Source organism: Lineus longissimus, chromosome 5 (assembly GCF_910592395.1).
Source record: "Lineus longissimus chromosome 5, tnLinLong1.2, whole genome shotgun sequence".
NCBI classification, from domain to species: Eukaryota; Metazoa; Nemertea; class Pilidiophora; order Heteronemertea; family Lineidae; genus Lineus; species Lineus longissimus.
Genome location: NC_088312.1, coordinates 4,129,093 through 5,258,444, shown reverse-complemented (window position 1 = coordinate 5,258,444; position 1,129,352 = coordinate 4,129,093). Strand labels below are relative to the sequence as shown.

Genomic DNA, 1,129,352 nt, shown 5'->3' with positions numbered 1-1,129,352 from the left:
TGCCGCTGATTCCAGGATGAGTAATCGAGTAATCGACGTCCAATGCAAACTGAAAGGAACAAGATAATGCACCAGGTAGCCAACATTGTATGATAAACTATATCAGGAATTGTCTGTTCCAATGTACTGTCGAGAAGAGATTTGGTTCCTAACTTCACCAGATTTGGTGGTCTAAAATTGAGAACATGATACCGGTGTGACAGTAAATTTTAGTCTCCCCTGGAAGATTCGTCTCGCACTATTGTTTAATGATCGTTAGATGTATAGCTATTGAGACTATGCCTTTAGATTACATATGTTGACCTGGACAACTGTATGCAGTCATGTGAATAAAATAAGTTAATAGAATGAATTTGATATCATTTTATGGCGTTTTAATTCAAGTAACTCTGGTTGCACCTTAATTGGGTTGCACCTTAGAGTAAACAGAGGCTTTCCATAATTCATTGAAAGACTCTGGAGTAACCAAATTGCACGTTTTACTGCTGGGTTGCACAGAAAGAATTCCATGCGTTTAATTGTAATTTCCATTTGTCCCAAATTGGTCTTTTGAGGACAGAAAATAGCCACCAGAATGCATGAAGGAATACGTTTGCTTCTAAAGCATGGCCGCGCCTTATGTAGGTGAAGACCGAGTTGTTGTGCATTCTGAACATACAGCTGTGCATGTGTGCATCTCTGGCAATTCTATATTATCAGCAGATGTTGATGGAGTGTGTTTCCCGGCACTAATCAATGAGAAGCCAACTCTGAAATCCGTAGTAATCATGCTGCCATGGTAACGATTCGATCGATATGCTAATGAAATCCATGCAGACTCCGACATAATGCTATCATCAATAGTTGATTATTTATTCAGTGGATGACGTCAGAGACAACGCCTTGGAAAAGAAAACCAGATGTTAAAAATGTCCGGGTGAGCTCGCTAATTTCCGGGCAAACCTCTGACCGAACGACTCTGATGCGAGCTTATCGCCATCTTCCGTGACTGAAGTCAACATCAACTCAGGGTTTGTTCCAGCACGGACCTTTATTTTACTATAATAGCTACAGTATATATCTCGGGCCGCGGCATCAAATAGGAATTTGCGGGCGATGTCAACCCCAAGAATCATGTCGTGGACCCAGCACGGACCTTTATTTTACTATAATAGCTACAGTATATCTCGGCGGCGGCATCAAATCGGAATTTGTGGGCCATGTCAACCCCAAGAATCATGTCATGGACCCAGCACGGACCTTTATTTTACTATAATAGCTACAGTATATCTCGGGCGGCGGCATCAAATCGGAATTTGTGGGCGATGTCAACCCCAAGAATCCTGTCATGGACCCAGCACGGACCTTTATTTTACTATAATAGCTACAGTATATCTCGGGCCGCGGCATCAAATCGGAATTTGTGGGCGATGTCAACCCCAAGAATCATGTCATGGACCCAGCACGGACCTTTATTTTACTATAATAGCTACAGTATATCTCGGGCCGCGGTATCAAATCGGAATTTGTGGGCCATGTCAACCCCAAGAATCATGTCATGGCTATTTCGTTCAACATCTGGACACAATCTGAATGCGACCAGCCTGAAGTTCCGAGTTTCGCCGTAAGGTACCAGTGGTGTCGTCGTTAGCTATTTGGGAATGCGCGGGAATTTACGAAACTGAGCTACCTGGCACCGGGACCGAGCACTGGGATGCGAATTCACAATTAAAAAACTACTCATTCTTTATAATACAAAAATGTCAACTATCGGTGATAATAGAATCGTAAATATGACAGAAATGCCCTGATATCTGGAACGAAAGTCACTCTGTGTCTTTGTAGTTCAGGTTTGTATGTCCTAAGCCTAAAAGGTTAGGTAAAGTTGTGCTATGAATGGCATCTTCTGCAACTCAGTGATAACTTCTTCACTATAATTAGGTAGTATTCCTCGCCCAGTTAATAGAGGAAGTAAAAAGTGCGTAACATAGATATCGTCCATACGCGTCAGTCTCTCAACTGGAACGCGCAGTGGAACAGTGCTCACCAAACAGCAGGTTTATTATTATAACTCATAGGCCCTAACGGTGAACTTGAACTGTATGGTAAATGAATGTTTATGTAACGGAGAGTATCGTATGATGAGATACAGAATAAACAAAACAATCGACAACATAAAGTACAAAAAGTACTCATGATATCAGGCGGCCTACTCATAATCACTGTCCGAACATTTCCGAGCACTTCCGAACGTATCACAATCCGATGTCACTGTCTGCACCACCTGCCTGAAAATAGCTTACCAAACGTCACAAAGAGGTTTCATGGAGGATTTCTAGGTGTTACATTTTCAGACGGATCAACACATCATTCTTTGGAGAGGAACTCACAGGACATTTTATTACATTTCATGTGATACATATCATTGAAAGAGGTAAGTGGAATTATTTTTCGTTTTTCGTTTTTTGATATTTTGGGAAGTTCTCAACACAAAGCCCACACATTCTTCCCCCTGATATGTTCTGATTAGCAGTTCTGCCTGAGATATATATAGCAAGGTAGAGCTTCCTGATAGAACGCCAAAATTTACTAATTTCATTCTTTCACAACTCTTCAAAATGTGACGACGTGGTTTCAAGTAATAAAAGGAAACTAATCAATTTGTTGATATCTGGATAGAGACGTTAGTTGGTGTAATGGATCTAGATTTTGTGTTTTTGATATTCTATTATTACCTCAAAAGCATTCGCATAATTTATGCAAAAATGCACCAACGAGTTTAGACGCATTTCACCCGTTTTTAAAGTGCGTGTGATATCCTGAGATATACAAAATATTCACATCTTAGAAGTGGGGGAAATGAAGCTTAATTGGGTTTTGTGTAATTAAATACAGTCTTGATATTTAGGACAATCTGTAGCAGTAATTGGGGTCGTGTTTAAGTGTCGGATGATTATGATTAGCCATAGTGTTGGCTTGACCGGGAAGAAACTCTTGGACATTCTTGGAGGACAAATATCTAAATAAGTAAAGGCCAGTCATGATATAAAGATCCGCACTTATTAAAAATCTCGTTAACAACTGTTTAGTGCATGATACTTCAAGCTAGTTAAAACTTGTCAGCAGACAAAAAGACATAAAGTCGGTCCGCCATGATGGAATTTACATGTATATTACACTTTCATGTATACATTTAACCCTTTGAATATACTGTTATCGCAATATTCTTTAAAACGGTTCATATTGCACAAACAACAGCAGTAAAATTAAAAAGAAATCAAGAGAATAAGCCCGTAAAATACAAATGTTATTATTATAATCCTGGATTTAGTTGTAAAGTTTTGCTTTATCCGTCACAAAAGGTGATTATCCTAAGCCATATGGCAGTATGGGGCAAAGCCAGGTTTGGAAATGACATTCCAGTAGCCGCCATTTTGAATTTGAAAGGCCTATGGAGTGATGATATCTCATGTCATGTAAAACATATTCCGATATTAGCCCTGCCAACAGATGTAGGCGCAAAGACTGATAAAATATAAAGCTACTCTTAGCACACGGTCAGAGAAATCAGCCTGGTTAGGTGAACTTAATACAGGTACACACGTGACAGCTATTTATTGAACTGTTAAAACCTGTTTAAACAAAAACTCTCTGCAATCCGGCACAGTCCAAATAGATTCATAGCGTATATTTATTAATGATTCAACTATTTAGATGCAGACATCAAATGGTAAATTATTGGTTTCTCGAGGGAAAGGAAGCGTTGAAATAAACATAAGTGACTGATAAAGGCAATCGGGAAAATACTTATGAGAGCATGATATGTGGGGAAGGTGGGAGCGCTGGAACGTCATATCAGACCGCCTTTTGGTGATAAACAGTTGTACCACGATGAATTTGGGTGTGAAAATGTATAAAAAGTGTCAAATAAATTGCAAAATATTTAGCATTTCCGCTCATTTGATATCCCCTCGTATTATTTTTTATCAAAAAGAACAGTATATAGGAAAATAGCTGTAACACATCCGGTTGTTGTTGATGAAATGTTGGTTCTTTGGATAGGCTATCACAATTCTGGTGTTGCATTTTTGCACGAATGTCTGCTAGCTTTCTTGAAGATTGGGCGAGCAGGTCGTATCCTTGTCAATGTTTCTCACAAATGTCATTTTTGCTCTACCTTCCTTTAACAAGAGTAGCCAACAAGACCATTCCAACAATGTCTACCGATTGCGATTGTGGATTATGTCACAAAAACAATGAGACATAGATAACAACAGAGACTTTACTCGACCTGGTCAGACGAGTGAAGCGGGTCGTTCAATGAGCATATGATCAAGCTGTCAGGTTCCATAAACACTTTTGATGTAACAACTGACCAATTGTTTTACCTAACACTGCTTATCAGCAATGTTCTATGCACACTTCAGTCTACTGACCATCAGCAATACTGACATCATATTGCAAAAAGAGAAAATCTGGTGTTCAAACGGTAGCTTTTTTATTGGAAGATGAACAACAACCCCGGACTCCACTCGATAACGTCAATATTGAGAGTTGGTAGCAGCTTTGTTTTTCAATCGGCTAAGAAAAATCAGCTGGTCAGTACTGGAAGACAATACATGGGCTGAAGTGCCCTTTTGACGGATATAGCCACATGCCTGACTTCCTGACGCCCAATTGCTTTGTTACCTCATTGCTAAGACCAGATGATATTTTTCTCAGTCTTGCTCACTGGCCTTTTTGTGCATCAGAGTTCCAGATGGCAATGGGGCATTTGTGAAGTCAAAACATTGCACAAAGACGGTGGTTGAGTAACCTCTCTCAGATCCAACAGGTGTGACAGTAAGATTATTAAGTGATAATTTAAAACAATTTTAACGGTAACCTTGGCATTGTACCTGGTACCTGGTATCCGGTAGGCTATCTGGTATGCCAGTGATATTAGTACTATGTACCTCCTTTCCTTTTCATCAGCTGGTCAGAACGGTAGAGGAATGGTCACACAAAGTTACTGTAAAAGACTTGTGAATAAGTTGAGTTCTAATTTTGACAGGCAGCTACACTAGCCGTGGTGGGATCCATTTGAACACTTACCCAAGTGATTCGAGCACATTCATTTAAATATTTTATTGAGTTACGATCGGTATGTAATGACTTTAGGAGAAGCTCACCATCTGGTGAAGGAGTCAAGTTTGTAATGCGCGTGGGTATCAGTTACATTGACATTGACTGACAGTGTACATGTACGTGATCTTGACACCATATGAAAAGCTGTACATGTGTATGTACCATGATGAGAAAACCATCCATCCTTTTCATCAAATATCTCATCATCAGAGATGCTAGATTTGAAGATTACTCAATCGTTGACTAATTGCCGACAAAAGCAAATAATTACCAGTCCTGGTAGTCAAATAAAATTATATATATTGTTGATCATCATCCTGTCTGATCAGCATTGTGCCTTCAATAGTATAAGAATCTCCATCTGTTATCCATACCCAGAAGTATTAAGGTAGCAGGAAGGGTTGGGCGTTTGTGGTTTCTGAGTCTGAGGGGGTTGGTGTCTGTTGACTGTGCTTTAAGAGAGACTAGGCATGGCGCCAGTCTCTCTTAAAGCACAGTCAACAGGCATTTGGTCTCAGTATTTGGGTTTTGACTGCCATGACTGTACCCCTGTAAAAGTCAGAGGAGGAGAAGTTTGGAATGATGAAAGCATTGAAGAAGAAGAAATGTTATTATTGAGGAAAGCAAAATTTATTATGAGACTAGAAGGCAGTGTCCCGACTTGATTATTTTGAAAATGGCGGTCTGAACACATTAAAAGGTGGAACATGGCATTTTATCGACTTTGAAGTGCTCCGCAGTTAAAGGGAGACTATAGGCAGCAGCTAGGTAGGCAAGATAAAGTCATACAAATTTGCCAATAGGGGTCAGTCATATCTCTAGGCATGGCGCCAGTCTCTCTTAAAGCACAGTCAACAGGCATTTGGTCTTAGTATTTGGGTAAGTACAGAATCAAGGCAGCACAGAGAGCAATGATTGAACGATGCTGTGGACAAGTCCAAGGATACTGCATCAGTCACGACCAACTTCTCATCAGAAAGCGTCACCACCAGCATATTCAATGTTCAGTTCCAACCTGTACCAGTCCAATGCACGCCTGTCATGGTCAGCAGTGGTCAGCTTAGCGCGATATGGAACATTCTTCCGAAACTCAAGCGAGGGAAGTCTGCTCATTTGCCTATCTCGCACACTGCTCCTTCTTGTCAAACATCGTAGTGAAATCGTGGTACAGTGGGGCGTCCTCGAGGATTGCAGCTGGTCGGACAGACGTGAGGTGGAATGTGGGCGGCTGCACTTCTTCGTTGATGTGCGATGGCAGATAGCACAGTTGTTGCGTTGCATGACAGCTGAAAGTGAATGTGATATCATAGAACTGAGGCGTTTGCAATGAGACTATAGGTGATGTAGAAGCAAGGAATGAAATGGGCCATCTTCCAGTGACTAATATACAGAGTAAGGGCCCTGGGTGTTGTTAGATTCAGCATTGAATGTATTCCTCGTACAAGCGTGAATAGTGTGGACATACAGTGAGAGGTGAGAGACCCCTATTGACTACTTCTTGTAACTTTATCTTGGATATTATATTAGTATTGAACTTCTAGCCATGGAATATGAAGAAATTGAAGTTGTAGGCATGGAATATGAAAAATTATTCAACGGTGAAAGACATTATTCCATGAGGCTTTGCCGTGATCGCAAAGGACGCGACGTGATTGGTTCACATGCTAATGAGGTATGATAATGATAATTACCTCTATAATGCTACTTGGATAGCGACTGTGTCGTTGACTGCAACAGTGGTCTATGTCAATGTGTACCTGTAATGTCAATGAAGTATGATGAGGTGATGACGATAGTGCAATTATTAAATATTGGCAAGAGATCATACTGCAACATAGGTCTTGTTTTTGACAGATGACTGTGCGACATTCCCATTGGGTCTTGTTAGAGTCAGCGCTCCATGTATTCCTTGTACAAGCTTGAATAGTTGTGACGGACTTTGAGGGGTGAGAGACCCCTATCGGCTACTTCGTCTAACTTTATCTTGCCTACCTAGCTGCTAGCAATAGTGCCCCTTTATCAAGACTGAAACCCACTGTGTGGGGCTAAGAAATTACCTTTATAATCCTAGTTGGATAACCACTGTGTAGATGATTTGAAGAGTGCTCTGTGGATGTGTGCCTGTAATGTCAATGAAAGTATGATGAGGTGATGACGATAGTGGAATGACGAAATATTGGAAAGAGATCTATTCCTAGAAGTCCATATATTATCATTATCATACCTCATTAGCATGTGTTTTGACTAGGTGGCGCATTTTAGAATCAGCAGTGAGCACTGTGTGTAACATGGTGGAGGCAGCGGAGATAATAACTGTGTCGAAAGTATTGTTATAGGGCCTTCCCTAGGCCCATGGGGTTAAATTTACAATCCACGATTGAAAAGACGTAGTTTGATCGCATTCAACTATAAATCCATTGAACAGTTGTGTTCCTTTAGTCAACCGATGACCTTTTGTTGGGCCATGATCGGGGATTGTAAACTGTAAATGTATTATGGACCGGGAGACGGGGGAAACACAAGTGAAATAGACCAAAACAAGTGATTTTGGGGCTTTGGTTTAGATGCATGCCCCACATGCGCCATGCGGGATTATACGGTTCATGTGAACTTGTTGACATGTACATGATCTAGTGCTGTTATTGGTCATGGTACATGGTAGGCCTAATCATCATGGCTATATGTTTCAGGAAAAGCTCGAAGTAAAATGAACTGCCGATGAATAATGATGTTGTTCATGTTTACCATGTTTACTAGTACATAGCCATAGGGTATGCACTGGCCAGTGCACTTTCTGCACGTCGTCATGGTCATGTACGTGATACCGTAACCTTGCATATTTTGTTTTTTGAATGCGCATGCTTTTTGGGCAAAATCACTTGTACCAACACTAATGAATAATGTCTTCTTATCCCTATGACTCCATACACAGTGAGGGCATTGTCCCATTCCCATCAAATGGTAACTTATTGTACCGTATTAGGGTGGAAGTTGGGGAGCAGATACCTACCGTTGCACGCCTGTCATAATCAGTAGTGATGAGCTTAGCGCGATATGGAACATTCTTCAGAAACTCAAGCGAGGGAAGTCTGCTCATTAGCATATCTCGCGCACTGCTCCTTCTTGTCAAACATCGTAGTGAAATCGTAATGGAAAACGTCTGGCTTTGCGCCAGACGTTGAGACTAATAAGTGAAGAACTAATAGGTAAAGAACTTCTACTTGCGCGAGACTGCTCTGATAAAATTATCATTGCAGAGACTACGGTGACGTACACATATATTTTTTACAATCAAAAATGCCCTCAAAAGACGACATGGAATGATTATTTTATTGATATTTCCTACTATATACCTTCCAATTATCACTTTATACAAATAGATCGGCGTTAGGTCGCATGCTTTTCTTTCCTGGTGACACTATAAAGCAAAATAGTTGCAACCCCGTAAATGCGCTATAAGTCCAATAATAAGTGACGGTGACCCGTTATAAATGTTTCGCCAGCTTCGCTTTTTTGCCGCTACGCGGCGCGTTGGGCCCTTGCGTCTAGGATTAACTACATGTATGGATGTAATATGCAACTCTTGGAGTCCATGATTTCGTCTTTTGCAAAGTCTAATACAGCAGTTTGATGTGCTATATTTGAAGGTTACTCAATTATTGGCGTTGCTGACAAAAGCAATGATACATGAAACACTGAGTAATGATCAGCGTCCTCGGAGTCCAATATAAAAGCCCTGGGCAAATAGAGGCCTTGCGGGAACTGGATCTGGTTGGGAGTTGCGGGTTGGCTCTCATTACAATGGTGTTCTGCAGCTGGGTAATCCGTCAGGGGCTCGATTAACGATACCATGCCAAACTAAAGCATGCTACGATTGGCGATTTATGCAAATGTATTGTTAATCAGAGAAGCTACTTGATCGAAGGTTACCCCGACATTGCTTCGCAGACAAAGCAATGACTAACTATCCACATGGTCCAATAAAATTATATTGGTCAGCCCGAGTCTCGTCTATACCATTTCTTCTAAGGTCTTGGTTTTGTTGATTGGCGTTGCGTGTTGGCTCCTTCCAAAAACAACGGTTACCGCAGCTACTGATATCAAGGGAACAATTAACAATATCTCGCGAACTGTGCAGCCCTGAAGAAAGTTACTTGCAGATCCGTACAATCGAAGATCATCATACTGATGTTTGTGCGAGGTTCCTTTACGAGAGCCTAGAAGAGCGATCACTGAAATAGTTCTTAAATAGAGCGAAATCCCTTTTCCTAGATCGTACACTGCATGCCTCCGTCATATTGTAGGTATGTACGATACCATTATGGAATGTTTCACATACCTTTTCTTATGCCTGGCTGTAACATAGATACCATCATAGCCTACATACCTAGCCATTGTTTACAATGTCTAACACTGAGGTATTTATTTCTTGTGAACACCCGATGGTATCTCTCTTCCCACGTCTATTGTGTATTCAAAACATCATGGTAATAAGCATTCACGTATGTATGAAATTGTTCGTGGTACCAAACCCTTGTACAGAAAGCCTATTCAAACTGATCTTAACCCATATTAAAAGACCACCTTCACACGCATGTACGTTATCATCTGAACGAGAAGTTCTCCTTTAATAAGTTTCACCCACTCTCACCAAATGAATAAGACTCGACGATACTTGTCCACAGAGAGGTTACGATGCCACGTTCTTGTACATCAACGTATTCAAATGAGTTTGTCTCTAGCTAGCACACTGTACCACATTTCTACAAGTGAAATTGTGAAGAGTGTTTAATGTTCGAACTCCTGACGTGGACCCACGTCTCTGCAGGCACGTGGCCAAGCGTTGGTCACTAAGTCGCATGCGCATTTCCCCGCTTCATCTGGGCAGAATATCAGCCGTTCCCAAGGGAACCACTGATGATGGCATTAAAGATGTAACAACGCTTCGAAGTGTCATTGTTATGGCCAATATGAAACAATCACTCTCTGTGATCAGCAAACGCGAGGAATTAATCACGAAAACGCTTCTCAGCAACACGACCCTTTGTTCCGAGGTCGAGTTGTACGGTGTCGATCATCAGTAGAATAGGCAGGTTTAGAAAGTTTCGGGTTACGATTAGTCCGAATACGTATCTGACCTCAAGGCCACAACTCCTCACCAGGGCAACTTGTTTGAGTGCTGCATTAACAGTCTCATTGATACTCTATGTATATACTAATTGTAAGCGGCAACGAAGTTAGCAGACAAGACCAATTCCTGGCTTTAGCACCTAACTTCGTCAGCCAGAGAGTAACTTGGTCTTATAGTTCAAACAGATCGTTGCTAGTAAACTTCAACTTTCCGTCATTTCAAACATCATCTTATTTGTATTTTCCAGGGAGAGAAGCTTCACCGTCAGTATGCCGAACGACAAAAAAGACCTCATCAATCTGGACGACATCGTCGAAGAATGGGCCCTGGACAGATTCAGGAAGTTCGCGACCAAGAAGCAGGCGAAGATTCCAAAAGAAGCCCTCCATATGGAAATCAACTGGAAGCTGGTAAATTTTACTCATTCGGAGCCGGACTATAAGGATGCGCAAAAGGTGGCGAAACCCATGAGCAAGGTGCTTTTCAAAACACATTTCACGAATGACACGGACAATGAGCAGAATTACTCTTTCAAAATGGAACGAACGACTCGTTCCACATGTCACGTGGAGTTCGAAGAGGGTTACACTGTTGGGCATGAGGTAAGCATCAGTTTGAAGCTGCCGCAAGAGGTTGTGACGGCAAATGCTGGTTTCCATGAGGAGTTAGAGATCACGAAGGCAGGCGGAGAGACCAAGGAAGAGGAGATGACGTGGGCTGTGGACAGTCCCATCCAGGTGAGCCCGAACAAACTCGTCATCGCGGAACACGTCATCAGCGAAGAACAGTTCAATGCCCAGTTCGTCATCAACACGACAATTAAAGGGAGGGTGCAAGTGATCTTCACAAACCTGAATGACAATAACTCGTTTGTGACATCAATCTACGGAAAGATTGCCGACATTTGTAAGAAGCATAAAAACGTCTTCACTGCAAAGGATGAAGGTTCTGTGACGACTCAATTCAAGGGGCAGTGCAAGTTTCGTTACGCTATTGAACAACATATCAAACTTACTCAGTCAGACTTGAATGACAAAAAGTGATAGTTAAACTCTAGAATGACTCGTAACTGTATGGAGAAGCAAAAGCAATTGCGTGGGAAAGTAAAACACTTTGTTGAAGTTGCGTTAAGGAACCAAATACATGTGTGACCATTAAGCAAGATTTGAAAAATTAGGAACCAGCCGCCGAAGTGTTTTGCTTTCTCCCCATTTGTTTCGATGAAATTACCCTTTCCACGGCGACGGGGGGGGGGGGGGAGAACCGAGCCTTTAGAGATTTGCATATCGCTGGGCAGGGCCGCCGAGGGGGTTACTGATGTTAGATTTGCAAACTAGTGGAAAGAACATAGCAAACCAGAGGCAAACAACTGAACTCGTAAAACGTCCATAAAAGTGGCCACAGCGATGTGTTCAGTGCTGCTATCTACACATAACATGGTTACTAAACGTCTCTAGTTTGTTCTTACTTCGTCCCGATGATATGGGATGAAATGAACACTGTAATATTTCTCCACCTGTAAACTGTGATGTCATTATGAGGATGATTTTGTGAGTTTCATCGGTCCTTTATTGAAGAGAGGGACAACATATTTAGTTTCTTTCTAGCTTTTTCACAATAAAAGGGACTCCAACCAGTAAGCATCCAATACCCAATCAACTTTTTAACGCTCGAAGTTTATTTCAACATCATTGCACATTATATAATAGTTTTGTAAGAAAGTTATCTGGAAAAAAATCCTTTTCGGGTCACTGTCCTTTTAATTTTGGCTGCAGTTTATCCACAGAAGGTCTAAAACTAATGATGCAAAGAACATTTGATTGATATATCTATACTACATGCAGCAGAATAAATAAGACTAGTGTATTATTGACACTGGGAGTCTCTCAATGGCAGATTTGTGGCAAGAATGGTGCCAAAATCAGCTGTGATATGGTGAATTAACAATATCCCATACTCCCACCAAACCCTTCCAGGATTATCATTATTGATAGAGTAATTCAGTGGATGCATGTTCAAATTTTAGCAATAAAAAGGACAGTGACTTTACAGTAAATGTAAAAATATCAGTTATAGATTCCTCTAACAAAACCCACATACCAGATCAGTAGAACCTCTCTATTAAGGACACACCCAGGACAGACCAATGCTGTCCTGATAACATAGGTCAAATTGGCTGGAAATAACTAATTTTGGACCAGATTCACTATCCTTAGTACAGAGGATGTTCTGGTAACAGAGGAGTCCACTGTATGGGAGCAGTTCGGCACACCCAATCCCCTACCAGGTACCTTGGTCTCTGTTCAGGTGGCAGCACTGGTCCTGTAACGGCCTCATCTGCTGGTCTCACAATTGTGCCATGATCCACATAATCTGGTACACATACCATTTCCACTAACTGCCGATTAATGCACTAAATGTTGAATTCTGAAGAAGGACTATGATAAACGATTAGTGGTACATGTAACAAATCGTGTAAAAATAGATATACAGAGGTATTGTTACTTGTCAAAAGATCTTCAGCAATAAAGACACGAGACTGTTTCATTGCATGTGCAATGATAATAGACCCAATAACATTTATAAAAATGAGATGAAAGCCCACAACATAGGATGTCTACTTCCACATATATCTTCACCATGCAGATCTATCGAAGACAGTGTATTTGCATACTAGGAGTAGTAGTTAACAGCATTGTTGGTTCAAGGCACACAAGTTCACAATCTCAGCTCGGGATATCCGTCTCAAGACCGTGCTCTGACATCATGTACTCAGTCCAAGAGATATCGTCCTTCTTCTTTAACAAGATGATTATTCTTCCATCCTCCAACTGAAAGCAGCAAATGTGATGGTTTCAGTAACAATGACTTCGTAATAGTCTTCAACTGAGTTATAATATTCAGCTGACTACTTCTACCGATTTCGACTCTAGAGGGGTAAAAGCACTGCTCTGCACTAAAGAAGAGACAAAGAAAGATTTTCACTCGGAGAAAATTTCAGGCATTTGGTTAGCAAGCAGTTTTATGCAGGGAACACAACGTGTCTTTTCCTCGTATTACAAAAGGTTTTTGTTACTACATGTATACAAACACCATTATTCATGAGATTCTAACTTTCTTTTTATTCAAGAAAAAGAAAGTAAGAATTCTATCTTTTATAGACATATTGAGGTCATTTAGACCAGGTAACGGTAGTTTATACCTTATGTTTCGATTTGGATTTATCCACAGGGTGTGGCAGAACTCTATACTCAAGTTTATGCGTCACTAGAATTCCTTTCTTCTTATCTTTGACAGTTGCTTCAAGCAGCATTGACCTGGAATTGGAGTCATAGATGTTCACGTCAAAATGGAGAATCACAAACAGTCATTTGATGTAGAGGCAGCATGATCGTGCTTTGATGACATAAGAGCACTGGTGTCCTTGAACTGGGCATTCCATGGTTGACAAGTTTTACACATGTTTCACTCACCTTTCTTCAATCTGCACAACAACCTTCGAGCCCCTGGCAGCCTCACTTTTCCCCATGAACTTCTTGGTGATCTTAAAGTCAGGAATCAGCACCACAACTCGCACAAATCCAACTGGGTCTTCTTCTGATAATCCAACTGAAATGATAAAATAGTAAGTAAAGGAAACTCATTAAAAAATGTCAAAAAGAGAAGTTTCACGGATATTTGTCTTAAAAGGCACCTTTCCTGAAATCCTTATATATACAGAGGGAATACAAACACCAACTGTTACAGAGACCTGACCTGAGAAGATTGAAGAAGATGCATCTTCTTGGCTGTAAATGAACCCTCTAGCTCTGGCTCTGCACATCAATTATCATCCGACGATTAAGAACCAGATATGCCAGACTGCCGAGTCCATGAGTGCTGTAGTAGTGCCATATTCCGGTACATTGTTGGTGTGTACAGATCATATAATAACAGGAACAATTAGCATTACTCGCATGCACATAGAGAGGAAACGATTAAACAATACAAACAAGGGTGTGCTCCAACAAGCGCAGATCTCGATGTACATGTATGTGCAGTACAATAGTGTAGAAATCAGAGGGATTCCCCAGAGGCGTTGAGAAAGAAATGCATCAAAAACGGGATTTTAGTTGAATTTCACCAAATTCCTTCTTGACTTGATATCTATGCTATAGCAGAAGTCATGCTACATCAACAAATGCGTACTTACTGTCATCAATATTACGAAATTCAACCTTATCGCCGCCTCCACTTGCCATTATGGAGATACATTTGTAGCTAACTGGGTCATTGTTCCCCATCGCGTCACAATCTAATTATAGAATGCGGTCGGAATTCCCTTTTTGCGGCGCGGAAAGCAGTGAGCGGGAAATATTAAATCCCCATTTCGTCTCGCATGTCTGACAGTGAGTGCAAGCTGAGAGGCAACAGGCGAACGAGGTTGACAGAGATAATCAACACTAGGTACCTTGTCTCCAGGTACTTTATAGCCAGAGTTCACACTGGATGACCTACCTGTGCGGTTCTTTTGTTTTAGCGCGCAATTTTTAATTGACTCAGCAGTTTGTCAGTTTCTTGTTTTTAGCCACAGGAAGTAAATTTCCGAAAATAAACATGAGGTTGCAAAATTTCGAGACGAAACACTACCCCCAAATGGCACTTTATCGAGCCGCCTTATAGTATTATGATATACATGTAGATTATAATGAAAACATAACAAATAGATGATAGAGAATCTATAAGATGGTTTGGCACAAAGAAATAAAGAAATACTGAGGATTGCATTATGGACGTTTTAGCATCTAATAGATATGCTTGCATCAGGACTTGAATATAAAAGAATTATATGAAAATATAACAAATGGATGATAGAGTATCTATTAGATGGTTTAATTGGTCACAAACTCGCCCCAGTGCCAAAATTAACAAATTTCAGACACTGGAGTTGATCAATTGCCTCAATCTTATTGCTGTGAGGCTCAAAGATCAAAAGCGCAAATTAGAAATATGAGGACATTCAAAACTGTTACACTGGCATTTGGTTGCGACACGGATCTAATATCCGTTGCTGTGAATAATGCGGGTGCACGGACGACACTTCCTTGGCCAGCCGCACACAGACATCCGTCACTCGCACTATTACATAGGCCGCTGCCGCCAATCACCACAAGAAAAGAACAAGACGAATTGTGAAAAATCTTTAACGCTTCCTCGGTTCCAAAGATGGTAACTGTAGTTATTTTACTCTATACGTGTATAGGCTCTTGGGAACACAGACGGGTTATTTGCCACTAACCATCAACCATCACCATCGTCTTTTCCTATACGCTGTGTATATTTTTTAATTCCTCTTGAAAGACGAGCGAAAAACACTTCTTGTGCCTGATAGTCTTAGTTTAACCAAGTCATTCAAACTTGCCGCGAACGCCCTATGCTATGTTCCACGGGTCCCCCACGTCACAACAGGCTCATCACTTGTCCTAGGCCTATTACAAGCGATCGCGTCAACGGGACGACAAGACCTATTCAATACCCGAGAAGGATTTATCGGATAACAGAACAAACAGGACCAGGTCTTATCAGCGTTATCTACCAGAATCAGGTTAGTTACATATCATCATTTCTGATATTTGATATTAATTTCAAGTCTCATCTCCTGCAGGGGTAAGATCATTGTTGGTGAAATGCTGTCCTCGTCCAAAACATTTTCGTATCAACAACCTTTGACATTGAACAGTGTCCTTTCACAAGATTAATGTTCAATCTTTAGCAAACATATTCATTTAAAACTATTAAACAATGTTATAGAAACATTTTCACATTTCTTAATCTAACATTTGGTACCTATGCTAGCAAGACAGAACAGAAAACGCCCTAATCAAACTCCAACCTTTTTGTTGACATTTTGAGGACATTCCGCAGAGGCCATTATCCGCCATCTTAGATATCTGCACTATGAAACTTATGAAAATCTTACTTTTGGGACAAAACTTCGAAGAAAACATCCATCTTTTAAAAATATTCTTTATTTCGTCATGATATCAATGTGTTTTGCGGCCGAATTATGCGCAATGATGGCAGAAATGTGGTCCGAGTCAGCGGTTTGACTTGGACTCTAGACAGAAATACGCCCTGCTGGGGTAAACAATTGGGCCCAACAATGTTGTTTCCATTTTGTTATTTGAATATCAATCTTAAATTGACCTAGATTTGAGAAAAATATGTATTTGACTGAATTAAATGTCATGGCATTCTGGAGCGAAAATAGAAGACGGCGCACCTCGTCCTAAAGTGAAACAGTTTTAGGTTGTGACTTGATGTAAAATCACTTGCGTTGACTGTCTTCGCTTGGGGAAGCCAACATGCATGGACTTGAGTGAGATATTTCAATGGGTACATCTCCAATGTTTTTATGAGAATATACACCATGAATACCGGGGGTTTCGAAGCGCGCTCGTCCGAGAAAATACGGACGAGGATTTTGGCGCTCGTCTTTCGGAAGTAAATTGGTCAAAATATATGTCTCGTTCAATCGCGTTCGTCCTGTAATCGTCCCGTAATTACATACGACGCTTTATGGCTAATCGTTAATTGTCGTTAATGGCCTGTGGCTTGCATCAAAAGGGTCCCAGCAGGTCCAGGCTGGTCCTTTCTTTTCTTGATATGAAACTCGAGGTCAAATAAATGTTATTTTAGATACAAGGGGATTTTTGCGGGACTGCCCAGGAATTAGTCGGATTAATGTCAGTCGAGAATAACGTACAGTAAGCTCTGGCGTGTGTCTTAATCGTAAGCTGAAATAAAAGTTGATACCTCCTGGGGTAAAGAATGCTCACAGCAAAAATCATAGCAGCTTGGACCCCTCTTGGTGCGATATTCAAGGAAAGGGGTCCCGTGCTGGAACATGCTATGATATTCAATCAGTTTATATGAAATACAGAAATGATATCACTTATCAGTCAGGTCACGTTTGGGATATATCTTGTCTTCTCTTGGTTATGTAAGGTATACCGTGCGTTGACATGCGTTTTCCTGGGTCAATGTCAAATCTCGATACGTCACATGTGACGGCAGGCACACACCTTACCGAAAGAATATCAGTGATTTTCGGTGTTACTTCTGAACTGACGGAATCAGTCAGACTACCACAGTTACGTGGTCAGATTGTCGAGAATGCACTGAATCGATCCGGACACTGATGCCGTAGTACAATGCAACCAAATATTTCCCCACTTAAATGCACATGCCAGCAATAGAATCCTGATCGAGGGTCACATACCGCACAAACCTCAGTCCTGATGTAATAAAACGTCAACGATTGATTGATATCTTAATCAATTACAGACCACTCCAAATTCCACAAACTACAGTTTCTAATAGGTTATAGTTTCTATGTACATTTCCTACAAAGTCTATAACTTTATTTAACTTGTAAACTGGTCGAATGAGTTTTGAGATTGTGCGATCGTTTTATCACCACGCGCCTTAGGATGATGTGTTCGGTACTGCAGTCGAAGTATTGGTGGCGCTGAAATACAAAACTCAAGATCTCATCAGATGGTGGCAATAATCGACCAACTTGGTGGTGGACTATGATAGCAATTGCGACGGGCTAGCACAACCAACCATGATTCGGAAATGATGAACCCCAGCAAAAGAAATTTTCTTTCACATGTCCTCAGGCTTCTCGCTCGGGGCGAACAGATCTTGATGTCCGATAAGTTTTTAGTACAGTAGTTCGAACTGCGAAATTTACCACGTAAATCGTGTACTGAGACAACTACTAACTATAGTACGCCAGAACTTTCTACTTTGGGCAGTAACTGTCGAGGAGGTACATTATTAAAGAGGTAGACCTGAATTGCCCATCGGCAAATCCGTCCCATCAGCCACGACCTTGACAGTGAACAAAACGCTCCCTATTTCAGTCGATTAAATTTAACCAACTCGCACAACGTCAAGATAGCAAATTCAGTTCTATTTGCCCTGTTACAGGTGGAAACAGGCATCACGCCGGTATCGGGGGATGAGTAAAAGGTCCTTAATTCACGGACAATAGAAATATCAAGGTGCTATGGAAACTCGACGACATAGCCGGTGGCCCTTTGAGGCGAGATCGTCGAGACGTCTCGCAATTCGGCGAGCCGCGGACTGACCCGCCCAGTACTGGTGATGACAAGTATCGAATGGCTCATCAGGTGCTATGGTGATTTTCGCCCTTTCAATTTTGAATGCAAATTGGATATCTGGGTTGCATCCTCTCTATGCACCGTGTTTTCGGCGACATAAAACTTCTTCATCAAGTCAGGCAGCTCCGACGCTCGAACTTGAGCGTTCAGTATACGTATAAGAATCAATATATACTCCAAGAGCAAGAATATCACAGCCTTGAAGCGTCTTTATTTGGATTTGTTCCAAAACGTGTCAGATTAAGACCACTCGCTATTCAGGCTTTCCTCCCCAACATGTTCCATATCCCCACGGGAACAAATTTCAAAACAAACACGTCTATTTTCACACTGGTTACGACGACGGCGATAATCTGTGATTGTTGAAGTTAGATGCATAAAGAAATTAAGAAATCATTTCCATGGACAATATGAGTTATGCCGGTTATTCCATCAAAACAATCAGGCCTATATTATTGATATAAAAATTGTTCTGTTGAAACAAGCAGGTGACAACGGCATATCAAAGAGGATTGATGTTTCTGTGTGCTTAGCGGTTATGGTCTTCACACCTGAGACGAACTTGTCTTGACCAGACTTGAACATTGCTTGTGATTTTCGTTGTCATAGCTTTATCAAAACAAATGTTTTATTTTGGTGATTTTGGTCAGCAGAAAATGGTTTAAAGAAAGTAAGTTTTTCCGATTTGGTTAGTGACGGGTGTAACGTTTTTGAGTATTTCCTAAAACTGTCATTCGACATCAACCATCCTTGGGAATCCTTCACTTTCTCGTCAGTGCAAAACAAGCTTCGATCTTCCAATGGTAGGCCTACACTCCGTAAATGCCTTTATTTTGATGATTCCAACAGAATTACACTGTAGTTTTTTATGTACCCAATGTCCGTAGAAGGGGCCTATGAAGCAGAAAATTGCTACTAATAATCGTTAATTGACGCAATTGGCACATTGTAAAGCACTCATCACTAAGGTTCGATATACCCATGCAGTGTGTCAACTCAGTCGCTCCACAATCTGTGTCATCGGTCTGTTAAATAGATTTTCCTTTGGTAAAAGATGAAGATCCGTACAAGAAAGGCTGAAAGTGAATCTGTTTAGAGCAATAGATGAAAAAAGCACCCGGCAAATCATTCATGGAGAGTCATATTCGTACCTACACTATTGCAAAAAGGTCAAAACCAAGTTAGCATGCTATGATAAACCCAGCTATCTCGGGTATCTGAAAATGCCTTACCCCTGCAGTCTGCTAGCATTTGTACATGTATTTATCATGAGTGACTTCACATCCCATGAAACATATGATACAATGGTATGCAAATCAAATGGCAAAAACTGTCCTGGAATATTTGATCATTTCTGTCTTGACCCGTCCAGACCGCCCTAGGTGGTGTTGCCACCCATGATCATGACGTCATTGAACGTATTCGCCTGCTCCGTCTTAATTTGGTCGCTGTTAACTTCGGCGGGTCGTTGTGACTTCAGATGAGTTGGAAGTTCTCTCGACTTGTTTGAATCAGGGATTGTGGAAACATTTTTTTCGAATCAGGGAGATTCTATAGGTCTACGGTGGAGAGTTACACCCAGTTTCACGATCTGTCTTAGCCTACTAGCAGCTCGATCCCCTCGGTGGAGGATTTCTCTTGACTTAAAAGGTATTGTAAAGCACATTGTACTACCCATTTTAAGGGTTCAATTAAATTTCAAAATGTGGTTGACGGACGATCTTGCATATTGTAGCGCCAGCAGGCAGCATCCTGGGGATATGTATGATTTGGCATGACTATTATTTCAATGTCTCATCTCAGTCTCAGACCATCCGTCAGCCGGCCTGTCATTGTCGAGTTCTCATCATTATGATTTTCGCCTTTTCGATTGAAATTACAAAAATGACAAAAGGTGCGCTGATCTTCTCATTTCATTGTCTTTCTTTTGGGGCTAATTCAAGCCATCTTCTTTAATCAAGTGGTCGGTATACATTGTAGTGGCTGCTAGATGAAAATAAATGAAAATTTTCCAGAACTAAGATGGCGCGAACACCTTGTAATTTATGTAGGAAGATGCATAATGACCCCGCAGGCTTTGGACGATTTTCGATTTTAAGAAAAACATCAAACCAAACAACATCGATAAAAAACACCAACTTGTTAGGGAAGAAGACAAGTGAATCCTCTAACAATGCGGGCGTCGAACCTTCAAAATACAACCACCTCTCGAGTGTAATGGCCAGTAGGCTGCAGAATGTTCGGACAAAGACTATACATATATCACTGCTCATACTCTGCCATTTTTTGTTGATCAATCTAATCATTTATCCAACATGCCACGTATCACGAAACTTGATCATGATGATGAGTACAAGGTTTCTCGGGTCGAATGGTTCTTTTTTTAATATTTTGATATTCTGCAGTCCGCGATATTGTTATCAATGAACATCACTTCATACATGCCATTAAACATAAACCCAAATCAACCGTAAGGCCCTTATACACAGAAACAGCCAGCATATATCATTCCGTTGCAAATATTAATTTTGATACAGAATACAATGTAGGTCTGTAGTATTAAATTATTGATGAATGGGGAATGTAACATATATAATTAGTTAACTACCACATAAACGACCGCCATTTTTGTTTGTCCCGGATTGTGCATGGGGGTAAATGATTGCCAGTGATACTGTGGTGGTTGTGTGATCTTGTCCCTGAGAATTCTCCGCTAAATCTGGTGGCGTGGAGAAACCATGCAGGGAGAGAAAGATTACATTATAGCTCTTTTTGATTAGATTATTTCTCTTGCATCCATTAGCATTTAGCTTATGTTAGGTGCATCTGGATGTGGTGGATGTTTAAACGTTCTCTTCATATTTAAGCATAAGCATCTCTAGCTTATAAACAAGCAAATTGATCAGATATCAAAAGCCGCTGTGTAGTAGGGAATAATGGTCATGAATGTATTCCTGATAGGTTAGTGTCAAATTCGTACCATTTCCACTGACTTAAAATTCATAAAAACAATGTCATCAACCATTATCATCATACAGTGTCGTAATTGGGACATTTCATTACTAAGGCTTTCAAAATTAGAAACACTTTGAATATAACATTCCTAAATACAATGTATTTCTAGCTATGAGCTATGGTCTTTGCAGAGTTAATTCTATCGGACCATCTGCTAACTTCGCCACGGGCTCGCTCGCACTTCGCCGATAGCGCTGCACTTTTCTGATGAAGTTATCAAAACTTTGATAAGTAGCACCTGAAAGTCTACCTTGTTTCCCTAACCATGACAAGCACGTCTTTGTGTTATCCTTCCAATTCTACACAAACATTTGCAAGTTTTATCAAGTGTCGGATGTTCCTTGGTGTTAAACTAGAAACTGATCAATGTTGGTGAATGTGTTTAGGTATCTCAGTAAGCGTTTTGGCTTGCAGTCATGTCTGTTTTTCAAATACATGTACATATATTGGACCAATAGTTCATTCTTTGTTCTTATTAAGCCAATTGCCAATCATCTCCTCTATCACATTCTCTCCAATTCAGATCAGACAAAAACCTCTAAATATGATAATCCGATAAACTCATATAGACTGTCAATTATTGCTAATTTGTGATATTGCCATTATTAGACTTCAGTTGCTGATAGCTATATGAAGAAGTGGTTAAATAATTGGGTTATATCAAAATCTCCTCTTCAAATAATGATGTTACTACAATTAAGTCTGGAATAGGCCTGACATGCATTTGAAATAATGGTTGTAATTCCAATACATATACATGTAGGCCCCTACAATAGAATACATCCCAGCACATTCGCTGTGCCATGGGATCATTCGTGCAAGCGAACCAGCTCAGTTATGAGTTCATCACGACCAGGACCAAAGAGGCCCATCTTCTCACGAGCTCTTGAATATGATGATGATGATGATGATGATGAGGTTGATACAGTGACATCTCAAACAGTGAGGTAGGGTTCAACTCGAGATAATATTTGCATGGTCGGAACGAAATCCGGTATCAGGTTTGGCCGCACATTTTGGCAGTTAAGGGACTACGATCTTCGTCCCTCGACGTGTCCTCTATGCAGCAAGTCTTCTTTAACGTGACAACATTATCGCAACCACGCTAACTGTGACTCCCAAACTAATCTTCTTTTACTCTCAAGTTTTGGACTCTACAAGGGCAGGCTATGGATGGATCTCTGTTTCTAGTTCAGAATGGTATCTACAAACCCAGCTCATGTATCCGTTTTCCTTACTTCGCATCATAGTGCATCCAGCAAATCACAACATGTAATTTCTCGTTTGCAACTCATTGATTAATTGGCAAGGATGCACCCTATAGCAGGCTAATGTATCATACTGCATCTTGACACATCGAACAGATAGGCAATTAACCTCTCTAGGAGACAGGCCGACACGATGAGAGCCTTATTATGAAAGAGATGAGTAACACTTTTAATCCCCACCTCGATCGGCTATCACTTTCATCAAGAGTGGGACGTGAATCACAACACGACAATATTGCTTTGGGTGAGGTTTGTCTCCGAGCTGGTGTAACGTTTTGAGTATAGCGTATTTCCGTTTCTGTGTGTTTTCCCGCATTGCCTTGGAAACGCTGAAAGACAGGTTGATCATAACGCAACGGCCACATGCAGTCTATGGTTATTTTGGTGGACCCAACCTCTGACAGTTTACTTCGGGTTTCATTTCAATCCTCTGCAGAAGACCCATGACATGTTGGAGTGCTGCAACACTGATGAACTAAAGAGCTTTTAACCGTTCAAGGCATAGTCTTCCACTGTTGTAGTACAACTGTGCTTTCAAAACCATTATTAAGTCAGTATGCTACATATAAATGAAAAAAAATGATTCTGTACAGAGTTGTTGATTGCCACCGGGGGTTGATTGTGACAACGCCCAATCTAAGTTCATCAGCGTTCGAATAGGAACAATACCTTGAGGCGATCACTCTCTCACTCGCTATGGTAATCAGTTTCGATTAGTTAAGAATTTATATACATGCATATTATTTAGACTTGCAGTGTATTTCAGACCATCGGCGGGACCTTGGGGACGGGACGACACGTAGCCGACTTTGTAGTTAAAGCAAAGCCGAGAATGTGCCGCTCTCCAACCAACGCACCTCGAATCATCCGGCCCTGCAACCTGATGAAATATACGTGTATGGGCTTGCCCAGGATCGATTGGGAATGAAGAATTAGGCAGATCTGCATATTTGAAGGAATTCGGATGCACTTCGCTAGAATAAACCTACGCGCGAGCCTGCTGTACCTGAAGAGATGCATAAACTAATCACTTTGACATAAATTTATATATATAGCTAGACGTCATCTCAATCAGAAATAATCAGCCAGATATGAGAGTAAGCGATTATTGGTATACCTGCAGAAAAGATGTGCGTTAACCCTTACATCCCCGTAGCAACAGAATGATGAAATAGTAATATCACACGGAGTTCATTAATAGGCTCCTAAGACAGTTAATTCATCTTACATTTCCGCTGTTATATAATTCATTAACCGATGGTATGAGGATGTGTGCGTGTGTGTGTGTGAGAGAGGGGGTGGTTAAAATGTATGAACTAATTGTGAAATAGATATCGTTTCCTCATGTACGCCATCTGTCTATTCCGCGTGACGAACAAAACGAATTGTCCTGTTTTCTGCTGGTTGTGACCTACCATTTCCCGAAATCGTCCTTGGAGCTGCAGCAGCAGATTGCCATTCAAGAATCAATTTTATTTCAGAACCCAATACAAGAAATCAAATAGTTAACGTCAATGACCAGACGTATACTCTCGAGTGGTGTACCATAGACCCCTCCGATCGGCCTTATTCTTAACATTATCACTTTGTGTCGTTCCAGATTTCCAAGAACCACAATGCCTGCTGCAAAACAAGAGCTGGTTAGTCTGGATGATATCATCGAGGAGTGGGCCATGGACATGTTTAAGAGGACGGCCAACAAAAAACAGCAAAAGATCCCTAAAGATTGCCTGATGAAGACCATCAGTTACAAGCGTGTGAAGTTCGACCACGTCGAGCCGAAATACGAAGACGAAAGGAGGGTCGCCAAGCCGATGAGCCAAGTGCTATTCAAGTCTCATTTCACAAACAACACGGAACAGGACCAGGAATATTCGTTCAAGACGGAGCGGACAACCAGATCGACCTGCGAGGTTGAGTACGAGGAGGGTTACACTGTCGGGCAAGAAGTCAGTGTCACACTGAAGACACCTGGCGAGGTGTTTGAAGCGAATGCTGGGTTTCATCGCGAGCTGTCTCTGATGAAGACCGAGGGTGAGACGAAGGAGGAGGAACTCAACTGGGCCGTGGACAGCCAGATTCGCGTCCCACCCAAACACGAAACGGTGGCCGAATTGGTGATTAGTGAGGAACAGTACGCAGCCCAGTTCACTATTGAAACAACCATCAGGGGGACTGTACATGTTGTCTTCACCAATCTTAGTGACAACAACTCTTTTGTGAAGTCGGTTGATTCCAACATTGTCGACATCTTCAGAAAAAAAATCAGCGAGGGACGTCTGAAATCATTCAATATTGATGGAAATTGTATTCGGAGTCAATTCAAGGGGTTGTGCAAGTTTCGGTATGGTATTGAACAGCATGTGAAGCTGTCGGAGGCGGCACTGAACAATCGCCATTAACTCTCTTAGTAGGGTTTTTCATGTCTGCCTGTGATATGGGACCACCTTAGAGACAGTTTATATAGATACTATCCCTGTATCATCTTTAGGATATCATGACTGTAAGTTTGGCAGTGCGTTTTAAAAAGCCTGGAGCCATCACATCCAGGAAGGATTACAGGAACTGGACTTCCACTTTTCATAGAGGGTAACAACCTGTTGTCAAGGGAGTGCTCCGTCCACCTTTACCACATCTAGAGGTACAATGTAAATTATGAGCAAGGTTGTCCCCAGTTTAACAACAACCTGTTGTTCCTGAGGACTACATTGTATCACACCCATAGTGAGGGGGGGAAGTCTTTCAGAGTTCATAACAGCCACCTTTTAGTCAGCTGTTTCTTAGATTCCAGAACAACCAACACCAGTGAAGGGTACTCATGAGTTTAGTTTAGAAAACCTAATAGTGAAGAGTTCACAGCATACTGCTGTATATAGCTACATGACATTGCCTTGCTACATCATGTTAAACGCATGTAGAATAAAGCCGGTGTTGACGACTAAGTCACAACACAGTGTTATGCTTGCCACTCGGAGTGAAGAAAAGAGTACGATTGTTTTTGTACATGTGAAGTTTATTATATCATGTATATATGCATATTTGATCATTTTACAATTATTTTCAAAGCAATGTTTAATACAGGATGTAAGAATTAAAAACAGTATGTCAGATGATCATTATTTAGCTGCAGACCTACAAGGACAGCTAAGAACCTTGAGTATCTTTAGAATTACATGTATATATGTGTAACAGCAAATCACAAATGAACCCATTCAGCCCTAATACTGTAAACCCAGTTGGGAGACGTCAAGACCTTCAGACAGCAGCGCCTCTCAAATAGTCTCATGAATTGAAAAGTATTCGTACAGAAATGGTGCTTTCACCTTTTTGCTGTTACAGATACTGACTCATATTACACAGTATTGCATCAGCAAATCAATGAAATTCATTGTCACCACATCATTATCAAAGAATTGTCTTTATGACTTTTGGACAGCTGGCACCACTAAACGAACATGCTTTTTATGGAGAGTTTAAAAAGTTTAAATTTCTCATTTAATAACAAATGTAGTGCTACAAACATTACTCTCGAGGTTCACAGATATGAGCAAAACTGGTATGGCATTAACCAATAAAAGTTGAAATAACACCACGAAATGATCAGTAGTTAAAAGGTTGTTAAACCATTTTAGAGAAAAAAACAAATAAATTAAAAGTATTAACCAGCGTTGATGATACACACAATGTATAGCGAGACAAGGTACAATATCTAAATGCGAGTATACAATAAGCTACCAGCAAAACTACGGATGCCGCTGCATGACACTGACTGTCACCAGGGAACATATGTATTGCATTGTTGACTTCTGACAAAATTCATATTCTGATGATTTGGACAAGTCTTGTCGCTACACATTTCCTATGTTGTTGGAAATGGAGAAAACACTATTTTCCTTTAAAAACAAAAACTACCATAGTCTCCCTACTTAATAATCTAGTGACCTAGAATCATGAAATGGCAAATTTTCAGCATTACATTAGTCTTGCCATTAAAATACCCAATGGCCTTACAAAAAATTCAATATTTCGTAGTGCTTACTGATCCAATACAAGTGCATAGGTCAGCACAACACAGTGAACATCTCCAAATTGTGTCCAGCCAAATGGTATTGTTGTTTTCTCTTAAAATACCAATACACCTCCAAACAGAATCCTGTCAGCCGTCGAAAAATAGTCTTGTTTGAATATCAGTACTTGGTTACTTTAGCCCTTTGCTCTTCTGAGAGCATAGCCTGCCAACAGCTTTCCCCCATGAATATGTGTTTACTGTACGGTAAACTTTGCTCTTCTGAGAGCATAGCCTGCCGACAGCTTTCCCCCATGAATATGTGTTTACTGTACGGTAAACTTTGCTCTTCTGAGAGCATAGCCTGCCGACAGCTTTCCCCCATGAATATGTGTTTACTATATGGTAAACTTTGCTCTTCTGAGAGCATAGCCTGCCAACAGCTTTCCCCCATGAATATGTGTTTACTGTACGGTAAACTTTGCTCTTCTGAGAGCATAGCCTGCCAACAGCTTTCCCCCATGAATATGTGTTTACTGTACGGTAAACTTTGCTCTTCTGAGAGCATAGCCTGCCAACAGCTTTCCCCCATGAATATGTGTTTACTGTACGGTAAACTTTGCTCTTCTGAGAGCATTGCCTGCCGACAGCTTTCCCCCATGAATATGTGTTTACTGTACGGTAAATAGAACCTGGATAAACTTCAGCAAATGTAAAGTTAAACTAGAAAATTTCAATTTTACATTTGCCACTGCTTTTAGAATGAAACTTCATAATGTCATGATGAGAAAGTGTTTCCCGCAAACTTCCATTTTGGCCCACACCAGACGGCTGTACCCCGATGCCCTAACCATCCAAGCCATGTTACTCAAGTGGATCTGTTTCCAAGCCAGTATCAGATAGGTCACGCACCCACGAGCGATTGTCCTCCTTCTTCAAGTACATAATGACTTGTTCTTTCTTGTACTGAAACAAAAGAAGTTGTAGCTTCACATAGAATTTAAAGCACGAGATTGAGATACAAGTTTAGTCTCAATGAGTCAGCTGTACACCATGGATGTGAACTGATTTAGAACGTTTGAGCCAACCAAATTTGAGGCTAACATAAATTGCTCCAAGTTATCTTATAAGTTTTGTGCTAAACTATCAAATCTTTCTGATGTGTATTCCAATAACCTCAGAGTAATACTGACAGAGCACCACGGTATAATCTAAAATATATAAAATATATTCACCACAGTATAACAATCATAAGGCACAATTCTATCAGGGAGTTTCCGGACCTTGAAGCGATATTTGATCACCTTCTTCTTCTTCTTGTCTTTGACTGATGCATTCATCAACAACGACCTGCAAACAAATGGATAGCTCACTATAGATCCATGCACTTGATTGGGAACAACGTACATGTACTTACATGACGTAGTGTTGGCCGTCGTCACGTCACCATGCATTTTACATTACTGTAACGTGACGTGACGCGACGTTTTCGTAAACGTTGGTCCCAATCAAGTGCATGGATCTATAGTGCATCGAATTGGAGTAAGGGTTCGGAGGAGAAAGTATCAATCCTTGACTGAAGTCAGGCATCATCATTATATCAGAGAAGTGTCCAGTCCTACTACAAACAATTCTGTTCAGGGAGTTCTACGGTACTCGCAGTTCTCGGACTTACTGATCTTTGTACTCCACATCTACCACTGACCCATTCCCTGGCACAGCCTTCATTCCTTTGAGAGTCATCTTTTTGGTGACATCGAAGTCTGGTAAGACAGCTGTAACCTTGACGAAGCCATCCGGATCATCATCATCATTGGTCACTACACGGAGGAGGCAAGAACAATGAATAAGTAAGGTTAGAATTCATAAACAGAAACGGAGAGTAAACAAGTAGCCCTAGGCCCTACGGCTAGGCCTAGGCTACACATGGGATTCTTGTACACTACATGTGTAGGCCTAGTGGTTGTACACTTTTCCCCAACACATATATTGTGCAAGGGAAAAAAATTTTCTGGGCCACGCAGGCCTGAAGAGGGATATAACCTCCTTCAATTAATCAATAAAATGTATACTTTGAAGTTGGGATTGATTGAAAATAACGACCTCCCAAAGGCCCACGAACTTCCCCATCATCTACACCAGCCATTTTTTCCCGGCGGCGCCATCTACTGGACCGCGGATACACTATTGACCAACAAACCACACCTGATAACAACTGATATTCTGTTTCATTTATTTGTTTGTAAACTAAACTTTAGATAACTAGAACTAACTAATTCTATAAGAATTATTATGATAAATCAAAAGATGTGTAGATATTATTGATATGGTTCTTTTTATTTTATGTACAGATTTCTAAACACAATACTGATCTGCATAGTTCAGAAATGATACCAAACATGACGATTAAGTGTGGTATTGTATATATCCAGATATCCATTTCTTTCGGGATGCAAGGCTAAAGTGTTTTAACTGTAAAGTCTTTCAGGAGCCATCTGGGCTTTCAAGATATACGCTCGGCCACATGGTTACGTGACAGATGAAATCCAGCTAAGGTTACAGCATTTGATCAAGGCTTAAATCATGAAACTGATGAAAGAAAGGGCAGTCCTGTTTTTTGTTTATGCATAAGCTAGTTTCATGTCTTTATGATAGATCATCAGGGGCTTTCACAAAGGGCTGACAGCACTAGCCCGATTCCACCACATGGACCAGTCTGGTCTGCTTCTACCTCTGGGTGGTCCAAGCTTTCTGAGTGCACCGAGCTTTAAGAACATGACAAAACATCTTGTAATATTTCTTGTATTTATTGATCTGCCAAAGGCAGCCATCTTATCAAAAAAATTTACAATAAATATCTGAAATCAAATGATATCAGACATCTCTGGAACTATCTTGCAGGTGACTGCATCAGATCAGCTATGGTCAAGTCTCCGACACAGAGTTATTTGTTGGGACTAAGAAGACCAAATTCCACAATCTATACAATGTAACATAGTACAAGTACTGAAGATTTAGAAATGGGCTATAAAATATTCTTGGAATCAACTGCAAGACAGGCCCAAGGGTCTTGTGGAAGTACATGATTTTCTTCACTTGAAGCTGGTCTGGAGACCTGATGAAAAATGCCATATATATACAAGCAAGAGAAGATCTAGAGTTGCTTTATGCTTTGTGAGAAAACTGGTTCAACCTGACTCAACTGCTGTACATGTACTTTTCGAGATATCTGCACCAAATCACCAAGCCCAGTTGTGATACATGTACATATTCGTGGGAATAGCATCCAAATGTATCACAATAAAGACAGGTTGTCAAGTATCCCTTTCAGTCAGCCAAACACGAACCATCTTTCTCAATCCAAGATTCAGCCAAGTTAAACAAAATAAAAATTGTAAAATTAATCAACATCCGACACGCTCCCTTCGCCATCATCTTGGCCTTGAGATACATGTACTGCTACCGATGTGGCACTTTCACTACTAGTTGCTGCTGAAGAGGAACTCTCACTATCAGTCGCTACAGAAGTGCCACCATCACTTATAGGCACCACTGGAGTGCCACTATCATTACTAGTGTCGCCCTTATCGGCAGTGGTACTATCACTACTCGCGGCATCCTTATCTTCAGAAGATTCAGATGCATTAGTCACAGAAATGCTAGCACTATTGGAACCATTGCCATTTTTGTTTTCTTCTGCAACCACAGTATCACAAGATCCTTTCATCTCGTTTGACACTTCAGCAGTCGAAGACGACACCTCTGGATCAGATCCTGATTTATCAGTCTTTGTATCATTTTGTTCCGTTATGGTTTGTTCGGCAGTGCATTCGTTACTTTCACATGGAACAGAGTCCTCAGGTTTTGTATCTGTACCATTTCCAGTTCCTCCACAAGTTTCCTCCAGTGCTGGACTTGCATCTTTCGTTGAATCACACGGACTGGCACCTCGGGATGAGCTTCCTGTGGCAAAGAGAGAAAATGAGATTATAGGAGATCATCTTCATTGGCAATGGCAGCAATGTGTTGTCTTCAGCTATTTCATCTTGACCACGCAGCATTTATGCGGTTTTTCATAAAATAACAGTATATTGGAAAAAGATCAGCAAAAAGGAAACATTTTCGAAAGGCCTTGGACTTCTGGTGCATTTTCAGGGCTACTGACGTCATAATATGCAACCCAAACGAAGGAATTTCTCAATCTGGAGCCCTTACAGCTGAACAAACCCCAGAATCCAAGATAGGGCAGAGAGACGCCCGAACAAAGTTGAAAAATGTTACGCACCCGATTTCAGCGTGTTCCTCTCCACCTGTAACGCGCGGCACAACTTCTCCAACTTCTGATTCTTCGACTGTAACTGAACCATCTCCTGGTCTCGCCGCTGCTTCTCCTCAGCCATCTCTAGACACACCTTATTACTATTCTCACACCGTGTTTTCCACACCATCGTCTCTTTCTCCAACTTCTTGATTTTCTTTGACATCTGCATTGAAATATAATGCAAATGAAGTACCTCACACAGTGGTAGTTTAGCAAAGAAATTAGTGTGCCTTACTTTGGACAGAGAGGGAGGAGGTCCTATCAAGATGGCTGAACCAAACCTTACATCTGTTACATGTAGTGTACCCACCAAGAGAAGAAACCTTGTCACTATGTACATCAAATTACAGAGCAAGAGACACCCATAATGTCTTCCTCAAATTAAAAGGTACAGTACTCTAATTACCTTTTCCATTTCTCCTTTGAAAGTGTTAAAAACGTCATTACTTTTCTGAAGCGTTGATTGGAAATCTTCGTACTTGTCTGTATAAAGCGCTAGCTGCGTTCTCAGCTGCTGTTCAGTCATCTCCAACAACTCTACCTTCTTTTGCGATTGTTCGAGTTCTAAAAATAGCTGAAAAGATATCGGAATATATAAGAAGATGCTTGGAGCTTCATATAAATGTGTTGCGAAATGTAATTCATAATATTTACAAAGGGAACTCAATGGTCAAATCTTAGTTACTTACCAGTTGTTTTTCTTTACAATCTTTCTCCTTTTCTTGCGCCAGTGTTAAATTTTGGTTAAAAACTTTCTCCACTTGCTGAAAATAGGATTTAAGAAATAGCAGTATCGCTAGAGTATATCAAAAGCCTCCCTGCCTCAGCATATTGGTCCTTTTTCTTTTCCACATTAACAATAATGTGAATAACTTCAGTCTCCATTTGGTGCCTAAGACTGCCATGGCTCCACTTCTGTAGTTTCCTAGAGTTTAAGTCTACAACAGACTGCAAATCATCATCTTTGTTAACAGGGCTAGAAATTCACTTAGGGGACCGAGGCAATTGCCTTGGCACCCTTTTGTGACTGAACTATGCCTTATTTGGGGGAACACTATTAAACTACACTTACAGTTTGAGCTTTTTCATAATTGCCAACCAGATCTTTGAGTCTTGTTGCTAGTTCTATATTCTCCTCCCTCAGCTTGGTGTTCTTGGAATAATTATCCTGCATCTGAGACTGGATATCGGTGATCGTCGTCTGAAAAAACAACAAAATATCTATAAATATACTGTGTTTACTGTGGCCTATTCTTTTCGCAACTCAGCTAAACTACATGTATTTCAAATTGAAATGATATTGTATAGTTGTGAAATTAGTCAGGAATCACCATATATCAGCTATTTTTTCTGAATACAGAATGGGCTGTGATTATGTGAGCAATTATTTTCTTACCTGAAAGCGATTTGCCACCTCCCTCCTCTTTTCTTCCTCATCTTTCACTCGAGCTAAACTTTCCTCCTGAAAGAACAATATTTCAACCTGCAATCACTTTTTCATTGATATTTTGGGGGTAATACTTGAACTCTTTCTTTGTAATTAGTTACTTTTGGATGGTTTGTTGAGTAGGGAAGGGGGTTAGCCACCAGACCCTGTAATGAGCACACCTTGCTGTCGAATAGAAAAGTTATGGTCCTGTTAGCAAAGACTATAGACTGAGACAGTTCTATTTTGACCGGGAGTTATAAATTACCTTGATGAGTTTATTGTGCTTTTGTAACTCGCGGCAGAGATTCTCCATTTTGCTCTTGGCCAGCAACGCCTTGCTGTGATCGAACTGAAGTTGTTCCTTCTCGCGCATCATCTGCACAAATAAAGAGGACAATCTATCATTGAAGGACACAACAGGATACAGAGTATTTTTTGTACCTAAACATCTTAGTTTTGATCTCTTTACAACAGTTGGGAACCACAATATCTTCAAAGAAATTATTTCTCTTGGCCGTACCTGAGTGACCTGCTTCTGTGACTGTTTATGCCCAGCTTGTACCGTTTTGTGTTCTTCAAGTAGCTCAGTATACTTCTTGCAAAGGGCAGCCAATTTCTCTTCAGGTGAAGTCAAGCTACTCAAAGCCTTTAACACGTGTTCTGAAAATATGAGAACTCAATACTTGTAATTCTGATCACACATCATGACTGTTTATAAAACACTTCAAAACACTTACACAGCAGGTCAGCTGAGCTTAGAGTAACAGCAGACAGTTTTTGGGCAAGGAAGAGGTGCGGTACAGTATATGTAATGTCGACAGCAGGTTTTGACTCCAGAATTTCTCCATTCAACAACAAAACCATGGATTGGTTTTCATTTTCAATGATGTCAGAAAATTTGTAACTCAAGTTGGAGTCCATGCAATGCCTGATGCTGTCAGAGGAGAAAAACTATCCATTTTATATTTCATCTTGACCCAAAGGAGCTAGTATATGATACTGGTACTTCGCTAGTATTTCAGGAACTACATGAGTGAACGTACCAATACTCTTGTCCTCCTTTTTCTTGTCTTTAGATTTACCAGAGTCACGAGACTTTGCTTTAGACTTTGATTCCTTCTTATACGGTTTCTTCTGTTCCTTCACCTTTGAAGCTGATGTATCAATGACAGGGATAGGCTCTGGCTCCTGAAAGATGCCAAAGAAAGATTAGAAATGAACAAAAATAGTTGTTCAGCTACAACCCAGGTAAGACTCCGAGGCTAAAGTGATTTTTTCTCTGAAAATTGACTGGACATGTCATTGCTTCGGAAGTTTCCAATTTCATGATTCTCTCACCTTCTGGACTGGTTGAACTTTGACCACATCATCTTCGACGCTATCTTCCTCCTCCTCTGCTGAGCCTTCCTGTGGAGGAGACCCATTCACTTCTACTATATCATTTGACACCAGCTCAGATGCAGCACATTCTAGGAAAAAAACGAAAAGAGCAATGAAGAAATGAAAAGGAAAAGACATAAAAAAATACACATACAGTCGTGAGAAGAGAAATTTCATTAGAGGAAAGTTCACATCTTTTGGGAAGTCTAAGAAATTGACATAATACTGCAGAAGAATGCTTCTTTTTCTTGTTGCTTGATCTGTACGCTTGATAAATTTAGCTAGCCCGAATACCAGTTTACCAGCACACGTTCTCCACAGCTTAGCCTGGTCTTCTAGATCCTCTACCAACCAAGTTTGACTAATTGTAAGTTGTAATAACTAACCTTCTTCTTCTTGTGACTTATTCTCCTCAATATCCTCAGCACCTTCACTCACAGAAGTCTCAACTTTTTCACCCTCCTCCTGCTGTTCGTTTTCAGGCTTCAATTGCTGTTCCGGTGCCTCATTCACAGCAGGCTCGGTAGCTACACTTTCACTTGGCACAGATGGCTCGCATGGCTCGTTTGTTTCTTGTTGATCCATTGTAGGAGTCGTGGTTATTTTCTCTGACTATAAATACAAAGAGGAGAGCCAGGAATGAATACCAGTCCAGACTAATGTAACATTTGGGGTGGGCCCTGTTGGAGTGTGGCATCCAATCCTCCCAATATTGTACTCCTCGAGGAACAGTTGGCGGTCAATGCTCTTTTCTAAGAAGAAGAGTTTCAGTTTCATTTTCAGTGTACACAGTGAAACACTTGAATGAGCTCTGAATCTGGTAGCCCACTGATTCAGCAGAAAAGGAGGAATATCGAGGTCTTACAGAAAATCGGAACTTTTTGAGTCACCCTCAAATTGAGTTACTCACAGGAGGAATTTTAGTTGTTTTAGATCAGAAGAAGGCGCACTGCATAAGCCCATTGACCTCTTTTCGTCTAGACTACTGTCGTGAGTATTAAAAGTAGTGCTAAGCAGTACAATTTTTTATAGTACAATAGCCATTCTCCAAATTTGTCTGACCTCAATACATGTCTTTCTTATCTATTAAAAAGTTTTAATTTCTAGGCCACCCATTTATATCCTGGAAATTATTCATATTTTTGTACCTTGTGAGAAGTAGAACACGGGTAAACACACCAATGCTGTGTGGGACAGGTATAAGGTAGTGAGCAAATTTCACCCTTGACCAAATACGCCGGTCACTTTTACAGTTCTGCTGCCCTGACTGCAGCTGTGGGGATACGAACCCAGTCTTTCTCCAATCATATGCAGTACATGTACATACATGTCCATGTACAGTTCGTGTGCAAAGAAGTTGGGCATACATTTAATATTCAATACAACCTTGTTAGCTACACTGGACATGTACAGGTGTGAACTTAGGCTGGCCATTGCAGCACCTGCATGAAGCCTCCATGCACAGGTACTTGTATGTGCACATCAGTTACACTATAAACCTGAATTCTTAGCAGCTGACTCAGATGATTGCTACAACAAATGTACATACAGTTTGCACATTATACTAAAGTAGAGAAAAAGATTGATCTTGGATGAATCCACACAGCATAACACAAATAGGCCTACACAGTAATAAATAATGAAAGCAGCCCTACATACTTGTTGTCCCCATAAAGCAGTTTGGATTGCAGACCACAAGGAGGCAATAAGCTGCCTAGAAGCGCCACACGGATTTTCAACCATTAGAACTACTGGTGAATACCAAAGGTGCTCTCTCACCAGCCTCCGCAGAGTCTGTGATTACTGATATACATGTACCTGAGCAAATGTTAAAAATACACTACATACAACGGTAGTCACTCAGGACGTAGCACAAGCAGCAAGCGCACAGGTATCAATGAGAACGATAAGTAACCGCCCCCGCTAAAAAAAGTAGCTCAGCTCTGGTTAAAATAAGTGTTACTTTGAAGTCGTATAGAGCCTTTACATATCAGCATTTCAACTGACCTCGGCGAAAAAAATGTGCTCAAGCCAAACAAATCGAATGCGTACACTAAGAACACATCAGTAGGTCTAAGCTTCGGATACATCATGGCATGCGACACCGGTTGTTGCCTAGGCTACTGTTCGCTTAGTTTAAGCCTTTTTGGTTGGGCAAGTATCATTATTCACATCATTGACATTGTCTCACATCTGTGGAATTTTCGGCTTGATGCGGACACAGTACAGTAGTAAACTAACTCAACTGCTCTCATTGACATTGTACCCGACTCTCTTGACGTCTTGTCTTGATTTCTCAAGAATAGAAGTTGCAATACGACAATTAAGAAGTTGGCCCGAAAGTGGCGACGGTACGTTTAATTTGGGAGAATGGGAGACAGCAAAAATGTGGAAATGGGAATAATTGCATCCTCGCTTTACCACTTTGCAGATTCCACATTTCGGCAGTCTCCCATCGTCGACTAAAACGTACCGTCGCCACTTCCGCGGGCCAACTTCTAAGTGTTGTCACTGCCATTTCCTCCCTCGGCTGTGATGAATATGATGGTATCCAGTCTCTGGTGATGATGGACTATACACTACACTCACGACACGCGAAAGTGTACAGTGCTAACATCACACCATCCACACTTCATGACATGCTGCATGCAGGCTTGTGCATGCATGCACATGTCCTGAACAGGGTGAAAATCACCAAACAGAAACACCCAGCCCATGCCCCTAACACCGACAAATAAAAGTAAAATTTTATATACAACTGGCAACCAAGTGGTAAAGAATGTTTCTGACACATTATTAAGGTTGATTGAGTGGTAAACACTTACTGTTGGGAGCTTTTTCGCGAATATAAATTTTCGAAATTTTTGATCATGGAGGCAGCCATGTAAGTGACGTCACAACGGGTCGTTCTAATTTGCTGATTTTACTGTCCGCAAACTACTACGACTTGAAAGTTTCAATGTTTGGAAGTCAATGCCAGCTTTGTTACCAGCTATTTTGAAACAAAATGCTCCAAACTTGCTCAGAAGAATATGACCATTATTGAGATTTAAAATTAGTGAAGAATTTGATTTGGCTCTATATTCATTTTTGCCATGCATTATTTTGCTGATTTTTTCAGAACAAGCAGATGTTTGTTAATGAAGTTTAGGGAGCGGGATATTTGAAATTGCATCCAAAGTGGTTGTGATCTTGGCTTCAACTGGGCAACCCTTAACCTCATATCCCAGTTTAATTGTGCTAAGGGACCATACCCCATCATCATTATGGTAAGGGCCCAATAATGGACAATGTCACACCCACCTCTAACGTACACGTCAGTGGAATCCAGTCAGAGGCATATGTCCAATATAAATGCCACAATAAGCAGCAGACAAGGAACTAATAATCAGACTTTTCGAAGAATAGTCACAGTACAACACAACCATTGACACCCTACTCGGCTTCTGACACCTACCAAGCATGGAGATAGTCTCTGAGTCACCAAACCGGAATGCCACGTTGCAAGATCAACTGGCATTTTATGAACTGCTACTCCTTTCAGCAGATAGCTGATGAAGGACAGATTGCAACAAAAAAACATTTTCATATTTCAATGTTTATTCTATAAAACTTCTCTCATTAAAAATACAAGTAACATTAATGGTGTATTATGAACATATTTGCAACAGTTTAGTATGGCTTTTGGCTTAACAAATAAAAAAACAAAATGAAATGACATGGCATGTTTTAACAGAAAGCATAGGTAACGATTCTAAAATTTAGCCACAGCATATAATAGCAGGGGAAATGTAAATACCGGCATTTATTGAGCAATAACATTTTTCTATAGAACAAAATGCGTGGCTGATAAGAATAAAGTCCATAACATCAAGAGGAACTTGCCGGGGGGGGGGGGGGTCAAAACAAGGAGGCTGGAATATTGTACAATTTTGCTAAAATAGTCGTCATTGTAATTGCGAACTAAATGTGCCATGTCCCCAGTATTGTGCACTAACCTTACTAAAAAGATCCATGGTTAAATTTGAATTCACCATGGTGTAAATTAAAGACAAGAATCCTTTAAAAGAGTTCTGTCTGGACTAATCATATCCACAGAGTACTGGCGGAACCCCAAACTTTCTCAACTCAATGTCATTTCTCTCCATAAAATAGGTATCAATGGTCCTCACTAAATACAACTGAACTCACATTCTGCAAGAGTCTTGGTCTTGAAAGGGTCTTAAATGCACACGCATGTAGTAGCAACTTAATGAGTAACCCCTAACCGAACAGCATCAATCAAACCGTCAATTGCAAAAGAGGGCTTTGTCTGAGCTAGAGGATTAATTCCTCTATCAATCACAGGGAATTACATTCCATTACATCCTAAATGGCTGATCGATGCCTGCTGCTATGAATCTGTACTAGTGACGTCCCACAAGATCTCGTCAGTCCTCTCCACCTCGGCTGCAATCTCCTCCCAATGCCTCAGGTTAGACCTGGAAAAGAAAAACAAAAGTTTAAGAATCAACAGGGAAACACTACAAAAAATCGTTACCACGGTCATCTTATTAATTTCTTTCGTACATACCTGAAGCTACTTGACTGAGGGATCCTCAGAGTCCTCAGAGTTTTAATTGATGTGTTGAAACAAAAATGTCAGAGTCCAACCTAAGTCATAGTATATACTCACTCGCAGTTGCTGAGCAGTATTGATACACCCTCATTCTGTAAGATGTCTTTTAAGTTCCTGAAGCCAGGCATACAAACAAATTTGATGAACCCACACTGAAAAAGGATCAAACAATTTATTAACAGTGAATAAGCAAAGAGGGCTGCATGACGAAGATAAGAGACTTTCAACACTGGTATTTATCTGCCGACAGACATTTGAACAGCCTCCGACATCTGAGGCTTCTGTGTCAAGGTAGAAATTGAATGTCCTTCATTGTTCTTGTTCTCTTTCTCCAGTAAGTCAAAGTCACAGACGTTGTCACATACAACAGATGGACAATCGTCCTGGATAGGTTCCTTTACGTCCTAAAATTGTCATCAAATTTTACCTGATCTTTTGGCACGTTTTTCTTTTGGTTTCGATCCATCAGAGGCAGTGGTTTCATTCCCATCATTTTTTCTTTGTCTCCCTGTCATTGGAAATGTTATGTTACTGTGCATTCGTTAGTTTCTATCAAATTGCTCTAATTGAATGAAAGATTTTTAAGTAAGCTGGCTGAGTGAATCCCATTATGCATCTGGGAAGATCACGACCAGAACATTGTGATGAAGATGCATGTTGCATCAGGGGGACTTTGGCACTTAGCAATTCCAGTCTCTGGGAAATGTGAAGTAATTGTTCCTCAATGCAGATTCTTTAAAACGTACCTCATGATTGGTTTGACAAGACTTTTCCCATCACCCTCCCCCAATATTATGCTAACCTGATCATAGAATTCCGCATAAATGAGTCTAACTATTGCTTGTTGAACTGGCCATGGCTTGCTGACTGCACACAGGTCACACCCCGTCATCATGATGGCTTTCAGCAGATTCCTGAAACAGCAAATATTAGGAGTTGACCATTTGACTACAAGGATGAGAAATTTGGCAACATCATTCGCCTCAGGCTACCATGTCATTTCCGGCAATGACATAACACCCTGCTTCTTGCACCATAGTATATTTCGTCATGACAACATTAGATCGAAATTTCCGTCTGCCCACTCAGCTTACCTATGTTCATTGACTTCGACATCAAATTCTTTGTTCGAAATGAGTTTTTCGATTTTCTTCTGGTTGCCAAAGTACAATGCCAGGTCTGTGGCGATGATTGCAGTCCGGATATTGTCCAGCATGTCCTTGTACTGGGCCTGGGATAGATGGCTAAAGATATCATGGTCCTCTTGCTGCAAGGACAAAAGGTGTGAAATGAGATCGAAGGACATTGTCCTTACATCTGTCATACGACCCCAAATCTTTTGCTGTCTTTGACCTTCCATCACAGGGCATCCCCACTGCAGTGATTGATTTACACACACAATAGACGACTTCATCCAGATTGCACAACATAATATACAAGTATATGTTTTAACATGATACCAACCTGTAATATTGTAACAGTCATGTTGAAGTGATGCTGCTCCATGACTGAAGTTGAGTAGAGACTCGCCAATGGTTGTTCCAGCTTCTGCATAAAGGCATTGTTGTAACCTCGATGATCCAGATCATGACAAATACAGGAAACAAGCAGAGCCAACTCCTGCAACAAAAGGCAAAAAAGATGGGTCACAGATTATGCAGGGACAACAAACAAATAACTATAACTGAAAATAATGAACATTACATCAGTTTGATAGCACTGCATTCTGGAGACATAATACAAACTCAAAACTAATGAGCATAACATTTACGTCCACACAGACAACGAAGCCTATTTCCACCATTTTTAACACTCAAATTTACAAATTAATTGAAATCAAAGCAAGACCAACAGCTTTTTTCCTTACCTCTTCTTCTCTGAACACTCCTGGTATCTGCAGAAGGACGAAGTACATACAGTGACACACAGTGAAAGCATGGCGCCAGTTGTGATATGAGATAGGTCGGTAGTTCTTCCGCACAGTTGTGACAAAATGACAAAGTTTGATGAGATCGACCCTGAAATTTGAATTATACATTTCAGAGCATTGTTGATGTCACATATATGCTGGAAACTATACAGAATATGCACATCACTCAGACTTTCAATCCCCTCGTAATTGGCCTTTGGTATTTTAGAACCTCTGTCTCTACCTACTTGACTGATTTTGCAAATGTCTGGACGATGTAGTTGAACAGCTGTGGAAGTTCCGACTCGTATTCTTTACAGTAGAAATCAAGGGTGTTGAACGATTCCGGGATACGGTCTGGTAGAGGGCTGGCAAGCAGCATTTGGCAGGCATCTTCTGAGCGAATGTGATAACTGAGCTGTTCTAGGGCTACACGGTTCATACTCTGTTGGTGTTTCAGACTTGAGTACATCTGGCAAAAATAATACAAAATTAAATGAAAAAGACCATAACCCTGTTACCTGACTATTCAAAGAAACAAAGCAACACGAATTACCCGTTCTACCCGCTGGTTGACTTTAGGATGTAGTCTATTTGAACTCCGAGTCTGCATTTGGAAATGATTCCAAATTACGACTTGTCAAGAACTAAAATGATGGTATATATTACTGAGGACTCAAAATAACAAAAGAGCAACAATAAAGGCTCAAATTAGCCACTCACTTTTTTGCTGCCCGAAATAATGGCAATGGTAAGTGAAGAGAGACAGTCGCCAGGCAACAGAAATTCAGTATTATTGAGGGGATATTAAACCCAAGCTGCATTACCATTGGAAGAATTGAGCAAATAGTAGAAACATGTGCCATATTGTTAAAGTCCTTTTTTTCATTGAGGATTGATGGATTAAAACAGGATAAAGAACAAGTGCATTTACCTTAGAATAGTGAAGAGCAAGAGCACAATAGACAGCAAATGTCTTGAAGGCAGCTTCATCTGAAAATAAAAAAAGTGAATCATGAGAAGGATTGGACCAGCCAACAAACTTTTTCGAATGTTATTGTTTTTCTATGATATTTTGCAAACAGGATCAGAGAGATAACCCTACAAAACGCACCAGTGGCCGTAAAGCAGGTCCCCGACAATTTGTTGATCATCTGCACCACACCGATCACAACGCCTTTACTGATGATAGGCATACATAGGATGTTCTGGGTCGTGAAACCAGTTCTTATGTCTATGTCCCTGAAACGATAAGCAGATCCTGATCAAACTCTTGAAAAGTAAAATTATGCAGGTGATGAAATTCTGTAAAATCTAACTGTTCAATGCGTTTTTAACTTTTATCATCATTTTCTCTGCAGCTAGTTATGTCTAATCAATGTCTCAGGTCTTTTCGGTGGCCAATATCATATCATCACTGTCGTTAGATTTCTTAATTTATGACGTTTTAAACTTTTTTCAAGAAACTTGTCTTCTTGAGCATGGAGATACCTCAAGGGTATCACAGTCTAATACCTGTTAAATCTTGGATCTTCATAGGCGTTCTTGATATTGACTATCTCTCCCGTCTTGGCCACGTGTCCAGCAATGCCCTTGTCAATGGAAAACCTGATGGGTTGTTTCTTTAGGATTGATTGCGATGCGTCGTCCTCTACCCCTTCATCAAACAGATCTGCGTAAAGTTCATTCCTTTCGAGATCGACTAAGAAAAACGAGCACCGACTAGCTGCCACTAGATTTTTGGCAAACATCTGAAGTAAAACAATTAACATTGAAATGAACCTCCAGCTTTTAATCATACTCACAGAAACAAAACATGACCATCGGTGAAGAGGTAGTCAGCAAGACAAACAAATTAGCTTGGCTCTGCTTGAGGGCCTTGACTCTCTCGACATATTGACATAGTGTAGTGGTGGCATCATTCCTACTAGCCCAGGCTAGAGGGAAATTCCCTTTAGCTCAGTCGGTAGAGTGATGGCCTAATAAGCGAGAGGTCCCGGGTATAATCCCCGGTTGGACCTTGATGTTTTTAGCTGCATCCTAATTTTAGCACAGCTAATCGTACCCTAAGAAAAGAGTGGTAATCCTAATGTGACAGAACTGACTCCAACTCAGTTTCTCCCTCCCATCACGTTCCTGCAGTGTGGAATACTGGAATTAGCTGGAGGCTAGAACAGCAGCACAAAAAAGAGTTTCAACGTCCATGACCTGCTATGTTCAATTCATCTTGCAAAATCTCGGGTGGCTCTGACAGCATCTGCTTATTGGGATTTCGACCATCATTTTAATTTCCTCAGCATCAATGTCCGTTGCCATGGTAACACAAAAACTTCAGCAGTTGAAAATAAAGGCAAACCCTTGGTAGTGGTGGGTGACCTTTTAACATCTGTGGTTTGAATAAACCATTCAGATTAAATCCATTTTATGTTGTTACAATTTATTGCAAACATGTTTATGATGGACGTGCCTTCCCAAAGTTTAACAATATTTCCATTACATTGACAAGCAATACCACAATCCTGCAACACCACAAAATCTGCAATTCGAAATCTATAACTCCTTTTTAATAAAATCTAACAAGTTTTAAAATGCAAGGAAATTAGAAAAATAAAATCTGAGATAGTCCATGATTTCTACATATTTCCATTCCAGATATGTTTATCAGACCTTCATTTTGTGAGTGACCCTAACACCGAGGTAAAAATGGAAGCTAATACACGCAGGTGCAGCCATCGGCTAAAATGTCCTCCAATCACCACAAACCTGGCTTGTCATTAGAGCAAATCTAGTGACTTATTATTGGCAAATCTTGCCGTAATCAATGTCGAATTGGTAACAAATGAATGTAGCGTCAGAACGTTGCAGACAGCGTAGTTCTCACAATCTGAGGCCAAGCAGATAGATTTTTAGTTGTTTGTCCTGTTTCCGATGAAAATATCATAAACTGCCCAACCTCTATCTATCAAATTCAGATCCCTACATGCGTGATGAATTAGGAAGGATAAAAACTAACTTTTCTCTATCATCAGTTTTTAGGCTTCAACATCTATACAGGTTGCTAGCTATAGTGATGCTGCAAGAGGTCTGCAAATCAACAAACTCAACACACCAGTGATATGCACGGCTGTGAAAAGTATGAACCAGACTTCACCAAGTACCAACAGAGTTGGAACAGAAACTTAAGTGTTTTGCTTGTCCTTATCATGGTCCATTAGGAGCCTGAATGATGCTGTCACTCCTGGACCATTTGTCTCCTGATTTTATAATGGAGTGAGATCAGGTGGGAAAGGTTTACCACATAATGGATTCTTGGCATGACCAGTCTATATTGTGCATCACCCGGGTAGAATACAAAACAGATATTTTGTCCAGTCTGCATAGAAGTTTCAGGATCAACTTTTTGATAATATGCCACAAATGAGATTCTAGTTCCTCAGGTGTTTTAAAATCAATCTTTAATATTCTAACTTTTCAACTTACCATTATGCGACTAACTAATTTGTCTGACGTTATGATGTCATCAAATATAACCCTGAAAAGAAAGTAGAATTTAAACGAAGGTAATTATTGCCGTATCCTATTAAAAGTGATCATAATTTGTCAAATATCAGGAAATTACAGTGTTGATTAAAAGTGACACATATTTCTCAGATGGGGTCTTCTGTTCCACTTACCGTGAAACCTCCAAGAGAAAGTCGTTTAGCTCCCTCTGCTTTACTGCGACACCATTGACTTCGCACTCCAACAGAAAGCCTGCTGCCCATGTCACCATCGCCGTGACTATCTGAAGAAGCATACAACTTGACAGATTATGTTTTATTTTGACGACAATCAACCATTTCTACACTGAGAGTTTATGGATTTAAATAATGAAACCCAGTAAGCATCTTCCTGAAAAAACATTGTCAACAAGGCTGGGAATCAGATGCAACGCGATTTATATTAAATGACAATGGCAATATCTGCATGTGAGGTTCTTATTTTACCTGTTGGTCATCTTTACTAAATGGCTTGGAATCAAATCGTTTGCTAAACTCTATCACACCTGAAATCAAAATATGATTCATTTTAGACCTGGAACTGAAATTCTTCATCTAGACCTTATTTGATAAATGAACTACAATACTACAGATCAGTAATAGCAGGGATTTTTGTAGCCATAAGATTTTTTGATCTACTCTCTGACTCTGAGGACAGCATGGTGGGGTTTACTTGGGAGGAGGCAGCCAAGGCTGCAAAATACGAAGGAAGAATGAAGAGCCATAACGAAGATGATATTTCATTAGATTTTGATTGACAGCTGGGTCTGGAGCTACATCGCTAGATCATGCAGATGGTGCTATTGTACATTTGTTACATCAGAGTAGCTCACACATGGATGGGGAGTGTATGAAATGAACAAAATAGAATCCTTTCACTCAGCAGTGTTTAGAAGCTTACTGAATGATATTGACCGGATTATCAGCAGCAGCTGTTCCAATTGCATCAGATTGGTATTAGGGATTGACCAATTGTCAATTGTGGTTGATTTATAACAAATCAAATAACCTTCAAAGCTCTCAAAAGTACATTTATTCCTTAACGAACAGTTCGGAAAACCAATCAGAATTGAATCAGGGCAATCAAAATGGGCTGCATAGGTCGTCATGCAGGGTATATTCAGTATCAAAAGTGATGACGAGTACTGTAACTGGTGAAATTACAAGCAATCAAAGCAAAAGTGATGCCTGAAAGATGTCAACTCTAATCTATTAACTTCAGAACCTCCCAAAACATTTATGGAACCGATAAAATGGACTTTTTAGTGCACCACTCCACTCAAACAACAGTAAAGCTGTCTTTATATGCCATGTTACTCTGTTACTAAGTTTACGAGACACTGAAATAAGCCATAGTTGGGCTTTCTTACCTGACTTTAAAAAATGCTTTTCTGCGACACTTGACTTACCTATGAGATCAATACCCAGCAGCAGTGGTATACACAGAACTGATGATGTCTGGTCACAGCCAGTACCTAGAGGAAATCGCTCGTCCTGAAAATGACATTTCTTTTGGTCAACAATCTTACAAATGTTTTCACAAAATAGTAGGCCTTCACTACAGTTAGGGCCCCACCACAAATGGAAAAACCTATCTTTGCCTTTGCAAACTGCCACTTTGATAAGATCTGAGCTCTTGGAGGGGTTAATGTGAACACAAAGAACTTAAAGGTGTGAAAATATCAATCAAGGCTTTCCATATCGTTAAAGAAATTTATTGGAAAAGTCAGCAAATTTCCCACAAAAGTGTTAATGAATACAGTTATCTGCAGTAAGAGATCAATATGAGTCCTTTTGATTGACTCCGCCGCAGGTTGCAGCTCTGAAGAATAGGGTGGCATATCAATGTATGTCACTGCTGTAGTCGGTCCCAGGCGATGTGCCATATCTTGTGTTAGTAAATATGAATGCTGATTAACAGAACAAGATATCAAGTCTATAATGTGTAGTTTATAAAGTTTATGTAGGCAACAGAAGGCAGAAGTCCATTCAAGTTCATTACTTTTATTTTAATCTGCAGTAAAATGTTGAACTCTGTGGGGGTTCAAACATTGGTAATTTTGTTGATTACAATTTTGATGATATTTACCAAACAATAGAGGACTGAAGAATAGTGGCATCCATCCAATACATGAATTGAAATATAAGCCAAGAGTAACTTTTAGGCAGCCTTTAAATCTGACAGTATAGCAAGCACTCTACTCAGCAATATATTCATTTTAAAATCAATATCCAGACTGATTACATCACGATTCATTGATAACTATATACTATATAGCAAGACAGAAAGCTCTTTCATGTCTTGACAGTCAGCGCATAAAATCTCATCAAACCTCTCACAACAAAGACGAGAATCTTGTTGTCATCTTATTCCTGACTGCCACAAATAATGTTCTGTGACACTGCCATGGTAACAGCTCTTACTCACACAGCTGATGGTTACTCCAGCATCACTGCAGTCAAGAAATGGAGTGTTTATTTGTGGTTGCATGCAGTTGAAAAAAAGGAGACTCAGGTTACAGGCCAGCAGCTTGGTGATAATGCCCACAGTTATCCTTTTAGTCCTTTAACCTCTAACTCATTTAATTACAACAAGGTGGAAAAGCCCACCTAACAGTGTGTGACAAGACTGCATGAACCATCAGTAAACACAACAGCCTGACCAGCATCTCTATCTAACATGAGCGGATACCACTTAGCTTGATATGATCAGTCATAACAATAGAGCAGGGGCAAGGTGCACTTCCCTGATCATACACGACATGCGATGACTTGACAGGCAAGTGTTAACTGCGCTACAGAGATCGGAGAGGCTCAAGAGGCCACATCTCAAACCAAGGCTGCGGTGAAAGTGCTCTACCAAGTTATAGAGTAAAGCATAGGTTTCCATGGCAACTCAGCAAGCTATCGTTTAGGGACCAAAAGTATAAAGTCTGTGCCAATCTTGCCACAGGGTGAGAAAGCAACTCAACAGAGAGATGGTGTCAACAGAAAACTGGGGACAGATATCAATACTAAACAGAGATGGAATTCAAATATATGCAATGAATGCTGATGATGAAGCAAAAAAGACTTTTGATTGTGAATCTACAAGATCTGCAATATAAAGGATATTGAGGCCTTACAGTACAACAAGGTCTTGGCTATTGCTGCTGAGAGGGATGTATAAAGTAAAGCCAAAAGAGAGGCTCCTTTCTTTTTCTATTTCTTTCATGAGGCCGTTTCTCCCAAAATCACTCAGTAGCAAATGTTGACATTTGGTAAGCTATGAAAAACCGCCCTTCATGATATGCAGTGATAAAGAGTAGATCCCAACACAGAAATAACCAATGCTTTGTGGGCAAATCATCGCAAAGAGATTGATGCAATGGTTAGGCAATCGCAGGCAATCTCAGCAAAATAAACCTATTACGGAAGTTCTGTTGAGTTCACGTCAATGACGATTATAATGACTTTGCCATCAGCAACGTTATGATAATATGAAGATTCAATTGGTGGCAAATCTTTTGAACGCCTAGTGCCGTCAATGGTTTGACGTAAATCTTGTCACAAACAACTGCGTCAATGAAATTGACAAATATAGCCTGCGGTGACAAAGAAATCAACACGAACAGCATGTTTACTCTATCTTAGTAATAGTAAATAGAATAGAGATATTGATGAGAAGGAAAATTATCTCAGAAAATTTTCATTAAAAAAGCTGCGTACCTCCTTGGATGAGAGAACTAAGAGTATACAGTGTTCTCAAAGGGGTTTTCTAGAGAAGGGGTAGAAAAAGCTGATTTATCATTTTAAAATAAGTCTGTTCATCACTTCAGCGATATTTATCTCTTTTCATCACTAACTATTACCGGGTACAGAATTTCTAACCTGAATTTCTTTCATAACCAGCTTTAGCCAGACACTTACCCTTCTTTACATGACAATACAAGAAAATAAATTGGTACTTACCCCGTGAATATCCCTGAGTAATACTGTCTTTTTATGTTCTGCTACGTAAGCAGCCACTGTGCTCCCTTCTGTGATTGGCTGATGAGTCCTACAAGTAACACAAGAATTCTTTGTGAGTTGGTGCTTGAAATTGAAAATTTTAAACAAAATGTCCTAGAGGAAAATGAAACAAGATAAAGATAAGTTAATAGTTGGTGGTGCAGAGTTATCACATCCCATGTATGAACAGACAATGTCAATGGACAATGACATTGGTTGCTCTATGACAGCTATACCTATAGCTCACCAGGTGAGCCAAGTTTAGACCCAATACCTTCTTTTGCAAGGGATATAATTTGACTAATTTCACTCCTAGACAGGGTTACCAGATGAATCCCCGAAATAGGGGACCGGTATACTGACCCATGTGGCGCTGTATGTTGATTGTCTTTTGGTAATGTCTGTATTAATTCCTGAAAAACATAATGGAACTGATTGTAATTCAAAATAGAATGTTTGAAGAAAATGGCAAGTTAAGTTAGAAATTTTCAAATTGAGTTCAATTTTCAAGTTTTTGCAGAGACAAACCTACCTTCCCCGCACTGCACACTAGGTAAACTGCATAGGAATCTGCCCTAGTCGCTGGAAAACAAGGTTAATTGAATGTAAACCAAACTGCCAAATCGTTGCACCATTTTTAGTCTTACAAATTGCCAAAATTTCAACAAGATCAGGTTTGAAAATTTTCCAATTTTTTTCCAATTCTTGAGTCCTTGTTCCTGTCTGACCTCAGTCATTTTCCATGTTACGACTACAAACAACAATGACATCGGCATCCCTGACAGTTTTACGCCACCTTAAACAGTAGAAGGTACTTTCAAACTTGACAAGTTGATTTAAAAATCCTTTTTAGGATCAAAGGGCAGAGTTCGAATTCTTAGAGATCTTGATTGTAAACTTTTGTGACTATAGTATATCGCTGCAAAGGACTACATTTTATCAGCATGCAGAATCTTACCTGCACCCGCAATGACTCCAATTTCATGAAGAAAGTAACTTTTTTCATCAACAGGGCTCAAGCGTATTTCTTGTGTCAGAACAGAGAGGACGTTTTCAACGTCACAACTTTTGTACTAAAAGGAGAGAGAGAATCGTCTACATACATGCATAGACATTTCAAAGAGAAACGCCATCTCAAATTCCAAGGCTGTCAAAAACTTTCTTTATCCTAGCTATCTGCCCATCCTATTTTAACTCTTTCTTCCAAGTTCATCTAAACCATAATGATTTCAGATGGGAGAGTCCCCTATCAGCACTTCATATAACTTATTCTGACCTGCCTAGCTCCAGCCGCGCCCCCATATAGACTGTCTTTAACTGCTTGTCATCAACAGGAAGAAATAAGAAATGAGCTTATATGCATAATTATTGATAGTGCTCGCCACACAATAGTTCATCAATTTAGCAGCCTATTCTTTTCCCAGTAAAAAACAGGCTGGCTCTGTTCCAGATACCGGAAATTTAAGAAATAATAGCGTGATACTAATGATGGAATACAGGGTTACAATACAACATGCACAAGGGGTACTACTTGCAAAAAGGTTTCAAGGTACATTGTTCAACCATTGGTTTTCATAGTGACTTAACAATCATCGCCCCACTGTAGTGGATATCAAACTGCCAAATTCGCATGCCTCTATTTTTGTGATTTGCGAAAAAAAAAATTTTAAATTCACCATCTTAAAAAAATTCACCATTTTTATTTGAATCTCTAACCTTAAAAACGGTTTTTCCAATTGACCAATCTTAATTTTTTTCTTCCAATTTTTCAATTTTCATTTTGTATTTTGTCTGTTTACACTACATCATCTATTCATAGAGTGTCCTATTCAAACCTACAACCCAAAACCAACATAAGCTACTGCTCTCGATCCTTCGCTTGTGGCACATGAATTTTCCATTAATTACTGCACTGATGAGGGATCGAATTAAGGTTGTCTGATGTCCACTTCACAGAAATTTTCTTTCTGTGTTACCATGGCAACTTGTCTTCCGTCATTGATAGGAGATTTTATTAGAAGAAGCAACTATCCCTTCTTTTGGTGAAAATAAGAAAAGTTGACAGAAGTAATACAACAAGTATTGCTCAAACTTACCCGGGTGTGTAATTCTGAATCTGATGATGAGCACATCTTTACATAAGAAGCTGTAAAGTGATGAATAGAAAAGAAGGTTAGAAAGAGTCGACAAGGACTGAACAAAAATCTCAAGGACGAGTGATATTTCATTTGTTTTAAATGCTCGATTACCAACAACGAGTAAATGGCATACACGGAATCACAGGGAAATGTCTATTTTAATTTACTTTATAAATGCAACATAAAAACCACACCTTCACATGGTGGTGGACTTGCAGAGATGGATCCAATATCATGCAACTTGAACCCGGTGTGGTCATGGTCTTCTGAGTGAGGAAGGCTCGCAGCACTTCGTCCATCTTCCTGTTCGTAGTTATTATTTTTCTTTTTATACAACCATGTAGCAATCCTCTCCTCTTCAACATGTTCCAGCACAAAGTCATCTAGTAGATTTGGATGTTTTTTCAGATATCGCTTTATGAAATCTGGATTCATTACTGAAAAGAGAAAAGTTCAATAAAATTGCTGAAGTCATCAAATCTACTACAACACTACAGGTGGCCAATGAAGGAAAGCGGAAATGAGTGCATTCTTTTATTGAATCAAACCTTGGACTAGGCCTATTTATAATTATTTCATCCAGATGTTCATTCACACCAAGCAGTCAGAGTGATGGTCAGTCAGCCACATGCATGATGATACTTTAGTTTAAGTGGCTTGCTGAAGTGAAGTTTAGGTCGATAGGCCTCATAGTCATAATCAATAATCATAATCAATAATCACTGATTTAAGGTACAACTCACTAACAAGAAGAATGGAGACCTACCGGTCACGGGATGTTATTTTTAACGGGGGAGGGGGGAGGGCTCTCTTATCTTTTATCTGTGACAAGTGTGAGGGCAGAAAACCCTTGCTAGCGCTAAATACATGTGCGGCCGCCCCGACATCATCATCGATCATCATCATCATCATCAATGTAGAATGCTCATCATCATCAATCATCCTGCTCATGTCATAGGCCTAGACTAATTGTGTTGAATTGAATTGAAGAGAGTCGAGATCCCAGCCCCATCACATCCTAACACCAAAGCTGCAAGCTGGGTGAATCTTCATGATAACACCTCTGACATTGTCGGACAGCATTATCTTTCTATAATGCCTAGCTAGACCTACATACAAAAATCACACTTCAAGTGCAAAGACAGTCAATTCCATGCATCATGCCATGGCATGGATGTAGTTGTGTACATTTAATATAGCGCACTCACCATGCTCACCTCCATCTGAATTTTCGAGATCACCCAAGGAATATCCCTTGCCGATGAGAGTCTGAATATTTGAGCACCCAGGAAGGGGTGGTAAGCGCCTCCCTGATAACTGTTTATTTGCATTTGACACAGGTGTACTCAAAGTTGGCCCTTGATTCTGCATGTTTGGTCTACGAAAAACGTCGACATTTTCAAGTGCTGCAGCAGGCCTTACTCCGCCATGATTGATTGGTCTGCGACCCAAAGCACGCACCTGCGTTGCTAGGCGCGCACCGGGTTCTTGGTGTCTTGGCAACGAATTTCGAGCGTGGAACTGTGATGGTTGCCACATATTCACCACAGAAACACATCCTACCACCACCAAAGAAATCTACCCACTTGACACGAGTACATCCTTAGAAAGCACAATCCGATGTGGTTACATCCGCCGCGAAGATGCGTGTTTGCCATGCCGTCGAAGCGTAGTCAATCGTTTCCAGATCGAGCCACGTAATGATGTTTCGTTCCCGCTACTAATAGATGACAGCTCCGTCCAGCCAAAGCCGGGTAACCAGCTGCTAGCAGAGGTACTATGGAGGTTCTTCACGTGGCGTCACGACTTGACGTTTCGAGGGCCACCTGCCAATGCATTTCCTTACGTCGTGACCACGTGTGACGGCCAATATGGCAGTGCAAAACAATTGTAGGCCTACTCAGTGAAGAACCTCTATTGTACACCGGTGTTCGGGTTCTCTCACTGTATAGACCAATAAAATTACGTCCCTAGCAAAAGGTAGAGCGTAGCATATCTAACCCATTTTGATAGGGTAGCTGTAAGATAGACTCCCGGGGCAGTCCATTGCGGCATCCTAAACCTGCGACAAATTCGGCGAAAGAGAGGCCAAACGGCAACAATGGACGAGGTATTGTCAGGATTTAAAACAAAATTGCCAACATGGCTGCCCGAAATCCCGGCTGCGAATTCGGTAAATGTTTCATCAATTTACTCACATTTGTATTATTGTAGACTTTGATTGACAGTGCTCACCTGTAGCATTATAAACATCCATTGTAACGGAATAGTTTCAGTACTTTGCAGTTTCTGTCATATCTAATATCATGATGTTTATTGAATGTCTTCTTGAAATTTCGTTTCTCGGATGCAGAACAAGTGTCTTTATTTCGGACACGTCACATGGCCATTTTTTCGGGGGGGGGGGGTCATAGTTTCCAACCGAACATGCCAAAGCCGTCCTTTCCCGACATTTGCACATTCGACTATTCTGTTTGGTGGCGGGCAAAAACAATGTGAGAGAGAGAAATTATTGTCACTGGCAGAAAGTGATCATATCATGGACATGAACATGATACATATTTTTCAGACCCAAGTTGGTTTGAAACCATTCAAATCAATTTGCCGGCTGTGAGGAAGCGTGCTGCAGAGCTTGGTACTAGAAGGACGGTCAAGAAACAGTGGCAAGTGAGTACAAAGGCTTCAGGCTGATAAAATTAGATTTCATGGTTCTGAATCTCATTGGATCAGCCCTTTATAGTAGAGGGTTTTCCTTTACCACCAATAAATGCTGTACTCAGCAGTCCTTTTGAAAAAAATGCTGTGGATATGTACTGGTATGTGAAACCATGTTGAATTTCAAGATTGTAATTACTTACTTTAGTCATTTGTCCTCCTAACCTCCACCAATATTGCTCCACCATCTTCAGTTTTTGCAATGAATAACCATTTACATTTGGTCTCTCTCTCTTAAATAAGCCATCATTCTCATGTTGTACTTGCAGGCTGCCTGGTTGCTGCGGGCTGTGACATGTATTGACCTGACCACACTCTCTGGTGATGATACTGCGGCTAATGTCCAAAGGTTGTGCTACAAAGCAAAGCGACCAGTCCGAGATGACCTACTTGAGTCTTGTGGAATGCCTGGTGAGATCATTTTGCAAGTGACTCACTTAGAAGTGGGTTGACTACTTGGCCATCTGCTATAAATTGTAATGTCAGTTTGCATATTTCAGACCGTTTGTCCTTTTCAGATATAACTGTTGGTGCAATTTGTGTCTACCCAAGCCGCGTTGCTGATGCTGTACAATTCCTCAAAGATGCAGGTGTCCCTCATATCCCAGTGGCTTCTGTTGCCACTGGCTTCCCAAGTGGCCAGTATCCCTTGAAGGGTCGTCTTGAGGAGATCAGACAGGCTGTAGCAAGTGGAGCTGCAGAAATCGACATCGTCATAAATCGAGACTATGCATTAAATGGAAACTGGAAGGGTATGTTTGATTGTGAGGTCCATTTTAACAAATTAGGCTTTGGGGAATTATATTATGCAATTCAACTAATTCCTCTAGGGACATATAAGGGTCAATGAACAGAGAGATAGTATCAGTAAAATCCTTGATCCAATAATGCAATATTCATCTCCTGAAATACTGCTTTTCTTTGCCTCAGTCATACATGCACGGTATATAAAGAAGCCTTTTAAAATCACTTGTCAGTTTGTCTAGAAATTAGAATCATGAATTGTAAAATTGTAAAATGGTTGGCGACTTTAAAATTTGTGATATTTGCAATAACACCTTCTTTATTAAAGGGGTTTATGACGAGGTGAAACTGATGCGTGAAGCTTGTGGTGAAGCTCACCTGAAAACTATCCTGGCTACGGGAGAACTTGGCTCAATGACCAACGTCTACAAGGCTAGCATGGTCTGTATGATGGCTGGTAAGTAAGGGTGCAACAGCTGCTAGAAGGCTCTGTGGTGTTTTCGTCTCCAGCTTGGCTGTTGCCTCACCAGTCCTCTTCGTTGTGTGCATTGGCTCCTTTCGCATCAAATGCTATCATTGCAGTTTCTGGCAGGACACATGCTAGGTCCAGTTGCGCAGAATTTGGCTAAAAGTCTCTGGTGAAATAGTATAAATTATGTTGAACCTCCCCATCAAGTACAACCCTGGGACTGACAAAATCCTGTCCTCAGACAGGTATTCTGGTAACAAGGATAAACGTTATGGAAATGTCCATTCATTGGCTGATGCTGTAAGTAGATTATCTTCATATTCCGTGGTATCTGGTCATACTCTGTATCTTCCTTTCACAGGTGCTGATTTTATCAAAACATCCACGGGTAAAGAAGGGGTTAACGCTATCCTTCCAGTGGGCCTAGTCATGGTTAGGGCAATCCGAGAGTATTATCAAAGAACTGGCCACAAGGTGAGAGCTGGTCAACTTTTTTTTCTCTGACTCTTAAGATTCAATACAGCAGCATATAACAACAATTATGACTTATCTTCATTTGTCTCATATTGTGTTCCAGATCGGTTTCAAGCCAGCTGGCGGCATCAGGACAGCTAAAGACTCGTGTACATGGTTGGCACTAATGAAGGAGGAACTCGGGGATGAGTGGATGAAGAATGACTTATTCAGAATTGGTGCTAGCTCCTTGTTGGGCGATATAGAAAGACAAATATTCCATTACGTGACTGGGAGATATGCATGTGCTGATGAGTTGGCTATGGCATAAACTTGTTACTTGTTTTAGAATAAAAATACCTATTTTTGTCTCTGGTCCTTTTCTAGCCATCAGAATAGCCAAGCTTGAAGTTTAGTTTTTCCTCCAGTGGTTAGGGACAGCATTGTCTCGCAAAGGCATGTGGCTTGGTCAAATGAATGGTATTTTGAAGTTGATTGTGCACGGTTGTGCTAATGGATATGGCTGTAAACTGTCATTACAGAGGCTGTTTACCTTGGAAAGCAGAAACTGTAATCACTTAATTGTACATAATAAATTTTACCATTATTATATTAAATGGCAGCTAAATTCCTTTCAACCTCATTAAGAATTCAAGTCTGATGCAGTGTCCGTCTTCATCCGAAAGGTTGGGTTGCAATAAATGGTTGTCCGGTTAAGTTGTAGATGTTAAATTCAAAATCATACCGAACAAGGGAAAGAGATACATGTATATGCTTCCAGGTAGAGAGAGGGTGATCAAAAACTAATTATTTAAGTTTCCACTTGATTTGTTGACACTCTGAGGTGATCTGGAACAACCTATTAAAATGTGTAGTTTGTTCAACTGTTGACCTTCTTGTATAAACAACCAAAGTTTTGTAAAAGTATCATGTATAGTAATCATCATTGTGTGAAATGAAACAAATTATCTGGAATTTCGTAGTTGGACTCAAATTTTGTGTTGAATGGTGGTCCCGGTGGTGTTTGTCAAAGACGACTTTCTGCTGTTAGACTATTGTCACAGCCAGCAAGTGCTCGTGGCTGTGTCACTGTCAAAGGCGTTGTCCACCCATATCCTGGACTATTGAGTTAGGGACAGACAACAGAGACTTGACTCCTGTCACAGTCAAAAAGTGTTCTTCAATGATTCATCTGCAAAGACATTGTGCACCCATGTCCTGGACTATTGAGTCGAAGGAGAGACGGAGACAACCCAGTCAGAAAGTGGTCTTGGTTGTGTCATCTGTAAAGACATTGTGCACCCATGTCCTGGACTATTGAGTCGAAGACAGACGGAGACAACACAGTCAGCAAGTGGTCTTGGCTGTGTCATCTGCAAAGACATTGTGCACCCATGTCCTGGACTATTGAGTCGAAGGAGAGACGGAGACAACACAGTCAGCAAGTGGTCTTGGCTGTGTCATCTGCAAAGACATTGTGCACCCATGTCCTGAACTATTGAGTCGAAGGACAGACGGAGACAACACAGTCAGCAAGTGGTGTCGTGGCTGTGTCATCTGTAAAGACATTGTGAACCCATGTCCTGAACCATTGAGTTGTGGACCGACGGAGACAACACAGCCAGAAAGTGGTCTTGGCTGTGTCCTTGGCAAAGACGTTGTGCACCATGTCCGGAACTATTGAGTCTGGAACAAACAGAGACAAGGCTTGACTTGACTTGATTTAGTCGCATTCACCAAATAGTACTGACTAAGGTATTTGTGAAGATGTTGTTCATACGTTTTGCATCCTTGGTTTAACGGACGAAGATGGTTAACTCTCACATTGGCGAAGTGTCACTCTCTGCCTCAGCCAAGTTCAGGTGATCCTTGCCATGAATGGAAAGCGTGTCTTCATGTCGCTTCATGTTGAATGACCCTTGGGTGGGTAGAAATCCCGCATCAAAGTATGTCCGAATGATGCACGAGGACAGAGCCCGGCCCCCGTGTAGTGGCTGGTGAATAATTACAGTAAGGAACAACCGGCCTGTACAATAAAAACAGCTTTATTGATCATTCGTTCAGCAGTTATTTAGAGAATCACAGTTAGTTTGTACAGTATTTATGATATTGCATAATAATGTATCCAAAAGCACGTCGAAGGCATCTTGTCCCGCATCTTGTAAGGGCTTTGCAAACCATCAGATTTGGAATTTATTCAGATGCCTTGATACCGCCGAGCCATCTCGGGTCCTGTTTATTACCTTACACTCTTGTTCGAGACCAACCTTCCAGTTTTCATGACAAGACTTACAATGAGTCTTTTTGTGGCTCGAGTCTTTATAAAAGCCGAACATTTTCTGTCGATGAACAACTACGTGTTACGTATCACATCCAATTCATCCGTCCTTGAGGTGCGGCACCTCCAACTCCTCCGCTTCGGTCGAGACAAGGATCTCAGGAGTGGGACGGCGAGAAAGCGGATGGGAAGAAAGTCGTGGTGACTGTTCACCAAACACACTATCTTCTTCAGGGTTAAAGTCAACACTGTCCGATTTCGATGGTGGACGTTCGAGAGGGTCACACTGTGACCCAGGAGGTTCTAGAAAGCTGCTGGTACGCCGTCGAGGAGTCTGATGTCCGCCCGCGCTTTGATCCCTGGCTGAAGGAGAAACCGTCTCCTTGATATCCATAGCGTCTAGTTCTGTCGATGGCGGTCTTTCGCCCGGATCGATCGGCGACTGCGGCAGCTCCAGGAAGCTGCTTGTGCGTCTTCTTGGACCACTTGGCCTGACATCATCTTCGTGCCCCGAATACCGACTGTGCGCTGAGAGGCTCTCATGGTGCGACAAGTGCGGGTGGTTGTCTGAATTTAAACTCTGAACCGAGTCGCCCCCACCCACATTTACGGTCAAACCAGTCCCAAGAACTGCACTATTCTCTTGATCATTGTCTCCATCATTCGGACTCATTCTTGGTAGTATTCGCGACCCACTGATGGCAATCTCAACTCTGGCAACTGGCTCCGCATTAGGTTTAATAGAGGGAGCAACTGATTCTGGTAAGGACACACTGTCTCCTTCTACGGTTGACTCCATCTTATGAAACGTGCCTTCATCCGTGAGCGCTACCGTCGCAGCGGACGGAGGCGGCACCGAGGTAACAGGCGGCGTAGAGGTGGCCAATGATTTTGTCGCTTGGCTCAAACCGGTGACCCGAGGTGACAGATCTATCTGTCCGTTTACTGATTTCGCCTGATGGCTTCGTGATTGTGCAATTGTCTTCACAACCTCTAAATGTTTTTCAAAAACGCCAGGCAAGTTAAGATAATCATCGCTGCTTCGTCTCGGCAAGTTATTTCTTTGCATCTCGTCAGCGTTCACATATTCCTTATTTGGCACAACGATCTTGATATTTTCTTTTGTTCTTTCCGTGTTGCTGTTGGCTCGAATATCCGTGTGAGCTTTTGGAATTGGTGCCAAAAACATGGTCGCGTTCTGGCGATTTTGTTGCTGTAGAGGAATATTAGTGTTTGGTTTATGCGAATGCATTGGGCTACGCTGTTGTCTCTCCCACCAGTTCTGCCTCTGTTTCTCCTTTCTGTCCTCGTTTGAGTCATACATTGGGTACATTGAGCGAATTTCTTTCTTATTTTTGGTGTCAGGGTTAGGCTCGGGGATGTCAACACCAATTGTGACCTGTCTCAGAATGGGAGGCGAAAAAACAGTAGTAGGTGTCGGCGTCACAATCTCTTTCGAATTTTCTACTGGAGCAGGCGCCGATTGTGTATTGTCGTCTTCTTCAGATTTGTTGTTTGAATCAGGTTTATCAGGTGGTTTCTGATCTTGTCCAATCGATATCAAGCTCACATTGATAGAACTCGTTTCCGTTCGATGGTTCTCATGTGACGCGTCGTCTCCATTCATTACTGTCTCTGGCGCATCCGCTCCCGGTTTAGTCGCTTTCTCTTCCTGATCATGTGCAGGAGTCATTTCCGTTTCATATGTCCCATTTACTTCCAATTCCACGGGCACAAGCGGTTTCATCTTCTTTCTGTCCACACCGTATGAAAGTTTCGGTAAAATCATTGTATTATTCCGCGTATACTTCGGCCACATGAGCCCATCGTCCTGACAACGTCTCTCTTTCCTCGGACGGTCCTTTTTCACATCAACCCAAACCTCGTCCTTATTTTTAGCACGCGTATAAGTCAAATTATCTGGTACGTTCGACAGATTAAATCCTTTAGTTTCAATTTTGAATGAATTGTCCTCGACTTTGCTATCGGCGCTCAACCCCACCGTAAAGATTCCCCGTTTCTTCATTTTCTGGTAGAGCTTGACAGTGTCTGGAACGGCCTTGAGCGCTGGCTTAGCGCGGACTCTGGCCTCCGTCTTATGAGTCATCTCCTCCGCGACAGACCGCGCAATGGGCGGCAGGTGACTATTCCTGGTGGTCGCCTCGAACTTGAGCATGTTCACCACCAGGCTCTTGTCCATCTTGGTGTTCGCAGGGCTTCTTGCTGACGTCATGGCTGTGTCATCGTCTGTTCCATACGCAACACCTACAAAGACAAGAGCAAAACGAATCAATGTTGATCCTCGTCAAGAAGTGAAGGTCTATCTCCTAGAAAAGATAGCACATTTCTGTTGCTCTCATGAAATCGTGCAATCCCCAACCGATATTGTAGCCGGAGCGAGTATACATCGATTTTTTTATCATAGACTTATGAAGGAAGACTATGCTTTTTTAAAACCCGACAGTCTCAAATCAGACAGCATTCATGCTTTGAACTTCCACTTCTGAATATGTGTACAGTTTGAAGAACTACCATACTAATTAGGACTTGCCAGCTCCTGTTTTATGAATGAATATTCTCCTTGCAATGAATTATAGAGCACAGTAGTGATTATGCGTGTAGATGGACGTGACGGAGTTACGTTGCCATGGACAGAGCCATAAAAGCCACCAAAGAAAGAGTATAGCCATCTAGGTCTTGTCATGGCAATTAGTTGGCCTGATGAAATATTCTTGTTATTGGTAAAATTGCCTCTCTCATGAAATTGCCAAGAGGAAATGCTTATCGCAAGTTACAATGTACTTGTAGTTGTAATGAGCTTGTTCAATAATGTTATAATGTTTGTATGGATTTCTTGATGTCGAGCCATGCTTTTAGTTTTGACGTCTATTTAGACTCCATTCTGACCAAAATGCGTATCGTGCAACAGGACATGCTGGCATAACTGAAGCAAGATCGACAGGAAGCAGTGATCATGAGGACGGTTTTGGTTTAAAAAAATCGAGATGTCTAACTATGCTTTTGGAACCAGTTCGATTCATGAGCATTTCGAGGCCCATCAATATCAAAGACTGTGTCGTCTCAGCTGAGATATTTCGTGATCGTCATCATGTCATACTTCTATGGCCTCCAATTTTTATTTGATCATGTTGAGCCATATAGGGAGGTATTTTGGGATATCTATCTTTCATCCGGATATGGTTGCGTAGAGTTCTTTCATGTAATAAATAGGTTAGTGAGCACATCGTTCCGATTGAGTTGTAGACAAGAAAAGAGCGAATTGTTGAAGAGGTAATTTGTTCGTGTCGACATGTGTGATTTATTGGATATGGTAAATGATATCAAACCTCCAATCGCAGAGTTAAGTTTTACCACTTTCCTGAACTGGTTACATTCTGAAAATGGTGTGTTGGTCTTGAAACCTTCGTATTCGGGGTGTGTATGCTTCCTGGGGTGATGCCATGACTGCGGCCATGCCAACGTCAATGCCTAATACTGCGAAGGTTGCTTTCAGTCTACCCTTATACGCCAATAAAGATGTTGCCAGTTTTTTTTGCAAGAAGAAGAAGAAGATGAAGAAGATGATGATGATGATGAAGAAGAAGAAGAAGTAGGAGAAAACAGGAGCAAATTAACCAAAAGTTCAATGTTCTATGAACTCACAAACAAAATGTCATGAAATTTTGGCACTTCTTCAACGAATTCATCGCACCAATGTAATGTTACATTTTGTTTGCCCGTCATGATTTCAAAACCGTCACAAAACAGGTTGTTTCTCTCACATACATGTATTGTGGACGCATAATTTTTTAAGCTGACGGACCATAGGCTTCCTTTTTGCCATTGGCGTTAGCCAAAACTGAAACTTTTTTGCAGCGAATTATTAACAGTATTAGAAGTATTAATTCCACCTAAGAAGCTTAGGATTTATGATTAAATGTTCATGGGAGTAATAAACAGAGGAAATAGGCTCACAGTGGTTAACCCCGTTATTTTATTATACATACACTGATTATTACAGAGTATTTTGCGAATAGGCCTGTATAACTCTTTGGTTATATGGATCATGAAAGGGCCGGTAAAATAAGTGAGTCAACTAACCTTCTAGGGAATGCCAAGACCCCCTTGCTGGACATGAACATATTGCTAATTTGTCTAATCATTCGATAAATCACTAGATAAAGACGGCCCAATAGTCTCCATTACAGAGAGTGCTACACATTCAAACATGTCAAAGACGACCCGATATCCTCCATTGGAGACCCATGCCGATATTCCTTGTATTATGCTTTATACCAGTTTACGTGCGTGTTAGTGTACTTGAGTGACTTGATTAAGTTTTTATAACGGATGATTCTCAAAGCAAACACTTGTCATATTCACTTCAAATACACTGACAGATTAGTGTCATATTGTCAATCAGTCTACTGATGTGGCAGTCGATTTATTGGCCTTATTTGACATTTGGAAGTATTTTCTATGTATAATACCGATACATAACTGAGGTTTTGCTTGATTTTCGGTAATGACGCTTTCATCATGTTCATCGAAATGCAGCCAATTTCAAATCTTGCTGTGTTCTTGCTCTAACGTTCATAGCGATATCGTTCAATAAACATATTTGTTGTGCCAAGCGGTCTTCCCAAAAGAAAATGTCATTCTAAAGAAACTACACTAGGTTATTCGTTCTACTGATACCAAAGCAGAATCTTTCAAGTGTCCTTTCTCATTTCCAAAGGTAATCTCGTGAGACAACATCAAAGGAGCACTCACCTTGTAAAATATTCCTTCCGTTGCCGTATATCCTCCGCCGAAAGACTTCTTCGTCATGTCATGCTGTTGTCATTCATGGTTGATCACGTCTGCTCTACCGTCGCGCCGAGGTGACTGCGCATGTCTCTCGAAATCACGATCAAAAATGAGGACATCAATACATGTAGCAAAGTAACGTCATTCTCTATGCTTTCATCGGCCTGTGCTTTTCTAAAGCTTATAAATTGATCTAATTTCGAACCTAACGGTCTACTCAACAGGAATTTTCACCGTCCAGGTGGTTTTATGACTTGGCACAATATTCACTCTGTATGCATATTTCTTGACCATAAAGACATTGTGCACTAATGTTTTCACATAGATCTCGCACTTAAATATTTGGTTACTCGAAGAGTAACAATGCGGTGCTCTACTGCTTGACAGGGGCGCCTGCTCCTTTAAAGGTAGAATTTGACTAAGGTTAATGTTGAAGGCTTGATTCTATAAGTTCGGTCCAGAAATTAAAGAATTGCATGTAATTGTCCACGCCCTTTAAGGCCGCAGTGCGAAACCTTCTTCTTTTATTTGCTATATCTCGAAATTTCGAAATTGTGTTGGGTCCTAAAAAATACGATTGGCCCCATCAGCTACAGTGTATATGATTCTTTGGTAATATAAAGGAAAATAGGCTTGTGCACTGAGCGTCTTTTGATGATTCTTCCGCTGGAAAAAAAAGTTACCAAATAACCGAGTTATCAAGTTACCGGTGTTCTCAATTAATAACAACAACTGTCCCTATCTAGTAGATACCCATCAAGAAATTAGGTTAGCACTAAGAAAATCATCAATGATGCTTTAAAACCGGCCCGAAAGCTCTATTTTGTATATTGTACAAGCTCCAAACAGACAGGCTGATGAAACTTGAAAACCTTTGGGCCTGAAAACCTTGTGAACAAGGTATCTAGATCAGTATATAACACATTAACTGATGATTGCACCATCCAAGATGTCCGGAATTGAAGTATTAAATACGCCGACAAATGTATCGCTGATAGTGATGTTGGTGATGCTGAGGATGATGTTGGTGACAACGACGATGGCGATGACGATAAAGGATACTGTTTGATATGGTTCTCAAATAGAAACATTTGCTCATTTCTCCAGAGTTCCATCTGGCGGCTTGTCTGAGAAGCATACTACAAAGGAAACGTTTGCCTTATTTATGCTGATTACCGTATTAAAATAGCACCTATAGCGCGACGTAACATAATGCATGTAAACAATGTTAGTTCTTGGCTGGTAGGCAAGGTGTACACATGTCTTGTGTAGTCGCTCCCGTGTATGCCCACAGTTTACCTCCGGGCTCATGACTGTATGGATTCGTAAATTTCTGAATTTCTCTTGTGCAAGTATGAATCTTGGTGGTATGCTGGACGTTGTCTTCGAAAATCTTAGTGATATATTGAACATGTTGGTTTGGTCTTTGGTAGATATGGTTTATAACATGTTATGATAAAGAACATCATAATCGTCATCATCATCAAGTACAAAGGCTTCGTGTTGCCCAGACCTGGGCCTGTGCCATGCCCGGGTGCCATGTAGGTTTGTATGGCAAACAGCAAATGTGACAGTGCTTCGAGATTGAAGTTTGTTATGAGGTGATCGTGCGCCAATCCAGGGAAATCTGCTGGCTGTATACATTTTGGTAGTTGCATGGTCGAAGTACAAATGTGCTGGTGCTTCATAGCACTTTTTGGGTATCTCGTCTGAAGTTTGATGCAACCATGCAGCTTCATTGTGCAACATACATGTACGTACATGTAATCTATCGATGATCATGGCCGAGCAACACAAAGCGTGCGCTGGCTTTAGTTGCAGTAAGTGTTTAAGAAATAGTACGACCACTTTGATAATTTCATTCTAAGATTTTATTTCAAAAGAAATTCTATATATACAAATTCACAATGTTTACAAGAATTGAGTTGTGGATCAATGCAAGATTTAATGTTAGTTGTACACTTACACAAATATAAATAAAACTACTTATCTCTTGAGTGGCTACATGTAAAGGTAATAAAAATGATATCACAGTTACTTAAAATGCTTGGACGGAAATATGATACAGCTTCAGTCGATCACAACACCGATGGCGAACGCGTACAGGTAAAGCTGAGAGCACACAATGGAAGTGTCCGCAAGATCATGTCACAGAGGTCTTTATGATTATATTCTCTTGCACTGGCTCGTCCAAGTCGCAAAAGACACAACATCATTAACGCCGAAAAAGCCAAACGTTCGTTTTTCTTTTTAAAATAAGACCTCTGTAACATTATCTCGCTGACGATTTCCCTGTTTGCTCTTGGATTTAGTATACAATGTAGAGAAACAGGAAGAATTCATCAACAATAGTTTTCAATAAGCAATTCCACACCGAACTGACGGCCTTCCGCGATACGCTGTCACAGAAAGTTCCATTTCATCGGGATGATTTGAAATCAAGCATCACAAGCGGTTAAAAAAGAAATGCCAAAGACCATGTCATCGAAATCATCGCAAGACACGATTTGCTGTGTGTGTGGGAGCCTTCCATTGCAAAGATTGAATCGGATGGACCCCACTTTAATTCATCGTATAACATTAGCTTGGTTAAGTTAGCTCAAATACTTTTCAGCTTCCATTAGTCACTAACTTCAACAATGAGCGGTGTAAGGTACTGTGAGTGTCGAATACCCATGGTAAACTTAGGATTATGAGGTTTGTTTATATTCACGTTCTCAGGATTATAAGCTCCTGGACCGGGGACATTCGTCTTGTCTTGCAAAGGCTTGGTTCGCCCCTGCATCGAATATTCACTAGGTTTTGATTTGTTAGTGGTCGGATCGACTGCCATGTAAGCTGCTGGACCAGGTGTCTTTGCCAAGTCCGTTGTAGAGCTGTAATGGTCTAACCGCTTTCCCATAGAGAAGGCAGGCCCTCCTCGCCTGGTGGGAATGACCGGCCCCACCATGGAGGGGATATTGTAAGAATTTGGAGCTGGGATCTTGTCTGCTCGACGTAAGTTAGTCCTATGGCTCAGACTGTATTTTGGAGCAAGACTTCCCTTATCGATGATGACGTGCTCCGGGTTATAGGCCCCTGGAGCCGGAGTATTGTACGCTTCTGAAAAAGGAAGAAAGAAATTAATGATGCTTCTTACAGACAGAATTTATTAGGCCAAAGCTGAGTTTAGATAGGATCACAGATATATTTAGTATATAGATCTGTGTCAGTGTATAGTGAACGACGGCGACAGATAATGCTCACTAGCCAAAGATTTCCCTAAACTTCCACCGAATTTTGAAGCTTGCCATTTAGAGGCATTACTTACTTGTGAGAGCATGTCTTCCCAGCATTGAGTAACGGAACGTTCCATCTCTCCCAAATCTCGTGAGGGCTGAATCGATTGAATAACTTGGGCCAGGTGTCCTCTCAGAATATGCTGCAAAACGAAAAGAGCCATTCTGAATGTTCCCCCTCATTAAACTTACGAACGCCGAACGAGACATTGAGACATTTACTCTCATCGTGGTCACCATGTCAAGCCTGTCCAATGGGCAAGTTATCTAAAGGTGTTTGCTACATTTTTTCCAATTGTTGCTGTAGCTATCGATCTACACGATTGGCATTCATGTGAGGAAATTTTGCACAAATTGATAACCGTATATGTTATTCTTTTCTCGGGGTCTTATGCTAACGATATACTAAATCGATTGTTAGCAGCAGGTTTCCAAGCCAAGATATATTGCTCCTCATTATGCAAGATGGACCTGGACTAACAAATTCACTTGAAATATTGATGTAAGAGTAAAGACCAGCGTGATTTCTGTCAACAAATGCATTATTGACCAAGCATTATGTTTGCCTGCCAACATTTCATCTTCTTCTATCAAGCCAATTCATGATTGCACTTACGACTTGTTTTGATTCCAAAAGAGTAAGCTGGAGCCCTGTTCCTACGGGTGTCGTGTTCTAAGTGACCAAGTTGAGGTGGGAGGCGGTATCTCCCCGGGCCTGGACCTGGAATAGAAAACCAAATACATGCAGCAGCTATCAAGAAGGAGACAGGGGGAAATCATTTTGATTTAGAGGTGGGAATCAAAAAAAGAAAAAAAAAAAAAAATGTAAAATTAGTATAGTGAACGCAAACGATCATAAAGTTGCAAAGAAACATGGTCTCAGTCAATTGTCGTGTCTGTTTTCAGCTCCACTTAAGTATACAAAAACCATTGGTCATTGTCGTGTCTTTTTTCAGCTCAACTCTAGTATACCAAAACCATTGGTCATTGTCGTGCCTGTTTTCAGCTCAACTCTTGTATGCAAAAACCATTGGTCATTGTCGTGTCTGTTTTCAGCTTTACTCCAGTATACAAAAACCATTGGTCATTGTTACATTACTTATGTACTTAATATAAGTGGGCTTTCTTGAATAGAACAGCAACATTTTCAAAATAAATAAAGATAATCGTCAGAGCACGGGTCTCAACATTTCAGTCCGCTACATTCGCCACTTTTACTTATACAGTATTAAAATACGCATAACTTCATTCCCAATAAATGAGGAATTGTTGATATTTAATCATGGGACCATGTAAAGTTTGTCGAAATATTGTTTCATATTTTCCAAGCCCCCGGGGTCTACAATAAGTGGTTTACCGTATTTACTCAGTTATTTACTGAAATTAGTGCATTAGTCAAGTTGGTGAGAAAGTTTTATTTGTGAGAGAGAAAGTTGGTGATATTTTAAACATCACAATTCTTTGTTATACAAACTCATAGGCCTGTCGTTATGTCACTTAGCAGCAATGATGTGTTTGTACAGCAGTGGCTTTTTCGCGACGGCTTTCTGAAGTATTTCCTCGGCCTTGGCTCTGCTTCTGCCATATGTCAGTGCCATTGAAAGACCAAATTCCCGCTGATAGCATAATCAGTTGCACTGTGTTGATGACACTTCACATTGGGGGAGCGTCATATGTGCTCTGCCTAGCTCTTTGTCATCAATGATTATAAATTTTAGGTCTAAACGTGTATATAGCTAAACGCTTGGTGTCCAATATAATAGTTATGTAAGATGTATGACACATTTTGAACTCGAGCATATCAATATTATACTACACATGTGGTGACCTTCTCAAATTATTTATCCTGACATGTCCTGACATACTGATTTGATGAAAATACTCTTCAATTCCTTTCAAGAATTTAGACAATTGGAAATCCCCTCTGTTAAGTCAGTTAAGCTAAGATAAATGCACTGATGGCACAAACATAGTAGGCAGTAACTGATATTATTATTGGTAACTCAATGTTTCATATTACATTACATTACATTATAAAATTTGTGTGGGGCGCCTTTCCACCGAACAAATCGTGCTCAAGGCGCTGCCCCCTCAAAGTGCCTCACGTACAGCCAGGTCTTTAACTGACATTTGAATTTAAGGACTTCTGAAGCATCCTGAATATGAGATGGGATATGACTAAATGTATATAGATATGTTATGTTTGATCATTATTCATGCTGAGAATTACAAGTCAAGCTTATACATGTGTACTATATTAGTACCATTTATTTTCATATAGCAGTAGACCAGCAAGTACTATGTCGATAATCCAGCCTCCTCCTCCTCGTGTATAACACATACATGAATTTCCATTTCATATGGTTAGTCAGCTACTGAAACTGCATGTATCAACATGGCAATGTGATATGATGGTGAGGTGGTTTTAAAGTTGATTGATCCCATTTAAAACACATTTTAGTGATAACTTCAGATCTATAGATAACAGATACGATTTGTAAAACAATAACCTTCATGCTGCCAAGCACTAACAATATGTTGGCATATCAAATGAGTTATAAGTAGATGCTGATCATGAGACAGTTTCACCTCACGCACTTTAAGTTTTTGATAAAATAAATTGACATTACCAATTTTGAAGATACCAGCGATTATCAAACTAAACATGTACGGTATACGCGTTAAACTACAGCCGATTCCATTATTGATTGATTTTCAGCCACAAATTTCAGGATACGTTGCACTTTCCTAAATTTTAATAAGCAAGTTGTATCTGCGATTACCAGTTTGTCTCAAGTTTAAAGTAAGATGTTCAATGTGAAATTATTTCAGCTTACCCCGTTCCATAGCTTCGATCTTTGGATACTCCTCCTTCGGTACATCTTCCTTCGCGGCCGGCATGATGACAAGGCAAGTAGGCCCGACAACCTCTCAGAGTCCTCTTCAGCGACTGTCTTAATCCGAACCACGCGAGCTTGTGACCAGCAAAGTCAATCTCAACCAATAATCTCTTAATCCAATCTAAAAACTTCCTAAAAGCTTTTAACTCAAAATGGTTCCAGTCTTTCCCCCGTTAGGTTAAGTTGTGATGTTTTCTTAGGCGATCGCGAGTTGGTCATGAGGTTTTTAAGTTAAGGCCCTCTTCGTTACTAGGCAATGGTCACCGGCATTGTGTTTTCCTAACATCGTAACATACATCACCGTTGTCAGGATATTAACATGTCATGAATAAAGAATAGGCAGTTAGGGCGTCCGATTGTTGTTATCACTTTTCATTTTGTACCACAGAATGTTTATGACGCTTTTCATGTCGCAGCGCGATGTTTTGCGATGGGTGTGTGATCGATATAATCTACAACTTGAATTGTTTTACGTGCAGAAAGGACGATTTGGTTGAATTGGACAGAGTGGGAGTCCAACTATTACTGAAAGCTACTCTGAACCAACGGTGGCTGAATAAGTGGGATGAGCTACACAAATATTGGCTCTATGACTAATAATATTAGCTAAGCTACACATGTATGAAAGGTAAATTGCTTCCCTAAAACATGTAAACTATAAAATGATAAGAACAGGCTTAACTACAACACATGATAGCTACATATATGTACAACACATTGCTGCCAGCGAGACACTTGTGACAGTTACATGGATGGAAAAGGAGGGGAAAACGCCAATGCAAAAATTCTTCAGAAAAGGTGAACAGAGTACTCATCACTATTTTACCTGAAGTTATAGATTTATGATATTATTACAATCAAGTATAGATTTAATCCATACTTGTTATAGGCCTAATAGGAAAATTCGATGAACCTGTGTGACTACATCCGTGTAGGCTGGAAAACTGCTAATAGTAAGGGGCTGGGATATAACGCAATCACCACACATGCAGTCGGTTATGAAAATGGCCTGCCGGCTAGATGAACAAATCCGGAATATAATACGGAAAATAAACGTAGCCTAAGCCAAGCCACCGTGGCCAAGCCTATCTGCCAATATGATAGACCTTTCTTTTCAATAATCGAAATCTTAAAAGATGACCGAATTTTAGATCTTGTATTTTTAGCTGGTGAAGGCTATACATTCTACAGTTATCCAGTGGTACATGTAGTACATGTGGTACATTCCTAATTTCTGCTATTTTCTGATTGAAGTTCTGATGAACTATACAGAAAGCACAAACCTGTTACGTTTTTGCCTTGGGTTATGTTAGCATGTGTCGATACCATTGGTGAAGACGCTGAACGGTTCGTTGGGAGCGGGTTTGGTTGGACAAGTTGTTGCACGTTTTGCAACAAGCCTTGAAGAGGATTCCCTGTCGACGAATGGTTCCGTTGATTATGATTATGATTGTGATGTTGTGGTGTCGGTCGATGGTTCCAAATGTGTGAATGGTTGCGTCGATTCTGAATTTGTTGTTTAGATTTCGGTCCTCCTGTCTGGTGACCAATTTGGTTGTATGTGTTCCTCGTTACTTGCTGCTTGGGGTAAGGGCGGGGTCGTGTCAAGGGGGTTGTCATTAACAATGTAGGTGCCGTAACATCCGATTTAGTAGTTCGTTTAGCCCCGAACTCAGTAGACGATAGGCCATCATCAGACGTAGTAGCATCGTTTGGTGAAGCAGTAGGGTACGATACATTCCCACTATACGATGGAGTAGTCAAGGGCCCAATAGAGACGTTTGCCGATGTTCCACTTGTCACCACTGGTTGGAATTTAGTTGCAGCGGCACTAGTCCTCTTAATACCAGTTGCAGCAAGTTGGCTGAAATGTATCCGGAGAACCAGTACCATCAAAACCCACCGCTTGTCCTGCATTGCCATGCTTTGATAGTCTACTGGAAAGCTTGTATTTTGATGACATGTACCGTTCGACTACCAAAATGGTTCTCACGCATAGGTAATTTTGTTAAGCCAGTATTAGATACCTTAGGATATATTCGTCAGACGTTTCTAATGATGGTGTCATCAATGAAGTATTTTGGTTATGTTCATCATTAGCATATTTCCTGCGGTTTTTAGTGGAAATTGAATATGCGATGAAAGACGGTAATATCCTAAAGCACCGGTCCTATACATGTACCTTATTCATATTCCCGTCTTTTAATTGGAAGATAACGATTACCTTGGGGTAAAATAACAATGGCAATATCACTTTATGGATAGAGCTGGTGGCATCATTTTTCATCATGCAAATGAAGGCATTGATTATCATCTGGCGACGCTTTTCTCACAAGAACGTCAGTGTCTGGAGTCCGGTTGCGTTAATTGTTTACAGTTTAGCCATGTCTATCGTATTCGAGCCCCGTTTAGCGCAGGGACATAGCAAACCACGGCAATGTGTTATTTGGGCCTTCGCCAAAGAGGTTGAAATCCCTCTGTATAGCGGAGAAAGTACACGCGCATGTACAATCATGTTCAAAAGTTTATGGACACCAGTTTTTGCACATTTTCTCAAAAACGGCTAATCCTATTGAACCCAAATTTTCACCAATGGTGGAGAATCTTCTTGGCTATCGAATGACGTGATAGTTGATATCAGGACCAATTGCATAACAAAGTTATTACATAATTTTGAGAGGGATCTTTTTTTTACTTTTTTGTTAATCAATTTTTCAAAACCAAATTAACCTACAGTATATATTGCACATAGCTAAGACTTTCTGTGAAAAAAATTTGGATAAATCTCATTTCGGTTTTGAGATATATCGAAATATCAAAATTTTGATATTTTGATAATTTGATATTTTTGGGTTTTTTGCAACTGTATCATTGAGAAGTCATACCCAAATAATGATTGGCACCAATTTAGCACAGCTAGCAACTAATATTGCTGAGAAAAGGTGGATACTTGGTAGTATGAAAATTTTCATATTATAATTTCAAGATGTTCCTTTAGTTGAAAATCAGAAAAAAATCACCATTCATTCAGGGGACATGGGTACTACTAGGATATATCGAAAAATCAGAAAAATCTCAAAATTTTCAGAATCTCAAAATTTTGATATTTTGATATATCATGAAAAGTAAATGATATTTTCAAATACTTTCTTCACAGAAAGTCTTAGCATTGTTATCTGTATGGTGCAAGATTTATACTTCGATTTAAAAAAAATCAACCAAAAAGTGAAAAATAGATGCCTCTCAAAATTATGTAATAACTTTGTTATGCAATTGGTCCTGATATCAACTATCACGTCATTCGATAGCCAGGAAGATTCTCCACCATTGGTGAATATTTGGGTTCAATAGGATTAGCCGTTTTTGAGAAAATGTGCAAAAACTGGTGTCCATAAACTTTCCGACAAGGGTGTACATTGTACACCACTGCGCATCGTTTAAATATAGCGCGATTAATGTACAGTGTGTAGTTTATCGCGTTCAGTGTTTATGGAAAGGACAAATTGCGACTGTCAACTGAAACACCGGAGGCTGAAAGTCAAAATTATTTCCAAAAAGCGACTCCGCATACATTATGTATATTATTCTAACATTTTATTCTTCAAATTCAATTTTATGTGCAATCGATGCATGCAGTTCAACATGATTCAATACGCTTTCATGCAGAGTTGGACCTTCCACAGTTTAGTAAGTATTCAGGTGGTCGATCGCTCCGTTCACACGTGTGTGACATTCATACTGACAATTACCCTTATTTTTGTTAAAAAAGATTTCGACATCACAGCTGTTGTTCCATTACTTCATTAAACATACTACATGTAAACATATGGCCAATATGGTCACATACTTAGGTCACATACTTCTTATTTTACAAAATATACAATCATATATAACCTACTATATAAAATGTAGATGTACTTCACGTTGCGTTACAGATCATACTTTTCAACCAACACTATTTCGTTTGTAGAACTCCACATCATCATAACCAAATATATTGACATCCCTATCAAAAAGTTTAGATATATTCTTCAACAGCCCGCTGCTAATGTTTCTATACCCTTCATGCAGTATATCAGCCGTGGGCTTGTTTTTGTAATGATCGCTTCGTTTCGGCCATGTTAGATCCGTCGGCGGATCAAATGATGAAATCACGTGCGTCATATCCGTCTCGACCGTCTCGTACTTTCCTATGATGTCATAGTCCACGTGACATGGATGGCATAGATCATAAACTTCTGCCCAGTGCTCATCCGACTTATTCCATCTCCCATGCGCATTCGTAAAATCTTGAGGATTCAGTCTGAACGTAAGGAACTCATCAAACCTTACCCCACGTCCCCTCCTGTATTCATTTGTCTTAAGGCCAGGGCGATATTTTTTTAATATCTGAGAACCATAGATCTGTAGAAACTGTACAGTTCCAACGACCAACTTGTGCTGGTAAGCAGAGTACAATCGCTCATAAGGATCGCGAACCAATAAAAACTTCGTGTAGTTCGCATTGGTCAATCTCTCCCAAATCTTTTCCTTTCTGTAGTATTGTAGGCGCATTTTATTCAAGTAAACATCATACTTTTGGTAGAGGAAAATGTCAGAACTGCTGATATTATAAGGGTTTTCGACTCCATTTAAACCAAGCATAAGCCTTATGATGTTAGTGCATGCCACCTTTGGAATCTGACAATAGATGAACTTGCGTTTTTCGTCGACCAAAAAGTGGTTGACGTCACGTTTTGTAAGTGACGTCACATTCACTCCGCCCGGAAACAGCTTCTTGCAGACATCCCGAGCTTTCTGCCTCCTTTGTTCGTAGATAGTTAATACTCTTGCAGTTGCCTGCCGAAATAGAAATGGTACACAATTAGTTTACTTCAGTGTAAGAATAACTACAAACAGTTACAAGAACATATCGTTTCTTTGAAAGAATGTAGATATTGTCATGAGATTTTGTGATCTGCCAATGAATGACAGTGCCTTCAACAACAAGCCACCTGTGCAAAAGAAGTAGCCTTAAAGAAATATATTTTCATGGACCCCAATTTACATGAGTATCAGTTCTCGACAAAGAATCATGCCCACCTACGATGGTCACGGATACCTCGTAATTTGTCTGACAACTTTTAGAAATATGCACTGTGCATGGGTCTGTTCGAGATAGCAAGGTCAACTTACCGTTGTTCTTGTTGCTGGGTTTCTCGTCATGTTCACAATTCCCCTCGGTAATCGCATTACTGGAAAACAATCCATGCGAGTTATTTGTAGTATGTAGTTACACGAAAGCACTACTTATATCGATTTCAGTTGTCATGTCATGTCATCAAGATCGATGTTGATATTGGAACTTGGTAGAAGAAGAAGAAGAAGAAGAAGAAGGCGAGGAAAAGGGCGAAGAATACAAAGAAAGATCAATTATAATAGGACCAAAACGATTTCAGCTTCACTTGGATCCAGGTCTACGTGTACGCCGTTCGTGTACATTGTTTTGACTGTAAATAGATAAAAACATTACCTGAAGACAGGTTGGGAAATGAGAAGGTTGAGAAATCTTGTTGGTGTCCTATGCTCGGCTTGGAATAACAGGGTTTAAGTCAAATAAGTAAGGGTCTAAAGCTACAGATATAATTTGGTCAATGCAGAAGCTTATCATAATATCAGAGGAGTAGACATGAAGGATAGTCAGATTCTAAGAAAACGCATTAACAAGACTTACCAAAGCTTTCCATCTTCACCGCCTCTCGTCCATGAAGGTTCGTTTTAGCGAGATAAGTCAATATGATGGCAAAGTTTACCAATAATAAGATGGATATGAGTCGCTTTCTAAACTGCATAGTAGAAGGTTCCGTCTGAATGAAACCTAAACACGTATTCAGACACCCAGGTATCGAGTTATCCCTGTTTTGAGAATCCCATTCAAGAGACTATCTGGTTGTATTGTCAAAAGTTGTGTCATGGCGTTCGGGCATGGCGTTTTGGGCTTGTGGAATGAAGTCAGACCCGCTGGTGCGGCTTACCTAATTAAATGCATTCCTTCCCCTGTTGTCTAGTTGTGAAGGGCTACCAGCTGACAGATGTGACCAAACGCATTCGTATCAATACCTAAATTTGACGTAACTAATGCAACCAAATTAAACCGGATAAACTATTCTATCTGTCGTGTCTTTCGGCAGCCATGTATGTGTATACCCACCTCTATAAAAGGCTAAGGCTACATGAAGGGACCAGGGACCTGCTTCTGAAGATTGGTTCTTCCAATCAAATCATTTAAACAAGTCAGTCAACAGTATTTCACCAGTTTTTTTATATGACATGGCCATTCGGTTAAAAAGAGTAGTCATACACGTGCTTATCTTTTGTATTTCCGTCCATGGGCACATATTCAACCAACGCCACAACGCCGCAGGTAGTTCAACAGGCCAAGTTTGTTTTCTGGAACGATAGCATCTATCGTTACAGAAACACCCTAGCACATGGAAACCTATGCTTTTAACTGCCGTCCGATGTCTTGCACTGGCGATATATGTTGACTTTGTGAATGCTATGTAGGCCTTCACTTCTCGAACTTGTCTCATACTGGATAAGGTATCCATACCTACTTATAAGAAAATTTGGGTTCCCTGTAAAACTGACAACATGCCAATCCTTAACGAAGGTGTTGCCTTTCTTCAAACCCGATACATCCAAAATAGCGTGACTCGAAAGCACTAAAAATATTTTACCAAGCATTTCGTCAAATAGTAAGTTAAGGATAGTTTCATCACTACAGTCACAATACAGATAAGGCATTCTCTCAAATTCATGCATTATTCTTTGACGCCTTTGTAAAATCTTAGGGTAGGCAAACATCTCAAGCCTGTGGGACCAAGCCTTGTGACTGTTGTCTGAGATGAGTCCTTTTCTGGTACGAATTCGTTGTAGAAATAATTTAGTCCGTACACGTGTCTTGACTATCGGGGTAGTTACACGAAAAAACATAGCAATATCTTGGTATCGTTGATAACAGTGAATGACAGCTTCGACCCCGTCACGGAACGTGTACATTATAATCCTTGGATGTGTTGAAATGTTCGTTCTACAACGCGAAACGTCCCCTTGTGTTTCGCTATCAAGTTCTAAATCAACACGTTTTTTACCATAAATATCAATATAATGAAACTGCACCGGCAGCCTCCGCGATAACATAACGAGATAGTCTCGACATTCTCCCCAGATGACGACTTGGTAATCTTTTCTAAAGCTACCAACTTGGTGAATATAACTCTTAGAGGAGGAGGGAAATGCAAATGTTTTCACAACTGATTTTCCCTGCTTGGTCAATTCTATCGCTACAAGGAGATCATTTTGAAAGTGGTAATACAAGGTGCTGTACTCAATTGGAGGCTGTACACCCAACACATGGGAAGGAGTGTACGCAAGTGGCTGTCGTCTACTAAGTCTCCTGCCCTGAAAATAAGAGTCTTTATGTTCCACTCCTGGTGATAGTAATGGGATATCATTTTCCCTTCGGAGGAAATCCTGTTATGAGGTTTGGATCCCTCGTTCTTTCTTAGGAATGAGTCAAGACAAAGGTAATCTACTATATGAAACATAGTAACTGCGCATTCTATTTTATCGAATTTGATGGTATAAACGGAGAGCGCAGGATTAAAAACGACCTGGACCTCATATTAGGATGAATCTCCTCACACATGCCAGGCACACTTACCCATCTCCAGCATCTCGTATACAGACGACTGCCATTCCATATTAACACATCAAGATTCAACAGTTCTCCCACTTCGCTCCCAAGCTGACAACGCTCGGTCATCGGAACGTAATTCATCGCCGTACACCCGACGGTCTCAAGACACATTACCGTACCCTCTAAACGGGATGCAACGTGGAATTCTCCAAGATTTGGGGGAGCAATTGAAACACCCTCTACCCGTATCTTGAAAATAAACACTCTTGCTTGTTCTTTTGTTGTTGCCAAACATCCTGACCAATAACACGCCAAGAATAACGTAACACGAAGGAAGTCGACGCATTCGGTCGATATCTTCATCGTTAGATTATTGACAAGGACTGAGGCTAGTGTCATTTGTCTTACGTGGCAAAAGCTGCACTGACTATGAGTATAGCAAGTAAGTGGCATTTACCTAGGAGATGAGAGCCAGTAAGTAGCAGAGTTGTTATTCTCATTTTTACATGTCGGACATCCATATTATTTGAAAAAGAGAGACTTCCGATTGTTTTGTTATAGAAAACGTACCATGAGTACGAAATTCGAAAGTTCCCCAGTAAACTCATCTGAAAACTCAGTCCTCTTCTTCTGCAGAACCTCAACCGTACGTACACCCGCATTGGAATTCTCCTGTAACACACTGTACGCTCACAATTCCAAACCGTTCAGTGTGTTGCCGGAGAAGAAAGTGGGAAACTTTGTGAGAAAAGTGTCAGCGACTTCAAAAGAATTCTTTGAACGTAACGCCAAAACCAAGCTCTAATATTAAAATGACGACCGTATTTCTCCACATGCCTATTACCATCACCAAAAGAGAGACCAGCATATTGGGTAGGCCTCAAAAATCGATTTTTGTCGCCAATGTTTTATAGCAGCGAACTCAGTTCGATATTATTGATCTGCATTGAAAATATACAAAAATTAAAATGGGATCGTTCGATATCCGGTCGGCCAATTTTTATTGGTTATACTCTCAATACATGAGGGAAAGTTATCAGTGACGAATAACATAAAGGTACACCAGTCGGAATAAAATCTCACGCTCAACTTCTGAGTTTCTAAGAGAGCGTTCTACAAAGAGATATGTCCACTTTTCTTTCGCTGTCACGTTTTATCTCACCTTGCATATCCCCATAAATACATGTAACAACAGAATAAACATGCACGGGCCAACTCCGCGATAACGTATTGAGATAGTCTCTGCATTCTCCCAAATGATTACTTGGTTATCACTTGTAAAACTAACATCTTCTGACAAGGAGATCAATTCGAAGTGGCAAACATACTGTACGTAACTGGAGGTTGTACATACATCGAACGAGAGTGTGCGCTAGCGGCCGTTTGAACACTATGATGCAACCGACTCAGTCCTAGTCGCCTCAGAGTTAACATCCGAATGCATCTGTGATTGTCTTGTTGCGGTCCGCTTCAGATCATCCTTCCCTCCACATCCAATAGAAGCCTTAAAACCACGACGGAATGACCTGGAAGAATGAGACATCATATAATGAAGACTTATTGTTTGACCAAATCATCTTGAAGCTGAAAAAACGACCACCGTTCGTCTTTTATTACCCTTCGATATTGCAATTACTAACATTTCCACGTCAGCTGAGATGCCCTCTACTCTTAGTGTACATGTAGATGTTATTTTGATTGCAAGTGCGAGCCTGTTATTTAGGACTTGAAATATACTTAAAGCATGATCCTTACTTCCATTTCGGTGTAAGAAGTGTCGTGCAACAACAATACAGGCACTGTTTCTGCTGTCTTACCTTGACATAACCAGGTAAATGAACGGATTGACACAGCTGTTTCCCATGGCCAGCGCCCATGCAGAATTTCGCAGTATCCAGGTCTCGCGAGCGCTGCTGAGACTGAACTCCATATAAAGTGGGTCTGCTGTGACTTGTAAGACGAGAATAAGGATAATTGGGCCCCAGCAGGCTACAAAGAAGATGACCACCACAATCAGCATTTTCACGATCTGAAAGAGACATCAGATTTAGTCACGATTGGAGAAAGTATGTCGGACCCTCAGACAAAAAACGAAACAGAAAATACAGCTTTTTTGCACCGACCAGACAATGACGGGCACTGGACTATACTACCACACATCTTCGAAGTGCGTTTAAAAGTACAGATACTATAACTTAGCATTGGTTTACATATGTTCAAACTAATGAAAAAATAATCCTACCCTCATTCTACTTTGCGCGTCGTGGTCTTCAACCTTCTTTGCGCCAAGCGGGAGTCTGAAAATTCACCGATGAAAAAATCATTTCCATTCCCGAGTATACCTTTTTTTCGGTGCGAAGCAGATGGTTGATGGGTCAAACATTATCATTAGAAATCTGCTATGTACGTAGTACATACTTTTGTTATTTGGCAAAAGCATTCATATTGTCACCAATGAGTTTGTAAAGTTTTCTTCAAGATAATAATGATAATGATAATGATATTAATTATAAATATAATGATAATAAAAATAATCATCGTGTTGTACTTCTATCTCTGCCTTGACGAGTTTGTATCTTTGAACGAAATGGTATAAGACCTACTGTTTTTTCCCCGCCTTCATGGCTTCTGCTTCTTTGATGCTCTTAAAAAGTGTGTTCGCAACCATGCCGTAACAGATAAGCAGGAGGAGAATGGCTCCAAAATAGACCACACTTTCGACCACCATGTATGGGTAAACTTTCAACTGCTGCATCAGATCACTGTCTGCGATATTGAAGTTGAAGTCGACACATTCAGCTTCCTGCGGGCAGTGGGGTTTATCTTGATTAGAAAGGTATCGCTCGCCCTAAAATTCAACAAAGTGCATTTTAGAAGAGAGCCCGTGTAATGCAATTACTGCATCAAACGTGCATGTAAACAGGAGCACTTTAGATCGCTGATTCGACCTTCGATTATAATATTGACGTTGTTAAGATGTAGATGCTATTCAGTAAACCATCAAATTCTTGCAGAAATTTTATATAAATGTTGGCGAGTCGCAATGATAAAGAGGCGACCGATGGTACTCACATAAGTCAGGAAAGTCGGCGCGGACACTATAAATGAGAGAACGTAAGACACGAGGATGGCCTTCTTGATGTTTTTTGGAGTTGAGATAAGTTTGGATTTCAAGGGATGGCATATAGTTAAGTATCTGGAAAATTACATGTAAATTGCAAGATTGAATTGTGAGTACTTTATTAATATACCAATTTCTTTAAGATGCCAAAATTGATAACTGACACATACGTGTACATCGATACAAGGCCCATATAGGCCATAGTTTGTTTGTACAATGAACCCTCCCTAAGCATCATCATTGTTAAACTATCTTATCCATTAGCTGCATCATTAAATGAAGCTCTGCATTGAACTACATGTATCTACTTTGTGAGGGGAACTGTGAGGAGTATGTTTAGCTGTTTACCTTTCCACAGCCATTGTCGCGAGCAGTAGTATAGAGGCATGGAAAAATACGTGCTGGATGTACGCGATTGCTGAACACCCCAAACCGATCACCAGGTAATTAGGTTTAATCTTGGTAAACGTCTGAAAGTAACGAAGAAAGACAGTTAAGATCCATGGTGTCCTATATTTTTCCAATTTTACAAGAATTTCGCATTCAAGCGTATACAGTATATCTCATGTACGAGACAGTGCACTTTTTCATTCTGCACAATGAAACCAAATAATGAGCGGAGCTGGCCTTTAAGGTTAATGTTACCTACCTTAAGAGGGACGCATATCAAAAGAGTCAAAAAGTCAGTCAGCGCCAAAGAGCACAGAAGAATGTTGGTGGCCGACTTGTTCTTCAGGTAGATAATCACTGTGTACAATACCATGTAGTTTCCTAGAAATTAACAGCAAATATTTTACATTGTGATTAAAGTTCCTTCTCAAACTAATTATGTTCCGAATATCAAAATGAGAGCAGATCAATGTATTAGTATTTGGTATTAATTAGCTTGTACTGAATTTGGAAGTCAGCAGGCATTTAGGTCATACTAGTATGTTCCCAGACCGTAATTCTTCTAATATTGGTACAAAGAGTAGAAGGGAAAAGAAAATGTACTCACCGACAATTCCAAGGACGAATGGTACCCACAAAGCTATAACGAATTCCATGGCTTGTTTCAGTTTCTCCAGGACTGGATAATCGTACAACCAATGTTGGCCCAAAAGGTCTTGAAATTTTTTAAGTTGCTTGCTATCGTAAATGGCCACCGCCCTTCCATATTTGAGCGTGAGGAAAGGTGCCCTTTTTTCGATGATTCCTATTCTCGCTCTATAGTAATCTTCTCTTTCATTGAAGGGGAGGATGGCGATTTTGCCGTTTCCAGAGAATTGACAGCTCTCTGGTGGCTGAGCACGCGTTGGTTTCGGTGTCGAGGTTTCGACGGGGCCAGCGACTGTGGTCGATGCTTTGAGTTCGCCATTTATAGTTTTCGAAATATCATTGGGAGTTGGAGTAAGCCCGTTGTCCGTGATGGTGTATGGATCAGATGTGTGTCCGCCATCTAAAGCTGAAAAAATTGTGTCTTCTAGCATAAATACACATCTTTGATTTTTCATCTTTTCCATGCAAAGATTAATTTCATTGACATATTTATTACGTCCACCCATATAAACTATCTTATCCTCCATCCAGGTTTCTTGTGGTTTGTAACACTTTCATCAAATCTGTAGCAATTTAGACTAAAGATGCAACACAAGATCTACCTACCAGTAGGGTCAACGTAAATAGTCTCGCCGGAAGCTAGCAACGCACAGGTTAAACTTGTCAACCTCAGTAAAAGTCTCAAGATACGAAGGGTGCCAGAGTTGGGACGGTAAAGGTGACTCCTGAAATACAGCATGTACAAGTGTCGTATATGATGACAGGGCTGCCATATGGTGAGATGCCTTTGGGAATACGTGTGACTTTTATTCATTTCCCTGATTGCAAATCAGGACTCCTGCCGTTTTCGTCATAGAAGGTGTTCAAAGAATTCCCGTCTAAAATGGCTCGAACACAATATGCGTTCGGGTGCGATTTTTGCCTGCGCACTACAGTAAATAAAAACGCAAGAATAGCGTTCGTTCCTGGAGTCTCGATCAGTGTGCACTAGTACCTTAACCAGAACGCCATTTCCACAGGAACCGCAGGAAAACTCCAAAGTAATTGACACCAAATGGGTAAGATATGAAATTTGAAAACTGAAGAATGGCACCTTACCTTTGTCGAGTCATAGTTGCGGTTTCACCTGCTGTGTCAGAAGCAATGTCCATCGAAAAGATCTTCGAACTTTTCTTGAAATGTCATAAGACAAAATCCTTTGTCCCCAAGCGATGTTATTTTCCAGTAACTGAAATACGCACGCAAGCACACGAGGGACGGCAGAAGTAAGAATAAGAAGTAAGAAGAAGAATCAATAGGCATATATTGCTTCCAAAGGAGCACGGTCTCATCACAACTGTCACACGAGAAAACCTGCGTAAATCATTGGACAAGACAATTACCGCTCGGCCTCAGCGGTAATTTGGTAAACAAACATTTAGACCTATTGGAGTGGTCGGGGTCTTTTGATGGAGCATGGATACATCCGATTCAAACCAACGACCACGATAGCAAGTAACTCGTGAATTTACCAAATACGGGACGGGACCGTTGGAGTGGAGATGGACACTCTGACTCGTAGCTGAGTGTTTTCAGGTATGTTTTGCAACCCACGAAAGTCTATAGTGTCACTAAGTCATGCACGAATTCGCTTTTCGTGACGCACCTTGCTTTTCACACTCAGTAGCCGAGAAATCGGTGAAATCTTTAAAAAATCGTCATCGATCAGTAAAATACATTTACATGCTTCGTCGTTCGTATAGCTCTTCGAAAGGGTGAAAACTGCTGTCTGTTAAGCCTTTTTGATTTAATCTTGCTGCCTCACTCATTGTTTACACAACCCATACCAAAACCGCGTTCTGTCGAAAGCTCTTTATTTATCCTTTGGCGTCCCTGCTGCAAAACATCGATGTCTCCGTCATGATCTTTTGTGCAGTCGACAGTCCTTGCAATCTTTGTATGAACTTGTGATATCGTCATGTCGGAACTAAGACTTTATGTGACAGGATTCACGCATCACTTCCCAGCATCTTTATGAAATAATTAACCCCATAATAAGATTGCAATGATGCGGAATCACACCGAAGCCATCCAATAAAGATTGCCGGTTTACACTTTCTGCTAGATTGCCTTTTTCTCTTTCAGCTGAATTTTCGTTTAGGCCATTGGCGACATTTCATAACGTCCATTGTCAGAAAGAATATATTTGTGGTCGGTTATTGAATAATGGGTGGTAACATATCATGCGAAAGCAACAAGGAGAAGCCTGTCCAAATCTGTTATTTGATAAACCAATTGCTTTTGCGAGAAATAACAGTAAGTTATTCAATTAATTCGAATTGCCTCAGTGGTCAGTATCACGCCCAACGTAATGTTGTATGGCTGCACTTTCCACCTTCCGATCTTGGTCTGGTTGTTCAAAATCCTGGCGTAAACCCTTAACTCAGGGAGCACGTATCAATAGTGACTTACATGTAGCTAGATTTTGAACAACCCAGGAAAGGATAGGTACATAGTATAAAAAGTGAAATCATGAAAACCGAAAGGGAAATCGCTGAGTTGGATCTTAATCAACAGAGGAAAAACACTAGCGGCGGAATATATAATCCAATAGATTTGTTGTTCCTTCTGGAGTGTGTTTTTATACGAAATGCACTGCACGAATGAAAGAGTAGGGCCTACATCTCTTTTGCTCGAGAGGGATACTAGTACTACGTCGTCAGCAGCCCCACCCTTGTTAAGAATTGGTCCTTTGTTTGTCCACACTCAAAGCAACTATCAGCAAGGGCAGAACGACCAGATAAGAGCTGTCTGCAGTTGCATCGAATGCGGATGTTAATAGCTTTTTGTTGTTGCCGAGCATATATATGATGGAATGCATAGGATGGCTTTACGTGCTTGCATTGGAACGTCCTCAAGATTTCGCAAGGCACTCCTGGAGTTGTTGTCTAACTGAATTGCCCCGGTGATCGATACATACTGAGTCAATTGGCACCAAACGACCCTGTTACAGAACCAATGAAAAAACCCGAACCTGGCATGACGGTAATGAAGCGTTGATGCAGCTAATCACGCGAGATGATGTGAGAGAGTTGTTTACCAAGCGCTAACAGTACTGATAATCAATGAAAGGTATAGTCGCTTAGGAAAAAAGTACATTCACGAAACTCGAAAAAGGACATCTATCCTAAACTATGAATTCTCTTATTCTACTCATCGATGATATCAGGATGCGTTATGGTACACACCCATATAATATTTGGGTGCATATCCTCCTGTAAAACAGTTTCTCGTGATATCCAGCTATAGACTATCGATACTGACTGGAAGACGACAGAGGTTCGATCACATAAACCCAGGTGGAAGCAATGCTTTCTCTTAATATGCTGGTCGCAGAACTTGCGGTCTTGGGTGAGGTGGAGTTGCGCGATTTAAATGTCCTTGTCAAATCAGCATTTGAGGTAACATCTGAGAGGAGACCGAATACTCATTTATTGATTATTCACGAAGATGCTAATGACCTCTCTTTTCAGATTATGTGATACTTTTACACCGACACTGGCCGGAAACCTCAGAGGTGACTGGCGCTGTCATTTCCCACTGCGAAGCTCTTAGTACAAAAAGATGTACGTACCGTACATCAATCGTGCATTACTACTACAAAGCATCAATTGTGATTAAATACTGATAAAGGCCTTCCTTTTTCATCCGTACACGCCTTGTCCATCGAGAGCCTGTATACCGTACATCAGTATTGCATTACTGAAGAGGAAGACCTTCATAAGTTATAAAAATATCAGCCATCAGATTGGCAGTAACCGTACATGTAATGTACATCTTTTATGACCTATTCAAACAAATGACCGATCACCCAATGGCACGTTGCAGTCCTTAAAGTATATGTACCTATGAAATTGCACTATTCAAACCGACAGCCGTTGTTTAAATATGTCGCTGTTCACTCCCATGTACAGTTAGCTGTTCACGAAGACAGCCTATACCTCAGGCATTATCCATTAATGAAGTGGAATTAGAATGACATGCCCAGAATATTTCTTTTGTGTGTCTCCTCTCCTCATATTAGGTTACACAAATATCGTGTTAGGAGAGCGAGATATTATCCAAGAAAAATTAACAGAGGATAGTCACGAAAGAGATATACAGCCTATATGACGGATGTTACGCTCATAAAGCTTTGTAGGCTATGTTAAGATGATTCATTACATTATGTATAAAATGGTGTTCTTTTGCGTCATTTAGGCTTGTACATGTAGTTCTGCATCTGAAGTTCAAATTGTAGAATAATTCGAGTGGGCAAACGATCGGGTGGGAAAAGTATGACAGCTACATTGTTGGAACTACATACATTACCAGATGCCTAACAGGACACAAAATTTAAGTTAGGAAGTGTATGAGAAATGATAGCTTCCGCTGTCAGAGCGCATTTGCGAGAACGAACACGTCATGGCTTATGTTATTGTTTTCATCAAAATCGCATTTTGTGGAAACTTACCCCTGTTGTTGATACTCCAAGGGATTTTTGATCGCACATACAGCTTGTCTTCGATTTTTGACAAAAATATATACGGACCTCTGACTGCCCGCCTTAGAAAACTGGGTTTGATGTAATCAAAATCCATATCTTATTGTCCATTCCATCAGTTATTGCTTTGTTTTTGATGATATTTTACAATCCATCACGCCTATCTAATTGTCTCATTCATGGGTTTGTCAAACAATTTCTCAAAATAAACGCGCGCCCCAAAACATTTTATCGGGAAGGCCATACTGCGGGAGGCTATGCGACTCCTTCTAACTCACCATTTGGCATTGAACAGCTTCCCGCTGTGACCACAAGCAGTCGAAAATCGTGTTGTCTCTTTTCTATCTTTCTTTACTTTCTTTCTTTCTCCTCACCATAGATCTAGTCACGCTACTATTGACGACTAACTACTGACGTGCGCGTTGCCTGGCAACAAAGCGGATATAGCTTAAATTAAAGCGATTTACGTGGTTTAATAAATCGGGCATGAAACGCTATATAGAGACGGCACGGCCCGTGATAATAATTTTCATGTAGGTTTAGACTAGGCCTATAAGATCTCATAAGGCATGTTTATTTTCATCACCAAAGTAATCTAAGTGTCATTTATCGAACTGTTAATGTCGTCGTGATTGACGCGCAGATCGCTCTGTGGCAAATTGCTATGGTTACTGACATTGTATGGTGACTGGGGTTGCTCCAATCTGAACATTTTTTGACATAGTGTTCGATTATGCTGTTCGTAGCTAGAAAGATTTGTACTTTACAAAGGTCAGACGGTTGCTTATTGCGAATCCTCGGCTTTTTATTTCAGGTGTGGACTCTAGGAAAATGTGCGGACATAAGCGAAACATCTCTGATACTCTGGCCATGGGTATCGCACCTTCGATCCCCTGGGTATCGCATCCTGGTACCCTCTCCGGGTATCGCAACATTGATACGCTCTCTGGGTATCGCATCTTTGATACCCTGGTATCGCACTTTGCTACCGTTGGTATCGCATCACTAACTTTGCCGGATATCGCGTCTTCGATACCCACGGCTCGCATTATTTCGCGTTTGAAGGAGGAAGACCAGCCTTCAACGTATTAGTTATTAGTTTTCTACCGCTGCATGACATTGTACCATAACCTTGTTACCGAGCTCCTTTCTGTTCTATCTGTCGTAGCAGTACAATACGACTTCAGCAACCACTGTAGAGATAAACAAGTCTAATCAATGGAACTCCTTCAAGCAATAAACCCAGTAAGACATCCGATATCAGGCTGGCATAGCACCGTTACTATCTATATCGGCCTAGCAATATAAACATCAAGTAAACGGTAGTGATTGCTGAGAGAGTGAGATCCACATATATCTTTATGATAAATTCCAGGGATTTGTAAAGAAGCTGTATGGGAATAATGGTTTTGTCATACGGTGTTTAAGCCCCACATACTTTTCCCGGGTTTTTCGGTGCTATGCTATACGCCTTGACTTGATAATCTGATTTATAATGCCGTTATGCATTTTACACTATCGGACTATTAATCAACATCATGTACATGTATTCAACAGTCCAGCATTCGAGTCTTTCCATTCGTGAGCTGATCAGATTCTCATTTGAATGATCTGCGTATTAAATTCTATAGCTCAGTAATACTCTTTGATTAACCATTACCAGTAAAGGCCCTTATACTGATTCCGTAACACATACATGCAGTGAAATACTTTAATGCATGTGCGTACATGTAATAGATTAAGTCATGAGCATTTCGTGAATGGGTCAGCCTCGATTTGATTGACCAATCGAAGGATCAATTCCAATACGTGAATATTCGGTCACCTCTTAAATATATCGTCAAATATGGGGCTGTATACATGCTTCCCGAAATTGGTGGCTTGCATTGCAACTAACTTTTTCCCCCTTGTCCGTCATTAAAGGCATTCAAGTGTGTTGGTCAACCATGACTATCTCCTTTGTCCCTCCACCATAAGGCCTAGTTATACACTTTTCCAGAAATGGGGCACTGAGTGTCCGAAACAGTGATGTTATAAGGGGAAACTAGGCCTTATGGTGGAGGGTCAAAGGAGATAGTCATGGTTGACCAACACACTTGAATGCCTTTAATGACGGACAAGGGGGAAAAGTTAGTTGCAATGCAAGCCACCAATTTCGGGAAGCATGTATAACGTATATGTCAACCGTATAATGCTTCGCGCAGCCTCACCACAACCCGGCGTGCTCGAAGAGCGATTCGGGGTTCCGTTCCATCTACCCATTTCCCCCAGCGCCGTGCCATAACCAAGCCTGGCGTATTATCGTAACCGGTCTAAAGGAAATGCAATATCCGCTGGCAATTGGAGAAAGGTCATGTCAGCTACTTGGATGAAAATTTAATGACACTGGGGATAAAGGATGAAACTCTAGTTGTAATTGAATTGTATTGCCGATATGCTGTATTGCTAAAAGAAATGAATAGGACTAGAAAGTGAACCTTGATAACATTTTATAACTCCGTACTGAGAAAATGAGGTTGTCAGGTATGAAATTGAAGAAGAGTCAATGGGTTACTAATTATAATTATTATCGCTCAACAGAACTGTTAAAACATTGCCATTACTTTAATGGATGTCCTGTCATTTTTGCCGTCAGTCTGCCTTCATCGATGCAGTCCAACGAATTGAACCAATCACCGACTCCTGGTCAGCTGTTCTTGAGAAAAGTGAATTATCACTGTACGGCTAATGAATTGTTGGCGTTGGGTGAACACCCAAACTGAAATTTCGTGATCTCACAATCATGAGAAAAGGACTACAAAGGGCTACATAATAACTGGGTATGCTATTTAGCTCTAGACGCTCCGAAACATTGCTTCTTTACCGAGCCATCTTGTATCGATTGGGAGACATAAGAAAGACGCTTTTCATGGAAGCTTAGAAAAAAGGTAAGAAATAACGACCGTGTTCACGGCAATTTAGGCAGAACGGCAGCAGATAGTATTGATAGCTCAAGCCGTGCTTTTATCTCCTATGAATACGTACTTTGGGTATGTAAAAAGAACGGTGAGCGTATACGTGTCAGGCATTGGTATAGCCAACGTATTTGTATCGAACTTTCAGTTCGAGGTACGGGTTGGTACAGTAACAATGTAATAGCAAGCAGTGTACGTGATGGATTTAAAGAATAAAGAATGAGGCACGTTCTCAAACAATATTGTTCTGCTTTTAAATTATTGCATTTATTCTATGTTATAACAATATCAACCACAGCCTATGAATATCATGGATAAAAGAACAGCTGTCAGAGAGTTCATCTCACTTTGCAACATGATCAGATATAAAGATGCAGTTGCATGCCATTTATCATAACACATCTGCCTGTCTGACTGATCTCACAGAAGAATATAATCATGACGCGGGGAAAGGCAGATGTACGGAATACACAAATCTATCTGTAATCTTTTGGGTCATGATATGATAATCGAAGGCACCGCCAATAATGACCACTTGGGCAGTTCGATAAGAAGGGAGAATATGTACATAGATAGAACCCCATAATGTGAGAAAAGAGTGAGATACGGCTTATCATTTTGATTTTTGTAAAATATTTTGATTACGGCTGGTTAAAGTAATGTCCTCTCTCCGCATCATATTGTGAGTCCATATTCAGTAGATGTTCTTATATTTTCTTAGATACACCAGTATTTTTATACTTGGCGGCTAATTCTTTGCCATGGAAACGAGAGATTAGCACGTCACTGCGCGATGATATCACATCTTGATTAGTGATAAAAATATATCGGCATCAGTGGATAAGAAACCGAGTGTCATAATATTATTGGCCTCATGACCTCGGAATACATTGTTGGTGATACTATGGGAGGAAAAGCAGCTGCAAATTCGACCTCGTTCGTATTTTTTCTTATCAGTTTGGTCAGATCTGCCGTCGCCCCTGGCATAACGTATTCTGATTAGCAATTTTTTTCTCATTTACATAAAGGCGTCAATCTGTTAAGGTTTTAAAAATGCCTTCTATAGATTTCATATAGATGGTGACAGTGGCTTTTCCATTCAAAGTGTCCCCTTATTTTGCAGACCAGTAATTCTTGCGTTATTTCAGCTCAGTTGAATGAGCAGTGAAGACAGTCGAAAGCGATCACTAGATACGAAAGGAAATTGTCAAATGAACCCTCGCGCATTCTCTTCCCTTCAATCAATGGTTATCTCTTGCCCGCTATTAAGCTGCAGGCACACAGCGGAAAATGTCCGCGAGATCATATCGGAGAGGACTTTATCAATAGACTTTAACCTACATCAATAGAAAACCAAACATTTTGTTTTGTTGTCGACAGTGTAGTATCGTGTCGTGTATGTTTCAGACGACAGAAAACCATAAAACAAAACGTTCAGTTTTATAAACCTCAGTGGAATGATCTCGCAGCCGTTAACCTCCGCCCGTGTGCTCCTACTTTACGCACAGCATCGCAGACGAAAACATGTAACCTACCAACACGTAGTCGTTATACATGTAATGCAACGTTCGTGAATACTTCAGAATATCCCATCAAACGCATCGACGAACTTGCGATGATTTTGTTTTGAAAGATTAATGGACGAATTTGATTTCTATGATCAATAATTGACGGAATCGACGCAGAGTAGGAGGTTAGGTAGACATGACTGAAACACTGGGCTGAAATATCAAACAGAACTGATGATGAAACACAAAGATTAGCTTGCTTTGAGGGAGAGCGGAGAACAGTCAGATAATAAACGTGACACGATCTCAGGTGACTTGGCTTGATATCATACTGAGACTGTCTACGTTAGCCGTGTAATTTGATGAAATGGGTCCAAATGACATATCGTTTTGGCATTGTTGCCTATATGTATATGATACGAGTGGCGAACGCCTGAAGCTAAGCAATGTTATATCTAAGAAAGAAAACATTCGTGACATAATCAAAATCAACCTTTCTCAATTCAAATTGTCGTTCAAAAAGCGCACGAATCGCCCCACGCCGGTGACATAATCCTTTTTGGACAGTTGCATAGCACTGAAACGACATGTATTGTTTTCTCGAAGTATAAGCTTCAACTACCAACTAACGCCATTTTCTCAAGTCACTTAATACAAGCCATCGTTGTCCAAACGAATTCTGTCCAAATTCAAACGGTAATTCGTCCTTTTATCTTATTTATATTCCAGCAAATACGCACTGTTCTCAAGTGTTATTGCTTTCAGTAACTGATAAGTTGCCATGGAAATAGTATATTTAAGTGGTAACATTGTTGAGTTGTTGAATCTTAATTGTCAAGAGCTGGATTTAAGCTATTATTTATTGCGTTACGAAATTGTGTATAGAGTTGTATGAAACAAACATTTGATAATGATCGGTCTCCATGACAACGTTCATTTCACTTGATAAAGAAGCAATCGCTACTTTTTTTTCTAAGATGGAATTTTTTCTATCTTTTCAAAACTTTTCTACCGGGATTGTTGAGCACAATCTTAGATTTGACAGTTTTCATGCCTGCAAACAATCATGGAAAATTTCCTTTCGTTTTTGCTTATCAACCAATTCCTTTGACCACTGACATCGTTCCCACAATTGCATCTGCCCACCTCGCTGAATGAGAATAGCCCCGCCGTTTGCAGTTGCCTGCCAATCTCTACCCAACCCATCTCTTGTTCATTTAGAGGAAAGAAGGACCTACCCAAAAATGCGATTCAGACGTAACGAATTCCCCGTTTCGTACAGTGCAAAAGCATAAACAACATGCGTAGCTTTTCAATTGTGTCAGCTTTGCTCTTTTTGACTGTAGCAGAATTGTACCGTTTTCAAATACGTGCCAAAGTTTGCTTAGGTTGACATCCTGGGATGACATTCACCGATTCAAGTTATTTTTATCTTCTTGTTACATGAATAATATAATTGGTTTTCAGAAATATACATAGGCATTCATAAATATTTCGCTTTGTTAATGACTTTGATCATGTACATGTACACAATAATGGTTCCGATGGAGGAACGAAGTTTAGCAACCTGAATGTGGCTCTCCATCCAATTTGATGCATCGTTAAATCCAATAATAAAAGAGGCTTATTGTTTGTAGAATTAATAGAGTCGTTATCTTAAGAGTTGATCGATATTCAATTAAATTGACAACCAGTTATGCACGTCATCAAGGAGTTTCTGAATGTATTTGGGAATCTGTGCAGTGACGTTTGAAATTCCAAATTGGACCTTAAAGATTTTGTCAAATTATTAATCATCGAACTGGACTGAGATTACTGTAATTCTGAGCTGTTGAAGTTGGACTAGGAGTCGGTAGTTACCTTCGTCTCCATGTACAATTTTGTACTTTGCCACTTTCTACGCCTGTACACTGACGAAGCTGCTTTGATATTCTTTGGGGTCTAAAACCAAAAACTTTTAGAATAGACACAGAATGTAACATTTGCCAATTGTTAAATCGACCGTAAAATGTAAATGGTATTAGTCAATCCAAAACAGCCATATCAACTCGATGAATTATGAAATCGTTATTTCCAATAACCCAGCATCGTTAATGTCAGACTCTGTTGAAACGTAAATTATCTGCTGTATCCATTCTAGAATATCAAATGTTCTTAGATTATTTATAAGTTGGATTAGCCTGTGCACGCGGGACTGGTGCAGCTTTTGTTTCAGTGCAGTAGAAAAGTACATTTTATTCATGGCCGGGTCTATTTGGCAAGCCGCTCGCCGAACAGGCATCTTTTTTTGTCCAGTTTGGAGAGCCGCTTGCCAAACAGCACTAAAAAGCCACCCTGTTCGGCAAGCCGGGCTTGCCAAACAGGTAAAAAATCTACCCTGTTTGGCGAGCTCTTCGAAAACTACAAATATTAATGAGTTCGGCTCTCCATTCAGGACAAGAAAAAGTCGCTGTTTAGTAAGCCGGGCTTGCCAAATAGTCACTTCCTTTATTGATAGAAGCAAAAGTCACCTTGTCCGTGGAGCATTTACGACTGATCTCCTTTGTAGGGTAGACCTATTTTGAGTTGTGTTTCAAAAGTTCATAAATCACGATTACAGCTCTCGGATGAAGAGAAGCAAGCAGAATGGTAATCAGCAGTTTGCCGTCTCATCCATTCATTCATTTGACTCCGGTACAACGTGGAGATGATAGTGACAGTCATAAGCTGACCCATCTCATCAGACCAGCGTGCGAAAACCAGATAAAGAAACAAATGTTTTGAAAACAGCGACAATTTTTATTGCTTCTCTTCACATGAGACCCGCAAATGTACCTTTATTACAGTCGCGGTGACATTATGGTCCAGAGGTGCCACGGGTCTCGCGCTGTAATAGATCGTCTGTTTGAGTTACTGACATATCTCCGGTTATGAGCTACTGGCACGATTCAGCCTAAATCATGAATCAGGGTACACATCATTAACATCACCTCATTCATGAGATGTGGTGAAACTCCGGGGTGAAACGGATATGATCTATCCTAGAAAGTACAGGACTGTGTATACATAACGTATGCATTGAGTCCCTCCTTAAGGACACATGCGTTAAACGATGTTTGCTATGCAGTTCTCTTTTTGGTATAATTCATGAGGTTGGCCAACCTCAGTAAATTTAGAAGTGGGAAAATTGAATCTACTTCATGTCGTGTAATAAATTGTAAAATGTTGCATGAAAGATGTTGTTGTCGGGGGGTATACGCAACAAATGTTAACGCGTATGGCAACAGACTGGAAAAGGAAAAGAAAAAAAGGAAAAGTGACTACAACGACGCTATCTTTATCCAAAATGAAATAGACGGTATGACATTTTGCTGCCCAATATTCATGATTAGAAAAGGAAAAAAGAAGCGTGTGTCTATATTCTTTGACACCGGGAATGAAATATCGTTCTTTTTTCATCATGAATCAAATATTCAAGACTTATCTACAATATGATATTACACTGTATACAAACGCTAGTTCTATTAATAAACCATATACAATTTGATATGACTCTGCACCATACACCGCTATCGATTTTTAAACGTTTCTTCTAGTCTAAACATACGCCAAACAAAAACCTAATCGACTTGGTTCGTCGTTCACTTTCATTCCGAGTCGTTTTTCTCATTTCCTTCGTTTAGATCGGCAATTTCAACAATACCTGTTGGTGATAGTATAAGGCGGAAATTGAATTTTCTTTATAGGACATTCGCAATAATCGAAACCAGTCCACATTAGAGCAAGTTGATATTTAATTTGAGAATGAGTGTGGTACTTACTGTATTCACTTATAGCTGAGCTAAATTTATAGAAAATATCATGGGCGACGATTGGGCGGAATCGCTTCCGGCATGTCCGCCGTTTGACGTTTTGACCCGGAGTGGTTCAGGGGCTTGATGGAGCTTATGTTTGTGTACGTTCTTCTAAAGGTTTTTGGACACTTTCGGGTGAAAACCTTTCGTGCTATCTACATGTACGATGGCACTAAATATACATGTATGTTTATTTATTAGTCGGGTCGGTGTAGACTTTTTTTCGTGCTTCCTTTTCTGATATTGACATGTTTTCCACTGTGTTTCCCCCTACTGAAAGGTCTTGGTCTTTCTAGCTGTCTATTGAATGCATAGATACACTGAAAGATAAGAAAACAACAAAAAACCTACGCCGGCACAGCGCTATCTCTCTTTACACTTCAGTCTCCTTTACAGATTTAACGTATTGACCCCACATCGTATGTGTTATGTAAAGTAATGTATGTACAACATTGACCTGAATTTGTTTACGTCGAGTTGTTGAGTTATGCCATTTTGTGATATCAAAAGGAAATTACGCCGGAATCATACTTTGGAAAGCTGTATAACATGCCTCGGCTATAACCGGAACCATTATAATCGACGTACATGTAACTATCAAACAGGACCAGGGGCATTAAAAGCTGACTAATCAAACTGGTATAATTCTGCGAACATCTCACAACTGAGTGCGCTGAGGTTAACAAGTGCCAATGCTGATAAAGTACTCTGAACAACACTGTGTACATCTCCATGGTTTACTCTTCGCGTTCACTCGTGAAATGAGCTGTCAGTTATTTCCTACCCAATATCTTAGAGTACAGGTTGCTTTCTCTAATAATAAAATCAGCGTCATTTTTTAATTCTTAAATGATGGACTTATTATTAATGTTTATCAAGAATTGATAAAGCTGTGAATAAGGAAGAAATACTGCATCACCTTACATGTAAATAACGATCTAATGGATTATATTACAAAGTAATTATACATTTTTGTCTTGTCCGAATTGAGGTAAATACCAACAGATTACACCCAGCACGAGCCTAACCATACATGCCATAGCGTACTGGTACACCAGTCTATCGCCATTATTCCTAAAGTTACGGCATTTTATTGACATTCCTCCAGCACTTAACCAATTCACAGAAATTGAATTGTGTCATAAACCTGATACTAAACCTTCTAAACGAGTGGGACAACGATCGTCTCTTGGCATAGACGATTCCCAGTTCATATCGTCCTCACACGCTCATGTTAGGCTGTACAGGGTTTACTAACGTTGTATATGTGACCCTTTTTTAGGCCCGATTCCACGACAGAAGTATGCCTAGACCCCATGGGTACTTCCGCAGTTGGTGTGAAGTATAAGCTATAAAGCATGGGCCGGCCTCACTCAATGTCAGCAGTAGCGTTAGCGTTATATGAAGGAGAAAGTTAACGCCAGCATTTGTCTCTAACGCTGATTGAGTAACCGGGCCAGGTCTTTATTGATGAAGTTCGTTGTACATATTGATACGAAGTGAATGTACACGAATCCCATCTATAAAATAGCTCTTCCAATTATTCGTGTATTCACTAGGCAAAGCAAACGACTGTTAATTGATTGTCTGTTTGAGCTGACGAAATTCTATTGATGTACAAGACTGATGACGCCTGCCAGGAAATAGTGGCTTTGATAAGAAAAGCTTTGTAATCGACTCCCTGGCTGATCGAGGCTGATGGCTGTTGCAGAATATATGGTGTAATTGGTAACCGGGGTGTGACGTTGACAACGTACAAGATAAAAGAAGAGGAGGTGAAAATATATAGGTGAAGTATTTTGTGAAAATCAGTGCACCGCCTTTGAAATAGAGGACAATTGGAAAACATAAGCTGAACGTTCTCTAGCACTTTGATGAAAAATAATCATAAATGTTGATCTTTGGAATTACCCATCATTAAAATCTCGTTCCATGCAGCTGGCAAACATTCGTCCAACTTAAAGCTTCCGTAATCATGTTCGCCAACTTAGTACTCGTAGATCTATTGTTGAACTAGGAACCTTTTCCTTGAATATCGAGTCACATATAAAGGAAATAAATCATTTTGGCTATTCATTGTCTTGAAATAAAATGCCAAAGCGGAAAATAATCAATTTAAACCAGTTGTTTGAAACGCGCCTGTTTCTGAGAATCTCCTGTCTACACTTGTGATATGGCAAATGGTGAAATCAGATGCGATAGTCTAACTGTGCCTTTTTAGAGAATGCTGTGTGAGAGAAGCCGACTGGTTTCCTCAGGCGGGCTCTCAATGACTGTTCAGAAGTATGGCACGACCGGAGACATGACACTGAATACAGCCAATGGTATGAAGTGTTTTGCCGATGAGTATAACAACAAGAGTAGTTCAGCAGCGAGGGGTCTAGTTCTAAAAAAGCAATAAAAAAGATTAGCATACATAGTCGCCTAGACAAGTCTTGAAAATAAGAGTCACAAAAGCGGGCCAGTATACAAATGGTGACTGAAATCAATGTGGATGAAAGTTGTATGATTTGAATATTGTGAATAAAATGAAAGATAAGCGTAAATGCGAAGAAACGAAATGTTTGCTTGAAAAGATTTGTTAGTTACTGCTGATTTGTTGATATCCCTCTTGTGCAGATTACAAATGGTTACTAACATGCTTCTGTGCCAAAAACATGTACTTGACTGTGCTCTTGCTCTCGCCAGCACATTTTAGAAGCTGCTTTCTGCCGTCTGAAAACATCATCATTTACATTGACAAATCTCCAACCAACTAATTCATTAAGAACATAAAAATATGGTGCTAACGCTAATTTGCGGTGGAGGCAGCGAATCAGTTGGTAACATTCCTAGCTGAATCCTAACACGAAAATAGAATCAATTATTGAAGAACAGTTATCACCCTAGCAACAGCGACTAATATAAGGTCAATACTTTCGTTTCCTTGTTAGAACGGACGATGGAACGACGATAGATTAATCTTGGTATAATATATTAAAGCATGATAAGAATGACAAAGACCTATGGTTCAGGTCTTGCGTGGTGGGTGGTCTCCATAGAAAGCATTCCAGATGTGGCACACACTCTTAGAAATAAAGGTTTGTGTTTTTCTGATCGTAGACATGGTCGAACTTTATCGGTAAACTGTAAATCTTCTAATGGTTTTGAGATTCTGAAAAACCTCGTCTAAGCAGTTTTCATTTCGGATTGCAGAACTCTCGGCATGTCTTGGCAGTGTGAAAAGGTCAAGATGCTTTCAATTGTTATTGATCAGTATGTTGACTATGTTCTAACAGCTGCCAGAGATGACAATTGACCAGCCGTGTGAATTCTCATGGGAAATATATTTAGCACGACAATACCTGCAACTCCTGCACACAGTTTGCGCGTGACGTGTGAACGCGACTACATGTATCTGGTCTTTTCGTTGCCTGTATACATGTATGTAATCGGATTTGACGCCGCGAAGATCTGTCGATTTTGAAATTGACTTTCTAGTCGTTCTAAAGGGTTGCGAAAACTGCCAACTGGTGATACAACTCGTAGTAGTCGTTTGTCGTTTCCCTTTAAAATAGTATTGTGAAAATGCCTTGTCAATGAATTGACCCAAACAAAAACGATAATTGACATACATGTATACTGCAAGGTACGTATCAAAGAGGCCGTTACATATCAGTCCTCTAATTAGTCATCGCGTCCGTCGTAACAAAGAACTGATTTTATAACAAAGTACAACTTTAAGAAGCAGTCAATTGATAAAACAGAGACTTAAAATCAGAAACATGATACATAATAGCTTCAGCCAGCACGACACATCGATCAGGTCAAGTTCGATAGTTATGTGATTGTATGCTGGTAGTGTTCGACACTGTGGGTACAATGATACACATCGATGATGAAAAGAAGCCGTAGGGGAATCAGCTTTGATTGATAATTAGACAAAGCCTTAGGGGCATCAACCTTGAGCGTCAATTAGCTATTTTCCTCGGTTACCAGCAGCTTCATGGTCTACCTTCTACAACATAAATTGGCTGCTGATACCACTCGGCAACCCAATGCATCAATACTGATGGCGCGTATTATTCAATGCCGATTGTGCAGCTGAAAAATCGGCCCGGGGGTCGGTATGGCTATGCTCATGTCCATGGTATTGATATAAGGGTACGTTACACACACTACCAGAAGGTTCTTTGTAGTGCACATGGATCAAATGCCTCAATGCTCGAAAATATCTCTGCGCATCGTATGGTTGATACGGCTCTTTGACAAATCTTTGACACCAACATTGTATATTAAGTTAGTAATACAAGAATATAGGCAATACATGAATGAATGTAGTCAGATCAATATAACGAATGTTCACATAAAAACACTATCAAATGCTTGTGCCAAACGATGCCAATGCATATTTTACGGTATTACATGACATAGGATTTGGCTTACACCCTTTTATTCTGCTGACATTCTCACCGAAACGTTCTTTCTGTAGAGCAGGAGAATATGAAAATGGTCTCTAACTCGACTAAACTAAACAGAAGCGCACATGATATAATGCAGCGTATTATTATGCAGGAAAGAAACGTTTTCGCACATAAAAAAAATTAATGTCAGATGCAATCAGGCAGCATGAGAAAGGCATGCAAATTCAATATTAGCCGAACGACGCATGAGAGAGACGAAAATATTTATGAAAAAAAGGAACGTACGCTTCCGCTGCTTAGATGTACATGATAACAACTTTGATTACAGTCGTGGCATAGATACTGTTTTTTCTGCTTCGGCCAATGTAGGCTACGTTACTACTACATTTTTGTTTGGTTAAAGCGATACATCTGTTGGTGTGATTAGTGCACGCATCCCATTTGCCTAAAGCTAGTATTTGCGATGAAATATGCACTGAATACTATCATACAGCACATTTAATGGTATTTGCTCCACTTCAAATTATCAATAATTCTTTCCCTTCTAATTGCCATTCGTCGACAATAAAAACAATAGAAACATGCGAGTTGGCTGTACAGTATTAAAATTTCATTCGCTGTCGTCTGTTATTTGAAAACGATTTCGAAGCATACATATTCTACGGTGTGTTCCTAAGCTTTTTTGCGATATCAAATTATCTTTTGGGTGGTTGGCGCAAGTAACAGTCGGCAGTTTGTCATAACCTATTATGAGAGACTTTTTTCTTCATGCTTGGATGTTCGTTTATACGACGTTGGTTCATCTTTTGTGATATGTTCTCAGGTGATTAGTCCCAGATTTCGCTTGAATCGCAGACAAAGCAGCAGTTAATAAAGCTCCTAATCGGCCAACTAATAGATATTGAACCATCCCTCCTTTGTCTGCTAAGATCCGTATGGCATTTAGTGACCTTTCTCTGCCGTTTCTCCTATCACCAGAATCAATTAATGCAGGAATGATTATCGTTCTATCCATGGATACCTTCTCGAAAGGGCAAACTAGAGAACTTTGGGTCTGCCTGTAAGCTTATCTATTTTTGCTTACATGACAAATTCGGTAAATGAAATAAGTTTTCAAACATTAGAGTACTGCAACGGCTATGATTAATATCAAACAGTTTCCTCTCAGCGATAAACAAATGATATATGTATCGGTAGGCTCTGCATATTGGATGACAAGGATTGCTTCATTAAAGGGGCTGGGTCATATTTCCTCTAAACATGTAAAAGGAAGGCACGAGGTAGGAACCCATCCTCTTGCAAACAAGGCCTACAGCACGAATTCTCCTTACGCATAGTAATAGTATGTATCGAGTGAAATGGTCTGATATTGTCAGGATGGTAGGTACCAGATGTCTCTTAAACAGTGCATCGTCACTGTTCACGCTTATGCAGGAATATTTTTATCATTTAGTTAAATGGGACACGCCCGAAAATTATCATGAAAAAGCGTTAAATCTTCTTTAATTCATGTAAATATTTCACTTATGATACGTATTAAGTCAGTATTCTGTGTCGGTACTTCCATCCAGTGCGTTGACATTCTCGCTGGATTGAAAATATATACTTGCCCATAACTATATGTTTATATCGATACGCAGTGCATGTCAATGTCAGTATGCACTGTAGCATGGTATTTATATTTGGTGCTATGAATCTTTGAGTCACACAGGAAATCAGGGGTTATTATCCCGATTGCCGTAATACTCATCGGGTCCTTGGAGGTTTATGCAATTTCGTAATGTGTAGGCTGCACTATATCATTTATATAGATTGTGCATTTTTTAACCCTTAAGTATCAAGAGCTGGAAAAGCAGAGGAACTCAATTTTGTTAATCACGCAGTAATTAGGCGGAAGTGCTATATTGCCGTTATCTCCTGAAATGAGATTAGGTCGCTAGCGCAAATCGACAAAATTGTTTTTTTTTACATTTTAACATCGGCCGGGTCTTTATAGTTTTTCATCGATATTGTAGTTAGGCATTCTATATGTCTACTTGAGCACCTAGTTGGTAGGATGATGCAGAAAGACGCCATACAAATAAAAAAAGACCCTTGGCCGGGCTACAAACACACGATGCAGGCAAAATATCTTGCAATGCGCACATTCCGCCCAGCTGTTTTACTGTATAATTGATTGCAAATACTTTGATCATTCAATTTCATCTTGAAATAATTTAGAACACGAACATCTGTAATAAAAACACTTACTTTACAAAACAGCCGTTATTTCGGTCATTCTCTATTTCACGCAATATGTGGTTACTCCATTTGTGATCAATATATTGGTATCACCTTGGAGTAACCAGACTAAGGTATCACAAACGCTACACAACATTCGTGATATAGAATATATGGTTTAACTAATGCTTTTCGTGCAACACTGAGCAAATAATTAGCTTTGCTGTAGGCCGCAAAGCAGTGTTCTATTTTAGACAAATATTTGATATTGAACACACCTGCCTATGCGTTGTCGATATGCTCTGGATTTGTAGGCCAAAGCTTTTGGCTCACAGCAATGGAGGCTTATCTAAACTAAGGCAAAAACATAATCGAACTGTAAGGTGTAATCATGTTTAGGTAGTTTAGATAGTTTAGGTAAAAATATATCTACACGAGGTTTTCTTTTTCCTGGTATACCTCATTTGTGACGCTACATTAGATAGATGAAAATGGTAGACTATAATCTTGCAATATGAGAAACAGATAACCTCTCTTGTCAGTGCTGTCATATACAATGTTGAGCAGGCAGTGAAGTCTCGAGTTTTTTTTAAGTTGATGAGCGGTAAACATAGCTTTCTTTGTGTCGAAATTCGATGATGAAATGCTAGCAGCAATCGCCAGTAAACGCACGTAGGCAGGTTTTAATAGGTATACTAGACGAAGGGCTGCGAATGACGAAATTCTAAGATGATGGGTGTCGCGTAAATGGCACAGGACTTGGTTACACGACAGACCTTCGTCCGTAGTTCGCACTTCGCTGTCAGTAGGAGTTGTCTCCCTCTTTGCTTGATCTACGAGTCAACCTCTGTATTGCGGCCTAATTAACCGTACGAGTATTAAAATAAGTCGTTTTCTGGAAGTCTGGTTTGAAATCCAGTCATATCACGAACGTCACTTTAGCGCAACTTGAATATTAAGTTTGCTGCTTACATATGCTAAAGGGAAGGTACATGTACATTTTTATACATATACTTGATATGCCATTGGAATCCTAAAGCATTTACAAGGTACTCTTCAGCTACACTTCAAATTATCTTTGGAGAACCAGCTCTTCGTTGGCAATGCCTCGAAGCAGTCTCTGTCGCATCTTCTTTGAACTGTTAATGAATACCACTTTGGGTAACCCAATAGGTCTGCGGTCTACAAACATCTAACAGAATAACGCTCGGGTTAATAGTTGGTTTCGAAAACAGAATCTCCACAAATTGCTAGCGCTAACGAATATGGAATAAAATCATTGCTCGTCATGGTCATGCCCGTTGCGTTGCAAACGTGTGTGGTATGGCCCCAGAAAAAAGTGATAGGCTGACAGAATCAGATTAAATATTTTTATGTTTTCGAGTTCTGTCGGCTAATGTATTGATTTGGCAATCTATTCATAATAGCAAGCTATTAGTTTAGTTGTAGCAATTCACAACTGGCTCTTCAATGACGGGAAATGACAAACGCCCAATTAGTGGCAGTTGTACGAAACGGGCTGCCTCATTCCCAGCTGAAACTGGTCCATATCTGCAGAGAAATGCATCAAGTGCACAGAAACTGTCGGAAAAGAAACTCATGTTTGCTTCCATGACGGTTGACTGGAAAATCCACTAATCTAAATTTCTTTAGTAAGGCATCTCCGAAATATGGTAGTACTCTGTAAATATCAAAACGAGCCAAATGAAACAAGGCAATGAGTGGAGAATTGGAAACCGCACCACTGACTGAACGAAACAAGAGCTTGTGAAAAAGCCATCTAGGAAATTAATTTCTCACAATTTTGTTTGTGATGACATTATCATTTGACTTGATGTCAGGATATCAGCGCGATGTAAACGAGAAATCCGGCGTGATTTGTCCGGTTGAAAAAAGGGAATGGACTGTCATGAGAGAAATCAGTGAATATGCGACGACCTGATCTCTTTGATTGTAGGACACAAGGGGCAAACGCCATCCTTCTTGATCCTCGTAGGTAATGGCTGTTGCTTTATTTCAAAGACTCTGCGGTCAAGAAGAAGATATAGTATTGGAAAGCCTGGGAGGAACTAACAACATTTTCTTATAACATGGCAGTTTAAGATTGGGAAGTTTTTATGATCACTTCTGCTACATCCTTATTTAAAATCTACAGAGCCTTCCCAAACATATGACTTTAGTACACTTTACGCTGCATACGAGAAAGACTTCTACATGTGATATGTAATCTATTGTCAACAATCTCATTAACCAGTATTTGCCACGTTACATTTTATGACAGAGTATGTTTATCGGCACCCACAGCTGTCGGTCTGACAACTGTCTCTGACATTTTGCATGTTTTATCGGCAAATAATAAAATAATCTCGACTTGGCCCACGCAATTACTGTATATGCCTTATGCATTGTGTACAGACTGCCAGTTGAATCATTACTATTTTCTTCCTTATCATCATCAGATTATGGACGGGATTTACGAATGGTGCTTACCAAATTGTACCTCCTGTACCATCTGACTGCGGACTTCATCCCGGCGGCCTGATATCTTTTCCCACGAATAGTTTGCTTTTTCCCTCGAGCATAATTCTCTTAGAAAAATGGGCTACTACTATCAACTTTAGGGTAATGTTAACGATGGAGTAATGTTAATGTTAGGGTAAGGGAAGAGTTAATGATCAGGTAAAAGCAACAACAGAGTAGAGTAGAGTAGGTCAGCATTTTGCATTGAGCTCATAAAGTGGGATCAACGGTGATACACTGTAACATTCATTGTCTCTATCGACTTAAGGCGTTAATGGGTCTTCGGGGCCCCCTTAACTTTGTGTTACCGGTCGATTAGAATTTTCCCTTCACCGGGCTGTCAAGTAAGACAATGTACTTTTCGTAACAGCTTTCATTAGCAAGACTGAACGAAACAAGAAGACTTTGTTTGACGTTCTGTTATCGATTTCCTTGACTAACGTAACATGTACACGCATTTCCCCTTGCTGTGAATAATGAGGATTAGCATTAAGGCTTTTAGCCTAGTCAGTGGCTAAGGCAATAAAGTATGGAGAAATTACCATGCGTAGATGGAGTTAAGCTGTAGTTACATAGCGCCATATGGTATTGTCCTGTCAGTTTAACGATGTAACTAAATCTGAACAACGGTGATTTGATATGTTCTGGTGTGCCGGCGAAGAGAGAACGGACTATGATTGCTTTAATCGTTGAAGCAGTCATGACACAAAACCAAGAAATGAACGCAGTTCTTTTATGTACAGCTTATCAAAAGTGTGAATGATAACTATATTCAGTGGCGATTCAGTTTATATAACTGAGCTATACAACTGAGTATTTTTGATGGTAGGGCTTAGCTGATCGTTCCCATACACCTAAAAACTATTTCAATTGTAAGCCACTTTCTTCAGGTATTGTCTGTCCCGTTTGAAATATAATCTGCAATAGATATCTAAAATAGCGTATTTGGAATCATTATACATCAGGTAACACGTCAGGACGACCTTTCAATATCACAGATAGAGAAATTGATAATCTTGGCTTTTGCTTTTACAGTTGTCAGTAAATTAATATCCTCACTTTTACCGATGGCACGCTATATTAACACCAAACACTTCTTTGGCGCCCGGTTCACTTGAACCACGTCTACGGCAATATATCACACGAATATATACCTCTGGCTATAAGTATCCGCCTAATTTAGAGCATGTCGACCACAGGATGACAAATATAATCATCTCGTAACTTGGCCGCCTTAGGGAGCTAGACTCAGATGTTGAGCGCCTGCTATGGTGTGTTAGAAGTAGACGATCGATCGAGGCTTTTCGTATCATTGATAAGATAGGTCACAGTATCGTGATGAATTAAGCTTTCCGTCTAAATCATGTCACATGAGGCGCTAGAGTTTCAGCAGTTGCTAGGTTTCATTGCTAATCGAGATGACTGTTTTTCTGAAAAAAAATTACATATTATAGTGTAATGTTTGGTGTTTGTACGAGCAGTGACTCTACTGATCATGGACAAGAAATCATCTTTCGGTCAGCAGACAGGCTCGATGAAGTCAACCTCGATGAAGACACCTGCAACCACAATCTTGCCTGCTGCCGGCAAAAAGCCCGAAAATGATGTGTGTCTTTCTTTCTGTAAAGCATTGCCACCGGGATGTTTGGTATAGCAACTGTGTAACGCCGGGCTCATTTATGGAGATGGTGAATGCTTTGACTCCTCTCCTCTCGCCACAAATAAAAAAATATACCATAATGAATCCGATGAGAGATTTGTGTGACAGGTCTCAGATTGTGTTGCCAATCGTGGGTCTTAACACTTTCGTAAATAAAGCGCTGCAACATTTTTGATTACTGTTATCTTATACACGTATTCTTACGATAACATATGGTAATACATCGAATTGTCAACTAACAGTAGGGTCACACACATAACGGGTGAGTCCCACAATAAAACACGATGCAAAGCGTTGGGCAACTGCTTCATTTTCAGTCAAATAATTCTACAGCATATGGAAATAACTTGTTCTGAACATGGAATTGGTTGCGCTGATAAAATAAGCACAACACCTATAAAATTATTCATCACGATTGCCCTCGAGGTTCTCATTACACTGTACTGATCAAAGGCTGCACTGTGTAGAAAAACAATATCAGCTGCAGTTGAAAATAGGTACGAATCAATACAATTGTATTATGCACTTGGGTTAGATTGTGTAATTGCTTTTTTTATTTGACATATGCCGGTGAAGAAGTTTAAAATGTCCTAGGTTAAAATGTCCGGGAACAAAGGATTCTATTATGCGCTTCAATCTCTGAGCTATTGACGGTCAGGGTCTCTATAGAACCATATTGCAGAATACAATAGGGCCGGACACTTTTTCCAGGGGGACACTTTTTACTTTTACACCGGGATCGTTTTAAAAAGGTTGGGCTCTCTCTATCAGCTGGTATGAAATAAATGATGTTGTAATTCTTGATGTCCACGTATTTCATGAGCCAGCTGTTCTCAAAGAGCATAACTCGCATGCTTAAGCAAATACTAAGAGCAATTCAATCGTGTCACGCAGCCATTATGACTTTAAAAAAAATCATTTTGCCATGTTGTGACCTCTTTCTCAACCGACCTTTGAAATTCGAACTTTTGATTTCAAATTAAGAATCTTATATTCATTCATACATCTTGAACAAGACACACCAGTACAACAAACTGATTACAAAAGGCGTCAAGGAAAAGTTCAATCTGTTCATGTTGCATCTTGTAACATGTTTTTAGAAAATATTAGTATTATAGCCTTAATATTTTAGCGAATTTACGTGTATCTGTAATTGAAAAATGAACAACAGCCATTCGAAGAACGTTTTCTTTGTATTGCTTTATGTAACGCTTTACACAACAAATTACTCATTAGTCTAAAAATACAGAAAATAATGTTCATCGACTTGGTAAACATACATATCATTGTGATTTGACCGGGGTAAGTAATCAGTGCCATTATCGCGTATACGTAATACATGTACACTGGTTGTATACCTGAACACGATTGGTGTAAAAAAACCTTCAAATGAAACATTGGAAAAAAAATTCTGTCTGCTACATGTAGGTTTATAGGTGCAATTACCATTAGATGGTTTAGTGCTGTTGTCGGCGTGTGCAGGGAGAATAATGCATTATCATATAGATTACCGTACGACGGCGAATTACTGTATATTAAACTGCATTTCTTGAGTGACTGAATGATATTTCGTGTGCAGGGAGAATAATGCATTATCATATAGATTACCGTACGACGGCGAATTACTGTATATTAAACTGCATTTCTTGAGTGACTGAATGATATTTCGTGTGCAGGGAGAATAATGCATTATCATATAGATAACCGTACGACGGCAAATTACTGTATGTTAAACTGCATTTCTTGAGTGACTGAATGATATTTCCAATGCCGTTCGTGCAGTGAGCCCAATAGAAAAGTTTGAACTACTTAATTATATCTGGACGAAGGCTTTTGCACTGCTGACCTGGCAGACGTTCAGAGTTCAAGATCCAATATTGAGAAACCTTTCAATTAATGGTGATATGAAAAAGCCAGATAGAGTAGCCATGCACTGCTTGACGTGGAGTTGACAATGTACTAGTGCACCAGCAGTACATATACACTGGCCGGGCCCGCCCATACGCATTGTATGCTTCTCCGCTCTCCGTATCAGCACCTCAACATTTTTTTCGGACATCCGGCCGGCTCTTAGATCGCAATGCTCGGCGGCCTTGATGTACTAGGTATAAGATGGAAACATTGACTTGCAGGAAGCTCACAAGGTGAAGGTGAAGTATCGGTATATAGAAGGGGTTTTGATAAGCGTTGGTTCATTAACGGTTATTTTCCTTAAAAAATAAGGGAACGTCTGGTCTAGTTCATGTGCATATATAGCTCAATTGATAGAATAGTCACGCATTCCAAGTCAAAGCATGTTTTCTGTACTTCGTGTAGTCAAATACAGAGGCTGAACATATTCATATGTCCCTCGTCACGCACTTCAAATTTGAGAGTGAATTACAGTCGTCCAAAGACATTTCGATTCAACTGAACTGACGAATGTTTCACATCGATGGACTATGTGTAGCGGAAATAAAGAAGTATACTCCAAGTCGTGGTGAAGGCCTCCGACTTGGTTAACGCTATATCCGTCTTACATGTATGCACAGGTCTATTTTAGAACTTAAAAATACTATTGTAAAGATGCAGGTGGAATATGAAAACATTCGTCAATTAAATCAAATCGAATACTAGCTTATACGGTACCGGTATATAACTGAAATTCAACTCGGAGATAGAGACGGAGTGAGAGCCGGAAGATGCACGACCTCTCTGTAAACAATCCCTGACGCGGGCGTTCTCGCAATCACCCTGACAGTGGTAACCAACTCGACCCCGCTATTATTCCGTTGGCTAGCATCCCCGGCTTCCTCTAGAAGACAATGAGGTGAACAGCAGGTAGAATAATGCATCTGTAGTTGTTGATTAATCATTTGAGTGCGTCGTCTTAATTTCGGATTCTCCACCGGATAAACTAGCTTAGATTTGACAGCGGGTGTTAGTTCTCTCAGAGGATATAATCCCTGCGTTGACATCATTGTCATCATTCACACAGACACTGTACAATGTATATTACTGATTGTACACTAAGATTGAGTTCGTCGATCTTTCTTACATTTGTAACTCTCCAGTTACCTTTAGACGTGATTCAGAGCAAGGCTAGTTTAGCTGGTTACCAGAGCATTATTATGGCATTTTATCACCAGTCAGCCCGATTTACCATCATGAGGAGGTCGGTTAGCTTAAAGGTCAATGGTTTCTCATTTTTGAACTAAGTATGGCTGTGAGCTGATTGCATGGTGAATGTACAGAGCCGACAGTTTAACATATCATATCAAGGACGCCAACACTCACGTTAACGACTGGAATTTTGAACTAATCGAAGAGCTGTTGCGTAAAACAGGATATATACATGTACACGTACTATTTTTAAAGAAGAAATACCATGCGTGTTGTAGGAAATCAACCAGGTGCAAATTATGGCCTAGAATCGGGAGAATTATGCAAGAAAATACTTCTTCCAACAATCCTGACCGACAGCTATCTGTTCATCTAGTAATTGTCGGTTTTAATTTGGAGAGTAATGTACGTGCTGATTCGATTTGGGTTGAGACACGGCTACTCAACCTTACGTGCCATCATTACAGAGTAAAAATCGGATGAACGCCGTCTTTTTATTTTAAAAAGCCACAGCTGTCGTTATACTCAGGGACAGCTTCATTCACATATTGCCCTTTAGTAGTTATGCTCAGCAGTAACCCACTCCACCTGCTCTTTCTGCCGACAAAAGCCTATAACTCATTCAAGGTATTAGAAGTGTGGACACTGGCTAACGTAGCTACTTTATGTCGTGAATACGCTTTAAATCATACAACCAATTTTCAAACTATAGGGACAAGCAGAGTAGTCTACCTTACCATCCATATTTATGTGATAATGCCCTCAAATGTTGACTCCAGCCCATCTCCCACGCTGTTTTGACCGATTTCAATAAATCAACAGCTCCTGATGTATTTGCCATGCACCGGAATGCATGACATAAAATGAAACTCATAACAATTACTATATACTTGTTTATTACAGTTATATTCGTTTCTGTCATGAATACAACGAAATGTTTCAGTGATGCTGATTATGATTAGTATAACTCTGCGATGGATCACTCAATACAGGGATATGAATAATATAGCGACCAAAGTTTGATATGATAAGCCAAGTGACAGAGTTGATTCCTTAGATTTAAGTAAAGAAGCTCAAATTTCGAAATGGAAGGTACCAAGGCTAAGATCTGGAATGAAAACTAGTACCTCGTACGTTCAGTTATAACTTACAGCATATTCCGGGAAGATATACGGCGCATTGGGTTTTTTACCATTCGTCAGATCAGAAACTTCACCAACTGGCTATTACAAATATTTCCGACCACCCTGAGGCGAAATTAGTACCAATTTCCTAGCATATACCGTATTCGGTAGTCATGAAAAAGATTTCAATAAACAGATTCGAGAATTACAGAAAACAAATCATATGTTGTGTGTAGTCTAAGCATTGAGAGTTAACCAAAAACAAACAAAGACAGAAACAAATCAACGTACGGCCAATTTAGTTCAGAGGTAATTTGAATGGAGGTAGGGACTAAATGAACAAGGAATCGAAACCTGGGCAGATATCCACATCGATTTCGTGCAGTTTAACATACAGTTACACAGATTTGGTTCAGACTCCCACACGAATATTCATCTTCTCTAACAAAACGACAGCTAACTAAAACGCGAAAAACTAACAACAACTATGTAATGTAGAGAATGCGCGGATTTGAAAATTGAAACAGGCGTGTACATCCGTTTACACAATGTCATTATGAGACACGCCTGGCTCCATCACTTGGATAAGCAGAGTCTGTAACCCCATCATGATCTGAAATGTGTATCATATAGCACGCTGGAAGAAAAATACAACATAAATGAGGTATCTATGTACATAGGACTAAACATTGAATACTGACACTATGTTTGCATGATTGATATACAAATTACATTTTGTATTATAGACGGCTTGTGTATGGATAGTCATCTTGCTTTGCCTGGCTATGCACCTTTCCCGATTTTGATGCCATAGGTAAACGGCAGTTAGAAGCATACACGCATTGTCTTCTACAGGCGGAATGGTTAGGATAGTGATCTGGCATGATAATTCCTTCTTTTGTTGGTTGGAAGCTACAACCACGACACGAAAAGGACTAAAGAGAAAAACTGCCAGCGACAAGATCCCGAAGATTTTCTTGTCTGCCTTTTAAAACCATTGCGGTATTTGAAAAAGTATGGATAATGTCGTAATCAAGTCAAATGGCAAATCGGAACTGGCCAACATGTCAGATATCATTAAATCAGAATAAAGTACTCGTGATGGCACATATCCGGTTAAAGCAAGATTGCTAGGGAGTTGCATGGATTGTGTATTATTGGAAGATATAGTTCGGAGAATACGGGTCCTCTCATCATGAAACCAAAGAAACATTTGCAGGGTAACAATATCCCATCAGTCCGACGGAAACATTACGACATGCATTGATGCTTGATAATGCTGTATACGAACTCAAGTCGCCTATAAAAGGAGGTCAACTGGCAGTTCCCACCCCAACCGTCAGACAGACTCCTAGGATGTAGAGTGCATTTCCCTTTCTTCTAAATACACTATATTGAATTATGGTGTAACTCTAAGCGATCAGCGAAGGCACCTCGTTTCAGTCTTCTCTTACGAGCCCGTGCATTGAGGGGGTCATATATGATTACTCTACAATAGCCTCCCATGCTATCATAACGTCTACAACATCTCATCTAAATTGTATTAAACATTCCACACCCTGATTAGCTTTTCGGAGAGGAAAACTGCAAATGCTTCTTTGGTCCCAAAAACTAGCACATCTAGTATGTACAGTTGTTGTATCAAAAAGTGGAATGTTGATGTAACCGGAGCTGCCAGACCGAACGTCCTCGGTTTGGCCTAACTCGGGTTTGAGAAGCGATGCTGATTGGCTAGTATCTCTTAGCTATAACATTTCTGTATAAAAATATGAAATGGTTTGACGATCACATGGTATGATTGGTAAATAGTTGTATGTTGCCTATTGCTTACAAAATAATACATGGGCGATCGGCACAAATAACCTTCTGCATATTACTTTTGTCTACACTTTCAGGATGAAATATAAACATATCGACTAAGGATGGTCATAGCCATAGATATCAAAATGATTGTCCTAGTTTTCTTCTATCTTTTTTATTATCTTACATTTCATCCTTACAGAGCAGATGATCAAACATTCTATCCGTCACACATTGACCTTTGTCTCTTCAAACCAATCGTATTTACACGACAGTACTTTACATGGCCCTATACTTAACACATTTTTTGGATCCGAACTCCACTCGCTGGTGCCGTTCTGATAATATAATACCAATAAATGCTATCTCTGTTTGATGGCTAATAAAACATACAAGTATCTAGGGAATGTCCTTAATAAGTATACATATACGGGTTTGACAACGCTTGCCCTAAATCACCCTTTTCTACGTAGTGTTAACCTATGTATCTTCTAATGACTGATCACTTCTCTGTGAACGTATAATAGCGGCAGTGCAATTCTGTGGCAGATTATAATTCACATTCTAACGCTCCTGCAAGATGTCTTTTTCCCTTTTAAACTTAAATCGCCAATCAAAAATCCAATAATTATTGAAATAACAGAACAGAATAACGCGAAACAATAGAAACACAATTTCGACTTTAAATAAATCTTGTAAGATATCAATTTACCTCATTTGTCGTCAAAGCTTTCGACAGACTGCCAAAATGAACGGGCTGATAGGCTAAAGGTACGTCTGCATAACATTTACACTAAAAATGCATTATTTTTCTGTTTGACACAAGAAATCACATTATTCCGACTGAGCACCACTCTCTAGCATCTTCCATTGAATCTCAGCCACTGCAGCCTGCTGTAACTTCAATCTCTCCTTTAACGCAGTAACCCGTTCCTCCCGTTCACTTGGAGGGGCAGCCGAACCATTTTTATACAAATCAACGACAATTTTTACCTGATTTTTCAACTGTTTTGGTTTCTGCTTTTTTGATTTGATTTCAGTGAGGTCATCAGTAGACCTTGACCTTTGCGACATTCCCCGCCTTGCCTGGCCGCTTATCTCACGTAGTAAAGTAGCTTTGAATCGGTCAACCAAGGATGGTTTTTTCTCCACTTCTAATTCACATTTAGCGCACTCAGAATCATCAGGCTTAGGGCAACTTTCAAACACGTCATCGTCATCGTTTTCAACATTTTGCGATTCTTCAGACTCCACTAGGAATTCACTAGAATCACCATCTTGTGATGATGATGGTGTACACACAATGGAGTTTACTACGTTATCTATGGTGTCACACGAAATCTCATTTGGTCCCAATTTTTCAGACTCCTCTCTCAAAGCATCTGAATACTTGACAAAGTATCCATTCTTTAATGGATCTCTCCTTAAGACTAACCTGTTCCCAGCTAAGTTCTGCTTCGTCGTCCAAGGCTTACTCCGCTTTGCAACCTGGGGCCGACTGAACACCCTGACTGGAGACTCACACCTACTGCCAGCACCACTTGACCCTTCTTCCTTATTCTCCTTCTCAGACTCCGTACGTTCTGAGAACGGCGATTCCCTGACATTCATATTTTTCTCCTCGGTCAAATAGGATGACACGTCTTTGAGGAGCACGGAACATTCCTTTGTTTGTCTCAGCGTACTCAGGGCAACATTTTCTAACAAATCAGATGACGCCAAATCCGCATTTACTGTCACAGTCTCTGAAATGTTCGATTCCTTTATGTCAGGTGCGGTTGTAAGTTGGCCTTCGCATTGCTTCGGTGCCGAGTCATCCTTGACAATTTTCTTCTTCAACTTTTTCTCACTTTTCGGAAGTTTAATCCTCAGTGCGCTAATCAGTAAAGTGTCATTATAATTACAACCATAAAACAGAGGAGATCGCTTCTTCCTCTGTGGCTGTTCCACACCAAGATTAGAATCTGCCACTGTCACATTCCCGGCCGTGTTGACACTTTTAGACAATGCTGCGGCCTTCTTTTGATCACCCTTCACCTTAGAAGGTCGACCAGGCTTCCGCCTCTTCTCACCAAAACTGAACCCACTTGACCTATTTTTCGGTGGTCTGCCCCGTCCCCGATGGTGAACTGAGCCATTGGCTGGCATATTTGCTTTGTTTTTGTCGGTAAATAATCCAGTAAATGCCAAATCCTTCGGTAGATTAACATTGGATATATCTGTGCACGCCATCACTGACATATCCGGATCTCCTGGAGGCTGCAGTTGTTTGCTCATGGTGTTCTTTTGTGACAAGGATTTTAGTTTCTTTCGACGTTTCTTTAGTTTCCTGTTGTACTTCTTAACTGATTTTGCACTGAACCGTCCAATCGAAGTGAACGCTTGACCACTCTTTAAGGGCTCTGACTGCATACTTGCCTCACTTGGCACATCTACGTCAACTTTGGTTTTCTCTGCTGGAGTGCTACTCGGTATCGATGTAAGATTGGCCAAACAGTCCAAAGCTTTCACAGCTTCCAGGGCAAATTCTGCTGACACAGTATTGGCATCATCGTCACAGCGGTGCTTCTTACTTTTCATTGAAGTGTCGGAGTCAGAAAATGAAAGACACGGTTTGGGAGATAAACACAGCAAAGTATGGTCCTTTTCTGCCTCACTTGACGACCCATTGAGACTTTCAGGAGAGCTAAGTGTGTCGGTTATGGGCCCGACTTCGCTTGACTTGAAATCTGTAGCGAACAACGCCGGTGCCGTTTTCACCTGTTCCACAGCTGGCGTTTCGGGAACTTCGTTGCAAACACTTGGAATTGACTTACCCAAATCACCCATGATATCCAAAATACTGAAAGGGCTATCAGTTTTCCTTTTGATATCCTTCTTTACGACGTTGCTTCTGCTACTGCCAGGTATTCCAGTGTTGGTGACCTTCACAGTCGTGTCAGTGAGAATCGGCGGTGGACTTCGTGATTCTGGTTTGAAAACTGTACTTCCAGATCTGTCAGGGTCAACAGTAAGCAGGGATTGACAATGCGGTGATGGGGTGCGGCTTTTCTTGGGAATCGGACTACCTTTTTTGGGGGATACACTCAATTTACCAGGCCGATACACTTCACCCGGTTCTAGGTCAAGTTGTTCTTGAAATCTCTCCTTGTCTGCCTTCGTTACAACGTCCAAAGACCCAACGGCACTTTCGGATATGTCCTTAAAGTTCTTAGCAACAGAGGAAGCCTGATAATAATCGTTAGCCAAGCTCTGACGCCAATGCTGCAGAACCATCTCTTCCAATGTTGCCTGGGCAGTTGTCTCAAGACTCGGAGCAAGCTGGTGCTTCCACGAATCGACTATAGACAAGCCTGGCTGTAGTTTTAGGTCCTGCACAGGCATGTCTGGCAGTAGAGTTGGAATGGGAGACACGTCGCGTTTGCGCTTTGACCTTGACTTGATATAGCTCAGAATCTTGTCACGGACTGTGTTATCCTTTGCTGGCGGGGACAAGTCCGTCCTCTCCGACCCAACATCCGAACTATCAACCTTGAGGTCCTGTAAACTAGAATGTTGAGGAGGCCTAACAAGCGGGGATTCAACACGTGGTCGCTTCGCTGGTGGTCCCGTCGCTGGAAATATCGACTCTTTGAAAAGATCAGGTGATGATTTTGATTTACGTTCCTGATCCATACGCTCGAACTTAACTTTTGGACTTATCTCCCCCGGTTCGTCCTGCAGGTCACCTGTAGAATCTGGTTCCACTTGCTCAACGTAGGTATAGCTATCGGACTTGTAGAAGGAATTCATGCGAAGGCGCTGGGCATTGTATCGTGCTAGTCGGACCTGATGGGCTTCGCCTCTCAAGACATCGGAATCTTCAAAGTCTCTCTCAGAGGACAGAGTCAGATTATCCCCAAAATGTTTTGGGATTTCTCCTGGATACAACCCCATGTCTCGGCTAAGCTTCTTTGTAAGATTTGCGCTTTTATAACGGTCAGTTTTATGGAATGTGTCCCTTGGGTCTAGTGTTTGTTTTCCTCTGTGTTCACCATGATACCAATTCTTACGCTCGTCACCCCTAAACGTTGTATCAGGGGAGAAGTTATAACGCTCCGATCCTGCGCTGAAAGTCGACGCCTTGATATTTTCCTCTAACTCCTTTTCAAGATTCAATTTCAAGTTTGACAATGTTGGCTTCTTTGGCCCAAAGTCAATCAACGCTTCTATTTTCAGCTTTGCAGTGTTTGTTTTATCTTTTTCTTTCACCTGTTTATGGTGAAGAGAAGTCTTTTGCAGAAGATGGAGATATTCTTCATGTTTCGGTCTCTCCTTCGGCTTCCTCGGTGGCTCACGTACCTGGCTAGCCCTGGGCTTAGTGGTAAAGTCCAACGGGGCATCGTGGGATTTCGGAATTTTGTATTTCTCCTTATCCCGCCTTTTGTCCTTCTCTGTCTCCCGGAAACCCTCCATTATAGCCGACTGAACAATGTCCGAGAACTTTTTGCCATCAGCAGCAGTTGTGGGAAGGGGTGAATGTCTTGCTCTTACGTCAGGCCCTCGCTCAAAGGAAGAACTTTGTTTATTCGTTGTATTCTTAGCAGGGCCGGGGGAACCTTTCCCACCATGTGCCTTTTTAGAGTTATTGGAAAGTTCCTTTAGCAAAGCTGTGCCCGATTTTGCGTCCGAGTTCTTAGGAGTTACCATACCCGGGTATGGGAAGAGGTTATACGGCATAAATGGGCTAGCACCCATGGGTAGCATGAGCGGCATTTGCATCGGTGACATTCCCGCTGTGTAGGGGAACATACCATAAGGATATGGCGACATACCCGGCATGGAGTACCCGGGTAAGGTGACAGGCTCAAGACCTTTCGATTTGTCTTTGTCCTTGTCTTTGTCTGACGTTTTTGCCGCGCTGCTGACTGCCGTCGCTGCGCTGGTTGTCGAAGGTATTAGGATGGGCATCTGCATGGGCATCATCATTGGGTTGTCCATCTGTCCAAAGAGGAGTCGCATTTGGTGCTGAGCGTCCATATTTCCTGGCTGCATGGTTAGGCCGTAGCCGTACTCAGCGGTCTTTCCTGCAACGAGAAATAAAGGACAATGATGAATGAAGAGTTCAATGTCAGTTGTAGTGAGGATATCAATTTGAAACTGAAATACTTTACTTTACACTGAAGGTGAAATGAAATGCATTACAGTACAAGATTTATACCTATAATGATTGCTTCAAAACTGTTCCATTTGCGGAGTGATAAATGGAATGCATTTATGCAAACATGTCCACCGATAATTTAATTAATTAACTGAATTTAGACAACCTGCTTCTGAATTTCAATGCAGGAGTAACTAATTTACGTTAATGCAACGTGACAATCGTGTGATGGCAAAAGTTCAACAGCTCAACTTAGGCCATTGGAGAATGGATTAAGTGTGTATATCGTGTTCTGGTTAGGAATTGCAGGGACGTTGCTCCGGCACTAACAATATATAGCATTGGGGCGTGTATTCCTGATATTGGCTGAAAAAAGAGTAACAATCAGCACATATGATTTTACTTTCGGGTGACAGAATATCAATAAACTCTGCGCGTAAGAAAAAATTAGTTTTTTTTCAATAAAGACAGTGTCAAGAATATTCTTGGTCACTTAGCGGTTAACCAAGAGCTGTGTACTGAATGCTGTGTATCCAGGCGTATAACATGCAAGTAAAAATGGGGCATCCAACAAATATCATATCGACTGGGTATTACGCAGTACATAACCAAGTGGAATGTCCATTATATACTGGCAATTAATGTCACTGGTAGTCGTATCCATTAGATAACGTCGTTAACTGTAAGTGTGCTCGCGTTACGAGCTAATTGGTGATAGCTAGCTAGACTAGAAATGTAATTATCGAAGTGAATCGAATGAAGCAGTCTTAGAATATGTTCAATTCTACTTGAGAGGTCGTCCATACTTAAGCTTAGGTATCGAATACCAAAAGAGAGGAAACTGAGATGTGTCGGCTGTGAACTGGACAGTACACCAAGTTAAGCCATATTTGATTTTTGAAAAAACTTCACTCGTGAATTCTTTTGAATGGACGATGAGTCACTGTCGATACAGGTTTGAATATGAGTATGTTTATATTGGTCATCGCCACGGACTTCAATACAAGTGTATGGAATTCTGTGAAATCACGCAGTAGCAAGTCCTACACTTTGACCAGCTGTTTCGTAGGAAAGAAAGCCCCCGTGTAATAAAAATGAAAAAAATTCATCTAATTAGTTTTTGGAAACACACGCACCTTTCTTAAAGTAAAACGTTATTGGACAATGCTGGAATGAAATTTAATTCTTAACACGATATAAAGCAAATTATTCAATTTATCTCATGTAAGCTCACATGTAGTTAAAATAATCTCTTCTCGTCGTAAGGCCCGCAAAAGCCCATTTGCATACCAAAACAGTGTTTACACTGTTTAATTCAAATAGTGGCTGATCCACTCGTTATTTGCATGTCTGTCAAAAAATCCAATTGGACTTGTTAGAAAAACGACAGCTGTTTCAAGTTCATACTGGTATCTTTATCTTATTATCTAGCGATTCCGTACGCTTGTGACGTCATGAACAAGGCGCCCGCGGGATCCTGCAACAAGAACATATACAACAAAGGAATGATAATTCTGTGAGGCGTTTAATCTATTAAATGGGTTTAGTGCTTCATAAAGGTCACGTACATTATTGGTGTATACAACGTGCATACATGATCCAAGGCAAGCTATAAAAGCACGCGGTATTAACCTCTTTTTACATGTAACGGCACGGACATTGCATGAAGATTAGATATCGACCGAAGTGAAGTGGGATTTCTTTGTATGGGCAGTGCTTTCATTATTGAAAAAAGCTCTGATGGAAGTTCTGGAAATAAAAAACACGACTTTTTCCTAAATATAATGTTTGCAAGCAAATGTCGGCGCAAGTGTGCTATTAAATGCATAATACAAGTATTATATTTAGAAAAGGAGTTCTTTGTAATAACATGATTTTTTTGTCTACAAAACAATTCTGTTATTATACACCTCCTTCCTGAATGATACGGTACTATTATTATTCACCTTAGGTTCAACAACAGAATAGCATGCATGGAATCAAGCAGTAGTCTAATAGGGTACCAGTAAAACCGCCGCTACGTTGCTCTGACTATCACTAGGGTATTGCATTGTTGTGACAGAAACGTGACGTCAATTTTGTCTGAATTGTGACCGAAACTGAGACGCATACCCTGAAAATGAGCCATGTTCCAGATTCGAACACTGCTCAATTCTAAATATCATTTCCTTGCGCAAATATCGACATGCTGAATATTTGACTAAACTCCAAGAAAAACAAGTTGGCGATCAATGTTCACCTACTTTAAATAGACAGGTCATGACAAGAGACAGGTTAATTGTCATGGAGCACTAAATATTGTTGACGCGAAATTGCAAAACATGCTGGTGAATATAGAATCAATATTCTCTGTCACACACCTTGTAAATGTCCGCAGTTGCCAACTGCGATTCATTGTAAAGAGCGTGATAAACAATTTCCGAAAGAATTTAAGGAACAGTTAATTGGAGTACTGCATCACACTGTTTATAATATAACGACGAGGCAGATCCCAGGTAGATCCCATTTACAGTGTACAGCCACGGCCAAGTACTGTGGGGTGCCCCTGTGGTACACCAGATGACAATAACATAGTATGTCGGAGACGGGTCTGCTCCTGTGGTAGACCAGCCTGTATGTCTCCCTGCCGTACTCCAGTTCGTAACATCATAGCTTGTCAGCCTCGACTGAGCTGGGAGTGTTTACAGTGGTCAGTAACACCAGATATATGTTATAGCTGGGGTGTGCCCCTGTGGTACACCGGTTGTATCATTAAGTATACGGCATAGCCGCGGTGTGTCCCGGTGGTTGGTAGTATCACATTAGTGCGGTCGCGGTACGTATAGTTGACTTCAATGCTTCTAGCGAACGACCAGAAGTCAACCACTGATAAAGCAGGGAGTACATATCATGAGAATAATGTTGTTTGACAAATTTTACAACTTGAAGATGACTGACTGAATCAAAATATTAAGCCGCCATTTCAAATCCTAACAACGTGGAACTAATGAGAGAGGACTTGTATCACATGACAGTGATTCGCATGTCCACGAAAACAACAAAGAAAATCTCACCTTAATAAATCAGCAAACCCACTCCAGGAACTCACGTCGTTTAATGATACAAAGATCAAGACAAAGAAAATACGAAAAGCATTGCGCGGCGCCGAGATAAAACGCAAATAAAAACACGCATACGTCTCGCAAGGCACACTGGTATACAAGCAATTAATATTCCCATTACCTCTCGGCGAATAGACATTTACACTCAGAGTGAACCTTAATCATCCTTTGATAAACATGGCGGACACGATTGCTGCAAATGTATACAAAATGTACACGGAACGATCCAATTTAAGTAAAGCTCGAGCGAAGATTTCATCGATCCGAACGATTCGCCAGTCGCGATCAATGAAATGCCTACTCCATTGCCATCACAGTCTGGCCCTTACCTAAGCGTATCCACGGGGTACGTTTATTTCCGAATTTGTACGTGAAATGTCATATCACAGAAGGTCACAGAAAGCTCCGCGGTCGATTGTCTCGTTCACCGTTGTACCTCGCGTCTCGCCGAGATGAGATTAGTGTCCTTCCTCGCATGCATCTGGTTCACTCGTGCTTATTGAAGTACTTTATACATCCTGCTTCGCACCATTATGCGCGCGGTAACAGTGCTGATATTAATTGGTAGGACTGAATACGATAGGTAGCGCGGTACGCGAAAGACGAGCGCATTGTTATGAAAAAGTATTTCGTGATTTCGTTATCAAATGGCAATAGCGCTTTGTATGAAATGATATTGTATCACGATATCCCAGAAAATTTGCCCCTTCGAATGTTATATTCTTATATTGATCGCTTTGCTAAGTAAAAAATCCAAAGTTGCGAGGAAATGGGTTTATACGTATTAAGGTCCTGAGTACGATGCAAGAGACTTGATGGGAAACTCTAGTCGGCAGAATACAAACAGAAAAAGGAACGTGAAATTCAAACGAAAATCAATGTAAAATTATGAGTTATAACAAACTTAAGGCATTCTGATCCGAAAACGACATGTTCCGCGAAGATGTTTACCAAGGCGAAGTCTCCGCCAGTTCGACGTCACACGGTTATCATAAAGACATGAATCACCCCGACCAGTGTTATCTCATTGTGTTCAATGAAAGCATTAGCGGCAAATGATTGCGAAATGAACGCAAAGTGGACTTTGATCTTTATTTAGTTTGGAATCGCGCGTGATGTGTCATGGGCATGACGAAATATTTCGTGACTGACTAGCAACTCGTTAATCATGTTCTGGATCCGTTTTTGGAGACTATACATGTACATTTATATTCAAGCATTTTTTTTTTCAATCAGCTATTAACAAAAATTTTTTTTTAAAGTTTGTACATGTATGAATACCTGTAATTAATACATTTTATGAAAAAGTGTCAGCACTTTACGTATACTTAATTTGTATTACTGCATATTTACTGAAATTGCACGGCTTTTTCTCTTTTATCGGCAAGAAGAACCTGTATCGGCGTTGCTATGCAATATTAAACACACAAATATTGTTAATTTTTACTGAGTATTTTCTTCCGTTGTCCTTCACCCGTTATCTTTTTTCCTAGATTCGGCCATGCAATTAAATCGGTTCAATTGACGTTATGGCTACATGTACATTGTATCATGAAATTGTGGACAACGGCGTTTTTTTTCGCTTTTCAATTTATTTGCAAATGACCAGATAATTGGGATACACACAATTTGTATAGATAAAATGAAGACAAATATTGTACATGTACGATTGGGCGATCCAATCCGCTGACTTCCACAAAGTCACTATACGAACTGAGCGAAAAAATACAATTAATATGTTCATATCACGTTACATGTAGGTAAATGTATCGGCTACCTATGCAAGGAAAAAATAGATGCGAGTCCCTCCTATCATAGTGTTGGGGAGCGTTGGAGGGGTACGGAATAAAAATAGGAAATGCGGGCTTCACGACGTCGTATGTTTTCAGGTGAAGGCCGATACCTTTACACACCGTGTTTATTGATAGAATAAATCGTTCCATTGCCTCTCCTCTCACTTCGTTATTACCAAATACGGTGATAATGCAGGTGAAATGCTTGGTCGCGTTTCCCATTCCTCCATTCGTTAATTGAATCGTGCTCAAATACTGGACTACGTGATCACTGTCGAAGCGCCCAAAGCACTGCGTGATACTCTCATCATTCAAGATTTAAAGGAACGTAAAGATGTTTGCACATTCAAATGACCCTTCAAATACACGACATGTACAACACTCGGATCTTTATGGATTGAATAAAGCTGTTTTCGATGCGGCCATTTTACATGAATCGATTGATATCTCGAGTCATATGCATGTCATCCAATTGATGACCGGTGTAGAAGTTTAAAATGTCCTAGGATAAAATATCCGGGAACAAAGGATTCTATTATGCGCTGAGCTATTGACGGTCATTGCCTCTATAGAACCACATGCCATAATCTGTCAGAATACAATAGGCCCGGACACTTTTTCTAGGGGGGACACTTTTTACTTTTACACCGGTACCAAGCATACCAACTTACAATTTGTTAAAAATTACCTAAATTCTCAAAAGATCTCCTGACTTCTTTTCAAAACTAGATGGGGTCCGTACACAGCAAAACGGTCTTTACAAATTTGCCTCACGATAATAGTCCTTCGCATTGCCCAAGCCCCGCCAGACTAACGACCCAACATCCGATACATGGCCCATTACCTTAGCTGGACCACAGATTAGACCTGCAGTGAAAAACCTCATCACGAAGGATGATACAGTCACGTACAAATGACTTTTAGTCTTCATTGCTTTTTCATAGGCCTAGGTGGTGATGGCTTTGGGGGGGGGGGGGGGGGGGGGGGGAACGATCCTTCTCTTTCGGGTGACTTCGTCGATTTTCGATCAGCAAACTGGCCTGTGGCTGTCTCTGTTGGTACTCTAGCAAGAGATATGCATTTAACTACCGCCACATTCTTTCTAGTTAAACTGTCAATACAATCTCAATTTACGCCGAAATGCTACACTCTCAGATACTCCGAAGCCTCAGTGTATTTGAAAATCTTTGAACCAGAGCCTCAGAGTGATGCAGGCGCCAGCTGCTTTGCAGAAAGCAATCAAGCTTTTTTACGATCGAAATGACATTTGCTCTCCGCGGCAATGTGTTCGTAGGTAAATAGAACTGATAGGACTAGGCTATGAAAGAACATTGGTGGATGGTATACTAAACGCCGTGGTGAAAATATACAATGGCATCCAACTGGAGAGCCGCTGGGCTTGGCGAGCTCCGATGTTCAACATCCACTACACGAATCAAATACCATGATCAATCAAAGCGTTTGAAAAAATGTTATATGCTGATGCTGTGTGTGACGTACGAAATAAGTGCATCCGCTGCAATTTGTCATTTTGATATTTCATACGTAATCTACATGTACAATGTACATCTCAACTACAATCATTATTGGGAAGATGCGTCTGACATCGTGACAAAAGAGATACTAGTATCTTTTTTTAATACATGTATGTTGTGTCAACACAGTGGTGGTGGACAATGGTGCTCATTACAACGCATTTACGGCAGCAATTGGCCTAGAATATTATGGATTGCCTCTCTTCATTGAAACACAAAAATTAAAGTTAACCATCTGCCCTTGACAGCCAAGGTTCATGATATCGCAATCCTTAACCGGCCATACACTGCCATAACATTCTAACTCTAAAAATTGGTCATGAAAATGTTGAACTATCTTGTTTTGATAGGAGGACTGTTTCTTGATGGATTGCATTGTGGCTAAACACATTACGGAGGAAATAATAGACAGGGAGAGGAGAAAAGAGTAGCGGACAATCACTGCTAAAGTAATCAGTGGTAACCATGTGCCGCTTTAAAGGTCAAGAAAACGCAGCAAATCACGTAGTGATGTTGTAAATGTCCATGTCTTCCTGGTCCAGATCAACCAATTAGCAATGAACGAGAAATGCCAGTACGACCTGCTCAACTAATTGAATCAATTACAATATGTAGTTTCAATCTCGACTATCTTTTTTTCGCAATCGTCAATGCCTATTACTGCATTCGAGAGTACATCGGTTTGCTCCTGGCAATCTCCATTTCCATGTGCGCTCTCGATCACGTTGGAAAGTCGTAGCCTAATGGCTGAGCCTGGGGTGCGTAACTACGTTTATTTTTCACGGTACCACGGTATATCACGATCGCATCGCAACACGGCCCACACAACACTGTAGGACCACAGTTTATGATAACTCTAAACAAAAGCATGCAAGGACCACAGAACACAAAGCAAAGGAACGAGACCAGATGCTTCTCCCACGACTAATTGTTATACACCCTGCAGACTACAACAGCTGTTTCGAATACAAGTGTCTTTTTACATGCACCAGTGTTTAATTGAATATATGTGCACATATGGAAACCTATTAGTTCATGTATTGTTAGTGATGAATTCTAAGTAGATTAGGTATTGACACATGTGCAGATGCTTTTCAGACCTGTTTTTTCTGCAGCTGACAATATAACTCCGTGTAGCAGTCGAAAATCCCCCCCCCCCCCTGGAAAAGTGAGCGCCCCTAAATGAATCACATCACCAAATTCTAATGAATTTAAGCTGGTCATTGCTTTTCTTCTCAAAATGTTTAGCTAAAGATGTATGAGACATCAGGAGCGTTTTGTCATGAGCTCTTTAAATGATGGTGATGCTGACAAAGCGTCGATTGGTCTCTCCGGGTTAATCACAGCGCTCGGATACGATCTTCATCTACCACAAAAAATGGTCATGCTGGGTGTTCGAAAGCCATTCTGCAGGCCCTACAAGCTATCCAAACTACTCAGCGGAATTCTCACTATCATGTACAGTTGATGGCCCCAGACCACGGTGAGCTACTTCAATGCACCAGCGCAACTTTCCAAACCATCTAACACTCGATAATTGCTATAATGGGGTCTGATTACGTCTGTTTACAAATCGGATATTTACGGCGTAGAATATTTAATGGCATTTTAACCCTCTCAATCACAAAGTTCACAAGTTAAGCCGTTTCTTAAGAGGAGGGAAGTAAGAGAAGATTTCTAAGAAATGGACCTATTCGTTCTGAGGACTGGGCTTCGGGGATGAAAACTGTCAGTGTTTTGCTTAAACAAAGGTAACAATCAAATGCACTATGTACATGATCTGCGCAGGATGGAGTAAAATATCGTCTGTCAAACTATGGATATGACCATGACATAATTATAGGCATGACGTAATAGATTATTTGATACCATGTTAAGCAGAATACTCTTGTGTACATGTATGTACGCATATGTCGCGGAATTAGACATTTTCCTGTTCGTCTCAGACTTCGTGGAAACTGTGACATTCAATGACCCGGTTCTGAAACTTCCTTGACGTATTGATCTTTTGGGGACATTCTATTCTTAACGGTTAATACTTTTAAGCTAGCCTAATAATGACACATAATTTTAACAATCATTACTGCAGAAAAAAGCAAATGCAGTGAAATAGAGCTTCCATACCCAGTATTTTTCTTGCAAGTTTTATAACATGCCATCCATGGCCAGTGCACGTTGACATGACTCTGATATCCTATATCATGTCGGGACATCAATATCAAATAACACAATAACTGTTATCCTGCAACAACTGATATAATACTGTGCAAAGTTAATAATTTGAAAGAAGCGTGTGTTTGTGTGGTTTTGAAGATTTCTCATCATTTTCGGAAGCCCTGGTTCATGACGTAAAAAAGAATGGAAATGGCAAATGGTGAAGTGGCATGATCGTCTTATTTCTTTATCTCAAATTCGTAATTAAAGATATCAAAAATAAGGTCGATGGCGTACATTTACGCGTAAGTCTGTGAACAAGACCAGCATACACAACGTGACCCTGTGCACTTTATATCATGTGTGGACTACACAAAATCAACCATGGAAAAAAATCCATATACAATGAAAAGCCCCTCAAATACAAGTTTCAAAACGTAATCCGATACAGTAATATTATACGGCCTATTCTGTACTTCACCTTTTCCCTTCCTGGTCGCAACTTAACAATTGGTGAATTATTGATCAGAGTGCAATGTGCGTGTTTGCCGTATTCAGTTACTCACGTTACAGAGATATTCAAATGTAAACTTTCCTATCGGGGATTTTCGTAATTGGATTAAAGATATAGTGTTTATAAATATATAGTGGGGATGCTACGCATACTAATCTACATGTAAGACCTTGGTCTCTATAGCAATATATCCGTATGCGATAATCGAACATTAGGGTAGGAGATTAATTTTCCGTTCACATATCTATGTGGAAGAAAAGCATTGCAATATTCCAACGAATAAGATTTATTTCCGTGTTTCGTTCTCGACATCAATAAACAATGCAACCGCTATCTGTACGAGATGGTAACCTGCCGTGAAATAGTTTAAAAAAATATCCGCTTCTGAGTTAAGACAAGACAGACACATTTTCGTATATACAGCACTGCTACCATGCGTGATGAAGGTAATACGTAATCTTATATAAATAATTGGAGCCGTAGGAAAAATAAGAACTCTCTACGAAGATAAACGAAAGTAATAAAATGGTATTGATTTATTTGTGTCGTGATATTTAGAAAGGTTAATGCGTTAGTTCTTATCTTTAAGCTTCTTTCACTAGTTAAGTATTGCTTGGTTTAGGTCAACATTACATTTACACGTATAAGCATGTTGACCAGTGTTGGCTCTAATTGTTCACTTCCACGGATACAAGGAGAGATCGTGGTCGACAACCGCGTGAGGGTCGAGATTCCAAGATGCGATCTTCTGAAAAGGTCGTGTTTAATGGCAAGTCAATCTTGTACTGTTGAAATTAAAAAGGTTATGCGTGGCATAATCGTTTTTACGTCATTGGTCTTGAAAGGAATTTCGTTTTTACTGCAAAATTATGCCAATGATGATGCTATATTAACAAACTGTTCTAATAAACCACTTAACACCGACACAACGCTCTTCATTCAACGCCGAACAGTATACATACTTATCGATCATATCCTACAGAATCTTGCGGAGCTTGAGGCAATGGCTGTTTACAATACTAACCTACTGACATGTCTATAGCAATAACTAAAAGCGAAAAAAGCACCTCGCTGCGTGACGGTGCATGGCTGGTTTAGATTATGTTGATGTAACACGCCATGTCAAAAGCTGGGGTTGTATTACTCGATCGCGTAAAGGTCTACGTTCTTTTTTCCATCTTGCCTTACCGAGTTTATCTTAGTAAAAATGATTTAACCTACTCTTGGCCAAGTATTCTGGATGGAGGCATAGAGACAATGCATTGACAGTAACTGATGATGAAATATCTCGCCGGGGTCTCTCAGGGATGGGGACGTGACCAGGCTCCTACCTTGCCTGATATCGCAGCACCAATTAGTCAAACTATCATGTCAGAGGTAAAAAAAAATCGCCATTGGCATGATAGCAGCTGCGTTATGGAGCGATACGGAGAGATTACAATACTTAGCAAGAAGATGCCGCCAACATACGTACATATCTATCAAAAAGTATCCGATAAATCCCAGTTGTGCCTTCAGTCCCTGCGCTCGGTGATGGCATGGTGGTGTCTGATCATGGTCGAGCTACTTGGTTGACCAGAGATGAGAAAAAGCTTTTAACTGAAGACACGACTAACGCAAGTCCGATTGCCAAAAAGGGACAGTTCCCCTATCAGCTCTGCGGGCTATATCATTGTCGATATGTATGCGTTAACTCGGATGTGCTGCCGGGGAAACGTGATGAATCGTACTTCGGACTGATTATTTCGTTTCAGCGGCCATTTCTTAGAGTGGCTGAGCCACTGATGTTCATCTCGAATTAAGGATAGATTACCGTTGACCTTTCGCTGTCCTATAATCGCAAATCACGACGACCGTGATTCCGACTGCCTCATTAGACAGCTGTAAGGAGAAAGATGTCAATTGGAAAGTAAGCACCTGGTATCTCTTACCAATCAGTAAGTGTACATGTCTGCTGCTCATATTAGACATTATACGGCAGTACAGCATGGAATCGATGTATATCAAAGACTGCCCATTAAAGTATCATTGACTGTGATGAAACTACAGGAGACACTGGGTCGCATCTAGCAGTGTGGGTAGATTTTCTAATTATTAGTACGTGTATATTGAGATTTGTAACGACATTGAAAAATATCTGCTGGAAAGGAACGTCGTACCCTTCGTACAGTGTACGGCAAATTTTGAAACACCACCGTGATAAAGCCTGATACAGCCTACGTTATTGAGCACACAGTGTTACTGTGTACGAGAGAATGATGTACCGTATAAAATCATCTATTGACGACCATAACGCTTTGGTCTCATTTAACCAGCTGCAACTTATGTATGTTGCTCTGTAATGTACATACATTGTACGTTTACCAGATCGATCAGATTTCTTGATAGTTCTTTGCCTGCAGAATAGCGCGGCCATTAGAAGCCAATCTTCCATACCGCTATATCGTATATAGAGCTTCTAACACTGTGGATAAACAGAGACCACACGTAATCTGACTACCAAGCAAAGGCCAGCCATATTTATTAACCGTATTCAAATTGCATTGATTTAACGCTTGTTGTTGGATCAGCTTTTGAAGGCATTCATAAAGCGGATATGGCAGAGATAATTAAAGGGTGTAGAGTGGATTTGCCAGCAGCTCAATGCGAAACTAATTAAATGATATAAACCAACAACAAGTAAGACAGACTAAAAGATCAAAGGTAACCTTATTATCTGAACATTTGAAATGTCAGATAGAAAAAAAAATTGCTTTGAGGATCATTTTATTGGCCAGGTATTTTGTATGTCGATTTACATTAAAAAGCACCATCAACTAAATGTAGCGTCGAATGGATTGAAAAACATGACGATATTCGTCAATATGTAGGCTTACAATGATCAAATAATGACGATGATTTTTTTCTATTTTGTCAGGTTTCGACGTTTGGCAGAGCAGAGGGAATTCACTGCTTTACATGCTGGATTTTAAAGAAGGATGAATGGAGCGTGCCAATGCTGATGACGACATGGCACTCTCGCTTAATGTGCTTTAACGCTTCTTAAAAGAATGTGGTAATTGCTTTTTAGAATAATACATGTATGCGCGTATTGCCTGACCTGCAGCCAAATTTGGTATGCTATATCAATTCAGTAAATGTCTAAGCGAGGTTTCGTTTTTCGTGCGATAAACGTCGATAAATTGCCGCGTATAGCAGTTACTTATCCTCGAGAAACGTAAAACTACATTTGTCAACCTGGCAGTGATGTAAAGCTGAGCTAGAGTTTCGTAGATCGTATGCTTGAATATTAAGTTTCGAGAGATTTCGTCTTTGACTGTATGTCACGGTCCAACATATTCGAGAGATGCTTTACGCAACAGCAATCTTGCTCCGTCAACTTTGTCGTCTGACACAGAAGAGAAAACCTTTGGAAGTAAGGTGAGCGTCTTTTCAAGAGATAATTCGTGAACGACTCAACAAAACATTCACGACGGCATTACATCGGCCGTTTAACATCAAAAAGCTTCCCAAGGTGACAGGCGCCTACACCAACCCCATATGCATTCAATATTGAGATATGCGTTTCATTAAGAGAGAATGTGGGGAGATTAATAGACATATCGGCAACAAAACAATATGGTGGCTGCCTCATCGTCAGATGTGTGAAAAGGGTGCGTCTATCCCCATGATCTTAGGAATGCTTTATTTATCACAGTGATAAACAATCGTACGTGATATCTTGAAGGTTCATGACAAAAGAGTCCCGTCGTTAAATAGCCTTATACAAATTGGATATCGTGATACGAATATGTTTTTGCCGGATCTTAATGACCTTGTACTATTACAAGACTTGACTTTTAAAATATGTTTGAACAATATTTAGACATGCGTGGCAATTCGTTCTGAAGAGTAAAGGTTCAACATAGATGCAAACTCAAAACTTGAAAGGGCTCCCCTGAGTGAACGACCTAAAATATCACACACTTGTGCGTATAGCTGAATATCTGCTCCTTTATTACATGTACGTGTACCTTCAACTCATTTTAAGTCAGGCAATTTAATTACAGCCATGTACAAAATTCTATAATCATTGAAAGTAATTAACATGTGGGGAAGCTATTCGATATATAGCTGCATGATGATAAAGCGAGGCGAGATTCTTGTCGCAATGCATCATACAGTTATGAAAATGGAAGATGTGAACAGCTCCCAGTCCTGATTGAAATGGAACTGCAACCAATCGACCGACATACCCCTGGGACATATACTGAGTAACCGTGGACATTCGTATTTTAAAGTTCGAGGATTATCGTAAATCAATATGGCTTACCCAGGAACCTTGAAGAAAATCCATCGATAAAAATTAAGATACTGTGCGTGTATTTTCCCCAAAAGTACACCCATCCAAGATGCTGACACTTGCTTTTCGAACATGCTCGATTTAATTTTTTTTAACACCGATTCCTTTTATGGGGTCTCCTATATCGTGGATCGAGCAATAATCATCGATTGATTAGGGCACCTACTAATGGTACATTACTGCAAATCGATTACATAGCAGTTTAAGAGAATCTTTACACAGCCGACATCTTGAATTACTTGATCACGATTCATCTATGTCTTGTTACGATAGACACGGTCGATGCAAGTGGTCTAAATCGTTCCATACACATGACCACCATGCATTCAGGTGGTTTTGACAGGAGGAGCCTCGCATATGAACCTAATATTCAACCATGGGCAAGTCCGATAACTAGAACATGATCAATAGGAAGATTTTTGGAAATATCAATATTACATTGATCCTATAGACATGTGTAACATTACGATCCAATGGTCAGAGTAATTTTGATAATGACGATTGAAGAAGGGGATAATTTGTTTCTGGTCAGAAAGCCATGATAATGTCATCGCTTGAAATTGCCAACTAAACGTAATAAAAATAATTTATAGTGTAGATATGAACAGGCGATACCCATTATTAAAATAACTACCTCTCCATGTTCCCTAGTGTTCTGTCCTCCGCATAGTTGATAAGTAATTCAACTCTACCGATCAGCACTTTATCAACAGCAAGACCCGCAAGAAGTGTAATTTGATTAGGAGTACCATTTGTAGCTAAAGGTTAGGGGTCATTATGTTCCAGTCTCGTATTACATGTACGCCTACAGACAGTTTTCATCTAAGTACTAAATATGCTCAATAATATATCTGTCGGCTTATGAAATATTGGCGACGTGTAAAATATGCCTGATAGGATTTTAAATGGCCCTACCATAGCGTAACATTCTGTAACGGCAAAATAACGTTATGCTGACTGAGGTATATATAGTTTCCAACGTAGATATCGCTGCCAGCTTATGAAATATTGGAAACGATAAGAAATACAATAAAATTTAAAAAAGAAACTAACACGTTAAACTTGCCATGGGGAAAAAGGGCGTTTTGTTGAGAAGAAGGCAGCCAAAGCTGTTGTCACCGTGTCTTTCTGAGTTCATCAATACAAAGGTTTCATGGCCTGTAACTAAAAACTTGATAAGAAATTAATGACGCGTGGCCCCATTTTCTTCCTTATTTCTCGTCATCTGTGATAAAAAGCAGACTCATCATGACCTTTCGTCGCCCATTCGAATCGATGAAGACCGGCCTACTTCCCATTACTGCATTACTGCATTAATACATCATTACATAGCTTCTCTATGTTCTATCATATAACGATGATATAATTACTAAAGTACACTCTGATGAATTCTTGATATGACTGATATAACGCTAAGTGCACGGCGGGTCGTACAAACACTCCACGTCATGATGTAGTTTCACCGATCAAAGACCAGTTCTGAATATTTCAATTCAAGCCTGATATAAAGTATGTGCACATGGTCGTTTGATGCCATTTATATAGGCAATGGGTTAGCAACATCCAATAATAAGATGGACGTAATTTCAGGTTCCGTTATGACCTTTAAGTCGAATCTGTTGTCCTTGATCCACCAGTCTTACATAGGTGAAACCAGAGCATACCGCCTGGCGATATCATACTTAAAAAACAATCTACCGTTTTGTAGACTGATATTATGCCGCGTATTTTTTTTAGTCTTTCGGGAAAATGATAATGAAAGTGAATGGTTTTTCAACATATATCTTAATAGCAAACAACATGAGAGAAGCATACTAGCGACCACACAAACAAGTAGCCAGGATGTCGTTTTATTCAAAAGATGGTCGTCTTTAAAAATAAAAGCTTCTAGCAGTCACCAAAAACATGACAGTGTCTTTCAGCCTGGTGATTTTTACGGTCGGATTCAAATATTTTTCCCGTTCGCATCCCCTACTAACCCTACATCTTGGAAGTTTGTCAAAATGTAGTGTGCTTTGTGAATGTTATACATTGTAAAACGGTATTTCTAAATTTTTTTTGCTTTGAATCCAGTCAAATACAAAATCGAAGTCTCTCTTCTTTACCTACACAAATGGAAAATGTAAATGCAAAATCTGTTGTAAAAATAATTTTTTCACTGGATCTTTAGCCGAGTTCCAGAAATCCTGACTGACGATCTGGCAATTTTCTCATCACTCCCCTCTATAATTGGATGTTCGATTGAATTACAGTGTAATCTTGATAATCATGGCGTGATTTGAATATTGGGGCTAATCAGCAGCTCGTGTTAAAATTACATGAATACACGAAAATGTGGTGTTTGCCCAGGATATGAAGTTCCAATAGGTGAAACTGTTTTGACGTCAGCGTACAAGAAGATGGATGATTTTCCAATATTGATAAAATGTCAAATCTGCTTGTCTTTTAACATGAATGATGAACATACAGTGGAGGGAATATTGAAGGATTTTCATTAAATTTAACTTACATGTAAGTTGAAATACTTACTCATTCGTCAGATAATAATAGACATGCCAAATTCAGCTCGTGTACTTATACGGTAGTAAAAATTACAATGTTGAAGTACGTTGTTAAAGTACGTGGCTGGAAATTAAAATTAGTCATGATATATTTAAGTTGAAAATAAGATACTCACAGTCGCGACAAGAGTAGCTTTGCAAATCAACAAGCTTCAAACAATTTCTCGAGTTTTATTTCGAGAGATACTAGCCAGTTTTGTTTGCCCGGAGGCAGAATTCGTATCGATAAGAGAGGATTTAATTCTCTAACGCTCTATTCGCTGTTACTATATGAGAAATTCAAGGCGTTTATGGCCGAATCCTAGTTCAATCGAGTCGATGGCAGCCGTCGAAACCATATTTCACCGTTAGGGATCGAAACTACGTGATGGACAACATACGTCAACTGGGACGATGGCTGGTGGCAGTTCCTCTGAAAACGATGATAGGCCGACGAAAAAATCCAAAGTCAATTGATCGACGGAATAAATTTGTTTACATAACGGGTCAAGATGACTTGACAGTTTGACAAATACTCAAATGGGACTCAGTATGGTATGATTGGTGCAATATTGCCGCCTTCAAAGCAATGTGCAATTCGACTAAGAAGAAATTGATCCCATCGTTTCCGTACTTCGATCATCGGTTGAACAGAATATGTCAATGTCAACCACCATTGATAATGCTATTAACTTATGATAAAGATAATAAATTGCAGTTGTTCTTCGAAAACTTGGTGACGGTTCTCGAAAAAGGAACAATGTAGTCACGCCATGTCTGTAACGGTGAGTAACATTAGATACGTAAGAGGGAGTGATCCCCTGTTGGATACTTTGAAAACCATCTTCAACTTCTACATTCCCTGCCTAGTGATATCGTTGGGCTTCGTCGGCAACACGTTAACTTTTATCACAATGACCAAGAGCATCAAGCAGCGAAAAAATGTTGTGATGTCTTACCATTTTCGGGCATTGGCTCTAGGTGACAACGCAATGCTGCTGTTTGTTATGTACCAAAGGATCATCTTGACCCGCTTTCCAACTGCTTTTGAATTGTTTGGAAATATTCTGTGCAAGGAGTTTTTTTACGTTCTTTTCGTATGTTTCGGTGTGTCAGTTTGGAATGTTGTTATCATATCAATCGACCGTTTTGTGGCAGTGTGTTTTCCCTTGAGGGCAGCGTCATGGTGTACGGTCAGTAAAGCACGGGCATGCTACATCAGTAATTTGGGTTTTCATTTATTGTTTAATTTGATAAAATTATGGAAGGAGTATCGGACTGATGAGACCAACGTACACACTGCAACTTGCGTAAATCCTCAAAATTTCCCATCATGGTTCGAAAAATTCATTCTAATGCTTTACGAAGCTGTTGTCAATTATTTATCACCTCTTACAGTACTTGTTCTTAACATTTTCATTCTTGTAAAATTCAGACAGCGGGGTAAGGAACTGAATGCATTGAAAGAAATCAAAAACACTAAAAACCACGAACATCAGGAACGGAGCTTAACCGTCATGATGATGGTCGTAGCTTTCACCTTTATATTTCTAATGGCTTATTTCCCACTCGAGGCAATTGTGTGGAATTTTCTCATTCCAGACTTAGGAAGAAAATACCCGAGTGCCCGGGAGCTTAGCTTTTATCTAGCCTTTTATTTCACCGGGTTGAATCAGTGTCTGAATTTCTACATCTATTTGTTGATAAATTCCTCCTTTAGGGCTGATGTAGGGCGCTTGTTACACTTGTAATGGCGATAACAGAAGTGAACAAAAATAAGGAAAGCACCACCGATCATTACCACCTTCAGTTGTCATACTCGGGTACACCGCATGTACTTTACCATTACACCGGATATCCCAAACGCGCTATGGGCCATCTAGGCAACTACACCAGTAATCCAAGAGATCAATAGACCCTTAAAAACCATACTTTGAACAATCGCACATTTTATGTACCATACTACATATGCACAAGTTGCCTACACACACACGAAAAATATCCCGACATGTAATGTGTACACCAAGCCAACAACCACGATCACCTCAGAATATTCAATCCTTGATATCAATGCCCAATACATACATGTATATCACTATATGCACCAGGTTATGTTCAATATATCACTAAGATCTACGAGGGCAACAATACAAGAAAATCTGACCAATGTCACACAAAATTCGGGAATCCATGTATGCATGCCTGTAAACTGTACATAGGACCGACCGCACTAACCAAGCGTTCGTTTTGCCCTTCAGACAGGAACTGGTGAATAGGGCACTGAGTGGGTGGAACAGACATACAATACAGGGACAACGAATGACAAATGGGCGGTCAATTAGAACGATTTGCATGGCTGGCACGCTTTGGTTGGCAGAGGCATTGTGCGTGCACTGGCTTGAGGTGATGTAATAATAGTGCAGACAAGTTTTATGTAGTTCTCTATTGTGTGAAGAGACAATAGGCTCACTGGTTAATACTGGAAATGATTATTTTGTCTCCGATTTCCCCCCAGTCTTAATCAGTACCCAGACAGTAAAACCAAACACGCCTGCGCTCCCAAACGTGAACATAGTTCTAGTATCGACTGTAAGCTAGAACTATAACACGTATTACTCTACACATTGATGTTCTCATCATATTTAATGAAATAGAAACTGTCGGTAAAACCTTTCAGCACGAACACTTTCATATTACAGAACATGCTGTTAAAACTACAGGCTCGCCTGCCAACGTGCCTCGCCGCGAAATCCTCACACAAACCAACCCATTAATCATCAAAGTCAGATATTTTCGTATACACTCTAATATGTATATCAAAGATCAATCCTTGATGACGTCAGGCAAGACTTTCCTTTAGGTATATCTTTTGATCTCCTCATTAGTAATAAAATTTCTTATATCGAAAAAAACCTCCTCAGGACGTTTTATATCCCAATATAGCTGGCATTATTTCTTGTATTTTTCTCTGATGAAAGTAATGTACATGAAATAGATACTAGCCTTTTTGCCAACCTTACAGAGTTCATCTGATTTGATCATAGTCGTAGTAAAATTAGTAACCCGATATTTCGTTGGCAGCCAAATATCTAAAAAACGATTTTGTCGAATAATATCGATTCATTTCTTATCGTTACAAGGATGCACGCTATCAGAAATAAAGATTTTTGAGTTTTTGAAAAATCATGAAAGGTTTGTAGAATGTTTTAGATAATTGATAAACCTCTAACGGTTTTCGAGAAACTTCAATGTTTTTTAAAAAGCAAAAATGTTTTCTTCTCTAAGGGTGTTGCTGATGACTTCTGACCCTAAGTGGTGAGCTTTGGAAGCAAAATCCGAAACGTAAAATTGACTGAACAGAAACCAATTCCTTGTTGTACTGCACCATATGGCTAACCTCATCAGCGCCGCCGTCACGTAGCAAGAACACACGCAACGGAGCTGATAAGATACCGAAGAAAGAACATCATTTGCTCAAATGTAAGTGGATGTTTCCCCAAAGATCGATAGCAAAGAACCGGAAAATACCATTGGTGATGTGGACATGGTGCGTCTGTTCTATTCTTAATACTTTACTTTAAATTGTAACTTCAATTGCACAACTGCGAAAAGAATGGATAATCAAACAGATCAACAGGTTGCCTCGAGTCAAATGCACTTTAGCTTAGTGTAAAGCTAATATCATCATTGCCATCATGTACCAGATTAAGAAACACTTTCAACTTAAGACAAGTGATAAGACATCCCAGGAAAGAACATTATGCTCGACTGCTGATAATATAGAATGATTTCCCCGGGTCGATAGAGAACACCCATGGTGATACATTGTACACCCATGGTTATACATGGTACAGTGTATAATGAGACGATGGCATCATTGCCACCACGTCGCAAGAACACTTTAAGGACATGGTCAAATATTTTAGACAGCAGTTTTTTTCTGGCTGGAAGTTAGAACCAATCCACGGTGACATTGTGCACCCTTTCAACCTTTTGTATTAGTAAAACGAAAACAATCTGCTACTGAGCAATATACGTTAACTAACTGTAGCCAGCGAACCTTTCAAACTATATCAGATGGAGAGATAATGTCAACAGTAGATTTTGTTATTCCCAAGCAACACCATTTCTACCAACACATGCTGTCAACGAAATGATGAATGATAATTTTTTTATACATGAATAGCAAGGGATATGATTGACTTTGCCGTATTGAAGTTCGATCAATCATATCTTATTACAATGATTAATTTGTCAATTTCAAATTTAAGTATATAAGAAGATTGGAAATTGCTATTGCTGAGAGATTATTCAATATTCGGCTCTTATACTAAAATGATCGTCGATCTGGTTTCGTCAAAACGGAATCATGGTAAGTTTGCTACAGATGGATGATGATGGATTCCGATGATTGTCATCAACATCTGGGCACGAAGTAAAGAAAACTAAGCAATGGCGGACCATTTGGCCTTGATTGCCAATTACACCTGACTGACGTCAACCATGGTTTGTGCAACCTCTTGGCAACGTCATATAATGGTGATCTGATTACTAACCATGAAGCTAAAGGTATGGGCAAGAAGCTAAGTGGTTTATTAGGTAGGCCTAACGATTCCGCTTTTATTTAAATTTAAGTTGAGGTTGCTTATTTGAACGCATATAACATATGTCCACAATAACTTCTCAAGCCGGCCTCCCCACCCTCGAAAAAAACTGTAGTTACAGATACACCTGTTATCGTCCCAGATGGGCAGATGTACTAGTTGATGCCTCTGATACGAGGCTTAAACCTTAAAACCACTAATCAGCGATAAATACACATCCTCTAACCAGAATAGTCCACGGACTAAAATCATCAACGTCTACATGACGTACTGAATATCAGTGGTGCCTGTTGTGAAGAAAGCTGGCGATATATTTATGCATGGCTTGAAACGCACTTACGCGATACATCATAATATAAACAGCCACCTGTGGTTGGTGGTTATATGAAATGTTAACCCTTTTCACCAGACGATAGACTTGTATATGTCCGTAAAAGAGTCCATAAAGTTGGACGCAGGAAGGATTAGGAGTATAACATTGTTCAAACTTACTAACCTTTACGTCGAGGCATTTCTCCTCTTTGCGGCAAAGTATCGAGGATTAAAGATCCTGAAATGAAAGGAAAAAGGAAGCTCTACAACACTGCTATTAATTTCACTTGGGGATATTTGAACAAACCTGATGAGGCGACTTGACCACTAGTAACTCCTTTTTCAATGTATGGAGACACGCATACTGACTGAATATTATGCGTGCACGATGCACGATCGCTGAAGGATGAGAGAGGGCTAAACTGAAAGAACGCTTCTGTAGATTCGATCCAGGTAGGAAGACGCCGAGTCACATGTACGTTTTTTTCCTCTTATTTAAGCGCCTTGGTATAAAATCATGTAGAAATATAATTTTTATATGAGTTCCGTTGGACTTACAGAAGGAAAATATATTGTATAGGACAAATCGAGTACTAACGGTAGCTACACTAAATCTGATCTATTGATGGCGTCGCTTACTTTTCACCCAAGCAATGGTTCACAATCAGTATCATCATTGATCAGTCTATTTCGATTTGCACAATCAAGCCGGTTGTCACCAGAGGGGAAACCCGAGAATGTTATGTTATAAGCAGGAAGGAATCCCTATATCGCATGACCGGAACGTGAACTATCAGAATAATGGAATACACATTTCAAGAGAATCTGGATGAACCTGCAATATATCGCTATAAATATTCTATTACACGAACAGCCTGAATTGAGCGATAGTAACATGGTTAGAAATAGTGTTTATGCTGGACTCGGGAAGAACTACATATTGTAACACTTTCTTCTCTACTACATTCAGTTATCAGGTCAAAATGATACCCGGCCTATCGCAGAAATAACAGGGGTTGTGATCTGCAATATCTAAACATGATACCATTGAACAGAGTAAAACTGCATGCAGTCTTTTCATTTTTCTACAGAATAATACATCGTCTGTAGGATGAGCTCTGGAAAGATAGGAAACTTAAGAGGCGTTTATCTCAGTTTTACCCATTTATATTTCCTGCAGTCTTAAGGCTGCAGTGCACTATAAGAAATGGAAGAAGCGGTTAAAGCGAGATCATGGAGACAATAATATGTACATCCGTCCAATTTCAAATCTTTGAAAGAAAGACTGTTGTATGCCAATTACCAACCATTCCACTGACTTCACTGGCAAAGCGATTCGTTTCGCGAAAATCGCAGAACTTAACACAACCATTCCTAACGTATTATTTTCAACGGTATCAGCGCAATTTATTGGTGTGTCGAGATCAGCAAAAGTACGCTTAGTGGTTAGCATGGCTAACGAAGGTAGCCTGTAGGGCACTGGCTCCGCTGAGCCTCCAATGAGCGGCAATCGTGTACCATTACAGCTTGTTTGCGTTATTCTTGTCTACGATGGATGAGGATAAACACTTTCTTGGAAGGACTGAACAAATAAAGGCCGTCAACCCGGAACTTCCCGTTCAGGCGGGTGTTGATATGATAACTCACGGGAGGAAAATCTTGCGTTGTTCTCACTAACAAAGTCAGTTATGATTGATGTCTGATGTCTGGTCGATCGATTTCCGTGCAGCATGATACATTGTTTTTGTGTCTCCCCAAACGTATTCAAGAGGGGCTCTTGTATTTCTGAACTTCCCACTCAATCTAGTCAACAACACCTGTGACCAATAACTATTTATTTGATGGGCGTTATGTGTGGTTACAGAATGAATAAAAGAAGAATGGTGTACATGTATATACATTGTATAACATGACACAGTCAGTTTGTCCAAAATATGCAGTGCATTGCATTACAGTGTATATATATTTTGTAATATTATGAAATAAATATGGCTGCTGTGGCGACCATCTTGGACAAGTGGCATTGGTTGCGGACTGTCGCCTGCCTCGATCATCCTGAACCGAACGCACGCTATTCCATGCTTTAGTCATGTCAATCCGTAAGCTGGTTCAACGTGATTCTCCTAAATCAAAATATATGAGACGTTTCTAAGCTGTAATTACCTATACAGAGTAATGTTACTGACATATCGACTTTTATAGCTTTTTGAAGCTGTACTGAGAACTTGGGCAATTTGATGTGACTGTTTTGCAGTTTGATATGTACATGTGCATGTGATGTACTGGGTACGGACATGGTCGTCTGGGGAACTATACTGAAAAGATTCCATTGTGGTTGATAGTCAAAACGTCAGGGTATAACAATATGGAAGAAGTATTGTTATTCCCCCCCCCCCCCCCACCATAAACACGATTTTCACCTTGAAAAAAAATCAGGTGATGTCCTTTCCCAGCCACCGTAGGTAGATATGAGACAATCAACAGGGTGATTGAGAATTCTTCTCAGAGTAACCAAAGAATCTTTCTGCGCTGCAGCGTGGTGTATCGTGTATTTCAATCAAAACACGTGTTATGTGCTTGCCCATGCCTATTTTGGAAGAAGCAGCAAGTACTGCACAGTCCACAAAAATGTCTCGTGACCGCGAAGACTTTGTTGGGTAGGATCACTTTGAGTGAAACCTTGAATAATAAAGGTACTAGATACATTGTAGGACGACTGTAAATAAAAGATGATCGCCTACAATCAGACAGATATCTTCTATACAGCCCTGCACTTTATCATTCATCACACAATGATTATGTAACTAGTTCTCCAGGGGACTAAATTTACTGTCCCATCAGAATTGAGACGTTTCCACTGCCGCGCCATCTAGCATTTGCATCTATCTAAACTGATTATCATTTGATGGACTGATGCTAATTGATCGATAAACGCATCCGAAGTATTTATATAATCCGGTCGTGAACTTTGCGGAAAGGCAAAACTACTTTCCGATTGATCACAAAATGTAATATGACCGTTATATTGCCTATGGTTACAGTATGGGTCACTCCAGGTTCAAAAGAGATTTTCTATTATCTGCACGAAATAGTTTTAGAAATACGCCATTGTACGCCATTTTATTGAACAATGATGTTTCGGGATAGTGGACTCATTTTCTTTCGAACTAGGTTTAGCTTCAGTTTACACAGTGTTAGGTGAACAGGGTAATTGAGAAAATAATACGACTCGCCGAAATAATATGTTACTGACGTTACGTATTATTTCATTCAATATCAATTTCAATATCAAAAATCCTCTTTTCTTAAATTTGCTTTTTTTCTTTTGTCAACATCGTTTACAACAGCATTGCATTCTTCATTGTGATGCGAGACCCACCAGATAACAGATTCAAACAGCTTCATGTAGCGTACAATTATTACCAAATAACAAGTAATGCCATTCCCTTTTAAAAGAAATCCGAGGCAGCAAATGAAAGATTTTACTTACAGTTAAAAATTTATGTCAATCGTCTGCCCATGGTATACTTTCTTAAATTGCCATGGCAACCGGAGCTGCCTGTTTTCAAATTAGATTTCACCAAATAACGCATATCATGCTATTCATTTAAGTAAATAAAGACCAACACTATAGACAGCGGAAAACAAATCATGTCGTGTTTGAAAGCGTACATGTAACAAAAATAATAATATTTGTTTCGTGCTACATGTAAGTGATTCTACGAAACGATATAGTTGTTTGATCTCGATGCAGTTCCTTCTCTGCAATCGTTGAAATACAGCTTGAGGTTCTGTCGTCTTTATTTGTTTTTGTCGAATAAACTTCGGCGATGATTTATTTTATTTTGTGTATATTACTGTAATTTGTATTTTGGTAGTAAAATATCGATCACATGATCACATTGATTCCACGACATGAGGACTTATCGCCAGTGCTTCCGCTATCTATCACGATCGTGCTGAATGACGCTACATCAGACACTACTGGCCAATCTGATAAGTCACGCCTACTGACGTACATGTACATACGTCCAGACACTTTCCTATGAGGCATCAATATCGGTCTTCTTTGACCGAGATGATCACATAGACGACAAGAAGCCGTGTTATGTCGCCATACCACAAGAATTGATCATGATCGCAAAGATATGCTTTGCGGTCAACAATCCACCGATACTCTTCGGGATATGTCGTGTCCGAAGACAAACTAGTTCTTAAGGTTAATACTGTTCATGAATATTATAAACGCAGCTTGATATGATGAATTACCTTGTAGTTTTCTTTGATTAAAGGTCCAGGGCCGTCCTGTCAACATAACTAAACCAATTCAATTTCACTCGATGGCACCCATGCAGCTTCAGCCGACAGCAACTTTAAATTTTCTCCTTCTAACCCATAGCTTGGCAGCGACGGCATGTCAATGATACCAGCACGGTCAAACTGATCGGCAATCGAGAAAGAGGTAGCGGTCAGAAGCTCGGGGATTTGTAATGGATCGCCTAATGCTCTTTGATGGCGACGGAACAGCTAAATAATGAGTGAGAATGAGCACGGTATCTGGTGGGATGGCTGGTAGTTACGTTGCATTGATCTCGATATTTTGATGTCAGTGTTAAATGTGCCATGCCAAACTACAGATAATTCGTACACTGATGTTGGTTTCCACATTACAGGTAGTTCGTACACTGATGTTGGTTTCCACATTGACAGATAGTTCGAACACTGATGTTAGTTTCCACATCGACAGATAGTTCGCTTACTGATGTTGATTTCTTCACGACTGGAAGCAGCTGATTTTCCCTTGAATATTTCGGATTTCACTCAATTTCGGCCACGACCCACCTTGGTACCACCGCACTTGTTCCAACACCCTACCTTTATAAACCATTCAGAAAAAAAACCCGTGGCGACGTCGCTATCAGCACGAATATAATGGGCACTAAATATAGGACCTTGTAATTTTGATCTCTGAAATAAATCAGGGCTCGTTCAGCAAAAACACTAATTAAATATATCGATTCCAACCTCACCAACGTTAGGCCAATGAACACAGATTGCTAGTTTCTTACCGGCATCCCGCATCATTATTTTGACTAAAATGTGATTTTCGCAAATATGAATTTCTCAATCTTAGTCATAAATGCAGATTAAACTCTGGGAATGGATACGCTAACTGAACAAAGGAAATCGACTGTGATATTAGTAACCAAAGATAGATTCACAATTCCTGTGTTAGAGAAGTTGACAAATTCGCCCATAAGTCCCCAACTCAATAAAACAGGCTTGCCCATCAGATTAAAACGTTTAAGACATGTTAGATAACTAGAAATATAAAATCACGTCTCATTGGCCTTATTTTGACGTCGCCCTGAACAGGATTTGACTAATTACTAGCCTCCGAGCAAATGATGAAAATTGATACTAAACGCCATTGTGTTACGCCTGTTTCGTGTTGTCCAGGTCGAGCCGATCGATACTCGTGTGATGGTGGTAAATCTTTTAGGGTTATAATTTTCCTTGCACAGTCACCACTTTGTCATGTTTTGTTAAGGTTTGCGATCGTGGTTCTTTTTCGCAGTATCAAATTTGGTTGGTAGGATACAAGTATGCTGGTGATTTTAAGAGGTACATTATATGCTGATCTTATAAATTTTAAGACTCTACAGACCTTAAACAAGAGTTAAAGAGAGCAGGTCAATGTTACATCACGGCGTCTATGGTTAGCAATACGACACCGTCTTAAAAAGAAGGCACTCAAACTAGAACATGTCCTCAGGCTGACACTCAAATCCTTGTTTGATTAAATGGCTTTAAGTCGCTAGACCTGGGACAAAAACAAAGCACGTGGACCTTGTGCACTGATCGGCTAATCCTTAAAGGTAGCAGCTGTGTATTATCAAATAGATTCCAGCTTCATCTCAACTCATGAAGCTGTACTCAACTCTGGCAAATATCAGACATCGATAGGAATCACTTCGAAAACGAAATGTCACCAGATCATGGAAGCAAATATGTTCGTCTTTGAATTGTTCTAATCTTGCCAATAGTTTCTCCATGCACGTAATGTACACGCGCGAAGCCTGCGTATTCAGCCTTCTTATACCGATCTCAGAATACAATGACACCACATTATATCTCGTGTCTTATCTTTTCTATGATCAAAAGCCAACTTCATTAGCCTCAGCATCACTTTCATCTGGTTAGCAAACCATTGTCATTTTTCGTACTCAAACAACGGAGTTGATGCGATCTCAAAGCTATTGTCTAGTTCCAAGTCTGTATTGCATTTCTCAAAGTCAATAAAAAAGTAAGCTATTTCTAAAACTGTATGTTTGATAGCGCTTACGTGAGGTACAATACCACACACGTATCAGTATTGACAGTAAGAAGAATTAACTACAAATGTAACATTTTCTTTATTATGTTCGTGGTGAAGAGAAAGAATAAGTCAAAAAGTCATGTTCGTGTGATAGAACATGATTATTTTGTGCAACAATCGAAGCTATCATAATGCACTCCCATTTATTGTCAAACGGACTGATCGTACATAGTTGATTATATCATTACATGTATCGATGATAGTCAATCTATTTGGATCGAGTTTAGACTGGGTCCGGCAGTGGAGTTATTGATCAAAATCGAGCACAAATTGAAATCGATAATCGGTTTGAAAACTTCAAGGCCTATCGATATTCTTTTCATTATATTCATCATGACTTGATTATTCATCGAAAGTCGTCGAAATAAAATCAATAAAAACGCTCGAATTTGCCTCACCTTACATTGTACCCACAGACGGGCCGAGTTTGAATGATTATGCTTTGAATTGACTCGACGGCACATGCATGGTTATAGGGCTACATAATTGCTGGTGCACCTACATGTACTAGACGTTCTAAGATATTTGATCTGCACTTACATACACGTAATATACAACGTTGTCGATAGAAAATAACATGGCGCACAAGGTAATTTTCAGTATAAAGTTCTACTCTCCTTCAAATAGCACATGCTGGTCTGGTCACGTTGAGATATACAATAACGATGGATGCATATGATCGAGAAGGCTGTAGCCGTACTTCAAGTTTTGATCGATCGTGGTACAAAACATCCTAATCTTTCACCTCGCGTAGTCTATAGCATTGTGCGACCTGTCCTCTTCTGAAAAACAAACTTAAGTCCTTTGATGCGAATTCAACGTGAACCATAGGTGACCTTGAATCTTGCTAGCGGCAATGAAAACTTATACGTCAAGGCTTCATGGTGCGCTACTGTCGCGTGAAGCAGAATTAGTCCAGGATGATGGTGCTGACAATAATAATCTCCATCATAGGAAACTGAGCTCTGACTCGTTGATAGATGGCAGTACGGGTCAATCTTAACGTGATGGCAGCAAGGCCAATTGGTTTCAATTGCGGTGATGACATATAAATATCTCTGATCCGCCATCGATGCCAGTGAAAGCGCAATCAGTGTCCCTTGGGAAGGTAGGTGTCTAGAGATCATGAGCAAGCTCAATTGGTTAGGGCGACATGCACCCTAGATTCTACGCTACCGCAAAATACCCTCTTCACAACATGATCTACAAGAATCATCTATTTGGCAGAACTGCTGTCCATGCTCGGAAAACGCATTTCATGGGGGTCGGACAGCCTCAAAGACCCGTGTGCATTGAGTGAAAAGGGTACACCTGCTGCGATGCCTCTACATGGTGAAGCTGACACCCGCATACGCTAACGGCTATTAAAAACACGCTGTAACAGAATACTCGTTAATCACCTACGCCAAAAATACACCATAACCGATATGAAGAAATCGGGATGCGAAAAAATGTCGGCGAGAAATTGCATTACCTCAGATATCGTGTCCAGTGGTGATGTCAGTCATATGTGGATACGTCAATTGTAAGTTCGGTGCTTGAGATGTTTATGCCAAACTCACATTCACAGAATTCTCGTGGCTCTTTGTCCAGCACGCATGTGTCTTTGTTCACCTTGCTCGTGCATGTGGATTCGTGATAAACTCCGATGCGTATAATAATTAAATGCTAGGTCAATTACTAGTAGACACAGGGATGAGAGCACGGGCACACATTGATATGACGAGCGGGCATCGAGTGTTATTGTCACAGTAGAAAAAAATACTGAACGGCGCTTCCGGGCAGATTTAAACTTCAATGCGCGTGGTGTTATATATTGGGGCATATACAGGTAGATGTCACAGACAGTTTGTTTTGCGTTTTCCATATGTGTGGGTGGTTTTGCGATCTTTAAAAAATGATTCTCAACAATTTTTCAGCACTAATGGGGTTGACTATTGCCAACCTCCATTTAAGATATACGCTACTAGTAGCCAAATTAACTTAAACGTGCTCTAACCAATATTGAAGATGCGAACTCCTTATATTTCATGATAATTTTCTGACACGCCTGTGTCTTACCTGTTCAATACTTCGGTGAGGTGGCTTCGCTAGTTGAACGTCACAGCGGCGGGCGAATAGAGCGTCCTCTCTACTCTGGTGATGTCGATAAAGGCGTGGGAGATCAATAGAATTGCATCAAAGACGACCACGTGTCACCCCTCACAGCTGGTGAGGCCCATTCACTAATATGCTAAGGGTCAATTGACAAACGATTCTAGGGTCCTGCACGCGTTGCCATGTGGAGAAGAATGGCGGAGAGGCTGGACTAAACAATTTGTGTTCATGTGGTTAAAAAAATTGACTTTCAGGTGTTACTTGGTTACTTGAGTGATAAAATATCCGTCTCACCCGGTAATGACTCTATATAAATTGCATTAAATTATGTAAACTTGGTCTAGGACCAAGCTACCTTGTCTTGTTTGCGAGTCTGAACAAAGCAGACGTGCAGCTACGAATAAACGTTAACATAACCTACAAAATGAAAATCGTCTTTATCTTCTTTTCCATTCAGCTGTAAGCTTTCACATCGTTTGTTCTTAGAAAGGCGGTAGCGAGGCAAATCCCTGCAGAAGCGGCATGCAGGAGCAATAACGATATGGGCGTGTACTGTATTTCTCATCAAAATTCCTGATCTGTTCCATAATCTTTACGGTCAATTTAAAAGATTTTTCACGGAATAGGGGTGCGTTCGTCTGGTGCAGTGCGCCCCTTGGATCTGCGCCTGCTCGATCATCGTGTATGCCTCCATATTTTGCCAGAACATTTAAACATAATCGACAGTGTATTGACGAACATCTTAACCGTGCTGAAACCTGCTAAAGATCAACCCCAATGGGCTTGTACGTGATATTCGCAATTCCTGGAAATTTTAATTCACGTTATGGTGCATGAATAGATCATCTCGGTTTATGCATGACTGCTGAATGGGATATATTTTAGTTTTAAGATCTGCTCATAACCGGCGATTAGAAAGTTAGGACACGAAAACTTCACATTGAGGGATGACATATCCTGGCCGATTGGAGTGGACTATCCTAAATGACAAAGAAGATGGTCAGAGGCTTCTATTTTCCTTTAATATAACAAGTACTCCATCGGCTACAGTAATTTGTGTGTATTCTGTGAGCTTGGCCAAAAAGCTGTGAAAGCGCGCAGAATCTCTCACCGGGACATGGACCCGCGAATAATTTCTTTCGATAGACGTCAATGAGAAAGGACACGTCAGCCTTACAAATGTATGCTGTATTATGATTCTACGCAGTAGAAATTGCGAAATACATGTTCATTTATCAACAGCCTTTGTTATTTTTCTACATATCATATGTTGTATGATTTATACCTAATGCCGATTGTCATATTTGTTGTTATCTTGAAGCACCACCGCGTCCTACATTGAATGCACACTATGGTGCATGAATAGAGCGTCTCGGTTTATGCATGACTACTGAATGGGATATATTTCAGTTTTAAGATCAGCTCATAGCCGGCGATTAGAAAATTAGGACACGAAAACTTCACTTTATGTGTCTTGCAGTATTCATAAAAAGAATCAATAATAGAAACGTCCTGTAAATCGTCTTCATACTGACGTGTCAAAGCACACAAACTACGGCCTTTTCTGATTGCAATGTATGTAGGGTCAGTGTGTTATTATGATAAGAACATCTAACACGCCCTTCATAGTTTCATATTGCGACGTAATATTCGAGACAATCGTGCTTCATGTGCGGCATATGCGCAACAGGAAGTTTTGTCCACGATTTTCCTGACTGAGCAGGCCAGTTGCATTCAAATATAGTGATCACGATTCCGTAGATTTGATATCAGTCAACATCGTAAGTAGCCTTCTTCATTCCTAAGGCGGAACGGTCAAGGCAAGCTTTACAGGGCATCTTGTCCTTTGTCGCATATATCGTAACACATCACTTCAGAACACGAAGGCATGTACGTCTGTAATCTTAATAGATAAGGTTCAGTTCTGCTGAGGCCAGTGTTTCTGGATGCTACCCGTGTCAATAGAGACGAATCATAGAACTGATACATGCACGGTTTTAGTAGAACACAAAAACACGCCTTCGTGTTCTGAAGTAGGATGTTATACAGTAACACAAGTGTACGCCTTTGTGTTCTTAAGTAGGACATTTTTATATACAGTGTGTATGGCACTCGTCGGTCTTCTTCTTCCATGTGGCGCCATAGCATCGCGATTGGCGAGCTAATTTGCCATGCTCTTTATCTGTCAAGATGTTGGATAAAGGTATGGATCTACCTCTAAAAATACGCGCTCGTCTTTGAGAGGAAAATACGACGTAATAGGCTAATTCGTTAGGACACCTTTCTTATCATTATAGCATTACAACCCTTAAACACTAGAATATAAGGGCCTCGTTTCCATTGTCAGAGTGTGGTAAAGGTAAACCGATTCCTTTTTCAAACGTGAGGTCAGAACGTGACAGGGTGGGGTATCCAATACAAAAGGGGATTCTTCGCCACTTAAGTCCCTCTCACATTCAAGCATGTCTCTATTTTTTTTAAATCGCATCAGTGGTCAAATATGTCAAACCTATACAATATTCGCCAACCATATCATTCCTTGTAAGCTAGAACAAGACAAACTGCTCTATCAAGGCATGGTTTGTGCCAAAAGTTGCCTCTTTTACTGGCCGACATGCGCGGGCCCGTTGTGCTTAGAAGCGATGACCCCATTGTCGCTGCGCTCTGTACTGTATATCTGGTTTTATTATCTATTTGCTATATGTCTCATCAAAGGCATTCATGGCTGTCTGCCTAGGCCAGTTTAAAGACGTTCCACAAATGTTGTCAACAGGTTTAGGTTTTCAATAGCGTTGAAAACGCTACTTTAAAGTACAATGTGGTGAGATATACCTCAATGATCACTATAACTACGGTGTACACATTAGGTCAGCTATTGGCTAGTTGCTATAAGTGAAGTGTGATAGTGGCCCATCAGTGGTACCACCCGCGGATAATTTACGTTAATCGACTTTTGACTTACGGTGAGTGAATCGGGTTTAGATTATACACGGTATCTCCATTTTTTTCAATTCTACATGATTGTATGCAGTAGTTAATAAATCATCAGTAAAATGGTTTCAAGACTCGATAACGCATATTTTCAACATCTAAAATGTACCTTAATCATTACCCTTCTCATGACACAGACTATTATGTTCAGTATGTGAACGCAATTCCGTTTACGACTGGGTTCGCACCCACTAAGTCATTGACATCATCAACAACTTCCCATCAACAACAAGACACCTCGCTTTGGTTGTTGTTCTTTGTTGAATGGATGTAAGTGTGGTACAATACTCATATCGAGAAGTATGGGGTGGGAGCGCTGACTTTTGATTACTTTTCGTTCATTCGATAGAGATGAAAGTAAACAAGGCCTATGTCTGCGATTTCGTCATACCGTCTTCTATGATCTCAAAAATTTAATCGCATTTGCAGTTTTTTACTGAATCGATTTTTCTATCAACACGTCGACGCTCAGTGAACGTTATTGCATGTCTACTGGCTATTACAAACCTTAAAACGGACGAACCCCATACGTCGATGAAGCGAGTGACATCGCCTGTCACAGCATCCCATTATCAACGCTTTAGTTACCATGGGCAACCTCGTTTTTGTTTGCGTAATTTCAGAGTCATGGCTCAAACAACAATGAATTGATACAATCTTTTCATTAAATGCACATTGACTGATCGGAAGGCAAGATTATAACCATAAGGCCAGAGGATGATTGGCGAAAATATTGATTTGAGAGAAAAGCGTCAACTTGGACATTATGGAGTTCTATAAACACTATTGCGTAATTAATCTAGGAGAAAACCTTGCTGCCCACTGTCAAAGTCGCCATTCTTACATGTGGAAACGGTTTGGCCCGGAAGCAATGCCAGCCCGAGATAGTGGGAATCGCGGAGTATTTCGAAGACGTATCTCCTCGGCCACGACTCCACCACTTCTGACTGCAACAGCCCAGTCGGCCCATTTCCGAACACATAATTGACCGGACGGTTTGCACTGCCATAGGGTTTATAAGACAATCGATAGAACCTGATATCCAGCATTACATCATCAAATGTGTCGTCATGTCTTTGCAAAAAAATTCAAAAACGCGACTTCTGATTTTTCGACAGTATTGATCGAGTCGACTTTCACGTAACCGGTATCATTTTGATTTCTTCAGATTATTTTTCGTCTTTAATATCATCGTTACGTTTATATATAGGAAGACTTGAATCAGACATTTTGCTGTGTTTTTATTTTGTCAGCTGAAATCCAATTAAAGTTTTCAATATGCCTTCTGGCTGTTACAGTGCTGTTACAGTACATATGATCAAATCATATGTACAAAATTCCCGGCGAATTACATTAAAAAACGATTGGGATATCACTCGAAAACCTTGCATAACAATGTCGCGATCGTTGTTAATTTTTTAAAGTGCAGAATGATTTATCTTGTTAAGGCAGTGACCCGTCAAATAAAGTCAGCATGCGACCAATTCAACTGCTATATTACTGTTTTTAGAATCAACTACAATGGTTATCAATTTATTACCATCGTGGTCAGAGCTCTTATATGCTGTGCATTCATTTGCAATGCATTTAATAGTGGTACATGATATATGCAGTTTGAAATATTGGCACTTCCAACATAAGAGGAAGACAGCCCTTATACAATTCTATTGCTTTTGAATCGGCAACCCTTTGCAAAAACAGCTTTTGTCCATGCACAAGAATGTCAGCGGTTACAACTCAGTGGTTTTGACAGGGAAGTATCGCGAGAATTCAATATGAATATAGCCAAAAGGCGCTTTTGAAAATATCATTGGCCGGACTTGTTTAAACATACATGTATCAGAACAGCGTACTTCTTTTTAGCATGGGACTTAATAGGCTGCATGATCGACGCCTTAATCGTCTTTTTCCGCTGTCGTATGACACGAACTTCCTGGTTGCTTGATTTATTCTGCATGAGTTGGGTGGACAGACTGTGATTTGGAGGAATTCATGAAGAACGGTAGGCAACCTTATTTGAATATGTGATAGTTTTCCAAATCATTAATTCCTCACCAATTGTCCATGAAAGCGTCGACAGTGCCGCATAAATCAACTTCAGTTCCATAAGTATTGATATGAATAACTGGCGAGTGTGCATTAGTCATTGCTGTTGGCATGGTACCAACCGATGCCACGGGACGTGTGTGATAGACTTTGCTCTTGGTTCATTTTCTATGGGATGTCCGTCCCAAGTGAGAGCCGTCCATGTGTGGCTAATGGTACGATTGCCAATGGGTTAGCCTTGCGGAGTACTTATATTCGCGTAAGTCTTGCCGTTATTACATCGATACTATTTTCTACATTCCATAACCGCTATTTTTCCCGCTCTTTGTTGATGAGGAGTGATACCTTTGCCCTGCATGGCCTTTCTCAAAGCGTCAGAAGTGTAGGATCATTACTCCCCTAAATGTCCAAAAAGCCGTTCGCAAGGGGTGACTGAGAGGTTATTCGGCCCCTTTGTGGTATATTATCGCTGGAGGCGACGAATGGTACGAGGTCGTCGAATTCCTCTTTGTTGCGATACGGTTCTTGCTTCGATATCGTCAGCAGTCTTTGTGTACAGTATATCTAGTTTACTCAGATCTTTAAAGTCTGTTATGGAATTCCACTCTGGTGCGCATTGTGACAGATATGAACAGTAATCTTCAGTGTCAGTCAAGTCTTCAGCTTGCGATGGAACTGTTGGCTAAGCCCTACAGACGCATGTTTCTCTTCTGTAGTCATACTTTTGCCCGAAGAATCTATGCCAGTCTCCCTGGATTAGCTTTTCACTGTCATACGGCAATTGGCTGTCGGCCAATTCTGGAATAATATAATCAGGATGTACATTATCCAGGTCTTCGCCAATTTATGCTAATTGCCATTGTGCATTGTTCAATAAACGTTGAAATGGAATTCGACCTGCGATCGTCATATCAGTTTTTTTTGGTACGGGTGACAGGGGTTTTGTTACGCAATGGAGGAATTCACAGTGACTTCTCCTCTCAAAGTCGGCCTGCATGAATGGTATCTCACCCCGGGGTGGAGCGTCCGTGGTGTACGAAACGTATTGCTTGCTAAAGCAGTATGTTTGCCATTCCTACTCATCGAAATAGGGCGGTAGAGAACTAGGCTGCGAGAACAGAGTATCAGGTCACCACATCGTGATCATAAAATACAACAAACAGTTAAATTTTATCGAAGTGCATGCGGTTATTCTCTCTCGCATGGTCCTCTGTCCGCGTAATATTGCTTGGTCAACAGAGTTATCCCACTGTTATTGGTTTCCGATTCATGATGTTTGATCGCGGGAACATTTTCAATGCTTGCATAAGGTTGTTTGTTTTTATTTAACGTAAAGTCCCGTCAATGGAACCATGGACGCGTGACCCATTGGACCAGAATAGAAAGTAGCGCGAACTCGCCGCAGCATAAAATCATCGATAATCTAAAATTCATCTATCGTCAAAATTGAGTCTGACTTGACCATGCTGACATTCTGCACCTAGTCTTGATCACGGTAGTATACGAGTTTTGGTACAACTGGTTCAGCCCCGTTTGACATCAATGGCAAATACTATATATAATATAATAAGCACAAATTGAAATCTCTACATCAGCATCTGTGCAAATTCTAATACACTGCAAACATTAGATTTATAGTGAAAGCTATTATACGCACTAAAATGAGTATCCAGCTTTAGCGTTAACTCCATAACGAAATTTTCATCCCACGATCTTTGCCACAGTGTTATGCCAAGCTGCCACACCAGCCGTCGCACTCTGAATGTACAGCTTTAAAGACATCAATACATGTATGTACATGTATTTCAAGAACAATACTGAACTGCAGGCCAACTTCCATCCAAACACAAATCCAAATACACAATCGCCCGACAAAGACTTTTAAAATAGGCGTTGAAACTATTCAAAAGAGTATTCTGTGATATTTCAGGACATTTCTTAATATGTTTGCAACTGCGTTTCGAATCACGAAGGTTTCTATAACCACGGACCAATATACAGAAGTCCGTGCTGAAACCATTATGTAACAGTGCCAATTTTCTCATTCTCAAATTTAAGTATTTCGCGGTTGCTCTTCAACTGTTTATGTTTTGATTCCATCCTAAAATCACTAACGTATAAGAATAACTAGTTCTTATTATTGACCATGATATGCTTAATTTGCATTCCAGATCTGCACCAATTTTGTAAGTTAACGATCCAGGAAGCCATTTCCAAGGAGATCCGTATAACTGACAGGGAAGGCAAATGTGCATGAAGTCTTTCTATGGGCGTATAACGTACATGTAGTTAAAGGTGTATTACTCGCATTTGATCTTAGTAAGAGATTGTCAAGTATATAGGCTCTTACCATACTAGACCATTTGTGAGGAACCAAAACAAAACAAAGTGTCCAAAAAATGTAATATCTCCTATTTCAAACGAGGAACGTGACATCCTACTTGCATTCTACTTCCATAAAATTACTCCAGAGAGTTTCAAAACGTAGATAATTAATTGTAAGGGACGATGGCCTTCTGAAGCAGAAAATTCGAGATGAAGCGTGCTACGAGACTTTCTCAAAAAGGCGACAGCACTCTCTGTACGTCACACAACGCCATGATTTCGAAGCAAGAAGTACTTCACATATTATGATTCATTGTGTTTTGACGCTGATTAGATAGCTTTCCATTTGAGAATGGCATATTCGATACATTTGTAAATTTGAAAGTCCAGGGTTTTACCAAGCGTTAAACATCCTGATTTATGGACAGTTTGTACGAAATACGCTAAGCTTGTAAGCTAGATATGATGGGTACTCTCCAAAATTACATAACTTATTCAAAGCGTGAATTTGAAATTGGCTCTTTAGTCACATCAACAGAACACATGATTGAGTCGAGTGTCCTCGTCTCCGTTCATGTACCAATGGTGTGGCTCCACGGTTACCATTTAAATCCCGAGCTAATGGATCTCGGCTAGTGCATTCGAAGCTTTATTGATAAACGATGAAACAACGCGGGTAAACTATTAGTTGATAAAAAATGTATTGGGCTAACGAGAATTCGATAGCGCGCCGTGATGTAGGGCGTCCTCCGTCAACACTTCCGACATTATGGGCAGGGCTGATCGTTCCGAGTGCAAAAGTACATCATGTACCCCATTATCACTTCCCAATGTTTTCGGCTTGGACCAGTTACTGGAGGCAGGGATCACATTGCTGAATACAATGATCTGCTTTCCCATTAGATTACTGGAATAAAAACGATTTTCGACCTATTATTGGCAACGGGGAGTGCTAATTTGCAGCGGATGTCGCACATGTATTGTTTTGTGATGTCATGACCTTCGCTTTCAATGTTTTCAGAAGATTCTCGTGACGACAAAAGCATAATATTATTAATTTGTGTGTGTGTTTGGGGGGTGGGGGTGGGGTGGGGGTGAGGGGGAGTTGTGGATAACGTGCATATACATGTATGCAAGGAAGAACGTAACCTTCTCACAGCCATGGCAACAATTAACAAGAATAAAGATATCGAGTTAACAATGTTCTGGTATATCTGCCCATAGCTGCATTTTTTATGGGGTGTGCAGAATAACAGATGACCCATAAACCAATGCAATGTATGAATTTCACGGATCCATCCATTACAATAATTCCACATTGCCACACGCACAGGAAATCGACTTCGTGTGCAGGAAGTAGACTTCATGTTCTAATTCTCAATAGCAAGAGCACTCTGTTATTGGTCAGTCTCCGTTGTTGGTAACTGGTCCAAAATTGATAACTTGAAAATCGCCTAGGGAGAAGGACTTCCTTCCTGGTGGAGGTTAGCGTGACACAGGTTATCAGCAGTATCCGTATGCCCTAATTTTCAAGATTCGAATCGTTTAAACAATCTAGTCAAGCGTTAAAGCTGAACATACAAATGTATGACATGATGTCAGAACAAGTAGTGGCCAACAGAACATCCGTTCCGCTGGTTTTATCGACTGCGTGTTTCATTTGCGTAGTACGTTGACATTATGCATAAGGCTTCTTTCGCAACCGTTGCGAAGACCTACGAAACACGAAGTTCGAAGTACATTGTATAACTGAAAGCATTTTATCGAAGATGATTTTTCTCGATACCTCGTGCTACTAAGAATGAAAGCCGATTTACGAGTGAAGCGTTGATGCTTTCGCGCAGGACTTGATGACATTAAAGACCTTCATACTTCGTACTTCATCGATCGTAAGGTTTGCAAAACCTGCCTTTAAATCTCACGAATAGGTAAAACTTAAGATAGGCAATAACTTCCTGACAGAAACCCGCATCATAAACAGATGATTTATCATTCTTTTATCTATGATTTCATGATTATTTTTTTAATGATTTTACAACATGATTATGATATGGTACTACTCCTACAAAGAGAAAACTGTTTCAGTATCTAGTTACTTAATGTGTTAATTATAGAGTAAATGTATATCGTTCTGCTCGATCACGTGCATTGGCAGTTTCTGCAGTTTTCAGTTTGATGCATAGCCTTATCTCTGCCACCAATTGGCTGATTTGATTGCTCCGTCCCTCCTATGGGAGGACAGATTTACTCTTCTCTCTGCCATCACCTTTTATGTCCTGTCCCAACAGTGGTGCTCATTTTAATTTGCGAATTCTTAACATTCTTTTGGTTAATGCATGCAAATCGATGTACATGAATACTGTATCTGAATCTGAGAATTTCTTATAACACACGTGTATAAGCCAATAATATGTATTTGCCATTCTATAATTTCAGGGGTGAATATATTCTCTTGAAACGATTATCAATCACCCGGCGAAGAACAGTGAGCAAACTAGAGAAGGCTTTAGAAATTAATGATGAAATAGCACGTGGCATCGCTGTTACCAGTAGGTATATATGTTCATTACCAGTTTTACATACCAAGAGAAAACAAGCTTGTTTTACGAATCTACCTTAGCTTGATTGGCTAAGTAACGTCGACCATAGTTTTGAAGATCTTTAGGTTCAGTTCACCTTAAGTTCACTGGATATTGAACGTCAATGTTAACCTAACAACAAAATATAAAAATTATGACATTTTGATATTTCAGAGTCACGTTATAGATAATACGACAGTTTATTTCCGGCTACGAAGGTCACGGTGCGAGCGTAAGAAAGTTATAAGTAACTGCAAAGTGTAAGTTTTCAGTTTCATGGATATAAGTCGGGACCGTACCCCATGGGGATTCAGTTATTGTAAACCCTGGTTGGCAATATGATAGATTCCGTCCCCGCCCAAGATACACCCGAGTCTTCATAACGCTGTTGCCTACCATGCTGCCGCGATCGAGAAGCATTAGGATTTACCAGCTGGTCCAACCTGTTGAAGTAGAGACCAAATAACCCAGAATAAAATCTTCAATATTTCTAGGACAGACGTAAATCGAGGTTGGTGGCGCTTTTGATAATCTACCTCCACGAAAGTTCCCGGATGACCGCGACTGGCGACAACAGTTTATTATTTGTAAGTTGATATGTTCATAGGGACGTCGCTGGTTACCATGACGACTGTAACCACAAGGGATTCTTAATTGGAATTCGTAGTTATAATACAATATCTCGTGATGGAAGACCAACGGGACAAAATAAAAAATCTGTCACGTAAAATGCGGCGAGAGAATGAATTGCAAGAAAAATATTTGATCAATTGCGATAATAACCATGGTAATGATTATATATAAAGATAATCACATCTTGGTAAGTGATCGAAACCAAATAACCGAATGACTATCCAGACAGAATGGCTCCAATTCCACGGACATTAATTGGAGAAAGAAATTCCTGCATTAATTAGATACGATTCTCATTGTAAATATGATCTAATCGTACAAAATGTACGACAAGTGCACACACGTCTGACCTAGTAAAACAGAATAAATAGAATAACTCGAAAGATGATTTATACATGTAACCATGAATACACAGGGCGTTTAAAAAATATTTTCCTGACATGATGGTCAGTTATTATTACATGTAACACCAAAGAACAATTATTCTTAAGTTTTACAAAGTGTGTAACATGAGCACATAGTCATGACCCAGTTATAAAGAGATTCAGAACAAATGTTGGTACTCGAACACAAAAGAAAATTTATAACAATGAGTAAAATCAAAAATGCAAAAGAGACAACCGTAAAATAGCAACAGCTTATCAGTTACTTGTGTCACAACTTCCTATACCTAAGTGATATAGACTGACAAAACTACAGAATCTTCTCGCTGATATCATCTTACCAGCAACGATTAACCGCTCCAAACTACAAAGGTGTTAGCCATGGCAATCACGACTCCCATGCAACGCTATACAATCATTATCATTCCATGATCCTCGCGGCTAATGACCAAAAAACTTCGAGCATCGGTCGAGTAGAGGAACAATAGCACTGAAACAATATTCTCTAGTCATTAACATAATATTGATAATTAGATAATGATTCTCAATCATGTCGACCCAGAACCAGGAAGCATTGTGTCCCATGCTTTGTTCGTCGGTCACGAGTGCTGCCCTAGATTAAACGATAATGACACGACTCATGATAAAACTATTAGGATATCCGTCTGTTCTTTGCGTCAAATGGTACTCCAATCGAGTTTTCTGTGAAGTGGATGGACTAATGTTCAGGCAATTCCTTGTGAGAAGTCTTACAAAAATCTCCAAATTACTCCATCAAAAGTATTTTATGTTTGCCGCGTTTAGGACCTTTCTTAAACATGAAATATCGTAAGTCTCTTCTTCATACCGTTTTTATCATCCACAAATAGCATGCCGTCGTAGTTCGAGTATTGGTCCTGGCTCCATCCTATTAACAGACCACACAATACATGAACAGCAGTTTGCACTCTAGTCGTGCACATCAAATATATCTTGAAATAACTGAAAAGACCGTTTCAAAGTACATCTCATCGATAACAGTTTTTAAGTTTTAAATAAGGGACTTTACTTTCAAGATGGTCGGGTGGTTTTTTTTTATTTGATCATCTTATAATACTATACGTGTACAAGTAGTCCATTATATATATCAGACGCTGTCCATGCTCTTTATAACATTGAACACTTTGATTTAACATTTATTAATTGTGAGATGACGTGTAGAATTGATTACAATATTTTTGTCACCTGTTATATCAAAACGCCTAACCCCATGATTTAAATTACACCCTATAAAGTCTAATTACATGATGTAACAGGTGCTGGTATCCGACCCAAACTGTCCGTTTTATTATCAAAATCTACTGCATGAGCTGTGGAAGGACCAAGTTCCTTGGGATTCACATTGGGTTCAAGATGTCTGAACAGTTTATTATCATTTCAGGGAAAACGTCTATTAGTCGATGTCACTCCAAGACAGTATGCTGAGATGCCCTGAGCATAATACGATCCGCTATGCCGACAGGTCAGTTGGGGCCACAGGACACATTGAGCAGAATGGGTCAGAAATTCACCAAGGGTACTTCCATTCAACAGTCACACCGAATGCAACAACGAATGAAGAGACGACGAAGGAAGGTGGACTTATTGCAGTGTCGAAGGGGATTTCGTTTGAGAAAACGACGGGAACTGATATTCGCAGACCTCAGATGCGAGGGGAGAGAGACGGCCAGTCTACTGACAGTGGCATATCAGATTTATCCGACAAGGAAGATGATAATGTAAGACACTTATCACCAAACGTGACAAACGGTTACATGGTGGTTACGACAGGCAATAGGCTGCCTAAAGCTATTGTTCTGCCGAATGGTGATGTAGACCAACGAGGAAGTCATACTGATGTCCATGGGGTAGAAACGAACACTTATGTATCCATATCGTCGGGTATGCATGTATCTGACCGTGAGCCTGTTCGAAATATTTCAGGCAATGCCAGTCATCGTGATCGAGCTACTGGACACGCGACAAAGACCATACTCAACCCACCCGCTGGTATGCACGGACCTGGCAGATTTCGAGACGATCCAAGAATTGACTCAAAATACGTTGGCATGGACAATGCGGCAGCTGTAGCCTTAGATCTCTCCGCTAAACGCTCATCGAAAACAAGCTCAAAGACCGTTTATTCCATCCCGCCCTCAGCGCACCAACATCCTTCGCTGTCAACACGCTTGAATCAGCCTGAACAAGCAATCAGGCCACCTATTGGTCGCTTTTGTGCTGCATTTCAGGAGAACATTAGTAAAAGGTATAATCCGGAGCCGGTCATTATGTCGTCACCCAAGTCGCAAAATCGCTCAAACAGTATTGCTCCACCAATTAAAACTCAACAAATGTCGTCATCCACGCCACCAAATCGCTCGAACAGTTTTGCTCCACCAATTAAAACTCAACAAATGTCGTCATCCACGCCACCAAATCGCTCGAACAGTTTTGCTCCACCAATTAAAACTCAACAAATGTCGTCATCCACGCCACCAAATCGCTCGAACAGTTTTGCTCCACCAATTAAAACACAACAACCGTTTCATCCAATATTACACCCACAGCAACCACCATGCGAAATGTACGACCGGTCAAAGTTTGATCGTGGTTTGACACAAGTAACGTCTCCTTCGCAACCTTTGATACCGAGCCATACTAGTAATGGTGGTACAGGTATTCAAGCAGGGTTCCAAGACCCCGTGGCTAGAGAATTGTCTAACACAAACGAGTCGAGACCACTTTCTGACACAGTCATGGAAAGACCATGCTCGAGTGGGCGAACCACTAAAACTAAGAGAGAAGGGACTAGACCTAATTTAAACACGGGAGTTCCATCGCCAGTGGGTAGACCACTCTCCAGCAATGCACCATTGCCACCATCGGCAATGTCACTCTCCTATACGGGAGTCCCAATACAACCCGCCAGCAACGGAGTCCCGCAGCCAGTTTATTATGGACCACGCTTCAATATGTCAGCGCCTCAGCCGGTGTTAAGACCACTCTCGAAAAGTGGAATAACAGAGCCTGCTGTTAAACCCATTTACACTTCTCAATTGATCAACTCCGCCGTCCAGCAAAATCAACTATGCTCGATTCGAAAAACTGTCAGTAGTCACTCCACTGGGCATAACGTACCGAATTGTCCAGGTTCAGAACAAAATGGACTGATTAAGTTTCCAAACCAACAACACCCTTCAATGGCAAACACCTTCGATCGAAATCGCCCGCATATGATTCCTTACTATGGTCCACGATTCCAACAGGGACCACCTCTACCTTGTCCTAACAACTTCCAACACCAAGCAGTCCGTACCCGTGGACCAGATTGTGCTAACTTTTACCCAAACCAATTCCCAACGCCAAGTGTGAACCAATTCCAAATGTACCAAATGAGACCGCAGATGATGCCATTTGAGAATCAACAACAATCTGTGCCGAGGAATTTCGTCCCTTATTTGAAACCGAGGAAACGGAGATGTACTCGTGGGAAAGATAACGCTGCTACTCCAGACAATTCGAATGAAAATACTGTAAATGAAATCATAGATACTATTTTGAAACAATGTCAAAATGAACTACCACCTGTCCAAGGAGATAGGCCTGATTCAGGTTCAGACAGAATGGATGCTCACCGGGAGATACCTATAGTAACGGCGAACATACTGGACCAAGCCATGAACGCCAATCCATTGTCATCATTGACGCCTGAGACTTCGACCGCGAGGTCAGGTGGCAAGGTTCATACACGCTCAGAAGTCAATGATAATGGTGGCATTAAGAACTCTACTGCTCCTAGCAACATACCTGGTCCAATATTGGGGCGTTCACCAGGGCCTGTAACAAAGATACAAACCAGCTACAACCCGGCTCCTCGATCTCCTGGCCAAGCTGTGGTCAATGGTACAGTTACCACCGCATCTTCTTCGTGCAGCTCAGTTAGACCTTCCTATAAATCGCCCGAAACAACAAGGATATCTAATTCAGGGACAGACACTGCTAATAACAATAACACTGCTGAGAACGGTGATATGTCCTACGAAGGATTAGGTAGGAGACTTGAAAATCAGAAGTCCTTAGGTGTTACGAATATAACCGAAAAAGTAGACAGTTGCGAAACAGACAGCAGCAGAAATCTTCCTCCGAATCCAGCAGCAGCCGCACGCCGAAACCTCTTTGAAGAAATGTATGCAAGTCCGAGGGAAAGTTCTCCTTCGTCACTTTCCGAGCAGGCTCCATTTAAACGTCCCGTACCTTCGTCAGAATCTAATATTCAGAATCAGCTGCTTACTTCCTTAGATGTTGATAGAAAGACCGCATCGCCAAATGATCAAAGTTCCTACCACAGAAGTTTACCGAAGAAGAGGCATCTATTCGAAAAGCATCTCAGTGACTCCTGTATTTCTTCGCACACTTACTTGCATGTGCATGAAGGAACATTGCCAGTTAAAATGGCAGTGGGTGGAGCAACTGCACTGCAGGTAAAAGATCCAGGCATTAGTTTCACAGCACCAAAAAGTTCCGAAGAACAACACAAACGTGATATCGTGTCACAGTCCGAGAATGGTTCTGATGCATCGAAGTCAACCAGAATGGGTCCCCCAAACCCATTCAAAAACGAACAGATACCGACTTTGTCGCAGAAACAACCTCAAAACTCAATCCAGCAGGAACAGTGGGATATCAATTTAAGTGATCCACAACTGCAAGATAGTAGCCAACATCCTAAGCCAGCGGCTCAATTTCCATGTCTCTTTAACTATAGATTCCGTTCGCCAACTGATGCCGCACCTCAGAAGGCATCACCAATGTTCCATGGTGATCAGAGGCAACCGATGGTACCACCCTGGCCACCCGTGATGCCCTATCACCAAGGCCAAAGGCAGATACCCCCGTATAGACCCCCAGGAACTCACCCAAGCTCGATCCCCAATACTCAGACTCGGATGACCGCGCCAAGTTATCAACCTCAAAGATTTGACATTAAAGATGAACTTGCCACGTTTATGAAAGAAAAGCACTATCGAAAAAATAGCACTAAGATCTCAAGCAAGCCAGTGAAGGAGGACCCGCGTTATATCCCACTGCAGAAGCTACCAGCGCCATATCAGAATCGCCCGTTAGTTTTTGTGGACCAGAATGGAGTGGAATGGAGGCCGGTTGATCCAAATTGTTCACCTCCAGTTCGGCCTTCAAATGATATGCATTTGGTGACCACTAATTTAGCACTGGGTATGAACGTCTCAGACAGAGCTATGAAACAAGCCGTCCCACTAAAAGTTGGTCGTAATAGGTGTAATCTCCAAAACAAGTTACTGCCTCATACAAACAACTCACAAAACGATCAACTACAACGAGAAGTCGACTTTGTGAAAGCAGGGCAATGTGAAAGATTGCCTTTAAACGTGAAACAAACTGATGTGAACGTTGACACTATTGTAATGAATGCGTCTAGATGGACCGGAGTCGACGGGATTGTTCTCAATGTAGACGAACAGACTCTCGGGGATGCGCGAAGTCGAAGGAAGCGAGGGCACAAGCGCAAAGCTCGGGAGGCAGCACTTGTTCCGGAAAATGTCTTTGTTAGGGCAAAGGAAAGACGAAAACGTCACAAGTTGTTGCCGACTCCAGAAGCACTTGCGCTTGGTGAAACAAACACAGAAGACAACGAACCTCGTTCCTTATGGAGTCTTGCAGCAAGCGCCTTCTCTAAACTGCAGTCAAATAAAAATATTCTGAAACCCGCGAACACATCGCATCAGGCAACAACAGGACATACCCCTTCTGAGCCGGTTGCCACTGGATCAAGATTGAAAGCAAAACAACTTGAGATATTGGCGGAAAATATGATTGCCTCTATGGTGAGCGACGCGTGTGCCGTTAGGGAACACAGGAAAACAGGATTACCAGGATATCGGGGAGGAACGAATGAACAAAACTGGTCTCATGAACTGGACAAACATGCAAATACACTCAATCAGAATATCAACCCAGCGGCTGTAGCATTGCAACAATCGCAAATTAGCATTCCTAATATGTGTATCCCAAGAACTGGGGACAAAATTCGACCATCTTCAGAGCAGGCCATGTGGATATATGCTCCCCCGAAGGAACAGACCGACGTTAGAAAGGCAACTGACGTAAAGAAGCAAAAGGTCAACGGTATGGACACAGGAGTTACTGGTAACAAAACAAATATTGACGTCAGACATTACAGGCCTAAAGGTATGAAGAAACCTAAAGCGCGCATTGAAGATATTACAGAAACTATAAAGGAGGTTGTCAGAGATTCTGTTTCAGGACAATTTAGTACTGACGAGGACATTGTTGGGGATGCGGATATAGAAGTTTCCTCGATGGGAACGATTGAAGTTCACACTGAACCATTTGAGGAAACTTTCACTGAAAAGGAGAAGATCACATCTTTGGTTGACTACGAGACCCAGTTACGTAAGATACTCCGCCCAAAGGCTCCTGCAGTTGTCGCCGAAATCTTGGAAGATATGCAGTTGGAGATGAGGGAGTGTTTGCCAGAGGTTGTGAGAGCAGATGATTCAGATTCTGAGGATTCCTCCGAGGAATCTTCGGATTCAGATTCCGATGATGAGGTACACCTGGGAACGGTCATGCTTGACGGGAAGAAATATAAGATGCGTGTCGTTGTTGAGGAGGATGCAAATCGTGACCGTGACGGATCTGAAAGTGATTCGGATAGCAACGATGAATCAAACTCTGAGAATAGGACATCATCTCCGGCAAGCCCTGACACAGCATTTGAAGACTCGTGTGCTGACGAGGGAGTGGACACTTTTCAAGATGTTGAAATGTTAGATGAGGACGACGATGTCTTCGCTAATACTGAGGATAACGTTGATTGGAATCCTAGAAGAGGCATAGTTTCAGTTAATAAAGCGGAACCTGATAGTGATGATGGTGAATGGGACATTTTTAATAAACGTACGCATTCAGAGACCTCATATTCATCTACTGATAATGCGTTTGGTAGGGATGACAGCGTAGAGGGGGATCACAGATTGAGTACCGAGGAAGGCGCTATGGACGAAATAGTTTCACAGCAGCCAGAGTTCACTTACGAAAAGTCCCATACGGAACCACCTTTCGCCTTCGAGGACGTCAGCAAAAGCACGAATGGCAGAGGTGCAGCCGAGACAGAAAACGATCAATTCACAAACACAAAATCAGATGAAGTGTACGTCATCGAAGACTTCAACTACGTAGATGATAATGGGGATCGTCATGACAGTATTGATGAGGAAAAAGTTACTGACGCCATAGACATAGATGAATCAGTCACACATCAGGTAGATATAGAGTTTGTCAAAGTTCGGCCCCTGATCCTTTCGCTTCCCAAAACACTGTTTGAACGGTTTGGTGTGAATGAACACATGTCAAGTCACAAGTCGAGTGATGATGAAGAGGATTGCCACATGTATGCTACAGAAACTGACGTTGCAGTCTCAGTTGAGACAGCTGGAGAGCAAACTAAGCTGGACTGTCCTACACTCAGTCCCCGGGCTCTACGAGAACCCGTCTCTCCTGGACCCAGCCCCCGCTTCATCCGAGAAGACAACTGTCCCGCGCTGAGCCCTCTGCCACTTTTGGACACACCAACAGAAAGTGATTCAATGCCAGTGCTGTTCCCGTGTTGTGTGGAGCAAGAGCCAACCTTGGTGAGCCCGTGTGAGGAACCGCCAATACTGAAGTATCTTGGCAAACCCAAGTACTCGCCGCGTTCGGATCGTAATGAGACGAACTCAACTCCATACTCGACAACTAGAAAACTCTGCGAAAGACATATTAACTTTTCGGGGCGCTCTCGAAAGCCACACAAGAAAAAGCCAAAAATGATATCGGTGTTGCCGCAAAACGACGGATTACGTCATGAAAATGAAAAGGAAAACAATGATCGTGATACCAGCGTGTGTATTTCAAATGCGTATATTGCGAAACCTGAGTGCAGACCATCTCTCCGACCCAGTAGTCCAAGAGTTTCAAAAGGACGTCATTCAGATTTCGACTGGGGAGTAGGCGACTATGAAAAACCATCTGCAGGTAGGAATAACTGTGAGCTGCGCAGCTTAGAGGCATCGTCGGTCATTGAAGCAAAATCTCGTCCATTTAGCCCAGTGAACTATTCTTACCCGTGCCGAAATCCTTCAGACAGGATATTGTTGGACTACTGCTGTCAGTGTAGGAAAAATGGTAAACTCCGGTCGCCAAATAGGTTGCATTCGCTTGATGAAATATGTCCATATTCTAGATATACAAAGATTATCGATGTCCGACAATATAACTATTCTAGTAGCGATGAACTGGCCGATTCAGGAGGGACACGGAAAGAACGGCTTCAAAGTTCAGGAAATAATGGCTTCAAAGTGGATATAACAAATGAATCAAAAGTTCAACAGAACAATGAGTCTGAATTTGCATCCTATGGCAGCTCAAAAGTTAACCCTGCGGGAACTTCTCCCTCCGATATGCATGATATCATTTTCAATCGGTGCAGCGATTTGATAACAGAGAACGCGGCCGAAGATAACGACAAAATAGTGTCCAGTATCCAGGAAATGGCAGTAGAAACTGACGACCGATCACAGTTTGACGGCAGTTCAATTTCTATGTCCGATTGCGACACGGACGCACTTTTGAACCAGCTCGAACTATCCAGCGACGGCACTGACTCCTCTCTCTACCGTGACGACAACGGGTGCGACGATTTCTTGTACTCCTCCTACGAGAGTCCGCCAAGGTTGTCAGACAGCTGGAACTCGTTAAAGATACAAAATGAAATAGACACAGATTCAGATGCTTCACAACCGCAATCGGAATTCGGCCATTATGAGCCCAATTCCGACTTGCGTGCTGAACCAGTGTCGGAACTTTTAAACGATCTTAAGAAATGCTGGGTTGACCTGTGCGACATCGGAAACTTGATGCAAGGGAAATCGCGGGTAAAGATCTCTGATTTTGTCCTGTACCACGAAAGCATATGCAAACCATCACCTGGTTCAGTGTTCGAGATAGGGAGAGACCGACATACTGAGCGATTAGATCACGAGCAACGAATTCACCAGCTTAAGAACAAACTCAAAGAGGTGCAACGACAGATGAACTTATACCTGAAATAAAATGCACGTTTTCTGTTAATGGTTATAATGTGCTGAGCAGAATTTTAGTCCCAAAACTAAAACATTACATAAAATGGGACAGTACTAATGGGGTTTCGATTTTTATCCAAGATCGAGAACTGGGTGACATTTTGACGCCGGATAGCGCCTAGACTGTTGTCAGGAATGTATTGAAATGAAAACAGACTTCTTACCTTCCCAATTATGAGAAACCGCAAGAAAGTATACTTGTCAGTGCCTAAGAGGGTCTTAAGAAGGGCAGGATGAAAATATAGAGAAAAATCTCAGCCCCAAAGGCACATGAGAAAGAGAGGATTTTTCAATCTATGATTTGTCAAAATTATTTTCTTTTCGTTATGAAATATCTTCCACGAATTTCACCGAGTATCTACCCCTTCCACTCGACGTTCTTTTTAAATATATATTGCTTGCTTCAAAATATGGTGCTAAATTAACACTAAGCTTGTACTACACTAGACGTTAACGATTTTGTATACATGTACTTGTAGTATATTGATTTTGTACATAAAAACTGATAACTGGACTGTAGCATTTAGGAAAGAATGTAGATATCTTTTTGAGACCTAAACATCTCCCAACTTTAAGATGAATTGAAGTATTTTGGTTTTAGTGTTGTTATTATTTTTAGAGACGTTTCTAGCGGTTTAGCCATGACTTGATGAGGCAGAATGAATCAAGTCTTGCTTCCAATGATGAAGGCCGGTGATAGAGTTCCGAGGATAAAGGATTCTATTTTAATCTATACTTTGCTTTTAATCGCGGAGTTTTTGAGAGCCTGCGTCTCTCGAAACATAGGCCGACCTTAAATTGTCGTTATACAAAGGACATAGTGTGGTACGTGCATAGTTTTCTGTTTGTCGAGAACTGGACTGGTCCTGATGACGATGACTGTGCAGGATTTCCGTTCAGTCCTGCAAGGAGATGTGTCTCATGCAATACTTTATATCACGTTCAAAGAAAACAAGAAAAGTCTGAGTTTTACAAATTATCAACTTTAATTTGAGCAGTACTGTAGGTGGTCAATTCAATATGAAATACCTGTAAAAAATGACTGTGTGATGTATTTCTAACTTCTACGTTCATCTATGAAATTTCATTTGCCGATGAACTAAACATTGTAGGCTACACTGTGCAAGGCATGTTACAGTTCTTTAACCTCCAGCAATCCCTGGTCGTATTATCCTGATATTCACAAGCCAGGATTACCGTGTCTTCCTGTCAGTATGGCCACTAGCTGCTTGTCCACAATGAAGATGTCATAGCCTTGGTCGGCAATTGACTGGCAATGTTCAGCTTGTTATTATCAAAAGCATCAGAAAAACAATGAAGCGCAACATAACTTTCCGTGATAGACTCAAAATTGCGTTTTAATGTGTAACCACACTGTACCCAATCTGCCAAAACATTAACTGACCTCTTTGGTACCGTAAAACCCAAGCAGTGCTACACCTTGTAGAAAAATATATCTCAATAAATGTATATACATATACATGTGCAACATGGTAGATAACGATATCCTGCTAATCAACGCTGAAAGTGACGACACCACGCGCAGAATCACCCCGGAGAAAGGCGAGATCACGTAGCCGAGGAAATCTTGCCGGCAAGTGGGTTATACCAGAAAACAGTCATTTCATGAATTTACATATAGTTGAAATAAAAGTAGATCCTTCTGGTAACACGGACCCTACTATTCTATTGTCAGGGACCGCAGAAAACAAGGCAATGCGTGGTCCTCGATGAGAAGTTGGAGTGTCAATTGTGTGTCCGTTTCGACTGCATGTACGTGACATCACTTAGATATTTGGCAAACCCTTGGTAACATCTGCCAGTGTCACCATGCTTTCCTTTGAGACTCTTCATTCAGTAAGTACGAATTAAAATTTCGCCGCAATATATACTGATAATATTCTTTTTTTCATACATCATCAATTCCGCCCGTCCAAAATGACGCTAACATTTTCAAATGGCCTCCTCCGTTTTTTGCAGGCACTGAATGAACGGTCAGTTCTATTGAAGGGAAACACAGATAAACAAAACACTTGCATATGCTACGCCGGTATCACTACCCACCATGTACAACAATCAAATGAACAAGAGGTCACAAAAGGGACATATCAGCAAATACAACCACTTGATTACAGCTACCAATACACATCTTCAGGATGACAACAGCTTTGCTTTCTTAGTCATTCAACGTCCAAGGGCAGACCCTTCATAAAGTTGACGGTCTGATTCCCGCGAATTTTTCTCGCATTGATCTTGGTAACACGAAAGGCTCCAGAAAAAGAAAAGAGGACGGGTAGATTTTTTTTTTCAAAATTATCCACTTTCTTTTTTTACTCAGGGACTACTCAATTGATACATGTATTATCAAAAATATATACATGTAAGGCGAGCTCACTGTCTAATACAATATGTTTTATGAATGAACTGGGCTCATTGACAACTAATATCCAGCTTTGGGACAAAATAAACAACAATACAACGAGTTTGATCGAAACTGCCCGTTTCGATTTCGGATACTTCTAAAATAAAAGCACACTTGATAAGATACAACCTATCATCGACATAAAAATAATGCGAATTACAAAATGCAAGGGCCTATCCGTGTATAAAACAACATCTTTCATACCATACCCATCGCCATCATGGGTTACTACAGTTACGAGTACAGAGTAAAAGCTTCGATTCAGACATGGAATTTTACATATTGGTCAAATGGGATGACTTTGAACGATGGGGAACTATCAGGCGGTGACCGTCGGTTTCGTCAAGTTACGTCACTCCGTCATGGCCACAGCATTCCTCAGTCTGAACATTTTTGCATCTAGACTATCTTTTTCGGTGGATTTAACGCTTTTTTCTGCACACCTGAATCAACATTTCTTCCAGGTCTTCAGGGAACAAATCACTCCAAAGCGAGAGAAAATACAATGAACAGGTTTGTTGCAACTTCTGAATAAATCTGTTACACTAAAAGTACCCGTATACGAATATAACTGCGACATGTACGTACACAAAATTACAAGTAATATCTAAAAGTAATGACAAAAATGGTTTTCACCAACTAAAATTTCACTTAATGCCGGACCGACACAATGAAGTTTACAGCGTTTCTGTGTGTATTCTTGTTCTGGGAGGACGAATGTCCAGATACAGTCTACGAACTTATCGAATGAATCTGCACCGCCCCAAAACAGAGAAACTCTATTACCATCGTCAGTGTCAGCCTGGCTCGGTCTCCATTACACTCCTACGTTTAAACGATACAATGCAAAACTGAAAAACAACCTCGAACTACAACAAAAGCAAACTAGTACATGTACAGTATCATAATGAATGTAATGTAATGTAATCAGGCCATAATTATAGTTGTCACTTGTCGAATTATCTCGGACATTATTATCAAGTCCAAAAATCAAACCACTGTATCTCCGAATCAATACATAAGGTGAGACACCAACTCTACTGTGCATATACAACTGCCATTACATTATGTATTAACGAGTTCTCAAAACTATATTTCAAGTTGTGCCGCTATTCAGTGCAAGTGGTTACGCTAGGAACACATTATGACATGATTACCCTCCCAAGTGAACTCGCTCATGATATGCACCCATGCTGCTTATCGTTGACTCACATTTCATATGAAAACAAACCGGAGCAATGTACATCAACGGCCGTTAATATTTTAGCACACACTTTTTTAAACCGCAGCTTGTATTTTTCGAAATCATGACTGGAGGCATACGGTAATCACTACCTCATGCATGCCAGAATATTAGTTTTATTATTTAAGGGACAGATTCGTTCAAAATTTTAAATTTTTAGTAAAAAAATATTAGTAGTGTTAATACATGTACGCAATGGATATAATAATGTCGACAGTACTATTGTGTACACCGAGACGAAATTATAATATTAATTTTGTACATACTATTTTCAAAGCATTTGTGTGTCTTTAGTCACTGCCATCGGTCATGTCCATCCTAATAAGCAGCGGGCCACACGTAATCAATGTACATACAACTCAGTCACCCTATCGGGTTATCAAAAAAGGATACATGTGAGCCTATTTCTGCTGAGCGCGTAGCTTGTCCAGTTCTTCATTTTGCGATTTCAACTTGTCCATTAGCACTTTCAACTTGTAGGCATGGTCTTCCGGAGTAAGCACTGGAGGGGCTGGAACATGTACAGGTACTTCGGAAACTGCAGTTTCCTTCTCGGAGTTGTTGCTAGCTTTACCTTTCGTGCAGGGATTCGGTTGGACAGGAGCCGGTGTGCGTTTCTGTACCGGAGACATCGGGGGACTTGTCACACTCATGGAAAGGTAGAAATCATCCGATTCGTTCATAGACATCTCATAGCTTTGGACAGGCTCTTCTTCAAAGGACGCGTCGACTGTCAAATCCTCCTTTCCCCAGAGATGATTTTCATCAACGGCGTCGACCTGCTGTTTAGCTTCATCGACTTGAGTCAGCTGCGCAGATACATCCGTAATGTCAGGGCTGTTAGATGCTTCGATCTTCTCACACTTTTTAAATCTCCCAAAAGGTCGACCACGTTTTCGTTTTTCAGCCATCGGTTGGGTCTTTTGAGGACACATCGGCGATATAACGGCACTGTCCATGAGTATTTTGGGGTAAACCGCTCCTGAATTACCAGAAAGCGATACCTCGTCATCAGCATCCGGCACAACCCTAACGGAGTCCTTACTGTTGGTTTCTTTGGCTGATAAAGAGTTCTGTTTCCAAGAATTCTGACCCGTTATGCTTTTCGATTGATCCTTTAGTACCGTGATAGTGACAGGTTCATTCATCGTACTGCTAACGCGAGAAGACGCTAAAGGCACACCATCCAGTGAATTTTTTCTCGGTCGGCCCCTACCACGCTTGACTTGAACTTTTTGTGCTGGTTGAGAAATATTCATGCTTTTGCTAGTGTCCTCAGTATTACTAACGATATTTGAATTCATATCGAATGGGGCGGGTTCTGACTTATTGAGATACTTCTTTTTGCCTTTTGCAGCAATATCAGTGTTCGGAATTGGGCTTAGTTCTACGTGATACTCAAATGCATTAGCAATTGTGCAACCTTGTGTGTGTTTAGTAGGACCTGGTGAACTAAGTTCAGTGTCTTTTATTTTTGATTTTGTTAGACTCTCAGGGGGAATAGGCACACTCATTGCACTTGCAGGGGACACCATTAGAGAATTAACATCAGAATGACCCAGCAACTCATTCCTGCGTTTCCCAATCACATTCGTCAAGTCAGATTGAGTACCCTTATCCTTGTCCACATCAAGAACCTTCGGCAAACTGTTCTGTAGAGACATGGTGGCGTTCTCAAAAGATGGTGAGAGAGTACAGTCCATTGAATCCTTCCTAGGACGACCTCTACCGCGCTTGATCTGATCCCGTTTGATGGCCAGGACTCTAGGTTCCGAACTAGGACACTCGGAGCATTCGCCTGCAGAAGCAACCCAATCGTCCTTTGAACTGTTCATGACCTTTAATCGATTCCTCACCTCTCTCGAGTACTTCGCTTTCTTGTTAAGTATCGCAATGCGAGAATTCGTTCCCTTCTTCTTTCTTGTCTGGGTGGACGATTCTGTCGTCACCGTATGCACGAAGTTCGTTGAGAAAGCATCAGTGGACTCGCCTTCGACAGAGCTATCGGACTTAAAACTGAACACATCACCCTGGGTTGGCCCATCAGTGACTTCTGACGTGTGTTTTAAAATGCGACTTTGATTGTTTTTCTCTGTATCCCCTGCACCACAGCTAAACGTTGTTCGATTTCTAACACCAACTTGTCCCTTTTGATTTAATTTCCAGTCTTCTCTTTCCAGACTCTTCTTCTTGCCTTTCGTCTTCGACGGTCTTCCTCGTTTTCTTTTAGGTTCTTCAGCAATAGTTGTGTCTGAAGCAGACCTAGCATGTTCCCCATTAACAATGCAAGGAAAATCAGCCTTAATTTCGAACTCTGTTACTGCATCACTGGACTTGCAAACCTCCTCTGCTTTAAACCTAACGACGCCTTCAATCGTTTTCTCGAGAGTGGACCCTCCCACAGTACATTCAAGGGGAACTTCCTCCCCCGAAATGAGCTTTCTTCTCTTATTAGGACTTTGGATACTCGGGTCGGCTTTCCCTTGCATCAACAACAATTTTCGTTTCTTCCTCCACTCCTTGGCCCTAAATGCGTTCCTCAGCCTCTTTTCTTCATCTGACAACTTATGACCTTTCGTAACTTCGTAACGCGCCTTTTTCTGACTTGGTTCTTTCAGTTTTTGGTGATCAACATCACCCTTGAACTCGATGTCATTCACGGTCTGTTTCACTTTGCTCCGGACTACAAGTTCTTGAGAAAGAACATTGCCCTTGAGCTTCTTCAACTTCTGTTTTTGACGGTATTCTCTCATTCTCATGATGTGCTTTATTCTTCTTTCTTCCTTGGCAAGATTCAAACCTTTTTTCTTTTTACCACTGCCTGAAGCCCGATTATTGTTTGAATGTGATACAGTTTTTAACAAATTCTCAGCACCCCTTGACACACATCTCTTCTTTACTAAAGTCAATTTGGAACGGTCTGAAAATGTTTTTCTTGCACTCTGCTTCACAAAGGAATGACCATCGTTCTTGTTGGCGACAAGATCAATCTCAGGTGGAGTCTCACTGATACCTTTAAAGAATGGAGTCGGATCACTGTCCATGGTGGCTGGCTCAATTTCAAGTTCCGGTGGCAGAGGTGAGCTGGATGTAGATTCAAATTCATCAGGTTTGTCGGCGGCTTTTGTTGTCTCAATCCATTCCCTGATATCTTGTTTTCGTCTGGCGTTGTCTGCAAGGTTGCGCTCTGGATTTTCATTGCTCAATTTCAAGCCATCGAGAGTGCTGGGACGTCTGAATCGTAGATTCACATCTAAGGGCAAATCGCCAATGTTGATAACTTTGGCACCATGAAGGGCTACACCGATGTCATCTAGGGCAACATAGCTCGAAAACGCATGTTGAAGAATTCGAAAATCCTCTGGGGCAATGGAACTATCAGATGAGTCCTTACTCCAATCTAATTCCTCTGTGGTAGCATCATAGAGTTCAGACATATTTTCTGGCGGATACATTTTTCCTTCTTCTAATTGTGCTGGTTCTTCCTCAGCTGGCAGCCTGTCATGTTCTACAACCGGCAAAGGAATACGTTTTAAGTTCTTTGTGAGGTCCGCAATACCAGAACGACTAGGTTCACATGTATCCTCAGTCCCGGAATTGACGTCAGCAAGTTCATGATCACCTGGATCGGACAATGCTTCGTATGCTGATAGTTTCGTTGGGCTATCAAAGTCACCCAGATCAAAACATGTATCGGCACTCAAAACAGCATCAAATACCTCGTTTATGCCGTCATTGACATTTTTTTGAGGTGTCAGTTTCAAATCCGTTTTATCATGCAGGTCTATCTCTACACCAGGAGCCAGTCCTTTTTTGTCAGACTCGGTCAATATACTGTCCATTTTCTTATCAACCTGCTCAGTTGGTTCAGCTGGAGCTAGTGTTTTGATTGGCTTATGTACGGTAACAATGTCAGGCTTAGTCAGCAAACTGTCAACTGCCGGAATTACCGGCGATTGTCTATCAAATTCAGGCGATAGATCGCACACTGCCCCGCCATTAAAATCATGACCGAACTCGATGTCCGATTGTTTCTCTCCATTCACTTCTCTAATACCAGTACGATTACTATCACTGAACGACGTACCACCACTTAAAGATTGAACTACATCAGCCAAGGATCTCCCCTTGACCTTCTTGCTTTTCAAAGCCATTTCCTCCACCTCACTTTTCAAAACAGACGGAGTAGGAACAATTTCCGGTTTGGTCTTATCAGGAGATGGACAGTTTTCTTCAGGCACTTGTTGAATAGACTCTAACGATACACCCCTTAGGATGTTTTTCAGTCCGGCTGCACAAGCAATGATGTCTGGATTTACATTCTTAAGGTTGGCAGGAAGCTCAGTGACACTTTTGTCAATTTCCGGTTTCTCCAGGTTCGAATCAGAAGGCGGGTTTTCACATTTTGCTACGGATTTCAAGACAGCACCAGTGGCGCATACATCCTGCTGTTCATTGGCAATAGCAATGTCATGTTTGTTCATTGTCAGCTTGGCTGTAACACTACAGTCACCATTAGAGCCTTTGCCCGGCCGATCTGAATCCCCCACGTGCGAACACCCACTAACCTCACTCTTGCTATTCAAAGTTATTGTTTCAGTTTTAGAACAGTCCGCACTATTGATAGAGAAATCATCTCCAAGATGCGAGGAATCATTGGTATCCAACTCTGTTAGATCGGAAAGCGCAGAAAAGAGAGATCGAGACTTCTTCTCCTTTGGAATGTCTGATTCGGACAGAGGATTATGACCGCTTTGATTGGTAGTTATATTTCCGTTTACTTTTTCGGTAGCGCAAGACAGAGTTTCATTTTTTTGGTCACATTCTGACACCTCGTTTAACTTTTCGTTTGGAATCTTTGCATCATCATTAAAATCACAAGCATTAGGTCCTGTACTAAGACTATAGACGGAATGAATTTTTAGGAAGGGCTCCTCCTGGTCAAGAGGTTTGCTCGTAACACTATCAACAGTCTTAAGATTTTCATTCGAGCTTGAATCCATTACATTGACAAAACCAAAAGGTACTGCCCCGTTTGTAACCTTATCAGCTTGCTTCGAGCTTAGACCAGTCTGCTGTAATGGTGAAGAATTCTTGAAGCCAGTACCTCCGTTCAATCCAATCGTTCCAATATTTGAATCGTCGGAATTTATATCAGACTTTGGCTTGAGGACACGGCAACGACGTTTTTCGTTCATTAGCTTGTATTTTTTAACTGGAGAAAAGCTCTTTTTTGGACGCCCTCGTTTTGACTTAAGAGGTTGAAGGATACGATAACCATCAGTTTCCCCATGACACAAACTGTGGTTGGGCAGCAAGGGTCTTGGAGAAACAGAGCCTTTTGTCGACAGTGAATGTTCCTTAGAATCAACTGTGTTAGTGTTTACTTCTGATTTGAGCAAAGTATTTTCAGTGTCAGGCTCGACCACGACAGGTATAACAGGCTCTGGGTTCGGCATTTTTGCCGCTCCCTGGGCTGTCTGCAAGGCCTTCGGTGGAGTCAAGGGCACGGTTCGGCTCATGGTTGGCTGGGGTAGGCCTACAGATTGGCTCACCACTGACATGGGCATAAGGAATGTCTGCTGTCGGCCATCTAGTTTAAGTTCCACTTTCTGGTACAAAGTTTGGGCATCAGGTCGAGACGATATGTCTAAAACGATAGAAAATAAAGAATATTTTATACTCGATACCCATTGAAACAAAAGTCAGTTTCCAAAATACATGTACCTGAAATGGGGTCAAAACAGCTCATGACGTCCATAGTGTAAGTAATTTGATGCTGAAAATTGCAAACAAGAATAAAGTCAAATATTCACAATCAGGAACCATACACTAGAAACACCTGATATGGGCAAGACCAAGATAAATCAAACCAGACATTTCCAATTAAAGCAAGCCCGCAACAGCAGTGACAGCGGCCATATCAACCTTTATTATATCAGCAAACTGAAAAGTACTAGTATGTGGAGTGTCTTCGTTGTGACAAAGATAAATCAGGTTGAAGAAAAAATCCCGCTCCCAAAAAAAATAATTGACAACTTACTGTCCGGACCACATTTGTCGGACTGGACCAACACATATTGGTCTAAGATCCCCGATGCACCGGAACAAAGCTGCCCTCATTAGAAACAGCATCAGGCGCCGCTCACAATCAGCTCTTTATTATGTCGTACAGTAATTTGCAAAGCAAAGTTATCACACATGCAGTTCGTCAAGTTACAACCGATTTTCAATAAAGTGATACATTATTATTATACAATGTCATGCTACATGCAGGCTACCACAATAATATGATATCCGAAACACTCTCTTACCTTTCACGCTTGCCTCTGACGAGATTTGACTTGTCTTGGCAAACTGAACGGGTAGATCACCGCTCTCTTTCGCCAGTTTTGTATCTAAACTAATACGCAGTGGTTCGTGTGGTAGACACACTACATTGTTGTCCTGCATAGCTCGAGGCTGAAAACGAATAGCGTAATTTTTCAGAACAATGGGATTCAATGGACTCGGGTGCATTGTTGATTGGTGCACACATGACACGTGCTTTCATCACTTAATATAGACAGAGCACGATGAGGAGAATCAGATTATCCCCACGTCATGCTGCAGAGGGACTACAAATTACAATTTACGCGCATATTTATAGCTTAACCCCACGCAAATAAGCTCATGGAGGTTTGATTTTCATTACCGCAACATGTTCTCAAAGTATACTCTAAGCTCATATCTGAATGTGCCAATTAGTTTTCGTCTGCATTCATTCTCGTTTCTATGAGGCCCTGTATCTATGCTGCCATTTTTTTGCAGCTCTGTAGGTCTATACATGTATGCAAGCCTAAATAAAATATGACTTTTTAGGAGTACTGCATTCATAATCTTCTTCATTTTTCGTCATGGTACACAACCATGTGGTTGAGATGTGCAGATAACTTAGTTACAGCATTAGGCCTACACATGTATAAGCTGGATTCCAGGTCACATTCCATTTGCAGTTGAGACTGGAGATAAACATTTAGGAAAAGACGACCTATAACGTACCTTTAGTGGCCATTTGCCGCCTTTACGTTTCAATTAGTGCTGCCAACGATTGATTTGATTGTATCTATAAAGAGAATAACTCATTCAGAAAGTGAGAACCTTTAATCATACACAGAACAAGTATTTATATTTCCTTCTTGGGACTGTAAACAAATTATAGTGGGCTGTTATTTGCGAAATTGTGAATTTTAGCAAAAGATGTCCATTTTTCCCGATAAAGTCAAAATGATTGGACGTCAAATGCATGATATGCTCAGGACGATATTAGGAAGTATAGATACATTAACAAAATTAAAACTACGTTTATGCCAGTGCTAAAGTTATGCCCACATCACAACATGTGAACAGCGCGTTACAAATCGGACATTCCAGAATATTCGTGCCTTTTATCACGTATGACCACACCACATAGCTTACCAACAACAGAAATCAGTGACCCTTCAGTGCACGAGTGACAATCACAGAGACCAATAAAATCAATGGGAATCAATTGCATTATTATTTGCATGAAGGCCTATAATCCTACAAACGTATGGAAATTTCAACACCGAGACCCATATACACAAGGCCTATTCAACACTATTCGGAGCAACCAAATAATTTTCATAGGTTTGTCACAGCCTGTTAAAGAGACTTTACATAGACGTCACGTTACATGTATGTCGTACATGTCACCTGTCACGCGTAAAATGAAGAACGAACAGATTATTTCCAAGGCTTCAGCAGGCTACAAAGGCGTCGAAATGCTGATTCATGGAAATAATGTCGTGTGATACCTCAATACATAAGGAATTTGCGTACAGCACCGAAATCTCCGTACTGCACCACAATTCAACTTCAAGCCATTCAAATGCTCGTCGGAGATTACTGACTTGGTGAAAACACTTCCTTTTCCATACAAGTAGGTGGAGAAGAGAATGTATGTTCTATTTGTCAGTTAAAACCGATTACTGACTTGGTGAAAACACTTCCTTTTCCATACAAGTAGGTGGAGAAGAGAATGTATGTTCTATTTGTCAGTTAAAACCGATTACTGACTTGGTGAAAACACTTCCTTTTCCATACAAGTAGGTGGAGAAGAGAATGTATGTTCTATTTGTCAGTTAAAACCGAATTTGCATCTACTACTTGAATATGAGAAGGGCTGACAACCCTATTCATTTGACCTTTCAATGCTTGTAAACCGCCTTATTTTCGCGGATGATGATTCGCCAAATAAAAATCGCAAAATTCAAATAAAATGTAAACGAAGAAATTTCGTGATCCGACAAAACCAAATAAAAAAACACTTTCTGACAGATTTAAGACAGCATACATGTAGAGCATGTTTATATAAAGCAAGCGACGGCGCTATGTTATGAATTATCAGCGCATGCTGCACCGGCTTCTACACTCACTATAATGCATTCATCAACTGAATGCAGTACTTTATCTAGGTAACATGTTTAAATCAAAGGTACCTTATTCATGCTCATGTCTGAGGTGGTTTGTGGTTTATTCCCTTCCATGTTTAATATCAGCAAAATATTTTCTCAATATGCTCATGCGTGGAGCAGAATGGATATGCACGGCAAACAGTAAAGAACAAGGAAGTTTTCTATATATCGTATATACTTCTTAGCAAATATGACTTAATCTAATCTATACTTGTTATCTGCACATGCATGTACTTCTCAGTGCAATAAGACATTGAGCCTACCAAACTGTCGAACAACTGTCCACCACCTTCGCTCGGGAAGACGTCAGGAAGTTACATGTAGGTCTAATAAAGCTTAGAGTAAAGAAATCACTTTGTTAACGATGTGAACGATGACCAATCACGGTAAAAACATACATTTTGCGGGTTTGGTAAAGAAAAAAAGTTTTTGTGTAGAATACTAGTATGTCTCGAAAAGAACGAGATTTGGCTATAAATTAAATTGCAAGCTAATTTAAGACACAAACCCATATTTAAAAGCAATTGCTATGTGACTGTATGTGATTGTGCATTTTGGCATGGGGAAAGCCCTCGGTGAAAAACCACAATGAAGGGAATGCAGTGTGAATGTTTGCAATTACACGCGTATGCACTGCCGTATAAATAGCTGAATATACTAGTATACGTTTTGGGAATACATCGAGGTATTTCAATATAACTGCTGGTGCAGAAGCAATTCACTTTTCAGGTACCTTGTTCAGACGGAGTCCTAACCGGTTACATATACCCATGATAATGCAAGTTGATTATCATTTCGCAGAATGCACATATACCAGTGTAGAACAAAATGGAGTTTCCCACCATACCGCTTATCATCTGCACTTTAGTTCTATATCCACGAATAAATAGTATCGGACATATTACAAAAATGAAGTCCCCTGCTTACTCATCTGATACTGGGGTATATACAAAGTAAAAATTACGCCAAACAAAGTTCCCTGATGATGCGTTTATTACACTCGTCGGATTTAGCACAAGACAAAATACGCCTTACTGTTTTGGATAGAGACGTCAAGACACATTACAAGAGGCAAAATACTTAATATTCGAAATTTAATCTTACAAGCTGATTAAAATACTACAGAAATTCAGCGATATAAGTAAATAAAAAGTCAAAAACATTTCCAAGCTCAATATAACGTCAGTATCATAATGGCAAGAAACAAACTGGAAAGGAAATGATATCACACATATGCATTCATAAACACCATTCGCAGTGTAATCATTTACAAACTAAATCGTATAACAAGATAGTTATAAACTGCAGAGAAATTGCACTCGCAAATGTAGGCCCGTGTCAATCTCGGGGTGCCAAGTACCGATGACCTCAATTCGGATGTGCAGACGACAGCAGGCAACTATAACATAAGCCATACCAGGTATTCTTAGTACAGTACAGAGTATTTACACAGGAAACCCAAAGCACAGCCAGCATGTTGGTCGCGAATACTACATGTAGTATAGAAAAACAGCGTACATAATCGAATAGGTTACCTACCGGTACATGTCTACGCAAAAGATCGCATAACGTCCTTCGATAAGCACCGTGTACACAGTTCAGTACATGAAGCCTAGCTGGTGAATTTCTCGTGATAGGGAGCACGTTTCCTATTGGTCGATAGGGCGTCACGCTTTATTTTACAACCAATGGCAACTTCGGTAGCGTGATAAATAGCTTAGTTTTTCATTTGGTTTTGTTGGAAGCGAACGAGTCCGGTAATACGGATATCGTGGTTCTAGAATGCCGTGGTAAGCATCGTTCTTCTGGGGAGAGGTTTGATAATATATAATTCATACAGCATATCTCTGTACACAGAAGTCCGTTCTAAAGGAAATCATTTTAGGAACAATTAAAACTTCATCGACCCGATCATAGTCCTTAGATAAACCATAGCAGTCCAAAGAGCACCACCGATATTTTATTGTCCCCTGGCACCAGGGGTAACATTACACATCATTTCGGGCGGAAATCAACGAATGGCATATGAGGTAATCTTCAAACAAAATTTTATTTGCTGCTATCATCTAGTCCGAAATGTGCAGTCTGTACAAATTATTAAGTGACACAGCCCCCGCGACGAAAATGAACGCTCTTCGCAGTGTCTCTAACATCTGCGAATAATCTCGTCCTTTTCAATCGGAGTATCGGGTTACATAGTGATAAAACCACATTGCTGAGCATAGGAGCCGCAGCCGGATTATGGAAGAATTTTTGGATTGGCTCGTAAATATGCGTGTCTGTCGCAGATTGCATGTAGAATGTACTAGAACCACCTGGTTTACATGTAGCTATATAAAAGCTCACAAGTCGTCAACGCACAAGGTGTTACGAACAGGAATGTGTTCCATTGGAATGTTAGAGAAAAAAATTTGAAAAAAATTAAGCCTTGAAGTTCAATCTTTCTTACGAAATATTTTTTAAAAGATGATACCGAATGTGCTATTGAATATATGTTCTCCGACGTGCGAATGCAATCGTTTTTAAAGGAGCCAGTGGACAGCAACTGGAGGACAAAACTGAAGGTCTTCAAGTAACCAATACGTCGTTTAGAGAATTTGGTCTGGTTTGAGCTGGAAACTCAACGTGCAAGGGCGAATAGTGGCGAGTGTCAGTGTGTGAGGCAGGAAAGGCACCTGGTTCTTGTCTATAGTTCTCGTAAACAATTCCTTAAAAAAGATGGAGTCAACGTTTTACAAAACAATAAACGACACAACCTGCTTAGCCTTTGTCAGAGGTGAACTTTTGAATGTAAAAAAAGTATAAGCTCACATGGCAATTGTAAAACCTTAATGTAACCAGCCTAGGTAAAACGCATCAACTGGTCCATACACCATTGCCACACAATATACCTTACAACTTTTTATGTTCAATAGTCAACGGTCAATGCTTAACATACAGCATATTATCTGCTTTGTATACAACGAGGTCATTACTAATGAGAATTTATCCGACAAATCCGCGCTTTTACTCTATATGTATACATGTATGGATGGCAACGGTCGTAGCTTCATGGCCAACCTCCTAGATCAAGTGCTGAACTATTTTGTGTGTTGCGAAAAAGCTGGTGTGAAAGCAAAAGACCGTAGCAGTAGTGTTCCCACAATTAATATTTATAAAAGGTCACAGATATAACGATGAGATATTTTGTTATTCCTGTCAGTCGTTGAGAAAAACGATCATGTTGTTGACAAAAGAAAGCACACCTTATGGATATCTTCCGAAGCAATAAAAACAAGGCAATTAAAACATGATCTCATTAAAATAACGCGATAACTTTATTTAAAATCACGTACATGTATGTTGGTATATACAGTTAGTTAAGCTCATAATTATAATTGCATTAAGGCCCGACTGCTTTAACCCAACTTGAACATAACCCATAGTGCATTATTGCATTATTGACTTGATTACCTAAATTTAATGTACACCTGAATCCGCCACTATAGTCGCCCGTGCAAGTTTGTGTGAGCTCGTGATGTTTATTCAGTCACCAAGTAAGACACGTAAGATAAACCCGGTCACGGTGTCCGATCAAAAACAAGATTATTCGTACGCGATATCGCTCATGCACAACTGATTTTGGTTGTCGTATTCGCAGTTAATCTGACAAATGGAGTGACGGGTGATAAAATAATACTAGTACACTGTTACCCCTACTGCCTGGAGGAAAAACTGCAAAAGCAATCACTACGATTAGTTATGCATGAGCGAAATCGCGAATAAAATAATTTTGTCTTTTATTGGAGTCCGTGATAAACACGGTTTTAAAAAGACGTCATTACCTTCTACATAAACCTTTGGAATCTCAACACGCACGAAATAAAGTCAAGAGCACAAATACGATAACGTAATTCTATTCAACAGATAACAGCATTACTCTTATACGTTTGATGTCCGCGGGTTACGATCAGAAGAACAGCGAGACCTACACTTAACAACAAATGGAGTACTCCATAAATTCGCCTCCTCAGAATTACAACGTTCATCAAAAAATTCAGGTGATTTTGAGAGAGTCACATTTGAATTACGCCATTATGTTTATTGCAACATCGAGCGGCAATAATGCAATTCCCGCTTCAGCCTGCAGTCATTCCAGATATTTAAGAAGCGTTTGTAAGTCATCAGAAAGAACACCACTATATATATGCTAATCACAAATCTAGCTTGACCTAATTTGAACCAAAGTATCAGTTAGAAGGTGGTGAATGGAAGAAATGTGCTTTTTCTTACGAAATAAAATGAGCTGGTTTCTATTTTCAATAACCGTTACAGAACAGACTTACTATTTTTTTCTTACCTGAATAGTAGGCCTATAACCATATTTTTTTAAATATTGTCGTCAAGAAAAAGTGTAACCCTGCTGTATACCCGGATCAGCATTTATCTTCTTTACCAATACCATGTCTGTGTTCTGTTGGAAACCATTTCACACTCAGTACACCAATACGGCCTGAATTCAAATATTAGGAAATCCGGAGAAGCATTATGGAGAATACGAAAAAGTACGCCGCCCAACAGCGATATGACAGCAGATATAATAAGATCTTGGATTTACCCTTAAAGTAACCAACCTAAATGTTGGTTTCTCTAACATTTACTGCAACACCTACTGGAAATAAATTATCATGTCGCCTGAACTGCATTGTGTAACCGTCATAACTGTTGGGAGCTCACGCTCATGTCGGTATATAAATATAAGTACCACCATCAGACTGTAGGCCGGCCAGAACATACGAAACCTTAAGAGTACTGAATCGTGCCTGCAAATGGGGAGCATGGTGATAGGCCGCACTGCTTCCCATGTGTTACAAGAAATACGTACCTTGACACACCACCAATTAACTTACCACATTAAAAGTTCTTTAGTCGTGTCGTGCTAAAAAAATACGGATATAACTTCATGCTAGAATGTTTCGACAGTACATCGTATACTAAATCGTTCTTTACTTACGATGTTTTGCTGTAAAAACTCTGTACACGTTGCTAAAATTACACTCGATTTGTAACGATCTAAACGCCCGACCATTGCTCGACTCCTAGACAAAGGGGATTTCAGCGAACCAGCATGTCTGTGCACATACATGCATGCTCTGCGCTATACAATAGTATGACCTAAATAGAACCATGCACTGGGCATGGATAGTTGAAAATCAGCCAATCGGTACACACCGTCCTGGAGGCTACTCCTTATCCAGTGTTGTTGTAGCTCTATGGAGTAAAGAGATGTGTGGGCAACGCTTTCATAATGGCTGAAAGACTTAATAGTGATAAGGTTCTACAGTTTGTTTTAGTCTATGTGCTGTGTAGACAAACAAGGTGTGTGTGTACATGTATATACATGCCAGAGAAATTATCTTGTGGCTGTAAAAATACGTGTCACGATTTCCTTGGCGAAGTTATAGTGTGATATAAGGATTAAAACCACTAAAAAAGACACTGTAGGCTAAAAATGCTCGCTGTGTACAACTTCGACGGGATTTGAAACCGACCAGTTTACCAGTAGGCCTATACTTCACAGCAATAATGCGTATACTTTACTCATCCGCGACCTAATCCGGTTGGCGAACAATAAAACGCCTGGATTAGACCCTGTACAAACGACCATGATTAATATAGACAATGGGTACACCTATTATATGGCATTAAAAAGTCCATATTCTTTGTTATTCAGGGTGGTCAATTTCACTCGGCCAGGAAAACGGTAACCCTAAGGAAAACTAGCAGGTTACACGTGCTCTTGCTTTTTCCTACATAACAAATAAAATGGTAAATGGACTCCTCGTTCCTGTAACACTACACAGCAATAGAGTACCATTTGCCGAAGTGATTGCAATGTTGTATATGATATATCTTATTCCCGCCACTAATCGACATTGCGGTGTCACGATGACGACAATATATATAGTGTAGCCTGAGATTCGCTATTTTTTAGAAATTATTTTTTTAAATTTTATAATCCGTCAAAATAAAAATCAGGAAATTTTTTGTTCACCTTTACCTGTCTTCGCGAATCGTAACAAAAGTGGCACGAATATTTGGCGGTTTTCAGTACCCATTCGGCTGTAGCATAACGTACATTCCTGAGGATACGATGTTTTTCATGGAATTTATATGAAATTAAATTTTCTCCAAGAACCTTTTTTTCTCTTTAAAGCAGAGCTTCAATAAGGTCATTTTGAGGCTGTTCTATCATTGCGTTTATATTTCAGGTCAATGTATACGTACTTGAAGGAAGTGTGGTTAATTCAGTATATAGGCCTACAATGTTCATCATGATGTCCTAAGTGATATATAAAAATTTTAATCTAGGTTACATGTAGATATCGATAAGCACTTGCCAACTGGAATACATTATTGCGCACCGGAGAAATGTGTACGGTCATTGTTTTTACTGGTCACGGCATCAGTCCCGCTGTGGTATACGATAGCCCAGTGTGCTCAACGCTGCACGCTAATCACCGAGCGAGCCATTAGTTTCCGTGCCGTAACATCCAAAATATCTTGCACCGACAATAACGATCTCTGTAATAATCGTTTGCCTTTAACATAGGCAGAAAATGTAGAGGGATTTTTCAACAGCGAAGGTTTATCTATACTTGTCCGCTCCAATAAAGGGGTGAGAAAAATGTATTCTTTTGTGGTAATGTGAATTCACTATGTATTCTGTACAATTATTTCTCTTGCCGGGAGACTCATTTATGCAATGAAATGACGCTACACTGTGTTCCATTTTTTTAAGCAAAGAACGCACAATGAAAGGAGTTACAGATGGGGGCAAGAAAAAATCATATCAAAGTTGAGTTGACTGACAGCTTTTTTATGGCTTGGGAATGGGTTTTTGCGGTAGGTGGAGTCCGTGGCGGTTTGGGGGTAGTATCTTCATTTTCATGTTTTAAATGGTCAGTCAAAAAAATATTCAGTATAACGTAATATTTATATGCAATATAACAAATATAGTTTGCAAATATATTCAGTGTACATTGTACTTGTAGAATCATTTGTATTTTTTTGGCCAATATGTTTTTAATATTAGTCCGTGTATCTTTCAAGTAGTAATCTGAACGAATCCGTACGACATAGTTATTACTAATACCACGTGATTATTTTAGAACTCTTACGTGTACCCCACAGCATTACACACATCCAGGGAATGCAAATTCCAAGTCAAATTATTTATTTTTCAAACATTTTTATTCATAATTATTACTAAGATGGCAATGTGGCTAAGTTGTTCGTCGAATTTTTTGGGCACGACCGTGTTCATGTAAACCAATTGATTTTTGCGCCCCTTATTTTGCGTTTCCCGAGAATTTTTAAAGTGAATATAACTTTAACAATCTTGATATTGGCCGATTACGATTTTTTCGGTTTTCCACTGAAAAAAGGTGGGGAGGGGTTATTTTGTTTTCGCGAATCGAGGTTATTCGCGAAAATTAAAACTAGTGGTTAGCGAATATCAATTTGTTCCGAACAAAATATATACCCACGGTTTCCGATCAAAGAAAACATTATTTCATTCATACTCAGTATCACTGATGCATAACTAATTTTGGTTGTCGTATTCGCAGATAATCTAGCAAATGGAAGGGGTGATGGGTGAGTAAATAATACGCCGTTACCCCTGCTGCCTGCGTGAACAACTGTAAAAGTAATCAGTACGATCAGTTATGCATGAGCGAAATCGCGTCCGAATAAAATATTTTTGTCTTTGATTGCAGACCGTAATACCATGCCAAACAAACAATGGGTCACTGTATTGAAAAAAATAAATGCTGACAATTTACTGCGAATCTATTAACATATTTCATGCCCGTTCTGATTTCGATAATCATGTACATGTATTACTAGATTCAGGAACAACGTCCTAAAATTCCTATACGTTAATGTACATGATAAATAGATGTACATGTATACTAGTATACAAAGGTACATATACTATATATGCGTAGTTCATTTTCAAACTCACCATTCAAAAAAATAAAAATTGAGTTGAGAACTGCATGTAATTGTTAAATTCGACAATGCATTACTGTAACAGTATATTGGCCAATAAAAGAGTATTTCACACCGCATAACAAGTGCACATTCGATTTGTATACGCTGTAGAGGATTTGTAATGTAGGCCTAAAATGTGCGAGAAATCGAACGGAACCCACGATCTCCGATGTGAAGTGATAAGTTGATCGCATTCACAGCGTCCATGTCAGTGACATTTGTCTTATTTTTTTCTCTGCTATTTTGTTCCTAAAGCAGCTGTTATGGTTATGAGTCAAAATCCGAAATATAAGCTGTCGAGGCATTGCGTAGTAGACGTAATAATTCAGCTCTTCATCATAATATCATCATCATCATTTTGGCTTCGTAGTCCAGAATTGGACCTTTGCCATTAAAAAAAATTAAATTCCGGTCACTCTACCAGTAAAACATTTTATGCTGTTACCCTGTCAGTGAAATATCTTTCTAAATTTGTTCGTGCGTTTGCATTGATAACAGTGTTACACGTTAACTTTAATATTTTCGGTGGTTTGTAAAACTTCAATTCGACAGGTTTTGGTGAACCTAAAAACGCTGAAAGCTGTCATACATTGCACATGGTACATGTAACACACTGAACAATGTAAAAATACCACACACTGTGCATGGTTAACTCGCACTAATTGTAAAGTGCAGTATTTCATTTATGAATCAACGTGTTGATCAAAACTTATCATAGAAAATGTAACACAGGTGTTACTTGAATAAACGTTGAAGAATAGTTTTTAAATGTTATGCCTGTGTGTAACACAGATTCTGTATATCTAGACTGGATGCATCCATATATTATTTCAATTGCATGCAAATCATAGGCCGGCTCTTAAAAAGGATTTTAAAGTACAATGTACATCGATGTAAATGTATTCGCGAATGTATTCGCATATCAAGATATTTTACAGTGGCGTTCTCTCTATCAAATAATTTTTTTAAACACCTGCCACTTATCTTTGAGAAACATGCACGAATTCACATGCATGCGGATCTGCGCATGAACTTTCTCTGTAATCTAATCCTAAGTGATGTTGCCAAGACTGGTGACCCAGTTTATAAACACGTTATAAATCACCTTGTGACATGCATGCAGCCAGTGAAGGGTGGTGACCAAGCCGTAGTGGTAGGTAATGCGTCATTGTAAAGCTTCACAGGGGTAGCAGGTAATGCATGATCATAAAATTTTACAGCCAGGCATACACCAAAATATATTTCACTTTTGCTCATTTATTTTTGCAGAAAACTATCTTTGTTCAAACCAATTGATACCCTCCTCAATATACCGGGAATGGGTATTTAACTGGTTCTACGATTGCACGACGGCTCCCACGCCCAACAAAAGAGGTCTCAATTTACCCATCCAGTGAATAGACTGAGGTTTTCGAAAAACATATTACGTGTACGTAGAACGGGTTCGCAGCAGTCGCTGACTGGTGATGTTATACACGAGGCAGCTCAGTCCTCGTTGCTCTAGAAAAACCTCTTATTTATTTGGACGATCTATCAATCGTTAAACACTCCCAGTAACACGTGATGTATTTTTGATTCCATCCGCCACTCGTTATCTCTTGTTATTATCAAAGATTGTAACGGTATTATTTAGTGCTAGCGATTCTTGCGGAATATTGAAGTGTAAATGTCAATAGAACAAAAACCAGTCTAAGGATGATGGTGTTTACATGTAATATTTCGAAGAAGCTTGAAAAGGTGACCTCGATAAAAACGGGACGTACGACAGAAAAATATTAGACTCCATGGTAACGCGTCAGGCGATCTTTTGATTTGCGACCGCCATCTCATGATAGACCAGTTAACTAACATGTGACGGTACTACACATTGTTACTGGTTAAAATTAATACCCACCATCGGCATTGAAAACCGGGCACAAAGCGTTTTGAGCAAATGAAGTTTTACACAGCAGGCGCCAAATCTTAAGTAGAACGACTCAAGGTCGATTTAATACGGAGACAATGGTCTCCGGATCTTACGGCACACGCGCAACCAGCCCCGGGCTTCGTGAGGAAATGGAGATAGCGGTCCTTTAATTATTAGTGGATGTAGGCCTACAGGTGGAGCAAAGTGTATCCGAGGTACCAAGTGGCGATGTATATGAAGCACCTGCCGGAGAAATTGCAACGCCAGCATATTTTTCATGATCAACTTGAAGTATTAAACCGAAGAAATTATTAGTTGGCGTTGATTACGCGCGAGGATAACTGCTCCTTACGGCTTTCTACGTCAGGACTAGACAACCGCAATTCATGGCATTATACGCGAGAATAACCGAAAGTCTTGGCGTTAATTGTCTATGGTGAGATGAACCGGAACTAATATTTCCTGTTATCTGATATTTTCCTAGCCAATGTACATATCGATATCAGTTTTTTTGTCGTAGTGACAAATGTAACATTAGTATTTACCATTCATTACGGAGAATGAGCTGCATTGAAACCTAATCGGAACTTGCCTACCGCAAAACCGCCGAAGGCACATTCAAAAACTTGACGAAGGGTTTTGAGTACTGGTTCCCATAGTTACCACTTTGTGTCAGTGTGTTTCAGCTATAACCAATGGGAACTGATCAAACGATATCTAAATCAACACTAATGCTTTTTGATGTGTTGTTTTCAGCATGTATTGCGTGAATGTTCGTTCGCACATCGCCCCTCGTTCTGTCCTGGTGAACCTTCCTTTAGTTCTTTTCGTATTTAACTAATTAAGTGATATCCGTTTCGTCCGTGTTATGAAAAACCTACAGTAAAAAGACGAAACACGTTCACGTATATGACGCTGACGGAAAATCAGCATCAAGTATGTAAATACATGTAGTCCCTTTTTGTACATTATATGTTGGTAAAAGCTTTATGTACACAAACAACATTGTTTCGTTTTTGTAAAGATGTTGCAACTGATAAGGTGATCATAGAGCGGTAAAACTATGATATCATATGTTTTGAAACATAGGTGTGCAAGCTTTTTCTGTTTTGTCTTTGTTTCGATAAAAACTGGTCAAACTGATGTCACACCAATGAAGATACTAGTATAGCCTACTGTCATTTCCCCCATTTTATCTTTTTGCATAAATCTGATGACGTGGGCGAGAAATAAGTATTTTCCGACAGACTTTATAAAAGTGCGAAGACCGTATATTATGTGTACATAAAGCAAATTAGGAATTCGTCCTTTGTGAATTAGTTGACGTCCGTGATGCGCACATTGTTCGTTGTGCATGCCATCTTTATCAGCACCGCTGAACGGTATCAAAAAATAAGTATTGCCGGCGATAGCGATCTAAATCGCTCCTTTGCAGAGTGAAGCACCGGGAAATCGGCATGTAATAATGCGGAGAGGGGTATAAAAGTCTATAGTCCATTGTAATGTCGCATCGTTTGGGACTCCGGAGGGCGAACTACTGGTTCCTTTGAAGTTGTTTTTTTATTGATCATTGCCTCAAAACCAAACAGGATTTTAGGGGTTCAGCAGTCTTAAGGCAGAAATTCAAAAAATTCTTCAGCGAAGTCCAATGGTCATTTGGAGGGTCCCCTGGAAAGGCCATATTTTGTTTCTGGATATTTCTTATTCAATCGTGGCACATGATTAGATGGACACGAAAAAATTATAACGTGAACATTTCATCCAGATTGTAAAAATTATAACCTGAACATTTCATCCAGATTGTCGAGAAATAAACCGTACAGAGCGGAAAATGTCCGAATTCAATGCACTACGTCAATGTACACAAATGCATACAAATAAATTATGTCCATACCACGGTTACTGAAATGAAAAGAACATGGTTGGTTTTGAGACAAGGTCGAAAACGTTCTAACATTGAGAACAGCTTTTAGATTTAAAGCCCGCCTTAAGAGTCTCTCCTTGCCTGTTTCTCATCAGGCCCGAAAACCAACATGGCGTGAAGTTCGTATTTGTGAGCGATAAACTGTGTTATTATTTTAACGAATATGATTTTAGGCGAAGCCTGGTCTTTCATGCACGTGCCACTGACAGAAGAACAACTTACATGGAGCCATATTATGAATCAGAGGAATGAAGATACATGTAACACTGTTGAACACTGGGGGTCTGTCATGTATGTGGTCATTCTCTTCGACCGAACTTAGCTCAGCACTTACTTGTAATAGACTTTAAATCCATCGACAAGTTCGGAATTGCCTTTTGGATTCTTACTTTACACCGATGGTATCATACATGCAGCAGTACATATATGTATAAACCGCTTGAATATACACAAGGCGCCAATGGTATTCCAGTGAAGTGTATATATTGATAGTTCAGAGCCAGGACCACCTGTCGTTTGTGGAGTATATGGAGATATATGTTGAATATTTCAATAGATTTACAGTATGCACCGGGAGAATGCATAACGTTTTTCTAAATCAGCATGATTCGCATGAGAAAAAAAGCTGTCTCTTCTTTTTTTTCAATTATACATGCACATTTGATTAAAATCTAAAGCCTGTTATCCGAATAACCACCTTGAAATATATATTAGACAATGGTCTGAAGTTATTAAACAGGAGGAGTCCACCTTAGTGTGATGCTTCTTAATGTTCCTCAGATTTCAGTGTTTCCATAGGGGAACATAGAGGCTCGTGTCACTTTTCCTCTCTTGTAGTCCCTTAACATTTAGAGGAAACAGTCAGAAACGGAAATACGAAAAAAATTGAAAATGATTTTATAGTCTTATAGTCATTCGTGAAATCCAGAAAAACTAGCGCTTTACTCTACAAGTGCCGGCCCGGTGGAACTTTTCTGAGTGTTTCCCTCTGTGTTCGGGAACGCCAAATAGGACTCCACGGCACATGTTTATTGTACATCAATAATAACGATGACAAACAGACGCCCTGGTTGTCACTTTGCCAGGCCAGAATATCAAGTTGAGATAAGTGGAGAGTCGAGGGCTCGCTATCAATGGTCAACGCGCAATTCGCATCTGGATGAGATGATCACATACTACAAGCCTCAGACAACAAGATAATAATGATAATGATTTTAATAATAATAACAATAATAATAATCCACCAGATCGAAAGTCCAGCATTCTAACCGTTGAACCACCAAGGCGGAGATTTTCGACGCGTCTCGTAGACCGATCATAGCTTCTCATAGACCGATCTAAACTAATCCTGGTTAGTCGTTTGGTCCCGAGTAAACGGCCCTTGTGAAACCCTCGTGACAACTCTTTTAGTAATGGCTGTGTCGTGTCTTTTCAGAATGATGTTCCAGCTCCTCCCATCCGACTGTGGTAAACCAGTCTTCGCGGACATGGATGCGAAACCATTGGTCATGCAGTCCTGGTGATGATTACATTTGAACTTCAACAAGACTGGGACGGTACGCGAGAAGTAGAAACTATACATAGAGCTCAAGAACGAAAGCCAGAAACATGAGTCAAGCATTATCACTCAGGGTGACAATTCCCCCCGATTCGGCAGGATTGAAGGAACTGGGCGCTGATCGAAACAAGCAATTGGAAGGAACTATTCGCAAACACAAATATAAAAGTGTTATATCATCTTTAATTCATTGGAGAAAGAGCCGTAAAGCCAACCGGAGGTTTCGTCTTACCAATGCACGAGTCCCCTGTGTATTTAAACGGATGGCTCCTCCTATTGTGCCACGTGGCAGAAAACTCTCACTGAAGCAACCAATACATGTACCTGCGGACAGATTCTCAGAGCCTTGTTCAGAGGGAACCATTCGACAGGAGACACAAGTGCCGGGCGTGGAAAGCTATAGTGCACCGGGCCCGGTCGATGAAACACTTCAATTTATTGACGTACGAACAGAAGTACAATCTCCACGATCACAGAAGGATAGTAAATGCAGTGCTGGAACTCGGGTTAATTGTTCGACCAAGCTGACAACAGGTGTGACTAAACCGATAGTCATTATAGGTAACAAGATGGGGAATGAAGGCAGTAAACGAGAGATGCTGCTGGGAAATGAAGGCCCGCCGTTGAAGATTGAGTCTGTCTACAGCTTAGCCGGCCAAAAGAATGATTTCTGCGCGAACAGTGACTACCATATGGTATCAACTCTACAGAACGATGATTCGCAGCCACTGGACTTTACAAAATCGTCAAAGCTTTTGCGGGAGGCCGACCGAAAGTTTAGATATGGTAAGCAATCTACTGCGTCTGATTCGGGTTTAACAGCTCTGTTTACAACTGAGAATATTCTCCCTGGTGGCGAATGCGATATTAAGACTGTATTATCGCAGTGGTCTGATGAGGAAGTGTTTGAACCTTTAGATTTCTCAAAAAACGGTTTCTTTGATGCACTGAACAAACATCAAGAACAAAAATCTGGCAATCGGCCTTTGACTTTGAATAAAAATGTTTCGAGAAAGACAACTCCTAAAACGGATACAATCGCGAAAGCTAATGCAGACACGTGGCAGCTATGCCAGCCTGCATCGATACGCCCCGGGAGTTTAAAAGTTGTATTAAGAAGGTCTTCGAATCCTGGCGAGAAACCTGTTTTTCCAACCCCTTCTATTCAAACCGTCGGTAATACTAAAGAAATAACCAGCGACAAAAATCCGATCTCGCATTCGAAATACTCCATACCAGTACATGCACATAAGAAAGTGGGGGAAGGTACATCCAAGCCAACCTCGCTTACTGGGTGTTCCCTAACTAACACTGCATCTCTTACAGAAACGAGCGATGAAGATACGACGGCTGCCAATCAAAATGCGTTGGCAGCCATTAGGGTTGAATTTGGCAGCTCAAACGATGAAAAACAAGCGACGACCACGCAACTTTTTACGAGTCCCAGACACCTACATCAGGCACCAGCCGCAAAAACATGGACCGGCATAACAGAAGATGCAACGTCGCGTCCGAAAAGTGAACCTGTGGTACCAACCGATAAACAGGTAGATCGTGACTTCGGTGGTCATCAAGCCTCTAACGTTGTCTCTCCGTGTCATGAAGTTTCTGATAACCGGCCGTCCGACAGCGGGACTGGGCTTCTTTACGTGAGTAAGATATGCCGTCCATGGGTCGACGAATGTGACGAAGACGAGGTCTCACCGAACACTTTTTCAATCATCTGCGGCGATTTCAACGATTCTGATGACGAGGAGGCCAGGGTGTTGACTCCTCTTGTTAAACCAAGACGAGAGACGGCGTGTAATATGAATCGGAGGTCAGATGAACAACAACAATTCAGACTACCAAGCGTCAGTGAGATGGCCGGACCCGACTTTGCGTCTACACAATCAAATGGCAAGAAGGGACACGATTTGCCCTCAATGGGCAGTGGTGATGAGGCAAAGGAAAAGGTCAAGAAGCAGCTGGCCAAAATTCTTTCAGGGCACCGCGTGGCCTTTCCTATGAGAAAAACATCGACTGGGTCGGAAGACAGTGGGGTAGACATGGAAGGCGCGAAAGGTGATGATCATGAAAAATATGGCGAACCTGAGGACAACCTTGTCATTGATTTTCCAAACGGCGAATACTTAAAGCCGGGAAAATATGCTGAAATATTTCCTACGCACACTAACATTGACACAAACAGTTCGGTTAAAGAGATGCCAACCAACCAACTTTACGGGCTTGGAACAAACAATGACAAAGATCTTAACCGAGGCTTTGCGAACTCAGATACTCTCGAACGAACTCAGAATTCAAGCTTAAAAAACCATATGTTAAGTCACCCGCACCATCTCGGAAATTCTGAAATTGAAAAATCATCGAAATGTGAGCAAAATAGTTGTGGAAATGTTTTCAAATCAGGAGAATGCACCACTCCAAAAACTGAAAATCGCACTACTGTAGACATTGATAAGGAAAGTGGCCGATTGGCTGTTGAACAGCAGCTGGTTAAGAGTACTCATGCCTTCAAAGTTGACATACAGGGCAAATACTCGCGTCAATCAGTGCCTCGTAGGCCTATGTCGCCGTTGAAGCGTCGTTGGATCCGTCAACATATGGCACAAAACAAACGCAACAGTTTTGAATCCAATCGAAGGAGAGGATCTGCTGATGGCAACAGATCGAGAGATGGCGCTAGGAGTCCATATCGGGCTTATTATTCGGAACGCGAACGTGGTCAAAGAAGTTTGGGAAACAGCGTAGGGGAAACGCGAATTGGTATTATATCGGCTTTAAATGAACTGTATCAAACTGGAACTGAGAAGGAATGGGACAGCAAGTCACAAATAGATGAGAAACCAAGCAGGGATCAAGAATTTGTCTATTCAGGCGTGTCTAGCGACGGTTCGGGCCATTATACAATGTGCAACGAGATGCAACCTACCATGGAAACAATACCATTAACAGCCAACACGCAGCAAATCCACCAATACCCGATAAATGAAGACAACAGTTCAGCTCCAAAGCGTTTTAATTTTGATTGCCCTCTGCCAGGTAACGAAAGTAATGTGAGGAAAATCAACAGTGGAAAATATCGTGACGGTAAACATATCAATATACGTGGTTATTATAGATCTCTTCCTAACTCTATGCCGATGAAATGTCCAGCTGTGTGCCCGCATAACCAATGTAGTCATAGCGACAGTACTGAATTACTACAGCACTCCGTCAGCTGTGCCTCCACACACAGGAAAAATAATCGATTCAGAGTATGTGCGCGTGGTATGGCCGATAGGCAAGCCACGTCAATAGGCAAGAGACCGCGAAAAACCAGGAAGCTCGCAGAACTGTGTTGGGGCACGAAGCTCACAATAATGCCCAGGCGATCAACTCGACTGGACAACGACCCGTATGTACACTATCTCAATCGATTGGACAAGGAACGCGTCTCTGATAAGAGTGGGACATTAACATATGCTAAGCAGAATATCGTTGGCAAGAGTTCGGTTGGCGCTGAACAGTTCGTTGGAAATACCATGGAGGAGTGTGTCGCCACTGTCGGCTGCAGCGGAATCGAATCTTTTGCAAATGGAGGCCATCTTACCGCCAAGGAACCACCAAAAAGCTTTAACGACGAACCCAGCGTGGATGAAATTCAGAGTGATTGTGCTGTAAACAGTGTTCCCGGCTCGGAGGCTATAGAATTACTCAAAGGATTGATCGGAACTGAACCGAGAACGGTTGGTCCTGTTCCTGCGTGTACACGTCCAGAAGGTAAGCCCGTGCATAGTGGTGAATGTACGACTGTAGATATAGCAAATCAAAACGTTTTACCGTGTACTGATAGCATAGGCGAGCTACTAAGAAATACTGTGAATGGTGTTGTTGGCGCAGAGGAGAACTGTTCCACAGTAACACTGGAGAATAGCATACCGGCTGTGCTGAGCGATAGCAACGAACATGTGCAGTCCGCTGTGCCAATAGGTGCTGTTACTGAAACTGCTAATACTGTTTTAGTGACCGCTGACATTAATGACAAGGACAGTGATCATATAACTGTCCAAACATTTACTGAATTAGATCTCGTTGCCGACTGCGGTGCTTTCGAAACCGTGGAGGAAGACAGTGCAGCCGTCCCTATTTCTGAGCCTAGTTTTAAAGAAGAGGACCAACCAGAGGGCGCATCGAACGGTCCGTTAGAGCAAACAATAGAACAGGAGAACTCTGTTGATACTGACATTTGTGTGCCGCAAATTTGTAACTTAGAAAACGACTATGTCGCCCTTGACATAGAGATCCCACACAGCCCCGCAGCTGAGGTTGTGTGTGAAACTACTGCTGCAGACGACACTAAATCTGAAAGTGACTCTGATAAGGCTGAAGAGTCAAGGTCACCCGAGTTGGTTGGTGAATGTGACGGACTAAAAGCGGGCGCCTGTAACAATGAAAACAATGAAATTCGTGAAGTAAATGATGTTAACGAGGTTGTGGAGGAAAACGAAAGTGCAGGACAAGAGGTTGTTGATAGTGAAAGGGGAAGTGGAATTCAAGAGGGGAACGACATCGACATTTCAAGTGAAGAGGCGGAAGATATAGGCCAGTGTGCATTGGAAAACGAAAACGTAAGTGCGGATGTGGTGCAGATTGGTTCGAGCGAATGTCATCAGTTGGAGACCGAGGTAAGAGAAAGTCAAAAGGAAACCGACGCTTCAGCCGTGGATACGAGGGATGATACCGAATGTCTGGAGGAAGCTCTTATTGAAACTGCACTCAGACATGCTGTAGAAATTGTGGGAGAGACTTCTGTCACTGAGTGTGAGACTCTTGTCACTGAATGTATTGATGAAGTTCGTAAGGAAACTGCAACAATCGAGATAGTTACTGAGGGTGACGAACCTATCAAGGACAGCGATATTGACTTTTATAAAGACATCATTGAGAGTACAAACAACGAGTTGTATTACACAAGTGACCAAGGCATTCAGGAGTTCGATGAGGATCGAATATCCTGTTCAGATAGTGAGAGGGAAGGCACTAAGTGTTTCAATGACAGCTGCAGTGCGGGGTCAGAAATAAACTTGGCTTCATTTGGGGTGAAAGACAGCTCTGTTAATTTAAGGGACGTCAGTGGTTATCTTAAGGGTAGGGCTAGTGTAAATATCCGTCGCAAACCGTGGAGAAATATGGGGAAATCTAAGCTTGGTATGATTATCACGGATCCGGATTCATCGGACTCCGAAGATGGTAGTCCGGGGCCCTCAAAGGAGGCTGCCCTTGATGAAAAAGGCAGACCGGTAAGAATGCGTAAGAAATCTAAGGGCTGTGGACACCATGCCTGTCAAACCTGTGAATCGTACGACGAATCCAGAGTCCGGGCTCTTATCAATGCTATCAAACGATTCGAACAGGCGTTCTTTGGTGAAAAACCTGCCGAGGAAAATGTGGAACTTTCTAAAGACATTTTGGACAGTTTGCTGATTTCTGGCAAAGATAGCAGTAAGCGCAGCAGGAAGGATACCACTGGTTGCTCTTCTGTAGAATCCTTTCATGTTGGAGATAAGATAAAGAGTAAGAAAGGCAAGAAGCGGAAACGATCTGGCTCCAGGGGGAGTTCACTGAAAAGGTCGAACAGTGGTACCCAGGGCTCTGACAAAGCGATTGACTTTGAACATAAGTCGAGAGCATTGGAATTGGGACACAAAGTCAGGAAAACGGTCCACGATAGGAAGTACGATCACCGTCAGAAATCAGACAAAGCGAATCTTGAAAATAAATCGCGAATGGCGGACCCGGATTACAAACCGCCAAAAACCGATTTAGAAGAAAAATCGCGAAAAGTAGACTTTGACGTTAAATCGCGAAAAAAAGATTCTGCTCATAAATCGCGAAAGCCTTATTCAGACCATAAATCGCAAAGAAGGGAAAGGGAACATAAGTCAAAAAAGAAACATAAGCGTGACAAGGAGTATAAGAAAACTAACATTAAGGAGGGGCGGGTCGGCAAGAAAAGACCACCTAAGCTTTATTCTCGGGTGCCTGATATGTATGACTTTAAGTCCGAGTCAGGGGGTGATTCCACTCCTAGTTCGGAGAGGAACATCTTCGAAAGTTTACAGTTCATAAAATCTCATTCATCGTCGTCTAGTCACGTTGTTGATTCGGGGAAGCAGCGGCCTGGTGAAAAAGAGACCCAGCAGTCTGGTAGGAAGGAGAAGACACAGTCTGGTAGTAAAGACAGAACACACGCTGCTGGTAAGGGCAAGACGCAGTCGAATGACAAAGACAAGACACGGTATATTGGTAAGGACAAGACGCGGTATATCGGTAGGGACAACACACAGTCTAGTGCTAAGGACAAAACGCAGTCTAGTGGTAAGGACAAGACGCCGAAACGCGAAGATAGACAGGCAAAGGAGTCTAGTAGAATTCAAAGTCCACAGGAGGAACGCGTCTACAAGCTGAAGGAGCTCTTGAGAGCGCAGCAAAAAGCTTTGGAGGACATACGACTCAAATCAAACCACCCACTCCCAGTATAGCTACACCATCATGTTTGACATGCCAAATATGAGATGATTGTTGCATACTCTAATTGGTTCAATGTTTTCGAAATACGCTATGGCAAGTACAGCCATTAAAATGGAAATTTGATGCAATGCACGTCTTTCATAAATGCCTAAACATTTGCCCAGGGCCTTTCTTGCAGGATTGGCTTTGCTCTGAAAAACGAGAACTCAGTATCTTGAAAATGTTGAACAGTCGGCCGCAAGTGTAAATTATCTTATGTAGGTTTTAAGTGGCTGAAATGAACTACGTGTATTACTAAGTCGGTCATATTGTCGTGCAGTAAATGTTTTATGTCCAACATACAATATGCTTGTCTCTGAGAGAACGTCCTAAACTCCGGCTGGTTGATTGCATGTACGTTTGAAGTTGAATTGTCTCCTGTGTGTTTCGAAATATATTTGACTGTAAAGATTTCGAGCTACATGTAAATGTACCGGTAAGCTTAATTAGCATTTGCAAATAACATTTTGAACACGAAATACAATTTTGTTGATATCATATATGTGGTCCAGTGAGTCAGAGCATTCTTTGTATCCTGTCACGAACGAATACAGCCATGCAATATGGAGCGTATATCTCTCGCCCTTATTATTATTTAATTTGAAGTAATGAGTGTATAATTTGGCTAATATAAACCTCATACATTTGAGGTGCTGGTTTGAAGGGATTTTTATTCCGTGTTGATTGATCTAGTTACTTCCTCTCTGTGGATACGGAAAATGTATAATAATTCGTAATAATACCACTTTATTTGTCAGCGCCAGGGGTCCAAGTGTTTGTTCATCTAGTACATTTAATAAGTCTCTTCCACATTGGTCCTGTGGAGAGAGTTCGTTCGTTTTTATTTTTCAAAATTTATTTATTTATTCATTTATTTATCTACCAACCAGATTTTTCCTTGTGCTGTACGTGATTGTGTTCAACTGTAAAGTACATGTATGCATTTCGAGACATTAATTTTTGGTGCAAGATGAGAAGAAAGATTCAAAACTTTACACATTTGGGAGAGGCATTCAGCGATGCGCATTTTGTTACATTTTCCTGAAGTCAATTGCTTGATTTAGTAATTACTGTATCTGTGTTTAACTGAATAGCCGAACCCGTGCCACTAGTGGGCCTCTGGCGAAATAAAAATGCATGCATTACAGTAATTAGGTCTGTCTAAGCATTGTAACATATCGAGATTATTTCACCGTCACTAACTTTGGTGCCCACTGATAATTGAGATCACTGTGTTATTGACTCGTTGTGATGATGGATACCTTAAGCATGTAAATACTGCGGTGGTCAGCACGCAGATTTGTCCACTAGTTGTTTTTTATGCATGTTCAACTTGCAACGGGGAAGTTGGTGCGATGCTAGGGCATATTTAGTGTATGAGATAATTACGTTGCAATCTTGGAATCATTTTATATTCAAATCATAACCTGAAATTATTTCATCAAAATAAAAACCTAAATATCAGATACTTGCAAGTATTTCAGGATGTTTTGGTTAGTCACGATGTCAATTTGGGTTTAAAATTGACGTATTTGAAACATGATCACAAACCATATTCTTATATTAGAATTTTATCTAAATTCCAGTTGCAATGTGCGTGATCCACTTGTTGTTGCGAAATGTGTTGTTCCAATGTGTGAGTCTCGTTTTAGCTCGTATATGGTTGTAGCTGTTTTGTAGTTTGTAATTATGCATGGAGTCGATAAGTTGAGACACCGCCGATTTTTCAGATGACTTCCTTAAAAGGCGTGGTCCGTTCGTTTGTACATCGATTTTTTTAATGTCCTGCAGGTAAATAAAAATTGACATCGTTTTGAGATGATTTCAGTCCTATCGTCATCGTGACTCGCTTATAATGATGTGGAAAGGGCCCCAGATTTCTTAATAAACCCAGTACAGTTTGATGGCAGGTAGGACCGCGGCAAGCAGGCTCAGCGAAGCAACAGCGTTTAATGTAACACGAACAGCCAGCGTTTACTACATTTTAGTATCCCCAGGAATTAATATCATTCACTACGATGTATACTATAGCATGATTTGTATGTCAAACTGTCGATGCATATATATAAGTACCAAATGTAAATGTGGGCTAACATAATGATAATTGAACTCGAATCTGCCAAACTATATTTGTACTACATGTATTGCCATCATTATTGGCGCGTTGTTTATACACCGCGTTTCCGTCCGGAACTTCCCAAGCTGCGTAATTAGTGTCCTGCATACATTGTTGTACGCTATGTAATTGATGTAACATTTTGTATTTGGTCTGTCGTCTTTTGTTGAAAGTTTAGCGATAAGTGCGGCTGTTGTCGAAATTCTCTCACATTTTACAAGCTTTCGTATTATCAGTGTTAGCATCTGCTGCATTGGAACAACCTCATTCTACTTGGGAAGTGGTGAATAACAATCTGCATTGGTCACCCCATCTTTCACATGCCAAGTTTTGTCCAACTGATTATACATGTACATTGGAAATTTCTTACCGTAGGGATGACAACTTGAGTTAAACTGAAATATGTTGCCACGAGATTCCCCAAAACAAATTATCAGTGTTTGCCCTTGGTACAACTATGCATCAGGTTGACATCCACCCCTTTCAGCTCATCTAATGTGTACTGCTAGCTGTTTTCCACACTGAAGGGTGCCATAATTGTATCACTGACTTTACCTTACATCATATGAATGGTGTGTCTTGATTATTGGTTGGTTATCAAGGAAATGCATCAACATGACTATAAAACCAGACCAATCAAAAATATTTTTCTCCGATTGATTTTTTTAAACGGCCGTTTAGATTGTAGATTTAATTTTCCCATTTAAAACTATGTATGTATTATTTTTGTGACACGTTTGGAATAAATAAAATGGAATATTGTAAGTTACTCTTCATTCAACATTATTGTTTTTTTTCCCATTTGATGAGGTTACGCAAACACTAGTCCAGTACGAGACTTGTTGGTTTCTTGAGTATGGCTTCAGTGTGCACAATCACATATTTCAAAATATGATAGGAGGCTGCACTCCTAACGAACTACGAACGGTTCATTAATGACATATGTCATTTCTTTGACTCGAAATTCAAAATTCGCATTTTGTACTCTTTCATGTTGACATGCGGATGAATGTTGCGAAATCTTACCAAAAGTGTACGTACATCGGAAGTTCATTTAAAACTGATATCTGCTATCTGACATGAGCATCCTTGATGAGAGGCACTCCAGATCATTTCCAACTGTCACTTAATCCCGATTCACGCAGGCCTATATAAAGAAAAGCAATGGAAAATATATCCGCGGCCCAGATGAATACTTCAGAACTCTCGGAAGGCAACGATCAATATGGTAATGTACGGAGTTTCCTATTGTTTCGCATATGTGTATGCGAATTCCGACGCATTCAACAGTACAATACCATGTATATACCAAAGTTTCACTGATCCGTTCGATTTACCACGAAATCGAAACGAAAGGCAAGCTGAAACAGATGATGTTTTGTCCATCACTTAACATTGAATGTAAATTAATCGAACGATCGTGCGCCTTTTTGTCACCTGGCTTGAGTATTAAATGTATGCCTGTTTCGCCTAATCCTGTTTCTCCTATTCCTGTTTGGCCTATTTCCTGTTTCGCCTACTTCCTGTTTCGCCTACTTTCTAGTACCCCTACAATAAATCGACTCTCCCACGGGGAACCTTAGGGATGCATGTCCATTTTATGGGGAAAATGTGAGGGGACAATTGGATGATGTTGACAATTTGACTAATCAAATGCCATCAACTTTGTTAACAAACCATGCCATGACCGTTTTGAAAGAGTCACCTTGAAAGCGGGGACAGTCCGGGACTTATTTGACCATAGGACCATACTGACACACAGTAAAAACTAATACGGATTAAATAGAGTAAAGCAGTCGTTTATTTTATAAAAACAGGAATTCATGAGTTTTTGATAAAAATACATAATACTGTAGATTCTCATAATTATTTGATCAAAATCAGCTGTAAAACCCATGTCATAATAAAGAACAATGTAGCTATAGGTATTCTTTAAAAAAAGAAGCCAGTTACTGACTAAGACAAAAGAAAGAGGATCCACAATATACATGTACATGTAAAATGCAGGCCTAAGAAACATTTCTCAAATCTAATGAAAGGGTAAAACTTTCTTACTTTTTTATTTCTTGCCTTTTAAAATAAGCTAAAACATAAGCCTATGTAAGCTATGTGTAATTTTCCAAAGTTATTCCGAATAATACTGAAATAATTGACATGTCGCTAAATCCATTATTTCAGACTTTATTCTTAATGATAGTAAATATAAAGGACGGTTCATATTCCTACGTCTGTGGGGAGGTTAGCAATACATTTGAATAGGCGAAAAGGGAATAGGCGTAACAGGAATTAGGCGAAACAGGAATAGGCGAAGCAGGAATTAGGCGAATCAGGAATAGGCGAATAAGGAATTAGGCGAAACAGGAATACACCGAATATTCACAAGACTGTCTGAGAGCTGTGAAATTAGAGTTATTGAACACACTATGATACATTTGAGCATCAACAAAGCCCGGGCGGTCACTATAAATTGTTCGCAATAATTCTACTATCGATGTAGAGAAATAATCCGTACTTTTGTATATCAATATTTGCCCTATCCCGATAGGAAACATACACTGAATGTCTGTGTCATAAATATATATCGGCTATCGTTGTTAACTATTGTCTGCGGCCAGCGACACATGGGGAGCATACCTATGTTCCCCGGTACCTATGTTCCCCGAAGAGGTACCTATGTTCCCCGATGAGGTATACCTATGTTCCCCGGTACCTATGTTTCCCAGGTACCAATGTCCGCAAAGAAAAGTGTGTTTTTTGTGATACGGTTTGTTTCCACAAATTCCTGGAAAGACCTCACAGAATGAAGTCACTGAATTCCAGGAAATTGCGATTCCCAGAAATCCCCCAAAAAGCAGGGTTTCTGTATTTTTTGTTTGTATTAAAAGACATTTTTACTCAGCATAGATTCATTGTTTCGTGACTTAAAGGCCAAGGTGCACGCGCCTTTGCTTTAAATTGGTACACACACTGTATCATAAAAACTATATGGGGGAACATAGGTACCGGGGAACATAGGTACCTCTTGGGGGAACATAGGTACCGGGGGATATAGGTACCGGGGAACATAGGGATGACCCCGACACATGTAGGCATATGCCAATAATTCAGGCTTTTCGGACTTGGCATTTACATGTACATTGTCGAGCAAAAACAAAACAAATGCATTTTTGACGAATATAGTATTGGCGGAGGTGAGATTGTCTAGGGAAGACGGAATAATCTCGATTCTACAGCGTCGTTCGCCCTATACTCCAACGTCACTGCAACGGCTTCGCACAACATAATTAACAGTATATAGGCCTACAGCTTTCCTGTATATACATAGCATTAGGCCTACGTTTTAAACTTTATCTTATAACTCTGAATCTCATTCCAAATCCGCAAAAACCAACATTGGGGCCAACTTCTACTACACATGTACATAACGGGCGACAGGGAAGTCCAGGGTTATCAATAACGAGGTCGCGAGACTTGTTCTCCTCAATTTAGGTCAACTATATTTATTTAGAATTATTCTCGTAGTGATCGCCGAAACATGCATACATTTAGTGTACAAAATAATATTTTGGTTTTTTTTAATACCGTGAAATCCTTTCTGAGAAGACAATTATCCACTGGAAATTGCATGTAAACCATGGTCTAATCACCTGATAAAGTACACTGTCTGGATTATTAGGCCCAACTGAAAACACGAATCGGGATTCTTCGTGAAATTTGCGAACCAACATGTATGTTTAATGACGCAAATTTAGGGATCAATGGCCATCGATTCGTAGTCTCTTCTCGTTTCTATTATGTCGAAATATGAACTGGCGGAGGGCTAACCGGAGGCCACACGTGCTGCAGGTTCGATGTCACCATGTGACACCAGCAGCAGGCGACTCACAAAAGAAAAAAATCAATAGACGCTGTTTGAACAAATGCATGTACTCGGCACGACAACTGAACGATAACAAATGTTATCATTTCCAGGTATATCATATTGTTTATTGTAAGACAACGAAAACTATCGCATTTGCATGATATTTAACAGGCATTAAGAGATGATATTTCAGCTACATAACATGATAATTGTCCGAGTTCAGTGCTGGTGACGTTTTATTTGGGGAACACACTCAGAAACGGAAACACTCAAAAACGTTTCACCGGGCGTACATCACGTCGACTGTATACAGTATATACATATAAATGACATGACACCTTTTTTCTGGATGGCATTTTCTACTTCTCCACCGGCTATATTGAAATTGATCAAGGCGCCAGCTTTGAAGCGTTGCTGGTACCGTACTGACTTTAATGAACTGCGAACGATCAACAGACTAGGCGCTGCAATCGCTTATTGGCGACTTTTAGCTGCAATTACTTATCATATCATAGGCATTCCCCTGAATAAATTTCATGACTGCGTCTCTTGATGAAACAAAAGGGTTTTAATCCATCGGGAAAGAAATTCTGTCATGTCTGTGTATATATGTCTACATGCCTATTGTATGTAAACCTACAGAGGAATTTTGCGGCCGCGACTTCATAATTTCTAACAGTGTTGGTTAGGAGGAATCAAATTCCACAGAAACGTGTTCTCGCGGAAAACTTACCTTGAGACTGTTTAACCTGTCTTCTCTTCACCAATCTTCATCTAAACCTGAAATGTGCATTTTATTGTGATCGATGAGACATCAGGGGCCGGTTGTTAGAAAGCATGATCGCTAGTAGTAATAAGGGGCTGTAGCAAAATTAAAGTGAAGCCAATAGAAACGAAAAAAATTCGTTTGGAGGGGAGGGGGTCAGGGGATCAAAGAGATATGCCTCTGCGTCATCTTTGCTTTATGCTGCCGGTGACTTCCTTAAAAAGCACCAATTATATAGGAAAGGCGCACTTGCATTGTTGATCATCATCGAGAGCCGGTCTCGTCAAATTGATCCCTCATGTTAAGCAGCTTCACCATGGTAACCGGGTTTTGACGCAGCACGAGCGGCATTCTCGATAATGCATTTTGCATTGTTGCATGATCATGACAGCGTTGCGTCATGAATGGTGAACACTGCACCCGAAACAAACCCGCGGGCGAGGTCGTCAGTAACCATCGTTCTGCTCGGGTCTCAAAGAAATACCCAACAAACGAAGTTCGAACGGATTGGTAAGTAATTGATCCTGTCCCGCAGCAGCAGCAGAAAGCTACCGAAAAAGTCCCGTATGAGTGGGCGTGACAGTGACACGCGTGCATGCAATGCATATCACAAAAACACATGCATCCCGTCATTCGGACAATGATCGGCCTCTGCCTGGCCGCTGGCGCCGATAGACCCGGCCATAGAGTCATTCGTATCGACGATGTTGACCTCTAGGTATCCTACGTCAATCCTGGAGTGATTACATATACCAAATAAGCCGTGTTACCTTCCGAATTCAGTTGGAATATCGATGATCGGCTTTTCCCTCGCCGAGTCGTTATGCAGAATCCTGCGAGATGGCAGCACCGGCGCCCGGGTTGCGCGAAATAGCATTCCGCGATAATGAGGTCACTGCAGCTGCTGCCCTCTATTTCCCCATCGCTGAATTACAGGCAATGTTGGACAAATATGCGGTTTCGTAATGGATTCAGGCTTTCTAACTAGGGCAGTTAGATTCAATCTGGCACATGTCCGAGTGTTGGAAATACAATATAATTGTTCTGAATATTTCTCTCTCTGACTCTATGGTATCATTCATGCTAAAAACAATGCAGAGTCAAAGATAATTGACTTTGAAATAAGCTCAAATGCGTAGAAATAAGTGTCGATGTCCGACTGTCACGTGACTAAAACGTCATCAATATCTTATTCAAATGACCTTGTGAGCTATAAATAGTAACGTCGCGGAATGCTATTGTTGATTTGCTGAATTTTCTCGATGTCACTTCAAATTCAAATTCGCTTTTTCATTTTCTATGCGTTTCATAAGAAAGTTTCACTCTATGATACCTACGATGTGACCACTGTAATAGTGCTATTGTAAGGTTCACTCTATGTTACCTACGATGTGACCACTGTAATAGTGCTATTGTAAGGTTCACTCTATGTTACCTACGATGTGACCACTGTAATAGTGCTATTGTAAGGTTCACTCTATGATACCTACGATGTGACCACTGTAATAGTGCTATTGTAAGGTTCACTCTATGTTACCTACGATGTGACCACTGTAATAGTGCTTTTGTAAGGTTCATTAATATCGTATTATTTCTTGAATAAATTTGATAGTTTGAGAATTTCCCCATTATTGTTTTGAATGATACTTCCCCGTGTCAGTTTTTGTGGCTCGCTTCCATTCGCACATCCAGACCTAAACCAGGGCCAAGTTCAGAGTGGGGCTGAAGTGACCACCAAGCATGCCAGCAGGAGTTGCGAAAGTCTACAGTGCACAGACGACAGAGAAAGTGCACTGAGCACCAGCAGATTTGATCGAACGAGAGACAAAGTCACAACTACGACATTCGACCAAAGCAGGGACAGCGTGACAGACAGGGGTTGTAGTCAGCCAAGACATTACTTTCAGGCCGGTAGCCAAAACAGTATAATTGAACCGGAGACAATGTCACAACTGGGAGATCTGGCCAAAACAGAGACAGTGTCATTGGAAGGGGTTGTACCGCCAAGGCATCAGTATCAGTACACTATCAGTACGTTTTGATCAAACCAGAGATAATGTCACAAGGAGATGTGATCAAACAGTGTGATTGCCAGGGGTTGTACGACGACAACATTACTCTCAAATACCGTTGTTTTAGCTTAGACAGGTCACTTCTAGGGGTTTTGTTCGAACCAGAGACATTTAGATAATTTGACCCTCATGGGTTGACCCAAGAGATCATAACCAATACTGGGATATTTTGCTAGTCTGTAGCTGTAGACCAAGGCTATCCATGCGACGTCTCCGCCGGTAGTTTTGTATTACCTCTCCTGTCCATCGTTTTCAGTGAGGTTCGAATTCCTCTAATCCAAAGATGCCCCTGACAACTCTTGTCAGCAGTAGAGATGGTGAAAAACTCCCAGTCTTGGCTGTACGCCCAATTAAAACAGAAGCAGCAAGAGCAGACATTCAACCAATTGGGCTCTGTTACCCACAAGCACCAATTGACAACTATACCACCGTATCAAACCCAATGGCGTAAGTCTACATATAGCGCAATATCCAATATCCCCAGCCCCTTTGAATATCACTTATACCGTTCTGTGCCTTCAACATTAAATAGGCCCAGGAGAGTCTAGCAAGTCAAAGCAGTCAGTCTCAAGAATCCCCGGAATTCATGCACCTTTTTGGTTCTTTTGGTTGCTTTTCCGACTCATCACAGAACTGCCCCTATACAGGGATGTTGCATTGTAGCACTATCACAACACTACCATCGTGATTTCTTTGATATTGTCCTGTTTAAGCTTAAAAAAAACCACCAGATATCCGTCTAAATAATTGTCTGAGACTGAAAGACTCCCGATACGACAGTTGCTCGATCATTGCGAAACCACAGCGTCATCTTCTGTCGTTGTGTCTGACGTCGACTATTATTACGTCTTATCCTATTCCACTCCATCTAGCATCACAGCCGAAGACATTATTCATCTGCATGTGAGAAAATCTAAAAAATATTGGTAGATAATAATCGTAGATATCTTATTTTATCATCCTGTTTCAGAATGAATGAGAAGATACGGTCAGCCAATGGGGATACAGAACAAGTCCGGTACTACCAACATGTTGAGATGTTTGATGGCGGCCAGGTGCAATCCTATGTCCTCCCAGAAATAATGGAAACTGGTCGAGAAACCCAGCAGTGTGCGTCAGGCGAGCCTGATCGCAGTTGGCAGACGGTGCCGCAAGCGTACGTCGGTTATTCCGAGCATCCACGCGGACAACAGACGACGGCTGTAATATATTCATCTGAACCTCGAAATGAAAATGTCTCCATGGAATATTACTCCGGACCTGGGCCTCAACATGTCCAGGGCAACCCGATAGTTGAATTTCCGCATAGGCGGTCGAAAGGCGAGTCGGGCTATTACACTGGTGCACATCGTTACAATTATAACCAGGAAATGCAAGACTTTGCTCAGTTCCAATTGGGCAATCCATCCCATCACAACAAATCTTCAAACTTTGGTCTTGTGATTCCACTAGATAATACCCACTCCTCATGTGATTCCCAACCAGGACTTCCGTACGCAAATCCACGTTACGAACGATTTGAGACTTACGGAGAACGAAGCTGCAACTCGACCACCTTTGGACAACAATCCAAGGAGATATTCAAAGGCTTCTCAGCAAATGACAGTGAAGTGCAGTTGGCCAGTTGTCCTCGTCCTAGTGTGCCGTTTGGTGGACATCTAGTTGCAAAACGAACCCTATTCGGACTTGAGAATGATTCTGACGCAGGGATTCCTGAGTCATTTGTGTTTTGTGGGCCTGTGACCCCCGAAAAAGTCGACAGCTTTCATAAATCTACCATCAAATCAGCGTGTAATTTAGCTAATCTCAAATCATCTAAACAATACGTACCGATAGATTCTCCGGATAATGTTTTTGACGTTTGTGAGCATGTTTATGGGGAGGGTTTGTGTCGTAGTCCGGGTAGGCCTATCGCTACGAAAACAAGGCTTGTTCCGTCCAAACTCAAACAAATTGCGGTGAAGGGGAGAAAGTCGGCCACCATAAAATGTAACATTAATGCAAAGAGAAGTGGAGTCAGGAAAGTAGATGACGATGATGTCACACAGAGATTTGAGAAAAAGGAATCTACTCGGCTACAAACAAGAGCAGACTCGAAGGACTCCAGCGCAATAGGAAAATCAGTCGAGTTTGCTGCACAGCACAGTCTGAAAACAAACTACAAATCTACCATACCTGAAACTTGTAAGACCTCCGCCATCCAGGACTTCAATCAAGTCACTCCAAATTCCAGTTTCATCGTCACAGCCAAGAAGAAAGATGAATTGAAACGCAGGCTAATCAAAGCTGTTGCCCAGAGCAGTGTCAAGCAAGACCAAATAACCGGAGCTTCCGGTACCAAGTCTAAAACTCCGACTACTGCCAGCCATACGAGTAGGCGTTCACAATTGCTTTGGAAGAAATGTTCAAATTCTAGTTTCCCAATCACAGAGAAGAACACAGAAGATGCATGTCGCAAATTAATCGAGAATGTAGTTCACAGTAATTCGCAACAGAATCAAACCTCAGTCAGCAATGAGTGCACACAGGTGGTTCGAAAGGAAACTCCGAAATACAAGTTCACAGAAACAAAAAACACAGCTAATTTGAAATGCAAAGTGCTCAGCAATCTCAAACAAAATCTTGAGGTGTTCAAAGCTGACAAGTCTAAAACACAGACCTGTTCTAGAAAGTTGACTCAAAGACTAACCGCCAAGAGCACAGGTGAATTAAGACGCAAATTAATCAAGTATGTTGCCAGCCACAATTCGATGAACCAGGCATGCACAGTAACAACTTCCAGAGCGACGAAGCCAGAAACACAGACTTCTGCCAGCCATGAGTGCACACATGCTCTTCAGAAAAGTTTCACCGAAACAGAAAACACAGATGAATTGAAACGCACCGCGTTCAACAACCTGAAACACAACCAAGCCCATAAAGCTGCAAAGCCTGAAACGCAGACTTCTGCCATCCATTCCAATTTGATACATACAGCTATAAAGACACGAAAATTAAAACACAGACTGATCGAGTATGATGCGCGCAGCAACTTAAAACCAGATCAAGAATCAAAAGTTACTCAGCCTGATAGACCAGCCTCTGCGTGCCTTGAATCCCGTCATGGGCACACGCAAGTAATTCGACAAGAAGAAGCGAGAGGACCGAACACAATAATATTCTTCAGTGGAAGTAACAAAGCGACTCTAATAAAGAGGACATCGTTGGACAACCTGAATGCAGTGCACCAAGAATCAGACAGGCCTGAATCCCAAAGCAGCAACGCCACATATCCCCGTCCAAACGTACAGGAGTACCTGACGTCGTATCCTGGCACACATGCCAAAACACTTCGAGGCGAGCAACAGGAAGAGAAATCAGGCTTCACGGAGTCTGAGGTGATAGTAACTGGTGACACGGGCCTTCTCACAATGGAACAAGCTCACGAAGACCCAATACCAAATCACATAAAACACAGGATGAAATGTTGCGGAAAACTGGAGCAGGTCGTCAGTAGATTGAAGGCTGTGGGACAAGGAAGCTCTGAAGCAAATGTTATAGATCTCACAACGGAATGCAGCGAAACCGACGCCAGTTTCTCATGGTCAAACAATGAAGCCAATGGCAAAGACTCAGGAATGCTTGAAAATGAAAACAAAGCTTTGCCGAACTATCAAGACACACCAAGTAGTCCTTGTGGCCAGGACGAGCAAGTAGCACTTCAAGATTTCTCATCAGCCCTTACGGTACTGGCTCCGAAGGATTCCAACAAAGACCCAATAAAGCGCTCTCACTTGGACGCATTTGGAAGGATCCAGTCAAATGCAAACGGGAAAGTGTTGACTGACTTCATTTTGAAACAGACGAATTGTCCAAAGCAGGGAAGGGGAATGAAGCAGGCACCCACTGATCGTAGTGGTGTGGAGTTTGGTTCTGTTCTGTTCTGTTATAATGAGAACGTTGTTCGGTCTATGCCACAGTCTGATCAGCAATCTAAGGGACGGAAGTTAGAAGACGTTAGGGTGATTGAGGATACCCCAGGCGTCAACTTCATTATTCATGGAGGAAGAGTTACCAGAGTCGGTAATACCAAACCTAAAAGTACTGCCATGGGAGTTGGAAATAAGAAGCTGCGTCTAAGTGACAGAGAAGAATCTAAAGGTTCCTGGAAGGGAAGTTGGAACACATCCGTTCCAAACAAGAACGTAGACATGAACTCGGCTGGCGAGTTCTCAGTTAATAACCAGCGCGTGGAGAATATAACGCCACAGTTAGATCCCGAAGGGCAGTCCGACTACCTTATGCTTCGGTCAAGTGACCAGATGTACTTCTTCTCAACCATCGATGATAAGGCGTACGTTCTGCCTTTACCAGAAGAGAACAAGAACTCGGCTGCTCTAGCATGTCTAGCGAAGATTCCGGACACTCACAAGACCCAAGTCAGGTATCCGCCCATCTCTTCAGCAGTTGAATACGGTGAAGAGACATTAGCCATTAAAAACGCACAAGTTCTTGCCAAGTGCAAATTAGCGAATGAAGGAGTTCCTATTATCAGCACAACAACTGTCATGACTGTAGATGAAAAGGAGAATATTACAGCAAAGAGCGTTCAGAATGCGTCAATCTTGTCAAACGAGAAATACTCTTCTTTACCCGAAACAGTTGCTCGTGAGCGTAATACTTCAAAATCTCATCAAGGAAAGTCAAGTGATGCAGATGATTGCAATGTCGCTGTCAGCACCATGATGTGTTCTCCGATTCGAATGGGTAAAGCCAAAGAATTCGATGAGCGATACCACATACCTATTCGTATTTGTCCAAGGACAGCAACAAATGATGACTGTTGTTCTAAGCCGTCGGTAGCAGCACTCAGTTGCACGTGGAGTGAATCTGCGTGTAGGCAAGATCCTGGGGATAGCGATGCAAAATCGAAATCATCGGATTGCCAGCCGAAGATTGACATTGTTCCAACTGGATTCAGAATCAGAACCAACCCAGATTGTGACACTTGCAAGAAATTTCTTCTGAAAATCGAAGAAGCCCATATTGGAAAACAGAGACTCACACTTATGCAGGACCATGCAACCACGGTTGCAGAAAACCTGTTACCGATCGAAAGAAATTCAGTTCTGAAGCAAGAGGCGTCAGAAACCGTCGAAAATGGTGGGGAAAAAGCTTTATCACAGGAACAGGCAAGTGGTAAATTTGTGATGAAACCCGAACCAGCGACCGATGACGCCCCTGATAACACAGGGGACCAAGGTGTAAACAATACTTACAGTCATTCGACATCATATCCTTCCGCAGGGGAGAACCGCCCAATGACTGTCAAGGAGGAAATCACCATTGACATTAGAGAGAATACTATCAAAAATGAAACACCGAAAACCCAAGAAAGTGCGGGTCAATTAGCAGATGGGCTCTACGAACATTGGGGAACCATTGCTCGAGGAGATTCCGATGTTCTGTGTACGGCATATCATATGCCTACTTCTGCAGGGAAACATGGTCGGAGGTCTTCTGAATTCGACGCCAATATCACTGATGAAGGGAGCAGCAAAGACGATGGTATGGAAATCCCCGTCGATATCAATGAGAATCTTACAAAAGTTGATCATGCAACAATGGAAGCCTGTCCTACCACCACTCACGAGATCCGCTTCCCTACAAATACCGTTGAAGACCGAGAACAAAAGATACGACGCCTGAGAGAACTCCTGAGATGCACAGAGGAAAAGATACTTATGTCGCGCCAAATCGACCCAATGGCCACGGTACGACTCATGGAAGATTTCGATGATCTTTGAAATTGGTACATGTTGGCCCGTAATTAGATCGAGCAAGCTGTAGCCTTATTCCACATAGCCTACAGTTGGGGACTCGGAAGCTAAGTAGGGTAAAGGGGTCACTTTATTGATGGCCAGTGATTGATGATTCAATTCACTCTTGTATTAACATCCTTCGCGCTTTTCACGTAAAAGCCTCGCAGGGTCTATTTTTGGGCTAGTTTCAGGACAAGAAATTCTGCACGTCACAAAGGTTCGGTGCCGTTATGCCCGCATATAGAGCCTGTACTGATATATGTTCATTCTACGTTACTCTATCCGTTCCTGTTTATACTTGTTCTTTGCATGCTGCCAGAACATTTATTAAGCTTGCATGCTGATCTGTTTATACTTTTCTGAATTGTTGGTTGAAATTATGGAATTAGTAATAAAATCTGTTCTTCATGTTGAAACTTACTGTTCTTGCTGAATTTTTGACACATATTTGCGGTATAACTCGGGAACAGTAGTGAAAAAAAATCAGGAGTGTAAGTAAGGGCTACATCAATTACCCACTAGGGTGGCGATTCCATTAAGCCTTCACGAGTACATGTAGGTCAGTAGCTAATTGCTCGGTCCAACCAGTCGCAATCACTGACCACAATTTCCAAGCCTCGCCATTGGTAACGGTTGCTTAGTAACAGATGAGCACCGTTTACTGCCCTACGGAGCAAATATGTCAGGAAGAGCCAGTATCATATGGGCCGTGAAAACCGCAAAAAAGCGGTCGTGCCTCAAATAGACGTCTTCACATGTTTTTGTGAAAGAGGACGTCGGAGAACGCAGTCGTATAAAAAAACAGACGGGTGGCGCTCGCGCAAACTTCCCTCACATGTTTTTGTAAAAAACAGACGTTGGGTGGCGCTCGAGACGGGTCATCCTATTTAGCGTCCAGTGGCGACCAGTGGCGTCCAACGCGAAATGATAGGGTGTATATGGTTAAAAATGTTTTCAAGCTCCTAAAACACTTTCAATAAACAAGATTTAGAAATTTGGTGGAGTTTGCAAACCTAGTTTTTGAATAATTATCACCAGAAAACGATGCGTCCAGCAAAAGTACTGGACGCCATGTTTGTTTTAGCTGCCGTTCCTTGGGTTTATAGAAAAAGCGGAATCGGGATCTGGCATCAGGTTGGCATACTAAGATCGTTTTCTGGTGATGATTATTCAAAAACTAGGTTTGCAAACTCCACCAAACTTCTAAATCTTGTTTATTGAAAGTGTTTCAGGAGCTTGAAAACATTTTTAACCATACACACCCTATTATTTCGCGTTGGACGCCACTGGTCGCCACTGGACGCTAAATGGGATGACCCGTCTCGAGTGCCACCAAACGTCTGTTTTTTTATACGACCGCGTTCTTCGACGTCCACTTTCACAAAAACATGTGAGGGAAGTTTGCGCGAGCGCCACCCAACGTCACATCGTTTTCTGGTGATGATTATTCAAAAACTAGGTTTGCAAAGTCCACCAAACTTCTAAATCTTGTTTATTGAAAGTGTTTTAGGAGCTTGAAAACATTTTTAACCATACACACCCTATTATTTCGCGTTGGACGCCACTGGTCGCCACTGGACGCTAAATAGGATGACCCGTCTTGAGCGCCACCAAACGTCTGTTTTTTTATACGACCGCGTTCTTCGACGTCCACTTTCACAAAAACATGTGAGGGAAGTTTGCGCGAGCGCCACCCAACGTCTGTTTTTTATACGACCGCGTTTTCCGACGTCCTCTTTCACAAAAACATGTGAACGTCTATCTGAGGCACGACCGCTTTTTTGCGGTTTTCACGGCCCATAGTATCAGTGACCGGGGACGAGCTGAAAAGATTATTATGAAATTTCCCATTATATACTGACATCACAGTCATCACAACTCCCTGCATGCTAGAAAATACCAAAATCAACCAATCAATCAGCCCCCCCCCCCCCCCCCCCACCACAGAGAAAACACGGAATGGAAGAGTGATGTGTTCATTCGCTGACACTGATCTGGCGAGCTGACGCTTCCCGTATTTTCACACGCCTGTGGTTATAGGCTAGCCTACTCCAAAATTCGTCAGTAATGGCGTACACACAGGTACAACGAAACAACTGCATAGGCTATCTGTGGCAAATACCGGTGTTGCACTATTAAATTAAAAGAAGACTCGTCGACAAAGTAGAATAATACTCAAAAGCGAATGGTCACTTTTACCGACCAATCTGATGCACGCCTCAACAATATACGGGACCTGCACAAATCTGCCGACCTACTTGACATGCGCAGTGAATAAAACCCAGACGGCCATTTTAGGGCATTGTGCTCAAATGAATTGACCACTTTTATCTATAGCAAACACGTTAAAGCTTTATCTGCGCAATCTGTGTGCATTCTAAGCACCTAGCATGATCGTTAGTACAAAGGTAGGACACATTGAGCTCGTACGTCTGGTCAGATTTGGCTGGAAAATAATTGTTGAGCGGCCAAGCCGCCATTTGCAAATCTGCTGCCTCGATGTGACGTCGGCCGGACAGAGTAAAATCTTTCGTCAGCGTGACTGAATGTAGCCGCTTCCGTGCTGTATTTCATTGACCTACATTTTCGATAAAGATTGTACGTTTTATTGTTGTGGTCGATGCATGCTGAACGAACTTCGTTAAGAGTGTTTTCACCTAGTTATTGAGAATAATGCACATTAATGGTAGCCATTTTGTTTGGAATTTTAGTGTTAGCATTGGTACACAGATGGCACCATCGATAATAATGGCGGGCAAAGGTTCTGGAATACTTGGTATATGTGTACAGTAAAACCTCTCTATTAAGGACACCTTGGGATTGACAAGTGCTGTCTTTAATAGAGAAGTGTCCTGATTAGAGTGGTCAAAGTGAATGGGAACAACCAATTTGGGACCAAAACTAGTGTCCTTAATAGAGAGGTTATCCTTTAAGAGAGGTGTCCGCTAAGGGGGGGGGTTCCACTGTACTAGTATTTTGCGCGTGTATTGATGATGTAAGCCTAATAATAACGTATTTCTAAGAGGCGTTGATGGTTATACATACACTACAGTACTGTATATAGCTTTTGCAACCACCCCTATAATAAAATCATTCACGAGGTTCCCATTAACCCTTTTCCTTCTAAACTTCTCATTATCCAAATCTTGTGATCTAAGTCATGCCTTTTTCCGAGATTAGATGCGTCCCAGTTCCCAAAGTAGGCCTCTACCCCAGATAAGAGAAAGACAACCAAATACGGTGTAATTGTATACACATTCATGTGCAGTTGGAAACTAAAAATGAGTTCAACATCATCGGAAATCATGATTTCAGAAGGAAAATGATTAATTGGTATCGGTACATCGTCACTTGGGGTGACTTGAACAATGGGGTACTAAAGTTCGGCTATTGACTACATGTATATCTTTATCAATTTTCATTCATACCGGTGATCCCGATGGTAAAAGTGTCTGGTCCTATTTTAGGCTTGCGGATTATGGTAAACTATATATATATACATGTATACGTATACGGTTATATAGAATCCATGACCGTCAATAGCTTAGACATGTAAGCACAATCCTTTGTTCCACGGACATTCTATCTTGGACAATTCAAACTTCTATACCGGCACGATTTTCAGTTCTTTTCAGAAAGCTGTCCCGTGGTCAGAACCTCAGAGTCGTAGTCAGAGGCAAAATTCTTATTTTCTTTTATTCGTTTCAGGGTTCAGATGCCCGACCACTAAATACTACTGGTACGCAGGATAAGGCATCTCGTCCAGTCGTGATGGTCCAACCAACACTCAATACGTTTGCCCCTACTACTGAGAATTTAAAGTCGATGCAGCTCATCACCAAGTGTGGGGAAGATCTTTACAAGGATTCACAGCCATCAGCGTAAGTTTTGTACCACAAGCACTCATCGTATGGCACGCCCTTCGAGTACATGTTTGTATAGATATCTTCACCCCATCATAGGTCAAATTCCTTTCGCGGGTCAAGGTTTCTTTGATAAATATTGTGCTCTATGTGGGGCTCTTGGAACTAATATCATGTGGGCTTGCATCCAGGTAGGATCACATCGCATTTCCCGTCAGTGGGCGTATAAACGAGTCCAATTAACTGATGATAGTTACTACGATGAGCTTATGCATAGGCTACTAAGGAGTTGGTACGGTACTCATGACTCATGTACGGTCTTACTTCGTTTTCAGGGCTGAAAGAAAAACGCCAATTACAACACCTCAAGGCACAAGCATGTTGTCAGACAGTAGTTATCAACATTTGAAACTAAATATCAATGGAAAAGTGAAGAATTACCTGGTGGCGTTGAAGAAGCCTTCATCAGATGAGTCAGGGCCGGTGATAGCATATGGACCGTTTGACTTCCTTGAAGGAAAAATGACATCAACTGCAGTAAACATTAGCCAAACTGGCAGTACAGCTACGTCAGTGAAATACTCTGATAGTCAGCCTGCTTCTACCAACAAACCATTATTTTTGCCATACAGAGCAAGCCCGACTTGTCCAGTGAAGCTTTCTCTGGCTAAACCGGTACTTACCCAGAACACCACTGCCAGTCAATTGTCCTATAAACCTGCTATACTCGCAAATAAACCTGCAGTGGTGACTTCTAAACATTCAGTGGAGATATCAGCTTCTGCTGCTCTTGCGAAGTTGGTTTCTATTGCTCCGATTACAAGCAACGGTACAAGAAGTGCACCAAGCCAACTACCAGCCGCTAGCAAGATTCTTGCTGCATATTCACAGAACTCATCGTTGCGCTCGTCAGATAAGCTTGCTTCTTCTCTTCGAACACTTCATTCTTCTACTGCTAGTCTCGTGTCTCGCCCGGCTTATACTTTAGTTCCGAATCCATGCAATCTGGAAGCAGCAACATCAGGAAGTTCCAGTGTCTTAAATGCACCAATAAAAGCCACTGTTAACCGCCAAACCTCGGGCTTAGAAATGGGTGGGACTTCCGTAAAAGGACAGAGTTCATTCACTTTCATCATGAAGAATCCTACTTCTAGCATGGCCAAAGCCAACGGTTGCACTAGCACTCGTACCACTTGTTCAAACGCCCAAAATACATTTGTTGTCGTGAAAGAGGATGCTGGAAAAATAATAGCTTTACAAAATGGAGAAAAAGTTAAACACACGGCTGTAGGTGTTCCATCACAAGGAGCTGGTGCTGTGGCCGCTAACTCTTCAGCAGTGCGACCCTTTCCATGTTTACCAACTGTTGTCAGTTCATATTCGTCAACCATACCGAAAATAACAACAGTAAACATGGTAAATGTTCCGTTTCAACAGAAGCTGAGTGAGGTCTCGAACTCGGAGCACTCTTTGAAAATTGACTCTGTTTACAGTTTAGCAAATCCAACCCCTGCAACGGTGGAATGTGTCAAGACAAGTGGGTCGGCCGGCACCAAAACTCCTGGTCCTTCTCTGTCTGAGTGTGCTGACTACACAGCAGAGTCCTCAATCTTGCCACCCGAACAACCCACATTCTTGGAAGTAATTGACGTGGTTCCGTGCAAAGTTGTCTTGCGCAAAATATCACAACATTTCCCAAGGAATATTACCAAGAAAACCGTGAACCAACTCTGTACTTATAATATCCGTAAACGGCCTTGGTCGAAATTAGTTCGTGAGCACCTTTCAAGTTACTATAGGGGGGAGAAGTTTGCTAAAATTGATTTGAATCCCGAAAATGTATACAAGATATTGCAGGAGTCTCCCCTCACTGTTGTTGCCATGCCAAGGAAAGCAGTTCAGACCGACAAGATAGATGATGACACGGTGGAGGTGTATCAGAAACCGCAGACTGCAAGAAAGAGAGGCTATATGAAGATAAACCGTAGTGACGAAATCATAGACAACGTCCTGAAGAAAAGGCCTAGAAAGTCATCTGAGAACAATGAAGACCTTGTTCCTTTATCCAGGCCAAGGCCACTGCTTATGTCTGCTCTCCTGTCGTCCTCGTCACTGCCTGTGAGTTCAGTCACAAACTCGACCGCACCTCATGAAACGCCAATGTGTTCAGTCGCAAAGTCAACTGTAATTGCTCAAACACCTCAGTGTTTGCTCGCGAAGTCAACCGCAACTCCCCAAACGCCTGTGCTTTCAGTCGCACAGTCAACTGCGACACCTGAAATGCCAATGTGTTCAGTCGTCATATCGACTGCTATTTCGTCTCCACCGAAGTACAAGTCTATAATCGATCCTGCTGTCGTATCACCAAAGAAGGGAATCGTCTACCCCACCATCATGTCACCAAATAAGGGTATCGCCAATCCCTCTATCAATGCTCAAGATGAGTGTGTCGATTCTTTGAATGCTCTAAAACCAGTGCTGCATCAGAATCCAGCGGAAGTTCTTCAGAAAGATAAAGAACGTCTAAGCGTGGTCAACTCAATTCCTGGTTTGACTGAAATGTCGTGTGGTGAGACTAAGAAGGTTTCATTCCCGTTGGGTCCGTGTGTTACTGCAGGTCTTACTGGAAAAGCAGTTCTCCCTGGGAAAGAGGGCAGCGAGCCAGAGAACTATTTAATATTGAGGACAAGCCAGAGCTGCTACTTTGTCCCTGTTGGGAAGAATGCGTATGTGGTTCCCATATCCAAGGCAACGGAGGTGGTTCAGTCGTGTAAGAAGCCAGTCCCGAGTAACGCTTGCTTCGGGGACGTGACGTCTGTGTCCGAAAGGAGAGCTATTAAAGTGGCCAGTCAGGTAACGACGATGCCGGTGTTGACAGCCGAAGCCGGTGCGTCAAATATGTCTATGAAAACGACTCCTCATCAAGACATTAGCAAGACAGTGTCAGGGCAGACTGACAATACACAGTTGAAAACATCTTTCCAAGGCGGTGATATTTCAAGTAAGAGTGAAACTAACAATGTCTTCTCAGGTGTCAGGATTAAATCGGAACCCGTTACTACCGGTTACCCGGGTGACCCAGATAACGAAGATTCTAAATTGTCTCCTGTACCTTCTCCTATTCCGGGTGTTCTGATAAAAACTGAAAATGACTCTGAAACTGATGACGCGTGGAGTGGTACCGAAATGCCGGATGATGAGGCACCAGCGGAGGAAGAGGCCCCATTTGTCCCTTTCAAGAGTGTGGCAGACCTCTATCGTTCTCGGCAGGGCCAGTATCATCACACTGTCAATAACCAGGCGACCGAGGAAGACGAAGAGGCGGCAGGGAGAGCGGAGCGTATCAGGAAGCTACGTGAACTAATGAAATCGAAGGAGAAGAGGTGCGATAAGGCTCGCCAAAGTTTGTCAGGGGATCAGACAGAGAAGCTCATCAAAGAATTTGACGACATATGAAGAAGTCTTCAGTGCGTTGATGGAACTTTTATAACGTAGTGGCTTTTAAACAGAATTATTTGTACATATACACATACAATTATTGTTACTACTACCTCAATATCAGTATCGTTATAAATTTCGTTGAAATCATGCTTGCAGTTAGTCCGGTGCGTGATCGGTAGCTCCGCATTATTGTATTGGTAAACATAGTTGCGTTGTTAAATTTGAATACCATATGCATGTATACCGTGTACATATAGACTGATGTTTTGTTCAAAAATGTTGCATTTTCATTTAGTACGTACGCAATAAGGGAGGGGTGGGCATGCGTACACGTACTAAATGAACGGTCCCTTACCATACAATGCCATAATATGGCATTGTATGGTAAGGGACCGTTGAATTACACATATTATGTGTAATTCAAATTTCTATTCTGGTAGTATGCTATATCATCGCGAGATATATGTTCGGTACCATTACTGTAACGGCAGTTGTACATGTATGGGGCGAGATTGTATGTGTTGACTTAACTCTTTCTGGTTATTAACGGGTGATTACATTATGCTCGGTTGTCAACCCGGCCCTGAAGAGTGTCGTCCTGACCAACTGCAAAAGTAATCAACACGAGGTATATAAGCGAAATCGCGTACCAGTAAATTTGTCTTCGATTGGAGACCGCGAATTGTAGTTATGTAGCATGATACTGATTTCCTGTCTTAATCATTAGACTTTTTTAATCGACAATTTTACTGTATGAACATTAACTATACCAATTGTGTACCCGTTTTTGTTGGCTGCTGTAAAATAAGTCGGGAGCCGTTACGGTTTTTCCAGCTGACACTATTCGGCACCTCTTGTGTATGGTACTGATCCATAATTTCATGCTGGTGTCGCCTCGTAACGGTTCCATCTGTAACCTCTCTTCGTCTTTGTCGACGGAGTGGATCAAGATGGTTAACGAAAAATTATGTATATTTTTTCAAAAGATTAAAGGAATTTGCATCTATTTTTTACATTGTGTAGTTACATTGTTTTCTGTGTTTACTATCATCGGTCTCCCCGGCAAAAAAAAGCCTGGGGAAAGCATATGGATTGAACCATTACCTTACGTTAGTTTGGTTGCGAATGGTTGCGACATGTACGGTAGAACCGAACATGTTTGGTCCTCTGTGCAAATCATAGTGCCGAGTGAAATGTGTATGATTACCTGCAGTGTCAGCGGGCGACCGCATGGTAGCGTTCGCTTCCACTCCGAAATTGACGAGAGGATCTTTCTTTCGTTGCCACAACATTAATAGCCTGGTGAGCGGTAATTTTCTGCTCCCGGAGACGCTAGCTTGTCACATCTCAGCACATCTCCGACGCAGGACAAGAGTCGACCTCCAGATTTATGCCGGACATCATCTTGTCGAACGTTCTTGACATCATCGTCCCTTTTGCAACGTCCATTTATAGCAGCTGCATGTGCATCATATCACAGTGTCCTAATGGGTCGAATGCGGCCCGGGCCGAGATAGATTAAGAATCTAAAATCTGCCCGTGTCCGGTTTTCAGCTTGATCACAACCTGCTTGGTTATCGTCGGGATGTCGTAGAGGCCGTCTCTTCTTTCGTGTACATCCTTGCAACGTAGGTATTTGGCGCCATTACGGAGTTTTGTCACAACCAGCACAACTACCCCCGGGCATATAAACATCCCACCACGCCAGTACTTGTGGGCCTACCAAGGTGTTGGTGTCCGCGGTGTTGTCACAACCAAGGACGACAGCCACGTCCGGGCAACCAGGAGGGGCGCGGCAGCGAGACCACCCACGACAGAAGTTGTCACGGTGTATATTGGGATTATACAAATCAAGAAGCTTAACTATTAAACTTCCTTGTATATAGTCAAATAGGCAGCGAAATGATTTGATTGGTAGGCCTATCGGTGTAGAAATGTTTAATTGAAAGTGTCCCTCGACAGAATGGGGAACAACGGATTCTAATGCGCTTTAATATCCGAGCTATAGACAACTATGCCCTCTAAAAACGGCATAATCTATCAGAATGCAATTGGACCGGACTTTTTTCCCTGGTGACATTTCTACCTCTACACCGGCTCACCTTTCACAGTTTCCCGCCAAAGCACGAACGCCGTTTCTTGGCAACTGTGGGAATTCCCGAATGACGAGTAATTTCCGGGTTTCCCCATTCCGTACATGTGCGCCACCTTGTAAATACTATGCGGATAACTTGGCGCTGAATCCAAAGAAAACAAATGCTAAAACACACAATTTCCCTAGATTTTTATTGAAATAATTACATTTGCAGGTAAAGGATGTATATGAGGTTTGCACCATGTAGTTGTCCTCTGTCTTGTTGCTTGTACTTCGCTGTAAAACTGGTTTTAAGATGCCGCTTGACTTAATGCTATGCTTCCTCCTGTACAAATGTACAGTGAGTACAGGCGAAGGAGTTTGTCGTTAGTTGATACTTTGTTTGTAGACTAGACCTTTTCTCGTTTGCATAGAATTCTTGTCGTGATCTGCACAGTGCATGCTATATATGATATATCTACAGGCCCTATACTTATTTTTGCATGTAGTCCACCACAGATTTGTACGGACGATGGTATGTCATTCCATTGCCGTCACGGTTGATAGTAAAAATACAGGACATCAGCATTCATCAAATAATCCGAACTTGCAAGTCAAACGCCGATGTCAAAATTAAAACTTCGAAAAGCTCTTGACAATCGCTAGATTTGTGTATGCAAGTTTGTTGATGATGGGGACATATGCATAATCGGCATTAATAAAGTATCATCATGGTCACTTGAAAATGATGTTCCAAATTGTTCCAAGTGAAGTGTATTGATCTACATGTATAGTACCTCGGTAGAATTGATGCAAAATTAACCTAGCCTATAGATCTGTATCACACTTGATTGGGAACATCGTTTTGAGAAGTGACCATGCTACGTTCGAGGCCACTTTCTTGTGAAATGACGAGAGTGGCCCATCCCCTGCAACTGGTCTGTTTTTGTGGAAAATTCTAAAGGGTTAACTTTCATTGTTGCCAATTGAATATAATGTATCCAGAGGATCTCTATAACAGTCTGATCCTTTTGATGAAAACGTCCTTTATTATTTAGACCACATGTCGATGTGCCTGCTGGTCTTAGTTAAAGGCCTACTATTAGTGTAAAATTATAGTACACGTATGCGCATGTCACACATTTTGTGTAGGGATGGATGAAACTGGTCAAATTCCCTTCCAGGCCAACATTAGGAGACAACACAAAACAATAATGGGCGATCATCATTTATTACTGAAAATATCGGCTCGTGCCACATCCTCAATTGGCATGATTGGCGATTAACCTGAAATCAAAATGATAGTTATATTTCAGCGCAATTTGGCGATGAGCCAGGCCTAGACAACAAAACATGGCCGGTTCAATCGAGGATGTCAATGAAACATTATCCACGGTGCAATTTGAGTCTGAGCTGGACCCTTCGGATTATCCTGATCGGGAGGTGAAAGAATACGACGATGACCAGATATTTACGACCGTAGAAAGTGGTAAGCTCTCAACTTTAAAGCTTCTTTTGCATGAGAAGTACTCAAATTTTTTTCAATCACTACATGTAGTACATAATTAGGGATAAACCCAACCATATGCTTGGCAATTTGAATTGGGGACCAGTCCATTTCAAAACCATGCTATGTGCATAATACCAATCAAATGAATTTGCTTTAAACTTGCTTGAGATATTCTGTAGGTTTAGTTGCTCTCCTTTGCTGGAGTGGAGCCTAACAGATTCGAACAGCTTTTACGAGGAGGCTATTCTGTAATTGTAAGCAGATGAGCACACTATCACCACCTGAATCCTCCTACTTTCCAACAACCCTGATTTGCTATTTAAAAAGTCAAAGAGACAGTATTGTGATAACTTGAATCATCTTTTCAATTCTAACAAATACATGAGACAGCTGTGGGTGACATCTGTATGTCTCGCTATCTTGTCTCCAATACATCCATCAGTATTTTGTCAATAACTTATCACACTCGGGCAATAATTTGCTGAGGTAATGACTAATGTATCATCGAGAACATAGAAGAGATGAGATTTGGATGTATTCCGTACATGTGATGGAGATTGCTTATTTTTGTTGGCCTAGCGATTCAGACATGCAAGACGTAGATGAAAACCGAAGGATCTACTGTAAGTTTTGGTGACTTGCTCCTTATTTGGTTGGGGAATGCACTGTCATGACTGTCAATCATAAATGTCATGGATTCTAAATTGTTGCTCAGACAGTGTATAAAAGAGTGCACAAGCCTTTCTTTGCCTGTTTTACGGATTGATTCCACTGGCACTGTAGCAGGCAACCACAGCTCTTCTTGGAATATCTTATCTTCAAGTTAAACTAGGGATGTAGTTCAGGGATTCAAGGCTTTTACTGAAGTTTGCAGGAACCTGAGGAGCATCGCCAAGGCAATGCCAAACCGAACATATGCTCCGAGATTATTTTATCTTCTCCTTCAGGGTGCACCAGTTAAATCTTATCTGATGCTCAACATTTGTAATCTACCCTTAGTTCCTGATGATTTTTTAAGACTCTCAGCTTTACACGAGAAGATAAGCGTAGGTTGGTGTACTGAAAGTCATGTGATATCCTCAGTCTTCTCATATAAACAGAAAGCGATATTGCCAGCAAGGCGGTATTTTTGTATCGTGTATCGGCTTTATTTCATCATGCACTTGAGTGCATTCATAGTTTGTGTTAAACATGTTAAAGGAAGTGGCATATTAGGTGCATTCTGTCGCATTTCTGACAGACTCATGTTCGAGGAAAAACATCAAAAATAGATTTTGCATTCGGAAGGATAGAAAATATTCCATTTCCTACTTCCTTAATGATTATGACAATTGAGATGACTTCCTGGCTTTGATAGTTACAATACAATTATCACAATATTCATTGACATTGAGTCATCTTGAAACTTTTAGTTTCCAACTCATTACAATTGTATTTCCTGTAGTTAAACTGTTCATCGTTTGCTGCCTAAGGTGGAGTATCAGAAGGCAGGAGCCAGGTTGGCCTGATAAAGTAATACAAAGTCGTCGAGAGATGTCCTTACTATTTCCCAGTGTATTGTTTAAAATATTCATGCTAAAAAAGTAAAGTCAAACAGTTCAACTCCAGACGGTGCATGTTAGTGTCACCCGGAGAGACAACCAATACAACCTCCTCTAGCTCCTGCCCCATAGCCCCCTTTATACATTTTTTAAAATTATGGGGTTGCTAGATCAGGATTGTCATCATGCTCATGTGTATATAGTATCAAAACCCATTCAATTCATTCAGTATTTCAAACCTACACTTTACTAATTTTGCTGCTTTTTTGCGGTTAGATTCCTTTAGTATAATCACATAGTATTTGACAGTGCTTTTTTAATTCCTTATTGACTGCCATCTTAACATATTTTTCATCAGCCAACCGTCCATTGCTTACGCCAGACTCAGATGATGAGTTCTTCAACAAGACGAGCTTCACGAGATTCTGTATGTGTAATATCATCATCATCACCATCATCAACTCATAACACAATCACCCCCCTTGTTGGTTCTTCTGTATTCCTCTGTCTCTGAACATGATTCCTGTGCTCATGAGCCAAGAATGGAGATCACCTCACCGTTTTCTTTTAGCAGTTTTACACTTGCATACATTATGTAGATTTTATAACAATTTCTTTTACTTCTCACATCTCAAGCATTGATCTATGTTAGTTTGTTATGCTTTCACAAATAATTTCTTGATCGAAACCATTATAGTCTTACAATACTTTCTCACTCTGTCTTGTTTGTCGTTATCATCTCTAGCTAATCTCACTGCCTCAAAGCACCCTGCAAACAAGAACTTGTTATCGCTTAGACATGTGACAATAATTGCAGCAATGAGTAAAAAAAGATCGCTCTGTCTTCAGGTAAAACTGTCTTGTGTGATAATTATTGCATCTCTCTGCGACAGAATTGAATAGATCTCTATAACACATGCTTCAGTTTCGCCAGTGAACAAGGGATTTGAATTTTGGTATGTTACGGTACTCTAACACATGAATGAAGGGTGAATGTTTGGTTCGACTTTTGCAGGTTGAGATACATAACAGCTGCTTGTTGATTATAGTACTTCATATTCCTTGCCTCTTAAATGCCTTCTGTTTTCGTAAGTTCTGTGTATGCTTTACTCGTAGTGACCCACATGTGTAGAAATTCACATGTCCGTTGTGCATTGCAGAGCATATTAGTGGCACTAAATTTTATCTGGCCATAATCCCTAATGTAGTCATCAGGCTGTAATTGTCATTTCATTCATTTACTCAGTCCTAGAGATGTTGTTGGCTCATTTCATTCTGAGCCCAAGCAATCTGAGTCTTTGTCATCTGATTTCACTGACAGAATATTGTTGATCTAGGCTACATCAGTACTTCTGCCCACTTACAATTACATCTCAAATATATGTATTCCTGATAAATTTGTCCCATTGGTGTCAGTGATGGGTAATTATGATATACTTTTAATTATCAATCACCAGAATTGATCTAATTATCATCTTAACGATGAACTAATTAGTCCTTGTCATAATTGCCTTGGGGTCAAAGTCACTGTAGTTTTTACTGAGTGATAAACATATTGTTTTTTCCTTGCTTATCATATAGATATTTGGCGAAAACAGACTGATTGCACCAGGGAGCTCCAGAAAACTACCATTACGCTGCAAAGATTTTGCCGAGGTTGTGTTAGCTTTCATTCAACATTGATCAGTCTTTGAGCAAAAATCTATGTTCACTATTTCAAACATCTTCTCAGATTTTTTGATTTTCTACAGTTAGCATTCTGTTGAAATCCACTTTCAACCTGAGAAGCACAATATGCCGTTTGGGAAACATCACCAAAAGATTTATCAAATCTAACACCAGCAGTTTCAAGGATGAAATGGTTAAGTAGTACCATAGCAACGTTTGGTGATTCTAATATGCATGCCCATGCACGCATGGAAATGAATTGATCTTCTGAGGCAGATTAATAAAATCTTTTCAAATGCCACAACATCCATTATACGCTATCTTGTGGCTTTGGATGAATATCTTTTTTTCTCCCAGTCTTAATTATAGAAGAAGCACTCCCTATAAGAAGGTACATGTACTAAAGAACCACAGAATAATAACACATTGCTCTATTCATTGACCAAGGCCTCGAAAAAAGGAAAGCTGCTTCTCTACCCATGATGTGAAATACTTATCACTTTAAATACAAGCTTTATGAATATTCCGATTACAAGCATAGAAACCAGAGAAATTGGCAAGCTGTTATTAGAGATGAAGCTTATCAAAATGATCATCGCATACAAGATCAGCTCTAAGGCAACCGATATGTGTCTTGATTGTTACATCGCTTAGATCTTGCCTGATTGTAGATAAAAATGCATGTGCCGTTGCGTTGGAAGAAACATGATAAAAGCTATAAATGTAGTGTCTGGCTTTAGCACAAATTGATTCTGAGAAAATGATGCATTCTCTGTATTGTAACAGAGATGACTATAACAAAGCTCTTGCCGACATGACATTTTGTGTTGAGACCAAGCTGCGCCTCAGGCATGGATCAAAATGACCCATTCACCATTTCCTTTCTTGCTGATAGCGTTCTGGGTGGCTCTCATAAGGTAGGAGTCATCTTATTGGGAAATTGGGGTGTCATGTCAGAGTTGATGTAGTGTATAGAGGATTCAATTTACATCTGTCTTTCCTCTACTATGTGTTGGTCATCATTTGAGCATGGTGGCTAAATCATCACAGACCCCTGGTCAAAAGAGCTATCGTCAGTGTAACATTCCCAATATCAAATTCCTGAAAACTCCAAAATGGTTCTGTGCATTGCCTTTATGAATAGCAGGTAGCTACATGTAAATATCTGAGAGGCTGCCCTGGATCATGGTCTAGGTCAAAAGCAGATAATGACTTAGTCCTGTTTAATGTTCTTTGCGTCAGCTTTAGTATTGGTCATGGTGATGAATTTCTGACTCAATCTCTGTGTAATCCACCTCTATCATGCAAAGCTATATTGTTGTATAGCTTCTCTTCTTACACCACTCTCAATCACGCTCACTGACCAATCTTCACTTCATGCTTATTAGCTTGATTCATGTGCAATTGCAATAATGTTCCGTTTATCCATCATAATAAGAGGCTAAAATATGATTTATTGATCCGGTGTGGTGAGTTGCTGCAAACATTGACTTGTTGTCTTAACCCTTGGTGAACTTCTCACCTGCTCTCATTGACCATCCCTTGCAAAAATAATAAGATATCTGTACGATAATTGAGTGGAACCTCTCTATATAGGAGATTCTCTCTTAACTGGTTTTGGTCTTAGACCGGTCATTTCCATTCAAATTGATCTCCTCTTTATTAAGGACAGCATTGGTCAGTTCTAAAGCTTAATACATTACCAGCTATTGCGGGCCTAGCCAATTAAGCCAATTAGTGCACCTGCTTAATTGGTCCTGGCAAGCCTAATGGAAAATGCATAGGAAATATCAATAAAGTTGGCTTTTTGGGCGGGGTGTTAAAATAATCCCAACTCCCGACTTCTGACACAATTCTATATATGTCTAGGTATTTACTGGCAAAATTTGGAGTGATTTGGATGGAAATTCGATGTGTCCATCTATAGGTTGAAAACTTTGGTAAATCTGTAATGCTTCACTCGTAGCCCGTAGTGTAAATTCATGAGAAAGTGGGTTTTGGGGGCTTTTCTAGCTGCGCTAGCTCCGAAACTATACATTTGATACAAACTCCCGACTTCAGACGTGGTTGATATAACTCTTAGGATTATATTCCCAAGATTTCAGCTTTATTGGAGAAAAATTCATAGTGTCCATAGGGGGGTTGAAAATTGGAGGATTTTCAATTTTTTTCCCAACAAATATGCGAAAAATATTACTTTCCACCTAGAATTAATCAAAATTTCGCAAACTATCATAAAGTACTTCCTTGCAACAATCATTTGTGAAGCTTTCAAAACTTTTGGCTGATTTATTTGACCCTAAATCAGCAAAAACCAAACATTTTAGTGTTTGTATGCACCAATGCACAGGAGGCTAATTGCCAGATTAATTCACACCTTTCCAATCTCAAACAATAGGAATGATGGAGCCTCCCTCTATTCAAAACAGAGTGTGCTAGGCCCGCAATAGCTGGTAATGAGAGAGGTTCTAATGAACATCAGCGCATAAATTGCGGATGTAATGAGCTATGTAAACAGGACACTTCTCCATTAAGGACCGCATTGATCAGTTCTTAAGCTGTCTTTGATAAAGAGGCTCTACTATACAACAATACCTCAATTGCAGATGTTGTGAACTACGAAGTTGTCAACATCGCCTTGTTTGGCATGGTTCATGTGTGTCGACTGGCAATGCCTGATTCTCTGCAAGCTGGATAATTGATTCCCTAGATTGCGTCCTGCCCCTCTTGGTAAAGAAAATTAGAAGAACAAATGTGTTACTTATGTCAACCTAAAATATCATCTCTCTTGTCTAGGTGTTGACCAGCCTGTCATCCCCTATCTTGACATCTACAAGCCACCACAGGGATTCAAGTCTCATAAACGTCGCTGTATTCTTCCCAATGTGCCAATCAGAGTGAAGATCTTTGAATATGTGCGTGATACTTCGAGGAATCACCTTCTCAACCCAAATCTGTGAGTTGAAAAGCAGAGACAATCAAGTTTAACCCTCATAGTGTTTGGTGATACAGCCATTACGTCCAGTTTGTTATCAATTACTTAAACAATTTTGAAAAGATTGAAATTTGTGGAGGATAAGTGTAAGTCATGCTGCGAAATGCTACTGATTATTGTACCAAGGATTTTTCTACTATAATAGTTTTCATTGTATCCTTCAGCTACACGATACGCGTCACTCATGGTGATCAGACGTGGAAGATTCATCGGCGCTACAAGCATTTCCTGCATCTTCAGGAGCATCTGCTCATCTTCCAGACTGCGATACGTGTCCCCATACCATCCAGGGAGCACAAGCTGCGACGGCGGAGCATGCACCAACACAAGGATTACCTACCATGGTTCCCTAAGAAACCGGATGCGGTAGTTCGGCCTGAAGATATGGATAACCGGATGGTAATTATCTCTTAGGGCTTATAGTTACATTCTGTTGGCAATTTCGGGGCAAAATTTAAATATAATGAGAATTGTCAAACCTTTTGACAGTATCCTTGGAAAACTCTCGAAGAGTACTTTTTAGAGGGGTACTGAGAAATAAAGTTGGATTAATTCTTTTATAGAGAAGATATTAAGAACTTTCCTCATACACAAATTTCTCTTCTCTAATAAATATTTCATCTGTTTTTCAGCGTAACCTGGAAACGTACCTGGACAAGACACTCAGGAGTGCACTATACAGGAGTCACCCAGATATGGTAGGATAAATATTGTGTTGATCTTCTTTTATTCTCACTGGGTACCTCAAGGGTTTCATCAAAACTTTTGATTTGGTCCCTCAGATTTCTTTATCCTACTTTTGTTGCATTAAAGATCCAGTTAAGATGTGTGTTAAAATTGTGATTCCTACTCCGATTTCAGCTGCGTTTTCTTGAGATCAGTCCTTATTCCTTTGTCCATGAGCTGGGCGACAAAGGAAAAGAAGGGGTAGTCAAGAAGCGATCAGGAGGCCGACGGATCAGTCTGAGGGGTTGCTGTGGATGTTTCGGAAAGATTACTACTGCTGGAAAATGGGACAAAAGGTGAGGTGTCGGGGGGGGGGGGAGGTCAATCCCAAGGATGGGATATGAACACTATGCCAGAAGGCCTACAATCAGGGTATTTGATTACCGACCCATTTACAGGAATGCTATGGTATTGGATTAACACATATCCGGTACAAGAATTGCATTGTATTGTCAGTGCAGTAATCAATTCTGAAGACCTTGTTATCAAGAGCTAACCATTCTCTCACCTTTGAAGAATGCAAGTCTTTGAGGTATTTCTCTCTCATGGCAGCTGAAAGCTCTCTGTGATCTTTTATTATGAATTGATTAACGTCTATTCCTCTCCAGGTGGTTAGTTGTCAAGGATACCTGTGTGTTCTATCTGCGCATGAATGATGGTAGGATAGGGGATGTGATGTTGATGGACCGTGACTTCAATGTCATGTGTGGTGACAAAGAGACAGGTGAAAAGAATGGACTGCTGATAACAAATCTAAGCAGGTATGATGACTGATTGTGAAAGATTAAAGAGCAGAGACCTCTGTAATGATAGGGCATACTTTCCGAGAAATCAAAAACTTCAATGCAGAGTTTACTGGGGTGTTTCCACAAATGGCAGAACTCTACCAAGAATAGGCAAAAGATGCGGTCAAATAAAAAAATCGCAAAAAAATACTTTTTTTTAGGAAAAAAACAAAAGGAGTTTGCACTCAGTATATTTTTGATGGCTTAGATTGTTATGGCTTAGATTGTTCACACTTTTGTTGCTTAGATTGTCTGTTTATTGTTTTACTCAAATTATTTTCAGGCATCTGCTTGTCAAGTGTTGGACCAAGAGGAAGGCGCGGGAATGGGCAGAGCATATAACAGAAAAGATGCTGTCCACTGGGCGCGACTTCACCTTAACAAATCGTTTCAATTCCTATGCACCGCGCAGACCGGACACACATGCACAATGGTGAGATATATTGAAAATGGAGTGACTTTATAATAGATTCTTAGATTATCATTATGTTGTAACCATCTGGTTGTACACTTGGTCTTAAGTTTCTCACTTTATCAATCTGTCCTACCAGGTTTATAGATGGTGCTTCGTACTTCAATGCTGTCTCCTCAGCCTTGGAACATGCCAAGGAGGAGATTTTCATCACTGACTGGTGGCTGAGTCCTGAGATCTACATGAAAAGACCAGTCACAGAAGGCGATAATTGGAGGCTCGATTGCATCCTCAAGAGAAAAGCGGTGAGTTACGACGTAGTGGTAACACATGATATCATTGGGAACATTGGCATGTAATATCTTACTTTTTCTGCCCTTTACTTTGAAAATGACTTTGAGAGGGGATTAGAACTCCTGCTGACTGAAGTAGTATGCAGATGTACAATTGAATGTTTGATTGAATGGAAGTCGTATATCTGTACTGTACTGGTCTATGTATCTTCACTTTCAGGAACAAGGTGTTAGGATTTTCGTACTGCTGTGGAAGGAACTTGAGATTGCCGTTGGAATCAACAGCTTCTACAGCAAGCAAGCACTTATTCACAAACATAAAAATATAAAGGCAAGAATTTCTCTTGATTATGAAAGTTGGAATTTAATCGTTGCCTTTGTTGTTTTTACTGTTCTGATACCATTAATCACCTTCATCCTCGTACAATTTGTTGGTCCTCTGTATAAGTGTTTGAGATTTTTTTCCCTGGTTTAGCTTTCTGCTAAGTTATGGTAGGGCCATTGAAGAGAAGGAAACTTTTCACATGGTGTAAACAACAAGGTGTAAAATGTTTTTATTACTATTCATCATCAACAACATGTAAAAATTCTCGGCATCAGTATTTGTTGGTTGAGCTAGAATCTGCAGCCTCAGCCTGTGCACTTTACCCTCAAGGGGAGAGGAACATCCATCAGTGATTGAAAGACACAACACAAAAAAATGCAAAAAAACAAAGATGCTGCTGTCAACAAAGAGTCAAGTTATCTTACAAATTTCAGGTGTTACGCCATCCAGACCACGTGAGCCTCTGGGCCCACCATGAGAAAATGGTTGTCATTGATCAGAAAGTGGCGTTCGTTGGAGGCCTTGATCTTTGCTTTGGCCGCTGGGATGATTCTGGACACAGGTGAGCATTTGTAACTATCTGCTTAGAATCTGGCATGAAATTTGACCAGTTGAGCAGGTTTGCTAGGGTAATAGCCTAGCAGGTCCTCATTATTATTTCGGGAGAAATTTCAGCAAGATACTTTGGAAATTTCTCAGCTGGTAATGAGTCTGGTATGTTAAAAGTATAGAATGTGTATCAAATTTTTAGTTTCAGATATATCTGAAACTAAAGCAACACAGTTTGAAATATATACCGGTTGTGTGTCTATAAACTCATCTAGATCCTTCTGTTGAAATGTTGATATGTGTGTGTGTAATCTCCCAGATCAGGGACACCCCTCTCCACCCCCTGATCATACAACTCATAGAAACGGCTCCCGTTCTCAGCTTGCCGTTCAGTGGCATCTCCCCTTGGACTTGAATCAACTTTCACTGGTATTGTATTCTGTTTCAGTATGGATGGGTGTCGCTCAGGTTGATGTATATTTTTCAACACCTTGTTTGTTTCAACATTGCTCGGTATTCTATGACCTGGCATCCTTTTTGAATCATAAGGCTTAAATTCTGTCTGTTTTCCATCACTTTTCCCAAAAGTCTTCAAGCACTTTTTCTCTTTGACATACTTCCCTGAATGTCCTTTAGTGTCACTATTCAAATTATATACATCTTTTTGTACGTCAGGAGTGGTGATTTTAAGAGTCTGATAATTTGTCACAGACAAATTTCTCGGGTCAAGAGGTTCATATTGGTTTCGTGTTATTTGGACACTCCCTTTTGAATCTTTGTGCTGTAGTTCAGGCCGCTCGTTGTTGAGAACTTGTACAGAGCCATGGGGACCTTTACCAAACTTGCTGTGGGCATCTCTTCCTCCAGCTACCTGATTTGTGCCACCATCCCGATGGAGATCTACCCCATTCTCAACACCTTGCCTCAAACAGTTCCCATTGGTATAGGAATACTGGGCATCAACCTTTACTCCTTCAGCTGGAAGTGTCAAATAATCGGGCTTATCCTGATATCCTTTATCTACCTGATCTTTACCCTCTTCGTTTGTCCTCCCGCCCTTTGCATGAATCTCCCCGTTTTCCTCATCCACTGACCCATTCTCGCCAACATTACTCAAAGCAGTCTTCCGAATACGTTTCTTGGATCCTTTGCGTTTCGTGTGCGTCTTCCTTGTCTTTGGCTCAATATAATAAATCCCCATCCTGTCATTTTTAGCGCTCCCACTTTTCATGCTCTCAACGTCCAAATAATCACTTCCGTTTTCATTAAACTCCACTTCCTCATATATAAAGTGAATCGGCCTATTCACATTTTCTGATAGATATTTCTTCTTCATTTGGCCACATTTTGTGCACTTTTTATGGAGTGGTGGTAAGGCGTCAAGTTCAAAATAGATATCAGGATCATCAAAAGGTAGATGCATACATGTGCTTTCCGTGTGTTGTGAGGAACTTGAACTTGAGCTCTCCAGGCTTCGATGGGTCAGTGGCGGTGTTCCTGATTCGCCCGTGCCCTCCATCGATGGATTGTAGTACGCACCACTGCGACCAGGAAGGAAGGATAAAGGTCTAGCGTATTCATACACGCTCCCGTGAGCAGACTCACTGAAATGTTCGCAGTCAGAATCTCGATAAGGCTCATCGCTACGTATAATGTCATATTCGTTTCCTGGGAGCCAGCTTTCCCTTGCATAGATACCTGGATCTAAGCCCCGCTCCTCACTTAGGTCGCTTGTTTGAGTGCCGAGTGGCACCCTCGACAATTTTCTGGTTTTGTCCCTTCGTTCTTTTTTTCGTCTTAAAAGAAGAAAGAAAAAAGAAATTGTAGGGAGTAAAAGCTGAGTTCAGTAAGATCTAGTGTTGCTCGCTTTGCAAGTTTCCTTCTACTAGTAGTGAAAGAAATTTAGATTCTGTGAGTAAGAATTTGTACCAGAAAATCCTCAGAAACAGCTTTATTTCAGTGAAGTTTTGTGAGTTCAAGCAATATGTTTAGGATGAATGATTTGACATTTACATGTACCTGTTCAGTAGGCACCATGTCATAATTGCTGCTCCGATGAAGATAATGGGGAGAACCACTCCAAGCACTGTCACCAAAACGAGATCTGTAATACAAAGAAAAGCATGTAGTTCTTACGTACATGTATGTACATTGAGAATTGAATGAGGTCAATATTTGAGGCATGTAAAGAGACACTTAGTATACCTCATATTGTATTGGTGTTGAGTGATACTTCTGTGGGCTGAATTGGCCTTCGAATATGTCTGTTGTTGGTGCTGTCCAAAAAACCTTTAGAAATAACACCGCCACACATGAAATTCTATGTACACTGTGAAGCTGAGTTCACACAGAAAATCACTCTACCTATCATAAGACCAATGACCAAGCAAAACATGCATGATGACAAGTGTAAAGATATTTTGTATCTAAGCTTGGACTACAGACCCCTCCAGCTGCCCATGGAGGGAGACTTAGCACTAAGTACTTGCCATTTCCTGCAGTAGCTGCTGGCACAAATGTGCTGGTTGACTCTGTCTGTTGAGTTAGTTTCGTGTCCCTCGGCTTGGAGGGTTGAATTTCCCATCCAGTCTTTGACTCTGTTGTTTCGTCATAGTGACTTGCGTTTTCTGGAGGTGATGTTGAGGATGCCATCTTATTCTGTATTACTGGGACTAGGGACACTTGTATTGTTGTTGCCTTGGGTTTTGGTGTTGTTGTTGTGATGGTTGTAGATGTTGTGGATGTTGTTGTGGTCCTTTTTGTGGTGGTAGGTTTTTTCGTTGTGGTGGTTAGTCTTGTAGTTGCGACACTAGTAGTAGTGGTAGTGGTGGTTGTCGTCGTTGGTATCTTTACTCTTTCGCAGGTAACGTTCAGAGATGCTCCTGATTTTCCTAAAATTGACAATTGATACTTGTACCTTTGGAATTCGTAAGAGGACAGATGTTCGTCAAGAAAGGCGAACGCCACACCAAATTTGGATGTGTTATCACCCATTTGATCCAACTCTCTTGCTTAATATTGAGTCACAAGCATACCCATCTGTCATCATTATTGAGAGAATTTGCCACACTGTGCATTGCTCTTGTTCACACTGAATTGTCCCTACCTGAAAATTCTTTCCAAGTCTTCCCCTTCCCATCGGCCTGCTTCAGCAGCATGACTACCTCAACGTGTAGCGCCCCCCACACATCATCAATGGCACTATCACACATCATTGTAGTCGTGCTATTTGTATCTGTCTTGGTCTTGTATTTATTACAAAGGAAGTTTTCTCCTGGGAGGCTCCCTTCAAGTTGTTTGATACTGATATCCTTGTTTGAGGCGAGCTTGCAGCGACATTCCAGGAGCTCAGTGTTGCCATGGACAACACTCGGGTAACCAGGGGTGATGATGTAACCAGATGCTGCTGCTGGCTTCGTAATGTCAGTGCAGAGATCAAAAACAGGTAGTTCTGAAAAGCGAAGGAAATTGTTTTTAACTTCTTTTTTCAAATCTTTTGTCTGCAATGTTTGGTTGACAAACCAATATTCCCCCGCGCTCGACTGTTGAGGATGCCATGTGTTGTTGTGACTGCTTCATGATTGTTCAAGACAAGACTGGTGCACTCTAGTGAGTCATCTTGGGAACCAATCTACGCATAACCCATCTCAACCAGTCTACGAGTAATACTTATTTTAACCAGTCTACCTATTCTACTTTATCCGAAGAGGAAACTCCACATCACACTTCTTATAGAACAATCATTGTTACTAATAATTTTGCACATCTCAAACTAACTTACTTGGTATACACTCGTACTCAATCTCCATGTAGTTCTGTCCCTGCCACACTCCAACCAGCCACATTGGCACCAAAATCGCACAGCTGGGCTTGCTGTTGCATTGTGGGACAGCGTCATCTAGCGCTGTTAACGCAGCGTAGTAGGCTGACTGACGACATTTCCAACTTGGTTTGGCCTTCTTCTGGTAATAGTTGGCAGTAATTATCCGAACAATTTGGTCATTGTTGCAGCTTACAATAATGGTTTGCCCTGAACAACCTACATCCCTGAGTATCTCAGCTCCTGAAATTCAAAAAGCACTTTTATTTTTGTCAAAACACCACATTTTTCCTTAGTCAGGCACAAACTGTTCTAAAATGCATTAGATTGATTTGTATTAGCAAGAATTAATGACTACCTACATGTAAGTAAACAACACTTCAGTCTTGCAACTAAAAAAAAGGCCAAGCACTCCAGGTAAATTCAACAGAACAAGAATGATAGATATATGTTTGATAGTAAATGAGATATTGATAAAGATTCCTACCTGTTAAGTCCAGAAAAAGGAGTATAGTCAAGAAGAGTAGTTCCATATTTCCTGACTCAAGTAATAAGGTATCCACATCCCAAATCGGGTGCTTGTTGCCGTTATTGTATCGATGTAGTTCACGCCACTTATTTTCACCACAGGGTATGATCCATTATAACGCATTGATTGATTCAGATATAATAGGCTAGGCTGCAGTGTGTGATAAACTTATATTTCTGACACAAATCAGTGACAATTTAAAGACCAGTTCAATAAAAGTTCTGAACAGAAATAATCCTGGAGAAAAAACTGCCCAAAGTTGGTTTTCCAAAGTTTTCAACTCTCGCACTTGCAAGTATCCTCTTATTTCGACATTACGATCGTTGATCTCTCTGAAGAATTTGACTCAATACACATCCATAATATTATGTTTTGATAATATACACCAAGTAATTGATCTGTCAGTGTTCCATCTGTAAAGCTGTGGTGAAGTAAGCCCTATTCCTCAAGAGCACTAGTTCAAAATACTAAGAAATTCAACGTTAACTGAAACTGAAAATACCGATCAGCTCCTGTGGAGCTTTTGCAGCCATAATGTACTACCCACTAATTTGCCCCGTGTTGAGTTGCAAAAAGAATGTGATTTCAAGTACCGTATTGACCAAAATATATGAGTTATATGTGAATTGTTCAGCTGTGATACATAGACTTGAGTAGGTGTCCCCTGTGAATATTTGAAGTGGCCAGCATACTTTGACCTAAAATTGAAAGTTCAAGCATCATTTGGAACATGTTGAAACTCTTGAACACAATTTGGTACATCTTGGAACGACAACACAATATCTGATTACCCGGTACAAAATCTGCTGCATGAACTCAGAGCCTTCCCTATGCAGGTTTTGATCGTGAGTTTCAAGTGGAAGTTGAGAGCATTGAGAAAATGGCAACCTCCACTTGATTCCAGACATGTTCATTGTTGTCAGTGACGGTGATTCACTTCGATAGCTGGCTTCTCCAGGACAAAAACTATTTACAGAGTTACATAATAATCAAAAATATCCTAGCAATACTATCGAAAGCAGAAGCTGAATGTAAATGTACTATGTAAATACGATTGTTAGGACACAACTGATATCATGAGCATTGCCCAGCTCTAATAGCACCACCTGTCTTGCTGGTTCCAAATTGTTTTAATCATTAAGTGGGCTGTAGATGTTCTATTGAGGCTCTTTTTCAGGTGAGACATCAATTTTGTCCTTTGACTTGGGATCACTGTGCTCATTGCCATTCACATTTTCCACGAGATTCTCCTTTCCAGGATCATTTGCCAAAGAGTATAAAGTGTCATCTTCAGGTCCTTTATTTTCAGTCTCGGAATCCTGTCCATAAACGCTAATATCACTGGCACTTATGCCAGCATCCTTTCCCAGGTCCATGTGAATGGTTTTCTCACTACTGTCAGGGTGAAGGCTTTCGTAAGTCCCTTTATTTGTTTCACTGCTTAGCCTCACATTGTTCATTTCATCATCCTCATCTCCAGCAAAAGCAGGGTTAATATTCCTGTTCGTTTCGGAAGAGATGCCTTCTAAGCATGGTTGATTGTCCCCTGGTACAAAATATTCTTCATTTTCATGGGAATTTGCCACGTTATCTTCTGGAACATCAGCTTGGGTTATTGCAGTTCTTTCCTCTGGGAGACCAGAACTAATCATTTCAAGGTCACCAGGGCCAACATAGGCATAGTCCTCAATCTGAGTCGTCTTACCCATGGCCAGATTGTCATTCTTGGAACTACTTTTCAGATAAGTTCGATCAATACATGTGTCTTCTTCTTGCACTACCTGTTCGCTATTTGTGGAACGCCCTTGTGCTAGTGCCAGGTTTAGCATCGGATCTTGATACACACTAGCATCAACCTCACCAAACTCTACTGCTTCATTAGAGGCAGAATAGTATGCCTCAATGGTTTTCAGTTTCGGTTTCTCAACTTCTATTGTTTCAAGTGTTATGCTCTCTATTACTCGTGTATGCGGATGGGCGAATGCTGGCTGCCGATAGAGGGAGTGAAGGGAAGCGTTGTTTTCAACACCCTGCATAGCTCTCTTTAGATGCCTCTTAGTAGGCCGTCCATATCTGTAAGTGTAAGAGACACAAAGTGCTTTGATAAAAGACTGAGAGAACATCCTTAAGCAAAAGCCTGTGGCAAGTCAAACATTGTATCAACAGCAATGCTTAGTGAACAAAGAGGCTTGACCCCAAATATTGTTCAGTAAACAGATTCACCTCCCATTACCCCACTTCAGATTCCATCACAAAAAGATTCCGAGTCACTTTTGACTTCCAAGTCACTAAATTGTGGCTAATGGAATTCACAAGTCTTCTGATTTCACTTCATTTAATGCTTACCTTCTCACCAGTAGGACAATGGCTACAATAATGAGGGCAAGGAAGACCAAACCTCCAATAGTCGAACCAATGATGACACCTGAAAATAGGGGGAGTAATGTATGATTATACATGTAGTAACCATGTTATCTCAAAGTTCATAACATTGATGATATTCAGGAATTCTGTTCCATTATATTGCATTTGGTGGTGAATTGTTTGGCTTGCTGGAAGACACTGTGGTAACTTTGTAAGGCAGAGAAAACGATAACATTTAGGTTTTTTTTTCTTATCAGAGAAAACAAGACTGTCTCCGTACCTTTGTTGTCCGTCTCTCTGGCAGGCCCCTCTCTGGTGATATTACCTTCTGTACCGCCTGCAAATGTTCCCCCTGGTTCAGCCATTTGTAAAAATGAAAGTCAACTTCCTTAATCCACCACCATTTATCCAGTCAAGATGTTGTGGTTCAAAATATGAAGGTTTTTCCAGCAATGGTGGCATGTATTTGGTATACCTGACTAAAATCTCATGATTCAAAAGAGATATATCATGTATTACTGTGTACTTTTCTTTCTGCAGACCTTCATAATGGTTTGTATAGCATTCAAAATGCCTATCATTTGGCCTACCTTCTTATCAATTGATTGAACAGAGGTGAATTTTGTGACCGACTCAATAGTTTCTTCCTGCTTGCTTTAAGAAAACATTGATTACGGGTCACTGCCAATCTTCTATCAAAGATTTCCAGCTTAGTTTTGTCATACGATTTCTCATCGCATGTGGGCCAAGCTGTGAAAGAGAAGACATTCCATTAAGTTACGTTTTGGAGCATTTTCAAATTGCCAGGGCAAACATTGCTTCATCAAAAAGAGCTCTCCTTCTTACTGTTCAACAACAGGATGAGATGTTTGTTGTGTATGACTGTAGCTCTCAGGTCAGCATCTGTCCCTTACAGTTCGGTCTTGGAGTCATGATCCTCTTTCCAGGTCATTCTCAACTTAACTTTGAACAGAGCTCAGTCTTTGAGAATTTGGTCAGCAGTATTTTCTTCTTGTCCAAATTGGCAACATGGTCATGGTCATAAGGACTGCAGGCCTCGGAGTGAAACAACACATCTCTGCATCAACTCCGGTGGTTTATCTCCATATCCCAGGGTTGTTGGCACTGGGGCATGAAAGCTCTATAGTCTTAACCAATGGGGCTAACCGTCTAAAAAATCTCTTTGCCTCACGAGAATTTGGTTAGCAACAACATCAGCTGTAATGTGGCTAGATATTCAGCCACATTTTGCCACAGGTAGGCTCAATCAAAATGTACCAAGGTCTCAGGACTGATGGTTGTGACATGATTCATGTCATTACTGATCCTGGACTGAAGGAAGTGATTGGCTGATGGCTATGTATTACATGTATTACACGTACTTGACATGCATCAGTGACTATACAACTATTACTAAGAAGAGTGTGAGTATGTAATTTCTCCATCTTCTTGTTTCTCCGGCCTGGTAAGTTTCTTTGCATTTTCACACTAACATTGTTCACTAACTTGAAAATTTCTTTTCTGGTTTAGATTCTTGTTATATACAAATGGTTTTGTTCTGTTGTGTACAATACTTTTACTGCCCAGGTTGATAAACCTTTGATAGGTTGCTGTTCGCGCCACGGTTGTAAGTCTGTGTGTTCTAACAGTGGGTCCACAGTGAAAGGTACACCTTAACTCGTAACTCATAAGGACCGAAACTGACATTTTCTCCTCTTTACGTGTCAACTGCAAATCGAGTTGTCTGCTGATGGCTTGCTGCCACCTGACAAGTTAATACTAAATCAGTAATGAATTACACCAAAGAGTAAGGATAATGGTCGGAGTGGAAAAAATGTCAGTCCCTGGGTACAATGAAATAAAATACTGTTTTCAAATGCTTTTTGACAAGGTTATTTCCAAGCAAGCCAACCCATCATACCAAGAACATTTTGGTAATAAAGGCTTCTCCTCTTCATTGGCTCTGCCATCAGAGTGGAATTGCCTTCACATGCAGGTGAAACCAAGAATTCTGAGATGTCTACCTCGCTACCTACAGCCGCTTTTCCTGCTTGTATCGTCATAATACATTGAGTAACATTCGACTGAGAGAGAAGTGACATCACAATCACAGGATCGAATTATACAGCGACTACCGCACGGACACACCATGACGATATCCAAATATGGCGACGGTTACTGCTGCCTCTGTCGCAGAAAGAATCCTGGGATTACTCTTGTTGTGGAGCGAGGCATCTCTCACTACGTGGAGAATTGTGGCATTGCTATTGTTTCTCATCAGATGTTAAAACCGAGAGAATATTGTCATATATATACATATTATATTTCGTGAATATGGTCAGAGATAAAAATTCATCATATTCTGTAGTATTGTGGGGAAAAAATATCGGTTTTCCCGATATTGTTGCATAACAGTGTCAACACCAATGACGTCTGCCTGCTGTGGTCATTAATGGGCAAAATTTCTGATAATATATTGTCAAACAGCAAACTAAAAACATATAATCTTGATGAGGAGACTATTTTTAGACTAGAGTAATTATCCAACGTACTTTAGAGCTACCTGATGGGGTAATTAATATGGCAATGTTCATGCCCTCTATAATGTGATAATCACAACAAACACACTATTTAGGTTAACATTTGTTTATTTGTGTTTCATTTACAAGACATAAGTTACATTTTCCAGAACGCAATAAGAGGCCAATGGCTATGACCGGTCCATGAATATCTAAACACAACTGCCTAAAATTTACAAAAAATGCTGCACCTTTGCACATGTTGCACCACAACATGGCAGTGCTACAATGCACCATTTCCAAGGAGTACAATTGAGCACATTTGCAGCTGCCTGGACATCTTCTCCTGTCAGCAAAAGCTGATGTCTCAGCTTAGCACCAGGCCCTTGGGCCTCTAGTTCATATTCTCTACCATATTACGCAGACTAGATGAATACAAAAAGGTACAATCATGTAATCCAGATAGATTATTCAGACTTGTATAAATCTCGAATAAATACCAAAATATATTTGTTTTCCATACACTATAAAATATCATGACATAAAATATCTACATTGTCCGAATGAAAGTTCGGAATGCCTAATTGGGCCAATTTTGCACTTGTCGAATGTTAGGCATGTGGGAGTTGGTTCTATTGTTTGAGTGGCATAGTCCAAAATGTTGCTGTTTGTAATAAAACATTCACAGCACATTTAGTTGCTCACTGGATGAAAGCTTCCCGAGGGCGGGGGAGATACCTGTTTCCGTTATTTAGGGTAATTCTGCCCCCCCTCCTCCCCATTAAAGTTTCCAGATCTAATCATCAACAGAGGCATACATATCTTCCTCCTGTTGTGCTTGTGGTACACAATCATCGTATACATTCTCCTCCTCAATTCCGTCAGGCGGCGCCCTTTCATACTTAGCATATGAATGTCCACTTGTATTACTTTTACCCGACGCTTTACTCGAAACACCTTTCTTTTTCGGTTCATCAAAACCTTCGTAGATATTTGAATCTTGGCGCTCAATGTATTTTGGGTTTAGAGCTTCGTAGCTACCACGAACACAGTCCATCCTACTAATTTCATCATTAACATAAATGCTCTCCTCGACTACGCCATTGGCCAAATCTGGTGTCGAATAAAACTCAACATTGTCCCGATCAAGGTCAGATTCGTCGATATAATTGTATCCTGACACTGCTTGTGCTTCTAAATTGTTCTGGTTACCTATCGTATCATTTCTAATTGCGGCATTATAGGATGGATTTGCTATTTGCCCTTCGCTTGTTTGCCCTCCAATTGGAGGTTTTTGGAAACCTTTTTTTGTTCGTCGTTTTCTGAAAGAAAATATAACGAATAATGAGTTGGTGTAGAAGGGAAATTTATGAATCTGTTCTCAAATAGATTAGTTACGTTCGATTTAATTCTACAGCAAAAATATGTCCTTTGGTCAATGCTTCAGCTCTCTGTTAAACCTTTTTGAAATCAGACCAACCAGGAGCAGTTTTGGGGACAAGATCATTACCTCGCCTGACAATTCGCCTGTCTTTTTGCTCCGATTATGCAAACTCACATCGCTCTATATAGAAATTGTGTAACTTTATGTCTGCGACTGGCTGTCATGCTACATGTGATCCTTACCTTAACTTAAAGAGTAAGTAGAAAGCATTTAAAATTGTTCGAAGTACAGTTTGCCCGTGAGACATTAACTCGATATATCACAAGTGACAAAATGTCGCCACCTGGCTACTTACCCTCTAATGATGAAAATAACTAGGATGACAATGATTATAATGAGGAGACCCCCTCCCACTGCTGCACCAATGATAACACCTGAAAATAGTCGAACGAACAGGATAATGCAAGCAGAAAAGAAGTGCACATGGTGGGGGTGTCGGAAGGTTCACCCAATGTGTACTTGAATAATTTCTCTACTGTCTGTAAGTCCGAGCAGCTATTACAATGAACAGGATCAGGAGCTTTATGATAACTTTAAAGGGAGCAGCACTTCTGTGTTTTGTAGGGCAGAGAGAGTGGCGGAAGACCGATGATGGAATTTAAATAGTATAATACATCAGCACCTGTCACCTCCAATGTCTTCAGTTTGACCCCGGTCAGGGCACGACTTTGTGACAGAGAAGGTCACTCTCTCTCTGCCAGCGTAGTTTCCGGGTTTTCCTGTATCCTCCTACATCAAGAAGTTGCCCAATATTGTTTAAAGGGCTTAAAATGTTATCACTGACACTTACTTGATCAGCTCTCAATTCATTTTACCTTCCTGTTTTGAAATACAAATAGATGTAAAATATACAATGATTATCTATTTTGTGATCAAGTTTGGGATTCTGGGACCAAAGACATACCTTGATTTATCTGTCCTGGAGGTGATGGCGGTACTGCAACCAGTGTGGTTAAAGCAGTGGATGGCGGTAAAGTTTGAGAATTAATAATAGGTGGTGCAACATCCCATGTACGTTCACAGACAAGCTTAAAGTCGCTTCCTTCTGAAAAGACACAAAAGATGTAGTCATCAGTTGACAGAGTTGTATATATGTTTTCTTGGGATATTTAGCAATGCACTACTGCAACCTTCTTGTTCATTTGGTTGAGAAAGTGCTATTTTCCTGCTTTTTCATTGCCTTATCAAGGATACCACACATGTGTAAAAAGTCTTGTTTCATTCAATTTTTGGGTTCGTTGAGCTGCCATCTGTAATGCACATTAATGGAAATGGAAAAAGCTGTCTGTTGGAAATAGCTCGACACTACATCAAGTGGTCGGGTCATATTGGCTTGGTCACAACCAAGCTGATAAAAAATGGTCGTCAGAAAAGAGGAAAAATGATGGGTTAAATCATGTTTAGTTCATATGACAGCATGACGTGATGTTGGTGATTCAGGCAACTAAAATAATGACAATTTAGGGTAATTAGTTGATGATTATAGTGACATCATGCAGATCTGATTTAATGAACTCATTATCCTGTCACTTCCGCATTGACCCACATGGGGCCCACATTCTTGGGTTGTAGCTCTTGTTTGAGTAGGCCTATTCATCAATTACACCGTTGACCTGCATTAGACAGTGCTTTAATATCTGATAGATAAATAATTGATATATTTCTTGGTATGTGTATATCAGCCTTTCATTGAATTACATGGAAAAATGTTCATCCAAAAGCCAGAAACCTATGTTTTAATAGTGTACTGATTGGTTAATAGGTCCCTGGGGGTTTGAACATGGAGATGTCATAGTATTTTGGTAATGATACTTACTGACTAATTTACTGTCATATTTCATGAGAAATCTTCCTCCACTGATATCCTCTGGTTCGTAATCTCCGTAATCGCCGCCAGTGTCATCATAGTTTTCCGGACGATTCCAAAACAAAAGCGATGTCCAATCACTGACAGTTGTGAAAATTGTCCTTTCCTCATACCCATTATCAGCGCAAGAAAGAGTATTTGAATTCAGAGGGGTATTTTCAGATGGCCCCATAATGCCAAGATTTTGTTGACACTCCTTTATGTTAACATTTCGATGGAGTTTAATATCTTGTATCAAAAATGTCAATTTTCCCGATGATTTTATTGTGCAGTTACACTGCATTATGTTCAGTATGTTCGGCATAGGGTTGGGGTACTTTGGTCCGGTGAGGTAGCCCTCGGGGGCAGTCAGTTCTGTTTTGGTCGCTGGACAGATGTCAAAGACAGGAATATCTGAAAAGTAAACAATACAGAGTATGAAGTTTGATGAAACTGCATGTATAGAAGAGGTTTTAATGTGGTTGTACATGTATGTTTCAGATTTGATGGTTGAACTCTATAGTGATCAGTACCTCTGCCCCTTGTTTTATGTGCACCAGCCAAATAGAGAGCATAGAAAATGAATTTCAAGCCAGAGAGAGACTTTGATATCTTCACCTCAGAAGTATTTGTTCAATCAAACTAGAGGTGGAAGACATTTTTGCCTGGGTGACTAGTAAGACATAGTGTTAAAGACAAATGAAATGGTGATCAATAAGACCCCTCCGAAATGTTTTACCTACCAACTATACATCTGTATCTAATGGAAGCGCATGTACACAAATTGTTGACATCTGTGTCCTGGAGGCGCAGATTTGCCAGCGACACCTTGCAGTGTTGTTTCAAGCTGCACTGTCCAGCAACGGCAGGAAAGTGATCGGTGATATTGGAAATTTCACCACGGCAAGTTTGCGTCATGTATCTTTTGACTTCTAGTATCAGAAGGAGACTGTTGTTTTTTCTACACTTTAAGGTTGTGTCTCGGTCTGTGTCACAGATTTCAGTTGACATTTCTGGTGACTCTCCTGAAACATTAGATATAGAAATCAGAAGGAGTGAAGACAATTTGAAACCAGTAGAAAAAGTTGAATTTTGTGTCTGTTGTAGCATTTGAGGTAACAGTATTATCAAGTATTGACATTTGATTTACACTACATGTACATTATATGCCAAGGAAATGCTTTACTTGCGTTCATGTCAGAACACACGTTCACATGGTATCATTTGTTGCAGCAAGTTTAGGGTATCAAATACAAAACCATGCATTTACCTTTGGGTGAATAACAAAATGCGTCATGGGCAGCATTTGAATTTCCAAAAATGGCAGCCACAGCTCCAGCAGCCTGGTTGCAGACTTCTATTTTCCGTTTATTTCCGCATCCCGCTCTTGGATACTGGATAGGTTTGAGAGCGATCTTTTTTCGTATCCAACCACACCGGCAGACGTCCAGGCCTTCTTGAAATGCGGTCTGAAGCTGACTCCGCGATGCCAAATTCATGCCACGTTTTTGGCATTCTGCATTTGCTTCGGCCCATGTAAAACTCTGTGAACCCTTTGCGGAACGAACGTGAAGCACTGAAAACAAGGTGGAGTCACTGGATTAAGTTGTGTGGACCACTTCAGATGACCTGATTGGGATACCCTACGTGAAGTATTTTGGAAATCTGTCAATATCGGTTGATTTCCAATTAATTTGACCCCAGTACACCTTATTTGTGAACACCAGTACACCTTATTTGACCCCAGTACACCTTATTTGTGTACACCAGTACACCTTATTTGACCCCAGTACACCTTATTTGTGGACCCCACTAAACCTTATTTATGCACCTTATTTCTCTCTTATTCTGTACTTAACAAAATAAATCAATTAAGGCCTGATAAACCTATTTTGTACATATGAATACCTGAGCTGATGAACAAGAACCCTGTATCTACCTACATATTATGGTTTATTCCCTTCCTCTACCTACCTTGGTAAGCCTGTGCGGCCGTAATGAACATAAATCCAATCCACAACAACATTGTATTAACTTCTGTGCTCTTTTCCTCTCCAAGTCACAATCAAACTCTCTCCAGAAACTTTCTCCATTAATACACGTATCTTGATCGACGCATCACAACAAACGTCATTGATTTGGGAAAACCTGATTTGAAGGCAACTTCCATTGGCCCGCTCGCTCCGTGGACTGTTTGCAGTATGACTTGCCTGTTTACGAACATATAGGCTTCCAGGAACCCCACCTCCATTGCTATTATTATCCATTCTAAATGGGGTGACATAATTTCCTACATTGTTGTGTAGTGGGCATTTAAATGTGTTGGATTGTTAAAGGGGCCTTATGTCTGGTGATAAGATTATTAGCAGAACCGCTGTGGAAAGCGTGTCACAAAAGAATACCTTTAACTATACAGACTGGAAAGACAGCCCACCGTTAAATCCTTTAATTGTTATTTAGGTTGAACAAGTGCACATTTAATGCCGCCAATGTACATCTGATACAAAAAAAAGACCGTGGTATCAAAATACCTGGAATAAGAATTTCGTGGATTGCCAAAAACATGGTTAAAGATTTTATCTTTAACCCATTAGGCGCCAGACGTCTAAAATTAAATGCAGCTTTTCTCTCAGAGGTTTTTACAGTTTTTCACATTTTCGACCATGCTTTGGTTTTTGCACAAATGAGATAGAACAAGTTGGAGATGATGTATTACAAGATATATTTATTTTGATCCTTAGAACATGATGGACATGTTACAACATATTTTTCTTCAAAAATGTAAAAAATAGTGAAAATTAACCCCCCCTGACCCGGACCATGATCAAAAATCAATGAAATTTAATTTTGGTGCCCATATTGCCTGTATAGGCATGAATTGTTGGGTACATGTCAGCAACATTAGTTACAGCTTACAGATTACCCCAACTCCACCTCACCTCATCATCATTACAGTGAATAAAACCAAAACAATGCACCTGCAACACCTTTAGCTATCTTGGGGGCGTGGCAGGGCACCCACCCCCCCACCCCCAACCACACCCTCAATCACTACACAACGATAAAATCAACCCGAACACAGATCGTCTGCTTTAGTTTGAAATTGGCGCCAAATGGCAAGAAAGCATGCACGAAAACTTGTGCAAAACTTACTTCTTCAATTTCGTCATAACCCCCTTCGACATCCATATCTGACCCCCCCCCCCCTGGACCCCCCAGTGGTCCTCCTCATCATCCCCACTCTCATTGGCATCATAATCACTCTCGTCAAGGTTCGCCAACACATCTTGAACGGACAATAGATGATTCGCCATTGTACATGTTGTACACAAAGTACGCTTACAATAGAATTTCTGTGTCGCAGTAAGCTAGGTCAAACCTCGGGCACCCGAACTTCAACTTCAAAATACACTCAATCGTTCCACACGACCATATGAAAAAAATGCATGAATTATGATGATTAGGATGCCAGCCACCTGGAATCGATGTTGGTGTTTGGTTGTTGTCGCCACAAGTATTCCATAACGGCCTCTAAACTTCAGGGCGGCTTAGGGCGATACGGCACAAAATGAACAGGGCGGCAGAGGGCGATATGGCGCCTAATGGGTTAATTTAGACAAGATTTATACATGGCTCGATCGGGCTGTACACACACCGAGAATCATCCAAGCCCTGATAAAATTTTTGTGGTCAGTGGGCAATTTGCCCTGAAGAACTGAATCTAGGTGAATTCGGTATCATTATACTGAATAATATCTAAGAACCCCGTGATTACTTTATTAAGGTCACATTGATTGACACTTACAGATATGAGACCAAAATCATTTTCCTCAGTAGAGAGGGTGTCATACTGTAAAACAAAGCTGCCGAGCGATTTATTCAACTTTTCGACTTTCACCGCCCGAGAAAGTCAAACTTCCAACTTCCTATTGGAGTTCAGATTTGTAGCTCTGCCCCCAGTGCCCGAGCATGCGCTATTCAATTTGTTATTCTTGAGCATCATGTGAGAATCACGTGAGTCATGCGATCTTTCATTCATGAGTTTTCGTAGTAAATTCCATAGTAGTGACGTCACTCAATGATTGACAGCTAGGCGCCATGTTTCATTCATGCCTCGTTCTGATCACCCGATACGCAGGAAATGAAACGAGGTCATACGAACTGGCTGGGCGGTTTCAGTTCCCTTTAAGAGAGATTCCGCTTCAAGCAGTTAATTACTTAAGTTGTTCTCTTGCCCACCAGAAGTCAGCACATACTGGTCCTGGCTGGCATATGTTTAATCGTACTCCACACTGCTGTGGTCGTCCTCTTTGTTCTGGCTTGACACCATCGGCTTGAGGTAACCGTCATCTATCTGTTCAGCATAAGATCAAGATAAATATTTGGATTATTATCGTCTGTTATCAGTTTTCCGTCTCCATGTCTTTCATTGCTGTCGTGATCCCCAGAAACCAATTCTAACTATTTCTCTCCCTGTCCAGATTTTCCGGAATTTGGCAATTCTCAACATCCTGAACGTAATCGTAACTATCCTGACTTATGTTGTCCTTTCGTACTTGATCGTCTGCGACCAGTTCTAAATAGACGTCACCATTTCTAAATGACGGAAATCTGATTGACCTTTTTTTGCCTCAATGCCAAAAACGTAATCATAACTAATTGGGAAACTATCACAGCTGTCTGCTCCTGTGTCATCAACAGATATTTTCGGCAGTGGCCGACGATTACTATGTGCCTCATTTGCACCTTGTTCATTGCTTTCAAGAGCGTACTCTAGGTTTGGTGTGCCATCCACAATCCTGACTTCAGGTTTGGTGTCATTAGCAATGTTCTCTAATTCGTATTCCAATTCTTTTGAAAGCGTTGGGAATACGTGCTCGCCAGTGTTATCCGGATCAAGGGATTGATAAATAGGTGTCTGTGTCTCCGAGCCAGTCGGTCGCAGCGACGAGTAAATTTCATCTTCTGCAGCACCGTTATCAAGTCTGTTAGAGAGTTCTGATTCTAATTCGAAGTATACAGGACTGTGTGGTCCATCCAGCTCTAGGACAAGATACACCGGAGTCTGTTCACCAGATGATGCGGATCGGTTATCCGGGGTGGGTAGCTGGAGGGAAGGGATGTTCTTCACACCACCTCTCCTGGCACCTATCTCTGTATACTCGCCCTCATTGATTATATTGAAAGCCGCATTGTCATTACACCAAGGGGGTCCCTGGTTTGGTGGCCGTAGTCCTCCATTGGGTCTCAATCTGATGTCATCATAGAGGTTACCTGGTCTCAATCTGGTGTCATCATAGAGGTTACCTGGTCTCAATCTGGTGTCATCATAGAGGTTACCTGGTCTCAATCTGGTGTCATCATAGAGGTCACCTGTGCCACTGGCACTCGATAAGTTCTCTGATTTTGTGGCCTTTGAATTTGCCCTCCTGAAAAGGAAGGATTTTGAAGTCAAATTCCCGTAAAAGTTATTTTTCAAATGCACTGGGGTGGCCGCACCGCCTGTGTGTTGGCATGTATTTAAAGATACATTCGGCATTGGTACTAAAAACTGCTAACTAATTATTTGTAATTGATACCATATGTAAAAATGTCTTCAAATCCAATCTGATTTTATTCAATCAATCAAAATTGAGTAGAACTTACCATCTTCTTATCCGTCCCCATATAATTGCCATGGCAACATTCAACACAACAAAGAGCAGGATGCCTGCTATGATGCCCCCCATCAATGCACCTGCCATGAGAAATAGCATGGAATGGTCATCTATTGATGGTTAATACTAAAAACCTGTGGATGGTGGTGCAACTGTTTAAGCGTTATAAGTTGCATATTGATCACCTGGTCTCTGGGTGATAACCCGGTCTCCGGATGATATGCAATTTGAAAAGACGATTTTGCACCCCATCACTGGGTTGATACATAGGTAATTAAAGGGTTCTAAAATCATGCGCTGTCTATATATATATGTACATGGTATAGTTATTTACCTGAAACCCCATCTTCGACATCGAGAATTCCAGTCGCAGCATTGTTGGTGGTGACATATAGTGCTGCAGTTGAACTTTGAACGGAGTCGGTGGTCTTCAATGATGATGTGGCTGTTCCATCTAACTTGTCTAATGGGCTTCCTGGAGTTGTGACTTCATGCCTGGGATCTTCAGACATTGTCAAGCTTCCAATATCAACTTTTGTTGTCATGGGATCTTTAAACGATGTCAGACTTGTAGTTTCCATCTCAGTTATTGTTGGTCTTAGTGGTGGCTGTGCTGTTGTTGCAGATCTGTTTTCGTTACCGGACCATTCCAAGGCAGTGGGACCTGGAGTAGGAGCACATTGAAGGTAGAATGGACAAGGAAGTATTTAATGGACCAATACTCTTTCTTATAGGTTGCCATTGTGAGGATTTCTATCATATTACTGAATAATCAAGGATGTGTGCTCACCACAATTGTCAGTTGTTTAGTTTTAAATATTGTATTTGTGCCAAAGAATTTCATTTGTGATGCGATAAAAGTGATTTGTTTATATTGCATAGCCAGCATTTGCAGACGGGTGGGTCAATTGATCCTGGCGTGCCAAAAATAATGTTGTGGCGCTTACGAAGGCAAGCCCTGTTTTTGTAATTGAAAGCGCAATAACCTACATGTACAGTGGAACCCCGGTAAAATGACCACTCATGGGACCGAGGTTGAATGGTCACGTTACCGGGTTGGTCACGTTAGTGAAGTTGAAAATCCGGGGACAAAATGCATGATTAGGTTTTCCCGCCAAAATTGTTGAACTTATTCATTTTTTCATCCTTCAGAGTTGAATTTTTTCATGAGTTCAAAATTCTGAAAAATTTTCAAAGCCAGAACAAAATTTTTAAAGTGAAAAGAATATTTGGATATTCATCCTTCAGAGTTGAACTATTCGTACCGGCGATTCTTGGTCATCATAGCGAGGTAGTTGCATTACCGGGTTGGTCGCCGACCGGGGTTCCACTGTATCAGTGACACACTATATATTGTCCATGTTGCCGGATCATCATTTGCTCCCAGCTAATAATATTGAAAATCACTAGGTGACCTACTTTGTGACCTCAAGCAGCCATATCGAGTTGTGCTGAAAATAATGTGAAACTGACCTACCTTTGTAGGTCACATATTCAAACCTTAACTCACCCAAGATCTGTATCACAAATCGCGCAGTGTCAGCTTTTACTGGGCCATTTTTCGTGGATGATGATTTACCTACCTGCAGTGTTGGAGCGTTCTGTCTGCTTCGATAGGTATATTGGAGTTGGTATTTTAAAGTGTTTTGATGATCTAGCTTGTGTCACATTTGCGTAAAATTGAAGTGCGTCTCCTGAAATTTGCCTTGTTTTATAACAAAATGTTGATACTGGATTACTTCCTTCTGGTTCTGATCAACTTGTGGTTGATACAGGTTTTCAATTAGGGACAAGTATCAACTTGTATAGGTTAATATCAAGTCCTGGTATTGATAGGATGTTCCAATCAAGGAACAGGTCAAGATAAAATCAATTTCTCCTTTTTGTCATGCTGAGACGGGTTTTTCTGGTTAGTCTGAACATTAAGTGTGGGTTTAAATAAACAAATGCAACGACTCCAGTCTGACTCTAGTCTTAACATTAAGAGCACATCCACCCAATGAGACAAGTGGTGGAAGTTCTACATGCCTGATTGGCCACCACTTGAGTATAGCTATCTTTTCGGGTCGAAGTTTGATTCTATCTGGGGCAGCCCCAGATCCAATTTCTTGAGAACCGGTGTGGCCTTCTTGGTAAAATCATGCAATTGTTTTGAATTTCTATAGAGGACTGTCACAGCTTGTGTAAAGTTCACACTCATGTTTTTGTCCATCATCTCTCTCCTCTGGTGTCATCTCTGTCCCTTTGATAGACTCCAGTCTATTGATATGCATGAAAATATCACCGTTCATGCTTGACATCATATCGTTCATGTACTTACACTAACCTGTTGTCTGTCTGACAATCGTGTGGTTCCATCATCATTTTTGGATGGATACCCATCTTGCCCTCAGCCATTGTCAGTAGGCAGTACGTACATTGTTTTAGTTCAAGTTGAATCTGCTTACAGTACACAGATGGAGTGATCCTTCCAAGTTGTTTTAGGAATGACTGGCATCCATTTCCAAACTCATTGGCAGACTTAAGATAAGCAAGATTTGTTGCTGATGATGATTTTATTCAGAAAACTATATAGATTTGAAGAGAACTTGCTACAGGTATATTTTCAACACAAATGATGTCGTGCATTTCACCCAAACTTCTGTCTGGGCATGTCCAAAACTGATATTGCAATGAACTGCAGCATTATTACTGTGCTGCTAGTCCATTTCAAAATCCCTAGAACAAGTTGATCCTATATATCAAGTGGGATATCTTGTTATGACCTTTCCTACACCGATGCCCCTCAGAAATGCTTGACTAACACAAATATCCTCTCTTAATTTCAAAGCTGTCCTATTTACAACTTGTCCATAAGGTCATGTGGAGATTTTTATCAAGTATCAGAGAGATATGTTAAAATTTCAAGCAAGTACATCACATTCTGTTAATAATTTGATATGATGATACACGTACAGGTATACAACAATAATATTTACTGATAACAAATGACTATAACTGAGCATGTTACCTATTTAACTCAGTTTACTGTAACATGAGTAATGCGCTTCTTCCTTGGAGCGTATATCTTACTGCCATCAGTTTAGGCAGATTTATTAGTGTCACCATATGAGGCAAAAGTGCCTCATCGTGATCCTACTCCTAGTACAAGTTAGGCTCATGATATATGTCATCCTCTTGTTCCGCTGCACCCCTGGTGCCCTCTCTAGGGATGTAGTGGTACTCATCGCCATCTGGACTTTGACCATCATGTTCATCATACAGGAAGTATGTTGGATCAGAACCAGAAGGATGACCTTGACCTTGACATAATGATCCACCATTTCCCCCAGCCTCACCCCCATCAGCATAAGAACCCTTTACAGATGCGTAACTGACTCCGGCATTATACAAAGCGTACTCCGGTTCAGTTCCAGTTTGTCTTCCAGGTGGTGACGAGCTACCATGGGAGACGATAGCTGGACCAGAAGCGACAGGCCTATTGGTTGCACCACCACTTTGGGCCATGGTTTTAGGGAAATGTGAATATGCATACGCATATTCCTCTCCCGTTTCATCTGCTATACCGCAATCCACGTTTGTGTTCTGGGATATGGCAGGTTGTCGACCCTTTGGTCCCAAGTTAACATTGAATTGTTCAACATTGGAAGGTCCCACGGGATTCCTAGAAGCTACACCCTTTTGACCATTCCCATGTTTCTGTGGAGTGGCTCCCCCTGCATGACCCCTAGTTCCTTGACTCTGGACGTCAACCGGATCAGGCAGGATATCCAAGTACTCGTTAGTATCTTGTCGACTTGGTTCTTCCAAAGCATACTCTGATGGCACACCCTCTTCTAATGTTGCCATATCTGGTACCTCTTCATCAACCATGTGATACACACCTTCTGCTACTGGCTCAGTCACCTTAATAACTGAGAAACCAGGATTAACAAAACCCTGATCTGAAATACTCATGTTCCCAATCATTGGGTTCTCAAATGAGTAGCCACCGCCCTCACCATCTTCCCCCCTAACCTCTCCTTTTCCCCAATTGACCCGGCTCTCTAAATTTGAAACATTTTTCTTGCCCTTGTTGACCTGGGTATACAAGGGAACATCTTGTGTCTTGTTCTTATGAACGACAGCATATACTGGAATATCTGTGCTACATGTCCCAGAATTCGTCTCTGTCCCAATACTACCTGCAGATTGTTTGATGCAAAAGCTACCATCAGATTCCTTGATGCGAATATGTCTATTCTCAATGACAGAGTAGTCATCCCCAGAATCAACGTTCAGGCCATACAGGGGGTTGACACTACTGTAATTACTGGCTTCAGAGTCAGTGTGGCACTTTGCCCCTGGTACGGGAGAAACATCACTGTAGTCATTCTCGACTGAGTTTGTGTTGTCGAACCTTGTCTGGAGCGTGGCTGCAGGATTGCAGTAGACATCGCTGGGAGGCTCAGTCTCCACCAGGTCTACTTCCGACGTCTTCCTTTCCATCTTTGATGCTTTGCTCCTTCTGAAAAAAAACAGGCATATGTTAAGTTGGTTCAAATATATTTTTGTAAGTTTTACCATTACAGTTTTGTTTTGAATAAAAACCAGTTCATAACATAGGTGTCAAAAAACTGATACAACACCAAACCTTCAGCCAAAGTGCTTTATGATTGCGCCTACATTTTAGCTCCACCCTCCTCATCTTGATTGAAGTACAGAGATCCAATACCAACAGTGCTGTGTTAAGTGGGAGTAGTTCTCATTGTTGTTGTAATGTAAGCAAGACATCTTATTGCAGCTCCAATCTGTCAAGGGTCTACATGGTTGGCTTTGTTCTTTTAAAATGATCATAAGACTGACCCAGTGGTATGATTTGAATGGAGAAATATTGATGACACTAAGTATAGATAAAGCTACCATGGGCTACCTGACAGTAACACCTTCTGAGTTTACACAAGCAAAATTTTATCAAAGCTTTACCTACCTTCTCACGCAGATGAAGAGAATGATAGCTACTACAGCAAGGACCACTACCGCTGAGACCACACCTATAATCATGCCTGCAGAGGAAAAATAGACCTTGCCCATCAGATTCCAGCTTGAGTTGGCTGATCTTTGTGGTCATCATTGTCATCATCTCAGTATTACACCGACATTGACTCCCAAGGCCTTTGTTCTTATTCCACAAGGCCTATTAATGAAAATAGCTTTGGGTGTCAATCACTTATGTTTAGATCAGGGTTCATTACAAAGTAGCTGCTCGCTACTCACCGAGATTTGTGTCCTCAGACTGAGCTTTTGAATTGAGGATGTCAGTGGGTTCTGTGCTTGTGGCATCTTTGTCATCAAAGGGTGAGGCTGGCTGCTGGCTTGCTGTTGCAGATGGTTTAGGTTCTGGACTTTCTCGCGTTGTTAGAGTGGTTTTCTGCTGTGTTGTTTTTGGTATCAGTTGCCTGGTAGTTGAGGAGTTTGGTCTGATAGTCGTAGCTTTAGTTGTTGTTGTTTGGAGTGAAGTTCTCGCTGCCAATGTTGTAGTAGTGGTTGTGCTTGTTGTGGTAGTAGTTGCAGGAGTGGTAGCAGTTGCAGGAGTGGTAGTAGTTGCAGGAGTGGTGGTAGTGGTGGTAGTGGTGGTAGTGGTAGTGGTGGTAGTTGGTGACATGGTAGTGGTAGTGGTAGCTTGAGTAGTTGTAGTGGTTGTTGTTGGTATAGTTGGTGGCATGACTCGCTCTGGATTGCAAGTTAACCTAAATGATCCTGAAAAGCGAACAATGATTATGTTGTCTTATTATGCCACCTCATCTTTTGATTAATTACTTTGTGACTGACACATTGGTGGTATCATACCTATATGTTGGTTTTAATTTGATATCACATGAACGCCTGTGGGGTCCACTCTAGAGTATTGTTCCATTCCACTTACGGTACTGCAATGCTCCTTCCTAAAGATGGAGCAACCTTTTCCTTTATATCAGAGACTTATCTGTCTTCATCCCAGAAGATGCAAAGTCAGAAGCTCTTACCAGAATCATGTTTATACTCTAATATGAAACGTCCACCAGCTTTTTTCAGCTCATTCTCAAAGAGTATCTCTGCAATGTCTTTTCCTCCTTTTGGGTTGATAGTTTCAAAAACCCTGCCTGCGTTTTGGTTAGCACAGGTAAATGTCTTTGAACGGCCTTTGCTTGATATCTCAAGTGTTTGGGCAAAGTCACAGTCACGTTGATCAAGATTGCTGCTCCGGAGATCACCATCTAAAAGTCTGTAGCCAAACAGGGTCTTCTTTTTCAGTTTGCCCGAACATTCACAGTCTGTCGTGATGTCATTGATGAAGGGCATGTTGGGATACCCGTAGCTGATGAGGTATGCGGTCTTTTCTTGAGTTGTCATCGGCGCACACATGTCGTAAACTGGCTTTCCTGAAATAAAAGAGCAATGCACTAAAGGGTTAAGACACTGTATAAATATTCCAATAGAATCTTTTAGAAACTGAAGCAGTTTTAGTCCAGGATATATCTGTGGTTAGTTCTTCAAGTAAGCCAATATCTGGAAAGCACATCTGAGAAACAGTGAACTTGTTTGCCTGTAGATGGAAATACCTACTTTGCTTTTGATAGTTGAAACATATTGGGTATTTGGATCTCGGTAAAAGTCAACTCGGTGAGAGACTATCCATAAACATCAGGTGGATCACAATTTGAGAAGTGTTCAGGTGTGACCAAGGGGGTAGATACCCTGTTCGGTGACTCTGTTACAATTGATGTTTGGAAATATCGATAGGAGGGAGGGAGTGGTCAAAGTTGTCCTTTCTCATTGTTCAGAAGCTTTGATCATATTGGATGGTCTTCAGACTCAAAATGAGAAATCTACGTACTGTCAATACAAAAGTATTTGATCTCCACATACTCCATGTCAGCAGACTGCGGCAGCAAGTTGAGTATTCTGTCCGCTAGAATATCACAGCTTCCTTTCAAGTTGCAGTCTCTCAGAATCCAATCTGGGATGTCAAAGTCAGATGTTGCATCACCATCTTTGAAACCACAGCCACCAGTGTTGGCTCCCTGACCTTTTCCGGCTAAACCGCTACCGCTGCTGGCATCTAGGAGGATGACGCGTCCAGAACAATCTGGGTGCAGGATCTGGCCCTTGCAACCAGAGTTTGCTTGGATAGCTGGAAGAAAGCTTTGTAAACTCAGAAGGCACGAAAGATGCAATCTCAGAAACTGGATGGCCCTCCCCCAACAAAACATTGGAATATTAAGTACCAAATATGTGACCCGTCACAGCAAAACCAGGCGCATGTCGCACAGAAGACAATAGAGAATTGAACAAACAGTCCGTCTCAACCTGCCAAGCTGAGAGCGACATGCACCTGGTTTTGCTATGACGGGGTCACATATATGTTTTCTGTGCGTCTATGGGCTAAAGTTAGAGGTGGTTATTCGCTTCTTGTGGAAAGCCCCTGGAAAATAGTTTGCTCTACAACAAAAATGAGGCCACAAGCCTCATGCATCCCCTCCCCTCACCAAATCCGCCACAGTACTTACTGAGTTGATTTTCATTGGCGAACGTATTCTTGTTTGGTTTTGGTTTTTGCCCTCCAGCAAGCCATGGCAACATCAACACAAGGAATAGCATGTACTTCAAAAACATGTTGATTCAGCACTTTTTCTGTTTTGGCAGTTTTGGTTTTGTTGTCTCAGATAATAGTAATACCCTGCGCACTACTGCTTGATAATGTATGGATAACATCGCTGTCACCTGAGAAGTGGATCAGAATATATGCCATATTACTTTGAGTATTGTTAAAGGAGGAGGTGCTCAAAATAGAGCTGTGGCCTGGCACTTATGATAGTTGCTGTTCCTGCTGTATGAAGAGAGGATGATTGAGAAAATGATTGTGAACGTGTTTACAAATTGTCTGTGCACATTTTAGATGTATATCTTTTCACCCTCTACAAACCCAGGATGTCTGTGAATACTGGGTATCAGAAGTAGTGGTCCCCCAGGATTATCAAAAGCGAAAAAGCCCAACCAAGTGAGAAACATGTGTAGGTTGCGATGAACTCTGCCACTGGCTAAAGACAGAGGCCCTTGGCCGATAAACCGAATTAGTGCCTCACCGTAGTGGTACATAAAACCGCTCATCCCACCTTGGAGGAGCAATACTTCCTTGAGAATGACATGTCCAGGTGCAGAGGAAATGCTGAAGAAGAGGACACACAAAGCACAAAGCTTCAAGATTGCAATGTCCCATCTACGATGTCAACACTGACTTTTGGGCCAGATGCAGTAATGGATATCTTACATTGTTGCATGCTCTGAATGCTTGACTGAGCCTGTACATATTGATCTACAGGAATGGCTTCACATCGAGAGGGAGATGAAATAATCTTACTTGTCTTGTGCAGCTACTTGCTGTACATCTAGTTGTCCCCAGGCCATCGTCCTGCTTCCTGGTTGAGAACTTCCTCCGAAAATGGAGAAGTGATGCACAGCTTAGGCCTGTGCCAATTTCACAATGCACTAATGATGGTACATTATTTTAGGTCAATTGATTAAGTTAAAACAGGCCAATAGACCAACAAGGTAAAGGCCTCTTTTTGTAATGTCACTGAGACAACATCAGGAATTTCAAAGGACTATCTCCTCGTAATACAGCTTTGCACTTATAAATCAGGATTACTCGGGGAAATAATTGTCTTCTGTCCTTGACCCAATGCCCCCCTCCTTCTCGTGACTGTATGATTGGGACCGTTGCCATCAAACAATCAAATTTGCATGTTTGAACACTGAAACATTCCCATCCTTTTTTTAGTGGCCTTTAACAAGTTTTATGATATCACTCTGATGTAGCCCAACAGCCTTCATTTATTCATAATGTTGAGATTTGGCCTCAGAATGTCACTTTTCAGATAGGCTACGACATCTCACATTGAAACAGCAGTCGTGTGTGCAGTGGTGGTTGGAAGGGAGACAAAAGTGGCCGATCACAAACACCAGGTATTCGGTATGCTGAATTACACCAGACCACAAAACTTCTCACATGACAAAATATAATTTTCTCCCTTGTTGACGGAATCCACTAAAACATCATCAAATTCATTCATCATATTAATCTATTTGGTAATTCTTGTATATTTTTACTTTCCCCTTTGTAGTTTATCATTTTAACTATTGATTTCAATGTACATCGTTCGTGGTACAGTTTGTCAACATGTAATGTAACCACAACAATCCGCCCAAACATTGAGTGCTTCTCATCTATAATGGAGTATGCAGGTACTCTGACCCAAGCTCCGTGGAAAATACCAATATCAAATGCATCCCAGAGCAATAAACAGTAGATAATTTTGTCTCTTTTTCTGGGATGAACAAATGTTGGCTCAATAATCTGAGATGAATCACCGTAGAATCACCAATGTAGCCCCAGGAGCAACACTATTCAATTCGCAAAAAAGGATATCACCTGATACACTTCACTTTACTGATGTTTCATCAGAGATGCCATTCCTCCCTAAAACAACTGGGAACCTCCTTATTTTGCTGCCGATCATCTTATTTCTTGCACAGTGCATTTGATGCATTGTCATGTGTCCTTCCTGGTTGTCTTTAAGTGCCTTCCTGGTTTTTCAAATGGAATTTACAATGGTTTCATCACAACTCAATGTTTTATTTGTTCTCTTTAGAAATAACAATGTGAAAATACATAATATTTGTGATTATATATACCTTTAAAAGCAATTATGAGACATCTTTGTGCATCCCTGGTCCTTATAATTATTATGCCCTGATATTTTGACTGAAAGAATCGGCATAGATCGCGTCTACAATTGTTCCAAATGCAGGTCGTGCTGGGGGACATGATGAGATTTCATCACATGCTATTTCATAACGAAAGTCAGTATTCAGCTCACATTTTCAATAATTTCTCTGTTGTCTCGAAGCACTTCTTCGTTTGGCAATGTTGAGATTTATCAACTTAAAATGGAAAAATCAAACCAGTGCTGTATTTACAAGTTGCAGTGGTATAATGGCATCCCTCGTAAGAGTGAAACCCTCAATCTATGAAAGCAACAATTGGTCCATTGCTGTTGTGATACTATCGCATGTTTTACAAGTATCAATGCTTACATGTACAGCAAATAATATTGACATTGTGCAAATTGGCCCATCCTGTTCAATCATAGTCCCAAACATTTCAATAACTTATTCAGTAACAACATAAAGCTTCAAGGTACCACCTTAGGGGGTGGGTACAGCCTGTAAATTTAGAAAAAATTTACTTTTTGTGTATTTTGTTCAAATGCTGCTCCGTGGTATGAACAGAATAACCGTTATTCTCACTGAAACGTCTTAAAAGTAGAAAACTTTGAAAATGAAACACTTTTTGTGTTATTATTCTCCGTAGAATCAGGGTGCTTTCCCTTTATGTTCCCCTTTAAAACAGTTGTGTAAAGTATTGGCGAGTCGGTCTCTTTGCTGCTCTCATCCGCCACAAGCCTCGGAAGAATGGAATCCAATTTGACTTCATAATCCGGTACTGGGTTCCCTCCTGTGTTATCATTGTCCGCTGGGTTGTAATACCCATAGTCTGTTGTCGTTGTCTCCTCTGGCCTCTTATAGACTGAACCGTTAGAAAGTTCTGAACTGTCTGTGGCACTTGCCTTGAAAGTTGACGTTTTTAGAATGCCATTGCTTTGTGGCCATTCGTATTGACCGTCACTGTTGCTGAGCTCATCTTGCAGTTCCATGCTTGGACTCCCGTATGAGAAGTTACGATGACCATTCGGATAGGTTCCAATGTCGTCAATTGGAAACTCTGCCTTTTTTCTCCAACGCCATCTGCACCTGTCGTGGGAAAATGTAGGCCTGATTAGTGTTCGAGTAAAAGAATGATCGAAATCTGCCGGGTATTTTCTTTCATTGCAGCAACCTACAATACTTATTGCTGCAATGAGCAATAAGAGAAATGTTTGTCTCCAGGTAAAACTAGTCATCACCATGTTTGATACTTATTGCAAAACATCTATCATTGTTGAAATAAAAGAGAATAAAAGCATTGCGAGGACAGTTATCATTACTTACAAGTAATAGTACCAATCCCTCATACAATCCCTGGCGCAGCAAAGAAGACAAATCATTCAAATAGTTATGCATGATTCACAAGGGTATATGTTATCAAGGTGCCTGGTGTATACACCCCCTTTTTTACCCTCAGAACTTGGTCTAAGCAAGATCTTATGCCAGGAAGATTTTGTTTAGAAGTTTCCTGATGAAATAGTCAGCCCACATTCCATTTATGTCTACTGTCCATCAAAACCCAGTAGTTGGAGAAATCTTGCATAAAAAAGTCCAATGGATAACTCAGTTTTGGGAAGGGTGGGGTGGTGGAAATAGAGTACACTGCACATTCGATTTTAACCTCGGTTTGGAAATTCTTAGCAGGACCAAACTTACCTTCGGCAACTCAGACATGCTATGACGAGGAAGATTGCAATCAGAAGTATTCCAAGCGTCGCCCCGAGAGCTGCAGCTACAATCACCTCTGAAACCAAAGAAGATGTGACAAGTCAGATACGTGCCTTATTGCTAAGATCCTAAGGTATCTCAGGGCTTCTGTCAACAGAATATTTGTTGGCTACATTATCTAAGGAGCTTCCTTGCTGGACGATTTGCTGCCATTAAAGGTCTCAACTAAATCTTTTGTGCGTGACTTAGGCCATCATTGATGCTTGTGCTGTTTACAGCTGAACCAAAGGATCTTATTCTTACTTGATAGCATCCACCTCCAGTTACTTTTGTCAATGCTAACTTGACATTGGGACCATGCCAATGTTGAATTAAGGTGTTTGTGTGATGTTTATGTGGGTTAGTCTACATGTAAGTGTGGGTATAAGCGTAGGATATGAACTCGAGGAGAAAAGATGAGGAATAGCAATGGAACTAGATGTTGGTGCTTCCTTCGTTCACCTAGTGTGCACAGTTTGAGGGTTACAGGCATCTCATTATCACTAAAGTGACTATTCCTACTACCTTTTCCACCTTGCGATAAGTATGATACCTACATGGTCATAATTTGAAGATAATGCATTTTATTGAAGCCCAGTGATACCAAAGGATAGGCAAAATGTATCTTTGTTATCTAAGGGTTATAGGGTGGGCATGGAAGCCATTCACAAACATCTTCTGCATACCCATCACAAATTAGGACATTGCCCCACAAACTTTGATGGCATACCATGCATTCAAAGTTTACAACTGCTTTCCCATGTGCCCCTTTCACACCACAGAAAACGAGAATGATAATTAGACAAGTACCCTTGAGCTGCCATTTTTTATGTCTGTGAAATACTTCCTTGGCATGCAGGTTTAGAGAAAGGGAAAAAATTAGGTGCATCATTCAAAAAATAAAACCTTTTTGTGCTGTGTCTTCCACAACCGGTGCCGCAGATGGCTTCTTTGTCCAAGCAAAACCTGATGAAGTTTTGCTAATAGGAGTTGTGGTTGTAGGGGAACCTGCAATGGTCGTATTGTTCGTTATAGCGCTTGTTTGCACATTCAATGTTCTTGATGAGATTGTAGTTAAGGGACTCTGAGATTGAGTGGAGGAACTCGGAACTTGATTTTGGGCTGTCGAACTCGAAGAACCCTTAGTATTTGCTGTACTCTGAGAAGTTGAAGATTCTGTTGTTGACATACTTCTATCTGTTGAAGATGAACTTGCAGTCTTTGGAATGAGTCCTGTTGTCATTTTTGCTGGTGTGGTCGTCGGTTCAGCAGTCCTTGTTGCTAAATTTGTCGTTGTTAATTTGGCTGTTTTGAGAGTTGTTGATGGTGTACCTGTTGTTGACTTGGCTACTGTCGTTATTTCTTTGGTCGTTGGAATTTCTGTTGATGTACTTTCTGTTGTTGTTCTAGCTAATGTTGTTGGACTAACTACAGTTGTTTTGAGTATTGTTGTTGGTGTACCTGAAGTTGAACTAGTTTTCACAACTATGGGAGTTGTCGTTTGTGGTGTTGTCACTTTTGTGGTTGTTGTTGGCCCCGGCGTCGTTGTACAGTTGGATTTTGAAGGAGGAGCCGCCGTTGGCACGGTAATGAATTTTACATCCCAATTTGAACCAGGATTCCAACCCTTGTTGCCACAGCTTTGAATAGAAAACGAGTCACCAGCTGAAAGTAGAAGGTTTGAGAAGTCAATGTACATGTGATAAGACATCTAAACGTTCAAAGAATATTTTTCTCTTTTCTCATTATAGGTAAGCATAATGTTTGTCCTTCGCTACTGGGTAGGTCTAATATATATGTTCAGCTTTCTTTGTCTCACAGGTATGACCTTCCTTGAGGATGTAATGCTCAAAATATATCAAGATTATGTATCATACTACCATGACTCTACAAGGAACCAAACTGGTTAGGGATAAAGAGATTGAGATTGTTTTCAGTTAGCAGACTTTTTGGCAGTTTGTAACATGTGCCAGGTCAATTCTGTTAGAGTTGGCCATCAGAACTCTCCTTTGACTACAAGACACCAATTCCTCACATAAAATATTGAGATGCTAATACTTACCAGTAACCTTTATTGCATATTCCAAATCCCCCAGATCCATTTTCTGGAACTTCAACTTCTCCACATAGTAAAGTAACATTAGCTGCATGCTCCTCGTATATGTAGACCCATCGCATATATAACTTGTCTTCATTGCGTCCATGGTCACCTCGACTTGTCTGTCACACGTATTTGTAACGGGAATTTTATATTCGAATATTATCTGCATAATGTACATTTTGACGGGTTGAACTGTCTCAATTTTTATTCGACAACGGCATAGTTTGCTATCGCCAGTTGGCGTTGTTCGTTTGGCACTGTAACATGTTGTAGCAGTGGCTGGTAAATCTGAAACAGGTAAGTTATATTCCAGATGATTATTGAAAGGAAATGTCCAGGGCTGTTTTGAGAATCTTCATTAACGCCATCTATGATACACGTATATCCATATAGAGAATGGTGTTATTGAAATTATATTCAGTACATTTCAATACCCAATTGGAAGGTCCAGCAATCTTCCAGAATTTTGTGTCTATCTGTAATGGCCTACTACATACTTTAGATACTTACCACAGTGAGGAATATTGCAAAATGTCCAATCATTGCCGCCATTTGGCTGCTTGAAGTAACACGCTGGACGGATCTGGTTAGGATACTTTGCGAGATTCATGATGTCGTACGGGTTTCGACAATAATTACTGGCGTCATTGACGGTACAGTCGGGGAATAGGCGATCCTGGCCGGTGTACAATGGGATTTGGTTCCATGGTATACAGGGTGTCCCGCTTGGTGTCTCATTCACTAAACCAAGATATTCTTTGCCTGAGACACTTGTTGTGCATTTCGTCAAATCAGCTGAAAGAATATTAAAGCGTGTGAAGATAAACAAATGATAAGAAATGTTTTTGAGTTTCTTGCTTAAGGATTCAAAGACAAAACATCAATGATCCTTTCGAGGGTGAAACCCACAAACTTTTGATCATGAGCATGCTGCTCTAACCAGTTTGCTACTGGCTTTCCTATTGATATGTGGCATAAATTCTCGACCTCAGTTTGACAACATCAGATTATATTCAGATTCAGATTAAATTTAGTTGATATCTAGGAACATATTTTGTCCATTTATATCGAAATGTTTATGAAAGCATTTCCAATAAATTTGCCTGTGGAAATCAAAATACTGTCAAAGTGCGTGGACTAGTTAGGCGGCCATTATGTTTGAGGTTGCCTTGGCGACGAAGTGAGTGTTTTGGGAAGTGCCAACCAGTGCATAAGTAAAATGTGATATCAGAGGAGGTTGTTTGGAAGATAAATAATGTCATTTCAGTGACAAAGGAATTTGCTGTCACTTCTATATACATTTTAACACTCCAATAACCAGTTATCTACAGTGGAATCCCTGTAAGACGACCACTCATGGTACCCAGGTTGAATGGTCGCGTTGGTGGAGTTGAAAATCCGGGGACAAAATGCATGATTAGGTTTTCCCGCCAAAATTGTTGAACTTATTCATAAGTTCAAAAAAACAGGTTTCTTCATTTTGTGCCGAAAAAAAATTATTTGGTCTTGAAAAATTTAAGTTATTCAAATGCGGTCCCGGTCCAACTCAACCCATACCACAATGCGAATGAGTTACCTTTTTGGTAGCTATGGTGACTAGTAATTAAAGTGGCCGCTCCTTGAGAAGTATTTTCTCTCCACATGAAGTCAGTAAAGTTTAATCAATATAGAATGTATTAATTTGAGCTTACAGAATTGAGAAAGCCAGGTACGATTGCTTGTCCATGCTACCAAATTTCAGTGATTTACCATCATGAGTCATACGTGTCAAAACAGGTAGCGTGCGCTCGAGTCCATTGACAGTCTGAAGCCTGACATTATGACCATTTGGGAAAGTCTTGATTGTTAAAATGTCAAAAGAATTGAAGCAGCATGAATTATGCAATGTCCATATGTCACCCATCCTGTTTGTCAGAACGCTATGATACTCGAAGCCTTGCCCAGTTCCATGTACCTCATGCTAGCTAGTAGTTAAATTTTTAAGGGCTAATGATTATCATCGCTAGTGTGTACATGTATTTGAATGCAAATGCAAAATTTGCCAATTCTTAACTAGCAACCGCATGCGTGATTTAGAACACTCTGAATTTCGAATAGCAGCATGGTACCTTATAAATGGATAATTCAAGAGGCAAAACTGACATGTACATGTTTATCGAATAGGTTTTAGGTGGGGAAACAATGAAAAAACAATGACTCATTGTTGCCCAACTTTCCTTAGGTGTCTGCACCTGAAGTGGGAATGAGAAAAGTGGTTGCTCAATTCATTTTGTTAGATGCTAAAGTTATTGTCTAAGTCAGAACTTTGAAAATATATTTTCAAGACATATTAAAGGTGATCTGTATTGTAGGAGGTTACCAGCTCATTTGAAGAAGAATATGCAGTCTAGGTATTAGTATTTCTGATTAAGCTTTGTGATAGAAAAATATATAACATATCCAGGGTCAAATGCTGTCCAGCACCCAATCACTATTTTTAAGTGTTTTTCTTTTTATACTATCTAAAAGGTTAGATTTATATCTGACAGTTCCCACGTGTGAAAAAAATAATTTTTGAAGACATATTCAAATCAAGCAGCATGAAGTTTCCACAACACCTTGCATACAATCACAAAATACCTTAGCTTTCAGAGTAATAATGGTGATAATTTGACTTCCTTCAATGAGGGTTGTGCCCTGACCTACATAAAAGTACAGACTGTATATCTTTGATTGATGAGTTATGTACATATATTTCTGTATTTACTCTGTGAAATAGAAAAGCAATTTAGTGTGATAAAAAAAGGAAGATGTCTATTAGGTATTCCGAAGTCATAAATTGAAATGTCAGCCAATTTTCATGAAAACATGTTAATCCATGCTCTTGTTATTGTTACCAAATGTATGAAAGAAAATGGTCCACAGATGTTTGATTTTAAACCTTCCATTGAGTGTTATATTTCTCAATTTGATGTTTCAAATGGCTGTTTTTAATATCTGAGAGGCTGATTTTAACTTGCAGAGGGCAACAAAAAGTGCTAAAAAAACATAATAACTCACCTGCTTTCGTTATACTCAACAAACTCAAAAAAATTCCGACGAGGAAATATCCTTTCTCGTGATCCATCCCAACTGCTGAATAAATTGTCATAACTTTCCGAATAAGGAATCCAAAATCATAATCCACGTATCTTACAATACGCTTCCAATCCTCAAATTATGAACGCCAAATATCTTTCATAATGTCCCATATTGTTGTCCTCTTATTACCTATTCCGCTATGTACTTATTGATGCCTTTCAAGCGCCGAATGAACTGAGCGTGTCATCTGCAGCGCATTTGCTGAGAGCGCTAGGAGTCCCAACAATAGAGCTTTCATTCGATAATGTTGACATGCTATGCTAATCTACCCATATGGATATGGGACATGGTTTGAGCATATTGGTGTCAGAAATGAGAATTGATTTTGAAAGGAGAGGCATTGGGCTCAGGTATATCTTTTGTGAGCAATTGTCAAATTAAGTTTTATAATATGCTTGGTTTCATATCCTGTTATTTTATTGATTAAGATTCTCCAATGACATACGAATGAATCTCTTTACATTTTATGTTCAGATTTCGTTACCCCATATTTCAAGAATGCTCGAACAGAGTTCACATACTTCCTTTATAGCCTGTGGCAGTTTTATGTTTGATATTGGAGTTACACAGGATTTCCATTTTGATGACAGTGGACAATAGCATAATTTGTCCGGGCAGTTCTCATATTGAGATCAGCGATTTGATGTATGCGAGATCAAAACTTCTTATTAAAGGTATTCTGGACTGAATTGGAGGAGAATGGTTTCTTGTCTCAAAAACAGTACTCTTAGATCAGTGTAACTTGAGTACATGTGTGTGTGTTTCTGATTATAATGACCTATCTATCAGCTGAGTCTATCATATTCTCTTTTGAACAAAGGCAAACAAAGAAGATTGGTACACTAGTCATCAGTGCTGCCATCTCTTGAAAGATTTATAAACTTATGATCGAGTCAATATGGTTGGCATCAGGCATTCTGACTTTTCCTCGATACCTGATTTTTTTAAAACAATGAAAGATAGATTGCACTGATCATACAGTCAGGTTGAAGCCATGATACAACTCCAACCAATCCTACCCATCCATAAGGAAAAAATGAAAATAATGTCTTTGTACATTTCCCTAATAATTTATTATCAATATCCTACAAAGTAAGCTGTACAATTTGAAATATGCTGAAAACTATATCACAAACTCGATTTAGCACATTCTCTAGGTAGGCTAAGGAATCCCCCCAAATAGCATGCCAAAAAGAAGATGAGTTTCAAAAGTTGTCAAATATATGTCGGACCTTTGCCCAAACTTCCATTTGATCATGGAACGGTGCCACAATATCAGAATATACTTTGTCTCATTTTACTCCACTTTACCCCAAAAAGGTTTTCTTTCAGAATAATCCATTAAAGTGCTTTTCTGTTTGGCCTCAAGCTGTGGTTGTGGACATCATGCAATTTTTGTGTGTGTCACGAGAGCCAAACTTTAAAGAACAACACCCAAAATCTAAGTACTTCGTCTTGCCTGAGGACTGGTATTGATATGCGAGGTCATGTCTGGGCTCAGTGGCAAATCAGGGATGCATATTGGCTATATCATAAGCTCTTCGGCAAATCATATTTACATGTATATATGAATTTTACTGATGGGTGTTGATCATGACCGAATATAATACACTATCAACATAGTTATATATTTCTTTGAGGGAGAAATGCACTTCATTGTCTCGGACACTGATCCATTCTTTCAAACCAAGATATTCTAAACCCTTCTACAAAAGATATGTAGGTTCATTACTTTTTTGTCGTCTAGTCAGAGAGTCAGATGTATATCCTGATGAAGAATCGCTTGATACACTTCCATATTGTGGTACATTATTAACACTGTCATCCAATTTTGCTGCATCATCACTGCCAATATAGTGGCCCTGATTCTGTCGCTGAAACTTGTAGCTTGAACTTACACCTAAAAGTTCTGCTGCAGTTCCAAATTGCTTCCGTTTGAAATTCTTAGACCTGAATAAATCACTGGAAACTACTACACTATCATCTGAATTTCCACTCTCATTAGAACTGCTATCACTTTCATCCTGGTTACGCCAGTCTCTCAGATTTTCTCGATGATGTTCTGACAAATGTAACGCAGAGTCACTGTGCCAACGATGCTTGTATGATAATCCTTTAGAAGTCATCGGAGTGAAGATATCGTCTGCAGAATCGCCTTGCTGTGACAGAAACATACTATCCATTGGCAGAGCATATCGAAATGTTGGCCTTGTGCCCTTCTCGTTTGAAGGAGAAGGCCTATTGCCAGTATTTTGACCTGAAGGCCCTGGCCTGTCAAGATCATTCAGTCTTCCTGGTGGTTGAGTTCGGCTTGGCTTCCTGTACGGAAAACTGTTCAAAGAATCCATCATTGGCATTTGCTGCAAAGGCTCAATGACATATGACGTCGGAAAAGGGTCAGTGATAGTATTGATTGATGCCCAAGAAGCAGGGGATCCAGAATTTGAATAATCCGGTTCGGTGTAATAATCTGGTTCTGGACAGACTGGAACTCTGACATCTGGCCTAATGTCCAGGTTCATTGGTACCATATCGGTTGGCACCTGAATATTGAATGTTTTTGGGTCACAGAAATCCATCTCGAGAGTTTCCATGGATGCCCACCTGTCTGCCATGCCCCTTTCAACAGTGTTAACATTTTCATCCTCGTTCATGCTGTCGTTATCGAAGTGTTTATAGAGAGAACTAAACGTGTGGTAGTAGGGGATCTTCGGTATGGAGAGGGACAGGTCATAGAGCTTGTATGGAGGTTCATCTTCTTCATTTTGGCATCTGAAAGCATGAACAGAGTTGATATAGAGAAACAAGTGAAAACCAATGGCATCGATAATTGCATCCAATATTTTCATCTTAAACATTTGATTCCATCTATCAAGTTCCAAGAGCATACCCATATTACCTTTACTGACATCATCGGTATACTGGAAGCTGAACTATTGCTTACCTTCTAGCAAGGAATACTATTGTCACACAGGTACAGGCAAGGACGACAAACATCAGACATCCTCCGACAGAAACTGCGATGATCAGGGCTGCAAAGATAACAGAAAATACAGATGGAGCTTGACTGGTGCAGCTGCTGAATTAATTTCAAGATTTTCCATGCTTTAGTGAAGAATTAAGCTATAATTGCAGTTTTAAATTTCAATTCCATGATCATGAAGTTTTATTTTATTTCATTATAAAATGACACTCACTATCTGGTAACGACACATCTTTGTCCTCCTCCCACGGAGGCTGTGGAGTGGCTGGTGTTGTTGGGGTAGTTGGTCTTGTTGGTTCAGTCGTTTTGACTGTAGTTGTGGTTGTGGTGTGAGATTTTGTGGTGGTTGGTGTTGATGTTGATATTGTAGATGTTGTGGTGGTCTGTGGTGTTGAAGGTGTTGTTGTTGATGATGATTTTGTCATTGATACACTCGATGTTGCAGAAACAGCCAGAATATAAGAACTTGAGACAGAAGAAAAGGCAATAAGTGTGGATGATGAGGAGACAGTGGATTCAGAAATTGTAGGTGAAAGAGTGTCTGCTGTAGGTGTTGCAACTATTGAATTTGACATAGGAAGTGAAGGCAAAGGAGTCGATGCTGACACTAAGAATGAGACTGTTGATTTTGATTTGGAAATAGCCGAAGATACATTTGAAGTTGATGTAGAAACTGTAGGTAATGTAGTTTGGGCTGATGAATAAGATGTACCAGATACAGTTGAGGTAGAGGTAGCAACTGCATGTGACAAAGCTAAGGTCGATGGAGATATTATGGATGAGCTGGATGGGGTTGATCTAAAAGTTGCAGGTGACATGGTTGATGTTGTTTGGGTCGAGGGAGTAACTGTATGTGGTACAGTTGGGCTCCAAGTAGTATTTGCAGTTGATACATTTGGGATTGGTGCAGAAACAGAAGCAGAAACAGTTAGGGAAGACATGGGGACTGAAGGCGAAAGAGATGTCAGTGAAGGTGCCTCAACGGTTCGAATGGACTTAGAAGCTGAGGGCAGGACAGTTGGGATTGATGAGAGAATTGAAGATGATAAACTTACGGCCACCGTGTGAACAGTAGATGCTGCAATCAGGGTTGATTTCAGAACAGCTGATACTATTTGTGTGGAAGTCAATGTTGATGAAGCAACTATCCTTGATGATTGAGATGTTGACAATGTTGTCATTGAAACTGCAAGTGAGACGGTTGGGGTTGATATTGCAACTGAAGGGGAGAGAGGTACTTTGGACTTTGAAGCAGCAGTTGATGCAATTGGGATTGACATTGCTGTTGAAAGGGTCGGGGTGTCTGGCATAGAAAGAGTTGAGGAAACAGAAGAACTTGGCACCCCAGGTGTTGAGACTGTTGATGCGATAATGCTCTGAGTTCTGCCAACAGTAGGTGAAGTTCTCCCAGGTGTTGTTGAAACTGTTTGAGATGAAGTCATGCTTAGGCTTTTAAAAGTCAGTGATGCACTCTCTGTTGGCGATATTGACACTCTTTGAGATGAACTCATACTTTGAGTGCCAACTGGCAGTGACACACTCACTGTTAATGATGCTGAAACTGTTTGTAATGAACTTATGCTTGAGGTTCTACTGGTCAGTGATGCACTCACTGTGGATGTTGCTGAAACTATTTGAGATGTACTCATGCTAAGGGTACCACTGGTCAGTGATATACTCACTGTTGATGAAGTAATGCTTGGGGTTCCAAGTATGATCAGTGATGTATACACTGTCTGTGATGTACTCACTGCTGGTGGTATTGAAACTATTTGAGATGCAATTATGCTTTGGGTGCCACTGGTCAGTGATGCACTTACTCCTGTTGTTGACGTTGAAACTACTTGAGATGTGCTCATGCTTGGAGTGCCACTGGTCAGTGATGCACTCACTGTTGGTGATGTTGGAACTATTTGAGATGAGCTCATGCTTGGGGTGCCACCAGCCAGTGATTTACTCAATGTTGGTGATTTTGAGGCCATTTGAGATGAGCTCATGCTTGGGGTGCCAGCAGCGAGTGATTTACTCACTGTCGGTGATGTTGAGGCCATTTGAGATGAGCTCATGCTTGGGGTGCCACCAGCCAGTGATTTACTCACTGTTGGTAATGTTGAGGCCATTTGAGATGAGCTCATGCTTGGGGTGCCACCAGCCAGTGATTTACTCACTGTTGGTGATGTTGGAACTATTTGAGATGAGCTCATGCTTGGGGTGTCACCAGCCAGTGATTTACTCACTGTTGGTGATGTTGAGGCTATTTGAGATGAGCTCATGCTTGGGGTGTCACCAGCCAGTGATTTACTCACTGTTGGTGATGTTGAGGCTATTTGAGATGAGCTCATGCTTGGGGTGTCACCAGCCAGTGATTTACTCACTGTTGGTGATGTTGAGGCTATTTGAGATGAGCTCATGCTTGGGGTGCCACCAGCCAGTGATTTACTCACTGTTGGTAATGTTGAGGCTATTTGAGATGAGCTCATGCTTGTGGTGCCACCAGCCAGTGATTTACTCACTGTTGGTGATGTTGAGGCTATTTGAGATGAGCTCATGCTTGGGGTGTCACCAGCCAATGATTTACTCACTGTTGGTGATTTTGATGCTATTTGAGATGAGCTCATACTTGGGGTGCCAACAGCCAGTGATTTACTCCCTGTTGGTGATGTTGAGGCTATTTGAGATGAGCTCATGCTTGGGATGCCACCAGCCAGTGATTTACTCACTGTTGGTGATGTTGAGGCCATTTCAGATGAGCTCATGCTAAGGGTGCCACCAGCCAGTGATTTACTCACTGTTGGTGATGTTGAGGCTATTTGAGATGAGCTCATGCTTGGGGTGCCACCAGCCAATGATTTACTCACTGTTGGTAATGTTGAGGCTATTTGAGATGAGCTCGTGCTTGGGGTGCCACCAGCCAGTGATTTACTCACTGTTGGTGATGTTGAGGCTATTTGAGATGAGCTCATGCTTGGGGTGTCACCAGCCAATGATTTACTCACTGTTGGTGATGTTGAGGCTATTTGAGATGAGCTCATGCTTGGGGTGCCAACAGCCAGTGATTTACTCACTGTTGGTGATGTTGAGGCTATTTGAGATGAGCTCATGCTTGGGGTTACACTAGACAGCGATGCGCTCACTGTTGGTGATGTTGAGGCCATTTGAGATGAGCTCATGCTTGGGGTGCCACCAGCCAGTGATTTACTCACGGTTGGTGATGTTGAGGCTATTTGAGATGAGCTCATACTTGAGGTGCCAACAGCCAGTGATTTACTCACTGTTGGTGATGTTGAGGCTATTTGAGATGAGCTCATGCTTTGGGTGTCACCAACCAGTGATTTACTCACTGTTGGTGATGTTGAGGCTATTTGAGATGAGCTCATACTTGGGGTTCCACTAGACAGCGATGCGCTCACTGTTGATGATGTTGAAACTATTTGAGATGCACTCATACTTGGGGCAACTGATGTCAATGATTCACTCACTGTTGGTGTTGCTGAGGCTATATGAGATGCACTTATACTTCCACTGGTCAGTGATACCGTGACTGTTGGTGATGTTGAAATTGTTTGGGATGGGCTAACAAATAGAGTTTTACCAACGGATTGTGACATTCTCACTGTGTGTAAGGTTGAATGTGTTTTAGATTCACTCACAGGTGGACTTGTACCAATGATAGTTGAGATACTCACTGTGGGTGAGATGAAAACTGTTGTAGATGCACTGATGGGAATTCCACCACTTAGTGATAGACTTGGTGATATTGAAATAGTTCGAGACACAATCACGTGTGGAGTTGTGCCAACAGTTGATGATACACTCTCTGTGGTTGAGGTATAAACTGTTTTAGATACACTTACAGGCTGGCGTGTACTGACAGTTGGTTGTATGCTAGATGTGGGTGATGTCACAACGGCTTCTGTAGCACTCACATGTGGAGTTTGAGCTATGCTAGGTGTAGGTGAGGTCGACATTGTATGAGATGCGCTCACGGGTGGACTTGTACCACCGCTCGGTGGTATGCTAGATGTGAGTGAGGTCACAAAAGATGTACTCATGTGGGGTCTTGTATCATCAGTTGGTGGTTCACTCGTTGTGGAGGATGTCACAATTGTTTGTGATGTTTTCATTGATGGAGTTGTACCTACAGATTGTGACATACTAGGTGTGGGTGAGGACACAATTGTTTGTGATGCACCCACATGTGGACTTGTACCAACAGTTGGTGGTGTACTAGGTGTGAATGAGGTCACAATTGTTTGTGACGCACTCGAAGGTGGACTTGTACCAACAGTTGGTTGTATGCTAGGTGTGTGTGAGGTCACAATTGTTTGAGACAGACTCACAGGTAGATTTGTATGAAGAGTTTTTGGTATGCTAGGTGTAGATGATGCCCCAATTGTTTTTGATGCACCCAGAGGTGGAGAGGTAGCTGCTAATATGCTAGATGTAGATGAGGTGGAAATTGTTTGAGATGCACTCACAAGTTGACTTGTACCAACAGTTGGTGATGCACTCAGAGGTGAAGATAAACTCTCTGTTTGAGATGCACTCACAGTTATTCTACTAACGGTTGGTAATTTACTCTCAGTAGATGATGAAACTGTCTGAGTGGCACCTACTGTATTGGTTGTTCCAAAACCTGGTGGTGTGAGCAATGTGCTAACAGTTAATGCTGTTGAAGGAGTCTTGAACTTGCTCTCAGTTAGTATTGAACTGACTGGCCGTTTAGTCACTTGTGTTGTGATGACCGTGGATGATGGTGAAAGTGTTTGTGAGGCATTCAACGTTGTACCAACAGTTGGTGATGTTGAAAGCATTTGAGTTGTACTAACAGTTGAAGCTGTACTAATCGTTAGTAATGTTGAGATACCTTGAGATTGAGTTGTACTAACAGTGGGTGATTCACTTATATGTAGTGGTGTTGAAACTGTTTGTGGTACGCTTGCAGTTTGGGATAGAGCAAGAGTTACAGATGTTTTTGATTGATATTTTGAAATGGTTTGTGCCAAGCTCTTAGATGGAGAAGAGGCCGCTGCTTTGGAGGTATGAGGAGTTGATCCTCCTATTTGAGAGGTAACAGAAAGTGGTGGTGTGCCTGTCGTTGGTGATGTTGAAGCAGTAGGTGTGCCAGGGACTGATTGTTGAGTTGTTGCAACAGATGGTGTGCCAGGGACTGATTGAGATGTTGCAACAGATGGAATGCCAGAGACCAATTGAGATGTTAAAACAGTTGGAATGCCAGAGACTGAATGAGATGTTGCAACAGTTGGTGAGCCAGAGACTGATTGAGATGTTTCAACAGTTGGTGAGCCAGAGACTGAATGAGATGTTGCAACAGTTGGTGAGCCAGAGACTGATTGAGATGTTGCAACAGTTGGTGAGCCAGAGACTGATTGAGATGTTGCAATAGTTGGAGTGCCAGAGACTGTCTGAGATGTTACAACAGTTGGAATGCCAGAGACTGAATGAGATGTTGCAACAGTTGGTGAGCCAGAGACTGATTGAGATGTTGCAACAGTTGGTGAGCCAGAGACTGAATGAGATGTTGCAACAGTTGGTGAGCCAGAGACTGATTGAGATGTTGCAACAGTTGGTGAGCCAGAGACTGAATGAGATGTTGCAACAGTTGGTGAGCCAGAGACTGATTGAGATGTTGCAATAGTTGGAGTGCCAGAGACTGTCTGAGATGTTACAACAGTTGGAATGCCAGAGACTGAATGAGATGTTGCAACAGTTGGTGAGCCAGAGACTGAATGAGATGTTGCAACAGTTGGAATACCAGAGACTGATTGAGATGTTGCAACAGTTGGTGAGCCAGAGACTGATTGAGATGTTGCAACAGTTGGTGAGCCAGAGACTGATTGAGATGTTGCAATAGTTGGAGTGCCAGAGGCTGTTTGAGATGTTGCAACAGTTGGAATGTCAGAGACTGAATGAGAGGTTGCAACAGTTGGAATGCTAGAGAAAGTTTGAGATGTTAAAACGGTTGGTGAGCCAGAGACTGATTGAGATGTTGCAATATTTGGAGTGCCAGAGACTGTCTGAGATGTTACAACAGTTGGAATGCCAGAGACTGAATGAGATGTTGCAGCAGTTGGTGAGCCAGAGACTGAATGAGATGTTGCAACAGTTGGTGAGCCAGAGACTGTTTGAGATGTTAAAACAGTTGGTGAGCCAGAGACCGATTGAGATGTTGCAATAGTTGGAGTGCCAGAGACTGATTGAGATGTTGCAACAGTTGGAATGCCAGAGACTGTTTGTGATGTTAAAACGGTTGGTGAGCCAGAGACTGATTGAGATGTTGCAACAGTTGGTATGCCAGAGACTGTTTGAGATGTTAAAACGGTTGGTGAGCCAGAGACTGATTGAGATGTTGCAATAGTTGGAGTGCCAGAGACTGTCTGAGATGGTGCAGCAGTTGGAATGCCAGAGACTGAATGAGATGTTGCAACAGTTGGAATGCCAGAGACTGAATGAGATGTTGCAACAGTTGGTGAGCCAGAAACTGATTGAGATGTTGCAATAGTTGGAGTGCGAGAGACTGGCTGAGATGTTAAAACGGTTGGTGAGCCAGAGACTGATTGAGATGTTACAGCAGTTGGAATGCCAGAGACTGTTTGAGATGTTAAAACGGTTCGTGAGCCAGAGACTGATTGAGATGTTGCAATAGTTGGAATACCAGAGGCTGAATGAGATGTTGCAACAGTTGGAATAGCAGAGACTCTTTGTGATGTTAAAACGGTTGGTGAGCCAGAGACTGATTGAGATATTGCAATAGTTGGAGTGCCAGAGACTGTCTGAGATGTTGCAACAGTTAGAATGCCAGAGACTGTTTGTGATGTAAAAACGGTTGGTGAGCCAGAGGCTGAATGAGATGTTGCAACAGTTGGAATAGCAGAGACTGTTTGTGATGTTAAAACGGTTGGTGAGCCAGAGACTGATTGAGATGTTGCAACAGTTGGAATGCCAGAGGCTGAATGAGATGTTGCAACAGTTGGAATACCAGAGACTGTTAGTGATGTTAAAACGGTTGGTGAGCCAGAGACTGATTGAGATGTTGCAACAGTTGGAATACCAGAGACTAATTGAGATGTTGCAACAGTTGGAATGCTAGAGACTGTTTGAGATGTTAAAACGGTTGGTGAGCCAGAGACCGATTGAGATGTTGCAACAGTTGGAATGCTAGAGACTGTTTGAGATGTTAAAACAGTTGGTGAGCCAGAGACTGATTGAGATGTTGCAACAGTTGGAATGCCAGAGACTGATTGAGATGTTGCAACAGTTGGAATACCAGAGACTAATTGAGATGTTGCAACAGTTGGAATGCGAGAGACTGTTTGAGATGTTAAAACGGTTGGTGAGCCAGAGACTGATTGTGATGTTGCAACAGTTGGAGTGCCAGAGACTGTTTGAGATGTTAAAACGGTTGGTGAGCCAGAGACTGATTGAGATGTTGCAACAGTTGGAATGCCAGAGGCTGAATGAGATGCTGCAACAGTTGGAATAGCAGAGACTGTTTGTGATGTTATAACGGTTGGTGAGCCAGAGACTGATTGAGATGTTGCAACAGTTGGAATACCAGAGACTGAATGAGATGTTGCAACAGTTGGAATAGCAGAGACTGTTTGTGATGTTAAAACGGTTGGTGAGCCAGAGACTGATTGAGATGTTGCAATAGTTGGAGTGCCAGAGACTGTCTGAGATGTTGCAACAGTTGGAATGCCAGAGACTGTTTGAGATGTTAAAACGGTTGGTGAGCCAGAGACTGATTGAGATGTTGCAATAGTTGGAGTGCGAGAGACTGTCTGAGATGTTGCAACAGTTGGAATGCTAGAGTCTGTTTGAGATGCTAAAAAAGTTGATGGCCCAATAACAGATAGAGATGTTAAAATGGCTGGTGTCCCAGTGATTGATGGAGATATTGACATTGTTGGTGTCCAACTGACTGATTGAGATGTTGGAACTGATTTGGAGGTGTATGCATTTACTGATTGAGTTGTTGAAATGGATGGTGTTATAGTAACTAATTGGGAGGTGGATAAAGTTGGTGTTGCAATCACCGTTTGGGATATCGAAATCGTTTGTGTTGCACTAATTGATTTAGAGCCTGAAACAGTTGGGTGGACACTAACTTGTTTGGAGATTGCTGTATTCACTGACTGCGAAGTTGAAACCATTTTTGTTGCATTGACTGATCGAGCAAGTGACACAGTTGGCATTGCAATCACAGATTTAGATGTGGAAACGGTCGGTGTTGCACCTGCTGATTGAGAAACTGATGATGCGCCGACTGGTTGGGAGGTTGAAGCAATCACTGTCTGATAGGTTGAAACACTTGGTGTGACCATCGCTGATTGAAATGGAGAAACCACTGATTGGGATGTTGAAAGAGCCAGAGAGGAAATAGCTGTTTGGGGGATTGAACCATTTGCTATTGTGCTGAATGAAGTTGGTGTTGCACTCATTTGTTGAGAGGTTAAAACAGTTGGTGACACACTGATAGGTTGGGAGGTAGATGCATTCACTAGAGGAGATGTTGATACTCGTTGTGTTGTTGTAACTGTTTGGGCTGATTGGAAGGTTGTTACTATTTGTGTTACACTCTTTGAATGAGGGTCATGAAGAGTAAGTGTTGTAGTTGCTGATTTCAAAATAGATTGACTTCCGCTCGCAAATTGAGAAGGAATTGTAGATGAAGAAGAGGAAAATTTCAGTGATGTTATTGCTAGGGTAGGCAATGACACATCAGATAAAGTAGTTCCTGATATGGCTGTTTTTGTTGGTGAAGTTGTTGTTGAAGTCAGAGATTTGTTTGGTGAAGTTGTTGCTGAGGTTAGAGATCTGGTTGATAAAGTTGTTGCTGAGGTTAGAGATTGGGTTGGTGAAGTTGTGGACAAAGTTGTTGCCGAGGTTAGAGATTTCAAGGTTGGCAAAGTTGTTGTGGTAGTGGGAAATATAGGTAATGAACTTCTTGTTGGAGTGAAAGGTACATTGTATGAAGTTCTTGTTAATGTAAGATGTGCAGTTGATAATGCTGTTGATACGGATGGAGGAACAATTTGGGACATTGTTGCTGGATGATTGTTAGGCAGAGTTGCTGAAATAGTTGTTGGAGAGGATGCTGTAAGTTGTGAAGTGATTGTTGTGAAAGATGAAAAGAGATATTGGGAAGTTGTAGCTGGAGGAGAAGACAGACCGGAAGAGATAGACTGGGAATTTGTTATCATTTTTGAGGAAGTGAGTGTAGTGGAGGAAGTTGATGTGAAGGAACTTGTTTTCGAGGAACTGGTTGTGGTGGTTATAGTGACAAATTGGGAAGTCACAGGTGGAACAGGAGACATAACTAGAAAGGAAGAGATATACTGGGAAGTTGTTACTATTCTTGAGGTAGAGAGTGTGATTGAGGAACTTCTCAAGGTGGTTTTAGATATTGATGAACTGGGTGTTAGTGACACTGTTGAGCTTGAAGGACAAACTGTTGCAGACTTTGTTATCATGAGTGGGTTTGTCTTTATTGGTGTTGTTGGTTGTGTTATGCTTGCCCAGGGATGTAATGTACCACACTCAGTCAAGTTAAAAGCCTTGTCACCTGGAACAGAATTGCAAAGCGGATATCAGAAAGATATCTGTTTGGCAGAAAAGCTAAAACTACATCTGATGATTTTAGCTTTTTAGAATCCATTTCTCTGCACTGTAGTGCTCAGTTGATTACAACAACTTTCCCTTCTATTTGGCACTGAAAATGACACTGGTTCCTAAGAAAGTAGGGTGACTTGGAGCGTTTACTTACCAGTGTACTTTATACTGTAACGGGTGCCCAAAGGTTTGTTACTCATGAATACCAATTTCACAATATCACGAAAAAGTGTTGAGTAGGTTGTAATGACATGATTGCTAGCAGCAGTCCCATTACATGCAATGTCCTTATGGAGATCACCATAGTCGTAGACAATTTGGACCATCTCGCTGCATATCGCATTCTGATCAACTTCATATAAAAACTCTGCTTGGAAATAGGTATAGTATGTTCCCATGAATAGGTGGTCTCGAAATATCACAGAGCAGGTGCAGTTCTTTTGGCTCTTGGTAGGATTGGCATTGACGACCGCATGGAAGCAAGTTTCCATTGGTGGCAGACCTGTGAAGTACATGTAGAAAAAAAGAAGAATTGACCATGAAGTTTTCTGATGTACTTGAATTCAAATAGTTAAAGAACAAAAAGTTGTTCAGAGTAATCCTGAAACTTCAATATGCCATCTTGTCCTCTGAATTTTATGTATCTAGGGTGTGAGGTGCAATATGGACCATAGCATGGTTGCCTTCCACAGAGTTAGCAAATGTGATATCTCGCTGAGAAGTACATGTAATGTGATTATTCCACTTACTGCAGTACGGCACATGACATTTCTCTGTGAACCTCTGCCTTGTCCCATTGTACGTTGTAAAGCACCATGGAGCAGCTTGGGATGGGTTCTTATAAATCTTCATCTCAGCTTTATCGTACAAGAACGGTTGCCGGCAGTAGTTCTCTGCTGCGCTATATGAACAATCTGGGTAGCTCTCCAAGGGATAGAGTCCCTTCTCTGTCTCGGTCATTTCATCCCAGCGAAGACAGTCGAAGTTGTTGGCAGTCTTTGCGACTGTCCCACTGTATCTGATGCCCTGAGGTGTCACCATGCACTCCTCATTCTGGACTGGACCTGAGGGCAATAGTTGGGAAAGGTTTGTGAAAAGGGTTGGAAATTGTGAAAATGATACACTACTACTGATGTAATGTAAATTTGACCATCTCAGATCAGATGAAAGTACCATGTGGCACTGGCCGGGCCTTGAACCCATGACCTTCCAGTACCAAGTTAGAAACTCTTCCATAGTGCCGCCACCCTTCCTGTACTTTGATTGGGTAATGCATGAATCAATGCATTATGAATTAGAGGTTGATATATCCAAAGTTGCCACAATACGTACTTGTGACTAGAAATACACAAGTAATGGTTTCACTCAAAGAAGTCAATTTGCTAGTACTTGTAACCATGTAATTGTTTTGTACAATAATTTATCTATATTTCACCATTCCAGACGTTTACACCTTCTAGGTGTTTTCTTGTTCTCAAATCTATGTTGTGTCAGTCATCATTGATTTCCATAGAAAACATAACATGCAGAGATTAGCATCTCCCCATTTTCCTTCCTGCGCAATTCAGGGCGAGCCCCCCCCCCCCCCCTCAACAAATGAATAGCCAAAGAAACTAGTTCTAAACACCTATGTTGGGTCATTCACTTACCAGTCAATATGAAAGCCAGCAGCACAAAAAGAAGCGACCAGTTCCATAAATCCATCTTTATTCTAGCTGCTCCTCATCAGAAGAATCCAGATTTGATCAGCCTGGGCCATTCTTTTACGAATTTGGTGATATTCCTTGAGGAATATTAATAACAAACAAACACGCCCAAATCGTGATGAAATTCATACACCTTGTACGGCAAGCCGAGAATATGTAAATCTCCTCGGCTTGCACGATCTCCCAACTTGCTTGGCTATTGTTTGGTTATTGTTCCTATTTGTCAGTTCCTTGTTTACGTGTATGGTTCTGTTGAGGCTACTCTACTGGGGCATGATTGAAAGAAATCTATCAACATATTGTTATGATTGATCCACAAGCTTTTCAAATGCATTAGGAAACTTAATTAGCCCAAATGCCCTTAACAAATTATTAGGCTGTTTCCTACCAAAAAAGTTTTATATTATCAATTGGCAAAATATCAAAATTCTGCTGTTTTTTAAGCATTTTTGTTCTTTTTTCTGGGAGGACTATCTCATATCAAAAAGGTCAACAGCTTTTTCTGTATGAGAAATTACAATTTGGTGGACACCTTGAGTATGTTTTGGGTGATCCCCATGCAGCGTAGAGTTCATGATATATTTTCATAACACATCTGGGATAAACAAATAGTGATATTTGTTATCTTAACAAAGTATCAGGTAGGGTCTTGTGGTCTCTGAGCTATTGTTTTCAATACTGTATCGAGGTATCGTTAGTGAAATAACTGTCGGGAGACCAAAAAGTTATTCTGTTCACTGGCAGTCATTCTGGGTGAATAACGTACGGAGGATGGTGCGATCACAGAGCCTTATTTAGGCCCTCAAAATTTGACATTGTGCTTGCCAAAACACAGTGACATGAACAAACACTTGCAGGTTATCCCTTGAAATAAGGGCAGATGAAGGTCTCTCCACATAAGCATTTCATGCTGTGTATTACCACTGCCTTGATGACTGTGGTTTATATTCCACTTGGAAATGAATAAGAAAACAACAAATTATAAGAAAACTCTTTTTATCATACTTGTCATAAAACTGTATATAGAAAAGCATAGAACATAATTTTGTCAGCTATTGTATTATGATTATCAACTACAGGTATAAACAATGTTCCTTAATTGTCTCCATGAAATATCTTGGATTAAAACCCTATTGCTACTTTGTATAAAAAAGTCAGAATTCTCATTATGAAAAGGCATTCCAAGATACCATTCTTGAAGGGTGGAACACAACAGCAGTATTGCAGTGCTGCCACCACCTTTTCTGGTTGAAACCAAGACAAGCATACGCATTTTCAATCTTCACCATCACAAAATCATCCATGTCATTTGCTCAATCACAAAAATCCAATCTGTGTTTCTAATAATGTACAAAACTACACATATAAGGCAGTATCATTAGATTTCAGTAGCATAAAGCAGTTCAGTCCTTGCGCTGTTTTCACAGGCATCAGATTCCTTCAGTATGTCTTAGATAGGTTTACAGATAAGCCCACATCTATGCCTGTGAAAAGAAGGTGAGGTATCAAGCAGTTTCATGCAACAACCCACCCGCTGTTCTCTTTGATGTTCAGTTGATTTCAGCGCAAGGTTACACTCTGTAGCAGTGTCTTCAAATATTTCATCAGCACCATCAGTTTCTGAAATGTCATTACACAAGTGCTTTGGGAGGCAGTGGTGGCCTTTTAAAACTCTTATTCACAACAGAGTACGGAGCCTCAACATTGGCCTTCACAGTCACATCACTATATGCAGAGTCAGGATTTTGTTTCGCAACTGTGTCTGCAGAGTCGGGGTTCGGTTGCACTTCCGAATATACAGTTTCTGGATTCACTCTTACTTCACTATACACAACACTTGGCGTCTCCTGTCTAATGTAGCTGCCATTTTGCCCTCCCATATTGTTCGATTCGATTTGCACATCAGCGTAAACTGTACCGCCTGTCCTTGTCGTCATTCCTGTAGAATTTGGTACACCCATGGGTTCATACAATATGTTATCCACCATCCCATCATCTCTTTCTGAAGGTACCTGCGTAATGTCATGGTCTGCTTGAACATACGTGTAGTCTTCCTTTGTTTTAGACTTCTGGGTGGGCAATTTACTGGCTTCTAAGCAAGTGCATTTTCTGGAAATCAAGAGCTTTGGTAGTTAAGATGACGTGCTAAGAGATTATATATCTGGGCTGTGACATTGGGTATGAAATGAAAAGGAAAAGGAAATTCTTATATAGAACTTTTATACTGTGCAACTGTGCTGTCTCAAAGCGCTTTACATTCGTTTCAGAGTGTAATCCAGAAACCTTTTGTAGAAACCAAGGAGCGCTTCTCTTTGCAATTTCTGGCCAGTTGAAAGTGCACTGACCAAGCCTCAAAGCCACAACCTTCCAATCACAAGTGGAAAGCTCTTCCACTGTGCTACCAGGCTACCCATGACCCAATGGACAGTGTTGAAAACTAATAGGTTAATCGCCTTGAGTGTTCAGCTGATCAGAACCCTCATGTGATAGAGAGGACAACTCTCTCTGTCGGCAGAAGTTTCCTCGTGATAGTTTCCTCCCCATTACTGTACAAATAGAAGAATGTGTTAAGCTTAACATTTTCTGGCCAAGAGAAGTCCTACTTACTTTCGACAACAAATGTACGCCACCACGACTAAAACCACAATCGCCACAGCACCGACCACACCAACGCTCAGGCCGATTATGAGTGCTGCAACGAGAAAAAAGAATAAGGATAAGAATTTCAGTAACACATTCAATTGATATTACGAGGACTTCATTGTTCCCAGCTAGAAACTAGCTTTTTGTGGCGTCAAGATCTTGCACCTTGATGAAGAAGGCGAACCATTCAACAAAGACTGCATAGAAGTTTCCATTGAGAGGCCTACCTAAGAAGAATGTGATGATGCCTGTCGTCGGCCTACTCTGATGACGGAGATGGTTATGCATTCCAGGTGCAATTTCAGTCTTCACAATCTTGACACACATGGCCCGGAGGTCACATGAACCAATGGCTTCCTCCAGCTGAAAAGTTCAGACTTTTGGACGAGGCGGGGTTGGGTGAACCTTCGCAGGTGGCATCTCAGCCACTTTCCTGTGTCCTCAAAGGTGGGCTACTGAGAGAATATTTTTGCTTTTCAATGCTTTCAGGCTTTACCTTGGTCAAGACTAGACCACATCATATGAAGCCAACTTATTTTGTATTAACTTACCAATCCGTTCTTCCATTTTTCGTGATCGATCAGGTTCCTATCGTATAGGTTTGTGTGTGCATGTGCCATGTGTCATGGTCCTTGTGTCAAGCCACACTGATATAGTAAAGCATTGACTAATACATGCCCCATTAGATTACATGGCTTGATTGTATTGGGCCGGCATTGTGGGGCATGGATCTATTCTTTTCTTTGTGCAGTAATGTCCCAAGTTGGTTGTGACTCAGGGAGAAATACTTCCTTGTTTAACTAATAAATATTCATTAGGCGAATATTCTAAATATTGATCAATATTATCTTCTGATTTGTCATCTGTCAGGTTAAGAATGCTGTTGCACAATTTGTGATGTCTGGGAATTTGCCCATCCTTCCTTATTTATCAGTAAATTTGAGCAGCAATGAATTCTCAGAAATTACAGTAAAAAATTCAAACAAAATGGGATGAATAAAGGAAAAGTTCGTCCAATTGTAAAGAAAAAAAACTTGGCCCTGCCCTTGGTATTATTGACCAAACATTTTTAGAAGTTCAGTTGAGTGAACGTAATTCAGTGAATTGTTTTTTACAATGAAGGAACTGTTCCTTAAACGTGTTTTTAAGGGCTTTAGTCTTTAAGAGTAATGATATTTAAAAAACTATAGCTACATTTATTACTTCAACCCTTGCGTATTAGGTATATGTGTTACATTATCAGAAGATGGGGGGGGGCATTTATTCTAATAAAATAAACAGGATTAACTTTCAGTTTCATATCAATTTAGTGAGCAAACTTTCCAATGAATATATAAAGAACACTAGTGATTGAACCAAAATGGAGGGTTAACATATCTGCGCAAATAATTATTTACTAACTGCGACTGTGATGATTTATTCTTGTAATCTTATCATGTTGACCATTTTATTATGGAAAGGGTAAACATGATATTGCACACCAACCTGTAGATTATTGGGGTCAATGGAACATTGATATTCTCAGGGATATCATGTATCATGTTAGATTACTATACCTGTGTATTGAATGTGGGGTCAATTGTTTAAGTCATAAGAAACGAAAGTTAGACTAAATATTTCAAAGAATTTCGCCCTTGTGAAAATATCATACTAGTATGATTAATTTTGGGATGGGGTCTTTTGACAGAAGACATTAACCTCAGTTATCTAAAGAATCTGATTATTGGATATAAAATAGTGATGTCCATGAAATGCAAAGTTTGTCCTACTCCTCCCATTGTCCCTTTGCTGTCAACTATGATCAGAAGTAACATCCCTTTTAGCAGGAGCTGGACTCAGTGATCATACTGTGATGTGGTGTTATTTGCTCTCTGGGAGGTAAAGGGGGGGTTGTAAATCTGTATCAGAGGATACAGACATGCACTTGTCATGACTGTACAAGAAAGTAGTGCATAATTTCTTACCTGAATGAGTTGTAGGCCTTGAGGGAATTTGTCATCCCTCAAGCTTTAAAAAATGACCACAGTCACCATGTGGTTGATGTAAGAATTCTGATACTCACCATCATTATTCTCATCAGCCATCCTTTTCGGGATTGTTCCACAGAAAACTCCAGTTTATCTATAGCAGTCCATGTCACTGGGCAGGTAAAAGTGGGAGACCACTTCAGGTGTGAGTGCTCCAATTCTCATTCACATAGTACCGGTGATTCATTTCAACTAGACAACATCTGCATGCACAAATACTGTACATATCATCATTAATGTATGGCTGGTTTGACGCCAGTTATCATGGACATAATGTAAATCGGAATGCTGCATTCATTTGACTAATTCATGCTTGACAATCTATTTGCATGATTTGGCCTTGGGCATTGTCGAAGGTTGATAGTCGAAAAGTGGGAATTTTCAAAATCTCTTTTCAAAAGGGTTCTTCATAATCCAATCCTTTGGTATTTGAAAGGAAATGTAGCATTTACTGAGTCATCTAGGTCTAATTTGCATCAAGTCAGAATTGCATAAGCGAGCTTGCACAGCTTTATCCCATATTATAATAACTATAGGTCAATAGGTCACAAGTGGCTGGCAGAGACAGGGGCCAGTGGGGGGGGGGGATAGTAAGGTAAACAAGTATATCTTGTTAATTTTATTCTTTATTCAATATACATTATACTTTAATTTGCAAATGGCTATTACTTAATCAACAGTAATATCCCCCTCATCACAAATGTTGACACAATCGGAGATATGATTGTAAATATCCTCCGAGCTTGAGTCTCCATTCCAAACGGTCCCACATTCTTGTAGATCAGATTGGACAGGTTCTTCTGCCCCACCCATTTTCATGTAGTATCCATTTGTGTCAACAGGTAGCGCAAGATCCCCTCCTCAACTCTGCCCATGGTAGCATATCCGCTTGTGTCAGTAGGGAGTACAAGATCCCCCTCCTCACCTCTGCCCATGGTAGCATATCCGCTTGTGTCAGTAGGTAGTACAAGATCCCCCTCCTCAACTCTGATCATGGTAGCATATCCGCTTGTGTCAGTAGGTAGTGCAAGATCCCCCTCTTCGGTGCCACCCATTGTTGCGTAGTGTCCATCTGTGTCAGCAGGTAGCACAAAATCCCTATCCTCCGCCCCGCCCATTGTCGTGTATCCGTCTGTGTCAGTAGGGAGTGCAAGATCCCCCTCTTCCACTCCGCCCATTGTCTCATAGTCTCCATCTGTGTCAACATGTAGCACTAAATCACCCTCTATATAATAATCTGCAATCTCCATCAAATCATTCTCATGCACCCCAACAAACTCTCCCAAGTCCAGTGCATCCTCGTAATGAAGAACACCATTCCCTGGGCTTCCCTCTGGTGTGTCCTCATATGCTGGATTCTCAAACCCAGACGACTCTCTCGACTTTCGCTTCTCCCCTGATGACCTCTTCCTGAACATATTGACATCCAGTGACAGGCGTTTCGCACCCCCAGACTTCTCAACAGAAACACATCTGCTTCCAGTTCCTCCAGATTCCTCTTTACTTTCCAAAGGAGTTGACTCCTGCTTGCTTTGCCCTGACCCTCGCCTGCTTTCCTTTTCCTTTAGTCTTATCCCAGCAAACAGAGGATTTTCAAACCCGTCGCCAGTAAAGCTTCCCCTGTTTTGCTCCTGGACCCCGAAATTCCCTCTTGTGTATCCTGGCACTGAATCAGTGTCTGTCTCTCCAAAGCTACCCGAAAGAAAGATGGTGCTGTATGAAACCGATTCCTTTGGATTGGTTTCTATGGAATTCTCCGTGTCTGGAGTCACAGGCTGTTCATCTACTTCAATGTCATCTGTTTGCGGCTGTGATTGTGTCTCTTTTCGCCACCTTGAAGGAAAGTCGTAGAAAAGGAAATCGAGTATGTGCCAGTAACATATTTGAAGGATTCAAAATCACCACAGCTTAGCTGATTCAAAAGTAGATGTGATGGTTCACACAAAGTCTAGATCTGTTAAGCCTTGTTCGTGTTGAGGTATTACCTTGAGCAAGTCTGTAGCCCTTTATGCAGAAAGAAGATTACTATTTGGGATTTTTGTGCTTACCTTTTTCGCCATAAAACAAAGAGTGCACCAGCAATGAGACCAACAACCAGTATCATAGAGAACGCTATGATGATGGTACCTGTAAGAGAGAATAAATATAATATGAGACTCTTCTATATATTATCATGTTCTCAAGACTTTTAGTAGCCTAGATATCACAGTCAAAAACACAGTCTGCACAGCCCTGACTTTTGTCTCAGAAAAGAATGCTTATTGTCAGAACCCTTCATACTCAAGCGCCATTGAATGTGTACCTTGGCCTTCTCTCAATGTGATTGCAACCTGAAGAGATCCCCTCTATAAATCAATGGAAATACTCAGTGGAATCTCTACTCAGGATGCTCTTGGGACCGACAAATGCTGTCGCTGATAGGGTGGCATGATGATTACAGAGATCACGCTGTATGGAAACAACCCACATGGCACCAAAACCACTGTCCCTAATTGGGAAGATGTCCTGCTAAGAGAAGCGTATGATAGGGGAGGTTCTCCTCTATCCTTATCAAGGCTATAGGACTTCATCCTTGAGACCTGGTGCACGACCTACCAGTTGTTGAAAGCCCTCTGTTTTCTAACTGTGCTGCTGTGTATTGGGTTGTTGTCGTTGTGACTGCACGTCTAGTAGTTGTTGCCATTCCTGGTACGGTCAGTATAGTTTGTGATGGCACTCTCTCTGTTGTCAGTTGTGGTGAGTATGATACTGGTGCCACGGAAGACTGTGATGTTGGTGATGTCCTCGGACTGACATGATATGAACATTTCCAAGTGATACCTCCTGAAAGTTAGGGATGATAGAAATGAAAAATGCAAGATGTCTTGGAAGCAGTGGTGCACATACATCCCTACATACTATGAGTTGTTTCATACCCCTACATGCTACATGTATGCCTGTCCTTTCTCTCAGGCCATTTACTCAACCAGTGCCTGAACCGATTTCGTAGAGCAGGTGGCCCTCATGAGCAGTGCAGTAGAGCAGCCATCTGATTTCTCCTTAAACCTCTGCCAAGTTGTATCCTTACAGATGATAGGCTCTAGTGTGAATTTCAACTATCGGAGAACAAAATAATATGTTCTCTGAACAGCAACCACATTAGGATTCCTGGTCTCAAATAGCTCACCTGCTCTGTCACTGAATACCCTTATCCTCAAAGATGACTGATCCCCAAGTGTCAAGGGGAAGAGGGCCGAGTCAACCTCAATTGTTAAGTCATGGGTCAAATTATCCATCGGTGGGTAAAAGCACTTGGTCCTACCATCCGGGGAGCACGACTCCGGTAGGCAAAGCTGCAGTTCAAATGGGGCACCATCCTTGATGAATTTCACCCAGTGCAGTGCAGAACAGTCCTTGCCATTTGTGAGTTCTGTTATGTCATTATTTATGATGATTCTCTCAATGGGACTTTGAGTGGCTTTGGTTGTGCAAGCACAAAAGTAATTTTGGTTGGTGTCATGGAGTATGGGTCGCTGGATCAGCAGGAAAGCGTCTCCGATCTCATCATAGGTTCTGTTGGCACACATGGGAAATTCTGGTAAGGTAGCAGCATCATTGAAAAACAATTCATGACTACTCAAAATCACTAGAATCCAGCTGAAGAAGTGTATCCGAGAGCACCCTCCCATAATGAGTATCATAAGCGTATCAGCAGAAAATAAATTGTCTTCACATCGTGTCCACTGGTCCGAAATGTTGAAGTGTTTCTTAAACTAAACAAGAGCAGTATCAATTGGACTGGCTCAGTGGAAGACTTGAGGAGAAAACTTCTTGTTTGAAAGTTGAAAAGGTTACCAACATGTATTGCCAATAGCCCGATTATCAACTGATCTTGTTATGCTCTGTCCATATCGTTTTAGTAGTAAGCCTAGGGATTAAGACGAGGACATATCTTTATCATGACTCTATATCTTTATGCCATAATGATTTGATAAAAAGGAAAGTTGACTTCATGAGAGGTGTTCAGTCAGATTTGGGCAGAAAAGATAAGAAACTGAGAGGATGAATCAGATTTTTCATTTTCAGATGTGAATTTGTGACAATTTAGAATGGTGCTTATCAGTTGTGGTAGTTGTAAAAGGCATATTATTCTAATCTACATGCATCATTTTCCCTTCAGTTTGACCGACCTCGGATCTGTAAGTGTATCAAGGTCAGACCAGAACAGCAATCGCAGAGGCAGTCGCCAGGAAGCCAAAGTAAGAGTGCTATCAAATAAAAGTGTGTGTGATAGAGGAGGAGTATAGGAGTAGGAGTTAGAGGGCTGCATCAAGAAAAGCTTATAAAAAGTGCTTTTGAACAATCTGGTCAAAATCCTTGGACAGTGTCTGTTGTTATTGATAAATCTTATGGGAATTGTGGTACACTTGAAACCTGTGATCATGTGAACTGGGGATTTTGGCTGATTGCATAAAATGTCGATAAAGGAGATAATGGCTGTACAACTATGAGCTAGTTCAGATGTAAGGAATGCATACACATGATTGGTTTCCTTTAAGAAATTTGAAGATACAAGGGGACAGTCCGCACATTGACCATTCAACAGTCTGGTGTATAAACTTTACATCTCTTGGTTGTACAGTTTCACCTCTTCATCCTCCGCAGGTGGTGATCAGCGATGCTTCTGATTTCGAAGATATTATCCTGCGACATCACAATGTGCCAAAGGCTGTTCCACCAGAAGTCATTATCGAAGATGCCAGTATAGGACATGGCAGTGGAGACAGCGAGGGTTTTGATGTCACAGATGATAATGCCTCATTGCCGATGGGGCCATTGCCGACGACACGTCAAACGGAACTTGAGCGCCAGTCATGTTTCCTTCACCTGGAAACAATACCAGAAGCGGAGGTGACGCAGCTCACTCAAATCGCTGCCTCAAGAGCTAGTGATCCGACGAAGCCTTCAACTCCTAAACCAAGTAGGAGAAGATTTGTAAGTTTCAATATCTGGGATGCTGAGCAAGCCTTTTAGGATAAGGTTGCAATCCCCCACAATGATGTTATTTCCTTCCTTTTAACACTTCAGGCTGAGATGACCGGAAAACTGATGAAAACAATTCACAGTTTGCCACAGCAACGAAGGAAATCAACACAATTCAGTGGTGGCAATGTGAACTTGGATGACATTGTGGTCGATGACGGGTAAGAGGTTCATATCAAAGAAATATTGTTAGAGATACTGCTGGGACAGCACTTATGATTACAGGGTCATTTTAAAGATAGTGCAGGTGCAACAGCTATAGATCCAAAAGTATGGACAAATAGTTTGTAGAACTAGGTTGGATATTTTCTATTACATCCAATAACTGCCTTCTAATGGGACCCCTGTATTAAAAAAAAGCATGGTACTGCTTGTCATTTTAACGTCATCACCAGCGAGTAATCGATATGAAAATTGTTATTTCAGTGATGGTGCTATGTCCCAACTGAAAGTGACCTACTACAGCAAGGAAATGGCCTCCCTCACATTGGGTCTCCATGGTTCTCCAAAGATGTGGGTTGGAAAAGACTACACAAACTTCATTGTCAAAGATTTCGTTGATTTGGATATGCCTTTGGAGGGTAAAGGAATAATTCAAAGATTTTGTTGTGCAGTGTTTGTAATGCTTTCAGCTGATGTAAACTCATTCTTTGTGAGGTTGTTGCTTACCTGGTTTTGATCTAAGCAATCAAGTAAGCCACAAAATCTTTCTTTGAAACAGTGCCAGCATAGCCACGCAATGTTACATTGCATGTAATAAACTTTTAGTCATGTTTGCTGTCCAATTTTGCCTTGTACTGACATACTTGACCAAAAAAGAAGGTGAACATTTACACTTTTATCCTGTTTCAGATTTCATTGACCGGAACACAGTCCCACGCATGCCGTGGCATGACATTGGTGCAGTGGTCTACGGGAAGGCAGCACGGGATGTTGCCAGACACTTTATCCAGAGATGGAACTTTACCAAGTTGACCAAAATGAAGGAGAATATCGAGTACCCTCTGCTCATCCCAAAGACTTATGATCAAATAACTGCCATCCCACAGACCATATTGGACATCACAACATGCTGTAACTGTCAGGTGAGTTTCCTCATCAAGTTTAACCTGTTTATTAGGTTAAGTCAAACATCTTAAGGCCTTACTCCTTCCTATTCAGCATCATTTAGACCTTTCTCGACATTTGCAATTCACGCATAAGGCCTTTGTTTGTGGGCCTCTGTCCCTTTAGCATAACCTTTTTGACCTGATACTGGTATTCTGCTCCTTCTTCCACAGGTGCTAAGGAGTGCTGATGCTTGGTCTGCCGGCATCAAACACAAAGAACATTCCATCATGAATGCTTACATCCATTGTATAGAGAATGCAAAGCATTTCATCTACATTGAAGTAAGTGATATTCGGTTTGTGTATACTTTAATAGTACTGGAACACAGCGGGTAAAGATATCACTATCGGTACCTGAAAAAAACAAATAATTCAGTGGTAAGAAGGAAACCATTGTCAGGGGAAACAAACTTTTCCTTGCCAGTTCATTCTTGCCTTTACTTTCAGAACCAATTCTTCATTACCATGATAGACTCTAACAAAGTCACCAATGGCATTGCTCAAGCCCTGTATGACAGAATATGCAAAGCCCACAAAAACGGGCAGAAGTTCCGAGTCTATGTGATAATGCCACTGTTGCCCGCTTTCGAAGGAGAGGTGGGGACTGCACGTGGTCATTCCATCCAGGCCATCACACATTGGAACTACCAGTCAATGTGTAGAGGAGGCAAGTCCCTGGTGGAGAGATTGGCCCAAGCTGGTAAGTGAGGAGCTGAACATTTAGTACTATTTCTCTGTAGGCATGTGAATATTTCCGGTTTTACAGCATGTCACTTATCCACAGCCTGATTGCTCTCTGAATTGCTTGACATTGGTGATGACCACCACGAGACCATACAGGAAGTTCTTCAATGATCTGCTGGGTGTGAATTATCTTTTAGGTCAGGGAGTATGATAGTCCTTCTCTGTGTAATGCCTTCGTAATGCTTTGTTTTCAGTTGGTGACCCTACAGAGTATATCTCCTTCTACGGTTTGAGGACATATGATGAGTTAAACGGACAACTAGTAAGTTGCAAATTTTATTGTTCCAACCTTACCCTAGCATCTTAACTTGCGTTAATGCAAGCTCATTCTGGAAACTTGAAAGTATTGCTCTTAAAACTATGACTATTTTGTTTTCAGGTGACTGAATTAATCTACGTGCACAGCAAGATGATGATAGTGGATGACAGGACTGTGATTATCGGCTCGGCGAACATCAATGATCGGTCAATGCTTGGAGAGCGCGATAGTGAGATGGCAATAGTTTTCGAAGATAAGGAGACATACCGGACACACTTCAATGGAGTCGAGTTCCGAGCGGGAAAATTTGCGTCGACACTCAGAATGATGTTGATGAAGTAAGCAAGTTTTATTTCTTATTTGACTGAAATTTAATATTTGGAAAAATTTTCAATAATGACATAGATGGCATTTTGTCTTCTTCTTATACTCAAGTGCGGTCAGTATATTGACCGTTTGGCCTCGGAGGGGGAGTCCATGAAAAGGTAGTCATGTTTCTCACTTGATGGAGTCTTCCTGAGTAGGTTTGCTGAAATTCGCTACGCACAATTACTGGCTTGTATGATAAAAAACTTAGTTAAGACTATGCAAACTAAATTGACAAAGCCAATGTGTTTTCACACCTTCTTCACCAGAGAACATCTTGGACTTCTGAGCCTGCTTACCAACAACTCCATCGATGTGTCCGACCCTGTCTGTGATGAGTTCTATAAGAACACCTGGATCAAACATGCAGCCAAGAACACCAACATCTTTGAGAAGGTAATGACTTAAGTTCTCATTGTAAATTAAGTGGAGATCTGCTTAGATTGTGGTATGTCAGTGACAGATGCCAGGTCAAAGAAAAGACGACGGCTATCCAAGTGGACAGTAAATTGAGATTTGGACTCCTGTCTCTGGATAGGATGAAGTCACTCTGCAAATAAACCAAACTTACCCCCAATGTAGTGTCACAAAAAACACCCACGAAGCCCAGAGGATGTAAAACTCCTTAGATATCAGCTACTCCAGGCAAGAGTGAATGCAGAAAAGGAAGACAAAGAACTGTTCATAAGGGTTCATCTTTCTTTTTTCCTTTTCCAGGTATTCAAATGCATTCCAACGGATGAAGTCTGCTCCTTTGCCCAGCTGAGCAACTACCAGAAGCAGACACCACTTTGCCAAACAAACCAGAAAGAAGCCAGGAGAAAACTACACGACATTCAGGGACGCATCATCCTGTTTCCGCTCATGTTCCTCTGCCAAGAGAACCTGGTACCGCCAACTGGCAGCAAGGAATCATTGATGCCATATTACATATGGACATAGTTTAGGTTTTGGTGAAAGGCAGTTTTTACCTCTCGAGTGTGCAGTTTTTATCTCCGGATTGATTGCAGATTTTCAGTTTGATGTGTCTGGTTATAGGAGGTATTCGACTCCAGCGCACTCTCAGAACTAGATCTGTTGTTGACTTCACTCCGTCTGGCCATTTTTAACTCGCTAATCCATAGTTCTTGGAGTAGATCACAGGTGTATGAAAGCACCAGAATAGTAGCGATTGACCAGCCCAGAATGATTGACACATACAACTTTAAAATTTGTATTTTCATGTGCCTGGTGTAATGGAAATCTCTGTTGGCAGAGAGAAAACCACTTCAACCATGGTGCATTACATGTTGGTGTGATAAAGTTACAGATGTACTCTCAATTACTGGTGTTGCATACAGTTTAGAGCATGAAACTATTCTCTGTGCTACTTAGATGGCAGCACTGGAAGCATGAGAGATTCTGCATGGATCAAGTCTGAGGTTCACGTTTCTGCATGATATGACAAAGACTCTCACTTGCTGTTTGCCAACAACTTTAAAAACTCATGGAATGATTGTTGGCCAAAGTTAGGACAATAAGTTTATAATCAAGGTCACAATCTCCTAGGATATTGCATGCATTAGTGAAAACATTCATGGCCGCCTTCCTATTAAAGCATTGCACATTTACATGAATTCGTGCCAAGTAAAATACAAATTATCAAATCTGTGCCAGTCAGTTACCAGCTTAATCTTTTATAACTCGCTTCGTACTTTGTAGTCTTCGAGCATTTGCATAAAGCAATAAACAGCTGGTTAACTTTGATATACATGTATATTCGAAGGCAGGAGAGAGAAATGTGCAGCAATAAATTCAAGTCTCTCAGTTGAACTTGAGAATCATAATATTCCAATCTGCTTATATTGGCAATGAAGAATATTTAGTATGTATTTTGAACAAAAGATGTATATTATATTGTCTCAATGAGCATACATTGTACATTTGTAACCTTAGATTGTAAATTTTGTATGAACGTATTTATTGCAGATATACCAGGGGGATACAGCAAAAGCAAAGTGCAAGTTTTTTTTCGTTGAACTTGAGGCCAGAATAGAAACACTGTTTTCAAAAACCTCATATGTCACATTTGTTAAAATCAGTCCTTTGAATCTGCCCTGTTCTGAAAATGATCCCATATTTTGCCATCTTCCAATGCAAAAAGTAACATTCATTGCATATCATTTGTTCCGAATAGAACAATTTCAGCCAAAGTCTCAATTTTTACAAATCTTTTAAAAAACATTTCATTGTGACATATCAGGTTTTAGTTCTCAGTGCTTTTATTTTCTGTTTGGTTTTTTTCAGTTGAAGTTTCTGTTATTATTTTGAGAACGTTGCTGCCTGTTTTCTTCCAGATGTCCTGATGATAGTGTCATCTGTTACATTTGATGCCCAGATGCAAATTTCAGGGAGCCAGATGCCTTAAAGGGGGACTATAGGCGGGACTAGGTGGGCCAAAGTTAGTGGACTTCATGTGACTAATATGTACAGTAAAGGAACTGGGTCATGTTTTGTTAAACGATGAATATATTCCTGCTGCAGGTATGAATAGTTTCGATATACTATCCAATAGGAGAGACCTCTATTGGCGATCTCATACAGCTTAATTCTGGCTGTTCAGCTGGTGCCTATAAGCCCCCTTTAACTGTATAAGTGGGCTCTATGGAATATTTTTACAGAACTGGTAGCTTACAAGAGATTAGAACTGAACTGAGCTCCCCGCATTGAGCTATTGGAGTATGATCTGTCTAAATGAGGCCAGTGTAAGATGCTGTATTAAAGATAGGAGCAACATGTTAAATGTTTTAGATGCTTCTGAACTATAAATAAGGATCTGGTTACTCAATTTAATGGATCTCTTAGCTATACAACGTATGTGATAGTATATTTGTGTAATGGTGTGTCTCAAGTGCCAGTTGTCTTCTCAATATGTACTGTAGCATGTGCAAGACAAGATCTATGCAAAGCTCATCAGAAACCTTGTCTATCAGGCCGGACTCAGGATTTCTTGGATTGCCATAAGTCAAGAATAGTGCTAAAGAAAAAACTCACATAAGTTTTTCGAATCCAGACTGGTATAGTTTCACATTTTGATATGTAGTAGATGTATTATTTCCATTTGCGAGAATAGTAGCACATTTTGGCCTGTTGGATTAAATTATTCAATGTACCCAACGGTCTGTGATCAACTTCGAATCAATTTGATTTGAATCATATTCAAATTTAACTATCTTACATTTTGGCCAGTAATAAATTTACCAAATTTATTATATACTTCATATAAGTCCCTCCAATAGGAAATTTATTGTCAGTATATTTATACATCACAATATTGTATACTTATAAGTTTGATAATATATTTACTTGATGCATTGGGGTAGAATATGGTATTTTTTATCACCGATATTGACCAAAGCCGTAATCACAATGAGTTAAGTGTTGCGCCTGATGGATTTGCTGGTCCTTGATGTCGGCGGTGAAAGGAGGAGACTTTAGGACTGATATTCACCGCCGATAAGTCGGCATGAAGCTTTAAGTCTCTCCAACAGATCCACTTAAGTTTGTTTTGAAGAACCATTTTAGTTCATAGAATCTTTGCCTATAGAAAGAAACAAATTCAAGATTTTCATCCGAGAATCAAATTCTGACCCATTAGTATGAAAGCCAGCACTATAAACCAATGTTGAAAATAGCATATCTTACCCCATGATAATTTATTTAACAAATAAAAAACAACGCATGTGATATATTTTTGTAGGATATCAATAATATCTGATTATATATTGAATGCATGATTCGAAGGACTGAAACTCATTTCATGCGATTCTGCACAACTGATAGATTATGGTAACCCAACCCTTCCTAACACTTGGTAGTAAAACAACATGACTCATCTCTCAAGCCCTATTTGGAATAATGATTGTTTCATCATTATTAAGCTGTTAATAAATTATGACCAGCATATTTGACTGCATCACTTTGATTAAGGCAGGTCAAGTACTTTCGACATACAAGTTGTGTGGTCAATTATTATGTTAATTTTCATTAATACAGCTGCATATTTGGATGTTTTTTAATTTTTATTAGTATGATCAGTAGATGTGGTATCAGTTGCTGTCCAATAGGTTTGACCTCCCTCATCATTTTTGGTTTGTTAAATTTTTGTATAAAAATGTCACTCAAGGGGAGACCACCATTGAATATGTTTGTACCAGACCATTGAATTTGTGCTAGTTGAGACATTGTTGTAATTGGCCGACCTTATATCGTTTGTTTTCATTTTTGTGTAAGAATCAATGTTTCAGTACACTGGTTGTTAACACCCAATTAAGGGGTCAGTGAGAGTACGTCATGTAGACTACATGTATAACCAAGTACTAAAAAAAGACTCGTCTTTTTTTATTCTTGCCAGTATTTGTTTAGGCAAAAGTGCAAATGAGTCTGCCTGCATTAACCAGTTGCAGCTGATGGAACGAGCCCCAAATGCATATTTGAATTTTTTGCCAATCTTAAGATTATACCCTAGTGTGCACGCTCCATATGTTGCACTATTAGGGTGCAGCTTCACTAAGAATGGTTTTACCGGGTGTTGACAACTTTTGTATAGAAAACTGTTGTTATTCGCAAAATCCACGGAAATGAAACGCCAGCGAAAATGTTCTGCTTTCATTAACAGTTGGTCATGTTTTGGTTTTGTTATGTTGTCAGCCCATTTAAGGGGTCAGTGAAAGAGATAACAAAAAGAACAGTTCATTGTCCCTTTAACATTGTGAACAAATGGCATGTCCATAATTTTAAAGGGATAATGGAATTAAAAACAATGATGGATTGTGCCCCAGATGCATATTTGAATAATTTGCCAAACTCAGGATAGCTTCTTGATTTCATGTACACATTGAATATTTTGCATAGAGCTATCCTACATTTGGTCTTGTGGGAATTGACAACTTAACAAACCACTTATGATTATAAAAGGAGAGGGTATAGGCAGGAGCCAGGTTGGCCAGAGTTAGGTTACATAAAGCTGCTGATAGGACTTCTTACTTTTCCTCAATATATTGGCATTAGTCACACTCGTATCGGGAATATTCTGATGGCTAAGTCAGACCAAGTTCACTTACAGTGCATGATAGTCGTAGGGAGCCCCTTAGCTCCTGCCAATACTCCCCCTTTAATAATCAAGTAATGCAGTGTGACATTCTCAAGTAGTTTCTCCTTGATTTTCAATTACAAGTTTTCGAGAGTGAATTTATATGTACATGTACATGTACTTGTACTGTAACTGTGATAATTATTGTACAATAACCTGTGGTTTTAATCTGTGTGGTAATTTCTAGCAATGCTTGAAATGTGAATTGATGCTGTCAGGCAGTGTCTTCATTTCAGAATGGCTTACTTCATTTTCTGTTACTGAACCGATAACACTTGATACTAGTATTGGCTTAAAGTTTCTTTTTCTTTTTTACCATGTCAGAATCATTTTGTTAACTAATTGGTCATACCATTTCTAAAGCTCAAGATTTCAGAGCGAGGTCATTTCATCTTTTCATTAACAATCTCAACTCAAAGCGATAGTATCAGTATCTTAATGGGTGTGAATATCACTTAAACTGCTCAGAGTGCCATCTATATATAGGATTGTTACTATTCTCTTCACATTCCCATGCCATTCACCCTACCTCTATGTACAGTCCTTCTTTAATATCTTATTTAGATTTAGTGAATCTATAATTTTACCATAGTTTGTATTTATAAAAGGGTTAATAGATTTAGATTTTCTTGGTTTATCTGCTGACCAGTTTTAAACTCACCAACCTCTTTCAATTTTTGTGAAAGGTAGGAAATGACCATTCAATTGACGAAGTTTATAGTCTTTAATAAAAAGCTTCGCTATCAAGATCTCAGTAATGCTGGCAGCAGCTGATGTTACATTTCCTTCGTTCTTGCGATGGGATTCTTACTTACAAGTTCACTCTTAAATAATTACTTGGTCCAACAGCCAATGATGGTCGTGTTTTTGTTTGAATCTGAATCTGAATCTGATGAATGAATTGAGAATGAAAAAGCTCAATTAGTTTCAATTTACAATTAAACTAAATGATATTGCCAAGATACGTTGTTGTTATTTCTTTCTTGTTTCATTTCGCTGTGTTCATTTCCCTTGGGACAGAAATATCCTATTCATATCCCTTTTTGCTGGGCAAAAAGAAATGCAATGTATGAAGCCGAAATTGGCTCTGTCCAGCCTGTAGCTGACCACATACAATCTTAAAAGTGAACACTTTTGTGTCTATGCATACCTCATGGACGTTTTGACCCACAGGTCTTTTAAATGACCACGTTGAAACAGCTTGATTGTTTAATTATCTTGTATATACCAGACCAGTGGATAAAAAATGACTGATTCTGTCAAATCACCTGGTGCATAATTCAATCATTATCATATGGAATATTCTCTGTCCAGTTTGTGCAAGCCTACAGGCCCCTAGGCTGGCTGACCAGCATTATGGAGATGTGTTCGGTTGGCATTGTATGTTATGCAATCTGCATCTACTTGACCACAGAGCTTCACCTAGTTGAAGCTAGTAGTCTAACCAAGAACAGAGGAAGAGCGTCCTTCTGCAGCTGGGGCTAAATGTAAGTGATTTCCCATCATCTTTGTCCTTGTTTCTCTTGGCCCAAAGTTTTCTCGGACACTATTAGTGTTCAGCTTGACTTTGAGTCTCCATCAACCAGAGGCTTGTTACTTTGATCTTATGTCTGATAACAAACCCAGCCCAGTTGCTGATCTGCAACCCCATGGGAGTAAACCTGGTCATTTTGAAGTGAACCCTGAGTTTGGGAGATTCACAATTCAGGATAAGATGGCCACTGAGAATGACCAAACAGTTTTGCAAAGTGATGATAACATTGACTACTTAGGACTGGGTACTGACCCCATCATTGAGTAAGAACAACAACATTTTCTATTTAATATCCTATCAAGGCATGGTATTAACCCTTAGAAGGCCTCTGGTAGATCTAGCTATGACACCTCAGTTTATTTTCGAGATGAACCTCAAACCTATTGCTGACATGTATCTCCAGAAATGCTGTATCCCCAACTATGAAGGTCCATTTGCAACATTAGCGCTCGCATGTCTCTTTGTATGGACGGAAATTAAAAAATTTTTTCATCTTATGTTTAAGTTTGAGGACTGAAAGCCCTGAAAAACCTATTGAAGAGATGGCCTCAACTGTACAGGAAACCCCAAAAGAGGCCGAAGCAGAATCCACCTTCGATAACTTCACTGATTGGATTGGTGACCGCGTCGATGACATGAAAGAAGCCGTATCAGACGCTGCCGAGAATATCAAGGAGAGCTATGAAAGCGCCAAAGAGAATGTTTCAGATGCCGCTGGTGATGCCAAGGAGGCAATATCTGACAAAGTTGATGACGCAAAGGAAGCATTATCAGACGCAGCAGAAAGTGTTAGGGACGGATTTGATGATGTCAAAGAAAAGGTGTCGGATGCCGCTGGTGATGCCAAGGAGGCAATATCTGACAAAGTTGATGACGCCAAGGAAGCATTATCGGACGCTGCTGATAATTTGAAGGAGGGTTTTGACAATGTCAAAGAAAAGTTTTCCGAATCTGTTGAGAAAGATGATGACGATGACAAGAAAGCAGCAGGAGACGCGGATGAAACCGCGTCTGAAGGCGGTGACAATGTTACTGGGACGTTGTCGGACTGGAAGAATCATGCTGAAGAATTCTTCGCTGACCTCTTTGGCAGTGACGAATTGGAGGAGAAAAAGGAGACTCAATTTGAGGTAGGCGTGTCATAATCGTAACTGTCCCAAAATCAACTACATGCATTACTTTGTAATTATCTTCAATGAAATCAATTTACATGTACATACTTCTTACTTTGTCGTTGCTAGCTCTTCGTAAGGCCAAATTTTTGGGGGGAGGATCGGCAGTAGCATGTACACGAACTGCCAAACCCGAAAAAATTAAGGGCGTGGCGCTTCCCAATTGTCCAAACATGTCAACGCAACGAGGTTCGGTCAGGATGCATAGGTAATACCGGTAGGGCCGTGCGTAATCTTTTTCGGCCTTGTCTTATCTGGCATATTCCTTTCATTTTTAGCAACCAGATACATCAGCACCATCGGTGGCAGCTGGCTTCTTCAACAGACTGAACCAAGCCCTGAACAAGACCGAATCCCTCTTTGTGCTGCGGGCCCAAGCAGCTGCAAAGGCGCCAGAAGATGGTGACATGCACCGCACTGGAGGTTTTGGTTTCGCTGAGATCCTTGACTGCCCTGACCTTCCCAAAAACAACTTCTTCCGCAAAGGTCGGATGTTCAGGGTCAACGTTTGCCACGGGAATCTTCTGGAGACTGATGATGCTTCCGCTGACATCAGGATGGCTTTTCTTAAACTTCAAGACCCCGATGATAATGAAACGCTTGATTTGGTGATGCAGACGGGAAATCAGAACATGTTTTACAACTTGGAGACGTATGGACAGTTTGTTGAGGCCGTTGGTGAAGGTCGACTGAAAGCATGGGCCATGAGTTCACCAGCCAAGTGAGTAACTTTAATTACTGATATTCTGCAGACGGGGCGAGTAGTTAAATCAATCTTAGAATGGCCAGGGTCTATCCGGGGTTCTAGTTACATGTAGGCACTGATGGTAATTTAGGGTATCCCTATAGTGACCCTGTATTGTATGGCTATAACTGACGGCCGGGAACGAGAACGAGCAAGAAGTCCAAAGAAAGCATCTGGACTTGACTGTTTCGTGGATATTACAACTTCTCAAATTTCCTTTCTTGTAACAGTTTCTCCAGTTTGGTTTCGGCTTTGAGGCGCTGCCCAGAAAGTTACGGCAAGTTGACCTACTACTGTCACGCTACGTATAAGATGATGTCAGAGGAAAATGAGGTCAGCTTGATCAGATTTAGATACGTTCCAGAGAAAGAGGATGGAGAAACATCAAGGCTGACGAAAAAGGACCAAAGTGAACCATGGTATGTTCATGAAATTTGGCAGACTGAACCGAATGATAAACGCAAAAAATAAAACTAAGTATCATGTTATATCGATGTCTCAATTACTGCAATCTGCTTTGTGATGAAATGCAACCTGGTGAAATGTACTTGGTGGTTTCAGACTATATCGATAGCCATTTTTCATGTGCGACACCAAGAGGTAAATTAACATGTCCTCATGACACACTAGCGTTTTCTTCAGTTGTGGTACGTCTGATCTATTTCATTATCATAATACTGAAATACATGTGTAGATCCTTCACCTAAGTTATGTTTCTGACTGTACATCCTTTTCATTTCCACCTTACAGGAAAACCTGGCGAGCACCAGGAAACGTCAAGAATGTTAACTATCTCCGGAAAAAATTCAAGTATGACGTCATGAGGGATGAAGTAAGGTACAACCTCCAGGTCCAAGTCAGTACTTCCCTAGACACAGAAATGGAGGATCTCTACAACACTGCGATCGAATGGGACCTTCCCTGGCTGAACATCGGATATGTAGTCATCACTACACCCCTCACTCACCTGGCCGCATCCCAGGTAGACTACGACGTCAAAAACCTGCCGGAGAGTGTTTGGCTTCCTAGCCCGATTTCCATTGTTGACTTCAAGTCCTATCCATCTGCTCTGAGCCAATTCTGCGAAGCTTCTAATAAATACAATGCTAAACATCCACCAAAGGCTGACGAACCTGTTGTTTATGTGATTGTGGTCAAGATGGCCGATGTTGACGGTGCTGGAAGCGATGCCGATGTTTTCATCACTCTCTACGGTAAGCGAGGTCTGCTTAAAAAGCACAACTTTCTGTAGACGTTGCCAAGTGCGCCATTTTAAAGTCCACATCCGTTCTCTTAGGTAAACGGTCCTGTCAGATGTCACATTTAATTATCGAAAGGCCTTTTTCAACTTTTTAAAAGTGTTTAAGAGACCACAGGCCCGGGATGTAGAATGACCGAGCACAAGCGAATTCAGTACTATAGTTATGTCTTAAGTATATGTGTTTCAATTCAGGGCAATCTGGCAAAACGACGCCGAAGAAACTCGGACGAACCTTCACCAACGAGTTTGAGAGAGGGACTCTCGACACCTACCACTTTTCAGCAGAGAACGTCGGAGCTCCACTGGCAATCCAAATCAACCTAAAAAGGAAGTGGTACAATGTCACGGCATCGCTGGCCAACATGAAGTTGGACTTTGTTCAGGTGCTCAACACTGCTCAGCAGTCTTCGTCGTATTTCCCGTACTTCAACTGGATCACTGAGGAGGCTATTATTCCTGATTGCTCAGGTAAGTGAAGTTCGGAAACTTTCCTCAAATATCGGTTAAAAAATCAAGCGGTGGGGGTTGAGTGAAAGACTCCATAGTGAATTTCAGAGTAGTCTCACGAGGTACGGATTCCTCCAGTATCATCGTTTTCGCTGACCTCACCTCTCCATTTTACTTTCAGTTGCAATCAGCCAAGCCAAGCAGACCCCATTCCTTAGCCAGCTACGCAAATACGAAATAAGTGAACGGCGCGAGGATATGGGTTGGCTATTGCATTCAATGGTCCACGGAGGAGTAGTCTGCAAAGGGCCTTCTGACGTGCCAGAGATATTGAAGCAGGATGAAGCGACACTCCTTGAAGGGCTGAGCTCACGCACTGCCAAGCTGCTGGCCAGTAAACCTTTCAGTCGCTTCCGAAGCTTCGAGTCCCTGGGGGACTATCTGACCTTTGCCCAGGATTGCAACCCTGCGATGGCTGATGCATACAAGAACCAGTTTGATAAATTTTTCATGGATGCAGACTTTGGTCGCCAGCTCTTGGTGGGAGCTGACCCAACGATCATTGAGAGGATCACCGAATGTCTCCCGGACAACTTCCCTGTCACTGATGAGTTGGTGGCCAAGTCACTTCTAAGGGGATTGTCCATAGAGGAAGAAATACTGGTACGAATTGAGCATTAGGCATCTCTCTGAATCTAAATCGTCGAATTGATATTCCCCTTAAATACTAAGAATTTATTTCGAACACCACGTAGACAGGAGTTTTGTCTGTGTCTTTATGTTTTCGCCTTTTACCTAGGTTTGCCAATTAGCTGTTATTCTACACATTTTGATTATCTATGGCATTATCATTCTTTCCAGAGAGGAAACCTATACCTTGTGAACTACCCTAACTTCACTGGCATTCCTCGATACTGCAAGAAAGGTACCAAGCGCTACCTGGCCTCGCCCATGGCACTCCTCTATCTTAATGAAGAAGATGACTTAGTGCCCATCGCAATCAAACTCAGCCAAGAAAAATGCGACAGCATACCGATATTCACACCACAGGACAGCACAGAGGACTGGCTATTCGCGAAGATGTGGGTGAAGAATGCTGCAACACAGCACCAGCAGATCTACACCATGCTCACCAAGACGGTCTTTACGCTAGAGGCAATCGCTGTTGCCGTGGAACGCAACTTGTACGCCCTTCACCCGCTGTACAAATTACTCAAGCCAAGTCTGAAAGATGCCGTCTCGATCAGCGTTACTGAACGTGACAACCTGTTTGGTGAAGACGGTTTGGCAGATCGTACGATGTCTCTTGGATCAGCAGGTGCCGCAGCGTACATGAAGAAGTGCTTCAAGACCTTCAATATGTGGAGCCTGGTTCCAGGTTTCGACCTCAGGGAAAGAAAGATGTTGGAGAAATTCCCGAACTACCACTGGCGTCATGACTCATTGGCGACCTTCGGGCTCATCCACAAATGGGTAACCTCGTTCTTGGGGCGGTTCTATGCGACGGACGGAGCAGTCCGAGCTGACGTAGAGCTCCAGAACATGGTGAAAGACTTGCATGTGAATGGGCTGCCAGTGTGGAACAGGGGTGAAGGGCATGGGGTCCCTGCCACGTTCAACGTATTTGGACAACTTGCACAGTTTGCAACAATGGTCATCTACAACTGTTCTTTTGGCTATGCTGCCTTGAACTACCCGAGAGCCGAATTTGACGTGTTCATTCCGAACAGTCCTTCCGCGATGATGGTTCATCCACCCATCGCCAAGGGGAGAGTGACGATGGAGACTATCATCAAGGCTCTTCCGAAAAACAGTGTGGCAGTTGATAGGGTGTCATATGTGTTGTCCCACACGCAGAAGAACATCAAACAGGCAAGTAACACTAATTGGTTGCTATTCCAGGTTCCTGAAAGCTAAAAACGGAATAGATGATTTCTTACACAATAAGGCCTGACATTGGCTACACAATTGGCGTTCTCAGTATTGGGTCTTGCATGAACACGGTGGCATGAAACATTAACCCCAACCACAGCAGTTACTTCTCCATAGGTTCCTTAGATGGCTTAGATCCCTGGCCCACAAGTGTTATGTGTACAATATACGGTAATGCTTCTCTCATTTGCAGCCCAGAATGAAGGATTATGAGAACCCATTCTTCACTGGAAAAAGCAACAAGGACGCGATCGAAAACTTCCAGCGCCGTATGTTAGACCTCGAGGACTTCCTCGATAAACAGAACGAGAATAGAAACTCGTATAGCTGCTTGATCCCAGGCAAAGTGCCAGTTAACATTACCATGTAAGCAGGAATGGTGCCTTAAGGAATACGGACATCAGCAGTCGAGCAAGGATCCCAAAGATAGCTAGCTCGTTAAGGCGACAACACGCCGATCGGAGATCCTTGTCTGACTGGCCTTGAGCGAATTCATTTAAGCATCATACTCGCCAATTGCCGTTTGTACGATGCAGGGGGAATCAAAGAACACGTCGATGACACACATTTACGCTCATGAAGTTCATCGTTCGCAGCTCTTCCTAAAGGGTGCGAGACAACATACCACTTCGGAGGTGGGCGCCAACACACAACAGATTATTAGTTTTGATTCACTTTGATTTAGCGTGGATTTGGTGATGGGGAAATATGAATATGGTTGTTATGGCAAAACTCGTAACGCTTTTTATAATGCGTTTTCTAATGCGAATAAGGAGTATTGGAGTATATGTTGAAACTTATGTACATGTATTTATATATTTACACAATTAAAAATCTTCATAATCGAGTTCAATTTTCAATTTGAATATAGGGAGACACATAATCGCCATATTGGGCGTAAATGTCGCCATTAGGGAGGTTTCTCAAGCCCTACGAACATACAAAACGCCACCTTAAGGCTATGGGAGCTCGCTCTCATTGGTCCGCTTTGAGATGGATTATCAGGTGTGGATCTGCTCGTGCTACCCTTGGCTCTGGGTGTAACAGCATTTTATATCTGGCCAGGTCTCGCTGTGACAGTATCGGCAATCTCATCAGGTCTGGTTGTGACAGCATATGCTGTATCATCAGGTCTGGTTGTGCCAGCATCTCCAGTCTATCAGATCTGGTTGTGACAGCATATGCTGTATGTCTCCCTGTAGAGACCATGTCACAACCAATCTGATGGCAGTAGCTGTCACAATATCCCAGGTCTGAATAGTAGTTACAATATACAACGTGTAGGGTTGTGACTGTCTTCGGAGAGAGTGTACTAAGTACTAAACAATACATTAGTCGATCAATTTGACACATAGAAGTACATGTATATATCGAGAGGCGGAGTATATTTAAAACCACTGTTTACGTCATAGGAGGATACATGTGTACTTCTAACCCCTACACACTCACTACAGGCTAGTCCTACCATCAACATCGAGGTAAGATTATAAAGCTGATGTTGTCCGCAAGTGGAATACCAGTATTATCTTATCCAGGAAGACAAGAGACCTGATTTGCCTTGAGTTAGGACAGAATTTTGGGGGGCGAAGGATCGAGGCTATAATTCGTATTTCCCACGTTATGAACTAATGATGACGTCATCTGTTATTTCCAGTAGATCTCCGACATCCCTCGAAGTGTACATCCAGGATTTAACAAATCGCGTACATGTACTATCGACGGCTGGATTGCCCAGCTCTGGTCACTTCCAAAATGGCCGATATTTATTTCGCGGAACTTATTTTCCTCTAAAACTCACAAAAATTGGTGTTCAAAGGTCGAGTTATGTCTTTTCTTTCTCCAGAATACGTGTCCATGCTCCTTTTAATCGTTATTCATCCATTAAAGATGATTTTTGCACTTTTTGACGCCTGTTTTTCTCCCAGAAATGCTTAAAACATCTCTATATACACGCGCATACATTAGCCAGGCCTACATACATTACATGTAGTGTTACTGTTAGCCTACAATGCAATACATACATAGATACATCTACATGTAGTAGTCCAAATCGAAACAGCTAGGAAAAGCATTAGCAGTACTATGTGATACCCTAAGCTGACCTGTCAGATGTCATCATGATATTCACAGAGGAGCTAGGCCGACTCCCTCAGTACTGTAGTGTAGCTAGTGCAGGGCTGCCTACAGATACAATACATATGATCATATGTGACCCACCACAGCAAAATGAGTCGCATGTCGCTTCGAGCTTGACAGGTTGAGACGGACTGGTTGTTCATTTCACTATTGCCTGCCTGTTGTGAAGTCTGAGTGTATCAATTTCTTCTATTTTGTCCTGGTGTCATTTTAGGCTCATCTTCTGTGAGACATGCGACCCATTTTGCCGTGGTGGCCATACCCTTACACATTTGCCCTTGTGCAAGGTGTGCAGTGCGTTGTGTGAACTGGGATGGAAATGGCATGTTTCTTATCGTTTTGATTTCATTCTTTCACTCTCAGGTATTCAAGATGGATATTACACCAGTGATTCAGAAGAAGCTAAAGGACAAGGAAAAATGCGTGGCTGTATCCTTTTTGATACCTGATTAATTATATAACGCTAAGCTGACAATGAAACCTTAATCATTGTTGTGGCAGAACATACAGAACACCAGTTGAAAAATTACTATGCAGCAATGTTTCACTTGTTTGTTGTGCCTTGATAAAATTGGGAAATATAATCAAGTAGGCCTATGAATGATGATCAGATAATGTGGATGGCAATCTCAGTTTGTTAGAGTACAGCATCTTGTCTCCAGATAAGTTCTTATTATGATTATAAAGTTCATTGCTTGTTCCTGTCCTATCATATTCTGTATTCTCCTCAAATTGTTTTGTTGTGATTTACTCGGTACCTCATATAGTCGATATCCTTCTAGTTTCCTTGACCTTTACTCCAGTCGATTGAGGCTGGCCTTGTCGAAGGATGGGTGAAGACAAGCCGTGTATTGGCTCTTGTTGGCAAAGAGGGAGAATATGGGTAAGAAATACTTTCAAGGCTTTTAATTTGTAGCGCTTTACATGACATGGTGTAAGGCCATTTTATATTGGATTATCTGGTATGCTAAACTTGATGAATTGTACCATTGAGTCTTGGATGAAAAAAAGTCAAATAACCTTTATTGCATACACAAGCAACACCTCGTAGGTCAAATACACTGCTATCATCCATGGCCACTGTAGATTTGTTAAGAAGGACATTGAATGATGTCTTCATGCATCTGATGTTTGTTCAAACCAGAAGGCATCCACTGTCATTCACATTATAAAACCATCTGTAGATCAATATAAAGATACTTATTGACATGATTGACATCGTGTGTTACTGTTATTGATTCTGGAGATGTCAATACTGGCCAGAACCTTAGTTTGTTTACCTGCAGAGACAGAGGACTGTGTCCCAGTAAGCCGATCCAAAGTTTTTGACTGACTGGAGTACTGATTTAGTGTTACTTTTTGAAAATGATAGTGAATAAGGGAGACATTTGTGTCATGGTTGTCCATGGACAACAGGCTGACAGTATTTTCTTGTAGCAGTGGTTTAGCAAGCTTGTGATGACTACTGATATTTCTAAAAGCAGACATGGTATTTGTACAGACATGGTATTTGTAGGCTTTTTACTTTCCTTTTGATTCAAGTGAGTCGGTTATTTTCAATTCTATTGATCGCTTTTTTGATTAATTGTGCTTTTGACAGGAGACTAAGGTAAAGTGTCTATCTTTCTTTCCTTCTCGTTTATTTGTTTTTGTCAAGTTCAGTACAAGTTTTTTTGTCAAGTTAAGTCCGATTCGTTTTTTTGTTGTCTGAAGTTGGTCTACGTGTACTACAAAGGCCTGGGCCATGAGCCTACCCATTCCATCATGTTGTAGGCCTACTAATAGAAGAAAGACCAACCAGACGTATTATACCCCATAGATATACTACTATACAAGGAAGAAGATGTGTTGTATCTGGTCTTGTTCCATTATACCATGTACCTACCATACTAGTAGTAGGCCTAGCATAAAATTTATGGTATTCAGGATGCCACGCAAATCCTTTTAGACTTGTGTTAGTACATGTGGTACAACATGCAGTAGGCTATATACTTCAAGTATGCCAAAGTGAACAATGTTAAAAAAGTACAAAAATGTTTGCCCACAGGCAGATGTTCTGGACGTTTTTAATGCAATTCTAGAATGAATCAATATTGAGAAATTTGTTAGTATTACTAAAATAATGGTAAATGTGATAACTTTTAAAATGTGATCTTTAGAGTGCAACTGGAGTCGCATGAGATTGTCGCAATCTAGCCGGTTGTCATATGCTCAGTTCTGTCAGTAATCCAAAGCCTGTTATTGACATCATTGATTTGCATCTCATGTGACGTTCTAGATATTATCAAATGTTCGGACAAGTATGGGGCAATCAATACATTGAATGTAATGAAAACCGCTCGAACTGCATGTATACATGTAAAAAAACATTTTCATGATATAATATAACTTGAAATTGTATCCTAAATTTGGCCAACATGTTTTGGAGTATAGAACCCTGATCTGAGGTTTTAGAATACATGCTCATATCTTACAGAGAAGTCTGCTAAACATTTTGTACTTGAAGCGATGGACATATTTACATGCATCTAATGCAATGTTTAATGATATTGAGATTATTCGAAAATCATCATTGGATTCATTTCTTTTGTCAGACATTGTGTCAGCTGTATGGGACTTATTGTTCTGACTGACGTCTTATTGGAATCAGCTGTTGATGAATTCAGTAAAAAAAAAGTGAACCAAGAGTGGGGGGGGGGAATTATCCAGATATGAAGAACCAAGAACATTTAGTTGCTTTCAATTCCTCTGACCTTAGGAATGTAAGAGCTTGATGTCAGGAAAAAGGGGAAAAGAGGAACCTATTTTGAAGTGAATCATCAATATTTCACCACCCTACTTGATTTGTATATTCTTCTTTCCATTCTAGTCTACTGGTGTTCAAGACGACCCGCTCCCCGTGTGTTAGCCCCACTGATCTCAGCATTGAGCAGGCCTTGCCAATCAACTTGGAATTCAAGTGTGCCGTTGGTAAGTCTATTTCTCAGCTTGGTCGATTGATAGTAGAATCCTACTTTCACTATTATACCTGACTATATAGTCGAGGTAATAAGTTCTCTGCTATCAGAAATATTGTAATTGCAGAAACTGAATTTCCTGATTTGCAGTGAAAAAGCTCCAAGGTTGTCTGTTGTCTAATTTAGTGGCAGTCATCCTTGGCTGTGTTATTTATTGCCGACAGTGGTCATGTAAACATCGACTTGTGGCTTTGATTGAACACCATATGTAAACAGTGCACTATTTGATATCCCTATCTTCTTTTATATGCAGATACCTCGGCACCAAGGACAATTGGTGAGTAACCAGTATTTCATTGAAAACGAACTACGCAGACTGATTCGATCAGATCACTTGGGTTGGGTTGGGATCGTGATTTTCAAAGGACCTGAAAACTGAAACCTTTGTTGATGACATATTGGTACTTTAAACATGGTAAACTGAACAAAAAGGGGCTAGGCCTAAGTAATGCAATAGATTTTACTGTATCTGCTGGAGGTCCGATATCTTATATTCTAGCGTTCATGAGCAGTCCATTGTTATCACTCAGACAGTCTGTCGTCATTTTATATTCATCTATCATTGTCAGATGGTAAAGAGATGTGGACAATGAACACATTGGCAACAATGATTCATGTAAGGTCTGTGTAGAACCTCTATAAGCTGACCTCTAGGGTTACACCTCTATTCAGGATGCCAGTATTTTTTACATGTATTGTATTGGTATGATGAGTTCCATCCCAGTGTTAACTCTTTCCTGTTGGAATGTGTTTGCTTCAGGACACAAGTTAAGTTTGTACTGTTGGATCGTTCAGTATTCAAGCGCATTCATGGGTTACATTTAAAACCTTCCTGAGAAAATGAAGATTAAAAATGCATGATCTAGTTATGGAAGCAATTGCAAAAACTTTGCTTCCAGCATTCACAGCCTCTTTGTGAATAGTTCTTACTCATTCCCATTTCGAGCTGCTGCTGTACCCATATGGGCGACAACACCTTTTATGAAACTGTCCGACCAAACTTCCCTAAAACAGTTTGACCTAATCGTAACAATGCTATGTTCTGGTTACCGGCAATAATAAATAAACCTATGCATTTATCATACCAGACATTTGTCAATTAACATCTGCTGGCGAATAGGAAGTCCAGCTGTTTCTACATGTTCTAGGATTCATGAGCTCATCACTTGAATATCTCGTTCTAGTTAGTAATTGATAATAAATGGGTGTTATAGATAAACACCCAATGACTTCAAGTGAATCATATTTCATTTCATCCCTCAGTACAGTACTTTTTCGTCTCTTGAGAAGAGAATGCAATACCTTTTCGTCTCTCTTGAAAAGAGAATACCATTTCTTCTCTCTTGAGAAGAGCATACAATACCATTTCGTCTCAGTGTCATTTTGTCTCTCTTGAGAAAGGAATACAGTACCATTTCATCTCTTCTGAGAAGAAAATACTGTGCTATTTCGTCTCCTTATTTCGTCTCCTTGGAGTAGAGGCAACAAAACATTTTCGTCTCTCTTCAAAAGTAGAAGAGAAGACACTGTTAGCATTATGTCTTCCGTGGAAACTAACATCTATATCCACCATGTTTTAACCAACTTGTTGGACCGGATCAGTCAGGTTTTTGTAGGTAAATTTCTCGATTTATATTTCGTTTCGACTTGCATCCTTGGACTTGGAGGTGATCTGGCTCGAAATATTTTCAATCCATCAAAAATCAAATCCGTGCAGAGACGTGTACAAAGGGTCTGCAAGGCGATTTCTTTAGATCTTTTAAGGCATGATTTATATCGATTCACACTGGATTCGTTACAAAAAAGGTGCGAAACTGGTATTTATTTAACATTGTTGAATAGGCTTGTTCAGGGCCTACTGTATAGGCCTTGGCCTAATTGGGAATTTTGGATTTAAAATCTAGATCGCTATTAAAATAGAATGGTATCATGAACAGGAAGCTGCATGATTATTATTGTCTTGATCTATATTCTAATTAGTAACAAAATAAATTACATTTTCAGGATCTGATGTGCCTGTGAAAATCACTGGCAAGAGAGCACAGCTGATATTTGAGGTCCCCTACGGAACAAGGTCCAATTCATTTATGACAGAGATGAAGAGAGCAATGGATGGTAAGAGATTCCTTCCTTCCGAGTTTTAATAGATTTTGAGAAACTCTTGTTCAGCTTTTTATACGTTGAATGTTCTACAAATGAATTTATTCCATTTCAGTCGAAGCTCAGACAGCTGGCTTTGGTCTACCCTCAGAATTCACTTGGCTGGACAAGTACAGCCCTGCACCCAGAAACTCAAGTGGTACACTTGATATGTTCGATCCTCTCAAGCAGGCAGGCCCTCAACAACCAAGTCAAAATCTCAACCCAAACTCAGGTATGTTCCTCCTCCATCTTACAATGTGCACTTTTGACTCGTAAGATATTTGCTGCATTTTCCGACACACTGCATGATTGCATGGCGTTTTTGTGGATCACCAGAATGGTATTTGTTATGTTACTAACTGATTTTAGTGTTTCTAGATTGATATTTTTGACCTTTTTTCTGCATGTGAATGCATGCATAATATTTACAATGAAAACTATGCATGTTGTGAATCACACTGAATGCAACCAATAAGATTAGTTTTTGAGAAGTTTTTTCTTGATCGAGTCCTTGTAAATTCAATATCTTTGGGAAAGATCCAACCTCTTTGAACACATCAGATGTGAAAGTACTAACTTGTCCTAAGAATGACTGGCTTGTACTAACAGTATGTTACCTTTCCTTGTTCTGCCCTCCCCACAGATTGGCCTTGGGGTCACATCGTAGATGCAGGCCAAGCAGATGCATGCCCAGTTGTCTGTAAGTATTGCGCTAACCAATCAGGATGACGTGTTACCCAATATAAGCAATTGAGTTTTGTCGAAAATGCAGATGCCTGCATGTGTCCTGCACAGACCTTTTTGCTTCCCTTTCTTCCTAAACACTTTTACAATGTTTTTTAACCCCTTTCTGACCCTTGATTCAGTGGCCAGTGTTTGAACATCAAAAATGTATTTGAAATATTTCATTCATGCCAAACATCTTGAAATCTTGCTGAAGCAGAATCATAATCATGGTCATGTCAGACCGGTATAGGTTCCAAGCTGATGATGTAAGTGTTTTGCCTTGTTGGCCCACACTGTTCATGAGGTACATGTAGTGTAATGTTGTGATATGAATATGATATATATTATTTGAATGACACACATAAAAGGCCATCCATGCTGTTAGAGGTGGCCATATATGTACATGTATATAACAACATCCAGGTGTTGCATTGTTACATCAAATCAAAAAAATAATGCAGCCAATAATGTTATTTTATCTGGTGTTAGTGAAGTCCCATTACACATTCTAGTTGACAGCACTGCTGACGGCAGCAATCCGATGCTGGGATTCGAGGATAACTTCACGGACGGGGTCACCCTGGATGATGCTGACGGCGGGGGGAGAAGGGATCTGAAAATATCCGATAATGATTCTGCATCGTTTACTTCATCAATTACGTCATCTTTGTCAAAGTAAGTTAGCTTTTATCACTGATTTCCCTTTGTTACAGTATGTTTGTTAAAAAATGGCTCCCCTTGTAACATTCCAATATTGTAGGTTACATCAGTATTTGATTGTGCTATTGTTCATTGAGTCCTTCTCTTCGTTTATACAGAAGTTTAGATGACCTCAATGACCTTCCAGTTAGCAAGCAACACTTCGGTGTGGCAACAAAACCAGTCGGATCTGCCAGAGATGTCTATATACAGGTCCACATGAGCAACAGGGACGAGGAGTTCACACATAAAAAACAACTCAAGTACGTATGAAGTAACATGCCTTGATTGTCCTCTGCTTATTTGGGTATTTGAGAGAGGTCAAATTGTGATAAATGTCTCTTCTTTATATATATAAGAAATGAGATGGATGCTACTGTAGCCAAACATGCTCCTAAATATTGTTTTCAGTAAAACTTCACGTCACAGAAATTTTCAATTTCCTCATCTAGGGTTTTCTGTGGGACATGGAATGTCAACGGACAGCCTGCGTCCGTCTCAATCAAACCTTGGTTATCATACGATGAGGAACCACCAGATATATACGCCATCGGATTCCAAGAGTTAGATCTCAGCAAAGAAGCGTTCATCTTCAACGACTCCAATCGGCAAGATGACTGGTTTAAACAAGTGTGCAGTGCGTTGCATCCTGAGGCTAAATATAGAAAGGTGTGTATAGTTTTAGACTTGCGTTGTTTTTCTTTTAATCTAAGCTTTCCACTGAAACCATTGTCGGACAAAACTGTTTTCTGCACTTAAAACAACCATCCGCCTCAAAATGTTAATCAATTGAATGCCCTATTGCAGGTGCGCTTGATCCGTCTGGTTGGTATCATGTTGGTCGTGTTCATCAAAGATGACTTAGTCGCACACATCAATGATATAGATGCGGCATATGTCGGCACTGGAATCATGGGAGTCATGGTAAGTCATGCAGCTGTTATTTTCAAAAATGCCTGTGAAGTCCTTTTTTCTACAAACCCAATCTTTTCCTGTTCGTGATGAGAGGAAGCAAGAAGGGCAGGATTTAAACTTGGTTGGTCTAAAATAAGAAGCTTTCCAATCTTGTCTTCCTCCATGATTTACACTGAAACTTGTCCAAAGCCAAGATTGGGATCCAGGCGGTGGCAAATACGTGTAGGTTGATGATAATTTGAATTGACTGAAATCATTTTCAGGGTAACAAAGGAGGTGTGGCTGTACGATTCAGTATCTACAACTCCACCGTGTGTTTTATATCTTCACATCTTGCCGCCCATGTGGAAGAGTACGAACGAAGAAATCAAGATTTCCGGGACATCAATAGTCGATTGCGTTTTGCCAAGTTTGATCCACCGCTGTCAATTGTTGAACATGAGTAAGTAAAAGTTGGTCGCTTTGAAAACGGGCGATTTATATCACTGGTGCCTTCGATAATATTTGCTGTCTTCCCTGTTGACGTAGAGTAATTGGTTGATAGATGGAAGGAGTGGCCTTGTAGACTTAGACCAGTTCAGTATTGCTGTATTCAACAGTGTTCAGAGTTCATCTTCTCTGCTTTCTCTTTGTTTGTTTTCCTCATCTGGGAAACATTTTATCTGTCTAGTCCCAAGGCATCTTTCTGTCGCTTGCCTCATTGTAATCACAGTGGTGCACTAAATACTATTGACTTTCATCAATGATTGTGTGAATGTGGGTCAATGTATGAGATGTTGAGGAGAGGAGGATATTGCACTCATCGGGTCGAGTGGCTCTTATCTCTCACTCTCTGTGACCCATGAATCACACTTTAAGTTAAAGAGTCCTGCATATCCTGGAAAATGTATGAAACTGTATGATTTTTTTAACATTTCTGCTCTTTTCAGCATGATATTCTGGCTGGGTGATCTGAACTATAGACTTAGTGAACTCGACGCAGAGACAGTGAAAAATTTGTGTAAATCGCAGGACTTTGAGACAATTCTAAAATACGATCAACTGTTCCGGCAAATAAACGCCAAAAAAGTGTTTTTAGGTTACAAGGAAGGAGACATTAAATTCATTCCTACTTATAAATACGACCCTGGAACAGATAAATGGGACACCAGGTAATTTATTGATTACAGATGTGTATTTGCACTTTCCTACACAGTTTAATCTTCATAGAAATATTCATTTATGAAAATTGTTAGAAGCTTCAGAGAATTCACCCTGATGTGCATAAACTCGTGTCATGATTAACATCAAAGTCCAAGTTCCTGCTGTGCTATAAGTCAATATTACTTTCAGTCTTTTCATTTCTGAAGTCACAATTTATGCCACATTTACAATCGCACTTTATTTTCTGTTTCAGTGAGAAATGTCGAGCTCCAGCGTGGTGCGATCGTGTTTTATGGAAAGGAGATGGAATTGACCAGGTTGCCTACAGAAGTCATCACGTGCTTAGAATAAGTGACCACAAGCCTGTCAGTGCTGTATTTAATGTTTATGTAAGTTAATCACCCCATGCGGCCATGTAACAATTCCGAATTCACATACAGTGGACCCTCCCTTAGCGGACACCTCTCTATTAAGGACAACCTCTCTATTAAGGACACTAGATTTGGTCCCAAATTGGTTGTTTCCATTCAATTTAATCTCTCTAATCAGGACACCTCTCTATTGAGGACAGCACTTGTCAGTCCCGAGGGTGTCCTTAATAAAGAGGTTCTACTGTAGTATGTTGCAGTATGGTTGATTTGGCTGTTGTTATCGTACTACTAAGCAGATGTTTTATATCCCATGGTTAGCACTGATTGTGAACACCAGTTAAGCTTGAAATGTTCTTGCACACAAGTAACCCACCTAAAAATTGATGTCATGTTTCTTCTGCACAATGCTCTTGTCTGAGCTCCAGGTCCTATACACATGATTGTTACGTCACAAGTGCGTAGCACTGTTCAAGTTGTAATAAATCTCCATATGTTTACTCGTAGGCCAAGGTGATTGACACTGCAAAGTACAAGCGAGTGTACGAGGATGTGATGAAGAAACTAGATCGGTTAGAAAACGAGTTCCTTCCACAAGTCTCATTGGACCGAGTAGAGGTAAGCAAAATAATTCTGCTTCTGAATGTCTTGGCTATGCAATGTAAGAGACTGATGTTGATAGAATTTGGTGGTAGTTTCTCTGCATGCTGTAGAAGAAGTCGGTAATTTTGTATGCAAAGCCTCAGTGTCATAAACAGCAGCAACATGGTGAAACCAGTGGTACCGACATACTTTTCCAACAGGTTATGGACAGACACGGATGACGGTATGATTGGTACATAATATTTCCATGTACCAAAACGTGATAGTCACCATTTTCTTAATCTTGGTCAATTGTTTCTTCAATATTCGAAAATCTGTTGACTTCCTTTCAAGTTACACTTCAAAGATGTGATGTTTATCGAGCCGCAGTGCCAGCATATAACAATAGCAAACACAGGGCAGGTGCCAGTCCAGTTTGAGTTTATCAACAAGCTGGATGATGACTCTTACTGTAAACCATGGCTTCTCATCAGACCACCCAAGAGGTTCATCATGCCAGGTAAGGCCAGTTTAAACTGGGGAATAAATTTCTAAAGCGCTTTGAGACTGTTAGTGCACAGTATTTTATAAAGTTTGAGGGCCAGTTTAGTCACTTTTACTTGACTCGGCCTAGAGTCTGATATCAACTCCGGTAGACTATACACTTCAACCCCCTGTCCATCCAAGACCTCTGATGAACAGACAATACTAATTATTAACCAGAGCATATTTATACACCTGGGTGGAGCCAAGTTCGACACAGAAACCTGCCGAGAACCACAAGGCAGACTGGGGTTCAACTCAAAGACCTCCAGACTGTGCACTGAGAGTCCGAGCCAATGGACTGCAGCAGCTATTAAATGTTTTAACCTTCTCATCATCTGTCTGCTTCAGGCGAAAGTTGTGAAGTAGAGTTTGAAGTCTACGTGAACAAGGACACTGCTCCGAAGCTGAATGCCGGGGATGATAAAATCGAAGACATTTTAGTCCTCCACTTGGATGGAGGAAAAGACTTTTTCGTATCCTTTCATCAGACTTGAAACCTTTGAATTACTGATTTCTCATGAATTTGAACAGTCTATAAAGTTCAAAACAGCATTCTCTTTACTTACTTTGATAGAGTCAAATCATTTCAAGCATAAAACGTCATGCATAAATACGCTCTGCATTGATCACAGCCTATTGATGTTAAGGTATCACTAGTCTGTGCTGCTATCTCAATCACATCGCGAAGTATTTACTCCTTGACACGATCACCAGGTTTCTGTTTCTGGTAACTTCTTGCCAAGTTGCTTTGGTTCGTCACTTGAGGCCTTGGTTCACATGTATGGAGTGATCAGAGATGTGCCTACAGCCCAACTCATTGACCTTGTGAGTAAAACCTCTTTTCTACATCTTTAAAGGGAGGCTATGTATGGGCTGGAGCCAGGTAACTCCAAGTTGCCATAAGGAATCTCCTCTAACAGTCCCCTAACTGCATATAAGTCAGTTGTGAATTTCTTAAATGACTTAATAACACTTTATCATTTTCCAGTCTCACTACACCCCCACGAGTGAACCTGCGAGTTCAGATCACGATCAACCCCTGGACATTCCCAAGGAGATTTGGCGGCTTGTCGACCATCTCTACAACTATGGCATGTCACAGGAAGACCTCTTCCAGCAACCGGGCCTACACTCTGAGATACAACAGATTAGAGACAGCTTAGACACTGGGGTGCCTGAGGACATCCGTATCCTTGTAAAATACCTAAAAGTTTCACATTGTTTTTCACTTTGTTAAAAGTTGGTGATAACTCTCATAGCTAAATCCCTTCAAGTAGATTTTCCACTCATGCTGTTACATTATATTGCTAGTACCCTGGTAAGGTGATTCCAACATGAAAAAACACTATTGCATCATCTTTGTTGACCTTGACCATTGACCAAGCTGGTGGCATTCATTCTGTATCTGAGAGTCTGCTCATCTTCATCGAAGCTCTACCCGAGCCGGTTATCGTCTATTCTCTGTATCAGAGATGTTTAGATAACTCTCATAGCTTTATTGCATCCAAACAGGTAAGGGAAAATGTTCTTGCCACATTCACTAAACATGTACAGTGTAACTCCGATGCAAGCCCATACATGGGATAGCAGACCAGACCCCCCATATTTGATGCCTTGTGACTCTATCGACATGTCTTTTGAATGTGATTTCTTCTGCTTTGAGCATTTCACAAAGTAACAATTTTTGTTCCCGCAACCAAAAACTATTACATACTTGGCTTTAAATAAATCTATCTCATTTAAAGGGTTATTATCATATTCTTCTGTCATGTTTCAGCTTGTTTCCATGCTTCCAACATGCCATAGAAACACCTTCAACTATATCTGTGCATTCCTAAGGAAATTGTTAGAATTCAACCAATACAACAATCTGGAACCAAAGTTTTTAGGTAAGCTGCAGTCCACTTTCACTCCCAAATGTCATGAGTATATTGAAGAAACGCTAGCCAGGTCAATGAAACCACAGATGGTGCTTGTAATTCATAGTCAGATGTCAATTCAAACACATCCAAATGTCCTCTTAATGTCAACCCAATTTCATATGCCTGAGTCCTTGAAAGTTGATACTGTTTATGAAATTGGTGACGTTAGAACCAATCTTAAATTGTGTACAAGCATTATCTTATAATGTGATTCTTGTATTTTCAGCGTCACTGTTCAGTGCTGTGATGTTGCGAGCGCCACCTACTGACAAACGAGACAATCCTAGTGTTGCAAACAAAAGAGCCACCAATATACAAATCCTCGAGAAAAAGAAGGCAACGTTTCTCTACCATTTCTTGGTCAATGAGGATGCCGTAGTGACACCTTTTGGAACGTGATGGAACCGACTCTGTTGGACACTATACTTACATGTGTGGATTTTAGTGTATATTTCCATATCAGTTATATCTTTTTGGAGCGATTGATTGAGGTGACCCAGCTGATCCTGCCCAGAACCTCCCTGTCAAAACAAAGCAAAGAACTTTTTTCAATTTGTCACAACTAAAAATTTACATGGGATAGAGGCAATTCATTTGTCATAAAGTAAAGACATTTCTCTTAATGAGAGCTTGACAGAAGGAAAACTCTTGGATGTGTGCTAGAAATGTTATGCCAAAATCTGTGTTATTTTTGAAGTAGACTGGTGCTTCAGATGTTGGGTCTGTTAATGCTTTCTGCTACAATTAGTGACACACAATTGTGTGTTGGATGATTGTCCCTGAGAACAATATGCAGCATGGTGAGCTGTGTCATGCATGCTCTTGACAAACAGATGTGGAAGAGGTAATACTTCCTATGGCTGAGTGTTCTTGTCGCTTGTGTAGACAATGGTGTCATATCTAAGATTTGATGGGTTTCTGCAACATTTTTGATCCCAAAAATTGTGGGATTTTCTTATTCTGTGAGTAAGTGTACATTCTGTATCATACTGTAAATCTCTTATATCGCATTCTAGAATTGTATGATAATTTTGTAAAGCATTAACCCTCTATAACATACTCTCACTGTCTGCAATTGTAAACAGCAAAAGAAACATGGTTCACTTAAACAGCAGCTGCATGTGATTTCCCCAGTTTATTGTCCAGAGTTTGAATAAAATTGAAGGCTATATGTGGCCTTTTACTCAAAAGAATGACCTCATTTTGAGCTCTGGCAAGGGCGAATCGATAAAACTATGGACTGATATTTATTACTTGGAACATTCCTATTGACAATGAATTCGTGATAGTCAAATAGCAATGACTAGTAATGAAAATTAGTGTTAGTAAATTATTCCGAGTGGCTTTTGTTGTGTTGATGGGCACATTTAAAAACAAATAATATTTGGGAACTGATCTCAATTTCAGTTATCAGTTAAGTGTCAATTGAGAGGTACTCTCTTCAATTTAAGCCTTCGAGTTCTATATGTTCTAGTCCTTCATGTGCCTTATGTGCTTCGTCCTCTTTCTGCTATGCAATAATCCAACTTGGTGTTATATGTACAGCAAGGAGTCTGAAAAGGCAGGGCGCTGTGCTCTGCCTTTGAATGGAAGTGCATTAGCCACAAGAGACAATTGAGAAAGGCAGTTTGTAGCGTTCTTCTGCTAAAACATTTTAGCTGAAACTACAACTCCATGTCGAAAGTCAGGAATCATTAATATGATGCTTGTAGGATGGCCAGACATCAAAATAATTCTCATGACACTTGCTGGATCATGTAAAATATGCATGTAGGTCGTTGTGATGGTGTACTGCAAATAAATGAGTAACATTGTATGTAATTTATTCTTGCCTTGCTTTATGAGGAGAGAGAGCATCTCCCTATTTTTCATGTTTTTGACGAACAATGCAACCTCCTGAGACTTTACTGAGAGCAGTGTAAGAGGTATATTGTCTTACTTTCACAACCTATGGCTGGTGTATCATGACGAATAATCCTCTGTCCTTCACAACCTGTGACTGTAGTAGAAAAGGGAACCATTCAATGCCTTTCACAACCTGTGGTCTGATGGAGCAGGAGGTATAAACCCCAGTTCTTTTATCACAAACGATGGTATGGGCCTCTGTCTTCCACTGCTAGCAGCTAGTGTAGAATGGGGAAGAGTCCCCTGTCTTTCACTGCAAATGTGTCACTTCTCTCTCACAACAGGTCCTCGTCCAACTGTCCTGTATGAACAGCACTAATGAATGGAGAGTGGTAAAGTTGAGATGAACATGCCATATTTTACAAACTACAAAGAACTTCATTATTTACCATATTCAAAAGGGTTTTGTTGGGAACTAGGACATTTGTGGATGAGTTTGCCATTCAGTTTTGAAAAAGAGCATCTCTGAAAAGCTACAGGATGTCCTCTGCAGACATGAGCAGCTTGAAGACAGACTATGACTATGCTGGTTTCCTTCATTGCCGAAGGCCTTTGAGATGCCCCCCAAGTAATTTTCTGAACCAGGTCAATCATTTCTTCTGTCACTGAACTGAAGCTGAACGCCTCCGTTACCTCCGCCCATATTAACGCGCATTGTATGTAAAGCTTAGCAATGCCAATACATTGAGGGTCGAGATGTGACCACACCACCTGCATGCTGGCCAATCGTGGGTGCAATCAACGCAGGCTTGGGCGGAATGAAAGGGAAGACGGGTGTGGCCATGGAGTGTTACCAAGTTTGAACGGCATCACTGGGCGAAATACGATTTTTAAGCATCTTTAAGTTTGGTTTGATAATTCTGAAAGACGTATCTATCTTTACGCAGAACTTGATTAAATGTCCATTAATAGTGCATCAAGGGCAGCTTAAAGAAATGATCTTAAGGCTACTGAATGTCCGAAAGGACTTTTCGAATTATTCCGCCAAAAACTTCAGACATATTATGTCATAGTCCTTGTGGGATTGCCACATGACCGACATCCCACATCTTAGGCCCTGTCTTGCGGCGAGCATCAGGGCAAAATTGCAGAGTAATTTCTGATGCTATTTTATCCAATGTTATCTCGGTAATCCTCTGCCAAAATCATCTCAATCTTTACAAATGGTAACTTCGGGAGTCATCAAACTTGTGGAGAGAAACAGTTTTCAGTAAGTAGCAATTTTTACGTGATTTGAAACCACTTTGTGTTCGGATTTGTACCTCGTGCTTTGATCAAGGCCTGTGGGAGCATTGCATTGCCGAAAACGCCGATACCTTTCCTTCTAATTCTAAAGTTGCCTAAATTGTCATACATTGTCAGTAGGCAGTATAGTTGGCCACTCCAACCCCCACGGACCAGTTTCGGCCATACTCTTGCTTACAGCAACAACATTTCAACATAATCCATTGGATCTTTGACTAAACGTGAACATATTCATATGTTTGCGTAACCTTGCTACCGGGCTTCGCTAGTATATTCTCAGTGCTGGATGTCGAAATTTCATGGGGTGGATTGAATTGATTTCATAATGAATTACACCAGAAATACATTTACATAATTATGAAAAGGGATCCTTTGATGATCCTTACTCATTGTAGGACTCGGGTAGGAACTGTCTGCCTTATTATGAAACGAAAGGACGATGGGCGGTTCATTCAACATCAGACTCAATGCGTTCAATAGGACCATATGAATAGGACGGGCAGAGCACCACTTGCGTGTGGTAAGTAAATCATTCCATTTTGGACCAACTCCTATAAGCTGCTAGCCTCAGTGAATTAACGGAATGAATGGAACGGATGCCTGACCGACACTATTAATGATAGTATAGAGTTACTGTTAGGATATACATGTACATTTATCTTGTGATTAGGGTCTGTGTTCTAGAGTATTGTTTCAATCAATGCTTTAAGGCACGAAAGTACCACCTCTCAAAAAGCAAATGTGTTGCCTCACCAAAGTTACCCATAATGAGTCATGTCGATTACATTCTTCCTTCAACTCCCACTCCCACAGAAACCTCCCGAAGTCATCAGAATGGCTTTGGTAATAGTGTAGAACGCGCTGAAGGAGTCAGTTCCTTCATTACCCTGAAGATGGCGTTTGAGTTGCTTTAACGTTGAAGCCTTCAGAAGAGACAATTTCTGCGGGAGATGATGATATTATAGTACTTAGTATATATATATATAAAACCGTCATCGGATGCGCATCCGATATGCCACGAGATCCTTCACCGTCAATTACCGTCATCGGATGCGCATCCGATATGCCATGAGATCCTTTACCGTCAATTACCGTCATCGGATGCGCATCCGATATGCCACGAGATCCTTCACCGTCAATTCCCTTACCGTCTTCGGATGCGCATCCGATATGCCACGAGATCCTTCACCGTCAATTCCCTTACCGTCTTCGGATCCGATATGCCACGAGATCCTTCACCGTCAATTACCGTCATCGGATGCGCATCCGATATGCCACGAGATCCTTCACCGTCAATTCCCTTACCGTCTTCGGATGCGCATCCGATATGCCACGAGATCCTTTACCGTCAATTACCGTCATCGGATGCGCATCCGATATGCCATGAGATCCTTTACCGTCAATTACCGTCATCGGATGCGCATCCGATATGCCACGAGATCCTTCACCGTCAATTCCCTTACCGTCTTCGGATGCGCATCCGATATGCCACGAGATCCTTCACCGTCAATTCCTATACCGTCATTGGATGCCACGAGATTTTTTGTTACCTCACCGTCAATTCCTATACCGTCATGGATGCCACCAGCTTTGTTGTCGTTGTAAAGGTTTCGGGGATACGACCAATGCATGCGAGCACCGTCGGCGGAACCCCAAACCGCCCTCTCGATCTATCCGTAGGGACAAACCACTCTCGTGACCGCCACACTACGGACTCCGGACCTCCAGACTTTAGAGACCGAGCTTTTCTTAAACCTTACAATTACTGTATACTCGGCGCCTCACTTATATGTGTTGTTTTTTTCACATGCATTGTTCTCGTGGTTTACGGAAAAGTAGGCCTAAAATGTTATAGTGTCTAAAAACAATATTCAGTTAATGGAATTACACTTTTTTCCATTACTGCTTGCTTGATATTGCCCTAACAACTTTTTCATGAATCAATTTTGAGCATTATGTTTACAACGTAGTTATTATAGCACGAAATATGAGTCTAAAATGCCAAATACTTGCAACTATTATGTTAATCACTGAAATCTTAGTGTACTAATTGCTCGCTATAAGCTAGGTTATTGCGCCCCTAAACCAACGTACTGACAACGCTACCTCCCCGGAACTCAAACTTTAACGTGAGTTAATTCATAATCTTACTCTCGATCTATCCGTAAGGACAAATCACTCTCGTGACCGTCACAGTTACGAAGACGGTAAGGGAATTGACGGTGAAGGATCTCGTGGCGTATCGGATCCGAAGACGGTAAGGGAATTGACGGTGAAGGATCTCGTGGCATATCGGATGCGCATCCGAAGACGGTAAGGGAATTGACGGTAAAGGATCGCGTGGCATATCGGATGCGCATCCGATGACGGTTTTATATACATATATATATATTATATAAATTTTAGTTTTACACTATTATGTAAGTGCAAGCTCTAGTGAGCTCACACAACTGTTTGACAGTCCTGGCTCCTCCATCGTGCTGACAACATGATGAGAGAGATGAGACAGTCACAGCCATTGGCTGCTCTGCCAAGTTGTCAACATGGTGAGAGAGATGAGGAAGTCACAGCCAGGCCGAATCAGTCCTGGCTGCTCCACCGTGTTGACAACATGATGAGAGAGATGAGGAAGTCACAACCAGGCCGAATCAGTCCTGGCTGCTCCACCGCGTTGACAACATGATGCGAGTGATGAGACAGTCACAGCCAGGCCGCATCAATCTTCGCCGCACTGCCTAGTTGTTAATAAGGCGAGAGAGATGGGACAGTCTGAGCCAGGCCGAATCAGTTCTGGCTGCTCCACCGTGTTGACAATAATTATGGTGAGAGAGATGAGATGCAGTCACAGCCAGGCCAAATCAGTCTTGGCTGCTCTGCCAAGTTGTCAACATGGTGAAAGAGATGAGGCAGTCACAGCCAGGCCGAATCAGTCCTGGCTGCTCCACCGTGTTGACAACATGATGAGAGAGATGAGGAAGTCACAACCAGGCCGAATCAGTCCTGGCTGCTCCACCGTGTTGACAACATGATGAGAGTGATGAGACAGTCACAGCCAGGCCGCATCAATCTTCGCCGCACTGCCTAGTTGTTAATATGGTGAGAGAGATGAGAGACAGTCACAGCCAGGCCAAATCAGTCTTGGCTGCTCTGCCAAGTTGTCTATATGGTGAGAGAGATGAGACAGTCACAGCCAGGCGGCATCAGTCTTCGCCGCACTGCCTAGTTGTTAATATGGTGAGAGAGATGAGACAGTCACAGCCAGGCCAAATTAGTCTTGGCTGCTCTGCCAAGTTGTCAACATGGTGAGAGAGATGAGGAAGTCACAGCCAGGCCGAATCAGTCCTGGCTGCTCCACCGTGTTGACAACATGATGAGAGAGATGAGGAAGTCACAACCAGGCCGAATCAGTCCTGGCTGCTCCACCGCGTTGACAACATGATGCGAGTGATGAGACAGTCACAGCCAGGCCGCATCAATCTTCGCCGCACTACCTAGTTGTTAATAAGGCGAGAGAGATGGGACAGTCAGAGCCAGGCCGAATCAGTTCTGGCTGCTCCACCGTGTTGACAATAATTATGGTGAGAGAGATGAGACAGTCACAGCCAGGCCAAATCAGTCTTGGCTGCTCTGCCAAGTTGTCAACATGGTGAAAGAGATGAGGCAGTCACAGCCAGGCCGAATCAGTCCTGGCTGCTCCACCGTGTTGACAACATGATGAGAGAGATGAGGAAGTCACAGCCAGGCCGAATCAGTCCTGGCTGCTCCACCGTGTTGACAACATGATGAGAGAGATGAGGAAGTCACAACCAGGCCGAATCAGTCCTGGCTGCTCCACCGCGTTGACAACATGATGCGAGTGATGAGACAGTCACAGCCAGGCCGCATCAATCTTCGCCGCACTACCTAGTTGTTAATAAGGCGAGAGAGATGGGACAGTCAGAGCCAGGCCGAATCAGTTCTGGCTGCTCCACCGTGTTGACAATAATTATGGTGAGAGAGATGAGACAGTCACAGCCAGGCCAAATCAGTCTTGGCTGCTCTGCCAAGTTGTCAACATGGTGAAAGAAATGAGGCAGTCACAGCCAGGCCGAATCAGTCCTGGCTGCTCCACCGTGTTGACAACATGATGAGAGAGATGAGGAAGTCACAACCAGGCTGAATCAGTCCTGGCTGCTCCACCGTGTTGACAACATGATGAGAGTGATGAGATAGTCACAGCCACAGTACTTCGATCGTTTCTCCTCCGCACGTGCTAGGACGTGTCTGTCGGAGCTGACAGCTATCTCGATGATTAGGACCTCCTTTTCCTTCTCATAGAAGACGAGCATGTCGGGGTGCCGGTGTTTTATAGCCGGGCCCGTGGGGTCTCGCGAGTCCCAGAGCAATCTCAGCTTCTTTCCAGAGTACGAGTGGTCATTGGAACCGGTGTAATGTTTTTGAGTGTTTCTGTTTTTGAGTGTTTCCCCTCATTGTTTGGGAACGCTCAAAAATAGATTGACAAGTTTTTCTGTGTATCCCCCCCATTGAAAAGTCGTGGTCTCTCCAGCTGCCTATTGTTTGGAAACACTGACACATGGGAAACAACCACAGATGTAACACCGGCTTCTCAAGACCACATACCGATGGTATCCATCAATATGTGTCTATATATCTGCATGTCCATTATATACAATTTATCAAAACTTTGTGTACCTGTAGTTTCATGTCTTCGTTTGGGTTTGAATCGAACTGGCGGATTGACTTATATGAAGTACCTCTCCATACATGTTCCCTTCTGCTTACTTAATTGACGTACTATAATGAATAACCTCCTTCGCGATAGGCGTTTCCTTCTATCGTAACCAGTCGGGCAAGGGTCCCCAAACGGCGACTGAGTTGTCGCTACCTTTGACTATTTCGCAACTAGATGAAAGAAATGATTAACTGACCCTGTTACCCAAGCAGTTCCTCCCTTGATCCCCATAGATGCATCGTATGGCCATGTGACCAGTCTCTCGGTGTCCCAAAGTGGGAATTTGCTGAGCACATGCTCTGGTGTCTGAGCTGCTGTGGCACTGGCACCTTCCGACCATGTTGATCCTATTGTGGTGGGCTTTAAGTCTGCAGTGGCGATTTTGGTTTCAGGGAGGACTTTGGTCGGAACCGTATTGAGGGCAAGATCGGATCTAGAACATTGTTTAATTTTTTTTTTTCAATTATCCTGTTTTAAAGTCTCGGTTCTGCTGGAAGGCAATTTTGTATGAAACACTAAGATTTCTCATGTCTAGGTTGTCCCTTTAAAATTTAATATCAGCTGCCGATTAAACAGAAGACTATTGAATGGAATGGATCCGTTATGTAATATAGCTTTGTACGCATGTCCAAAGTGCCAATGGAATCAAGGTCTACCTCCAGGAAGAAGATACAAAGTGCCTAGCAGCATAACTGAATTGAACATGTCAGCAATTACGGATCCAATTTCCCTTGAAAGTGTTTCACTTTGCAAATGTTTGAAGTGTCTTCATGTTACGATTTCCAGGTGACGTAAAGGTGACCAGTTCAAGGCAAGAGGAATGTGAAACTTGACTTATCTCATACTCTATCTTTAACAGTGAGCGTGGTTAAAATGGACTCTACGAGGAAGGACTCACTTGCCTGAAAGTCCCTACTTAACAGTCCAGTGTTAAGATAGAACTCATTACTCCATCTTCAACAGTGAGGACTCAGTGGTATGCATGCGGTGGGGCTTTAAGGGTTGACCATAGGTACCACCATTTTGGCTAGAATTTGAAGTGCTGAAGCAATGAGAACTTATTCAAGATTATGTGAATGGCAGTTTCAAGGGTACGAGTCTGTTTTCTGTTAAGCAAAGAACTGACTTTCATCCTTGATATTGGCATTTGCTTCGTTTTGAAAGAGCGACTAATTGCTTTGGAAGTTCAAGTTTCAGCCAAAATGGTGGAGCCTATGTTCAACCCTTATTTTGAAACAATATTTTGATTGGGAAAAAAACATCAAAAAAAGGTAATATGAGTGTATTTTTACTTGATTTGCTTGAAAAATATATAATATAATATAAAAACTTGATATGTGATCGTAATATATTGTGGTCTAAGAACTGAACGGGAACAGGGCTGAGAAGATAAAAAAATCATGACTTGCGCCTAAGAGAGTTTTCTGTAGCCAGATAAAGGCCTATAAAACAAAGTGCATGGCATCAAAGATCAGCTGTTCAGTCCTCACTTTGTCTTGTTTAAGGTCCATCCATATCCACTCTGCACATCAGTGCATGGCCTATGTCATATAGATCCGGTTCAGATCAACATTGGCCGGAATCTTTCTATTCACAGGGAGGCTGCCAAAACCAAAGAAATTAGGACTCTTACAAATTCAAAGTCAGCAAGTCAAAGTTTCAGAAGCAAAATCGTTTTTATTCCCAAACCAAATACACAACAACCTTGCATTGTAGTCTAACATGAAGTTTATCTAAACGTACAACAGCTTTAGGATCTGCATCAGTTTTACGATCTGCTCTGCATGACTGCATCAGAAAATATATCGATTTTCATTGAATTATTTCAAATTTGAAAGAGATTCATAAACATACAAATGCGTCTCTACTACATGTAAATGCAACATTGTATGTTAAACTGTTCAATAGTTCAAGTTCTGGTAGTAGGCTTATATCTGAACAAGGAGAGACCTTCCAGTAATTTATACAGATAAAATGTAAACGATCAACTACACATTGTGAAGCCAGCACTGCAACTTCAAGTTTCTCTCTTAAGTTTGTAACAGTAGTACATGGACAAGCCCTTTAATTCGAGTCAGTTGAGAAATTTTTTTCTAGACAGAGTACTATGAAGGAATATTATGGTGTGTATAATTTCTCCCTTACATTCATTCCCTAGCATTAATTTAAAATAATCCAATGAAAACAAAGCACACAGAGGTAAAATTAAACTCTACACTTTGAAATTTGGCAAGAGGGAGGTTCACCTGCTTTGCAGGAAGAGGGTTAAAATAAAGAATTCTGATCAATCTACAGACTACATCAAATGTCAAGACTTCAAAAATCTTGACACACAACAATTTCTATTCCACGCACAGATTATCACTCAATATTAGTTTTTTAACTGTATTTACTCTAGAATAGTAAGGAAAAAGGAAAAACATCAACATCATTTTTAACCCTTTCACTGCAGGTGATGTGCATAGTACGTCATGTCACACTAATATGATTTTAATTCACCAGCACTTGGCCGCAACCTCTCCAAGCGTGCCACACACACTCGGGAAATGTGAGTTTGATCCAAATACTATATGTGGCAACACTTTTAGATATTATTTGCCTGTTCAGATAAAATTGAGCACAGTTCAGCATAGTTATCCACTGCTTAGCACAGGCTGGTGCTGGCCAAAAAAAGGCTTTTGCAGAGAAAGGGTTAATGTTAATACCCTGTCATTTCGATATTTCGTTGGTAGCACACATTATGTACAAAATACAAGTACTATCTTTACACATCTTGAATAAATGAAATTTTTACAAAAACAGGTTTTTTCAATTTCGCCAAATGAGGACCAAATCAAATGTAAGAAAGTCTGCAGGACATTGGCACTCATATGAAGCTCTTCAAACAAGCCTTCTTATGCTAACAATGATGAGCTGAATTGGGATCTGGGGAACATCCACTTTTCTGATGATTTTCTCATAAGTTTAGTCTTTTTGGATTAAACTGAAAAAAACTGATGATAGACATTGAACAACCTTGACCAGAGAGGCAAATTGAGCCCCTTAGTGCAATAGCGGACTTGGTGCATTTTTTGTATTTTGAGGTGTGTGCAGAAATGAATAAGGGGAGCTTCAATCTTCCAGAGTAATACTGTTCTGGATCAAATTACAAGAATTCAAGTGATATGTATATGCCTGAAATTTTGAAAAACCCGAAAATGCACCAAACCTGCTATTGTTCTCAGGGACGAGAGTACGCCTATAATGTACAGAAATTGTGAGTACAGTTCAGAAATGAGGAGCCGAGACAATCCGTGGTGTACTTGCAAGAGAAACAACAAATTTCCCTGGCAGGTATGTTTACCTTCACCCATCACCATAGACCTCAGAATGGTTGGAAATCACACACCGTGTACATGGAAATAACTTATCAACCTATTTTCTGACAGCTTGATACTCTGGATGTTTTTTCCAGCTGTCAATCCTGGCACACTGACTTCAATGAACTGGGTTGGTTATTATGCCCCAGCCATGAGTCAATTTGCTATTAAAAGCCACAGGGTTTTTGTTATTATTTTCTCAAACTTGGTGGCCCAAATATCGGTGGCCATGACCACTGTACATAGGGTGTCAAATGATAAGCAAGCCTTAAACTGACAAAATGAGATAGATTGTTTTAAGATTTATGTTAAAGGGAATTGTTGCTGGTTGATTTATAACTTCAGTTGAACAATTACATTTGGATCTGTATTTACAGACAAGAACATAGGCCTGAAAATGAACAAGTACATCTAACAGTAAGTAAACAATAATGGTATTGGAACAACTTTGCAAAGATTCAAATCTTTTACCAGTGATTAAACAGTCTTCATGTATGTTCCTCCTTCACAACCAAATTCACAGCAGTTTGATATTAAGAGTTTTTTAGTCACTCACATGTAAATGCAACGCAACAAACTTAGCACATAAAACATTTAAAGCGATTATCTTATCTTTGACAAGGGGTTTCGATTGGTTATTTGTTGGCATTGACATTGATGAAAAATACTACACACACTGAACACTGAAACCTTTTTTTAAATCCTTGGAGAACACATTTGATAGATTTTAGTTGGCTTCTAAATGCCGATTGACTCAGGTTTCTCATGAGGACGTTTTTGCCTAGATAATAATAATAATAATCATTTGTATGGCACTATTCAGCGGTTTAACCACGTTCAATGCTCCCTTTAAAATTTAAAATTTAGATGCCCCCTTCAAAATCTCATTATGGGAGCCTACCTGAATGGAAAAGATTGCACATTTATCCGATTATCACGACAATTGGACTCACTGGGAGATAAATCTATCAATGCAATAATCTTTGGTAATAGCAAAGCAAACAAGTTCGTGAATGTTATTTCGAATACTTCAACGAATCTGTTGAAAATACAAACACCCGTATGCTTTTGTCAGAGTTTCTGTCAATTTATGCAGACATTTTTGAGGTAAAATGTTTCTTCGACTCAAGGTTTTACCATTGTGGATTCAAGAGCTGGAAAATAGGGGAGTTCCAAGTAACAATGACTATGGGATGTTCAAAGTTTGCCTTCCAGGGCACAGCTAAAGACTGATCAATGGACATTGTGACTTTGAATAATGTCAACATGTCCTAGCCAAACACAACACAAGTTCATAAGACCCATATTCGATAAATGAGCAATTCGTACATTTCTATATATATACCTTTTCAAAAAGACTCTTTGTCAGTTTATACTGAACGCTACAGGCAGAGCACTTGGTTGTAACCATAAATTGTAAAGTATATCAAATTACTGGCAATATACTGATGGACAGCAGACAGTAAATAAATACAATTTTATTCTTGAAAATTTTCCATTCAGCATGCGAGATTGACAATATCATGACAAAAGACATAACTTTGGCTTCAAAATGTGCGATGGCACTGCACTGCCTAAATAAAGCATGACAGATAATCACTCTGTGAATTCTTGTGACAGAAGAACTTGGTAAAGATTCAACTTCCAATCTTTTTACAGTTTAGAAGCGATAAATAACGATATAGGCCTATATGGCATTTTTCCTCCTCAGCTGAAGCAGCTGGCCTCAAGCAATTCCGTAGACTGTCCATTGGTTCCCTTGGATCAATATTCCAATTTCCAGACAGCAACTGCATGTAAAATCAATAACTTTTCCTCTTTTGTTTACAATTCAAAGCCAACTCTCCATACAAGCACATGTCTATGTATAAACAGATGATTCATAATACAAGTTCATACGTTTTTATAACCCTGTTAACTTTTACAAGTATTTAATGCCTCATGATATTCAATATTGCCTCGAGAAAATACAGTATGCACAATAATCTCTTAATTCCATTTTGTTACGAAATGCCAAAATTTAACAAGTCAAACTTGAAATTAAAACCAAACTGAAGTTGAATATTATTTCATAACACAATTTTAATCTTCTTTTTAAAAGAAATTTCTTTACCTCATTAATCTTCTTTTTTTTCATGCAAAATCGAATATGTATACATGTAGCAACTTCTGAGAACACAACTTAAAATCAAACATTTAACACATTATTTTTCGTCTCGAAGAAACTAACAATATATTGAAACTTGATACAATGGATGTACATTGTTTGTACAGTCCTAAGCTTAAGGAATTGTCCTCCTTCCAGATCGGCCCCCCTACTGGCCTAGTCAAGTGGTCGAGCTCTTTAACGAAGCACACAAAATAGCTCATGCAGTCAACCCTTTCTTTCTGACACCTAGTCAGCCATGACAGTGAAACCAACAGAGGTTGAACCCACAACTTGACAAATTTCATAGGAGGCGTTCATCTGGAAAGAGGCAAATTCTTTATCAAGTTGTCCACAAGTTATAATCAAGAAGTCTAGCTGACATTTGATTGTTGACAGCGATCTCCGAATCTATGATTTCAAAAAGATCCAAAAATCCCACCATTTCAATAGGTCCGATGTAAAAAAGGCAGCTACGAAATATACACAAATTGCCTATACCGGTATGCAAAGGATCCTATATCTTAAGTGTCCATTTATGCAGCAGCCGGCTTGGCGTTTTCTTCAGCAACGTGTTTAGCATCAGCAGCCGCCTGCCTTTCATCGAAGTGCTTCTTATGCCACCTATAGTTTTCCTGAACTACGGAATTGCCAAAGTCATGTTCACGCTTGCCAGCCCATATCATGGTTAAACAGCCGATCAGGGTGGCTAGGGCCATACCAATGTTGAGTCGGATCCTGAACCATTCCTTGGCTTTCTTTAGCTTCTGGTATCTGTAATGAGACAAGCCAAAAGTGGTGAATTCTAAGTCTTGCCATCCAATTGATTCAGAGAGAAATTCATTAAAGTAAGTCTCATGCTCGCTGGGTTCAGGTGCTCCGTTCGAAGACCCTGACTTACCCATCAAGTTGATGACAAAGCGCATTCTTTTTACCTGCGATTAACATAAAAAGACTCATCACACACCCGGATCTTTTCTAAATTTTCAAAGGTTGTAGTCTGATGGATTGTAGGTAGCAGTCTGTCCATGTTACATGCTGACTTGATCACGCGATTGTGAGCGTGAAGCAATATAGCACACAATGTAATTGAGTCTACTGATAGCAGACAACATCCTGGAATACAGGAGTCTGAATGATGGCGATGTGTTTCTGGGTCAATCTTGATTGAAATGGACAATGTTATTATACCAGGACTGATTATTAACAACAATAGACTTTAACATTCATACATAACTATGTACTTTTTCATATCAACCTCCAAACCAACTTGACACGATGATGAATTGACTTCAAACACACAGCAGCTGTTTCATTACAGCGGGGAGGTGCCAGTAATACTGCATTGTGTTTCAGCTTGGAGCATAAACTGGGTCACTTTTTTTTAACAAGTGAGTCAGCTTCATTGCAATGCTGTATACTATAAACATGACCCATGACTTACTATCAGCAGAGAGACAGGGTTCCCTGCATATTCATTTCAATCACCAACATGATCACTGTTCTTTTTTGGAATCATTGCCATCAGGCAGTTCCACCAAAGAATTTCAGGACGAGCTGACCAGACTACAAATTTATCATGTGATAGAACATGCTCAATATCCTAGTCCTGAGGCAGTTATCAAGAGGAGAATGAAAGCAGCCAAGCAAATGATCGATTGTATACTTGTATATCAATCAAACTTGTGGTCCTAGTTAAATTTCATGGATTTTTGTACATACGGATTGAAGACCATTCTATCATCTTTCTCACTGATTAGATAAACTTACGAGACTTTATCGGGTACCTCAGCAATCGTGGGAAACATGTTGCTCATGACCAAGATCCTCTTCTGGAAAGGAGACACCAATACTCGGTTCACTGCAATTACAGAAGAATGAAAAATATTTCATCAAAAAATGAATATTTTCATTCACATATATTGTAGGGTCTACATCATAGTTAATTCTGGTAAGGGCAAGCTTCCTCAGAAAGCAGCTACAGACAGCATCCATTCGTCTACATTTTAAAAGTACATTTCCTGAAAAAAACTCTTGCTGCCCCAGTGGCAGTGTTGCTACCACCTGTGTAGCACGCCTGGTGGTAGGTTTCCGATATCATCAGTGCTCCAAGTAAATTTCCAAGGTGAATATCCTCAGCAAAGAGCAGACCAGACTCAATCTTACAGGGTGAATCTGTAATGCGTAAAAAAACAGCCATGCTTCGTCTTCTTAACACCCTGGCACACAGTTGAGTAGTTTGGGGTTATTTTGTAAATTTTTTTTCAGAAAAGTTGGTCGTCTCAATTCAACATATAATAGGAGGTGCTGAAGTCCTCATTGGGTACAAAGGATAACCTGGCACCCTGACCTGAAATCATGAAAGTGAGAGCATTTCTTCAGTTTTTTGTTCCAAGTTTTTCCTTCCAGTTCCAGGTCAGGTCGTCACTGTGAAGGGCCCTCCACAAGTGGCACTTTTCGATGACCCATTCAGCAATGTTCAGTGCAAATTGTTTTTCTTTAAACTGAAATACACTTTTGGACAATTGAGAGCCTAAAATCTTTTGACAACAAAGTGTTCTACTCTACAATCTCATCATTTTCAGACATAAATGCATAGAACATGCATAAAAGCCAGTCCTCCACTTGGCCCCAATCTGTTGCCTGGAGACCAACACTGAATGGGCAACCCAAGGGATGAGCCATGCCAGCAAGGAATAGCCTGTTCTGTCATCTTGATTGCTCTCGTTGTCTGGATTTGGCTGGCAATAAAAACCCAAATGTCAAATGAATCAACTATGGAAAGGTTGTCAATGAATTAGAAGTAGATCTCTGAGATGCTCCATCTGTGAATTTATCACTACACCTTGCATAGTAAACAGACCAACACAAAGTGCAATAATATTTACTTCAAGTAAATAGTTCTGAGATGGTCCCATCACATCAGACTCCCAGGGCAGGCGTCTGCTATCACAACAGCTGATGTCATCGATCACGTGACCATTGTTCACATCAACGTGTGCAAAGTTCTCCATCCTATTTTCAAAGAAATGTTTTTGTTATGATGACCAACCTGGATGCCTTGGAGGAAATTTCCAATCAATAGATTTAGAGCATTTAAGTTAATATGTTTTTTAAAAATGTAACGGTAGAGAGTCCAGGTTGAGAGCACTTTAGAGGATGACCTGGAGACAGACAGTAATCCAAAACCTGGTGAGACAGCAAAATTCAGTACGCCCTACTTCAATAGTCCCTATGTCCACATTGGCATTGCTCACTTGACTTCAGAAATCCCTACATCGACATGAGCATTGCTCTTCGAGGTACATTGTACGTAACGAGATGGAAATATTTCATCATGGTAAAAAAGTGTTTCTATGGAAACAGCACAGCTGACTGAGAGCTGGGACTGCCACCGAGACAGATAAAGAACTGCAATTCATAAATTGGCGTCTGTCCCAACCTGATACTTGTTTGAAGCTCTTTTAGAATTCGATAAATGCTTGACGCAAACTGTTCGTTGACCCAGCGAAAACATCTCAAACTGAGATCTCTTGCTCAGAATGAAAGTACCAACAATAGCCTAAATAAATGTACCTATTGTAAACTTGTATTTACAACATCAGGTTGATGAGCTGAGGTCATCAAAATTTCTGAAAACCAAACCAACAAATTCAATTTGAAGAATCCTAGTTGAGAACCACAACCATGCCGTAAGGCGTAGGACAGGCAAGCGATTTCAAAAGTGGTGGGCAAATATTTGCTTCCGAGTGGAAGTGGAAGGAGGAGGTCAACACATTATATTGGACTTCAAATGATAATAGGACAGATCATGTTTTTTTCCACCACACAGACACACTAAAAGGTCAGTGACTAGAACTGGGACAAGTCTGATCACAATCTATAATCTGCCTGCAGAAAGACTGATTTTAAGGTCGTCCTTTCAATTCCAGTTATAGTCAGACATGAAGATAACTGACAAACTATGGGCCTCTTATAATGTTCAACCTCAAAAGATAACATGGTAAGGAATCCTCTGAACTGCTGCTGTCACACTCTTCTCATGAAGTTCACAAACGATCAGTAAGTCTCATTAGATCTCTGAAACCATAGAAACTGGAAACATCGTGTCCGTTACCTAGGAGACATTCCTTACAGATATGGCATAGAACATCCCATGTCTTTCGGGTTAACAAGGCAAAGCAACAGGGAATTGAAAATGGAGGTTATGCCAACAGTTTAAACGCATGTTTTTTTCACAGAGCCCGGGGAGAGATGCTTGCAGTTTGAAGAGTTTGAAGCGCTTGCCAGGCTTCTCTACACATGGTTTAGACATCGGTCTCAAAATCAAATACAAGTTGATACAGGATTTTTTCATTTTGTGGAAGTACGACTGAATGACTGGCATTTGGACCACTTCACAAGACGGAAGTCAGTCACACCATAATAAGGCTAGCTGTCAATCAATGAGACTTCAAGCGGACCTCTCAATCTCCGTGAGATTTAAAACAAACAAAGTAAATCTCAAGCAGTATTGGGGCGATAATTTTCTTCCCTGCCCACTTCGGTCTGGTGGACACTATCATTGCAATTGCGCTTGTCGTATTTGCAGTTTATCAAATAAATGGAAGGGTGACAGGTGATTAATAAGCTGGTTAAATCAGTGCAGACAGTATACCTACCATATCCGGCCAATGTCTGTTACATCTTGAGTTAGACTGATGTGCTTTTTCCAGTTAGGAAAAAAATCAAAATCCTGAATTAAAGTTATGTGCCTATTTCAGTCTGGGAACATCAAGAAAGACCATGAGAATGAAATTAGTGGTGGAAAGCTACAGTTATCATTACATAATTATTACTGCCATAAGGCCTACATCACATCATCATTATGAAATTAGGCTACCAGTCAAACTAGCTGAAGACATCTTTCGAAAATACTTACACGCTGGGCTGAGATGTGTTTCTAAAAGAAATTGAGGATAGAATAAAGAGGGAGCATCGAAAGTACCATCTATCGCCGATTTTTATACCGGTGATTAACAGCAAGTAACATCTCGGCTTCTGATTTTTGATCCGATACTGCATGCGGACAATGATCGTGACGGCAAACTACCAACGCACTGCGACCGAGTTCGATGAAGAGTCGTCTCAAAATTTGAAATAAAATTGATACATTACAAAACACAATAGTCTGATTATGCAATAACTTACAAAACATGCATGGATGGATGCAAATTTTGAAACTTTGCAAAAATTTGCATGGCGCTGCCCCAGATGACCTCCTTGTCTTGCCATGTGCGTAAGCCATGTCAACACATAACACAGTGCATCGATGTACACAATACATGCAATACTCACTCTTCACATCAGCTGCAGCGGATTCCGTGATCTCTGCCATTCCCCGCTGTCCCGTCCTGGATATTGTTGCCAACGGTTTTCGAGTAAAAACTGAGGCTGACATCCCTCTATTAGCTACCCTGAAGCCTGCGGCAGTTCTCAGGAGTGATTTACTTGCTGCAAACATGTTGTTTTAGTTGTAAAATGCGAGAATTCGAAACTTCAGCTGTGTTCCCCACACACAACGAAATCTGTGTTTACCTTTTTCGAGGTCAGATTTGAACAGTGGCGGCTCCCATGGCGAGAAGGGACACTAAAATGCAGACACTTGGGACAATCTTTGCCTCACAGATGGCAGCATCTGACGTCAGTGCGAAACGTTGATTGTACGTCCTTGGTCATCGCACGGTTGTAAAATCGACTAGGAGCCACACCGACATTTGAGATCGTGTGGCGCATGGGGTACGCAACAACTGTATCAGACAGGTTCAACGCAGAGTGGACCACTCTCATTGTTCATAGTTGGAGGCAGGTGTAACTATGCACAATGAGAGTGGTCCACTTTGTGGGACTTTTTGTGTGGTTGCCACTTTGATGGTGGGCCATGTAATAAATAATATATCCAACGGATATATGAATGTCTCCTCGAATGACAAGATCCATTGGCGAAGTCGAAGAACCCATCTTGGTCACGCAGGAGACCGACTTGACCAGCTGGAGCTGCGCCGAAATTGCTGCTGGTTGAGTAATCAAATAGACAAGGAGCCATCCAGACTTTATAGGGGGTGCTAGCTGAGGATCGCATAATTTAGTGACTGCAATATCAGTCTATAACGTGGTGACATCATTGAACAATTGAATGAAATGTAGGCAGACCGCGCCCCGATAGAAAGCTACGCTCTAAGGGAGAGCCACCCACTCCTCACATGAGAGGTTGCCGGGTGCGACCAGTCGACCGGGGACCAGTCGTATAGAAAACTGAAAATCACAGGGCAAACGGTGATGCTATTAGCGCTCAGTGATATGTTATAATAGGCCTATCTCCAAAGCTAAACCTAAAAGACCAACCAACCCATGATATTTTCGGCAATAATTAGCAGGATTTCGCGTATTTCAAGTATTAGGCGCAAGTTCATACGCTGGGAACGTCAAATAAAATGCCTAAGTGCCAAAAGTATGTTAAAAACTCGCCAAATCAACAGATCGGGGTGAGGTATGTTGGTTTTGCTAATAGGGCATGGATGACCCGCTGAGAGATTTGCTGGAAGGTCCAGGACATCATAATTTCATTGGTCTGTTGAGTCAATAGTCTTGCTTAAATAATCTGTGTCGTCTCATTCTTAGTTTCCATGGCTCTGGGCGAAAGTTATGTGCCATTTGGTTCACGGTAAACGGGAAACATGGCATACTGAAGCAGTTTGCGTAAATCGCGGTGATATGTGGAGACAGGCCTCAAAGCTAAAATAAGTTTTGTCTATTCGAAACTGTCTCGGGCAAAAACGAAAAATATGAAATTCGTAGGCCCAATAGAAATTTCGGATGCACCAAATGACCAGATTTTTTAAATACCATGGGAACAAGGAGCATGTTTGGGTATCGCTATCCGTGTTCCGTCCATGTCACGCCGAAAAAAGAATTTGGTACATACGCCCGCGCGAAACTCAAACATCATATTGGCATGGCCTGGGGGTAAGCAAATAGTGTTAAAAGGATCACTAAGTATTCATTGCGCTGATTAATTCCCACTCGGATGCGATTAGGGTGCGGACGAGAGGATTTCGGCTCCGGATTTTCGAATTTTTTTTCGGACTTTTTCTCTCAAGTGAGGATTGTGAGGTAAGAACAAGTTTTATAATCAATTTTTATTGACAATATCCTACATACCCTGTATATATTTTCTCCATTCGTCTAATTAATAATTTAGTATTTGAGCATCTATACAGAACTAAGACTTTGATGCTGCGCGGCGCTGGTCGAACGCTGAGAAGATGATTTGAGAAATTATATTCATCCTTAAAACACCCTCCCTATCTCGGGTTGGCTTTTAAAAACATCCAAACTTTAAAGCAAAAAACGCAATTCCGCGAAAATGTACGATTTTGGTAAGATACGACTGGATAAAAATTTTCACAAACCCCTTTACTAAAACACAAGTTTCAAACATACCTTATGCGATCTACCAGATGCTCTTGCTAATGTCTGGAAAACCAAAAAGGCTCGCTTATCAATTAATGCTAAGTTAACTCAATAAATCAATATTTCACTGATGCACCAACTTCCGTGTTGGGAAGGACCTTAATCTATATCTAGGTCCTTGCTTTTTGGCTATGTTGAAAACAAACAGGGGAGTAAAATTTACTTCGACATTCATACTAAAAAAAACTTTGGGCTATCTGAAAATTTTCTAAGTCAGACTCCCGAGGCTGTCCGTATCGTCATCCTAATATCTCATTCTTAAGATGGAGGCTGGGCGAATGCGTCCGGAGTGTAACATATATGAGCTATTATATGTTCAATTGCATTTTAATGAATTCATTTTCTCGATATGCCTTACCTCCTTCCGGGTTACAGATTTGTTTACGCGTTTCCAAGGCCTGACAAGGGCCATCAAAGCACGTGGGAAAAGCTGTTGAAATTAGCTGGTTTTCCTTCGCTCGTTGTTGGTTTGAGTCAATACCGTTAGGCCGAGGTGTATATACAACTTTTCCTCAGACTGAGAAAATAAAAGAAACACTCTTTTCCCTGTTTCTTTTTTCTTTCATGCCACATTAAACCATCACTAGGCATAATCTCGTAACAGTATAATAGCGACAAGACCTCGTGGCCATGGCATCTGACATTATTACAAAACAAAGAAACTAATTCAAACCAAAAAATATTTATTTATTTCATGCATGAGCCTTTGTTTATTTTCATTTTTTACAGGATGATTTAATCGTGATACGCCCCAACCCAGAATCGATCCTTTTTGAATAAAACTCCATTCCTGAAGCAAAGATGGCCGAAAGGCAGACGATGTATGGAAATGAGGGGAGTGTAAAGAACAAGGAGGCAGATGATGTCAACGGTTCCGCAAAGATCAATCGTGACATCACAGCAAATGTTGCGGCGACTCGAGATGGTGCGGGAGTCTTCAAGGGCGTGAAGGTCAACTCTGAGAAGGACCATCTGTGGTATAATGGCCCAAAGAGAGTTCCAGAAGCTGAAGCAGACGATTTGGTCAAAATGAAGGAACAGAAGCTAGTAAGGAGCAGACGCGAGTTATTTGAAAATGGTTTACACCAGAATGGTGACGATACAAAACAAGCTACTCAGAGGAGGGCAAGCAACAGCCTGCCAGCCGACCGTTCGCATGAAGCTGTCGAAAGGGACGCCATCATAAATGAAAACTGTGTTGGAGGCCACGACTGTGGTAATGATGAACAACAGGACATATTGCAACAACAGAACATTCCACAGACGTCAGCTCGAAACCCGCCTACCACAAATGGGCATGATGTCGAGAATGCTAATTCGAAAGCCATATCTGAACACGTTGGGAACTCCGTCCAGGATGCTGCTCACTCTGAGACCAGAGCTGCTCCAGCTTTGAATGGGACAGTGAACGGGACTGCTGCAGGTCCAATGGCAAACATGAATGAAGCAGGAACAACGGATGAGAATATACTGGACGAGTTTGACAAGTTATTGGACGGATTTGATGACAGACGTCTTGGAAATGGACTAGAAGGAAAGGAAGAGAACAGAACTGGGTCAGCGACAGAGGAAGGGCATGGGGCTCAGGAGATGGACGGAACATGCAATGTCGGGTTAGACGCTGGACAAGATGCAGGTGATGTAGACAACGGTTCAGGAAAAGCAGACGAGTCAAGATCTAACCTGGAGACAGCTGGAGGCGAGGATGATCAGCTGACAGGGGAGGTCAAGGAAACAAGCGAGGTCACTACCAAAGAGGAAACAAAAGAGGCATCCAGGACAACGCAGAAGGACGAAAAAGTTACCAGGGAGTTTCGAGATGATGACCTTGCTGAAGGGCACCCGGGAATTGAGACGACGAGCCTCACTAGCCTCGAGAAAACCAAAGAAAATATCAAGAAGGTTAGAAGGGAAGAAAGTAGGGAAAGACTGTCAGATACAGAGAGGGAGGTAACTAATATAAAGTCAACTGAGGATATCAGAGACGTCCATAAGGTGACAGAAGAGGAGCGAAGACAGGAAGTCCGATCTACGTCGCGGCACAGATCAACTGAGAGAGCGGGTCTGCATGGACAGAGTCAAAGGTCAGCAAGTGTAACAACGACGGCTAGAGCAAAAAAGTTGAGGAAGGAGCAAGAAATTGACGCCACCACAGAAGAAACAGAATGTGAGAAACCTGGAATTGAGGTCACAACAGAGAAGACAGACAAAGAAGCAGTAGCCAGTGAGACACTAGAATATGACGTTATCACTGAGAAGGCAGAAGAAGCAGTTCTATGCGAGACACCTGAAACTCAGATCACCACCGCGAAGACAGGCAATGAAGCAGTAGCGAGTGAAACACCAGAACATGAAGTTATCCCTGAGAAGACAGAAGAAGCAAATACATGTGAGACAACTGAAATTGAGGACACCTCGGAGAAGACAGAGACAGATGCAGTAGCCAGTGAGACACCATGTGAGGTTATCGCTGAGAAGACAGAAGCAGCAGTTCTATGTAAGACACCTGAAATTGAAGTCACCACCGAGAAGACAGAAGAGACAGTTCTATGCGAGACACCTGGAATTGAGGTCACAACAGAGAAGACAGACAAAGAAGCCGTAGCCAATGAGACACTAGAATATGACGTTATCACTGAGAAGGCAGAAGAAGCAGTTCTATGTGAGACACCTGAAACTCAGATCACCACCGAGAAGACAGGCAATGAAGCAGTAGAGAGTGAGACACCAAAACATGAACTTATCACTGAGAAGACAAAAGAGACAGTTCTATGCGAGACACCTGAAATTGAGGTCACCTCCGAGAAGACAGAGAATGAAGCAGTAACGAGTGAAACACCAGAACATGAAGTTATCACTGAGAAGACAGAAGAGACAATTCTATGCGATACACCTGAAATTGAGGTCACCACCGAGAAAACAGAGAATGAAGCAGTAGTGAGTGAAACACCAGAACATGAAGTTATCACTGAGAAGACAGAAGAGACAATTCTATGCGAGACACCTGAAATTGAGGTCACCTCCGAGAAGACAGAGAATGAAGCAGTAGCGAGTGAAACACCAGAACATGAAGTTATCACTGAGAAGACAGAAGAGACAGTTCTATGCGAGACACCTGAAATTGAGGTCACCTCCGAGAAAACAGAGAATGAAGCAGTAGCGAGTGAAACACCAGAACATGAAGTTATCACTGAGAAGACAGAAGAGACAGTTCTATGCGAGACACCTGAAATTGAGGTCACCTCCGAGAAGACAGAGAATGAAGCAGTAGCGAGTGAAACACCAGAACATGAAGTTATCACTGAGAAGACAGAAGAGACAGTTCTATGCGAGACACCTGAAATTGAGGTCACCACCGAGAAGACAGGAAATGAAGCAGTAGCGAGTGAAACACCAGAACATGAACTTATCACTGAGAAGACAGAAGAGACAGTTCCATGCGAGACACTTGAAATTGAGGTCACCACCGAGAAAACAGAGAATGAAGCAGTAGCGAGTGAAACACCAGAACATGAAGTTATCACTGAGAAGACAGAAGAGACAGTTCTATGCGAGACACCTGAAATTGAGGCCACCACCGAGAAGACAGGCAATGAAGCAGTAGCGAGTGAAACACCAGAACATGAACTTATCACTGAGAAGACAGAAGAGACAGTTCGATGTGAGACACCTGAAATTGAGGTCACCACCGAGAAGACAGGCAATGAAGCAGCAGCGAGTGAAACACCAGAACATGAACTTATCACCGAGAAGACAGAAGAGACAGTTCTATGCGAGACACCTGAAATTGAGGTCACCTCTGAGAAGACAGAGAACGAAGCAGTAACGAGTGAAACACCAGAACATGAAGTTATCACTGAGAAGACAGAAGAGACAGTTCTATGCGAGACACCTGAAATTGAGGTCACCACCGAGAAGACAGGAAATGAAGCAGTAGCGAGTGAAACACCAGAACATGAACTTATCACTGAGAAGACAGAAGAGACAGTTCTATGCGAGACACCTGAAATTGAGGTCACGTCCGAGAAGACAGAGAATGAAGCAGTGACGAGTGAAACACCAGAACATGAACTTATCACTGAGAAGACAGAAGAGACAGTTCTATGCGAGACACCTGAAATTGAGGTCACCACCGAGAAGACAGAGAATGAAGCAGTAGCGAGTGAAACATCAGAACATGAAGTTATCACTGAGAAGACAGAAGAGACAGTTCTATGCGAGACACCTGAAAGTGAGGTCACCTCCGAGAAGACAGGAAATGCAGCAGTAGCGAGTGAAACACCAGAACATGAAGTTATCACTGAGAAGACAGAAGAAACAGTTCTATGTGAGACAACTGAAATTGAGGACACCTCCCAGAAGACAGGCAATGAAGCAGTAACGAGTGAAACACCAGAACATGAAGTTATCACTGAGAAGACAGAAGAGACAGTTCTATGCGAGTCACCTGAAATTGAGGTCACCTCCGAGAAGACAGAGAATGAAGCAGTAGTGAGTGAAACATCAGAACATGAAGTTATCACTGAGAAGACAGAAGAAACAGTTCTATGTGAGACAACTGAAATTGAGGTCACCTCCCAGAAGACAGGCAATGAAGCAGTAACGAGTGAAACACCAGAACATGAAGTTATCACTGAGAAGACAGAAGAGACAGTTCTATGCGAGACACCTGAAATTGAGGTCACCTCCGAGAAGACAGAGAATGAAGCAGTAGTGAGTGAAACATCAGAACATGAAGTTATCACTGAGAAGACAGAAGAGACAGTTCTATGCGAGACACCTGAAATTGAGGTCACCACCGAGAAGACAGAGAATGAAGCAGTAGCGAGTGAAACACCAGAACATGAAGTTATCACTGAGAAGACAGAAGAGACAGATCTATGTGAGACACCTGAAATTGAGGTCACCACCGAGAAGACAGGCAATGAAGCAGTAGCGACTGAGACACCAGAACATGAAGTTATCACTGAGAAGACAGGAGCAGTTCGATGTGTGACACCTGAAATTGGCATCACCATCAAGAAGACAGACGAAGAAGAACCTGATATTAAGGTCACCACCGAGAAGACAGACGAAGAAGTGGTTTCAAGTAGGGCGGCAGATATCGTGGTCACCACTGAGAAGACGGAAGAAGCAGTCCCAACTGAGGCACAGGAAATTAAGGTCAAAACAGAAAAGAGTGACGAAGAAGCCGTTCCCAGTGAGACACCAGAGATTGGCATAATCCATCAAACGACTGACAAAGAGGTAGTTCCGAGTAAGACACCGGAATCTGTGATTACCACTGATGAGACAGACAAAGAAGAAGTTCCAAGTGAGACACCCGAAATTGAGGTTACCAATGAAAAGACTGACGAAGAAGCAGTTTCCATTGAGTCACCAGCAATCGTGATCACCACTGAGAAGGCAGACGACGAGATAATTCCCAATGAGACACCCGAAGTTAATGCCACTACTGAGAAGACGGATGATGAAAAGGTTCAAAGTGAGACTACCGCGGTCGATGTTACCACTGAAAAGACAGTCAATGCAGAGGTTCCCAGTGAGACATCCGCAATCAAGGTCGCTACAGCGAAGACGGGTGAAGAAGCATTTCCAAGTGAGACATCAGCAATTGAGGTTACCACTGAAAAGACAGGCATAGAAGCTGTTCCTTCTGATACAGCAGCAATTGAGGTCATCACTGAAAATACAGGCGAAGAAGCAGTTCCAAGTGAGACACCAGCAATTGAGGTCACCACTGAAAAGACAGGCAAAGAAGCTGTTCCTACTGAGACAGCAGCAATTGAGGTCACCACTGAAAATACAGGCGAAGAAGCAGTTCCAAGTGAGACACCAGCAATTGAGGTCACCACTGAAAAGACAGGCAAAGAAGCTGTTCCTACTGAGACAGCAGCAATTGAGATCACCACTGAAAACACAGGCGAAGAAGCAGTTCCAAGTGAGACACCAGCAATTGAGGTCACCACTGAAAAGACAGGCAAAGAAGCTGTTCCTACTGAGACAGCAGCAATTGAGGTCACCACTGAAAATACAGGCGAAGAAGCAGTTCCAAGTGAGACACCAGCAATTGAGGTCACCACTGAAAAGACAGGCATAGAAGCTGTTCCTACTGAGACAGCAGCAATTGAGGTCACCACTGAAAAGACTGGCGAAGAAGCTGTTCCTCGTGAGACACCAGCAATTGAGGTCACCACTGAAAAGACAGGCGAAGAAGCTTTTCCTACTGAGACAGCAGCAACTGAGGTCACCACTGAAGGGACTGGCGAAGAAGCTGTTACTCGTGAGACACCAGCAATTGAGGTCACCACTGAAAATATTGGCAAAGAAGCTGTTCCTACTGAGACAAAAGAAACTGAGGATGTTACGGAGAACTCAGAAGAAACAGTTCTGCATGAAGCATCGGTAATTAAGGATGGCACTAATAAAAAGGTCGAAGAAGCAGATCCTGGTGAGGCACCAGGAATTGAGATCACCGCTGAAGAGACAGAGGAGCTGGAAGTCATCTCCAATGACGTACCTGAAGTTGAAGTCAGTAAAGTACCATCTGTTGATGCCAAGACTGAGAACACCATTATCAAAGACAAGCCAAAAACCGAAGAGATCAACGAAGACAAGCCAGGCGTTGGAGAGACTGAGGGTGTGGAGAGCATCATCGATCACAAGCCAGAGGCTGAAGAGACCATTACTGATAACAAGTCCGATGCAGCGGAGACCATCACCGATTGTAAACCAGTTGCTGCAGAGACCATTACTGGAAAGAAGCCAGAATATGTTGAGAATGTCACTGATGACAAGCCAGAGGCTGTAGAGACCGTCAGTGATGACAAGTCCGAAGCTGTAGAGACTCTCATCGATGACAACTCAGAAACCATAGAGACTCTTACTGATCACAGAACAGAGGATGTAGGAAGGTCTACTGATGACAAGCCAGTGGCTGTTGAGACCGTCAGTGATGACAAGTCCGAAGCTGTAGAAACTGTAGCCGATGACAAACCAGAGGCTGTAGAAACTGCAGCCTATGACAAACCAGAAGTTGTAGAAACTGTAACCGATGAGAAGTCAGTTGCTGTGGAGTCTACCACCGACAACAAACTCGTAGCTGTAGAAACTCTCACTGATGACAATCCAGAACCTGTAGAGACTCCTATTAATGACCAGCCAGAAGCTGATGACTCAACAGTGGACGTAGTGATGTCCACCGGTGAAAAGCCAGATGTGGTTGAGCCACTCACAGACGACAAACCAAACGATGCAGAGACGATCAATGATAACAAGTCAGAGGATGTGGCGACTGCCATCGATGACAAGCCAGAATCTGTCGAGATCATTTCTGATGACAAAACAGGGGCAGTTGTGTTTGTCAGCGATGACAAGCCAGAAACTGTCAAGATCATTACTGATGACAGACCAGAAGCTGTAGAGATTGGCATCGATGACAAACCAGAAGCTGAAGAGAATATCACTGATGACAAGCCAGAGGCTGTAGAGAATCTCATCGATGACAAGCTAGAAGCTGTAGTGACCATCACTGCTGACAATGAAGAGGCTGCAGAGATCATCGCTGATGACAAGGCAAAAGCAGTAGAGACTGTCATTGATGACAAGCCAGAAGCTGTAGAAACTCTCACCGATGACAAGCTAGAAGCTGTAGAGACTATCACTGCTGACGATGAAGAAGCTGCAAAGATTGTAGCTGATGACAAGGCAAAAGCTGTAGAGACTGTCATTGATGACAAGCCGGAAGCTGTAGAAACTCTCACCGATGACAAGCTAGAAGCTGTAGTGACCATCACTGCTGACGATGAAGAGGATGCAGAGATCGTCGCTGATGACAAGGCAAAAGCTGTAGAGACTGTCATTGATGACAAGCCAGAAGCTGTAGAGACTCTTACCGATGACAAGCTAGAAGTTGTAGTGACCAACACTGCAGATAATGAAGAAGCTGCAAAGATTGTAGCTGATGACAAGGCAAAAGCTGTAGAGACTGTCATTGATGACAAGCCAGAAGCTGTAGAAACTCTCACCGATGACAAGCTAGAAGCTGTAGAGACTATCACTGCTGACGATGAAGAAGCTGCAAAGATTTTAGCTGATGACAAGGCAAAAGCAGTAGAGACTGTCATTGATGACAAGCCGGAAGCTATAGAAACTCTCACCGATGACAAGCTAGAAGCTGTAGTGACCATCACTGCTGACGATGAAGAGGATGCAGAGATCGTCGCTGATGACAAGGCAAAAGCAGTAGAGACTGTCATTGATGACAAGCCAGAAGCTGTAGAGACTCTTACCGATGACAAGCTAGAAGCTGTAGTGACCAACACTGCAGATAATGAAGAAGCTGCAAAGATTGTAGCTGATGACAAGGCAAAAGCTGTAGAGACTGTCATTGATGACAAGCCAGAAGCTGTAGAGACGCTCACCGATGACAAGCTAGAAGCTGTAGAGACTCTCACTGATGACAAGCCGGAAGCTGTAGAGACTATCACTGATGACACAACCGAAGATGCATTGTGGTTCATCGATGACAAGCCAGAAGTGGTAGAGCCACTCACTGATGACAAGGCAAACGATGTAGAGACTATCAATCATAACAAGTCAGAGGATGTTGAGACTGTTACCGGTGACAAGACAGACGCTGTAAAGACTTTCACTGATGACGAGCCAGACGTTATAGAAACCATTACTGACAACAAGCCAGAGGATGTAAATACGGCCACCGATGATAAACCAGAAGCTGTAGAGACTGTTGCCGATGACAACGCAGAAACAGTAGAAACCATCGCTAATGATGATCCAGGAGCCGCAGAAACCATCACTTATGGCAAATCAGAAGCTGTAAAGGCTGTCGCTAATGAGCAACCAGAGGGTGAAGAGACCCCCGCCAATGATAAGCCAGAAGCTGTGGACACGATCACTGATAACAAGCCAAAAGCAGCTGAGATACCTAATGATGAAAAGCCAGTGGCTGCAGAAACCGTCACTGATTACGAAATAGACGCTATTGAGACTATCACAAATGACAAGCCACACGCTACAAAGACTGTCACCGATGAGAATCCAGAAGCTGTGGAGAACATCACCGATGACAAGCCTGAGACTGTAGAGACCATCGCCGATGGCAAGCCAGAAGCTTTAGATTCCACCGCCTCTTATGACAAACAAGAGGTTGTAAAGACTATGACTGATGATAAAACAGAAGCTGCAGATTCTGTCACCGTTGACAAGCCAGAAGATGTAGAAACTCTCACTGATGACAACCCAGAACCCATGGAGACTCCCATCGAAGACCACCCAGAAGCTGGAGAGACTGTCAATGATGACAAGCCAGAAGCTTTACAGACTTCCATCGATGACAAGCCAGAGACTGTTGAGATTATCGCCTATGACAAGCCAGAACCTTTAGATACCAAAACCGACGACAATAACGAAACTGTAGAGATCAACAGATGTCACAGGCCAGAAGGTCTAAAACCCTTGATTGATGATAAAACGAGGGCTGTAGTAACCTTCACTGATGACAAAATAAAAGCTGGGGTGATTCTCACTAATGAGAAGTCTGGAGCGCCAGAGACCATCATCGATGATACGACAGAAATTGTAGAGACCATCGCTGATGGCACACCAGAGGCTGTGGAGTTTATCACTGAGGACAAGCCAGGAGCACTGAAGACAATCATTAATGACAAGCAAGAAACTGCAGTGACCATCACTGATAGGGAATCGAATAGTATGGTAACTATCTCTGATGCCAAGCCAGAGGCTGCAGAGATTGCGGCTGATGATAAGAAAGAAGCTGTAGAGACTCTCATCGATGACAAAACAGAAGCTGTAGTGCCCAGCAATGATGCCACGTCAGAAGGTGTAACTCATGATGAGACCGAGACTGTAGACACCATTACCGATGACAAGACAGAAGTTGTGGAGACCATAGCTGCTGATAAGCCAGGAGCTTCGGAGATTATCGTTGATAAGGAGACCGGGGATGTGGTGATCAGTACTGATCACAAGACAGAAGCTGTAGAAACTATCGCTGACGAGAAGGCCGAGGTAGTGGCGGCCATTACCGATGATAAGACAGAAGCTGTCGAGACCATTGCTGATGATAAGCCAGAAACCTCAGAGTCAATCGCTGACGAGGTGACCGTTGCTGGAGTGATCATTACAGCTGACAAAACAGAAGCTGAAGAGATCCTTGCTGATGACAGGACCCAGGCTGTGAATACTATTACTGATGATAAGACAGAGGCTGTTGCAACAATTACGGAAGACAAACCAGAAGCTGTAGGTCCCATTCCTGACTGCATGCCTGAACCTATGAAAACATTCAGTGATTACAAGCCAGTGGCTGCAACCATCGATGATGATAAGAAAACTGAAGTTAAAACTGAAGTCGAATCTGCCGTTGCTGATAAACACGAAGTTGAAGCCGTTGTTGTAGAGGCATCTAGCCCGAGGCAAATTATGATATTAGAAGCCGCCACAGAAAAACTGACTGTTGAGAGCACAGTTGGTAATGAATACGGGCAAGATCTGAAAGCAAGTCTGCCACAGCTCTCTGAAAACAAGGTCTACGACACTGACATCTATCACAATATCGAAGACGGCGTGCTCCAGGTCCAGTGCGTAGTTAAGGTAGTCGACGGCCACGAGTTGCCAGAAGACTTGACTTTTGAAAGATGGAGTCAGAGAGGAAAAGTATCAATGCGTGATGTTGACTGTCAGACTAATATCTCCTTGGGGGTTGACGACTGTGATGTTGTGGTGAGAGATCCGCAGACAATGAAAGAACTAGTCTATAGCGGTTTCAGGAAAGATCAGTCCGTGCCTGACGTTGAAGTGGAGGCCGCCCTAGTTGAAGAAGCCGTCAAAGAGGAGACGCCAGAGTGCGATACAATCGAAGATGAATCACAAGAAATAGAGTCCAGCCAAAGCAAAACAGCAGAGATGGAATATGTCCAAGATGAGACACCGGAGAAAGAGGACAAACAAGATGAGACAACAGAGAAAGAAGCCATCAAAGATGAGTCAACAATGGTGGAAACCTTAGAGGATGAGTCACCGGAGATTGAGGCCGTACAGTATGAGACACCAGAGATAAAGGCCGCCCAATGTGAGGAAACAGAGATAAAGGTCGTCCAATATGAGACATCGGAGATAGAGACCGCTGAAGTAGAGACGCTAGCGTCAGAGACCGTCCAAGATGATGCACGAGAGGAAGAGGCAGACCAAAGCAAGGCAACAGAGATCGATGCCGTTCAAGACAAGATACCAGAGGCGGAGGCCGACCAAGGTGAGACAATAGAGATCGACGCCGTCCAAGATGAGAAACAAGAGGCAGAGATCCAAGATGAGATGCCAGAGATCGATGGCGTTCAAGATGAGATGCCTGATGCAGCGGCCAACCAAGGTGAGACAATAGAGATCGATGCCGTCCAAGATGAGATACCAGAGGCAGAGGCCATCCAAGGCGACATACCAGAGGCAGGGGTCGTCCAAGGCGACATAGCAGAGGCAGGGATCGTCCAAGGCGACGAAGCAGAAGCAGTGGTCGTCCAAGGCGACATACCAGAGGCAGGGGTCGTCCAAGGCGACATAGCAGAAGCAGTGGTCGTCCAAGGCGACATACCAGAGGCAGGGGTCGTTCAAGGCGACATACCAGAGGCAGGGGTCGTCCAAGGCGACATAGCAGAAGCAGTGGTCGTCCAAGGCGACATACCAGAGGCAGGGGTCGTTCAAGGCGACATACCAGATGCAGGGCTCGTCCAAGGGGAGGCAACAGAGCTCGATGCCGTTCAAGGTGAGATAACAGAGGTAGAGGCTGAGGTCGAGACCACACAAGATGATGTATCTCAGGATGAGGTTGACATGTATGTTAATGCTGATAAACAAACCAGAGATCAAGTCCACCCTGGAAATACGGAGGAATGTATAATTAAGGCTAAGGAAGCTGAATCTGAAGTTGTTACTAATGACTCAAATAACTCAAATGAAGGAAGAGCAATTGCTGAGACGAAGAAAGTTCGTAAAGTAAGCACTACAGATGAAACAAAGGAAGTTACGGTTATCACATCGAAAGGAGAAAGAAAAGAGACTATCTCAGTTGGAGATGAGGTAAGAGAGATCTGCACGGTATCTGAAACTGAAGAAACGAAAGAGAGTTCTAAAGTCGTTAGACGAGAAGAGACCACGAAATCGACTGAATTGGGCGAGACTGTGACGGAGACTACCAGTGTATCCAGCATTGAGAAGACAAGTGATAATATGCGGAAGAGCATGACTGAGGAAAGCATGGAAAAGATATCGGATGAGGAAGATTTGACCGAAATTACTCGGACTAGGTCAACTGAGGAACTGAGTGAGAACTCCAGAATCGTGGAGGAGGAGATTTCTCGGGAGGTGAGCAGAGTTACTAGTAGCGTTAGTTCACTGATTGCTGAAGGCGATTTTGAAACACAGGAAACTTTCGTGAGTGTGGATGGGGAGGAGTTTGCATCCGATGAAGACACATCTGAGAGTAGTGAAGACGCAATGCCAGTTGAGGAAAAAGCGTTGGGCGCAGATACACCTGATATTGGAATTGTGAATGAGAAGAAACCTCGTGCTGATGGTGATGCTGTCAAGGAGAACACCACCAAATGTGATGCTAATGCTGTCACGGAGGTCGCCAGTGCAGTTGAAAAGGGTGAAGTCACTGAGGATAAGTATGATGAAGTCACTGAGGTCACCCCTGAGATTGAGAACGATTTGGTCGCTGAGGGTCTCAATGAGGTTAGGAAGGATGAAGTTGCTGAAGTTGAAAATAATGCAGTCACTGAAGTTGAGGGGGATTTAGTTACTGAGGAGGTCAGTGAAGTTGAGAAGGATGATGTCACTAAAGTTGAGAGTGATACAGTCCCTGCAGTAGAGAATGAAGAAGTCACTGAGGAAGCCACAGATAATGAAGTAGTAAATGTGGACATCACTAAAGATGAAAAGGGTGAAGTCACTGAAGTTGAGAAGATAGTCACTACTGATGTTCATAATCAAGCAGTTACTGACGGCGTCGCTGAAGAAGAGGAGGACACGCCAACTCAAGTCGAGAAGAAAGCCATCACTGCTGTTGAGAAGGAAGAAATCACTGAAATGGCGACTGAAGCTGACAAGGAAACAGATACTAGGGACGTTGCTGAAGCCGACAACGATAAAGTCAATGATGTTGAGAAGGATGAAGTCACTGAAGGTGACAAGGAAACAGATACTGGGGGCGTTGCTGAAGCCGAAAACGATATGGTCACTGATGTTGAGAAGGATGAAGTCACTGAAGGTAACAAGGAAAGAGATACTGGGGACGTTCCTGAAGCCGAAAACGATAAGGTCACTGATGTTGAGAAGGATGAAGTCACTGAAGGTAACAAGGAAACAGATACTGGGGACGTTGCTGAAGCTGACAACGATAAGGTCACTGATCTTGAGAAGGATGAAGTCACTGAAGGTAACAAGGAAAGAGATACTAGGGACGTTGCTGAAGCTGACAACGTTAAGGTCACTGATGTTGAGAACGATGAAGTCACTGAAGGTGACAAGGAAACAGATACTGGGGACGTTGCTGAAGCCGAAAACGATAAGGTCACTGATGTTGAGAAGGATGAAGTCACTGACACTGAAGCTGAGCAGGATGCAATTACTAAGGACCTCACTGAAGTTGAAGAAGAAATTATGACTGAAGTTGAGAATGAAGAAGTGACCGATGACGACACTGCAGCTGAGAAGGTAGCAGTATTCAAAGGTGTCAATAACGCTGAGGTTAATGAAGTCATTGAAGTTGAGAAGGATGCAGTTCCTGAGGCCTGCGCTGACAGTGAGAAAGAAGCAGTTTCTGACGATGTCACTGAGGGTGAGAAGAATGGGGTAACTGAAGCTAGGCAGGATGAAGTCAATGAAGTTGAGAACGCAGTCACTGAGAAGGATGAGGTCACTAACACAGAGAAGGATGTAGACGTCCCACAAACTGAGCAGGATGCAGTCACTGAGGACATCGATAAAGGTGTGAAGGATGAGGTCACTGAAGTTGAGAAGGAAGCATCCGTTGCTAACACTACGAAGGAGGCAGTCACTGGAGAAATGAATGAAATAAAAAAGGAAGCAGAGACTGAGGACGACACTGACGTAGAGAACGCAATCATTGGGGAAGTTGAGAAGGACGAAGTCACTAAAGTCGAGGTACCTATAGATGAAGTCAAGGAGGTGGTCCCTGAAATTGAGAAGACAGCAGTCGTCACCGATGTTAAGAATGATGCAGTCGCTGAGGATGTCACCGGTGTTGAAGATGAAGTAGCGACCGAGGCTGATAAAGATGCAGTGACTGAAGTGGTCGATGAAGATGGAAAGGATGAGGGTACTAAGGTCAACAATTACACCGTCGATGAAGTTGAGAATGGCGCAGTCGCTAAGAACGTCGCTGAAGTAGAAACTGAACTATTCACTGAGGCTGATAAAGATGCAGTCAAAGAAGAAAGAAACGATGTCATTATAAATGAAGCTCTCATTACCGAAAGAATGCTCAGAAATGAAGAAGCCGGTGCCGTTATTGACTGGGATAAGAGAGCCAGTAACTTGCTAGGAGATAACAACACGGCGGTGATCCCTGACGCAGGAGATGCAAACACTCAAGACAATTCTTTACTCGAGAATAAAAACACGTCTGTTGAAGCAAATGGTGAAGGAAGTGATGAATTGAGTAGTGTTGGTGAACTACACTATGAAGAGGGAGAAGAAGATACTGGAAGGAATAGAGAAGCCAAAGGGAACGATTTGAATGAGGGAGAAATAGACGTAGAGGAACCGGAAGGTATTCAAGGAAGTCAAGATGGCGGATTTGGTAATGATGACGATTTGACCTCTGGACGCACTGAACTTGATGCATCGGGGAGTGAACTCGCCATAGCAATGGATGAAACCATGGCAACAGTCAAGATGTTGGTCGAGGCAGCAACCAGGGCCGCAATGATTGAGATAGAGGATGAAGACGATGAGGCCTTCATCATTGATGACATGGGAGAAAGCACAACTGACAGTGCGCTGGAGAGCTGTTCCTTGGGAAGTTATGGTGTGTCGTCTGCAGAAAGACGCACTCGTGATGTAATGACGGATCGTGACAATGACGAAGGCAACCCAGAGTATGGAGAATTCAATATGCCTGAAGAAATACCCGAAGGCCAAGAAAGAGATGGTGCGATTGCGCCCGAGAACAAAACATTCATAGACAGGTCAGAGATATCATCCAGTCTGGTCGCTGAAGCTGGCTCGGCTAGTTCAGCAGACAGTGTCAGCACTTCCCACGGTTTCACGGAAGAGGGAAAAGAATCTGTAGAAGAAACCCACGTCAGGGGTGGTACGCTTATTCCAATGGTGGTCGTCACCAATCATGCCACTGATGACAAAGATGCATTATATACGGAGAGCACGATCGGAAATGAAGATGCGGATACTGAAATAAGGAATATTGAAGATGAAATCAAGGTCACAGATGATGCAGGCGAAGTCGACAAGGTCAAGGACATTGAGATCGCAGACGATGTCGACAATGTTAAGGGCACAGATTATGCAGAGAGTGTTGTCAAGGTCACGGGCGTAGAGGATGCAGACAAAGTTGACAACGTCAAGGACACAGAGAACGCAGACGATGTTGACATGGACCTAGAGGGTGAACACAAAACCGACAAGGTAAAGGACACGGAGGATACCGACAAATTTGAGAAGGTTAAGGACACTGAGGATGCAGACTACACGGTTGAGGACACAATTGACGCCGACGATCATGACAAGATCCTGGTCTCTGAAGATGCCGGCAGTCACTTCAGAGACACCAAGGTTGAGGATACCGATGGACAAAATGTTGAACTAAACGCGACAGATATCATTGAAGGAAACCAGATGAAGAGTTGTCCTGGTGACGACGTGGACCACACCGGGCCACCAGAAATGAAAACAATGCTCGAGCCTGACTGGAACAACGACAATGTTACAGAAAATGAAATAACTGTTGATGCTATTATCCTAGACCACGAGGCCAGTGAACTTATCGATAAATATGTTGATGTTGAAGGTGAAAATAATGAAAATGTTAGTATGGAATTTATTGATCCATGCAGCAGTACGATTGAAATTACCAATACTCGTGCAACCTTTTCTGCCGGTACCGTTAGATTAAATGGCCCAGAATACAATAACCAGGCGGAGGATAGCGATGCCAATGAAAATATTGTTTCGGGGGCTCCAGGAGGTAGAACCACATCGCCCGTTGTCATGGGAGGCCACAAAGATTCGAGTGTTGTGGAGGGTAGCCTTTCGCTGTCATCGAGTGACGAATCGTTTGGAAACGCAGGCGATGGAGTGCGTGTGCAAAAAGCTGTTGATATGACACCGGAAAACGAGGAAAACAATGATATAGAGACCCGCACTACTATAAACATGAGTGCTGAACATGATAAAGTGGATTTAGACGGTGAGGATGTGAAAGAAATCACCAAAGATTCGGATATCATACCACCTGTTGATGATGAGGTCAAAGACACTAACATTGAGAATACGGGACAGGATACTGACCAAGATGTCCCAATAGACATTGGTCGAAACAGTGCTGTTTTGGCGGGAGATGCTCAAGTGGATAATGCTGAAGTGACTGTGATAACAAATAGTGAGGCGGATACGTCGCAGGAAAGTGACAGCGGATTGGAAACTTCTGCGCCCGGTGATAAAGATGACAGGCCCGTCAGTGGAGATACTACGATGGAGGAAAACAATATCGACAGTGGATTAGAAGGTACTCTTAATGAAGGTGGGGTAGTTTCTGATGAAACTTATACTAAAGATGGTAATGATAAAACGGTTTTGGAGGCGAATATTGAGCAAACTTGCGTAGAAAAAGACGGTTCTAATGAACTGAATGAGCAGAGTGACAATGCTACGGACACTGTTGAAAATACAACGCCTCAGCCGGAGAAAAGTACATTAAGCAACTCTGTAGTAGAGCTGACTCAGGATGCAATACATCAAGCAGAGGACGAAACTGCGGCTGTGGTTGGGGCAGAAGTGGTAGGAGATGGAAAGAAAGAGGGCGAAAATGATGTAAATAGTGAACAAACTGGTGAAAATGAGACACTGGCTGAAGGAGAAACAGTGGATGAAACTTCCCAGGAAGTTATCAATAATGCTGATTCCAACGATGCAGGTGACATTGTAGCAGAGACAGGTGATAACGCAGAGGTCACGCTCATTAAGGAGGAGAAGGAGGACCTGTCCAAGGTCAAGGACGCAGAGGAGATTGAGGTCAAGGCTACTGAGGATACTCCAGAATCTGAAGAGGGTGAGTCACTTCCTATCTTACTTGAACATGAGAGTGCTGGTTCCGTTGCGGCAGTTGGCACAGGACCCGCCGGAGATTCTCAAGACGGTGATGAACTTGAAAACGAAGTAGAAAATGATAAAGTGACAGAAGGACTAGAATCGGCGGATATAGCTGCTGATGTTGAAAAGACCAATGAGAGTGATGTAGAAACTGAACGGGACGATGGTATGGATACTGCCTCAAAAAAAAGCGATGCTGCAGAAAGCGATAATGGAACCACTGATAATGATGAAAATCCGCCGGCAGTTGAACCAGAGATTGAGCAGACAACAGCTCAAGATGAGGAAGGATCCGTTGATACCGGCAATGTCAACGAAGACGTGAAAAGGGAAGATTCGTTAGCTGCCGATCCGGGGAATGATCTAGAACAAACAGTGGATGATGACAATGCAGAAACGGCTATTGTAGCGGATGATATTTCTCCTGCAGACGATCCAGAGATAGACCAGAACATAACACTTGAGGAAGGGGGATCAGTTCAAGGTGTTGAAAAGGATGGTTTCTCAGCTGAAACTCTGGAGAACGATGAAGAACAAACCCGAATAACTGTGGAAGTAGATGAGCAAGAAAAAGAAGTAGGCCATGAAAATGTGATTGATGTTGGCCCGGTGCCAAACATTGCTGAGGCTGAAATAGAAGACGTTGCCGATGTTGTTGTCGATCAATCAGAAGACGTTGAATCACAGGCAGTATTAGGTGAGGATCAGTTCGACGACGCTGTGAAAGAAGAAGGACAAAGTGATGACGCTGATGTTGAAATTGATACTGCAAATGGTGTTGTTGTAGCAGAAAACAAAAGCGTAGCCGAGGATGAATCGGTCACTGTTGCCCAAAATGATGTTGATGCAGCGAGTGATGCGGCTGCAGCAGACAACAATAGCCTGGCGGGCGATGAAACGGTAACTTTTGACCAAGATGAAGCTGAAGCTGAAGATGTTAACAATGCAGAAGATATTGTTGAGTTCGAACAGGAAGATGATACTGGGATGAAGGACGATAATGCAGAGGATCAAACAAGCCCTCCAGGATCGGGAGTAGAACATGATGGCGACAATGGTCCAATTGCTCAAGATGCGGTTGATCACCAGGGAGCTGAGGGTAGCAATGAGGATAATGAGGTCAAGGTAGACATGATAGCAGACGATAATGAAACTGAAAAAGAAGCTGTGGTCGAGTTGGATCCAGTTGAATCGGAAAAGGAATTTGGGGTAGACGGGGCAGAAGTTGGTAATCGTAGTCATGACACGAGAGATGACGAGATAGAGCGAGATGTGGAATTCAAAACGGCAGAGGAGGTCGATGGTGGAGAAGGTGATGATGGGGATAACTTGGGGGAAGATGTCGCTTTAGCTGCTGCTGAAGATGAGATCAATGATGCTGAACATTTCAATGTTGTTGCCAGAACCGGGCCCGATGATGGTGTGGACGATAGAGCTAGTCCAGCTGATTCAATAGTAGTGCAGAGTGAGAATGGGGACCATGTCATTTTGGAAGATAAAGATAGTGGAGTTGAAAATGACAAGGTTTCTAAAGGAGATGATACCAGCAGACAAGAATCCGTTGCTGAGGGGGACGTTGATACTCCAGAAAGTAGGGATAGTGCTCTGGAGGTTGATGAGAAAACCACAGTGAAAGAGACTGTAGAAACTCAAGAAATAACGGAATCTACTCATGACGTTACAGAATCTAAGGAAGATCCATTTGGCGATTGGGACGATTTCGATTCGAAACGAAAAGAAGAGGAAGCTATTACGCAAGACGAGGATGATGATGCCGAAACAAATGGTGTGATCATTGGAAACGATGTAGTCCAAGATAATGGTGATATTAGAGAAAATATCGAAGCTCATAATGATGGCTACGAGTCTGATTTCGAAGATAAAGCAGAGGAGGAATTGAACGATGACAAAATTCCGCCACCCACCGACAGAACATTGTCTCGAAATGGGACACCGCTATCTCGGGCGACTACGCCGGCTGCATCCAGGTCAGGCACCCCACTCAAACGGTCACCCACACCGACAGGGGACGACAGCCGGCCGAACAGCTCCCTGAACCTCCGAGGGGCACACTACCACGTTCTCCCACCGATCGGAGACAGAGAGCGCACGATGGACTCCGTGAATTCTCTGAACGCATGGCAGACGACAGATGAGGAACTGACGCCGAGAGACGAAAGAGTTGCCGATTCGCCTTCCCCGCAAAATAAGAAAGCTCTTCCACCTTTAGGATCAGAACCCAAGCAGAAGGCGAAAAAGGCAGCAAAAGATTCAAACAGTAAGAAAACCGGTCGCGAAGACAGGAAAGCCGGGAGTCTTCCAAAGCCGATAAAGTCGTCTGCTTACGTTGAGAAAGGGCGTCTGCACGTGACTCTTCAAGGTGAGGCAAATGTCATGGACTTTGGGAAAGGTAAGAAAAAGAACCCAACTCCCGTGCCCCTTGATGTCAACATTCTGATCATGAAGGAGAAGAAGTCCAAGAAATCGCCCATGTTTGGTCAGCCGAAGCGAAAGCCGCCGCCGAGGCTTGCTCCGGTGAGTATCGCCGAGAAGGATGTGGTGAATCTTCGCGCCCAGGGACCCCAGTTCAACACTAAGTTGGAAAACTCTGAGAAGCGAGTGAACCCCGTGTGGAGGGCGAAGAAGCTGAAGACTAGTAACCGTTAGTCGTTTTGACAGGCGCGTGGTCTTGGTTTTTTATGACCTGATAACTGGGTTCATTTCATTGTAACCGTTCCTTGAGAACATTATACAGCAGGATTATGTACGATTAATTTTTCACTATGTATTTAGATATTTTGGCATCCTTTCTGCAAGTATACATTAGAGATAATCTATATAATAGTACATTTGTTTTCTGTTGCATGTTGTACTAATACATGTATTTCGTTCCGTCCATACTAACATAGATATTTCGAATGATATATATAAAGCTCAACATTTTGTACAAAAAAATATAGATTTTTGGCGCTTGTATGTATGTACATTCCTTTTTCGTCGGAATGGCAAAATAGATGTTCCCGATTTTTGCCTCGACTCTTTCTTGTGGCGGCTATCGAAGTTTCCGACTTTTTGATAGAGTGTACTAACATTTCCGGTTACTGTCCGCTGGAAATTGACAGTTTAGACTCAATGGAATCGTTTGAGGGTGGTCGAGGAATTGAGGGGCGAATGAAGTCCTTTTCAACGATCTAAAATCGGTTTATCCCTTCATTTTGAACCGCCAGGAACTTCCGAGAGTCTGGTTGTCAATTTCCGGTGGCCCGTAATTGGTATATTGATTCGAATCGCCAAACCATATACTGTAGAAAAATCGATGAAAACATATGCACTATGATTTATAACGCAGAAATAATATTTTCACCATGAATGATTTAATAAAATTGTTGTAGCAAACTTTCGTTGTTTTTATTTTATCATATACGAGCAGTTTCATTTGTTCACAATATAACTGAAGAATGACTTAACAGTTTATAACAGTATAGCGTGACTGATATTCAAATACATTGTAAGTTGTGTCCATGCACAATGGCTTTACCTCATTAAGCACGACTATAGCTGATGTTCACAACTTTAAATCGCGTGCAAAATTTCAAAAGCAATGTATAATAAATCAATTGAAGTTAACATCATTCCCGCCTATAAGACAATACATTGTTTAATGATAATCTATCTTATAGAGCGCCCCCGTAAAAAAGTAAAATCCTACAGACAGGTTTTGTCCACGCGATATCAATTTTCACGGGACGAGACTGAATGATGTTCACAACTTAAAATCGCGTCCAATTCGTCTATATCTCAAAAGCGATGTAAACAAATTAATTGAAATTAACTTTATTCCCGCCTACTAGTCCACATTTCGCCAAAAGTTATCCCAAGCAATGTCAACTTCAAAGATCATATGATTGCCCTGTTTGGCGTGAGGTGGGATCAGATCAAAATCACAAAGCCCGCCTCTTGATCAAGACAGAAAAGATAATTTACCGAAGTTATATCCACGCGAGCCATCTTCAACCTCATCAGTGACTGAATGCCGATCACAAATCAGACTGCGTTTATCTCATCTGTTTGTCAAATTGCTATAAACAAATTGATTTCTTCTCTACCTACCACGAAGCGTTCATCGATATCACCACTCCATTTTCAATACTTAAAGCACCTATCTATCTATCTATCTATCTGTCTGTCCCGCGCAGCCATGCGGTCATTGGGGCGACTTTGTGCAGTTGACTACACATATCACGACACATAGCACGAAGCATAGTGATGTTAAAAATAGATTAAGTCTTGGAGATGAAAATATGGCCCAGGGTTTGGAGTTTTGATTGGAATTCATATTTGCTGACGTCTCGTCCACGCAATCAGTCGCAGACTCAATGTGTCCTCAATCAGAACACTTCCTGAGGACGCTCTTCATATCTTGACAAAGTACCGCTAATTGCTATAGAATAAAACCAACTAGTCTTATTTCATAAACAATGGGGTGCTAGGTATTTGATGTAGACCGACGGCAATGGGTTAATATAAACATCAGATAGTACGGCGCATCAAAACAAACTGTACTTTTAAAGTATTTTTGAATACAAACCAGGTGTCAGACAAGCCACGTTAGGAACATGTGTCTTTTTGCTTAAACAGAAGGTGGTGTTTTGACAGTGATAATGAATTTGTGGTCCAGCCGGACACTACGTTTGGGAGGAATACATGCAATCGTTAACTCAGCGAGGTGTATTACAACTCCCTGGTTAACTTTCAGTACAGGTATCTGGATGGCCATGAACGGCCCCTCAACAGCTGGTGTCCGCGCAAATGCTGGCCAAAAGCTAAAGATGGACGCTGAACGACTTTGGCGGAGACAAGCGCCGATTCATTGGAGATATTGCAACCAAATTCTTCCAATTGAACGGACGGCTCGGATATGCTTCTGCAGTACGTGAGAAGTCCAACCGTCTTGATAATTTCCCGCGGTGATTTCAACAGTTTCCATAAAATAATGAGGGGGATTTTATTATGAAATAAGTGTGGAAAGGTCACAAACATTTCATGTCCGAAAGACCAAAACATACGAGTGGTTTTAAGGCGACAAATAGTATTTAAAAGGACAGTTTAAAGAAACTGGTCGGATTAAAAGGATGCCAGAATAGGGAGGTGTACACAACTTATCTTAATGAGCCAACGGTTGAATTCTAATCGGTTGGTGGTGATCCGATTTGAAGACTAAACGGTTCCTTAGTTATAACTGTGACATTAATGCGATCGCCGTCGTAACGGCGACACTACTAAAAGGGTTACCGGTTCGGAATGTACCAACTTTGTGAATGCACATTTTAAAACTACTTTTGTAAAGGCGAAGAAAAAGTGGAGCAGACATAGAGTGTTGAAAAGATTGATAACATTACAAGCAATATAGTAATATTCATCCTCTTCATAATGATAAGTCTCAATGAATCTCGAAACTGAATTGTATCACTAATTGAATCATCAATTTAATTACTAGTACCAAATAAGTGATCTGACATCAGACAAGTTGAACATCGATCACAAATAAACTATTGTGTCTATTCTAACTGAATCGCCATCAACAATTAAATCAACTAATTAAACTATTTACTTCGAAAACTACAGTTCTCTGACTGAATTTCACTAATAAGCAAAGCGCGATGGGCAATTGCATCATAGCGCAGGGCAATTACGTCACAGGCTGATGACCAATCATGGACCGTAATCCCAGCGGGAAAGTTGTTTGCATCTCCAAGTGCGAACAGCAGAACTAATTTCTCCCGTTGCTTGTTTAAGTGAATAGCCATCACGACTTTGGCAACCTGTCATTTATAAGCTGGGGACTTTCCCTAAGCGCTCATTCGAATCTTTGCTTCCATAACGTTCACATCTCAATCAGTTCTTATCACTTCTCTTGCTCTTGGATTATTCGACCCTCGTGCATCCTTTTGTGGATTTGACAGCTCACATTGAGGACATTCGTTGAAATATTTTGTGGATTTATCATCGTCTTCTGCGAATAGAAGATGGCGTTTCTGTGTCCAGCTCGGATCAAGAAGGAATGGAAGAAGCGAGGTATGTACATTGTCTTATTTTTCCAATTACAAGTTTGGAGTTTTACATTTCTTGCTATTTGATGATTAGAAATATCGTGAATATCTTGAACTACTTATTATACCGTACTTGAAGCTGAGCAAAGCAATCAATCATGACAGTTCCTGAGATCAAGATGTGATAAAAAGATGTCGACCAAAACTGTCTCAAAAGACGGAAGATGGTCGCTATTATATATCTTTGGCGAATTTGTTCTTGAAAACCTCAACTGAGTTTTGTGTTGTACTCAACAGGGAGGTTTTACAGCAAAACATCCTAGTTGTCATTTATAAGTTTAGGCATGGAGATACTATTAAACTATTACTGTTATAAAACTTCCTTGGTTGAATCGTCTAATTTTACTTTGACAGTTGAACCCTATCATTGCAAAAGTACTTTGCAGACTATAGTCCCTACTTATGTCCCCCTGTCTAGATTATCCATCTTTTCAACCAAGTCTTCGCGACCATTTATACTCTAGTTTACACCATAGTATTCCTTTCGTTCTTGCATGACAGCTGTACCCACATGCACCTGGAGACAAAACTTGTTACAAACACCCAACAATGCGGACATGGTTCCTTATATTAGCGAATCTGGTCTTATATGCTCAGTTCATAATATCTTATTAGCACGAACAAATCTGTGAGAAACATTGACCCAAACTTTTAAAATAGCGTCTCAAAATGCTAATAGAAATAGTAGAAATAAAGATGTTTAGCAAGTAACCTTTAAACTTTACGACAGTACATGTATGTTTGTGACCAGTTGAAGAATCAAACCAACGAAAGTTGCACAATTGTTGTCCCATCATTAATGCCCAAAGCTTATTTCCTCCAAGCTTTTGCTCTAATTGTCACAAGCGCGCTGGTGCCCGTGTTTTCACAAGGGTCCATTCCAGCCACCATTGAGTAAATCACTGCCAACAAAAACAAAACTAACCATTGGTTTGTCTGATAAAAGAAACATTATTCCACACAGCTGGTGATGGTGACTTTGAATATTGCTTTAAAAACAAAGCTTCGCTTATCGCATTCCAGTGACAGGTTGAGTATTGAGATGCACCATTAGTAAAATTTGGTGATGCTTCTCGGTATGGTTAACATCATTTGAATTGTACCTTAAAATTTAAGAGATAACCTGTATTGCATATTTTATTGTACATGTACAGACAGACCCTTGTTCACAGTTTTGCCACATTTGGGGATATTTTTGAGTACTTGTGCATAGAATTCACCCTCTGTTGACAGCATTCCATCGCCCTCCTAAACCCCCAAGACCCCCCAACGAAAATCCCAGATTAAAGGACAATACAGAGGAACAGTTTCTAATCACCCATTCTCATTGCCAACAGATGAAAGGAGTGGCAAAGTACCGCCTTGCCACCTGTGGTGTCACAATCAAGGTCGTCGACGTACCCTGCCCACTTGTCGCTCGCTGGGCCCCAAACCGTTAGATCCAGCAGTGCAAGTCTCGTCACCTCGAAGGTTGAAAGCAGTCCTTAACCCCATACCATGTCTCCACTGGATGCACCTTTTAATCGATTCTAATCAGTCCCGTGTTTTGTCTTAAGGTCCAGTGTTATTTTGTCATTATAAATCTGGAACGTGACCTGAAGTGTGCACAGCCACAAAGCCCCATGTCTCCAAAATAGTTTTGAGCCATGTAGTTTTGAGTTTTTGTTTGAACAGTAATTAACTATTATAATGGTAAACACCCCAGATCTGCCTCAACGCATTCAGTAGACCTTAGAAAAATAGCCTCATCATCGGTCACACCGTTCTTAAATAATCTCAGAGATAAAATTACCCAGAACGTCGCGGGATGTTACGTACATCCTTTGTCTCTTTCACACGCATCTTCCTCAAACACAATTGAGTTATCACTGGCCTCTAAAACGAAAAGGATCTTAGCTCATCCGGAGGCAAGGCTTAAAATTCCTGAGATCAGTAAAGATCTCGGGGAAGTGAACTCATTGACGCGACAAATTAGTTGTCACTAGGTGTGTCTTAGCCCCAGGGTACATCCATCAAATGAGAACCGGGACCTTAACGGGTTGAACATGCAGATGATGTACCTTAGGTTGCTTTTCAGATTTACAAACAAAAGTCAGGTATTTGACACCAGTTTCCACAATAACAAATGCATGAGACTTATGTGTATCTCCTCTTCTGTCTTTCCAGTTCAAGCCAACTCCCGTCCACGAGACAAGCCCACCGCTCCAGGTCGCATCACCGGCAGCGCCAGCATGGATACCTTAGTCCGAGTCGCCGTGGAGAAGAACAACGGAGGCCGAAAGATGATAATGATGGTTCTGTACGACTTCACCCCCTACACTGACGATGAGTTAGGTGTGAAGAGAGGAGACCGAGTACGTGTCCTGTACCGAGAACTTGAGTGGGCCTACGCAATCAGAGACGACGGAGTTGAAGGCTTCCTGCCCTGGTCCTACCTCGCCTCTCCCGCAAAGCTCAGCAGACGAGCCGTACCTGGCGACGTTGGTTGTGACTGTCTACGCTGCACCGAACTCCACGCATCACCCGTTTCTTGTATGACGAAGAAGATGTCCTCGCTCACGCTCGCCTCGACGAAAGCTGTTCAATTCTCCACGGCTCCTTCTACGAACGATTCCACCGATTCTACAGACTCGTTTTCCCACAGCACGAGATCTAGAACCTGCCACAGCACGTCCGAGTCCGACAGCACAGCCAGCACCAACATGGATCACATTCGTTACAGACCCGCCGCAGACAACGTCGCACGCCTTGGAGCATACATTAGCAGCACTACGAAACTGAACCAAGACCCACGTAAACGCCAAGCCAGCCCCCGAGTCGAGATACCAGAAGGAGCGATCGCAGGACATGGTACAACCAGCGGCGTCTACACAGACAGCGACAGTCCACGAACCGATTCCGCACCATCTGATCACAGTCCAAACAGCAGACGACAAGTTAAGCCGAAACGAATTACATTCAAGCCCGCTTCCAGTGACTCCGATTCCGGATGCGAGCGGACGACGAAACCTCCCAAGCAGACGAGAACGAAAGACGCAAAGATCGCCAAGACACCGTCGCACGAAACGCAGCTATCTACGAGTATCGAAACGTTTGAGAAACAACCACTTGGTAACTACCTCGTGATGTTCCCGTTCGAAGCCAACCAAGAGAACGATCTATCCGTCCGTCCGGGAGAATTCGTGACCGCACTCAACAAAGACGATCCTGATTGGTATTGGGTGAAGACACGTGACGGTGAAGAGGGATTCGTTCCAAGCGCCTACCTCTGTGACGTCAAGGGACCCGACCTCCAGCAAGACTTGGATTGCTATAACGGTAAGTTGACATCATCCATTCCGTTAATCCAATCTTTTTAAGAAATTTGTTCGTGAATGATCCAAAGAGACTTGTCACAACCTGTCACAAAGCTGCATTCAGCCACAACATAGCAAATAATATTCTTTCACGGGTTTACTTACTCTATGTATATTTTGGATAGACCCATTCGAGAAAACTGCTCATAATCCATTCAATTTTGTTCTTGCAGCTGATGAATCTGCCATGACTGAAGACTGCTTCCCTGACGCACCGATCTTCACCTCGACACCCGCTCGTCCAACCATGAACAGACGACCGATGCCAAAAAAGATGTTGATCCTTTTCGACTACGAGGCCAGGCAGACCGACGACATCGGCGTGACGCAGGGCCAGTACGTTTACGCCGACATGGACAACCAACGTTTCTTGGACTGGATCTGGGTCTACTCGCCAGTGTCGCAGAAGGAAGGTTTCATCCCGAGAGAGTACACCAAGCCACCACAAGGAGCCCTCATGTCTACAGAGTTGTAAACGTGAAAACTACGAAATCCCGAAAGCGTTACGTCGTTTGGCACAACCGGTACATTGTCCCCGTAGGAGGACTATGGAGTTCGATGAATTTGAATCATATTCCAGCGGTTGCGACTTTTAACTGAAGATATTAGACTTTCGAGAACAATTTAATCCATACAAGGAGCTGTGATACTTTGGACTGTAATGTGCAATAGCAGATTGTGATAAAGTGAAAAATTGTAACAATGAGAGACAAAACGGACAACGAGATGTGTATAAACTGTTCAAGGACAATGTTGATGTCCTCTCAGTTGTTATAAACTGAGATTATATGGTGCTATGAATGATGATTTGGACTTCAAAATACATGTTATGATAACTGGACACTAGTTATTTCATGAGCAAAATACAGAAGAATGAGATGCAAATTTGTGGCGTACATTTGTCTTGACACTGTGGTGCAGAAACACCGTGTTTTGTAAATATCATTTATATATCTGCAACATAATGATTATAGTACCTCTGATAAATAAATTAGAGTTGATAAAATTGAAACGGAATGATACGCTTTAGTTATTATAGTACCTTTATGCATGTACATGTATTGTATTTTATCAATGCACATGTAAGGACGGATCACCAAGATGACATGGTCTTCTAGGCCCCATCACTACAGCCAAGTCTTCGGTGTACCTCTCTGAAAGTAAAACGTCCCTCCCTAAACCCCTGGAGAACCTGTCCCGCTAGAGACCAAATGATTTCCATTACAATATTCTAAAGAGAATCTCTTACAGACACGTTACAAGTTGTCAAACCATCTGACTCTCCGTCTCACACTGTCTTCTACCAGTACAACAACTTAACCAGTCGCCTCTCTCAATGTCTCCTGCTCACCTCTCTCACTGTCTCCGACAGACACTTTTTCATGGACCCAACTATCCGTCTTTCTCATTGTCTCCGACTGGCACATTTCAGGTTGTCCAACCACTCAACTACGGCACCTCTCTCCCACTGTCTCCGGCTGTCTCCCTTACTGTCTCCGACAGACACTCTCGGCTGTTCAACCACCCAACTACCCGTCTCTCTCACTGTCTCCCACAGACACATTCCAGGCTATAATACCACCCACCCGTCTCTCTCAATGTCTCCGACAGACACGCTACAAGTTGTCCAACCATCCGACTTCCCGCCTCTCTCACCGTCTCCGATAGACACATTTCAGGCAGTCTAACTGCATGTGCCTACCCGTTATTTGGACTGTCTCCTACAGACACATTTCAGACTGTCCAACCACCCACCTACCCGTCTCTCTCACTGTTCCCGAAAGACACATTTCATGCTTGCCAACCACCCAACCACTCGTCAATTCTCACTGTCTCTGAAAGATGCGTTGCTAGCTGCCTAATCATCCCACTACCCATCCCTCTCACTGTCTCCGACAGACAGATTTCAGGGTGTTCAATCACCCACCTATCCGTCTATCTTATCACCTGATTACCTGTCCCTCTGAATGTCTTTGACAGAGACGTTCAAAGTTTTTCGCACAACTCACACTCTCCAAGCAGACCAAATTGTGGCCGACTGAAGACAGTGAGAGAAACTTACCGATTTGATCGGGGACTACATGTAGATTGGGTTTTTCGGGTGTCTGTGAGACACAAGTTTCCAATTTACGAATGAAAGGAAATGGAACGAATATTTCAATTGTATCTTTTTTATTAACCATTATTGCAGTTACAATGCATAAATAATGTTTTTTTAACAACAACACTTTATTCCAAGTCTTTTGGCATTTCAGATTGTTCGATCAAAGCACCAGTGCCGGGTTAGCACAATCATATAGCACATAACGTCAAGACATCACATTGACGGCGAATGTTCGTGTTGTACCATCGTATTGCACTTTAAAACGTCAAACCTCGCATCTGCAGCGATACGAGAGTCTGCTTACGAATCGGTTCACTGCGGTGGCTTGGCGAAATCTCTCGGGATGAAACCTTCCTTCTGTGACACTGGAGAGTAGACCCAGATCCAGTCCAAGAAACGTTGGTTGTCCATGTCGGCGTAAACGTACTGGCCCTGCGTCACGCTGATGTCGTCGGTCTGCCTGGCCTCGTAGTCGAAAAGGATCAACATCTTCTTCGGCATCGGTCGTCTGTTCATGGTGGGACGAGCCGGCGTCGAGGTGAAGACCGGAGCGTCAGGGAGGCAGTCTTCAGTCATGGCAGATTCATCAGCTGTAAAGATACAAAGAAGATAAGGATTATAAGCGTTTTTTTACAAACGGGTGTTGCAAGTTAATGTTGACATAACAATGCATGATTTACATTTCTGCAGAGAGGTCGTGACCACGTTTGGTGTCTTTTGAGACAAGCTGTGACGGTCCTCGATGCATATAAAGATAGGTTGTGACTAATAAAAGCAATGCGTAATTTAGTATTGCAGATAACTGTCTGAAAAAGAAAGCATTTTCTAGATAAGTAATCGCAACTCACCATTATAGCTGTCCAAGTCTTGCGGTAGGGCGGGTCCCTTGACGTCGCAGAGGTAGGCGCTTGGTACGAATCCCTCATCACCGTCACGTGTCTTCACCCAGTACCAATCAGGATCGTCTTTGTTGAGTGCGGTCAAGTATTCACCCGGACAGACGGACAGATCGTTCTCTTGGTTTGCTTCGAACGGGAACATCACGATGTAGTTGCCGAGTGGTTGTTTCTCAAACGTTTCGATACTCGTAGACAGCTGCGTTTCGTGTGACGGTGTCTTGGTGGCGGTCTTTGCGTCTTTCGTTTTCGTCTGCTTTGGATCTTCCGTCGTCTGCTCGCATCCGGAATCAGTGTCGCTGGCCATGGTGACAGGCGTAATTCGTTTCGGATGAACTTGTCTTGTACTGGGATTGCGATTAGATGAGGTGGACTGGGTTCGTGGGCTGTCGCTGTCGTCAGTGTAAACACCGCTACTGGTACCATCGTCTCGTGGACTGGCTGGACGTATGTGGGCGTGTCGTTTCGGGGTGCTAGCAACGTATCCTCCAAGGCGTGCAATGTTGTCTGCGGCGGGTTTGTGGCGGATGTGATCAGTGCTGGCTGTGGTGTCGGACTGGGACGTACTGTTGTAGACTCTCGTACTCTGGGAGAAGGCGAAGCTGGAGGCATTCGTAGAGTGGTGGCCCGTTGAAAACTGGACAGCTTTAGTGGAGGCGAGCGTGAGGCCAGACATCTCGTTCGTCATATCGGCAAATGCTGATTCGTCTCTTGGCATCGGCGTTCGCCTGCTAAGCTTGGCAGGAGAAGCAAGGTAGGACCAGGGCAGGAATCCTTCAACTCCATCGTCTCTGATAGCGTAGGCCCACTCGAGTTCTCGGTAAAGTACACGTACTCGCTCTCCTCTCTTCACGCCTAACTCGTCGTCGGTACAGGGGGTGAAGTCGTGCAGAACCATCATGATCATCTTTCGGCCTCCGTTATTCTTCTCCAAGGCGACTCGGACTAAGGTATCCATGCTGGCGCTGCCGGTGATGCGACCTGGAGCGGCGGGCTTGTCTCGTGGACGGGAGCTGGCTTGAACTGGAAAGATAAACAGAAGACAAACATAAGACACAATCGTAACATGAAAATCAACACATGGTGGAATCTTTGCGGAGAAATTCGAAACATTGATGGGAGGCAGGGAATGAACAAGATTGCTGATTCTTCACAACCCATGTCACCCCTCCCCCAAGACACTTGAGATAACTTAAGGGGTCAGCTGTGTGTTAAATTTTCCATGGAATGATCTTTTTGTAATATTGGGTCCATGCACAACTGTCCTGGGGCTTAAATATGCTGAATTGGATGGGGTGGGTGGGTGGTTGGGTTTGTATTGACCAGGGTATCAATAGGGTCAAGTCAAAATCGGAAGTCGATATTGCAAATATAATAATGAAATATTGAACCCAACATACCTCGCTTCTTCCATTCCTTCTTGATCCTAGCTGGACACAGAAACGCCATCTTCGATTCGCAGACGATAAGTTGATAATCCACAAAATGAATCAACAAAGCACAACACAAGTAAGTTCTCAAAGCGATTTGTCAAATCCTTAAAAGGACGTACTAAAAGTATGATCAAAAGAGCAAGAGAAGTGATAAGAACAGATATTGAGATGTGAACGTTATGGAACCACAGATTGGAATGGTGACCCTTCGAAACTCCCCAGCTTATAAATGGCGGTTGCCAAAAAATGGGATGACTTCGATTTGCTATGACAAACAGGGTTAATAAGTGATGTTAATTAGTGATCGCGGTTCATGATTGGCCGTCAGTCGAAGAAATAATTAGGCTGCCCAACGCTGTGATGTATTTACACATAAAACTTATCATTTGTTTAATTAGTGTAAATTTAAATTAGTCAGTGAACTGTAATTAGCCGTGAGGATGTTAATTTATCGCAAGTTTTGTTCTATGATAAAATTCAAACTGTGTATTTGTGAGTTGAGAAGATACTATTCGACGGAAAATAAATGAATAAAAATAAAGATTTATTAGATATGGTATGCTTTCCTATTAAAATATTGTTCATAGTGATTAAAATTCAATCACTATTTACAAGAGATCCGTAAAACTACAGTACGTGCATGTGATCACTAAGAAAAGTGAATGGCGAATTACATGTTTAGACTGTAACAGTCTGATTCAAATGTAACTGCAAAGAAGCTATACATTGTATTGTGCATTAAGACGCAAAAACAATAACGCAAAAATCTCATGACATACACAAATTTAAAAAAAGATATAAAACACGAAATTTCCGTAATATGAAAAACCAAAACGTATTAAAAAAAAAAATTATTATAACTGTTCGTATTTGAACTGAATTACAAATCACTATAAAGATTCAATCAATTAATGAATAGATATCCCGTTGTCGTTGGCATAAAATCAAATCCTTCTGGTTGAATTTTAATCGACTATAATCGTTGTGTCTCGTATAACTGAACAGACTTCAGCAATCAAATTCAACTAATTACAATCATAATTACATATTTACTGACTGAAATTTACAACAAACTAATTGCAGAGCACGATGTGCAATTATGGTGATGTGCTAAATTATTGTCTCACTTACTGACGGCCTTGAACCGTAATCACTAATTTAGTAGTCTTTTCGAGAAAATGAGTATGTATCACGGATGTGGCAACCTGTCATTTATCATTTATAAGCTGGGGACTTTCCCAATGCCATCATTCGAATCTCTCATTCCACAACGTCCACATATCAAACAGTTATTACTTTTCGTGCGTCCACTTTAGAATTTGGCAACTCTCTTTTGGGAAAGATGGCATGTCTATGTCCTGCTCGATGCAAGAAGGAATGGAAGAAGCGAGGTATGTTGAGTTCGTTGTCATCCATTTCTTGAATTGGCAGTTTTATTTTCCCGTTCAATATTAAACTTATTGTTCGATCATTATCATTGAAATAACTGTTCTTTGAACTTGATATTCGGATACCTGCAGTTTTTGTGTCCACAAAATTGTCTTGATGTAATAGTTTTTCATGTTTTGTTTGCAACTTAGTTTTGTCTCTATTATCTTTCCAGTTCAAGCAAGCTACTGTCCACGAGACAGGCCCGCCGCTCCACGTCACATCACTGGCAGCACTGGCATGAATATTTTCGTCCGAACCGCCATGGAAAAGAATAACGGAGGTCGAAAGATGATAATGATGGTTCTCTACGACTTCATTCCCTCTACCTACGACGAATTGAGCGCGAAGAGAGGAGACAGAGTGATTGTACTTTACGGAGAACTCGACTGGGCCTACGTAATCAGAGACGACGGAGTTGAAGGATACTTGCCCTGGTCCTACCTCGCCTCTCCCGCCAAGTGTAGCAGACGAACGATGTCTACCGTCGAGTCACCAGCTCCCGATACGACGAACGACGTGTCCTTCCTCACGGTCGCACCCACCAAAGCTCTCAGTTTGTCTACGACGATCAATTCTTTGAACGAGTCTGATGATTCGAGCTCATCCGATTCAGACATCACCCCCATGAAATGTGTCCGTTGCAGTCCTTCCAAAGACAATAGCACTTGCCTTGCAGGATACGTCGCCAGCACCCCGAGAGACGCAAGCAGACGCCAAGCCAAACGACGAGAAGAGATTCGAGATGACAATACCAGCAGCGGTGTTTCCTCGGACAGTGACAACCCAACATCACCAACCAACTCGTCACCGAAATACAGACTCACGTTCAAGCCCGCCGTCAGCGACTCAGATTCCGGATGCGAGGAGACGAACGAAGATCCAAAGCAGACGAGAACGAATAACGTAACAACGCAGATGTCCCCGAGTATCGAAACGTTTGAGAAACAACCACTTGGCAACTACATCGTGATGTATCGTTTCGAAGCCTACCAAGAGAACGATCTGTCCGTCTGTCCGGGAGAAATCGTGACCGCACTCAACAAAGACGATCCTGATTGGTACTGGGTGAAGACACGTGAGGATGACGAGGGATTCGTACCAAGTGCCTACCTCTGCGACGTCAAGGGACCCGCCCTACCGCAAGATTTGGACAGCTATCATGGTGAGTTTAATTATTATTTGATTTCGTTACTTTTGAGACAATATCTAACTGACATAAGAAAAATAGCGCTCAACTACCGCCTGAGACATTCATCAGGGTTAATTAAGGAACATGTGAATAAATGTCCAACGATTAATATCAATTGCAAGCTATTCCTGTGGCTCTATTGAACTTGTACGACATCGTTTTGGTGAAAATGGTTATTTTATAATCCCCGCTTTGTCATCTCTTTTCAGCTGATGAATCTGCCTTAATCGAAGATGACTGCCCCCCGCATGCTCCTCTCCTTACCTCGACGCCGTCTCGTCCCACCATGAACAGACGACCGATGCCCAAGAAGATGTTGATCCTTTTCGACTACGAGGCAAGGCAGACCGACGACATCAGCGTGACGCAGGGCCAGTACGTGTACGCCGACATGGACAACCAACGTTTTTTTGACTGGATCTTGGTCTACTCTCCAGTGTCGCAGAAGGACGGTTTCATCCCGAGAGATTTCGCCAAGCCACCACACAGTGAAGCAGAATTCGTCGAGTAACGCACGTGTCGGCATAACGGGAACATTGAAGCGGACATTAAAATCAAAATCATTGGAGACGTGGCCGGTCCCTGAGTTATGTCCAAAGAGAGACAGTGCTTTGAAAGGGCAATGCACTGGGACAGAGTGCTCACCAAGAACTGTGATATTTTGACAATGTGCTTTTGGGTACAAGTTATTTTGATTGATACTGACGTTTGTCTTCGAAGACTGTTATGTCAGTTTCTCCTTCCAATGTGCTATTGATTTGGAGTTTAAAACGATAACCGAGACAGGTTGTTAAGGGATGACACTTATCAACATTATACCGAAAAACAGAATGGTGTAGGTGTATAATATCAGTCTTAAGTTATTACATTATTATATCAGATGTGTTAAATTTGTTATGCCCCGATGAGGCTTGTTAGAATTTTATGATGTCTTCACGATGACAGTTGTCATCTCAGGCATCAATGTTATTTGTAAATATCTTGTTATTACGCCAATTATGGTTATCACCTGAATAAATTGCTTTTCAGAACATAGAAGTACTAGTTTATTCTTAATGTTCCCCATCACTCTTAACCATTTTCAGTTCAACTGAAATTGATGAGTTAACTGTAAGTATGAAGTTCATCTAGTTGAAATTATCCATGCATTTTATCTGCGACTCTGTCCTAAAAGGACAGGTTTGTGACTTCGGCCTAAAGACAAATTTGAATGGAAAGTTATCAAACACTATGGAAGCTCTCTCCCATCCTGAGATTCAGGGTTTTTTTAATTCCTGCAACGTCTCATCCCAGAGGTGAATATTTGACTGCATGATACACTGTGAGAAAGTGTCCTAAAGACAGCGGATTTGATCATCACAGCAGGTGTATGTGAGAACACCAGGACCAAACTCTGATAACTCCGTCTCACAATGTCTTCGACCAGTACAAGAACTTAACTAATCGCCTATCTGAATGTCTCCTGCTCGCCTCTCTCCCTGTCTCCGACAGACACTTATTCATGGACCCAACTATCCGTCTTTCTCAATGTCTCCGACTGGCACATTTCAGGTTGTCCAACCACTCAACTACGGCACCTCTCTCCCACTGTCTCCGGCTGTCTCTCTTACTGTCTCCGACAGACACTCTAGGCTGTTCAACCACCCAACTACCCGTCTCTCTCACTGTCTCCCACAGACACATTCCAGGCTATAATACCACCCACCCGTCTCTCTCAATGTCTCCGACAGACACGCTACAAGTTGTCCAACCATCCGACTTCCCGCCTCTCTCACCGTCTCCGATAGACACATTTCAGGCAGTCTAACTGCATATGCCTACCCGTTATTTGGACTGTCTCCTACAGACACATTTCAGACTGTCCAACCACCCAACTACCCGTCTCTCTCACTGTTCCCGACAGACACATTTCATGCTTGCCAACCACCCAACCACTCGTCAATTCTCACTGTCTCTGAAAGATGCGTTGCTAGCTGTCTAATCAGCCAACTTCCCATCCCTCTCACTGTCTCCTACAGAGAGATTTCAGGGTGTTCAATCACCCAACTATCCGTCAATCTAATCATCTGATTACCTGTTACCTGAATGTCTTTGACAGAGTTGACAAAGTTTTTCGCACAACTCACTCTCCAAGCAGACCAAGTTGTCGTCTGTCAGTGGCCGACTGAAGACAGTCAGAGAAACTTAATGATTTGATCGGGGACTACATGTAGATTTGGTTTTTCGCGCCTCTGTGAGACACACGTTTCCAATTTAAGAATGAAAGGAAATGGAACGAATATTTCAATTGTATCTTTTTTATTAATCATTATTGCAGGTACAATGCATAAATAATGTTATTTAACAACAACACTTCATTCCAAGTCTTTTGGCATTTCAGATTGTTCGATCAAAGCACCAGTGCCGGGTTAGCACAATCATATAGCACATAACGTCAAGACATCACATCGACGGCGAATGTTCGTGTTGTACCATCGTATTGCACTTTAAAACGTCAAACCTCGCATCTGCAGCGATACGAGAGTCTGCTTACGAATCGGTTCACTGCGGTGGCTTGGCGAAATCTCTCGGGATGAAACCTTCCTTCTGTGACACTGGCGAGTAGACCCAGATCCAGTCCAAGAAACGCTGGTTGTCCATGTCGGCGTAAACGTACTGGCCCTGCGTCACGCTGATGTCGTCGGTCTGCCTGGCCTCGTAGTCGAAAAGGATCAACATCTTTTTTGGCATCGGTCGTCTGTTCATGGTGGGACGAGCCGGCGTCGAGGTGAAGACCGGAGCGTCAGGGAGGCAGTCTTCAGTCATGGCAGATTCATCAGCTGTAAAGATACAAAGAAGATAAAGATTATAAGCGGTTTATTTACAAACGGGGGTTGCAAGTTAATGTTGACATAAAAATGCATGATTTACATTTCTGCAGCGAGGTCGTGACCACGTTTGGTGTCTTTTGAGGCAAGCTGTGACGGTCCTCGATGCATTTAAAGATAGGTTGTGATTAATAAAAGCAATGCGTAATTTAGTATTGCAGATAACTGTCTGAAAAAGAAAGCATTTTCTAGGTAAGTAATCGCAACTCACCATTATAGCTGTCCAAGTCTTGCGGTAGGGCGGGTCCCTTGACGTCGCAGAGGTAGGCGCTTGGTACGAATCCCTCATCACCGTCACGTGTCTTCACCCAGTACCAATCAGGATCGTCTTTGTTGAGTGCGGTCACGTATTCACCCGGACAGACGGACAGATCGTTCTCTTGGTTTGCTTCGAACGGGAACATCACGATGTAGTTGCCGAGTGATTGTTTCTCAAACGTTTCGATACTCGTAGACAGCTGCGTTTCGTGTGTCGATGTCTTGGTGGCGGTCTTTGCGTCTTTCGTTTTCGTCTGCTTTGGATCTTCCGTCGTCTGCTCGCATCCGGAATCAGTGTCGCTGGTGACAGGCGTAATTCGTTTCGGATGAACTTGTCTTGTGCTGGGATTGCGATTAGATGAGGTGGACTGGGTTCGTGGGCTGTCGCTGTCGTCAGTGTAAACACCGCTACTGGTACCATCGTCTCGTGGACTGGCTGGACGTCTGTGGGCGTGTCGTTTCGGGGTGCTAGCAACGTATCCTCCAAGGCGTGCAATGTTGTCTGCGGCGGGTTTGTGGCGGATGTGATCAGTGCTGGCTGTGGTGTCGGACTGGGACGTGCTGTTGTAGACTCTCGTACTCTGGGAGAAGGCGAAGCTGGAGGCATTCGTAGAGTGGTGGCCCGTTGAAAACTGGACAGCTTTAGTGGAGGCGAGCGTGAGGCCAGACATCTCGTTCGTCATATCGGCAAATGCTGATTCGTCTCTTGGCACCGGCGTTCGCCTGCTGAGCTTGGCAGGAGAAGCGAGGTAGGACCAGGGCAGGAATCCTTCAACTCCATCGTCTCTAATAGCGTAGGCCCACTCGAGTTCTCGGTAAAGTACACGTACTCGCTCTCCTCTCTTCACGCCTAACTCGTCGTCGGTACAGGGGGTGAAGTCGTGCAGAACCATCATGATCATCTTTCGGCCTCCGTTATTCTTCTCCAAGGCGACTCGGACTAAGGTATCCATGCTGGCGCTGCCGGTGATGCGACCTGGAGCGGCGGGCTTGTCTCGTGGACGGGAGCTGGCTTGAACTGGAAAGATAAACAGAAGACAAACATAAGACACAATCGTAACATGAAAATCAATACATGGTGGAATCTTTGCGGAGAAATTTGAAATATTGAAGGGAGGCAGGGAAGGAACAAGATTGTTGATTCTTTTCAACCCATGTCACCCCTCCCCCAAGACACTTGAGATAACTTAAGGGGTCAGCTGTGTGTTAAATTTTCCATGGAATGGGCTTTCGGTTTAAGTTTAAGAGATATATAGGGTGTAAAATGCCTGCGCAAAATGGAGAGGGGCGAGACTGGGGATCATTTTGTTATGTTGGGTCCATGCGCAACTGTCCTGGGGCTTAAATTTGCTGAATTGGATGGGGTGGGTGGATGGTCGGGTTTGTATTGACCAGGGTATCAACAGGGTCAAGTCAAAATCGGAAGTCGATATTACTAATATAATAATGAAATATTGAACCCAACATACCTCGCTTCTTCCATTCCTTCTTGATCCTAGCTGGACACAGAAACGCCATCTTCGATTCGCAGACGATAAGTTGATAATCCACAAAATGGATCAACAAAGCACAACACAATTAAGTTCTCAAAGCGATTTGTCTAATCCTTAAAAGGACGTACTAGAAGTATGATCAAAAGAGCAAGAGAAGTGATAAGAACAGATATTGAGATGTGAACGTTATGGAACCAAAGATTGAAATGATGGCTATTGGAAACTCCCTAGCTTATAAATGGCGGTTGCCAAAAAATGGGATGACTTCGATTTGCTATGACAAACAGGGTTAATAAGTGATGTTAATTAGTGATCGCGGTTCATGATTGGCCGTCAGTCGAAGAAGTAATTAGGCTGCCCAACGCTGTGATGTATTTACGCATAAAACTTATCATTTGTTTAATTAGTGTAAATTTAAATTAGTCAGTGAACTGTAATTAGTCGTGAGGTTGTTAATTTATCGCAAGTTTTGTTCTATGATAAAATTCAAACTGTATATTTGTGAGTTGAGAAGATACTATTCGACGGAAAATAAATGAATAAAAATAAAGATTTATTAGATATGGTATGCTTTCCTATTAAAATATTTTTCATAGTGATTAAAATTCAATCACTATTTGCAAGAGATCCCTAAAACTACAGTACGTGCATGTGATCACTAAGAAAAGTGAATGGCGAATTACATGTTTAGACTGTAACAGTCTGATTCAAATGTAACTGCAAAGAAGCTATACATTGTATAGTGCATTAAGACGCAAAAACAATAACGCAAAAATCACATGACATACACAAATTTAAAAAAAAGATATAAAACACGAAATTTCCGTAATATGAAAAACCAAAACGTATTAAAAAAATTTATTATTATAACTGGTCGTATTTGAACTGAATTACAAATCACTATAAAGATTCAATCAATTAATGAATAGATATCCCGTTGTCGTTGGCATAAAATCAAATTCTTCTGGTTGAATTTTAATCGACTATAATCATTGTGTCTCGTATAACTGAAGAGACTTCAATCAAATTCAACTAATTACAATCATAATTACATATTTACTGACTGAAATTTACAACAAACTAATTGCAGAGCACGATGTGCAATTATGGTGATGTGCTAAATTATTGTCTCACTTACTGACGGCCTTGAACCGTAATCACTAATTTAGTAGTCTTTTCGAGAAAATGAGTATGTATCACGGATGTGGCAACCTGTCATTTATCATTTATAAGCTGGGGACTTTCCCAATGCCATCATTCTAATCTCTCATTCCACAACGTCCACATATCAAGCAGTTATTACTTCTCCTGCTCTGGAATTCTACATTACGTGCGTCCACTTTAGAATTTGGCAACTCTCTTTTGGGAAAGATGGCATGTCTATGTCCTGCTCGATGCAAGAAGGAATGGAAGAAGCGAGGTATGTTGAGTTCGTTGTCATCCATTTCTTGAATTGGCAGTTTTATTTCCCGTCTTTAATATTAAACTTATTGTTCGATCATTATCATTGAAATAACTGTCCTTTGAACTTGATATTCGGATACCTGCAGTTTTTGTGTCCACAAAATTGTCTTGATGTCATAGTTTTTCATATTTTGTTTGCAACTTAGTTTTGTCTCTATTATCTTTCCAGTTCAAGCAAGCTACTGTCCACGAGACAGGCCCGCCGCTCCACGTCACATCATTGGCAGCACAAGCATGAATATCTTCGTCCGAACCGCCATGGAAAAGAATAACGGAGGTCGAAAGATGATAATGATGGTTCTCTACGACTTCATTCCCTCTACCTACGACGAATTGAGCGCGAAGAGAGGAGACAGAGTGATTGTACTTTACGGAGAACTCGACTGGGCCTACGTGATCAGAGACGACGGAGTTGAAGGATACTTGCCCTGGTCCTACCTCGCCTCTCCCGCCAAGTGTAGCAGACGAACGATGTCTACCGTCGAGTCACCAGCTCCCGATACGACGAACGACGTGTCCTTCCTCACGGTCGCACCCACCAAAGCTCTCAGTTTGTCTACGACGATCAATTCTTTGAACGAGTCTGATGATTCGAGCTCATCCGATTCAGACATCAAATCCATGAAATGTGTCCGTTGCAGTCCTTCCAAAGACAATAGCGCTTGCCTTGCAGGATACGTCGCCAGCACCCCGAGAGACGCAAGCAGACGCCAAGCCAAACGACGAGAAGAGATTCGAGATGACAATACCAGCAGCGGTGTTTCCTCGGACAGTGACAACCCAACATCACCAACCAACTCGTCACCGAAATGCAGACTCACGTTCAAGCCCGCCGTCAGCGACTCAGATTCCGGATGCGAGGAGACGAACGAAGATCCAAAGCAGATGAGAACGAATAACGTAACAACGCAGATGTCCCTGAGTATCGAAACGTTTGAGAAACGACCACTTGGCAACTACATCGTGATGTATCGTTTCGAAGCCTACCAAGAGAACGATCTGTCCGTCTGTCCGGGAGAAATCGTGACCGCACTCAACAAAGACGATCCTGATTGGTACTGGGTGAAGACACGTGAGGATGACGAGGGATTCGTACCAAGTGCCTACCTCTGCGACGTCAAGGGACCCGCCCTACCGCAAGATTTGGACAGCTATCATGGTGAGTTTAATTGTTATTTGATTTCGTTACTTTTGAGACAATATCTAAATGACATAAGAACAATAGCGCTCAACTACCGCCTGAGACATTCATCAGGGTTAATTAAGGAACATTGTTAATAAATGTCCAACGATTAATATCAATTGCAAGCTATTCCTGTGGCTCTATTGAACTTGTACGACATCGTTTGGTGAAAATGGTTATTTTATAATCCCCGCTTTGTCATCTCTTTTCAGCTGATGAATCTGCCTTAATCGAAGATGACTGCCCCCCGGATGCTCCTCTCCTTACCTCGACGCCATATCGTCCCACCATGAACAGACGACCGATGCCCAAGAAGATGTTGATCCTTTTCGACTACGAGGCAAGGCAGACCGACGACATCAGCGTGACGCAGGGCCAGTACGTGTACGCCGACATGGACAACCAACGTTTTTTTGACTGGATCTTGGTCTACTCTCCAGTGTCGCAGAAGGACGGTTTCATCCCGAGAGATTTCGCCAAGCCACCACACAGTGAAGCAGAATTCGTCGAGTAACGCACGTGTCGGCATAACGGGAACATTGAAGCGGACATTCAAATCACAATTATTGGAGACGTGGCCGGTCCCGGAGTTATGTCCAAAGAGAGACAGCGCTTTGAAAAGGCAATGCACTGGGACAGAGTGCTCACCAAGAACTGTGATATTTTGACAATGTGCTTTTGGGTACAAGTTATTTTAATTGATACTGACGTTTGTCTTCGAAGACTGTTATGTCAGTTTCTCCTTCCAATGTGCTATTGATTTGGAGTTTAAAACGATAACCGAGACAGGTTGTTAAGGGATGACACTTATCAACATTATACCGAAGAACAGAATGGTGTAGGTGTATAATATCAATCTTAAGTTATTACATTATTATATCAGATGTGTTAAATTTGTTATGCCCTGATGAGGCTTGTTAGAATTTTATGATGTCTTCACGATGACAGTTGTCATCTCAGGCATCAATGTTATTTGTAAATGTCTTGTTATTATGCCAATTATGGTCATCACCTGAATAAATTGCTTTTCATAAGATAGAAGTACTAGTTTATTCTTAATGTTCCCCATCACTCTTAACCATTTTCAGTTCAACTGAAATTGATGAGTTAACTGTAAGTATGGAGTTCATCTAGTTGAAATCATCCATGCATTTTGTCTGCGACTCTGTCCTAAAAGGACAAATTTGGGATGAATGGAAAGTTATCAAACACATGGAAGCTCTCTCCCATCCCGGGATTCAGGTTTTTTTTTATTCCTGCAACATCTCATCCCAGATGTTAATACTTGACTGCATGACACACTGTGAGAAGGTGTCCTAAAGACAGCGAACATAATTATCACAGCAGGTGTATGTGAGAACACAATGACCAAACTCTGATAACCCAGAAGAGTATTGATAACAAAAGAGAACTATTTTGTATCAAATATTTTTTATTAACTCTTTTTACATCAATTTAAAAAACAATCAAGAAACGTCCTAATGCTAGCTTCATAAAGTTGTCAGATATCTTAAGGCAGCATCATACCAAAAGTTTGCAAAACTAGGAAGTCTCTGCTCTCATTGTTTTATAGTCATAGTAATATACTTATTATTAGCAGCAGGGAACTTCTGTTTGAACTGATATCGTTTGGAGTTCAATTGCCTTCCTAGCTTGGCGTCTTCCTCATCCACCTCTTGTAAGAAAGTTGGTCCATCTAAATTGAGCTCTTTCAATTGTTTTTCAATATCGGCAAGAATTTCATCTTTCTTTGCGTAAAAGTCTTGACGTTCTTTCTCAATACTAAGGCGAAAGTTTTTACTTTTTTCATCTTTCATTTCCATTGCCTTTTCTCTGGCAGCTTTTTTCAATTTCCGTTTGTAACTAACATGTCTATAATAATCAGGAGGGGGTACATAAACAATCTTAAATTCCTCAAGGAGACTTTCAAATTGGTCACGATTTTTCCGCTGCATCAATTTCAGGATCTTCTTTCGTTTTTGTATCCTTTCAATCAGGCAACTTTTAGCTCGCTTGTCCTGAAAAACAAGCACCAAAAAGTCAGTTTACAGGGGCGACTCCAGGGGGAATAAAGTCTAGTCTTTGTTACTTCTTGATAATATCAAAGAAGATAGCTCCAGCATCTTAAGTGGCTGCCTCAACTGACTCACTATGAAGAGCTCGAGTTCAAAGTTATTCATTAATTTTGTCTTACGCCAAGAAAACTTGACCAACGTTTGTACTCACCTTCCTTCTCTCCAAGCAGTACTTAATCTGATTGCGGATTTTCATGGTGAGCGTGGCAACTGAAAAAATACACAATACATTCGTCAGTCAATTGATCAGTGATACATTGAGAGCTTTCCTTATAACCCAAACTCTATAGTCTGCACAGGTTCAACTTTTATCCCATGTGTAGGATCTGCTTGCTGTTGCATACATGAAGACACACATGTACATGGGACCAGAGCTATTAGTCTGGACATTGTAGACGATGCCAATACGATGATTCACTACAATCACACTCCAAATGCATACCCACCTTTTGCCTCTGGTGATATGTAGTCCCCTTCATGCTTTTGAACTTTCTTTACTGCTTGTTCTATACAATAATTTCTGACCTGTGTCTGCAATCAGAAGTTCAAAGTCAAGATAAGAGTGATTTATTCTGTTGATATCTGGAGATGAATATTACAAATATAGAAATGAGAATAGACATCTGCTGTTTCCTACTACATTTAGACAATCTGCTGTTTTAATTACTTACCCCATTTGCAAACTCAAGACTATAAATTCTTCTCACATGGTCATCAGCACTGGAAAAAAATACAAGAATAACGATCAGAATCTTACTATCTAGTTTTTCACGGCAAGACAAATTTTTAATTTGAAAAAGTGACTATATCATCCACTGTTGCTGTTATTATTAAAATTATCCCGTTTGTGCCCAACGACATGTAAAGCTTGACCTCCAAATTTCTGCCAGGTCACTCACGACTGTGGAGCCTGATATTGCCCTATAATTCCACTAAAAATATATTTAAATACTGTCTGCATCTGATCCACAAAATAGAATGGCCCTGTCTTAGGCTTACGTTTTCAATTCATCAGATTCTTCGTAACCAAGCCTAGGAAGGCTCTTGTCAACTTCAGGCAAGCCAATTATCTTATCACCTGCAAAACACATTAGAAAATATTGACAATAATAATAACACATAGGCATAGTACTTGTTTTAATCAACGTTGGGTACAAAATGAAACAAGGAATCATCTTATGAGATTCTGATTTGGGGACAAGGCAGACTGCCATGTCTACCATCTCATAGCAGATCCATTTCTCTCGACCTCTGAGTTTTTGCAGAGATAGCTAAGAACTTTCAAAGTATTGATTACGTTTGACAGTTTGAGAAAATGAGTCATAGATTATCTTTAAGAAACGATTACCAGAGTAGTCAAAATCTAAATGCTTGGTGGGTGGAGCTCTTGGTGTCCTTTTGCCTTTTAGATACCAATGGTTCCGCTTCGTGGTATTAAACGGTGCACCTGAAAAGATAAGGAGGCATTATCATCGTTATTATTTTTAATTTGATAAAAAAATTTTGTCCACACCACATAGTCTGCTCAAATCTGAAATCAATCAAAGGCAAAGGCCAAAGCAATGCCAACTGCAGAGAAAAAAGGACACACTTTTGTGTTGGAACTAGTTATTGGCTTGACTTACCTGTGTTCATTTTGAATACATGTGCATGTGGATGCGACAACATGGGCGATAATGTGTAGATTGATGCATGGTGAGAATGCACAGGCAGACGTAGTGCATTTTGCAGTGTTTCGACATGACCATTTTTTGGGAATATCAAGTTGAGGCTATGTTTTCCGATGTTTTGCTTCCATCCACGTAAAAGTAAGGAGCCCCGTGCAGACAACATGTTTTTTTATCTGCCGGTGACAATAGATATCTGATTTGAGTATCAAAAAGTCACTTTTGATTTAGAAAATGGGCCAAATTTTCCAAAATATTTTTTCACACAAGCCAGTGGCCGACATTTGCAATGAGGAACTCTGGGATTATTTCTGAGCGGAAGACCAACCCCGTCCCAGGTTTAAAGCCTTGTTGCCTTGGTGATTTATGACGTATTTAAAAAACACATCCGGGAACTTCATTGTGTTGCTTGACAACTAACACACGAAACATCCACCTTGCCCATTTTGCTGGCATTATTTGGTGAATTTTACTCCGCATTTTCGCATCTAGACTAACGATGTCTCTCAAAATATCATCAGCACCTAGGCCGTGTCATAGACCCCATCGGTCTAAAGAAAAGGAAGAGACTGCTTCCAGAAGAAGTGGAGCTTTCACGATAAAAGCCTTCCAGAAAAATGCAGATGTAAGTAACAACACACACTTCATTGTTCATGTGTTTGTATGTACTGTCGCACGGTGTACACCACACCATGCATGACCTGATCAAATCTACCAAAATCACCCTGGAGAATCAAAATCCTGAAGCTGGTCTGGTCTGGTCCTTGGTTTTTGTTTTGCTTTGCTGCCGATATGGTACTCATTCAATACGTCGTAGTCGACATTGCCAATGGCATTGAGGCAGCCTCCTCAGGCCAACATAAAAGTATTTTCTTCATTGAAGTAATTTTTCTATATTGAAGGTTGGTGGGCCACCAAGTGCTGGAGCTTTCAAAGCCAAGAGTTCTGGAAACACAGCATTCAAGAAATTCTATCAGAGAGGAGACTTCCCAATTGCTCTGGAGCATGACACAAAAGGAAACAAGATTGCATGGAAGGTATGTTTGCCATGGAATTTTTTAGTATCAAACTATCATTGTTCAATTTGTTGACTCAGTTTTGGAAAGAAAGAAAGGACATGAGTCTTGAGATTGAGATTGAATAATGATTATCAATATCAAAGCAGGCGTTCATGTAATTCATGTGTTTATTTATTCCTATTTATAGGTTCTGATTGACACTGAACAGTCAATGAGCTTTAAAAACCATTAATTCATGAATTCCCTTGATAAAGTTGATTGTGTACCTTGATTTATCAGGATATTTTCTCAAATTACAGGTTGAAATAGAGAAGTTAGATTTCCATCACTACCTGCCTCTGTTTTTTGATGGTCTCTGCGAAGTTAACCATCCACATGAATTTTTCTCCCGGCAAGGCGTACATGACATGTTAGAGCATGGAGGCACTAAGGTGTTACCAGTAATACCACAGCTCATTATACCTCTCAAATGTAAGTATCCATGGCAACTAACCTAATAAGGACTGGCAATTAAACTTTTAATTCCTTGTTGGGCGTGTGGGAACATGATTGAATCGATGAATGCTGATTAAAGTAGTTGCGTGGTGATGAAAAGCCATTCATGTTTGTTTTGCTTGTATAGTTTATAGTAGTGTTCAACAGTCTCCCTCTTCTTCTTTGGATTTGACTCTTAGACAAAACCCCAACATTACTTTTTGATAAGTATCCATGTGTAAGTTCTTTCTCCTTTTCAATTTCAGTTGCCTTGAATACGAAAAATCCAATCATTGTCTGCACAACTCTGAAAATCTTGCAACACTTGGTTGTGTCAGCAGACATGATTGGCGAGGCGTTAGTCCCCTACTACAGACAGATCTTGCCAGTGTTGAACACATTCAAAAATAAGAACAGTAAGTTTTCTGATGGGCGCTTTCTAATCTAAGACAGACAAGAACATCCTAACTCACTTGTGACTGGTCCAGACACAGGCTTCTGACGGATGTGATTTTACATGTAAAAGTATATTCTTTGCAACACATGATGCATGAAAGGGTAGATTATCATGTTTTTGCAAGTTTTATGAGCAGACAAATTTTGAAGGAACAGGAAGGGAGGTATAGACTAGAAGGCAGCATTTTCTTAGGAGGCAAAAAATTTGAAGGACAGGTGATTTTGGACAGTGGGAGAGGTTCAATTTGAAAAACTGACTCCACTATCAAACCAAGTTGCTTATTCTTTTTGTCTATTGTTATTTTTCAGTTAACTCTGGTGATGGCATCGATTACAGTCAGCAAAAGCGAGAGAACATGGGTGATTTGATCCAGGAGACACTAGAAGCTTTCGAAAGGCACGGCGGCGAAGACGCGTTCATCAACATCAAATACATGGTCCCAACGTACGAATCCTGTATGCTCAACTAAACACCAAAAGACTTGTAAATAAGATATAAATATGTGTACAGAACAATATTTTTTATCATATTCTTACCTCTACGCTGGACTAAATGGATTTTTACTTTTTGGTTAACGCCAGAGTGCTCTCTGCCTGGCAAGTATACAACCCCTTTGATAACAACATTGAGATTACAAAAAGGACAAGTTTTACTCTTATTTTTTTGGTAATTTTTGCAGCCATAACCAAAGTCAGTTTGAGTTCGTGTTGAAATAATTCTGATTTCTGATAGATAGAGGATACTGATGAGTCATAAAAGATCATACATATTGTATGTATAAGTAAGGACAGGCAACACTCTTAGAATGTTATTGTCTGCTTTATTGTCTGCATCAAACATTTTGGCGCTGAGGATGAAATGCCCTTCTTTGCCTAAATTGCTCCTGCAGTATAGCTATAGTCCAGGGTTGTCTACTACAAATTCTACTTAATCATGCTTCTATAGTTTAGAATGGATTATCTGGAATTTATTGGTTGTGTCAAGAGGATGTCTCAGGAGTTGGGGTTAGTTTTCTAGGACAATTCTGGATTGATGCATCAAAGCAAAAACTTTGAAGAGGTGCAGTTGGATAAAGTTGTTCTGTTGAGTACATGCCCGGGTCAGGTTGGACATGTTTGAGCAGACTGGGATAAAACAAGTCTATCAACAATGTTCTTGCTTATGAAAGCAAACTGTTGGCCTTGCTCTTTTCAATGCATCATCTTGGAATAAGAGACATTTGAGGACACTTTAACCTACAAGATGGATGCATGTTTAAAACTGATAAGGCACATAATCTGGACGAAGGGCAAGGAGATACAAGTATATTACAGATTTCCGGATTTAAAATAATTGTGCATTGTTTAGGACGGTGGGGAAAATGTATACAATCTAAATGTTCTGCAATTGGCTTTGCCAGAATGTTTCATTTGTACATATGATGGCCATTAATAAATGCTTGTTTAAGTTATTGCAACATACACAGTCATTTCATGAATGGTATAATATTGATGTTGTGGCGGATATAGTGCATGTTGTCATTGTAACAACATACTTGTCTTGGAATTAACTATGTATGTTTTAATTTAAAGTCGTCATGGCATATATTTCCTGAAGTTGCCATTGAAAATGCTTATAATAAACCTCTGGATTAGCTTGATAATCCCTCGATGTATAAGGTCGCTTGTATAGCCTTCATGTACCATGCTAAACTTTTATTTCAACTGTTGAGTGTTACCAATACCATTGTATAATGTGTACGATAATGAATATGAAAGTATGCCGAAGGCTGAAATGCAAAAATATTAAAGACCAAAAATCATAGAGAAAAAGGTATTTGCATTTTGACTCAAACAATTTTGTAATATATTAGGAACTTTTTAGAGATTACTGTTTTATTGACTAACATGTAGTTATATGTGTGAATTCCGTCCAAAATATGTCCTGGTTGAAATCACAGGGTCATGCAAGTCCATCTGTGGTGACCAAGTTGAATATATCTGTGATAAATATTATGAATTGACTTGGGTGGTTTGCAGCTAGCTGCTAGCCTCAGGTAAAGTAGACTTGCACATTGGTTTGAGATTCAATGCAATAATTTTCCTTTGTTTTGTTTTTCAAATCAAAAAGTTTCATCAAGTCCAAAATTAGATGTATTGTATATTTTCACCCATAGAAATTGCATCAGAACTGCATATTTTATGTCAATATATCTGGATTATTAGATGTGGATTATGGCGCGGAAGTTTGAATTTCCCGCACAGATTATTTGTAAGCGCATGCGCACTCGCCAAACTCGAAAACAACCGGAGTCAGGAAGAACGGAGTGGTCGGGGAAAAAGGGTCGATTTTCATATACTATATGGGCAGACTGGTAAGAAATCTATCTGTATTATAAGATCAATATGTATAGAAAGTGTACGCCCCTCAATATGTAAGAAAGACTCCTGGTAATAATAGTAATCGCCGGTGGAATTGGCGAAGGTTCATTTCCATGTGGTCGCGCACTGTTCTTCAATGCAGTGCTGCCCTCTTTTATTCAGCTTATAACTAAAGTAATAGAAAGAGTACTGTAAAATCGCACCTGAGACATCAGTTTGCTGGGAATTTCTAGTTATGGTCAATGTTAATGTCACATTCTGTTCACATTGTATCATTGTAGGTTTCAAATGACCTTTTGGACCTTTGTACGGTTAGAAGTCAAGAAAATCGAGTCATAGTAAAAGTCTGCGTTTCGTCCATTGATTGAATACAACTCCGACCCCCCCGCCTTCTCTCTCCACAATTTGAAACCAGTACCACCAGATAACGAAAAGGATGGCAGCTACAGCTAAAGCCAAGAAAGAAAGAGGTATTGCCAAGGGATCCGTCACGAGAGCTGACAAAACGTTGTATGGTTTGATTGGCAGGAAACGGCCTTTGGTTGAAGTGAAAACGGCACATGAGACAGCTACTGCTGCCTATGAGGAACTGGTGAACAGACATCAAGAGTATTTGCGTACTCTTGATGAACCTTCCGATATTGAACGTGAAGATGAATGGCTTCAGGATCATGCCGATCGTTGTGACAAGTGGGCAGATGATGTGAATGATTACGCTGCTACATTCACCACGACAACTGTTACGCACCCTGCTGTTAGGCCAACGGTAGCTGCTCCGAAAATGGATTTAAAAGTCGATAGGGTGGAAAAGCCTACCTTTACGGGGAAAGTGCTTGACTACTTTCAATTCAGAAAGGACTTCAAGTTTGTGTATGCCAAATACTCTGAGGAAGAAACTCTTTACTGTCTTCGCAAAGCAGTAGGAGACGATGGCCGCAAATGGTTAGTCGCAGTGAACTCTGTGTCCGAAGCGTGGGCCATCCTGGACCAGCAATACGGTGATCCACGTGTAATTTCTGATGCAGTTTTGAACAGCCTTGCTAAGCAGAAACCGGTACCAGAGGAGGATATGACCAAGTTTGCAAACTTTTACCACCATATCAAGAGCGCAAAGAACATACTCGGGGAACTGCATCGCGCAAACGATTTAGACAACTCTACAACCCTGGCAACGATGGAATCAAAACTTAGTTACAATGACAGACTCAAATGGGCTAGATTTCAATTAGAAAAGGTTGTGGACCCTTGTGTTGATAGTTTTTTGAGGTTTTTGAATGTTGAAATGAATGTAAAGCGTATTGCTGGTGCGGAAATTCGTAGTGGGGCATCGAGTAATTATGGCAACGGTAGTCATAAATCCGGAAAGGTGTGCGCTGAAACCGCAAAATTACGCAATGAGGCCGCATCCTCAAATTCTTATGCTACAGTGTCATTTGGTAAATCAAAGGCCGCTCCATCTTCACCTGGAACCGCGTCCGCAGTTAATACTAGAGAACCTCCTAAAACCTCATGTTGGGTTTGTTCCGAGCAACATAGGCCCCAGGAATGTGGAAAATTTCTTGGGATGAGTCTAGGGCAGCGTTTATCTGAGGTAAAGAAAAACAAAGGTTGTTATTTTTGCCTAAACAGGCATTATGGCCAATGTAAACAAAGAAGAAAATGCACAAAGTTGACTGACAATCAACCCTGCAAGTACAGTCACCATGTTTTGCTTCATGGAGCTCCCTTTGAAGTTAGAGACAGCCCTGTCCCTAGTGTGGCTGGATTTGAAGGTGCAGTGACCAACCCAATCACAGCAGAAGATCGAAGCCTCCTTCCTGTCATCCAAGGCAACATATCAAACCCATCCACTGGTCGGACAATGGCTAAGGCGTGTGTCTTTCTTGATAGTGGTGCCTCCCTTTCACTGATAAAGGAAAGCACGGCAAAGAACTTGGGACTTCCAGGACAAAACCTCACGGTGACCATTGGGAAAATTGGAGCGTCCGAGGAGGAGTTTTGTACAAAACTTTATAGTCTGATCGTGCAATCAGTCAAAGGGGGTCCAAGTTTCAGAATAGAGGCTATAGGTATTCCCGAAATTTGTGGTGAGATCGCTAAGGTGAACACAGATGTTTTAGCACAGCTGTTTGGGGTGGAAAATGGTGAACTTCATCGTGGTTCTGGTCACCCAGATTTATTGATTGGTCTGGACTTCGTTAAATTTCATAGTGGTGAGACAACGGTAAAAGGGGATGTAGCACTTAGGAAATGTCCATTAGGCCCAGTGTTATTTGGAATCGGTGAGGGAATTGGGCAGAAAGCTGGCATTCATCTCCTGCAAGAGGTTCATCGTGCTCCTGATGTCAGTCTTAAGGAATTCTGGTCTGCTGAGGAAATGGGGATTGCTCTGAATCCATGCTGCTTGGAAAGCCCAGGTGAGAAAAAGATGACTCCCATCGAGAAAGCAGAAGATGAGATGATCCGAAAATCAGCAATCAAGGTTGGAGAGCGATGGATGATTCCTATTCCATGGAAAAGGGACCCACGAGAGCTTCCTGATAACTACACTCAAGCACTGGCAAGATTACAGTCCACCGAAAAGAAGTTAAGACAGAACGATGAGTATGCGCGGATGTATCAGGGACAGATCGATGACCTTGTTGCACGAGGGTGTGCTAGGAAACTTACCACAGAGGAGATCGAAACCTACAATGGTCCGGTATTTTATCTGAGTCATCACGCTGTCCTCAGGCCAGAAAAGGAATCTACACCTTGTCGGGTTGTCTTCAACAGCGCAGCAAATTTTCGTGGTCACTGTCTGAATGAGTACCAGTGTAAAGGACCCAACCTGCTGAACAGCCTCCTGGGAGTGATCATGAGATTCCGCGAAAAACCCATTGCGATATATGGGGACATCTCCAAGATGTACCATTCGATTCTTATATCACCAACTGTCGATGCCAATACTCATAGGTTCTTGTGGCGCGACTTGGAAAACCGCCCTCCGGATATTTACAAAAAACTTGTGCTCACCTTTGGAGATAAATGTTCACCGGCAGTTGCAAACACGGCCCTCAACCTCACCGCTGAGGAAGCAGCTGCCCAGTACCCTGAAGCTGCTGAAATGATACTCAACTCGAGATACATGGATGACATAGCTGATAGCTTGGATGATGATGCTGAGGCAGAGCAGCGAAAAGATGAAGCCGACCAAATATTGGAAAGAGGCCATTTTCGGATCAAAAAGTGGACATCAAATGCCAGCCGCCAAGAAACAGAGCCGACGACAGGAGAAAAGTTCACTCTTCTTTCAGCTGATGACAAAGTTTTAGGCATCTGTTGGGATCGCGTATCTGACACGCTTCACATCGCTTGCAATAATGTCAACTTAAACGTAAAATTAGGCAAAATAGGAGAAGCGCTACCGCCAATCATGACCAAACGAATGATACTTAGTGTTATAGCGGGGGTATTCGATGTCATTGGATATGTCTCACCTTTTTTGATCACTGCCAAGATTGGGCTACAAAAACTGTGGCGTGAAAATTATGGATGGGACGATGATATTTCCAGTCAGGAGAAGGAGCTCTGGCGTCAGTGGTTCATACAGTTGAGAAAACTAAAAGAAGTCCAATTCGACCGATGTCTGACCCCGACAGGTGCACAAGGGAAACCAATTTTGATCGTCTGTTGCGATGCTTCGGAGCAAGCTTTTGGTGCTGTGGCCCACATAAGATGGCTTTTGGACACGGGAAAGTTTGATGTGCGTTTTGTCATGGCAAAATCCAAAGTTGCGCCTTTGAAATCTCTTGGTATCCCAAAGCTGGAAATCAATAGCTGTGTTTTAGGGGCACGGCTAAACCACACCATCAGATCGAATACACGTCTTGATTTTGAGAAAACTGTTCTATTTACAGACTCGAAGATTGCATTAGCGTGGATTCAGTCCGAGTCCCGGGTGTATAAGCCATTTGTTTCCGTGAGAGTAGGGGAAATTCAGATGAAGAGCGACAAAGCTGATTGGCGGCACATCCCATCTGAAGACAACGTTGCAGATGATGTCAGTAGGGGCCTTCAACTAGACCAACTTGATGGACGTTGGAAAAATGGAGCCAGCTTCTTGCGGCGCCCCGAGGGAGAATGGCCAAAGGATAGAGGGGAAATCGTCGGGAGTACGGAGAAAACAGCCATAGAGTCGGAAAGGAGAAAGGTGCAGATTGTGTCAGTCACCCTTGCAGAAATCCAAGACAGCGAAAGTTACATCAAGAGGTTCTCAACGCTAAGAAAAGCCATTACGATAACGGCCATGAGAGACAGGTTTATATACAACCTGAAAGCAGTACTTGGAAAACAACCCAAAATGACAGGGGACATCACTCTGGAGGAAAAACAAAAGGCTGAGAGAACTCTTATACAAGATGCCCAACGTGCACTGGTACCACTCATGGAAAAACAGAAGTTAAACAATCTTTCACCGACAAAGGATGAAAATGGAACTATTGTAGTAAAAGGACGTACTCGGCATTTGGTTTCGTACGACGTACACAGTCCACCCATATTACCGGCCACTGCGTGGCTGTCGACACTCATAGTCCGACATGTGCATGGTAACTGTGGACACCCTGGGATAGCAGCTTGTGCAGCCAAGGTGAGAAGGAAGCACTGGATATTGGGTGTGGCACGCCTTGCCAAAGCAGTGAAAAGAAGATGTGTATTTTGTCGTGAATGGGCAGGAAAGACGGAACTACAAGTCATGGCTGATCTGCCATTGTGTCGCCTACAGCCGCACACTCCACCATTCCACTACACATCAGTTGACCTGTTTGGGCCAATAAACGTACGGATAAGCCGCAATAAGACTGATAAAGCATACGGTGTGCTATTTACCTGCCTTATGGTAAGAGCGGTTTACATTGATGTCGCCACTGACTACTCGACTGAAGGGTTTTTAATGGTGCTGAGAAGATTCTTTGCAGTAAGGGGATACCCAACAACCCTATGGAGCGATCGGGGAAGCCAGCTTGTAGGAGCAGATGCAGAGTTACGTCGTGCAGTTGAAAACTGGGAGCAAGCCGAATTGAAAAACTTCTGCCATGAAAGACAAATGGAGTGGAAGTTCTTCACGCCCACTGCAGCACATCAGAATGGCTGCGCAGAAAGTATGATAAAGACGACAAAGTTGGCGATCAAGAGGGCTATCGGAGAACAGACTCTTACAGCACTTGAACTACAAACGGTGTTCTTCGAAATAACGAATCTAATCAACTCGAGACCCATAGGACGATGTACTAATGATCCAGATGATGGTCCGTATCTGTCACCAAATGATCTGTTACTTGGTCGTGCCAGCTCCACAATTCCACAGGGACCGTTCTTGGAGACCAAAAATCCACGCCATAGATATGAGTTCTGTCAAAAGGTAGTACAAAACTGGTGGGTGCGTTGGTACCGCGATGTTTTTCCTGAACTTGTGCCTCGCAAAAAGTGGCACAGCTCGGAGCGCAATGTCTCAGTGGGGGACTACGTCCTGGTGAAAGATCCTAATCCTATTCGGGGTCAATGGAACAAGGGGCTGATAATAGAAGTGTTCCCAGGAGACGATGGAAAGGTTCGAAATGTTCGTGTAAAAACCGCGCGCGGAAAGTATGAACGCCCAATCACGAGGATTGTCGTTTTGTATCCAGTTGAAGGTTATGAAGATTAGTCATGACCGCAATACTTGACAAGTAGTTGAAAAAATTAGGGACACTGAACTCTATAAGAGTATTCTGTTTGTTTCATTGAATACTTGGTATTCATATTCCAGTCATGAAGTTCACGTTTGAACTAGGTTTGTTCTGTTTGACATGTTTGAAATTTGCTAGTTTGTATCTTTGTAAAGTTGAATCATTATATTGTATTTCATGTTAAAGGTAAAGGTTACCCACAATTTCAAGTTTTAAGGGGAGTGTCCACGAATGTCTTTGTTTCATACTCTAGGTGAATTCAATAGGAGTATCTTTATGTTTCATATCCAATGGACTCTGTCAGCGGGGGGAGGGTGGATTATTAGATGTGGATTATGGCGCGGAAGTTTGAATTTCCCGCACAGATTATTTGTAAGCGCATGCGCACTCGCCAAACTCGAAAACAACCGGAGTCAGGAAGAACGGAGTGGTCGGGGAAAAAGGGTCGATTTTCATATACTATATGGGCAGACTGGTAAGAAATCTATCTGTATTATAAGATCAATATGTATAGAAAGTGTACGCCCCTCAATATGTAAGAAAGACTCCTGGTAATAATAGTAATCGCCGGTGGAATTGGCGAAGGTTCATTTCCATGTGGTCGCGCACTGTTCTTCAATGCAGTGCTGCCCTCTTTTATTCAGCTTATAACTAAAGTAATAGAAAGAGTACTGTAAAATCGCACCTGAGACATCAGTTTGCTGGGAATTTCTAGTTATGGTCAATGTTAATGTCACATTCTGTTCACATTGTATCATTGTAGGTTTCAAATGACCTTTTGGACCTTTGTACGGTTAGAAGTCAAGAAAATCGAGTCATAGTAAAAGTCTGCGTTTCGTCCATTGATTGAATACAACTCCGACCCCCCCGCCTTCTCTCTCCAATATCTAGTATCTGAGCTTGCGAATTGCTAGGATCTTAACAAGGTTATTTTTCGTGTCCACAAGTCATACTTGTCCATTGTTGTTGTGATAAAGCAAATGGCAAAAATAAATTTATGATATGAAAACTATTTTTGACTTCTTTTTGGTAGTGACTACTGAGGAAGGTGAAAGTTACCAACAAACTTCATAACCCCCCAACAGAGAGTTTTTGGATCAGTGCAGGATCTTCACCAGACCTCACTGGTGCTCTGAAAACCATCCCAAAACTGCTCGGCAGAGTTAACTCGTTGACATGCTTGCATTTAACAGCGGGAACATTGATGGCCGTCCTGTCTCGGTTTGACCCCAGTCCGAGCATATCCATAACCAAGTTTACAACACCTCTCCATGTTTTTCTCACGTGAGACAAAGGTTTTGGCCTTAGCAAGACCTTCCTCTCTGCCTGTTGAATGTTTACAGCGTTAAAATTTCATAATCCGCCACATCTGCGCATTATTATACCAAGTATGGATTTTAATCTACCGGTATACTTGCAACTCACATAATATCGAATTTCCCCAGGAGACTATAAAATCAAAGACGCTATATTTCATGTACAAGGGCAAAGTTCCAATACTTCCTGTACATGGATTATGTATAAGGACTCCCAGTGAGTACATAATAGCTGGTTGCCATTGGTGTACTTGTTGACCATAAAGGCTAATAATAACATACAGTAAATTGAGTGGAACCTCTATTGGAGGTCACCTCGATAGGGAGAACAAGGAAGCAATAAAGCAAGACATCTCGAGAGATCAATGAAAATATTGGCCTACTCATGCAGGACAGTTTGAATACAGTCTATGTCAACATCTTAACTCAACAAGGTTGTGTTGTTTGCTGGTTTTATTTTGGCATTTCCAAAAACGAAATCCTTGGTTTGCGTATGCGCCACGTGGAGCGTAATTCAATGGATTTAGACAAACTTCTTAGATTTGTGATTCTAGAAATTTAATTGGGAGCAAGTCTGGTATCACAGCATCTACATGTAGAGCTTCAGGGCCTTTCATTCGGTACCAATGACCTTCCTTAGCTTATGCGAGGAAGGAGACAATCATGCAGCTGACCCTAGTATGCCTATATTTTGTACAACGGTTGCACATATGCCTGGGATTCAGCACAAGGTGCGTTGGGATTTGTAAACAAAGATCCTTGGTGGCAACACCACACACCACCTCTACAATATTTAGTCCAAGCGCATTTTGATACATGTTTCCTGTTCCCAGGATGGGGAAAGGTGTCCTCCTGGCAGGGTTGTAAGGGAGGTACTGTAACAGCTTCCCATGGCATCGTGAGAAGATTAAAATTACGAATAATAAAACAAACTCATCATTTGTTATGAAATCTTCATTTACTGAAAAGTTTTACTATACAAATGATGAAAATACAACTGTATTTAACAAATACGGGCTGGTAAATTCTAGATACTGTTCCATGAGATTACTATTGACTGGCAATCCTCCATGCTATGTAGAGATTCACATCATGATTAACCAACTGTACTTCACACGGATGACAAAGTGTGCCACATGGATGGGTCAATGATGTGATCTGATGTCCATTTTCACCATCATTCCTCATAAAAATGGCAGATTATTCGGTGATAACGTCATCAGTATAGGCTCTATAATAGCATTTTTGGATCATAAAACCCCTTCCACAATTAAAGACAGCCAGGCCTTTCAATTACATTACTTTGGTGACAACAAACTTTTCAATTCACGTATTCACCAGATTGAGAATTGTAGCTGTATGACAGTTCATTCAGAACCAATGGTTTTTACAAGAGCTCATATCAAAACCAAAATTTATTTAGTCAAATCCCAAATGCATAATCTGCAGGAAGAATATCCATTAACATCGATTCAAAAAATCATTTCATCTTGAAAGGCAATGGTTATATACACAATGCATGGTCTGGCTTCGAGATTCTCAAAACAAACACAAATTTACACAAGAGAATACCTTAAACAACATACATCCACCTTCATCACAAAACAAGCCCAAGAATGTGATGTCAGCTGTTGATATGAAATGACAGATACCCAAAGAACCTTGCACACAGCAATAGCACATCATCACTAACTTCCAAAGATAAGCTTTTATCCATATAAGTGAAACATTAACATTAGCTTTCATCCATGATTTAAGTAAATTAGACACTGTTGAAGTACATATATTTCTGACTTGATGACCTAAACATTACAAATTTGGTGCATTTTTATGTAGTCCACGCTTTCAGTGAAAACCTTCATGGATACAATTTTTGCTGGCTCTGCTGATTCAAATATACCCAAAGGCACAAAAATAGGCTCGAAAGAAAAAAATCTACAAAATGAAGTCAAATTGTGAACTAACATAAGCGAAAAATCAGAAAGTGCAAATGATAAAATATCAACCTGACATTCATAGAGTGACTCATAATTTTGAAAATTTAGTAACATCATTTCCTTATCTTCAAATTGAAATGAGAAGTAGTGAAAGTTTACACTGGACTCCAAGAGACTGAACTGACAGTAGAAATAAACTATCATATAGAATGAAAGTGGAAGAACAGAAATGTTTCAGTACCATGGTTACTGGTAGCTAACCAGGGCAGGGGCAGCTGATTACTCTCAGTAAGGAGGTGTTGAGCCTCTGTCTGGCTTGGGACTTTTAAACAAGAAGAAAATCACAGGCCAATTTAGTTGAAAAAGTAGCATGTGCACTGATCTATAATATACAGGACGAAAGTCGATTGCATTGTTTTGGAATTAAACAAGAGGATAGCTAGCCTGTGTTGCTACTCCGCACTGGTTGTCCTTGTTGCGCACCATTTTGACGAATCCATCCTCTCCCCAGGTTACACCCCAGCTGAAAAAATGTTAATAATTATAACTTAGAACTCTGCAGATTCATGAAATGGTGATACCACATTGTAAAACACATCAAAACAGAGCGGTATTCGAACCATCAGATATCTATACTTTCTCATTCACATTCCAAAACTAAGTATGCTCAACAACTGCAGATTGATGTCTTGGAGTACTGTCTTACCTGTTCTTGACAAGCCAGTAATCAATTCCGTCTTCACTTGAACCGTATCCAACCATCAAGACACCATGGTCAAGTGCTGTGCTGCTGCACTCAGGCTCATCATAGACACCTGAAAAAGGAATAGTGTGATACGAATGTGAGGTTGTGAATCAAGTGCCATTACTAACGTATTGACATATAGAGAAACCAATTACTTAACGATGCATGCTTGTTTCAGAGTCGTGTTCTGTGCACTGCCAGGCGCAATCACCATCAAAGAGGTAAAAAAGTAAACAATAGTTCTTACCTGAGTGATACAGTTGGAATGATGTGTGTCCTGCATCGATAGCGACAGAGATTGGACCAACTGTAGCAGATGCTTCCTTCAGTTTAATTTCATTACCCGATGGTAGGTCAACAAACCCAGAGTCAGTAGCGCCAACATCAGATTTTTTGAAACGGCATCTTTTGTCCTGAATTAGAAAATTAGTTGATGGTAGACTCAATGACAAGGAGTTTTACGGCAAAATGAAGTAAGAGATGTGACAGAGTCGTTACTATTAGCACCAACATCAAATTAGTGAGGAGTTTGTGCAGCCCTTTTTCATGAATTTTGACACTCCAGCTATCATGATGAACATTTCCACTTTGCAGAACAGTTATTCCTTTCCAAAAGAGTGACCAGTCAGATGATGTAGATGATTAGGATGTCGCTCTCTTCACTTGTCACTTGAAAACTGATGCAACGATGCTACAAAATACTAACCTTAGCTTGGTAAGGGTACGAGACTTCAGTATCAATACCGCCATTGGCTTTGATATATTTGAAGGCATTATCCATAAGGCCACCATTACATCCATTGTTGCCATATGATTCAGAGCAATCGACCAGATTTTGTTCACTCAAAGACATCAACACTCCTGTTTTCTTGAAGTGTTGGCCTTCCAAGGAACCAGTCTGGAAAAGGAAATGCCAAAAAATGAAGGACAAAGCAACATGAGATACTGTGTTGCACTTGTTAAACTTAGCTCGAACTATTTTGAAAGCATGTACCCTTTCCTACCGAATTTGTGGTAAGCATTCAGCAGTTCAAAAAGTAGACTCATGTGAAAGTCATGATGATATCGACAGAGGCGGCCAATGGTCCAATGAACCATGGTATCAGAAAGAAAAAGGAAGTCTGCTGCAAGTCAGATCGTCTAAAAGATAGTCAAAAAGCGTACTCACTGTACTGAAAGCCCAGCATGAACCGCAAGATCCCTGGTTCTTGACAGGTGTGACGTAACCTTTGGTCCTCCAGTCGACAGTATCAGGAACGGACACAAAACTGGGAGAAAGGTAGGTGGCACCGCCTGACTTGGTCGACCAGTTTGGGTCCATTTTGTAGCCATTCATCACTTTCCTGAACTCCTCGGGTTCCTAAAAGAAATGATGTGAAGATTTTCTGTTGTTTGTTGGACTTGGTGTTCCTATCTCTTCATTACTGTGCCGCTCATTTGGGACAATGAGGCAACTGCTTTTTCAATCGAATGCCTGCACAAATCTGCTGCTGTCTGGATACTTGCACAAGCTTAGTAATGGTATGACTATGAGGGCAAGTTGAGGTGGATCAATCAGAAAATGTATGCATGTTACCAAAATCTTCATACTAAAATTCCATGTATACCAACCAATTTTCAACCAAACCAGTACAAATTCTTACTTACCATGTCTGCATATTTGTTAACTCCAAGCGTGTAAGATTTCTGTCCCTTCTTGTGGAGTTCGTTGTGCTTGTCAATGATGAAGAGATTCTTTACAAAGATTTCAAAACGTTTAATTTCCTCTGCGATTGTTGTGTAAGTTTTATCTGAAGCAAATGATCAAGTTATTAGCTATCAGTATGAATTAGTTAAGCTCCCAAGTATCATTCCAATTGGGCAAATTGGCACGAGTTTCAATGAGTGTACACGAAATTTAAGCCATGCAATCAACAAAGCATACTAAGGCATTGTCAAGGCTGGACAATGCCTTGGCACTACTTTTAACTTTGTTTAACTTTGGATTCTGGTGAGAAGAAAAGAGAAGGCTGTCGTATGATAATTTTTCACCATTAACACAGAAAAAGGTCACTTCGCTTTCACTTACTGTGTTTAGCCTTGAAAGCCTCCCACTTTGACTTGTAGATGGGTTGTGGCATCTCTGGTTGTTCCATTGTCTGAACTGGACCCTCCTGAGACATCTGGACGACTTGTGCTTTCTCTAACGTATACCATGGAAGTGCCATGGAGCTGGCTACACACAGCATCAACACAAAGGTCTTCATTTTGATGCTATATCACAGATCTAAAAGGAAAATGAGAAATAATTTAAATTAGGAGACAGCTCACAGTCACAAATGTCAAGTTTCAAAAGATCTGAAAAGTCAAATCACTGTCATTGATTGTCAATAGCTGAATGGTCAGACTAGATAAAACTGGGCCCACACTGTTTTGGCTTTGATAATGATCAGTAGTAGAATCAATTCGTCATTGTCACTTCCAAAGAATACAATGTTAGAAGAACCATCCAGTGAGCATCAAAATCTGTTGAAGAATAGATGTTCTAAACCTACATGCTTTGATAGAAGTGAGTTCAATCTGGGAATGTGGTTCATTCACTGAAGACGGTTGCTTTATAGCGCCAGCTGGACTTTGATTCTTATCTGTAGCCAGTATCATGGGATACAAAATCACATGAACAGCTCAAGTTGTGTTCAGGTCAATCCGTACATTGGAAACCAGAAGGTGACTCATCACATTCCACTTATCACCATCAGCCATCGGTCAGCTGACAACTCAGCATTATACCTAACTGATCATGTGACATTGAGGTGGACAATGCAATAATTGGCCTCTGGTCAACTGGATGGGCCAGGAAGTCCTGTTGTTAACAATTGTATTTATAAATCTAGGTCAATTACTGCAATTCATAACAACTGAGCTGACATTCCCATTTTTAAATGCCTTCTTTCCTTTGTCGTGGTGGGATTATCTCGCATATTTTATAAATCATTAAATGGAGGTCAATTACTGCATAGACATCCTCATTCAAATGTCTTCTTTCCTATATAGTGGGATTATCTTTTTCCAATGAATGATTACATCATCATCATTCCTGTTATTTCAATATACTACATTCTAGCCCATCTCTCACTCTCACTCTCATCTCTCATTCTCTGCCTCTGGCCACTTTGAGTTGACTTGACGAGTATTTTTTATCAGAAAATCGGCAACAAACCTACATATTAACATGCAATAGGGGCCTACACACTCTAGAAACTTACCTTTATCAAGTATGAAATGCCAAGTTCGATTTCGCCAACAAAAATAGAAGAAAATAGAAGTTTTAAATGGGAATGAGTTCTGTCCTTCAGACCCTCTCTTGTCTCATGACTTGTCATGTGACTTTCATGTATCACATGATTAAACCAGGCGGAATGAAGCAATGACCAGTTAAATACTTTGCAAATGCATTTATCCACTCAACATGCAGAAAAAAGGTCAGTATTCTAAAATATAGGATTTATGCACATTGATAATGAGTTAGATTGCATTTTTCTTATTTTCCTAATAAATTTCGTTGACTTATTCCATTTTATGACGTCATTTATCTTCCCCACCCCGTTGCCAAACCAACCTCGCCTGCCCGTTTTAGTTTATTAATTCACCAAGGCGAGGCGCTGTAATCGACTCCGTCTGCTGGAAGACAACATCCGTCTTCTCGAAGACAGTGGTTGTGACATGAAATACCAACTGCTATCAATCATTTGCAATATCCAAAAGTATCTCCTAATGACAACAAACACTACATTTATACAAATAAGTTTATTGGTGAATAATACCTATCTATCAACAGTAGGACATTAATGAATGTTTTGATTATGAAAAAGTTCCCAATGCTATCAACAGCTCTGTCGACACAATGGATGGGACAGCAAAGAATGGACGGATATATCAGAGGATTTGTATTTCAGTGGCAATTGCAACAAGTCAATGAAAATAAATTCATAGTCTTGCAGCAAAAAAATTAGAACGCTCACAAGGCCTCGTGTCTTTTCCCTGTCAAGACTGTGAAGACAACAGAAGGAGCGGCACTTTCACTCAACAGTATCTCCTGGAGTGTTCGAAAGTTCTACTTAAATCATGACACATGTACACACTAGAAGGCCTGCTGCGTAGATCATGACAGTTCAATGCAATTCCTGAGTCTCTCAAAAATCAAGACAAAGATTTTCACAGACTTGTTTGGAGCTGTTAACGAATGACTGTGGTAAAATGGATGGTCAATTGGCATGTTTCATATCAAACAGCTCAAAGAAAAAGAAATTCAGTGTGTTTCCAAATAACAAAGCCTACCTTTTTCTGGAAATATCATTAAATATCACAGTTACTTCAAAGATCATAAAATCAACAAACATACAAATTCTAAATTTTCAAATGTTGGCACAATATTCCAATGATTACCGGAATGTAATCTGTATCTGGCTGTCTGGGTGGGTTGGTGAAAAATAAGTACAACTGAATAAGTATGTACATGTACATGATTTCAATTTGGAAAACGCAAAGAAGAATTCACCAATGTTTATGCATGGGTCACAACTACAGGGCTGAGGATTTTGGCAGAAAAAAGGCATTTTGTGACTTTTGGTGCATAGACATAGTGGATTGATATTGAGCAATTTGAAAAAATGAAGGCACAGTGCTATACATGTAGATACAGTGGTCTGTTTTAGGACTGGGGTTATCTTGACTTTGACAGAAGCTATGAAGAACCTGTAATATTAACTAAATCATAACCTTATAAAGACTTATAACCATTCAGTTAAAATCGATCATATCTTTGCAAAAGAATATTCTGGAAACAAGGATCTCCTCTGCAACATGTTCCCCAGTCCTTGACATGCGTGAGAAATTGTGAATGGCAGTTCACATAGGACTAAGACAAATTTGTACAACTAATGTAACACCAACAGTTTCTGATATGTTGCAGCAGACTTTGTCAAAATGTCAATTTTTAAAGTGAAGACAACATGTAGTGGACTGCAGACTGACACTTCAACTTACATCAAAATATCCGTCTATTTTGACGGCATAATAGTCAAAAAAGTGATTGTCAGTGAATGCAACAAACCAATAGGATTGGCCATCAGTTCTACAAATGATACACTTTCCTTTACCACATACGATTATATGAAAAACAGATTGCAAAGAATACATGGACATATTGCCTTTCATGGAAAGTATGGACGGCATTGTGATATGATACCATAAATTTGAAAATGAAATAAGAAAGGAATGTCCTCGCAACCCTAGCTTGCTCTATCGCAGATAGCATTTCAACTGCTACTGCCGAATACCAGTATGTTGTAATTCGGGTGTGAACCATGGTACTGTTCAAAATCGGACGGAAAGGACATTCTGTTCTACGCATACAAAAAGGTGCTTACGAATGTATAACCCATCAAGTACAATTACATAACAACTGGCTACTTTAGGCCTTGGACTAATCCAAGACAACCAATGACACTTTTCTAAAGTTTACACAAAATGACAGACTGAGTTGAATATTCCCATAGTGGAAAACCCGAAATATTTCCAGCCATTTCAAATCGCAGTTTGTTGAAAGTGCACTTTCACTTTTATCTGTAAACGCGAAAGATAAAAGGCATACACAAACATATATTTCCGAGTTTACAGTACTGTCTAACTTGTTTATAATGAGTGGTGTATAACTGGGTTAACTTGCATTATAATTTGGTTGTTTGCTCATAACATGCAACTCCCTTAAGTCTTAAACCTATAAAATGAATCCGACATTTTCTGCTCTTTTTATGAGAGTCAGACCAGCCTTCAACAATGAAAATGTAACTACTTTTGCCTATCAGTCTTAAGCAATCCTCACACGCGATAACCGTAATAGTCCACATATCGGAACGAGTGAGAGTATTGAATGGCTCGAGCCAACGCCTGAGATTTCCGTGATCGCCGAAGATACAACATGGCAATCGACTGCTTCTTTTTCTTATAGTCTTTGCTGTTCTTCATATCAGCATTTTTCTTCTTTAGCCACCTGAAAATTAGACATAAAAATAAATTGAAAAGCTTTTTTCATTCATCATCACAGAATCCTGAATCACTGACATACTCATCATCTCAAGTATAATCTCCGGAGGAATGCTCAAAAATGAAATATCACTGAAGCCAAAGTGTCTAAAACTCCATTTCACTTTCCACAGAGAAACTCGAAAGAGGAAATAGACCCTGATCAGTCTACTTACGCCTTGTATGCCTTATCACAATCCTTCCGTGTACGGTAATAGTAGCCATCCTGAACCTCCCTGATCTTCTCCCCCTCCATTTCTTTCTCTTTTTGCTTCTGCTTTGCTTTCACCTGCAGCCATTCTCTGAAAGCACCCTCACTATCTCGATCATCCTAAAAGAGTCAAATAGTTGTAAAATGTTTCTAAACTCAATACGGTATATGGTATACGGTTTTACAGAAGGCGAAACCCATGCACAACGCAACGCGAACTATGTGCACTGGATTCGTAGAAACAAACTGAAGACGGCTCAAAGATTGTATACTAAAGAGTAGGCCATACCAGTTGAAGAAACAACATGTGCTCCATGGCCACATTAAAATGACTTTGTGCCTAGCAGCAGTACTGACACAGATTGTGAATTTGAGTCTAGAAGCTTGGTAAGCAGGAGTACATGCAAGAACAAAATACTCAACCTGCGCATGAACAGTAAAAGGGACATTCTAAAATGCAGTCCCTGTGAACTGTTTGAACAGTTATATGAATACATGGAGTGGAGGATTAAATACAGACAGTTTAAGGCACATCAAGATGGTTCACTTTCAAGGATTAAAATTCAGTTTCCAAATGACAGATTTGTCACATTTGTATGCTAAGGAGACAGACTGATCATTTGTACCCTCCATTGTAAGAGTAAATAGTCTTAGGGAGAGCTGATGACATCAGAAGCGGGTGGATAAGATCCTGATGGTGTCCTGTAGTGGCAAGGTGAACCTTCTTGAGGTGCCGTAGACTTCAGGGTGAAAAGAAAGTCTTTGACAATCTCCAATGTCATTCACACTCACAGACAGTTTGAGTTAGTATGAATATATATAAACATTTGTTCTGGTTAATACAAATATCAACTAGATCTTAAAACATGTAATTCAGGTCAGGAAGAAATGGAAATTAATACATGTGGTTTTGTCAGAAGCTGGGAAAGAGGTATACATTGCTATTGGTTCAATGGCAGATTTCAGTGGGGTGCTCGCAGGTCTGTACGCCCACAAACTCTTCAAATGACAATAATTAGAGGAAATGGTACTGCAATTGTAGGTCACACGTTGCCTTTACAATTTTTCCCTGCAAACAAGCAACTGCCACTCACACTTCACAAAGAGCTGCAATCAAGTGATTATTGTTGCAGGTTGCAGCAATTTGATGCAGTAATTTAAATTGCTTGTTTGTGGGGCACTTGAGACTCAAAATGTTCTGCCACTGAGTGACCTTAGAATTGTAAAAAGTGCCATTTGAAGCAGTGTTTGTGGGCAGTGTAGAGACTTTGAACATCAACAGTGCATGATATATCACCACAGGGAGTATGGATTCTCCAAGATGTGGTACCCCACATGAAAACATTCGTTATTCTTACCTCTGCCTCTGTGCTACCGGTGCTATTGGCAGCACTAGAACCGCTACCAGCATCAGAAGACTCACTCTGGAGATCAAAGTATTGAAAGTATAAAATAAATGCCAATAACGAGCCAAACCAGTTGATGTCAAGTAACAGCTTGATAAGAGATTTTCAAATGAACACCAAGGCAGTCAAAGACTTTCTTTGCATTGACAGCACTATCCTGTGAGTGCTGATGTGATGCAAATTAGTAACACCTCACTGCAAACTGACACAATGTCTGTGAATCACATAAACTACAACTTTAGGAAGTTAAAAGAAGCATGCAAGGAATGAGCCACACCCAGGAAATCCCTTACAGTTACAACTAATACCGGAACGAAAGCCAGGGATATGTTATTAGGCACAGGCAACCCTACGGGTACAACCAATACCGGAATGAAAGCCAGGGGTATGTCACTAGGCATAAGAAAGGTGTCCCTACTGTTAAAACCAATACCTGAATGAAAGCGAGGGGTATGTCATTAGCCACAGGAAAGGATTCCCTATCGTTACAACTAATACCTGTACGAGAGCAAGGGGTTCGTCATTTACCCACAACTCATAATCTGGCACACTGAAGATACTCTGATACTTGCTTTTGAACCTGCCATGTTGCCCGCTGGCCCAGCACTTAAAGAATGCTGCCACCTATTATTACGCCCAAGACTTACCGTCTTCACTCGTTGACTTGCAGCTTCCTTCTCCTCCTGGTGCCTTCTAGCAGCATCTTCCCGTTTCCGATTCAACCACGCCTGGAAAGCATCCTCATTATCTTTACGTTTTTCTTCCTCATCTTCTTTTTTTTGTTCAGCTTCAGCTCTCTGACGTCGAAGTAGAGCCTTATCCCGTTCTTGTTTAATCGCTTTCTGGGCTTCGCTTAAAGCATACGGAGATTTATAACCACTGGACCAATCATCATCCTGATCACGAGAGATGTGGGCCGACTGAGCACGCCGATTCGGTTGATGCCGCTGCTGGCGACTGAATCCATTAGCCGTGGCTGGTCTGGGTTGACTCGGAGGGGAGGGGGACAAGGAAGAATCACCAGCGCCTACTGCATGTGGCAGACCACCATACTCCGCGGCAAGTGGATCGTCAGAGTCAACAAGTTCAAATTTCCCATCACGTTCTATTAACACTTTATTTTCTTTACCTTTGGGTTTTTGAGTGTCCTCGCTGGCACTTTCATTACTCTGATTCGTTTCTTGTTCATGCTCCTCTTCATCGTCACTAAACACTGGTGGTGGTGCCACCAGGTCAACTAGGTTTTGCTTGAATCCAACCTTCACCACCCGATCCTCATTGACTGGCACACCGTCGGTTTCTAATTCCGCATTTAATAGTTTGATTCGTTCTGACACATCATACTCTGGAGGATCCTCTTCTGAAGTGAAAAAAAATATAAATGAAAATTCCCAAATCGTGACGAAACATTTGCAAGCTGAAACGGAACCAGTATCATTAGTTTTTTACTTCTCTGCTGACAACAGTTCAGAGCTGTGAAATCAATGGAGATACCCTACCAATCGTAGAAAAATAGCCTCGGAACTTCATTTCCTCGAAATCACATCCAAATTGAAAGTGAACCCAACAGAAAGAAAGTCTTGTATCATTGCAAATTGAGAAATATTTTACAAGGTAATCATTGTATCAATTTCAAGTGAAATGTATGATAAATTGTCGCGATAGCCTTTGTGGCAGCAACATGTCCTGAAAGCTTCAAGAAGAATGAGCTGGCCCAAGTAAAATATCATGCTTTTGTCAACCAACAAACTGTTGATCCTCCGAGCATTAAAAATTATCATAAATAGTACTCAAGCCTTGTACGACCCAAAGGCATTATCATAAGGGTATCCAGTTCTGTCTATATTGGACTCAGTTCATCAATAATTCTAGAGAGTGCAATCAAATATGGGGTGTTTTTCTTAAAACATGGAGTGACAATAGAAAATTTACTGTGATTGACAGCTATTTAACTGCCCAAAAGCCACACTATTAGTGTAAATAATTTTAGGACATACATATAACCAAGTATGGGTTTATACTTGATGTAACTAAAAATCCTTTTAGTTCAGTCTTACTCCATGCTGACTTATCATACATTAAACACTACCCTAACTCAAGGTGCTAGTCTGTTTCACTTCCAACAATATCTTGTCAAACTCACCTGGTAAATAATCATACTCTGGATCACCCTTCATGTTATCCAACTCCGCCATGGCTTGCCGCTGGTCATCCGTCAGTGTGTAATCGTCTCCATCCTCTTCCCTACTCCCAGGCTGTGGTGAAGATGCTGTCTCTGTTTTTGCTGATGGAGATGACTTGTCCTCTGCATCATGAGCTGCTTCACCAGCTTCAGGTTCTAGCTCAGGACTTGATACATCTGGACCGGACAAATCCCTTTTTTCTGGCCCAGGCTCACCACTGCCATCTTCCTCTTTACCTGAGCCCGCTGTCTCAGCATGACCCTTTTCATTATTGTCATCTTCTGTCAGAAGTTTATCAATGTTGTCTTCGGTTACCTCTTCATCCATGTTGCCTTCTTTTGATTTCTAAAAAGAAAAATTGGATATATCACAACACGATCAATTGAATGAAGGTGTCCTCAAGAAATTGAATTTTTTAATATGCAGTACTGTAAAGAGCATAATGATATTGATTCTGTCGAATGGCACTTATTTTAAAGAACTTGTCATCAATAACATCCGTAATTAGATATCTTATCAAGTGCATCTATAAGAAAATATGTCACAAGGTTAATATAAGTGGCATACATGCAGCCTGCACAGATGATATAAAAATTATTAGAATACAGTATAATTATTAAAGCCCCATACAAACTTGTACTTGTAGAGAGTGGTTTCTAAGCCCAGTTCATTCGAATCAACGGACAATAAATTATTCCTCCATTGCCATTGTTAAGTTGATTCTCCCCAATGGCAATGGCAATACAACCCCATAACAAATTTTCCCATTGTTGTAAATTCTCAGTGCAAACCATTGGTCTTTAATTGGTTTGGCAATTGAACTTAAACTTGTTTACAAAGGCCTACCTACAGGGCAAGTGAAGGATCAGGTTTGGCATGGTCTGGTCATGACATGAGGTCACCTTTGAAGTTCTACAATTGCAATATGATACAGTTAGTTGCCCTTATAAAGCAAGAACCACACAACCAAATCTTCTTAGAAAAGATTATTTTGCAAAAGGGATGACCAGGAATATATTTTATTGATTGTTTTTTAAAAAGGCTGTTCAAAAACTGCTTTTTATGCAGTGAAACCTTTGCTATGTTTAAAAATTGTCTATCTGCAGTCCAACAAATGACCGTAAATGAAGTCTCTGAGTCTTAGGAAGGCTGTAAAACCATCGATTGAGGGCAGCCAGGTTAAGGTTGGAAGTAATTAAAAAGCCTATGGAATGGAATGCTGGCCTGAAACAGAGAATAACTGCTTATGGCCTCTCACCTCTTGTGCAGCCTTCTCTTCTTTTTCTATCAACCAATCAAGCTGCTTGTCTATGTCCGGTTCTCCATCCCCATAAAATTTCGCCGCACTTGGAGATACTTCACTCATTTTCAAGTTGCATAGACATCAGACAGCACCTGAGTTCGGAACAAAATGAGTTAAATAAAAATAAGTGACTGGAATGACTGACTGAGTGAATTTGCAAGGACGAATCTTTGCACAGCAAATAAACATTTACTGGCCGAATTACCAAGTATAGACTATGGGTAGGCCGGTGGCTATGGATCTCCAACCTCAGGCATTAATTACATGGACACTAGCTGGGTTTGCGACAGGGCCAGGAAATTGTGCTATGGGGCATTTTACAGTAGTCTCTCCTCTTGTTTCCAGCTTTCAAGTCTTAATTTGCATACGCATGCGCTGTTGTGTTAATGCTACTCTTCTTACTAGGTCTAGGCCTACTGTTGAGATGGGCCATGGGAAGGCAACACTGCTAAAAGCCAACACTGCAACAGTATACACCATCATAGACTAAAAAAGGCAAAACAAAGGTCTTTTTACTCAGGCGCTACTATAGTCAGGGCCTGCCCCACTATGTGCATTGACTGAGACAGCACTGCCCTGGTCAGCATGTCACATCCTCACTGTAGGCCTACCTGTACAAATCACCATACATAGTGCTCATGGGGCCAGGCCTTAAAAATCCGCAGTAGGGCCTACATAGTAACACACCCATGCACACACAATGACATGCACATCTTCACTGACACATTCACATTGACGATAGACACTGACTCTGTCTCTGATAGAGCGACAGTTGTCTAAAAGCATAATCTAAAAGTATGTATTCTTCAAACACAACCAGCTATTTTCATCCAATTACACTTTATTTCAATTATTTAGATCTTACCAGTCCAACAAAATCAAAATTGCAGTGTCAATGTCCCCAAATAGGTGACTTTTCGTGACTTTAATAACGGCTATTTGCCCATTTTCATTGAGTCCTTTAACTTGTTGTTTTGCTGCAGCCTTGGTAATGAGGGCGGGCACTTGTTTTGATTGACAGGTAATCGGTCGACTACAGCTAAAAGTGTAGTGATCATTTAACGCATATTAAAGTAAACCTTATATATTCATTTACAAGCATTTTTTATCACATAAAAGGTAATGTATTATTTTTAACTTTTCATTTTGTATTTCAAGCAATCAGATGTTATTAGAAGGCCATTTTACTGTATTTTATCTGGGGTGAATATATGCGTTGTGAGGCTTTGTTATGGCCTGCAGTTTATCTTTTTGCTATCGCGAGTCGTCGATGTTTTCGATTCAATAATCCCTGTATGTTACTCATTTATGTGTGATATTTTATGAATAGTTTTGTATTTAAAAAAAAATAATATTAAAGTCAACAAAACCCACAAAATTTCAATATTAGGATCCTCATAAGGAAGGTGACTTTGTGGTAACAATCGACGGACAAGCATTGGGAGGTTGGTTCAAAACACGTCAGAGACATATTTGGCATTGGCATGTCAATGCTGAGGGAATTCGAATCGAGCACTGACATGGCTTACGCCACATCCTCTTTCGTGCTCAGGACGACCACCTTCCATTATTGGTATCGTATTTGTGCCATAGCATACACTCCTGAGGCATCGCATGCAGGTTTTCTCTAGCCCTTTGGCTATTGTATAGGACATCTACGTATGGAGTGTACTATACAGCCGAGCCTTGTTGGGGTTCTGCGTCTGATATAGAGACGCTAGGTCGATCACCGAGTATGTTTGATGATTTGAGGCAACTCATGGCGAACTCATTTGAGTGTCGTATAATGATCACGGTCAATGTTTTACGGACGATCAATTTTGTTTAGAGTGTATCTGAAAACTGATTTCACCTTGTTGGCAAATTGTTTATCTGCCGGAAGTTTTGTCTATTTGTTCATTTACAGATTTCAAAATCAATAACATTTGCGTGCAAATTTGGAAGATCTTTAATAGATTTTAAACCGATACTATATGCAACGATATGCAAACATTTGCCCGGTTATTGCTTGGCACTATCCAAATACATGATGGATATTCATGTTACGGGAGAGAGGAAAGAATGCCAATCAAAGAATCTGAAAGGAATGTTATTCAAAATTATCGATGCAAGTTCGATCCTATGGCTTTGCAAATATCCTTCGGATCATTAGTCCTTTCTCACAAACATGATTCGCATTAGTCTGGACCAATATTGATACTGATCTTGAAACAAAAGCATGCAGCTGATAGTTGGACGGACAAGAACTTCACCCTTTAAAAGGCATGTTACGGGCCATTATCATCACGAGTGTCCAACCATATACTCCGAAGACACATGATGAAGTCCGTGATTCTGATTTTGTGCGCTCTTTTGGTGGTCGTCACCGGCAGAAATCTAGGTAACTCACTTAAAAGATCTTTATCACCACATGAATTTGTATGTGTTCTTATTCGAGTGGTTTCCACTGAGTGCGATTGCGAGAACGCGGGCGTCACGGTTTTGTTATATTATTTTATGCTCCACTATACCCAAACCGAACCAAAGCTTTTGGTCACCGATGTCGCATGATTCGCTGCTGTGCGTTTCAAGCGAAATTCATAAAACTAGGAACCTTATGCCGGCCAGCCTATAATCGACGCGGAGCTTCGGAACGGCGAATGGCTATCGATCATGAGTTTTGACTGTTCTCAACATTTAGGTGAAGATCGCCATGTATTTATCAGGGATCTTGATCCAAGTGAACTGGCGGATCCTCCCATCCAGGACCCGAATATTGACGATTCAGGAACGGACAATGACAGTCAGTATCTAATCTTATTTCGAAATGTACTGAGTTTTGATTGCTGAATGAGTTGAGACTGAGATTAGGCAAACGTAAAAAAGGTCAATCGAAATTGGCGGCCCAATTTGTTTATCACACCAAATGAGATTGCCTTGTTACCAGGAGGTAGAAGGTTTGATATACCTGTCGGTGCCTCCTTGCTTACAGTCTCCCTTTATGATGTAGGCGTTTGAGAAAGAGTGTATGGCTCTTTCAGCATGGTGCTACTTCTGTACTAAACAAACCTTTCAATATTCGGTTTTGCTATTCTTCAGCATCTTCATGTACCATTAGAACAACCGTGGAAGGAAGTGGCTTGCAGGCTTTTACAAAGATAGTGGTGGCTATATCTGTTGGAGCCTGTGAGATAGCATGCCTAGAAGAGATTCAGGCTGGGGGCGTATGCAAGTCCGCAACATACGATTCCCAGAATAAGATTTGCATGTTTCACACCCTCACAAGGGCTGAAATGCCAAGTGACTTCCAGTCAATAAACAGCTTTTACACCTACTTAGAGCCGGTGTGTCCAGACGAGACGCTCACCAGTGTTACTGGACCTACTGACGTGACCACTACTCCACTCCCTTCTGGTGGCACCACCCCGGAGGCATCTTACAGCAGCCGGGCTCGCAGTGAGTATTTCCGATCCATATGCAGGCCCTCTAGTAGCTAAGCAAAATGTTCTCAAATTCTCGTGAGAGTCTTTCAAATATTGAAGGGGAACAATATGAAGGAGCCAGGAGGTCAATTTGGTGACCCTCAGGTGAGTGATGCACATTAATGGGACTGGGTTGTGGTTGTTGCCTGTACTCGTAGAAATGAAAAACCCTGAATCGCAGGATGTGGTAGGCCTATTGTGTTCTCACATTGCCAAAGTCAGAGTGCCAATGCCAGAGAGCAAATTCCGAACCAACCTTCCCGCCGGTGACGTGTGCAAGATGGCTTCCACCGGCAAAATGATGCTGCAAATTTGTCTTGCTTTTGCTGCTGTTTTTTCCGTGCAATTGACACTTGCCGACGATCAGACATGTCATTCTTATGGCGGGGGTTTCGTGTATCCTGGAGAAGTGAGGAGCTCGGGTGGTCATCAACTACAATGGACAAAAGCGCAGAGTATGACTTTCGTCTTTTTTTCGATTTGCACTAGAACCCAGTTGTCGGATAGTACATTGTGAATCTATTTCCGGACACCATATGCTGATGTTTCAGAACACTCTGGCCGACTTCGATTGGAACTCGAGCTCGTTCCGAAACGCGAGACTTTCGAGTATCAATTAAAGTTGACATTAATCTACATGGTTGCCGAGACTCTGCGAACAATATGAGCCTATGCCCTATGCCCCCCCCCCTCAAACTAAGAAAATATATAATCCATGATATTGGAATCTAAAGTAACCGATTTCAGCATGACTTTTGACACTCCATCAAAACTTATTGCTGTGTAAATTATGTCTTTTCAGTTTCGAAGCCAGCACCTGCTTTTGCTGGAACTGCTGTCGTTGACGGAAAGTTCAAAGACTTATCACTCTCAGACTACAAAGGAAAATATTTGGTATTTTTCTTCTATCCTCTTGATTTGTAAGTATGAACTGTTCTTATACAGATAACCATATCATCAAAGATAATTCTTGATGTTATACACAAGGTCAATCACTTGGTAACTTCTGTCATATCTGTACAACTTGTTTCGAACCATGAGACTAGAATGTCCCAATCGGACTATGACAACAGGACGTTTGAGTTTGATTTCTTACAAGCCAAAAACCAGTAGATTTTTAGCATTTTATGCATCTCTTGTGCAAGCTTTCAGGAGAGTTATTTAAGACTAAGAGCCTTAATTTTATTAGAATGCATTTATAATTTATTGATTCATCTCATTTTTCACTTTCAGTACATTTGTTTGTCCAACTGAGATCATTGCCTTCAGTGACCGTGTTGATGAGTTCCGGGCCATTGGTGCTGAAGTTGTTGCTGCGTCTGTCGATTCTCAGTTCACTCATTTGGCATGGATCAATACCCCAAGAAAACAAGGAGGTCTCGGTCAAATGAAAATCCCCCTCCTGTCTGATCTTAGTCATAAAATAGCCAAGGACTATGGTGTTTATCTTGAAGAGGCTGGCCACACACTGAGGTACCTATTGTCAATGGCAATTACAATTTCCCCTAATGTATCAGCTGTAGCCATTTAACCCTAATATCAGCACACTGGATTATCATGTTAAGATTGGAATTCTTCTAGAAAATAAATCGTTTCAGGATATTTTAAAGTCTCAATTTTACTTTCAGAGGGCTTTTCATCATTGATGATAAGGGTGTCCTGCGTCAAATCACAATGAATGATTTACCTGTTGGTCGTTCCGTCGATGAAACCCTCCGTCTCGTGCAAGCATTCCAGTATACTGATCAACATGGTGAAGTGTGTCCTGTTGGTTGGAAGCCAGGCAGTGATACGGTAAGTTAATGATGCAGCGGAAAAGATAAGTTGGCAAATATAATCTGAGCTCTTCATAATACCAATTGAGCTCATCTCTCTAGTTAATATGTGCATGGTTCTCTACTTGGTACATGTATGTAAAAAATAACCTCTTTATCTCTCTATCGGTACGTCTGTCTTTTAATATAATCCTTTCTCGTTTGCAGATCATCCCTAACCCTGATGACAAGATTAAGTACTTCACAAAAGTCAACAAGGAACTTTAAACCACACCCTTTTCTGTCATATCATGTCTTCTCCAGTTTGTTGTTAATTGCACGATAAATGAAAATTCTGCAGCCTGGTTCACAAGTCTGTTTCCTCAGCTATCTAAACACCAATATTATAATTAATTTGCTAAAAGTTTATATGAAATGTTGCCGCCTGTGTTCACAATGTCAAGAGCCAGTGCTTTGAATCAGATGGACATTGATTGTCGGAGGTCCTCTGTCAAAGGTAGGGTTCCACTGAGTAAATAACAGGTAACAGTTATACTCTGAAAAAACGTTAAACTTCCTTTTTCTGTTTAACCAATTTAACTTGGTGCCATATCAGATTGCTCAATTTTTAGGTATTTGTTTTTATATAGGATGATTTTTCCTGAAACCAGGCTTCAGAATCTTCTGTCTTGCTGTTCAAGCTTCAGATTTTGTTTTCCTGTCTTTATTTCTAGATAAGATCTGGAGCCTTTGTTTTGGATTTTGGCTTGGAAACTAACCATGCTATCCCTGTTAGGTGTTTTAAGCAGCTCAATGTAGCAATAAATAGATATCATACAAGTCAGCTCCAATACACTGATTGTACCTATAATTTGTGAACTTTGCAATATAAGGCTACAAATTCAGATGATCTTTAATTTGAGCTGCTTGCAACGGCCTACCTCTATCGCATATTTTCTTCATCTCTCAGTGAGCACTGTTGCAAGCATACAACTTTTAGAATCTCAATGCTTATTTTTCCAGATTATTCCAACTCCTGCTGACAAATTGAAATATTTCAAGAAACATGAAGAATAAGAAGAAATTCCAAAAGTCCTTCTGTGTTTGTTCCATTTTGCCAAATTATTGTGGTTAGCTTGGGGTTAACATTTGCATGTTAAACTGCCTTGCCTATTGGTGAAGGTGAAATTATTTTTAAGAAATCTATGATCAGGAATAACCCGAGAATTTTTGTTTGTTGGATTTGATGAGTATTGAAAAACCCACCCTTAGATTGTACTGGAAAGTATTATGGTCTCATACCAAATGTTGCTTCAGTATTCACTTACAATCAGCTGATAAGTGTCTCAAACATCGAAATAGTTATTACAGTGTCTAGTCAATTTCATTTTGTGATACAACAAGTTTTAAGATGACTCCTATTGCCACAGAGGCTTGTAGTTGCATGTAAAAGCCTTCTGAATATCTAGGCATATGGCTGCTAAGACTATTTTGAATATGTTCTCTTGCTCTACTCTACGAACACTGGTCAAATTCTGATTCTTGTCCTTTTTTGAAGTGCCGCATGTAGACATGAACAGAACTGTTAAGCAACTGCGGTTTTTTTCTAAAATTGCTTTATCCCTATTTATTTATATTTCGATGTTTTGGCGTAATTGTTTAAATTGTGTCTGTTAGTTCAGTGGCAAATGGTAGAAGACTTGGCTTACATGTAACTAATGTGCTCAGCATCACTAGATGTCACTAGGTGCTTGTTTCTGCTTTGAAATAACCTGCTCTGATTGGGTGGCTTTGTATCCTGTAAACCCCTTTATGTTCAAGCCCTGTGTGTTTGCAAAAACATTCTATTCAGATTTTGCTGCCATTTATTGATGCGAATGGATGCCTTTTCCAATGGTAAAACTATCAAGTTGAACACAGTCATGCTCCTAAAGTTCACGATTGTACCCCCTCTCATGAAAATCGTGAATATATAAATCTTGTGAAAATAAAGGAGTTTACAGTGACCTGTGCAGAACTGACAGGAGAAAAGTAAATGTACTGATTCATTAGGATATTTCTGAGACTTTAAGTGCAATGCACATCATTCTATCTTTCTATTGCAAGTTCTTGGGTGGTAGAGCATTGATACTAGTATTGCTGACTAGTACATGCACTTAGTAAGTATAGTTCAATCATGCAATGAGCAAAATTGCATGTACCTTTTTACGGTACTTAATTATACCTGAATTAAAGTTGTGAAAACTTCTTATGTGCGATATATGTGTGATTGAATGAGGTAAACAAACACAACGTTTTTGTGTTGACTGTGGTACAGGTTATCATCTCTTCTCTGCTTAGAAGTAATTGCAAGAAAGATAAATTGTCCTCTTCTTATCATAAAATTGTTCTAATAATCTCGAAATGCTGTTTGCAATCATCCGAAAAGACAAAAAACATAACTGTCTTCTAGCAAGATTAAAAAGTTAATCCGTAGTGCTATTCAATGCTAGTTTTGTGGAATTCAAAAACGCAAATTAAGTTATGGACAATAGAATGGAAGAGCCTTTTTCTCTTGGAAGTTACTTTTGAAACAGACCTGAGGCCTGCTACAGATCTACATTATACATTTCTCTCTTGTTGATAATGGAGCTGATAAGTCTCCCATTCCATCTCTTAATTTCACTCATGTTCGGTGGTGGTATAGGTTTTACAAACTAAATGCATTTGTCCTATCATACATCACATTATTTTGTGAAATAAATGAATTGTTCCTACACAACTTGTTCTTATTCATTTTGGCTTAAATTCAAGAAGTGGAAGTAACGATGCTCCAACACCACTACCAGACGACCGATATAGAGCTAAAGAAGTGCCAACTCAAAATCACAATTTCAGATGCCCCCTCTCTCCTTCGCACCGGACTTCGCACTCACCCATACAAAATATGCAACGAGTCTCGAGCTTAATTTCCCATCACGTTTTAATGAAATAGACCAGTCAAGAGAAGCTTTTCCAAAATATGTATGGATGTGTCCACAGTTAGCGTCTGCGTCATCAGTAAACCATTGCTCTGCCTGATGCTGTTTCACTTCCAACCAAGCAACCAAGGCCGCAATTCATTGCTCATGTTTTTTTTATACTATATTGCTATTTCCGGCTACAGATAGGTCATAGATAAGCATTCATGATAAATCACACGCGTCTGATCAAGTTGACCAAATCGAGTCCCCATCCCAAGCGGCTGCGGCGATTTCTTGCCTCCATGATTGGCAATGTCTGTAACTAAACATCATATTCCCCTTGCCCATTCAATCCATTTATCTTTCATTAACCGCAAACACAATCACGGGATTAAGCACATGAATGAGACATGATACGAGGGTAATCGAAAAGGCAGCACCGTCACACAACCTCGAAGGTCTCACTATATGATCACATTCTTACCTTTAAAACCAAGGCAAAGTAGCCTATAGGAGCTAGTCGGCATTTGGAACGAGATTACATCGTCACGTTTGGCGCGTTTTGTTTGCTATGGCGTCATGCTTGGCCAATGCAGCCGACCTAGTCATTTCTCTCCATTCGCTTGGTTTATCTTATTAATATTATTTGCTCTCTATCTCTCCTAATCCAAGACGTGGCCATCGAAGCGGCTGACCTGCGGAGCGACGATAACCTACCACTGGCGTCTTTTAGAGCGATAACTCAAGGGATTCAGGGAAGATTTCCCAAAGGCAAAGCCATGCGACTTCACGATCCCTGAATGCGAAAGTATTCTGACACTGTCTGGTCGCCCAGTGATCGCCAGGAGACGGAGACAGCCCTCCTGTTCTACTTCTACTTTCTGGCGCGTCAGTTCGTCTTTTTACGCATCTCATGAAAAGAACTCACATGGAATGGATATTGGAAAATGCCCTGCTCATAGCAGCAAGTACAGATTAATCTATACTTGATACTACTTGATAGCAGTGAATAACTTTCATAGAAATTCGCTGATGGAAAATCTCCCATTTTCGCAAATGTGGGAAAATTTAGTTACTCTCGGTTGATAACATCTCATAATTACGCGACGAAAAATCGTCTTCCCCGTGATATCAGTGTTTAAATCGTCAAACCAACGACTGTATCAGTTGATTGAATTTAAATGAGTTGGTCCTTGGTCAACCGCGATAACACGATTGAGGACAGGCGCAGAACGGATCACGGGTCAGTGGAGACGTCAATGCGCCGGGGGAAGACCAGTGTCTCGAGAGATCGGACGCGACGCCCCGTGATCGGACACAACGGAACGAAAAATCACAGTTTGATTCTCGACAGTATGACCATGATGACCAGATATGCTGAGACCAATCTTTTTCATTTGCGCGGACAGTTGACCATCGAAACTGTTCGAACTTCCTCATTTTCCAGTGGTGGGCAGTTCATGGATACCTCCTATTAGGCCCACTCATAGAATTAATCGTCGCCTCTCGCTCGGGTAATCCGGCGAATGTGACATTCTTATTTAGTGTCAGATTATAATAGTATTGCTTCCAGATTCTTGGTCTTAGTTTATTCTTGCTATGCTGTCTGTTTAAGTTGTAATTTTATGATTTTTTTAGCTTTGATGATATTAGAGTTGGCCTGTTGACACTTGCTACCATACGGCTGTCAAATAACAGGATTAATCTCTTTCGGATCATTTCGTGATATTTTTGAACACAACCTCATACCCTCTGTTTAAGCCAGATTAGCCTTTGTCTGTCAGATCTGTGCCTGCAATCTCATGATAACGCGAAGCCGACCCTGGCAATCAAGCTACCGCCGTTGTTTCGAACCCCAACAATACTGACAACCTGTGCGTCACAGCAATATCAAATCCTTTGGAAAGGCATGAAAGGGGTAGGAAACATGAATTTTCACTTAGCCAGTGGAACAGAATTCGAAATTTATCAAATATTTGTATGATAACAAGTAATACGTTGGAATTTGTACAAATATCTTCATATCCGGGACAACTAACACTTCCATACCACCAATTTCTTGTTGATTATATTTGCCTATTCTATAACAGCCTTCAATATATTTCTTTTATCACGAGTTGAATGCCCAGGCGGACCGAATTTCAAACTAATTTTCAAATAATTGATTAAATTTTGACTGTGATTAAGAAAGGGACAGTCTCCCCTGAACGTGTTGATTTGGTTATGATCAAAGTAATTGAAAATCTCATCTATACTTCGTCACGCAGTGTAAGTCCTGAGCATTTGGAGATTTGGCATTATTGCAGTTTTTTTCGAGTCAAGATTTACAATGCACCACGTGTCTACTTAATTATGAGGGACACCGCTGCCAGCTGGATATCAGGTTATTGCAATGTCTCTTGAACCGATGTCTATCAACAAGCTGACGTGGAACAGAAGGTGGTAATCATTAGACGAAAAATCTCAATTGTCTTTACTTGGCCTTTAAGATTATCGAAAAGTTCTATCAAACGCTGAACAAGAAAATCAAGAACTTTGAATTCCTCTCCGTTGTCTCCGTTGTCTCCAAAATCATCCTGAATGCTTGACGTCATCGCCCGTGGACGCGCCACCGCAGAAGTCAACCATCAAAGTGGCACACCCGACGCTAATTTTCCCCTTGATTAATCGTAATTCCCAAGTCATCAAAGCAATCATTCGATTTTCATCGTCGAAGGCGCGTTGTCCGACCCCGCACTGGATGGGTATGGGGGACAAGCAGCACCGGGTTCTTGACTGAATCAAAGATATCAGCACTTGTTAATAAGAACGTAATCGTCATGTTCTTTTCTCGAGGGTCGCTCCATTCAAACCATACTGAACTTCCACGTCACCAGCGGTATTGCCTACGTAGCCTCCGCCCATAACACGTTGTCTGGAAGCTGAGCGATGTCAATACATTGAGGGTCAAGATGCATTCTCACAACATCTTTGCAACCCGCTACTCCTGGGTTAGTCACTCACTCGTTACTGATGGATGTATAGTTGATGAATATGAACTGGCAGGATTTCACAGTGAACTAACAAGGGGCTTAAGCTACACGACAAAGTTTACGCTTCATCGTTCCACCGTAGATCCCCAAACAGTATATCCGGATTCCAGCAACCTAGAAATTAGAGCCAAGTCAAAAAAGCTTTCAAGCTCTCATTGGGTTCGTTCTTGGATAGCTGTTGTGGGAAGTACCATTTTATGTTTCTTCTAGACTCCCGGGGCAGTCCATATCGTCATCCATCCGTCTTACGGGAGGGACGAGGCCAGTCACTTGATTCAATTCTTGATTCAACGTTGCTAAAAATAGGCCTTAACTTTTAATTCTTGACTTTTGACTTTTACAAGTCTAAATGCCAATTTCAACAATTTTGACCTGACCGCGCGTCAGAGATCTAGACGAAACTAGCAACCAGATCGAAAACCCGCGAAAATCATGAAATTCAATCAAATGAAATAACAGGTGGTGGACGGGATTCTCGACTGAGCGCCTGCTACATTGTCCGCCCCGTTCAGCATTTTCTCCATTAAAGGATCTAATAATTGACAACGATGAGGGAAATTTTGTTTTTAAGGGACTTCCTGATTGCAATCTGTACGCTTCATTGGTTTTCTATTTCGTCTTTATACGGTCGGGCCGCAGATAGCGCGCTGCTTGCGTTTGCGGGGCTAATTCAATTCCTCCGAGTCATTCACGTTGAGCTTAACTCGGTTGAAGTGATGCAGAACATTGAGCCCGCGAGAGCAAGATCAATCGATGACCGTTATAGATATCTATTACCTGATTGAATAAGTGTGACGTATAAAGTGTGGAAACACACTCTCCACGCATCTTCGAAAAGGACAGAAGCTGAAAAATCTGCGCATTCATCTTTTACGACGGGTGGAGCTTATGCAACAAGCAGACTACAGCCAACCAATCACGAGCTGGATGGGTCGATATAAACAACAAGATCGGGCGACAGGGGACACAAGAAGAGAACTTCACCCTGTTACTACTCAGAAGGGTTAAGATCTCAATTATTCAAATTGTCAACTTATCTCTCGCATTTCTTTGACTTTAGGAATTTTAAACTTTGAAGATACAAGCAAAAGGCACACAAGGTAGGCCAGTTACACTTTTTATATATAAATCTAGTTGTGGTCTAAACCTACATGTATGTAGGTGATGACGCCGGCCTTTGGGTCAGATAGATAAAACTTGGTGTTGTATTATACCTTTTTCAATGTTATGCATCATGAAATCCAGGTATGAAACATGACGCGAACTGTTGGCATTCTTGCTCTGCGGCGTGAAATCATCTTTAGAATGTGTTTTGATAACTTTCATCCAAGATTAATGTATGAAATTGCTGAGGCATCAAATAACCAAGCTCGACATTCGGACGAGTAATATTTCTTGTAGTTCTTATGTAGACGGTACTACAGTGCTATCTTACTCCAAGAAGTTTCCTCCACTTAACAGGAACCAAACAAGAAAGCCACCGTGCCGTCCTATCCTTAAACTGCAGAAACAGTTCTATTTGCCTCGTTCAGATACAGTAAAACCTCTCTATCAAGGACACCCTTGGGACTCACATATGCTGTCCTTATTAGAGAGTTGTCCTGATTACAGAGGTCAAATTGAATGGAAACAACCAATTTGGGACCAAAACTAGTGTCCTTAATAGAGAAGGTGTCCTTAATGGAGAGGTGACCGCTAAGGGAGGTTCCACTGTACATGTAACTATGATGACAAAATTAAAATCGGGCTGCATCGGTAGCCCTATACCTATCCGTTGTAATGTTTAACGGTCCCTTTTTGTGATTGCAAAGAGTATATCTGTTCCGGCGATCTGTGTCATTACGGTATTGATACAAAAGCCGCCGTTGTGGAGAAAGTCATCACGGTGTGGTGTGTTGAAGATAGATATCATGGCTCGATTCCAGCGTGATAAAGTAGGAGTTGGAAGTGGCGTATATGGTATCGCTTGGACATTGTGACATAGTAATGTACTAAGGTTTAAGTGGGAATACTGCGTGGGGGGGGGGGGGGGGGGGGTATACGTCAGAAATATATTTTAGGTTAAATTGCTTTTATTTTGATATTGTTTCATTTTCTACTTTCAGGTTACGTTTGCAACTATGAAGCGAACAAGAGTGGGCATGTTAGGCCTTGCCGTCACGGCACTGGTGATGATATCAATGGTTAAGACAGATGCCGATGTGGCCAGGCGTCTCAACACTGATGTTCGGGCAGCACAGGAGACCCGGATGAAAGGAGATAGGAGCGTTCGTTTGGGACGCCGTGATGTCCGACGAGAAAATGAACCAGCAACAAGGAGAATGGAACGCCGTGATGTCCGTATCGAAAGCCGCGATGTCCGACGGGAAACTGAGCGAACCACCAGAAGAATTGAACGCCGTGATGTCCGTATGGAGAGACGGGCTGCAAGTGAACCTGATGTCAGGAGAATGGAACGCCGTGATGTCCGTATGGAGCGCCGTGATGTCCGTATGGAACGCCGTGATGTCAGACGAGAAACTCAGCCAGCTACCGGGAGAATGGAGCGCCGTGATGTCCGCATGGAAAGACGGGCTGCCAGTGAACCTGATGTCAGGAGAATGGAACACCGTGATGTCCGTATGGAACGCCGTGATGTCCGACGGGAAACTGAGCCACCCACCAGGAGAATGGAACGCCGTGATGTCCGTATGGAGAGACGGGCTGCGAGTGAACCTGATGTCAGGAGAATGGAACGCCGTGATGTCCGTATGGAGCGCCGTGATGTCAGACGAGAAACTCAGCCAGCCACCGGGAGAATGGAGCGTCGTGATGTCCGCATGGAAAGACGGGCTGCCAGTGAACCTGATGTCAGGAGAATGGAACACCGTGATGTCCGTATGGAACGCCGTGATGTCCGACGGGAAACTGAGCAACCCACCAGGAGAATGGAACGCCGTGATGTCCGTATGGAGCGCCGTGATGTCCGACGGGAAACTGAGCCAGCCACCAGGAGAATGGAACGCCGTGATGTCCGTATGGAACGCCGTGATGCCCGCATGACACGCCGTGATGTCCGACTGGAAACTGAGCCAGACACCAGGAGAATGGAACGCCGTGATATCCGCATGGAAACACGGGCTGCCAGTGAACCTGATGTTAGGAGAATGGAACGCCGTGATGTCCGTATGGAGCGCCGTGATGTCCGACGGGAAACTGAGCCAGCCACCAGGAGAATGGAACGCCGTGATGTCCGCATGGAGACACGGGCTGCCAGTGAACCTGATGTCAGGAGAATGGAACGCCGTGATGTCCGTATGGAGCGCCGTGATGTTCAAAGGGAAGCTGAGCCAGCCACCAGGAGAATGGAACGCCGTGATGTCCGTATGGAGCGCCGTGATGTCCGCATGGAACGCCGTGATGTTCAACGGGAAACTGAGCCAGCCACCAGGAGAATGGAACGCCGTGATGTCCGCATGGAGACACGGGCTGCCAGTGAACCTGATGTCAGGAGAATGGAACGCCGTGATGTCCGTATGGAGCGCCGTGATGTCCGACGGGAGACTGAGCCAGCCACCAGGAGAATAGAGCACCGTGATGTCCGCATGGAGAGACGGGCTGCCAGTGAACCTGATGTTAGGGGAATTGAACGTCGTGATGCCCGTATGGAGCGCCGTAATGTTCGACGGGAAACTGAGCCAGCCACCAGGAGAATGGAGCACCGTGATGTCCGCATGGAGAGACGGGCTGCCAGTGAACCTGATGTCAGGAGAATGGAACGCCGTGCCGATGTCCGACGACAAACTGAGCCAGTCACTAGGAGAATGGAACGCCGTGATGTCCGTATAGAGCGCCGTGATGTCCGACGGGAAACTGAGCCAGCCACTAGGAGAATGCAACGCCGTGATGTCCGGCGAGAAACTGAGCCAGCCAATAGGAGAATGGAACGCCGCGATGTCCGACGGGAAACTGAGCCAGCCTCCCGGAGAATGGAGCGCCGTGATGTCCGCATGGAAAGACGGGCTGCCAGTGAATCTGATGTCAGGAGAATGGAGCGCCGTGATGTCCGACGGGAAACTGAGCCAGCCACTAGGAGAATGGAACGCCGTGATGTCCGCATGGAAAGACGGGCTGCCAGTGAACCTGATGTCAGGAGAATGGAGCGCCGTGATGTCCGACGGGAAACTGAGCCAGCCATTAGGAGAATGGAACGCCGTGATGTCCGTATGGAACGCCGTGATGTCCGACGGGAAACTGAGCCAGACACCAGGAGAATGGAACGCCGTGATGTCCGTATGGAGCGCCGTGTTGCCCAACGGGAAACTGAGCCAGACACCAGGAGGATGGAGCGCCGTGATGTCCGACGGGAGACTGAGCCAGACACCAGGAGAATGGAACCCCGTGATGTCCGACGAGAAACTGAGCCAGCTACTAGGAGAATGGAACGCCGTGATGTCCGACGGGAAACTGAGCCAGCCACCAGGAGAATGGAACGCCGTGATGTCCGCATGGAAAGACGGGCTGCCAGTGAACCTGATGTCAGGAGAATGGAACGCCGTGATGTCCGCATTGAAAGACGGGCTGCAAGTGAACCTGATAGTGTCAGGAGAATGGAGCGCCGTGCCGATGTCCGACGAGAAACTGAGCCAGTCACTAGGAGAGTGGAACGCCGTGATGTCCGCATGGAAAGACGGGCTGCCAGTGAACCTGATAGTGTCAGGAAAATGGAACGCCGTGCCGATGTCCGACGAGAAACTGAGCCAGTCACTAGGAGAGTGGAACGCCGTGATGTCCGCATGGAGCGCCGTGATGTCAGACGAGAAACTGAGCCAGCCACCAGGAGAATGGAACGCCGAGATGTCCGCATGGAGCGCCGTGATGTCCGACGGGAAACTGAGCCAGCCACCAGGAGAATGGAACGCCGTGATGTCCGTATGGAGCGCGATGATGTCCGACGAGAAACTGAGCCAGCCACAAGGAGAATGGAACGTCGAGATGTCCGTATGGAGAGACGGGCTGCCAGTGACTCTGATGTCAGGAGAATGGAACGCCGTGATGTCCGTATGGAGCGCCGTGAGGTCCGACAAGAAACTGAAGCAACTTCTAGAAGAATGGAACGCCGAGACGTTCGAATGGAAAGACGGGCTGCCAACGTACCTGATGTTAGGAGAATGGAACGCCGTGATGTCCGACGCGAAACCGAATCCGCTTCTAGAGGAATGGAACGGCGTAATGTACGCATCGAACGACGTGATGACCGACGGGAAACTGAAACTGACAGCAGAAGAATCGAACGCCGCCAAGAGACAAGACGCGTTGCCGAGCTGGCACTCCGTAAACTTGACTCAAGCAGACGACATGAGACTATCCGATTTGACCTCTCAGCCAAGGACGCCACGAGACGTGACCGGATGATGGAACGGAGAGTGGATACCAGAGTAAGTGTTACAGCCACGCTTAGCTGTGCGAAAGGAATATAAATCCCGAGAGAGTGAAACTTAGAAAGAAATCGGAGGTAACATCTTATTCTACAGTAAGATTGTCGTCGTCATCTACGTCATCAACATGTACGACCATTTATTCTGAAAGATTTACTTGTGGAAAAAGTCATTGGTTATCGTAATCTAACTTTTCGGGCTATTCTAACTTGCGAAAAAGCATTGATGACCTAGACATGACAGATAAGTTTTAAATGGTCTTGCTTCCCTTTTCAGCGCACCATTCCAGAGAAATACGCTAATCCTCAGCCAGAGTACCTACTGGATGTCTACCAAAAGAGGAAGGATGAGATACCCGAACTCAGCCTGTAAGTAATAAACATCAAATAGTTTTAGGAGCGTATCTGTTATCAGGTTTCAATCCTAATCAATGGTCTTGATCTACTGAAGCATTTCAAATGGAGAATGCACTCTGTGAAAAATCGACGTTCGACGAAAACGACCATCAACTCCACATTTCGTCTCTATTGGCTCAGCTGTGGAAAACTGCAACTTGGGCCATCAATTAAGTGACCTGGTCTGTCACGTAGGACCTTCAGGCAATGTGGTCTAACGTTGGCAACGGTTTGAGCTCACAACAGTCAATTTACATTTTCCAGGTTCACCTTCGATCACGTCTCCAAAGCAATCTTGATTGGCCTGACCGGTTACCTGACCTTCCGAAACCAGGGCAAGATGGCTGTCGGATACTGAAGCGAGACTTAGACACGACAACGGAAATAACTTGACGACTCCGACACGGACAGTTCGTCTGTTTTGTGTCAGAATCGTGTCGCGAGGAGACAGGGAGAGTGGGAAGTCTTTATAAAGGACATTAGGCTATAACCAAGATGGACGCTAAATGTGCACTTAGGGTAGATGAGCTAACTTTGATGAAGATGGGTGGAAGGGTGCGCTTCCGGCATGTGCTGTAATTAACCTAGCCAAAACATGAGGCAGCATTAGTTGTGCTCATTTTTAGAGAATAAGAACAGCCTCTCTCTACTGGCTACATGGCTTTCCGTTGGATTGAATTTGGTAAAGTTGAAATCCAGTACGTTATTGCAGATACCGATAACAACTTCCTACACTGGTAGCACTAGCATGGAGGGAAAGGTTAGAGTATATGGGTTCGCTTATCATAGAATTGTTTCTAGGGGATAGGATTTTCGGAAAGTTTATGGTTGGCACAGCATGAATATGCATGTACGCATTCTGTCATCACGTACTGGAAAAATCTACTAAATCATAGGCCTGTTTATAACTGCTCATGCCGGAATCTACGTCATTCTATCATCTTGGAATTAGAAAATATGGCTGACAATGTAATGTTGTCCTAAAGAAATTGTTTGCTTGATGTGACATACCTCTCCAAAAACTTTTGGGGTAGGTAGGTATAGGTATAGACAAAGACATCTTTTATGAACAACAAATCAAACGTTTTCCAGCGATTCCAAAAGACCCTTAAGTATGAAAGCAATCTTTAGAAGAAATAAGGTATTCTGTAAATATTCCTTTATATTCCTGACTCAAATCATTTAGAGAAAGGGTGGTGTTTTCTATTGGGAGGTATGGTTTGTCAACCAAACAAATTTCAAGGGCAGCCTAATATTAACTAATGACTTGCTATAAAAGACTGGGGCCTTTTAACATTCCATTTTATACGTATACTGAGCAATACCGAGGAATAAAAAAGGAATCACGCACAATTTCATCAGAAAGAATATCTGTTCCCATTCACGTTTTGGGATTGGGACTGATGAAGGGTATTTTTTTAATATAAAGTTACTATAAAACTACACGAATCCTGTCTTTTTGTACTCACTATTTTATATTTGGCAAAGTTTCTTGAAAGGTATTTGATTCAGCTATTCATTCATTAACCGTCACTGCATTTAGTCAAATCATTCTCAAAAACGCCCGATGAGAACTGTGAGCGATATGACGATCATTGAACAGATTGGGAAGATTAGAAAGATGTGAGACTTAGACAATTCAAGAGGAGGAAAGGTAAAGGTGTACCTTAATATATAATTCACCCTGTAGAAGCAACTCTTTAACCTCTTCGGGTGTAACCCATCTCCCACATCTCCGAGTCAAGGCCAACATGCTCCCTGAGCAAATTCAACCTCAGACTGAAGACCAGGTTTAAACACGGCCCTCTTGTATGGCTCGTACATCCAACTAACAGCTTCATTGAGGGTGACTTGACTGATGTTGACGATCACAAAAGTAATGCATAGATTTGTATATTTTGTTTAAGATGTAACAAAGTACACGTAGCAATAAAGAGAGTTTATGTTTAGCAAAAAGATACTTGTTGTCATGATGTCAAATAGTGTGGCATGAGATTATCACAAAAGGCAACTTGAAAAGTTGCACTGTGTTTCGTACTGGCCATGGTCATTATCATCATCATCATCATCATCATCATCATCATCATCATCATAGATTTACGGTTTTGTAACCGTTGCCGGTTTTATCCGCATAAATGTTCATCTATACATTAAAAAAATATTGTCGTCAAATCTCATCAAACTACAACCACTCAGTATCCACTCCAACGAAACATAATCGTATGCTGTTGACATAATTACAGAAATCGTCCTCAATAATCATCGAAATTATTTGTAGTTATTCGTTCACTGGGGTCTTTTCATTTAGGCCACGGGAATGGAAGTTCCGGTTTTTGCGACCACCTCTCACCATTTCAGAGCCATTTTTCAATAGTTCATCAAGGTGTCCGCATTTTTCATCATTTTTGGACAAAATCCGTTTTCACCTTAGCCAAATCTTGCATTTTGTCTGCCAAAAATAAGCTATTTGTCAAAGGGAATGATAAATAAATGATGGAAAATCACATTATTATTTCGACAAAAAACTGGGCCTTTCATTCCCATGGCCTTATTCCAATGTAATGGCTCTAACCTTTAGGCAAAGAGGGGCCAAGGTCTATCGGATACCGATTATTAATGTAGGCTACTTGTTTTGACTGCAGTCAGAGCCAGAGGAGAGATGGACATGATTCTTCAGCAGTAATCATGGTCTACCAAGCATTGATTTTCGTGTGCTTCTTCGGTAAGTCCTGCCACATATCCAACAAATTAACGACGTATTACATGTACCTGGATTTAACGGTATATATGTACAATGTAAGCTTTCAGATAATGGTTGTTCTAAGGGCATGACGTCATAAACGACAAACGTAGGCTTTCTCAAACCTAAAGGGTTTATTGAGGGAATGTAGCTGTTTAATGCATTCGACAAGCCTTGCCGCACACGCACGGAATACTGACATCCGCTGCAGGACCAGCCAACCAACGGCTTCACTATTGCTAAAGTGAGACGCCGTCATTGGTATGGATATGTTGTCCGCACGGAATATTGCCGACTCCCCTCGCGACTGCTGAAATGTCGCACCCTGAAGTTATTAGGGGCAAAGCATTGCAAACACTGACAGATGTGACACCGGCTCCGTTCTGCTAACTCATATTCATTACTTTCTAGGGCTAGCTCTGGCTGTATTGCCACATCCAGATTTACAGCAGCGAAGTAAGTTAATTAGGCATATAATTCTCCGCATGACCCCTCCATTCCCGAATCTAGACAGTCGACAGGGCAAAGGCACAGGGGATTTAGGAGACAAGTACTTTTGTCATTTTCAAAAATGACAACGTCGAAACTGGCTTACCGACGAAGGAAATGACCGTACATGTTCATAACTATATTTTACACCACAGCTCATTTGAAACTTATCAAAACATTCTCTCATCCCTTCCGTATAAATAACGCAAATTACCGTTGATGTTGTTTAGTATCAGAAACAAACCATGCCAATTTTTCCATACCTGTCCTCTTCTTTTTACTCAGCAGGTATTGATATAGCCTAACATCACCTTATCCGTGTTTCTTTTTCATCAACTGACAAACAAACCGTACCTTAACTCCTTCTCCTATATGTTTTCTTCTACTTGCTTATGTGTATACTGGTATAAACGGATTATATGCATAGTGTAGACGTTCTTTATAGACTTCCTTGGCAGTCTGGTCGTCATCCTTAATAACAGGGGAGAGACAAGGCCGATCGACTGCGTCCGGAGTATACATGTAGTTCTTAACATAAGAAAAGCCAATTTGCAAATGTGCCTGTTTCTCATCCTATAGATCGTTACAAGCGTTATGCCCCCGCCAAAAACAACCACAACCTGCTCCAGGACACCCTTGTTCCGATCCATTACGACCTGACTATCAGACCAGACATTTACCAAGAAGAGATAGCAAATTTCAACTTCGAAGGGAACGTCACCATTCATTTCAAATGTCGCCGTCCAACAAACAGAATCAAGCTCCACGTGATGGACCTCCATATAATCCAGGATGATGTCCATCTATCTGGAGGTCAAGGCCGATTCAAGGTCACGTCCATGGATACGGATGAAGAAAGAAGCTTTGTCACTTTCCGCCTGAACAGACGACTGAAAAAAGGAGACGAGTATACCATAAGTATAGTATCTTTTACTGGCAAGCTGGTGCCGAGTTTAAATGGCCTCTACCTTACTGGATATGTGGTGAACGGAACACGACAGTAAGTTAATTATCTGTTTGAGGTTGGGTGCAAAAGTGATGATAAAGTTTATGCTGCAAACGTCTTTTCGCCTTTTCGTCAGTTTGCGGAACCTCTCTTGAGTAACCCTTTGGATTAACCATTACCTTTGTTATACGTGTTCCCTTCATCTCTTTGGGTGAAATGTTCCGATTTTCAATAATTGGCCGCATATTTGGCGCGGCAATCACCGATCACGAACTCCCTTTCCATGTATAAATATATATGATACGTCCGCGTAATATTTCCTCCCTTTAAGGCATGCGTACTTTCTGCACCCTTCGCTCCGTTTTCAGCTACATGGCTATAACACAAATGGAACCTAACTATGCCAGGAGGATGTTCCCTTGCTTTGACGAACCTGCCTTGAAGGCGACCTTCAGTATCACAGTGTTGAGGAGATCATCTCACGTTGCTTTGTCCAACATGCCACAGCTCAAATCGGAATTGTTGTAAGTTAAAGATTACGTGATAACCATAATCAACTGATAGGGCTGAACATTGCTTATGCTTGCTGCCCTTCAAAATATCCTCTCCCCCAGTATCAGTTATAACTAATCTTTCTCTATGCAACATTGACACTGGACGGGGTATATACGATATTAGTTCAAACGACCAAAAAACATTGCTTCGTCTTACATGTCAGTGATCCATTTGATTAATGTCTTATACATGTATTCTCAAAATCATTCTTCTAACCAACCTCCCCAGGGAAAATGGATGGTTCGCCGATACATTTGACAAGACGCCGGTAATGCCAACCTACCTCGTTGCTATCGCCATCACGGACTACAAGTTCACGCAGGGGTACACCAAGGATGGAATTAAGGTGTGTACAGTCAAATGGGAATGGAAAAGAGAAAGTGAAAAAGTGAAAAAGTGAAAAAGAAGAAGTTTGATGTTAAAAAAGTCGTGTACTATACAGTACAGTATTCGGTAAAACTATTGATATTCACTCAACGCGATTTAAAAAGAGAAACGAGATCGTCTTGATAGCTGTGCCTAACCGTATAGTTGCATGTAAAAAACCTCTCCGCAACCCGCCTTGGAGGTGGAATAATCACTGAATAGTAACACCTTCTGGTGCAGAGCGAACGTTGAAGAAGAAGAAGGAGAGGGTAGCTCAGTTTGACACACGAGAGTTCTGTCATTTCTGTTGTTTTCATGATACGACCAGCTTCGTCAAGTGAGGTAAATGAACCCCAACTCATCTGAGCTGAACGATTTTTGAAAGTTAAAGTGGTCGGTGAATGTAAATGCGATCAGTTGTCCTCACTCGTTTTAGGTTCGTGTCTGGTGGCGGGAAGAGGAGCTGGACAAAACCAAACTGGCGTTGGAGACAGCAATCAAGACGACAGAATGGTTTACAGAATATACCGGGATAAACTACACCCTTCCCAAGATGGGTAAGTTCGTTGTAAGATTTGAATAAAACGATTTGACCTTAGTTCATGACGGTGCAATAGAAACAATGTACATGTACCTGCCTAATTTTCTACTAAGTTCAAAGCAGGAGTTAAGTTTGGAAGTTTAGTATAAACATGTGCATGTAACTACATTGTACGAATGGATGCAGTCAAGCTCAGTTGCCTGGATGACCTAAGAATACTCTTGCCAGAAATTTCTTTGGTTAGAATCCAGTATTGTTTTGAAAATAAATTTCTCAGCATCATATCGACTGCTTGCACATAGACCACATCGCTGTGCCTGACTTCTTAGCTGGTGGAATAGAAAACTGGGGGCTGATCACCTACGCAGCATATTGCCTGCCATTCGATCCTAAAGTTGACGATAACTACACCTGGGAAACAGTAACGGGAGTTGTCATCCACGAAGTAGCTCACCAGGTGAGTCTGTCCTAAAAATTCCTTGACGATATGAGTGTTTTCGTTTAGACCATATCGCCGTGCCCGACTTTGCTTGGGGTGGAATGGAAAACTGGGGGCTGATCACCTACGCAGCATATTGCCTGCCATTCGATCCTAAAGTTGACGATAGCAACACCTGGGAAACAGTAACGGGAATTATCATCCATGAAGTAGCTCACCAGGTAGGGTTTGTCTTAAAATTCCTTGACGGCATGAATTTTTTCGTTTGATATCGCCTTGCCGACTTCGCTAGTGGCGGAATGGAACACTGGGACCCTGATCGCCTTCGCAGTATATTGCCTGACGCTCGACCCTGGAAGTGATAACTACGACACATGATTGTCTGTAACTCATGTAGTCATCCATGAAGTAGCTCACCAGGTAAGGTCCCTTCCTCTTTCTTATTTGCCAAACAATCCTTACCAACTCCTTCCCCATGCATGTTTACTTATTTGGCTGCACACTATTAGTATACATTACCTCATTCTCCATGATACTGGTTCCCTTCTTTGACTATTTTGGCTAAAACTTGTACAAACGCTTTCTTCATTCTTACTGTACTGTACTGTACCGAACTCATTTAACTCGACTGTATTGGGTCATAGAGAAACATATCAGTTTGTAGAAGAAGAATACTTGCTGATTGATCAGTGCTTTTAATGGGGAGTAACCGTAGACTGAAGGGCCTTCCTATCAACTGGTTGGAGGCGAATACTTGTACATGTATTTGCTTATTACTGCAAACTGCTGTTGCTTATCTATCAAATTGTAGAACTAGAAATTGTAGAATTGCTTCGGGTCAAAACTTGCCAGTCAGGGGAGAACGCCCACTGCATGGCTGTATTACCTTGCAAATGGTTGGAGAAGAACATTGCTAATTCCAACTTTTCGTTTATAGAACGAGATGGTTAAGGACGAACACCTTTTCAGTGGTTTATCCATTATTTACAGTGGTTCGGAAATCTCGTGACTGCGAAATGGTGGAATGATATTTGGATCAACGAAGCCATGACTAGTTTTATGACCTTTAAAAGTACAAAAGATATCTTACCGGGGAGTAGCACGGTAAGTGGCCAAGTTTCGAAGTAGTAATGTAAGTGATAAGGCTTCATGGTTCAAGTGGCCTGGGAGGAAGCCTGATGAATTCTGTCCTTGCCATATCACAATGCGCCCTGTGCATCAGTGTTGTCTCAATACAATTTCACTCCATTGGCGTTACATTTTGTAATACAGTCGAAAGTCCGCTAAATTGTATTCAATCACTATTCGATCAGTTTGTTTTTCCTTTGTATCAGGTCCGTTCGTTTTTTTTTGAGCTAATTACTTGTTATCCTCCTCAGGTCGAAGCGCACGTGCATAAGCGAAGGCAAGCTTTTTTTATGGATGGTTACCACGACTCTCATCCCATCGACTACAGTGTGGTCAGACAATCTGAACTCGACCAGGTCTTTGACTCCATCACGTACGTCAAGGTAGGTCAAGCTTACCGTCGAGATCGCGGACATTCGGTTAGCTGGCTGGCTGGCTGGCTGGCTCTGCAGTGCACCCAATGCTTTCTAAGGTAACCGAGCGCTGATTAGCAGGATCAACAAGCCATCAATATTTTGTGAATGCAACAGATCTATAACAAAATATCTACATGTATAACATTTCGCACTCTCTGGAGTATATACCCTGATCACATCGCCTTCTTTTCTAGGGTTCTTTGGTTCTGCAGATGATGGAAGGTGTGATAGGAGAGAAGGAATTCCAACATGGCGTACAGATTTTCCTTCAGACGCATCAATTCGGCAACGCTGATCAGTATGATCTGTATGACGCGTTTAATGAGGTAAACGTTGCTGTTTAGTGAGACGAACCTTGCTTCATAGCCTGGGCCAGACCAAGTGCCACCACACTAAAAGCCTACCTCACCAGCGTAACTTTGTTGTTGGGGACAACTCATTTTGTTCTGTGGTATGAGCCCGAAAACTCATTTTGTTCTGTGGTATGAGCCCGACAACTCATTTTGTTCTGTGGTATGAGCCCGACAACTCATTTTGTTCTGTGGTATGAGCCCGACAACTCATTTTGTTCTGTGGTATGAGCCCGACAACTCATTTTGTTCTGTGGTATGAGCCCGACAACTCATTTTGTTCTGTGGTATGAGCCCGACAACTCATTTTGTTCTGTGGTATGAGCCCGAAAACTCATTTTGTTCTGTGGTATGAGCCCGACAACTCATTTTATTCTGTGGTATGAGCCCGACAACTCATTTTGTTCTGTGGTATGAGCCCGACAACTCATTTTGTTCTGTGGTATGAGCCCGACAACTCATTTTGTTCTGTGGTATGAGCCCGACAACTCATTTTGTTGTCTGTTGTTTGGAACGACTCGCATGCGCAGGGTACAATACTATACTCGTCTGAAATACATTTTCACAGTAGGTTAGGAAACGCTACAAAGAATATAAATTTCGCATCTATCACAAGAAAGGATGAACCAATACTCTGTTTTCCCCACTTATTTCGTCTTCTTCAGGCTCTTCAATTCAGCGATCAATTGCATCTAAGGAATGTAGATGTTGGCGAGTTCATGGCTACTTGGATCCAACAGGCCGGCTACCCAGTCTTGACCATCCTTCATGATGAGACAGGCTTGAAGCTCAATCAGTCGCGCTACCTCGTAGACCCCAAGAAAGAAATTCCTGACAAGTTTAAATCACATTTCGGGTAAGGAATCGGGAAGGAAATTTTGACTCAACATGCATGGGTTGACATCCGCTGTCTGAGCTCATCCGCTTCAGCACATCTGAATTGTGCAAAAATCAGCACAAGAAATACAATATTTTAATATCAAAATATTGTAACCACAGCATAACGTCAACATGGGTTCGATAAGCTAGCCATACGTTAATACATATAGTAGTGGTCTATGAATGACGTTGGGTCTGCTTGCAACTAGATAACCACCCTCATTACTTACTTTATACAATTTCTTTCAGAGGTCTTTGGGTTATCCCACTGTTTATCTCAACCAATGCGACAGGAGAGGCTGTTCAAACTCCGCCAATTTGGATGCATGGCGCGGAAGGTAATGATTTTAATTATGAAGAATGTTCACCCGTTTTTGGGATACGCGTACATTTCGTGACTGGAAACTAACTTATAAGTAAACTTCTTAAAACAGACTTCCATCATTAATTGGTCCTGGCACTACTGCTCTGAATTCTATAAAAGGAAATATATCAAACCTTCCGTCACTTTTTATACGAGCCACCTTTAGCATTCGGATAAGGTTTTGGTCAATTTTGGAGAGATTTTCTTGAGGGAACCACCTGAGATCTTCCTTATGTTATCATTACTAAACATTTCTTTCTTTAGTTGAGCTGAGTACCGAACTGGATTTCACCAATAATATTGACACAACCTGGATCCTTGGTAACCACGGTATGAAGGGATATTATATCGTTAATTATGATGAATCGAATTGGAAGTTACTGGCAGAGCAACTCATCAAGGACCACACGGTAATTCTTCCATGTCAGCATATTTTTACCTAATATATTTTGGTAACGATATCAGGACACCCACGCGACTTCTCCGTCTTTATCTACCATAGGCCTACGGAGATTTCAGGTTCATCATTCAACACTTTATAAGACCTGCTGTGTAATACGTTGATGTATTTTGATGATACATTGTCATTTTACCTGTTTCAGGTTATCCCTCCAATAAATCGGGCTGAGATTATTTACGACACAGTTTTACTTGTGAAGTAAGGATTCTACAACCATTCTTCTGTTAACCGTAAAACGAGTTAGAACTCCTGTATTTAATGTGATACATTTTACGATTTATATAATACTATGCTATCAGGAAATTATCTTACCACTTTGCTATACTCCTTTAAAGACTTCGAATCAGCGCTGCAGTCGGCCGAATTAAATAAATGTCTCTTGGGCCCTCTTCACTTACTCCATAAACTTTCTCACCATCCCCTCCCCGACAGATCACATATGTACACGTAGCAACCATTACTTATATCCTACCTTTCTACCTAGATCCGGCGAACTTCACGTTTCCAAATCTTTGGAGTTGGCCCGTTATCTCAAAAATGAAAAAGACTCCAATCCTTGGACTGCTTTCATTAATGCTATCGAACGCTACGGTGACAAACTACAATATACGGATCATTATGGAGTGCTGAGGGTAAATATTGTTTATCATGCAGTCTCGGAATCGGACAAAAATGTGGGTCAGTTTGACCTATTTTTCAGCGTACACTAGGCCAAGGTCATGGCCATGATCTATACTGCGGGATTACCGTTTTTATAGAGCAAAAATTGGAATTATTGGTGGTCGAAGATGGACGCAGGAGAGTTCTACATATCTGATCGGAACATTATCGGATATTGAACGGTTTTTTTGCATTTCAGACCTACATTTTGGAGTTAATTGGACACATGTATAGTGACGATGCGTGGGATGTGGCGACAGAGAAAGGCATAACCAATCATCGCAAGTAAGGTGACCCGGCAGCTGCGATAGAATAGGTTGTTTTTTTTTAAATGCACCTTCAGTTCAAGTGCACTGTAGCTATGCTGTAGTTCAGTGATTCTTCAGTGATCCTGTTTGGAGAAGTCATTATCAAGCTGGAAGTCAAATTCGTGTAAAAAACCAACATATTGCATGCTACATGTATGTCCCTTTAAGATGTATGATTTGAAATAATGTGTGAACATGTCGATTCAGATCATCATATTTCTTTCAGGGAGCTGATGGGCCTGATACTTGCGACAGTTTGCCACTATGACTATAAGCCTTGTTTGAAAAAGGCACAGGACATGTTCAAGGATGCGACGACCACACCGTGAGTAGGAATGGCTATAAACAACCCAGTGCAAGGTGTATACAAACTTCTTGCTTTTCACTTAAAAAGCATCATATAGAACTGTGATTAGGAATCGGTACCTTTTAACATGATGATCCATCTCACAATATGATCCATCGTTTGGAGTAATCATCGACTCAATCTGATGTGCCGTGCGTCATTTTAGATTTAGATGTTTTTACTGCTGACTACGTGGAGTTCCTCAGGGATCGATATTTGGTCCGATGTTAATTACTTTGTATGTAAACGTCTAGAAATGCGTGCACATTATTCACATCATATAGGCCTGCAGCAAGCCTTTTTGTCTTGGCTCTAGAGGTGAGGGAGGGGATGTAATGGCCTTCGTGAGGTAAAAATCGGTCACCACATTTTCAGGGACGTATTTGCCCGCCATGGTAAAATATAGTTTCTCAGGCTTTAGTTTGACATAACGATTTCTTGATTCCAGAATTCCGGCGGAAGCTCGTAGGACTGTCTACTGCTCAGTAGTAAAGAGTAGCACTGTGGATACCTGGGACAAAGTCTATGCTATGTATCTTCATGAATATCAAAAAAATGGTGGCGTCTATAATTCCCTTGTCAACGATATTACTTTGGGCTTGTCTTGTAGTAGAGAAGAATGGGTACTTAGGAGGTGAGCTGTTTACTTCATTTTAATCAATACATGTAGACCGAAGTCTTGTTACGTGTCAACATGGTCAACAATCTTGATACATGGTATATCAACTTCTCAACGTTGAATACGTCGTTCCATGGTTTCGCTGATCATGCTCAGAAGTAAGCAGGTCTGGCTGGCCTCAGTGGCGTTTCAAGGAGGTCGCCAAAGCATCAAAGCCTGGCCTTGTTTCGCCACTGAGTCATTCTCGAAAATCCACAGTCAGCCGTATCCTCCTCCCCTCGAACACGGTCGATAGTGCCGAGTGTTGGCCTGAGCTTCAGGATGCCTCTGATTCGGCCGATATACTGTACTGAAATTGCAGGTGGTTCTGAGGTGATCGCCTGTACTTATATGCAAATTATTTAGTTGTGTTCTTTTCTAAACGGTTCTTGGCGTTCAATATAACGAATATCACTATAAAAAACATGTATAGTCCGACCTTATTTTCTAAGCTTCTCCCTCTCCATAAATGCTCCCTTTTAATTGTTCCCTCTTCTCCACACATATTCGTCTACGGTTTAATGTATGGGTTCCTTTGATTCTGTTTGAATAAGTGAAACCTGAAAAGATTGGTATCTTTCATTAACTTTCTTATTTGTTTTAGATATTTAGAGCTCGAGTTAGATCGTGGCAGCAACGTATACACGGTATTCTCGAACGTGGCCAAAAATCCGGTCGGAGGTCGTGTTGCGCTTAAAATAGTCCTCGAGAGATGGAACGAGACACGAGAGTATGTTCCTTTTTGCATTATTCTCATCTTCACTGTGTTATACATGTATTTGATATGTGTTATTTTCTGAGAACAAAAGAAGGTGGTCCAGACTAGTATTAAAGTCGGCTGGTCACCTACAAAAATCAGAAAACACGACAATATGTTTATTTGAGATACGAGCGCCACCAAACGTCTATTTGAGTGTATGTCTATTTGAAAAGCGCCACCAAACGTCTATTTGAGTTATACACACAAATCAGAAAACACGACAATATATGTTTATTTGAGATACGAGCGCCACCAAACGTCTATTTGAGTGTATGTCTATTTGAAAAGCGCAACCAAACGTCTATTTGAGTTATACACACAAATCAGAAAACACGACAATATATGTTTATTTGAGATACAAGCGCCACCAAACGTCTATTTGAGTGTATGTCTATTTGAAAAGCGCCACAAAACGTCTATTTGAGTTATACACAAAAATCAGAAAACACGACAATATGTTTATTTGAGATACGAGCGCCACCAAACGTCTTTTTGAGTGTATGTCTATTTGAAAAGCGCCACCAAACGTCTATTCGAGTTATAACACGACATAAAATGTCTATTTGAGACAACCTCTATTTATGCGGAAATAACCGCCCATCGGTTATTTCCGCATAAATAGAGGTTGTCTCAAATAGACTGACATTTTATGTCGTGTTATGACTCGAATAGACGTTTGGTGGCGCTCGTTTTAACGGAGACGTACCTGAAATAAACATATTGTGTCGTATCTCAAATAGACATACACTCAAATAGACGTTTGGTGGCGCTCGTATCTCAAATAAAGCGCCACCAAACGTCTATTTGAGTGTATGTCTATTTGAAAAGCGCCACCAAACGTCTATTTGAGTTATACACAAAAATCAGAAAACACGACAATATGTTTATTTGAGATACGAGCGCCACCAAACGTCTATTTGAGTGTATGTCTATTTGAAAAGCGCAACCAAACGTCTATTTGAGTTATACACACAAATCAGAAAACACGACAATATATGTTTATTTGAGATACGAGCGCCACCAAACGTCTATTTGAGTGTATGTCTATTTGAAAAGCGCCACCAAACGTCTATTTGAGTTATACACAAAAATCAGAAAACACGACAATATGTTTATTTGAGATACGAGCGCCACCAAACGTCTTTTTGAGTGTATGTCTATTTGAAAAGCGCCACCAAACGTCTATTCGAGTTATAACACGACATAAAATGTCTATTTGAGACAACCTCTATTTATGCGGAAATAACCGCCCATATCTTACCAATTAACCAGTGTTCTGTAAATAAAGTAATTCTTCCATCATACCACGGACTTAGTTTGGCCCCGTGATGGGTCAGAATGAGTGGTCAGTTACTTTCATATACATGTAGTTTACAGGAAATATTCACACAGGTAATATCATCACGTTTTTTTTCTTCAGAAACTATGTCTTGGATTCAGTCTGTGAAAAACTTTCGACTAAAGAAGATCAAGATATGGTATTTATTTATTGTTCAATAGCAGTTAAGACTACGGATGCTTTCAAAAACTCTGAACTAGATTGAGATACAAAGTGTGGTTTTGACTGCTTTTTGACTTCTTCCATGTTTTGTAGCTATAGATGTCGGTCAATAACATGTAGGGATAAGACGCCGTCAAAACCCGATACAGACAAGACGAACACTAGATTGGGCTCGGTCAGTCAACCTGGCACCCGGTCCGCTCTTGACACGGTGGATCCTGGGTCTCTTGGCAGGGTCGACGAAAGAACACATGGATTCATGTCCGAAAAAAAAATTGATGTTGGTGTGGATTTTCCCTTAATGTGTCCGATCCGCATGTAACATGACAGTGCAAGAGATCGTAGGGATGTTGCAGTCTCAGCATCTTGAGTGTCAAGATGCTTTTGATCGCAATGTTCGAGTAGATAAAGGAAACACCTACATTTTTCACGCCAGCGCCACCAAACTACACATAATTTCTTATTTCAGCTCCTGGAGTGGCTGGAGAAAAACCCGAAAGAGAAGGATGGATCGCATAAATATTTCATAGAGCAGGCCCTTGAGGTGATGCAAACCAATATAGATTGGCTTCAGAATGATGGCAAGAAAGTCATCGATTGGCTAAATGAAATATACGAAGACTATAGGCAGGAGGGTATTCAGGTGGCTTATGCAAACAGTTAGGGGTCTTGGTCGTGTGACTTCATTTGTAAATATAGTCCTGGTGAGAATATGGCCAGTTTGATGTAATATAAGATAGGAGAGACTTAATCGATATACTATAAGAGACTCTGACTGGGTTACTTGCTGCTGCCTACATAGAAACCCTTTATTACACTCTCGAGGCAGTAGACATTAACCAAAACGCTATTGATATTGAAACTGCTTGCAATGTATACTGATATAATAAGCTAAGTTGGGATGTTATTTGGGGACTTATGTCCGTTTGAAGGAATGATCAGAACAAAGAAAGTGTCGCAACCAACCATAGAGTGGATGCCGCAAGCCCGACCGCGAGCAGTTTTACGCAGTTACTGGTGTTCGACCTTTTAGACTTGCATGGGCCTACTGCAAGAAGTAGGCCTATGAATGTTGTTTGGCTCCTTGTTCTTGATGGTTAGACGTTTTGGCTCACAATAAATAGCGTACTCAAGCTCGTATGACCTTAAAACTGTTGTTGTTCATCATTTCCGATTCCATCAACAAGACAGTCATCCGCCAGCATGTCCACAGTTACCAACACAAAGTGGCGACTGGCGGAACTCTTGACAGCCTGCTTGCTGGACATCTTAACCCTCAACATGCCCTCCTCCCCCGATCGACGCCCCGTCACCAGAGGTCGCCGCTTCTTTTGTATCGAGCTTTTTCTATCCATCGACCTTAAAAATAGGTAGTGTCGAATACCTGTCGATTTATTCATCATTTTAAATAAAAGGTTACTCAAAGGTTAATCAGTGAAAAATTGTGTGGAAAATTTGGATGAACTCCTGATTATTTCATGGCTATGTCGACCAGCCGGCGTTTTGCGTATTATGTATCCTCAACAGGATGAGACTTTAGGATGGCTGATGTTCACCGCCGTTAAGTCGGCATGGGAGCCAGTCATAGCAGTGCCGCGCATTGTACGGTCTGCGTGGTAAATAAGAGCAACGACGATAACAACTATAAATGGTATTGCGCAATCGGTTTCCCTAGCAACCGAAAGAGGGAGGCAGCTGCAAGTAGTAGTCCTGCGCACGTGGAGCTGAAGGCTGTAGTGTGTACTCAGAATATAGCTCGGGGCCGAATTGAAGCGAAAAGGAGATGGGTTATGCACTGCAGCATATATTTTAGTTTGCATATTTTTACAAACTTTACGTACCCAGTGTTGGAGTGCACAAATTTAACCACTGGTAACGCTGAGTAGTTACTAACGCAGAGACAGAGTACATCATGACAACGATCGTCCCGGACTATGGACTAGTGTACAATAGACACATGGTATATGGTGATGCTACCCTTTTTGATGAAAATGATGATTAGGCCTAGTCCATCCGCCCCTGCTCATCCTGATTGTCCATTCTAGGTGGTCTTGATTGTGACTTTGTCTTTTCTTGTCGTCTTCATCCTCCCGCCTCCCAGTAGGCTTAAAGGGTGATTTTGTAACCGACCAGGTTTACTGTATCAGCTGTGGTGTGGTCTATGAAATCGGGTCATCCCACACTTCCTAACATGACCGCATCAAGTTTAGTTCTTTAAACTATCAGCAGGAGACACCAGCTCTACAAAAGACGATGCAGTGGACACGCCAATAATAGCATAATAGTGGCATCATAACAGTAGAGATATAGATATCCTTACAATGGGGATATGCTGTAATTTACATCATCAGCCCCAAAAAAATTTTGGCTTTGAAAGTTTTTCTGAATTTTGAACTTATACGAACTTTTACGAATCTTTTCATTCTGATTTTGATTCGGACTCTGATTCATATAGCAACCTGTACTTGTGCAATATAGAATTTCAGTTCTCAGCATTAGTATAAGACGTGGAAAAGCCAAACCTGGAGGAAATTGGTCTGCAAACAATAGTTCTTCTGCTGGGATATTTCCACAAATCGGTCTTGCATGATAACAACAACAGTTGCATTTGTGAAGCAGACCAGAAGCAGCTGTAGAGGTCCCAGGACCCCAGCTTGACGTCCTCGACCCCTGAACTCATAATCCCTGCTAACTTAGATCAAGTTTCACGAGACTATCTGCCACTTTACCCCCTTCTCTGTGGACCCTTGAACCTCCCAGTGAGGGGCGCTGGTTCCCCCATCATTTCCACCTTGTTAGCGGCTGGTAATTGTGGCGACAGTATGCTAAATGATTTGTAACCATTGAGTAAAGTTGATTGTTGGCCATTTTGAAGAAGTTTTAAATTGGACAGCTGTTTTGACGAAACAATGCAAATGATTTCAAGATAAGGTTCATATTCTTTGAATATTCTTAACTATTATTATGTTGGTGGTCAGCAATGAAAGAAGATGAAAATTGTCAGCTAGGAAAGGAGATGAAAATTGTCAGTTTTGTTACAAGGTTCAGACAAAGATTTAAACCCAGTGTAAGAAGTTGATTAGCTGTTCTTATTCACAATTCTAAACTGCTTGTTTCTCATCCTTGATTGGTAATAGTTGGGTAGCTCATCATTGCCATTACTTAGTCCTTGAATTACAGTGGAACCTCCCTTAGTAGACACCTCTGTTAGCAGGATGTCCTCTCGAAAGTGGTTTGGTCCCAAATCAGTTTTTCTGAACAATTTGACCTCTATAATCAGGAAACTTCCCTCTCAAGGACAGCTTTAATTTTGTCAGTCTCAAGGGTGTCCTAACAGAGGTGTCTTGATTAGTGATGTCATCAGTGCCATATGAGCTTTAAATCAGACTTAACATGTAAGAGCTTGCAATTTTAACCAAAAAAAACTAATGGGAGTCAATAATTGGTCTCAATTTTTTTTGATATTTTCAGTGAATGCCGGGTTACCAATAACAGAACCATGATTAAGATCAGTGCTTTTATCAACTTTAGAATAGAAAGGTTCATAACATACATGTACTTTATTCCTCTCAAACAAGCTTTCTATGTACAGGTCTAACTTCGTTTCCTTTCATGTCAAAGGGACCACCAACTGAACGCCATGTTTTATGCTGACACTTTCCTTTTTAGGTGATTTGAGAAGATCAGTCATATATGTTGTTTGCAAGTACTTCAGTGAAAGGGAGATAGTGTGGGGTGAACAATTGTGTAACGGAATCATTCTCAACTTGCACTGATTACCCGGTTCAACTCTGAAAAAACTTTGCGGCCTTTGCTTGAAACGATGATCCCATGGTGTCATTGACAAGACCTCTAGACGCTTCCAGCAGTTCTATTTGATTATTATTTATCATATAAATACTTACAAAAACAGATACCTTATAACGCCTGAGTACATTCACAGCTAAATTCACCCCCTTGCTGTTAAGACTCTCATTAAAGCCAATGACATTGCAGTGAACATTCTTGGATCTGAATAGAGATATTTTCGCTCTCGGTACAGTTCATTCATAATCCCATACTTGAGGGTGACTCCCAAAATTGACCTAGGCCCACAATTTCTCTTTCCTTGTTGCTTTATTCTCAGCTAATGATAGGCAGATAATTAGCCAACAATATCTATTGATGAGGGGCCATCATGCTGACAGTACTTTCCAGGTTTTCAGTTTTGCTCTATACACTCACTGATCTCACTGATCTCTATCAGTGTGTTTTATCGATGCCATTTCTTTCTCAATTGAATAGAATTTTCGAAATAATGATCAAAATTGAGAATAGTGCAATAGGCTGGAGCTGAGGGGTCAGATTGTTGGTCTTCATGTGACTGATTATCTCAGTTAAAGGAAAGGGTAACTTAATCTGACCTACCTGGCTGGTTGGAAATGTTTGCTGTGGTTTTTGCTCATCAACTTTAAGGAAAGTTACAGTGAAATCAATTTTGTTTTAGATACCAGTACTCTGTATGATGTTTGCTAATCATGAAAAAAGCAACCCCCCTATCATTTCATTCTGTCATCTTCATAAAACTTTGTACTGGAGACAAATGTCCATACTTGTATTGGCATTGGGTTAAGGGCGAGGGTATGTAGATAGTCGACACGAAAATTCATAAAAAGGAAATTGCTGACCCTCTGCTGTGTCATTCTCATCATCTGAATTGAAAAACATTGGCATACTTTTGTAATGACCAAAGAATTAGCCTTGCCAGGTGAATAGGGCATCTGTGGTATTAGCGTCTCTCGTTGACTCATCAACCCCCTGCATGGAGACGTTTTGTCCAAGCGAGATGCTGGTTTTGATCAGGGATGGCCACTGCTTGGGGTGGAAGGTCAATCCTAGTGCCCTGAAGTACTGCCCCAGCTCCAAGACAATGCCCACAAACAACAGGCCTACTGGCGTCTGCCCTGACCTGGCTAATTTTTTCAACGGGGTCTTTTATTTTGCGTCCTCAAGGATGGACGCTGTGACCAGCCCACTGTGAGGCTTGCCCTGAAGTGTCAGCCTCAAGCTGTCTATGTCCTCCCTCAGAACTTTTTCATCTCCCTGAAAAATTTCTCATTCTCCTATGGGTCCTTCTTAACAATATCCAGAGGATTCATATGCCAATTGTCCTGAGTTTACTTTCAAAATGCTAAGGGGTAATATGAAATGGAAAGGTCTTTTGTCCAAATGAAGTCATTTGCTCTTAATGATATGAGTAGACTACTTCAGAAACAATGGAATGTTTGCTGTATATCATCTGTAATTCACTGTACATCCAGCCAACTTAGGGTGAATTGGTTCTTACAGTGTACTTTACCTTTAAGGTCTCACTTCTGAGGCGTGGGTGTTGCTTATTCGAAAATAAAGCAAAAAACAAATTGGCCGAAAGTGATTGTCATATTGCTCAGAGCTCTGACCTACCGCATTAATTATATAATGATCCGTCTTTGCTTTGGTATGTTTTTCAATTTCAGAGAGATGCAGTTTGCTCTTGGGATTACTACGTGAAGGAATGGCCAATGTCAATGACTGCGACTGGATTTCATAGGGGTAGGTGCAATTCTTTCCTTCAAATGTGATGGAATGCTAGTTCTGCTTTGGTGTAGTGATGGGGTATCCCATGCAGCTTTTGACTCAAGAATTCAAGTTCATTTCACCCTTCTGATTAGGATTTAGTTTAAGCGCTTGCGAGCTGTACAGCACATTGGTCTTGATCCAGTTAGAGCACACCTGTCTTGATCCAGTTTTCTGATTAGGTTTTAGTTTAAGCTCTTGTGAGCTGTAGAGCACACTGGTCTTGATCCAGTTTTCTGATTAGGATTTAGTTTAAGCTCTTGCGAGCTTTAGAGCACACTGGTTTTGATCCAGTTTTCTGATTAGGATTTAGTTTAAGCTCTTGCGAGCTTTAGAGCACACTGGTTTTGATCCAGTTTTCTGATTAGGATTTAGTTTAAGCTCTTGCGAGCTGTAGAGCACGCTGGTCTAGATCTAGTTTTCTGAATAAGATTTAGTTTAAGCTCTTGCGAGCTGTAGAGCACACTGGTCTTGATCCAGTTTTCTGATTAGGATTTAGTTTAAGCTCTTGCGAGCTGTAGAGCACACTGGTCTAGATCTAGTTTTCTGAATAGGATTTAGTTTAAGCTCTTGCGAGCTGTAGAGCACACTGGTCTTGATCCAGTTTTCTGATTAGGATTTAGTTTAAGCTCTTGCGAGCTGTGGAGCACACTGGTCTTGATCCAGTTTTCTGATTAGGATTTAGTTTAAGCTCTTGCGAGCTGTAGAGCACAATGGTCTTGATCCAGTTTTCCTGACAGCAAACATTTGATTTCTATCCTAAAAAGATGAGGTTTTGCGTGTTTTATTGTGTTAGATGTAGGCCTCATCGCAGATAAAAGGATAAAAGTTTAAATTTTGAGTCATCATCATCATTAGCATTTACAGTACCAGTATTGAAATTCTATACAAATCTATCAGAAAATCATATTTTGAACACACTATTCATACATGTGAGGGTTTAAAAAATATTGAGTATCTGATACCAACATGAATCCATGCACTTAACTGTTTTAATTGCATATAAATCTCAGCCCAAGTTGGTGTGAAGATTGTTTAGTGGTTTACTGAACATATTTGAGAACCCTCATATGGTTTGTCATGAATTAGACCCTTCCCCTGCCTGGTGACGGGGAAGCCTCAAGGGTCGCCTCGAGTGGATGCTGGCTGTATCCCCCTGAGGGCCCACTGTGGTGTTACCTTAGGCACAAATGAATAATATCATGAAGTGTCAGGGGGTGGCATTTTAATAATGGTGATGTCGGCTGTAATATGGTGAAATGGGATTCAAACGGGTGTGCAGCAGAAAATGATGTTGACAGCTCTTTGACCTTGTTATGATATGGTATTAGGAAAGAAAATAAGATTCTTGCTTATTCAGCATTTTTACTTCAATCGATTTTTAGCTCACCTTGTGAGCTTATGTCGTCACATCTTGTCGGTCTTCTGTTGTCTGTCATCCGTCCGTTCATTGTTCGGTCTGTCCATCCGTAGGTCGGGCCGTCCTTGGGTTCGTCTATCGCCCGTCGTCCGTCGTCTGTTGTCCGTCATCCGTAAACAATGGTGGCACGATTGCTCACTGTTAAGTCTAGATTCTAATTCACGAAGCATGGATCTTAAGTGGTCAAGCAAAAGGAATACTTTCCCTGGGTTATAGCTCATATTGACAAGAACTGGATTTTGAAATTGCTCGGAGCAAAGTTTAGGATATTAGGCCAAAGCAGTCCTTGTATTTTCCCATCGTCCAATTGATATGTGATTTTAAAATTGAGTTAAAACTTAATCTAGTCATCTGTTTTGATTAGCAATGGGGAAAATTAGATGTGATCTGCTACTAGTACTCGGAGTGCTACAATGGTTGCAAATTGTACCGATATAATTCAGAAAATATTCGGCAAAAAATTGTAAAAAATATCACCTAATTTTTTTGCATGTTTGATAAGTTGACCTTCTGCTCAAGGTCACAGGCTTTCATTTGACCTATTTAAAAATTTGTCATCTTCCTATGATGCAGCAAAGGGGGATGCATGCAGTTCCCATGAACTGTGGTTCTCTGTAGCCATCTTTTAAGATCAGAAACCTGCTGATGGAAACATCAGTACAGAAAGCTAAAATATATTGTCACGTGGCCTATTTTAAAAGAGCTTATCTTTTAATGATGACCAGTCTTTTGTCAAACTTGCAAATCATGCCCGGATGGAGTTTTCACTTTTCTATCATTAGTTCTAACCAAGTGTAAGATATGGATATTATGATTGTGTATCCTAAATAGCGAGCTTTAGGGATTACTAGCTCAAGACGAGACTCCCGACCATTTATAACGATGCATTAAATGAGGCATATTTAGTAACCAGCCACGTGGAATTATACTTTTTTGTTAACTATCTCTTTGACCTCAATCTTGGGTAACTCGGCAGGAGATTTTTGTATTTTGTATCATTCAGAATGCTCATTAGCATATTTGAATAAGTTTTAACATAACGAAAAAAGGTCGTATATTTATTTCCACATGTTGCTTGAAGCAGATCTGTTAAAACCCATGATAATAGCCAGAATTTTCTTTCAAATGGGAGTATTTGCAAGTAATATGTTCAAGTCAGTATTTAAGATAGTTAGGATTCCAATGATATTTGGAATTGTGCTTGAAACAAATTCCTTGCAAGTGATTCCTAATTATCTCATGAATCTAAACAAAATCTTCTTTAGAAGTTGGAAATAAAATCATATTACATGTAAGGTAAACTGGTACAATTATAGCCTATGTGAGCATTAACGTGTTTTACGAGCTGTTTTCTACTCTATATATATGTACATGTAGGTTACAATTGTACTATAGGTAAATGTATAATTGTACCACTTTACCTTATTAGGTAGCAGGTGTTGCAAATTAACCACAAGCACTGAAAAAATCACCTCTTTAATCCTCACAATACAAAAAAAACAAAAAAGAGCTAAGACTTTAAAGGACAAAAACTGTCCCATTCTTCTAGTTGCATTCTGGTATCAAATTGCTGTCACATCGATAACGACATCTCATCAATGCTAATTAGATAATTATCTAACCTTAATTATCCACATGTGGAGCAAGTTAGCTCAATATTAGCATAGCATGTCTTGTGTAATCAGGCATATGGCACGGGCCATTGATACGTCCCTTCTATCAAATAGCGGACATATCAGTAAAATGACACTCCGGCCCATCCTGAAACTATGATCTTTTCACTTCTCCTGTCCCTAACTGTCTATATTTCACTGATATGAATCCGCTGCATTGCGCGGAATGACAATACATATGTCATGAATTCAGAAATCCGTTTTCGACAAATTCTACCATTCAGCAAACAAAACTGGCCAATTATGTGACATTTCAATACGTCATTGTCATCCTGTCTCTTTAATTAGTCTAAGGGATAAGATTACCTCCGCAGTCCAAGAATAATGAATTGTTCTTATTAGTCAAGGGTGGGACGCTTGACGAAACCTATCTACGGCCTTTTTCATCTCCATGAGTTTATTTGAGAGAAATTTCTAAGAGAAAGGACCACTGACTGCGAGAAACAATGGGTACTCTATGACTTGGTGATTCCCAGTGTGTCCGTTCCCCAAGCTCTGCGGGGCGCTTTCGTGAAGTGAACTAGCTTCGAGAAAGGTGCCACCTGTTTTTACCGTGACTGACAAATGTAAAGAAAACACAGGACGTTTCCTTTTATGTGGAAAAAAACACACCATGTGTCTTGGCACTGGTAAAACATTGCACAATTTGAGCACATTATGAAGGTAGTGAGAAGCAATCGGTACTCAAGCGAGGAAAAAGTTTTGGAAGTGGCATTGAGCTCTTGACAAATGTGGGATTCTGGTCACTCAGCGTGATAGGATGTTTATTGACATGTGTCACATGGCCTCACATCACATTGCATTCAGAATCCGCAGTTGCGGCAACAGAACAAGATGCTCAACACTGGGAACAAGTTCCCTGCACCCTGATTCAAACCACAGGAGGCGGACTGAACTGTAATTGTCGTTAGAAATTGAAAGGCGGAAGCATTTCGCTGCAGCTACAAGGCCAAGAAGACACTGACGACAGTCCTCATCCCAGGAACTAAACTCCAGGAGGTCTTCCAACTTCAAAAGGAAATGAAGCAGGCTTTGCCCCATGTAGGACAAGTCAACTTGTCACTGAAGGGCTGTTGCATGCCAAAATCGAACTCCAGGGGTTCAGGCATTTCATCACCCTTGGCTAATTGAAAAGAACACGCATATTGCTCCTTCCTTCACATCAGGGATAGCTCTCACCAGAAACTCCAGGAGGTCCAAACACATTTGAAACCATTCAAAATGGAAAGGAGAACTTGTTTTGTTCCCTTACCGGCGTAGGTTACACAACGCTGGACAGCCCACCACCTAAATGGAACTGTAGGGGGCGGAGATGTTTTCTGTGAGCTTTGATAGCGAAAGGAAACATGACTTTGTCCCCTTTACTAAGGGTGGTAACTTTATGCTGGGAAAGTATTGACATACTGCAACTGGACCCCAGGGGCTCAGGTGGTTTCTTTAGGGTGGTGAAACTGAGAGGAACCCCTTTTTGTCCTATGTGACAGATGACCAAGATTATTTTGCCAGGAAGTAGTTTGGAGTCCCATAATGGTAATTTAGTGAATAAAACAGGCTACTCAACTCCTAACCTAGTGCTAGTTGCGGTCCGCCTCCACTGTTAGAGATTAAGTGAAAATTGCCAAGCTACTTAATTTTCAATGCCAGCATGTCCATCCTTCCTGTCACAATCATGAAGAAAATAATCATAAGGGAATTGCTAACAAGTGTATAATTTGAACTCAGGTTTCACTGATGTGATTCTTGTCAGTCCTGATCATAATTTGCTTGTAGTGATAGCACACTAAAATGACATACAACTGCATGTTCTTTGCCTTTTGATTTTGGGTGTGGGAGGTCAAATTTTATCCAAATGCAGTACTCAATTCTCAAATTGTAGGCATCTGAAATATTTGCCACTTTTGTCAATACCTCGCAGATGGTGATCAAACTAGTAAATTTAGTCAAATTCAGGAGGAAAATCAACACTGTAAATTGTTATTGGTAAAGAAATTGTAGTAGGTATCTTTGTCCTGAATATGTCTGGAGTGATACAAAAAATAAGTGGGATCATTGTTCACCGGTTTGACATCTAAGGATTCCAAGGAGCATCTTCCTATTATCAAAGTTTTTATTCTTTATCAACAAGCCCGCGAAGATTTCTTAGTATTGTGCTGCAAATTGCATGTTACAGAATTGAAGAAGATTCCCAAAACTTCACAAGGGATGTCTAATAAGCAGTTATATCTGCCTAAATAGAATTTAAAAGGGGGTGTGGTGAGCGGTCAGCTTTGCTTTGAAAACGCTTCTTTGCAAAACTACAAACTTGTAATTCTGATAACCATAATTTGGTTGACAGGGTCTACTTTCTCATCGTGGCAGTTGTTGTTGAGCCTTCGAGATGGTTGTCCCGTTACTGGGATCAATTCAGGTGGTTTCGGTACTCCAGTCTCAGATGCCATACAGACCCCCATGGAGTGACGCCTGGTACCGGGGTTTCGAAGGAGAAACGATATCGATCGCCTGCTGGGTGTCTAAGTGTGCTGGTTTGTCCCCTGAATGCAGCTCATCACTGTCCCATATATCCATCTGGGGCGAATCTTAAGCAGCGTAATTGTTTCTCATCGATTCTCGTAAACGACCCCACGCTCCTTTCATCCGGGAGTGGGTGATAGCATTTACGAGTAAGAATCATCCTCTTCTCAATAGTCCCATAGTTCACGAGGAAGTGGCACCAATTATCGTGTATGGTCAGAATTATTTTCATTTGATAATCAGACAGTAGGTCATAACCCCGACCCCTTTTCTCCTGTAAAAGGGTCACCTAACCTAGTGAAGGGACCTGTGACCCTTTTTGTCATGTGAGTGGCTTAATTTTGTTAGCAATGCAAATTGCAGACTTCTTCCTCATTAGCTTACAGAAATTGATGTACATTTTCCCACCACATTCGGAGGGTCTTTTTCTAAACCGTTTGCATTTTGTGATGATTAGTTTAGTAAAACTTACAATACTGAAGCCAAATAATTGTCAGTGAACGTTATTTTGCTGCAGTGCCAGTATTGTCACAGTTTCAAAAATCTTCAGCACAACGCCAAACCCAGTGCCCCCACATATCAGAGTCAGAAATCAAGAAGATAATAATCTGCATAAGGTCACTGTCATATGCTCCTTTGTATATGAATGCCTCAGAAACACGACACCACTACAAGAAACCTTAACTGGGATTACTTTTATTAATACGACAAAAAAGTTGTCGAATGATTCGCCTCTCCTTTTACTATTTACTAATATGACAGCTCGCTTTGAGATCAGCAGCTGCAAAGTGTAGAAAATTGCATCGTTTCTTTTTGGCGCTGCCTATCGAAGACGATACTGGTACAACATACTAACACTGGTCTTGCTTTCAATCTGTCGGTCCTTTATCCCGACAACTTGCAACTTGTCAAACCAGGAAATACACCACAATGGAGCATGTCAGCTTGGAAATGGTGTGTTGAATCTTGTGTCTAACGCTTGTCATCACATCCACTCATAAAGTCATTATAGTGCATATACAATTTTTTTATTAGTCCATTTCTTTCTTCATGACAGTGTTTCTTGTATTGTTGGCTCAGCGCTTCTTCAGAGGCAGATGTATGTTGAAAAAAGGGGGGTAATACGAATTCAAAGCCGGAATTTGGACAGAGATGCCAAACTAAAAGTGGTGTAGTGCTACAGCCAAAAAGTGTGGTGCACTATATCTACTGCCACTGATGCAGCAGTCACAGTCCACCGTGCAGCCGACAAAATCTGCTTCACAGGAACCACAATGTGTGGTGCCGCAGCCTAAATCTACGGTGCAGGAATCACAATTTGGGTGGTGCACCAATCACAATCTAAGTGGTGCAGCAATCACAATCTGGGTTTGTGCAGCAATCAGAATCTGGGTGTTGTGTTATAAGCCAACACAATCTGTGACTAGAAACTGCAGTGATGCACTCTATTGCTCATGCTAATGCAACCTCAGCAAACTCAGAAGCAATCCAGTAATCAGCTCATTGGCTAAAAGGCGGCTGTTGCAGCAACCAGCTAAGCTCTTCATCTCTCTGCTGCTGAGAGCATCATTCAACTGAGCAAATAATGTGTATTGGACATTCTCAGTTAGAAGCATAAAATAGCAATAACTATGATTAGCCCGCAAGCTTTTTCTATCAGCCAATTCAAAACAGTCAGTGGCGGACACAGCTAGCATTTGTCCAAAGCTTGATTTTCACCAAATGCAAATCTGTAAAATATGGTTGGCAAGACACAGCTCTATCCAGCCAGCGTGGTGTAACATTTGCGGCCATTCAGGGAAGCGGACTCGTGCTGTGAACCTGTAAGAGTAATGCGTTTGACATGTGTTGAAAACGATCCATACAATGCGACAATGTCGAGGTGTTAGTATCAATGGTCCACATAAATTATGTACATTTTAGCGAATATTGCCGCTTTTCATCTAATTACTGCCTACAACTGGGCTATTTCTTCATCTATTATGACCATTCTTAGGCAATTGAATTTTGGCTTTATCTGCGGCATGTTTAAATGAAATACCACCTTGGCGATTTGACCTCAATTCAAACAATTTAGTTACAGAATGAAATTCAAAAATACAAGTTTGAGCCAAGTGATTGGATGCACAGAGGCAAATGTGACACTAAAGTCCGTTGAATAGAAACTGCTTTGGACAACAAGTCTAAAGTGTGGTCGTCAGAAAAAAGTACATGCAATGAAAAATATTAATGCCACCCTGGACGAAAAAAAATCAAAGTTATAAAATTCCTGTATAGAGGGCACTCTCAATATGGAAATGCTTGATAATCACATTGCCACATTCTCAAATGCCAAAAATATCAGAGGTTGCTAATCTGCATAAAGCTCGGCAATGATATTCCTTGAGGCTACAAGAACTTTGACGCAGTTTGGTATAAAACATGGCATCCCGGGATCATTCCTGCGGGCCTTCCAGCCCACTGAAAACTATTTTATCTCGTTAAATGCGATTAGTTCTGCCTTGATCGCTGTGAGTTGATTTCTTTTTCTTTGCTTTCTAAGACTTTCCAATGCTCCGGAGGACATGCTCCCCGTCGTCTGAGTTCCATTATTCCGCGGCCAATATTTCACGGGGAATATTTCGAAACAGTTACCATTGTTGAAAAACCATGGTTCGCTAAATGCTGATAAGCACCAGTTTCAGTCGACTGAGTTAGATTATGTGGTTTACCCCGCATGGTGCATGTTTGCAGTTTGATCATCCTGAGGGGCCAGACACTTGTTAGAATAAGATCAGTAATATTTCATATAGTGTTAGTGACCTCTGCATTGTGAACCTTCTAAGAATGAGCCGGCCACTTGTGAGAAAGAATATTTCCTTTTTTTTGGTCGTAGTTGGCAGCTGTCCAATAGAGTTAGGGCGGCCACCCTAGACAAAACTTAACTGCAGGCAAAATGGCCAAAAGGTAGCAAAACTGGAAAAAACTGCCGCTTTGGTGAAGATGATTTAGCGGTTGATGGAAAAAACGAGTTGCTACCCTCAAACCAACCAAAATATCTTAACTCGCGTGTTTCCTTCAAGAATGCGTCATCCAAATTGCTGGAAAAAATTGTAATTTAGCACAGTTCTTGGCAGCAGTAAATGTGCCCTGGACCAGCAGTCTGGAGTGGTTAACATCTCCGCTTAACCATACTTTTTTTCCAAATATTAAAATCAATCCATACTTGCTTATTTGTACATTTAGCTTTCATTATGAAAATAATCAATTATGAACAAAAAGCTTTGAAAAATATCCTTTCCAAGTTATAATGCAATGAAATTTAACTGCCTGCCATTTTAGTAACAAGCATGTTCTGTTTTCACAAACCCATAATTATTAGAACCCTTGACACACAAATGAATGCAAGAAATTCATCGCAAAACTTGCAAAACCAGATGGTGTATTGCAAACTGACAGGCAATGACGGATTCCTCCCAACCTTCAGGCAAAACAAATTTTACCGTTTTCATTTTGCACATGTTAGCCCAAAACCATTGCCCCGAGTGAACGCTGATCAGAAAGTATGGCCTGAAGGCTTTGAATGATCATTGGTTGTACCTCAAAGGTTTAACATTTCAAACTTGTGTTCGTAACACAGGAAGTCAGAGATTATCACTTGATCACATTAAACTTGGACATTAGCTTGCTCACTTAAAAGTGAAAATGATATTTTCCTTTCCACCAGGTTTCGTTCAAATCTTAAACATGTAAAGGAATCTTCATCTATGCACTTCTGACCTTTTTGAAAGCCAAGGGTATCCGCTTACTGCTTTTAACCATTTTGGGAAGTAACAGTTTTCAATTTATTGAAATAAATATGAGATTTCGTGTGGTCTATTTCAAAGGCAAAATTTATAATTTTCTAGTTCTTTTATGAGGAATTCTTGGTGGGTTGTGGTGAATGTTTGCCAATCGTAGACTTCAAATTGCTGTGTGACCCTTGGTAGAAAGATGCATTTGGGGCATATTCATAAATATGTTCAGTAAAAACAAGAAACTTTTACAAACATTGGAGAAAATGAAGGTTGTTGTGAAAATACATAAGCCGTTTTCATTTGGAAAGTTTGGGAGGACTTCAAAATGTACTATGCATTATGATTCAAATTTTGTCATCTGATAATGATGCTTAGTTTCAAAACAGTCTTCCAGCAATTTCGGACCCAATCAAGGCAGTTGTCTCCATAATGAAAGGTAAAAAAAAAAGTGAGCTTGTCGTTACTCATTATCCAGTCACCGTGCAGTGTGTCATATTACAAAACATCGATGAGGATAAAGAAACTGTGGTGTAGTGCTTGTGAAAGTCACACATGGCTCACTAGAATCACGCCAACTCCACAATACAAGGAAATGAAACTCAAGAGAAAAATCAGTGCCAGCCGCCAGGGGTCACACCCTTAATAGGATGGACTAGGCGAACAATGTCACTGAGAGCCCGAACCCCTAAAGATGTACTTCCTGCTAGGCAACGGAGCAGAGAGGGCGCGAAGTTTGCTCGAACATCCTGCTATGTTGACGACTGAATAAACCAAAGGCGTAAACTAGAGGCAAATTATCAAATCCTAAGGCCCACTGGAGATAATAGATCAACAAAGGCTTGTACATTTTCAAATTAATAGTTGGAAATTGTTGATGGCCGCAGGCCAACAACAGGCAGTGGTCCAAGCCCTTGGGCAGTATGACTGTGCCTCTAGCTTCTGCAATAGCCACAGGCAGTGCTAGCGACTGGTAGCGCCCAGGGCTAAATGAAACAGGGCAAATTTTCACCACTTTTATGGTATCAACAGTCTCTAATGAACTTTAGCAGTTTCGCAGCCAGCAGGTATCATAATCAATAAAAATTAGAATACAGATGCCTTTGATACGATTTCGAATTTGAATGCACCACGGGAAAGTTGGGTGGAATCAATTTTCATGCGAAATAGGTGTGAAATTTTGCACCAAGTAATGACACAATGGACTAATGAAGGAACCAGAAAGTGCCATTGCTTGCAATCCGATTTTCAAGGTTGCTGTGAGTTGTTTTTTTCATAGCTTTTGAGTGTATGATTTGGACCTCGTATCCTATTTCATGAAACCTCATCCTACCTGAAAAAGAGAGGTAAAAATTCAGCAGTTAATTTTGATTTCCATAACCTTGTCCAACGGATTTCTTAAAACCAACCAAAATCTGCTTGAAAAACTTGGTTTTTGGCGATCCTTGGGGGCGTTTGCCCCCCCCCCCCCTTAAGCTACGGCCCTGAGGAATAAGCACTGTTATGTAAAAAAGAGGGAATGTCTAAAATAGTTTCCAACTGCTTAAGCATCTAATTGGCTTATTTTTGCAAGATTTTTCTGAAAAATCTAAATCTTTAACAAATTTGAAATAATTTCTCAATCTGATGAACATGCATTGTGATAATTAAAGAGATATTGAATTCTTAATTGTATTCTAGAATTAGCTACTCATCACTGGGCTATTACTCCATGCTGAGCTATTTCTCAACGATCGGGTTTCTTAATATTAATCCGGAGATTAGAATTTCATTTGAAAGAAAGCCTGGTGTCGTCAATAAATGTACTATTAGTGCCAATGCGTCTAAATCTTGTCTTTAGAAATAATTGTATGGTGATACTTCGTAGACATAATTTTGGGGTCCGTTATGACAACGACGGACAAAGTCCCGTGTTGCTATGTCAGAGCCTAATTTTAACAGACAAACACCATCTGGTCCGAGTGAATCCTTTCAAATTTCAAGATGTAAAACAAAAGTCCACCAACCCTGACGACATATTGTGTGACTGAAGCCAACCCCACCGTCTTCAATTTGTATTAACGACCCAACACCAAAAATCTCAAATTGGGGTCCTTAAATTTTCTGACAATGTGGATCAGGACCTTTGCAGTATTACTAGACTGTGTGGGACGCGCCAAAGAACAATCTGATACCATGCCGTAATTTGGCAACAATGTCTACCAATTATCATACATGTGCGTTATTTGTCGATTCAAATTTTGACCACCATCTAGATTTTGATGCGAATTTCGTATCCTGCTGTTTCGACTGGTATCTGGTCATAATACGATGGGAAATTTAAAGTAAAAATGTTGTGTTCGGTTTTGTTGTCTGCGTTTACAGATGTTGGATTCCTTCTGATGGCGTTGCCTTCATGCTGGGTTATTTTTCAAATGTCCTCTTTTATATTTTCTAAGCTGTCTGTCACCCAAAGAGAAGGACCAAAGAAAAGGTTTTAACAATTAAATTTTTAATTGAAATAATAATAACTAATCAGTTTCTTGAGTTTTTCATAAACTTCCCTTCAAAAGAATTTTAACAAATATCGGGATTTAGAGAACCAAAATTTACAATGAATGAGATAAACTATGTTTTGTTCTGCATATAAATTTTGAATAAATTTTTTACAGCAACACTCCAAAACAGTATTATGTGAACTGTTAGTAAATCACAAAAATAAACGTTTTTGTCCCAAAGCTATGATAATATATTCCTCAGTCAAAAAATTGTCCTTAAGATTATTCTACCAGCAAACTGCACCATACATGTATATCTTATATAATTCAAAACCTTGAAAAAATTATGGTGAAAAAATTGGGGTTAACTTTGAATAAGTTTTTCATTCATTCTAAGCATTGATGTATTTTGTTCCTAACGAAAATTTATCTGTTTGATTAAATTAGACAAATCTTGAAGGTTACCATGAACACTTAATCGAAATGAAAATATAAACTATGTTGACAAGTGTGTGTGTGAAGCTGGTCAAACAAAAATTTGAAAATTTGACATCTAATGTGCGAATATCAGGACGATATTGAGAAAAGACCCTCGCAATCAACCAATAAAAGAAAAGTTGTAACATATCATTGCACCTTTTAATATTCAAATGAGGCAATTGTGTCACTGTCTGTGGCACTTGGAAATGACATGAGGGAGGTGGCCCGCCGATGAACACCGATGAACGTTACCTTTTATGCTAGCTTTGATCGCTATTGTAGGTCGAGCGTTCTAATCAGATCCGATTGCAAGGAAGCGCTATTTACATCGCAAGCCGAACTTTCAAATTAGTTTAGTGATGGTAACTGAGTATATTGCTCGATTCTCGTGATTTGATGTTAGTTTAACGTTTCTCGTTGTGAGTGAGGATAACTCGCCTCTTAAAGGTAAGTGACCAGAGATTTACGCCTTGTTCTATCACGGATTTCTTCGATATAGTGCATGTCTATGTTGTGGTCTTGCATGTACATGAGTCTTTGTCGTTTGATATTTTCATATTTTTGATAAACGCCATGAAAATCTTATGAAATATCAATGCAGATTGTGTTGCATATTTCATGATTAGATTAGGATACATTGCATGTGGCTTTTTGTGTTGGTGTGTTGGCCCTATAGTACTTGCACATGTACGTTTTGCTGTTTTCATTTTTTTTCACAAATTTACAAGTTGAAATTCATTCAATCATTGATCATATCATAATATCAGACCAGTTCGGCACGTAGATGTTAATCATAAAAAGCAAAAAGAGGAACAGAATTTGTGCAAAAATGGGGACATTTTATGGAGTTCGTAACTATGATTTCTCTCAATCATTCAACATTTTGCAGCATAAAATAAAATTCCTGACTCTTCACATACAGTCCTTTGAATGGCCAAGATTCTAAATGAACCATGAAGATGAAAATGATGATGATAAGAGGAATTGAGAACTGAGATGAAACTTGGATAATGTTTGGCAGTTTTGAAAGTGATTTGAGTCACCAGAGGAACCTACAGAAAGTTGGTCTCTGTCAAAAGCCAATGAGGGCTCATTGGAATCAAGATAGACATGAAGACGTCTCTCAAGGTACGGTATTCAGATGTTCATTTTTGATATCAACAACATCCCAGGTTAACAGTTCGGTTAGGCTTAATCTATCTTCAATTCCTGAAAAAAACAAACTGCTATACATTTCAACTACAGATAACTTATACAGCATGCATGTCCCAACCAACAACATGGGGTGATCAATTAAGTCTTCCACCATTTTGGTTATCAGGTTGCCCAGTACATCCCACCTCATTCCCCAATTAAAGAAAATAATCAACCAGAATAATTAGACCAACAAATTTGTGTTTAATGTCAATTTGCTCTTTTTAATGATTGCTTATAGTGAAAGGATCCAATAAGGATACCCTCATTTTCTGCTATGTGGTTGAAAGTTTCCTCCTTGCTAACACCTTCGGCAGCTCCCAGCAGTTTATTTGTTATTTCCAGGTCCCATTGGGAGGGTGAACTTCTAATTTGAAAGCTGTTCTCTTGGAGGAGACAAACTATTTCCAGGTTCCAAATAGGAACTACTGATTGGAAAGCTGTACTCTTCCATGAGAATAATTATTTCCAGGTTCCCTGTGGGACCATGAACATCCACTTTGAAAGCTGTTCTCTTGGATTAGATGAATGTACGTCATCTCATAAAACTTTTATCATCATGTTGTTTTTGTTCGGAAAGTATGGTTTTTCGGTTGTGATTTCCAGAAACAAATTTTTATTTGAAATAAAAAATGTTATATTAAAATTAAGTAAATAAGGTAATTCCATAATCACCTGCATATACCTGCAGATCTGCTTTGAGCAGCACTGTCTACATGATCAGATGTGATTTATCATCTCCTGCACTTACAGCCGACAACCTCAAGTTGACTATTTTTATCGGTAGCTGGCATTACTGCTTAAGGACCCATGAGCCTGCAGCAGCAGGTATAGGCAGACACATTTTGCTTAAAAAATAAACTGCTTATCTTATCCCGCTACCATAGCACAAGAATGTTTGAGGTCAAAGTCAAGACGTGACATCAACAGGTTTCAAAGAGGTTTGAACTGGAAGAGCCCATGCTTTTGTTGAAGCTTCACCGAATGGATGTCAGCAAGGGCGATGCCAGCAGTGTTCAAACAGGGGAGTTTTTAAGGGTCTATAGCCCCTTCCAATTTACTAGAATATTTTCTGTCATTCATAATATACACAGTTGATTAAGGTTACTGCCATGTTAACTTGAGCCGGGCAATGAAAGCAAACATCAAAAGAACATAAAATATCGGTAAAAAACACCAACCTTGATCAAAATACCGCAGATCTGTGTGAATATCAATTTTCACCCATTGCTCAAGGCAGTTATGCATACGATATTGATATTATGATTTGATGGGTTTTTTTCTTGATATTCGATGTACTCTAACATTCTGTTATTAGCAAGTTTTTGTTTGCAGTAGCAGGTAAAGGTTACTGTAATCTGTACTTGATTTATCGATACTCGGTTGTGTGAGTTTTATATATGTTTTCTCATTTAGTTCCTCAAGAAGCATTTAACAAATGCTAAGGTCATTATAAAAAGTGTTTGTTGTCATGAACAGAAATTTTTACTCTAAAATTGGAAGACAAACATGTGTATTGCAATAGACATCATTAGTTAGTGACCTCATTGCATCCTACTTCTGCTACATGGGTGTCTGTCCCACCGAAATCTTTCATTTTCTTCTTGCTTATACAATGTAGCTATGGCATTTCAACCTGTTTCTAAGTGATGCCATAACCTGAGTGGGCGTAACCCCCTGATGTACCCTTCAGGCGTTGTCTGTCCACTTGGTCGGAACAGATCCAAAACTTGCCCAACATTTCTAGAAATCCCCAGGGCTGCGCTAATGCTGGGTATTCTTTACAATTGATACTGCCTCATATGAAATTTACTTTTTTACTGCTAATTGAGTTTAACCTGTTTGCAAGTGAAGCAGAATTGGGCATCCTGGCTAGATCTAAAATGCTCCCCTAAGGGCAGTTGGGCAGTGGGAGAGAATGGGTTCTTGCTGGGGATGGCCTGGGCAAACAAACACGAGACCTAGAGGCATGCTTCATTGCTTGTGGTATTAAATGACAGTGGCCCAGAACCATATAGCTGCCAGATAGCAGACCATGATATAAGCCTTGAGCAAAATTTTATTGCTGTGTACTTTACTTGCCAGTATCTTCTTCTAAATGAATTTTCAGAAAGTTGTAAGTTGGGTATGAACTATGTGCCTGAAAATATGCTGCTAGAAACCTGGCGTTTTTCACAGTACCAGCTTTTATGCCAGTCCCTTTGACAGGTTTGACATTCCTGTTAATGTGCATACAAGCACCTTTGATTTCGATTAGGCGGTTTAGCAAATTAAGTTTGAAAGTCACTGATATAATCCCAATAGGTTCCTGTTTACTCCAAAGCTCAGGAAGCAATAAAGAGAGCCTTAGGTTTTAGTTTCTTTTAAAAAGTAGTCTGTCTGTCCAATAAAGAAGTCTCATATTTGGGCTCTTCACTGTAAATTTTCCATTGTTTTTCAAATGATCATAATTTGCTTTGAATGAAGGACTGTGAATCTATCATCTGCTGTGGGCATGACTGCTGGAAAATCCTCTAGACCACCAAGTGGTTTTGGACCACCTTGAGAATTGAGAAATCTGCCGAGAGGAATTTGTATAGAATTAACTTTTTGCAAACATTCTATAAAAAACACAAACTCCAACAGATAAAAAAAGAAACAAAAACTGTCAAGATGTGCGAAAGAAGATTTCAGAGTTTTCTTTGGCCGTAGGCCCCTAATCATAGTGTTTGAATGTTAATTTTACATCCCCTGATTTGGCCAGTATGGGGGCACTGTAGGAGACAGAGGGATGACTGCCCACAGATGCTAACAACAGGACATCCTATTATTCAGATGGTGAGACCTTATGGCAGAAAACAATCACTGAAATTAGGTCAGCGTGGGCTCGGCTTTTCGCCAGTAAAAATGGGAGGTATCGTATCTCTCTCCTTCCAAAAAGTTGTGAAAAACTGGGAGGTGGCTGTTCCCTCACCTGCGACAGCCATTTTGATGCGGTCTTGGCTAATTTGCATGCCCGTACCTACATGTCGAATCCTAAATTTCTTTCGAGAAATCCTTTCTGTAAATCAGCATGATATGCAAAAAGGGGTCATCTGTTTTCTAAAGTTTAAAATGTTCCAATGTGAAAATTTCATTTTTGGTGTCTGGGGATTGCCATGCTCCATAATTATGCCCCGCATGTACGAACAAATTCCTTGTGGCCTATTTCAGTTTTCACAAAGACTTGTTTTGAAAAGTCTATACATTTTTTTGTTATGTTTTGTGATGCAAACAGTTGGTGAAAGATGGCTAACAATTGTACAAACATCTAATTGGTTAAACTTGTTACATTTTCTCACATTCAAATGACTTTGTAAAATTTTGAGTCCTTGGCCGTTTTGGCTTTGATGATGATTGCCCAATTTTGAAAAAGGAGCAACTCCCTCTAAATATTTAATTGTAGCTGGTTGGTTTCCAATATTCTAATACCACCTTCCAATTTTCAACGAGGAAGAATGCAGGATAACATCGAGAGATCAAACTATTCAAATTTACCAAAAGGCAAAGCTGGTTTAAAAAGTCGCTTTTGAGGTTTTAATTTGCTTGGCAATGTAGTGACATTATGACTGAGAGCTGGCCTTATATGAGACCTCTCTTACACATCTAAATGAGAAATTGGACCCACCCCTTATGTTTCAGCCAGTTGTATAATGCCTTATTCTAGGACAAAGAAGTTCATATTTCATGCAATTGGTAAGATTTTTGCAATAAATTTCATTCAAATGGTTTATGGAGATGTAGTGATTTTGAAAACTACCAAGATACATGAAGTCCTCGGTACTGAATAATGAAAATTCAATTATTGCACATTACATTATGACAGTGGCAATCAGTTTCAGACTATTTTTTTTACAACGAATTGGAACAGAATTAATTGGTCATTCATTATGACAAGACAGCTAGTGTTAGAGAAAAAAATCCAGGATTGGTCTCTAATGGACCTTTTTTGCCACTGAAGCCATATGGCAAGTGATGCACCCTACACCATGGATTGGTTAATTTACACTAATCAGTTTTGAGGTTTCCATGTAATACAGCGACAACCACCAAATCTTCAACAAAATCAACATTTGACTTGGTAACAATGAGCCATTATCAATTCACAAAATCATCCTGAAACCATACAGCAGTGATTTTTCTACAACAGAAAGTCACAACTTAGATGTCAAAATAATGAAACCTGTAACAGGACACCAAATGATAACAACAGAAAAAATTGTGGCATCTTGACTATGGTTTGTCAATGAGAATTTTACGGCATCTTGACAAAGGGTAGCTGATTTTTTTCAATTAAACAAGACACACAATTCCAGTACATTAGCTACGTCAATATGTAATTGTCTCAGTGCAAGTCGGAGTCGAAAATGATACAATGGTCTTAACCATTGAAATGGAACTCTAATCTGTTATAAAGAGTTTGCATGTCAGCGGTCTCGTTTCCATCACCAGCATTAGCTAATAATTAGTCCCAAAGGTCCGTGGAGGACAAATATCAACATATGCTACGATGGAGTGCCCTTTGTCCATCTAAGATGGAAGAATGCCCCATCCTCACTCCTTCTGTAATATGATCATCAGAAACGTAAAGATAAAATTATTTAGGTGGATTTTGTTCTTCTCTCACAATATCTATTGAGAGCTTTTCGATCATTTAGGAATGAAGTGACAAGGCTTCCGACTTAAAGATTGAATGCAAGATTTCCCTGACATAAGGACATGGACACGAGACCGATCTGAGAAGAAAAGATGGGCATTTTAGCATATGTCCATGCCACCTATTGACAACGAATCCATTGTTGACAAAACGGAAAGCAAGATGTTTTGATTGCAAAACGGTTACTGTTGAAATGAGAAATATTTCAAAAAGTTAAATAGCGCATTTGTCATCTGAATGGGATACAAGATGTCACATTGAATAGATTTCGAGTAGTTTCAGTTTCTTTTGTAGATCTTTTATTTGGAACATTTTTAGAAAGTTACGACAGACAAGATGGCACCATTGGTTTGAATGCAATTCTTGGATGGGTTTGTTTCACATATGGTGTGGATGGAAAAGAGAATAAGACTTTTTAGAGACAATGAATATCGGTCTTAGTTGGTCTTCATCTGCCATTTTCAGAGAAATTTATGAGGTACTTTTTTGTTTAATTTTCACCTGTCATCACAAAGTGTTGACAACAAGACATTGGTGGATTAATTCATTTAATTTCCTCCCTTCCAAAAAATATTTGTCTGTATCTTATAGCTCTTCAGCAATAGCCACATAAGAATTTGGACACCACCACATTTTTCTCAAACATAAAAACATCAGTGGTTTGAAATTTGATGTATTTCTAATTTTATCAATATTGATCTTTTTCTGTATTAAATTGACATGATAATTGAAAAAATTGATTGACCAGTCTGGTGATAAAACTAGGTCAAATTATTGAAAAGTTTCAAGTGGAGTTGGAGACAATGTACTACACAGGTCGTACGTCATCTTTTGTCAAGCAACTAATTGAATATTAAAATATGCAACAGCAGGTGAAATTCACAAATCCCGCCCATTTTTCCCAGGTCAGCTTGCACCATGGACGAAAGATTGATTATTTTACCACTTTTCATAAAAACCAGTGTGAAATGGAACGTTTGAAAAAGTCCTTTGGTGTCCAACTTGCCGTTAAGTGGCCCGGTTAGAAAATGAATACATTAGCCCTAGGCTTAACCGATGGCTATTTTAATTAAACCACATCATCAATTTGTGGTTGTTTTAAAAACATAGTGATTAAAATTTTCATAGTTTTACTTTTTTTATGATGTTTTGAGTGAGATTCTCTTTTGTCCGCTGTGACTATTTATCATGTTTTCAGTAAAAACACTGGAAGTGGCTGTTGATTATAAGTGATCAGGCTAGCAATTAAAGTGCACATCAATCAATGAAACAACCCCAGAATTTAAATGAGTTAAAGGAGAATGGCCAAATCCATGCAATTTTATCATCAGTTGTGGATGATCAAACATAATTTTTAAATTCGTCCTGAATCATAAAATAAACAACACTTTTGCATCATGGTAATGAATGATAGAATAATGTACAGTTCTAAAAAACCTTGGCTACAAAGCCTTGATTGCTGCCTCAGTTTTGGCCTAATCCTATGGCCGTAGCACTTTTACATTCTATTGTCCATTTGTGATAAAGTTCTTGAAGTTATCTTTTTTGATCATTACCTTATACTTTACTACACTTCAGCTCCCCTTTCGCAGTGTAAGGTGACAAATAACCTCTGTTCGGTATCAGTTGCTTAAAACTACATTTGATATGGTCACCGACATCTAGTGTTTTATAGTTCAAAGCTACCAGAGGTTGCATCTGTGAAGTTTGATAATGCCATCTCACCTTTAAGTGTTGCTATGTCAAGAGTGATTTTATCGGTATTCGACCGTGAAAGTTTGCATTTTACTCTTGTTGTTTCATCAAAACAGACCAGATAAAGTGTTTTCATCACGGAACTGAAACGCTTCATAAATTTTCCAAAGATAATTGTCCTTGATTCCTTCCTGAAATAATTGCAATGGTAATTATAATTCCAATGCAAGTTAGTCGTTAAGCGAGACTTTTATTGTAAAGAACCAAAAGGGTAATTTCCGGGAATCTATCGGGAGTGGTCAATTCAGTGTGAAAGCACTCATGATAAACGATTATTAGGCAATTAGAGCATGATTGATGCAAGAGTAACATCATGTCGAACACTTCTAGATGTTGTGGGTTCGAACCATGGTCCGGAAAGGTACTGTGCTCATGCAAGTAACTTTTATTCTGAAGTACTAATTTCTTGTAATCAAAACAAAGAATTATGGGGTTTGATTAGAGGAACCCAAAGTGTAAGTTAGCCTGAGACTACTAGAGATTGCAGGTTCTGACTTATAAGAATCAAACTTTTTTTAAATCCTATTAATTTGAGAATTTGATTCTTCCTGGTATGGCTGTATGTCATTGGCTTGCAGCAGTAAAGGGTGGAGATTTCCTCTATGGAAAGGCCTGTGATCATTGTCACCAATTTCGAGCCCATTCCACAGAAAGATAAAATGAACAAACTGAATGAATCATATATATCTTAAAGATACATTGGTTTCAGCTTAACTTGAACCGAACCTGGTAATCATGTTTGTAGTTGGAGTCAAGGAGTTGGAGTACAAGTTTGAGGAGTCGGTCAGGGGGGAAATCAAGATACAAAGCACAAATAATATTTTCTTTGAGCAAATATATATAAGATGCCCAATGATTCACTAATGACCATCTAGCCAATTCTAATGGAGTACCGGATGATCAGAATTACAAACCGGTCATTTCATGCTATCCAGTAAATTTGGCACCCTGCAGTGAAAGAAGGAAGATATTATTGCCATAGCATTGTCTGAAACTAACAGACCTATAATCTTGATAGTCCCCACCAACAAGTTGGTTGTTCAAAATCATGTCCAGCCAGTTGATAGCAAATTGGGACCACTCAAGAACCTTTGAAAGTGTTTGATCCATAATTGGTCCAGTCAAAGCTTCACAACGAACAAACATATTCTTGTTCATTATACGCTTTGCTTGAGGCGCTTAACATGACTGGCTATAGTCACCTTATCACTTTTTCATTCACTTTCTTTGTGTGAGGCCTGATTCATAAGGACCCTGATTATTACCCACATTATAAAGAGGCGTTAAAGGATGATATTTACCTTAAAATGGTATAGAATGTTCGACATTATCAAATTTAAAATGGGAACCAAGAGAGCCACAAGTAGGCATAGAAATGTTACAACAGACAAAATCCTCTCCGTCCATGAACCATTCAACTATCGGCTTATAACTTGAACCTGCCTCAAGTGTACACAACTTTGAATAGCCACCTTACAAATTTTATGAATTATGACTTGTAGATGTATTGTTGAGAAATTCTTGTGCTTAAATGAGGAGGAAAGTCCCTGTCACTAATTGCGGTGTCTGCAGTTCTTTCTTTTCAATGGTTCTTATTTTCTCAGCTGGAAGCAGGTGTTAAGAATTCCTTTCCCTTTTCAGTTTATTTTCTTAACTACAATAAGTTTCCTGCCCTTAGGGCTGAGGTATGTTCTTACCTTCTCCCTGCCAAATTATTTCATTGAAAATATTTTTTTGTATATTTAATGATTTCATTAGCAGTAGGTCAAAATTGAACCTATATCTTATATTGTAAAGTTTTTGTATTTTCTGAATAACAAGGCCATTTCCTTCACCATTATCATCAGCTCACTGGAAAAATATCACAATTTAGCACAATGAGTCAAAAACTTCTCGATCATTAACAATTCATAAAACCCCCCACAATATTGGATTTTTTCTACAGATACCTCATGCCATGAAAGCATATCCTGTGCTCCTGGCTTTATAAAAGAAATTCCTAATCACAATTGAAAACTTTAGATTCCATTTTAGGCTTTGTGTACTATTTAGAAAGGTTGACAATTAGTAAAAATTTGAGTATTTGTATATTATTCACCATTTAAAATGATTTTCATTCTACCTTGAGGCAACATATGTGTGTCTACTGTACACCGGATGCAGACTCACCCTAAGCCAAGTTGAAGTGAAAATATAACACAAATATTTTCTAATAGTAATAATTTCTTATTCATGATAAAGTTTGCTATTTCATATTTCAATACCGTATCACTGTAAGCAGCGCTTGGCCAAGTGATAGTGTTTTGTTCCTGCAATGAAAGCTGTCGTGTTCGGCGCTATGCCCGCTGTGTTTCACAATCAAGTCCAGTTAGAGCATGTTCCAGGTGAACGACTTTCTCTTTCTAGCCTCACTCTGGCTAGATTGGTTCATCCCCTAGTCATGCAATTGCACGAATTTTCTGCCGAGGGGCATAGTTTCTTTGACAATACTGTCTGATATTACGATTTGAAACTGCTCATGTACGAAGCTAAAAGTGATTCATTTTACGAATTTAGTAAACCATGTTTGGAAGTTTGGTTTCTCGCCAATGCTCCAATACAATGAAGTGAGATGATCGTTTGTGGAATACTGTCGCTGACCATACACATCACACATATCCCAGGACAGTCGATTGCACGGCTTCTCTCTGAGTTTCAGCTGATATCCATGTACCTACGTTGGAAGTCACACGAGGCAATCAGATTAAAGTAATGCAAAATTGTTTTTTCTCCTACCCATCTGTTGGGGGAGTTTTTTAACCAGGAAATTGAATAGGGCATTTCGATTTATCCATTCTCTGACGTGCAACCCCCTGTGATTTTTGTTGCAGCACATTCAGGATGGTCGTGAATTTCAAAGGTAGGCCTGCATGCTCAGCTTCCAGATGGAACTAAGGTGTGTTTCATCGTATGTTTGTCTGCACATAGATGTAAGGTTTTGAATCTGATTTACAACTGTTGTTCAGTCAACTTGTGAAATGAACCAGCAATATTTTTTTACTGCTGAATGAATTGGGTGCTAAACTAGGAGATTTTAAAGGATTTCATCCGTGCAGTTATCACTATCATACAGTCACATAACATGAGTCTGTTTCATATTTTTGTTGGACTTTTGCGGTAAAGTCTGCTGAAGTTCAAAACTTATAAATACCAGAAAGATAGTTTTGAGGTGTTGTCAAAAATGATTAGCATAGCTGATAGGGACCACTTGATTCTATCCACTGGTTGGATTAATTTGCTGCTGCAGTCTTTTAGGGAAATAAATACTTCCTGTCTTGAGTCCATCACAACCGATGTTAACCCAAAGGAGCTTGGGGACCAAGGGTCTAATTGCTGTGGACATTAGGTCCATTCACCAGTTGAAAAGCGACACCAAAATGAGGGAGCGTTGTCCAAAATCTTCGGACATTAAAGGGGATCATCAGATAAGCGTCTAATAGCATAATTATATATGTCAATACATTTTAAATTTGTCAAGTTCTCCTAGTGATGGGCAAGCGGGCAGGGGGACCCCCTGGTAACATATGCAACCAAAGCGCACAATCTTGTGAGGTGTCTGATACACAAAAGCCCATCGGATTGGTTTACACTCCTTTATTGCTTACCAAAGATTGGCATGATTTGTTGGCCCCTGACATGTGAAGACTGAGATCATGAGAAACTGATTTCCGGTAATAGATATTTCAGATATTAGCTGATAATCAAAGGTATTAATTGAGCAGATGAAGAAAACTTCTTGAGTTGGTTTCTATGCTGCTCCATGGAAAAGAAAAAAGGCTCACTTAGTCTCCACTGCTTCTCTCAAACATTTGTTGATGTGATTTGCCCGAACCTAGTCAACATACTGTCATCAGTTAACCGAGAAAGGTCTCCTTAATTGAAGCACCTACTCAAACCATTCCCAAAGTCTCAAAAAAATCACCATATAACTGCATGATGCCATAAATGTGTTTAGTTGCCAATGCCTTTCACTTTTGGCTTCATTCATATACCAGACCTTTGAGTTGAAATGCCTATTATAGACATCCTAGTGTGATCATAAAATTATAATCTTGTTAGCAGCTGGATGTCTCCTATTAGCTATAAAGTCCAATATAGAGCTATTATACACCTTATCAGATCAAAATCAACAATTAGCATTTTCGCTATTCACTTTCTACTTTCTGAACCTGCATGAACTTACCTGACCTGTCAAAATGTAGTGTCAAATTTTCATTTGTCGATCTCTCCTTAGTTAACTCTTTTAAGCTCATTCCGTGAGAAATCTGTTCAAATCTAAGTAATGTTTTCCACTATATTTTGTAGATGTTTTTATGATATATTATGAAAATCCTTGAACATAACAAGTTTGAAAAGGTTTAACTAAGTCGTCTTAACCTCTGCTTTCATTTCTCTTCCCACTGGTTTCATGTCAGCAGCCATGTCCGATTTTATTTTTGAGGAAATGTTAAGGGTTTGGCAAAATCTTATTTGAAAGTTCCCTTATTGTGGTAAATAATGAATTGAAGGAAATGTCCAGCAGTGAGAATTCAGGTTCTCTCACATTTTCAGAGAATTGTCATCATTATCAATTGTGCCAGAAATTAATAGGGCGGAGATTTATTGGGAGAAAGTGGACAAAAACATCCTTTTGTAAAACGGCAGGTTAAAAATGAGTTGAATCATGCGTCATTCGGAATTATTCAAAATATCTGTTAATAATGCCGGTTTAGCACCTCCCCGGCTATCTCATATTTAACATATGAAAACGACATTCTTTCAGTTTCAATGACAAAATCGGATTTTGGTGTACTCCATAATTACACAGCTTCATCATTTTCTATGCAGATAATTTGCTTTGTTAATAACGTATCATGATAGGCGAGGTGTGAACTCAGCCTTCCCTTTTAAACCTGATCATCATACCAGAACATATGGTCCATTGTATCGGGACCTTTCAGTCAATTATCCACCCTTTAAACTCAAAAGAACCTGGCATCTCCAAACCCAAGTGTGGGATACTTTCGCTCCAATGCTAATCCATGTTTCCTATATTCTGGGACAAGCGAGATAAGTTCCTTCTTTGTCTCTGTTCTTACAAGAATCATCGAGATCTATGCAATTGCCATTTTATCAAACATTTTCTAACTGTGGACACCAGGCTTTGTGTGGATCCTTTTACCCCTCTTTGTCTCCTTATATCCCCACCCCTATGATGGTTCGAGGGTGGGTTCAAAACCCAGCTACCAGCATCATCTTTCTCCATATTGCACCACCAGCTCCCGCTGGGAGTGGCACTGTTCACGCACAATAAAATTTGCCCTGCAATATTTTGGGCACTGCAGACGATTCTCTTAGTGGTTCTAATGCTTTTGCAGCTAATTTGACAGTATGATAGTTCTCATTACAGTTGTGTAGAAACAGGGTCTGTCTGTCTCAACCCTTGGATTTTGTTGAAAACTATGAACACTGATTACCTTTGGCATTGATGGTTTCATGAACATTGTACCTCTGTTATACTGCTTTTCAACATTGGTACCCTAACCATACCAGAGTCCTGACCAAACAAGTTCTCAAAAATTTTTAATAATGATATCTACTTTTCTGTTTACTATTAATGTTGGGAATGCCTTGCATAGATCCCATTCCTAGGAATGTTGAAATTCTAAACAAAATGCACATAAGGTATTCAGATTACTGTATATCCTGAAGGAGGTTTAGACCAAGTTTTGTTCTTTTTTAAGTGACACTTCTCAGAAGTGATGTTTTTCCCCAGCATTGGCACGCGCATCAGAGAAAAAGATAAAGATAAGAGGCTTATGAGGTATTGAATATTTGTAAATGACACGAATATGAATAATTTCAGATTTGTATTGCCGCCTAAAAGTTCACTGGAGCATAGATAATCCTGGCTGGATTAAATATGAAAACGAACTTAATAGAACATTTTGAAGGATTATAAACTGATTGAGAGAAAAATGTGCTTATTGCGATTATGCCAAGTTTCACGGATCGATATCTCACATCGAAAGGCAATATTCTTAAACACGAGTGGGGGTAAATTGGATTTCTTAGATCAGCTTTGTCCTGCTGCGTCACAAACGTGGAGTAACCTGTTGTGATGTGCGCTACCCGGCCAATTATCCGGCCAACTTAACCTAGGTTCAAGTATGGCACCGAACACCAACTCCTGCTGTTTTATGCCAGCGCTTACCTCCCGGATAATAATCATTCAAGTTGTTATCGCCTATCAGAGGCGTTTTGTAATTCCGCCCTTTGGTGGCGTTACTTCTCAGCGCATGGAAACACATACTTGAGACATCTGAGTAGGCTGTAGTAGCATTCATTTACTGGTGAAGATTGTGTCACAATACAACACTGACATCTCTTTAGATGGTCGATTGAGTGAGCATCAGCAGTTTCTACTTCTGTTACCAATTAATGAATTTGGAGTGTCACAGGTCTCCGGGTATGGACCTCATCAGGGTTTCAAATTGGGATTGCCTGGGTCATTTTCTCAAAGGGGTTAAGAATATAATAATCTATAACAAATCCTATAAAATATAGTTCAGGCACAATAAAAAAGTGGATCCAAGCCATTTCGATTTTTATTGGACCCAAAAAGACTTGGCTAGCCCTGAGTATCTCCAGATAAAAGCAGTTGAAAAAACCAAAGTGTAACCATTAAACTTCTTTTGAATTGCTCCAAAAACTCTCAACTCACCCCCATTCTCAACGTTGACATCCAAAACCTTTGGGTACAATATAGGTCCACCGGGTCAAGTAGGCCATTATTCTACAAAATATTGTTATGTGAATAACTTTTCTCTGAAGAATCCCCTGTTTCCCTTTGCAGAAATAACGTCATGTTCCTCTTTGTAGCACTTTATTATCCACTGTAAATAACCATTGAAAATGGCAAGCGTTTGTGATAAGTCAACCAAGTGAAGAGGCTCTCGCTTTTCTTGAATTGTTCTTGTTCACGCTAGGGTGACTTTTTGATAGACGGCGCCATTGTGGATTTTTGATGGCAATTCCAAAACCATAAAGAGTGATTAAGGGAAAGAAATTCACTCCAACTTGGATCGAATCGTTCTACGTTGTGGTATTGATAATGTACACTTGCCCTTGTTCTAGTTATTTGGAAAGTTCTGGTTATTTGGAAGTGCATGGTGGCGAGTAGGCACATTATCCCCTTGGCCACCTGAATCCCATGCCCAAGTTGTTCCTTTAAGATTCCCTTTAACCAATCAAATCGTTTCAACCCCTGATTTGATGTAATTCGTTTCACCGAGCCTAATGATGCATAAGTTGAGGGACTAAGAGTTGAGATTTACACTTTTCAACCGAGATTGTTCCCTTTACACGCTTTATCTAACATGACACGGGTTTTTGTCGTGAAGGTCTGTTTTGAAATCCTATACCCAATTATTAAGAACGGGGACAAAACGTGGAGGTGACAATTGCTTAATTTAGGTGAAAAGTGTTGTGAAAACCGGCAATTACTCTCTAGTCTTATAAAACACCAGATCCTAAATGATTGTGACCCTGAGGGTAACATTGTGCATCCTAGTCTCCCCCTAGTTACCAGGTGAACGATGCAGACCCTCCGCGCTTGAAGCGGGCATAAGAAACCATGAATCGGACCCCCATCGATTTTTAAATTGCTTCTCTTGCCTACAGTCAATATGTAAATTGTTTGCAGAGTTGTTCTTTAAGACTTGTGTCTAAGTGCCCTCCCGTTCGATTAAACCTTCTTGGACCAGCCGGGCATCATATGGGCAAGGCAGCTTAACAAAGCCAGTGACGGTTGGTCAAAAACAACAGGAACTGATCACAGAAAGTTTTGAATATGGATAAGGGAGATTTAGAAGTGGAAGTGCACGTGCAGTGCTTGCTTTAGTGACTTGGGCACCTCTTCTTGGGACAGCCTTGGGAACAACGGTTTAATGATGGCCTTCCTTTACGGTATGGTGTCCTTATTTCAGTAACATTGTCTAAATAGACTATGAGCTATTAGAGTGGGTTGTTTCCTGCGGGTGAGAATTCAGTGTGTTCAGTAGGAGGGCGAGGAAATGATTGAAGGTGTTTGCATGATTCTGTACAATTCTCTGTTTCAATTCATTGTTTTAGATAGAGAATAATTTCCTTTCCCTTACTCATCATTGGTGGAATAAATTTATCACATCCTCCTAATCATCAAGATAGGGGTGTTGGGGGCCTTTTGCATAAAAGACCCATTTTCAAAACAAAGTCCTTGCCTACACTCAGTTCTGAACGCATCTAAAAATGATCCGGATCAGCTTGTATTTTGTGATGAATCATTTGTGATTTTAAGGAGACATTTAGTTCCTCTCTTTTCCACCAGAGTAGAAGGTGGTTTTAAAAGAAGACACTGGCATGCCTGACACCGACATACCCGGCAGAATGCAGTGTCATAAAGATGTGTCATTATTTGATTTGGGATGTCCTATTGTTGATGCCTTGCACCTTTATGATCCATCCCTGAATAATAAAATTTTATGACACATTATGATTATGGCGAGGTCTGCTTAGCATCTCCCCAACAATTGTTTGAAATTCTTTTTTTTTGAAAAATGAAAGGCATATCATGAGGAATGGATACTTATGTTATGTCTACTGTCTCTTTTCTTAATGCACAGTGGAACCCGAAAGTTATGACAGTGACTGCATGGTTGCGGTTGGTTGATATCATCATTGTTGAGGGTGAGAGGCCAGACCAAACTGTTCGGTTGTTTGCTCATCTGAGAAACGCAGTTTTGCAGATCGATGATTTTAAGAAGGAAATACGTCAATGCGCATCTTGTATTCATCTAAAAAAAAGTTTACAGCAAGTTGGAACGCTGTGGATTTTCACTTTGTTGAGAACTTACTAAAGCATACAAAATGTCTCTGACAAGACATGCAACTACACTTTCTTTGAAATGCCTTGACTAGGATAAGTCAAGGGGAAAAAATGTAAACATATTTGATTGTCTATGCTTGCCTCATATGCAGGTAAATATATATATGTTTACAAATTTTCTTGTAATTGTAATGTGCTACAATTCTTAAATTATGAAGTTTCTCTATCCAATTAAATAGCTTGGCATAAGCATCAAACTAGTACCGTCTGAATAACAAAAAAAAAACAAAAAAACTCTAATCTCAAAAATAGTATCTTCATATTCAAAATAACTTCAGGTTACTTGGGATTCAAACTTAAGATGATGTGTACCGGGTAGCAACTCCTACAGCATCATTTGATCCTCTCAACCCCAGAGGTATTATCACCTCCATTCCATTACCTCAACTTAGAAGAAAGTCCATCGACTAATCACCCGATGATGATAATTAATGATAATCACCCCTCATCCTTCCTGCTTGTGATAAATACCGCAGCGGTGAAAATAAAAAGATTGTAAAATTTCATAGATGCTGTTATTTTCATGCAAATTTAGAAGACATTTTGGCCAGTAACCATAGTCTTGCTGTGCGGAACCAAATTTGATTTCACGGACATGAAAACCTTTGTGTTGTTTTCTAATGCAGCATAAAGTTACAGGGAAATCTCTGCGGAGTAAGAGGTTTTTAGGTATTCATGATATCAGATAAATGAGGTAAATGATATGTTTGGTGCTGTGGGATCTTTGCTGATAGGTCATTAACCCCAGGTGTGAAAGGACAGTCGCATAGCTGGTAGGACACAGCAGCCATTTCTGGATGGACTGTGGATAATTAGCAGTAATCACTGGTGTTTAATGGTCAAATGATGCCCTGGAGGTTCAGGTATTTTTCTGCTATGCCAAGTATTTAAATTGAATTTGAAAAACCTATCGTCTTTATATTTTTGAGGATTTGTGAAATTTTACCAGTTTGGAGTTCATACTTCAAAGATGTTTCTCATTTTACTTTTGTATTACCAACTAAAGGCCTGGGCTGAACGCAGTTATCCTGTTCTTAGTCCAAGACAAAGTGGAAAAATTCAAAAATAGGAATGAAATATTTCATGCACGATTTTTAACAATGCAGGAAAAACCGAAAGACAGTCAACAAAACCCTTGAATCTGATCTCAAAATCTGTTAAAATGCTTTATCAATATTAATGACATGATTTGAAAAATTGTATCTTAGATAAGAATTAGTTGGTTCCAGGTTACCTCTACTAATTTCACTTGTACATGTCATGCTCAAAATGATAAAAAGATATGTAATTTTTCAAGTGACATCAGTGACAAGAAAGAGGCATGATTAGAAATGGAAAGAATGACTTTTGGATTGGTATCACAAACTGGTACAGCTTGCCTGGCCCCTTAAATGCTTCTCGTATCATTATTCAAACAGTTGCTTTCCCGGGCAATCTGTCCCCCGACGAATCTAACCAGGTTGTGCAAATATTTGATGAATTTGTGGAAAAACTTTCCTCTGCGATAAGAATCAGCTACCATGATTTAGTGCCACTGCCGATACAGAAGTGTTCGACAAATGAACCGGGGAACTGGTAGAGTGTGGTTAGGCCAGAAACAAAAGAACCGAGACAAAATGAAGACAAAATCTTTAAGCTTTCTCAAGGAACATTTGAATTTACTTGGTGCCATTTTGAGCCAAGCCGTCCGGTATCAACCGGATTTGATGAGGATGACTTTTGTCTGATTGAGGGCAATCACTTACTCATGGCTTCCCTGTCAAGACTCAATGAATCAGCCATGAAATCAATTTCTCCCGCATTTATCGCTCCGTTATTCCTGTATTGAAGTCCTCTGTCAATCCATGAGTCAATTAATGGTGACTTTCCACAAGGAACCTGCGATAAATCAAGCAACTGTCGCTACAGCATTAGTAGCAAGTTCCTTTTAGTAGTTTAATAATTCATAATACGAACATTTCCCTTATCTAGAAAACGATCCAAAACGACCATTTCCAGAGACGCAGCAAATAAATTTCGATTGGCTGTTTGGTAGCTCCAAATTTTATTATCTTAATACATCAAAAGTATCTGAAGTTTGCAATCAATTTCTTGTCTTAATTTCCGTTACCTGGCGATTAAGTTGTTTCTTAATAGCTGGCTGTTTCATTACTATGGCAACAGAAATCATCGGACACTTCGCGATGTTTACGCTACACTCCGAGCCAACTTTCATATCTCAGTTACTTTGATTTAACGTTTATTAATTTCCCTTTCTGCATTTTTAAGTTGCTTTGAACGGCGGTATTTCTCTGGTTTTATTGATTCTAAACCAGTATTATCATGAGTCCTGAAGACACTGTTGTCTTTCTGCAAGGAAAGTTTTTTACATCAGTGGTATAACAGGGGCAGTATTCATCTTCCTATACCTGCTGCTATAGCCCTAACGGGCACCAAGCATATCGCCAGATATTAACTAAATCTGCCAAAGTATGGCAAACGACAAATAAGAATTTATGATACTTGAAGTTGAATTAGCTGTGAGAATGTCTGATCAGGGAGGGAGGGTGTTCAAAGCTGGTATGCATGTATAGTGTGATGAATACTATTTTTGGAAACAAGCTGTCTGTAACTGAATGAAAAGTCTTTTTCTTGTCTAATGTCAGTGAACAAAGGCAATTTTGAACAAAACAGTCAAAAATCAGTTAAACACATTTTCACGGGATATTCACTTCGAGGTATTTGGGAAAAAAAACAACTTTTACTTCAAAAGAAACTAAGATTACCAAAGATTCACCATTGGATTAACTGTGAAGAACTGTATCAATTATCTTGTCATTTGTCCTTAAAACCGTGACCATCTTTGCTCACAAAGTCACTGGGCCTGAAATGAACCGCGCAATACAAGTCCGGCGGTCCAAACCGGAACTTTACAAAACACATTCTTAGTTTGCAGACCGTAAAGTTTGTCTTGTCATAATTTTGCTCTTGTTTGCCTGATGACCTATACATAGTTAAGTAGTTTTGTGTACAAAATGTGTATGTCAGACAGATCAACTCAGGATGGACTGGACTTTCAGATCAGTAACATCTTTTCACAGTTCCTTACACCCCAGGAAAATGGCTTCACCCAACCACAGGTATGACAATAGTTTCGAGCGTGCGTTCACCCTCATTTAAGAATAGACTCATCGGAGGACATTGCGGTGTAATGGGACATTATCTGATATTATCTCCCCCAGCCACAAGTGAAAACAAACCCGGGCTGGCCCCAACTTCCACATTCATGACAAGTCCAAAGTCTTATTGACTTATGATAAGGATGCACTTCTGTCCAACTTATATTCACAGGACCTTTACACACTGACCTCTCTTTGACGGAATCTGTCAACGGACAGATGAAACTACAAAACTTTATTCTTTTTGGATTACCGGCACTCTTAAAGAAAAGAGGTAGGACCAGATCAAATTTTGTTTAGAAGGTTTATTTTGCAGTTGTTTATTCAGTTTTCATTTTGGTGAAAATGTATGGGACAGTTTTATGGTTTAATGCCATTTTGCCTAATGTCTTTTTTCTTGCAATATTGATAATGTCAAGTATGGATTATTCTTGATAATGTTGGTATTTTCAATATCGATATCTACATGCAGGCCTACTTGGCTTTTTGGTACAATGTGATATCTATATTATGCAAAATAGCCATTAACTGGTTGTCATCTTCTTTACTATTGCTTTGTTATAATCATATTTGCCATTAAATATTTGACCTGAGTATTTTTAATTATGCAAAAGTCATATTTAATTTGCTTTAAGAAGTTCTGAAAAGTACTTCACTCAAACAGATTATTCTGAGATGGCTTTCCGATTTCATCTTTGGATGACACTAGTTTTCAATTGCCCATGGCTTCCTTAGACATTGGACATTTTTGAAGGGTTTCTGAGATTTGCTTTCAAAATCATTTGGTTTGTACTTTTTTGGCTTCTTTTTCTCTAATATGTGATTGTCCATGTATCAAATTTTATCAAGAAAATTCATTTATGATGAGTGGGGTTCAAGAACTACAATAAAATTCTTTATTGCTCTTGAGACTTGTATTGTCATTTTGAAATTTAGATGTCAACTTTGACCAGCCAGGGCCTACTAATCAGCTATATGTTTCAATGTGGTAATTCCCTTTCCTATCATTTTCATTGTTAGGCAAGATAAACACCAGGGATGTCTGTCTATAGAAACTTGTGAAAGTCACTGGCTTGTTGACAAATAATATTATATTTATCACAAAAATTAGTCAATATAAGTATTTTCACCTTTTCTATGTAAAGTCGTTATTTGTTGTTTTTGGTGTAGTTTTCACATCCTGTTTTCATAAGAATTTCGTTTCCTATTTATGTTGGATACTTGGACTTTCTGTCACTCAATGTCAATATAGGGTTGGCTTGAATGCACAGAAATTTTCAAAAATATTGATAGAAATGATACAAAAGATCTGCCATGTGAAAGAACAAATACTTATCTATATCAAAACTTTTGTCACTGAAAGGCTAACAACCCTTATCTAGAAGGCCTTAATAGACTCAAGATTTAAGAAAATGATCCTAAGATCCTATTCCAATAGGTCTTCCCTAATTATCCAATAATTTGGCTAATTACACTGATTGGATAGATAATTAACAAGAAACTTGAGTGAAAGTTAACAGAACATTTGCCACTGAAAGTCTAATGGTGTTTTCTAAAGGCCTGCACAGGCCCTCATACTGTGTAACAGACATTCTACAATTTATGTACGTATTGACTAACTTTCAAAACCAGCGCTACGCTTCCTCTCATTTGGCGTAATTAGCATGATTACCCTCTTTACCTGCCACGGCCATTTTGTTTGACAAAAAACGACAATGCTTGATCGGCAATGCGTGGAACGAGACGGCTCGTCACAGGCTAATTGACTAATAAGATTGTTGTAGGCTCTGCTGGGGGGAGTTAGCGAACCACGGAAACTTTCCATGTGAACTCCTGTTATCTATTTAGCAGAAGATCCATCCAATAAAAAGAACTCTGGTTTTCGAGGGATTTAAATGGATTTTAAAGTAAATATGTTGGGCAGGTGGCGTTATGCAAACTATAGACGTACATTTTCTTAAAATTAGTACCAAAGTACCAAAGACATAATTCATGCCTGTAATTCATATGATTAAGAGTTATTCAGACATTGTGACGAGTCTCCGGTATGAATGGATCAAACTCAAAACTCTTAAAAAAGAAGAAGAAATTAGTCTTGTGAGAGTCTGTTAGAACTTTGCACCAAAAGAATGCAATCTCGGAATCTATTTTTGGGCCCAGTTATGATAAGCCCAACTCTTTAAGGAAGTACCTTTGGCATTCGGTACAAATATACGTCAGAAAATTATTATTATTACGTCGACTATTATTTGTTTTAAGGTATTCCTTTGTCATGCCACAAGCCTTGATATTTGTGCCTAACCTTTGTGGGGTTTCACCTGAGGATGGTAAATGTAATGAGGAAGTATATGTAACTAAAGGAAAAATACCAAAATGGACAAAGGACAACCCTTGACCTCGCAGCTAATAGGGAATTTCTCCTTTTCCTTCCTTGGTGGTACAGAGATCACCAAATGTTAGCTACCTCTTGAGACATTTTGCATCACATATCCTTCCAAAATTCCTTGGTGGTACAGAGATCACCAAATGTTAGCTACCTCTTGAGACATTTTGCATCACATATCCTTCCAAAAAAGGTGAATTCATGGAAATGATGAATAACATACTAACTAGGTAACACAATCTATTTAAGTAGTAGTAGTATACTTAGTCTGGTTACAACTTTAGCTGGGTACCGAAAATCACAACTCTAATCATACTGTTCTAAGACAGTTCCCAATGCTCAAAACTTTTTAAATAGAAATTGCATTCGTTTGTGTTATCAAAATGAAAGATGGTGATTTTGTTGGAGAAGTGAACCAGTTGTAGAATTTTGTTGCTAGCCACACCCAGGTAAGTTCTTTATTTCAACATATTGTTCAAAGTTCTCCAGAAAAGTCTGAAGTTGATGAATGACAAGTTGCTTTTAAGTCAAATCATAACTTATCTAACTAAGGTGAAGTTTGCACCTTCTAAACATCAACTCTCCAAAAGTGTGTTACAGAGATATTCTAGGTTAAGCAAGTTAATATTAAGGAATATGTCTTTGGAGAATGTGTCTACAATCTTATCACTTTTTCAAAATCTTTGATATTAAGTGAAATGACTTGTCCTTTGAAATTTTGTTGACAGAGAAGTTTTCTGAGTGGTTTGATCCCGCATCGCAGCTTTGCTGGGACGCAATAAATTTCAAGTGCAGTTCCACTAAACTGTCATTCCTACAGCAGTATTTGAACATGTTCCGCACCACAGTTTGTTCAAAGATAGTTGAGTTGGAATGCCAACATGTCACCTCCTATTATTTTGCTGTTGGAAAGTTTTTTATTGAGGGGCAAGACTTTGAGTGCTGCCCGCTGGTGCTGAAGTAATGAACAGATCATCCAAGTGGAGTCAGTGGATGCACACATGATACTATCGGTCCATAAGTTGGAAAGGGCCCATCAGGTGATCTTGATTTATATATCAAATTTAAATACTGAGGTTCTGTTATTGGCCACTTCTGGCTTTTTTCACCAATTTGACATAACTTTCCTTGCAGTTGACTTTGACAAGATCTAATCTCCACAGCGAATTCAAAATTTATGTTTGCTGATTAATCCTCGAAATTAGACCTGGATGGCTGGTGACACACTATGAAGGAATAGATGTCCCACCACCCATAAGTTTCTAACCGTTTAAAAGCTGTTTCTAAACCATGAATTCCCTAAGGGCCACTCTTTTACAAGTTTGTAGTGGTTTCCTTTTTGGTGTCTTTAGTGAAAGAAATCCTTTTGCGGCGCTAGCCGAGCCTCAAACCCACAACCTTCCAATTAAAGTTAGTGACTCTGCCACTGTGCCAACGCACCTCCCTTGAGCAGAACCAATTGGAAGTTTTATTGCAAGTTCTTACTAGCCAACGTGCTCTCGCTTTATTGCAAAAGTATTTCCTTCATCTTCGTAAGCAATTAATGAGTAAGATCTGAGTCTCAAGGACCCCAGACCCATCAAAACCTGCAGAGAGTGAAAAAAAGTTCTACAAGTCCACCACAGATGTTTGACATGGCCCGTCACCTTTTGACTGTTGCCCCCTAACATTGTAATGAACGTTTTCCCATCTCGAGGGCCAAAATGACAGACCATTAACTTTTGTCCAAAAATTTGACAAAGGACCACAACCCCGAACCTTACACCTGATCCTGCCAACTTGTCAACTTTTCGCTTTCCATCCTCATTTTATACTGTCCACTTGGTACAAACAAAGCACCTTGCAGCGTCGGTGCGCCATGACGTCGTTTAAATCTTATCTCCGATGTGATCATCGCATTATTTGTCTTGACCCTGTGGGCAGAATTTCACATCTCGCCAAATCGCGTAAGTCAAATACGATGAAGTTATTGGCAGCTTCATGGACTATGATAGAATCCATGCTAAGTTGGCAACAATAGCTGAATATTTTTTGCAGAGTCTGTAGCTGAATCCAGCCAAGCATCGGTGAAACAGACTTGAGTCAAAACAATGAAATGATGAAGCCAGCGTGTGGTCATTTTCCATCAAGCAAGACCAAATAAGTTTTTACAATTTGTCACCAATGCATGGCTGTATTCATAACAGTTAGGATGAAACCATTATCAAGAATTGTTTCACCCAACGCAGATGTAGATCTCAGCACATGAAACACTGGAATTTCATGTCTTTTTGCGTTGGAACTCATTTTAATAATGACCACCTTATCATTGTGCAATCATTTAATCCTGCAAGGTATGTGTTTGACAAACTCGCAAAATCAACTGGGATTCTTGGGACGTTATAGTTATAAATATTTTGCGAGGATATCTGAGTCAGTTTGTGACACTTGCTCCTCCGAGTTAGGTGGAATCTCTGGCTGGATTCTCGTTCGTCAGCATGATCAACAAGTGTGTGGGCAAGGCTTGGGACAAAGGTATAAAAAAAGGTATAGTGCTATTGATTATATAATTTCAACTCTTATGTCAAATTGCAGGGCTCTATAGTCATCATACATGGTTGAATCACCAAAGCCAGCATCTAAACAATATCTAAATAATCTGTCATTAGAACTTTTTACTTTTACATATATTTTTAATCATTTTTACATTCTAGGCACAATGAAAGATGATGATGATGTTGGAAGAAAATCTTTCATTTGACTCAGTCAATTACTGTATTGATAGGTTTTGTCGACTTTCTCTTTTCAGACGTGATGGAAGATGGCATTGACATCTTCAGTTTAAAGGAGGCTGACTTTAACCGCATCTGCACCTATATCGTACAAGACAGGCCATGTCCAGACATGGTAGCCAACCGGGCACACGCCTCACTACCACGAAACCTTGTCCTCAAGCCCTCACTAAAACTGGCTGATGTAAGTTATTTTGAATTATTTTAAGATACATTTAGTTCGTTAAAATTCAGTGTTTTGTTTAATGCACAAGGTTCAACTTTCTGTTCCTTTTGTTTAGAGAGTGACACATCCATAATTTCAGTGCAGATGGTCACATATCTGTCGTGGAAAAGCGTGGCAGTTCAGCCCAAAATCTCTTCCACATAATCAAAACTTAATATTCTGGTCATTTTATTTCATTGAGTTATCTTTCATTAGAAAATTCTTAACCGATTAAAGAAGTCTGATTTTTGTTGTCTGACGTACTGGACCCTTTTGGTATGGATACTGAATGACATGTCTCATTGAACAACGTGATAACAGTATTTACTAAAACCTGAAAGATGAGAAAAACATACTCATATTTTGACCTCAAGGCCTGATTCATTGAGTAGAATTGATCTGGATTTCTTGACTCACGAGCTGATATGTTAAACTTTGGATTTGAAAGTTGTTTAAAAAGGTTGTGCTTTGATCATGAATTCGACCTAGACAGGGAAGCAGTGATTGGTATCAGGAAATGCTCGAAATCAAGGTGGAAGTGCCTCGGATAGTTTAGTTTTAGTTGATAAGGAATATTTTATCAAGAACTGTTCAAAGAGAGAATACATGATTTGAGTCTTAATTTCTGCTAGTAATTTATTTTATCCTTGTTTTTGTCATGAACCTTCTCTTTGAGTAGGTGTTTGATACGATTCAGTTTCTGGCCAGTTCCGACTGCAGTACTCATTAGAAGTAACGCGCTTATGATATTGAGCCAATGTGACCCAAAAGTCCAAAATTATACTTTTGATGTAAACAATTTCCTCTTGAGAAGCCTGCTGATCTAATGATGTTTTTGACGTTTGTCCTCCAAGATGATCAATTGTTGAAATCATTCACATCAACCTCACACCATAATGTGTCGGCTGTGCTGATTACCGCTAGATAGTGTGGTAACGTCAAACTAATGATGCCACGATCTTTAGCTGATAACCCGTCACATTGCCAGAAATACCCCTCACCATCTGTTCCTGGGTCCATTATCCTGGGCAGAATACCTTTGAGGGGGCACGACTTGCCCATCAGATATGTGGCATATCTTGTAGTGATACGAGCTCTGTCTCGCACTGATATATCCCGTCTCCACCCGTCAGATTGCGGAGCTAACCAGCTGACTTCTCATGGGAATGAAGTGTAATTTATTTTGGGGAAAAGTAGTGAAATTTATTTTTAAAGAGATTTCTTTGTAATGGCTTTATCAGTGGTTTGGTCAGTTTGAGCTTATTTTTCAACAACCACTAATTTGTTTTCTGTCGCACATTTTATCTCTGTGATGCTATCACTCAGTGGTGTCCAGCCTTTGTGTATCCTCGGGTCCCCAATGCCCATATGGCCCCGACTCGGACAACGAGTGAAAGCTATTTTTGAACGTTGCTTTTTTAATCACTACAATTCTTTTCATTAGAATATGGCACTTCATGATAAAAAAAGGCTAAAACAGCTACAAAATTTGTCAATATTATGCTTTAAATGACAGGTTCTTGGTGACATAGGGTCCCATTTTGACAAAGTATGTATCTGAGATACTTTGGACTTTGAATCACAATTGACATTCCATGAATGGGTTAAGATGGTGTCATTTGTCAATATTTCAATGTCTCTGTCTGTGAGGTCAGCAAGACACAAGGCGGGCTATTAATTTCTTTAGTGGAAGGCTGAAAGTGGGTGGGAACAACCCGAGGTATCAAGCAACAATCGTTACTCCATAACTGTCCAATTCAAGAGGAAATCTCAAAAACTTTTGAACCTGAAGCATCAAGTTTAGCAAAGTCCTTGACAATGATAATTCAAGCGTATGGAGGTCGCAATCCTGTGTTAAACCAGTCAAGTGTTTTGTCGTATCCCTTTGAACCCAGGAACTAATTAACGACTGGAAATCGTGTAGTGTCAATCGTGGGAGAAACTTATTAACTCCCATTAACTTCATGTAGAGGGATGGTTGATTTTCCTCAGCAGTACCGGAAAAAGAAATTTTCTAAATGTGCTTTCTCCGCTGGGTGATCGCTGTCATGTCTGACTTGCTTCTTTGTCAGCTGGATATATTACTTTTCTTCAGTAATTTACAATGTTTTCTTTGTGAAGTTTAGTAACCATTTAAAGTATGATAGATGACCATTGACGGCAGTCTATCCACTACAATCTACTTTGACAATGTGGTCAAGATTTCAATATCTTCCCTTTCATGGGTGAGGGTGATCAGTTAGGCAAGGATCAGCATTTCGGGAGTTGTCAGGAAATCGGGTGACAACCCCTCAAAACTCCCCTATTTGACTATACCATTGAGATACCACAGCGTAGGTCTACCTCTGCCGACACGTGATCTAATGTACATCTTGTAAAAAAACGTGTGATATCGCTGATGGAATTTTGATGCTCAACCCAGATAGAGATAAACATACAATGTTAGACTTCTTTAAAATATTTTTCGATTACACCGTTTAACTATTTTCCAGGTTTGACCAAACTCTTGCTCCTAATTCACATGGCATCACTAACCTCTTGAACAACAACAGTTCTGCAAGAGCTTCCGCTTCTCAACGCACCTCCAAATGCCTCCGTCGTACGCTGCACAATACACTAAACAAACATTATCAAAGCCCAAGTAGGAGATCTCTCTCGGTCAAAGACGACACCGGAGCAGGAGCGGCATTTATAGGAGCACCATGCAGATATCTCATTTAGAACTGGTCCGAGTGTAAACCGGTGAAAAGCAAAAGTAGCCGGAGTTCACTGGCCCTGTTGGGGTCTCGCAACTGATATAATGACGTCGCCCACGGCAAAACTACCGCCACTGGTCACTCTTAGAAATTAAAGTTTGTAAGTTTTCCAAAATATTTTGATTGTGATTAGCGGCATTCAGTTTGCGCTGTTAATGACCGAGGTTTTATAAAAGTTTGCGGGACATGGGGAGGGTCAGCTGCGGACTGAGGAGAGAAAGTGCAGCTTCACGCTGTCTAATAAGCTTCATCTACAGAGAGATTACGCATCGGAGCATTTGGTCATTTTCGCAGGGTCCGCTTTGAAATAGGACCAGCTGATAATGCACTGGTGAAGCCCTGCATTCTCACAGAAAATTTTAAATTCAAAGTGAGAAATTCTATTTCTGATTTACATTTCTCCGTTTTGGATTTCCGGTGTGGATAATTAAGCGATTGCTTCCCATGCATTTATAATAAGTAAGATATTTGTTTGTTTGGAAATTTTGAACTTTGATAGCACCAAAAGTTTGCAACACATGAATAGAAAATTTGATGCTTTCATGGTTTATAGTTTAATAATAAATTAAGAATCAGTGTGGTCAGCTGTGGTCAATTTCCTTATTTTGAAATAATTTTCCCACTTTGTACCAATTACCTCTCACTAAGATGAAAATATACCAAACAATCGGATATTGCAAGCAATTTCGATTTGATTTGAGTCAGAACAGTTGGCCTGCAATAAACTGATGATGATTTTAAGGCCGTCTGTGTCAATGTTTGCCCATTTATTGCCATTTAGTACCAGTAACTTTGTGCGGTTCGAACCGCCTCCTAAGGCAACGAGTAAATGTGGCTATAAGCTGTGATGCGAGAGTATTACGTGTCATAAAAACTCCACGTTTAGTGACCATTGCTGGTAAAATTGGTCGTAAAGTTTTGGACGCCTGCCCAGTAACAATTGACCACCTCCTTTGCCGACTGCCTGCCTGCATCATCAGAACAGTTTACCAAGAAATTACCCATAATGAGACACGCTGCCAGGTGATAGTCGGATTACAATATGACAACATTTTTAAAGCTCATATGAAACTTATTTGATGAAAGTTCGATGAAAATAGCTCGATCTGAACAAAATAACAACATTTTCTTATTCTTATTCACAAATAACTTTCATCAACTTCTTCTTTTTACATGTTTTAAGTCAATATTCTAATAATTGTTTAATAAAATTTACCAATGTGGTAAATTTTTATTGGGTTAGTAATGATTTCCAGTTGATGAGACATCTTTCAAGGCTTTTAACATTTTCTTAAGACAACAGCAATCAATTTGGACCAAATTATACATTTTGTGCTGAAATGTTGAAATTAATGACTTACGATCTGTGTGGTATGACATTTTTGAACATGTGTTGAAAGATATTACTCAGAGATTAGAAAATGCAAAACAGAAAGAAACGGGATTTCAGTAAAAACATTTGTCAGGATAAGATAGCATCTGCAAAGAATTATCCTTTTCAAGATAATTCCTCTTAATGATTTGAACATTTGGTCCAATATTTACTACAGAAAGCAAGGAAACCCATTTACAATTTTACAAAATTTGTAAAGAGAACAAATGTCAGCAAGACAACTGCAAACAAGCTGGAATCAATTGTTAGAAATATATTTGTCATGTAAGCAGTAATCTTGCTCAAGATACTACAGTAATTGTTAACTTTGCTTGTAATATTTTTCCAATCTTTCTTGCTTCCTTTAATCGATGGATTTGTTTTCCTAGGGGTGTCACTGCCTTGGGTCTGTTTGCAATTGCTCAGTCAACAAGTGATTGAAACTTTCATGAGCAATTCATTACTTCTTAGTTGTTTGGGAAAAGTGATAGGGGGCATTAAATGCATCTGTTTGGGTAAGGCTTTCACAGACCTTGGAAAATTTGGGGGAGCATTGTCCTTGAGAGACTTATGATTCATGTGAAAAATCATTAAGGGGTTTAAAAGATGGGCTTGACATTGTGCTATTATCTGTGAGGGCTCCAGTACACTCATGAGATGATCATTATGGTTGTCTTTGGCATGTGCATTAGTCACTTTAGCGGAGAGGAGCAGTTTTGATTAATGGTCATTATCCCTGTACCCTTGTCCTAATTGTGCTAATCGAGCGAACGCTGGCGAGATGGAAGCAAGTTTACAGATGGGGTCCTGAGGTGAATGCACCACATAATTATCAATTCATTAATCATCAAAATAAGACTTTCATTAATCATGAGTTTCTCCCCGTGATCCCGGCCCAGCTTGCGACACCGGTTGTTGCAAATTTGAATTGCTCGGCACCAGACTTTCGCTTGTTCAGGTCCCAATAGCACTCATATCAGTCATCATGGTCACTGTCCTGTCATTGTCCAATCGGCAGGCCTTTCACTACAAGGTTTCCTCGCCACAGGCTTGAATATTCGGCAACAACAACGGTCATTTATCATCATAAATCATTGCCAAATCAGTTCATAAAAGCTCCAAGCTGGCCCATGGACAGATTGCAAAACATATTGGTGATGAACTGTTAGCATCTAAGCAAAATCCTGTATCTTTTTGACGACAGGCGCCTGGGTTGAGAAGAGAGAAAGGGGCAGCCCATCTCTAACATAACTGGGCATCATGGACATGGGTCTGTGAGCATCCTCATTAGCCGAAGCAACACAAGTAAAAGTCAGTTGACCACAGACAGTGCCTATGATTAATGACCCTGTGACCAATATCCGCTCCGGCCATGACAACCTAAGTGACATCACAAGTTGAACTCCAGGGGGCAAACGGGGAATACCTTTCACTAGCATGAGGTGTCAATGCGAGTTAAATATGATCTGAAGGTCTTGCTCATGGAAGTAACCAGACAGAACATATTAGGGTCCAGTCGGCTGAGACAGTAATTTTCTTGCCAAAATACAAAAGGTCCTGCTGTGCAGCCACTTTTACACCCCTCAAGTAGGATTTGCTCTTGATGTGGTATTGCAGGTTGATTGTCAATCTTACCCAATGTAGAAGGAAATATAAGAGACGTATTAACCTAATGATGAGCAGTAAGACTAGCATTCATTCCCGGTCTGTTGGTTCAACATGTTAGATCTTCAAGGTGTCATACCCCAGTCAGGTTCACCCTTACGAAGCTGAATTTTTTCATACTAGTTAAAAATTCTGAAAATTTTCAAAGTCAAAAAAGTTTTGGGACTGATGGTATTTGGGACTGATATTGGTTGATTTTGAGCAGGAATAAAAAAGTGAAAAAAATAGACATTATGTGTGGTCACTTTCTGACATCAGGCGCCCAGTACAGATCAACATCAGAAAGTCTAGAATAAAGACTATTCGAACAAAAGTAAAACTTTTGGAGTTTGAAGGACCAACTTTAGGGTGTGAAGAAAGGGAAGGATTCCTTTTATGACCAGTCGATTGACTGTCGGTATCTAAAGTCCCCACATAAACTTTGACAATCCTGTCACTTTTATGATTGTTATGAAAGCTGACCCTCAGATGATGTACCATTGAGGCATATTTATAGCAGAAATGATCATTACATTTCGCCTTTATTGCTTGCAATAAAGGCATAAAAACTTTCAAGTTGCTTCGACAGAGTGTCCAACCGGTGGCCAAGTTAAGGGCAGCAGTTGCTCCCATTCTGTTCCCATTTCATACCAGTAAAATCTCGCGGGTAGCTTTGGACATCTTAGGAATGATCTGGTAATCTTGTTAGGTTTATGCCCCAAAGGCTAGATGCCTGCTTATGTATCAATATCAACAGTGATTTATACTACATCCCATTCTTACAGCGACAGGTTTATATGATTTATGGCTTTAAGTCTCTTCATAAGGTTGTCTCCATTGGCGGGAGATGATGTTCTTGGTTCAAAGACGTCAACTGTCAGAGTCAAGACCGTTGTGCGACACTCCCGTATACACCTGCCTACTGCTCTGAACTGACCATCAGTCTTGGCACTGAAATCTTATGTCTAGCAATTATAGCCACAGATACTGAAAGAAACTTTGCAGGCATGTCCCTTTTATTTGCATGGTTGAAGACAAGTTTGTAGCGATGAAGATACCATTACAGAACAATATCTGTGTTGCTGGGCAGGAGATTCTGATCATAGGATCATAGGCAACAAACGGCATCTTGACGTACAATTGTTGGATTCACTGCATGTAGCATTGTAGTCATTATGCTGTGACCAGTGCATGTATTTACACCTATGATGGCTACACTACTACCAGCTTACCAATAAACATATAATTGAACATATAAATGAACATCTAAAGAACTTCAGTGCATCTTACATCTTACATTCAATTCTGTCGATAAATTCATATCACATGAACACTTATTGAATGCCACAGCCCTTATTTCACCAATCTCATTATCCCCTGAAGCCACAATTGGGCAATTTTTCAAATTTATTCACCTATGGCCCTTCTCTCAGAGCATATGGTTACCCCTCCGATTATCAACGCCTTTATGCCTGCTTATACAAATGAGAACCTGGGGAATAATGGCCTAAATTGGGAGAGAAAATTCCATTGAGAATCTCGAAGCTACAAGTGTCCAACACAGCCGTTTGCAAAGCAAATTTGGGGGTCTAAGAACGTGTTTCATTGAACCGGGGAATAATTCGAAACTTTTCATAATTTTAATTACTTTTTGCCTGCGGCTGGTTTTAGTTGGTAAATCACGCTGAGCTCCTGCCGAGCCTGGTAATAATGGCACGGTCATGGTTTCTCCTCCGATTCCTAAAATACGTTTACCGTCTCCCAATATTCGCACAGGATGGTACTGCCCCTGGTGTTTCACTTTCAAGACAATTCTGTGCACATCTTGAGATTTGGTCATCCCGCTGAAGGAGATTACAGTTCTGGCTTCCCGTTGCTTCCCTTTTCAATCATAGCTCGACGCCATCTGACTGCCAACTGTAGGTTTACCGTGTAAAAGTTGTGTTGATCATTCAGACCAGGATCACTGAGGAAAAACAACCCCTAACTGTGTTTTTGTTGCTAGCAAACCGCTACACTCCAATGTAATGCTAATGGCTTGGGAGGTACCGGTGGTGTGTGTTTGTGAAATTGTATTGATAGTGAGTAAAAGGCACGCCAATCGACCATTAGACGAATGCAAAATTATTCTCGATGCTGATGGCCAACAGCCATATTTATATTTTCCATTGGGATGCTTGTTTAGAAAGAAGGGGAACATTGGGCTGTGTATCATGATCATCTTGCGGTTCATCCCATCTCTCAGTTTGTCAGTTAGCTCTTCTCTCAATTTGCTTGAATGCGTCTGGCTGACATGCGATTTGCTCCACCCTGTTGACAATATTTCTCCACTTCAGGACCAGTTTCCAAGCTGGTTTTGATTGCAGATATAATGATAATAATATCATTTGATGTTGTACAGTATAATATCAGCCTTTAAACTCTGTTCAATGGAGAGTTTTTACCATTTTCGTTTCCATGGGTTGATCATTCAAAAGCTCAGATTACACCAATAAAATATTGCCATGGCCCAACCCCTACTTTTCTTCTTTGGTCATGCTAGCTTGATATAGGCATTAATATATTTGCATATACCTTTCATAACCTTTCAGAGAGTGTATATCACTATCATCACACAACCCTAATAAAATTATCATGAATATTATTCAATACCAATAAGTCCATTTGATAATGCCATCACATCACCTGGTCAAATTTCCAAACTCTTATCAAAACTGAACCTTTAATCAAATTCTGAACACAAAGGCACATTGGATAACTTTTACCTATTAGTCAAATAAATTATCAACCAAGGGTTCACTTTTGTAAATTTGTAAAGCCTTCAATTCTATCACAACGCAATGAAATATGTTGTAATTTGTGTTTGCTTAAATTTCCCTGGTACAGAATATCACTCATCTCCTGTGTGGTGGCGCCCATGTTCCATAATGATCAGCGATCAATATTCTGTTGGAGTTGTAAATTCAGGCTTTGGCAGTTATTACTACAAGATCACCTTTGCCGTTTACCATCGTAGCTGATCTGAGAAACAAAGTTGATATTGTCTCCACATTAGTCATCAGTTTGGATAAGATTGTGTACAGGTGACCCAATGCTACCCTTTAGTATAAATCCTCGTACAACCCCACAAAATATTTGCCAACCTTTTAATGAAGAAATTGCCTTTTATCAGTAAAGCTAATAAAAGGTGTCCAGAAATGGATGTGCGTTTCTTGCAGTGTCACATGTAAACAAAAGGAAATGACGGTCCTTAGCATCGAGTCCACAATCCAAGGGGCTGCAGACGCCAAATTAGCTTTTGCTCCTAAAGGTTAATATTTGTCCCCTCCAGGAGTCAATCATTTTCTGAACTTATATTTGTGATGATATTCTGTGCCTTAATTATATAAAGTTCAAATAGCCAAAGCGACGTTAGATTACGTAATACAGGGAATGCTTGGAGTGCATTGTTCATTTTGCTGGATGTAATTAGTTTTCGTCAGAGATGGAATCATAAGAATTTTATCTTTCTCTGTGTTTCTTATCACCCCTGACTATTTGATATTATTTTTGCATCAAGAATGTCAGAGGGGAAGGCAATTAATAATTGGAGAGCTGTTATTCAATTTGCCATAGTGGTGCAATTTGTTGACAGTGAGGTATTGATGAAGAAGAAAACCAACTTGTAGTTCTTTTTGATGGTGAAAAAGTAGCTTGATGCAACCAAATCAATTTCCCAGTTGCATCATAGCCTCAGTTGCAAACCACTTAGTCCTTTCACTGACTGATATTTCTTTGTCAGGTTGATGGCATTTTGAGGAATTGAAAATTGTATTCATTTAAAATTCAAGGGTTAAATCTAGTTTGTCACGTTAAGGGTGTCCACGCTGGCAACATAGAAATACTAACAACTTGATCATCTGACGTGTCAATAGACATCATCAGTCCCGCTGGTCATTTCTGAAATAGTCCTCTTATCGCGATTGGTTTAATGAACAAGTCCTCGTTCTCAACAGTGCTATTTTAATGACCATTGCCGTCAGCGAAACACAGAGATATATCACCTCAAAACAATGAAAGTATTCGCAAGTTTGTGGATGCCAATTATTTGCCACATTGTCAGATAGCATTCTCGGATTTTGTTAATCAAATCTGCCCAGAAACGTACGCTACAACCAAGTCATGGTGTTACATCGTTGCTTGATACTAATGATTGCCTTGGGCGAGCGCTTGACGGTCAAAACTTCTGCAACGAAAATGTTTAAATTGAATTTGTCCCTGGGTCACATGATGATAATTTTGTGCTTGGTTAAGCATCTGTGTCTTATAATGAGATCTGTTCAAACCTGGAGTCGTTGGTGCTATTGATGGTGGTTTGAAGTTTCTCTGGTTTAGCTCAGTTTGTTCTAGTTTTCTGTGTCACCAGTAACTTTTTTAAAAGTAAAGCAATGAATCAGGCACTGACTGCTGGTCAGTTTGACAATTGTTCGATGTTGTATGCGACACAAACATCTATCACCAATGAAAAGGTTCTGGCACAGATCAAGGTTTTGATTAAGGAAATAGGGGTACATGTAGTGAACAAACATTTTAGCTTGAACTTGAAACATCTTTTTTTACTGAAAGAGTGTGTGCCAACCCCTCTACTATAAAGTTGAAATTTTGAAGAGTTTATACATTGTCTTTGTCTCCAATATGGTTCATGATTTACCAAACTTTTCTATTCCCATTAAACTGGATGTTCATTGTCCAAAGTGTTTTCCAGAAGAAAAAAAACATCTGGTGTTTTACTTCAATAAAGAAATTTATCAAAAAGTTCTAAGGAAAATCCAAGGACAGGATCAATTACCCTTGAAAACAATCAATCATTTTCTAAAACAACAGTAATTTAGTGATTAATTTTCATATCTTGGCCATGCATAATTCAAAATCCTGTGCGATATTCAAAAGGTGTCAGTTATGATTTCGAAAAGATTCAGTTATTTTTCGCAAAGACAGTTATAATGTATGATTAATTTGTTCAAGGATGGAGTGAAATTTTAAACAGCAAGTTATGCCAGACCGATGTCTCTCTTCAAAGGGGTGAAACCGGGTGTGCTGATTGATTCAGTTACAAGCATTTAGCTTTGTTTAAGATGATCGAAAGGTGATGATATATGAATTAGGGAACAGAAGAAAGGCTGAACAAACAAGAAAGACCCCTCAAAAACCTTTCTTACGGCGTCTAATGAATAATTTATCTACAAACCAATGTCCAACCTGACAAAATATTTCTAATTGGGAACCTAGTTGAAAGCTATGACAGCGAGTTTGGAAATTAATGATGCTATGAATTGGTCATTTGCATGGAAGTCTGTATCTACCAGGAGATTCGCTTTTGTGGCTGACGTGTGACCTCCAGTGGACAATCAACGGGAGAAAGATGGCTGAAGTTAATTAAGGCGGTTTGAAAAGGACAGTGTATTCAGTGCGCTTCTCGCTTCAAGGGTAGAAGCAAAACCACAAAGTCCAAGACTTCCTTCATCATGCGATTTTGTTCTGAAGATTTGTTTAAATGCAGTGAGGTCCAAATAGCATCCTGACTGTGTCCATGACATGGAGAAGAGTGTAAACTTCTTCGACAAACTATATGAGATGCATACTTCCACCCATTTTTCATCGACGTACAAGATGTTTGCACATCAACTGCCACATTTTCCGCACAACCTAAATCAGTGACAACACTCTTCCTCCCCCATAATTTTCCTACACACGCGGAAGCAGAACTTGAAGCTAATTGTCAATTTACTTTGAAAAAAAGCCCTGCCTACTTTTGGCAGTTCTACCCTACATAACAAAAGGGACACAGGGCTAACAACCAGGCTGATAACGCCACAACTCAGCATGTGGATCTTCGTCCTTTTACTAAGGAAACTAGCATAAGTGTTCTTTTGTCGTTCAGCAAAATGGTCCGATAGCTGCGTGAGCCCTTCACACCTGCAGTGATTCTGATGGCGGACCGTTTGATAAACTCATTGTGATCACGAGTTGATTGGAAACCCATTCGGGATGGTTCAGCAATTGTAGCGAATGCTGAGACGGCCTGTGCTCTCTTGGGATCCGGCACAGCTCATCACCCAATGAAGTGTCTCCCTAATCCATTGCCAACAAAATGTACACTCGACTGACAAAAAGCCTGCATGGGACGTTGCCATGTGCATGTTGAGCAGTTCTGATCCAGCAAGACCTCTGCTTAACTTAATTGCGCACTGAGAACTAAAGATGCAGAAGTTCATTGTTTTAAAGAAGGACTTTTAGATCGCATTGCTTAAATTGTGAAGGAAACTGAAAGGTGTTTACGACATTTAGAACACGTTCTTGTAAAAAATTCATCCTCCCAAGCCATGCTGCAGAATATCCCAACAATGCATTGCATCATGGCTAGCTGATAAATCACACAGCTCAGTAAAAACTAACAATTAAGATCATGCTCCGCGTACAATGTACTTTATCGCAGTAAAAACACCAAAAGCCAGATGTTTTGGAACTGTTTCTTTTGGGCCACACCCAACAAACACACAAAAGTTAGCGTCAAATTCAAATTTTTTTCCTCTCTTGTTTTCTCTGAAAACTTTCAGTGTGCATAGACTTCAAAGTCTGATGAATGTTTATCATACTCAAGAACCATGAGAGCATAATTGCCACTTTTTAGGCATCTCCGGAAAATCTTGCGTTGAATTCAGCGTCAGTCATGGGGCTAATTGGGGGCAAATGAGTGGAAGATTGGTGTTGTCTGAACTTCTTTGCTATGAGTTTAGCTCCTCCTTGATGATTGGGAGTAGTAGTGGGTGACTTGAGTGGTTTACCACACAGTGTGTTGGGTTAGTGGACTCCCCACACAAGGTCGCATTAGTCAATTGCTCGGCATGGGACTCTCCCACACATTACTTGTCACGTGACTTTAACTACATGTATTTGTTTACAAAGCAAAAAGAAAAAATTCATCTCGAAAACTCATGTTCAGCAGCAACATCTTGGCACATGCCACTTTGATTTAAGGCTAGACCACAGCACCACTCCTTGCCAAAATATTGCATTCTTGGGACCATCAAACTCGATGTCTCACAACACTTGAAAAGTACTAAGCTGGCCAAGGCAAATTGCCGAGAAAATACCGCACTGAGTTACCCTGCAGTCAAGCTTTGAACAAAAGTGGCAAGTCCAGTAGATTACAACACATCCACATGTTCTTTTTCTTTAAAAAAGCCGAAAAAAGTGCTTAAAAGTTTCCCTGTAGTCTTATTAACTGAGCTTAATGAGCCATTAGTGTTAAGATTGCTCAACACTGAAACCCTACATAACGGCACAAGTTCACACAAAAGTTTTCAGAATGCAAATTCTTTAAGAAATATCTTCAAACGATTTGTGTTTGTATTGAGACCAAGATTGAAATTAATGCTTGAACTATTATAAAGCGACTTGTGGAATCAAAGTTTCTGACACTTTACCAGTTTATCTACCTATTCATTTTCGTTTTATTCACGGTTAAGTAAACACTTATGAAAACCACCAAGATCTAGAACTTTTCACTTATTTCTCATGGCTATTAAAGTTCATGAAAGCTATCAAAAGCCTTTGGCTAAAAAAATCAATTTCCTTATTCAATGAGCACATAGAAGATGACTCGCTCAACTCGAGACAAAGTTCATCCGGTTTTGCAAAAGGTGACTTCTTCGCCGGATGACGCCTCGATGCTTCATTTCACTGGATTCATACTGGATCATGAGACACAGTCTGCATTTCTTGTACAAATGGAAGCCGCTAAACCAGTCTAGAGAATAAAGTCAGACTTTGGGCACAAGCCAATGAGACAACTTGCAAAATTAAAACGGTCCATTAACCAAGCAGCAAAGTATTGAGAAGTTTTCAAGAATATATTCTTCTTTGTACTTTTGAGCCTCTTATGCTTCTTTACCTAGTTGTTATCTCAATTATTTCTTTTATTCAAAAGTGCAATCTATAAACTTTTCCTTTGACTTTTGAGAAGTATTTCTTTGAGGGAGGAGTAAGCTACATTGCTCAAGGACATTCTTCCACATGAAAGCACTCATTTGAATTCCTCATTCTATTTCTAAAAGGCCTGGGCAACGTTTCCAGTAGGCATTTCATTTTCGAGTCTAATAAGAAGTGTCATGGGAAAAAAGTACAGTTATCATTGAAAATGTGCCAAACCCTGTAGGATATCATCAAACACGTTGCTAATGAAATGTTGTCTCTGCCAGATATTGATGGACCACTCCGTTTTGTGAAAGATTGTATAATTCTCACTCACAGATTATTTCACAAGACTTTTCCTATCCAATTTTCAGGTGCTTGGGGTATGGAGTACAGAATTCATCCCACGAGGGACACGCTTTGGCCCACTCCTTGGGGAGATATTTGAGAAAGACAAAGTCCCGAAGTCAGCCAACAGAAAATACTTTTGGAGGGTAAGCTATGCTCTTAATTCATTCTCAGAAAACTTAGAACGACATCATTTTTTTCACATATTATTGTCTGACTAACTTTTTGTGTTTTCATGTGTCATAAACTTTCGAATTCATTAACATGAAAAATTCACAAATTCGTGACAAAATCAAATATTAGAAATGTCCTATGCTCGTTTGTTGGCCGCAAGGAAAGTCCAAAGGAGAAAAAAATGGCAAGACATGACACATCTGTGGTATGTGATGTTACTGTCACTAAAAACAGATAAATCGAGAGCCGGCGCATTGTTTGGAATAACTTACTGGTACAGCGCTATCACTAGATAGTTGACTCATAAAATTTCTCGAATGGATGGCCCTGTTGTCCTTTCTTCACATAAAGTAGTGTCTTTTATCGTACAATCAAGTAAACCGCTTTTCTTCTTTGCTCCGCGGCTGTAATTGCCGGTTGAATAAATAACCTAACACTTCACGGGAGTCGGCCCCTCAAGACATGAGTTTGGGCAACTCCCCGACAATCTTGTAACATGCGCGGCCCGGATGTTGGTGCAAAGGTCCAATTGTCAATTCAACAATGGGGTACTTTTTGCATGATATTTTTCAAAATATTTGCAATCTTTTGGAGTCTTCAGTTCAGTAAACTCACTTGATGGTGCCTAGGTTGTAAAACAGTTGAGATATTATCTGCTGTAAATTTTTTTATTGACACATTGGTATTTGTGGGGGTTCCAGGCATAGGGTGACTTTAAAATCACCATCATCAAAAAAATTATCACTGTTGGTGATTGGTACATGTGCCAACAAAATTTTTTGAAGACTAGTCTTTTCTTATTCTTGGTACTGAATATACACAAAACATCCAGAGGAAGATTCTATCCCACATAATCAAACTATGCCCATGAAAACCCATTGTTTAATGCTTTCATCTTCAAAAGTGACGAAAATTAATCTCTCCAAAAGACACATTCTGGCCTGTTTTTGCAGATGCACATGGTCTCCTGGCCCTTTTACCATAAGATGATCAGATCAAGTTGAGTGCACACCTTCAATTAGTGAAGTCAAACATCTAGTGATCCCTTTCTTCAGCATTTAATAAGACGTGTTTATTTTATGGATCTCCGCCTCGTGCCCCACCAAGCAAACACAATATTACCAAAGGCGGGTCCAACCTCCCAAACCATCAGACAATTCCGCAGATTATCCGATATGTAATTCACTTTTCAATCCATGAAATATCTAAGATATTTGGCAGCTGCATATGTCGGGAGGGTGAAAACAATCAAACTTTTGCTCTTGGCAAAATAAACATTGTGATAAAAAGCACGCAATTGTTCTTTTCGAATGGCACGAATTCCAATCTTGGATGTTTTGTGCGAGATTGATGTAGCCATTCTGTGGAGCTCCAGGCTGGGTCCGAGTTTTAATTTCGAATTCCTTTTTAGAAAGAAGAGATTAAACATCTTCTCATTTGATAAGACACCTTTTTCCTTGTTTGTCTTTTGTCCTTTTGATCTCTTGGGGATCAAACGAGAAGAGATTGGTTACCATGCGTGTGGCGCCACACTTTCATATGATTTCACTGGAGTAATGACCCCCCAGGTCTTAAAAATACCTTCTGATGTCTTTCATTGTTTGAGAGGCTGCATTCTCTCATCCCTTAATCTAACCAGGATGAACACCTTGGCATTAATCCACCATCTTTTTGCTACTTCCAGATTTACAAAGACAATGACCTTTACTACTACATTGATGGTTACGACGTCAAAAAGGCCAACTGGATGCGCTACGTCAACCCTGGCCACAATACTGAGGATCAGAATCTCATTGCCTGCCAGATTGGCTACGATATTTACTTCTACACTGTGAAGCCAATCCAGCCAAACACAGAGCTTCTTGTGTGGTACTGTAGAGAGTTTGCGGAGAGGCTAAACTACCCATTGACTGGGGAACAAATGATGATGAAAATTAGTAAGTACAAACTTTGTTCGTTGCTATTGATGAAACCACTATCTACCTCAAGGAATAATGATTACAAACATTAAACATCCTGAGTTCCCGGGAAAGGACTAGCCTTAACCCAAAGAGTTTTCCAACGACCACTTGGCTAACTACTATATCTAGTAGTTAGCCAAATGATTGTTGGAAAACTCTTTAGGTTAAGGCTAGTTCTTTCCCGGGTATTCAGGATATTGTTATTCCATATTTTGAAAGTGATGTGGTGCATTGGGTGGTTTTTACGTTTGACATGGTCATGTCTTCCGCTATGGTCTTGTCAATGTCTGGTTTTTACTGTCTGTTGGCTTATCTACTGTCCTGAGAAAGTTGAAGGCATTGTTAAACTGTAACTATATTCAGTTGGTTGATCATTGCCTGTGAAATAAAGATCCTCTTTCAAACAATACCTGCTGTCAGTGTGGTTGTCCCTGACATATTCAAGACGAGATGGCCGTGACAGACAGCATGGTCTATTTACCTGGAATAAGTTGTGCAGAACTGTACACACACTCTGTAAACCTGGTCAAGAGCTGTCAGGCATTCAGGAAAGCCACCCCAGAAATGTGTTGATCATTACGAATTACTGCTATCTAAAATGTCGTGACGGCTATTGACCAATGGCAATGTTGTGTATTGTTCATATAAAGATTGCGAGATTGCACAGTTGACAATTGACCTGGATACACATTTGTTTCAGTCATTTCATCAAATCTTACATTATTTTTCAGAAGAGCAACTTCAACAAGACTCGGACTCAGAGCAACCAACGCTATCATTAAATGGTTTTCAGCATTCGCCTGCCTCCTCTGTGGACCAAGATGACGTTTTCAGTGATGAGGACAAAAAGTCAGAGAAAACAGAATCAAGAAAAGATGCGGGAAACTCGAGATTCGCCTTTGATTTTGATACTGTTATGAAACGGGATGGGACCCTCAGTAGTGATGGTGATAAGATGGAGCTGATGTCACCCACCCGGAAAGAGTTGCATGTGACAAGTGAGCCAGCAACACCTGACTGTCGCATATTGCCTTTAACATCCAGCCCAGTGCGGGAACCAAGTCCTAGTGAACGACTAAGTCCTTATCACAGTCCTCTAAGAAGATTCAGTCCACAGAAAAGTCCAAGACTAAGTCCACATGAAAGAGCAAATCCGTTTCATAGTCCGCAAAGAAGGCGAAGTCCATATGAGAGCCCACCACGAAGATTAAGTCCATATGATAGTCCTCCAAGAAGATTAAGTCCACACCTAATGTCACCCTATAGTCCAGAAGCAACCCTCTTACCACGTCCTTTAGGAAAGAATTTGCTGCTCTCGCCAATGCGTTTGGCAGACAAATCAACTTCCGATACATCTCTGGTCAAACCATTGCCGATCTTGCCCCAAGTGCCACCAAGTGACATTCCATCTCTTCAGTTTTCAAAGAAACCTCTCGATACAGTGGATGCTGCCGAGCCTATGCTATGCAATGGACGCTTTATAAAAACAGAACTGGAGGAAAGTATACCAAAGTTTCCTCATCCGCCACCAGGTGTTATTCCTCCATTGACTTTAAAAGGAGATGTGCGCGAGCCTATAAAACCAGTATTAAAACATATCAACCCTTTAGCAGACTCTATCAAAATCCCGGAGCAATTTGTCGGCCATCCAGGAATGCCGCAGTTTCCATTTAGGGGACACCATGCGTTTTTTCCACCAACTCTTCCACCTCAGATTCCTTCATCGCTAGGAGCATTAGCAAAGCCATCTCCATCATCGTTAATCCCTATGGACTTGAAATCGGCAAGCAAAGGTGCCTTCCCATACTTATACCCATCTTCGCATATTGCGCAACTCTTTGCCATGAACCACATGTTGCCCATGTATAACCCAAGCTTGGCTTGGCAGATGTACCCAGCACTCTACCAGAACATGGTCAGCAGCTTAGGACAATCTATCCCAACATCAACTTCCAGCCAAAAACCCGTCCACGCCCACATCAACGGTGACCAAGCATTGAATCTAACAAAACCAAAATCGGAATCCATGTCGCATGCACAGATGATGCGTGGTTACAAATCGCTTCCGTATCCATTGAAAAAGAAAGACGGCCGCATGCATTATGAATGCAATGTGTGCATGAAAACGTTTGGACAGTTGTCAAACTTGAAAGTTCATTTAAGAACGCATACCGGGGAGAGGCCATTTTCTTGCCAAACTTGTGGGAAAGGCTTCACGCAGCTGGCACATCTTCAGAAACATTATCTCGTCCATACCGGTGAGAAACCCCATGAGTGTGACGTCTGCCACAAACGTTTCAGCAGCACATCTAATCTGAAAACGCACATGCGACTTCACAGTGGGGAAAAGCCCTTTCAGTGTAAACTATGCCCGGCCAAATTCACCCAGTTTGTGCACTTGAAGTTGCATAAACGTCTTCACACCAATGAGCGACCATATGAATGCCACAAGTGCAATAGGAAGTATATCAGTGCGAGCGGCTTGAAAACGCATTGGAAGACAGGAAATTGTATTCCGCCAAATTCAAACATTGATTACAATAGTTTAATCAGCGAGACTTTGGTCGGGAAGAAGGACATTGATCAGGAGGAAGCAAATTGTGACCGGATCACAGATGAGCAGTTGATGAGTGGAATTGATATGCATTCGTATTCCAGCGAGTCTTTGGATGCGATCAGCCAGCTGTCCATGTCGTCACCGCAGGATGAAAGTGATGAGGAGCTGCGGATGAGCTCCGGAGATGGGGAGATCCAGGACTAAAATCCGTTAAAGGGAGAATATTGCAGTGGTGTCGGGGCCCAAAGATTTATCTTTCTGAATCATTGGAACAAGTAAGAGGGCCCATTGTCTGGTCCAAAGGCTGAAGCTGTGGCTCACAGTTCTTAAGAAATTGTGCTGTTGCAAAATCTTGTAGTTCATAATTCTTGTAGTTTGCAGATGACAGACTCAGTGAGAAAAAAAGAACCTTAGTACCAACTTGAAAATTACTATTGTGCTGTGCAATAGTTGATTCATGTACACCAACTATCAGTCACTTTGCCAACATTAACCTGGCCCATCTGGCTACTGCATGAAGTCTCCCTTTAATGACATGTGAGCGATGGTGAAGTGGAGTTTTGGGTCGTTTGCAATATTGGTGGACCAAGCAATATTTTTGAATTATTTGTAATTGTGTGTTTTGTAGGAAAAAAATCATCAAACCTTTCAATGAATTCAGACGTTTGAAGCCAATTTTCTCAAAAAATGGATATATCGTCTTTTGGGATGGAACTCTTCAAACACTGTATTTTTCAAGCGACTTGAATTAATGATTGTCATTATACATATGTAATTGTAAAATTGTAAATATAATTTTTCATGACTAATTAGTATTAAAAAGACTTTGATCAGTATTTTAGTGTCTAAACAAGCTCACCAGGTTCTTGCCAATTTCCTAGTTGTTAGATTTGCCAAATGTTTTGGTTGCATTTATAGCTTACACGGCGAGTGAATTATTTCGTGATCATCACCTATGATATTTTTATTAGATCAATTTTATTTTCTTATTTATGAATCCTCTGTACATAACCAGAAGAGGACATTTTTCAAATGCTTATTTTGCCATGCTTGTAATGTTTTGTGGGTTACAAATTACAGAATTGTCCGTTAAATGGGATCAAAGGGTTAAGATGGTTCTTTAGGGATAAATAACAGAGCATTTTTGGATGAGTCCAAGCTAACTGCACTACCGGTCAGCCAAAATAAAGATTGTAACATTTCTTGGTAAATTTATGTGGATCGCAAAAAAAGCACAAAATTTAAAGGGCTTTAGTATATCAAAAGGGTTAATTAGATTATACTTCTATAAGGGCAAAAGTAACTATGTTAACACTGAAATAAGAACGACATTGTGCTATTAAATTTGGTAAGTATTGGTAGAGGGAATCGACAATCATGAAGACACAAATGTATCTGAGGATTGATTTAAAAATTTAAAATTTTGAGTAATTTAATTTCATAATTGAATTTGACGATATGAATTGATTGAAATTTTCGACACCCAAATATTTTGGAGCTGAATTACAAGTAATTTTCATGATCACTACGAAGGACTTGTATCTGTCTTTCTCATAAAATGATACCTCGTCATTGTAAAATATACTCAAGTTATAATGTCTTGCCATTTATTTAACTACCTGACCTGAATGAGTAAATTTGCCGGTGGGTTTTAAAAGTTTTACGATGTTTAGATTGCCATTTGATGGTTCTACAATTTTTAACAACATTCCATTAAGAGACACAGGGCTCTCGCACTACTTTATAGCTAAAAAGATATTTTGTGTGTTTTTGCCTTTGATTTTGAACAGCATATTTTTCTGTACATATATATATAAGCCAGACATTTCACCCTCGTGCTCTAATAAAGCCTGTTCTTTGTGGTTTCATGAGGGTAGTTACAGGTTTTCAGTTACACCCTTCCATAGCCTGCCAAACTTTATACTGTATACATTCCATAGTCTGTCTCGGTATACAATCAGAATCTCCTACTCAAAACATCATTCAACAGCATTTATAAAGGACCAAAATCTCATGTAATATGTAACCCTGATCCTTTAATAATTGAGAAATAGATATTATCTGGGTCTGGAACTGGCACAGTTCCAGAGCGCTGGACTTGTTACACGAAGGTACTGGGTTCAATAGGTGCTGTGCCACTCAGTAAACTTGAAGTCGTAAAGTGTACAGACAGGTTTCTGGAATGGCCTGGTGCGTAGACAGTACAGTTGACCAGTATAAAGGCGTCACACTAATAAAATAAGTGCCCAACTCACTTTTTGGCCAAATTGAGATTTTTTACAGAAATGGCTCCCCATAGTAAGCCACACAATCTGGACTATATGCCCAAGTAAAACAACCAATCATGTCGTAGATTACATAGAACAAGCATTTTCGCCTAACTCAAGCATTTGACACTGGCATTTTTCTCTCGGACATGGGCGTTTTTCTTTTTTTCTTTCTGTGACATAAGCATTATACCACAGCTGCATATGTCACATTATATTTGTGGGAAAATGCCCAAGTCAGTGATGGAAAGTGCCTATGTCAAATTGATGTTAGGTCAGGCCGTATAAGCCACGGTTAATTGAAAATAAACACAAGTTTTTGAAAATTTGAAGAGGTTTTCTTTGATTTTCTCAAAAGTACAAAAAATAAGTTAGGCACTTATGTTATCAGTGTGACGAAGTGCTATATAAGAACTTATACTGTTTATCCATGACAATTGTTCGTTGACAATAAAAGTATCTAATCAACCTATTAAACGTTTGATGAGATACAATTTGATGGATCCAAATTAATTGTATAATACATTCTAATGTTGGGTATCTAATTTATGACGATTAATATATGATAATTTGGCAAAATATTGCCGAATGTAAAGTTTTTGACTGATTTGCAAATCTTGCCAGTAAATAGATTATATTTTGATAAAAGGGTAATTTTTGTAATTAAGATTTATGTATTACATGTAATTATTCTTGAGCACAGAGTGCAGTGTTTGATTTGTGTGGAATACAAATACAAAATTATGAAAAATATTTAGTTGCGACTTTGGCTTTATTTCTCGATAGCATTGTAGTTCATTAGGCACAAAAATATGAGCCTATAGCGATGGAAAGTTGGTCAAATTGCAGAAAATGTTCTTTGAAGAGGCCAGGGCTGAGTTGTTCAATACAACGTCAGCTTTAACGGAGACGTTAAGTCTTAACGTGAACATTTTAGTGGTTTGAAAGACCTACAAAGAAAGAGAAGTGTTAACAAAGGTAAATACTTTGGATTTTACTAGATATTCACATTTAACAACTTAAATCACAGAGAATCAGGAGAGAATTTCCTTCAGTCAAGGGGAGCATACCATGTACAGAGCCAGTAGGCCTGGGGCCAGCTCAAAAGTGAAAGTATAGAACAAAAACTGCCCCCTTGATCCAAGATAACTGCAACCTGGAAATGGTGGACTTCCTTTAGTTAACAGCTAAGGAACACAAAGAAAGAATCAACAGCAGACATTATTTACGAAATCTTGGTTTTATTTTATAACACTACTTAACACCTTCAGCGCCGAACCTACGTGGCCCAAATCCCCCCTCCCCTTTGAGCAGGTTATCGGAGTCTCCCGGACTTCATGGAAGAACTACGCCATCGCCATCTTCAGGACAAGGTAGAAACTGAAAAACCAAACGGTCTTTTCAGTTCCTATCTTACCCTGAAGATGGCGATGGCGTAGTTCTTTCATGAAGTCCAAGAGACTCTGATAACCAGCTCAAAGAGGGGGGTTTGGGCCACGTAGATCTACGTGGTTCGGCGCTGAAGGTGTTAATACACGTACATAATTTACAGTAGGAGTAACAATTTTTAACAAGTTATCTGATACAAGCACACAAACTGTCTGAAAATTTCAAATGTTCAGTATCTTCTCCAGTATTTTCTTTTTCCAATGATTTTCTCATGCATAGGATGCTTGATTTCACCCCAAATACAGGGTCCTTTTTCACAAGGTTTTTCAAATCTCTCCACATCTCGATTCAAGAAAGCTGGTCGAATTACATCAACATCTCGATTCAGTTCCTCATTTAGGTCCTCTACAACAGCAGACGGACTTTGGAAGTTAAATATGAAATAACTGAAAATAAAAAAGAAGATTTACAAGATTTGCCAGAAAATATAAAAGTGAATGACAAAACATCTTTTGGATGTTTAAAAATAAAAACAACATCTTTAGATTATTTGGAATTACAACAGCATCTATTGAATATCTGAAATGACAATAAATCGGATAAATTTCTGAAAAGAGAGGTGACACAAGAGGGCCGAGAGGAGACGAATAGAGGCGACATGCTTCGCTTCCTATTGAAAACATGTCAATTGTCATGGTGGCAAAGATTATCAGAGACATCATGTACTTACTTTCCTGTAAAATACTTTTCACCGTGTTTTGACATTCGATAAGGAAGAGTCTTCGTTCCTAGATTTTCCATTTTGGTGATGATGCCCCCTTTGGTCATTATTGATTCACATGTTCTTTTCAGCACTTGAGTAAGTGCTGGCTGAAAATAATGATTTGATAGTGCAGTGTGAAAACAAGAATCCAGCAAAGAGGTGAATGCAATTGCAATGCAACTTAAACAAAAGGTCCTAACTACCAGTTTTGGAATGCCTTTTCAAACTCACATCGCCTATTCTGAGTTCCTTGGCTGCCTTTCCTAAAGGCCATAATGACAAATGTGTAGTCTACAATACTGGTATGAAACCCGTAGTTTGGGCAAACATACAGTGGGCTCTTCAGTCTCGGACACTAACACCACTAAGCCTATGACTATACAACATGTACAAATAATTCAGATGGCCAACCACAGCCCGACCTGTGAGGTGATGATCGAAGATGGTGCTTCGTCACCGAGGTTGAGCTCGATCAACTGTCTGAAGCTCTAATAAATTGTATCAAGGCCTGAGACCGTTTTGCCACTCCACCATGAGAAAAAAGCAAGAAAATGGGGTATTCTTGACCTTGAGCGCTGACGGTGATTATTTTTGGACGCCCGGCCCATCCCCATCAGCCAACGTTCTTGTCCGACTATTGGAATGGCATGGCTTGGGAGTACAAGAGGCTGAAGAGCGTCGTCCGAAAATGGCTTCCCTACCGTTTGAAGGGGAGAAATGTCCATTCCGGGACGATATAAAGAACCCAACATACCCTCTGAAGGGCCTTCATAATGATAGACATCTCATATCCCGGCATTTTGATGACTTTTCGAGATATTATGAAAAATTGAAAGGATTTTCTCGAAAAACGTGTTCAGCTGGAAATCGACATTGTGAAATACGTCATCAGTACATGTGGTAGTTTTTTCGAAAATGTGGATTGGCCATGAAAACGGCACACCGATTTCGGGAAAGGACGGTGTAACGTAAATGAATGTCCCTCTAGGCTAATGTCAATTTCATTGTGAATTTTCTGGAAGTTTCTGATACGTCGACCATTTTGTTGTGAGACGTTTTCGTCAAGGACACATCATTGGTCCACAAGATCTGTTCGTCTGGACGACACATTGTAATTGGTGTACAAGGTAGATGGGGATTAAGAAATCTGCTGATGGAAGACTTGGATCGTAGGACATGGTCTCTCAAAGCCTTGTTAGAAGATTATAAGACAAACATATGGACAAACTGGCAATCAGAATTAACAAAAACTATCCAACTGCAATACACACAGATGTAAAATCTCTCTATTCAAGGAAGGGGGGTCCCTAATAGAGAGGTGTCTCCTAAGAACTTTTCCAATGTACATAGAATGAGCAAAACGGAAGACACTTTACATAGACATACTTATCTATTTATTCACCATCTTTTACATGTACAATTCTTCTTGATCAAAATAATCAAATTGGATTACACCTCTCAAATATTATTATTATCATCTATGATTGAAATTAGAAAACAGTGAAGACATCAATGAAATTCTTACCATTTCACCATTGTATGCCTGGAAAGCTGCCAGTGGTGTGATGCATGGCAACTGCCCCTGAATGACGTACAGATTTCCTTAAAATATATTGGTCTAATATACCTCCTAAAGTATGCATAAATGAAATTTAGGTACGGCAATACACTTGATACATGATGTAAATACGCATAATAGATTTATAACAATACGTCTATAAAAAGAAGAAACTTTAATAGTTTTAATACTTAATTCAAACATGTATTTTGCTCAACTGTGGCTTTAGTGAATGAGAGTGAGGTGACTTTTTCTCTGGTCACGTCATCAAGTCAAATTAACTGTCTTTATAAGTGTTTCTCCACATACCAGACATTGATAAGATACAGTATCCTTGCATGTCTGACAGCAGGCAATGCAATGCCGCCGTCAAAATGCCACTCTCGAATGAAAATCTGGAACTCTCTTATATCAACAAATTGTGGTCGGTAAACTCATCTATTTTCTCACACACAGTCTTTTTCAGAGGATCATGACATTAACAAAACATACTGCACATCTTCAAAATGAATTTTACTTCAAGTAAATCAAATATTTCCATTGCACACCAGACTTGCCCGCTTGTTTCCTCCCCACAGAAATATTGCCATTTTTCAATGCGAAGAATCTAAAGTAGCAATGTACACAGCTAGGTTTTCATTTCAATTTACACGGGATGCAATTATGTCCACACAGTTTGAAAATAAGGCCTCTTTCAATGACGTGATCATGATTTAGACTTCAAACATGTAGGAGCATCCCCCCCCCCTTCTAACCATCATACTAAAGGTGATCATCAAAATTTGTTTGAAAGAGAAAAGCTTTCTTTTTAAGTAGTAAGCTACAAATGTATCTGATTATGCAAAGATATTACAAGAATATATTCCAGTGATAATTCATGAAGGTAAAAAATATTTGGAGATCAACAAATTCTACAGTTTATGGCCATATTCTACAGTTTATGGCCATATTTATCTAAACATTCAGAGACATCAACTAACCGAGAAATCATACCCAAATACTGAAATTCAGATGAATCTGCAGAGAACATTTCTGTTTATCCACTGATTGTCAAATGTGTTCCATGAGAACAGTTTGTTCTGAGGACACAATTTTCTGTAGAGTACAGAGGCTCGCACTTCACTGATCGCACAGAAATTATAGTAAATTTGTTTGTTTCTCATACATGAAAGATTTACATCACATTAGATTACATATAAAATTTCTGGAAAAAATACAACCCCTCATTGGGAGGACACTGTAGACACAATCTGACTAATTCCAACAAGTAAACATTAAATCTACATGTTTGTTTACCTCAGTACATGATTTTGACATACATTTATACCAATCTTATAGATATTGTCTACGTACAGCTGATTACATACATGTGCTAAGCACAGCTGATTACATGGATGTGCTAAGCAAGTCGAACAGCTATAAAAAGTAGCAAAAGTAAAGTGATTTGTGAAATCAGTTAAAATTTGATCCCAACAAAGTATTCATGGTATTGAAAAGAAAGGAAAGGTAAAACATCATAAAAGCTAGGTTCCACAATACATGTATATGAAGTTTAAAGTAGCAATATGAAGAAAAACACAACGGTCTTGCAGTATAGTTAAAAGGCACACGGGGATTTGCAAGTTAAGGTCTTAAGACCATAAGATTGTGTAGACTGTCGCTTTGTAAATGATTTTGAAATTTCCTTTATAATACTGACTGAATAAATTTGTCATGGTTTCTTATCACAAAACGAAATGGAAGTCGAAAGGATAGGTCGTTGCCTACATGACTATATCATAATTTGTTATCAAAGAAAGTCAACACTGAAATATATTAATTTTGTTAATCTACATGTAAGTACCAGCTCTTAGCTGAACAAAATGGTTCTGGTGATAATGGCTTTATTTGAAGCTTTACCCATTCAAACTACAACACAGAGCATTTCAAGCAAAGAATTGCTGCAAATTGCACCTGAGACACTATGAAAGTATTAAAGTGAATACATGTATGGCATGAGAATAATCAAAGAGAACTCATTAAGGAAGAGAAGAACATTTTCTTATCACAAAAAAACACCTACAAATGAATACTCAAGTTCAAGTCTGTTGATAAGAAATGGGACTTTTCTTCCTTTCTTAAATAATGATACAATCCTTGTTAACACCTTCAGCGCCGAACCACGTAGATCTACGTGGCCCAAATCCCCCTCTCCTTTGAGCTGGTTATCGGAGTCTCATGGACTTCATGAAAGAACTACGCCTTCGCCATCTTCAGGGCAAGGAAGGAACTGTGCCCTTTAAAGTTCTGAACTAGTTCCTACCTTGCCCTGAAGATGGCGATGGCGTAGTTCTTTCATGAAGTCCATGAGACTCCGATAACCAGCTCAAAGAGGGGGGATTTGGGCCACGAAGATCTACGTGGTTCGGCGCTGAAGGTGTTAAAAGCATCCCACCATGAAATAATGAATCATCACGCCGTTTAACAACTGGGTATGATAATCTACAGTTTTTGACAACAAGGCATACACTAATGTTAATACATGTAATATTTACATCTAGATTGAAACAGAACTTCTTTAGACTTTACATCAGAAACAGAACATCAGATAACGCATGTAGCTACAGGTGCAGGCAAGTTCTTGTCAACTTCAGCCTGAGGACACAAGACAAGTCTAAAATGGGTAACAGTGCGTCTACTCTGTGGCATCCAACTAGTACCTAGTCATCACTACTGTTTTCTTCAAAATAAACTGCCAATCCAGACAATTTCATGCACTCCGCGAAATCAGCACAGTTAAGCAATACAAAACTTGTTACCAATTTAAACAACATCATTGTGCGTTCACCTTTGTTGCTGCTACATGTTCCTAAACATCATACAACTTTTACTTGAAAAACTTCTGTGTGACTGGCATGAGGAAACTGCTTCAAGGTTGGTCGACTACAATGATTTTGACTGGGGTCCTCAACATTCCACACCATTTCAACTAAAGAATGCCAGAACTCCTTACTCATTGATCAAAATTCTATTACAAAAAGTACATCCAATTCTGGCAAACCAAGGATGAAACCAACTACATGTTCGTCTCTATCTGGGCAGCAGCCGGAGAAGACGACATCCTCTTGCGTAGTAGCTTGGCTTTCAATGCCTCCGCATCGTGGAGAGCAGTCTTGGTCAGGTACTTCTCACGTAGGATCTGGGCCTTGACATTGCCTGGCATGTCGGGTACGAAGTAGTCGATGAGGGCTTTCAGGATGAACACAAAGTGCTGTAAATTGTACAAAACAATAGATGTAGTGGCAGACACAAATATTGTTGAATCTTATATCTCCTGCCCTGTTCCAGCCAAATTGCCAAGGACACTCGTGTAAACATGCAGAAGGCCCCTGTATTCCTTTGATGCTCAGATATCTTTTAGACAAGCTCCAAACCAAGGAATGTGTTTGTCTACTTTACATGGATTGCTCAGTTGTATTTTGAACACAGGGATCTAGCTCTGCACAATCCCTTTTGGACTCACCTCAAAGACAAGAACAAATGCCAATTTGGCAGCAAAGATGTGCCAGTACTGCATCGAATACTTGTACTCTCGTGGCTCACCAGGTCCCACTCGGTAGTCACGGTACCTGCAAATGGGATTATAAGGATTAGACTGAATCACAATTAACATGATTGATAACAACCACAATCATTACAGATAAGAGCCCAAATGCCAACATGGAGTGTTACAACAGTATGTGCCATCAAAAGGTCGATTTATTCGCAAATGGCAACAGCTTTTTAAAAAAGACACTGGGTTATAAAGTCCTCTGCAGTTCAAAACAATAGAATGCAGGGATGAGACCACTTTAAGAACCATGCTGCAACCAGACATGTTCCACAAGTACCTGCAGTATATTACAGTTCCAAAAATATCTGTTCGTGGATCTTCCGGCGCACTCCCAGGCTGGAAGTTTGTCACATTAAAGACGGAGAGTGAATTGTTCATGTAGCCAGTGAGCTTTCCATCGGGGCTGTACTCGTACAGGTAGACCAGCTTTGGGATGAAGTCCGAGGTGTAGGCAATGATGCAGGCCTGGAAGGCAACATATATAGTACATTGGATTTGGCTACTACTAGGAGATGGGACGAGTCATAATTTTTGTATCTACAATAAAACATATAACATACGTATCGGGCCTAGTATGACATTGGCAAAGTTATGACCAAATCACTTAATTGATAAGGCACAAGGCTCATTTCTGGCTTGTACTATTGGCTGCACATGTTGTATACTGAAGCAATTTAACTGCGAAGACAACTTGAGACTTGAATGCAATTGTAGCATTGATAGTTTACCATTTATCAAAGAGAAGTGAATGTCCATAACTACATGCAAGATTGTTTTCTACTTACATTTGTTAAGACAGAGAAGTACGAGATGCTTTTAAGAATTATCATCCAGACTCCTACAAAAAGAAAACATTAGTGATCGATATCAAACAAAACCATTAGTTTATTTAAAGGCGATTCACAAAGGCTACCTGTTATAAAAGACGTATCTCAATTAGTTGGGCTAAAAGATAACCCGTAAAGTTCCCACTTCTTACCAATATCCTGTGAACGAGCTGCGACCGGTCTCCTCCACTGTGTGACAAACTTATAAGCGTCCAGACGAATCTCAATGACATTGTTGATGAGAGCAAACAATGGTGCCAGTGGAAAAGCAGCCACGAAGATGGTGATGAAACCAAATTGCACAACTGAAATAGATGGATGTACATTATTCAAGGTATCAATGAGTTACAAGTAATCAGGGATGACCCGTCATCATCCATCTCAAACTCTGCAACATCTCAAGTATAAAAAAAGGCGCTGTACTAAAAGTATACATGTAGATGTGTTACACATTCTCTGGGATGACCGGTCATCAATGACAAACCCTGAGCCATGTTGGGGTCGTGATGTCATGCATCAACAGAGACGCTGCATCAAATGCAGTGGCTGAAAAGATTCAAAATTTTGAGGAAAATCTGAACAGTCCGACCTTGTCAATACTCACCCATCTCAAGGTACTCCTCAAACAATCCAAGGTCAGGCTGAGCACCAAGGTCAAAGTCCTGTTCCCACCTTGTGTAGACATTCTTCTCATCCTTTTCAGCCTTCTTTGCCTTGCGCGCACGGATGTAATTCATGACAACACTTAAAGAAACGAAGACAACCACTTTGAAAGATATTGATTCAAAGGGTTTCTGTTGAAACTCAAACAACTGAAGCAGTAAACTTATGAGAGAATATAGCTTATGGTCCAATCTAAGATGCTGTTTGCTGTAGGCCAGCAGGCCTACATGTACGTATAACACAGCTTAATCTGTTGTCTCCACATTGAGACGAATGCAGTAGTACAGGGCTTACTCTTCCCCAAATCATTTTCCATGGTGTACTTACGGAATAACCAATTCCTTGATGTTGTTGAAGGCCTGTTTACCAATCATGGTGATACCCAGCTGGATGCAGAGCTCGATCAAGCAGCCCGCAGGGTCACACTGAAAATCACGGCGAATGTCGTCAGAAATTCCAAGACATAATTGCATCAGTAATGTGATCACCACACTTTGTCAAAAATCATCTTATTCTTTTTATTATTCAAATGTAACACTTTCTTAAACAATTTGCATTTGTGCTCACACTTCCTTCCTTAAGATTTACAGTTAGTTGGCCACTGACTTCGAATTGTGGATTATATGGACCAGTATTCTATTCTAATACTACAATTTCAATGTGTGGTGTTCTCTGTATTATCATCATAGAATCAACATTGATATCTTCTCCTCAATTACATGTACTTGGACGTCTCAACATAGAGTTGTGACTGCAGCTGTGATGTTTTGAAAACATGCTTAATTGGCACACATGTACATGTAAATTCTGATATGACATTTTGAAGAACGTGTTTGCAATTTAAACACAGAAAGATATTAGAACAAGGCAACACTATATCCGGATATTTTATGCATTTATATACAAGTAGCATACACAAAATCAAAATCCAAAACCATACACTTAACCATTACCTTTTTAAAACAAGATAGTTGGAAAAAGGATAAAGCATGCAAATTAAACTGAACAAATTAATGTACAAGACGGGAAACTTTGATAAAGTTCATCGGAAAATGCTTAATTCTTTTTTGTGGGAGGGGGTAGGGAAACATACGAACATGAGGGTGAATCAAATATAGGAAAAATGCATCGTAGGTTCGTCCTACGGATAGCAATTTGGGTGTTTGTCTTGTCAGGCAGTAATTCTCCCAGGGCTCAAGCAGCCCTATCCAGGGCAGACTGCTTGTTAAGTTGGAAGGCCTGATAGATTCTCCAGGGTGAACTAGACAGGTTTGATGTTAGTCGAGGTGCATCAGGTTAACTAGGTGTTAGTATTTTAATTTTGTTATGAACTGATGTCTGTAATGTTCAGTGATTATAAAGTAACACATCAAGGCATATCATTAAAAGCTGTTATTATTAACACACCTGCTCAAGCAGAAGCATTCTTGATTGCACATTATTAGGATACAAAGTTTCAGTTAAAGACAAATGTATGCAGTTAGTAGTGTTTGGAGCTGTGTTATTTTAGTATGTGAATACATGTTTGTCAAGGTGTTTGATTAGTTCCGTGTTAAATCATAGGTGGTGCCATTTTAATGTCATACAGAAATACCTTATTTTCCTTGGGGTATAATTTATTGGTCAAATAGTCTCAATACCACTGAAAAATTGTTGACTGTCCGAATATGACATATACTGTCGCACCACCGATGAACTAACATTGTGAACAGTTTTATGCCGCATGCAGATTTGAGAATTTCATGTCAAAATTTGATCCATTGTCTGTGCTAGCCCAACAATATATTCTCCAATGAATTTTGTTGAAAAAGAAGGAATCATGAAATGGGCCATGCCAGGTCGACACCTTAATAGTTGGTACATGTATCAAGAATCAATTCCTGAAGTGATCAATCTCAACACCCCAAAATGTTAATTCAACGTGTACCCATAGCCAATAACAGACAATGCAACAACTTGACCCCGTTTGGGTAACTCTCCCCCATGAAAATAGCAAAAACAAAAAGACGACAGAGAGGGTCAGGATTCAAAAATGTTACCAAAAGTTTATACCTCTTCTCCGCGATGACCGGAGATAGAATAATCATACTGTCCAGGGGCACCAGAAAGACTGAATAAAAAATAATCCACAAAAATGGCATTAAATGTTATATCTTAAAAACTACTGATCCTATGTTTAGTAGTTCATGTATGATTGTCATGGCTACAACTATGCTATTGATTACCATGGCAACCAATAGAGTCATGGTTTATACCATTAATGCTATGTCATGTGGTTATGGGTCACCATGACTAAGAAGATGGCAGTAGCCAGTTGCCAAGACCACAAAAATGAATGAGACTCTGGTTATCATGACTACATACTACATAGTTAAAGTTACCGTGACTATAGTTATTGGTTGCCATCTGTTTTCAGTTATATAAGCAGTCTTAAGTTGAAGCCTGACAGTCACCTTAACTTGATGCCCACATCACTACTAGTCCCAACTTGGAGTCCCTAGGTCTTGGAGGGCGGAACATAAATAAACACATGAACAAACCAAACAGGAAAAAACGATTAGTACTAAAACTTGGGAAGTGAGGTCTTCAATTTCAAAGGACTCAGGAGGGGTCCATCTGTTCAAGAGCTTTCAGACATTCGCAGCTGAGTAAGATAACAGAGAGCTCATTTTATCATTCAAACCCCTCCAAAGTCCTTAAAAAACTGAAAATGGGGTGAATCTGCAAGGAGAAATATTGTGTTAGGAGACTTGTTGCTTCCCTTCACCAGAGGACAGGAGTTGGAAATGATCAAACTTTGGGGTCATTCAATCCAGAATTTATAAGAATTCCAAAACAGACGCTTCAAAATAAATGATGATTAAAAAAAGACGGAATTTTGAGATTGAAAACTGTAATTTGGCACGATACAACTCCTGGCCGCACAAGGGCTACATTTTGCGAAAGTCATGGTTGTGAATAAGCTGCAAGCTGGATGAAAAGCGCCTCAAAGTAAAAGTCGGTGAGCAAGAAGTCCAAATCACAAACCACGAAAACAATGATCACAACAAGACCTCACAAGACGGATTGAACAAAATGACCAGTCATACAGAAATGAACATGACAACTACTATTCACACTAGTACATGACAAATATGTCACATTTTAAGATCAAGATTTCAAGCGCTGATGACACACTTCATTGGTGTTAGTGCAATTAGCATTGCCAGGCAAGAAGTGTGCGGTTTTGTATTTATTAGGTCATGCAGCTGATACGGTAGTGTAGATATAACTGTGTCTCCCAATAAAACCTATTTTTTGCAAAACTGATCCATGCAACAGTACATTGTGTTCAAAACAATTGTACATCGAATACATGAGAGTATACCATCACATTTTGCTTAATAATCAGTTTAACCAGTCTGCATTCCAGTTTCTTAGTCTCAACATCCTGGCAGTCACAATCAGTCACAGCCGTACCAAACCCAAAACTTTAAAGCTGAGTAGGACCAAGCTAAGCTACAAATGTACAGACAAAAACAAAACGCAAACAAATAATTGAAGGTTGTGTAACATTTTGGAAGCGAAATAGAAATTGGGTGGTGGTGTTTATTGCAATACCTCCTCTTGACGATAGGAACCAGCAACATAAAATGTAGTGCTTCCTGGGTAGTCATTCAACCTACGGGAGAAAAATTTCAGATTATTTTATTGAAGTGCACTTGAAGATGTTGTTTTTATACATGTAAGCAGCTGCAAAAATATTTCGTGATTTACTTTCATCTGATCATGGTTCCTTTGAAGACATTTTGAGAGCATCAAAAAGTTTGACTCCCTCATCTTCCAATAAGGAAAACAGTAGAACCTCTCTATTAAGGACACCCTTGGTACTGACAAATGTTGTTCTTAACACCTGGTAGGGGTCCTCATGACAGCAGCCAAATAGCATAGAAACTATCAATTTGTGACCAAAACCACCGTCCCAAAACAGAGTGGATATCCCACTAACACAGGCGTCAACTAATGAAGGTTCCACTGTTCTTCCAACGAAACAAACTTGCCATAATACAGGATTCCTGGTAAACTGCAGAAAGAAAACATTCTCCTCGCAAATATAAAATGATCATTAAAATCGAAATCATAATTCTTTAAAGCATTCATACATGTAGGTGATGATACTTATCAATAACACAGGATGAGAAAGCAATATTTTGTTCACTTATATAAGAGACTCCACTGCAAGATCTAATGACAATTCTTATCCACAGCAATCGAGAAGTTGGACACACTTTTCAAAAAGCCTTGAATCAGTGGAGCAATTTATCAGCCCCACTTTCATAAAGCACGAAAAGTAAATCTCATGACAGGTCCGAAAGCTTGAGAGGGTGCTGAACTGTAACTGTGATTTCAAATACCACTCTAGCTAGTCAAATTGCATTTTGGCTACGGTACTTGCAAATGTACGCTGCAATGACAACCTGAATTTTGTTCTTTTCAATGATTTCTGATATCTTACCTTCCTTTGAAGAATGCGATGTAGAAGATGGTTGAGTAGTAGTTGACAAATTGGAACAAGAACATCTTGCTAGTGAACTTGTCTTCAAACTCTGTCTCAGTCCTCGGTTGTTCTGCAGAGGAGAAAGAGCAGTGAGACACACACCTTTTCAAGGGCCCTGGTTGAGAACTCTAAAACCAGGGGGTCAAACACCAGCCTGGTTGCCACTTTGTTCTTTACAAAGCGCTCAATTGATAAAAGCTGCCCGATGAGTACCAATGCAGAGGCCCGTTATGACAGTTGTTGCGTAGTGCTTGGATTCAGACCCTGGTCACTGAAAGGGGCAGTATGAAAGTCGTCATTATTGTCATTATCAGCTCAATATTTCTCTTACCAAAGTTTGTCAGGAAAATAGCAATCTTTTCATAGATCTTATTGAGGAGCATAATGGTGATGAGAGAGAGCAAGGCGGCAGTGGCAGTCGTCAACAGCTTGGCATACTTCTTGATGAGGGTGTCACCTTGGGCGTACAGAACAGCCACAATGATCACACGATAGATGATCACAGCAAACACTGCAGCAAGCACAAGACAGATCTGAAAGGGATGTGAAACATAATAACGATTATAGAATAGGACTGACAGACAATTTAACAGAACTTTCCTTTAAAACTATTTATTAGACTTTAAGGAACACTTAGCATATATACTTGTCGAATTTTCTACTTTTTCTGACGACCAACATCGATTTCCTGCCATCTACATGTAGGTACAACACGGTAGGTTACAACATGACAATCAATGGTAAGCATGATTATTTAATCTCTTTAATACATGTACATGTATCTAAATGATAAAATATTGTTTTGTTTAGTTCTCATAAAACATTCAGATTCAGTTTTTGCCCCTTTCTGTCTGCCTGTAGTACCCTCTCAAATTCTCCTACCCACGCACTTATCATTTCTCCCGTGGACCTTCTCAGATTAGTTTTAATGTTTTGTTGTTTTAACTTTACCCTTACGCTGACCTTGACCTGCAGAATGGTACATAAATTGACATGGTAGCGATAGGGTTGAAATGTATGTGTTAGTTTCGTTGGCACAGCCAAGTCTATACATGACACCGGTTCTACCTGGTACTCACCGTCGCCGGAACCTGTGTGACAATTTATAAATTATATACCTTTTGAGTAGTGTATGTAGGTGTTTGTAGGTGAAGTGGGGTACATGTATGTTCCTTGCTATATGTATTGAGTATGTCGTATAAAATGGGTTTTGGGCTTGCTCCTGCCCAGGCTGTTTAAATTATCTAAGCCACTTTTATGAGTTTTGCCCCAACCAACTTACTGTAGGTCATACATGTAGCATTTGCATTCCATTATGACTGAACTTGGCACAAGCATCTTCAAAGACAAGTAATTGCTGCAAGCTGGCAACACTCAGGCTTTCAAATTCAAAATATCATCAATGCATTAACTGATGCATATGAGATCCTGTAATTGTGAAGCCCAAGGAGTGTATGATGGCGAATCTGGTTTCAGCCACGTTTTATAGGCCCTGAACAGTAGTCAAATACTCCGCTATCTGAGGCACTCACCATGAAGAGAATCGCCAGCATGGTACCACCAATACGTGGAGCCCGAGAGTAGACAGGCATGTAAGGCTCAAGGTTCTGTGTGACTGGGTTGACCCTCTTATGGGTAACTGTCGCCTCATACTCGGGCCTGATTGTCTCCTCTTCTTCTTCAAAGTCGGCAACATCCCAATCGTATTGAATTTCCTTTTCGCGCCTCTTCCAGAATTCAAGGAACAAGGTGGCTGAAATGAGCAGAGGTTGATATCTGTGGTGGTGACTCGGACCTGAAGGCCATACCTCAAGACCCCCCCCCCCCCAAGATGATGTGAGTGATAGGGACTTTTGGCATCAATGTCATACATTGTGGCAAAGTGAAACTGATGATTGTCAAGACGCATAGTACATGTACTACTTACCCCAGAGTGCCATGAAAATGGCAAAGAAGACAGTGGCACCATTATCAAACAGGTAAGTCAATCGTGAGTATGCGCAACTCTCCTTCAAGCGCCAGTAGGGGCAACGAAGATCACACATTGGGCACATGGTCAAGTTGCCGATACCACTCTCATCACAAATATCATTACTGAAAGAGAGAATACAATATATTGTATACAAGCAGAGTACTTGATAGTACATGCATCCGATACCACTCTCATCGCAAATATCATAACTGAAAGAGAGAATACAATATATATTGTATACAAGCAGAGTACTTGATAGTACATGCATGAAATTCTCATCTAATCAACTCAGATACACGCCTTTAGAGCTTACCTCGGTGTATTTCCAAACACAGTAGCACAGCCGTAGATAAAGCAGATGAGGCCTACTAGTGACGGTGGAATAAGTGCGGTTGTATAAAATCCTAGCCATGTGAAGTAGATGCCGATCTTTTCACCATAATATTTCCTGAAATAAGACAGTACATGGCTCAAGCTTTAAAGAATGTTTTTAAAGTTTTCAAAGACAAAAGATAAAAGTATTTTAGATATAAATTTTATACATAAAGTACATGTATGTGTGCTATAAACCTGACTGCACTTGAAACAGATTATAGGAAGATTTGAACCCACCTGATGAGATCCAATGGTTGGAACTTGTACCAGTTTTTGGGTCGTGCCCACATTTCATACAAAAGCTGCAAAGAAATAGAAAGCCTTGAAAATATAAGAATGTAACAGCATTTGGTACATGTAAGTGGAAAGTCTGAAATTCGCCTTAAATTGAAAATTTGACAAATGGTACTGGGTTGGCAGCAAAGGGACCTGAGCTTTCAAATGAGCAGTATTTGACATGCCATTACTTTCCATTGAACATACTTACATGTCGATCATTTTCAGCACCAGCAGTAAGAAGAGAGTGGTCACTTTTGAAAGACCCCTGCAAACAGAGAGAAAAAATCAATCAACAAATCTTGTCAATTTTCTTCTCTGTATCAAAATGTTTGATATGATGACTGCCTATTCAAAACCTTGATCTGCTCTTGGCAATAACGCTCACATGATGCCAACCACCGCTTCAGAGATAATCAATTCTTTCAATAAAACATTCTTTCACTAAACAGTTACAGTGTTTTCCCGGTAGTAGCAGGGTTTCTCCATGTTCAGATGATGACTGTAACAACAACATTTTCTTATGACATACACCGGACAGTCCTCAAATGCTGCCGTGTCTTCTTAATTTTTCCTCGCCGTAGATATTCACCTTGCTGGAAATAAACCCTAACCATGATAAAGCTATGTACAGCCGAGCACTGGCAATATTTAGGCATCTGTCAATGTTGCAGTAACCAAAGCCCAACCTCTGCCTGCAGTCACTATTTTGCTTATGTTAGGCATCAACCCCTGTCGACAATCCTGCAGAAAGCTCTATGCTGTACACTTTGTAGCCAATCAACACTGTACAAGTTTTGGTGTCATTGTCGGCAGAGGTCTGTGGCACGACCATCTCACACTCCAACAACCTAACAACGTCAGAACTCTGCAGTGGAGATTGGCTAAAGCACTCCCTCACCGAAGCCCAGCAGCTTGGGAATACCTGACCACATCTGGTCAATACTGGACTACCACTGGGCGGCACGTAAGTTTGAAAATTGAAAAGTGCAATCTAGTCACTTCCATTATCAATAGTTGACATGAGACCTTTCACTGGGTTACTTAACAAAATACACTCAATTTCAGGGGCATCTGATAATTTGGGTTAGTTTATGCTAAGTAAGAATAGGAGAGATAAGAATTGGGATGGGAACCTCTGATCAAAAGATGAGAATGACTATCTTTCAATCATCACAACAACAGTATACAAGAATATTTCATTTTTATCAAATGAGGATAATGGTATTGATTTCTTGCTGATTATCATTTGCATCGACTCGGAGAAGGATAATGCTATGTGGAGGAATTCTACGTGATATGTACAATGAGGCTGAAGGCATGGCAAGCGATGATGAGACATATATTTCGAGCTGATGTCGTTCTGCATTCCATGAAAGCAAGGCATTCACATTTGGTTCCGCTATAAACCCTGTGACCAAAATAAACCAATTCAAATATTTTCTATATTTGTTTCCACATCAGCATTTTACATGTACATTTGCAGAAAATGGAACTTATGCCGCCCTCCAACCCCACCTAGCTTTGATAATGTAAACCAAAACCATCACAATTTCTGCCCAATTCTCGATTATATCATATATTGAATACCATCAGCAAATTCACTACTACATAATCAAAAAGATGATGATAGAAACTGATACAGGTAAAACAGAAGCATGTCAATTGATTATTCTTACAGTGGAAAAATCCCAAAAGGCCACTTCTGCCATCTGCTTGGCACATAATAGTGAATAGCGTTTGGAAAGGCGTCGTTAATGTCAGCCATAATAGGTAATGATTTCCTCTGCAGCCTTATTTTTCACATTTGTGATGAACATGGAAGTTCATTTGTGCAACATTAAATTGTCACAACTGGAATATGAGAGAGAGTCAGGCTTGTAATATACGATGTATATACAATTTGTATCAAACCATTAAGTCCTTTTGGTATTTGTCCAGTCACTCAAGAAAATGATGGGTTCATGCATATCCTCGACCCGTCAGCAAGCAGCTATGGTTGTCATGACAGCAGGAAGGTCAAGGTCATTGGTGTTACTCACATTCTCCGCATTTGGGTCAGATACTTGAGGTTTAATCCACGGCTAAATATCACACATAGATTGTTAGGATGACAGGAAAAAAATGCCGGAAAAAAGTCTGATATCACCAAATGAAAACAAGGAATAATCCAAAGCCATTCCGTTAAAATTTCTTGCATGCCAAAGGCAGGAAACTATAGGCCTTCCTAAAACCAGGTCATCTGAAAGTGTCTAGCATTCAATATCAGCAATATTATGAGGTAAAACCAAATAGAATGCCAAAAATCCCACTCAACAAATCTCCTCCAAATCAAAATACGGATTAACTAGGATTTTCTGGGGAAGCAAAATAATCCTGAACAAAAAGACAGCATAATAATACTAGTAACACCATGCTTTACATTTCATGTTATCTTTTGTAATCAATATACCCAAACACGAACATCACTATGGGCTAAAATCAAACCTTTTGATTTTCAAAGGAATTAAATTCCAAACCTACCTCATGTAGCGGGTAAACAGCATCGTATGTACCAGAATTGATCAACTTCCTCAAGCCTGGAAATAAGACAGAAAGTTCATCAGTGAGGCTTCAGGTTTGAATGGACCAGTCGTCTATAAAGTTCCAGTTTACATTCAGGTATGAATATATCTCTTTGGGGTTTCTATCCTCTTGCAGGTGCAGTTGCATCTCTCACCCAAAAATCAAACAACAACTTGGTACTTTAGCCAGGGTCACAAGCATACATATTTTTATACTGAACCTTCTGAAGGCTGTATCCACAAGTTGAAGTTAGCTGAAGTTTGACATAAAAGAAAACCTGATAAACCAAACCTACTCACCGATAGCTGACCTCTCATCATCGAATCTGGTGGTATTCAGGCACTCGTGAGCAATCCTACTCCTCTGTGAATTGTTGAAGAAGTTCTCCTGATCTTTGATGATGAACCTTTAAGTCAGGGAAGACAGCAATTAGCAAATTGGCACACGTATAGTTGTATGTTTTGTACACTTCATGGCCATTGCCACACCATGTGCTTTGATAACAAACCTACCAGAACTAAGTTTGAGGTATGGCAAATTTTGTCTCTTAATCAAATCATAACTTTAGCACACGCCAAAAGTTCACATCCAGATGGCTAAAATGGCCCAACAATTTCGGGTTAACTTTTAGGAATCTATGATAGCTCTCTGGTTTATTTTGCATCTGATGGTCAGCTAATTCGAGAGCAGCAAACAAGATATTTAATCAGATATTTTTATCTTCTTGTCATTTATTCAATGTTTCAGTCCATAATACTAGGGGTAAAACAACTAGGTTAGGAAATGAATGGTCTACGACAAATGTGATAGGAGTCTACACACATACCAAGAGATCATAGTGAAGTAATTCAGAAAAGCAAAGCTTGAAAATACTTTTGAATTTGTAAGTATTGGAATATGATTGACATTTATGAGAAAGTAGGACAAACAGAAGTTTAAAACTCGAGGTTTTTCAGAGTCAGATCAAATCTAGAACTGAATTGTGACAAAGATAGGCTACACAAAGGAAGGTGGGAATACATTTGTTGAAGAGTAAATCATGTTGGAGAAGTGAATTAGGGATGTCTGTGATCTTTACCATCCAATTCCAAATCAAATGCTGTTTTGCATCAAACACCAACTGAGGCTATCCAGTTGTTTGGTATAATTTCTTAATGGTAAATTTAAAATCTCCACCATCAATCGTTTTGGAAACTGGATGACAAATACCAAAAAAAAAACTGTTGCTTTTTTGAGGTAAAATGAGGCAGTGCTTTAATCACTCATAGTAAACTTCTGGGTGCTGTTAAATTATTTCATTTGTTCCAACCAATTTGACGGAAATCTCTCCATAAATTCCAATTTGTTTTTGGTCTCACATCAAAAAAGCAACAAAGTGACATCTAGTTCACGATAAGGTCGCTACAAAAGTGTGTCACACAAACCAAATTCTTACATATCGCTGTGGGAGCCAATCAATGTTGGGATAAAGATGAAGCCACAATAGCAGGTGCAAAAATAAAAGGCAAAGCATAACTTACCCAAATGTAACGAAAATTACACATGCAAATTAAGGAAATGAAGCAAATAAATGGAACAGCAAAAGCAAGCTTGTGATCAACTGTTGAGTAGAATATCAAATAAAAGACTTGTCTCTTCTTCCTGAATCTCCTAGAAGTACGACTTCAGGAACAGTGTGATGTTAACTGTTTTGGCAAAACATTCACGAGCTGGGAGGAGCCAAACCATCACCAAATATGAATCCAAAATATTTCTTAATGCCAAATATTGTTGTTTAAGAACCATAACCACAGCAAAAGCATGCTATTATTACAACATAAATAAAACCAAGCGTCTATACACGATAAAACAACAAATGCCCATTACAAAGATGCCTCAATATCTTTGATGGCAGGAGGTCTATTCTCCTAAAACTTACATATCCAATCGCTGCCGGTTGAATGGCGTGGTGTAGTAGTCCGGGTCAGGCTTGATGATATCTTCCGAAATCTCAAAGCAAGTTGGCAACCTTTTGCCACAGCAGCCTCTGCCTTCTTCTTCAATGTCATTCTCCTGTAAAGATGGATGGTGAAAAGATTACCTCGGAAAACATTGTGATTGAACAAATGCTTATCAGTACACGAAACAAAGAAAATTAACGGAAATTTTATGGTGCAAAATGAACAACAGATGTGACAAAATTCACAGCATGATAAACTATTAAAGTATAAACTGATGACAAATAACTTATGGGTTTCAGTGGTGATGAGAATAAACAATTAAATTATTGTGAAAGATACAAACAACATTTTTTTTGGGTGATTGCATCAGATGAATATGGGCTGTCTTGAGACTTGTTGTTGATGATGAATGAAACGCTCTTCTAAAGCATGGTCATTTTAAAAACCACAGGGTCTCCACAAAGAAGTCACAAGTTTATATATAACGTCAAGTCATCATTTGAGCTTTGAACCGATGAGGCTCGAATAATCTTTTGAAGTTTCTAGAATTGCTGTTGAGTTCTCCTATCAGAGAAAATCTTATACACGATGCAAGGATAGACCAAGTCCCAGTCACAAGTGACATACCACTGCATGTAGTGCACATCACTTTGAAGGTTTGCATGTACATTGTACGTAACATACACATACAGACACGAAACACACAGCGATCCCACCGTGCGAAAGGTGTGTATTTAAAGTTATGCACAGCTCACACAAACGTTATGTTGATTATGATCTTGGCATTCATGCAACCAACACACAGGGAGGTGCAGAGGCTGCGCTTCACGTTCACATTGTGCATAACAAACACACATTTTAAGGCATGTCAGTTGTGACTGGGACTGGAGAAGAGTTTAGGATAGAAGGGAATGATTGGGACACTCAATTTATTGGTAGGAAGGGAAAGATCTGGCAAGGTCAATAGTCTCATCAGATAAGGAACCTCTTGATCTAGCTGCTGACTATGCTAAAATCTGCAGGACCTTGGTGCAGGTTCATGCATCAGTATGGACTGCTTGCTGAACTATTCTGGGGCAGGTATTACTTTAATATAAACACCTATGTCTCTGATTTCCTATAGTAAATGCATTGATCAGGAAGCTAATATATTCGGCAGAAAGAAAGCAAGGTTTTATTTCACCAAAAGATCACAATCAGTTGTATTGAAGAGGGCAATACATGTAGCTTGCTTTAAAAACATCTGATGACTACAGAATTGCCCAAGGCATAACATCTAATTTGTTATGTCTAACGAAAACGTGTCTAAGGAACAATGCTTTTTTCCTGGGACATCCTGTATAAAATAATTTTTACCACGATGGCCAAAACAATTCTGAGTCTCAAATGCCTATAAATCCAGCTATTTATGATCTCCTTCCACTATAAACTACCCAAAATCAAACTATCGCATTTGTTCACTAATTTCATCACATCTGGTCACTGGTCAAAACAACAAACACACTTCACTTTACCAGTTCAACTAATGCATTTAAAACAAATGACATCATAGGGCAACAGTGAGCCATATGCAGACATTAAAAACATATAAAAATTCAAATTATACAGTATAACAATACCACCCTTACCACCCCCACGTCCCACAAGAACAACTAAATTACAACCATATAAAACATCAAGGGCCAAATTCATAGAGGGCGTTTAGCGCAAAACAGCGTTTAACTACTGAATAGACAGGTTCAGGTCCGTCATGTTAATCTTCACAGAATACAATAGGCCCTGAAACTGATTAGAGAGAAGTTACCCACGTCTAACCCTTAAACGCCCTTTATGAAATTGGCCCCAAGAGTACGATTAGATGAAATCACATGAACATCTATATACCCCAATGAACAATCGAATTAATGTATCAACAATTCTAAATAATCAAATTAATTTTGTGATAAATGACTTCAGGGACTTGATTTCATACCACTGGAGGATAAAAAAATTACATTAAAATCTCATTTGTTCCAGCACAGCCAGCATTAGAGACCCAGGGAACTATCAGTCCCATGCTGACAATGCTTCATTCAACATTAGCCTGTTCTTCTCAGGTAGATCAAATCACAGCCGAGTGGCAAAAAACTGATCAATTTTAAAAATCTATAACAACGGAAATCAGCCCCAGCCAAAATCTAGCAGCTGGTATCAATACAAGTTAAATTCATTTAATGCCTGTATCAATACAAGTTTAATTCGTTTCATCTATTTTTTTTGGCACAGAACCAATGACCGAGAAGGACTTCCTGGTAAGATGCCTAAGACTGCATGCAATCACCCCAAAGGAGACTTGGCTAGTGGGGACTAGCATGTGACCAGCTGTACAAGGAAGAAACAGTAACTCTGCAAGACAGCCAATTTTGTGATCAAAACAGCAGTCAAGAGGATTTCATCTACAGTTTTCATATTCATAAGATGTTCTGAATATCAAATCAAAATGATTGATATCAATGTCATATAACATTGAAAGGGAAAGTAAGACAACAGTTAAACCATTCACTAGGGCACACTGGGGGTATACACAGGTTCACAATAACCATGACAACTGTCGAGATATCCTAAACTTTTACAAGAGTTTGGGAATTTGTTGCAAATCAGACAGACGATGGGATTTTAAAGTCAGTGGTTGTACATTGGTCGTCACGCCATAATGCATCGAAAAAATCATCCAATTCTAGAACATAATATTACATTGAAGAGAATCTACATTTGTAGAAGAGCTACTTCAAGTTGATATTTCCAATCGACTAATAATTTATGCATCATACAGACAATCACTCATCATATATTTCTTGCCATGCACCATGCCCACGATTGACCATCACATTATTCTCACGACTACTGGAAAATGGGCAGCACTTCTGCAACTCCTAAAACATTTTATTCCTGAACTTTCTTGTTCAAAATAATATGGCTATAATCTACATATCTACATCCCATGCACATGAAACGGCCTCAAAATGTCCTCACCTTACGATCGCCAACCTAACACAAGTAAATATAATGAAAGTTCTAATGAATTGCCATGGAAATGATATATGTGCGGAATAAGTTTACTTGAAATTGTGTTTTAAAGTATGATCTTCCAGCTTTCACCTTTGAAGCTGCAAATTAATAAGTGGATTCACAAAGATAAGCAATTTCTTAGGATTTGTCAAAGAAAAAAGGTGTTAAGCTTTAAGAATTAGCAAGCCAGCTGTTTCTAATACAGCTTGCAAAATCAACAGCCCCTTCTCCCCGGGTGAAAATACTGCTGAATTCAGTCAATGACTACACCCAAATCTAAAGGATCTTAGCAACAAACTCAGACAAATTCTAAACTAAAATGGGCTCAACTGCAGAATCAAATTCCATTTAAAAAGGTCATCACTGCCAAAAAGTTCCATGGCTAACCAACCAAAACACCCTCCTTGAAGCATTTAACAGGGATTCTGCAATCAAGCCTATAGCTAGAGGGTCATTTCAACCCCAAAAGAGCAACCAACAGGGGAAATTTCATCTCAAACCACAGACCTTTTCCACTTCATGTTCATCTTCTGGCGTGAGCAACACTTCCTACATGAAGGAATCAAAGGTAACAGCAGGTTTGAATAGAACCAATCTTTTCAACAAAGCATTGCCCCAGATCTAAAATTTGAAACCTTAAAAGATAATACCAAACTTTCCCTCCAAATGAAGAGAAGAAGAGAGCAAATCAACACTGTATTTGACCTGTACCCCAACATTATTGAAATTCAATATTGAAGTCACTCATTTGTATACCAGTCCATTAGTTCTCATACCAAATTAGGAATGAATTATAAATAGGAATTGACAATATTTCACCAACCAAAATCATTGAAATTTGAAAACTGAATTGAGAGTATTGATCCATACAGACCAACTAGTCCATGAGGCCAACAAATCCATCCATCAGTCTGAAGGGAAATCATGAAAGTATACAAAACTAATCTGATTTTATCTAATTTCCTAAACTTCCAATCAAAAGTTGATATCAATATCAGCAGACAACATCTGAAGTGGTTCCCACCCGATTCTCCTCATCCTCCTGTGATGTGATATGTCCAAGAGCCATGCCTCCTTCCAGTGGCTCAGCCCAGCCATTTTCAGTTTGTCCCACAACCTTGGTCGAGGGATACCTGCACTTTATGAGTAATGCACAAACACCGTGCTCAGAATTACTGCAGCGCAAACAAGCGATATAAATCACTGCAACCAGGAAGTAAAGTCGCTGCTATATGCAGGTCATTTGAAAACAGTTAATATATTAGTGTCGCTCACTTCAACCCATTCAAGCTAATATTTGAATCATGCAATCCAGTGTGTGAAAAATGTAAATTTCTTTTCAACAAGACTGAGTTGATTGACTGTCATTTGACAAAAGAAATGTATTCACAAATAGGGTGCAACCTGAAGTTGTCTTCACATGCAAAATGCAGAAAATGACTCAGTATCACACCTAAAACTGAAGTGGACTTATCCATTGCAACTAAATTCTAAAGCAATGGATTGTCTTACTTCAGATAAGTAGGTCGTGATTAGCTACAACTACTGTACATTCACAACAAAATCTCGACTCAAATTAGTCCTCTTCATTCATCTACCGTACAACAGCATGAGCTAACATATTTCTGATGCACAGGTATTGAAGACAACTTGAGCCGAACAAGCCAATTTTTCAATAACCTGACTGTCATCACACACTGTTCACACGACCACCGTCACTGGCTGATCTATTAATGTTTTGATGAAAAAGCCTAACAGTGACCCCCTATTAACCCATGCTAAACCCACAAGCCAAAGCCTCACCTCAAGGGGGAGACATTTTGAGGAGAGCCTGAGCAATATGCCAGAGGACTCTGCAGCGAAACCCAGATACGTTGTACCAAAATGCATGCAGAACCATGAATATAAAAAATAAGAAAAAAGTTTTAAAAACCTTCTGTCTTTTTCAAGAAGCGACGAGATAACTTAAATCACAGACAATTAAACTTGAAATGTGATATATTGATATGCACATTTATGTGCAATATTCCCTTTCCCATATTAAAAACATAAAAAACATGTAAAAAAATAAATACACCGATACGTTTTGTGCTTAGATGGAAGCACAAACTATTTTGCCACATGTATCAACATCAAAACACCAACTTTATCAGGAAGAAGTCAGTGTGAGAACTGAGGCAGGCTTTACACAGCAATATCTAACTTTAGGACATGGATAGACCAATAGGCTACCATAACCTGGGGCGACCCTAGCCAGGCTCTCTGGTACCCAATTCTTCCTGGTCTAAGCTCCCCCAGTTTACCACAACACAAAATATTGTTATGCAAAATGTTGCAGATTTATACAGAGAATTTTTAAGGGCATCGTTCACGCAATTAGTATAGATTTTGCTGTAAAGGAGCCCTCATCTCAATTGCCACGACTTCATAGCAATATGGAGATGTTGAGGTGCAATGATGTGCTCACAAACAATGTGATGACAGTCGCATTAGGTCTGATCTCTACCATTAGAAATAACCTACCAGACTTTGGCCTTCGATCTTAAATAAAGATGTGTTAAACGGTGACATAAACGGTGACATAAGAAAGAGTTAACTAATTCACCTAAACCTGCAAAACAGGCAATTAGATGTAAAGACCTGTTGTTGGCTAACATCCCAAAATCCAATTGTTAAGTGTATTTAAATCATTAGTGTTCTCTGCAGCCCATTTTGATACGGTGGGCTAAAAATATTAATTTTGGACCACCAGACCAGAAGTTCCTCAAGCCGAATGCAATACTCTAATGCACCCAATTGGCAACTGATAGTGATATGCAGTCAAATTCAGGACACCGACATAAAGAACGAGGCTTACATCGGCGTCTTGATTTTTACTGCACGGTGATCACCAATGATCATACATCAGAGTGTAAATTCATTTTAACATGTACCACCAGACCAGAAGTTGAGGCATTCTCAATGTCAACAAAATCTAAGCTTACCATGCCCGCCTAACCAAAACAAAATTGAGTGGAGAACACAATTATTTTAGCATTGATGGTAACGTATTTAAATCTGATCAATATTGCAGGCTAACAAAATATTGGTGCAGAATAATGCCGGCTTGATATGAAACGAAATGACACAAGAGTGAGTCTATCTTACCGTTCTGCATGGACACTAGCAAAATGCAGAGTACGATAGCCTAGTTTTTCGATAACTTTCTCAAACCTGATGTAAATGTGGATTGAGGGGTGCCAATAACTCCTTCCTAAGCTATCATAATGACACGAGATTAATCTGGTGGAATGCTATTTAACATTTTGCTTGATATGCAAAGAAAACATTGTTCAAAGTCCTTAAATTGCAGGCTGTGCCTTTTGGCAAGCCCCCAGTTCCCTAGCTGTCATCATGCCCCAATTTCTTTCATTGCTGACATATGATAACAATCAGTTAAAATAGCCCATTTAATCACCTTTAGAAATGTCGGATAATGAACTCAATGATCTACAGTCTCTGCTCTGACCAAGCCCACCCATTTTAGAGAGGTGTCTAGACTAGGCTAACTAACCTTCATAGGCATCTTCATGCTCATCAACTCAGCATATCGGGTCAAGACTTCCCATGGGCAATGAAGTTTGATGTAGTAGGTCTTCCCATCCTGAGAGTCCTGCAATACGGAGATATGTGTAAAGTTGCTGTCGATTTCCAGCTTGAGTGTCAATACAAAAGTCATCTGCAGCGTTCACAACAGTCCCAAAAATAGCAGCCTGTCTTCTTTTGGCATGTATATAAAAGTAAAATTTGAAAAGCAATTCTTTCGAAGGGTCTACTGACCCCGCAAACTTGAGCAAATCATCCCTGAAAGTGACATGCATTCTTTGCTGGCATGATGGTGGGAATATCATCGCTGGTACTTCCACAAAGCATCTGCCAACATCTTGACTAGCAAAAACCTGAGATACCAAGCCGCAGTTGACTACTAATTCCTAATCCTTTATTCTCAATTCTATTCATTTCCAAGATTACCAGGCATGCAGCAGCTGAAGATGTTAGTTCTACTGTCTATTGGCAGGTGTCAGCATTAGTATTTGTTTACAACATACATATACATGTACATGTACCTGACAAAAATCAATATGTTGCAATAGAATTTATGTTATAAGGGTATCTTTGTATACCGAGTACTACATACTAAATAAAAGTTAATAATTTCAATGTAATACTCTCATCGTCACAAATTACAATCAACTTGTTTGATGCAGTATCCAGGATGTTTGACCATAATGTTTAAAAAAAGACTATGCTTTTTGGTATTTAATACCACCACACATGTTCACATCAGTTACCACTTCTGAACTAGATAACACGTACATCAGCTTGGATGGTCAACCTACAATCATCTGTTACAACAGATAATCCAAAAAAAAACATTATTAACCAATAAGGATGTCATGACACATATTGCAGACGGGAAATTGATCATATATAATGGCCTTATAGAGTTATATTTGTCTGGCACTTGTCTCTCATTGCCTCAGCAATGCAGGACAAGAGTACCAGTCATTTTTAATCACCTCTGCTATAGAACATGGAACTGCCAGGAAATTAATTGGTCGCCAACCATTAATAGACAGGCCAGCAGGAAACAAAAGAACAAAGGTGGCAGCGATATTTAAAGGAGAACAGGCATGAGTTAAAGCTGGGTCATTGCAGTTATTAGAAGGTTGGATGTCATACTCTGCTGAATGAAACAAATCTGTTAGTATAAAGCATTAAATATCTGAAGCAAAGTTGTCAAAATGAAATATATATGATTGGCAGCAATGACTTCAAGCTAAAATGCAAGCAGATCTGTGAATTATTCTGAAAAGGCGCCTTCACCAGAGGCCAAAAATCGAAGATCACAGTCTGTATGGAGAAGAGATCCTATTATCCAGTACAGGTCTGGCCACTTTAGTTCAAGGCCAGACGACAGCGCTCACAGTACGAAAGCGGCAAGTTCCATATAAATCATAGGCCTACAAATTGTATCAATTCATCAAGCAGGCTACTACAACACCAATGGGTAATAGAACAAAATAGTGCAATTTTAAAGACACATATTTTCTCAACCTTTTCATTTTTTTTTAAATTTTAGCAAAGATTTTATTGAGTATCTTTTTTGGGAAGGAAGATGCAAATTATTTTACAGAGCAGGAGTAAAAAAATAAACCTGATCAAGACGGGATACAGAGGTGAAACATTCAAATCTCACAGTGTCGTAACTTGAGGGCAAAAAGCTTAACGTCAATAATGATCTTACATGGAACACCATTCCAACAGAACGGAAAACTTGTATCAATTGCAATTTCCCCCAAATTTTATTCAATATCAATCCACCAGAATGCACATACAAATGACAAGCTAAATTTTGGCTATGATAAAATAATGTGGGTGCAGTAATATCAGTCGTTTTTAAACTTACCGTAAGATTCCAATTTTGTGAAAAAGGAGTCATTATAGTGTTATAGTTTATCATTTATTATAGCAAGGTATTTTAAAATGAGAAATCTTCTTTTTTGAATGAAAGGAGTTCACTTTGGGGTACTGTCCAGCACAAACTTGGTTGATCAATAGCCCATAGCAAGTTGGCTCTTTTCAAACGACACTAACTCTGACCCTCCCGAGTTCTGCAGAAGTATGTTCTAGCATGTTGAACAGACTGTTCATGATCAGGATCAACCTTTAGGGTAAACAACATGTATATGAATCTCCGTCAATTGAAGGCCCCATAGCTAGTCCCAGTCACATCTGACATACCCTCTGCTTCATGTTAGCGGCACACAACCTACGCTCCTGATCCCGTTTTTGGTGTTACTTGCACACAGCACCAAAACAGCTATTTTAGAGGGAGGTTTCCAGTGTAAGACAAGCTTTGAGAATGTAGTCAGCAAACATAGCTGGGATTGCTCGAGTTCTAAACTTAGCTGAGGATTCCCAAGTGACCTCACTAAAGCTGGGCCTGGGTATGCATCTAGATTTCATGGTGTAATGCGCAACTCATACCTTCTTGTCCTCCTTCTCCAACTCCAGGCCTAATTCAACAAGGCCCTCTTCGTAGATCGCCCTTCTCTCTTGTTTCTTGACAAACTTGTCATCGTCGTCATCTTCTCTGTAGGCCAAGACATAATCGATTCTCCTCTTCCCATCATCAAAGAACATAGTCTCCTTGGCCACTTTCTGAAAATAGAAGCAGACAGTGAGTGGAGATTGATTAACTTTGGACCACTCTGTAACACCATCAGCAGTGATTAAGAGATGTCCAATAGCCAGATTGGCCAACCAAATTACCACAACAAGACATGAGGTAGACAAACGCATCTTTTACAATTTGGGCAGATAATTCACAAACTTGATAGCCTTTTTCGTTGTTTCTTTTTCATTGTCTATGATAGTATTAGTAAGATTACCCATGAAGTATACATGTATGTATGCTTGTGCTTGTATTTAATTCATTATTACTGTGAATTTATAATGATTTTATTCTAATCAAATCAAAACCCAACAACTGGATTATGGCAGATATACCATACTACAGTACACAGTATCTTCTCTAACTTCCTTATTTTCTTTGATGTGACTGTAGACATGCTGCCCTTTCAAAACCACTCTGCACCATTTTGCCCATTACTAATGTTACTGATAAAAATCATCTACATTGAATGCAAGCAAAGTTACATGTCACAAAACCGGGAGAGGCAAGAGAAGCAGGGACTATGGAATTTGGTCATGAAGCAGCAACTACAATTTTGGCAACTTTGGTAACGGTAATAAAGTGGAAGGTACAATTTGAATACTTGAAATATACCGTTAAGAATATTCTGTTCAGACTGCTAGTTGTTGTCTCTTAAGGTCACTATAGCACCAAGCCTTATACCAAATCCTACTTTTGAAACCTTCCTAAACCACACCAATAACATATGGTATATGTCCTATATTTTAATGGGGCACAACTGTTATGGATTTTAACACAAAATTTGTTTATTTTTTGTAATTTCACACTTAAAAGAATGCAATCTTTCCAACACCAAATTCGATCGACACCCAATAATTCAGTTAAGGTTATCAACAGTACACAATGTACTAATAAATGATGATACTATTTAGAAGTTTTTAAATCTGATAAATTGGCATCAAGTTACATATTTTGTGAAACAAAGTATCACTGGATGCCTGAAACATCTAAAAAAAACAAAAAAAATATAATGTTATCACATTCCAAATGTGAAATTACGTGGTTAGTCGGGGAAAAAACCTGTACCCAACAGTTAGTTTGTCAATGTTGGTCAGGTTTTTAAGAATATTTCCTGAACATACCAGTCCTCGTCTTTCTTGGCTACTGTATTCCTCCATGGTATGATAGCCCTACAGGTACATGCAATCAAATTAATCATCTTCTCCCAATTTATACAAGATACAAAATGTAGTTCTGATATCACTTAGTGGCAGTGACTTACATCTCAAACTAAAGTCTTAAAACAAATTTCCGGGCTAACAGAACAGCTTTAATGTATGCAGATGACTGACACAAGTATCACCTTGTTTTTTACATCATCAATCTGAAAAAATGCTACATGTAAATATGGGAGACATGATATGCAATGAAGATATCCCAGATCAAAATGCCAGAAAACTGTTGCAACCGAATGCCATACCCTACGATCTACTCAGTCAATAGATGCTTTCAGATTTGAGAGATCAAACCAAGGCAAAGACAAGACAGTTATTATTACACACAAACACCGAAGGACAGGACAGTGATTCCTACTTCATTGTAAGAAATTTAACTCCTGAATATCGTGTTAGGCCCTCTGAGTTAAGATAAGACAGTTACCACATTACATGAAGACACAACATTTACATTTACCAACAGGTTGAACACCACTTCATGAGGCGGCCAAGGCACGGAGGTTTCCATTTTAATTTTTCATCACAATCAGCTGAAATCTTTTGGGAATCATCTGGTAGACGTATTAGATTAATTAACCACTAAGTTCTCCAGAGTATTTGATTTCCAATTTCAAACTAAATGGATTTGCCTTGATCACTTTTTCCCATTTATCGTAAGTCAACCACACTTTCAAGTTAGAAAATAGATTACATTCAAGTTAGAAAGTTCATTCAAGTTAGAAAGTACAATTGTTACAGTACACATGTGTTAGTGTTTATAACCCTCATGTGCCCTGCTTAATTATCTCCATGACGATGCATAATTTTGAAAACGTTGTTGATTTTTAATACTCAATACCAATGGTTCTAAACCTGGTGAGTTCTGGATTGAAATCAAGCACATAAGGTTTTGAGTACCGGAATACTCAGTTATTTCTTGTCTATCCCAAGGGCACACAAGGATCTGAAACGGTGTCAACGCAAGTACTACATGTACATAACTACTATAAGGCAGCATATCCACAGACAGTTCCCTTGATTTGTTTTTCTTTGGTCCATGTTTGCTTGTGACAAAGTGACACTCTACAAACAAAATCAACCTTAATTTGGCTGATTGGACATATCTAATGGTTGTGCCAGGGAACATGATATGGAGATAATGAAAATACTACCACAAGTCAAGGCAACAAGCTCTCAAAGGAACGTTCTATGGACACGCAGTATTGGGCAACACCATTGGTTATCTGAAGGCGACAAATGTCAGAGAACTGCATAACAAAGCAGAATCAGGCATGAATGTTAGAACTCGCACCGCATCCAGTTATCTTACTATACTTGAACCTCAGCATTATCATGCAGTGCCCAGGAAAATATCCATTCTTTCACTTCAGAATATAACAGGCAAAATAACTTCCTCATCATCAGCATAAAAATACAAGTACCTGACCTCCTTAAGAGGGCGGGGTATATCCGATTCTACATGTATGCTTTCTAACTTCTTAAGTTATACATGATGGTCCGTTGGTCATGACATCCATTTTGTTATTTTGTTATTTTTAAATGAAACGGTAGATCATGTAAACTAGAGCATTTTCTTTGAGTTGATGATAGAAGAAGTTATTTCATCTGTGAGTGTTGTGAGTGCTAACAACATCAAGTGGCATGCTACCTTGGCCTCCTCAACGTCTATGCCATGCATGTCACCAGCTAACGGTGCTCGTTCACCCATCTGTCGTGAAAAACAAAACAGCCAGATCATAAAATACATGGAGCTAAAGAGCAAATACATATAACAACACAAACTGCTGAAAACAAGAAAGTCAAGCGCTCGAGTTAGTAAACAATAAAAGTCGGGCTGTATCAAACATTTTCCTAAAGTGCCATAAAATGCTGCGTGATCCAGGGGCTTAAAGGGCATCTGACCCCCCCCATTTTTGGTAGAGCAATGCCAATGATTATTTTTAACAGGATTTTACACTTGCCAAGGAAAAAGCAAGAAATCAGCTAGGATGATTTATTCTAGGATATTCTTTTACCAAGGAAGGTAAAGCAGAAGTAAGGCCAAAGGTTAGCAGATTGTGGACTGGCCAAGCACTGGCAAATAGTTACAAAAATTGTTCACAAGTGGCAGGTTTCCCTTATCTACAATTTGAATTAAACCCAGGATTATGTACACATTTTGGATAAATGGGGAGTACTGTGGGAAGGGACGCCAGGATTATAGATTTCATCAAGAATAGATACCGCTGCATCTGGTTTTCTCCAAGATTTGACAGACGAAGAAGAACTAGTGCCATCAGAAGCGTAATATCTATGGAGGGGAATATACTGGAACAAAATAATTAGTTGTGTAACATGGGATAGCCATGGGGAAGGAAAAGGACATCAGGATACGAAAGCCTAAACAACAGTAACTAGGCAATGTAACCCACTTTCAAAGTTATTTTCATTCAATGAAATTACGACCGAGGAAAGTCTAACAGACCTGTAATTGTCAATCTGATATTTGCAACGTGGTCAAAACTAATGACACAATTTTGCCAAAAATATGTTTGGTAGACTTAAAAAATATAATAACTTTGCGACCAGAAAAATCAAAACACTACAGGAACTCGTGTCAAATCAGTGAGTCGATGGCAATGGAATTCAAAACCGAACTCAAAATTTTTCAATAAGTAATGAAAAACTGATATGATATTGATAAGCTCCACGGAAACAGCCGAGTTGATTACACTGTTGTATGGACAACTGACAACACATCATTTTCTACGATAATAGGTACATGCAACTAAGAGTTTTTGAAAATTCGGCTGTTGCAGAGGGTGTTCACTCTATTTTGGTGCAGAACAATACCAATCGGTGACTGAAAGCTTTAACCCTGACTGAAAGTCCCATAACGAACTCATTAGGAAAGACTATCATCATAAAAATATCAGCCATCATGGCACTTTCCACAGAGACTATGAGGCGGAGACATAGACTTTAATAGAAGGTATAGTTTTTTGAGAGAGGAAAAGAGATTGCCACAGGAAATAACCTCAGACCAGTTTCTTTAGAGATGACTTTTACTCAGTTAGGCCAGGGAGGCATTTGGAAAATGAAGGTGATACAACATCTACCAAAATATGCTGGAAAGAGCATGATTAAGAGTGCCCCATGATTAACAACATTCAGGGAAGTCATCCACAGTTAGTCACAGTTTGCTCTGACAAGGGTTAGTTTTTGTATATGCACATCAAACAATAACCATGTTTACCAGAACATACAATTCTGAAGAACTACATAAAGTGTGCAATAGGCAGTTAGTTGAACAGCAGAGTTTTTTAAACAGCAAACACTTACTTCAAGTTTTTTCTAAAGAAATTAAAATTAAACTTTAATTAACATCCAAGGTATCAAGTTATCTGCTTCAACTTGCCTGATAGATAGTTTAAATTTGCTTTTTTATGGGGCTATTTTCAGTCAGGGTTGTCAATGACTTACTGCGGGTGGTTCTATGTTATCATTCAATATATCAAGGTTATTGAACACTTTGCTCTCTGCATTTTCACTTTCAGCGGAGACGTCTGCGTGAACACGCATTTGTTTCATCTTTATCCATTTGCAGCATTTTTTAAGACGCTGATAAAAGCCATAATAGATGTTAAAGACATAAAAGAACTTTTTATAAATCAAATATTTTAGAAAATATTAAATATAGTAACATGCAAAAAACATGTACAATCAACAAACGGCTTCAGCTCAGATGAACAAGCAAGATGAACAAGCGACTTTTGAGACTTCAGGGGTAGTTTTTGTAGTACACACCATTCTAGATATGGCAGGATTGTGCCATTCCTCCCATATGAACAGTTTCTATCTCCGGGTACCAAAGTTATAGAAGTTGCCAATGAAGGAGTTCTGTCATGGCTTGTTTGAATGATCTGACACAGTTGTATTGATTGAAAACCAGACACTTTAATTTGAAACAATCTCATTCCCTCAAAGACATATTATGCAAAATCAATGTTAGATGCAGAGAAAATGTAAACAAACCTGCTCCGGGTCAGACTCCCGGGCTCTACTGAGTCCATCATCTTGAATTTAGAGGCTGACCCAAGATTTGGTAATCACCCTACATTTTCTCCTGTCATTTGCCTACACTGTCTGATATCTATTAGTTACCTGACTATACAAAAGCTTTCAAGAGGTGGGCACTTTCAAGACATGGGCTACTGGCCTGAATAATCCACCAATAATACAGATATAGTGATAGGGTCAAGTATTTTGGCATTCACTTGGCCAGCTGGCTTGTATAAGAGGGAGATACTGGCATTACAGCTCAGCCTCTCTAAAACACGATCATTCTTGTAGTGTGAGAACATCCAGCTTCATTCATGTTTCAGTACATAACATAGACTTGACTTTTACGCACCTTCCCAGGTGAAATCACTGGCACCACGAACAAACACAATTGTCCCAACCGGGACAAGTCACATCAGGGACAAAGTCACAATCAAGGACAAAAGACAAAATTAGTCCCATTACTTCAACTCACCTCGTCATTCGTGTCGACCTTGACGTCGTTAAGGTCACTGGCAGGTGGATACCTCTCTTCAGTATCTGAAACACAAAATACATTACTGGCTTTATTGAAATGAATAGTATTCTTTAATTTGTTGCATTTAACTTTCAACACAATGTGACTTGTGCTTATCATGTATTCTACATCACTTATATCAGTAGTTGCTGTTGACTTTATGAACACTTGACACAAATCATTTAGATGCCAATTATATTTATGCCAACACCTAGAGTTGGAATTTGAAGCACTTGTAATTTTTAACCAACACCCAACACAACAACATGTTGAAAGAACAAGTACATCAGCTATATTAGACGTGTTGGCCATATTTGCTTTTCGTGTTCAAATGAGCATTTCAAATATTTCCCTGAGGCACTGACTAATCATGGAAGCATCAGAGGCAATATTGGAAAAAATTACACTGCTGCTTGACCACTGACTGGCATGTCCCCTGTCTGATGATATGTCAGATAATCTCTCTGATGGAAAACTATAACAGAATGGCAAATTGAAACCGCCCACATAGCCAACACAGCAGATTCAACCACAACAATAGCTTTCATATAGGATGGGTATGCTCGTCAGTGAAATCAATACACACTTGTGGTCTCGAATGTACTGAACGACAAAATACTGTTTGTTGATCGAGGCAGCACATTACTCTAAAACACCTCGATTACAACGAACTATTGTTTATTTTATGCACCCTGTGTGCCTCGTTTTGACGACAGCTGGCTTATCATACCACAAAGAAACTGATATGTATCAAAACAAAAGAAAAGACTAGCTCATTTCGGCAATAATGCCAGTACCCAGAAAAGCTCAGATAAGCCATGGTATTTGACACTTAACTGAAATAAGAAAATCAGAAACAGAATGAAAGTGACATTCGAAACAGAATGAAAGTGTGTGCTGCAACATCTCCACAACTCCTGAACATGAAAGCTAACTGAAAACATCATTCCATCACAAACTGAATTGATGAAGTGAGAATAAGAAATTGAAATGGTGCAATACGGCATAAAAACACAGACAATGACAAGTACAACATCTTTTTAACCTTCTGGTAAGGGTTTCTTCTCCTCTTCCATGGTGCCTTCCTGAACACTGTCACTGTTGGCTAACGTAACACCAACTTCTCCTTTAAGAAAAACAACAAGATAATGCTATTATTGTATACTACATGTACTTCAACACATTTGCTCATAGTAGTGCCCGACTAGGAGCCCAAGGGACTTTTTTTTCTTTTCCAATTGACTTCACCGTGAACTAGGGACCAGTATGGCAGAGTCGGGAAATAAGCTCTTGGATCCATTTGAACCAGCAACAGCCCCATTTTAACCTTTCTTCTACTCTCAAATCAAGATCCAGCTTGCCGTGAAGTGTCCGACTCATGATCTTTTCTTGATCTTACCTTCCTTCCCATGCTGGTTTGAAAATCCTGTTTTTGACATCTTCCCTTTTAATAAAGTGTTTGCCACTAAATTTTTCACAAATTTCCCAAGCCCTTCCTGATATGATGTATTCCAAAACTACAGAAGAACGATGCAAGTTGATAATCTGCTACGGACTACTGTATCCAAAGAAACATATGGATCAAATATGCCTGGATAAGTTGGATTTATGTGTAGGCATGTCAGGACTGGCCTAGACAGTGAAAGTGACAGTTCCGTATGCCATGAAATTTCGTACAGCCATGAATATGACTGTAACCAGATGTGTTTGCACATTATCGGAATAATTCAACAACATTATTGTTGTCAAATGCAGTCATGCTGGATAAAAATGTGTACTATATAATTGCCATAGTCCATTGCCAATATGATGCAACTAAATTATACCCGGCAAGCCCACCAAACAAAAAAAAGTTGGGGTGCATCTTCTTCTGCACTTCGGTATTCAGTGAATAACTGATATGACTATTTGCATCATTCATGTCATGATAATTCCCTGCTTTCAGCACTGCTGCTGCCATACAAGACTGCCAGTCAAGAGGAGCCAGGAGAGGTCAGAAGAATGTAGGACCTGGGGGAAGAAAAGCCAACTTTGAGCAGATTCAGCACTGTCCGGGAACGTTGAGTTGAATAGCTGCCAAGAATAAATCACTAAATTCAATGGAAGTAGCCTACAGAAAGATTTAGTTACTTTTGAGCATTACCTTTGGGCCGAACTTTATTCCTAGTCCGTGCAGCCATTTATCACATCATATCCAACAAAACAAGGTAAACAGTAGAATATAGCAAGTTCTGGCAGGTGCAGTATGTTTAAGTGAAGAGAAAGCCACGAGACCTTTCAGGCAGATATCTCAAAACAGCAAGGTTACTTAAAATGTCTACAGTCATGCAGGCGAAATGAAAGGCTGATCAAACCGTCCTCAACATACATGTATCTACACTGAGCTGAGCATGCAGTATTTCACAACATTGGTTGTTTACATTCCTCAGATCAAGTAATAATCAATAAAATCCCAACCTAATTCTCCCATGGCAATGACTCGATATCTTTGCAATTGACTTGGATGTGTGTGTTCAGAATGTTATGAATACACTCGGCTACAAATATTTGCTTGAACGCCAAGGATCACAGTCATATACTGAGACAAAGTCAGACTATAGTTACTCACGTACATGTATAGTCAAAAGTAGAAATGACAATATCAGCAGTGTATGACCGCTGATAATTTATGCAAGAGTCTAATGAGTACCATAAGCATTTTCAAACTTCACGAAAAAGAGTATAACCATTCTCCACTCATTAGGCCAAACTTTGAGAGAAGATTCAGAAAAGGTCAATATCATTATATTAAACATCCCGACAGGAGGTGGTGGACTTGCCAATGCTGATCCGTTCATTAGTGAAATAAATTGAGTTTATCTCACTTCGATTTTGTCTGGATCAACACTGCAATCATGGCAGTTGACCTATACAATACAAGATTGAACTCTTGTTGCAAAACGAGCAGCATGGTAAGGAAGCACAATCAGACCATCTTTCTTGACAAAATCCAAGAGTTCAATCCTAAACTCTACTGAGCAGCACCAGGGGACGGGGCTCATGTGGCAAGATGCAATTGAATTCGATCTGGATACAGTTAAACTTATAATATTATGTACTTCAATTGCCACAAGCACTTGCATCCGTTAAAGTGATATTATCAGTGAGGAGTGGTCAAAAGAAAGGGGACATAACAACTGATGACCGAAATGACTGACAAGATCTGAAACTTATATTGTGCCATGAAGAGGCAAAATGTGACCACAGACCAACTGGAAAATTAGCAGGCTCTCAGAATACACTGGTTTTACAGCAATTGACAAGGCACGTGTTAGCTAATGTTCCGTTAGGAAATCATCATTACAAAACCTGGGTGTGGCTTTATTGACTACATGACGAGACGCCTTTGATAATTACTCTTCTTTTTATCTAAACGGAAGAGAATTGTCAGAAAATGATGATGATAAGCTGATTGCTTGCAGTCGTAATTCAGACTTTGCCTACAAGTTAAAAGTTCAAAATTTAGCAATATGTTAAAAATGATAAAAGCTCTTGTGATGGAGCTTGTCCTGCATGTATCTGAAAACACTGGTCCACCACTTTAAAAATCGTGGAGTCCTGGCTGACTCACAAGTGAATAAAAGGCTGGTCTCTTAACTGTCAGAAACATCTTTTGAATCATTTAGTGGGGAGAAAGTTCCCAAACCTTTACATTCAAAAATGTGTCAAGTACAATTTCTCAATACATGCAATAAGACCTTTAGGCTGAGTTGATGGCATAAATAAATTCGGGCTGACGATTTTTCAAATCAGAGAAGTAAATAACTGATAACTAGAAGTATTTGAAAATCAATAAATTTTGAGTGGTCTCAAGTATCACTAAACTTCAACAGCAACTATTAAAAGAGATAGCATTAAAAAAATTAACAATTCTTTTGAGGGAGCACTGAGCGGGATTTTTTCAGCAGAGCTTATAAGAAAGAGAAGAAAGCCAAGCGGTTTATAAAAACCTTGCCTCAAAAGCATGATTTCACAAATACTGTACATCATGAAGTGTGGGGAAACGGTATAAAGGACTAAAACTGCACACAATAAAACTGCACTCAAAAAACCCAGAAGGTTGAAAATCAACCTGGTATCAGCAAGACACAGCCTAGTGATGCAAAGAGCTCTTTCCCCAAAAACAATGTCAAAATCTAATCATCAAGCATGAAATTTTGATACGCTAGCCCAAATCCCCCTTGGCCCTTTCTTATCTCATTCGCCATGGAGGAATATTAACATGGAAGATCTGCTCCAGTATGCCCCCTTCTTCCCTGGAATCATCTTCTGCCGCATAATAAGTACCCGCTGCCCACCCCGTACCCCCCAGGCTCCGAGGCTCTACAATTCTCTTGCGCATCACAGTTACAGGATCTCATGGTACATGTAAGTATTTAAAGCGTGGACATAAGTACAGATTTCGTTGCCATGGTTTCAAAGGAAGCATAGCTGGAATATAAGAAGACCCTGGATATCCACATCTAACAATCAGCTCAGGTCCGTCACTGACCTCCACATATTCAACTTTTGTCATATTTCAGCCAAGGGGACTGGCTATGACTATTAGAAATAGAACCGGGAACTTCAGAGAAGGAATAGTATGAGGGAGGTCACTGATGGGATGTATGTTAGAAGGTGGTCTTTCACAAGTGGCCAGATGTTAAGATGTGAGTTCTCCAGAATCCAGTTGGAAAATTTTCTTGATACTGTGAGAGATGTTGGTGAGATTAGGATTGTATTAAGAAGCAGAATTAGAGAAGGTCAACCCAGCCACAACAGGGTTCATTCAATGCGTAATCAATACAATGACTGTTATAAAGCAACATTCCAATAGCTTCTAGGTTTAAACATTATGACTATCAATATTTTGCTATCTTGGACATCTGATCATGTTTTGCGGACAAGTATCGATGAAGCCACTGATTGATGTAATGGAATTGAATTGAGGACTGTGTATCAATATCAGCCACAATGACAATTGTCAGTCGCCCAAAACCAAAACTACAATGATCATTTTTAACGAGGTAGTAATGGTTGGCCATGTCTATTCAACAGTTCTGATTTGGCGCACGATCACAAAGTTTCCATTAGACACAAAACAAAAGAAATTGCAACAAACTATCCCTCCCTTGACAATTCAACTGCCTGTGTGGCTGGGCCTAAACTATCCATGTGATCTCTATGCCTTGGGATGATGTAAAACACCAAAAATATATAAGGTAAGCATATATATTTTTCAAGACACCTCATTGAAACTAGTAACAGTGCAGAGAATCAACCAGCTGAGACATAACATCGTTTACATTTAACCCAACACCAAAAAAGGATTGGTAGCTCTTGATAGAGAGTATTAGACATACTTGAGCCTTCCAAACGTATGTAATTTTTTTTTTGATCCATAATTGTCTGCGAATTCCCAACTGCCACAATCAAGCAACCGCTAAAGTCCACCAACACACTCAAATGTGCAGCATATTCTGTCTAGGCCTGCCCATACACCTGAATACTAATGAATTGATCCACCCCCCTGCATAACAGCAGATGGGACACAATGATGATTGTTAGACAACTACCACAGATGATCCTCAAAATAAAAATCAATGAAAAACTCATTTACACATGGAATTGAATGATAACTCTCAGTAAAAAATATATCAAGAGATCGAGATTTGATCGTCAGTTATGGAGCCCACCCCACGTCTAATAGTAACTTCTGTTAGTTAACCGTTATGGTCTTCAAATTCATTGCAATGGCATGCGATTAGGCACAATACGACAAGGTGATGACCCTTACTGGGAAGGCGCTGCAAAAACATTCCTTTGGTAGAGTACATACGCTTTGGGGTAGACCCCTTGTATGCAACCCCCTCCCCTGTCGGTGCATACGTACTTTCAAACGGCCCCCAACTTTGTAGAACTCAATGATTAGTATTAGGATTAACACACTCGAGCTTAAATCTCACCACCTAACTCACAGTATCCAACATAAACATACTTACTGTTCGCATCGATTTCAAAAGCAGCATTTGTAGCCCCCTCTATATGACACAATTAAACAAACAATTCAGACAACAAAAAGCACAGGTGTGGTTCACAGATCAGGGAATCAAATATCAGGAGCTTGACCAGTGCATACGGCAAAATCTGTCAGGTGCTGTCATGACTACGCGATGAACAGTGGGATCTCTCCGAACATTTGGTGTTTCAAACAGAAATACTTACCACAATACAGACTTTATGTGGGAACCAATCTGCCCGTGCCACACAGACAACAGTGTGCATTTGCAGAAATGCCAGGAAGTCTATAAGGGCTAGGTTGAGGCCAAGGAGGCACTGAAGCCTGAATAAGTTATATGTCTTGTAGTTAGGCCCTTGTGTAAAGGCACTGGCCTTGTATTACAGACTTGTTTGTGATTTATAAGTCTCGTCCAGGCTTGAGGGATAATCAATCCTTTCCCGTAACTCCAATGACTCGACTGTACAATCTGTTTCACATGAAAGAGTACTTTAAAGGAGCTTTCAAAGAAAAGGACATTTAACCAAGTGTTGGTCAATCCTTTTTAAAGACATGGCATTCGTTGTGGTGTGTGGCCAGGATGATAGTGCCATATGGCACACATGGATGAATTAATTGAAGGCAATAGTCAGGGGGGGACAGAAAATATCCGTCTTTCAAGTATAGACTATCAGCTTGTTAAAATTTAAAAGGGGTCTAGTAGTCACTCTAGGAAAACGTGTGCATGTGCGCTAAAAATGCATAACATTCTCACCTTGAGTAAGTCCATTACTAGCAGGCACATCGAGCTGGGGGTACAGTCCTGGGGGTGGGGGCCTTGCTGCAGGCTGGGCGATACCTTCAAAACCTGGAAATACAAATAGTGAAGAATACGAAGATTTGAAAAAATTATATTTTTGATATCAACAGATTATAAGATTGAGTCATCCTATTCATAATGCCATTTCTGATACGCTGAGTAATAGCGTAAAAGTCATGACTCAAATCAGACCGAAATTCGCTGTCAGAGGTCACCTGACCTGGGGGGGGTCTTGTGTACAAAAGTTTCAAGTTCATAACTCTAGCGGTTAAGAAACGTGCCACTGTTTTTGAAACAGGATACAGACGACGACGGACACACAGCGGTGTTGTTTAGACTCCCCTACGGTGAGCCAAAAATGTTGTAAAATTCTAACTCGAGTGTGACAGCTTTGGATGGGCAATTGGAATTTGCATTCCCACTGGCACTGTATCATCTTTGATTTAGTTTGTAGAGCAATGACATATAAATCTCAAGCTTTGTGCAATGCAACAGGGACAACAACATTACCGCCTGAAACATTGTATTTCACGAGTCAGTGGTTGTTTGACCTCTCGAAAACTTATGGACAGGCGTTCGCGCCGACGTTTTGGGGGGGCTTTACGAAAACTCCCTATTGTTTTGGCGCCTGTACAAAATGCACTACCAGTTACACGTTCATCTTATGCCTGCAATCTATTCACAGTATACTCACCAACAGGAGGGGGTTGGGTTTCACCTTCTCCACCCGCTACATTCATCAGTTCAAACCCGATCGGCCTTGCTTGATCCTGGTTAGGATCCATTATTAGTCCTCCTTATAAAAATATGCACACGATAAGCTTTTAACGCACAGAAAACATTAAAAATAGGCAATAAAACAACCGCTTTTGCCAAAGCTCAAATATCTTGTTTTGCTACTTAAGCGCCATTTGCGGTGAAAATCTTAACCAATAAGTGTCTTTGGGGATGGTCGCACAAGGGTGAGGTTATGCAATGGCAATTGTAAGTGACAGCCAGGTCGTGACGTCACGTGAAGAACCTCTATAGAGAGATGAGACGGTCACAGCCAGGCCTAATAAATCCTGGCTGCTCCACCGTGTTGCCAACATAGTGAGAGAGATGAGACGCTTACAGTCGTGCAGAATCAGTCCTGGCTGCTCCACCGTGTTGCCAACACGGTGAGAGAGATGAGACAGTCACAGCCACGCCGAATCAGTCCTTGCAGCTCCACCGTGTTGCCAACACAGTGAGAGAGATGAAACGGTCACAGCCAGGCCGAATCAGTTCTCGCTGAACCACCGTGTTGACAACGTGACAGAGATGGGACGGTCACAGCCAGGCCAAATCAGTCCTGGCTGCTCCACCGTGTTGACAACATGATGACAGAGATGAGACGGCCACAGCCAGGCCGAATCAGTCCTGGCTGCTCTATCGTGTTTACAACATGAAGGGTCGGAGAGATGAGACGGTCACAGCCAGACCAGATCAGTCCTGGCTGCTCTACCACATGCACAACACGCTGACAGAGATGGGACGGTCACAGCCAGGCCAAATCAGTCCTGGCTGCTCCACCGTGTGGACAACATTATGACAAAGATGAGACGGCCACAGCCGGCAGGCCGAATCAGTCCTGGCTGCTCCATCTAGTGTACAACATGGTGAGAGAGACGAGACGGTCACAGCCAGGCCAAATCAGTCCTGGCTGCTCCACCATGTGGACAGCATGGTGAGAGAGATGAGACGGTTACAGCCAGGCTGAGTCAGTCCTGGCTGCTCCACCGTGTTGCCAACATGGTGCGAGAGATGAGACAGTCACAACCAGGCCGAATCAGTCCTCAAACAATACAAGCAAGATTTTCAGGATTTGTATGATTTATTGCAACAGTGAACACACCAGAAATATACTGCATTACTAATACATATATTTCATCACCAGGAATCGCATCAGTCATGCCACAAGAAAGAACAGCTGGAGATCTGAGAACAGCGTTATTTGAAGCATCATTTTACAGAAATTGAAAAACGGCAAGTTCTACAAAGCGGTTTCATGTTGACGCCCCGATGACGACATAGATTTATGGGATTCTGATTGGCTGAGAACCTGTGTACAAAATGTACACTGTACTGCCTGAAATTTTCTGCTTTCCCCGACTCCCCTGAAGTATCGGCGATCTGTGACCTGATCATCCTGATAATGTTGATGTGATTGTGATGTGACTGGGCACTGCCACATCGTCATTCTGAAGACTGGCACTCATCATTCTCGCTTTCACACCTCATTGGGCCGAGGGGTCAGTCACCTCTGAAATCATGAGACAGATCAAATAACGGTCAAATTCAGGAACACATGTAAACATCAAGATTTCCTTCCAATAGATTTTCAGCAAGACTTGCCTTTGACTTGGACAGTTGCAACGTGAATTAAGACTATAGACCTGCCACTTAGTTTTCTCCGCCAAACCCAAGATTGAAGAATTAACACCTTGTGTTTAACCTGCTTTCATTTCGCAGTCAATTCATTAGTTACCAATTTATGCCTCAGAGGGGGCAGAATGGCACTGTTTAGACAAGACTCTCTCCAACAGCCCCAGGAATATTGGATAGAACGGCACTGTACTGGGTCCCAGTAATAAATATTGCCATAAAGACATATGATATTGTTCTGGGACTTATGTAAGATTAGTTCTCTCCGCCAAACCCAAGACTGAAGGATTAAAATCTTGTGTTTATAGGCTAACAAATGCAAACACTTCCAAGTGAACCCCCTACAAGAGAAGAGTGGCTCTTCTTCTCTCCGACTTTGACACCCTGCTACGAACATATCAATAGATCAGCCAGCGGTCCTTGGTGTCGCCGCGTGGGTTACGTACGTCCAGTGAAATTGTTTGCAAAGGTCAGGGAACCACGATCTGACATCCATAACCAGCGTATCCCCTTTTCATGCCAGTTACAGTCGGGTGCTACACCACAGTCGGGATAGTGGCCACCAAATGAATTGTTGTTGAATTTAAAATCATGAAATCATGAGACAGATCAAGCTAAAGGTCAAACTCAGGTACGTCAAGATCAAGATTTCCTTCCAATAAATTTTCAGCAAGACTTACCTTTCACTTGGACAACCGCAACGTGAATTAAGACTATAGAGACCTGCCACCTAAGTTTTCCTGGCAATATGGTCCATCAGAATAGCACCAGGTAGAAAACCAATGCTGTCTTTATCATTACATGTACTTTAAAGGCACTATGGCAAACTTCCATCTCCAATCACATCAAAGTATGTTGTATCAAACACCCACACAAGGTCTCCTTATTATCATGATCATATACATTATCAAAAAGTAACATATTGCCTTCTTTTCGGCGAAACCGAGACTGGATCATTCACATTGTGTTCAACTGCGTTCATTTCGCAGTCAATTCATTAGTTACCAATGTCTGCCTTAGAGGGGGCAGAATGGCACTGTTTAGACAAGAAGTCTTTCCAACTGCCTCAAAGAATATTGGATAGAACGGCACTGTACTGGGTCCCAGTAATAAATATTGCCATAAAGACATGTGATATTGTTCTGGGACTTATGTAAGATTAGTTTTCTCCTCCAAACCCAAGACTGAAGAATTAACACCTTGTGTTTAACCTGCTTTCATTTCGCAGTCAATTCATTAGTTACCAATTTATGCCTTAGAGGGGGCAGAATGGCACTGTTTAGACAAGAAGTCTCTCCAACAGCCCCAGGAATATTGGACAGAACGGCACTGTACTGGGTCCCAGTAATAAATATTGCCATAAAGACATATGATATTGTTCTGGGACTTATGTAAGATTAGTTCTCTCCGCCAAACCCAAGACTGAAGGATTAAAATCTTGTGTTTATAGGCTAACAAATGCAAACACTTCCAAGTGAACCCCCTACAAGAGAAGAGTGGCTCTTCTTCTCTCCGACTTTGACACCCTGCTACGAACATATCAATAGATCAGCCAGCGGTCCTTGGTGTCGCCGCGTGGGTTACGTCCAGTGAAATTGTTTGCAAAGGTCAGGGAACCACGATCTGACATCCATAACCAGCGTATCCCCTTTTCATGCCAGTTACAGTCGGGTGCTACACCACAGTCGGGATAGTGGCCGCCAAATGAATTGTTGTTGAATTTAAAATCATGAAATCATGAGACAGATCAAGCTAAAGGTCAAACTCAGGTACGTCAAGATCAAGATTTCCTTCCAATAAATTTTCAGCAAGACTTACCTTTCACTTGGACAACCGCAACGTGAATTAAGACTATAGAGACCTGCCACCTAAGTTTTCCTGGCAATATGGTCCATCAGAATAGCACCAGGTAGAAAACCAATGCTGTCTTTATCATAACATGTACTTTAAAGGCACTATGGCAAACTTCCATCTCCAATCACATCAAAGTATGTTGTATCAAACACCCACACAAGGTCTCCTAATTATCATGATCATATACATTATCAAATAGTAACATATTGCCTTCTTTTCGGCGAAACCGAGACTGAATCATTCACATTGTGTTCAACTGCGTTCATTTCGCAGTCAATTCATTAGTTACCAATGTATGCCTTAGAGGGGGCAGAATGGCACTGTTTAGACAAGAAGTCTTTCCAACTGCCTCAAAGAATATTGGATAGAACGGCACTGTACTGGGTCCCAGTAATAAATGTTGCCATAAAGACATGTGATATTGTTCTGGGACTTATGTAAGATTAGTTTTCTCCTCCAAACCCAAGACTGAAGAATTAACACCTTGTGTTTAACCTGCTTTCATTTCGCAGTCAATTCATTAGTTACCAATTTATGCCTTAGGGGGGGCAGAATGGCACTGTTTAGACAAGAAGCCTCTCCAACAGCCCCAAGAATATTGGATAGAACGGCACTGTACTGGGTCCCAGTAATAAATATTGCCATAAAGACATATGATATTGTTCTGGGACTTATGTAAGATTAGTTCTCTCCGCCAAACCCAAGACTGAAGGATTAAAATCTTGTGTTTATAGGCTAACAAATGCAAACACTTCCAAGTGAACCCCCTACAAGAGAAGAGTGGCTCTTCTTCTCTCCGACTTTGACACCCTGCTACGAACATATCAATAGATCAGCCAGCGGTCCTTGGTGTCGCCGCGTGGGTTACGTCCAGTGAAATTGTTTGCAAAGGTCAGGGAACCACGATCTGACATCCATAACCAGCGTATCCCCTTTTCATGCCAGTTACAGTCGGGTGCTACACCACAGTCGGGATAGTGGCCGCCAAATGAATTGTTGTTGAATTTAAAATCATGAAATCATGAGACAGATCAAGCTAAAGGTCAAACCCAGGTACGTCAAGATCAAGATTTCCTTCCAATAAATTTTCAGCAAGACTTACCTTTCACTTGGACAACCGCAACGTGAATTAAGACTATAGAGACCTGCCACCTAAGTTTTCCTGGCAATATGGTCCATCAGAATAGCACCAGGTAGAAAACCAATGCTGTCTTTATCATTACATGTACTTTAAAGGCACTATGGCAAACTTCCATCTCCAATCACATCAAAGTATGTTGTATCAAACATCCACACAAGGTCTCCTAATTATCATGATCATATACATTATCAAATAGTAACATATTGCCTTCTTTTCGGCGAAACCGAGACTGAATCATTCACATTGTGTTCAACTGCGTTCATTTCGCAGTCAATTCATTAGTTACCAATGTATGCCTTAGAGGGGGCAGAATGGCACTGTTTAGACAAGAAGTCTTTCCAACTGCCTCAAAGAATATTGGATAGAACGGCACTGTACTGGGTCCCAGTAATAAATATTGCCATAAAGACATGTGATATTGTTCTGGGACTTATGTAAGATTAGTTTTCTCCTCCAAACCCAAGACTGAAGAATTAACACCTTGTGTTTAACCTGCTTTCATTTCGCAGTCAATTCATTAGTTACCAATTTATGCCTTAGAGGGGGCAAAATGGCACTGTTTAGACAAGAAGTCTCTCCAACAGCCCCAGGAATATTGGATAGAACGGCACTGTACTGGGTCCCAGTAATAAATATTGCCATAAAGACATATGATATTGTTCTGGGACTTATGTAAGATTAGTTCTCTCCGCCAAACCCAAGACTGAAGGATTAAAATCTTGTGTTTATAGGCTAACAAATGCAAACACTTCCAAGTGAACCCCCTACAAGAGAAGAGTGGCTCTTCTACTCTCCGACTTTGACACCCTGCTACGAACATATCAATAGATCAGCCAGCGGTCCTTGGTGTCGCCGCGTGGGTTACGTCCAGTGAAATTGTTTGCAAAGGTCAGGGAACCACGATCTGACATCCATAACCAGCGTATCCCCTTTTCATGCCAGTTACAGTCGGGTGCTACACCACAGTCGGGATAGTGGCCGCCAAAAAATCACGAAATCATGAGACAGATCAAGCTAAAGGTCAAACTCAGGTACGTCAAGATCAAGATTTCCTTCCAATAAATTTTCCGCAAGATTTACCTTTCAACTGTTTACGTCAATTTACATATAATTAGACAAACCTTCATGAATTCAGTGGAGATTTCCACATCACAGGATAGAAGAGCAGTAATGGGATCTCGCAGATTTAACATGATCACTTCCATCTTCACCATCATGACTTGGACGTGCGCCTTGAGCAAATGGTACTTGATTGGGGATGGCAATGAAAATTGCCGTTGAACATGTACATGAAGTGCAGTGATGTACATAATTCAACATGTCTGGCTTGAAATTTCAAACTGCGCAGTTCATTCCCGCCTTGATTGTATGTCTATTTCTACAATACTTTGAAACCAACCCATACCTTTATCAGGAATAGATACTGTGCCTTACCTTCTGCTGCAGCCGTTTTGATTTGTTTCTGAAAATTTGAAGGCATTTTTTGTTTGAAATCGGAGAAAGTATTCCCGCGATGTTCTCCGCACCTCAACACACCAACCGACTGGCGTTCAAATCAACCGCGACCGATCATGACCAAAGACAGTACATTTGACGTAACAGCATCCGGGCAACCCCTTGAACCAGGCCGGTTAGTAGTTATCGGCTCAAGCGAGACTTTTGTTCTGTTAATGATCAATATGACAGGCATTGTCAAAATGTGGGATTTGCTTTAGCATACATACTTGTACATGTACATATGCTGAGCTGTGGAAATGCATTAGGCAGGTTCCGTAAACCAAAAGACGATGTAAATGCATTTTATCGACGATTTTTTAAAATCATTTCCCCAATTCCTTCTACAACCAAGTATAAAATATGGTTCAGTGTCGTGTAAATCTAGCAGATAGAGGACTTGATGACTCGACAGACATTCGTACTTTGTAGTTCGTCGTTCGTGGGGCGCTCAGTTTCGAAACCTGCAATCATTCGAAACAGAATACAATTGCCAACTTTGATAGCATATCAAACTTGATTCGGTCGGGTCACTTAATGGGTTGTCCATTAAACACTCCTATCTCCTGGGTAAGACGAACTAAAAATGAGTGTTCCAATCTTGCCAGGCTTATTATAAAAGCTTCAGCCAGGCCGAATCAGTCCTTGCAGCTCCACCGTGTTGCCAACATGGTGACAGAGATGATGCTACTCCACCGTGTCCCCAACATGGTGAAAGAGAAGAGACAGTCACAACCAGGCCGAATCAGTCCTTGCAGCTCCACCGTGTTGCCAACACAATGAGAGAGATGAGACGGTCACAGCCAGGCCGAATCAGTTCTGGCTGCACCCCCGTGTTGCCATCATGGTGAGAGAGATGAGTACTCACAGCCAGGCCGAATCAACCCATACTGCTCCACCGTGTTACCAACAAGATGAGAGAGATGAGACGGTCACAGCCTGGCCGAATTAGTCCTGGCTGCTCCACCGTGTTGACAACATGGTGACAGAGATGGGACGGTCACAGCCAGGTGGAATCAGTTCTGGCTGCACCACCGTGTTGCCAACACAGTGAGAGAGATGAGACGGTCACAGCCAGGCCGAATCAGACCTGGTGCACCACTGTGTTGCCAAAGATAGTGGGAGAGATGAGACAGTCACAGCCAGGCCGAATCATAGCCGGTGCACCACCGTGTTGCCAAAGATGGTGAGAGAGATAATACGGTCACAGCCAGGCAGAATCAGTCCTGGCTGCTCAACCGTTTTGCCAACACGGTGAGAGAGATGAGATGGCCACAGCCAGGCCAAATCACCCCATGCCACTCCAATGTGTTGCCAACATGGTGAGAGAGATGAGACCGTCACAACCAGGCCGAATCAGTCCTTGCAGCTCCACCGTGTTGCCAACACAGTGAGAGAGATGAGACGGTCACAGCCAGGCCGAATCAGTCCTGGCTGCTCCACTATGTGGACAACATGGTGAGAGAGATGAGACGGTTACAGCTAGGCCGAGTCAGTCCTGGGTGCTCCACCGAGTTGCCAACATGGTGAGAGAGATGAGACGGTTACAGCCAGGCAGAATCAGTCCTGGCTGCTCCACCGTGTTGCCAACACGGTGAGAGAGATGAGATGGTCACAGCCAGGCCGAATCAGCCCATGCTGCTCCACTGTGTTGCCAACATGGTTAGAGATATGAGACAGTCACAACCAGGCCGAATCAGTCCTTGCAGCTCCACCGTGTTGCCAACACGGTGAGAGAGATGAGACGGTCACAGCCAGGTCGAATCAATTCTGGCTGCACCACCGTGTTGCCAACACGGTGGGAGATGAGACGGTCACAGCCAGCTGATTGTCAATTTAACCCATAGCATTCGTATTTCCCGCGTTATGTACTACTGGTAGCGTCACCTGTGAGTACTAGAAGAACTCCGACATCGCTCGATGTGCTCATCGAGGATGTAACAAATCGCCCCTTTGGGATGCAAAAATATTTTCTTCAAGAAATTCCTTCAAAAGACATGAAATACAAGCAGAAAACTACAAATGCAATAATGTTATTTACTTTCGTATAACTTATACCAAGGTTAAAACATGTTTTACGTTGTTTCAAACCTCTGATCTTTGGCGTTTGAATCGTTTTTATTGAGTTTAAACCTCTGAAGCATTTGTCAAGGATTCTGCAATCAAGCCACTTAAGGCAACTTAATGGTGGCCTATGTCTTGCAAGCGAAAGAGCAGGCCTACCCTGCTTGAGGTTATATTACGTTGGTAAGCCCCCTGTGAGCAGTGAGTGTTTCAGTGTCCCAGCTACGCTGGTTGAGCTAGGCCTACCGCCTGCCCTATATAGGCCACTGCATGCACATGTGGTGGGCACTGAGTGAAATCATTGTAAAAAGGCTTCAGGTAGATCGAAGAGGGAGCAAGAAATCCAAGAGGCTAAGAGGAAGCAGGAAATCCAAGGACTGAATGATGCAAAAATGTAGGCCTCCTTCTATTCTGAAGCAAATTTGTAATTGCAGGATGTAGCACTAGCAGTGGATTTACTGGCAGGTCAGTGTGGTTTCTAGTCGAAGACGGGACTGGTCAGGATCGCAAAGATGACAGAGTCCGAAGTAGAGGTCATCAGTCATGTCAACGGGTTGCAAGGGTTGAGTCAAAATGAGAGTCAAACTGACATCCAGCTTGTTGAAATGCAGGCTGACCTCATGTCGAAAGGAAATCAGTTGTCACGAAATTGGTCTGAATTGTTTGGTCTCCTCTCAAAGTATCAAGCAGAACTTGTCATAAAACAGGACCAGCTCACAAATCAGGAAAACGAAATGAAATTGAGAAACCGTGAAAAGTGTCCTCCTGCTCAAGATGCTATGGAAATGGAACCAAACAATACTTCAAGTCTTAGTGTAATTCAGCGAGACTTGAAAATGAAGACAGACCTCTTGGTTGCATCTCAAGCTGAGGTGTTGAGCATAGAAAGTGCTTTGTTAGCTTCAGAAAGCAAAGCCATTGAACTGCAGCAACAGTTAACATCTTCGGAAGAAAGTTTGAATCAAAAGAAACAAGAATTAGCAATAAAGGATGGACTATTGAAGAAACTAGAAAAGCAGATGATAAAGGAGATAGGTGATCTACAGACTGAGGCAGCCCAGATGAAGGAGGAGCTTAATATGGAGAAAGAAGCCCATCGGGACACATTTGAGCAGCTTCAAGAGGCTTTGAAATCTGTTCATGGCACAGCAATAAAGGTACAGTTGGTGACCGGCCCCCATGTATTAACTGAGCATGCTGAGGGGAAAGAACCAATTTACTGTGGTGATGGCAACTGCAAAATGAATTGCATCTGTGTGACTGTCATTTGAAATGGATTACAAACTATAGCTTCATGCACTTGATTGGGTACAACGTTTACATGACGTAGTGTTGGCCGTCGTCACGTCACCATGCATTTTACATTACTGTAACGTGACGAGACGCGACGTCTTCGTAAACGTTGGTCCCAATCAAGTGCATGGATCTATAGTGGTGCTTCAGGCCATGCCATTGCTTAATGGCTAGGATGCTTGACCACAAGTGAACTGAATTTTGTAACGGGCCAATACAACCAACACTACCAAGGGGCTTTCTAAATCTTTTTATACTCTTGGGTCAGGATCGTCATCATTTGTCCCATATGTTAAAAGCGGGTAACAGATTTATTTCATTTCATACAACATGTAATATTTCCCTTACAGCCAGTCTTAGGACAATCATGCAACACATCTAAACCAAGTTGCCAAGAAATGGGGGTTGACACAACTTTCAATCTAGCAGTTCCAGTTGTGGGTGTCAATGGAGGATGCCAACTCAATATACCGACGTGTAACCTGATATTTAGCGAGAACTTCAATCCAAATGTTGTAAGTATTGTGTCTTGAATTTAAATAAATGATGAGGGCTGCCATCATTTATTTATTTAAGCCATTTTTTCCTATTTAAGCCTTCTGACAGGACATTTTAAATAAACATGTATTATTTTTTATTATTTGTGCAAATCTTCTCCATTTTCAGAATACTGTTACAAAGCCAAATGAACAAGAGACAAGTGCAGTAGGAAATGGTTTATCTGCTGATGGTACACCAGGCTCTGTAGAGGAGCAGGACATCACTCAAGAATCATGTGAAATTGCTCAATGGGAGGAAAATGGTACTCATAAGGCAAAGCAGTGGAGGCGAACAAGAAAACGCAAACATCCACAGAAGGTTACGAATGTTTATGATGCTACTACCCCAACTCAAGAAGGTGCTAAGGACATTATTCTCATACCACTGCCAAAGAAGAGCACACAAGTTCAAAAAAACTGTACACCAACAGTTACTCTCACTGTGCCAAAAATCAAACCAAAACCAGAACTGAAGCTGAAAATATCGAACAGTATATTTAAAAAGCCGAATACAAAGCAGCAAGATGATGGATCTGATTGTAGCATGTTTAAAGAGGTTTATGATAATTTAGTACAAAGTTCCGATGTTCTGATGCCTCTCAGCTTAGATATGAAACCGGTTGTCGGTGGACGCAAAGTCAAAAGGCCTTTTCAGCTTTTTTCTTGTCTGGTCTGTTCAAATGAGTTTGTGTCGCTGAATGAGTTGAGTTCTCATGCAGCTGAGCATACGGGTGCGACTGTGGACTTTGACTTGTTTCAATGTGAGATGTGTGGTAAGCATTTCACAGACAAGTCCAATTATCGTCGCCATCGTCGGATTCACAGCGGGGAAAAGCCATATAAGTGCCAATTCTGTGAGGTGGCATATTCCCGCTCCGACATCCTCAAGCAGCATCTCGTCACCAGACATAGCAATTTGCAAGTTTCTGCAGATAATCCCAAGTAAAGTATATTCTGAATATCTTCCTGGTTATTGGACCTACATGGTACCGCTGTTACCTATAATGCTTATTGGACCTACATGGTACCGCTGTTACCTAATGCTTATTGGACCCACATGGTACCGCTGTTACCTAATGCTTATTGGACCCACATGGTACCGCTGTTACCTAATGCTTATTGGACCCACATGGTACCGCTGTTACCTAATGCTTATTCTGTTCTAACAGAAGAGTACAAAATCCTGTTGGCCTTCAGGAAAATACTTGCAAGACAGTGACTTTGTGTGTTGTCGTTCATTCAGAATTCTAAAAGCACTTTTGGTAACAGTATCTCTGAACAGCCATTTAGATTTCTAAAAAAAATTGGGTGAACACACCCACATCTCAAAAATACCTCACAATTGAAAGCAAACGAAGTAGTTCAGGATTCCATGAAAGGTTAAGTCGAATAAGTTTTAGGATATCGTCGAATAAGGGTTGATCCGATAGGTGGGAAGATGTTCAAAATTAGGAGCTGTACATGTCGGACACCTTTGACTATTTGTTCCATAGTCACTATCGCTCTTTTTTTCTTAGTCAAAGGTTATGATCAAGTGTGGAATGCTGCATAATACTACTACCCCATTGTAAATCAGGATCGATTTGTTAAAAAGTCATTCTGTTCTTTCCTCTGTACATTATAATATTGTTCTGATCAAAAATGTACGCATGCCTAGGATCGGTGGACACATTTAAAACTTTTTTGTGTTCTCATAAAGGGTAAATAATTTTTCAATTTGCAGTCAGGTGCTCATTTGCGTCGTCGTGCCATTGGACACAATTTTGTGTGTTATCGTTTTCTCTGCAACACTGCACCTTTGACAACTGGAATTGACTGGATACATTGGCTTCGTCGTACAGTTGGACTTGAATTTGTGTGTTGTCCTATTCTTGGCAGTACTGCATCTGTTACTTATCTAATTTAGCAGTTCAATAGCCTTTCCCCACCACTGGATGAGGATGAATATCAAGACCATATAGTAAGGCATTTTAAGCCTACATGTAGTAGTAGTCAGTCAAAATAATTGGTCGGTGCAATCTACTTGTAACATTAAAAGAAGGTTCTGCTTTGGAACAACTGCACTGACTAGGTGTGTCGTGAGGTTTTTATTGGTTGAATTGTAGGTAAATATTTTAGTGCATTAGTTGAATCATGTATCCGTACAAAGTTAGATGTTTTTCTATGAAGTGAATTCCCATCGAGTCTTAACAACTGTTGTGTAGAGTGAAAACATTGGTGCTGTTTTCTGTTGTAAAGGGATGTGCTGTGCAATATTAATATAATATTGTAGTTTTTTCTAAGTTTTTTTCTTCTGGATATTTTAAGATTAAGTTTAGTATTGTTTCATTGTTATTTATGATCAAAGTATAGTTCGATAATCTTTATATTGTAGTTCTGTTTCTGGTGCTTTAATATTGTAATCCAGTTGTGGTAATTATGAAGGTTTCAATGAAAGTGCTGCGGTGTTCCATGATATTGACCATTTAAAGTGTGAAATTGAAAGTCGATAACTATACGTACTCCTTGTCACAAGTGTTGAACAATATAACATGCCCATTTGCCTTTCAGAATCATGGCATACAGTAAAATGGCTGGCTAGAGGATCACTAGCTGAATGGACTCGGGTGTCACTGTTTTTGGTTGCCCATTCATACATGACACCATTTTGCAACCTTGCAAAATGTCCTCACACATGTAGCTTGGCTATTTCGTGAATTTGATGGGACCAACGAGAGGCTCACATGTACACAAGAGTCATGGGAAAATATATGACAAAAATGGACGCTGTTTGCATTGAAACGTTCAACCTGGCAATTTCTTTGACAGCGATAATCAAACTTGTTCTCAGTTTCATATGTCTATATATATTTTAATGGGTGCTGCATGTTGTTAAATGTATCCTTACCCTTGCTCAAAATAGACTGGGTAAGTTGATCTGCTCGGAGCACCACAAAATTGTGTGAATTTTACCCTTGCAACTTCAAGATGGAAACTTAAAGGGACTATATAGGCAGCAGCTAGGCAGGCAAGATAAAGTTACACGAAGTCGCCAATAGGGGCCTCTCACATCTCACAGTATGCCGAAATGATTCACGCTTGTACGAGGAATATATTTAGTGCTGAATTTGACATGACCCATGGCCCTTGCTGTGTATATTAGTCACCTGGAGATAAGCCCTTCTGCTCCTGCCTATAGTCCCCCGTCAAGTCATTAAAACGAACCTAGATGGTTTGCATCTTCATGAATGATCTGTTGTACATAATAGTACTGTGAGTTACATATTGTTACTGCATGCTGGTTTAGATCTAGTTGAGCTGACGTAGTATTGAAAATTGAGTTAGCGTGTCAGTCATGTGCATTTAGTCTCAGTGGTCTCCAAGTGCAATTCTGTGCTAATTTGTATTCTTAGAAATGTTTGGAAAGGTTTTTGATTTCACCAATCTGAAGAATGATGTGGGGGGGGGGGGGGGGGGGGGGTTCTTGTTTCACCTCTCTGAAGAAACCAGTGCATATGGGTGTTTTTGATTTGCTGATGTGTTTTGATCTTGTTAAAAAACAAATTCTTCTAGTCACCTTGCATTTACACGTTACATGTACTCCTTTTAACATGTAACCATCATTCAGGCTGACAAGTTTGTTCTAAACCAAAAATACAAGAAACAATTATTGGTTTCTAATAATTACACCTTGTGTAAAAAATTGCTGAATTGTGCTAAATTTTCCTACATACAATGTCGTTTATTTGACCTTGCTACGTACAATGATTTCTCAAACAATCAGTTCAAACAATGTACATGTACAGTACATAAGTTGGTTTTAAGTACATGTATTGAGAGTCTGTTTACCGTTTGTCTTGTTTTTGATAGCCAGTTTGTATGCATGTGCATGTAGTCCTCTTTTCAAACATTCTCTCGACCAGAGAGTGGTGCTGGCATTATTATCAACCCTTAGATATTTTCTTGTTGTCTTATTGAATCTCAATTTTAAAGAATTTACAAATAAATGGTGCAGATTTTAAAGGAGAACGTCATGTTGTTACTTTATTTAGCATCCAAGATCTGCTCCCCTGCATGTCAGATGAACAAGGTTATAGTACCTCCATCCAACGTCACTGAATGTGTAGTCAAAAGCAGTCTTTATGCAAGACACAATGATTGGCTCTACTTTACAGAGATGGTGAATGTAGTATCCAAGATCTGCTCTCCTGTACATCTGATGAATGAACACCCAGCATCATTGAATATGTACAGTCACAACCAGTCTTTATGCGAGACATAATCTGCAACACATGTACAGCCAACAGGGTAAAATCCGAAGTTCAATGACTTCCATCAGCCATAATGCCAAAATCCTTTGAATACGAAAAATATTCCTGAAGTGCACCTGGTCCTACCAAACTGGACAGCCTTGCGCAGAATGGCCGAATCAGAATTGATGGAACTTACTGCGACACCTGTATTCACAGATGCTGCAGTTGTGTCTTGAATTAGTCCAAAATGCTGGTATTTTTTTCATCAGGCAATCCTTTTACATCGTATAGGTGTCTTCATCCACATCAATTTATAGGCAGTGTTCGTCTCCCCTCCAATGACTTTTCTCTTTTGGAGGAAGACTTCAGGACTGGCACACAAAGGTCATAAATTGGCTGGAGTGACCAACATACGGGGAAGGCGCCAATCATTCATCAGTAGCAACTGACACTTCTCACTTGCAAGGTTCATATCATTTTATCAAAATGAAAGAGAACAAGAAAATATTGAGTTTATAAAATATTTATTTACATACTTTTCATCAGTAGTAAACAACTGTTTATTTCTGATGACATCAATAACATAATTAAGTTCAATGGATTTTTTCTCATCCATATCGGGGTTCCCTTTGTCAAAATATAATGGCTGTCCATTACCCAGTTCGAGAAACTCAATCCTACACATTTTTAAGATGGTCTAAAGTCCTCTATTTTCACCATTTTCCTGATTTCAGTTTCTTCTTCTTATTTTTCTTCTTCTTTGATTGATAAGAACTCGATGCCGAGTTAGGCTTAGAATTCCCAGCTTTAGTTTCACTGTTATCATCCTTTACACTAAGAGAGTCCATTGCCTCAACTGCCGAAGCTGAATCTGTTTCAGTCTTTGTTGCATCACATTTAGCACCAACTGCTGCCCTCTTCTTGAAATGCTCTGTAACTGAAATAGAGACAAAGCCAACCTGATACAGACACATGTCATTGGTCACTCATCCCCTATAAACAGTCAAAGGTACAATGCAACACTGTCCCTATATTCTCCATTGGGTAGTAGAGTTTGTACATGTAGTTCTAAGAATGTTCCAAGATATGAATGTTCAATACTAACACCAGACTTCTACATGGGACTTGGACCTCCCTCTTGGCATGGAAGGCCTAACATTACTGCCCCCAATCCCGATGAATATTGCTCAGCAAAATCTTATCCGGACCTTTTTGTGAGAAAGGAACTTACCTGCTTTATTTTCTCTAATATCCCAAACTTTGACATCTTTTTCACAGCCAGCAGCAAATGCATATGGAGCATCAGGACAACAAGAAATACACTGGATACCACCCTGAAATACAAGAACATCAAAGGGTTGTGCACAGATAGGCCAGACTCCTGCAAAATTATGAATTAACTTTTCATTACATCAACATGATCGAAGGGATACAACCACTTCCAGCTATTTATTGAAACCATAATGGCAGATTCTAGCAACCAACCATACCTTCTCTGGTAGTTGGTGTCAGATATTTGGTTTGAAAACAAAATTTAATGTACAATGTACTGTACTAGTACATATAAAATATGGACTTTGAAAACCGTACTCACTAATTTGAAATTCTTCTCCATGACCATCTCTGGTTTATTGTCTTGTATATCCCAGACTTTCACCAACTTGTCTGCAGATCCTGTGACCAGGAGATTTGGCACTTGACTACTGAGACAAAGTCCAGTCACAGCTCCTGTGTGGGCACTGAGGGTGAACACAGTCTTGTCTGTACGTACGTCGAGAAGGTAGACAAAGCCTTGGTCTGAACTGGCCTGAAAATATGACAGACACTGCTATAACATCTGTTGCCTGTATAACCTCCACATGAGTTTGGGAAATGCTGAGTTGGCACATGTCTTTCTACATGACATGTACACTACACTTACCAGTAAATGGAATGGAGAAGACCAGTTCCAAACAACACGCTCCACTTCACCAGCTATCGTCCACTTCTTACAATCCTTATCTGAACTTCTACAATCAAACAGTCGCACAGTTCTGAAATAAATATAAATGTTTCGTCACTCAATAAGGTGTGCATTTCAATCTAAAATATAATCAATTCCTCAAAAACACAGGTAATGCAACCAATCATGCTAGCAATACTGGTAACCAGTCAAGTTCATAGCCTATGGTAGAAGCTAACAACTGATAGTATGACAGAGCCAAGACTCTCCTTGGAGTGGGCAAAGCTAACAGTTGTACAACAAGAACAAAATGTAACACTCCACTGACTTGACACCTTGTGTAAACACCAGGTACTCTGAAATTAAACGTACATATGTATTTAGTTTATCAAATAAGAACCAAATAGACTTAACTCTTACTTATCAAATGACCCTGAAACTAGTGTCTGTGCCTCAAAGGGATGCCAATCGATCGACTGCACCTTCTCATCATGAGCGATGGACTTCACCACTTTTCCCTGCGTGAGATCCCACAACGCAACCGTCCCATCAGCAGAACAGCTAGCCAGCACATTCCGCACATTTTTGTTCCAAGATAAATCTAGAACCGCATCCGTATGGCCGTGGCCATCCGATTCGGACTTTTTCTGAAAGGGGTCAAATTTAGTTTTGAACAGCATTACGTAATCATCTAATAGGAAAGAAAGCCGATTTCTATTATTTTCACGCAAATAAGAATCACTGAGTGGTAAACTGTTACTCTGAGATGGACAATGCACATCCTTTGAATCACGATGTGTTGGCCATGTAAACGTAAGCCAGGTGAAAGACCATGCCAGCTTTATTTGCGGAGGGAGGGAACTGATGAGGTATAAATGCCTTTTAGCCAACTTTACCTTCTTAGTCTTCTTCTTCTTTGGTTTCTCTCCCAATACAACAACAGGTTCCACAGCATCTTCAATATCCAGATCCCAGATTCCTATTGTAGGTTCCATACTAGAGACAGCTACCATATTGCCAGGGTTTTCATCTCCGGGGTCAAAGTCCAACCATTCCATGGCCAATGGAAATGCCGGGAGGAGCAGGTCATGATGAATGAAGAAATCATCATCATTTTCATTATAAACTGAAATTGAGATTGAAAATTGATACATCAATAAAATTTACACAATACCAAATTTATTCTCGTGATGAGGAAATTAAACCCATCTAATGGTGGCAACTTACTAAAAACATCCATATTACTGTGATCTTTCTTGACACGCCCACAGACCAACAAGTTGTCTTGAGGTCCAATCTTAAACTCTTCATCATCGCTATCACCCTGAAATGAATGAGAAAGAGAGGAATCAGATATTTCTAGCTAAACTGGATGACTTACTGACAGTTCTGTCACCAAACTTTTCCCTCCTGATTCAAAGTTTGAGAAGTTCTTGCAGCTATATTCAAACCTTCATTAGAAGCCGACACTTGATTTTCCTCTCAAAACTTATCACAGAAGTCCAGCTGGATTTGAAAAGAAAAGTCATACTGAATTGGGAAAAAGAACAGCATAACTGCACCTCTCACCTCTTCTTTAAATGTAATGTAAGGGTCCTCAGTATTACTAGAATAGTAAGTCAGGCCGCCAATACCATCAAATGACGTCCCCTCCTCATCATCTTTGTCATAATCATCCATATTATACTCCTTCATGACATCGTCATCTTCATCATCCTCAGATTTCTCTATCTTCATCTCCTCCTTCAGTTTCTTCTTTTTCCTCTTTCTGCCTTTCTTTCCATCCTGTTTCTCGGTCTCAGCAGAGGCAGCATCTGCATCTGCTTGTTCCTCCCTGTCAGAGATACAGGAGGAGTCTGAGTCAATCTCTTCATTCAGACTGAGGTCACTGCAAATGGTAACAAGGAAATGATTAAATCAGTGGAGCATTATGAATTAGGTATGAAGGGCTTAACATAATACAGGTAATTAGAGGATTTCACCAAGCAAATGGCCAACTGGTTGGGAAATTTGGCAACCTAGCTACCCACCCAAGTTCTTCCTTGGTACTTTCAATCAATGCCTTCAGCTCTTCAGGCGACAACTCAACTTTGTCTGGAACTGGCTTGGCAATGCCCTTCCTCACCCAGGCTACACATGGAACATAATTCATGGCGTCTGTAATATAAAATTACATAAGATAAGAACTTTACTAATTAGTCTAATGCTATATGAGATACAGCCTAATGACTCATAGGGTAGGCTTTGTAGGACGGTCAAGATTGAACTGAAGGCGTCTTAGTTGATCACACAAGAAAAGAAGTCGAAAAAAGTCGAAGACGACATTTGACGAGAACAAAACATAAAAAACGTCAAACTCTTCAAAGTGTAACAAAGGATATTATCTTTTATTCAAGAATATAAAAGTGAGTAATTTGAAAATGTGTGAATGCTACATTTGCATTGATTGCGAGACTGCCATCTGGCCTTTGAAGGAAAGAAAATGAGACACTATTTCTATTATCGGACAGGTTATACACAGCCATCTAATACTAAGACGAGATCAACTTCAGTTGTTCAGTCCAGTAGTTCCTAAATCATACACTCAAATGGTATCCAAACTCGTGTTAACGTTCAGTTGCCTCTTACATTTATTGAGAATGACACTTCGTGATGATTTGTTGGATAAATCAAAGGTAAATTTGATGAAAACAAGCAGAAAAAATTTCACACGTGCAATTTTGTTGTGAAATATATACTGAAGAAAATAATTCCACTGTCACCGTGAAGACCCAGAATAGTCTTCGGCATTTCGGTTGGATAGGATCGTCGAAGGTCCTGTGTTCGGTGCAGGGCCATCTCGGCCTAACGCCAACTCGGCCTCGGCCAGGACCAACTCGGCCTGGGTAAAAAACCAACTCGGCCTGGGTTATACATTTTGGTTTTTTTGGTTTAAATGTTATATGTAAATATCAGTTGCACTCGTTTAGTTGGTATAATATAGTCTATCTTTCCTGTAAATTTGAAGATAATTCATTTGGGCGATACAGGAGAAAATTGAAGGTTTTTCTGCTGATTTCAGAAGGGCCGGGCCGAGTTCGCCGGGGAACGACCTCTCCTGTTAAATGCAGTTCACGACCAAAATATAGACTAGGCATGAGGAGCACTGGAGGTACCTGGAGTGGGCAGGCATAAAAACTTATAGCATGCTTAGTGCTGATGTCATCTTAAACTGCCGACATATTTTATCGGCAATTAATAGGAGATATTAAGATACAAGTGTCATAAACACTAGTCATACTTGTAAATATTACACGACTTTCCTTTCAATACAAGTTCTTATCTGCCATCTATAAATCAAAACCTGGTCGTGTAATTCATACTCCCAGTCACTGGAGTGAAAACTGAAGACCTGCCACCTCAGTTCCAACTATAGCCGCAGACGATGAATTCATTTCGCATTTCAAACCTTTCGTTCTTATTTGCATGTCATATTTTTATCCTCCGCTAATAGCTGTAATTAGCTGAGCTGGGAGGGGGGGGGGGTATTCAAATCCTGCATCCACCCTCAGATACACAACAGGGGAGCTAGGGAGGAAGGACTTTCGTTTAAACTGACCAGAACCTGGTATAACAAAAGTAGAATCCTGGAGAAAAGACAACCTTTCTTATTTATTTCTTTAGGGTCTGACAGGTCTTCCCTGGATGTGCCATCCCACGACAGAGTCTGTCGTGTTCCATTACAGGGTGTAACATGTCTCTACAAGATTGAAGTGCCATGTAATCTGTACCTTGTCCCGACTAGATGTGACATGATCCAGGTTGTCTTTTCTCCAGGATTCTAGTTTTGTGTAGCTGTCCATCTGACTGAGGAGAGCAGGAGATCAAGGTCACCCTTAATTACATAAAGAAACTACTCTGGACCAGACATTTAGGACAGTTATACCAGGTTCTGGTCAGTCTAAACGAAAGTCCTTCCTCCCTAGCTCCCCTGTTGTGTACATACCACCAGGTTCTGGTCCATTCCCTTCCTGTAGCTCCCCTGCCGTGGACCATCGGTACTACAAGAAACGAACAGACGACGTACCCATGGGAGCAATGCGGGCCGATTTTGGGTGGTATATAAGCAACTTGACTGCATATGTATAGCAAGATAAGCCGCATGATTAAACCAGGTTCATACTTGCTTAGACATGATGAATGACGGAACTGCGGTAGCTGGTTTGGGGTTCCAGCTGTAAATCGTCCCCCGCCCTAAAAACGGGTGATAATTTTTTATTTTATTCAAAGTATAGTTCCAATTTCTTAGCTCAGGTGGAGGCACATGACAGTGACGACAACTTTGACGAATGTTTTATCATAATAGTTGAGTTACTGGCATCAGTATTAGTTTGCAGTCATTTCACGTATTCCTGTGTTCCATATCTTGAATTTGACATTTCGTGCACTGCTACCATGCCGACTTATCGGCGGTGAATATCGAGTCTTAAAGTCTCCTTATGTATATACGCACAATGACGATGGATCGGCATGGGTGAGCATGGTAAATCTGAGATCTTTTTCGTAAATGCTTGTTTGTTAATTGATAGACAGGGATTACCTCATTAATTGCTGAGTCAGCTACACAAAATTGCCGAATAATTAAACTGACTAATTATGGTCGTACCAAGCTTCAAGCTGGATGACAAGATGGCAATTATAGTAGACATTTTGGGCTTGATTTTAAATGATATCAACTAACAGAATTTCGGTCGATTTTGCAATAGGAACGCGATCTTTTTCAAGATATTCTCTCACAGGCAGTATATTAACACGGCCCCGTATTGTGTCAAATGTACCGGTCGTCAGTACCATGTTTGGGGTTCATGGAATAACTCGTCCCCCGTCCCCCCCCCTAAAAAAGGGGAACATTTCCACCCCAAGACAGGGTAATTTTAATCTTAAGTAATCGCGTAGTTCCACTTTTTTTAGCTCAGATGGCGCCAGCTGAGGTCCTGTCAAACCATTGTTTCAATAAAAAAATTATGGCAACAATAAAATAAATAGCTTTGTTTAAAAATAATGGTCTTCTTCGTGTCACGCGCATCCCTGCGATCTTACCCCGAGTCTTATTCCCACTCTTTAGTTGGACATCGCAATCTGAGCAGCCTTGTGTGTCAAGATGTGACAGCTAGACGATGGCATTGGAAAGGATGAATAGACTGACTCGTCAGCATCAGTAAGATATATATAGATAGATAGATATCAACTTGAAGACGGGTCTTCTTTGGAACGGGTGGTAGACTGCAATCAGTGTTTGTCAAGAATCATGACAGATTGTCGGCACTCCTTTTTTGGAAAGGGGCTATTACATGCCCGTGGTTGTGGATAGATTGGACGACTTCTTTTTCGGGATGCATAGACTGGACTCCTTCTTGGGCAGAGATGATGCTTCGGAGGAGGATTGAGCGGAAGAAACATAATTTATATAGACTGGTTAGTCCATCCGGAGATGTGGGCCACCGTGCTGTGGGAAAATAGGAATGAAATAATTGTTTTAATCTTGTCCTGAAAAATTGTGTTAAGACAAACTAAGCACCCGTGAAATAAATGAGGTGTGAATTTTCATTGAACGGAAAACTGACGAAGATTAAGACGTTCAGATTGAAGACACAATTTTTCAGGAAAACAATTATTTCATTCCTATTTTCCCACAGCACGGTGGCCAACCCCATTCAAAGTCTCACTCAATAGCATTCAAATATTTATCCAGTTCTAAATCTAACTAAACAAATAAAGTGTTATTTTTTTCCTCATCTTTTGTTTGGAAAGAAAATAATGTACCCATCCCAAACTCTTATCAAAACCACCAACTTTGTGGGTCAAGTTTTCTGAAACTCACTATACGCCACAATGACGTAGTTCCTAAAAATAACCATCTCTCCTGACCCATTTCCAATATATCTTTTTGTGTAAAAATATATCTAAATAAATCACTGTTTTCAGCTGAATGAGAATTAACTGAACAACATGATGCCCCCGACCGTTGCAAGTTATCAACATAATCCATTAGGTTGCAGCATGATTGACACAAAATGATTGTGAAGGCTGCATTTTCAAACCACAGCAACAAGTCAAACACAAAACAATGATCAGCTGAGTATTTCTGGCCTTCCAATTATGATTGGCAGGTGGGTTGCGGACTGACACATCCGGGTTGGAAGGCGTTTCAGAGCCCAGGAGAATTGATACATTAATTAACAAAAACTCCTTCAATTATCATGAATTTGACCAGAGTAAAAAAGTATTTGAGCAAAGAGCTGTAAAATGTATTATTCTATAACGATATGTAAAATACTGCGCAATTCATCATTCTAAAAGCCGCACAATTCGAGTTTATTGAGAGTTTGACTTGCAATTCTCCCCACTGCTAATTGCGACACCCATGCGCAGAACGAGATGCGCACGACCTGCAACGTTGTCCAGATTCTTTGTGTCATTCCACGCATACCAACGAAGCGCCGATTCTAGGTGAAATTTTGCGTACAGAGTGTCCAGACTTCTTCTCAAAGTGATTTGAACCATCGGTCGGTAAGTATCTTTATAGTAGATTTCATAAAATTCTAATTTTTTGGTCAGATATGTGAGAAATCCTGCTTGGAATGCGTGAAATGTTCACACGAGTTTTGAATCTCTGAAATATTTGTCATACTTGCGGGTCCCACTTCCGGCCTGAACTAAGGAGCGATGACTAAAATTTTCAAGTTTGGTCGTTTTGATCAAGATGATTTCAATCCTGATGTTTTCTTCGGACGTACATATCGAGTGGGATTCATGGAATGGCCAGGATAGAGCTGTCGGTCTTCACTTTCGGAATTGTGGCAAGGTATTTTCAGGTAGTGAAGTGATGGCTGGCTTGTTGCGTACACGATACACTATTAAGCGTATACAATGTTTCACACGCACACAATACCAATATATACCGCTTTTCAGTAGGTGTGTATTGCTGACACTGCTGGTGGTGTTTTCTTGCATATTGTTTTTGAATGACCATTTATGTGCATGTTAGGAAATTTTACAGTGCTTAATTATTGTTCAGATACTCTGTTATGTTCGTGGGAGGTGGCAGGCACAATTTTAGAGTGATATCATCATGCCGATTCCACCGTCGTTTTCCGCATATCCATCCTTCACATGCCGATAACTCCCCCCTGATCGGCCGTCAGAAGGGCTGTTACTTTATCGATAGTCTCCCGTGTCCATGTCGCGACAACACTAACATTACACTCACTCGTGGTGGTTGTCGCACGAGACACGCACTGAAACCCATCATAACTGAAGACAGCGTGGTTTGCGTTCACATATGTGATTCTAATATCCACAAAGATTCAAGATTCAAATAAGTTTATTCTACCGTAAATCATGTACTGATCCATAATAGATACGTGAAGTGAAATAAACTTGTGCAAGTGCTTGATCCGGGTCAAAAGGCGGGTCTGACCCTCCAATCATTGGGGGGTTAAACTTATCCAGATCAAATTTTCAAAGGTGTAAACGCAAATAAGCTGGGCCAGACCCTGCATGGTGTAAACGCCACTTAAAACTACAGCCAATGTTTGTTCATGTCAAATAAAGCCCACACAAAAACGGAGACCTAAAAAAGGAGTATTGCATTGACCCAGTTGGTTAGCCTATTCATACAAGTCCAACCCTTTGTTCAAATGCTTCAGCTGGCTAAAAATTGTCCTGATATAAAGGCACAGTTCTCAATTACAACAATTGAATTTGAAAGGAAAGGTTATTATTGAATGAGCTGTGTATTGTTAAGTTGGTACCAGTATCTAAAGCACACCATTAGTGCACTTGTTGCAGTGAACTTTATAGTGTAAGTGCGCTATAATAGCACAAAGAATTAGCAAAAACAACTTTTTTCATCTCGGTTTCGGTGATTTTTGTGATAGACACTGACTTGATGTTTCGTTGTGTTGTTTTCCGTGGTATGTCCATTTCAGTTATTTGGTAGGTCTAAACATTTAAAAAATGGGTTGCTCATTAACCGCATTTGTAGAGGTATTTTAGCAGATCTTTATGTTTCAACTTAAACGTATTTTCTGCAAATAAAGAAATAATATGATGAAAGAAAAAAAGTGGAATATCTCAAAAAAACTTCAATATAAGGGCCCAGTGAGTTCTCCAAGTAAAGTTTTACTTGGGTACACAGCGATCTTTTAGGAGAAAGTTTCAAATAGAAGCAAGCATTGACATTTCTTCGCAGTTCCCGGCTCCACACATTTTGAATGTTCATGTTCTGTTTCAGTAGATTAAAACAAACTAGGACTATATTTATGTTGGCCTGACTGTAGGTAGACCTGTATGAGTTCCAGTGTTTGCCACTGGCTAGATCTCTGTATTCCCAGAACATGATACCTTGCTGTGCGCTTGCTAAATTTGGCTGGCTCCTGGTGAGTCATAAGATAAATTAGAGTCAGATGTGCCAATAGTGTTTTAAGAGAAAACAAGTTGTAATCAGAGCTGGGATATATTCATGAGTTCATGTTTATTTCTGTGGCAGTGTGCTATACTTCTTCTACAACCCACAAATCTTGATTGTTACAGAAAAGATAATTTCTGAGTGAGGAACTGCATGGCCAGAAAATAAAAAAACTTTGTGGACGGCAGTGTTATTCTTTCTCTCACAGCATCAACATATATTTCATTATATTATATGATTTGAATGGTTTGTAAATTTCAAAAACATTTGAATGTAGTTTTTATTTGAAATTGAAATAAGTTGGGGGTGGAAGTGGAAGGGAATAGACTCTGGCATAACCCAATTTTGATGGTTGTGAGAGTTCTAATGTTATGGGGAAGTTCTGGTGGAATTGGGTGTGTTATTTCGGTGTGCCTGAATGTTGCTATCATCGAAAAAGAAGATTGATGTGTGGACCTATATCCAAGAATTTGGAAACGACAATAACCTTATACTAATAATGTTTGTACAGAATGTTTTTAGAAGGTCAGGTGATCCTTGTAATATGGTTAGATACATAAAGACACAGCATTGCAAAAACTTATCATAATATTCCAGCATAGATAGTGAATGTCGCTTGGGGCGATAGAAACACTAGTTTTTGGTTTAGTTTGTTTGCGGGCTCAATTCAGTTGTTCTGTCGGGAACAAGCTACCAAGTACATCCTTGGAGAAGTAAAATGTTTCTTGCTTGAATCAGTCGATGTGATTTATAAACTCTTAAGTCAGCTAAATTTAGCTAATACTAGCCTATATAGCTATTTCAGAGGCTAGATATCAGCCTCTCTGTGGTGACAGATCTTCTGGACCCCTGGCTAACATCTTGTAAAAAAGGTTCCTCTCTCACTGATTGTCCTTGTTTCACATCTGATAATCCAAATAATTTCTCTCCGCCTGTTGATATAGTGGCTTCAACCATATCGAAAGGACCCTGGTTGCCATGGCAGTGATAAGCTAGCTAAAGCATGTCATTATGCACATTTCACCAATTGGCATTTTATAAGCGGACATCAAACATCATTAACCTCAGCCATAACACCTGAATCCATCAAATTACATGATGGGGACACCAATCAAGTCACCTATGCTCAGGTGGCCTGATTATGGTATCCGTTAGTGATACAATGGAATATAATTGTGACCCTTTGTATCAGGATTTTCCAGATAATTAGGAACAGTAATGATTTAGTACCACTATCACACCATTCCTGCATCCTTTTTATGTTTATTTCACATTACTTTAAACAATTGCTTACTATACAGACATTTCATATATCTTAAAAACCAGACCTACAGATCAGCCCATTCTCTTGGCAAGTCCAACTTAGAAAGCAGTGTTATGTAGTTCGATATGAAGTATGTACAGTGTATTATACTTGGAAATGTTTTAGTTGTCTTCTCTACAGCGTTTGCACGCTTTGGCTTTTAAATGCCTTTCCTTTGAAGCTTTTGGTGGATTTAATTTGTGTCTGAATGGTAAATTACACCATGCCTACCACTGAGATCTTTTATTGGTAGGGTTTCTTGGTAAGAAAGCCGGAAATCATTTATATTTGGTATTGTTCCTCTGCCAAGGCTTAATGGATTACGTTGATAATGTTGGCCTTTAGTACAGGCACACCTCAACTAGCTAATAGCGTGAACTTTGTTGTGGTGAAATAGAAGTGTGAGCTCCTTTATATGCCCTGCAAGATACCCCTTGTCTCGGGCCCTTTCTGAATAAGAGGAATGGTGCACTTTCACTTGAAAAGAGGTGCCTTGTACAATGTACCTGGCTATTTTCTACACCCCCATTTTGCCACCCTACCACCTTGCCTTTTCCAAGAGCACTACCCTCAATATATGTGTTTCAACAAAGACGACCCATCAGTTATCTTAGGAGAGATTTTAGTCAATATCACTTGATTAATATGGTCAAATTAGAAAGAACGTTGACATCAGACAGCTCCGTTTTCAATCTGGTTTCCTCACTCAACCCTCGGGGTCGGGTTGGTTCAATATGGAAACAAGTGGCATGGTGAACAACTAACAACATTGCAATTAAACATCAAACACATTAGAAATTAGAGGTTAAACCCTTCACTTTCAGGCGTGTTTTAAAAAACCTTCAAAAGAACCTGCGTTAAAATCCCTTGCAATACAATCCAACCAGCATCGTAAATGCTACTAAAATCTGCATTATTCTTACAAGAATTAATTGCCCGGGTGCAATCATGACCGTGCCACACCCCAGTTTTATAGTGTCCACTGGGACATGATCATCCATGGCGGGAATCTTGGCGGAGGATTATAACAAGAAGCTCCGGAGATAATTGCCGATATTGGAGTGTGCTTTGAATAGGAGACAGGTACTTGGCCAAGACCATCTCCATTTGTAATCATTCGCTGGCGGATTAGGATGGGGCGGAGCTGGCGGGGTGAAGACAGGGGAACCCAAGGTCAGCTATTGTGTGATCTTGGTCAACAACCGGAGCCGCAGGCTAAACAGTTATAGCACTTTCTCTCAACATGGTTATGAAAGAAAAAGCATCCGCCCAAGGATAGCGCTGGATTCAAAATAAACTGTTACAGTATTCAAACAGAGGTGAGGTGGCCCTTAAAAGATAACTCGCACACCAAATCTGGGACATCTCGTGCAAGAGAGGGACAAACTCATGATCTCCTGATTTCATCCTGGCTTATCAATATTTGATATGGGTTCAATATGTTAATGTTACAAGACCCATTGACCTGAAACTTTTCTTGAATACATGAATATTGTTGATGGTCTAATTTATCAGTTTGTAGGTCACCTGTTTGAATGGTGCAGTGGTCTCTCAAAATATTTTGAAACTTGGTTGTCTGTACCCTTCTGCAAGAACTCTGCAATTACTGAAATCTGCTTGCCGAAAGTTTGAGATTGACCAAAGTCTCTGCCCATGCAGCTCGATATGCTCAGTCAAACTTGCATGCTGATCGGTCTCTGTGCACACCATGATGACTCATACCTGTGGGTTGTTTTCATCCTCATGCTATTGTTCGCTCAACAAAAGGCGATTCAGACGTACAATGCCTCTGTGCTCGCTTTGGGTAAAACCTAAGGATCAAGATGGTTCAAAGTAAACCACAACTCCATGTAATTTATTGGACAAGTGTAGAAGGCTTGAGTTTTATATGCTTTGCTAGGCCTTCTTGTAATGGCCTATTATGGACGGCCTAATGTGCCAGATTATGTCCACAGGAGGTTTTTTTACACTTTTGAACTGACGTGAAAGGTTTCAAACTCGAAGGTTTCAAACACAAGTCAGCTATGACAGTGTATCTTCCCAGCATTCTCGGATAGACCTGCCCAATCATAACCTCAACAAAATCTTTAGGGAGTAATTGGATGCTGAGCATCCCCATACTATGGATTCATATCTAAAAATAAAAGCTTCAAAGCAAATATTCATGTTGCTCTGGGGTACATGTTTCATACCTCCTCTAGCTAGTCTTTTCCTCAATGTTTTGTACCAGGTATGGTGGTTGATGGTGACAGAATATGACCATCCTTTGTTTAAAACCTGGCATCCTGTTTAGTATATTACAATGAACTAACCTGTGACATAACAGCTACACTGTGTCACAGGTTTACATACATAACTGGTAATTTCAAATTTTCAAAAAAAGTTGGCAAACTTTTCGATTTATTTGATGATGAACAGAAGTGAGAAATAAACAGTGACATCATTTCATTGAAAATTTCTTGGAATATCTTATAAAATCATCGGTACCAGATGTTTGAATTGTGAGAACGTTTCCTGTAGAGGTGACGTCTATGTCCTTAATCATTGATAAAATTATCACTAATGATATACAAGGTGCTTTGAATGACTTGTTAGGACCATTTGAGCAGGAACTAACCTCGTGAAATTTGATGATAGAGTTCTTGAAGAACAAGTTCAGGCCAGATCTCAGAATGCGTTTTTATTACAATCGGAAACGATGGAAGACCTCATTACAAAATGTACATAAGAACTGGCGTATTGTCAAATTTGACAGGGGTACTTGCCTGTGACCTGAATTTGTTTTGTTGACAGTTTGTCTGGTCACACTCTGGTTCACATCGCTTCATTTTATATCAAATCGACTAGCAGGTGCGCCAGAAGGGAATTAAAAAGAAAACACTTTCTATTATACAACAGAACAAGTTTTCCTTTTCATTACATTGTGGAAACGTTAAGTTCACCAAACTTTCGAAATGTTTTTAGAAAGTACTTCTTGAAACTGATAAAAAATAAAGATGATATGAGGGAAAGTTCAAAAAAGTTCTCAAAATAGCTCCCCCCATGCCAAAAAGTTAGATATGGTCCTGAGCTTGCTACCAAATGACTGATATAAGAATCAATCGTCTACAGGCGGCTTACAGTAAAGGCCTATGTGTTGTATTTCAATGTACAGGTAAGAACCTTGGAGCAGTTCCAGGTTAGCCTTCATTACAACTTCTTGATGGTTCCAAGATCTAAAGCATTACCTCTGCCGAAGGCTGTAGACCTACATGTAGTGCTAGGGCCAATTATTGGTGGTGTTGGCAAAGGCTCAATGTGAAAGCCTATACTAATGTATTCATGGAAAGTTGTTGTGGACGTTCCTTCAATGTGAATGGGGCCAGATGATACTTGATACCTTTTCGTATGTACAGTTATATTGTGCCTTGAGTTGCCACTTGAGCAGGCCCTTTACTATACCCTTTGAACGGATTTGTTGCTGTTGATGGCTACCCCTAGAATAACAATTGTAACCAGCAAACGTTACTGGAAAAAAGTCTCCTTATATGACGTCATCAGATGTCAGACGTCATTCTGAAAAGATGTTCATTTGACATCAGCAGACCATACCAGGCTCCAGCCAGCATCCAAAGAAAGACCATTTGGATTTTGTTGCTTACTGCAGAAAGTCTGGATTGATGGCAAACCTTTCAAAAAAGTTGTTATAGTCGGTTGGCTGTACGCAAAAGTACATGAACTTCATATTTGTTTATCGAGACCATGAGTCATGGCTGAGCATGAATACGTTAACTAGTGGTTGCCGACCATATCACAGGTGCTTCTTTTAGTTAGAAAAGGTTCCCTACTGATTCAATTATCAATAGGAAAAGCGATGGAAAAGTTGTTTTTGGGACCAAAGAGTCTGTCATAACAGTTGCTGAACTTCATTTCATTGTTTCACAGTATTGCCATTTTTTTCTGGCTGTGGTTGAAAAATTCCAGCACTGTTTCAATACTGATGGACCTGTCCACATGTTTTCTGATAGAAAATTCACTTCTTATGTCCATATGTTTGGTTTGCATGTGAAGTTATTGAGCCACTCAATATAAGGTTGAATCACCAAATTACCCTTGCGTGGCCAAATGTATCAGTTGTACCAAGTGTTTTAGTGCACCCAAATCATTTCTTTTGCTGTGCAATTCAAAACAATCCTCACAATATATACACACAATAGATTTATTCATGTCAGATGTATAATATCGGAAAGACTTGAAATCTTTCTGGATCCAAATGTTCAACAACTCTGTCTAACCACTTATTCACAGATGTTTGAATTTTATCAACTTTTACTATTGACTGCGGGTCTGGCTCGATGTGGGACCTTGCACTGCACAGTCCCGAGCTTAATTGTTTATACTGACAAAATAAAAAATAGCAGAAATAAAGTGTGAGATGCATGCGCATGTGACCGTTTTTGTCGTCACTAAGCGATCAGAGTTGATATGCATACTTTATAGAATCCCTTGTTTCTCTCTTTGCAGCTTGAATGGTTGAGACAATGTCATCGACATGGAATGCATCGGAGAACGGCAACGTTTCCGAGAACACGAACATGAACGATGACTTGGATGATGGCCTCGATGAAATGGGGAATGACGCCGAGGGCGTCTGGAGCCCCGATATTGAACAGAGCTTCCAGGAGGCGCTAGCTATTTATCCACCATGCGGCAGAAGGAAGATCATTCTCTCTGACGAGGGAAAGATGTATGGTCAGTAGAACTTTTTTATATACTCTTTTTCAGTGGCAGTTTTTAGCCTCAGCAGAGGAGTACTCGTTTTCTTGGAAGTGCTTCTCTTCCTTTGGTCTGGATCAAAATTTAGGCCAGCTTTTAGCATAGTGTGGACAGAAAACAGCAGGGTTATATATATCAACTCTAGCAACAGGGTCTGGCCGATCTCTCCTGAAGGAGAAAATGTATAATGTGGAAAATAAATTTGTATATAAGAGTAGACCGGATGTAATTTTGGTCTGGTCTAAAATTAGTGTGTCAAATATATATTGTGTTAACACCATGAGTGATACCGTCTGCACAAGTTCTATTTTCAAGATTTAAAGAGCAGCTGAAACTTGTGCTCATTTTAATAAAAAAGGATGATCTAAAAATATCTATTGGATTCAAATTACCACATGCAGCAACAATAGCCGCACTTACACCACCTGGAAATGGACCACCAATCTTGGTTCGGGAACCAATGCCGCACCATCGAAAATCCACCAAGCGCTTACACCAGCGCTGCAGCTAGTTATAAAATCCGGCTACAGATGGCGCGCAAACAATAAGCAGAACGCGGAAAGCCTTGGCAGAAAGCGCCATTTCGAAAGCGCCGCCTGGAGCTGAACCATCTAACTAGCTAATTGCCGATCCATTTGCGCTTACACCACGACAAAGCCGAACTTTTAACAAGCCGGGCGAATTTGGACCATCAAGCTTGGTGGGACAAATTCGCTCGGCAATTTGTATCGGCAATGGATTGCCGAACCAATTTGTCGCGGCAATGTGGTGGTGTAAGTGCAATTGGTCCACCAATATTTCGTGGTGTAAGCGCAGCTATGAATCATAAAGTTTAGGAAGGAGGCATATCATGAAATGTAGTGATATTGTGGTGAAACCTAAAATAGACTTTGAAATGTTCATATTACTTCTGAATACCCTTAACAGTTGGGTTACTGCATGAAGTATAAGGGGGAGTATGAAGTTGGTGGCTGAGTGGCAGGGTTCAGTTGAATCTGACTGTGGCTCTCTGAGCAAAAATTCAAATGAACCATGATCCCTTCTGTTACAATATGCCCAGTAGTTGCTCTAGAATTACTTCTTGTAATTGGATTGCCTACCTATTTCAAAAAAGGACTAATTATGAGGATTTTGTTGTGGGGAGTTAGTTGAACTTTCAGTTGATTAGGAATGGGGAACATCTCTGAGAGAATTATCAGGTAGAATCAGCATCTGACATGACGCAGGACAGGTGTTCTGGTGGTAAAGCATCCATCAAGCTCTAGGTGGTTATTAAACTGAAGGAAGAAGGCTCCTCCTAGTCGGTCTAGTCATAGATGATACAGCTTTAGCTTGCTAAGATATGAACGAGTAGTCATGCTGTTCATCATATCATCACAAGTAATTGCTTCCTTTTAATACGTGTCTGTTTACAGTCGTATGTGCCGTTGTACAACTGCAGTATATCCTCAAAGAGCAGAAGTCAAGGTGTGGTGAAATGACCCACAAGTATAATTTTCTAGCATAAAGTGCAAAACGTTGATGGGCCCTATGACATCAGCAAGACTTATGGTATTTTTCATTTTTCCTGCTGCTCTCTACCTCTTGATGTACATGTTATGGTATCCTGTGGTTAACATTGATGACTTGAACAGCAACTCGGCAAAGCAAATCCATCATGATTTGAAGAAGAAAGCTTGTGTCTGTTCCCTTTCCTTTACTTCAAGGTGGCCGTTAAACCATGTGCTAGTACTTAAATGTTAAGAAATACTTGATGTGAAAATTTGTTTGGTTTTGTACACTGATGGTGCCTAAAACAAAGCTTAGCCTTGCACAAGAAAATGAAGCCTTTTTCTGTGATAGAAACCACCATCTTCAGTTGCCTTGAAATAATTTGAATATGATGCAAGAAGTGATCTTTATATGTTGGCATCTTTGAAGAGAAAACCATCTATAGTTCATGAGTTAGTTCATGCACCAACGAAAATTCCAGTTGAACAAACTTTAAACACAACACATGTTGTTATGATATTGAGACAAAAACTTATGTGCATATTTTGTTTCCAATTCTGGCATTCCTTAATTTACCAATATAGTCACAAAAAAGATTATTTGAAACCGACTAAGTGGCTAAGCAAATGCTGCTTCTCAGTTTATCAATAATTTCAGATGCAGCAAAGTGCCAATTGATACTTGAACTGCGCACAAACTGTTTATCAATTCTCACTAAAGGCAAATGTTTTTTTTGTCTTGATGGCTGTTGGTCTTGTTGGAACAAGGATCAGTGTATACTTGTATACTGTTCCGGATTCAAAAGTATATATATAGAAGGGTGAAGAACCACTCCCAAAGCAGTTGTCATGTCATGCTAAATTGGACTACCAACGTCTAATGATTCACAAACAGGCATCAAAGTTTTCTTTTTCCTGGAGAATTTGTTAACAATAAGATTTGGAACAATTTGATATCAAGTTTGATATTTACAAAAGAAAGATAACTGAAAAATGAATCTGGGGAACTATTAGCATAAAAGCTCATAAGTTACCGATCTTAATAATCAAGTTAGTAAGACAAGAAACCCTGAACATGTTGTTGAAGATGCCCAAGATGTGCAAGGGCACAACCAAGAACAAAGTGACGTCAATAAGATGTACATCGCCAGGTTAGATCGCAACCTTTGATGCTGCGCTGAGTGTCAAAGCAAACCCATGCTCCCGAGCAAACAATGGCATCAAGCAGATACATTGGGCTTGTAATTTGGCTTGATTAAATTAGAAAGCCGTGCACAGTAGAAGGGCAATTATCCATCAATTCTGCCTGGATCAGGTTAATCTCTTTTCAACAGGATGAATCCTTTGTTGTATGATGGTGTAGAATTTTTCTATGTTTTGAGCAGGATTTCATCGTTCATATCTTAAGACTGAGAATATTTCATATTTTCATATTAGATGGATTTTGTTTCTTCTCTAAGCAAATCAGGTATATGAAATTGCACAAATATGTTTATCATATTTAGTTGTCTGTTTAATCTTATTACCTTCTTGTGTATCATCTCAAATACCGGTATAAGCTGAAAGAAACAAAAAAAGGAATACTTTTAAAAGCTTTCAAAGTCAATATGTGATGTCATACAGATTTGTTGTAAACAGTTTTGAATACTTTCATCCTCAAACATACATTAATGATGCCCTAAAATAATTGTAGTTAGCATAATCATTTTGAAAACCAGCTAAATTTTCAAAAATGAAATCGTAATGTGGAATTTTTTCGTTACAAATCAATTTGTGAGAGTTAATTGTTCGAATTAAATTTAATTCTAGCTGATGATAGTCCCATTATCTTTTCATAAAATTGTGGCAGAATTGGAGTCTATTCCAATTGTTATTTGTGTTTGTGATGGTCCGTCCGGTGAGATGAGCATAGGTTTTGCTGTTAATTTTTCAATCTGTGCAGGATTGCAGATGGTTATTTCTAAAACGGGACCTTTACAAGTTTCTTGTTGGTCGTTCTCGATTTGTCCTCTCATCCTATTGAAACCTGCATCTCATTGTGTCTAGTTTTATATAGCAAAAAATAAATTGATTGTGGGGCGGCTGAGAATAACCTCGTTCAATAAGGATTATTGTGCGGGTTCGTCACTGACCTATCCAGAATGTTACGCCCCCATTCTCTTCTTTCGTTAATTACATCATCGTGTTGCATCTTTGTTAAGAATTGTGCCAAGATGTTGCACAAGTCACCACTATCTGTCTCCTCAGTGCTTGCTCCATCTATGCATTCAGCGATGAGGTGTGGTATTCCTGACTTCTGCCATCAGTGAGTTTCTAGAAGAATGTCCTTTGGTAAAGTTAATACTCCATGCCTGGAGGTGATGAACTGTATGTGCGGTACCTCAGTGCTGACATTCGTTTGCTTATGTTGCGATGGAGGAAAAATGTCCTTGGACTTGACAAACAAACCTTTAGTTCAGCCTTTCTTCAAAGAGATTTTAGTGACAGAGCTATACTCATAATTAAGCGGCAAATTCAGATTTTAGTAACAAATTCAAATACTGTGCTCAACATCTGTACACATCAGACATCAATACGTCGATGAAAGGGAAACTGAAATTGCCATCAGAATTTAATTCTTGACAATTTTGCGACTGTTTCCTTTCCAGTGGTCGTTGTAACGTGGTCGATTGTTACTTCAACTTACCAGGTGGGTCTCGGGATAACTGCGCCATATTGTATTGTGAAGACCACCAAAAGCTTATGAATTAATGATTTTTCTCTCAACTTGTGCTCGAGGGCATGTATTTGTATTAAGACGATGGGTATTGAATCTCCATGTTGTCAGTGAACCCACCATGATTAGTCTGCCCCGGCAAACTATGCCAAGAATTTGCGGTATTTAATCGAGAATCGTGCCCTCATCTGAATATATGCCTTGAGCTGAAAATGCACATATCATCGCTGGTTGCTGATGTTTGACTAGCTGTTAGCGGGAGCTTTGAAGCGTCTTTCCCAGGGTGAGGCGGCTAATGTAAGCACTCTGTCACCGTCCTCAAGTGGTACGCCTCATCTCAATTATGGCGTGAGAGCACAATGAAGGGCATTAATTTTAATTTAGGGAAACGAGAGACGCAGTATGTACACGCCACCAGCGTCAAGTGACGAAAGACCGAACTCGCTGAAAGAAAATTACAAGAAAATGTAATTTGTTTGCGAGCAAGATGATAAATTAGCGTAAAGGAGATGATCTTGGTTGTTGCTGGGGTTTTTTTCCGCGCAATCACCGATGAGGAGCGGTTTTCAAGTGAGAGGGCACTCAGATTCTCTCATTTGATTGATAATTCTGATTGGAGTGGATAGGAGGTGGCATAGATAATTTTTTCAAAGCCGATGTGACGAGTGTGGTTTGTTAGCTCCGCATTATTTTCGGCTGATGATATGGTGCAGAGGGTGCAAATTGTTGATTAAATGGGTCTTCATGGAAGGAGGGTATAAGAAATGATACTATTTCACCAGATTAGTTTGCAACAGTGGTTTCAGATCCCAAACCCTCCTCTCCATGCATCCAGGTCCATAACTGAAAAGAACGTGTTGTTGTATAAATTTTCATATGACAATATATTGAACCCTGTGAAGATGAATCTGTCTCGCTCATAGTTTTATATGATTGGGTGTCACTTGAAGGGCAGCATCTTTTCAAACAAAGGCCATCACCTTAAACAGCCCGCAAGCTAGCAAAGGTCATCATACGCGTCGTACTCAGACTTGCCCAGCAGCTTTCACCCTGGATGTGTTCACTCCCAAGTCACATTCCCTGGAGGTGACTTTCATGGGAACCACCTTCCACTTGCCTGCATACACAGCCTTATCATAAGATGGCTTATTACATGCTTCTTTAAGCAGCTCGTCTTACTCGTCCATACCGGTTTATTCCAATCAACGTTCACCGACAGGTTGATTTTGTCCCGTGTCGCTAATAATCTGTGCTAAGCAGATGAGATTTGCCGGCTTTGCAGATATGACCATCCGTGTCCCTTGATTGTAACCGATGTCCATTAGTTACAGGAAGTTAGTGAGGGATAACAACATGTTACCTTGGTTACCACGACCCTGGCTCATGCCTGCTGCATTGAATTTAATACCTTGTTGCTTTGTTCAAATATAATTATGAGAGTCAGTCTTTACGAGTCGGTTTTCACTGACGTTTTGCCCCACACATGACTTGGCTTCAACAAAGCAATAAAGATGGGTGGATTGAAAACATCGCGATTGCATGGCCTCCGCGAAACTCTTTGGTAAAAAACACCATTTCCTTCGCGTCATACGATCTACAGTGTTCACTTTCGCGACTCCTTGATGTGATACAGACCAATGATACGCGATATTTTCAGCGCTAGTTGACACAGTGAATTTACGGGCGATTATGTTTGGTTGATTACTTTGGGTTGATAACGCGATGACATATACCTTGCGAAATCTATCAAGTGATGATGATTCATGGAACGACGCCGGAAAGGACTCATTTACTCGTTGGTGGAGATTCGTAACATTATGTTTGATAGAGCAGAATATTGCAAGGTCTTGAACCATTTAATATGGAATCACTCACAGAAAGTGATCAGCGCTGTCATTTTGAAAGTGGAATTTAAATTGATGTTTTTCTAATTCTCGGTTTCACATGATGGGTTGTGGTTACATTACTTCAATGCCAAATGCTATTTCTCGTATTCTCATTTGAGACCTGGAAGAAAGTCTTTGGCTTTTTAACTGGGTTGTCCTTCAGATGTTGTCCTCCCCACTGCATTATCTTTAAACTCATTCAGTCATTAGTATATTACTTCATGCCAACGGAAAGGAAGCAAATTTTTGAAGAAGGCCAATTTGTTTGCTCATTTGTAGGAAAGGATCAGGGTATCCAAAGCTAGGTTCCAGCATGGCATCTGTCAATATGATGTTTAGGGACACAATAGATAGCGTCATAAAAACAACTATGGCATGAGATAATGAGGGGAATGTGCACAATAATCACCCTGATGCTTTCAACTTGTTGTTTTCTGCATTAAAGTGTTTACACTTACAGGTGGTATGGGCTAATTACACCCATTGTCATCACTACAGGTGATCAACAATGTGGACAAGTGAGGGTAAATGACATGGCATCCTGGTATACTGGGATGTAATGACTAGATAAACCACCTGCTTATTATCTGTGGTCAAATCAAATCACACAATGATCAATTATGATGTCATTGCCACAAACATTGTACGAATTCTCTTGTCGTTTCCTCTGTGTAGCAATCTTATCAAATGGCTCATTGTAGATGACCAGTGGACAGTCAAATGGCACAATGTCCAATTAATATCATTCTTTATGATGAACCATTTCATATCTTAACCCTTTGTTTCAATCATGTCATTCCAGGTCGCAATGAGCTGATCGCTCGCTACATCAAGCTCAGGACTGGCAAGACGAGGACGCGGAAGCAAGTCTCAAGTCACATCCAAGTCTTAGCGCGGCGAAAGGCACGTGAGCTCCAGTCACAACTCAAGGTAATGTGGCAGAATAATACGGTAAGCGAACGGAGGGCTCTACCTGGGGGCCACCGAGAATAAGGCAAGGCACCGAGAAGCAAAGATGGCGCCTCTAGTACGGAAGAAAATAATGTTAAGAAAGAGGCATGCAGATGAGTGGACAACTCGTCCATCTTTGAAGCATTTCCTTGCATTTTTTAGCAAAACAAAGTTCTGTTTTGTTCTCATTGTGATCGAGGTAAACCATATGAATTATTCTATGACACATCAAATAAACCTGAATATTATAAGGTACATATTTGGAGACTATTATGAAGTTATGATGATGAAACACTTGGAATGGATGTGTTGCTAGAACATATCAGCAGTTAGGAAATATATCATTTCTACACATATACACTGCTGTGTAGATGATGTAGATGTTCACAGGCAGGCCCTCCGAACCTTCTGTAGTTGTGCCTCTGACCCCTTTGTTGTTTGATGGGTTGTTAAAAACTGTTATATGAAATCGCAATTTCAGACTAATTTTGCCTTGACGAAATGTTTGACGTTCTGGAGTGAATGGAATCAAGAGTTAAGATAGCACATCTGTTACAATTATTCTCCAGAGTAACATTTGGATGCGAAATGAGCGTATCCACTTCTTTGGTTCATCAGATTTCTATTAACTGAGTTTTTATATCACCTGAAACTTGCCTCATCTCTGGGATGGCCCTCCTGACGGTAGCCTTCAGAATTGCATGCAAAAATGATGCTCATTATAAAATGGTGCATGTTATTAAGTTGTTGTCTTGGTGTAATTATGTCTATGTTCCTCATATTTTTCGTTGGAGAAGGTTGCTATCTTTCCTTTCTAAAGAAAAGGTATCATTTATTTTATAGAAATACTAATTGGGAGGACTGATTGGCCAGATTTAATAGGTGGGGTATAACCTCATTGATAAATTATCAAGGCAGTTTCAAGGAACCCATTGATTTGTGAATACCAAACCAACATAACCATGCGAATGTAGTGCCAGAGCATAACAAGGCAGCTGAGGCAATTGTTGGTGAAATACAGATGCATGGACACATTTCCATCAAATATTCCTGTATTAGTGTATATCCTGTTTTGATAAGAGCTGAGGACAGTTGTGAAAATTCATGAGCATTTTTGTGTCATCTGTTGGTGATTGGGTCGGCTAAATCTTGTTTAAATCTTGCCCCAAAATGGCAGATTTCATCAGGATTTGATGCAGGATTTGCAACATTTTGCCCGAGGTTGTATGGCCAAGTGATAACACAAATTGATTCAGCGCTTATGATGGGTTATTATTGGAGCTAGATCGTCAGAAACGGTCCCATTTCTAACTGCTTAAGTGGTGTGGTTTTGTCCACTGTGATTTGCATAATAATGAAGCAAACCTGACCTCCGATGTTTGTCGTAGGAGGCATAAAAAATCAAAGCAACCACCGCTACTTCTACGTCCGTCTCCGAGATAACCAATATGCCAAGAATGAGAATGTACATGTACATGTTTTTAATTTAGGCCGAGTCAAATTGCTTTTGAATGGTCTGTCTCTGGTCCCTGCATGGTACATGGCCGTTGTCCCTCGTGTGTCAGGTGTGCCTCAAGGAATCAGTAGAGGTCTTGACACTTATTGATTTTCTTGCTGATGTGTTTATTTTATGCACTTGTTAGACCATAATTATCTAAATAATTACAGGTTATTGACACAACGATTCGGTCATAAATTATCCTACTCTGTTCACATTTATGACCTCCAGTGTTTGCCTTCTAAGAAATATTGTAGATTTCGTTATGTTTCTTTAATATTGAACAACCTCGTTTGCGTAAGATAAGGCAGAAAGATTAGCCTATTCTGAGTACAAAATAACCCAAGTGTTTTTCCTATAGTATTGATTGATTTGATAAATGTTGTGGTAAAAGGTACAATGGCCCATTAATTCAGGTGTGACAATTATTCGAGCTAATAATATGTAAAGCTACATTCTTTTCTGTAAGTAGCTGCCTCATTGAGGGGAAAGAAAAGTCTATCAGTGTAATCAGCATCCCTTAGAACACTGCATCCCTCTATCCTCCAGAGCATTCCATGCAGGCTGCCCTTAGTGTCGTATTATATGAAGCCGGGACCTCATCTCAGAACTTTACGAGGCATGATTTTAATCTGCTTGAAAAGTGACTGATTTGAGCTTTACCTAATTCTTGACTTCTCCCTAAGTAGTCGACTTGTTTCTCCTTCAGGACCAGTCGTCCAAAGATAAGGCCCTCCAAAGTATGTCCTCCATGTCCTCTGCTCAGATTGTCTCAGCAAGTGCCATCCACAATAAAGCCCAGGGTCTCGCCAGCCTGACCCCTGGGGTGATGAGGCCGCTCGGACCCCATTATGGTGCTGCCCCTCCTAGTGTAAGTATAACAATGTTGTCTTATAATCATTATTTTGTTCAAGAGATATCTTTAGGTGAATAAGGAGCAAACTGTTGTGGATTGTTATCCGTGATAAAGTTGGCTAAATTCCTGATTTTAATTGGCGATAGACTGAGTTGTGGTTTCACCCCATGTTAGAAAAGAATACTTCGTGTGGTGTTCTGAAAAAGTTGAAATAAGAAATGTCTGGGGATGTCCCAGGAGCACTAATCTTTTTTACGTTGTTTTATCCTTTTATCAAAATTTGTTCTTTATTGCTTTCAGTTCTGGCAACCTGGAATCCCTCCACAAGGCACAGAGTAAGTTTCCTCTGCTGTTGATAATAAACATATGACTTTTCTTGATCAACATGTTTTGAAGGAACAAATAACATGTATCATCAATTCCATGCAGGTCACTGAACTAATGCTGAAAGTCTGATGCCGAACGCGTACATCAATTACATAGAACATTATGATGAATGAGGAATCATAGTGATGACGAGATGATGTTATGCAGGTCCACTGGTAGCTTTAGAAAAAAATAATTCAATCAAATATCTGTAGTAAATACATACGTATACAATATCGACCTTTAAAATCAGCGCAGCCATTGTTCAAGAGGGCATATATAATTCAATGTCACGCCATCAGAAATCGAACCTGGACATTCTATAAATTGCAACATGTCCTATGGCCAGAGTTTCACAAGTGTGAAGGTTCAGATTTCTACCCATACATCTCAATTCACACATTCTCTGCATTCTTTGCATTGTTTGACTATGCGTTTTGGATGCATTTGAAATTTGATTCCCATTTGATTTTCATCAATATTGCGGTGGAAATGCAGGACGTATTGGATACGCAGGGAACAATGCCGAAAACATGCTAAAGAGCCAGAATATTGACCTCCTTCCCTTTCCAAGTGCAGGATAAGGTTACAGTCAGCTTAATCACATCTGGCCTGCCAAATCTCTCTAACATGTCTAATGGTGCAGCGAATTCTGAATTACGCAGTGGTCTGCCTATAATCGCAGAAGCTCAGTGTGTACGAGCAATTTTAGTCGTTGCAACCCGTGACGAAGTCATGACAAGCTGACCAGCGATTCCAATTTAACCAACCGACGGCCACATTCCAACCACAATCATCATGTTGTCATGGTCATAGCTCAGGTCGCTCAAGAACAAGGCCTTTAGGAGATGATAAGTTACCTAATGCATCTGCGCCTTTCGATCTGCTATTCAGTCAGCCTTGAATCTCTCGTAATAGATTCAACACTTTCAATTTGTAAGTGTGCATAAATGCATTGTTAATTCCGGGGTGGACGTTTACGAGCCCATAAATGTTACAGATAACATAAGCGGTTGCTCAATGCTCAATAAGACAAAATCACACACGCATCCATGCACATCAATGTGTGTGTTACTGCTGCCAAGTAATCTTGAAACGAATACGGCAAACTGATCTTGGATGACTCGTGGCAACCTACCGGAATTCAAATGTCTTTGTTTCCATGGTGAAAACAAAGAGAAATATGCAGACGCGGCACCGTAAGACTCCAATATTCTTAATCGGACAGTTATATTACCAATAAGTTTTCAGGTATTATTGATGGGTTGCCGCAATAGAAGGCACAAAGAGTTGGCGACAGAGTAATTTCACAATGTGATGTTGTATCACATTCCAATCTTGTAATAATGCGCAGCAATAAATCAAATGTGATGAAACAACTTGGAGGGTTTTTTTAGATTGGAAGGTTGTGGGGAGAATATTGGGCAACTTTAAATCATTGTGGTGAATCTTTTATCGCAATAAAATATCCTGGCAGCAAATTTGTGATGTTTTTATGACAAAATATGAATGTTACCCCCCCCCCCCCCCCCCAACAAGCACCAAAAGATTGAAGCCAAATTGCATTAAACCAATTTCCGGCTGGTTCTTTTCAGTGTCAAACCCTATGGCCCCGGGTATGGCATGGAGGCCAAACCCCCAAGCTCACTCACAGAAATGTCCAGTACCCCCGCCTGGCAGGGAAGATCAATAGCCGGGCCAAAATTACGCCTTGTTGAATTCTCAGCATTTTTTGAACAACAGCGAGATCCTGAACAGGTAGGTCAAGGTCATTGGCTGTAGAATCATGACATAACGTTGCAGTTGCACATTGTTTTCTGTGGTTTCGTTTTTGTGTGAAGATGTTTTATTGCGAAACAATCATATAGATCTGTTAATTTCGAGTTCAGAGAATTCAAACTACGAATTTATTTGAGGAATTGTCACGCCCCTATTAGTGGGGACATGCTAAATTTGTCACCTCCAAACCACTGCTTAGCAACATATTCATTTTGTAACCAAAGTGAGTGAAGGTGATAAAAATGTTGTCATAATCAAGCGCTTTGATTTAGAGTGAAAGTATCAAAACTGCCAAAGGTTATGGAACCCAGGTGACTTTATACGATGATGTTAAAGCCAGATCTGATATGGCGGCCCATGAATCGTTCAAAGTCATTTAAAGTAGGCCTCTTTCATTATAAATAAAACAAGCATAAAATCTGGTTTCTTTTTTTCTTTTCAGTATCACAAACATTTATTTGTCCATATAGCGTCCACAGCCAACTATACAGATCCTTTATTGGAGGTAAGTTATTAGTGTAAGATGTCTAGACTTGGACACTACAGGGGGGGGTCGGGGAGACCAACAAACTACCTGTGAGACCAACAAACTACCTGTGATATCAGCCGATGGGCATCACTCCAGCAAATCAGTGTGAGTATGTTACGGCAATGGTCGATATTAAAAAAATTCTTGAGAACCAATGAGGCTATTGATGGTGCTACGAGAGGGATGCAGCTGTGAAGCATTTCTCTATGATGTGCTATGTCTGTGAAATCTACCCCTTAGAATAGAGTTTTATTGCTAAATTTGATATCACAAGATGCAGTATTGTTTTCTTTCCAGGCTGTTGATATCCGGCAAATTTACGACAAATTTCCTGAAAAAAAGGGAGGTTTAAAGGAACTCTATGATAAAGGTCCACAGTCTGCATTTTTCCTTGTCAAATTCTGGGTACGTACTAACCTACTTGTTATTGTTCTAAAACATTTGAGCTGGTCATGGTTCTGGCTGGAATGTTGAAAAGTCAGCCATTGATCAACAACAAAATGATTTGGCTCGACCTTATATCTTCATTTTGTCCAAATATATCCATAAGCAAAATGGCCCGGAGCAATATTTATAATTAGAGCTATAGCTGCCAGAATCTGTGATTATCTGCTAACTTCAGTTATTATTCTGTTACTCCGTGCTGGTGGTCATATTCATCATTCTTTAAATATTTGCTGGTTTGATTTATATTTTGTGTACACTTGGAATCGTGAATAATTCATGACGTTGAAACATTGGCCTCATTTATCAAACCAAAATAAGCAATAATGTGCATTTCATTAGAAAACTTTATCCAAAGCACGTTATAGTCACTCTGATCTTTATCATATTGACATGCAATATTTATCGCATATGACAAAAACTGCTTGTCTGCAGGGGTCATCGCAGGTGCAACATTGAATATATATGACACATATTTGATTTTATTGTTTGTCACAGCTAAATGATATTTTTATCACCCCAAGCACACCTCTGTCACACGGTGCTATAGTATTTTTACGAATAGGGATTCTGAAATTGCCCAGAACTCCAGACATCCCTTTCATTTATATTTGGCTGTTTTAAAAGTTTCATCTAATTGTTGATTGTAGGCTGACCTCAACACAAACGTCCAAGATGAAGCAAGTGCTTTCTATGGAGTGACAAGCCAGTAAGTAGACACTGCCATCTGAGTGGAATATGGTGAATTAAAAGCATGCCAGTAACATGAAAATGTTGATGAAGTCCAGTTGAAAATCTTTTTTCGTCATTGATTTTACATTTGCACTGGTAATGATGGTCTCTTTTCTTGCAGATATGAGAGCAGTGAAAACATGACCATCCAATGTTCAACCAAAGTGTGTTCATTTGGCAAGCAGGTGGTGGAAAAAGTAGAGGTGAGCATGAAGTTTAACCCCATCAGAAGTAGGGTGCTTTGAAAAGATTTCATAAAATACATTATTTACGGAACATCAGGATCAGTTAAATGTACGATGCACAGAAAATCATCAGGTCGGTCTTGTTTCCAGTGAATGGTCTTGTCGAGAGGTTTTGACATTTCTTAAACCTCTAGCACCTGCCTTGCCTGTTTGTGTAGTCCCCCTTTAACGAAGGCCTTGTGCATGATCAGTGATGTGAACTGCTTATGTGGAGATAGGCCTTTACAGTTTCATTTGTCTCTTTTTCAGACTGAATATCCTCGCTTTGAAAATGGCCGATTTGTATATCGTATCCACCGGTCGCCAATGTGTGAATACATGATCAACTTTATACATAAGCTCAAACATTTGCCGGAAAAGTACATGATGAACAGTGTACTTGAAAACTTTACGATCCTACAGGTAAGATAGTATACCAGGTTTAAGGAGTCACCGTTTGACGTCTTAATTCAAAGGACAAAGCAAACTCAAAGTAAACTGACTTAAACCGAAGCACACAAATGATGTGTGCGTGTCAGATATCGAACTTTCTGTGTGAGTCTGACACTACATCATTTCCTACCCCTCGAAACGGTCGTTGAGATATTTATTCAACCATCATACACGCATTAGGACATATGCATTTACATGTTCTTTTCAGGTTGTGACGAACAAGGATACCCAAGAATCACTGCTATGCATTGCGTACGTCTTCGAAGTCTCAACAAGTGAACATGGTGCCCAGCACAACATCTACAGACTAGTCAAAGATTGAAATGGTGCCGCCATCTATCTGTGGATAAAAGACTGCTAGAGTGTTCAATCAGGTGCTGTGGTGGATCTGCTACGAAACTGTTTGCTACAAATACGAACACTCTCTTGGGAGAGGTAGAATCTTGGTGCAGCATTCCTGCCTTGGAACCTCGAGGTGCCTGAGTCATGGCTTTGGGACTCCTTCTCTTGGAGTATTGGGACTGTCCTGCATCGACAGTACACAGTTGTAGGGGCCTGCATTGGTACCGTAACTGGTATCATGGCTATTTTACTAGGCTTTGGAAATACTAGAGTTGCAACAACCACCCAATGCCTTGTGGGCTATCCGTGAGTTGGTATTAAAATCGGTATTCCTGCCTTTACAAAACTGCACCAACCAACAACACTGCCCTGAACAGGCATGTGAACGGTCGTCACAATTATTGGTATTTCCTAGAATGATGCTTAGATGCAGTACTGGTGTCAAAATGTTACAAGCAGAATTAATGTGCTGATGATGGTAATTGTTTTGGGATCAGATTTGAAAACTCTTGCCCACCTAATGCAATTTTGTTCTAATATCTTGGCATAGTTGCCTCTGGAATGTTTACACGAAAAAATTCGATCAAAAATGGCAAGTTCATCCTCTCCAGTCCCACCTGACAATGTCTTAGTCACTTGCTGTGCTTCCTGCATGATCACTTAATTCGGTAAACTAGGTAGATTCATCAGGTTTGTGAATCTAAACTGATGAATGTTCTTGTGCACAACCAGTAAAAATCCTTCTTTCTTGATCACTATGTAGGGAAGGAATGACGATTAGTTCGTCTTGGATCATGTTACTTCACACGAATTGCGTGAAGTGGCGAAAATTTTATCATGGACGTGACTGAGATGGTGCTGTCCCAGGTCTTTGCATTGAGATTCTTGACAGAGGCGGCAGATGCTGGGAACAATGGATCAAGGAAGCTATCTTATGTGGGTGTTTTGGAACACTTACAACAGAGACCAGGGTTAGCACCGTCACAGTCACTTCTACAGTGGGAACATCACCACTTCATGTAAACTGTGTGAAGTGACAAGATCCAAAACGATCTATTAGTCATTCGTTCTCGTGACCAAGGTTGGTTTTATCACTGTTTTATACAGTGTACGTTGCATTGTGCCTCCAATGATAAGTCGAGCGCATCATAATCTTCTACTTTGCCTTGCAATATTGGACACAAATAGAAATATGCTTTTATTTTCATGTTTTCATATACAAAGAAGATAGCAGATGCATATTTGCTCCATCGTATATTATTTACACTTAAGTATTGCACATTGGTATATTTTGACTACGTCCGTGGTTAACTTGGGCGTTCGTTGTATTTTCTGAGACAATAAGATGGAAAAGTTTAATTATGATACGCAAAGAATATTGAGTTGATCAGTTGAGTTACACATCTCTGCAATAAAAAACAGAATGCCTTAAGGGTAAAGCTCTATTAAATTTTGTTTCTAGGATTCAGCAGCCTCTCTAGTCCAAATTAAAATACATGGTGAATAAAATTTCTAATCTTTGGGGTTTTGTTGCAATAGTGTACTTGAATGAAGACTTCATGTTCTTGTGTCCAGGGTTGGTTATTATTTGTACATGTACCTCAGATTTTATGGTCTTTGGTTAAGTGTTCTGCGATGTTGCAACAAATTAGGCAGTAAAAATACTGCAAGGTCCTTGTTTGTTATGTACTAATTGTAGATGATGTTCTTTGCAAGAGTCTACTGTATTGATTCCTGCAATACTGGAACGGGTGTTGCTCACTTTGGATGTAAGCTCTGCCTATGTGGGTTGGTCAAGGTATGTGACACAATGGGGGCTCTACTCTGACATGGGGTAGGTTCAAAAGTGGAACATTTGGCAATTTCGGCCTGCTTCTAAGTGGGCATGACCGTATCACTAATACTTCTTCCAGAAAGTATCAAGGTCTTTGGCATGGATCACAGTTACGCAGATTTTTTGATTTGGTAATTTTTACAACCTGCATGCTGTGCTGGCAATCGCAGCGAAACCTTGAGTTCATATCTATTATTTTTCTGTCCTAAATCCTCCAATATGGTCACTAGACCCACATTTAAAGTCTGTCCCAAAAGCTGGGGAGCTTTTGTGGTCATTATGGCATTGAATACAATGACTTTTTATGTGTTTCTTTGTGAAAGATTTAGTGCTGTTTGACAATATCATTTTGTCAGAACATGTTCAATTGGATAACATCACCATTATTGCCTGTCCCTGAGTGTTGTAAATTTGGTTTCATACATTTTGTATCAGAAGCAAATGTTTCCTTATCTATTTCCCTGGCTTCCATACGCTCTAGGATATTAAAATAGTATACCGTAGACCGCACGCAGCTTCCATGGTAGTAAGCTTTATTTGCAAAGAGATTCCTTTTCCACAATTTGTCTTCATATAACTTAAGTCTCCCATTTTTTTGCAACCTGATTCTTCGAAATGTAGTTATCTTCTGGCAATACACTCAAAGGTCCTCATTAAGAGATAGTTTCTTTACTGTGACTGGACCAACCCGTTTCCGAATTTTTACTTTTGTCCTTGCGTAGGATCCTGAATTTGCTGAATTATTTCTGTTGTTTGTAAATTTTCTGTGCTAATTTGATGTGTCCTGCAAACCTTGTGTTACTGTCATTTGTGCTTTTTGCATTTTATTTATATATACTTGGCAAGCACCCCGATGGTATTGATGCATGTAATTAATGATATGAATTAATATAAATATCCCACTTTAATTTTGTGTGTGCCTGTGTGTGTGTATGTGATGATGACTGTATGACATTGTTTTTTTATGGCGAACGTTGTAAATATCACTATTACAGAAACCTGTTTGTCATATTCAAAATATGATGGGCCAAAATGGTACCAAAATGCAAGAGACACACGAGCTGTTGAGCTGCACAGTTTTACCTCAACCGAATTGTACATATACATGTGATGTTAATAAAATGAGCTGTGTGAAGCTCTTCCAAACATGCAAATTAAAATTTGTATGTACATGAGTTTTAATGGTACTGATCTTCCCTGGTGACCCTGTCGTCACTGTAACACAACTCCAATGCATCTCCAATGCATTTCTTGGAGTTCCTGCCTTAGACAATATTATAGGGCCGTTGTGTCCAAAGGGCTTAAGTGAAGTCTGCCATGTTTCTTGGCATTTCGAAATTTGTCAAATTTCAGCTCGGGTAACATTTTGCGTGATTGATAGGTTACATCAAAAACCCATTGCTTTTATAAAGTAATGGGTGTTTGGTAAGGTACTGTATCAAAAACCCATTACTTCACAGTAAGGTACATGTAATGGGGGAATGGTTATTTGTAAAAAAAATGTGTTGTGTATGAAATACAGGTGCCCAGTGACTGTCTCCTGTCACCATTTTGTAGAAAGAGTATACATGTAGAATGGAAAAATATGTCATATTTTCATAAAGAAAAGTTGATTGTATTTGTAGATTTTATACAGGGAGTTTTAGGATAGAATGAACCAGGAGAACAAATGTAGTACATTTAACATGACGGAATATAAGATGGGAAGTTTAGTTGAATACTAACTGACCGGAGCGGTCGATTCTCCATCACAAGGATTGGACACCCCAGAATTCCTCTGTCAAATCAAATAGAAAGTTGTTGGAGATTTTTTTGTACTAATATGGATTGTACAGTACCTTAGATGTCATTGTTTCAACATGTACAACAGATTTAATTGATTAATCACCAATTTGGTTTTATTAGTATTATTGTTAAGAACAGTACAGTCTTGCAACAGACCTCCAGTGGGAAAAAACTACGTTTTTAGCTATTTAAAGCTGAATTCTCACCAAAACATTCTTGCGAGCCCTTTCTATAATACTCAAAGGGGCTCATACTTTCATACTATCATAATACATGCTCATACATTTTGCAAGCAAGATGGTTGTGACATTGTACTTATTTGGATCCCTGTTTGTACCTTCACCACCAAGTTGGAATATCTTTTGAGTGCAATGGGTTCTAAAACCGAGACAAAGTCACAACCAAATTGCAAAACTTCTTAACCAAAAGGTATTTCCACATTTTGCTGCAGTCACTGTGGCGGAGAGCACGTCACAATCAAAGCTCAAAGACAACTTGAATGTCTGAAGAACTGTTTTACAAGTAATCCCTGAGTGGCCTGTTGCAGGTCTTGTGCTGTTCCTGTTGATGGCTTCTGTGTCCTCTTACATAATCTCAGTGAAATATCAGACCCTGCCAATACGCTCTTAGAATAAAATACCCCAGTATATTTGATACATCTAAGATTTTTAAACTATCACTTTTAAATAAAGGCTTTGTAAGATACCTGAAGTCCTTTGGTTCTTTCTTTCTTGGTTGTTTAGTGGCTTTCAGTCCACCTGCTAGTGTTGAACTGCACCTGACCAGCCAAAGTGGGGAGGATACTGAAAAAGGTTCACTGAATGTCTGGTTGCATGCTCAAGCTAAGGTCTGATTGCTGCTGCTGTTGCCTCCTATTGGAATACATAAGAACTTGCTGCAAATACTGGTTGGTCTCCGGTGCTGGATGTGACCAGACGACTGGGACAGAGTACTTTCTATTCCCAGTCAAAAGGGTGGATGTGCCATTTAATTCCCAAGTCTGCCTAACGGAACACCCAATAAGCGAAACATTGGGTCATTATCTGTCTGGCGCATCACGATATCATTATTCAACACGGGGAAAACTGCTGAAGTGAAAGCATTGATTTGACTTTATTCGCCACACAATGATGTTGGTCTCTCAATGTCCCTATCTGTCTCGGCGCTGAATGTGACGCTGTATTTCCGTCCCGTGTTAGTCCCTCAACGTCCGGATCCTATGCCGAATATGACGTTTTCGTCCTGGATTTTCGTACAAATGTCTCTATGCTGAATGTGACTTTGTATCCCCGTCTATGATGTACAATAATTTGGTTTAGGTGATGTTGTACGGATTAACACAAACCTTTAGCTGCCAGGACGGGGTGAATTAGGAGGAAAAAGACTGCCGCTCTACGTCGGCACAACCGGATAGGCCTGCATCATACTGATATTATAGTGACATTTATCCCCACTATCAAAGGAATAGTGTCATTTAAGTCATGATTTCAACCCGTTTTGTGCAGTGCCGCGAGGTGGCGCTGAGTGGAATCGGTGTTCCGCCATAGATTAGCGTCATTGGCAACCATTAAATATGTACTTCTTTCATACCTTATGTGCATGAAATATAAGCATTGATAGTATCGGTCAATAGCGTATAGCCTTTGCCCATGCACTTTGCATAATAACAGTGGAGTATAGAGATCCACGAGTGGACGCACCAACACTTCAAACCACTTCTTGCAAGGAACACTTAGCTTGTGACTGGTAAATAGGGCGTTGTGTAATTTTATGGTGGGACCTGGTCCCCAGCCTTCCTCACGAAGTCGGTCTCAATTCATCACCGGATTGCCTTTTTAGTGTTGCTAATAGAGGGGTTTGGAAGCGCCAGCATCAGAGTTGACGTGATGTTGAGTCATGAGGTACATGTAGTCTCAGGAACGGTGAACTTATTCCGGTTTACAGCCTGAGGCTAAATTCAATCACGAGACTAATGTACGTTGTCTTTCTTCTGTCTTCAGGATCTTTCTCCGCAACCAACAATGTCAAAGAAAGTGTTACTCAGTTACCATTCCCAGTACGAAGATCTTGCCAACCAGATTTCCAATGGATTATCCTCACGGGACATCGACGTGTTGCTGGTGTCTGAAGACGTCCCCGCCACGCTAGCAGACAGAGAGCAGGCCGTGCAGTGGTGTGATGTCTTCATCACGTTGGCGTCGGTCAAGTACCAGAGGTCCGTCAGCTGCATGGAGCTGCTTAACTACTCCCGGGAAAGGCGCATGAAGAAACCTCTGGTCACCATAGTAGGGCAACCAAATTATCGTCCGAACGGAGCAACGGGTGCTCTATCCGTCTGCGGGCCATACGTTGAGAACCACATCGTAAGGGACTACCAATTGATATGTTCGGTCATTCAGAATCAGCCGAGTTCGTCCAAGGGACCCAAGCCAGATGTGTCGAAGTCCGGGAACGGTGCTGACCACTTGACTGGTGGTAGCGGCGTGTTCATATCTTATCACGAAGACCTGAACCGCGGTTATGTACAGTGGCTTTTGGGATCTGTCCGAGGTAGTGCCACTCTTGGTGACCCAAAGGCTGACAACTCATCTGCTATAGACAAATGCAAAGTGTTCATTGCTTTGATGAGTCCAGGATTCCAGGATTCACCAAAATGTCAGAAAGAGTATGACAGAGCTCGATTGGGTAAGAAAAACATCATCCCAGTGAAAACGTCCAAAGACGTTCGTCCGTCAGGCTGGCTGGCTCTTGCGATTGCTGGGAAACTGTACCACACACTCTTCGATCGGGAGTCAGCAACCAAAGCTTTCTACGACAGCAATCCATTACGAGACTTCACCTACGCTGTCGGTTACATGCTGGACTCTCAATACACTCCGGAAGAAAGGGAGAAGCTACAAATTGCCGCCAAACAAAAACAACTTGCAGATGCCCAAGTAAAGATCACGCAAGTCGGTGGATCATGGCCGCCAAAGAAACGTGCTCTGGAACCACAAACCAAACAAGTTCAGATATGCCCAGAGGACTTGGTCGTCGCTAAGACGGAGACACTTCCCATGAACTATATCCACCACGAAGTTACGCGAATGAGCTTCAAACCACCGGAGCCTGTTTTGGACCCACTGGGTGTCCCGATTATACGCAAGTTCGACTGCATGATATCGTACCAGTGGGACATCCAAACGTTCGTACGGGATGTCTACCAGGATCTCCACATGCGCACTTTGACTGTTTGGATGGATATCTATGGGGATATGCAAGGCAACATAAACGACGCTATGTCAAACGGCATTGAAAGCTCAAAGTGCATCCTGTCGTTCCTCACTCAGAAATATTTGGAGTCTGCAAACTGTAACATTGAGTTGCAGTATGCAATTCGAAGAAACAAGCCAATAATTTTCATCGAAGTTGAACAGGGTTTACAGTTGCCGACCTGGGCACAGGATAAGTTTAATAACAGCTTGTGCTTTCAGATGAGGAGCATCCAAGACTGCGGCGTCATGGTTGACGGTATTCCCCGCATCAATAGGATCTCTGAAGCGATTCGCCGGGTCGTCCAGCTTACCATCAAAGAGCAGCGGGATGAGGAGATGACAGAGGAGGTTTGGAACTTACACGGTCAAGTGGAGGACGCGCTGCAGGCAATAAGTGAGCTTCAGGGAAAGGTCAGGTTCGAAACTTGCACCAGATGCGGCGCCCAGTTTGACCAGATCACATCGGACGGCTGCAAGAAGCATGGAGCCTACTACATGGGAGGGACCATCATGGCCGGGAGGTGGGTGTGCTGCTCACAGCGCGAGAAGGCTGGGCTGGGCTGTGAGAAGACCAAACATACAACTTCCGCAAGACGTTGGCAGGAAATCCAAGGAGGATGTCACAAGTGGAACCCAGCATAAATGCACCATAACAAGATACATGTAATTCATAGTTCCTCATGTGTGGACACGCGTACATTGACTATGAATTTAAGGAGAACACTCATTTAATGGTCACACGTATTCTTGTATATCGCGCCTTTCCGTGGTCAATACCACGCTCAAAGCGCCCCTCTCCCCTTCCTTCGCTGGAAAAGTGCCACGGAATTTAACTGAATGCTTCGGTGCGACACGACATTGATAGATGGCAGTCGTGTTATCATATATACACTACTTTCCATATAGGGACATCCTACGAGGCCTCGTCCCTCGTCCCTCAGCTCCCCCTTCGGAAGAGAAGAGTAGGCCCTTGGAGTAGGCCTATATGATGACAAAATGGACTGCCACGGGAAACGAGTCGTTTTGAGTTTGTAAAGTTCGGGTTCAGGGGTTTTCTTCAAGATAATAATAATAATAATGATAATGATATCAGTAGTAATGATAATAATGCGGGCAGAGGGGCAAATTCATTGATCTGGTCATCAAGGCACATTATACGTCTCCCTCGGATATGGAACAAAAACACTCATTTTCCCCCAAAAGCCTTTTATTTTGCAGGATGCGAGTTGTCTGATCCTAATGCTTTGTTTCTCCGCTCGACACCTACACAAATACATGTACGCCTCATTTTTCATCTCTGTTTAGTAAAGCTTAGTTTGAAACCGGATAACAAATTCAGCTTGGGATTATCAAATCAATAGTGAATTGTGCATCTTGTAAAGGTTACTCCTAACAACATCTCCTTGGTATCAAGTTCCTATGTACTAGATGAAGACGGATGAGCAGCGTCGGCAGTTGCTACAAAGTGATAGAGATACAGCAGCGTTCTTAGAGATGAAAACGGCTCGGAGATAAAAAAACACCATTTCATCATTATTTTGACCTTTAATTTGAAATTAAGTGTCATAGATTATTGAACTTGTTAAAGGCTAGATTTTCACGATTACATCAAGTTCATTTTGCCTCGGGATGGACAAAATAATAATAAATTAATAATAACATAATAAATTGGAACTTCAGTGTTTCGCTAGAGTTTCAATAGCCTATTAATTGATATTTGGCTCCACAGTTCAAATTATATCTAATTTTAGAATCTGGTCAGCGTATTTCGTATGGCTGAAAAGCTTATAAACATTGTATGTCATAGTTTTGTATCAATTCTTGTTGCAGATAGCGAGTTATCTGATTCTTTGATGCATGTTCGTCTCTGGAACAAGGCGTACAAGTAAGGATCATCGGACAATCCGTTGTTTGTGCAAATTTAATCATTTTGAATGACATCGAACGATCATGCCCACAATTATACCTCCCATTTATTGATCATAGATGAAACTAGGGTTACTCAATGAGAGCCTGTTGTATGATTCAAAACACTTTCTAGGAGGTCACAGATGAGACTTATGATGCAACTCATTGCCTGATCTATGCCCCTTTTAAAAATCTTTCACAGTAAATGTATCTTCATATTATACTGACTATTGACATGCTGTACATGTTGTCCACCGGTTATTAAAAACTTGTCCAGTATAAATGAAAAGTCGCAAGTTCCAAATTTGGAAATCATTCTTAGATACAAATGGCTATCTAACTAACAAGCAAATTTGTGTTCGAAAACAATTAGTAATGACACTGAGTGTGTGAGCAAAGTGTCATAGGAGATGGTAAGGGGAACTCCATCTAAGTAAGAATACACCGAGCTATAGCAATGTAAAAGAAGACGGTCTATTGTCTGAGCGGGATAACAAAAGATGTCACATCCCAGATGAATCGTGTAGGCTGGGAAACGAATAAGACGGTGATGCTTCCATTAGAGAAAAAACAACAGCAGCTCATCATAGTAGCGAGTATTAAACTATGACGGATATACGGTCATCCGGACTGGAATCCACCCTTCAAAATGAGCGAACGAAAAACACTGCAGAATAAGCAAACAGAGCCGGAAGGCAGGGAAGCAGTGGAGCACAGCTATAGCCTTAAAAAGGATCCGACGAGGGACGAGCACCCATGAACTTAAGTAGACGTTTGAACAGTTGCGTGATATCGATCACCCAAAGAAAACATAAGTTCCAATTTGGCCTTGATGCAATTCCTTTAACATTTGAAACAATAATGGCATGTTATGAATATATATATTGATTCTGTTTGCCTGCAACGTAAAAAATCATCCAAATTCCCCGGTTTTGTAAGCCTGTAACCCTGGATTACATCGGACCATGTTTCCGTTCAAGCAAGTGGAAAAGGCAATATTTTGAAAGTATGGTATCGATTAATCAATGTTGGATATTCATTTCTTCGATCAAAAATAGATTCTTCATCAGGTTCATTTTACATTCCAAAGCATGTTTCAGAACAGATATTGATTTTCTTAATAAATCGGATATACCTATCATCGCATACTTTGTCCGATAGTCATCGATAACATTGCAACAGATACAGGAACATATTCAAGAGGAAATAATGCAAGTAAGTTATTGCCTCCTGACATGATGTAATGCACTCGGATAGTTTTTTTTACACCTAATGTAATTGTGGTACTGTTCGCTGTAATAGGGGATAGCAGATTCGTTTCTATCGTCATCGCTATAAAGGTCATCGTCATCGTCATCGTCAGCACGATGCTCACGAGTACTTTCATCAATATCATCATCTTCGTCATCGACGTTTGCCGCGTACGAAACGTTGAAAAGTGTAGGGGAGAGGACCCCTCCTTGTCGGATTCCGCACCTCTTGCGTTGTTAGAGATTGCTCTGGTAATTCTGACCAGGGAGTTCACCGATGTTAGAGTTTATAGGCGTGACATTCCATAGGATTTCGTGGCATATATACGCGGTCAAAAGCCTCTTGAAGTCGATGTAGTTGTCGTGTATAGGCCTAGTTCCCTGGTGATCCAGAACTAGTGATTATGTCATTACATTTAAAGCAACCAAATGGTACACCGAGTGTATTCAAAAGGCCAACGGGTAAACTATTGAAGCCAAAAGACAGATTTTGTTGGGGGTGAGAACTATGAAAACCATTCAAATCTCGTGCTCTGACGTTAGATGCCTAGATTTTAACCTAAGGACATGTTCCGCTCCTTATTTAGCATTGTTCTAAATATAGAACACTTTGCTCCGTGGTCCTGTTCTCACATCGCCTTATCGAGGTCAGTCGGCCTAATAGGCAACTCGCGGGAGTTGCGTATATGCGTCGAGATTTCTTTCAGAGGAGGATGCCGCCATGGCGTTTTTTTCGTTTTAGGAGCACATGGGCGCCCACCGGAAGACCTGTAGGCCCACATCAAGTAGGCTTATCTATGTCGAGTTGCCCAATAGACTTGATGTAGTTTTAGTTATTCGATTTTGGTGATTCTTTCTTTTCGCCGGCTCATAAAGCCTGGAGAGCGTTCGGGCAACTCCCAATTTGATGAAGTGGATGGATTCCAGATATACGGTAGAACCTCTCTTAAGGACAAGCGCTGTCCTTAATAGAGGTGTCCTGATTACAGAGGTCAAATAGAATGGAAACAACCAATTTGGGACCAAAACAAATGTCCCTTATAGAGAGGTGTCCGCTGAGGGAGGTTCTACTGTATATATAGGTCTAAACCAACTGGACAAGTTCTTTTCAGGTTATGGCAATCATTAAATTTCTTTCCCTATAATTAGCACTTTTTGCCTCAAATCCCTGTGTGTGTCGATAAACATCAGGACTCCCTGTTCCCACAACAAGTTTGTCTTTAAAGGGGGGTCCTGGGAGAGACTCACGCTCACTATATATATCATATGTACAGTAGAACCTCTCTATTGAGGACACCCTTGGGACTGACCAGTGCTGTCCTTAATAGAGAGGTGTCCTGATTAGAGACTGAGGTCAAATTGAATGGAAACAACCAATATGGGACTGAATAGAGAGGTTGCATAATAGAGAGGTGTCCACTAAGGGAGGTTCCACTGTATATGACAAGTAGATATTTTTTTGTTTTTTGCTGAAATCCAGTGACTGTGATGCTTATCGGGCTATCTTCTTCAGTTTCTTAATGTTCCTACCGTGGCAGCACCGTGGACCAGCTGTAGCGGCTCTTAAATCTTCGGCATGCACGTTCTCCGAGGGGCTCTATATCATCAGCAGTTATCATAGTGACAATATGGTATTGACCCTTGAATTATTGACTTGTGAGTGGGTGACGGTGCATAGTCAGTCAGTTCCTGCCTCAGTGCCTAGCCATAGTTTACCCAGGCTCTGGTGGATTATAACTGAAGCATAGGGCGAGCACGTGGATTAGCTTAAACCTTCGGTAAGTTGCATTTTTCAACTTGAATGTAAGGTTTCTTTATAACCTTTTATCATGATACATATCATATTCCTTTAAGGTGGTTCTAAGTTTCTCTAAGTTAAAATTTGATTTGTTCAATTGCTGGGGGGTGGGGGGGGGGGGGGGGATATGACAGCTCTGTCGGGTTGTGACATGGGGCTGGCAATTCACCTTGCAGTAGCTTTGAATATAAGGATAATTAAAAATGACCCAAGAAAAAGCTTTAGAACTTGAATAAGCCAAAATCAAAAAACATTTTAGAATATGATCATTGAATCTATTACTCTGTAAGAAAATCGGAGACCACATTGGAAACTATTTTTGGATCCATTCAATGAAGCTATCTGACTGAACCACATTAGAGCCAAGGCTAATGTAGTGGCCATGGGGATTCGCTCATGAGTAGGTTAATAGAAGCGTGAGTGTTTGAATTATTCGATGGGCACTTGTATAGTTGTTATAGGAAGTCCCTCCGACTCGCTAGTTCATGGCCTCTTATTTAATCAGGCAACATTCTAATGTTCGGTGTTGGATGCTAATATTATGTAGGGGGGGGGGGGGGGGGGGTTATCATCAAGATGCTTGTCATCATCATTTCCTTTGGTCTTTTCATTCATTTGTATTCTTTTTTTTTTATTATGATCAGACCTGGTTTATTCACTGTGTAGCCAATGCTGCTCTGTTATTGTCAGTTATCATCACACTGCCCAATGAAAGGCATTAATATGAGGATAAGGAGAGGGTGGGGACGAGGTTTAAATTGAATTTCGTGATATGAAATCTGTGAGGCTATTTTCGACTGTGTGTATCTTGAACAATTGAATATTCTTTGTTGCTCTGATTATAAAGCTCTCCAGGTGGTGCTGATTCTGATAAAATGGTCAAAAGTCAGGGAGCAATACGTCGCCATCAACCGCCCTGGGGTAATGTATTTTCCATAATCTTCTTCTCTTGCACGTCAAATTGATCCATGATTTGAGAACTTCTGCTTGATTGACTGATGTGAAAGTTGTCAACCATGAGCTCTTTTCTCGATAGCAAATGTGCCAATATCACGCCATAATATCGATTTAATGAGCCATTCCATGCTCTGGCCTTGGTCTGTTGATGGAGATATGGGTGTAATGATTTTTAAGTGCTCCGCAGATGAGTGATTTTTGTCGACCTGCGATGGAGCCATAACATCATGAGGAGTGATTGCAAAAACCAATTGAAGGCCGCACTCCAACTGCTATTGTCATGTTTTCATAGCTCCATCGGTGGAATTTCGTAATTCTTTCTTATTTATGAAATCTAAATTTTGCAAGGAGTGGATACTTAGTAAATGGTAGGGCAACTGTCTCTATCACCAATGTGTATTAGAGCTCCAGTGTGTATATACATTGTGAGATGCATCCAAAAATGTACACAAACATTCCATCAGCTATTGATTTTCACTTACAGATCTTCTTAATAACATCAGAGACATTCATGTACATCATGTCTCTAACCTTTCCACCTGAAAGGAAAATTAGCAATGCTGGGGCATTCATTTCGAATATCTTAAAATTGTCTTCCCTGTTATGTTTACCCCTGATCTTCTTCCTGGTATGGACATCATAAGCATGTCTCAACCTGTATTGTCATGATTCAATAAAGATCCAGGTCAGCAAATATGAATGGATATTTCCCAACATGTTCCGGACAGTAATACAATAGCCCCATTGACTAGTTTTTCACCTAAAATATCACAAGGAAATCCATCAATAGTCTTGAGAAATTTGAATATTTAGTACAGATATGCACATATGTATAGCCTGCTGTCTGTGTTGATATACAAATTCGCTCAGAAATAGCCCACAAGGGCCTAAGGTAAGAGAATATCTCGTAGAGTTGCTAAGGTTTCAGAACAAAGTGTCATAATCATAATCACTGACAACCAGGCTGAGAGATGGGGTAGGCCTATATGGCCAGAACTGTACTAAGTTGTCTCAGAGCTTTGATACTAGCCGCTACCTGTAGGAAATTACTTGATTCAGTGAAAAGCCGGGATCTAACTTTTAAAAAAAGTTGTGAGGCAGGGGAAGACAAAAGGCTTTCTAAGGAGCAAGAATTACCCCCACTTTGCATTCCCTGCTAATCTTAACCTCCAGAAAAAAGCTTTCATACCAATATCTCCACTGCTTTTGCGTCCGTCACAATATTAATTTATAGGGCTGTCAAACCCTGGTTTTTTATCATGCAATCATTTCCTGGCTACGGGAATCTGAAAGCCTCATGATTCTCGTCGAGACTAATCCAAACCTATTGGACTGTTAATACCATTTTACGCCATTCCCATCCAGATTTGCCCTTCTGAGTCAATTGACTCATAATTTCAGTTGTCGCTGTGCAATCAATATATTTCCTGGTGAAGTCGGTGGATTTGATTTGTGGTAATATCAATATTTATTACTGCTGGCCAATTGATGGAGTACTCACAGTATGTTCCTGCCATGAGTTGGGGTCGCAGTATTTTCAATTCAAATAACGTTATTTATGAAGAATGATTGGCACAATTGCAGTCGTGCTTGTTTTCATATGATTGAACGAACCTTAGCTTTCTTCATGTGTAACTAATACAACTAAATGGTTCGCAATCACAGGAAAAATTCCAAGGGGAATAGCTGGCAAGGATCTCCAGTTTGCGAGGTATCACCGAATCGCCCCCAAATTGGATGGAGATCATATCCCGCTACTCCAACTCCCAGGTTGCTGCTGATGTTTGATCACCAATCTGGTCTGGTTTACCATTCTTGGCAACTCTGCTGACTGTCTAGCTTTGGGACTGATAAGAGATTTATCATGGAGTCAGACATGCCCATTAGTAAAACTTTCTAAGTGGGAAAATAGCCCACACACATCCCCTGTCAGCCAAATAGGACTAGGCGATCACATCCCATACCAACTCCCAGATTTTTTCTGGTGTCCGACCACCAATCCAGTCTCATCATCTCTTCAGGCAGCATGGTTCCTCGAGGGAGCTGCTGATAGTGATGTGATTTGTTAAGGAAAACCTTTTTGAACTACACCCACACCCCAGTCAGCCTGTTCGGACCAAGTGGTCACATCCCACACCAACTCTCAGGCAGCTACTGATGTCTGAAACCAATTTTGCCTGTTTAAACCCTTCAGGTAGTATGGCTGCTCGAGCTGCTTGGTAATGTGATTTATTAAGAAAAAACTTTTGAATTACAAAGCCGCCACCCACACCAACATCGACTCTGAGGTGGCTGCTTATGTCTGACCACCAATCTGACCTAGTTCACCTTGCAAGGCAACACTACTGATTGAGCAGCTACTGATTAGAGACTTTTCAAGGAACCTTGTAACCCAATGAGTAAAACTTACCAAGCAATAGCCCACCGCATCCCTGGTCAGCAAAACTGACCAGGAGATCACTGCCCAACTCTCGCATGTTTTTTGATGTTCAATCAATCTTGTTTGGTTAACCATGGTAACACAACTCATCACCTAGCCAAACAACTCTTGTTAGTGATTTATCATATACCGCAACAAGTAGATTAGAAAATTAGCATCTGGCCACAATATCCTGCATTTGGATCACACGATTATATCACTTGTTATGGTAATATTTCTATCATCATAAGCTGACCCTGCAATGCTTTTTTGTGACTAGAGAATTTGCTCACACCACTCCCATGATCTAAGCAGCCTACTCCTGTCTGGTTTTGATGTTGCCATCCAACAAACAATGGTCTTTTACAGTAACTTATACAGCATCCAACAAGCTATGTTCCTCAGTGTAAATGATGTCTAGCTGATTACTAAATAACCTTTGTAGGATTATTAACTCTTGGTGGGCTTCACATTAGGTTTTCTGGCTTCTTAGATCCCTGGGCTGTGCTAAGTAGGCTATAGTGCTTCAGTCACCACTTCTGTGGTACATAGGTGAGTCATCATGATAATAGGGTAATCATCATAGACGTTAATCTTCTGGGTAAATTAGGCGGTGATCACCAGTCACCTCCGGTTCCTCAGCTTTTCTTCCATCCCCATTATAGGTATGCTACTAGAGAACTGTAATGCTTGAATGTATGCAATAAGTTACAAGACCATTCATTTATGAAGACTAAAAGAAATTGTGTGCCCATCATATAGTTTATCATTGATAGTTTGTAAACTGGTATATCATTTATTCATGTGTGAAAATTCCCTGCCTTTTTCTCGAAAAGAAAGGGTTTAAAACGGTCTTAGAAAGAAATTTGCACCATGACAAAGTCCTGTAACATTAAAAATGAGTGTGACATTACTGATGGTCACCACCTGGTGGTAAATAGAATATGTTTATCAAAAAGACATAAAATTTGCGAACATTTTCCCTGGTCCGTTGCCATTGCCGTATGCTGCGATCGTGTCATAGATCAGCTTTCTGTCATTGCTTGTGTACAATGTAAGGTTTGATAGGATTGTTAATGCTGATAATGACGGGATTTCCTTCCTTCATTTTGGCATATGGCATGTCGATGAGACAGCGGCTGATATGACTCGTGCTATTCGTGATTTGAAAGTCGAGTAGGTGTGATAAGGGCTGTGGTCAATGACATAGCCATTTTCTGTAGTACCTGTATAGTGCATCTGTCTTGTTCATTTTGTTGCTATTGCTTAAAAGCACTGTTCCTTTGCACACAACTGATAGAATTCCAGTCGCCTAAGTAACGGATAAACCCGCCATCGCCACACAACACAACAGAATGGGCTTAGAGGCTTGCTTTTGAAATAATGCCTACTCCAAACATTGTTAATTTTGCCTCCCTATATCTTCATGAAAATGTTATTTTCCTGATTTAGTGTCCGTTTATTTCTTAAAAATGAGTGCCTTTCCCAATGATAAAATCATTGAATAAAAATGTTTTTGCGCCCCTTAAAGTCGAGATTGTACCTCCTCTTGTGAAAATCCTGCAAATTTTATCCCACAAATAAAAAGTAGTTTAAATTACTTCATCATTGTCATTATCATATCATCCTGTCCAGGATTATTAATTCAGGTCTCAACAGAACTTTTCCTGGGAGTTTCAAAAAACGAATTATTAGCTAAAAAAAGTGCATATCAAATGAACTCAACCCAGTTGGTAGTTGAACCCAGCCTCTCATTAGGCTTCTCCATTGTACCATCACTGCCCGATGATGAAGAAATCTGTGATTTCAGTTGCAGTTTTATTCTGTCTCATTTGTCATTACATTCAAATTTAATACACGTCTACCTCCTCAGGAATATGGCCCTTTACCTTGAGCGAGTATATTGCTGTTGGCATGCAAACCAACTCTTTTTCTGTGTCTGGTTATTATTACAATAATTGCTGGATTGCATGCACAAGGTGATGTCACTACCTTTCTGATATTATTCAACTTCTTCAATGCATTACACCACGGCAAAGCAGTTTTAGATGGAACGGCACAGTTGATTGCAGGCCCAGGATGACACAGCTACAAAGCATAGAGATTGATATTTGGTGCATCAGCAAGTGACAGGATGCGGCTCAAAAGGCTGATTTGGTGCAGGTATTTTGCAAATATCAGCTGCTGTTTCCGTATCGTATAAACCAGAAAGATTTATGGAATGAATATCAATGAGTTTAAACAGTGTATGAGATGAACCTCATCGATCAAAAATAATTGATTTCTGCCTCAGACATGATGACAGAACCTCACTACAGATGAGGGCAAGTTGGCATAAAGCATGTCCTGCTAAGATACGCTAAAATGGAACTGGATGGCAAGACGGGCCCTGCCCCTTCCCCTTCCCCTTAATCCCAGTAGACGCTTGCAAATGGTCTCCTGAACAGGTTATGTTTGCATACACCTTACCACTCCTCCTCCCCATATCCAGCTGATCCTAAACAAGCCCAACAGGAATATAGCCAATTTATAACCGCAGCTGAAGGAAACCACTCTAGCAGTTATGAAGTCCTACTTGGTAGAAAGGGCAGGAAATGCGATGATTGGTATGGCTCCTTCCTAATCAGCTGATCAGCAAGTGATCAAAACCATATTAGGAGAGCATTCACCTGCTTTTTACTGGAATTCGCTGTATCTCTGGAGGTTGCACCCAGGCAAAGAAAAATTTATGGCAGGGAGAGAATGGTCTTTTTTGGGTTGTCGAGATTGCCCAAAATGACTGTATCAGGAATCGGAAGAGGATAGAGAATCTTGCCAATAAAACTGAAAATGTGAAAAAAAGAACATTTTAAAAATCTTTTAGCAGGCCTGCCCTAAATCATCGAAAGCAAAAAAAGTGAAAAAAATATTTGGAAAATTTTCAAAGTCAAAGTTATGGGACTGATGGATGATGTTGGTTCATTTTGAGCAGAAAAAAAATGAAAAAAATATTTGGACATCTACATTTTTTCATCATTCAGAGTTTAGCTGAGTTTTGTGACGGGATATTGATATAAACTCCCCCAGGAAAGAAAGCTGCACTACCACACCACTTCCTCTAAGATCGCAAAATTGACATTAATGACCAAACTGTTCTCGCCATATCCACTGCAAATGACATGCATTAACATTACCCGAGGTGAGCACATGGTCGCTGGACCATTTTATAATGTTTTATCGTCATCTTAAACATTGCTATCCACTCAATACTGAAAAGAATGTCCAACATAAAATCTCCTTAATTGGGTCCGCAAACTTTGTGATTGAACAAAAACATTTGTCGCCACGGACCAACAAAGCTTCATATCCTGGAAACCAACCAAGGTTCTTGTTTTTTTCAATATCACCAGGAAATATGGGCTGCTTTTACAAGGACCCAACGTCGATGTGATTTGATGGCTTAAAGCGCAGGGTAAACAGTATTGATCATGTTGATTGCAGGTAGTTGATCACCAATTCTGGTCTCTGGCATCTGCGATGACCACTGCAAATGAGCGATTTTTGTCACATGCGATTATGATTACAGGTTGAAGCACTTTGAATCACTTGACCTGAAATTAAATTCAGGTCAAGGAGTTCTTTAAAAGTGCTGAAGTTAGGATTTGTGCCTGCAAGGATACCTCACAGAATCCAAGGGCATATTGACATTGGTGAGAATTGGAGAATTGGAGAATTAGACAGGAAATCGTTATCAAAGTTGTCAATGACAAAACTGATCATGACATAGTGAGTAATTCTCACCATGAAATTGACTTGTCTTGTCATGTAGAATGCCCACTTGGTTGCTTTCTCTGGCAGTGTGTCAGCCATGATATCTAATTATATGGAAGCAATCTGTGGCATCCACCTGACAGCTGCTGTCTTTCATGTCAGCTCACTTTATGTGGCTGCGTGTTAGGATATGTATAATATTATGGTCGAATACTATTAAATTGAAGGCATCATCTGATGAGCATAGTGTTCTAGCCCTGGGCCAGTTCTACAGAAGAGGGGAAGTTCTTACCCTGCACAAAGTGAACTTGTAGAGTGCTCACTTGGTTGCTGCTGCTGTCAGTGTGTCAGCAGTGTCTAATTAGGTGAGCAACCAGAAGAATCACTTTGACACCTGCTCTATTTCGGGTGAGAACTTTGATAGAGTTGTAGGAAACTTTTCATCTGGTAGTATAGACTGTCTGCTGTTGAGTAGGAGGGATTCTAGGTCCCAAGAGCTTTCAGTCGACTTGTACACTCACATAATATTGTAAATGTAGGCGAATAAAGGGCAATCCAATATAGAGAATCCTATGATATACTTGGCTCTTCCCTGGTAGTAGGTGAACAATGGACCAATCATGACATCTGCCTAACAGCTGCTCTCTATCATGTGAGGACTCTGATATAGCTGTATAGGTTTCTGATATGTATAGAGTATCTACTGGCGAGTAGGAGGAATACTAAGGTCTAGTGTTGCCAATTGACACCCATTAATTTGTGTAATACAGCCCATCTATGTCAGATTGGAGAAATCCTTATTACTTTTTCTAAAACCTGGCACTGAATACTGTCGATTTGCAAATTTGCAAATTTGACAAAATGTTTGTATTGTATATTGATTTGAAAATCATTTAGAATGCTTGCTTCTGATCTTGTTGAGGAAATTATCTCATTGGTCTACAGATGAACAATGATTTGTAATTCCGATCAAAGAATATGAAATGCTATAACGAAATTCATTCAAGTTATTGACCATTTTGCAATATCCATCTTTTGCATTTCAGATTTGACAGATAATCTAAAGGAGTAACTCGGGCTATTAAAGGTAGGTTGGTGTAAAAAACAATATTGTAAAAGACACAGGTAAGAAAGTTTCAGTTCTTTCAGTTTCGTGTGTTCAAAAGTTCAAAAATTGAACTTGAATTTGAAAATTTTCAGTTGTGTTGATATGTGCTGAATATGTATTCAGACAATGCAGTTGTATATACAAACACTATGAATGCCAAGTTTCGGGGAATGTGCAAGAAGCTCCGAAAGATTTCTGATCCGAAGGTATCCTATGAACCATTTCTGTCCACCACAATATTTCATAAAGAAATCTGTATTTTATATTTCAAAGTAACCTAACGGTATCCCTATCCTTTCACGGCGCTTTTTTATCCACAGATGATTGGTAATCCCGCCGCAAGCCAATCTTACTAAATAATTTTCGCATTTGGTAAAAAGCACTAAACTGGTGTAATCTCTCAAACGCCTTCAAAGAAACCAATAATACAGTGGTATCCCCAAGGAATGGGGAAAATCATTATTGTAGCTGATGATGTCTTGCTCGCTTCTAAATGTGGATAAATCAATTGTGTTTATAATGATGTTAGGGTTGCAGACTATGCCATTACCACCTATTCCATTTGCCTCTGTTGTGATTCTGAGATGAGACTCCTCCGGGATATTTGCATTTGTTCCTTGAAAACATCCCTTTGCCTAGCCATAACGAGAAAATTTGATTGAGACCCGATTCTATTTCAATTTGGCTGGCTGACTTCCATCATGAATGTTCTGTGAAGTGATACTTCGGTGGTTGACTATGCACAGAGTAATTTCATATTTGCAATCTGTCTTACGACACAATCCTTTGCTTTAACAAAATATTAGAATATTAGTCCTCTTTCCTTTGTTGTGATTGCGTGATGACATTTCTTAGGAATATTTGAGAGCACCGTCGTCAGGCCTTGAATGAAAGCGGCAAGTCCTGTATTCTTGTGATGGTAAGACTAAACCTGGCTCAACTCCCAACTTGTATACTTCTTTAATGAAGGGACATGTGCCAGCTGTTTCATGTACCTGTACATATAAACATGTTGAATACCTTGCTTTCAACTGCATCTTTGCCTTGCCTAATTATCAAACTACAAAGCAAAACTTCGACATGTCTTTTGACAGCACCCTCCAGCATTTTCCAGCGAACATTGTAAGTTATTATTTTGAAATTAAAGGCATCTTTGCTTCAATGAAAAAGCAGATCAGTGTGTTAACGTGTAGTTTGATCAAATGCTTGTAGTATCCTCCTCGAGATGTGTGTTTCATTTAATGAGATATTTTGCATGTGAAAGAGTTAACATTAGCATATCATTCCGCAGAGAATGAGTTGATGCAAATTAGTCTAATTTGTGCTTTCGTGAGCATTATTCCTCTCAGAAAGGAAAACAATACCAGCGATAAATTTAATCCCAAATGTCAAACCGGCTATAAAGATCCAGGGGAACATAATAGCCATGGCTACATGGTTAAAAGATGTGAGTGTTGTTGAATACACATGAAAATATATCAGAGTGTTTCATATCGGCAGCAATTATGGATTGTTGGTTCTAAAAATAAGAAAATCAAATGGTTTCATTGTTATTTACTGACTATTGTGACATATGATCTTCAATGTTGCTAGAAAAAGATGAAAGTTAAAGTCATTAATTCCATCCAACGTTGCCAACAAAGAGGTTGGGTTTAGTTTCAAAAGATGGCTTATGCCCACCTAATGGATAGTTCGATACAATTTCTTTTTTTTGTTTCTTTGAAGAGAGGGAAATTCTAGCCCACTATCGATTCCGAGCATTTTAGTATTGATGATCTAGATCAAATAATATAGTATCGAGGCTGCTTTTCCATAGCCTCGTTCATTATCACTGCAGAAATCACAGTATACAATAGAATGCTCTTTATAAAGGACACTGCCTTTGGTCCCAAGTCGGTGATTACTCAATTCAATCTCTTCAATCAGGACCCCTCTCTATTAAGGACAGCATTTGTCATAAATATGTTTTGATTTGAAAAACTAAAGAAATTGCATAATCTGCCAAAATTGTGATAACTTCATTTCTTTGAAGAAGTGGAGTGATAAAGAGGTGTGAAATTTTGGCAGTTCACAGTTCATGTTTAGCTGGCAGAAACTCGGTAGTGTCAGAGTGTACTGTCGACCCCTTCCAAATCTGGAAATGCAACAGACCATCCATCGAGTCTATGTTGATGGACAACAAGAGACTATTTCAACCAAACCATCGAATGTTCTGGAACCATCAGAATCTGAATCATCAGCTCTCAAGTGTACTCATCAAGATCACTTTGAACCGACTGTGATATATTGATTGGCAACAGATTTGTGAAAAGTTTCGGATTCAAACTTAGCCAACACTATCGACACATCGATTTTATATTCCGGGATGACAATGGCTATTGATGTGAAGAATAGGTCAGGTTCTAATATAGTGATCTGGTGCGGTGGTGGCACTCAGGTTATTGGCTTAAAAACAGAGGATAATGTTGATGGGGCGTACAACAGCTCATGCTGGCACAAATACTGATGTTTAACACTGTCAGCAAGTTTCTTCTTCTCAGAAAAATTTTAAGTATTCTGATGCATCGGCCATTGTTAACCCAGTAGACCCACTGGTCAGGGGTCAACACTAATTCTGTGACCAATTTGTGTCAAGTTCTGATTAAACTTTTTTTCTGCTTATAATACATGTACTTTCAGTCATGTCTGTTTACCAGAAAGTGAATTCTGCCACAAATCTTCACCTCACCAACATGGCCAAGGCAGTCATTTTAACCCAGACAGTCAGTTGAGGCAGCTCAATCCCTTACAGACTGATGAAATATTCAGGTTTTGTGATTACCAAATCCTTACTCTGACTCTTGTTGTTTCTCAAAAGTTTTTGGAACCGAAACGTGACTCCTTCTGAGTTTGTGTATGGAGTGTTCCAACAGTTTTGGGAGTAGAAGTCTGCCAGAGGAAGAAGAGGAGGCGTTATGTCGATCAATTTTACACTGTGTGAGCATGGCTTGGTCAACTGAATGCACAGTTGATGAACCGAGATGTTTGGTGAAGTTTCTAGCCACTCTTACACAACCAGTGATATTGGTGTTGCATTAATAATAGATGATTGAGTAAGCAATATCGCTATGTTATGTATTGGAATCTGACACGTGTGTACCAAGTGATTCAGAAAGCTTTCAAGCTTGCCAGCTAAACGGACAGCTAATACTCAAGACTAAGAACAGACTCAATCAGTCAGATTTGCACGTCTCGGTGTTGACTGAGGTCATTGTGTGCTACAGTCATTCTCAGTAAAATAAATGCTTATGGTAGGTGTAACAAAAACACGATACACATTTCAAATTAAATAGCATTAAAGTTATCATTTAGAACCCCAATACGTTCCTTAAACATGTACCTGAGACCGAGACATGTTCATTTTAAGTGACACCATCGGCCCACAACTCATTAAATGACTATAGTTATCTAAAAAAGCCTGAAGTTAGTCAAAAGGTCAAAACCCTTTTTTTCAAGAGTACATGTTCTTGTTAAAGCCTTATGTTGATTTAACCAGCCGTTTTTTGCTGGAACAATCATGTTATTACAAACGTTGATGCAATAGCATGCTCGGAAATGTGCCAATCAACGATACGGGCTGGCAACATTGATTTTATAGCAAGAGCGGAAATTGAGCTGCCAGGGCTGGTTGTCAAAATATTGAGCTGATAGGAGTAAAAGGCTTATTCAATCAATTCTTCTTCTATTGGAATGGTGCAGAAGGTTCGATTGCAACAGCTGAAGATGCTGATAGGTCTATACCCCATTTGATTCAGGAAAAGTTGCGAAAAAATATTTGGCTCGTGAAAATAATGGTTTTTACAGTAATCATATCCTTCAATCTTGGGCTGCAGATGTGCATATGTATATATTTGCATCAATTTCATTTAACATGTGTATTGGAACCCCTATAATCCCTGTAAAGGGTTGGCTGGGATAGAAAAACTGCTTCTGCATGGCTCCTACTTTGCTCTACATTCATAAATGAACATTGCCAGAAAAATTACCACAACCCGGATGGATATCACTTATTTTATTCCTTAGCCGCGCGGTAAGGCATGCCCATATCGCACAAGGTAAACCAGATAAGTGGTAAACAGCAACCGTTTTCTATTGAATAATGTGCAAACAAAATCACCTGTAAGGTCCCAGAGGGTTTTTATTACATTGAAATGCATTTCATACAATGTATATGGCCAGAGTCCTCTATTAAAACATGTGTACATTACGTGTACATTGTTGTGCATAGGTTTTGGTAAAAAAAGTACTCATTGGACCAATCAATCTGCACAAAATTTTATGTGTGTCAAGAAGAACCCTTTGCCAATAGCATAATAAAGTTTTAAAAAATTCCAATACCGATTGCCTGAGAAAAAATGATTTCCGTACACCATATCCATCAAAACGTCACTGGCGCATTGATATGGCCCTGTCAAAGTACAAGTTCTAAACTGACCAGTGAGACCACACTTTCTTAAATATATTATCAAAAAGCATATTTCTGTGATGGCCTGACTCTGTACATTAAGAATCAACCACAGATTGAGAATTAATTCCACTTTGGTCCATCCCAGCCATGTATTTACCACAACTTGACATTTTGATAAGCTCTATGTGACTGTGCCACACTTCCGGTCGTGGATGAATACAGGTCTCTGCCCATATGATCGAGACTGTCAGTTACTACAGTCATGTAATGTCAGGTCATATCAGTATCATTTACACGGTACTTGTTCGATCGGGGTCGAGACCAGTTTAGTTAAAAAGCACTGTGTAAATGCTATCTATCGCATCCCAGACTCTTTGAAATGAAAGCCAAAACGGAACAGGAAAAAACAATACAAAAAGGGATCAGTCTACATGTATGTGATGGATATGCAGCCTAAGACAGCTACATGTATGCACTATGAAATATCTGCAGACATTTGTGCATCCGTTTTAATCGTTATACCAATGTTTGCAATGTTCTTCATAGTTCATATTTGTACAAGCTAGTTTGTGTACATGAATCAATATTCCATCATTAATGAAATATTGTTCTACCAAGTTCTATTTGTGTGTGATATCAATGTATCTTTACATACATCAATTATACTTAGGTCAAACTTTACTTAACATTCAAAAGTTGTTTTTATCTCGAACAAGGAAAACCTCATAAATGAAAAAGGAAATGTTGTAGTTGGGTAAGAACAGGGCACCCTCATGCTTTCTAGTGTGAATTACAGTCAGTTTTTCCTCCATCTAGGCAAAGATCATGTCATTCCAAGTTTCCAAGGGTCTCTCTTATCTGATATAGTACTTAAGACAATTCAAAGTGTATAAGAACTATAATTATAGCTGAATCAAACACAACCCGGACACTTAACCTTGCATACAAGTTCCCAAAAGACGTCCTCCAATCTGACCACCTAGCTCCTTCCCCCATTTGATGCCAATATGACAGCAACAATGAGGAAAACATGGGAACTCTTTTTCATTGTCATTCGGGAGCCAGGTGGCTCTTTGAAGTGATACACATTTAAACATGTTGTTAATAGGAGTTTTCTGATGTTGGGAAATGAAAAAGATATGGTGCTTAATGAATGTAAAAAAACAGGTACCAGGATTTTCAATGATTTCTTTGGTTGGCAACACCTGTGTGCAGACAAGAATAACATTGTTATAACAGTCCAGCCATCGCTGGCCTAATCAACATCTTATACCTGATCATCATCTTACTCCATGCCTAATTAGCCAACTTAGTAGCATATGCTCCGGTTATAATATTGACTTTGAGATGTTAGTGTTCAAGGGTAGGGTCATTATGGAGACAAATGACAATTTCTGCATGAAAACCAACTTTGTTTTGAAGTGTGCCAGACGAGGAGATCAGGATTTGTACCCAAGACGCTGGGATGGAGAGCCGGACACCTTTTACCAGTGCAGCACCGCACTCCACAGTGTTTGGTAGAACATTGACCAACAATGGACAGAACAGCGGCCTAATCAACCTCGATCATCATCTCACTCCATGCCTAATCAGCCAACTTTGTAACATATGCTGCAGTTATATTGACTTGAAGAGGTTAATTTGTGTCCAAGGCAAGGGTCATTACGGGGACAAATAACAATTACTGAAAGTTGTTTTGAAGTTTGCCAAATAAGGCAGGGTATGAGATTCGTTTGCCACTCAGCAATGTATACTGAGGACATAGGGACTGGAAATTACCTTAGTTAAAGTTGACCACGGTTTTCCTCCCCTGTGTGTCTAGCAGTTTTCCCCTTCAATGTATTTCAGAAGGATGGACCATCTTCTCTTGAAACCAATAGTTGCTGCTTGGTGTTTTTATCCTGGCTTGAAGCTGCCATTACAGAGTGCTTGTAGTTAGTTGGGGAGAGCTATTGGCAAGTTTATGAATTCATCTCATCTACATATTTTGACAATAAGTCAAAAAATCAAAAAACAAGTTAATGTGAATTTGAGCATCATTTCGTAGAATTATCTATTTAACATTTTAAAGTCTTCCATAGGGAATAAGTTTAAAAAACATGAAATAGAATGAACTAGTTTCAAAGTTGATAATCTCTAATTTAACATGTTTTATCAATGGCTTGCTAAAGAATGGCTCAGCTTTTTGCTGTGGATCTCGTTCAAATTATTGAAAGTGCTTTCATCCCTGATCTGCTCACTGCTTGATGAAGACCGTTCTTCATGTTCATTTGAGGCAGAAACTTCCTCCTTGTAACTGACTCTGTCTTGAACCCTGTTAGGTCACCAAACAGGATTTCCTCTAAATCCCCCTGTACTAGCTTTCTTAACCTATATCGAGGTCAATACTTGGCAGACCATCTACAACATGTACATTTTGGCTTTTAGGATTTGCATCATCCATGTGCATTGTAGTTGTGGATAAAATGGTACTGCTGATAAATTCTGCCTTGATGTATCTTGGTGATTGCACTCACCTACTGTAAATGTCACACAAAAAGGTTAATCTATGCCAATCGTTCTACTCACTGAAGATGCCAAGATCATTCTTCTAATATGGATGGCTTAAAAGATAAATCTAAAATTACATCAGGAAAATAGAGTACGGCTTATTACACTAGCAGATTGTTGTTGCTTTACGGATAAATTGACAGTCAATTGAGTTGCTCTCTTCATTCATAGGTGATGGATGAATGCAATTTCTTGCCCCATTACTCATTTTCTCTTTAAGGATCATTTTCACATCCCTCTAGCTCAAAGGGTCTTTTCATCTTCTTCAGCATCTTTGCACCATCTGACTTGCTCCGGATCAGTAGATGCTTTTAAGAGATATTTTATGGTAATAGTTTTTGAAGAAATGCTGCGTGTGAAGATTTTTCACTTCAGGGTAATAATTGTGTCATAATGAATGGTTAAACCAGCGTGGCTTTGACACGTTGCACTTTTTTGCCATGTTGGGTTCCAAATATTCCCCAAGATGATGTTGGTGTTGGCTGCAATTTTGATTTTTGGTCATGTCTCTCTGTTCTGAAACCGCCAATACCACAGTCGCTTGGCTCCCTGCTGTGCTGGAGATGTTGTAAGTAGGTTGTCATGCACCTGATTGCTCTGACAGTGGCATGATACTTATGCTCTCCCCAGCTGTTGAGAGTGCTCGGAAGCACCTTGGGAGCTTTACATCTGAATCTACGAAAAAAAGGAGAATGCCCTCTTTTCAACCTGGATGTATGCTAAAAAGGTTGGATCATTGCTCAGTCTAGTTCCTTCTGTGGCGACTAAGTGTTGCTCGTCACATCACTTTTACATATAGCTAACTGTGCTGTGGAGAGTCAACGGTTAAATTGATTTATCACTCTCTGTCCTTGAAGTCTCCAGTGATTACCCTTTCAATTTGAATCTTCATGATAGTACTGGTAAGATCTTAATCTTTTGATGAGGAATTCAGTTTAATTCCCAGTTTTGCATTTAAATGAGAACTCACATCTTCAACACTTGCACTAATGTGATAAATCTGCTGATTGGCACCTTTTTGATTAAAGTTTTCAAATTTAAATGCCATGATACTGGCTCGAGACCAGCAGGTGTCTGGGGTGGAGATTGGATAGCGTCACATCAATCTAGGTGTGGTGAATCCAGAAGATATTTTATATTTGTTTTGCATCCCTGTCCTGGCTAATTTGGATGTTGGTACAGCCTCTGTGTTGTTGTATTGGTGAGGAGCAAATTATATACATTTTGTCTTTATAACTGGATCTTGGCACTATATTGCGCCATAACTCTTCTAATCACATCTATGCCATTTGATTTTTTAACAGAACTAGGATGCATCCTTTCAAGGTTGTTCTGATGTACATGAAGTTCATAGAAGAGGAGGATATTGGACATACATGTATAGTAGCTTACTCCCACTGCTAGGAAAAAAAGACCAGAATTGTCCCGATGGCCATGTTCATTGTGCTGCGATGATTGCCATGATTGGGTCGTGATCTGTCTCATCACAACCAGTGCTCATGTGGATTTATGGCTTAAAGGACTGGAATATTAGAAAAAAATGGCCATGCACATTTCCAATAGCCACATTCATTGTGCTGTGGTGATTACCATGATTGAGTCATGACCTCATCACTACCAGTGCGATATTGACTAGCCTTGTGTTTGATATGTTTTTATTGATCAGATATTGGGTCCAGACAGCTTTAAATAGATTTTCATGGTCTGTCTGGTGGATCATATATCTGGCGAAGAGATGTGATGGTTCAGTGAACTAATCCACTGATCTGTCTTCATGCAATCTCTATCCTTAGTGTGAGCTCACATACACGCATGTAACCAATTGTCGTCACATGCACCTGCAATGACCTCACAGACAAGCAATCTTTGTTGCATGTGATGAATATTGCATATCATCGTGATAAAAATGTCCTGTCATTCAGAACAAAATATGAGCCATTTAGCAATCAACCTGCCTCGTTTACATACAGTGTACACCATCTCAATCATGGTACGGTGTTACTGCCCGAGGGGTTAGATGTAGCTGTCATGTTCGATTACTAAGATCACGACTACCACGATCATTATATGGTATCATATAGCCAGGTAATTATTATGTACATGGACATACTCAAGCAGAGTAAAAATTATTTTCAATATCCCCATCCACAGGGTTTCTATAGACTGGATAACCCTTCACAGATAAGGGCTGTTATGAACAATCCACAAAATTGTTCTTTCTGGAGCATTTTGCTGCCTCAGTTTTGACCTACATTCACCCACACGGTTATTGCTGAATCAAACACAACCCTTGCCGGAGCCTAACTGTGCACACTAGACACTTGAAGACTACCGATTTGCCCCCTTAGCTGGTTCCTATATAGCCCCCCTTATTGGTATTTCCACCATGATATTCTACTTAAATGGTCTTCAAGTAAGACCATGGAATACCAAGACCATGATATACATGTATGGAACTATAATGGGCTGATATTAAGTTCTAGATGAAATGCCTTTAAAAATGGTACAAAACTGGTTCTTTGTGGAACCTCTTGCACCATCTTTCTTCAACTTGTTCAACCTCTCAATGCCTGTTTCGACAAGCTTTATGTATTCATTTATTCATAGTAAAACTGTGTTGGCCAGCCGGTTCTTGATATAACCAGAGAGGAATTTCTATCGTGGTGGTTCTTCAGATGACTCAGAGTAGCTTGAGTTACCACCAATACATTATTCATACAGTTCTTCGTCAATTTGTGAAGAGAGTGGGTCAATGTAGCTTCAAGTTGAGATAGATTTATTAAAAAGTTGCTGGGATAACTATTTCTCAAAGTTTAGCCATAATGCATGTTGCTAGTGCATTCAAATGGCTTTAAAAAAAAAATTTTTCTCATTTGTTAATGAGTTGGCGTTGGCTTGTTAATGAAAAAAGTTTTGTGAAGACTCTCAAGGTGTGAGTGTATAAATCAATAGAATAACAAATTTAACAAATTTAAAAAAAATTTGACTAGTAATGGGTTGTTTAAATTTCGCATTGATTTTTTCGGCAATACTGTAAACTGCCTTATGTCTGAAGGCGTTTTTTTCTTTGATTTTACAAATAACCTTGATTCACAAAAATAACTCAAAAATGGTTAAAACAGTCAACTCACTTTTAAACCCTCGCAACACACGAGACAAACTACAGAAATGTACATAGAAAATCAACATACTCAGTTGTCCCATTGAAGTGGGAGATAGATAACATCATTGCAATATCTGTAATGGGAATGGGTGATTTGATCATGACAAACTGATGGGAAGGCAACATCAGGTGCCTGTTATATCGATTTTGCATTAATTTTCATAGGAAAACCTGATGCAGATTATCACCTGTGTTTGTGATTAGTTTCTGGGAAATGAGGTGGTTGCCCTCCAGGTATCTAGATCCAACTTGCCTTGCCTGACATCAGAAAGGTGTCGATGCTAGGACTCCTTTTTGATGTCAGGCTGTGATTCAATTGCCGTGTCCAAATTCAACTGACAGCTTCCTCAAACTATGAAGTCAGGTTCTAGTGATGACAATGGGTCACTGGGCTGCTATCGGCTAAAGACCATTCAGACAAAAGAGTTGAATGGTACTTTTGCTATCCCAAATCTTTATGATTCTCCAAACGTTCTGTTTCTGAGCAGGGACAAGCCTTTCAATCAAGCCCAACAGCCCACAAGACCTCTTGCTGGTGGACAGTGATAAGTGGATGGTTTTATGTCTGACCTGTTTGATAGGATGTGGATTGAAGATGAATGTTTCTTTGCGGCAAATTTGTCATGCTACAGATGAAAAAGATTTCTAAGTCCAAATAGTTTTTTCACTTGTTTTTTTTCTGCTCATTATTCAAGCAGTTCAAAATTTTGAAAAATGTTCAAAGTCAAAAAAGTATTGGGACTGATGATGATGGTTCATTTTGAGCAGAAAAAAAAGTGAAAAAAATATTTGGACTTAGAAATTTTTTCTAACCCTAATCCTTACAGAAGTTCAAAATTCAAAAAGTTCAAAATAATAAGCTTTGTTGTCCTGTCAGAGAGGAGAGTAACTTCAACTTTATCTCAGAGCTACATTGCCTGGCTCCTACCTACTTGGGTTCAATTTCTGAACATGCTTGTTGTTTGTGCAGCACTATACCTTTTTACTTGCGACTTGCTTTGGAGACGACAGTTCAAAGACAAATTTAGAAGCAATGGAGATCAAACGAGTGGTAGTGTATTCTTGGCAAATATCTTATTTATATGTCTATGGGTTTGTTCTCAACATATCACACGCATTACTTTCTATGGTTCTTGACATGCTTCAAACCCATTTCTATTTCACCAAAAGTAAAAGCTTTCATTGAAATCTTTCTGAGAAAAGCATAACAACAAATTTTCTACAAATATAACCACTTTGGCTAAAACCTTTCAGGGAGGTGTGTAAGCTATGACATTTCAAGAAGCATCGCAGCAGATATCCTATATGTTAAGAAAAATGCAGTCGACCGGAATGTGCCAGTCAGCTGAAACTTTAAAGAAGGAAATTTGAAATACCTCTGAAGAATAAGTGAAGTTGATACATATATTGATTTGTATCACCTGCCTCCGAGTACTGTTTGTGACATTTCACAAAGATGTCTATACATTCTTTAGGGTCTTGTATATGTTTGTATAGGGCATTTTGGTAAGCATTGGTTGAAATGGACTATCAGTACGATTACTGTGAGATCCTATACAAATCCATGAATCCCCAAGTTCTTCTCAAATGTTGTCTGACAAACTTTCAGAAGTTACCATGGTAATCGTGTCTGTTAATCATATTATCCTTCTTGCTTCTCCCATCGGAAATCTATAAGCATTTCAAACTTAAGGCACATCATGGTTTACAACTTCACTCGACGCTGAGTTTAGATAGAGTTCATTTCGTCACTTGTAACATATCATTTAATCAACAATCAAGTTATTTTCGTAGAGTGGCTACATAAGATTCACAGTGTCACTTTTCACCAACATATCATTTCATATCTGTATATCAGTTAATGAACATGCTTGTGATAAGTGACATGTGAGATGCGAATTGAGACAAATGACAACGTTCCCCATGGAGCTTGAGCAAATTTTGTAAGTCACATTGGTCAACATTTGAAGTGACAGTCCTCCATCTTGCCCGAATGAAAATAAAATGGAAATACTGAATACCATATAGTTTGGAAGATTCATCCATTCTCAACTGCTTTTGTTGCCCCAAGTAAGCATAATGTCCCTGGGACATTTCATCCCTTATACATTACCTTCAGCTCTGGGCAGTGGTGTACATTTGGTATTCACTCGTCGTTTCCATCTTGATCATAACAAGCTCAAAGATAACAACTTTTTTGCAAAATCTTTCTAGCACATGCTCAAGTTTCAATCATCTCTTGGCATAGAACATGAAAGAATTTTTCTCGATATTATCAATGAGCAAAGCAATAGATTTTTCAGAGAGGTCTTAGCTGGCCAAGCGGATTGGCTGTGCCCTGGTAAGCAAGGGGAGAGGCTTTGTGCAGATGTGACCAGTTCCTTGCAAGATTGTCTGCACTATTCTCCAGGATTATCACATTGCTTCAAACCGTTTGGGTATGCTTCAGATTGCATTGATACCAACTTGGGTGCAGGGAATGCATGGGGATAGCATTGCTCGTGCACTTAACTTACAGCCATATGTTATTCTATGCTCTGTCCATCATCAAGGACTTTTCATCATCACATCAAGTTAGTTTTTTCCGAAAAGTTGATGAAAATGGCAAAATGCAAGGTGTACAAAAATAGGAACCAATGGCCATGTTGGTCAGCCACATGACATTTCACATCATCCAGCTATATCCCAAATGAAGTGTGCAGAAAATAACTACTCAAGTAATGAATTAAAAGAATACTGTCCTTTCCCACGTAGGCTTCCTGTAAGATCAATACCTGACCAGTTTCCGACATGTTCTATTTTCATCTTCAGGAAAAAACCTGATATGTAGCATGTTCCGGTAATACCCCTGGGCGATCTCCAATACAATTCACAAGGAGCAAGTTAGGTCACGGTTTGTTGAGAAGTACATGCCGCTTACGACCATGACAACAGCAAAGTTTTGTTCGAAATTATAGGTTGTTGCAAAGTACATTCTCTGAATTTTTTTTAGTTCAAACCCAAGCGTTGCTTAGTCAATTTTATCTTTGATCTCTCCGTGTTTCTCCATTCACGCGCGGGTATAGAAGACCTTATGGAGGCGCTGAACGTGGGCAAGAACTTCCAAACAAATCTGAGAATTGCAGAGATGAATGGAGTGAAACCCAGAACTCAAATCGTAAAAAGGAGAAGGGGCTCTGATAAGGTACAAAAATGTAGCTCAGATAATAGCTCAGCAAACTCAGCGCAGCCTGATCATAAAATTGTTCAAGATAATAAAATTCTTTGTGTCACGTTGCTGAATATTCTTATGTTTTTGCTATCATCAGATAGATATACATGTGTATGTGAATAGCGTTGGTAAAATATCAGATAATTGATAATCGCTAAAGGCATCTCTGAATTCTTATGGTTTTGTATCTGTTGTTGGTATGAGCATCAGGCTGTGTTGTACTTGTTCGTAATTGGCATACAGTGGGTGGATGATTGCGTTTGTGTTGGCCCAGGGACATATCCGCAGCATCAGGTGTGGATACGGATTCGATAGAAAGGCAAGAAAGCAAATAACAATTGATTTACTTAGCGCGAATAGTAAAGAAATTACATTTCTAACCGCTTTATGGATTTTACGTGAAAATATAAAACACAGGAGCATTTTTATATCTCTTTATCATCAGGTAACTTGTCATCTTTCGGCAAGGGTAAAATCACTATTTGTATGTTAAACTAATCGCATATGGCACTTTCTGTCTTTCCATGTGAAGCAATTGAAATAGAGTTACCCAAGATGCCCAATGCGATTAATTTAAATGCGGATTTGGATAAAAACTGCAGTTCTTCATTGGCAGAAAGGAAGCGAGACAAACTCCAATAATTGGGGTTGAAGAAATAAATTGCAAATGGATAAAACATTCCGTTCGATTGCACATTTTATTCAGCCGTCCACTGCTTTGCTTTGTAGGAAAGGGTAAGGCTTTTGAGCTGCTTCGGCACTATGTAGATCACTTATGATTGAATGTGGGTACAAAAAGATGTGGTGAAGAGATGGACAAGCTGACAACTCATCTTGACTCAATATTACTAAACTTGTCTGAACGGTGTTATTTGGTCTTTACAGACCCATGTACTTGGTCATTTTGAGTAGTCAGAAGGGAATGTAAGATCAAATACCCAAATGGCTTTCAGCACTTCAGCTTGTCTGTTTTGCTGTCGTCTCCAGAAGCAGTGTGTTTAATTCAAAAACTTGCCAAGCTCCGCATTCAGATTGGGGCCTGGTTACTCAAAACAAGCTGAATCACGAACTTGAACTCAACATCATCATCTTCGCGGCACATTTCGCAAAATTCAAGGGAATGCCTAGTTATCTTCAGAAGACGAAATGATAGTGTCCGAGTTAAGACGCTATAAGCATTGATCGATCCAGTGACTAGTTTACATGTAATTTCCGGTAGAGCAACTGCAGAATCTCGTATTAAAACTACGAGCCATATTCACCACTTTGTAGATTGGAAAGCATTACTTTATCACCTAAATTAAATCACTGCATCAAATTTCTTCTGGATGCTGATGGAAACTTCATTGATTTTCTGCCATAAAAATATAAACAGGGTATCAAATTGATGTAAAGTTCAAATGTTCTATGGATTTAACTCTGAGTGTCTTTTGCAGTCCACAATTTGCCAAGTTTATGTATTTCCACAATAACTCTTGATGTTGGACTGGGGAATCTAGGTGAAAGACAATGGTGAAAAGGACAACGGTAAGAAGGCAACAGGTAAAAAGGCATGAGGAAAAATTCAGCACGTAAAAAAGGCAACAGGTAAAACAGACCATGAGCAAAAAGGCAAGGGAAAAAGGACAGCTTTTTTTTCCATTATCGGGTGACCTCATTAACTCTTGTCAGGGACAGAGTCACTACACCACCGCAGACGTCCTGTCTGATTAACGATTGCCGTAGGTATTCATTGGAAATGGCAATAAACATGGTACACTAATATATCACCTGACTCTATCAGTGATATTTTGTTAGGGAAAATTGTTTTGCCTCTCGGTCTCAGACAGTCGATAATTGACTGGTTGACCAATTGCCCCATGCGCATGTTGACCAATGTGAATTGGTGAATTAGCAATGTCTGTTGCCTGCTGAGGTTTGCAGGCTTTATATAACCATTTTGGTGATTCAGAGGTTGAGTCCCGCTGGAAATCGACAACAAATCGGAATCCATTGTGGCTGGTTGAAATTGAGAGGTAAAAGGATATATGAAAGATAAAGGCATCCTCAAATTTGGGCTAGCCTATTGCCTTTAAAAAAATACTGCAACCTTAGATGGTGATGCAGCCAATAATTTGTTCTTGTTACAGTGGGCTTATGTCTTCTCATAATCTCGATTCTTGCTGCAAGACAAGGCTGCAACTTCTCTTATTCAGACCTCATTACTGCACATTTCATTTCAAAATGTAGTGTTACAACATAATTTCTTCTGCATTTGGGTGTTCATCACATCTGACAATAGAAATGAATTTGTTTTTCAGTTTCAGACATGGAATAAATGGGAGCTAAAGCAATCTTTCCCTGTGAATTTTACCTATCAACCTGGCAGAAGCCACATCAGTCATGGTTTATTCATCTGTGTGAAGAGACTCTTGGTAGTAATTTTCACCGCTGGCTGAATAGATGTGGGATAGCCAACAGGATGTTGTCAGACACTGGAGCGGTGGTGTAGCGCAATGTTATTGCGGCAAGAACATGCTGGGTGGTGGGACCACATGAAAACAAATGTTGCACATGGCGAATCATGCAATTTATGACCAAGAATATGGGACAGCAAGCTTTATTGGATAAAATGCTTTTTTGGACAAAGTGCCTATTTTTTAAATGTTTGGTTTCTATCGGTGCTTGATAAAATTATTCCTTCACATGCCCAGGCACACAGTCGGTGACAAATGGATCACAGATCTCTCCCCACAAACATTATATGCATGAATTTTATTCTGTATTGGGATCACGTTTGAATACGTCGTAGTGATAAATGATGTATAAAAATGCATCTCCTTTATCCCTTGCATGGTTAAGATTGATGATTTGTTATCTTTTAGAGCCCCAACAGGTTCTTCTAGTCCTTAGCGTTTCCTCTGCTTGGAGTAGGGCTATAAGATAAAACAACCCAATTCATATGGTTGATACATTGGACTTGGGTTGTTTAGCTAGGAACCTCTTCAGTCATTCTCCAGAGATTATTTTCCTCGTAGGGGAATGCACATTTTTGCGTGCCACCATAGTTATGCACCATGTTGGGTTTTGCCTCTTGACTTTGACTTCAAGCAAGAGTCTTGCACCATGTACAAGGAACCTTAGTTTTAGTGTCATTTAAAGGTAGAAGCAGTGTTAGGTTTTCAGGTGTCTTGGTCAGAGATACTGAGATGAAGCTATGGTAATCCTTCTCGAGAGTCAGCCCACAACTTGATTATGAGCCCAGTTCTTCAACCACTATTCCACTGGTCTTCCCACCCCAACTATAAACTTCAGTATGCTCGACACGTTCTGAATAGATAGACCATAAAATGGGAATCAAAGCTGTTCTTTCAACACTGAAGAAATAAACTTACATGTACCAATGGTATAGCCAACAGTGTATAATAGCAGCAAGGTTTAGCTGATCCTTTTCTAAAAAAGTTGCTCGCTGATAAATTGCACAAAGCAAAACATTACTGTGTGAAATATGAGAATTTTATCCAAGTTAAAGAACTTGTCTTCCCCGTAGTTGATAATACGCACAAGTTCTTGCTCTTTGATAATAAGGTAATAAGCTCCCAGGCATTGTATCTTTGGCTACAACTACGAATCGTCTGGCTTTTTTTTTAAACCTTGGTGAATGAACCTATATTCCATATTCAGTATCAATTCTTTAAACAATGGAAGAACCGATTTTGTTTGTGATAATATTGGTTATTATTCTTAAAATGAAATAAAGCATGATTCAGAAAGCAATAATGACAACCTTTGACAGTTGTGATGGCAGGAATGAGAGCCATAAAATCGGTGGAAAATGTCTTAATACCCTGATGGGATTGTTGAGACACCTCTATGCTTGAAAACTCAGATGTTCGCAGATATTTATGGCCTTGATATGATAACTCAGGCAGAATGAGCTGAATGGCGAAACATAGATGACTCCCCTGAGATTAGGGACCAAACAAGATGTGATATTATTATCTACAAATCGTAACACGTGACTCTATCTCAACAGTTTGTTACAATGAAAAAAAATGATTGCTTCATGTTCTCAGATATGTAGGAAATCAAAAACATGGCATAAAGAATAGAGATACAGGATAGACATCACTCGATCTGCTTCTACAACAGCTCCAAGTGGAATGTGATCTTCCAACTTTCACAATGTCTTAAAATGTAATTCTGTAAGCTTTATTCATGTAATTCTGTTCAGATCCTTTATTCCCGTGCAATTTGTTATAGGAAAATGATTGAGCCTTGTTCACAGAGACACAGGAAACCGCTCCTTCAAAAACGCGACATAAAAGAAAGGACAAAAAGGATTTATCTCTTTTTGCTTTGTCGGCAAATTGCTTTCTCAGGCACTGGGCATGATGTGACAATTTATTTATCATGTGGCTAATCTGTGGCATAGAAGAATGGAGATTAATCAATCAGTTGAAGATGCTGTTATGTGGCGCAAAAACAATTCACACTGCAGTGGTCATTTGAGTCAGAAGGGTGAATTTATTTTCTTCTTAGTGCTGATGCTGTTAATGTACCATGGGTATATCCTCTTGCAATTGTTTTGCCAAAATACCATTATTGCTGGATCTGAGCGACAATTTATCATTCTTCATGCTATTACTGTCATCGTAGGATGTGTTGTCTGAAACTCCATATATAACGTTGTCTAATAAATATAGCATTGGTTAAGTAAGAGCTGCGTGTGCATACTGTGTAATGGTCCCATGATTCAATAATATGTTGTTTGTTCCATGCTCTTTCATTTTTAGGACCCATTACGATGATGTACTAATCCATCAGAATTATTGTCTTTAAATCTTTCTGCCAAAACATTATTCATCTGACAGATCCAAGATGTCAAAAGTTTGAAAATTAAGTTTCCTGTTTAAGCAAAGTCCAATCGAATCAAATGAAGAAAATTCTATCTGAAAGATGTCAAAGTTAATATGCACGGTCATCACATATTCCTCAGTCCAAGTCTATTGTTAATGATGTAGACGACCTCAGGGGTCCTCCCCTACAGCTAAGTTTTCGGATTGTAAACATCCCTGTCACCATCTCAACACAAATCAAATCATTTCCAACGACCTAGAACAGGTTTCAGCCTTTGAAACATGATTTCACCATGTCTCCAGGGGCTTAAAAGCCATCACAAACTTGGATTGAGTCAAAGGCAGGGCTGATGGGTAACTTGAAGTGTGTTTTGCAGTATGTCATAACTCGTGTTGAAATCTTGTTGACATCAAAGGTGAAGATTTACCACTTCCAACAAAAACTTTCTAAGGCAATATTCAGTTTTGATAGCCAAGTATACAAATACTATAAACACCAGATTTGGGATTTTCGTCTGAAATGTCAAGACGGATGTTTTCAAGTGATAACTTGCACCAACAAGCAGCAGCTTATGAAGTATTCAATATTACATACACGTATATATATAGACTGCAAACAACAGAATTATCTATGTCAATATCCGTGCGGTGCTAATTAATCTCTAGCAATCTTCTCGTCTTTATCTATTTCTGTCTCATAGTGATCAAATGCAAGGACGATTGGGATGTCTGATTAAGGCCAGAATCATGTCTTGATTGTGGACTTTCGTGGTGACTACTGCTCTTCTAAGAGAAGTTTTGGGCTGACTTACTCTCACTACAAATTTTATTGTGCCTGATCCATGAGAACTTAGCCGAATTAAGGTGGAAATCCTTGCACTTAGAGAAGTTAGATGACTCCAAACCCCACCTCAAGGGTGGTGACATACATGTATTCAGAGAGCTGGAATTGTGTCACGAGTGGGATTCGGAGTAGTGCACCACTCGTCTGGTTCCTTTGCCACCACTGCTTTTCTGCAGATCGATCAGGGTTATAATAACAGCAGTGCTACTTTTCATTTACCACCTTGTAACCAGTTAGAAATATAAACTTTTGCGTTCCTTATAACCAATCAAAGTCATTTCCTTCAGAAGAATATGTGTAAAGTTAAATCTTTCCAAAAAAGTACATTTCTACATCATGAGACCAAATATGTCATCCATAGGCACAAATCATTCATATCAATGGCTCTTACTTTCGAGACCTGTCATTTGCTGTGTAATATTTCATTCAAATGCTGTATGGTTCTAGGTCTGAATTCTGACAGACAAGTGTTTACCAAAGTGACGATTGAACCCCAAGGAATGCATTAGGTGGACGATACATATCTAAAACGATGAAATATGATGGTAATGTCAACAATTGGCCGGCTCGATAAATTGCTGAGGCAATTCTGTTAACTTGTCACAAGAACAAAACAAGCATAATGCAGGCTTGGTTGGGAACCAGTTAGAGTGGACAGGGATCCAGAAGTGCTTTGGGAATTTATCATGTCTAGCCTGGAAATTTTTGCTAGTGGCTAGTTTTGCTGATTTTGCTGACACCCTCTGGGCTGTCCTCGATTAAAATAATGCTTAAACATTTGTGGTTAATGGATATAACCAGAGGACAATTTTGAATCTGCCAAAAGCACAAAAATAATTTTTTGATGACATGTATCCAAACTACCAACAAATTCAGATAATCAAGCTCACAGTATGTGACAAAGTTTTGATTGGTAATTATAGTCATTCATATTTGAATTGAATGTTCATTAAAATTTATCCTCGGACCAGTGCTCTATTAAACCATAATGCCACTAATCTCGCATCTCTTCCAGACAATGTTCTAATAAAGTAAATATCACCCAACATGACCTTCCTTCCCTGTCCAGTGATCAGCAGCTGCCGGACAAAGCGCCATTTCCCCTGCCTTCATCTCAGACAGGAAGCTAGACCACAGCTGAGCAGAGACCTGGCAATAATCGCTGGGAACACGAACTCCGTCATGTGGCGCTTCCCAAGCATGATCAATAATTATGAGTGGGCTCCCTTGTTATTGGCATGGGGCATTTTAATGGGCCCAAATTGCACCAGATTTGGGTGACACCCACTTACCAAAGCTAAAAAGTTTTCCACAAATTTCGAAAAAGCACTAATATCTTGGGTCTCCTTCAAGAAACTCCCAACTCATTCTGCATTCCTGTGATATATAGACCTTCCAGGGAGTAAAACGCCTGAGTCCTTCATTTTTTTTATTAACCTGGACACAAAAATACATTGAACACAAACGATTTAGACCATTAACTGCTCATCATCATCATCATCATCATCATCATCATCGTCATCAGTAATTATGGTCTATCAAGATCAATCCTGCCTGGTATTTAAACACACAATGCTTTGGTTGTGTTCAAATGCTCTGGTCATGATATAACTGTGCCCCCTAGCCTAATTAGATAAACCTTTTATCTTCTGTAGTCATTGGCTTCTCTATTTCCAATTTGGATTATTCAAAAATGAAATCTGAATAATTATTAAGTGTTTGGATTACAAAATAATTGCTTTTATTGGTTGAGTTGCTTATTACTCAGTACCAGCAATTTAAGACTAATGAAATATGCTTGATGTCAGTTCTGACGAAGTGTGGGTGTTGTGTTAGGATGTGGATGAAAGTATTCATAGCCATGAGCTCTTTTGACATCAGTGGTGATTTCATGTTTGACGTGTTTGAGCTGTTCTCCAGGCTAATGATTGATCAGCCAAGTCGGCTCGATTGAAAGTAGTCTCCATTTGCTAGCTACTACTTGGCAGGTCGTATCCATTATTGGTAAGAACTGCCAAGTTGTAGCGTGCAAATAAAGGTCTATTTACAGACTTTGTAGTCAGTTACAATATCACTGAACCAGTGGCTTGAAATAAATCCACCGTCTCTGTGAAACTGCACGGTGTCCCATGCCTGTCGTGGTACTGGCTGTGGCAGAAACTTGCTGGCCTCATTGGTGTGGGCTAATGGTCTTCTGCAATTTCATATTTGACCAAGATGCAGGTGGTGACTAAGTCCATGACATCTTTTTTCTGTAAATCTCCAACAACCTAAAGCTCAACCCTGCTGGAAAGATTCCTGCAAGATGAAAGGCATGGGGAATTAATGTGTCACTCTTGAGCATGCTCACATGTGTCACATTCATTGATCTCCTGAAAAGCTTTCACGTGGAGTGCCTGTCAGGAAATTAATCATAAGTCCAACTTCACCGTCTTTCACAACAATTTAAATTGGCGGCTGTAGCTTTGACATCTTCAAAGTGATGTCGCTTTTAGATATCAACTTGGGTCTATATTGTCTGTCTGTCAGGAAAAAGAACTGAACTTTAATTTGTTGTCATTGGTTACCTTGTCAACTTGTCCATCTGCGTCTGTCTGCCTGGCCATTTTGCCCATTTTATTTCAGAAAGCACCACTAACTTGCTTACTTACCTGCAATATGATCCATCAGAAGTGCAAGGGACCTTCGCACTGTCTTCTCTCACTGGCAGCTTCATGCCGCCGCCAAAAAGTTCCGTGTTCTGTTAATAAAGCAAAACAGAAACTTTTATTTTCATTTTTATTCCACCCTCACCAGCTTGTCCTTGGATGGAAAGCACGCTAACCAAGGTGTATCCATTAACATTACCCAAGGTGAGCACATGGTCCCTGGACCATTTCATTACTTCAGGAATGAAATATCACCAATAAGCTCAAGCAGGAGAATGGCAAAAAGAATGGCACACATGTACTATTTGATCACTTCTCTTGAAGCCATTGGAATACAACTATGGGATTGTGTGGTCTGTGCGTCATCAACCACTGGTCTCATCCTGGCTGATGACTCCTAAGTCATTGAGTGGTTTCTGCTTTAGATAAAGGATCATCACTTTGCGAGTCGCAAATCACTGCACCAAAATGGGTAGTTGGAAGGATTCGTGGATTCTGTAATAAAAAAAGGAGTTTTTTTGGACAAGATATTTGTCGTGCATGCCAATCAGCTTGATTAGATCCCAAGCTGCCATGCGCGGATTACCAGATTCCTATGTGACATATAAGCTTCATCCTCATTGATATTATAAAACGATTGTGGTATGAGAAGATTGGCTCAGTGGTTGTGGAGGCCAAAAGACTAAAACCATTCCATTCATCACGAAAGCCAGAAGATCAGCTGATGTCTTGACTGTTTAAGGTCCAAGTGCATTGTGAAAATCAGCAACTTTTCATGGCTCAAAAAGAATGTATTCGCGAAATTTTGGATTGCGTGGATCCTGTGTGAAGCAACACTTGGGGAAGATCCGGAAATCAACATTTTCAGTAACCTAATGCATCATAGCCAAATTATCAAGGATACACACCGCATCCCTTCTGCTTCTGCTTCTCCTTATTCACACTCACGATAGCTCCTACTTGACACTAAGTCATTATTATAAGCAGCAAAGGAAATGTCATCCTAACCTTCACATTCAAGGTGAAAGACCTTTTAGAAGGTTCGGGTGAGGGATATTGTCAATGTCTTGCATTCAAGCTTAGCTACTGTTTCCACTGCCTCACTTCTGATCTTCTGCTCATTCCCCCTCGAGCTCTAATTTGGCATGATGTCGTTATTGAGCAACACAGACTTGTTTCACCAGCAGTTGTGGCAAAAATTGAAGATTTTGTCTGTACCATCAAGCAAACGAAAGCCTACTCTCTTCCCAATCAAATCCTTACAGCCACTGGCGGCAAAGCATTAGTGATGAAGTATTCAAGTTCATTGAATTCACACCCACATGTATTGGAGGAGTGTTATCTCATTTGCTATGGAGGAGATATTCCGTAACCTGCTTAACACTGCACTGGCAAGTGTAGTACATTTCTTTTTTGGTCCCATAACCTTTTTAAATGCAGAATGGATTCAGTGGCAGATCAATTTAGTCATGCAAGACAAATGATTCTTCTAACATGGCTTACTGTGAAAACACCATGAAGGTATACAGACATGCTGGGCGAAGAGTGGTTCATGATCATGAATCATTCAGCGGCATGTCAATATACCCTGTAGCTCGAGGTAAACCCAGCCTCATAAAAAAGGAATGTCCAAAATCTTTAGGTCAGATAAAGCGTTCTTGAAAAAGGTCACGTCCATTTGGCAGTAATTTGACTAGGAAGAATACATGATCTCAAGGAACGTTTTGATTGATGCGGAGATCAGTAAAGTATAATCCCCCTTCTCCCTTCCTGGTAAAGGGCTGCTAATATTGGCTATTTTTTCTAGAGAGAAGACCATGTGTATCCTGCATCTTATTGCTTCATCAAATCTGTAGGATCAAAAAGTATTGAAGTAAAAGGCTGCGGTAAAGAAACTACTGTAAGGGAGACAATGAGAAGCCTTGGGCTGATCTTTGAAAAACAAGAGCAGACAGGCTTTTGTGTCAGAACGTGAGGAGGAATTACTGTCAACCCATACCAATTGCTGACGGTGGTGTCAGAGAAGACTGCAATCAAAAGAAGGTGATCCTTATACCTGGGCAGCTACGGGCTAATTTGTCACTTCGCTGCATCATTGGTAAGCGAGAAGGCTTATTGGAAATATAACTTGCTTTTATCTAATTTGTCAGGCAGTTCATTGTTCTTTATCGTCCTTTGATGCTTAAATGCATCATTACGTGGTCAGGCGATACTATCACAATTTCTTCTTCTTTTTTTGGCATGCAATATATTGTTTCTGTTCTGTCATCAAATAATATTATACATAAGGCTTTATGAGAACAAGATGAAAGGACCCTCGTTACTTTGTATTGCATTGTTCCACAAGGATCGCTATTGTTTAACAGAGCGATCATCAGAAGCCAGTTGGCCTTCGTGTTGCTTTTCTCCTTTGTAATCAACAATCAAACATGAGCATTATGGTGATAGATCTTCAGGGAAAAAAGAGACTCGGTATTGTTTTAGAATGATTATCATTCCCGCACGCACCCGAGACTAAAGATGATGTATCAAGTTTTTTGGCAATGAAACTCTGATATATAGATATTTGGTATCTAAGTTGAGGCAAGACTGCTCACACCATGAGAATAACAGAAAGAAGTGTACCTTGTTATGGTGTTACACCTTCAGCATTTTGCATTGATCAGATTGTTGGAATAGGTCATTTTCTGCCATGTCAATTGCTCCCACTGACAGGTGATAATGAAAACACAGGAAGAGCAGTTTTTCAATGATTACCACTTATCAGAATAACAAGGGTGCATTTGGGGGTAATTTACCTGGAATAGTATCACACTGCCAATTCCCCTGTCAGAGTGCATGAAACTTGCAGGCAGGTGATAATGCAGGAATTATGAGCCATTCATAGATGAATTGTACAGATAATTTGAAAGGAATGGAGGATTTAGATGGTTTTTGTTGATCTGCACTTGATGAATGCATTAGCAATGACAGTGCATTTGCAGCCATGGTGCGGTAGAAACGCTGCACTGCACTATCGTTGCTAAAGCATTTATCTTTGTTTGAGCCAACACAAAATACTTGAAAAACACTTTGGCAGCTATTTTGGCATCATATATCAAATGAATGTTATTTCCTAAACAAAATAGTTATAAATTTTACTGATTTTTGACTACTTCTATAATTGCACCAAACAAAGCAGTTATGCCCTTACAGTTTGTTGAGAGATAACTGAAACTACCTTTTAGTTGTTGGAGGTCATGATGTGAACATTAACTCGAACTGTAGCCTCAAAAGAGGGCCATCAGTCGATGGAAGGACCTGTTATAGATAAGGCTCCGTCTCGATTCCCATAAGCAATTTTGTCTCCAATCTCGCTTAAATAAGGGTGTCCATCCCGCAAATCCCAGCATCCCAATAATACAATTTTTTACCCCTCAAAGGTACAGACGACCCCTCACACCAACTCCCCTTACGACTTTAGTGGCCTCTTTAATACCACTCCATCTTTCCTCATGGCTCGATCTCGAGACGATCTGAGAAGCACTGGCGAAAGAAGGCTGTCATTATCATCTGCTTGATACTGATACGTCGCTTCATTGCACCCATCAATCGTTCGAAGGCTAATGTAGTTATGGTTATGGTTAATGAAATGTGTCAAACGACGTTATGTATTGGTCTTGATGGGCCAGTGGCCCGAATTCATCCTGGATAGGCTGGTCGCAATTAACATACATAGATGGTTGGTGCAGATTTCAGTTTTTCATAGCCAGATTTAAATATTTGTAGGATATCTAGATTCAAATAGTCTGGCAAGAACTAGCTTGTATGAGTGATACCTACACACATGAATAATATAAAACTTAAACTGCAGTTACTGAAAATTGAGATTTTGTCAAAAACTCAAATTCCTGAAATCATTGGCCAGTTGGTCATTGCAAGACCTGTGCCCTGTATCCAATGCTATACATCTAAAGTGACGTCTAATTCCGATAAGCTGCAGTGCCCTTGCCTTACATCACCTGACATTTGCAATCATCTCAAGTGTATGGATTACCTATAAGTTTATGACCCAAGTGACCATGGATCAACAGCCCGATTATGGCTGTCTGTCTGTGATATACTAGACTCAATTGACGACCTCCTCAGTGACAGTGTGGTTAAGTATACATAGTGCAGTGATTGTATGTGTCTCCTCTTGATATAGAGGATACTTTGATCTTGTCATGTCAAATGAATACACTGCCTTGCTCAGAGCTGTATCTATCAAGAGGGGAGGTTGTTGGTCTTGATTTTGAAACAATAGGTGGTTTTCTGACCACCCCCCCCCCCATAGAGAGCCCTTTGCTTCCCTGTGATGAAACTTTGATACTGTGGTAAGTAATTTTGACCATGGCCTTTTATTTGTGAATTTGTCCATGGTCAACTGGCAGGACGCTCTTTACGTAAGAGTGCACACTCTTTGTTATGACCCATGGGTTTGCCTGCGAGAGATGATTTCCATCATTTCCTTTTCTTTCTGTTACTGGTGAGTTTCCGGTCAGGAGATACTGTCCTTGATGTGGCATATTATAGGGTTGTACAGTATCAGATTGTACTATTACCTGACCTGGTTTTGCCTATAAAGGATGATCTCCATCATTTCCTGTTCTTTCTGTTCCTGCCTGGTGAGTTTCCTGTGCAAAGAGATGCTGGTCATTTCCTTGATGTGGCATTATGTGGGTGGTACAGTATCAGGTTGTACTTTTACCTGACTCAACAGTTTCCAAGTTTTTTGCCATCATAATTGCACCTTCAACTTATGCGATGTCTAAGAGGACAATTTAACCCTTCAGGTCATAGTTGTCTGAGATGATGTATGTAGGCCTATGATTACGGAGTCACATCTTCACATAGCCCATTGATTATGGGTCATACTGGAAAATGTCTAAGGCACCAACAAAAGATTCACGACAATCTTTTAAATCTTGAAGCAAGTATTTTTGAAATCTTATCATCACCAAACTTGTAATTGGCTCAGGCTAGTCTTTAAGGGGAGGAGTGAATCCAGGGGTAGCTGACCAGGCATGCACCCCAGGAAGTGGTGCTGTAGTTGTGTGTTGCTTTTATTTGAGAAATTTCGTTAGGAAATTGATCTGTCTAAAACAGATGTGACGTTGATGATGAATTTTTGGAAATTGATGTAAAAAAACCCAAATCATGTGAGACACTTCTGGATCTGCCTACGTTACGGGGAGGAACTGATTTGCTTTAGAAAAAAACCGCCAGGAAATGCAGACTGTATACATTTATGATGTCTTCCTTTAATTCACTCATGTCTATCATTCATCAAGCAATTTTTTTCACTTCAGTACACCTGTACAAGCGATTCAGTGTTTAAGGACTTGATGAAACCATATAGAATTCCGATCTCTGGTTATCAAATAAACGGAACTACCAGCTGAGCCCAATTTGAAATTAATTCAACCAAAAATAAATCTTCCAAATGCTTGCTTCGGTAATATGAGTGAATGGTTGAAATTATGGCAATCTATTTTCAACCCAGCTAAAAATATTTGAGTCTGGAGATACATGGATGGTTTCTTTAGGAAACATTATCGAGTGGAATTTCAACAGTGAGTGCACTTGGATAGAATTTATTGCTCAAAAACATCTATCATCTCTTAATCATCACTATTCAAATACTACGTGTACACGTAAAACCGAGAAGTTTTTGTGAGCATTTTAAAAAGTGCAGATATTTCAACTATCAAAAGTATGGCAGCACACATGTAGTCACTAGCCAATCAAACATGAGAATTATCCACCAACTTTTAGCATCATAAAACTTCATGGTTAATAGAATTGTGATCAAGTTTGATAATTGCTTGCTTTTAAATAATTCAAGAAGTGCTGAAAAGTGCATCCTGGTGGTACTCTTCCTGTCTCTTGCTGGTTTTTACTCGTCATCCAAAGCAAAGGGACTCTGGCATCCTCAGACCTCATTTAAAACACCCCCAGTGGTTCCTCCTCTATCAATGGGGAAAAAACTAGTATGTGATACCTTAATAATCAAGTCAGGCTAATGGCTACAGTGAACTCGTGAAGAAAAAACTTCCCTGGATTATTAATGTCTGGAGCAGCTTCATTTAACAGCACTGTATTCTTTGATGACATTTTGTCAATAATTATGATACATGGCTATTGGCTAAAAGTATGCTGGGAAAAAAGAGTATACTTACAGAGTTAGTTCTATAAAATTAATCAATAAGTTAAATGAACATGATGAAATATTGCCTAGTTTGTGATGTACGTACATGTAAGCCCAGAAGAGTCGCTCTGAATTCAAATATGAAATATTCAATGTTAAAATGACAAGTTTAATTGAATTATTGTTCAACCTGTTCAATAATAAGGAACCTTAAGTGATAGGCTTGATGATAGACCAGTCAGTGGTGTGATCTTCATTCTGATAATTCTGTTGCTATACTTGGTGATGGATCAAGGCTTGAGAAATCGCTTAGCTATATGAGATTTTGCCTGTGCCTGTCACACTCATAATTAGCCTTAATTCAGCCACCTGATATGACTTGACAAGGAAATCAAATTTGTCTACATTGTAGGTCATGTAATTTATCCTTGAGACATGACTTCACACCGTGATAGCATTTTCCAAATCAGGCGATAAACATCTGTCTGCGTGGGCTGAACATCATCGAATCTCATGGAATGCAATAAAACCATATCAAGCAGCCATATAGTCCGATATCCAGTGGTTCTGATAGATGTTCATCGTTATTATGCATTCACCCGATTCTTCGCCACAAATCCCTCGTCTGATAAAAAGGCTTGACGTGACACCTATTGTTGTCAATTAATCGGATTAGGTGACCACACTATTCCATTACAAAGCCACTGTTTATTCTTATGGTCAGGATGATGAAAAAATACTGGAGAGGCAGTAGTTGTGGCTGTATAGCATCATCAATCAGACTTAAACCAGCTATGATGATGATCTTAGGATGATGGTTTTGTTCATACCGTGGACCACAGAGCAAACTGAGACCTAAACTATGATGTGAAGCTTAAGCAAACTACAGACCAGCAATTAGTTTTACAGCAATGTTGGGTAAAGATTGCATGCGACAAAATAGCTTATCCTCAAGGGTCATTGCACGTTTTTTGTGGCCCTCAGAATCCGTTTCGTTGAGACATGTGATACCAGTATCAAACTTGTTAGATTTTAATGCAGACAAGTAATCAGTTTGCAGATCGTGGAAATGAGTGCTGCACCTTGCTGCAAGAAAGGTAACTTGTGTGCAGTTTCTCTTCAAACAGTCAAGTACCCCGCAACGAGACTAGTTGCCGCATGTCTGACCTGCAGTCCTGACGGCCAGTATGCACAAAAATTTTGCTTTTTTAAAGAAATGACAATGGCTATCAGCTGGATCCATCTATTGATGACCTTTAGTTTTAGTTATTGTCTTTATAGGAAAACCTGCTCAAAATCCATTTTAGGCCATTGTCAGAGCACATGTTTCACACACAAAACAAATTGATCGAAACTTGAGATGTGTATGGAGTTGTCATCACCAAAGTTAGGTGATGACCTATATTGATCATTGTTACATCCGGTGAAAGGAGGATTGATTTTTGGCAGGTGAAGAAATGACAATGCTGGAAGGATAATCAGCTGGATCTGTCTATTGATTACCTTTAGTCCTAGTTAATGTCTGTATTGGAAAACCTGCGTAAAATCCATCGTCATGGTCACTGTCAGAGCTCATTTTTCACACGGAAAAAATATGATATCAGCTCAAAGTGAGTTAGATGAATTAGATTCAAGTTAAGTTGATCAACTTAGCATCTCAACCAGATTTATTGATTCCTCTGCCTTTGACCCTTGAATGTGCCTCGCATAATTTTATGCCGTGGCCTTGATTGACTTGGACAGATGATATTTGCTCTCTCTGTAAGATGATGACCTTTATTGATCTTTGGCACATCAAGAGGACACGATAGATTGATTTTTGGCTGGTGAAGAAATGACAGTGCAGCAGAATATGTAATGCAGCACTATCACTGGTTGGTTGTTACTGTGTAATTACTTAATGTTGCATGTACCTCGACTTTTACACGGCTTTCACATTGTTCTTATTTCAATCTATTTTCAGATTTTAAAATGATCCCATCAAGAGCAAACCTGTCCACCCCTAACCATTGATTGCCTGGTGGTACATGTAGGTATCCTTTTACTCTCCCTCAAACCCAAAATAGTTAGCACCACTTTCTCTTCTAGTTTCATGTGGTTTTATCCTTTGATAAAGTTTAGAGGCCAAACTTCGACATTTGGAATTTTACAGAATCAGATAGGCTCTACTGCAAAGGGGGCATATTGGTCACTTGAAAGCAATGCCCAATGGCTAGAATAATCGCCTAACCAACATTTGTAGCTTGTCTGTTTCCTTGAGCTTATTTCCACCTGTATGATTGTACGCTTTGTAAGCGCATATGGTGAGGATTCACTTCATCTATCTCTGTTGACTATCATCAAGTATAATCCATACTTGCTATAAGCCATATCCATTGACCGGTTGTCAGAAACAGTACGCAATATGGGAATTTATATTTCAAATTACCGCCCACCACCCATGCAAATGACAAATTGAATATTGTCATAAGTGTTTATAGTTTCAATTATTTCCATGAAGTTATAATTTTGAATTGTAAAAAAATTGTATTTGGTTTGCTGACAAAAATAAATGTTATAAACATCAATCGTGAATGTCGAAAATGATGTATAAACCCCACAACATGAACTAGAATTTCATACGCATGTCCTATGAATAAATGGCTGCGGGCACTTGAATCGTTTTGAATCAATAACAGATTCGTCTGAATCTATTTAAAACCTGTATCTCACCTGATACTTCTGGGTTTTTCATATGGTCTTGCAACTAGTTTTTGTTGTTGCCGTTTCAAACGTTTAATTCTGACGTCATGATTTCCTCCGGTGATCAAAGTTATGTTATCAATGCAGTACGAAACACGTCATCGATCAACGGTTTTGCACGAGGTACGAGAAATTATGAATGACCCGATATGTGGATGCGGTTTAATGCTGCGGGCTAATGTATTTGTTGAATGAAATGATATAAGACTAGGTATTGTCCGTATTGGGATGACGTAGGTGGAATGATCATTGATACATATTGTTCAGTTACATAAGCAACCACCACTGGAGTTATTAACACCACCAATACTGTCATCGATAATAAACCATCTTTATCACCATGTTAGTGCATCCATTTCACTCTGCAGTCGAACACCCTCGCTTTACATCCGGTGGATATTGCCTGCATGATATTTCATTAGTAGTAAGTGCATTTTTTGTATCATTTAAAATTTTACATTCAGTTTTGACAAGAGGTTCTTCACCCAAATATTTGGGTGTCCATGTCTGTCCAAGCAATACTGTCGGAGTGTTTGGTGATGTATTTTACCTGTCATATTTCTTTGTCATGCATGCATTGGCCGACTAACTGGTCTCAGCATTTTAATAATGGCTGTGCATCAATTGAGTGTTCGCTTGTGGTGTTTTTTTCTTCTCCCGCATTTGCTTGTAACCTTGTGACGTGCTATTCACACAAAATAAACCTTTTTTGCCCTATTGGATATTCCCATTGGTATACCAGGGAACATATACAATGGAAAGAAGTCCACCAGTACACGAGGGAACAGCTCATGGATGTGCAGCCCAATAAGACTGAATGCGGCAAACACAACTTGACAAAGGAAACTCCCCATGAACTCAGTTCGTTAAACAAACAGAAAGTTTAATGTTGCAATATTGTGACAGCCAATGAATAAAATGTCCATCTTCTGAATAGCTAGCTATCTAGTGTGTTTTACCTCTTCCAACGACTGTACGTGCTACAATATTTCATTTATTTGACTCTTTGACTTGGTCTGCATCTTACTCAGACTAAAACACTAGACCAGCAGCCACAACTATCAGCATTTACTTGGGATATCTTTTTTAAATGTTGTTATCGGTTTCTACCTGAATGACTCAGCTCTTGTAGTTCTTGATAAAAAAGCAACAGTTTATAACTCATATCTCCTGTATAGGAATTGCCAAGAAATCACTTCTCTGATCAATAATTGGTGAGAACTTCTGCAACTGCTGGTGGTTTACCTACATTTGTGAACATTGTAGGGAAAAGAAACCAGGAGCGATCTCATTCATCATAGAATATCCTGGATGGAGAGTGGATAACTGCCATTTGTCCTCTGTAACGTTATAACTTCAGCTATAACCAGCTTTCTGGCTTGATTCAGGGTTCACGATTGGCTTAGTACAGGATATAGGAACGTCTTACTTCAACTTGCAGTCTTCCGACAATTGAGTTCAAACCCCACCTTGTCACGCTATCTTGGAGCTAGCTCATATCATATCAAAAGGATCTGTGCAACCTTTCGTGTGTGTCAAGACGTGCTAAGGCTGGCATGGTAATTGCTTCTGCCTTTTCACTTGCCAGTGTTTACCTGGCTCCAGCTCTGCAGGTTGAGATAATTTTTCATCATCGGTGCATAAAAACATATAAAAACACTGGATTATGTTCACTCCAACTGGTTCAGTAGATCAGTGCGTTATTCACATAATTGGAAATTCTTGATGTGGATTAGATTTTAATTATTTATGGAGATTTTGCTATTGGTGAGTCATGATCTTACATTTTGTAATCTATCTATCGGCCAACCATGGTAGCAAGTGTGCAACTTGACCCTACAGGATTCAAAGTTGCAGTAGAGAATAAGGGCCTTTCATTTGTGCAGTTTGTTTCGGGCCTTCTGTCGCAACTGTACATGAGCTACTCTGTCCCTCTTTTGATATACTTTCTTGAAGGGCGTTATAGGTAGGATCTACAGGTCCAACTTCAATTGATAATCAACAGGTAACTAATTAATTGTACAGTTATGGGAAATCCGTCTGACTGTGATTTGATCTTTGGTGCTCTATCTATCTTGTCCTAGACATGAGTCTCTACATCATGACATGTCTGCGATGGTTGTCACTGACTGCCCTCTGACTAGAAGAATGTGACCATCTGCAACATCAGCAATTTGTTCTCCCATTCTTTATTCTACATGTATAAAACACCAAACATTCTTCACTACCACTGAATGCCACTCGGTAAACCGCCCAGTACCAAATCGATTCTAAAAGTGGATATTTTCCCAGTCTGTCTGGGAGAGATAAATTGATGATGAATATGCCCTAATTGACAATTAGCTTGACTTCTTCAATTAGATCATTCATCAATAGCTGTATATTGGTTGGTACCGTCCCTTGTTGTCTGCCAAGTTCTATTTTAGGAGAATTTTGCTCATAGCTTTGTAGTTGTTCCTGGTAAAGGGGAGGAGGTGGAGTTTTGTTTGTCAGATCTAAAACAGGCCATAATTTAGCATATCTTATGACATGGTCATGTCTTGCTAGTTTACTGATGACATGGAACTATCAATTTGACCCCTTCTCCTTCCTACATTTCCCCTTTAACAGCGTACTCTTCAGTTGCAACACCGAAATCTCTCACTTCTGCTCAACAGATTCATTCAAATATCATGCAGCCTTCAGCCGATTTGATTGGCGATAAGATTGTACTAACACTAGGGCTCGTCATCATCACCATCATGACTACAACTTCCAATCCCATTACAGCATCCATCAACCGATATAATCGTCTCCTTCATCTTAACATGATGTCTCCGAATGTTGTAAAAAGGCAGCGTGGGGGCTCGGGAGCATACGGCTCAATCATGACTCACTAGGTTGGATATTGCCCGAGGCTGCTGCTTAAATAGATTTCACCATTAACTAGGTTTGTAATTATAGCTCAATATTCAGTTTTGCGGGCTTGGAATAGGAAAAAAAGACGTTTTAATGAGACACATAAAGGGGATACTCATTGCTCTTGGCAGTACATGTTTTATTGGTCTTATTCTTTTTGGCCAAGATCAGAATAGCAGCAACTTGTGTATTTTTTGCTCAACACAGACAAGTTTTTAAGCTATCGCAGTGTCGCTTGTTTGAGTTGTTAAATATGACATTATGTTTGGGAAAAACTGACATAGCGATGTCCTACTAACTATTTCTAGCAACTGTAACAACTCGCTTAATTTGAAGACACACTACATGTGTTTGAAAATTAAATGAGCGTTTAGAGTAATGGCAGCCTTGCCCTGGAGGCAGAGAAATATGACCAGATTGAGGATCGCATTTGAAAAGGGGGCATGTCTATGGTCTACTCGCTTGCCTTGCTGCCAACAGTTGCAAATGTTCTTGTCATGCTATGATGTCATGGTTTGGTTTGATGATGAGTTAAAACATTTTGATTTACGCTTCATTTCTATCATTGGCCCTCAGTTAATTTTGGAATGCAGAGTACGGATTTCATTCATGGAACCTGAGGCGTGTTTGGAGTATTTTTACCAATATGAGAAGCTCCATATTGGTTGTGGGTGTGCTTTGTAAAGTCTGGGGATGTCTAGAGACATCATGGTCAGAACTGGTCCATGCTTTATACTCGATTTCCTCGACAGATTGTATGACTTCATCTAAGATGAATAGGTTCATGAACTCAAAGTAAATGGGTCTTCCTTCGAAGCAGACTGACATTTGCCTTCATAAAGAACAGCCTTACCCAATAGCACTAACATGTATTTCATCATAGCATCCGTTCCTCGGGTTCAAGTCAGCTCGTGTATCTCAACATGTAGTTGTTGTTGTTATGATTGAAAATTCAACCAATTTCTGTAATAGGATGGATTTTCCTATAAAAGATGTTAACAGCCCCATTATAGTGAGAGTTTTGCAGGTTTCATTGTACCCTTGTCAACTACACTTTCATTTTATAAAATTGACCTCACAACTGCTCTCATAACAATTCTTTGTACACACAGGCCTCGGCTCTCATTCAGACTATCTCTAAGATCACAGCATTTTACTGTTACTGTCTATACTGTGATCAGAAAATCATCTTAGACCTCCCAGACAATATTCTGACAACACAAGAGTTTCCCTGAGACTCATATTTTTCAGAAATATTTTCAAATCTCATGAATGAATACATGTAAGCAAGAACATTTAGCAGTTTATTGGGAAATGAACTAATGTCGTCATCATCTAGTGATGTTATTTTGGGTTTTTAAAGAGAAAGTTTATAAAAATTCAAAGACTGTTGCATTTATTGCATTCTGCAACCTTAATGTCAGAGTTGACATTAAGGTCGCAAAACATCGTGTTGATTAAAGCTGGGCGGATATTCATCTCTGATGTAAGATCTAATAGTCTGGGATGTATCGTACAATACATGATGTCATTACAACTCTGTATTGACGAAATTTGTTTTCTTTTAAAGGATTAAGATTCTTTGTAATTTCTGGCAGTGCGATAGCTAACCTTAGTGTGGTGGAATTCATGGAGGGTATGTGCTCTAAGAGACACCTGGTAATACCTACGGTAGACCAGGGGGTATATATTGTACGGGTAATTGCAAAGTTGAAAACCTTTGTCAGAGGTGATACTATAATGATGATATTTTTTGTTGTTAAAGACGCCCTAGATTTAGCCGCTGCTGGGATATTGTTCAAAGTTTCTCTTATAATCGTCTTTGTCGATTTCTGCTTTTAGGTTGTCATGCATAACGTAAGGTGATAATGGCTGAGAAAACTGAAGATTTTGAAATACCAGTAGTCGTCGAAGACACGTCCGTTGATGATCAGATACCCATTATAACCAATGACCCGGAGACCGACCAGGATCTGCCGGAAAAATTGACATCACATTGTGCCCTCAGGAAGGCTTCGTCCTACAGGTAGATACATCTTTTGTCACTTCTGTGCTAGTCATTCCTTTAAGTGCAATGCCATTTGCCATGTGTCGTTCAGGACGTCTTGAGGATACAGGTACCCTTTACAATTCCCTGCACTCACCTCTGCAGCGATTGTGTTCTGACTAAGCTAATGTTGGTGTTCTTTATATCATGTCATCATATCAACATTACACTTATTAATAGTGGGCTCTTTAATGATTAAAAACATTGTATGATGAGTCTTCCAAGGACGTAATGGTGGAACGATATCTGGAACAGCATTGTGTCAAACACAGAGGTTGGAGCCAAGTGGCGGGCTAGTTCTGCAACATTAGACAGGTGAGGAAAAAGGTCAAAATTTGAAACCAAAGTCAAATCAATGAAGCATAGCGGCAGGCTGGTGAATCATTGCACGGGAGGAATAGAGCAATTGGGATGCATCAGGCATCCAAGCCCATTACCTTGACAACCATGCCTCTAGATGTAGTAGTCTACAGAGCAATGTGTCATAATTCCGCATTGTCTTTCATGTTGCCTGATCCCATTTTTTCGGCTGTTCCATCCAAACGATATCTCATTGTTGCCTTGGCAATCAGATAAACATTTCCTAAGGAGCATCCTTCCTGGAAATAGCTATGATATTGTACAAGCCACTAATCAAGATTTATAGAACAGCGTGTGACTACGTATAAAATGGAGCCAAAATAAAGTTAGTGAAGAGTTAATTAAATGAAGAATTTTGGCCTGACATCAGTACCTCTTTTCATCATATAAAGTTAAGAGTTTTTGTTAAAAATGCTTTGGTATCCAAGCATCCTTTGAAATGTTCCTAAAATACACGAAATAGAAATTTTTTCGGTGTTAGGGTCAATAGGGTTTAGCAGAAAAAAAAGTCAAAATTCTGAAAAATTTTCACAGAAAAAAAGGTTTTCGGACTATGATGTTGGTTCATTTTGAGCAGAAAAACAAAAATTAAAAAAAATATTTGGGCTTAGCAATTAAAAAATTTTCATCAGGTTTGAGTCATTGTGTCACTGGGGATTTCAGGGCATACAAAAATCAAAAGTCTCTGCTTTTCTAATTGATTCAAAAATATGAAATGAGATCCTCGAGGCGTAGGGTTCTTACGGTGGATCAATTTCACTTTCTTTCGTCATTTTTCCTCATTAGTGATTGTGGTCCTATTTCATCTTTTCATTGAAGTGTTTGTATGAGATCATGCTGATATAGTTATCACTTCAGGCGGGTCTTGATTTGAAGTATGTGTGAGAATTGTCGCCTTTTGTTCTCCCTGAATGTCAGTTTCTTGAATAAATGAGTTGCTTTGACTTAAAGGCGATTGGAAGTGTGTTGTGCTCAGAGACTGCCGCAAGTCATTGCTATTGTGGTATTGTCATGAGCATCTTTTCGTTAACAAAAGGTAGTCGGAAAGGAGCCCTCTGAATGCTAGGCCCTCAAGCTGCTGCAGTTCCAATCGAAATTGACAAATACAAAATAGAAGCTAATTACATAGATTCGCGTATGTTATGAGTAATGTACATGCAACCAGCTGGGCACACAGGTCTGACTAAAAACTATGTAACCCTTGTGTGAACTGCATGTAACTTTTGTGCATAATGTAAAACCGAAAAAAAAAATCAATAAATACAATTAGCAAGTACATGATTTGCAAACAAATAGCCATTTACGTAATTAATGAAAAATATAAGGCTTGTTTACAGTAACAGTTCGACAGTATATAGTTTCTGTGACATCCTGTATAACTTATAGTCTGATCATCAGGCATTTCTCCATTCAATACATGATCTCCTTCTCTTTCCAGACATCTGTCCTCTGAGGAAGCCATTCAAACCCCATTCCATTAGTTGATAGAATCCTATTGTCTTGAATTATCTCACAAGATGATGAAATGTTAGACTCAACGATCTCACTAGTCTTGTCTTACGCCAGGAATGTTACGCTAATTGGCTAAATCAGATCAGATTGAGTCTTTACATTGTGGAATATTCTCAGTTAACCCTTTTCAGACAATGTTAGAAGGGGTTGGTGAATGATCATAGAAACACATTTAGAAATATCAGAAGGACCCAGTTATTAATAAAGAAATTATGCGATACACTGATATCCTTCTGGTTATTAAATACACTTATTAGCTAAATATATCGATAATGTCGTGTGCGATCACCTTGGTGATGATAGTGGAGACAACGCCAACTTCCTTCCTTTGCCGTCGCTTATGTAAATGATTAAGTACCTCCTCTCATTCAGTTGATTAAAATTCTTAAGGCCAGGTGTGTCGGTTGAAATATTTGAAATTTATAAGTTAAATATTTCAAAAATGTAGATACGTGTAATCGAATGAAAATTTGAATAATGTGGTTGTGTACTAAGATTTGAGTAAGAACTGCACTACGACATTGTGTATAACTGCATTTATATTTACCTGGACCACCAGTAATTACGAACAGCGTACCCCTTGTTTAAACAGATGTATGAAAATTACTAGAGACATCTCCTGGCTCAACGAAGAACTTAAATTGCCTTCGAACATGGCACGCTGATAGCGTGATTGCAGCTAGTCCGGGAGATGGCACCTCCATAAACGTATGAATTGATTCTTTCGAGGTTCTACTGAGGGTTCGGAGATGGCAGTACTGAATGCTTACTTGCCACTAAATATATAACAGGGGGAGGGGGGGGGGTTCGGTCACAGTAAAAAAATTAATCCCTTGGACTTGGAATAAGGCAAGGCACTTCGTCTCTCATCCAAGCCTTCCCAGGTTTTGGCTACTGCACTCCATATTTGTGTGATTCTTGATAGTGAAAACCATGACTTTGGGATTTCGTTCATTCTTGTGTGTTTGAGTGGGGACATCTGTTCTCTGTTCATGGTACAGACATACTGATCATGGTACAGACATACTATTGACTGGTTGAGGGGTCTTCAAACATCCAATAGGCTGATGAAGAGGAGATGTACCTGATCCGACTAAATTGCCTCTACACAGTCATTTCCCTTGAAATGTGTTGGCGCATCTGTCTACTCTCAATGAAAAAATAACGATAAAAAGTCCCTTCCCACCCTCCCCAATTTTGGAAATAGATTTCGAACGCCATACAATTTTTTCATTTTCCCTGGCCAAACGTTGCACAGTTGAAGTAAAATAATCAATCCAAATTCAATCAGATGTTTGCCACACGCCTTATTAGGCTAAATATTATCACACTGCTAGCATTTTCTGCCTGCCGGAGGCATTATCGACTCTAGCCACAGTACCCTATTGTTATTTTAACACCCGACGATAGGTTAGCGCATCAGGTTTTGCTTCGAACATGCTTTCTCCATGGTAACGTGTTAGCAATAGATTTGCTATAGGCCTGCTATTGATGCGTGTTGCTTTGCCAACATTTCATAGTTTATAGCTTTTGGCATCAACCTAAAAGGGTTAATTTTCCATTTTTCTGTGGTTAATCTACTTCGGCATGTATAATGAAAACAAGATTATAAAACACGTGAACTGAATTCTGTATAGTGATGACAAATAGCTCCATCTTATTTTTCGATATAATTCCCTAGCTTCTGCCTTTACTCACAATTGGATGGATAGTTGATAACTCGTGAATTGAGTCAATGGCATTAGAGGTAGACACAATCAATGGTTGATGTACAAATATAAGAGTATTATATATCTTGAAAAACATCTGATGGGCAGATTTCAATTAAAATATCTACAGTTCATTTGTATATTTTGAGAAAAATAATGTTCAAGGAATTGATACCTCACTGGAAGTATTGATAATAATGCTTCCGTGCACTCAATTTTACTTTGATTCAAAACATAGATTACGCAAGTGCAGTACAATTTGACATATTGGCAAAAGATGAAATCAACCATTTTAATACTTATATATAGAAACAAACTTGTGCCCAGAGATATTTATGTCATTGAAAAGAAATCTGAGAATTATTGTGTTCATTGTCGCATAAATTGCTTCTTTTAGATTCTCAATTTACGTGTTACTTGTTGTTTTGGTTGACAAAAAACAACTGAAGAAATTTAGAAGGAAATGTATTTCTAATTTTGTTTACAGTGTCCCTTTGGCAGATAATCTGGATCAATATCTATCAATTGCAGAATGCTTATCTTGTTAAACATGTTAAAAAAATTTAATACCAAAGGTATGACAATTTCTATATTAGTTTCAGTGCTTCGCAGACAGATATTTTTATTGTTGTGATCTGCAATTGTAATCACTGCGGTGAGTGATAAAAGGCCTCTTGACCATGGGTTAAGCCAGTGATTGCTGTCATGTCATATTGGGAACAATATTTTTTTCACTTTTTTTTTCTGCTCGAAATGAACCAACATCACCAACATCATCAATCCCAAAACTTTTTTGACTTTGAACATTTTTCAGAATTTTGAACTGACTGAATGATGAGAAAAATTTCTAAGTCCAAATATTTTTTTCACTTTTTTTGGAAAAATTTGGAGAAATTCAGTTTTCCAGGAAAAACTCAATTGTGTGTCAACATATCATTCATTTTATATTTTTATTCTATATTTTATATTAAAGGCGCAAAAATTGCCTTTAGAGGGCACCGTGACATAACTAATTGTATTGTATCTATAGAGAAGCCTATGAAATGACAGGAAGACCTATCAGCATCGTCAGTTGATAGGACAGCATGGTGGAAGCTAAACAGAAGTATTAGCATCATTAGCGTAAACCTAGTATTAGACAAGACCTTGATCGGATCACAATGTGAGCGAGTCACCAATGCAGGAAGTACGAGTCAGCCTGGCCATCTTACCACTTCTCATTATGATCCTGCCCACTGTCTGTGAATGACCAGATCAAACAAAGTCAGGGTTGCATTTGTTTGCAATGAGCAGTAATGATGCGACTCCAGATTTACTTGGCTAAGTCCTAAGTGGGCTTGAGGGGAAATTGCCGATGGGCTGCTTTGGGCTGTCATGCCTGCCTTGGGGAAACATTGAGGCGATCTGATGGTTTAGCTATCTTGAAGTAATTATTTGATCATACAATAATGGTTACATATAATTGTACTATGGCAATGCTCATCTGTGAAATCACATCATATAGCTCACCCAACAGATTGCCTCAAGCCTCCCCAAATAAATGCAAGCTCAACAACCCTCAGTGGGCCATCATAATTTCCGTTTAAGCCCACTCGTATGATTCAGCCAAGGATATCAGGAGTCATTTTCCTAACTGCTTGTGGCAGACAAGGTAAAAGATGGCTGCATGTCTGCAATGACGCAACACTTAGACCCAAACGTATTTGCTGTTGTCACATCTGAAGTTGTACGAGATCAAAAATACAACTTTGACAATTCGGATACTTGGATCTACTTTAGTAGCAGAAGACATCCGCCTGATGACCATGTGCAACAGCACTTTAATGCTAAAAGTTAAATTTGATCGACAGTGTGTGAAGAAGACTCATTGATGGATAAAAGATTGGACCATAACTGAATAGAAACCTGATGACCCAGCATGGCTAATCGGTGTGTCATTAGTTGCTTAGGAACATGATAAATGTATTTATCTATCAAGGCAGTGTTATGTCTTTGGTGCGGTAAGGGTAGCCACTCCTAGGTCAGTGACCAGGGTGACATGTACTACCAGTAAAGCCGTATCATAGGCTTAAGCAAAAGGTTTGGTCTCTTAATGGTTTCCAGATGTGCCAAATGTTGTCTCATATAGTCCAATTGTGGCCCATCAAACTGCAACATTATATTATTAATTTTCCCTGTCACTGGCTAATGTAAATAGCCATATATAAGTGATATGGTGAATATGGAAACACCCCTACTCGTAGTTAATTATGAATGATGTTTAGTATTGGTAATGGTTCCATAGGGACCCTGAATCCCTTCAGATCCCATTTGCTTGTCATAAACAAGGTTATGTTCTCTGATATAAACTTTCATTGAATATTTGATGTTGTGCCACTAATCCTCCCTGCCACCTGGATATGAACTGTAACTCTCATAAATCTTTCAAATCTCTCTTTAGTATCCATTATTTTGCCATATACATGTTTCGAACTAGAAATGATTGGGAGTGGCCACAATTTGAGGGGCTGCATGTCGCCGAAGAATTAAAAAAGATGGTCACGCCACTGGGATTACGTTTTACCTTTGTATACAATGTACATCTTCTTCGTCTTCTGAAACATTGTGACCTAAGTCTTTTTGAATGCCTTAACAAGGCTTCTTCTCCTCTGAGACCTTATTCCTCAGTTCACTTTGGAGGGAAGTTGTGTAGTTTTTTCTTGTAATTGAATTGGCGACATTGACCTGACAGCCCAAGGAAATAATTTATCAGAAAGTGTTGCATCTTCTTTCACCCCCTTTGCTATTATCGATTTAGGTATATTGGCCTGGCCGAGGGGAACAATTTATCAGAAAGGGTTTCATCTTTCTTGACTCTATCTGCTGTAATTGATTTGGGAACATTGTTCTGGCTCATGGAAATATTAAATATTAAATTATTAAATTTCTGACAGAAAAAGGGCATCGTAGACGTAGTACCAAACTATAAAACATAATTTCTATTGACAGAGATGAAATTTTTTTCCTCACTGTATGGATTGAAAGAGTGTGTTTGCAACGTTGATCTGGAACCTGATGCTTGGAACACTCTGATTGGTCGGTCGATCCGAACAACTACAATGCCCTTTTCATCAGAGTTTTTAAACATCGAGAAGCTGAGTATATTGTGAACCCCTGGTTACAGGATAAGGATAAGAGGATAGTAGGATAACTGATGTATAGCCATTGCCATGCCTTTGTGAGATGGATTGACGAGATCATGACCAAGACCGGTTGTTGGAGAATTGCGATGGTAGAACCGTTCAATGCCTTAATCTGTACATTCATGGGAAACACATGGGTTCTGTTCATGAGGACATGTTCAGCTGTCAAGCAGTATTTCTGTCCATTTGTCAATTACATTGCAAGGAAGAGTTAACCAGCATTGTACCAATTTGAGTGCAATTTCATGTACTCTGTTATAAGTACATTTTGAACACGGTTGGATCGTTGACATCATTTACGTCATCGGCTCTCCCTGTAGATGTGCAGTAAGTCGAGTGCCTTTTTCGGGCCGGTGCGAAAGTCCACTTTCTCTTACAGATGATGAAACAGTGAATGGACTTTTTCCTTAACTTGAACTTGGACTTTCTTCTCTCTAACCTCTAATTAAATCTTCCTGACCACAGTTAATTCATAACCTAAACTTGAAATACTGACACTGAAATAAGAGATTAAGTGCGATTGAAAAATTGAAACAATTTTTCATTCTGATTATCTTTAGCTGTCGTGGTTTGGCTAATGTGCCCTATGGATGCACAATATGTTTCTTTTAAGGTTCTGATGCTTAATGTGGTGATCCGTATTAGTGTTGATTCAGTATTCCCATTGGCTGCATTCAGTGTGATAAACTGGTGCAGGATGTTGACATATTTGGTAGATTATTGCGATCTGAAAGATTGGGTAGAAATTGGGGCCACCACTGCTAATACAGAGGCATTGGTGCTGACATGTTCAAAAGCCAGCTGTTACATCATTGATATATCCTAACTTGGTTTGTGTTTTTGTTATTCTCATCGGACTGACCGTTCCTGATCCCTAAGGAGTGTCTGCAGCCAGCATATCAACCTTTCATCTGTTGAACTACCGGTGAACTGCCGTGGTAATTACGTGAGCTACTTTACGCCATCTAGCTCGATTATTAGCAACAATCATTTTGCGTCCCATGGTGCTGGATGGCATTATGATTGCTTTCTGACAGGTACAAGCATGAGGTATACTCTGTGTTTGAATATTTTTTCAAGCAAGGGAAATCAGTCTTTGGGTATTTGGCATAAAAATGACCTGGGTTCCCCCCTCTCTCATAGTTGACCCCTCTTTCTCAGACTACTGGATCAGTCGCTGCCACTATTCAACCATGATTATCTAAACTCGAATCTGGAGTGCAGTGATTTCTTACCATTGCCCTGACACTGTCCAATCCCCCCCCCCCCCTCCAACATCAAGACAAGTCTTGATTCTGTCCATTCCATCAAGATTGATGGTAATTTCACTGGCCATTAATAGCTCACCAATTGGCTGTTAAAAGCAAAAGGCGTGCACCCTCCATCAAACATGATTTATTACTCGGTGACTTTTGTCTAGATCGAAGACGCACTGATGGATCGTTAGGATTTGGCCGGTCAGACGGCTCTCTGCAGTCTTTGGTCCTCCTGGTCAGGTAAATAGACTTGACGTGCCACTAACAAGGGGCCGTAAAGATAATCAGTAAGTGCAGGCTAACGACCTTGGGGAAGCATGCCAATTCATAACAAGAACTCATAACTCGTAACTTTCCTTGCGTGTTTACGGAAAGCAGTTATAACTGGTCAGTATTGGCTATTTCTGGCCAAAGGCTAGTAGGCTGCATAGTTCAACTAAGACTGTTGCATCAGGCCGGAAACATTGATACAGTCTAGCTATTAAAATTTCATTGCATTTATAGCTTTAAATCTTTATATCAAAATCATTCGGAGCTTTTCACTTAACCACCTACCCATTTCGATATAAACTTGCTAAGACTTAAGCATTCGATAAAACTGATATTTAAAGATGTTAGTGAGTAGGCCAATGCACTAAAAGTCTTAACTGTGTCTAAGTCTTTGTGCCAGTGTTGCCAGCATACCAAGACATATCTTTTTTGACACCCTGCAGTACAAGTCTTGATGGCAACATGCCCACACAACTGGATTCTACTAGAAGCTTGTTGTACATGCCAGACTTGTCGCTTTTGCTCTCTTCATCTTGCGAACATGTCGTCTTTGAATTCTGTGTCTATGAACTGTTCATTGCTTTCGGCAGAATTGTGTGATAGTTTCAGATACCTGGTAGAGAGTAAAAGAAACCCTACCGTGCTTTTATCCTGGAACCAGACTAATGAAAAGAAACCTAAGATGTGAGGATTGGTAATTGGTCGGCCTTACATGCTAATAGAAGCCTTTAGCACTGTCATAGACCTGATCAAAAGGAGACAGAAGCAAGCTGATAGTTCAGTGGATATACTTGCCTTCTTAATGACCTGAGAAGTTAGCAAATAGTAAGAAGTTGTCAAAATCACTTTTGTTTATGTGAGAGGTCTTGTTATCCGGTCTGACGTTCCTGTGAGGGCACTCGTGTTTCAGATATAAGCAAACTTTGCTGCAAACTTTTAATGGTCAGTGCTTTAAAGATGTTAGAGTTAATTGTCCATGCTGGTAAAGATCGGATTTGACATTGCATTCACAAAAATGAAACGCTTGCAAATATCTCAAGGTTTTCACACTTTACACTAGTAAGCTCATATAATTGCCCCATTGGGATGGCATTGACCCCTGCTAATTATGTCTTCGCATCCTTGAAGCATGCCATATATTCGGCTGGCATGATAGATAATTGGAATTGGAGTCTACCGTGTTCAACTTGCTGATTGGTATGTTAGAGGTGAGATTGAAACGGAAATGAATGTCAACGAGATAGCTGGATGGAATCAATTTGGGGAGGCATGGGTCTGATGACTTCCTTAATACTTTATGATGATTGGTCAGTAAAACTAAGGATGCTTGTGACATAATAGCAATTGAATTGTCTCTGGTAAAACTACCTGACTTAAAGACAGGGGATCATTTGTGGATGGTGACCACTGCCTGTGGCTGTGAGAACCACTGCCTGTGGTTATGATGGTGATCAAGGTGTGTATGTCAGGCTAAACGCTTTGCTTGGCGTGCAATGATAAGTTAGTTTTCAGAGTTAATTTGCATTGTATTGGTAAAGAATGCTGATAATGAACTCACTATTGTCATTTGCCACAATATCATCCCAAGTGTATCAGAAAAGAGATTGCCTCTAAAGTAAATTTGGAAGCAATAGCTCCGTGGGAGATGGGGGTATTGAAGCACTAAACGTCTACATCCTTTCGGGCCATTGGCCTAAAACTACTGTGCCAATTCCTTCAAATTTCTCCGAAAGGACAATGTGCATTTACTTCTGAAGCCGACTTGAGAGACTTGATATGGTTCCAGTCTCAGATGCAAGAATGACAATTCATTTAACCAGTAAGAACTTGATCCCACAGGGAACTGCCAAGAATAATGACAATCGGTGAACTTTTTCAGTTGCCTATTATAGCCTATTTTTAATAGTAACATGAATAATAAAAAGATTGAGTCAGCCACAAGGGTGAACTTAAAGCAACACCTAACAAGTTAATTCAGTCATCAGAGGCGGAAAAAGTTCCATTCCGGGCTGGGAACTTCCTATAGCATGCTGTGATGGTTTAGGATCAATTCTCCCTTGAAGGGGTGCGTGCAAGAAACAAGTAACCTGTGTTGCAGTCATTTTTTACTACATTTTATTTTTGTGTGCACTTTAAACATGTCACACATTGGCATCATCGAATGCATAAAGATAATTCTGAATTTTGAAAAATTACAAGTTCTCAGTCCATTAAAATAAAATGCCCGCAAATATTTAGTCATTGATCGTATTATGGTTCTGTATCCAATATCATGTATATTGCCATGCTGAATCAGTGAAGCAAAATCCTGTTGCAGCATGATTAGTTCCAGCGCACCAAAACGTCTATTGTAAACTGTAACTGGAGCATATAATATCTGCTTGGGAATTGAGAAGGCTTTTATAAGAAAGACTATTGATTATGGCTGTTGTAAGGATTCATTAGGAAAGGGGTATGATAGTAATTATCATTAGGCGTGCTCAGGCTATCGTGTACTGGAAATCTGCCTTGAGAGTGAAAGGAATAGATTTCATGGCCGGAAATCACAGTGTTAATGAATGAACATGTAATTGGGAGAAAACGAAATATTATACTGGTGTCCAAAATCTTTATTCACCATGCTTGTGTGTTTACCAGTCAGTTTTGTCATGCCAGGTTTTGAGAAAATGATGAAAATACTGTTTTTTTATCAATTGATCTGTCATTTAGCTATCGCACACTTTATTATTGTCAATCATTTCATGATAACTTCAACGTCCAAAAACCAGTCACCAAACCAAGCTTAACACAATCAATTTGCCAGCTCGAGGCAACAGCAGCCGTTATTCAATCAAGCAACTATGTTTGTATCCAAAACAACAGGTTACTGTTAGAAAGTAGTAATTCGATTCTCTAGCTTCAAATGATATTACCAGGCTCAACACATCTGGAGGATGATTTATGTTGGCTGTTGAAATGACGGAGAACATCACATTGTTTGCCCATGGTAACATTATATCCAGTCGCAGTCTTCCTCTAAGCTCTGGTTAAATGAACTCTGGTGTATTGTTGCCTTGGGACAGCTTTCATGTGGGGGCGGTGGCTTTGTAATGTATTGAAACAAAATGCTTGCCTACCAATCTAATGGAGAGTATCGGGTTTTCATAATAGTACCAAAACTGTCAAGAGACTGTTTTTTTTGCATTATGTGTTATATCACTGGCTTATAGATAAAAGTTGAAGGTCTTTCATGAATTCACTTTATTTTAGGTTCATGCTTGTACAAGAACTGTGTATATCACAAGTTAAAAGTCAAACCTGCCCAAGTTTTCTAACTCTGTCTTTTAAAAACCTAAATACCTCAAACTGAACCCCTTTGAACTCCTGTCTCTAGGTTTAACATTCAAAGTGTAGAAGGCCACTACAATGAAAGTGTTCTAATTGGTAGCAACTGTAGTGAGTGAAAGGTCTTAATGTTGGCAACTAATATTTACTACAATCATAACAAAATCGAATACCCCCAACTCATTTCCTAAATCAACAATTGGTTCTAACAACAACAACATTGATGAACTCTTGCTAATGTTCAGCTTATAAACCATTATTGACATTCATTATTGTTGATGACAATTTGTCATGAAGTGGACCTCGACATCAGACCTATTCCCACTTAGCCTAATGTTGCACTCTCCTCAGTATTAGACTAACTCCCAGATTGTCATTTGTAGTTACAGTGGAACCCCAGTCGGCAACCACCCCGCTATGATGACCTAGAATTGCCAGTCCCAAATGGTTTCCTCTCTAATTACCATTACAAGGCCCCCCCCCCCCCCCCCCCCCGGTAACACAACCACCCCGGTACCCAGACCACGACCACTGGATTTGGCAATGACATGTGTATTGTTCATGTTGTTGGTATCAAGGGCAAGTTCATGATAATAAGGTTGATGCTGACATGCTTGATTAAAACTCCCAAAAGCCCGAACATCAGACGACTCCATGCACTTAAAACATGATAGACAACACCAAGCAACTGGTTATACTTGACTTCAGATCACACAGATGGTCGTAAAAAGGAGAAATCGAAAAATATCTATAGCGAGTTTGATCTCTGAACCTCTGTCTTGGTGGTATTATACCTTACCATTCCAGCCTTGGATCAAACCGCCTAATGTGTGAAGCTCTCTCTTAATGTTATCCTTCACTTGACAAGTTATCTGAATCCCACTAGGTATGTGAGAACTGTTTTAATGAGAACAGATGCCTTGAATATATCGGCCAGACTGGCAGCATCATTTAGAACTCATTAAAAATGAGTTGGCTTATTCCGTTTGATTCTCCTGAGGGTATCCATGTGGTTGCATTAAAAAATTCATTACTTCATTTAACGACTCTCGGGTTGAAGTTGCCTGCTGGATATATACATGAACTTTGAAATGAGCCAGTTCTGGTCTTTGGGAAGAGAATGTTATTAGGGCATTGGTGTCGGGTCTTTAGGACATTGTTTTTTCATATGATTACAAGCACTTAAGGTTGATGTTGGAAGAAAAATTTGAACAAAACATAATTTTATGCTCAATAAAATACGAATGGTCAATAGAAACCAGTAAGTATCCAGTTTCGTACAGTGTACTATGCAACTTGAGACAATGTCTAAGAGCATCTTTGTGAACCTTTTAGGTAAAAACCTTATTACGCAATCGGTGGACAATCCTTTTGTTCATGGAACATGAGACAATCTTCAATCGATATTGCAGTGTGTTCTGTGATGAGCAACCAGTTCTTCTCAAAGCCAATCCTCCTTTTCATTGTATTTTAAAATTTAATGAGACAGATAAGCATCCCACTGGGTCTAATTAGCACCTGCCGGCCCTGCCTACGCAAACCCCAATCATGTCATTATCCCCAAAAGGGGAGAGGATTGATTGAAGAAACTGCTAATCACATCAGGGTGATTGTTCCCTGAAGAAGTATTAAGTTTCTTCACCAAGGGTTTGCCAGGGAATTGTATGCTGATACAATGATGTATTGGTTACTGTTAGCAGAAAACTTTGGGCACTTTTGTTTTCATGAAGTTTGTGTAAATCCTGAGAAAGTTAGGTAAAGGCTTCTTTAGCCCCCACCATCCCCAACTCCTCTGAATTTGGAATGTACCTTTTATTTAACTTAATATGTAATCAGGATACCTCATTCGTACAACAAACAACATTTGCCTGCAAGATTTTCAACTCCTGCCTCCCACTGCCTTTGACTCTATCAAAGTTCAATTCCACACCAATATAAACAGTTATATCGATAAAACAAATAATTCAAAAACTTGTTGTGAACTTTATTATTCTTTCACCAACCTGGCCATCATTTAATAAAAAAAGAAACTCATGTTGGCGGTATGGAACCAAATAATTCTAGCTTAGAATTCCAGAGCTGGGGACTTTTCATTAGCCACTTCGATTGCTGCCAGGTATCAGATGGAAAGATAATTTGATTCTGAAAGGATTCGAATCTCTGGAGAGCAGAGCAGTGTGCCAGTCAGCATGGTACAGTGATTGACTATCTAGAGTTGACTCTCTTGGGAATCCATGACTCAAATCATCAGTTCAGGTTCCAGTGGTCTTAACATAGGATCTTGATTGATGAAGTGTCAGAAGCTTGGCTCGGAGTGGAAACCAAAAACTGTTGGAACTGTTGGTGGGCCCAGGATCAGATCACAGAGAGCAGGAGGCAGGTGCCCTCTTTTTGTTGGAAAATATCTCAGAGGGCACTTTCCCAAAGAAGCCAATAGCTATTTCATATTTTAGCCAATGGATGCCTGGAAAATGCACAGTTCAGGTACTTACTTCCCAAACCTCAGCTCTTTCCAAGATCTGAACCAGAAAAATGGGTTAAACTGATTGATATAGAATCTGCATAAATGATGCAAGGCTTTGCAAATCAGTCTAAACATCAGCTCTCTCTGCTCTACCTGAATTAGTATTAATGAGCCAGTGATATCGGAAAATAAATGAATTTTGCTGCTTCATACTGCTGATTGGGCTTTTGATTTATTGCTGGTCATATTTATGAGCATGGGTGATTCAAATTCTGGCTTTCACCTACAAGAATGCGAACTGGTGCAGATTTTTGTAGAGGTTCTTATAGTGCATCAGCTTTATGTATAATGGTGTTGAGTTTTCGTGAGCAACTTGCGTGAGTCATACATGTGTTGGTACCTGCATTAATTCTCTGTCTGACCTTTAATGTTCCTGAACTGTGAGCATCAGCATGGTAAGCTTTTTCAGAATTGAAATAATGTATTGCTAATTGTAGAAACAGACCTGGACCACACTAATGACAGAGTGACCTTATTTTGCAATATGTCCTCTCCATCAATATGAATGTGACACAGCCCTTATGAGAGTACCACTTGTGGTGATTGGTGACCTGTCTTGAGAGATCCAATCTGATTGCTATATCAATATGATCACTAAAAAGGAAAAACATGGTTTGGTCCAGGGAAGTAAAAGATTATTATTGTTAAATCCAGGGAAACTCAAGGAATATCAAACAAGCACCAGATCTTGAAGCCAATGAAGTTGTCATCCAGGCAGGGAACTAAATTTCTCTGTGAAGAGCTCAAAGCTAAAAGCAACACTTTTAATGATTGGTGATGGAACCTTGGGGTGTTTAGCTGTGCCAAGAGCTCAAAGCTAACTGCATCACTTTTAATTACTGCTGGCGGAGGCCGGGGATCGATCAGCTGTCTGTATTGGCATCACTTGAACAACATGCTTTCCAAGTTAAGGATTGATTATGCCATAATCAGTTCTTAATCAAAGGTAATTCAAAGGATTTCAAACTAACACCAGCTGGCTCTTCTCTTGGTTCACAAACAAGCAGCACTCTTTAGAAGTAAGAAATCGCTCCTACGCATAAGTCTATCAGGATCTTGATTCAATGGTATCGATCTTGTTTGCATCAGTAGAGAAAAAGTCTTCTCCAAAACCAAAGAAGCTTTCTGTAAAAAATTGGCTCAGCCAGATTATGCAGTAGCTGCACCATGTTTACGAAACGGCCAAGCTTGTCGTACCTTTACTTCTGAGGATGTGATATGTTGTTGTAGGCTATAAACTAGAGCAGGGGCCAGTTTCGCTGAACAAATTGATGAGAGGACGAGAGGACTTGTCTTAAAGCATGAGCATCTTTTTGATTCTAAAGGCCTTACTCTTTTTGTTGGCCAAAAGATCTAGCAGTCATCAGTCGATATGTTTACACTTGCTGTTTTTCCCGGGAAGTAATGAAGTGAAGTTTAACAATGTTTGTTGAAGTGTTCAGTGTGTTCCTTGCCCCTAGTGTTGGCCAAAGTCAACAAGAGGTTCTGATTGACGAGTGATTGCCAAGACGCTCTGATTGAACAGCGATTGGAAAAGCTTGGTGATCTTATCTATCAAAACCATTAGTGTTTGCTTCACCACTGAGTAAACATCTGTGGTTCATATGTGCATGTATGTCTCTTCAGCTGTGAGCTACAAAATCTTGATTTTCCCTGATAAGTGCAAATTGTACTAGCAGAAGCAAAGATTTTCTGCCTTCGTCTCCACATGGCCAAAGCATGTGGGAAGGGTTCAAGATGTTGAAAGAATCATTAGAGCAACCCTGATCAGTTTATGGCCACAACAACATTAACCTCATCAACTATTCATGGTGATGGCATCATCCCTTTCCAAAGCACTCCAGGACAATTGGGCAATATATACATTCTGAGGTACCCACAAGAGTGCTATTCGATCATTATAGTTGAATTTTCATTAGTTACCTTGGGGATGCTATACTTTGTTGTGCACCTACATGAGACATAACCTGGTCACGTCCCATTGTTAATTGATGGGTCATAACCAATTTTCGTTATGGCTCAGTGATATGGCAAACAACCAGAACAGCAAGGAAGAGAAGCCAAGATTTCATCAGCATCTGCCTATGTAGGATCTCTTTTATTTCAAGTAGACAGACCGAGTAACAAACCAGGACCTGCGGAAAACAGCACACGAGGACCCAATTATGATCAAGATACTCCGTTGATGCTGGAGCTACGTAGATTGGGCATACAGTGAGGAAACCTCCATCCAGAAGAATCTGTCGAGCCCTGTCATGGATCCCACCGTCGAAGAGAAGTAGAGGAAGACAAGGAAACAACTAGTGACATGAAGACCATGGCTAACTCTTGACAAGAACTGGAGAGGCTCAAAAAGGACAAAAGACAGTGGAGGAAAGTTGTTGACAGCCTATGCTCTCAGAGGAGCGAAGGGCTGAAGTAACCAAATTCTCAAAGCTAACTGGTGATTCTCGATTCTGCACCATATGCGACAAAAATCGATCATTTGAAAAAGTGCAATGAACTGCATTCAATGCCAATTGCACCGATTACCGTATGTGGATGCTCTAATTTTTCCTCTGCTCTAATATTGTTTATGAGTTGGGTGCCTGCTGGTATTATGAGTTGGGTGCCTGCTGGTATGTTTACTAATGCTGCGACATAGTGGTTCGTGTATATATAATGAAAGTGTGTACGTGCTTGTCACATATGTTGTTGATATATGCCCTAAATCTCCTCCCACGTCCATCTGATCATATCGCAAAATCAATGTCCAATTATTGAAGTGACATCTTGGTTGGATATCCCTACAGGTCGAATCACATTTTTCCAGGCAGAGGATTCCTGTGAATGTTAACATGAATACTGATCCCAACGATCTAGTGGTTAAACTGGTCCGCCCGTTCGTGTTTGTTGTATTTACTGGCGACTCGGGCTCACATTTAGTCGGAAGTGCCAACTTTGACGGCCTGTAGCTCCTAAACAGGGCAAGTTATTGAAAAAAAGAACATCACCCGGATGTTAAATAAATTGAACTCTCTTTAAAATGGCGCTTTGTCACTTAGATCTCCATTGTTGGATTGATACTCAAGGTGTTAAAAGTGAAATAGGGTGGAAAATAGTGATTTAACAGACATTACAGGAATAGTTGGCATTTTCACGAGAAGAAATCTTGATATTAAGTGGGTGTCGTCATCAAATCTCCACCACTCTGTAACATTTGTGATTCAACCTCCTACGCCCAACGATATTATGGGATTGTAATGTACAAAGGGTATAGTGTTCATTTCTGCCCTGTGGTTGACATCGTCTTTGAAGCGACCCATATAAAAGAACCCAATGGAAGCAGCACGCTTCTTCTTGAAGACAAAAAAGAAGATGGAAAATGGGAGTGTCACAAGAGGAAGGGCCATATAGATTTTACAGAAACTAGATAACGGAGAATCCTCAGGAATCCCAAGGAGTTGACCACAAATAATGTAGGTGATGTCAGAAAATGATAATGTGATATTAAATTCACACTGGTTCACCCCCAGTTGTTCACACCAACTTCTTTTCTCGTCATACTATTGAATTTGATACTTGTAGTCTCAATGCTCAAAGTGCCAAATGTACACTCAAATCTGTGGATAGGTTGGTGAGATAACTGTGAACAATATGGTACCTTTTATACTAGAGTAGTAAAAGAGGACTACAGACCAAAACCCTTGCTCTCCTTATGATTGTTTGTTTTCTAAATTTTATCTATTTGCTGTGTCATTATTATATCGTGTTTGAAAAAAAAGTGGTCATATCAGAGAATCGTTTACTCAATCACCTGAATTGAATTGTCAACATCGCTGAGTTGATCTGTCAATATGTTATACTGTGTCTGTGTAAACTAATAAAACATTCCATGTTTGGGTTCTGGAGAGAAAACACACTGCCAAGCCCAAATTCGATTTAAAAAACCCAGTATTGTTCTATTTAGGTTTCAGGTTTCTCTAACCTGTTGATGCACTCTCTTGAAAGTTGCGAAGTCTCCTTTTGTGGAAGTCATATCATCTGAAATTGCAGTCATGCCTGAATATGCTTCCTTAACATGGTAATTGAGATGGTTCAGCTAGTGTCAAAAAAATACTCATATCAATTTTTTGGTACACCACCAAAGTTCTTTGAAACAAAACCTGATACATTTTCATACACTTCACTTGAAACACGTCTTAATCTGCGGAAGTCGCATCGCTAGGTATACAGTCACACCTGAATAGCCTCCCTTCAATGTGGTAATTGAGATTATTCTCAGTCAAAAAGTATCTTCTTCTCTTCCGTGTAACCTTTCAGTAGGTTCATTCAGACGTGGTATTGATCCATGCAGAAAATATGAGAAATATTTATAAATAGTAACGCTGTATCGAATGCCCATGACTGTGGGTGGTGATAATCTACGCCTAATTAGCATCCAACCTTGGGTGTGATACAGTATCATTTTGTTGTCTAGGTTGCATCAGAGTGCATGCATCTTTGGACGGAAATAGATGACACAAGGTCAATGGTCTCACATTCCCAGTACGCTATGTTCGATTTTGAATAATAAGACAGTAGAGTTCATGCTGATACTTTGCTCAGACATGCCTGGAGAGTTTGAGACAAGACTTCAGAACGTGTAATCAAATAAATATAAAAAAACATTATAAAATAATGATATTAAAATTAACACCTGCTTCCAATATACCAGACCCATACTAATAGTCTTCTCACAGACCTGCTGATAATCCTATTGACATGGTCTGTGTTGGATATATTGGTGGTCATATCAAGGACAATCAAAGCTTTGGTCAGGTTTTAACAAAGGCGTATGGATAAGCCTTTTATTCAGCGTTTTTTCAATATTCTAATATTAAAATGTCCTTGCAAACACCTTGTTTATCACAAACCCTGGTTACTGAAATGTTTGTGTTTATTCTGATGACACAATTTTGGAAGGATGGGTCAACTACATGCACAGCAGCCCTAGATGGCGTCTAAAAATATAACAGTCTTAAATTAAATTTCGGTACATGTAGGTCTGAATGATAATCTGGGAGCTATCTTCATGTACATATATATCAGTATTTCACCCCTGGATGTTTCATTATATGAACTTGTTTAAACAAGTTATCCTATCATAGCTATACGCCAATATATTGAGGACTTACAATGAGAGCGAATATGATAAAAACATGGATGATAATATCTACTCTGCAAATCAATACCGACCTAGGTCACTGTCTTTCGTTGATAATCACCCGCAAGCAAAAACGGCTTCCATGTTTCCTTTCCTTTGTAATTTAAACATTCTAAATATAGCAGTGAGTTACTAAGAATAGATTCATTAAGCTTGTCAGGCGGCTGCAACCATAGTCATAGATCGTTAGATGACTGCTTCATCATGGTTACAGGATCAGCAGTTGTCACATGGCCCACACGCGCTCGCTCACAGGTGTATTGATATTGAGAGGATTCTCGTTCGAAAACATCATTTATCAGCTGGGCTTACGTTGAACAGGATCACTGCTGTTAATCATTCAGAGATTCATTCTTTCCATGGATCATTAAGTGCTCGAACACACTTCAATAACGCCATGAGAACAGATTGCTTCAAACCTTATGAAAATTCTCACTTTATGCGAGAATCTGTGTAACTTAGGAAACACTGTGATAAGTTGTCAGAAATGACAGCAACACTACTGTGATATTCATCCAACGCATTTCAAAACTGTTTGGATGTGTAACATATTGGACTAGACCACAATATTCAAATATTGGATGTATAGGTTGTATCAGTGTGGTCATGGATGATTGATTTTTGTTGATATTTCTACAGTCTATCATGCGTTGCGTTAGACGAGGATTCCTCACATTGTTTGACTCATGCGGTAAGCTCAAAACAAGCTTTCAGCTAACCGTAAGTAAATATGACAACAAGTCAATGATAATAATTTACAGGTAAGCATACTATGAAGGTATGCCAGACTTTTTACTCTGTGATAGTAGCATGTTAAACAATTAGTAGCGTCCATTTTATGTTTCTTCAAGCTGCATTGCTGGCATGGCGGCTTTTTTCAAAAAATCTCGGGCTACATCGCCCTCCTTTGATATTCCAAAACTCTGCCTTCCTCGGCAGAAACGTTCAGTGTCGATTGACTCAAGTGGCAGTGCTACGCGATCACGATCTGTCAGCCCGAAGGCTGTTACCCCACCTTCAGGTGGAAGTCCTCCTGAGTTGAAAAAATTTGGCCATCGGAGTCGATCACGGTCATCAAGTTTTGATTCTAGTGATTTAGGATCCACGAATATTCTGCTGCAAGTTCCAGACCCTCCAAAGCGTTTAACGGGTCAGAGATCAAACTCATTTGATGTGTCTCAATTTTCGGAACAAACTCATTCGGATGACAATTCATCAGACAAAGATTCCAGGGATGGAAATCTAAAAGTACCAAAATATCGCAAGAGGGGTGGTTCACTAGAGATACCTAAACTTTGTATACATTGTGTTCACACGGAAGCTTTAACAAGTAGTGGCTGCAGTCCAGACTCTGGGACGAGTAATTCAGAATACGATTTTTCGTCAACATCCTTATCTGATTATGATTCTTCTGACATGGAAGACTTCGATGACGAGGAAATCAGGATTACAAGTAACGCAAATCTTAAAGCGTCAAGCAACAGTGATGTCAACGTTGTTACACTGGTCGTACCAGTGGTAAAGCAACGGTCATCCTCAATGGATGCTGCGATCTATCGGACATCGGATAGCGAAGAACGACGGTCATCTTTGGATGACCGAATCTTGGATGTACCAAAACAATCCCGGGCATCGTCTGTGGACGTTCAGCTGCCCACAGCTGAGAATAATAACTCGTATACAGCCATAACCAGGTTGGCAAGCCATTTTAAGTGAGTGTTGTCTTATGAGTGTTAGACTTGATTGTTCTTTCAGCTGGTAGGAATGAGCATTGTTGTCAGTCCATTCTGCTTAATAGAATCCTGCATGAAACTTCTACCCAATAACCATACTGCTAGTTTCGTCTTGTTTGGTGTGGGGTCACGAATCCCTGCAACATGACCACTTTGATCCTACATCTGTAGATTCTGTGGGGACCTGAACTATATTGCATTTAATTAAGTTCTGAGATAAAGCCATATGGATTTTGAGAAACTTCTCGGACAGTATGATCTTTTTAGGACATGCCAGTTTTTCTATTCGGGTATCGTGTAGCATTGAAAGTTGTGTCGTCATTCTTCTGGGTTATAGAACCTGAGTCGTATGGTAGAGGTAACCCACCATGATAAAAAAGGCCAATTAATCCTGCCAGGCAATTTCTGCAAATCCCAATGCAACCTTTTGCCATTCGGAATTTTTAACGAATCTTTCTAAAATATGACCATAATCTCCTCTAATGGTGCACCATTGCTGAGTATTTTATAGTATTCTTCCCTGATTGCTCTTTTGGACCAGTTGCAACCTCGTGTCTACATCAACAACAGTATGCGCTGCATACGGCTACTGAGAAAATTGCAAATATTTATCAAAGATAAGCCGATGATTACGCAGGCACTCCCATTTTTTGCTACACCATCGCTAAGGTAAAATCAGGTGCCGGTTATCATGCTATTATTGCAAATAACCCAGTACGCCCTCAACTAAATCAAGGCTTACACTCCTGATTCCTTTTTGTACTCTTATCGTATATACAAGAAATGTTGTTGGATTATGTTTTTCAACCTGTGCTGCAAAACTTGAAATAGCCTTAAAGCTGGACCTTATGTAGGATATTGTCAAATTCGGGTGATGCTCATTAAGGTATATCATTGAGCTGAGTGGGCAGAAAAGGGGTTAATTAGATTTGTGCTAAATTCCCTTCCCCTCTTGGGAACTAAAATGTATCGTCTAAAAGGGTCATTATTAATTCATGTCGACTTCGGTGTTCATAACAAAATTTTCCTATTAGGTATTTCCCCAATGTATACTATATATCAATTAACTGATGCGCAAATGTCATGAAATTGGATACACAATATCATTATATTCAGCTTCTAATATTTCCTTCGGAAAAATCAATAAAATGTACCTGTACATGTAGTTACGATGATTAGGTATTGTCAGGTAAAAATAAAATGTGTGTAATAGTAGCTGCGCTTACACCACGAAATATTGGTGGACCAATTGCACTTACACCACCACATTGCCGTGACAAATTGGTTCGGCAATCCATTGCCGATACAAATTGCCGAGCGAATTTGTCCCACCAAGCTTGATGGTCCAAATTCGCCCGGCTTGTTAAAAGCTCGGCTTTGTCGTGGTGTAAGCGCAAATGGATCGGCAATTAGCTAGTTAGATGGTTCGGCTCCAGGCGGCGCTTTCGAAATGGCGCTTTCTGCCAAGGCTTTCCGCGTTCTGCTTATTGTTTGCGCGCCATCTGTAGCCGGATTTTATAACTAGCTGCAGCGCTGGTGTAAGCGCTTGGTGGATTTTCGATGGTGCGGCATTGGTTCCCGAACCAAGATTGGTGGTCCATTTTCAGGTGGTGTAAGTGCGGCTAGTGACATTTCTGTTATATAAATATTTAAAATAGTTTTGACATTTTGAAATGAATTTGTTGTGTGTGACTGGCTTGACCTATTCCTCATATTTCTCCTTTTGTCTGTTGGCCTCCTTTCATATTGTTGTGCAGTTTCCTACATAACCAACATCGGTGCAGTCCGTGGAAGGAAATGGTCTGTTGGGTCTGGATTTTTTGGGCGTCGAATTTTTGAGAACCATGGTTTGATGGTGGTATGGATCTCTGTCAGCACTTCTTTCAAGTATCATCACACACTTTTATGATTTCTCCAGGCTCTGGCTTGAAACTTTCATCTTTGAATTGGATTGTGCATTATGGAAACCAAAGAATCGTTACGAAGTATCATTAATAGTAACTGTGATTCAAGCTGTTTCAGGAACTACGCCTTCATATTGTTAATATATTCCCACCCTAAATGAAAGATGTTGGTTAGATCAACTCGCAATTGGTATGATTTGTTTTCAGGACCACGAGGGACAAGCATTGATATCACAGAGCAACAAGCCTTGTCAAAATTGTCATCATGAGCAATATATCGCAATCACAGCTAACACCTTGTTTGCCATTCATCTCTCTAGAGAAATCTAGCAGCTTACATTCACTCAGACATTGAGCAAGGTTCCATCTGAGATAGTTTACCATCAGGCATAGTCTGTGTGGAAATCTGCCGTTAACTTAGTGATTTCACTGACTTTGACTTACTTCGAATTTTCTCGTGAGGAAATAGAAATGGTGCCCTAACAAAACCTTAAATATTAGTATTTGTTTCTGTTCTATGGAAAGGCAAATTTCTCCATGTATCACTGAACGAAAAATGTCTTTCCTTCCAAAGCCGAGTGTCGATTGTGTGAAATAGAAGTTCTCAAGTCTACATCTAGAATGCAATAGAAAATATCGTTTAAGCTACACCATATGGCACCTTCCTCTCTTGTATACTGCTGAGACTATTAATCAATCATTGAAGTACTGCAGGCAAGATGTATGGGAGATTTAATGATACTATAAAGTGAGGTTGTATCAGCTAAAGGTTGATCAGCCTATTGGAACTGTGTAGGCCTGATGTGTCATGGTTATGAGAAAGCAAACTTCATATAAAGGTGCGGGCAAATCATTTTGAGTCATGCACAAAATCAGATAATGCAACTCTCCATATAAAAGTGATACAAACATTACTACAAAGTACCAAGATTTTTCCTCTGGCAATGGAAATGGTGGAAAATTATAATGCCCATGTTGTGCCTTAGTAAAGTACCGTAGTATATTAACTCAAAGGATATTTCCACTGTATGGCCAGCCATTCTTTTGATATCTTACATGTCTGGCACAGCGGTCCATCAGTAAGACTGAGATCAAGTCATAAAAGTGCCACTGGTCAATACGGCTATCGTCATGTCATGTAGAGAAAGTTTTCATGATCCAATCCTTTGATTTCTTTCCAAATGTCTAGCACAGCGGTCCATCAATAATACTAGTACAACCAGAGGGAACGTTCATATCAACAGTTTACACATCGCCACTCCAAGCATTTTATATACCAGTTCCAGAGCACAGGTGAAGACAGAAACAAACTGGGAATGTGTGTTATGAATTAATGCACAAACACATAAGAAACCAATTTGCCAGTTTGATACACATCATTTGCAGCTTGGGAATGAAGGTGGAATGATTTTCAGGAGCTATTGGAATGCAGTTTGGTCTCTGAGAAAGCAATGGAGCCAGAGTGATACAGTATTTCAGTTGGTTTTTGGTGTCAATGATTCTTTTTAAAGGGTTTGCACCTGTTAAAATGTAATAGGACTTGAAAGAAGCTAGAAGTGATATATCAAAGCATACAGAAACCCTGCATTCATACTCAAAGCTAGACTGACACCCACACATCGAACATCTAATTCAATGAGTAACCAACATAAACACGAAGATGAGAAAATGTGGTAACTTTTGTATCCTTGGTGACATTACAGTGGCTGTGTGACCTTATGGCCAACTGTGGATGATATGGGTTGAAGTTAGAATGTTAGCTGTTTTCAGATAATAAAAGAGAGGGGATTTAGAAGAAGTTTGTATGTAGCATACAGCTGTCTTGCAAAATATCATGACGTCTAGTTGGGTGTTGACAAACTTTTAACTCTCTCTTGCATCTTGAACAAATGAAACAAGATTGAAGAAAGCGTGTTAGGGACTGATGGCTCCAATCACGCTGCTTGTCCAGATCCTGCTAAAATAATGGTATATATCCCAAAAACAGTGCTATATGGCCTATCCCTGCATCTCGAAAAATATGAGTTCAAACAGTATTGTAGACCGAATTCTCCCTTTTAGTTGAGTTACCCGACCTTGAATCACCTCTTCTTGGTGTTAAAAATCAATGCACTGCATCCTTGTTGGATTTCTCCAAAACCATTTATCGACTTAGAAGATGTTGCAGATTAAATCGAGTTGAAATATTTTATAATTTAATGGCACATTGGAGGATTTCTCTTGAAGTCCTCTAGATCCGCCTAGAATCATTCATTTTGGTTCATGTGAGATAAGTCTTGAAATGTTTGAATAATTTGCAAGATAAGATGTTTCTATTCAGTGGTTATAATGAAATTCATTGATGGTTATTTCAATTGATGGCTAGGTTGGTGCTGGTTGATGTTGTGGGGGTTAGCGGTATTACAGGGGTGTGTTACAACTTTGACACCTATATATTATTCTTAATGTACAGGCCTATGGGTAGCGGTAAAGAGTGGTACTGAAAAGTGCCAGAGGTGTGATCATGAAAGTGAGGGGGTCTTTTGGTCCCCCCAGAAACATTTGGATATTACAGTGCCAAATATGGATTTTTCGGGGCATCTTAGAGCTAAAAAGGTACATGTAGTTATTGAAGTCTTGAGAGGTGCCCTGAAATATTGTTGATCTCAGATGAAAAGTCTCCCTAAATCCTCTCAGGTGAAATAGAATGACGTATTGAATAAGAGGAAAAAACAGAGGAATGGGTGTCACTATGGGGTAGTGGTTGGCTACCCTAAAATCTGTCACACAACATTATAAGTATTTCCGAGGTACGTGCAGGTCCCAAGTCAAGGCTATTCGGAGTGTTGTGTGACTTTAAAAGTATCTCAAGGTGTAGGCCCTGTTTAATTGTTGTAACATGATCCCTTACTATAGGCACTATAACATGTAGTTTTTCACCAGGTATGGATTATGTTCAACATTTGTGATAAACATACATGACTATTTGAACTTCATATATACTTCCAGCGTTTCTTTTGGATTCTGGTATTTCATGGATTAAGCAATATGGGAAATGAACAGAGTTATGACTTGAGTGATTGGGAGGATTGTGATTCTGACTCATCTAACAAAAACGTTCAGGGGTAAGAATCCTAAGGCCTACATGTACCTAGAGCCTTCGCACGTTTGGAGCTACTGCTACCTCTCACCACTTAAGTATAACGTGATAGTATAAGCCATCAAAATTACAAGGGACCTTCGCCATTGTCATATGTCATTGGCAGCTTCCATCAAGTCTTCACCAAGACCAGCTTCCGCACCATCTTGCTTCACTGCATTATTTGGAACTAACATAGAAAAGTAATTTGAGGTCTGGGATTTTCAGGATAGACACCAATTTATTAGAGGGACGGGAGGCAAAATATTGTGTTGGGATTCGCCATAATAGCCTGTCCAGATTCAGGATCGGGCCATATTTCATATCGAATGTTGGTAGAGGCAAACCCTTTCCCCTCTCATAAGTGCACTTGGTTAGCCAATTAAAACATGAATGTGTCGGCCAGATAAACTAGTCCTGAAGCAGTTGAAACTATGGCAACTATTCCTTGGTTTTTTATTGAGGACTTATAACTGCACTTAGTAGCCTGGTATAAAGGTAGTATTTTATCTTATGGTTAGATTTATCTTGAAGATATATGCCTCTGCATTCAGATTTTATAGCTTTTAGGACAACTCTTAACTTTATAGAAACCCTGTTACCTTTTCTAGTGGAACATTCCTTTGGGGACACCTCTCTATCAAGTGCATCGTCTCTGTGAAGGACAGCTAGTTTCAGAACAAAAATCAGTTGTTTCCATTCAATTTGACCTCTCTTAAAATAATAAACCTTGAGGAATTCCAAGCAACACTTGTTTATCAGAATGATTTTGACTCTGTTTTGCACAAGTGGCAGTGAAAGATGGCTTCCCAGCTAATTTTAGCATTTACGAGAGGTTTCCCATGTAATTGACTTCCGCGAACATAAGACTGAGAGTTCAGCAAATACAGCTTCTCATGTTTTGATATCACCAAATTGAACAAAATTGATGTCCCATTTAGCCCGGAATTCTTGATGAAGAAGGAAAAACATGTCTTTTGGCCAAGTACAAAATCTTCTATCAAATTTGCCATGCTTGGGCACGATATTGGTTTGAAAACTTTATCAAAAGGGATTTAAATACCATTTCCTTATTTCATATAGCCCAAGCACTTCCAAAAAAAAACTATTTGAGGTATAATCCTGTAAAAGCCCCCTATTTGTCAGAATGAGGAACCTAGTGCTAGACATTAAGATGGTGTGTATTGTTTTAATATTCTTAATTTTTATCAATTCTTGCTAATACCGATATCCTTCTTTGCAGGAAGAAAACACTGTTATTGAAATGTGTCAGACATGAAGCAAACTTGTTTAAGAATGAAAAATCCTTCAAGTTCATCTTAATTACTGCTAATTGTTAAACTTAGTTTACATCCTGCGTCATCCTCTATTTTCCATTTATATAGGCTGATTTGACGTATCCAGGAAGGGGGTGCTTTCGGTGCCCTAGTTTTTCTGTAAAATCATTAGAAAAATAAACAGCCCATGCATATACTTTCAATAGTTCTATACAAATTCCTGCATGATTTCATTTAATGCAGTATTCTGAAAGAAATGTCATTTCTTGATATTTATGGGAATAGCAAATTTTGAAACAAAACGACAGGATGGCCATGCACATGTTGATGGCAACCATGCATCCACATCTTTGTGGCTACATGAGGCTAAGGTCAAGGAGTCCCACTTGCCCAACTGGTGAACGGTAGGTCAAACTTCATTACATTAGAGACATGAAATTAGCGGAAAATCTTAGTGATGGTATACCAAGCTGTATATTTTGAGGTATAGGCATTACAATGAGATGTTTCATCCAGGTATTTGTGATATCTTTGCTCGACTTGCCCCGGCATTGCAAAATCTGTAAAAATAAAGTGTCTGCAAAAGTTTCATGGTTTACCATATCTCAGAGCCCATATGGCTGCACTGCTTAATACATCTTCACAGTTCAATAGCGCAACTTCTGCACCTTCTTCGCTCAGTAACAGAACAATTGCTGATATCTGGTCTTGCCTGATATTTCTCACTTTCATTACTTCTCAGTATTTTGTATCAATACAGCCATTTTCAACATTGTTGATGTCACGAACCTGATCTTAGACAGCTTTGAAGTCCCACGTACCAGATAATATTGACATTTTAAAATGGCCAAGACCAGTCAAATCGATTTTGTTCTTATTCAAAAGTTCTGTAGGCAAATCATAGCTTTCAATTTCTTATCCGGCGCTGACCAGGCATTCAACATGTTCAATATCGTTATTGACTGATGGATTCAGGGTTATGGCGTACTTCAACAGTATCAAAAACGACTGTAGCGCTGTCTGATGATGCATGAAAGTCATGAGGCTGTTTAGTTATTTATTCAATCCCCAAGGTCAGTGAAGCCAGGACACAACTCAGTTTCCGTAGAACTTTCACATCAGCTTCACTGACTCTGGCGATATTCCCTGACAGCAATGAAATCATCATCTTCCGTTATCTCATCTATGGATGTTCTCAGAATAGCAAATGGTAATTTGATTGATGGAAGATCAATACCTGATTGGATCCACTGACAATTTAGATCTGAGGTGATGGCATATGGATCAACTCCTGAATCTCTGAGTCATTTCCGGGATTCAATTCCATCTTTTTGTCTTTAATTTCATGTGAGGATGACTCTTCTGAGAATTATCATACAAGACCTAAGTGCACCAACTAGTGACTTTGTTGAGTTTTGACCTAAGTTCCCTAACAAATATGTTATAATCTTCGCATCTTTACAAAACATCAATTTATTGCTTTGGTTCCATTGAAATTTCCTTTCTGGGAATGACTGACCAATGTTATCTCTTCCAGGAAATATCACTTCATTCATAAATTTCTAGTTAAAAAACGAGTGACTAAGGGAGCAGCTTTTAAAAAATTTGAAGGTTGTTCGGTTGACGGGTTGTTTCACATGCCCAAAATCTGGTCGACGTCATCTTTTGCAGTTTGTTGTCAATGGCATCGCATCCATCTCAGTTCATGAAGGCACCTCCTCCTAATGTTTCTCTCTTGTCAAAGTCATAAGGAGCTTAGTGTCTTGACACGATGTTTGGAGAGGGATTACTCAAGTCAGCGAAAACTAACACCAAGGGAATGACTGGTTTAATGATTTTCTATTGAACATGTTGAACAGAATGAATGGAGAGAGAAACAATCTTAATGAGCCACATCATTTTTTGAAGTGGGAGCAACATGGTGTATCAGATTCTTGGACTGGAATTGAAAGTCTGGGAACAGGGGATATAAAATGAATGGGTGGCTATTTGTATAATGATACATTGATGACACTAATGCAGTGGATATAGTATTGGCCTTGAAGCTGCCATCTTATAATTCCATTTATTAATCCCTGAAGACTGAAAGTGTCAATGTTCCTGCAATCTTTTTCCCCACGAGATAACACTGCCTGTCTTCTCCAATCCTTGATGATCACCACGTTGAAGGCAGATTTACCGATACCCTAATTATATCATGGCATGCTTGTATCATTAGTCAAGCAAGGCTACAAAGGAGTAATCAGTTTCGTTTCATGATCCAGATCCAGGGCAGGCAATCTCAAGGTTGCGGCACAGTTCATGACATTTTTTTTGTTGGTCAAGTGTTAGAGTCAGGTCAAGGAACTCGCATTCACTCACTTACTCACTCACTGCATCTTGACATTTCTATATCAATTGTGCCACCACATCTCTCCAGGCATTGTGGTCCTAAGCCATTTGTGTTGGCATCTCTCTTAGCTTCATTAAAGATATTGTTTGGTGAAAAAGCGCGTTAAATTCACTGGAAAAAACCTGATCATGATCAATTACCAACCATGAAGCTGGAACTATTTACCTTTGGGTCCCCCCACCAGCTCCTTCATCTACATTATGTCAATTGCATGGTGGTGTGACCCACTGGTAGATTCCTTGTACATTTCATTATGATCACCAGACCATATGGTGATGTGGTTGAGTGGGGACACGAGGCTGACTATCCATCATATCAAAAATGTACAAATAAATTACACATACATGTACATGTATATACATGATGTGAATGAGCAGCCGGCCGTTTTTACCTTTCTTGTTGATTGCGGCATAATAGTCCAGCCATCTTTCTGATTAGCCTTGTTAGGTAAAACATCTCCATTTCCCAGTAACCAGACCCATCAAATTTGCTTTGGTCTATTTTTTCCATGGAATATCGGGAACAGGAGGCAGCCAATGTTAGTCAGCGAATTGCGTATAATTTGAGGCCAATCATCCTTTGATAATACATATAATCTTTCTTTGAAGTCTGAGAAACCTTGTGGCAATGTGGGTGTACATTATCGACCATTGATTTATGATGAGGCGAATTATGTAGAATTTTGCCAATCCTTGTTTGATGACTTCAATTTCCCTTTGAAGCCTGAGAATGTTCAATCATAATAACTCTTCTAATTTAAATTCCAAGTGGACAGTTTTTAAAAAGGTGTTGTCATTTATTTCATGCTTATCAAGGAACAAATTGGCCGTTATATTCAGTAATTCCCTGCATAGTCTTTTGCTGCTAAAAGTATGAGTTTAACCAGTTTCAACAGCTCCAGTCTGGTCTAAAATGAAATGGCCTGCCCTTCCATCAAGGCAATCAACTTAAGTGCACTAAAACCAAATATCCACTCTAACTGAAATGCTACTTTCATAAATTTAAGAGGTGGCATGATTCAACTTGATCGTGTGAATGTCTGATCTAGTTAATGGCCAGACCGAATGCAACATGCAAATGTCCAAAAGAAGGGGTCATGTGCCCTGATGCAGCTGGTATTGATACACACTTCTTCACCAGTTTGTGGTTTTGCAGTCTTCCTGTGATTTATTTTACTCCCTGCACTAGAAAATCACAGGACTGTGGTATGTATGGGAAAGTTTTGGTGGATTGACGTCAAAAATTGTGAAAAAAGAAAAATCGTTAGATATTGTAGCAGTGGACTCAGATCAGCTGAGCATGAATTCTTGCTGTGCAGGGACTGAAGAAAAACAACTAACGAGATAAATGTTTTTGGTAGTAAGTTGTTTGCCTCTTCTGACATGAGCTTTGCTCTGGTTTGTTCCTCTGGAGAGGTGGTTTTCTGTAGTAACATGCACCTGCGCCTTGCACTGTGGTATTTGCAAAAAAACCAGCTTGTCGATTCACAGGATTTTCAGCAAATGGTAGTGTCGCATCACGTATAGGCTCATGGGATGGCTCTTTCTGATCTACTGGAACTTTCCTGCGTGGTACCTTTATAATGAAGCCAACCATGTGTGCATGCAACCATCCCACAGCGACATTGATTATTGATAAGGTCAGAATTGGCTTGGTTAAGTTATGGATGGGTCATCAGTTTGTGTGACAACTTTCCATCGTGTTTATTTGTATTTATTCAGTGCTATGCAAGTATTTTGAACTGAAATATCTGAAGCAGGTGTGGATCAAGCAGTCCGTGAAGGAGGAGCTCAGGTGTTTTTTTCTGTTTTTCTTGTCCCAAATCTTGTGATCGATTCTGTGCAATTTTTGAAATGATCCTCAATAAAAAAGGAAAGCTACTACAATGCAGCATTTTTTAACATTTGGCCTTTATTTTGTTGATATATAAAGCGTGCGTGTTTGTACATGGATATTAAAAAGTGAATATGTTCCATTAGCACACCTCCACATACACCCTCTGTTGATGGATGTTTATCCTGAAGTGACTTTGTAATTCATGTCATCCACTTAGTTTAGAATTTCAGTTGTCATCATGATGGCCTACCGTGAAGGTGCGTCCTGGTGTTCTTTGTCATACCTTGTTTTGGACATAAAGAGTATTTTATGCATAATTCAATGAATGATAAACTGATGAGTGGTGATTCTATGCACGAGTCAAGTAGGTGGTTGTGAAGACAGTTGGATGTCCATTTAACTTTCTCCGAGGGGGGTGGGAGAGCCCTGCTAACTGTAACAAAACGTGTCCATTTAGATATATCAATTGAAACAAATGGGACATTAATGATTGACCGTTGCCTCAGATTGAGTAAAGGTTCAATACAGTGGGAAAAAAGTGGGAAATGGAAAACATGCCTTGCCTACAATATTCAGGTGCTTTAAACAATCTGCAAACAAGCGATTCAAATTGCTGCGACGTTGCTGTTCGTTTGCGGTGATCTTTGCAGGTTGCAGTGATGCGCGATTGCAGGTATAACCCGGAGACGAAGGATTCATTTGTTTTAGCCAAAAGTCGTTATCACTTTCCGTAAGCCTTGTGAAATTATCCATGACTGCCCAGAAATTAATTAGTATGATCAATCATATGATATTCAGGCTATTGGTTGATTAAAGCAGTTAATCGGCGGTAAAAAGAAGGCTGCATTCAATATTTCTGTGCCAGTAGCTCTGAACAGAGGATTTTATTTGACAAAAAATGTGCAGATCGTAGCGTGCATTAATCAAATTCTAAATAAAGCTTTACGATGTAAATACAGATTGTTGATATCAGATGATACTGCCCAATTATCATGTGTGTCAGTGATAATACTATATTTAGAAACTTTCAGTGATTATTGAGTGTCCGCACGATATTTATAGCCACAAGTTTAAACTAAAAAAGTCTGTATTGAACACCAAATGCACAAACCTTGCAGTGTTGTGTAGCATATCGATCCAACTTGTCTTTATTATTATTCTGAATCATTTTTTTGTTGCGAAATTCGATAGTTTCATCAATAAAGTTTACTATATTTAGTACGATGCAACAGAGTTTAATATGGAATGTTTTGATCCAGGAATAGAGTTTGTTGCAGACAATGTTAGCGGAAGTTGTGAAGTTCCTCGACAAGTTCTTGATTGTTTTGGGGTGTTTCTTGAGCGTGGGTGGATCAAAGTAATAGCAGAACCAGCTTGATTACATTTTTAATATCTGTAGTTATGATACATGTAGCAATGTAAAACAGCCTGCAACAATTATCGCACGAGACAGGGCATTCTGTTGCATAAACTTTTCTGGGTAGACATGGGGTTGGGTGGTGGGTTAAGTTCAGTTTTAAGCTCACACATTTCTAAATAGCCTATTGCGCTTTTCTTTGAAGTGAACAGGTTAATACAAGATCTCATTACAAAACGAAAAATAACATTTAGAGTGATATAAGTAATCAGCCATTAACTGGTGAATGTGAAACGTTTTCACTATATAGTATCTGCTATGCATGTATTTGTGTACAGGTGGATATAGGATCTATTTGACCATGATAAGCTGACCTACGCAGGAATAATTTATATGGGCTGATTTGGATGTATTTGCTCATGACATAGTTATCTAGGCCTAAAGTTGAAAATACTATGACCTTGAGGAAGTAAAAGGTATTATGTACAGATGAGAGAGGTGATTTCACGATATATGTGTGGATACATTATTGAATTCACTATCATTGTGTTATGAATGGAAAGGATTACTTCCGGTTAAATTTAAGCATAGACCTACATGACTTGGAGGCCTCCTGGCATAGACGTGTTTAAACATAAGATCATTGAAGGCCCTTCAATGACATGTTTGCAAATTTGACTTCCAAATTAAGGCTTGTTTTGTTAGGTGATTCAGGGTGGTTCAGTTTAGTTTGTTAAAAGTGGATTAATAAAGGACCTCGGACTGTTAGGATGGAGAATTTGGTGTATGCAATGGTGAGTGCCAGTGTCAGTGCCAGGGACGAGATGCAACAAGCAGTCTTTGATGCAGAGGACTCTGATCAGAATAGCGTTTGTGATTCTGATTGGGATGATGAAGTATTCTCAGAGAAAAGCGGAACAAGTCCGCGTGATCACACTGATGGGAAAAAAATGAAACACAGGGGAAGTCAAAAGTAAGTAGCAGTCTTGCACTCAAGCTTGTCAGTGCTGCGGACGTGTCAGCCTAACACAAGGTTATCATCATCATCATCATCATCATCAGTCAACTGCGGTGCTAGGCGGCCTCAAGCTTCCTCCAGCTAACCCTTTCCTGGGCAAGGTCCTCAATTTGGCAAGGTACAATGTACAGGTACAACGTGTCATGTAATCTGTAAGATAGTAATATAGAATGCAGTTCAAATTGAAATGTCCTCATCTGGTAGGTATAAGTTGAGTACAATGTGGTCATATGTATCATAAAATATCCTAGTACAATTTTGGTAGGCCTGTACAAATTTAAGTTAAAAAATACATCTACAAAAATGCCAGGCTACAATGTAGTCCCCACGGTTTTTCTAATTCTATCCAGGCCTAAAATGAAGAAGATTAGAGGACAATGTCTTGTGATTGCCTTTGGATTGGTGGGCCTAAAGGCTTTTGTCTTGAAACCATGGGGACCAGAATTAAGGCCATTCCATGTAGCTAATTTGTGCTACCTTCCCTTACTTGGTGCATGTCTATGTATTGTTATGGATATTAAATATTTTCTATAAGTAGACAAAAGGCGTCCATTATGACCTACTGGCAAAAAAAACATTAATTACATTTCTACATAAGTGACAGCAAGGAATGGGCATATCACAAAATTGCTATTAATAAACAAAAATTTTAGATGAGGGCCTACATTTGACTTGTTTGTTGTATCAATGATGCCGTTCTTTATATTCTTGGCTACAAACAGAATGTTCAATTTCAGAATAAGTGTCTAATAATCGAAATAATCTGTGTGGAATCCATTATCCCTTCTTCAAAATAGGCTTATCAATGCCATGAGTAGTCTCGTTGGTGCAAATTTGGAAGCTGTGCAAGCACTTCTCAAAGATTCATTGAATTTTTGTGACAGGGATGGGTAAGTAATTCTAAAAAGGGGTAGATTCAGAGATGGATTCCCTGCAATTTTTTATCTCGATGAGGTGTGGTATTTATCGTTGTGCTAAGCAATCAAAAGATCATCAGTCTAAAATGAAGGGCAGAATCCTATTTTTCAGCCATTTTTTTAGCTATGGCTCTCTTTGGCAGCATAAATGTCCTCCAGGGTCTCCAGTTTCCTCCTGCTTAGATTACAAGTGCCCAATATTGCTTTTGAGCTTACATGATGTCCTAGACGCTCGGCTCTCAACTCAATATTTTAAGATGGCATTATCGTTTTGCCAGGTGATTTGATTTGTTGTTCCTTTACTTAGCCAATAAGTAAATTGACATGCTAGCTCATTTCTTCTTGGTATTGTCTTTTGGTTCGTGACATGGGTTTCCCATTTATAATTCTTGCTGCTCTAAGCTTCATTTCCAGGCGGCACTTATAAAACTCGACTGAGCAAATAATCAGCATTGGGATCGGAAATGGGACATTTCAGTTATTTCACTGATAGAGTTTTCACTCTCTCGGTGATAGCATGATGGATGTGGGTCACCATCTGCAATTAGAGTCATGACCACTTCAGTTGAAAAGGTCTTTCACTAGACCAGGAAGAAAAAGATAACAGATATTACAGCAAGCATTTATTAAGACTGAGAATGTGGCGCCAATTGGTTGAAATATATGAACCAGTTTTGGGTACCTAATTCTAATGATAAGATAAAGAACATACATGATATCAATTTGTATTCAATGTCCCCCATTGGCTGGTTGCTCTTGATTTTTGTCACAAAATACGCACCTAAAATCGTTTAGCTAATTTAATGTAGTATTCAATGATATCACATATTGTAAACTGAGGCAATTCGTCTTCCCTGACACATTACATTCGTGACACATGACACATTTAATAATTACATGAAGTCTGAAGCAATTTATCTTCCCCGATTCATTACATTCGTGACACATGATGTATTCAATCATTACATGTTGATTGAAACTAGATACGGTCATGTGTATACTCGATACTATCAATAGAATTTCCACCATCATCTCTGAATCAATATTTTCTATGACATTGCATGTTATCATACAATATCAACTCTTCTCATCCATGCAATATAACAAACTTTGTTTCTGATCATTCTGAAATAAATATAGAAACGTATCATTTTGGAGCCTCGATGTTACGTCTCATTCAAAAGACAAAGCAATTTAGGGTGGAGTGTCCTGCTCAAGAACACAAAGATGAAACAGTGGTGATCAATCCAAGATCAAGAGTTGACCTCATGACACAACCTCCTATCTAAAAGTCCAGTGCTCCAAAATGATGCCACTGGTCTCCCTATGACATACGACATCCAATACAGAAGGGGTGACATCTTTTTTTTCAGGAATATTCAACGACCAACAAGAGATTTTTGTGTGATGTGATAATCATTGCATGTCCCTGCAAGAGAAGTCACTCATTGCAGGGTGTAGGAGATGTGTTTAATAAGATGTTGTTATGGGGATGTCATCCAGACGAAAATGACTCGACAACATTAAGAATGCATGCCAACTGATAATTACCGACACCCAACTAATGACAACTTTTGTTTCTTTCACACACCAATCATCGTGATTGTTTTTGTCCCCAAAGGTATGTCAATTAGGGTGTTTCTGTAACACTGTCCCATCACACCCTGATGATACCTGGCCCCCATTATTCAACCATTGTCTCATCTGTTGACAATGGAAAATCTGACACTCATGTGATCGTTAAGGAAGTGTTAATGTTACAACATTATATACTAATAATATTGTGTCACATATGCATGTATTTCTGTTATTTGGTTTTTGATTACTGATTATGTTCTGAAACGTATAGGGCAGTCTGGTATTTCTGTTGTATTCGAGTAAATGTCACCCTCACTGAGTGAAAAGAAAGAAATTTGGGGCAAATTTTTTGGTCTATGCTGACCCAACCGACCCTTGTCCATGTAATTGATTAAGGCAGGATTAGTCGTCAAATTAAAGGAGTGAAGTCATTAGTAAATTAGGCTTACACACATTTTCCCCACTTCTCCATCTCTGGGGTGGATATTCTCTGATATTCTCTGTAGTCATGGGGGGCCATTTGGAGCAGTGTTTGAAACATCCCTTTCTTTTCAAAGCAATTGCCAGTCTTTTCAGTTTGCTAACAAGGTTAAGGTGAATCAGTAAAAAAATTAATTGCTAGTAAACTTAATTTGAAGCTCTGTGTGTGGGGAAGAAGTAGCTTCATTATTGGATGGTCGATCTGTCAATTTTCATCTGGTGTAAGACTGGAGCAGTGAATGAAGTCATAATGTTGTTGTAACTTCTTCCTTATACATGAGGGGATGCCCCATATCCCCTCCAATTCCCCATGCTGCCAATTCCCCACTTGAGTTATTGCCTGGTAATTACATCAGTGGAAATCGGGGGGGGGGGGGGTGTGGTAGAGTAAAGGGCAATGTCCCTCACCCATCATGCCAGGATATAATTTCTGCACGTGGTTTTTAAGTTGCCAGAGGTTTGAAAGAGGTTGTACAAAATCAAAAAGAAATTTAGCAAGGTGAACTAAAATGTTTTTTGTCTTTTCCTCTCCTTAAATCTTCCTTCACCAAGTCAAAACATGCCTATTTGTCCTGATCGGTAGCAGTTCTGCCATCATCATGCTTTGAATGGATTTGAATTGGGTCCTTCCAACAGTGACCGCAAACACTTCAAAGGTGAAGAACCCATTTAAATCTAAATGCGAGATAACTTTATTTACAGCGTCAGCCCATTCGTCTTAATATCAACGCTGTTGCTATCAATCTCGCAAGCGATTCTTCATCATTAGTGTTGGGCTATTAGTGCCTGCCAACTTAGCAGAGATAAGCCAAAGAGACTCCTTTAGCTGATGGCTTAGCATTCACCTTATCTCAGTTTATACAATATGGTACATGTGCTATCGTACATTCGAGATGAAGCCTTGTTACAACTATGTTCTGCGTAATCGACCGTGTCTACTATTTTTCCTGAACTGCTTAATTGCCTTCACTAACTTAATACATCTAATTGCACATTTGAAGAGGTCAGATGCAAAAGTCACTATATCCAATTCAGGTCTTTTTGACATGTTTGGGTAAATGCAACAATTCTGAATATATCATAATACGGTAACCTCCAAAATGCGTTTTCATGAATATTTGGCACCAACCTGAAATTATTTCAATATGCACAACCACCTAGAGTCTACGATGAAGTGATAACTTCGTAACCTATGGCATATGCTAAACCCCTTGGGTTTATCCCGTTCACCTGACGGTGTTTAGCTCTCTGAGCGACACATGACGTTCTCCCCTAATTGACAGCATCGTCTTTAGAGCGACTTAACATTGACTTGGCGTTAACCGTTTTCATTGTTTTCTCCAAGCAGATGGAAGGATGTTATTTCTCCCAACACAGAGTTCCATTACAACGCGAGGTCCCGGATGTGTTACAGTTGCTGAAGATATCAGAGTCATCAGTTAGCAATGGATCAATCAAGAAAAAACCTACTAGGTTGTGTGTATCAGTTAATTCCAGGCTGACCAACAATCGCTATGATTTTGGTATCTTCGTGCACCTGTGATCTACTCCGCAAATCATTCATAGCGGATCCAAAGTGGCAGCCTGTGTCGGCGTCACAGAACAGTGGAGTTCATTTGTAACTGCACAGGAGCCTAAAAAGTGCATCACTGTGAATCACTTTAACACCTAGCCAGGTGCTTATCAAGAGGGTAGATATTCTTTGAAAGTTACTTCGAATTTTGGGAAGTTGACATTACCAACATACCCTCTTTTGCTGCGGCGCCCCCGCTCTCTCCGACTCCTGAATCTGCCCCTGCTGCAGAGTGATTGTGTAACCAAACAACTTGTCATGTCCTGGGAAACATACAGTCACCATTCAGACATCTGTTGACAGTGCTGGTTTATTCTCCACCCACACTCTCTGATACAAATTGACATTTGCTAGACTGTTATTTATCATCGTGACTATGGCTGTTAAACCAACTTGTAAGCATGCTTTGTGGAAAGTGCTGGCATATGCTGATTAAATTCTCTGACCCTCAATCCAAGGGTTGTGGGTTCAAACTCCAGACGTGGTCACGCAAGAGGCACTCAAGGGAATCAAGGTTTTCCTCATACACCGCTCACTTGAGCTCAACCTGTGAAGGACATAGAACATTTTGTTTTTTCTTTGTCATCTATCTCTGCTTCCTGTGTTCCATTCACGCTACCCTGCTAGTCCATCTTTGGCCAGCAGTTTGTATATCAAGCCAATAAAGCAATAGAATTTCCCCTGATTAGATTGGTGCCAAGCATTGTCAAGTCAACCGAATGTGAATTCAATTTGGAGGGGATGGTAAATTCTTAAAGCAGAAAGTGACCAATGTGACATGTAGTTTCTGTAAAAAGTTAGCAGTAACTTTTATTGATAATAAAAGGTGCCTGGCTAAATCCTCCTTTTCTGTATCCACCAATGCCAGTGTGGCAATTGAATTTGATAAGATCAAAAACTTAACCAATTGATGTATCATATATATCAACACACTGAGCAAGCTTCATTTCCATTCTTTTGTGTCATTGAAAACACACTCTGCGGGTTTCTTTGCTTTTGGTGCTTTATCTGCTCCTGGTCCAGATAGCTACCTAATCAGACAGACATCTCCCAGCAATGCACAAAGATCTGGATGCAGATGGTTCTGGAAACCTCAACTTTTGATGCGTTAGCTCTGCTGTGACCTCTGGTTCCATTACTGCTAGAATTTTAGCACATATCTTGTGTTATTACACTTTTGGTGTCACCAAAAAGACAGAGCGTGCTGTGATGTCTATGAACAGTGCTATCGATTCACAGTGCAGATAGCTGCCAGATTTTCTGTGGACATCTCCCAACAATGCAATCAATTTGAAGGCAGATGGCTCGGAAACCTCAGTGGATATTACCTGTTGATGGGTTTGCTGTGCTGTGGACTCTGGTCCTGTTGTTAGGGTTGATTGCCCGTGGTGATCACATGGTATGTGTGTGTGGGTGATAGTGCCGGTTGGGTATCAATTGATCGATTTACCGGAGTTGGTATACTAGATGCCTTTACGTACATGTATGGTAAGGGGGCTGTTGTAATTTAGAAATTAACCCATTGATGAACTACAAAAAGATTGCTCGACTGCGGGTAAAACCAGTCATTGCTGGGTATGATATTTAACGCATGTGGTCATGACTATCGTTGTGGCTGCAAGACCACCGAAGATAGGAGACTTTTGCTACAAGCAATAACCATTGCATGTCACTGCAACAGAAATATATGTTTTAGGGCGCTTATACTCTTACTTTCCCAGCAACGCATCGATCAAACATGTTAATTATTCTCCGACCCTGTCAATCCTGCCCTTAGAGCTATTGTTAACTGGTTTTGTTCCTCGAGTAATTTACCAATAACCCGGTGATGCACAAACCACACGCTTCTATTCCCCAAAGTCCATGGATGCGGAATTGTTTCAATCAAGCAGTCATTATTTGTGCCTCTGAACCCAACAAACATGGCAGTGACATTTGATTTCTATATTCCCATGGCTGGTCTGTCAGGTCCGAGTTCAAGGAATTGTGAAGCTGTTGTGGGAGCATTGTAACCTAGAATGACTAGTGATGATAAATTCTCATCAAAATGCTAAAAAATACAAAACTAATTTGGAACTTATCGGTTTTGAAAACATTGTTTTCTGATAATTTCTGCAGATGTGTGGACTTCTCAATAATGAAAATATTTACACTAGGAAATATCCATTTCTCGACCCTAGACGAAACGTGCCAGACAACCGATTCTACAAGTGATTCTTTTCAGGCGAAGTTGAAAAAACAAGCTGCAGAAGGTCATGTCCTCACCGTTTGAAACCTACTGTAAAAGTAATCCTCCGGGTATCTAATGGTACATTCCACAGGTGCGAACGCTGGGCCCATTTGGTAAACTGCCAATTATGCATTTTCACCTCTGGTAAAACGATCACGATCAACAGACGATTAAAAGTGGTCGTATATAAAATCTAAAATCTATCAGCAAGTTTACTGATAAGGCGAGACTTTTTAGCTCACCTCTTAGCAGAGGTGAGCTTATCCCATACCGTGGCGTCCGTCGTCCGTCGTCGTCGTCGTCGTCGTCGTCGTCGTCGTCGTCGTCGTCGTCGTCGTCGTCGTCGTCCGTCGTCCGTTAGCAGGGCACGTTTTGTAACTGTTAGAGCTATTGAGTTGAAACTTGGTACACATGTACCCTTATGTAATGACACTTTGGAGACCAAGTTTCGGTCCGATTCGTTTCATGGTTTGGCCACCAGGGGGCCAAACGTTAAAAGTGAAAATATGCAATATCTCCCTTAATAGTAGTCGGGAAATTTTGAAAAAATATGGTAGGTACTTCTAGCAAAGGTGCATCATATATCCTCCGGGTTTTTGATTTGACCTCCTTTTCAAGGTCACAGAGGTCAAATGGTGTAAATTGGCCGTTAGGATGTGACGATGGCACGTTTCTAAACTGCAATGACTATTGATACCAAATTTGGTACACATTTACCCCTTAGTCAGCTGATCTCAGGGACCGAAGTTTGGTCCAATATGATTCACCACTTGACCACCAGGGGGCAAAATCCAAAAGCCTTAAAAATGTGATTATTCCTTAACTTCTTGCCCGATTGCCACCAATTTGATATCATGGGTACATCTAACCACCATACAATATATGTCACACAGGTTTTTAATTTGACCTTCTTGTCAAGGTCACAGAGGTCAAATGGCGTAAATTCGCCGTCAGGCCGTAACTATGGCACGTTTCTTCACTGCAATGACTATTGATCACAAATTAAGTACACATGTACCCCTTGGTCAGGTGATCTCAGGTATCGAAGTTTGGTGCGATCTGATTTGCCGTTTGGCCCCCAGGGAGGGGGCCAAATCCTAAATTCTTCAAAATGCCATTATTCCTAGTAATGACTTGCCCGATTGGCACCAATTTTATATCATAGGTACATCTTATTCTAACAACCATTCAATGTGTCACCCGGGTCTTCTTTGATTTGACCTACTTTTCAAGGTCACAGAGGTCGAATGTACTGTATTGGCCATTTTGGGGAAATTGTAATTGCTTGGACCTACATCAAACCTAACACTACATGACACAAGACCATGCTCTTTATCAATCTTCCCTCCAAATGAGGTGAGCACAATGGCCCTGGCCATTTCATTTATGCCTTGGTTTATTGGCGTGCTTTTCCATCCAAGGACAAGCTGAGGAGGGTGGAATAAAAATAAAAATAACGACGACGATGACGATACGACTTCTGTAGAGGCAGCTAGCTCAGATGAGGAAGAAATAAAAATAAAAGTTTTGGGACTGATGATGTTGGTTCATTTTGAGGAGAAAAAAAAGTGAAAAAAATATTGGGACTTAGAAATTTTTTGATCATTCAGTGCAATGTGTGTTTGTGATATTACCGCAGATTATCAGTATCAGAAAATGAAACATGCAAGATGCTCATGACAATTTCCTGCTTTGTAGTACAGTTTCCATCATTGAAGGACTGGCTACTGTCAAACTCTCCTATATTTTCTATAACGGTGATTGATATCCTGTGTGTTCACAGTGGTGCATTATTTGCTAAGAAGTAATCATCCATGTTGCTGCTTCCTTCCTGTCTGCATGGCAATTGAGTGAATACACAGTTCTTCATGATAAAGTACAAGTGTTTAGTGGTGCATTATCTGTGTAGCTGCTTTCCTCCTGCCTGACAATTAAACAGTTCTCCATGAAGTTCTTGATGATATGTTCGCACAGTAACTATAAGATGTGGCTTGAACAATTCTCAAGACAGAGCACAATTATAAAATTCACCTACCATCGTTACCATGCCATTGTATCCATAAAAGCCAACAATTTCACAAAATTTCTTGAGCCTGTTCAGGTCAAAGTCAGAGAGCACAAACTATGAATGGATTTCATTCCTAAACGAATTTCGAAGAAGTAATAACGTCCTTATGCCGTTCTTGAAAAAAAATGAGATAAAAAAAGTCACCCCAAGAGTTTTAATCTTACATGGTGAAAAATAACAAATGTGACCTGTGTATGAATGTCACACGTATTATATCAGTGCTGTTTTACCCAACTGTTTATTCGCAAAGGCCACTAAATGGCCAAGCTAACTTTAGCTCATGTATTTGTACGATATCTAACTTTTATTTTCACAATGCATAATAAGGTGATGTCGACGTGGTTTCTTATGGGTTCCTTTGGACATTATACAGTTTTCTTCGAGCTCCTATGAATCATTTTGCAAAATGCACTTGTCATGCACAGCACTCTTTGCTGTAAATTCGACTCAAATTCCAACTAATGTTCGGATACTTTCAACTTCTTCCTTCTTTATCAAGGTAAGCCTTCCCAAGAATATGCCTTGCTATCTAAATCTTTGTGACAAAATCATCCTGTCAAAAAGTGGTGCTGCCATACATGTTTATTGTTGTTGTAATCGTTTTAAATGTCATACAGGATAATGTGTCTGAGAAGAAGGATAGTGCTACCTTTTTTAACAGTAGTTGACTACATTTTGTGGCATGACAAGTAGTCATGGAGAAAAAAGTAAAATCCACCAAGTTTTCTTGGGGATACTTGAGCACATAAAAGTGCTAATGCAGGGCTGCAATAATGCCCCTGCGTCAGTTCTAAACCTTTCATGTTCTCCAGTCACCCTTTACTGCATCTTAATGCCACTTTGCCCGATGCCTCACTTTCATCAACAAACTTGCCTGAATAATGTTACTACCGCGAAGATGCTTAAAGACTTTGTGCAACCACTTAAGGTTGTAACATGAAATTGGGAAGTACTCCAGGGAATATTGATTCGCAAGGATCTTCTTCTTCTTCCAATCTTCTTCTTCAGCGTTCAGCGAAATTTCTAGACATCAACAAAGAAGACTGTGGAACTGGGGAAGTTTTTTGTGTTAATTTGTCTGTATTTCAATCATGGTGCCTTTTGCTTGTCAGAAACAATAAAGAGGTGTCAGATTGATGAGATCATCTTTGCCTGCTCCAGGTCACGTTTTCCCTTGTTCCCTGTTTTAAGAAGGCTTTGATAAAGGAATGGCTGTCGTCCTCTGGCACCTTCTTCGAACTTCCTGCTGTGTCTGTCGAGTTGAATGCTCTTTAATACTGTGTCAGGCTTCTCATGATGTGCCTCAAGTGTATCATTAATGACATTACCTTGCACAGAGAGTTTGAACAGTGTCATTGTTTTCTTATTGCCAGTGAAAGGTGGTGTCAAAGGAAGTTAAAATTTGTATGGCAAGAACATGAAACTTATATATTTTTTGGTAGTAGAGTGCTGCTGTAAAAAAACGAGGATGGAAAACGATCAAAGAAAAACTATTCCATATGTTCTCCTTTCAGAAAATGTAACGATCAACATGTACATTTAGAAAGAAAGCTACTTGTAAACACATCTTTATGGGAGATTCTGACTTTCTCTTTTGATTTCTCTTTACAGAAAAGCAATATCCAAAAGCAGTATACCCAGTAGTAATTACCTACACCCTAGTCATGCAGAGTACGGATACAGAAAAACGGACAGGGAGTTTAGGTCTTGTGTGGACTGGACGGTAAGTTACCTTCCTGTACACCTGGTGGTCATTGCCTACACCCGAGCTATGCGGTGACACAAGTCGTTCCTTTTCGCTTGAAAGACACACTGATGGTTCGGTACAGCCTGTAGAACTAGTACTCCCAAGATTACGCTAATACTTTGACTGAAAACTTCATGAATATTTACACTTTCTGTACAAAACTGAAGTAAAAGCATTTACTAGTCTTTATTCATATCACCCCATGTGTCTGCATCCTACGTGCAATCCCTGTAATCAGTGAAAAAAATTCCTTCTTGCAGTAAAAATACAAATGTAGCTTTGTTCTATCTTCATCCCCGGTTAACCGTTGATTTATTCACCCAATAGCCAGGGATATAGCCTTGATAGTAGCAATTGCCAATATTCTGATTGAGTTTATCAGCTCTGTACCGGATGTTGATTACCGTATTCCCGCCATACCCATACGCCATTAGCACACAATGACCCATAATAAAACTACTTGTTCTGCTGTACTTACAACCACGTGGATTTCTATGTTGACAATTTTGCTATCATCAATGGTGGTAATTTATTTGTTTTCATCACATTTACTGGTATGCGTGTGTTTAAACATCTGTGGATATGTAACTTTTAAAGAGCATGAGAGATATGTTATTTTTTCATATGAAAATGAATGCTGCAAGGTTTTACCTCAGCTGCTCTGGTTGGTAATCTTGACTGATCAGTGACATTGCTTTGGTGAAACTTTCTCTCGGATCCACTCTTTCTACAGTATAAGCTCCACATTTGAGCGAGATACAATGTAGGCCTATTTCATTTGCTGAAAGCTTTAGCCATGATAATGGTCGCCCACACATCTGCTCGAATGTATTATTCATCATTAGATAAAACTGAGAGAGGACAAAGAGAGGATGAATAATTGACAAAGATTTATGTATGAATATACATGTAAATTAAAATAAAACATTTATTGATTGCAGAAACAAAACAAAGAAGCATAATTTTCGAAAGAGAATCGGAAATTTTATTGGGCTGAACATGAACATACGGTATTCTTGAATTGTCCAAAAATATTGGAAGTTTGAACTTGAACCTGGAAGACAGAATTAATGTTCCATCAAGCTATTGTATTTCCACCATACCTGGATGTCACTAATGTGTACCCATTTAGGTTTCAGTGCTTTTGAATTGAAAGAGATGAACCCTTTCGATCAATGTATCCAAGTAATTGAAACACAACATCAGCAATGCCACGGTAAAACTGTCGTTGAGAATATTAGAAATTCTTGTTTCAGGATACAGCAGTAAATGGTGATCATGTATGGATGGATGTTGGAGCCTCTGGTGACCCATGTTATGTGGGTGAAACAGACTGTGTTGTAAGTATACCAACTCTCAAGCACCCTGCAGACAGACAATTTTCAACCCACTCACCTGCAATGGTTATCGCATGCAACAAAAATCACTTATTTGTGACAAATATCAGTTATCAGCCATCAGTCAGCTGTGACTTGCCATGAATATCATACCCAGCAATAACCATTTTACCCACTCACAAGCAATATTTTAATCACTCATTGCAGTGATATATCGCAGGTTGCTGCTATGAAATTTACCTGTTTCTGTGGTGTGCTCTTGCCTTGAAAAAAGTAAGCAATACAAGAAAACAACCGCTAGTACTGATATTTGGCATCTTCAGTAGCAAAACCCATTTCAGTTGTGGTTGACTCAAATCTTCAAAGATCAGGCGAGAATCGAGAATCAAATACCATGCACTGCCCCATTCACTTTTGCAACATTGTAACTGCATACTTTAAAAGAAAAGATAAACCTTTTAGTGGTTGACTTAAATTGATGTTTCCAAGAAAACATGCTAGTGCCAACACTATCAGGATTAACACTTAGCAAAAACATATTCACTGATGTGAACCACATGTATAATCTCCAATGATTGACTCCCAAACAAAAAAATCCACAAAAAGACTTTATCTATTCCTGGCTTTAGTATGCATTGACAGATTTGTCTTTATAAGACAATTGATGGATATGAACAATTTCAAAGTCATGACTGACATGCAACATCAGGAAAGGCGAGATTTTATTTATAGCCACCTATTGTCATATTGGTCTCATTCAGACTTGCGTACATTTCCTCCGGTTCCTTCTCGAGATGATGGAAATTCCTGCATCCTCTTATTGGCTGCCTTTGAGACGTCACACGGCCATCCTGATGAATCCTTCTTGACATCTGTCATGTTTCATCAATAGTAAATGAAAGGTTGATAGACAGTCACACAGGTTGGATGAGATCTTGACATCGATTTTGTCGATTTTTCTTTTGTGAGCAATCCAATACTTAGACAATCAGGACAGGCCGGCCGAGATCTTTGAGATCGATCCTGTTGATTTTCCCTCTGTGGGCATTTCAATACTATTATGGCAGCCATCTGAATTTCCGGAATGCTCTGATAATTCTATGCCACGTAAGTGCAAACAAGCGATTTTAGTCACAGTGCCCTGTGACAAAGCCTTGACACATGAGGAGTGATTGCTGTTCAACAGATCTTAGGTGCTTTTGACACCTTCTTCTGTTTATATTGACTTGATAAAAAAGCTAGTTGCATGTTTGGACTTCCGCACACAAAAGTGACTAACTTCTTTCAGTGGTTGCGTGCTGACTAAATGGCATCTGAGTAAGAAATAAGCGTATGCATTAAATTCAGCTGATGCACGATATCTTGCTTTTGTCTCTCTAGGACACACTAATTGTCACGTCCTGTCATGTCTAACATATGGACTTAAAGAAAAGTAGTCAATATGAAAAAGCAATCAATATCAATGCATTTGTCTGTAACATACACCATTCAAAGAGAAATTGGGATAGTGCTAGTGAGATGACACACCATTTAGTTGTAGTTTTTGTCTGCAATGCAAATTGGAATAAGGTAGACCTATATTGTAGGGCTAAAACCGCTCCCCCTGACCCCTCTAAGATCTGTAAAAGATCAATGGAAATTGAAATGGCACACTTCTTTGCAGTCATCACTGACCATACACCTGGGTAGAAAGAAATCCTGATCACTACTGTGTGATTTAGCAATGCCAGTCGCAGTAGTTGAAGTGTGTATCTCCGGCAGATGCTTTGTCATAGTTATGGCTACTGTCACTGAATAACTTTGCTTTTATGCTTCGGGAGTGATAATCCATCAAGGCGGTCGACAGCTGATGCATAAAACCGTGTTGGGATTATGATGAAAAATGATGATATTGCCACAGAAACTCATTTGCTCGATTGCTGCCAGGTTTTTTTCTGCTTCAGAAACAGTGATTTCTCACCAACATGTACAACTGGATGACTCAATATCTTTCTTTAAAAAAGACGATTTATCTTCTGCCGAGTGGGTCGCGGCTCCTTTCAGTGACCGACCTATCACAGACTTCTTGATGCTCATGATGTTGCTACATATGTACCAACATGCTATCCCATTATTTCTTTCAGCAAGAGACTATTGAAAGTGAAAGTCTCCCAGTGCTCTGAGTTATGATGCATGCTGCCTTAGAGTAAACGCAGGATTCAAGATAATTTACCGGTTATGCATCCTCCACTGAAAATTGTCAATAGACTCGGCAGAATTCGTGATGGGCTGGTGAAATTGAGGCAAAAAACTGATCAATCTGCCTATCTACCCTTTGGCTCCTCAGTTTCACCAGCCCTCAAAGGATTCCGGCAAGTTTATTGTCTATTTCTGGTGGTCCATAACCTGTGTATCAATTTGAATCCCCATGCCGAAGTCTGTGAGAAAATTCCAGCTATTTTCCAAGGAAGTTGTTGAACCTATCCAATGTTATATTTGCAGAGACAAGGTCCAAGAAAGAAATGTTCTGCGTGCAAGATAATCGTCCATAGTGGGTGTATGGCACAGCTTGAGAGAGTAAGTAGCAACCCATGTTTCATTTTCAATTTGAATTATGTGAGAAAGGGAGTGCTAAAAGGATGGAACACAACAAACTTATCAAACGTTGAAATGAAAAAAACCATCAAAATAAAACTGACCTTTCCAAATTACCTAATCATATATCGGTTGTGGGCAATAGTCTCACCAAATTTAACCTGTGACAAAAATTTGCCTGGTATATTGTTAACCGTAAATCCTTTCCCATGCAATACGTTGGTATCGATGGGGCACTTGAAAGTCACGTGTTTTTGGTGAGGGCTGTTTTGAATGAAAATGAGCCTTATGTGACCACTTCATATGGTCGATAAGCCGCTCTCCATTATAAGTAATGCCGCCTATCTGAGATGGCCCAGATGCTTGCATGAAACTTAAAACATTTTTATACAGCCTGATTATCAATGTTACTAATGGATGGGGTGAGGAGCGAAACCCGACCACAAAATCTTCCAATAATGGACTTGGAAGTTTGCCATCCTTTCATCTTGCTTATGAATTGCTTTTGAAATATTGGTAAAGTTGTCAAGACCTTTTAAGTGGGAAATCTATTGGACCATATGATGCGTTTTACATGTTGAAGCACCTATATTGCAACTGTGACCCTCTCTGGTCCGTCTCAAGACCAGAGCAGACACTTGGACTACTGGTTTATTAACATAAAGCAAACAAAACACTTGGACTACAGGTTAAAAGATATATCTTCTTGAGGAATCTAATAACTCTAATTTTTTCATTTAAGAAATGGACATTGGGGTTAGAAGTGTGGTTTTATGTGAGCTTGGGAGTGTTGATGAACTTGGTGAACGAACCATCTGGTCACTTCTCAGTTACCAGAGGTATAGCCAGACGATGAGTGGATGACCAGATAATGCTCTTTACAAAATAGATCCTTTTGGGGCCTAATCACTCCCGCTGGGCGTATCGCCTTATGAGGGCAGCGTACACAAGATCCTCTTGTCCTAATATTCCCCCTCGAATAATATCAATAACGTCAATACGCTGATGAGGAACCGGTTGCCTGCGGCGACACCTCCACCAGAGAGCAGCTGCCTTATAATATCCGTTCTATAGATTATCACTCTGGGCAGTCAGGGCAACATTTGTGCTCCTGAGCATAGTATTGATCATAGTTAGCCAATGAGGAGGGCAAAAAAAGATGCGCTCTAAGTTTTCTTCCGGTTTAGACGGAATCATGAAATGTATGACTTTGCAAATAAAAAAACCCAGCGCACTCTTTAAGTGTTTCAAATGCCGTATAAGGCATTTGCTCTACCACCTGCTGGTAGGTATTCTGTGATTTGCCGGATTTCTTGTAAAATCTCATCTCCTGTCTTAGGAGGGAATCCTGTTGCCTCATATTCTATTCAGGAAATAAGTGAATGTTAATCCTTTTCAGCTGTAATCTAACTGGTGTTTGCTGATGACAATGTGTCGACAAAAGCCTTTTGTTTTTGTTAGGTTCATGTCAATGAACTTAGAGGCGTTGACACCTGCTCTTCATCATGTGAACAACCTCTTCAGGTCATAAATTCAGAAAAAGTGATTTTTTACAGCAAAGAAACCTCTTTTTACATGTAACATGGCCCCCTATGATTAAAATCATGAGGGTACTTGGGCGTAGTTTGATTGGAAAATTCATTTATAATTAAACATTTATGATGTTTTCGTAGTGTTTTGATTGTGTTGCTTGAGGAACATTTATTAGCTTATAGCACTTTGATGAGATTCCTTGCACACTACTAAGTGTATTATGGTGTACTGAGATAAATTAAGCAAACTACTTCATACAAAAAAAACCACCGCTTTTGAAAAAAGAATTGGCAGATGCCTTGGGTGCATAAGAAAGACAAAAAATAGTTGACCTAATTTGTTTTCCACTTTCCAGAAAGGCTGCTGCTTACTCCTTGGTCAGTTTTTTGTTCTCTCTTTCATAAAAAAGATGTGCCCTTTTCAAATGGAATCTTCAAAGGTGCTTGTTCAGTCAACAGCAATGAGAGGAATTCTCTGATACTGTCTTTGCCTTTGGGTACTCTCTTGTTTGGGAGTGGCCTTGCATTTTCCAATAGTCTAACCAAAAGAGTTATTTAAAATCAAAGTTATGATGTTTTTTTGTGTCCGCTATATCTATTACTTAAATGGCTGTGGGTGTGATTTTTTATCCCGACTTGCCTGTATGTTTCGCGTTGTTACTGATGGAGTATGTTGTATTTGTCTTTGCAGATCAACTTCAGATGCAAACCAACTTTCAGGGAAGCAGGAATTAGGAATTATAGAGAGGTAAGAAGAATGACTGGTTACCCAAGCCTTCTCTAGTTTTGTTCAATATATTATGTGCCTAGCAATGCAAGTTTCGGTAGGATTTTATGTTGTTCATATCTTGAACTCCTTTCGATATTCCATCATTTTCATTGGTTAGGTTCAGCTGACACAGATGCTGTCAAGGTTTTGATACTGTTAAGGTTTCCCTTCATCCAGGTGTGCAGGTATTGATGACACAGGTCGTTATTCACAGCATTAGTTCCCTAAGTAAATGACTGTGGAATTTGGCTATAAGAATTAAATAGCTATAAAGGGACCTAGTGATCAACCCAAGGTACTCTTGAATTGAATCAGATGGCCTGGGTGTTTGATGGAGCCAGTGATTACCCACCTGTGGCACCCTCTCTGATCAAATGTGTGTTCAAATTTGCTATGAGTTTGATCATACAGGATATCCCAAAAGGTTTGCTGTTCACAGAATAGCAGGTGGCTGCATATAAATTCACAATTTTTGTTTGCATTGTGCTTGGACAGTGTGATGCCTTGATTTTCAGTTGGTGAATTGTTTGTAGGTTGGCATGTCTACTTTGCAAGAAGCTTTTTAACTGAAATCTTTATCGCTGTAATTGTTTACAGGGTCCAGATAAGGTACAGTGCCAAATTTCAATAGCACTCGATGATAGTGAAATTTCATACACATACAAATGGTTGTGGTTATTGATAGTGCCATTTAATACCCTCTCAAAAAAATGGTGATGACGTCAAAGCCATAACCTTTAAGTGCTGCAAATGTTATGAAACTTCACTATTATCACTTGTTAACCATCTACATATCTGTTAGAGACACACATCTATAATATAATAATATGATAACATGTGTATCATGATTTGTAAATAACTTAACATAACCTTTACTTCTTAGCAAATGAAAAAAGATTAACTGTACTGTAACCAACTGCAGAAAAGTTTCTAGGAATTTCAGAAAGATTATGTGCACCTCTGCAGGTGATGGGTTTTGGAAAATACTGCAGAACATAACCATAAGCAACCTATCTTATAACTCTAACACTAATTAACACGATTTTCTTGTATCTGACCATACCACCATTTAACTTATTAACCAGAAATGCTTGATTAGTTCAAGTATATAGATTGATCAATTCCGCAGACAACTTACTCAAGCTTGTCTAGGCGTGGCTAGGAATAAACTTGATTAGCCGAGCCTTCAGTGAGCACGAAATTAGCACACAAGATGTTTAGGATCAAGGCATTATATTTTTCAAATTCAGAAATAGAGCAAACCAGTCCCATAAGAGACTCTCATTAACCCAAAAAGTGCCAATCACAGAAAATCTAATAAGAAATCTCTTGAGGGCCATTGGACATTAGGGAAGATAAACAATGATTAGGATAAGGCCAGTCAATCAGGCTCTGAAGACTCTTCGAAGATAATTGCTGCCAACATCATCATCCTGTTTGCCCTCATTGTTGGCACCTGTAAAAAAAGACAAGATTGGAATATATGGGGTGTCCCGAAGAAGAGGTATTGGCAGAGTGATTTTAGTCATCATGTGAATTGAGTAATTTCACTTTTCTTTTTTGTCGTGCATCCGTTTTGGAGGATTTCTTCTCACCCCCTCTTGTGGTGCCTCTGTGACTACCAGTATCTATCCTCCAGACTGCCCATCAATCTTGTAACAGCCTACAAATCAACCTGATTATAACCTATTGATTTTTCACCTGACAACACTATCAGTATGAACCCATCACATCCAGACAAAAGCTGCATTTGACATATAAGTGGTAATGATACATTTATGACAGCCCCCCGAACCCTCGCTGGGTATTGAATGTCCTAAGGTATGGACCTGCAACGTTGTTTGCAGATAATCACTTTGCAGGTCACCTGATTCCAACGGAAGTGGGGTAGGGGCGCTAAGTGTTTGACCTTTAACCCTGAAGGGACTTTCCATTAGCATCGATCTGTCATACCGACACCTTGATGGATCAAGAAAAAGATAGGTTGATTGTTTGTCATGGGTGGGATGAATGATAAAAACAATGCCCACATCTTGCTTTTAGTACCTATATATTCATGTAAGTTAGTATTCTACTATTAACCAAGTCGCCTACCTGTTGCCACAATTTAGGTGTTGATTGCCCGTGGGAGGGGTATGTCATGGAGTATGCTATTTTTGTGCCGAGCAAGTCATTACTCTATACATATGGAGTCATGATACATGTAGTCTGTCATGCTATGGTGATATCTCTTGCCCACGGGAATATCTGCCAGTAATTATGTTCTCTTTTCTTCAAACTGAAGGCATACTTGCATGTGCACTGCTATTGGTAATGGTAGGTACAGAAGAAACCACCTTAGGATTGGGTGAACAGTTAGCAGTGAAATTTGAAGAAAAAAATAACATTATAAGTTGCTAGTCTGTTCATATCTTGCCGCAAGCGGTTGCAACAACTAGATTTCTCATCTTTGTAGCACAATCTTGTATAGAAAACAGACAGTATCTTTGGTCACATTTGTCTTTTTGCAGTGTCTGTTGTCACAACTATACTTCTTATCTTTGCAGCACACTTTTATACGACATCATTGGGTCCATAGAAGGCGGCAAGAGGGGAAGTGCAAGCAGTGTGGGAAGGTAAGGAGAAGTTCTAACTTGACACTCTGTAGTTTATTTCACAACAAAATGACCCTGCACGCAAAAAAGCCAAAAATGGTTGGGAAAAATTTTGAGGGTTTTGCTTCAGCGTGCCTGTTCTTGCTTTCCTGTTTCTTGTTCTTCCTGAACCTGCTGGAGGATCAAACTATGTAGAAAATTGCTGTAAGATTCTATACAATGATTGTGTATCAATCCATACGTGTCCATTTACTTTCTTGCCAGTGAAATTGCTTTGACGTTTTCTTCTTCTTTTCCAGTCATTTCAACAAAAGTTTCCATTTAATTCAAAGGTAAGTGAAATCCCTGCTACATGTTGCAGCTCAGTACCCAGTCTTGCACCATCTTTTGCAATGGTTTCATAGTAATGAACCCTTTATGATCGGTATGCCCCGATACTGTTGAGTTCTGTGTATGGCCGGCCGTCTACTGTTCCTCTGACATCATACCAGTATACTGTAAACTGACAAAATTTCACTGGCATTTTACTTTGGGAATTTCACAAAACATATCATTTCGTGTGAATACAAGTTTTGAAAATATTTTTCAATAAGAAAAACCAATGGCAATCATGTACACTAATTCTTTGTAGTAAGCATATGGGATTTACAAGTTTTTTGAGCTATAGTCTCGAAAGAATATTCCAATGCAGCTTTATCTCATTTGTTGAGATTGTAATTTGTTCTTCACCATGTCTATCCAGGTCTACCAGCATCTCAGAAAACATAGCTCAGATGTGAGTGAAATACAAGTGATTAAAAGATCTGTATGATGACTCTCTAATCCTAAACGTTGGTGTGTTAATTACCTAAAACCATCCTAAAACCTGTACATTTATATCAACATTTGCCCGATCCTTCACAAGTCCAGGTGTTGGTTCTATATCCCTGGTCAAATATTATTTTTGGGGTTATACAAAATCACTCTAATTGGAGTTAAGGTTGTCCCTCGTTTGCACAAATACATATAATGTAGATAATATTCACCCTCCCATCACAGTCAGTCATATTACAGCATTATCCTGGGACTTTAGAATATACCTTGTTCCTCCACATGTCTCAAACTGACTAACTTGTTTGTCGAGTTGTATTTAACTTCCCCATCAAGAGAGCAACCCTGGCCAAGGGTTAAGAATCCTTGACTCTCATACAGGGGCCTAAAGGTAGAAGCTAGGGAGTCCAATTGGTGGTATTGGGTGACCTGCATGATTTCAGACCCCTCTTCTTGCAGGAAATCATTGCCATCAGCTGTTCATGGTGCAAGTATGCATATCACAACAAGATCACCTGTTTTATGATGCAACAAATAGAAGAACAATGCACACTTGGGTGCCATGCGGGTATCATCATTCCACCATCATGGATCATCAAAATTCCAAAGAAGGTAAGAGAAGATGTCCAAATAAATCATTGTTGAATTTCATTAAATTTATTTGCTAAGAGGGGAGGGGTGAACCGATGTCAGCTGTACTTGGGGATGACATCCACACGATTGCCTCAAGGGCTATCTCAGCTAAGACTATCCAATCATTCCAGGGGTCTTTCAAATCATCAATTCGAAAAAAGAAAGCGTCAATGAAACGCCGCAAGAGTCGCAAGGAGCAAAACCCATTCCTCATCAAACCTATTCCATCGCCACACATGAAGCCGTTACTGGTGTTCATCAACCCGAAGAGTGGTGGCAACCAGGGGGCAAAGTTAATGCACAAGTTCCAGTGGTTGTTGAACCCTCGGCAGGTGTTCGATCTCTCTCAAGGTGGACCAAGGCAGGGGTAAATAATCTGGACTCTTCTGCCACAGCAGGGTTTTGACAGTATGTAATATGTCGCACATCCAGTATCGGGTACCACACTCGGTATTCACTGAGTATATATGCCATCAGGCTGGCTGCCTCCTCACAAGCGGCTTTTTGGTCTAACGCATCTTGTTATTCACCTGCCAATGCTGAACAATCAAAAGTGGCAGTTCAAATCAATAGCTTGTGCAAACCCAGTGGGGTAATTTCATAGTGGGGGAAAGAAAGAGTAAAAGTAGGAGTTTCTCGAGATTTCAAAGCCAACACGAAAGTTTGCAGCATAGTTCTTGGTGCAGACAAACATGTGACAGTTATTTCTAAGCCCTTTTTGCATATATTGAAAAAGTGCTTCATATCCGGCATTTTGAATAACTATACATGTATTATCATCTTTTGAAGGCTCGAATTGTTCAAAAAGGTGCCAAATCTACGAATCTTGGCCTGCGGTGGTGATGGCACTGTAGGTTGGATACTCTCTGTATTAGATAGCTTGAATTTCAACCCATTTCCTCCGGTCGCTGTGCTACCACTAGGAACAGGAAATGACTTGGCAAGAACTCTCAACTGGGGCGGGGTAAGTGTAATACATCTGTTCTTAGCTGGTTTTGTTGAAGGGACAGATGGATCAGAGGTGGGAAATTAAACACATTGATATATTCTTCTGCATCTCCCTTTAAGATCTCATTGCTAGAAAGCGCCCAGTGTGAGACACTGCAATAGAAAAGGTTGTACATTTTCATTAAAAAAAAAAATTTAGAAAAGAAACTGCTGAGTAGGAGATTGGATTTCCATGTTTCAATTCTTTTTCTTTTTATCAGATGAAACAATTATAAAAAAAACATAGGAAAATTACAGAAATGCATTCTAATTTTATTGGTTACTTTTTCAGGGGTATACAGACGAACCTATAGAGAAAATACTTAGCAGTGTAGAAGACGGACCAGTTGTTCAGTTGGACAGGTCAGTTGAAGATTTTACTTTTCACTTTTTACACAGCTACAATTGATAACTGCATGTGTCTTCGATATTTCATTAGCTTTCCCATACCAATTCAAACTTTCTGCCCATGCAATTCTAGGTACATGTATAGCCCATTTCAACCTGCCTTCTTCTTTTGCAGGTGGAACTTAAAAGTAGTACAACTAGCCCAGGGTGAGCAGGACTCGACCTTAGAAACCAAGTTACCCTACGAGGTGTTCAACAATTACTTCAGCTTGGGAGCTGATGCTCATGTGGCCTTAGAATTCCATGAATCCAGGGGTAAGTCTCGCAGCTGTCATTCTGTCCACATCTTGCTTGTTGTGCGGGGAAATAGTGTTTAAGTGTCGTGAGATTGTAGGTTCATCTCTTGGAAGGATAAACGCTTATTTTTGTTGCTTGTGATCATGAGATTACTCTGAAAGGTTGGTTTGTAATTTCACCTTTATTATTATTATTCTGTTCACAGAAGCCAACCCTGAGAAATTCAACAGTAGGTTTAGGAATAAGATGTTCTATGCAGGGGTGAGTTGACTCAAAATTTCAATTTGTGTAAATGTGCTAAATTTAAATGACAACTATTAAGACTGATATACAAATACTATTAATGCCAGATTTCAGCAACTTTGCTTGCATAACAACTGCACTGCTATGTGTGTTTTCCCTCTTAATCCTTTTGTTGTCATTTCAGGCGGGTGGCAGAGATTTGTTAAAAAGAAGTTGGAAGGATTTAGCTGAACATGTGAAGATAGAGGTGAGAAAGAACTTAAGTGATACATAACACAAAAAATGCACTTTACAATTTGATAATGCATTGCATGTGATCTTCCTCACATTTCGCAGTGGGCTTCTTTCACTGCATCAATCTCTTGGTTCTATGAAGATTAGAATGTGGAACTCCATCTCTTTGTGGAGAGGAGAACTACTGTATTTGTGGCGCAAGGATTATATCTGTGATTCGAGTCACCATGCAGATGCACGAATTGATTTTTGAACTTCTCTAAAAGATGAAATAATTTCTAAGTCCAAATATATTTTTCACTTTTTTTTCTGCTCAAAATGAACCAATTCACCATGGTAAATCATCATTTGACCATGGTGAATCGGGATTCATTTTCGTAAGGGAAATGTGTTTTCTTCTTCTTTGCATTATGCTATTAAAATAATTCCTTACCTTTTCAGTGTGATGGTGTCGATATAACGCAGAAAATCAAAGATCTCAAGCTGCATTGTATTCTCTTCTTGAACATTCCGAAGTATGGTGCAGGTACCGTACCATGGGGCAACCCCAGCAGCACCAACTCGGCATTTGAGCCCCAGAGGCATGATGATGGATACATTGAAATCATTGGATTCACTGCCGCTTCCTTGGTAGGTATATCTGAGAAAATTTTCTCGACTGTTTACTTACTAAACTGTGATTCCTGAATAAGTTTTGGTGTTTCCATTTGAGGACAAAGAAAACATTTTAATGAATGTAGGTTCTCAGTTGGCGCCTTACATTTATTCCCCAGCCTAATCCAAAAACTGGCGTGCGCACACGTACCTCACTTGGCCGTAGGAGACAAAAGCACAAAAACCTAATTTCAGTTCCGTATTTTTCAGGCTGCCTTGCAAGTTGGCGGTCACGGCGAGCGATTGTACCAGTGTCAAGTGGCCAAGCTGACCACATATAAACCTATACCTATGCAAGTGGACGGAGAGCCATGTCGCCTCAAACCCTCCACCGTTGAGATCTCACTCTGTAACCAAGCCAACATGGTTCAGAAGCCAAAACGGCGTGGTTCAGTGCCCTACTTAAATGAGTAAGTATCAAAAGGACATCAGTAAGGAAGGGGCTAAGTCTAAAGCTTGAAGGAGATATTTGGAATTTGGCTTATCGTCCTTTATTTTATTTTTTTTGGCATTATTTTCAAATCATCCGTTTTGGTGTATCTTTGGTTCATTCTAGTGAAATTCAGTTATATTTGAACACGATATTCAACCTCTTATTAAGAAACTCCCAAAAGACAATCACCAACAAATCACAATGCTCATTTTTTGAACATTCTTAATTCATTTTCTGCAAATTTTGTACCCCAGAACCATGTACACTGAAGATGGCAAAAGGAATTCAGTACTGCAGCATTTCTCTAGGTAACCTGACGTGGCATCCGTGATGTACAATTGTGTGTCTTCCTCAGATACTGATGCAACCTTTTGTAACCTGGTGCCACGAGATTTGTTTATTTCGCAGTGGTCTGAAACTGTTTCTATTGTGGTATTCACCCCAGTTTGGTCGCCTAGATCTTTCACCCTTTATCAGGTCATGGATGTAGCCTTGCTTGCGGATCAGTTTGATCGCGGGTCCTTTCAGTATTAAAAAAGACAGAAATAAACTGGGAAATAAACGCATGGGGTGAAAAGAAGCATGTTTCCGTTGGCAACCTGCGGAGGCAGTAAATGCATGCTCGAGTTTTTAACTTGGCACTTCCAATATCAGAGGCAAAAAGCTATCCAGTCACACTGATATGTCAAAACTACAACCGTTGTTAAAAGATTTTTATAGGGGTGAAAGGCACTCCATGTACTCCGTACCGGGTACATCAATTTAAATCATCACTGTGCAAAGGATACCTCCATGACCTGTTGATGTCAAATTAGAGCAATGCTATATCTTTTGGTGGTCTGTCAGTCAGGTTTTATACTTCATACAATTGGGACAACTTTACCCATCAGTTCTTAAAATGCTACATGTAGACATTACTGTCCTCAGTATGGTAACTTATTTGTATCAATGTTATTGGGAATAAGACAGCTTGCATGCATTTTAATGTTTTTGATGATACATGTACTTATATAACCGTCTGTTTTTGTTCCCCAGCCTTATTGCATCATTTGTTTAAGCCTTATGAAGATTTTAGGAAAGGTTTTAAAAGCCCAGACAAGTGCAACCTATTTATTCCATTCTCTCGGTGCCAAAAGCTGTAGTATCATTTCTTCTTATGTGTACACGTTTGTGCTGCTCAAAATGTCATTGATGTCCCCCTCTTGATCAGGTTTAGTAAGTGATCTCACTAGTCCCTGTGAACTGAGACTGACAGTGGCTGCATTTAATTGACAGAATCAATGCTATTCAGGTGCATGGGTTATTTCAATCTGACCCCCCCCCCAATTGTCCAGGCTATTATTTTTATTCCTGATTTCTTTTGAGTACATTGATATCATACATTTTCCTGAACTTGAATAGAAACAGTTTTGGCCACTGTTGAAAATTATTTGGAAAATATGTTTTTACCTTTAATAAACACCTTGAAAAAAAGGATACCTATTACGATTGTACTTTTGCACAAAAATTCAGGTTTAGGCCCTTTAAAAACTAAAAATCGCAATCAATCTGAATGGTATTCAAAAGTGTGTATCGAAAAAATCAAGAGTCTAGCTTGTTTCCTCTTCAATCTTTAAAGATGATTGCCAATGATAGTTATATTGTTTAAGTTACTGTAAATCTGCATGTGTAGTAGTGCCACTCGCTAATTATCACTGATTTCTGCAGTTCTGACTAAAAGACTACTTGTTTTTTCAATACACTCTGTGCTAGGAACCTTCTTATATTGAAGTTCTGTATAATTGATGCCGATTGTGAATTATATGGGGGGGTATTTTGTTGTCATATATCATTGTTTCGTTTCAGTTCAGTGTAATGTGACCTGCGTTATTTTGTAGCCATACTGAACAGTTCAGAATTATTGATTCTGGACATGGCACTGAAGCCTCAGCCTGTACTCAGAAATGCTACCTTATAATACTGATATGCGGATTATTCAATCAATTAGTTTTCCTGCACATAAATATCATACCCATTACACCAGAAGACTCGATCCTTGAGAACGCAAGGTGAAACGTTGTGTTGACAGCAAAAGACACTCGGAGTTAAATCCATAAAACTTTGGAACTTTATTGTAATACTGGTGCTACACTATTTCAGTATTGGCCTTTGCCATTTTAAGAAGAAACTCCCTGGGAAAAGCATTTGAAGTATTTGTTGATACTTTGTAGTAGCCTATAAAACTGAGATGGCTTCAGCAGGACGTGCTTCAAATTTGGCTGGCTCATAGACCTATGAGAACATGACAACACAACGGTTGCGAAATCTGAAATTGACACTGCTTTATGCCAAATTTAAAGTTCGAATTCCTGACATTTTTCTGACATTTTGGGCTCCTCTGAGTCCCAAAAGGGCTTTTATGTTCGACCTTTGTACGATGCAGTGTTTGGTCATTGTTGTCATCCCACTGGTTGTCACCTCACATGTGATTTGTTTCGCAAACATGATCTTTCTCCAGCAGGCCTCATCAGATGGTTGCCAGCATCTCCAATACTCTTCATACCCATCTTTAGATTCGTTTTCCAACTTCTTCTCTTTGCTCCAACACATCAACAGTTACACAATATTATGCATGCTCTCTGTCTCCCAGTGATAAATTTCCGTACCAATATTCGACTGTCACTTCAAATAATGACCCGTACACAAGCCAGAACATCAAACCCACACTCTTTTTCGATCATCACTATATCCTAACCCTATTCTCACAAGCACATAGTCCCTTGATGCATGCAGTCGCTTTCACCAGCAGCTTGGCTATGTCATGTACGTAATGTACTGGATTTGAGGGAGGATTGTTTTTTTCTCCATTCAATGCCAGTCAGTCCACTTCCCTTTGTCATTCAATCACTTGTGCATACGACCCCCCCCCCCCACCTCCATCATTTAAACACCTTACACCTTTTTAGCTCACCTCTTGGGAGCTTATACAATACCATGGCGTCCTTCGTCCATCGTCGTCCGTTAGTGGAGCACGTTTCGTCACCGCTAGGGCTAGATGGCTAAAACTTGGTGTGATGGTAGCTTTAGGCGGCCATCTTGAAAATTAAACTAAGTCGGATTGCTACCAAATTTCATGTGATTGTATATCTCCCATATCCACTGCAAATGACATGCATTACATAACCCGAGGTGAGCACATGGTCCCTGGACCATTTCATTAGAAAACACATTCTGCTAGCATGGAACAACCTTGTTTTCCATTCACTGTCCTGACTTCTTTTCTATCAAACTTGCATGCGTGTCTTTGCAAGATACACTTTTGTCATTTTTTATGTCCGATTTTCCTTATTCACCTGCACATCTGTTGTGATTTTTCTTCACCACTTGAAATTACAACCAGGTTTTCCATCTTCAGTCTTGTGAAAAACTGTTGCTGTCCATAATTGTTGATGTTACAAAAAAGAGCATTTCAGAGTATTGGGGATGGTGTGGTATATATTTTGTTGATACTGGTATTATGTTTGTGATATAACAAATTACGGTTGCTGTGGTGACATGTTGACCATGGGATAACTATAATGCCTCTCTTCCCCACTGCATCATGTGAAGTATTGACTACGGCTGTTGCAGCCCGCCGTCTGTGCCCGAGAGATTACGCATCCAAGTCAGCCGTATCAGCATGGATGACTACGAGACACTCCACTACGACAAGGACAAGCTAAAAGAAGCATGTAAGTGATACCGATAATTAAAGTTTGCTTTTTGGTGGCCATTTTGAACTATGGTGGCCATCTTGGATATGATACAAAAACTATTAAACTTCTTCAGAATGTGGTCGATCGTATAATTTAGGACAACTGAAAACAAGTTTTAGGTACACAACATCATCCTTTCCTAACATATGACTTTGACCTCATGTTGCATTTCATGTTGGTTATCTTATTCTCTCTAATCTTTCAGCTATTCCCTTGGGTATCATCGTTGTGGAGAATGACTCGGATCTTGAACAAGTCAGGAAGCACATCAATCGGCTACAGGAGGTAAGGTTGAATCCGATCTGGTCTACTGTTTACTCATCAAAATGAAGAGTTCTCAAAGTTTATAATCTGAACCAATCATGAACCATTTATACAAATGGAGAGTTTTCAAAAGCCTGGTCGAAATCCCAAGGCGGGCCTAGGTTTCGTGTTGGCGCTACATCTGTGGGGTACCTGAAACTGTGAGTTTACATCGATGCCATATTACATTACCACTTCACCCCAATTCAGTCTTAGTGATTTCGTCATTCATTATCATTTCAATTAGCTACTTTGAATAAAGAGTTTGTAACTTTACACTTCTTTTTGGATACAGGAACTGAAATTTGATGAATTTAATTGTAACAAATGTTTGCAGGACCTCCAAAATGATGTTGCTGGAGCCTCCCAGAAACTCTCATCAAAATGGTGCTTCTTGGATTGTAAGTATTAATCGAAATACTATCTTTCTCTTTATTTACTCTAATTCAGCTCTAGAGTATAATGCTATCCAGTTGTTACACTTGACGTTCCTCTGTTTGAAAACAGGCAGTTTTCCAATTCGAAAAATAAATGTGCTTGTTTTAGCCAGAATCAGTGGAAACAATGACAAAATTGCCTATCTTAGAGTTAAGCGTATAATTTTCGGCACTAATGAACTGTACATGTAGTTTATGGTCATCTGTTCTTGTCTCAAAACACGTGAAATCTAACCTGATTGTGATGAAAAAAATACAGGGTGAAAAATATTTGGGAAGGACAACTGTGTGAAATAACTGACTTATACAAACATATTGTGATCAGGCTAATAAATGAATGCTTATATGCCATTATCAATACTCAAATGTATCGCTGCATGACATGATTTTCGATTTATGAATTTTGTCTGATTGTGAATGCAGAGATGAGATCACCTACATGTTCAGTCGAGTTATCACATTTAGATAGCCAGTGCACTCTCACCAATAGGCTGCACATAAGATATTAGTGTGAGATTTCAGTTGACAGAGTGGCAGTTTTGGCGGAAAAGTTATGTGCCCCACAAATGGGAGGTTTTCCGAGCAGATGTGATAATTATTGCTGTGATAGTCTCTTGTCTGCAAGTTAAATAGGTCATTCCTCGGTTCCCTCTCTCTCTCTCTGCTCATATCAGTGGGTCTCCCTTGAAATTGAAATGTTTGTAAAAGAGTGCCCATGAATGACATATATTAGAGCAAGATTTCACACTAGAATCAGATGTCCAGGTAAAATTTAGATGTGCACTAATCGATTTCACTCTTCACATAGAATGACGTTTTGGTAGCTTTAGATGAAGAATGGCATTTTCTTGATCACTTTCCTTTGAGTGTGCTTTCCTCATGCAGTTATGTGTTATCTGTATGCCATTTATGTGTTACTTCAGCCGCCACAAGTACTACCAAGTTTATTTTTGAATCCTCACGTATGTAGATTTATCGAAATTGGCCATTGGTCATTGTAATTATAATGAGTTAGACTGCATGAGTTAAAGTCATTTGTGATACTGTGAGTTCGTCATTTGTATTTAGTTCATGAAGTTAAGAAGTTTGGAGTAGTTCCTGATCTGTCTCAGTTGCACTTGAAAAAGCCCTTGCACAACTTGTAAATGATGCTAATCTATCTGAATCTGTAATGAAAATCTTACTTTTTCTATGAAAACTGCACATTGACGGGCATGTTGTCAAATCTGTATTGTTGTAAATATGTGCATGTCACTACGTTGTCCCCTCTGCATACTACACACTTTCTTCAGTCATACATGAGTTTTTAAACATAGATATTAATGCCTGTAAGTTCTCAAATTGATCTGTGGTTCTCTTTCAAGAACGACTGGTTTCTGGCCTTCTAGGTTAACTTTTAGCAGCAATTGTGATAATTATAGTCTCCCGAAAATTGAGAATGAGTAAATTTGCTATCTCCTTTGTATTAGTGGATGTTGGGCTTTTGGCAGAAAGATACATGGCTTGTATTCAGTGCTTATGTGCACGATATGCTCTGCTCAAGGCAATTAGTGTTGTCTCTTTGTGGCCTATGAGGATCAGTTACGACTTACAATGTTACTGGCAAAGACAGTCCTTGGATGTTGAGGTGAACCCGTATGCCATTGGTTTGGTGTATGTACTCTCGTTTTCATGATGGTCATTGTTAAACATTTCACCTGTGAAAAAGTGTTCCATTTGTAATGTCTATCACTTGCCGCTTGAATCACCTATGATATACCAGCAAACACCCTGCTCCAATCCCTTATTGGACTGAAAGAATCAATATCATGAAGAAAATAATCATCTTCAAATTCATTCTTTGCTGCAAGATTGGCTTTACTAACAGAGTTAAATGCTACATTTTGACGATTGTTGAGTCAATATTACTCTAAAAAGGAAGTTTTTGCAGTCCATTTAGGGTATTTCACGAGCCGTTGCTCCGCTTACGCCATCAGTGTGGTGTGTTCTGTGGCAAACACGTAACACCTGGTGGTATAACAACAGTTTTTTTTCTGCCAATTTCCAAACAGACCAGCCCCCAGACCCAAGTTCACCTCGGTCTATTCTCCTCCATTCAGCAACTACGGCGGAGCGATTCTTTCGAATAGACCGTGCTCAAGAACATCTTCATTACATAACGGATATATCATCGGAAGATTTGTACATCCTCGACCCAGAGCTAATAAATCGCAATAATAATCTGCCCCGTTCGCCGACGCCAACATGCGAGTACCCGCCAACGCCGTTTCCTTCGAAGATGGATATCAATCAGAATAGTGGTCTGGCGGTGCCACCCAACTTAACATTCCAGCTCCCTGCAACACCACCAAAGTCTCCATCAGGTCAAAGTATGCCCACATTAGGAGTAGGAGAAGCACAAGCCATGCAAGTGTAAGTTGTTTCTTTCATTTCCCCCAGTATTTGATTATTTTCTTTAATAACCTGATTCTACTAAGGAGACTTTCCTCCGCAGTCACTTCTGCCGGAGAACTGCTTTTTGCTTCATCTATCTCCCTAACTAAAACTATCTGGATAGATACCAGAATGTAATCTTGGTGAGTTTTGTTTTCATCCAAAATAAGTGCTTTTCTATCCAGTGCAGTTTGACAGTGGTCTTGTGGTGAAAGGGGTGTCTTTGTAACCTAACTTTTTTTCCCTATGTCTGCCTTTCTTTGTCCCTTTTTAATCTGTTGGGTGAAAAGTAGCTGAATTTGGGCATATTTTGGTTATTTCAAAGAATTTATGAACAAAACATGATAAGTCCTGAAATCCTCATTCAGATATAAAGAAATCTACTGACAACTCTTCTCCACTTGACAAAACAATGTGGACAACTTATATTGACCTTGACCTTTCTCTCCCCTCCTCCAGGTCCACTAGCACCAGTTCAATTAATGATTCTGATGAGAACTTCAAGCGGTTTGAGAGCCAAGAGAACCTCCTGGTTCCACAGGTGCCTGGCTCAAACAACAGGTATTGTTCTCCAAGAAGAACCCTGGTCTCTACCAGAAAGCTTGTTCTGAACTGTTTAAAAAATATACCTCAAAGCAGATGAGGGCATGGGCCTCTTTTAGTTGTTTTCTGTGTGATTAAGGCAAATAAAATTATTTCATTAAATGGACGGATCAACCAGTACAACTTTAATACAGAAACCTTCTTTTCTCACTTCTATGATTTTCTGCTGCAGGCTTTCTCATTCTTCTTCTTTGGATGGTATAGGCTTAACCTCCAATTTCCCGCGCTGTGTCTTTCTTTCTATATGTTTTCACTTCAAATAAAATGTTAATCTACCGCAAGGTTACTACTGTTTTTCGGAAATTTCTTGGTGTATGTTGATGTTTACTACTTTCCAGTAATCTGAGGGTATCGTGAAAAAGTTAATTAGATTTGACTTCATCTGTTTGGTTGCTTTGTCAAAAAGGTCTGGTCATGAGAGAGAAAAATAAAAGGACATGGTTGGGGCTTTGCCATAAATGAGAATAAATTTTCATGAGAGAAAAAGATAATTTGACAATTATGGTTTCTATTGTTTCATTTCTAGTTCTGAACCAGGCTCACCTGTACAGTTCTCATCCGACTCTGAAAAAGGAAAAAAATACATATTTCCAGGACCAACCACTTCAGCAGAACCAACGTCACCAACCATTAGCCCATCTGATAAATGTAAGCAAACACGGGTTGATCAAGGGTTTTGAGAAAGAATGGTGCCTCAGAGAAAAAGGGAGCAGTGCCTTTTTTATATTCATTTCCTACAATCTGTGATCATTTTAGAAATTAAGGATCGGAGCACGCCCAGTGGACCTAAAAGAACAATAGAGCACTGTTAAATGATACTGAAAGATTCTCAAATATTACAAAAGTTTTCCGAAGAAAATGTGCCTTTTGTGCGTTGTCTGTGTTGGAGAATATTCATCTGTCAATGACGAAATGAAGAAAGGGTTTGATTATGCTGTTAATGTCACTTTAGTGATGCATATCTTGTTTCCAGTGCTCATTGATGCGTCAAAACGAGGAGATTGCAAGAAGGTCGAAGAACTCTACCAACTTGGGGGCAATCTCTTGGCAACGGACATGTATGGAATGACCACCCTTCATCATGCTGCACGCTTCGGCCACAAGGACCTTGTGAAATTTCTGATAAATAATGGTTAGCAAATTGACTTGATGCTGCTTATCTAATAAATGAAAAAACTGTTTTTGTTGTGATTGGGATGGTTCAAAATCACGCAACATGTACAATAATTTCATAAAAGTCTCTGTAAATCTTCCTTTTTGTCTTATTGAAACTTGTATGTTGTTAAGGCAGAAGCAAATTCTCTAAATTCTCCTGGATACTTATGGCCTCATTATCGTAAGATCTCCAATTTTATCGATTTTTTTCTGTGTATTAGTTTCTGCAGTTTTTGAAGATTATCCATTCTCTTTTATTTAGCACCACCTGTGATCTTGGATATGGTAGACTATGAAAAGTGAGTATATCGTGTATAAGTTACTCGCATTACCCACAGTAGGTTTAAGAATATATCCAACCTAAATACGGAAGAGTCGAATTCGTTATTGTTTAAAAAAGAGAAGAGAGTAGAGCATGAATGGGAAAGACACTGATACGAAAATAATTGTGGCTAATGTTGAGATGTGTTTTTCTCTTGTTTGTAGGGGCCAGACGGCGTTGCACAAAGCTGCATGGTATCAGCGGCGTGCTATCTGCTCCCTTTTAGTGGAAGCGGGGGCATCTCTCACTCGAACAGACTACCAGGGTAATACACCTCGCCTCCAGTCGCTGAGGGCAGAGGATGGAGAACTAGCGGCTTATCTTGAAAGTAAGTATTTGATAATGACATCATCAGTAACAATTGGATGAAATAAATGTCAATTACAAATTCCTATATCCTATGTTCTGGCTTTTGTTTTTGCACTGTTATGATTTTTACACTCTAACGACGAATTGTTTTTTTTCAGATCAGGAGCATCGCCAGTTGGTGTCCTCTGAGGACCAAGAAACAGCTGTCTAAGCCTACAGATAATGTCTGTTCTGCAATCAGGGGCCTGGCCTATCGTGGGTACATGTAGGCCTTCAACAGTTGAATAGGACCTCTAAGAAAAGAAAATACTGTCACCTGCTCTTTGGGGTGCAGGACCCAGTTGCTGTTTCAAAATCATGCTTAACTCCTAAAAAAACAACTATTGCACTTTCTGTGACTGATATATGATTATACGCTCATTTGCAAAGAATTTTACACTTTACTGGACTTAAGGGAAAGCAGCTCCTAAAGTTTTTGGAGTGTCTGGCTCGCACATGCACACTGAATGTGTGGAGTCAAATATTAGATATTCAATTATTCAAGTCTTCATCATCCTCTTAATGAACTACCCATGATAGCCCAGGCCTTAAGCAGAAAAAGAGACAAGACGATTTGATATATTCACCAATGTGATCCTACCTATTTGTTGGTATCCGACCGCACCTGTGATGTTTAGGTATTTATATTGAGTTGTAAATATTATGTTTTACTGAAAAATTATTTGTAACAGTTGTAGAGTAGGCTTTCTGTTCACAAACCCACGTCCACAGGTCTGGACGAGACGGCTTCTTTTTAACCAATCGTGGCGAAAAGATTGTAATTACAGCATACAGAGAAGACTGATGATTACTGAACATGCAAGTGCATTATACCTAGTTGATACTAGTATTTTGTTTTAATTTGTTGGAGATTTGGACTTTACTATCACCGTTGTACAGTTTTATACCACTTGAAGTCAGTTTTTTAATGACCAACCTAAAGTATTTGATATACATGTTGGAATGTGAATGATCCCTCTATTTTACAATTTACGAAGCCAAATCCTGGCCATCATGTTCATGCCCTAGAGTTTGATTGTAGTGTTGCACATCATTTAATCCAGGTAATATTGCAGCCTGCATGATGACTATACTTTGAAAAATAATATTTCGTACTGGTAATTGAAAGCTTTTTCAATCGATCAACAACTTGGTCTTGAAAACATTTAATGGAACATCACTTGAACTGTATAAACTGTGAATAATCATAATAAATTTGTATATTGTAGAAAAGGTTAAGATTATTTATCAATCTGTTTACTGCATATATGTATCACAAGATTTTCATGCTGTTTATTTTTGCAATTGCGTGTAATAGCAAATACTTCTTTAAAAAAGGAAATTTTCCGAATTTTTATTTCGACTTATTGACACATTATTTGCACTAATGCAAAAACATTATGCTTGAAAATCTTGCAGTTTGCAGTAGCCATTATAATCAACAAAAATCTGTGATTAACATTGAAAACTTAATCAAGGTGATGGTCTTACAGCTCCGGTAATGTATTGGTTCCCCTGATGCAAATTTTTGTCCGATGTTCATTGACTGATACTATCTGAAGTTGAAATGTATTTGGATCTCATTACTCGTCAGTGTTTTTTCCATGTGCTTTGTTGATTTCAGGATAACATTTCAGCTACCCGATCTATGACCTTATAATGGAGATGCGAGTATACACTGTACCATCAGAACCGCACCTGACCTTAATGTGTGGCATGCTAAATGGGCATTTTGCCAGATTTTGAATGATTTCATGTAGACAGCCTTATTAACTTTTAGATTTTGGTCATCTTAAAAAGATTGGGGCAACCTACATTTGTGTTATATCATGGCTTGTCTAAAAACTTTCGCTTGCATTGTATGATTAATTTGAAGCGGATGTTACTTGCCAAATTGTGACAACATGGTTGACATTATTTATGCTGTTTACAAAATTGGCTTATAAAAACGGTATTATAGAAGCCTGATCTGTCATTGAGGTCCCCCTCAAGGTATTTACCAGCGCATGCACAGAGCCTCGGGGGTGGATTATCAAGTGTATGATTTGTATGCCTGAGGTATGCTCGGTGGCATCTTTGACAATAAGATGAATTGTACTTGTCTGTGACCCTGCCATGTTTTGTTGATTGTAAATTTTCTTGAGAATTTAATCAAATCATTCGCAATATGGTAAAGATCATCACCAATAGATGTCATGTTTCTATCTTGGAAAGTCTATCAAGTCGGTCGGCACTATCATTATTTTGTTCCTTTGAAGATTTGTCTGCGCTGTGTGGCTCGAATGACTGAAACGAACGATTGATGTGAGAATATTTTACATTTTATTGGTGCCTGATTGCAAGTGTTGCTATTCCATGGTAACGACTGATGTTTGTTGTGATATTTTGTTGTTCCCTTTGTATTGATTCCCACCGTTTTTCAACTTATACGATAAACAGACCAAACAACATTTCATTAGATCAATTGTGGAGATATCTCTAGCCTCATTGGATTTTAATTTCGACCAAGTAATGATGTATGGAATGTCTGCTCAGCTAACATGTAATTGATTTGATATTCATTGAGAAGGCTGATGTACTTTGGATGAGACTGATATTACTATCACACTACGATCATGCATATAATAAGCAGAAGGATACATTTCGAAAGGAAAGTTTGAAAGAGGTCACTGACAAAGCATCTCTCAGTGAGTCTATTGCTAACTCTTAAATGACCATCAGCTTATTTCAAAGCCTCCCAAAGGAGTTAAAGGGGGACTATAGGCAGGAGCTTGGGATCAAACTGGTGGTCTTCCGGTGTCTACAGTACACAGTTATAAGACTGGGTTGTGTTTGGTTCGGCAATAAATATATTCCCTGCACAAGCACGAAGAATAGTCTCAATGTACTGTGAGATAGCAAAGACCCCATTTGCAACTTTGTGTAACTTAATCTGATCTACCTGGCTCCAGCCTTTAGTCATCCTTAAACCATCATCATTGCTTGTTCAACTAAATTTGTCTACATATGTCACCACAATTTGGTTGCCTTCCCAACCTGTTTATCTTGCACATTATTGTATAAAGTACCTTTCATGATGTGATAAATGTGTACAGTGAGTTGTAATAAAATCCATTATGCACGAAGGCATTGAGTGCCGACAGTATACAAGAATATAGTCTGAAAACACAATGTTTTTTTCACTGAAGTGAGACAGTGTCGGCTATACATTTCTGTTAGGTTTTGCACATGGAATATATAGTCGATGCCATTTTACTTATTATAGCTAGATTGAACATTGTCATACATCCCTGTGGTTTTTAAAACGTCCTTCATTCACCAAGTATATGTTTTTTCTGACAAAAAAGTTGTGCTGGGTATTTTACCAAATCTTTTGTACATGGCGGATTTATTCGGAGCACACATGTTTCAAACAAATGGTGTCAAATGACTGAAAGGGTGGAGATGAGCATATTCTTCAGGATTCCTTATAAAATGTTGTTCAAACTATCATTTTAAAAAACACATCTTATATAGATCTAAAGTTTTACTAAAGGACAAGTACATGTATCTTAAAGGGAGTCTATTAGGCAGGATTAAGATCAAGTGACACAAAATCGAAAATGTCAGTCACATATAAAAGACCACCAATTTGGCTCGGTATCTCTGTCTATCTCTCCCCTTTCACTTTCACTCAGTCTGTATTTTAAAGGCAATCTGTGGAGAGTCCTCAAACACATCCCAACCAATCTACCAGCAGTAATTTAAAGACAAAATCGCCATTTGAAGATGTCTGCAAGGCAACAGCCCTCATGATTTCATCACCCTAGCTTCTTTACGTTTTCACTACAACCAGGGACAGTATTATAATTTTGAGGGATACTTTTAATTGCAGCAGTAAAGTAGTCATTTTAGTTGCAATGGAGTATTAAAAAAACACTACGTAGCCACTATTGGCAAAGCAAAGTGTAACTGGACTGGTCTTGCCCATCTTTGCATACCCACCAGGTCAGTTGCATGCTCCTCTCCTTGCCAATGTTACTGATGCATAGGAGAAGTAAGTAATGAGTAAAAGACCCTGAAGCTTTGAATGGGTCTACATGTAGCTTTAACATCAGAAGGTGACCTTGAAAATATTGTAACATTATGTTTAATTGGACTTTTTACTTAAAAATGCTTGGTAATTTTTATTTCAAATTAGTCGTTAAAAAGAAGGATTTTGAAGTAATCCTTGTTATGAAATAGCAGGGCTTCTAAATCGATGTTTTTCAACTGATCACATTATCTTAACTCTATGAAATAACACATTTGTAAAATACTTCTTTCTGGGACACTCTGTATGGAGTGACTGGTTGACATTCATCACAGATTGTCTTTAAATCACCAAAACATGTGCAGTGTAGTTCCGTGTGCAAGTTTTGTCATGCCACGGAGTGAGGTTTATTGTGAACGAATAAAGAGAGAACTATCATTTAACCCATCTTCTTCATTTGGTTGAGCATACATGAGGGCCAAGCAGCCAGGCCAGCTTGGTCTGGTTGTGACTATCTCGTCTCTCTCACCATGCTTTGCGACATGGTGGAGCAGCCTGAAGGCCCATATCAGTCTTGTTGTCTCATTTGTCACACTGGAGCAACCAAGTCCTGTTCAGTCTGATTGTGACTATCTCGTCTCTTCCCACGCTTTGAAACATGGTAAAGGAGCCAGAAGGCCCAGTTCAGTCTGGTTGTGAGTATCTCGTCTGTTTCACTGTTGAAAACCACGTCCTATTCAGTCTAGTAGTGACTGCCTCGTCTCTCACTGCAAGAGTTGGAAACGCGATGGGGGAGATAGAAGGCTGTTTCGTCTGTCTTGGCGTGGAGCAGACGAATTCCGTCTGGTTGTGACAGTCTCACCTGTCCACCATGCAGGAAACTGGGTTGAGCAGCAGCCAGGAAGCCCGACAAACCTCCTACCTTCTGGTTGGTGCGGAGGCGAAAGGGTTGTTTATAACCCCGGTCGAAATTTGACATGTCCTTCCTGACCCCGGTTGTTGAAAGCAAATTAGCCTTGAGTTCACATTGAATGGTTTATCACCAGTATGGGAGCGTAACAACCAGACCGATTCGGGCACGTACGAGAGAGATCAGACTGTCTCATCAGTCTCGCTTGTGACTGTGTTGTGACTGTCATAATGTTCTCTCTCTCCATGATGGAGAAACCATAAGCCCCGATTCCCCGCTGTGGCGACACGACGATGCACCCAAAAGACCTGATGTGGATTGATATGACGGACGGTGTCTCATCTCTGTCATCGCTATGGCAACGCAATGGAGCAGCCAAGATACCCGGTTTGGTCTGTTTGTGGCTGTCTCATCTCCTTGATACAGCTACAGCCAGCAGACAGAATCGATCCAGGTAGGTCCACCCTGTTTTCAACACGCTGGACAGTCAAAACCAGCACAACTCGGGTCTCCTTGCTACTCAGTAGAGTTCCCAATACTGTGAGATGGATGAGACAGTCGCAACAAGGCTGAAACGAGTCGTCTGGTTGCTTCACCGTGTTTTCAACACATACAGCGAGGGAGATAAGACAGTCACAACCATAATGAACAGGGCTTGGTTGTTCCACAGACGTCTTGGCAACAGTCCGCTTCAGGCTGGTGTTGACTGTCCCATCCCCCTCATCTTGTCGGCAACACAATGGAATAGTCCGGCACAATTCGATCCGGTGGCGGTTTTCTTGTCTCTATCGTCGTCTTCTTGACAAAGTGTCTCGGTCTTGTTGCAGACGTTTCATCTCTCCTACGGCCTTGTCAACACGCTGAGGCTGCAATGCTCGATTCGACCTGGTTGTTAGGGTCTCATATTTCCCACCATGTAACACGGTGGTGCAGCGAGGAGGTCCTATAAGGACTCGCATCCGAACCATATTCGGGCTGGTATTGACTGTCTCATCTCTCTCACTGTATGTTGAAAACAGGGTGGAGTTACCAGGCGCGATTAGTTCTGCTGGCTGTTGTTTTATCATCTTTCTCACCACGTTATGCCAGGGGATTAGCCATACCATGCAGTCTCCTCGCCGATGTCTCATCTCTCCAACGTCTTTTCAACGCGATGGAGCAGGTATGGCCGATTTGGTCTTCCTTCAGATGTTTCATCTTCCTGTACCGTCTTGTTAACGCTGTGGAAACGTAATGCCCGATTCGGTCTCGTTGGTACGTTTTCATCTCGCGCACCATGTTGGCAAAACGGTGGGGAATCCAGAGGGCCCTGTAAGGTCTTGTGGTTATTGTCCCATCTCTCTCTCGCAATGTTGGCAACACGATGGAGCAGCCAGAAGACCCGATTTGGATGGTTGTGACTGTCTCGTCTCTGAAGGTAGAGACAAATCGGCAAATCAGTAGAGTCGGCAAGAGCCCAGTTTTGGTCTGGTTGATCGACTGTCTCATCCCTTTGGCAATACAGTGTTATTGTGGCTGTTTCATCTCTCACTATGGTCAAGATACCAGTCTCGATTCGGATTGGTTGTGACTGTCTCGTCGTACTTACCATGTTATGCTAGATGATGGAGCAACCAGAAGGCCGGTATGGCTGCGATTGTCCCATCTCTCTCGTCGTACTGGAAATACTGTGGAGCGACCAAGCCATATTCGGTCTGGTTGTGACTGTCTCATCTCTCTCGCCGTATGTGCCGGAAAGCCAGAGGCCCTGTTTCGGTCTTGTTGTGACAATCTCATCTATCTCACCGTGCTGGAAACACGGTGGAGTAGCCAGGAGCCCCGATTCGGTTTGGTTGTGACTGTCTCCTCTGTCACCATGTTATGATGTATTTTCATCTCTTTGGTCATGTTGGATGCATGGGCTGGGGGCGCAGCGAGGAGCTCCGATTTTGTCTAGTCCGGACTGTCTCGTCTCGTTCAGGGATGAAAGACCTGATTAGGTATGGTTGTGACTGTCTCATCTCTCACTGTCTGTTCAGGCAAGAACTAACAGACTGAATCGCACGGAGCGTGTCCACTCAAGGTGTCCACTGTGTCGAGAGTGGTGAGACAGTCACAACCAGTCTGAATAGGATCTGGTTGCTCCAGCGTGTTGTGAAGACTGTGAGGAAGATGAGACATGCAGACCGAATATGGCCTGGCTGCTTCACCATGATACATAAAATGGCGAGTGAGATGATACAGCAAGAAACGGCCGACTGCCTGGTGCCTGGAGACTGTCAAACCAGACCAAATCGGGCCTCCTGGTTAGTTGACCCTCTTTCCAATACGCTGAGACAAATAAGACTGTCACAACCAGACGGAATTGAGCCTTCTGTCTGCTTCACCGAGGTTTCAGGACGGTGAGACAGATGGGACTGTCACCTTGTATTTTAGCGTTTAGGGGTAGGACAATATAAAAGTAGGTACTGAATACTTGTTGAGACATGCAGTGACATAAGAACTCCGCCGAATGTAGTTTATCGTGTTTGATAACGTGATGGTTTCTTGGCTCAATATCTTTCAAACCGTACATGTACTCAATTTGACCCCTCCTAGTCATCTTGTTTATGAACAAAGTGTCTCACCTGAATCTATAATCACGCAGCGATATCATCTTCCCATTGTTTTCCGTCTATTTATGACATAATAACTCATTATATATTATAGTTGTTGGAGATATCAAATGAAATGTCCCCTCAATACATCATGGGTTAGATTTTTTCCTACGTCATTAGTTATCGTATTGCTCTGGTGGGATGGTTGGTGTCCATGAACTTACGGGGAAACAGCCAAAGGGGTGGGTAGAGGTAGCAGTACATGCAAAGGCCAATGAGAGCGGTCGGTTTGAAACCTCGGGGGAGTTAACTTTCAGACATTGACGGCATCTCGGCATCTTCTGACCGGAACGCTTGGTTATCTCTCTGATGACATAACACAATGTCTGACTTCTTTTTGTTACGTAACCCAGCACCGCATAATGTATTTTGTCTGATGGCAAGAGTTAATGAGGTAACGCAGTGACGTTTCAGCCAAAATTATTACAGGGCGTCTTATTATTGGATTAGAGGAAGATCCTTAAGGAGATACATTGTAAGCATGTATGTTAAGGAGAAATCTGGCATCGCTGTGTTCCTTTGAAATGAGTGTGGTGGCGACGGCGGTGACAGCTGCAATCGAAGATTCCAGTGTTGTCTAAGCCGCGGGGGGAGGGGGACCCTCTCTTAATACATATTGAACTCTATAGTGTGGAATTAACCCACCGGATGGACGGCTTTCGGTGGTTGAACTTCCGGTATACACATTGTGCTAATGCAGTCTAGCCCGGCGACAGCCCCTCTATTTTCGGATGCGAGCAATATCGAATATTACATGTATATATGCTGTATAGGCTAGTCATTGATGCAGACGCCCTGCAGATGTGAAGACGGAAATAAAATGATAATTAGAATTCAAGCTTATGAAATACATATACATCCTTGACTATCGTATACGTCAGACAATTAATTGATGCGTCACACACATGCGAAATCTACAGATGATATAACAATATCTGTATATTTCGAACACCGGACCCGAAGAAGATTAACAGCTTTCAAGGAAGAAAGATAAACGGTCCGCGGCGACTGGCGCGATGCGCGACCTTTTCCGAAGCTGCCTTTAAAAAGACCGCCATCGCATTTCTCCGCCACAAACTATCGGCAAGCCAGCAGGGATCAGTCGCGGAAGTCTCGGCATATATAATCAGAGCTCAACAAGAAAGTGAGTACAATTCCTTTACTGATATTTCGAGCTTCTTTCTGTCTGAAGATTTTCATTTCCTTTTAAAATGAAAGTTAGACAAATGTCCTCAATAGTTTCAATATTATGATGTTTTGTTGCTTGAAGTTTGATTTCAGGCAAGACTTTAACAACCGTTCGCGAGTCGATCACGATTCTCTGTGGCAAAACTTTATGACGTGATCACGCGAACCATTCCTCAGCTTGATCTTAAATTGTTGCAGAATTATGTTTGGAGGGATACATTTGTGGGCCCAGCCGTTGGCTACCACACGTCTCTGTCGCGACACGTTGTCAACAACGATGACGCTGTCAGCCGTGAAAAGTGAATGCCTTCGAAAACACCTCCCTATATTTCCTCCTGAATTTATCAAGTAAAGTGCGAATAACTTGATGTATATAATCGATTCGCTGTAATTCATAATTGTTGTGGTATCAGTATGTGGTATCAGTATGAGTGTGATGACCGGGACTAAAAGTCATATTCTGGCTTTCGAGAGTTTTACAGTTGCTGTTGTGGTGACATGGGCGTACTTTACCATTTCTGACAATATATCAATTATATGATTTAAACCGATGCAGACATCTTATTCTTCTACTTACTTCCAAGTGATATTGTGAAAACTTTCGAGAAGAACCAATGTGATCAATCTTGTTCAGTGGAAAATCCACCTAGCCTACTTTAGCGTCAGTTCTTACAAAATAGTTAATTTGGCAGACGTGAAGAAAGACATGCGTTCGAACAATGACTCTACTTTGGAGTGTAACCTTACAAAATGTAGCCGATTACCTCCTCAAAAATCGCTTTTCCGTCAGTGACGACCGTCAAATTTTTCTTGCCATTAAAGGCGCGCTTGACTCCTGGTTTTCTTTTTCATATTGTTCAAAAGAATTCCAATTTTCAGTCATCTTAAGGTACAGAACCTGAATGACTAAAGATGTTAAAAGTAACGGAAGGAATCGACCACATTAACGTTCGAGATTGCAACCAGAAAGTGCACTTGGAATATCCTTCCGCAATCATTGGTCTGGTTTCGCGCGCTCTGGATAGTTTTTCTCTGCTTTGGTGGCACTGAAGCTGGCAACGGTGTATGAACGGTTGCTAATTGATGGCCACCGCGGCTGCAGATTTGTTGTATTTCATTTACCAATTTCCTCGAGCTAGCCTCCGGAGAAGGGGCCCGCCTGGTGACCCCAGATGTCACAGCTTTTCAATGAACGGTTGCTAATTGATGGCCGCCGCGGCTGCAGATTTGTTGTGTTTCATTTACCAATTTCCTCGAGCTAGCCTCCGGAGAAGGGGCCCGCCTGGTGACCCCAGATGTCACAGCCTTTCAACCCCTTCGACACTCTGATGTAAAAGGCCGATGATGCAGGGCCGGACGTTCAGTATTAAAAAGCACTGTCTAACACATTCATTGTTTTATCTACACTCCTACGCAGTAATTGATATATAGTAGATGGCGAGAAAACTACATGTAGGGTTTGAACGCCGCCACTGCTTTAGGAGTGTAGGTTTCATCCCGAGTTGATATAATTTGCATCGACAGGTACGAGTGCCCTTGGGCTTGTGGTGTTAAATGAAATGCTTTGGCGAGAAGATGTGCAAAAATCATCTTTGCCTGTCAATTAGAACCTCAGGCAATGCACTCCAATCCAATAACGGCTTTTTGCTAGTCCACCTCATGCAAAAACATGTGAAGCCCACCCTCCTCGTACCTTGACATACATTGCACATTGTAGAAACTGACGTGGAAGGGCGTTACTATTCGGCACGGTCACCGAAAAAGGTAGCGATTCTTCGATCGGTCTGGCTTTGTAAAGCACACCTGGTAACTCTAACATAAGATGACGTTTCCGCTGAGGATAAGGAAGTTTCAAATTTTCGCAGAAACTTGATTTCGTCCTTCTAAGAATATGTATGGGTAACAATACAAAGCGAGATTTTAAGATGGAATATTCAGTTTCATAAGAACTGTACAGTAATCAGAACGAAAAAATACGTAATACGTAATAAGAGAGCTTCTATTGGTATCAAAGACTGAATACCCTTTGAACCAAACACCGCAACACTGAAAAACAATGTATACAATGTAACATCCGGATAACTTTCTCATGAATTTCAAGGAAGCATCCTCCACTGGCAGTATCGCATGAGATCATGTAGTTGGTGTCATCGGTCACTGAGTGTCCTTTTCCCGCCAAGCAAACATCCTCCGAAAGCCGATTCTGTGGGCTGTGAAAACGTTCCTTCTTGGTTTGGATGTGCTAATTGTAACCCCTGTTAATGTGATATAGGGATTAGTGGAGTTTGATGAGCGTTCCCATCCTCCCCCGCAGGGTATCTGAAGGCGGAGGGGATCCAGTCACCCAAAATTGGTCTACTCTACACGTACATGACCAAGCTCCAAAGATATACATGATTATCTGTATGCATTTTTAAGAAATAGGTAATTTAAGAAATAGCTACATTTGAATAAGTATGGTACGGGAATACGATAGCTGGCAAACTTCAAAGGTTGATGACTGGAAACGATTTTTTTTCGTGCTGATTTAAATTTTCTTTCCTTGAAGTAGAGTAAATGAATACTTGCAGGCAGTCTTCCTTGCTTTGTGGTACGGTATATATACAGTCGGTGATCACAATCGGACGCAGCCATTTGGCAAATGAGAAAGCGCCTCAAAAGTCGTACTATCGGGTATATATCTGATTATTTCGTTAACTACTTGTAACTGGACAGGGTGAAGGCGATGCCCAAATATCGTCTTTACTCCATGATGTCGATGATTACTTTTGAAAAATAAACATACAATTATGTACAAACTTTTATCCAGATATATATCTTGCAAAATGTTCGATTCGTTTGATTTCGACCGATGAATACATCATCGGCCGGACAAGAGGTAGATATAGCGACATTAGTCATTCCCGGCACGTACCGTTGTAAGTGAGAATCACCTCAGACATCGTCAAATGTTCTCAATAATTCCCAATAACAAATCATTGTTTGCGTTACGTCGTTGACGTCGTTACTAGTGCTCTTCTTGTCGACATGCTACAAGTACCGACCGGTAAGTTATTTGCGGTTTCCAACTGTTCTCATGGATTTACTCTCTAAGAATACTGTTTGAGCTTTTGTGACGAAAAAATCTTCAGCGCAATACTGCAACCACTGAAAGAAGTGGTCAGGAATACCCTACAAAGGTTTTGAGTTTCTCGAAAGCCTTCAGGGTATTTCATTCATTTCCTTGAAAAACGTGAAGTTTTAACATTGCTTGGGCTTAAACAAATCTTAAAGGTTTTTCAATAGCTGAAAAATCATTTTATTGCTTAAAAATGGTGTTAAATTAAGTTTACGTCGTTTTAAAGTGCATTCTCTAAATTATAATAGTGTCTTGATATGCGCCCGATGTAGCAAAATTTACATATCATACTGACTAGAATACTCCAGTGACTGAGAATGTGTCCGTCTATGGAAGTAGCCCAAAGGGATTTTGTTGATTTTTGCTTTTTGCCACATGCATCATAGCCTTAATAAGCAAACTGCGGTAGGACTGGAATCGCGAATCGCGTCAGATGCTTTTAAACTCGCCTGATTTTTGGTATATACAGCCAGTGGTTGAATCGGGAATGGAAACAGTGTAAAACTGGCTGAGCCAATGGTTGAATCGAGAGTAGCAACATAGCAATGATTAATACTAAAGAAAAGACATTAGAAAAGTCCAAGAAGCAATTAGCCGGCTAATCTCTTTCTTGAGATGGGGTTTTATATCAGAAGGTATCGAACACTTGACAAACTGAAACATTTTTTGAATACGAATTAAAAGCTTTGATGTCTTATTAAATAGAAGAAGTAGAGATATATCTAGATATCTATCAATTACGTCAAGTACATTTACACGCAGATGTCTGTGCTACGAAGAGACGGCGCCGGTTTGTTTGCATATCATCTCGGGGAACATCAGAATTCGACTAGGCAGTAGAATGCGACTTCGGCGGGAGTCGAATTAGCTTGCCTTATAAGACCAACGAAGAAAGGTTCATTCGACAATCCTGTACAATATACCTCTTCTGGTGTCTGTTTAAACATTGTCCTGTTTTGGCCAAGCTTTCTTCTCTGAAGAAGAATGGGCAGATTTTGGTGGTAGTTTCAATGCAAAACAAATCTCCGAATTTGACGACTCGCCCCGCTGACAAATGTTACTTGTAACGGCCTCATTAGTGAAATTAAATAGCTTTGAGGAAAATTTTGATACAATTGCCTCGCAGCGGAAGAGGCTTTAAGTCTCCCGACTTCACACCACTTAAGGTTACAAGTTGCACGGCCGCCTTTCGTCTTGTCGGCCCAATTCAGGTGAAATTGCTTTCATGGTTCTGCTTTGATTGTGACACCCGTAAGCTGCTGCCTTCCGCCTCCATTAACAACACCGCGAAGGCAGGACAGAACACTCAATGAACGTTTGAGAACTTCTGCGGAGGGTTACTACGACTCCTTTGACCTTAAGAGTTGCTAGATCTGAGTCTATGCCAACTTGCTAATACCGACCTTACCAGAGGCGTGAATTTCCTTCTTGAAATATTCTTCAGATATTTTATTGAAAGCGAGAACATCTTTTCTGCGGAAAATTGAGAAGTTTACCAGACGAAGCCAATAAATGACCGGGTGTATTACATGTAGTGCAACGGCGCTATTGAAGGATTTCTGATGACGTGGTGATAGCCCTACTAAATATTTTGATCATTGTCAATCACCAAATCTCCAGTTTTATCATTCTACATTCTGTCCATAACAGTTTGATCCACGTGTAGCATTAGAACCTGGATTACTTAATCTTATCGAGTTTCACACGGTTTTACACATTAGTCAACAGAGCAAATTGGGAACGTTTTATCAAAATCACTCCGAAATTGCGAAGATGTGTGCATTCTTGATAACTTTGATAACTTGCAAAAGAACTGCACCTCACTGAAGAATTTTACACCTTCAAGAAAGCTCGTTGAAGAGTCTTTAGAAGCTGTAGAAAAAATGTGCAATAGAATTTGCTAATTGCTTTTTCATGTTCAAGGTTTTTGATTTTTCGTTGCCAGTGTATTGCAGGGATGGAGAGCGAGGAATTCCAAGTGTGTCGTCTGGATATTGAGACGATTCTGTGGTCATACTATTAAGGCCCACAAATAAACAAATCCCACTCATGTACCACCAGAAGTATGTCCCTTTGCCGAATCAAGTGCAGTCCTTGAATACTGACAGTCACACTCTGAGGCTGATGATATTTTATTTATTCCGATGACCCGTTTACGAGATAAACTGCTCGCCATTCGCGTTGACGCCTAATCCTTTTCAATAGACATGGATGTTTTTTGTACCCTTGCACGAATTACACTGGCAGTATTCATTGGATATCGACCTTTGGAGTTCTCTACATACACCGTGTGGTCACGTCTTTGATACATAACTAGCCACAGACCTCTAAAGGAAGTGAAAACCCCGGAGTCGGCACCTCATCTCAGTAACCGTTTATTCAAGTCTTTGAGTGACCAGACCTCGAAATTTTTTTTATTGGCATCTGCTACCGTCTCGCCAATAGTTTCACTGAGCAGCATCAGAGATCACCAGATGTTTTATTATTATCATCCCGATTAGTAAAAAGACTTGTATCATAAAAAATGAATAAGATCTTCGGATTAGTTTTCATTCGGCTAACTTTCCTCGCGTCTTTACATCCGGATACCTCGTCTGTCCGCCTGGCTTTTGTCACTAACGCCGATTGAGCAACTCGGCCTCGGTCCATCATGGGTGATATGAATAAAGACCAGCAAATGCTTTTATCTAAAACTCCATGTACATTTACACTAGGCCTTTCTGTACAAAATTGTAGTAAAAGCATTTACTTGTCTTTATTCATATCGCCCCATGTCTGTGCACCGTCCAAAACTCCGTATTCACTTTGTAACGAATACAAGTAGGCTAAGTACAAAATGAATATGCCCGCAGTTCAACCGGTCGACAGCTCTGACGTTTAGCAAATTCATCGCCATCAAAAAAGAAATGGTGATAGAAAGCACATTATGTGAAACAATACTTATCCCTGCAGTGAACTTATTTTTGTGTTTGTTTTTTTCTCTCATTATTTACTCCAATCAAGCCTGTCAACTTTATTTCTTTTCCCCCGCATTTTTCTCGCTTGGTACAAGAAAATAAAGCTTACAGTATATGCCTTGTGGAAATGCTTACAGCAGCGTCAGCACAGAGTTAATCAATTCTGTTGACACATTTTGAAATAGTTATTGACTTGGCTGTCTTGTTTTGAATATTAATCACAGGTTTCTGCATTTTGTTGGCGTTGAATCCCTTCAGAGGTAAGAGAAATCTGTCGAAGACTCTGGAAATTAATGGATGATATAGACAGAGCCGCAGGGGCCCAAGGTTTTTCTTTGCGTCTAACGCTAACCGAACGCAAGGGATGGGGGCCATGGACGTTACTCTAAAGCAACAGTTTTATTTGTGCAAGTAGCTTGTCACTTTTTCTGGTCCAGCATGTTCAGCTGCATATTCTAAAATCGTTCCGTAGAAGTCAGTGTATATCAAATATCTCACTTTGATTAGGAATTTATAACAACCCAATTTTGACTGATTACAGCTAATCATATTTGCGGTGTTATATCTATGGAAGAAAGCGTAAATCGTGAGGGAATTCGACGCTTGAATATTTCAATCGAGGCTTTAATCTATGAACATTAATCACCCACGGCATTTTGTTTCTGTATAATCACAATCATACTTGGCATATGAGTGAATGGACACAAAAAAATAATAACCAGAACATCTCATTCAGATTGGTCGATAAGTAAACCGTACAGAGCGAAAAGTTATAAAAAAAGTATCATTTTCAAAGAAGTCCAACCAGTGGTTTGTGCTCCAGAGCCCCAATCAATGCGGACAAACCATTTTCGAATGGACCGAAGTAACAATAAACTTAATGTGTGTTTCACGAAAAAAAGATGATTTGGCATAGCTTCAGACTGCCATGAGGTTGAAAAATGTCGGTAATTGGCGTACAAACCATCGCGGAGAATAATTGTCAACAACTCATGCCGGTCGCCTCTCCTTTTTCGTCAAGAAAGGGTCAATAAACAATGCTGGAACTCTTGAAGAGCTTGCTTTTAAAACTGCTGAGGGGCATAGCTTTCCTAAATAGCCAATGATTTTGTTATATCATTACCCATGGTGAAATACAACGAGCCGCAATCCTTTGCGCAAAACGCGAGTTTTCTCTCCAAGCGTTTGTAGCATCGAGTTTCACATCTATGAGGCCTTTTCAAATCAGAACGCCATTTTTCGCTGCATTTTTCCAGACTTCAGTAATACTTTGCTTTATTGTCCACTTGTATTACAGAAACAAAGAGCTAAAAGTGCATATTACTTACTTTAATGTACACAGTCATGGGCTTCGTATGCTTACAGTATGAAAGTTTATAACAAGTTTGTCCCATGCTTTTCCTTTCAGAAATGGCCAAATACTCGTTGCATCTTGCTATCTCATTGGTACTCATCCTGACAACAAGTGCAATCATCGGATCACATGCCTCACAGTTCTGCGGCAAAGATTTACCAAGGGCCATGTTCATCGCATGTGGTATTGCCAAACGCAGCGCCCCCTCCATCGAAACAGAATCAATCCCAAATATTGATAGATTATTGAAAGGTAAGAATTCCGCTCAGGTCAATCGCCGTAAGCTCTGGCCCATGCTGTCTGTGCCGCCGAACAAGTATGATTCTTGACTTCTGATTGGTTTACACCTAAGCGGAAGTCCCAAATTCAGTTCTGCTCAACGTGGCAAGTCTTACCGATCAAAAAAAAATTACAGCACTTCCAGAAAACGTTAGAGAATCGAATACTCTTAGACTTGTGGCAGTGAGGAGTTTGCTGGGTTTTTTTAAACTCGAGCTTTAAGTTGAGAAATAGATGCCTTCTTTTCTTCAGGAAACCTCCGATTCCGTCGATCATCAGAGATTGCCGATGCAGTTCATTCCGTCTTCAACGAGAACGCGCGGTCAAAACGAGGCGTCATCCCCCTGAACGTACTCGCAGACGTCTGCTGCAAAGCCGGATGCTCACTACGAGATCTCGCCGGGGCGTGCTAGTAGATTACGTCGTGACAACATTGGAACATTGAGCCTGGGCCATCATTGACGTGAATCTGAATCTTCGGATCGCTGCAGGGTGGTTTTGTTCTGATTTGAAGAGACAGCTTCCTCGCGGTCGTATTCAAACGCGTCCCATGTTAACCAATGCACAACGAGTGAGTTTGAGCAAAAAACCTGCGAACTTTACACAAGCATCACACATTGCTTCATGTTAACAGTGTGGCAACGACAAAGCTAAAATAGTTCTTGTGTGTACTACGTGTCAAGAAAAAAACTTGTCCTAAGCTCAATATACCTTTGTTCCTCAGTGGAATTTGACCAAAACTTCAGATAATGTAGACTGAAGGAACACGTTTGATGCCGAATTTCAATTCACTAAATACAAGAGTGGGACATGTTTTTCTTGGCACTAGTACTAGAACATGTAAATCAGAATCGTCTGCTCGATTCCAAAATATCAAATTATGACTGTATGTATATTTACCTTAACTTTAAAGTAATGAAATGACTATACTGAGGAATGCACGCTCCGATAGTTTGCAGATATAGGTTCACATAGGAAATGTGAAAAATAAAAATAACTACATTTATCTTGTTACTACCACCCGTTCGTTGTTCTCTAAATGTGCCTTCAAGGCCTGTCTCCACTCTAGCGATTTCTACGCTCTGGCCACAGGCACTTTTCGTGTTCCATTTCAACTAGTTTAAAAAGTTGAATAGAGGAGAGAACTACATGTTCAAGGGTGATGACCAGAAATAACGGTTTGAATGACCTTGTTAGATCCGGTCAGATTCTTAACATCTGATTTCTGTCAGATTCGTATTACATTCCGGTCGGACTCGGTAATCAGAAGACCGATATACTGACTGGACAGTATCACCTTTTTGAACACCTGATACAGTACATGTATATGGAAGGCTGGTGAATCCACCCCTTATTATCAACTCTGACAGTAGATGTGACATATCGCGGCACTCCATACAACCGAGTAGGTCCCTATCATGTCTATACCCAGAACCATCATTGCACATACATGTATGTTCAGTTTTGGTAATACTATGTTGTGATCAACGAATTAATAACTCAATTGTTTTATGTACATGTTACCTTTATTCCTCAATGGATAAATATATATTATTGCAGCATTTACATCACAAAAAGACCAGAACTGATCGCATGGGCTAGAGATATGTACATAGTTACTTCAGTAGAAAAGAGAAACATAACTGTTGCGAGTCCCGCGAGCCACAACGTGGGATTGTAGATGGCAGCACTGGTAGCATGGTAAACGTCCACTCCGTGACCAGTGCTGCCAACTTGAACCAAACGCCGTGCCTGAACGACCCTCCAGGTGTACACGTAGCAAGAGAGAAATCAATGAAACACTCAAAAGAAGTAGCATGAAATTAGATGACAACTCAACACCACAAGTTTGCTTTTTGAAATTCGGTAAAATATTAAGGAATAAAGGCGATTTCGGCCACGGCAGTACCTTCTGAAATCAAGAGTATTTAATTCTGAAAACAAATCAGCTTATATTGGTTCCATCAGGCTAATATGACTTTAACTATAACACTAGTAGCCCACTAATAGCAGAAAGGTCCACATGGTTCATGTCACGTTTGAATGTTTAGAGGATTTAGTTTATTCCAATATACTTCAAAGAATCGATAATGTTTAGCAGTTCATTCAACACCGGTGTGACAGCTCATTATGTGAGTGTTACCCTTTTGAAGTGTTTTCTTTGTGATGAACACTGATACAGCAACACACGCTGCAGTAAAGGTATAGTACACATTGAGAAGTTACCCACTTGGTGTTGACAAGAACATTGTCACCAGAGTGAGGTAGATACAATAAAAGTTTTGTGACCCAGTAGCATTTAGCATGTAGCATATAATAGGTATAATATCCTAAAGGTTTGGGGCAGACAGAGGTAAAGCCACACTGCGAGATGGTGTTGGGGGAGGGGCGATTTAAACATTCTGTAGTTTTCTTTGTCCTGTCCTATCGTCTATTACAATGCGACACCATGCCATAAAACAAAAGGTTCGTTTTTCAAAAAGAATAGAGATAAAAAAACATCTACAACATATCTGGCAAACGTTTATTTCTGTTCCTCCTAGCTTCTAGGGACAGGTTTGTCGTCAATTGTATGGAAGCCACTCAAACAGCGATTCGGCGCCATCGTCGTCAAAGCAATGTATTCTAACTGAAAAAGACTTAAGGGATATGAACATGACAATAAAGGTAACTTATTTTCATAAACTGTTAAGTTTTGTTACAATAATGTAGCATCCTGTACATGATTTGACTGCTAAATATCTGTTCCCACGACAGCGGGAACTGCGACCATGCCGTTTCACACATTTTTGGTTCATCTTTATGTCAGTTATTGTCTCGGCAGTGGTAACTACCCACGAAGCCTGTGAAGCAACATGGCCGCGACTGTTTCCCGCTGTATTGGAAGCAGATCCTTACAAATGTGTTTAGGGGCCCGTGTTTAGGTATCAAAACGTCTTAGAATCCATCGTCATCATGACAACAGGGTGTCCGAGGAAGTAGGTTCCTAATGGTTACGCTCGGTAGCCATCATCAAATACTAGTTGTCGGCAACAAATGGGGATCCATCGGATCAGATGTCAACCAGAATATTTGACCGGATACCAAAGGATGAAGGAACCTGTCGCCAGGGCACCATGTATCAGATCTTGGATAAAGCCACGGTCAGGTCATTGAAAATGTGGCGAGACCCGCTGTCACATTTCAATCCTTACTGATTCAATGCACTGTCCTCGTAATTAGTTGTAACCCTCGACACCAAATGCCAGTGTCTGCCTCTGGTCATTGTCAAGGTGTTCAGTCCAAAGCAGCAGCAATCTTCTGCAACCTTGGCTCCGCATCCAACTGGTCTTCAGTCAATGTTTCCATTCTTAATTACAGTATCACCAACGTTTATTCAGCTGCTGGGAACACCGGTGTAACGTTTTTTAAACCTATATCCCAGTGTTTCCATACAGCAAACAGCTCGATAAACCATGACATTTCAATACGGAATGCGGAGAAACATGTTATTCTTGTTTTGTGTCATAGGTGAACCCCGGCCTAAAAACAGTGACACTCTATCAGAAATGGAAACACAGAAAGACACCACGATGGGCTTCGACGTATTGACGGTATTCTCTCTTCAAATAATTAAGTGTTAAGAACACGTTTATCATATTAGGTCTATAATGTTTTCAAGGAAAGAAATCCGCCCTATGGTCTTTACATTATAAGCATGTACAATGCTCCGCCATTACGAGTTTCCCCGTACTAGACAACACCGATGTACTTACTTACTATATGGCACCCCGCCCCTCACAGGACAGGTCCACCACTAGTTACTTTTTTATATAATAAATAATATATACTATAATTGTACATTCAGAGATGAAGGTATAGCACCTTTTGATAAATAAATATATTTCATATCTTACAACAATCAGACGTTACGGTCCAATACATTGAACAGTTTCACAGTTGTTCGTCGCTTTCAGCAGCTAGGTTACTGACTCACCCTCAAATTGAGATACACCCTCAACGTTAGCACGTTGCACACTGGAAGTTAAACGGTATAGATGTTATGGAATCGTAGAACTTTCAGCAGACGTGTCACAAGATATATTCTGTGAGGTAAAAAGGGATTACGCCCTCTCCTTCTCCGAAAGAAATGTAAACCAATGCCCGGTTGTTCAAATCAACTCACCGACTGGCAGTTGACTTTGATTAACTTCTTTATCTCCTTCGGGAAAGTACTTCAGCCTCAATGCCAAAGTTAGCAATTTTGAACGACCGGTCAAGAACCCAAATGCATTTATCTAATGTTTGGTAATTTGTGCAAAATTAGCCATGTCTAGGTGAAACGTGCAAATACGAGGACATCATCTGCCCAGCTGTTGAGAGATATCTCAAAATGGAGTAGCCGAGACCCTGGTTAATTTCTTCTCTCGAGGTGTCCTTGACTTCTTGATGATCTAGTAAGAATAAATCACCAAAAACACAGACGAGAAATCACGCACAGATATGTATGTCATTATCCACAGCCTTCGAACGGAATAGGTACTCGCTGCACTAGGCAATTCACAATTTGCCCCAAGTAGCATTTTACGACCTGTCATTTTGCCATTTCGTCTCTCACCAGTACAGTTTCCTTAATTCAACTGATCACAGGGGAGTATCTATCTTATATTCGTGTGCTTGAAGAAATTGATGAAGACACAACCCCGTTTATTCCCTCGCCAGCTTAAAAGGTTGGGTTTCTTTCTCAACATTTTTTCCCTCGACATCCATTGAAATTCACAAAAATCGGCGAGGGCTCAGCTGCCGATCACCTCTGCCATGTTAACATTGACACCGCTTTCTTTTCGGACGAGCTCTCTCGTTCATATCGCGCACTCGCGCATTTGTCTCCACTTCGGCACCTGTCGGTCTTCTTCGGGACTGTCCGCAGCCATCCCGAAGATTACCGATCACTGAAACGGGTAAAATGGACACCATGGCAGCAATGTCGTCAGCCGGGAATGATCATGGCTGGACAGGGCCCCTTAAATGCGCACACTGTCCTCTCACCGCATGACCTATGACATTACGCGGTCCCATCGCAGGCCAATCAGAAACCACTCTAACCACATTAGCAGAACCTCGGCAGATTGAAAGTCCACAGCGAAGGCAGGCTAGAAGAAGATGCCGAGGAAGCAATCTCCGGTCGCATTGATCCCTAAACGTAATCAAGGAGCTACGCTTTAAGGAAGTCAGCATGTCCACAAGAAAATTTGGTTGTCGTTGTTTTTCTTGTCGCCGTTGTTGTACTTGTTGTTGTCGTCACGCTGTAGTGACGACCAGGCATTGAAACCACCGATCTATCTGAAATCGTTCGTCGTTTCCTACATCATCTTTTCCGTGTGTAGGAATGGGGACGTGTCGTCCTATCGTAGATGGCGTCAGCCATAAATGCGATATAGGATTGCACCTGAAATAAAACACGATATAGTTAGATTAGAAAATGAGAACAAAGTTTCGATGTCATTTCGCAGGAAACGATTCTTTCACGTGTGATAAAATGTAACTTGTGACCTTCCATGTAGGTACATGTATTGTAAGTACTTGCTAGGTGACTCGGGTAACAATGTGGGATCTCCAGTCACAGTGCCGGATCGTAACACCATTCTTAATGATAGTTGGTACTGCATTTGGCAGTTCTATATAGTTGGCGACATCGCATCAACCCATTTCCATGCAAATAGTCAAGTCACATGAGTCAATGTCAGACATTTCGATTATAACATACTCCCTAAGATGTTCTTTCCCTGCCATTACACTCCTTCTTGCCCTTCAAGTTCAACTGTTCAAAAACCTGGCATGTAATGTGCTGGTTGGAGCAGAGCACTTCAGATGGAGTGCCGGTCGAGTATACTGCAGGTCGTGCGAATGGTAAACCTGCTATAAAATCTAAAATTCGTTTACTCTGAAAGAAGACCCACCCCAAACTCTGAATCCAGTGGCATCGCGGGCATTGTTGAATGTTCCTTGAAATCATGGATGTATAGCTAGCTATACATCCGTGATAAGTGATAGCTGCCATTAGATACACGCAACTGTCACACGTTTTGCAATAATTGCACAACATGCTTTGTAAAAGCAACATTCATTTGAACGAAATATCAACAGAATTGAGTTTAATCAGGGAATAATGTTAGTTCTACAAACATTGGTGTTTAGCAATGGAATGGGTCAAAACACAAGAAGTGCTTTTTCAGCAAAGATTTTACAACGTCAAAGCAACGGATTGGACAGAAAAAGCAAAGAAAAAATTTAAAGGTACACGTTTCTTCGTTGAAGAAACGTGTACTTTCTTTAAACATAAATGACAAACTAAAACGTACCTAAAATAAAGTAGGAGATACAAGGGCTGAACGTAGCAGACATATATTGCTTCTTCATCCACCCGCAGTTCATGTACTCCGATTGATGCTTAATCTTGTTCTATCGTCAAATATCATTACGAAATACTGTAAAGTCTATGTGATGCCAAAGGTATAGCGTGTCTTGTTATTTTGTTATGAATCGATCAGCAGCGGTCGAATCGGGTTCTCCAGTTTTATAGCCGAAAACGATATATCTGAGCAAATATTCCAACTTTAATCTGGGCATGCGAGAAAAGCATAAAAAGTCATCATATGTATTAATATGCTGCTTATATATAAGATACCTAAAAGTTCAATGTCATAAGACCTATAACATGTTGGTTAGTTTTATTTGGAATTAAAAGTATGCTTGTACATTCTCAAAACACTCTAAGATACACCCGTTTCTCTCTGGCAATACATAGTTCTTTGATATAAAACATAAACTCGTGGTGCACCATTAGACTCCAATTGTCCGTCGGCTGTTTACCTGCAAAAGAGAGGGCCAAATGTCCCAACTGGTTGATAGGTTGGTCATGTGGATAAAGCATGCACAAAATTACTGTAACTTCGGTTCTGGCATTATTGGCAGCGGGTGTCGCGTCAATGGACAGATCTGGCCAATCAGTCCCATCGACTCTGATCGGCAAATCAGTCCCGTTGACACTGATTGGCGCGACGTAATGCATTTACAAGCAATATGTAATCAACGGATAAAGTAAGGCCTGGTGTCACTATCCACCTTCGGCCGGGGCAGAACCGCGTTTACAGTACCAGGGGTACGAGGTATCACGAGAGCAATTCTTTTCTTAATTTTTTTGAAATGTTTACTCCGGAGTAAGGAGTAAGATATTTAGTCAACAGCCTTCAAACGAGAAGGGAATTTCGGACATGGTACTTCGGACCTTTGTAAACATTGTGACCACCAGGATGCTTGAAAATAGGACATTCCGGTAATGGAATGTGGACGCCATTACAAAAATGGTGATTGATATGTTCATTAGTTATATGTAGATGAAATTTGATAAACTGCCATCAATCAAAGCCACTGTTTGCACTGTTTCAGAATAACAAGTATGGTGTCCTTGTCGTGCCCTTGTATCTCCTAACAGATGGCGAAACGAATTGTACGCATACCCTCGGGCACTACTTTAATGACAACAATTTATGAAAACAAATTTATCTAAAAGAGCACGACACAGTTGGATTGTTGGATAGCACACATTAGCAAACAAAATGACAAATAAAAGTAAGCAACACTGAGCTAGGTACAGTTACGACAGAGAGCTTGACAAAACTCGTAAAATGAAAGTAGGCTGGTTTTATGCAACACGCCGTCAAAATCCACCAAGTACTTTATTTGGTGGATAGTTGTATCATGCTTACTGCCAGGAACAGTGGCGATACCCTCTCCGGAAACAGATAATATGCCGCCATACCACCCCTACCTCAAACACACACTTATACTTGAGGGGCGCAATACCACTTCTGGAGCTTGGTATTGTCATTTCCTCTTGCGGTAAGCGTGATACGACGCTTTGCGAGCGAAAGAATGAAAAAATAAGGGTCGTACAACAGCATATAAAATTTTTTCAACTTACAACTTTGAAAAATAGACACATTTTTTCATCCTCATCTTCGGCATCTGGACAGTTGATAAGTCCATCACAAAGTTGAAAGTCTTCTATACAAACGTTCTTTTTTCTTTTATATGAGGATGGACATAAGAATCTCGCTCTACCATGTTCACCTCGCATGCATCCTAAAAATATGATATAAATGTTTATAACCCAATTAAGACATATGGTCGTGTGCGGGAGCAAAGTTCACCGCTACATACTTATCAGTGACCTCTTCATGGAAAGCGAAAGAATGCTGTTACATCTGAAACGCAAAAGAAATTAATTTGATCACATTTCGGGTCAATACCCATTACAATCAGATAAACATTTTCAAAATTGGGAAAATGTGATTGAGATATTTTTTTTGTTCAAGTTGGATTTTTTGTTTTTAAAGATAACAAATTGTCTTCAACAAAAATGCAATTAATGCCTTTTTTATATTCGGTTGGAGTTTGCCGTTGATATATGGAAACCGGAGGAAGTTCACACATAACCTTCAACATACCAGACCAACATCAGAAATTATTTTTATAATTTATTACGCATTCATCAAAAGATACAGAGGGGATATCGCATCCAGCCGCATGAGTCGAATTGTTATCAGGACAATACAGAGGTTTGTGTTTGGACTTCGAAGAGGTTATGAGCACTATCAAAGCAGTATACCGATGGGGTAACTTCCTTTTGTAAATTTCTGTTGACCCAATTTGCTCTTGATACTGAAAATTGACGAATTCGCAATACTTCTATCACATCGGCGCTATTTCCTTTGAACATCGATACTATTCTTTTTTTTCGAGATTATATTAATTAATCCACTATTGAGACACCATAACTGATGAAATTCTACGAAAGTTGTCGACATGTATGTTTGAAGTGCATCATCACCAGTAGGTCAGAGTGATGTGCTGCTGATCCGACTCAGCGAAATTTCATTTTCGCTGCGACAAGGCCCCGAAGCTCATCCAAGCTGGGAACATGATCTTAGATGAGCAAGGAAAGAAGCAACCCGAAAGAAGCTCTATGTTGCGAGGAGCACCAGGCTTTATTGGCGCATGAAATCAATCGAATCCAAAAGATAAAGGAAACAGGAAGATGCCCCTAGTCTCGTCTACTGTAACGGATAAGTCGCGTACATTAGAGAGAAAGGCTGGCATAAGGGTTACGTAAATTAGATGATTTTAAGAAAAATTTGTTGCCTTTATTTCTAAGGTGAATTTGTACTGCCCCCGCATATCCGTTTTGATCACGAATGCCGTTTTGCGTGTGTTGGTTTAATTACTTGATATCGAACTGAAGGTGCATGCCCTTCGCCCCAACGAGATGTTTAGTCAAAATATCGAATAATGAATAAAAAATATACTGGACATTGTATAAAGTATGTATACTATGAATTCCATGGTTCTTGCAAGCAAGAAAAGCCTCCTTTCATTATTTATCCATCGCAGTTTCATTTCGAATCGCAATGGCTGTGCCCCGAGCAATGTGTGGGAGTTGTATCATACCTAGTCATTCTACCTTAATAATGGCGATTATTTATACATGGTATTCATGTTTGACTTCAGTCCCTATTCGGTGAGTTCACTCCAAGATAGACGAGACCGCAGGGAAGGCAAACAAAACCTCAGTTCCATTCTTAGAATCTATTTGATTCCGTTTCCCCTAAGGCGATCGGTAAATATTACTACCCATATGATTCTCGGCAATTAATTGCCAATTTTCATGAAACGAAGGAATACGGCAAAGCCATGGTGTTGGTGCTACGCCTACTTCTAAAAGACCACTGACCGCGTTTCCCGCTTATATAAAACTGTTGTAAAGAAGGAGAAAGAAGACAATAGTCTGGTTTCGCAACCCTTACGAAAAGCTACGAACGATGAAGTAAAAAGTAATGTTCGTACTTTATCAACGACATCTCTTGAATTCCCGATTCCTCGTACAACTAGGTCTCAGGAACAAGGTATAAAAGATTTACGAGTGTTGCGTAATATAAACAACTTACATGTAGCACATTTCTTGATGACACCATGTGGACATTCGTAGTTCGTACTGTTCTGAAACCTGTGGCGACAACAGTTACCAGCGTCTAGGCCAGGACGTCGATAGGCTACTATTGTTCACTTACGTATATACATGTATTTAGTTGTCGCAATTCGAAATCACTATTCTGACTTCTTCTATACAATAAAATCAGTAACTGACAGGGCAAAGCTGAAGAATATATCGTCGGGATAATCATAACGGTCGTCCTGGTTGAAAGCAACAGCAATGAAATGCCGGTGTTTTCGTCCTATAGATATCCCCACCCTCACACCGGGTTTCTCAATCAAACTTTTGATCCCGTAATTATGTTGACAGTTGATTGAAGTGTTTGATTTGACTCGGTGGGAGTATCAGGAAATAGTCTAATCGTTGCGGAATGGGGTAATAACGAGAGATTGGTTTTTGGAATTATCAGGAAACTAAAGATCTTTATCAGAAACGCCTGTTTGCGTGGGTGGGACCATCTGTTTGGATACGATGGTATGTACTTGAGCGGATCGAGACAAAGGGAAGAGGAATAGCGGATTGCATCCCACACAAAATTGAACAAGAGTGAAAGCACACTTTCATCCCCGAGTCATCGAGTGGTCCCAATGAGGGATGCTGGAGTAGGGTGCGTAACGAGGTATTCTTTTACTCGCAAGATACAGAATTAATCGTCATCTCCGTATCCATCGGAGAGTGGAAGGGTATTTTTTGGGCAACTGTGTAACATGAAACTTGTGTTATAACATTGATGGCATCACTGGCATCACATGCATGGTGCACACATGAAGCACTCTCACATAGTATACGCTACAACCTTGACCATTAGCTTTCCGCTTCCCATGCAACCTTTCCGAGCAAACGCTGAATAGACGGCATGGAACCCGGCTGTGAACATGTATATTACAATAATCAACTGTAAATACGTGCAAATAGCCTGTGATATAGTGTAACCAGGCATATTCAGTGGTGATAAACTATCATGGACAATTAGCTTAATAAGACATTGACAATATACATGTACAGTCAATTATGTTATGACTTGATTGACGGTGTGATAGCGCTTCGAGTTACTAAAATGGCGCTCGCTAAAACTTAAAGTGCATATAAGTACCTTCTCCTATCGTTTGTTGAAGCGTGATTACGCTTTTAACAGGTCAGTGTGGCTATAATGTGAAATGAGATGTCAGATACTGTGCTTGTTTTACTCCGAACACATGGACATTACAACTGTTGCCCTCCTCCAATCAATAAAATTCCCAAGACCCTGGCAAAAACACCCGCTTTCTCAAATCGTGTCCCGATCCTAATCTTCTCTCTGCCGATATTTCCTCGCTCTCCAAGTGCTGGTGATTGCCTCGATAATTTGAATGATTCGCCAACCAATTATCACCTCCCACGTACCATGTGGTTACCCGAGTGCTCTCTTGCTCGCCAGAGTCGCCAGCTTCATGAACAATAGAGTAATGAAGGGATGGACATTCAAATTCTGCCAAACGCAACTTACAGACAGCAACATACTACACGATACTGCAGCTTATGCCTGATGATGTTGGTCATGTTGGTGGGTAGGGTATGGTTTTCTTCAAATAGGTGTAAGCGCGATCTGGTGCTTTTGGATGGGCCATACGGCCGTTGAGCTTAGAGAGATTGACACTGACCAACGATTATCATTCTTTTTTTCAATATGATGCCATCCTTCATTCAGTACAAAACCCACGACAAAACCCAATGGCTCATAATGTTGGAACGTATAGCTGAATCAAATCTCATATAGCTATCACTGGGTAGACCAATAGTTAACACGGCGACAAGGTCAGTTGGTGCACGGGAGTGGGAGGAAAATAGTTCGTGTTGTACAGCACACGCAATCTGAGGAGTTGACAATTCCGCTGTTCCTGCCTCCAGGTTCATATTTACGTTCGATGTGTACATTTATACTCCTGTGAACTATATGTATAGACCTTTTTCCCCGGGAAAAAATTAATCGCTTCGTAAGTAAATATAAGAAGCGATTCTTTCATAACGATGGAAACCATCACATACTTGGATTGCGTCTTCCAAGCTACATGCTACATCAGGTATAGATTTAACCCATACTTGGTCACAACTTGATAACATACCGATATGTACCACGGAAGGCATCTAATTCATGATTGGCAGCTTGGGAGGCTTCGTTGGTTGTACAGGTAACCTCGATCATGATATGGATCAAATAGCATGCACCAATTTTGACTCTGTAAGAGTACGACTGTAACATCCTTCCCTTCACCATAAATCAATGACCATGACCCGCTGCAATGGGTTATTACTCTTTCAGGTTATCTGGTTTAACGATCGACCTCCTCCGCGCTGTCCTTCCTATTGGGCAAGAGACGAAACCAACGACATTGGACAATAGACAGATAATGACGTGAATCTGTGGCACATACTTACCAGTTATCGGGGACCAAACGTCCTTTACCGACTGATGAAGTTTGCTTTGTGGTAAAAGCCGGGTTAGCATCATTTGTATTGACCTGCAAACAATTCAGTCAGACCTTGATGGTTTTGAAGGTATGAGTGTCAATAGTTGTGGTGGTAAACTTAACTTCTCTATAGCTCTGGTAGGCTAATCGACTCAAAAATCAGAAATACATTCACCAGTCACAAAAGATTGGGCTGGCCTACTGTTACCGGAAATCTATTCCCAACGCTGTTGATTTCTGCACCGTGAAAACATATAGGTTGCTCGGGACTAGCCTAGCCAGCACTCTCCATTTCTATCCAGTTCGTTCATGTATCTTTGTAAACAATACTTCGCTCACCGCACCACCTGTAACAGAAATATTCCCCCCTAGTGCCGATGTAGAGAATCTTCAGGGTTGGCAGGGTTGGCATATTTAAAAACCACCCCAAGGAATGGTAAAAAAGTTGTTCCCACATACCAATAATATTGCCTATCCCTTGCAGGATCTAACCTTTACGCTATTTACGCTATGGGTCCAACCCTAACAGGAGATGACAGTTTTCGGAGGGGAAAATGCCAACTTGTCTCACCTAGTGACATAATGTCTGTGGTGTGGGCATGCGAAAGGCAACCTGTTCGTTTCAATAGCAAGCTGAACTTTGAAGGGTCATAAGTAATACAGACGTAGCGACGCTGAGCTGAAGCAGTAGATTACTTTCGTTTTCATCATACTCGCTTAAGAATTTCAAGACATCTCCAAAGTGGAAAGCCAGACAGAGTATAGGTTTTCCTCCATTTTAGCGTTTCGCGTCTGTCCGATTTCACAACCCGTGGCCGACCTACAAAAGGTTTGTGCGTGATACGCGATGGAGAAACACAACACTAGACACATGCTAACTGTGGACGAAAGCCCGTAATGCAGGTACTGTTGTAGCCAGCTCAAGGTTTTTGATGAAGCCAGAAGAACGCAGCGACAGTTTAAGGAACGTTCAGGACTGGTTATACATGTACAGGTAGATCTGATTGACCACGCTCTGACAAGCTGACAGATTTTTCTGTGGTTTTAAAAGTAGCCATTCAAAGCTACACCATACATGCCATATCATGTATCTATTTTAGATACAGTACTGCATTAGTAGTCAATATAGCTTTCAGGCAAATCAACCCATCGGCTTTACCTTTGACAGAATCATACCAATGTAATTGCCAATTCATAGCGCCTTTTATGAGATGTTCCATTGCCTCAAAACGCCCATTCACACCCCCGCACCCAATCTTTCTAAATCATATTAGTGATAGATGCATTACCCGCTGTCCCATGCTGAGGTTTTACGGCCTTCAGACCACAACTGACCAAACCAGCCAGGACCGTTCAATGAAGAAGTAACTACTTCCAGCCCACCACTTCGTGTCGTGAATGTTCCGTGACGTTTAGCATATCATCATGATTAGCCTACTACATGTATAACCAGTTACCGTCATCGCCGTAAATTACTTAAGCAACGGGAGGTGCGGAAGGGCGGTAGACGAGACACGGAGACAAGGCTTTGTAGATCATGAGATAGCTACCCGCATGACATTCAGAGCTATGAATGGTGGAGTTTGTCTCGGAATGTTCTTCTAGAAATCGGTCTAAGCATCCCTGAACAACAGTCAGACATTAAGGATATGTTTGACTGCATGTCACATGAGAACAAGGTAATCTTCACTTGGCGACAACCAACATACAAGCCATGCAAGTCGGGGAAGCACGTGAATGAGGATGTCTCACAGATTGACTGATTGGTATTCTGATGCTATTTTTGTACCCTAGTTGCACCTCAATGATAAGAAAAGTAAACTACGTGGCGTACTACCGATGGTCTTTGGTGGCAGTCTTAATATCATAAAAAATAATAGCGAAATGGCTTAGAAAAGTCTAGTGGGTCAGAAGTCATATTCCTTCTGATAAAAGGTAGAAACTCCGTTGTACGGAGTAGATCAGCCACGAGGAAGAAGTCGATCTCTTTAGACAGACTGGCCACTAAGAGCAATATTAGCCAGCAGCCTTTGCAGCAGTCCAGTCCAATTACCAGTCCTTTCTTCGTAATCTTCCGGACAGTTTTCTCCTTTCAGGCCATGCTGAGCACGACGGATACAGCGCATGATATGGATTAACTGAGAGACTGGTAAAAATAGTCGCGACGACGGAACCTTCCGCACTGTTACACAACGGGTCTGCATTTTAAACGTAACCCCTGCTTATAAACATGGATGTCAATACTGTGATATTGTTCATCATCTCATTTTATCTGCTAATTTTCCTGACATAGCAAAGCCATCAGAAAAATATCGACGAATCAAAGAAATCAACGCCACCTGATTGCATCGAAATCTTCTGGAATTTTTTGCAGTGATCAACATCTATCGAAATATATCAGAATCTGTTTTAAAAGTAATGCAGCTTGCCATTTTCATGATGATTGTTGCTATAGTACGTTTTCATACTCTGCCTTGCCCCAATGAAAACCTTTATTGACATCCACTTGGTGTTGTGGAACTATTCTTATGCATTGTCTTTCCTCTCTTCTATCCGTTTGTTTAGAATAGTACCAACATTTGTCCTTGATAAAAAATCCCCTCCACTACTAGACAAACAAGTGTGATGGCGAATAGAGTTGTTCAGATACATTACGATTGACAGAAGTTGATAACTGCAGACAGGCAAAAATAATTGATTGCGGATTAAGAGATATCAGCAGTATCGAACATTGCCGAGACACGACGATAGCATGGTTAAAATCCCAGAAGAACCTCATTTAATTAAATAGAATACAAATCGAACGGGGACAACAACGGTATTCATGCTGGTATATGGTAAGGTATAGATATCCTGGGTAAAGGGGGGATGAAACCAAATTTATTCAAACCTGCGAGATGACTCGTCATCAAGAATGCATGAGTTTTCGACATGTTAGTAAAACCAAGAGATGATGCAGGAAAGGACACCGGAGGAGACATTAGGCTCCTTTGAAGTAGTTCTTCTGTCTGACGCAGACTTGCAGTTCAATAAGGCCTTTGTCCGCTGTTGAGTACAGTTGTATAGCTTGAAGCAATGCGACATTTAGATAAAGATACTGTCCCAATAACATAACATGCCTAAAGGATAGTGGAGGACACTGTCGGCCATTGACCTTTAAGCAGGCCATGTCGTCTGGACGAACAGTGTGCCTTTGCCGTTTATTTCATAAACATATTTCGCTAATCCAAAGCTGGTTGGTTCCGTATCCGTGTTGACCTCCCCGGATGTGATAAAACCGGCAACGACTGCGATCCGACCAGATGACTGCTGGTCATCATAATTTGCCTCCGAACCAACCAGAAGGCAGCAGGTCATCATATTCCACCTCCGAACAAACCAGAAGACAGCAGGTCATCATAATCCGCCTCCGCACCAACCAGAAGGCAGCGCTGAGGTTTTTTCCAAATATGTCTACAAAATGGCAATTACATGTGCCAGTATCACATCAGAAAAGCGTTCGAAGTTGGCCATCGTATAATTATTATGTCATCAAACATGGCGTGAAATTGGCACTGTAATGTCATCGATTGTTCAATCTAATTGCAATTCTGATGATTACTTTAGCAATAATATTCATGCAAATATCAGTCATTGCTATGTCTATGATGCTGCTGCACAATAAATACACCCACAACTCGATTATTCGAATGAAAGTAATAAAGTCTCTCTTTTCACGATCACTGGCAAATATCCATTTCTTGATTTGAACCAGAGTATTTCAAATAAGACTCTGATTGAACCATTGTCTTCTACATGATTAAACTGGTCAAAGTAGGCTAGTCTGGCTGCTGTGCATGGCATGTTCCTGTCAAAAAGACAATTGCCCGTATAACAGTGAATAAAGAGTAGGCTCAAAGGGCGATACATGTATATCATAGGATGTATTGCGTGTCTTTCCAGGAAAGTCAGTAAGGATTACCGGAAAATAACTTGATGGGACAAAGACTGCCAACATTTTTGTGTGTTTGTCTTGGCTGTTGAATATGAAACAGAAAAACTGACATTCGTGTGTTAGGCAGTCTCGACAGGACGAAAATTTAGCATTTTGAATATTTTATTACAAGAATTGGTGAGAACATTCAATTCAATTGTCAGGCTACTGAATAATACCGCTGGTCGTGACTCCTTTTTCGTCAAGAAATGGGTCATCATCAATGTTGGAACCCTTGAAGAGTTTGATCTTTTCAACATTCAAGGTCATATCTTTCTGAAAAGGCTATTGGTTAAGTGAAAGCCACTGCTTGGAACCGTTGCCAATTCAAAATCGAATAAGAGTTCATTCGTTGCGGCTGCTACTATCGGTTTCAATTCAAAACGCTGCACACTGTTAAGAATCTTTCTTGATCGGTTCATCACTTAATATTCGGCGAACTCTTGCCAATTGTATTCTTTCACAAAGCACGCCAGCTCACGTCTAATCTGTGGGGACAAGGACCGTCTTACTCAGCACGACAACCCGTATCTGGGTGGCAAGCGACCTCAAGGTGAAGCCAGTGTTGACTGTATTTGTGCTAGCTCTCACTTCTGGCCATTCTATCAATACCAATATCATGTAAATGGAGGGAGACTCTTGCCTGGATATCGACCGAGACAAGAATCAATGGTCGTGTCATTGGTCAGACTGAGGGGGCTGTTTGGTGAATTTGGCAAATATCGGTACCGGGTTGTTCCGTTACAATTATTACATTGTCCTACTGAGGCTATGGACTGAGAGCCGTTCGCTGGATAGTTATTGGCCAGATAGTTAAACCACAAATCCTACACTGATGGCTAAGGCTTAACGGCCGTTAGGTGAATCGTGCGCCCGGCCGATATCGGTACCAGATTCCTACAACGGCTGCTTTGACATGAGAGCCGTCAGCCGAATTATGGACCAATTGGTACAAGATTGTTCAACCACATTCCAACAAATGTTGTTACGGCTTTCTAAGCTGTTGGGTGAATTTTGGGTTGCATCGGTACCAGAATGTCTAGTTTAGTTCTTAGAGAAGGAATAGACCCTGAAAGAAAAGACCCTGGTGTGTCTTCCTGCGAGGTGTTCTTCGAAGTGTCAAGAAAACAGTTGCTCTTGCAAAGTGTGATAAATTGCAAGAAAATAAACAAGGCGAGTTTTAAGAATTTGACATTTCAGTGCATTACTTCTTATTCAGACAGATAAGCCTGGACTAATGAAAGAGGCGACCTCCCCACGTGTCGCAGTTACCTTTTAAGTATTCATAGATTGTCTTGAGGCAGACGGAGTGATCCTGATGACATTGATATGTTATTATCGAGGCATCGACCCGGCGTTCGCTGAGAGTTGTTAAAGCTTGCGAGTAATCCGTACGTTACTTCGGATTAACCCCGGTGGTTGGGGGCACGTCTTCGCAGTGGTAAAGGGTGATTTAAGGGCTTTATTGCTGTTCTTGAACAGGGACAAAGGCTAATTGTTCATTTATGTATATGATTGAAATAAAAACTCTTACAAAGGAGAAAGTCTGATAAGAAGTAAACATGTGAACAACAATACTGTTTCCATGTTTAATGACGGACAACGCAAACAGATTGATAAGAAGTACAGGTAAACATGTGAACAACAATGCTGTTTTCATTGTTGATGACCGACAACGCAAACAGATTGATTAGAAGTACAGGTAAACATGTGAACCACAATGCCGTTTCCATTGTTGATGACCGACAACGCAAACAGATTGAAAAGAAGTACCGGTAAACATGTGAACAACAATGCCGTTTTCATTTGATGATGCCGGGCAGAAATTGAAATAGCTTATACCAGCTTCTTCAGCCCCTTATTTCTTATGACGTCGTGGCATCATTAGTATTTCATTGACGACCATCGACAACTTCTCTACATATTCCTCGTTTCCTCGCTCAGAAACTGCAGCCTCTGCGTTATAGGAAAAATAAGCATAGCAGGATTGCCTGCTTGAAGCTCCATCCAAATTAAGTCGATTTTGAGTTTCAGACTAAAAAAGGTAATATCTAGCTGTCAGACACACTCGCTTGCCATAATTGAGGCACATGCTAGTGACATTTAGTAGGTTGTCAATTCGCAGGCACGGGTTTAAATGCTACACTGGGACGGCAAGACCATTCGTTTCCGTGTGCTTTGCTTTAATCCACAATTGTCAGTAACATCTTGACCTTGGTTAGCCCTGTCTGCTAGGCGAAAAGAGTGGTTCAGGAATCGAATTTGGCGGACAACTTCATTGAAGTCGCACAGACTATAACCAACTTCCATACATATGTAAACGAGAGAAAATACAGTTTCCTTTATACAAAATGGTAAACGTGACCAGTGCACAACCAACATGCAAATTTGACAATAGTCAAAGGTGGGACTGAACGCGTTTACCGGGTTATGCCAGGCTTCAAGGAGTGATCAAATCTACCCAAACCACGATTTGATGAAGACGAACTACTTTCGTCTTGAAAAGTGTAAATATTTTATCTATTAGTTTCTATGGTTACCATCAAACCTTCGGGAGGAAGCTAGAAAAGATAATTTGACTTCAATGAATGTCAATACACGGGAAGAATTTAAATCATCTTCACTTGTGGATGGAATAGAGGATTACTGATCCGAAGAAAGATTCCATAAAGTAGTCTCAAGTGCATGCCTGCATGGCCTAAAGTAGTCGCCGTTGTTACTCACCAAGGTCGATCACATCCTCGAACACAAGGCTGAAATTGGTAATTTCGGGTTTTTAAACAGAAACATGAATATGTCAATGAGCGAAGGTTCTGTTATCATTGTGTGAATCGGATCCTTTCTTCGTGACGGGTTTAATTACTGAATTATCACATAATTGAAATGCTAGGCCAAGAATGTTGGAGATTGAACGTTTCAGATAGCATCCGTCATCTTCCACCAGCTGATTGGTAATGCTGTTTAGTTTCCGCAAGGTGCATCTTTCGATGTTGGCGAAATGTTAAAGAGTAAGTAGATTGGAGCTGCTCTTCTCTTCATTTGATACGTGTCCAGGACGCTCTGTTTTCAGCTTCCAGGATCAATCGTGATGTCGGTAGGCCTGACCGGTCCTTGAATTTGTCCTGCCAAGTTTTCCTCGTCTCCTCCCTCCAGGCACTATACCTTGCAAGATGGTCTTTGTGCGGATTGCGGTTTCGACCTCGCTTCTTGTAAGGATTTCTTCTCTGTCTTCTGTCAGGTTGTCCTGGAGGATGGATTCGTCTGGTTTCATCTTAACCATAGTGAGCATTTAAAGCGACACATCGTCGATCGGTTCAATGTAAGCGGTTGTTCCAACTTAACACTCGATCAGAATAAAGAAATCTTTTTACCCCACATTATCAGATAATAAATATCGTGAATACGGAGGTTAATGTGTTTTTACGTAGTAGTTTAAGATTGATAGGTGAAACGGCCTGATGAACAATACACTGAGAGGTGGAATCATCGCTGTTCTATTATGGACCCGACTCAGCAGATGAAATAAAATAACCAGCTTTGTTCTTCCTGACAGTTCTTACGAAGTTTTGCACTCACAATATATACTGTAACGGAACTATATTTTGTACTCCTCCGAAAGCCCCGCTCAGTTTATAGCATTATAATACAGGACAAACCCTTTAGCTACTGATGCAACCCACTTTGACGATTTTTCGTTGCTTTATATACTTTGTATTTTAAATTTAACGCTCGATATCGACAGACAGTGAGAATGACTTAAAATTACAATTTCATTTGCAATTTCCATTTAGCCCATAACACCCTGTACCCGGCGTTTGCTCATTTCATGTTTATCATGGGTGTTGAAAAAAAAGAAATTATTTCATTATCTAAGAAATAGATTTATATCTATCTGCCCTGGCATGTTTAGGGAATTCGGTATAAACAACTTTTTTTCTTCATGATTTCAAACAATTTGTACCATTTGATCGGATACCATGGATCAGTCCTAAGCAATTAAGTTCGACTAGCCCGAAAAGGATGCGGAAACGACATCTCATGCCATTAGAGGAGCTTAAGTTATCAAGGAGACAACCCTTGCAACTCCATGAACATTGAAGTAGCCTGACCTTCAACTTCAAAACTGACCTTGACCTTCAAACAAAAGATGGGAAATATGGATCTGGTTGGAGGATAAGCCCGTGATGAAAGTCTTTAAAGGCAAAGCCATTGTATGAAGTTTTTTTCAGCAACAAATAAAAACATTGCCTTTCTGACCTTGTAAGTTCAAGGTCAGAAAGGCCTCTCAAACGAAAGATCAGATTATATATAAGCAGGAAATAGCATAATTCCTTTATGCACGCTTTGGAGAGCACAGGGCCCTTGCAGGCATATGCCATTAGTTCTATCAAACCCATTAAGCGTCTCCACAACTCGTTTCTTAAATGTGTCGTTTGTGCAAATGACTTCCCCTAATCCGCCACAGAGCGTGACAGGCAAACCAATGAGGTCACTGACTGTTGCAGCACTGGACAATGCCTTCGAAGAGGTCTATAAAATTCTACGTCCAAACGAGGAAGTATCGCGATACGGTTATGCATCAAGTCTTTACCTTGTGGTGGTCGAAGGAATCTGAGGCTGATATAAAATATATGCTGTGTTTGCTATACACTTTTGGCCAACGAAGGAATCTAAGGCTAATCTGTGTGTCTTTGCTGCTATGCACCTTCGGCTGGAGCCTATACTGGAAAAAGCTAAAAAAACTGATTGCCGGTGTAACATCTGTGGTTGTTTCCCATGTGTCAGTGTTTCCAAACAATAGGCAGCTAGAGAGACCATGACTTTTCAATAGGGGGAAACACAGAAAAACTTGTCAATCTATCTTTTAGCGTTCCCAAACAATGAGGGGAAACACTCAAAAATAGAAACACTCAAAAACATTACACCGGTTTTCAGTCCGTATGGTCAGCATATTCCGCAGAAGGGAATGATGTGATGTGGGGGGGAGTCAAAAAGCGTGATATCGGCTATAAGAGATCAGGTTTTACGCTAATAACCCAAGCCAGGTGACACTGAGCTAGACGGAGATATTATTTCGGTAACGCTAGAGTTTCATTCATTCTCGCCCATGTTTTATCGGCAGTAGATCACCAGCCGCGGCCGGTTTCGGGACAGGACGGCTTAATTTCCCAGCGGGTGACAGGGTCCCACCACGGGACATGTTTGTCTCATACGGTAATACAGACCTCAACACCAGCCGATCAATATCATTCCAACAGTCTGTGGTAATTATACACTGCAGCCAGTTTCTGGAGTAGTCAAGGTTCCCTCCTCGTGACACAAATACATTCCCTTGGTGGACTTTATTACCTATGGTTCTGTGGACAAATATGCACTCTCATTGATCTGCAAGGAATGCACTTAACCCCAAAATTCATATTAACAACATGCATTACGATAAAGGTTTGCCAAAAAAAGCTGGACGACGACAACTTCCACAGCAAGAAGACCCGTATCTTGACCACCAAGGTTTTTGCATATTATCAAGATATACCCGGCTTCGATTAAATGGAGTATAAGACCATGAGGTTCAGGATTGAAGACCCGATGCACCAGTACCAATGGTTGGAAACTGTCAGAAGACAAAAGATATAGGTTTGCTTTGTTAGGTTGCCATGCTGGTGAGAACTGGTGGAAAAGATCGGGAAGTAAATCTATTTGCCCAATAATATGCTGGCGTCCTTGGTTTAATATAAAAAGGGGTAAACTTTGAAAGAAAGGTGCTTTTTCATCTAAACCCTTTAAGGTAAGACGAATCACAAAACTTGTGTTGGACTCCCTTCCCTGTATACCATGAAGACGGTTAATGTGGTTAAGATGACGGATTGTGGCCGCGTTTTTCCTGACTGCTGCCTATCATTCGGCTATTAGTCAAATATTGTTACCTGCGCCGAAGGGGAGGCTCGATTGCTTCCCTGGCATGCCCTGGTAACAAGTTGCCTACCGATTGTTACGGAGGAGATATACGATCGAAGAGCTGTGCAGTGGTAGAAATACGGACATGTCTTATGACGCCGCCCATTTTAGGTCACTCAGTCGGGCAATCCCTCTGAGTGTTTGCAACTCTCAATCATTATCCTTTTGAGAGTTTCGTTTCACCTCGATTAGTGCATAACTCCAGGCCATACTGCAGCCATAAATTAAGTGATACATGTATGTGACATCTATTAAGCTCCCCTTTGGTTTTTAAAGTTTCGTTTAGATAAGAAATTGGTACCTAACATGTAGACTAGTTGCAACCGGTACGCCGAAATGCTATGTTTACCTAATTAGTAATTTAGTAGCTAGTGGCAAAGTCTTTTAAGACTCTGCTAGTACTCATTGCATGTAAATGTGTAGATCAATAACTACAAGAACAGCTTAAATCGTAAATTCTCTTTGCAAATTACTGCTGCTTTTAAGGCACTTGCCATTTTCTTTTAAATTCTTGCTCCAAAACGAGCCATCAAACTCAATGCGTCATTTTTCATATATACATTGTACATACTTAGAAAATTGTGTTTGAAATAATAAGGTGTTTATTCACGCCATTGTGATTGATTGTTGTGGTCCTGCGACAGGTATGAGTGTTGCAAGCAATAGCGTTACTGATGCAATGAATGAGTAATGCGAATTATTACAGCAAAGGAAAAAGTTCCCAACCCACTCTCATTGTCTTTGCCAATGTGTGCATTAAAAATGAAATACGTATTACCCTTCAGTTGTGCAGTGTTGTGTAAAATGGACTTAGGCAGGTTATGTCACAGTGCAGTACTGAAGAATGTACAGTATCCATTATTAGAGATTTTACTTGGAGCGGTCATTGGGAACTGCATGTAATTTATATACATGTAAATGTATATTGAAATTTGTTACTTGTGATTTAAAACAGAGCACATTCTAAACCATCCAATATCGCAAAATCTGATCAAGAGATAATTTCAGGCAGTTTGCCACTCATCTGAGACCTAAGCCGCTTGTAAACACAGAAGAACAATAGAACGCCTACATCGGATCCAGTACACAAGTATACGCGTGATTGTTCTGAATTTGGATGTTGAAGAGCACGGAGAACTGTTTGCAAGGAAGATGTGTCGTTGGAGGATGCTACGCCCTGGTTGATAAACAATTACTAGAAATCGGACGAGAAGCCGATCGACCGCAGAACGCTTCCAAAAGCCGAAACTGCAACTTTGTGATTGAGTCTACTTTTGCTTTACGAAAAGGTCATTGGGCTTTTAGGAGAGATAATTGAACCCGTTTTAAACAAGGACCATTTAAGTAGACCATTGTGCATGATTTTGGCTTGAAAGTCAAGTCTATGCAATTACTGAATAATATAACGTATTGTGTTTTCGGTGACCGATGACTCAAATGTCTATAAAATATTACTGAATAACATTGTTTAGTTATGAATGGCAACGGTGTTCAAATCCCACTACAACGTGCTCACAGTATCCTATATCAAATTCATATAGGCGTAACACTTGCATTGCGGGATTGCTGTCTCAGAAAAAAAAGGTTTTTAAGCTTTTGAAAACACGTTTCGATGTTGGTTGAGAAGCTACTATTAAAGGGTTTTCAAAAGCTCAAAAACCTTTATTTCCAAGATTGTTCAACTATTCACATCATCATAATCAGACGTGAACGAAGCAACAGAAAAGGTTCAGACTTGCTTGAGCTCCAACACATCAGGAAAATTAGCGTACTCTTTTCCAAAACATGTGCGTGAGTTCAATTACCTTTAGATACAGTCTATAGTACCATCGCCAAATTAATAGCTTCCATGTATCCTAGTCAGTACCATGTGTCGAATGAAAGAAGAGGTACATGTATATATTAGTATGTTCTATACACGCAAATGCTTTCAGTACATAAATGCCGTTACCCTAGTACGTCATGTCATTCAACGTAGCATACATGTACATATTTATAGTGATTTAACAAACTCAAATACTCCACTTTCATCGATCAAAAACAAGGCCAAGCCGGACCATGACGTCATAAACATCGGCAAGAGGAAGTAACGTCGGAAACCTTTGATATCACAAACCCACAATATGGTTGCGAACGACCATGCGCATAATATGTCCTTTTTCATTATTCAAAAGTGGTTTTAGATCGGTGAACTACATGCAGAGTTCATATTATTGCCATCTACATGTAAAAGTCAGTCTCAGACTGCTGTATGTGAAGCAAGACTCGTCTCTGCTGCAGGTTTTATCTTTACAACAAAAGACCCAGGTAATTATCTAGAATTTCCGAAAAAAGGACTTCAATGCATTGCTCACAAGTTTCATGTGGTCTTACGAATAAAGAACATGCCGCTTTATAATTGCGACCAGGAGAGTTCTTTCTTTTGCCTTCCAGTTAAAGGGAGTCTATATAGACCGGCCCAGGTAGGTCAACTTACACAAAGCTGACAATAGGGTCTCCCTGAAAGTCCCAATGATTCTTCTGCAGCAAAAGTGCCTGTTTTGCAACAAGAAATATGGCAAAATCTTGAATGTAAGGAATAGGTCTGCATGGATTACCATGAATGATATCATGTACCGAAAGCGCGCCTTGTCTTTATTCTTAGGACACCCTGTCTATCGAATCCCAAAGCCTTTCATTACGTTCCGCGTCTCAATCAGCGGTGTACGCGTCCTTGATAACCCCACAAGCTTCAATTAATCAATTACAGCCTACTTCCCGTCTACTGCAACTCATCAGCGTTCGTTGCACTGTAGTGCCGTGCACATGTTCTGCACTGTGATGGTAAAACCGGCAATCTCTGGCAATTTCAAGAGCATCACCAGGGAGATTTGAAGATAATGCATTTCCAGGTTACCTTATAGGGACGGTTAGCTAGGCTGCACGCTAAGAGGGTTTGGTGTAGTATTATCAACCGCTAGTGACAGCTGTCATGGATGGTATTAGTAAGATTCACACATACATACTCGTTTCGCTTTATAAGATGCGTGACAAATATTCATTTCTTGCACAAATGACTGTCATTCTCCGTAGGGGGACTATAGCCTTGATGGTATACATAAACCATAAGACTTCCGAGAATGTGTCTAACGTTTGGTTAATGGTAAAGTGTGTGTTCACGGCATGCATCTACTGACCTTGTACAATTAAGTCAAAAGAGGGTAATGCACATCATGGTCCGTGCTAAAGCGTAGCCTACATGTATTTATCATTTGATAAATGGAATGAAAATAGCAGTTATCATGCACACACCAAAAATATTAAATCAATAATTAGGAACGAATCGCATAAACAAACGCACTTAATGATGACAAAGCCATGATGAAAGACTGAACTCTGCGCGGATATCATCGGTCTTTTTGTGACATTGGGCAAATGCACACGGAGAGACCGTCGGCAGCAGCAGCGAGTGTACTCCACGTTCAGCTACGAGCTAACTTAATTGTCATTTGCATGTGGAGTGATCGACTGCACGCATATCGGTGCAATAAAATCGTAGCAGCTGCTTTGCTAAGTCGCTTAATAGCGTATCGACACGTCTTGTGGTATCGATTGTGCATAGTTGCGTGTTTAGTGCGGAGCGACAGAGGAAAAACGGTGACATACCTGGTCGTGTTGTGGTTCTGTGGCCGGGGTTGCGATACACCACGCTACTTGAGTGTCTCCTTATATAGGTACTGTCCGTCAATTGCCAAAATTGCAAAGATACAAGTATTAAAAATGTCACATTGGGTAATAGAACTAATAGGTTACCACGCATTGTGCTATCAACGCCAGTGGTTATCACTTGTACTACGACAATGATGTGGTCCGTAGAAATCGGGTTAACTTCCGTCCAGTCTACTCGAGAAGTAATCTGAAATTGAACACCATTATTCAAGCCCGGGATTTATATTCACTATCAAGTCAAACAGCATGATAGATGGTCTCCCACATTGGCACATCGTTAGCATGATGGCAAATAGCCAAATAATCCTGAGAAACCGAAAAATTAACGGACACACAATGATCTCACTTAATAGATTCGTTTGACGCCCTGTCCAGGTATCCACAGGAGCTAGGAGGCATCCCTTCAATCTTCCTATTGCCAATGCAACCACAACGCTTTTCACACCGGAATACCTCTAGCCACCAGTGTTATATCATTGCCAGATTGTTTTCAGTGGTGAACATTTCTAGTTTGCGAGCACCACGTACGGCAGCCGTTAGAAGCAACCGACGTACCGTATGTTCTGCATACCACAATCGATTGTTCGCACCAGCGATGCAGGGGACATCTACAAATGAATTAGCGTCAACGGTTCTGAACCCTTGAACATGCTGACTCACTTCAAACATAAATTCTCACCATCTCAACGTGTCGCGCCAGTCTCCGCTTCGCACTGCCTGGTCCTTCAGGGAGGACAGACATTTATGATTGCTCTTATTGTATTCGGAATTAATATGCCTTAAGATAACTTTAGTATATTAAGATAAATACTGAAGTTAATCAAAGAGAGATTGCTTGGCCAGAGGCTTTGATGAAAGTTTAGAAAATCTATATTGAAAGCGGTGAGCAAAACAAATAAGCTCTTGTTTTATTCTAACAATAATGTTAAGATAATTTTGTACTTCCGGTTTGGCCTTGGCCTCGGTCTTAGCCAGTTGGTACACTCATACGCAGTGATTGGAATTAATAGAGATGACAGATCGTATGTGAGTCAAGACTTGCGTTTGGTCGCAACTTTAGGAGTGATTATACGTTGACAGTACAAGTGGTTTTTAATTCAGCGTTTGCGACCAGTCTCAAATTCAAAGACCTTTCGCTCCGGAATTGGGCAAAAAAAGACGAAGAGCATAGTCATCACAGTGCCTAGAGTGCACCATTTATTCATTCCAACGGTGACAGGAGATAGTATGACAGAAGTCGCCTACTTTCAGTTCAGGATTCAATCCGATTTCTGAAACCGGTGCGCATCATCTGCGTCATTTCCGTCAACTTTACGTCCATTTTATCAACTTGTGTTACGATCTTTTTCTGTTCTTCTTCGATTCTTTCCTGGTCTGTCTGGAATGAAGAATCGGATATATTAGCCTCCAATTAGGCTTGAACATACACAATGTCTGAACTTACAAAAGTAATATCAGTATGTATCCCGATTCCCGGATAGTTGCCACACATTCTGACGTCATGGCAAATTGCCTTACGTTTCCTTTCGCCATGAAGCTAACATTAACGAGCTGATGAAACTGCCGGCGCCAAACAGATAGTCTAGATGGCTATTTTTGGCGCACCCAGCACTGATTGCTAACTATGAAGGAAAACGAGTCTATGAAAGTGACTTAGGTATAAAAGCGTACTATCGTTGTTTAGTGCCAATTGGACTACAATAGGAGTCACAGAAAATAGTCTAAATCATCAAGTAGTTACCAATTCAGGTTTCAACGATGCTATGATTGATGAAGTCGATAGGATTCCCCTGGCGGGGAACATGCCCCTAAACCAGTTATCTTCCCTGTCCTTCTCCAGCACATCTTCCCTGATTCGGAGCCTCTCCTTCTCCCGGTTGTCCAGCGCGCCGAGGAGGAGTTCTACATCAAGAAGGAACTCAACCTGTACAATTTTGAGGTGGAATGTAAGAAATGGCAAATAATTCGTGATTTAAGAGGCCAAATTGAGATGAATGTGGGGGATAGTTTAACATCACGGAATCTCTCTCCGTTTAGTACAGCAATTATATGGATATTCATCGAAACAAATGGCCTTTCAGCAATATCATTGAAGTAGGTACCTTTTCACAGCCCATAAAAACGTACTTGATGAATATTTGCATGGTATGGGGAAGAAGGTATGACGGTAGAAGCGGGGTTGGACATAAAGAATTGAAAATATACTACCTGCATAGCTAATGTTTCCATCTGAGCTTCTCCCTGAACAGCACTGATGTTGTCGACGGCCAGACCAACCTGTTGCCAACAAGGAAAATACACTTAACTGACACAAAAAAGTCAACTTAAAAGGAATAAATGTCTCTAAAGCTTTATTCGTCTGGTTTGGAATTTATGTTTTATGTTATGAAAGTTGAATACTGCTTACCAGTAAGTTCATGATGAGAATGGACATGAATATGAGGAAGAGGAAGAACTGTATGAGTGTTGCCACCTCATACCATAACTTCACACTCCTGTCGTTAAGGGCTTCCTCTTGAGCGTTAAAGATATCTCCGTAGTCGAGCTCCCCGATCATCATGACGGATGTTTTGGTGAGAGAGCGAATCGCTGTGCTAAATGGAGTCTAGAAAAAAACAAGTTTGGCGAAACGATAATTTGTCAAAATACATGTAGCACTAAAGCTTTAATGGTGTATGGCATTTAGTGAGCGGCAAAAGTTAGCATACACAAAGTGGTATTAGTGCCCGCAAATAGTTACTTAAAAGAACATGAATTAATTCGGAATACCACTCTAATTGTGTGTTTTGCAACTCAAAAATTAGTCGATCCTACTTTAACTGGGAATTGATTTAAAAAGAGTATCACTGGGTATATGAAGTGATGCTCATGTTGATGACCACACAAACACAAACAATAATGGGCGGGAAGATGCCAGATGGAGATATCGATGAAGGAACAAAGGTAGCTTAAAAGAGCTGTCATTTTAAGGAGTTTCTTGATGGTGCATGTCTATCAAATACAGCTTACCTGATTCGCAAGTAGTGTGTGGAATGAAAGAGCAAATGCAACGACAAAGAGAAAGAACACGGGGAAGAATCGCAAGAACGTGCGTAGGATGTTGGTAAACATCATTACGTAAATTCCGAACACGGGGACCAGGCGAATGTACAGGACGAGGTTGACCCAGGCCCAGAAGATGGATATCGCTCCGAGCTGCCACTGCCAGTCCTGAAGAAATGAATGGTAAATACTTACTTACATGTGCATGTAAGTTAGTATTATCAGTCGCATTCGTGCCGTCCCGTTTGCAGAAATACGCTGAAAGCGTTAAGTCGACTGCTCGCCCGGCGGTTCTTTTCCGCATCATGAGGAACTGCTTGTAATTACACATCAATGTGATAGAAATTCATGCTCATGTTGTTCACACCCGCTTACCAATCTTAGTCCTGTCTCTCCCTGACATGGCTCCTCGATGTCAATCACAAGCAGAAACGCCGTGGTATATGTCAACCATTTCAAGATGTTTTCCCATTTGAAATAGCTCTTTCTGGCGATGAGGATTTGTAAAACCTCGAAGAACACCTGATACGCCGCCAAACCCATGATTGCAAATTTTGAAATCAATGCAAATGTCGGAAGTCCTATGTCCTCTCCCCTTGATTCCTTTAACAATTTCACCTTCTCACAGAGTGAGTAGGCCTCACTGTAGGACTCCAAATTGGTCAGGTTTCTGAATTGATACGGTGACATCTTTATCGTCGACATGATGTACCCAGTGAGGAAGAAGACAAAGAGAAGGTAGATGCAGAGCACACTGTAGTAGATGTAACGGCCAAAATCATTCCATTTTCGCCGCAGCAGCGATGACGTCAACGGATGGGTCAAAAGCTTTTCTCTTCTGTGCTTCACCTGAAAAGATAAGACCATGTATCCAGCTAAAATACCTGATTATCATGTTAGTTATCGCAAAACCCGCACAAGGAGGTTGATGTCCATCTCCAGTGCAGTTGTGTTACAGAGAAACAATTCTGGGGACTCATTTGCAGGTACTCAGTGGTCAAATGGTAAATCTGTCTGTTGCAAACCTTCCCTCACTGATCCTTACTTTATGATAAATTGTCACGCCGTGACCGGTGACACATCTGCCTATAGAATAACTGCAATGCAATGTTTTGAAGTTGACATACATGTACTTCAGGTTCTGAAACCTGAACTTTGCAAAATGGCCAATAAGTGATATTCTCACCATAATCATCAGGCAGTGATCCTTCTTTACGCGAGAAGATGAAACTTCAGAGAAGGGTTTCTGGCCAGGAACAGGCACGCCAACACACGACGGGATGGCGCCGCCACTTTGCAAAGGATGGCAGAAGGATAGCGTTGGATCGGTGCTCCCACTTCTCTTCTGACCATAGTCCGAGAAGGTGAAATCTGGAATATTGAAATTTTATAAATAAAATGAACTCATTCTAGTAATATTCTTAAACAAATTTGGTCGGTGTAGAAACAGCGTAATTGTCTTTGACTGCCGGTAGCCCACTTTTTGCCAGTTGAAGAAGATCTGCTGTTTGGGTACAAAACATAAAATGACATTACACCTTGGGGTCGTTTTTCCCGCAACTACAACAACTGGCCGAGATAAGATGTGCCAGAAAGCCACTGCAATCTCGGAAACGCAACAGCACTTTCGTCAACCATAACCTAAACGTGACTTAAATTGGATCATTTGAAGCTTCATGACGGTTTAGGCCAGCCCTAACGTTCTTTCTCTTACCTTTGCTTCGAATTTGCTCTCTCCTCATGGTATTGTCGACGAATTCGTAATCGCAGTACAGCATCTCCGGTTGATGATGTTCCCGCCCTGATGAGCCTGCATCTTCCTGCTTCTTTGCAGAGTTTAAGATTCGCAACATGGAGTAACAGTGAACAGTCTCATCTTCGTCCTTATCTCGTTGACGTGTTGTGATAGATTTGGTGAACGGTTTGGCACTAATGCATTTGTTACAAACGTACTCTGCTACATCTGGAATTAAAATGAGAGATAGCTTTGCCTTGCAATCTCTGATACAATCACAACTTTAAAACAATAAACTGATGCATATTGTCACCCAAGAGGCTACAAATCAGTCATCAAACCAAGAATTATCATTTTCATGATTATACATGTAGGGCAATTGATGCAATCGAGTGCAGCGCACACTTACCTGGCATGAATCTTATCAGTTTCCGAAATGGTGTACTCCATCCTTGATTCCTGTGTAACATGAATTAAGTTACAAAAACAGTTAATACATGTAGGCCAAAAGTTAAAATGGACGAGATCAATTTGACTACCAAAGAAAAGCACTTCAAGGCCGTTGAGGGTGATGAATGACCTTGAATTCCCTCAGCGCTCCGTCTTCGGTCAGATATCACCGTAAAGTTTTCGTCTTCTAGTCTGATCGCCATTACCCGGCTACCGAGCCCGGACTACCCAGTTTGATATCGGAGTTTTCCTATAGCCTAAATGTTGACCAGAGCCAAGGAGGCCAGTCTCTTCCATTATGGTCATCATGATATGATACGTACCTCTCATTTCCCGTTGTGGTCTGCCTTGGTAATGTTTCATTATCGAGGGCCTGTCGCCAGTTATCACCGTCGAGTATGGCCATTGCTACATCTCTGGTAAAGACAAATGCAACAATAACCTTAAGCTGCTTCCATTTATTATTGCTTTGTGGATAAGGCAGCTGTTAATGACTAAGATCTTAGTGATTAAATCAGCGAATGGGCGGTTCGGGTGGCAATGCCGGTGTAACGTTTTTGAGAGATTCCGTTCCTGTCTGTTTCAACTCAATGTTTTGGTAGCGCTAGAAAACAGGAACGACATGTTTTTCTGTACGTGTTATTCAGCCTCAACAATATGTCCGACATCCGAGAATCGAAACCGGAAGTGAGTCTAGTAATGGACAAATTATCAATGATAAAACCAAAAGGCAGGCTGACTTCTTTCAGCAGTTGCAATGAGATGTGATAAGAGGAATCCCTTACTTGTGTGCACTGTTGATGGCAAGATCCAAACAGTTGTGGTGGTTATGGTCAGTCCGGCAAACATCCGCGCGCCACTTCAGGAGTAATCGCACTACCTCGCAATGGCCATCGGACGATGCAAGATGGAGAGGAGTTGACTTGGTTTTTTCTATGGGATCAACTACACATCCTTTCTTCAGCAATATCTCGCAGATATCTGCGAACCCGTTGACTGCAGCGTAGTGGAGAGGTTTCCAGCCATCTGTGTTCCTAAAATTGGGAACAAAGCACGCAAGGGTTTTAATTTCAACTAAAATGTTAATAGGAGGCAGGTTTCGCAGCTCCTACAAACGACGAGCTACGAATTGCGACGGTCTGACGTGTCATGAAGTGTGCAACGGGATTTGGTTTTGCGAAAAAGGTACGAACCTACGAAATGTAGTGTTACTTAGTCTTAGGGGTCACAACTCCCAGTAATACGAATTCCACAGAAAGTGCAATGTACTAGGTACTATTCTTGCCGAATACCTTGATTCCAGCTTTGCCCCAGCGTTGATCAAGATTTCCACAGCATCTTTGTGACCTGACAATGCAGCAAGATGAAGGGCTGTGTTGGCATCTTTATCCTTCCTGTGGACTATGGACAGACCCTGACGGAGGGACTCGGCACTTTGGCTCATGTCGAGAAGAAACTAGAAATAGCGAATGGTGAGATACAAAAACAGCAATTAACCACTGGCGAGGTACAGCAACTACAATTAGCCAATGTCAGTAATCCTGTGAACCAGAATGTTGGTACCAGACTAGAGAGATAATAAAATAACTGCAAGTGTCACATGTTAATTTCGGAGCAATGTCTAACAAACCGTGAACTAACGTAATTTCTAAACTCATCCGTTCCGTTAACAAAATATCTTCAGTGCGGCAACCATTTTAAAACTTTGGTACGTTATCGTCTCGATGCAAGAAGCCTGGTTACTATTACCTTGATGATCCGGACGTTTCCACTCTTTGAGGTGATGTGAAGAGGTGTATTGAGGTATCTATCCTTCAACTCGAACAAGTCACCTGCATCTATACCCTGGTCAGCGAGAAGGTTCTGAAGATACAAATTGGGCAATGAAAAAACATTTCTACTTCATCAATATGACCAAAAACATATCACCTGACACATTTCTTCACATTGAAATCGTAACGACAGTACCATTACCTTGCACGAGACATCTAGCTCTGGTCTAAAGCCGTTGATATACGGTCAGGAAGAGAACACCTTAATGTGTAACCGGTGTGCTCTCAAATGGACAACTTGTCAAAACGAGGTGTGTAGCGGTATGTAGGTTGAATCACATGTACCTCCAATGCCGTTAGGTTATCTGTTGGAGTCGCCAAATGCATGTATAGAGCTGATCTGTCCTCTTTATCAGTCGCTGACACATCAGCACCTGCCTGTAGCAAAACGTCCAAGGTCTTTTGCGAGCAATTAACTGTAGCCAAGAGCAGTGCAGTGAGTCCACGTTTATCCGATTTTTCCATAAGTGCCTTCCTTTAAAAAACAAAGCAGATATCGTATTTTCATGATAAAAATATTGGTAACGCTACTTTCATTAAAGCAATAGTAACGGCGATGTTCAAAAGAGGAAAAGAATGTAAAACAGTGCCTTGCAGAAAGGCGTTTTGGCTTCTTTTTTATATTGAGGTGACGAAAGTATAAAATCTACAGAGTGTAAGCGTATGAGTTTGAGAATAAGTTATTCAATCTCAACATCCCTGCCTATTGCCTGATAAACACATACCGGTCCTCCGATCTCTCGATGAGTTCTCGGCAAACATGGTGGTGGTCTGCTCCAGTTGCTAAGTGTAGTGGGGTTTCTTCCTTGGCATTGCTGACGTTAACCGGTGCATTGTTATCCAACAGTAATCGAACCGTTTCAAGATCGCCAAGCAAAGCAGCTACATGAAGAGTCGTATTCCTGTCCATCCGGGGAATGGTCATATCGGCACCTTGAATTGCGAAAACTTTGAAAATGGAACATAATGACAGTGATCAAAACATAATCTAAACACCTCACTGACATTACTGATGATGAACATCTGATGGATGAAAGATGCAAGCAAAATAGTTTTAGGACTAAGCTGATATAAGATTTTGCAATCCGAGTAAGATCGACTGTCGCATGTTGCCATTTTCACCGGCGTTGCTAGATCATTTGGAATTCGAAGTTCGTAAAAGGATGAACATGAATCAGATAGAGCAACCACAAACGCAGAATTGTCACTTTTACGAGGTAGTTTCATGTTCCTATTTCTTAAAGACGTATTAACACATTGCACGCATTGTGCTCATTGCCCAAACCTTTCTCGATGCATATCCTGACGACCTCTCGATGGCGGTTTTCTATTCCCAGATGGAGAGCAGTGTTCCCTTCGCTATCTATTATGTTCACCATCTAGAGAACAAGAAACCTTATGAGCTTGCCGTTGGTTGAGGCAAATGTCGGATTCACCGAAATTTCACCTGTTACATGGCCTTAGAAATGACCGGAATTAATATGATACGTGCTCTCAATGGACAAGCAGTTTGTTAACTAAAGAAGTGCTGACAAGAGAAAGTGTAGATGATCGTCGTCCTGCGTCCTTTCATTTAATATAGGAGAAGCGGAAGATGTTTGTCTCAACTATTAAAGGACGAGTTACTTCATGTGTGAACTCGACTTGGAGCCAAGGACAGCAGATACTTTAAGATTAAAGTTCGGGTGCAACAAAATCATATACATGTATTAGAGGATTTTTCTACAAGACCAGCTATGTACGTACCCAAGACTGTTCGTCATTTGGAGACAGTCGCTCCTCTAATGAGAAAAGTTGTTGAACAATATCCACAGATCCATTGATACAGGCGTAATGAAGCGGAGTCGAACCTCCGATGTCCTTCCATGTGACATCATCAATTTTATTGATGTTGTCAATGAGAAATGAGGCAACGTCGTCATTGTTATGCAAGATGGCTAAATGAAGTGCAGACATCTTTTGATCGTCGGTGGCACTGAGAATAGACCATCTAACCTACAGTCATAAATCGACACTAATTAGTTTGCTGGTTGATGGTAGTTGACTTCTCCCCCCCCCCCCCCCCCCCCAAACACCACTACCAAAACATTAAGTGTCGTCAAGGTGGGTTTTGGTAGCACTTCGTGCATAGACCTGCTCTGTCCAAAATGTTTATTGAGATTGTCGTAACCTTTGAAGTCTTGCCCTTAATAATGCGATACGAACCTAAAGAGCATTGGACTCACCGACTTCTGTATTTGCCCATTTTGGTTGGTGTAAAGCTACATTTACAGTAATCAAGCTCCTTCCGAGAGCACTTACGATATTCCTCTCCTTCCATCTTCTCTCAACTTGAAGTAAATCCTTGGCAGCCTTAGCGTTCCCCCAGATGCTGGCATAGTGCAGGGCGGTACGCCCATTTGTATCCAGTTTCCTCAAGTCAGCTCCACAGTCAAATAGGAACCGAATGATGTTTTCCTCTTGGTATTCGAGGGATTCTGCGATAGAGGCCCGCCACTGCTCGTCTTTCATTATGTATTGGAACTGTGAATAGATATAGATTAGATATACATTTTTTTCGCATTAGATATGTCCGGGTTACCGATGGTCAGTTCTGGTCATCCGGTTTTGGAAATCGATTCCTTTGAGAATAGTTGAGGTGATTACCTCGCTTTTGTTCTCTTTCCACTTCCTCTCAATGTAGAGCAGATCCTCTGCGTGCATCTTGGCTTCACACACACTCATGTATAGTAGTGTTGCCCGCCCATACTGATCTGTCTTTTTCAAGGCGCCTTTCTCGAAAAGGTAGCGCAAAATCAACTGTTCTTCCGTAATCGATTCTTTTCTTCCGCGGGCGGCGCTATCTTCTTGACATGAGACCTGCGAAAAATATATCAGTCTTTCGTCATATATTCGTGCATCTAAACTCGAATAGACCTTGACCTTTGACAAGGTTGATAGATGCAAGGTCGCCCAAACTTATATCGTGACACCGATGATGTTGTGATACATTTAATCAATTTAATGAGTTTACCATTGTCTTTTGACATCAATTGTTTTAGAAACAAAACGCGCGTACATGTAGCCAGGAGAGGAGAGAATTAGGTCGGATTTAAGTTACATTGTAACTGAAACATATCAATTAATAAACCTGCTTTTATTCAAATTTTATTGATATTTACCTTTCGATGTGAACTAGCCGCAGATTGTAATGGAGTAGCGTTTTGTTCGCCTTCGATGTTGACGTCTGGAATGAAATATAAATGTACATGTACATGTACCAGAGATGTATAAGTTACAACTATAAAAGCAATTGGAAGATGATGTACAGCAGAAAAGATGGTACAACGCGAATTCGTTTGGGAATACACAGCAGCTTCAAACGTATCTCACCTGCCCCATTCTGTACTAGATATTTGACCATTGAAAAGTGCTGGTATCTTGCGGCGATATGAAGAGGGCTGTCATTGCCCGCATTCTCCTCGTGAATGGCGGAGATGATTTCCCTCTGTTGAAGTTGACGGAGAAAGGAATCCAGGTCTTCGATGATACCATTTCTAGAGTACTGAAATGAAGAAATCAAATTGGGAATGAAAAATCATGAAGAGATTGCATGCATATTCAGATTTTTCGAACGAGCGAAACACCCCATAACGTGTCTCTTGGCATTCTTGGTTGCTTATCATCGGGAACGCATTTGAAATTTTCTGTCAGAGCCTCCATCTCACTTGACCATCACTTCGGTCTATCGATCGATGGTACCGTACACAGCTCTATATTGCCCCTGGATCGGCTGGTGCACGTGTATATACTTATTACAATAAAGGTGCTTGCAAAGTTTGGGCGACGGAAAATGTTGTCGGCCTACCTGTCGGATCTTTGTGATGACATCTTCAGTGACCTTGATCTTTGAGTTTGCCGTTGGCGGCTTGGTGGGTTTAGGTGGAGGAGGATCTTTCCTTACCCTCTTGCTCACGTCGGCAAATGATACTTTAGGTAAAGTAGACAGCAGGTCAAGATCCGTAATCACGTTCTCCATGCTTTTTTTCTTGTAATGGAAAGAAATGTAATTTGTCAATACGGACATAGTCTACAGATTCGGCAGGGCTGATTCTTTTCACTTACCGCTTGCTTTACAAGTACCTTCCGACCGGCTCTTTCGCATCTCTTCGAAAATTCCTTTCCACTATCTGTGTGAATAACGCTCACTTCTGTCCACTTCTAAGCTCAACAAAATCAAAAATAACTTGCCTTGTGATGTAAACCGTTTAGAGGATGACGCCAGAGCTCATTTAAATACTGCTTATGCAATAATTATTGAATTCAGTAGCATAATCACTTCCTACTGCGTGGTGTCTCCAGTAAGTATAGCTTTGTATTCGAACGAAACAAGGGATAAGATCATTTTCAGCAGAGAAAATGATGTCGAGGCAACAAACAACCACAATATCATTCGAAGAGTTCAAACTCTTTGAAATCTCAAAATTTTATAAATCAACCTTGAAAGATTATTGATTATGCGATTCCGTTGCGGAACTTGGTCACCAGTATGCCTTTCAAGGATTTGTAATTAGGACAAGGCCAGTACGATGACATAATGTTAGGATGCTGGTCGAACTGATTGCTGCCGTGTTGAGTCGTCCGAATATAAGGCACTCACGACAAGTTAAACCATTTTAAACTCTGGAACCAACAGCTTAGCCCTGCCGCAGTCTCGTATTCAGGTCAATCAGGACCATCAGAATGACTCTGCTGACCCTCCCAGAATCCCTCTTGCCGCACAATTGGAAGAGCATCTCAGGATAGCCCTGTCCCCAAGGGATCCCAATATGACATTAAAGTTGTTGCTGATGACACGTTACCTTGGCTGGTTCACACTCTTTTTTGGTGGGAATCCAGTTTACGTATTTCAGGGCGTCGCTCTACTGCAGAAGAAAAAAGACAGATATGTCCACTGATATTGTCCTTGATGAATCGTGCGCCTGACGCTCAACCTCTCTTACCAGGCTTATTCACCAGGAGACCAGCATTTCCTTTCACACCAGTGCTCTGCGTCAACCCTCTGGTGATCCGAATACAGAGTGATCATTGGTTGTTTTACCTTGAAACTTTTTGAATAGGAGTATCATTTGATGTTTTGATGGGGGGTTAAGGAGGGCTTTATCAGAATGCTGGGATTGGCCGAAATTATTTTGAGACAAGGATGACTGAGCAGTGGATCGTGTGGGGATTTGGCCTAAAGCGCGGAATGGGAATCGGGAGTATGACATTTTCATAACAGGGCATGGGGTGGAACCTCCTTCCCCAGACCCTTAAGTTGCCCGTTTTTATCAAATCTACCCAAAACAATGTGACAAGAAAAGATTTACCAAACTGAGCACTATTGTTTTTTTTAAAAGCACATTTATTTATAATTCAGACTACATGTAACATACATTGATATAATTTCATAAATAAATACAATTACAACGCTGTAAAATTATTGCATCTTTTGTAGTTACTTTGTTCCAGTTAGTGAGTATTTCGCAATGATTGTTCTGACGAAGCCGCAAGTATTGAAAAACCCGACCCGAAAGGGTGAACAGAGACGCGGGAAATAAATTAGGCCCCTTTTAATAAGGACAGCTTGCGCGAGCGATGACGTCACACACACAGTTCTGAGAGGAATACGATAGAGTGTTTCGCGTGTGTGTCATTTTCCATCGAGAAAATTCTGAATTTCTAACAAACATCGAAAATCAACGTTTAGGCAGATGGAAAGATAAGATCTTCGTCATTTTGGAGAAATCATTCGTTTTTTTGTGTCGTATTGTGTCAATTCGTATTTTGTGATTATATTTGTCGGATGGCGTGAATACGCCCGAATTAGATCGCGATTTCGTTCCCTCGAGGGTTTTCGCCTGAGAAAAACATTTCATTCGCCGTATTAACTTTATGCATGTATATACGTTCGTGCAGTTCCGTTTTATTGTGATCGCGTTCAGCACTTTGATTTAGTTTTGTGCTCTGCGGACATCGCCGCAACAATGATCCTGCAAACTGCTGCCAGCATTCGGCCAATGGCATATCAACGAGGCTTCAACATTCCTGTGCCGGAAAACTACAAACCGAGTAGAAGACACAACTCTTTCGAACTTTGAATAGCGATTCAGAGAGTTCCAACAGAATTAAACTCTTTCAACTTGCCCGGCAAATTATCCTTGTACAAGACAGGATCTGCCCGAAACTCTACAGTCTTAAGAGGCATAGTTCCATAAACATCGGCAAATCTGTTGATACATTCAGTCCGTTCCACCATATGGGTCACATCCGCCGACAACATTTCTATATTCTTGCACTCTGGACATTTGAATTTCTTGCGTGGCGTGACTTTGATCGGTGCTTTACCCGTAACATTTGCGATAAGGAAGTTCATTGCAAGATCTTCACAGTTTATATGGTCATCCACCCATGTTTTGATGTTCCCTGGCATTGCATTGGTGTACATGTAACTGTAATACTGAGGAAGAAAGAAAAGAGATAATTAAAAGATTTGTCAAGAAATATAAAAGGTGTTCAATCGTTGCAAGGATGGATACATTCCATTGATGATATTAAAACCATCCATCAAGGGGTCACAGTGAAACCTCCCTTTGGGAACACCTGGTGGCAAGACGACCTCTCTTTCAGGGACACTATCTTTTGGTTCCAAATGGCTTGTTTCTAGACAATGGGTCGGTCCAAAGGGTGTCCATAATGAGAGGTTTTAATTGAAACACATTGTAGCCTACACCTTAAAAGTTCCAAATTTTTCACTGCAAAAAACATCAACATTATCATGTCACCTTACTTTATGATAAAAAGCAGCCCCAGTCAGCACCATAGATATTTCACTGCTCCATTCAGATTCATATTTCCATTTTCTCGTTGTGTTGTCCCAGAGGTGAAGTCGGGAAGGAAATCCCACAAGCCGGTCGGGAAACTCCCGCCACACCTATAAGATAGAAATAGTCTTTCGTTGATAAGACAATCTGATCGTGCAAAGGAAGTGACTGTCATGATTTTGCTGATATTGGGATTGTCATGATGAGAACATGGATCATAATTGTCCCAAAATGCGTAAAAAACCTTACAAGTTACCTGAAGATTGGTAAAAGTGGACACTGCTGCTTGCGCCACCAGTGGCTGAAAACATGTTATCCAAGAAGAGTCTCCGTCCTGCCTCCAATATGTCACAACTGGCACAAACTTCAGAAATCTGCTGTAATGAACGCATCATACAATACCACTATGTGTAGTCAGTCAAGCTCAAAACAGATTTTCCATGAGCTTACCTCATAGCCAAACTCTAGCTCATCAGTGGTCAACATGACTATATCATCATCTAGAGCAAGGATCGCCTCTGTCTCTATCTCATCATAGGGATAAAACCTGAAAGAGACAACATGATTAGCATCTTTTGGAGACAGAACGGCCTGGGATGTTTCAGTCTGTAAAAAGACACATGAAAACTAGTGATTCGAACAACAATTTCGAAACAGGATCATTGTTGACGACAAACAAAGTTGTACAACACAAAAACCGAACTGAAATCAAATAGCATGTCTTATCAGATTTTTATGATGAAACTTGAAATCAATATTACCTGTTGCTTAGCCTATTGTGACGTGTTTGAACGACCTTGAGAGGTTTGCCAATTTTAGGCCAAACTGAAGCTGGAGGTGGGGATTTATTTTGATTGTTCCATACAACTAGCACCTTAACAAGGCTAGGCACTTTAGCCAACTTGTTGATAGCTTTGAAGAGCGACTCCAGTCGGTCATAGGTGAGGACCACGGCTGTAAAGCCAAAAGCCTTCGGTGGGAGAAGGGGAAGGAAGAGAGGACTCATCACACCCGCCTGTAAGAAAAAAAGGGAAAATCTGATTGAAAATATAGTACAGAGTTGGCAAAACATTGAATTAACAATACTGTGAAATAAAATGGCAGCGAATATTTCCAGGTCTACTGTATCCAAATCTTGATAAGACATACAGCAACTTCAAGTGATCCTCACCTTATCTGGAGGGTCATTCCAATCTTCATACTTCTTGGCAGCGTACGGGAACACACGGTCATTCATAATGCGCAATGTCGTTAGCGTGATGACCCTCATCGAGCTGAAGTATTGTTTCCATAGGAACTGGACCTGTTTCCTCATGTTGTGGACTCGGTCTGATGAGACGGCTTTGAGGATATTGACTACTTCTTGGATGTTATCTTCATAGATGGAGATAGAGGCCCTACAAAGGGAAGCAGAATAAACGCTGGACAATATTTCAATGCACAAAGTTTGATTGACTTCTTTCCTGCCACTTCATACGCTTGGCACATCATTTGACTCAATATGGATCCTAGGGATAAGAACCGTAATGATTAAGGCCAATTACAAGTATCTTTCTGAAGATACGTTATGCCTTCATGTAAGTGCCTTGTATGACACATGCAGTGTCCACTGCATTTCGATTGTTCTTGAACTAACACTGCTCCTACTGCCTACCTTTTCCAGTCTAGTACCTCAGAGAAGGGCATGACAAAGCCATCAATAAGTACAACTGGGATACAGCCTGCCTTGAGAGCATCAGAGAATGCAGTCTGACCAAGTCGTGCTCCACGGAGGATCAAACAGAATGTGGCATCCTAGAAATGAAACGGCCAGGGGCCATTGTGCTCACCGTATACATCTTTTAGTAGGCAGGATCATGCTTAGTTTAGAGGTGAATATGGTGAACACAATCAGGCATGAAGACTTTTTTTAGATGTGTATTGATGTCAAGTAATAAGACAGGGCAGTATATATAAGTTTATGATCCAACCAATAATTGTCTATGACATCAACAAGATCAATATCGTGTGATTGCTAAGAGTCCCTGCAATAAAAAATTCATCGAAAAAAAGTCATTAATAAGCGAGATATTGCATGTCCTACTTTTTCAGTTTTGACTCCCTGGTGGCCAAATCAAGAATCAGATCAGGCCAAAATTCGGTGTCAGAGATTATCTGATGTAGGGGGTTACATGTACCAACTTTCAAGTTCATAGCTTCAGCAGTTAAGAAACGTGCCATAGTTACACTCTAATGGCCAATTTACGCCATTTGACCTCTGTGACCTAGAAAAGGAGGTCAAATCCAAAAATCGTAGGACATGTGGTGTATCCTTGCTAGAAGTCCCTGCCATAAAAATTTTATCGAAAACAATTCACTCAAATAAGCAAGATATTGCACTTCTTCCTTTTTCCATTATGGCCCCCTGGTGGCCGAATAAAGAATCAGATCAGGCCAAAATTCGGCATCAAAGGTTATCTGATGTAGGGGGTTATATGCACCAAGTTTCAAGTTCATAGCTTTACTGGTTAAGAAACGTGCCATAGTTTACACTCTAACGGCCAATTTACGCCATATGACCTCTGTGACCTTGAAAAGTAGGTCAAATTGAAAACCCGTAAGACATGTGATGTATTCTTCCTAAGAGTACCTACCATAAAAATTTTATCGAAAACAAGTCACTTATAAGCGAGATATCACACTTTTTAGATATCCACTTTTGGCCCCCTGGTGGCAAAGTTGAGAATCAGATCAAACTGAAATTCAGCACCAGAGGCTATGTGATATAGGGGGTTATATGTACCAAGTTTCAAGTTCATAGCTTTAGTGGTTAAGAAACGTGCCATAGTTTACACTCTAACGGCCAATTTACGCCATATGACCTCTGTGACCTTGAAAAGTAGGTCAAATTGAAAACCCGTAAGATATGTGATGTATTCTTCCTAAGAGTACCTACCATAAAAATTTTATCGAAAACAAGTCACTTATAAGCGAGATATCACACTTTTTAGATATCCACTTTTGGCCCCCTGGTGGCAAAGTGGAGAATCAGATCAAACCAAAATTCAGCACCAGAGGCTATGTGATATAGGGGGTTATATGTACCAAGTTTCAAGTTCATAGCTTTAGTGGTTAAGAAACGTGCCATAGTTTACACTCTAATGGCCAATTTACGCCATATGACCTCTGTGACCTTGAAAACAAGGTCAAATTAAAAACCCGTATAATATAAAATGTATATTTGCTATGAGTACCTACAACAAAAGTTTTATCGAAAACAAGTCACTAATAAGCGAGATATCACACTTTTTAGATATCGACATTTGGCCCCCTGGTGGCCAAACAGAGAATCAGATCGGACCGAAAATCAGTGTCAGAGGTCAGCTGACCTAGGGCATTCTGTGTACAAAGTTTCAAGTTCATAGCCCTAGCAGTTAAGAAACGTGCCACTGTTAGGATACGACGACGGCGACGACGACGACGACGACGACGACGACGACGACGACGACGACGACGACGACGGACACAGCGCTATCGTATAGACTCCCCTTACGGTGAGCCAAAAAGCGAAGATGTAATGATAGAAGCAAAATTAACATGTGCCTGACAACATCAAGTCCCATTTCCTGGCATGGTGACAACTTAACATTCACAACTTTAGACAAGGCCTTATTGCTGTCTTATAGAATCAAGCTGATCAGTAGGCTCTAGAGTCAACCAATGCCACTTAATTCAGTAAAAAATAGTGGTGGAAAAGTTCAGTATACACAAAACCTCACCTGGAGAACTTGGGGATAGTCATACTCATGACTACCATGGCACCTCTTCGTGAAGTTGAACCGGTTACCTTCCATCTCACTGTCACATCTATCTAGCACCAATAATTCCTCATTCTGGCGCTCCAAGACATTCAAGTCAAACCGATACTCAGAATGAATATTAAACTGTGAGGAGACAACAAGCCACTTCCTGCTGTCTCTGGAAGAGAATTTAAAAGAAATTATATTTGGGCCGACCTGTAGCTTCGAAATAAGTTCAGCAGAGTGAGCGGAACAAGCCAGCACTAAAACAATACCACACCTCTTTAGTCTTAAGTAAGACAGCATTTGTCAGTCCTATAAAGGCTGAAATTTGCTGTCCTTAATTGAATTTGAAGAGCGTCTTTAATGGAGAGGTTCTACTGTAATACTGTCTTTTCATTGATGTAAAACCGGTTCATTAGGCTTAATGCATACGCCTACCGCGAGCACAGGGCACAATACCATTTCACTCATTGGTCGAAAGTTGAATGAAGTAGGTGTGTTACCTAGTAGAAGGACAGATTGGCCTAACGAGACACATAGGATATGCAAAGCGCTCGCGTTTATTGTGGTTTGCGGTCCGAGTTTGCGGTTTCAGTGCGGTTTTGCGGTTTGGGTCTGTTTGATAGATCAACGTTAACCCTTTCTCACATAAAACGCGTTGGAGTGGGCATCACAGGCCTTTTGGGGGCTCTACCAGCATCACTTCAAGACAGCGACGCTTCATGCATTCAGGTTTATTCAGATTGGCTTTCATCCAATCTTTATTCATCTTTTTTGCCTTTATTCATTGTTTTTATTTTTTATTTCTCATTTCAGTTTTTTTAATTTTTTTATTCATTATTTTGGATTTTTATTCTGGTCCGGTTGCCGATTGTCTCTGTTGACCCGATTGCTTACTGCCCTGCTATCTCAGGCTCAAACCCATCAGGCAGATTGAGGAATTCTACCCCCTGTTCGTCGTCATCGTCGTCATCTGGAACTGGGTGTGGACCTGCGTCTATGTTCTGTGGGTGTAACGCTTTCTCAAATCCATGCTCGACGACCTCTGGGCTGATCGCTTCCAAGGCACGGCTGACGATGTTGACAACATCTCTGAGCCCAATTGGATCACACTGGCCTGCTTCGTTGGTGTTTTCGGTCTTCCATGACTTCCATGCTTGTCTGGCGTGACATTTGAAGGATCTGATGACAGTCACATCCAGGGGTTGTGCCAAAGGTGTGCATCCGGCCGGTACAAAGTTGAGTCTGCCCCCTTCTGCAGTGAGACGATTCCTGAAGTTCTCCGTTCGATGTACTCTTAACTGATCCACCAAAAGTATGAACTGTTCAGCATGGGCCTCATGGACGTACTGGATGAAGATTTCGTCAAGCCAATGGTGAATCGTCTCCTGTCTGACCCATCCCGTGGCGGACGATGTGACCACAACGTTTTCGGGCAACTCGACCTCTTCCAGAGCTCGAAGCGCGCGAACAAATCCTCTTCTCGGAAAGTGATGCGGGCTCGCATCTTATCGCCATTCGCCGCCACGCAAAGTGTAACAGAACATCCCAGCTTTGGATTCTTCCTGGAGGTTCGTACATCAACAGCCTTGCCGCCTTTCTCATTGAGGGTGTACATTAGGCGGAGGTCAAAAAGGAGGAAAGTCTGGTCCATGTTGAAAAACAGGCGCATTGGTATACCAACATTTTCGATGGTGTTGGTTATTTCATCGCGAAAGTTTCGAAGCAGGACAACGGCGTTTTCTGGAATGGTGGTAGTGTTCTTCGTGACTTTTCGCAGGCTGATGTCCTTCCTCTTCATAAAAAGTTCCACCCAGCCGTTGGATGCATGGAAATCATGCATTAGTGGTTTTGCCTCTGTGGCGAGTTGTCGGCGCTCTTCTGGGAGGGCATCCCACCAGGTCTGGAATAGTTGCACGGCCTTCTCCTGGACATCCTGGATCACAACAGGTAGACGTCTTTGCTGAACATCCCGGAACCACATTTCTAGTTGGTCTTCGACCTCAGGCCAGTAACCAATCAACCTCTGCTTCACCTTTCGGTCTTTGCCCCGGTTCTGCTCCTCCTTCAATTCCAGGTCATGACGGTTCCACCTGCGAAACGTCTCAAAAGGTATGTTGTGGTGGTTGGCAAATTCTGTCATCGTTCGCACAGTGCCATTTCCAATGGCAACCTCAAAGTCTCGCAGGTATCGCAGCTTCTCCGACACGGAATAACTACGCTTTCTTTTAGGCAGTGGCTCATCCATATTTCTACAAGTTGTAGGCAAGACAAGAAGAGGTTTCCGACAGTACCCAAACTTTATATACGCCTGAAACCTCACTGATTACTCAATAGTGTTTGCCCTTTTAGGCCTAGGTGGTGTCGCAACTAAAATCCTAAGGTAATTCTCCCGGATTCCAAACTATGGACCAGACATTGTTGTTCGAAGTTCCTTTCTTGCAATCATCCATTACACTTAGCAAACAAGCCTTGATATGCCTTTTTTACACTTTTTAAGGTACTCAAATTTAGAAATTAAACACCCCCTAAAAACCGATGGAGTATTTTGTGGGACACCCCGTATTATTCCGCCGTGTCACTCGTCCGTACAAATGACGCAACCCTATTAGGTCACCTGCGAAACATACAGCAGCCCCACTAAAACCTAGACCTGCTGTCCAAGTTGACAGTCTACTGCTATTGGTGGTTACCATGCGTGTATTGTGATCCTCTTCTACGTACCATCATAAGGTGGGTTTGGCCTGAATATTAGGAACCGGTGGTTTGTCGATGAAAAGACAGTATATATGTAGTTTCGAGAAATAGCAGAATAGTTTACATGATATTGCTAATTTTCTTTACTTACAAATATGACTTGTGTGGTAACTGAATATCAGCTACCAAAGGATTGAAGACTGGTATGGCGATATCATAGCCCCGTCTGTAGGACCATGTGGAGAAGCCTCCCCCTGCCAAGATAGCCTTGCCCCGGTCAACATCCAAGGCAGTGTGAAAGTCAGGTAGGCTCCCTGGCAGCATGTTGAAGAGGAGATGATTTTGACCACGGTTCCATCTGTAATAAATTTTGAATCAAATCATTAGAAATATAATAAATGAATCCTAGGCCTACATGTCCTAATGTGCTTATTTAGACTTGATGACAGTCGGGGCTCATCATACATGTGTCAACACTACATATGACATGTTTGTTACTTAGACAAGATCTGTAATATCAAAATTCCCTACCTATGCAGACTAGCCAATACTTGGCCAATCTCTTCCTTCCTAAGATTGTTCTGATTCAGCAGATCCACCGACGGAACGAACAGACATGCCTGGTCAGGATCATTTGTATGATAACCACTGTCCGCAATAGTCTCAAGGATTTCATAGAATTCCTTAGATAGTGGCAGTGTCACGGATACACCATTTTCGTCAATGTAACGGGATAGTGGGTAGATATAAATGCTGATTTGATTCTCGTCATTATAACCGCAGTGATAAACATCAAAGCATGTGTGAAAAGTGCAATCGTATTGAATGAAATTTGTCCGTGGACTGTCTTTCTGGATTGTCACATCTTTTACGAGGGATGGATTTTCTAATGTTTGGCGGAAAACTGATGATAGGTCTTGATCAGCTGAAAGAGGCCAGAACTGCAAGATTCCCACGACGATGAGGCCCAACAAGATAGCACAGAATAAGATGATGTAGAAAAGTCTGAATTGAGGAATTAGCCACAGTCTCGTGAGTTTATGCCTCGTAGCAGTCATGGTGGTGGCGTCCCCCTTTGACAGGACCGACACTAACTACGAGGCAGTCAAGGGATTCATGCTACATCCAAGCGGGTCGAATTCTTCACAATGTTATACTGAAAAACAAAAAAGGTTGCATCAATAACAGTACACCTCTACAGAAGTAGGCTACATGATGACTACTAATTAACTAAATTGCGGCTCACCCTCAAAATTCATATAAGACAAGGTCAACACACCCATAGAAAGTGTTCACAATAATATGTACAGGAAACCGCGTTCACACATGTCAGAGTGCAACAATCACAATGTTGATAACAATGTATCCCACTAGACGATATAACTCGCACTCTGTTTATGGAGTACACCGTTGTCAAACAGCAAAAAATGAATAGATTGCCACCTTTGCTGTCATTCACTCATTGCGAGATTGATTACCAATCTCATAAATTGTTATATATAATAATATACTCAGAGATATTCTTGAAAACAGCGCAAAACACGAGAAAAATTTATGCATTTTCTTTAGTTGGCCACCATTAATTATAGGTAACCTCGTCGTCAGGTGAGGTATGAAATAAAATGCAAGTACTGTCGTGTCGACTCGAGATTTATTTATCCTAGGTACAAGGTACAGCGTGTCACAACACTTAGCCTAACACCATTAGGCCCCGCGTGGAGGCGCTGAGGCGGCCACGCTCTAATCTATCCACTACTGTGAAAATGACCAGGAGCCGTCGAGACTGTCACGATACATTCGGTCATGCCCGTCTAGGGAGGCCGACACAACCGCTGGGTTTCTATTATATATGGCCAGCCGGATGTCAGCAAGGTTTCTGATGGCCTTATTATCTATAAATCATATAAATCAATTGAAATATCGATGTATATCATACATCATTTGTCAAAGACAGGAAAACCTACTTTGGAACTCAGCTGCTTTGATTCTCCTAACGGCTCTGAGCACGACAAAACACACAACTCAACTTTTTACACATATATATCCATATATATTTGAGCGATCGTTTATTTCACACATGAGGACTTTCTGACAACATTTCACTTACACATTTTTTGTCCTCGTAGCAAATATTTGTACATATACACATGATGGGCTAATCATGGATGTAATTTATAGCTGTACATGGAGTTGGACACCTTGCTATCTGTATTCATCGATAAAAGACGGGTTCAGAATTTGATCGGAGAACAAGAACGGAGTGGTTAATCTTCCAATGAATCATACATGTAACATGCGGATTTGGAGACATAACGAGTTATCAATGTGTTGATTGTTCTGTCGTTGTTCGGTTGCTTCGTGTTGCCGTTTCCCCAGCATAAAATCGTCTTACCCATCAACCCCCCCCCCCCCCCAAACCCAATCAGTCTTCGGAAACCAAGCTGGCCAACATGCCTCCATATATCATACATAGTGTTTTATTGGACGCCACGAACAGGAACTTCAGCTCTGGTGCGAATATAAATTGACACCGAAGAAGGGTGTGCCGGCCTGACCAGGCCGACACGCATATGCGGCGATGAGCAAATACTAGTCCAGTACATTGTAGTCTTCAAAATTAGACGTATCGTCGGCTGTTCCGTGGTTCAACAGATCTTTAATGATTCCAGTTGACCTTTCCACTACCCCCTGCAGTCTTCCTTTAGCTCTGTAGCGCCTACGCTGAATATTAAGTGCCAGACCTACTCCTTTGTTTCATCAATTGTACATTCCGTTAACTAAATAGTCAACTTTTGAATAGTGTCGCCTTTGATAGCCGTCATAGCAGCGTTTCCCAATTAAAAGTACAACGCCGAAGAAGAAGATGCATCCGAAAGACAGTGCTGCAACCAATGAGCCGTTTGCAGTCACACCGCTGTGGTTCGTGTCCGCTTGGACTTCGGACACATTCCCCGGCTTGGGCGTCTCGACTGGCGTCGTATTCTGATTGGTAATGGCTGAAATATACAAAACGTTTTTGTCAATTTGGCGCCAATGGACTAGTCATTTCTAACCGATGTCTCTTGCCTGCGGTTTTCTGTGCATAAACGGGAAGTGTTGTGGAAACCTACAAATACGTTTACCACATTAATACGCATGCTGTATGTAGAAATGGCGACACGTTTGACGTGCCCAGTCGCCTACAGCTGCTGTCGTGCGGTAAAGGACCATTGAACAACAGCAAATGACATGTGCATGGAAACTCATGAGTCATTACAATAAAAGAGGATGCAGTTTGTGAAAAATATAGGCATGTACATTATCCATCTACAATCGTTCATGCCTCGGACATAACATTTTTTAAAATTATATTATACAACCTACTCGAAAAACTGTTTGAACGATGTTATAGAACAATGCAGAAGACAGTACATACAGGACATACAGGAGAGACTATAGTCTCATACACACAAAAGTGCGAAGAAGAAGAGAAAAAAGGAAACAACTTACAAATGGTCGTCTTCTTGCTATCAGCTGTGACCATCACTTCTGTTTTTGACGTCTTTGTCTCCACGGGTGGCGAACTCGTCCCTAGAAGTTTATCTAAAAGGGACGACAGCTCGGAACTGATCGTGGTTGTAACTGGTAGTGGGGTGGTATTCTGAAAGGAGTATTTTAAAGCTTTTACTGCTGATCGGCCAAGTCGGGACCAACTAGAATGTACCAACAACCGTTATGAGTGATGTTGTGACAACTATACCAAATTTAGCAGGGAAATGTCTCGTCATCCAAGTTGGCTACGGTTACGCTGTCCTGGGAACAAAAGTGGGCACATTCTCTCTGAAGCTCTAGTTCCAGTCTGAAGTCGAGCTCAAGCAATTCATGGGTCACCGGCTCTATCTCGCTGCGGTTCCTTCCTACCCCGCAGTCACTCTGCGGTGTGTAACAGCAGTTACAACGACGAAATCGTTATAACACGCGTTGAGTTGATCAATCTAATGGCGCAAGAGGAAAAACTCGTTTATCATCACACATGTATATTAGTCTCACTGCCTTAAGCCTTCGTTCGAATTTTTCCCAGATTTTCATGACACCCATTCTTATCCAATTCCATACCTGTAATGTTGTCTCTGGTACAACCGAAGAAGACACATTTGGTTGAGGTGCTGTTGTAATTGAATTCGTTGCATTCTGGGGTCGTTGTTCGGTAGTTGTGGAATCTTTTTCACCAACTGGAAACGAAAAAGATGAACAAGGGTAAAGAAAAAACACTATCTTCAAACGCGAAACTCCCGCAGGCAGCTCGACTGACGCGGGGGCTATAGGAGTAAGGCTATAGGACCACAAAACTACTGAGAAAACTATCATTTGAAAAAAGATACACTACATGTACATGTATAGAAGGAATACCATTGAGAGAGAAGGAGAGAGACTGAGCAGACCCATGAAGCTGGTACTACCACCGAGAATGACCTGATGTTGAATTCTAGTACCTTCTGGCCTGGTCCTATTCAATGCTTTTTCTGTGCCATTCGGTGCAGGAGCGGTGCCGGTCACTGTCACTGTCTCATTCGAGGCTGCCGTGGCGTTAGAAGCTGGATTCTGGGTAGTGTTTGCTGCCAGCAACTGCACAGTCACATTTGCCGTAGCTGTTGCGTTAGAGGATGGGATTTGGGTAGCATTGGATGCGATTAGCTGCACAGTCACATTCTTCGATGTTTCATTGGAAGCTGGGGCCTGGGTAGCGTTTGGCGCTATGGTATGAACATGGACAGACGCGCCACCTTTCTTATCTTCGTGGTCAAGTTGTCCCAAGATGTTTTGTATTTCGGACGCATCAGCTGGGACAGTCGTCTGCTTGTCATCGGACCCCGCAGGCGCTGTGACATTCGAGACCTCTCCTTCGTCAGTGTTAAGGGCACGAGTGGTTCGCCTGAGGAGTGTGCTCGATGCACTATCGTCTGTGCCAGATTTATTCTCGCCGGACGGCGACGTCAGCTTTGGTGACACAGAATCCGTCATAGGCTTCATGGAGGCATACACTGGGTTCACCACTAGAGGTTCATCACCATCAGCAGAAGGTTCCGTCTTGTTGTCATTAACACCTTTGGATGGCGGCTGTGTTTCCTTATTGCTTGGAGCAACTGTTGTATTGTCACCACTTGCTTTGGGTGGCGGAGGCGGTGTTGATGCTTTGTTAGTGTCTTGACCTGAAGCCTGCGCAGTCTCATTGGACTTAGACGAGCCAGGAGACTTCGGTGCCTCATTCTGCTTCACCGAAGGGCTCGCCTCAGTTGCTCCTTGTGGAAGCGCAGCTGACTTCGTCTTGGCATCTTTCAGCTTATCTACAACGGAGTAGATCTGCCCTACGGCGGTCAGATTGGCTTTCTCGCCTTCTTTTGCTTCCTGTGCTGTCATATTCTTCTTGTTTGGAGCAGTCGGGGTGTCATTTCCGGGCGTTTTGACCTTTGGTACAGGGTTCTCATGATCAGGTGTAACAACTGACTGATTGGTCTTCGCGTCTTTTGGCAACGTCGGACGAGAGTTTTCCTTTGGAGTCTGCACCTCGGTCGGTGCATTCGAAGGTTTAGGTGAAGTTCGCACTAGTTTTTGGTTCGAATTAGGTTGCTGCGAAGGCTCAGGTTGTTTTTGTTCTTGCCGTGGCTGTACTTGTGGTTGATTAGGTGTTCCCTTTGTCACCTTCTTTTGAGTTTGATCACTGTCAGTGTCACCCAAAACTACTAACTGTGTGACCTTAGACCCTGAGTCTCTTTTTAATCTTTGCGCTATTTTCTTCACATTTGGTCCAACGACTTGTCTCGAGTGAGGCCATTGTGGCATTTTGTTCCCTCGAAATATCATTGCCCCAGTTACGGTAACAGTTTCTCTCCAAGCACAGTTTTTTAAAGGATGACACCTCATTAAAGAACAACTGCCGATAAGTCCATTTCCCCGGTTGTCATTGTTATAAAGCGCCACGTCACATCGAGCTGAAAAAGGGAAATAGTTTTGAATGCATGCATGTATATGTACATGTACCTTAATTGCTTGCTGTACGGATTAAAGTTCAAGATGACAGCATCAGTTTCGACTTTGGTTCCGTGAGGTCAGTTTACTGAGTGAAAGGGAGAGTCACTTAAGCTGTTTGGGATTTCCATCCTCCCACAGCTGGCTTTTGTATCTTTCCTACAATAAAAATCAATCGTCCAGTGAGTGTATTTGAGAGTGATCATTGTATTTTCATATGTGGTTATGCCGAATATCAACTTACGGTTAGAACAACATAAATCGACACACTCCTCTAAACTTCTTATTCCCTTTTTCAATTCTAAGTAATTAACTGATGCCATCCTCATCTCAGTCCCTAATAAATCTACACTTCTTCGCTCCAGCATGTGATGGATACATTTCTTCTTTAATGTTGTTGGATAGCAGAAAGCCATTGTGCTCATAAGCAGGTGAATTAACTGCAAAAGAAGAGTAAACTGGAATTGCATGTAACATCATACATGTATAGCAACAAGAAGGTTATGTTACAGTTATGTTCAGTTGAAAACAAGGCTTACTGTGCCACCTTTTTCGAGTTAACTTTACCAACCCGATCTACCGGTATGATACAGTAGCCCGGGGGAAAAATTCACTGTACACACAAGTATCGGATGCAATCAGTGATCGATTACTTATATGGCCGCCCAGCTTGAATGGACAGACAGGTGGTCTAGCACTGGTATCACAACAGTACTGTTATGTATCATTTCTCGAATCATGCCTTGCCAGTATATATCGTGCATAATAATTTACATAACCATAAGGAAATAATGCCACCATAGGCAGCAACCTTGAAAATAAATCACCATCACTGGCACGATGATGCGGGTGCACTTTTAAAACAATGCAAGGTCGTTTCATTCAGTCGTGGTTTTATTACAATCGCCAATGCGGACAAGCCGTCCAATAGCTGTCACTGGGTTGTCAATCCCATACTGAAGACATCGACCAGTTGATGCTTTAAAAACTCCTTAATCTAAAAAGATCGCTTCCGTTTGAAAAAATCATCATAAAATCAAAAAGTAACTGGTTGACGTCTATTAGTGGTCATTAACTTGTGATGTCTATTGGAGGTCAATTAGACATCACCGAATATTCCTTGCGTGGGATTCGGTTTCACGAATCAATAACGTGGCCACTTAATTATGAGCGGCCACCTCGATGATGTCTTCTTTAGAGCATCCTCGTCGAACCGATATCCCGAGGCTGGATCCCCATTCCACGTGTTTTTCAGCGGTTGTTAGAGAGACAACCATGGAAAGGTCGTCAGGACAATGTCACATCCATTGGCAGTTCGTTGTGCCACATAGGCATATATCAGTCCGGCTACCAGTATACGGTCAATTAACGAGATTGGAAGGAAACCTCTGGCATTGACTTAAGATTAAGAAAGGCCTACGTGTTGTCACTCAGCAAAATCTATAGGTCGAAAACTTACCACTTTAAGAAGATCCATGACCGATGAAATGTTAAGACGGATATATCCAACCAAAGTCCTTTGAAACGTCACCAGTACTTCTTAACTAACCATGGTTAAACGCAGCCAAGAAAATGTCCATTAATGCCAGCACAGCGACTGCATAATTGTCGTACAGACTGTTCTGTCCTCCAGCTGCTGCCAGAGGCCCTAGTGATCAATTTTGCAATAATGTCCGCGTGAAAGAGAAATGATTAATCAATGATAGCACTACATGCGTTTACATTCGTAACACAGAGGACCATACGGGCCTTTGTTTGTCATTCGAATTCGAATAAACCCGGAAAAATCAATGCAAATGTGCTTTGATCTAAAGCTTGGTCAACATTCCAGTAGACTGTACTGAAGATAAGTGTCCTGAAACACTCATATCATGATCTCATTATATCATAAAATCTAAACAAATATTATAATGTCAAACCGTGTAAGGACAAACATTGACATTACTGACAAATTGCGTCTGTCTGAGGATCTGCTGACGTTGATCTTATGTCAAAGTGAACACGATCCTGTGTAAAAAAATGTAGTCCCAGGAATAAAAGTCCCAGGCACAATCGGCTTATGTTGAACTTTGAAAGGTTCTGGTAATTGTCAACAACACCAGTGGCCGTGTTAGTCTAGTTTTTTTTCTCAATTAAAGGACCCCAATGGGGACATCCTTTTGACAGCATGGCAAAGAGATGTTCACACGGCAATATCTTCTTCCAGTTGGCCATTGTTCAAGTATGATTCATTCTAACTTAATCAGTCGTTGACACACACAGATAGGGATCGCTCTTGACCAGTAGCCTAGGTCAGAGGACGACATGGTTATCTGTGCCATTGAATATTTAGATTGACATTTTGTCATATCCAAGTCGCATTATCGCAAAAAAAACACTAATGTCATGATAAAACCATCCTGAGATCAAACTTTTTGTACTCCTTCGTCACGTTTGAAATATCGACAGGCGGAGTATATTGAAAACCACTGCTTATGCCAGGATGTGCTGATACATGCATCATCGGGGGGAAATAAGAACGTACCGAACGTTCATGTAACTATCATCACAAACTGACAGAACATTGTCATCCGAGTGAAAATACAATGTAACTCGTCCCAATTGACATCGAGTTATTATACCACCAAAATTAAATTACAAATGTCACTCCTATTACACTTGATAATAATAATTATCAAAATGAGAAATACAAGTGTAACTAATGATTTTATCATTGCAATATTTTAGAATACAAAATGTAGTCCGGAGTGTCATGTACATGTAATAATGTACATTACATGTACATTGTACCACTGGTGACTACATTGTACCACTGGTGACAACTTATTTTCCCGCCAATTCACATGATCGATAGTTCTTCGACACGCCTGGCGACGGCTCTGTAAACGAAACACCCCAGTGCCGTCTGCCTTCAGACTCGTACAACAACAACAAAGGCTTATCCTTTGAATTACCTGTTTGACCTAGATAATAAAGGTTCAGGGTTTCGCAGACGTAAACAAGACTTGGACGGAATACCTCTCAATCAGGGGTCATATAGCCTTCGGACAGATGACAAAATCAAGAATCTTGCCTCTTATAGTATTAGTTACAAGGTAGGTTTATTCCAGATACCGATATTTAATTAAGAAACGCAGTTGATGAATCTAGGCCATCATTATCCGGTTTTGCTACCTGGTAAAATGGGACTCATTTCGAAATCATCATGCGACGGTTAAGTATTTTTCTAGACCATTTAAGACAGATTACTTTGTCATCTTTTAATGGATTTTTTAACGGATTTCGTCTGACTATTCGCACGGAGCGTCTGCTGCCTTTACATGCATTTGTTGGGCGTTAATTGCCTTGTTTTGATCGGAATCGCTGATTTTGTGTGTTTTTATTGAGCAGCTGAGCAAAATGGCGACAGTTTATTATCATATTTAAATGTGTGGATCTGTGTGTTTGGTTTGAATAACATGTACATGTACATGTGCGCTGAGTTCATACTCAATTGGCACACAAACGCTTATGGTGTTTTACGCATTTTTGACCTTTACTAGTAACCATTCTTAATGGGCTATTGTTTCGTTTCAACAGTATTCAACGTACATGTAGACCTATCACCATCTAAGCATATGTATCATTTCAATTTTTTGATCTGGGCAATGTTTTATGATTGTGTTAGTATTAGAGCTGACTACGACGGCTCTCTTGGGTATGAGAACGAATCAGATTAAGATCTACTTTGTGATACCAGATTTTCATTTCTCCTGGGATGTCATGGGAAACACTGATAATATATAGGTGATGCCCAATGCAGATATATCGTGCATTTACGTATACAAATATGTATAAGGTTCACTGAACCTATTTGAATATTTATCGCATGTACATAATGACTCATAGACATCACAAAAGGAATTTTATTGACTGCCCTAAATATCATCATTTTCATATCAGGTACGCAAATACAACTAAAGTGCGCTTTATCATGCATTTATTCTCTGCAGGCGGAAATTCTTGGTATGTTCCAATACCCTGTTTATGACGAAATTGTTTAAAATAACAATATTTTCATTTCTTGACCCCAGCGTTGACAATATAAGAATGCCATATTAAGTAGGCCTTAGCCAGCAATTGCAAAAGGGACCAAAGGCTATTCAATTCCAAATTGGGCTTTTCAAAGTAGATTTATTACTGTTAAGTCTTTAAAGTAACTCACTTAAATTAAAAGTATTTTTAGTCTCCCACATTCCTTGACATTAGGATTATATTCATGTTAGAAAGTGCATCCAGAAGACACTACCATTTTCTCAGTATTTACATATATTTTTTAAGATTGAGGGACAACTTGGGTATGAGATATGTTGGTTTTTCATACAAAAACGCTTCCAGCAGGACCGTGACCAATAAACAATGCACTAGAACGGGTGTAGGCTAATCATAGGCCTGCCTGAAATTCACATGGTGACAAGCGGAGTCATTATCATCCTGGCCAGGTATAAATACCACGCTCAGGTTGTCCATTTAATGCATTTACTTAGGCCTACTTTGCTTTCATTTTCATTTTTGTTCCATGTTCTCTTTGCGTTATCTCTTTACTGTAAACCGCCAAAGGCAGGTTTACATTGGACATATAGGCCTACATATGTCCAATGTGTGCAATCCACAAAATGACTTAACCGACAACATTCTTTCTGTATCTTTCAGGTAAAATATCGCATCCAAGTGAGCCAATCGCGGCAGCGTGATGTAGCCTCCACAACCGTTCACAACTGCCATCTTTGATATACGAAACACGTGAGATTCAAGCAAAATGGTCCGATTCCTTCACGAAGAGCGGCCGGAGCCTAGCATCGGGGGCTATTACAAGAAGGCCTTGACGAAGCTGGGCTGTATTCAGATGGCGTGCGGACTTCTTGCCTTACTTGCTTTCCTATTAGAATGGAAAGTGTTTGGCTTCTTAATTCCTCCATACATCATCGGTTTTGTCCACTTATTCGGTGGCGGATGGTGCGTCATCGAGGTATACAGACGAGGAAGGATAACGCCTGGGTTGTTCGTAATTGCGACAGTGGTGGCGCTATTTTCGGCCATCATAGCCTGCGTTCAGATGGTGTTCTCCATCGTCATCATGTGCCAAGCCAAAGTCTCCGCAGAGTATTACCGGACCTTGGACGATCATCTTACGGATTCCATAGACAGTCCGGCCACTATTGAGGCTTTCGCAGTTGTTGTGTTGCTGATTGGTGCAGTGTCCCTCTCGGCTGGGGTTGCTCAAGCCCTGATCTGCATCAGGCAGCTGAACAATAAAGACGACACGTACAACATACCCGTCCGGTATTTGACAAAAGAACCCGAGCCAAAATCAGCATCGACGACGAACCTTGTTGGTGGTGACGAACTTGAGCAGGAGCCAATTGCCACTATCCAGATCTAGATTAAACTCCTCTGTTATGTTACTCAAAAAGAGTGGTGCAATGAACATGACTTTTGTATATAATGTTATTGGTACTGTTCTAATATTTACATACATTTTACTTAGTATTCCAATGTCATTAAATATGTGTTGGCATATACATGTATACTCCCCAAAACACTCATTGATGTAAACGTGTTTTGAAGATTTGAAACCTACGTACCCCAGCCGAAAAACCGAAAAGGTTTTGTGAATCTGAAAAACGTTCAAGGCTTTTTCATATTGTTGAAAAATCTCTACGGGGTGCATATTTGTCTTGGCCAAAAGTGAAAAACCTCAACAAGCTTTATTTTTATGAGTAGTCCTGTTTTGTAAATTAATGCAATGTAGAGTTAAAGGGAAGCATCCATTGACGCTTACTATATGTTGCCGTATACATAAAAGATTTTACATGTAGCCATGTACATTTGTAATATAGTTATGATAGTTTTCGTTCGCTTTCTAAAAAGACACCGTCCCAGTAGAAACTATGAATTCAATATACGTGTATAGATTGTAAAAAGTGAGAGAAAAAAGCGATATCGAGTTCATGACTTAGTTTGGCTGTGCAATATTAAAACCGTCCTGAGCATTTTTCACAATTAGTACATTCCCTCAATACCGATACATTCCAAATTCACGCTGACGAAGTCAATTTGTTACACAGGTTCGGATATTTTGTTCCAAGTTTGATCATTTCACCAATACATGTATGTACTTTTGATCCAGGGTATCAAAAATATGATGCCTGTTCTTCGATAAGTGTATCTACTGGTGACCTTGGCTTTGTACCCTTTGAGCATGTTGCAGGAACAGGTTCCCATTATCTGACTGAATCATGTCTCCGAAAAAAGTATTTTGTCGAAAGATCAACATTATTTGTTATATTTTTTAGGGGACACACACTGCCAGTGACATATCGGTGGTACATGTTACTGTAACCAGGTCGGCAACCGAGCGTTGTCATGAAATAAGTTGATGAATAAACATGAAATGCTCTCTAAAATATGTAGAGAAACACCTATACATGTTATACTACGCACGTTTAGTAACAAACCACATCTCAACATTTGACAGTTGTGCTCTGAGACGAATAGATACAGGTATATACGCCATCTTATTGCTGGTAATATATTACATGTAATAGTGTTGTATAAAGATTTCATATATATAAGCCAAGAGCATTTATCAAAAAAAATTCGTTTGAACTAATTACTTCCATACTGAACTTCCAGCGGTATTGCCTAGCCTCGGACGTGCGTTGTCTGGAAACTGAACAAGGTCAATGCATTGACGGCCAAGATGATCATTTCCGACCTTTCCATTTTGTTCACCGGCCAAAATGATAAAGGAAGTGACTACATGTACTTGGCAAGCTCGGCTTACCAAACAGCGACTTTTCCTTGTCCTGAATGGAGAGCCAAACTCATTAATATTAAAGTAAAGTCTCCAGCTCGCCAAACAGGGTAGATTTTTTTACAGGGTGGCTTTTTAGTGCTGTTTGGCAAGCGGCTCTCCAAACAGGACAAAAAAATGCCTGTTCGGCGAGCGGCTTGACAAATAGACCCGGCCAACGATAAAGCACGCCGATGTTGACCAGTTGACCGACTTGACTTCAGCAAAGTAAAGTACTTGCTCCTGTCTATCGTCTCCCATGATTAAACGCCTGCTTTCGACTTGTAGTCATTGGTTGTGAAGGTACGAAGCAAAACAATAATTAACACACACTTAAGATAATAATAATGTTTTAATCACAATCGATTTCAAGTCTCTCGTGTTAAAGCATTTCCTTCACGGAATTAGGAAAGAACCGTTTTACAATATTCTTTCAAAGAAAGACAGCAATTCGCATTTACAATGTGATCAAGCTGATTGAGTTTTCGAAGTTTCAACACAAAATATACAACTTACTTGTGCAATATAAATGGTCATAATTCTATTGCTGTTCATTCATAAGATAGAGTATCAACTGTGAAGTGGCACCTACTACACGTGCAGACTGTGCAATATACTAGTTCATTTGCATATCTAATTCAGATGGTGACCACAATGTATTAATGATCTATGTATTCGTAATCTTTCTTTCAATCCAGTCGACGAGCTTTCCAACTTTGGTGTAAATGCCTGGTGATTCCGGCTCAGCGCAGCCATGGCCCCACGAGGTAATTCCCATGATGGTGTGCTTCCCTGAAAGAGATTGTAAATTTATCGAGCAATGATCACAAGAAGTTAAAGAGGAAAAAAATAATGGAACACTTTGCGTCCTGGCGCATTCTCGGACTCGGTTCGCCACATCGTGAACTTGACCTACAGCCAGGGTTTCATTGATTACCACCCGACGAAAGGGGCGGCAACATGCAGCAGGGGTTTACACTGACTAGGCTCCAGCAGGGGTTTGGTATAGATTACACGCTAGTGCTTTTGGTGGGCCTGTGCGGAAGTTCCACAAAAGAAGCCACCTGTTCGGGTAGTTTTACCAAGTTTCGCTGAAGCCAAGCATTAATATTGCCGCCGCCGCCGCGATGAAAGCAAGTGCTAAGAAGAAGCAGAATCATTGGGATGGAGTGTCGATGGTAGGAACTTCTGTTATCATGTAGATCACGGATGGAGTGCTTGACATCCCGGCCCTGTGTATTGGTACACCCAAAAGTCTCACGTCATCAGTCATTTCTTACCTCCAACTTCGCAGACAAGAGGCCCGCCGCTATCTCCTTGGCAAGTATCAATTCCTCCAGCCCTGTAGCCGGCGCAGAACATGAACGGCGACACGGCACCTTTGTACATTTCATCGCACTCTGTATGATCGATGATGGGTACCCTTGCCACTTGCATCATCCGAGGATAATCTAAAAAAAAGATGAAGCATTTAGTGTCGTTTTTGCTATGAATATACAATGTCACCAATATGATAGTTGGTCACAAAGTTTGGTAGTTCAAAACAAAACGATCAATTAGAAAAATTCAAGGAAATATTCTGGTCAAATTGACAAAAGGCAGACGAAAGTAATTGGGTGATTTCTGGCAATAACAGTGAGATTGGTACATGCACATGTATGTAAGTTTGTCTTACATGTAATTAGATAAAACTCAGTGCATCAAGGAAAATGCCAAATTCAATCGAATATTATGCTTTCTACTCTTCTCCTAAATACCACCATCTAAACTTAGTACAATTCCTACCACTTCCGGTGTTTCCCCAGCCGCTTATGAAGCACTTTAGTCCACGTGTATAAGGAGTGGTGGTTGTCGGCAAGCACGCTGGCTGAATGTAGTTACTGAAGGTGATACCTTTTCCTTTGGAATTGGGGCGGATGCGGATTAGGGCGACGTCGAAGTCGTTGGCAAAATTGCCCGCTGTAAAAATAGTTATTACTTCAGTGACAACGATTTTTATGATTGATGTATCTCCACGTGAACACTAGCGGCCGCGACTTTACAGTATGACGCAGACGTACATGTATAAATGATCATGGTATGCCGGGTCAACACTTTAATACAATGCCTGACATTGAAAATATGCACAATCTTTGCGATAAACACTTATGTGGAGACATGGCTTGGTGCGTATTAGCATATCAACATTTTCGAGCGAGCGTGCAGTGCAATGATTGTTTTTTCTGCTTTCAGTAGGTAATTTATTGTAAAATGAGACATGGACCAACATCTTATCAGTAGATAATCGGCACGTGTGTGGCTATCGTTTTCCAACGAGTGATTCTGCTGTTCAACGGGCATATGGATTGTCGAGTGTAGGACCACTAACAATACCAAACAGACTTACTGTTAAACCGTCGGTGATTGATGATCTCCGCGACATGAAATTCTTCTTCGTTCGGATCTAACTCTTGATTGTCATGGTCTGCTACGCGCACTCTGAAATCTTCCTTTGGTTCATCTCTGAAATGGTGTTGCATGTACATACATGAACAATGACATTACCTCATGTAAAATGAACCGAATCCCTTGCTGCTGGCCGTCATCTTTGCCTGCGCACAGGTGCGGTTCGATTTCATTGTTTGTCGCCTACCGCCAAACAGCGAAGGGGCACTTCGACCACCAAACGGTATGCGGTATCGCCTGTGTGTATACCCCTCGAAAAAAACACTGGATATGAGGAAATCAGATTGACCACACAGCTGCGGACCGCTTTGAATGAAAATGATGACTGTTTTGTATATCCTTACTCATAACAATGCGCGGCGCTGATAATCCAGTATTCGTTGATGATCGTTCCGCCACAATAGTGGCCCCATTGGCCACCATTATTCTTCCTGATACCAACTTGCCAAGGGTAAGCCCCGTAAATTGCATCAAACCCGCCAACAATCCGTGCCATTGGCTGAACAATGGGCCGGCTGCCACAGGCGACTGGGACGACTGAAACATAAAAGTGAGTTTCATAAAAGTTTTGAAAAAAACCCACACTATATAGGCTTTTTCTGGTTAAGAGGCTGACACTAATTTGCATGACTTGATTGACTAAAGATTCAGCAGGGTCAAGAGATCTTTCCGACAATGACTTCAGTACTGATAATCGTTCTCCCGGAGTATCGGAGGGGTGTTGAAAATACCACCGCTCACCGCTCAGCTCCCGTACGCATTTTCGAATCCACTGTCATGTCTGTCGTGCAGTGCCCCCAACCTCCCCCCTCCATAGTTCTGCTTCTGATCACGACCTTCCCTCTTTGATAAATAACTTACTCGGTGTGGTGGGCCCCGGATTTGGCGGTCTGGTGGTCACATCCAAATTTGAACACACCACCCCAGCGTCCTCAGAGTGGTCACAGTTGGTAATTCCCCAATCATATGCCGGGCAGTCCATGATGTGATCTTCCCTTCCAGTGCAGGCGACATCGTCTAACCAAATTGGTCCTTGGCCTTCGCCGAAATTGGCTTCGATCGTTGCTGTTCCGCTGAAGAAGAGAACCTTTAGGTCAGATAAACAGGAAATCCGGCGAATGGTGTGGTAGAGCAGTTGAGTCGCAACCAATGAACGGCATTTAAGACGAGGAGAAACGCAGCATGATTCCTTTGAAAGATGAGAGATTCTTGGTGTACAATTAACAGCACTACTTTTCCAGACTACATTGTATGGTCAACAAGGTCTTACATGTACCTTTTGTATCCCAGCATCTTGCATACAACAGTAGCATCCATGTCATCCCAGAAATCGTCACAAATGGAACCTAAGATCCCATTACGGGTGATTTCTACACGCCCTTCCTGGGCGTTGGAGCCCCCGACAAGGTTTACCAAGGTTTCGCCTTCTGTAGTATGGAATAAAAGCAGAATTAAAATTAGTTATAACTATACCAGGAACTCCGCTAATACTGTTCCAGAATGTATCATTGCTCTGCTATGTTTCGTAAGCAAAGGTTACCGATGGCTATGTTGGGAGTGTGTTCCATCATTACATCTAGACCCGTCGCTATACAGTCGTCATCGCATAGAAAGATGTGGAACAGAGTCAATGAACCATTCAAGGATATTTTAGAAAAGGTAGCAAAGGCGAGGCTTGGGGCATGTTTACTTACTATCACATCTAACCTCATCAGACCCGTCGCCGCAGTCGTCAGTGCCATCACAGATCCAGCTAAGGAGCACACACTGCTTATTGCTGCACTGCCATTCACCTCCCTCGCAACCTTCAAATTAAAGACAAGACATAGGCAAAGCCGTCACGGGAACTGGGCCAGAGTATGTGTTTTGAATACAAAAAGCAAGGTAGGGTGTCCAAAATGATGCGTATCCTTATATATCCATGTCCATGATGGTATGTTTTGTTTTAGGATGCAACCTTTGCTGACACTATTTATTGGATACCAATTCAACTACAAGAAACCTGTCATTCTGGAGAAATCTTTTTTGGGAAATCTACAGCGGCGCCAAGTATAGAGAAGACGATCTGTCTTTGATTTAACTGAAGAAGGGAAAGTCAAACATCACCGAAGCAAAATGTCTCCGGCACCGACGTTTACTCAAATCTTTTTTATCACATTGTGCACCCCACTCACCCACTCGCGATACCTAAGAAAGTGAGTCAGGCAAGAGGGTTGGTATCAGTGCGAGCAAGGGATAGGATAAGTGGATGCAATAACACTTGAATGCTCGTATTCAAATGTCGTTGGTTGAGGCGTTCCTCGTGAGATGCACACTTACCACGATTAGCTTCACAGATGACACCGGCCACTTCGTGTGACCGACAGTCGTGGCTCCTCCAAGGCAAGTGGGGGCAATTCTCTATGCTTGTCTCATCACCAACGCATTCGACCTCGTCAAGAAATATGTTGTCGACACCTTTCCCGAACTGCGCTCCGCCTACCGCCTTCTTTGCATCACTGAAATTTAAAAAAACTCTGATTGATCTCGCTTTCCTTTGCACTGAAGGACTGTCGCGGAGGCCGAACTGTTGAGACGTCAAGATCCTTATGAACCAACCCGCACTAATCTAAAATGACATTCAATGAAGCACACTTTCTGCTTTGACGTATCATTTTCATGCACATTTTCTTTTTTAATGAACAAGAACCGTATGGCTGTTGTGCACAATCGCTCAGTCGTAGGACGCGGACATGGACGACTTAGAAGATGGGAAAGATACCTGAATCCAAGTTGCTTGCAGACCACTTTGGCGTCTTTTATGTCCCATACATCATCGCAAATGGTTCCCCACTCCCCAAGGTACTTTACTTCAACACTTCCTTTGTAGTTGGCGTTGCCACCGGTCAAGCGTATTTCAAACGGCTCCGTGTTCTCTGAAAAGGTTTCAAGATAGTTTGGTATTACCATGATATTGTGCTGTGCGTGTAAATTTAGTCACGATTCTCTGCAACCAACGTGCTACCACATGGTTCGATGAATAAGGGGGACGATGAATAAGAGGAAGGCTGTAGAATGCAATGATATTGATCTACGAGATCTGACAGCCTACTATCTTTTATTCCGGGATTTTATTCCCCGAATTCGATATTCCTATCCCATCATATAGTAAAACCTACTTATGCTCCTCACTGGGCGTGCATAAATACCAACAAGACAGACTAGACTGGCCACAACTGTTTCAAAAACGTCGACACTGGCACCTTCCAAGAGGAAGACTTGCCCTGAGTGTTTTGCTTCAACTCACGAGACAGTTTTATAGGAAATGTCAAGCTACTATTTAGCGTATGCAACATCCATGAGCCATGATCGCATTCACAAAAGTGGTAACAGTATCAAATATACAGTCTCTACAGCAAGTGAAACAAACTTACCACAGTCGCGCTCATCCGTGAAATCATTACAATTATCGAAACCATCACAGACGTCAGTTGCGACAATACACTTTCCGTTATCGCAACGAAATCCAGGACAGGTACCAACTAAAGAGAAAAAGGTTCTTTTAAATGGTAAAGTGTACACTGAGAAACAGGAAACTAAAAGGAACTGACTCGGGATCGCGAATGATTTCAAGCTGATCTTTGTAACATCGATTTAGCTATAAGGAAGAAGGGGCTGACTGCTGATAGCTGACCAAACGATAAGTCCGTCATACTGGCTATACATGTATCTCGAATAACAGTTACATGTACAAGAAAAATACTTTGACAACTAAGAAAAGGAAGAATGTTGGATGGCCAAAATGGCAAGGAGTGCACATCGAAGACAAGCGTTGTGCAAAATTGTTACCAGAAGCAAAGGTTGTCTGTGAATCAGGACTTGTTTAACGAAAATCACTGATGCACGAGAAACAATCTATTCCCCACCCTGTTTTTCAATTCGGGCCCGCAGTTGCCACGAGGTTTCTGCCCACTCACCAGACTGTGAAGACAGCTCGTACACGTCACAGTCGTTACAATCCTCCAAAGTCAGTCCAGGTGAATTGGTGCTGTGCTCGCTGAGGTAGCACATCTCTCTATCACGGTTGAACGAGAAGGATCGGCAGACAAAATCACGCCTTTTAAGGCAAAGATTCCCACACTGAAAATAGGACGTGTTTAATGCGATTTTTGTTCCAAACACCGAATTAACTCCAATGATCGGATGACTGGCAACTATTAGGTGGGAGACTCGTACTGAGAGTACGAGTATTGCAGACAAGCATGACTAGTCGTACGGTGAAGAACGTCAACTCTCCGAAGGTGGTTTTAGAATATTTTTTCTTCAAAGCAGAGGTGACTGACTTGCGAACGCAAAGAAGAAAAAGAAGATTAAGAGAAGAAGTCATCAGACACAGCAACATGGCAACTGATGAACGAAGAAGTTAACACAAAAGGTTGGAGACACACTTTATAACATCGTATACACAAAGGAGACGTTCGACACCAGTGACAAGAGGTATTGATGCAGTCACATATATCATCTATTTCAAATCTAGACTCATTTGGAAGGTGCATACAAGAAGTCGAAAAATGGTTTACTTCTCAGAGAAGAACCTACCCCATCCAGGAGGGAGATGTAGAAGACATTGACAAATGATACTGGAAGTTCTTTGTTGGGTATTTTGGTGAATTCGTCCAAGCGAGAGGCTAAAAGAAGAGATGTATGAAAGGCTTGCACGTGTAGAAAGAGCCAACTTGTTTGAAAAGTGATAGCTGTATACATGACGGAGTTGTGACTTGGAAGGGTACCTATATTTCATGAGGTAACGACAGCCTGTGTCTAGTTTCGCAACACGCCCTATAAAATTAACTTGAAATGTCGAAGGACGGCATTGGCACCAGTTGGGATTGCCCACATTTGATAGATCGTTGATAGAATACGATAGGTGAATAGTTGAAGATAGCTATAAAAAACGACTGATTGAGATACTCACGGCACACCAGTTCATCTTCTCCATTGGGACAATCCTGCTCTCCATCGCATTTCCATGATATAGAGATACAGCTTCTGAAGACAGAAGAGAAGAGGAAATATTATTACAATATAACTGTATTCTACATACACGAATCTGGCAGTCGTTGACAAATATAGTTGCCAGTGAATGATGAATAGGTAGGTATCGCTATCCGTACGAGCAACGAAGTACGACGAAGATCAAAGGTGTCTTCAAGTTCAAGGCCATTCATTTACACGACGCTGGCAAATCATCTTTTAAACTAAATCTGGGAAAATTTCAAAAGAATCGTTGATAAACTACATTGTCCATCGACCTTCGGCGTTCGTAGCTCTTCGTAAGCCGGGCTTGTTCCGGGACTTGTGAGACCTGCCTTTTAAGACTTGCCATCATAGACTACTTGGCTTCTACGACTAGTGCCATCAAGATATTTCAATGAATTAAAATCCTCAAGATAAATGTATCTTGGACTTCTCTTCCTTTTCATCCTTTGCCTACCGAATGCATGCTCACCTGTCGGCAGGACTTTTATAGCAATCGAATTGGTTTCGTTGAGAGCATCTGGATTCTGAAAATACAACATTTTCGACATGAACACATGCGCCTTTCTAAGGGCATTATTTCATTAACCATTATTAGGTTGGAGAACATTCCCCTATTCAATTCACCAAACGTGTGGTACAGATTGATATCGAGCGCTGAATATGTCGGTCAACCCTAACCCGTACGTCGTGAATGTATATACCATAAACTTGGCAAACACATGGTGCCCCGGCAACGGAATGACCACACAACATACACTCTCCCGAATCCCTTCTCAAAGAATTTTCGAGGGGTGAAATGCACTCTTCATACCCATGTTTTACCTGTGACAAATGGATCGGGCTGGTCTATTGTTACCAGAAATTAATTCCCCACGCAATATACGGTCGTATCGATGGGCGCCGGGAGACATATTGGTCTAGCCGCTACCTTTCAAATCTTCAGCTTGTGAAATTGAACGTGATTTCATAATTTCAACTTACGCGACGCATGTGTTTGTATCGGCCTGATTGGACATTCCTTCAGAGCACAGTACCCAAATGTATTGCTTTTGTGGTCCGTCCAGCACCAAGGCGCCTTGTCACCATCAGGGTTGCGACAGAAATTGTGCCAACCAAGACCCTAAAACACGATTAAACCATACATGTACGTCATCTTGTCGAAGACGCCGGAATCACGGTACCCAATTCCCAGGGCTGAGTTGTTAAAAACAACAACGTTAGCATTAATGGAGACGTTAAATCTTAACGTGAAAATTTCAGTGGGTCTAACTGAAAGAGATAACGTCCTTGAGGATACTTAACGCAACCGTTAGGGATCGTGACTTTTGTGCTTTTGAACAACCGGGCACTGTACCAATAGCTCAATCTTGTGCCGAGGGGAGTGATGTTTGCCGGAAATCTTTTCCCCACGCAATGCAGTCGTAAGATTTTGTACCGTGGAAGTTGCCAAAGAAGAACTGAAATGGTTGAGTTCAACACATTTTAAGATAAACTACATGTACATGTACATGTACATGTAACTTCGGCATTTACGGTACTTTAATCATCCGTTGATCAGATCTTCGGATAGGATCGCCAAAGGATGTGACAATAAGTGATCTTGACTTTTCGGCAACTTGGCAATGATGAACCAAAGAAACAGTATTGAACTTTGCTGTAGCTATACTTTACTGCGGGTACTTTTTTCATAACCAGAAACGAGACATTAGTGAAAAGCAAAAAGCTGCATTTCGCTGACTTACTTCTCCAGGGTTGGTGACGACATTGGTTGGTGTATCGGACCATCTCTCGCACAAACTTCCCTTATCTGTTCTAAAGATTGTTCCCCGGTAGTCTGTTCCCTTTCCGTTGAAACACTCTGGAATATGAACAGTCAAGAATGTGCTAATTGTTAATGATGAAAAGTAAAAAGTTGGTTTTTTTTAGTTAATACTGCAATTACTTGGAAAGCTGCTTAAACTAGACACACTACAGAAACTTGACCCATTTTGTGCACGACCTGAAATCCCAGGATGGATATTTATTTCCATGTTTGCTTCTTTTGACAAAAAATATGTAAGCAAAAGCACCAAGAGGTCAGCGTCCTCTCGCCGAGTAGATAACCCTGTAGTGGATGACTCCTAAATTGGCACTCTCAAACACATCTTGATGTAGATGAGGAAGTAGAAAGGTACCCGTGAATCTTTTATGACCTTACATCTGATAGGACTATGGCAATAAGTCTTGATATCATACGCATTTGTACTTTACTTACGCTCACCGGCACTTGCAACCATCTTACAAATAAATGCGCGAGACTCATCGCAGTTGACGGGCGTCCAGTAGAAGTAGTTCACATTCACGTAAGAGTAGGACTGAGAGGAGAAATACTTATTCCTCAAAGCGACACAGTTCTGTGACGCTGTTGGTGGGTTGACAAACTCGGATTCAAAGCCTGAAATGTGAAAGGATCTCTCACTTCGGCCCCCATTTTTTTTTTCGTGGCGTACATTTGTATTCTCAAAGACAAGCATTCGCAAAGAGACTTGAATTTTGTTCGTCGGTCGTCCACTCAATGGCAGCAGAAGAAGTACATGTAATATTGAACAATCTTAAGGGTTATGAAAGTATAGCGAATGTCATCCCTTGCTTGGCAATTTGATATTTGACAATTTTTTCTCGGACACCTAACGATTGAATCATAATGTAACTTACCCGGGAACCATTTTACAAAATCGAATCCAAGCGCGCTGCCTGGCCAACCCCAACTGTTGTTATGTCTGAACGCGCCTATCAGGATACCAGAATGGTCGACTGAAAATAAATTCGTCATATAAGCTTACATGTATCAATGATTAGGATAAAGAAAGCGACAACCCAGGATTTTATGTGTTTCTTTATCATGGTGTACAATGTATATATGGTTCGGATAATAAGCGAACGTCGAGTCAGGAGGTAGGCTGCAGTGAGATAAGTGCTGCGTTGCGGGTATTTCAAATCTGCAATAACAGGCCAGTCGAAAGTACGAGGTGTGAGAACTTTTCAGGTCAGGGACAGGAGTGATTATGAAATTTACTGTGAACAAACAGTTTATTCTTACGTAAGTCATAGTTGTTGGTAATCCAGTCCGAGATAAAGTCACTTTCCTTCTGTGACTCAATTTGAAGAAGTCCTCCACCCTCGTCAGAACATGTCTGGTAGGCTCCCGCGTAGTCCTGGTCCTCCTCGTACAGAAAGTAGCACAGTCCGTTGTTGTATACCCACCCGTAAGGACAACCTGTAAAGAAATTACTTAAATATTGCCGATGGTTACAGAAAATGCTTCTGGTTACCTACAACAGTAATGGATATTGGCACGTTGAGTCTCCTAAATCGAGCTATCTACATATTTCTCCTAGTCACCTGGTTCGTATTGATTTTCAAGAAAGTCATTTGGTCAAACCATCAGCAATCGCCGGGATGAAATTTGTCGGCGATCTACAAAGAATGGATACCTTGGACATTTATTGACAGATGTTTTCTCCCCATAAACTTCCAAAGAGGTGCTATATTACTATCATATCTGGGGCAGTTTCTTAAAAACGTCAGATTTCTGCTTAGAGACGATTGATTGAAAACTCATTCATGTGTTCAGAGGATTTCAGTTTGGTCAGAGATTACTTTAGGCTGGAATCGGAAAGAAACCGGGCTCCTCTACTATAAAAGAGGTCATCACTTACCATCACTTTCTTCACAGACAACTCCTGAAGACTCATCCGTTTCACAATCATGTTGGCTGGTGTGAGAGCAGTCGTGAATTGAAAGCTCACGACCTTGGCAGAGGGTGTTGTCCATGGCAATATGGTCATTTGGAATATCGTCAGTGCCGTGGGCCGACTCGATGGTGGGCTCTTTGGCTCCCCTAGAGAAGGAAGCAGAGAATAAGCAAGGTATTATACAAACAACGTGCGCGTGTTATTTTGATACCGATACGAGGGCCTTGGGAGGGTTGGCCCACCACAGACTGCCAGTTACATGCTGTGAGTCCTTAGAGATTGGTTCAGCAGCGCTCAACCATTCATATCCCAAGAGTTCTTCTTTTAAATTTTAATCAAATAGTGATAAAAACTGGGGGACAGTGTTCACTTTTTCCACACATGTACACCATATTACACATATTTATACGCTTTCTATGTACACCACCACGTGTCATCTTTGTTTGTTTCTGAACTGAAAGGTGCATGTACATGTATCGTACTAAATACATTATTTGTAGAGGAGGTGAGGGAGCAATTTCCCCAGCCCATTCCGCTCCCTTAGAAGACGGCGTTGCCGCAAATAGACTTTTGCAGATTCGTTATATTACTCAAACAAGCTACGTGTAAGCCAGCGAATAAATCATTGAACCTACAAGGGGAAACCAAGCTCCTTGCAAGTGACATTGGCGTCTACTATGTCCCAGTAGTCGTCGCAGATGACGCCCCACTTCCCGCCTGAGAAGACTTCCACCCGCCCAGCATTGGATTTGACGCTGTTTCCGCGCAACCTGAAAAAAGACATGTATTAAATTGAAAGTCTGTCGACCATAGAATCTCTCAATAATCTATGTATAAAATGCACTGGGATGAAATAGTTGTATCGCATCAAGAGAGGCGCACCGCCCTTCCATATTATAATCAGGTTTTTTTAAAGGACATCATGAAAACTAAGTGAAGAATATTGAAGGGTCAAAAGCCTTGACCTTGATCTTTATGTGCCTACCTTGTGACTTGTCCACTAGCAAGCTCAATAACAGTTTCGGTCGAGGTTGCCCGCCTTGCTCTCGATGCCGCGCCCCTTGCTTGGACTGGGCCCTTTCCTCGACTTCCCTAGAAACGAAAGATAATGCATTTGCCGTTATCTTAAAGGTGATGGGCGTTCTATTGATAACAGCATTATGCGAGGTACAGTGCTTGTTGTTACACCGGGTTCATGGCATAAAACCACTATCATCTGATCACGGACATCATCTATCTTACAGGTATGTGAACGCTCTCACACGATTCGAGCCTTCGTCCGACGAATGGGGATGGAAAAGGCACATGATTGGTAATTTGGACAGCGAGGCCTTACCATGGAAGAAAGAGAAATTGACAATCCGAGATTTGCTAAGCTGGAAATGAAAGCTGAGGCTCCGTATCAAATGCACAGGAACCAATGCCTCACATTGCAATGTCAAGAAAATGCCCAGGGTATTCTGTCTCAAATCAGCGTCGGAGCATGCCGACTTATCGGCGGTGAAGATCAGTCCTAAAGTCTCCCCTTGATAAACGCACAACGACGGTTGATCTGCGTGCGTCGGAGGGAATATTTAGTGTTGTGTACGATTTAGCCTTACCTTTGGGTGTGCCTCGCACTGCAGGAGGCCCAAAGCAATGCCGACCACGAAAAGCGCAGCAAAAGCGCATCCCCTCATTTTGCTATTTCGTTTAAAAACGGCAATCGCAAAAGATCCGGTTTATATACGCCAGAGAACGGACCTGGGACGGATGTGCTTGACCTACTAAACTGGACGATACGGATCTTTTGATCATCAAATGGTCAGATGTTTATTGATTAAGTATTGATTTCATATCGATAAGATTGGTCTTTTCACCTGAAGTCGGCGTCTTGGCATATTACATGATATAGGCATTGCGTTGTGCGCCCGACGTCACAATCTATTAGGTTACCTTGGCCAAGTTGTTCAAAACAATAATGTCTGAGTCAATGACCTGATGTTAACGTTATCAATGTCGAAAGAAGATAACGTCAAGTTAAAAATGAATTTGGTAGACCAATCTCATATGTGGCATTACATGTAAAACAGCGGTTTGGCGTTAAATACATGCTGGACGTCAGACGGATGACACTGTACGTACATTCATGTATGAGTTACATGTGCATGTACGGCGTACATTTCTTTGACAAATTCCGGAAATCGCTTCCTTATGCCATATCCTTACATATACGGGAGCGGTTAATCGATTTCCCCAAACTCGCCTGTGCAGATCTTCAGAACGGGAGCAACGGCTTGATTTATCATTATCTTTTCAAATTAAACAAAAGTATAAAAAAGATTAGATATAGGGCTTGAACTGCCCGATGAACTTCTGCACGAATTATCATACAATGAAAAGTATCGATTTTTTGGCTCACCGTAAGGGGAGTCTATACGATAGCGCTGTGTCCGTCGTCGGTGGCGGCGGCGGCGTCGTCGTTGTCGTCGTCGTCGTCCGTCGCATCCTGTTTCAGAAACAGTGGCACGTTTCTTAACCGCTAGGGCTATGAACTTGAAACTTTGTACACAGCACCCCCTAGGTCAGGTGACCTCTGACACTGAATTTCGGTCCGATCTGATTCTCAACTTGGCCACCAGGGGCCAAATGTCGATATCTAAAAAGTGTGATATCTCGCTTATTAGTGACTTGTTTTCCATGAAACTTTTGTTGTAGGTACTTATAGCAAATATACATCTTATATAATACGGGTTTTTAATTTGACCTACTTTTCAAGGTCACAGAGGTCATATGGCGTAAATTGGCCGTTAGAGTGTAAACTATGGCACGTTTCTTAACCACTAAAGCTATGAACTTGAAACTTGGTACATATAACCCCCTATATCACATAGCCTCTGGTGCTGAATTTCAGTTTGATCTGATTCTCAACTTTGCCATCAGGGGGCCAAAAGTGGAAATCTAAAATGTGTGATATCTCGCTTATAAGTGACTTGTTTTTGATAAAATTTTTATGGTAGGTAATCAAGTATAATAAGGAAACTATAGAATATATAATTTTGCCCTTTCACAAAACTCAAAGCAGCTCAGTTATCGTAGCAAGTATGAAGATGAGAGAGAGATCATTTTGTTCGTATTAGTCTTGCCTTTAATAGCAACTCTTGCAAATGGCTAGGGGATCAATTGCAAGTAAACTGCATGCGATGTAAAAAACACATATCTTTGTGGTCATTTTAAGTGTCCGTCCACGAATAGACCACGCAAAATCTGCAAAAAGTGATAAGTAGGTGGTAAGCGGATTTGACTGAAACTTTAACCATTGTTGGTCTCAGGACAGGATTATTACTGGTGGAGTATTTTTCAAAAAAAAAACAAGAAAGTAATACAAATAAGGACTGAATTGACTTATTATCGAGAATAGTTCCACTTCATTTTCTTCAGTGCAACAATGAGAAAAAAGAACTTTAGATTTGGAATTACTGGAAATATACAATACATGTCGTGTATACCAAAATAACAGAATCCCTCTCAATAAATGACAATGATCTTAGAGTATTGATTTAGCGTTTACATCACAAAGGGAGTTTGAGAAAGATCCTTCCTTGAAGAAAAGGAGGCTGCAGCCATGGACATGTAGGTCAGTATTTATTTAAGAATGAAAAAGTACTCTAAAAAAATAGATATATATTGTTTAGGGACTGCCGAGATTCGAACTCGCACCTTTTGTGCATCGCTGATCTTGTTCTAACAACACGTGCTTTTCTTACTTGATGACGTCAGGCGAAATTACTGAGCTGTGATTGGCTGATTGGTGTACACGATGGTACCAACTGCCTGTAAAAGAAAAACCTCGCCGGGGCGCGATACTGGGTACTCGCGTGTTTTAGAGGGCTTTTAGAACCGATCACCTGCCATTTCCTTATTAGCCTCATGAGGACAACCAGTTGGGACACCTTTCAAGTTTAATGACCCGTTGTTATCCTTCTGATAACGGACATCATTTAAAGAAATCCACAAATCACTTTTTGAGTATATGCCCATCTAACAAGTTAGAACCTGCTTTTCTCCTTTGATAACATCATTAAATACATCCATAAATCACTTATAGGGCCAGGCGCAGACATTAGCCCAATACCGTGCCGGTTACCTCCGCCAGCTGCTTATCGATACTTATCAATGCGATCGATAGTCGCCCATACACAACTGCCATCTATCAAATGATAGTTGAACTTGCTAATTGGCAATCCGCTGCTTAAGCATGAGAGAAGACGGATAATGTGAAATTCCTCGGATTTTCCCCATCTTTCCTGTAGGATGTAGCTCGTGTTGAGTAGATTCTGTAACATTGTTGACAGTTACAAAAGCTGGCTCCAAAATGCCTGGAATAGTAGTTTTCAAGAGACGCTGGACTGTGGGATCGGATGACTTTGTAGTGCCCGCCGTTTTCCTGCTAGTTCTGCATATTATCTGGTGAGTGTCTCATTACTATGGTTACGGTGTAAATCATGAAATGATGTGCGTGTTATCAGGTTTTGTGCCAAGGGTTTTAATAGTTACTCTAAGGTTTTATCATATTCTTTTTTATTTGGGCAGTACATGAATATTCTGCTGTGGGAAGACGAATTTGACCCTTGTAATCAGGACATATACCTCTCAATTAAAGACTTCATTTATCAGTTCCAACAACCCAAGGGTGTCCTTAATAGAGAGGTTCTAGTGTATTTCATATATTGGGACAGTGCATATTTATGCAGTAACTTGACCTTTAAATAGAGGGTGAGTATAAATATGGAAACCATTAACCATTTGTGTCCACAAACAACTTTGAGGTCAAAAGCCTGTGAACAATGTTATGTAATAACTGTTGGTTGTCAAATCGCTCAGTGTGTTTCGTGATATTAGTGTGTCATCCCTAGTTAAGGCTGGATTGTGTAGTGTATTGATCTAAATTCAATAGCAGATCCAGGTAGGAGCAGCACTTATAGGGGCTTGTCCCCTCCCGCTTTTTTTGGAAGTTATTTGAAATTTGTCAAATTGGGAAATGGACTATAAAACACGTTGTTATAAGGTTACAAATGTCTGTCTTACATTTTTTTATTAGCCCTTAAGGAATTAAAAATTGTGTTTTCCAAAAGTGTGCCCCTAATATTATCCTCAGAGGAGAGGCCATGTCTGACAGTCAATCCTAAAGTATGCTATGCAGTGTTACATTAAAGGATGTCTTGGCACCAGTCTATTCAAATAAACTCTACAAGATAAAGATTCAGTCATACAGTATCATGATATTACATCTCAAAGGAGCTTACCAAATCTTGATGTGGTCTTAGCCAGGATCTCTATCCTGACTCAGCATTTATGTTGCCATGGCAACAGCTTTGGCAGGAAGCGAACATGGTCACACATCACTGACAGATTGAATTTTGAAATTATATCTGACAATAATTGATGCTTCATTGTTTTTTATGTCAAACTGTGAGCTATTTCTAAAGGAATTCTGATACTGTGTTTAGTTATGAACATCGCCCACAAAGTAAAAAGCCTGCAAAAATTTAGTGTAAAGTTTGTAGTTTTTTTAGAAATAAAATAAAATTAGTGCCCCAGGCACGATATGCAAATCATATGCAGATGAGTGCATTCCTCACCAACATTGTGACCAATTACTTTGAGAGATCATCCAAGAAGGTTATGGCAAAACAGCATCACACACAAGAACCCACGATAAGATGGAAAAGATGAATGAATCACTAAGAACAAGGGTTACATTAATCCATTGACTACAATTTAGATAGCGTTTCTATGAGTCACCTTGATCAGACACAATACAACCAACATCATTCTGTGCTGGCAGGCCACACACAATAATTTAAAGATTCCTTTTCCATAAGTCCAGGGAAAGAATTTTTAGGCCAAGAGGGGGAGACTTTTAAAATAGTTTTGTCTCTTCCAATTTCATTGCACTTTGAGAAAAGTCCATGCATAATCAATTCCGATAAGGGCACGGCTCAGAAAACAATTTTTTTATTACATTTTGCCTTGCTTATTGTTAGCTCAGCATGCTAGTGGATGTGATAATGGCAAGGCTATCTCATGCTGTTTCTTATTCAGATTCATCAGCAGTTGGCTGCCTTTCATCCTCCACCAACAATTGTTTAATTAGAAGTGACTCAAATGACTGATGAGGATTAACAATTCAAGTTATTGAAAATTATTGATGCTATTCTGCAGCAAGTATTGGTCATCAGGTTCACGAATATCGACAAACTTGATGTAAAACATTATTTACATTTTGATTGGATTCTCTTAGATCTGGTTCAATTAACCCTTTTTGGACTTGAGAATGGTAAAAAATTTTTTAACATACAGCGGAACCCCGCTAACATGACCACTCGTGGGACCGAGGTTGAATGGTCGCGTCACGGGGGTGGTCCAGTTAGTGAAGTTGAAAATCTGGGGACAAAATGCATGATTAGGTTTTCCCGCCAAAATTGTTGAACTTATTGTCTTTTATCAGTGTGAAATAAGTGGTATTCTTCACAGTTTGCCTCTGAGTCCTACTGGCCTGCATATTGTTCGGCATTATTTTCAAATGAACCTCTACCGATCATATATTGGTTTCTTATTGATTTTATGCCACACAAATGTGTACGAATGAGTTATTGTGCATTTTAACACAACTAAATTGCTGCAGCTCTGTGGACATACATGTACCATGAATGTCTATCGATGCATGATTTATGTGAAAACAGCCAAGTTTCTGGCACAAGCAAGGATTTTTGCTGGTTTCCCATTCAACATGTTTAAACAGTCGAGTATTATTTGCTATTGTAAAAAAAGTGATATCCTAAACTCAGGATATTGGAGAAGTAGCATTCCTAGGGCTTTATTGCCCTATAAGAGACTTCGGCCCTATTCCTAGCATAGCCAAACCAATAAACAACCGGCCATTGGCTTGCATTTTGGATTCCGAGTCCGTGGAATATTTTTGTAAAAACCTTTTTGCTATATTTACTGGTTAACACTTGAATTAGATTTATTGATGGAAGTTAAAAACTGCCCAAAGGATTTGAACATTATCAGTTCATCAGCATTTCTAAATTAGATATTAGAATAATAGCTGGTCCTCTGCAAACAATTGCAAAGGACTGGAAGTCCATTTCAAAGTTATCCTGTTCACATCATAACCATCAATCAAGTTTTCCATCTTTGTAATTTTAATTGAGCTGTTATTGATCTGTATGGCTTATTTATTCAATCACCCTTATCACAATGCCTGTATGCTTGCATGACTGGATGCAGGGTACATCATGCTGACTGCTCAGTACAATAACTGCATGGACAAACAGTTGCATTCCCAACTATACACTCATCATGAGACTTAGATCAATACTGACATGCTGCAGCCACCAGCTCTAACATTTTCTTTACTAGAACAATAAATGTTCTAATATGTCTCCAGAGATCAAGGCATGAACACTCCAGCATCAATTAGCATGTATGTCTGTGCCAATATGGGACCATTGCTAATCAAGGCATGGACATTCCGGCATCAATAACATGTATTTCTGTGCCAATATTTGATCATTGCTAATCAAGGCATGCACATTCCAGTCAACACATGGAAACATTCTGAAACGTTTTCGTCTACTCGTCTTTTTGTCTGTCATGTACGCATACCTTAAAAGGAGAAATGTAACGAGGTAATGTTGTAAGCATCTCGGATCTTGAAAAGCATTCGATTTATCTGAGCCAGATTTGAGGACATTTCTCACCTCTCTTGCCCAAGAACACCCTCTAGGTCTCCTTCATCACTTTGACAACTTGATCAGAATATCAAATCTATTACACAATGGCGGAAGACCGTTATCAGCTTCAGCATCAAATCACCTCACCCATCTCATTCTTAAATACATTAGTCATGAGAAGACTTTTTCAGAGGGGGGAATGAGTCATCGTCTCACTGAAGTGCCATCACTGTCACCAATAGAATTGCTTGCACAAACCATTGACTTTCAAGATCACGCAAAGCTGATATCAAGGGGGTCAGATCAGTGAACTTAACCTTGGTTCATTACACTTTGAGGTTTGGTCCAGTAGAACACAAGCTTTTACTAGTGTATCAGGCAGTTTTAAGAGCAATAAGATTATCCGCCGTGGTTTTTGTCATGATGAGTTTGGATCATTTAACATTAAGGGTTTTGCTTCGGAGAAAGAAAGCTTTACCAATGATAAAATCTTTTAGGAACAAGTTCGGCTGAAGTCATGGAGTTGTGATGCCATGAAACTGCATTGATGCCCAGTAGATTAAGACTTAGTTTGACAGAATTACCCTATTGGAGGTAAAAGGCTTCGATTCAGCACCATCAGACTGTTAGCTGAGTTGGGGTGAAGTTAGTTGCCCATGGCAGTACTGTAATACCATGAAAGCTCAGTGAGCTTGATGTGGTCATTATCAGTAATTCCTTGTGGAGTATTATTAACTCTAGATGAAAAAGGCTTCAAGCGGTGCTCTTTCTAGCTGAAGGTGCCCTGTATTGGCATGAAACCTCAGTAAGCTTTGGTGATGGTCATAGCCCTTATTGCCCAATGGACTCAGAATGTTTAAAGGTCTTGCCCTATAGGAAAAGGCTTTACTTCAAGCATCTGCTTTAGCTGAAGTGGATGGAGTTAGTTGTCCATGGTAAATGTAATACCGTAATGGCTGTAACCGCAATAAGCTTTGGTGATGTGGTCGTTATCAATATTGTTCACTGGGAATTCCCATTAATTCAAATGGTCGGCTGGATATTAGTTCTGCATTGTTGGACATTGAAGCAATATTTTCCAGTTGATTGTTTTCTGTTTTGTTCTCTGGTGAGCCCAACCAGGGTTCATGTGTTGTGCATGGTGCCGAAATGATGCTGGACTGACTCATACTGATAAATCAATGATGATGCTAAAAACAATAGCAAAAATGTTATGCAGAAAGTAGATGGTTAACAGGTCTGGGGGAACCCAAGCCTAAGATCATCATTTGGATGTAGTCTGATACCTAAAGGCACACGAGTGTGGTTTTGTATTCATTGCAATTTCCTTGATTCAGCAGCATCACACCTCTTCGGAAGTATGTTACAGAGCAAGGACAGGGCACACTAATGTGTTCTTGTAGATAAGTTGTGTTTGTTGTTAGCCAAGACATGAAACTCTTGAAACTTGTCCCCGTGCCTTGTACATTTCATCCTGCAGCCTGCACCTGCTGAAACAACAATTTAAAGTTGGGCTATTTTGATAAATGATTGTAGAGAAACAATATATTCATATTTACTTGAAAATGCTGAATGCTGAGCTCGAAGCCTTTCATAATGCATAAGAACCAAATTTCCGTCAACGCCAGCTGGACCGACAATACGACCGTGTAAACAGAGATTTCAGCAAACATAGAAATCCTTCCAACATCACGTCGGATGTCATTTCAAATGCTGTGCTTGTTTTTGTGGAGATTTTTATGTTTAGTTCAAGTGATTGATACGGAATTGGCTTAAACCACGTGAAGCGATGGAGGGGATTCCACAAAACTGGTCCTATCACCGTATGGTGAAGTTGGGAATGTGATTGCCACCAAGGGGATTAAACAAACAATTGATTTATGACTAAAAACAACTTGATAAAATGAACCTTTCAAATCTGATAAAAAATTCATGATGTAGGTGATGTATGGTATGGCAGTTCAATGCATCACTTGCTAACTGTTATCAGCCCAACTGACACAAACACTTCAGTGGCATATTAATCAAATAAACCGGCGTGCTGGAGCTGTCGTTCTGATAGTTATTAAAAATATATTCTTTTTCACCAAAAAATACTGCACTGGGATTTTTGGTGATTTCACGCAGAAAATGCAGTATGTAACTTAGGCTCTAAACATATCTAAAAAAACTAACTTTGCCATATCTGACAAAGCAAGACCGAGAATGATTCATTTGAAGCAAAATACTGACAACATTTTGATAATCATATTCCTTCCTTACGAATAGGTATCCTCCCTGTGTAGAGGAAGATGCATCTAATAATCTAGCTTGTGCTTTACCTTGAAAGTATTGGTCAGGACCATTATGTATTTGTATTCATAAGATGAGACTAATAGTGTTCGAATGCGATGTCCTTTATGGTCTTGGGAAAACAGCTGCAAGAGAGAGAGAGAGAGATAAGAGCTTTCTTTCCAATTGGTATTCCACTCCCATTACCAATTTGAAATTTACCATAAAATATTTGGTTTAAGATTTTTATTCACCGAAATCCATTATCCATAGGACTTCTTCGAAGACAACTGCCGGCAAACTGCTAATGCCCTTGATGTGTGCTGCATCCATTACTCATTAAAAAAGATGAGTAATATCACCATTCAAGTGAAATGTCACTTTTAATTGGTAATATGCTCAAACCCTTTGTAAGTGTCGGATGACTCCCTCAAGTGTGCTTACTGGGAGTAATTAATGGTGTCGTTATCATGCTGCAGCAATTGGTTTGGTCTTCAAATCGCTGTAACTCGGTCATTTTAGGTGAGATGGTTACATTACTTACTTTCATGCTGAATGAGTGGTTTCAGGGTCCCTTTAAAAAAAGCATTAATATGAACAAGGCGGGGTCATGATAATGATGAAGCTTGTCTAATTATTAGGCTGTGTATCATAGCTTGTTCGTTTGTGGTATCCGTGTTTGGTGTTTGCTCGTTCCATTAATGATTATGCAAGAAAACTACCGAACCTTGTCCTGATATCACCATTAGGCATTTCCTTGTCATGCTAATTGGAAATAAAGACTGCATCTTCTGATATGGACCGTCTTTATTCCGTCAATGGGAATCACCAATGCCTGGAAGGCACCTGGGTTTGCTTCAATAGTCTTCTCATTCTAGAATCTAGTATACAAACGCACACAGATCAATGCGATTCCCTGTGTGTCCGCAATGATAAGGATGACTTCTTGCCTAGGTTTAGCATAAGTGCAATTAGGTGTTGGTTCTTCTGTCGATTTTGGTTGATGGCTGCAGTTTACATCCATAGTATGCCCATGGCACTCCTGTTTTCTTATGAGCTCGAGAGGACGGTCATGGCCAACTTAGTGACCACTGACCCTCCGACATGTCAGGTTATAGATCGCCCCTCCTCTGGCCATTTAGTGCAGACACTATGAATCATCCCATCATTAATGAAGCAGAACTAACTGGTGATGATAAGGAGAGATGGGTGGACAATGATTAGTCTTAAATAATGAAAGAGCTTTCTGATTGTCGCCAATTGGATATGGAGACCAATGTGCTGGACACGAGAAGCTGAAATAATATCTTGGTTAACCGCCCAGCTCCCTTAAAGTACCCCACAAACGTGCGATTTTAAACGCTCTTCCCTGACATTCAGTCTGATTTAGAATATTTTGATTTCATGCGTAATTTGATGATGGAAACTACTACTGTACAATCAATAATTGTACTCATCAATAGTGAAGGTGTTGTAGCCATTGGCATGATTGGAATCTGATAGACCGGGGGCTTTGTGTATTCATGAGGTGTTTTTTATGTTTTCAGCAGTTTATTTGACAATGTCGTTTTAAATCATTTATTATTTAAGAAACCAGGGCAAGTTTGATGCTGTGTAGGTTTCTGTGGGGGATGCAGGTTACTTTGTGATTTGTGCATTAGCAATGTTTGGGTCTGGGTTAGATAGTCCAATAAAGTACTCATGACAGAATCTGCAGCCTCTATTTTCGGCCTGTACTGCATGGCTTTAATCAATGTCCTGGTTGGCTAGTTAGCCTTAGTTCAATCATATCAGTCTTCTACACAGCCTCTTCTTCAGAATGTATTTAGCATGCCTCCAGCTAATTTCAAAGCATTTAGCTGGCACCATGAAAAACATTAACTTCATTCACAACAATACCAAATCCCTAGAAACTACATTATTTTCTTCTCTGGCTGCTAGCTGATCTGGTTGAGTTTTGTATTGGAGTTAGATGTTTGATAATGAGACGGAACAGGAACAACCAGTGGGAGTGTATTGTAAGGATGATGTCACTTGCGAAGGGGTATTTTTCTTCAGCATCTCAACAGGTACCGGAATTGCATTAGATTACAGCTCAGGGGCATGCTTGATTCTGCTTTTCATGTGGATGACAAGTGGTTGAGAAAGAGAATATTGGTTTTGTGCAAGTTTTTTTGTCTGAAGCATATATCAAATGATCGAGTTAGGTTGGGGTCAGTTGGGAAATCTGTGGCGGAGTGAATTTCACCGAGAATGATAAATAGAGCCAAAAACTAACTAAACAAGACTTCTGGATGATATGTGAGCATTGCTGGTGCTGTATTATTGCTCTACACAGATGTAGCGAAACCAGAAATTAGGGAAATAATGCTTAAAAGAAGCAGAGAGAAAAAAGTCTGTTCAGAAACATTTTCTGATTTAAGGCATATAATCTTCATAAATCGGGTTATTTTTTAACCCATTTCTCATTTATTTTCATTGTAGGATTATAGTCCTTGGTGTGATTCTGGCCGTGGTAACGTTCGATGTGACGAAACAATGTATGGTGGACCTGCAGGAACACATTCTTGGTTACCTTGTGATATTATCTGGATGTATAGTCATGGAATGGTGCATTGCATGGATCAGCATGCGGGGCACCATACTCAACACGGAGCCCCGGAGGAGTATGCAGTATTTATTATACGTTAGATTAGGTAAGCAAGTTTGGTGGAAACCCTCAAATGATTCAGGTATTGCACATAATGCAACAACTTTTTTATTGTACCAAATGTCTGTTGAGGAAGGACTGCAAACAGTGTCATCATCAATCACGTTTATTGACCTATAGTGGATCCTTCTTGGCCGATGTAGAGACATCAGTTTCCAGATCAGACAAGCACACCTGAATCATCTTTGCACATCTCACAATTGGTAGAGGTCACTTCCTGATGTTTTCTCTTTCAATATCTTCTGTTACCTGAATGTGTTCATTACAAACATTTCGAAATCTGTGAAAATAGGAGAGTACCATGATCCACACAAGGGTGTCCTTTAATGCTCTCAAGGTAGTAGCTTGAGTATTTTAATTGATTCAATATTTTTTACTTGGTTGGTTTCAGCATTGACTTGGGTTGTGATAGGATTAGGCAGGTTGTGTCTGCAACATACTTAGGTCAAGTAAATACATAACTAGAACACAAAAACATGAAAGCCAGATGGTAAACATCATACCTTCTCAAGAGTGCAAAGGTTACCGTGCTTTGCCAAGTTAATAAATGTTAAATCTCTCCCCAATTTGGCCATTCCTATTTTCCTCAAAATTTCACGCATTCCTCCAAGAACTGCTGCTGCGACGTTCCTAGGCAACCACATAATTTGGCCCACACCATGGTGAGAGTGGCTCATGGGCTAATAGACTGGGGAGACCGAAGTAGCTCTGAATTGCGAGGGAAATACCAGGTAGCTTATCATTATCGGCGGGAAATGACAGGGCTGGAGACTGTGGGTTCGAGGGAGAGAGATGACACATAGAAGTTTTCTTGTGTGTGTCACTGTGTTAGTTAATAGTTCAGCTATCACAAATCTGTGTATTCATGGAATCAAAATAACTGAATTCAAAAAAGTCATGATATGTCCCTTGATAATAGCAGAAAGCAACACAAGGCCCATTACAATTCCCTCTTAATTTCTTATAAAAAGAAAACGAAATGTGATACGATTGTTGGTCCAAATTTTATTTGATTAGCTCTGAATTTTAATCCTTACTTTCCTTCTTTCCTTGCAGCCATCCTAATAGTGGAGTTCTCGTGGCTTGTAGTGGGTGTGATATGGATATCTGAACATTATGATTCATGTGGAACATCTCATGCCAAAAGCGCAGTATTAGGTAAGTTCGTCATCCTTTGGACATCTCTCATTCTCCTAAGCCTCTTAGCAAAGATGGCTGCCTTGGATGTAACCAAGAGATTTTCATCATCAAACGTGTCATTTACCCTGAAACACAGCACACAGCTTAGCAAATGTAATTTCTGAAGAGAGTAGCATACATGAGGCCAGCGTTAGAGTACCAACTAAAGAATCGCTCACCCACTTATTTTCGTTCATGCCAGTGCCCATGGTAAGGTTACTTTGAATATATATGTCCATGATCTTCAGTGCCATGTTTCGTTCAGAAACTCTGATAAATGTGATCTTCCTATCAGTGCTTATAGTTTATCGGCTTCACTGCTTTTTGAATTTGCCTTTCCTTTTATCTTCTCCTTTGGTCTCTGTCGAAATATTTATGTGCGTCAGATCTTTGGAGTCCTCCTCATGTACTCAAGAGATACAGTGCAATTAAAGTCCCAAATCCTTAAATCGGAATTTAATAAGTTAATGCATAGGATCTTATATTCTAAGTCTCTTGGGCCTTTAAATGGAAATATAGTGCTTTTGAAGTTTTGATGGGATGATTTATCTTTTGTAAGTTTCATCATTTGGCTGTTTTCAACCATTTGGGACATTTGAAAGGTTTTATATGAGACTCCAGATTATACACACAGGAATGTTGAATTTGAAATCACAGCATTTAAATTCTTGGAGACATCAGCTTGAATAAATTGGGAGAACACTTTATTCAAAGGAATGGAGGCACCGAGGCAGGCTCTAATGATCTAAAGTGTACACATCAGGTTTGAAGTACATGTGTGTACAATAGTTCTGATACATACCAGAACGACCCTGTATACAGTACCACAAACTTCATTAGCGCTGGCTTATCAGCATTATCAAAGATGTGCCTTCTTTTTGAACATTTGTAGCAAACATGGATTGTTCTCGATCCCTCTCATCTTGTGAGTTACCATGCAAATGCATTGCAAATTCTTAAATTCTTAAAACTCAACTCCCTAGTACTCGTGGTTTTGTTAACATTCTCTACCCATTCAAAGGATCCAGCACTCTGGCGATAGCGCAAGCTTCCTAATTATCTCATTAGAGAAGCAGTTCCTTGGCAACGAGTTAATTGACATTCCAACATTCTCCTTCGATTTCTATCAGCCACCAGGTGGTAAAAGCCTTTCAAGGTCTTACACAACAATGGAATTGCCAATCAGGGAATTCAAAATTGTTTCATCGTTTTCAATCATGCATTATTCAAAGTCATTGGAGAGATTGCCAATTAGGGGAGCTCAAATGGCGAGTGATTGGAGGCCATTTCTCCTAAATTTCTCAATCAACTCAACCTACTAAAAATCTGCCGACAGAGTAAAAGGTTTACCAATGGCCTGTTAGCCTTCCATCAATCTGGGCCACAATATGTTGAAGATCTGTATCAAAAACACATCTTTCTGTGATGTTAGTGGGGGAGCTTAGAGCAGTACTTCCCTGGTCCAAAGTTTAATATGGCCCTGAATATGAGCACATAAACTGAAGGCTTTCCTGATCATCAGCACAAAAGACACACTTTTTCCATCTTAGTCCACAAACGTCTCTACAAACATGGACCCACCGTCTGGTAGATGTCTCATTTACTTTGTGTTCTACCAATAAACAGCCTACTTTACTTTGCTTAAGTCTATTTGATTAGTCACAACAGACATAGCAATCTTGTATTGATAATCCACTTCCTTATATCAAGAGGAGCCAAGCCACCCCCTGCCATTTCTGCGACCCCTGAAGGCATTCTCGTAAGGTGAAGACATTGAATTTGCTCTGTGTATTAATGATACCATTGAGAAGCTTCTTACAATGAAGCGAAAGAGTTTGCATGTCTTGGAGCAAATCAAGACAATGTGACTGTTCTCCCTGTTGACTGACTGTACTATTGGATGACAGTTTTTCTCTGAACATCCCCAATTCGTTACGATGTCTAATGTAAAGGACATAATATGAAAACGAATTTTTCAAATTATCTCAAGTGCTTGACGTTTTGTATCAAGTGCTTAACTTTTTATCGTGGAGGTGATACTTCCTTACAACCAAAGATGGGTGCATGCTTGAAGTGTTAACCTGGTGCATCACGCTGTGTTACGATCTAACGTCATTGGCGATGTTACATGTACCTCCTTAAACTCATTGTACTCTGACGTGGCCTCTACCTTCTGCACCATATCTGCACGGTTGCATCCCAAATGCTGCTTCAATGCCTGACAGCATCTCAATCCATCATGTTCGAGTGGACATCGCTCAATATCTTGTGCTGCTCAGCCCAGATGGCGACAAGAAGACCCAAGTCATTTCCTCTGCTGTCATTATAAACCTCATTATTTCATGCAGATGAGGTTTATCCGATCCTCTTAGAATATTTTCTTGAGTGAAGATATGCCAGAGAGGTGAATATCTTGGAGCTGTTGATGCATTCAATGCATTCGAGATGCATTCAATGCAATTGAGCATCTACGTATAGCCTGTTTTTGCAGTGGTTCTGTCAATAGCCGCACTTACACCACCTGAAAATGGACCACCAATCTTGGTTCGGGAACCAATGCCGCACCATCGAAAATCCACCAAGCGCTTACACCAGCGCTGCAGCTAGTTATAAAATCCGGCTACAGATGGCGCGCAAACAATAAGCAGAACGCGGAAAGCCTTGGCAGAAAGCGCCATTTCGAAAGCGCCGCCTGGAGCCGAACCATCTAACTAGCTAATTGCCGATCCATTTGCGCTTACACCACGACAAAGCCGAGCTTTTAACAAGCCGGGCGAATTTGGACCATCAAGCTTGGTGGGACAAATTCGCTCGGCAATTTGTATCGGCAATGGATTGCCGAACCAATTTGTCGCGGCAATGTGGTGGTGTAAGTGCAATTGGTCCACCAATATTTCGTGGTGTAAGCGCAGCTAATGACTTTTTACAGGTGACTATTGCTCATCTGGGTCTGTCTAAATGTCAACAGGGCACACTCTGGGATAATAAGGAGCTACTTGATATACATACAGACCCCATCATCTCATGTACATCATAATATGTTGTCCTCAAATGAAATTTCCAGCAATTGGAACGTGGCTCTATCTGATACACCACCCCCATTAACCTAGTCTGGAGATTTAATTGCAATAAGTACTTTTTTGTCTCCAAAAAAGCATTTTAGATAAGAGCAATTGATAGTCTAGGGGATGTTTCAATAAAATATTTGCTCACAATTCATTTGCATTAGAGGATTTCATTTTGTTACACCATCTATGGAAGCGAGGTTTTTTTAAATCTCTATTCAAAAGCTTTTGAGCTCCACAATTGAGCAATGCAACTTTATGTGCTTTTACACTAAAATAGCTGATAGCCTCCTCTGATTTTATCCTAAGTAGGCCTATTTGTAAGTAAGCTGCCCTACCATTCTAAGAGAACATGGCCGCCAAGGTCACAGCGGTCATGTTTTTCTTCCTATGAAGATAATAGAAACTACCAACAGTCAGATGTTACTGACAAAAGTATGATTTGTTTGTATATTTTCAAAGAAATGTATTTTTAACATTTTAGGTATAATTGTCTGTAATTGGATAGTCATGTCCAGTGTCCTGATCTCTCTGTGGTGCACATTTGATACGGCAGGCCGTAGCTGGGTGAAAATGAAACGTTACCAGGAGAGTGTGAAGGAGAGAGAAAAAAGGGCTGGACGGCGGTCTGGGAGTCGGCGGAGGAACTGGCGACACAGGTAAGAAGTGTTGTGAATTTCTATGTCAACTATTGTCACTGGTGAGTTCAGAATGCTGTCTGACAGTAACTGGAACAAACTTCAAATAGAACTATTGACATTTCTTCCTGATCCTTCTAAGCTGTACTGAAGAGCAACTTGATACCATGAAAGCTGTCTTTTCTTCCCCATGCACTTAGTGTTAATTAGTAGATGGCAGAGAGTGTTTAAGCATCTGATGATTTTCGTGTTAAGAGGCTTGGAAGTTTGTTTCTTGATCTCGGTCATGGTGAGAATGTTGAGGTCGCAGGCTGTGGTTTCAAAAGTACTCTCACTGCTGGATTGTAAATTAATTTGTGCCTGGTTGCAGCGTGCTAGAAATTTCTGTGACAAGAGGTTGTTTTCCCCAGAAGCACTTTCTCGTCCTTCCGTTGAGCAGGAATTGTCTGCAAAAAATGGCATACGCAGGGAATAAACTTCTCGTCTATGGCAGGCGTTAGTGACAACTTAAGTGATGTGTTGTTTTTTTCCATGAAGATGCAGATTGGTACTCTGCAAAAAAGATCTTATAGTGGTAAAGGTGTAATACCCTGAAGAGGGTACAGTTAGAGGCAACATACCTACATTCGAGTCTTAGATCAATATTTTGCTAAAAGGATCATACATCACTTTAACGTTGAAGGCATGTGACTCGCATAGTTAGAGGCGATATAACTTCAGCCATTTATCCTGACAGTAAATGACCATTTATAGGCAAGGAAACACTTCATTGTAGAGATGGGATCTCGAAAGCAGATATGGCATCGTAAAGAACAGAAAGTGGTATTCTGTTGGCCAAAGTTCAAATCATACTTTGCAAAAAGGATCGTGCATTGCTGATGCCATGTCATCCTACAGAGGGAAAGTTAGAGGCAACATAACTGCATCTGATAAAGGCTGACAGTACATGACAAGTTACAGACAAGGAGAAATCTCAATATAGATACAGCATCTTAAAGGCAAATGTGGCATCGATATCAACATGCATGCTGTCCTTAACCATGTTTTCATCTTTCAGAGTTGAATTTTTGCATAAATGAAAAATTACATATTATTGATTGAAAAGTATGGTTCCAACTTATACAACTTCAGTTCTTTCTTGTACACCATATAAGGCAAAGGAGTTTTTCTATACACACGAGCCTGTGCAAATGATGTTTCCATGTCTTGCTGCTCAAATTACCCTACGCCTGAAAGTATGACCAGCGACGAGAGTTTCATTCGCCGTGGTAATTTCCTCTCCCTGTCTTCCATGCTATTTGTATTTGAAAGAAGTATGGCGCATATGAATAAAACATTGCTTTATAACATGGAATAAAAATTCACCTTTCGTGGCTTGCGATGCATTCTTTCTTCAGCACGATTGTGGTTGAGTCAAGTTTCCGTTTTCCATATGAACCAGCTTTGGGGATTCCTTTGAGCCGTTCTTCCGTTGACATGATCTCATCTCACAGTGAGTTTCAGGATGGCCATCAGTTTCAGCTATATGCTGTCAAAGTTTCAGTAATGCTTTCCAATTCCACAAAATTGATAAACTGCATTTTAAGAGGCTTTCCAATTTCAGACATAGTGGGCTTCTTTGAAGAAAGTTTACAATCAGTACAAAAAGCAATAAAGCTAATTTCTCTAAGAATTATAGAAAGCTGCAAGCATTATTAGATTACAATGCAAACATGTCTTCTCCTTTCAAACCAATTGACTTTCCATCCTCTGGGTTCAGATTCAAGAATTGAGGCGAGAATTGCTTTATGATGCTTGAAGTGGTAGATTGTCTCTGCGACTGAAGTCACACTGGGGATGGCTGGCGTGTTGTATAGCTTATTAAAAGGATGAGCCTCCCATAGACATTAGTGTAGAACAGAGAGAATTGCCTCGAGAATTGGACTTGATGTGGCTTGGCACAACTTTGGCTAATGCTAAATCAGGATAACATGAATGTAAAAACACTTCATGGCTCAGTGCTTCACTCCTTACATAATCTAATGCTCACCTGTAGCATCATGGCTGCCTCCCATGCATGTATCAAATGTACCAATTATTGAAGAATACCTATAACCGATGAAAAGGTGGTGAAAGCCAACATACTGTGATGAAGGTAGAACACTACAAGCATGTAATTCGATTACATTACCCAGACATGCCGTCTTAACCAAAACCAATTGGCTTCATTCCTCGGGCTTCAGAGTCAGGTATCGAGACTAAGTCTCCATTTATGATGCTTGAAGCAGTACATTGTCTCGAGCTCTTTTGCGTTCAATACAATGGCTGATGTGCTGTTAGTTTTAGCACGTTTAGCTTTAAGCGTGCAAAGTATCTTTTGATTAATGATAATCACTCAACTAATGTAATCTAGATACTTCAGTATGTTCTTCATCAGGTTCAGCCTCAATTTTAGATTTGACCTTCATTAAGGAACCGTGTTAGCCCATCTAAGACAAGAGAAATCATGACTTTATCGCCCAGCCAGCCTTCGATCTTGCCATTAATATCAAGTATCTGCCAATAACACATTCATGTAGGTGCTCAATTCATACGGCAAATTTCCCATGTTCTGCACTGGCGGTGTGTTATCCAATATTATATGTTGTAAACACCTGGAATGAGAAAGAGAAGGTTTTTATTGGAAGGTTCTATACCACCTAGCTGAGCATTCCTTGAGGTGAAAAATTGTTAGAGGAAATAAATATGAGCTGTTAATAGTGGCTTCTTCAGCCTAGATTTGAGATTGAACAACCATCAACAACTGCTGAATTGCTTATCCAGGACAAGACAATTACTCTCCTTGCCAAACCAGCCAGGGTATTCCAGCTTGCCGGGGGTAACACTGAAGTAACGTCTTGCTGTAATTTGTGTAATGGAATTGAATTATCTGAATGAGACTGATTCCCTCTTTGTAATTGTTTTAATGAAACTCCTTGACTTCAAAGACATGTTTAGGAGATAATTTGAAATGAAATTTAGGACCTAATTTCGTGACGTTTGAAGTGACCTATTTATAGCTAACAGGGATGCTGATGGGAATGTTACAAAACAGTACATGCATTGGTTGGGTGGTGAGAAGTTTGTGGCAAGAAAGGCCAGGAGAAGACGCAAATGAGTGAATCGCATCACAGGGCCCCAGATTTGGTGCATCAGTCCATCGTAGTGAAGTGGTTATAATTGAACTTTAATGGTACAAAAATACTCTGTTACCCAAAATAAACTTCTGTGGTTAATGTCATGGTGTTTAATAAGCTTGCCTTGGATGAACTCAATGTCTTACACATCATTACTCCAGTCATTGACCTTTCTTATACGATAATGAGATTCTGAATAATGATTGCCACAATTTTATCAATGGCTTGGCTGGATTTAACTGAACCTGTATGCCTGATTTGAGACCAATTATACGGATTGTCAGATTTGGAAATTATAGTCAGCAATATCATGGTTAGAAAAGGGATGGTGGGTAAAATAATTGTACCAATTTCTTGAGGGTGATCGCAAGGGTAATCAGTGTATCTATTCATATCTCAAGGACATGGAGACAATTTCTTTGCTTTAGTGGTGACCTCATCAATGTGATTTTTTGGAATTAATTTGTGCTCGAGCTTGAAATATGAGTGTTTTTTAAGCAAGAAGGGTTATGACGTATACTGAATATCTCAAGGGGTTCAGATGCCAAAAGTTACGGGTTAGCAGTAAATATGTCAATGGCATTGACAGAGTTAAGTGTTACTCGCCTATACCTGCCCCATATGAAATGTTTGTTGGACCAGGGGGCCAATCCATCCACATTTCAACCAGTCGCCCTTCCATTTTCATCAACCCAACCTTCGTGAACAGAATGCCTATTAGTGAGACTGTAGCTTTCAGACCCATTAGGTGCAAACTTTATCAAATTGCTCCCTAGAGAAAGGACAGTAACTCGCCCATCAGCCTGCCAATTTCATTATCATGGGTAACTCATTATCTATATCAAAATATGAAGAGGCATGTGTAGCTTGGAATAATGGACATCCTGAATCTCAGGTTTTATACTCTCTTGAATAGTGGAACCTCCTGACGTGTACTGACTGCCTTAAAATCTCACTAGATTGATTTCTGACCAATTTGTGAGCAAGGATCCTAACTCATGATACCACTCTTTCAATCCGTGCGTGTCTCACGGATATCACACGAACAACTCTTTTAGGGTGACTGCGTTCACTCAACAGGTATCTTTCTCCTTGACTGACCTACGCTAATGTTCATGCATGGAGAATGTCAATATCATTAACACTTTCAGCGCCCAGCCATATTTAGCGTACTTCCCCCAGGGGCCAAGGTTACGCCCCTTTTTACCCTTTTTCAAAATTATGAAAACAATAGAAGGAATAAAGATAATTACATGAAATTTTCTGTGTTGGTTCTTCTTTGTTAGATCTCTTTACAATGCTAATTTGGAATGATAGTCAGCAAAGCACTTGATTTTGCACAATGGTACCCCACACATAGAACAGTAATATCTGGTGTCTTTCCGAATACCCACTTTTTGGCATACTCTCGGCTACATCTGCCCCCGTCATCAATCTTCGACCCGCCATTGCGCCTATTCGAATGCAGACAATCTTGGCTATAAATAGCACATTGGCTGAACATCATACTATCACTTCAAGCGCTGTATAGTTAAATTGTTTTCCCCTATACTGCGCTGCTAGTCGCCTCGAAGACAAAGCGGGAAATTTAAAAACGCGACGTAATATTACGTCGGATGGCTCAACCGTGTGAACTTGCAAGACGTAAAATTACGTCAGATGGCGCTGAAAGTGTTAATAAACTAATAACTGATCAGTAGCAGATAAATCTAATTACCTAAATGGAATGAGTATTGAAGATCTGTCGGGAGTCAAATAATATGAGGTTTTCATGGTAGTTGCAGCTACTTTGGCTGGAAAATAGTGATAGCAACAAAAATCTGTTGTGATTCTTTTTTGTTCTCGGTCGTGTAGGATCATTTGCTTAGCATTGACTACATTGTAGAAAGCCAGTAAATTTCTTTTTGATTGAGATCAATGTCGTTCAAAGATTACAGTGCTTTTCTCGTCATTTGTCCAAAGCGCCTGGCAAACAAGTGATTGAAATCGCTGTAACCTGTGATTTTAATCACTTGCGACAATGATTGCTCATTTGCAGAGGTCATTCATCACAGGTCATAGCCACATACGAGTCGATATCCAGCCAAGCCATTACCTGTTTTAGTCACAGATGAGAGATCCGTTGGTCGCACATGGCAGCCATTATAATAACAGATAGCTGTGATTTATTTGTCGTCATCCTCAATCCTGTGTCATCTTAAAAGAAAAAAGACAAGCTGCCTGCTATGTCGTGTTGTGAACAATCATCATAGTCTTCAGCATCAAACATAAAGAGACAAGGCTGAGATAGTAATCTAATTTAGTATCTTGTTAAGCAGACGTGATGTGCCTTTTGATGTGAGGAATTGTCACACAACGAATCTGATATTGTTTGTATTGACGAGGTGTTCTTTTGGCTTGAATAATGCCAGAAGATAGTAGCTGCACTAATATTGTACAGCCCTAAATGTCTGTATTTAGTAATACCTTGGAGCTAACTCAGAAAATGATATGTGTGGGCTGCAATGCCCCAACAGGTAGAGACCAAATTTTCATTGAGAGGTACGTGCCACTGATTATTGAAGCTGAAGGTGCTGTATTTTGCCAATGAAGCCATTTTCAATACGTAAGGGCGGTCTTGCTTCCGTTGTCATTGTCATTGTCTTTGAAACATTGACTAGCTAAGATTATTATTACGTTGTCCGTATTTCTACCTTGTCCATTTAAAGACCCAAGTAAAGGAACTCAAATCATAGAAAAAGCCATTGCCTCAGTTTGAGGGCAAGAATCTATCCGGCATTCCTCAAGTGATATCCCCCAGGCAAATAGCTTGCAGCAAGGTTTTCTAGAAGTGCTTTCTCACAACATCAATGTGGCAATGTAGCCTTAAGGAACATGGCCATCAAGCCTTCCTTACTGTGAAGTCTCAAATATCTGTATCAGCCCCAAACTGATCAACGCCACAAATATTTATAAGTGTGTTTATAATCAAAGTTTCAAACGAGGAAATGAATGGTTTTTCAGTGTCGATAAGTCTACCATCTAGCACATAGTATATTTGTTAACACCAAAATCAGTAAACGATTTGGTGAAAGATCTGATCATGCCGATTCATGAGGAGAAGAAACTCTCCTTGGAATGCAAGCTATGTTGATTAACAACTGATACCACACCAAGGTGTATGTAAGGCAGTTCTGTATTTGCGGAGGAAGAAAGAACAGGTCTGAAACCTCCCACATGGACTAATTTGTAAAATGGTGATTGCAACTATGTTTAATGAACTGTGTTCTAGTATATTTGTTAACATCAAGATCCATAAACAATCTGGTGAAATATCGATTTTGCTGACATCTTGGATAAGAAGCAACTCGGAGGAAGGCAAGCTATGTTTGTTGATAGATAATAGTAAGAAGAAGTAAAGTCTTGCCTTCTCTCCTTCTTCATTGTTGATAAAAGCAAGGTTTTTAGCAGTTCTGACTTCATTGGTGTAGATAGGCTGGGTCGGACACTTCCCACATGAAGACATTTCCCTTTAAGTCTGTTGGTATCAAAAATTCATGGTCTTGTTTTTTCTTACTCAAGCTCCATATTTCTGTCCAGCAGGCTCATAATTCACTGGAGTAATTCTAGTGTGAGGACTCTTTTTAAACAGCAACCCTATTGATCATTGATGATCAATACATATTAGTGAGTCCATGTCATCACTGATTAGGAGTGCATTTGTCAGGAGTCTGTCATCCTAACGTGCGATGGGAGATGAAGCTATTGAAGCGTGATCTAATATGCGCTGAGAGTTTTATTCATAGTTTGATGGCAGTAGAAATTGCAAGAAAATACGCTGAGAATGTGAGACACTTGGTGCAAGTTTTTCAGGTCACTGAATATCTAGGGTCGGTCATCCTGTCCTCCATGGTTATTGAGTCATACTTTGCCTGTACTTCCTGTGTCCGAAAAAGACCGTTCCCTCTCATAAAGTAGTTATTTTTAAATTTTGAATTTTAAGCACGGTTAAATCCCGTGTATCAGGATACACGTTTCAGGCAAAACTATTTTTTAAAGTAACGAATTGTGCACATTAAATTGTGATCCAAGCACACTTAAAGTAATGATAACACAAATCGCCAGCGTTTTGTCATTGGAATAGCCTCAAGAGTTGCTCCCTTAATACTAAACATGATATACAGCACGCCAACGATAATCTATACCTCCAGCATGAATCCTCCTGTGCCTTAATGTTCTCACCAGGTTGGCTCCTGCCACTGCATGAATATTTGATGTGTTCCTGATTAACAGAGGTGTCAAGAGGTAACACCCTGTCACCCTGTCACAGACAAGAGACACTGAATAGTGTGACTGCTCCTTTTGCGTGTGAGAGCAGTTGCTGCCATAAGTATAAGTTGTAATATGGAGTGAAGTATGGCTTTTAATAGGAACAGAATGCAGTAATTCCTGAAGCCATGTTTGTGTCATGAAAAGTGGCCAAAAGGCAAGCTACAGCGATGTTTTTAGACCACATGGTTTTGTGGCTGAGATCCACCCCAGAAGATGCTGAAATTTTCTTGCTAGCTATTGAGTCAACTGAAACTTGTTTCCTGATGGCCATGGCAGATTATCATGACCAAAGTACGGTCCTTGTGTTACCCCAAGGTCTGATTTGTAAAGTAAATATGTATTTTGAGTCATGTCAAGTATCTGATGCCTGGAGATCCTGATCCAGCTGAAGGAGCTCTCAAGTATCTTACTCATTTTGATGTCTTTACTCTTAAATGGGCAATATAGTATTGACAGGAACTAAAAGGGATTAAATCAATAAGAAAATCATCAAATGTGCCATTCAGTGACCATGTATTCAGTTTACCCTTCACCCTCTTCACCCTATCTAATCTTGCCTTCAGTTCAGTGGCATCTTATGAAGCGCTAAGGTGCTCGTCCATCAAGGTCAGGTTCTGTTGTTGCCTCAGTGAGGTTGGTGAGCTATTCTGTAAAGTTGAGTTGGCATTACCTGGTGGTTGCAACACAATCAATGGAGCCCTCAAGGAACTGTATAAAGTCATCAAACTGAACCAATATTGCTCCAACGGCTTTGGTCATTCCCCTCAACCTTTCACTCATTTGTGTCTATTTCTAACCATTTCCCATTGGCCTTCACTCATTTGAGTTATTCTTCAATATTTTACTAATTTTTGTCTATTTCTTATCATTTCAGAAAAGCAGTCCGGCAATATGAAGCAAGTTGGGACCGAAGATTTAGACTTTTATTTTGTTGTGTCCAGAATGACGCAAATGGGGTGAGTATGGATGTTTACGACCTAATAGCTTATTGACTCATTCATTATAGCAAAATAGAGTATTGGACATTGGATAAAGCACTGCAGATGGTGCGGGACGACTGAGGTGTACCCAAGGAGGATACCGCGGTGACGTCACGGCTTTTCCAAGATGGCGCTGCATATTGTAAACAAACTCGATCCACGGCCAAGGGAAAATCAAGTCATCAAAAAAGTTAGATTTTTCGCATCAAATCAGAGTTATTAGTACTTTTCTGCTATGAAATAAGTCTTCAGACAATAAGCTATCATTTGAATAATGAAAAGTGCTGTTTTGATGGGGAGAAATAGGGCTTTTTAAACCAAATAGCCGGCACCGATCTTCCAAAATTAGCGATGGTTTCAAAACAGTCTCCCAGATATGGGGCAATCTCTTCATTATCATAATGGGATTTGGAGGCATGTTTACAGATTTTACAAGTTCGAGACCTGTAATACCTAAAACTCGCATAGATCCCCATAGATCCCCTCTATTTGTCGAGTTAGCGCCCCTGTAAGATCATGCATTTTCGGACACTAGAACGAAATCTTCCTGCGGATATCGCGGTTTCGGTGATGATTTAAGGAGAAATTGACTGTTCTTAGAGTTGTATGGGACAGAAATGAGTTCATACTTCATGAATACATGAATATATTATGATATGGGCGGGCTTCTAAGTCAAAACAATAACAAACTCAACTGCATCTCTACCGTGTATCGCGTAGTGCATTGCCTAGTGTATTTCGTAGTGTATTTTAGCGGAGACATTATTTCCCATTATTTCCGCACTTTGGCCACACCAAACGTCTTTTTTATTCGCGGAAGTTAATCTGCTCTGTAAATTTTATTCTACACAGGAAGAATCCATACTAGGTATTGCAATATTTCATGTCTATTGGTGTTTTTGTGTACAGGAGCGCACCAGACAGTAAGACATGGAGATGTGTTCAGTGCTGGTGCTGTCAGTAGACTGAATCTGATTGGCCATAGCGATCACTAATATGGGTCGGGATCACGTGATGTGACGTCACCGCGGTATCCTCCTTGAGGTGTACCTTCTTGCAGCCCGTGCAAACATCATACCAACAATGACCACTGCTGATGGCATAAATGACGCCACAGGACGTAACGCAGAAGGATCAGCTAACATAAGAAGTGTCGAATGTCTCTTGGCTGCCTGTAGCTCTTGGATTACCTTGACCCTTTGCCAATAATTCTATTGACAAATGGCCTGGGTGGACAGTATCGATAACCTATCAATTTGTTACCATTAATGATATCCTGCCTCAGTCTAGATCAAGTTAATATCTGAATAGTCTATCTAATTACAGACCTGATTGGTTTTAGGTCCTTGACATCGATTGTTTTTAAGTAAGATGTGGGTATATTTGATGACACTGCATTCGGCAGACATTCAAAATAGTCAGACTCAGAGAAGACACTGCCACAGGCTCTGAGTATCTAAGGGTCAGGATGGTAACCGCATTCTCCTCACCTAGGAAAGATATTTCCTGTACCATTCATGGAGTAGATTGGTTTGCTCCCCTGGGTGGAAATGGAATGTTAGTTTGAGGTGATGGGAATATGAAATACTTGATCTCGCCACAGGTCTGCATGGCTGGGGAAGAACAAAAAAAGTTTTGGGACTGATGATGTTGGTGATGTTGGTTCATTTTGAGCAGAAAAAAAAAGTGAAAAAAAGATTTGGACTTCTTTTTTGCATTATCATTTTAATCATATATTACAAAGTTGTTTAAAATGTTGTTTCCGTTCTATTCGTTGCAGCAAAATTCTTTCACAGAGGTAGCGAAACTATTTACCGAGTTCTTCCGTGAGCTTGATGTGGTGCCTTCTGACGTAATAGCTGGCTTGATGCTTCTGAGGAACTACCAGAAGAGCTGTCGCAAGCTTATTGTCAATCAGGTAAAATTTAATTATTGGATTGCTTTAATCTAAACAAATAGGCCTTGAGCAACAAGCAATTTCCAAAGTTTCTCATCAGAACTATGCAATGCAATTTTTACTGTGGGTATTGAAAGACTGAAACACTAGACAGGCTTGTTTCCATGGTCATGGCCAACACGAAACTACCCTTTGTCCTAGTGGTTATTTGGTATCAAAGGTTTCCAGCTGGTGTAGTTAGCATCCACTGATGATACTTTTGCTCCTCTCCAACCTAAGTTGGGTGGGTCATTTGAAATAACAGAGACCCACTGGAATCGGTAGTCTTGTGGCCAAAGCAGCCAACGAAGGTAGACACCCTCATATCACATGAGATCCTAATCAATGTCACAACTTCAAAGTCGCTATTGTCAATGGATTGACATTGCAAATTGATGAAACTGTAAACATCCTAAGCATCAAAATGAGATAAGGTGAACTTGCTTATGGATTGGTGCTTGCATGCTATTTCCCAATCATGGTATACGCTCAGATTATATGTTTGATGGATGAACATGAAACGATATATACCATGATCAAAGCAATACATCAAAGGGGTATCTAAATGCTACTCCATGTTATTGCTCTCGGATGATCAACTCGGCAAAGTATCAGAGAAGGATTTTATGCCTACATGTCAGAGAGCCATATAGGTATACATCCCACGACTTTGCAGCAGGACTTTAAACATTCCGTTCACATCAACATCTTTGTATCCTTGAGAAAATCCTCCTCACCAGACCCACACGACTGTAGACTGACTTCGATTAATCCTACCTCATCAGTAATGAAAGGCCATAGTTCATCACCAAATTTTAGCTCCAGTGATTTAAGTGTACAGTAAAAAGGTGTTTTAGGGCAGAAAATGATACATTATTTACTACATTTTAGTTCAACCCTCAGATTGGTAAGACAACCAATACCTCAGATTGGGTATCAATTCCTTAAACTTTAGACCAACGTATGGGTAACATTGATTTACAATCTCCTTCAAACAACGAAGGGCTCGAATGGTTAATTTGTTGAGTCATTCTATGAGATACCTTTACTGCCTTGCCTTCACTTAGTGAAGATTTCCTGTGTCTTGGCATTTCATTCCTTGGGCATTGTCACACTAAAATGATTGATCTAACATCTTAACGAGGCGATTTCGACTGGATGAATCATTATGCCATCACAAAAGTCAAGGACATTGGGCCACCAGACTTCTCAATGACACTCAACCATTGTTTCAATACTTCTGGTAATTAATGTTGGCTGATTATCTCTTGCGGATCCTATTAGAATGCGACAACCCCTGGTGGAATCATTGCCCACCTCATAAACCATATAGGTCAAATTGCAGCAGTACGTCTGCAGGATGCCGTTGTGGCAATTTTTTCAATGTCAGTGGGTCGTTCGATTAACCCTGATGATTCAGACAATAAGATTGGATGATTTACATAATGGATCATTTTTTCTTGGTTTGAATCACATCAGTTACTTTTTTCTCCTCGACTGTTCTGTCTGTAAGAATATCCAGGACTGAGTGGTTTCCTGCTTTGGTGCTTTTACATGTACATTATGTGTTTGTACAGTGGGCTATGTCGGATTGAGTGTTCTACTCTGATACTACATGTAACGGTAGTGCTTTGGATATAAAATTAATAATTTTGTTAATACATTCAGTTGTAAATCACTCATGTCATATTAATTTGACGAGGGATTGCTCCAACCATGCTAACGCAATATCAATCACGCTGCCTGCAGTTGGCGGCACCTCTCGTTGTTACAGTTTCCATTAGTCAGACAGGAATTTGTGGCTATCAACAAAACCATCATAAAGGAACTGTCAGTCACAGTTTTTATCTCTCCTTTGACTGATCAACGGTTTCAATTCTGAATACGTTTATAGTATTCTCACCAATGAAAACAATGATCCCTGAAGTCAGCATGTTTCAAATACTCTCACATTAAATATAACCAGCGCAGCACACTTTGGATGAGCTGTACATTTTATCACTCAACCTCGCAGATGTTGTTCAAATCAGGATATTTCGCTTCACAATTGATGGAAACTACTGATTACCCGACTGCTATTTTGACTGTATGACAAAGAGATGGTATCCTATACAAAAATGTACATGTAGATGAATAGAAAGCTGGAAATCACCTTATAATGGTAAATGGAGATAAATGATCTGATAGTCAAGACTGCCCCATCCCTGGTCTGAAATATTGCGCATTTTGTTTGGGGTTGGGATGTAAATCCATCTAAGATTTATGTGTGGAGACAAGCACATGTGGGAAATAAAGCAATGGATTATATCCAATCTGTCACCAGGCAAGAATTGGCTGGCGCCGGGAGTTATGATGGTTTTTGTGGCTGAACAAATTGTTCCTCGTTGGATTCTTATCCAACTCGGAACAGCTCCTTGTTGTTCTTCTAGCATCCGCTCTTAGATGGCAGTGTGTGCCAATCAGGGGGGCAAAATGCAATGGTAAACCCCTGAAGTGGAAACAGACCTTTCAGACCAACCAAATACTAAACTCATGCCATTTACATGTACATGTAGTTCATTGATAGAAATGAGTTGCTCTTTTCTTCAATTAACTTCTCGAACCGTGAACTGCGAAATGAGTTTATGATGGTAAAATAAATTAAGGGCGATGGATGGATTTCTTGTTTCAGGGTTCCAACGATGTGTATCAGTTTCTATCGGGAGTTGCTGTCACACCGAAGACTCGCTTTCTTCGTCTCATGGATCCTGAAGTAATGCTGGATTATAAAAATGTCGTCTATTATATGCACTATGCACTGGCAGCCTACGGTTGGCCCATGTACATGATGGTCCACACAGCCAGAGGGTGCTGTAGCTTGACCAAACATTTAAGGTAAGGGCATATCGCATTCCACTTTCAAAATATTGGTACTTGACCAAAAGTATTATTAAGAAATTGGTTCCTAAATATTTATAGAGTTATGAATACTTCTTGAAGAATAACAGTACCTCCAACTGCTGAGTGAATACTGCTGGTCCCCTGAAAGGTGTACTCCCGTAGATTATCTATGACAGGGCTCATGTAGACAAGGAGTTGGTAAAAATGACAGCGTTTCCTAATATTGCATGGTTGACCATGTTTTTGCAGTCAGTAGTTTGTGAAACCCACTAATATTTTTGCAGATCTTATCTTTTCAAACTTTGGCATATCCAATAATTTAGCCACTTAATGTGAATGGAAATCTTCAGTGTCTGCTGAGAATTACCACCGCCTTATCCAATGTCCTCCTCGGAAATCATTACTGCTTGTAAGGTTAATTGTCCATCACCTTGTTCATGACCAGCTTCATTTTTGACTTGTTTGTCCTGCGTTGCTTAGCAACTGCTTCCTTTCTGATGTGGTTATAGCAGTGTGTTATCGTCCTCTGGGTAGGTTCTAACAAGGAAATCACACAAGCTAGTTTAGAGAAAAATCGGCTCTGGTGTCTTCGCGGTGACCGACAAGATTTTAGCAAGAAGCTTAATATTAAGGTTTAATGGTTTGCCAAAGCTGTGGTTCCTAGCTGTAAATAATAAGATAATTAAGCGGTTATTGTCATGAAAATCTGCTGGATTACCAAATCTATGTGGCTGAATTTACCCATCAATCAGCCAAAGTTGAGCTTTTGTGCTCTCAACTCAATCTTTATATAAAGCTGAAGAAGCAGCTGTGATATTGGTCGACAGAGATTCTTGAATCTGCAGTTCTCAATCAAAAAAAGTATAAAACATAGGATCAAAATTACATATTAGGCCCACCTCATGTTTAACCAAGGAAGGGCATTTTCCCTGTCCTTAAACTGCACTGCAACACTGACAGCAGTTTGGGACACAGAGCAGTTTTTTAATTGACGGTATATTTTTGGTTTGAAAGCACCACCATGTTTCACCTCTTGTGTTTCCTACTTTTTCATGTGTACGCTACTTGATCCATTTCACATCCATATCCCTCAGCGCTTGTATTATCTAGCTGATACAGCCAATTTAAAAGCAAAGGATATGGTTGAAGACTTTATCATTCCTTCCTCAAGGGACAGAATGTGATAACTGATGCTTCCAAGAATTAATAATAAGGTTACTCCCTATGGACAATAAGGGTACTTCTCAAAGAGATACCATATCATTTTCCTGTACAGATATCTTTAAGTGGTGAAGGCAAGCACTTTTTAGTCCTCCTGTGTCATTCATAATGGAAGAAAGCTTGAGGTGTGTTCATTTGAGAATCAGTTTGTCGTTAAGCTTCTCAATAACATGAAAATATAATCTCAAATACAAAAAATGTATAATATTTCTCCCGCTGCATTATTGCTAATCTTGATAAATCGTGTCAATTTTGTCACTTGCCACAACACTCTTGATCTTATCTATTCCATTTTATAGGTGCTCCTGCTGCTTTGCATGCACAGATGAATCTAAAATACCTGCTGTTGTTGGGGATAACTGCTGCCTATGCCACTACGCAGCCTTAAAGGAGATGAGCAACCTTACAGATGCTGAAATCATTTATGTTACATATCATGTCGATGTAAGTAGAATTTCGATTGGAATCCTTTATGTGACACCTCAGGGTGGAGGTGGGAACTAGATTAATCAATTTTTTGCTCACTAAGAAGAGTTTTGTGGTTTGGCAATACCATGACTCTATGCGAAACTTTGGTTCAGATAACTGTACAAATGTCAAATTGGATAATGATTGGTACATATTTTTTTAAATTATCTATCAGCCCATGCTTGAAAGTTCGCCGCTTTCTAAATATAGTTCATTGCTTTTCAGATTGGTGAAACCCCTTTTTATGTTGCCTTGGACCATGATATGAAAAAAGTTGTAATTTCCATCCGGGGGACACTCTCTTTACAAGTAAGTGGCCAGGTTGCTGCAGTCACTGTTTCTTGCTGCAGGCACCTAGTGCACTGACCACCGCCAAGAGGAAATGGTGTTATTTCCTCCTGCCACCACACCTTCGTGGGGGCTTACACTGCGTCACGTTTTGCTGAAGGATTTATCTATAAAGTCCTGCCTTATAATCAGTATAATCCATATTCATACCAAACCGCTTTCTTGTGGCAACAGGATGTACAGATACTAGCAATATATCATTTTCCACCGCCATGAGAGGGCAGCTAAGACCAGGTTGTTTACCTCTCGGTCTGGGCAATATCAATAGCTGCCAATACTGAAGTGTGAAATATGTTGATTAGACAGGAAGCAGCTGAAAGTGGTCTTGTGTATATACAGGTGAGGAGGTGAAAACAAGGTGTTAATACAGAAATCTGTGGCTCTTAGTGTTGGAGAGAAATGTACAGTTTTTGCCTGAAGTCTGAACTTTGTTCAAACCTAAACAACCTCATCGAAAGTCAGGCACCCAGTGTTTAATAACCAACACTACACCACTGATATCCCAACAAATCAACATTACATGATTGCGAAATTGACACCTTTGAAAGAGATATAAAAACGTAGGGCCGAGTAATGGATTTTACATTAATTGATTTTCGCTCACATTACCAATGGCAACCAATCACAATACGATTCTTTAGCGCATTAATAACACTGTTCATTAACCTCATACACATAGTGGCAGTCTCCCGATTCAGATGATATCATCCGGTGGTTGCGTTTATTTCATCGTCAATATTTTCGTACTAGCTTTTATCGCCAGTGGTCTCCCGTCAGTGGTCTTGCTCAAACAATTGCACAGTGTTGTTATTTGACTTTCCCCACTCAGTCCTCTCCTGTTGACAACCAAGTCAACATTGCTCTGTTTTACCTAGTTGTAGATAATGTACTAGTTACAGAGTTTGTGTTTGATGGTACACATATAATGAAAGAGTAGAATTAACATGACCAATGGAAATTAGCTCAAGCTTTTACTGAAGGGAAACTTGAGGGCTAGGTTTTCAGTCTAAAGGCCTGGATTGTGATTGAGGTTACATTTGTACGAATTACTTTATGTCATAATGCAACATGACTCTCTACTTTGATTTCAGGATGTATTGACTGATCTTAAGGCTGAGGCTGAGCCCCTTCCTGTTCAGCCTGCAAGGGAAGACTGGCTTGGACACAAAGTAAGCAGTAGTGTCACTCCTCGGGAATATCACTTCACTATTACTGTTGTTAAAGTTACGCAAAAGGAACAAGATCTGGGTATTCTTGGTTGCAAGGTTCAATCTGAACTCTTCCCCTTGAAATTAATTGCAGCAACTAATTGGTCATTGAATCTTCCTTAGGGACAACTTGGGCCTGGGGTTTAGGTGACCAGGTGACTGCTCACCTGCCCACCGCCCTTCCCCACATGTAGTGTGTGATGTTTTTTCAGGGTATGGTAGAAAATGCTATTTATATCAAGAAAGTGCTGAAGGAAGAAAGGATATTGGCAAAAGCATTTGGAAAAGATTTAGTAAGTAGACATAACAGTACTGGTCATAATTGACATACCATAATTTGCAAGGTTTAGTGATGACGGCGTCAACAACTGACAAGTGGGTCAGGGTCACAGACCCATATTGGTGGCGCCACAGGGTTTTTCTGACTACATACCTGACACTGAAAAACCATTCTAGATAGGGAAGAGAAAAATTATGCACTAACTTTCCCCGGAGAGCCAATAACTCACAAAGATTATGTTGCTTTTTTTCAGGAACGGGGCACCAAAGATTACGATCTCACACTAGTTGGCCATTCGCTTGGTGCGGGCACTGCAGCGATATTGGCCATTCTCCTACGCCAAGAGTACCCGACCCTTCATTGCTACGCCTACTCGCCACCAGGGGGCCTGCTGAGTATGACCGCCATGGAGGAAACCAAGTCTTTCATTACGTCTGTGGTCGTTGGAAAGGATGTTGTTGCACGGTGAGAAATGAATTAAGCAGGGTTTTAATCTCACTGTGGTGCAGTTGCAACAAGAAGTTCCATCATATTGCACACATCATTATAATATTTCTTTGCCTATCTTGTTACGATTGTTTTACGCGTAAGATTCTTACAATGCACATTAGCATCTGAGTTAAGGAGACACGTGACACTAGAAGTTTTGCCCCTCAGGGTGGTTGTTTGCTTCATCTAACAGATGATAATCACAGTGATTTTGTAATTTGAGGTTATAGCAATAACTTATATACTGTCCCTGTTTGATTATGGTGGAAGAATTTATGATACCTAGTGTTATGTCATTCAGAATTGGTCTCGCACAAATGGAAGGATTACGCTCTGATCTCATCAATATGATTAAACGAAGTGAAGATCCAAAGGTAAGATATGCTCATAAGAATTAGCTCCATATAATCATTACTGCGATGTACATGTAATTTATCAGTTGAATGAAAAACTGTTCCTCGTAGCTGCATATTGACAACTATCATGTTTTCTATCAATTACATTCTATTCGTCGTAGTGGAAAGTCATCTTTAGGAGTTTTAATTGCTGCTGTGATGAAGAGAAAAGTTTCGTCCCGGTGGATTCGTTCGACCTCCAGATGGAGAGGGAAAGAGATCAGCCAATGCACCCCACAGACTCCGACCTGGCATTGACTACCCATACGCCTCTTTTCCCACCAGGAAAGATCATCCATATAGTGCGAAATCATCCAAAGTCTAGCAGGTAATTAGGTTTTGAAATTACAAACTACATGTTCAGCGGCACCTCCTTTAACAGCGGACACCTCTGTTGGTGGGACCCCCTCTCTAAGGACACTTATTTTGGTCCCAAACTGGTCATTTCCATTCAAATCCACCTCTGTGTTCAGGACACTTATCTAATATGGTCGGCATTGGTCAGTCCCGAGACTGTCCTTAATGAAGCTTTGGTGTGGGAGAGAAAAAGTCTCAAATATTTCTATTGAAATCAATCTTTGAAGAGATCAGGGACCAAAACTTCTGTATACACCTTGTTTTTGTTGTGCCCTGCCATACACACAGTTCTTCAGGTTCACATGCCCAATCATTTATTTTATTGCAGTTTACTTTGTAGACAACGTGCTCCAGTCTACCAGGCCATCATTGCTGACAACACAGACTTTGATGAAGTCCTCATCTCACCCACCATGATCAACGACCACATGCCAGATAACGTCCTCAGTGCTTTGCGAAAGGTAACAAACCCCTTGAAAACGGCATGACATCTATGAATTTGATTTGAAACTTGTTGTGACATGGTCCTTGGCATCGGAACCTGGTTGTGCTATTGTCCTTAGCCGGACAACTGACCAGGACTATCATTCTGTCCGATTTTATGTAGTTTCCACCGTCGGATTTTGGCCTGGCTCATTTTGCTTAAGAGGCCTACTTAAACTTAGCTGGCCTAAATCATTTTCTTTTAACAAAATTACTTTTGTCAAATCCGTTCTTCATAATTTCAGGTACTTGTAAATGTTGGGCCAGCCAAGCCGACTAGAAAGTTTTCTGAGGCGGAGCGCAAGGCTTTGTTGTCCACTTCCAACACGCCAACACCAGTAATGGCCCACAATACGCCACCCCATAGAATCTACATGGAAACTAGCTTTACCAACACCAATCCCGGTGAATCGTATGTACGAGCATCATCTGATACAAGCTCCGAACACGATATTCTAACGGATGTACTCATGTGCTCCGAACGTGATACGAACAGTCTTGTGATGCTCCGTAAGGGTTTAAACCTTGATCTTCCTGGAGACAAAACTGACCCACTTGGGGTAGCTCCCTTGGCAACGCCAGAGACGCTGTCAGATACATCAAGCTGTGATTCTGCCAGTTTGAAACGTATTTCTAACGGATCTCAGAAACGCATGTTCTCAAAAATGGAACCGATTCAACAGTCGCCAATGAAAAATGGTAAAAATGACCATGGGTATTGTTATTACGTGACTCCTAATGATAAGCCAAAGTGTTCATCTAGTGACGTTTGTGTGGATTTGACTCCTGGGATGAGTAAGAATAATAATAACAACAAACCTAATATGATCACTACACATGCTTTTATAGAATCTAGTGGGTCATCTGAGAGTAAGGATGAAAGTGTCCGTGATTTGAAGGAGGTGACAAAAGGTGTACGATTTAGTTTAGGGGGCCTACATGACTGGCCAACAGACAACGAACGCACAGCAGAAGAAGCTTGGACAAGGGACGATGATTTTAAACAAAAACTTTTGAAAGGTGGAACAAACAATCAGAAACATCTCCCAGTGATCACAAAAACAAATCACACGAACAATAACGTGAAACAGAGCAGTGATACGAAACATGTCATCAGTAGCTCCCCCTATCAGATACATTTACCAGATAAGACAAATAAACAGTTAGAGTACCATTGCCAGCAGGGACACTACTCACATGGGAGTAGGGGGTACCCCCACGGTGGGTATCAGGCGCCCTATGATTACACATATCATCCTGATATTCCTGTTGTGCAAGTTCTCTGTCATGCCGAGTCGGATTCGGACATGACAAAGCTTGCTCATGAACAAGAAATGCATCGGACTATTGAGGAACCTGAAATTATGAAATTACAAGATGATAGCCAAGTTCACCAGAGTATTCCTATAAATCGTCAACGCTTTCGACATCGTAGTTCAAATGAGACATCACATTCGTCTCCCTCGTCAAATGAGAATGAGGTCTTGGAGTATGATACGGAACATCGACCATCGATTCCGTATTCTGACGATGTTTTTGTTGTTGAAGTCCCAGAGAACGAGAGCCTCGAGCCCTTAGAAAGTGATGTGTGATTTACTGAATTTTCAAATACATTTTGACATCATTCTGGGCAATCTCAGTGCGGCAGGCAAAGGCAAACATTCTTCTGCCACTTATGTAGGCCAGACCATGGACCTCAACTCAGTTTTGTTATGTCAGTGCATCTAGTCAAGTTTCGTTAAACACCAGCGGGTAGAGCTGTCATTTGCCCAAAACATTGGCTGCAGCCTATTGTTCTGGCCTACATTTTAGCTCAAGCCTTGTACAGTTTGGTGAGACAACCACTTCTTCAATTTGGAATCAGTTCCTTATACACAAGTTCAGGATTATTCAGAGACGGTCCCTCATGCTAATGGTACCTCCATGACCTTATCATGTGCTGTATTCAGATGGACATAATATGGGTAGTATCAGAAACAATTGTTTCTGGTAGTGTGTTATGTGAATATAAGATGTTTATGTGATATTATATACTTATCCAAATTTGTTGTCATAGTTACAAAACTTTCATGATACCGGTACCAGTCTGCCTGTCAAGTACTCAGATTGACCAAAAATAACTTATTTTAATGAAATATAACTGATCTGTTTATTAATTTTACAGACACAACTAACTTGTTGCATCTCTTTTCTGGCCCATAGTTTTTAGATTTTACAACTTATTTCTCAGGTATCTAGATTGTTTTGATTAGATATTGGTCTAATTCTTTGTTATCTATTCTTTTGTATATAATTTCTTCAGTTGTCTTGTCTTGGGTATCTCAGTAAGTCTTGCAAAATTTTGGAAATCATAGCGGGACCGGTACAATTGGCTATCATTCATTCTGTGTCAAGACGCATTCATTTAGAACTTATTGTAAAGGTTCTCAGAGCCAGTAGACATACACCTTGGTTATTTGTAGAAGTTGTCTTGTGTGACTTTCTTGTCTCTTGTACTTATCTAATCTATACCTTCGGCAATGAGCATTTTTTGTTGCAGATAACCTGCACTGTTGAAGAGAGTCGCCCTCTATCTCTCATACTGAGACCGACAGGGAATCGAAGGTGACCGCCACTGATGTTTCCTTTTTTCCACTCTCTCAAAACACTCTCTAAACATTAATTGTTGTTTAGATGGCTAACTTTTTATAAAGGCATACAAACAGAAATAACTTTTGAAAGTGTAAGCTTACATGTAATAGCTTAAAGGGCATAACCAAAATGTTTAATGAACTGCATGTATAAAAAATGTATGTCATATTGTCGTGATACAATAATTTGGTAATTTATTTTTTAATGTAAATATCGAATACTCAGAAATGGGTATTCTTGTTGTTTTAAAGAGAGGTATATATTAGTATAAATAGTAATTTATTAATTTATTAAAAACATGATAAGAATAATTTGAGGGGTTAAATCTGATGCAGAACTGCCTGCATGAAGCCACACCCTAAAATATTGCTGAGTGTCTATCACCACTATACCTCCTATGGTAACAGTGCTATCTGAACTTTAGTGAATGGGATCAAATGTCGCATAAGCTAAAGATATTCAAGGACGATATTGATAACAAATTTATCTTCGGAGAGCTAAAAGTCACAGCACAGAACAGGGAACCATTTCGGTTGTTTTTGAAACCCAGTACTTTTCACGGCAATTAGGCCCTTTGGTCGGGTTAGAGTGGGGAATTTGGTCATTGGGACTGCCCAATCCCGTGGTGGTGGTCTGGGTTCTGGGATGGTCGTGTTACCGGGGGCCTTGTAATGGTAATTAGAGAGGAAACCATTCGGGACCGGCGATTCTTGGCCGTCATAGGAGGGTGGTCACATTCCCGGGGTGGTCGCCGACCAAGGTTCCACTGTAGTAGATACGCCCCAGATACATGTAAGCATTTTTGGTTGAGTGCAAAAGGTTGTGGCTGATGCATCAGCACTGTCATCAACCCCTCGATCATTTCCAAGATCTTGTAAATTTGTACAAAGCATGCAATTAAAACAAGAGTATTCTTTATAAATAAATATATTTTACAATTGTTCATGAATGAATGTGCTATATAGAGTGTTGAAAATGGCACGTCTAGATTGTATATATATAGTAGTAATTTATTAATCTATGGTGCAGAAAACTATTCTAAATCTGTCAAGGTGTTTATATAGATGCTTCATGTGACATTATCATCAGTTTCATTGCCCCAGGAAATTTAGTTATTGCTGCAGTTTGTTAAAGCGAACTGGAACCGCCGAGCGATTTATTCAACTTTTCGACTTTCACCGCCCGAGAAAGTCAAACTTCCAACTTCCTATTCGAGTTCAGATTTGTAGCTCCGCCCCCAGTGCCCGAGCATGCGCAGTTCAATTTGTTATTATTGAGAATCATGTGAGAATCACGTGAGTCATGCAATCTTTCATTCATGAATTTTCGTAGTAAATTCCATAGTAGTGACGTCACTGAATGATTGACAGCTAGGCGCCATGTTTCATTCATGCCTCGTTCTGATCACCCGATACGCGGGAAATGAAAACGAGGTCATACGAACTGGCTTGGCGGTTCCAGTTCGCTTTAAGCACAGAAATTTTCTGATTAACTGAAGTATAGGCAACTGAAAGAGCACCCCAGTCTCAGTGCCAACAAGATTTAGCTGTCCCATACTGTGACCCCTCGGAAGTCTGTTACATGTAGATATGCTTATGGCTCAATTTAGATGGATACCATGAACTCCCAAAGGAAGAACGCGACGTTATATATTTTTGGCATGGTGCATGTCATGAGTTATGCTCCGAATGTGACCTTTATTGACCTGTAGCAAAATCGACTGGTTTTAGTCAGTGAAAGAGCAAATTTAAATGAGTTCTACAAGACATGACATCGCTGATGTATTTTTCACCTTGCATCGAGGTGGTTGTACAGGACCGTGGAGAATTTAGTTATGAATTGCATTTATTTGCGACAAATGTTGTAATTTAATCTGTTCCCAATAAATTTATAAATCCTTGAAAACATTGTGTGTGTTCCAATCAGTTCTACTTGACAGTGTTGTTATACTGGTATAATATCTGGTTGTGTCGACATTTGATCAGGCTGTGACGTTTTGCCATAGTCTGGGCTCCTTGGTTCTCCAATGGGTTCTCCTTGAAGGAAGGCAGGTCAGGCAACCATGCATCTTGTGGAGACAATTTGAGGAGGCCAATGCCAGGAGGAAGCTGTTTCAACTACAGTCGGATGCAACACTGACCTATCGTTAGGTAGCTCTTTGTGAAGTCAAATTTGGGGGGGGGGGGGGGAGGGGCTGCAATCCATTCTCTGAAACAAATTCAGATCAAAATTTGAATACTCATCAATTGGAATTTATTTTCAACCTTTACATGATTCTACTAGAATATTTTTTTACAGTTATATATACATATACCACAAATATACAATACCAGCTACATCAAAAGTAAACAAAATCAATAAAGGTTTTATTAACCTTGTAAATACAAGGTTTTGTGCCCTTGTGAATATGGAAAATTCATTTGAGGCTTATCACAGTTTGGTTGCAGTATAATAAAGACAACAGACTCTAAAATTGAGTTCAGCAGAAGACAGTGTGTTGGACGGATTATACTGTTTGAGAGTTGTAATTAAAACTTGACATGTACAGTAGATGAATAGGTGACGAAATCGAATTTTGGAAGTTAAATGGAAATATGGAGAAACACGAATGGGAAACATGGAGAAAAACTTCCTATTTAACTTGGATGGATACTTGTACGTACTACATGCTGCCGTAGAGCTGTATTCAATGGAATAACAAGAATACATCATAAGATAAGATTCTAAGACTTAAAGCTATAGCACAAATAGCACAAATCAGGAATTTACAGTCAGCAGGTATTCTGGATTACTTGTGATACTTTGCTCTGTTTGATGATAAGCTTGTGTATTTTGAACAGATGTTCATACTCTTTGACTTGAGTAGGCCTAAAGAATTGACACACTTGTTGACATTAATGGAATACAAAAAATCTAGCAATAGCAGCAGGATTTGAGACCCAGATTATCACAGACACAAGGTAAGGAGAGAACACGTCATTTCAACAATTTTTACAAAGCCTTTCCTTTAATGTTGCAAATGAGTGAGCAAAGTGTAATATACAATACAATCCAGGTTAAACAATCAGTAAACTTTACAATCACCTTAAAGCTAGTAATAAATTAATCACAGCAATATCTTCTTGAATCAAAAATTTATTCAAGCAATATTAAATGCCAATATACAGCAGGGTGTTCTCAAATGTCTCCTAACAAAACAAGGTGATGGCTATACACTACAATTGTACAGAATTTGTACAACTGTGCAAGTGAGCACAATTACCCTGTGCAATTGAGCAGGATTTGTACAAGGTCGCTGCCCTGTTCAACTGAGCAGGATTTGTACAAGGTCGCTGCCCTGTTCAACTGAGCAGGATTTGTACAAGGTCGCTGCCCTGTTCAACTGAGCAGGATTTGTACAAGGTCGCTGCCCTGTTCAACTGAGCAGGATTTGTACAAGGTCGCTGCCCTGTTCAACTGAGCAGGATTTGTACCATAACCCAGTACAACTGTCCTGGACTTGCGCAATAACCAAATACTCTGTACAACTGTGCAAGATTTGGACAGATTCTATACTCGCTTTAAAAAAAAGAAGTCTATGAAGGAAAGAAGTATACATCTGCATGTACAATGTGCATTGTGGAATGTTTTCTCTTGGTAGCTTCTTTGCAGATGGACTTGTAGTTCATGAAGCAAAACATGATCACACACCAATCAAAAAATGTCCAATACATTTTCAGATTGCAAACAATGTTACACTGCCAAGGTATTTCAGAATCGTGAACATAAGAACATGTCAAACACTTTCACAGACAAGAGACATATATATTTTGAAATCCCAGCAGATAATGGGTTTCTTGAGATAGCATGGCAACTCATCATATCACAAGGACGACACAGTCTTGTGTCTAACTGGCAGCAACTTCAAATCTGACTTTCTTGTCATGGGTATGATCATCATAAAATGGATCCCTCGCTTTCACACTCCTGCAAAATTAGACAATTTGTGTAAAAACAATTTGATGGTCAATACATTGAAGGTCTTATTTATTGCTCTCCTGGAAAACTTATACATGATGATAATGTACAGCTTGTTATGTCATTATCAGGTAGATTTCTCAAACAACCCTTAGTTTTTCGTTCATCAAAAGAATTCTAACACACTGCGTTTGGCAGAGACTTCCTTGTTAGATCACACATGCCGGATGTATGTAAAGATACAGCAGGGTAACTTATCATTATGCACCCATTCCTGCCATGCACTGACAAGTTTAAGTTACTCCCTTAGAGAGATACCCGAGGCAACTTATGGGAAATTTTTACCCGAAAAGAGACCACACTTCACAGGTGATTCCCTATATATTCTCAGACTTCATTGAACCTACCTCGCTACATAGGACTCGAGTTTTCTGAGAGTTCCGGTTGGATTGACCTCTGGCCCGTAAGAGTGGACATAAGTACTCTTAGTGAAACCATCAGGGAGTTGATTCTGTACGTCACCTCGGCAGTGGCCTTCCCGATCAGTACTAAAGGGTGTCTTGTCATAAAACCTGTAAAGAAGAACCACTGTTGGGGTCAAAACAAAACACTTTGACTCAAAGAAGTAACTCTCCAGCTCAGAAATGAAAACACCACAAGTGTCAGGTAGTTTATCTAATTAGTCTTGACCAGTATTACATGAAACTCTCATATAGTTTGACACCACATACCTTGTATGATAATGAGTGATGAATCGATTCGGGTTGTCACTAGTCTGGACGAATATGTCATTATTTTCACAATAACCAGAAGGTTCTTTTGTCCCCACACTTGTTCGTGCCAGCCGATCAGCCTCAGATCCATCTGGTCTTTGTTGACCTTTGAAGTAGTTCTTTGCCACACTGTAAAGAGGGAAGAAAATTTAAGTTATCAAGATTTTGGACAGCAGAAAATATAAAGTTTGTCTCAATCACTGAGAATTCAAATTGGTTGATATGTGAAGCCAGTTGCTTAGACTGAAGACGGACTTTTTCTTGGTGTAATTCAGAAGACAAGTGCAGCGCTTCATAATTGAGACTGGCAAAATCTCCAATGAATCATGACAAGTCCATACTATTACCACATTCAGTACCTGAGTATCACGAGAAACAAGTCAGTAGGCTTATACACACCTCGAATGATTGTTGGGATTGGTGGCGTTCATGTATTCAGCAGGATCTGTCTTCTTCATCTTGCTCAGGCGGTCACCAGGTATCTGATCAGCTTTATCGTAGGGCTGCAAGAATACGTCATGAATTTTCATGAGGCTTGTCACAGTACATCAAAACTTTAAACATCACTCACTGTCATTCTGGTCGGTTTATACTCTAATGATTAAATTCCAATTTCGAGAACTGATATCTATCCTATCTAATCCTCAGTCCAACTAACTTGACAAATCTCCTCAGCCAAACAAACATTCCTCAAATGGTTCCATTAATCTAGCTTACTCACTTTTCGCGTTACATAGATGGGCTCAGCATTAGTACCTCGAGTAAAACCAGTATTATGTTCAGAGGGGTCAGCAATACATGGCAGAGGTTCATTTCCCTGAAACGACAAAAGAAAACCAACCTTATTCTGAAGCAATCAATCCGAACAGAACACAAAAAATACAGCAATCGAGTCGTAGCAATGGCCGATATTTTTTGCAGGTGCCCGCGATGACCACCACAAACATGAGATTTTTGTTACATGCACTATAGTCATCATGATTACAGGTCACAATGACAAAAATCCCTCATTTACAGGGCGCTTTAGTAACTGCAGCAAGGGCTGCATAAAGGGCTGTATTGTATACAACAAAATGGGATCAAAACTAGCAAAATGTTCAGAGCAATTTACCAAACTTACAAGGGGATAGCCATATCTTTGAAAGTCAGTTTTCATTATGCTCCTGCCAGTGGGTCGGCGTGTCAAATAGCCAGGTATATCACCCTTGTGTGGTTGCCCAGGCTGGAACGTCACTGGCTCATCATTAGCATGTGTAAATCCGGTGTTTTCGTTTGGACCAACAGTTTTTCTCGAAATGTCCACTGAAAATTCGAAAGGAAAATTTCTTAACTTTGACAATTTTCTTGATTTTTCTGTCACAGACCATTTACCATGTAAAACAAGAGCAGTTTCATCTAATCAGCATCTATGCACACTTGGGAGAGGATTAGTACACATAAGAAAGATGTCAAGAATGAATAATAAATCAAGCTGCTCACTCAAGGGTTTCCACAGCAAAAGACAATTAAGGAGAATGTCACCACTCGACCAATCGCAAGATTGACTGAGACGGTGCTGGTATAGTCTTTTCAAGAACTGAACATGTGGGAGTGGAACGGATTAGTCCCCATGAAATAGTCAAACTGCATGTATGTAATGATACATGTACATACAGGTGATGCCAGCATATCTACAGCTGGCCAGAAAATGGTACCAGATAATGTCTACAAGGTGGACCTACATTGTACTTTTGGGTGACATGGAAAGAACATTTAATCTACTGACAGATGAGACAGAAACTAAGAATGAACAGGGAATCTATAGACCACAACTTTACTGTTATAATCTAATAGATGTAGATCAGCAGAGTATCTCTTGTCACCTGCCAGTGAAAGATTTAAACCCTATGCTGTTCATCAGAGCTGTCAAGACATCTATCAAGATATCTCACATAACAAACATGTAGAAAGAGCTGGACAAAGATGACAAAGTCTAAAGAACTACTATTTGGAAGAACGATAGAACCAGGGAACGGATATCGAAGAACAGTTACACATAATTGGACAAAGAATACAGGTCTAAAGAACTACTTTTCACGGATTGACAGAGCTGCCGGTGAACGAACATAAAAGAACAGTTAAACTACACATGAAACAGTAAAAGTTGGAAAATCGTCATTTCTCATTTAAAATTGAACACTTAGTCAGGAAACATCAACGCCTAATTTCAGTATTAATTCTTAATACAAAGCCAAAATACAGAGGTTATTTTTTCTTTGGCATATTGAAACCAAGTCCAAAGAAGAGAATCATTGGAAATCATTGACACGTACACATGCCAATTGGAACAAGGTTTTTGAAATCGAAAACTTGTTCCACAAAGTATCAGTTTGTCATTTATCACTATGGTCAATGAAAAGTTTGTTACGATCATAAAAATTACATGAGAAAACAATGAACATTTAAAGTATTAGGTGCAGGGAACATTAGCCTTGAGGTTAGTAATGACTTACTGTGAAGACTTGGCCCTGCTGATAAACAGTCTATGCACAAGAATATGATACAGTGTAAGTAGGTATTTATACGTTTCATAATTTGAATCCTCATGCATGTCGATGCCTCACGGTGCCCAAGCGAATGATTATATCAAGTACTCGTTAGCTGAGGTGCCATGTGCTGGTTATTAGGAAAACTTAACTGGAAACACTGTCCATTCTCCTGGAAATTTAGTTGTGCATCATTAAATGGTGCATCTAAGATCATGATAATGTCACTGTCAACATTTCTGTTCAACTGACAGGCCAATGCCAGGGGTATTGTTTTAGGGTGTTTATGATTGAAAAATGAATTAGGTACAGACTTACTTCGTTCACTAGGGAAACCTCTAAACTTCGTAGCCGTCTCTGTGGTCATAGATGCTGGTCCCTGAAATAATCAAATGCAAAATGTCAACACATTAAGAAATTGCATTAATAAGTATTCAACAATGTTTATCTTCCAGTATTTATCCCTTTAGTTTTTCACCACGCAACACAGATTCAAGAGATCTCCACTTGCTTTGCTACACCTCCAGCTTTATGCTTTCAGTCACATCAACACCTTTAGCTTTAGTCACACTATCACCATCAGATTCTTATAATATGAAATCACTAGGTTATCAAGTTTGGTTTACAGCACACGCAACAGACGACAGTTTTTTTTCCTAAGATCTCTTCATATGACGTTACAATTCATGAAAGTTCATCAGAAAAACAGAAACAAAGCTAAAAACTCCTTTCAATTATAGTCACAAGTAAAGTGTAATCTAGTGCTAAGAAAGCATGGGAACATACAGCACTTTTATTTCCCCGGTTTGGACCAGACTTTTTGGGTCCAGTTGTTTTTGCTTGCATGACATCACCGTACTTACATAACCACCATTTTCAGCTTCAACAGGATCATGACCCTTGAGCGTGTGTAGTAATGGCTGACCCCGTGGAAGAATATTAGCGGGGGCAGTAGCAGCCCTTCTATCTATAAATACACTATTGACCTTGATAAAGAAAGCAAGCGATGGAGTAAAGTAAGCAGCATGTCTTGTTGCATTATCTGAGAATCATGATGCCAAGACTAACAAATTAGATATAAGTTCAAACCAAGTAAGCAGGAAAGGTTGTGCTCTAATCTAAATGCAGGGTCCGCATGAAATCAACACATGGCTGGAAGCATTGACGGTTAAGTGATTGGACTATGTCAAAATCAAAACAGCTCACTAAAGCAATGGAGCAGAGGCATCATATATTTAAGCAAGGAGGAAAAGAAAAGCTTTCAGTAATAATCCCTTGATCATTGTGAATTCAATTGACTTTCACAAGGATTAGGTCTGCTTGAATAACTAAAGTCATTGATAAGAGCTACTATCAATCTTCTATGTTTGATTCTACACTATACTAGCATAAGCAGTGACAGAAAAAAAGGAGGTACTACAAAACAAGCAATTCTACTCATCAAATTATAGTATTCATACCTCCTTTGAAGACGGATTTGTTATGGGCTTCTCACGAACAAACCCACTCCCTACTTGATGAACACTGCACGGCAGTGGATCAGTACCATTTGATCCAACAGAAGGGCGGAAATCTCTTTGAGTTACAGTCATGTAGTTACTACCAACAATTTTCCTGAAATGACAATGACGAAATAAATGATGGAATTCACTTTTATCACGCTTCTATCAGCAGGACTTCACTACTAGTGTCAATATGGTGTCAACAGTCAACCACCACATTACTTCATAGAGGCGATGAGAAATACTTCATACCTAAAGACTTAAAAATCTAACTGTACTTCTATAGAGAACAATATCAGAATGCAATACCTCACCAGCCCCATTCAAACTTTTTCTGGTATCCTAGTGTCCTCTACTTACCCCATTACAGGATTATCCAACTGATCCAATCGCTCACTGTAATATACGCCAGGACGGAAATTGGCTAGATATCCTGTTCCAACATGACGAGCACTTCTGGGCTGAAACTTAGGCCAATTACTTCCGTATGTTGTGCTATTTTGTGTACAATAGAATTTCATAATGTTTGTGTCCGCTCCATTGCTTTTCTGGACATGGCGATTGGGTGGTCCATACGGAAGTTTCCCCATTTTGGCAGCCCTTTACCCTAAAAAAACAACCAATTTTTAAAAAATAATTCATCAGACATCATTCAATCTTTCCACAGGATGAGATGTGCCTGTCCTTCCTGTGTCTGACAGTCAAATGACAGACACTGAGTATGTGAATTGTTATATTATGACTCTCGTGATTTTTGTGGCTGTGACATTGTGAGATTGTTGATTGTTTCATGTGTGCTAACAGTGTACAATGGTGAACCGGAAGCATAAAAATCACCCGCCTACATTCCCACCCTCACCGAAAAGCAGTGTGATATCAGTCAGGATTCAGTCAGGTTGCAGTGTTACCTCACATTTTTATGGCAGTGTTGAAATCAGTGGAAAGCAGTCATAGGGAGTGTTTTTCAGTCACGCAATACCAAAGCATACAGTTATACAGCAATCAAAAATAGAGGGTAGGGAGTCATAAGCAGTGGTAAGACAGTCAAAATCAGTGGTAAGGCAGTCAAAAGCAGTGCTCATTTAAATATTTAGGCTGACTGATTTCCACTGCTTTTGACACTGAAAATGACTCCCCACTATGCATCATGCACAGGGCTGGCAGTGGGGTTCAGTGTTAATTTAAATATTTCGCAGCACACTGAATCCACACTGAAACACCACTGATTTTGACTGCCATTTCCAAAACCTCTTGGAGGGAGCAGTCATTTTCAGTGTTAATATGAATAATTTATTTAATGGCATGCAGGCACGGATGCCGAGAAACGAGGTTTGGGGGACGTGACCCCCCTGTGCTGATGACAACCAAAGAAATTGTTCGAAAAAGCAAAAACTTCTAGCGAACTGTTACTTTTGCTGTCCTATTTTAGACGGTGTGTTTGCGTCCAATATGGCAGTGATGACGTCATCTGCACAAATAGAGGACATCGCCATTGTATGATGACGTGACACAGTAAAAAGATGACAAATTCACGTCCTTGACCTACGTCATTGCAAACTTTGTCATAATGACAGTGGTCAGATGGGGTTACTAGACGATGGGGTTACTTGAAACGACACATGGCACATAGCTACTGTCAGTGATGTCAGGGATTGAAGCTAGATCAAATTGACTTCCAAATAAAGTAACTGCACGCAGCCTGTAGAATAATGATCTACTGATTGATGTGTATTGAGCTCCCATGCAGATAATTTGCAGTGTATGCATACATTACAATTAACACCTATAGGGCCTACAGTAGATGCATGAAGATACATGCAGATATCTTGCAGTGTATGCATGCATTACAACACCTATAGGGCCTATACAGCCTTCTTGATTTGCTGAAAATACAACTTCAGTGTCTGTCGAGATTACCCTTTTTGCATTCATTTGGCTCCTTATGTGTTCCAATTCAAACTGACTAAAACTCCCCTCTTCTCATATTGAAATTCGGGTAAATATCGAGAAATATGAAGAGGTACCATGATTTCTTGAATGTTTGACTATCAAATTCAAACTTACGAGCTTCCTGTCTCAGGTTGCATTATGGGTGATATTTAACACTGAATTTGACTGCAATTACCACTGCTTTACACTGCCATCAAGTCTTAATCTCACCAGTCATAAAGCAGTGGTTTTCAGTCATGTTGAAAATGCCACGGGTTTCGATCAGAGTTGGAGAAGTGGAAATCAGTGGTCTTTCAGTCATAGGCAGTGTTTTTGAAATACGTCGTTCATAATGATATGCAAGTGGCAGTGCTTTGCAGTGGTCTTTCAGTCAAAATCAGTGGTTTTAAAACATTAAGAAAAAATGATATGCCTAAGACAGTCATATGCAGTGGGGGTTTCAGTCAAAAGCAGTGTGATGCAGTCCTTTTCAGTGCACTGCCTTTCGGTGAGGGCAGTACCGTCGGCGACGTAACCAGGCAGTGTGCCGTGTGGCAGAGACACAGTACTGACACCACTGCCCGCACTGGCAGCCACTGAGGAGAGTGACAGTGAGTCACTGACAGTGTCAGTACCATGACAGTGTGGATGTGGACGGTCGTGGATGTGGTGTTGACAGTGTCAGTGACAGGTACGGACACGTCAGTGGTCACTCACAGACACAGCCTCACACTCACAGACAGTGACAGTGTCACAGGCCAGGGTCACAGACTAGCTGTCACTAGGGCTGGCTAGTCTACTCTAGTGTCAGTCACATTTTCACTGTCCATTGTCATGTCATTCATCTCATTGTGACACTGACAGTGCAGTGACAGGGTCAGGGGGTGTCGTATGGCGAGGCCAAGACTAGCTGGGCTAAACTTTAGAATCCCCGATCGGAAATGACGTAGTTTGATCGCATTCAACTATAAATCCATTGAACAGTGGTGCTTGGTTAGTCAACCGATGACCTTTTTTTGGGGTGTGATCGGGGATTGTAAACTCGTTCCACTAGCTGTTATAGAGAAGGGATTGGACCTACACATGTACATGTACTGGAGGAAGATGGTGCAGGTAGGTCATGCCATATGCATGATGTGTGCATTGACTGAGTGTATGTCATATGCGTTGAACATGTGAAACTACTGTCAACAAGCCCAGTGTCCAACCTTTGCAAACATTTCCAAGCTAAAGATCAAGGCCTAAGCAAACAGCAAATACGAAGACAACTAAGTCAATAACCTACCAACAAAAATCCAATATGTAGAATATAATCTGTGTGGTCTTCTTTGATCTGTAGCAAATATTTGATCGAGGGATGACCTGCCTGCCTTCGAAGATTTACACGTCGTCCGTGGCAACCAGACCGACTACGCATTATCTGATGACACATCAGATAATGCGTACATTTTAGTATTGCCGTCTATCGGAAAAATATATAACGAAGCATGAAAGCTACAGTTTTCGCTCTCAACCGTCGCCTCACACCTAAAATTCAAAATGGCATCACTAACAGATACCCGCACAGAATTGGCTGAATTAGTGAAGCGACGAGCAGAGATCGCTGTAAGAACGATATTATATGATACACCAGTTTCTCAACTTCTTATTGAACGCATTAAATGTTATAAAGGCCCTTGTATTGTTGTATGCGACGGACTTTTTTGTCGGATTTCTTCCCACAATTTTCATTTTTTCCGCGATTTGTTTGGCCGTCGATTCGTATTTTACTTTGCACGTCATGCATGTCATGTCAATATTATTCTGAGCACTTTTCTACTCACTGTCAAACCATTTTATATAACGAGCGATCATCATACTGATTATGCTTAGGCCCTACGCCTATGGTAGGTCTAAGGTTAAACTCATTTTCTTCGAAAAGGTTTAACGCCCGTACCGGTATCCCTCGGCCTCAGTGCCAGTAAGTCAAGATTTCACCTTCCTCATTCCTGTTCACTGATCTGTGACATCCAGTGATCTATCTGTCATAGCCAGTGTATTCAACCTTGAATGTTTACTTTGCAGGACACATTGGCAAATCTTGAAAGACAGATTTATGCATTTGAAGGCAGCTACTTAGAAGACACGCAGCAATATGGCAACATTATAAGAGGCTGGGACAGGTACCTTACAAACACTAAGTAAGTCTAGTGAGTTCAACACTTTGGCAAATTGGCAAACTCTCGAGTCAAATTTTGATATGTATGATAACAACGTACTGATCAAATCGAATTGATCCCACTATTTAATTATGGTGGAGAGATGCTTGAATATTGTCTGTGTGATTGTGCTGAATCGTCTTATGTTTCCCAGCATTCCACACTTCATATTAGACCAAAACATCTGGTGATTTACTTTGTCTATGTATACGCGTAATCGCAAGTCTGCAAAGTTCTTGAACTTCATAACTAGGATGGATTATGGTTTATGTTTACTTTTCACAGCCTGATACACTAACTGAAAGTCTAGTACACAAAAAGGCAGCAGGCCTAGTTGCCAAAGAAGTTGTTTGCATTGAAGTTAGTTACAGACATTTGCAAGAGTAACTAATTTCCGAATATAGAAACTTTCTTGATTTCAGAAACACCAACAGCAAACAAGACAAAAGAAACAGAAAGTTCAAAGATGCTGACAGATTATTTTCTAAATCATCTGTTACATCTGCGGCAGTAAGTATTGGGTTGGATGTTGAGCTCGATAGTCGTATAAACAGCTCTTACAAGAAGTCTTTGTCAGTATATATGATGGACATTCATTTAGGAGACTCTATCACTTGTCACTGTACTGCCTTACCCTTGCGTCTGCTCTCTTATTCTGTTGGCCAAGTTATACAAGATGATCAAGGGTTACTTTACTTTAGGATACCAAATACAGATATGATCAAAAACGTTTAACTGAAAAGAGTTGCAAGAAGACAGATACAGACACTACATGTATCGGATACTATTATTTGATACTGTTATCATCTTTAGGCTGAGTATGAGACTAATTTACACTTATTCTTCTTCCAGGCTGTGAGCGGCGTTTTAGAACTAATTGAAAAACGTAAGTACTATGCTGTATACATCTTCCCAAACTGAGTCCAAGATGTCTGGTTGTTTATTAGGTTTTATAAACTTAAGAATTTCTACTTGTCCACAAAAGGGCAACTACATACTACTGAGGTAACTCGTCGGTCTGATAACTTGATTGTCTGGGACAAGTGGAGAAAAAACGAACCCTGAAATTTTCTTGATTCCCCAAGTTGTGTGAACAGTGTGTAGATTTACAATACATACAAACATTTATTAGGCTGATTCATTATTTATTTGTTGAAGTACTATCAGGGGATTTGTCTTTGTTTCAGGGGAACCTCCTAGTCCGACTGAAAACTTGTCGCCTGGAACTCCACAAAATGGCCAGAATGGTACATCACAGAGCCAGAATCAAGCACCGGGCCAACCAGGCAATCACCACAGTAATAACGGCAATAGCAGCAGCAGCACGACCAGCAGTAATCATATTCCAATGAATAATTCCTCAGGAAAGGTGCAGAAAAGTTCAGCCAAACATAAGAAGAGTAAAAATAGGAATAGGCACAGGTAGGACGATTATGATAGTGCATGTGATATTGATTGTGGAGTTGTAAATACAAGACTTGGTGAAGATGAAAAATAAAAAACCTTGGCTGTGCAAAGCTGACAAACAATGTGTTTATGTTGTCTTTGCTGACAGGTGACAACCATCTCTAAATAATAGAACATCTCCAGTGATTTAGTTTTTGAATCAGTCCATGTAATGAATTCATTTTTTCGTGTTTTTGACAATCATCTTTCTTTCTAGGGTTGAAGTCAAACTGAAGAAGGGGAAAGACGTAAGTAAAGGTGATTATCGTTTTATGTCGTTCTGTTCTTATACTTGTAGCTAGAAAAGTCCTGGTAGTTTCAGTCAGCATGAAAATATTGAAAGTCATACCTGCATGATGCATGATGGATGGATCAGCTTTCGTTTATATTTCTGTTATAAAAATATTAGCACATCAGTTCGATTCGAAGTGGAAAACTAAAAGTGACCTTCAGATCAAAGTTTGATGCTGAATCTGCCTACAATTAGATTTATTCACTGTTTGACTATGGCCAGTTGTCTCTTGTTTATCATTTTCCGTTATTTTTGCAGGACTTCTGAGGTAGAATCTTGGATGGAATTCACCACTTTCAGTTACGTAATATGTTACGAGGATTATTCGGAGATGGCGCATTGCAGGAGAAGGAATCTTTCGTTGATAGACTGGTCAGACAAACTCAGCCGTATTCGCCTGTGTGAGCATCGGTGGGTACTGATCAGATTCAAGGCTCCATTGGAAACTCTTCAGTTGGAAAACAGTGCATTGTGCAACATGACAATTTTGTAGCATCCATATGTTATGACGATTGTGTCAAATATCTTCTATGTTTTGTTGACATATTCATGTGTATCATGTAAACTCTCAGTCTGGATGCATAAAACTCATTCAAAAATGCATGGCATGTGTATGCAATTATGCTTCTAGGACATGTATGATATTGTACAGTTGATTGTATGAAATAAATATAATTTCGTTGTAAATACAATTTGTACTGTGTTATGCAATTTTTGCCAGTCTTCTTGTGACTGATTGGAATAAATAGAAAGCTAAAGGGGACATTTTATCTGTTTAGCCTCCTGTATTATGTAGATATGTAGGTGACCTCTTCCCAACTTGACCAAGCTGGGGACTACACCATCAGGTTGGAACAGACCGAAGAGGTACTCTGAATCTAATCAAGTAAATGACAATGTCACAATCACCTTTGTGATTGAGACTTCTACCCACCCTCAACCAGGACTGCATCGAAAGGTACCAGCCAGGTTGGCCAAACAGATGGTACTGGACACTCGGTGATGTGGTGAAGACGTAGCAGTACTTGAAAATACAACAAGATAAATCTAAGTTGTAAAAAATATTTATTTTTCACACGTTTCATATCAAACCAAGGCTACATGGACATGTACTAGAAAACTTGGTATATTTATTTAAGTCCGACAGAACCATGACAATACATCAGTAACACCCAGGGTTCAAAGTTCACTTTTGAAAAGCCTTAGATCTTCAGTTAAATCTAGGCCAAATGTGCTTCTAAATGAGGGATGAACTTGGATCCCCAACGCCACCAGCAGCATGACAGGAACATTCTACTAAACATATAATACTTTATATCTGTAACATTTGCAATGTTACATAATCCCAAATTGTGAGATTTTGCCACAAAATTATAAGTCCTATCAGTCTATCACATCATATTTAGTGACCACGGTTCCATGTTCGTTACAAAAATAACACTAGAGACCTCGGTTGTCAGGATAAATTCTCATCTGGCTTATGATAATCCCGGCACCTTTCATAGTATACCTGAAATAGATAGTAAAAGCACGATCAAATATCGACATCATGGTAAGCAAAAGAACAAAGTGAGTTTCTGGGTACCACAAGGTCCAATTCCATCACAGTGCCAGCGGTTTACTGACGTGATTTTGCAGCTTTCACAGGCCCTGTGGTCAGTTACTATTGGGGAATCAATTCATTTGAAACAAAGTCGCTCATCAGCCCAAAGACTTCACGAAGCTTTAAATGACCGACATATTTACCTTTAGTGAACTCTTCCTAAGAATACCTTCTACTTGTAATTCTGACTGCATTAATCTAAGCTGAAAATGAAACCGAAAAGTAAAATGAGAAGAAATGAAAAAACCATTATCTCAAATATAAATCAAGTGGCTTTTTATTCTTTAAGAATGCTGAAGTCACCAAAAAGAAAGATAACGAGTCATTCATACATCATATCATTTGATTTTGTTCCAGTCTATATTCACCTTGGTCTGTTCACCCCTAAGTTTCCTTTCTAGTTCAAAATTATCTTGATCCTTCTGCCTGAATGCATCACGTTCTCCCCTAAGTTTCGTAATTATTTGATCCTGAGATTTGATACAAACTTTAATGGCAGCCTCCCTCTGTCCGTATGCCTCTGTCATCTGCAAGTGTAGAGAAATATTAAAATAAATTTTTTTCCTGACATGTAAATTGGCCCGAGTATTTTCAAACAGTTCAGTCTTTATGCAGTAAATATGTGAACGAAGATTATGTATGATATTGAGATGCATGACTCAAAAGCAAGATCATTGTGCCCAATCCTGAATCCTTGAACAAGGCAAGGACGGGAAATTATGGATCCTCCGAATGGGAGCAAACTATTCCCTAGTATACTCACATTATGGTACAAGCCCTTGCACGTCTCCTTTGCATCCACATTCCCAGCAAAAGAAGCAGTTGGCACAGTCCTGTTCAAAGCATTTGCAATCCTATCATCTATTAAACGGAGCTGTTTGAGTTTTGTCTGGAAAAAATGACATGGTACAGTGTTACTGTTATAAAACTGGTAAACTCAATCACATTTCCCGAAGGGGGTATGGTCAAAGAATGGAAGAGCCTAATGCACATGAATGCACATGAATGCACAGCGTGCACTTGAACACAAATTCAAGGCCAGTTAGAAGGAATGACAGCGCACCAAGATCACTATATTGTTGGGCAAATAAAAAATAACAACAGAAAGGTTATAAGGAAATAGAAGACAAGTCTAAAGTTAGTCTATTATACCTGGAATTGCATAAAATCGTCACATGGTAAATTTCGATCGGAGCCGGCGACAGCCATGTTGTTTCTCGTCACAACTTTCACGATCTCACTACCCCGATAATGCAATGATGGAATAAAAGTACCTTGAAAATATGTCTTATGCAAACCCGAACCCAGTATATATCCTTACCAAACCAAAAATATTGAGAAATAATGTTTTTTTACCTCAAAATGAAAATTTTGCGAAGTTGAGGTCATTGGGCATGCGCAGTCAATAATTTTCTCTGCGGCAGGAATCCACACTGTGAAAGTCAAGGCAAAAATAAATTTTAGATCGCAATTTATAAAAAAAGACAGTAAGTTTTTCGTTCATCAATTGACTTATTTACTTCATAAGGTCTCATAGAATATATGGAAGGCAAATTAAAGAACGTAAAACGACCGGATAGTAGAGAAAATGGGGACGGATTTTGGGGAGACATGCTCGTGCTGCGCCTTCTCATTTTCATTTTCATTTCCTTGATGTTGAGCCGTCGTCGTTCTACGTCTCCTGTCTGTCTCGAATTTTTGAGTGTGTTGATTCACCTTTTTACTTGTATAGCCTCCTTAAGTCACTTAGACCTATGTGGCATTGCATAAGTTCATTTATGTTGTTGTATGATATTAAAGCGTTGTTACTTGTTAATATACAACTTACAAGAAGAAAAGTTGACAGTCATGCACAAGAATCGTCAACTTGCACTTTTTGCGGGCACTTAATTGCGAATTTAATTTCAAATGATGTCCGGATTATCCATCTGTTAACCTTTCGGCTTAACTTTAGATGGCGGACCTCAACACCAGTGGAGCCAATAATCGGTTGAAGGCTTACAAGAACAAAGCCCTTGATGCCCAAGAAATGAGACGCAGAAGAGAAGAAGAAGGAATACAGCTGAGGAAGATGAAGCGAGAGGAACAGGTGTGCATGAGATGCAGCTACAAGTGCTACTAGTACTATTATGTCAATAGAATTACTGATGAGTTCATGCCAGTTTGAGTTGAAAATGCTAGACATCATCCTTTGTGAAATGTGGCCCCAGTGTGACTTGAAACTGCCATATTTTGGTAAACCCAGGGGATGGGCTGTACTCTTAAACAAGCTCTCATTGATTGTAAAAGTAGTAATAATACTATCTTCAAGAATGTTTTTATTTCGATGTTGCCAGCAGGTCAATTCTGATCATTGTTGTTGTTTTGATGATCGTAAACTTATCAAAATGCATTGTTTTCCTGTTGTTTTAGCTGGCCAAAAGAAGAAATGTTGCCGTGCCTGCAGAGGACATGGATGAGTTGCCCTCTCCGACAGTCTCATCATCAGGAGTAAGTTGATAACTTTCATGATGTGTGATGTATTTATTTCATCAGTTATGCAGCGTATGAATCACAACTCGGTGCTCTGCATATTCTCTCCTAAATACTGACACTTTTACCGATCAAGGTAAAACAGGAATGTATTTCTTGTCATAGCAAATTTTAAAAGTCTTCTATCATGTTGAGGTTGAGACAATCTCTATTGTGTCAGATAAATGGACAAGAAATAATAAAGTAAGCCTAAAACTCAGTTGATGGAAGAATCTTTCTCTAGGTTCTCGATTCTAATACTATATGATTTTTTCTTTGACTGTAAAAGCAGTCCCTCTTTCAGGTGGTGACTCGAGACATGGTACCAGCATTGTACAGTGATGACATTGAGCAACAACTCTCAGCAACTCAAAGGTTTAGGAAGCTCTTATCTCGAGGTGAATCTTTTTTGTAATGAATTTGAATGGTGTTTTATCAAGGTGCTGAGAATTTTACCAGCTTAATAAATAGCAAGTTAGTTGGTCCTATTGAATCATTTTTGTGGATTTTTCTTGTTCTTTTGGCCCACACTGACGATGTGGTAGTTGTGAGAGACCACACAAAAGTAAATGTAATATTACAGAATGATAATTACAGAATGATAATTCAGGACACAGCCTATTGATCATTTTTAATCATAAATCTAGGTCAGCTTTGATATCCATGACTGTAGTTGCAATTTCTTATTTTCTACTTCCGATACCGGTCATATCATCAGACTTGCTCCAAAATGTGGGTACAATGTAGTTGAAGCTAGTCTATTGGATTATTATTGAAAAGCTTATTTCTTACTTTTTATTCCTGTATCTTTCCAGAGCCTAACCCGCCGATAGATGAAGTCATCCACACTGGCATCATACCAAGATTTGTAGAATTCCTACAGACTGATGGCAACTGCACTTTACAAGTAAGTATTCAGTTGATACACTGGTGGAGGGCGTAATAGAAAGAAAGGTCTGTAGTGTTAATACTGTGAGGTAGAAAAACATAAGTGATTTGTCTTATTAGGTTTTAATAAAGCCTGATGAGTATTTCTTTTTGGCATGTTTTGTTTGGTGTTTTGTCCTTTTGGTCCATTTTGACTATCAGAAATAGAAAAAACTCTTGGTGATATAGGTGCTGTTTGTGACCCGAGGGCCAATGTCTCATATAGATTTGTCTTCTCATCTTTCAGTTTGAGGCTGCTTGGGCTTTGACAAATATAGCATCTGGCACCTCTTCACAGACCAGGATCGTAATAGAAGCTGGCGCTGTGCCAATATTTATCCGACTACTGAACTCTGAGTATGAAGATGTTCAAGAGCAGGCAGTCTGGGCGTTGGGAAATATAGCTGGCGATAGTCCTGAATGCCGTGACTATGTCTTAAATAATGGTATCTTGGTACCATTATTGCAGTAAGTCTTATGTTTTATTTTATCTGTTTCATTCTCTACCATTTGACGAACTAGCCTGTCAGATTTATCAAAGTAAAGTTGCATCTTGGCAAATGGAAGTTCTGTTATTTCTGTCTGCATCCCCAATGATATCATCTTAAGGTTGGAAAAGAACATTAGTCTTGTGGGGACGAAGCTTATTAGACTTGTGAACTCTTATTTCAGATTGCTAAGTAAATCCACCAGGTTGTCAATGACGAGGAATGCAGTATGGTGCTTATCCAATCTTTGTCGAGGGAAGAATCCGCCTCCTGACTTTCCCAAGGTGAGTTACTCGGTGGACAAATTACGCAAAGTCCAGTGACAATAAGAATGGGTGGACATAAAACAATTTGATTCTATAGTGAGAGTAAATGAACAAGTGTTAGTCTCAAACAACCTCCAGTATACATTTGAGATGTCTACAGCTTGAGCGTTGTTTTGGTTGTGACTTTCAGTGTTTCATCTAGCATGTGGCGACTTGGTGAAAACTGTTCAGTTTACATCTGCCAATGTCCATTATTGGTCACTAAATGTGTAAATTCATGTTTGCAGGTATCACCCGCGTTGCCCATCTTATCAAGGTTGCTGTTCAATAATGATAAAGATGTATTAGCTGATTCTTGTTGGGCTTTGTCCTACCTATCTGATGGTCCGAATGAGAAGATACAGGCAGTCATTGATTCGGGCGTCTGTCGGAGATTAGTCGAATTACTGATGTAAGTATATTTTGTATGCGAGTAAATGGTCGGCGCTTGTTTTTCAGGGAATAATTTTCGAATTAAAAAAATTCATTAATTCCTCTCCATTTTTAGGCACAATCAGCACAGCGTTGTGTCAGCTGCCCTGCGAGCCGTCGGTAATATAGTGACAGGCGACGACATTCAGACTCAAGTGATATTAAACTGTTCTGCCTTACCCTGTCTCTCACACCTGCTAAGTAATTCTAAGGAATCGATTCGGAAAGAGGCATGCTGGACTATCTCAAATATAACAGCTGGAAATAGGGCACAAATTCAGGTAGGTTTCTGCTCTCTTGCAGTTGCAAATTTGAATAATCCTGTCAGTAAAGTGGTGATTTATGTTGGAGATGTCACACAATAAATACCTCGTCTCGTCTTCTGTTTTCAGGCCGTCATAGATGCCAATATTTTCCCTATCCTTATTGAAATACTAAGTAAAGGGGAATTCAAACCACGAAAGGAAGCAGCATGGGCTATCGTCAATGCCACATCAGGAGGTACACCTGAACAAATTAGGTAAATTATGCTATGAGATCAAATACATCTCTCTCAACAAGTCTTGCGGTTGTGTTTCTCTGCCTCTCATTGGATTTTCATGCTGAACTTAAATGATGTTACGAGTTTCAAAGAAGTTTGCGCAGGCATGGAAGAATGATACTGAATGTTGTTATTTAATCAAGTCCCAACGAATGTTGCCATGAACTGATCGTGAATGTTTGTTTTTTCTCTCCAGATATTTGGTTGAGCAAGGTTGTATTCCACCACTCTGTGATCTGCTGACGGTGATGGACAGCAAGATCATCCAGGTGGCGCTAAACGGACTGGAAAATATCTTACGATTGGGGAAACAGGATGCCAAAGAAAGTGGAACGAATAATCTATACGCTGTCAAAATTGAGGAGTGTTATGGTTGGTAGATTCAAGTAAAATTCGAGTTTGTGGCCTGGCTGATCTCAATTTAAGAGATTTCGTAATCTGATGACTGGCAACAGAGAACTATTCAGAATCCAAGCCAATTTTTAATGAAATAAGGTAGAAAAATCACCTTTCGGGGACATATTATAGTGAATAGCATCATAAATTTGTGTCTGATTTCTTTTTCAGGTCTGGATAAGATCGAGTATTTACAAAGTCATGAAAATAAGGAAATCTATGCGAAGAGTTATGATATGATAGAGACTTTCTTTGGTTCAGAAGACGAAGACCGTGAATTGCTCCCACGTACGGCAGAAGACGCCAATCAATTTGATTTTGGATCAGAATTGAATGCTCCTGTGGGCGGATATGAATTTGCATAGCTGGTCAAACATCTGGTCAAAACAGAGGGAAATGTTTCCCTGGACTGCTCACCGCTGCTACAAGTTTTTTCCTGCTGTGGGTGTCGATTTTCTATTTGCTTGAAATTTGGACACTGGCGATGTGAAGTAAAACTAAAGATGGCCGCTTTTACTGCCAATTGATAGTCCAGTTTAGGAAAGTTGCCCTTTACCCTGTGCACCATCTCAGCAGAAAATTTTTGTGAATTATGCTGATACTCTTTCATGTGCTTCCGAGAAAGGTGTGGAAAATGCACTGGAAAAGTAATAGACTTTCAACCAATTGGCTGTGGTGATATGTCCGCCTGGTGTCATGCAGCACTGTGCAAGCATACACTGACTTGAACGTTTTCTTCCCGTGCTCCATGCCAATGGTTGGTGCCCTTGAATTGAGCTGGGTACGGCACCTCACGAAGAAAATATTCCAATTATTTACAGGAAAACTCGACTAGAAAGACACACTGAAAAGGTTACTTGTTCTCATTTGACTAAACACTGACTGATACTGCCTTTTTTCAGTCCCTGGTGTCGGCAAGAATTGTTGGCCTGTTGGTATATTGTTGGTCAAGAGGCTGTTTGGTGGTCTTGGAGAGGAAAGTGATTGTTGAAGACGGATTTCAGCAAACACATGAAGATTTCCTTGTGTCACTTTATTGGGAAATTGATGATATGACATCAGAAGTATCAGTTCATGTAGGTTTCATTGCATGCAAGTCTTGAAAATCAGGTGAAAATTGTAATTTGAAATAATGAGTCCAGATACTGATAATACTTCGGAGATCTTCAGTCTTGTCATTCTGTTTTGTTGTAGAATATTTTCAATGACAGACTGCATTTAAACTTGGTCATTTGCATAGCTGTGTACATTTGTTCATATAGTTGGGTTGTGTAAAAAAATTGTGGAACGATATGCTTTGTTTTTGCCAAGGTATGGAGCCCTGGCATTCGATATAATTTAAATTCAATATGATTATCAATTCTGTGAGGACTGAGGGTACAAAGGCAGACAAAGTCATTACTAAAAGGTATTCAAACTTCCCCGATTCTATAAAAACTGGTTTTACATAGTTGTTGGTGCATTGGTGCAGAGTAGGTTCTCATGTGAAATCATTAAATTTTCATTTCTTGGTGGAGTTTTTTTTATCAAATCAAACCAGAATCTAACCTGCAATCATACATGTAGTTAGAGAGTTGCCTGAAATTACTCCCTTAGAAGGTTGGTCTAATTAGACTCGTATGTGACTTTCAGTTGTGCTGGTATCTTTTTGTCCTCAAGGAATTACGTGGATAACATGTTTTGAAGTTCGATACATGTTCCAATTGTGTGCACTAATGTTTTTTTACCAGTCATAAACAACACACCAACAGTTATTAGTATACCTGATGCAGATATCGAACTGGTTATTGTGATAAAAACTTTTGCAGTCCTTCATTATTGTGACAAATTGTGATTTGGCATTATTACCGTTACTGTACAAGGAAATTGTGACCAGACGGCACATGTTTGAATGTGTTTATTTTCATACAAGAATTTTTGATGTGGAAAGGAAGAAATAATTAAGGCCAAAAGTGACTCTCAGGTTTGTGGCAGCAGGTATTAAGGTAACTCGGTGTGTAGTTTTCTCGCATAGTACTGACTTATGATGCAAAATATTATGTCCATTTAAATTTGACCACCGCATTATCAAAGAGTTTAGATATGTTACTTTCATCATATTGGCAGCGGCAAACTGAGAACAAAAATGGGGTGCTGAAATGACGGTTCAGGTTATTGGGAAGTGCTTGGAATCAAAACCAGTCTCGACGAGTCCTGATGGAATGTTTTCTTCATCACCTGAATCTGGTCGGTTACTATTTTTCTGTGACCATGGCATATATATGCCAACAAGTGTCGCAATCATGTTTAAATTTGGGTTGTACAGAAAATCTGATTGGTCCTTTGCCAATTGCTTTGACGCTTAGAAATCCGCTGTGACCATTATAGTATTAATGGCCAAAGCCAGTTACTCTTAAGTAAGCATGTCTGAACTTTATAATGTACATAAATCCTCTATGAGGTGGTCAGATGTCATATTGAAATGAATAAAGTCATATTTCACGATACAAAAACCTGTGCTGGATACCTCGATGCCATCCTTTACATTACAAGTACCAGCAATCTACCATACAGTTGCAAACCTTGAATGGCAATGCATCGACTTGCATTGGTGGGATTAGTACTTGTATTGTGTGATGGCAGTACTGGGGTGAACAATTAGAAATCAGGTAAGAAAATTGGGGCATAAGTTGGATAGAAAACAAAAAATGTGGGGTGCAACTTGAAGCTGTTGCAAGTGGCTCTATTATATAAAGCAGAGTTTGCTTTTGACCAAAATGAAATTTGGTCTGCTCCTGCGTATTTCCGACTCTCCATTTGCTGTCACTGTATTAAAAGTTGTACATTGTAATTTATTAATGTTAATTTTGATGACAGATAAAGTATTTGGTGCATGTCTTGCGAAGAAAAGGCCTGCCTGAAAGTGTAACGGAGGTTGGTCTCAAACTGTTGTTGTCAAAAAATGAACTGATCATGAACGGAGTGGTATCAGTTCTGTCTACATGTATGTCTACTCTAGTTCCCCTGCTCAGGTACAGATACAAGTAAACTCCACACACATGTTTTCATTCTCCATGCACCTGAAAAGTTCTACAGTCTATTGAAGTCAACCATTGTAGCACCCTGATTTTTTTTTTTCAAAAGTAAATTGGGGTACTATGAACTGCAGCTGGTTGTTCTTGTTCATTCACACTGTATTTTTGCACCAATTACTCTTAGCATTTATGACAAGAAAAGAGGAGCAAATTTTGCCCATTTGCGGATGAGATATAGAACTACAATTCCCTTTATAATTCACAGAACACTGTATTTGTTTACAATATGTTATATTCACTGGTCTTTTCATTCTGGATGCTCTTACCCCATCAAAATTGATCGGAATAGTGAAGTCCCTGAAAAAATTAACAAATTATTTTGGTGCTTTTAGTTTAGAGTTTGGATTGGAAGCTTACATTGAATCTCATTCACTTCGTGCTCGACACTATTGCCTAGTATTTTTTGTGTCTTCCTCATGTCATGTTTTTTGTGGAATCTGTATTCATTGATCTTGTCATTTCAATGTGCTATCGGTAATATTTTTAACCTTTTCTTGTTGTTTTTCCAAAAACCACCGAATCCGTTACTAGGAAGTCACTACAGTTATTTGCTCCAAACATAACTAAAATATTACACTACAGAACAGGGTTTAAATTGTGTAACTTTTTCTGTTGATCACAATCATGGAATCAAATCTTTGAATGACATTCTGAAGCCTCTTTATAGTCTTTTTTATAGTTGATGACTTTTTTTGTTCATGGTGTTGTCTATATTCCAGCAAAGCATTTATCAAATAAGTATAAGAAATGGCAAACCCCTTCTTTGCAGACATTATCCCTAAACCAGCCCACATTGCAGAGTGCTTTGCGTGGTGAATGGTAGGCAAGGCCTACTCATAAATTTTGGACTTGTCTATTTTGGCAGTAGTTTCTGCAAGGCTCGTCACAGTTTATAGTCAACTTCTGAGACTGATTGATTTGGGTTCCTATACATGTACTACCAATTTTATAAGATCATTCAATATTTTCATCAGAAACTTTTTCGCTCCCTAATGGAAGGATTTAAATGTAATTATGTTACATATGACAGCCGATAATGGTTTCTCTTTGTGGCTTATGATGAGTACCACCGGTACATCGAGCATTTCCTGAAATGTCGAAGTGTTCTTCACTATACTGCGTTATTATGGTATTGGATCACATCTGTCATCCACAATTACTTGCGTTTCATCTCATTTACCTATGCTGTAGTTAAATCTTGAATATATATGCATTCTGCAGGGGAAAAACAGTGAAAATTTAGTGACCAACTGGTAAGTTTAATGAAAGTAATAGAAGTGAAAATGACATATATTAGTAAACTGTGAACCGGTTTATTTGCAAGCTTGTGTTTTTTTATGTAGTTTATTACAATACAAGAAGTAAACAGTTGGCCCAGGTTTGGATTTCATTGGTCTTACATTTAGGCCTTGTACATGTATGCATTATGCACACTACAGTAGGTCTTAAACCAATAAAACTGTCATTCTTAAGGTATTCGATGTGATTTTCACCTGTTTCATGGAAAGTCCACGTATTGGCTATGTCATTGAGGCAAAATTATAAAGTGACATTTTGACAAGTTGTTGCGGCCTCTGCCGGTTTATTGTCACTGGGGTCAATTCTGCCTCTCCTTAAAATTCATAGCACAGTTCTGTGTGATTTGGTGTTCAAAACATACATGTATAAACAGGTCTGGCCATCCTCGGAAACCTGCGTATTCCTGATACCATGAGTCTGCCTTCCCAATGCATTCGGACTTGGTATCACACAGTGCCATCTGGTCATTAGACTTGAAAACTCTAGTACCCATCCCGAGGCACAAGAAGTCAGAAATTTGAATGGGTATTTCTACAAATTGACATGGTAAACTGAAAATGGCCAGAGAGATGTTCTTATGTTACTCTTCTACGCATGTATCTGTCTTGAAAATACTCAAGTGTGGCCAGTGCTTTCTGGATGTATGTGGGCAGGGCTCAAATTTAAGCTTTGCAGTTGGTGCCCCACCCCCGCAAAGCCCTTCGTGTCCTCTTTAATCTTCCCCTGTGCCAAAATGTCTCTATCAAAATGGGTGCCCTTTTATTTGAATTTGTAGTTTTAAGGCCTTCGTGCGTATACCTGGGCCATCAATTTGGTGAATACAGGTTTGAGAATATGGCCAGACCTGTTGAACAGCGTGTTGTGAACTTGGTAATTATCGAGTCCAAGATTACACCGACACACTTTGTAAATAATCCATTTGTACAGATTTATAGATGCTCCAACATTTTTCAACAAAAGCAACAGTTCATGATTCACATTGATGACATTTGAAATTTCATTGATTCGTGTGAATTTAGTTGCAGTTCAATAAATTTGAAACAAATCATCCAAACTATGGTCTTGTCTCAATTTTGTGAGTTCAGTCTCTAGACTGCAATGAATGGAATCAGGAGGTTGTTGCATGGATTTGTAAGAATCATGGTTAGTGTACGTTTTCTGGTTCATTCCTAACTGCTGATTGAAAATATGTCTTGAGATCCAGCGATGAAGACATCTCTGATGTTGCCAGACAGCTAATGTCACAACTGCACGTATCATTGTGATGACATGAAATGGACCCTCGTCTAAAGACACAATCATCAAGGACAGTGTCACATTCATGAAGAACTTTCTCCTCCCAGAAGATCTGCATCACATTTTTGAAGGAAATTCTACTAGTCTTCCATACAATCGGATAACACAACCTTCAAACTTTTATAATGAAGCCGCAGGGGTATATAAAAGAGAACATTGCTTTATACCCACACGATGTCTTTAATGTAAAGAAGCAGCTAAACACAAGTGAAGACCAAAAGGTTCTCCAGGATGGTGTCGCATTGTGGAAGGCCTGTAACCTCCCATAAGATCAGAGACGTGGGACAGCAACCTCAATGAAGTCATCTGGACTAGGGTAGGGTGGAGGTCTATTTTCTCTGTAGATAAGTTCCAGAGAAAGTCTGTTGTTGTCTTCGATGTGACGGAAGGGGCTGCCACAATCTCCATGAGCAGAACACTGATGGAAAATCTCTGAGCAGACCACTAATGGAAAAATGTCATCACGATTTAGTGAACTCTACTTGACCATATCTGTTTAGATGTGACACGATCACATAAAACGGACACTTTTCTCAAGTTGATGATGGTCTGAAGACGAAATCCTCGAAGATGGTGATCTCAGATGACGTTCACCTCTCCCATGGGAGTAGAGACAGGACAAACTCGCAACTTCTATGAAGTAACCAGGTCTGGGCCAGGGCCAGGGGGTTGTCTTGAGATCCAGCGATGAAGACAATGTCTCTGATGTTCAGGTCGGCCAGACAGCTAATGTTACAACTACATGTATCATTATTTATGATAACATGAAATAGACACTCTTCTAAAGACACACTCGTCAAGGACAGTGTCACATTCATGAAGAACTTTCTCCTCCCACAGAAGATCTGCGTCACATTTTTGAAGAAAATTCTACTAGTCTTCCATACGAAATCCTCGAAGATGGTGATCTCAGATGACGTTCACCTCTCCCATGGGAGTAGAGACAGGACAAACTCGCAACTTCTATGAAGTAACCAGGTCTGGGCCAGGGCCAGGGGTGCAGCATAATGTCAGATTATTTTTTCCTGGAGATATTGCTAGGAAAAAGTCTGTTGTTATCTTCTTTGTGGAGAAAGAGGCTAATGCTCTCCATGAGCACACCACTGACGGAAAAGTGTCTTTATGTGACCATGTCTGTTTCGATATGACGGTGTCCATGCTTTCTTCTCAATGTCAACTGATGTCACAACCATCATAATTGAAGACAACATGAAACGGATTCTTATCTCATGTTTGGTTTTGAAAATGCCTTTATTTTCAAGTAGCGTGTCGGCTCCTCCCACCATTCATCACTATCAAAACAGAAAACTAGGATGACACTGATGGTGCTGGTGCTGGCAGTCTTTGGGAGAAGTTTCCAAACAAATTGTATGGCGACGGATTGGGATTGTGGTCCTGTAAAGGGCCATTAATTTAAAGATCTCAGGGAGTGCAAGGTAGGATTCCATGCGCTGGGGACACTCCATCCCAGGACATGTCAAACTGTTACACCTGCCATCTGTCAAGAACTTGGTTGCTATTTGCACTGGCACTAGGTTGTCCAATTCCCCATCGACTTGGTGTTAAGGCCAAGGAATATTAGATCCTTGGAGAGAGCCCACGAAGATTTTATAGCAAGATGGGAATCCATGGTCTTTGGGTACAACAGCCATGTACCTTTGTCGACAGGACTACTTTTACAGGGGGGACTAAATTTCCTCTGCATCAAAATGAGATAGGCTATTTACCCAGTAAGCTCTCACCAGGGTCACGGTGATCATGACTGTTGTCTTGGAACATCTATAATTATGTACATGTACACACATAAAAAAGAAGCCAATATGAATTCGCCAGTATGTACAATTTTTATTTTGTTAAATCCTTCATGTCTGAACATGATATACATGTATCATCATCAGATTTCCTAAAACATTGAAGTTATTTACAATTGACAGTCAAGAGTAGGGAGAGAGAATGTGGAGCAGATTACATTATGGAGAATCAGATTGCTGAATCAGCACTTTAATCACAGGGAAAGACTTGTCTTTATTTGGTCGCAGTACTAAAGATAATAGTTTTTGGGTTGCTTTATTCACAAAACAATCATGGGAGCAAGTGCTATGATAGTTTGGGACTACTTCCACGTTGATGGTACTCCAACATGTAACATATCTTTATTATCTGGGATCAGCAGAACTTAACATGTATTAAGTAGTTTTATATATTCTAGCCAAAATATTTCATTAACGCAGTGGTGCCTTAACTTGTAAGTGCAGAATCGTGTTCAGAACAGTCACAACTTAATTTCAATACCTTTAAACATGGTAAACAGCCTAATTTACTACCAGGAGATTCCCAAATCATTTATTGGTGGAAGCGTGGAGATCTAACCTATCTCCTTCAACAGTTTCGCTTATGTGTTTCATCAACCAACATTGTTTACAAACATAACATACATGTACATCACATAATGCATAGTGGATTCTAAGGGATGGATTATTTAAAACATTGAAGACCAGATTCATCTGTTCACAGTATTTACTATCCGCCCACAGGCAATCATTAATAAACATGGCTGGCTGCAGCAATTAATCACACCTGCGTGATGAAACTGAATTTTTGAACAAACAAACCTGGCCCTTGATTGGTATAACCTAATACTGAATGACAATTTGTTACGTTTGGACTGAAATGAAACATCAGTGCATAAGCACCAAAAACAAAACAAGAAACCAATTTGAACAACAATAATTCCGAACGAAACAAACCTATTTATGGGAACAAGGAATAACACCTTTTTTAAGCTTAAATACATCCAAGTTTATCTCATAATTTTTTAACATATTTTCAAAGGCAACATCAGTAATCCATCTTGTCCTCATGTTTCTACATAACTAGTCATAAAAAGGATTAATTAATTTTGATTACAAGGGGAAAACGCTGTCTGCTCCGAGAACAACACATTTAGGGGGGAAAGAAAAGGACAGAAACTACATGCAAATTGCACACAAAACTGCACATGGTACGCGATTCTTTCCCAGAAAGATTTTGTGATACGGACTCAGGCCCGGCCTGATGTTAGAAGTTGGAACAATACACAATATTTTCTCCCCCAAAATCAAAAGCAGAAAGCAAATGATACAAGCAAAAGCTGGATCTGAACACTGGTCTACAAGTGTCGTGTGTAACAGTCTTGAAAAGGTCTGGAATACATACTGCTGAGTGGAAACTGTCCATATAAAATCAGCATGAATATGTACACAATGGACACGACCAACCTCAGTACCATGTAGGCGGCTCTTAGGTTACGAAGATGACCCTACATTGCAAGGCAGACATTGAAAGGAAATGGGCATCAGGGGACACCACTTGACCATATATTCAGCTGAACTGACAGTGCTGCGTTGAGGCTTTTACCATTTCAAGTTGTTGGTTATACATATAGGTGCTATCGACATAAAGACTATAGAGGCATTGCCTACCCCTTTTGCAATCAGGATTAACCCTCAAGACTCCTTTCACAGACTGGTACACACTTCCAGTGTACTTAGATACACCCTGTAAAACCAAAGCTTGAATCTCTACAATATTTTACACAAAATGGAGTCACCAAAATAAATTATTTTACATTGTCTACATACATGTAGTAACGCATGAATAGTATAAAACTGCATCACAGTGCTTGCATTCAGTATAAAAAGAGGGCGCTTCTAAGTAATGCCTACTGCAGCGTATGATCAAATTTAAGGTTATGAGAAAAGATTTATCATGACTGATGGGAAATAGGACAAAACTCAAATATTTCCTGAAATTTCCCATTCATCAGCTCTTTTATCATTGTCTAATTAAATTTGATCACCCGCAGTGGACATTTGTCTAAGAAGTGAGTTTATAATACATTATTATGTTATGTTAGCATGCCAACGTATTCATGGCATATGATAACTACTAGATACATACCATCCAAGTCCGGTGACGACACCCTATTATAAGTCGGACTGATAGCAGTTCCACATCTGAGCATTTATTCAACCAAGCACACAACATATTTTTTCAGTGCAAACATTGCGATACCACTCCACACACTCATCACAAAACAATTCCTTCTGAAAAAGGAAATGAAATTCAACCCACACTGTCTTCAGGTCAGTTAGTTCAGAAGAATCTCCAGACATGGAATTAGATCTCAAATGATATTTGCCTCGGTGACAAAGACGTTTAATACTAAATGTCATTGCTCATCATCAGGATGTCAATTCAATTTTTTTTCAAAATACGCGCTAGTCCACTTTAGATTCTAAATGTGGCCCCTGCTCATTTTGTACATGTATTTGGCACAACATAGATACATGTAGATGCACACAGAATGCAGTGTTTGAAGATTTTTTATCATCGATCGAGCAGACACCCTTTTTCATCACTTGAATAATGCAACACAACTGGAAAGGGAAGAACGTGCATGTCTTCAAAGAAGTAGGCCTACACCAATAACAACACATCAACTATTCAACAACAATTTATGTGTACTTTCTGAATACATTTCCCACAAAAAAAACAGTGAAATGTACCGAGTCAAAGTGCTGGTGGCCAACACAGCTTCTTGGCAATACTTTTTCTAAATATTTTTTTTAACAGTGAACTTACACAATATCATTCATATACACATGAGAATTATGAGTCTTCTTCATTATGAACTGTTCAAACCTGTTAAATTCACAGTTATTTTTTGCAAGACTGAAATGTCACAAACTATGAAGCAAATGACCACATTCTAATAAACCGTTTTACCCACAAACAAGAAGAATACAATAATTTCAGGGCTAAAACAGAGAGGAAGGATGATACATTCTTCATTATCCACAGACATATTAAGGGAACACACAAGCTGAGTCATTACATCTGTACAACTTTGAAAATCATCAAACAGTCCTCATTTTCAACAAGCTTACCATTTTTGTATTGACAAGTGTGTGATGATTTGTCAAAGAAATGACCAAGTCATGGACCGTCAACTAACTTTCACATAGCCAGTACCAGTTTTTCTGGCACAGTCACCAAGAGTCCGACTCTCAGCCCAATGAGGGAACACTTTCAAAAGTTCAATACGATTTTGATCCATGACCTGATTACAGACGAATGACATCGTCAAACTTCTTCACAAAGACAACATGAACAACAACAATAACATGGAGGTTCTCCTAATACTAAAAACAAAAGACATCTCTGGAGTAAATCTCATTGGATAACCACTTAAACTTTGCTCAGCGACAAACTCAAAACAATTACGACCTTAAATCTTGTAACAGATTTGATCAAATTATTGACCTGGACTGACTTCTTTGCTTGTTCGAACTATAGGTAAGTTTTAAATCACTGAATCCATCGGCTGCTGAGCAACAAATGCCACTGAACAAAATTTGAAGGTTAGAATGGTGAGAAGACAACATTATTTATCACTGCCACGTGACTACACATACACTGGAGCGTCAGTTTCCGGATCGTGCAACTTTGTAGCATAGGGGTGGCCACCCTCATCGAAGAATCTCCGAAAAGTGAACTCAAAGAACGCATGCTCAGGATGCTTGCCGTTCTTCCACGTTAAATCCTTCGCCTTGAGATCATCCGGTTCCGACCCTGAATTATGCATCTCCACTGCATCAAAATTCGATGTGTCTGTGGGGTACTTTATCACTGGACTATACGGAGCTGTCTGCCGACGCAAACCCTCAAAGTTTATGTCCGCTTCATGGAAGAATCGGTGACTTTTGACTTCTGTAGATCCGTGGTTGCCAAGGCGTTCCTCCGGCCCACGGCACAACCGGAGGATAAGGTCCTTGGCTGATGAACAGAGATTTGATTCTGGTGGGATGTGTAGGTATTGTTCCCATTGTATTACCTGAAATGGCAGAAATAACATATCACAATAACTGGTATCAATGAATGGCAGTTTGAGCCAAGTCAACAAACTTACACACGACTGACGACATATTCATTGGATTAAGTCAGTTCAAAACAAACACCGAGCCATAACATCCACATTAAGGCTTACCTTATATTGTGTTTCTGCTGGTGTGTCAGCGTAGAATGGAGGATGGCCAACCAGCATCTCATAAAGAATCACACCAACACTCCACCAATCACAGCAAGCCGAGTAACCTGAAAATGTACAGAAAAATAAGTATTAGAATAAGATGAGAAAAGGAAATGTCAAACAATGAGAGACTAAAGACCACTGCGGATAAGGTGTGATCACAACAGATTCACATGTTTCTCACTTGGATGGGCTATTTTGCCTGCCCTTGAATGTACATGTTTATGTAGCTAGCAAGAATGTCTGTTTGAAAGGCTCATTCACAGAACATGGCAATAGAAGGATGAAGTGGTTTGCCAAAGATCACAGGTGATATGATCATTGTCAGGGTCGGAATCGAACTCACAACATTCGACAATGGTGACTGTTTTGGTTTCAATGCTGACTTACCTAACCGGAGCAGCACTTCCGGTGCGATATAGTTGGGTGTTCCAACCAAGGAATGTGCCAAGTAACGTTGCTCTTGTTGTTTTCGCCGCTCCAGTGGTTTCAGCTCCCCGTCGTCCCAAAGTTCATTTGGATCCATCGAATCTTGTCTGGCATGACCATCTAGAAGTAGATGAGACGCAGTGTTTGTATTATGCAGGGAGACATACTGATTTGAGTACAGCTGAGAGTATGAATTTACCGCTGAATCTGGGGGCGAAGATGTAAGACCTCGATCTTCAGTAGCTAACTTTATCATGATAGACCTGACCTCTACTCATTTTTCAGATTAGAAAGGCCACTGATCTGACTGTAAAACTATTCAGATTATGATGAAGAGCAATTTTTATCAAAGGAAACCAGTAGCTCACCTTTTTGATATACTTTAGAATTGTGCGTCCACCTGAACCCAGTGCATAAACCAAAGTCTGTGAGTTTAATATGTCCATCACGATCAATGAGAATATTGTCTGGCTTGATATCACGATGGATGAAACCCATCTTATGTACACTCTCGATTGCCACAACGAGTTCGGCAATGTAAAATCGAGCCAGTTGCTCTTCAAAGATCCCAAATTTTATGAGTAAACTCATCATATCCCCGCCAGGGATATAATCCATCACAAAGTATAAATTTCCAGCATCCTGAAACGAATAGTACAACTTGACGACCCATTCGTTGTCAGCCTCGGCTAAGATGTCGCGTTCCGCTTTCACATGCGCCACCTGGTTTCGTTTGAGGACATCACTTTTCCGCAACATTTTCATGGCATACAAATGCCCAGTATCCCGCTTTCGAACAAGAGAAACCTTACCGAATGCACCAACACCAAGAGTACTTATCGATTCAAACATGGCCTTATCCATTTTTGCACGTTTTAAACGAATATAGTTTGATTCTTTTTGATGTAACATTTTACGCATCTGACATTGTGCTTCCTCCGATAACCCAACCTTAGCCATTTCATTTTCTAATTGTATTCGTCTATTCAACCGTTGTTGATGAGACTTCAGCACATTTTCCATATGTTGTTCCATATAAAACTTAAATGCCTGCGGAGAATAATTTTTCACTTTGCATTCCCGTCTTTGCTCGTCTTTCCATTTTGCCTCTGGTTTCCGTTCCGGAATCGGGGAGGTACACCGATGTTTCACTACTCGTCCGTCATTGTCATCGAGAACACTGTCATTATCACTCACTGGGCCATTTCTATGCAGCGGAGAGGGGGGCAGTGGGGGTGGCAGTTCGGGGTCAGTGTCAGAATCTGGTGGGGGCGGTGCAGGGGCCTTGCGCCCTGGATAAGGTGGTGGGGGTTTATCTGGAATGTTATCTGAATTCGTAGACGGAGTGGAAACAGTGCTAGTTATTGACACAGGCGACTGGTTAGTTGCCCGTGAACATGGAGAGTTAGACCCAGATGGAGTATTTGAGATATCCAGGTTCAAGGAGTGAGGGGGCACAGCATGAGAATGGTGCGGAAGATCAGGCGGATGTCCATAGTTAGGTACTCGGTTCTGCTGATTCCTACTGATGTTTATTTGAACTGTTCGACCAGATGACTGCCCAACTGTTGGAGGACTTGGAAGAATGTTATGTCCTTGGCTAATATGGATCTGTACATTTCTCATGGGAGCTTGAGATGTCATTGACTGCGCTTGAGTAGTTGTGCCGATCTGCGCATGCAAGGATGTAGTGAAGCTAGTCGGAGTACTTGGTTGAGGACTTGGAGATGACAACGGGGTTGTACTGTTCGGCCGCATCGGAGCCATCGGTACTGTGGCTGTCTGCGGAATAGGCTTCTGTACCTCACGACTACGCACTGACTGTGTCACAATAGGTGCCTGCTTAGCACCCCAAGCCTGCATAGGGGACAAGTTAATCGACACTTGGTTCACCGGTGAAGGACTCCCTGTAACAGATCCTGATGCGCTCCGCATCATTTGAATATCATAACCACCATCGTAAGTCGGAGTTGACTGCTCTGACCGTGAATAATGTCCATAATTAACAGTTGGACTGTTACATACTGACGGACTGCTCCTCTGGGGATAAGGAGGCAGTGGAGGGGGCGGCTTGGAATATTTTACAGTAATGCGTCCAGATTTCGATGTGGTCCCTACACCTCCATTTTGTTGATTTTGCATAATCACAGGTTGATGTTGGAATGACACTGGACTAACTCCCCGCTGTGGAGTAACCGGACCAATACCCGGTTGTTGCTGTAATGTCGCCATTCCCTCCTTGGGAATAGGCGATGCATGTCGATACAGAGTTCTAGCATCCGGATGCATGAGAGGTGGAGGAGGAGGTGTTTGTCCCCGTGGTGGTGTTTGGGGTGGGAGGTGGTGAGTCCGTGGAGGTACAGGCGGTGGAGGAGTGGTAGCCCGCCCGTTTGGCGTAGATGACGAGGCATAATGTCCTGGGCCATGATCAACAGGCGTTATGTTCACACGTGGAGGATCACTTCCATTGATTCGTGGTTGTACTATTGGACTTTCAGATCGAATACTAGCACTATCTGACACCGGGCTGTTCTGCCTGTACTTCTCCTCAAAACTCGGCTTTCGTATAACTTTATTGCCATGGTATCCCGAAAATCCTGAAGAACAATAAGCAAGATGTAACAAGTTGTGCAACGAGAAGAAGAGAAACACTTTTTACAATGGTAAAGCAACAGCTTACCGTAAACCGGATTAGTCTACCTTTATGGTATCAATCAGGGTTACCTGTGGTGGTTCCCTCTCAAACTTCAACGACTTTCCTCAAACCCCTGTACCTACCTCCATGATTGACTGGTGACCTCACCGCCACTCCATTTTTACTCTCAGCCACGTAATGTTGCTGAATGAGGTCCATGGCTGCCTCAGTTCCATTGTCCCCGCAGATTTTTGTCGCTCGGATTGCAAGGTCCTGAAAATACATCAAAATAGGTACACATGAGACTATCGTTTTACCGTATTCATCTTTTATTGGACCAACAAGTTTGTTAGATATCGGGAGCTAAAATGGCCAAAGTTAATAAGGTCAGCCTATGCTGATTTGGATGCAGCATCTGCAACAGTGCAAGTCAAATTGATATTTTGGGACGAGACCTGAAAATAAAACAGATAAAAAACTAATGGTAAAAAATGTTTTCTTTTTTCATTGTTAAAATGAATAGTGTGCTCAGACTGATAACACATAAAATAGACCTGCAATTCAAAATCGTAATGATACTAGAATTTGTTTTGGACCTGAATGATACTTTTGATGCTATTCAATTTTATAATGTGTATCATCTTTATTTTGACACCCAGTATACTGCAAAATTCCTCTTGCTCATAATATTGTCTGTATTATCAAATCCTCAATGTTTGCTGTACGTTATCATGTTTACACACCACTTGTGATTTCTTATGGTGCCGTCGCATATGCAACCAGGCACAGAATTCCCATCATGTCCATTTCAAAGATGGCTGCATAGAGCCCAGAAAGTGGTCATGTCATGTTTTTAAACTAAAGCAGGATTTTCACCTCATTCCTCATAATATTATTTTTGTAGCATAGAGCATTGGCACTGGGACAAGCACAAGCCGGAAAAAATATGATCACGTTCAATATTTTCATTTTGTTATGAGTGAGCAGCGACATTCACACAAATATGCCCAACTTTTTAAAAGGAGTTACATGAATGGCTTGCCTGAGTAGGAATAATGGGTATTATTAAATGGAATGTTGAGCTTTCATCGAAATTTTATCAGGCCGATGACCAGGCACAGTTATTATGACTGCTTAGAGCAAGTCAACAATTACACTTATGTACACTATTATGAAATTGGCCAAAGAACCACATAGGGTCATTGAAATTATAAGCGAGTACCCTCTCACCTGTTTTAAATAAAGGTACTTGTCCAAAATTTTACTCTAAAATGTTTGACTTTTTTATAGAGCATCATCGTGCCTTGAGATTTTGATAGGTCCCGCCCCCCCCCCCCACAGGACAATTACAATCTCAAATCCCCATCCCCTTTTGCTGGTATATTTTCATCCCTATCCTCTATTGCATACTGCTGGTATGTTCTGTATGTAACAGGTTTCCGCAAGTCAAGTTTGGGGAAATACAACAATTACTGAATTAGGTATCTGATTACTGATTTATAAAGTAAGTGTGTCAAATCCAACAAATCTCAGCCATTCTTTATTGTCCATCCCAGCATTCCGTAAAAGACCACTCCCCACTCTTTGTACTGACACCTTGGTTGAATTAATGTATCTTTATTATGCAACAGATTTGGAACTTGCTATCTTTGATCTTTCGATTGATTTCTTTTGTTAGTTTCATTCCACTCAATCGTGATGTTATTTTCTCCAATCCCTAAAATTCAATCTATGTTCAGTAAAGTCCACATTCCTATCATTGGACATACAAGTATTATAACAAAACCACAATAGATGCCAAGTTTTAATTGTATGACCATACCATGTATTAGCTACCTAACAATGTGCCAAAATAGCCCAGTGTAGGTCTGTGTATAAGCAACTAGGCCTATGTAGGCCTTTACTCTGGCAGGCAGAACCAAGTGCTGCATTCCAAAGTATTAACCCCCCACAATCAAACGTGTGTTTGTCAAATTTTGAACTGAAATCTTGTCATTTGATTGGTGTCACTTGAGCGAAGAAAGCCAAGTGAAGAGACCATCTGTTAGGCCTACTCTGTCCATCCACTTTATACTAGGCCTACACAGCACTCATATCTTTATTTGTTACTTGTCAAATAGTAAACAGTCCAGCTACTGAAATATTGAAATGTACTTGATGATGCTTGACACGATTAAGGCCTACTGACTTTATCAAGTATCATGACCTCTTCGGATTTGATCAATATCTTCGGAATTTAACAAATGAGATTTCTGACAGCTTTATCATTCTAAAACATGATAGGTCTGTTGATGACGGCATTGCTGAATAAAAAACACTGTGTTTTAGCACAGGAATACATAGAAAGATTATGATGATGAATGGCCAAATGGGATCCAGGAGAGCACCTCATCCAACCAATTAGCAAATCAACTCATCATTGAGCATGATGCTAGCAATTCATCCCCACTGTCTCCCACCTGCTGGAATACAGATAGAGTTTTCTGAGTGATGAACATTTTAAGCATTATTTTTCATTGAAAACGTTTATTGGAGTTCTATAGGGAATCCAATGAAATATTAAGAGAAATGCGCTTCTCCTATGGTTTCAAACCATTACAAAGTCAGAAGAAGGAAGGAAATCTAAGGGGGGGGGGTCAATTGCAAGACAGCTGCACCTCCGGAACTGGTACATGACATGAGCCTACTCCCTGTACTCATGTCTAGAACTCTTCAATTCTTACATGCAAATCAAATACGAGAGGTAAAAATATTGACTGTAATGACACACAGCTTCTGAATTTCAAATATGTTTAGAATCTGTATGTTCTAAGAAAACACAGACATAAATATTTTGACATGGTATGCAATCGGCAAAACACACACACGCCAGCAAACAATTTGAGTCAGTCATCACCACCTGAGCAGTGCCATACACCTGAGGACTCCATTCAAGAGAATCCCACTAAAGGATAAATTATTACTGAGCAAAGATGCCCTCAACACAATAAACCACCGAAAGAATATGCCAGTATTTTTGGAAGTAATTTCAGTAGCTCGTTTGGGGTGTCCTTCCATCATTTGAACCAGGTAAAACTATGCAAGTAACAACTCATCAGTATACTTATATCACTACCTGTCCTGAAAGTCTGGCGCGGAATGCCTCTCAGTCTCATTCCCAAATGGTGAAGTGTTTGGTGCAAGTGTTTTACTTGCACTTGAACGCTATCAATTGCAGTAATTATGCACATGATACATGTTATCATAAAAAGAACAACACCATCATGTGATGTGGATGTCAAATTTTTCTACATATTCATACCCCACAGCGGACTGGTGCTGAAATTGTGTGATGCCAACACAGTGCACATTCTAAGTGATGTAAATAACAACAGATTTTGACTCATACCCTAAAGTTGGTTCTTCCCCACTCCTGTGTGCAAATCAAGGAGGTGATGCATGCCATTGCCTGCACCCCTTATTTAAGAAAATTGTTTGACAATAGACTTCCTTCTTCTTACATTATAGTCATCTACATGTAAAACATGATGCAAACTGACGTAAAAACACCCGCCCCCCCCCCCCCCCGGAGAGGGTAAAACTACATTTTTGTACCAAGACTAGACATATAGGTACGTAACACTGGTACACTGCACACATTCCAAAGCGACAGGAATAACGAATAACTGAGAGCACGAGGGAGCCAGCATCTGCAACAGTGGATCCAAGTGCACCTACAAATATGTTCAGTAATTGGTGCGGCATTGCAATTTGCTGTAGCTATTACTTCACTGCTGGAGGCGAATGTTGCCTCAGGAATCTCCGCATTCCTGGCAAGTGAAAAATAACTCACCGCTGTGACTTGATCAGGCGCATGGCAATTCTTGTGCAACTTTTAGTTTTAAAACCAGAGGGGATGCAACTTGAACATACTTATGTAAAGTATGTGCAAAGCTTTGGGTACATCTAACAGTGGGTTACTCCTGCTAAATTTTTTTGTGTGGCGAATGTGCCATTAAAAAGTTTGTTTAGAGGCAACATTGAATACCAAGCTGCGGAGCAACACTAAGCCAAAAGAAATAGTGCAAACATGGTGAAATTCTTTCTCAGACAAGTTAGAGCATTGCCATCTGGCCATCTGGACAACATTGTCCATATGAAGACAAATGCAGGTCATACATGGTTTGCAAAAACACACTGACACATGGAAATTACAAATCAGTTGTTTCAAATTCCACAGGCAACTGGAGTTTACCATGACATACAGACACGACAGATGTACTAATTATCAAAGAAATCGATTAAAACAATATCAAAATATATATGTCGCGGCAATTGGAAGACACGAACAACTTCAAGCAGATTGCTTGTTTCGAAATATCACTATCAGGGACATTAGGCTAGCAGACACGAACAACTTCAAGCATTGTCAAGTAAAACTTTCATGGTTAGCTCCCAGGGCAGTCAGGAGAAATTTGTACGTACGGGAGCGATCAGTTCAAATCCAAAATTGTGTGCATCCATGTTCATTATCATTTATATCTTGGTGACTGTTTACTAAAATTTGACCACTTCCCGCCACTCCCTATATTATATATTATACATTGCTTGAAATCTGTAGTCAACAAGTGAGTAATCGTATTCAATCACAAGCTACATGTTGCTTCAATATTACTGGGGGAAACTTACCGCATCATATCCGAGTGCCAACAACTGCTGTAATGTCTGCTGACCAACAGGCGATAAATCCAAATCCTGTCCGGCAGCATCGAAGCACGCTTCATCTTGATTCTTGAAAGGTTTAAGACTATTCCTGATTTCTGCTAAAGCTTTTTGTGTGTACACTATGCGAGTCATTCTATTTCCATTGCTACTATTATTTCTGTCTACCTTCTCCACAAGGTTAGGAGTGCTGTGAGACAGCTCCGTGCGAAGCTGGGCCTGGTCACTCTGTGCCTGGAGCTGATCTTGTGGGCTGCCTGATCGAACATGACTGAGACTGTCACGTATCGTTTCCAGCATATGCCGATTAGCACCAAGTAAGAGGGGTCTCCTACCTCGGTCACCAGGACCCTCCTTGCGAATCATGGGGAATCCTTAGCCTATTCATAGATAGTCCTTTTCTATTATAAAATGTTCACAGAATATTGTTATCCACTATCAATGTTCTCAGTCACTGTTCTCAGATGTGGTATCATCCTGAGTTTACCTCACATCATGACCTTGGAAATGTGCATTCCTGAGAATGATTGAAAATGTTGGCATTCTGAAGAAGAAAGGACATAAACTGTCAACAACTGGTAATATCAAAATAATACCTCCATGGTCCATGAAACATGGTCATCATGGGTATGAGATAGTGGTAGCGACATTTTTGTTTCCTCTAATCGACGAATTTGAAGAAGATTGTTTTGGCACTGACCAGTCACGCGTTTCATCTTGAACAAAGGATCGCTGTGTGTCAGGGCACTGTCCAAAGTCGGCTTGGGCCTTCTAACGTGTTTTGAGGGTAGCGTTCTGAGTGAGCGCATTTGATTTGTTTTGGCACTGTGATTGAGTGATTCGTCTTCTTCGAATTCATCTATCATGACATTTACGTCTATTCAATGTAAAAACAGTATCTAAGATACCACATAAGACGAAAACAAATATGACAAAAATATTTCAACACAGATCACACTGCGCCCAACCCCAAAAGAGGGCAAATACCCTAAACCAATACCCTAAAAGGGACTGCATTCTTCAGCCACTGACTGAGACGGCCATCTTGCTCGAATCATTCTGCACTATGAACATACATTGTATGTACGCTTAGTGTACACACATTTCGGTACGCGGGTATCCCATCGGATTAGTCTCTCAAACTCTGATCTGAAGGCAAAACAGCTTCATTTTTCACCGTCAAAACATATGTGAGACTTTATTCTATTACTTCTTGCTGTTTACAGCTGACTTTAACTCTAACTTACGTGAGAAACCGTGCTTATTTAGCCACTTTTGTACAACACAAAACACCGGAATGCGACTTTACGAAAATCCTATCGTTGGGAGAATTTGGATCGCGATCAGAATTGTTCTATCAAAAAAATAAATTATACCACTCATTAACGTAGAATATGATGTGTATCTGATATTTGTAGCGTCTGAATACTTGTTTTTGATCTGAGGACCACAGAAAACCATTGATTAGGAGAAAAATATTCTTAACGACAATGGCTTTACGACATTGAGTGTCTGAGGCATTCATCAATTGATTGACAGGTCCGGAACCGCCCATCAAGCCATAACTGCATTGTTGACATTCCATGGAAGGTCACATGGGTAAATCGAACAAAGGTAAACAGTCAGCACGTGGATATCAGTAGTAAATGGTTACGTGTTCGTATACAAATGTAAACAAAATTCATTTCTAATCCATATGTCCATGAATCTGAAAATATTTGGGGTTGCTTTCCGGTATTTTCGTGATTTCGTGCACTGCAATCGTCCCTCCCACCCTTCTGATAATGGTCCGAAGTGCCTTGTTCATTTCCACGCTTGCCGGGTAGCTAGTCTTTTGAAGCAGAGAAGAAAACTCTTGAGACGACCCCTAATTCACGCTTGTACGGCTAATGCGGAGGGGATCGTGCCAGTTTATAAATGTAAAGATAAACAACATGATGGCTTCCTCTGTACGTTTGTTCTCAAATTTCTGAAATAAAACGCATAAAATTAGTTGATCGAATATTTCAATGAAGTTGAAAACTATCTGTATCCGAAGATTAATCTATATTTATTCGGGAGAACACTTCAAATTGATATGGTGTGACCACAATTTTTATGTCATTGTCAAGTTAATTTTCATTACAGAATCCAACATCGTCAGGAACTGGGACAGCTGGGAGTCGAAGTAACAAGCTGAGTCGACTTCGTGAGCTTCAGCTGAGAAGGGTATGTTTAATTCAAATTCAATCACAAACTTTTGGCTGGCCTTTATTATAAGATCTTGTTTGTTTTATGTGACACATAGCTCCAAAGATATCTTATGATAATCATTCGAAATTAGATAAAAAAGTACAACCTTTCCTAAATGTAGATCCTCTTTTTCCAGAATGAAGCCAGGAAGCTGAATCACAAGGAAGTTGTGGAAGAAGATAGACGGAAGAATCTTCCCAAGAATCATGAAGCAAAGCGGAAGCGAGTTGAGTGGGAAGAGGAAGATGAGAAGAAAAGAAAGGTTTGTTTTTCAAATTGGCACAAAAATGTTTCTTTTTAAAAATCTTCCCACCTTAGCCCTTCAGTATTTCAATTCTTGATTTGTCTATCCTTTCTAGGAGGCCGTATCAAAGGGCGAAGATTATGACAGAGTGAAACTCCTGGATGTTGGTGCAGACCAGGCTGAACGTTGGGACAGAATGAAGAAGAAGAAGAATCCAGACATTGGATTTTCAGGTACGAACAAATGGTTAAACTGCCCTATACTCATTTGCTCTAAGGAAAAAATGGAAACCAATGAAAAGTCACCTAACTCTTTAGTCTTTGTTGTGTGGTTTGGAGAGAAACACTAATTTATGACAGCATTTCCTCAGTCAAAGAAAGCTTTAAACCTTTACCACTTTGGCCAGTCTCGTATTTTAGTTTTCAATCTCAACAACAGCTAATTTAATGTTTTGTTACGTTTGGATAAAGCAAATTTAGAACAGTTCACACAATATATTCATCACTTTGGGTGCATGTGCCACCTTTGTGAACAGTTTCATTATTCTTGTGAGGGCAATTTTTCTTGCAGACTATGAAGCAGCTACAGCCCGTCAGTACCAGAGATTGACGAAACAGATCAAACCGAATATGACAGACTATGAAATAGAAAGAGAGAAAAAGTAAGTTAAAACTTCCTCAATATTTACTCTCTTAATCTACTAAGACGTTGTATGGAAGTTACTCATGGTTGACTGACATCTTTACCCATTTATTTTCCATTGCAGAGGTGATGAAGCATTCTACCCAACTGTTGATACTTTGGTAGGGGGTCACAAGGACACGCCAGACGCCATTGACAGGATGGTTGGTGACCTGGAAAAACAGTAAGTCTCCGACCTGAATAACTGGTTAGAAACCTTTAGTTGATCTAAGTGTTGTGACTTCCTATGATTAAAAAACTCATTATGAACGCTGTTCTAAAGGTGAAACTTTTGTCCTAGAAGTATTTCCATAAACTGTGGATAGAAATTGTCTCGCTTTACAAATACTTTTCCCATTTTCAGGATTGACAAACGGAGCAAATTCAGTCGAAGGCGTGGCTTTGATGAGGAAGCTGATATCGACTACATCAATGAGAGAAACATGAGGTTCAACAAGAAACTGGAACGATTCTATGGAACATACACAACAGAGATAAAACAGAATCTTGAAAGAGGAACTGCTGTATAGATGTTCTGTGTGAACTTCAAACTCTACCCGAGTGGTATGGGAATTCAACTGAGCAACTCTGTCTGTGCTCAGAGAATTACGTTGTCCACACGGCAGACATTTCGATTATTTGATATTTGGGATAGTTAGTGCTATTTTGGACACATATGGGTCTTGATTTGCACTAAAACAATGTCCAGTTCATCACAAAATACTTCATATGTAGAAGTATTTCTATAAGTCTTATTATAAGAAGGATTTAGGCAGAACTTGCTGTGTCGACTGGTTTTCTCAAACCAGTCCTTTGTGAGCAACTTGTGTAAAAATTAAATAATCGATGGTGTTTATGTAATGTATATAAAGTACTGTAATAAATGAATTGGTAAATACTAATACATGATCCTTCATGTTATTTCATTAGTGACAGATCCACTAACTACGGTGACAGAAACTTAGACATCCAAATGTGACAGCCAAAAGCATTATCCGCAAGTCTGTCAGCCCTTGCCTGTTGGTCTGGGCATGAACTAGGTCCTTTGTTCTGAGAGTGAAGAAGTTTACAATTTTAATTTATATTTCATTTATTTACAAAAATAGAGTCATATAAACTGGTTATTCATTACATGGTAGGTTTCTTATAATGCTAATAAAGCAAACAATTATTTATAAATGTAAGTTGTAAAGGGCGATTTGTACATTGAAATATTAGTATGTAGGGCATGACTTGCTGTGCACGTCGCATGCCTGTCATGGGGACATGTGCAGGAAATGCATAGCATGTCACCTGCAGTGAAAGGGTTCAAAATAGGAAGATGGAAGAACAGTAGTGAAGCCGGCATGTGGGGCTACGAAAATCAGTCGGTTCACTTTTTTCCTATCGGCCTATTCCTTTTTCATACCCTGCTTGTGCAGTTGATTGGTGCCACTGTCCCATTCGCCCATGCAGGAAATTTGTCCAGGTGAAAGTATGCCATGCCCCAGGTGTTGACGCCCAGCGTTACAAGCAGAATGCAGAATATATTCATGACGATGCCAGCAATCATCTGAAATGGAAAGGGTTTGACTTTAGAGAGCCATCTGTTATAAATCGTATGATTCTACAGTTTACTTTTGGTGCCCATGGTGGTAAGACTTTGTCAAGGTTTGATTTTTCACTACAGTTTGATGGCTTGACCTTATGCATTCTTGGAAAAGGCACAATGTTTTCTTCATGTTGCCATCTTCTTCATACATACCATATCTTTGATGCGGATATTTCCATAGGCAAACACAATAGCATTTGGTGGTGTTGCTACTGGCAACATGAAAGCGAAGGATGCCGACACTGTTGTTGGCAACATGAGAATGAGTGGGTTCAGGCCGAGATTTTTTGCCTGAAAAAACAAATCGGGAATGTAACTTGAGCACACTCTCTTGCATGTGCCTCGCTCCTCAACAGAGTTAAAGGACACCAAGTATTTCCCGTTGATCTCCAAGGACCCTGAGATAAAATGACGCCTCTTTTGTAGGGACCATGACATATCTTACGCTTTCATAATGCAGGTTTCAGATCATGAAATTAGAAGAAAACCTTCAGCAAACTTCCCGCTTATGAAGTCTTTTTGGTGCAAATACTGAAAATCAAATGTTGAGGTGTTGAGATATTTACCAGTTCTGCTACTATGCCTAACATGAGTGAAGCAGTAGCTGTATTGCTGGTCACCTCTGTCAGGCAGGCAATGATAGTGCTGATGAGAAGGACAATCACTGGGGTTGGTAACACTTCAAGGGCCTGGAGCTGTTGGCCAACCCAGGCGGAGAGTCCAGACACCTGGAAAGGAGACAAGTTTGATCATCTTTGCCTACCATCGGATCACATCTCCATAGTTATTAGACTTCAGGTCTGTAAAAAGACACAGTACTTAGGTGGACCTGGATAAAGTGCAAAGTCGCATACAAATGACTGAAAACTAAATGTTTTAATACTACATGTAACTGTATGCAGCAGACTTCTGTATTTCATAACAGTGAGTTAGCCAATTCATCACTGTCAATTCTTCAAATTTCTTTTCTGTCAGAAAGATCCACACTCGGCAGTAATCTATGACTGTAGCTTGCCAATAAAAGTTGCCAAAGACTATACCTTGGACGATTCAGCTAAAGCAAATCCACCGCCAAGAAGGAGGACAATGTTCCATGGAAGTTTATGGGTGATGATCTCCCAATTCAGGAGATTTGGGACTGGCGCTTTCAAATATTTATCACCTGGTTAAAATAATTTAACAGAATTATTCTTTCATGAAACAATAGTTAGCTGGCCAAGTGCAACATCCGGAATGAGTCTAATACAAAATAGATTAGGTCAGCCAAATTCGATGATCAGTGTTGCCCTATGGAAACATACCTTAATCTGCCACCACAATATTTTAGATAGGGACGGACACTTTTACTGGGGGACATTTGAAATTGTAACACTGGTCTCTGGTACTTACGACAATTTGGGAGTTGTGAGGGAATCATGAAAAGAATGATTGCCACCCCGATTGCAGCAGTTGCATCAGAGACGTATCTGGAAAGCAAGATAGAGACACATTTTTAATGTGATCTCATCACAACCTTCTGGTTGTGACTTTGTCCTCATAAGACTACTTTGAATGAATGGAAAATAGAGATCAGTTCTTGACGGGTTAAAAGATGGCACAAGCCAGTCATGGGGAAATCAATCGGTAAGGTGAACTTTCCTTCAAACAAAATAAATTCCAATGCGTGAACATCATTGGACTGTGGACTATGCGTTTATCAAAATTTTCAAATGACACACAGATTCGCCGAGATCTCCTTCTAATTACATGTAATTCTAATCACCCTTTAACTTACCGTATCGTCTTGCATTCGTCAACCGGATCGGGGTGTTCGAAAATGGATGCCCATCCAGGAAATCCCGGCGATTTGAAAAACCACAACAATGCCAGGATAATAAAGAGGGTGAGGACCGTAATCTCCGCCGAACTGAAGATAAAATGTTGTGGAAGTGACATGAATCTGACATGTTTTGAGTGGTAAAGCCACAGTCCACAGTGATTGTTCTTTCCATCCATTATCCATTGTAGCCATGTAAGCTTACTTACTGAAATATCTGCACCACAGAATATCTTTTTATACACCTATTGGTCTCTACAGCCATGTTCAGACGGCAAACCCGCACCTGGTGGTAAAAGTTATCTATTTCGAGCTGCGGATTTTTTCCGAATGGCTTTGGAGACCCAGTCTGATGGAGAGCAACTGGTGTACATCGATAGAGAGAACAATCACAGGGGACGGTGGTAAAGCAAGCAAGTCTTGTAAGATGAGGTTGAGACTACAAGCCTAGCTCAAGCAAGACACCCTCAGTAAGTTTTATCACAACAAGCAACTGGCATAATACAATTTTTTTAACACAGTCAGAGAACCAAACTTCGTGAGCACTAACGGACACAAGACTGTTGATGACTGGTCGGGTATATTGCAGACAAGAAATGGTGTCGTCGTCTTACCTCCATCGACCAAGCTTTTTATATTCCGCTCTGAATATGGCTTTGACGGCTGATCCAGATTTCCTTTTGCAGCAATTCAAGAACGTCCTTTAAATACAACATGAATACATTAAATATATTTGCATCTTACCACATTGTATTCTTCCCATTCTCAAGCTTAACAAGTTTAGACTACACTTGGTCATGGCTATTGGTTCCATCCTATCTCCATGGTTCCATCATAGGATATGAGAAACTCGTGGGCCATTCTTGACGCCATCGTCTATAGATAACTGCCACAAGCAGGAAAACGCTTTTGTGAGTCCTTTACAATACGAAATCTTAAAACAGCGGTCTTACCCCCTGCATCCAATGAATAAGACAAGCAACCACATCCAGCCAAAAAGGAGTGAGATTATGGACACAGGGAAGCCAAAGGCCATCCAAGAGCTAAAGCTGATGCCATGTTCGTCACCGAACAACCTGTGAGAAAGGAACGAGAAACGCTCAATAAACCTGGGCTGAGTTGCTCACCGCATGGGCATTAGAGACAAACGCACGCATTACAGCACAACTATATCTCCTTCAGTAAATTTCATTTACAGAATAGCATAAGGACTTAACGCCAACGTTACTGATAACGCCGATTGAGCAACCGGGCTCTGATCGCAAAATCATTACAAAATTACTCAAGATTCACATCCATAAGTTCAGTTGTATTTCGAAATGATATCACCGGTCCCTCGCGGAACCGAAACCATTTTATTTAAGCTTTTAATGAGAGATACGTGTGACAATACGAACACATCAAGTTGTCCCTTGAGGACAAGATTCGGCGGTGTCCCTGTGAGCGTCGCGATGCCGCCACAGTTCGCCGCATAACACACACTGAGACTCATCATTTTGCTGATCTGCACGTATTGATCAACTTTCTTGCTACTTTCTGGAGCTTGGACGGTGCTGTTCCTGGAACAAGAAAAAGAGACATGATTATATATATCAGCATAACAGAATCCATCAAGTGAACAGTCTAGAAGGCGATGGTAATCCATTTTCGAAGGCCTGGTTACATGTAGGTGGACTGAAAGGAGAGAAGATATGCTCGAATTATATCTTCCTCGGCAACTTGACCGGACACGGAGTTAACCTCGATTTGAGAATTCGCATGGGAATGGTTTTTTTCCTACTTTCCGAATCAAGTAAAGACAGCCCAACCTGGGTACATGTAAAATGACGTTACTTCACATCATTATTATTGAACTTACTCTTCTTCATCAGGCGCGTAACCTCGGTTCTCTAAAGCTATTTCTCCCTCGTCGATTTCTGAAAAAAAGAAATAGCAAGCTCGCGCATACGGTGGCCCATTAGGGACATCATGTTTTTTTTTAGATTCAAATACGATTTTTTTTTCTCGAATTTTCTCCACGGAATTAAGTATTTTCTCCACGGAATTAAGTATTTTCTCCACGGAAATAAATACTTTTCTCCACGGAAATAACATTTATCTCCACGGAAATAACATTTATCTCCACGGAAATAAATACTTTTCTCCACGGAAATAAATACTTTTCTCCACGGAAATAACATTTATCTCCACGGAAATAACATTTATCTCCACGGAAATAAATACTTTTCTCCACGGAAATAAATACTTTTCTCCACGGAAATAACATTTATCTCCACGGAAATAAAATTTATCTCCACGGAAATAAATACTTTTCTCCACGGAAATAAATATTTTTCTCCACGGAAATAACATTTATCTCCACGGAAATAAATACTTTTCTCCACGGAAATAAATACTTTTCTCCACGGAAATAACATTTATCTCCACGGAAATAAATACTTTTCTCCACGGAAATAAATACTTTTCTCCACGGAAATAACATTTATCTCCACGGAAATAAATACTTTTCTCCACGGAAATAAATACTTTTCTCCACGGAAATAACATTTATCTCCACGGAAATAACATTTATCTCCACGGAAATAAATACTTTTCTCCACGGAAATAAATACTTTTCTCCACGGAATTAAGTATTTTCTCCGCGGAAATAACATTTATCTCCACGGAAATAAATACTTTTCTCCACGGAAATAAATACTTTTCTCCACGGAATTAAGTATTTTCTCCGCGGAAATAAATAATTGATTCCGCTGATATGATTGGTCCTGCATTTTAGAGGACGAGGTCAAGGTGAAACTATTAACCCTTAAACCCCAACCTTGCGGTAGGCTCGGGAACCAAGCTGTACAGGCGCTGCCCGCTGGAACACGAGGCCGCTTGTCAATCCCGTTTGACATTGTCAGATCTGACTATACGTGTATAGTGTTGGCATGAAGACTGTGGAAGATGTAAGTAACACGATGATTGTCAGATTTGATACGTTTTGAATCATAAAAATGCAGTTGGTAGCATCTTTGTAGAGTGGCCTAGTATCAGTGAAGAAAACGGTACGTGGAGACCCACTGCCGATGTTATGTATAGCTAGCTATCGCGCGCAGTAGCTAGCTATACATAACATCGGCAGTGGGTCTCCACGTACCGTTTTCTTCACTGATACTAGGCCACTCTACAAAGATGCTACCAACTGCATTTTTATGATTCAAAACGTATCAAATCTGACAATCATCGTGTTACTTACATCTTCCACAGTCTTCATGCCAACACTATACACGTATAGTCAGATCTGACAATGTCAAACGGGATTGACAAGCGGCCTCGTGTTCCAGCGGGCAGCGCCTGTACAGCTTGGTTCCCGAGCCTACCGCAAGGTTGGGGTTTAAGGGTTAATAGTTTCACCTTGACCTCGTCCTCTAAAATGCAGGACCAATCATATCAGCGGAATCAATTATTTATTTCCGCGGAGAAAATACTTAATTCCGTGGAGAAAAGTATTTATTTCCGTGGAGAAAAGTATTTATTTCCGTGGAGATAAATGTTATTTCCGCGGAGAAAATACTTAATTCCGTGGAGAAAAGTATTTATTTCCGTGGAGAAAAGTATTTATTTCCGTGGAGATAAATGTTATTTCCGCGGAGAAAATACTTAATTCCGTGGAGAAAAGTATTTATTTCCGTGGAGAAAAGTATTTATTTCCGTGGAGATAAATGTTATTTCCGCGGAGAAAATACTTAATTCCGTGGAGAAAAGTATTTATTTCCGTGGAGAAAAGTATTTATTTCCGTGGAGATAAATGTTATTTCCGTGGAGATAAATGTTATTTCCGTGGAGAAAAGTATTTATTTCCGTGGAGAAAAGTATTTATTTCCGTGGAGATAAATGTTATTTCCGTGGAGAAAAGTATTTATTTCCGTGGAGAAAAGTATTTATTTCCGTGGAGATAAATGTTATTTCCGTGGAGAAAAATATTTATTTCCGTGGAGAAAAGTATTTATTTCCGTGGAGATAAATGTTATTTCCGTGGAGATAAATGTTATTTCCGTGGAGAAAAGTATTTATTTCCGTGGAGAAAAGTATTTATTTCCGTGGAGATAAATGTTATTTCCGTGGAGAAAAGTATTTATTTCCGTGGAGAAAAGTATTTATTTCCGTGGAGATAAATGTTATTTCCGTGGAGAAAAATATTTATTTCCGTGGAGAAAAGTATTTATTTCCGTGGAGATAAATGTTATTTCCGTGGAGATAAATGTTATTTCCGTGGAGAAAAGTATTTATTTCCGTGGAGAAAAGTATTTATTTCCGTGGAGATAAATGTTATTTCCGTGGAGAAAATACTTAATTCCGTGGAGAAAAGTATTTATTTCCGTGGAGAAAAGTATTTATTTCCGTGGAGATAAATGTTATTTCCGTGGAGATAAATGTTATTTCCGTGGAGAAAAGTATTTATTTCCGTGGAGAAAAGTATTTATTTCCGTGGAGATAAATGTTATTTCCGTGGAGAAAAGTATTTATTTCCGTGGAGAAAAGTATTTATTTCCGTGGAGATAAATGTTATTTCCGTGGAGAAAAATATTTATTTCCGTGGAGAAAAGTATTTATTTCCGTGGAGATAAATGTTATTTCCGTGGAGATAAATGTTATTTCCGTGGAGAAAAGTATTTATTTCCGTGGAGAAAAGTATTTATTTCCGTGGAGATAAATGTTATTTCCGTGGAGAAAAGTATTTATTTCCGTGGAGAAAAGTATTTATTTCCGTGGAGATAAATGTTATTTCCGTGGAGAAAAATATTTATTTCCGTGGAGAAAAGTATTTATTTCCGTGGAGATAAATGTTATTTCCGTGGAGATAAATGTTATTTCCGTGGAGAAAAGTATTTATTTCCGTGGAGAAAAGTATTTATTTCCGTGGAGATAAATGTTATTTCCGTGGAGATAAATGTTATTTCCGTGGAGAAAAGTATTTATTTCCGTGGAGAAAATACTTAATTCCGTGGAGAAAATACTTAATTCCGTGGAGAAAATTCGAGAAAAAAAAATCGTATTTGAATCTAAAAAAAAACATGATGTCCCTAATGGGCCACCGTACGCGCAGGTGCACTACAGGAGTTGCAAAATATCGCAGTCCTGAGGACCAACCAACCTCGACAATAAACTCTGTCCACAGACTGCGATATTGCAATGGGATTTTTGTGAAGCAGTTTCGGGCATGGATTGCAAATTTCATGCAAGCCTACCGTTACATATCCGGCTCAAATGCACGGTTCATCACAGCTTAATGATTTGCATGGACCCTGTCGAAGGAGTCACAGTTCAGTTGGGCTGGAGACTATTTTCGTAAGAAAAACCAGCAGATCTCATTCCCAACTTGTCCCTTTTATCCGTCACAACGGCGGACACTTTTTAGGATTGACATATGAAACTGCCACTCCCAGTAATGATCCACAGGCACAATAGTCTCACCCTCATCGATAAGACTTGCATCAGGGCTTTCTTCGCCTTTTCTCATCTCGGTAACCACGGTAGTGACTATGGGGATCATCATGGCTGTAGTTGCCGTGTTACTGATCCACATGGATAGGAACCAAGTGGACGCCATGAAACCAAGCATAACCCTATAAGAAAACCAAACACTTGCAGATTAGGGTCATGGAAATTTACACTAAACTGTTCATTATTGTCAAGAAACAACAATTCGTTTGCTTTCCGGATTTGCAAATGGCCAATAGCGGTAAAAATGTTAGACACCACACTGCCTTCGTTTCAAAAGGTTGATATGGCTCTAAAAAATCTTTTTTTCAGTACACCAACTACAATCTAAAACGCCCATCAGGGGCATGCGTCCGTTGGCAACACGGAATGAAATATAAAAGGCCATGCATATGGGTGACATTCGACGCGTTAAACGCCTAATAGTATATTTCTGTGGCGAAGGGGCTTTAGGAGTGGTCGAGCCTAATGGCTAGTTGGTACAGCAGTCGCCTTTATTTCGTATGGCTTGTTGTAGCCTTAAAGAATGACAAGAAACTTGGTTTTACCATTGAGGGGTTGATCCAACAAGGAGGAGAACCCCGAGAGCAATCCGTTTGTGGAGGTTCCAGTGCTCCACGCAGACAGCCACCATCAGCCCGCCAATGAATAACATGATGGTGTCCTGGAAGATAAAGCTTAAGAATGTTATATTTTTAATACCAACAGTTAAAGCTTGGACGGGTATGCCAATATACAATGACGATGAGACATCACAAAGTCGTGCAATTTCATGGATACATGTTGTTGCTACCAAAGCTCCATTAACATGATCAAGTAACATCCCTCTTAACTTCATTGTCTCTTTTGATAGCGGACTTCTTCAGGGGAAAAGCGTCCTATAGCCCAATCGCAAATTATGTAGCTTGATTGATTTTAAGAGTCAGGGAGCCGAATAAATGCTTACATTGGTATAAAGGTGGCAGACCTTCGATGAGGGCATGATGTCAAGCAATGGTGCTGCGATGACTGGTATCAGTGATGTCACCGCAAGTGGGAGCGCTTCTGTCACCCAGTAGACGGCCATCACAGCCATCATGTAAGCACACCGCATTATCTGAAAGTAAAGTAAAGTGAAAGTAAAGTTCTATGTCTATAGCAAGTGTCCATAGTGTCTGTATCTATAGCAAGAGAACATGTGCAAATTATATTGCCACAATTTACATTCTCTATGAATGAAGACGTCATCCTTCTGTGCATTTCCGGACTATGCTCCAAACTTAATCAAAGAATTATTTTCGGACGATTCAACAGCCTTTCAGTTTCCTCAACCATGAAAGTCTGAAAGATCGTTGACTTCAAAACTATAGGCAAGCAAAGACAAGATTGATCGTTGGCACTGAACTATATTGAAAAGACCCGCCGGGAATATTGTATCACAGGCTGTTAACTGACAAGACGCATTCTCACAAAAATGAATCTTTTGTTGCATGAAGATGTACGATTTAATGTATACTCTCAATACATAGACCTTTAGATTTGTTGTGCTTTTTCACATATAACCCAGTCTATGATCTTGAGAAGAGTAAAGATTGACATTATATGGTATGACAGTTCTATTGAGCGAAATACCAGGTAAACGTTGAAAGAGGGATATCGTCTGGAAGACGCTCAAGTTCTCAAATTAAGTCTTAATTATCTTGAATGGGTATTGAATCGAATGCCGATGTTATCATTGATGTGAAAGACGCCATGCACCGTATAGCGTGAACTAAGTGATTAAGATTCTTTTACCAGGTGTTCTTTTTGATTAAGACTGATGTAAAGAACGGAAGGTTGTGACTGTCACTGAGATCGCCATATCTACTTACTGATGACTGCCATATTATAGGAAATGGTAGGAGTACTAGTGGCGTCAGAAGAATGATGTAGCTCCTCCAATACGCCAAGACATTCCGTCCCGTCGACTGCCCTGTCTCCTCCAGTTGCTCTTTCTCACCCGCTGCGTTGTCCGCCACCTCGTACTTGGACATTGTGCCGTATGACACTATGTCAGAGTCCGAGAGAGAAACTTCTTGGTATTTAGGTGCTTTCTGAAACTAAAATGAGTAAAACCCTGTAAAACCCTCGGGATGCGGCATAAGCATGATTGCACCTCACGCATAGTTTTAATGAACTGTATCTTTTGGTTTTTAAAGACCGGACTATAGGGCACGACACTGCGGGGTGAGCTGCAAGAACATGTATATCTTTCATGATGACACAGAATACATGGAATGGACAGAACATACCATTTTCCCTTGCGTTTGGTCTTTTAAAATACTATCCGATGAATACAGTGCGGTATACATTTTATAACTTTTAGTGTTGAACACTATTACAGGTGTTATCCGTCGTCAGTATTGGTACCGGTATAGCTGGGACTTCATAAATTCAGTGAATGAATTTCCGTCGGAAACCAGATGGTACAGTCATCTGCATTATTCATATTTTGATCACTTCACAGCCACGCTAGACTCCCATGCAGTCCATTTCGTCATCCTGATCATACCAGGCGACAGGACAAGGCCGGTCAACTGCGTCCGGAGTGTAATTCAAGCAAAGTCTGAGAACTTGATTGCTTCAACCACAAGCTGTTCATTTCCAAATGACAGCGATCACCAACAAATTTTGTCAGATACTACAAGGTCAATTAGATACTACTCTAACGTTAGTGTCGTAACAAGGTCTGGTTGTTCAAAACAAGTGTGTCACAAACTTGGTGTTAACTTGGCGTTATAACTTTACTTGGCGTTATCGCTTCCGATAACGCCAAGTTAAAGTTAACGCCCGCAAAGTTAATGAAAAGCTTCTTTTAAACAACTCAGCAAGCTCATGGGGTAAAAGCGATGGCCATTATAATGATCGCTTACCTTTCTTTGTCCCGCTAGTAGACAACTCTAGGTGAATCAGTCCAATGAGAGACGAAGAAGGGCCATACAGGCCTTGATAGTCAATATTGTAGTATATCAATATCACGTGTTATCAACAATCATGACAAATGGCCATTTCCAAAGCAGTGTCGTGTTATATTGTCCCCAGGGTAGAGCAGTTCAATGATCTGGCTTAGTACAAGACTAACATTTTGGTTCACTTGCAGGTCAGACATTCTTGTAGGCCTACCAGATGGCTGATATTTCAGATGTCTTTCAGCATGCTTGGGGAGAGATGGCAGTCGAAAACGGGAGTTTTTTAGAGTCCGAGTATTCCTTTACATTACTATTTCTTTATGGTTTCAGCGAGTCACCCTTTTCAATGCCATGACCCTTGGTGAAAATAATTTGAACTCGCTCCTCCAGCACCAGCCTGTCTCAAGAGGGCCCTTTTCAGTCTTATTCCTTTGTGGTATCAGCTAGAATTTCCACAGATGTAATACAAAGAGCCACCTGGTGGAAAGTTGGGGCCTCACTCCTGCAGTTCCACAATCTGAGCTCAAGTGAATTCTCTCAAAGTCATTTGGAAAGCTTTGAAGCCACAAAACGGATATAATAAATAACATTGAACACAAGATCTGCTATTTCCTGATTTACCAATTATCTATAAACATTTATTTCTCTTCTAATACTATATACACTTAATCAACAGCATAGGTAGGTGAGATCACAGTTTTATTTCACCATGAGCAACCTGAAAAATGTCAAAATTGTTGAAAGCCGGGAAGGTAGTACATGTTTCAATTACAGGTTTCTCCACAACCAAAACAAAATTCAATTAAAATCATTGTTGATTAAGATTAAACCTACCAAATTTGCAATGTCATCCAGATGAATCCAGAAGTGTGTAGTTAGGCCTAGTTCAACTATTTGCGACATTTTTCAGTGCATGGTGAGTGGAAAGCTAAATATCACATCAGGTACAAAATTTAACAAACAAACCTACAAACAAACATGAAGTCCTACTCAAAGGTAGCACTGGGTGTCAGTTATAATATCATTTCTTTCCCCATTTGGTGTGCAATAATGTTGTTCTTTCATTTCTTAGACTTAAACAATTATTCAATTGACACCCATACAACTGTTTGCATCAGGGATGCATCAGTTAACATGGTCAACCTTTAAGCTAAGGTAATGGAGCTTGATTCGACAGCAATGACAAAATACTCACATCCAGTCACTTAAAAGTTTTTACCGACTGTCACCCCTGATTGTTTTCTGGGATATTAGCCAACAAACACAACAGATTTTAGTACAACCAAAAAGCACAATAAAACACTCTGTCTGCAACAGAAATCTAAGAGAAACATAATCCTATTGCACAAGGTAATTAAATTTTTTCTACTCTACAAAATGAGGAGAAAATCTACAATGTAATTTCCACAATTATAGGCGTTCAAGCAGGAGGCAAAAGATTTTACTGTATTTGGTAGCGTTACGCAATTTTTGGAATGCTTCAGTGTTTATGACCTTCATTCTGGCACCTGAATCACAGTGCCAATAACATCAGTGACGAAAATTGTCCCAACTTTTCCAACTCATCATTCTCCACAACTAACAATACTTTCTAATACTGACAACAAAGTGAAATAGCTGTTGCAGCTAAGTGTAAGTCAACTGACTTTATATGGAAGGAATTATTCTAGCCTATCAGGAACCAGGCCATCAAAAAATGTCAATGAAGCAACTTTATGAAGCTAAGCAATGTCCTTAAAGTCTACTTCTAGGGCTTCTAGTGTATATACATATATGTCTTTTTACTTCCACACTGGGGATTTTTGCAGTCATATTCAACGATTGTTGCAGAGAAGGTCTCTTTTCACACTTTAAACTTCCTTGCTTCTTTGTGTATGGAACACACTGTCCTGTTTTGACATTGTGCCAGTGTGTGGGTATCTGAATTATTTGAAATATTTTATGCCTAATGTTTCTCTTTCTCAAGCTTTGTCCATTAGGTCTAGTAGATCATCCTCGTCTTGTCCATTATCATCTACAGTTAATTCTCCCATTATTCGATTAAGTTCATCACTTCGCTTTTTCTGAAATATAGATGTGCATTTTCTGTATCAAAGGAAAGACCAGCAAATCGGAAAATCAGAGAAGTGAGATGGTGAGATGCCGGTCGATGATGATAAAAGAGACTATCCGTCTGCTAGACGAACTCACGACTAGACCCAAGATAATAATAAGTGTAATGAATACCTTTGATGCATCTATCTTTATCACTTTTGATCCAGGATCTTCCACTAAAGTTGGACGGGTTGCTGCTGCTTCCCTGCAAAATGAAATACGTGTAAGCAAGATTTATAAGTAACAAATTTGTCATCAACCATAGCATGTAGCTAATAAAACACTGTATGGATCACAACAGAAACCCTTTGAATTATTAAGTAGTGGCTCAAGTGACAGCGGCAAGTCTTGTGTTCCAGTTTGGGCACTTACTCTTCTTCCGCGTCTGTGTTGAAGAGATTTACTCGGAACTCGGCCTTGCCACCCTTCTTTTGTCCTTTCCCGCCTCCACCACCAATCAGATGAGACAGGAGATCTAGCTGTGCTTTACTGTTTGGATTTGGATTATGAGAATCCTGCAATACATGTAGAAAATGTACATTAATAGTTTTTATCACTCAGTCAAGGAATACTATTAAACCTAAGCCTAAAAATATTAGCAATTTTTGGAATCAAAGATGTTCAAACTTTTATTGAAGAAATCTCTCCTGCGATTTTTGGAATATATTTTCGAATGTATGATGTTGTTATTAAAAAATTTGAATCTCTATCTCATTATCAAACATACCAGATCTGATCCTATGGTCGATGTGCTTCCTTTATATGCACTTATTACTGTGGCCTCAAGGGGTCTTGCTACGGAATACCTACAATTGGAAAAGGCATGTCATCCATATATCAATACCTACATCATGAGGTAGGAGACATAATGTACAAGTTTTCGTTATTGTAAGATAGCTTTTACAAGGCAAACCTGCTGTCACTGATGACTTGGAGGCCATAGGCAGAATTCAGGAATTTTCGTTCTTTTTCTACACGCAATGCCAAATCTCCCAAATACTGTTCATTTCATCAAAACAATGTCTTGAGGATGAAGAACTCCAGAATTTCTCTCTATGTTTGCACTGGACACCGCCAGATAGACAAGGTAGAATAAAAGGAACCCGGAGAAGACTGTTGACCTGGAAAGGACACGACAATAGCAAGATACAACAGCTATTTAGCAAGACAATGTAGACCTACATATTTGTTCCAAGTTTCGAGACGCGATCTCCCCTCATGTCAAATGATGGCTCCTTTGGAACATTGATATATTTTGTGTTGCATCTGAAGTTGGTTGTCTTCACTTGTTCACCATTGTTAAATATCCTGAAATATCAAGAAATATGTTCAGCACAGCTGTCTTGGTGTCAATAGTTAGGAGGATTTTTTATGGGGTTTCAAGACTAATACTAACTTGCTGACTGTAAAGAATTGGCATGGCATGTGCAACCAATACACCACTGTCTATTTGCCACCTTATAAATTAGAAGGGTGCTTTGACCCACTGACTGCATGCCCCATTGGCACTTGATCTATCTATAGCTTTAAAACCCAAGATCAGACAGGCCACTTGAATCTGTGAGCCACTCTCATGAGTTGATGATTACCTAATGGTCCCAGGGACCTCTGAGCTCCACGGCACTGGACCAAATGTGGGAATAGCAAATCTACCGTTTGAATTCTGAACTTTGTCCTTTAAAAATATTGACACCTAAAAAAGAAATTATGTATTTTCAAAAATGTTAATTATTTAAGAATAATTTGGTGATAATAATGCATTTTTTGGGTTTATTATTATCAATCAGTGGGGGCCAATCAACCAATCTTGGTCCCCCTCATTTATGAAATGCGGAAGTCCAAATTATCAGACTGAAGTAATAAATGATGCCTAACCTGTATACAGAATAATTTAGAATATGCAATTACATAACTAGCTTTCATACTTTTTCTCCCGCACAACCATAAAATAAAATGCCAGACGAATTTGAGGGTTCCCCAAATGCCATTTCCATTGTTTAGTTTCCTTAATTCTCTTGTGGCCATGGCGACTGTGCTGCGCAATTGTTCATTTCCATACAACAAGTCAGGCTATTTGAGTCTGGGACGAATTTCTTCCACAAATCAATGAAATACCTGTCAATTTTTATCGGAAGATTAATCGGTAGTGTAATCAATGTCAGCCTGTTGGCATTATTTGCCCACGATAAACACCAATCTGGTTATAACATTGTTTATTGGTTGCTTAGCGATGCTTTCCTGATTAACACGATCTCCCTGCGGCTCGATAAGACATGATTTGGTAAGAAATGTAATAAACTGATGCATTGTATATGATATTGATAAGCATAGCATGCCATGATTGGCCATGCTTTGGTAAAATAATTACTCTAGGGACACATCTAAAAAAAGACACACTCTGTCATAGGTCTCAATGAATTACTACATTACCTTGGCAACCAGTAAACAACGTACTGAAAAGCATTAAAGTTTCAGACATCTATCATGTTTAATGAATACCAATATGGCAATAGTCAGGGGAACGGCTCTCTCATGGGTTAATAGAACCCACTTTGTCTTAATTGTGCGTGGAGGATTGTTGAGTAAATACTTCAATTTAATGGACCAACTGCATTAGTTGCCAAGGTAAATAGACAGAACAGGCCGACTGTGATAGACTTTTCATTCTCATTCAACTGTATAGCGTGCTCATTCAGCACACCTCAGACCTGCAAACAAACGTATAGATTTGTATCTACGCAGATTATTTCCAGGGTTTCTGCCAGATAAGGGTATCCCCAGGCAGGAGCCCTGATTTATACAATACCACTTCTAAGACTTACTCGTATATGCATGTCTTGGAAAAAGTTTAGAAGTGTCTGTCGTACCAGCAGGAATTCGCCATGGGATAAGGCACCATAATTCTGGAAAATGTCAAACACAAGATATTATTTGCTGTAGTAAGTACAAAATGTACATCTGTAGCATCCAAACCCCAATTCAAAGAGCCTGCCTGCCATTCTTAAAAACAGCAAGCGCTCATTTTCCGATATAAACCTCTAATTATAGGGTTATTGATGCTAAATGTATCTGTATATAAAAGTGTTTCCATTTATTATTAATGGCGCACACCAATCATCTAAAAGCATAACACAATGCTCAATAATAGACCAACAATATTGCTAAGGTAAGAAGTAAATAATGCTGTTCTTTATATTCACTCAGTGGTTTTATCAATTCAGACCTTTATAGAATTTGGATTTGGATAAGAATACACCAAACCACATTATAGAACAGGTTTATCATCATACCGATGATATATTAGTCCATTGATTTAAAAAATTGGTTATTGAGAGGTGAAATACATGTACATGAAATAGGGCATAATCTTGCCGAAAGTATCAATTTTCGTAAATTATTTATGAACTTACGATACTTATAGTATATTGGTAGTTGTAAACTATTGACTGATTTGCAATCTATTTTCAGAACAAAACATCGATTAAAAGGACAATGGTCTAGCATAATGTTGCCAAGCAGGCTCATTTGGTAATTGGCAATCAATGGCTATGATATGACATGTATGACGTTATTCACTGCAATCATTTTTTAATTAGCATACTCAACTTAGCAAATAGAAAATTTGTGGAGGAAAACACCGCAACTTACTTGGAGCACAAGTCTGTACACATTATCCACTAGTTGTTTGGTAGGAGGGTTGTCCTCTACAAAGCTATGTATGGCATCCATGTGATTGAGAGTAACTAGGAGGATGTCTTTGGGTTGAAGACTGAGGGATACTTGGTACTTGAAAGCCATGGTCATGAGGTCATATAACTGCAATAGTAATAAAATATTTACAGTCGGTTCAAGAATTTATTGTTGGCTTGGACAGCAGTATATGCTGTGAATCAATTGTTTCTTCATTTTCTATCACCCGAGTGATAGTTTACACAGAAATACTTTGCTAGGAAGAAATGTCAGAACTGCAGTAAAAAGTAGGTGCTATACCGTACCTTATCCATGCTGGCTGCATTTAGCCTCATGATGGATGCATGTGCTAGCCTGTCAAACACAGTCCTCATCGCCTTTTTGGAATAGAGCTCCTGCGGTTTGAACAGCTCTTCCATAAACCGCTTGTTGAACATTGTGCCGACTATGTCATGGACAACTGGAAAAAATTGTCTTCAGTAAATTTATCATTTTAGTTGACTTGAGGAGTTGATCAAGTCTGACATGACCCAGTCAGTGTCCTTCCTGTGTATATTAGTAACCTGAAGGTGGCTAAATAAACCCCCTTGCTCCTCCTATTACTCCACCAGTAAAGATATATCATAACATGGTACTAATCTTTTCGGGGACAATTTTCGCCTACCTTTCTTAGCTTTTTCTTGAGGAATGTTTTGAGCACGCAATCTTTGGTCCAAAATGTACATCATCTCTCCTCCCAGGTTGATGAACAACAGTGGCAATGTCTTTAATGACATCTTAGCTATCAACAGATGTACACAAATAGAATAAATGTCGGCAAGAACACAGGCTTTGCAGCGATTTTTCACTACAAATTCCTAGAATATGTCAAAGTTTCCAGGAGGATTGTCGGCGTTGTTGTTACACATAAGCTTCGAACGAACTACCCGCCACAAAGGCCGTGTAAGTTTTGAGGGGGCATCTCAAAATTTGATCAAATCGAAATCGCGTAAAAGAGAATGCTCCATTGGTGTTAACAGAATATATCATTGTTTTGGTCAGCAATCAGTTCTTGCCACCTTGAAAGCGGTCACGGTTCCTTACGACTTGTACATTGTTCAATTGTTATTATGCTTTTGTCATTTGCCTTTGCCCCCCCCCCCATCCTTATCGACACTCGCAGTGCACCACCCTCCATCCCATGCCCCGCCCGCATGCGCACTGACCCAACATCTGATCCCTTGACACGCTTGCTCAAGCGGAGTCAGCAGTATCAACGTTGTGTTATTGTATTCCAAGTTTTGCATTATTCATATGTATGTACTTGCCAAATAAATGTTGTCATATCATAACCTTCGTCTCTTGTCCTTCGGTCAATAAGTGTGCGGATCACTCCCAACAAGTTCGATTAACACACTACACTATCTTCACGTGCAGCAATTTACGGTCAGCCTTTTCTGATTCCGCATGCCGGCCACTAATTCTAAGTTTTGTAGTAGATATTATATACTTGCCCAATAAAAGTTGCCATATCATCAGGCTTTGTCTCTTGTCCTTCCGTCTCTCAGCGTGGGGGACACTCTCGAAAAGTTAGATTTATGCACTTACCAAACGACACCAAATGCACCTTCCTCACCAAAATACCTCACGCCTGCGGACAGGGACGAAATAGCCCAGAGTCTGTACCGTAACTTAATTTGCATCCCGTTTCAATCCAAAACGACATATCATCAGCCTTTGTCTCTTGTCCCAGCTCAGCTAATTACAGCTATTAGCGGAGGATAAAAATATGACATGCAAATAAGATTTAAAGAAAGGTTTTTAAATGCGAAATGAATTCATCGTCTGCGGCTATAGTTGTAACTGAGGTGGCAGGTCTTCAGTCTTCACTCCAGTGACTGGGTGTATGAATTACACGACCAGGTTTTGATTTATAGATGGCAGATAAGAACTTATATTGAAAGGAAAGTCGTGTAACATTTACAAGTATGACTAGTATTTATGTCACTTGTATCTTAATGTCTCCTATTAATTGCCGATAAAGTATGTCGGCCGTTTAAGATGACATCAGCACTAAGCATGCTAAGTTTTTATGCCTGCCCACTCCAGGTACCTCCAGTGCTCCTCATGCCTAGTCTATATTTTGGTCGTGAACTGCATTTAACAGGAGAGGTCGTTCCCCGGCGAACTCGGCACGACCCTCCTGAAATCAGCAAAAAAAACCCTTCAATTTTCTCTTGTATCGCCCAATGAATTATCTTCAAATTTACAGGAAAGGTAGACTATGGTATACCAACTAAACGAGTGCAACTGATATTCACATATAAGAAGAAATTAAACCAAAAAACAAAAATGTATAACCCAGGCCGAGTTGGTTTTTTGTCCGGGCCGAGGCCGAGTTGGTAGGTCGAGTTGGCGTTAGGCCGAGATGGCCCGTATTCAAAAAGGCAAGTGGTGATGCCCGTTGTAGCCGGGAAAAGGGGAGAGATGGTACATTGTTAGTTCGTACACTAAAACGATAATTTTTAATCTGTCATTGACACTATACTGGATAAACCTGGTAGAGTGCAAAGTGTTGTTGAATGTCGTTCTACTTTGAACGATGAAATGGGGGTGGGGGGGGGGGGTTACATTCGGTGGTCTAATGCTATAAAAAGGACCAAAGTTTTCGCGAAGCCCCAAAAACGTCTACGAGAAGGATATTGGTGTCCAGTGCCGTAGTGGGACGACCGACCAACCTTCACACGCGATTATGTAAAGTGGTTAACTGATAATATTCCTAATCATAGGCCTATCTTCCAGGTCATTCCTGACCAGTATATTGTCCTATTAGTACAAAAAAGGTGATAATGATATACATATACACACACGTAATTATCAGGGCTTTAGCGGGGATGTTTACAACAGGTTGTGACAGTCGACGTCTGATAGAGTCAACCCTGCTCCGACAGTTTGATTTCAGTACATGTGGCGTCCCAGCAATTCAAAACGTTAGGACAGAGGCCCGTATAAATCACAATCAATATAAATTGTTCTGTTCGCTCTTCTTTCTTACCAACGGAGCATCGGACTGCGAATGCCATGTTGTCCTGCTCGGCGAAGAGAGGCTTAACGACAGGAGGGACACAATGGGTTAGAAACCTTGTGCAGGTGGCAGGCAGACGACACCTCCCCGGATCACGTAACAAGAAATTTCCAAAACATCTCCAGCCGTGGGATCAACATTTTCCGCACAGACTCCAAGTCGAAGACAAAATCCAGTCAGAGGACGTGTCTTCATTCGCAAGCCGATTGCGACCGAAATTAGACGGACTTCTTCACACGCACGGCGCTGTCCTCCTCAAAGGTCTTCCTATACAGTCTGTTGAGGATTTCTCTTGCTTTTACACGGGTTTGGGGTATGAGCTAATGACCTATGTTGGTGGGAGTGGTTTCAGACATTCAGTGGCTCCGAACGTGTTTACAGGGAGCGTGGACCCACCGGAATATACGGTTGAACCCCACAACGAAATGGCGTATCTTCCGTACTGGCCTCATTTGGTAAGTTGCGGATGATAACCTCTTCGTTTATTACTTTGCAGTTTAGAGTATGATTTAAGGAGAACCCACGTTCCATGTGGATATGGTACCTTCAATAATGAACTAGCAAAAGAACGAATGTAATAGTTGGTATACGTTTGTCTTTCTCTAAACAAGCACACCAGTTTCGAAGCACCTTTCGTCGTCAGGAGTCTATCTACAGGATTTTGCGAGTAGTATGGAGCCTCTAGTATCTGTATATTACCAAGATTTCCTGTTAAGATGAAGGAACTTCATTTGAAGGCAAAACCTAAATGTCTTCTTTTTCACCGAAGATCTTCTTCTACTGCGAAACCGAAGCAGAGCCTGGTTGCGGTGGAGAAAATGGTCTGACGGATGTGAGGACAGTTTACGACCAGCTTGATCCAGAGGTGAAGGAGAAATTCAACCGACTCGGTGTGCGATACTGGCGCTACTTTCCCGCGGAATCCAGGCCGAATTATCCTAGCTGGAGGGAGGTAAAGATTGTCCTCGTATACGAGGAAGTCATCCGTTACGAATGCGAATGATATTTTTGAAACATTGATTAAAGGACACGTCCATGGTATAGTTTCCTGTGATCGGATTTGACGATTTTCGTCCTCTGGTTCTGAAAGGGAGGAACATGAGGGTATCATGATGCTTAAATGAGGGACCTCTCTCTGGATCATCTCGTATTTTCAAGCATCAATTCATTCTTTTCAGTCGCTGAAGGTAGAGACTCGTGCTCAAGTGGAGGAAATGGTCACAAAAGCGGGGAATTCTGTGTCATGGGACGACGATGGGAGTCTCTGCTTCTGGACGGACCGGCCTGCCATATCTCCTCATTATCGAACTGGTAAGCTAAGAGTACGGACGGATTTCCGGTGTGAACTAATTTATTCGGACTTCCAATGCATAGTTCAGGTTCCCCTGACAGCTTAGAGTTACCAGCTCATTAGAAGTAACTGTTACTTTGCAGAAGAAATTTCTGAAGAATCAGATATACAGCGTGGGGTCACGGTATATAAATCCGTAGGACAATTGAGTTTAGGAATGGTGCGTGCAGCTGGACTGGCTTGAGATTGACGTAACCAGCGCTGGCATCGTTCATGTTCCATTATTCATTTCAGGTGAGATGCTCTGGTTTGGCCAGATCCCCGGGCAACATTGGACCTGTTTTGAAGACTACCCAGGTCTCTGGGACAAGTTGAAGCACCTGCCGGAGAAGCAGTTTCCATTCACCACACTCTACGGGGACGGCTCAGTCATCGAGTTAGACGTGATGGACCACTTACGAGAAGTCACGTGGAAGTGTACGAAAGGGAGCCAGTTGAAACAGAATGAGGTGTTGGTGTTCGATAACATGCTTTTTTCGCATTGTAAGATGGGCTTCACTGGCCCTCGGCTTAATAGGACCAGTATGGCTTGTTACAAGGCAACTTAGTAAGGTTGTAACTTTTGATCACAAAGAAGATTATCCGAATGTAGTCATCACTCGTATTGCAATCCTTTCGATGAAAGCAGAATAATTCAGTGTTAAAAAAAACGTTTATTTAATCTTGATTACGATACAAAGTATTGTACATGTACATTACATAGACACATATAGATAAATACAGTTGTACACGGAATTCAATTGTAACATGAATGTACATATTTTGATTTTGATAACCTGCACTATTCACAAGGCACATGATGGTAATACCACCGAGTCGGCCATGACCGATATTTACTTTTTTAGCAATCGGTACTGTGCTTCACCACTGTTGATTTCAAAGAAGTCATTCATTTGAGAGACCATCCTGTATTAAAGGGCCTGGGGTTTGCGACCTGCGCAAGTGAGATATTTCATTGTTGTTTGATACACAAAAGTGGACCTTCTTTACTACTGCATGAAATTTATCAAGTAGCAAGGCTGTATAGATGGCATCATTGTAGCACCAAGTGCTCACATCAGGCTGATTTGAACTTCTTACAAATCATATTGTCGATATTGCTCCATTTCCCTCCCACAGTTAACTCGACATACCACAACTGCCTTGAGTCCAATTTACATGTTTATTCTGTCCTTAAGGATATTAGAAAATAACTCATACGGTGTTTTCCTGGTCAGCAACTGGTTCAACATCACAGTTATTCACAACCTCCCTTGCCATAGGGTTGGCAATCACGTCAGACAAATCATCAAAATTCTCCAACTCATTAATCGGCACGATTGCCGTTTCGATTTTTGTTACATGTCCATTCTGAAGGTCCCTTTTGTCAGGGGCATCAATATTTACACAACTGCAACCATTGGGCCGAAGGTGTTTGTTATTCCTAGCTAAAGCTAGAGGATCTAACTGATCCAGCGTTCGGGGTGTTGGCTGTTCGTCTCTCTCACTATCTAAAGCGATGGTGTTGATATAAGCTTTTGGTTCCGAGAAATACGTCTTTTCTTCATCGCTTGAAAGATGGTCCTCGCCGAGGTATTCGCGAAGGAGTTCGCTTCTCATATGTCTGGAATGGAGACGAAAGTTTAAGGAAACTCTGTGATCAATTACATGTACCACACTAACTGTATTATTTCTGGTTCCGTAAAGTCGATCCCTACAGATCAAATATCTAAAATGCCTAAAAAAAGAAATGGTAAAAAAATGGCGGTCTAGAAGTTGAACTTTCATAGGCGGCAAGGAAAGACTGGCGTTTGAATGTCAAGAACTGTCTTTGATGAAGAATAAAACGGAATATTTTACTTACCTTTTGTCTATCAACCAGATATATGTTACTACGCTGATGACACCAACAGCCACCACGGCGCTCACAACTAGACCGATAACGAGCCCTACAAAGAGGAAAACGATAAAAAGTGAAATTTACAGCAATATGGAACTCGTGAGTCGTATACAAAGAGACGTGATGAAAAAATATATATGAGTCTCAGTCAGGGATGGGCAGACAGGCAACAAATTTGGTGGACAAACTCTTGTCTTGCTGGTATACTCAATCAAAACAAATTTAAACGAATTTCCATGATAACAAGTATCTCTCCTCGTTCCCATTTCCTGAACCATGTGGCTGTACCTTCGGATCCTTTAATAGAACCCTCTGAGCCAATCTGCAGTGGTGTTATTTTCTTGTTAAAAGGCAGATTTGGATCAAGACCAACGTGTTTTCTGTCTATAACAATCGACTCTAAAACGCATGTGGTTCACCTCCTGTCAAAGAATAAGTTTTCTGTCCCAGACGTACCTTTGAGAGTGTGATTAGAATGCTTGATGACATCTCCGGCGCCATGTGGGTGAAGTGGTAAATCAGTACCATTGGCGTCTAAGGTATGGATCTCGACGTTTGATGTTCCAGTAGACTTCCTTACGTCAGTTGGTAGTATCACATCACAGCTAGTCAAATGGACGTAAGACATGGCTGAAAAGCAAAAAAAGATGGATATTTGAAAACATTGAAAACCTAAAATGTGCTTTTGACCCCCCACCTTTAATCAGCAGTGGCAGGCCACTCCGGAACCTCCCAGAGCCGTTGAATCAAAGTGAAAATCAGAAGGTACAATGTAAATGTTAACAATATCCACAGTCTCCATCATATAGCAGACAACTCCCCATGTAGGGGTCAATATTTGCCACATCATTCTCCACCTCGTGACAAGCGAGGTACATGTAACATCAAACCATCAAGAAGCCATAAGAAAAAAGGACATATATGACGCTCCTTCTCAATGTCGAAATATGTAACATGTTATATGGTACGCGTCCCCCTGGAAATGAAGAGATAACTTCTATATCAAGCAGAATCCCCTTTTCACCCTTACCAGTGTATGTAATCTGATGCAAACCGACCCCAGTCTGATTGTTCCGATTGTAATCCGTCTTTAGACCAAGACCGATGTTGTAGGAGACATTGGGGGTCATCTGCATGGAGAGGTCGACGGACTGACCATCCTCGCAGGTCAGCTCGAGAGGCTTCCCTTCAAGATTCAGCACTACGTCCCGGGTGCAGATTTCCTCCGCGGGCGGGTAGACGAAGATTGCGCGGATAAGCTGGACCGCCGGGCTCGCCTTCAGGGACAGGGATACACTACAGTTGCAGTCTGATGTCAGTTTGGTGTTGGTGATAGCAACAGGGCTACGGTAGCAGGTTTCATATGGCGGCAGGTCTGAAACGACATCGAAAATGAGATGGATCACGGTAGCAGATCTGTATAGTGTTCACATACATTGTTACTGACTGCTGTTCAGCTCAACCCTCAAGCCAATTTACGACAGCCAGAACAACATAAACCTCTCCAATCTATGGTTGACACAATGAAAAACCATTCAGATGATTTTAAAGGTCAGACAACCAATTTCCATTTCACAAAAATGATTTGTAATCACATGTTGGTCACTGCAACAATACTGGGAAAGAAAAAGGTTCTTTTGATAACCGCGCAAGCAATCCTGAGCAAGTTATCACCTGCGCTCAATGGTTGTTTAAGTTATCGGAAAGGATGTTTTATGTTGCCGGCAAGTTGTGATGAGAATGGGAAAGGAGAAGTTCTTTCTTTTCTGCTGCATATGATCACAAAAGTGATTTCTTTCCGCAGTGGCCGCCGTCGCAACAATACCTACGCATATCTTTGACCTAAAGTTGCCCGGTTTGTACACCTTTACTCGTAGATACCAGGGTAATAATCTCATCATTAGTGTCAAAAGCCAGGTCGACACCATTCTTTAACGAATGTAATTCAGTTGCGCATATTTTGTTAATCATCGCTGGTTTTGATCATCGCTGATATAGAATCATCGGCGAGGTTACATGTACATGCACGTGCAAACGATTTTGTTTCTTGCCTCATCCGCTTTGGTGCAGGTAAATTGTGCCTCTTCTTCGCTGTTATTGCCCAAAACAAAAGCTAGGTAATAACGGTTACTTCGATATTACAAGAGTAAGGTTTCAGATGTTGTAGTCATTTGAATACGGAAACCTAAAAAAGGGTGGGCGCTAATATCTTTGATCTTCCTTACGAAGACTGGTAGCTATGGTAGCTAAAGAATATTATTGATAATGTCACATCATTCTGTCACCTGCGGTCGAGAAGGGTTTTGTTAGATGACAGCCCAGATGTAGGTGGTAGCGAATGCTACCACCTACAGCGTAGGTTGACTGTTTAAGTTATCGGAAGCCTTCGTAGCGAAGGAATGAACCAAGGCACCCTGGTCGAGATCCAGCCTTCGCCAAGGAGAGGGACCTCGAAACTTTGAACAAGTACCACTCGACTGCTCACAGACACGATCGCGGAGACATCTATGTATACTTAAGGGCTTGTAAGAATCTGACCCTGAACCTTATAAGATTCCGGCTAAGGATCTTTCAAGATTCTAAGTACGTGTCCGAAACTGGTGTCACTGAACTGTAAGCCGTGTTTATCAATATTGCAACAGACGGCTTGGAATAATTTGCTGACTGATTTCCCCAGCGGCTCTTTACGGCAAATGCGTCCTGTCGCTTAAGGTTTTCCCCAAAGGCTTTTGGTCATCCAACTATTATGCGTAGTATCAGGGCCCGTGGTGGTGTACTACGTCTGGCTGATCAGTAAACACGTTTGGACATTGTGACTAGATAGCTTTGTTATTCTTCGAGGTTTGTATTATCGCAGGCATAAGTTCCAATGTAGTCAGAAAGGACAGTCCAGTGGTCATCTTCGTCGTTAGTTAGGGAGGAAAATACAAATTTTAATGTCGCCGTTGTGTCTCCATAAAACCATCTCACCAACGCGCCTGATTAGTATTGGCGTACCCTGTTAACCAAAACTTGCCCAATGGACCGGGCTCTATTGCTGACATGTACACAGTGGTTTGGTTTGCCGCCAGCCAAAGACGATGTGAGTACACCTACCAGTTTCTCATAAAAGTCTTTTTTCTGAGACAATTTAATAGCGATAATGAAAAGGCTTTGAGCAAAATATCTAGGTAACAAAAGCCAAGCTTACTCGCCTACTCGTTCCTCACCATGAGAAAAAAATTCGTTCACAAGTTATAAGCTCACGTTAGCAAGAGGGGAGAAGACTCTCAGTAGCACGCGGTGTCGTAAGTCTTCCCTTTTTATCCTTGCTTTGTTCTGAACTTTCCTTTGGCTTTGCATATAACCTTTCGTATAAGGGACTGACTCTTTGAAATCATCCTTGGTAGTTCAGGTAAGTTAGAATGAAATGGTTTCATATTTCATAGCATTTCACTTTAGCATTCATCAAGAGACGACTAGTACAAAAACTAAAAATCCGAATGAAAAAATAATGCTATACAGACAGTGTCACCTACATGTAAAAGCATACTAAAGATGAGACCTAATATATAGTGCTGAGAGCTACTTGGTAGCGATGGATGTAACGCTACTGATGGTTTCCTTGCAACACAAAAGAAAGACGGGTTTGATCTTCCAATTTTATAAGGAACACTGTATTATCATGAAAAGGTCGTTACACCCAATTTAGAAAGATGACAGTTGTTTGAGTAATTTGTCCAAGGGGAACTCTGCCTCTGCTGGAGCTTACTCGTATAGAAAATCCAGCAACGTGTTTCTTATGATGGATCGTCGGATTTTGTCGCCTTTGCCATATCAGCATTCACGTGAACTACTCAAGTTCCTGTCATTTGACGTATATAAGATGTAATTATACGCAATCTCCTTAGTAGATTAGCTGGTGGTGACTGGTGTTCTAACCCAAGTTCGACCCCCTCATTCATAGTCACTGGCCTCATTACTAGCTTTATGTAGTACGTGTAGTCAGTTTCTGGTCCAAGGAACGACATGGCAGCTACCGTAGCACATAAATTATGATCTTCCCTGAAGTAATTTTGTCGATATCTACTTGATGCAAGCATTCAGCTTTGAAGTGTGCTTTCGTTCCACGTCGAATTCAATTGTAACATAAAAGTAACATTGCAGGCGCAATTAGATCAACACTAGACATTTCTCAGATTGGAGAAGAGTACACTTATTTTGGTCCCAATTTCATCCGGCGGAAATTTTGATAACGCACCGAAAAGTATTGTTGTTGCCAAGACTTCTTTGAAGGACGGATGCTAAGCAATATTCGTATATCATGTAGTAACACGACTACTCACCACATCTTTGCACGCTGCATAACTCCCAGCCTCCACTTCCATCCGTATAGCACCAAGGTTGACTCCTTCCGACCCCAAACTGGCCCCCCGAGAAATACCGGCAATAGTTCACATGCGCGGTCCAGTTGGTGGTGGAAGAAGGAAGCACGATGTCCCACCGCATGCAAGGCTTTCCCGAGGAGGTTGAGTTGTCTGTGCCTCTGTATTCAGCACCGAATATACTGCTGATGCAGGATTCCCGGTTTGTTGGGTTGTCTGGAAATATAAAAGGAGATGACACCTTATACATCGTAGAGGTGTTTGGCATTAGAAAGCACGCCATTACGTTCGTACCGGTGGAACATACACACGAGTTCAAAGTGAACTGTACCAACATGAATTGATGTACACACGAACTAACATCAGTTGCTGCAACAAGAAATAACACAGTTCTTGTTGCACGGAAGTTAAGGGCTGACGAGTGCGAGCTAACAAAACAGTCCATTAGTTCCACAAAGAGTTTAAAGCACGATCAGCAACATGAGCTGATATCAGTAGTTCCATCAAGCAGAAAACACAAGTTGTGTGTCACTGAAAGCAAGATTCTGGATTCGGTAACAACAACAATTCTACCATCATGACGCGTCAAAGTATATCCGTTCAAACTGGAAAGCCAACACGGTTTGTCACAGTACCAAAGGCATACGGCTTTTCTTGGAGAAAAAAAAATCTACTTGTACAGTATATATAAGAATGGGTTAACGTGATATGTATCAACACTGCCAATAACTTTCTCGCAGAAACTTGAAAAATCTTAGCTGAGTGATTTACGAGGAAATGTTCATATTAATCATCTTCACATCGTATTGATCTTGCTTTCACTTCCCGTTAGGAACAGGAACAGTTCATTAAGCAAATAGTCAGGACGTCGCTGTTGATTACATTTCAGTCAGCATTTGTCTTCTGTAATGTCTGACAACGGTACAGACAATCAATTATTGAGGTAAATCGTAAAATGAAAGGCAAATCTCAGAATAGAGAGGGGGAATTTGAAATTTCAGACACGATATCAAGTCTTTCTCCACTATCGGTCTCAGACCAATCCGTGTGTGAGAATGCATAGAAAAATATGTTCTAAGCAAGATACAATGTATAATATCAGATAAATACAGACAACCTGAGCAGACACAGCGATTAACAGTAAATCACAGGCACTGAAACGAGCGTTCTGTAGGAAGACTGCCATTAAAGGCACGGTGCACGGTTTGTTTTAATAATGATGCCCTATACAAGACGGAACATACACGTGAGGACATCTACGTGATCGTTTATGACATCGTGGTTAACTATTTCAAGACGAAATAGCATATTTCGGCAGAATCTTTCTATGAATTGATGACATTGATTTTGTTAAATCGCACATGCATAACAAAAAATTCAAATTATAAATGTTAGAGAAGATTTTGCTTACATTGTATATTATTCATCACTCTTTGCAATAAACATCCAATTTGTCATATCAATTTACATTGTGTTCAAATGTGTTTTAATTGTGTTTACTTTAATAAATGATCGAATCAGTCATGATTTATTTATGGAGAAATAATGATATGGGCAATCGCATCACGAAATCGTTATGTTTAGGGTACAGATATTCTGCCTTGATCGTTATTTTTCGACATGGCACGTTTGTGGCCAAAAACAGAAAATCGGTGAATGAAATTGGGTGGCCTGGTTTGGCTATGTCAGATGTGATAAAAAGAATCCTTAAAAGGGCGTACGAATGTGAATAGTTCCGATGTAGGCTGTGAGATAGCAGAAACGTTGACTTCGTGACTGTCCAATAAAATGATAGTTCACAGCCATTCATCTTGCGAACTCGCAAATTCCACATTGCCCGCTGCTCACCTTCGTTTGCTTCAAGCTGGAACAATTTAGAAAGTTGTTGTCATTACTTGGTTTGTCTTGAGGATTTTCTGAGCGAGATTTTAATCATTAAAATTACTTTTACCACACGACGTAAGCTCTTCCTGAGCTCAAACCTTTTCTAAAATCTCAGGTTGAACTTTGAAAAGGTTTACGACATCTTTGACACTGACGTCAGACGCGCTGTGCGGATTTCTTGATATAAACCCTTCCTCAGCTCAATTCTTCTCAGGAACCTCACGCGCAAGCATCTGAAGATCGTTGACTTTGACATACTGTCACTTTGAGAGGATTTCTCCACAGCGGAAATCCCCGCTGAGCCAAAGACATCCTAGAGAGTCGCGGCACGACTCGACATCACCAACGGTCTATAAAGGACCAAATAACGAAGCCAATTCCCGAAGTAGCCAATTACACTGGGAAAGCACGTACTTTTGCACACCACCTTCTCATGTCTGTCATCTGTTAAGTTCGTGACTGGCGCAAATCGTACAGTACCTCAGAAGTCCATATTCATTTCTCTGCAATTTATCAAGGAGTTCATATCATTTCTCTGCAATTTGTCGAAGTAATGTATTTGTCTCATCTAAGCCATTCTTTGATGTACATGGCTGGATTGGTACCATTAAATCTCATGTTATTGGCTGGACGGGGAGTGTGTGAGCATATGAATGGCATCCATTTGTTGAAGTTGGAGATCGGGGGAATATTGGGAAACTGGAATTTATTTGTTGACTGAGGCGAGACTTTTTTCATAACTTTGTTAGCGTGCTTTTCCATCCTAGGACAAGCTGAGGAGGGTGGAATAAAAATATTAAAAAATATTTGCTCTCACGAAAGACTTCTTTTTTTATTTTGAAAATTTTTCAGAATTAGAACTTAGGAAAAAATTCTGAGTCAGGATATTTAAGATTGTACATTTAGAGACTGTCATTTTCCTTACAGAGTGAATGAGCAATCATTTTTTTGCACAGATACTCGTCATGAAGTCAGTAAATATCGTCATCAGTCAATCTATGTGCTTTAAATATTTATATATTTGCATGTCACTACCTCTTGCAGTCTAATACTCCTGTCTGTCAATTTCAAATAGGGAAGAAGCGAACCGTTACGCAAATTATGGTAATCATGTCACGGTCCGTAATAACGATCTAGCTGATCTCATAGAGACGACTTAATGTGAGGGAGAAAGTGACACGAGATTTCATTTAATGGATGGATGGGCTCTCCTTTAGTGATGAGACTGGTGACCTTCCATGACAGAATGCGCGCGAGATTGGCAGGGTCACTGGTAATAGCGAGATGACGAAACCTTTATTCAATATGGTACATTAAAAACTAAGGACTATCATTTTGTTTGATTGATTGGGACTTAGGGAAACCAGCCTTGGCTGGTTAGTCTAAAATTGGGACTACTCGATGAGACATATGACGAGGAGGTGATAGTCATTTCAACACCAGGCAAGTTCGTAGTAAAAAGCCAAGGTCTCCACGCCTGGTAAAATATCATAGTCCAGAAAACTTGGTATGTGTATATCTTGTGAAATCATATACTAACTGTTATCGCTGGCTTGTATGTTTATATAGGTGTAGATGAGAAGTCACATCACGTCACCCAAATGACTCTAGCTAGACAAGTTAATGAGACATGACATCTTGAGACGAATCCGTAATGATCATGTCGATGTAGAGCGTGTATCGGTATCTCTCCTTATCATCGGCGGAGTAGGAAATTGTATGATGAAAAAGGCAGGGGCAACGCAGCAAATGCGCCCTTGCGGGCTCGTCACCGTTGTATTTCCAGAGTTTATTTGCCAGTAGAGTGTCTCACTGATAACTGCTCGCCCTGGTATCCACGCAGTCGGAATCAGGTGTTCTATCTGTTATCCCTATGATGTGTGGGCAATAAGAATGGAATAATGGATGCTCCGGACACCATGAATTATCGGCCATCATGTCAAGCAGATTCGGCTATTACTTGTATAAGTGGCACCATGAAGGAATTAACAGTCATACATACCATCCGATGACGAAACGTCAGATACCCTTGCTAATATGGCTAATCGTGAATAATCTCGCCGCGCTGATAGCCCATCGCGAGTGACCAAAATCAGGGGTTCTGCCGACAGTCATGCCGATGACATGTGGGCAATTACTAGTAGAATGGAAATGAAAATGATGGATGCTCCAGGGACCATGAGTTATCGGCCAAGGATCACGTCATGCAAATTCAAATGAGAGGCAAACGATTGTAGAGGCAGATAAATCGTCTATGCGAAATGCGAAATGCGAAATTACAATGGGATGCCTTGGGAAATCTTCATCATCCTGGACTAATGCAGCGTTCGGGTCTATTGGGATTCTGGTGAATCACGTAATGCGGTCGTGATTGGTAGTCTGTTCCCATGTGACGATGTGGACATAATTTTGGCCAGTTGGGTACAAATGAATGTATCATATACAGTATCCCATTTGTTGGTCGCATCTCGGAACTATGTTTGCGGTCACGTTTTCAACTGCTGCATAAAAGATTAAAAAGAAGCCACACTTTGGACATTTAAGCCACGAGGGGCGGCATTATAGGCCAAGAAATCACTCACAAGCAAAATGGATTTTTTTGTTTGACCACGGCAGAAGTCATGGTATCAATCTCTAGCATTGCTATGGACGGCTTAACCATGAGATGACGTATCGGTTTATGACAATTGCTGGATCATATCTGACTTATCCGACACCCGGGTAACAATAGTAGCACGACACTGATAGATTGTTGAGGCTATGCTAAGAATCGATGACTCTTTTATGGACGTAAACGTTCATATATGGTTTACTGGCCATGTTATTCTTCACAGCATTTTCTTTCGTTGGCGGATATGGTGTCGGTCTCGGTTTTTGGTCTCCTGGCTCTACTTTCGACATTCCCAATTTCCCAACGTTCTGGGGTAAATGGTGTCGACGGAAATTGGACCAAGTCGTGTTAGTGAAACTCCCCGATATAGTGTTGTTGGGGAATGTATAAATAGAAATTGTATCAGCATCTTAAATTAAAGGACACCATGGCTTCATCTTGTAAGCAGTTTTAGAAGAAATCAATGTAAGTGCATTGGTTGTTCTCTGATAAACACTTTGAGGTGTGGATGTGACATTTGTCTCGGAGCAAAGGATGATCACTTGTCAATAATCTGCTCGGCGATCTCGGGCAAACTAATGGTGGCAAATGATCCAACGTGTGACCCTAAGTAGCCAAACGGCTCCATTCTTTTGATAGATCAGCGGGACAAAAGCCTTTCATTCTAAAGCAATATGATATTTCGTCTTCGGTTTAAACCACAGCGTTTGTGTATATACATGTACATGCATACAATGGGGATGTCACTAAATTCCATATTGATTATTCCGATTAAAATCAAAGCAATACCTCTTGACATCTATTGATTTCACTTAGAATCCTTAACAGTATACGCCACGAGATTCATGCAATGAATTATGTTATACACACGTATCATCTTACATTGCTGTTAGAGGGATTTTGAGTTGGAATTATCAAGCCAATCATCGAGAATGTCTCTGGATGAAAATCTGAGTTGATTAGGGCGAATAATGTCGTCCGTTTGGGCTTACCAGTTCGGAGTGTAGGATACTTTTTGATGATAAATTATAGAGGATTAACACTGGGGACCAATTGTTTTCATTGACGCCATCTTAAAATAAATTTTTTTGTTCTGTAGAAACCGTCCTAACCACGTGACTAATACACCCGTCAACATGGTCAAAGCGAATCAGCGTTCTGTCGCAGACGATAATCAAAAATAATGACCCGTTTCCCTCGCCGAGGCAATTTAATGGATTTTGGGTGACTTGGCGTTGGAGTTGACAGATTTTGCCAACTGGCGATGACAGTCTATGTCGACAGCTGACTGGTTCATTAAAAACCGAGTACGCTTCGTTTGGCGAGAAGATGGGGTCGTGAAGGTTACTCGACCAGCGGCCATCTGCTTGAATGATTCGTCCCCGAGGCAAATAGCGTTCATGACTTTGGTTCCTGTATGATTGTAAACACTGGCCTGAGCCACCTTTTTCAACAGCTATACGTGGCATGGTCAAGTGCAATTCGTATGCGATTGAGAAACCCATTTCATTTCAACGTTTTCTGAAAACAGAACAGCGGAAGAACTGGCTCGTATAGTAAAGGCGGCCCAATTCCACACTTTCTTTTCCATTACGACCGGGGACGATTGAAAATAATGTCATCAACGACACTGCCGTCATCTCTAATGTAATCGGGGGACTCTTCTCGGGAATGGCACACTCATAACTATGATGAATGGGTGCTTTTAAGTCATGTACCTTTTATCACCTTCGTCGTCATAACGAAGGGTGAATCACGGAAGCCATTGGAGTTAAGAAATGTGGTATGATCGATTAGTGAGATTGGTGAAGGCACAGTGTTAAAGATTGGAGAAGCGTTCTAATTTTCGCGAATCGAGGTTATTTGCAAATTCCGCGAAATGAAAGCTCCCGCGAAAATTTGGCAGATGGATATGCTACACTGAGAAAATCAGTGCTAAAGACGATATTTGCGTTGCCACCGTTATTATGCTCACATTTGGAGCTCATGTTATCAAAGACTTGAAGCACGTTGCATTTCGCCATATGCCTAGATATGAAAAAAACAATCACTTTTCCTGAAAGGTATGCCCCTGAACACAGTAAAAATGGGCCTCTTCAAGGGTTTCAACTTTGATAATTAACCCCTTCTTGACGAAAAAGGAGGTTTGACCAGCGTGAGAGTTTTTATCGCAATATCGAAATATTAGTCAATTAACAGTATTTATGCTGATAAAGGTATCTAAAGTCTTCAAGGCATTCTGAAACTGCCGTTGCCACCATTATCATGCTCTCATTTGGAGCTCATTTACAAAGATTTGAAGCACGTTGCATTTTGCCATATGCCTAGATATGACAAAAACAATCACTTTTCCAGAAAGGTATGCCCCTGAACATAGTAAAAATGGGCCTCTTCAAGGGTTCCAACTTTGATAATTAACCCCTTCTTGACCAAAAAGGAGGGGTGACCAGCGTGTGTGTTTTTATTGCAATATTGAAATATTAGTCAATTTATAGTATTTATGCTGATAAAGGTATCTGAAATCTGCTAGGCATTCTGAAACTGCCATTGCCACCATTATCATGCCCACATTTGGAGCTAATTTTTTCAAAGTCGCCAAAGACTTGAAGCTCGTTGCATTGCGCCATACGCCTGGATATGAAAAAGACTAACATTTATCCAGAAAGGTATGCCCCTAAACATAGTAAAAATGGGCCTCTTCAAGGGTTCCAACTTTGATAATTAACCCCTTCTTGACGAAAAAGGAGGGGTGACCAGCGTGTGAGTTTTTAATGCAATATTGAAATATTAGTCAATTTATAGTATCTATGCTGATAAAGGTATATGAAGTCTTCAAGGCATTCTGAAACTGTCGTTGCAACCATTATCATGCCCTTATTTTGAGCTCTTTTTTTCAAAGACTTGAAGCACGTTGCATTTCGCCATATGCCTAGATATAACAAAAACCTTCACTTTTCAAGAAAGATATGCCCCTGAACATAGTAAAAATGGGCCTCTTCAAGGGTTCCAACTTTGATAATTAACCCCTTCTTGACGAAAAAGGAGGGGTTATCAGAGTGTGTGTTTTTATCCCAATATTGAAACATTAGTCAATCTATAGTATTTATGCTGATAAAGGTATCTGAAGTCTGCTAGGCATTCTGAAACTGCCATTGCCACCATTATCATGCCCACATTTGGAGCTCATTTTTTCAAAGACTTGAACCACGTTGCATTGCGCCATACGCCTAGATATGACAAAAACCTTCACTTTTCCAGAAAGGTATGCCCCTGAACATAGTAAAAATTGGCCTCTTCAAGGGTTCCAACTTTGATAATTAACCTCTTCTTGACGAAAAAGGAGGGGTGACCAGCGTGTGAGTTTTTAATGCAATATTGAAATATTAGTCAATTTATAGTATTTATGCTGATAAAGGTATGTGAAGTCTTCGAGGTATTCTGAAACCGCCGTTGCCACCAATATCATGCCCACATTTGGAGCTCATTTTTTCAAAGACTTGAACCACGTTGCATTTCGCCATGTGCCTAGATATGACAAAAACATTCACTTTTCCAGAAAGGTATGCCCCTGAACATAGTAAAAATGGGCCTCTTCAAGGGTTCCAACTTTGATAATCAACCCCTTCTTGACGAAAAAGGAGGTTTGACCAGCGTGTGAGTTTTTATCCCAATATTGAAATATTAGTCAATTTATAGTATTTATGCTGATAAAGGTATGTGAAGTCTTCGAGGTATTCTGAAACCGCCGTTGCCACCAATATCATGCCCACATTTGGAGCTAATTTTTTCAAAGACTTGAACCACGTTGCATTTCGCCATATGCCTAGATATGACAAAAACATTCACTTTTCCAGAAAGGTATGCCCCTGAACATAGTAAAAATGGGCCTCTTCAAGGGTTCCAACTTTGATAATTAACCCCTTCTTGACGAAAAAGGAGGGATGACAAGCATGTGAGTTTTTAAGGCAATATTGAAATATTAATCAATTAATAGTACTTATGTTGACAAAAGTATCTGAAGTCTGCTAGGCACTCTGAAACTGCCGTTGCCACCATGATCATGCCCACATTTGGAGCTCATTTTTTCAAAGACTTGAAGCACGTTGCATTGCGCCATACGCCTGGATATGAAAAAGACCATCACTTTTCCAGAAAGGTATGCCCCTGAACATCGTAAAAAAGGGCCTCTTCAAGGGTTCCAACTTTGACAATTAACCCCTTCTTGACGAAAAAGGAGGGGTGACCAGCGTGTGAATTTTTATCCCAATATGAAAATATTAGTCTATCGATGGTACATATGCCGAGTAAGGTATCTGAAGTCCTCTAGGGATTCTGGGGCAAAAGTCAAAATATTTACATAAACATGATAATTTTTAGCGGGACTTGAGGCACGTTTCTCCCATGGCCCTGTCTTGGTTGACATTAGCAGAGTCATGTCAAACCCTGATGGGGATTAGCCATTACGACCCAGACTTCCTTGGCAATAAACCACACGTTTCTTCGATCTCAGTGCTCTTCCTGGTGTTTGCTAAAGCTCGATACCCATTATACCCATGGTCAGTTGAACAGTTTGCACAACATCCGCTCCTGGCCAGTGTGGCTGAGAGTACATTGCCCCATCAAATAGATTGCCGCCAGCGGATATGGATGGCCTAATGTCATCACGATCTCTGCGTATCATTAATTTGCCACTTAACATTTCTGGGGTATTGGTGACCACTGGTACAATGTATCATTAAAAGGATGACAGAGCAGGGTCATGCAGTGCATTTGAATGAGTGGAAGTAATCCAATCTGCTTAGTTGCAACGTTAGGTAACTGACTTCACTTCGACTGCTGGTTCTTTCAAATACACAGTGGATAGGATGGATATTAGATGCCAATTATAACACTTTTATACAGTTATGTACATGTTTTCTTCATGACTGTCTCGCACTGCAAGCAAAAAGTCAAAGAACAACTAGGAATATTTAACAGCATTGCGCTTCAGATCAGATCGCTCGTTCTTGGTCATACATTTTCCGGTGATGACTAAGTTGGTGTTTGATACATCAGACTTGGCTGTTACACATGTTTTCGGTGTAAAATCACGAAATTCCAAAGCGCAGTTTTCTCTCGGAATGGACTCTCACTTCAACCTCCTTAAAGACTGCCATAAATTATTTCATCACAACTTTTCAGCGTTGTTCACGAATTAGACTTAACATTGAGACATTTTTTGATGTCGTCGGCGAGGCCATTAGTTGCACTATCTATCAATTACGGAAAGTCTCATTTAGGGATGAGTGGCATTCCGTTTAGTTGGGGAAATACCTTGAACTTACCCAACTCTCCTTGTTGGTGGATCGATTTGGTCTCGAAGCAGAAGCTTGATACTGCTGCCCTTCAAGCCGACTTTATCAAATCTTTGAATGCATGACCAGATATGCATCTAATATAAAAACCAAAGTAATTTATTACCATGTGGAAAATTGTAAGCCATAGACTCCCTATTGGTTGACTTATCGAATTACCATTACTCATACTGCCCCAGAGAGAGAAGTCATACCTCGGGAATATCATAACTAATACGATACTTCGTTTGAAAATTTCACATCAGCCCATGGGAACCCATCATTTCATTAATGTCATTTGCCGTTGGAATACTGTTGGTATAATGTCGCCTGAAGTCTGGCTCGGGATTGTCGCAACATTACAGGGTAAACTTGGGTATTAGCCTCCGGATGGCTTAATCGATCATGTTAGGTCGAGCTAGAAACGATGTTGGATGTAGCTAGACCGCGCTGTGGAAATTGGCTTTTATTAGCTCTGGAACTTTTATATTAACTGAATACGGTGAGACTTCGGTAACAAAATCTCAAGTTGCTTGATTAGCTGCTGACTTTCAAGTACACATGTAGTAAACTGATCATCACAGAACTTACCGCCAAAAATGACCCAAGTGAAAATGGATGTTGATTGCATAACATGGTAAAGCTTGTGAAATGTAAAGGTTTCAAGCTTTTGTAGAAACTAAAAAGTGCTCTATACGCTTAAGGAGATTTGGCAAATTGCAAGAAACGCAACGAGAATGTCGGCCATCGCAAAGCAGTTTACAGACTTCCATCTCGTCAGTCTGTGCAGCAGGCGGGACTTTATCAATAGCACAAAAAAACATTGTGGACATGACAAAAGAACAGCAATCAGCCAAAGAAAATGTATGTGGTAGTTGGTCATTTCATTTGGTAAGGAAGAAACGATGATGTATAATCCCGTACGCTTGGTTACAGCCATGTCAGTTGTAGTCTTACGAGAATTCCGCTAAGACTCGGCATGCTTATTCAATTTTCCAGCTGGTAGCGCATGATATGCGCATAAAAGAAGGCCAACCACTTAATTAATCAATTGGTTCAGCGTGGGAATTTTTTTTTCCAGTGTAAATTGATTACGGAGTTTTCTTCTCCTTGTAAATCAATTAGTTTCTGCTTTTGCAGAAATCCAAGAAGGGGGGTGATACAGGGATACATATACATACATGTACGTGTACAGACGTCTGTGATGAACATCAATTTGGGATTGAAGTGTGCGTCTTTGTGTGCGCGGGTAAGTTCAGTACATGTAAACAAGAACTCATAAAATTTACGACTTTACTGACATCATTCTGTTTTCTATTGCAAAGGATGAAAAGTCAGTGTCCAAAGTAGCAAGTTGTATATCTTATTTGCTATTCATTGCGCATTAATCAACCATTCCACCATTTAGAAAGTAGGGGCCATCGAGTGATTTCGACGCTTTTTATATCAGACATCGTAACATTATTGTATAACCATACCATTGTTCGATATGAAGGGCTGACCTATGCAGTTTTTGCAAGGTTTCCCCATGGGCAATATGAAAAAAAGCACGGCGACTTACTTGAAATCGATACAGCGACTTGCAAGACCTCCAGATCAGATCAATCAGTGCTCCTTTGGGAGGTTGGAAAACCACCAATGTAGTGGGCAGATTTAGTCAACATTGTATCATTTTCGGTAACTGGCAGGATTCGTACCTCCGGGTGAGATCGATGACCATAAAGGGTCGTTGGCAAATCGACTCTCCACTGATGTTCAAAAGCCTATTTCTCCAGACCACCATCTTGATCAGCAAGGTTTTTTACATCTACCGCTACTACGTTTAAGGGAGTGTAGACCATGAGGATGCTCAGGGTGCTAGACCACGCGATTTTGATAATAAGAAGAAACTCGCTCTATTTCATGTGATAAGCATTCTTGTAAACACTCTACACATGTACTGTTCAACATCCGGGCAGTACTCTGCACCACCCTCAGTCAAAATCCGGGTAATAAACCAATAACTGATTGTAATTTAAAGCCAATGGTTCCTACCTAAATCAATCAGTCATCGAAAATACGATACCGATATGGGCTGGTCTCACAAGGGACTTACGTTCTTATTACATGGGTATCCATTGTGATAGGATACAAATTTTAAGGTTCCTCGATATTACTCTTCACACTGACAAAGCAACATTAAGAAATCCCCAAATATATCAAGAACCAAATATATATGGGTATTCAGAAATTTGATATCATTGTCATATAAAATTAAAGTAAACAACTCACCTGTCGTGTTTAAGCAGACGACACATGTCAAACATGCGACAAAGATCGCCACTTTACCCTCCATTATGGGAATGATATCAATATGCACAATCGATCGAGTCAGATCAAAACCACCTGCAAGAATATGATATGAAATCCGCCCAATATATCAAAATGAATGAATAAACTCGTTCCATTTAAATATAATAGAGACAATGATAACGTTATTGTTTAAAATGGTACAATATTCCTTTAGGACTCGATCAGTTATCCTTTCTAATCCTACCAGACACGCCTAAATAAAGAACATCCAACGTTAGGAACAACAGGATCGTTAATTGGAAAAGAGATAACAGTTTAAGCATCGCGTTCCATATCCGAGCAACGTGATTGCAGCTTCCACGCGAGCTGCTTGAAGACGTCTGCGCGATAATTCGCTGCTTGTGGTGCAAGAAAGGTCCGGAGAGTCTAGTGAGATTGGCCAGAAATCCAACACTGCGTTCCACTCTGTGCTTATGGAAACACCATACTGAAACGAAGTAACAGAGAAGACAGAGAACCGAGTGCAATTTTGAGTGACGAGTGGAAAAGGACATGCAGTTTGGTAGAATGAACGAATTGTCGGATTTCGTTCATGTATTGCCGCTTTTAAGCTCATTATTTGGATTTCGTGGTTCAAGTAGCCTCAATATTAAAATGATTGGTCATCATGTAAAATGAATTCGATGTCACTTTGGGGTCAAGAGACAGATGGATGGGTTTTTGATAACTTGAACCGCTGGGAAGTAGACTGAGTCCTAAGATAAAACACTCCTTCTCAATCTTTTAGGACTTTGGGTGTTGCATTTAAGTACTATTACATGTATGTATCTAATGCGATGACATCAGTGCACAGTCATGACATTCCTTTTTCAGGTATACTACAATGTATCATATTGATGTTCACCTTGCTGCTAACTTACATATAGCCTCGGACCGCTGTGACTTAGCTGAACTTGGAAACTAGTGGAAATTCCTATCCTTAAAGTATGTTTGTAATCAGGTAGGCAATTTGAATTGTATAATGTTACAGAATGAACACATACAAAAAAAATCGTTTTCAGTCAAGGTTATCAATTTGGGGACAGTTATTTGTGCCAGGGTAAACATCAAAATCGATTAACCACTCTAAATCGTAGGATGCCTGGCCGATGTGATGACTAGACGTGTCACCAAAAACACTACTTCAATTACTTCAATACTTTGAAGTAATATGTTTTTGTGTCACGGATGGCGCCGCCAAAGGCCACCTTTTGCCTCAGCCTCACCTCTGCATCGCCTCTGCCCGGAAACAAAGTTTTAAAGAATCATCACCGCCGAGTGAGGGAAGGGCACCGCACCATTTCCATCTCTATCTCTGTTCCGAACTACATCTAACAGTTCAAGTTGCATTATGATTGAAGAAAGAAGAATCGAAGCAACCAAATATACGTTCTCTTCAGGAATATATGTTAATGATCAAGTAATGTTGTGCCCTCAATCACTCTCGATAACACAAATCCAACACTAATTGAAAAACTAATAGCAATGCCTGATTAGGAAGAGGGTAATATTTCAAAAACTCCAAGAGTTCTCATTTCTCATTAGCATCGATTCTAATTGGATGTGACTGATTGATTGAATTCCTTATCAGACGGACAAAAACGAAACGAAACGTTTCACTTAAACGTTCTTTAACTACCGTGGGAGGTTCTATCGCAGTTAATATCATTATTTCTCAGATATCTCCGCTGATTCAATGCGGTGCGACGGAGAGATAGCGGTAAGGTAAGATAATTTAGAATTTGGAATATTGCGGTACGACTGGATGTTTTAAACTTCGGAGATGTAACCATGTTATGTCAGCTTCTTTGATATCCGCGGCCAAGCGCCCGTGCTCCTTTGAGATTTTTACGGGGTAGTCCGTTGCTATCGACTTTCCGCAGCTAGTTTTTATTTTAAGATGAAATCAGACCTCAAGGAAACATTTCCTTCTGGCATTTCTGCTTGCAAAAAGCGATGGGAGTCGCCCACTACACTGCATGTGATCATTGCTATTTAGACAAAGATGGTTCCCCTTCAGGAACTTCTCCCAGACGCTGTAAATAATTGAAATACCGCATTCTGGATATATGTTTTCATCAATATATTTGTCTTATTGAGACAGAATCTGCACGCTGAAGAACTGATGTAAGAGTTGTCATGTGCGCCTTTTATTCGGGTGTCTCCATCTATAATGATAGCCTATTCCTTTGCCCAGCTCATGGTGCTAGCTCACAACACCGACATTAATTGTGTTTTCCTTAAGAGAGATCTTCCTCATCTCTTGACCACAAACAAGAATTTCATACAAAGCAGTTTCTGCTTTGAACATCATCACCAAATCTAATTTTATTTCGGTGACAATGCGGTCCAATGTAATTATTATTTGCTGAATACATACAGCCGAAGCACTGCTGCAAAAGATTAGATTCATAGTTTATGCTCCTACGTCCTTAAATGTTTTGGGATGGAGCAGGCCTGTGTCTGGGGTAGGCCATAATCCCGGAGTTTTGCAGTTTTTGCATTTTACAGTTTTGCTGGTACATATAGACATTCGTTCTACCATGAATGTAGACTTATTAATTCTGCCAACAGTCATAACACAAATATTGAATCTAAACACAAAGGATACCATTTAGCCAGCCATTAGTTTAATCCAACTCGATTACTGCAAATTGTTGTTCGTGATGTAGGCAACCCTGTGTCAACAACATGAGGAACCATATATCAATAGCAATGAAAAAGAGAGCGGGTCATAATTCGTTCTTTTTTAATTCAATCGTTTACTTTTTACGATGTTCAAACAATTTTACAAAAGATTAGCTTCCTAGCATGTGCGGAAGTAGGCCTACTAAACAAATCCATTTGAAGTTCAATTGACGGCAAATTCTCCGTATTTCTGAAGATAACGAAGCTATAGGAGTATTGTCAACTTCTAGTAACTCCGTCATGTTTGTACTCCGTGATAGTCTATCATTCATGTAAGTTGCATCATGGGTGACATTGGAAAGATTATTATATTCATCGTATCCAAGACAACCCATCTCTCCGACTTGTTTGAAGCTCCCTTCCTCGGATTTGGATAACCTTTCACCGCGCATGATTAGATAGATATTCAACTACATTTATTCGTTTTTCTGTGATGTTGCTCATTTCATCTTTCTGTTGAGGGAACTGTTTTTAAAGGATGGATACAGCTCAAGGTTCAGTTATTCACACTTAACTGAGGATTTCTCATACAGCGACTGTTGAGAGTCGGATCTTTTGTACACTAAGTTATTTTTGCCAATAAGATAGATATCCGGTATGTCATCAAATTAGGGCTAATAGAAGAAGTTGTCGTCTGTGAGTCGTTGATGGCTAGACGAGGGCCTAAATACGCGTGTATGACCGGTTCATTAGGTGATCAGGCGAATAAAGAACAAAGTATATAGAACAAAGCATATTCACCCGAACGAGGGTTCAATTGAACTGACACATGAACATCCGTAAATAACAATCCTAATCAAATACTGTTTGTTGGTGGTAAAAGTCAAGTAAGGAGACTACGAGTAGGCCATCACAAGAGAAACTATGCATTTTTAAACCAAGAACCAGCTATGGACTAAGACATCCGCGGAAATCAAGTAAATCATACTTCTTGGAAAAGGAAAACTGCATCATTTGCGATGACTTAAATCTTCTAGTGGATCTTGTAGAGCAAACGAAACACCGTGAACGCAAATGCTGCTGATTTCATAAAAAGTTCCACCAGCGCAATCGAAATGGATCCGTCAACAGAACTCCGGGGACACCTCTTACGTGTCAAAACGAAAAAAGAATCAACTAAACGCTTGACAGAGTTGGGATGGCTTTCAAAAATCGTTGACTTAAGTTCCTCACATCTGACGTTTCAGTCAAGGCTTGCTAGACATAGTAACGTTCAAAAGCTGCGCCCGGAGGTCAAGCTTTTGACGCCGAATAATTGGGCGGCAGCGGGGAGTTGGACCATGAATCATAAGCAGATGGAGGCATATCTGCAGCCATGGTATCCTTTTAGGCCAAATATTCCGAACAGAAAAGGATCGCCTGAAAATGATTCGCCAGAGAAAATGGTATCCTTTCCATTAGTGAAGTTACCGAAAGGGGAATACATTCCCAATGCAAACTGGAACTATTTCGCTGAGAGGAAACTCATTTTTGGGAACTATTTATCGACTGGAAAAGTGAGACGATTTCAAAATGATTTCATACCATTTCCTAGTGTTTATGAGGAGTGCATGGCATCACCACACGCAAGGGAAGATTACGTCCATAAGCGATTCAATGAGGAATTGAAAGTCTGGAATCAAAAGGACCCGAGGTGTAGAAGGTTTGGCACAAATGGATCTTTTCGCTCCTGTCAATTTTGTGACGTTTTAGGTAACAAGTATTGCTCTTTTTGTAAGGAGTTAAACAATCGGCATTTTGCTGTGGAAGTCCACGACTCTCATTTGCCCAGTATTGAAACGACTCCAGGTCACTTGGTGGCACCAATGCACATACGAGCTTTGACAATGGCTTAAAGATTGGGTGCGTCATCCACGAAATATAGCAAAACTACAGAGTGTAAAACGGCAATGTCAAGCTTGTTTATAGTCATAGAGCCCCGGTAAAGAGTCACATTGTCTCTAACGGTCACGAGAAGGTCGAGGCGGTGGATGGAAAACCCCATTACCTATGGAAAAGATATCTTTGACCCCTCAAGAAAAAATCCGGCGGGGGAATAAAATATTCTTATCTTTAGGCTACAGTTCACCCGACCTGTATCCGTCATCGACCAATCAGTACCGGGAATAACGATCTGGACAGCCCCATAGACAGTTGTCATGCGATTGATGGTAGTTTTTATTTCTTCTTTTGGATCTCACTCTCATTCGATACTACCGTCTTGTCTACAGAACATGTAGATCTCGCCCCACACCAAATGCTAAACCAGAAGGCATTGATCATCGAAAGTAGTCAGTGCGATTTTTTCAACTCATTCAGAACCGTCAACTGGTCGATGACTGACGGTTAGTTATTGAGCGACGGACAAGACACTAATATGCATTAGTGACAGCATTGATATTGAAAGAATAGTTGAACAAGACGCGCTATCTATATCATATCTCATAGCTCTACGCTTTATTTCTTAAGAAAAGGAAGGATCGGTTGACCTAGCAGCAAAAGCGGGATATGCTCTGATGTATTTCAATCTACTGTTGGCCGGATTTACTGTACTTAGCTGTACACTGGTATACCATATTTTGATGGTCTATTTGAGATGACACCTATGTAAAAAGGTTGTTTGCAAGTCCATTGAAAAAGCAATGTTTGTTGGTTTACACAGACTAAAACTACGGGGTAAACATTCTTAGGATTAAGCCAAATCTATCTCAATTTGATATCTTTCTTGAAGTAGAAAACGAATTAAATTCATTACAAAGACTTTTTCGTTTTGAATGATTCTTTGGAGTATTGAGCCACGATCTGATATTTGTAAGAAGAACATTCTATACCGGCATACGCTTACGGTATCCATATGGGTAACCTTCTAAAAAGTCAACAACGGGGATAGGCGACAATCGAGTCTAGATGTGTTGGGACTAACGAGACCAAGGCTGTTTAATTTCCCACCATAGTGAGAAAAATGATATCATAGCTGAACTTAAATCATCTGCCAACTACCAACTACTATGGATTTTGAGATAAAAGGTAAGAAGAGCATTATAGTGTTTTCCAAGCATCTTGACTCCATTGAAAACATGTAGTTAAGTCCGAAATTTGTCAACTGACCAATTTAAGGTTGTTGACCGAACTCCTTGGTCAGTTGACAAACTTTGTATTCAACTTACCAGCAAGATTGGTCAATTAACCAATTCAATTGGTCAGTTGGACAAAGCTAGTTTCTTGACAGATTCAGCTCAACTATGACCCACTTGATCAATTCTGCCATTGCTTGGCCAACCTGATCATGCACTATCGACCAACTTGCTTGGTAAGTTTTGGCTTGGCCAACCTGATCAGTCACAATCGACCAGCTTTATAAGATCCATGTTCTTGCAAAATTAGGAATTAGCGCAATTAGAATCGGAGGATATATCCCAAGCAGTTTGGGCGCTGGAAGAAAAAATCTATTTGCTGCGATTTAAATAGCTCGTTTATTTGCACGGTGCTTTGGTGATCTCTATTCACTAACTCCTCCTTCTTTCCATTTCAGATCGATATCTACCGGAATTTCGGCTGATTAGGTCAACCTCGGCCATAACTCGGAGAGACCTAGAACGAAATACATTGATTAACCTACCGCAAAGGGAACGTAACTTGGTGTCAAGGATAAAGTCGACTCTAGAAGAAAGTTTTGACAAGGATCTGCGGATGGGAGTTAGGAATATTCAAGATCCGTCCCCGCGACCTCAAACGGTGGTCAAGACTATGATACCTCGGCCATGGCCACCAGATGGCTTCAGGTCAATTGGCATCAACGACAGGGTAAAGAGCAGCCATGGGAGATATTCTGGGAACATTACTGATGCGTCTCTGTGCACTTGTGACAGGACTTTCAGATCGCAAAACACAAATTTACTTTCGATTCAATTCTGTGATATTTTGGGGCCGTACGCTTGCGCAGATTGTACCAGGAAACGTAAGGTTATCCGCTTACACGACGCCGTCATTCCACCGGAAATGGACGATAACGCTTTCACGCCATTGGGTAGGATGGAACACGAAGCAGCGAACCATCAGAAAAAGCTTCTGGATCGGAGACGCCGAAACGCTGCGACCGCTTGCACGGAACGGACTATAACCGTTGCTGAGGAGAATGACAAAGTCTCTGAACTCCCGACCGGCTTCTCGGCGCCTGTGTTCCAGAAGCGCCGTGGTACCATCGATATGTTAAGGTCCTTAGTAAGATTTACTAGGTATGCCACGTCATTTGCAACGTACAAAGGAGACATTACCAAAGTTGCTCCACCTTTAGCCAAGAGAGGGGCCCACGTAGCCGAAACTAACGAAACCACAAAGTAGTTTCGATTCCAATCCATCAAGACTCGCGATCGGGGAATGACTGGATGTCGCCTGTTGAAATTGTTTCTCCTGTACCCCGTATATCCCCGCCACGAGGACACCTGCCATATATTGTTCAACACGGTACCGATCCAGGCATGCCGCAGGGCCATCTTTTGATCCGATAGTCCGTCCCATCGGTGTCATCGCCAGCGAAAAAAAGGGATTGCCATCTGGATTGGTTGCCTCAGCAGTCAATTCGAACAACATTCTACTTAGTATTAAACTCAGCTTAATTACACCCGCCGTTGGACCCTATAGGCGGCCAATCAATTTCGCACTGCTGTCTATCTACCAACTTTTCCATCAACTAATTAAGCTATCTTCTAGCTTACCAACTTTATCATTTTGAATGTACATGATGTATAGCTTCTGACTCTGTTGCCCAATAGGGCATGTTTGAAGTACATTTTTTTGTAAATGAAATGGGATGATTTGAATTTGAATTTCAACACTTTCTTTTAGTCGATCAAGCCATCTCCGTTTTCCATCACCAACTTTACTCGGGGCCTGGTATATGGGATGGATGGGACTAAAAATGCGAGTTGTTTATTGTAGCGACTGGAATGGCATGTTAGTGCAGTATTCCCCCTATCACCTCACACCAACCAAGACCCCTTGCATCTCGTTTTTTCCCGCCATTGTAATTTTGAAACGAACAAATGGGGCAAACTGGGATGGATTTCGGCCGGTGAGGCTGGGACTGCGAGTTGTTTATTGTAGCGACTAGTATATGGCGTGTTATTCCAGAATGCCGCCTTTCACCCCATCAAAACCAAGGTCCCACTGCAATGTCTCCCATTGAATGGTTTATCTCCAGTATGAATCCATCCCTCAGATGATCACATTCACTTTGAGTTCACATTGGATGGTTTGTCACCAGTAGGCCCTATGAATCCTGGCCAACAGAAACCCAAGGGTGCTGAGAACAACCCTCCCCCCCCTCTCCCCTCCCCATGACCCTTCACAAACCCTACAGGGGGTCTCTTCTTTCCTACGTGCATTCGTATTTCCCGCGTTAGTAACTTATGAACTGATGGTGGCGTCACCGGTTATAACTAGAAGAACTCCGACATCCCGCGACTCGACGTGTATATCGAGGATGTAACAAATCGCCAAGATTGTGTTGATCGAAGATGTCACAAATCGGTAAGTTTTCCGTACTTTCAAATCAAACTTTCATTACTTTTCTCTGAGTTCTGTTTAGTAAGCATGCTCTGTGTTATCTGATAAATGTTGTCATTGAGTATGTTAGTCCATTTCGAGTCAATAAATTGCAATGTTTTCGTGCATCGCGTCATATTCTTGCGACATTTTGTGGCCTGTCAATGTCATGCCTCCCGTACAATGTCATACATACATGCATAGGCCTATGCCCGTGCATTGATGACTATCCAACACTACACTATCAATGTCATAATGACTGGTTGTATACATACGTCACATATGGTATTGTACATGTGTTGCTCTATACACATGCTCAATATATAGTTCTATGGACAGTTCTATTGTGGCTGATTGCATTTAGATGCATTTAGATCTGAAGATCTATTGTATGTTTGTAAAGATTTATAAAGATCTGAAGATCTATTCATTTATTGTATAAAGATGGTTGTTTGTCCAAAATAATGTTATTTCCACCAGGTAACACAGAGTTTCCATCACCGGCCTATTGAGTCATTGACCATGAGATGAATTAGTACTGGCATTTTTTTATATGATAAAAATTGTTTATTCTTTTTCAGAAACCTTCCGTTCTGCATAGCCTACTAGTTACTAATGCCGATTGCGAACTGGATGGTCAACTTCCTACCTGCAATTCAAATGCACTAGTAGTATAACCATCGAGCAAGATGTACAGTGGTTATGTTGAGACCATCAGCAGCTTCGACCAGGGCATGTTAGATGATGCCCAAATCATTGATACAACCCTACTGCCACCAGAGTATATGCCACTGTACTACTCACCAAACCCATGGAATAAGTTTGCAGCCATTGAAGAAGACTTTATAGTAATCGCCGAGTTCTCAGAACTTGAAGGACCAAAACCTCTGGTGAGTAGATGTGTGAACGTAAATGGATGTCCTTATATTTTTGCACATTTTAATTTTTGAGTATTTATGTATCAGTTCTAATTATACATGTGTTGATGGTCATTTGTCATTTCAGATAAGCATTCCAAATAACAGTAACAATGATGGATTTGATCTCAACTCATTTGTTCTCAAGATTATGTCTGTGGACCATCAAAGCACAACGTAAGTTGGAGGCATCTGTGGTTTTTAAAAATCATAGTGGGAGGTTGAACATTCTAAAGACAAAGGTATTATTTTCCAATAATTTGTTTTATCAGGATGGTGCAAGATGGTTGTATGAAGACAATATCATATCTATAATATTAAGTAACTTACATGTACCAAGATCCTGGTTGCTGTGGCCTTGGCTGGGCCTGTAAAGAATGATATGACAGTTCCGAGGTCCTTATCTTCAGAGGTATCTATTCTGAAACATTGAATGTGTGTCACTTTCCAATCACAGTGTCAATCACTTTCCAATCAATGTGTGTCACAGACCAATCCATTAACCATTTACTACACAAACTCATTTAAAAATGAAAATCCTTTGGACATTTTAGGAGCAAGTTCTGTATGCCTCGAGATGCACAGGTTGTGCTTGATGAGTCTAAAGAAGGTGTCTATGCATATGTAAGTATCTCTAGTCTTAAAGTTGCTGAATCATGGAGGGTATGAAGCAAGTAACTCACTACCACGCATTGAGTCTGATATTTTGGTCAGTGTGGCTAAGACCACCAGACAGGGAAACCAAAGAAGTTGGCTTAGGCTGCATAATGAGAAATCAGGTTTCTGCATTTCTAGATAGATAACAAAGCAACTCGGAAATATTCTTCTTTTCACAGGTGCATCATTTCACCCTCCACGACTCCCAGGCTAGAGGATTTGTCCGGCCATTTTGTATGGCATACGTCACCCCAGATAGCAGGAAGATAATGACTTTTTTCGAAGATATACAGCGGCTGTTTCAGCAAGTATGTAACATCAAAAGTACAGTGTATGTTCATTCCTTTTGATTTTATAAAAGTTTAAGTTTATAATACCATTAATAATTGGCTGGCTAGGACCAACACGATTTTTGCCTTTAAGAAAACTTGCTGGTTTCTTCAATTATGTTCTTACTTGCAGGTGTCAAAAAACTTCAAGTATGGTAACCTGAAGCTGTTCTACAAGGATATGAAGCACTACCTAGCTGACTTAGAGTTTACTAAAGGTTCGTTTTTTAATCAATTTAGTCAGTTGATGTGTAAATGTAGCTTCCTCTTCTATATTAGTTTGTGTTGTTAACCTTTTTGCTGTCAGAGACCCCAGTTTAATACAAAGACTGTAAGTGTGACGTCTCATTGTAATCAAGTGACAGGCATTGACAGCCAGGAATATTTAGGTAATACATACATGGAAACTGAGATCTGCCTGAGATTCAATGATGGGGTCGTCTATTACCAAACCAAGATGCAGCTCTTGGTTTTTAGTTTCTGATGAGTGGAGGCAGTTAGTGAAACTCTTTCCTTTTCTGTTTCAGCCAAGCTCGAACAGTTTAAAAAGCAACCCAAACAGCGAGTTGAACAGATGACGGAAGAGGAACTGATTCTCAATGAATCCTGTGATAGAAGTATTGATAACATTATCTATGAAATCCGTGAAATTATTGAAGTCATTCAACCATTATTGGTGAGTAGCACTCGCTTGGGTATTTTAGTCTGAACATGCTGATTAGTTTTTGAAGTGGTCACCTCTGACCATACTATTTACATTGTCGATGGTGTATGCGGAGGCCAGTTGCAAAGTCATGATCGTAGTGTGACTTGGCATGATACTCAGTTATGCTTTGTTGGACAGTTACTGTTTTAGAAGGAAGTTAAAAGGATTGTCATGCATACTTGCAGCACAGTACATTGAGAAACCAAACCATCCCTTTGGCTTCCTATTGGCTATAGAGCCAACTTCATGCTGTTTTGCTGAGAGAGTAGGAACATCTCGGCAGTTAGGAGGACCCTTTTCACTCTCCTAGTCCTCTAGACAGCTCTGTGTAAGCTCATTTTATGTATCAGATCCTCTCTGATGAAACATGCTTCTGGTTGTGTCTTTCAGGATGAAGACCAAAGGCTGTGCAAGAAGTTCAGAATGATTGAAGACCGAGCATTCCTAAGGGAGAAAAGAACAAGCACAAGCGCCAAGTCGAGCTTTGTTGAGTCGGCCAGTTTTGATGGTAATAGCAGCTCACATATACAATCTCAAACAAAGGAGAAAATAAGGCGATGTAAGTCAAAAAGATTTCTCCCAATTACATACATATTCCTCCAAAGAATCATATCAGAAAAGGGGTAGTTCTCAGAAGTCATCAAAGTGTGGCCAACAACAAGCATTTAAATGCCAATTTTGAAAATTTCGAGAGGATATACTTGTGAATGTACACAGCATGTCCTTTACAAAATTCTCCACTTGGCATTATTCGATGAAATCATATCAACTTGTTATTTTTTCAGCTTCTTCGTTTGGTACTGACATTGTCAATGTATCCATGGAGGACTATGGTTCGTATAAGGTAAGGTCACGTCTTTATGGCCTTTTAGACTTGACGTTGCCTTGTAAATTTTATGCTGTTTTAAGAAATAACATGCCTGCTATCAAAAATAATTTAAAGTTTAATGAGTTTCTGTTTCACTTTAGCCCTCACTTGTCAGGCTCCACAGGAGGCGCTTTGATAAAGCCCTGAGGACCTTACATGAGCTCAGTCTATGGGGAGCAAAGGAAGGCATCAATGGCCTACGCAATATTCTCAGAGTAAGTCATTTATAAAGAAAAGTGAGGGTCCATGTTCCAAAGTAGCACCCTCATTGGCTCCTGCATGTCTGTTATCCCAGTCAATTCTGAATGTGAGCTTGAGCTACATGTACATACATTTCTATTGGCAATATTCTGAAGGTGGAGCCAGTGTCTTCGGTCAAAAATTCATGCACAACCACTTGGTTAATTTCCCTTTGCAAGTGAGAGTCTCTGAAAAATAAGCTCTTATCTGTCAAATTACTTAAAGTAGACTTTATAGACATCCTTTGCCTACTGGTACCACCCTGACGTGATCTTCTTTATATCTTCAGTACTTCAGACGAGACACTGCCACACTTCTAATAGAAAAGAAGGATTCTGAGTTGACTGATCCTCCCTCATGCCTTTTGACCATAGGTCAGTGTGTCACAATCAACTTTCTCTTCAGTACTGATGGTGCGGATTCGGCCAGTAGCTGGGGCTTGAAGGACCCCACTACAGACAGAAGTGGATGCTCACCAGAAAAGCTGGCTCGATGGCTCTCAGTAAGTTTTAGTTTTGTCTCAGTATAGTAGTTGTGTTCGGCGGAAGGCAACTAGTCTTTGTCATACTAGTATTACCAACTCGACTCGCATACGGTATACTGTCATTGTGAAAACAGTGTAATGACATATACTGCAGCACTTGTTTTGTGGATCTCCTCACACAATTCTTCAACTCCACTTTTTTAACGTTCTGACCCCCGAGTCTTCAACCTTTCAGACTGATACTCTGGAAAGCTTCAAGTCTGCAGAGTCTTTCTTTTCGGTTAGAGACGACTGTGAATTCGTCAAATCTGGTTATGAACCGAAGTTTGTTGCAGCCGGAAACCCTTGCAGTGAACAGTAAGTTATCAATTTCTTCTTGGAATCTAAAGCCTGTAAACCAGTTTAGTTTCTGGTGATGCTTTTGATCAGCGAGGTTTACATCTCTTGTTGTGCACACAACATTGCACTCTTTGAGAAATGTGTCTTAAAATAAAAAATGCACTGCAAATGGAGCTTTTGAATAAATGTGTCTTTATTTATTTCAGACGAAGGAGCCTTGTTGGAGATGGCGATTCTAACAGTTTTGAAATCATCTCCACCCCTAGCGATGAAGAAATATTTGTGGAGGCCTCATCTTCTTTTAGCAACCAACATGAGCTGAATGAAGCAATTAAAGGTAAAGCATTTCCTTGTTGGTTTTCTTCACTTAAAGGAGCCTTTCTCCAGAGAGCATTTTCCTCCAAGATGGGCTGAGCATTTATGCATGTCACTCTGGCTACGTGCCAGTTGGGTTTCTGGCCCAGTTACTCGACCTTTGGCTTCACCCTGTGACCAGAGATAGAGTCCAGGCTACTCTAGCACTTTGCATTAGCATCTGTCTTAGGGCCTACGTCATACACTGATGTTTAATTTCTTTACATAAACATATGTTTTTAGTGGCAACTTTAAGACCAGCAGATGACAGCCCTTGTGATGAGTACCCAAGTCAAGGTGGAGATTCAGCTTACTCTGATAACTTCCATCATGTTGGAAAGTAAGTTGTCATCTTCATTGAAGCTCAAATAGAATGATTTCAGGTTAGCGTTTTGAAATGACGTGTAGATCTATAGTGTGTACTTTTATGGCTGTGCAATTAATAGTAATACATGTAATAGAGAGATAAGCAAAAAAACTAAAAAAAGGTACAAGTGACGTCACAAACAGATCATGCTGTCACTTGCATCTCTCTTGCTTTGAGGACAACAATTCTTTTGCTCTTAATGCATTTCATCTTATGATCATTTTCTCGTTCATTGCAGAAAAATCAAAATTCCTGTGATAAGCTCTGCAGAACATGTGAACAACCTTGAACCAACATCACCAGGTTACGGCATCCTGAAGTTCGTCAACACGCACAATTATAGTCATCATTTGTTTGCCTCGATGCTGATGGGACGGCCAGTGGTGGTCATCGGCAAGTTAGAACGGGATGTGAAGGATGCTTTAACCACGTTGGGGCTGTTTGTGCCTGGATATTCTAGGTCTGCCACCTTGGTTTTTGCCGAAATTTTAGCTCTGCCCTCTCGGTGTTTCACCTTACTTCTATGCTAGCACTACACTTGAAGCAAGCGTGCAGTCAATCTTGTTGCAAGTACAACATATCAGGTTACTTGGTCAGATGTGATGAGTTGATTCGATTTTACTATTCACCCAATCTGACAGAAGATCTTTTATCCTGTTTAGTTTAGTACATTGTAGTTACTGACGTTAACACGTAATCTCTTAACCTCATCTTTCTTCTACATTAATTTCAGTCGACGGAAAACAGTGGTGCTATCTCAGAATCAACCCCTTAAAATTACAGACCTGTCGAAACTAACATTGATTGGCCTTATAAAACCCGAGAAGAAATCTGCTGAGCATCTAGTTCCAGAATCGATTAAGGTGCGCATCAAATGATTATTAATAGGCAGGATGTGCATGCTGAAAGGTTGTCAATTTCATTGACAGGGAGGCATATTGCTAAACCTATTTCGGCCACTCTGAAAAGGGCATACTCTACACTGGTTTTTCGTTTGCTCTGCCCATCACAGTTTTATGTGACCTTGGTTGTTCAACAAATTCATTAAAGTCTTCTGTCCTTGTATTAAATTACTGTCCGCAACATTATCAGTTCTGTTATTCAATAATCCTTTACCTGTTACAGGAAAATGACCATAGCTGGAACTTTTCTCTACTTTCAGAGATACGTAACTGTTCTAGACCTGGATAAAAAGAACTTGTTTTCTCCTGAATACGAGGTAAGCTTGTTACTTTTGCTTAGTTTTTCTATCCAGAAGAATCCTGTCTGTCACATAATGTTAAATGCTCCTATCTGTCTTCAAGGCTGCGTTAGTGAAATGTTCATGATGAAACAATTGGCCAGTCTACAGGTAGTTTGCTTGGCTTCAGTTTTTCTCTTGTTTTTCTTTTAGGGTGGTGTACTTAAGAAGGTGCTTAAACTCAAGAAAGTGTTCATGTCAGATGAGGCTTATCTAGCTTTCATACATTGGTAAATATTCTTTCTAATATTACATTTTCACTGGGCATGTTCTTTCACCCTAATGATGCTCAAGTTCGTGTGGTCTTAGTTGCTTCCTCTTTGGTTGAGTATGTATATTTTCCCATTTTCAGTGTTTTGTTAGACTTGGCGTCGAAGGCTTTCATACTCTATCACTGGATGGTCAGAGATTCAATCAATGGTCTAAGTGACTGCAGGTAAGATTCAAGTGAGAAACACTCTCCATAGCAGAGGTTACGAGTTTTATCAGATTCGATTTTTACCCCTAATTAAGTCTTAGTGACTATTAAATGGATATTGCTTCATCATTTTTTCAGCGAACAGTTTCCACCCCTGCTGAACCAATCACTCAAAGTTGGGGAACTTACCAAGTCCTATGACTTTAACAGAGAAAATGACAAACAACTTGTGGAATTTTTGGCCGATTTAGGTGTAGAAAATGGAGACATTCCTATAGTCAAGGTAGGCTTGATTTTCTTTCTCCTCATGTCTTAGATGGTAGTACATGTTGGGTCATTACTTTACTAGTCCTTCAAAATACTTTAAAATGACAGAAGGTACAATGTATGGTAAATGATCAGCAGGAAAGCTTAAGCGATTGGAGGAGTCCAGGCTGAAATTTTGTTCAGGATTCTTTCAGAAGGACTGCCGTGCCTGCAGCTGCAATGGGGCATGAGTTGATAATATACTTTGATGTTAAGTTAATTTTCAACATCAGAATCAGCATCCAACTAAATGTTTATTTCCTTGTTATGTTTTTCAGTATTTTGCAGAGATTATCCAGATCCAACAAACAGATGACTTCTACACAGACAAAAGGACAGGATTGCCTGGTGAGTGAGCACTGCCTTTTGATTAAATGTCTTACCAATGCAAACTATGTGAGGAGGAGTCTATTTCTAGTAATTTAGGCCACAATAGAACCATAATAGAATGCTAAATCCTCCATATGTCCGAAGCCTCTGCGTAAACTGTAAGAGGTATTTACAGCTGGCATCTTACAAGTCCTTGAGAAATCATTGTCCATATACTGATAGTTTGCAGTACATGTACGACTAGCCTAATCCATTCTCTTATATCTTTCAGATAAGCCTGCGCCTTCTGTAAGACTTGATTATCGTCAGACGAATGTCTTCAAATAATAGACAATGACATATAACCTCCATGACGTATCATTTAAGTTCCAGAGATGTTCTTAAAAAATCACTTTACCTAGACCCCTTTTTTCAGCTGTCTTCCTGAAAAAATATTCAGATCTGTCCACTGTTTTGATGTCATAATTTTCCTTGCTCCTGCTCTCCATGAATGATCGCCGATCTGATTCATTGTTAAATTGAGGTGGATTTGGGACCCCTCTTATGACAGTTGGATGAATTTTCAAAAATAGCAAGTGAAGGGGACATGATGTACATATGTATTCAATACATCGAGAATAATCAGATGACATGTATTTTCCACTCTTCTGAGAACTTAGTTTTCGTCACAGATAATTCTTTACTCCATTGTGTTATAGCAGTCTAAGCAGCATGTCACCTTGACCTTATCCATCCTTCTCTGAGGCTCTTGTCTTAAGAGGCTTAAGGGGAATCGTACAGATCTCCATCAAGTGACTCGAAAGATTTGTTCAAATATCTCAATGTTCCCCGTATTTGCAATAGATGTTTTTTCATCTCTGCACAACTGTCAATTAGTCATCAGTTCCAATAAAGCCAATGTACATTCCTCACTTGATGAAATATTTACTCTGTTTGTCTACAGTGATTGATGGTGCAGCTGGGAAAGCATGTCTATCTTTATTCAACATTCCAAACAAGTTACTTACACATTTCTTGGCTTCTTAATGCTGCAATTAATCAAGTGAATGGGGCTGATCCCCAAAGTTTTAGGTTAATTGATGCATTCTTTTTCTCCTCGCTGTTAGAATAGGAAGTACGGGCATTTGTCACATGGTTACACAATCATGTACTTGTCAAGATTATCTTGATACACTGTGGCCAACTGGTTAAAGAAATAAAAATGGACATGCATCATTTTTATATTGATGTACACAGCAGTATTGTTGTCATCCATCAATCATAAATGCATAGAATCATGAACAATTTGATGGTAAGTTCATTATGGAGTTCTACTTTGTCAGTACATTTCTGTATTTGCCTGAAAAATATTAAAAAAGAGGTGCTATTAGTTAATGCTTTATTATGTTTATTTTGCATAATGTGTTCTTGAAATTCCATAGATAACTACGTAGAGGTCTGTGAGTTTTGATTATGTGATTTTAATAGGTGCGGCAATTCCATGGTAAAAGAGGATTGATGTTTTATCTTTTCGTCACTCCTGTTTTCTCATTCTGCTTATGCCGGAAACGAAAAAACCGCTGTATTTTCCCTTTCATGTAGAGCCAGCCATACTAATAAACACATCCTGCAGAATCAGCTCCTCAACTGGCCAGGAATCTTATCTTTTAAAGCTTGTGTATTCAAGGTAGGCCTTCCAACTTACCGAGCAGCCTACCCTGGATAATGCCTGGTAGAGGTTTTGGAAAGTTGGTTCTTCACAAGAAAGACAGACAAAGTGTGTAGTTATTGGTAAAAATACAGGTATATTCTGATGGTAAGTTGGACAATCACTTCGAGAGAGTTTGCAATTTGTTTGCTATCCAAATGACAAACCAACAGCGCATTTCATGATTGAAGAACCTTTAATTACCTACCCTATGAGCACAATGTAATTTCTTTGGAAGACTTGAACACAGTAATTCAAACATTATTGAAGAGCTATTCTCCATTCCCAGGACAGGCCTGCTCAGCAGGTTGGGAAGACCCCTTGGACCTGATTCTCAGTAATCAGGGGAATTCAGGGTGATATATGTATGTACCAGAAACTAAAGGTTTATCATGAGTTGCCCAGCGAACAAGGGATCACTTTGTGCCATCTGTTTCATTTATTACGATTCTAACTTTGATACATACTTGACACTGGTAATAAATGATGATATAATATTTGTAATACGTTATGACTTGTTATTCCCTTCCACCTCCGAGTAATAGCATACATCATCAGTTTACCCATACATTTTATAGCTATTGAGAAGGGCATGCGTTTCGTCTTTGTATATGTGTAATCCGTCCACCATATTGACAGAAATTCGACTTCAGTTTTTTGTCTCGTAAAGACTGCAGCATTCTGTCGGGCCTCGCCATCTACTGCTAACCGCCTCGACAGTAGAGCATCATTTAAATCCTTTCGACATATTCATGAACATGTACATATAGTACATATAGCACGCGTTTTCATCCGTCCACCACCTATTAATCTATTGACAGAAAGGGCACTTGGGATTCGAACTCGCCGCCTGGTATGACTGCCGCGTCTTGTCTTGCCCCGTCATCCCCCTGGTCGCCACCTCCGCAGCACTGGCAGATCACCTTGCTTCCAATAAAGACCAGGGCAATGCAGACGGCAAGCGTGAGGAACGAGTTGAACAAGAGTACGACATGCGTCCAGTAGATAATCTGAAATTGAAATGATGAATTCAATTACTTCTCAAAATTGGTAAATTTACTTTTATATTTAGCCAATAGTACTCATGTGCTGTATACGACACACTGTAACGCTTTAGACTACAGTATACAAACTGCAAAAAAAGTTACTTTTTGTGATATCAAGATAGTTCGGCAGTGTTCTTGCTAACCATACCAGTATCCTTTCTCGGCATAGCAGCCTTTCTGATTATAAAGCAAGAATTAGGACGGCCATGTTCGCGTGTGCTAGAAGTCGTACTCGAACCTACCTGCTGTGAAACCTGTGAACCGATGGGTATTTCGGCAAGACCGCGCCCGATTCCCAAATCAAACAACCGCAATAATAACTGAAAAATAAATGGTTGTGCTATTAGAGCATAAGTTTGGAGGTGTTCAGCACCCTGTCCGAATGGCTCCTCACTTTCATATCATGCATGTTGGAGCTGGCACTACGGACTTGGATAAACATGAAAGTAAGAGATAGCTGTGACACAGTCGTTGGATTTTAAGTGGTAGAGATTAAACCCCCAAAAGACCAAAAACTAATCTGTTGTATAATCCGCATCCACGGACTCCACCCGAACGATTGTCTCGGGGGGGGGGGGGGGGTAGGAAGTATCGAGTGAAATGGCCTGTTAAAACGGGTTGAACGCCGACAATCGGTAAAGGTCGAAACCTCAACGGCTGGGGAGGGCTTATTGATCCTGAAAGCTAAACTGATTGTTGGCACTCACTAGTCACGTCAGTATTGATAAAGTCACGGATTAGAATAACTCACCTGAGCCCCGACGAGGTTGAGAGATATACAGGCCATTATCAGGGTGGCAAGTGTCACAACTTGGGTGCTCTGAACCTTGAACGCACCAACAATGGCCAAAACCCCTGTAGTCAGGTAGATCAGGCAGGCTATCATGAATTCGGAGAAAAATGCGTCGACCACGATGATTACGCTGAACGCTACGAGGTTCATCGATGCCGAGAAGACCATGAGGATCCCGGGGATCTTGGCTTTCCTGATGGTCCAGTCTGTCCTGCCGGTGGCCGTGGGGCGATTTAACTCAACATCAACTTGAACTTCGGACTCCAATGGAGTATACGACTTCTTGCATTGCCAGGGATGCAGCGGCGTGAACACTTGTCCACTCCTTTTTTCCATGGTAGCCTCTCTGAATAAAATGATTTCACAATATCGTATTACCAATGTACATGCTTTGGCTTTGGATAATGAAGACCTACAGAATCTTAAAACGTGTAGATATTAAATTTATTTTTGTTCTCAATATCATTAACTGAAGCGCGGCCAGGCACCAATGCAGTGCCATACACAGACTAAACTGCGCAATTGACATCTTAAAACGGAGGGATTGCACTATTTCATTACTGTAACAAAATTTATACATTGATATTATAGATTCATTCAGTATTCCAAAGTACACGTTAGCTAACTACCCACTTAGAAAGTATTTTACGGTATATTTTTTCAACACTACTGTTATGGGCATCGATCAAATAGATGCATGATCTCAAAAATGAAAAATGTCATTTTCAGATTTAAAAACAAGAGGTTCAACTGACACTCGTATAGGCGTTTCATTCTATCAGGATTCGTATTTCAGGCGACATGTTATACATGATGCGATTTTCTTTCAATACTTTTGTTCGAGGGTCATTGCTCAATCAGGTACCCTGATTTAAACTGACCTCAGCCAACGGTTCTTACCTTGTTAAAATGTCCGAATTGTATCAAAACGTACACGGATTACCCTGCACGCTAAATGTAGCGTACTTGCAGTGCAAGCAAATATAGCACATATGGTGCAGTAATAGAGGCCAAACAGTCATCATAGTCTGCTGATGACATATGTAACACAAATTTCAATAAATTCATAAATTCATAAAACTAGAATATATCTGCCAGTGCATAAAGATGTAGTGTATATTTATGCCCGAAACATGTGCCATGTCCCATGCATTCCAACTCGATATCATTCTGAGCAAATTTCTGATTGATATGAAGCCAATTTTAAGTGCATGATCATTACATATGTGTTTACAAAGTCACAGTCACATCTAAGATAGATGGCTCACTGATGGGTTGATACTTGTGATGTAGACAATGCCTGACACAATGAATGCGACACAGACCTCTTAAGTCCGCGGATAGTGTATATGACGTATATACTGCCATATTCTGTAGTTATGTAAAATATAACGGCACCCAGTAAGAAGGAGCGAACGAACGCACGTGCACGTATATACATGTACATATACGACCGAGCGAACGCCAGACGAACGAACGAACGGACGGACGAACACTGACCGGGTGTCGAACTCACGATTTCAAAGATGACAGGCGGCTCGTTTAACCTTCTAATCAATGCTTTTATTTCATTCCAGTATCGGCATCTTTGTTTAACTCATAAATCTTCAAATACCAGGCGACGTCAGCTGCAGTGGGACCAGTTATAAACTCGTGTTCATTACCCGATATTATCATATAATCTCAGTTATCATCTGATTGACGAATTGCTCTGAATTGCCAAGCCACCGCCCACCTTCCGCGCGTGATGCTGTCATTATCACCATCGTTTCAAGCTATACATTGATAAGATTTCCTAGGACTGATGACTATACTTGTGAGTTAGGTGAATGGAGTTTGTTTGAAACTTCCCTGTAATTTGGTGAGATATGGTTTGATCTTGCTTGTAGGAAGGACCCCTTACACAGTCACGTAGGTATCACTCACTTGAAGACATGCTCACAAAGCTGTGTTCAAACACGCAGAAGAAAGTGGTGGGTATAATAGGCCTGTTACATGTAACTGGTTCAAAGTGCCGGAGAGTATTCACAAATTTAGTAAAAGACCGATATTCGGATGAACGTTTAACAGCTTTGTCTGATCACGTACACTATATGTACTATACTAGATTGTACCCCAGTGTCCGTGGTTTGATCAACGCAGAAACCCTCTTTGTTATGTGGTAAGGCCTAGCGTATGAAGGCAGTAAATTTGATTCTGTTGGCATAATAAGAGTTATCACCGAACTGGTCAGTCGACTAGTTTGATGTAATACGGCTAATGACTGACATCGTTAAAGTCCGCATGTCCTTTTTATATATGCGTTTACGATTGGATCAATCGTAGAGAACAAATGCCACTTCAGAAAGTCAGCACGTCAAAAACCCTTCTCATTTCCTATAAGGATGTTCGTGATTCTTAGAACTATTCTGTATCAATTAAGCCCCTCGATACACCATCATTAGGACTCGTGGAAAATGAACATCATCCCGCAATTTATGTTGCTCTATCATCCTCTTTGTTCATGTGATAACTAATATTGGTTCACGCTCAAACCTGTAAGTTAAAACGCAATTCATATTCATTCATACCTTTGTCTTTTCAATTTCAAAGAGAGTAATTTCGAGTTTATGTTGGGAACTGACTAGAAAGGAAGACATGTGATAGTGTTTGCTTGTAACGTTGTTTAAACACATGTAAGCAAGCTCTTCAAATATCAACTTGTCCTTGTACGAAGGAATAGTCCCTCTTGATAAGAACTGGTACTGAGTTGTTGGGATAACGCGGCGCTAAAGTGCTCGTTTGTATTACGCTCTGCGCCGTGAAATAATCTTTTAGAATGTACCAACAACTTAAGACGATGAAAGTTCTAGAGGTTTAGTACACAGAGGCTAAATAATCTAGTCAGTGTTATCGAATGTCAAAAGTGAATTTCAGAGATATCATGTTTGCCTTTGCCGCATCCTGAAGCTCAGGCCAACACCAAGGCCAACACTCGGCACTATCGACCGAGCTTAATGTCAGCGTGTGCGGGAGGATACGACTGACTCTGGCCATGGATTTTCGAGGATGCCTTTGCCGGGACACGGATGCGCTCACCTACACACGCTTTCAACGCAAAAGACCTGACAAGAAATAAATACCTTGTGGGGATTTTGGTATACTGGAGAGGGTATGATTTTTTCTCAGTTGTCAATCACTTTTCGTGAATAAAGCCTCCTAGCCTCCGAGCAGGTAGACTAACTCGTGCAACCCAGAAGTTACATAAGACCGAACCCGTTTACAGATAGACTATGACGCTATCTGTACTGAATGTCACAATGAAGGGTTTTCACCCGATATTTCTTTTGTTGATGTCGTATGAGTGAAAAACAACTGAATCTCAGGATGATTATTAGCACTGAATTGAATTTACCATGGGGCCGGGCACCTTTTCCACGGGGACTTCGACTGCTACATCAGGAAAGAACAGCTGCATTACTCTGGAGCGACATCATATTGGGTCGTGGACGGCGAATGATTGTACTATATCCCCGTAATGAATTCCTGATGAGAAAATAACGAGATCCAATATACGTATATGAAATGACAAGAACAGAAGTGCCGTGATATTTGGTTATCACGTACTAATCAACAACAAATACTCACATGATTGGAACGCAATACCATGATTACCCTCAATTTCGTAAGATGCCGCATAAAGTATATATATAGGACGACGGATGGCAAAATAGGCCTATATTGGATGGGCCACACTCAATTAAACACCTCGCGGATATCAAAATACATGCAGCAACACAAAATTGGTTCGGATGACAACCGTCATTTTTATTTCCTGAACCCCAAACTGCTGCAATATCATGATGCGGACGGTTCACTTCTCATTATGTAGTCCAGCAGATTAGTGCATCATCTCGCATTTTTATAAAAGAGCATTAATTTGGCATTGGGATGGATTCGGCTTGGAAAGAGATGAGAAATGTGTTGTTCTGATGACAGGTAGGATTAACGCCATGACAACATGTTTTTACGTGTCACTGAACTCTGAGAATACACACAGAACCCTGGCAATGTTCCGTAAAAGTTAGACATGGTATAAAACAGAAACACCGACCTTTCTGCTCTGATGACAGGTAAGGTTAACGCCATGACAACACGTTTTTAAGTGTCACTGAACTCGGAGTAGATGCACAGAACCCTGGCAATGTTCCGTAAAAGTCAGACATCAGAAACACCGACCTTTCTGCTCAAGAGAATAGTACAGTTCACCCAAGGGAGCCACGAGGACAGGTAAGTATCGCAGATAGATTAATCTCTTGCCAATTACGATTGACTTTGACAATGACGATATTCACGATAATAGTTCTTAATAAAAGGCTTGATGCATCGCACTTTAAAACGTATGTGTGTTTTTTTACTTTACGTCGAGTTCGTGCTATTTGAGGATATTTTATGTTGTCTCCGGAAGAACTGTCAAGAATTGCCTTAAATCGATCGCATGAGATCCAATTCTTCCGAATTTTAGCAGTTTTATTAAGAGTTAAGGCAAATTAACTCCTGTAATGGGAAAACGCAACTTGATTAAATTAAGATCAACAAGGGGAAAAATGGTTGTGCATCGAATAGGGTTTACATTTTTTGTGGTGAGGTTCATATCGGAGGGGAGAGATAACATGAACCACACTGAACAACGTACATTGTACGTTTGGTCTTATTAGAAGACGATTTTGGGATATATTGTCTATAATACCAACAGCTTTGGCACACAAGTCTCAGAACCACGACACGGACGGTACCGTTGTACCATACGCATAATGGACCAAGCGTACAGCACGACAACTCCAGACGAGGCGATTCGATGTAGAAGTGAAGTAGTGATTGTCGCTGCGGGTTGTCTCCGCCTGTTGCAGCTAAAGGATAAAGTTACATACATTCCTCTGAACGTAGTATGATCGGATAAGCGAACGTACACTGGCGTCATGTCTTACATTTTTGTACTTAACACACGGGTGCGGTAACCAGTGACAACATACTAAGAAGATCCATCAGCAGACTTTTGTGGTTGTCAGTCAGCGGTCAACTTTCTCTCGGTTAAAGCCTAGCGTTAATAAGGTTGCAGATTTCTTGCTACGATGGTGTCATACAATGTTTGAGACTTGATGACAACACTCAACCTCACCTCCAGCAGATGGCTGGCTTCATGATGACGGACGGCGGAAGTCATAACATCGCTGGCAAGGGTAGCACTAACTTCGTGTCGCCTCGGGCTAAGTTAGTACTGAAGTGATCGATACCATTGAACGGAGTATCATAAATATCAAAATTAGGGTTGCGTGTTTCATTTCTTAAACTTGAGAAATGTAATTAGTGGAAATAGAGACACAGTGGACGTACTGATTGGATAATACCTTACCTATATTATCAAAATCATTGTAGTACTGTTAAATATTTTCAGTTAAATTTTAAAACAGGTTTCGATTGCTCAGAACAAGCGACGAAACCTTGAAATCCATAATGATAGAGCCTTTAATGCTTTGAGTCAGTGCAACTGACTTGACAAAGTGGATGAAATTGAATAGAAACAAACGGTGGCAAATGATGAATTAGAATGCGACAGGCGAAGGTATGGGACTTCTTTGTAAACTTGCATTGGTGCGTGCGTGTAACTATCGATCAAAGCAATGATGTTCATGAGCATGTTGGACCAGGTGGAAGGAACTACTGATTGTTTGTCAAGCTGCGTGGTGGGTTTAGTTATAGGAATACCGAGTCGGAAGGAAGGTGGCGGGCCGGATATTTGGAAACTTTCCGTGTCGATAATGGTGCTGAGGTTGAGAGAACATGCACTTTCGACTGCCGAAATGTTGTCGTAATCGGAGCTCTTAATTGTATGATGCGACGAATTGGATTGAGACTATACTCAAGCTAATGACGACAACGCAGAGAGACAAACTACTTGTCGCAATAAAAATTACGTTTCACCAAGAATTACAACTCGAAGGTGAGTAGGCTAAATAGTTTCTTTGATTTGAATGTGGTGTAATATTTGTTACTGGTTTGGAAACATGGCAAATGGTATGCATTTGTTACCCAAATGCAGCTGGTAAGCTTATATCAGGAATTCTGCGCGCGAATGGCAAAAGATTGGGATCATCTTGACCTCCTCCCCAGTCCCAACATTGACAAACTTGACATTTAGTGGACCGATGATTTTTTTAAATAAAGAGACAATCCTAACAATCCCTTGGCCGCCTCCCCTTTCCTAACATCGTTGAGATTAGATTTTCAAACCAATTGATCTTTATGCATATTTAAGGACGACGATCCCTGGATGGTAATTTCCTGCAACGGAAGCAGCTTTTCTGCGTTTGATGGTTTGTTCAGTAATCGTAGTAGGATGTATCTTTTAAACATTCGACGATATTTCGATGCTGGTACATGCATATGAAGTACGACGGCATAGCGGTTTATTTTGTCATCAAGAATTAAACATCATGACTAGATAGTCGTAAATCGACTTTCGTGCAATACAGGCCTACATATTAGTGGGTTGCACTTCCCCATTGACTACACCGCTGAAACATGATCACTCCGCTTGATGTTTAGCATATTCCGATGCCGGGCAAGATGTTGCAAAAGCATTGGTACTGTTCTCCATGTGCTGGGTGATCACACATGAGTCACACCCATGCAACATAATTGTGAGGCAGTACTTGCACTACTAATAGCATTCCGCGAAGATGACGTCACTGCAGCTGCTGCCCTCTATTTCCCCATCGCTGAATTACAGGCAATGTCGGACAAACATGCGGTTTCGTTATGGATTCAGGTTTTCTAACTATAGGGCAGTTAGATTCAATCTGGCACATGTCCGAGTGTTGGAAATACTACATAATTGTTCTGAATATTTCTTTCTCTGACTCTATGGTATCATTCATGCTAAAAACAATGCAGGATCAAAGATAATTGACTTTGAAATAAGCTCAAATGCGTAGAAATAAGTGTCGATGTCCGACTGTCACGTGACTAAATCGTCATCAATATCTTATGCAAATGACCTTGTGAGCTATAAATAGTAACTTCGCGGAATGCTATTCGAGAAAAGGCCTTGCTTTTTCTTCAACTTGTGCGCGCAGACGATGGCTTGCAATTGCAACCAAGCAAATGTGGTTTGACAAAACAGGCGAATCCGTGGCTTATCTTTCCACTGAACCATTCTGTGTCTGTATCATCACTAAGCCTGACGTGTATACCTTGCCTTTATGAAATGGACTGTTAGTCATCCATCATAACATGCCTGTAGGCAGGAATAAATAAAAGTTATAGTCGTTATATTGCTACAGGGGACGGTTCCTAATTGTTTGTTACATGTGTTTCGGACATGACAATTTCACCATATTCTATCCACTAACTATAGTTTCAGTGTTCTCGTTGTTCGCGAACATGTAAGCCCATGGAAATCAAGAATCTTATTACGCATCGTATGATGGGTAAACGCTATTGTATGTTATAAAAACATTTTAGTTAGACATGCCCAAAACTTGCTTGTCCATTATCGCAACTAACTGAAGCCCTCCGGATGTATGTATGAGTTTCTGGTATTCCATTGTTGCCGTGACTTTCCTACATGAACTTAAAACAGATCGAAGAACCAAACCCCTCTGCTCGTCGCGTTTAATATCACATTTTTAAAATTAAAATTCCTTCTCTGTTTGATAACTTCACGCCGGCACATCATTCAAAATTATTGTAACTGAGAAAAACTTTCCTTAATCATGTAGCTGAGGAGTCAAAACACCATAGAACATGATCCTCGTATTGTTGACCCGACAAACAACGTGTTCGTTCAGGAAATTATGACTATCGTTGTCTACTGGGTCGGTATGACAGTTCCAGGGATTCAGATTCAGATTCAGTACAATTATGGATATAAATAGGATCGGACAATATTTCGCGGGAACATTTTCATCTCCTACGCTGGCCATCGAAAGCTGTCATGTGTTAAGTGGCGAAAGTGCACGTATACCAATATAAAAGTAGTATCAGGGCTACTTCAGGCTACGATTGACCTATTAAGCATTGACCTAGTTGCCAGAGTGATGTTTACCTGACCTTGAAGTGAAGGACTGTTTTGATTCTAACCTTGAGCTGGAAAGCAAGACAGGTGTTTTGGCCCATGTCTTTGGTGAAGGTTATATTTCAAATCAAATAGGTCATCACATTAGAAACTAGATCGCTTCACTTTGTATTGTAACATTAGTTTTAGTTGGTGTTGATTTGATGGTCTGTATTCAATCCTGTCATATTCTTTTAGATCCAATAAAGGTAGACATGGGCTACTTCACCTCAGCAACCTAGTTTCTAATGTAATGACCTATTTGATTTGAAATATAACCTTTTGGAGCGTTTATTAGTAAACAGTTGCAGGTTTTGGTTTTACCAAATGTACTTTTCTTGGTTGATGTCCCCATCGCTTCTGTGAGACAAATTGTACCTTGGCTATCATCTCATAAAATATAGCTAACTATGGCGTAATAGGACGGTAACACCCCAAGGAAAGGAACGTTCCAAAAAAATCGCTCTCGGCTGCAGGCAAGCAATGAAAAGAGTGAGATTTCATCAGTTCATCAATGAGATTTCATCAATTTCTAGGTAGCATTGTTTCTTTTCTGTCAGTGATATGTCAGTAATGGCTGTATTCATCCTAACTCGCGCAAATGCACCATTTATGAAAGCGACATCCACATTTTCTTAATTTTGCAGCATTAATTCCCATGCCAGAGTCTGCAGATATGTTCGGACTTTGCAAAATGTTTGCAAACATCTGGAATCTGTCTTTTACATTACACAATTAATTTAAACCAGCTCTAAATTCACATTACACCATTCATTTGAACTAGTTTCCTTTTTCTCATTATCCTGCCTCTAAAGTACCTTGAAAATGAAGTCCACGCGCCATCCAGCCTGCAAGGGGAGAGAAATAATAAGTCGAGGGCGTGTATGGGGTGACAATAAGTAGGCGTGATCAGTAGGCGTGTGGGGTGACATTATTCAAAGATGAAATATGAAGATGCTATTTGATAATCATTAGATGAGTGGAATATGATATCATAATTGGCGTTTGTGTGTTTGGCTGTTGTGACCTGGGTACCTTAAGGTTAACATTTTCTGAGTCAACATCCTGCGTAAACGTGTTTCAGTCAGGGCCATTAGCCATCTTTAAAACTGCTCTGCTTGGCACGGGAAAACGTTGATACGTGAACAAATGTCATGTTTCTCACCAAAATCATAGAGAGGTGACAAGTGAGGGTTGGTCTTGAGTCCACATCAATAGCGGAAGAACTGCAAGTTTAAGCTAGTGGGAATCTTCCAAATGTTTTTCAACCAGATTCACTGCCAATGTTCGAATTGGTAATTAGCCGAACTGGAATACCTCAGGCGATACGAGTGCGCTTGTCGAACCAAAATCATGGAAAGGTGATACTCGCCCTCGAGGGTTGACTTCACTGTCAAAGCTCACGGTAATCGTCTTGACGTTGTATCAAATACAAAAGGTTGCTTGATGAGCTGGCGTGCTAAAAGAAACTGATGTTAATATCAGATTAAACTTGCGGAAAAACTATACGGATTTTTATGAAGTGCGGAGGCTGAATCCTCATCGCATTAGTGTACTGTATTGTTATGATTGTCTCCTTACTCGAAAAAATTAATGTAACCGAAGGTGAGCTTGCTAAATGCTTACGTTTTTCCATTGATTCTCTATCTTGTGTGTTTACTCTTGAAGGAGCTTTCAATTACTGACTTCCATATACACTCGAAACCCACGAACAGAAAAGATGTGACTGCAGGCGATCTGACTATTTAGCGAATTTTTTTTCTCCAGTCATGTTGGAATGTTTGAAATGAAAAATCTCCGCAGAGATATTGCTTTCTCCATAAAAACACGCCTTTCTATTATATTGGAGCAGAGAATTAACTTAACAAGAGATAATGCTATCAACGGAACTTCAGCCGATGCATTGCCCCGCCTGACTATTGTTTGTTTTCAGAGTATTGGGTGAAATGTAAATGAGCATCTTCGACAAGCGAAACCTATTCAGTGCATCTCACTTAACAAGTAAGATTTGGAGTCTAGACTGCAATCATGCTGTCAGTCTAGACTGTACTCGTCGAGTGCTTCGTGTTGTTTTTGTCACATGTCGTGTCGCTGCTAATGCGATGATGACATATGTATGCATGGGTTTCTGTCGAATTTCGTATTTCTATCGCCCCTTACCTTATTTATAATCGATTTCAGAATACAGCAAACTGGTATCATTGATGGACCAATTACCTGAAGAAGTCGATTATCTAGCGAAGAGCAATAGCCTAGGACTGGTTATGACATGCGATGTTGGATTGGCCAGGCGGTTTGCCTTGCGAGAATTTCTCTGTAGGCGACACCAATCACATCGGAGCGCCGTGACGGGACGCATGCACGGTGAATGAGGGGATTTACAAGCTACATATAGGCGATTTCTAAAATTACCCAATGGTAATGTATATTTGTAGTTGGCGGAGACGGGTGAAGAAATCGACTTTTGAAAAGGTTTTGGTAAAAATTGATATCTTAGTGGTCATTATACTCCCACGTCGTTTCGACAAATTGCAAAATTATGATTAGTCTTACATGTACACGTTAACTACTGTGGCTTGGCTGACCAAGTGATGAACGATTCAATCGGTGCTGTCTGAGACGAGTTGAGATGGTGCCATGTATGAAAAAGGCCCCATTAGAAATGGATGGACACATTGCGATACAGGAATTCAATTAAGAAATTGCTTAGAGATGGTGTTGTGGCGCCAGGCGTCACATTCGGTATAGGAATACATGTACTTAATGAGGCAGACAGCAAACTTGGTCATCATCTTTGACGTATTGACGAACTAATCCCTGTTTTTGTCGTCAACAGAAATTTATGTTTATTCAACGGTTATTGGAAATATGACATCAGATAGTCAACATGTGGCCATGGTGTTATTTAACGATGGACCTATAACATTAAGCTTTACTGGATTCTTCTTGGATTAGCTGGGATATATGCTGTGATACGAATTTCCGGAAAAAATATGATTTCGCCACACAGAATTGGATTTATTGCTCTTTGTACGTTCGGATTCGTGACGATGGCTGAGAATTTGCAAGGTAAGAAACTACATATTGTATTCAGGGTTTGCCAATATTGACCAATGGCTTTCAGCACTGTGAATATCAATGCCGTCTGAGCGGCCATGACACTGTCACAGTGCCCGATAGATTGACCGTAATATGGGGAATAGATGTCCGATTAGTTACCCGCCCGATCATTTGTAACAGGTGTGTAAGGTGTTCATTTATACTGTACCATCTTCACCCTGTATTGACATTGTTCCGCTTCTAGACAACGCGCGTCAAGAAGGCGCCGGTATTGGCGGAGGCTATACGGAGGCAATACCGCTGGAAGTCCAAGTATGACTTCTACATACCCCCACATGCAGTTTAAGAAAAGATTCGGACATGGCCCGTAAACCGTTTTTTTTAGTCATTCGATTGGGCATCATGACTGTGTGTTGGAGATTGGGCCACAATTGGCGGAGTATGTGGGTATGCAAGGTATTTTTATAAGAAATTTGATCTTTGCTCCGTTTTAAGTTTTTTTTGCCCATCTTTGCCCAATTGGTCAAAATCCGGCGTTAGTGGTAATGGCGTAGTCAAATTCAAAGACATCAGTTGCAATTCTCTAGCAACCAAGCCCAAATGTTTTAAATCACATACATTGTACATTATTTACAGAAGAGCATTCAACAAACTGCAATTTGCAGCTATCCGTCACTTGACATGAAATACCACACTCAATTTCTACGCCGGTTTGTCATGATGTCAAATCAACATGACATGCTCACAGTTAAATGAATTGAAAAAGCAAATTTCCGATTCGATCAGACGTATTACTACCTAAGGCGTTTTTTTGTGGTATATAAATTTTTTATTCAATCTAAAGCTAATGTCATTTGTATCAAATCCTGTCGGTTCCAGTTTTCACGCCAGCAAATAAGTCTTGTTTTCAAAATCGAAAAAAACCCCACCACATCTACATCTACAAAACGCTAAATCGTTTAGGTAATATTTTTAACACTGGTTCCGTGTCTGAATTCGTAGAACTATCTACTGATGCGATTTGATTTCAATCAGTATCTATCTTGCCGTCACGCGTTTAAGCAATCTGACATCGTTTATATTCGCCATCTTTGCCAAACTCATCCTGACAGCTCTAGTTTGAGTCCTGCTCAGTAATAAACGCGCTAACATCTACCTCGCATTCCTACTTTCTCAGAAATAAACACGTTGAACTGACCCTGAGGAGTGTAAAACGCGACGGAATATCCTTTGCGAACCTCCGTAACAAAGGTTCTGCAGACGTCGCTCGTTGTTGATTGAGATTTCGAAAAAATGTATTGATGAGGCTGCCCTTTGGCTTGATCGCGGTAAGAGTCAACGTTTAGTTGATTTTTGGAAACTTGCTGTCAGGAACATCTTCGCGATCGTTAAGGAATAAAGCTCAATTGACTCAAGGAGAATATCAAAGGGGAAGTTCTTGTTTATGTCAGTGAGGATTTTGGTTATGTTTTCGTTATATCTCTCTAAATACGGATCGCTACGTATAATCTATTGGAAGAGAAGCAATCCCTAATTTAGTTCCTTTGATGTCATGCTTAAGTTAAAGAGATTGTAAGTTGAAGATTATCTTGGTAAAATTTAGTGATCTACTATCTCGGGATATCTGCCTGATGCCAAACCCTATGAATCATTGATGTGAAGATATTATACCTCCAGCTGAAATCATTCTCAATGAGGCCATCACGGAATCATCGCGGCCCCCACGACACCACCAAACAGTTTTTCTTACAGTACAGCACTTGTTGTGATTACATGTGATGGACAGGAGAAGTCACTTTGTTAATTAAGCAGGGTAACTGTTTGTCATGAGTCCCTGGGCCAAAAAATTACGGCTCGCTAAGGAGATTGTTATAGTGTAGCCTCTTATCAATTTACCAATGACGATATAAGGTTGTGATGAAAAGGTTATATACGTGTATGGCTGCGACTTATAGTATATACGGAGACAGAAAGTTGTTTATCAGCTTATAACGAAAAAAAAGCTAGTTATTTTAACTGCATGCAGCAGGCTTTTCCAACTGTGTGTCTCTCAATCAGCTTCTGCGTGCTACCGCAATCCATGCGGTCATTCGCAATTAATTGCATATTGTAATTCGGCTAATCAACCGGATGTCCTCTCAGGAAGTCTGCCTTTCCAAACTGGGTGTCTCTCGGTCGGGTATGGTATATACGGGAACCGAAATCCAAATGGTGAACCGAGATTAGTTGTAAGGTTTGGCTCGCCCGCTCCCCGTCTATTCTGAATATTTAACCGTGATTTCACATAGCACTAACTAAAATATTAGATATTCCTGCCACGGGTCACTGGAAGTACTTGTAACATTAAGATTCCATCTTTTTGGTACATTTTGCAGAGTTATTGCAAAGACCATTACACTTTTACATGCCATTGCCTGTTCAGTACGTTTAACCTCAGATCCATTGTGATATCACTTACTTATACTAATGATGATTTAAGCCATCGATAGTGAGAGGGACATTCGCCATGGCGGTGGCAGCTTCCAATACCAGCTGCCACGGCCAGTCACACTGGTTGCTGACTCCCGCTTGTGGATGCATTGCACGAAAGCCACCTTTGTCGACATAATAAGTGGTTAGCCAAGGCTATAATAATTGCTTGAGCGAAGCACCGTGCCCGAAATCGCGTTACACGAAGATGTAAGGATAATCCAACGGGTTGGTAAAGCAACTTTTAAATCGCGCATTAAACTTTGCATGTAAGTTGTATCATACCGAAGTTGCAACTTGCGTCAGCAGTGTTCCCTTATTGGCTAGTCTGCCTCATTAAGCAAGTGACTCCCCGGGGTAATTCAGATGGACCAGGCGTTCCTACCTAGATCCGAGGAATACCCGCGAGAAATGTCGTGCTGATTCTCCGGGATGAATGTCGCTCCTTTTTATCAGCAACAAAACAAGCTGCTGGCTTCTGCTGTGTCTAAGCTCCGACGTAAAAACCTGATCGAGCAATTTTCCTTTTTTTTCGGCGGAATTACAACGATAATACACGGCTGTCACTGTCGGCAACTAGCTTAAATGCATCTGTGACCCTCAAGCCTTGGATCCCCTCCGCCGACCCGGACTCCGTTACATCAACCGATTAACTCTGATGGTTCAGAATGGCTTAAATGCGGCGTCTGATCACTTTTAAAGCGGCGTTCTAGCTTACTCGAATACTAGTGATAAATTCCTTCCTCCATTATCAGCGCTAATATTAAGCCATCTGCTACACCTTCGATGAGTTTGAACACCATGTGTTCGATACGATACACTGGTTACAAGAGGTCTAGCACAACACAGAAAATAAACATCCGCTTAAGTTGCCATGTAAGTTCGTTCAATATTTAGGCCTAAATGTCGCCCCCGTGCCAAGGCAGCGTCAAGGTCATGGCACAGGTTTTTTTTTACTTCATCATCTTTTATTATGAATGCCACATACATTTTAGAGCAAAAACGAAGTGTTCTTTTTTGTAGGCCGTAATAAATAAAGCACGCTAAAAGGACGAAATTGCCTGCAAGGAAACACTGTCATATCGTGTTTTAGCAACAATCATATGCTGCAATCACTCTGCAATATTCGATTCCCACGAAATCTTTTATGTTAGTCACATAGCTCGGAAAGCTTGGAGCACAGAGGTTGATGACTGAGAGATATTGTAACAGCGGTCAGTAGAAAACAAACATTTGTTTTTGCAGCCGGTGTTTGTCGTCATAAAGCTGCCGCAATCACAGTCAAGAGTTTCTGTCTTAAAATCATTGATGGGCTCATGGTTGAATCTGTCTTATCATTAAAATCTGTGACGGAACCCTTGCCCGTCTGTTCCTTTTACCGCCATTCCGACATATACGTCATTAGCACACTATACTATACAATAGACCGACCTGGCTCTTCCAACAACAACAGTATTAAATATCAGCTCTTTTCGTCTGCCTCGGCGGACTAACTGTGTGACATGCAACTCATTACTCCTTCGCTCTGAAATACATTAGACATGAAATATCTTCCAAGCCTCACGACAACAATGCATCCAGTCACAATGGACACCATTAACCTTGTCTGGTAACAATATTAGGGAGAGTCGTGATAATGTTGACACCGTCACGGCGTATTGTAGTTATGAGCAACAATTATGAGTGTAAGAGGGTCTCAACTCGATTTGAGTTCAACGTCCGTGCTAGTCCTACATATATGTAGGACTAATATTAATTGGTATATTTATTCTTTTTTTGGTTTAGTTGGCAGGTTCTGCACTGAGTCCGACATAACTATGAAGTAAGAAGTACGAATCTATGGCGTCAAGCTCGGCACTGTAATTCATTTACGCAACACTCAAGGAGGATACCGCGGTGACGTCACATCACGTGATCACCTTGCGCAACACTCGTAAATTATCTTTCTTTACTTAAAACCCGATCGAGATGGATTCCGTAATTAATCTCAACATGTCGTCTGCAAATCAAATAGTTATTGTTGACAGTTAATCATTCATAAAATATTGGCTTAGAGTGATGGCCTGCTACCTGTTCTTTGGAAGCGACGTATTTGGCGCTATACGCTGCTGTCGGCAAAGCGACGGAAAGAAGTTGCACTTTTAGGCGAGGGTTTTGTTCGACAGCGTCGGGTTAAATCCTCCCATTGTTTTCGTACATTGCAAGAGCTAGAGTTGTTGTCACTGCAAATCCCGCCATACAGCTTGCTTAGCTCCAAGCACGGTTTTTCCGTCAAAGGTTTTTTCGATCCTATTTTCAATTTTCCAATGAGTCCACTGATAAGAATGTTCTATTCATTGGATACATGAATGAGAACGACAATGCAAACTATATAATCTAATCGTAAATGTTTTGTCTTCGTCTTATGGGACTCTGGAGCCTGAACGAACTGTACCGGCTAGGTTTCTTTGTTACTTGTTTGTATTGCCTTGAGCTTCAAAACCAAACAGGATTGTTCTGGTATTTAGTAGCTCACTGCCGACTAGCCGTTTGCGTCATCTTTTCCTGGAAATGCAATTTGACTTAGACGAGGATAATAATTTATCCAACAGGTTCAGCCATTTGATGTCATACTCCTTCTTCTGACCGTGGCTTAGAAATGCGTAGTCTCCTCACGGAAACCACGCGGTACTTTCAATTCCAGCTGCAAACTTAACATTACTTTACCAACGCAATAAGCGGAAAGATAGCTAGACAAGGTTTACCAAATTGACCGAAAAAGTTTATCCTGGTTCCAGTATCCACGCTTAGGCAAAAAACCTCTCTTTAATCTTGATTTATGACTCTTGCTGATTATCAACGAATGTTCGCCTACGCTTTTTTTTTAGCAATTTATCACACCATTCGCTCAGGTAGCAATTTCAAAGTTGTTCCATCGACTTGACTAAGGAGCGTAAATGATTGAAGAGTACATTTGTCGAATGAAATTCCATTTACTTTGACAAGTTGCAGCCCCAAACATTATTGTCAAATAAAATAATCTCTGATATATGAATATCTTACTATGTTTTGAAATGTGCATGCAGGTCCTTCGCTCAGGCTTTTTGGGACTGACGATTTTTCTTCAATTTTAGCAGAAAAAAACAAGTGAAAAAAGTATTTGGACTTAAAAAAAATTTTATCTTTCAGAGTGGAATTTTTTCATAAGTTCAAAATTCTGAAAGTTTTCAAAGTCCAAAAATGATGATGTCTCTTCATTTTGAGCAGAAAAAAAATCAAGTGAAAAAAATATTCTACAAAATGTAGCAACGATTTAAATCGCTCTTTTGCGTCCCTAATACATTTAGCATTATTCTTTATTGACAACTTAAGCTTGGAATATGCCATCATTCATCACTTTTGTGATGGAATATGCCATAAATCTATAGCCAAGACCCGGCAATGTCATGAGCTGTTCAAATTCTTTTTGGCTCACAAGTAGTCAATGTGCTATAATTGGATGATTACCTTATAGGCTGGATGTGGCGCATTACGTATTTGTATATAAGATTATTTCAAAAATATATAAGCCAGCCTTTCATATATTTCTATGAATATACGGTAACTCAAATCTTCACTAACCGGGATGCATGATTTACGGAATGCGTGATATACTTCGACTTCGATAACATACATTCAGATTTATTCATACAGCAAATAATTTCAATCGTGATCCGATATGATCTCTCAAACTGGACTGTGGTATAAGATAGAAGTAGTGAAGCACTCCGGCGTGATGTACAGTCCTTTCAAACGCATTAATGATAAATGTGCTTAATGTGTCGTCTTTCACCTGAAATCCACTATAACCTTTGGTTTCTCTTGCATATCAAATGAGTCTCTCGAATTCTCAACAGTTGCTATAAATTGCCCATCCAGGTGTACTGAAGTCGCGGGAAGTTTATTGTGCGTTGATCACGCACGCGGACATTTAGATCGATCACAATAAAAGAGACTACATGTATCTAAAAACTACATATATATACCAACTGGCTAAACCTTTTCGCACTTGTTGTTGTGAAGAATGACCTTGCCTTTTTTAATTCACATATCGCTAAATCTTCTGATAAATAAATTATACATGCATGCGCTGGATGAGTTCTCCGACCTTTATTGTCTTACTAGTATCGACTATTTGTCAAAGGATTTTGAAAACCCGACATGATTTTTAAGAAAATCTTTTTCCGTATTAAGCTGGAATTTAAGTCCGACAATGCAGCTTGTTAGAGATTTGCCGCTTGGTAAAATATCATTTTCATAGAATATAAAACCTAATCGATTGCGCTGGATTAGTTATCAAGGTTGTCTCGTATCGGGTGTGACTGAATATCAACAGGATCTTTAAAATATGGCATAATGATTTATACATGTGAATAACAAAATCACGGTTTTGTCTGCAGGCTTCTCCGCTCAACAATCTTGGGAAGTTTCAAGGGCAATGTCCCAATGATGAAATGCGGTCTAAAATTAAAAGGATGATTTGTAAAGTTCACCACTAACATATTTCAGGCATTGCCTAGAAGAGCAAGTTAACCCTGCCATTTTTTTCATTCTATGGATTAATGTTAAAATTTTTTAAGATTTAGGAGATTTTTGTAGAATGGCCCTTATCAAACACCAAGGAACTAAGAAAGTCCCAAAAGCTTTCTTGTACATGTAATTGAAAAACTTGTACTCACTTTTATTTTGCAGGCATCGCACCCGATTCTGAACCGCACTATTGCCCAGTAAAATTTTATTCGTGCGGGAAGGCGAAGAAGTGTCTGCCACGGTCTACAATATGTGACGGGAATGTTGATTGTGATGGAGGACTTGATGAACTTAACTGTCGTGAGTAATCTTTACATTTTTACTGTGGGGTTTGTCAATTCTCTGTATTTCATACCCCAGTTGTGCTAGAGTATTCGGGGGAATTAAAAATATTGTAGGATCGATCTTTTGCCATAAAACCTCAGCATAACAATTATACCGAACACAATGTTTTATCCTTGGAGACGTATATGTAATTTTCCACATCAACAATCTCCATTTATCTTAGTTGTCCTGAGCAACTGCCGCAGCGGTGAATGGCGACACGTCCCAATCTCCGCGGGGCCATGTAACCAATCAGATGGGATTAACAACAGTCATTTAAAACCATTTCAATTCTAACGGACAGATCCAGAGAGATGGGATGCCGCTGACTCCCGGTTAAGAGCAGTCACCGGAGTTGGTAACCTCGAAGGAACAAAAACCGGCTCGTTAAGGCTGGCTAAATGAGCACTTGACCATTTGGCTTCATCATATCGTTTCTTCTTTCAGGGGATAAATTTGATGATGAATATTGGAATCAGCGTTATCCAAAACGTCCAGATGCTGACCGGGAAACGGAGAAAGATGCATGTGGTAGGTGTTAATTTCAGGGTGAACTTATGGGATTCATACGGCGGATGAGAAAGGACATCAAAGAATCTTTTTCAACACGAAAAAAATATTTCCTGAAATATCTCGATCGATCAAGATAAATGTGTTGTCTCGGGCGATCGAGATATTTCAGGAAAAAAATTAAATATTTGTTTTTTCATGTTATTAAGAAAACTGATATCCTTTCTCGGCCATCATATGTATAGTCAATCGTTCCTGTGTATTCAACGATCGAGGTATTACCGGGAAAAAATTCATGTAAAAAAAACATAAATCGCCGATTCGAGGTCCTCATTGAAGGAATAAATGCATGAATGAATGAAAAGTAGTGCGAACTTAGGAACTTTACTTTCCGCTTGTCCACGGGCCTGTTGTCCTTCAACCTCTGAAGTCCTTTAGCCTGCGAGTTTCTATATATTCTGTCATGGCAGCGTGGTCACCAATTCGACAAGTTATTGATAGTGAGCAGGTGAGATGGCCAACGTTCTATCGAAGTATTGTGCCACGTCACGCATCCAGTGCAACCGTGTGGCCGAACCAAAGATATCGGGGAGATTTAGTGAAAGGTTCTCATGACATTGCATTGTGACTTGTCACGAATTCTACCAGATATGCCATTAAGACTTGGAAATATAGATACATCTACATGTATCATCTGAAAAATTAAAGTACATGTACCAGACGTAATTAGACACTGACGTGACGACTTCTTTAATAAATTATTGCCACCCTGGATAAACACCTTTATCATGCTCAGAACCCTTAACAATTTCTTTGAGCAAAGTTACACCTTTGATATCATGTTATCAAAACGATGGTCGAAAAACGCCAACAGTGAATGACGAATTAAGTTCCAAATATTATTTACAAGTTTTCCTGAGATCTCCATGTGGGGAAGAAGACAAAGTTTCAGAGCTAACAATAAAAAAAACACTTTTTCACTCTGGCAGTTTTATCTTCCAGCTCACTCACTGCTGCTGGCTCCTGATAAAATAACTGACCGCCCATTTCAGCTTGGTTCAGCCAAAGACGATCAATTAGATCCATCATCATATACGACAGATACAGACATGACAATCTGCCCAGTGTTTTAGACTGGTTTTATACTCACTTTTAATGTACTGGTTTTATACTCACTTTTAATGTACGGTTAAAAGTTTGATTTTAAGTTGGCGAGATGTAAAAACCTTGGTGAACAATAAGGAGGCGATGCTACTGTTACAATGTACAAGTACGTCACTTTTATCTCCCGAAATCAATCTGCCAGCTTGCGGCTACCATATTTCTTTGCACTGTATTGAATTGATATATCACATCATTGATCATCAAGTAATAAAGATCACGGTGTTACTTTATAAGCAACACCCAATCTATTCGCGACGACCTCTGTTGATATGGGGTTCACCATTATTCTCGACTTCATATTCTGCTATGCATTGTTAATCGCGACCAGTCCCACGAGAGGAGATAATGAGAATTGACGTATGAGCCTGATTGGTGGGTGACCATAACAGTAACGCAAGCAAAAATAGGGAGTGATATCGGTACCATCTCAAACCTGACACCGCCTTATCCCCTGGGAGAGCAGAGGAAGTAATAGAAGTGTAGCACAGATGTTCTGCCTCGTTACCAAAATCATATTGCACATAAAATGGAAAAGTTGAACATGTGGCTTTGGAATCACCCGCTTCTTGAGAGCGGAGCATAAACAAACACATCCGAACACTTTTGGCCTCCTGGCTGGTTTATTCAATCAACAACAAAGCCAAGTTGGGCACAAGCCATAGCAACAGTGTATTCTGTGTAGACTATGCGAACTTACTTCCCACATTTGATTTTAAGAGTGTATAATCCCATCCATCAGGAGTGCAGGAGAACACGAACGAGAAGAGTCATCGTCTACCGCAAACACATTCGTGCAATTACATGGTTGTAATGTCTTTGACAACTAAGCTATCATCTTTCAATGACAAACAGCAATCACAACCAACGTTTTCATTGGAATAAGATATTGCATATCACACAAGCCACGCTATAATGACAGCTGATTTGCTTCACACACTGAAAACATAACATCTCCATGGTCTATACTGGTCTGGAGTCTTGAACATCTTATCTCTGCAAAATCACATCTTTTTGAATCAAACTACAGTAGTAAAATCAACTGCTGGCAGTGTGAACACCGAAAAACGGACACTTGTTGTGAAAAAGCCATGCATCTTCATCTGCTCATGGTAACGGTTACCAAACACCGGTGGCTCACATAAATTTCTTGTTCTTTTCAGTCCTTCAAGATCCCCCACGCGTCTGTGACTGCAAGCACACGCGTCTTTACTGCAATAATCGTGGTCTTGAGCACATCCCAGATAACATCCCCTCAAATACGACAGTGTTGTAAGTATAACATGTACATCATTGGACTTCACTCTCATTTCGACATTGGTCATTTGAAGTTTTTCAGTCATAATTGCATCCTGAGGAGGTTAAGGACTTCAGCAATTATTTTCTGAATGTTTTTCTCAAACAGTTTTAAATTATTTTTTTGTTGATTTGTTTTGAAGAAAATATTTAGATAGCTAATAGACATCATCTTTTTTGACATCAACTGGTTGTAGATTTGTATACTGTAATACATGTAGTCGTCTACAGAATTTCCCTGCTTTAACTATCTTGTGTTATCTATTAATATGACCTTGTCGGCCGTACAAATGATGTGTACTTTTAGGTTACGAGTCGGGTATCTAAATACACTATGTCATGACAACAGTTACTTTGTAGTCATGCCAGATTGCTCGACAGATGATTGGATTGGCGAAAAATTAGTTTACGAACAAATTAACCTGTCGCGACACTAATTAGGCTTTCCTTAAGAAGATGACGACGAGGGTCCATATTCCCTGGACATCAAAAGAAAGCTTCCGTAGCTTAATAACATCTGGGGCTTATAAGCGTGGTAAATCTGTTTTGAAGGGATTGGCGTTTGGTTCGTTGTCCGTGTCAAGTCATTGAATTTGCAACTTCTGGCCGGACGACCGCCATCAAGACATACCAGAGCCAGTAAAGGTAAAGGTATTGGTTTACCTTTGCAACACAATAGAAATGAGGCCCTCCCATTACAGTGCTGGAGGGGTACAATCGGATACAAATAATAAATGCGGGCCTTACGCCCCTCATAATGAACTAATCTTTTGTCTGTTTCTTTTGTGTCGTTATTTCCTCTCCAGGTAAGCATGTAGTTTACTTAGGCAAACTGATGGCTCATCAAAATTTAAGACTTGCCTTCATTTTCAAAGCGATGAACCATATTTTTATCAACAGGAATATTTGAAATTCTAATCCGGACTTTAGCATACATGTAAGACAGAAATAATGAAGTCGTCAGCCTCGCATTCAAATTCGGGGACCGTCGCTCCCGACTTTGATTTCGACTTCATTATTTGTCTCTTACAATGAGTCCACCATTCCAATTTCTCCTTACACAGTTAAGTAAAGGCGGTTCATCAGTGTGAAATGGTTCTTTTAATTAGTTTAATAGAACGTGTCTCGAGGTGACTGTAATTCAGCCTCAAACATGTCAAAGCTGAGTCGAAGAAGGAGTCGGAAATCCATCTCAACCTCTCTAAAAGCGCTCAAGGGCGTAATTTCATCATTTCTTCACAACTCAAATATTGCCATGGTGTTCAGGAAACGATGCAGGGGACACATTAAACGGAGAAGGATTACCCTTGCCGAATACAAAATTATTGGAAGCCTGGGGAAAAATGTATCCAATACCATTAGCAAGAGTCTGTGTAAATGTCCCATATCCTGACCATTAGACACTGGAGGCAAGGGTCGTCACGGAGTATAGAAGAGAGTAGTTAGATGTTTTATATAATTGCGTCTCTTTGTTTGTAGTTGACATACAGCGCAGTTTTAAAGCTCAAATAATGCACAATGCGCCATGCTCACTGACGTTTATTTGAAGTGATGAGATTATAAATAAGATTACATAAAGGGCATAAAGGGGTTCGAGCAAACAAATGATCACACTTTTTGAACTATCAATTTATCATGCACGCTCAACAACAGTACATAATGATTGTGCACGAGGATACAAAAGTGTTCGGTTCGAACTCCCGTAATCATGTGGAACAACCAATTTGAGACTCGGCATTCTCGCCCAAGAATGGGTAATTGCAATCTCGTTAGACCGAGAGCTAGCGGTACATTTCATAACTCCGTCTGATCTCAAATTACAAAGACACCCAGTAATCGACTACTCTTGTAAGCGCAATAAGCCAAGCTATTTAATTATATATGACATGAAATGTACTTTAATGCGAAAAGAAAGTTCTCCTTGCTTTGAGCCTGTCATATGATAGCTTTTCATCCTCGATAAAGAATTTGAATCGGGTATCGAAGATTAAATTCTCTTACGGTGCACATGAGATGACATAATCGGTCGTGAAGTAATACGCGGCGCTTTCCTGCCGGCGAATCTATCGAACGAAATGTCTGGTACAAGGATAATAAAATAGGCATGGTGTTTCAAAGAAGGAAACAATGAGTGTGGACTGCACTTTCATGTGTTATGGGAGGGTTTACCTTCCAATGTTCTCTGAACACGGAGTCTGTACTATACATTAAGGCAGATTACTGGTAAATGTTTCATGGGTAGAATATACGCTATAGCGTTACCAAGCGAATGTAATGGCCGACATTCAAAAGAGGCTAAATGCGACACAATAAAACTGCACCGAACATCTTGCCAATACGTTTATCAATGAAACTGAAAGTAGTTTTCTCTTTTGGAAAAATCATAGTGCTGTTTGATATTTGAATATTTTTTTTTGCAGGGATTTATCATCGAACAATATTCAAGTCTTACGACAGGATCAGATGCGGCTTCTGGTCAACTTAGAAGAACTGTAAGTCGTCTTGACTTCAAGTTGGAAATAATCATGAGGCAACCTGGAGATGTAATCTTCATACTCTCTTGGAGGTGAAACATGATATATCAGTTTTGAGTACCGGTAGCTAACAAAGTTATCTTAGATAAACCCAATATTCATTAGGTGATTTGTATTCGACTGGACTCGTATATCGAGCCGGCGCGCCAAGGACATATACACAATCTCCATAAAATGTCTTCTGCAGCGTCGACAGAATGACAATAATGCGAATCCCATTACACCCATCTTTGATCAAAATATCGCACGCCTTAGACTTATCGGCATATGTCATGTTTGTAGAGGTCTGCAAGTTATAAACAACAATAGAAAGGGGTTGATGGAACAATCATACCTCCTCGTCCGGACGAGTGCATTGAATATTGCCGAGTGACAGTCTCAGAACTTGACTGACGCCAAAGACCTTCGCACTTCGTCGATGGTAAATCTGGGTTGCACTGGCAAAACATGTCTCTTTGGTTTAAGGAAGTTGCTCCCATTTGCATATTGCCTTACAGTTATGTTCCTTTGGCGTCCGGAATGTAAATACAACAGCTTTTATCACCAGCCATTCTACCACACCAGACTCGAGCTTCGTCGACGACGAAGAGGCAATAGAAATCGCATCAACATTAATCCTCGATCCCTCGCCAAATGGCCAGTTTTCATCCCCAGTCATTTCCTTTGGCTATTGCTGCATGACCTATTAAGCAGAGTTGAGCATATGGACGTTGGTTACAGTCTAGTGTGCGTCGGATATTAATGAAACAGTCGATGAGTAAATCGTGTTACTTTTATACATCTAAATTATCCATTGAGTAGGTAGAACCAAAACGTCAATAAGTTGTTTGATGCATCCAAATTTGGTTCTGTCAGCATTGGGTGGACCATGTACTATTCTGTAAGTAAGGCTAGGTTAATTCAGGTATACATGTGGCCATCAAACAATCACAAAGAAATGTAAGATCAGGAGGTATATCAGTCAACATTTAACCAAGCATACTTGATCTATACTCGATTTAATCAATAGGCTAAGCTCCTGTCATCTTCTTATCGATCTATTATTATTACACTAATTGTGATTCAAATTAACATAGGCTACAATAGACTCGTCGGAATCCTTTGTGGCTGGTGAAATTGAGGGGGTGAAAGGAACTCAAAGGGAGTGCCTTTGACTCCTTTGAAATTCTTTTGGCTGTGAGAAGATTCAGGCGAATCTTTTGTGGCCAGTAACCGGTGCATTAGCCAAGACCGTGTATCAGCTCAGCTTGCATTTTGAATGGTTTAATGGATCAAAAGCATCACACCAATCTGAGATAAGTAGGTCAGATTCGAACATTGACATGTCCATTAAGGGAACGCATTTCAAATTACATGTCATGGTATACCTTTGACCTTTGATCAAAAGTGCTTACTAAAAAGTGATTTCCTTTTTAACGGGATCGTGGCTCAGCTGATTTGCTTGGGGCTATTCATTTAACCAACAGAGCATCTCATTGGGACAACTGAGCGGTGCATCCTTATTTTGATCCGATCATCGAGTGGGGAGGCAGCTATGGATGACTAGTAATCGAGAGTAATCAGCGAAATAGCCTACGCATCAAGGAGAGCCGGTCTGTCTGTTTATTGGCTTTATGCTCGCGTGAGCACCGAAATGACGAGAATCCGCATTCTGAGATTTTGTATGGTTAACGAGAATGACAATTGTTCACCAGGTGATAAATGCTCGGCATTGTATAGACTTGTGGAAAAAAACTATATTAATGCGTAGAAGATCCTTAATCAGAGAACCAAAAAGTTTTTCGAGCAGAAAAAAATCGGTTGTGAATTTGCAATCTTCCCATTATTTGATTAGCATGCTTCCAGTTTACATGTAATCTCTTGCAAGATTCCAGTGCCACCTCATGTCAATATTTCTTTAGAGTCATTAAGAATATTGTCAGTGTCCTCTGTCAGAGTTGAGTGGTTGATGTCATGCCAAGTTGACAGCAAGCTGTTTTTTTGTATATTAAGAGTTGTGTCATTTCTTTCTCAATGTCCTTGAGGAGAAAGAAAGCAGGCTAAACTAGAAATAGCAGCTAAGCTGATTTCGAAGATAATGAAGGGCAATGTGAGAACATTCAGGTTTTACCCCACAGCCATATGAGCCTGAAGTTATTGCCTTCGCTTGTGAAGACTTTTGGCAACACCTGGATCAATGGGCCAAATCAAGAAATTTGAACTTGACTTTGAGATTCTACAATAGACAAAATACATGTACATGTTCATGCAAGTGTATACTTGTCTTCATTGAATTGGCAATATCTTCACATCTATGTCTTCAGTTAAGTTGCTCTTTTAGTTGTTGAATCAATTGGAAATTCTTCTTCAGTGTTCCTTTGGGAATTGGAACAACGTCGTTGGGCTTGACCTTTGTATCAAGAAAGGCTTAATGATCCTCAAAAAGAAGCTTAGTTTCGTGATTATGTACATTTTATTCTTTTCCATTCGTTCGCCAAAATGTAAGTCTTTTAACATTGAAGATAATGTTTTATTTTCGATTTCAGCATCATGATTCAAAGCGGGTTAGAAACGATCGAAGAAAGAGCGTTTTCCTACAACAAAAAACTGAAACGACTGTAAGTTTATCGTAGGTCCTCGCGCAAATGTGATTGGATTTGCTTTTTTACCATCTCGTTGTTATCCGAACTAGAGTAGGCTATTACCCAGCAGAAACATTACTCATAATTGTTTTTGATAAGAGACACCGGGCAACGACCTCGCAATATCGTCACTCCATCCAGCCTTCGTAAAAAGCAGTAATTGGCTTTATCATACTCATTACGGAATGCAACTGAACGAATCATACCTGATGTCACTGGTGTAACTTATCCTCATGATGCTATCTCGAACGTTTTCCCCTGAAAGAAGAGAAGCAGTGATTGGCTTGATCATACATGTACTTATATTCCGAGAAAGAAACACCATCATTGGGGGATATGACTTTTTTGATATGATCATGTACGGAATGCAACTAAACGAATCATACGTGGTGTCACTGATGTAACTTATACTTATGATGCTTTTTCTCAAACGTTTTGCCCTGAAAGAAGAAACAGGAAATAAAGAAGTGAAAAATTCGTCATGCAGACCTGCTTTACCTAGAACACAGAAAAACCTTGTATACCAGGATTCCTACGCCAAATGTTTGTGATCTGCCGCGCATCGTTAAAATGTTACTTCTCTCTTAAAGCAAAGTGACGCGAAAATTTGGCGTTAGATATTAAGACTGTCCGCCGTCAGCTAAAAGGAACTAACGATTCCGCTGAGTTGCTTTTATCCTTATTCCTTGGGGAATGTTTTGTTAGAATGAAACTCGTCCATCTCACATCGCTTGTTATTATCAATAACAGTTTTAAAAGAGAAAGCCGTTCCTGCTCAATTTACTAAACCAAGCTACATGTACATGTACATGTATATGACATTTCCTTTCAGATACCTCCAAGCCAATGAGTTATCCTCCATCGCCAATTGTACATTCTGTGGATGCGAATCTGTCACTGACATGTAAGTAACATAACTGATGATCATAAAGCTGCTCAAGTGGTTTCAAGGAAGACAATGTACAAGTACTCAAAAGTTTGTAATCGCTGCAGACACGGATAGATTCTGTAAGCATGTTCATTGGGTCCTACACATTGTATTTGCTTAATCTAAAGTAGTATGCGTACATGTACATGTATATTGTGTTGATGCCTACCTTATTACATCCTGATATACAGGTTTTGATACTCCTACGTGTACGTCATATACAAAAAAAATAAATATCGAGAGGCGGAGTATAAATAACCGCTGTTGCCAGGATGACCTTATTACAAATACATATTTTAATAATACCTCCATGGTACAAGTAACTGGTATACTGGGAAAAGGTGCAGATGTCTGATACCTTGGCTAATTTTATTAGTTTTGTGAAGGCTGCCCTTGTTGATGATATTTTGGATGGGTGTCTTTATGTTACTGGTAGCTCATTAAGATCATGTCGATCTATCGGGTACACCAGAAAAAGTTCATCAGAATACTTTTCTTTCAGAGATTTATCCGCGAACAGATTTGAAAGAGTTGACAGCCTCTATTTTGAAGGATTGGAAAAGTTACGAAAATTGTAAGTTTCTTCTATGTGCCATCTACCCTTTTGAGTATATTATCTCAATCGGGCGATCGGGCGATCGAGCTATAGTTTTATTGGTGATTTCACAGTCACCACTGTAATGTTTTTCTCATTACCCGGGTATTCAGCCCAAAATTATTATTTTCTTTTTGGCTTATATTATCTCCAGAACGTGCGTTAATTTGTCATAATGGTGAATTAATGCAGTGTCTATTATGCTATAAAGTTGCGATTCCGCTTATCAGTTATAGACAAGCAAATGCCACGCCAGTTATCTGTGAAACCTACACTGACACCACGAGATTTGACACAATCACGCGTGTCTCTACGTGATCTCAATCAAATGAGAAATACCCTAATTGATTTCATTAGGCCGTTTTCACGAGACCAGTGCGTTTTTCTCTTGATTGCGGCTTCCGTCAGGATTACCCGCTGATTGCTTCGGTCACGTGACAATGAAAACCAGTTAGATTGATCATTTATAGCTGTCTGGTGCGAGTCTGGCGCTTAATTGTCATGGCGTCGTCAAAACTGAGAAACACCATGGAAAAAGCAAGACTAGAAGGAAAGTATCGCTTTTACCCAATGTTATCAAAAAATACGTGTTATGTTTTCCTTCAAGTGTTTCCACTTACAACATGCCTTATATATGTACTGCAACTATCCCTGCAGAAACGAGTTCATTTGTTGCTTTACGCTAATATGATTTTGTATTTCAACATCTCATTTTTCAGATATACTAAAGCTACTGAAACTAATCGAAAATAACACGGACTTTTTATACAAGGGAAAAAGTTTATTCATCAACTCTCTTTACGTTACTCTTTTTGCAGGAACTTACAAAGGAACGACATAGATCGTGTTAATCTGGCCTCTGACTTGCATCTCAGGTCTCTGGAAGTCATGTAAGTAGCTCTAGACCGCATGCAGACAGGCTACCCTAGGCGCCCGTACCGCGCCCATATACGCTATGGACTGAAACTCTTCATGACTGCCGTGGATTAAAAACGTTTATCCCGATGCAGTCTAAACCGAGTTGGTGGTGTCAGTTCATGTAGTGTGCGTCTCGGTCCTTAGTCCCTTTCATCGGTGAAATTTAAGAGGGAGAGCGACCCCACGATTAAACCTCGTCGACACTTTTGCAAGGAACAAATAGTCTCATCATCTTTTTCAGTGACCTCGGCTACAACAAATTAACCAGATTGACAGTGCAGATGCTATCCCCACTTCGAAGTGTTAATGAGATGTAAGTAGGCTACATATCGTCCTCTCCTGCCCAAATGTTGTCCTAGCGTTTTGATGCGAGTGAATCTATGATTACATCCCTGGTCCTGTCGAACATCGCATTCGCCTTATTTCTCAAGCAGCAATTGGGTACTCACATGTATACCATGAGGTAATGGCTAATCAGAATATATACCGGTTCTCAATAATGACAAGCGCGCAGAAGCATGATACATGTAGGCGTCTTCTTATTGGATGATATTATGAGGAGCTTCTCCCAATACTAATTTGATCGGAAATCACTAGTCGCCTCCGGTCTTTCGATGCTTTTGTCAACAGTTCGAGGACAGCCTTTTAGCAAAAGACGATTCTAAAATAGACATAAACTGTAAGCGACTGCGGGAAGCGCAACAGGTGATACTGGGGGCTAATGCAGGCGGGCTCTCTAGACGGTGATTGGCGCCTTGAGGCAGTAATAGACACAGCCGACGATTTAGTTATCGTCATTATCCATGTTCTGGATCCAATGTATAATGCGAATCGCTAGCTAGAGCCGAGCTTCAGACCCTTTCAAATTGTATGTACAAAATGTACGTCGTACATGTACATGTATCATCACGAGGTCATTAACAAATAAAAATACCATTTGCTGATTGTTAATTTTCTGGTTAAAGCATCAGTTGGTGATCCTTGTTACCGCAGTGTCTTAAATGATTATTTATGGCTTGTGGCCTGAATGGATGATGCATGCTTGTTAGTCAAAAACTACTCAGAACCAATTTCGCCTTTCTTGTTAAGAAATTGTTTTTGCGTTGCTGAACGTGACAGCGTGACATTGGTCTTTCTTTCATCTATATCAATTTGTTGGCCAATTATTTTCGCCGGCTCCGGCTGGGACCCACTCTTGAAGTCGACATCAAAGTCTCAGTCAAAGCGCCCTGCTCATATTTTTTCGCCGAGGCTGATGACGCTTGGAACTAATTGAATACCAGATACACCACCAGGGGGTGATACAACTTCATCTCTGTAAAAGTATTTGTTTATGATTCTGAACCTGGCACTTGAAACTTGGAAAATGATCTATTATGCTCCATGGGCCCCTTGGAGGGTGATCTAGATTGCCAGATAAGCCTAGACGTTACCTCATGAATGATAATTCAGCCATCAAGTTGAAAAATGTACTTCAAATTCAGGGTTACGCGCTTGTGTCAAATGTCTTCTGCGAAATCACCTAAACAAACTGTAAGAATAATCATGATGCTCCAAGTTAAGATAAAGTGTTGCATTTTATTGTCAGAAAGGGATTTGAATTGCCGTGTTTAAGGCATCCTCACTCCCAGGGTAGTGTTAGCTTGGTCATATACTTAATCAACGTACCGAGCATGTGGCTTGGTATCTTTGTGGACTAGATGTGTTTACTTCTCATGGATTTTGCTTCTATAAATGGATCTCCACTCCAAAATATAGCAGATAAACTGAACCGAGTGTCTTTACGCTAGGATCTTAACCAGGCATACTGCAACCCTGCTAGATTGACTTAAAAGATCGCTGTCATTTTCCCGTAATCAATTGGCCAAATCCAGCAATGGATTTCACTGGCAAGATGCATGAGAGAGGCAGGAGGAGAGAATTAAAGCCAGCGTTAGTGGAAAAGATCTATGTTCAACATGGCCCCTTGCCATTACAAGCAATTCTTGCCATTGCAAGCATGTTTCGTGTTCATTGTCTCTGAAAATTGTGCGTCGAATTGCAAAACGTGGTAAAAGTGGAATTGGGCCATGAAATATTCAGACGTGGTTATCCAAGGAAGTTAGGAGCGTGACTTACCACTCTCTCCTGCTTTATCATGTTAGTCATCTCTCAGATTATTCTTCATTTTCTTTCCTGATACAGTCAGCAATGAGCAGGTGCCAGGGTGGTAATTTCTTCGTGAAATTGCTATAACGAGGGCGTGTAATCTTGTAAGATAAATCACATCAAGCATTTTTTAGTGTCATAAGGAATAACTATGGTGTTTTGTGTCTTGTACTTTTTAGTCTTTCCGTTGAAACACTGAAATATTGGGAACATCGCAACCATAGATTTTACACCAGTATTTTAGAAAATCCTCTTTTATTTGTAGATTGGTAAACGACAACCTGATCAATTATATCCAGAGAGGGGCGTTTAGATATCAGACCAATCTCAAAAGACTGTAAGTATACACAAGAAATATATATCATTATGTTTTTAAAATGATGAGTGGAGCCATAAGGGATAACTTTTCATTCCAATTAATTTTGTAATTTTACCCATAAAGTTACGGCACATGTATAATCAGAAGGCCGTAGGCTGCTGGCGATCCGAGGAAGCGATTGTTCGGTTTGCCAAAACATTTACTGCTTTTAATATAGTAAGGGTTTTTGCTGCAGACTCAGAAATATCATGGCGTCGATCGAAAATCTATGTTGGCGTACCAAACATCCACTAGGCCTATTTGTATATGACCTTGGCGTGACACCATCCGGTACACCCTTTGTCATTGTCATCTTTACCTATCTTTAGGGTCGTCTGACAATCAGTCAGTCCTTACCTATTAAGACGATGACATCTCACCATGAAAATCTTTCAGTTTTTCATATTAAACGATCTAGTTGCGTGTCGCGAGAAATCCTCTCTCCAGGCAAGAGATTTTAACGCAACATTCATCCGCGTTATCAACCTATTTGCTAATGCGTTCTGATTGAAGTAGGGGAGCCAAGTTAATTAACTTCCGCGTTTGTTAGCTCAGAAACGGGTTGTTTTATTTCAAATTGGTAGGGCATGTTGCCTTAGGGGTAATAATTGAAATGACACCATAAACGTTACTAAGCAGAGGTGACGGCGTCTCTCCTCGACAGTATAGGTTCCTCCAGGTTCTCCGGTTTCCTCCTACTTTACATTTACAAATCTCTTAATCGCCGGTTCTCTTAAGATAGCTGATAACGTCCTGGTTCGTTTTGCAACCCAGGGTACCATAGCGAGGAAGCGGACGTGTTTTTTTGCTCTCAACGTATGATATCGTATTTATCAGTGTGCCGTAACACCCAGCGCCAGATATCGGAACCTCCGCCTAGCTCATACATAAGCAATAAAAACGCCTCTGACATCACTGCTGCAATTGGCCTCCCAACGGTATGTACAAATGCTGTTGCAACGCCATTAAGCAACATCCCAGCACCATGAACATCGAGAACTGATTAAAATGATACCGAAATTCGTTACCGAAGACGATGTCACTGAAGCCATTGCTAAAAGTGCGAACATCCGCATTTTGATAAAAGGTCAAGTGTGGAAACACTTTTATTAACCCTATAAGACGTTAAGATGAAGCCCTAAACGTATGATTGACGACCCATTAAATCATGGTATTAACACCAGCAGGTTTCTCAACGTTAAAAGTATAAGACAGAAAAGGCGTAATATTCTGATTTTATAAGACTTCTGGCTGCCAGGCTCACCTTGCAGCTCTCACAAAAAGATATAAACGCAGATACCACGAATTAGTTTCGCTCTGGTGACATGCTACGGAAATCTTCAACGATTTGATCAGTTTTTCACGATTTAAACTCCTATCATTCAGACTCTCTCTCGAAGGGGTATTTTTATAGTGAATGGGAGACCAACAGCTTGATGGATTTGTTGATTTCCGATCTCCCTCGGGAAACAGGGCTCGTCTATAATTTTCCCCTGATAAATGTAGTCGTACTTTTTGTCGGCTCATCATCGTGGCTGTTGGGCTGTGGTGGTATACTGAGGTTGAGCCACATTCACCCTAATACCACAAGGAAAGATAATTGATTTTGATTTTTCTTATCTTTTATGGTACAATATAGCAAAACCTTTGCCTTATTCATGGTTCCTTCGCTCGGAATTACTTGACATTGATTTTCCGGCGCTAAGTTGGACTACCGAAGATCGAGAACTATATACGATCAGTTGACATGAAGCATAATGAATCGATCTATTTCAAAAATATCCATTTTCTAGAAAATCGGTTCATATTTTCAGGGGGCTTGGCAGCAACAGACTGACAGTAATTTCCAAGTCGATGTTCGAAAGCTTGACTGAGTTGCGACACCTGTAAGTATATAATGCAATGAAGCTTGGAAAGGGTTAATCAGGTGATGTGATACAACTTAAAAGCTTTTGGATTACATAGATTAGCATGCAAAAAGTTTCTCATTTATAGATTTTATATTTAGTATGCTTTCAAGAACTGTATTTTCTCTTCATATTTCAGTGTCTTATATCGAAACCGCATCAGCATTGTAAACGAGCGTGCCTTCGACGCCATGCCGAAACTCTATTCCCTGTAAGTAGAACTTTCTCAGAGGCAAGATAGAATATACTCGTGTTCACCTACTTTATAAATATAGTAAATGCGTTTGCAAACATTTACATGTAAGATGATTTCGAAACTGCAATGTAGATTCCGGGACTGACAAGGATGTCCCGTAGCCTTTTCGATCAAAGCAGAACGTATACCTCCAAGGGAAGCTTCGGTATGATTAAAGGAAAGGTTGGTTTCGGAAATGAGTGATGGTGTACTGTTTACAGTGCAACCGCCAATAATCGGATAAAGGGCCTAGAGGCAAAGCAACCGAAGTCCTTGTCATTAACCATCCATAATGGGCTTGTTTTGCCTCGAGCCATTTAATTTGGTGATACATGTTCGTTCAATTAACATGTCATTGCAATATAAACTGTAAGTCAATAAAGGGCAACTGCCTTTGTTTAAACCTCGGGCTACAGGAAATTAAGTTGACATTGTTACCGCTAGTTAGTTTTAAGATCATTATGGTATTAAAGAGGGTGGTGACAATATAGAGAGCAATTATAAACATCAGTCATCGTTGGTTTCATTTTTTTTGGTGGGGGGGGGGATCTGACGGATGTAATTCTTTACAGTGGTAAAAGGAAGCTTTTTGTGTTGCCAGTCAGATCCGTCTTTGTAATCATGTCAACGGTCTTTTGATCAAACCCCTTCCATAGAAAATTGACGTAATTATGCATTGGAAGAAAAAAAATACTCTTCATATGTCGGTGCCTAAAGGATGCGGTTAGGAGTGGTAAAGGAATCTTACAGTGATGCCAATCGGATCTCAGTTAAGTGCCATATAAACGGCCTTCTCATCCAGTCCTTTCCGTCACAAATTGATGTACTCATGTAATGCAAAAAATACATGTGCCGGCACGGCTACACCTACGGAATGCGGTGAGGAATGGGAAAGTGAATCGTGCTGTGATGTCAATCTGAGTTCGGTTCGTTGGTTTCGTGTAAAAAAAAGGCCTTTTATGTCCATTCATGAAAACGCCTCGTCTCCATTAGAACCACTCGATCTCTACAACAGCTTTGACAAAAAATGAAGATCAAGCTTGGCTGGCTTTTTCATCATTTCTTTTAGGAGTATCGGTAAAAGCTTCGTCTAACGAACCGAAGAAAGAAACCGATGGTCAGTTCTGTTGTTGTTTTTTTTCATATACTGGGTAACGCTTTTTTCATGTTTGATTCCGTGCTCCTTACCTGCGCATTTTTTATCAGAAAACTGAGAGAATAATGTTGCGTCCAAATTAAAAATGATGCCTACATGTTGCCTACAATATGACAATGAACTAACCTCTTGACGTGGACGTGTGCCTCAAAAACTCCCGCAGTTTGATATAAGTCGAATTCGGTGTGTTAAATTGTCTTGTTTTGAGAAGATGGAAGCATATATTATTTTTTTATGAAGACGTCTGGTAAATACTACTGTATACACGTCCCAAACTCCGCTTATTCAGATATCTTGCCTGCAAACTTAAGACGTATCGTCCATCATACATCCGCACCGGAAATTGTTTTGACTATCAACTCGGGGTAAACAGCTGCCTAAACTCTAGGTTGGCTATTAAGGATCACATATATTATGACATTACAGTAGAAAACCTCTTGTGTATGCTTATATGAACCCCCTTTAATTTCTTTTCGGTCGATACGAAAAACTGGTTCAGTCATATTTGGTCACGTTTGAGATACCTGGGGAGGAAAGTGGTTGTTTTATAGTTCTGTATTATTCTTGTTGCATCGAAAGCCTGCACTTAAGTCGATTCCATTTTCACATAAGTCCCTTTTCTAACCAAGAAACTTTTCGTACTAGGATAGGTTATCTGACTTTGACGAACAATTTGTAAAGTAACATTTTTTTGTTAGGAATACAATATAGCTTAAACCTCATTAGTCTAATGGAGGGGAAGTTTTAAACTGATAACTATAAACAAGCAACTGGTAGCGAGGTACATTCGTGAGTTCGGGTGTGCCATTGAGATCCCTTATACAATGTTGTCGTGAAGATGCTTATTTAAGAACAAAGCGCTTCCTCGGAACTTTCCATTACGAGTTGATTTGCATCCAGATTGCGAAACTTTATAAGCTTATCTCAATTCTCTTTTCAGGAATCTAAAGGGAAATCAACTTGAAGCGATGCCGTTCGGTATATTTGACAGGTTACATAATCTGACGCATGTGTGAGTTGATTATGTCTTCTGAGCTTGAAAACACTCGTCGTCATCGTCCAATAAAACGGAGTAATGACAAGTTGTCCACCAATATTGACCAAAAGCGATGTTAAATGTATTCTTTTGACAAATTAAAATCCTGGCGATAAACGATAAGATTAGGCATGTATGCATAACCCGACCGGCCCTTGCCGACGCAAAGCTCCCTCCTTCTCCAATCAGGCTCCCTTCCTTTTTGGTCATTAGCGTCAACGTTATACATTTCATCTTAATGTATATTCCCACATCTGTTACTGCAAGTGCAAAGTCGTCAAATTTCTTTCAAGTGGAAGTTGATTTTTTTCATTAGCCTAGTGTGTATTCATTGTCTTAACGCGGTTCTTTGTTTATTAACAGCTATTTCGACCGGTTCCAGCTGTGTTTCTACGCCATGAGGGTACCAATCTGCGAGCCGAAAGGAGATGGGATATCGAGCCACCACAACCTGCTGGAAAGCGCAATGCTGCGGGTATTTGTTTGGGTGGTCGCCATACTTTCCTGCCTGGTCAACGGGATCGTCCTTCTCGGTCGATTCCTTATCAACGAATCGAACAAGATACATTCATTTTTCATAAAGAATCTCTCTTTGGCGGATTTAGTTATGGGAATTTATCTGTTCGTGATTGCAAGTCGTGACATCATGTACCGCGGGGACTACCTTAGTCATGAGTACGACTGGCGGTCGAGTTGGGAATGCGACGCATGTGGGTTCCTCAGCTCCCTCAGCAGTGAAGTCTCCGTACTGATACTGACTGTCATAACATTAGACCGTTACATGTGCGTCATGTACCCATTAAACATAAAAAGACGGAGTCTGCGCTCAGCATACGCCATCATGGCTCTAATCTGGGGATTCTGTTTCATATTGGCTCTCCTTCCTATCGTCAGCATTCCATACTTTGGAGATCACTACTACTCCAACAACGGAGTCTGTTTACCATTACACATCCACGATCCATTCGGACAAGGATGGGCGTACTCCACCTTTGTCTATGTAGGGATCAACTTTACAGCATTCGCCTTTGTGAGCTATTCGTATTGTGCCATGTTCTATGTGATACGGACCTCTCGGCTGTCTTTGCGGTCGTCCCAGGTGAACCAAGAGACATCTTTAGCAAGACGGTTTGCCTTTATCGTCTTCTCAGACTTTTCCTGCTGGGTTCCTATCATTGTGATAAAAATCATTGCTTTAGGAGGTGAGTGTGAATAAATTGAAAGTAAAGTTTATCATTGTGAGGACCAGCCATCTAGTTTTAAGATACCAGCCTCTTTAGTACCTGCACTAACTCTGAGTTGAGTGGACTTCATGGAAAACAACAACAAACCGCCAGTGTTCGTCTCCAGAGACGGTTGTGGCCAGGTAGACATTTTGTGGCATTGTAATAATTAGTCGTATTGTACTTGCAACATTGATCCCCTGCTAGGAAACTTTCCTGGTTGTGAATTATGTCTTCTGCAATTCTCTTTACCTCTCTTCCAGGAGTCAAAATCAGTGGTGACCTATACGCCTGGGTAGCCGTCTTTGTCTTACCAGTGAATAGTGCCTTAAACCCCATCCTGTATACATTAACTACCAGACTCTTCAAGCAACAGTTTGTTCAAAGGATGTACCGTGTGTGTTGGCGGGCAGGAAGGCCAGAGATGACTGACTCCAGCAGTTCATCCGACCCAATGACGCGGCCAAGGTATCTTGCTAACTCAACGCAGGTATGTTGTGCCCGACTGGCATGATTGTGTCTTTGTTGCCGGTGCTTTCTACTGTCACTATTGGCACCGCCAAGATGGGCGGCACATCTTAAGAAATCCGTCCGAGATGTCTTAGAATACAACCAGGCTGAGTACAGTTAACAAACCTCTAAATGACATAAAGATAATAGCCCCTGATTTGGTGAGGTGTCCTACCTACTTTTTATTCCTCGTTTCGTCTCATTTCAGGACGCCAACGTGCCAAAAAAACCTGTCTCAAAGACCGCTGATAATTCCATCCCCATGTCGTACAACGCGGCCTACAGGCCCATCAGTAACAATACGATTACCACTAACAACGGGGAGATTTCGCTACACCAACGAGAAAGCAGTCCAATGATAACAACGCAATCTGGAGAGATAAATGGTGAGGTTGTGAATTTGGCTCATGAAGAGGACGGTGAGGACACATGCGGTGCGGATGATACGTGTTTATAGTTAGGGGTGGTACTCACGCTTGGTGTTGACGTTGTTTTGAGCATTTCATTCTGACAACAAGTTTGGTTTAGAAATTGCTTTCCCGTGAAGAGTGGGCATTGTCGTCGAGAGTGGAAGGAGTGTGTCCTCAGAAGGAAATATGTTCCAACATCAGAAGGTTCAATACGCCTATCTCAAGCAAGACGAATACATCACAACTTTCAAATAGATTTGGAAATTTGATCAAACGTGTGATTATAGTTAGAGTATAGTGGAAAGGGCTATTACTCATTCATGGCACAGATCTATATATCGCTGGGCTAAGATCCGTGTAGATACATGTAGTGTCAGTTGTAGTATGAATTTAAAAATGTGATTTGATTGTGACACCCTGTAGAATATCTTTATTCCGCATATTCATTAACTAACTATGATTGTGTTTGTTGTGCTGATATTATTACATTATCTGAAAGATCGTTCATTGTTATCATGTTCCATTACAACGTAATAAATTATTTTTACGGTACGTAACTGTCTCAAGCACGTGTTGTCTTCTGAAAATCAGTCAGGGACAGGATGGTGAGACACCGGTTAAGGAATTACAGAACATGGTACCATTTCCTGATTTGCCTGAGACCAAAACAGCAGCAAATTGACAAAACGTCCGTACACAACCACACGTGCTTCGTTATCAAGGCTCGTGACAATGAGCGACTATCGCTTCTTGAAAGTCATTTCTGCACTCCGCCGGGGTGGGAAAGGAATCGGGTAGGCAGCGCCTCTTTACTAGAACTAGTGGACAGAACGTAAGAAAGACGTCACAAGTGGAACAATGTCACTGGGTTTATACAATAGATTAAAAGATTATACTCGTCCCTCATATATTACATCACCATAAAAAGACACAAAAAGACAGCGTCGTGGGAAATCAACATCGCATTAGCAAACACAGCATCACTGACAACATCAATTTTTGTTAACCGCCGCAGTAAATAGTAGAGGCGCCAGTGTCGCGTGACCTTCTTGCTCCGAGACACCACATTGTTGCTACCCGTCTTGCATCCTCCCATCGATACAATGGGCTACAAAGAGATGTGCGTCCAAAGCGAAGACCATGCTACGACTTGTCATGCAAGAGTCCGGGACGCAATTGTCAGACAACAGAGAACCTAGAAAGGTGTGTCCCAGTCAGGGACCACTTTGATACTACCCCAAAGACAAAAGACAGTGACACTACCATTCCGACGCCCGCTCCAGATGAGATTTGAATCTCTTAGTGAAGGACAACCTTCCTACCGACGACGCTGTCGCAGTCCCATCGACTACAAAGAGATTTGCGGACACCATGCCCGAATCCACGACGACATGCACAATCGTCCAAAGCAGAGTCACAACCAACCGAGACATCACATGTTTGCTGCCTCTGAAGACCTCGATGCTACAAGATCATGTTGATACTATCCATGCTCATCCTACCAACGACACAGCGACCGGCGGAGACGTGCGTCCTAAGCGAAGACCACGATACGACTGGCGAAGACTGCGACGACACAATCGTCCGAATCGGAGTCACAACATATTACATGTTTGCTGCCTTCATAGGCCATAGGTGAGGTCTCGCCCTGAGACATTTGCAGCAAAAAATGACAAGGTGGTGGGGCAGCCAGGGCATACCGTCTGGTTGTGGCTTACTCATCTCTTTCACAGTTTCGGCGACGCAGTGGGGCAGCCATGTCAGATTCGGTCTGGCTGCGGCTGTCTCATCTGTCTCACCATATAAACGACACAGTGATGGAGTTGAGATATCGTTGCCCCATCGTGTGAGTGACACGCCCACTCTGGTCTGCCTGTAGATGTCTTATTTATCTCACCATGCTTGCAAAACGGTTGAACAGCCACGTTCCAGTCAGTTTGGTCGAAGTTGTCTCATCTCCAGCAACATGTTGGCAGGACCGTCGGGTAGCCAAGTCTCATCTCATCTTGCACTCAACTGGCAGGACAGTGTCTCAGGCGGGGTCACGTTCGGTTTGGCTGTGGTCATCTCATCTCTCACACCGTGTTGACAAGACGTTGGATCAGCCAGATTCCATTTCGTTTGTGTGTGACTGTTTGTATGATTGTTTGTCTCTAGCTGCCTCATCTCTTTCATCGTGTCGGTAAAACGGTGGAGCAGCCATGACAGATCAGATTGGCCTGGTCTATCTCGACTGCCTCAAAACTTAAGACGTGGCTGCCAGGTGGGTGGAGCTGCTATGGTCGATTCGTTCTGGTTACTGTCCCATTTCTCTCACTGTCTTAACACGATAGTGGAGCTTCCAGGCTTGACTTGATCTGGCTGTGACTGTCTCATCTGTTGACAAGTCAATCGGGTGTAAGAGATGAGGCAGTCACAACCAGGCCAAACCAAGACCGCTACCTCCACCGTCTTGCCAACACGGTGGGAAGGATATGACAGACACAACCAAAACTTGAGATCAGACAGTCACTTCCAAACCGAATGGGGTGTCGCTGTCATGCCGCATACCAGCATGGTGAGGGAGGTGAGATCGTCAAAACCTGACCGAATCGGATCTGGGTGCTTCACCGTTTTGCCGAAGTTTGGTGGAGATGAGACAGCCAAAACTCATACCACAATGGCCTTCGCCTACCCCGTCTTCTGCTGACACAATGTTAGAGATAAGACAGTCCCAGCCAGAACGTCTCGGACCTGGCTGCTCCACAGTCTAGCGGACACGATGTTAAAGTGACAACGTGATTGAGTTGGGACACGGGCATACACATCTGACGTGAAGGCCAACTCGGCAGTGTAGACATGCTCCCCCATCGTGTGGTTCTGATGATTCCTGTCTCATCGTTAACAGTGTATGCACCTTGTTGGAAGGACAGTGGAGCAGCCAAGTGACATTCGGTCTGACTGTGGCCGTCTCATCTCTTTCAGCCTGTTGACAAGACGGTCACCCAGGTTCGATTCTGTTTGTTGGTGACTGTTTGTCAGCTTGTAGCTGTCTCATCTCTGAAACTGCATCGGCAACGTCATGGAGCAGCCAGGACAGATTCGACCTGGTCCTGACTGTCTCTAAAACGTGGTAATCAGGTGTTTGAGTGACCCGTCCACCAATTTGACCCCGTTATGGCTGACTCTTTTTATCATGTTGGCGAGACAGTGGGGCAATGACGTCCGCTTCGGTTAGCTTGTGGCATATCATCGCTCGCACACTGGAGCAACACCCATTCGGCCCATTTTCATCTCTTCCACTGTGGTCACAATACGTTCGGGCTACCATGACTGACTAAGGTCTTGTTGTGACTGTCTTATCATTCGTATCGCGTGGATAGCAAATCGGTGGAGCTGTCATGCTTGATTCGGCATGGTTGGGGTAACAGCTAAGCTTCGTTTGGCCTGGTTGTGACTGTCTCATCTCTCTCACTGTGGGGTGGCGATGGGGTTTGACACGCAGCTGCCTCACTTTGGTCTGCTTCTGAGAGTCTCATCTCTCTCACGTCACCGTATTAGTGGCAAGACAGAGGAGCAGACAGGTCCGATTCGGTCACATCTTTGACGAACCTTGGATGGAGTGGCGATGTGGCTAATCCACCGTGTGAGAAACACCCAGGTTTGCATGGTTCTCTCTGTCTGAACTCTCTTACCATGTTGGCAAGACGGTGAAGCAGGCATGTCAGATTTGGTCTTGCCGTGACTGTCTCGTCTCTCTCACCGTTTTAAGAGCACGTTGGAACAGCCATGTCCCATTAAGTCATGTTGTCCCTGTCTCATATCTCACACCGTCCTGGCAAGACAGTGGAGCTGCCAGTGCCGATTCGGTATGGTTGTGGCTCGCTTATCAGTCTCACACTTTTGACAAGACATGCGTCGCTTCGATTTGGTCGGGTTGAGACTGTCACAACCCTTACATCGTGTTGGCAATACGGTGGGGCAGCCACATCCCATTCGGTTTTGGTGGTGGCTGTCGCATCTCTCACACCGTGTTAGCAAGAGGTTCGATTCGATTTGGTTGGGACTATCTTGTCTCTCACACCATGTTGGCAAGACGGTGGAGCTGCCAGTTCCGATGATACGGGGCAGTGGTGACAGTCCCATCTCTCTCACCATGTTAGCAAAACCGTGGACTTGCCTGGCTGTTACAGTCGATCCCATCTTTCGCACCGTGTTGGCAAGACAGTGGAGCTGCCAGGTCCGATTCGTTCTTGCTGTGACCAGCTCATTGCTCTCACCTTCTTGACAAGGTGAAGCTACTGCCTTGGCAAATTCGGTACGTTTGTGGATGTCTCTTGTCCTACAGTTTTGGTGAAATGTTGGAGCAGTCAGGATTGTTTCAGTCTGCTTAAGACTGTCACATCTCTCAGCCAGGCCAGATTCGGTCTGGTTGTCGTGGTCTCCACTTTCAGTTTCGGCCAAACAGTGGAGGAGAGAGGTTCAATTCAGTCTGGTTGTGCTCATGTCATCTCTCTCAGTTTTGGCAAACCAGTGGTGCAGTCAGGTCCAATTTGGTCCAATTATGGATGACTCATCTCTCACAGACTTGTGAAAACCTTTTGCAAGGTTAGTCATTGAAGAAGAGAAGACATCATATATTTATATCAATATGTTTCTTGATTATCACATTTGATGCAAAATACTTTACTCATCAACAGAATATACAGGGTGTTAACAATGATCAATTTGTTGCAGTTAGTGCCTATTGTTGGTTTACTGTAGCAGCCCTAATATGTTCAAGCTAGTCGATGGTTCTTCTCCGGCTGATGACTAACTAATAACTGGTAACTCGAAGATGCAACACACAAAAACAATGGTGTTTCTAGATATAGATACCTCACTAACCCACTCTACAACAAAAAGTCAAGATAACGATATGATTTTTTAAATGATTGTGATCATCAAATTGTTCTCATAAACACATAACAACGAGGATTCAGCTGTAGATAATCACTATCACACTCTTCTCCAGTCAACAGCCTATCTAGTCAACCCGTAAAAACTATTATAATGGACGAATGTTAAAAATATACTCAACAAATTATCAAAACAAATCCCTCTGTGAAGAGTTTATATCAAGTTAGTATTAAATATTAGATTAAGAACGAAGAGCCATTAAATCCAATTGAGGTCTTTTTTAATGGCTTTAGCATTAGAAGTGACATCTTATCACAGAACGTTCAAATGGATTTTGCAGGTTTGCAATGGAATGCTTTGGTATTCAAATCTGTGGTACTCTCAGCTGTATTTTACCATTGTTGTCTCCATATTTACGAAAGAGCTCTTAGTGGCTTTAGCATCTAAATTCTTCAAGTACAGTAATATGATTATGACTTTATATTATTTTTTCCAAAAAAAACATAAAAATATGACAACTTGCATCGTTTTTGTAAATCATGATTGAGATTCAATACAGTTTCAACTGATTTATGCATTTATGTGACCAAGTACAGGTATAGATTAATCCATACTTGATGTTACCTATTCATTATGACAATACCAAGGGTGAATCATTCCCAACTTCGCCTGGGTCTGATCAACTGTGGAAAGCATAACAGCTTGTGAAAGCATTGACATGTAGCTCAGACACTGACTTGTTTCCCTGCAACCGTTCTGAAGCCGATAAGAAGCTACCATACCACGCTGATGAGCCTACATGTATATGAGTTTACAGTTCATTTTTTTAACAGCCTGATTAAGATGACGATGACACTGGTCTTCTCAACAGAATATGTCATGGAGACACAGCTGCATCACCAAAACTACTTGGTCTTATCACAGAGGTATCACCTGTGGACGGTTTGCTGGAAGAAAAAAACAAATAATATTATTCATTCAGGTGAGTTTTGACGGGAACCTCACTTCACTGGCACAGTTCATGGAAAAACTATATGTAAAATCAAAGGTTAGGTGTTGTGGTGGAGAGTCCAGGGCCATTTTTAAAAGGCCCACTCTGCCCACAAACAGGGTAGTCCGATAATGAGGCATGGACAGTCAATTGATAGGAAGTAACATCAATATGTTGAACTCATCACTTACAGGCATTTCTCGCCCCTTGGTTTCTATCGGCAACAATAACGAGACAACTGCACACACACTGCACACTCCTCCATAGACATACACGGTACCCGTTGGAAACTGACTCAACAACACCTGAAACACAGAGAATATGAGAATAAATGACCATAATGATTGATTGATTAACACTAATTACTCCTTTGCGATGGTCATCGCAACTACCTGGAACAGAAATCAGTGATCAATACCAAACCCAGTGATAGCCAATTTTACTCGCAGTTGTGCAATCTTTTTATCACTCATCACAATGATAAATGTTACAAGTTGCAGCGACAAAAGTTGTTCGTTTGCGAGGCACTCTACAATGTGACACAAATGTGTTACTTACTTGTGACACGAATGGGGTGACCATTGCTCCTATTCTTGCCATGGCACTATTGAATCCCAGGCCTAATGAACGAACTGTGGTTGGATAAACCTGAAAAGGAATGTAGGATATTATCAGAGTTACTATTTTTTGGCCTTTGAAGATTTTTAGAACGACCCAGGACAGTTTCACTCGGAACATGGATTAAAAAATCAGTAAATCATTTCAACTAACCTCTGTTGTGTAAATGTAAACAGACAAAAACATTCCCGTGCAGAAAGCCCTGATCCCAAGAGATATCCCAGTGAGGATGCCTCGCGTTGTACAAATCTGTAGCAGGAGGAAGCCAATCCCAGCACCCAGACAATTTAACGCCATGCTCTTCTTACGACCAATCAGATCCAAGAGGAAGAAGTTTACTGGAATAGCTGAAATCGAAAGGGGAAGAATTTATTCATAACATTTCATTCACCTTAAAAATGTGTTTGTTATCATCCTAAGTCCCACCAATGTTCTTCTATCTCTTCTAATTTCAAAATCAAGCATCCACCTCCAATTTCAATCGTAGTTAAATTACACTTCCAATTTATATCCCTTAGAAATTTGTTGTGATGTCCCATAGATGGTTTACAGTAAAATTCCACCACCCATGTTTTTCAAAATGCAAATGTCAATCCCAAACTAAAAACTTGAGTTGTCTTTTCATGCCACTGGTCTTTATCACTTTGAATGATACAGACCTTGGTCAGTAGAAAGCGCTATACATGTATGAGGTAAAAGCCACCATTCTCACAGTAAAGATACCTACCTAAAAATTCTCCCATAGCAGATATGATCATTGTCATATAGTCATCATGAGTCAATGGGTGACAGTTCCAATGACACGAGTACTTTGAAATTGTATGATTGCCTATGACTGCAAGGGGAAAAGAGATTTGAATGAAGGTATGAAGTTATCAGTTTTTTAGACAGCCACACAGTCATGTCACCCTAAACTGCTTCGTCAAAAATGGAACCCAACATGAAATATTTTTGTACTCACTTTTATTAGGGGACGGAGGAGTACGACAATGGCCAGGTTGAAACTTTTCTATCTCCGAACTTCCGAGGACCATTCCATAGTAACTGAACGCGGATGCAAACCAGATGACGACGAGCAGGAGCGTTGTGAGCCAGTAATCCTTGGAGAAGAGGTCTTTGATTGATCCACGGCCATGCTGAGGAAAGAAGGGAACAACCACATCAACTTTGATAACCAATGTACCAGTCAATAAATTTGGTTGTTCCAGGCTACTTTGATATGTTAGTTGTTAGTCAGGATTCTGCAGACAACAAGCTCAATTCTACCCAAAACAATGTGTCACCCCTCGCCTGACCTCATTGATGAGTGTGCAAAAGATCTGCCTCATTCAAGCTTTAGTCCTGTCGTATAAGTCTAATAGTAGGGGTCTTCCCCTACCACGCTACCAACCAAGAGTCATACTTCAACAGTGTTGAAACGGAATTGGAAACCCATTCTATCTTACTGCACCTGTTTTTCTTCAATAAGTTGTCCCTCTGGTAAGGTAGTTTTATTGAGCCGGGCAGCTTGTTCTAACACCTGAACTGCTTCTCTCTTTCTCCCTGCTGCTACTAAGTACCGGGCGGACTCTGGTATACACTGGAACATGAAAGTAAAGCATCAATCTAAAATGTCAATATTACTTTACAAGTGATGGTTGCTGCCGATTCCTTTACTGCTGTTACATCAAGATGTATCTTGAGCATGTTCTGTATCCTGCCCGCCCCCCTACAATTCCAATGGCCATATTTAAAGTAGGCCAGCTCAGTGTACAGTCAGAGATGAAAACATTTCCCTCTGATTTCCTCAGGAAAGTTCAGCAGAAAACTACCTAAGCCATATGATGCAGCTTTCCAACTCTGACAATAGTTTATACTCACAAAGCATATCAAGAAACAGGCAATGATGAGTGGCATGGAAGAGAGAGCGACTAACCACCTCCAGCCAAGGGACGGTACAACAACTGATGCAAGCAGCACTTCAAACACAGACCCGAGGGCCCAGTAAACCTGCAAGTGAACACATGAAATTGTTGATGGTGCGTACGCCAGTTGGGATATGCAGTGAAAAGGAAGATTGTCATCCAGTCGAAATGAATGCAATGTGACTGTAATACTGAGATCATTCTGATTTTGTACGAACAGTATATAATGAGAATAAAAGTTGATTTGATCAGATTATTCATTGCACTACCAGCTCAGAGATGAGTATAGAGTTAGCACATTAGGATACAGGCCTGGAACCAAGGAGTACCTCCTTGGATCCCCCTTTGAATTATATAGTTTCAGGTTCTACATCAGATTATTTAACACGTTTAATGAGAGAGCACCAGAAAGAACAGTGCTGGACATGTATGAAATATTCAAACCTGATAAATTGTAAGCACTTTTGCCCGCCATTTAAATGGCAGATACTCCGTGAAGAAGGTAAAGCTGAAAATATATAGTCAAATATACAAATTTTATGAAACAAAGGAGCGTTTTCAACCACATAGATTTACCTGGTGTCACAGATTTCATAATCTGCGACTTCTTTCATGTACAGTGTAATCTTTGAACTGTTCAATGGTGCGTATTAGAGTCCTGAGCACCCTATAAAACTCTGACACTTTCCAAAGTCTCAGCAACAACTATGCCACCAGCAAAGCCTTCTGAGGATGCCAGTGACAGGAAAAACTTGTTTCTTTCGCAACTTTTTCAACAGCTGTAAAGCCTGTATAATTACACACTCAAGCTATATTCTTATATTAGAAAGTCTGAGAGTCTAATCTAATTGTGATTGCAAGTAGCTTGGAAGGATATAAGGAAGCAATCCCACTTTGAACTATCACCCGTGCATAAAAAGTCATAAATTGTAGATGAAATGGCCAGGGCCATTGTGCTCACCTCATGTGGAGGAAAGATGGATAAAGAGCATGGTCTTGTGTCATGTAGTGTTAGGTTTGATGTAGGTCCAAGCAATTACAATTTCCCCAAAATGGCCAATTTACAGTACATTCGACCTCTGTGACCTTGAAAAGTAGGTCAAATCAAAGAAGACCCGGGTGACACATTGAATGGTTGTTAGAATTAGATGTACCTATGATATAAAATTGGTGCCAATCGGGCAAGTCATTACTAGGAATAATGGCATTTTGAAGAATTTAGGATTTGGCCCCCTCCCTGGAGGCCAAACGGCAAATCAGATCGCACCAAACTTCGGTACCTGAGATCACCTGACCAAGGGGTACATGTGTACTTAATTTGTGATCAATAGTCATTGCAGTTAAGAAACGTGCCATAGTTACGGCCTGACGGCGAATTTACGCCATTTGACCTCTGTGACCTTGACAAGAAGGTCAAATTAAAAACCTGTGTGACATATACTGTATGGTTGATAGATGTACCCATGATATCAAATTGGTGGCAATCGGGCAAGAAGTTAAGGAATAATCACATTTTTAAGGTTTTTGGATTTTGCCCCCTGGTGGTCAAGTGGTGAATCATATTGGACCAAACTTTGGTCCCTGAGATCACCTGACTAAGGGGTAAATGTGTACCAAATTTGGTATCAATAGTCATTGCAGTTTAGAAACGTGCCATCGTTACATCCTAACGGCTAATTTACACCATTTGACCTCTGTGACCTTGAAAAGGAGGTCAAATCAAAAACCTGGAGGATATATGATGCACCTTTGCTAGAAGTACCTACCATATTTTTTTCAAAATTTCCCGACTACTATTAAGGGAGATATTGCATATTTTCACTTTTAACGTTTGTCCCCCTAGTGGCCAAACCATGAAACGAATCGGACCGAAACTTGGTCTCCCAGGTGTCATTACATAAGGGTACATGTGTACCAAGTTTCAACTCAATAGCTCTAACAGTTACGAAACGTGCCCTGCTAACGGACGACGGACGACGACGACGACGACGACGACGACGACGACGACGACGACGACGACGACGACGACGACGACGACGACGACGACGACGGACGACGGACGCCACGGTATGGGATAAGCTCACCTCTGCTAAGAGGTGAGCTAAAAATGGGAGTAAAGTAGTTGAAATCTTGCGACCATGGAGGGGTGCACAATGAGGCATTTAGTGTAAGAGGTGTTAGATGAACAAAGCTGAAGTGTAAAGGTAGTACAGATAGAAGAAGTTGTAGTTAGAACCAGACGATTGCAAATACTCTCTGTTTTGTTGGGCTTCAGGGTCAAATGTGACAGTTAAATGTAGTAGAATGCCAATGCCAGACATCAATGAACATCCTTCGAGACAGTCTTCTGCACCAGGATATGACAGAAACACCGCTGTCGGGGTCAACCTGTTGGGAACATAGCAAGACCTGGGAATCACAAGCCACTTCGTCTCTGCCACAGGACTGTAGACATAGTAAAGGCAGGCTGAACGCAGAAGAAGAAGAAATTGACTGGTACAGAACTCCCATTAAACAAGAGAGAAAAATCCATAAATTGAAGGAGCTGACTGAACACTGATACCAGAACCGTATGAAAAAGGGAAGGGCCACACAGACTAGGGGTGAGTTCTGTCAAAAAAATTGATAAATTGTTGCCCAACACACAAGTTTATGTACATGTATACACATCTTGTAATTCGGTTTATTGGAAAGGCAATTGAGAGTACTTAGATTTTGAAGTCTCAAAAAGGGAAATAGGGCAGGTGAAAAAGACACCACAGTTAAGGACGAAACCAACATGTAATATCATAAAATTTCTGTAGAATCCAAATATGACCATGGATGATGATTGGACTTTATATGCACCTGGCTACTTACGCAAAGTTTCCACCAACTATCCCTACACCAACTTGTGACCTTAGGAACAACACCCACCCATAACTGGGGGCAAAAGCGGTAATAATACCAGAGTAGAATATCCATATTGAAGAGAGGAACAGAATCTGAAATTGACAACATTGACACGAATTGTAGATTGATAGTGAGAACAAACATATCCCCTTTTAGAAGAGAGCTTTCTGAAGCTTGCCAAAAGTGGATTTAAAAGTGTATGGGATTGTGCCAGGTTATGAATGAGTTTATTCTGACCAAAAAATAAGACATGTTAAAGAATTGGTGTGTAAAATAATCAGATCTAGAGTCCACTAAAATAAGCGGGGAAGTTAGATGTAGCCCATTTGATTACTAGCGCTGCGTTCTCCTTGGCAGTGGAACCTCATCACACGCTAGGAGGAAGTGTGTGACACTAAGAGCAGGTTACTTCCAGACAAAATGTCTGACAGATGTGATTTTTTTTAGAAAAGGTGGCAGACGATCCTACAAATGCCTGTTTTTCAATGTCAACAAATCTGTTTTATTTGTTTGTGCTCAGGTCACACTGGGCATGCAAGGCGCTTGATCTGGTGCTGACCCAAGTGCTGTGCCAGTAATCAAACACACTAACACACTACAACTGATTAAAAGGAAGTGAAAGCAATTACGTGGACTTTGTTAATCTTATGCCAGTTGTACTTACGAAAATGACCCACCAACTATCCCAACCCCAACCATCGCTCTGAGGAAATAAACCCAACCCAAACTTGGGCTAAATGATGTTAAAATGCCAGCATAGAAAATCCATATGGATGAGAGAAGTATAATCTGCAATGGAGAGCAAGAAATATAATTTGAAAAGCAATAGAGAAAAGTCTACAATGGACGGCAATACATATATTAGACTATTAGTTTTTGCCCTCTAGGCTTTTGAAGTGTTTTCTCGATGTTAAGATGGTCCAATGGTCATATGTGCCCCAAAACACCTTGAAATGACATCACACATCAAATGCCCTATTATTATGCCAAAAAGGAAAATAGACCCAAATTTGAAGAAAAAAAAGCGGGATGTTTTTCAAGTAACATAACTGAGACTGAGAGGCCTGCATATACGACGTTTCATCAATTGATACATCTCTGTATCATCCAATTATAACCATGAATTGTTGCACAGCAGCTGCAACCAACAGGCGTTTTGAATCAATATCTCAGAATGATCAGTACTCCAAAAGAATGGGCTATTTAAGTGCAAACTGAATACAATAATCATTTTGTCCCCGAGAATCTGTCGACACACAGTATAAACTGGTACCTGTAGTGCATTTCAAAGTAGATGTAGTATGTAAACCAGATGATAAAATCAAATCACTATGAATGATGAAGTAAAATCAGGTTGTGGACAGGACTCTGCCAGAAATCACAGATAAAACAGATAAGGTGAGAATTGCAAACAATCTCACATATGTCATACAACAATTCTATGCATGAAAATTCCCCTCCCCCCAAAAAATATTGCACTTCTGATGGCCAAGGGATATGCAACATTCTTAAACATCTTGGTTAAAATGTTTCTCTTTCATAACGGATTATATATTAGCATGATAAGCCCTGTTTTGACCACAGAGGTTTTGGCGAGACAACCATGAACTATTGGGTTGGTAGAAAAAGTACACTTTTCATAGCGATAAATCGCACATCAATCATCAGTCTGACCGCAGCTGTTGCCATTGACCAACAGGCCTAACGATAATGCTTATTTATGACTGTGGAAGTCGACAAAGGTACAACAGCTCGAAAGGAAATGCAGAAAAAATCAATAACATGATCAGATGATACACGCACAACTCGTATTAGAACAGACGGCCATCTGCACGTTGTTATTGAAGTCATGTGAATCATCGCTTCCAATTAAACAGTCAACAGAAGAAGATCTGGCAATGCATACAGTCAGGCCCCATGAAACAAATATCAAATACGTATGTCATCTCTGCATTAGAGTTGATAACACGGCCAAAAATTTGAAATTGGGAATTCAATCAAGGTGTGGCTGCTCCTTCGGTTACAACATAAATGAGTTGAGTCATGAATGTCAACATGGAAAGATTTTGCTCAAAAATTTTTGTCAGGAAGGTATCAGGAAAAGTATCGGGACCGCATCAGGAATATCTAGCACGTCTCTCACATAGTTGCCCAACCAAAAAAATCGATAAATTGTATTCATTGCCAAGGAAGGTGCCCATCATAGGTTACACTCTTTAACCAAAGATTGGGTCGTTTCCCTTCCAGGCAGCCTGACACAAGGAGTTTCGGCTCAGCTCTCATCATACGCACCGGCCATCTTCCATATTTGTCACACCAGGATCCCCACACTGGCGCCATTATGAACATGCCAGTGAACACAACCTGCAACAACAACATCAAGAGTTATGTCAGCAACTGGCTAATAGGGAAAATGCTGCAGATAAGATACATACAGTAGAATCTCTCTAATAAGGACATACTCGGGACTGACAAGTACTGTCCTTAATAGAGAGGTGTCCTGATTAGAGAGGTCAAATTGAGGTTCCACTGTATATGCATGGCCGGCTCTGGCTAAAAAGACTTCAGTATACATCACTCACTACAGTTCAAACGCCAACTCCGTTTAAAAAAAAAACTGATTGCGAATTTAAAAATTTCTAATCGTGTAAATATGTGCTTAATATGAATTTCAACCTGTTGTGTAGACAGACAAACAAAAACTAATCAGCATATTTGCATGCAAAATAACTGCGCTATTGTACGTCATTCATTTCTGCTTCCTGAACCAACAGTTAATACAATGAACACGAATTCAGCACATCCCTTTTAAGTAGAGAAAATCTTGTCCGAAGATAGGTTGCCGAGTAGGAAAATCATTTGAAGGGGCAACTTGTTTCCTATATTGCATGGCTTTAGCGGTCTTTGAAAAAAGCGGTCTAGACAAAGTTCAAGTTCTTTTGCAGTTTCCAGCGTGGTGTCTAAATTGACAGTGCCTGACTGTCGTTTGACATTATACATATACTGCAATCAGTCACTTGTAATTTCAGTAGTGTGGCACTAACACTAGACTGCTAGTCAAGTACTTTCTTACCGTGGTGATAAGTGCAACTTGCCAACCCGCGAGACGCCACTCACACTGCAGGATGGGGGAAAGGACGGACAGGAGTAACATCTCCAGGGCATCTGCAGCCTAAAAACACAACAAGAGTACAAAACTTGCATATCACTTTTAAATTGCAACATGACTCACTGAAATAGCTCAATCTGCAGTCAAAATGCACAGAAGTTTTCTCCCTGTCATCAGTCATACCGCTCAACCCTTTCAATTATCCAATGTGTTATCACACTGGTGAAATCATTTCAGAATTAGTCTTCCTCAGCACCAGCTGTGCCCCCCCCCCCCCTTTGCATGTTATTGGTGGCTACAAGGGATACCTACTACTAAGGCTATACCCCCAAGAAACTAGCAGGAGCTGTGAACTTACTGAGAATATCCCCACAACAGCCATGATACGCATCTGGAATGAACCAAAGCCAATCTTTTCCACAGCATTGTCAACGGTATAGTAGTTGACATCATCTTCGTTATCAGACCCACCGTCTTTACCTGCAGAAGGGAATAAGCATGATGGTCTGAACACTGGTGTGAGAATAGGGCAATCATATGTGACCTTATGGCCAGCAAGGGGTTGAGGGGTGGATGCAAATGACCCCACTTTGGGGCAAAATTTGTAAAATTGACATGAGAAGAGCCTTTGAATTAAAAAAAAAAGTTTTTTAAATTGCTGTTAGGAACTGGGCCTAGGCACACAGAAATTATGTTCAGCACCTCTCCTACAAACGTGAACAATAAAGTAAACAGTATCTACCAATTTGACAAATGGTATTTACCCGTCCTTCGCTTCATCGGTGTTCCATTTGCCTCATCACCACTCTGACTAGTACTGTCATCAAACGAATTGTAGCTACTCGTGAACCGCTTGAAATTATTGAACATTTTGAAGCCACGTTGAAAATTTCTTAACAGAAAGATACTTGAGATTCCTTGATTTCATCAAATTAGTGTTAAGCTATCTTCCTCTACTGTATACGACTTTAGCACATTTAGTGGCACATTCAATCACAAAATGAAGCTACTTTTATTAAAGAATTTGTGTATCCGGTTCTGTTGACGCACTGGTAAGACACATCCAAAGAAAACCATGTCACGAGAGAAAAGCACCAGATATCATTCGATCTTCAATGATATATATATCCTCAAATCCTGATACAGAATATGAAGGCCTTTTAGTTTTAGGACACAATGTTAAAGCTAAGAAATTTTTTAACAGATCTGTGACCACGGAAAATATGCGTCTTTCAAAACAGTCACTTCGTAAGGAAAACAAAAAAAGTTATATTTCTAAAGAAGATCTTAATATAGCTCTGGATTTACGGATCCAAACTTGATAAGTTATTGAACCATAAGATCCAAAACTAAATTATGAACATTTCAAAATACGAAGATAAAAATGCATGTGAAACTTAATCCATCAGGCATAGAAACTAGCCTATGGTGCACAAGATCACTGAGCCACTAGCCTGGATTGATCTAATACCACACCTCTAATAGGCCTAGCTATTCAACAGCCTGAACATATCGATGTGCTATCGATTTTATGACAGCTTGTCCAACTCTCACCTGAGGGAACAATTATTGTGAGATATTGAAATGTCCAGGTCACAGCCCAGCAGGTCCATTGAAGTTGGCCTGACTATTCATGCATTGTCATAGATAGGAAGGATAAAGGGAAAACTTCATAATAATCTAAAGTTTCGGCGAAAGCAGAATCTTGTTAGATTATGCTAATATATCAAGTTTGAGGTTTTTTAAATACCGTAATTAGAACAATGCCTCACCACTGACCAAACTACGCTTGGGTGAAGTTATCATTCCCCCTAAACCTCGGCTGCTGCCACGGCTTTTGCCGACATTTTAGCTCCACTCTTGCGAAGTTTGGTAGGACAACCAATACCTCCAGTATGGTATCAATTCCTTAGTTAAAGCCTACATTACTTAGACTAATCTCTGCATACTAATAAGACAGCATCACATTTCCAAATGTAAACATTGCAGATAAGTCAACAAATTACAGATGCAGTCATTTTGACAAGACTTGACAATTTGACCCAATCCACATCGTGAAAACTTGACAACTTGAACAAGATACACATCCTGGATTTGACAAATTGATCTGAACGAAAGCAGCTGCAGGGTTCAGACAATAGAGCTGCCACCTATCTAATAGCAAATTAACCAAAATGGATCGATCGTTTGGCTAATGTCGCCTTTTCCCATGTGGTTCATATCAGTTAAAAGTAAGCCTCTTAGTCTTTGGTTGAAAGTTCATCACTTTCCTGGGAGGTATGGTCCCATGGGAAAAGACAGACAAGGTCTTAGAGTGCCTAAAGTGAATAAATTTCAGAAAGACTGAAAAGTGAGAGCTAATTGTCTGTAATAACATTTATTTAGAACATCATTGCAACGATATGCTAAGACACATAAGACTAAACAGTGTAGTAGACTAGTGATTTTTTTATATCGCTCTACATTTAGATGGCAGGAAAAATGATACCAAGTATTGCCATGCACCTATAAAGATAAAGTGGCAAAAAGAATAGGCAGTTTACGGTAAATTAAAGAGACAAACAGCACTGGACATGTACTTACTCAAATTGATAACATACACAGGATTTTCCCTGTTGTATACAGTTTGGCGAGGCATCTTCAAAGATACATGTATGTACTGGTCCTATGGAAGCATGCAGGCAAATGAACACACTGTACAAACATTTGGATATATTCAGCACAGCTGTTCAATTGAGCACAACCAAAATATGTAATGTATCAAATATATGTAATGTTTCTTACATATTTGAATATAATGATGAAAATTTCAGAAGATTTTATTCTTTGCATTGCAGTGGATACTTATGAAAATATGACCAATGACTTGATAGGCAAGAAATTACTTTTGTTGAGGTGTTTACATGGTTTCATTAAAAATTGGATTCAAAGATTCAAAGATAATGATCAATTTAACTTACATCCGTTAACTTCCTGTTGCTGCCTGAGTGGAATGTACTGAACGTATAGGCGCTGATTGTCTTCCATCATCATCATCAAATGAACAGAACAAATCTACAACCATCTACAACTAAGAACTACAACGTATTGGTCAGAGGAGCATCCCTGCAAACCTACATCTACAAACTGGCAGACTCGCATTCACATGTGGATACCTATCTGAAAAGAAAAATGCAAGTTTATTTTATATTTAAAACACAAATTTTTCAATAATCAAATCAATTGCGTTCATCACTGAAATTATTCCAGTAGTTAGCCTTTTCAGAAATATGCAATTATTGCAAATACATGCATTTATGTCACTGTGGGACATCTGTAACGTCAATCCCCAACCATTTATGACACATGTCATGTCTCCTCCCAACCACTGTCTGACACCTGTCATGTCTGTCCTGAACCACTGCCTGACAGTCCAGTCATGTCTGTCCTCAACCACTGGCATTGTCTGACACATGTCAGTGTCATGTCCCCAGCAACGGAGCTGCTGGGGTGGGAAGTGATCAAGAGATGCACCTGTCGTTGTCATGACTTCTAAGGCACCTATTCCATAGAGCTATACCCTATACTATACTATACGCGAACAATAGTTTCATGGTCATGCACCCTTTGTGAAGCCATTGTTCACGTATAGTGTAGTATTCCGTATACCTCTATGGAATAGGTGCCTTATGGCTGTCAGTCTATACTGTCAGACACCTGTCATGTCTGGATTATAGAACGTTTGTCATTGTATATTTGTATGTAGAAAAATATGTTTTACACACAGACACAGTGCGAGTGCACACAGTCGAATCAAGTGCCAGATTGTCCGACAATCTATACTGAACTGTGTTGTCGATGTATAACAGTAGTCTTTCAGCCACACAGTAGTCGGACGTTTTCAAGCGATGATAAAACGTGGACTAGTCAGGATGATCACACTCTCAATGCCGACGAATGATAAAGAATGGAAGACAAGTGGCCTACCAAATATCACATAGATGACCAAACCATTCTTCTTTGCAGATTTGACAACAAAGCTCTACTTTGCCACTTGCACTTTCCCGGGACCGGGCCGGGGTACTTTCTCAATTCCCAACAAAAGTCAAATGGAGCGAAACGACTTCGATTTGGAGTGAAACGACTGGGCGGGGTGAAAAGGTTAGGGAGCGAAACAACCGCAATTCGCTGACTCAGATCTCGCGAGATTAGCTTATCGTAAACATGGCGCTGGCATTTTTGGTAAAAAAGGGGAATTTTGCAGACTTATTTCAATGTTTTCCTTCCCGAAGAATCAAAGAAATTGATGTGAAATTACATATTTCGATATAACAGAAGTTGTTCTTCAGTAATATGTCAAGCTTTATCTAAAAAGACTAGTTTGAGGCTGTTTAATCTGGCTTGATTCAATGGGGTGAAATTTGCGCATGTGTCAAATTCCATGCATGGCGTGTATTCATGTACATGAAACACTGTATCCTTATATCAGTTTGCATTCAATTTATTGGCGTTGCCGTCGGGTTCACTCATAATTGCCATTGCCATTGGGCGATTGGCACAGGCGGCAGTCACAGAGACTTGAGACTTGAGTTGAGACCGACATCTGGTCATGCTTTTAAATTTTTTATCAATCGGATACTAGCGATATACAGACTACACTGTCTATAGTTGACTTGTCATTCTCCAAAACATATCTATCTGAAGAATTTCTCATTCAACACATCACCAAGTGGTCGTAGACAGTACATCATACATGTACTATGGGCAGGTCTGTGCTTTAAAATAGAGTTTTTGCCGACAAGTTTTGAGCTTATTTCCCCAGTACCTCTCATGTTTTTATCGAAACATCAATGATCAATAATTTAAGCAAAACATCAATAATCAATGATTGAAGCTTGGATAACTTTGATGAATCATCGTCATCATCATTGAGGCAAAATTGCAAAATCTCATGACTCAGGTTTTCTGTTATAAACGTAGCAATGTGGATCTTTGTTTTCAGTGAATGATCCTCGATGGCTAGGCAGTTCCTTGCCCTGGGTGTCTGAAACAAAATGTCGAATAATTCAAGGGGATCGAATTATCAGATAGAATTTTGGGGTAAGTGATTATGAAATACTTGATTATGTTTCGAAATTTGTAGCGCCTGCACTTAAATCTGTCGAGAAGGAATATTAGACACTTTAGAGTAAGACACTTGAATTGTATAATTTGAAAACCATACAAATTGGCCAGATAGCAAAGTGAAAGATTCCACTGTAGTGTTATCAAGAACTTTATCAGTTCTTGTTATCAATTGGCAATGGGCATTTTCTATCAAATTTGTTTTTACCTTTACTGAAGTTAGTAACTTTGTATAACATCACCTTACGTATTTTCTTAACATCACCTGGCATTTTACTCATACTCATACTCACTTTTCTTTGCACTTGCAGGGAACTTTTCCTGGGATGAATACCTGAAGGATAATAATGCAAAACCAGCACCACAGGAATGCTTCAAACAGGTAATGAAAAGACTTTTTTGTGATGAGTTTTTTTGGAAGATTACAGACATGAAAGTATTCTTAGACTTAGTGATATAGCATCCCTATCAAATCTTATGGTGTGTTCACACTGGATGCGAATTGAAACCGAATTCCGTAGAGCGCTCTCCGGAATACGAATTGGTTAATCCAGTTTCAGAACGGTCGCGTCACACTGGCCTGAATACGCATTCAAATCGGTTTTAAACGCGCCACACTCAATGCATACTAACGACGCGCCATCTATTATTATTATTATTATTATTTATTAACCTCCCATATGGGAGAATAAAATTTACAAGTACAAAACATATAAGTATATAATATCACAGTATCACACAGTCATTATTAACAAGTTAAAATCGCGTAAGGTGCTTGACCATTTCCATCTCCCGGCCATGCCTATTGCCAAAGTTCGGGTCAAAGAGGAGTGTCCTCAGCGAGTCAACACCACCGTCGCTAAATGCGGAGAATCCCGGCCTCGCCCTCGAAAACGAGGCCAAAACCGGGGAAAACTCATGTTGCTGACCAGCGTACCTTTGACCAACGAACCGGCGGCAACATACTTTCCATGCACCGGGCGCATGCGCAGTGCGATCGAAAACCTTAATTCGTATCAAGCGCGTCACACTTGAAATTTCAATACGGTTTCGTTGATTCGGATTAGCTGATTCGCATTCAATTCGGTTTAAGAACCGTGTTGGTTAAAGCGGATTGAGATCGGTATGAACCGAATTGAGTGTGACGCCCCAATACGTATCAACGTTTTAATTCGAATTCAATTCGTGTTAAAACCCCAGTGTGACCACGGCATTAGTAGCAGTACAAAAGGGACTATCCTGAGGCACTTCCCCTAACCAAACTTGCTTTAAAAAATTATACCACTTTTAAGTTGGAAGACATTGAAACCTACAGTGAGATATGTTGACTGATTTCCTTTATCATTTTTCTCTCTTTTGGTACCATAGTGTCACATCATCATTAGCAAAGTGTATGTAAAATAGAATTTAATATTTTGACCTGAATTCTCATTCAATTTTCAGTCCGCAACCCCAGTGGTCAACAAGTTCAAGCTGGGGATGAAACTAGAAGCACATGACCCAAGAAACTTGACGTCAACGTGCATTGCTACCGTTGTTGGCATTCTGGGCCCACGGCTTAGATTACGACTCGATGGAAGCGATAATAAAAATGATTTTTGGCGATTGGTCGATTCCAATGACTTGCATCCAATTGGCCAGTGTGAGAAAAAGGGCGGTCTTCTTCAGCCTCCATTGGGTAGGTATTGTTAGGAATGGGGATTGTCGTTATTTCCTAAATATCGTGCACAAATAAAACTGACTTAGTTGTCAATTTGGTATTTAAAATAGAATTGAAACTGCTATTTCTGTGCATTTGAGAAGAACTGCCGAAAACAAAACCATTGATACATGTATATACGAAATCAAACAATGTATTTGATGGGCATTACAGTACCTTTTCAGTACTGGGTAGATGGATAGCTTCCTTGTTTCTTCTCATCTTTGTTGGTGTTAAACCTTGATGATTATTCATAGTGAAAGTGATTCATTCCATTGTCTCTTAATTGAATGATAAAGTGTCCAGGATTCAAATGATGTAGCAGTTAAGAGCTTGGTCAGTAATCATTTGCCCTTCATTGATTGACTAATCTGCTGAGTAACGCAGGTGATTGCCACTGAGTCAAAGCCATCTATCCATCGACTGGATGACCCCCTCTCCCTTTGTTTTCAACATCACAACAAAAATTGACTCAGTCTTTTGTTCTTCCTCGTCACATGACAAGAAGGTAGAAGGTAGCAACTTTGCCAGAGGCAAAAATTGTTGCAATAAGAATGCTCCTTGAAATAGTTTAAGCCTTTAAGACAGTTTTGAGATACTGTTTGTTTTAATGTTTGCCTTCAAATTATAGTCAGTTTCATATTTCAGGCTTTAGTAAGAATGCCTCCTCCTGGCCCTCATTTTTGGTTAAGACACTAAGTGGAGCTCTCTTAGCAACAGAAGATCTGTACATGATTGTAAGTTTAGAGAAAATGTCTGAAAAAATCGTTCCATTCAGTGTCCACTTTTCATCTCCAGGGACCATTTGCACAGTCAAAAAAAAATCCAAAATTTTGCTCTTTTTCTCATATCATTTTTATGTTTTTTTATTAATTTTAAAGATAATCATGTGATGACCATTATAAATATGTTGAATAATATTTTGAAAAGTAAGATGCTATTGGTCCTTGGCTCTGCAAAGTGGGCATTGTTGTTAATTTCACCTTCTGTTTCAGAAGAAAGGGTTTTGAGCAAAGGTATTGGATGCAATTCATGCAAAGGTCTGTACCATATTTTGGGTCATGTTTTAATACCACCTGTTGTCTCTTTATGCACTTGCATAGGATTCAAATTGAACCCGTCCTCCTGGCCGGTGTTTTTGCAACGAACGCTAAACGGAGCAAATACATGTATTGCACAAGAAACTTGTTTTCGGAAGGTAAGCCAGGCATGGCAATTTCTATTTTTGTGAATACCATCCCGGCTTTTGTTTTCATCTGTCATTTGGCGTCATTTATTTTCATAGTGAAACTACCCTTTGATAGATTAGCTCCAACAACTCATTTCTGTCTGGTGTGAATGTGGTAAATTTAGTCTTTGTCGTTTTTTTTAGTTCTTCGGCTGGACTTTAGGAGGCTAACGTTATTGCCTGTGTTGTCATTGTAGCGGGGTAATGAAAAATGACTCCGTGACATCATGATGGCGTTCCTCGCCTCAACACAGCATGTTGGGATTAAAATGGCTAAACTAAAATCGTAATAGTAATACCCTGATAATTCAGATTTTGAATTTTTCCAATTTATGTACAATTTGATGGTGGATACTACTGCTCTAGAATGAGAAGGTCACTGGGCTGCCAACAACTGGTAATAATATCTAATATGTAATATTTGGTCCTTTAACAAACAAGTCTCCAGGAGGGGATTTCCCAAGCAAATTACTACATGTTTGGTGTATATGCATGAATTGTAGGCAGGTGCTTCTTACTCCTAACAATGGTTAGATATGGCAAAGCAGGCTTAAAAGTATAGCATGCCTTCCTGGTACACTGGTGGTAAAATTTGGACCAATGAATAGACTAATAAGATTTGTTCAAACTTATTTAAAGCATTGGTGCCTCATACTTATCTGCATGGGTTCTTAGCATTTTCTCTTTCAGTGATTCTTTTTAAAACTTTATTGTCAAATGTTACATTTTCCTGAAATTATTTCTTGTAAACCCTTCTTGGTGTAGCTCACGTTTCTGGACATCATATTTTGTCTTCATATCAGAAAGGGGGGAACCTTTAACTCAGGTTGCTTATGATAGTAGCCAAAAAATCTTTTCTATTGACCCATTTGTGTAGACTGACGCTTTAAACTCAATTCAGCCTGCTCCTGTGATGATTGTGAATGTTTCCAAACAAGTTGCCTGGGCGTGTATAATCCATTATCTTGTCCCAGACAAGTCCTAAATTCCCACCTTAAATTCAGCAGCACCTCATGTGAGAGTGTACAGGTGGAAGGCACTGCAATCTCAAGGTTGTGAGTGTTTAGATGATCAACGATGAACAGTTTTTCGCCTTAGGATCCTTGATCTATGAACAATGATTACCTAAGATTATCATATCTTTTCTTCCACATGTTTTGGAAGATTCTGAAATATTCATATCTTCTTTCAGGAACCTCCCACACCAAAGAAAAACGTATTCAGTGAGGGTTTAAAACTTGAAGCGGTGGATCGCAAGAATCCTCATCTCATATGCCCGGCAACTGTTGGTGAAATCAACAAAGATCAAATCCATGTGACGTTTGACGGTTGGCGAGGAGCGTTCGATTACTGGTGTCGTTTCGACAGTCGGGATATTTTTCCGGTCGGGTGGTGTGCGAGGAACGGTCACCCGTTACAGCCTCCTGGACAGAAAGGTAAGTTTGGAGAGAAATGTTGGCATTGAGTCAACTCCGTAGAATGTGATCTGAGTTGAAAAACTTGCAAGCTGACAGGCTTCTCCTGCCAATAGTCCTAATCTGAGACTGAGTCCTGTTTAAATTTTGTTTTCAACCGATCTGGTGTTATACCATAGCAAAGTGCCAATTACGTTGTCATGTTTTTTCCAGGCCTACCTCAGTACAAAGTGAACAAACTCCTGAAGAATCCTGGTCTGACGTTGAATGTCCCCTCACACACAGCCAGTTCCCCAAGTCATACAAGTCCCAGCCAAATGACAGTACTGACAGGGTCGCCAGCCCCAGTAGACAAAGCCCGGGGAAGTCCGCCAGGGGTTCGAGGGAGTCCGTCAGGGGCCCGAGGGAGTCCGCCAGGGGCCCGAGGGAGTCCGCCAGGGGCTCGAGGAAGTCCACCAGGGGCTCGAGGGAGCCCACCAGGGGGTTATGTGGAAGTATCTGAACCAGACGTCACTTCCACCACACCACCACATGCAAGTAATACAGGTAGGTATCTGGACAAGCTGCGGAATAGTGCATGTATTTTGAGTGAGTGGGTTTAGGTACATGAGAAGCCCGTCCTAGACTATGTCAAACTTTGTTCTCTTGTGTTAAACCAGTTTTATTTTATTTTCAGTTTGTGTGCATACCAATTCCCACTGCGCATGTCATGCGTACCTGAACGCGCGGAAGGTTGAGTTTCTGCCGTGCCAGTTTGGTCCGGGGCCTATAATGCGAGTATTGAGACAGGTCATCCAGGCCTGTATAGATGCTGCTGTTCAAGATAAAACAGTATTCCACCGAGTGACCGATGGCTCAAGTAGGACTCATGTTGCTGGTGAGATATTTTTTGTATGTTTGGTCTTTTTGAGAGTATGTTGCACTATGTATTGCTGTTGTGATGATTGGCGTGGTTTTGAATGCAGGAGTCACTCCGCGCCACCATGGAACAAATAAACTTCATGTCATATCACCAGTTGTCCAAATGCCTGTACAATATGAACTATTTTTAGAGTCATGCATAAGTTATCAAATTTGGTTTTAGAATATTAAGGTTTAAGCAAATTCATTTGAACTTTTCAGTGACATATGGTGGCAAGACCCACACTCGGCACCTCCCGCACATTGATAAAGTCTCAGTATTCTGGAACTATTTGGAGGAATTCCTTGAGGCAATATGCAGTGAAAATCTGTTTTCTAGTCAACCCATATCTGCCGAGTCTCATATTCCCAAGTTAACACTGAAGATTGGTGCTCCCAAAGATGGTATGTATTCCTGTCTTTTAACTTTTATGTCAAATGCTTCAAGGATACGTTGTTACTTATATACTTGATGCAATAGCACTTTGAGTCACTGGAGATTTTATAGCAATTATCCAGTATTGCTGATCTATAAAGAGCCCAATGAGTGTTGCTTTCTCAACACCTTTTCTCCCCAAGAAGATTCTGGAACAATAACTTCTCTTCCCAGAGACTAACAATGTCAATAAATCACTGTTTTGAAGCTGTTTTTTGTTTGGAACTTTATTTGGCCTCTCTATTTTATTCTAATCTACAGTTGTTTCCTGTGTTTCAGAAGACGATGTTCCTTTGGCCGAGTTGCGTTCACATCCCGGCCCCAGTCATACAGTCTCCACACCACACACACCCCACACTCCGCACACGCCACACACACCAATGCATTCACCACACAATAGTTCACAGAGTCACTCACAGATGTCACCATCATCGGCGGGTGGGAAGCGGCGATGGTCAACAGAATCCGTTGGCGACGCTCATTCAAGGGTATATAGGGTACCGAAGACGCCAAGAAGGTCATCTGCATTTGAAGCTGAAGGTGAGAATGATTTTGGTCGTAAATTCACTTGATGTGTCTTCTTGAAGTTGACCTGTGTATTCAGGACATATCTCTACTGACAACTGCACTTGTCGTCATTCCCGAAGGTGTCCTTGATAGAGAAGTTCTACTGTATACATTTGATAGAACTTGTTCAGATATATCAAGTCAAAAGTCAAAAAGTGTATGTGGCGCTGAGTGGTTCTGCGATGCTGAAGAAGTGTCATTTGTTGTACCACTCCATTGATCAGCAGTAGTAAAATGGTTGAGAGCCATCTTCTTGCAAAAAGGCTTAAATACTGTTTTCATCTTGACAGCAAGTTCCACAACTTTAGATCTTCGACCAAAACTGCCTGATGATCCAGGAGATTGGACCATTGATGAAGTGATACGCCACGTAACGGAAACCGACCCGGGATTATCTGCACACTTGGATCTATTCAAGAAACACGTAAGTGTTGAATTGTGCATGTGTTTTGCATTCGACAACTGCATCATCTTCTCAGTCCTGTGAATGAAAGACTTCTCAGTCGTGCAGATATGAGGACTTGAGCTGTAGCTCTCACATGCCCCTTGGTTCCCTGCAGACTTATTTATGTCTATGTCCTCTTACCTTAGTTAAGTTGTTTTTATGAACTTATCCTCCAATCTTATAAACATCGTTTCATCTGCCGCTTTCCCTTTTCCAGGAGATTGACGGAAAGGCCTTACTTTTACTAAAGAGTGATATGATGATGAAGTACATGGGACTAAAGCTTGGACCTGCCCTCAAATTCTGCCACATAATTGAGAAGCTGAAAGCCAGAAAGTTCTAAGTTTGGAGCAATATTATGAGAGTGGATGTACATATTGAATTTTATATATTATTTTAAAGCTGACTGCTAAAAGGAAAGGTTATTCCAGATACATGTGTATGTTGTGTCTCCCCTTCTTTGGAATCCAGTCAGATTTCAATGGTACAGACTTTCCTAATCGGATCTTTGAAAGATACTTGATTTTAGTGGGTGCTGTTGATGTATTGAGCTGCATGGTTGTCGGTACAGCACACGGGACGTATTTACTGGGCATTAGGGAGTTGGAAAGCACTCTCTTGAATATGACACTCTTGGGTCTCTGCAAAGCTACGTACGTGTAAACATTCCTTTGACGGTTGAATACTGCTTGCAGTTGAAACACTATTAGCAGTTGAATGCTGTTAACAATTGTGCCCTTCAGACGAAAAACGATGTACGTATGCATCAGTTTCTTAGTCTTGAGATGTCGAAAAAATACTTGGTGACATTTCAAACCATTTTCATCAAAGACGACTTTCAAAATCAGTAACTACTTTTCGATAATGTTTGTATTTCATGAATAAGCAAGAAATCTAAAAGCTTACACAGGGTTTATTTGTCGCTAGGGCACAATTGAATATCAATTACTATCGATTACTTTTTACAGTAACTACTGTAGATGTCTCTGTTTGTTCTTGTGCACCTGTTAAACTAGTAGACCGACACTTCGTTGGTTACATGTCAATGTATGTTTTCCCATAAAATGGGCAGGTTTTGTGTGTGTTTTGTATTTTGGAGGATACAGTGCATGCCAGGCAATTTTTATAGTTTTTATGTGGGCTGATTTTTGTGTGCGCTGAGATTTGAGAGAGAAGTAAAAACCTTCACCATTTAATGTTTTAATATCTTGTGTTGTGGAAATTGTGCTGTTTACTTCTCAGTTTTCTCATACAATTCATTATCAAGGATTGATGAAAACTAAAAATTTTGAACATAGTGCACATAGTTTCATTCCTTTCTACCAAAGTCTCTACATCTCTATGTTGTGCTTATCATTCGACTGTTGCTACACTTTTGGGATGTTTTAGAACCTTTTTTCCACAATAATGTGATATATTTGGAGAGATGTTGTGGCAGGCTGTAAGTGAATACTGCAGCCGACTGATATGCTGAGGACTTCGCATGGAATGCAACAATGATGGACACCGTCATTTTGACACTTGTTTCCTCCAGAACATTGTTGAAATAAGGTTATTTTCTTTTCAAACATTGCTTAAGCCTACACCGCATGAAATATTTGGTGAAATTTGCCAATTTTGGTGCTATTTTATAGTTAAGAGGGTAAGCAATCATTTTAATTGTTGCTTTCAAAGACTTCCTTCTCAAAAATATAAATCTGATGACAGTTGATACTTCAGTTTAGAGGTAGGAAGAAACTAGGCTGTTGGAGAGGGTCACCCTGTTCACATGAGCTGAGCTAGCAATTCGAACAATGTTCACTGGGGTACTTCTCTGACAGCTCAAAGTGAGTAGCACTTTCCAGAAAAAGAATGCTTGTTTTCTATTTTTGAGAAGGGGTTTATTACAGCCATGAAACCTGAGTGTGCAGATCACCAGTTAATTGGAATTTCAAGGAACACATTTTATTTGGTTCTGGGGATATGTACAGAAGCATGTACTTGTATGACACCAAGTTGGTGTCAGTCTGAGAGTCACATAAGCAAGGTTCGACATATTTTTTTGTAATTTTTTGCAAGTTGTACATATAAGTATATAAATGTTATTCATGTCTGTCGAGAGTATATACTTTGTGCATGTACATGTCCTCTGAAATGTATTGTCATATGTGCATGTTACCGGTACATGAGTTAAGCATGTTAAGGCAGGTATGAGCAGGGTTCTGGGTTGTAAATATGGAGTGAAGTCGTCATGTTTAGTTTGAGGGCCATTTGTGGCAGATTTGTTCTGAGGTACTATGCCCCTCACTTGAGCAATTCACATAATTTTCAGGCAAGTCACATATGTATGTCTGTGGCCTCTTAAAGTACCATGTATGTAAAGTGCTGTGTACAGTTTTTGGGAGTCCTGTGGTTTACAATAATTATTGTATGTTAATGTGTGCAATTAGCCAGTTTGAAGTGGCATGTACATACTTTGATACAGTGGTACAGTTCACACTTGGTGGTCATCAATTTCATTCATTTCATTTCAAAAACATTCTGTTGATATTGTACAGCACCACATGTACATGCAAAGTCTTTACGTGCATGTGAAGGGAGAATACTCAGTAATCACACGTTTTGGCCCCCCCCCTTCCCCCTACATATACATAGTATAGTCAAGTCATTGTGCAATCCAAGATTGGTCCCAGGAAGTGAATGGCGTGGAGGTAACCGTATCGGCTAACAGTGAAAACTGTTTGCCGGGCCGACCAGTGTATTGTAAATTGAGTGAGTTATCCCTGTGTTTTCCTTTAGAGCTGGCCTCTTTAACAGTTGTTTGGTTTTCTTTATGACCAGGTTTCACTTCCTAAGATCTTTGTTACTATGAAATGAACCCAAAAACAGTGTACTGTTTTCTGTTTCCTATTCTGTTTTTATTCTGTTACATTTGTACTTACTGTATCTGTTCCAAGCCACCGTAGGGGGGCTGTCCGTAAGTCCTGAATAATACTGTTTGAAAACATCTTGTTGTAATATGGCCTTTTCAGTTGTATTGACGAAAGCAGGCACACAGGCTGGTAATGGGGGTGGGAAGTTTGAAAATGTAAATTTTGTCCATGTCTCTTGTCCTACTTTAAAAGTCCCTGTGGAAAAATTTAGTCCCAAATGAATAATCCTAGTTCCAAATTAGACTGTGTACATGGTTTACAATGCGTTCATAGTTCACACACTCTGCAATCATGATAGGTTTTTTTCAATGTAGCTACAATCATGATAATTTAGGATAAGCACAGCATTTCAAAGTTACATTTTATTACCAATCATGTTCACTACTGTACATTCTTTAGTTCTGTTAGATAAATGTACACTAAACCAACAAAGTGATCTCATATAATGATATATGTTGAGTTATCTTTTTTCTCTCTATGGCCCTATCTGACCCTACTCATTTTCAAAGTGATGTGAGATTTGTCCGAGACAAATTTGCGGACAGTCTCCTCCAAGATGGGATCCCCCTCCAAGACATTCATATCTGACTGACTTGAAGACAGAATTGGTCTTAGTAAAGAGTTTTGGTATCCTCCTCAGTCCTCTCTCAAGAGACAAGATTCTCCTCTGATCTGAGACATTTGTCCCTGACGGATGTGGTGACAACATCCGAATGTGTTATGTCCCGGATGGAGCAAATACTTGTAGAAAGACTGTCTCCTCCAAAAAGAATGGACTTGAAAACCAGCGTCTCATTCAAAAGGTGGAACCTCCTAAGACAGCTCTGTCCAAGGCACACACATGAAAACAGTCCTTCTCCAAAGGGTGAGATTCTCCTTTAATATGCACTGTCTGAGACTGATGTGAAAAAATCCACCTTCAATTAAAGACATTTGTCCCAGACAGATGAAGACAGTCTCCTCCAAAAGGGGTGATCCAACTCAAAGACATTCATCTATGAGTGATCTTTGAAGACAGTATTTTCCAAAGGGTTTTGAGATTCTCCTCAAGAACCCCTGATTTCCTCAGGATGATACATACAAGGTCAGAGCCATGTCCCATATACAGATATGAAGAGATATTTCCCATACAGATATGAAGAGATTCTCATTCAAAAAGTGATATCCTCAGCAGAGACCTTCGTCCTGGACAGACTTCTCCAGAAGGCGAGATTGTCCTTAGATATTCATCTCTAACTGAACTGAAGACAGCATTTTCAAAAGAATTTTAAGATCATCCTTAGCCTTGGACGGCCAGCCATGAACGGCCTTCTCTTAAAAGGCGAGATATAAAGATACTGTATCTTCCGAATGTGTGATGTCCTCCTCAGAGGGACCCTTGTCCCAGGTGGGTCAGATATGAAGGCATTGAGAGAGAAACGTCACAAGAGGAGTTCTGTCCCGCCAAGTACATACATATAGACGTTGTCCCAGACATATCTGAAGACTATTTCCTCCAGATGGTGTGATCCACTTCAAAGGCCACTTTGAAGACAGGTACATGTATCCTTTGAAACGTTTTGAGATTCCTGTCGGGGCATTATTTGTCTCCTTGAACCATTGTCCGAGGCAGATAAGAGGAAAGCCTTCTTTAAAAGGCAAGATGCTCCTCTAAAAGACTTTGTCCGAGACAGATATAAGGAAAGCTGTCTTCAAAAGGCAAGATGCTCCTTTAAAAGACATTGGGTGATATGAATAAAGACTAGCAAATCTAAAACTCCATGTACAGTTAAGCTTATACACTTGGCCTTTCAGTACAAAATTATGACAAAAACATTTGCTAGTCTTTATTCATATCACCCATTGTCCGAACCAGATATGAGGTCAGTTATCTTCAAAATGCAAGAAGCTCCTTAAGACGTTGTCCGAGACAGATATGAGGAAAGCCGTCTTCAAAAGGCAAGATGCTCCTTTAAAAGACATTGACAGAGACAGATACGAGGTCAGTTTTCTTCAAAAGGCAAGATGCTCCTTAAGACCTTGTCTGAGACAGAAATGAGGAAAAGCTTCTCCAAAAGGCAAGATGCAAGATGCGTTAAACATTGCCTGGGACGGATATGAAGACAGCCCTCTCAAAAAGCCGAGGGCTCCTCATTGTCCGAAACAGATGTGAAGACAGTTTCCTCCAAAAGGTGGAATCCACCTCAGATATATTCATCTCTGACGGGTCAGAAATCGATATTTTTGAAAGGTTTTCAGATCTTCATCAGCGGCAATATTTGTATCAAGGGGCGAGATTGGACAGTCTTTTCCATATGTGTGATCCTCCTCAGACAGAAATGAGGAAAAGCTTCTCCAAAACGCAAGATGCTCGTTAAACATTGCCTGGGACGGATATGAAGACAGCCTTCTCCAAAAGGCGAGGGACTCCTCATTGTCCGAAACAGATGTGAAGACAGTTTCCTCCAAAGGTGGAATTCACCTCAGATATATTCATCAGCGGCAATATTTGCATCAAGGGGCGAGATTGGACAATCTTCTTCAAATGTGTGATCCTCCTCAGACAGAGGGACATCCAAGACGGATTGGACATGAAGACAATCTCTTCCGAAGGGCGCGCGAATTCTCCTGAGATATATATGAAGACTGATCCACTCAAAAGAGTAGATACTCCTCGGATATTTCTTCCAGACTCTCCAAAGACAAGAACCTTCTCAGATTGATGGATTAATGGCTAACTGATATGAAGACAGCATTCTCAAAAAGGTGAAAAGATCGATCCTGCGTATCCTGGACAGGAAGACAGTCAGGTTGCCACTGATATTAAGACAGTCTCCTCCAAAAGTTGTGATCCTCTTTCGGAGACATTCGCCCCAGCATTTTTCTCCAAAAAGGAGACATTTCTCAGAGTGACATCGTCGTGAGGACAGACTCCGACGAAGTCTCTGGAGACATTTGTCTAGCACCAATCATTATTTTCCATGAAAGAAATAGAAGAGTTTAGATAAGAGAATTACATGGATGTCCTCTGGTCACAATCTTTGAGTTATTTCGTGTGGTCTTCATCTCCCATTCAGGGACTTTTTGGATGATTTATGAGTCAGGTTGTCATGTTGGATTGGTTTACCTCAAAATGAACTAGCCTTTTGTGTAGTCTTTTCCTCTCTGAGGGACATGTAAGCACACATCACTTAAAGGTCAAATGATATTATTATCCAGTGTGAAGAATCGGCCAATTGCGAATCGGGCACACATTTGTGGCATGCAATGACCAAGATCACGATAAGGCAACAAACATTTATAGGGCAAAATGAATCTTTATTCAAACTACATGTGCACGTGCCAGTACATATTGAACATGATAGTCAGATAGATGATTGATCACACGCTGGGAGTACAAGATCTTTTGGTATCTACAATTAAGTAAAACTTCACCTTAATCAAGGGAGACAGTCACAACACCATGAGGGTCAGCTTCTTACAATTTGACCTGTTCCTTAGAATATGTCTAAAGGCTTGTTATAAGGTCACATGCTTTCTGATGTAAAAATTAAAGTTATTTATATCATATTTAGTTATTAAAATATTAACTAGCACTCAATTTTTTCTAAATTACAGAGTCAATCTCAAAATAAGATTACCTGAACTTGTAAATGGTCCCCAATGCCTAGAGAGTCAGAGGAAAAGACTTTCCCATGTGCCACCCATCCACTCCCTCTAGATAGAGACTTTCTATTATCAAATTCTAAGTGGACCAGTGTTTAAATGTTGGCATAAAAAGAAGGAAGAGCACATTACAGAATAAGTACATGTAGTTGAAGAATAGAATGCTAGGTTCATCTTCCTATGAAAGATACGAACAAATTAAAACGATTTTCAAATGATATTGTGACATTGAAAGACAAACACAGCACCAATACTTTCTTAAGGTCGTCAATTTGGGTCACTGGTTGGATACCCAATGGACTGGGCATTTACAAATGTACTAAAAATAAACATGGTAAAATAGAACTATAAAATATTGCCAGTTTCGTACTAATTTCATGAACACAGGTTATAACACTTTAACATTATATCATGACAACAAACATTTCATTTAAAATAACATTATAGAAAATTCTGTTAGATATTCATTGATTATTTCTGAGGGCTCATTCACAATTTATAAAATCAACATTTCTAAATTTCTTCCCTAGTTTAATAGCAAAATATCTGCGAACTTACATAGACCAACTATCCAAAACACTGGACATACAAAAATAAGGACACTGGAGATTCCATTGTCCTCTATAATTCAAGAAGACTGAAATCTGAAGTTGCCCCCATTTTCTATATTATGTACAAGATTTTCAGATCCAGCATTTGAAGACAGATAACTCTCAGACAACCAATCCAAAACAGAAACCCAACAATTTTTAGTATTTCACTAAACTAATACAAACAATGAGTAATGAGGAAAATGAAGATAATATTAACCAACAAGTATTTATTTGCAAGTTTGCCGTCTTCAAGAAAAATATTATGATGGTACCCAGGACCAGGTACATTGTCAATCATACAGTGGACACTCAAATGATAGAATCTATTAAAAATCTAACTATAAACTATAAAGCCTCACAAAAATGACTAAGGTCAAGGGTGTGTTTAACTTGAAGCACCAAATACTTCCACAAAATGCCCCCAAGACAACCACCTTACACATGATTTTTCTTGGGCGGTCTTATATGGAAGAAACACACACCTATTGGAAGAAAGAGGTTCATTTTAGGAAATATTGCTTTAACTTTGGTGAAATTTTCAATGTCATTATTGATAAGAGACAACAAAGGGTACCCATGAGGCTGATAGTGCAAAGTAAGAGTCAACTCTGATGGTCCCCTTATAAAGACTTTTGAAGCAAATCCACTCAAATTGCAGATTCATCATCATTCCCGTTCTCGACTAGGTCACGATTTTCACCATCCGTGATGACTGTAGGCGTCAAGCTCAGACTGACGACTCTATGGCGCTGTCCCGGTGCGGTTCCATTCACAAACAGTTCAGGGGCGGATTTATGAATCGGAACATTCACGTTTACTGACTCCGTCTTTGTCCATATCTGACTCCCAAAATATGCTGAAATGAAAAAGAGGGATACATTTAGCTTTCAGGAAGTCTTCAGAGATCCGCTCTGGAATGCTGGAATGGAAGCATGTCTCAATTTGCAATGAAATTCTCCGCGTTTTCTCATTTTGTTTCAAAAATTTAAAAAGTCTAGTCTTTACTAATTCTTGTTGCTATGTATACTTACGAGCGGCAATGACGGTGGGGGAATCAATGTTCAGATTTTCCAATGACATGATCTGATGCTCCTCCGCTTCTGTCACGTGTGGGTAGTGCTAAAACAAGATAAAGCAAAAAGGCTTTAGGTTATGGGTGGGCAGATCGAAGCATCAAAGAAGGAGGGGGCACCTGGCCATTACTTTTCAGAAGTTTGTGGTCCCATTCAAAAACCTTTTCATAATGCTGAACTTTCAGCTCACAATTGTAAAACATGTCAGAATCAGGTATCAAATCAATATAACATTATACTAACCTGTACAACAGCTGGTATGGCAAACATTACCAGTGCACCGATAATAGGAGGCACCCCCGCTGCATAGAATGGTATGCTGTAGGTCCCCAAATGATCTCGAAGAATACCTAGAAAAAATGGTAATAATAGAGAGATGATAACATGACAATTCGTTTCAACAGCAGAGGCTCTTAATGTCTTGGACCACAGAATAAAAATCTCTGACAATTTCTTGGTGACATTTTACCCAATCCTGAATAGTTTTTCGTGGACAATTTACCACCTAGAAAAGTAGTGGTACTTTAGGAACGGAACTTAATTCATACTTACCAGCAATTGGTGGGCCTGCAGTCATTGGAACAGAGAGTATCCCAAGGAGAAATCCCACGGCCTGCGATGCACCCTTTGGACCAACAATGTCAAAGGCAATCGGACCAAGCAGGCACACAAATATCCCATCACATATACCCATGATACTCGTGATCACAACCAAATGCCAAAACTTGGAAGCAAGGGGTATACAACTTGTTGTAATTCCCATGATGACAAATGCCACTTGTTGTAAACGGACTCGGTTCATGCCTTTGACGTCTGCCAGCTTTCCAGAGATTAGACGAGATATTCCTGACACACCTCCGATACATATAATGAACACTTCCGCATTTTCACCGAGACCCTTCTCTTTGCAGTATTCAACCTGAAAAGTGTGAAATGATTATCAATTACTCAAACTAACGACTCATTACTCATTCCTGATTGAATTCATAATTTGTCATAATTTTGAAATTTTATATGATTTTTTTCTCTCATTGAGAATAAATTCATCCCTTTCTTTGGCATTCAACCTGACAAGACAAATTTCCCCATCATCATCTTCATCATCTTTAATATTTGTTGAAATTTGAATTATAACACAGGAGATCCGTGATAACAGGAAAAAGATGGCAAATTAATTTTCAGTCTAATCCAACATGTCCAACCATCAAGATGGGGTCCTCAACCTTTTAAAGTCAGAGAGAATACTCACCAAATGCACAAACGGTACAAAATATCCAAATAAAGCTAAAGCCACAGAGGTCACCCAGATGACGTAGGATCGATTCTTCCAAATACTGACGTTCAGAAACTTCCCTGTCCACGTGCAACAGCCAGTCACAGCAACTCTCAAACTTTCGGTCGACAAGATATGATCTAGTTCGTCATGATGTGTTCCAAGAATTGGTTTCCAAGTGAGTGTCAGTAATATCATTATAAACTGCAAGCTACTAAGAGCTCGTAACGTGTTACTCAGTCCTAAGCTTTGGAGTAAAAATTTAATGACGAATGGCAATGCAATCGTGAAGATGGCGCTACCTAATGTCACCAGACCATTCACAAGGCCTAAACGTCTTTGGAAATAGTGCCCCAGGATGATCAAAGAGGGCGTGTAGACTAATGAACATCCAGCACCCAGGAGAACCCCATAGGTTAGATAAAGGAGTTCTATTTCTTGGACGAATGAGCTGCTAAGCATCCCAATGAATGCGATCACTGCACCGGAAAATGCTGTTTTTCTGATGCCGAAGCGGTCGACGAGGATACTGCTGACTGGTGCCAGGAAGAAGATACATCCCACTGTGACAGAACCAACCCAGGCTGAAGAAATAATAAGTCTTTTTTTATGTTCTATCAGTATCATTATCAGGTTGACCTTTGACCAACTTCAGTCCCAAGACTTTATTCAGTCCCGGAGTAGGACAAGGGCCTGCTTTCCCCTGGTGAGAGACAGTCAGGCATTACTACAGGGCCCCATCCACAAGACTCAATGTAAACAGCCGCTGTTGATTGCTGAGGTTAGATGTAACTGGGTCATGAACCAATTCACCTGGCGGTTCTGCATTAGTGCACAGGAGTCAGTCTTCAGGTAGACCTTTATCACGAAGTGGCCATGAGATCTAAAGTACTTTAGCTTACTTGGCCCAAAGTACATGTGGTAGTGTTGGCAAGTGGTGATAGGTACATATCACAATGTTTTGATTCAAAACAGAATCTTAGCTCTCCCTATTCAATTTGGAGGACAGCAGAGTGTCCTTAATATAGAGGTCCTACATTGTACTGTAAGTTTAATCATGCAGATCGTTTAATTGATATCAAGTTTATGACTAGGAGAAATTTGATCCTATATTTACATACAATCAGAATGAGAATGCTTGGCCTAGTTAATTTGTCTGCCAATCCAGTCAATTGTCCATGCATGCAAAGTTAAAATTGATAAGGTAGAAGTCCAAAAGACACATTCTTCTCTCTTCAGTCATTCAATATACAGGTCAAGGGGGACTGTTGCACCAATTGATGGATTTAAATACCAACTGATAATTTACATTATATTAGCAAGAAAATAGTCGATTACAGATGATTTAGTTGGGCCTAAGGTCTGCGAGTTGTTCCAGTGCCCTGAATTTCATGGCGTTAAGTCATGTCATGCATGTTGATATTCAGAAAATGTTTTAGTCATAATTGTCAACCCCCAAAAACCACACTGGAGTTCAGTTTCAGAAACATATCATTGACTTAAATATCTTCTTGTTTGAACTGCGATGTAATTGCCCACAACAAATTGTGTGTTTTTTCTCAAATTACAAATTGTTTGTTTCTCCAATTTCATGACTTTCAAAATATACATGTAAACAATGGTAAGGCTAGTGAGAAGCCTCTAGTGGGTAGTTAACTTACATGTTTTAAACCTGGCATCTGCATGGTCCTCCCCTTCCTTCGTCACCAATTTCAGCATCTCCACAAAGAGAATACCAAAGGTATTGATCACCCCAAACACCGTCCCATTGGTCCAACTGGAGCCAATACAAACTAACCATCCCCAGCCTCCATCTGGGGGGTCCCCAGGGTTCCGTTGGGGCTGTTCTTTCTTTTTGACGCCTTTCTGAAGAGGTTCGTTCACTTCTGTGGAGGCCTCCTCCTTCTTTTTCTTTCCAAATGTCATTCTAGCTTATGTTTACACTACAAGGGAGAGTGATTTTGAGAGATTTCTACATCATCAGATCAACATGATCGGCCTGAAGTGAAAGAGTGAAGAAAGAGATACTTTAGACAAGAACACACTTAAAACACACTTTAATACTGTCTATGCGCTACGTTCAGTCAACGTCACAATCAAAAACAAACATCAAACAATAAAATAGGCCTGGCCTGGGAGCTGGCTCAGTCAGGACGAAATACTCGACACAGATATAGAGATTTTGCAGGAAGTCTGATATCTTCGTGACCAAAGTGATTCATGTTTTGTCTATTCCAGGATGGTGACAATTGCATGAGGAGAGGACACGGAACAGCTGTACTGTACAAAAATGCATGTAAAAATGTAGGCCTACGAAAAATCTGTCAAATGTCATGCACTCTTCTCTATTGTCAAATTATGTCGTTTTCCAACAAAAAAAACTAAAAAGAACCAAAACACAATTAGCTGACAGTTACTTTTGTTTTGTGCAACTGTCAAGGTGCAAAATTTACCGGATACCTGATTAAGAACCCCAATAATAAAGTGAAGAAGATCAACGACTTACAACTCTGTCATGTCTATCAGCTGAGCTCCGCCTCATCACGTGTCCTTTGCCAACCTCGGATCTGTTTCACACTATGGTCGACTCGATCCGTTTTTCAGCTTTATGCGATAAAAAGTGCCATTTAAAAGACTTTCATGAGGTAAAATATCTAGAACCTAACACACCAAATCAATAAGATATAAAAACAGCTCTCGAATAATTGAGTGATTGGTGATTAAGCGAGGGACTTATTTCCTGGGTACAAGAGTGGAATAGGTCCTTTACTGACCACCAGGGAAACAAAATGGGTTCCATGCGGCAAACTCCTTTGACTTGCAGCGGACATACGCGTCCTGTTGTCCATCTAGCCTTCTCAGATATCACTCCACATGGGTATTTTATGATAAGTGCTTGCAAGGGTACGTCGGCATATCAAATAAGTTCCATAACTGCCCCCTCTGACTGTCGAGATGGCCATATGTGTGCTCGCTCAAAGAATGTACCCTTATTTCGCCAGTCCCCTTATTAGCCAATTTTGATTTTTGCTTGCTCTGCATTTTTTCAGCTTTGACCCTAAATGGAACGAGTTTACAATCCCCGATCACACCCCAAAAAAAGGTCATCAGTTGACTAACGAAGCACCACTGTTCAATGGATTTATAGTTGAATGCGATCAAACTAGGCCTACGTCATTTCCGATCGGGGATTGTAAATTTTAACCCCCTAAATAACTGACCAAGTTCAATTATTCCACTATGAGCAGTCTTAGAAATTAAGAAAGGGTTATCGAAAAACAAAAGATGTAAATTGTTGGCACCTGGCCCTAGCTAGCCCTGCAATGGGCCTGATGGCCCTGGGTGTTTAGGCACCGGTGCCCAGTTGAAGGGTAGAAAAATGGTTTCTCTTGCTTGATGCGTGAAAGCACTCGACACAAATCGTTGGGACTATCAGAAAAGTGTTCTTATTTTATCATTTCAGATGGCAAGCCTATGTTACGCCAAGGAGATACTGGTGATTGGATTGGTACGTTTGAAGGACATAAAGGTGCTGTTTGGGGTGCTACACTGAACAAAGATGCCACAAAAGCAGCAACTGGTGCAGCTGATTTTACAGCGTAAGTTCAGTGTAGGCCTACACTTCATGGCTGCAATTCCTCTCATATTGAAGGAAAGATTTTATCACAAGTCACAAAGCTAGATTCAAACATCCCAGTTTCCAGTCAGGACATAGCCATAGGCTTTTAAAGGAGAGATTATTACATGTTCAAGTCTAGGTATGATTCTACTTGCCGGATATTGACTACCCAGTACAGGAATTGTGATGTGTTTGTTGATTACTTCATAATGAGTCACTGATATTTTCAAAAAGATATACTCCTCTTTATTTTTACAGTAAAATCTGGGATGCGGTGTCCGGTGAAGAAGTCCACAGCTTTACTCACAAACATATCGTAAAGAGTGTTGATTTCTCATCTGATGGAACACAGCTGCTCACAGGGAGTAATGAGAAGGTGCTAAGAATATTTGATTTAGGAAAACCAGACGCAGGTAAGTTGTTTGACAGGGTGCCACAGTTGCACATCTTATCTACGGTGAAAATGAGTATCAATTTTATCTAGATATCAGAATACATGAACTAAACCTGAACTGCCATGGCTGTACATTGAAAACTTTAAATCTGATCAAGAACGTCTTTTCGAGTAAATACAAAATAACAGTAGTCCCTGGATAAGCCTACATGCATATTTTCACAGATTTGTCCTTTGACTTGTTGACTCTTGGCTGTATGAGCTGCATAAAATCTAAAGACAATCACTTTGTTGCAGAGCCTATTCAGTTCAGCGGTCACACCTCGAATATCCGTAATGTGATGTTCTTGGATGGCAACAAACAAATTGTCAGCGCTTCGGATGATAAGACGGTCAAAGTTTGGGACGCTACATCAGGCAAGGAGATCCAATCGTTGGAATTCCCTCGGTCACCTATCAGTCTTGAACTAGCTAAAGGAGGAGATGTTTTAGTTATCGCATATGGCCCCATGGTCAGTTTTTGGAAGACAACACCCACGTAAGTCCTTTAAATCATAACTTGACCAATTCCAACGCCTGTTTGTAGATAACTAAACTAGGTATGTTTGACGTGGATTAGGACTGAAAATCCATCAGTGTCTTTAAATACTGAGCATTTTGGTTCTAAATTGCTCAAAAAGCAAGCAGTGCACTGTCTTGTTGTTCCAACTTTAACATGGGTGTGTTCCATGTAGTGAGTTTAATTGGAGCCTGTTTTCTTTTTATGTTTGTTATGAAATCATCAAAAATTATGATTTCAGGCTAGAAAAGATCAAGGAGTATGAAGTGCCAACACAAGTCAATTTTGCGTCAATCAACCCGCAGAAGACAATCTTTGTGTGTGGAGGCGATGACTTCAAGATGTATAAGATGGACTACAATTCCGGGGCAGAAATAGGTGAGGTTTCATTCAAGTCATGCTTGATAGATTGGCATGATGTGTGATGAATATCGCTGCTGATTTTAAGGCCTGCAAGTTCTTTCTCTTCCAATGCAACAAACGGCTCATGCAGCGATATGTCTGGCACATTATCAGTGGCGGTTAGTTCAAAATGCAGCATCTCTCTCCGCAGTGATGGAGTTTTGAAATAAGTTTTTGATTTGGTGCAATGACTGCTTTGGAAATTGTTTGTTATTTGTCAAAATATGCCTTAGGTGTGAGGTGTCATTGTTCATGCATTAATGCGGGGTAATTGAAGATGGTATCCTTTTATTTCAGAGTCATTCAAAGGACATTTTGGCCCTGTACACTGTGTTAGATTCTCTCCTGATGGTGAGTTATATGCTAGTGGTAGTGAGGACGGCACATTACGACTCTGGCAGACAACAGTTGGAAAAACGTACGGTCTTTGGAAATGTGTAGCACCAGAGGACTCGGTGAACAATGTAGATGCTACTCCTACGAAAAGCGAGGCTTGATTTTGGACAGTATAGTTATAAGGAAAAGACAGTTGATGGATCTGATCAAAGTTACACCAAAGTTGGACCATGCAAACAAGCGATTGAGTCGTAGCGACCTGTGACAGAGCCATGACGAAATGACAAGTGATAGCAACTTAACCAGTCGGCGGCCGCATTCCAACCACAATCGTCATGTATGGCTCCGTCACAGATCAAAGCGCTAAAATCGCTTGTTTGCGTGGCGCTTCAACTCTTTAGTTGAAGAAATATTTCCAATTATCTGAAGTGTGGAGCTTCTGAAACTAAAGAAAGTGATTTGATCACTGGCGTGTGTTCTTATGCATTTGGTTACTTAGACTTTTAGTGCTCTCTGCAGGTCTGCAAAAGATGGAAAATATCTTCAGTTCATCAATTTTGATAAAGGGATCACAAGGGGAAAGTGTCACAAGTGTTTACTGTTGTGGAGAATCAATCTCTTAACTGTCATATTCGTTTGATAACAATTAGGGTGTGGTAAAGCTAAAAAGGTGGGTGTGTTCCTTTCCATGTGGGTTTATTTGGACATTTTGGCCAAAAATGGTTCTTCTTGGTTATCAGATTACCGTATTGAAGTTGAGGTGGGAACTTCTGGTTACTCTAAATTCAATTTACAATTTCATTTAGTTGAAAAGGCTTATTTTCGGTCATCACCAGCCTGCAACGGTATTTTGGAATCCGCTAGTTTGAGGTCACTTCTACTTTTGGTCGCCTGTTGATAGAAATTGTTTATGTCTAAAGTTGATGGCTGCAGTGTGACCATTTTGTTTGCTCGATGGTCCATTTATTTTTGTGCAATGCATAATTGCAAATTTTCATAAATTTCGTCACAATACTGTGTTGATAGATGGGTGAAAATTGTGTTGTCTCCACACAACGGGGATGCTGCCCACACGTATCAAATAGCAACTAGTGACTGCAATGCCCCTGTGGCAGAATTATTTATGGTTTGTCACAAACTTAATCAGGAGTGACAGCGGTAGTTAAATATTTGCAAAAAAGGGTTTTGCTGCTGTATGTATGGGAGTTTATTTACAACTAATAAAAATCTTTATGTTAGATTATTAATTTTTTCTATTGTTTTGAAAGATTCCATGAACATTGGTCAGATGTACAGGATTTCACTTTCAGTTGTCACTGTCATTTAGGTCTGGATTGCTATCAGATGAATCGTGGGTAAATACACAGGACTAGTAATATATTGCTGCCAATTTTCTTAAAACAATACCAAAAGGTTGAACACTTTTTAAAGTTAAAAATTCAGTTTATTCAATGAACACATACACATATCTTACAAAGGTTTCTTAAGTCGAGACATATTCTAACCTTTTTGTTCAATCCAAATTAAGCATGAGTATAATTCATGAATAAGTAAAATGCTGAACATGTACATTAAAATGCATAATTACACAGCTATATGTAGATGAGGTAATCTTCTTGCTGCAATGTGTGTCACTGCTAGTCACCTTCTCCTCAATTGAAAGTGAGGACAATTTGCCAGACTCCTAATCTGCCCCCATTGGCATTAAAGTTGAAGTGAACAAACCGATATAGAAATGGCTGGTTTGTATATGTATGACAACATTTAAATTTTGATAGTTTGTACTTTCTATTTGCAGCACCAAGTAAATGTAGGCTTAAATTCAGCCGTACACCGAATTTGCAAGAAAGACATTAGCCTTCTGATTTCCCTTTAACTCAACTGAGATTCATCATCAAATGTCTTATGTTAACTTAAAATGGTTTTCTAACCGCTGTAATCTAGTATATCAAATCAAAAGTATTTTCTTAATCTCCACATTGCAGCAGCAATGGAAAGTCCAATCAACCATTGACTTGAAAACACTGCTCCAGCGGAGTTGTTTGACCTTGAGGCAGCTGAGCGGCCTGCTCCACCTTTCTGCTGGTTTTGGCTGCTCCTGTCTCCTCTGTAGTATTGGTAAGAGTAGATCTGGGCATGGTGCTGTCTTTCTCTTCGATACTCATTCAGTTTGCCCATGAGTACTTTCCTGAAGAAGATAAAAATAGGGTTGCGGTCTTATAAAACTGTAAAATCTTTAATTCTGTACAACTCGAACCGAAGACCTAAATGAATATAATACATAAAATGTTCCATTTTACTGGGTCAAATACTGGTACATGGTTGTGATTGGCTTGAAGTAATTTTTGTTCCATGAATACGATATTTGCCTCAAAGATACAATAAGCATTGGACATAATTGGTCCTCAATGAAGACTTTGGTTGTGCTTAAAATCCAACATTCTGAAAGACATAGTTGTGCTCAGATACCCAACATTGATTCCATAGAGTCCCCAGAAGACGTGGTTGTGCTTTTGATTCAGTCTTACCAAGACATGGTTGTGCTTTTAATCCCACAGTATATTCGTCTCATGCAGACATGGTTGTGCCCCTTTAGTCCGCATATTACTGGGAATTACCACATATTACCACATCATGATAGAAGCTCCACCCAAGACAATTATATAACCTACTTGGCAACTCAAGTAGCCAACTTGGAGTGGCTCATCCACCTGGGACAACATCAGGACGATTACTGGGACCTGTCTTCAAGAGCACAGGGAGATATGTTGTGCTTTCCTCGAAGACGAAGTCAGGCTTACCGAATGCCATAAAGCATGTGTTTTATTCCCATGAAGATGCTGTGAGCAAAGTATTCCTGGGAATCTACAGTAATCTCGTAGAGCAGCTCATCAGTCAGGGTCTCTCGGGCCTTCTCTCCTGTAACTGTGTATATCTGAGAGAAAGGAAAGTGCTCTATTATCATTCATTTGCCACCTCTCATAATCGTCTACTTCCACTCGTCACGGGTCATAAGTCTTAAAATACGTCTGGATGGGTTTCTAGGACATGACCAAAATTTGCACAACTGTGACATCATGGCTGTCGCTTCCAGGATGATCGTCGCCACCAACTTACCATGGAGTCATATTTGGAGAAGAGTATGATGATATCCTCATCACACCGATCGAACCTCCAGCGATGTTTCTCCAGGTTGGTCACCCAGTTACGGAAGTCTGTCAGAAGATCTGAACCTCCATCTGACCTAACGAGAGAAGGGATGAATTGATAACAGACGAAAATATAATGAAACCAAAGACCAGTCATACGTATGTCGCCAAGGACATCTTTCGTTCTTATGGGTGTCCTTTTTAAATAGAATGGTTCATAATGCTCTGCATGCAATAAAAGAATGCAGTGGACGTCCCTGGTTACAGGATGCCACTTGAAGCAGAGATGAGCCGATAGTGATGTGATATTATTCAATAAATGTTTGCAATGTGTCCAAGGACAAAACCAACATTGAACCCGAAGCACAATCAAGAGTAGCGTATAATGCGCACATATGACATTTGGCGCAATTAAGAGAACGTCTGGCATGCCAAAGGACTTCATAGCTTCTCTTTTCTTACTTGTATGGTCTCTGAATCTTGTTCATCATGGCCACAGCCACAATGAACCCTGCTTGTCTTGCCGTCCTCGTGCACACCTGGCTGTTACAAGGACAACTGGTATCACGTCGGATGTCTGCTGCCAAGGCGTCGAGTTCGTCGGCTGTGGAGGAGGAAAAGGGAATGAGATAATAAAGGCCGGTGTTTCGTCAGGACCTTTTCTCTGTACGTCCGTGAGAGAAATTAGTGAGTATATCGCCAGGTGTGTGTGCTTGACACCTTCCGTCTCCGTTTAACAGATGGTGTGTCATCGTAAAAAGGACAATATGGTCATCAAATGCAGACTAGATCGTTGCTGTAGGGAAGACAATACACGAGACCACTCTGTTCAGTCGTTGTCTTTGTGTGCGTATGAGGACGACAGCGCAATCTGTTTCGTCTCAGTCTTCGCGTCCGCTTAGAGGCGACAGGTCAATCTCGTTAGTCGTTGTCTTGGCTCCCACAGCAGAACACCGAGTGAACACCGTCCGAATAGAGCATGGCTCAATGCCTTTTGTCGTGTCTTGGACACACGTCCGTCGATTTATTTCGTCGTAGTCTTTGAGTCGGTACAGGAAGGGCAGACCACGTTTGCAGATGGCGAGGACAGACCGAACGTCGACGGACCAAAATCGGGCTACAATGATTGTACATTTTTAGTTGGCTTACCTTCTCTCATGGTGATGACACTGTCGGGATCACAGATCCAGGACATTCTGTTCCCCCGGCCGCATTCCAAAAGGTCCGTCTGCGGGTTGGGATAGGATGAGTAATGCCAGCCGGGACCGACGTCATCGGAGGAAGAGTACGGACGGTAGTCCTTCGGTGGGCGCGCTACAGTATCACTTGGACCGGCGTTCGGGTCGTACTGACCCCCGGTATTGACGGCACCCTGGCCAAGGGCCGTGCCCACTGTAGCCAGGAGGACCACAACGAATCTCAACATTGTCTGAAATGATGACGAACTTTCATGATGAGCGGCTGCCGCATGTCTGGTGGGGCGCATATCAATCGCTTCTATGACGCTTCTACTTAGGTGGCTGCAGCAAATGCATCCAAGATACGGCAACATTGAGGCGATTGGTAATTTATTGGCTGGTGTAGATTGCTGCAATGTTGCCATTTCTTGGTACGTATTTACGGCCAGCTATTAATGATTAATCGTTTCACACTACTGCAACTATAAGGCTGGAGGAACTGAAAAAATGTTGTATCATTATCATGAGTAATATCATCTTAAGATACATTAACTACCTCCACAAGAAGAACGCCAACGTTTGATTCTGACAACCAATCTCCGAACCCGTTCTCTGTAATAAGAAGCGTCTTTCCAGTGATTTTTTAAGCCCTGAGCTTGAAGATTTTGTTTACCTTGATAATATTGAGATGAGCGCCAGTGAAGAGTTGAGGTAGAGAAAATGATATATACCATAGACATATTGATAAACAACCAAAATAACTTTTGGACCGAGTAGCAAGCCTCCACCCCGAGGACACCCAATAGTTATTGGCGTCTACAACTCGAATAGAAGTGTCTTCGGCAATTCCTAACGTCACACAACATGTCTCTCTGTGTTCTTGGATGGTTGTGATTTCTCGGTCACAACATGTAAGTAACGTTCAGAACTTGACTGGCCCTCGCTCACACCCAGCCGAATAGGGGTTTCAATGGAAACGAATCAAAATTTAGGATGGGCATTATTGGCAGTGGCTGCTGGTTGTGAATGCGGGGACAACATTGAGACAAATCAAAGGGGTCTCTTTGGCTTGCATTCTTTAGCACATCCATCCTCACGCCCTCTTTTTGCTTTGACAAGTGTTTGCCTTTCAATACAACAACATTCCGCTGCATGATCTAGTCTTATTTCAGTGCGCCAATGACCGACTAATTGATGGGACACCACTTAGTGGAATTACACCAGTTCGCATAGTAACATCGATTTAATTTGTCAATTCAGTACAGCATATGGGCTCTGCTATCTGCGTTGATGTTTACATTTCAGATCTATGTGGTGTGCTACATATACAAAGCGGAGATGCGGAAAATGTACAGCGCTTTTTGCTTAACTGCTCTAAACCAAAGACAGACTTACCTGAGCTGCGAAGAAGAAATGAGAAATTGCTCTAACATCACCTGTACTGTACTATGTCTGGATACCTCAACAAGAGGGAGAGTCCACTGCAAAGGCCTATGATGAGTAGCATATAGGCCCAACTATGTTTTTCCAGAGACTGCATGTGAACTCGCGAATTCGGGTCATATGTCTAACTCCCTTAAATTTCTTGTATGACGATAGCTTAAACCTTAAACCAGGCTACCCTTGTAGTACCTGCAGTATGAAGTATAGAGATTCACTTAAATCAAAAGGAGACATATACATCTCTCCCAGCAGAAGAGAGGTCTTCAAAAATCACTTACCTCGTGAGAACCTCTAGTCGCAACTGGACGACTCACAACGGAAGACAGTTGTCACGAGAGACAACTCTGACCAGCCCTATTCCAGTGAGTGTGGCTGAGCTGTGGTAGGCCTCTTGGTTGTAGTATCAGGTTTGCAAAAGCCCTATGCCTCACAAAACTCTTATCAAGACCTTTGTCAATAACTGTGGTCAACTATCATTGTCCAGTGGTCAACAGTCACCGGTACCTGTTTGTTCTGAATTGTGGGTTGTCCCCAACACGTCCTAATTCGTTAAATCCGTCTTGAAAATATTGTGATATGTCCTTGTTCAAAAATGTAGTTCATCTGCTGTTCCAGCTACATAGATATACAGTGAAACAGATGGAGCTGTAGTTGTTAGTGGAAACTGCCAACACCTCACTACATCGGCCAATGGAGTGATAGCGACAATGGAGACTAAAGCTTTTCCTGCAGTACTGTCCGGGAGTATTGTCTGGTTGTGACCTTTTTTATATTTAGTAGGACACCTCCAGCTGGTATTTAATTCAATCAAGTGGGGATGCATCATTTGTTAACGCGTTTCCGTCTGAAAGTCGGCGATGGATAATTCCGGCAAGACAAGTAGGCCTCGAGTGATATGATGTGGTGCGAGAGAAGACGCTTTTAGAGACGTTTGACATGCTATCACGATGAAAGTAACTAAAATATATCAACAAAATTAACCTCATATTGTTCAATCAGTGTTCGATTTCTTTTGGTTCTTGGATTGATGATCGTGACGGTTGATCAATGACTCAGAGAACGCATTAGCAAATGTGAGTGGTTGTGAAATTGTCCTTCCTTGAGCTGTACTGTTGGGGATTTTGAGGGGCTAATTCATGCATGACGATTTTAGCTGGTCATAAACGGTTACGTTGGTCTTTTGCTGGCTGTACCTAATAGCCTGGCAGACATTGTCACAACCTATCCCTGTCTGACGAAGTAGGCATACTGTTGCAATCTTCCTTGCTATACAGGGTTTCTCGGAAAAGCATATGCAGCCCCTCAATAGCCTTGCATGAAGACATCGTCACAACCTATCTCTGTCTGACCAATGGATTTACAGTAAAAATCTTCCTTGCTATACAGGATGTCTCAGAAAGGATCTGTAGAGTCTCGCGACCTCAAGACATTGTCACAACCTATTTCTGTCCGACTAAATGGACAGATCGTCAGCTGCAGTCTGCCTTGCTATATATGATGTCTCAGAAAACACTGTAGAGTCTCGTTGAGTTGGCCTGAAGACATCGTCACAACCTCTGTCTGACCAATGGATCCTTGCTATACAGGATGTCTCAGAAAAGGACCTGTAGTCTTGTTGAATTGGCCTGCGCCTGAAGACATCGTCACAACCTATCTCTGTCTGAGCAAATAAACAGACCGTTGAATCTTCCTAGATATACAGGATGTCTCAGAAAAGGATCTGTAGAGTCTTGTTGGTCTGAAGACATTGTCACAACCTCATTATCTTGGTCAGATCAGACCAAAACTTAATGTGGCATCTCCTGAGATAGCTCCTGATCAATGTCACAGTATCAGCCGAGGTGGCTCTTGACCCATGTTGCAGCATCAGTTGTGACACAGATGGCTCATTTCAAGATGAAGAAATCCAACTGGAACAATCTAGATGCCACGAAGGGACAGAAGATTAATGCTTCATAAGCTCATTGACTTATTTACTTTTATTCAAATAATCACTTGTATATTTAAATATTTAGAATCAAATCATCAAGATAAACGAACCATATACAGACGACCAATCAAATCTGACTCCTCATCCCATTTTACACAATATCAACACGGAGACAGAGTCATTTACTACGAATGGTTTAACCCTTTAAAGGCCTACGACATTCGTTTACTTGACAATCTAAACATTATGTGCACAAAACAATACCTAATACATGACAAACATGTATGTACCAATATCATTTGAATTTACACAGTCTTTTGACAATGTTTGATATCATTTTACAAAACAAAATACACCTTAACATGAAAGGGAAAACTGTGACTGAGATGTTGTCGTATTTTCATCACCTAAAAATACAAATACTGAGATCAATCTTTCACCCTGCATGGAGAATCAATTCTTGGTCCATCGGGGAACTCATTCTCTAGGGTGTATTCGCGGAGTACTGGCAGGCGAGTTGTCCAGCCCACTTTCAAGCATATTTCCACTCAAATGATAGGCAAATCCTGTAAAACCAACTGACAAAAGGCCAACCTGCATGCTCCTCCACCTTGCATGTATGAAGGTTATCCAAGTGCTTCCAGAAATCATCGAGTTAAAAGCTAACTTATCGCTGCATTCTGGTTGTGCCTTGGTCCTCAAAAGAGTTTAGGGCATGTTGAAAATTTGATTAAAACATCATGGGATCTCTCTTCCCCCCACTGGAAAACAATCCTGACTGGAATGGTTTTGTTCCGGCGCTATAACCTAGTACACTTGTCACTTACATGATTTTGTAACTCGTCAGCCAGGGTTGATGAACTGACTGCCCTTTTAAATGTACATAGTGGACATGATTATAGAACAATTAATAAATACTTAGATGAAAAATAAATACAAATTCTGTTTCTATTCTGCTCCTAAATGTGGCAAGACGTCATGGCACTGCTGGCACACCAAAGCTCAATAGAAAGGTCAACCAAAACTGAAATCCATATCTGTGTTCAGTAAACTCTTAAGAAATCAGCTTTTGACCCTTGTGCTAGCAAGATCACTTTGTATTGAGCCATGGTGAGCACATTAAATACATGATTGTGACAAAATATAATATACAAGACACTTGATATAAATCTCAGAGTAAACTTGTGATATGTGACCAATATATACAGCAATAATATCGTTGTTTGATGTAAAAGAAGGCTCCGTATCAATAGAAAAGTCTATCCTGTTGGTTCTTGGAAAAACGGCATTCAAATATTGCGTCTCCATTGTTTAAAGGGAGACCATAGACAGCAGCCTGGTAGGCCAGATTTCACCAAGTAACCAATATGTGTCTTCCTATCTCATCATAATGAGCTTAATCCGATTAAATGATCTTTAGTGACAAAAAATAGGTCAAAGACAGAACTTTGTAGACAAATGATCTGACTGCATGATTGTGCCGTTTCTGTCCTCAGTCTCCATTCATTAATGTGTGTGTGACCTCTGAGAAAGAGAGAAGTGGGTTGGCATTGTCATCTCGAGCTTCACCAGGCTTTAGAAGCTGCAAAAGAAGACAGAATTGGTTACAAACCAAGTGCAATCCGAACATGAACTGTGACTATCTTACTCTCCTTTTTGGATAGAAGCATCGGACACTTCTTTTGTACAAAAGCAACTCTTCTTTGTACAGAAGTTTCAAACTCTTCTTAGCACAGGAGCATCAAACTCTTCTTTTACACAGAAGCTTTAGACTCTTATGAAACCACCAGACATACACTAACCTACTAACCCATATGATATGTGATGTTTCAACCATAAAAAGCTTATTGAATATGATCATAAGCAATAAATGTTGGTGGCCAGGTCAAAAATCCGATCAGATCTGAAGGAAACGGTTGCGCAACTACATGTGCCATCCTGCACTAACATGTAAAGTATTTACAAACACACAAACAGACAAAAACTGCCACCAAAAATACTGTTAGAGGTGAACATTTACTTAGCCAAAGCTTACTCTGGAGTGGGGCGTATTGTTCAACCCCCGCTGGTGACACGACAGGGAATCAGGCGTCCAGTCATAGGCAGGGTGGGACGAGGGGAGGTGATGCATCCATGATGATGACTTCACAACAGGAACTGCAATTCCACTGCTTAGGGACTGCTTGTCACAAGACCTGTGGATAATAGGAATAAAATAATTAGGTCATTTTATCATTTTACTGAATCTTCAAATGACCCACCAACTGTAATATTATCCCATTAACTAGAGGTCCAAGGGCCTTGCACTCAGCTGATAGGCCCTATGTCTGGCAGCCCAGCTGACTGAATTTACAAGAACTCAAATGGAGTGCTCACCTTCCATGCTGTATGACCGACATGGCTGTCGTGGCAGATGCTGGACTTGAGCTGTTGTTAAGTGCCACCATCGAGCTGAGGGCAACTGCAGGATCTTTACCAGGTGGGCAGATGAGTTTTGATGATGTCGGCTCATAGGCACACAAACCATTGTCTGCTGTTGGCACGTTGTCAAGAGATGACCCCGGCTTTGGGCTGGTCTTCTGGCTGATAGTTTTACTGCAGGACGGCCACGTAGAACCATGAGATATTTGATCACTGTAGGGACTAGAGATGCCATTTTGATGGTGCGAATGCTTTGTATGTGGACTAGAGATTCTGGAAATTGGGCTCTGTATCACAGACACGGCATGTTTTGGGTCAGATTTTGTGTCTATGATTGACCGGTGCGAGCTCTGACTGTACCGGTCTGATGATGTCGTTGTTGGATGGAAAAGTGAACAAGGCGAAGATGAGGTATTCGTACCATATGGCACCTGAGAAGAACAGTTCAGAAATCCATTATGGCCAAGTAGAGAAGAATTAGTGTTAATAACGCTAGTCGATTTGTAATCCAAAGGATTAGACGCAGATGTGAGACCCTTGTGTGATAGTCGATCTGACGAAAAGTCCGTGTATTTTTTAAAGTCGGAATCGTATTTGTTATACTCATTGTCCAACGGGGTCCGTTTGGTGATGTCAAGCCCGTAATTGCTGACTGTGTCGTAGTTATACTTGGCAAGATCGTAGCTGTATTTTGTAGCAGCACCAACTAAGTCGGAGTAGCCATTGCCATACTGCAGCGGTGCCTGGTATTGTCTCGAGTCTAAGTAGTAACCGCTGTAACCATTTGGATAGGAATGTTTATCAGTTTCTAACCTGAATGTATCCGAGGCAGCAGGAAACATAGCTGCCGTCGTGTACGGGTGATAACTATGATACAGATCTGTCTCTAGTGCAAAGTTTGTGTTAGTGTACGGGTACATAAGATCTGTTTTGATGTCTCCATTCTGACACGCCTGGCTGTACCCATTTAAAGATGAGAACCCTGGATAACCATTTATCCCATTGAAGACATCCCGATACGGATGCTTCCTCTTTCGTCCGGTATGGAGGTAATCCCGAAATTGTGATTTTGATTTTTTGCTGCGAGTTTTCATCTTGATTAAGGAGTCGTCCTCACTCAATTGGCCAAAGTTTGAGCTCGTGTCACTGTCGAGGAGGGGGTAGGGAAGCTTGAATTCTGTGCCTCGCTTTCCCAGCAAATCCCTTCCCTCATCTTCACTGGAAAGACAAAAAATAATAAGGATCAAACTGCCTCGAGTATTTCAAGAAGTGAGGACATTAAATAGCATCATAATTTCAAACTGAAGGTTTCCTTGTTGCATGTCAACAGAGTCATCTGACCTGAAACCAATAATGAACAAAAAAATCAACTTACGTGAGATGTCTGTGAGTACAGATGACAAAGTCCGGTTTGCTGTTCTTATAGATCACCTTGGAACTTGTCTGCAACCAGATCCATGATCCATCCTTGGCTTGGAGGCGGTACGCTATCAACCCTGAGCTACCCGTTTTTATCACTAGAAATGAAAATAAGGGAAACTTTCCTTAAAGGCTAACACTGTTAGATAAAAATTTGAACTTGATAACTGAATTTCAATATTTCCAAGTTCTCACTAGGCTTCAGTACTTACGTTCCTGGTGTGCTGCGGCATAGTAACTGAGGTCATCATAATGAAGGAGATCATAGCCAGCCTTGGTTGTAAGTTCCTTGTCTGAGAAGCCAAATAACAACTTGCCCCTGGAAAACAAACATCAAATTCATATGTTGCTGAGTGTCAAACACCTCACTGAGACATCACTGCTATGGTTAGACAGATGAAATTGTCAAAAATGTATCCTTTCATGGCATTATCAAGATTGTTATTAAGACTAGAACACTAAAACGAAATGGAACTTACAGATTAGGGCCAGATTCAAAACAAGTTATGGTAGCATACATGTTTAACTTTAACTAAGTGTCTGAAGGGCTTAGCATCAACTAGGACCAGACACATAGTGAACCATGCATTGATATCTGCGGACTGTTGCCTTACCTTTGGTCCATTGAAAGTGGAGACAGATCCATCTTGTGTTTGGTCTTGAACGTGAACTCCCTCATTGGTGAGTCCAGAGATGGTAATGGACCAAACGGACAACAGATACCAAACAGGGCCAATGGTGGCTCCTCCCCCTTCAGCATCTGGCCATGCAACATCCGTATCCGGCCACTAATTTCTAACGTCTGGGAATAAACAAATGAATTATAAGCAATGAAGTAGTATATCTGCATTTATGCATACAAGTGTAACATTTTTGAATGTTTCCATATCTTAGTCATTCCCTTCATTGTTAGGGAAAGCTCAAAGAAGATTGAATCACTACAAATTCTGAGATCTGGTCTTTCGTTAACTGGTCATGGGCACTTGTAGTTCTATCATTTTACGAAAGGTGACAGCAGGAGGAATTTTGTAGCGCAATTGTCAGTGATGTGGTCTTTGATAATGGGACATTAATTCAACTTAGAAATGAAACCATGTTGTAAGAGTGAGACTTGGGTGCCTTTTATTAAACACTATTTAAGTGAAAAAGGTGGTATGACAGTTTTACCTATTATCATTATCAAGAATTATTAAAGACTACATGTATCTTTATCTTTATTAAGTTCTGTTATTCTTCAGACTTTACTTACGATAAAACCTGAAGTGTTGTCCAGCAAGCACCTGAATCTGACTGTAAACGACCGATGGAGATAATGGCTGTTTTCTGAAATACATGTATTGGAAAGCTATATTGATTTTGTTTATATTAGGCGTGGATCCGGGGGAAGCTTATAATTTATGTGAGAATTCATGTAACATTAAAAGAAAGTTTGTGTAAGCGAGTATATCAGAAATGACTTAAATATCAATTATATGAATTTATTCAAATTGACAGCAGTCAGTCTATTAGTTTTTTCTTACCTGGTAATAAAATTTCTGTCAGAGGCATGTCCCGTTTTTCATGAGGAAGCTGTGAGTTCCATTGGAGTTGTGTTTTAAATTCCTCCCGGTCCTCAGAGTGGATCAGCTCCATCACACTTTGGTGGATAATGTCAGACTAAAGAATACAATGGGAAAAAAATATCAGCATTGAACACAATTAAAACACCCACTTTAATCAGTCATTCTGTTCAGATGATATATCTCAAACTTGCCACAGGCATTCTCTCTTATCTTTTAAACAGAATAATGTACTGAACAGTCAATATATGTGCAGCGAATAACTCTGAACTCGGTCGAATAGCTGGGAGGGTGCTTCATTACCCATCAGCGACTAGTCTGCCATATCTGACCGTTTGGCTCCTCAGGGAAGAACCAGTCATCCAATGGTTGCCCTTTTGCAGCCAATTGTCAACTGTCTTTATCTGGATGAAACAGTAACTTCAAACATAGGACCGAACACAGCTGGCAGAGAGCGCAACAAATGGAGGCCTCTCGATATCAGTTTTGATAATTTGAAATTATCTGGTTTCTTGGCCAAGAATTATGGAGATTTATTCGGTATAATCAACCGTGATGAATGAAGAAGGAGATACAGAGAGCGACTGCAAAGATTAGGTGCCCTGAGGTGATGCAATATGGACATCTACACCAAGGACTTGAGTTCATTTATTCTGTATTGTATCAGCAAGGGGCCTAGGGGGCAAGGTATTTCATAGCATTCCTATTAAAGATAGTGCTTTTTAGTAAGCAGTCGTTTGAGAAACAACACAGAGATGAAGCGATGAGGGAGAAACCAGATGTGATGCAGCCATAGGCACCGAAAGAACTGTTAGAAGAAAAACATGGATGCAAGGGATATCTACGCCAAGGACTAAGTTCATATTCCTTTATGGGGAACTGGAAGCAGAGTTATGTGGGGACAGTTCAATTCCTCTTTATCAATACCTAAATATGACCTGTTTTCTCAGAGAAATTACACACAAATGTGGACGAAAGTACTTAAAAGCTGTAGCAAGCTGTAGCAAGTCCATTTCCAACCATGAACAGAAATCAAATTATCAGATTTGATTTGTTTTTGACTTTGCTCCATCCTAAGGCACCTTTTAAACCAGACGTTGTCTGTTAGAATCACCAAGGACCACATACAGGTGGTCTGACAACAATAATTAAGTGAAGATGCACCTGATTAATGTTCTAATTAATCATCTTTATTGCCACAGGGCAGATGCTTAGTAATGGACTTCCTTACGTCCCCACAATAAGATACTTTAAATTTCCCCCATTTCTAGGGTGGGAATAGGGTGTTTCCAGTAATTACGCAGGCAGGTTTTTATAAAGTATGAAGTTGAATAAACCATGCAGTATCACCAGGAGATGAACTGTTGTATTTCAGTCAGTGAAACAACACTCAATTCCAATGGCATGCAATGAAAATTTCTGACACTAATCACCCTTTAATAAACTGCTGTACCAAAAATCACCTTGAAGTATCCAAGGACAAAAACAAAATTTCACACCGAGAATAATCATTGCCTTTTGAATTCTGACAATAATTTGTCATTTCAAACAATTACCACCTTACAGAATTACTGCAACCTAGCAACCCTCTTGAGATTTTGTGAAATGAATTTCAAAATGTGATGTAATTGATACTTTGGCAGCTAATATCCTCAAGAGGGGTTAGTGCATTGTGAACAAATGTAGCCAAGCCTCCTTGACAAATTCTCAAAGTTCATTCCAGATTAAAAAGAACCAAAGATATAGTGCATTACCTGTGATAATTCCAGGTGTGTTTTATTCTAGTTGGGTTGAGACCTGCTGCACCTAATTTTCTAAATGATTGGTAGAAGTACAATGGGCCTCGAGCCCCAGACAACCACCAAGGGGGCCCTCGGACAATGGCGGCATTCTCATCTAATCGTACACTTAATTGTAGGAGTGTCGCCTGCTTGAGATTTGACAAGAAGTGGGCTAATTGAGATGAGACATTGTTGGTTTGGTTTAACAGCTGGACATAGGTGGTGTTATTTGTTGATTTTTACATGTTTAAAGCTGCCAATATGTGCCACATAGACTGCTCCTCTAAGATTCATTGCTTCTTCATAATTTGTTTGTTCTGACCTCAGACCATGATAGTTATGCAGACACCTTCATTAGCTTCCCGTTGTTCCTTTTGATACAGAGAAAAGTTACTCCAGGCCCCCAAGTACACTTAATACAAAATAGGGGGTTAACATGACAGAAATTGAGCATGAAGCATCAATATTATTACTTTTGCTGATATTCAGCTTGTGAACTCGGGCGTGTAATTGTGGAAATAATACATCATTTTTCATTGTTTTCCCAACGTCAGAGCACATTTACCATCTGATGGATAGTGTTAAAGGGGCTCTCGGGCTAGACAAAGTGAACAGACTAGTCGTATCTTAAAGTGTACTCACACCATTTAGATTAATAGAATGAAATGAAATGGAAACTAGATTGGTATGTGAGCAAAATACGCTAGATTCAATGTTGTTTCGTGGGTAGAAGGTCATATTTATATGGCACTGACGGCTCCATCAGCCAAAGTTTCCTAAACTGCTCCAAGTCATCTACACATGTCTTACATTTGCATACATATGGCAGAAACTAATCAGTTCTTTCCTCCTTTTCATTCAAAGTTTTTATCAACCTAAACTTGTCTAAATTTCAATTGGGAAATGTTCCACAATCACCATCCCCAATGACTGATGAAATCCACTAAACAGACAAAATGATTCTCAGGGGCTTGGAGTGGGGAGTCAGATCTTAGCAGCGTTAATAATCCAATCATGTCATTTTGAAAACTTTCCTCAAAATAATGTTCAGCCCGGACGAATTAATTGGAAGGCCAGTGTGACTTTCTCGCTATTATTCATTCGAATTATTGAGATTTACGGTGTACCACCTCAAAATTATGCCATTTACCGTTACAAGAACTTACTATTGTGTTGGCGACCAGAAGGAGCGAAAAGTCACGCAAGCACCGACCCCCTGAAGGTGCTCGGCAAGATCGCATGCAGACACCAGATTCTGTCATCCCCCAAGATCCAGCCCATCATAACTCGATTCCCGAGATCAATTCAACCACGACTTATCTGGCTTATTGTGTTAATCACATGGAGAGTGAGACCAAAAATTAAATTTACGCATCTCTCTAGTCGATATGGATCTTGTTGATATGAATGCTTCGATCGTATTCTGCTCATGTTGCGATGTACCACAGGGTGAGGTTGGATGATTTACCACCAAATCGTGACAAAAAGCGATCAATTCAAGACACCAACATGTCATTTATAGAACACTGTTTGGAATTCAAAACTAGAAAAAAATGAGTGTAACTTAGATACCACAATAAGTGCATACACCAACAATGGCCCAGTAGCAGTCAGAACGGCAATAAATGAGATGGGTTTCCACAAAATGAAACATGGCGGCAACAAAAAGTCCACTGCCAAGATGAGTCTTCGATATTCGAATCTCCACTCTGGGGACCACACGTTGAAACCACAACACCTGCTTATCTTAGATCACAACATTTTCTTCCTCTTACAGGAGTATGACATTAGCGTTGACCACATCAATTAAGACTAAGCGCAAGCCCTAATTGATTCTGGTAACTTAGTTACTGCTCCTGGCTTTGTAGGGTTGCGGCCAGTAATGTGAGGTCTTCTGAGTTATCTATGTCAATCAGAGAGTTTGAATAGATGTTGGATGAAAATGCTTAAATCTGCTGCACAAATTGTCTAAGTTTACTGTGAGTTTATAGTGGCAAATATAACTTCACGCATCTATACTATTGTTTTAGTAAAGAGAACAACCCTCGGCAAACACTTTTGGCTAGAGGGAATATTATAAGTTACAACTCTTACCTGATGGAAGCCAAGGTATTGTTCCACCGTCCGAGAGGCAAAGAACACCTCACCATCACAGGTCACCATGAACACAAAACCATTCAAAGCCTGGAAAAAGAATCAGAAAGATGTCACACATTGTACGGCTGTTAAGATTTCAAGGTTTTCATATTCATTTGAAAATTGAGAGCTGCTTTTCACTCATCTGAGTAGGGATGTTTCACATGTGCAGAGAGCTACTTTTTTTATAATGGGATGTCAGGAAAGGGACTTCCATTCCCCCCACTGCCAACCACAGGAGTACATCCTTGGCCTTGAACGAAAAAACTACATACTTCTGACTTAGGTTTTCATGCAGATGTGTTGAAGCTATCCTATAGTGATCTGGACCATATTGGTGGCGCCAGAATCCAAACCATCAAACTTCAACCTGGGTCACAAACATGACATTTCAGAAATAGCCTCTTTATATACTGCAACCTCATTTCATGCATTTTTCCCACTGACATTGTCCTGGCAATTTGCACACTGCGCTTCATTCTCTCGTTGATTCCTTCAAACATAGATGCCTAATTGTACCCGACTGCTGCCCAGGACTCAGATATGTAATTTTCACAGCTTCTTCTGGCACCGAGTGTGAAGACTCGGACCACAAAACCATAAAGAAAATGTCACGAGCCCTTCCATGTATTGTTTGAACAAGATTGAGACAGACAATTGGGTTCTGGAAGGAGGAGTTGCAACAGCAATGGGACGAACGCGTAATTCTTCCGCTAAAATGATGGACAGCGTTGATATTTGATACCTAGGATGACGATAATAGCATGGAAACTCAAGACGTATTGATCGAATTGAGGTTGATGCCAGACAGGGATCATTAACAGTATTAGGCTGCCCAAGAAGATGCGATCCCGTGAATATGGATACGTCTAAATCTAGGAGAAAAGTCGAATTACGTTTAGGGAAAGAATACAGTCGACAGATGCCAATACTTCTACCTTTGACTCTGATGTTTGCTCCTCTTAAAGCAGTACTAGTAATATGTAATTTTCCTCACATTAAACAACGTATAATCTGGTCCTTTAGAAAGAGTCAGTACATAGTTCGTATTCAAAATACAGTTTATCTGTGAGACAAGAGCAAGATAATTGCAACTGACCAAATTTGAATTATTTACACATGAAATAAAAGGTTTGCAGTTGCAACTCGTTTTAAATGCTCACTGTGATTACAGTAGTTCCAATTTTAAACAACTTACCTGAAGTAAACTGTCTCCTTCTGAAAAGCCAGGATCTTGGTACAAATGACTCCTAGATAAGTGTCCATGGTCGATGCTGTACCGATCATGTAGCACCGCTGGAAAGAGAAAGAGACAATGTCTTATTAGAAATGATGTTGAGATAATAAAATGCACATAGTAAAACTTAGTCTTTAAGTAGAAAAACAATAACGAATACTATTAGTAATTTGCTAAAATAGAAGGGGCAACTACGATCAGGACTGGATTCAAACATTTTAATTACATAACATTCATACCTTTGTCCATTACAATATTAGTCTCCAACAGAAAGTACATTTTCCACTTCCACGCTGAAAATCAAATTTTCTAACCATATGTTCCACAGAAATGGAAGATTTATTGTTTGATAGTCTGTGTATCATTTCTAGAACCATTTTAATCAGTTTTTTAAATAATTTCATCGCCCAAAGTCCCCATAGTGAAATTCAATTTACTGTCGCAAAACACCTTACAAATTTCAAAACACTCAGGGCCAAATGTCATAACATTTTCTAAGATGTTGCGACATCTTGTGATATCCCTGGTATCATTTTTCACCCTTGCGCCGCAAGTTTGGCCAAATTCATTGATACTTTTATTACATTTGGCAGAGCTGCAGATGCTAGCAATATCTGGGGAATTCTTTCAATTAGCCATAATTTCTCCGAGAAATCGCAAAGTTTTTTCCTGTCTTTACTGATAATGTTATCGTCATCAGAGTGGGTATTGGCCAAGATAAAGGTAGAATCTCACTTGAATCGATTTGCATCGTGGTAGGCCAACCAAGAAGCTAACCCTTAACCCTTAGCATTCTCCAGACAGGCGATTTTGTCACATGTTTTAATGAACAGAAGTCATGTTGGGACAGGAACAGGAAATGGGGGTATCATTTTCACAGCCCACAAACATAGACTGAAGGAATATTTGCATGGTGGAAAAGAAACAGGTCTAGCTTTCACAATTCAAATGCATTGATGCAAATTCACCTTCTGAATTCTGTTCATTTCAAAGCACAATATATGTGGAAATTTCAAAAAGCAGTATGCCTTCTTTGCCCTCAGCAAACCTATGGCTCAACTCACAACATCAAACAAACTACTCATACACATCAATGAAAAACCAGCGAATAACAATGACCACGATGGACTTGCGGTTTCCCAACATATTACAGCTTGTCATATCTACGATGAAACATTTGGATGAATCCCCAAGGCAGTAGAGACACTTGCAGAGACCACCAGACTCTAATCTCTACTGTATCAGATTTCCATTTGATGGTTCCTTCTAACACCTCGCCACAGTAACTGTCTCTCTTAATTTAACTTTGACAGTGTCAAAGCAACCAATAATGACAACACCGCTCCAATTTCAGCACCAAGAACGTCCCGTATCACCACCAACGATTCCGTCCTATCACCTGAGGAGATGGGATTCTGGAAAGTGTGAGATGAGATGTCGATGTTCGCTATTGCCGAGTGTTAAATGTGAATATCATTTTACAATAAAATATAACTGCCATAAAGTGTTGATTAAGTAATTTCCTTTTTGTTTGCACATTTGTGTGGCAAAGCAATTGGTCAATTTGTAGAACAGTGTCAACCCTGCTGCTGGGATTAACTGAGACAGGGAGACTGATTCTGTGAGACAGCTTTGAAGAATACGTTGTTTTTCTACCATTAATCACATCAAAGAAGCTGGGAAGTATTATGCTTTTATTCCTCTATATTCTTTACCTGTCTTTCTACCCCCTCAATGAAAAGGGATTGAGAAAACAGAGATGTAATGTACACGCTTACCCCCCCCCCCCCACAAAGGTTTTCTCAAAATCACACCAAGTGTGTTCACACCTCGTAGACATTCTTCTGCGACTTGAATATGTGGAGGAATAGATTTAACACCACACCAGCTTTTTAAGTGAAAAGGACAGAACTGGTACATGTATTGTGCAAACAACAATTCAGTAATGTTTTGGTACAATCAAGGGAATGTATTTCAAATCCATCATTGAATTTGGTCATCGTATCCTTGGGATTAAGGCAATGCTAGTTTGTATAAGACGACACCAATTGCGTGCCAAACTCATCTCATGAAACCAGCCTTCCCAATGGGAGACGAAATGGTAATTGCCAGTACACAGTCAAGCTTGCTGGGATTATTTTGTATATAATGTGAGATAGCTGTGGTGCATGCGAGCCAAGTTAATTTAGCAATGGGCTAAATGATGTCCGATGAAGGGGAAACAAGCTTGAGAAACTGACCCAAGATATAATTATGAACTGCGTACCGTGGGCTCCACTAACTCCCGCTAAACAATTAATTGGGCCCGCCTAATCAACGGAGCAATTACAGACAAGATAATGATGAATTTTTGTCCAGCCACGGAGTCTCTCTCTAGATCTGAACATTAGTTGTCTCATTCAACTCTGGGAAACTTAGAAGGGGACTATAGGCAACAGCAAGGGGGTTCGGTTCAATGGTGACAACAACAAATGAGATGAAACAATGAACGTGAAAGCCACCATGCCTTGTGAGATCCATTCCATCACTTTGCTTGCGTTGTAATGTAATTTTCTGGCTCTGTTAACTCCTCCTGCATGACATTGTGTGGCGTCACTTATGTTATATAGAAAGCAAATTCTACAGTCAAGCTATGATTGCCAAAATTTGTGGTTCACGGCATGAGCGTTATTTTTTTACAAGCACAGTATATCATAAACAGTAAATCATGCCAATTCATACTTCGTTCTTCCTTCCACAATTCTTTTCAATTTCCCTACCCTAATCAACATAACAAAGAATGATATGTTCAGCTAACGGAACAGAACAAATCCACCTGTCTGCCCGGGTATGACAGACCAAAATCTGATTAATCACTGACAAAACATATCGTCAAATTGGTCAGGATGTGGAGATGCAGCTAAATTTAAGTCGGCATATCTCAGGCACCTGCGAGATTCAGGCCTGTCAGAATAATGGATAAATAAGGAAATCTGAGTACTAAATCTGACATCAACTTGATGCAAATTTTATTAGCTCTGAGGATGCGAGTGTTAGCGACAATTCTGCGTTATTTTCGGTGCGCATATTGGTGGAAATATTTACATAACATCTGCGTGGTGTCGTTTATTATGACTTTAATGGCCAAAGGAAGGAAGCCCGAGATGGCAGGTTTAAGTGAAAGATAAATTTTTCTGACAATTTGTGGTGAGAATTTTACCAGGATTCAATCTATTTCTGTTAAGCATAACCCAATGATGCTAATTTTGTAATATATAGGTACCAATTAAAGCTCTAATCACTTGCACTAATGGCAAAAATGATTTAAATGTGGCTTTATTCAAAGCCTCCGCAATAAATATGCTGAAGGGTACAAAGATCTCCATTACATAAACTTTCATTAAGCGGGATATGAAAATGGCCAAAACCTTCCAACTAGATATGGACAGGAAATCATGACTTCAGTGACAGTGTTTTTACTGTAGCTGACCCCAACTCGAGTCTATTTATGCCCTATTATCAGAAGTTCATGAAATTCTCTGCAGTATGCAGCTAATTTTATTCCACACTTAATCTACTCTGAATTATTAACCAAGTGTGAATTAACAGCAGAATGATTCAACTATCAAACTAACCCACTGACTCTGCCCCCAAGTTATCACAAACTGCTTTTGTTTTCAATAAAACTTTTAAAAAGAAACATTTTTCTAAGTTCCTATTTTTCTAATTTCTTGCCCATCAGAAAAGGCCCAAGGGGTTTTTCAGAAGCGTATTTCTACTAGGTAGAGTTTCATTAACCACACACATGTACCCACTTAAAGTCAACTTTGACAAGTTGCCCCTTTGTTTTATTCCAATTTCAGTCCATAGCCCAAGGTCTTGGCATAAAGTGCCAAAGGAACTCCATTGATGAAATTCACTGACACAGTGCAGTTGTTTCCGGCTGTCTCGGATCCCCCTAATACGCCAACACCACAAATGACTGCACCGCTCATCAGAAGTTATTTGTGATGCGCAAATCGTGTTTAGAGACAGGAGGTGTCTTATTATCCATTTGATTGCTTGAGTAGCGCCCAACAAGACGTAGGAAATAAAATAATGCACCTTCCCCTACCATAAATCCTCGGAAGGAGACTTGTCATTTCTTGTGGCTGGGCCATTTCGACTCGAGGCTGGGACTCGTCTTTGATGAGGAGGTCTAGGCCATTAGGTAGAATGAAAAATGGCTAGACTCAGCATTTTATTTGCCTTTATCGTTTTTGTCTTTAGCTCAAATGTTAAATGTGATATAGTTTCCAGAATATTTCAATGAGATATTTGAAGCACCACCTAAATGAAGAATAACTTAACAGAAGCATTTGATTCAGTGTCCAGCTACAGTTTTATTTCATAAAATTTTGGCCAACCTGCAAATCTCGTGCCGTTTTATGTGGCTGGCTTATAGAGACACAGTCATAGACAACCATTTCCATGATGACAGTTTATGTAGCTTAGATGGATGGAATAGCCAATTAATGAAGAGAAAAGAGGATTAGGCAGTTTGTTACTGGTCTGGCCATATTGTCACATAAGGTTAGCAACACACTCGTTGCCCTCTCTTATGGTTTGAGTATTGCGGCCGTGTACATCACGTAATGTCATGACTGTTGGCCGTGTACTGTTAACCACCAACTTTCCAGGTTTTCTTTCCAAATTTTAAACTCTGAAAGATGAAAAAATTTCTAAGTCCTGGGACAGATGTTCAGCCAATCGTTAAAATCAACAGGGTATACTAGAAACCTCTGGAAAACCGCTCCTTCAAATTAACCTCAAGTGGTGTTGAAACCTTCTGCACCAAACCTTCACCATACCCAAAGGGGCAAACAAGTGGAGAGATGAATTAGATTGCCATGGTCAGCCCCCTTGGGCAAAGTTTGATACCGTAAACAATGACGGCTCAGGGCAAATTGTTGTGGCCAACGGCAATGTTGGGGGCAGGTGCAGTAAACCATTTCGATAGCTTGACCATCATCAAATTTTCATCCCTAAATGGTGTATGAGCAGATTATCATCTTCCTAGGATCTAAGAATCAAAGTATTTTCTATGCCTGACTTGAGCATTCAAGGAAATAGTTGGCTGACAAACAGGCCTACAGAAGATAACGATTTGAGATCCTCCGTGGTCAGAATTGAGAAGGACAAAGAATAGCCTTTTGACTCCAAGGTCCCCAAGAGCAATGGCCACATGACTCCATTAAATTTGCCACTGAACTAACTGTCATCAATTGGTAAAGTTAGAACTTAAAACCTCAGAGCTGAATGGACGGATGGTCATTTTACCCTGCACCAAGGAAAGCTTCAGAGTTAGCACTCGAGGGGAAACAGTTGAGTTTCAAGGTTATTCAAAAAGTTCTGTAGATCTTACACAGTTAGAGTACAAATCCCAACAATGATTGTACATCGAGGCATAGCTTTTTCTTGCCACTGAGGGTGGTTTGAGTTTTGAAGTGCCCCGAGGCAGTTTTGAAATCTTGCATGTTTGACAGCCAACTTCTTCACTTTTAATTCTCAAATCACACGATTAAGATCTTTTTTCGTCAATCAGTGATACTGATAGTGCAAGTCAGAACTGGCACGCTTAGATTTTGAGTCGTACGAGAATTTTTATTTGTCACATTGCAGCCTGCAGTTGCATCAAATTTTAAAGTTTTTTTTCTTAATGAAGTATGACTTTCACCACGAACTAAGAGAGTAGTGCTATAAAGAGAGTTTATCAATGTGGCAAAAGTCTCTCTACTATTCGAGCCCACTTTCTACGAATTTTCTTTCCCCATACCATTTTGATTTTACATTTGTATCGTCCACCAACAAGCTGTTCTCTGTTCCCTAGACCATTTGCAGTCTGGGTATGGATTGGTTTGTTTAGCCCTAGGCAATGGAGTAGCAAGACCCTGAGGCAGCATCGCCTTCCACAATATGATATTGTCAAGCTTTATTAACAAATGTTCATCAAGCTTTCTTGTTCGCCATGAGAAATTTGTTAACTTGGAGCAAATTTGTCCAGCATGATTCGTATAATACAACTAGTGATTAAAACTTTTTGCCACATGCAACTTTTATCATAGGTTCAGCTATTCTCCACTCCTCCCGATTTGTGCAGTCTGTGAAAATGTTTTAGTTTTATTTCTCATGGTTCTAGGCCCTGATGACATCAGCCACAGTCTGTCAATGAGTATCAACGACTTAATCCACGGCCAAATCCCGAATCTCGCTAAAAATATTTTCGTGATTGTAACACTTGTCCACAATATGCATGTAATTTCTTGAAAAGGAGATAGTTGTAACATAAAATAACTTCAAATTTCACATACTTACTTAAAAATCATAAAAAACTAACAGGTGGTCACATGGCTCTTGCTTAATAAGGTATAATTTAATCGTGATTTTTTTCTATGGCCATAATTACAAATAAAAGTCAAGCAGTCGTCACGTTTTGTGCCATTCGTTAAGGGAAGAGGTCGAGAAATCTGAAACTCATATTTTTTCCACGCATTTGAAACCGGAGAGCCCACTCATCTTAAATACCCATGATTTAGATAATGACATGCACCATGCATCTGCTGACAGACAACAGACGCTATTTCATGGAAAAACGTGCAGAATTCCATCAAATTGAAAAAGAAATAAAGGTCTGAAAATGGTAAAGTATTTGTCAAATATCTGTCAAAATTCTGGAAGGAGTTGGAATTGAAATGTTGATATTACGAACATATTTTGAACCAAAGTAAATAAGACGTGCAACACAGACATAAAAGACCCATAGAATCATTTCTGTGATAATTTACAGCCACATGCAATAGAACGCCCGGGGCAAAGCCCGCAGCCCCTACCCCAGGCAACACCCCCAGGTTGCCCTGCTGGAACCATATATCACCACTTGGCTGCTGCAGTTGCAAGCGAGTCCATACAAAAGTATGCAGCAAAAACACAAAAGACTTTAAACTAATTAGCACTGGAATTATACGGAAAGCTACGAATAGAAGTCGCTGCTGAAAAGATAGAGTTACAGAGGTAAAACCTGGCGAATGGCAATTCATTGTTTTATCTAGTCCGAGATGCAAATGGCCAGAATTTAATTTGATGTCCACGGTTATTAGGCAGACAACAATGGTGTACGTTGAGACCTCCAATTTTACCATTACAGTGATGGGACCAGATAAGTCGAGGACGCACGAAATCTCTGTCCCAGCCTAGCCAATTCGGCTCCAGCACAATGGCATCCTCTTGCTCCGGTTACCAATTTTACTTAGGCTCCAAAGTTTCAAATTTGCCATTGGTTTTTGTTATTGTCCGTAACTTCGTTAGTTATCTCTGCGATTGTTCTTCCCAGCATGCCAAGCTTGTGACAAGTTCGGCATTGGCCGGTTTCAACTTTCACTGATTAAGTGATGATTTTGACAAGACTTGCAAGCATGCTGTAACTGCTGTCCTACTTGAAATATCATTCCCTTCCAATACACATCAGGTCGATGATTGGAAGAGTTCATGCAAGAGAAAATCTTAAAAACGAGTTACTTTCCAACGAATAATCGAACGAGTGTCCTATTGGCAACAATACAAATATCAACCTTTACTATATACAACAGATATGTTCATGGCTTAGATTTCTTGTCCATTTCAAACATTTCTACACATAATGTGTATCAAAGTAGTTTTTTATTTAGTGTCAATTTTCAAATCAACAAAATACTTTTATGATTTTGCTTGATAAGAGAGAGTTAACCACGCTACCATCTGCCAGTACTACTGAACAGATACAGTTGAATGTTTCACTAGTAGATGTGTTCACAACCTAAAATGGTCCCGGCGGACTGTGACATGCAAAGGAGCCATCAATTCTTACGAGAAGGAAATAACGCAATGCTAGGTGAATGCATTGGGTTTCCAATGGTTACAGTACAATTAACCATTTCACATAAACACAAATTACAAATATTGGACGTTTTTGAAAGTTATCAATGAAGTTAATACCAGTATAGTTAATATTGTCAACCTCACCTATTAATAAAACATTTCTCCACAAACATCAATTTCCACTCTCGTCGAAGCTATTGACAGAAAGAGAGAAAATTTGGAAAAAGATCCGAGAAGTGACATGTGGGGAACTTACCACATCTCATAGAATAGACACAACAGATTCTTTGAATTTCTCTCTGTTACAAATAACAACAGCAAATAAACAAAATGTTAAAGAAAATTGCAAGATAAACCTGCGACCTCTTTAAAATGCTGCAGAAAACCCAACAGACTCTTCGTGACTGCCTTATTGATTCCATATTTGGAAAAATTGATGGGGATATTGAGAGGTGTCAATCATATTGGCGATGTCAATCTGTGAGCAATGTGAGGTCAACTTCTGGCACGAGAGAGAACAATGCCAGTAGATATGCACCTCTTTTGATCTGTGGACAGGAAGGGAAGTGACAATAACTATTGCAAACCTTGTTATTTTCTCGCCTGTATTTTGATAAAAGTGGGAAATGTCCTTCTTAGTGAATGTAAGACTTGCAGCACTTAACTTTATCAAATCTTGTATAAGTCTTGTGAAGTCTGACTTTTAGAGATGGAGTTTGAGTGATCCTTCTCGAGTGTTGTTTCTTCCTATCTTCTTTAACAAACTATTACCAAACCTCAAAGGGTTAAGACCAGACATATTAGCAGAGCAATAAACGCCAAACTTGGAATCATGCTATCGAGGAACAAGATGGATCACTATAACACATCTCTTACAACTCCTCGGATGACCATAGACGGCTGAACCCTACCTAGAAATGCGTTAGACGGCCTCGGCATCACTCTCACCCTAATATAAACGAGTGCCATTTGTGATCAGGGGTGACTTCTACCACCTACGAGGAACAGCACAATCGTCCCAGAGAAACTTCATTTATTTTACGATTCGCCTCGATGATGATGATGAGTCACTGAGGAATTTATCTGCCCATTAACACCACTTATTTGCTACCTTCTACTCGACTACATTATAGCATCACTGATCAGATCGTCATTTCAACTGCAAATTAACTGCCAAATAAAAGTGGGGCAAACACCGAACATTTTCCTTCCGCACTTTAGAAGTTTCAGAAGTGTGATTTGGCAATTGTCTGATTGTTCCCCTTCTTCTCACTCTAACTCATGGTTAATGCATTGCCCGAGGTAATCAAGAAATGATGAGCAATATTTGAAAGTCTAAGTAGCTTATGAACACATTACGCAAAACCTAAGTCAAAGATGAACAAATTTGAATCTCAAGAGTTTTCTTTATCTTTTTCATGAAAATCTTATCGAGTATGTACTCCAAAATAGGAGTATGTACAGAATTCAGATATGGCTAAAGGGCGGTTATTAGAGTGAGAGAAATATATATTTGCACTCGGATACAGATGGCATCAGAAGAAACCATCAGAAAATGACTGCTATTAAGAGGACTGTCACAAAATGAATTATATCAAAACATGGCAGCCTGGAGCTAGGATAGAGTCAAAAAGTTTGTAGTGTTGATCTGCTGTCAACCATATAATGGGCAATATTGCAATCTTGCTGCCTAGAGCTACAGCACAGGAACAATTTCACAATATTCGCAGTGGATCGTTGAAGAACTCAGATGATCTATCACCCTGAAGCCAGTATGGAGATAACTGGCCATATGAAGTCCCGGGTTGTGGCTACCCATAAGTGACAGCACTTCATTATTGAGAAATCACCTCTAGAAAGCCTCTGGCAAGCGTGTCACATCACGTGGCAGTTCTTGTGGCTATGTTCGGTAGCAGAGTTGGCATAAATTCCATGTTATTATCACGTTCCCTGAAGCTGCTAAGTTAATCAGTGACCACACCTGGAATTGCTCCCCAGATAGAACAATATCCATATTCATTCTGGTGATGTTCGTATCATATAGGTGTGATTCTATGCCCAACAAGCTTCAATAGCTCAATCACTAGGATGTTGGATCTGAAATACAAAGATGCTTGTAAAATGCTGTTTCAAAATAGATGTAAACGCCACAGCAAATTTGTGATACACTCGAAATGCTCAGAGGAGTTCCATATAGCTCTGTTGGGTGAGAACAGGGTGGCAGCACAAAGAGACGCTTTTTATAACAGAAGTGCGAATTCAATTTAGAGTTAGGGGATGCGCTGGTTTGGCAAAAATGATTGAACACTAGACATGGAAATTTAATAGCCTGAATGATTCCTAAACTGCAATATTTCTACGCTTCTGAAAAGAGTATAACGAACGTATTCCTGAGCTTCTTACTTCTGAAGCAACCATGATATGAGCCATCTTCCACTGCAAGAATCTCACTAACTACGCTGAATTAACCTCAATTTCCTGCAAATCCATCGAACCATATAAGTCGAAGTTATCTTTCCAGCTTTGAATGCCCGAGCCACATATCACCAATAAAGGAATCTGATCAGTTGAAATATTCTTGATTTGATTACGGGGAAATGATCTTACCTCAAACTTGATACATGGCACTAATAGGTCCTCTTTTGCTTACCGCAAAGTCTTGGGTGCTGCGTTTAGTTCCTTGCTTTGCAGTAATTGTTTGGCTAGCAACAGAAATTGAGTTATCCTGGCATCAAAGGCGTAAAATGAGGGATTGTCACCTATCTTCTATCATGTGTTGATAAGTTAAGTGCTGCTTCTTCCCATTCATAATGAAATAAACAACCGAATATTGTCGGCCTTTCCCAAGGGATCCCTATCTGGGGGCAAGTTACTGATTGTCATAACCAAGGAGAAGAGGACAAAAAGCAATTGTGGAAACAAATAGACGGATTTGATTTTTGAGTAGTGCAATAAAAAAAATACTGAACTGATGAAATCGAAATACTGTGTTCACCACACAAAATGACTTTTTATTCCTTTTCCATTGGCCCGAAAACAATCACAAGAGCAGTGTCCTTGCCAAGCCATAGCCGGTAAAGACAATCGAGGCAAGCACACCCAGAATGGGGACTGAGTACTCTGGTTGTCTCTCCATCACCATAAATCGTAATGAAGATTTCCGTTAATGTGTCAAGACGAATTCCACAACTGGTATAAAAGTAGGAGATTAATTCTCTTGTGTTTTCATCACCGACATTAACACATCATAATTAGGTGTGTAGGGCTAATATAATGACTTTAGGGGAATTATACCCACAAACTGTCTCTTCTGATTCTCAGATGGATCTGTATGAGATCATTACTGAGGCAGTATAACTACGATGATGGCTCTACAGCTCGACTGGGAGTCTTGGCCAAGATTTCGTTAACATTGTGTGGGCACATATGGGTAACAAGTTTATATCAAGTTGATAATTACATTTTTCAAGTAAAACGTAACTGGAATTAAAGGCAACTGACAGCAGCAAACCAAAAACTGGATAGATGAGTAATACTCCATTAAATTGCATGACAAATCTCAACCAAAAAATCCTGTCATTTTGTGCTAGACATGATCGGACGTATCAAGTACACACCCCGACGCAATATAAAGACTACAATAGGTGTCCAAGCCTACCTTGATTAAAGCAACTTTTATTTCTAGAGATTTGAAATATTAATGTAATTTCACCTTAACATGCAAGCCAATTGCTGCCAATGTCCGCAGAACCTAATCAAATTGACTTAAAGTAATATGTTTGGGTATTAAATATGCATAACCTAATCTTAGATTACAACGATGGACATTTCACGACTTTAGCTACGAAATCTGTTTGCACCGACTCCTGGCAATATATGGGCCATAGTCACCATTGCAGAATTGATTTCGCTGAGTTCCGCCACTCGTTGGAACTAGACATATGTCACGGGGACTGATTGAACAATGTGGACTTCGCTGGGATAATCGGCAAGTATAGCAACTCGCAGCCAGGCTGGCACCACGACACAATGACATTGATCTTTTCATCGAGATTTCTAATAGCCAGGACCCTCCCTCTCCTATTCACATGTGGCCATTGACATTTTCTGCCTAATCGAGGGAGGACAGGCAGTGTGCCGTCATCGCAGAACATAATGCCCCAACGTGAATAATCTCGAGCACCCAATACAAATAATCGCAGACTCCGACTAGCTAATCTCTGTGCAACATTATTACACATAGCGTTGCTAATCATGGCTAAACCTTGCACAAATCCTCCAACCTCGCTAGCAAATCACAGGATATTTAATCGTTTATGCAGTGATTGTCATGCTGTCATATTTTGTAAACTTCACTGCAGAGCTTTTTACTGGTGTGGAAATTAATTACAATTGGTTAGTTTGAGTTGTCAAAAATGATGTTACTTTTAACACATTTGGGATGAAAGGACAGTGATTGTACACTCATAAAAGGATTTTAATTAAAACAAATATGTGGAAAGTATCTCGTCTCTAAAAATATGTTACTATCATGCAGATTTCAGTGTTGTGGTTTCAATTTAGACGTTAGAGAAAACGACTGACAAAGACATGGAGGAGCAACCCAACAAATGGACTTTTACCTACAAGAAAATGAGTCACATAAATTTGTCAGAAGGCGTCATTAGATAGTTAGGAAGGAATCCCTTACTCATTAGCATGACGATTCTTCATTTAAGTTTTCTAATTACCCACCCTAGTGGCAGACCCCTGCTGAGATAGAACGCACATTTAAGTAATCGTATCTTCGACAGAGGTGTAACATCCCTCGATGTTGTGTAGCATTGTACCTCGTAGCTTTCCAACACCTTGAATATCCTAATGTGTACTTTGTTTTGGTAAGGGGAAAGACACATCTGGGTAAAACTTTGACAATCACAAGTTTGTGATAAACTGAAATGCCACTTAGGGCAAAAAGACAATGAAATATTTGAGGTGCTGTACACTGATATAGAATGATGCCCGCAAAAGTATCTTTTACTTGTAAGTTGTAATATATAGGTCTAATTTATATTTCCAAAGTGTATGAGGAAATAAAGCCTCAATTCATTGTTTAAATTTAAAGGAAAGAATTCCTTTTCTTAAAAGAAGCATTTATTCTCCCCTGTGTCATGGGTGAAAGAAACTATATCAGATGCGCTCTATTTTTTGTCTCAAAATGCCAACCTAATTCCTGATAACTTCCTAAGCAGCTTATCCAGTTGAATTGTTGAACTTTAATTCCAATTTGGTAACGAGATCAAGTTGATTACATCCAACCAATTTAAAGCTTACGACAAACCTTTAAGAGTTACTTTATGATTAGAAGGCTTTGGGTAAATCTCATGGGTAGCTTGGAAAAAACAGATTGCTTAAAACTGAAAGCAGCCAAGTATTTTTTTTGAATTTTTTTTTTCTATTCTTGATAAATCTCACTTGTTCCCAAATAGACTGAACAGTTTGTTCCATTTGCATAAAATGGAAATAATAATATCAGAATTTGAACACAGTGTCAACATCCAAACTTCCTGCTACACATTATCATCCTCCTCCTCATCATCATCCAACTGACTTGCAGATAAGTCTTATCATACATGAATTTTTCTGTCATCTGAACAAATTTCTGATCAAGTGCATCTAATACATTGCAATTTTGTCAATCTTCCATAAACCGCTTACCCGGCATATGTTGCCAGTCGTCCTCCTTGTCGTAATCGTAAGAAATCACTTTATGTGCTTAGGGGAAGGCTTACAGATTTCACCAGCTGAACGAGGAAATTGTCATTGAGAGATAAACTCATTACTGAGAGGGAATATGCTAAGGAGGATTATGTGGCAGTTACAGTCAATCTAAGAGCTATAGTAATGGAGATGTTTCAATCTCTACATAACTTTTTTGAACTAGACAATATATGTGTCAAAGAAAGTGGTGCTTGGCTAGCTTATAGTGTATCCACTTTCTTATATACATTTCAAGTTTTAGTTTTGTGGATTTTGCAAATAATATAAATTGATGTCAAAAAAATAGTAAAAATTAACTTTCTCATTTTATAGTTCGGCAAAATAAAAATCGTGAAAATTGCAATTTTCAAAGATTAAGATATTTTCGCAAATTGCATACATAGTTGTGAAAATATTCAGAAGATGAACCCAAATCCATTAAGGTAATCCTATAAAGCACAAACTAATGCCAGAAAACAGATCATTGTTATTGAAATCTTGTAAGAATATACCTCCAGCTCCTTAACAAAAAGCATTGTGCAAAATATCGAACTCAAGACAAGATTTATAAATAATGCAGCTTCTTAGATGAGAGCATAACGCGATTGTCCCCACAATGAGCCAATCTGACCAACACTAAACCAATCCGATTTCTTCTGAAGTAGAAATGATACCTTGACCCAATATCTCTGTATATTGATGTACAGTATCCTATACAAAATGTATGCATACCTCTAGCTTACTTAATATGACTGGATACAAGAAATGCATACCCAGTTTGAGTAGGATATGAGTCAATTTCTTCATTGGAAATCTATTGGTCGTATTTCTCAATCTTATTGCTTGAATTATCATAATCACAATGCATAATGCTTAAGAGGTGTGGAAGCTTGTGGTTGCGCCACAGCAATGAGCATGGACAGAAAACACTATTTCTAGACCTGCAGGCAGCTTTTGAAAAAGAAATTGGAACAGCATTCTTGATTATGTTGAAAAGCTTTTCCGGTTAGGTCAATACTAAAATATTGGTATGAAATGAGATGGAAGTTTATGTTGCAGGATATTGACTACCATGTATTAGCTGATTTCATTAAAGAATGGGTGTATCGATATGTGGAACGGCCCAATCTAAATTTACATAGATTTCATTGACTTCTCGTTAATAATCGAACTGTGAAAAGCAACTGTGACTATGAGCTATATTTTCAACACAGAACACTAAAAACCTTTCTAATCTCTGCATTTCTTTCCCAATCATCTTAACATCTCCACGTCATCCGCCCACCCATCCACCCACCCACAGCTGCTTTTTATCCAGGCTTTCTCTCCCCAAACAAAGTAAAGATTTTATGATGCTACCTCAATCAGAACAACCAATGTCCTCACCATCGCAGCATGCATCAACATCATTTTCACCGTCATTATCGGTACTGGTCGCATTTAATCAGACCATTATCTATTTCTTTGATTGTGCAGAGTGTTTCTTAGTAAATAGTTGATAGGGGGAGTCTGGGGAGGGGGTAAAATACCTAAAACTGTTCCAGGACAAAAGCTGATAATACAGTAAGAGATTTTCGTCAGCAGTTCTGCATTTAAAGACTAGTTTCGTTCATTCAATATTTGACTTTTTAAAGTTGAGTTATGCTGTTGAAACACAACCTCCAATGAGAGTAGCATTGTTGGATAATTCAAAGTTAATGTAAATGAACAGCAAGCTAAATTAATGCATATTTCACAGTCAGATGGTCTTAAGTGGTCCATGAGGCCCCCTCCCCCACGAAATCCCCATCATTGCTATTTAATAGAGTGAACTAAGGCACCGTTGAGAACAGAACAATCGCTTCAATTGCTGGGGTCACCCTTAATCTAATTGCGTTAATGTTAAAAGGGTTTCAACAAAAAACTCAATTGGCCGTGAGTTGTGAGAGAATGGAAAATTGATTTCATCGTAGGCCCCAGGGCGGTGACACATGGCTCAAACTTGTAAAAAGAGGGTTGTGGATGGGGCATCAGATATCAGATAGAACAGGGCCGGAGGGTGGAGAGTAGCCTTTTCATTCGTGTTGGGTGGTTTTGCTGTTAGCTATTCCCGTTCGGGCTTACGGATGCACCAGCAGTGTGTCAAAATATTGTTGATTGGCTTCAATCAAGTTTTTGATGGGAACAACTCTACAATAAATATAAAAGTTGTATCTATAATCTCATCATGTAACTTGATAACATTTGTGTATTAACATTGCTTATAGTTTCAAGTTGGGTGTTTTTTACTGCTGGGCATTTCGACCTAGGTTTGGATGCACCACACAGTTTGTCAAAATATTGTGATATTTCTATATAAAATTGGGAAATATTTCATTTATAAACATTGATGAAAGTATCATTTAGCATTATGTTGTCATGTTGACTAAGTACAGTGGAACCCCGGTCGGTGACCACCCCGCTATGACGACCAAGAATCGCCTGTCCCAAATGGTTTCCTCTCTTATTACCATTACAAGGCTCCTGGCTCCTGGAAAAAAAATTTCAAGTCCAAATATTTTTTTCACTTGTTTTTTTTCTGCTCAAAATGAAGAAACATCATCAGCCCAAAACAACTTTTGGCTTTGAAAATTTTTCAGAATTTTGAACTTATGAAAAAGTTCAACAATTTTGGCAATCAAACTACACATTGAAGCTTTTTAAATTATCCAACTTCCAGCAATAACCATATATTGTTCTTCGATCAAGTCCAACTTCGTGAATAATTCTTGAAACAGTCCAACATCTCCTAGAAACTAATAACTCACTGAACAAACTCTTGCCCAAATATGACTTAAGCTTTTGGCACATCATTACACTTTGAAGCTTAGCAATTGTAATGATTTAGCAGATGGTTTTCTTGAAACAATAATGGCCATATTTAGCCCAGGCGATGATGAACATTTTACCAGTTTACCGCAGAATAATCAATCATTTTGACAGATATTAATTGATTTATTTGCATATCTCGTCATTGAGTTGCTGTGTCTCTTTCGGGACTCAAATCATTCTAACAAAATGCATTTATAATCTTCTCCCATGCAGAAAGCATCCATTTTCTTACAGTGCAATATTAACCCAGTCTGTGCAATATTTCTGACGGCTAAAATTTCAAAAACCTTGCACCAATGAAGTTTTCGACATGAATCCCATATGTGAGCAGCTAGCTTGCAACTCCAAAACCCCAATCTTGCAGGTGTTGAAGGGATGTTGCAATCTTGGTTGCTAAGATGAACTGTTAGGTGCAAAAGAGCTGCCAAAGATTTGTGATGTCTAGCCAACCAACTGTAGAGAATAATCTGGAATAAATGTATTTCAAATTTTACTAAAGGAATGATCACTGGAAACTCTCTGCAAACACCAATAGTACAGTTGAAAATAGGTGGATCACATAAAACCGACATATAAGTCAGAATATATAAGTTGCAATACTTTCACATGAAGCTTGATGTTACTTTTTGATTATCATCATAAATGTTGTGGTTTATAACGTAATGCTATTCTAATACAGGAATGTTTCATAAAATTATCTGTAGTAAATCTATTTATTGATGCGCATTACCCGTTTGCTGTAATCGCATTGTGTTCATGAATAGTTATATGGTTTTTGTCATAAAAGGATGAAAGGCATCAATAATCTTTGAAAGGATTATTGGTTATTCAACACACGACTGCAACAGATTTGCAATTAATTGTGTGTAACAGACAGTTAACTAATGCAATAGTGTAACGGCCATTTTACATGTTTTGGAACTTAAGTCTTTTTTTACCACAGTTTAAATTTTCCCTCCATGTTTAACTTTTTTTCCTGGTACCAAGTTTGGATTAACCTATATTTGATGCAGAACACCATACAGGTTTACTAATGATAGCTAGCTCAATAAGTTGTAACATGTTCTGTCAGAATTTCTTTTGCATATCCTCGGTAGAACAAATGAAATGGCCAGGGCCATTGTGCTCACCTCATGTGGAGGAAAGATGGATAAAGAGCATGGTATTGTGTCATGTAGTGTTAGGTTTGATGTAGGTCCAAGCAATTACAATTTCCCCAAAATGGCCAATTTACATAACATTCGACCTCTGTGACCTTGAAAAGTAGGTCAAATCAAAGAAGACCCGGGTGACACATTGAATGGTTGTTAGAATTAGATGTACCTATGATATAAAATTGGTGCCAATCGGGCAAGTCATTACTAGAAATAATGGCATTTTGAAGAATTAAGGATTTGGCCCCCTCCCTGGAGGCCAAACGGCAAATCAGATCGCACCAAACTTCGGTACCTGAGATCACCTGACCAAGGGGTACATGTGTACTTAATTTGTGATCAATAGTCATTGCAGTTAAGAAACGTGCCATAGTTACGGCCTGACGGCGAATTTACGCCATTTGACCTCTGTGACCTTGACAAGAAGGTCAAATTAAAAACCTGTGTGACATATACTGTATGGTGGTTAGATGTACCCATGATATCAAATTGGTGGCAATCGGGCAAGAAGTTAAGGAATAATCACATTTTTAAGGTTTTTGGATTTTGCCCCCTGGTGGTCAAGTGGTGAATCATATTGGACCAAACTTCGGTCCCTGAGATCACCTGACTAAGGGGTAAATGTGTACCAAATTTGGTATCAATAGTCATTGCAGTTTAGAAACGTGCCATCGTTACATCCTAACGGCCAATTTACACCATTTGACCTCTGTGACCTTGAAAAGGAGGTCAAATCAAAAACCCGGAGGATATATGATGCACCTTTGCTAGAAGTACCTACCATATTTTTTTCAAAATTTCCCGACTACTATTAAGGGAGATATTGCATATTTTCACTTTTAACATTTGGCCCCCTGGTGGCCAAACCATGAAACGAATCGGACCGAAACTTGGTCTCCAAGGTGTCATTACATAAGGGTACATGTGTACCAAGTTTCAACTCAATAGCTCTAACAGTTACGAAACGTGCCCTGCTAACGGACGACGGACGACGACGGACGACGACGACGACGACGACGACGACGACGACGACGACGACGACGACGACGACGGACGACGGACGCCACGGTATGGGATAAGCTCACCTCTGCTAAGAGGTGAGCTAAAAAGTTCTGTGTCACCCTGGAAAATATTTACCATCAGTAACAGTCATCGCTCCCATCGATCCTACTCTACTCAATTGCCTGGAAAATCTAAAACATAGTTCGCAGGGTAACCAGGAGCAAATTTCAATGAGAGAGGAAAACACGGTTGTCGTGCCTCGAAACCATTTCAACCAAAGTTACAATTAAGTTGGGCTTGCCAGGGTTCACAGCCCCAAGGGCTGGGTGTTACTTTTCCTTCAATTAACTCTGACTTTGGTGAGGGGCACGCAAAATTGAACAGTTAACCTCAAAGCACCACAGGCAATTGGAGCAGGACTGTGGGAATACACACCCATACTTGAGGTATCTTTAAAAGATCAGAAAGCTCTTTATCATAACCAATATGATATTTATGCCAAGAGGCTCAGAAACTGTTGAAACATGTTGTGATTGCACCACTATGTGAAAGTATAAATCAAAAGGACCTCGTGAAAATGGGACCACATGAAATACGTTTGATGTTCTTGAAAAAAACACCCAAAGAACTTTGAAATTGGTGGCCAAAACTGTCTAGTTCTACGATTGTTATTTCAACCAATTTCCAAGCAGGGAATTGAAAATAAAAGGTTTTGGCCTGCCTACTTTAAGATTGTTTTCGAATGTTCAAGTCAGGCCGCAAAATATGATTGTTCAGTGCCATACAACATGTTAAATTTTGACAGACAATGGATGGACAACACCAGCTAGTGATGGGCATGACGTCCTGCTTTGCCCTGGCTTTTGTTTTAATTCTTCAACTTGTCTTTGATCCAGGAAGCGGGAGTTTTTGAGAAGGTGTACTTTTTCTTGTTGCAATAATTTCAAGCATAAAGAAAAGAGGACATACCTAAAATTGAGATAACAGTCTTATCCTTTTAAAATCAGATCGTGTTGTTTTTATCATCCTTTTCTGCATCTTCTGTCTCAGTCTCAAAATGGGATATATCCATATTGGAAAAGCAGCTTTCGAACGCGCAGTTCATGGCGAGTCTTTCACAACGAAATGGCTCCACATTCAGCGAGCAGACAAGCGACAAAATGTTCAAATTTGGGAAGACTGCTTGATGCCCCCTTAGATAATGGGGCTGAACAAACACCATTGTGACAATTCTCTAGCTATTCTCAACTGAATTCTATGGGTCTACTCCAGTGACAGGCATGGTAACATTTTACCCATCATCAAAATTGCCCAGCAAAGAATGCTCTTTTCAAACCATGGTCCCAGTTCTGTCAGCCAATACTCCGAAATTCTCAGTTTACAGATTTCACGGAACGTCTTCATTCACAGACCGGCCTGACCCAGAATGATAGCTGGTCTGACAACACACAACCTCGCAATTTATATTCGTCTAAATTTTACTGTTATGTGACATGAATTCATGCAAGGGTGTTTCAAAAAAGGCACGAATCGCATGTGGCATGCAACTCTCATACCCTAATTTCTCCAGCCATACACCCAGTGATTGCGAACAAATAAAGCATTAATTAAGAAACAAACATGCAAGCATAGCAGTTTGCGTGTCGAAGGTGACAAGAGTCGGCAAGATGGAAGCATCCAGGTTATTAATACTGGCAAGTCATCGACAAACTCGGAAACATGGAACACAGTTAGTAGCACATTTTGACCATGCAATTTTATAAACCCAAAGGGAACAACTTGCATGGTTGGTTCGAATAATCTTTGAGAAATATTTTCGCTGAATCATAAATTGCTGACATCATGCAACTCCACAGACACAGCAGTATTATATTTGAGAATTAACAAAAATGGCCAATGCAAATGAAACCCACCAAAATTGTTCCACTGAACAGAAACGGATGATTTAACTTGTCTTGCCTCATTTATTGTTGTCTACATTTCCTAAAGAGCAAATTGTACATTGCATGTTTGTTTGAATCAAAGCATAATTCTAGAGGCGGTTCAATTTATCCTTCATGAAACAACCGGAAAATACACTTAGTCAAATGTAGAAATTATTGACTTTCATGGCGCACTTTAAGAACTCAGAATAGTCAGTTAAATCGAATCCAATGTAATTTCATTTTTCACTTGAAATCAGATTAAATTGGAAATTTACAAAAACTTTACAAAACCACTGCCATTGGCCTTGATGTTCTTCACATTGTCAAGCAACATGGTGTTTTTTCTCTATCAGATATAAAGTTTTATAGAAATTTGAAGAAAGTTAAATCTAAAAAGATGTTTTCACTCCCACAATAATGTTATGATCTCAAGAGGATAACGTACAAGCAATGCATTGGAAGTGAAGGTTTCAGAGGGGTCTCAGGACCTAAAGTGTTAATAAATGGTTGGTCACCGCCGGGCCTCGGGTAACTAGCCATGACTTGGGATAATGCGCAAAGCCTGTTGACTGATTGGTTACGGCAATGCTTGGTCATGTTCCTCATCATCAACTAAACCACAGGAAATTGACAGGAAACTCACTGAATGCACCGTCAACTGGCGACGGCACACGCAGAAAATAAAAACGATGCACAGGAAATTTGTCACGTTGGCACGTTATACAATATAAAGTACACCACGGACATCGAGAGAAACACATAACTTTTATTCAGTAGGTCATAGGCTTTTCAGAAACACTTCTTTTCAAACTAACTGTAAAGTGGCATTTCTACTTTGGCAAACTAAGTTTACTTTCTATTTTGAGGGCCAGCATCAGAAAATTGGCATGATCCATGAACAGAGATGGCTATTTCTGGCCAGTACTCTCCTGGCTCCAGACAATGTATTTTCAATTAGAGTATGGATTTTCCAATCAAACATTTCACATTTGATCAGCAGAGAGTGAATTGTTTTGATACAGTAATTAAAACTCCTGCACCGCGAATTTTTTTTCTCATGCTTCAAATTCATGTTCAATCATATAAAAATAAACAAGATAGATGTTTGAAAGCTCTGAGAAACTTTTCAAATCTGAGGCTATCTCTATAGACCAATAGCAGAGCCATGCCGAGGTTTGAATAAACTGTACATATGAAAATGCAACCATCATTGACACATCAATGACAAATAATGGAAAGCAATAAAAAACAAACACCAACGATGCTCTCAAAATAGGGAAACCACAACTTGATATATCACTTGCACAAAAAAATACAAGAATACCACAGGTATTCATAGGGGAGTTGCCAACCATAATAGATAATTTGATAAGTCCAGCATCCTGCCAGGGATGAAATATTGCCTGACAGCACCCATAACCAATCTTGTACGACATAATTACATTTCACCGCAATATGACAAAATCTATCAAGACAACAAAAAACACAAATGTGACACTGCAGCTGTAATAGTTACTTATTCGCATGACATCAGTTTCATTTTCGTATTAAATTCAATCGGTGGCATCAACTGGGAAAGAAGAAATCATCTCCGCGGTGCAAGAAATATAACTTGATATGTGTCGAGCACATCCAGGTGCGGATGGGTACAGCAGAATAACAGAGATTGCATGTTTCGAGGTGTGAAGTTAAAAACTTATTGGATCCAGACATGCAATCCTGAATATCACTATTGTTCGGGGTATAGATTTTGAGATGACAGATCACTGCCATAGAAAATCATTGGGTGTCATAAATTTCATTACAAGGCAAACAATAGAAACATATATCCCAGTTGCTGGCAAGTTTATTGAGTTTTCTGCAGTTATTCAACATGTTAAAAGTTATGGTTTTCCATAACATAACATTATTACTTCACTTAAAAGTTTTTCCCTGCGCTGCTTGTGCTTAACTGAGGTCAACAAGAGTTACTATTTTTTACTGTATTAGTTACAAGTTTAGGCATATATGTTACCAATTAGAATTTCAACAAAAGTCATCATTCGCAATCACAGAAACACAAAGGTTTGGATTCTACTTTCTCCAGTTTTCATGGAGATAATAAATTTCGTTGAACTTCAATTACCATAAAACTTATTTAACATATCACTTTACATTGTTTGTTCTCATCACTTCTCTGAATTTTTAACAATCAGAACAGTACCAAAGCTGATAACTGAATGAAAAGTCCTTGATTCAAATAAAAAGAACCTTTTTTTCTGTGCAGAGAGTGTTAAAACACTTCCGTACAGAATCTATTGAAAACTTGACGAACCTTCAAGTGCTTTTTATTACTCAAATGCAATAAGACTTGCACAAGATTGAACACTCACATATTCAATTCTTGAATAAATCGCTAATTATTATGCATGTAGACCTACTACATCAGCAACTACTCCCAATAAAGGGAATAAATATGGTGATATAAAAAGCTCCAATATACTAATATCAGAAAAGTGTGACAAGTTGATAAATGAACACATTGAAAGAGACGAATGGCAACTCGAGTTGACATTTTCATTTCTCGCATGGTGAAATTACGCATTCAGAATAGTACCATGAAAGGCATTCATCCAAAAAGGTATTTGTGATACCAGCGTTGCTGAAGGCCGCACAATGCAGCGCTGCACTACATAAACTTCTTGAGACCCTATTAACATCTTTCGAGTGCACTTCAAGGACAATGGATGACATTACCGCCATTGTCTCGTCATAATGGTTCGGTACTTGAGGTACGGCATGATGGCCTGTTGACTCCTCCTTCCTATGCGCCAGATACAAAACCCCACAATGCCGAACCTTCGCCAACATTATGCGCGATTTTAACAATGTAAATAGCAGGTAATAAGACCAATTCTTCTTCTATCGGTGTGTCACATGTCATCACTATGGTGCCAAAAGATACCATGGAACTTGATGTTGCTCCCTATTTTAAATGGGTGCCTGTATGCACAACTTGATGAGATACACTGTTGCATGGAATGGATGTGTGTAAAATGTCTCTGGCTACAGAAAGCTGATTCAGCTCAGCTCAAGTAAACTCCTTAATCAAAAGGCTGCAAAGGCTCTAAATTATGACAGAAAATATTTGAATCGTTCTACCATTCCACTGCTTTTTGAATGGATGACAGTATACTGAAGAAAATCATGCGAGGGGACGTTCTAAGAGTTGAGTCAGGAGCCTATTTTGTGATCAGACCCGGACTCATGCTCGATTAACGTAGAAAATTCCTGGATCTAATGGATCACTTTGAAATGATTAAAGGGCATCAGATGCTGAGAAAGTCGCTGAGGTATGGCAAATAAACTAGGCACCCAATTAACGGAGCCATGCTCTGGTAGCGTGCAGAGTCTGCTAAGATGGGTGCATCTCTCCTGATGAGATGGCCATTGTGAGCGCTGTTCAATAGTGTTGCTTGATGTTCAAGTATGTTGTCGGAAATGATTGGGTCGGTTTGCACGATTTGGAAAATGTCTGCTCATCATGGTTGAGCTGAGTCACTTTGAATTTTCTTAGGATTTTTGATGGCAAGATGCAGGACAAATCCAGGGAACTTTTTCCACTTCTTCTTCTCCGTTCAGCCAACCTATGTACTATATCTTCAGTCCTGTGGCGGAGTGAGGTGTCTGTACGGGCATTTGACTGATGCTGCGTTCGCACCGGGTTAGGAGCAAAAAGACTTTAACATTTATTTGTGATTGTACATTGAATTTATATGATACCTTTACTGTAAACAGTGGCTTTTAGTGATTGTATGTACGTTTCATCTGTAGCAGGCATTTCCATCCTTCGGTAAAGAGGAATCCATTAATTCGTAACCCATTCCCAGTGATGATGGCAAACACAACAATGTTCCAGCAAAGACCATTCCTTTATAATAAATAGCCAAGGCATGTACAATTAGCCCCTAATGTTTGACTACGGACGGAATAATGACAGTAGATTAAGGCAGGTCTGGGAGATGTCAGGTGTCAGAGGGTCATGTCCACGTATTAGCTTGGTCAAGGGATGGATGACCACTGGCCCTCAGGGAGAAGACCAGACTGCTGGGATTGTGCTATCAATCAAGAGCAGGCAATCATGGATGGGGTGGAAATGTATCATTGTTTAATATGATAACAGTAATTATTCTATGTTGTTTGGTCCTTCTAATATTTGCATGGTTTATTTTAAGATACTGTAAACTGTAAAAGCTTGCTACAGAAGAATGTTTTTGAAATTTCTGATACTTTTCCAAACCACTGTCTTCCTTCAAATCTAAAGCAAGTTATTTTTAGCAACGACTTGTTCCTCGGTCTTTAAACTGCAGCACCCTGTTTACAGATATTTTTATTGCAACGAGTATGGCCAGAGTATCCTTTACAACTGTCAAAGCCATGGAAAATGTTCTCAACTCAAACCAACAACGTCTACGTAAGTGATCGATACTGCCCCGTTCATGAAATATTTATCCTCTGTTGTGATTTTCAGTAACCAATGGCAACAAAATGCTTCATTTTGATATTCATAATCATCACCTCTGTTATTATAATCGGCCCGTCTGTCTAGAAGCTGTTTCTACAAATCAGGTTGTCGGGACTGATCCAGTAACTAGAATTGATGAGGCTGGCTTAAAAATAAAGTCATATGAAAGAAGCGTACTCGCAGCTTGTATGGATGGATGTTGAGAAGCAATAAATGCCTTTCTGTTTGAACAACCATTGAGGCGAGGAAACTCTTTACGATATCTTCAGTTGGCATGCCTGAAGAAATCTTCAAGTGCACAGGCCCCCTCCCCACTTCGACAAATTTACTTACCTTCGCGGATTGAAACTATAATGTGCCGGTGGACAGATGGACGGCCAAACAGACGGCCGAACAGACTGATTGACGGACGAAGGGACTGACGAATGTATGGACATATGCTTCTTAAATAGCTATTTTACCAGCTCAGCTGACAAAAGTTAGCTGAGCTAAAAATCTTTTCTGGCGTATATAGGAGGGATTTTACTACTACCAACCTGCAAAGTTCTCGTACATTTTTTATGCCCTGAGAATTTATCTCGATATTTCATCTGCCATTAAGTTATGGTAGTCTTTCTTACCATGAGTAACTTGTCCAAACTTCTTAACAAACTCTGCCCACATTCAAATTACAGAAGTTACATCATTAGCAAGTTAGGAAAATTTAAGGAAGACTTCTTATGGCCAATCTAAGAGGTGTGCTCATTACGGATGTAACAAGCTTCTTTAATTGGCATGATCTTCTAAATGAGCCCATTACCTCCAAACATTCTCACAGCTAAAAAACTTGCTAATTACTGTCAGGTTAACGAGGGGGACGACACCTTGCTGATATTTTAGATGTTGTCAATCAAGAAATTCAGAGCAGCTTCCTACATTTTCTGTCATAATATCGTAAGGCTGGCGACAAACTACGGTACTGCTACGTTGTTAGGGTGTCAACTTTTGATTGGAAATAATGTCGTATTTATATCGTTAACATAATACACATGATGTGATGATGATATCCCTTCTAAAATAAGATGTAAAATGGATACAATTTTTGTGACAGCTCTTCAAAGGGAATTCAGCAAAACATCAACAGTTACTTGTGTCACTTAAATTCAGTGTCATCTTTTCCCTGATCAAAAGTTTTGCTAACTCCAAAATTGCATGTCTAACCTTCCAATTTTGCGGCAAATACTGTCTTCGACCATAAAGTGGGTTTCATAGATTGTGAATGAAGCTACTTTCATCTGCTATCACGACTTCTGGTCAACGATTTTTAGAAGAAACTACCATCTGGTTTCCAATTACTGGCATAACAAGTTGTCTATTTGCCTCTGTCACACGATTACTTATCTTGAAATTTCCTTCATCAGGATAGGATCCATTAAAAGTTTAACTCGTGCTGAAACTTCTATATTCAAGCCATGCTGCTTTCCCAACTTCCAATTTCTTCAAAAAACAATTAATATTGATTAGGTTGACGATTAATTTCAGAATACAAACAACAAATCAACTGTTCAAGATTGACTCAAAATAACCGAGATCAACCTTTTCCGGCAGTGCATATAGAAAATGTCAGACACGCACATTTCTGCAGTAATTGTGCCTGGATCTATCATCTAGAGTATTTAGGCTATTTACTCAAGGTAATTAACCAGTCCCAAAATACTCATCAGTCTACTGAAGATGACATTAATTAGTTTAATGGGTCCCAGAACAGGAATCCTAGGGAGTCCTGCCGCTAAGACAAAGACGACCCACCCCCACACTCCTGACCGACAGAGCCACAGTACCCCTGCAAATTCTCATTGTGTGGAATCCCGCTTCTTATGATTTGCCATGCTCCTCCTTTCTTCGCAGTAATTATATAGCAAGCTATTGCTTTTTATGGTAAATTACACTTTCCAAAATGACTGACAACAAAAATGATGAAACCAGCGTAAAACTTTGATTGGTGCCGACTAGGGGTGCTGGTAAATCCCCAATTATAACTGTGGGATTTGCACTAGACAATACCCGGAACATCCCCAATGTCGAATAGAGAAAATTATAGTTCAGTCCATGGAGACCTTTGAGTCTAATTCCGTTCTTGTCTATCATTAATTAAATGAAGTTATCTTTGTTGAGGATGAAGAATATATGATGGGACTATTTGAAAGGGGTCAGTCCCTTGTGGGGGACAGCGAGTGCAGAGACAGTGTTCAGCATCTCAACAGATACATGCAGATAGTCCAATTGCTTTTTTGAACATATGATTTCTGTCAATTTATTAATACATGTGCGTATATGTACATGTAGTTTCTTCAGCCTTTTGAAGTTGTTTTAGCTTGAAAGCCTTGCAGTACCTTGGTGTAAGTCAAACAGATATTTATTGCAGCCGTAGAATTCTGCCACGTGCATGCCTGCAACGACACCTGCAGACATACTGATCTTTATTTCACCGGAGATAAACACATGTCACTAGGGTAAGAATTATTGTCCATGGTGCACTTCACACAACTTCATGTGACCCTGACAAAACTAAAACAACTGCAACAAAATGTTCTTTCAATACTACAATCCTGTACTTACATTTGTATATCATTTCTTCTATTTATTTGTTTCAAAATAAAAGCTGCTTGATTATTCAAAGAACCTACCACAGGATCTTCCCATTAAGTTATCTGCAGAGTCTAGCTTCATCTGAAACAGTGGTTGTTCTCGTAATGCGACACTCGTGGCCAGTGAATATTTCCTGATGAGAAGAGTCACAGCAAGTAGGTCAGCGGGAGCAGAGAAAATTGGCCAACAATCTTGTCCGAACAAAAACGTCAATAATCTCATCAAATGACAATTGGGCATGGGGAAAATCAAGGTTCACGAGAGGGGATGGACAGCTCTGCAGTGGTCACTTAGATTAAGGTTTAACAACTGAAACATGACCGAAGTGGGAGGGGATATCCATGGAGTTTCAAGACTCCTGCTGCTCTTTTAGGCCATGTGTGGCTGTGTTTTTATTTCCCATCATATCCGGCAAAGGTATTGTTAAAGTAGTTCTCTCATAAAGAAAGAAAGGTGGTTTAGACCTATCACCTACGCTAAGAGCTTGTTCTCTAAGGTTCAGCTAAGGGTACCCCAACAAGGCTAACTGACTATGACTTAACTCCTAGTTAACGAAATTTAGGTAAATCGAGAAGAAATGAATTTAATTCAAAAGTATTTCAGCAAATAAAGCTCAGCTAACTGTGAGCTGTTGACTGACTAAGACCATTGCCGATTATTCACAAATGGCATTGTCTGCATTTCGCCATGGTCTGCCAATCACAGCAAGGAAATGATGGGATACGCTATAGTGATCGATCCTGATTAAGGAAATTGCCACCGAGACAATAACAGCTAAGGTTTCCCATGAAATGGTGTCCTAGTTGAGAAAATGGAAAAATTGTCTCTATCATAGTCTATGGGTGATTGCTCAGGATGATAGGGCAAGTGTACTAAGAAGGCTTGGGATTAGATGATGGAGATATACAGGTTTACCACGGGGTGTAGCCAGGGGGCATTGGAGTAGGGGGGGGGGGGGGCAGCTGAAGTTCAAAACATAATCAAGTTAAGTGATTTACCTTGGCAATAACTTTTCGTTCGGAGGTAGCTGACACTTAGCCGGAGTATGGAAAGCTTGTCTAATTTTGAAATGATGCTCTGTTCAAATGGTAGTAGGCTGGCCAAGTGGTCGAGCTCTCCGTTCAAACGTTCCCGGTGGCGCTTGCTTGGATTGCTCTTGGGCGGGTCTTTCATCGGTGCTTTCACACTGTAAAGAGATAAGCAGAAAATATTAAATAAATCTGCCTTTGGAGCCGATTTTAAATTTTAATCTCTAAAGAAATGTCTAAACCTTGGAAGAAATCGAGAGCAATTTATTTGTTCAGCTATGTTATGATCATTTAAAAAACACATGTGTACCATGTCTTAATTATTCATTTGATATCTGCCATTTTTCCCTAAATGAATTCCTGCTTGAATAAAAAAAACTCAACCGAGGAGACCCAAGATAGATTTTGTGACAAATGTAGCATTGACATCTTTGTTTAAATAAACTGTTTTTTGTCAAACTTGGGTGTGACACACGCGATACAACATCAGGACAATCAGTGCAATTTTAAAAATATCGATAGACAAATTTATTTCTAATATAACTGAAGAATTGTTTGACACATTTTGCGTCAAATTGATGCCTCATTACTCAAAACCCCAGCAGAGTAATAAGAAGTAGCAATGAATGCAGTTAACTGTAACAACAATAACCACCTTACATGACATGTTAAATAGATGGTAGAATAGTGTATTATCGAAGACCAATAATATGCGGAAAAGATATTGGGTCGTCAAGAAAATTATTTCCCTCATAATTACTTTTCGACATGGGTGGGAAAATCACCACAGATTTTGCAACATGGCAAATCTGATTAGCATAAAAATGTTGCAGGAGGTGTCAGGTACAAATTCAGGAGAAAATGACACAATAATGACTGATACATGGGTCTGTATGAAACAGGAGGTGCATGGGTCCCCACTGAGTCTTTCTATAAAGATTTTCGGATCAAATTTGGGCATCGTGACGAGCCGTACTCAACACCGATGACTATCTTGTGACGCACCATTCTTCTTAAATCTTCTATTTCAAATATGGGTAATCTGAGCCTGGATGATTGACAGCGCGGCGTTAGCTCCCCTAACCGGATTATCTTCTCATTATGGCAAGCTAGGATGTAGTAATCCGTAAAATCTATCTCGGGCTGCGATGATGGACAGACCAAGTGGAAGAATGCGTTACACCTGATTGAGTCAGATCCTAATTGGTGGGAGGGGTATCGCAAATTTCCTGATCAGCGACGCTTCGCAACCTCACTCCTAGGGCTTCAAGGTTTCTACGATACAATCATTTCTAAAACTTGAAATGAGATGGCAAGGTATTACAGCAAGTTGAAACTTCAGTTTGTTGACATTTCTATGTGATAATGATGACTTGCTGATGTTCGCTGAATGACATGAAATGAAAATTATTGCCTCACATTCAATGAGGTACTTTCCTAAAGGACACAGAGATAGTGTTACGGTATGGTATCAGTAATTCATCCCCCTCCCCTGGAGAAACAGCAATGAACAGAGGGTTAAAAGGAGGATTGGTAGAGATATTCCAAGCACCTGGCACAAGTGCCAACTCATTACTTTCCTCAAGCCAAAATTGGGAAGACTGTTGTTTAGATGCACAACAATCAGAAGCCCTATAAGCCCCATGGTGGCAAATGCCTCCTCATAAGTTCTAAATTCCTGCTTTTATAAAGTGACGAATTGGCTGGTTAGCAGGTTGCGATGTGCCCTTGCAAGGATTAGACATCTTTATGTAGGACCCTGGCAACAAGGTTGTGTTTCCATACGCCAATCTGACATGGCATCTAGAAATGTCAAGAAAGTTGTTAAGGAGCTCCCTGGCCCCAATTAAGGAGGCACAGCTACGGCATTCTCTCCTAAGTGTTCCGAAAGGTTTGATGACCTTCGTTAGTTAGCAACACATCAGATTCCCAATTAATACTGCAAGTTGCTAATTTCCTTCTGCAGATCGATGAAGAGGATCATCAAAGTACTGATTAACAAATATAATGGACAGGAAGACAGAAAGAGGAGGAAACGGGATGGGACGAAACGCTCTTTTTTTTTCACTCGTTCTGTCTCACCAATCCTCTGTGATCAAAAGAAGGCTAATACATTATCATTTATACATTAAAACCAAGGTGTTTTCGAAGTCCCCACAACAATTACTAACCTTTATGAACTGACACCAAAAAGTGCAATTGACCCAAGGGCTGTTGGTAATGATGGAATTTGGTCTCACTAGTACTGCCAGGAAAACGAACCAAAAGAACACCTTTTTGAAGGAGAGTGTGAGGTTCCACGCCACTTAGTAGAAGTTTGGAAACTTGAAAACTTGAAAACTTCATAATCTCAATTTTTCTGATATCTGATATCTGTTAAATCAATATGAGCTCACCTGTGAACCCAGAAATTAGATAAAAGTGGCCTCATGGGTGTGACCAATGAGCCCTGCTGGGCACACTGTTACAGAAATGGGAAGACCCCCATCATTTTGATTAGGAAAGAGAGTTTCGTGTCATGGACTAATTTGCCCTAAATTGGCTTAAAATGCCAAGAGCTGCAGTTGTACACATTAAACAGTGACCTCCAGGTTAAATATGTTTGAAACAAAATTACATGATTCCAAAGTCTGTCATCGCTGTGATGTGTGATAAAATCAAAATTATCAATCCAGCAATTTACAGATCTCATGTTGTGTACAGTGTAGTTTAGCTCTAAACCACAACCACACATTTCCTTGAGGCAAATCAATGCTGCAGTAAATATTTGGCAAGCAAAAAAACAGTCAAGGGAAGTGAACTCATTTCACAAGAGGTCACCAACGACGAAACCCCAATCAATGATAGAATCCCCATGACAAACCAGACAACAAATTAACCTTGCATATTTTTTTCAAAGATCAATGATTGAAATTACAGGATTGCAGTAATACACAGGTAATGGACCTTTAATTTCCAGATATGTCAGTCAGAGATCGATAAAAAGTGTAATTGTAACTTTATAACATTGAAAAGTGGATATCATTTGATGCAATTAATCATTGCATGGCCTCCAGTGTTGCTGCGGGCACTTTGAGTTCATCGGCAAAAAGCAGACAATGCCATGGTGCTTGTGATTTCTCGATTGTGGTTTTGATAGACAAATAGTTTGTTATAGTGACTCTTTTTAGCTTATTATCTCAACTCTATGTATACATGTAACTAGAAGAAATCCTGCATAAGTATCTACACCAGCAGTCCTAGCACTGGCAGAAGAAGAACCAAAAACAAAACAAACAACAGAATGGCTTTCTAACCATCACTAGATGCATCTCTTCTCAAATAAACCCACCAACACTGAGAGAAGACTACATCTTATAAGAGGAGCGCAACTGCACTCAGGAGATAATTGTGCTGAGGTTCCATCAGTGTCGAGTGGGAACTTGGCAGGTGCACCATCAGAGAACCAAAACCCTCAGTTTTCCTGTCTGTTTTCCTACTGACGGCACAGTATACCCTGTTGGTTAACACCTTCGAACACGCTCGCGTCATGGGAAAGGATTGTGTAAGTTGCTAGAAAATATAGAGATGTGGTACAATCTTCTTTGAAGAGATTTGGGCAAACACATTTACTGCTGTTCTCAATATCAGTGGAAAATAAACAGAGACTGTCCTGTGACAGATCATCTGATACTATCAATGTTTACCAAATAAGAAAGAAATGATCGAGTTGTGCAGAGATATTCATGTTATGTCCATCCTGAGTTGGTGTTTTTTAACTACAACTGTGAAGAAAAATCATATGGTTAAGTCTCCATCTAGGAAAGACAGCAAGCCATGCCAGATATTGCTAGCTGCCTCATGATCTTACAGACAAAAATCCAATGCTTTACAGTCAGCATTTGCATACGGAAGTGGTCCCGTTGGATTATTTATAGCAGCTAACTCATTGAAGAAGTGATTCAAATTCAGCACCATATTTTATGTACTCCATCTAGGAAAGACAGCAAGCCATACCAGATACATCTCACAGACAGCAACCCATTGCTTTCCAGTCAGCATTAGCATATGGAAGTGGTCCAGTTGCATATAATCATGGTAGCTAACTCGATAAAGAAGTGATTCAAATTCAGCACAATAATTGTACTGAAGTTGAAAAACTGTGCTGGAAGTTGTGTTAACTTCAGCAAAATAAATGTGCTGAAGTTGTGCAGAGATATTCACGTTATCTTAGGTTTTTTTATTATAAAAGAGTTAGCACTTACTTCTTCATGCTAATAACCTCCTTACAAGTTCATCAGTGAGCCAAAACATATAGAATTGTTTGAGGTCACGCATATGAGCATCAACCTTGGATGACAATGAGGAAATCTACTGGATGGTTGGTTATTGCTTTGACGAGCTATGCTTTTTGTAGAACTTTGTTCACCATTTAGATATCGCATATCGTAACTTTTTTGACGCAAAGATGATTGATACATAAAGTGATTGAGAGTTAACATGGTGAATGAGCCAACAAGATCAGATTAAATCTAGAAAGTTAACACATTGCTGAAGGGTTGAAATGGACCTCAGGGTCTCTGTGAGCAGAGATGCCATCAAAACCATAAGTCAATCACTGACAATGGCAATTTCGAGCAAAGAAAATATACCATTCACATGCCATGTTGTTCTACCATGAGTAATATTAATTCCATTCATCTCCTGTTTTCTCCCTGTCAAAGTGCACTGAGCCTTGAATTCGCCAAATGAAACTGCTACATGGATCAACACATCTGTGCCACAGGAAGACAGCATCACAGACTTGCAATGCAGGGAACCTATGTATGATATCCATATCAGCTCTTCTTCTTGCTTTGAATTCAATTGAATTTAAATGTATGTTTTTGCACATATCAAATTCTATTTGCAGATGACTCTCAAGTCTCGAGTCTCTGAAGCAGTGTCAGATTGGCGAAACTTGATTACATGCACAGCTAAGGTTGGACCATCTATCTACACAGAGAAATAGCAACATCTGTAAGACAGTCCAACCAAGCTACAGTCATAGCTGTAAGAGGCTGAGGCATCCTTAGGTGCTAAAAGATGACACACCAAGGACCAATCCGTCAATTAGGGATACAGAGGATAGGATTGCTGGGAGGGGTGTGAATTGATGATCAAAATACACTTTAATGGAAACTGCTGTCTGATTAATGGAAATGAGGACAGTTGACATCGAGCAAAGGGAATGACTCCTGTGAGAACATCAAGCTATACATGTAGGGTAATGATTCCTTTGGGGCTTTGCAAATAAACTTGAATTGGTAATTAACAGAGTGTTAGTGATCACATCTGTATTATGGGTACTTGCAAATGATGAGCGAAATAGATTTACAGTACACGACAGTCATCTGCTACTGAGGTGTTTTTCCATGCCACCTGAGATATCTAGAATCAAAACGTTAGACATGTTAGAGCAAACACTTGGCAATTGCAAATGCATTTATGGAAGGACCAAAATCCAGGCTTTTCACCTTTTAATGTAAAATATTCAAACATTGTCAAGCAATATGCCCACAAAAACATCAGCGATGAAAGTATCAGGGACGAGGAATAAATCCCAAGAGATGTTACGAATGTCAACTCAAAACTAGCAAAAGGCCTAATTACAAAAACATTAGCAATTGCAAATGCATTATTTGGACATTATTGCATATAAGCTCTGATGTAGGTTTATGTTTGTGCAGGGATTGCAGAGACCTGTAACCTTTTGATGAGCAGTCAACTAGAAGTTCCTATGTTGAGTTTGCCTCCTCTGGAGATTTACTCAGCTCAACTATAAAACGATACCAAATTTCACAAAGCCCTTCACGCCACAACAGGATTTGTTTAACTGCTGAAAATAAGTGATGTTAGCATTAGAGATGGATCTAATCGCTCTGATAGGACAATCGACATGTTTGTTTTGATGTCCTGTTTACAATATGGTAGGTTGATTTGCCTTGTTTACTGGGCTAGGATGGGAGTCACTGATGGCTCAGGATGAGAATTGTGGCAATTTATAACGAAATGGAAAGGATAAAGTATGGTGAGGTCAGCTCGGTTAGTCTAGGATGACGTCGTTGAAGATTTAGTGAGGATTGGGAGGTTACATCTCCTACATGTGATTCCCCTGGCAGAAGTAGGCACTTGGGGTCAAAGACAGAGTTTTAGCTATTTGCATGAGCTGACGGTGGACAAAACAACCTTGAGACTCTTGTACGACACATGACATTTGCTTGAGAACTGATTAAACTCTTACTAGGAAACTCAAAAGTCATCACTATCTCCAGTTTATATTTTGATTTGAGCCAACCTTGTCTGAAGAGAAGTGCCTTTGTTTGAAAACTATGGAAACACAAACAGCATTAAAGTTTACTGCTATGGAGGTATAAGGAGAACTACATGTAGACAAGACTCTTCTTTTTTACCCATTCTATCACTAGATATCAATTGAAAGGAAATGGACTGAAAATAATGTGTTGCGTGAGTAAACATATCATTGTCGCAGAAATAAATCAGAGATAGATTTACAGAAATCTATACATTGAGAAAAAAATGCTCGAAGAATGAAGTGAATATTGTGCAAAGAGGACCAAGCACAGTGTCAGTATGCGACACCTTTCAAAATCTTTCCCCAATGTAACTAATTCCCTCAGCGATGGTTGGTCATGCAATGTTATTTCAGTTTAGTCATGCAAGAATGAAACCGAGTCGAATGCAAGTTGTGATAATGCCATGAAAAGCCCTTGTGAGGTAGCGAAGGGGAGAGAGTGAAGTCTCGGATGTATAGAATAGGAGACTGCAGCTGGAGAATGTATCTTGGAGGTGAAATCTTATAGGTGTGGGCTTGATTTCAATGCCATGGTAATCGAGACTGGTATTAGGATACATGGACTGAGGCTGGATGTACGATGAATTAGTTTAAGATTTAGCAAGCTGTAACTTACTAGCTCACAGAATTTCTTTTCTGATGAGCATGTCACAGAACGCCATCCAATAGTTTTATTCATCTCATCATTTCTATTTCATCAAACTTTTCCCTCTCGTTGATGTGGAAGTTTTCCGTCTACTCAAAAAGAGTTAAAATACCAATTCTAATCAACCAGGAAAGCAACACTGCTGAAGCCCCGGGTTGACTCCAATCCACGGCATTAGTATAGAAATCTATGATTAAAGGAATGAATATAGAAACTCGACATAGATTTCGCCATTAAAAGGATTTCAAATCTCCGAATGATTGGCGGTAATTAAAGAGCTACATCTCGCCCTATTCACTCGCTGAATCAGAATGAGGAGATTAGAAGGATGCCACGATTTATTAATACCATTACAAGGCAGTCAATAACATAGATTGGTCAAAATGCCATCATTTAATGAACAATTCGGTATGTATAGGATGTGCTGGGACTTACTGGAATAATCTGTAGCATAACTGCACTGGTTGTTGAAAATATGACCATACTGTTTTCTGCGTTTTATTGCCACATGAAATTTCTCAGAATCTTTTTGAATATGTTGAAATATAGGAGGGAAGACAGATGTACCTGATATAATATAAACTGAGTGCAATTAAATCCTAGGCGGAAATATTTTCAGCAAGTTAACTCTCGGTTTCACGAATACTTTGCATTTGTGTTTTGACAACCCAGCAATTTCAACTAAAATGTCTTTTTTCACAACAACATATCTTTCCGCCTTTAAGAGACAACAAACCGTACTCGACGATCGTCTCTACAATGTTCAGGTCAGCACCAACTTTGTCCTGTCAATGTTACATTTCTCCTCATTGCACATTTACGAGGAGGAACTGCCCAATAAGAAAACATGAAAACTGCATTATACGCAACGGTTCATTTCCAACTTTAATCTGCCGAGACGGCCACGGGACATTACCAATTAAATACCTATTTTGCCGCCATGGGCGATAAACTTGTTCGCATTCGCAAACAAGTCCCACGGAAACTGTAACGTCCCCAATGAGAGGAGCTGGCCAGATTAATTTAAGTTGCTATCCATGATTTCCATGGGAAGAAATATGGGGAGAGTGGTTTTATTGTGACAGTTGTATGCGTTCGGCAAGGGTGGGCAAGTAAGACCACAATTCTGTAGCTGCAACTACAACTAAGGGGTTACAATGTACACCACACTCCCAATAGCAGCAGTGTATGACCATCTTCCCAGTGATAATAGCCAACTCTCCAATGCCAGTCCATTGATAATCACAGTAATTTGTATTGTGGGATGAAACTCCCGTGAATGGAGAGTAGTATTTGGAAATCGATTACCTGTGCTGTAACTGGACTTGCACTAATGATGCTGGTTCCCAATAATAATTCCATCCGAAGAATATCTGCTGAAAGGCATGCGCTTATATTGTATCTTTGGGATGCATACTTGCCCAAGATACAGCAGAACCACCTCTATTAAGGACACTCTTGGGACTGATAAATCCTGTCCTTTATAGGGTGGTGTTCTGAATACCAAACTAAAACTGTATAGAAAGGACCCATTTTTGACCAAAATTTATGTCTGTAATAGAAAGTGATCCCTGTTCTGTGAATGCAACTTTGTATTTGTATTGGTGACAACTTCAGTTATGTTGATAAACAGGTTTGAACCCATTATTTCTAACGAGATACAGGAGGATACTACCAGGCCTCATCCATGCCAGAAAAAGATTCAGAGACAACACATTTGAGATATTACTGGTTCATTGACAACAAACACAAGCAGTATTGTTCTAATCACGATAATGGTCGACCTGTGTTGATGACACCAACCTCGGGAGGGGATCAAAGCCATGATTAGTCAGCCATGTAATCGACAAGAGACATCATGGGATCACCAACCTGGAGCAAACATACCACACCGCACTGGTAAAGGTTATCACCTGATCACTCCATAGTTTGTTACTGTGCAGTATCTGACCAATTTTTCACTTGCCTTGGTCAGTTCTCTAATCATTTTTAAAATCATTAAACTCTAATGAACACTCCTCAAACTTTGATCAAAATGAATTCAATTTCAATTCATCCTAAGCATACCAGCATCCATCTATTGTCCTAAATATCGCAGTCAAGGCAGCACAGACTTAACAGTCGCTGAATTCCACCAACAATTCCTTGTAGCAAATGCATAAATATCAGACCAACCCTGCCATGGACACAGTTCTAAATAACATTTGTAATTACGACAGGGCTTCTGGGACCTAAAATACTGAACCTAAAGCTACTAATTAAATCAAATGTTTTAATTATTCATGGTATTTCTGGCCCAGAGTTTCAGTTAGTAGTGATTTATGACCTCATCTCACCGATATGAATATCGCCATGTAGTTTGCGATGAATGTTTTATTTAATCATCTTCCAGCCATTTTTAGCTCAAAGAACTCTTACAATCACATTTTATCTGTGGTCGGCGTCAGCCCGTCCATTAGCATGACATGTTTTGTAACCACTGGGGCTATTGAATTGTAATTTAAATTACATGCCCCTCTTCCCCCCCCCCCCCCCCCCCCCAACCAGATTCCCTCCACCAAACACAAAACTTTGGTCGGATCCGATTCTCGGGCTAGGCCATAATTTCTTAAAGACAGAATACAGAACATTCTAGAACTCCATAGTTGTACAGTTATAGTTGCCACAAGGGATTTCACTTGCGTGCCAAGTTGGAGCGTTTAAAAAAGTTAAGCCTGGCAATTATGAGGTGATGAATGTGACCAATCCTCATCGGGATTCAAGGCAGAAGGAATCAGGTTGCACAAGTGCTTCACGGAGACTCCTGATGTCTTCATCTTGAAATTTCAGTAGTCATCTTTGCAAGCGAAAGGTTCTGTACACTAACATACGGTTACAGGCCTGGCCTGAAACCTTTCAGTAGAACTTGGATGAGCTGCTTATTCATCACCACAACCAGAAAATTTCTGACCAGTACTCATTTATACACGGTGGTCGAGTAAGCTAGACAATATCACATATTTATCTATTTTCAAAACTTCTTCATGTTGCAGAGCACCATCAAAATAGGAAAGGAAACATCCGACATCTAAGTGTTAAATCTGAACATTATTGCACAAATGTTATGATTATCGGTCTTGTTGTATAGCTCAGTCAGGGGTCTGCTTAAAGACTCATAAGATTCAGACACAGCTGAAAAACTGACTTCAATATTCTTTTCAGTGATTTCCCTGTTGTTCTGGTGTTTATTTTCTTACTGGGTTGACCACAATGGATCTTTCAAGAGGGGATACTGGAAGGGACACTGTCATAAGCAGTGCCTGGCTAAAGATAACATGTACCCATATTGACAAGGTGTTACCATAGCTTTCTAGGACAATACCTTGGCAGACAAACTATTGATTGAGAATAGATTTCTTTTTTGATTCATATTTCTGTCTGCCTTGATGTGGTTAGATCTTGTGAGAGAATGTATACAGTGTAGATTCAATATGGGGGGACACGTCTTTTTCCCAGTCCAGTATGCCGGATGACAATGCGAGGATGTAGAGTGGGGAAAATGAGTTGCCAGGTCTTTTTTCCCAGTCCAGCATGTGTGATGACCAATGAGAGAGATGGTGATTTCTGCACAGGGGTGGATGACCAAGATGAGGTCCTTGCCTCTGACTAAATTTGTTCATTGCAACCAATTTCGACCAAGGAGTTTGAGATAAACCGACATCAATTTACCTACAAGCATCAAGGCAAATAATTGATAAACATTATTGCTTTTACAGTTTAATCATTCTCTACTTTGAAATTTGTTGGGTCAATCTCATTCAAAATAGATCACATTAGATTCACATCAAAACCAACTATCCTTAAAAATGCAATAGAACCCAGCCTCTCATAAGCCTTATTGCCACCACATGTCATAATAAACTTGTCGCTTCTTACAGACGCATGCCAAGGACCCAACAACCAACTAACAGCTGTCACCTAAGGAGTGGAATAGAGAGGGAATGAACTGCACCCTGAATTCACAAAGCCGACAATTACATTTATTGTGAAAACCCTTAGAGCATCTACTAGTGCTTTGTGTTATACCCCTGCCAATAAGGGAAGACTTTCATGCAGCGATCGTTGCACAATAACCCTACTACATAAATGAAAGTAGTTCTTCACATGAGAAGGGGACTGAACAAGGGTAGTGCAGAACCAAACCCTCCAACCTATCTATTTTCCTTGACTCTATGAGCGGCAAAAAAATTAATAAGGAGGGAATCACCACATTATTAAGAAATTGATAAGGTGGACCCAGCAAGAATAATGCCATCCATGGCCAGAAACTGTGCCAAAGCCAGCAGTTCATTTGATTCTGAGAACACATCCCAATCAAGAGGAATTTCGGTTGAATCATTCCGGATTATCCTGGATTACGCACTTTCTCTGATGCGTATCGTACATAATCGTGAGGTCATTGTCTGCGAGGATTTGTTGATTGATCAACAGATTCCAAAACTATTGGTAACTGTATGAGGTATTCCACGATAGATTTAGCACTCACCCAGACTGTCGCATATGAATGCATCAGACAAAACTATGGATTTGTCACAGAACGAATGGCTAAACCACTGAAAGTGTGATAAGACCAATGTCTAAGTGAAAATCAGTTGCAAAAATCTTCCCTCATTCATATCATTGTACAGTAGAATTGTTCCCCAGTTTTGATAAATTTCGTAGTAATTATTCAACCAGTCTGATCGTAAAAACTAGCGGATACTCAACAGAAAAGGATACAGATGCCATAAAAAAATAACAAGTCATGAAACCTAGACAATTTTTATGCTAATGGATCCAGGAAGAACAACAATCTTAACAAAATAACACCATTTTTCTACTAATTCCATGCATGATTCAAACAAGTTTTAGTAATTCTATATCTTTAGTGGAAACATAAGAAATAGAAAGCATGATTAAAGATCTGTAATATATCTCCTATATATTTGTATATAGCGTGACATGAATCATAACTTATGAAATAAAAAAGAGTACTGATTTTTACGTAAAGGGTTGCAGGATATTTTCCCTAACTTTTCACAAAATCTTTTTATCAATATACGACATGGTTGTCTTGGTTGACTATCAGACTTTATACCGAGAGGATGTGGTTAGATCTTTAGTTTTTAAAAAAGCTAGTGGCTTTTGGTGGCTATAATCATAACTTGTGAAATAAAAAAGAGTACTGATTTTAACGTAAAGTGTTGTAGGATATTTTCCCTAACTTTTCACAAAATCTTTTTATCGATGTACGACATGGTTGTCTAGGTTGACTATCAGACTTTATACTGAGAGGATGTGGTTAGATCTTTAGTTTTTAAAAAAGCTGGTGGCTTTTGGTGGCTATAATCATAACTTATGAAATAAAAAAGAGTACTGTTTTTAACGTAAAGTGTTGCAGGATATTTCCCCTAACTTTTCACAAAATGTTTTTATCAATGTACGACATGGTTGTCTAGGTTGACTATCAGACTTTATACCGAGAGGATGTGGTTTAGTTTTTAAAAAAGCTGGTGGCTTTTGGTGGTTATTATCAGAACTTATGAAATAAAAAAGAGTACTGATTTTAACTTAAATTGTTGTAGGATATTTTCCCTAACTTTTCACAAAATGTTTTTATCAATGTACGACATGGTTGTCTAGGTTGACTATCAGACTTTATACCGAGAGGATGTGGTTAGATCTTCAGTTTTTAAAAAAGCTGGTGGCTTTTGGTGGCTATACTCATAACTTATGAAATAAAAAAGAGTACTGATTTTAACGTAAAGTGTTGCAGGATATTTTCCCTAACTTTTCATAAAAACTTTTTATAAATGTACGACATGGTTGTCCAGGTTGACTATCAGACTTTATACCGAGAGGATGTGGTTAGATCTTTAGTTTTTAAAAAGCCACCTTTGGTGAAAATTTAGAGTTTGACCTCTGTGACATTGAAAGACAGGCCTTATTGCCCAAAGCTATCATCATGCAAAATTTTGGCCATCTAGCAGTTAAGAATCATGCTCTGCTAACAGATGACGACGACGGACACCAATTGTATAAGCTCCAAAGCGGGAGGTGAGCTGGAAATAGCAATGTAATATGTCACATATGCCAAGAAAAACAAAGACTTTGTGTTGTAACCTACAATAGGTATTCACACCATATTTCAATGAGATATTCATAACTGAGCAGTTAAAAAGACGAAATTGAAATGAAATTGAAAAGATCTACAAATACAGAAACTTCTGCAGGTGAGTTTTTCGAATGAATTTGATGACATTGACTGATGAGCCTGTGGATGATTAATTACACATGACCTAACCCTTACAAACCAATCATCATGGTGAGATGAACCCATTTGGATTTGGAGAGAGCAGGCGAGCAAAGGTCTCCTTGTTTGAAAGAGTTTAGAACTCTTATGTTTATTGATCAGATATGATACCACGGGGCAAAAGAGAGCCGCATATTCAAATAATGTTAGGACCAGTATGATGAAATATTCTTCTTGATAAAAACTTTCTTTTCTTCAGTAACATAGCAACATTGTTAGGGTCATAACAGCCCCCAACGAATGGTGCATGAGCTTTCTTCTGCTTTTTCAATGATTGATCTCAATTTCTTCATTTGAACATGATTACAAGTGCTGATTGCCAGGAAGTCTTGATCGGTCAGACCTTGGAGAAACTATCATTAGAGAATAGACTGTCATCCGTCTGGCATGCCACAGTATAACCAACTGATTATTTCAAACCCCAATTGATGAGGTTGCAGATGAACTTGCCAGCAGGTGTGGAACTTGAAATGAAAGGTTGAGTTCAAACGGTGTGAATCATATGACAATATCTTTGAATATAAAAATCTTGAAAATCAAGGTTGAATTGTGGTTAATGAGAGTGAAACTGTCTTGATGTAAACTTTCTCAAAATTGCAGCCTCCTGCTGGTTATACTGCACTTCTTTACATATATTTTTCTTCAGACGATGAAGAATTTATTTGAATTGTTTCTCACATTGCTTATCACTGCATAGGCAGATGAAAGATTGTCGTCTCCTGTAGTTCATCAGTCTTCCTGTTTTAGAGTGTCATGCAGGGTCTTCACATTTTTAATTTTTCATTGGAGAATTCAAAATGAATTCTTGAGATTATCATGAAAGAGACTACATTGGTCTCGATGAGCTAATGTCTCTGACTACTCAGATTTAATGGATGACGTGAACAAAGATGACATTTACCACCAAAATAGATAATTTGTGCAATCATCTCAGACAAAGCTGGGATCTTATCTTTAGTGGGACGATTTTCCATCCCAGTCAAGCATGACAATGGCGATGTCAATCACTGGTGAAGAGGACACCAGTAGTGAACCCTACGCCAACTCCCCCTACCAAACCTTAGATGTTATCACTTGAACTCAAATCATTACGATCAGAATAAAGTGGTCAAAGATGCATGCTTTTGGTGTGACACTCGTAGGAGTATGACATCAGAAAGGGCAACTGATCCTTCCTATTGTGCCCTTTTTGAATCTGGATTCAGCTTTCCTTCCATTCTTTATTTTTATGCAATGTTTAGGATAGGCCGAATGCAGAATCATCCACAAACATGTGAGGAAGCAGTTCCAAGCCAAATGACTGTTACATTTCTCAAGAGATACAGACGACTTTTTGAGCATCTCCAAATGATATCTTACAAGATGTAACCACATCTTCCCCTTTGTTAAAATCCACTTCAACTGGGAGCAATTGTTCATCAAGTGCTTACGGAATCAGGTAATCTCTGAGTCAAGTATGCCACCAAGCTTCCGCAGCTCCGTAGTAATCACCGCCCTGAGGCGATGGTCACAGGATAATCGCCAAATTATGCGATAGCTTTCATTCACTTTACTCATTAATAAAGCGACTCTGTGTTTCATCATTGTGACATTATAAAATCAAAGTCACACTGAGTCAGTCGCTTGGAGGAAAAACTTGCTGCGTATCATCGATATTGTTTGAATTGTCGGTAGAGAAGTTGATGAAATTCTCCACATTAGACGGTATTATGATTTGGTGTCTCGAGCTGGACTTGCTGGAGCCAGCGTGACGTTTCCCCATTCATGGTTAGAAACAGCTGTACAGATTAGGCCGTCATTTGTATTAGGAATCAACGCGAATTAGCATTTCTGTCAACCGGTTTGATATTCTTACCAAGAACAGTAAGTGCTACTTTGATGGACGAGTATGCGTATCTAATTTTATGCGAATTCAAATTTTAACTCGTTAAACCAAACAACACACTTTTGTAGAATGACAAAAGATAAATACCACTTCGACCATTTATGATTTCTAAGTCTACATATATATATCTTCAACTGGCAATTTGATAAACTTTACTGAATATTTTATTATAATACATGCATCTGATGGGGTGCAAATGTTACAATTGTACAATCTCATGAGAATGGGGACTCAGGGAAACGGTTGGCATGCTCAGTGGTGAACTTCGACTGAGGCCAAAACTGGTATGCCTGTAATGCCTCTGAAACACATGAACACAGGCAGAATTTCAAAGGAGGGGTGTCTCAAGATGGCTGGCATTAAAAGGTTTACAGATTTTGTCTATAGAGGGATGGCAATTATATCAGAAAATTGTACACAGTCATTCTACTAACTGCTTGACCTGCACATTGCCACAGGAACTGTAAGTATCATTTAGTGCCGACCCAGTTATATCCAGCAACAGTTCTCCTTTAAGACTGGCTGCAAGTGCACAAATATGCACGGCAGGATGCACTGCTTAAATGTACATCATAGTGCAAATAATGTATTTCCTTTTTGTCAATGAAAATCATTGATCAGAATCCAAGGTTGCAGTATAACTAACGGTCTGTTCACCACATCAATAGTAAAATACCTTGTCCTCAGACACGGTGTAGAAGAGTATTGGAGTGTAATACTGAAAGGATATTTCTCGGGATGATGGGATGACTGAACATATTGCTGTTGGGGTATTGGATAGATACCCTTATTTAGCAGAATTTGGGAAGAACTGTGGGTCAGATTACTGCTGAAAATGCTTGCAAGTATTCAGGGACAGAAAATTATGCTGGGTCAGAAGTAAATATCCATCACAATGCGGCTAGATGGAGCTGTCATTTCATCCAAATCCTCAGTCTTCCACCATAGATTTGGGCTTTGAGCTCCACCCTTCAACAACCAATACTAATCGCCAACCTCTATATCTCAAACCTATCTTAGGGCAACATTGAAAGACACTGAAACATCTAGAACAAGAACATTGCACAGTAATTAATCCTTTTTTATATCTGAAAATTACTGATGTTTCAAATATGTATGATTTGATCTGATATATGGCATTCAACCTTTCTAATGGAATACGATTAAAGATATACATTAAGACTAATAGACTAACCGTATAGTCAAAGTAATCAATAGAAATGTACATAAGGAATACATGGTGAGATTAGCATTGGTGTATCAAATAGGTATGGCATGATATAAGGAAGGAATTAGTCCATTTAGGAAAGAAACAAGCAATCAGTTATTTTTATATTTACACTATTTGATTTTTAGTTAGCGGACCTGATTTATTTTCGAGATGTATTGGCGACCTCCTATTAAGTCCGGTCTGCCATTTGGTAGCTGATTCAAATAAGTCCACTTCAAATTCTTTTGAGGAACATCCCTTTTATAGTTAGTTCATTGAGTAAGAACCTTTACACTCCAAACACTGTATAGCAGCATATGGGTTGGACAGATTCAACACAATTAAGCCATACAAGCTTCTTTTCCATTTCAAATTATTTCAAAAAATCCCTATTTATCTCATTTTGTCCTTCAGAATATCAACTCAGCAAGCCAAGCTTTGATACTGTTCATATACAAAGGGTTCAATGAAAGGAATACCTCTGAAAGGAAAGTCACAATATTTATAAAAAATATCTCTTCTCATAAGAGACACCATGTGGAACAGCCTTTCGTCATGGAACATATGGTTTTGTGTCTAATGAATTGATTTTGGTCATCAATACAAGTCATAGAGGTTGCTGTTGTTCCATTGTAATCTATCTGTAGTGTAGAAGGCTTTGGAGGCTGGGGTTGCCTCCTTATTATTTGCTACACTGGCCATAGGCCAGACCATGGCTATTTAGAAGATGGTATGGCTGAAACAGTTCTATAGGAACCGTGAACAGAATTTGTTAGATAATTCAGGATTTGTATTTCACTTCTCCTAAAATGAGTAATGTGGGTTAGCTGATATTTAGTAATGTTACTGCCAAAGCATTGATTCTTAAAAAAGGCCAACCCTTGGTCTGCCTAGCAAGCTGTTTCTTCCATGACCCATTCAGTTACAATACATTGATGAGGGAGTGTATTCTCATGAAATGACTTACTATCATATCAGACTGAAAGATACCTAATGATTTTACGTTTATTCACATCCCAGGAAATGAAGCTGCAGCATGAAATAGACAATGGACTGCATCCATTGTGAAATACTGGGAAATTGTCAACCTGCCTGAATACAAATAAAGCACATTCAGCAGAAATGCCTGTGCAGCCAGTGCATCCAACTATCTGAAAGCATTTGCTATGGCATTAATAAGAGGTATTCAAGTTAACCATTGATGGTAAATCCACCTGAGCCTGTGACAAAGATGACATTGATGGGACAAACATCCACGTAATATGTTGATTTAATAATCAATCTTGGCTTTTCCATGTGTAGTGGCTGGGTGAGCGGCCGATGTGACCAGTATCTTGTATTGCTGTGTGCTTGATGAGAGAATGTTGAGTACATGTAGAAGTGGTGGTGAAATGCTGAAAGGCCTCGGTTGACTGACAAGACTGTAGATTTCCGTTAAGGTCATTGAAATTAAACTGTGCAGAGACTGGTAGTCAAGGATGGATAAAACAATACACCGGCCACCTCCTAAGCTGGACCAGGAAAGTGTAAGATGGTTTTAGCAGTTGAGGAGCTAATAGAATATACACTGTTATTCAGCCAGCGACAAAGGTCCCACAGGAGAACTCAGACTTTGACTAATAGTGAGGAAAATGAGATGACACACTCTAATTAATCTGTGATTCACTTGGACAAACTTGATTGACACTGGCTGAGAGACAGAATGACTTTGTTATTGTGTGATATGTTCTTTGTGATTGTTGGGTATGATAAAGAATTGATTAGTGATACCTTACCATTTTAAGTTTGGTTGCATGGCTTTTAGATCAGTTCAAATTGGTGTCAAATATTAAAAATGCCATTTATTTAGTAAAAATATTCACAATTTTTTCAAACTTAAAATAAGTAGCTCCAACAATGCTCCATCAATTTCTGTTTTTATGATTACTTGCTAAAAAACCAATTTCAGTTGCAAATGTTAATATCTAAGGTTTATGAGTGCAAATAGCTATAACTGTTTGAAAAAATGCACATCAGATAAATACATTTCATCTATGTTTTACTGTTGAACAGTAAAATTTTTGAACATTTATTTATAAGATCTTTTAAAGATGGAAGCATAATTTTGCAGATCTATATTCGTATGCCTTTTGAGATCATAGATATTTGTATACAGGTCCCCAATTCAGGTAGTTAAGAAATAAAAGTACTTGAAGTGCTGCATAAAAAAATCATCAAATTCTGATAACGTCAAGAGAATGAATAAAGAAATCATCTGAGAAAAATGTTTTCTCGTCAAAGTGATACAATAGATATCCCTAAAATGTCATTCCTATCCAAGTTCACTTACCATACACTCACAATTCTTTCTAATAAAAAACAAGTGACAAATCTGGGGCCGGCAAATGACTCCGAAATAATGAAAAACATCATCCATCAACCACACCATAGTTACTTAATTTGTCAATGACGAAGCTTTATTAATTTCTGCTGTCAATTTAGCTGCTGACATGGTTACAGAAATTTGTTTAGAATTTACAGAGCTCCCCGGCCATAACCTAATTTTGTTCCCCAGGGGAACTGTGATGCATTTTATGAGGTGTTTTCGGCATTATCGGTAGTGCTGCTTTTCATAACAAAGGTGAACTGGCTCAAATGTTTGGAAAAGACTTTGTTGCTTTTCGTCAACGCCGCATCATAGATGTCGGCAAAAGGCAATGATTGGCCGATCAGAACATGAAACAATCACAAAATTGCCGCAGAGGAAATCAGGGGACGGCGGTCGCCTAACTTGATGTGCAGGCAATTGCCGAAAATGAATCATAACTCAAAATTTATTGTTTGCAATTAGGGGATAAATTACAAGGTAGCATCTAAAATGAGTGGGCTGTGTGATACGCCCCGTGGAAAAATGACCGCTGTCAACTGGACCATGAGCGAGAGACGACCTAAACCAACTTGTTCAGTTTATGATATTATTGACCTTCGTCATTTATTGTACCTTCACAATTGACACATGTGTAATTTTTGAATTGTTCACCCGAGAAATTTACCTGGGACCTGGCACAGAAAGGCAAAAGGTTTAGCCTGAAGGGAAGTGTTTGATCATCCAACCATAGAAAGATGAAAATTTGAATAAATGAGATATAAGAAAAATTCACGAGTCGATTACAGTTGCATTGCCGCATGCGTTTGCATCCAAGCATTGTCCTGCGTGGTTTATGCAGTTCGGATGACTTGGCCCAAATGATTGCATGTCACATGGCATTTATGAATCGCATGTCAAGATGTCATGGGGGGCCTACACCTGTATAAATGACATGCCACAAATTTTACATGAAGCCGGTTATACGAAATGTACGAGGACATGCGAATATCATTTTCATATGATTCCAATAGACTTTCTCCTACCTCTTGACTGTGCGCCGCCGGCGTTTCGTGGCATACATAGTCTTTATCACCCAGTCGTCCACCATATGCGCTGCTGACCAGAGACACACCAAGAAAATATGACTAGAATAGAAAAACAGGAGCGAAGATCCGAATCTCACTCAATGACTAGTCCCTGCACATGTCGTCTTAGATTTAATTCATCAAATCTTGCCCGAGATTAACTAGTCCGAACACTTTCGAAATTCTACGTCAAGCCGCTGTCATCTTTTCAGCATTTATTTCCACATTCTGAAAATCACAACTTGGTCACTCTAACCATGGGACTATAGCGATAAACTCAGAATCATGAACAGTGGCTACCATGATGACTTCATCACAGAGGCGACACTTCACGATTAGGCTCCGCCTTGTTTATAATTGACGACCAATCTCTGCGAGCATCTGACGTTATTAGCATTTGAATGGGCAGATCGGTACAAGAGCTTTCAATAAATCACCAATCTTGTTCAGGGGATGTGTTGCAGCCCTGACATTGCGCATATTGTCTTGGGGAGGTTTCAGTCGCTGCGGTCTTGCCAGATGAAGCATAAGAGTCACCGAGTCTGACTTGCCGCGCTGTAGCCAGCACTTGAAAACGCAAAAATCTGAGTTGGTGCAGATCTTTTATGTTCTGATTCCAGGCCATCACTGATCACAAACCATAATAATAAAATCCCAATTTATTCTCAAGCACAAACTACTGGTGTCTGGACTATGGAGATGATAGCAGAAATCAGTTCTTTTCAGAGACAGGACACTGATCTTGCAGGCATGGCAGAGTCTATTGCGAACCTTGTTTGGGACTCTGTTTCAAAACTAGAGAAAATATCATTGGAAGTTGATAACACAGGACATGCCGCTTTCTTACAAGGCCACGCTACACTTTCAAAAGCAGCAAGTCCCATGTCCCATATTGAAGCAGAATTTGCCACACAGCAAACACACAACCACAATAGAATAAGAAGTAAATAAATCAACAAGGTTAAAAGAGGTGCTCCAAAGTTGAATTAAACACTCAAAATCAAATCTAGATGTTTGCTTTAAGCTCTTAAAATCCGCTTCTACTGTTTACTTTAGGAATAAAATCCATAAAATATTTACTTAGCGACACCAGTACAATGATAATACACAGCTAAAACATGCATTTGAGTGTCACTTCAGGCCACTCCAGGTTCCAAATCTATTGAGGAGGACACATTCATGGCTGACATCTCCGGTGCCTATTCACCATGGCTTGTGGTCCATTCTGCTTCGATGTGACCCAGGGAAAACACCGGAGATTTATCTTTTTGCCTATTGTGTTGAATACACCCCAATTCAAGAGGCTATGACACACAACAAGCGCATGGCAGCAAGAAAGTGCCCTCTCTCGATAATCAGAAACAACTTGTTGAGATTGATGGAGATTTAAAAAGATGAAAACTGGTGTTGATTGAGAACAATATTCAACATTGTCAGCCAGTCATCCTTCAGAGTTGAATTTTTTCGCAAGTTCAAAATTCTGAAAAATTTCAAAGCCCTGGGGCTGATGATGTTCCTTCATTTTGAGTAGAAAAAAACAAGTAAAAAAAAATTTTGACTTGACATTTTTTTCATCTGCAGCATGACAAATTTGCCACAATCAGAACCACAATCTATGAGGGAGGGACCCAGAGGATACGGGCCAGATAAAAGAACTGTGTGAACCTGAACTTGAGATAATGATCTCTTTAAGGAGATATTAAAACCTTGGGGCGAGCCAAGGTTACACTGCTTGACAAGTAAAGAAACCTAATGGGGACATTGACTTGGAGGAATAAATTAATTTGTAGGAATTATGAGGGTATGATTTGATAAGAACGTATCATTATCATTTGGCGGTGATATCTGTTTGTGCCTGGTTAGGGTAACGCTCGGAGAATGTCTCACTTGGGTAACATTTAAAGGCTGAATATTTTAAGGAATCTATGAATAAAGTCATAACCATTCTGAAACTGAAACCATCAGTCAAACCAGTGGTGGTACTGCCGCTGAATATCTGAATCATGAGTGGAACTGCTGGCTCCAACAGACGTTAAAATCTCAAACTAAAAATGCTGCAGCCCAAGCATGACCATAGCCAGAAATGGAACGATAAGGCAACAATGACAATGCATTGCAAGAAACAAGCCTGAGAAGACAAGTCCCAGCATGATTTCTGAATCTTGGTAAATCTTTAAAAGATTGCTGGGAACCACTGCATGGACAGGGCTGTGTATGTCCACCCAAAATGAGATTGAGAACTCTTGAAGATGGATGGGTGCCATTCAAAGCTTCAATAGCTCCAAGCTATTTGAGATTCCACCACAAAGGTAATTTCCTATAATGATGGTTCATTTTGGATTGAAGTACAAAGAAGGAAGTGTAAGTGAAAGAACATCTTGAAGATAAATCGACAGATGATAACTAAATCACTGTAATTCATTTTGATTGCCTGTCATTAGAGAAAGTTCACAAGAAAACTGGTTTCAAGTGGATTTTTCAGCTTTGATTTGGCAACGCTTAGTACTTCAAGATTCAAGACATATTTTGATTTGATATAAATCAACATCTGAACATCAGGAATTATTGTAGTCATCAGTAAGTTAGTGTTGTGATTCACATGCTATAATATGTTTGGTTCTTCTTGGCAATGAACTAGGCTCAGAATCTAACAGATTACATCAATATCATAAAGCAAGTCCATGCACAACCAGTGGTCCTAGAGCAGCCGTCAAGGATAAAGACAACACAATGATGTACAAAATGTGATTAATAAGGAGGTTGAATATGAAACAGTTGGATTGAAAATTTGGATTAACTTTTCGTCAATGTCTCAGTAGGTTTCCACATGTGAGATAAAGGGAATTGAAATGAGAACATGACAATATGAAGAAGTGTCCATTATGTTGAGCCGAGGCGGTCCAGGGTCATTGTCCTGGCGGCCATTGTCTTTGTGGTTGGATCAAGTGAACAGCAAGGTGTGAAAAAGATGAAAGGTGCGATATCGGCCATGACTCCAGTAGATAAAACAAGGCTGCACATTCTTATTTTCTGGTTCTAGCTCACATCACCTGACTCTTGTTAAGTTTTCACCAGGGTATCCCCAGAAGATGCCAATAAACATGCTAGTACATTGCTTACGCATGAAGTCAGTCTTGTGCAGCCTCACGCTCAGCCTCACAAAATCATCATCCAAAACTGCTTCTCCAAAAACAAATGTTGACCACTAAACCAACAAATACATCATTTTGGCCAAACGTTAGAATACAGAAAATGAACCCTGCTACTAAAGAGGATGTATTTTTTTTGTAGAAACTGCAATGTTATAGTTGCGATGGCCTTAAAACTGAATAGCATCATGGGATAGATCTCAATCCAGGTATATCGCTGAATAGCATCATGGGATGCGACAAGGGAACTTCCTGTTACAACAACGAAATCTTGTCTGATTTACGTCAAGTCAGAGCAATGATCGCTAATGGATAGGCTGGGCTGGATAAGAAAGAAGCCGACCACCTGATGGGTTTGTGTTTACTGAACAGAATTGTGTTGTGATTGATATTAATGTAAAGTGTATTGGTTGAGCCAATTAGAAATGAATCTCTCCCTTGAGAGAAACATGTCAGGTTTTATCATTGTGACATTTTAACCAGAAAGTTATATCAAAGTTCAAAGAAAGTGTCCTTAACTGTTTAATTACTTGGTAAAGGTTGACCATGGGCACCACCATATTTGTTTTGGCTAGAACTTGATATCCTTAGCAATAAGAAGTCTTTTAAAATAAAGAGAATGCCAATATCATGGGTGATAGTAAGTTATTTGTTTTCCATAGAACACCCTCCCACCCTTGAAATTGGCATCACTCCATCATGAAGGAAATGGTGGTGCCTATGGTCACCCTTAAAAGACAAGTGAGGATGTTGCAACTATTAACCTGCAGTCTCCTGGTTAGAATGAAACTGGCCAGCACATGAACAGATATCAATTCCAAGAACCAAAGTCTGGGCTCGTGGCAACCTGTTTAGGCTGAAGACAGGAATAATTGCTATTCTTTGCTAGTCTGTCACAAGAGTTGGCACAAACATGAGTAGACAAGTAAACATTTATTGCATGAAATGCACTGATAATTGTAGTATGTTTAGTATGATATGGACCTTGTGTATGTATCAAACCGATACCATAATTTGGTAGTTTTAATTAATGGGCCTTACAAATCAGTAAATATTTGGTGACACCACTTTCTTAGAATACCTATGTTCGGCCAAAACTTCAGACGCTGGTGGTCAAAGGCATAATGATCACTTGAGTTGATTCCGACTGTGTGAGAGACACTGGCACAGTCAGGTGTACCCGTGGGTCACCCACGACAGCAGACAAGGGGATGGTCCGCTGAACCCCTAAGGTCTACCGGACTGCTCTTTGCCCTTCTTCGCATCATTTGGGTCGAGGGGTTGATGGTGCATTAACGTGATTTACATGGGTCATCGAGGACATGATAGTAGGGTGTACAATCATCAAATCAAACGTGGTCGACGGGAAGATTCTTGGTGGTTGTGACAACTTGGGTTTGCTCTGATATCTTGAACTACCATCCACATCCGGGAGAAGATTTTTCTTTTCTGGCGATGGTCAACATTAATAAATTTTCAGTGGAAACCAGTCAGAAGAAGCCATTTAGTTTAGTAAGAGCTTAACTTTTGAAACTCTCCTGACATGCCCATCATCAAATATTTTGTCAAGTCAGGTTATTTGAAGAAATTGTCAAATACAACGTTTTACTCCAGTTTAAGTCACACAAGTGAACTTCACGATCAAATTTATCACAAATTTTGATACCATCCAACTGAACTGAAATAAAATGTCATCCAAACTAATTAGGAAGAATGGACAATCTTGCTGCCGTTTTGTGTCTAATGCAACGAGTTTAAAGAGCTGTGGAACCCATCGGGCAAGGGCTAGAGTTTGTTCATTAGACCAGTGTCTTGCTGAGGTTGACACTAGTTTCCTGTAAAGTTCATTCCAGGGTAACTTACAAAGTTACCCTGTACACTTTAATGTACAGCATCTACAATGTAGAATTAACCAATTTAAGTTAGGTTGAGATGGAGTTTTGGATGAAAGTAATAATGATCGTTGGATAAGAATAATTTCTGAATCGCTCAACACAAGTCTGGCACTGCAGCTTGAAGGGAAGTGTCTCGGTGTCTTGGATGACAGGGTTATTGAGTGCAGATACGCCACTTGGTCGTGGCCGAAATTGGAGGTCGTTAAGACAATATGTGTGAAGACAGATGGCAAAATGGACAAAAAGATGACATTTGGGCAAAATTGCAGCCATTAAATCCTGATATCCATTTTCCTTGCAAAATGACAATGTAGCTATAGTTTAAGTAGCATTTAAGTCCATTTAAATAAAACATCCTTGAAAATATAACATCAGTTCACAGAAATCCCCTTAATGCCAAATCTTCCTCTCAATTATCTTTGGGCTATTAATACTGGTCTCACCATCAGTGACATCTCCATCCCGTCCAGAGCAAAATAGACAGCAATCAAGTCAAGTTTGTGAAAATTCCCTGTGAAAAACTGGGTTGTGTTTCACGAATGAAGTGTTGCACGTGGCAAGTTGTGACTGTCATCTAAAGACAAAACAGCTCGTGGCCCCAACGCCATCCAGGGCTGTGATTAAGAATTTCATCAAAACATTCATGTTCCTCACACAATTATGTCAGAGTTATAGATACTTCCCCTTGGATGACCCGACATAAAAAACTTGAATAATATGAGTGGATAGATATTTGCCAAGGAGAATGTCATAGCGGTGGTAACCCCTATCACCATGTCCAACACATGGTAACCATGAGTCTGTAATTATTATCATTAATCAACCAAAACATATCTCTCTTAATTAAATTGATCTTTTGATGTACGATACTCAAAAAATAACTGATGACAAAACAAAACGTTTAGCTCACAAAACATACAGAGCTGGTGGGATATCTAGGAGCATGCCGTTAATCAGGAAACATAATGGAAGTTCAAAGTCAACTTTGTATAAAAAGTATGTATTGTGATTGTATCTCCGTAGCGGCATGGGGCTTTGTTTCAGAACAAAACCGGACAAGGGTAACACAGTCAATTTGCTCAAATCAATGACACCGAGATGGTTTATCATGCGATTCTGGTCATGCAATATATTACGTATAAAAACAATACATTGTGCGATCGTTCTATGATCGCTGTAGACGCGTACAGGCTTTCCATATGGTGTGTTAAGACTCTTAACACTTCCTGTGCCCAGTTTCCTGTGAGCGCCAAAGCTTTCAGTGCGACCGTTACAGGGATTATTAAGCCGGTATCGGTCCCTTCAGACACGCGATGATTAGCTACCGCAGGCTGGGGGTCCCTTATTTTGTCCCTCTTGGCTAAGACATGCAAACAGCAGGGGCTGAGCCTTTTAGTCGATAGGAAATAGTTGCAAGGGAAACTCTAATGTCTTTAGTTCATTTTTCATTGCATTGCTACATTTTCATCAGAGGTTGTCCTGGTGGTTATGATATTAAGAATAGATTCCCTTTTGCTTTATGAGAACTGTTGGATGCCCTACAAGTGCTTGCATCTTTGTTTTTTTAACAGTGAGGGGTCTTTATCGTACCCTTTGTGATATTGCTGGAACTAACGGTACTGAAAGATTTTTTGAAAGAAAGTGTAAAATTGTATGGTGAGACTGTGTAGAAGCACAGCAACTGATGTAATTAGAACTTTTGTCAATTCTGAACAGGGTCTGTGGTTGGAAATATTTATTTGATTTGGAAAAACGTCAATTTGAGGAAATGAAATATTTCTTAAATCATAAAGTATATTGAAAACACTTTTGAGTTTCTGCTGATTTCCTGATTTTTGCCTTGCGTTATTTTTCAGAATAGTTTATGGCCCAACAGTGTGGTGTGCTCAACCTGGAAGTATCAAATTATTTATGGTAATAAGATAACCGACTCAAATTAGGTGAGGTTGTTCAATAATGCATCATAATTGTTATTGTGTTGTCAATAATTAATTGTTTTACCTGTTTAAAACTGTGGCAGTATTCCACATTCGGGCAGCGAGTCCTTCATCCATACTCGAAAATCGTTGTGGTTTTTCCAATGTTAGTCCAGATGTCTTGACTTCTGACACGAAGTGAAATGAATTTTACTTTTACTTTCTTATCCCTGTGACTGTACGTTTATGAGGCGGACAGGTGTGGGGGAAACTTTTAGACGCGTATCCCAGAATTCAACACGTTCACAATATATTGGACACGCTAGGCCACCCCGAAACAAGCGCCCCACAGTCCCAGGTGACCCCTGAACTTATCAATAATTGTATTGATGAGTGATCACTCAAGACGGACGTACATTGTTCAACAGATAATCGGAAGTATAATATTCATATTTTGATATCTTAGTGATAAGAAACAGCCAAAGTGCCATCCCATTGGCCAATCTGATCACTTCAAGTGGCGTTTGAATATCTTGGGAGGGGCCGCCCTGGGCGTAAACAAGAAGCAACACGTCGTCTGGCGGTGATACGCAAATTAGTTTTGGTGAAATAGTGGAACCTCCAATCATGGGTCCCCCTGCTATGGTCTATCTAATTTACCCTCAACACTGTGTTTTTTATTGTACAATGGCTATCAGTTCTGCTCCAGTTTTCCGCAAAAGTATCGCTGAGATCACCAACTCACAGAAAAACTTTCACTCTCACTTGAGCGCACACCTCCGGTCATGCCGCATTGTTCTCAACAGGAGGAAAAGCCAGGAGATTTTCTCATGTTCTTTCTACGCAAGATCGGCCAATTAGTTGTCAACTTTCCCAGGCTTTGCTTTAGTTGCTACCAGTGGCGCCATGAAAAGACAGTTGTCCCCAATCTGGCTCAAAAAGGGGCCAGCAACATTTGTCAGGATATCACAGGGGTTGAAAATTCGGAAAAAGCCAAAAAATGTTTGGGACTGACGATGTTTCTTCATTTTGTGCAGAAAAAAAACAAGTGAAAAAAATATGTGGACTTGAAAAAAAATTTCATCTGTAACATGACAAATTTGGACCGGCGATTCTTGGTCATCATAGTGGGGTGGTTGCCGACCGTGGTTCCACTTTACCTACCTGTTCAACCCTGGTAGTTGATTGCCACATTGGCAGTCTCTAATTGATGTCATCCAGTAGCAGACTTGCCTTGGATATTCATAAGCCAGACATTTTCTCAATTAAATGGGGTTAAGAGTTATACTGCTTCAGTGCAAGTCACAAGCCATGAATGACCATTCGCTGATGGTGACTGACCAAGGAATTTTCCTGAAAATCAAATGGAAAGTGTTGACACTACATGTATCTAATCTAACTGATGCGTCACTGCTAATTCGAACTGCTTCTGAGGAAAAAGTACCCAGTACTACTCTCTTTTCGACTAAGGCAGAGCAAAAAAGGTTAATTTTCTCTTAGTGAGTTCTTCAATGCCAACATAAACAGAGAGTCATCATTATCCAATTATCAGACAAGAATGCTCATCACAAGTCTGCCCTCGGGAGTCGTCTCATGAAGACGTAGGAGATGATGGGGAATCGTAAAACGGTGATTGCAAAGCTTAAAACAATGATGCACACTCACTTTTCTTCTGCATATATTGTTAACCCGGAAATACTTGCGGCTATTTCATTTCGCAGTTTTGTGAAGTTGTGACTTGGTGAACCTTTAATTTAGCATTTTGACAAAACTCCCCTATGGCAATTACAATGAGACTTTCATCTTGCGGCCACATATTTTCGGCATGTTATCTGAAATGTGAAAATAAAAGGTGCACAAATATTTCTGGGTTTACAGTAGTTTGGAAACAGATGGAGTTAAAATGACCTTGGAAATTCTCACAATAATTAACATCTGTGTTATCTTAGGGCGTTTTTCTGCCGCTTTTGCCCCAATTGGTGTCCCCAGTGGTAGATCAACAGTGATGGATGAGAAAAGAAGATTATTGCATCATTGGAGAAAATGACTATTTATATTCTCTAAAATGAACTTGCTGCAGATAAGAGACTTGAATAGCCCCAAGGAAATTGAAAATAAATGTTGGTTTAAACTTCTTTATCATGTAATGGGGTTGGTTCATTAGCTGACTGATTAACACAGAAGAACTGAAGAGAAAACTTGACAATTAAATCCAGTTAATGTGGAGACTAGCAGAATAGAGTAAGATGCTTTCTACCCCATAAAAATCTCAGAAATTGGTGGACTTGTCACTGTATTATTCAAAATTGAAGAACAGACTGCCAAAACATTTGAAAGTGCCCTTTTTTCTGTGATGACACGAATTCTTCCACAATTCACTCAAAACTTATTTCTAATCTCAAGAAGATTGACATGACCTGCATAACCCTCCAAAGACGCGGCCCGCACAATTGCCAAAACACAGGATGCTCCAATTAGTCTGTGGCAACCAATTGCCACAGACATCCACCAAAGTGTGACCAAAACTTCTTGCTTAATATGGCCAAGCTTTTGCCAAACCCTGCTGCTCTGATAATCAAGGTAATTACACTGGGATAATTGTGGAACCTTATGGCATGGGATATCTTCTGCTGTTCAGAGTATGGTCAATCATCCCTCCATTTGATATGGCAGATATTTAATTTGAGAACAGGCTTGAAACTTTCAAGGGAGGAGGTTGCAAAGTTACCTGAAAACTCAAGCCAAATTTGACTGGTTTGATATTGTCATTTTTTCAGTCAAAGAAAAAGAAAGTTAGGAAATCGATGGACCATCTGTGAAGAGAATTGGTGAATGAAGAAAACTTCACGGTCGGTCTCCTCGGACAGATGTGGTTGCATGTGGACATGCTAAGTCACCCCAGGAAACTCTGGCCAGGTCAACGGATCCCCGATATCGTTCAGGGCAGTTCATCTAACAACTGTCTATTCAGAATGGTGTTCAAATGAGGGACATTGAACATGGATGATAAATCCACAAAATTTTGAAAATGGTGTTTCCTTAACAAAAGACACTGTCATTTTATTATTTTGAATCTATAACAGCGTGGCTCCCCCTCGGAGCCTGTCCTTGCAAACAGAAAACTATATCGTATCTTAAAGAGGATGTTTGCAAGGACACATGTTCCATCCTTGTTGGTTAGTGTCTCCCGGTAATCGCATCATCCTTGGTCAACCTTGCATAACACGTTTACGAAGCATTCAATTCAATTATCTTTGGGGCCTGACACTGTTAGCAAAAGATAATAGGATTGGGAAAAACTACATTGCCATTTAACACCAATTAACACTTCAATTCAATTGACTTTAACTGGCTTAATGGACAGGATGAAAGTTTTATTTCATGGTTCAGAAAGACACCTGCATGATAGTGTTGGAACTACCAGTACTCATTTAGAACAGTTGGGAGTACAACATGCCCAATGCCCATGCAGCATTCACTGGGGACAACAAGCTTGAGGTTGATCGCCCTTTGGACACATTCTGAAGATGTTAGTACTGTTGCAAGATCTTGGTCCGATGAGGTGGAGAGATATCCAATAATTATGGAATGGGAGTCATTTTAAATTGCAATACTCAGTGCAATATTCATACCCAAAATCTATGCACCAAACCAAGTCTCAAATTAGCAATGCTGAAACATTAGTTTTTCATTTTTCTTGAAAATGACCATCAAACCATACTGTTGCTGATTTCTTCATCTTGGTCAGATGACAGCCATTGTTTGCTGGCCTTTGACACAGGTGATTTAATGACTTTAATGATGTCATTTGCCAAATAACTGAAATTACACAATGCATAATGCACCTCGCAGGGTGCCTCAAACAAATTAATTCATTGCAGTCAACAATAAGCAGAAATTTAATGATATTTCCGGATATCACAATCCATAGACATTCAGGGATACTTGGAGACTGGAATTGGTGTGAAATCATTGGAAAGCTTTGTGAAACAACAATTACAGGAAGGAGAACTCCACAAGCTATATTTCTACATAATTTCAATTCCTATGTCGAGATCTTTCTGGTGAAGCCACTTTCAAGTTGTTTAGATAGAATATCAGGAACTGGAACTGAGCATTAGGCCAGCTTTCTTTGGTTTCAACCACCAATGAACAATAAATAGGAAGAAGCTCATTAAAATACCTAACGACATAAAGATAAACCCTCAGCTCATTTGACAGAGCCAACACAGTACATTGAATACAAGTAGCCACAAAACAAGCAGTCAGAGAATGTTGTTGCTGTTGTTGAAAGGAAGGCCAACGAAAAGACCAATTTAAATTATTTGGTATTATATGACAAGCAAAAATATGAAAACATCAATACAGCAGACGACAGTTACTCACTTGGATTTCTCACTTTCTTTCTTCATGATAAATTCCACTCAATCCAAATTTTGAAATCCAGCATCAAAGTTAAAGAACGTTAGTTATTCGTGTTACACTAAGGGAAATGACTATCATTCCAATTGATAATCCTTCAGAAATCAGAAGACCTACATGTAAGGAGCACGGCAGTTGTGATACATGGTTTGGTCAGATTAAGTCCAATAATCTCCTTTCGATTTAAAAGTTAGCAATTTGATGATTTTGGGGGGCACAAATCACAAATAAGATAATCAGCCCTGTATTTTCTTTTTTTCCTGTCCACCAAGAAAGAAAGACAGAAACTGCTGAACCTAATTCTACCCAATCGTCTAAGGTTAACCCAGGGACAGTGATGCAACCTGAATGTGTAGAACTTTGTTAAGATTATCACCTATACGTGGTAACTCTTCCGATCAACGAGTAGAAAGTGACAGGATCAAAGACTCCATCTCATCGTCACCGCCAGCGAGTTAAACTTGTTAGCTATTGTTGGTCTTACACAACCACCACTTAATGACCAAATCCAGCATAATTAAATTAACACAAGTGATAAATGGGCGGTGGTTTGCCAAATGGCAGTCTTTGAGTTTTGAGGGCAGGTCTCGATTGTTAAAGGGGTAGTTTAGGTCCATAAAACAGTCCAAGAGGAATCCTTCCCATTTGAAAATGTGATATGCTCTGTTTTCAAAGTAACTGAAATGAAGGCGAGCTAATCCTATGGTGTTAAAGGGGGACTATAGGCAGGAGCTGGGGGATCCAACTGGTGGTCTCTCAGTCTCAGTGACAAAAAATGCAGTTAGAGGACTGGGCTGTATGTGATTCATGATCAGCAGTAATTGTATTCCTCAAACAAGAGTGAGTAGTTTTGATGAAAGATATCCTAGAAATCAAAGATCTCAAAGATCAAAGTGATAAATTGATTTATAAAACAGCATAAAAGGAGACAGATATCCAAAGCGATGTTCCAGTCACAACCATATCAAAGTGAAAGTTATCCTATAAGAGAAGTGGTAGTTTCTACACCAACAGAAGGAATATAGAGATGGACTCCATGATAAAAACATTTTTAACTGTGTATTGCAAGTACCACCCATATTGAAAGATATATCGAGCAGTTTGAAATAGATTCGCTCACAGCAACTAGAAGTCATGGCAGGGCTAACTAATGATGTACAGAAACCACGGAGGACACATTAAAAGGCAATAAGGCTGGCTCTTATTTACATAAATGTGTTCAAAGACACCAGCAAGCCCAGAGAGCACAGGCAGAACAGCAGCAATTAATTTCAGGAGCTCACTTGACATTTTTTTATCAAGGGACAACTGGAGTCAAATATATCAAAATAATGACAATATTGGATAACAATGGGTTTTCAATTGTAGATGTATGACCATTTGTTTTGAGGAACAGTTGATTGCAGAATGACTCCATAGAGCCAGGAACTTTTTCCTCTGGATTACTCTATGGACATAGGCTGATGATGTTTCTTGAGCAGAAAAAAACAAGCGAAAAAAATATTTGGACTTGAAAAAAATGTTCATCTGCAGCATGACAAATTTGCCGCAATCAATTTTTTAACAGAAATCATGGCAGCATTCGTCTTTTCAGTTCTCATCATTCCACATTTAGGAGTGCTCCAATGTGTTCGGTGATAAACGCTGCCTGACTTAATGCAAATCACATGATCTTTTGCTGTCGGTACCCAGCATGTCTAACACTGACAGGGCGGAATGATGAAAAAAACAGTGATAAATTGATTCAAAAAACAATTCTTGGTCGACATAGCGGGGTGGTCGCGTTCAAGCTTAGATAAACCCAATGAGGTCCTCAGAATTACAGGAAGTCTACGAGACAAGTGCTCGACAAGAATAAGGACCGTATGGGGTTTACCAACTAACATGGTGGGCCCCTTGTTTCTTCTCAAATGGAAATTATCCTATTCTTGCTAATTGTTACATTAAGCCCCATGCTTCTGATATCTTTATTTGTTATTTATTTACCCCGGTATATGATATTTGTAGGAAGCTCGTAAGGAGGGGCTAATTCTCCTGCGAAACTTATCAAAATGCAGAGATTCACAATCTAAAACCGAGGCCAATTAAAGTCAATTTCAATTCAAGTTTAACAAAACACGCAATACATTTTCGGTTCTCGACAGTATACGATGTACATTTAATGTCAACCAATCAAGGGTGCCTTGAGTTCGTCCTCTCTGGACTCTTCCCAGAAGTTTCCATCCTCCCCCTGGAGATGTCTGTCTTCAACCCTTGACATGCAAGCTCTAATTCAGACAATATCACCAACATTCAGAACAATAGAGCCATGTTTGTTGTCCTACAGCTCACCAGAAACATGTGGAGAGATTACCCAAGGGGTTTGTCCTCTGGGCATATCGCTGTGTGCCATATTTCAGGTCACCTACCAACATTGGGACTAGTCTTGCTGCACCTAAAGACATCATATAAACAGGTCACTTTCAGTTATTCTATAAGTACATTAGATTTTAGCTAATACTTTGATTAAACCAATAACTTTAAATATTTTGGTTCTGTATGTCATCAACATCATGAGTACCTAATAGTCACATATTAGAAATGGAGATACACTTTTAGTCACATATTAGGAATGGATGTACTCTTGAAGCTGCAGACAAAGTGTTACAATGCCTCCTTGGACTCCCAATGGCCTAGGGGCAATCTCCACGGTCCCTGGACCATCATTAGCCATCATGTAGTTGTGATCATAAGGTGTTTCTAACTATAATTGTTTGTTCCTAAGATTGCCAGGACGAGCCCAGTTAGATTCACATTAATTAGGATGATGTTTCCCTGGGTACACAGTAAATTATGGAGCGTCCCCATTATCCTAAATCACCAATGATTGTGCAATTTCCTACAGAATTATTAAGTAATTTATTTGTCAAGAATGCACAGCTGGTGAGAAAATATTGACAGTTTTAATAAGTTCAATGTTACAATTAAGTTTATAGAGTGATATGCTATTGAAAACAGCCAGGCACAATAGAGGAGTATTCAAACGAATGTTTGAGTCATGAAAAAGTAAAGATATTTGCTTTTTCTTGTTTGAGTACTGAACTAGAAACAAGTTGAATATAGTCAATAGTACTATCTCGGTATCATCCAATGTTCCTACTGCATCTCTGACGACTAGCAGAGCCCTGGCTCCAATACAGCCATTAAAACGGAGGCCATTTCCTGGGCTGGGGACACAACACAAGGAATGAGCCCGCAGGGAATAAAGTAACACTAAAATCCAGCACAGCCACTTCCTCATCTATCACGGAGGCATATGGTCCGTAGAAATCACCCATTTGATGACCACTAGGATTTTATAATATCAATAAAATCATTAGTGTTATGTCTTTAATTCCCTTGTATATTCTCGGCTATTATTCTTTATATTGACGGCTACTTCATTCGACATTCGATGAACTCTTTCACAGAAGATCTCTTGTTGTCGCATGGCAAGTAATAGTAAAGAGAAATCATAATTTCCTTGATGCTCTTGAACAGAGTAAGGGTAACCTGGACGAATTGGAGGAAACCATTCCTGATTTGCTTACACGATGCTGCTGAGAAAAGATAGCACATTGTAATTGTATTTGTGGGAAGATTATCTGATCATGAATTGTTACATGTAGTAGCCTTTGGGTCAATTCAGATGTGAATGGAGTCTTTCCCAGAAAGAACACAGCATTTCATGAGAGAGAAATGCCCAGGTGGCCTAATGGTACAGCACATAATACCAGTACCAACAATTTAAGATTTCAGCGCTTGAGCCGAAACAGCCCACTGAAAACTAATATCCAGTTGCTTGCATAACTTCAGTCAATCTTGAACCAATTTAACCAAATTGCAGTGGCAAATTATCACGCACAAGACCAAGATTCCCAATACATAAATTAATAAGCTCTTAAATAGTTCTTCACCAGTCTTGAATGAACAGTGGCACTGTCTTGGCTATTGTGTAAGGGAGACTTACCAGATGGCGTCCATCTGGTTTGACACAACAGATCAGTATCTGTATTCATGCTATAAGATTGTGCAAAAGCAGGTGAATTTACTTTATAAGGCTCTCAAGCACCCCCTTCCCCACCTCACTTAAGCACTTTTTTATTGGCTGCATGCATGTTCCTATTTTCTCGGGAAGGATGGTATTCAAAAGCGATCCCTAGGTGAAAATCCTTGAGAAATTGAAAACAGAGCAAGGGCTAATTCAAACATAGGAGAACTATTTCGTACATGAATGATGCTGTTGCTGCTAAATAGTTATTCCTCTCAAAGCAGTTTTATTGTCAAATATTGTTTGTTTAAAACATCTATTGCCCAACTAGGAAAGAGGGTTTCATTCCCCGAGATGATTACACGCCTTGGTTATCTTGATACTTCAGTGAGGGTAGACATCCTTACGCCTGCTCTCAAACCAAGTCAAAATGACAGATTTTGTAAAAAAGGCAACCGAAAAAACGCTGTCACTATGTGGGGGAAATTATTTTTTAACATTTCTTTGAAATGCTATTGTAATGATAAGAAACAACCAAAGGCACCCCAGGAGGGTAGGACAACCAACAATTTGAGAAAAACAATTTGAGAAAATTATAGCTCAGAGAGAAAATAATTTAGGACACGTGTACGAGATTCTTATTGTTTACAGAATTTAATGCCTAAACTATAATTTCACGGATCAAAAAATCCTAATTTCACAAAGAATTCCAAATAATGGCTCTTGGCGTTGTTCACTTTGAACAAGAAAGAGAAGAAATAGCCTAGTTTACACGCACTATCTATGCTATGTTTATGCAATAATGACAATGTACGATAAAAAGATGAATCAAACAAAATGTTCAGCACGAATTACTGATTGTACATACTATTTCTGGTGCTGGCCTTTCTATTAATACGTGCATGAAACTTTTTCCTTATGCGTCTTTTCATTGAACTAGATCTCTAATCTAAGCTCATGCAAGCATGCTCAAATATGCAACAACTCTGATGATGAGAAGCCTACTTCTGCATACACTTCATAGCCTTGTGGTTAACACTGCTAGCTACTACACTACTACTGGTTCGATACTGCGGAGAAAACTAGAAGTAGAACTTGAAGGCATACCTGTAGTTTACAGTAATATCCACTGGTTCTTATTGTTCGGCTTTTCTGCCCCTCTATGTTTCATCAGATCAGCTGAAATTGACTTGCATCTGCCTTGTTTGAAGCTCACAGGTTGAACAACATCATGGCACAGTGTGGTTACTAAATGACATTGTAAGCTTTGTTGCGACTGCTGTAGTCAAGCTTAGGTGGGCTGTTAATACCCCGGAGAAACCAAATTTCTGGATGAACCAGCATGGCTTTCAACAAAACTCCTGGCTCTTCTCGGTCCTTCGAAAGAGACATCAATTCCTTGTATCTGGCGTCTGTGTCAGGGCAAGCAAAAGAGCCCACGACGCGAGAAACGAGAGTTTGCATGGACTCTGCCTTTGGCCAAAGACGGAGTTACTAGGCCAAAGACGGAGTCACTAGGCCAAAGACGGAGTCACTAGGCCAATAGACCCAACTGGTGCCTAACCATAGTTGCATGTAAAACTGCTTATCCTGCCTTGGAGGAGGAATATAAGTACAGAGCAAATGCTTAAGCAGAAGCAAGGATTCAAACATTAACATTTTATTGACAAAATAAAAGCTTACAATAAACAACAAATTTTGCAATATCTAGCCAGCCTTGAATGAAATGGTCCAGGGACCATGTGCTGTGCTCACCTCGGGTAATGTAATGCATGTCATTTGTAGTGGATATGGGGAGAACAGTTTCTGGTTAGTTTCACCAGTTTTGATTCCATTGAATAATATTTTTCTTCTCGGATAATTAGGGATATTGAAAAGAGTACATAGATACATTATCACATGAAGTTTGGTTGCAATCTGATTGTTAGTTTCGAATAATAGGACTTTGTTAAATTTTCAAGATGGCCACCTGGCGGCCATATTGGTTGATGGATTTGACTGAAAGTCAGGGATGTTGTAGAGAGTACATAGATATACAATCACATGAAATTTGGTTGCAATCCGACTTTATTTAATTTTCAAGATGGCCGCCTGGCGGCCATATTAGAAGTCTGAGCGGGACAAATTTTTGGGGTAGAATAGAAGGTCCCTAGATACATTTCCTCACAAGAAACGAAACGTGCCACCTATCGGTGATTTAGTGATAAGTGAACTCTGACCTTTGTGACCTTGAAAAGTAGGTCAAATAAAAAACCGGGTGACTATTATGTCATTTAACCTTACGTACAACCATTAGCTTCAAAAAGGCAAAAACAATTTCCAAGATGGCTGCCTGGAGGCCAGAAAGTGGGTCAAATCGCGAAAAAGAAAAATAAGTCTGGGCATATTGCCCAAAGCTACCATCACACCAAAGTTTAGCCATCTAGCCCTTCGGTGACGAAACATGCTCTGCAAACGGACGACGACGACGGACGCCACGGTATTGTATAAGCTCCCCAGAGGTGAGCTAAAAATGTGTGTGAAAATTCTTCACATGGACGGATATGAGTAAGCTAGAGAGACGATCCTGCTTGGTCCAAAATTGCACATTTCTGTCTGTCCTTTCACATTTTAGCTAATGCCGATGGGTGAATCTGTTCCAATACTGGCACCAAAATGTCATGGCACTGTCTAACAGTTAATGTTACGGCATCCTCTTTAGCTCACGATGTATCAACTAACCAATCACACAACAAACAATTTACTGTAAACCGTGTAAATTTCAAGTGCGTTTGATTTATTCAAACCAACAGTCAAAAGCAAACTTAAAACTGGTAAAAATTTCAACTCTTATCATGAACCATTTTCAAATTTATCAGTCAATGCACTATTTTTGTTTACAGCCAAATGATATCCACCAAATTTGCAATCAATCAGCGCCGCAAAAATTTCACGATTTACAGTAGTTTGCTCCATCTCCTGTGCACCAAGGATGTTTCATTCCAATGTTTTGCTTTGGTCCAGTGCAAGAAGTGATTCCTTTCATTAAAAGTCTGATCTTGAATTGTTCAATCCAAGACGTGTCCATGCAGTTAATCATAGTCAACCCAGTGCAGATCGAGGACTTAGGGTACTCTTTACTACGTTCGCCATGAAAGAAACAACTTTTCATAATACATTGATGTCAAAGTCAACCGTCAGTAATATGTTGATTCGACTTGTGAGAAAAATAATTTTTTCAGTGATTATGACTTAGGAGGTTATTCCACAAAAATCAAAGATCTATTTTCCTTAGAGTACCCTTTGCCTCTTGGGTTTTGACCTTGGCAGTGGCAAGCTCATTTGGTAAAAAAGCAGTGTTGTTATTGTCCATCATGCAAGCAAAAGCTAACCACCGACCTCTCCACTCCTGTATCACACTCAGAACCAGGCCGCTCCATCCAAGATTTCAGTTTCATTCAAGTGTTGTCCGACTTTCATGAACATTTACGCAGAAATCGGGAAATCGTCCAACCACTCCATGACATGTTCCCTGAAAGACAAGACTTTTTCAAATTGAAAGTTATTTGAAAATCATTAAGGCAAAACTATAAAGCTTCATCTCCTCTAAAGAGGGAACCACCCGCAGGAGTACAAAACCGCAAGGTTTTCACAGACTTTGGATGAATTTTGCTGTTTGTCATTGGCTCAGCAAATGTAACTGATCATAAAGTCTGTGGAGAATGGAATGGAATCAAGCCTTAAGTTAAAAATCTCTAATCTCACCTCGAGAATACCGTCTTTTTCTGTGCGCCTCAGATCATTGATGACATCACCAATTCTCAAGCTTAATTCGGTGTCTTTTGTAGCAAAATGGTTCATGAGTGCAACAGCATATCCACTGATGAACTTGGAATTTGCTGGAATGAGACAACATGGCCGTCACTAGATGATTGTTATTTAGCATCAAAAGTGTTAAATAAGAGCTCCTGTGGAACATATTTGAAATCAAATGGAGTAAGGTATAGTTCGCCATGTCATAAATCACGCAGGGAGAATTTCAGTGAAAGTGAGTGCATACTTTGTTTGTGTGGCTTTAAAAGCTAAGTGAGGAAATAGGCCATTTGTTGGAACAAGCCTGAAAAATAGTTATCAATACCCTTCGCATCCACCGGTTTGACGGACCGCACACTCTCGTTATAAACGAATCCATTAAAAGGGTCTTCATTGGCGTTGACCTCATCACTACCATTAGCAAATTCACTCGACGTCGCCGCGATATCTGCCTTCAATCTGCCCAGTTCCTCCTTCTTTTGAAAACCACCACGGCGGAGGTAGTATTCGTACGCATTGAGACAGGTCAGAGTCAAGATCAACATTATAAGAGCGCCCATCAAGGTCATGATCTTTGAAATGGTTAAGGAGACACAGTGGCTCAATGTAACAGAATCATCAAAAGTGGTCCCCATCATCTCCTGGACTAATGAGTTTAAAAAGCGCTAAAGCCCTTCCACCATTTCTTTAGCTGGTAAGATTGTGATTGAAAGGATACAATGTCTGTCCTCATATCCCAGTCGATACCCCAGATGAACAGATGGTATCCTTCGGTTGGTACATCACATAACTGCGTCATTTCTTCCATCGGGACGGCAGCCGGGTCCATATAGCGACTCTGCCATCCTTCCGTACAGTGACAGCGACCACCAGCAACTATTCCATGGACACACTTCACATGGTACTGAAAATACATTGCACAAATTCGAAACAATATTCAAGGAATTTCAAGGGTCTAAGCTATCACACTGACTACCACTGTGACTATTACCGCAAAACCCAAACCTCTAACTCTTGACTTTCTTTACAATTATCAGCTACCCATAAAATGTTGATTAAAATTGGCAATTTGCTTACATCTGAAGCCTGGCGCGTGAATTTGATCATGACAGGTTCTTTAGCAACCATTGCAGCTGCAGAGAAATACTCAAAATCCTCACGTGTAAGGGATGAGTCCAGGTCAACACATATGTTCTTTTCCGGCACGTATGCCTGAAACAAAAGAGTATAAAGATCAAAAGTCCTCACAAATTTGTCTCAATGAGATTTGAATAACATTTTTCATTATTATGTACATTTAGTCGAACCACGCTTTAAAACAAACACCTGTCAACCAGATGCCTTAATTAATCCCAGCTCTCCTGATGCTTAGATAGACAATTCGAGTTCCAAAATTGACCCCAAAGTAGTGTTCTTGTTTAAAACAATTGTCTGCTAATGGCTGAGCTATCACTATTTTAGTTTGCATCAGACTGTCAATAGCCAAGATGTGGCAGATCTATTGGGAAGCCATCTGATGATGTTTTAATGAACTGTATTTCCAATGGCGATCAAGGTCCCGTCCCTGGTGGTGTCTTCTCACATGAGTGGTTTTGTAGCACATTGCGTACATTCGAGCATTAGTTCTCCAGTAGCATACATAGAGATGGAAAAAGCAGAGGTTTGTGATGTAACTGACAGTCACCACCTGGATCATGCCTTGTTTTACCTGAGCAGGAAGGCCATCATCATTGACCTTGGAACAGGATGGCACCTTTTCACACATTTTTCTGATTGGGTTGTAGTAGTTTCTATGACCATTATATTTAAGCACACAATTGGCAGGTTGACAGTTCCGAAGACGGTCCTGATCAACAGTCTGACAATCAGTCACTGTCACACCAAACAGGTATTCTGTAGAAAAAAAGAAGTGTTTTAGCCCATTATCGCCACACTGCATGCAGAGTACCAATTCTTTGGCAAAATTAACTGGCCTTATTTGTCACCAGGCTGGTGGAACCTAGCCAAGTTTCATCATAACACTTCCATCACTATACCGAGGATACTCCAATGGATAACGAAACGATCAGCAAAACCAACCAGTTCTAGTTTTTCAACGCATTTCTATGATGTTCCACACTTTTGTCATAAGCCTTACCTCGAAGATTTGGAGGCACCCAGTTACAGTATCCAGGACTGCTGGGGAGACATGTATCAAACTTGAGGGTGTGTTGGACGTTGGTATCCTGCATGTACTCCAACATTATCACGCACTCACCAATACGATCAGTCACATACTGTAAGTACAAAAGAAAAAAACCATGAAAAAAGTGAAGAGAAATCGAGCATCAAACTGTATTGCTTTCACAACATGTGCACCTCAGACTGTCACACAATTCGGTCACATACAATCCGCAACTACATTGAAAAGTCACTTTTAAAGCAATTACTGTTGGAGTCACAGCAGAAATGTTGACCTCATAAAGACCTGAAGTAGATTTTGAATCTGCACTTCATGACATGTACACTCAATAGCATTTGCACTGTTACTACGCACTCCAGAAAGTTGTGATATGCAATTCTGAAAACAAGTTTCCAAAACAGCCAACTATGAAGAACTTAACAAAGTTCTGTCTTGATTTGATTAGGAACTTACCAGGTTGGAGAACATCAATGTAAAATTGTGTTTTACCCCTGGTCCCAAAAAGACGGGCTTATCTAATGTCAAGGTCATGGACTGAAAAATAAAATCTGATCAAAGAATTTCATATTTGCAACACGATACAATATAGTATTCATAACATGCCTTTGCAGGCAAACTGACTTGCCAATCACTATTAGCTCATCTGGAATTTCAGGAGATTTTGAATGATAGAAAAAATTTTAATTCCTTTGTTGCAATTCATAAATTACCTCACAGTCAAATTCGTTGGCGTTTCTATCCATGTGTGTGCAGCACTTATCTATCATGGGTTTCACTGTGTAATTTACTGGAGACATGTTGACTGCTGTGACATCTAAATGACAAAATATGAGCATAAAGTTACTACACAGAATCGACAGAAAAAGAACTGATTGGAATAAAAATCATATGAAATGTGCCATTTGAAGCACCGTGGCACAGGAAAAGAGCATCCAACATGTCATGGGAGGTCACACTTCATACTTTCAACTGGCCTGAAATGGCCAAGTGAAGCACAGTTTGGGCACTCCTTGGTAGCGACAGAAAGTTTTCTTGATTAGGCTGGGAAATGAATGTGCGGTGAGACAGTCAGTCAGTACAAAAAATAACTAACAAGAGAAGTATTACTTACAAAAGACGAGGGCAACACTGTCAAGCTCCACTGGATATAAGCCAGAATCCTGGTAGGAGAAAAAGAGCAAGAAGATGAATATTCCAAAGATACTGAAAGCTTAAGTGACTTGCATCCATCAAGAAAATATTTCAGCACAATCAGATATAATCAGAAGTTAATTTAGAAAATGCACTAGATGAGTTTGACTATGAAAGTATGAGGTCGAGCAATACATCCATCCTTGGTGCTGCGACAACAAGAAAACTGCAGACATCCAAAATCTTTCCAACACACGAACAAGGACACCAACTTACCACAACCATAACATCGTCATTGGTTTTGGCCCCCAGACTCGCTGACTCACTTTCAGTTTCACAATCCACAAGGGGAGAAAAGCCCAGTAGTAATGATGCTGTCAGTGTCACCAACACAGTCACGATCAATTTCTCCACCATTATTGGGGAAAAACAGATGGATTGATCCTCCTAAATGGAAACTGAAAGGAAGAATCAAGAAATGCTTGGAACCATATATATAAATTTTGACAGATTTTTAAAAAGCAATCAGGATTAAGCGTGACAAAGTAACAATCACGTTTTTTCGTGTTGGCCCCGACTCACACACGTGCACCGACCACGCCTTGTCCTTGACAACGACTTTTGTACAGCTCTACAACTTGATTTGATGCTTCAGAATGCGTAAATTATAAGACCCCCTTTAGGAGGGGCTCTTAAGATACACGTGTGTGCGGGAGTATATATTGTAAATGAAGAGAAATAAAGAGAGTAATTATTGTATATCCAACAAACATTTTTTTTTGGTTTTTCAAAATGGCGCTGAATAAATAAATCAGACCAGTTGTAGCGCTGAATTATAAATCAGACCAGTTGTAACAGGTTACGAGAACATCTAATTTAAATCTTCATGGGAATTCGCTACATATGCCTAAGAAATTGGCCAATTATATTGATATTTTTATTAGAGAAATATCCGTCATAAATAATGACAGAAAAGGTGGTTTTATATCAATTTTGTGTCGACATGGTCGAGGTCACGTGACATAAACAAAACAATCGCACACACCCGTCCAAAAAAGGCACTTTAAGAAAAACAAATACGTTTTCCCTGCTTAAAACCACACTGACGACTAAGTTATATTGGTCTACTGCCCAAATCTGAAGTATCAAAATGAATCACAAACTAGAACTAGCTCTATTCAGCTATAGTTGCGTGAAAAATTCGGGTGAGCGGCGTACATTCTGCACCCTAGCGGCCAATAATTAAACTACTTTCAGCTGTCTGCTCCGGTCTCGTTAGGGAGTTTTTCCCAAATGTACGCGATGATGACGTGCCCCATTAACAGGACGTAACATCTATTTTTAAAATGCGTTTCCATCGTGAATGCATAAGGACAACCCATTTGTGTCGTATATCACTGGAAATGCCCGATTCCCGTGAATAAGGACAATCACACTGTATTACATTACCAAAACAAAAATGTGTCGGAAGGAACTATGATTGGTCCCAACATGGGGGGTTGGGGGGGGGGGGTTTGGGGGGTTTCCCCCTCCATTGTACTGGGTAAAAACGTTACGCTATCGTAGGGGGGTTCGGGGGTGCTCCCCCGACCTAAAGGGGGGCTCACTAAGTCCTTGACTTTACATATTAAGACCCCCTTTAGGAGGGGCTCTTAAGATACACGTGTGTGCGGGAGTATATAATGTAAATGAAGTGAAATAAAGAGAGTAAATATTGTATATCCAACAAACAATTTTTTTTGGTTTTTCAAAATGGCGCTGAATAAATAAATCAGACCAGTTGTAGCGCTGAATTATAAATCAGACCAGTTGTAACAGGTTACGAGAACATCTAATTTAAATCTTCATGGGAATTCGCTACATATGCCTAAGAAATTGGCCAATCATATTGATATTTTTATTAGAGAAATATCCGTCATAAATAATGACAGAAAAGGTGGTTTTATATCAATTTTGTGTCGACATGGTCGAGGTCACGTGACATAAACAAAACAATCGCACACACCCGTCCAAAAAAGGCACTTTAAGAAAAACAAATACGTTTTCTCTGCTTAAAACCACACTGACGACTAAGTTATATTGGTCTACTGCCCAAATCTGAAGTATCAAAATGAATCACAAACTAGAACTAGCTCTATTCAGCTATAGTTGCGTGAAAATTCGGGTGAGCGGCGTACATTCTGCACCCTAGCGGCCAAAAAATAAACTACTTTCAGCTGTCTGCTCCGGTCTCGTTAGGGAGTTTTTCCCAAATGTACGCGATGATGACGTGCCCCATTAACAGGACGTAACATCTATTTTAAAATGCGTTTCCATCGTGAATGCATAAGGACAACCCATTTGTGTCGTATATCACTGGAAATGCCCGATTCCCGTGAATAAGGACAATCAAAATGTATTACATTACCAAAACAAAAATGTGTCGGAAGGAACTATATGGATGGTCCCATCGCACCCCCCCCGTCCAGCAGTATGACACAGAAGGGCTAGTTGACTGTCCACCGGGGGGGGGGGGTTTGGGGGGAGCTTCCCCCCAACGCACTGGTAAAAACCTATGTCGACGGAGGGGGGTTTGGGGGGTGTCCCCCCATTGTAACAGCTGTAGTTGTTAGAGCTTGCACTTAACATATGCTCGTAGGGGGGTTCGGGGGAGCTCCCCCGACCTAAAGGGGGGCTCACTAAGTCCTTGACTTTACATATTAAGACCCCCTTTAGGAGGGGCTCTTAAGATACACGTGTGTGCGGGAGTATATAATGTAAATGAAGTGAAATAAAGAGAGTAAATATTGTATATCCAACAAACAATTTTTTTTGGTTTTTCAAAATGGCGCTGAATAAATAAATCAGACCAGTTGTAGCGCTGAATTATAAATCAGACCAGTTGTAACAGGTTACGAGAACATCTAATTTAAATCTTCATGGGAATTCGCTACATATGCCTAAGAAATTGGCCAATTATATTGATATTGTTATTAGAGAAATATCCGTCCTAAATAATGACAGAAAAGGGTGGTTTATTTCAATTTTGTGGCGACATGGTCGAGGTCACGTGACATAAACAAAACAATCGCACACACCCGTCCAAAAAAGGCACTTTAAGAAAAACAAATACGTTTTTCCTGCTTAAAACCACACTGACGACTAAGTTATTTTAGTCTACTACCCAAATCTGAAGTATCAAAATGAATTACAAACTAGAACTAGCTCTATTTAGCAAAAGTTGCGTGAAAAATTCGGGTGAGCGACATTCTGAACCCTAGCGGCCAATAATTAAACTACTTTCAGCCGTCTGCTCCGGTCTCGTTAGGGAGTTTTTCCCACATGTACGCGATGATGACGTGCCCCATTAACAGGACGTAGGCCTAACATCTATTTTAAAATGCGTTTCCAAAGTGAATGCATGAGGACAATCCATTTAAGTGTCGTATATCACTGGAAACGCTCGATTCCCGTGAATAAGGACAATCACAATGTATTACATTACCTGCCATTACCAAAACAAAAATGTGTCGGAAGGAACTATATGGATGGTCCCATCGCACCCGCCCCCCTCCAGCAGTATGACACAGAAGGGCTAGTTGACTGTCCACCGGGGGGGGGGGGGGTTTTGGGGGGAGCTTCCCCCAACGCACTGGTAAAAACCTATGTCGACGGAGGGGGGTTTGGGGGGTGTCCCCCCATTGTAACAGCTGTAGTTGTTAAGACCCCCTTTAGGAGGGGCTCTTAAGATACACGTGTGTGCGGGAGTATATAATGTAAATGAAGTGAAATAAAGAGAGTAACTATATTGTATATCCAACAAACAATTTTTTTTGGTATTTTTCTGAATTAACTCCGTTGAGTTTACCGATTTCTCCGCGATCTTCCGGTGGTGGTTGCTATCCCATTGCTTGAAATTAATTTAAATTAATTTAAATCTTCATGGGAATTCGCTACATCATATGCCTAAGAAATTGGCCAATTATATTAATATTTTTATCAGAGAAATATCCGTCCTAAATAATGACAGAAAAGGGTGGTTTATTTCAATTTTGTGTCGACATGATCGAGGTCACGTGACATAAAAACAAAACAATCGCACACACCCGTCCAAAAAAGGCACTTTAAGAAAAACAAATACGTTTTTCCAGCTTAAAACCACACTGACGACTAAGTTATATTGGTCTACTGCCCAAATCTGAAGTATCAAATTGAATCACAAACTAGAACTAGCTCTATTTAGCTATAGTTGCGTGAAAAATTCGGGTGAGCGACGTACATTCTGTACCCTAGCGGCCAATAATTAAACTACTTTCAGCCGTCTGCTCCGGTCTCGTTAGGGAGTTTTTCCCAAATGTACGCGATGATGACGTGCCCCATTAACAGGACGTAACATCTATTTTAAAATGCGTTTCGAAAGTGAATGCATGAGGACAACCCATTTGTGTCGTATATCACTGGAAACGCCCGATTCCCGTGAATAAGGTCAATCACAATGTATTACATTACCAAAACAAAAATGTGTCGGAAGGAACTATATGGATGGTCCCATCGCACCCCCCCCCTCCAGCAGTATGACACAGAAGGGCTAGTTGACTGTCCACCGGGGGGGTTTGGGGGGAGCTTCCCCCCAACGCACTGGTAAAAACCTATGTCGACGGAGGGGGTTTGGGGGGTGTCCCCCCATTGTAACAGCTGTAGTTGTTAGAGCTTGCACTTAACATATGCTCGTAGGGGGGTTCGGGGGAGCTCCCCCGACCTAAAGGGGGGCTCACTAAGTTCTTGACTTTACATATTAGAGCTGGCACTTAACATATGCTCGTAGGGGGGTTCGGGGGAGCTCCCCCGACCTAAAGGGGGGCTCACTAAGTCCTTGACTTTACATATTAAGCCCCCCTCTTAGGAGGGGCTCTTAAGATACACGTGTGTGCGGGAGTATATAATGTAAATGAAGTGAAATAAAGAGAGTAAATATTGTATATCCAACAAACATTTTTTTTTGGTTTTTCAAAATGGCGCTGAATAAATAAATCAGACCAGTTGTAGCGCTGAATTATAAATCAGACCAGTTGTAACAGGTTACGAGAACATCTAATTTAAATCTTCATGGGAATTCGCTACATATGCCTTAAAAATTGGTCAATTACATTAATATTTTTATTAGAGAAATATCCGTCCTAAATAATGACAGAAAAGGGTGGTTTAAGCCCTATTTCAATTTTGTGTCGACATGGTCGAGGTCACGTGAGTCGTGACATAAACAAAACAATCGCACAGACCCGTCCAAAAAAGGCACTTTAAGAAAAACAAATACGTTTTTCCTGCTTAAAACCACACTGACGACTAAGTTATTTTAGTCTACTACCCAAATCTGAAGTATCAAAATGAATTACAAACTAGAACTAGCTCTATTTAGCAAAAGTTGCGTGAAAAATTCGGGTGAGCGACATTCTGAACCCTAGCGGCCAATAATTAAACTACTTTCAGTCTGCTCCGGTCTCGTTAGGGAGTTTTTCCCAAATGTACGCGATGATGACGTGCCCCATTAACAGGACGTAACATCTATTTTAAAATGCGTTTCCAAAGTGAATGCATGAGGACAATCCATTTAAGTGTCGTATATCACTGGAAACGCCCGATTCCCGTGAATAAGGACAATCACAATGTATTACATTACCAAAACAAAAATGTGTCGGAAGGAACTATAATTACTATATGGATGGTCCCATCGCACCCCCCCCCCCTCTAGCAGTATGACACAGAAGGGCTAGTTGACTGTCCACCGGGGGGGTTTGGGGGAGCTTCCCCCCAACGCACTGGTAAAAACCTATGTCGACGGAGGGGGGTTTGGGGGGTGTCCCCCCATTGTAACAGCCGTAGTTGTTAGAGCTTGCACTTAACATATGCTCGTAGGGGGGTTCGGGGGAGCTCCCCCGACCTAAAGGGGGGCTCACTAAGTCCTTGACTTTACATATTAAGACCCCCTTTAGGAGGGGCTCTTAAGATACACGTGTGTGCGGGAGTATATAGTGAATGATTAGAAATAAAGAGAGTAACTATTGTATATCCTACAAACAATTTTTTTTGGTAAATTTCTGAATTAACTCCGTTGAGTTTACCGATTTCTCCGCGATCTTCCGGTGGTGGTTGCTATCCCATTGGTTGAAATTAAGTTAAATTAAATTAAAATCTTCATGGGAATTCGCTACATCATATGCCTAAGAAATTGGCCAATTATATTAATATTTTTATTAGAGAAATATCCGTCCTAAATAATGACAGAAAAGGGTGGTTTATTTCAATTTTGTGTCGACATGGTCGAGGTCACGTGACATAAAAACAAAACAATCGCACACACCCGTCCAAAAAAGGCACTTTAAGAAAAATAAATACGTTTTTCCAGCTTAAAACCACACTGACGACTAAGTTATATTGGTCTACTGCCCAAATCTGAAGTATCAAAATGAATCACAAACTAGAACTAGCTCTATTTAGCTATAGTTGCGTGAAAAATTCGGGTGAGCGACGTACATTCTGTACCCTAGCGGCCAATAAATAAACTACTTTCAGCCGTCTGCTCCGGTCTCGTTAGGGAGTTTTTCCCAAATGTACGCGATGATGACGTGCCCCATTAACAGGACGTGACATCTATTTTAAAATGCGTTTCCAAAGTGAATGCATGAGGACAATCCATTTAAGTGTCGTATATCACTGGAAACGCCCGATTCCCGTGAATAAGGACAATCACAATGTATTACATTAATTACCAAAACAAAAATGTGTCGGAAGGAACTATATGGATGGTCCCATCGCACCCCCCCTCCAGCAGTATGACACAGAAGGGCTAGTTGACTGTCCACCGGGGGGGTTTGGGGGGAGCTTCCCCCCAACGCACTGGTAAAAACCTATGTCGACGGAGGGGGGTTTGGGGGGTGTCCCCCCATTGTAACAGCTGTAGTTGTTAGAGCTTGCACTCAACATATGCTCGTAGGGGGGTTCGGGGGAGCTCCCCCGACCTAAAGGGGGGCTCACTAAGTCCTTGACTTTACATATTAGTATAAAACAAAACGGCAACTTACCTAATGCGATCTATAGATAATAAGCATTCAGTAAAGTAAACACATGTGTCTTGAAAGTGTGTAATCCTTATAACAAATGTAAAATATTGGGGCAAAAAATCGAAAAACAGAAAATTTTCCCACAACCGCTTTTTTTATGAACATTTATTGTTTAATTCCACAGCGGCCGTGGTAGTGTCCTTAGGTCTCACTAGGGAGTTTTTTTGTATTCATGCGCGGCCAACCCGTAGTTCCTAAAAATCATTGATTTCTTGGTTCTCACAGTATGCCCGTGTTGATATATAGCAGTTGTTTTGGCAAAAACGTATTTTTTGGGGTTTCTGAAACCTAGAGCGCTACTCAATAGGGGACTAACAAGAAACTACGCATTTTACTGTTATTGCAGACGTATGTGTACACTGAACTTGGGATGTGCGTCGGCCCCATGTTGAAATGGGCAGGCGGTATTTGCACCACGACGCGACCACCACGCCACCACGCGAACAGTCGCAGCCAGGCCGAATCAGTCCTGGAGCTGGCTGCTCCACCGTGTTGCTAACATGCTGAGACAGATGAGACAGTCGCAACCGGGCCAGATCAGTCTTTGCTGCTCTGCCAAGTTGTCAACATGGTGAGAGAGATGAGGAAGTCACAGCCAGGCCGAATCAGTCCTGGCTGCCCCACTGTGTTGACAGCATGATGAGAGAGATGAAACGGCCATAGCCAGGCCGAATTAGTCCTGGCTGCTCCACCGTGTTGACGAGACAAGACCACTAATGAATATTCATAGCCGGTTGGAGGGTCGAGGCCTATCAATTAGACGAGTGCATGTTTTTAACTCTCAAATACATATTTGGAGAGGTATTGAAAAAATATTTGTTGTGGCAAGTCTACAGATATAAAGAAATTATTTGATGAAAAAATTAATTTCGAATTTTGCTAATTGGGTAATAGGGGGCGTGTTTTGAGTTTTTTCTGCCAGAGTGGAAATATCAAAGTCTGTCTAATTTGTCGATTATCAAAAAATTTCCGTGGTCAATCACCAGTTTATTTTTCACCATTTACTTGCCCGACTGTCCGGAATAACATAATCTAAATTTCAGATTCACAACACCACGCATTCTTTGATGCGTCGCAGTCAAACATTGACAATTTAACTGCTAAAAGGCTTAAAAAATCAATTGTGGTCTTGTCTCTGACAACATGATGAGAGAGATGAGAGAGATGAGATAGTCACAGCCACAGTACTTCGATCGTTTCTCCTCCGCACGTGCTAGGACGTGTCTGTCGGAGCTGACAGCTATATCGATGATTTGGACCTCCTTTTCCTTCTCACAGAACACGAGCAATGCCGTCCAGTGCCAGTTGGTGCGTTTTTCGCCGATTCGTGCAAAATTAACATATCTCAAAAGTTCAATGGTTGACCCTCGATTTTTTTTGGGCAAAACATTGCGGGTCAAGATAAGACGGAGGGGGGGCTAAGTAATGTTTGAATTACCGGTGAGCACAGCCACAAACAGGGGTAATGAACATCAGGTTGGATGATGTCCACACAGTAAGGAGGACCTTCTCAGCACAGTGTTCTACACTGTATAATAATCAAGACAATATCATGTAATTATAATCATTAAAATTTATTGTAAATAATTTAATTGCAGATCAGCTTGTTTTTTTTTCTCAACAACTGGGTCTTCTTTAACATTCACAACAGAAAGGATAGTTTGTTTCTGAACTCTTTGATTACAGGAAATTTAAAGCTTATGCAGACACTGCAAATATTGCATACATGAACAGCATAATCTAAGCCTGAATTTCTTTGATCATATTTACATACATGGAAATTTAAAAGAATGCCTGTTTTTTTAAGGTTCCATAACGATTCTCGATACACACACGAGTTGAAATCAGAGATTGGGGAAGATTGACTAGAAACTCCCAACCAAAGAATAGCACTGTGAATAATGTGCATGTAACACAGAGAGTGAGAATCAGTAGGGCCACAAGATAATAAGTACATTCCAAGTGTCATAAGTTCAATCAATCATTGCAAATACTGATGAACCGCGCAACTACTTGTCAACTTAGCAGCTCTGTAGTGTACAGAAGTCCCAAGAAGATATTACGACAATGAAGGCTTGATGCAACCAACCATATGGCACAATTTTTACAACACAATTTTGACTGCGTCACTCTGCTGCAGCTTTCCTATGCTTTTTTCAACAACTTTCCTGATGAGATGTAGATTAACGCAATGATTTCAAAAGGATATCACAACATACGATTAGCGACGCGAACAGCATTGTCACTGTTCTGATTTGTCCTGATTTTGAATGGAACTCATGTCCATTGTATTCCAGCACTTTAGAAAATCAGCATTGAGAACACCTTTGAATGATGGTTGTCGTCTACCCGTTGAAGGAGAATTATAGAGAGGACTGAAAGAGACAAACAGGTCCATAAGACAAAATATTAAATGAACCAATCCAGGTCAGGTTGTTACTTTGTCCCATAATACCAATTTGAGAGGATTGGGAATTAAAATCTAACACTGAAGGAATTTCTCTTCAAGCAACACACTTCTCAGCTTACGTGCATAGAAGGATAAAAACTCTTCAATAAGTTGTGACGTAATTTCTGCCGGCACAATACTACAATCTATTTTGCTTCACTGAACATTTCTGACTTGGAAAATCAATTCAAAATTTACTAACCTTTGACCGGGCCTTCTTGTGGGCATCAAGAGCAGCCTGAATCCTCCGACCATATTCTGGATCAGCCTGGGTGAAGTTGTGCACTGCTCTCTTCTGGATAAACTCCTGGGCATCCTTCAGGTGGCCAGCAATATTCTCAACCAGGCGGGACTTGGCCCCAGCATCAAGAACCTGTAATTGTATGGAGTTTCATACCTGTAAAAGTATGGAGTTGGCTTGCAAATCCATTCTAATGTCCTTGATTAGTCTGATACTGTCATGAAAAACCTCTATATGTAATCATGTAAATTCAAGCACTACAGACTTTTCCTGACAGTCAAATTTGGTAGAAAAGCCTTATGTCGTCATTGCTTTGAATAAACCCTGATTAACATTATAATACATGTATACACACTTTGTTCCAATAAGTGTTGACCTGGGAGAAGTTGTCATCATCGGCAGTGTTATATCTCTTGACTTCTCCTGCATGGTGGTGTGGGCACTCCAAATGCTTCACGTCATCCTGGGGACCGGTGAAGCTATTGGGATAATAGTTCGGGGCACCACCTGCAACAGACAGTATTAAAGACTATTTATTTTATATCACCATGAAATGTGTGATATGAGAGTGTTGTTTTGGTCTCAAGTCACCACCAATGCTGCATGCAGGTCATTAAGAGCTCGTAAACATCCTTTGATAGAACTTCTAAAATACCAGTGATTGACTTCCAACACATGACAACCATATGACACAGTCACATCAGACGCAACAGTGCCACCCAGCTAACAATCTCATTGGACAATACTAAACTGACCTTGATTATCAGTGACACACTGGGGTCCATCCCTTTGATAATTCTTCACACGCGTATTGTAGGGACAATTGACTGGAATCTGCAGGTAGTTGGTTCCAAGCCTGTGTCGATGGGTGTCAACATAGGAAAAGAGACGACCCTGAAGACACCAATTTTCAAATAGATAAGCATTTCTTTAAGATCAAGTTCGTTCATGTACCACGCTTACTTGTGGCCTATTTGTAATTTGGAGAAATAACATGGTCATAGGACAGAAATTATGTAACCCAATGAGATGAAACCTGGCATGCATAGTATCTTTAAACTAGTCTTACATCAGTTTTGCTGAAATTTGTATGGAACGCAAAATAAGAAAATCTCAAAGTGAGTTCAAATGTAAAAAATTTCAGACAGACCAAAAACCTGGCCTTCAATGACCAAAATATAGCCCTCACACATGGTAATGTGCTTGCATCAAAACGGTGGAACAGATCTCCTCATTGCTTGTTGAGGAACACCTCACCTGTAACATCTTGTCAGGACTTGCTTCTATCCCGGGGATAAAATGAGCTGGGCAGAAAGCAATTTGTTCAACCTCAGCAAAATAGTTCTTGGGGTTGCGGTTCAACACCATCTTGCCAACTGGAATCAGAGGGAACTCGCCCTGAGGCCAAATCTGAAACCAAGAAAGCCGTCAGCATCAGATGGAGAAATCATGTTCAGTGAAAAACACGGACCTGTTCGCCTACTTCATCTCCTTCATTTTGAGTTCTTCAGTCTTCAATTTGAAGTGGATGGCGTTTTTGCTGTAAAGGATTGTGACAAGTGGGCTCACTTGCTGCATTTAAACGTTCTTCTTGCTTGGAGGTTGGTTCTCTACATCAGGCCAGGCAGTCTCGTGCCTGAAGAATTGGCACTCCAGCAGGAGGACATGGGATGCGAAACCGAGATTTGCCTGCAAGTACCTTTGTCACATCGAAAGGATTCCATCTGAACTTCTCAGCTTCTTCAAATGTCATGATCTGGACTTTCAGGGTCCAGGATGGTGGATTCCCAGCCTCGATGGCATCATACAGGTCCCTCATCGCATAGTCCGGGTCAGATCCAGCCAGTTCTGCAGCCTTGCCTGCTGCTAGTGTTTTAATTCCTTGGTCAACCTGGAAAAAACAGAATCTGGAAACTGAAACGCATTATCTTCTGACTTTTGTTCTCAAAGTTTTGCTCCTTTTTCTTACTGGATTTCTTGAATAGCTTATTTACTCTAAATGGTGAAATTTTGGCAAATGCACTTTCAAATGCCAACTTAAAAACCTATGAATTGGTAAATTTGAAAACGATAGATATGATTTTACCAACTACACAAATTAAGGATAGTGTCAGAAACATTTTAAGAAAAGCCATCACAGAATATTACCTTGAAGTGAAATTTACAATAGCATGCTTCTCCCTTTGCATTGACAAATTTGAAGGTGTGACTTCCATATCCATTCATGTGACGGTATCCATCAGGGGTTCCACGGTCGGAGAACAGGAAGGACACCTGGTGAGTGGTTTCGGGACGCAAGCTGATGAAGTCCCAGAACATATCTGGGTCCTTACAGTGGGTCTTGGGATTACGCTTCTGAGTGTGGATGAAGCTAGGGAACTGTAACAAAAATGCAAAGAAAGGTCTAAAAGTTAAATTATTACTACTTTTTAAGTTAAATCATCACTGCAGCAACAAATGAGAGATGCACAAAGACCTCAAATGTCATCGGAATCTTGATAAATCATTTGATAAAACAAGTATCTTCAAAGTTTGTTACACTGTTGATGATCAGTGACACTCAAGAAAGATCAAATTATAGCAACATAATTCAGCTCACCAGAATGGGATCCCTGATGAAGAAGATGGGAGTATTATTTCCAACAAGATCCCAGTTTCCTTCCTCTGTGTAGAATTTGAGTGAAAATCCTCTGGGATCACGGGCCGTGTCAGCAGAACCACTTTCCCCACCTAAAAATAAGTAATTTCATTATCATGCGGGCCGAATACTGGATTTCCCTCTACAATTTATTCCATTAGTCTGTAGAGGACAAAAGACACAGTATCCTAGGTAGTCCTACTCCTAGGAGTAAATTCACAGCTGGTTGACAAATCTCCTGAAACATTTTAGCTCAGCCAATGAAAGTAAGCTAAGCATGGGTCTGAATAGAGTCTGTCTAACCATCCATCCATCCATCCATCCATTCAATTCTTGATGATAACCATTTTTTGACAAATGACCCATACTGGAAGACCAACTTACCAACTGTGGAGAAGCGCACACCCAAAGGTGTTCTCTTCCCGATATGTTCAAAAGGTTTGGCCTTGGTGTACTTGGTGATATCATGGGTGCACTCAAAGTAACCAAACGCTCCTGGAAATAGATGGACACGGTCAGTTGGTGAGGGATGAATGGTAAATATTTCATGAAGACATTTAAAGTTCTGAACTACGCCATCGCCATCTTCAGGGCAAGGCAGGAACTGAAAATACCGTTCGGTCTTTCAGTTCCTACTTTGCCCTGAAGATGGCGATGGCGTAGTTCTTCCATGAAGTCCATGAGACTCTGATAACCAGCTCAAAGAGGGGGATTTGGGCCACGTTGATCTACGTGGTTCGGCGCTGAAGGTGTTAATCAAGGTGGTTTTTGAAATATTTTAATAAGCAAGTCCAAGTGTTTTGCAGATTTAATTTCAGTCGACCTTTGAATGTTCATTCACATATAATTTACATTGGACAGTGGCATGATTATTATCACGACTATCTCATTATGCAATTGACCTATGTCAGTATGTGGCTTGTTGTACTTTGCCTTCGTTCAATCAAAGCCGATTTAGGTAATGCAAATTCAAGTCCTAAGTTATAAAAGTGGGCTCACTCATAACCTTAAATACAAAGGTCTAGAAATACCTAAAAAAGTTCCTAATCCTAATCCTGAGGACAAAATTTGGCTTTTTTAAAATTTGAAAGCCTACTTCACTATGACCTTACTTTTTCTTGTTACATGATTTTTTTAGCCTCTTTGCCTTTAAAACACTTGTAAAAGCTTACCTGCACCCTTTGCATGAACAACCCTTTCTGGGATCCTTTCACGCCCAAAATGAGCCATCTCATCAGTGTAGGTGAAGTCTTGAATGAGCATCGGTCCTCTAGGCCCAACAGTCATTGAGGCAAGCTTGTTACCGATTGGGGACCCAGTGCTGTTAGTCATGACTTCTGGGTTCTGAAATAGACATTTAATGACAATAAACTCAGATATGACACTTAAGAACTTCGGCCCCGTATATGCCGATGGTACGGTTGGCGCATAACTGATCAATCAGCTAACAGAGCCAGCAAATGATGTATATCATGCATAATCACTCAGGTGCACGTCATTTGCTGGCTCTGTTAACTGACCAGAGTTATTTTATTAAGAGAAGTGTCATATTGTACAGTCTAATCTAATGTCAATGACAAAATATCTGGCTGTACATCGATGACGCTGTGAGCTAGAGTTGTAGAGAACTTCGTGACCTGGTCCCGTTTGGTACTGTCAACTGTGTACTGTAGTCAGTGTAGACACTCTTATTGCCTCAATGTCATATCAACCAAGGCTGATATCATTTAATATAATTGACAATATACCAACACTAACAGTGCCCACAGTTGTCGTTGAGTTAGTTGACTACTGACGGTACGTGTTATATATGTATGTAAACTAGGCCTATGTAACGTATGTTATGTAGGCCTATTATAATTATTCATTTTATTTGCCTAATCGAACAAGTACAAACATTCAAAGTGTCAAAATAGATTTCATACCCCCTGGGACTTCTTGAAGTCATTCATCTGTTCTGCCCATTTCCCTCTGCTGTTTGCCATTGTGTATTTTATGCGTAAATGTCGAGAGAAATGTGAAGGAAAGCTTGCAGAACACTCTTTATCTACGTTTTATCAAACCGGAATGACCTTCACCTTCATTCTCCAAGCGTCGTCAATGGTGATCATCAGTGCCTGGTCTGTCTCACTCGACCTACTGTCTCTGCCACAGTGGCAGAGGGACTATGTGATAATTTCAGCGGGTGGATATAAATTGGTTTGGCCCGGCGCCCCGGGAAATTGTTTCGCTTTATGATCATTTCGCCCCCAGTCGTTTCGCTCCAAATCGAAGTCGTTTCGCTCAAAATCGTAGTCGTTTCGCTCCTTGGGACGGGACAAGGGGCGCATGCGCTTTTTGCTATGGATATCCGTACTGACCAAACTTGGGCAGTGCTGAAATTAAAAACGAAATCAGCGCCTCTAGTGTCAAGATTGCGTACGGACGAGGGACAATCTCCAGGGTTTACCGCGATGACTGATGTGAAAGCTCATCACCTTACGCAGAGGTACAATGACACGCCTTAGTCCAACGGACGTAAAAATCTTCTGTTGGCTTCAAAAGCATCCAATGGATGCTAAATCATCAGTGAAGGCATCTCGTCGACGTTGCCGTCGGTTGCGGACACTGTATAGGATCGGGTGCCAAAGAAGTAACTTTTCTCCAGAAGCATCAAATGTGTTGTTTGTTCCCCTGTGGTCTAATTACAAAGAATAAAGCTTGATGTGTAGTAGCTGTCTATGTAGTATACAGTTAAGCCCAAAATTATTCATACCCTTGACAATTTTGGAGTTTTTTGTGTCTGTACATTTTATTTCTTTATTTATTTATATTCAAGTGGCATATACATGTGAAAGAGGTTGATAACAAGTACTTCAAGGGGTAATTTCTTTCATACAATGTTTTTTTGTATTTTATTTCAATTTATTGACAAAAAATGGCATGTCCAAAATTATTCATACCCTTTCCTTAACATGCTTAATAGTCTATGGCAAAGCCTTTGTTTGCAATGACCTGCTCCAAACGTCTTTTGTAATTGATGACAAGGTTGCTGCAGGTTTCTACCGGGATTTTGGCCCACTCTTCCTTGGCATACGCCTCGAGATCTTTGAGATTCGTGGGCTTCCTTGCCATCACTCGGGTCTTCAGCTCTCTCCAGAGATTCTCAATGGGGTTAAGGTCTGGACTCTGGCTAGGCCACTCCA

At 40.5% G+C, this 1,129,352-nt stretch overlaps 77 protein-coding genes and 4 long non-coding RNA genes across 172 annotated transcripts; 37 read left to right on the top strand and 44 right to left on the bottom strand.

Moving 5' to 3' along the window:
- Window positions 1-2,283: 2,283 nt before the first annotated feature.
- Window positions 2,284-11,783, top strand: LOC135488649 (uncharacterized). Its single transcript, XM_064773301.1, has 2 exons — window positions 2,284-2,413; window positions 10,485-11,783. Exon 2 carries the CDS (start codon window positions 10,507-10,509, stop codon window positions 11,278-11,280), a length of 774 nt encoding a protein of 257 aa, XP_064629371.1. The 5' UTR covers window positions 2,284-2,413; window positions 10,485-10,506; the 3' UTR covers window positions 11,281-11,783.
- Window positions 11,784-11,894: 111 nt separating this feature from the next.
- On the bottom strand, window positions 11,895-14,500 carry LOC135488650 (uncharacterized). Its single transcript, XM_064773302.1, has 4 exons — window positions 14,430-14,500; window positions 13,711-13,846; window positions 13,440-13,554; window positions 11,895-13,068 (listed from the first exon to the last, which is right to left on the bottom strand). Exons 1-4 carry the CDS (start codon window positions 14,476-14,478, stop codon window positions 12,964-12,966), a joined length of 405 nt encoding a protein of 134 aa, XP_064629372.1. The 5' UTR covers window positions 14,479-14,500; the 3' UTR covers window positions 11,895-12,963.
- Window positions 14,501-15,719: 1,219 nt separating this feature from the next.
- Window positions 15,720-25,698, top strand: LOC135488143 (uncharacterized). Of its 3 annotated transcripts, none has more exons than XM_064772614.1 (2): window positions 15,720-15,821; window positions 24,292-25,698. In XM_064772614.1, the coding sequence occupies exon 2, from the start codon at window positions 24,308-24,310 to the stop codon at window positions 25,091-25,093; it is 786 nt and encodes a 261-aa protein (XP_064628684.1). In that variant the 5' UTR covers window positions 15,720-15,821; window positions 24,292-24,307; the 3' UTR covers window positions 25,094-25,698. The 3 variants fall into 3 exon arrangements, with proteins under 3 accessions (XP_064628684.1, XP_064628685.1, XP_064628683.1); XM_064772615.1 differs by lacking the exon at window positions 15,720-15,821 and adding an exon at window positions 19,858-20,058; XM_064772613.1 differs by lacking the exon at window positions 15,720-15,821 and adding an exon at window positions 22,236-22,370.
- A 49-nt stretch (window positions 25,699-25,747) lies between these two features.
- Window positions 25,748-28,855, bottom strand: LOC135488145 (uncharacterized). Its single transcript, XM_064772616.1, has 4 exons — window positions 28,801-28,855; window positions 28,373-28,517; window positions 27,933-28,047; window positions 25,748-27,663 (listed from the first exon to the last, which is right to left on the bottom strand). Exons 1-4 carry the CDS (start codon window positions 28,841-28,843, stop codon window positions 27,562-27,564), a joined length of 405 nt encoding a protein of 134 aa, XP_064628686.1. The 5' UTR covers window positions 28,844-28,855; the 3' UTR covers window positions 25,748-27,561.
- Window positions 28,856-29,498: 643 nt separating this feature from the next.
- Window positions 29,499-36,710, bottom strand: LOC135487728 (alpha-taxilin-like). 3 transcript variants are annotated; one of them, XM_064771796.1, is made up of 12 exons: window positions 36,653-36,710; window positions 34,214-34,439; window positions 33,786-33,916; window positions 33,491-33,635; window positions 32,968-33,107; window positions 32,713-32,823; window positions 32,415-32,480; window positions 32,091-32,219; window positions 31,708-31,782; window positions 31,425-31,592; window positions 30,983-31,181; window positions 29,499-30,660 (listed from the first exon to the last, which is right to left on the bottom strand). In XM_064771796.1, exons 2-12 carry the CDS (start codon window positions 34,410-34,412, stop codon window positions 30,098-30,100), a joined length of 1,926 nt encoding a protein of 641 aa, XP_064627866.1. In that variant the 5' UTR covers window positions 34,413-34,439; window positions 36,653-36,710; the 3' UTR covers window positions 29,499-30,097. The 3 variants fall into 3 exon arrangements, with proteins under 3 accessions (XP_064627866.1, XP_064627865.1, XP_064627867.1); XM_064771795.1 differs by lacking the exon at window positions 36,653-36,710 and adding an exon at window positions 35,487-35,600; XM_064771797.1 differs by lacking the exon at window positions 36,653-36,710 and adding an exon at window positions 34,738-34,834.
- A 731-nt stretch (window positions 36,711-37,441) lies between these two features.
- LOC135488058 (cAMP and cAMP-inhibited cGMP 3',5'-cyclic phosphodiesterase 10A-like) lies at window positions 37,442-51,754 on the bottom strand. Of its 2 annotated transcripts, none has more exons than XM_064772447.1 (22): window positions 51,230-51,754; window positions 50,216-50,458; window positions 49,980-50,029; window positions 48,842-48,956; window positions 48,416-48,465; window positions 48,247-48,296; window positions 47,845-47,932; window positions 45,303-45,387; window positions 44,341-44,399; window positions 44,029-44,138; window positions 43,835-43,886; window positions 41,870-42,105; window positions 41,469-41,596; window positions 41,289-41,347; window positions 40,603-40,826; window positions 40,313-40,463; window positions 39,910-40,065; window positions 39,540-39,712; window positions 39,248-39,359; window positions 38,873-38,953; window positions 38,503-38,597; window positions 37,442-38,308 (listed from the first exon to the last, which is right to left on the bottom strand). In XM_064772447.1, the coding sequence occupies exons 1-22, from the start codon at window positions 51,558-51,560 to the stop codon at window positions 38,221-38,223; spliced, it is 2,736 nt and encodes a 911-aa protein (XP_064628517.1). In that variant the 5' UTR covers window positions 51,561-51,754; the 3' UTR covers window positions 37,442-38,220. The 2 variants fall into 2 exon arrangements, with proteins under 2 accessions (XP_064628517.1, XP_064628518.1); XM_064772448.1 differs by having other exon boundaries at window positions 51,239-51,754.
- Window positions 51,755-52,132: 378 nt separating this feature from the next.
- On the top strand, window positions 52,133-55,371 carry LOC135488077 (deoxyribose-phosphate aldolase-like). The gene is made up of 7 exons (XM_064772477.1): window positions 52,133-52,194; window positions 52,591-52,688; window positions 53,006-53,147; window positions 53,255-53,488; window positions 53,809-53,937; window positions 54,311-54,423; window positions 54,527-55,371. Exons 1-7 carry the CDS (start codon window positions 52,164-52,166, stop codon window positions 54,731-54,733), a joined length of 954 nt encoding a protein of 317 aa, XP_064628547.1. The 5' UTR covers window positions 52,133-52,163; the 3' UTR covers window positions 54,734-55,371.
- A 1,060-nt stretch (window positions 55,372-56,431) lies between these two features.
- On the bottom strand, window positions 56,432-61,602 carry LOC135488679 (uncharacterized). The gene is made up of 2 exons (XM_064773340.1): window positions 61,454-61,602; window positions 56,432-58,945 (listed from the first exon to the last, which is right to left on the bottom strand). Exon 2 carries the CDS (start codon window positions 58,911-58,913, stop codon window positions 56,781-56,783), a length of 2,133 nt encoding a protein of 710 aa, XP_064629410.1. The 5' UTR covers window positions 58,914-58,945; window positions 61,454-61,602; the 3' UTR covers window positions 56,432-56,780.
- Window positions 61,603-63,400: 1,798 nt separating this feature from the next.
- LOC135488398 (ciliary microtubule associated protein 1A-like) lies at window positions 63,401-67,830 on the bottom strand. The gene is made up of 4 exons (XM_064772996.1): window positions 67,605-67,830; window positions 65,384-65,488; window positions 64,800-64,910; window positions 63,401-64,591 (listed from the first exon to the last, which is right to left on the bottom strand). Exons 1-4 carry the CDS (start codon window positions 67,666-67,668, stop codon window positions 64,110-64,112), a joined length of 762 nt encoding a protein of 253 aa, XP_064629066.1. The 5' UTR covers window positions 67,669-67,830; the 3' UTR covers window positions 63,401-64,109.
- Window positions 67,831-71,612: 3,782 nt separating this feature from the next.
- On the bottom strand, window positions 71,613-73,508 carry LOC135487733 (carbohydrate sulfotransferase 11-like). Its single transcript, XM_064771802.1, has 3 exons — window positions 73,381-73,508; window positions 72,843-72,901; window positions 71,613-72,506 (listed from the first exon to the last, which is right to left on the bottom strand). Exons 1-3 carry the CDS (start codon window positions 73,496-73,498, stop codon window positions 71,613-71,615), a joined length of 1,071 nt encoding a protein of 356 aa, XP_064627872.1. The 5' UTR covers window positions 73,499-73,508.
- A 2,817-nt stretch (window positions 73,509-76,325) lies between these two features.
- LOC135488251 (galanin receptor 2a-like) lies at window positions 76,326-81,835 on the bottom strand. Its single transcript, XM_064772782.1, has 11 exons — window positions 81,224-81,835; window positions 80,606-80,735; window positions 80,114-80,232; window positions 79,467-79,913; window positions 79,119-79,240; window positions 78,818-78,939; window positions 78,421-78,544; window positions 77,952-78,196; window positions 77,591-77,645; window positions 77,166-77,377; window positions 76,326-76,874 (listed from the first exon to the last, which is right to left on the bottom strand). Exons 2-11 carry the CDS (start codon window positions 80,656-80,658, stop codon window positions 76,739-76,741), a joined length of 1,635 nt encoding a protein of 544 aa, XP_064628852.1. The 5' UTR covers window positions 80,659-80,735; window positions 81,224-81,835; the 3' UTR covers window positions 76,326-76,738.
- A 25,273-nt stretch (window positions 81,836-107,108) lies between these two features.
- On the bottom strand, window positions 107,109-143,701 carry LOC135487583 (uncharacterized). 5 transcript variants are annotated; one of them, XM_064771474.1, is made up of 3 exons: window positions 143,629-143,701; window positions 135,373-135,426; window positions 107,109-114,219 (listed from the first exon to the last, which is right to left on the bottom strand). In XM_064771474.1, exons 2-3 carry the CDS (start codon window positions 135,386-135,388, stop codon window positions 109,988-109,990), a joined length of 4,248 nt encoding a protein of 1,415 aa, XP_064627544.1. In that variant the 5' UTR covers window positions 135,389-135,426; window positions 143,629-143,701; the 3' UTR covers window positions 107,109-109,987. The 5 variants fall into 5 exon arrangements, 4 of the variants coding, with proteins under 4 accessions (XP_064627544.1, XP_064627543.1, XP_064627545.1 ...); XM_064771473.1 differs by lacking the exon at window positions 143,629-143,701 and adding an exon at window positions 143,042-143,272; XM_064771475.1 differs by lacking the exons at window positions 135,373-135,426; window positions 143,629-143,701 and adding an exon at window positions 117,724-117,963.
- Window positions 143,702-145,295: 1,594 nt separating this feature from the next.
- On the top strand, window positions 145,296-164,815 carry LOC135488002 (uncharacterized). 6 transcript variants are annotated; one of them, XM_064772350.1, is made up of 6 exons: window positions 145,304-145,445; window positions 148,519-148,657; window positions 153,463-153,575; window positions 153,780-153,865; window positions 154,100-154,192; window positions 156,042-164,815. In XM_064772350.1, the coding sequence occupies exon 6, from the start codon at window positions 156,061-156,063 to the stop codon at window positions 163,786-163,788; it is 7,728 nt and encodes a 2,575-aa protein (XP_064628420.1). In that variant the 5' UTR covers window positions 145,304-145,445; window positions 148,519-148,657; window positions 153,463-153,575; window positions 153,780-153,865; window positions 154,100-154,192; window positions 156,042-156,060; the 3' UTR covers window positions 163,789-164,815. The 6 variants fall into 6 exon arrangements, with proteins under 6 accessions (XP_064628419.1, XP_064628420.1, XP_064628421.1 ...); XM_064772349.1 differs by lacking the exon at window positions 148,519-148,657 and having other exon boundaries at window positions 145,296-145,445; XM_064772351.1 differs by lacking the exons at window positions 145,304-145,445; window positions 148,519-148,657 and adding an exon at window positions 146,474-146,627.
- On the bottom strand, window positions 164,786-188,208 carry LOC135488003 (uncharacterized). Of its 3 annotated transcripts, none has more exons than XM_064772357.1 (4): window positions 188,162-188,208; window positions 174,525-174,588; window positions 173,798-173,945; window positions 164,786-173,133 (listed from the first exon to the last, which is right to left on the bottom strand). In XM_064772357.1, exons 3-4 carry the CDS (start codon window positions 173,934-173,936, stop codon window positions 167,885-167,887), a joined length of 5,388 nt encoding a protein of 1,795 aa, XP_064628427.1. In that variant the 5' UTR covers window positions 173,937-173,945; window positions 174,525-174,588; window positions 188,162-188,208; the 3' UTR covers window positions 164,786-167,884. The 3 variants fall into 3 exon arrangements, with proteins under 3 accessions (XP_064628427.1, XP_064628425.1, XP_064628426.1); XM_064772355.1 differs by lacking the exon at window positions 188,162-188,208 and adding an exon at window positions 180,954-181,036; XM_064772356.1 differs by lacking the exon at window positions 188,162-188,208 and adding an exon at window positions 177,500-177,545.
- Window positions 188,209-189,766: 1,558 nt separating this feature from the next.
- LOC135487747 (uncharacterized) lies at window positions 189,767-198,818 on the top strand. The gene is made up of 2 exons (XM_064771818.1): window positions 189,767-190,171; window positions 190,712-198,818. Exons 1-2 carry the CDS (start codon window positions 189,955-189,957, stop codon window positions 195,907-195,909), a joined length of 5,415 nt encoding a protein of 1,804 aa, XP_064627888.1. The 5' UTR covers window positions 189,767-189,954; the 3' UTR covers window positions 195,910-198,818.
- A 14,010-nt stretch (window positions 198,819-212,828) lies between these two features.
- LOC135488471 (mucin-2-like) lies at window positions 212,829-218,871 on the top strand. 2 transcript variants are annotated; one of them, XM_064773095.1, is made up of 3 exons: window positions 212,829-212,962; window positions 214,263-214,435; window positions 214,753-218,871. In XM_064773095.1, the coding sequence occupies exons 1-3, from the start codon at window positions 212,945-212,947 to the stop codon at window positions 217,871-217,873; spliced, it is 3,312 nt and encodes a 1,103-aa protein (XP_064629165.1). In that variant the 5' UTR covers window positions 212,829-212,944; the 3' UTR covers window positions 217,874-218,871. The 2 variants fall into 2 exon arrangements, with proteins under 2 accessions (XP_064629165.1, XP_064629166.1); XM_064773096.1 differs by lacking the exon at window positions 212,829-212,962 and adding an exon at window positions 213,069-213,152.
- A 1,195-nt stretch (window positions 218,872-220,066) lies between these two features.
- LOC135487483 (phospholipase D1-like) lies at window positions 220,067-298,206 on the top strand. Its single transcript, XM_064771180.1, has 22 exons — window positions 220,067-220,167; window positions 221,249-221,421; window positions 227,448-227,607; window positions 227,811-228,045; window positions 228,279-228,344; window positions 228,508-228,668; window positions 228,981-229,133; window positions 229,441-229,590; window positions 229,709-229,874; window positions 230,083-230,193; window positions 230,622-230,749; window positions 288,781-288,859; window positions 289,266-289,595; window positions 289,689-289,804; window positions 290,070-290,224; window positions 290,496-290,728; window positions 290,924-291,034; window positions 291,200-291,452; window positions 291,691-291,758; window positions 291,876-292,093; window positions 292,391-292,517; window positions 292,839-298,206. Exons 2-22 carry the CDS (start codon window positions 221,286-221,288, stop codon window positions 293,061-293,063), a joined length of 3,381 nt encoding a protein of 1,126 aa, XP_064627250.1. The 5' UTR covers window positions 220,067-220,167; window positions 221,249-221,285; the 3' UTR covers window positions 293,064-298,206.
- LOC135487486 (mucin-5AC-like) lies at window positions 232,436-237,948 on the bottom strand. The gene is made up of 8 exons (XM_064771186.1): window positions 237,730-237,948; window positions 237,432-237,510; window positions 235,044-237,158; window positions 234,518-234,799; window positions 233,843-234,187; window positions 233,222-233,627; window positions 232,756-232,840; window positions 232,436-232,532 (listed from the first exon to the last, which is right to left on the bottom strand). The coding sequence occupies exons 3-8, from the start codon at window positions 235,087-235,089 to the stop codon at window positions 232,455-232,457; spliced, it is 1,242 nt and encodes a 413-aa protein (XP_064627256.1). The 5' UTR covers window positions 235,090-237,158; window positions 237,432-237,510; window positions 237,730-237,948; the 3' UTR covers window positions 232,436-232,454.
- On the bottom strand, window positions 240,451-250,674 carry LOC135487485 (uncharacterized). Of its 2 annotated transcripts, XM_064771183.1 has the most exons (11): window positions 250,499-250,674; window positions 249,250-249,579; window positions 248,905-248,995; window positions 247,064-248,687; window positions 245,233-245,755; window positions 244,529-244,834; window positions 244,002-244,283; window positions 243,229-243,672; window positions 242,317-242,457; window positions 241,708-241,786; window positions 240,451-241,290 (listed from the first exon to the last, which is right to left on the bottom strand). In XM_064771183.1, exons 5-11 carry the CDS (start codon window positions 245,282-245,284, stop codon window positions 240,765-240,767), a joined length of 1,830 nt encoding a protein of 609 aa, XP_064627253.1. In that variant the 5' UTR covers window positions 245,285-245,755; window positions 247,064-248,687; window positions 248,905-248,995; window positions 249,250-249,579; window positions 250,499-250,674; the 3' UTR covers window positions 240,451-240,764. The 2 variants fall into 2 exon arrangements, with proteins under 2 accessions (XP_064627253.1, XP_064627254.1); XM_064771184.1 differs by lacking the exons at window positions 247,064-248,687; window positions 248,905-248,995; window positions 249,250-249,579; window positions 250,499-250,674 and having other exon boundaries at window positions 245,233-245,870.
- LOC135487484 (uncharacterized) lies at window positions 251,463-257,482 on the bottom strand. The gene is made up of 7 exons (XM_064771182.1): window positions 257,296-257,482; window positions 256,445-256,658; window positions 255,772-256,068; window positions 254,921-255,316; window positions 254,172-254,654; window positions 253,885-253,960; window positions 251,463-253,422 (listed from the first exon to the last, which is right to left on the bottom strand). The coding sequence occupies exons 2-7, from the start codon at window positions 256,548-256,550 to the stop codon at window positions 252,057-252,059; spliced, it is 2,724 nt and encodes a 907-aa protein (XP_064627252.1). The 5' UTR covers window positions 256,551-256,658; window positions 257,296-257,482; the 3' UTR covers window positions 251,463-252,056.
- Window positions 258,556-270,556, bottom strand: LOC135487657 (uncharacterized). Its single transcript, XM_064771687.1, has 12 exons — window positions 268,827-270,556; window positions 268,574-268,661; window positions 267,340-268,401; window positions 266,552-266,564; window positions 265,549-265,699; window positions 263,020-263,304; window positions 262,471-262,797; window positions 261,600-262,073; window positions 261,315-261,416; window positions 260,358-260,445; window positions 259,986-260,015; window positions 258,556-259,748 (listed from the first exon to the last, which is right to left on the bottom strand). Exons 1-12 carry the CDS (start codon window positions 270,538-270,540, stop codon window positions 259,241-259,243), a joined length of 4,842 nt encoding a protein of 1,613 aa, XP_064627757.1. The 5' UTR covers window positions 270,541-270,556; the 3' UTR covers window positions 258,556-259,240.
- Window positions 270,566-279,949, bottom strand: LOC135487656 (streptococcal hemagglutinin-like). The gene is made up of 5 exons (XM_064771686.1): window positions 279,895-279,949; window positions 279,578-279,583; window positions 278,995-279,309; window positions 270,712-275,078; window positions 270,566-270,610 (listed from the first exon to the last, which is right to left on the bottom strand). Exons 1-5 carry the CDS (start codon window positions 279,947-279,949, stop codon window positions 270,566-270,568), a joined length of 4,788 nt encoding a protein of 1,595 aa, XP_064627756.1.
- LOC135487487 (uncharacterized) lies at window positions 280,948-284,894 on the bottom strand. Of its 2 annotated transcripts, none has more exons than XM_064771187.1 (3): window positions 284,657-284,894; window positions 282,559-282,643; window positions 280,948-282,060 (listed from the first exon to the last, which is right to left on the bottom strand). In XM_064771187.1, exons 1-3 carry the CDS (start codon window positions 284,676-284,678, stop codon window positions 281,583-281,585), a joined length of 585 nt encoding a protein of 194 aa, XP_064627257.1. In that variant the 5' UTR covers window positions 284,679-284,894; the 3' UTR covers window positions 280,948-281,582. The 2 variants fall into 2 exon arrangements, with proteins under 2 accessions (XP_064627257.1, XP_064627258.1); XM_064771188.1 differs by lacking the exon at window positions 284,657-284,894 and adding an exon at window positions 283,146-283,311.
- On the bottom strand, window positions 285,437-287,584 carry LOC135487655 (uncharacterized). The gene is made up of 3 exons (XM_064771685.1): window positions 287,217-287,584; window positions 286,670-286,748; window positions 285,437-286,454 (listed from the first exon to the last, which is right to left on the bottom strand). Exons 1-3 carry the CDS (start codon window positions 287,302-287,304, stop codon window positions 285,437-285,439), a joined length of 1,185 nt encoding a protein of 394 aa, XP_064627755.1. The 5' UTR covers window positions 287,305-287,584.
- Window positions 298,207-298,697: 491 nt separating the features above from the next.
- LOC135487732 (allene oxide synthase-lipoxygenase protein-like) lies at window positions 298,698-302,440 on the top strand. The gene is made up of 6 exons (XM_064771800.1): window positions 298,698-298,739; window positions 299,292-299,916; window positions 300,237-300,679; window positions 300,934-301,122; window positions 301,454-301,917; window positions 302,157-302,440. Exons 2-6 carry the CDS (start codon window positions 299,329-299,331, stop codon window positions 302,438-302,440), a joined length of 1,968 nt encoding a protein of 655 aa, XP_064627870.1. The 5' UTR covers window positions 298,698-298,739; window positions 299,292-299,328.
- Window positions 302,441-302,679: 239 nt separating this feature from the next.
- LOC135488426 (allene oxide synthase-lipoxygenase protein-like) lies at window positions 302,680-305,143 on the top strand. Its single transcript, XM_064773033.1, has 3 exons — window positions 302,680-303,074; window positions 303,273-304,283; window positions 304,537-305,143. Exons 1-3 carry the CDS (start codon window positions 302,691-302,693, stop codon window positions 304,711-304,713), a joined length of 1,572 nt encoding a protein of 523 aa, XP_064629103.1. The 5' UTR covers window positions 302,680-302,690; the 3' UTR covers window positions 304,714-305,143.
- A 934-nt stretch (window positions 305,144-306,077) lies between these two features.
- Window positions 306,078-320,360, top strand: LOC135487757 (type II inositol 1,4,5-trisphosphate 5-phosphatase-like). 2 transcript variants are annotated; one of them, XM_064771826.1, is made up of 23 exons: window positions 306,078-306,159; window positions 306,843-306,908; window positions 307,283-307,362; window positions 309,349-309,449; window positions 309,750-309,773; window positions 311,501-311,611; window positions 311,712-311,870; window positions 312,282-312,338; window positions 312,877-313,039; window positions 313,183-313,326; window positions 313,516-313,732; window positions 313,871-313,987; window positions 314,242-314,420; window positions 314,908-315,129; window positions 315,375-315,510; window positions 315,997-316,107; window positions 316,426-316,591; window positions 316,966-317,090; window positions 317,332-317,442; window positions 317,606-317,804; window positions 318,002-318,129; window positions 318,395-318,506; window positions 318,766-320,360. In XM_064771826.1, the coding sequence occupies exons 2-23, from the start codon at window positions 306,852-306,854 to the stop codon at window positions 318,936-318,938; spliced, it is 2,892 nt and encodes a 963-aa protein (XP_064627896.1). In that variant the 5' UTR covers window positions 306,078-306,159; window positions 306,843-306,851; the 3' UTR covers window positions 318,939-320,360. The 2 variants fall into 2 exon arrangements, with proteins under 2 accessions (XP_064627896.1, XP_064627898.1); XM_064771828.1 differs by lacking the exon at window positions 312,282-312,338.
- A 1,154-nt stretch (window positions 320,361-321,514) lies between these two features.
- On the top strand, window positions 321,515-327,308 carry LOC135487622 (uncharacterized). Its single transcript, XR_010446881.1, has 3 exons — window positions 321,515-321,654; window positions 322,085-322,209; window positions 327,208-327,308. It is a non-coding gene; the product is annotated as an uncharacterized LOC135487622 (long non-coding RNA).
- Window positions 327,309-328,078: 770 nt separating this feature from the next.
- Window positions 328,079-337,507, bottom strand: LOC135487610 (UPF0389 protein GA21628-like). Of its 2 annotated transcripts, XM_064771560.1 has the most exons (4): window positions 337,264-337,507; window positions 336,848-336,868; window positions 333,697-333,787; window positions 328,079-332,700 (listed from the first exon to the last, which is right to left on the bottom strand). In XM_064771560.1, the coding sequence occupies exons 1-4, from the start codon at window positions 337,427-337,429 to the stop codon at window positions 332,463-332,465; spliced, it is 516 nt and encodes a 171-aa protein (XP_064627630.1). In that variant the 5' UTR covers window positions 337,430-337,507; the 3' UTR covers window positions 328,079-332,462. The 2 variants fall into 2 exon arrangements, with proteins under 2 accessions (XP_064627630.1, XP_064627631.1); XM_064771561.1 differs by lacking the exon at window positions 336,848-336,868.
- A 2,732-nt stretch (window positions 337,508-340,239) lies between these two features.
- On the top strand, window positions 340,240-360,222 carry LOC135487731 (titin-like). Its single transcript, XM_064771799.1, has one exon. The coding sequence runs from the start codon at window positions 340,240-340,242 to the stop codon at window positions 359,491-359,493; it is 19,254 nt and encodes a 6,417-aa protein (XP_064627869.1). The 3' UTR covers window positions 359,494-360,222.
- Window positions 360,223-362,852: 2,630 nt separating this feature from the next.
- On the top strand, window positions 362,853-366,767 carry LOC135487730 (SH3 domain-containing protein Dlish-like). Its single transcript, XM_064771798.1, has 3 exons — window positions 362,853-362,901; window positions 365,103-366,254; window positions 366,466-366,767. The coding sequence occupies exons 1-3, from the start codon at window positions 362,853-362,855 to the stop codon at window positions 366,765-366,767; spliced, it is 1,503 nt and encodes a 500-aa protein (XP_064627868.1).
- Window positions 366,768-368,708: 1,941 nt separating this feature from the next.
- On the bottom strand, window positions 368,709-370,741 carry LOC135487727 (SH3 domain-containing protein Dlish-like). Its single transcript, XM_064771794.1, has 3 exons — window positions 370,693-370,741; window positions 369,245-370,315; window positions 368,709-368,986 (listed from the first exon to the last, which is right to left on the bottom strand). The coding sequence occupies exons 1-3, from the start codon at window positions 370,739-370,741 to the stop codon at window positions 368,709-368,711; spliced, it is 1,398 nt and encodes a 465-aa protein (XP_064627864.1).
- A 5,145-nt stretch (window positions 370,742-375,886) lies between these two features.
- LOC135487726 (SH3 domain-containing protein Dlish-like) lies at window positions 375,887-377,988 on the bottom strand. The gene is made up of 3 exons (XM_064771793.1): window positions 377,940-377,988; window positions 376,424-377,488; window positions 375,887-376,164 (listed from the first exon to the last, which is right to left on the bottom strand). The coding sequence occupies exons 1-3, from the start codon at window positions 377,986-377,988 to the stop codon at window positions 375,887-375,889; spliced, it is 1,392 nt and encodes a 463-aa protein (XP_064627863.1).
- A 1,346-nt stretch (window positions 377,989-379,334) lies between these two features.
- On the top strand, window positions 379,335-381,124 carry LOC135487722 (SH3 domain-containing protein Dlish-like). The gene is made up of 3 exons (XM_064771788.1): window positions 379,335-379,383; window positions 379,597-380,586; window positions 380,823-381,124. Exons 1-3 carry the CDS (start codon window positions 379,335-379,337, stop codon window positions 381,122-381,124), a joined length of 1,341 nt encoding a protein of 446 aa, XP_064627858.1.
- A 900-nt stretch (window positions 381,125-382,024) lies between these two features.
- Window positions 382,025-384,635, bottom strand: LOC135488491 (small ribosomal subunit protein uS15m-like). Its single transcript, XM_064773121.1, has 7 exons — window positions 384,311-384,635; window positions 384,034-384,132; window positions 383,685-383,763; window positions 383,357-383,405; window positions 383,132-383,216; window positions 382,837-382,895; window positions 382,025-382,628 (listed from the first exon to the last, which is right to left on the bottom strand). Exons 1-7 carry the CDS (start codon window positions 384,516-384,518, stop codon window positions 382,170-382,172), a joined length of 1,038 nt encoding a protein of 345 aa, XP_064629191.1. The 5' UTR covers window positions 384,519-384,635; the 3' UTR covers window positions 382,025-382,169.
- Window positions 384,636-384,753: 118 nt separating this feature from the next.
- On the top strand, window positions 384,754-389,006 carry LOC135488494 (parkin coregulated gene protein-like). The gene is made up of 5 exons (XM_064773124.1): window positions 384,754-384,977; window positions 385,255-385,389; window positions 385,671-385,842; window positions 386,112-386,261; window positions 386,611-389,006. The coding sequence occupies exons 1-5, from the start codon at window positions 384,852-384,854 to the stop codon at window positions 386,769-386,771; spliced, it is 744 nt and encodes a 247-aa protein (XP_064629194.1). The 5' UTR covers window positions 384,754-384,851; the 3' UTR covers window positions 386,772-389,006.
- A 1,351-nt stretch (window positions 389,007-390,357) lies between these two features.
- On the top strand, window positions 390,358-395,379 carry LOC135488484 (uncharacterized). Its single transcript, XM_064773109.1, has 2 exons — window positions 390,358-394,845; window positions 395,134-395,379. The coding sequence occupies exon 1, from the start codon at window positions 390,524-390,526 to the stop codon at window positions 394,346-394,348; it is 3,825 nt and encodes a 1,274-aa protein (XP_064629179.1). The 5' UTR covers window positions 390,358-390,523; the 3' UTR covers window positions 394,349-394,845; window positions 395,134-395,379.
- A 1,246-nt stretch (window positions 395,380-396,625) lies between these two features.
- LOC135488490 (procathepsin L-like) lies at window positions 396,626-401,756 on the bottom strand. Of its 2 annotated transcripts, none has more exons than XM_064773119.1 (8): window positions 401,614-401,756; window positions 400,437-400,634; window positions 400,016-400,158; window positions 399,537-399,728; window positions 399,075-399,266; window positions 398,616-398,781; window positions 398,330-398,438; window positions 396,626-398,146 (listed from the first exon to the last, which is right to left on the bottom strand). In XM_064773119.1, the coding sequence occupies exons 2-8, from the start codon at window positions 400,612-400,614 to the stop codon at window positions 398,047-398,049; spliced, it is 1,080 nt and encodes a 359-aa protein (XP_064629189.1). In that variant the 5' UTR covers window positions 400,615-400,634; window positions 401,614-401,756; the 3' UTR covers window positions 396,626-398,046. The 2 variants fall into 2 exon arrangements, with proteins under 2 accessions (XP_064629189.1, XP_064629190.1); XM_064773120.1 differs by lacking the exon at window positions 401,614-401,756 and adding an exon at window positions 400,903-401,009.
- A 389-nt stretch (window positions 401,757-402,145) lies between these two features.
- Window positions 402,146-410,511, bottom strand: LOC135488489 (coiled-coil domain-containing protein 181-like). 3 transcript variants are annotated; one of them, XM_064773116.1, is made up of 7 exons: window positions 410,400-410,511; window positions 409,490-409,626; window positions 408,192-408,576; window positions 406,696-407,408; window positions 406,001-406,066; window positions 404,608-404,762; window positions 402,146-404,399 (listed from the first exon to the last, which is right to left on the bottom strand). In XM_064773116.1, the coding sequence occupies exons 2-7, from the start codon at window positions 409,595-409,597 to the stop codon at window positions 404,228-404,230; spliced, it is 1,599 nt and encodes a 532-aa protein (XP_064629186.1). In that variant the 5' UTR covers window positions 409,598-409,626; window positions 410,400-410,511; the 3' UTR covers window positions 402,146-404,227. The 3 variants fall into 3 exon arrangements, with proteins under 3 accessions (XP_064629186.1, XP_064629187.1, XP_064629188.1); XM_064773117.1 differs by having other exon boundaries at window positions 406,696-407,405; XM_064773118.1 differs by lacking the exon at window positions 406,001-406,066.
- Window positions 410,512-411,663: 1,152 nt separating this feature from the next.
- Window positions 411,664-413,000, top strand: LOC135488496 (uncharacterized). Its single transcript, XR_010446989.1, has 3 exons — window positions 411,664-411,914; window positions 412,215-412,316; window positions 412,613-413,000. It is a non-coding gene; the product is annotated as an uncharacterized LOC135488496 (long non-coding RNA).
- Window positions 413,001-413,264: 264 nt separating this feature from the next.
- Window positions 413,265-417,269, top strand: LOC135488492 (peroxiredoxin-like). Of its 2 annotated transcripts, none has more exons than XM_064773123.1 (5): window positions 413,265-413,450; window positions 413,798-413,915; window positions 414,229-414,468; window positions 414,624-414,789; window positions 415,773-417,269. In XM_064773123.1, the coding sequence occupies exons 1-5, from the start codon at window positions 413,276-413,278 to the stop codon at window positions 415,824-415,826; spliced, it is 753 nt and encodes a 250-aa protein (XP_064629193.1). In that variant the 5' UTR covers window positions 413,265-413,275; the 3' UTR covers window positions 415,827-417,269. The 2 variants fall into 2 exon arrangements, with proteins under 2 accessions (XP_064629193.1, XP_064629192.1); XM_064773122.1 differs by having other exon boundaries at window positions 414,978-417,269.
- Window positions 417,270-421,702: 4,433 nt separating this feature from the next.
- Window positions 421,703-428,491, top strand: LOC135488485 (trichohyalin-like). Its single transcript, XM_064773110.1, has 4 exons — window positions 421,703-421,823; window positions 422,829-426,140; window positions 426,417-426,508; window positions 426,800-428,491. The coding sequence occupies exons 2-4, from the start codon at window positions 422,844-422,846 to the stop codon at window positions 426,891-426,893; spliced, it is 3,483 nt and encodes a 1,160-aa protein (XP_064629180.1). The 5' UTR covers window positions 421,703-421,823; window positions 422,829-422,843; the 3' UTR covers window positions 426,894-428,491.
- Window positions 428,492-429,182: 691 nt separating this feature from the next.
- On the top strand, window positions 429,183-441,586 carry LOC135488487 (aminopeptidase N-like). Its single transcript, XM_064773111.1, has 21 exons — window positions 429,183-429,257; window positions 429,687-429,731; window positions 430,344-430,764; window positions 431,079-431,234; window positions 431,494-431,611; window positions 432,068-432,188; window positions 432,678-432,832; window positions 433,602-433,715; window positions 433,991-434,122; window positions 434,350-434,481; window positions 435,171-435,361; window positions 435,634-435,722; window positions 436,013-436,158; window positions 436,351-436,406; window positions 436,693-436,840; window positions 437,068-437,153; window positions 437,403-437,501; window positions 437,971-438,156; window positions 438,785-438,910; window positions 440,361-440,418; window positions 440,911-441,586. The coding sequence occupies exons 1-21, from the start codon at window positions 429,221-429,223 to the stop codon at window positions 441,103-441,105; spliced, it is 2,811 nt and encodes a 936-aa protein (XP_064629181.1). The 5' UTR covers window positions 429,183-429,220; the 3' UTR covers window positions 441,106-441,586.
- A 17,102-nt stretch (window positions 441,587-458,688) lies between these two features.
- On the top strand, window positions 458,689-505,214 carry LOC135488488 (PR domain zinc finger protein 1-like). Of its 3 annotated transcripts, none has more exons than XM_064773114.1 (5): window positions 458,689-458,817; window positions 483,268-483,434; window positions 497,555-497,674; window positions 499,387-499,639; window positions 500,395-505,214. In XM_064773114.1, the coding sequence occupies exons 2-5, from the start codon at window positions 483,273-483,275 to the stop codon at window positions 502,422-502,424; spliced, it is 2,565 nt and encodes an 854-aa protein (XP_064629184.1). In that variant the 5' UTR covers window positions 458,689-458,817; window positions 483,268-483,272; the 3' UTR covers window positions 502,425-505,214. The 3 variants fall into 3 exon arrangements, with proteins under 3 accessions (XP_064629184.1, XP_064629182.1, XP_064629183.1); XM_064773112.1 differs by lacking the exon at window positions 458,689-458,817 and adding an exon at window positions 459,310-459,498; XM_064773113.1 differs by lacking the exon at window positions 458,689-458,817 and adding an exon at window positions 478,172-478,370.
- A 132-nt stretch (window positions 505,215-505,346) lies between these two features.
- LOC135488495 (small ribosomal subunit protein bS6m-like) lies at window positions 505,347-507,524 on the bottom strand. Its single transcript, XM_064773125.1, has 3 exons — window positions 507,394-507,524; window positions 506,607-506,746; window positions 505,347-506,322 (listed from the first exon to the last, which is right to left on the bottom strand). Exons 1-3 carry the CDS (start codon window positions 507,436-507,438, stop codon window positions 506,106-506,108), a joined length of 402 nt encoding a protein of 133 aa, XP_064629195.1. The 5' UTR covers window positions 507,439-507,524; the 3' UTR covers window positions 505,347-506,105.
- Window positions 507,525-510,456: 2,932 nt separating this feature from the next.
- Window positions 510,457-547,720, bottom strand: LOC135488115 (anoctamin-4-like). Of its 22 annotated transcripts, none has more exons than XM_064772562.1 (29): window positions 547,515-547,720; window positions 546,776-546,868; window positions 546,005-546,043; window positions 539,943-540,007; window positions 537,075-537,134; window positions 535,334-535,381; window positions 534,023-534,196; window positions 531,546-531,644; window positions 530,516-530,533; window positions 527,957-527,971; window positions 524,923-525,056; window positions 523,304-523,410; window positions 522,963-523,018; window positions 522,482-522,523; window positions 520,651-520,707; window positions 520,401-520,465; window positions 520,102-520,236; window positions 519,744-519,910; window positions 519,349-519,569; window positions 518,148-518,349; window positions 517,775-517,886; window positions 516,880-516,940; window positions 513,607-513,704; window positions 513,221-513,360; window positions 512,769-512,921; window positions 512,575-512,627; window positions 512,067-512,254; window positions 511,700-511,805; window positions 510,457-511,447 (listed from the first exon to the last, which is right to left on the bottom strand). In XM_064772562.1, exons 1-29 carry the CDS (start codon window positions 547,603-547,605, stop codon window positions 511,253-511,255), a joined length of 2,994 nt encoding a protein of 997 aa, XP_064628632.1. In that variant the 5' UTR covers window positions 547,606-547,720; the 3' UTR covers window positions 510,457-511,252. The 22 variants fall into 22 exon arrangements, with proteins under 22 accessions (XP_064628632.1, XP_064628625.1, XP_064628628.1 ...); XM_064772555.1 differs by lacking the exon at window positions 546,005-546,043 and adding an exon at window positions 541,030-541,110; XM_064772558.1 differs by lacking the exon at window positions 546,005-546,043 and adding an exon at window positions 541,030-541,110 and having other exon boundaries at window positions 531,546-531,635.
- A 7,940-nt stretch (window positions 547,721-555,660) lies between these two features.
- Window positions 555,661-561,046, top strand: LOC135488638 (zinc finger protein 236-like). 2 transcript variants are annotated; one of them, XM_064773282.1, is made up of 4 exons: window positions 555,661-555,777; window positions 556,214-556,936; window positions 557,423-557,587; window positions 557,739-561,046. In XM_064773282.1, exons 2-4 carry the CDS (start codon window positions 556,292-556,294, stop codon window positions 558,555-558,557), a joined length of 1,629 nt encoding a protein of 542 aa, XP_064629352.1. In that variant the 5' UTR covers window positions 555,661-555,777; window positions 556,214-556,291; the 3' UTR covers window positions 558,558-561,046. The 2 variants fall into 2 exon arrangements, with proteins under 2 accessions (XP_064629352.1, XP_064629353.1); XM_064773283.1 differs by having other exon boundaries at window positions 555,661-555,962.
- A 1,358-nt stretch (window positions 561,047-562,404) lies between these two features.
- On the bottom strand, window positions 562,405-566,510 carry LOC135488152 (periodic tryptophan protein 1 homolog). The gene is made up of 10 exons (XM_064772625.1): window positions 566,414-566,510; window positions 565,816-565,942; window positions 565,355-565,673; window positions 565,013-565,109; window positions 564,682-564,911; window positions 564,206-564,432; window positions 563,765-563,876; window positions 563,438-563,650; window positions 563,075-563,177; window positions 562,405-562,780 (listed from the first exon to the last, which is right to left on the bottom strand). Exons 2-10 carry the CDS (start codon window positions 565,935-565,937, stop codon window positions 562,557-562,559), a joined length of 1,647 nt encoding a protein of 548 aa, XP_064628695.1. The 5' UTR covers window positions 565,938-565,942; window positions 566,414-566,510; the 3' UTR covers window positions 562,405-562,556.
- Window positions 566,511-570,171: 3,661 nt separating this feature from the next.
- On the top strand, window positions 570,172-596,882 carry LOC135487556 (transcriptional enhancer factor TEF-1-like). Of its 5 annotated transcripts, none has more exons than XM_064771349.1 (12): window positions 570,172-570,334; window positions 578,041-578,268; window positions 585,187-585,287; window positions 587,543-587,704; window positions 587,990-588,024; window positions 589,651-589,813; window positions 590,277-590,339; window positions 590,661-590,768; window positions 591,458-591,516; window positions 591,661-591,742; window positions 592,034-592,186; window positions 592,425-596,882. In XM_064771349.1, exons 2-12 carry the CDS (start codon window positions 578,046-578,048, stop codon window positions 592,536-592,538), a joined length of 1,263 nt encoding a protein of 420 aa, XP_064627419.1. In that variant the 5' UTR covers window positions 570,172-570,334; window positions 578,041-578,045; the 3' UTR covers window positions 592,539-596,882. The 5 variants fall into 5 exon arrangements, with proteins under 5 accessions (XP_064627419.1, XP_064627415.1, XP_064627418.1 ...); XM_064771345.1 differs by having other exon boundaries at window positions 585,187-585,335; XM_064771348.1 differs by having other exon boundaries at window positions 570,174-570,334; window positions 585,187-585,314.
- An 883-nt stretch (window positions 596,883-597,765) lies between these two features.
- LOC135488706 (uncharacterized) lies at window positions 597,766-602,379 on the top strand. The gene is made up of 2 exons (XM_064773413.1): window positions 597,766-597,923; window positions 598,178-602,379. Exon 2 carries the CDS (start codon window positions 598,199-598,201, stop codon window positions 600,071-600,073), a length of 1,875 nt encoding a protein of 624 aa, XP_064629483.1. The 5' UTR covers window positions 597,766-597,923; window positions 598,178-598,198; the 3' UTR covers window positions 600,074-602,379.
- Window positions 602,380-604,189: 1,810 nt separating this feature from the next.
- Window positions 604,190-719,963, top strand: LOC135488695 (diacylglycerol kinase zeta-like). 15 transcript variants are annotated; one of them, XM_064773398.1, is made up of 31 exons: window positions 604,190-604,367; window positions 612,560-612,600; window positions 642,455-642,520; window positions 647,974-648,157; window positions 692,593-692,704; window positions 693,985-694,068; window positions 696,547-696,621; window positions 698,863-698,919; window positions 701,487-701,555; window positions 701,834-701,866; window positions 702,277-702,309; window positions 702,804-702,956; window positions 703,109-703,344; window positions 703,767-703,941; window positions 704,257-704,327; window positions 704,488-704,627; window positions 704,815-704,870; window positions 705,037-705,099; window positions 705,528-705,716; window positions 705,951-706,150; window positions 709,762-709,883; window positions 710,113-710,192; window positions 710,548-710,611; window positions 711,571-711,609; window positions 712,699-713,059; window positions 713,540-713,641; window positions 714,210-714,331; window positions 714,657-714,815; window positions 715,101-715,137; window positions 715,325-715,488; window positions 715,628-719,963. In XM_064773398.1, the coding sequence occupies exons 4-31, from the start codon at window positions 648,000-648,002 to the stop codon at window positions 715,678-715,680; spliced, it is 3,207 nt and encodes a 1,068-aa protein (XP_064629468.1). In that variant the 5' UTR covers window positions 604,190-604,367; window positions 612,560-612,600; window positions 642,455-642,520; window positions 647,974-647,999; the 3' UTR covers window positions 715,681-719,963. The 15 variants fall into 15 exon arrangements, with proteins under 15 accessions (XP_064629468.1, XP_064629469.1, XP_064629470.1 ...); XM_064773399.1 differs by lacking the exon at window positions 604,190-604,367 and adding an exon at window positions 606,140-606,236; XM_064773400.1 differs by lacking the exons at window positions 604,190-604,367; window positions 642,455-642,520 and adding an exon at window positions 606,156-606,236.
- Window positions 719,964-724,153: 4,190 nt separating this feature from the next.
- Window positions 724,154-733,581, top strand: LOC135488467 (uncharacterized). Its single transcript, XM_064773091.1, has 3 exons — window positions 724,154-724,210; window positions 731,738-731,935; window positions 732,215-733,581. The coding sequence occupies exons 2-3, from the start codon at window positions 731,740-731,742 to the stop codon at window positions 732,373-732,375; spliced, it is 357 nt and encodes a 118-aa protein (XP_064629161.1). The 5' UTR covers window positions 724,154-724,210; window positions 731,738-731,739; the 3' UTR covers window positions 732,376-733,581.
- Window positions 733,582-735,804: 2,223 nt separating this feature from the next.
- LOC135488468 (uncharacterized) lies at window positions 735,805-758,588 on the bottom strand. Its single transcript, XR_010446982.1, has 3 exons — window positions 758,016-758,588; window positions 739,926-740,086; window positions 735,805-737,390 (listed from the first exon to the last, which is right to left on the bottom strand). It is a non-coding gene; the product is annotated as an uncharacterized LOC135488468 (long non-coding RNA).
- Window positions 758,589-759,294: 706 nt separating this feature from the next.
- LOC135487721 (transient receptor potential cation channel subfamily A member 1 homolog) lies at window positions 759,295-769,155 on the bottom strand. Its single transcript, XM_064771787.1, has 22 exons — window positions 768,985-769,155; window positions 768,510-768,681; window positions 768,299-768,363; window positions 767,784-767,996; window positions 767,439-767,660; window positions 766,884-767,132; window positions 766,423-766,516; window positions 765,863-766,070; window positions 765,423-765,612; window positions 765,055-765,168; window positions 764,598-764,761; window positions 764,091-764,339; window positions 763,629-763,721; window positions 763,265-763,314; window positions 762,835-763,083; window positions 762,307-762,491; window positions 761,496-761,969; window positions 761,088-761,288; window positions 760,486-760,683; window positions 760,287-760,355; window positions 759,820-760,002; window positions 759,295-759,456 (listed from the first exon to the last, which is right to left on the bottom strand). The coding sequence occupies exons 1-22, from the start codon at window positions 769,153-769,155 to the stop codon at window positions 759,331-759,333; spliced, it is 3,939 nt and encodes a 1,312-aa protein (XP_064627857.1). The 3' UTR covers window positions 759,295-759,330.
- Window positions 769,156-770,521: 1,366 nt separating this feature from the next.
- On the bottom strand, window positions 770,522-780,059 carry LOC135487508 (exostosin-2-like). 4 transcript variants are annotated; one of them, XM_064771247.1, is made up of 10 exons: window positions 780,017-780,059; window positions 778,990-779,614; window positions 778,610-778,816; window positions 775,738-775,936; window positions 773,634-773,773; window positions 773,151-773,376; window positions 772,741-772,994; window positions 772,430-772,526; window positions 771,946-772,089; window positions 770,522-771,615 (listed from the first exon to the last, which is right to left on the bottom strand). In XM_064771247.1, exons 2-10 carry the CDS (start codon window positions 779,514-779,516, stop codon window positions 771,265-771,267), a joined length of 2,145 nt encoding a protein of 714 aa, XP_064627317.1. In that variant the 5' UTR covers window positions 779,517-779,614; window positions 780,017-780,059; the 3' UTR covers window positions 770,522-771,264. The 4 variants fall into 4 exon arrangements, with proteins under 4 accessions (XP_064627317.1, XP_064627316.1, XP_064627318.1 ...); XM_064771246.1 differs by having other exon boundaries at window positions 779,970-780,035; XM_064771248.1 differs by lacking the exon at window positions 780,017-780,059 and adding an exon at window positions 779,902-779,992.
- A 436-nt stretch (window positions 780,060-780,495) lies between these two features.
- Window positions 780,496-786,223, bottom strand: LOC135487507 (uncharacterized). The gene is made up of 6 exons (XM_064771245.1): window positions 785,924-786,223; window positions 784,709-784,904; window positions 782,931-784,427; window positions 782,554-782,669; window positions 781,948-782,098; window positions 780,496-781,454 (listed from the first exon to the last, which is right to left on the bottom strand). The coding sequence occupies exons 1-6, from the start codon at window positions 785,939-785,941 to the stop codon at window positions 781,216-781,218; spliced, it is 2,217 nt and encodes a 738-aa protein (XP_064627315.1). The 5' UTR covers window positions 785,942-786,223; the 3' UTR covers window positions 780,496-781,215.
- Window positions 786,224-787,395: 1,172 nt separating this feature from the next.
- LOC135488735 (uncharacterized) lies at window positions 787,396-791,796 on the top strand. The gene is made up of 2 exons (XR_010447026.1): window positions 787,396-787,559; window positions 789,157-791,796. It is a non-coding gene; the product is annotated as an uncharacterized LOC135488735 (long non-coding RNA).
- Window positions 791,633-804,211, bottom strand: LOC135488734 (neurotrypsin-like). The gene is made up of 24 exons (XM_064773499.1): window positions 804,099-804,211; window positions 803,483-803,589; window positions 803,133-803,267; window positions 802,462-802,643; window positions 801,843-802,019; window positions 801,458-801,556; window positions 801,018-801,197; window positions 800,506-800,621; window positions 799,745-799,883; window positions 799,233-799,287; window positions 798,699-798,772; window positions 798,323-798,411; window positions 797,701-797,863; window positions 797,158-797,265; window positions 796,506-796,659; window positions 796,064-796,242; window positions 795,439-795,549; window positions 795,021-795,171; window positions 794,606-794,817; window positions 794,089-794,281; window positions 793,686-793,801; window positions 793,085-793,258; window positions 792,580-792,750; window positions 791,633-792,091 (listed from the first exon to the last, which is right to left on the bottom strand). The coding sequence occupies exons 1-24, from the start codon at window positions 804,174-804,176 to the stop codon at window positions 791,967-791,969; spliced, it is 3,288 nt and encodes a 1,095-aa protein (XP_064629569.1). The 5' UTR covers window positions 804,177-804,211; the 3' UTR covers window positions 791,633-791,966.
- A 2,518-nt stretch (window positions 804,212-806,729) lies between these two features.
- On the top strand, window positions 806,730-843,118 carry LOC135487470 (diacylglycerol lipase-alpha-like). Its single transcript, XM_064771151.1, has 16 exons — window positions 806,730-806,946; window positions 814,974-815,185; window positions 816,256-816,357; window positions 819,928-820,102; window positions 828,422-828,503; window positions 830,308-830,445; window positions 833,135-833,337; window positions 834,864-835,008; window positions 835,258-835,341; window positions 836,472-836,549; window positions 836,801-836,881; window positions 837,122-837,333; window positions 837,659-837,731; window positions 837,875-838,080; window positions 838,438-838,570; window positions 838,838-843,118. The coding sequence occupies exons 1-16, from the start codon at window positions 806,852-806,854 to the stop codon at window positions 840,182-840,184; spliced, it is 3,366 nt and encodes a 1,121-aa protein (XP_064627221.1). The 5' UTR covers window positions 806,730-806,851; the 3' UTR covers window positions 840,185-843,118.
- A 347-nt stretch (window positions 843,119-843,465) lies between these two features.
- LOC135487471 (stabilizer of axonemal microtubules 4-like) lies at window positions 843,466-853,338 on the bottom strand. 2 transcript variants are annotated; one of them, XM_064771152.1, is made up of 11 exons: window positions 853,195-853,338; window positions 850,341-850,587; window positions 849,939-850,092; window positions 848,797-848,857; window positions 848,446-848,475; window positions 847,074-847,255; window positions 846,675-846,770; window positions 846,353-846,456; window positions 845,912-846,082; window positions 845,588-845,752; window positions 843,466-845,189 (listed from the first exon to the last, which is right to left on the bottom strand). In XM_064771152.1, exons 2-11 carry the CDS (start codon window positions 850,568-850,570, stop codon window positions 845,111-845,113), a joined length of 1,272 nt encoding a protein of 423 aa, XP_064627222.1. In that variant the 5' UTR covers window positions 850,571-850,587; window positions 853,195-853,338; the 3' UTR covers window positions 843,466-845,110. The 2 variants fall into 2 exon arrangements, with proteins under 2 accessions (XP_064627222.1, XP_064627223.1); XM_064771153.1 differs by lacking the exon at window positions 848,446-848,475.
- A 69-nt stretch (window positions 853,339-853,407) lies between these two features.
- On the top strand, window positions 853,408-856,526 carry LOC135488164 (chromatin modification-related protein MEAF6-like). Of its 4 annotated transcripts, none has more exons than XM_064772642.1 (7): window positions 853,408-853,514; window positions 853,974-854,089; window positions 854,530-854,617; window positions 854,960-854,993; window positions 855,295-855,529; window positions 855,771-855,811; window positions 856,104-856,526. In XM_064772642.1, the coding sequence occupies exons 1-7, from the start codon at window positions 853,449-853,451 to the stop codon at window positions 856,115-856,117; spliced, it is 594 nt and encodes a 197-aa protein (XP_064628712.1). In that variant the 5' UTR covers window positions 853,408-853,448; the 3' UTR covers window positions 856,118-856,526. The 4 variants fall into 4 exon arrangements, with proteins under 4 accessions (XP_064628712.1, XP_064628711.1, XP_064628710.1 ...); XM_064772641.1 differs by having other exon boundaries at window positions 854,512-854,617; window positions 855,771-855,801; XM_064772640.1 differs by having other exon boundaries at window positions 854,512-854,617.
- A 367-nt stretch (window positions 856,527-856,893) lies between these two features.
- LOC135488406 (protein MIX23-like) lies at window positions 856,894-858,662 on the bottom strand. Its single transcript, XM_064773006.1, has 5 exons — window positions 858,601-858,662; window positions 858,212-858,337; window positions 857,817-857,975; window positions 857,592-857,651; window positions 856,894-857,355 (listed from the first exon to the last, which is right to left on the bottom strand). Exons 1-5 carry the CDS (start codon window positions 858,655-858,657, stop codon window positions 857,302-857,304), a joined length of 456 nt encoding a protein of 151 aa, XP_064629076.1. The 5' UTR covers window positions 858,658-858,662; the 3' UTR covers window positions 856,894-857,301.
- A 193-nt stretch (window positions 858,663-858,855) lies between these two features.
- Window positions 858,856-868,475, top strand: LOC135487542 (importin subunit alpha-7-like). 2 transcript variants are annotated; one of them, XM_064771322.1, is made up of 12 exons: window positions 858,856-858,935; window positions 859,403-859,537; window positions 859,861-859,938; window positions 860,252-860,357; window positions 860,775-860,866; window positions 861,134-861,354; window positions 861,559-861,658; window positions 861,928-862,091; window positions 862,188-862,392; window positions 862,504-862,631; window positions 862,849-863,024; window positions 863,220-868,475. In XM_064771322.1, the coding sequence occupies exons 2-12, from the start codon at window positions 859,403-859,405 to the stop codon at window positions 863,411-863,413; spliced, it is 1,599 nt and encodes a 532-aa protein (XP_064627392.1). In that variant the 5' UTR covers window positions 858,856-858,935; the 3' UTR covers window positions 863,414-868,475. The 2 variants fall into 2 exon arrangements, with proteins under 2 accessions (XP_064627392.1, XP_064627391.1); XM_064771321.1 differs by having other exon boundaries at window positions 860,249-860,357.
- Window positions 868,476-870,538: 2,063 nt separating this feature from the next.
- LOC135487528 (serine/threonine-protein kinase LATS1-like) lies at window positions 870,539-883,950 on the bottom strand. Its single transcript, XM_064771285.1, has 7 exons — window positions 883,800-883,950; window positions 882,520-883,096; window positions 877,995-878,124; window positions 875,585-877,813; window positions 875,178-875,336; window positions 874,746-874,852; window positions 870,539-874,592 (listed from the first exon to the last, which is right to left on the bottom strand). Exons 2-7 carry the CDS (start codon window positions 882,916-882,918, stop codon window positions 874,164-874,166), a joined length of 3,453 nt encoding a protein of 1,150 aa, XP_064627355.1. The 5' UTR covers window positions 882,919-883,096; window positions 883,800-883,950; the 3' UTR covers window positions 870,539-874,163.
- A 534-nt stretch (window positions 883,951-884,484) lies between these two features.
- LOC135488171 (pre-mRNA-splicing factor SYF2-like) lies at window positions 884,485-886,613 on the top strand. Its single transcript, XM_064772650.1, has 7 exons — window positions 884,485-884,501; window positions 884,680-884,760; window positions 884,921-885,046; window positions 885,144-885,261; window positions 885,599-885,689; window positions 885,795-885,893; window positions 886,074-886,613. The coding sequence occupies exons 1-7, from the start codon at window positions 884,487-884,489 to the stop codon at window positions 886,237-886,239; spliced, it is 696 nt and encodes a 231-aa protein (XP_064628720.1). The 5' UTR covers window positions 884,485-884,486; the 3' UTR covers window positions 886,240-886,613.
- A 193-nt stretch (window positions 886,614-886,806) lies between these two features.
- Window positions 886,807-897,575, bottom strand: LOC135488170 (Na(+)/citrate cotransporter-like). 3 transcript variants are annotated; one of them, XM_064772648.1, is made up of 15 exons: window positions 897,492-897,575; window positions 896,451-896,678; window positions 895,547-895,696; window positions 895,149-895,264; window positions 894,574-894,725; window positions 890,975-891,032; window positions 890,514-890,675; window positions 890,070-890,192; window positions 889,731-889,817; window positions 889,075-889,206; window positions 888,690-888,766; window positions 888,341-888,462; window positions 887,867-888,028; window positions 887,454-887,591; window positions 886,807-887,261 (listed from the first exon to the last, which is right to left on the bottom strand). In XM_064772648.1, the coding sequence occupies exons 2-15, from the start codon at window positions 896,610-896,612 to the stop codon at window positions 887,112-887,114; spliced, it is 1,791 nt and encodes a 596-aa protein (XP_064628718.1). In that variant the 5' UTR covers window positions 896,613-896,678; window positions 897,492-897,575; the 3' UTR covers window positions 886,807-887,111. The 3 variants fall into 3 exon arrangements, with proteins under 3 accessions (XP_064628718.1, XP_064628719.1, XP_064628717.1); XM_064772649.1 differs by having other exon boundaries at window positions 896,451-896,672; window positions 897,492-897,525; XM_064772647.1 differs by lacking the exon at window positions 897,492-897,575 and adding an exon at window positions 896,871-896,961.
- A 555-nt stretch (window positions 897,576-898,130) lies between these two features.
- Window positions 898,131-904,196, bottom strand: LOC135488640 (protein OSCP1-like). Its single transcript, XM_064773285.1, has 10 exons — window positions 903,976-904,196; window positions 903,617-903,771; window positions 903,270-903,437; window positions 902,444-902,524; window positions 901,211-901,314; window positions 900,804-900,929; window positions 900,349-900,427; window positions 899,994-900,136; window positions 899,754-899,826; window positions 898,131-899,590 (listed from the first exon to the last, which is right to left on the bottom strand). The coding sequence occupies exons 1-10, from the start codon at window positions 904,085-904,087 to the stop codon at window positions 899,489-899,491; spliced, it is 1,143 nt and encodes a 380-aa protein (XP_064629355.1). The 5' UTR covers window positions 904,088-904,196; the 3' UTR covers window positions 898,131-899,488.
- A 1,989-nt stretch (window positions 904,197-906,185) lies between these two features.
- Window positions 906,186-908,379, top strand: LOC135488461 (uncharacterized). Its single transcript, XM_064773083.1, has 4 exons — window positions 906,186-906,830; window positions 907,145-907,327; window positions 907,554-907,686; window positions 907,961-908,379. Exons 1-4 carry the CDS (start codon window positions 906,372-906,374, stop codon window positions 908,272-908,274), a joined length of 1,089 nt encoding a protein of 362 aa, XP_064629153.1. The 5' UTR covers window positions 906,186-906,371; the 3' UTR covers window positions 908,275-908,379.
- Window positions 908,367-926,617, bottom strand: LOC135488460 (uncharacterized). The gene is made up of 7 exons (XM_064773082.1): window positions 926,334-926,617; window positions 926,069-926,182; window positions 913,931-914,185; window positions 910,636-910,980; window positions 910,062-910,235; window positions 909,570-909,654; window positions 908,367-909,329 (listed from the first exon to the last, which is right to left on the bottom strand). Exons 1-7 carry the CDS (start codon window positions 926,410-926,412, stop codon window positions 908,921-908,923), a joined length of 1,461 nt encoding a protein of 486 aa, XP_064629152.1. The 5' UTR covers window positions 926,413-926,617; the 3' UTR covers window positions 908,367-908,920.
- Window positions 926,618-930,990: 4,373 nt separating this feature from the next.
- LOC135488184 (uncharacterized) lies at window positions 930,991-933,615 on the top strand. The gene is made up of 2 exons (XM_064772675.1): window positions 930,991-931,822; window positions 932,328-933,615. Exons 1-2 carry the CDS (start codon window positions 931,804-931,806, stop codon window positions 933,134-933,136), a joined length of 828 nt encoding a protein of 275 aa, XP_064628745.1. The 5' UTR covers window positions 930,991-931,803; the 3' UTR covers window positions 933,137-933,615.
- Window positions 933,616-934,283: 668 nt separating this feature from the next.
- LOC135488102 (uncharacterized) lies at window positions 934,284-944,087 on the top strand. Of its 2 annotated transcripts, XM_064772541.1 has the most exons (22): window positions 934,284-934,324; window positions 934,921-935,229; window positions 935,345-935,433; window positions 935,811-935,880; window positions 936,093-936,221; window positions 936,376-936,460; window positions 936,770-936,918; window positions 937,339-937,507; window positions 937,734-937,792; window positions 937,918-938,031; window positions 938,346-938,558; window positions 938,776-938,897; window positions 939,086-939,216; window positions 939,477-939,573; window positions 939,839-940,060; window positions 940,334-940,463; window positions 940,763-940,819; window positions 940,994-941,070; window positions 941,193-941,276; window positions 941,397-941,541; window positions 941,843-941,912; window positions 942,166-944,087. In XM_064772541.1, exons 2-22 carry the CDS (start codon window positions 935,029-935,031, stop codon window positions 942,219-942,221), a joined length of 2,469 nt encoding a protein of 822 aa, XP_064628611.1. In that variant the 5' UTR covers window positions 934,284-934,324; window positions 934,921-935,028; the 3' UTR covers window positions 942,222-944,087. The 2 variants fall into 2 exon arrangements, with proteins under 2 accessions (XP_064628611.1, XP_064628612.1); XM_064772542.1 differs by lacking the exon at window positions 941,193-941,276.
- LOC135488103 (uncharacterized) lies at window positions 943,659-946,437 on the bottom strand. Its single transcript, XM_064772543.1, has 4 exons — window positions 946,321-946,437; window positions 945,379-945,766; window positions 944,870-944,947; window positions 943,659-944,591 (listed from the first exon to the last, which is right to left on the bottom strand). The coding sequence occupies exons 2-4, from the start codon at window positions 945,754-945,756 to the stop codon at window positions 944,388-944,390; spliced, it is 660 nt and encodes a 219-aa protein (XP_064628613.1). The 5' UTR covers window positions 945,757-945,766; window positions 946,321-946,437; the 3' UTR covers window positions 943,659-944,387.
- Window positions 946,438-951,032: 4,595 nt separating this feature from the next.
- On the top strand, window positions 951,033-983,955 carry LOC135488195 (relaxin receptor 1-like). Of its 2 annotated transcripts, none has more exons than XM_064772689.1 (18): window positions 951,033-951,400; window positions 955,697-956,584; window positions 963,755-963,892; window positions 964,364-964,447; window positions 966,751-966,859; window positions 969,304-969,375; window positions 971,943-972,014; window positions 972,871-972,942; window positions 973,469-973,540; window positions 974,380-974,451; window positions 974,721-974,792; window positions 976,893-976,964; window positions 978,800-978,871; window positions 979,032-979,103; window positions 981,224-981,295; window positions 981,683-982,521; window positions 982,806-983,032; window positions 983,261-983,955. In XM_064772689.1, the coding sequence occupies exons 2-18, from the start codon at window positions 956,509-956,511 to the stop codon at window positions 983,507-983,509; spliced, it is 2,442 nt and encodes an 813-aa protein (XP_064628759.1). In that variant the 5' UTR covers window positions 951,033-951,400; window positions 955,697-956,508; the 3' UTR covers window positions 983,510-983,955. The 2 variants fall into 2 exon arrangements, with proteins under 2 accessions (XP_064628759.1, XP_064628760.1); XM_064772690.1 differs by lacking the exon at window positions 951,033-951,400 and having other exon boundaries at window positions 955,857-955,879; window positions 956,352-956,584.
- A 4,124-nt stretch (window positions 983,956-988,079) lies between these two features.
- LOC135487592 (synaptic vesicle 2-related protein-like) lies at window positions 988,080-1,000,965 on the bottom strand. Of its 4 annotated transcripts, XM_064771525.1 has the most exons (15): window positions 1,000,815-1,000,965; window positions 1,000,438-1,000,519; window positions 998,213-998,334; window positions 997,819-997,917; window positions 997,038-997,109; window positions 995,410-995,534; window positions 992,298-992,361; window positions 991,810-991,938; window positions 991,400-991,528; window positions 990,911-991,085; window positions 990,677-990,784; window positions 990,103-990,296; window positions 989,890-989,979; window positions 989,523-989,636; window positions 988,080-989,287 (listed from the first exon to the last, which is right to left on the bottom strand). In XM_064771525.1, the coding sequence occupies exons 2-15, from the start codon at window positions 1,000,490-1,000,492 to the stop codon at window positions 989,270-989,272; spliced, it is 1,494 nt and encodes a 497-aa protein (XP_064627595.1). In that variant the 5' UTR covers window positions 1,000,493-1,000,519; window positions 1,000,815-1,000,965; the 3' UTR covers window positions 988,080-989,269. The 4 variants fall into 4 exon arrangements, with proteins under 4 accessions (XP_064627595.1, XP_064627594.1, XP_064627593.1 ...); XM_064771524.1 differs by lacking the exon at window positions 1,000,438-1,000,519; XM_064771523.1 differs by lacking the exons at window positions 995,410-995,534; window positions 1,000,438-1,000,519; window positions 1,000,815-1,000,965 and adding exons at window positions 994,713-994,837; window positions 998,619-1,000,094.
- Window positions 1,000,966-1,002,045: 1,080 nt separating this feature from the next.
- On the top strand, window positions 1,002,046-1,012,995 carry LOC135487835 (polycomb protein SCMH1-like). Of its 4 annotated transcripts, none has more exons than XM_064771934.1 (12): window positions 1,002,046-1,002,075; window positions 1,002,836-1,002,933; window positions 1,003,269-1,003,339; window positions 1,004,401-1,004,635; window positions 1,005,760-1,005,854; window positions 1,007,077-1,007,320; window positions 1,007,513-1,007,845; window positions 1,007,976-1,008,176; window positions 1,008,422-1,008,604; window positions 1,008,918-1,009,175; window positions 1,009,493-1,009,626; window positions 1,009,865-1,012,995. In XM_064771934.1, exons 2-12 carry the CDS (start codon window positions 1,002,888-1,002,890, stop codon window positions 1,009,988-1,009,990), a joined length of 1,926 nt encoding a protein of 641 aa, XP_064628004.1. In that variant the 5' UTR covers window positions 1,002,046-1,002,075; window positions 1,002,836-1,002,887; the 3' UTR covers window positions 1,009,991-1,012,995. The 4 variants fall into 4 exon arrangements, with proteins under 4 accessions (XP_064628004.1, XP_064628003.1, XP_064628005.1 ...); XM_064771933.1 differs by having other exon boundaries at window positions 1,008,915-1,009,175; XM_064771935.1 differs by lacking the exon at window positions 1,005,760-1,005,854 and adding an exon at window positions 1,005,305-1,005,393 and having other exon boundaries at window positions 1,008,915-1,009,175.
- Window positions 1,012,996-1,015,847: 2,852 nt separating this feature from the next.
- On the bottom strand, window positions 1,015,848-1,021,679 carry LOC135488365 (monocarboxylate transporter 10-like). Its single transcript, XM_064772952.1, has 7 exons — window positions 1,021,650-1,021,679; window positions 1,020,805-1,021,142; window positions 1,019,120-1,019,727; window positions 1,018,423-1,018,789; window positions 1,018,114-1,018,220; window positions 1,017,829-1,017,916; window positions 1,015,848-1,017,653 (listed from the first exon to the last, which is right to left on the bottom strand). Exons 2-7 carry the CDS (start codon window positions 1,021,067-1,021,069, stop codon window positions 1,017,445-1,017,447), a joined length of 1,644 nt encoding a protein of 547 aa, XP_064629022.1. The 5' UTR covers window positions 1,021,070-1,021,142; window positions 1,021,650-1,021,679; the 3' UTR covers window positions 1,015,848-1,017,444.
- Window positions 1,021,680-1,021,923: 244 nt separating this feature from the next.
- LOC135487760 (serine-threonine kinase receptor-associated protein-like) lies at window positions 1,021,924-1,025,691 on the top strand. Its single transcript, XM_064771831.1, has 6 exons — window positions 1,021,924-1,022,047; window positions 1,022,607-1,022,742; window positions 1,023,021-1,023,175; window positions 1,023,454-1,023,694; window positions 1,023,957-1,024,093; window positions 1,024,415-1,025,691. Exons 1-6 carry the CDS (start codon window positions 1,021,933-1,021,935, stop codon window positions 1,024,612-1,024,614), a joined length of 984 nt encoding a protein of 327 aa, XP_064627901.1. The 5' UTR covers window positions 1,021,924-1,021,932; the 3' UTR covers window positions 1,024,615-1,025,691.
- A 184-nt stretch (window positions 1,025,692-1,025,875) lies between these two features.
- On the bottom strand, window positions 1,025,876-1,030,939 carry LOC135487761 (uncharacterized). 3 transcript variants are annotated; one of them, XM_064771833.1, is made up of 6 exons: window positions 1,030,728-1,030,939; window positions 1,028,752-1,029,031; window positions 1,028,065-1,028,206; window positions 1,027,571-1,027,697; window positions 1,027,255-1,027,388; window positions 1,025,876-1,026,641 (listed from the first exon to the last, which is right to left on the bottom strand). In XM_064771833.1, the coding sequence occupies exons 2-6, from the start codon at window positions 1,029,026-1,029,028 to the stop codon at window positions 1,026,407-1,026,409; spliced, it is 915 nt and encodes a 304-aa protein (XP_064627903.1). In that variant the 5' UTR covers window positions 1,029,029-1,029,031; window positions 1,030,728-1,030,939; the 3' UTR covers window positions 1,025,876-1,026,406. The 3 variants fall into 3 exon arrangements, with proteins under 3 accessions (XP_064627903.1, XP_064627902.1, XP_064627904.1); XM_064771832.1 differs by having other exon boundaries at window positions 1,030,502-1,030,938; XM_064771834.1 differs by lacking the exon at window positions 1,030,728-1,030,939 and adding an exon at window positions 1,030,176-1,030,370.
- A 1,243-nt stretch (window positions 1,030,940-1,032,182) lies between these two features.
- LOC135488667 (hypoxia-inducible factor 1-alpha-like) lies at window positions 1,032,183-1,103,067 on the bottom strand. 5 transcript variants are annotated; one of them, XM_064773326.1, is made up of 12 exons: window positions 1,103,005-1,103,067; window positions 1,071,379-1,071,566; window positions 1,042,668-1,042,765; window positions 1,041,428-1,041,517; window positions 1,037,514-1,037,649; window positions 1,037,243-1,037,316; window positions 1,036,608-1,036,795; window positions 1,036,206-1,036,312; window positions 1,035,950-1,036,091; window positions 1,034,530-1,035,792; window positions 1,034,189-1,034,348; window positions 1,032,183-1,033,735 (listed from the first exon to the last, which is right to left on the bottom strand). In XM_064773326.1, exons 2-12 carry the CDS (start codon window positions 1,071,551-1,071,553, stop codon window positions 1,033,646-1,033,648), a joined length of 2,523 nt encoding a protein of 840 aa, XP_064629396.1. In that variant the 5' UTR covers window positions 1,071,554-1,071,566; window positions 1,103,005-1,103,067; the 3' UTR covers window positions 1,032,183-1,033,645. The 5 variants fall into 5 exon arrangements, with proteins under 5 accessions (XP_064629396.1, XP_064629394.1, XP_064629393.1 ...); XM_064773324.1 differs by lacking the exon at window positions 1,103,005-1,103,067 and adding an exon at window positions 1,099,371-1,099,485; XM_064773323.1 differs by lacking the exon at window positions 1,103,005-1,103,067 and adding an exon at window positions 1,091,205-1,091,541.
- Window positions 1,103,068-1,108,356: 5,289 nt separating this feature from the next.
- Window positions 1,108,357-1,120,888, bottom strand: LOC135488226 (uncharacterized). Its single transcript, XM_064772737.1, has 12 exons — window positions 1,120,801-1,120,888; window positions 1,114,019-1,114,200; window positions 1,113,723-1,113,771; window positions 1,113,322-1,113,425; window positions 1,113,065-1,113,145; window positions 1,112,567-1,112,705; window positions 1,112,138-1,112,322; window positions 1,111,507-1,111,641; window positions 1,111,148-1,111,333; window positions 1,110,755-1,111,001; window positions 1,110,382-1,110,515; window positions 1,108,357-1,110,148 (listed from the first exon to the last, which is right to left on the bottom strand). The coding sequence occupies exons 2-12, from the start codon at window positions 1,114,157-1,114,159 to the stop codon at window positions 1,110,071-1,110,073; spliced, it is 1,479 nt and encodes a 492-aa protein (XP_064628807.1). The 5' UTR covers window positions 1,114,160-1,114,200; window positions 1,120,801-1,120,888; the 3' UTR covers window positions 1,108,357-1,110,070.
- A 1,506-nt stretch (window positions 1,120,889-1,122,394) lies between these two features.
- On the bottom strand, window positions 1,122,395-1,128,248 carry LOC135487430 (catalase-like). Its single transcript, XM_064771072.1, has 11 exons — window positions 1,128,093-1,128,248; window positions 1,127,340-1,127,511; window positions 1,126,552-1,126,662; window positions 1,126,129-1,126,259; window positions 1,125,678-1,125,908; window positions 1,125,229-1,125,420; window positions 1,124,787-1,124,939; window positions 1,124,285-1,124,423; window positions 1,123,885-1,124,036; window positions 1,123,491-1,123,661; window positions 1,122,395-1,123,214 (listed from the first exon to the last, which is right to left on the bottom strand). The coding sequence occupies exons 1-11, from the start codon at window positions 1,128,150-1,128,152 to the stop codon at window positions 1,123,203-1,123,205; spliced, it is 1,524 nt and encodes a 507-aa protein (XP_064627142.1). The 5' UTR covers window positions 1,128,153-1,128,248; the 3' UTR covers window positions 1,122,395-1,123,202.
- Between the last annotated feature and the right edge of the window lie 1,104 nt (window positions 1,128,249-1,129,352).

Excerpts from the sequence above, each read along its gene's own strand:
- LOC135488485 (XM_064773110.1), top strand. The coding sequence starts at position 422,844 with ATGAAGCGAACAAGAGTGGGCATGTTAGGCCTTGCCGTCACGGCACTG. Across the intron at positions 426,141-426,416 it reads AACGGAGAGTGGATACCAGA|CGCACCATTCCAGAGAAATA; the intron begins GTAAGTGTTACA and ends TTCCCTTTTCAG. Across the intron at positions 426,509-426,799 it reads GAGATACCCGAACTCAGCCT|GTTCACCTTCGATCACGTCT; the intron begins GTAAGTAATAAA and ends TACATTTTCCAG.
- LOC135488460 (XM_064773082.1), bottom strand. The coding sequence starts at position 926,412 with ATGCTTAAACTGTTATCTCTTTTCCAATTAACGATCCTGTTGTTCCTA. Across the intron at positions 910,236-910,635 it reads GCATCAGATTACATACACTG|CCATGTCTTACGTCCATTTG; the intron begins GTAAGGGTGAAA and ends TTTGCTTTTCAG. Across the intron at positions 909,330-909,569 it reads ATCTGGTTGATAGACAAAAG|ACATATGAGAAGCGAACTCC; the intron begins GTAAGTAAAATA and ends TCTCCATTCCAG.
- LOC135487655 (XM_064771685.1), bottom strand. The coding sequence starts at position 287,304 with ATGGCAACAACTACTAGACGTGCAGTCACAACGACAACAACCCAATAC. Across the intron at positions 286,749-287,216 it reads CAGAGGGCTTTCAACAACTG|GTACCATCATCATAGCGTTC; the intron begins GTAGGTCGTGCA and ends TCTCTCTTACAG. Across the intron at positions 286,455-286,669 it reads TTTGTTTTATGGCGAAAAAG|GTGGCGAAAAGAGACACAAT; the intron begins GTAAGCACAAAA and ends CTTTCCTTCAAG.
- LOC135488495 (XM_064773125.1), bottom strand. The coding sequence starts at position 507,438 with ATGCCGGGATATGAGATGTCTATCATTATGAAGGCCCTTCAGAGG. Across the intron at positions 506,747-507,393 it reads TTATGAAGGCCCTTCAGAGG|CCAGCACTTACTCAAGTGCT; the intron begins GTATGTTGGGTT and ends CATTATTTTCAG. Across the intron at positions 506,323-506,606 it reads GAAAAGTATTTTACAGGAAA|TTATTTCATATTTAACTTCC; the intron begins GTAAGTACATGA and ends TTTTATTTTCAG.
- LOC135487731 (XM_064771799.1), top strand. The coding sequence starts at position 340,240 with ATGGCCGAAAGGCAGACGATGTATGGAAATGAGGGGAGTGTAAAGAAC.
- LOC135488152 (XM_064772625.1), bottom strand. The coding sequence starts at position 565,937 with ATGAATTATGTTCCATGTGTAGCCTGGGTGAGGAAGGGCATTGCCAAG. Across the intron at positions 565,674-565,815 it reads AGTACCAAGGAAGAACTTGG|TGACCTCAGTCTGAATGAAG; the intron begins GTGGGTAGCTAG and ends TACCATTTGCAG. Across the intron at positions 564,912-565,012 it reads CAGTAATATGGATGTTTTTA|TTTATAATGAAAATGATGAT; the intron begins GTAAGTTGCCAC and ends TCTCAATTTCAG.
- LOC135487727 (XM_064771794.1), bottom strand. The coding sequence starts at position 370,741 with ATGGCGTTTCTGTGTCCAGCTAGGATCAAGAAGGAATGGAAGAAGCGA. Across the intron at positions 370,316-370,692 it reads GAAGGAATGGAAGAAGCGAG|TTCAAGCCAGCTCCCGTCCA; the intron begins GTATGTTGGGTT and ends TTATCTTTCCAG. Across the intron at positions 368,987-369,244 it reads AGACTTGGACAGCTATAATG|CTGATGAATCTGCCATGACT; the intron begins GTGAGTTGCGAT and ends GTATCTTTACAG.
- LOC135487657 (XM_064771687.1), bottom strand. The coding sequence starts at position 270,540 with ATGAGCTCATCTCAAATAGTTCCAACATCACCAACAGTGAGTGCATCA. Across the intron at positions 268,402-268,573 it reads ATAGTATTCCTTGCTAGAAG|ATGCCAAAATGAAGAAGATG; the intron begins GTAAGCAATAGT and ends TCATGCTTTCAG. Across the intron at positions 259,749-259,985 it reads AGGGATTGGTACTATTACTT|GTGCAGATGGCGTTGGAGAA; the intron begins GTAAGTAATGAT and ends TTCCCACGACAG.
- LOC135487732 (XM_064771800.1), top strand. The coding sequence starts at position 299,329 with ATGGCCTCAACTGTACAGGAAACCCCAAAAGAGGCCGAAGCAGAATCC. Across the intron at positions 300,680-300,933 it reads GCCATGAGTTCACCAGCCAA|TTTCTCCAGTTTGGTTTCGG; the intron begins GTGAGTAACTTT and ends TTCTTGTAACAG. Across the intron at positions 301,123-301,453 it reads AAGGACCAAAGTGAACCATG|GAAAACCTGGCGAGCACCAG; the intron begins GTATGTTCATGA and ends TCCACCTTACAG.
- LOC135488002 (XM_064772349.1), top strand. The coding sequence starts at position 156,061 with ATGTCACTCCAAGACAGTATGCTGAGATGCCCTGAGCATAATACGATC.
- LOC135488170 (XM_064772647.1), bottom strand. The coding sequence starts at position 896,930 with ATGTATACCGCACTGTATTCATCGGATAGTATTTTAAAAGACCAAACG. Across the intron at positions 890,676-890,974 it reads TACGCGCCTGATGAAGAAGA|GAACAGCACCGTCCAAGCTC; the intron begins GTAAGTTCAATA and ends TTCTTGTTCCAG. Across the intron at positions 890,193-890,513 it reads CTCAAGGGACAACTTGATGT|GTTGTTCGGTGACGAACATG; the intron begins GTTCGTATTGTC and ends CCTTTCTCACAG.
- LOC135487484 (XM_064771182.1), bottom strand. The coding sequence starts at position 256,550 with ATGTTTTTGAAGTACATGCTATTCCTTGTGTTGATGTTGCCATGGCTT. Across the intron at positions 256,069-256,444 it reads CGCCAATGAAAATCAACTCA|CTATCCAAGCAAACTCTGGT; the intron begins GTAAGTACTGTG and ends GCTTTCTTCCAG. Across the intron at positions 253,961-254,171 it reads GTCTGAGGACACAAATCTCG|GCATGATTATAGGTGTGGTC; the intron begins GTGAGTAGCGAG and ends TTTCCTCTGCAG.
- LOC135488145 (XM_064772616.1), bottom strand. The coding sequence starts at position 28,843 with ATGGCTGGTGTAGATGATGGGGAAGTTCGTGGGCCTTTGGGAG. Across the intron at positions 28,518-28,800 it reads AGTTCGTGGGCCTTTGGGAG|TGACCAATGATGATGATGAT; the intron begins GTCGTTATTTTC and ends TCCTCCGTGTAG. Across the intron at positions 28,048-28,372 it reads GATGTGGAGTACAAAGATCA|GTCGTTGTTGATGAATGCAT; the intron begins GTAAGTCCGAGA and ends ATTTGTTTGCAG.
- LOC135487610 (XM_064771560.1), bottom strand. The coding sequence starts at position 337,429 with ATGTTTGCAGCAAGTAAATCACTCCTGAGAACTGCCGCAGGCTTCAGG. Across the intron at positions 336,869-337,263 it reads CGCTGCAGCTGATGTGAAGA|AAACACATCTCAGCCCAGCG; the intron begins GTGAGTATTGCA and ends AATTTCTTTTAG. Across the intron at positions 333,788-336,847 it reads AACACATCTCAGCCCAGCGT|TGAACCGAGTATTGGTGTCT; the intron begins GTAAGTATTTTC and ends CTGTAATTGCAG.
- LOC135488488 (XM_064773112.1), top strand. The coding sequence starts at position 459,381 with ATGTTTGGCAGTTTTGAAAGTGATTTGAGTCACCAGAGGAACCTACAG. Across the intron at positions 459,499-483,267 it reads ACATGAAGACGTCTCTCAAG|ACGTGATGGAAGATGGCATT; the intron begins GTACGGTATTCA and ends TTCTCTTTTCAG. Across the intron at positions 483,435-497,554 it reads CCTCACTAAAACTGGCTGAT|GTGCTTGGGGTATGGAGTAC; the intron begins GTAAGTTATTTT and ends TCCAATTTTCAG.
- LOC135487486 (XM_064771186.1), bottom strand. The coding sequence starts at position 235,089 with ATGGAACTACTCTTCTTGACTATACTCCTTTTTCTGGACTTAACAG. Across the intron at positions 232,841-233,221 it reads GCTACTGCAGGAAATGGCAA|ATCTCGTTTTGGTGACAGTG; the intron begins GTACTTAGTGCT and ends TTTGTATTACAG. Across the intron at positions 232,533-232,755 it reads ACATGGTGCCTACTGAACAG|ACGAAAAAAAGAACGAAGGG; the intron begins GTACATGTAAAT and ends TCTTCTTTTAAG.
- LOC135488695 (XM_064773387.1), top strand. The coding sequence starts at position 668,365 with ATGGCGGCTTTTTTCAAAAAATCTCGGGCTACATCGCCCTCCTTTGAT. Across the intron at positions 710,193-710,547 it reads ACATCAATCGGCTACAGGAG|GACCTCCAAAATGATGTTGC; the intron begins GTAAGGTTGAAT and ends AAATGTTTGCAG. Across the intron at positions 714,332-714,656 it reads CATTAGCCCATCTGATAAAT|TGCTCATTGATGCGTCAAAA; the intron begins GTAAGCAAACAC and ends TCTTGTTTCCAG.
- LOC135487487 (XM_064771187.1), bottom strand. The coding sequence starts at position 284,678 with ATGGCTGATGAGAATAATGATG. Across the intron at positions 282,644-284,656 it reads GGCTGATGAGAATAATGATG|CACTCATAATCGGCCTGAGC; the intron begins GTGAGTATCAGA and ends TTCTCGTTGCAG. Across the intron at positions 282,061-282,558 it reads GCGTACATTTGTTGTCGAAA|AAAATGCACTTGCTTAGAAG; the intron begins GTAAGTAGGACT and ends CTTGATTTCCAG.
- LOC135487592 (XM_064771523.1), bottom strand. The coding sequence starts at position 998,724 with ATGTTCAATAATTTCAAGCGGTTCACGAGTAGCTACAATTCGTTTGAT. Across the intron at positions 990,297-990,676 it reads TGCTATGGGAGAATTTTTAG|CTATTCCAGTAAACTTCTTC; the intron begins GTAGGTATCTTT and ends TTTCGATTTCAG. Across the intron at positions 989,980-990,102 it reads TTTACATTTACACAACAGAG|GTTTATCCAACCACAGTTCG; the intron begins GTTAGTTGAAAT and ends ATTCCTTTTCAG.
- LOC135487656 (XM_064771686.1), bottom strand. The coding sequence starts at position 279,949 with ATGGATTTATGGAACTGGTCGCTTCTTTTTGTGCTGCTGGCTTTCATA. Across the intron at positions 275,079-278,994 it reads ATGTCATGTGCCGTACTGCA|TCTCTGGCATTCCAACTGTT; the intron begins GTAAGTGGAATA and ends CATCTCATTCAG. Across the intron at positions 270,611-270,711 it reads TGGCCTCAACATTACCAACA|CATGAGCTCATCTCAAATGG; the intron begins GTGAGTAAATCA and ends TGGCACCCCAAG.
- LOC135488471 (XM_064773095.1), top strand. Across the intron at positions 214,436-214,752 it reads AAGGATTCACAGCCATCAGC|GGCTGAAAGAAAAACGCCAA; the intron begins GTAAGTTTTGTA and ends CTTCGTTTTCAG.
- LOC135487733 (XM_064771802.1), bottom strand. The coding sequence starts at position 73,498 with ATGCAGTTTAGAAAGCGACTCATATCCATCTTATTATTGGTAAACTTT. Across the intron at positions 72,902-73,380 it reads GGTGAAGATGGAAAGCTTTG|TAATGCGATTACCGAGGGGA; the intron begins GTAAGTCTTGTT and ends ATTGTTTTCCAG. Across the intron at positions 72,507-72,842 it reads ACCCAGCAACAAGAACAACG|GCAACTGCAAGAGTATTAAC; the intron begins GTAAGTTGACCT and ends CTATTTCGGCAG.
- LOC135488164 (XM_064772640.1), top strand. The coding sequence starts at position 853,449 with ATGGCATCACTAACAGATACCCGCACAGAATTGGCTGAATTAGTGAAG. Across the intron at positions 854,618-854,959 it reads CATCTGTTACATCTGCGGCA|GCTGTGAGCGGCGTTTTAGA; the intron begins GTAAGTATTGGG and ends TTCTTCTTCCAG. Across the intron at positions 855,530-855,770 it reads AAAAATAGGAATAGGCACAG|GGTTGAAGTCAAACTGAAGA; the intron begins GTAGGACGATTA and ends CTTTCTTTCTAG.
- LOC135488003 (XM_064772357.1), bottom strand. The coding sequence starts at position 173,936 with ATGCAGGACAACAATGTAGTGTGTCTACCACACGAACCACTGCGTATT. Across the intron at positions 173,134-173,797 it reads GTCAGAGGCAAGCGTGAAAG|ACATATCGTCTCGACCTGAT; the intron begins GTAAGAGAGTGT and ends CTATCGTTTTAG.
- LOC135488484 (XM_064773109.1), top strand. The coding sequence starts at position 390,524 with ATGGCTAAGGCGTGTGTCTTTCTTGATAGTGGTGCCTCCCTTTCACTG.
- LOC135488058 (XM_064772447.1), bottom strand. The coding sequence starts at position 51,560 with ATGTGGCAACCATCACAGTTCCACGCTCGAAATTCGTTGCCAAGACAC. Across the intron at positions 43,887-44,028 it reads TTTCTCTTGGAGGTTTCACG|GGTTATATTTGATGACATCA; the intron begins GTAAGTGGAACA and ends CTTTCTTTTCAG. Across the intron at positions 40,464-40,602 it reads ACATTTGCAAAATCAGTCAA|GGTCGATCTCATCAAACTTT; the intron begins GTAGGTAGAGAC and ends TTCAAATTTCAG.
- LOC135487483 (XM_064771180.1), top strand. The coding sequence starts at position 221,286 with ATGGCCGGTTCAATCGAGGATGTCAATGAAACATTATCCACGGTGCAA. Across the intron at positions 230,194-230,621 it reads ACAAACATAAAAATATAAAG|GTGTTACGCCATCCAGACCA; the intron begins GCAAGAATTTCT and ends TACAAATTTCAG. Across the intron at positions 289,596-289,688 it reads AACCAAGTAGGAGAAGATTT|GCTGAGATGACCGGAAAACT; the intron begins GTAAGTTTCAAT and ends TTAACACTTCAG.
- LOC135488638 (XM_064773282.1), top strand. The coding sequence starts at position 556,292 with ATGACAGAGTCCGAAGTAGAGGTCATCAGTCATGTCAACGGGTTGCAA. Across the intron at positions 556,937-557,422 it reads TTCATGGCACAGCAATAAAG|CCAGTCTTAGGACAATCATG; the intron begins GTACAGTTGGTG and ends TTTCCCTTACAG. Across the intron at positions 557,588-557,738 it reads AGAACTTCAATCCAAATGTT|AATACTGTTACAAAGCCAAA; the intron begins GTAAGTATTGTG and ends CTCCATTTTCAG.
- LOC135488640 (XM_064773285.1), bottom strand. The coding sequence starts at position 904,087 with ATGTCATTAAAGACATTGCCACTGTTGTTCATCAACCTGGGAGGAGAG. Across the intron at positions 903,438-903,616 it reads ATGCAGCCAGCATGGATAAG|TTATATGACCTCATGACCAT; the intron begins GTACGGTATAGC and ends TTACTATTGCAG. Across the intron at positions 900,930-901,210 it reads GAGGTCCCTGGGACCATTAG|GATATTTAACAATGGTGAAC; the intron begins GTAATCATCAAC and ends TTGATATTTCAG.
- LOC135487507 (XM_064771245.1), bottom strand. Across the intron at positions 784,428-784,708 it reads CGATTTATGTTGTTCTAACC|CTCGATGTGACGTGGCGCTT; the intron begins GTAAGTTGATAT and ends TCCCTTTTTCAG. Across the intron at positions 782,670-782,930 it reads GAATAGGACCAGGCCAGAAG|TTGGTGAAAAAGATTCCACA; the intron begins GTACTAGAATTC and ends TTTCGTTTCCAG.
- LOC135487835 (XM_064771933.1), top strand. The coding sequence starts at position 1,002,888 with ATGTCGAATAATTCAAGGGGATCGAATTATCAGATAGAATTTTGGG. Across the intron at positions 1,008,605-1,008,914 it reads GATTGGTGCTCCCAAAGATG|AAGACGATGTTCCTTTGGCC; the intron begins GTATGTATTCCT and ends CCTGTGTTTCAG. Across the intron at positions 1,009,627-1,009,864 it reads TGGATCTATTCAAGAAACAC|GAGATTGACGGAAAGGCCTT; the intron begins GTAAGTGTTGAA and ends TCCCTTTTCCAG.
- LOC135488226 (XM_064772737.1), bottom strand. The coding sequence starts at position 1,114,159 with ATGGTGGAGAAATTGATCGTGACTGTGTTGGTGACACTGACAGCATCA. Across the intron at positions 1,111,334-1,111,506 it reads TCACGCGCCAGGCTTCAGAT|TACCATGTGAAGTGTGTCCA; the intron begins GTAAGCAAATTG and ends ATGTATTTTCAG. Across the intron at positions 1,110,516-1,110,754 it reads CAAACCGGTGGATGCGAAGG|CAAATTCCAAGTTCATCAGT; the intron begins GTATTGATAACT and ends GTCTCATTCCAG.
- LOC135487761 (XM_064771833.1), bottom strand. The coding sequence starts at position 1,029,028 with ATGTTGAGATTCGTTGTGGTCCTCCTGGCTACAGTGGGCACGGCCCTT. Across the intron at positions 1,027,389-1,027,570 it reads TCTCCAAATATGACTCCATG|ATATACACAGTTACAGGAGA; the intron begins GTAAGTTGGTGG and ends CCTTTCTCTCAG. Across the intron at positions 1,026,642-1,027,254 it reads CACATGCTTTATGGCATTCG|GAAAGTACTCATGGGCAAAC; the intron begins GTAAGCCTGACT and ends TATCTTCTTCAG.
- LOC135488102 (XM_064772541.1), top strand. The coding sequence starts at position 935,029 with ATGTACAGTGGTTATGTTGAGACCATCAGCAGCTTCGACCAGGGCATG. Across the intron at positions 940,820-940,993 it reads TGTTTTCTCCTGAATACGAG|GGTGGTGTACTTAAGAAGGT; the intron begins GTAAGCTTGTTA and ends TTTTTCTTTTAG. Across the intron at positions 941,071-941,192 it reads TATCTAGCTTTCATACATTG|TGTTTTGTTAGACTTGGCGT; the intron begins GTAAATATTCTT and ends TCCCATTTTCAG.
- LOC135487485 (XM_064771183.1), bottom strand. The coding sequence starts at position 245,284 with ATGTTGTTGTGGATTGGATTTATGTTCATTACGGCCGCACAGGCTTAC. Across the intron at positions 244,835-245,232 it reads GGCCGCACAGGCTTACCAAG|TGCTTCACGTTCGTTCCGCA; the intron begins GTAGGTAGAGGA and ends CCTTGTTTTCAG. Across the intron at positions 243,673-244,001 it reads TAGATACAGATGTATAGTTG|ATATTCCTGTCTTTGACATC; the intron begins GTAGGTAAAACA and ends TTTACTTTTCAG.
- LOC135488461 (XM_064773083.1), top strand. The coding sequence starts at position 906,372 with ATGTTGTCCTGCTCGGCGAAGAGAGGCTTAACGACAGGAGGGACACAA. Across the intron at positions 906,831-907,144 it reads TTCCGTACTGGCCTCATTTG|ATCTTCTTCTACTGCGAAAC; the intron begins GTAAGTTGCGGA and ends TTTTCACCGAAG. Across the intron at positions 907,328-907,553 it reads ATTATCCTAGCTGGAGGGAG|TCGCTGAAGGTAGAGACTCG; the intron begins GTAAAGATTGTC and ends CATTCTTTTCAG.
- LOC135488494 (XM_064773124.1), top strand. The coding sequence starts at position 384,852 with ATGTCTCTCAAAATATCATCAGCACCTAGGCCGTGTCATAGACCCCAT. Across the intron at positions 385,390-385,670 it reads GAAACAAGATTGCATGGAAG|GTTGAAATAGAGAAGTTAGA; the intron begins GTATGTTTGCCA and ends CTCAAATTACAG. Across the intron at positions 385,843-386,111 it reads GCTCATTATACCTCTCAAAT|TTGCCTTGAATACGAAAAAT; the intron begins GTAAGTATCCAT and ends TTTCAATTTCAG.
- LOC135488734 (XM_064773499.1), bottom strand. The coding sequence starts at position 804,176 with ATGAGGGGATGCGCTTTTGCTGCGCTTTTCGTGGTCGGCATTGCTTTG. Across the intron at positions 793,802-794,088 it reads AGCGCCGCGCATTGTTATGA|AGATGAACCAAAGGAAGATT; the intron begins GTAAGGATATAC and ends ACACCATTTCAG. Across the intron at positions 792,092-792,579 it reads TCTTGTCTGCGAAGTTGGAG|GGAAGCACACCATCATGGGA; the intron begins GTAAGAAATGAC and ends AATCTCTTTCAG.
- LOC135487508 (XM_064771247.1), bottom strand. The coding sequence starts at position 779,516 with ATGACTGCTACGAGGCATAAACTCACGAGACTGTGGCTAATTCCTCAA. Across the intron at positions 772,090-772,429 it reads AGCTAGAGTTTGGCTATGAG|GTGTGGCGGGAGTTTCCCGA; the intron begins GTAAGCTCATGG and ends TCTATCTTATAG. Across the intron at positions 771,616-771,945 it reads GGGCTGCTTTTTATCATAAA|TATTACAGTTACATGTACAC; the intron begins GTAAGGTGACAT and ends TTTCTTCCTCAG.
- LOC135488398 (XM_064772996.1), bottom strand. The coding sequence starts at position 67,668 with ATGCCGGCCGCGAAGGAAGATGTACCGAAGGAGGAGTATCCAAAGATC. Across the intron at positions 65,489-67,604 it reads GATCGAAGCTATGGAACGGG|GTCCAGGCCCGGGGAGATAC; the intron begins GTAAGCTGAAAT and ends TTTCTATTCCAG. Across the intron at positions 64,592-64,799 it reads GGGAAGACATGCTCTCACAA|AAGCGTACAATACTCCGGCT; the intron begins GTAAGTAATGCC and ends TTCCTTTTTCAG.
- LOC135487722 (XM_064771788.1), top strand. The coding sequence starts at position 379,335 with ATGGCATGTCTATGTCCTGCTCGATGCAAGAAGGAATGGAAGAAGCGA. Across the intron at positions 379,384-379,596 it reads GAAGGAATGGAAGAAGCGAG|TTCAAGCAAGCTACTGTCCA; the intron begins GTATGTTGAGTT and ends TTATCTTTCCAG. Across the intron at positions 380,587-380,822 it reads AGATTTGGACAGCTATCATG|CTGATGAATCTGCCTTAATC; the intron begins GTGAGTTTAATT and ends ATCTCTTTTCAG.
- LOC135488489 (XM_064773116.1), bottom strand. The coding sequence starts at position 409,597 with ATGAGTGAAGTATCTCCAAGTGCGGCGAAATTTTATGGGGATGGAGAA. Across the intron at positions 407,409-408,191 it reads AGAGTATGATTATTTACCAG|AAGAGGATCCTCCAGAGTAT; the intron begins GTGAGTTTGACA and ends TTTTCACTTCAG. Across the intron at positions 404,400-404,607 it reads TGTGATAAGGCATACAAGGC|GTGGCTAAAGAAGAAAAATG; the intron begins GTAAGTAGACTG and ends TCTAATTTTCAG.
- LOC135487728 (XM_064771795.1), bottom strand. The coding sequence starts at position 35,570 with ATGGTTGAAAATCCGTGTGGCGCTTCTAGGCAGCTTATTGCCTCCTTG. Across the intron at positions 33,636-33,785 it reads AAGTTCAACCAGTCCAGAAG|GAGCCAGAGCCTATCCCTGT; the intron begins GTGAGAGAATCA and ends GGCATCTTTCAG. Across the intron at positions 33,108-33,490 it reads AAAGGAGGACAAGAGTATTG|AACACGTGTTAAAGGCTTTG; the intron begins GTACGTTCACTC and ends TCATATTTTCAG.
- LOC135488679 (XM_064773340.1), bottom strand. The coding sequence starts at position 58,913 with ATGACGTCAGCAAGAAGCCCTGCGAACACCAAGATGGACAAGAGCCTG.
- LOC135488467 (XM_064773091.1), top strand. The coding sequence starts at position 731,740 with ATGGCCAAATACTCGTTGCATCTTGCTATCTCATTGGTACTCATCCTG. Across the intron at positions 731,936-732,214 it reads TATTGATAGATTATTGAAAG|GAAACCTCCGATTCCGTCGA; the intron begins GTAAGAATTCCG and ends TCTTTTCTTCAG.
- LOC135488490 (XM_064773119.1), bottom strand. The coding sequence starts at position 400,614 with ATGAAGACCTTTGTGTTGATGCTGTGTGTAGCCAGCTCCATGGCACTT. Across the intron at positions 399,267-399,536 it reads CATGCTGGGCTTTCAGTACA|ACTGGTTCCTTGGAAGGCCA; the intron begins GTGAGTACGCTT and ends TTCCTTTTCCAG. Across the intron at positions 398,439-398,615 it reads ATTCCAACTGTATCACTCAG|GTGTCTATGATGAGCCTGAG; the intron begins GTAAGAACTATT and ends TTCCTTTTTCAG.
- LOC135487542 (XM_064771321.1), top strand. The coding sequence starts at position 859,403 with ATGGCGGACCTCAACACCAGTGGAGCCAATAATCGGTTGAAGGCTTAC. Across the intron at positions 861,355-861,558 it reads ATCTTGGTACCATTATTGCA|ATTGCTAAGTAAATCCACCA; the intron begins GTAAGTCTTATG and ends CTCTTATTTCAG. Across the intron at positions 862,632-862,848 it reads GGTACACCTGAACAAATTAG|ATATTTGGTTGAGCAAGGTT; the intron begins GTAAATTATGCT and ends TTTTCTCTCCAG.
- LOC135487528 (XM_064771285.1), bottom strand. The coding sequence starts at position 882,918 with ATGATTCGCAAGGAGGGTCCTGGTGACCGAGGTAGGAGACCCCTCTTA. Across the intron at positions 878,125-882,519 it reads TGGCACTCGGATATGATGCG|GACCTTGCAATCCGAGCGAC; the intron begins GTAAGTTTCCCC and ends ATGTATTTTCAG. Across the intron at positions 874,593-874,745 it reads CAGCAGAAACACAATATAAG|GTAATACAATGGGAACAATA; the intron begins GTAAGCCTTAAT and ends CTGCCATTTCAG.
- LOC135488103 (XM_064772543.1), bottom strand. The coding sequence starts at position 945,756 with ATGGAAAAAAGGAGTGGACAAGTGTTCACGCCGCTGCATCCCTGGCAA. Across the intron at positions 944,948-945,378 it reads TCAACCTCGTCGGGGCTCAG|TTATTATTGCGGTTGTTTGA; the intron begins GTGAGTTATTCT and ends TTTATTTTTCAG. Across the intron at positions 944,592-944,869 it reads GTTCACAGGTTTCACAGCAG|ATTATCTACTGGACGCATGT; the intron begins GTAGGTTCGAGT and ends TTTCAATTTCAG.
- LOC135488487 (XM_064773111.1), top strand. The coding sequence starts at position 429,221 with ATGGTCTACCAAGCATTGATTTTCGTGTGCTTCTTCG. Across the intron at positions 433,716-433,990 it reads TCTTACCGGGGAGTAGCACG|GTCGAAGCGCACGTGCATAA; the intron begins GTAAGTGGCCAA and ends TATCCTCCTCAG. Across the intron at positions 435,723-436,012 it reads TTGGATGCATGGCGCGGAAG|TTGAGCTGAGTACCGAACTG; the intron begins GTAATGATTTTA and ends TTCTTTCTTTAG.
- LOC135488667 (XM_064773323.1), bottom strand. The coding sequence starts at position 1,091,269 with ATGGTGGACGACTGGGTGATAAAGACTATGTATGCCACGAAACGCCGG. Across the intron at positions 1,036,796-1,037,242 it reads ACAACACTTCAGGTTTTATC|ACGTTAGAAATTAGTGGCCG; the intron begins GTAAGTAAAGTC and ends GTTTATTCCCAG. Across the intron at positions 1,035,793-1,035,949 it reads TGTACTCACAGACATCTCAC|TGAAGATGAGGGAAGGGATT; the intron begins GTAAGTTGATTT and ends TTGTCTTTCCAG.
- LOC135488706 (XM_064773413.1), top strand. The coding sequence starts at position 598,199 with ATGTCAAAGAAAGTGTTACTCAGTTACCATTCCCAGTACGAAGATCTT.
- LOC135488492 (XM_064773122.1), top strand. The coding sequence starts at position 413,276 with ATGGCTTCCACCGGCAAAATGATGCTGCAAATTTGTCTTGCTTTTGCT. Across the intron at positions 413,451-413,797 it reads ACAATGGACAAAAGCGCAGA|TTTCGAAGCCAGCACCTGCT; the intron begins GTATGACTTTCG and ends ATGTCTTTTCAG. Across the intron at positions 413,916-414,228 it reads TTCTTCTATCCTCTTGATTT|TACATTTGTTTGTCCAACTG; the intron begins GTAAGTATGAAC and ends TTTCACTTTCAG.
- LOC135488365 (XM_064772952.1), bottom strand. The coding sequence starts at position 1,021,069 with ATGACATTTGGAAAGAAAAAGAAGGAGGAGGCCTCCACAGAAGTGAAC. Across the intron at positions 1,018,790-1,019,119 it reads TTGTACCGTTTGTGCATTTG|GTTGAATACTGCAAAGAGAA; the intron begins GTGAGTATTCTC and ends CACACTTTTCAG. Across the intron at positions 1,017,654-1,017,828 it reads CCCCACCGTCATTGCCGCTC|CATATTTTGGGAGTCAGATA; the intron begins GTAAGTATACAT and ends TTTTCATTTCAG.
- LOC135487747 (XM_064771818.1), top strand. The coding sequence starts at position 189,955 with ATGGGGAATGAAGGCAGTAAACGAGAGATGCTGCTGGGAAATGAAGGC. Across the intron at positions 190,172-190,711 it reads CGACCGAAAGTTTAGATATG|AAACGAGCGATGAAGATACG; the intron begins GTAAGCAATCTA and ends CATCTCTTACAG.
- LOC135487760 (XM_064771831.1), top strand. The coding sequence starts at position 1,021,933 with ATGGGTTCCATGCGGCAAACTCCTTTGACTTGCAGCGGACATACGCGT. Across the intron at positions 1,022,743-1,023,020 it reads GGTGCAGCTGATTTTACAGC|TAAAATCTGGGATGCGGTGT; the intron begins GTAAGTTCAGTG and ends TTATTTTTACAG. Across the intron at positions 1,023,695-1,023,956 it reads TTTTGGAAGACAACACCCAC|GCTAGAAAAGATCAAGGAGT; the intron begins GTAAGTCCTTTA and ends TTATGATTTCAG.
- LOC135488115 (XM_064772555.1), bottom strand. The coding sequence starts at position 547,605 with ATGGATCCTAACCAGGATCAAGCAAGGCCGATCGGGTTTGAACTGATG. Across the intron at positions 523,019-523,303 it reads TGATGAGAGGTCAGCTATCG|GCTTGAGGAAGTTGATCAAT; the intron begins GTGAGTAGGTTT and ends TCTTATTTCCAG. Across the intron at positions 512,628-512,768 it reads AGCTCGTTCACAGGATATTG|GAGTCTGGATGATAATTCTT; the intron begins GTAAGAAGTGGG and ends TTCTTTTTGTAG.
- LOC135487721 (XM_064771787.1), bottom strand. The coding sequence starts at position 769,155 with ATGGAGAACGTGATTACGGATCTTGACCTGCTGTCTACTTTACCTAAA. Across the intron at positions 768,364-768,509 it reads TCTAGTACAGAATGGGGCAG|ACGTCAACATCGAAGGCGAA; the intron begins GTGAGATACGTT and ends ATTTCATTCCAG. Across the intron at positions 765,613-765,862 it reads ATCGAGAGATCGGAGGACCG|GAAGGCACTTATGGAAAAAT; the intron begins GTATGTGTTTAT and ends TGTTTTTTAAAG.
- LOC135488649 (XM_064773301.1), top strand. The coding sequence starts at position 10,507 with ATGCCGAACGACAAAAAAGACCTCATCAATCTGGACGACATCGTCGAA.
- LOC135488251 (XM_064772782.1), bottom strand. The coding sequence starts at position 80,658 with ATGGACATTGCTTCTGACACAGCAGGTGAAACCGCAACTATGACTCGA. Across the intron at positions 78,197-78,420 it reads CGCCGACTTTCCTGACTTAT|GGCGAGCGATACCTTTCTAA; the intron begins GTGAGTACCATC and ends GTTGAATTTTAG. Across the intron at positions 77,646-77,951 it reads ATGAAGGCGGGGAAAAAACA|ACTCCCGCTTGGCGCAAAGA; the intron begins GTAGGTCTTATA and ends GTGAATTTTCAG.
- LOC135488195 (XM_064772689.1), top strand. The coding sequence starts at position 956,509 with ATGATTTCGCCACACAGAATTGGATTTATTGCTCTTTGTACGTTCGGA. Across the intron at positions 956,585-963,754 it reads GATGGCTGAGAATTTGCAAG|GCATCGCACCCGATTCTGAA; the intron begins GTAAGAAACTAC and ends TTTATTTTGCAG. Across the intron at positions 969,376-971,942 it reads CTGGTCAACTTAGAAGAACT|CATCATGATTCAAAGCGGGT; the intron begins GTAAGTCGTCTT and ends TTTCGATTTCAG.
- LOC135487757 (XM_064771826.1), top strand. The coding sequence starts at position 306,852 with ATGGATATTACACCAGTGATTCAGAAGAAGCTAAAGGACAAGGAAAAA. Across the intron at positions 309,774-311,500 it reads CTCGGCACCAAGGACAATTG|GATCTGATGTGCCTGTGAAA; the intron begins GTGAGTAACCAG and ends TTACATTTTCAG. Across the intron at positions 315,130-315,374 it reads ACAGATAAATGGGACACCAG|TGAGAAATGTCGAGCTCCAG; the intron begins GTAATTTATTGA and ends TTTCTGTTTCAG.
- LOC135487471 (XM_064771152.1), bottom strand. The coding sequence starts at position 850,570 with ATGGGGAAACTTCCGTATGGACCACCCAATCGCCATGTCCAGAAAAGC. Across the intron at positions 846,083-846,352 it reads AATCCCAACAATCATTCGAG|TGTGGCAAAGAACTACTTCA; the intron begins GTGTGTATAAGC and ends CCCTCTTTACAG. Across the intron at positions 845,190-845,587 it reads CTCGAGTCCTATGTAGCGAG|GAGTGTGAAAGCGAGGGATC; the intron begins GTAGGTTCAATG and ends CTAATTTTGCAG.
- LOC135487430 (XM_064771072.1), bottom strand. The coding sequence starts at position 1,128,152 with ATGGCAAACAGCAGAGGGAAATGGGCAGAACAGATGAATGACTTCAAG. Across the intron at positions 1,126,260-1,126,551 it reads TGTGCGCTTCTCCACAGTTG|GTGGGGAAAGTGGTTCTGCT; the intron begins GTAAGTTGGTCT and ends ACTTATTTTTAG. Across the intron at positions 1,125,909-1,126,128 it reads TCATCAGGGATCCCATTCTG|TTCCCTAGCTTCATCCACAC; the intron begins GTGAGCTGAATT and ends TTTTTGTTACAG.
- LOC135488491 (XM_064773121.1), bottom strand. The coding sequence starts at position 384,518 with ATGTTGTCTGCACGGGGCTCCTTACTTTTACGTGGATGGAAGCAAAAC. Across the intron at positions 384,133-384,310 it reads TGTATTCAAAATGAACACAG|GTGCACCGTTTAATACCACG; the intron begins GTAAGTCAAGCC and ends TTATCTTTTCAG. Across the intron at positions 383,406-383,684 it reads GAATCTGATGAATTGAAAAC|TGCTGATGACCATGTGAGAA; the intron begins GTAAGCCTAAGA and ends ATTTTTTTCCAG.
- LOC135488406 (XM_064773006.1), bottom strand. The coding sequence starts at position 858,657 with ATGGCTGTCGCCGGCTCCGATCGAAATTTACCATGTGACGATTTTATG. Across the intron at positions 858,338-858,600 it reads ACGATTTTATGCAATTCCAG|ACAAAACTCAAACAGCTCCG; the intron begins GTATAATAGACT and ends CATTTTTTCCAG. Across the intron at positions 857,652-857,816 it reads TTAGGGGTGAACAGACCAAG|CTTAGATTAATGCAGTCAGA; the intron begins GTGAATATAGAC and ends TTTCATTTTCAG.
- LOC135488650 (XM_064773302.1), bottom strand. The coding sequence starts at position 14,478 with ATGGCAAGTGGAGGCGGCGATAAGGTTGAATTTCGTAATATTGATGAC. Across the intron at positions 13,555-13,710 it reads GTTGTGCAGATTGAAGAAAG|GTCAATGCTGCTTGAAGCAA; the intron begins GTGAGTGAAACA and ends CTCCAATTCCAG. Across the intron at positions 13,069-13,439 it reads AATCCAAATCGAAACATAAG|TTGGAGGATGGAAGAATAAT; the intron begins GTATAAACTACC and ends TGCTGCTTTCAG.
- LOC135488171 (XM_064772650.1), top strand. Across the intron at positions 885,047-885,143 it reads AAGATGAGAAGAAAAGAAAG|GAGGCCGTATCAAAGGGCGA; the intron begins GTTTGTTTTTCA and ends TATCCTTTCTAG. Across the intron at positions 885,262-885,598 it reads TCCAGACATTGGATTTTCAG|ACTATGAAGCAGCTACAGCC; the intron begins GTACGAACAAAT and ends TTTTTCTTGCAG.
- LOC135488077 (XM_064772477.1), top strand. The coding sequence starts at position 52,164 with ATGGCTGCCCGAAATCCCGGCTGCGAATTCG. Across the intron at positions 52,195-52,590 it reads AAATCCCGGCTGCGAATTCG|ACCCAAGTTGGTTTGAAACC; the intron begins GTAAATGTTTCA and ends CATATTTTTCAG. Across the intron at positions 54,424-54,526 it reads ATCAAAGAACTGGCCACAAG|ATCGGTTTCAAGCCAGCTGG; the intron begins GTGAGAGCTGGT and ends ATTGTGTTCCAG.
- LOC135488143 (XM_064772613.1), top strand. The coding sequence starts at position 22,261 with ATGAGTTCATCACGACCAGGACCAAAGAGGCCCATCTTCTCACGAGCT. Across the intron at positions 22,371-24,291 it reads GTGACATCTCAAACAGTGAG|ATTTCCAAGAACCACAATGC; the intron begins GTAGGGTTCAAC and ends GTGTCGTTCCAG.
- LOC135487556 (XM_064771345.1), top strand. The coding sequence starts at position 578,046 with ATGGTTGAGACAATGTCATCGACATGGAATGCATCGGAGAACGGCAAC. Across the intron at positions 588,025-589,650 it reads ATCCCTCCACAAGGCACAGA|TGTCAAACCCTATGGCCCCG; the intron begins GTAAGTTTCCTC and ends GGTTCTTTTCAG. Across the intron at positions 590,340-590,660 it reads ATACAGATCCTTTATTGGAG|GCTGTTGATATCCGGCAAAT; the intron begins GTAAGTTATTAG and ends TTTTCTTTCCAG.
- LOC135487730 (XM_064771798.1), top strand. The coding sequence starts at position 362,853 with ATGGCGTTTCTGTGTCCAGCTCGGATCAAGAAGGAATGGAAGAAGCGA. Across the intron at positions 362,902-365,102 it reads GAAGGAATGGAAGAAGCGAG|TTCAAGCCAACTCCCGTCCA; the intron begins GTATGTACATTG and ends CTGTCTTTCCAG. Across the intron at positions 366,255-366,465 it reads AGACTTGGATTGCTATAACG|CTGATGAATCTGCCATGACT; the intron begins GTAAGTTGACAT and ends TTGTTCTTGCAG.
- LOC135487470 (XM_064771151.1), top strand. The coding sequence starts at position 806,852 with ATGCCTGGAATAGTAGTTTTCAAGAGACGCTGGACTGTGGGATCGGAT. Across the intron at positions 835,342-836,471 it reads GGGGGACACTCTCTTTACAA|GATGTATTGACTGATCTTAA; the intron begins GTAAGTGGCCAG and ends CTTTGATTTCAG. Across the intron at positions 837,334-837,658 it reads GGAAAGGATGTTGTTGCACG|AATTGGTCTCGCACAAATGG; the intron begins GTGAGAAATGAA and ends TATGTCATTCAG.
- LOC135487726 (XM_064771793.1), bottom strand. The coding sequence starts at position 377,988 with ATGGCGTTTCTGTGTCCAGCTAGGATCAAGAAGGAATGGAAGAAGCGA. Across the intron at positions 377,489-377,939 it reads GAAGGAATGGAAGAAGCGAG|TTCAAGCCAGCTCCCGTCCA; the intron begins GTATGTTGGGTT and ends TTATCTTTCCAG. Across the intron at positions 376,165-376,423 it reads AGACTTGGACAGCTATAATG|CTGATGAATCTGCCATGACT; the intron begins GTGAGTTGCGAT and ends GTATCTTTACAG.
- LOC135488426 (XM_064773033.1), top strand. The coding sequence starts at position 302,691 with ATGGTCCACGGAGGAGTAGTCTGCAAAGGGCCTTCTGACGTGCCAGAG. Across the intron at positions 303,075-303,272 it reads CCATAGAGGAAGAAATACTG|AGAGGAAACCTATACCTTGT; the intron begins GTACGAATTGAG and ends CATTCTTTCCAG. Across the intron at positions 304,284-304,536 it reads CGCAGAAGAACATCAAACAG|CCCAGAATGAAGGATTATGA; the intron begins GCAAGTAACACT and ends TCTCATTTGCAG.